This window comes from Leopardus geoffroyi, chromosome B1 (genome assembly GCF_018350155.1).
Source record: "Leopardus geoffroyi isolate Oge1 chromosome B1, O.geoffroyi_Oge1_pat1.0, whole genome shotgun sequence".
NCBI classification, from domain to species: domain Eukaryota; kingdom Metazoa; phylum Chordata; class Mammalia; order Carnivora; family Felidae; genus Leopardus; species Leopardus geoffroyi.
In genome coordinates this window covers 171,021,673-172,138,838 of record NC_059327.1, presented here as the reverse complement: position 1 = coordinate 172,138,838, position 1,117,166 = coordinate 171,021,673, and the positions used below count along the sequence as shown (strand labels likewise).

The following is a 1,117,166-nucleotide window of genomic DNA, read 5'->3' as shown; positions in this document are numbered from 1 at the left end:
CAAAATATGAAATAGCATTGAGTCGAGTAGTTCTCAAAGAAAGGTCTGAAACGTAGGTTTCCGGACTCCACTCTCAAACCTAGAGAATAAGGATCTCTGAGAATGGCACCCAGAAGTGAGCATGTTTACAAATTACCTAGATGGTTTTTGTGAATATGGGGAAAAAATAATATGTTTAAAAAATGTTCTAAGTATACCTAGCATAACTTTTTCTTTCATCCAAAGGAAAACCCAATGCTGCAGGTTTGAGAAGTTTAATGTATTAAAAAAAAAAAAAAATGAAGCAAATGAACCTCAGATGCACACATATCAGAAGAGGAAGTTGAAAAAAGAATGCAATAATATGAAATAGCATTCAGCTCTTGAAACTGACCACTACCAAAGTTTAAAATTATATTCGATTATTATTTCTGATGGATATCCATTGGTGTTTACTGGGTCTGAAAAATATTAAAGGTACTGTACTCACTGAATTGTTTTTCAGATATATTACTCAAGGGAGTGATCATCTTGGAATAGAACTGGCCACAGTTGCTGATTTGCTAGGACTGCCCCAAAGTCAATGCTTTGTTTTGGACATTTAGAGTACCAGACAATCCATTGAACGTCAATGGTCATTAAACCCATCAAAATCTACTCTCTTATAGGCGCTCCCTCTCAAGGTGTTTTTTTTTACCCTGTCACATTTAAATAACAAAAGAGTGGTGCTTTTCATTTTTATTCTTTCTCTGAGTAATTTACCCATTAAGTGGAGTTTTGTATATGCTCATAAATTTTAATTTTACACAACTTATGACTTTTTAATATTGTTTGACTTTATGAACACTCACAAGATAGTAAGTCCTAAGGATTACAACACATAAATAAAACTGAATTTATACAATTCTAAAATTCAGGAATTCTGAAATCTCTGCTTTTAACCTTTTTCCTTAAACTTTATTTCCACTTGGAGTAAATGAGAAGGGATATGTTTATTTGTGCGGCAATTATTTAAAGTGCCTGCTAGCAAGGCTTTGTTTTGGGCACTGAGAAAAAAATTGATAGTGGAGAGAGGGACCAAAATCCCTGCCTGCCCTGGCGGAGCTTAATTCATTTGGGGAGAGATACACAAGAGAATAAATAAATTGCTATGGAAGAAAATGAGTATAGGAAGAATGCAGATCACATCTAGCCTTTTAGGCATTTTGGTCTTTGGAAGGACTTTGGCTTGTACTATAACTGAGATGGGGAATTGCTGAAGTATTTTAAACAGAGAAGTAACATGATATGCGTTTCATGAGCCAGGCAACTTTGGGCAAATTACTTAGTCTTTCTGTGCCTTATTTTCCTCATCTGTAAAACAGGGATAATAGTTTCTCTCTCAGAGGATCTTTATGAGGAGTAAATAAGTTGACATTTGTAAAGTGCTTAGAGTAGTAACTGGCACATACTAAACTGTACATAATTTATATACATATACACGCACATATATATATATGTACATATAATATGAAAGAATCATTCTAGCTACCGGGTTGGAAACAGCATAAAGATGCAAGTGTAGAAGTAGAGTAACCAAGTATAAGACAACTACAAAAATCCCGAGGAAAGATGTTAATAAGGACCAGGTAATAACAGTGAAGATGATGAAAAATGTGACTATACAACATTTGAAAAGTGGCTAATGCAAACAGGGAAACAATTTTAAAATCAAAATAGCAACATATGGCTAGTGACTATTGGACAGTACAATTCTAGAGTACAGAGTTTGGAAGAGTGATTGACAGAAGATGAGGGTGGAAAATAAATTGTTCATACTAAATGCTACAGATGTTGAGCAGGATGATAGTTTAAAAGGATGAACTGGGGTAATAAGAGAGTAAAGCTGTGCATAGTGAAAGTGGACTAAAGTAAAAATATAACCAAAGATAAAAATATTCAAGATATTTAAAGCAGTTCTTAAAAATGTGTTTATTCCATTTACTTGAAATTACTTATTTGCTTTTCAATTTGAAATGTAACTAGCTAAATCTGTCCTGAGTAATTTCGCAAGTTATAAATATGAATCATCCCTGTACCTCTGGTCACATAGAAATTAACCATCTGCATAATCACTATGAAACTTGAACAAAATGGTGCTTTATTTTAGTGTTTTTCCAGATATCACTGACATCTTGGCTTAGATTTGCTAAAATTTAATATTTAGGCATACAATAGCATATCTACAGTGAACTAAGTAAGTTTGACATGTTTCACTAATGACTGATAAAGACAAAAAATATGAAGTCTGAATCATTTCGGTCTAGTATGACCAAGATGTTAATGATTAACTTGTTTGTCATAGTAATTTAAAAACTTTCTTTGAATTTTGTCTAATATCTTAGTCTCCATGCACATCTCTCTTCAGTTTAAACTGTGAAGGCTGATCTGCATCATCATTAGTTACATTAACTTTCTTAAACTTGTATAATCAAAATTAAATATTATTTAACTAGCAGGGACAACAAACTAAAACTAAATATTTTCAAAACATGAAAGAAACTACAGGTATAAACAACATGAGTAAATTTTAGTGACATAATATGACATCTTGTTTATAATATTCAAAAGCAAAGTTCAAGGTAGTGGTTACCCCTGAAGTACAAAGAGAAGCAGGGAACCCTGGGGAACAAGATGGGAGAATGAATGCACAAGTAGATATATTCCTGTTGAAGCTTTCGTCTTGGGAAGAGTGGTGGCTTCACATATGTTCTTTATATAAGTGAATGAATGTATAAATGAAGAAAGACAATCCATGTACCAATGAAGGATGTGTTTTTAACCCAAGGATTATGATTAAACCAATTCAGGGCATCTGATGTTCAGAAGAGAAAAAAGTAAGAAGACAAACTCAAGAAATTAAAAAAAAATTTATATTATAATCTAATATTTTTGGAAATTACAGTTCCCAGAGTCAAAGAAATTCTGTGCCCCTGATTATTTTTTTCTAATTGTGGTAGCAAAATGAGAAATTATTTGGAGTTATATTTTCTCAAATTGCTTCTTTCCTCAAGTTGCTAGTATTAGTACGATAAATGATTATAGGACTGAAAGAATTTTCAGGGCAATTAAACTTTGAACAATCACATTACAATGTATTTTTTATTATGAAGCTTGGGATGTCAGACTCCTATTGTTTTATATGATTAAAATAAGAAAGTAAACTTATGATAAATATTTCTTCACTATAGTAAAGGCAGAAGAGATTCATTTATTGAAATGTATTAGAGAGGATAATCATAATTACCTCCCCTCCTGCAAACTGCAAACTCTTTTAAGAGAGCGGTTCCTATCCCAGCCCTACATATTCTCTCTCTGTCTTTCACACACACACACACACACACACACACACACACACACACACACACAGAGCTGACTTAGCCTGCAGTGACACCTGAACCAAGAACATGCAGTCCATAGGCGGAGCTGAGCCAAACAAAATATCATGAGACAGGATGTGAACTAAGACTCAGCAACAGATGGGACTTTTAGCTGAATTATATCAATGCAAAACCGTAACAGTCTTTAGCTCTCTACTTATGTGTAGGCTAAGGAAACCTGACCTGTCCTAATTTTTGTCTTCGTTGTTCTGTTTTCCTTGGACTCCCCCTAAGAATTGTTTCCTTACAGTAAAATTTCTTTTACTTGAGCTAATTTGAGTACATTTCTGATCTTACACCACCAAATATGACCTGGTTTAGAATTAACAATTGGACTTCATGAAATTTTAATCATGATCCATGAACCCAGCTTTACTGAATCAAATAGTACCCCCCCAAATCCATGTCCACCTGGAACCTCAAAGTATGATCTTATTTGGAAGTAGGTTCTTTGCAGATGTGGTTAAAATGAAGTAACACTAGATTAGGATGGACCCAAAATCCAATGACTGGTATTTTTATAAGAAGATATGCAGGGAAGAAGGCCAGGTGTCAATAGAGATTGGCATGATATAGCTGCAAGCCAAGGAATGCCAAGGATGACCAAACACCAGAAGCAAGGAAAAAGGCAAGGAAGGATTCCTCCCTTGAGCCTTCAGAGGGATTATGGCCTTGCTGACCTCTTAATTCTGGACAGAACAGTAAGAGAATGAATTGCTATTTAAACACCTCTGTGTTTGTGGTACTTTGTTACAGCAGCTCTAGGAAACCAATACACCAGCCACGTGTAAAATTCACCTTAAAGTTGATTGGTTAGTATTTTACCTTCTGAGATACAAATTTCATCACTCTCATTTTTGGATCTAACCCTATGCTTTTGAAAGAGACCTGTAGAACATTTATAAAGCTATGACCAACAGTTTATCTTATTTCTACATTTTTCTCAATTGTACTGTTTGTGAGCCTCAATTTATCTAGAATCTGCATTTTCATTTTTCCATTTTCTCACATTCCTATGAAATAAGAACAATATGCAAGCAAATATTTAAATAAATACACGACTACGGTGGAGAAACTGCAAAAATGGCACTGCTGGTTGGCACCCAGCTTCACCAAGCTTTGGCTCAAAGTATTCATTTGTTAGCTTATATGCAAAAGTCCAAAACTGGAATTTTGAAAGCAGTTTAGGAATGAGAATGTATAATGTACTAAACAAGGTTGTGTAATTTTGAATGGACTGAAGTCACTGTCTGCCTGTGTAATAATCAAATAATTCTAAATGTAATATTTTCTGTGACTTACAACTATCAAATGTCATTATAATAATAACCATGGCAGATTGTAAGTATAAATAGCAGAACTTCAAATTTCTGGTTGAACTGGAAATGTAACCACGTTAGAACTGGTAGCCAACACTATCTGACTTGTCGAAGGAATGTGCCAAGAATTTGCACAACTTTTGCCTTCTGAATTGCTTCAAGTAATTCCAGAAACTCAATAGTTCTTGGACTGTGGGCTACCTAGATAGATACTGTTTTGGAAAAACTCTTCGGAGTTCAATTATGCATAGACTTGTCCAGAGACTAAAGAAAATTAAGCAGTGAATCTGTAGGAAATTTAATAAGAGCTGTTTCACCTTCTAATCATAACTGAGATTCATCATGATTTTCAGGGGATAGGAAGTTTCCTGTTAATTGAATTCTTTGACAAATTGAAATTTAACCAGAAAACTCCTTTTCTGTCCACTCCATTGAAAATATTTCTGGAATATATCAGTTATCTTTTTAGTCTTTATAAAGCACAGGATAGTGAACATAATGGCAGAATCTTTGGTGTTTGAGCATACCCAATGCCTCAGGGCTGTCAATCTGAAAGCCACTTTCAATATCAAAACCATAAGTATAGAGTCAGTGATTGATTGAACTAAACACGTACTGAGACTAGAACTTTCCATGGAAGTTAATTTCGTCTCCATGTGTATTTTAAAAAATACAATGGAGAGGGGCCAGTTAAGAACCTTTGGGTTTTGATACATTAAACTACTTAGTACTTAACTATCTGGCAGATAAATGTTGAGGATGCAGAGGTGGACAAGATATTGTCCCTGAATTCGACAGGCAACTTGAAGTTTTAGTGTGTTTTTATTACCGTGTCTTCATGGTAACATTATCATCTATCTATCTATCTATCTATCTATCTATCTATCTATCTATGTATCTCTTAAGCTAGTGTTAGTTTCCTTTGTTCCTTGCAATCAAAGAGAACTAACAGCAATAATAATAATAATATTAACAATTGTAGCCAATATTTATTAAGCCCCTATTAGGTGCCAGGGACCGTGCTAAGCACTTTAGGTACTTTATCTCAGTAGATGTAGATTTTTTCTGTCACATTTAAAAAATAAATTTGTTTTCCTAATTTAAATATTTTGGAACCATTTTTTTTTCTGAACAAACTTTTTCAGAAAGCTTGGAAAGTACATGAGGTTATGGGATATATATGCTTTTGTCTTTCTTCACACTTTCATGTACTTTCTAAGCTTTCTGAAAGTTTGTTCAGATAGATTAATTGATAATAGATAGATCAATTGATAGATAAACAAGATAGTATTTAGGGAACCCATGAGAAGAATTACAGCTATGCCTCAAGAAAGGAATGGAAGAACTGAGAATCATCAGGATACAGTCTACTTTCTTCTGAACACCTGCTTCATTCTTGCTCTTTGAAGACACATGTTTCTTTGCTTTTCAGTTTACCTGGCATGCAGAAGAGAACCATCCCTCATCTTCTGATTCTAGATCTCCTTCATCTTAGATCAGCCAGACTAAACTAGAATTTCTTAGTCCAAATCCCAAATGCTAAATACAACAGATTTAATTTTGTTTTCTTTTACCCATAGCATTTATCATCAAGCATACTAAATAATTTATTTATTTATTATTTTTATTGTTTATGGTTTGTCTCTCCAGGGTCCATGTCTGGTCTAATCAGCTAGGGCCAGATAGGCAGGGTCATGTCTAAAATATACCTTTAATATAGGTATGCTATTTTGAAGGGGCATATGCACCCCAATGTTTATAGCAGCAATATTGGCAATAGCCAACGTATGGAAAGAGCCCAAATGTCCACTGAGAGATGAACGGATAAAGAAGATGTAATACACACACACACACACACACACACACACACACACACACACACACAGAGTTCCCAATGTACCCACCGATTTATTAAAAAAATCTCCATTAGCATTGAATTCAATTATTTAAATGCAATTTTCAGAGTTTTGACTTCTTTAATCTTAAAAATGAATACATTATTCACATTTTAATAAATATTTAATATATATTAATAAGTTCAAAATTTATAACACAGTATTTTTTTTTTCGTAAAATGAAACAGAAAACTACTATGTATAAGAAACTCCATTTCTGTGCCCTGATCTGTATCCCTGTTTGTCTCGATGTTAGTGTGGCAGGACAGACATTCTTTTCCTCTCTGTATGCTGTTCCCTTAACAGGGCATAGCACATACCACGGGGAACAGAAAGGCATTTGGCAATGGTGTGACTGAATGCCAAGAAAGAGACAGAGACGCTTTTGAAATATTAACACATTTGGAGAGGTCAGTCTTGTAATGTGGAAAGTCTGACCATATGTACTCCACTGATAGGATCTTATACACACCAGGTCGCATCTAAAGTAGCATAGAGCTGACTGGGTCACACCTTGTGCCAGAGGTGAAGAAGAGATAGGATCCTGGGGAAAGGGTGCAGGTGTCATGGAGAGAGAAGAAAAGAAAGGGAAGGGCCAAAGGTAAGAATGCTTTTTCTTTGTTAGCAGTGAAAGGGATAGCCGAATAGGACAGCACAGTGGGCCTAGATGGCAGGACCCCTGCCCATTGGTGGTTGGGGAGGCTGATACGAAAAAAGTAGAGGATGGGGTGCCTGGGTGGCTCAGTCACTTAAGCATCAGGCTCTTGATTTTGGCTCAGGTCATGATCTCTTGGTTGTGTGTGTCAGGCTCTGCATTGGGCCTCACACTGGGTATGAAGCCTGGTTAAGGTTAAGATTCCCTCTCTCCCTCTCCATCTCCCTCTGCCTCTTCTCTGCTTTCTCTCTCTCTCTCTCTCAAAAAAAAAAAAAAAAAAAAAGAGTAAACGAGCTCTTTCCAAATCCTAACTGCCTTGTGACTCTTGAGTTAGGAGATCTGACACTACCTTGAAGCAACGCACTATTGTACATATTCTGCTACAATATAAGTTGTGGGAATGCAGGGATCTTTTTTGTTCACAGCTATGTGGGAAACACCTAGAACCATGCCTAGGATCTATAGACACTCAATAAATATTTGTTCAGTTGAATCAAAACATCCTGAACTACGTGTGTATGTGTGACTGGCCAACAATATGGTTGTTTAATATTAGATATACCTCTCTGGCTTTCCCTATTCAAAGTATAGTTCTGGTATTTCATTAGAAATGAACTAGTACAGGGGTGCCTGGGTGGCTCAGTCGGTTAAGTGTCCAACTTCAGCTCTGATCATGATCTCACAGTTCGTGAGTTCGAGCCTTGTATTGGGCCCTGTGCTGACAACTCACAGCCTGGAGTCTGCTTCGGATTCTGTGTCTCCCTGTCTCTCTGCCCCTGCCTTGCTCATGCTCTGTCTCTCTCTCTCTCTCCAAAAATAAATAAACATTAAAAACAAACAAATTAAAGAAGTGAACTAGTATATTTGTCAAATGATGTACTAAGGAGAGGAAGGGAAGAAGGAGATACTTTACATCCAGTTGTATTATTAGACTTTCACTGCTATTATCCTTGACTCCATTCCAGATATGGGAGAAATTAGGGTCAACATGGAGTAGAATTAGATTTTCCCAATATTACTTTTTTTAACATAGAAAAAAACTTTTTTTTAATAGAGAAAAAATTTTAAATATAGAATCTGCTGCTCTCTTCTTCCTTTTTTACATTATTTATCCAATCATTTCAACTCTGAAATGGACTGGCTTGGCCGAAGACCCGGGAGAAATAGGAAAGTGTTATATACTGACTTTAAATAAGTTTTAATAAAAATACCATAGCTTTCATTATGCATGACAATATAGCAATGCATGTAAATAAATAGCTTCTTATTATATTTGAATATGAAATTGCATAGGCAGAATCAGGGGTATTTTATTATTCAGTCAACTGAACTGTTTTAAGGTTTAAGTCTATCATTTAGAGTTTCTTCGAAACTCTAAGAATTCTGGAGTGGAGTTTTGGAGTTTTCCAACCAAATTTCCTTGGCCCAATGACTTATATAAGGTTATTGCAATGAAATAGTTATTTTAGTGTTTGTTCATAATGCACCCCTCACGTGACTCCCACAAAAGGATGAGAGACATGGTTCATAGAGGGCCTGACTGGAAAAGAAATCATCTCTTACTGTATCTACCAAGGGTTTGTTACTGAGTGAGATGTGTCAATCCTATCTGTCCTCTTAGGATAAACCTTCTCACCAGGAGCTCCCACACATATGTACAGTGGACAAAACTTGGACTGAGGCTGGGAGCCCATCATCATTATCACCATCTTACCTCTGTGTAATTCTTTATAGTTTAAAAAGTACTTTCACATCCAGTATATTGTTTAATGCTATCTACAATCCAGTGAGGTAGGCAGAGATGGATTTACTTTGAAGCTAACGAAGTTCAAGTTTCAGCACCGCCTGAGAAGGACCTTAGCAGAGTCATACAGTTATAAGATTTTGTTGCAAAATGTTTAACCATAGATTAAGACTACTTTACTATCCACTCTGACTACCCTCCTTAGTACCTCCCTCATGTGGGGAGGCATTGGTGTGTCCTTAGGCATTTTTGGAATCCAGCTGAGTTTGGATACATTTAGTTTGGATTTAGTGGAATGCATTTATGTAGTTTGAAATCACTTTTGTGTTAAGTTATTGCCAGTTGTCTCAATGTAGAAATGGCTTCCAGGAATTCTCCTACTGCACACTGTTAATGAATGTTGACAATGCAGAGCATTTAAGGTTTGTCACTGCACAAGAGATCTTCAGATGCCATGTAATCTTGTATCTCATACACGAAAGAAACTTGACGGGTTTCTCAAATGTAACAACGATTCTAAAACTCTATATGTCATTACCAGAAGAAGTTGTAGAGCCAAAATAAATGTTTTAAAACTAGCATAGGAAAAAAAGTTGAATAACCAAATTAGAGAGAAGACTAGATTACTTTTTCATTTCCTGTGTAGAAAGTAATATTATAGGGGCGTCTGGGTGACTCAGTCGGTTAAGTGACACCCTGGCTCAGGTCATGATCTCATGGTTTGTGAGTTTGAGCCCCAAGTCAGACTCTCTGCTGATAGCACAGAGCCTGGAGCCTGCTTTGATTCTCCGGCTGCCTCTCTCTCTCTGCCTCCCCTCCCTGCCCCACTTGTGTGTGTGTGTGCTCTCTCTCTCAAAAATAAATAAACTTAAAAAATATTTTTTTAAATGTTTTATTTTTATTTTTTTTAACTTTTTTTTTTTTTTTTTTTTTTTAATTTTTGAGACAGAGAGAGACAGAGCATGAACAGGGGAGGGTCAGAGAGAGAGGGAGACACAGAATCGGAAGCAGGCTCCAGGCTCTGAGCCATCAGCCCAGAGCCTGACGCGGGGCTCGAACTCACGGACCGCGAGGTCGTGACCTGGCTGAAGTCGGACGCTTAACCGACTGCGCCACCCAGGCGCCCCCTGTTTTATTTTTATTTTTGGGAGAGAGAGAGAGAGAGAGACAAAGCATGAGCGGGGGAGGGGCAGAGAGAGAGGGAGACACAGGATCCGAAGCAGGCTCCAGGCTCCGAGCTGTCAGCACAGAGCCCAATGTGGGACTTGAACTCATAAACCCCGAGATCATGACCTGAGCCGAAGTCGAATGCTCAACCAACTGAGCCACGTGCCCCAAACTTAAAAAATATTTAAAAAAAGAAAATAATATTACAAACACGATGAGCACCAGGTGATGTAAGGACTTGTTAAATCACTATATTTTACACCTGAAACTAATATAACACTTATGTTCACTAACTGAAATAAAATAAAAACTTGAAAAAAAGGAAAATAATATTACAAAACCATTGTCAAATAAAAAAAAGTCTCATTTTTTGAAAATGAGAACGTGGAAATTCATTCATTTGGCTGTTTATTTGATCCACAAATATTTATTATTTTCTCACTATATTTTCAAGAATGGTGATAGGGGCTGGGAATAGAACAGAGAGCACACATAAATTGTCCCTGACATCGAGATAGTCATAGTTGAAGGTGGAGAAGTCCCTAACAACTACTATTATCAATAATTATTTATTTATAATTAGGATGATTGTGATAATGTTCTGAAAGTTGACCTAAGTCTGGGTTTTAGGGTAGGTTTCCTTAGGAAAAAAAAAAAAAAAAGAATATGTAAACTGTGGGAATCATCCTGATTAAAAGAGGAAGACAATATTCTACTCAGGGGGCAGAATAGGAACAAGGGTTCTGAGGTGGAAAGCTACAGTACTTGTTGATGTCAAAGAACAAAAAGAATGCCAGTGTAGCTAGCTTGTCATAATAGTGGGGAGAGTGGTGAATGAATCCACCAGATTAGTTTGCCTATTCTAAAACTTCGCATGAGTGAAATTTAGAGTATATAACATATATGTTTTCATATATGGCTTCTTTAACTCAGCATGCTGTTTTTTAAATTTAATCCATGCTGTCGCTTATATATGTGTTTGTTGCTGAACATTATTCTGTTGTAAGGATATACTACAAGTTATCCATTTACCTCTTGATGGACATTTGAGTTATTTATGGGTTTTGGTCATTAAGAAGAGAGCTGCTCTGAACATTTTTGTAAAAGAGATGTGATATTTTTAGTCTACTGTTTTTCCCACCAAACTGCAGTATAGACCCAAGAATATGCTGTGTGCTGCGCAAAAGTTTTAGTGAAAGTGCAAAGAACAGTTCAATACCCACCTGTTCCTTTTGTTGACCTCATGAAGGTATTTGGGTTCTAGAGTCTACAGATAAGAAGATCTGGGTCAGGTAATTCAACACGGACATGGCAGCAGCCTAGCCTGAGTTCCACATTTACAACATCTGATACATGAACCATACTTTGAGAGGGAAAATGTCCAGATAGGAAAGTATTCTTGCTGATGCCTGAAGGTGGAGTACCTATCTTGTCTACACACCCTCCAGTCTAAACAGGAATCCATTACTACCTGAGAGACTATCCCCTGTCAAGTGATTTAATCTTACTTCCCCTTGTCCCTTTCCTACTTCCCCTAAAGGACTGGCCTGATAGCCATGCTCTGTAACTCTAGCTTTTCTGTATAACCCAGTGGTACTTTTAGTGTATCTGCATATTCAACAGAAGCAGTCCCAGCAATAAAACAATTCCTGTGCTGAGCTCTGCTACGGAAAGTCAACTGCTACTTCCTTGTGTTTCTCTGTCTGATTGCTCCAATGTTAGCCGCTGTATCTGTGACTTTAAATGGAAGGACGACACTGTACAAGCACAACAGTAATAAGAATATCAGCTTTGGGTAATTTTTTATTTCTGTAGATAAACAAAGATGGTATTTTGAAGCATTGTTTTTTCCTTTGAAAGAAACTTACCTTTCTTGCAGGAATTTTCTTTCCAGAGAGGATTTCTACGCCATTTTAATATTTTACATTCTTTTTGTTTCTGCTAGCTTTCTTCCATATTTTATACTTTTTTTTTTAGCTCAAAGTCAACATCCCACCCCAGCTTCCTAGATAATTCGTTGTTTTTACACATTTAACTAGTGGTGCCTATCCCCTCATCTTCTCTATTCTCTAGATTCCTCTTAAGTGGATCTTTCTGTGGTACTGGCAGTGTTTTTCCTTTCAGCTTTTCCTTCTTAGTCTCTAACTACCCACTTGAGTATACTAAGTAATACAGAGAGCTTCCTTATCTGGTAATACTGTGAACTGATAACCAGGAGAACCTCCCTACAAAACATCTAGAAGTGATGCATAAAATATAACAAACATTATTTTATTTTATTAAAAAATAAAATTATAATAAATAAATAAAAACTATTGAAAAATAAACAATCTTTTAAATTTTTTTATTTTTAATTTTTTTTTTAGAGAGAGAGCACAGAGCTGGGGAGAGGAGCAGAGGGGGAGAGGAGCGGGGGGGGGGGAGAGAGAGAGAGAGAGAGAGAGAGAGAGAGAGTCTTAAACAGGCTCCATGCTCAGCATGAAGGCTGGTGCAGGACTGGATCCCACGACCCTGGGATGATCATGATCTGAGCGGAAATGAAGAGTCAGTAGCTCAAGCAACTGAGCCACACAGGTGCCCCTAACAAACATTATTTTTAAAAAAAAATTTTTTTTAATGCTTTATTTATTTTTGAGAGAGCACAAGCAGGGAGGGGCAGAAAGAGAGGGAGACAGGATCTGAAGCTGGCTCTATGCTGACAGCAGTGAGCCCGATCTGGGGCTTGAACTCAGGAACCGTGAGACTGTAACCTGAGCCAAAGTTGGACACTCAATCGACTGAACCCCTAGGTACCCCTAAAAAAGATTTTTTTTGATGTATATTCATTTTTGAGAGACAGAGAGACAGAGAGACAGAGCATGAGCAGGGGAGGGGCAGAGAGAGAGGGAGACACAGAATCTGAAGCAGGCTCCAGGCTCTAAGCTGTCAGCACAAAGCTGGACACAGGGTTGGAACCTATGGAACATGAGATCATGACCTGAGCCAAAGTTGGATGCTTAACCAACTGAGCCACCTAGGTGCCCCCAAACATTATTTGAAATGAAGAGCTAAGCCAGCAAGAAGGTAGGTGTAATAAACCTGTGTAATGGCCACAAATTCCTCCCATCCCAGTATGCATGTCTCTTTGCAGTGTGACTTTGCTCCTGCTTGTCTCAAGAAATAGTCTATTTCCCTCAACCTTTAAACCTGGACTTCTCTTGACTTCTAACACCAACTGATGTACTGCAATACCATTCGATTCTAATGTTAACTATCTGGAGTTAAATCCACTGATTAAAGGACACAATCTCCAACAAGACTGCCCCACTTTCTAAAGTGGGTGCTAGTTGCAAGTGAAGTCCTCCAGCTTCCTGTACTTCTGACCAACTAGCTACCAATTGGAGGGGGGGTTCCCATGACCCCTCTCCCTATCAGGTTCAGCAATTCATTAATATGACTATGGAACTCAGGAAAGTGGTGTATTTACAATGACAGTTTTGTTATAAAGGATACTAATCAGGACCAGCCAAATGAAGAGACACATTAGTTCATTTATAGTAACGGGTAACTGTTACCTGAGAGCCAAAACCAAAGAAGGTAAAACCAGAGCAGTAGGCAAGTGGGCTCTCTCTCAGATACCCCTGGACCTAGGTGGGGTTTTCCCATCTTGATAACCATGGGGCTTAGGTTTTAACAAGGCTTTGACATCTCATGAGGTAGGAAGCTGGGATAAAGTCCCCTTAATAAAGTCAAGATTTTCAGGGCTCCTGGGTGACTCAGTTGGTTAAGCATCTGACTCTTGATTTCAGCTCAGGTCACGGTCTCATGGTCATGAGATCCAGCCCCATGTCAGGCTCTTTGCTGAGCATAGAGACTGCTTGGGATTCTCTCTCTCCCTCTCTCTCTGCCCCTCCCCTCTTCTCTCTCTCTCTCATACACACGCACACACACGCGTACATACACACACACACACACTCTCTCTCTGTCAAAATAAATTAACATTAAAAAAAAATAAAGTCAAGACTTATAACTCTAGGTGACAGTGGGCGAAGAAAAACTCTGCTTCCTGGCATAGGGAAAGGACAAGAAAGCTTGTCTGTTTTGGCCTGGGATCCAGACAGTAAAATGGAAGTATTCTGTTTGAATTTATAGCTACTAACCTAATATGTCCACACTTAAATTTGGAGTTTGAATATATACCATCAGTGTATTACTATCAGTCTGGGAACTCCCAGTTAGAATTTAACATAAAAAATGGTCTGTGAATGACACAATCGTCTATACAGAAAATCCTAAGGAATCTACAAAGAAGTTCTAATTCTATAAGTGATTTCAACAAACTCTCAAGATATAAGGTCAATACACAAAGTCAGTTGTATTTCATATCAGCAATGAACAATTGGAAATTAAAAAAATTTAAACACCATTTACCATAGAACCAAAAAGCATGAAATGCTTAGGGATAAATTTAACAAAGTATGTGCAAGACCTGTACACTGAAAATTACAAAACTATTCTGAGAAAAATTTACTACCTGAGTAAATAGAGACAGATATTGCATTAAGGGATCAGAAAACTCAATATTGTTAAGATGTTAATTCTCCCCAGATTGGTCTATGGATTCAATGTAATACTAAAGAAAATCTCAGCAGAATTTTTGTATAAACTGACAAACAGGTTTTAAAATTTATATTTTATGCAAAGGACCCATAATAGTGAAAACAATCTTATAAGAGAACAAAATTGGAAGAATGCATGCAACCTAATTTTAAGATTTACTATAAAGCTACAATAATCAAGAGAGTGTGATATTGGCATAGGATTGACATATACAGATCAATAGAACAGAATAGAGAGTCCAGGGGTAGACCCACAAATATATGGTCAATGTCCCAAGATAATTTAATGGGAGACAGGATAACCTTCTCAACAAAGGGTGTTGGAATGTTTGGATATCCATAAGCAAAAATAAAGCTTTATCCTTATATCATAAAAATATTTTACCTTGAAATGGAGCATAGACCTAAACCTAAGTTTTTCCAAAAACAAGGCTGGGCTGGGGAAGAAAATTCTCACATAGGCCACAAAAAGCACAACCCAAGAAAGAAAAAAAATTGTTATAAAAATTAAATTTGAGGGGTGTCTGGGTGGCTCGGTTGGGCATCTGACTTCGGCTCAGGTCATGATTTCACAGTTCGTGAGTTTGAGCCCCACGTTGGGCTCTGTGCTGACAGCTCAGAGCCTGGAGCCTGCTTCGGATTCTGTGTCTCAGTCTCTCTTTGCCCTTCCCCCACCTCAAAAATAAATAAACATTAGAAAAAATTAAGTATGATTACTCTTTGAAGAACACTGTCAAGAAAATGAAAGACAAACCACGTAGTGAGAGAAAATATTTGCAAAAACACTTGTCTGACAAAGAACGTGTATCTAGAATACATTTTTTATTTTTCAAAGTTTATTATTATTATTATTATTTTTTTTTTTTTGAGAAAGAGACAGAGAGCTAGCAGGTGAGGGTCAGAATGAGAGAAGGAGAGAGAGAATCTTAAGCTGTCTCCCTGAATCCCAACGCAAGGCTCGAACCCACAAACCATGAGATCATGACCTGAGCTGAAACCAAGAGTTGGTCATTTAACTGAGGCACCCAGGCACCCCACATTTTTTTAATGTTTATTTATTTTGAGAGAGAGAGGGAGAGCACATGCGTGTGCCTGTGAGCAGTCAAGGGAAGAGAGAATCCCAGGCAGGCTCTGTGCTGACAGCGCAGGGCTCAATCTCATGAACTATGAGATCATGACCTGAGCTGAAATCAAGAGTTGGTTGTTTAACTGACTGAGCCACCCAGGCGCCCCTAGAATACATTAAAAAAACTTCTTACAACTCAATAAAAAGAAAACAAGCGGTATGATTTAAAAAAAGATAGGCAGGGGCGCCTGGGTGGTGCAGTCGATTAAGCGTCCGACTTCAGCCAGGTCACGATCTCGCGGTCTGTGAGTTCGAGCCCCGCGTCGGGCTCTGGGCTGATGGCTCAGAGCCTGGAGCCTGTTTCCGATTCTGTGTCTCCCTCTCTCTCTGCCCCTCCCCCGTTCATGCTCTGTCTCTCTCTGTCCCAAAAATAAATAAACGTTGAAAAAAAAAATTAAAAAAAAAAAAAAGATAGGCAAAAGGTGGGAGCTGTAAGTTCATGAAAGAATATATATGAATGTATGAAAATATGCCTAACATCATTAATCTTTAGGGAAAAGCAAATTAAAATCAAAATTAGATACCATTGTACTAGATTGGCTAAAATTAAAGAGTGATAATACCAAGTGGTAGTAAGATTATGGACCAACTGAACTCACATATATTGCTGGCGGGAGTGCAAATAAATGCTCATATTGGAAAAGTTTGGCAGTTTCCAAATAGCTACTTTGGAAAAATTTGACAATTTCTTATAAAGGTAAACATGCATTTATCATATAACCCAGGATCCCACTTCTAGGTGTTTACCTGAGAGAAGTGACAACAAAAGTCTACACAAACACTTGTACACGAATATTCGTGGCAGTTAAAAAAATTTTTTTTAATGTTTATTTTTGAGAGAGAGAGAGAGACAGAGTGCAAGCAAGGGTAGGGCAGAGAGAGGGAGACACAGAATCTTGAGCAGGCTCCAGGCTCCAAGCTGTCAGCACAGAGCTAGATGCGGGACTGGAACTCATCAACTATGATCATGATCTGAGCTGAAGTTGGATGCTTAACCAACTGAGCCACCCAGCTGCCCTATATTCATGGCAGTTTTATTCACAGTATTCAAAAACTGGAAAAAACCTAAACGTCCACTGATTGATGAATAAGTTATATTGATTGTGGTATAGCAATAGAATGAGTAAATCATTGATACACTTAACATAGAAGAATACCAGAAGGATTATGCCAAATGGAAGGATCAGAAACAAGACTACATATTGTGTAATTACACTTATATGAAATTCTACAGGAATCGAGTATAATGACATAAAGCAAATCAACATTTACCTGGGATAAGAGAAGAGGATTAGCTACAAGAAAGCATAAAGGAACTTTTTAGGCTGATAGAAATGTCCTGTATCTTTTTTTTAAAGTTTATTTATTTAGGGGCACCTGGGTGGCTCAGTCGGTTAAGCGTCCGACTTCAACTCAGGTAATGATCTCATGGATTTTGAGTTTGAGCCCCATGTTGGGCTTTCTGCTGACAGCTCTGAGCCTGAAGCCTGCTTCAGATTCTGTGTCTCCCTCTCTTTCTGCCCCTTTCTCGCTTGTGCTCTGTCTCTCTTGCTCTCAAAAATAAATAAAACATAAAAAAAAGTTTTAAAGTTTATTTATTTATTTTGAGAGACAGAGAGAGAGAGAGAGAGAGAGAGAGACAGCAAGCCACGAATGGGGGAGAGGCAGAGAGAGAGAATCCCAAGCAGGCCCTGCACTGTAGGCACAGTTCAATCTCTTGAACCACAGGATCATGTCCTGAGCTGAAATTAAGAGTTGGACACTTGGGGCGCCTGGGTGGCACAGTCGGTTAAGCGTCTGACTTCAGCCAGGTCACAATCTCGCGGTCCGTGAGTTCGAGCCCCGCGTCGGGCTCTGGGCTGATGGCTCAGAGCCTGGAGCCTGGAGCCTGTTTCTGATTTTGTGTCTCCCTCTCTCTCTGCCCCTCCCCTGTTCATGCTCTGTCTCTCTCTGTCCCAAAAATAAATAAACGTTGAAAAAAAATTAAAAAAAAAAAAAAAGAGTTGGACACTTAACCAACTGAGCCATCCAGGTGCCCTGAAATAGGCCATATCTTAATTATGGTGGCAGTTCCATATCTGTTTATATTTATCAAAACTCATTGAATTGTACACTTAAAGTTAGTGAATTTTATTGAAATTCACTAACAAAGCTGGTGAAAAAAAATGGCTTAGTGTCAGTAAAAACTTCTCTGGAGAGACATACTCTTTTTTTTTTTTTAATTTTTTTTTAATGTTTATTTATTTTTGAGACAGAGCGAGACAGAGCATGAACAGGGGAGGGGCAGAGAGAGAGGGAGACACAGAATCTGAGGCAGGCTCCACGTTCGAGCTGTCAGCACAGAGCCTGACGTGGGGCTCGAACTCACGGACTGCGAGATCACGACCTGAGCCAAAGTCGGACGCTCAACCGACTGAGCCACCCAGGCGCCCCATGGAGAGACATACTCTTAACTCCAGCTTCACAAGATTCCCAAAGTAAAACTTAGCTGAATATGAGGTTACGATACAGAAATTTCAAAACTTAAAAGGAAACTCTAGCGTCCATCAAAAGAGACATAATAATCATCCAAATGAGACACCCAAGGATGACAGATAACTATTCAGTAGAGAGTATAAAATATAATTATTTAATATAGACTTAATGATATATACTTAAAATACACATACACTAATTAAGACATATAATAAGGAATTGAAAATTTCAGAACATAAAGAAGTCCAGAGCTTTGAAAACACTCTTTCCTCCAAGAAGAGGAAGAATAAATATAATTACTTCACAAATACAATTTCTAAAAAGGAAAATGCAATCATTGAAATTTTAGAAATTATGGCCAGACCTAATAGCTTATCAAACAAGCTAAAGAGAGAGTTAAGGAATTGGAAATTTTATCTAGGAAAAATACATAGAATATAGTATACAGAGATTAAGAAATGAAAAATAACAAGTTAAGAGACATTGAGAATAGAGCAAGAAGATCTAAAATATTCCTAATAGTGGTTCAGAAGCAGATAATAGAATGAAATGGAATATCCAAAGAGATAATGACTCAGACTTTTCCAAAATCAATGGATGACAGTGAACAAAGAGTAACATGGCTTATGAGACCCCAAATGATAGCCCTTCTTAAGCTTTTTAATTTTTGTTTTTTGTCATCACTCCTCTAGTTTTACATTTCACTCATTAGCTAGGATAAACAATACAAGAGGAAGAGCAGCTTGCTTGTGGAAATAGCAGAATGTTGTTTGTGTAATCCAGTTCAAATCAGGGTTTTTTATCTTGCACCCTGAACTTCATGCATGCTGTTCCTCTACCTAAAATATAATGTTTAATTGATGTGCCACTACACATCAGGTCACATTTTTCCCCCCACTATTCTAATTAAGTAGCTGGAGCCTCCATTTCGTGGTTAAAGGACAGGTTATTTTCTTCCAAGAGTTTCTTTACTCATAATAAATCCAATAACCCCAGGTGTTTACTCAGGCCTGTAGATAATGACCTCAAAGAAATCAGAGAATCTGTTCCATTTGCTCTTTATGGATTGCTGGGTCAGCCATGGCAAGACCCTGATCATTGAATTTTTCAAGGAACCTTGGGGGCTAAAGCTCAAATGTCTACCTTTGAAACTGAGAGTATGCTATCACTGCCATAGCTACCTCTCTATCACCATAGCAGTTAGACACTGGAGGCTCAACATGGTGTTTGTCTGGGCCTGTGCCCAAGGTCCAAGGAGGACCTGTCCTCCCACAATCTCAATGGCTGCTCCCCACAAACTCCCTGTGTATTTCCTGAGTGACCCTGCATATATAAAGGTTGGCCACAAAATGAGATGTCTCTTTGGAGCTTCACTGTACCTGACCCAAATCACCACACACCCAGAATCCCAACACTTAGTTCTTCAAGCACACACAGAGCACAGAGCCAGCCCCTCTCTCCATGACATGCCCCCAGGGCCAGGATTTTGGTCACCAAATCCTAATAATTCTATTTCCTTTTTTCCCCCTTTTAATTTGTGCTCTGTGTTTCATCCCGTCTGCAACCACCATGGCTCTGATCCTAAACATCTCTTACCCAGACTACCACAATAGACTCCTAATTAGTCTTCCAGGCTTCATGCATCATTCACACTGCCCTGCTTACCTCCTTGCCACTGCCATACCCTTACTCTCCTGAATTCCTTTTAGCTGTTACCGGAGGGGTCTTTCTACATTTCAAAAATGATAATGTTCCCCTGATTAAAGTCATTTCAGAGTGAGTTAGAGTCTGAGTTTTAAGTCCAGCAAACTCTGGTTCCATAGCTTACTAACTACTAAGGATTTCTGACCTTTAGTTTCCTCTCCCATAAAACATATATAAATAATAGCTTCTATCTTATTATTTTGAGGATTAAATTATATAATGTTTATAAAACTCCTAAAACAAGGCCTGGCATTAGTAAATACTAAACATATTGGTGTCTCCTTTTCTTCCTTTCTTCTTCCTAATTACCTATGATTAAGTCTGAATATTTCATGAATAAACGGGTCTATAACATCCCTAGCTCTTAAAGTAGAACTGTCTGTCTCACGCATAGTTTGCCTATGAGCATTAAGCTCCTGTCTCTCGTATTTACCCAGAACATTCTTGTTCTTGTTGTCCAAGCATTTTGATCATTTGACTTTTTACATACCAAATTGATATCAGACTTTTGGGTCTTTCTAAGCAATTTGGAATCATCTCACCACCCGATTAGTCTCAGGCCAGCCCCATTTGATTTTAATTTCACATTCCTTTTTTTTTTTTTTAATCTGAGAGAGAGAGAGCGAGAGAGAGAGCACAAGGGGGGGAGGGGCAGAGGGAGAGAGAGAGAGAGAGAGAGAGAGAGAATCCCAAGTAGGCTCCACACTCAAGGAGGAGCCCAACATGGGGCTCAACTTCACGACTGGGAGATCATGACCTGAGCTGAAATCAAGAGCTGGATGCTCAACCAACTGAGCCACCTTGGCACACTAATTTCACATTAAAAAAACAACAACTGTTTATTTCTTTTTGAGAGAGTACAAGCAGAGTAAAGACAGAGAGAGAGGGGGACAGAAGATCTGAAGCAGGCTCTGCACTGGCAGCAGCGAGCTTGATGTGAGGCTTGAACTCATGAACCACAAGATCATGACCTGAGCCGAAGCTGGACACTCAATCGAGTGAGCCACCCAGGTGTCCCCGTGTCCAATTTCACATTCTTATGTGATTTTGGTGTAGTTGAAGCTTCAGATAGAGGCATTCTTATCAATCAATACTGTCTGGGTACAATTTAGATAGAATTCCTCTCCCTTCTCCTGAGCCCCATCTCTACACCCTCCGTTCCACATAAAATTTGGGACTAGACATAAAGTCCTCTGGTATCCTTCCCTGCTTTCTTCACCATTTTCCCTCCCCTTACTTGCCATCTGTCGTTTTTGACATCTTTGTATGTTTATCCATGCTGTTTTCTCCTTTGGCCACCTGGAAACTCTCAGACCTGTTTCAAGCATTTCTTCTTTGGTAAACCCTTGCTTGGCCCTCCCCTTTTCTTTTACTCCCATGTCTGATCAAACTGGGCCCAGGGTGGTACCAGACGTGTGGTTGGAGCTCAGCAAATATTTGTGGAAAGGCAGCCCATGAAAAAACTGGTCATTTCTTCTGGGTTCCTGGCCCTGCCCTTGTACCCATCTTCTCAGATTTTTAGTTTATTTTTATTATTATTTTTTTTATTTTGTGAACTACTCTGACAAATTTCTGATAACTTTTTTTTTTTTGCTTAAGTTGCCCAAATTTGTGTTTTGCTGCTTGCAACAATAGACTCCTAATTGATGCACACATGTATTGCTTTTATAATGAGAAAAAATGTTTTCTACAGTGGAAATATAAATAGATTCCAATTTAATCAATTGTTCTTTGCCCAACTGTTTTTGAGCACAGTGAGAATTTTCACATTTACCTATTATAGGAGAACTGAAATTTGAAGAGGATTTTCAATAATGCAGTGAGAACATGAAAGATAAGAGGCAGAAAACTCTGGCCAGGACACTGGCAAAATGCACACAAGGAATGCCATGTTAGGGGCCTCTACAGAGAGTGCATCCAACTGAAGTTGAATTTAATCCCTCAATTGGCATCATTGGAGAGGTAACTCTCTCTAAATTTATGAGTATGCACATCATCTTTAAAATGGTACTCTGCACAAAAGAGCTTCTCAAAATGTCTACTGAAAATTATATTTAAAAAAATCAAGTCGTATGCAAAGAGTGAACTGAGAGATCCCTTCCTTGACTTGACATAAGGAACATAAGATAGGAGAAAAAAGATAAAAGGTAAAAAAGGAGGTGGGAGGGAGACTAGATAATTTAAAGAGGCTGAGCACCTACATATGTAAGGTGTAGATATATTCCTAGTAGTGCCTCTATCAATGTGTGAGAAAGAATTAATTCAATTAAGTTGTGGGGCAACTGGTTGGCTTGGTCAGAAGAGTAAGTGACTCTTGATCTCAGGGTTGTGAGTGTGAGCCCCACATTGGGTGTAGGGATTACTTTAAAATGAATAAATAAACTGAGGTGCCTGAGTGGCTCAATCGGTTAAACATCCGACTTCGGCTCAGGTCATGATCTTGCGGTCTGTGAGTTCAAGCCCTGTGTCAGGCTCTGTGCTGACAGCTCAGAGCCTGGAGCCTGTTTCAGATTCTGTGTCTTCCTCTCTTCTGACCTTCCCTTGTTCATACTCTGTCTCTCTCTGTCTCAAAAATAAATAAACGTTAAGAAAAAAAGTTAAAATAAATAAATAAACTTAAAAAAATTCAGGTAAGAGGGGTGTCTGGGTGGCTCAGTTGGTTAAGCATCCGACTTTGGCTCAGGTCATGATCTCACAGTCGTGAACTCAAGTCCTGCATCCCGCTCTGTGCTGACAGCTCAGAGCCTGGAGCCTGCTTCAGATTCTTGTCTCCCTCTCTCTGTGCCCCTCCCCCACTCGCACTCTTGTCTTTCTCTCTCTCTCTAAAATAAATAAACATTAAAAAAAATCTCTAAAAATTTTTTTTATAAAAAAAATTTTGGTTAAGGGGTGCCTGGGTGACCCAGTAGGGTAAGCATCTGACTTAGGCTCAGGTCATGATCTCACAGTTCGTGGGTTAGAACCCTGCACCAGGCTGTGTGCTGACAGCTCCGGGACTTGAGCCTGCTTCAGATTCTGTGTCTCCTCTCTCTGCTCCTCCCCTGCTCACATTCTGACTCTCTCAAAAATATTAAAAAATTTTTCAATTCAATTATGTTGTTTGTTACTAAGTTGTAAAAATCTTAGCTTTATTGCAGTCAGGCCTAGCTGCCATTAATGCTTGATTTGGGGTCAAACACTGCTATTTCTGCTATTGTAAAATATGCCAACTATACTATAAGAAGTCTAGGGAGGTCATACAATGCCATAAGATGTTTTCTAGATCTTTGGCAGATGACTTTTCTTCCTAATTCCTGCCCCAATTTTGTGTTATTCTGCTCAGTTCTGCTCAGTTGAGGGTGCCCCTCAGAATTATCTAGAACTTCATTTAAAAAAATACACATTGGTCCCCAGCACAGACCTACTGAATTAGAATGCCTGAGACTATAGTTTCTTTTTGTTGTTTTTGTTTGTTTGCTTTTAATCACGTTATGTAGATAAAATTTGCATACAATGAAATTCATAGATCTTAAACGTTTGGTTCAAATACATTTTGACAATTACATACACTCAGTAATCACTCCCTGAAACAAGACATAGAACATTTCGTTCATCTTAAAATTCCCTTATGTCTAGTCTAGTCTGCTCCAGCCTACCAGAGGCAGCCACTCTTCTGATTTCTATCACTATAATATAGTTGTGGGGCGCTAGGAATTTTAAAAATACGAGTAAGTGGCATGAAGTATAGCTACATGAGCCAACATGAATATGTCTCAGAAATATTATAATAAGCAAAAAGAATTTTTTTAAACCCAGATGCAGAAAAATCCAAGAAATTTATGTCATTTATATAAATCATATACAACTTAAAAGTAGGCAAAAACAATAATAATTATTCTTTAGCATAAAGAAGCATAAAGCATAATAATGTCCTTTCTTCTAGGGCTTTGACTCAGACATAGGAGGATAAGAATTTTTAGGAAGATTATTTTGACAGCTGTAGAATATTCTATACTGCCAATGTACCTTAGCACTAACTGCAAATTACTTAACATGCATGTCAAATACATTATATACATCATTGAATTTATTCTTCTGCACCAGGGATTGGTATTTTATAGATGAGGAGACTGTGCCTGATGGAAGTCTCAAAATTTACTTCCCTAAGGTTATAGAGCTGATAAACAGCAAGGATAGTCTTACTTCAGAACCTATATTCTTCCCACTAAACCCAGTGGTTCCAAAACCCGGCTAATCATCAGAAGAATCTAAGGAATTTTTTCCTGTGTCCTTTCACAGAGAGCTTAATTTTGTAGGTCCAGAGTGAGACCCAGAAATCTCTATTTTTATAGAAGTTTCTCAGGGGATTCTGATAACCAACTAGATTTGGAAATAAGTAAATTTGGAGTCAATAAGGTAAATATTTCTAAGATTCCTGAAATATTTCATTCAAATATTTCCTCATTCAGCTACTCAAATATTCATATAAAAATGATTTTCTTTCTTTCTTTCTTTCTTTCTTTCTTTCTTTCTTTCTTTCTTTCTTCTCTTTCTTTCCTTCTTCCTTTCTTCTCTCTTTTCCTTGAGAGAGAGAGAGAGAAAGAGAGAGAGAGAGGGAATCCCAAGCATGCTCCATGCTCAGTACAGAGCCCAACACAGGGCTCAATCTCACCACACTGTAAGATCATGACTTGAGCCAAAATCAAGAGTTGGACACTTAACTGACTGAGCCACACAGGTGGCCCTAAAAATTATGCATCTTTCTACAAATATTTATTAGACATTTGTCATGTGCCAAGCACTGTGCTAAATGTTTGAAATATAACAGTAAGCAAGATATACAGTGGGGGTGCCTGGGTGGTGCAGTCAGTTAGGCATCTGACTCTTGATCTTGGCTCAGGTCATGATCTCACAGTTTGTGGGTTCGAGCCCCACATTGGGTTCTGCACTGATAGCTTGGAGCCTGCTTGGGATTCTGTCTTTCCTTCTCTCTGTCCCTCCCCTGCTTGTGCTCTCTCTCTCTCAAAATAAATAAATAAACTTAAAAAATAAATAAATTAAAAATATAAATTTAAAAAATACACAGTGGGGGAGATGGATATTAATAATTATATAAACAAAATACTTAAGTTATAACTGTGATAGTGTCTGTGAAGGAAAAGTAAAGGGGAATATGACCCTGATTTGGAGATGATTAGTGAAGATATTGCAGAGGAAATGATATTTAAAATTTTTTTTTTCAACGTTTATTTATTTTTGGGACAGAGAGAGACAGAGCATGAACGGGGGAGGGGCAGAGAGAGAGAGGGAGACACAGAATTGGAAACAGGCTCCAGGCTCTGAGCCATCAGCCCAGAGCCCGACGCGGGGCTCGAACTCACGGACCGCGAGATCGTGACCTGGCTGAAGTCGGACGCTTAACTGACTGTGCCACCCAGGCGCCCCGAGGAAATGATATTTAAATCGAGGCTTGACGAGGGGCGCCTGGGTGGCTCAGTCAGTTGAGCATCCAACTTCAGCTCAGATCATGATCTCCCGGTTCTTGAGTCTGAATCCTGCATCAGGATCTCTGCTGTCAGCACAGAGCCCGCTTGGGATCCTCTGTCTCCCTCTTGCTCTCTGCCCTTCGCCTGTTCCTGCTCTCTCTCTCTCTCTCAAAAACAAATAAACATTAAAAAATAAAATAAAATGAGACTTGATGAATGAGTAGAAAAATTAGCTATGTAAAGAAAAAGGAGAGGGGCGCCTGGGTGACTCAGTTGGTTAAGTGTCCAACTTCAGCTCAGGTCATGATCTCACCATCTGCGAGTGTGAGCCCCGTGTCGGACTCTGTGCTGACAGCTCAGAGCCTGGAGCCTGCTTCAGATTCTGTGTCTCCCTCTCTCTCTGCCCCTCCCCTGCTCATGCTCTGTCTCTCCCTGTCTCAAAAATAAATAAAAACATTTAAAAAGATTTAAAAAAAATTTTCTTAAGAAAAAAAGAAAAAGGAGAGGTTATTCTGGGCAGAGAAAAGTGACATATACAGAGGCTCAAAGGTTGTGGGGGAGCTTGGAAAGTTACATAAAATTAGATTTAAGTTATAAGAAAATGGCTATGGATGTACTGAGGTTTTGGCAATGTTAGGTTTTGAGATAACCAAATGTGTGACATCTGAGTGGAGACTTGAATTGGGAGTCAGAGATAGAGATCTGGAGCTCAGAAGTCTTCTATAAAGAAATTAATTTGGTATTTGAAATCATGGAAATGGACAGAATGTACAGTGGAAAGGAAGGATGTATAGTGTCAAGAAGAGAAGGCTAATGACTGAGCCTGGGAGACCTCAATGTGCACGTGTGTGTGTGTGTGTGTGTGTGTGTGTGTGTGTGTATGTTAATGTTTATTTATTTTTGAGAGAGAGAGAGGAAGAAAGAGGGAGGGACAGAGAAAGAATGAGAGAGAGAGAGAGAGAGAGAGAGAGAGACAGAGGATCTGAAGAGGGCTCTGTACTGACAGCAGAGTGCCCTAAACGGGGCTTGAACTCACAAACCTCGATATCATGACCTGAGCCAAAGTTGGACACTTCACTGACTGAACTACCCAGGTGCCCCAAGACTCCAATGTTGAAAGACTGGGTAAAGAAATTCCAAAGAAAAGCTGAAAAGTAGTGACCCAAGAAGTAGGAGGAAAACCAGAAATGTGCGTTGTAACAGAAATTCAAGGGAAAAAATGTTTCACTGGAAAGCTGTCAAAAAAATAAAACGTTTTTGAGTGATCAAGTAAGATGACAAATGAAAAGCAATGATTAAAATTAGCAAAATAAGTTCTTGAGATGAGTTGAGAAGTGAATAGTGTACACAAAATGATATCCCATCAAATAAAATGAACAGGGATGATCACTGTTTATGAGAATAACTTGACTGTCCCGTTTATAGGAAAGGACAGATACTCTGTGATTTAGACATACAATGGGATTCTAAAATGTTGTTAAAATAAATGGACTAAACTACAGGTATCAACATGGATAAATGTAATTATTAACTTAAAACAGATTATAGATTCAAAAGCAAAATGACAAAAAAAGTAAAATGTAAAACTATAAACTGATGAAGGACTTATGTCTAGGGTATAAAAAGAACCCTCAACATTAAAAACATCCAATTAGAAAATGGGTAAAGGACACAAAGAGACTTTTTGCCAAAGAAAATATACAATGACTGATGCAAATGAGATGTTCAACTTCACCAGCCATTAGTGATATGAAAATTAAGGTCATAGTGAGATATTACTACACATCTATTAGAAAAGCCATAATAAACAAACAAAATGTAGTGACAATAGCTAATGATAGGGAGAATGTAGAGAAACTAGATCGCTCATACATAGCTTGTGGGAATGTACGATGGTATAAGCAGACTGGAAACAAACTTGGCAATTTCTTTTTCTATTTAAAATTTTTTAAATGTTTTATTTATTTATTTATTTATTTATTTATTTATTTATTTATTTATTTTTGAGACAGAGAGAGACAGAGCATGAGTAGGGGAGGGGCAGAGAGAGGGAGACACAGAATCTGAAGCAGGCTCTAGGCTCTGAGCTGTCAGCACAGAGCCCAATGCGGGGCTGGAACTCACGAGCTGTGAGATCATGACCTGAGTCAAAGTCGGACGCTCAACCAACTGAGCCACCCAGGCGTCCCAATTTTAATTTCTTAAAAATTAAACATACATAGAGGTGCCTAGGTGGCTCACTTGGTTAAGTGTCTGACTTTTGGTATCAGCTCAGGTCATGATCTCAGGGTTTATGAAATTGAGCCCCACATTGGACTCTGTGCTGACAGTGTGAGGTCTGCTTGGGATTCTCTCAATTCCTCTGTCTCTGCCCTCTGCTCCCCCCCCCCCACTCTCTCTCTCAAAATAAATAAACAAACTTAAAAAACCCTAAATATACATAAACTAACCACACAACTCAGCACTTGCACACTAGGCATTTATCCTGAAGAAATGAAAATTTATGTTCACATATAAATTGTATATGAATGCTCATAGTAGCTTTATTTGTAGTTATTCTAACCTAAAAGTCACCAAAATGTTCCTCAATAGGTGAATGGTTAAATAAACTATCCAGGGGAATATCCAGGGGACCTGGGTGGCTCAGTCAGTTGAGTGTCTGACTCTTGATTTTGGTTCAGGTCATGATCCCAGCCAGGGTCATGGGATTGAGTCCCGCATCGGGCTCTGCCCTGAGTGTGGAGCCTACTTTCTCTCTCTCTCTGACCCACTCCTTCTTACTCTCCCTCTAAAACAAACAAACAAACAAAAACAAATAAAAATAAACTGTGGAATATCCATACCATGAAACACTTAGTAATAAAAAGGAGCAAGCTGGTGATACATGTAACAACTTAGATGGATCCCAAGGGCAATATTGCACATATTGAGTGCAAAAGTCAATCCCGAAAGGATACTGTATGATTCCATGTATATAACTTTCTACAACTGACAAAATTATAGAAATGAAAAATAAATTAGTGGTTGTCAGAGTTTGTAGAGTGTGTACGTGTGGCTATGGTAATGGAATAGTTCTGTGTTTCAATTGCAGTGGTGGTTACACATAATAAAGTGGTATAAAACTATACACATACATTGTAACAATGTCAATTTTCTGGTTTTGAAATTGTGCTATAGTTATATAAAATGTAACTGTTGGGGGAACTGGATGAAGGGCTCCCAAGATCTCTCTGTACTGTCTTTGCAACCTCCAATGATTCTATAATTATTTCAAAATTAAAAAAATTAAATACAATTATTCATAAGAAGCAAGCTTTTTTAAATTTTTAAATTTTTAAATTTTTTTATTTTTCGATGGATCTGTTATTTAATTAGGTTCTTTGTAAGAAATTTAGAACACCAATTTGTGAGGGTAAACTCCATTCGTGAGTGCAAACACAGAGCGGGGGTAGCCCTGAAGGTGAGGAACGGCTTTGATTTTTGGCAGAATTTGCGAGTCCACAGCTTTCTGATCAACCTTGTGCTGCTCTGTAATCTCATATTTCTCTTTCTCCGTGTCGAAGATCTCACCTTTCTGGTGTCTGGGCTTAGGCAGCTTCTTCTTCTTAAAGTAAGCATCAGTGAGGTGTTTGGGGATTTTCACATTGCTGATATCAATTTTGGTGGAGGTGGCGATGACAAATTTCTGGTGTGTTCTACGCAGAGGAAATCGATTAAGGGACAGAGGTCCAGTCACAAGTAGCAAGCCACTGCTCAGTTGCTTCAGGAAAACCACTCTCTTGCCTCTGTGGCGCCCAGTGAGGATGATCAAAATGGTCCCAGGAGTGATGCTAGCTCGCAGTTTCCTCACATGCTGACTAAAAGGTTTTTTGCCGTGGCTCAACAGCTTCCGAGGCACATCTTCAGTAGGATAATACCTAGGCATTTTGCGAAGTTTAACCACTCGGGTACCACCATTCTTGTCACCACCAACTGGTTTTGTGACAGTAGCAAGAACCTTCTCCTTCTTTTTCTTTTCAATCCTGGATTTAGCTGCTGAATACTTCCTCTTGTACATGGCCTTTCTCGAATACATAGCCGATAGGGAATATCTGCCAATTCCTCTGACTAGGACAGGGTTTCGGCTGCAGTGGGGCTTCCCCTTCTTTGGCGTTTTAGCCTTGAGGTTACCCTTCTTAACCTTGCCACCAGCATCAGCCTTCTTGGCTTCAGGTTTCTTCTCCTTAGCATCCGGCTTCTCAGCTTTTTCGCCTGCCATCTTGCAAGATGGGAAAGAGCGAAGCAAGCTTTTTTTTTAAATTTATTTTATTTTTGAGACAGAGAGAGATAGAGCATGAACGGGGGAGGGGCCGAGAGAGAGGGAGACACAGAATCAGAAGCAGGCTCCAGGCTCTGAGCCATCAGCCCAGAGCTGGACGCGGGGCTCGAACCCACAGACCGCGAGTTCGGGACCTGAGCCGAAGTCAGAGCTTAACCGACTGAGCCACCCAGGTGCCCCAGAAGCAAGCTTTTAAAGATCTATTTCTGTGAAGTTTTAGCGAAAAACCCATAGTACATATTGTGTAGATCTATGTACATTTACATTTGCTTGAATGAAATGAGTTTATTTTGTACTTCAAAAGGATCAAATATTAAAACTTTGTAAATGGTAAAATTCAAATACATACAAGGATGGTACTGACACACATCAATTTTAGAATTAAGACTGCCTCAAGGAAAGTAGAGAGAAGAGGTGGGAATGAGGCTTTTGGTGAATCCAAAAATTAAGAGAAATTGAGAAGTTTGCAAACTTCTCAAAAGGTTTTTGTTTGCAAAAGGTAGTAGGATGTTGGTAGATGGAAAGGTGGAGTTCAGATGGTTTGTTGTTTATTTTTTATGTATGTAAGACTACAACTTACTTGGATATTGAAGGAAAATATCCAGTAGAGAGAAGTTGAAAATCCAGTAAGAGACAGCAACTAGTACAAATTTAAGGTGAGGAATCATCGAAGAGAGAATAATGACAGATAAACTGGAAAGACTGAAGATTATGCTTAATGAGTAGCAAAAGACAGAATATAGAAATGGATGATGGCCAAACCATATATGGCAATAGAATTCTGACCACAACTTCTGCAGCAATGGGCATGGAATGATCAGGAGTTGGCCAATGACTGCTGGTCTCATTCATTCATTCATTCACCCTCCCTTCCAACTCAGAACAAGAGAGAGCTAAATGTGCTTCTGAAAGCAATCATATAAGACGTCTCACTTCTAGCTAGCATACCTCCAGCTTCCTCATGCCAACAACCATCAATCATAGCATACCTGGAGCCTTCTCTCTCTCTCTCTCTCTCTCTCTCTCTCTTTGTTTTACTATAAAGCTTTCCCACTTGCCTTTGAGTCTCAAAAGCAAGTGATGGTGGCTGACTCTTTTGCTATAGGAAGCTCTGAATAAATAACCTCTGTTCTCATTTGGGTGACCTTCCTTTATGGTCACAGTAAAAGGCTGAATTCATGATTTTGAAGATAGACTTAATGACCCTTCAAGTGAGAAGCCGAGGTAGGGTGAATCTACTGAAATATGAGAGTGTCAAGAAACTGCAAAGACAAATTTTGAATGGATTGTCTTTGTAGAGGTTAAAACCCAGAAAACTGGCTGGCTTTATGAGAATATGACTCTGGTAAAAATTACTAAAGTCTTCAATAAATGAGGGAAAGTAGCTGGGGAGACAACAGTAGCAAGAAATGGGCAGAGGTGGGGTGGGATAGCACTATCTTCATACTGCTTTTAAGGTAGTACTTTCAGTCTTCCCTTAAAGGAATGCCAGTATGCAGTGAAAAAGAGTAACGATCTCTGTACTAACGGTGAGTGGGGGAGGCAGATATTAGAGTAAATGTGTTAAGTTCTACATTGGGGAAGTAAGAGGGCTATGGAAGCACCGTGAGATGGAACCTAGTCAAGATTTTGAAAGTGGGGACAGCTAGAGATTTCCTGGAGGCAGTAATAATTCATATTGTGCCCTAAATGATGAGTAAGAAAGTACAAACATAGAGAGAATTTCATTGCTCTAACATTATTTCTGCACCAAGTCCATACTGTCTCAATGACTACAGCTTTGTCATAGGTCTTGATAGGACAAGTTCCTCCATCTTTTTTCCTCTTCAGATTGTGTTGGTGCTTCTTAACCTTATTCTCTCATTTATTTATTCATTTGTTTGTTTGTTTGTTTGTTTATTTATGAGCTTATGCCCAACATGGGGCCCAAACTCACCATGCCTAGATCAAGAGTTGCCCCGGTCTACTGGATGAGCCAGCCAGGAGCCCCAGTTTTCATTTCAATTTTAGAATACACTTGTCAAGTTTCATGAAAATCTGATAGGATTTGGTTGGGCCTGCATGGAATTTAACCCTCTTTCTTCTTATTGAATTCTTATACATTTCTTAAGCAGCAGCTTTAAATTTTACCTTCCTCAAGAAGGTCTTTCCTGACTTCCCAGACAAGGTGAAATTTCCTTGCTATATATTTCCACAGCCTCCTGTACTTCCCATTAAATAACACAAATCAGACTTAGAATTCTTAACTCAAAGACTGTCTCCTGGGCTGGAAAGTTCACATGGACCACATCTGTCTAGGTCACCACAATGTCCTCCAGCACACAGTCTAAAATAGTTTGTGCTTAAGCCATACTTCAAAAAAATTTAAGCTAAAAATGTGAAAGGGTGTTAGCTGGTAGGAGTTGAAGGGCTGAGGGTGTGAGTTTTCAGCATATACTATGTAAGGCAGATTATCAGTGGAGTGAGATCCCTGAGGAGGTTGAAGAAACACTCTAAAGGGGTTAGCCTCAGGTAAGGGAAAAAATGCCTTATCTATTTAATAGGAGAAAGATGAGGGGTGCCTGGGTGGCTCAGGTGGTTAAGTGCCAGACTTCAGCCCAGGTCATGAACTCGCGTTTCCTGAGTCCGAGCCCCATGAGCCCCATGTCGGGCTCTGTGCTGACAGCCCAGAGCCTGGAGCCTGCTTTGGATTCTGTGTGCGTGTGCGTGTGTGTGTGTGTGTGTGTGTGTGTGTGTGTGTGTGTCTGCCCCTCCCCTGCTTTCACCATGTCTCTCTCTCTCTCAAAAATAAATAAATATTTTAAAAAATTAACAGGAGAAAGATGAAAGAATGGTTAGTTGGTGAGAGTTAACAGAGTTCTATTATTATTATATTATTCTTCTAGTATTATTTCTAGTGATCTTGTATTATTACTATACTTTCCTTTTCTTTTTTTTTTTTTAAGTTTATTTGTTTATTTCAAGAGAGAGGAGGGGAGTAGGGAGAGAGAGAGAGAGGGAGAGAGAGAATCCCAAGCAGGCTCCATGCTGACAGTGTGAGGCCTGATGTGGGGCTCCATCCACAAACCACGAGATCATGACCTGAGACAAAATCAAGAGTCAGACACTTAACCAACTGGGCCACCCAGGCACCCTTTTCCTTTCTTTCTAAAGTAAGAGATGAGGGGACTTGGTACTCATGAGGGAGAGACAGCAGGATTAGAGATGGGAGAAGATCAGAGAAGAGTTGTGAAGAATAGGTATGTGAACAAATAGGGGAATCAAAGAAACCCTGGGCAGTGTTGAGGGCCCAGTGGATATTGGAGACCATGAATTCATAGTTCCGATCATACCAATCTGCACAGAATGGTTTTCTCCAGGTGTCCATAGCAGCACAGATAATATGAAATGTTGGATTGATCCAGGGCTGGGATTTTTGCCACACTGGTGCCAGAGAAGGACAATTGAATCAGTGAGTTCAAAATATTGGTCAAAAGTGACTGATAAGATAAACCACAGAGAATTTTATTCAACAGAGTTGGGGAGAGCATGTGGAAGGGGTACGTTTCTCTTAAAGCAGCCTGAGCTCAATATAGGCTACCTTTCAGGGTTTGCCAACGGGTGGGAGAGGGAAAAGAATGAGGCAGACCCAAGGAGAGGGAGAATCTGTGAGAGGAGGAGGGAAAAGGGAAGGGGAGGCAGAAAAAGAGGGAGGGTGAGGGAGAGATGGAGGAAGCTGGGAAAGAAAAAGGGAGGGAAAGGGAAGAAAGGGAGAGAGGCAGAGAAACAGACTACAGACTAAAAGAGCATGTGTCACTGTGACAGTTTTCTATTCCTGGTTTCCCAGCTACGTTTCCAACCCATGGGTTCAAGAGATTCCCCTGTATCATTATGGCAATATTTTTTTTTTTTTTTTTTTTTTTTTTTTTGTCTGAAGGGAGTTGGAACAGTTTCTGTTTCAAAACAGTCTTAACTAAGAAAATGTAATATAGACTCTTGTACCTCTCATACTGTGTTTTTATTTGTCTTGTTTGTGGGTGTGGAGTTAATGTAGAGGCAAAGTTGATCAGATTTTCAAGCACTTGGGGCATTTCTGTTGATATTATCTAATAGGTCTATTGCATAAAAGGCTCAGAGTTCTGGCAGATATTTTGGAGCCTCTGGACTTGGAGTCACCAGTAGATTTTCCAGGGATCCCTGCCTCCTTGCCTCACTGATCCTGTTCAGAAGCAGCCAGGACTTCATGCCTGGAGCTGCTGGGGTAGAAGGGCAGTTTCTTTGGCCCAGGATCTTGTTTTGGGAAAAGGAGAACGTGAGCCCTCTGTTCCTGGTTATATCCAAGATCTTTCCTTATTTCCTATTGCACAGTGAATCAGTCACTCTTGTGGTAGGTCACCAATGCCATAGTCATCTGTCTCTTTCTAGGCTCTACCATTTTGAGATCATGTCACTAATCCTTGCATCTTTCTTCCCAAAGCCATCAGAGACAGGTCTACCTAAACATTTAGGTTTAGACCTTCTTTTTCCTACTTCATCCTGATGATACTAAATACTAACAACATGGGGCTCTGAGGTTGCCTGTTTTTGGATGTATTTGGTTGACATTTCTACAAGGCATTTAGTTTTAGTTTCCCACAACAGTAACACACAAGCAACTTTCAATCTCCTTTTCTCAATTCCTCCTTTCAATGTAACAAGCTGCTCTCCAGGCAGGCTCTAAAATGAGTCCTTGGTAAACAGAAAAGTCTGTAATGTTATTAGTTTAAATTCTATCAAGTGATATATCATAATTTACTTAACCAGTCTCCTCTTATTGGACATTTAGGTTATGTTTGATATCTGATTTTATATCCTGTAAAGGATATTTTTCTGCATACGAGTTTTTCTGTATTTAGGAAAACATGGGATTCCTCCTTAACTTTCCAGAGTTTTCAATACCACTAGCATGTAAATATTGTTTACTGCTAAGCCTGAAAGTATAGAATTATGATGTTTAATCCCTGCCTTCCTTCCCGCCCCCGCTTAGTTTTCTTTGAATCTCTGACCTCTGTAAAATGCCTATAAATTCCATTTTCCATGGTATCATTGCCATTTCTTCCCCATGTAGACCTCCCTCCTGGAGGTGTTTGTCTTCCTACTTGGATCTGTACTGATTTCTTTCTAGACCTACTGCACAACAGTTATCCTTGGACTACCCAGTTTCCTGGATGTGATGACTTACTCTTTCTTGGTTTATGTCGTACTTTGCTGGTGTGTATCCTCTAATGATATCTTGATGAAGAGCGGAAGGAAGTTTAACATTTTGAGATATGCATGTCTAAATATATCTAAGTTAAAAACAATTTTTAATTCTGAATTTTGAGGGCAATCATCCATTGTCTTCTGGCATCCAGTGTTGTGGAGAAATTCAATACTATTCTAACTCTCAATTTCTTTATGTGATCTATCTTCTTTCTTTGAAACTTCTAGCATCATCTCTTTTCTGGTGTTCTGAAATTTCAAGTTGACATGTCTTAGTGTTGGTATTTTTAAAATTTATTATATTTAGCACTCAGTATGCTCTTTCTAATTGAGATACAACGGACACATAACATTATGTTAGCTTTAGGTGTAATGATTACATAATTGCATATTCAATATGCTCTTTTATTTTATTATTATTATTTTAAAGTTTATTTATTTATTTTGAGAGAGAGAAAGTGAGGGTACAACCAGGGGAAAGGCACAGAGAGAGAGAGAGAGAGAGAGAATCAATCTGCTCTTTTAAACTAGAAACTTGGCCTTTATTTCTGGGAAATATTCTTGTGTTATTTCCTTGATAATTTTGTTCCCAATGTTCTTTTTTTTTTTTTTTTTGGAGAACTCTTTTTATAGTTAGATACTGAAACTCTTGGATTAATACTTTAATTTTATCATTTTTACTTTACCCTTATTTTTTATTTCCCAAAGCACCTTTTGTTTCTAATTTTTCTCCCCCCTTTTTCTCTCTTTCTTTCTTTCTTTCTTTCTTTCTTTCTTTCTTTCTTTCTTTCTTTCTTTCTTTCTTTCCTTCCTTCTGAGAGGATTTCAGTCTTATTTCATAGGCTTAAAATCTAATCTCCCTGAGAATATTAATTTACTTTTTGAAATTTTCTTCTACCATCTGCATTATCTGTTTCCTCTGAATTCTTTTTCTCCCCCTTTGGTTTATTTGTTTTGGCCTCTGTCTTTACTGTTGGAAGCTTTCCTCTAAGATCTGGTGATCCTTGGATGTTTGTTCAGGTTCTTAAATGAATCACTGCAAAGCTGATTGGAAACTCTGTGTGAGTGGGCAGGTCTTGTCAGTTTGTGGGCTTATTTTTAGATTGAGGAGGTAGTCAGCCAGCTTGTGGGTGTGGGTGTGGGTGTGGTCCCCCAAATGTCAGTATATGTAGGTGTTTTCTCTGTAACAACTTAGTTTTAGAGAGAGCCTCTAATCTGCTGCCTGAGAAGGATAAGCCTGGCTGTTGGTGCTGTACCACAGGGTGAGGTAAGGGACTGAGGAATCTCACAGTTCAGTATGCAGACTTTTATTAAATCCTCACCCCCGCCCTCTTCCTGCCTGATGCTCCCCCAAGGCCTCTCAGATTGTTTCCCCCCAATAAAGTACTTGTGGGAGTGGGGGAGGGGTGGGTGCCTGACTGATGGGAGTGGAGGAAGGGCTTGTAGGGCTAACTGCTTTTTTTCAATCTTTTCGGACACCCTTCTTTGCTTTCAGTGCCCCATTCCTACCACTGCCTTCCAGGGTATCGGCTTCAACTGCTAAACCTTTCTGGGGTGAGTGGTCTTGCTACTCGTGAGCATTCTCCAAGTTTGGCCTTTTTCTGCTCTGCTTATTTAGTTACCATTCCTCCACCTGCCTTTTTGTCTTCATAAAGACTGGGTTCAGGGTGCAGATATTTTCTAGTTTTGTTGAAGATGGGGTTGGTGTTTCTGTTTCTCATTTGGATTTGTGTTTGGAGGAGAGTTTCAAAAGAAGAGTTTAGAAAGGTCAATGCTCCGCCATCTTAATTCTGGAAATTGTGGAGGTGACATCCCAGCATCTGCCTTGATCACCACTGTCCAAACTTTCGTGTCCTGTCTGCATGTACTCTTTGCTCAGTGACAGTGCCAGTGTTGTGCCCAAGACAAAGGAGAAAATTAATAATACTGATCCTATTTTTTTTAAGCTTTGATATTTTGTTCATTATGGGGGGTTTTGCGCCAAATTTGAATTTTTAAAACATTGCATTAAAGCATTATTTGTCTTGATTATGGAGTTTTTATTTTTTTATTAAATTTTTTTTTAATGTTTGTTTATTATTTTGAGAGAGAGAGAGAGACAGAGTGTGAGCAGGGGAGGGGCAGAGAGACAGGGAGAAACAGAATCTGAAACTGGCTCCAGGCTCCAAGCCATCAGCACAGAGCCCGACAGGGGGCTGGAACTCACAGACCTCAAGATCATGACCTGAGCGGAAGTCAGACACTTACCCGACTGAGCCGCCCAGGCACCCCTTGATTATGAAGTTTTTAAATTTTACAGCCTAGCTGAGTAATTTACTTGCTTCATTCTAATCCTAATCCCAGGGTGCAAGGACAGACGGGAATCACATTCTTCATCAACTGCCTTCCCCACCATAAACCACTACAAATAAACATATAATCTAAGTAAAAGCAGCCTGCTTGCTATGCAAACTCAAGCTCTGAGAACAATCCCAATTACCCTTCCAATCAGTTTGCCTTCCTAAGAGCTCCTACATATTCTTGAGTCTTCTCCTCTGTTCATAGCAGTAGTTGGTCTCTTCTAGGAAGTATAGGCTGTGTCAAAGCGGGTTCTTCCCAGTGTAATTGAGATATCAGACTTTTAAAACTTTTTTTTTTTTTAGTGTTAATTTACTTTTGAGAGACAGAGAGTATAAGCAGGGGAGGGACATACTGGGAGACAGAGGATCCCAAGCGGGCTCTGCACTGACACCAGTGAGTCCCATGTGGGGCTCAAACTCATGAACCTTGAGATCATGACCTGAGCTGAAGTCAGGTGCTCAACCAACTGAGCCACCCAGGCACCCTGAGATTCCAGAGTTTTATTGATACATGTTGCAAAATGTAAAAGGACAGATATGGGGCTGCCTATATAATCAGGTCCACAGCTTTTTTTTTAGTAAGAGGCCATGGCATCAACAAAATCAGAAACACATCCTCTCAATTTTTCTGGTGTTGATTTTCTTTTGCTAAAAACCTTGAGATGAAGTAAAAGAAATAAATTCTTCAGGTGTTTCTTTTTTTAATTGTTCATGTTTATTTATGTATTTTAAGATAGAGTGTGCGCATATGTGTGCAATTAGGGGAGAGGCAGAGAGAGAGGGAGAGAGAGAATCCCCAGCACACTCTGACAATACAGAGCCTGAGAGGGGTCCGATCCCATGAACTGCGAGATCATGACCTGAGCCAAAATCAAGAGTCAGATGCTTAACCAACTGAGCCACCCAGGGGACCCAGAAATGCTTTTTATTAAATACCTGATCATTTGAACCATAGATCGAACTTCAGGAGCCCCCCACATCTCCACTTCCAGAAATGAAACACAACTTTTTAAGTGAACTGACCTACCCTTAGGACTAAAAGACTAGTTCAGTGAGATGGAGCAATCTACCAACTCAGCTTCTAGACCAGGCAACTTCTTGGGGAAATTTCAAGGGCAGGACTAAAGGGAGCAGAATATGCTATCCCAAAATGTGCCACTTTGGCATGTGGATCATTTTGAGCTAAAGTCAGTCAAGGCCCAGCAGACTCAATGAAAACTTTTACCTCTTCATTAACTACCAAAAAGAGTTTAAATAGGGGGCTTGGCCCAGAAAGAGACCTATTACCAGAGACAACTTTTATCTGTGTGGCAGGACAACAGCTAATTACCAAGCATTTTTTTTTTTTTTTATCTCCTGAGAATCACCTTCCTCCCCTTTGAAGCCCCAGGCCACTATCCCATTCCTTAGCTGAGGATGGCATATAAGCCTCAACTACCTGACATGCTCTTGAGTCTCATATCTTTGGGGCTCTGGTATGTAGGAAATTTAATTTGTTTTTGTACTGTTAATCTGTCTTATGTCAATTTAATTAATAGACCAGCCAAAGAATATAAAAAGGAAGAAGGGAAAATTTTTCAGTCCCTACACCTTTAACACAACTCTTCTTCATGTGGTAATGCACAGTGGTCTATAAGAAGCACCTACATCACGATAGCTAATTAAAACAAGAATTCAAAAGGATAAAAAAATTTACTCTCATTGCATCATAGTGCCCCATAGCAGCCAAAACACTTTCCTCCTCCACCTCCCACTTAGCCAACAAAAATCTTGTAATTAAGAAGGGAGGATCCTTTTCTGACACTCTCCTCTATTTAATAGTAGGTATAGGAATACCTGAACAGGGGCACCTTGGTGGCTCAGTTGGTTAAGCGTCCAACTTCATTCAGCTCAGGTCATGATCTCGGGGTATGTGAAGTTAAGCCCCACGGAGGACTCTGTGCTGACAGCTTGGAGCCTGGCGCCTGCTTCAGATTCTGTGTCTCCCTCTCTCTCTGCCCCTCCCCTGATCGCGCTCTGTCTCTCTCTCTCTCTCTCTCTCAAAAATAAATAAACATGAAAAAAAGTTGGAGCAGATTATAATTTGTTTCTGGGTTCTGAAGGCAGCCAATCAAGAAGCTTTCTAGATGCCAGGGTTGAAACATCTTCAATGGAGTGAGGGCTGGCAGTGGCAATCTGATAAACTTTGCTGGTTTGTACTTTGAATGTCTCTAGTGATTTCTCTGAGTAGCCACACGGCTCATGGAGATTGTCCATATGTGAGCTATTGTGGTGATTTCTTTAAAGTTTGTAACAAGTTGTCCAGCGTTAGTGTACGTGGCTTCAGGTAAAGGGCAGTTTTAGTTTTCAATGATTCCAAGTCAGAAGGGTGAGAGAAATTTGAAAATGTGAGTTTGGAGAGTTGTAGCCACATATTGGAGGAAACTAAAAGAATTAAGTATCTAGTCCAGTATACAGGTAGAAAACAAAACCTCAAAGACAATTAATAGCCCTAGAATTTTATATCCACAAAAGTGTATTACTGAAACATAATTTTTCTGTCTATAATCACTCCCACTTTTATCAAAGATAACCACAGTAAGACTGATTTGTTTGCAAATTAAGTCTGGTTTCAATAAAGTTGGCCTGATTGTTTATTTAAGTACAGCAAGAATAGTGATTGATAAAATAGGCTCTTTTAAATCTGCTTTGCTGAGACTTTTCATAAGGAATCTCAGATTGGACTTTTAAAAGTCTCTTGAGGCTAGGAAGTCAAGCCAAGTACTCAGCATCTGACTTTGCTTGCAGTACTTACAGATTTGAGTAAATTTCTTTCTTTTCAAGGTCCCCAAAAATAGACTGAGGTTTCTGAGCCTGCCAGGAAGTGGCCTTCCTTACTCACCTGGTAAGGCTATCAGGAACTCTGTAAGCAAGTTACCAGGCCAATCTTTCCAAGGGTCTTTCTTGGCTCCATAAAGCCAACCTTAGTCCCTTAAAGCTGTCTGGTCATATGCACATTCTCCAAATAGACATTCCAGCCAAAGCCTTGGTAATGTAAGCAATGTGTGTCCAATTGTGTCCTGGTACAAGGACAACAGACTCTCACTGAACTTATGCAAATAATTATATTGCCATGAAAAGAGGAGTCAAGAGTTTCTGACTTCTGGTGGGGATGGGGGGATCAGTTAGGGAGAAGAGGTAAATGTTTCACCTTTGTTTACAAAGGTGTATTTTACCGAATTGCTGTAAGTCATAGATACCTTAAGAGAAAAGGTTTCCTTAAATCTGGAAAAACAAAACATTAAGGAAACAGCAATGTTTCAGACAAAAAGCCATAAAAAATTATAATCATTCTCCCCAGTTCATTCAGTCCCATTGAACTAATATTTGTTCTGCTTGAATCCAGTTTTTTCGTCAGTTCTGGAAATTCTCATCCAATTCATTTTATGACCAAAAAGTTATCAGAAACCTGTACTTGTCCAAGTTCTTGTCGTGAATCTCCTTGAAGTTGAAGCACATGCAGGAAGACTTTTATAAAAGGACCAGGGGTAAAACAATAACTGTCCATGACAAAACACCAAAAATGGCCATGGTTAAAGATCTGATGAGATTTCATTATAATGCAATTGACAAGGAAATCTGTTTATGTGACATACATTTTTTTTTTTAATTTTTTTTTTTTAACGTTTTTATTTATTTTTGAGACAGAGAGAGACAGAGCATGAACGGGGGAGGGTCAGAGAGAGAGGGAGACACAGAATCGGAAGCAGGCTCCAGGCTCTGGGCCATCAGCCCAGAGCCCGACGCGGGGCTCGAACTCACGGACCGCGAGATCGTGACCTGGCTGAAGTCGGACGCTTAACCGACTGCGCCACCCAGGCGCCCCTATGTGACATACATTTTAAGGGAATAGTTAGAATTATGACTGATACCATTGTACCAGGACATATCAATTTTTCTAGGCATTTCATACAATATCAAGAACACTTATATTAATAACATATCCATACAAATCTACTCTGAGAAGCTTTAGGATCAATTATTTGACGATGCTTCCCATTGAATTTAACATGGCAAATAAGCCTAATTCGTGTAACATCTCTCCTTCTGTAACGAGAGAACAAACCTTTGAGATGTTCCAGGAACCCAGTGGAAAATCCTAAAGTTGGAGGTCAAAAAGACTTCATTCAGAATTTGATTTTCGGAAGTTTGTAAAAAAATATCAAAAAGTTTTTTTTTTTAATTTTTTTTAACATTTACTTATTTTTGAGACAGAAAGAGACAGAGCATGAACGAGGGAGGGTCAGAGAGAGAGGGAGACACAGAATCTGAAACAGGCTCCAGGCTCTGAGCAGTCAGCACAGAGCCCGACACAGGGCTCGAACTCACGGACCCCGAGATTGTGACCTGAGCCAAAGTGGGACGCTTAACCAACTGAGCCACCCAGGCACCCCTCAAAAAGTTTTAAAACATTTGGTCAAATAGGATTATAGGTTACTGTGAAGCAATACTTGGTTATCCACTTTACCACAGTGACAATTAAAGATTCTATAGGCAAAAACTTAAATAGTTGTCAAAAAAAAAAAGCTTAAATCTTTTAATAGAGGAGATTCAGCTTTCTTCTTTTTCTTTTTTTTAAAGATTTTATTTGTAAGTAATCTCTATACCCAGTGAGGGGCTCAAACTCACAACCCCAAGAGCAAGAGTTGCACGCTTTCCCGACTGAGCCAGCCAGGTGCCCCAAGATTCAGCTTTCTTTTTTTTTTTTTTTATAATTTTTTTTTTCAACATTTATTTATTTTTTTTGGGACAGAGAGAGACAGAGCATGAACGGGGGAGGGGCAGAGAGAGAGGGAGACACAGAATCGGAAACAGGCTCCAGGCTCTGAGCCATCAGCCCAGAGCCTGACGCGGGGCTCAAACTCACGGACCGCGAGATCGTGACCTGGCTGAAGTCGGACGCTTAACCGACTGCGCCACCCAGGCGCCCCAAGATTCAGCTTTCTTAAGCAAAGATCGGATAAAGGCAGCACAAGAAAATTATTTTGGCAAAAAGAATCTTTGTTTTCTAGGCAGATTACTTTAACAGGTAAAGAAAAAACATTTTATAATCTATTAAGAGCAGACCAATAGTCTAAGAAAACTTTGCCCTTTGTACAGATAGAAAACTAAATCTAATTTTGCACCAGCTTACTTTTCATATTAAAACTCATTCATCTAATTAAATTCATTTCAATCTCAGTCAGTCCTGACCATGCATAAAATTTCTTTCTAAAGATTCCTTTTCCACAAACCTTGCATAATTTTCAGATTTTGTCTTATGGTTTTCCCTCTTTCCCACTTTGAAATAACCAGTCTCTCTTTAGGACAAAATTACCTTCCTTTCCCTTAACAAAAATGCATTTCTTTTCCTCATACTTCTTTTTTTGAAAACACACATTCTACCTTCCCTGCATTCTTAGATGTTTGCCCTGTTATTTCGAGTAGGTTTAATTACATATATTAGAATATATTTTTTTGTGTGAAGAGATAACATTAAAAAAAGTTTTAAGTCCAGTATAGTTTACATAGGGTGTTATGTTAGTTTCAGGTGCACAATATAGTGATTCAACAATTCTATACATTACTCAGTGCTTATCATAGTAAGTGTACTCTTTAATCCCCATCACCTATTTCACCCCTCCCCAGTTTGTTCCCTATATACATATTTAAGAGTCTGGGGTTTTTTTGTTTGTCTTTTTTTTCTTTGTTCATTTGTTTCATTTCTTAAATTCCACATATGAGTGAAATCATGATATTTGTCTCTGACTGACTTATTTTGCTTAGCATTATACTCTCTAGATCCATCCATGTTGTTGCAAATGGCAAAATTATATTCTTTTATATGGCTGAGTAATATTCCCTTGTATATGTATACTAGCTCCTTTTTATCTGTTTATCTATTGATGGACATTGGGCTGCTTCCATATCTTGGCTATTGTAAATAATGCTGCAATAAACATAGGGGTGCATATATCTTTTTGGATTACTGTTCTCAAATTCTTTGGGTTAATTCCCAGTAGTGGAATTACTGGGTCATATGGTAGTTCTATTTTTAATTTTTTGGGAAACCACCATTCTGTTTTCCGCAGTGGCTGCACCAGTTTGCATTCTCCCTAACAGTGCATGCGGGCTCTTTTTTCTCCACATCCTTCCCAACACTTGTTATTTCTTGTGTTTTTGATTTTAGTCATTCTGACAGGTGTGAGGTGATACCTCATTGTAGTTTTGATTTGCATTTCCCTGATGATGAGTGATCTTTTCATATTCCTGCTGGCTATCTGTATATCTTCTATGGAAAAATGTCTGTTCATGTCTTCTGCTCATTTTTTAATTGGATTATTTGTTTTTTTTGGGTGTTGAGTTGTATAAACTCTTTATACATTTTGGATTCTAATTTTTTATCAGATAAGTCATTTGCAAATATTTTCTCCCATTCAATAGGTTGTCCTTTAGTTTTGTTGTTTTTTGTTTGTTTTGTTTTGTTGTGCAGAAGCTTTTTATTTTGATGTAATCCCAATAGTTTATTTTTGTTTTTCTTTTTCTCACTCAGGAGATATATCTAGAAAAATATTTATATGGCTAATGTCAGAGAAATTACTGTCTGGGTTGTCTTCTAGGATTTTTATAGTTTTGAGTCTCACATTTAGGTCTTTATTCCATTTTGAGTTCATTTTTGTGTATGGTGTAAGAAAGTGGTCCAGTTTCATTCTTTTGCATGTAGCTGTCTAGTTTCTCAACACCATTTGTTGAAGAGACTTTCTTTTTCCCCATTACGTATTCTTGCCTCTTTTATTGAAGATTAATTGTCCATATATTCATGGGCTCTCTGTTCTGGGCTCTCTATTCTGTTCTATTGATTTATGTGTCTACTTGTGTGCCAATACCATACTGTTTTGATTACTATAGCTTTGTAGTATAACTTGAAATCTGAGATTGTGATATCTCTAGTTTTGTTTTTCTTTTTCAAGATTGCTTTGGCTATTCAGGGTCTTTTGTGGTTCTATACAAATTTTAGGATCGTTTGCTCTGGTTCTGTGAAAATGCTGTTGGTATTTTGATGGGGATTGCATTAAATGTATAGATTGCTTTGCGTACTATGGACATTTTAACAATATTTGTTCTTTGAATTCATGAGCATGGAGTATCTTTCCACTTATTTGTATTGTCTTGAATTTCTTTCCTTAGTATTTTGTAGTTTTCATAGTACAGGATTTTCATCTCTTTTATTTATTCCTAGGTATTGTATTAATTTTTGATACAATTGTAAATGGGATTGTTTTCTTTCTTTCTTTTTTTTTAAGTTAACTTATTTATTTTGAGAGGGAGAGAGAGCACCAGTGGAGAAAGGGCAGAGAGAAAGAGGGAGCGAGAATCCCAAGCCTGCTCATGCTCAGCAGGGAGCCTGATGCAGGGCTTAATCTTATGACTGCAAGATTATGACTTGAGCTGAAATCAAGAGTTGGATGCTTAACCGAATGAGCCACCCAAGTGCCCCTAGATGGATTGTTTTCTTAATTTCACTTTCTGCTACTTCATTATTAGTATATAGAAATGCAGCAGATTTCTCTACATTAATTTTGTATCCTGCAACTTTACTGAATTCCTTTATCAGTTCTAGTAGTTTTTGGGTGGAGTCTTCAGGGTTTTCTATATATAGTATCATGTCATCTGTAAATAGTGAGAGTTTTACTTCTCACTAATGGATACCAATTTGGATGCCATTTTTCCCTTGTCTGATTGCTGTGTCTAGGATTTCCAGCACTACGTTGAATAGGAGGTAAAAGTGGACATCCTTGTCTTGTTCCTGATCTTAGGGCAAAAGCTCTCAGTTTTTCACCATTGAGTATGATGTTAGCTGTGGGTTTTCATATATGGCCTTTATTATGTTGAAGTATGTTCCCTCTAAACTACTTTGTTGAGGGTTTTTATCATGAATGGACATTGTATTCTGTAAGAATGCCTTTTTTAAAATTAAACCCATTTAATTTTTTTTTTTAATTTTATTTTTTTAATTTACATCCAAATTAGTTAGCACATAGTGCAACAATGATTTCAGGAGTAGATTCCTTAATGCCCCTTACCCATACCCCCCTCCCACAACCCCTCCAGTAACCTTCTGTTCTCTATATTAAAGACTCTCTTACGGCTTGTCCCCCTCCCTGTTTTTATATTATTTTTGCTTCCCTTCCCTTATGTTCATCTGTTCTGTGTCTTAAACTCATATGAGTGAAATCATATATTTATCTTTCTGTGACTAATTTTGCTTAGCATAATACCTTCCAGTTCCATCCATGTAGTTGCAAATGGCAAGATTTCATTCTTTTTGATTGCCAAGTAATACTCCATTGTGTATATATACCACATCTTCTTTATCCATTCATCCACCGATGCACATTTGGACTCTTTCCATACTTTGGCTATTGTTGATAGTGCTGCTATAAACATGGGGGTGCATGTGTCCCTTCGAAACAGCACCCCTGTGTCCCTTGGATAAATGCCTAGTAATGCAATTGCTGGGTGATAGGGTAGTTCTGGTTTTAGTTTTTTGAGGAACCTCCATACTGTTTTCCAGAGTGGCTGCACCACCTTGCCTTGCCACCAACAATGCAAAAGAGATCCTCTTTCTCCACATCCTTGCCAACATCTGTTGTTGCCTGAGTTGTTAATGTTAGCCATTCTGACAGGTGTAAGGTGGTATCTCATTGTGGTTTTAATTTGTATTTCCCTGATGATGAATGATGTTGAACATGTTTTCATGTGCCAGTTGGTCATCTGGATGTCTTCTTTGGAGAAGTGTCTATTCATGTGTTTTCCCATTTCTTCACTGGATTATTTGTTTTTTGGGTGTTGAGTTTGATTAAGTTCTTTTTAAAAAAATTTTTTTTAAGGTTTATTTATTTTTGAGAGAGACAGAGACAGAATGCAAGTGGGTTAGGGGTAGAGAGAGAGGGAGACACAGAATCTGTAGCAGGCTCCAGGCTCCTAGCTGTCAGCACAGAGCCTGACGTGGGGCTCGAACTCACGAGCTGTGAGATCATGACCTGAGCTGAAGTCAGATGCTCAACTGACTGAGCCACCCAGGCACCCCGACTTTGATAAGTTCTTTATAGATTTTTGGATACTAACCCTTTATCTGATATGTCATTTGCAAATATCTTCTCCCATTCTGTCGGTTGCCTTTTAGTTTTGCTGATTGTTTCCTTCGCGGTGCACAAGTTTTTATTTTGATGAGGTCCCAGTAGTTCATTTTTGCTATTGTTTCCGTTGCCTCCAGAGATGTGTTGAGTAAGAAGTTGCTGCGGCAGAGATCAAAGGGGTTTTTGCCTGCTTTCTCTTCAAGGATTTTGATGGCTCACTGTCTTACATTTAGGTTTTTCAACCATTTTGAGTTTATTTTTGTGTATGGTGTAAGAAAGTGGTCCAGGTTCATTTTTATGCATGTCACTGTCCAGTTTTCCCAGCACCACTTGCTGAAGAGACTGTCTTTATTCCATTGGATATTCTTTCTTACTTTGTCAAAGATTAGTTGGCCATACATTTGTGGGTCCATTTCTGGGTTCTCTATTCTGTTCCATTGAACTGAGTGTCTATTTTTGTGCCATCTGTGAAATGCTTTTTATGCACAATTGAAATGATCATATTTTTTTTATACTTTCTCTTGTTGATGTGATGTATCACATTGATTGATTTTGAATATTGAACCACACTTACATCCCGGGAATAATTCCTACTTGATCATGGTGAATGATTTTTTTAATGTATTATTGGATTCAGTTTGCCAATATATTTTTTTTCAGTTTGCCAATATTTTGTTGAGGGTTTTGTTGAGGATATCTATGTTCATCAGGGATGTTAGCTTGTAGTTGTCTTTTTTTGTAGTGTTTTTACCTTCTTTTGGTATCAGGGTAATGTTGGCTTCATAGAATGAATTTGGAAGCTTTCCTTTCTCTTCTAGTTTTGTAATAGTTTGAGAATAGTTATTAAATCTTCCTTAAATGTTTGGTAGAATACATACATTGGAATTTTTTTAAAACTTTGGGGCACCTGGGTGGCTCAGTTGGTTAAGTGTCTGACTTCGGCTCAGGTCATGATCTCATAGTTCATGAGTTTAAGCCCCACATTGGGCTCTGTCCTGACAGCTCAGAGCCTGGAGCCTGCTTCAGATTCTGTGTCTTCCTCTCTCTGCTCCTCCCCTGCATGTGCTGTCTCTCTCTCTCTAAAAAATAAACATAAAAAAAAAAAAGAAAAATTTTAACCCCTAATAACCTTCATTTTTAGTGAAAATAAGGAACTAAACTATTATGAACTTCCTTTTATATTAGCATTCTGCGGCTTGGCAAATTAACGAACACTTATAATTTTTTGAAACGTGATTTCTCATGGTAAATTTCTCAGCATGACACATAACATGTTTACTAATACATCCAAATATCTTCAGTTCCTCTGTATAAGGAAGCAAAAAGTGGATAAGCCTATGCTCAGTAATTAATATTTCAATATTTTATCTTACTTGGAAATGAACTGGACAGTTAATGAATGTAACTCATTCTTTAACTTATTGTAGCAAAATTTAAGGCTTCAACTTACCAAAAATATTTGGGGAAACTACTTAAAAAGTTCACCTAAAACCTTTTTATCCTACTCATATCCATTTAATTTACTTTTCCTAACAATAATGCTTAGGCTACCCCCACAAACTTCTTGAGACATTAGACAAAAGTCAGCCATCATACTAACCTATTTTTCTTGCTGATAAATTTTGTAACAGATAACATGAACTCATTTGACCTTTAGTAACCCTAGGTAGAATAAAAATATTTTATTTAATGTTGGTAACTCTAAAGATGTACATATTTTAACTAAACCAATCAACTTAAACTGACTTAAATTTATTTTCTCAGGTTACACGAACCTGAAAGTGTTAGGGCTCATTTCTATTCTATTTCTGAACTTTTTAGGAATACTTAATTTATATAAACAAATTTCTTTAAGTCAATTAGAGCTCTTTTACAAATTAATTTTAGTATACCATCTGGAGGTAGGAAAATGCCATATATTTATACCACATGTATATATATATAGACAAACAGACAGAAACAGAGATGTTATAGCTTCTGTTTTAAAATTACTGCCATGAGGAGAGCCTGGATGGCTCAGTCAGTTAAGCATCCGACTCTTGATTTTGGCTTAGGTCCTGAACTCAGGGTGGTGAGATCAAACACTGCATTGGGCTCCGTGCTGAGCCTGGAGCCTGCTTGAGATTCTCCCTCTCTCTCTCTCTCTCAAAAATAAATAAACATTTAAAAAAAAACCAATATTTCTGGAGAAGACACTTAAGAATTTTTTCATTTGTCTTAAGTTTCAAATGACCTTTCCCTTTTTCATTCTTTGTCTAGTAAGAAATACTTCCCTGAAGTTTGTACTTTATAGAAATGGCCTAGATAAATTAACGCTTACATCACAAAGGCATAGAGAAAGAATACGCACTTCTCCAAGAAGGACTTTGGTTTTCTAAGGCCCATATTTATAAGCCTTTGACATAAATTGGGGAGATTTGGGAGTTGGTAAAAAGGAATAGGTGAACTATGAACTGCTTCTAGAGCTGCATTTGTAGTTTTGCAAAGTTTTGTAAGAGAAGCACAGTTGCTGTCAACTCTTCAAACAATTGGATTGCAGCCTAAATGGCACTGTAGATTGATTTATCCATCCAACTATGTTACCTTTGATTTGCTTCACAAGTCAACCTTGGACCACTTTACCTTAGTGGGAAAAGCCTCTACTATTGCTTCTATCAGCCCCTAAACATCGGCCTTCAGCTGATCACTTGTAGGAAGGCCTAGGGGAAATTCTGGTTATGTTTCCTCTGTTAATGGTGAGGGTGGGTGGTTTCCTCAGGGAGCTGTCTGGTTTCTTTTAACTACGCATAACTGTGGGCGGGAAGAACACCCCTTAACAGATAATCAAGTTCCCTGTGAGTGGAATTGTGAGTGGCCACTGATCTTTCTAACTCTTCTCTAAATTTGGTACGAGCTTTTGAAAGTGGAGATAATGTGGCTTTATAATTTAAAAGGTCTGCTGCTGTAGACAGGACATGAATTCTTTTGTAGCAGGGTCCAGGATAAATCCACCAAGGATATTGCATAGGAAGGCCTGAAGCTGGAAGAGCAAGATTATAGAGCCCTGGGAAGTAGAATTTGTAGGAACAGCAAAGTGAGCCCTATTGCCTGTTTCAGGTATTTCTGCTAAATTCAATTCTAGGCTCTCAGCATTTACATGAGTAACCTATATGCACTGGGCCTGAGGATTAGTCTGGAGTGCTCTCTGCAAGTCTCATAGGAAGAGGGAAGTTAAAATAGGCAAATGGGGCCAGATTTTAAGAAGGGGAATTTACATTGGATGTGGACATTCATTTTTGTTCTAAGTCTAATCTCTGTTCTTTCATCTTGTTAAAGGAGTCTCTAAGGCCAGCTATAATACTCCTTTGTGTCCTCTCTTTAATTTGGTGCTTCCATTAGTACCAATAAGACAATTGCTTAGGATGGGAGCTCTCTAAATTTTTTTCTCTTTCAAAAATAGCCAATTCAAAGGATCCATCATATGGCCATTGACAAATAGAATCTTATATTAATCTCAATAGTGATTCAACCAATATGCCTTTTCACGGCTCAACCAAGAACAAAAGAGGTATTTCAAAGGACAGTGCAAAAGATGCGGCCCTCACAAGATCCAATAAGTTCACTCTCAGAGTTAGCCTAAGAAAGCAGAGGCATCCATTGTCACAGGTGGCAAGAATGATATAGTGAAAACAGTTCTCTGGTTTCCTACAAGAACATGAGATGCCCCCAGTCACAGACTTGCTCTCTGTGACACCAGGCAGATGCTGCCAGAATGGGACTTTTTTTTGTTTTTTTTAACGTTTATTTATTTTTGAGACAGAGAGAGACAGAGCATGAACGGGGGAGGGTCAGAGAGGGAGACACAGAATCTGAAACAGATTCTGAGGTTCTGAGCTGTCAGCACAGAGCCCGACGCGGGGCTCGAACTCACGGACCGCGAGATCATGACCTGAGCCGAAGTTGGCCGCTTCACCGACTGAGCCACGCAGGCGCCCCTGGAATGGGACTTTTAGCACTACCAAGACAATGAAGGTTGAGAACGAGAAAGGCCCCTTACAGACCGGACTCCTTATAAAAAAGTCTTCTGAGAGCTGGCACAGTCAGACAAAGGGAATGCTGCCTCACACTGGACCTAGTCCAGTTCAAATTGGACCCAGTATGGTTTTTCATATTGGATCCACAGCCTATTTGGCTATCTGCCAGATGCATACTGGTACATGCATCCTGTAATTGATGGAGACCAGACAGAATAGTCTCATTGGTCATAAAGCCAAGCCCACAATGGCAGAAACAAAAGAAAACAATGACCATCTCTGGGAGGAAAGGGATCAATAGGGATCAAGAGTACTGATACCAAATCTTTACCAGTGTTGCTATACCCAAGGAACTTAGTTTACACAAATATTTTCTCCTGCTTATCTTTTTTTTTTTTTTTTTATTTAAAGTTTATCTATTTTGAGACAGAGAGGGAGAAAGGGAATGTATGTGAATGGGGGAGGGACAGAGAGAGAGGGAGGTAGAATCCCAGGCAGGCTCCGTGCTGCTAGGTGGAGCCTGACAAAGGGCTGGATCCCATGAATTGTGATATCATAACCTGAGGCGAAATCAAGAATCAGATGCTCAACTGATTGAGCCACCCAGGCTCCCATCCTGCTAATCTATGTTTAGAAAAAGGAAAGGACTCTCACCACCCTTGCTTCCATCAGATCCTGCAGGTAGAGATTTGGGAGACTGACATTTAAGAATTCTAACCTTCTGCTGGCTTTTTTCAGAGGTCTCAGGATCTCTCAGCTGAGCAGTCCTAGAGTGAGCAAGGTCCAATCAGTGAAAGTCCCTTTATGATAGCCAACTGCAGGGGTGGAAAAATTTCCCCTTATTCCCTTTTAGGTTCTTTGGCTGGTCTAATAAATAAATTGACATAAGATAGATTAACAGTACAAAAACAAATTAAATTTCCTACATACCAGAGCCCCAAACATATGAGACTCAAGGGCATGTCAGGTAGTTGAGGCTTATTGCCATCCTCAGCTAAGGAATGGGACGATGGCCTGGGGCTTCAAAGAGGAGGAGGGTGATTCTCAGGAGATAACAAAAGCCTGTTTGGTAATTAGTTGTTGTCCTGCCACACAGATAAAAGTTGTCTCTGAATAGGTCTCTTTCTGGGCCAAGCCCCCTATTTAAATTCTTTTTGGTAGTTAAAGGAGAGGTAAGTTTTCCTTGAGTCTGCTGGGCCTTGATTGACTTCAGCTCAAAATGATCCACATGCCATAGTGGCACAGTTTGGAGTGGCTCCTTTAAAGGCATTCTCAGTTTTTGTGTGGTTATAGAAAATTATAACTATTTGGGATGCTCTGTCTGCAAGCCATAGAAGCACCAGCGCTGAGACGGTGGTCACTTCACCTTTGCATATTACACCTTGAAGAAGATCTAGAGAAGTGCTATTCAAAGTCTTAGAGTCTGCACTGTGGGCTAGAATTCGTTCTTAAATTAGTGTTACCTGTCTGTGTCCACATAATTGTAGAAATTGAGAGCAAGCATTTAGAGATTGTTATAGCAGTTTGACAGAATAACTTATGTCTGTTTAATTTAATAATGAAAATGTCAGCTTGGGGGTGCCTGGGTGGCTCAGTCAGTTAAGCGACCCGTTTCGGCTCAGATCATGATGGAGGTTGGTGGGTTCGAGCCCCATGTCTTGGCACTGACAGTGCAGAGCCTACTTCAGATTCTCTGTCTCCCTCTCTCTGCCCCTCCCCCACTCACGTGCACAATCTCTCTCAAAAATAAACACTAATTTTTTTTTAAATGTCAGCTTGTATTTTGATGTCCGTTTTTTTATTTTAATGTTTATTTATTTATTTTTGAGAGAAAGAGAGTGTGAGCAGGGGAGGGGCAGAAAGAAGGAGGGAGGCAGAGAACCTGGAGCCGGCTCCAAGCTGTCAGTGCAGAGCCCGACTTGGGACTCAAACCCATGAGCCACAAGATCATGACCTGAGCCAAAGTGAGGTGCTAAACTGAATGAACCACCCAGGTGCCCCTCATGTCTGTTTTTTAAATTCATTTTCTCATAATTAATGTTTATCATACTTTATAAAAGTGTTAGTTGACAATGGATTGGAAAGTAAAAAAACTAGGCTTTCACCATAGATAATTTGAAGAATTTGGATCTGGAAAGCATTCTTTCTTTTTTTTTTCTTTTTTTCTTTTAAAAAAGTTTTTTTGTTGTTAATATTTATTTACTTTTGAGAGACAGAGAGAGAGAGAGAGAGAGAGAGAGAGAGAGAGAGGCGTGAGCAGGGGAGGAGCAGAGAGAGGGAGACACAGAATCCGAAGCAGGCTCCAGGCTCTGCGCTGTCAGCAGAGAGACCGATGCAGGGCTCGAAGTCACAGACTGGGAGATCATGACCTGACCTGAGTTGAAGTCAGATGCCCAACTGACTGAGCCACCCAGGTGCCCTGAGCATTCTTCCTTGAGATTCGAAAGAGTCAAAGTCATGACACTGAACTTGACAATAGTCTTGGATATGACATCATAAGCACAGACAAGTGGCAAAAATAGGCAAATGGGACTACTTCAAACGAACACTTTTTTGCATCAAAGGACGTAGTCAACAGAGTGAAAAGGCAACCTACTAAATGGGAAATAATATTTGCATATCATATATTTGATATATCTGATAAGAGATTAATGTCCTGAATATGTAACGAACTCTAAATCAACAATAAAAATATCAGAAAACCCAATTAAAAAATGGGCAAAGGATTTGACTAGACATTTCTCCAAAGATGATATACAAATGGTCAATACATATATGAAAAGATTATTGGCATCACCAATCACCAGGGAAAAGGAAATCAAAACCACATTGAGATATTACCTCATACCTAGTAGGATGACCACTATAAAAAAAAGCAGGGGTGTCTGGGTGGCTCAATCAGTTAAGTGTCTGACTTTTGATTTCTCAGGTCATGGTCTCAAGGCTCCTGAGATTGAGCCCCACTTCGGGCTGTGTGCTGACAGTGCGGAGTTGCTTGGGATTCTCTCTCTCCCTCTCTCTCTGTCCCTGCCTTGTTTGCTCTCTCTCTCAAAAGAAATTAATAAACATTAAAAAAAAATGACAGTGTTGGCAGGGATGTGGAGAAAATGGAACCCTGTGCACTGTTGGTGGGAATATAAAATAGTACAACCACTATGGAAAACAGTATGACACTTTCTCAAAGAATTAAAAATAGAATTACTCAGCAATCCCACTTCTGGGTATACATCCCCAAATAATTGAAAACAGGATCTCAAAGAGATATTTTTCACATCCATGTTCATTGCAACATTATTCACAATAGCCAGGAAGTAGAAGGAACTTAAATATACATGGACAGATGAATATATAAACAAAATGTGGTATAGATATGTACACAGTGAAATATTATTCAGCTTTGAAAAGAAAGGAAATCCTGCCATGTTCTTGAACATGTATGAACCTTGAAGACATCATGCTAAGTGAAATGAGCTAGTCACAAAAAGACAAATAATGTATGATTCCACTTATGCAAGATATCTAAAGTAGACAAATTCATTGAAACAGAAAGTAGAAAGAGGTTATTAGGGCTGAAGGCAGGGGATAAGGAGAGTTGCTGTTTAATAGGTATAAAATTTCAGATTTGCAAAATGAAAAAGTTCTGTAGATGTGTTTCAAACCATGTGAATAAACAACACTACTGAACTACATTCTTACAAATAGACAAGATGGTGAATTTTATGCTCTGTGTTTTGACCATAATGTTAATAATAATAATAATAATAATAATAATAATAATAAAAAGAATCTATGGGGAGCAGGCTTGTCTCTTGTCTCCTTTGTATTAGTTATTTTTGCTGCATAAAAAATTATCACAAACTTATAGTTTAAAACAACACACATTTTATTATCTCACAGTTCACATTAGTCAGGAGTCTGTCTTGGGTTAGCTGGGTCCTCTGCTCAGGGTCTCCTAAGGCAGAAATCAGTGTTGGCCATGGCTACAATCTCATCTGAGACTTAGGGTCCTCTTTCAAGCTCACTGTGGATGTTGACAGAATTTAATTCCTTGTGGTTATGTGATTAATGTTCCTGTTTCTTGCTTGCTATTGGCTGAGGACTATTCTTAGTTCCTAGAGGTTGCTCTCAGGTCCTTCCTGAGATAAAGGAATGATATAATATGATACAATGATACTTTACTTTTTCTTCAAGGGATGAGGAAAATCTGACAGTCACTTTCTTTTAACAGGCTCACCTGATTAGGGCAGGCTCACCCAAGATAATCTCCTTTTTGATTAATTCGAAGTCCAATTTAGTTATCTAATCATGGGAATGATACTCTATCATATTCACTGGGCTCATGCTCATGGGGAGGGGATTATATGCAAGACATATACATCAAAGAGCAGGAATCTTTAGGGCCGTCTTAGAATTCTGCTTACCAAAACTTCTCCCTTTTGTTGAAAGTCATCAAATACCTATCAGGACTTGTGTCATAAAATAAACTTGGAATGGGGAAAAATTTGTGTGATGATGTTTATCTTTTTAATTGGACATAATAATAATAGGGTGGTATATTCAAGTTTCCTGGGGGGAGAGATAAAAGGGAATAGGTTGGTTTGGCCCACTTAAAAATTAAGTATATTTCATATTACTTATTTGGTCTCCTTTCAAGCATTACATATATTTTTAAATGTTTTCTATGAGCAAGGAGACACTTTTTTTTTTTAAGTTTATTTATTTATTTTTGATAGAAAGAGTGCAAGCAAGGGAGGGGTAGAGAGAGACACACACACACACACACACAGAATCCAAAGCAGGCTCCAGGCTCTGAGCTGTCAGCACAGAGCCTGATTCAGGGCTTGAACTCATGAACTGTGAGACAGACCATGCCCTGAGCCAAAGTCAGATACATACCTGTCTGAGCCACCCAGGTGCCCCATGGAGACACTTTTTAAACTTAAAAAAATATTTTTTGTTGGATTGGTTTACAATTTCAGATATAAATTAATTATATCTTCTTCCATATTTATTTAATGATATTTCTGAAATATGACACATACTGCTAAAATAATATTCTTTCTAGTATTTAAACAATATTTTCTAAAATTAAATAAAAATTGGTTACAATACTTTAAGAGCAAGAAAATTTTTTTTGTAGCAATAAACATCATACATACAAATGTTACCTTATGTTTTCTCTCAACTCAAAACAATTTATATTCTTTTAAGATATATTCTTTTTAGAAATATTCTTTTATTTCCAGAAATCGGAAAATTTTACATTCTTTAATTTTTAAGATTTTATTATTTAAAATTTTTTAATGTTTATTTATATTTGAGAGAGAGACAGAGAGAGAGTGCGTGAGCAGGGGAGGGGCAGAGAGAGAAATGGAGACAGAATTTGAAGCAGGCTCCAGGCTCTGAGCTGTCAGCACAGAGCCCGATGTGGGGCTCAAACCCATGAGCCATGAGATCATGACCTGAGCCGAAGTCAGACACTTAATCGACTGAGACACCCAGGCGCCCAGTCAACGTATTTTAAAACTGCTACACATGTTTGGGGAAATGAGCAAAAAAGTCCAGCATGGCCAGAATTAGAGTAAAAGGAGGAGAGTAATGACTGATGAAGAGAAGACTAGTGAATGATGACATTGGAAAAGTGAGTTGGGCCCATATCTATCTATCTATCTATCTTTCTTTCTTTCTTTCTTTCTTTCTTTCTTTCTTTCTTTCTTTCTTTCTTTCTTCCTTTTTCTTTTCTTTCTTAAGATTTTATTTTTAAATAATCTCTACACTCAACATGGAACTCAAACTAATAAACCTCAGATCAAGAGTCACACGCTCCACACACTGAGCCAGTCAGGTGCCTCAGGAGCCAGATTTCTTATTGCCCTATTAATCTTAGTGATTTAGGTTATATCTTAAGGGCAGTGAGAAGCCATTGAAGAGTTTTAGTTTTTTTGTTTTTTTTTTTAACGTTTAGTTTTGAGACAGAGAGAGACAGAGCGTGAACAGGGGAGGGGCAGAGAGAGAGGGAGACACAGAATCTGAAACAGGCTCCAGGCTCTGAGCAGTCAGCACAGAGCCCGACGTGGGGCTCGAACTCACGGACCGTGAGATCATGACCTGAGCCGAAGTCAGACGCTTAACCGACTGAGCCACCCAGGCGCCCCATAGTTTGTTTTTTTAAAATAGCTTTATTGAGATATAATTCATGTACCATATAATTCATCCATTGAAAATGTTTAATCCAATGGCTTTTAGTATATTCACAGAATTGTGCATCTATCATCAAAATCAATTTTAGAACATTTTTGTTACTCCCAAAAGAAACCTGTACTCCTTAGTTGTTATCCCTCATCCCACCTGTTCCTAGGCAACAGCTAATCTACTTTTTGTCTCTATAGATTTGCCTATTCTGGGCCCTTCACATAAATGGAATCGTACATTATGTGGTCCTTTGTGACTGGCTTCTTTCACTTACCATGATTTCAAGTTTCATCCATGTTGCAACATGTGTCAATACTTCATTCCTTTTTATGGCTGAATAATACTCCATTGCATGGATATATCACATTTTATCTATCAGTTGATAGACATTAGGACTGTTCTACTTTTTGACTATTACGAATAATGTTGCTATAAACATTCACATACAAGATTTTGTGTGTACATGTTTTCATTTTTCATGGACATATACCTAAGAGTGTAAGTGTTGGGTCATATGATAACCATATACTTATTTTTTTTTTTTGAGAAATTTATAGACTGTTTTCCAATCAGGTACAACATTTTACATTTCTGCTAGCAATGAATGAGGGTTTTCAATTTCTTCACATCCTTGCTAACACTTGTTATTTATCTTTTTGATAACCCTTATCCTAGTGGGTGTGATGTGGCATCTCATTATATTTTTAATTTGCATTTCTGTTTTAAAATGTATGTTTTGTTATCATTCAAGTATGGCAAGGCCAACAGATCAGATTGCCATTGAAAAGACAGCTGTCATACTCACAGATTTCAAGAGGAAGGGGTACACCAAGCCATGGCTGAGGAAGCCAAAGGGGAGGCACCAAGTTAGGTAAAGAGGGGAGGGCCAGAGCTTTTACTGTGGTTTCTGTGGGAAGAAATAGGCAAGGCAGGTAAGCAGGTTTAGAATTGGCTAGGCTGAATAATTTCTACAGGCCCTGGGGTAAAGGGGCTGCTCCAGTTGTCTGGTACCTGGCCTTGGGGTAATTGGGGTAGGGAAATACTAGCCTGGAGTATAAGAGTGATAAGGGAGTGTTTAGGGATATGGGCTCTAGGTTGGTTGGTTTGGCATATGAAAGGCACATGCAGGCAAGTCCTTTACTATCTAAGTATTTATTGGATAGCCCTGGAGGGACTGGTGCTTCGGCATCAGCACATGGTTAATAAAATTCCCTTGATGGTTAACAACATTGAGTATCTTTTCATGTGCTTATTGGCCATTTGTATATCTTCTTTGGAGAAGTATCTGCTCAGATCCTTTGCCCATTTTAATTTTTATTTATATTTTAAATTTTTTCATTTATTTATTTTTATTTGAGAGAGAGAGAAAGGGAGAGAGAGAGAGAGAGAGAGAGAGAGAGAGAGAGGGCTTGCTTGTGTGAGAGAAAGGGAGAGAGGCAGAGGGGGAGACAGTGAGAGAACCTTAAGCAGGCTCCACACCCAGCAGGGGGCTCAATCTGGCAACCCTGAGATCATGACCTAAGCAGAAATCAAGAGTCAGACACTCAACCCACTGAGCCCCCCAGGTGCCCCATCTTTTGCCCATTTTAAAAATTGGGTTATTTGGTTTTTTTTGATGTTGAGTTGCAATAGTTCTTTATACATTCTAGCTACAGGTCCCATATCAGATATATGATTTGCAAAACAATTCTCTTCTGTGGATTGTTTTTTCATTTTCCTGATGGTATCTTTTGAAGCACAAAGACAGAGTTTTGATAGGAAAGTAACCTAATCAGATTTACATTTTAGAAAGAATATTCCATTTGCAGTACAGCTAATTGTGTGTAGGTGAGCAAAGGGTGTAATACAGAAAAATCATGAAGGAAACCCAGGAATCTTTGTCTTTGGAAACTTCAGGACACATTGCAAGTATAATTAAAGGAACACTAAATATGGATTTTCCTCATTAGTTGGCACTTTAAACAAAATTTAAATATATACATTTCAAACTTCTGGAACTGAAATGAATGCAATGTAAATGGAACATAGAAATATTTAATTATTTTTTATTGAGAGAAGTCAGGAGATGATGTTTGTATGCAAGGAGTTCATTGCTACAAAAAAAAAAGTTTTCCTGCTCTGAAAGTGTTATAGAGTAAATTTCTATTTGATTTTAGACAAGTATGATTTAAATACTAGAAAGTGTGTTGTTTTCAGCAATAGGTATCACATTTCAGAATTATTACTGAATGAAATATGAAACTAAGTATGAAAAAGGATTAATTCATTTATACCTGAAGTCTTAGACTAAGTGAAGGGAAAGAGAGTTTTAAAATGTGTTTGAAAATAGGCTTATTGAGGAGAATCAGGTCTGATGACAGGTTAACAATTGAACATGTTACCTCTGAAATTTCTCTGAGATATTCAAGTGAAGATTGGCTAAATGGCATTTGGTTATATGATTCTGGCATCTGCTGGAAATAGCTAAATTGCAGTTCTAGATTTTGGGTCCTTCATACAGATGGTAATGAAAATCATCAGATATGTTGATATTATTCAGGGAGTTGGACAGTAAGAATGGAAGAGGGTGCTGAAAAGAATCAGGGAAGCATCACCAGTTAAGGGATAAAAAGAATAGATAGGATTAGCCAGAGAAGAAGCAGGAAAACTAATCTCTGCCCTAGGTGTCAAGGGACGAGAGAGCTGGACAGTGTGAAATATTTTTTTGAGAGGTCAAGCAAAAATTTGTCTGCTGATTATAGGAATACAGAGATTAGAAGTGATCTTAATAAGAGTGGTTTCTGGGGAGTAGTGAAAATGGAAGTCTGAGGGCAATGAGTTCAAGAATGAATATAAGCAGAGGAAATGGAGATGGTGAATATAGTACTACTCAACTGCCTTCAGCCCTGGGGACTGTGAACAATGGATGTGGGGTGAGAGAACAGTGGTTTTCATTTGGGAGAGGGCTTACGTCTTTAAATGCGGATAAGAAGACGGCATCAAAAAGGTATTAAATGTATTTAGTGCCATTTTTATTACTTGTTTTGTTATTGTTTCTGGAGATTTTCTCCATTCCTTTCTTGTCTTTGTAACTTTGGGGCTTTCCTTTCCATTCAAAGAGTCCTCTTTAATATTTCTTGCAGCACTGGTTTAGTGGTCACGAACTTTAGTTTTTGTTTGGGTAATTCTTTATTTCCCCTTCTATTCTGAGTGATAGTGTACGCTTGAAACTAATATTACACTGTAAGTTGAGTAACTGGAATTTAAATAAAAACTTAAAAAAGGATTAAATCTACTTACACTTTAGTAAATGAAGATGTTAGTTGGGAAAAAAAGATACTAAAAATACAAGTGAACAGTGTATGGACTAGATACTGTAGACTGAAGACAAAAAAACCTACACAAATACTGTGCTTAATAAATCTGTTTCTCACATTGGTATGAGTTAGCATTCTCTACTTTATGTGTATACTAGGATTTAACATAATTGTAGATAATGAGTGCCAGGTTTCTTATTGTTGGAGAAAGAAAGTTACAAATAAAGGAAGAGAAGGGTGCTAGGTGGCTCAGTCAGTTAAGTGTCCCACTCTTGATTTTGGCTCAGGTCATGAGCTCATGGTTTGTTAGATCGAGCCCCGTGTTGGGCTCTGTGCTGACAGCTCAGAACCTGCTTGGGATTCTCTCTCTCCCTTTCTTTCTGCCCCTTTCTTGAGTGTGAGTGTGCGTGCACTCTCTCTCTCTCTCTTTCAAAATAAATAAATAAAATTAAAAAAAAAAACAAAGGAAGAGAAAAGGCTAGAACAAACTTTGTGATCTGAAATCAATGGTGTCAGAAAAATTCATGGTTATGCACACACACACACACACACACACACCACAGATAGAAATAAATATAAATGTGTGTGGTGCATATGTGCACTAATATACATACATGTAATCCCTTAGCTCTGTTCACTAAGATACCCTAGAAGCAATGAGCACATCTAGCACCCAGGTTGGTTCCTAAATGCCATCCCTTAATAAAGGGAACCAGGGGCTCCTGAGAGAAATTGTTGATTCCAAGGAGACTGGAATATCTTGTGGTATGAGAAAATAAGGAAGTGCTTAAAAAAGGAAGTAGACAGGTCAAAAGTATACAGAAACTAGCCTGAAGGAACTCCCGATGGCTAAAGTTGAACAATTTGAGAAACAAAATAGTAATATTGAATTATAACCCATAGAATGTCCGTAAGTCCATATTGACATAGATATAATTAAGCAAATAAATTAGGGAGAAAGAATTACTGTTCCTCACAGAAAAATTCCATTTAGTAAGTATAGAATGAATAAGGGAAATATACAATCTCTATTAGGCAAATGCAACAGAAATCATTGTTGCAGACAAGATCCACTGATGCATGGTGGAATCAGTGAGTGACAATTTGAGGAGTAACAGGATTTTTGCATAGTCTCAAAGTAACTCCCTTGAGATTTTTATCAATACAAAGGAAAAAAAAAAAAGTAACTTTACTACCTGGTAGATATTGGCCTAACTAAGTGAACAAGATTAATACCACCAGTAAGATGTATTGATATCATTTACCCTCTGATATGATACTTTGAGAATACACTATCACTTCTATGGTATTTTTGCCCAAAATGCATAACTTCAATCTGATGATTAGAAAATATCAGAGAAACCAAATTGAGAGACATTCTGCAAAATGCCTACCAATAAAAAAGAGACATTAAGGCAAAAACCAGTAAAATCTCAATAATGTCTATAGCATTATAGCATGCTAACTTTCTGCTTTTGATCATTGAACTATGGTTATGCAAATTGTTAATCTTAGAGGAAGCTTGGGTGAGGGGTATACATGAACTCAGTACTATTTTTATAACTTTTCTGTAAGCCTAAAACTATTTTTCAGAACAAAAAGTTAAAAAAGACATTGAGGTACCTGGGTGGCTCAGGTGGTTAAGCTTCCAACTTTGGCTCAGGTCACGATCTCAGAGTTGTGAGTTCCAGCCCCACCCCGTGTCCGGCTCTGTGCTGACAGCTCACAGCCTAGAGTCTGCTTCAGATTCTGTGTCTTCTTCTCTCTCTATCCCTCCTCTGTTCACACTCTGTCTGTCTCAAAAGACAAAAACAAAACATATTACAAATATTTTTAAAAAGGAATAAAGGTGAAAGGTAGCATCTAGATCATAGGGTAAAAACACTCCTGGTTAGGAGGAGCTATGCCTCTCCTATGCAACCAAGAAGGCTGGCAGAAAGCATGAGTGGCCATGGAGGTAGGTTTACTGAATTGATGTCAGGAAACTAATGGAGTTTTTAAAGAAAAGACCAGGGCTGTACCCTCAATGTCCACCATAGGGCCTGCCAGAGAGTAGGGATGCAACAAATGTCTATTGAACTGAACAGGCTTGGATTTAGGTCTATGATCTCTAGATATGACCTTAGGAAAGCTGTTTACTCTCTCTGTGCCTCCATTTTCTCTGAAATTAGGGATAATAATCCCAGTTGTTGAGCCAGAAATTAATATATATTTACCAAAATCTATTTCCTTTTCTTCCTGGGCACACAGCTAGATAATGCTTCCTGGTCTCCAGTTATGTTAGAAGCTTACTGAGTGGCACATCATTGGCTCTCCATATATATTTAATGAAGAATAAGTATCGGCATGTTCCATTATAAACTTTGTTGTGTTACCAGTTACTCTTCATCTTGATCCAAGATGACATCTTGTCTGCCCAGGGAAGTAGGTAAGACTAAATGAAAATTTCCAATGGATAATTTGTTGTAAAGAATATGATTTTTGGGGCGCTTAGGTGGCTCAGTCAGTTAAGCATCTGACTTCAGCTTTGTTCACGATCTCATGGTTTGTGAATTCGAGCCCCACATCAGGCTCTGCACTGACAGTGCAAATTTTCTCTCAGAAATAAACAAACATTAAAAAAAATTAAAAAGAAAAATAAAGGCAAAGAATATGATTTTTTACACAGATCTAACTGATAATGATTAATTCTTCCCTAATTATGAGCCATGGAAAAAAAGTCATGTATTTATAATTCCCTGACATTGGATAGAACTGGAAGGCAATAACAGTTGTGGAAAAAATTTACAGAGTGTTTCTTCCTTTTTTCCCCCCACTACCCGTCTAATTTGAGGGTAGACTATTATTAGAAACTGAGAGGGCAGAGGGATGTTGTGGTTACAGAATGGGAAAGATGAATTGCAGCTAACAAAAATTTGCAGATTGCTGAGGTGAGGTCCTCTGGGGTTATAGTACCTTAGATTAAGCCATCAATGGTTTAGATTTCGAATCTCAATTTTCCTGGTTTGGTAACATGGTCAAATCACTTAAATGAATGAGTTAAACAAATCCATGGATTCTCATGCCAACCAATTTCTTGTGAGAATAATATTAAATCAGAGTGCTAATTTATTAATTTACAATGATAAATGAAACCAAAGAGCAGATTGTATGTTTTATCAGCTGCTTGATATATTTACTTTGTAGGAAAATCTATATGGAAAGCCATATAGTTATAATCAGAAAGGTTTCTGGCAAACAAGAAACTGGAGCAAGAAGAGTTAGATGTGTGATTTTTTTTTTTAACTTGAGAGAGAGAAAGAGAGAGAGAGCGAGCAGGGGAGAAGGGCAGAGGGAGGGAGAAAGGATCTTCAGCAGACTCCACGGTCAGTGTGAAGCCCAATGCGGGACTTGATCCCATAATCCTGGGATTGTGACTGAGCTGAAATCAAGAGTCGGATGCTCAGCTGACTGCCATCCAGGCACCCCTAGATGCGTAATCTGAAAGGTCAGAATTATCAGATTATGATAACTGAAAGCAAACATTTCAGTAGTAAGGACAGACTTGCTAAGGGAAGGTTGCTTTTTCTCTACTGATATTTTCTTTTATGTGGATTGAGCTAGGATGGTATAACTCCTAGCTTCTCACTATCCCTTTACCCATCCCAGGGAAGAATGAATGACATCTAATTGGTAAATTTGGGAAGAATGACTAGGCATCTTGCCTCATTTCTTCTCTTTTTCTTGAGTAAGGCTGCTCTCAGAGAGCACACACTTTTTTCAGGATTTAAGACTTACTTGGTCCAGTGTGTTGCCCAGGGCCATCTTCTCCATTGGACACAGAAGATGCAATGTCTAGGGTCTAGCATATTTTCAGAGGTCCCTAATGGTTTAATTTAAAATCAGAAGGAAAAAAATGAACTTTAAGGTCAAAGAAAATGTTTAAAATATAACATTGATATATTTATATCAGTGTTGTAAAATATAATTAAACACATTTTTTTTAAATGGAAGAGGGTACCCAAAAAGGCAGAAGTGCCTACAGCCCCATGCAGGACACAATGTATTTTGGGGTTTAGGTGACAGGTCAGTTTGGTTCTCATGAGCTACATCTTCCAGTTAGCCCTCATCAGTTCAAGGTGATATCTGACCCTTCATTTAACTTACTTTTGCTCTTTACTCTCAGTTTGGGTAGAGAAGAGAGAGGCTATTCACTAGGTTCCCTCAGGACCCCAACATACATCAAAGGAATATATATTTAGTGAATTGAAATGAAGACTGGAAAATTTGCGTAGTGAGTAGGGCTACCCTGATCAATGCCAGTCAACTTTGCAAAAATATTCTTATTTAATTTTCCTTTATGTTCCATGCAGATCAAATCCTTCTATATTCTGGAATCAGCCAAAAGGAAAATGAGGAAATGCATTGACATCATCCTACAAATCATGATTGATTTCTGCTTTGGAACAGGTTTTTGTTGTTGCTTTTGTTTTTAAGTTTTTATTTTAATTCCAGTTAGTTCACATACATATAACATCTATGTTATATTAGTTTCAGGTGTACAATATAGTAATTCAACCATTAGTTACATCACCCTGTGCTTATCATGATAAATGAACACCTTAATCCCCATAGCCTATTTCACCCATCCCTCCACCCTTTTCCTCTCTGGTAACTATCAGATTGTTCTCTACGAAGAATATTAAGAGTACCTGGTTGGCTCACTCAGTAGAACATGTGACTCTCGATCTTGGGGTTTTAAGCTGGAGTCCCACATTGGATGGAGAGAGTATTTAAAAATTAAGTCTTAAAAAAAAGAATATTAAGAGTCTATTTCTTTCTCTTTCTCTCTTATGTTTTCCCCTTTGCTTGTTCGCATTGCTTATTAAATTCCACATATGAGTGCAATCATGTAGTATTCATTTTTTTATGACTGACTTATTTTGTTTAGCATTATACTCTTTAGCTCCATCCATGTTGTTGCAAATGGTAAGATTTCATTCTTTTTTACAGCTGAATGTGTGTATGTATATATACACATATATTCATATACATATACATATATGTATATGTGTGTGTGTGTATATATATATATGTGTATATATATATATATATATATATATATATACATGGCACATCTTCTTTACCCATTCACCAATCGATGGACACTTGGGGTGCTTCCATATCTTGGCTATGGTATATAATGCTGCTATAAACATAGGGGGTGCATGTATCCCTTAGAATTAATGTTCTTGTGTTCTTTGGATACATATTCTGTAGTGTAATTGCTGGATCATAAAGTAGTTTCATTTTTAACTTTTTGAGGAATGTTTATATTGTTTTCGATGGTGGCTGCACCAGTTTGCATTTCCACCAACAGTGTAAGAGGATTGATTCTCCCTTCTCCACATCCTCACCAACACCTATTGTTACTTGTGTTTTTGAGTTTAGCCATTTTGACAGGTGTGAGGTATACCTCATTGTAGTTTTGATTTACATTTCCCTATTGATCAGTGATTATGAGCATCTTTTTACGTGTCTTTTGGCCATCTGGATATCTTCTTTGGAGAAACGTCTGTTCATGTCTTCTGCCAATTTTTTTAGTTAGATTTTTTTGGGGTGTTGAATCTTAAAAGTTCTCTATATATTTTGGATACTAGCCTTTTATCAGATCTGTCATTTGCAAATATCTTCCCCCATTCCATAGGTTGCCTTTTAGTTTTGTTGACTGTTTCCTTGGCTGTGGAGAAGCTTTTTATTTTGATGTAGTCCCAATAGTTTATTTTTGCTTTTGTTTCCTTTGCCTCAAAAGACATATCTTGAAAGAAGTTGCTGTGGCTAATGTCAAAGAAGTTATTGCCTGTGTTCTCTTCTAGGACTTTTATGGTTTCAGGTCTCACATTTAAGCCCTTAATCCATTTTGAATTTATATTTGTGTCTGGTGTAAGAAAGTGGTCTGGTTTCATTCTTTTGCATGTTGCTGTCTGGTTTTCCCAACACCATTTGGTTGAAGAGAGCATCTTTTTCCCATTGGATATTCTTTCCTGCTTTGTCAAAGATTAATTGACCATATAGTTGTGGGTTTATTTCTCGATTTTTCTAGTCTGTTTCATTGATCAATGTGTCTATTTTTATGCTAGTACCGTACTGTTTTGATTACTACAGCTTTCTAATATAACTTAGAGTTTGGAATTGCGATGCCTCCAGCTTTGCTTTTCTTTTTTAAGATTACTTTGGCCATTCCAGGTCTGTTGTGATTCCATACGCATTTTAGGATTGTTTGTTCTAGTTCTGTGAAAATGCTGTTGGTATTTTGATAGGTAATACATTAAATGTATAGATTGCTTTGTGTAGTATAGACATGTTAACAGTATTTGCTCTTCCAATCCATAGCATGGAATGTCTTTCCATTTCTTTGTGTCATCTTGAATTTCTTTCATCAACGTTTTCAGAGTATAGGACTTTCACCTATTGGAACACTTTTTTTTTTTCCCCAGCAACCCACCAAAACAATGAGAAATTTCTATGCTCTATCATGAACAAATGTCCAATATAGGACATATTTTGAAACACCTACATCTGTAGGGAACACAAAGCAAAACCTGCATATTTGGTTTGTAAATATTTTTACATATTTGAAAAGCACTTATTTTAGGTGATATTATTATATTCAAAGAGCAAGTTGGAATTTTAAATAACATTTTTCTATGAAAATAATTATATTCTTAGTTTTTTCCCCTACCTAGTTTACTTGATTAAAACCCTGTCTATTTTGGGGGGCGCCTAGGTAGCCCAGTTGGTTGGGCATTCAATTTCCACTTAGGTTGTGATCTCACGGTTCGTGGGTTTGAGCCCCACATTGGGCTCTGTGGTGACAGCTCAGAGCCTGGAGCCTGCTTCAGATTCTGTTTCTCCCTGTATCTCTGCCCCTCCCCCACTCACAGTCTGTCTCTCTCTGTCTCTCAAAAATAAATAAACGTTAAAAAAAAAACCAACAAAACCCTGTGTATTTCTTTTAGTTTTAATTTTAAAGCAGTTACAGTTTTGATTCTCAAAATGATTGAAGTTTTTAGCTAACTTCATTTAAAAATTCACCAATGATAGAACTAATGCACTATTATTTACAAACGAATAAAAATGAGTTCAAAAACACATATAATCCTTTCAGTTCAGTTAGAGAGTAAACTAATATTTATCAAGCACCTGATATGTATGCATTTCCTTAGATAGTTTCATCTACATTGTCCTATGTAATTCTTACATGGTTCTCTCAAGTTAGCATCCTTATCCTTGCTTTATAATTGAGAAAATTGAGGCTAGGAGCAATTAATTGCCTTCACAGAGCTTATAGATTAATGACATGGCAGAACTAAAAATGTGAACCCTATACCTGTTTAAAAGCCAATATTATTTTCCATTTCACCATCCTACTCCTCTTAGTAAAGATGACAATGATGATGCTTTGTATGCATATGTCTTATCTCAGGAAAATTGCCACAGTCTCCTTAAGGTCAGGCTCTGTGTCTTTTAGTTATGCAATATCCCTAAATTCTCAAGAAATATTGGTTAAAAAAAGAATAGCTCCTGATATTTACATAATGTTATTTAATTTTTCAATGGGATTTCAATGATAGAAATAAATTGTGCTCTTCTACCCCTTAGTGTTTAAATGCAATTATTCTGACTTATTTCACAGCAGACTAATTTCATCATCCTATTTAAACTTATCTTATATAAAAGGTGTATAAATGCAAATGCAGCTTTTATGCTATAATTCTTGGAATGTCCATTACAATACCCGGCTCATACAAAATATATTTAACTTCATTTGGAGGCTGTTTTAAGAGCTGCTTTACAAATACCTTTCTGGGGGTGCCTGAGTGACTCAGTCCATTAAGTGTCCGACTTCAGCTCAGGTCATGATCTCACGGTCTGTGAGTTTGAGCCCCACATCAGGCTCTGCGCTGACAGTTCAGAGCCTGGAGCCTGCTTCAGATTCTGTGTCTCCCTCTCTCTCTCTCTCTCTCAAAAATAAATAAACATTAAAAAACCAAAAAACAAACAAACAAAAAAACCCAAATACCTTTCTGGACCTTCTAGGAATTTCCTAAGTACTTTCTATCTTTTCAATACTGGGAAGGATGATATAAAATAAATAGTATTATCTATGGATTTGAAAACATGGAAAAAGAAATAGACACTGCCTTCAGAAGTTTTAGCCTCAAAGTGTTAACTAGTCCTAGGTCTTGAAAATTTATATTTGAATATGCTCAAATAATAACCACCCAGGGGCTTTTTGCACTGGGATTGGTGCTTTTTTTTGCTCTGTTCCCTAATGCTTTTCCTATCAAAATACAAATCAGCTTAAACCAAACCGACAAACGGGTCCTCCAATCCTCAAGCTCCATCCTAATTAGCACAATTCAAGAATTCATCTTTCAGGCATGCCCTCACCAAACATTAACTGAGAAGTCTTGGGTCTTGGGCAGGATCTGAAAGGAAGGTGTATTAGGTGGAAAGGTGCTACTTGGCCCTAGGCCCAGTTTATATTTTCCATCAGCAAATACTACTTTTGCTTAGGGTGAATATTTTAGAATGCCTGTTGACCTTGCCCTCTCTCAACTTGAAAAAAGTGAGTTTTTTTAATTTTGTTTTTTAAATTTTTAAATAGTACAATCACATTTTGAGAACTGAAATGGATTTCATTAGAAGGACTTCACATTTCATTTTAACAAGCATTTACAAAAACCTGCTAAAATAAACTCTCTTGGACACCACTATTAGAAAACACCTTAAGTTAGCCCGAAAGAGGGGAGGTTTCTTACAACAATAGGAGTGTTTTAAAGAAACCAAGGAGAGGGATGCAGCTAGCCTGGGGAAAGACTACAACCAAATCACTGACAGCCAGATAGTATTTTCTTCCCAACTCTCAATGTGTCTTCGCTTTGTCTGCTTCATTCTTTCTAGGACAGATTCCTTTGCTTCCCAGGCTTCTTGCAGAATATAGCTGCCCCCAACTCTTGAGTTAACCTCATATAGGCTTAGTTGAACAGAGAAACTGAACCTCTCTAGAATCCTGAATATTTTATTCTTACTTAAATGATATTTAAAAAAAATAGTAAATAGATTCTTTTGGTTCAAAAATGTACAGTGAAAATTCCCTCCAGGCTTTTCCCTCTAGTTACCTATTTCCATTTCTCCAAGGCAACCAGTGATACCGCTTTGTTTCATCTCCTACCAAAGCTATTTTATGTATATGTGATAAAATACATCTACCTACCTACCTACCTACCTACCTACCTACCTACCTAGGTATTCTCCTTCTCCATTTTTTTTTTTCAGTAATGGCAGTATAGCATATATACATTTTTAATGAGCAATTTATTCTGGAAACTGTACTGTATCAGCCTTGAGAGAATGCCATATGATTCCACATTTTGATATCACATATTTCACCAGTTCCTATCGATAAACATCTAGATTTTCCCCAATTTTTTGCTGTTACAAATAATGCTGCAATAAAAGCTGGAACACACATACATATAAGAGTAATTTTTCTTTTTCTGTGAGTAATCTTTTGTATGCTTTGCCTATTTTTTTCTATTGGATTATTGGTCTTTTTCTTATTTCTAGGTATTTGTATATTAGAGAAATCAGTCATTTGTCTCTGATATGAATTGCATTTTTTGCTTACCATCTGTCTTTTGATTTTACTAATGATGCTTTTCATCTTTGTTCTAATTCTGAAATTTCCCAGGAAGGGCTAACTGGATAAAGACACCCATTCTTGGTTAATTCACTGTGGCTGGGGAGGTGGAGTCATTTTTTTTTTTTTTTTTTTTAATTCTGGAGTACACTCTATGGAATTGGGGTAAGTAAAATTAAAGGGGAAATTGTGAGCAAGGAAGGTACCCTACAAAGGGTCTACTACATTTCAATGGCTAAAGAACATTTTCTAGTTACTGGGGATACATTTCTTTGCCTAGGGGAAGAGAGCTCACAGCTTAGTGAAGATACACAACAATAAACAGTAACCACTGCAACTGGGTAAGAGACTACATATGAATTGCTGTGGGCATAGAAGAAGCAGTTCATTAAGTTTGGGGTAACCGGAGAGCTGGGTTTGTAAAGACAAATATAAATGAAAATAAATGATTTTTGGCCAGTGCTCAACATCATTGGTAGTAGGTTATATGGGGAAGCGTATGATTGTTACAGATGAGAGAGTATTTGACAGAAAGATGTCAACAGGAATGGTTACTGGATGTTATGTTTTCTTATTGGTAAACAATATGAAATTTTAACAGTTATATAGAGCTGGAGCTACCATAATATGCTTCTGGACTGAAGTGTGGCTTCCTGTAAAAATCCTCCACATAGGCACAGAATTGTGGTTGCTATCATATCCTCAGGATTATCCCAGGCATGAGAAAGTTATCCTTGCTATTCTGCAGTTCTAGTTCTCTTAGGGCTTTTGTTTTTAATGCTCTCTTTGCCAATCCCATCTCCACCCTTCTCTGTCAAGTTTGGAAACTGCCTCATGCCTGCCTACCCATTTATGGAGAAATTCGGTAAAATAAAGATAAAATTTTCAAGAGCATTCCTCAGTGTTTCTAGGCTTTCAGTCTATTTGAAGTCCATTTCTGTAGGGTTAATGACAGGATTTGGAAGCGTGGGCTAAGGAGTTGGGATTTTATCTTCAAACATATAAATGTTTCTTCACAAATGTGATATAAAATCCTGGGTCCTGAGATACTCTCCGTGGATAAAGATTTTTGGTCAAGTAAGTTTGGAACTATATAATACTATTCCTCTCCTTTATAATGCATATTGTCATATTGAAAACTCATGAGAATTTATTCAAAGGAAAAGCAGAGTACAATGAGAAGCCTTCCAGTTTAAAAGAAATGTATAATTTATTTATCCTTCATTTACATATTTTCTTACAGTTTGAGAAAAGCCAATAGAAATAGTGGGGAGCTGTGAACTTTCTGAAACATAGATTTGGTTTTTCATGAAGTTTTCACTCAGCCTGGAATGCCATCCATTCTCCTTATTTTTTCTTGTTTTAGTTTGCTTGTTTTTGTTGTTTGCTTGCTTATTTTTTGTATTGTTTGGTTTTTCAGTAGGTTGACTTTTTTCTCCTCTTCGTTCTGCCCCTCCCCCCTTCCTGATGTATAATAAATACAATTATATATACTTATGTGTACAAGATAACTTAATATATATTGTGAAATGATTAACACATCTGCTACCTTACATGGTTATCTTGTGGGTGCATATGTATCTAGAAAACTTAAGATTTAGTCTCTTAGCAAAGTTCAATTCTCCAATGTTATCTCCTCTTGGTAGATGTTCTTAGTATTCTATTCATTCCTTCAGGGTATTTATTTCCTCATTAAACATTTTTTTTAAACAGCACTTTATACCTGCCTCTTACAGATAAATAACTGCAAAAAAATTATTCTTCTTCCTGATTGAGTCCACTAATATCTGTAAATAATAATAACTACCATCTATTGGGCTTTTACTTTTACATGCTTTATTAATTAATCAAAAAGTAGGTATAATGAATGCATTTGAGAAATGAGAGAACTGGGTTTTAGAGGGCTTAAAGCAATTTTCCCAAAGTCACAGGGTTTGCAGTTCTTGTTGAGTACGGTAAAGCAATCCTTTATAAAGATAAGCTCATTGATACTTATTTACTTTCGATAATAGCAATATTACCCACTATACAGTTTCTACCAGATTCAAAATTGAAAAGCACAGGAGTTCCAGCATATGTTGGTCCTACTTTCTTTCACTAAAGTTCTTGCAACAATGCTATTCTAAGTTTAATTGGGAATGAAAACAAGTATTTATTAGCTATTATGTAGAGGAAGAAAAAATCCTGAGACAGATTTTCTTTGATTTGCCATATGCTGTGTTACAGAGTAATGCTCACTCATTCTTTCACTCAGCAAATATCCATAGAGTATTTATTTTGTACAAGGCTCTGCATTTGGCAGTGAGGAATAAAAGATTGAATGGGTTATGGAACTTATCTTCAAGGAACTGATGAACTACTATGGGAAATTATAAATATGTAAGTAATTATAATTAAGTGGAATGCTCTGAGTCAAAATCAAAGTATAGGAATGTGAAGGCAGAGATTATTTTTGATTGGGAAGAAATCATACTTACGTTCTAAACATAAATATAAACAAACAAGCAGGTTTAGAATTTAGCCATTAAGCAGGCCAAACATGGCTTTAGACAAATATAAAAGACTTATTTATGATGCATTGGTCATTCTATGTATAAAAATTTAAGACATTTTCTAAAACAAACTTTATCATTTCCTTAAAGGCCAGTCTTTCATATGAAGAAACAATAGGGTTCATCTTAAAGTGTTAGGTTGTAGGCATTTTATCATTCTTCAGGTTCATCTGACATTTCAGAGAATTAAATATTTTAACATAATTAATTTTAATGTACCAATTGGAAGATTACAGAGAGCAGAATGTGATCAGGAGTAGCGCTTTGGTATTTAAGGTATATCAAGATACTTATTCAAAGATTCTTAAATTTCTTCTTTGAAATTGAAAGGTGTATGATCTTGAATGAGAATGAACATGATAAACAATCTATTTATCTAAAGTTTTATCCAATGCTGATGTCTCATCCTTTGGAAGATGTGTTGTTCTTTTCCTATTGGTTTAGAATTTAAACCAATAAGGAAGGAGAAAAATTTTATAACTATTCACAAAGGAAGGCTGGCTTTGTGAGTGTTGAGTAAAGATTGTTTTGTTCTTTGAGTCTGATTTTCAGAACTTTGTAATATCAATGCTTTCCTTTTACTGGAGTAGTAAGCATTTGTTTCTAAAAAATTCAGGCTGGCCGATGTCTTGGCTTGAAAAATATTTTCCAATGTTAAGAACACTTCCTAATTGTTCAGACAAGATGTGATGAATCTTTAACAATGTTCAAAGGAAAATCAAAAATTTAAATGTCTGCTTTTATTATCTGGTGAACATATGTCATACGAACAAAATTGATATTAATTTGCTAGATTTGTTTGAAGTTGATAATTACTAGGGTTCTTTCATTTCTAAAGTGGCATATATCACTGTTATTAGTCTTTTTTAATGGCTGTTCAGAGGCAGAGTTAATGTTAGGTTCTCAGCAACAGCTGTTTATAGCTTGAGATTCTATGTACTTGATTAAAATGTTTGCTGTTTTGAAATTTAATAAAAGCATTAATAAAGATTTTTGTTGTAATTTTCTTAACACTGGGACTCAAGGATCTCTAATACAAAAAAACATACAAAAGGAAAAATCCTTTTTTTCCTTTGTATTTTTGTGTGTAGTTGGCTTCATTAGAAAATTTACCATCCGAGGTCTCTGCTCAAATATTTGAGTCTAAAAAAAACCCACTAGAATGTTCCCATTGAGTGTGAGTATTTAGACTCAGATGAAGATAAAAATCCACTTGAACTGTTCCCAAATTTCCACTCAGCTTAAAGCAATTACTACAACATTGACAGTCTCTTCGATGCAAAGGAATACTTTGTCACGAGGCTATTTTGTTTCCCTATGAAAAATAATGAAGGTGGAATAAAAAGTAACTGCAAAGGGAGTCGAACAGAGGGAAAACACATGGATAAGCAAAACCACCACCAGAAAGCAAGGGTAAAAAAAATCGTGTACCTTAAAACATTGAACATTACACGTCAGAACACAGAAGAAACAAACCAAAGAAAGAGTTTACGGGGGAAAATGGAGCAGGCGTAGGAGACGAGCAGTGATCGAAAAAGGAAAGAAAGCCTCTTGCTTTTTCTCGGCACCTGAAAACTGAAGCTCTAACTGGAGGGCAAAGGTCAGGGCCTGCAGTCCGGCATCGCAAACAAGCCCACGTTTTGGTGCTTCCGCCAGCGCGTTCAGACAGACGTCGGGCAGAGCAGGTTGGAGGCCGGCAGTCTCCGTCCGGGCGGAGGCCGCCGTCGACCTCTTTGTCTCCCGGCTGCGAGGGGGCCGGTGGGCCCTGAAACCTTCGCGGGCAGCGCCGCGCGCGCATGGATGGCGTTCACGCGCCCGTCGCCCTACACGCCCCGAGTCAACAGCCCAGTTAGGGAACGCCGAGGCGGTCTGGCTCGCCGCGCGGTCCCTCCCAACTTGCCGCTGGGACCCGCGCCTTGACTGGCCCGCCCCGGCTCTCGTTTCCTCCCCCGCCTCGACCAGCGAGTACGACCTTGTGTTTCTGTTTTGCCTTTTAGGTTGGGAGAGTGAAGAGGGCGAGAAACAGCTGTGGTTTACCGCGCCCTTTTACTTCGGCAAAGGGGCCCCTTATTGATACGTTCACGGGCTCAAAACAGCTCCCGCCTTCCCCGAAAACCCGCCACACTGAAAAGGGCTTGCTCCTCCATGTGACCACTACGACCAGGGAAGGGGGGAAACAGGATTTCGGGCGAGCTTTTTGGTAGTGGGGATGGCGGTGGAGAGACGGGTCCGATGCGGCAGAACCGCCAGGCCGGGACTCACTCTCTAGGAGTGTGAGAGGCGGGAGCGCCCGCGGGCCGGGTCCCCGGAGCCGGCCCCGCGGGGCGGGCCGACGCGCCATGGCGGAGCTCGGGGACGAACCAGAGGTCGCGCCGGGGAGCTGGAGAGGGTGGGGGAGGCGGAGGGCGGCGAGCCACCTGAGCGACGTGGCAGCCATTCCCTACTCCCCGAGACCCCTCCTCCCCATTCGGCCGCCCACCCGCCCTCTCGCGGCTGGCTGCTGCGAGGCTGCTCTTCCCCGGCCGGACAGAGAGCGGCAGTGTCTCCCCGCCCGGCGCTCTCGGCGCGTCTCCCCCCCGCGGTCGCCGCTGCTCGCCAGCCCTGCGCCGCGCCGGAGAGCGCAGTGGCGGCGGCGGGAAAGGGCTGCGGACCCGCGGCGCCGCGTCGCGCACTCGACGACGCGGCCCCGGCCTCGACGCCCTCCACCCGCTCCCGGAGCAGGTAAAGGCGGCGGGTGGTAGGCGGGGTGGCGGGTCCGGGAGGGAAGGGACCCTGGGACCCCGAGCCGAAGCGGAGGGCCTGAGGCAGCGGCGGGCGGCGTTGCCACCGAAACCTAAATCCCCGGACGTGGTGGGCCAGCGCGGGCCACTTCCAGCCCTGCCCGCGGGCCTGGCCGCCTGGACGGAGGGGAAGTGAGGCGTCGGCGAGAGGCGGGCCCTGGCACGCCGCCCGAGGCCGGGCGAAGGCGGGGGCCGCGGCCCCTTCCTCGGCCTCTCACTCTCGGGCGGGCCTCCAGGCCCCAGACACACCCCTCTCGACCCCCCAGGCTTCGTCGGTTCCCGCCGGGACTTGACCTCTTGCCCCTTCGAACGCCTTCGGCGTTTCCCAGGCGGAGCGTTCTTGGAACTTTGGGCCACCCTCTGGAGCACGTAGTCTTAGCAAAGCCGTTTATTTACTCACTTCTTCATATCCAAAGACAGCCTCTCGCTCCACGCGTTCCGATTTTGGATACTGTGCAGACATCCCCAGTCCCTGGTGTTTGTGCCCCTTTGACCCTCGTCCGCACCCCCCTCCCCCACCGCAACTTTGATCCTCACTGGGACCCTTCTTAAACCCTGCTATCAACCGGACCCTCTCCGAGATACCCATTTGGAAATCTGTCTTTGATAAAGGGAGTCATCTGACCGGGACAGTTTATACCGTAGGCTCTTTTGGTTAAAACAGTCCTTACCCCCCCTCCCCCCGGCTCCCCCGTCCCCGAGAGCTAGAGTAATAAAGTGTAGATGCCAGATGCCAGATCACGCTTGGTGTTGGCTTTAAAGAATATTCCTTTCGGCAACAGTCTTTAGAACCAGGATCTGATATTTGTGGCAGGGACAGGTTTGTACACATTCTCGCCATGCAGTGGTTGTAATGTCTCCATAGCACAGTTCCGACTTGAAGGCAGGATTGGCTGGTTTTTCTACTCGATATCTTTAAGCCAATCAAGAAGCGCTGCTTGCCTGGAGACTGGTTAACTCAGAAAAGGTGGGGATTGGTTGAGCGCAGGGAAGAAAATCCTGGAGATCAACCTGGTCTCTCACCGAAAACAATGACTGATTTGCAGCCGCCTCTTTTTTCTCACTTAAAAAAAAAAATGTCTTTTCATTCTAATATCAGTCTTTTGTTCCGTTTTTATTATTTCTATGGTTTTTCTCTCAAACACCCAGCTGTTTTGTAACTTGTTTTAACCATCATTCAGTTTTCAATGAAAGAACCCTTGCACGCTTTAAGAAATGTAAACGTCATGCGTTTTGTGTTTTGATAATCGCGTGGTTCAGTTTGATAACATTGCTCATTTTTAAAGGTCAGAAATTAAATCAACAATTGTTTAGTTCCTAAGCTAGATAGAGCCTTTATTAATTTAAGCGACTGTGCCTGGATTGGGGGGGGGGGTGTGCTGCGGTGCTGGAAATGGTGGGAAGAATAGGAAAGAAATGGCTGCTTTTGTACAAGGAGGCTACAGTTTAGTTCATGAAAAAGACTAATGAACAATTAAAAAAAAAAAACAAAAACAAACAACAACCCAGTTCAAAATCCCAGTGCAGAAACCCAGCATACAGTACTGAGGAATGTCAGTTTGTGTACCTGTTGACTTTAATAACTTTGAAGGGAAGAGTAAAGAGGACCACGTATTGGACTGCATACAAAAAGTACGCTTAAGTTATTACAAGAGTATTTTTTCTTTATTGAAGGAGGCATAGTATCGTGTACACAGTAGAGAGTAAATAAATATCAGCGTAGGTGCATATTTTTTAACAGTATCTGAGGATTTTCCTTCTTTTAAAATCTCCTTTTCCATAAGAGACTCTTAAAAACTGAGAACAAACAGGGTTGATGGGGGGTGGGAGGGAGGGGAGGGTGGGTTAGGGGTATTGAGGAGGGCACCTTTTGGGATGAGCACTGGGTGTTGTATGGAAACCAATTTGACAATAAATTTCATATATTGAAAAAAAATACTGATAAAAAAAATCTCCTTTTCTGTCTTCATGATTATCCATGGTTTTGCATGTCTTTTAATATGCAAAGCAGTAACCATGTATTAGTCAACGTGAATTTTAGAAACCGGCTGTCATCTTTGCCTTCCTTCCCTTCAGCTTTTTATATGCAGACTCATGGTGTAAGTCTTGTGAAGAATAAGGCAGGCCAAATATTGAATCTTAACAGATCTCTATTAAATGCCTTTAGAAGCAGTTTTATTAAGAATTAAAGAAGAGATTGAACATTTTAATGTTTGTTTATTTTTGAGAGACAGAGCACGAGTGGGGAAGGGGCAGAGACAGAGAGGGAGACATAGAATCCGAAACAGGCTCCAGGCTCTGAGCTGCCAGCACAGAGACCGACTCGGGGGTCGAACTCATGAACCAAACCATGAGATCATGACCTGAGCTGCAGTCGGACGCTCAACCGACTGAGCCACCCAGGTGCCCCAAGAGAGTGAGCATTTAAAAAAATATTTACCATGCCTACCATTGAATTAGCCGAAAGTCATTATCAGCCTCATCACCTTCATCCTCATAGTGATAAAAATGGCTACCACATATCTAAGAGTGTATATGTATATGCCCGGCACTGTTTTAAGCACTTTACGTATGCTACTATGTTTAATTCTCACAGTTGTATGAGATTTGCACTGTTATTCATACTGTTTCACAAATGAGTAAACAGAAAACATGAGAAATGTGAAGAATGTTGTCCAGCATTACCCAATTGGTATTTGGTAGAGCCAGGATTCAGGCAAACCTGAATCTTTGTGACCTGAAACTTTACTCTTAACATATTCTTTTTGTGGCCCTCTTTTTGTGGCCCCTTTGATATCAAGTAAATCGTGACATTTCCAAATATCTACCATTCATCCCATCAGTTATAAGATGGGATGTTTTATGTACCTCTATGAAATTAAAACAAAAAACAGCTCCAGGTAGCAGTGATGTATCATTGATTTTAGGATGTATCCTTACTGCAGAAATGTAAAAATATGTCTTAAAATTGTTGAAATAAGATACATTGGTTTGTCACATAAACATTTTTCCCTTTACATTATAGTGAGTAGTTCACTTTGCTTTTAAAATATAGACAGATGATAACATTACTCTGAATTTTGGTTTTAACTACCCTCCTACCCACTGTACTATAGTTTTAAAATATGTCTAGATTGGGCAGGCTGTTGGAAGAATCTAAGCCTTGTCCTCCAGAAATTATTTCATTAGTACATCTGGATTCAGGTTAATGAATTTGTGCTATCCAAATTCACATAATTTCAAGAATTAAAAAAAAAAAAAAAAAACAAACACCACCAACATTTCATTAATTTCCGTGGGGGAAGAAAGTGGCTAGGCCAGCTAGGTTTTTATGACCATCAGTGGAATTACTGGCTGGAAGAACCCATATGTTGCACTTGGCTGAGCACTGGTTCTGGGTGTACCAGTTTCACTAAACCTCATTAGACTGATGGTGGACACTTTTTCTAAACATGGATTGTTCATGTCCTTTGATTACCTAATAGGTCTATTTCTCTTAAAATTTTGAGAATGGTCCAAATATATACCTTTTAGTGTTTTTTTTCTTTTTTTTAATTTACATCCAAATTAGTTAGCATATAGTGCAACAATGATTTCAGGAGTAGATTCCTTAATGCCCCTTACCCATTTAGCTCATCCCCCCTCCCACAATCCTTCCAGTAACCCTTTGTTTTCTGTCCATATTTATGAGTCTCTTCTGTTTTGTCCCCCTCCCTGTTTTTATATTATTTTTGCTTCCCTTCCCTTATGTTCATCTGTTTTGTTTCTTAAAGGTCTCATATGAGTGAAGTCATATGATATTTGTCTTTCTCCAACTGACTAATTTTGCTTAGCATAATACCCTCTAGTTCCATCCACATAGTTACAAATGGCAAGATTTCATTCTTTTTGATTGCTGAGTAATACTCCATTGTATATATATACCACGTCTTCTTTATAGTGTTTTGTCTTAAAAATCTTTTTCTTGCTGTTTTTGGTTACTTTTATTTGTCTGAGGTTTAAAATGTTCATCCATGAATCCGTTGTTCTTTTCCTTTGTCATTGCTTCATATTTCCAAATTAAGAAATTTCATTGTTCTACGGATGTGATAATCAGTTTTTTCTAATATTTTTTTAAGTTTATTTTATTAAATAATCTCTGTGCCCAATGTGGGGCTCAAAATCATGACCTCGAGATGAAGAGTGAGAGATCTGACTGAGCCAGCCAGGTGCCCATCTAATATTTCTAAAATTAACTTTGTAATCAGAATTTTAGATAAATTCTAAAAATAAATTCATAATTCTAAGGTGATACCACCTTAATTGTTTCAGGAATTACTATTAAATCTTTTTATCACTATTAAAAACTTTAATCTTGTTTTGGAAAGCCTATCTTGTCTCCCCTTCCCCCCCCCCCCCCAACCTTTTTTTTAATGGTGGTCATCCTGTCAGGTGTGAGGTGATATCTCATGGTTTTGATTAACATTTCCTTGATGATTAGTGATGTTGAACATCTTCGCATATGCTTGTAGGCCATTTGTATATCAATCATCAGTGGAGAAATATCTATTCAAGTCCTTTCCCCATTTTAAAATTTGAGATTTTTTTTGTTTGTTATTGACTTGTAGGAATTACTTGTACATTTTGGGTATTAATACCTTATCAGATACATGGTTTGCAAATACTTTCTCCTGTTTTGTAGATTTGCCTTTTCACTCTGTGGATTGTTTCCTTTGCTGTGCAGAAGTTTTTAAGTTTTATGTAGTCCCATTTGTGTATTTTTGCTTTTGTCTCCTGTGCTTTTGGTGCCATATCCAAGAAGTCATTGCCAGTCTAAGGTCATGAAGTTTTCTCCTGTGTTTTTTCCTAAGAGTTTTATGGTTTCATGTTTAGGTCTTCAACTCCTTTTGAATTAATTTTTGTATATGGTGTCACGTAAGGGTCCAAGTTCATTCTTTTGCTTGTGGATATCCAGTTTTCCAAGTACCATTTGTTGAAAAGACTATCCCCTCTCCATTGTGTAGCCTTGGCATCCTTGTCAAAGATAACTTGACCATATATGTGAGGATTTATTTCTGGGCTCTATATTCTGTTCCAACTGTTCTTAGGTTTCTCTCTCTCTCTCTCTCTCTCTTTTTTTAATATTTATGTTGAGAGAGAGAGAGAGAGTGCGAGCAGGAGAGGGACATACAGAATCTGAAACAGGCTCCAGGCTCTGAGCTGTCAGCACAGAGCCTGACACAGGGCTTGAACCCACAAGCCATGAGATCATGACTTGAGCTGAAGTCCGATGCTCAACCTACTGAGCCGCCCAGGTGCCCCTGTTCTTAGGTCTCTTTATGCTGGTACCATACTGTTTTGATTACTGTAGCTTTGTTAATGTTTTGAAATCAGGAAGTGTGAAGCCTCTAGATTTGTTTTAATTTCTCAAGGTTGTTTGGCTATTCGGAGTCCTTTTCTTCACTGAAAAAAATACATATATACAGTAAAACTTTGGTTCATGAGCATAATTCGTTCCAGAAACATGCTTGTAATCCAAAGCACTTGTATATCAAAGTGGATTTCCCCATAAGAAATAATGAGAAGTCAGATAATTCATTCCACAACCCCAAAATGTTCATATAAAAATGATTACAATACTGTAACATAGTACAAAATAATAAAGAAAATATATAAAGAAAAAGAAACAACCTAAGGTAAAAGCACTTACCTTTAAAAACCTTTGTGGCTGGTATGAGGGAGACAAGAGTGAGGAAGGTTATTGTGTAGGACGACTTTCACTATCACTAATGGAATCACTGCAATCTATTAGCCCAGTGGAATCTTTCTCTTTTTGTGCAACTTTAACAAGGAACCTATCCAGTGACACTTGGTTTTTGTCTCCTTTGAGGATTTTGTGGAAATGTGACATTGCATTGTCATTAAACACACTCGTTGCTTGCACTTCTACATCCTTTTCTGATGGTGCTTTCCTACAAAATTTTGTACCATTTCTCACATTTACTCATCTCCCTAATCTCATTTGAAGTGAGATTTCATCTTTTTCTCTTCTATAGATGGGATGCTGATGCAGACTTCTTACAAATCTTGCCGTTTTGGCTGCTTGGACACCTTGTTCGTTCTTCTTGATGATTTCCTTCTTAGCTTCCACCATAATCATCTCTTTCTTACTGCCTTTCTTTTCAACCTTTTTCTGCATGGGGGCCATTGTATATGCTCACACAATTGTTGACTACAGTATTAATAAAGTGTCATATATTGTATTTAATGTAACTGGCAATAAGGCAGCAGAGAAAAGGGTCTGTATCTGCAGGTACCCTGACCTAGAATGAAGCAAAGCATTTCTAAGCTTACTCTCAGCATGGAAAAGCAAAGGACTGTCCATAGGTGCTTTGAAGTGACAAAAGATACACTAGTGCCTATTGTGGGCACCTTGCAATGTTCTGAAAAATCATTGATTTCTGCCAAACACCATGGCCTGAGACTGAGCATCTGAGCTCGGGATCGCCCACAATCCCGCAGAGAGAGAGAGAGAGAGAGAGAGAAAGAGAGAAAGAGAGAGAAGAAGAGAGAGAAGAGTAACCATCAGCATCATGTGTTACTTGCACTGCAAGACATCGTATTGCAAGACATCACTCGTTTATCAAGTTAAAATTTATTAGAAGTGTTTGCTCATCTTGCAGAACACTTGCAGAGCAAGTTACTTGCAATCCAAGGTTTTACTGTATATGTATATATGTGTGTATATATATACATGTGTGTGTGTGTATACATATACATACATTTATATATATGATGATGATGATTAGTTTTTGTTAGAGTAGGCTCCACTCTCAATACGGGGCTTGAATTGATGACCCTGAGATCAAGAGTCATCATCCACTGACTGAGCCAGCCAGGAGCCCCTCCTTTTCTTAAGTTTTATCCATTAGAATTTCTTCTTTCATTTTCTTCCTTTCCTTATAGCATGATTGGATTTTTCTTCTCAGAGTACATATGGATAGATAAACAGATATAATAATATTTTTTGAGTATTATACATTTATGTTATATATGTGTATATTTTGGACTTTCCTAAATTTCATTTAAGGATTTAGCTTGAAATTTGCCCTTTTAAATTATGAGAAGACATTATCTTTAGCATATATCTTCCAGAAAAAGGATATTCTCCACTATAACTATAAAACCATTATTTCTAGCAAGATAACAATAATTCCCTAACATACTCATACCATATATTTCTTTAGTTCCCCAAACATTTTTTGTTTTTTTCTTAATACCAAATTCACATTAAGAGCTACCCACTGCATTTAGTTTTCTCTTTGAGTCTTTTTTATTGTAGCACTGCCTTTCTTACCTGTCTACACCGCCCTCCCTCTCTTACCCCGTGATACAGACTTGGTAGGTCTGTTGAGAATGTCTATGTTTTTTGTATTGCTGATCATTTATTTACTCATGGTGTAGTATAACCTCTTTATACCCTGTATTTTGTATAAACTGGGTGTTAAATCTAAACGTGTTTCAGATTCAGGTTAAAGATTTTTGGAAGAATATTTAGTAATGCTTTGTACTCGTATTGTTTCATATTAAGAGGCACATAACATTTAGTTGTCCCATCATTTTGATTCTGTGTTTGATCACCAGGCTAAGGTGGTGACAAGCAGATCATTTTATTGTAAAGTTATCTTTTCTTTTTTGCATCTAGTAAATCATCTGTACCTGCTACTTTGACGCCAGGTAAATCACTATCAACCTTTCACCTAATGATTTTAGCCTTCATTGATGATTATTGATTCCTGTTCAGTTATTCATTATAAATATTAAAATTATATTGTTCCTTGTACATTGCTGTTGCATTGTCCTCTTCTATGAAGACTTTTCCCTTATCAGTTAGGGCTATTTGTTACCTTGATAAAAATGTTCTTTTTGAAAAATAAATGCTTAGTTTGTTCCTTTAATATAACCATTTCCAAGTGTAGTAGTTACCTCCAGTGGTGGCAAATGAGTTTGGTCTTTTTTCTTTTTCTTCCTTTTTTTTTTTTTTTTTTTTTTTTACTTTTATGGCTTTCTGTGTGGAATCTCATATATTTGTATTATAAATATTATATATGTTTTGAACTTTGATATCATTTAGGATTGTAGTTTGATATAAATTTGTCTTTATTATATATGTAAAATATGTAACTTACTATTTTTTTATTTATAGTAAGAAGACATGTTAGGTAACAGGAAGAGCTGTAGAGTTTGCAGATATCAACTGTGGCCTTAAAAAGCATGTTGGTAGCATCAATGCCAGGCAGATGGTAAGTATAACCAAAGTCATAGAGTATGAATATTTTACACATAGGTTCTCAAGCCTTTTTATTTGAGTGATTAAAAAAAAAATCTCTCAGAAGGAAAATGTAGTTACAAATTTTGTTACTAGAATTTCTCGAAGAGTTTGTGGTTGCATAAAACAACTGTATTGTAGTCCTGGTTTTCCCCTTTAATGTGTGTTTTCATTTCTCTGCTTCTAAACTGCTTCTTCATATTTCATGTATTGTTAGCCATCTGCATATATTATCTGTGCACCCATTTTCTATATGGGACTATGGCTAACTGCCAGATTGAAGTATATATCATAATCTGTATAATCAAGGAACATGGCTAATGGGAAAATAAACACATACAGATGAAAATATGTTGGTAAAACCAACCAATGTGAGACTCTAACCAAGCAAGACTAGGACTGGCAGTATGTAATGAAGGATTATAGAAAGTATTGAAGAAGTCTATAGAAACACACCTTCCTGGATTCTTTAGCTAAAAGTGTATATTGTTCAGCAACTGGCTTTTTTCTTTAAGAATATGTCTAAGAGATCTTTCTGGTTTCTGCACACATATGGTTTCTTCATTCTACCTTAAATTTTATAACAATTGCCTAGTATTCTAAAAGGTGATTTTTATCATAATTTATTTAGCCATACTCTTATCCATTGATATTTAGAATGTCTTCAGTGATCAAGTATAATAGTTCTTAGGGCATAGATAGATACATTTTAAGATTATTAGTTACGTTTTCTGTAAATGCTGTCTTTTTCAGTGCACACTCTTTGGTACTTTGATGAGATTTAGTACTTATCTTACCCTTATTACAGTAGCACACTTAAAATCATTTTGTAGGAAACTTAATCTCCAGTTAAGATGGATTGATTGGTTTTGGTAGCATTTGTTTATGAGAGAGATGTTTCTTTATTTTCTCATTTTAGAGAAAGCAAGAGCATGAGTGAGGGGGGTGGGTGGGGAGAAGGGGCAGAGGGAGAGAGAGAATCTTAAGCAGATCCCACTCCTAGTGCAAGCCCGATTGATACAGGACTGGATGCCACAAGCCTGGGATCATGGCCTGGGCCAAAATCAAGAGTTGAGTTGGATGCTGAACCCACTGAGCCACCCAGGCACCCTGAGAGAGATGTTTCTTGATCTTTGATTATGCTATGCTGCCATATATATGCCTTATAGAGAGATGCTTTGAGTCCTATGACTGCCATATATATTCCTTATAGAGAGATGCTTTTTTTTTTAAACATTACCATTTTTTAAAAATTTTATTTATTTATTTTGAAATATACAGAGAGAGGTGCGCGTTTGAGTGCACGCAAGCAGGGGAGGGACAGAGAGAGAGGGAGAGAAAGAATCCCAAGCAGGCTCTGCTCTGATAGTGCAGAGTTCAACATGGGGCTCCAACTCACAAACTGAACTCATGAACCCTGAGATCATGACCTGAGCCCGAACCAAGGACGCTTAACCTACTGAGCCACCCAGGCACCCCTAGAGAGATGCTTTTGTTTTTTCTTCCTTTTTTGATGGTTTTAAGGAGCTAAGGTGTTATTAATACATTTGATTCTTAGTATCAGTTTTCTTAGGCCTGTTCTTTGTAGATGATATTGCATATTAAATAGAATATATTTCTTGATTGTCATAGAAACTTACTATTTTCTGTTTATTTTTCTGTAAAGGTAAATTGTCTAAAATTAGTTGTCCTTATATAAATTTATTATTTATTTATAAAATGACATGGGAGTTTTTTTAGTGTCAATATTGTGTTGATGATGTAGTTTTCAATAGGAAGGGGTTTTTTTTTGAAGTGGTATTTACTGGTATATTCACTTTAATGACAGTACTGACCGTTGCCATACCATTGTTAAAGTTCATGTTCACTCTAAATGTTAACCTAGAATTTTTTTTTTTTTTAATGTTTAAAAGAACATATACATCCTTATCTGTTAAAAAAACAAACAAACAACAAACTCGAGTTGATAAGACTTCTGCTTACCATGCTGGAATATTTTTGATGATAATCAGTGAGCAAGTATGTATTGGTTGGTTAGATTCTCTATCAGGTTAAAATTAAATAATAGAGGGAGAAGAGCTTGGAAAATGTGTATATGAAATTTATATATTCATGGTCTCATTGTTAACAAAAATTTATATTATTTGTTTTTATGTTCTTCATTTGAGCCACTTCTTTCACATTTCTCCATTATATATCAAATCTTACCCATTCTTATATAGCATATCCTTTTAGAATACACTCTCTATTTAGGTCAGGTATGTATGTGAAGAAGCTACATAACCTTGTTTAAACTAGTTTATTAATAAGTCTCTCTTTATGGAAAAAGGAAGATGCATAAGATCAGTTGATAAAAATGTTGAACATTACTCAAGTGAATAAATGGGATTGAAATAATATGGATATATAAAGTAAAACTAGTATTTGGGTGGTAGTGTATGTTTTTATGTATACGATGTTCTTCACTGTATTAAATATTAGACACTTCAACTGCCTACATGTTTAGATCTTTTTCCATATAAGTAGACACAATGAAAAAAGAGGTGGAAGGGATACATGGTTTAATAGGTAGAGGAACAAGTATAGAGGGAAGTCTAAGATTTAGCTTTGCTAATAGTAATTGTTGTTTTTTCCCTGATTGTTAAAATACGTATATATTACAGATCATTTGGAAAATGCAAATGTAGTATGTAAAAAGAGTAACATGTTAAAAATAAAATTATTTGTAATCTCAAATTATCCAGAGATTTCTAGTCTAATATTACAGTCTGATCTAGTCCCATTAAATTATATTAAGTTTTGTGTCTTGCCTTCTTTTCTAACATTGTCTTACAAAAAACCCTCGGGTGCCTGAGTGGCTCGGTGGGTTAAGCGTCGGACTTTGGCTCAGGTCATGATCTCATGGTTCCTGGGTTCCAGCCCTATGTCAGGCTCTGTGCTGACAGCTCAGAGCCTGGAACCTGCTTCGGATTCTGTGTCTCCCTCTCTCTCTGACCCACCCCTGCTTGCGCTCTGTCTCTCTCAGAAATGAATAAAAGTTTAAAAAAAAAAAACAACTCTCAATGAAATATTATCCAAAATATAGTCTTTAATGACTGTATAGATTCCATTTTAGGAATCTAAAGGGATATTGTGCTTGATACTTTTCTAGTCCTTAGTTTTCTTATTTGCAAAATAGGCATAATAATACTTACTAGTTTAAGAGTTAAGTAAATTCATGATTTAACATTCTAGCTGGCATGTGTTAAATATTTAATAAATTATACTTACTATTACCAGAAATTATTTTATCTTTCTTTTCTCATTATTTAGTTGTTTTTTAGTTTTTCTTTGTAAAAAATTACTGTATTTTGAACATTTCTATATAAATATCTCTGTAAATCTGATTTTTTTAATGATGAATTCCTAAAAGTGGAATTACTATATCAAAGAATATAAATACAGTTGACCCTTGAACATCACAGGTTTAAACTGCCTGGATCCATTCATGTGCAGATTTTTTACTGTTCTGTAAATGTATTTTCTCCTCTTTATATTTTTCTTAATAACATTTTCTTTTCTATAGCTTACTTTATTGTAACAAAACAGTATATAATACAAAATTTGTGTTAATTGACTATATGTTCTCAGTAAGGCTTCCAGTCAACAGTAGGCTATTAGTAGTTAAGTCAAAAGCTATATGGGGATTTTTGACTGTGTGGGTGGTCGGCACTCCTAACCACTCCCAATGTTGTTGGGATCAGCTGTAATTTAAGATTTCTTGATACATAGTGCCAGTTTGCTTTCTAGAAAGGTTATACTAGTTTATTCTTATTACAATATATGAAAATTACTATTTCACTATAACTTTGCCAACAATGGCTATTATTATTTAAAAAATATTTTTTATCTATTAGGCAACATAATAATGCTCTCTTTTTTTTAACATTAATTTATTTTTGAGAGAGAGAGAATGAGTGTGAGTGGGGGAGGGGCAGAGAGAGAGAGGGAGGCATAGAATCTGAAGCAGGCTCCAGGCTCTGAACTGTCTGCTCAGAACCTGATGTGGGACTCGAACCCGCAAACCATGAGATCATGACCTAAGCTGAAGTTGGACGCTTAACCGACTGAACTACCAGGCGCCCCAATAATATTCTCTTTTAATTCCATTTTATTAATAGGGTTAAACTTTTTTTTGTTGTTGTTTAAGTAGGCTTCACGCTCAGCCCAATGTAGGGCTTGAACTCATGACCCTCAGATCAAAACCTGAGCTGAGATCAAGAGTCGGACGCTTAACTGACTGAACCACCCAGGTGCCTCAGTGCAGTTAAACTTATAAATTTTATTGAGTATTGTATTACTATTTCTTTTCAGAATCTTGTACTTATTGCTTTCCTGTTCTTCTTGTTTCTTTTTCCTTACCTTAATCCTTCACTTATCTAGCAGAAGTTTATTGAGTGCTTACTATGTGCTAGACATTGTTTTGGTATTGATATGTAGTTTGGGTACTTATTTAGTTTAGTGATAGCAATGCAAAAGTAAACAGAATTGGCAAAAACATTTGCCTTCAAAGAGTTCACTTTGTAGCGTTAGGGTATACAGACGTTAAACAAAATGAACATCTAAATTATAGAGTGATAATGAAAGGGAGATGGAGAGAACGTGTGTGTGCACAGTTTTATGTAGGGTGATTAGGTCACTGCAAAAGTGCTTTAAGTAAAGTCTTGTAAGAAATGAATCAGGAGGGACGCCTGGGTGGCTCAGTCAGTTGAGCTGCCGACTTCGGCTCCGGTCATGATCTTTCTGTACGTGGGTTCTAGCCCTGCGTCGGGCTTTGTGCTGACAGCTCAGGGCCTGGACCTACTTTGGATTCTGTGTTTTCATCTCTCTCTCTCTGCCCCTTCCCTGCTCAAACTCTGTTTCTCTCTGTCTCAAAAATAAATAAACGTTAACAAAAAAAAATTTTTGAAGAAATGAGTCAGATATCTAGGGAAAGTGCATTTCAGGCTACAAATTAAGTATAAGGGCAGTGAAGCAGGAGAATACTGGGTGAATTTAAGAAAGAGCAAGAGGGAGATGGGGCGCCTGGGTGGCGCAGTCGGTTAAGCGTCCGACTTGAGCCAGGTCACGATCTCGTGGTCCGTGAGTTCGAGCCCCACGTCGGGCTCTGGACTGATGGCTCAGAGCCTGGAGCCTGTTTCCGATTCTGTGTCTCCCTCTCTCTCTGCCCCTCCCCCGTTCATGCTCTGTCTCTCTCTGTCCCAAAAATAAATAAACGTTGAAAAAAAAAAAAAAAAAAAAAAAAGAAAGAGCAAGAGGGAGAGTAGCAAGAAATGATTGGAAAGAGTTATTAGGGAACCAGACTGTTTAGTATCTTAAATAAGCTATTTTAAGAACTTGAGCTTTTACTCCATATGAAATGCAGAGATTTTGGAGGTTTTATTTTTTTTTTATTTATTTAAAAAAAAAAATTTTTTTTTTTCCAACGTTTATTTATTTTTGGGACAGAGAGAGACAGAGCATGAACAGGGGAGGGGCAGAGAGAGAGGGAGACACAGAATCGGAAACAGGCTCCAGGCTCTGAGCCATCAGCCCAGAGACCGACGCGGGGCTCGTACTCACAGACTGCGAGATGGTGACCTGGCTGAAGTCGGACGCTTAACCGACTGCGCCACCCAGGCGCCCCTGGAGGTTTTAAAGTAAACCTTTGACTTAGGATCTACTGATTCAACATAGTCCCTGTCAATATACCATCTGGTTTCTTTGCAGAAATCGATAAACTAATTCTGAATTTCACATGGAAAGGCAAGGGGCCCAGAATAGTCAAAAGTCTTGGAAAAGAAGAGCAAAATTTGGAGACTTACTTTTCCTGATATTAAAACTTACTACAAATCAACATGATATGATACTGGCATAAGAGTAGACATAAAGATCAGTGAAATAGAATTGAGAGTCCAGCAATAAACCCTTACACTTATAGCCAATTGATTTTTGACAAGGGTGCCAAGACCATTCAGTGGAGAAAGAATAGTCTTTTTTTTTTAATTACAAAAATTTTTCTTTAATGTTTATTTATTTTTGAGAGAGAGAGAGAGATAGAGGATAAACAGGGGAGGGGCAGAGGGAGAGAGGAAGACACAGAATCTGAAGTAGGCTCCAGGCTCTGAGCTGGCAGCTCAGAGCCTGATGCGGGGCTTGGACTCACAAACCTGAACTGAAGTCGGATACTTAACCGACTGAGCCACCCAGGCACCCTAGGAAGAACAGTCTTTTTCAACAAATGGTACTGGGACAATTGGATATCTACATGGAAAAGAATTAAGTTGGACCCGTCTCACACCATATACAACGATCAAATCAAAATGGATTAAAGACCTAAATGTAAAAGCTAAAACTGTAAATCTTTTTGAAGAAAACATTGGCATAAATCTTTGTGACCTTGGCTTTAGCAGTGGTTTCTTAGGACACCAAAAGTTTAAGTGACAAAAAACCACACCAAATGATGGTCAACAACATTAGTCATTAGGGAAGTGCAGTCAAAACTATAATGAGATACTGTTAGGATGGCCATAATAAAAAAGATGGAGAATAATAGGTATTGATGAAGATACAGAGAAATGGGGACCTTATACATTGCTGGTGGAAATTGAAAATGGTGCAGTCACTTTGGATAATAGTCTTACAGTTACTCAAATGTTAAAGAGTTGTCATATGACGTGAATATATTTTGAATTTAGAACTGGCAAGATTTGCTGAGTGATCACATGAAGTATGAAGGAAAGAGGAGGCAAAAATGAGTTTTTTGGCCTTAGCAACTGGAAATTGCCATTGGCTGAGATTGAGAAGATTGTAGTTAGGACAGGTCTGCAGTGGAAGATCCAAGCCATGAGACTAGGTGAGGTCACCAAAGAAGTAGGTAATTCAGGGAAAAGAAGAGAAAAGAAGAGAACCTAGGGGTAAGTCCTGGAACACTTCATTTTTTCCAAGTTGAGTGGTGGGAAAATTCTAATAGTGGCCCTGTTCTTAAAAGAAGATAATGTCCTTAGCGTGTTCTGTGGAGGAGGGATATATCAGCTCTGTAAATGCTGCTGATAGGTCTAGACCATTAGCTTTAATTTTTATTTTCTTTTTTTAATTTTAATTTTTTTTTAATTTTTTTTTTTTAACGTTTATTTATTTTTGAGACAAAGAGGGACAGAGCATGAACGGGGGAGGGTCAGAGAGAGGGAGACACAGAATCCGAAACAGGCTCCAGGCTCTGAGCTGTCAGCACAGAGCCGGACGCGGGGCTCAAACTCATGGACTGCGAGATCATGACCTCAGCCGAAGCCGGCCCCCCAACCGACTGAGCCACCCAGGCGCCCCTTAATTTTTTTTTAAAGTTTATTTATTTACTTGAGAAAGAGACAGCACGAGTAGGGGAGGGGCAGAGACAGAGAGAGAGAATCCTGAGCAGGCTCCATGCTGCCAGTGCAGAGCCCAGCATGGGGCTCCAACTGGAGAAACTGTTGAGATAATGACCTGAGCTGTAACCAAGAATCAGAGGCTTAACCATCTGAGCCACCCAGCCACCCCAGATTTAATTTTTATTTTCTAATTGCTTGTGTATATAAATACAGTCCAGCAATCTTGTTAAATTATCTGGGTATCCCAAAAGATAATTTGTACACTCAGTTGTATTGTTTGTGAATAATGATAGTTCTATTTCTTTTTTTCTAATCCTTACAACTTTTATTTCCTTTTTAAGTCTTAATGCACTGGCTATGACCTCTGGCACAGTGTGGCACTATAGAATAAAAATGATGATAGCAATCATCTTGTCTTATTTTTGATTGCAGAAAGTAAGCTTTCAGCATTTCATAATTATGAGTTGTGGGTTTTTTTTTTTGTAAATGCGTGCAATTTCTAATTTGTGTAGAGTTTTTATCATGAGTGGATGTTGACTTTTTTCAAATATTTTTTCCGTATACGTTGAGTTGATTAGATGACTTTATTTTGGTAATGTCAGGAATTGCATTGATTAATTTTAAAGTATTAAAACAAGTTTTGTAATCTAAAAATAAATTCAGGTTAGTTGTGATACATTACCTCTATAATATAATTTTTATATTTTGTATGATATCACTCATAATTTATGTATTACTTAAATACTTTGCTTAGGAATTTTGCATGTAATTTCTTTTTCTTTATTAAAAACTTTTTTTTTTAATGTTTGTTTTATTTTTTGAGAGAGGGAGAGAGCACAAAGAGAGGAGGGGCAGAGAGAGAGGGAGACTGAAGCAGGCTCCAGGCTCTCTGAGCTGTCATAGGGCTGACATAGGGCTCGAACATAGAGACTGACATAGGGCTCAAACCCATGAACCGCGAGATCATGACCTGAGCTGAAATCAGACGCTTAACTGACTGAGCCACCCAGGTGCCCCTGCATCTATTTGCATGAGTGAAATAGGCCTGTAATTTTTTTCATGTAATATTCTTTTAAGGTTTTGGTATCTGGATTATGTTGACCTCATAAAATGCGTTGGGAAGTTTTTTTCCTAGTCTCTAGAAGAGTTTAAGATTGGTATTAGAGATGATTTAGTGGAATTTACTTATGAAGCCACCTAGACCTAGGGTTTTCTTTGTGGGAAGGTTTTAAGTCATTTGATTTCTTTAATAGATACAGGACTGTCAGATCTTGTTATATCAGATATAGTATGATGTGTATTTAAAAAAATATGTGCATTTCACTTGAAGTTTAAAATGTATTGACATAAAATTATTTATGGTATCTTATCTCTCTTTTTAAAATATGTCTGTGGACTAGATAATGATGTCCCTTTTTTCATTTTTGATACTGGTTGTTTGTGCCTTCTCTTTTTTGATCATGCCAGGGATTTGTCATTATTTATGTATTATTTTTTTTAATTTATTTTGAGATAGAGAGTTCCAGGTGGGGAGGGGGAGAGAAAGAAAGAGAGAATCCCAAGCAGGCTCTGCACTGTCAGTGCAGAGCCCAGAGCTCCATGTGGGGCTCAAACTCAGGAACCATGAGATCATGACCTGAGCAGAACTCAGATGCTTAACCGACAGAGCCACCCAGGCATTCCAGGGATGTGTCATTCTTAACAGTGTTTTTTAAAAAAAATTGTTTAAATTTGAAAGAACCGTCTTTTGACGTTTTTGATCCCCTTTACTGCGTATTTGTTTTCTATTTTGTATTTGCTATTTGTTACTTCCTTTCTAGTTTCTTTGGGTTTGATTCACTATTTTTTCCCCCAACTGCTTATTAAATGCTTAGATGGTTGGTTTTTCAGCCCTTCTTTTTTTTTTCTAACATATGCACTTGTATGCATCTTTTACTGTGCATGATTTTAATTGTATCTCACGAAGCTTGGATATATATTTTTATTTGGTTAAAATATTTTCTAAATAATATTAATTTTAGTTATTAGTTATTTTAAATTAATGTTAACATTTCACTAATTAGCATAGTGAAATTCTTTGACTCAACTGTAGAAGTGTAGTTCTTAATTTTGAAACAATTGTGTTTTCTAGTTATATTTTACTCATTTCTAGTATAATTGCTTATGTATTTGAAAATAAAGTATATTTTGTGGTTATTGGGTCCATTGTTGTATAGATATTAAGTTAAGTTATATAGTGCATGGCTCAAATCTTCTATGTCCTTATTGTTCCTTTTTTTTTCTTTTTGTTGGGGGTGCTCCTTTTTCTAATAGCTATAGGGAGCAGTTTTACAAGCTGAATGCAAACTTAGAATCACTACATCTTCCTGCTGAATTGGACTTTTTATCATTGACTTTTATTATTGACATGTATGTCAATGGTGATTTAGATAAGAGCAATTTTATTTTATTTTTTTGGAAAACAAGTTAATATTTGACATAAAAAGCACAACATAAATCAAAATCGGGTGGAAAATCAGAACCTTACTGGGCTTCCTTTTCACTTACTTTAGTAAGTTAGAATGGCTTGTAATTGAAATGAATATGGGAGAATGTACCAGAACCTTTTGGTTGCTTAGATTTCTAAAACTCTTTTTTTCCCTTTTTAAAATTTTTTTCCAAGTATAATTAACATGTGATGTTATATTAGTTTCAGGTATATAATATAATGATTTAACAATTCTGTGTATTTCTCAGTGCTCATTAAGATAAGTATACTCTTAATCCTCTTTATTTCACCCGTCCCCCTACTCACCTTCCCTCTGGCAACCACCAGTTTGTTCTGTGTATTTAAGAGTCTGGCTTTTTTTTGGTCTTTTTTTTCTTTCTTCATTCGTTTTGTTTGTTCCACATATGTGTGAAATAATATGATATTTGTCTTTCTCTGATTGGCTTGTTTTACTTAGCATTATACCTTCTGGGCTCATCCATGTTGTTGCAAGTAGCAAAATTTCATTCATTTTTATGGCTGAATAATATTCCACTGTGTATGTGTATGTACACATACCACATCCTCTTTATCTAATCATCTATCAGTGGACACTTGAGTTGCTTCCATATCTTGGCTGTTGAAAATAATGCTAATCTTTTTGAATTAGTATTCTCATTTTCTTTGGGATAGTACCTAATAGTGGAATTACTGGATCATATGGAAATTATACCTTTAATTTTTTGAGGACCTTCCATACAGCTCAATACCAAAAACCCCAAATAATCTGATTAAAAATGGCCAGAGGGGCTGCCTGGGTGGCTCAGTCAGTTAAGCGGTTGACTTCGGCTCAGGTCATGATTTCATGTTGTGTGGGTTTAAGCCCTGCGTCAGGCTTTGTGCTGAAAGCTCAAAGCCTGGAGCCTGTTTTGGATTCTGTTTCCCTCTCTCTGTCCCTTCCCTGCTCGTGCTCTGTCTCTTTCTTTCTCTCAAAAATAAATATTTGAAAAAAAAAAAATGGGCAGAGGACCTGAATAGACATTTTTCTAAAGAAGACATACAGATGGGCAACAGACAAATGAAAAGATGCTCAACATCACTAATCATTCGGGAAATGCAAATTAAAACAATAATGAGATACCACATGTTTTTTTCTTAACATGTTTATTTTTGAGAGAGAAAGTACACATGGGAGTGGGAGAGTGACAGAGAGAGAGGGAGACAGGATTGGAAGCAGGCTCTGGCTCACAGCAGAAAGCCTGATGCGGGGCTTGAACTCACGAACAATGAGATCGTGACCTGAGCTGAAGTTGGATGCTTAACTGACTGAGCCACCGAGGGGCCCCAAGATATCACGTTACACCTGTTAGAATGGCTAAAATTAAAAATGCAAGAAGAAACAAGTGTTGGCGAGGATGTGGAGAAAAAGGAACCCTTGTGCATTGTTGGTAGATAAGAGCAATTTTAGCGTAGTTGTAGAAATGGTGGCGGCAAAACCCTGTTTATGAAAGAATGGAAGAAGAGAAATGGGAAACCATTGCTGTATGTTATACATGTTTTTCCTTAATTTTGTTTTTGATACATAGGTATTTTACATTTAACGTGGCTAGATGTGTTAGTACTTTTTTCTTTTAAGACTTCCTCTTTGTACTTTTTTGCTTATAAAGTTTCTTATCTTCCTAAGATGGGATATTCACTTGCTCCATGAAACTTACATTCCTGAACAGTGTTGTCCAATAGAACTTTCTACACTGATAGGAAAGTTTACTATTTCTGCTGTCCAGTATGATAGTCATTAACCACATGTAGTAATTGGACATTTGAAATGTGACTCATATGAGGAAATTAATTTTTAATTTAACATGATTTTTTTCAAAACTAAACTTTTTATTTTGAGATTGTAGATTCACATGAAGTTCTAATAAATAATATAGAGAAGTCTCCTGTGCTTTTTTTTACCCAGTTCCCCCAATGAAACATCTTTGCACGACTTTACTATGGTATCACAACTGGGATATTGTCATTAGTACAGAATATTTCCATCACTATAAGAATCTCTCAATTTACCCGTTTATAGCCACACCCACTTGCCCCTTCCTCCCATCCCTTCCTTAACCTTTGGCAATCATTAATCTATTTCTGTAATTTTGTCATTTCAAAAATGTTACATTAATGAGATTATTCAATATATAGCCTTTGGGGATTGGCTTTTTTCCACTCAGCACAACTGTCTGGAATTTCATCTAGGTTGTTTTGTATATCATTAGTATGTTCCTTTTTATTGCTGACTAGTATTTCATGGAATGGAAGTACCTTCAGATGAAGGACATCTGAATTGTTTTCTAGTTTTTGGTTTAATGACTAGAGCTGCTATAAACATTGTGTACAGGTTTTTGGGTGAACATAATTTTTCATTTCTCTTAGATAAATGCCCAGGAATGCAATTGCTGAATTGTTGTATGGTGTTGTGCACACATACATGCACAAGCAGGGGAAGAACAGGGAGGAGGAGAGAGAGAATCCCAAGCAGGCTCCGTGCTGTCAGTGCGGAGCCCAACATGGGGCTCCATCTCACAAACTGAGAGATCATGACCTAAACCGAAATCAAGAGTTGGTGGCATGACTAACTGAGCCACCCAGGTGCCCCACATGTTTAGTTTTTAAAGAAACTACCAAACCGTTTTCCACTGTGGCTGTACTATTTTACATTCCCATCAGAGCGTATGGGCCATCCAGTTTCTCTGTATCCTTGCCAGCATGTGGTGTTGTCATTAGTTTTTATGTTAGCCAGTTTGATAGATGTGTAAGTAATATCTCATTGTATGTAGTTTTAATTTGTATTTACCTAATGCCTCAAGGTGTTGAACATCTTTTATGTGCCTATTTGCCATTTGTACATCCTTTTGGTGTTATGCTTTTTGCCCATTTTCTAGTTGAATTGTTTTTTACTGTGGAGTTTGATAAGTTCTTTATATATTTCAGATGTTAATCTTTTGTTGGATACATGGTATGCAAATATTTTCTCCAATCTGTAGCTTGTCTTTTCATCTTCTTAACACGGTCTTTCACGGAGCAAAACTTTTTAATTTTGATGAAGTACAGTTTACCAGTTTTTCCTATGGGTCATGCTTTTGGTGTTTCTGTTTAGCTCTAGGTCATGGAGATTTTCTCCTGTTTTTTTTTTTTTTTCTACAATGTTTATAGTTTTATGGATTTCAGTTCTTGATCCGTTTTGAGTTAATTTTTCTGTGAAGTGTGAGACTTAGGTCAAAGTTTATTTTTTTTTATCTGTGGATGTCCACTGGCTGCAGTTTCATTTGTTGGAACAGACTGTCTTTTCTCCATTAAATTGTCATTTGTACTTTCGTCAAAAGTTAGTTGGGCATATTTATGTTGGTGTATTTCTGGGTTCTCTCTTCTGTTTCCAGCTCTATATTCTGTTTTCATATCTACATGTCTGTCCCTCCACTGATACCATACAGGCTTGATTAGTGTAGTGATAAAACAAATCTTGAAGTTCAGTTGATTGATTCTTCTCTTTCAGAATTGTTTTAGCTATTCTAGTTCCTTTGTCTTTCCCATTTAATTGTAGAATAATCTTGTCCTTATCCACAAAAAATCTTGCTGGGGTTTTGGTAGGAATTCTGTATCTCAATTTGGGGAGAATTGACATCTTTACTATGTTCAGTCTTCTAGTCCATGAACATGCTATGTCTTTCCATTTATTTAGATCTTTGATTTCTTTCATCAGTGTTTTATATAAAGCTTTCAGCATACAGGGTTCTGTAGTGATACCCTTTTTACATTCCTGACGTTGGTAATTTGTGTCTTCTCTCTTTTCTTCTTTGTTACTCATGCTAGAGATTTGTCATTTTTTAAAGATCTTTTTAAAGAACTATCAATTTGTGGGGTACCTGGGTGGCTCAGTTGTTAAATGTCTGATTCTTGGTTTTGACTCAGGTCATGATCTCATGGTTTGTGAGTTTGAGCCCCCATTTCAGGTTCTGTGCTGACAGTGCAGAACCGGCTTAAGATTCTCTCTCTCTCTCTCTCTCTCTCTCTCTCTCTCTTCCTCTTTCTCTCTCTCTCTCTGCCCCTCCCCCCATGTGAGTGTGTGTGTGTGTGTGTGTGCGCGTGTGTGTGCGTGCGTGCACTCTTAAAATAAGTAAACAAATTTAAAAAAACTATCAGTTTGTTTCACTTATTTTTCTCTTTTGCTTTTCTGTTTTCAGTTTCATTAATTTTTGCTCTTATTTTTATTATTCCTTTCCTTCTGCTGGGTTTGGGTTTGGGTTTGTTTTGCTCTTTTTCTAGGTAATTGTGATGGGGGCTTAGGTTATTGATCGATTTGAGACTTTTCCTCTTTTGTAATGTTGTATGCATTTGGTTGTAAATTTGCTAGAAATGTCCACCATTGCTGCTTTAGCTGTGTCCTACAAATTTTGATATGGTATATTTTCATTTTCATTCATTTCAGTGTATTTAAAAAGTTTTCTTGAGACTTTCTCTGTGGCCCATGGATTATTTAGTATATTGCTTAGGTTCCAAGTGTTTGGAGATGTATTGGTTATCTTTCTGTTAATTGATTTCTAGCTTGATTCCGTTGTGTGATTTCAATTCTTTTAAATTTGTTGGGGTTTGTTTTAAAATCTAGGCTATGATCTATCTTGGTACATATTCAGTGGGCACTTGAAAATAATGTATTCTGCTGTTGGATGGAGTGTTCTATAAATGTTGATTATCCTTAATTGATAGTGTTAATTGTGTTCTGTATCCTTGGTGTTCTGTATCCTAGATGATCTTCTGTCTAGTTATTCTACCAATTGTTGAGAGAGGGCTTTTGAAGTTTCTGTAATTGTGGATTTGTCCATGTCTCATTTCAATTGTCAGTTTCTGTTTCACTTATTTAGTGACTCTGTTGTTTGGTGCATATACATTTAGGGTTGCCTTGGTGGTCTGATCCTTTATGATTATATAAGGCCCTTCTCTGTCCCTGGTAATTTTTTCCCCCTCTGAATTCTACTTTATGTGCTATTAATATATAAAGGTGTAATTTTATTTAATTTTAATTAATTTAAATTTAAATAGGCACATGTGGCTGGTGGCTGCCATATTGACAGTGCCGTTCTGGAAGATGGAGAGAACTATGACACAATAAGTTTAATTAAAAGGTAAATTTTATAGTATGGGTATTATGGGCAATGGGAAGTCAGGGAAGGGAGATTGGGGCAGACGGATTGGGGGAGATGATTTTAAATTGGGTAATCAAAGAAGAAATCATTAACTGACACTTGAATAAAGGTTTGGAGGAGTGAGATTACCAATGCAAATATTTTGGGGAAGAATATATCAAAGGCCAGCAGGGAGGTGAGCCACTGTAAGAACTTAGGTTTTACTGAGTGGCATGGTGAACCACTTGAAGATTTAGAGCAGGCCCTGATTCTGACTTGTTATGTGTTGTATGTATGTATGTATGTATGTTTTATGTTGCTGTATGAACATCATTCTGGCTGGTGTGTTGAAAATAGACTGTAGGAGACACGAGTTGGAAGCAGAAAGAACATTTAGGACACCAGAATACGAGTAAATGATGAAAGTAGCTAGACCAAATGGTTAGAGCAGATTTGGGGGAAAATATCATTTAGTTTTGCATATGTTAAATTTGAAATGGTTATTAGATACATCCAGGTGAAGAGAGCAAGTAGACTGTCTGGGGTTCTTCAGATCAATGAGTCCCTGCCCTTGTGGAGCTTACACTTTACTTGAGTATGGGTAGTAAATATAAAAAAAGAAAACAAAAAAACCCGAAATGAAATATGTATTGTGTTAGAAGATGATTAAGTCTTATGAGGAAATTCAAGTTAGGAAAGGATAAGTGTTGTTGGGACTGACTTCCTGAGTAGGTAACATTTGAGTAATAATAGGAAGGTGGTGAGGAAATAAATGTGATAGATACTTGAGAGAGTAGTAGTTTAGGTAGAGGGAACCAAATCTAAAGGTTCCCGGGAAGAGCATGGCTGGTGTGGTTAAAGAAGAACAAGGAGGTGAAGTGTGGCTGGAGTGGCACTGAGCAAGGTCTAGGGATGACAGCACTGAAGTAACCAGTGTCTGGGTTATAGGCTATTTTAAGAGTTCTGGCTTTTACCCTGAATGAGATGGGAAGCCAGTAAATAGTTAAGCAGAAGAGATGTATGATCTGACTTATGGTTTAACTGAGTCACTCTGATTGCTGTGCTAAATATAAATAGACTGTGAAGGGGCAAGGATGGAAGCAAGGAGATTGGTTTGGAGACTTTTGTAAGTAATCTAGGCAACAGGCTGTGGTAGTAGTGAGATAGTGAGGAAAGGTCATATTCTGGATGCATTTTGAGGGTAGTATTGACAAAATTGGCTTACAGTTTGGATGTGGGATGAGAAGAGTTAGGAATACAAGATTTTTGACCCAAGCAATTGGAAGGATAGAGTTGCATTAATTAAGATGGGAAAGACTGAGAAGAGCAGGTGTGAAGTAGGTGATCAGGAGCTCAGTTTTGGACATGTTAAGTTGATGATGCCTATTAGACATCCAAATGTAGATGTTCAGTAGACATTGTCATTATGAATATTGGTTTTTGTTTTTTGAAATGAAATGCTAATTAAAACAGTATACTCGCTGTTGTGAAGATACATTATATTTGTTAATATCTTAAATTTTTAACATGTTCAATCCTGGCAAAACTTGAATATTTTGGAGAGAAAAGTTGTTTGACTGCTTTTTGGCTTTGCTGCCAGAGTTGATGGTACTTTCTTAGAGTCAAATAAAGATACCATTCCGATTTTAGAAATGGAAATATAACTATATAGTCTGAGTGTCTTTACTTACTTTCTATTTTAGGTCCTATTACTGCTGGATTGTGCAAGATATTTAACCGTGTTTTCTTTGAGGTATGACTTAAATATCAAACATCTTAAATAAGAAAAGGGAAACATTTTAGTTTTGGAAGTCAGAATGCCAAGGAGAAGGAAAAATCTTGGGGGAAATCCTTTTCGGAAGACCGCAAGCTCTAAGGAAGTTGTCGTATCCAGTGTTGCTAGTCATGAGGAGCCAACCACTACTCTTCCTTCCATGTGTGAGACAAAAGTTGATCAGGAAGAACTCTTCACCAGTATCTCAGAGATGTTTTCTGATCTGGATCCCGATGTAGTGTATTTGATGCTTTCTGAATGTGATTTCAAAGGTGAGAAAAAGTTTAGTTTGAATCCTTTGCATCATGTAAGAAGACTTCATGTACTATGCCATGACCAGCAGTAATATAGAAAATGATTGCCTTCTTTCTCTTTGGTTAATTTATTGAGCATCTGCTATGGGCAAGTTATTAAGTTTGGTATTGTGAAGGATATGAGGAAGAAGAAAGCATAGTTTTTTCTGCTTTCAAGATATGTATAATTCTAAATATAAGATGTATGTATAGATACCATATTCTATGTTTTATTTCTTTTTATCTTCCCTCTAGAACAGGTTGGAACTACCAACATTTTGGACTGGATAATTCTTTGTTGTGAGTGGCTTTCCTGTGCATACTAGGATGTTTAGCAGCATCCCTGGCCTGTACTTTGTAGATGCCAGTAGCAACCTTCAGCAGCCCTTTTGACAAATTAAAAATGGCTCCACCTATTGTCATATTTCCCTTGGGGAGCAGAATCATTCCCAGCTGAAAACCACTGTCTTAGGATGTAAGCTCCATAAAGACAGATCTCATAAAATATTTTTATTGCTGTATCCCCAGCCCCTAAAATAGCTAATGACTCATATTAGGACCTCAGTAAATATTTATTGAGTGAAAAGATATTTTTATTTTTTTAGGGAGAGGAGGGAGGAGATGAGGGGGAGAGGGAGGGAGAGAAAGAGAGAATCTTAAGCAGGGGAGCCCGATGTGGGGCTCGATCCCACAACCCTGGGATCATGACCTGAGCTGAAATCAAGAGTCAGACACAACCAACTGAGCCACCCAGGTGTTCCGAGGGAAAAGATTGTAATTGTGGGAATGAGAGCTTATTAAGAGTTGATGCTAATAGAGGAGTACTTTACAATATTGGCTTTGGAATCAGGAAATCTGGGTTAGGTTTCCAGCTCTGCCACTAACCTCTCTGGCTCTGTTTTCTTATTTGTTAATGAGAAAAATAAAAGTATGTACCTCATAGAACTTTCGGTGAGAACCGAGGTTTGTTTGTTTGTTTGGTCAAGTCTTCAGTATAGTATTATTAATAACTTGTAATAAATTGTTTAGAAGTATGTTGACAGACAAGAAACTATCAAAGTTGACTGAGTAAATTAAATATTGCTTTAATACTTTAGTATTTCAAATGTTGATGCTCAGCATTGCTATTGGCTATGATTAGTATAAGATAAAATTATTCTGGATTGGGGAAGTTTTGGTAATGCATGATAAACTTCACTTTTATTCTTTATGCAGTCTGTGATGTGAGCTTAAGTGTTCTGTTATGTATGCAGAAAAACAGTTTTCAGCAGTCTGCATAATGCTCAGAAATGACAGTGTATAGAGTTTTATGTGTGACTTCAACATTTATTTCTTAATGTTGATGTGTTTAAAATTTATTTGTTTCACATACACTAACATAAGCAATGAGGAATTACAAGAAAAATATATTGCCCTTACATCCTAACAAAACACGTTTCTCTTTTCAAGGATCTTCTCTACATCTTGTTCATAAATACTGATATTTTGAGCATTTTGAAATGATAACATTGATGAAATTGTGTATTTTGCTTTTTAAGCGTAACAAGCATTTTTTCAGTGTTGCTATGATCTTTATACTTATTTTTTATTTTTTTTAATTTTTTTTTTTTTTCTCTTCAACGTTTTTATTTATTTTTGGGACAGAGAGAGAGACAGAGCATGAACGGGGGAGGGGCAGAGAGAGAGAGGGAGACACAGAATTGGAAACAGGCTCCAGGCTCTGAGCCATCAGCCCAGAGCCCGACGCTGGGCTCGAACTCACGGACCACGAGATTGTGACCTGGCTGAAGTCGGACGCTTAACCGACTGCGCCACCCAGGCGCCCCTATACTTATTTTTAATAGCTTCAAATATTCCACTGAAATGTTGTGCTCTAGTTTATTTAATTGTAACTGAGTTTTTCATGAATAATTAATACAGCACAGGACATCTTGGTACAAATCGCCTTTCCCTTCTTTTGGCTTTTTTTCTTAGTCCCAACGTTTTATTTCCTCATGTCACAAGGTAAGAACAGTTTTCAGCTCTTGGAAACGTGCTGCTGAATTTGCCTACAAGAGGTGTGCCCAGTTGCCATCCCTCCAGGACTGTATAAGTACCGTGGTTTCACCACAGCTGTTTCAGCACTGTGTAGTATGACTTCACGATTTTAATAGGAATAAAATTTTGCTTTGTCTTAATTTGTTTTTTCTTTAAATAAACAGGATTATTGAACATTTTTGCATATGGCTTATTATTATATTCTTGTGTGAATTTTTATGTGTTTTTATTATTTTATACCATTGTTTTAATTTTCCAACACCCTGTGTATCTCTTGCGTGATATAAATATCCTGATCTTTTACTTACTTTTACATAATACTGTGTTTTTATTATATACACATTAATTTTTGGGGTTGATCTTGTGGTTTTTCTATCATGTACATTTTCTTCATAGAAATACCTTTTGCGTTTGCTTTCTTCCTTTTTCTTTTTTTTTCCTTTTTTTTTTTTTTTTTTCTTCATGTTTAGGGCTTCTAACCTTTGTACTATTGCTATAATCTCCTAACTGGTCTCTCTGCCGGGCTTGCCCCTCCAATCCCTCTTTGTTTTTCTTCTTAAGGGAACATTAATTGGGTGCTTACTAGGTGCCAGTCCTTATGCACAGCACTTTTTCACGGATTATCTCATTTAATCCTCACAACAACCCTATGAGGTAGGTACTTTTATTATCCCCATATTGCAAATGAGAAAATCAAGGCTTACGCAAGTTAAGTAACTTGTTCGAGGGTCATAGCCAACAAGTAGGAATTTAAATGTTGGTTTTCTGACTCCAGACCAGAGCTGTTACCTACTGCGCTGTGCTTCATTTTCATATTTCCTTAAGACAAAGCACAAAAATAAGCAAAACTCCACACAAATTTCAAATGCTTAACAATTCTAATGGCTCTGTATTTGTGTTATAAGGGAAAGAGCTCAGCATTGGAGTCAGACATACCAGGCCTGGCTCTGTCACTTAGTATCTGTGTGATTTGGGCCAAGTCAATATACTTTTTGAACTTTATTTTCTTTATCTATTTGCTAGATATACTAACCCTCATAGTATTATTTGAGGGTTCATATCGGTGATATATATATAAAGCTCCTAGTTCAAATGTGGTGACAGTTTCTTTAGAAAATAAAATTGATATTTCTTACCTTGACATACAAGACTCTTCCCAATTTCACTTGATCTTTTCCAGTTTTGTCTCCTTTTATCCACCATAGTACTGTGTACCCATACTCCAACTAACTTCTCTTAATACCTTAAACATACTTTGTGTTTTCAAGACCAGCTTTGCCTTTCCTTCCTGTGTCTGACAAGTTTCTTTTTAATCTTCAAGTCCCAGTTCACATATTACCTTACGTGAAATCTTTCCTTACGCTCTTATAAGGCTGTTATGGCATTTGTGTATTACTAAAAATGTCCATTATTTAATCTATATTATAATATAATTGTCTTCTAATTTGATTATCTTTAATTGCCTCCATTAGATGGCAAAAATCTCTTAAGTATAGTAAAAACTATGTCTTATTTATCTTTGTACAATGTATATCCGATATATAGTATATGCTGATACTTATTTTTTGTATTAAGTGAAATTTATAGCATTAACCATATAAACAAATTAGATTTACAGGAGAGTACTGAAAATACTTTGTACTTAAAAGGACATGCAGTTGCTCAGTATTGAATAAATTAACTGGTTTTAGGGTCTTTATAAATAACTGTAATGTATATGATTATAGATATCTTTAGATACAATTTATAAATATTTTGTTAATTCACATTTATCAGAGACCTCCTACTTGATGGTAATTTATTAGCCTAGTTTATTACAGCTTGTCTGAAAGTAACAACATTGTATGACTCCATCATTCAAACCTTTCACTAATACAGACTGGTATACTAGTAAAATATTAAATAAAAAAATTACTTGAATATTTATAAATTTCTATATTCCATTCAGTGCAAAAAGTATAATTTTACATGGATTTTAATCAAATTGTATTTTACTATTTTCAATACACATTTATATTGTTGTCCTTGTTGTACAGTTGAAAATGCAATGGATTGTCTATTAGAATTATCTGCCTCTGATGCCAAGGCAGAAGAATCATCTTCAAAAAGCTTCATTGCTTCTGAGAGCCAAGTAAGTGCTGTGGGACGTGAAATAATGGAAAAGTATCCTCCTGAAGAAGAGAGTGAAGATTCAAAAATGGATTCATTTTTGGACATGCAGCTAACCGAAGACTTGGATTCCTTAATACAGAATGCTTTTGAGAAATTGAACTCTTCTGATGACCAAGTATACTCATTTTTGCCTTTGCAAAGTGTTAACAGTTTTAGTGACCCAAGTGCATTTGTAAATTCAGATGCAAGTAGCATGACTCCCATTCTTTCTACAGAAAATGTGGATTTGAACAGTGAAAATGTAGAGAATTCTGCCTCTGCATTAAGTTCAAACACCGTAACTTCACATTCTGTTTCAGATGAGTCCAAAAGTTGTATAAAGGATGACACATTGGCATTGGAAGATTCTCTTCTCAGTGGTTCTTTAAATGTAGCAAGTGACAGTATGGTGGGTGGTAGCAATCGTGGTCAAAGACCTAAAGAGCTTTTAGAAACTGAGTATGTTGAGACTCCGTTCTCTCAAGCCCCTGTGGATTTGGATGACAGTGAACCTCAGGCTTTAAGCCTTACTGTGCAAAATCTGGGGCTTGATTTACTAGGTACAGGTGGGGATCAGAAATCTGCTTCTGTCCCTGATATGTTCGTACCTTCCGAAGAGTTCAATTTCAAACCGCACAAGCATACTGAACTGCCGTCAAAGGGGAAAGATGTGAATTACTGCCCAGTACTTACCCCTCTCCCTCTACTGCTGCCTCCTCCTCCACCTCCACCAATGTGGAATCCAATGATTCCTGCTTTTGACCTCTTTCAAGGAAATCATGGCTTTGTAGCTCCTGTCGTAACCACCGCTACACACTGGAGACCTGTCAACTACACTTTTCCCCCTCCGGTTATTTCTCACACTTCCCCGACAAAGGTATGGAGAAATAAAGAGGGAGCAAGTGCTTATCAAGTACAAGAAACCCCAGTTTCTCAGGTTGTAAGAAAGAAGACATCATCTTATGTTGGACTAGTTCTTGTTCTTCTCAGAGGGCTTCCAGGATCAGGAAAATCTTTTTTGGCAAGGTATGAGGTTTAATTGGGTTTTTAAAAAAGTATGATGCATGAACCTGAGCATTTATAACAGATAGAGAATATGAATATGTGAAATGCTTTTGCTTAATAGATATGTTTAGTAACCACTGAAATCTTTTCTTTTCACTAATTTTTTCTTACTTTGTGGCTGATAGCAGCACTCTTTTCTCCAGGAGTTTTTGATTTTATCTTAGCATGTCATTTTGGGAGACAGAATAGAAGAAAAATTTAAAGATGATTTCAAGATTGTGAGCTTTTGAAATCAGTAGAAATAGCTTTATGTGGAAGAGAACTAATTTGAGTAGGAGAAAAATAAGTTCAACTTTGATTATAGAGTTAAAAAGCCATAACTGGTTTTGAATTCAAGGAACAAAATACGTTTGTTTTAGGTCAGTTTTCTTGGGAGTCAATCTTCTGCTTAGAGCATTTCCAATGTGATTTGTTTGAATATTATTATATTCTCACTTTTAAATAACCATACTTGAGTTCTTTATTTGGTTTATGACCTTGTGAAAACTAGGAGAGAGAATTCAGAAAAAAAGTTAATGAAAACAATTCCATTTATCATTCACAGGACTTTGCAAGAGGATAATCCTAGTGGAGTCATTCTTAGTACTGATGATTATTTTTACATAAATGGACAGTACCAGTTTGATGTAAAGTACTTAGGAGAAGCACATGAATGGAACCAGAATCGTGGTAAGAATAGACATTAGATTCTGGGTAATATTAAGAGCAATATAAAGTATTTGTATTTTGACACATATATAATTTTTAGGAAGTTATGATTCCCTTTAATTAAAGTTTTTAATTAAACTTAAAAAATAAAGTGAATTATTCAACTATATATAATATGTAAAATTATAATAATTGTTATGTTACATAGTAAGAAGTGAAGGAGGTCATCGTATCTCACAGAGTTGTTATGAGGATTAAAGGAGTTAATTTTTGTAAAATGCTTAGAACATTGCATGACATGTTTAAGTTTTATTTAATGAATGGGAATCTTGTCACAAGTGTACCAGATTTTCTATATGGGTCTCAGAAGAGCTCAAGATGGTTCCAGTTGTCTCCTATGCTCTGGTTCCTTTTTCCTGAAATGGGATTGGTGTTGTTAACTGCTACTTTTTCCTAGATTGATTTACTTGTTAAGGGAGGCAGTGTGAGAGTAAAAGTGGCTCTCCTCAAACTGAATTTGTAGAGAGGTCAGAGATAAAACCTTACTATTTTTATTAGTGCAACTGTCTGTTCACTGAAGACAGTTTTATCATGAAATGTTACATTTTATGTTATGAACAGTTTGAATTTCATATGAAGAATTTGTAATACACATCGACAATATTTTCACCTTTATTTTATGATAAATGCACTGTATAAGTGATTCTTGAATTTGCCATCTGAAGACATTAAATTTTTCTGTGTTTTTTTCTTGAACTGAATATTAAAGTGAGAACTCAGGAATGTGAAAATACTAACACAACAAAAAATAAAGAAAACAATATGATGTGGTGAATAGTCTTGGATATGGCAGTTGCTAGCTATGTGATGTTTTACAAGTTATCTACACTCTCCAAGGCCTATTGTCTTCAGCTGTAAAAGGGCTTAATAATACTTAACCTTCATGATTGTTGTTAAGGTTAAATGAGAAAGAAAGGCTGAGCAGCAGTGGAGCATGCCTTTACTACTGTAATAGTCCTAGCAATAATAATATTAAATTAATAGGCAGAACTCTCTTATTTATTAAAAAATTTTCTTAATGTTTACTTACTTTTGAGAGAGAGAGCAGGCAAGGGGCAGAGAGAGGGAGACACAGAATCTGAAGCAGTCTCCCAACTCTGAGCTGTCAGCACAGAAGTCATGAACTGCGAGATCATGATCTGAGTTGAAGTTGGACGCTTGACTGACTGACCCACCGAGCCTCAGTAGGCAGAACTCTATGTTAAACAGCTTTATTGGGATAGTAATCACATGGTTTTAAGCATATTCAGAGTTCTACAACCATCACTACACTTTTAGAACATTTTTATCACCCCCAAAATATCCTACACCCATTAATAGTCACTCCTCATTTCTCCCCAATCTCTCCCAGCCCTAGGCAACCACTAATTTACTTTCTGTCTCTAGGTTTGCCTATTCTGGGCATTTCATTTAATGGAATCATATAAGCCAATTTGACAATAAATTATATTAAAAAAATACAAAAAAATAAGAGATTAAGGATACCAAATTCTAATAAATAAATAAACGGAATCCTATAATATGTGGTCTTTTGTGAAAGAAAGCCTTCTTTTCACTTAGCATAACATTTTCAAGGTTCATGTTGTAGCATGTGTCAGTAATTCATTCCTTTATATGGCTGAATAATACTCCAGTTTATTGATATGCCACATTTTATTTATTCATCAGTTGGTGAACATTTGAATTGTTTCCACTTTTGCCTATTATGCCTAATATTGCTATGAACATGTATGTCTATGTCTAACCTATTTAGGAATTGCCAACTGGTTTTCCAAGGCAACTGCACCATTTTACAATCCTGCTAGGAGTTTATGAGGGTCCCAACTTCTCCATATTGCCACCAATAGTTGTTATTGTCTGTCTTTTTGATTATAACTATCCTGGTGGATGTGAAGTGGTAGCTCATTGTGGTTTTTAAAATTTTTTTTTACATTTATTTATTTTTGAGACAGAGAGAGACAGAGCATGAATGGGGGAGGGTCAGAGAGGGAGACGCAGAATCTGAAACAGGCTCCAGGCTCTGAGTTGTCAGCACAGAGCCCGACGCAGGGCTCGAACTCACAGACTGCGAGATCATGACCTGAGCCAAAGTCGGACACCTAACCGACTGAGCCACCCAGGCGCCCCAGCTCATTGTGGTTTTGATTGCATTTTCCTGGTGGTTGAGGCTGTTGAGCATTCTTTGGTGTGTCCTTTTGCCCATTAGTTTATCTTCTTTGGAAAGTTGTCTGTTTAATTTTTTTTTCCCCTGAAGGTGTAATTAAAAGATTTTCAATACATTAATTATATTCAGGTACAATATTTCCCTTAAAAATTAAATGGGAAAAATTTCCTTGAAAAAATTCATTTTTCCTAAGTATCTTGTGTTCGTTTTTAAAAAATTATTTTCTTATTGGGGCACCTGGGTGGCTCAGTCGGTTAAGCATCTGACTTTGGCTCAGGTCATGATCTTGTGGTTTAGGAGTTTAAGTCCCGTGTCAAGCTCTGTGCTGACAGTTCAGAGCCTGGAGCCTGCTTCTGATTCTGTGTGTGTCTCTCTCTGCTCCTCCCCAACTTACACTCTGTCTCTCTCAAAAATAAATAAACATTAAAAAAATTTAAAAAAAATTATTTTTTTCATCATAAGTGTACTCTTTAATCCCCATCATCTATTTCACCCATCTTCCCACCCACCTCCCCTCTGGTAACTGTTCTGTACAGTGAAGAGTCTGTTCCTTGGTTTATCTCTCCCTCTTTTATTTTTTTCCCTTGTTTGTTTTGTTTTATAAATTCCATATATAAGTGAGATCACATGGTGTTTATCTTTCTCTGAATTATTTCACTTAGCATTATACTCCCTAGCTCTATCCATGTTGTTGCAAAATGGCAAGATTTCATTATTTTTTATGGCTGAATAGTATTCTGCTATGTGTGTGTATATATGATATATGTATATATGATATATAACATTTTTCATATGTGTGTGCGTGCGTGCGTGTGTGTGTATGTTTGTGTATGTGTATGTGTGTCACCTTTATCCATTCATCTATCAATGGACCCTTGGGCTGCTTCCATATTCCATAGTTTGGCTATCATAAATAATGCTGCAGTAAACATAGGAGTGCATGTATCCCTTTGAATTAGTGTTTTTGTATTTTTTGGGTAAGTAGTGTGATTACCGGATTGTAAGGTAGTTATGTTTTTAGTTTTTTTGAGTAACCTCCATACTGTTTTCCATAGTGGCTGTACTAGTTTGCATTCCCACCAACCACGCAGGAGGGTTCCTTTTTCTCCACATCCTTGCCAACACTTGTTGTTTCTTGTGGTTTTTTTTTTTGTTTTAATTTTTTTTTTTTTTTTTACGTTTTATTTATTTTTGAGAGAGACAGAGCATGAACGGGGGAGGGTCAGAGAGAGAAGGAGACACAGAATCTGAAACAGGCTCCAGTCTCTGAGCAGTCAGCACAGAGCTCGACGCGGGGCTCGAAATCACATACCGCGAGATCATGAACTGAGCTGAAGTCGGACGCTTAACCGACTGAGCCACCCAGGCGCCCCTGTTTCTTGTGTTTTTGATTTTAGTCATTCTGACAGGTGTGAGGTGATACCTCATTGTAGTTTTGATTTGCATTTCCCTGATGATAAGTGATGTTGAACATCATTTCATGTGTCCATTGCCCATCTGTATGTCTTCTTTGGAGAAATGTCTATTCATATCTCCTACCCATTTTTTAATTGTATTATTTGTGTTTTGGGTGTTGAATTGTATAAATTCTTTATATATTTTGGATACTAACCCTTTATCAGATAAATCATTTGCAAATATCTTTTCCCATTCAATAGGTTGCCTTTTAGTTTTGTTGATTGTTTCCTTTGCTGTTCAGACACCTTTTATTTTGATGCAATCCCAGTAGTTTATTTTTGCTTTTATTTTGCTTCAGGAGACATAACTAGAAAAATGTTGCTATAGTGGATGACAGAGAAATTATTGCCTATGTCCTGCTTCAGGATTTTTATGGTTTCAGGTCTCACAATTAGGTCTTTAATCCATTTTGAGTTTGTTTTTGGGGATGGTGAAAGAAAGTGGCCCAGTTTCATTCTTTTCCATGAAGCTGTCCAGTTTTTCCAACACCATTTGTTGAAGAGACTGTTTTTTTCCCATGACATATTCATTCCTCCTTTGTTGAATATTAATTGACCATATAATTATAGGTTTATTTCTGGGTTTTCTATTCTGTTCATTTGATCTATGTGTTTCTTTTTATGCTAGAACCATGTGATTTTAATTACTACTGCTTTGTAAAAGAACTTAAAATCTAGAATTGTGATACCTCGGTTTTATTTTTCAAGATTGCTTTGGCTGTTCAAGGTCTTTTGTGGTTCCATACAAATTTTAGTATTTTTTTTCTTTTTTGTTCTAGTTCTGTGAAAAATACTGTTAGTATTTTGGTAGGGATTGCATTAAATGTGTAGATTGCTTTGGGTAGTATGGACATTTTTTTTTTTTTTTTAAACTTTTATTTATTTATTTTTTTTAATTTTTTTTTTCAACGTTTATTTATTTTTGGGACAGAGAGAGAGAGACAGAGCATGAACGGGGGAGGGGCAGAGAGAGAGGGAGACACAGAATCGGAAACAGGCTCCAGGCTCTGAGCCATCAGCCCAGAGCCTGACGCGGGGCTCGAACTCACGGACTGCGAGATCGTGACCTGGCTGAAGTCGGACGCTTAACCGACTGCGCCACCCAGGCGCCCCAGTATGGACATTTTAACAATGTTTTCCTTCCAACCCACGAGCATGCAATACCTTCCCATTTGTTTGTGTTGTCTTCAATTCTTTCATCAGTTTTATAGTTTTCAAAGTACAGGTCTTTCACAACTCTTTGGTTAAGTTTATTCCTAGATATTTTATTGTTTTTGGTGCAATTGTAAATAGGACTGTTTTCTTAATTTCACTTTCTGCTGCTTCATTATCAGTGTATAGGAATGCATCCGCTTTCTGTACACTGATTTTGTTTCCTACAATTTTACTGAATTAATTGATCAGTTCTAGTAGTTTTTTGGTGAAGTCTTCAGGATTTTCTACATATAGTATCTCATGTCATCTGCAGATAGAGTTTTACTTCTTCCTTATCAATGTGGATGCCTTTTATTTCTTTATGTTGACTAATTACTGTGTCTAGGACTTCCAGCACTATGTTGAATAAAAGTCATGAGAGTTGACCTCCTTGTCTTGTTACTGATCTTAGGGCAAAAGCTCTCAATTTTTTAGCATTGAGTATGATATTGGCTGTGGGTTTTTCAAATACGGCCTTTATTATGATGAGGTATGTTCCCTCTAGACCTACTTTGTAGAGAGTTTTTATCAGGAATGGATGTCATACTTTGTCAAATGCTTTTTCTGCATCTGTTGAAATGATCCTATGATTTTTATCCTTTCTCTTATTGATGTGATATGTCATGATTGTTTTGCAAATATTGAACCACCCTGGCAACCCAGGAATAGATTCTGTTTGATCGTGGTGCATGATTTTTTAAATGTATTGTTGGATTTGGCTTGCTAATATTTTGTTGAGGATTCTTACATCTATATTTTTACGTTTATATTCATGGCCTGTAGTGTTCTGTCTTTGTCTCTCTCTGTCTTTTTGTGCTGTTTATCTTGTTTTGTATCAGGGTAATGCTGGCCTCATAGAATGAATTTGGAAGTTTTCCTTCAGCTATTTTTTTGGAATAGTTTGAGAAGAATAGGTATTAACTCTTCTTTAAACGTTTGGTAGAATTTGCTTGTGAAGCCATCTGGTCCTAGACTTTTGTTTTTTGGGAGTTTTTTGATTAGTGATTCAATTTCATTGGTGGTAGTTGGTGTGTTCAAAATTTCTATTTCTTCCTGCTTTAGTTTTGGTAGTTATACGTTTCTAGGAATTTATTCATTTTCTCTAAATTGTGCAGTTTGTTGGCATATAGGTTTTCATAATATTCTGTTACCATTATTTGTATTTCTGTGGTGTTGGTTGTTTTATCTCCTCTTTCATTAGTGATTTTGTTTATTTGGGTCCTCTTTTTTTTTTTTTTTTAATTTTTTTTTTCTTTTTCAACGTTTATTCATTTTTGGGACAGAGAGAGACAGAGCATGAACGGGGGAGGGGCAGAGAGAGGGAGACACAGAATCGGAAACAGGCTCCAGGCTCTGAGCCATCAGCCCAGAGCCCGACGCGGGGCTCGAACTCACGGACCGCGAGATCGTGACCTGGCTGAAGTCGGACGCTTAACCGACTGCGCCACCCAGGCGCCCCAGGGTCCTCTTTTTTTAATAAGTCTGGCTAGAGGTTTGTCAGTTCTGTTGATCTTTTCTAAGAATCAGCTTCTGGTTTCATTGGTTTCTTCCATTGTCTTTTTAGTTTCTATATCATTTATTTATGTTCTAATCTTTATTATTTCTCTCCTTTTGCTGGGTTTGGGTTTTGTTTGTCTTCTTTTTCTAGCTCCTTAGTCTTTTGTTATTTTTAAATTGGATTATTTGCCTTTTTAGTACTGAGTTGTAAGAGAGTACATGAAACTTAAAACTTCCAAATAGGGGCACCTGGGTGGCTCAGTCAGTTAAGCTTCTGACTTTGGCTCAGGTCATGCTCTCCTGGTTTTTGAGTTTGAACCCTGCATTCAGCCTGTATTGGGCTGTGCGCTGACAAGCCCTCCGGACCTGGAGCCTGCTTCAGATTCTGTGTCTCCCTTTCTCACTGCCCCTCCCCTGCTCATGCTCGCACGCACGCACGCACGTGTGCACGCTCTCTCTCTCTCAAAAATAAACATTAAAAAAAAAAAAAACAACTTTCAGCTAATTTCCTTGTAAGGCGTACTTATTGTGCTTCATCATTAATTTCCTGAATAGGTCTAATTCCTGGGGGAAAAAGGTAGTTTTATAAGAAAATCTCTTATACGGTGTTTAATAATGTTTTCTTTATTTCAAATCATTACATCTTTGTGTGTGTTTTTTTGTTTATATATTATGCTTGTTTGTTTTAAAACTCATGTTTGGAATAATTTTTGATTTATGGAAAGGTTGCAAAGGCAGTATAGAGTTCTGTATACTCCTCCCCCATTTCCCTCTTCTGTTAACATTTTATATAACCATGGTACCTTTGTCAAGACTAAGAGATTAACAATGGTACATTATTATTATTATTATTGTTATTATTTTTAAATGTTTATGTATTTATTTTGAGAGAGAGAGAAAGCACACAAGCAGGGGAGGGACAGAGAGAGAGAGAGGGAGAGAGAGAATGCCAAGCAGGCTCTGCACTATCAGCGCAGTGCAGAGCCTGACATGGGGCTCGATCTCATAAACCTTGAGATCAACCTGAGCTGATATCAAGAGTCCGTTGTTTACCCAACTGAGCCACCCAGGCACCCCAACAGTGGTACATTATCGTTAACTAAACTCTAGGCTTTATTTTGATGTTAGTTTTTCTACTAAAGTTCTTATCCCTTCTAGAATCTTATCCAAGATACACTGTTGCTTTTAGGATGATATTAAGGATAGCTTTTTCCCCATATATGCTGTTTATACATGTAACACACATAAAACTTAGATTAGTTTTTTTAAAAATATTCCGATTATAACTTTAGTATTTATTGTTTATTATCCAACACTTATCTGTACTTTAATTTTTATATACTCAAAAGTGATATTTAGAAGTTGTGAGTAAAATTAGCACATATCCATGATTTTCAAATTATGAAAACAAGGTCAGATTTCAGAATTTCAAGAGAATACTTAATACTGTTAAAAAAAGTGATTTTTCATTTTCTGTTTGTGTTTTTCAGCAAAAGAAGCATTTGAGAAGAAGGTGTCTCCTATAATAATAGACAATACAAACCTACAGGCATGGGAAATGAAGCCATATGTTTCTTTGGTTTGTATCATAAATTATCATAAGTCAGTAGTAGTAAGTTTGAAATTATTGGGGGATGTTAATTACACAAGTGAATCTCAAGCAAACAGCCCTTGGACTGTCTATAACTGAGCTTTCTGTGTACTTAAGCAAAATGAGAAAAATAGGAATCATTTTTGCGTAAAACTGAATTTATTCAGTTTTCAAATTCTGAGATTCAGTTTTTAAACTCTGAGATAGTTTTTGTTTTTGATGTCTTTTATGAAAAGGTAGTGGTATTAAATTATAATTTTATGTTTGTGTGCATATGCATAATTATAATTTAGGTGTGTGTGTGTGTGTGTGTGTGTGCATGTGCACGCGTGTATACACACAAAATCTTTTTTCCTTGTTGCTATTACTTGGCAGAATCAAAGTTGGTGATCCTTTGTTAGTCCTTAAATTTCTTTTGAAAGTTTGCTCTTTGGATAAATTCTCAGAATTTTATAAATTCAACTATTTTCAGTTCTCCAAATTTGCCATATTCTTTTTTTTTTTTTTCCAAACTTTGATGTCACCTTTTTCAGGAAGTTAGCATTCATTAACTTACTAAAAAGCTGAATAGAGTACTCTTTCTGCTTTCCTGGCATCCTGGCTTACTTTTGTGATAGCCTTAAGCACACTGCTTTTATCAGTAGGTCATTGGGTTGGCTAACTTTTTTCTATGAAGCGCCAGATGGTAAATATTTCAGGTTTTGTGAGCCACATACAGTCTCTGTCGTATATTCTTTTTTTTTTTCTTTTCTTTTCAAATGATCCTTTAAAGATATAAAAATTGGGGCACCTGGATGGCTCAGTCGGTTAAGCATCCGACTTCGGCTCAGTCATGATCTCACAGTTCATGGGTTTGAGCCCCGCGTTGGGCTCTGTGCTGACAGCTTGGAACCTGGAGCCTGCTTCTGATTCTGTGTCTCCCTCTCTCTCTCTGCCCCTCCCCTGCTCACACTCTCTCAAAAATAAATAAATGTAAAAAAAAACAAAACAAAACTATCCTTAGCTCCTAGGCTGTACAAATACTGGCTAATGGGCCGAATTTGGCTCTAAGCCATCTGTATATTCTTGCAGGTAGGTCTGTTTTATTCATCGTTGACTCTAGGATATAGCACTGGGTTTGGCATATAGTAAATATGTATTTGTTGGCTTAAAATGATGAATGAATGAAGCTTTTGTGATTATGGGGTATTCTTTATTTTACTCCCTCAATATTAGCACATGTCTGGCACTTTAAAGCTCACTTTATGTTTCTTCAGTTAATGAATGTTGTGCTGCTTCTTTTGTGTTCTCAGCACGTTCAGCCTCTGCCTCCTTTGCTGTGTTTAGTGCACTTGTACTATTTTGAAGGTGTGACTCTTCATTTTCTGAAGAAAATTAATGTCATTTGAGAGCAAGTGAAATTTTACTTCTGTGCAGGGGCAGTAGAGGGAACAAAGACTCAATTTTAGTCCATTGGAAGTTGAAATTCAGTTTGCTTTCTGGCCTCAGGAATTCCTAATTTCTAGTCTAACGTATTTATCATGGGAAATGCTTTCCCCCTTACCCTTACTTCTCTGTATGTTTTCCTTAGCTTCCTGCTATCATCTTAGAAAGTTCTTTAACACTTCATTTTCCTATATAGAAAATAAAGAAGGCCCTGTATTACTGAGTTACTGGTTTTCATTTAGCCTTCAGACTTCCATAATATTTTTCTTTCTCTTTTTTCTTATATAATAATTGAAATTACTTTATTTATTTATTTATTTTTTTATAATTTTTTTTTTTCGTTTATTTATTTTTGGGACAGAGAGAGACAGAGCATGAACGGGGGAGGGGCAGAGAGAGAGGGAGACACAGAATCGGAAACAGGCTCCAGGCTCTGAGCCATCAGCCCAGAGCCCGATGCGGGGCTCGAACTCACAGACTGTGAGATCGTGACCTGGCTGAAGTCGGACGCTTAACCGACTGCGCTACCCAGGCGCCCCAATATAATAATTGAAATTATAAAGCTATTTTTCCATTATTGATTCCTTGGCTATTCCCAACTCTACTTAGAAGTATGAATGACAAGGGGCGCTGGGGTAGCTCAGTTGGTTTAACTTCCAACTTCTGCTCAGGTCATGATCTTGCAGTTTGTCAGTTTGAGCCCTGAGTCAGGCTCTGTGCTGACAGCTCAGAGCTTGGAGCCTGCTTTGGATTCTGTGTCTCCTTCTCTCTCTGCCATTCCCCTGCTTGCACTCTTTCTCTCTCTCAAAAACAAATAAACATTAAAAAAAAATTTAAAAAGTATAAATGACTGCTGCTTATCACAGAATGCCAAATTCATTTTTTCTTCAAAAAGAAGTAGTTATAGGAATTACTGTAGAGAAGGAGGATCCCTTTTTGCTTCTTTTGGTAACAAGATAATGAGAGCTGTGGGGGAGTGGAGTAGATTGGAGATAACAGTCTAATACTATCTTGACTGTCATTTACAAAAGTAGTTAAGTAGTGAGTTGAATAAGTAGCGAGCAGTCAGGTATGCTTAGTGGCATCTGGCAAAACTTATTACTTTGTTCTATGTATATATGTGTGTATATATATATATATATGTGGTTATATGTACATATGTGTAGTTAAATATACATATATAACGTATATATACACGTATATATGTAGTTATGCGTATATATGTATATACATATACATATGTAGTTTCCCTTGTGAGTTATCATATAGCTTAAGGTAAATCAGAATCATCCCAATTAATGTAACATTAAGATTTACCTATTGATATGGGAGTTGAAGAAGTCTTTAAATTCAGTCTCTTTTTTTCTCTCTCTGTGTATGCATTTAAAATTAATTTGATCCTGCGAGCTATATGATACTCCTTTAGGTCATTAGAGACCAGGGCTGTTGCCAGGCCCTGAATAAAGTGTATGAAATTTGGTATTGAGGTGAGGAGATAGAATTGAATAGAGTCATTACAGGGTATTATGTCACTTCCTACTGTGGTGTCTTGGTTGATTTTGGGACTTTTCTGTCAGAATGGCAGAAAATAGCAGTGAGTACTTTTGGCATCTTGTCATAAAACTGAGTGGGAGGGGATCAGTAGTGGGAGATGAGGTCAGAGATGTAATGGTGGTTGTGGAGATGGTAGGGCAGATTATATAAGGGCTCATAGATCACTGTAAGAATTTTAGATTTTACCGTGAGTGACATGGAAGATGTATTAATCTGCTCAGGCTGTCATAATAAGATACCACGATTGGGTGTCTGAAACAACAAAAGTAGTTTGTTTTTTTTTTTCACAGTTCTGGAGGCTAGAAATCCCAGGTCAAGATATGGCATAGTTCTCTGGGTGAGAGTTGTTTTCTGGGCTTGCACATGGCTGCCTTCTTGCATGTTCTCTTATTGTATATAGTGAGTTCTTTGGTGTATCTTCTTGTATGCATACTAATCCTATCAGATCAGAGCCTTACCCTGATATCCTCATTTAATCTTGATTCCTTCCATAAAGGCCCTATCTCCAAATAGAGTCACATGGGGTGAGTGAGGTTTGAAGGGACACAAACATTCAGTCCATACCCAGGTTTTAAGCAGAGTAGTGACGTGATCCATGACAGTTAACAGGATTGCTGTAGCCCAGTGCTGAGAATAGACTTGGGGTTGGGGCTGGAGTGGCAAGCATGGAAGCAGAGAGACTAGTTAGAGGGCTATAGTTGTAATTAATGTAAGAGATCATATAGCTTAGACCAACATGGTGGCAGTGAAAGTGATGATGGGTAGTGATTAGATTCTGGATATATTTTTGAAAGTAAAACCGACTGAATTTCTTGTTGGATTGATATGGATGTGAAAGAGAGGAGTTCAGTGTGACATTAGGGTTGGTTTTTGGCCTGTGTAGTTGGAGGTTGCCATAAGCTGAGAATGATGGCGAAGGATTTAGATAGAATAGTTTTGGAGTAATGGATTTCAAAAGTTTAGGTTTGAATATGTTAAGTTTGGTGTAATAGGTAGTTGGATCTACGAGTCCAGAGGTCAGGAGTGAATTCTGAGCTAAAAATAGGTGTTAGAGTCATTAACATATGGGTGATATTCAAAGCCAAGGAATGGGATGATATTACTAAAGAAGTGAGTATAGATTAAGAATAGAGGACCAAGGACTAAGTCAAGGACTAAGCATTCCACTGTGGGAAGAGTTGTGGGTGGAAAAGAAGGACTAGCAAAAAAGACTGAGGACACATTTTAGTGGAGCTGGAGGAAAAGCAAGTATGCAGGAACAAAGTGTTGGGAGAAAGAAGTGGTGAGCTGTGATAAATGCTGCTGAGAGTCAAGTAGGAGAGGATTGAGAATTAACTGTAGCATTTTTCAATGTGGAGGTAATTTGTGGTCTTGATGGGCAGTTTCAGTGGAGTAGCCAATTGGAGTGGGTTTAAGAGAAGTGATGAGAGGAATTGGAGATAGAGTGTAGTAATTCTTTTGAAGGCATTTTCCTGCAAATGGAAGCAGGAAAATGGGGAGCTGGCAGAGGAAAGGGGATTAAGAGTAAGATGGGAGAAATAATTGAATGTGATAAGATTGATTCAAGATGGAGGGAAAAATTGATGATAACTCAGGGGAGAATTACTGAACTTGGTTATTCTTGAGGTGGAGAGAGGAGATTGGATCTAGTGCAGAAGTGTAGGGCATAGCTTTTAGATAATGGTCCTATTAGAGTTTTGAAAAATTGAATGAGCTATTATTTGAAAAGCTTCAAAATTATAAAAGTAATGCATGTATGATAAATATTCAAATTATAAAAAAGAGTGCCAAAAAGTCCTACTCCTTTGAGGTAGATGCTTTTAATAGTATTTTTTAGAATCTTTCCATAAGTTTTCTATATTGTGTAAAAATGTGTGATTAATTCTTTTTTACCCAAGTGAAAATTATGTATCTTTCTTAACAGTTTATATTGGGGCCTTTTCTTTTTAACACATACAGAACTTTCAAGATTTCTGTATGTATTTTCATTGTATGGTTGTACCTTCATTTATTTAGCCAGTTGCATATTAATAGTCACTGTGTTGTCTCCTTTTGCTATTACAAATAATAATCTTAGGGGTGTGTGTGTGTGTGTGTGTGTGTGTGTGTGTGTGTGTGTGTGTATTTGCAGTCATATAATAATTTATTAGTAGCATAAATTTCTGGAAGTTAATTGCTGGGTCAATGAGATTGTGCATTTTGCCGATTTAACAAACCCATCACAATTAGATGATCTTTAGGTTCTTTCAGTTAACATGCTATGAATTTGGAAACAATTCCTTTAATTTCATGGAAGTAATTATTTTTAAATACATTTGTCTTTTTTGTACATAGTCTCAAAAACATAAATATAAAGTTCTTTTCCGGGAACCGGACACATGGTGGAAGTTCAAACCAAAGGAACTTGCAAGGTAAAATGTAGAGACCATCTAACACGTTTTTAATTTTATGGCAGTGATAGAAAGTCCATCTAGATTTTTTCTCTCTATAAATAATCAATGAAACAAAACAGATTGGATTGCAGCTTTTGTAACAAATTTTGTATTTCCTATAGACTTTCTTTTTCAGTTTTTGAAGAGTTTGTATCTTATTCCTAATACTGAGTTAATTAACAGAAGAATTACAGTTGTCTTATATAGTCAGTACTTTATTGCTTATTAATAATATAATGTCAATATTTGAAATTAGAATAGACCCTGGGGATTGGCATACCTGAACCTTGTGCTATGGGAGGAGTAAATCATTGTAGCTGCCTGGTGACTTAGAATACTGAAAGGAAGTGAGGGAGGTATAGGTGGAAAAGGTAGCAGATGTCCAACTATCCAAGTATTGCACTACCCTCCCCACTCCTTGCCCGTCTCCCAAAACTTATGCTTTTTTATGGATTGTTTGACTTGAATGAAAATGTTACCCTACGACATGGCCACATCATGTGTTTTGCTTTGTGCTCTGTATTCCCTTAGAGATAGGCGTAACTGGAGTTTGGTCAGGGTATTTTCTTCTTGGTAATTTTAACTAATTTTAATACTAACTAAAGGGTAACCTAATTTTACTGTATTCATAATGTTGTGCAACCATCACCACTCTCTGATTAGTGAACATTTCCATCACCTCACAAAGAAATCCTGTACCAGCTGTTAGTCACTCCCAATTCTCCCTTTCCTTTGGCAAATGTTAATTTGCTTTTCTGTCTCTGTGGATTTGCCTGTTCTGGACATTGCCCATAAATGGAATCATACAATATGTGGCCTTTTGTGTCTGACATCTTTCACTTAGCATAATGTTCCAAGGTTTTATCCCTATTGTAACATGTATCAGTACTTCCATTCCTTTTTATATGCTTTTGATACGTTACTAGATTTGGTTTTCTAATATTTTGTTAAGGATTTTTGCATCTGTATAAATGAGTGACCAGTAATTTTTTCTTCCTTGCCCTTTCTTTGCCTGGTTTTGATATCATGGTTTTGGGTTGATAAAATTAATTAGAAGGTGTTTCTTCTGTTTCTCTTTTCTGAGTTTATGTGAGTTTGAAAGTTTGATAGAATTTACTTATGAAACTGTCTGGATCTGGTGATTTCTTTGTAAGAAGGTTCAGTTAGAATTTGTCATTACACCAAAGTTTTCAAATTTATTTAGACTTTATTAAAATAATTATAGTATTCTCTTACCTTTACATTTCTGCTGCATCCATACTTACGTTCCTCTTTTTAATCTGAATGTATTTATGTGTGTCTTCTTTTTTTCTTGATTATTCTCACCAGAGATCAGATTTTTTATTAGCCTTTTCAAATAAACATCACTTTGCTTGCTTAATCTTTCTATTATAAGTTTGTTTTATGTTCAATTCACTTCTGCTTCTCTTTTATTCTACTTCATTTGCTTTTTAAAAAAATCTATTTTGTTTATTCTGTTATTTTTATAAGATTTCATTTGAAAGTTTAGGTTATTTTATATGAGCATTTGATGCTATGAATTTCCCTAGGTACTATGTTTAATGCTCCTAGAATTTTAATATAGAATACTTTCTTTTTATCATTTATCCCCTTATTTGCATTTGATTAATTTTACTTTTTAACCCTTGGGTTATTTAGAACTATGTTTTAAAATTTCTGAAAAGGTTATTTTTAAATTCATCTTTTTTAAAAAATTCATTTTCAGTTTAACTGTAGTAGGTAAGATTGTACGATTTGTGTGATTACTAATTCTCTGATGGTATAAAAGATACATTTTGTGACCTAGTATATTGTCAGTGTTTTATAAATGTTTCCTGTTTGCTTGATAAAAATATATACTTTGTTATATATAGTATGTTATAGTATGTTAATATATTATTAAATCATGCCTATTCTGTTGCTCACATCTTTTTAAAAAAATTTGCTTGATGGATTAATGTTTAAGGGAGGAATGAGGAAATCTGCATGAGAGGGTGTGCTGAACTCTCTCACTGTTATGTTGAGTATGTTCATTTCTTATATAATTCTGCCTATTTTCACTTTATTCTGAGGATATTTTTTAAAGTGCTTAGAAGCTTAAAATTTTTATATCTGTCTAATTGAACCATTTATCCTTGTCAAGTGATTTTCTTTTATCCTTAATGTTAATTTTAGTTATAAAGTCTAATTTGTCTAATATTAATAGAACTACACCAGCTTCCTTTTAGGATTTGAGTGTTATTTCTTTTTCCATACTTTTACTTTTGAACTTTTCAGTGTCTTTACATTTAGGCATATCTCTTATAACTAGTATGATTAGGTTTTCAGAAAACCTCTGTCCATCTTTGGCTTTTTGTTGCTAACCTTAGTTCTTTTATAGTTATTTTGGTTATTCATATAATTGGTCTTGCTTCTTACTGTCTCACTCTGCACTTTCTCTTTATCTCACCTTTCCTGTGATTGTTTTTCTCCTATCGCAGAAAATTATATATTTGACTTCTTTCCCTCCTATTATGCCTTATTTTGGATTTTTTTTCACTGAATGCAAATTTCTTATTTATTTTTTCTTTCTCTATTAATTTGGAAATTATATACACTATTTTTATCCTTTTAATGGTTACATTAAAACTTTTATCATGCAAACTTTAAATTTAAGGTTAAACCATTTTCTTAGCCTTCTCAAAAATAAAAATATTTTCAAACATTTTAACTCTGATACTTACCTGCCTTCCAACTTACGTGCTATGATTGAACAGTGTATAGACAATGTGTGTTTTCACTCATACGGTTATTGCTTTGTCCTTAATTTTTCTTGCATCATAGATCTTTTACCTGGGAATTTCCTTCTGTCTGACATTCATCTTTTAGGAATTTCTTTACAGTATAGTTCTGTTTCATGTCAAACTCATTTTTTTTTTAATCTGAAAATTCTTTTATTGCCTTCATTCTTGTAAGATACTTTCACTGGGTGTATAGATTCTAGATTGACAGTTTCTGTTATTGAAGATAACATTTAATTCTCTTTTGCCTTCCATTACTGTTAAGTCAGCTGTGATTCTAATACTTGGTTTCTTTGTCAGTAACTAGTTTTTTTTTTTTTTTCTTTTTTTCTTTTTTTCTTTCTTTCTTTCTTTCTTTCTTTCTTTCTTTCTTTCTTTCTTTCTTTAATTTCTGGTTACTTTCAACATCATCTCTTTACCTTTGGTGAATGACAGCTTCAGCACCATGTTTCTAGTGGATTCCTTATTTATCTTGTTTGGGATTTGTTGGGCTTCAGAGATCAGGGGATTTGTGTCTTTGATCAGTTCTGGAAAATTCTCAGCCATTTTTCTTTAAATTGCTTCTGTCCCATGTACTCTCTTTCTGGGACTTGGATTAGATGTATACTGCCTTTTTGTTCTGTCCTCTATGTCTATGTCTCTTAACTTCTCTTTCATATTTTCTATCTCTTTGCTTCTCTGTGATCTGAAACCAGACAAGATTGAGGTAGGTAAATATGAAAGCCAGATTTGCCAACATGGCAAATACTAATTTTAGCCCTGGGATCCAGACACTGAGCCTTGGATCCAACCCAAGATAGCAGTGTTGCAACTGAGATGTTTTCATGAAGATTAAGATCCTTGAGAGACTAAAGCATACCATCTGGCCTCCTGGCAGATGCAAATCCAGATGTTGTATGAAGAAAAGCACCCCCAGTTTAAGGCCTAAGGATCCTTTAGTATTAGGTTCAACGGAATATGAGTTCATAAACAAAAATAAAGAAATAAGCTACCATGAGTGAAAGCACAAATACAACAAATTTCATATTTGGATATCCAGAGACTTCAGATACAAGGAATTTTTTTCTTTGCTTGAACTTAAAATGTATTCAAATATACATTTGCTTAAATTGACTTGGGATTCAGTTTTATTGTAACAGGAGGGCCCTTTGGACATCTAGTCTGCCATAGTGGCCTAAGTGGAAGACTAGTAGAATTTTTTTTACTTACTAGTTAATAATTAAAGTCTTGAAGTAATGGTCATACTCTTATGAAGTTTTTTTTTGCAGAGCTTGAGAATAGCTTCTTTTAAAGTTATTAGGATCTGTTGTTTTTTTCCAAGTTGATAAAAGATGTTTGGAAAAGATTATATGGAATGATTTAAAAAATGGTTATTTAAGACATCTTGAATAAGATGAAAATTAGAGTCTGTGTATATTGTGTCATGACAAACCAGCTTAGATATTTTTACATATTAGAAATAGAGCATTATTTTGTATACGTTAAAAAAAATGAAAAATATATCATTGTTTTTCTTGGTGTTATGTGTTCCATTTTTTTTTAAACTTTAATTACCAATATTTCTTCTACCCTTTTCTGCCCTGGAATTTTTAGGCGTAATATTCATGGGGTAAGCAAAGAAAAAATAACAAGAATGTTGGAACACTATCAGCGTTTTGTTTCAGTGCCAATAATCATGAGTTCTTCAGTTCCAGAGAAAATTGAACGTATTGAGTTGTGTGCATATTCTTGTGAGGACAGAAGTACTAGGTAGGTTAAAGTCCCTGTGTACAAAAATTCAATTTGAAATATAATTTAAAAAATAATTTTGTAGCTTGTGAAATCACTGCCAAATAACTTTAAAAATAAAAATAGATGTTTGTTATTTGTTGAGTTTAGATCATTGTCTTACCTGAAACAAGATGTATATGGTTAGCAAGAGAAGTAAATTTATGTAAGCAATGACATGGGATTTTGTGGGTCCCAGGGTTTTGTGGGTCCTCAGGGTTTTGTGGGTCCATGTTTATACTGTGAATACTCCTGCTTTCTTTGTGTAACTTCCCACTATTCCAATATTTATTGGTTATCGCCTGTCATTATTTTGTGTTTCTTTAGGTATTAGTGAAAATACTCTTTCAAGTTAGTATTATAAAAATTGATTATTAATGAAATGCTTTGAATAAGTAATACAAGCCATAGCCTTTTGAAAGTTTGCAATCCAGCATGGTACTGATTCTGTTAAACATTTAGGACATATAAACAATTGAATAAGTAGGTGAGTTAAAGAATAACCTTAAATATAGATAGAAGTCTAAATCGCCCATACTTTTTGATGATAAGGGCTGGTGAATCTCTATTAAAAAAGGAGATGGGAAGAGAAAATTCATAAATGCTCTTTTATTGAGGAGCAGTGTTGCAAAGTGGTTTAGAGCATGGCTCCTGAGCTGTTTCCTGGCTTCAAATTCCAAGGCTTTGTAATCTTTGACAAATTATAGAATCTCTCTATACTTCAGCTCTTCATTTCTAAAATGGCAATCATAACACTTTGTTCATAAGAATTTCATAAGGATTATGAATTAATACTTAAAAGGGACTTAGAATAGCATCTGGCATGTAGAAAACTCAGTGTTAGACGTGATTTCACTTAGGAAGCTTCATGAGAGAGGTGGGACTTTGAGAGCTCCTGGAATAAAGAAAGAAAGGAAGATGAGTTGATAAATTGACTAAGGAAAAAGTATTGAAGTTGAAAGTGTAATGATTAGGCAAAAGTGCTGTTGAGTCTGAAATTAACATTGAGGATGGTTTTAAAAAATTTAGCAGGTGACATTTCAAATGACAGCTCTCCTCCCTTTCTCTCATTTCTCTTAGTTGTGCAAATCATGTTGACTCTTCGTGACTTTGTAAATGAAGCTTAAGTATTTTCCTCTGTAGCAAGTGACAGATGTTAATAGAGGCAGACCTAGTTTCACACATATTAAGCTTAAATGGTTCTGAGAGAAGCCAGGTGTCCTCTTCTGGGAACAAATTTAGAACCTTTAATATTTAATGCATATGAACACCTTAACTGAAAATCTCATGTTTTTTATTCGAAAAAAGTTTGAGTGCTTCCTATATGCCAAGCATTGTGTTAGGTGTTAGGGTTACAATGAAAGGATGTGTTGATAATGTACTAGGAAAAGATCACGATTAGCTTTTATAATTTTAATTAATGTAGTTTATCTATAGAAGTTTTAGAAGAAATGTTAAGTGTCTTGTCTTTCAGTGAAATGCTTTTTTAATTTAAATCATAATGTTAATAGCAACATTAAGAGACTTCCTTATAATACTGTAAAAAAAATCTTACAGCCCAAGAGACAATGAAGATATTACCTCTGAAAAAGAAGAAAATGTTTTATCCTCATCTTTGAAGCATCTAGAGTTAACTGAAGTGAAGAAACTTGAAGGGACCAAAGAAACTATATTACCTGAGAATGTTACATATCTGTCTAATGCAGATTTAAACAAAGGAAGAAGAGAAATAAGTGGTATGAATCCTAACATTCAGAGTGCTTTCATTCAGGAAGTTTCAGACATGTATTTTTCTGATTCTGAAAGCAAAGGACAAGCAACAGAAAAAAGTGAGAAAGAAGAGCAAGTAGAAATGGCTTCTGAAAAAGAATATAGTAAAACTGATGCTGATAGTTTTGTAGAGAGAGTGTCACCAAGTATTTGCTATGGTGAAAATAATCAAGACTATGATCTTTCAAATACTATACCATTTCAAAATGAAAAATCTTCACCTGGTGAAATATTGGAAGAAAGAGCCATGGTAAAGAAAAAAGCCTTTGGAAAACCAAAAAGCAAATCAACTTTGGAAAAGTTCCCAAGACATGAGCTATCAAATTTTGTTGGTGATTGGCCAGTTGATAAGACTATTGGTCAGAGGACAAAAAGGAACCGAAAAACTGAAAAAACTTCATCTGTACAAAGTGACAAAAAGTATAATCGCCCTCAGACACGCAAAGTATTAGATAATAGTCTATCTGTGAATATTGATCACATCCAGCAGCGAGAATCTCCACATGAAAGTACAGAGGAGGACAAGAAATCACAGTATGATGATGCTTCAGAATCTTTCAGTCACTCTCAGTTTGATCTGTATAAAAATACTGAAAAACAGTCATTCAGCATTGTGGGTGACTGGCCTTCATCTGATTCTTTAGCTCAGAGAGAGCACAGATCAAGAATGCCAAAAGACAGCTTAAAGGAACCCAACCTCGAATTTGGAACTAATGACAGTTTGAATGAAATAGCCTTCTACACAGCACATGAGGCCTGTTGGGGCACAAGCCCTGAAGAACTAAAAACACTGGGTAGTTCCAGTTCTACTCTAGGAAGTTCTGAATCGCTATCCAGTGAAATGGCCTGTGAGAATAAAACTTGTCCAAGTAAAAAGATTCATAGACAAAACACATTGTCTCTTACTTTTACCAATAGTGGGCCAACTATTCCTGGAGTAGTAGGACCACAAACTTTAGCAGAATTTCCAGACGGAAAACTTAAGAAAGTCCCTGGAATAGAAGAAGGCATGTGTACCCAGACTGAACCACAGGATTTTGCTCTCTTATGGAAAATAGAAAAGAATAAAATTAGTGTTTCAGATTCTGTGAGAGTATTAACCGGACGATTAGATGGATTTAAACCAAAAGCTTTCAATATTAACACAAAATTAGACATTCAAGAAACAATTCCATATAGGGTAATGTATGATAAAAGCACATATGTTGAAGAAAGTGAGCTCACCAGTGCTGATGAATCTGAAAATCTTAACATTCTTTGTAAACTCTTTGGGTCCTTTTCATTAGAAGCCCTAAAAGACTTATATGAGAGGTGTAACAAAGATATTATTTGGGCTACAAGCCTTTTGTTGGACTCTGAAACTAAATTATGTGAGGATATTGAATTCGAGAATATCCAAAAATCATACGACGAAGCACAAATTGGGCCGTTTTCTCTGGGATTAAATTTGAAGGAAATTATTAGCCAAAGAGGAACCTTGGAGGATTCTATTTCTTCTGTGCCAGAATTTGGCCATGGCACTGTTGGCAGTAACACTAATGTGCAGTCTACCTGTGATTCAGAAAAGGGACACTCAGAGCAGGCAGAAATAAGAGCTATCACTACTGAAAAACCAGGATTCATAACAGATTTATTTCCTAATGCCACTACAGATCTAAAGAATACTAATGAAGTACTTCCTGGTAGTCAGGCAGAACTTCCAGGTTTATATAACATTAAGCAGCCTTTTCCAGGGACTCTGAAAGCTGCTACTGCTAATGATGTGAGGGACATGGAGAAGAACCTAGAAGTCACAGAGATTGGAGACAGTATACATTCTTCTTTGAATTTGTCTGATGTTTTAAACTCTGTATCGAGCACTTCAAATCTGGAGTTAAATGAAGAAGTTGATTTTACTGACTCTTTTGAAATAAAGAAAAATGAAAATCTTCCTAAGACTTATGTGAAATTTCCAAACACTGAAGAATTTATGAATGAAGATGAACAGGAAATGGAAAAAATTCTAATGGCTGAGAGTACTTTGTCAGCTGGAGTTAGTGAAGAAGATAAAACTGAGATGTTGAATCCCATGCCAATGATGGCCAAATCTCTGACCATAGACTGTTTGGAATTGGCATTACCTCCTGAGCTGGCTTTTCAGCTCAATGAATTATTTGGCCCTGTTGGTATTGATTCAGGTAAAGAAAAAGATTACCTAAATATGTATCTTTGTGTGAATAGAAACAGATTCAGGGTTCTATCTCCATTTTGAAATTATGTTCTATGTTAACTAAAATATACCTTATTTTTGACACATTTGTTTATAGAGTATTTCAAAAAAATGTAATTTAAAGAAATAGAGAGTATTTATATGGAGTTTGTGTTCATCCCATGCATATGTTGAAAGTTTTCTGGGTATTTACCTCATACTTATTTGCAGAGTTGAACCTTTTTGAATCTGTGGTGCTACTCCAGATATACTTAAGGCAAGACTAATTTCTTAGAACACACTTCTTGAAAAGTCTTGACTAATGGAAATGAATATCTTAAATATATTCAGGTAAACTGATGGACAGGAATAACTTAAATATATGAAGCATTGTATAATTGCACCCACCAAGAAGTGTGAAAACAGTGACATAGCACATAAAAAAATTATTCTAGGAGCTTTAGAACTAGAAATACAGGTTAGTAATAATATGAATTAGTTTTATGATGCATAAGGTGGTTGAGTATGTTTTCTCAAAATGTATAATGAGTAATGATTATATTTTCTTTTCTTTTTTCCCTCCTCACAAGGGTCTCTAACAGTTGAGGATTGTGTGGTTCATATAGATCTGAATCTGGCTAAAGTGATTCATGAGAAATGGAAAGAATCTGTAATGGTTGGTAGGCTTCTTTTTATAAAGAGCTCCTTTTGTGTTCACTTTGCTCTTAATAGAATCTGTTGTATGAAAGATTTCTATTGAATTTTGACTTTGAGAGAGAATGAATTTTTATCAGTAAATAGGTTACTGATATTTTTCTTCTTTCTAGTATTTTTGATTATTTCCAGTTGGGCCAAATTATATAACTAATGATGGAGCTCAATATGATTGTTGACTTTTTTTAAGAGAAAAAATCATAAATAGTTTTTACTCTAAAGACTTGTAGCACTGATTGATTAAATTTCAAAAACTGCTGAAAAAAACAAAACAAAACAAAACCAGCCTAAGAGCTCTGTAAGTGGCAAAAATATATTAATATAGTCCTACTTCATAATCATATCTAATTTTATTGTTTTACTTAGATTTGGCATGGACAATTGATAGTTTTACAAGGAGAAGTGATTTCTAGAGAAAAATAATATAATCTTATTTTATAATGCACCCTCCTTTGCCAATCCCCTGTCCTGCATTTGTGTTTAGGAGCGACAAAGACAAGAAGAAGTATCCTCTGGCAAGTTTACGCGAGGTAAAACACATATTTTTACTTCTAATGTTCTTGTCATGATGTTGAAACTTGGTGTATGTGTACGAATTTTAATGCATTATTAAATATACTGCCACAAAATGTGTTACCCAAGAATTTTGATTTGAAATTAAAGTTCTTTTAAAATATTTAACATTTAATGTTGAAATAAAATAAAGCTAGAAGAACTAAAAAGCACCCGTAATTAACTTTCATGAGTGCAGTGGACCACCTGTGGTGTCCTCTAATACGTATAGTCAGGGTATTGCCTGTTTAAGATTTTGTTCTGGTTCGAGAGCACTAACATGTTCATGTGTTTGATTGAGAGCATCATTCAGTTGTTACTTGGTTATTCAAAATTTTTACTGATGTTAATATTATTAGAGCACAAAAGTCAGCCTGCTTTTGTAACATCTGCCAAATTGACAATATTTGATTCCAGACAACTTCTTAGGTAGTGTTGTCAGTGATAAGTGCAGGGTGGCGGACCTGTTAACGGGCCTCCTTTTGTGCACGTTTCCTTCAGACGCCTCTTTTATATGCCTCACACTAGGACTCCAGGTTGAAGATTCTTTGGGTGTGCTTTAGTTGTAGCTTCAAGAGCTAAAGCTATTTGAGAGCTAGAGGTACTGGAAGGGTATCAGAGTTTATGTGGATGGCAGTATCTGCTGTTTCTTTATTCTCTGGGAAAGCAAAGGAATGTATAAAATATGCTGCTACCCTTAGAGATGCTGAAATATTATACATTAAATCTTGTTATTGTGAACTTGTTAGAATGTTCAGTTTCTTCCTTGTGTTGAATATATCATTTGTTCAGTATTTATTTGTTGTGTGCCTCTAGTGGGTTGCAGGTTTGCCAGAATATTGGTCCTTTCAGTCCTTGGAGTGGCTGAGCAGAGCTGAGCAGAGCTACTCTAGCTGGTCACTACCACCGGGCTACAACTCCCTTTGTTTACCAATGTATGTGTGTGTCATTTTTTCTGTGTTGATGTGATTAAAAAAAAAAAAAAAAAAAAAAAAAGGAGTTGCGGGGGGGGCACTTGGGTAGCTCAGTTGGTTTGATCTTGATTTCAGCTCAGATCATGATCTCCTGGTTCTTGGGATTGAGCCCTTTGTCAATCCACGCTGACAGCACGGAGCCTGCTTGGGATTCTTTCTCCTCTCTCTCTGCCCCTCTCCTCCAGCCTGCACACACTCGCTCTTGCGCGCGCTCTCTCTCTCTCTCAAAATAAATATTAGAAAAAGTAGAAAGTATTGAGTTGATTTACAATGATACCCACATCCTTGCTCATTTGAAACGTTTCTACATTTATACATATGTCTCGTTTGCAATTATGTGACTATCTATTTTGAAACCTCAGAGTTACGTTATAGAAGCTAGAAATAAAAAATCATGTTTCTTTGGTCTTTCTGAGGTAGTTGTAACAGAATGAGTAATGCTTAATTTGTATATTTATTGTTGAGGGTCTGACACTATTTATACTGCTTTTGTAGATCCTTCCCTGGTTGGAAGTATTGGTCTTGATAATCCTGAACAAAAGTCATCTCAGAGAACAGGCAAAAAATTACTGAAGACTTTAGCAGCACCTGAAATGCTACCCTTATTGGATCATTGGAACACTCAAACTAAAAAAGTGTCACTCAGAGAAATAATGTCAGAAGAAATTGCCTTACAGGAAAAACATGATTTGGTATGAGTTAGTATTAAGCCTTAACCATTAAGCCTTTGTCTCTGACTCTAAGTTGATTGTATGTTTACTTTGTGATTTTCATTTAATTCTGAATTTTCTAGTCTGGAATCTGTATTTAACCTGATTGAAGTTAATGTTAAAATTGAAAATTGTTTTGAAGTTTGAAGCTGGAGGTTTTTGCCTCTGGGAGATTAGTTGATATTCTATAAAAAAAAAAAAAAAGCCTGTCTGTATGAAACTGTTATTTTAGATTTAATTTTGCAGGTGATTAAGCTGCATTTTTTTGGCTTTTAGTATTTACTTCTATAATTCTTTAATTTTAGAAAAACATGAAAGAAATCTTTCACTTAAAGATAATTTTATTCATAAATCAGTAAAAAGAAATGTTTGTCTTGCTATTAAAGAACTATCCCAACTTCAAAACAAAATTATTTAGAGAATCATTTTAGAAATTTATGAATTTGAATTAAGAAATTGAATACTCTTATTTTTGTATCTTTCAGTCAAACAAGTTCAAACAGAATATTTTGAATTTTATTTTTGTTCCTCATTCAGCATATCAGATTTTATGAGGCCATAAGTGAATTTGGTTTCTTTTGCATTTCTTCTCAGCCTTTTTTGGAATTCTGAAAATTAGTATTAGAAAACTTCAAAATCAAAAAGGAAAAGAATTTAGAGGTTATTTAGTCCAGTTCTCAAAGAAAAGAAATAATTCTTAGATGTATCTAAAACATTTTACTTACTTTCTTACTCATTTGACTCTTCAAAAGGAGCACCTTTATATTTGGCTGAAATACATAGAATTGGGGCATAGGAAGAATGATGGGATTCTTCTACCTTTGTATTTATTTTTCCCAGTTATTTTGTGAATTAAATTGGAAATATGTTACCATTGTTGCATGTTTACATAGTCCAAGGAGCAGCCTCTGGTAACATCTTATAATGTAGTGTTCTTTCAAATATCCTCTTCATTTATATATGTAATAAATTGGAGAAATGTATTTTCTTAAAAATAAGGAAATCTCATAACTTATGCCCAAATGGTGTGACACCTTTACCTGAAACTCCATTTTTAATGCTGAAACTATGGTTCTAATCTGTCTTTTAATTAATTTCTCAGTGTAATAGTGAACAAATGAGTACCTTCACTTCCCAACTTAATGCATTTTTCTTTTTTCTATCAGTGAATTTTGCTTATCTTTCTATGGGTTGGGTAAATAGAAACTGAACTTATTTGGTCCCAAGGATACTTCTCCTTAGGTAGAGCCTCAGTAAGAGAATTTCTTACTTAATGCTTTCTTTTCACTCTTCATCTCCAAAGCAGAAATACACTTTGTATTTTTTTAAGCAAAGAATATAAAATAAACATTAGGCATAATATATGAGTAGAATAAGGTCATGAGTTTTCAGTTCATTGATGAGATCTTAGAATTTGTAGTTTAGAAACTCTGTGACCTGGTAGGGTGCTAGTAAATCTGATCACTGAATTTTTTAGTAAATTCAGATTATAATGTGTATCTTAAATAAAACATGAAATTTTTTTTTTTTTTAATTTTTTCAACGTTTATTTATTTTTGAGACAGAGAGAGACAGAGCATGAACGGGGGAGGGTCAGAGAGAGAGGGAGACACAGAATCTGAAACAGGCTCCAGGCTCTGAGCAGTCAGCACAGAGCCCGACGCGGGGCTTGAACTCACAGACCGCGAGATCATGACCTGAGCCGAAGTCGGACGCTTAACCGGTCCCCAAACATGAAATATTTTTAATTCTTGAGGTGGCTTGTTTCCGTTACTCTTGTGATGTGTGATGTGTTCAGCTTTACCAGTCCCTTTTACTGGTCAGATTGTCACCTGTTGTGAATCCTCTTTTATTGTTGTTTCGTGTTATAAATGACCTAAATATGTTAAGGTTGTCCTAGATTATTGCAATTTTTATATTTTCAGAGTCACCTTTGAAATTTTATAGGAAGTTATTTTTCAGATATTAGCATCTTGCTAGCAAACAAGAATATTCTGTACCTACATCACAACGTCAACAAATTGTCTCAGAGTTAGAAATCACTTTAAGAATGTTTACCATATTCCTAGGTTAGAATTTAAAAAGCACATTTTTAAGAAAGTTCCTTAGTTTGGCAATTTAAATGGATCCAATTATAACTTGTGAGAAAACAACAATTAGTGACAGGTCTCATACAGTTATTTTGGAGTAAATATGTTTGTGAAAATTTTTTAAATTGTGAATTTTAAGATTTTCTGTCAACCTGAATTTGCAACTTATTTGTACATTGTAGTTTCTGCCCATTGAGGAGAATATGTTTTTGAGGACGTTGTTCACAGCATCACACAGTGTCCCTTTTATGAGGACCCATGGGAGAAATTTCTCTCAGGTCTCAGTACCAGAAAAAGCTGTACTTCTCCTGAGCAACTGGTTTGTTTTTATTTTATGGACACTGAGAATCTTTGTTTCCCCCTTTGCTTTGGCCACTAAGAAGCTCAGAACTGAATTTGTGGCCCATCTTTAGCAATTGTACAGGATTTTATGGCATGCATTTATATACTAATTTTATTTGCTAGCTTTATCCTATATTCTTACTTTACTCTCTGACTTCTTCATTTATTTATATCCTGTTTATATATGTGTACATATATCTTCATCTGTTTTATATAATACGTCTGAATATGCTGGGTATGTATATGTGAGAGTATGTATATATTTATATACACTTGCACACATATATGTACTTGTGTGATTGTGTGTGTATATCAAAGAACAGCTTCAAATACTTTGCAAAAAATGGGATATAAATAAATAGTGCAAGAATACTTATATTACTAATTTCAGTCTTTAATCAGTGAAGAAAGTCTGTGATTGCTTTTAAATGATTAATCTTTTTGCAACAAAATAACCATGCTTTTGGATCAGCATGATTAGTGTTATAAATTCCATCTGAAGGATGATTTTTGTCTTTTTTGTTTGTTTTAGAAAAGGGAGGCACTTATGTTTGAAAAAGATTGTGCCACTAAACTAAAGGAGAAGCAGCTTTTTAAGATATTTCCAGCTATTAACCAAAATTTTCTGGTGGACATTTTCAAGGACCACAAGTGAGTGATAGGATTATCTATAATTTCTATTGTGATGTCATTGAAAGTGTATCATTTTAATTTTTCTGATAACAAGTAATCAGTATATTATAAACAATTAAATGCAATGTACATAATGCAGAAAGTGAGCAGGTTTTGGAAACTGGTTTATAGGCCTCAGTTTTTTTCTCATATATATACTAATGTGTGTGTGCTTTGTATGTGTAAGCCAAATTTTTTTTTTTTTTTTTTTTTTTTTTTTTTGGATAAAGGCTTTCTGTGTTATATGTACTGATAGTGTAATCCACCCTGGATGTTAATAATCTCTAAAAGTTTTGGGATCGTGATGGGTAACATATTTCATTGTTGTTTAAATTTTAATTTTGTGGATTACTAGGAAGGTTGAACCTTTTCCATTAATTTATTTTTCTATTTATTGCTTACCTTTGCCTGTTTTCCATTTGGTTCTTTGTATTTCTTCGTTTGTGAGAGCTCATTTTATATGTTATATGTAGTTATCTTTGTTTCTATAGATTATAATTATTATTTTACTCTGATACTTAGCTTTTAACCTGGCATATAGTCATTTTGGGCATATACATGTTTTAATTCATATGTTTCATCAGAAAATCATTTCCTTTATTGTTTCCGAGTTTAATGTCATTTTAGGAAGTCTGTCCTTCCCCAATATTATAAAAATATTTTCTTCAGTGTTTTTAATAGTTAAAAAGTTTTAAATAATCTAGCATTTCCCATTTATCCAGGAGTTTTAAGTTTTCAAAATCCTCTAAATTTTATGTGTATGGTATGAGGTAGAGATTTAACTTAATTGTTTTTCCAAATAAGCAACTGGATGAATAGATTATCTTCACCCACTGATATAAAATACAACCACTATTATTTGCTAAATTCCAAAATACACATTTTCCTTTAAAGATTTTTCAGTTCTGTTGAGCTCTTCGTTTGGTCCTGGGTTTCCACCATATTGTTTTAATTATCGTAGTGTTACACACAACGTTTGATGTTTGGCATGTTAGGAATACTTCTGGTTTGAATAATATATATTTCAATCTTAATATATTTCTTAAATTTGTATTTTGGCAAGAGATGTTTTGAATAGATGCCTTTTTATAACTGAGAATCTAATATGGATTTTTCTTTAGTTTATTAGTGTATTTCAATCACAATAGATTTCTAGAATAAAACCTATTTTACCTTCGGATTTTTATTTTTGATTTTTTTTCTTTAAATGCAGTTTAAGAATTGATTTCAGGATTTTTGCACCAGCAATTAAATGAGATTGGTCTGTGATTTTCTGTTCTTGTGTTCTCTTTGGCATATTTTGGTTTCAGAGTTTTATTTAGTATTAGACTTAATAAAGTAACCTGGAAAGACTGCTGTTTTTCTGTATGCTCTAGAAAGTTTAAGTAAATTAGTACTTTGAAGGTTCTGGAGTTGTACCTTTTCAGAGAGAAGGTCTTCAGAATCTTTCACTATCTTAAGGTTATTGCTTTATTCAGATTGCTTTTTTCATGAGTCTGTTCTGGTAGTTTGTTAGAAAATCAGTTTTACCTTAGTTTTCAATCTTATTATTGTTAAGTTATATGTAATATTATTTGATAATTAAAAACACTGTTGTGTATTTGATTGTATTCCTTTTTCTTTTCCTAATGTTTTTATTTTTCTGTGTTCTGTTTTGCTCTTTATCAGATTGGCCCTTTTACAAATTTGCATGTTACCCTTGTGCGGGGGACATGCAAATCTTCTCTGTATCTTTCCAATGTTAGTATATGTGCTGCTGGAGCGAGCACCAGATCGATCCTTTTAAAGAACAAGCTCTTTTATTGATCAAAGTCTATTTTATATTTCTAATCATTTATTTTTGTTTTTAATTTTTGGCAATTCCTTTCTATTTTTGATAATTCCTTTCTCTTAAAATTTGTTGATGTATTTTCAACTTTTTGGCTAGTTTGTTTCCTTTCAGTCTTTAATAACAAATACACTTATGGGCATTAATTTTTTCTTTCTATCATGTTTTTATATATATGTAATACTTTGATTTTGATATGTAGTATTTTCATTTTTATTATTTTTAAAATAATCTCTAATTCAGATTGATTTTTCTCATTTACCCAAGGCTTTTTAATTTTCTAAATGATTTAATGGCTTTGATGGTGAGTGGGGTGAGGGTTATTGCTTATTTTGTTTTGTTTTATTGAGGTACAAGAATGTGGCCTGGAAGAGTTCTTTTTGAAATTTAAGATTTTCTTTGTGGTTTAATACATGATCAGTTTTTATAAATATTACATGAAAGTGCTTTTGAAAAAGAATATTCTCTGCTGAGTATGTAGAGTTCTAAACATGTCACTTAGATCAAGTTTTTAATGTTATTATTCCAATCCACAATTTCCCTATTTGTTTTTGCTACCTAACTTGCTGTTTTCTTAGAGTTATGTGTTAAAATCTCCCCAGGGGGTGGGGTGGGGGGTGGGCATGGGGATTAGGGGAGTGGCACTGGTATATGGCAACTCTCCTTTATAGGGACCTGGGGCAAGAAGGCCAGTTGTAAAAAACCTAGAGTTGTGGGTCCCCAGACAAGGTAAGGGGGACGGACTGAGTCCTTCCTGGGGATGCCCAGAGTGATGGGTTAGTCCGGCCCATCAGGGTAGATGGTCAGTTGCCTCCATTTGTTTTCCAGCAGCTGTATAATTTTTTCAGTTAGCAGTAGCTTCACCATCATCCTGGTAAGAAGGGTAAGTGGGTTCAGTTACTGAGAATATGCCTACAGTACAATGTTCCAGGGCCATACTCCTCTAGCATCACTAATGGAAGATACTGCCTTCCAGCCCCATGAGTAAGCAAGCCCATAATTTTAAGGGCTATTTAGGATGTGGATAGTTGCTGGTAGCTTCTACCCCTAGGAACCTCTGTTTGTTTTGTTGAGCATATCTGAGGCAGCAAGATCAGGGCTAAAGTGGAATTGGTAGTCTAAAATGGTTCTCCATCAAAGGTTGTCTTCATTAAATTGAAGAAGAACAAAATGTCACACTACTTAGGGGAACTATCACATTTCACAAATATTCCTTTCTTGTCAGCTCTTAATTACCTGGTCATTGGAAGAGATCAGAGGCCTATAGCCTGAAATAATGAGCAGTATAAAATCATTTATAATTTGCTTTGAAATGGGTTTCTTTAGATATTGGAACATGAGTGTTTCAAGTCTTTGTCAATTTGTAGAATTTGATACTGCCTGCAATATAGAATCACTGTGAAAATATGCATGAATAATTAGGGGTGAGAGGTAGGATAGTGTTTTACTTTTTCCTTGCTGTGTCCCTGCTTAGAGTTTCTCTGACTAGAACCTTACGGTTTAAGTAAAAAGTAAAATTTGACACAATAAAAATGTCAGTTTAAAGATCTTTTGTCTGTGTTTGATGTTTGAAGGAAACTGAAACCATGTGTGAATCCAGCAAGGGACCTAAGAAGTATAGGTGATAAAATGAAAGTAAGATTTGTTGTGGATAATCAATCTGTAATAAAAGATCAGACGGTGAATTAATTATCAATATGTTACCTTTTGGTATTAATTTACAGAAATTAGTTTTGGGGGGCTTATTGTTTCCTTCTTATCACTCTTGAGTCTTTGAGATACATAAAGTTAGTGTTTAAAACTTAGAAATGAGCCAATTTTTCATATTTTAAAATGTTTGAAGTGTTGCTTATGTTAATGTTTTCATATAACTTTTTTTTTATTGACATCATATTTATAACTCTCTACAGCTATTCATTAGAACACACAGTCCAGTTTCTAAACTGCGTTCTTGAAGGAGACCCTGTGAAAACAGTTGTAGCGCAAGAGTTTGTTCATCAAAATGAGAATGTCACTTCTCATGCTGCACAGAAGTCTAAGGAGAAAAAGGTATAGAGTTACTTATTTTTTATTGTAAAGTAAATAATTTCAGATGAAAATGTAATTGGTTTGTTGATGTAATTTAATGATTATTTCTCACATTTTAACTAGATTGGAAATTTAACTACCAGTAGCATATTTCATTTAGGTGGGATATCTGTTCAAAATAATGAATTTGTAGCCGATTATGATTTTTTATTCAATGTCATTGTATATGGTAAGCACTTGAATTTCTATAACTTCTGTATAGACTCTACACAGTAGCATATGGGGCTTAATTGAATAACGGTGGGGTGGTACTATGGTGGGTTTTAGGATGTAAATATGTTAAATATCTAGGCAGAAAATTTTAACTATTTGAGAATCTGCCAAATTTTTATCCAAAGTGGCTCTACCATTTTATGTTCCCACCAGCAATGTATGAGGGTTACAATTTACCCACATCATCTCTGACACTTGTTAATATCTGTCTTTTTGATTATAGCCATCTTAGTGGCTGTGAAGTTGTCCTAAGGGTACATGGGATTTGTTTTAATCAGATATGGTAAGATACCTAGACATGGAAATGTTATGAAGGAAGAAATTTATTATACTCACAGATCTCTAGAAACAGGAGGCATGGCCTGCCATCCAGGGCCACCTGGAGAAGAACCGGGGTCAGTCAGGAGACAGGGAGCAGAGTGGAAATGTGGGCAAGAGCCTTTTTTGTGGTTTCTGTGGGGAGGAATAGGTGAGGCAGGGTAAACAGGTTTAAGATTGGCTAGTTTGAACAGTTTCATCGGGCTCTGGGGAGTAGGAACTGTCCCTGGTGTTCTGGTATCTGGCATGGGTGATTAGACAATGTGGATGGTGACCCTGAGGTTGAGAACCCCATAAAGGAAGTAGTTGAGGGTATGAACTCTAGGTTGGTGGGTTTACATATGTAAGGTATGCTAGCAGATGAGTTGTTTGCTATCTCTCAGAATTGGCTAACCCCAGGGTTGGGGGTACTGCCTCTCTAGGGGTTAGCAAGGCCCTGGATGTCAAAGCATCTTCAGTCTTCAGGGTAGACTAGTGATGTTGAACACTTTTTCATGTGCTTATTGGACATTTGTATATCTTCTTTGAAGAAATGTCTATTTATATTCCTTGCCCATTAAAAAGAGTTTTTTTATTTTTGAGTTGTATGAGTTCTTTATATATTCTAGATACGAGTCCCTTACCAGACATATGATTTGTAAAATTTCTCCCATGTTGAGGGTTGTCTTTTTGCTCTTGATGGTGTCTTTTATTTGAAGCACAAGAGTTTTAATTTTGATGATGTGCAGTTTATCTTTTTTTCTTTTGTTGCTTGTACTTTTGGTGTCATATTTAAGAAACCATTGCCTAATCCAAGGTCGTGAAGTGTTTTTGTTTTTCATGTTATATAGTACTTTTTTTGTTTGTTTTTATATTTTCTTCTAAAATATAGTTTTATAGTTTTAGTGCTTGTCATGTTTAGATCTTTGATCCATTTTGAGTTAATTCTTTAAAAAAATTTCTTTTAATGTTTGTTTTTGAGAGGGGAGGGGGGGGAGAGAAAGAGAGAGACTGCGCGTGAGTGGGGGAGGGGCAGAGAGAGAGAGACACACACACACACACACACACACACACACACACACACACACACACACAGATTCTGAAGCAGGCTCCAGGCTCTGAGCTGTCAGCACAGAGCCTGATGTGGAGCTTGAACTCACGAACCGTGAGATCATGACCTGACCCGAGGTCGAATACTTAACCAACTGAACCACCCAGGCTCCCCTGAGTTAATTTTGTATATGGTATATGTAGATAAGTATCCAAGTTCATTCTTTTGCATGCAGATATCCAGTTGTCACAGCACCGCTTGTAGCAAAGATTGTTCTTGCCCCATTTAATTTTCTTAGCACCCTAGTTGAAAATGAATTGACTATAAGTTTATTGCTAGACTGTCATTTCTGTTCCATTGATCTGTATGTCTGTCATCCTACCAGTTTCACACTGCCTTGATTACTGTAGGTTAGTAGTTAAGATTTAAATAGGGAAATGTGAGTTTCCAACTGTGTTCTTTTCTCAAGATTGTTTTGCCTCTTCTGGTCCCTTTGTAGTTCTCAACTTGCCATTTTCTGCAAAGAGGGATTTGTTTTGTTTTGTTTTTTTGTTTTTGTTTTTTTTAGTTTATCTATTATTTATTTATTTTTAGTAATCTCTACACTCAATATGGGGCTTGAATTTATGACTCTCTTATCAAGAGCATGCTCTTCCAACTGAGCCAGCTGGAATTTTTATGTGAAATGTATTGAGTCTGTAGATTAACTTGAGGTGTATTGCCAGCTTAACAATATTGTGTTCAGTCCATGAACATGGAGTATCTTTCAATTTACTTAGGTCTTAATTTCTTCAACATTGTATTGTAGTTTTGAGTGTAAATATTGCATGTGTTTTGTTAAATTTATTTCTAAGTTACTTTATTCTTTTTGATGCAGTTATAAATTAAGTTTTCTTAATTTTATTTTTGGATTGAACATTATAAGTGCATAGAAATATAATTGATTTTGTATATAAATTTTGTGTTAGCTTCAGGCTTTTTTTTTATCATCTGTTATTCTTATTAATTAAGACCACCAGGGATAACTTGTGCTCAATATATCACTATCACTTTATTGATATATAGGATTCAGTTAATTTTTGTATTCATGTGATCTGTTAGTGCTAAATATGCCTGTGTTCATCATGGATAGATAGGTATAGTATTTCATAAGATGCAGAGAGGATACAAGTTGATGATGAGACTGTCAAGGCCAAGTGGGAATGAAGATTATTTCTTCTTTCTCCTGATAATAGAGCAAGGCACTTTGGGTCATTATGGTGATAGAGGAGGTGATGAGAAGAAGGTCTGCCTGCTCAAAATGGCAGATGTTCAAATAAGAAAAGTAGATTTTATGAGTTATGTAGACATTGGCCAAAAGGTAGACTGTAAGTTATTCTGAGGATTATTCTTAGCTTTTTTTCACAAAATACAGGCAGGTATCATAATGCTGATAAAAATATTTTAACATTTGTGAGCAGAATACTCTGTCTTTGATATCCTAGGACCTGAAGGGACCACAGATACTAAAGGGGAGTATCCTGGTATCAGTAATATTTTGGCTTATCTATTTTCAAGGAACTAGCATTTAAAACTGTGTTTTATTAATACTACTATTTTTCCTTTTACCCTTTAATTTATAAGTTTGTTAACCATGGGAGATGGTTTTGGTATTATAGTACATAAGTGGCACTAATGAGGTGAATTCTTAGGAAGCATATATTTCACTTGGCCCTTGTTAATGAGGTTATAATAAACCATATCAGTATGAAGTGGATATAAAAAAATCATAGTTTTATTTTGAAAAAGGGTAGCTATTTGAGAAAGTATCTCTCATTATATACTGGTTTTTTTTCTTTTTAAAAGAATAAAGGGTCTCTTCCCAGAGAACCAAATGTGATTTGCATTTTTTAGTATGAACACCAAGAGAGACCCTAATGCTATGAAACATTTATGTTCATACTGTAAGCACTGTGGCTTTTCAGAAGTCATGGAAAGCATTTTTATTAACCCCTCCTTTAAAATGTTTGATTTTTACCAGAGATTCAAGCCATCTACTCATGGAACATTTAAACATTAATATGAAACAAGCTTGTGACTAAGTACGGGCAAGAGTGACAAAAGGATGTGTGTGGGTCCTATGAATATTCTGATGTGAGAGAGAGCCTTGTGTTCTTTCATAAAATAAGTTGGGTATTTGTTGCAAAAGTAAATCAACTGTGTATTTACAGATTTTTGACTTCGGTAATGAGTTGGAGGATGATGATATCTTTATTCTTTAACTTGTTTTAAACCTCTAGAATTCTAGGGGCTAAATAAGCAAAGTGTAATGAGTAAAAAGAATATACAATCAATTACTATATTTTAGACCAGTTTTCCCACCCCAACCTTTTGTGACTTCTGACTCTACTCACAGGCAGGAAATTTGAAAAAATGGTCAATTGGTAATATGTGTATTATATAATATATACATATAATTTAAATGTAATATTTAATATATATTAAATGATATTACCTTAAAAAATTAAAGTGGCATTTTCTTAAAGATTGTAGAGTACCTTATAATTATAATCTTTGATAATATTTATAATTTAATGACAATTTTCAGTTTTTAGAAATTTAACAACGTATACCATTTAATTTACTTTCAGTTATATCAGAAAAGCATGATTTGTTTAAGATAAAGAAGAGTATATTTTTGGGGGGGATTTTGGGATTGAGTTTATATAAAATGTTCATTAAATTACTTCGTATGGCACCTGATACTTGGAATTCTTTTAAGCTTTTAAAAAAATCCATTTAAACTATAATAATTAATCCCCACTCCTGCCCCCCCAGTGACACACTAAGAAACATAGATCCCTGTTTGCGAGCAGTTGTCTGCAAATAGCACTTTAAAGTATGTGATAAATGAAAAACCAAACTGGACATAGAAGTCACTATATTTTGCTGTTTTTTAACACTGACTTTTGATATTTTAGACACATCTTCAGAAACATGCAATTTTCTATTTGGTGGGGAGTATTTGAGGCATAATTATTTTCAGTACTTTGTGTTTTAGAGTTACTTTTGCTTGTATAATTTAAGGGTGTATTTTGGATGACAATTACTTGATAGATGATTTTTCAAAAGGCTCAGAAGTCAACACTACCATAGTGGCTAGTTGGTAGTGACCTGCCCCATAAACCTACTTATAATTTTTACTGTTAGCTATGGTCACTCTATATGCCCTTCTGTTTTAAAAAGAATACTATTTAATTATTTTATTGATTGTTTTTTAAAACACATAAATTGAAATATGCCATTACTACCTTCAATGATTAGACTTTTTGAATGGGTTTACAAACTAGAATTTGGTAAATTTTGCATTTGATAAATGAGTGTTATTCTTTGAATAGTGTGTGTTTTCTCTTTTGGCTTGATTTTGTGACCTAATTATATTTTGATAATTTTAGAGAACTTTTCAACATCTTCTAAGATAAGAGTGGTTAAAGGAGAGGTACCCTATAGCATGAAAAAATGATAGCCACGAAATGCATGACTTACTAGGTAGACTCTGGGGAGAGTCTGTTTTCTGAGAAGAAAGACAAAAAATGATAGAGGGGCGCCTGGCTGGCTCAGTTAGTAGAGCATGCAACTCTTGATCTCAGAGTTGTGGGTTAGAGCCCCACTTTGGGTATAGAGATTACTTAAAATTAAAATCTTAAAAAAAAAATAGTAGAGCCCAATTTTCACATACATTTTCTGAAGGTAAAGCCTGTATTTTTCTACTTTCTTTGTATTTTACTCATTGTGTAACATCTTACAGGCCAAGAAATCGAAAGAGACTGAAGATATACCAAGTGAACCATCTTTCCAGGATTTTGAGTATCCAGAGTATAATGACTACAGGGCAGAGGCTTTCCTTCATCAACAGAAGAGAATGGAATGCTACAGCAAAGCAAAAGAAGCTTACCGGATGGGGAAAAAACACGTTGCCACGTTTTATGCCCAGCAGGTAAAAAGGAAAACTGATTACTGTTTGTTTCTTTGTCCCTTACGATGTCTGAATAATCTTAAAGCAGGTGATACTCGTATTGTGACTAGATCAAGTTATTCTGGGGAATGTAGATTATATAGGTGACATAAGGTATCCTGATATATAAGAAATGTATGGTTCTGAGAATTATGTCTCCTTTGAAATGCTCAATTTCTGTAGTTCCTTTTGCATTTATGACTTACATGAATTACTTTTTATTCTGACAGTCCATATTTTCTTTTAGGTTAAATTCTGTCATTCAGTACGACTTCTAAACAGATACAGGTTTTCTGAAGGAAAGACAGCAGAATGTTAATATTGACCACCTCAGGGTGGAATTACAGAGACCTTGTGCTTTCTATCATGTTTGAATTTTTAGTAATGTTATCACTTAAAAAAAATTTTTTTTTAAATTTTTATTTATTTTTGAGAGACAGAGAGAGAAAGCGAGCAGGGGAGGGACAGAGAGAGGGAGACACAGAATCTGAAGCAGACTCCAGGCTCTGACCTGTCAGCACAGAGCCTGATGCGGGGCTTGAACCCACAGACCATGAGCTCATGACCTGAGCTGAAGTTGGACACTTAACCAACTGAGCCATCCAGGCATCCCAGTAATGTATCACTTTTATGGTCTGAAAAAGAAAGTTACATTAATATCTTTCAGGGAAGTAAAATTTCTACTCAGGCTTATTGGACATGGTATTACAAGAAACCTGTCTGATTTCCTTTTTAGCTTTGTGGTTCCATATGGCTTACTTTTTGTGATTGTGTAAAGAAAGACATCAAACTGGTATAACCGCATGAGTCCCAATAACAAACCTTGAGAGATGGCTTCAGGGGTAACCACAGGGTGTTGAAAGGGATGAGGCCAAGATTATCAAAGGATAAACTAATGGATTCCTTCTTGAGAAGAGTTTATTTAAGTTTTCCTCATCTATGATTTTTGGATCAGGAAATATGTTAGAATTGATGATTTAATATTGTAAGAAATATGTTATTAATTCACTGAAATTCACCTAAACTGTGGTGCATTCTTGCGTATTAGCCCATTGCATTATTTAAAATTTTAGATTTGCTGTTCCCTTTTTTGTTCTACATTTTATTTGGGACAATTTTTGTTTCCTCATTGCCTTCTAAGTAGCAAGTATCAAAAGTGTTTACTGGTGATCTTTTTGTAATTAAAGGGTAGTCTCCATGAGCAGAAGATGAAAGAAGCCAATCACCTTGCTGCCGTGGAGATCTTTGAGAAAGTCAATGCCTCCTTGCTGCCACAGAACGTTTTAGACCTCCATGGGCTGCATGTGGATGAAGCTATAGAACATTTGATGACAGTTTTACAGCAGAAAACTGAAGGTAGGACTGTGGTAATGACAAATTATCAGTAGAAAATACGTTTTTGCTTATATTGGTAAATTTACCAATTCAGGAGAATCTGAATTTTCAGGCTCAGGATATCTGTGTCACATTTATAGATGTTTGTATTAGGTTCATTCTTCACATTCTTCAAGGGGACGTTCTTGGAAAAGAATCCTCATTAGCCTGGTCATTAACATTTTGTTTTTATTTTCCTATTTTATTTATTTTTTATTAAAAAAAAAATTTTTTTTAACGTTTATTTTTGAGACAGAGAGAGACAGAGCATGAACGGGGGAGGGTCAGAGAGAGAGGGAGACACAGAATTTGAAATAGGCTCCAGGCTCTGAGCGATCAGCACAGAGCCTGACATGGGGCTCGAACTCACAGACCGTGAGATCATGACCTGAGCCAAAGTCGGACGCTTAACCGACTGAGCCACCCAGGTGACCCTTTATTTTCCTATTTTAGTTATATTTGTACTCTCTTGTATTTATTAAAGAGAGGGCATGGTGTAGAGAACAAACCAAGGGTTGATGGAGGGAAGGTGGGCAGAGGATGGGCTAAATGGGTGATGGGCATTAAGGAGGGTACTTGTGATGAGCACTGGGAGTTATATGTAAGTGATGAATCACTGAATTCTACTCCTGAAACCAATATTACACGATATGTTTACTAACTAGAATTTAAATAAAAATTTGAAAAAAAAATAAAAGGAGAGCATGGTATAATCTGGGAATCTTCTGTGACTTATAAATGAGACTTTTCAGGAATATCATACATCTTTATTCAGTAGACATTTATTAAAGCTAATAGATGTTAGATGTCACTTGTTCAGTAGATATTTAATAAAATGCAGAAATAAATAAGGTGTGAGGATTTTTACAGAATTATCACAAAAGGCAGACTTTCTGAGTGTTTGCATTACGGAAGTGCTCCCTCTCTCTCCCTTTCTGCTTGTATATGTCTTTGCAGGTCATGGAAAGGACACTACCTGCTTCTTCTCTAAATTCTACCTCTTCCCAGGGCTTTGGATAAGGATCTTTTTCCATCCAGTATCATGTACTTCACATACATTAACGTATCTTGTTTCTTTTTCATTATCAGATGGTAGCACTTAGAACTAAGTTCAGTCTGTTTTAGTTCCCCCATGCTCTAATACTAGAAGTCATCTCCTTTACCACTATTAGAGTAGTTTTGAATTCTCAACTTGCCTTTGTCTTTATCTTCCATTTTATTGTGGAGACATGGAGTCCTATGCTTCAGCTGTGACCCTGTAGCTCCATAATCCTGCCTGTTATTAATAGTTGTATTGTTCTGGTTAATATATATATGAAGGCTTTAAACTATACTTTATATAGGTTTATCAATTCAACATGTATTATTTATAATTAATTAAATACTTGATTAAATATGACTGATGCAGAGGTTGAAAACTGATCGGTTTACCATGAACACCATGTTGAAATACTTGCAGTAATGTAATAAAACACTTGCGTACCCATGAATCTAAGTGAGTGATAATATTTTACCATATATACTTCATATTTTATTTTTATTCTCCCCTTTGTATTCTTCCCAGACTTTTTTTTTAAGATTTTATTTTTTTAAGTAATCTGTATACCCAGCGTGGGGTTTGGACCCACAACCCTGAGATCAAGTGTTGAATGCTCTACCGACTGAGTCAGCCAGGCACCCCTATTCTTCCCAATTGTTTTCTCTTTCTTCCTTCTCTTTCTAGTGGAAATCAACATCTTTCAGGTTGGTTCCTAACTAGTTTTTAAAAATAAGTACTTTACTATATGTATTTTCATCAATAATCAGTCTGTAGTATTTCTTTTGTGCATTTAAAAAAATGAATGTACATGATTTCACACTATACTTTTCAACCAAGCCATTTGTTTTCACCCAGTACAGTTTTCAAGATACACTTATGTTGATGGTCTGATTTTTTTTCTTGTAACTGCTGTACAGTATTCAAGTGTCATGTCATAATGTATCCATTTCTCTACTCACAGGCATGTAGTTATAATGTCACAATATCACCATATCAACATGTGTACTCTCACTGCTATCTTCTTTCCTGGCTTTTTATACTGAAAAATTAAGAACCTATAGAGGAGTTGAAGTAATTGTATAATAAAAATTCATATATCTTTTACCTAGATTGATCAGTTGTTAACATTTGGCCATATTGCCTAATGTCTTTAAAATTGCTTTTTGCTGAACCATTTGAAAAAAATTTTTTTAATGTTTTTATTTATTTTTGAGACAGAGAGAGACAGAGCATGAACAGGGGAGGGGCAGAGAGAGAGGGAGACACAGAATCTGAAGCAGGCTCCAGGCTCTGAGCTGTCAGCACAGAGTCCGACGCGGGGCTCGAACTCACAGACTGTGAGATCATGACCTGAGCTGAAGTCGGACGCTTAACCAACTGAGCCACCCAGGAGCCCCTTGCTGAACCATTTGGAAATAAAATGTTAAACATTGTGGTACCTTACCTCTATATACCTCAGCATGTTTATCTCTCAGAAACAAATCCATTCTACATAATTGCAGTACCATTGTCACTTTTAAGATATTTAACATTGTTATAATATTGTCTGGTATACAGGCCACATTCACATTTCTCCAGTGTATGGAAATGTCTTGTTTAGCTGTGCCATTTTTTCCCTCTCAACTCAGGATCCAGTCAGACATCACATTCTCCAGTTGACTGTCCCATGCTGTAGCCTTCAGAATGTAGACATAGTTCCGGGATGCCTGGCTGGCTCAGTTATAGAGTGTGACCCTTGATCTCAGGGTTGTGAATTCGAGCCCCACATTGGATATAGAGATTACTTAATATATATATATATAAATAGTTCCTCAGCCTATTTTTTTCTTCTGTGTTATTGACATTTTTGAAGACTCCAAGCCTTTGGTAGATTGACCTACAATTTTAATTTCTCTGATTGTTTCCTCGTGATTAGATTTAGTTAAAGATTTTTTTTTTTTTTTTGGTAAAAAATGCTGCATAGGTGATGTTAGGTCACCCTTGGTGAACATATCAGGAGACATAATATGGTCAGATTGCCCCATTATTGATGATGTTAAGTTTGATTTCTTAGCTGAGGTGGGACTCTGTTAGGTTTCTCTATGTAAATGTATCTTTTCTTTCTTTATAATTAACTAGTAATTTTTTGGCAATTGATACTTTGCAACTATGTGAATAACTATTCTCTTGCAATATTTCACCTAGTAATTTTAGCCTCCATTGATGATGCTTGACTGAATCAATTATTATATTGGTGGTTGGATAATGGTGTTTTAGAATTTGTGTTTGTACTATGTCTATTAGACATTCTTTGGTAAAGTAGAGAATTCTCCTCCTCTAGTTGTTTTTTAAATAGAATTTTGGAAATCTTTGAGAAAATCTAGAAAACAATAATAAAGATTTGAAAAGAGAAAATTTAAGAGCATTTTAAATATATTATTTAGTCTGGAGGAAAAAACTTACGTAGAAGTATTATAAGAGAATATTCTGTCTATAGAGGGAAATTTTTATGGGGTTTGGTGTCTAGTACGGTAGATGACAGTGAGCAAATAGTTACATAATAATAACCACCGTGATAAGAGAGTATAGGTTGCCATGTTTCATTTAGCATAAACTCCTAAATCCCTATGTAATCTGTTCCTTGCCTGCCTCCCTATTCTCATCTTATGTTTTGCTCCTCTTTCTGTTTTATCTACACTGTCATTTCTTGCCATCTAGGCTTCCCATTAATAGCCTCTTGCAGTACTCCTGTGTACCACAGTATTTATAAAAAGCTTATTATATAGTTGAATATTAAAATCTGTCTTTATGGCCAGGAATTGAGTCAGCAATGATTATTGAATCATCATTGTTTATAGAACCTTTCATCCAACACCCAACAGCAACTTTTAAATAAATGATTGAATAAAGGGTAAGCATTCCTTTCATTTCATATATGAGGAAATTAATAATTTGAAAAGTTTAGTAAAATGGAAAATAATAAGTGTTGGTAAGGATGTGGAGAATTGGAACCCTTTATATTGCTAGTGGGAGTATTAAATGGTACAGCCACAGTGGAAAAGGTTGGCATTCCTCAAAAGATTAAACACAGAGTTACCATATGACCTAGCAGTTCTAGTTATGTATACAAGAAAATTGAAAACACAGTTCATCCACACGCAGACTTGTACATGAATGTTCATAATAGCTGAAAAATGGAAACAACCAGATGTCCATCAACTGATGAAAGGACAAACAAAATTTGGTATATCCATACAGTAGAATATTATTCAGCCACAAAAAGGAGTCAGGTAGTGATACATGCTACAACATGGATGAACCTTGTAAACATGCTTTGTGAAAGAAGCCAGGTACAAAAGGGCCACTTTATTATATGGTTCCCATTTATATGAAATGTTCACAATAGACAAACCAATAGAAACAAAGTATATTAGTGGTTACTGTGGCTAGAAAGTAGGGACTGGGGAGTAACTGCTAACAAGTACAGAATTTCTTTCTGAGACAATGGAGTGTTCTGGAATTAGTATTGATAGTTGAACAGTGTTTTGATATACTAAAATCCACTGAATTATACATTTTAAAATCATGAATTTTATGTTTTATGAATTATATCTCAATTTTAAAAATTACAAGAAAAAAAAGAGCTAAATAACTTGTATAAGGTGATGCTTGGTCAGACCCAATATACAAATCCTTTCTGAAGCCAGGCCCACTGTTGTGCATGTTGACACCTGTGGTAGTCTGTAGGTACTGTTAGTCACCAGTAGATGGTAGTATTGTTGAACAGAAGTGTATCCAGGGGAAAATCTGTGATTCTGCCCTCCACTGCTTTTAGTTATAAAAGATGATTGTCAAACTTGGGGATGAACAACAACAAAAAAGATATCTGACCCTTAAGTGCCTTCTGATTAGAATATACATCACTACCACCAATGATGTTTTTACTACTTTATAGGGATTTACAGGGAACAGAGGAACAGGTTAAATGGCACCATGGGGATACAATCAACAATATTTAGACTGTAAAAATCTAGGATAAATGATCCAAGTTTTTCAACCAGTTGTAGAGAAAAGCCCAGGGGGAGGGGGAACATTTAGATTAAAAGTTACTTCAGAGATATATCAACCAAATGCAATGTGTGGTCTTGTTTCAACCCTGATTTAAGTAAGTCACTGTAAAACCATTTTTTTGAGGGAGACTTTCAGCCATTTTTAGAAACATGATATTAAGGAACTGTTTTTAAGATGTGATGGTAGTATCGTGGTTCTTTTTATTTTGTAAGAGTCCTTTTTGAAATATATAAAGAAATATTTACAGTAGAAATGGTAAGAAATTTGAGATAGGCTTAAAATGAGTTAAGTAGTTTTTTTTAAAGGTGATAAGTGACAGGAATAGCCAGAAATTTGGGGACCTAAACATATACCTGAATTCATGCAACAAACATCCTTTGAACACCTACTTTATTTGAAGCATGTGATTCAACTGTTGAACATTTTCAGAGCAGAGAATTTAAAAATGAAGTATTATGGGGTGCTTGGGTGGCTCGGTTGAGCGTCTGACTCTTGATTTTGGCTCAGGTAAATGATCTCATGGTTCAAGGGAGTGAACCCTGCATCTGGCTCTGTGTTGACTGTATGGGGCCTGCTTGGGATTCTCTCTCTCCCTGTCTCTCTGCCCCTCTCTCACTCACACTTACTCTCAAAATAAATAAACATTAAAAATATATAAATAAAAACGAGGTGTTATACATGACTGCCCTGATAAAGGGGAGCAGCGGTGAAGGAATGATGAGAGTGACTTATGGATAGTTAAGATATCTAAGGTTTCTTTTAAGTAAACTTTGTAATGTCACATCTATAAATGGGGCGCCTGGGTGGCGCAGTTGGTTAAGCGTCCGACTTCAGCCAGGTCACGATCTCGCGGTCCGTGAGTTTGAGCCCCGCGTCGGGCTCTGGGCTGATGGCTCAGAGCCTGGAGCCTGTTTCCGATTCTGTGTCTCCCTCTCTCTCTGACCCTCCCCCGTTCATGCTCTGTCTCTCTCTGTCCCAAAAATAAATAAACGTCGAAAAAAAAAAAAAAAAAAAAAAAAAAAAAAAAAAAAAGAACAGTGTACAGGTAATAATTATATAGCATAAAAACTTTTTTACAAAGTGAATACCCTGTGTAGCCAGCACCCAGGAAGAGTTGAATTTTGAACAAAATATTGCTTGAAATAATGGGTAATGGACTAGTGTAGAAATGGAGATCTTAAGCAAAGAAGGAATTAGAAATATAAGCAACATACCCTCTTAAAATTCCAGGCTAAATATTGCCTTGGAGATGTGAGACTTGAAAAACTGTTTGTGGATCTGCTGGAGTCTTAGGGCAACTTAGTGAGCAGAATATAGAATATTTATATTATATATATATATGTATCTATTTTATGCTAATGATCAAAACTTGGGCTATTTATCACAAAGGAAGAAGATATTTAGTTCATTAAATCAACTCTTATTATTAACAGTTTTTGTTACTTTATTGCAGCAGTTATTGACTTTCAGGGTTTATGTACTTAATTTTCACAAGATCATATCCAAAGCAAGAGCTACATTCTTGTAAGAGGCCTAGATTCATTTGATATTTAAAAATCATCTCTTTGGAAGAGTTTCTTCTTTTCTTCTTTTTTTTTTTTTTTTTAAAGTTTTATTTATTTATTCTTTTAGTAATCTCTACACCCAATATGGGGCTCAAACTCATGACCCTGAGATTGAGAGTTGCATGCTCTTCCGACTGAGCCAGGCAGGTGCCTTTGGAAGAGTTTCTTAACAATTGTCTATCTTTAACAATAAGACTATAGTCCATGCTGTAATTAGTGGATTTGCTAATAGCGATTCCTGAAGGGTGATATCCTATAAAGTAGTTGCTTTAGATCCCATTTTACTGATAAGGAAACAGACACAGATAGGCAAGTAACTTGTCCATTGTCATACTGCCCAGTCATTTGGTGGCAGAGCTCCTAATCAGACCAAAGCTGGCTGGCTGGCTTCAGAGAGTATTTAATTAAAAGGGTCATTGTGAAGATTCTTAGTTAATAAATATAAGTAGCTTAAAGCAATTCCTGACTCCAACTATGTAATAATTGTTAGATGTCATTAATATTACTATTGTCATTATCATTATTTTAGAGAGAAATTCTGGTAGCACATAGAAATCTCCCTCCCCACAGGGGAAGAAATTTCACTTACGTTTAGGCAGATGAATTGCTTTGAGACTTCCATACTTAAACAATGTAGATGAAATATCCATTTAAAAACATCAATTTTGGTGCTTTTTGAAGTTATAAATCTGTAAATCCCCATGAAAGTAATTTTATATGTATTTGAGTAGTTAAAGCTTGTTTTCTATTGAGAATGTAAGACAAATGAATTTTAACTGGTCCAATTCCTGTTGTAACAGAATTTAAGCAGAATGGTGGTAAGTCCTATCTCTCTGTGATTACGGGGAGAGGAAACCACAGCCAAGGAGGAGTTGCTCGCATCAAACCAGCCGTCATTAAATACCTCACAAGCCATAGCTTCAGGTGAGTAGAGATTTCTGTTATTGATAATGGCAATGTCCATATACAGATAATAAACACTAATAGTATGCTCAAATGAGTTATTAGAATAGTTAACTAAATTTAACCATCTGATATTAGCCACAAATTCATGCTTAAATTATAACTTTTCCTGCTGGTCTTAATGATATTCAGAAAACCAGAAATGAAGGAAAAATACATTTTGTTTTTGAAGTAATCATCTGACAAAACTGTTTCATAAATTTAAAATCTAACAGAAAGTAATATGATTGTGTTTCTTTGATAATGTATTATTCAAGATAATTAGATTATGTGTATCATCGTTTAAGGTTGCTAATTATTTATTTGAAAGGATATACATATTTGTGGATTTTGGAAGGAATTTCTGCTGAAATGTGGTTATAATGGATTTGTTTAAACTTTAGCAGAAATACTCCAGTCAGTATGAATTTATACATCTTCATAAATTTAATGCCATTAATAATCTTAGCTGTGACAAACATGGAATGAACTTTTTATTAAGTGATTATTATTCAGTAACAGAAAATGACAAGAGAAGTCTAAGAAGAAAGATCTGTTGATGGATAGATTCACTGAGGATGTATACCATTAGGTACCTACCTCCCCCTAGTTCTAGTTTTAGTTAGTGTGGCATATTTTGTTTATGCCATGTAATAAAATGTTGTTTGGCTACGTTATAGAAAATAGTAGCATTAATTCTGATCACAAAAACAGACGACATTTTAGAGTTACTGTTACAAAAGGAGTAGTTGGACTGGAGCATTATCATGTTGGCATTAATGATCTATTGTAGAGACTAGTGTTTTTTAAATTTCACACTGAGGGACTTGGAAGCATTTCATGGCCTGATGAATCAGACTTATGTTAGAGATTTCTTTTTAGTACTGACTTAATGCATAGAAATAATGTAACACAGACATCATCTTATCCTTCACATACCATGCTGTTCTTCATAAAAGTTGAGTTCAGGCTTGAGATTTTTGAAAAATCTTAAATAACTACTAAGTTAGGAGTTATCCCTCTAGCTTTAGGATTGTTTATTTTTACAACGGATTAAAAGTACATAAGCATAGATATCAGTCCTGGATACTGACTTAATAATAAAGGAGAGTACTTTGATAGTAACTATTTCATTTAGCGTTGATATTTGGAATTGATTACATGATATATTCCTTAACCAGTTTGAAATTTTTACCTAAAATAACTGTTTTCTCATTTCTATAGGTTCTCTGAAATTAAACCAGGGTGCTTGAAAGTCATGCTAAAGTAAAATAAACGTCCTTGACTTAGAAGTGTGAAGGTTTGTAGGTTAGTTTTATTTACAGTAATTTAGTCAATTTTACTGTACACATGTATTTTATTAGAAATGTCCAATTATAACAAAAACATTATAATGATGTTTTTCAGAATTCAAGAGAAGTTTAATTTTTTACTGAATCAAATGCCAAATACGTTGTCTGTTAAAAATACTGAAGAGAATTTTTATTGATTATAAAGTGTCCAAGAAAATTATCAGCTGTGGTTTTAAAGTTTGAAGTGCTCTGATTCTTTTTCAGAGAGAAAATGTTACCTTTGTGTTAATTGTTGTTAACATTTAGTAAAATCCAAAAGGCATCTTTGAGAGGCATTTAAAGGGCTTTGAGGCCTGGTTCATGCCCATCAAAGGCTTGTATTAAAAGAAGGAGAAGTAGTGGTAGTAGTAATGAAAGAAAGGAAATGTAACAAAAGCACTTGAATGCTTTTTGATATCAAAGCTAAATACAAAAAATCATTTCATTTTGCCGTATCCTGCAGGAAGAAAGACATGCTGTTTGTACTTTCTTCTGTTTTGTATATGATCTTGATCTCTTACCTTTTGTTCGTTTGTTCTGTATGTGTGCATTTTCTAGGAAGAAAGTTGGAGCCTGAGATTATATTGCAGTTTTATACCTTCTGTAGGCAGTAAAGTTTTTAGAGAAGATGAAATGGTTAGATATCTACAAGTATCAGTGTCTTAATAGAACTGCTTCTAGAGCTGTCTGTGTAAGTGGTATTTAACACAGTACTAAAGAGCTATATTTTATATTTGAGTCATATAATTTCTAAACAGTAGTGGGTCAAGAGCCTATTAACTTAAATGTAGAAGACATTTTTGATATAATCTTTAAAGGAATCCTTACAATTTAAAAGTTTTTTACCTTTGTTTTTTAAAAAAGAGCCAACTTTCTGAAAGGAAACTTTCATTGACTTTGTTTTGTGTGAGCTAAAAAGTCCTGTTAGTATGTCAACTATAAAATGTAAATTTCATTTATACACGTTTAATGTGGTAAAGTGTAGTTTTTCAGTATAAAACAATGGCATAAATAAATTTGTCTTTGGATATGGAGAATATTTCCAACATATGTAATTTAACAAACAGTTGTGTTGGATTTTGATAAGCTTAAACATCATTTGGATCAGGAATTACAGGGTTGAGCTATTACTGAAAGAATCCTGAACTACAGAACGGTTTCTCAAAAGAACAGACATTTTAATGAAAATAAAACTCAAAAACACATTTTTGCATATCATGAAAGCATGCTTTTAAAAGAAGACCTGTATCATTAAATTTATTTCCACGAAAATAAAATGTTTATTATTTAGAAATGATTAGTGAGTGGTATTGAAATATTTTCTCATGGTTGTAATAATTTGTTTAAAAAAGAAAAAATGCCACCAGTTTAGCATATGTTTTTTGTAATGTCTAGAGGAGTTGTATACATTAAAAATAAAGCAATTCGTTTCAAGAACTTACTATAAAACTACAACTGTTAATGAAGTAAAATGTTTTTATGTATAAATTAATATGATTTAAGAAATGTGAATAATAGTACTAAAACCTGGGGTTACTTGAGGGTGTGCAGCTGCATACTCATTTTCCATGATTTTATATTTCCTCACCCAGTTTAAAAAAGCATTGCTTTTGAGCACTTCAGCTAGATTTATTTCAGTATTATTGTAATTATGATTAGTGTGGGAGCAGTCAAAAAGAACAAGGGATGAAGTGTTTTGTGGGCAGAAACCAAATGAAAGAAGCTATGTTTTCTGCTGTATCAACCTTAATGTTAGGTTTTATTTTGGTAAATCTAAGGTATTTTTTCTTCGTCATATCATTCATAAGTATATAGGCAAATTTTGAGCATATGTGCTTTTATGAAGTTGTTTAATCCTAAACTGCCTCCCACCTCACTGTCTAGCATAGTTTAAACAACACATAATTATGAAAGAAAAATTTTATAGTTTCTCCTTTCTTGTTTTGCCCATTTCTAAATCCTATATGCCAAAGGTAAACATAGTTTGGGGATTATCAAATTTTTCTCTTGCTCTTTTCCAAGCCCTGTGTGTCAAAAGTAAGGAGAGTGTGTGGATTATCAACATCTTCAGGTATTGGTATATTAGTGCTAATACAGGTCTAATTAGAATGGCTCTTTGCAAATGTATTAATATTTTAAAAGTACAACACTTCTGTAGTTTGGAAGGTTTTAGTAACTGTTCTGTCTTTTCACTAGTCTCTCATCTGTGTCTACCAGGAGAAAAAAGAGAACTAATGTGGAAACCACAGGGAACGAGGGGTTAGACTTAGGAAACTCTTCAACAGTTTTTTCAATTCATCCACTTCCTTACTTCAACATGAGTTATGGAAGCATGTTGTCTTAGGTTTATTGGCTGTTCATATAACTCATATTATTTTCAAGTTGAGGTTTTTTTTCAATTTATTAGTGTTTCCATACTATTTGCAATTCTATGGCCTTTATGCGGCATATTATGTAGTAGAAATTCTGACTTATACTTTAAAGTGTCTTGTTTATTCAATACATTTTGAGAAGAAAGGTTAAATAATTCTGTTGGGTTGTTTCCAGTCCTTATTTCAGTCTTTTTCTTTTTAAATTCAAGTGTTTTGTGTGCTTAGAAAGAGGACATATGTAATAGCGAGATTGGTTATTTCTGAGCTGGAAATCGGAAACTTTGAGACTCAGGAAATTGCTCTGACAATGTTTTAACTGCTCTCAATTTAAGAAAATGACAAAATGTATAAAAAAGACACAAAAATAATGTGTGCTGTTTTTTCCAAGTGCTTTCCTAAGTGCTTTTCCATTGTGCAATGAGGTGAAGTTTGATAATTTTCTGTGTAGTGGTTAAATATTGCTTATTTTTATTTACATGGTGAAGAAAACAAATTTAAATGTTTGTGTGGCCAAAAAGAAGTGTCATTTAAAAGGTTAAGTGAATTTATGTAGAATGTATGTTAATGGTGCTTATTTTTAAAATGTAATTCAAGTTTACAGTATTATTAAAGCCTCTTTATAGAATTTAGTAGAGAAACAAGGCCAGAAGACATGTACATCCTGAAGAGCCTTTTATAACTTAACATTATAGAATGACAGATTTTATTATTTTCCTTAAAGTTGAGCAGTTGACTTTTATGGTCCAAATGATGAACCTGTTATTAACAAATGATTGATTTAACCATGAAACTTCTCATTAAAATATAATATTGCAGCTATCAGTTGGAGAATATATTATAAAATTTTCAGACAGTATATCAGAAATGAGATGTTTTTATTTGTACTATAAAGAAAATGTAATTTTGCTGTTAACTCTGTACTTTTTTATTGAAAATGTTTTATAACTTTGCTTTTAAAATTTCTTATGAAACCATTTGCAGATTACATACTTAATTTAATAAAATACTTTAGCCACAGTCCACTGTGAGGAAATCCTTCATTTGATGTGGTAGGGTTAGTGGTTTAAATATTAAAATATATCTTTATGTGTAACTTTGTAATTTCAAGGGAAAGAAAAGGGTCATAAAATTTTTATTTCTGTACCACAGCTTTTATTCTTTGCTATAGCAAATAGGGGTCCACTTTTGAACCAGATAAATTATCTTTTTGATGGCAAAATTAAGAATAGTGGCTCTAAAGAACTCAAGTAATACTTTAAGTAATATTAAAGACCTTTGAACTTTATTCAGCCCACAGCAGAATAATTCACTCAGTTAGCATCGACTTAAAATTTTTTATTTAACAAATATTAGTTAAGCACTTGTCACTAGGGATACAATCTGAGACAGAGCTTCTCTCTACAGGTGTCTTATAATTCTCATCAACTCTCTGTGCATAGTTATTTATGCTATGAAGCACTTCCATGTATGTTATATTTTAAGACTCAAGAGAATCTTACTACATAGTTGTCTTACAGAGGCTTAGAGAAGTCAACTCATTTGCTAGTTAGTGGCAGAGGTAAGACAGCAACCTAGGTTCTCTAACTCCTACTATAGAACAACTACTTTTTTCATACAAGTAAGAATAATTACTTAAAAATAATATTCCATTACTGCCAAGTAAGAGAGAAATATGTGGCTCTACTGTATAAGTCTATGAAAAACTGCCACTTACAAATCTGCCTTCCTTCTACATCTAAAGGAAGCTGGTATCATGAGTTTTCCAGTGACAAAAATAAAAGTTTATTTCTCTCTTAATGTAATACAGACTCAAGGTCTGATGGGTGTGCTCATTTCCATGAATTTTTTGGAGATCTAGGATCCTTTAATTTTTAGCTTACCACCCTTATCATACCCAAGCTGTGGCCTTCATTTCCTAAACCAGGGTGGGTAGCTAGAGCTCTAATAATCAAACCTGCATTCTGTTGGGAGGCAGGACAAAGAAGAAAGGAGCAATGGGCAAATGCCAGAAAATTTTTTTTTTTTTTATAACAGATATTTGGAAGTTGCCATTCAACACTTCCACTTATATTTTATTGGCTGGAACTTAGTCATGTGGTCACATCTAGCTGCAAGAGATGCTGGAAAATTATCTTTATTTCAGTGTACTATATGTTCAACTACAACATGGACATTCTCTTGGAGGAAAGAGCATGTATATTAGGAGAATTAATAGTTTCTGCCACATTTTTCATCACTGAATGTAAATAATGTGAAAATTAGTTCTTGATGCATTCTGTCAACATATCTTTGTTGATGATTACTCTGTGCTAGGAATAATAAAAAGGAAATCACAGTTGTATGCATTTTAACTTAAGTATTCAAATGATACCACCAACCAACATGGCTGATCAGGGTGGTGGTTGCTGAAGGTTGGGGTGGTTGTAGCAAAATTTAAAATGAGACAAAAACAAAGTTTGTTACATCGATAGACTCTTATTTTGTGATGATTTCTTTGTAGCATGTGATCCTGTTGGGTAGCATTGTACCCACAGCTGATTTTTCAGAATTGGAGTCCATCCTCTCAAACTCTGCCACTGCTTTATCAATGAATTTTTTTTTTTTTTGATAGTGTAAATCCTTTGTTGTCATTTCAACAGTCTTCACAGCTTCTTCACCAGGAGTAGTTTCCATCTAAAGAAACCACTTTCTGTGCTCGTCTGTAAGAAGCAATTTCTCATCTGTGAAAGTTTTGTGAGATTGCAGCAATTCAGTCACATCTTCAGGTTCCACTTCTAATTCTAGTTCTCTTGTATTTCATCCACATCTGTGGTTACTTCTTCCACTGAAGTCTTGAGTTCCTCCACATCATCCATGAGGGTTGGAATTACCTCCTAGCTCCTGTTAACATTGATATTTTGACCTCTGCTCATGAATCAGGAATGTTCTTAATGGCATTGAGAATGGTGACTCCTTTCCAGAAGGCTTTCATATCCGTCAGAGCAATTACTATCTATGGCAGCTATAGCCTTATGAAATACATTTTTTAAATAATAAGACTTGAAAGTCAAAATGACTCCTTGATCCATGGGTTGCAGAATGGATGTTGTGTGAGCAGACATGAAAACAATGATAATCTTGTATATCTCCATCAGAACTCTTGGGTGACAAGGTATTGTTGATGAGTAGTCATATTTTGAAAGGAATCTTTTATTTTCGGAGCAGTAGGTCAGTAAACCATATTATAAGAGCTGTGCTGTCATTCTGGCTTTGTTCCTTGTATAGAGCGTAGGGAGAATAGATTTAGCATAATTGTTAAGGGCTCTAGGGTTTTTGGAATGGTAAATGAGCCTCCTCTTAAAGACACCAGCTACATTAGCAGTTAGAAGGCTGTTTCATCTATATCAAAAATCTGTTTAGTGTAGCCACCTTTGTTATTGATCTCAACTGGATCTTCTGGATAATTTGCTATAACTTCACCAACATCAGCCCGTGCTGCTTCACCTTGCACTTTGATGTTACGGTGGTGGCTTCTTTCCCTAAACCTCACGAACCAGTCTCTGCCACCTCCATACTTTTATTCTGCAGCTTCCTCACCTCTCTCAGCTTTAACAGTAGTGAAGAGATTTGGGATCTTGTTCTGGATTGGGCTTTGGCTTAAGGGAATTATGTGGTTGGTTTGATCTTCTATCTGGACCACTGAAACTTTCTCTGTGTCAGCAATAAGGCTGTTTCACTATCTTATTCATATGTTCACTGAAGTAGCACTTTTAATTTCCTTCAACAACTTTTCCTCACAATGTGGCTAACCGTCACAAGAGGTCTAGCTTTCGGCCTTTCTTGGCTTTCGACAGGTCTTCCTCACTAAATCTAATCATTTTTAGTTTTTGATTTAAGGTGACATGTGACTCTTCTTTTCACTTAAACACTTAGAGGCCATTGTAGGGTTATTAATTGGCCTAATTTTGATATTATTGTGTCTCAGAATAGAGAGGCCCAAGGAGAGGGAAAGAGAGAGGGGAGCAGCCAGTGGGGACATTCAGAACACATATAACATTTACCAAGCACAGTCTGTGCCCCCCCCAACCAAACCATTACAATAGTAACATCAAAGATCACTGATCACAGACCACCATAACAAATATAATAATAATGCAAAAACTTGAAATATTAGAAGAATTGCCAAAATGCGACAGATACGAAATGAACAAATGCTGTTGGAAAAATGGCACCAATAGACTTGACTGATGCAGAGTTGGCACAAACCTTCATTTTGTAAAAAATACAATCTGTGAAGTGCAGTAAAACAAAATACAATGAAATGAGGTATGCCTTGTAGTTGTCTATCTGCCTGAATGCACAATATAATGCTTTGGGGGTTTTTTTTGGTAGCTTCTATATCCCAGAAAAGGATGTAATATATAGAATTGGGTACTCAAAAATCAGTGGAATCAAAACCAATTGAACCTACATCTGATCAAGCCTGTAGACCTAACAACCAACTTATATGAATTACAGAGAACAGAGGAATATGCCAACACCATGGGATGTAACCACCAAATACAGACTGTGGGATGCTCTTACAACAGTTTCTTCAAGTAAATTGCCAAGGAAAACAAAAACACAGATGGAAAGGGAACCTATACTATTAAGACGGAAGAGGCATATCAGCCAATTTGTGGACTTTATTTGTTCAGCCAAAAACTAAGTTTTTTTTTTTTTTTTATGACAGTAACACGGCGATCGGCAATGTGAACACTGGACACTTAATTATATTAAAAGATTTATTTATTTACTTATTTATTGGATGATGATATTGTGGTCATATTAGGAAAACCCAGTTTCTCCCCCTCCTACCTTTTTCTCTCTTGTATAGAGAAAAACCCAATCCTTCCTCCTGTGTGTTTCTTTTCCGTGTCTCTTTATAATTCACACAAAACACCTTTCTGGTCACCAAACATTGGAGTTTTTTCCCCATACCAAGCAATTCTCTGTGACACAAGTTGGGTGTCTACAGTTCAATTAATTCTTACACTATCTACCCAGAGATAACATCAGATTCTACAAATTAAGGGTTCAGTCCCACAAGACTGTCTCCCCCACTTCAGGTGCTAGTCACAGGTAGGAGGTCCCTAGGTTACCCTCAACTTCTGTCCGACTTGGCTATTAATCGGGGGTCCCCATAACCTCCTCACAGTTTTATAAATTTGCTAAAGTGGCTTACAGAATTCAGGGTAACAGTTCCTTATGTTACTATGTTATGTTAACTAGTTTATTAAAGGATATAATAAAGGAGACAGATGAACAGCCAGATGAAGAGATACATAAGGCGAGTTCTGGAAGGGTCCTGAGTGTAGGAGCTTCTGTCCCCATGGAGTTGGGGTGCATCACCCTCCTTGTTTGAATGTATTCATCTACCTGAAAGCTCTCCAATATTGGAATTTTGTGGAGACTTTCTCATGTAAGCATGATCAGTTATTAACTCCCATTTCCACCCCCTCTCCTGTCTCTAAGGATGAGGGCTGGGACTGAAAATTCCAAGCTTCTGATCATGTCTTGGTCTTTCTGGTGACCGACCCCCATCCAGGATCCTACCCCAGAGTCACCTTAGTAGAATAAATGTTCCTAGTGCTCTTATCACTCAGAAATAGGGGTTTTAGGAGCCCTATGTCAGGAATGGAGTCAGAGACAAGTATTAGAACAAGAGATGCTCCTAGTGTTTTTATCACTTAAGAAATTATTAAAAGGGTTTCAGGAGCTCTGTGCCAGGAACTGGGGGCAGAGACCAATATGTTTTCTATTATCTCAGTGATTATATTTTTTATGTTGAAATACATAAAATGATATGATATCTAGGACTTACTTGAAAATAAGATGAAGTGAGTGGAAGGTACTTAGGAGATTGGCCTAAGTTGGTTAATGTTGAAGTTGGAGTTTATTAGTCTGTGGTTCTACTTTTAACATATATTCAAAACTCAATAATAGTTTTATTTATTTTAGTTATCTTTTAATGTTTATTTTTGAGAGACTGTGTGGGTCTGTGAGTGGGGGAGGGGCAGAGAGAGAGGGGGACAGAGGATCTGAAGCAGGAGAGCCTGATGCAGGGCTTGAACTCACAAACTGTGAGTTCATGACCTGAGCCAAAGTTCGACACTTAACCAACTGAGCCACCCAGGTGTCCCAATAAAAAGTTTTTAAAAAGTTGGTAGAAGAGCTAGAGAAATGAATTCTAGACTTGGCTTAGGGAATGACTTCCAGAATACCGTGCAATTAACTGCCTGCCACGTCTGCTGTAATTGAAAGGCCACCATGGCACCAGTACCACCACTCTCAGCAAAATCAGAGCTGGTGGCTACACACCAGAAAACTTGCTGAAAACCCTGACCTCACCGTGACTTGACTTTTTATCAGAATGAGACGTAGCAGTGGATAGATGCCTTACTTCTTACTTACTTCTGCCTCCCACATTTCATGAGTATATCTAATTGCTGCAAATTATTTTGTATCCAGATTTTACCTGCCAAAGGGGTCTAGGAAATGTAGTTCTAGACTTCCCAGTCTCTACAGCACAAAAAGCCTCATTAGAAGAAACTGGAGCCAGAGGATCAATTATCAAACGTCCATATTTACAACGCTGATGGTACTTGTCAAATCAGGCACTAGAAATAAAATGGGTTGATACAGTTATCACGAAACCCTTGTATGTCAACTGGGGTAAGTGTATGCCAGGGGTTACCACAGGTTCAGGATAAACATAGCCTATTTTCAGGAGCATTGATTGTATTCAATGACAAATTATGCACATTATTATTTAATGTACCTTATTTGTATATTATTGAAACAAAAGGGATAAATTGTGGATAAGAATGGGAAATTCTGCCTTCATTTTTAAGATAAAACAGTAGGGTCAAGGAGATGAACCTTTATGCTTTTTACTTGGACTTCCTTTCCTCAGGGTAATGGCTTTCAAACTTTAGTGTACATAAGAATCATCCACAAAGGGCTCAGTGAAAATACAGATTTCTGCCTTGCTTTAAACTTCCTAAATCAATCTCAGAAGGTAGGGCTCCACATTTTCAATAAATACTCCAATGGTTCTAATGCAGGTGGGCTACACCTTAAGAAATGCTACTCTGGGGGCACCTGGGTGGCTCGGTCGGTTGAGCGTCTGACTTCGGCTCAGGTCATGATCTCGTGGTCCGTGGGTTCAAGCCCCGCGTCGGGCTCTGTGCTGACAGCTCAGAGCCTGGAGCCTGTTTCAGATTCTGTGTCTCCCTCTTTCTCTGACCCTCCCCTGTTCATGCTCTCTCTCTGTCTCAAAAATAAATAAATGTTAAAAAAAAAAAAAAAAAAAAAAAAGAAATGCTACTCTGGCAGGATAACCCATCACAAAAATTTTATTCTTTTTTGGCTACTCTAATGTTCTTGGTTTCTACCCCAATCCTGTTTTGCAGGTCCTCAACCGTAATCAACTCTGCCAGGGACACAGAAAGAAACCTGCACATTTTTTAGTTTACATGCAGCAACTTAGGTGATCCTCATCAAAATCCATCAAGGGACATTGAGGCACTATATATATATAGTGCCTCAATGTCCCTTGATGGAACAAGGATTCAAATCAAAGCAATCAGGCTCCAAAGCCTGTGCATTTATATATATATATATATTTATATATATATATAAAATGACATGATGGAACCAGGATTCAAATCAAAGCAATCAGGCTCCAAAGCCTGTGCATTTAATGATGCTTATTAGCTCTCAGCAATGGTCAGACTTAAAATTTATCAAGGAGAAAACCAAGATACCTTTTACCTGGTCTGTCACAGTAAACTAATGAACCTTACTGCCCTCACTGGCAGTCTCTTCAAGGCCCTTTAAGCCTTCACTAATTATCTCCTCAAAGTTCTTCCAGCTTCTGTCCACTGCCAAGTTACAAAGCTACTCTTGCATTAAAACTTTTTTGTTATAGGGGCGCCTGGGTGGCGCAGTCGGTTAAGCGTCCGACTTCAGCCAGGTCACGATCTCGCGGTCCGTGAGTTCGAGCCCCGCATCGGGCTCTGGGCTGATGGCTCAGAGCCTGGAGCCTGTTTCTGATTCTGTGTCTCCCTCTCTCTCTGCCCCTCCCCCGTTCATGCTCTGTCTCTCTCTGTCCCAAAAATAAATAAACGTTGAAAAAAAAAAAAATTAAAAAAAAAAAAAACTTTTTTGTTATAGCAGAACCCCTCTTTGGTACCAAAATCTGTATTAAGCACCTATTGATATGTAAAAAAATCATTTCAAAATTTTGTGGCTTAAAACAACAAAAATGATTATTCTCAGTTTCCCAGGATTCTTGGAGTGGCCTACCTGGGGTCATTCTGGGCTGAAGTCTCTCACGCGGTTGCAGCCGAGATGTGCCTCGGGGCATCTGTCTGTTGAAGGCTTGACTGGGCCTGAGAAACTCACTTCCATGGTGATGGCTCATTCACATGGCTTGTAAATTGGTTCTGGTTGTTGGTTATCTTCAGTTTCTCCCTGTGTGGGTTTCTCCATAGGCTGCTTGAGTGTCCTTACAACATGACAGCTTTCTCCAGAGTGGGCAACCCAGGAGAGCAAAACAAACTGCAATACCTTTTATGACCTAGTGTTGGAAATCTCACACCACTGTTTTTGCCAAATTCTATTTGTTAGAACCCAGTCGCTAAGTGCAGTCTACATTCAAGGGTAGGGGGACTAGTTCTACTTTTTGAGGGAAAGAATATTAAAGAATTTGTGGATGTCTTTAAAAATCATCATGTCTCTCATGTGCCAGGCACCACTAGGTACTTAGTGAATGTATCCAATATAATCTTTATAACCACCCTGTGGAGTAGGTATTATTGCCCAAATGACAGAGGTTGTTGGCCTATGCAACACATATTCTTATTATCATGCTTTTTTTTGTTTAGGTATCCAGTGGCAATGTGCTTAGGAAAGCTTGCCTCCTCTCTAGCCCCAGAAAGTGAATTATGATTGGTCAAAAAGGCAATCATGGTAATCCCATTTCCCTTTGCCAATGATTGGCTAAAGGGTGGATATATGACCAAGACAAAGGAACCTAAGGAGAATTCTAGAAAGATTCTAGAAAGATTTTCTTCACTAATACAGCAAGGCACATGGGAGGAAGTGCACTCTTCTTCAGCAAGACTTGGTGTCTGTATGTGATGCCTGGAATTGCAGTCACTGATGTTGTAACATGAAGAAATACACGTAAAGCCCAAGTCAATGTGCTAAGGATGGTGGAGCAGAAAGAGGAAAGAATCTTTGTTCTTGATGACATCGTTGAGTCACTGAATTAACCCTGGAACTGATTTTTAACCATCTTATTAAAGGAGACAGTAAGCTACTTTTAATTGGATTTTCTGTTACAGCTGCAAGTGTCCTAATGGATATACCCCTTTCTATGGATAAGGAAACAGATGTTCGGAGAGATTACGTTGCCTGCTCAAACTTTCCCAGCTAATAAATAGCAGAGCCAGGTTTTAGATCGAGAACTGCACATCCTAAACACCTGGTACTTGTTTATTGTATCAAGTGATTTTTCTCCAACAATTTTCAGAAGGGAGGAGAAACAGAGACACCAGTTGGGTTATGCAAGGTTAGTGATTGTCAAACAGGTATGGCAGGGAGTCAGTGTGGAAAGGAAGGGAGAAGGAATTTAGGGTGCTGTATGTATAAAGTTGAAATGGTTGATTGTGAGGTACAGACTGGGTAAGGAGTCACAGTGGAATCTAGAGGGGCTGATAGACTGAGGAAATGGAGGTGAATAGTGAAGGTATCATGGAGGTAAAATATTCAGAAAGTGCTGGGGAGAGGGAAGGTGGAAGGAGGTGGTAGGAAGGGAAGGAATACCAGAGTTCAAGATATTAGGGTGTGGATATTTGTTCCCAACATAGTTTGATTTGTGGCTAAGCATGGAGATGATGATTATCAGAGTGGAGAAGGTCACAGAAGTGATATCAAATTTCCGGATCATCTATTTTATGTACATACTAGGACAGGAAGGTGACAGGCAATGAAGTGGAAGGGAAGATTAAAAGCCATCTGCCTAAAGTATGGATGGATTAAAACATGTTTTCTTTATTTGCATGGTCCCCATCCTTCACACTGATAGGATCTGACTCCACACAGCTCCACTTCGAGGAAAGATTTATAAGGATTATTTTGCTTTAATCTACTGTTTTGCACATATTGGAGGGATGAGATGGATGGGGTCATCAGGAGGAGCTGAGAGGATTATGGGAAATGAATACTTTCCCAGGTCTTTCTGAAACAATTTGCAGTAGGATTTCATTGTTTTGTTAGAAGCCACTTCTTTCCTGATCATTTACCCATCTGGATATATAAAAACCAATGAAATATACTTTAAAAGTTATCCACTATTTTTTATTATCTTGGCTTGTATATCTCTGTTTGTATAAACAATTGAGAATTGATGGCCCTTGCCTGAATCTCTTTGCTAAGATTCTGAAATGGATGGGGTTGTGTAGTAGGAAGCTCTCACTGTCTTTTTAGGATCTGGGCTAAGTGTTTCTTTTCATTGTTCAGTCTTTTCTTAGGTAAAATTAATTTCTTTCAAAAATTTGGCTACTTAGGATTCCTATTTTTAAAGTAACATTAATTTTTTCTGACATTCATGAAATGAAACTATTAGCTAGAATTTCTGAATATAGTTTCTCTTGTGGCCTTTTTACTTTTTGGTTCTTGTTCTTGGAGTCATGTTAAAAATTTTTATTGTAAGCTAATCACATCTTTTTAGGAAGTAGGCAGGATATAAATAAATCAGTCTATATATTTAAGGGGAAAAGAAGTAAGGTGCAAAAGTGTATTTACATTTTTGTGTTTTTCAAAAAGGATATATATAGTGGTGCCTGGCTGGCTCAGTCAGTGGAGCATGTGACTCTTGATCTCAGGGTCGTGAGTTTAAGCCTCACATTGGATGTAGAGCTTACTTAAAAAACAGTAAAAAAAAAAAAATTTTTTAAAGATACATGTAGATACATCTACCTATATACTATACATCTCTTTCTAAACACACACACACACACACATCAAAAAGCGTATATGAAATACTTGTATTTTATACAACATAAATTATATAAAACATAACTTTCACAAACATCTCTTTAAGTCTGCATTTCCACAGTCTTGCTGTCTCCCACCCTCTCATATCCTATAGATACCCCAAAGCTTCTGTTTCCCCCTTTTACCAAAATCCTCTCTCATCTTTGCCAGTGCTAGGCCTCATCTACCACCTCTCTACCTTTCTTTCCATTTCTTTTTTCTTTTTTTTCTCCCTGTAGTGAGTAAGCCTGCGCTTTTTGGATGTAAATCTCCAACTTCTTTGCTTCTGCATTTATAAGTCCCCCAATCCTATTTATCCCATCTGTATAATGAGGCAATGGGAGGTGGGAAGGCATCAGGGTGCAAATGTCAAAATTTTTTTTCTGGTAGGTAGGAGGATGGAAAGAAGCTATGGATACTTCCACAGCAATAATTTTTGTCCCTGTTATACATGAAGAATTTCTGAAAGGTTTTGTGAGAAAGTGTGAAGAGCAGGTTACCTTAGGGGTGGGCCTGGGGAGTCAGAGATAGGAGAGGGAGATTTTACTTTCATTACCTGAACAGATTAAAAAAAAAAACAAACCTGTGTATATATTGCTTTTTAAATATTTTTCAGGGGCGCCTGGGTGGCTCAGTCGGCTGAGCGTCCGACTTTGGCTCAGGTCATGATCTTGCAGTTCGTGGGTTCGAGCCCAGTGTCGGGCTGTGTGCTGACAGCTCAGAGCCTGGAGCCTGCTTCGGATTCTGTGTCTCCCTCTCTCTCTGCCCCTCCCCTGCTCACGCTCTGTTTCTCCCTCTCTCTCAAAAATAAATAGACATATTTTTTAAAATAGGCATAATTCAATTAATAGATGCACATTTTAAAATACAGTACAAAAAGCCAAGCTTGATAGAGTGGATTATCTAGTGTGCAAATGATATGCATATTATTATATTTCACTTTAGGTTGCATTCTAGTACCAGATGTTATAATCAGATAGTTTAGCCGATGTCGATGATGATCCAGTATTATTAGGAAAGGCATTAATATACCTTTCAAATTCTTAAATGGTTTCTTTAGCTGCTGGAAGAAAGAGGGCAAATCTAGAGATCTAATAGGAGTTCCAGAGTAAATGACAAGGGAAAAACAAAATTTAATAGATGCAAATTTTCCTGAGCTGAATGAAGACTTGTTTTTGCCATTGAAAGTGCCAAGGGCACACACTTAAACATATTCTTTGAAAAAAATTTTTTTTAATTTTTTAAAAAATATTTTTAAAGAGAGCATGAGCAGGCAAGGGGCAGAGAGGGAGAGGGACACCCAGAATCCAAAGCAGGCTCCAGGCTTGAGCTGTCAACACAAACTGTGAGATCATGACCTGAGCTGAAGTCGGATGCTTAACCCACTGAGCCACCCAGGTGCCCCACACTTAAACATATTCTGACAGAACTCCTGATTCCCACAGTTGAAGAGAAAAATCTTGTAAGTTTCTAGACAGAAAGAAGAAATTATTTACAAAGGGAAAAGAATCAGACTAGCATCAGACCGTGGAATAATGTCTATCCCTATTAAGAGAAAAGGAATGCAACCCAAGAGGTAGGTATCTTTCCAGCCTAGCACCATTCACCTGCCAAGAGGAAAGGAATGCAGAAATGTAATGATTCCAAGAATATATCACTCAACCCCCATCCAAGGAAACTGTGAAAAAAGAGCTGTAACTAAACAACAAATTAATGAGAATAGAGATCCCAAGAATGAGAAGGTGAAGTAGAGAGGAAAAAGTGGTGAGTGAACACTGAGCCTTGCAATATACATGGCTAATAATGGAATGACTGGGACTATGTATTATATGTGTTAAATAAAGACTCTTAAGATAAATGGGACTCCACTAATAAAAGCCTGGAAGCAAAAGTTGTAAAAATTTTCACCAAAACCCGAAAGGTAAGGTTGGGAGAAGGAGAGTGGAAAGCAAAAGCATTATAGAAGTATTATCTTACTAAAGTGGAGGGAAAGTATCCAGAGATAGACTGACATGATGGGGAAATTGTATCTTTTCAGAGAATAAAAAGGAAGATAACTACTAATGGAATAGGAAAGTATATCATTTTGAAATTAATAAGGGGAAAAAGAATAAATTCTAGCTTTTTAAAAATTTTTAAATTTTTTTACTGTTTATTTTTGAGAGAGAGAGAGAGAGTGCAAATGGGGGAGAGGCAGAGGGAGAGGGAAACACACAATCTGAAGCAGGCTCCAGGCTCTGAGCTGTCAACACAGAGCCCGACGCGGACTGTGAGATCCCACGAACCGTGGGATCATGACCTGAGATGAAGTCGGATGCTTAACTGACTGAAGCACCCAGGTGCCCCAATGAATTATAACTTGATCATACTAGTAAATATAAACTAAGGCAATAGGGAAATTTATAGTTCAATAGTATAGTTATTATAGTTCAATAGTAAGCAAAAGCAAGAGAGAAGGAATAAAATCAAGAATGTCAGAGATTATATTAAATGCAAATGAGCTCAGTTTTTGTATCAAAAGACAGAGACTGTCAGATTAAAAGCAAACCTAGCTATATGTTGTCCATAGGGAACACTTAACATAATAAAGAAATGTTCTAAAATATAGAAATTGGAAAAGGAATACCACACAAATGCAAGTAAATAAAACTAGGAGAGGCAATATTAACACCAGACGGGTGGAACTATTAATGAACAGGAAGAACATTTCCTATGAAGGACATAACATATGAAGATATGCATCAAACAACATAATTGCTAAATATATGTAAACCAAAATGTTAGTTAGTAATGTAAAGATAATTTCATAAAAGTGAAATTAGAGTGGGTTTGTACTATACTGTTTTCAGAAGTAGATCTAGTAGACAAAAAATTAAGAAATATACAAAGGCATATAATCAACACATGTAACTTTAGTAAATATGTAGAGAATCTTACATTCTTTAAACAAAGATTAATATGTATTTCCAAATGGCCATTGACTTCTTACAAAACCAATCATAAACTTTTACACACACACACTAAAAATTTTATTTATTTATTTTTCTTATTTTATTTTATTTTATTTTATTTTTTTATTATATGAAATTTATTGTCAAATTGGTTTCCATACAACACCCAGTGCTCATCCCAAAAGGTGCCCTCCTCAATACCCATCACCCACCCTCTCCTCCCTCCCACCCCCCATCAACCCTCAGTTTGTTCTCAGTTTTTAACAGTCTCTTATGCTCTTTGGCTCTCTCCCACTCTAACCGCTTTTTTTTTTTTTTTTCTTTTTTCCTCCCCCTCCCCCATGGGTTCCTGTTAAGTTTCTCAGGATCCACATAAGAGTGAAACCATATGGTATCTGTCTTTCTCTGTATGGCTTATTTCACTTAGCACACACTAAAAATTTTAAAGTAGAGACTTCTACAGGTGACATTATCTGATGAAATTAGAAGAAAATTAATGAAATTAGAAACAAATTTTTAAAAGATAATTTAACCAATTATTTGAAACTTAAAACTACCCTCTGAAATAATTTCTTGATCAAATTAGAAACTAAAATTGAAATTGTAAGCTCTTTAAAGCAAAAAAAGGAAAACCCAGCATAACCAAACATACAAGACCCATGAAAGCTGTAAGCAAAGATGAAAAATATAAGAACCCGTGTTCATCTTAATAAATTAGAAAAATAACCATAAAAGACAGTAGAAGAGAAAATTAATAAAAAACAAAGTCTTAACGAAATGTAGAAAATAGTAGCAAAAATAAATGAATCAAGAGCCCCCCCCCCCCAATAAACCCCTTATGAACCAGAGGGTAAAAAACTAGTAAAAATCAAAATACGTGGCAATTCTACTCTACAATTCTCAAGATATATATTCAAAGATAGTTATTGTAGTGATGCTTGTAGTAGGAAAAATTGGAAACAAAGTGAATACCTTTGCAAATGTAATGATAAAACAAGCAGCATTATAGCCATGCTGTAAAACACTATACAGCTACTAGAAAGGACAAGTCAATTCTGTTCCAGTAATCTATTATAACAAAGTTTCCCCCAAACTTACTGACGTAAAAGAAGAATTTTATTATGCTCATGGATTCTGTGGGTCAGGGATTTGGATGAGGCAGAGTAGAGAGAAACCATGGGGATGGTTTGTCCAATCTCCGTGGTGTCTGAGGCCTCATGTGGAAAGCAGAAGTGTGCTTCATGGAAGAGATCTGGAATTATCTGGAGGCTCATTCACTTACATGTATAGCAGTCTGGCTTGTTGGCTGAGACCTTAACTAGAGCCGTCTACTAGAACATGGGCTCCCAGTGTAACCTGGGCGTCCTCATAACATGGTAGCTGAGAGAGGGAGGGAGGAAGAGGAGGAGGAGTTGAGCAAGAAGGAAGAGGAGGAAAAGAGAAAGGGGAAGAAGAAGGGAGAGGGGGAGAGGGAGGAGAAGAAGAAAGAGATAGAAATAGGTTAAAGCTATATCATCTTTACTAACCAAGTCTTAGAAGTCAGATAGCATCACTTCTGCCACATTCTATTTGTCAAGATAGTCACAGGCTCACCAAAATTCAAGAGGAGGGAAATAGACTCCATATTTTTATTTTATTTTATTTTATTTTATTTTATTTTATTTTATTTTATTTTATTTTATTTTTTATTTTTTTCACTCCACATTTTTGTGGGAGAGTGGCCACGTTCTGGAACAGCATATGGGACTGGGTATATTGTGGCTATTTTTGGAAAGTACAATTTGCCACAGATCTATACCAGTTAACTTCAAGAGCATTCCATAATGTACTGTTGTTAAACAAACAATAAACTCAGTGTATATATATGTGTATACACACACACACACACTAAATAGATATAATTAATGAAATAATAAATGTTATATATACATTAATTAATTAATGACTGCCCTCTGAAATTGTGGGTGACTGTCTTCCTTTTAATACTTTATAGATGGATTCTCTCCATAATGGTAGCAGTAATTCAGGATGGAGTATAATATATTTGAGAATCCTATTTACCACTAGAGGTCAGAAATTAGCCCATGAATCCTTTACAACTTATCAAGAGCGCACTGGTAGTTAATGCTTTAAGCATTTTTCATTTGGTTCATACTTCTGAGGAGATTCAGAATACTAACCAGATACATTTGAGGTTTAAAGGGAACTCCTGTATCTTTTTCATACCAAATTTCAATAACTGGATTTCTTGGAGTCTTTAATCCACCCTCAATCATAACCTTAAATTATTAATTAATTAATTAACTTATTTATTTATTTTTGCCTACTTACTCACTGAACACACATACCACGCCAACATAAGTGTTCACTGTGGTAATATATTTAAAGATCACAAATAAAACAGAAAATGAACCAGGTGGACTTCTAGTAAGGATACGAACATGAGCTCAGCAGACCTCATCTGTTTTTGTGCTCTATAGGAAACTTTTTTTTTAAACGTTTGTTTATTTTTGAGAGAGAGAGACAGACAGAGTGTGTGTGGGGGAGGGACAGAGAGAGAGGGAGACCCAGAATCAGAAGCAGGCTCCAGGCTCTGAGCTGTCAGCATAGAGCCCAATGTGGGGCTCAAACTCACGAATCGCGAGATCATGACCTGAGCCAAAGTTGGATGCTTACCTGACTGAGCCATCCAGGTGCCCCTGGAAATTGTTGACTATATATATTTTTTCAGCTGTATCTTTTTGACCAGATGCTACCAAATGAGATAATTTCCTGTTCAATAGCTATACCAAGTTACGCATTAACTTAAGTGATTGAGTTAATGTGTCATGAGCCATTTAAGACAGTACATCTGATTTAAAGTATCCTCATTTTGTTCAGTGATGTCTTTTCTACTTTAGTTCCTCTTTGGTGTATTGGAAAGTGATTGAAACTAGGGAACAAGTGATATAAAATATATTTTTCACATGTTTACAGTTGAGAGGTTTAAATATTTTTTGGTATTTGAGAATTCAGGTTTAATATTTCAGAAAAGCAGATTGGCATATTTTATTTGGTGGTGTCGAACTTAATGATTTTACCAGATATGTGGGGGGTTGAGAGAGGCATTTAGGTATGTTTAGCCTATCTTGCTGGGTTGCATATTTAAAGGACTGGGCTTCTCCTTTTCTCAGGCTGTCTTTTGCCCTTGGCAAAAGCCCTCCAAAGTGAAGTGCCAGGACATGCTATCATATTGTTTGTTGTTGGACTAACCCTGCTGCCAGGAACGAGACAGGAAAACAGGAGCCAAGCTCAAGGAGAAGGCTGCCAATCTCCTTGGAAGGAGGAGAGTGCCATCTTGTACATTACCTGTTGTTGCTGTGATTGGTGTCTCTGATACCTTTGCTCCCAGGGATGATGCTGAGTGATAGTCCTCATGTAACATGGCCAGAGAAGCTGTTCAAGGCTGTCTGATGACATTTAGGTTTAGCTTTGGATTATCTGTTAGATGTGGGTGGGTATTATGGGTTGAACTGTATCCTTTCAAAATTCATATGTTTAAGACCTAATTCCTAGTACCTCAGAATGTGATCTTACTTGGAGGTACCATCTTTACAGAGGGAACGGATTCTAACCTAATACACTGGTGTCCTTATCAAAAAGGGAAATTTGGACACAGAGCTGTGCATAGAGGGAAGACAATGTGAAGAGACTCAGGATGAAGATACCATCCACAAGCTAAGAGGAGAGGGGCCTGGAACAGATCCCTCTCTCACAGCCTGCGGAAGGAAACAACCCTAGATACCTTCTTTGATCTCAGGACTTCTAGCCTCCAAAATGGAGACAATAAATTTCTGTTGTTTAAACCACTCAGTCTGGGAGCGCCTGGGTGGCTCAGTCGGCTAAGTGTCCAACCCACGGTTCGTGGGTTCGAGTCCTGCGTCAGGCTCTGTGCTGACAGCTCAGAATCTGGAGCCTACTTTGGATTCTGTGTCTCCCTCTCTGCCCCTACCCCGCTCATTCTCTCTCTCTCCCTGTCAAAATAAATAAATGTTAAAAAATATTTTTTCTAAACCACCAGTCTGTGGTACTTTGTTAGAGCAGTCCTAGTAAATCAATACAGTGGGTATAAATCAGTTCACTCAGCTATGTGTGTTTAAATCTGTGAGTGTCATTTCATGTACCCTTCCCAACAGCATGTATTATCATATATTATAACCACCCAATATCCAGCACAAGGTCTAACCATGTAGTATTAATGTTTGTTGACTGAGTGAATGATTATATCAAATCTATGATGTTCCAAAGCTGAGAACTTTTTAGTCATTTTGCAAAAGCACCACCCAGTATTCCCTGTAGAGGTATCTCAGAGTATGTCCAGGTGACGCCTCCTTGATGTTGCCTATTTGCTCCCCTAGTCTCCCCCTACCCCAGAATAAAGGAGGGACCCCACCTATATCTAGTTCTACTTTCACCATCAGTAGAGGCTTCTCTTCCAGTCAGGCCAACTTCCCTCATCTCAGAGGGGCTGGTTTAGGAAATGTGTCTGTGTTTCCATCTCAGTAAATTGCTCAGATCCTGGATGTGAACAAACCTTCATCCAAAGTTGCAAAAGGCAATTGGCTACCTTAATCCCATGGACTTTCTGGAAGGTACACCATGATGTCAAGGAGCCCTGCTTTTTATATGGTTGTATGAGGACTCAGATGTGACTTCTCCCATGTTAGGTACTATGGGGATATATCCCCTGCCCTCAAGGACTTGCAGAATAGCAGGAAAGATGATAGGACACATGATTGCTATAGTATGAGGCAGCATTTATGATGAGTACTACATTAGAGATATGGGGGAAAAGGCTACCAGGAAGCAGAGGAAGCTTATTTTCGCTGGGACAGCCAGGAAAGAGGAAACTCCTAAACAGAGTTTTGACAGAGGCAGATGGTGGGAGACCTGTTCTGTGCATGGAGACCATGCACAGATTCAAATCCTCAGAGTAGTGGTCAGGATATTCCTAACACCTTCCCTTGTAAAGTGAGCCTGAAAAGCTGATGTTCAGTGAGAATACACGGTGTGAGTGAACCAGTTAGCTACAGGCATCCTGTGTTCTCATTGCGTGGAGCCTCGGCCAGACTCTCAATAAATATTTTGAGTATCACCAGTACTGGTAAACCAATACTTCCTTTTCTCTGAGTTAGAACTTTCTCCTCCCCTCCCCATCTTCCTTATTTCTTTTCTTTCTGCAGAACTGATTATAAGATATAGAAGGTACATATTTGAAGTTCTTACCTATAAACCTTTCTTGATTTGTTTCTGATTATAAATGCAATAATGTTTGTGAGAAAAATAGTGAAAACACAAAAGTGTTTATAAAGAGAAAAGAATTTTAAAATTCTCCATTAATCCCATTCAAAACAAAAATCTCCTAGCATTTTGGTGTCTTCTTGTCCAAACTTTTTGCTACATATATACATTAAACATATAAATAGTTGGAATCATATTTTATATATATTTTTGTATCCTGCACTTTGCAATGAAAGTTAAACCATGTGTCTTTTCTCATGTTATTGAAAATATTAGTTGCAATAGTTATAAACATAGTCCATAATGTGGATTACTATAATGTAATTTATTTTCCTGTCGTCTGACATTCACGTTGATCAGTTTTCATCACTGACACTGTGATGGACATCTGTCCTCATTTCTAATTATTTCCAAACTAGATTCCTAGATTCCTTTTCATCTTTTGTTATCTCCCCTCTTCTTTGATTAGATCCTTGTTTATGATTCAAGGAGCAGAGAGTATATAATTTCAACAAAATAACTCCCGAGGTGATTCTGTCAGGCATACCCCTGTCTCCCCCAACTTTGGTTAAGAACTGCAGAATTGGGGTGACTGGGTGGCTCAGTCGGTTAAGCATTCGACCTCAGCTCAGGTCATGATCTCACCATTTGTGGGTTAGAGCCCTGCATCAGGCTCAGTGCTGACAGCTCAGAGCCTGAAGCCTGCTTCAGATTCTGTATCTCCCTCTCTCTCTGCCTCCCCTCCACCTCTCAAAAATAAATAAACATTAAAAAAGAAGATGAAGAAGAAGAAGAAGAAGAAGAAGAAGAAGAAGAAGAAGAAGAAGAAGAAGAAGAAGAAGAAGAAGAAGGAGGAGGAGGAGGAGGAGAAGATCTGCAGGACTAAGGCAATGAGGTCACCCTGTGGCGAGTGGGAGAAAATGTGAGAAGGGTAGAACCATGACAGAGGCCCAAATAATTGTGACATATCTTTTTTTCACTGAGTTAACTTTTAATCATCTAAGCTCCCAGTGTTTGCATGTAGAACTCACAAAGCAGCCAACTTTATTCTTCTGCCTTCCACAAGTTTCCTCCAGTTTCTAATCTGGAGGGGAGAGAGAAGCCCGGGGCAGTATCTGGCTGAAGCTCAACTTTGAAAACAGAATTTGCACAGTATTTTGAATGTGGGTTGATGATGAAAGAGTCAACTGGGTTCTTCGTGCGGTAGAAGGTGATCTGATATCATGCAGAGGGAAGGAAGGGAAGGAAAGAGGTGACTTGGCTTGGCTTTTTAAGACTTCTTGCTCAACAAGAGCACAGGTCAGTGCGAGGATATATGACTTTTTAATATCAGACAAATTATCTCATTGCCTGTGATCAGAGTCCCCGTTTGTAGGGCTTAGGACTTAGGCTCTTGTTGAGGCTGCTCCCGGTTCTAATGTTCTACCATTTTCTCGGCACTCATCTGGCACACATGCCTTTTTTGAGAGAGCAACTCTATTTTTATAAATCATTTGTAGCCTAGATGTCTCCTGGATCACTCTGTCCTTTGAAATTCAAATAAAGTTGCTATCACCAAGTGCTTTTATTACGAAATGAGAGCAACTGAAAAGAAAAAGACTGAGCATTTCACTTGAGCAACCAGAAAACAAACAACAGAGTAAATCAAAGAAAGTAACAGGGGGATGAATTGCTTGCTCAGAAATGAGTACTGAAATTCAAAAGTAGTCTTTACCTTTCTGTTGCCTGCATCATTACAAATGAAATAGACAAAAATCAGAAATAAATACAAATATAACAAGAGTTGGTCAGTAAAACCAAAAGCTGTTCCTTCAGCTATATGTAAATATCATGGAGAAGACTCTTGTAGACTCATTAAGAAAACACCATTCAGCTTTAGGCACAAAAAAGGTACTCACAGATATGGAAGAGATTCAAGAAGTATAATAATAACTAGCGGTACTTGGGCAACATGTGCCTTTCTGGAGATTCCAGTGATTATTAACAAAATGTGGGCACACTTTATCGTCGTGAAAACAACGAACAATCTTCGTCTGCCAGCCACAATGCTGACAGGACAATGATCAGGCTCTCTAAATAACAACATAAAGTTGCCCAAGACTAAACAAAGCTTTTGAAAGGTCTGAACACAAGGCAGTCCCTGAGACTTACTAAATGTGTAGTAGGTTCAATGTATAGGAAATGAGTTTCCTTTGAATGTGAACGGCACATTTGTGTCAGAAAGGATGAGACATGTTTGTGCAGCTGCTGTTTGAGAGCCCTGTCAGGGGAAGACTCACAGATGAAACATAATTACTACCTTATGTTCTCCCATTTCCTTATAGCTTGTTGAGTTTTGCAGCTGGTACTTCTATTTAATTTGCTCTGTGGCACCCTGCCCTTCTTATTTGCAGCCTTCAGTTTTCTGTCTTCAGGTGCTGAGTTTCATTTTTCTGGCAGGTGGCAGAAAGGTTAAGGCCATTATTGGGATTGGATGCATTTCTTGAGTGTTTATTTGTGGGCTATTTCAGATATTAAAACACTTTGGAAACCTACTGTCATTAAGACACAGCAAAATAACTGTAGCTAATGGTTATTGAAACTTTCTGTGTTGCAAGGAGTATTCTGAACACCTAGTATGTACTAACTCATTTAATCCTCCCAACTGCCTTCTGGGGAATAGATATTATTCTTATCCCCATTTAATATTTGAGGAAACCAAGGCACTTAGAAGTTAAATAGCTTTCCCGAAGCTATACAGCATAATTAAGATTTAAACGCAGGCAGTTTGGTGCTAGAGATTGTACTCTTAATTATTACATCATTGCCATATAATTTTGATAGAATGATAGCTTGGAAAATATTGTTTATACTTTGGAGTGGCAAAATCTAAGTAATTTCCAAAATTAAAATCTTGTGCATGGCAAAAGACAACATAGATGAAATTAAAAGACAAATGACAGACCAAGAGATACTTTTGTTAAACATATAAGACCAGTTATTGATAACTTTAACATATAAACATTTTTCTAAATAAGTATGGAAAAAAAAAATTTAATAGAAAAAACAGGCACAAGATATAAATCTGCATTTCAGGGAAACAATACAGATGACCAGTAAATATGTGAAAAGATGTTAAATCTCACTAAATAACATGATAGCACTTTTCAGCTGGCAAAAAGGAAAAAGACTTATAACATCTAGTGTGTACAGGCAAATAGGCACTCATACATCACTTGGAGACTTCTCCAGAATGCAATGTGGTAAGAGCTACCACAATAAAAAATATATCTACTCTGAAACTTTGCAAAGTCTCTCTTCCTGTCATTCCAGGAATATTTAATTGCTAATGCACAATTGCATTCAAGTGTTACATTGGTTTACACAGTATAAATACCAATTTGCAGTACCACATTGGTATTTGCAATATCAAAAAAGTGAATTTGCATCAATATGGACTAAAATAATTATGGTACTTCCATATGATGGAATACTATGCTGTTTCTTAAAGGACAAAGTTAATTTACTTGTAAAGATGTCCCAGACATATTGATTGGTTAAAACACAAGTAAGTTGCAAAACAATATGTCTAGCATGACTCTATTTCTGGTATAAAGAAAAATGATATGCAATATATATATATATATATATATATATATATATAACATAAAACATGCTAATATATGTATAATATTGCTTCTAAAACTTGTTCCATATTGAGAAATACATCATTTCTACCTACTTTTCTGGGGGATTTAAGGAAGCTTTTGCTTATTATAAGCTCTGTTTTCAGCTTCCACTGAATGTACAGCCTTTTGGAGTTTCATTTAGGCTGTTTTTTTACTCTGCCTTGACCCTTTCCCCTTGATTTTTTAAAAAACCTGCTCATGCCAGGCTATTGTGTATATTAGATTTTTACTGGGAATTTAGTAACATCAGGGAATTACATTGCAGCAGAGTACAATAGGTGAATTAATATTTAATATTAATTATCTTTATTCTTTTTTTTTTTAATTTTTTTTCCCAACGTTTTTATTTATTTTTGGGACAGAGAGAGACAGAGCATGAACGGGGGAGGGGCAGAGAGAGAGGGAGACACAGAATCAGAAACAGGCTCCAGGCTCTGAGTCATCAGCCCAGAGCCTGACGCAGGGCTCAAACTCACGGATCGCGAGATCGTGACCTGGCTGAAGTCGGACGCTCAACCGACTGCGCCACCCAGGTGCCCCATAATTATCTTTATTCTTAAAACTTGTTTGGTCAAATCTTAGCCTCCATCTCCTCCCCAAATAGTCATTGGTGGCCATGGCTTCTCACCATATTGCTAGCCCCTTCTCTCTTCAACCTTTCTGTTTTTCTTTGCATGCCAGCCCCAAACTCCCAACTTTCTGCTCATTTCTTCTGGATAGCAATTCAGTGATATTATTGTCATCCCTCTTCTAAAAACATTTTTGCCAGTAGCTTATCTCATAAATTAATATGTCAATTAGCATTAGTTTTAAATTATGTAGGACAGAAAACCCTAAAACAATAGTGGGTGTGCAAGATAGGAGTCCATCTCTCTTCTTATGCAGATGAGATCCAGAGGTAGGTGCCCCACGGCTGGTGTGGCAGTGACTGACCATCAGAGACCCAGCTTCCTTCTATCTTGTTCCTCCAAGTTCAACTCATGGCTTTCATCTCATGGTCCAAGTTGGCTGTTCAAACTTCAGTATCTAAGAAGGAAAGAATGAAGAAGAGAGTACCTTTTCCTACTAAGGACATTCCTGGAGGTTGCCTAAAGGCTGCCCACACCTCAGTAGCCAGAACAAAGCCATAGGACTATATTCAGTTGAAAGGAAGGCTGGGACATATAGCCTTTATCCTGGACTGCAGTGTGTTCAGTTGAAAATTATTTTCTATTACTCAGGAAAGGGATTTGGGGGAATAACCAGCAGTCTTGGCACAACTACCAATGTTTATCTTGCACACAAGGAAAGGCTTTTCAGGCTGAGGCAAGAACATGCACAGAGGCACACGAGAGTGCTCAGTGTGGCTGGAACTGGACATGTGGTGGCAGACGGGGCTAGCAGGGTAAGCAGGAGCCATGTTTGGAAGGGCTTTGAAAGTCAAGCTGGGAAGTTTGAGTCTGGCAGTAGGGAGCCAAGCATATTCTTATATTTGTTATTAATTCTTCCAAGGATTTATATTGCATGCCTATATGAGTTATTTAATATTTTTTAATGTAAAAATTGTAACCTATGAGGTCCAATATTTAGAAAATAGAGGAATGGATAAAAATAACTTATTGGCATCCTATCTCCCCAAGACAATTCCTGTTAATGGTTTGGGTTTATTTCCTCACAGTCTTTGAAAACGTTGTTGCAATCATTGTGCGTTTATAATCCCAAGTTGTTTTTCTTTTTTCTTTTATTTTCGCATAATCCTAGACTATGAGAATCTCATGTGGCCACACTGTCTTCCTAAATTTTATTTTCAAGTAACTGTATAATATCCCAGTAAAATAATCTAATCATTTCTTTTTATTTTCCAGCTTTATGGAGATCTATTTGACATATAATATTGTGTCTACCTAGCCATTTCTGTATGACACTTTACACTGTTGGCCATTTAGGCAGGGCATTTGCTAATTTCTTTTACATTTTGTAAGATGTTGATAGCTTCAACTTCAAATTTTTGTTACGTGTTACTATATCATTAGAGGACATTCAGTTACAAGTAACTCAGGCAGATAATTTTCTCACATAATAAAAGTTAAGAGGTGATGAGTGGGTCAACAATGTTCTGGTTCTGTGTCTCTGTAGTTTTCTTGGCTTTCCTACTTGTCCTAAGATGGCTGCTGTAGCTCTCAGAAGAGAGTATTCTCCTATGACAATACCCAAACATGAAAGGAAGGCATGTGCTTTCTGACCACATCTCTATGATCTAACTGGAAAGGAACATCTTTCCCAGGAGCACTCAAGAAGACTTTCCCAAATATTTTATTGGGTAGAACTGGGTCACATGGCTACCCAGAGCTGCAAGGGAAGCTGGGAAGCCAGGAACTAAAAGATTTTCTTTCAGTCTTTGACTGGACGTCATGGTTCATCCCTTGATTTGGGACACTTTGCCCATCCCCAAATAGAGGTTCTTTTAGCAAGGAAGAGGAAATAGTTGTTGGGCAGGTAGGCATCCAAGCTAACAGTTAACACTGGGACTTGTTGTGGAGACAAGGAAAGCCACAGAAATAGTTTTTCAGGTAGCATTCTCAAAACTTGCCCTGTATTGCTAAATGGGTTAGAATAGAGAGCCAAGCCCTCAGAATACAGTGCTGTGATTTCCCATCACTTTTTTTTTTTTACATTGAAACCACATCTGCCTTTTCTTTTTAATAAAAAATTTGCTGCAAAGCAAAAATGGAAGTGAAACCAATTCCATTAGACAATCACTAATGAGAATAAAGTGTATGTTTATATTACTTTATTAACAACAGCTTGTAATGTTTATCTTTCTGATTATAGAATTAACTCTGATTGTTAAAAATTTGCAGAGTACCCAAAATGAAAGAATTATTAAATAAGTGAAAAAATTATCTTCAATTTGACCAGAGACAATCACTATTATTTGATGTAATTATTTTCGATCCTTTTAGACATGAATATATTTTTTCATATAAAATTAGGATTTAATTGTACAGATACTTTAGTTTTGTATCTTTTTATATTAATAAATCTATGATCCTTTTAAAATAACAGATTTTCTTGATTTTTTACATGTCTCTCTTCTATGTATACCTTTTACTGTGTTAATGAATCAGTTTGAAATGTAATTTGTTATCTGAAGGGGAAAATGCTGTAGAAGTTAATTGATCTAGAGAGTTCTCTCACTCACTGGCTGTGTGGCTTTATATAAGTTGCTTAACCTTTCTGAGTTTCAGTTACATATAAAATGAGGTTGTGAGAATAATAATAATACTGGTTTTTGCTATTTTACAGTGATCTTTTGAGGATCAAAAATGATAATATACACACAAGTATTTTGTAAATTGTAAATTAATCTGAAAGATAAAAATTCAAAGTTAAAAGAAAAGTTTGTAACTTAATGTTTTCCTTCCAAAGCATTAAAAACAGCCTCATTATTTTATATTTAGAAGATTAATTTAAAAGAAAGGAATTACAGAGAACAAAAACAATCTTATTTCATATTTTGAATAATAAACACCATGGGAAAAAAATAAATACCATCGAGATAGGTTTGCTCAAAATTATAAAAAACCATTTTTTTACTTTTATAATAATATTTGATTCTTCTTACAATAAAATCAATAAGTACTCCTATGATAAAATTAAAAAAATATGTAGACAGGAAAGTAAAAAAGGAGAAAAGAAAATCCTTTATAATCCAATCATCCAGAGGAAAGAAATTATGTTAACATTTTAGTGTAAACCATTTTGTTTTTGATAAACACATGAAAACTCAAAATTTTTACTATGAAAATGTTTTAATAGAAATTTTGCTTTTTAAAAGGTTTTTGTGGTTAAAAAAGTAAAAAGAATAGGTGTTTATGATTAATCTTGAAATTTTATGTATAATTTTCAGTATCATTTAAACAGAAAGTGCTCATTAAGGAGAATTTACAAAATTACTCCCTTTTCTCCTAAATGATTAAAACACTGCACAGCAATAATAATTTAGGTAATAATACTAATAATAGGAAGAAAGCAGCAGGTTTAACTTGAAACCAACTTTTGCAATCGTTGACTGCACTTGTCACAAACATGTTTTCCTCTAATAAAGCATCAAGCATTTCCCACTACCTCTTTCTTTTTGAGCTCAGACACTGTATAAGTTTCCCGGAAACCTCGCTCTTTTATTTCTGAGTATGCCTTTATCTTTCCCGTGAGAAGATAAAGCTACTTGATAGCTTAGGATATCTTTCCCAGCCACAGTTTCCATTTTAAAGGAAATTTAAGACAGAACATCTAAGAGCGTAAGCGCAAAAACCTCTGGAATCCCTTGTTTTTGGAGACTACAAGGAAGTGGAATTTGCATCTGGTTGGAATCGTCTAAGGCTATAGAGTCTGAGTGATGAGGAAGATGACTTTGCAAGGTTCAACTGTGGTTCCGTAATTGTCCTCTGAGAATCAACTGCTATAAAATCACTGTTATTATGCAAAACACATTGCAGCTGAAGCAGTGACAAGGTTTTATGAAGAAAACTTAGGTAGGCTTGCTCAATGCAGATAAAAACAACAGCAGTAGTTTTCTATCTGGTTTATATAAATACTATTCATAAATATAGAAAATTTGGGATATACAGAAAAGGAAAGAGGAAAACGTAAAAATCACTTGTGTCCTGTCACCCGGAGGTTACCTCTATTAACACTTGTAGGTGCGTCTATAATAGTTGAATTCAAATTCAAGTTTTGTATTGTACTTTCTTCACTTAACAGTATATTGTGAGCACTTTCCCGTATCATTAAATATTTTTTGGTTTACAGTGACCTGAAATGGCCTGCTTCTTCAGATGGAGCCGCTAGTAGCCAAGAAATGACCTCAGGACCTCCCGGAAGAAACTTGATGCTTCTAGTGCCCACACCTGTCTCTTTCGTTGTGCCCATAACTATTTTTCCTGATAAGCAAGGCCAACTGGTGTCAAGTCTCAGCTGGATGACATGATGTTTTTTTTTTTTTTTTTTTTTTAATCTACGGACCAAATTGCACTTTATAAATAAGTACAAACATTCACACAGATGTTTCGAGCTTGTTCTGTCCATGAACGTTGCATCAGTAGTAAAGTGAATGGAATTCAGAATTTTGCTTAGTTGACTCAACATTTATCATTTGAGCAGTGGATATTTCTAAGACAAGAAGTTAATTGGTAAGGAAGATGGAATATGTTAGTCTGAATCTGGCTTCCCAAAGCTCTGGCCAAATCATTCCAGATTTGCTAACAGATCAAATGTAACATTTTTTTGTTGAAATAAACACCAGTTTAAGGAATATGCTACTTTCTGGTGAGGTTAAGGAGGTCCCCAGCTGATTTTTTTCAACCATTTTTAATGTGTGAATGGAATCTTTTTTTTTTTTTTTTTTTTTTAATTTTTATTTTAGAGAGAGAGCATAAGCAGAGGAGAGGGGGAGAGAGAGAATCCTAAGCAGGCTCCGTGCTCAGTGTGGAGCTGGAAGTGGGGCTTGATCCCATGGTCTTGGGATCATGACCCAAGCCGAAGTCAAGAGTTGGAGGCTCACCGACTGAACCACCTACGCGCCCTAATGTGTGCATAGAATCTTAAAACAAAAAGGAAAACAGAAAACATGAAATTACCTTCATCTAAAGCCAAATCTACACACAAACTGGGCATTTGTGCAAACAAAATTTTAAACTGCTCTATGTAATTAAATACCACTGGTCATTTTATTTTCAACCCATAACATGCCCTGAATTCCTTGTGTTTGTTCCTGTACGATGCATTTTATTCATTTAAGAGAGCCACCTGATCAAATTATGAACTGATAAGCCCTATCAATTCTAGTTTTGTGTAATTTTCAGAAGACAGTAATGTGCCTCTTCTATAAATCAGTATATATCTGTTAACAGCTTCCAGAACTGTATTCAGTAGTGCATATGGAGCCATTTTTACACTTGTCCTTCACATTGTCAGTACCATTATTCAATAGTGGCTGAAATTCCTCTGGCCTACTTGTATAGTGGTAATAGCTAATAAAAATAGCATCTAAAAATGACTATGTCTAGCATTCATGCCTATACACTAAGAGGAAATGAGAGGCATCTTAGAAAAAAAAGACAAAGGAAACAATCATTCTTTAAGAGCACAAGGCACAGGGAGAGGGTGAAGGAAAATATTTCAGATATTTTTTGGGGGGGGATGAGAATAATGATGACTTTTGAAAATCAGTCTTCTTGGGGCGCCTGGGTGGCTCAGTCGGTTGAGTGTCCGACTTCAGCTCAGGTCATGATCTCGTGGTCTGTAAGTTTGAGCCCCGTGTCGGGCTCAGAGCCTGGAGCCTGCTTCGGATGCTGTGTCTCCCTGTCTCTCTGCCCCTCCCCCGCTCACGCTCTCTCTCTCTCTCTCTCTCTCTCTCTCTCTGTCAAAAATAAACATTAAAAAAAAATTTAAAAAAAAGAAAATCTGTCTTCTTCAGTAAGCCATGTGAAATTCAGGCAAATAGGCTGGGAGATTGGGATATCCGCCTGGAATGGGAGACCTTCCTAATAACCAACATTTAAATGATATAGCTGTATACTGTAGATAAGGGTACTAAAGATATTGGCAAAATTCAACTGGCTACCATTGCAAAAATTGTTTGTAGAATAAAGCCATGCCATTTATTGCCTGAGCAATCTTGAACCAGATACTTAAGCTTTCTGTGCCTTGGTTTCCTCCTCTGCAAATGGGGATAACGATGGTACCTACCTCATACTTGTTGGGATGATTAAGTAAAAAAAAAAAAATGTGTATAAAGTGCTTAACTGGCACATGTTAAATGCTCAATAAATGGTAGGTCAGTGTGACCATCATTATTATTATTATGAGTTGGTTAAAAAGATCATGGGAGCAGAGAACAGCAAGCTGAAGGACAAGGCAGCTTTGTGACACTGTCTTAAAAAGCTCCTACCACCTTGGATTTTTCTACTAGGTGTTTGGCTTTGGTCATATTTCTCTCTAGATGTCAGCAGTCCATCACAAAATGACTTACAAGGATTCAGAGGAGAGACTCAAGGCAGAAAGGAGGAGAAGTAAGCAAAGTGGAGGGTTGGAGCTGAGAGAAGAGTACCCACAAGTCCCCCCTTCCAGTCTGGGAGGGCTGTCTCCCAGAGCTGGGCAGTCAGATCCCCCTTGCCAAAGTGGGCACATGAGGAAGCAAGTGTTCCAACGGTGAGCAGAAGAAAAAGTCTCATTAAACCTGAGGACGTATGCTGATGTTAAGGACCATTAAACATTAAAATCACCATTGGATGTTTTAAAAAACAGACTTTACCTCCCTCTTCTTCTGGCTGAGGTCTTTCTTAACCTTCCTATTTGAATATGCATCTTGCCCAAGCTTTCTATCCCTCTTTTCTGCTTTTTCTTCTTAGTAATTAGCACACTGTAACATACTATATTACTAAATTATGTTCATTGCATGTCTCTCCAGTAGATGCAAACTCATGAGACCAGGCTATTTTTGTGGTTGTTATTGTTCCCTGCTGTCTTCTGAGGGCCTAGCACAGTGCTTAATGAATATTATAGCTAGTGTTCAATAAATATTTGTTGAATGAGACAAGAAAGGAAAAATTTCACTTATCTTAGGTGAGTGAACAGTGTAGTGGATGAACAGATGACCTCAGAAGGCATGTCTGAAGATTCTGTGATTGTTTTGATTACACATAAAAAATAAAGTACCATTAACAACTTGATTTTAAAATTTCTACATCCTTGGGGCACCTGATTGGCTCAGCTGGTAGAGCATGTGACTCGATCTTGGGAGCCCCACGTTGGGAGCAGAGATTACTTTAAAAAAATTCTAGATCCTTTTAAACTATTGAGACAATAAACACATGATATTAGAATCCTATCCATGATGTGTAAGCTTGTATGACTTTATTCAACCAGAATTTGGGCACTGGCAAAGCTTCTCAAATTATGAAAATTAACACTTGTTATTCAAAGAGGGGATAGAGATGGAGGAAAAATTCCAGAAGGCAAAAGTCCAAAACAAGAGTGGCTGATAATAGCCACCATGTTGAGGCGCCTGGGTGGCTCAGTCAGTTAAGCGTCCCACTTCAGCTCAGGTCATGATCTCGCACTCCGTGAGTTCAAGCCCCGCGACGGGCTCTGGGCTGATGGCTCAGAGCCTGGAGCCTGCTTCCGATTCTGTGTCTCCCTCTCTCTGACCCTCCCCCGTTCATGCTCTGTCTCTCTCTGTCTCAAAAATAAATAAACATTAAAAAAATTAAAAAAAAATAATAGCCACTATGTTAACTTGTGTCTCCTACATTTCAAGGACTTTACAGCTTTTTTACAAAAATCCTTCCAAGATAGTTCTTATTATACCTATTTTCCAGATGGGACAACTAGGGCCGTATCCTTGCAATTAAATGGAGATGGAATTTGAATCTTGCTTTGTCTTAATTCAAATTTATACTTTCTCCAAAATGTCAGATTACCTTTGGGTACAGACTTCAACCTGTTCCCTCCAGAACCGTGCAGGAGATCTGTTATTTTGAAGAGATGGCAAGTTAGCACTCACTGGTCTCTGCTTTATAACTGAAACGTTTGCAACCCCCGCTCCGAGCAGGTGTGCTGAGTTGCAGTTACCCTGTGATGTTTGTGCCCAAACTGAAGATCCCTATCAAGGCAACGAGTAAAATATGAATGTGAGAAGAAGCAGTGATGGCCTTCTTCCTCTTTTTTAAACAAACCAGAATTTCTGCATCAGAGTGAATGTTGCGCCCTTTGCAGGGGTCCCATGGGAGTTTGTGCACTTGACCCAAAGACACTGCTCTTACATCATGTCTCAAGCTCCTCTTATGGATTTGCTCTGAACCCGAGGCACATTCTTTTAAGTTTCTTCAATGATAGCAAATCTTCGTCCTTTTCAGGTCGATTTGATTTTGGGAGACAGCCCTTTGGAGCTTCAGCCAGTGGATAAGGTGGGTGACCAAGCCAGATTATATTTGGAGTTAAAAACACGTTGTGAACAGAGGGTAGTGATTTTGGTTTTCTTTTGTAGTTTGTTAAACCGTGTCAGGAGGATATTGTAAACGTTTCTAAAAGCGCTTTGACTAATGCCTGCAATGTCGGAAAAGTGCATCAACTACCAAGTGACTGCTTTGCAGGATAATGGTCATTTGACTACATTAGCTCTGTTCCAACAGTTAAAAAAAAAAAAAAAAAGTACCATAACTTTAGAGCCACAGCTTGAATGATTACTTTGTGTGCTATCATCTTCTGCAACAAGACCCTGCATTGTTATGAATTATGGCTTTGCAATAAAAAGAACCAGGATGTAAATGTTTGCTAGATAAACACAGTTACACAGGGCAAACAGACCAGGATAAAAATGGCAGTTGAGAATCCGGAGAACCTAATATTCACTAACACAAAAAGCAGCATGTTGCATTAAAACAGTTAAAGAGAAGATAGATGATGGGAAGAACGGCGGGGGAAATGATAGTCTTTATGGTTATGGCAATAAGAGAGAAGCTAGAAGATGTTTGAAACGATATTCTTATTTGGTTAAGGTGGCTGTTGTTTATAACGAGTTAAAATGTGCAAGGAAGAAATTGTTCATGTGATTTCTAGCCTGTGGCGTTCCTAAGATATTTTAATATGTAGAATTTTAAAGGGTATTTTCTATGAATGTATTTTACACTGATGTATTATACATCAGAATTAACCTCTTTATTTTATGAAGGGCTAACATTTTGCAATCCTCATCATGAAATCTCTCAATCAGAAGGATACGTGTTTTGGTTTAATACAGTTATCATGCAGTGGGGAGCTGGGTAAAAATAATTACAGTATGACCAATGCCCTGGGTTTCAAAGCATTCAGACAAGGTTTTAGTACCTATATCCATCTTCAGAACCCACTGAAATATTTTATCTTATTAGGTGGCATATCACAGATGAGGGTCTGTGTAAACATTAAAAGCTACCCACTAAATCTAAATCATTTCAGTTAATAAGCTAATAGTAAGAAGAAGGAGAGGCATCTTACTAACCAAGGGCAGAAATAATTTAGTAAATGATTGATATCGCAAGGTCTCCAAGATTTTACTATACATTACGATTACCATTGTCATTAAGAGTCCTCTTGGGAATAAATGGCAAAACGTGTTTGCAATGGGCAAGAATACCACTTATGCCTGAGTTCAGGGTATACAGACATTTGTCTTATTATTTAAAAATCCTCAATAAAAGATGCCCTTGTTCTTAGGAGACTGTTAAAGAGAAAATAAACTGTTCTTCTGCCATATCAGAGGGCATTTCAAATGAAGGTGTTTTGAGAAAGCAAGTCTTGACCTTAAGCGGATTATGTTTGCCTGGGAATCTCAGAGGAGGGGTACCCAAGAGAGGAAAAATGGACCCGTGGCCTGGGGGCTCTGGCTGAATCTCCCTCCCATCAGCGGCCCAGCTCTCTCTATTGGGACACGGTGGCGTAAAGAGCCAGGACAGCTGGATGGGGTAAAAATTTTTTAACCTTTTCATAGGCCATAGAGTTTCATTTAGCCAGCTGAGGTCTCCTTGTCTGTAAAACATATTTTAAAATGTTTACCACATAGAGTCATCGTGAGGATTAGATGAGAGAATCAGTCTATCGTTCAGCAAATGGTTCTCGCATGACTTTTCAGTGCCTAAGATACACCAGTGTGCAAGGCCAGGCCATAGGGCTCAAGGGCCTCAGTACTAGACTTTATAAGACTGTTGGTGAGGGCTGTGGCAATGTCCACATGGGTGGTATGGGAGCTCATGGGAGGTGAGTTCCTGGAATATGGCTTATAATAGGGTCTGTTCCCTGCTAGGAGGCCCATACCCATAGCTGAATTCCCCAGGATTTCCCCCACCTTGGGCCCAAGGCATCAGAACTGACGCCCTGAGAGGTTTGGATGTGTGTGTGTCTGTGGATGTGTGGTATATATGTGTATTTTAAGTCATTTGCTTCCACCCCCAACAGTATCCCTGTCTATTAACAGAATGAGGGAGAGAAAGAGAGAAAAAGAGAGATTGGGACAGAACCAAAAAGAGAGATTTCCAGGAAAGGAAGAAAGTTAGATAGCTCTCCCCAACCCCCTCCCACCCTTACCACGAAAATACCGTCTGGGATTAAACTCTATGTGAAGATTAGAGGTGTGGGAGAGACATTAGGAGAAACTGTTTCTCACGTCAAGAACAGGAGGAAGCACAACGCCTATATGAGAACACCGGAAACGACAAATTACACACACAGAGTGAGCCAGTCCATCAGAAGAAGAGGGATCAGCCAGGGAGCCAAGCGGGAAAGGGCAGTCTTGCAGCCACACCCAGCATTGCCCTTCCCAGCACCGTCCAGGATGCGACGGGACTTGGACCCTCAGACACACCCCACGTGGCCTGACCCTGGGAGTATGTGTGCCCTTTTGTGGAAAAATGCACAAGGCCTGAGGCCTCATGCTTATGGCACCTCTTGCTTTGTGTCTCAAAGAGCAATCTTGCCTCGCCTTCTCCTGCAGGTGGAGGGGGGTTGTCCATGCAGGCCACTGTCCCTGCCCGACGCCTCCACTTTCTCAAAGGAAATTGGGACACAGAAAACCCCTAGGTCTCTTGCTGCAAGTATGACCAATTTTGAAGTCACTGCTGCCCCGATTCTTTTAGAAGCTTGGATGAGAAAACTCTTCTATCCCCAATTTTCTGAAGGAAATCTGAAATTGATCTTCATCTCTGCACTAATTTGGCACCTCATAGCAGTGCCCGGGGATAGCGCACCCTGTATTAACCACCCCCTTCCGGCACACCCTCCCCTACTTGCACCCTGGGATTGCTTTTAGTCAAGTGTTTCAGGAGATGAAATCAGCCTGCACTGAGAAGCAATGTAAGGAACTACCTTGCAAAACTTGTCACTGGCTGTGTTTAGCGTAAAGACGGTGTTTCATTTCAGCCATTATGTCCTCTCTATGAGAATTCAGGGGCTGCGTTTCTCTTTAGTCTCAGAAATAGTCATTTTTATTGAGGGGCACTCAATTTTTTATGTGGAAGAATTTGTTACTTTATATGGTTGCTTAAAAGCTTAGCACCACATGGCATATCTTTTCTGTATCAACCTCACCTCTGGTTTTAGAATCTTTGTCTTCATTTCTCTTGGCCTCATCTTTTCATTTCTTGTTTTCAATTGGTTTTATCTTGCTAAGGTGTATGTATCCTTACAAGCTGCCCTAAATCTTTCGATGAACAAAACCAGAGGTAAATAACTAAGGTATCCACAAGTTATATGTTCTACTTATCTAATAATATCATGGCGGTGATCTGGCTTTCCACGGAGAATTTTCTAGAAGGAGATAATATACTCATCAGAGAGCTCAAGGATCTCACCCGGCAGATTGAGTTCTTAGTGCACATTAATAAATGGACACTTGCGTTCATGTAAGGGTCTCTTGTGGGCTTAGTGATGGTGTGTCCCTCTCTGAGAATGCCTGTCTTGCACTGTTTATTCCCGCCACTGCTGAACACTAGACATATTAATCCTCTTCCACTCCCTTGAACACAGCAAACTCTTTCCTTCATCAGGGACTTTGCACATATAAATTATCTCTGCTCGGAATGTCCTTCCTCCTTTTCTCTCCACACCCCTCTTTCTCATCATTAGAGCAGTAGCGGCACATTAGAATGATTGAGGGTGTGTGTGTGTGTGTGTGTGTGTGTGTGTGTGTGTCTTATTAATACCCGGGCTCCAAATGAGACAAATTAAACTGAAATCTCCAGGGGTGGAGCCTAGGTACTGGCATTTTTTAAAAGCTTCTCAGATGATTCTAATTTTTAGCCAGGACGGAGAATCACAGCTGTAGGTCTCAGCTTAAATGTTAGCTTCTTACAGAGGCCCTCGTTGGCCACCTCTAGGACACAGACATTGTCACGCTCTCCAGCTCACCTTCTTCCCTGATTCCTTTGTAATAATCACTACAATTTGTAATTGTTGCATATATTTGAATGTTTTTGTCCCTCATCCTCCACCCCTCAAGTAAGACATAGGTGCTGTGAGGACAGAAAATATATCTGTCTTGGTCTTTGTGCTTTTCTTCTTGGTCTTTGTACAGTGTCAGGTGCATAACAGGATTCTGAGTCTACAATGATGAGGATGACCCTCAAATAATACTACTGTTGTGTGGGGCCTCCTGGAAGCCAGTGAGGCTCCCTGGAATATTATGAGAGAATCCATATCGATGCTCAGTGGCTATTTTACTGCCAAAATGGTTCCACACACTTTCCTCTTCCCTGACCCCTGTGTGCCAGGATTTTTTCAAGTGAGATCTATAAATAAATCCTCATTTGGAGCATCTCTTTTATGTCTGTGTCCTCCTTTATTTGATTTTGACCATTGTAAGTGAGAGATTCCAACTTGTTCATCTTTGTGTTCCCACCCTACTCCAGTACCCGGCACTGAATCTTACACATAGCGGGGCTCCATAGCTATTTGTTGACTTGAATGGAGTTGACTTTATCTTTATGGCATGTAGATATTCTGACCAAGATTTCACCCTGGGCAGTAGCATTTATGACTATCCAGAGATTTGAGGCATGGGGGATTGTGAGCACATCATGAAAGTTAAATTTGTTGGTCTAGGCAACTTCACCATAATCTAAATGCAGATGGTCTCTACACCTGGATTGCACAGAAGGACAAAACAAGTAAATTTGTGTTTGGAGGCAGATAATGAAACTGTGAGGAGTCTGAAAACAACTCAGTGACCTACCTCATAACACAGGTGCTGGTCCAAAAAAGGATAAATTCATTGTGGGGCTGCTTGAGCTTTCGATATGGCTGAGTCAGTTCTTTCTAAATTATTATTTGATAGTTATTAATAAATCAAAGCAAACCATCCACCTACTGTTTTCCCTCCACAGTTAGTATGTTCACCAAGTTGACGTTTATGTTCTAAGGTACTTTTTTCCTAAGCTTAAATTAACTAAGACCGGTTAGAGGAGTGGACATTTTTTTCCCCCTTTCTTCTGCTTTATTTCATTTCCTTAAGGAATCATCTTGGTTTTTCACTCTTCCTTTCCTCAGTTTTACGTAGGTGTTGTGTTGGTGGGAAATGGAAAGGCCTCTTATCTGGGAAAGTTTTCATATTGTCATGGAGAGAAATGCATGTGCGCGTGCGCGCACGCGCGCGCGCGCGCGCGCACACACACACACACACACACACACACACGCTCTCATAAACCCACACAAATGAAATCCCCTCTTCAGAGGAGCCAGCTACAGGAAATTGACTTATGCACAGGAACTTGCTAATCTCTATTGTCACATTCGGATTGTTCCTGCCACCTCAGTCACCACGCACACTAAACCCAACCATCTTGGGTTGGATTCTCTACCAGCTCAACTCTTATAGTGTTGGTTCTTCCAGTGTGAATCAGCTATATCCTTGGGGAGGAAGGAAAAGATCCCAGAGGAATTTATAACAGCGCTTGGGCAGCTTTTGCTTTTACTTACCTGCACTGAACAAATTAACTTCCGGAGTCAGTCATTTTGGTGTCAAGAAATTTCTTTGGCATTCTACAACAGGTAAGATTTTGCTTCTTTAAAAATAGTTCCTCAGTGTCAAAAGAAATCTCTCCAATGTATTTAGCTTTGCTCTAGGCTAAACACAGTAATTATCTTTTTCTATAGTTGTAAAGTATGGTACCATATTATGGGGGAACGGGGACTTGCCCTGGTATCCAATCCCCCCCCTCACCGCCACGCACCATCCTAAAAAGATGCATATCATTTTTGAAACTTTACAAGTTATAATAGTTGGTTTTTGGTTATTCAGATATTCTCTTAGAGAATTCATATGTTTGTTATTGACTATGACTGAGTTCAAATATTTGGGTAGTTGAAATATCACCCTATGTTTGATAAGTAAACTTAAAGATCCTCTCAGTTGTATAAATAAGAGCTTTAAAATGTTCTAAATCAAAAAAGAAACCAACCCAAATCCAGATGATGTGGATTTGGAGCTGGAATTTCTAGCTTGTCTGTTTCACTTATTGCCAATGCTTGAGTCCTCTTCCTACAAGTGGTATATGAAGCATAAGTATTTATTTTTAAATTAAATTGAATTAAATTAAATTTAGTTTTTGAGGTGGTTTGATTTGGGGACATGCTATGAGGTACCATCAATAGCCTGGGCCATAGCTAAATGAAGGTAGAGAAATCACTAGTTTAAGGTACTTCACTAAATGCCATTGAAATATTCAAGCAAGCAACAACTAGTCAATAATCATTTATTGGTTCCGAGCTGGTGCTGTGGAGGATATAAGAAAAATATAAGGAAGTCTCTATCCAAAGGAACATATAATCTAGTAGTCATGGCAAGAGGTAAAATTCAGGAAGAGGTAAAATTCAGAGGGGAATTGAGTGATGACTGGGGTTACATGGGTGGTAAGTTATAAGAGTTCCAAGAAAGGGGGTTTGAGGGGAAGCAAGAATGGTCTGGAAGACATGGCTTTGGAAAAACATGAGATTTGAGTAGATGGAGAATGTGGAGGTTAATTCACACGGGAGGATTGTGTGGGCAAAGGCACAGAGGTGAGACTGATGAGATGAGCAGTCCAGTTGAGGAGACTGGCCCTCAAAAGAGGAAAATTTGTTTTACATATTGGCAGGAAATAAGCTTGGAAAATTCAGGTGTAGACAAGTTATAGAGGACCTTGAGAAGCTGCTGAACAGAACTGACTCCATTCAATAGTTTTCTAGTCTTCTTATGCCATTAGGCTCCTTTTCTGAGCTTTCATAGCACTCACAGAATTCCAGGTGAGTGGGAGCCCAGAGATCCCTGAGTCTTTTCATTTTGGGACTACTTTTTATCTTCTACTTGCCTTCCCTTTACTGTCTTCCTTTACCATACCATTTATGCTAGGAAAGGTTTGTGTGGCTCAGGGATCCTGTAAGACCTCCATTTCTGGTTACTACAGGTCAATCATCAAGTATTAAAGTGGCCTTCCTCTTAGGAGAATGATTTGGTTGACTAAGCAAGCCTGTAGTCTTCAAAAGCCAACTCCAAAACTCCATGAAATATGTTAACTTCCTTTGCATGTCTGACTGAGATGCTATGGATCTGCTGGTGTTTTTTTCCTAATGATTTGGAGCATTTTTTTTTCTTCTGAAGTGTGAAATATTTGCATCCATATAATAACAAAACTACAGTATGGTGAATAAGAATCCAGACTTTTGGAGCCAGATTATCTTGTGCTGAACCTGGTGCTATTGCTTCTGAGCTGTGGGAACCTAGGACACATTACTTCACTTCTTCAATCCTCAGATTAAAAACAAAAATCTGTAAAGTAGCTCCAATAACTGAAAATACCTATGTCAGAGTTGTTGTAAGGATAAAAATGAAATATAAATGTGTGCAGCATTTAGCTTAGTGCCTGGCATAAAATAAACTCTGAAGAAATGTAGCTATTATGATTGTTACTAAGACTTGGCTGGGGACACGAGAGTGAAGATGATATGGTGTCTGGCTGGGAACGAGATAACTGTAAAGTAACTCTTTTAATGCCGGTGCTCCTTTCAAAGGAAAATGGGGCTGATGGGTGAAGGCTGGAAATTAATATTTTTTGAGCACCAAGTATGGAATAAGCATGGGGTAGTCTGTTTTATAGCAATAATATATATGAAAAAAGGAAAACAAGGTTTGAAACTGATTTTTTTAAAAAAATTTTTGATGTTTTCATTTATTTTTGAGAGACAGAGAGAGACAGAGTGTGAGCACTGGGGAGGGGCAGAGAGAGAGGGAGACACAGAATCCGAACCAGGCTCCAGGCTCTGAGCTGTCAGCACAGAGCCTGATGCGGGGCTTGAACCCGCAGACTGTGAGATCATGAACCTGAGCCGAGGTCGGATGCTCAACTGACTGAGCCACCCAGGTGCCCCAGAAACTGATTTTTTAAGCCGTTCCATATCTGATTGTCAGACTTATAGGACGACTATCTGAGTGATTGCTGTGTTATTTGTGGGCATCTGTGGCTGATGTTGCTTCCTGAATGCTTTGGGTGGAATTTTAGAGGCGTTTGGCACTAGAGGCAGAGAGTGACTCTCCTTCCTTGGCCAGTTTAAATTAAATTATTTTTAATTTTATTGTATTCTAATTTTAGTGCTAGCAAGACATAGCCAAAAACCATTTCTATTCAAAAGTTGTGACCATTTTGACAAGGAGTACCCAAAGTACTTATCTGGATTCTAGATGCTTGGGTCTGGGTGAAAGCTAAGATTGAAAAACGTCTTGCTTGCTCGTTCCACTCTCCAAACTAGAGAGTTTTTTTTTGAGGGGGGGAGGTTAGTAAGCCCCCTTTTAAAAAATGCAAATATGGCCAATATGTTCATTATGCAAGGGATTTCTCAATTATATGTGCAGATTACCTTGGTCAAATAGTAATATTGTTTCCCTTCTAGAGCCCCACTAATAACAAAAGGGAGGAAGATTTGGGGTTTTGTGTATGCAAAGGGGTGGGCCCAAGTCAAGATGGGGTGCGAAAGGGGAGCATGACAGTGGTGGGTGCTGGGATGGGCAGTGCAAAGGAGGGCATCTGAGATGGAAAGGGTGAATAGAGGCAGGTTCATGCCAGAAACAAAGGCTCCTCCTACGTGGCTTTTACATCATTTGACTCAAACAGCTGCTTGAAGTCCCAAGCAACCTCTTGGTATTTTGCTTAAGAAGATGTACTGTTCCCTGGATGTGGACAGTTGTTCAGAGATAATGTGATTTGTTTGGTTCTGGCCTGGAATTATAGTTCCTAAAGCTGGCTGGACATCAAAACCACTTGGGGAGTTTTCAAAAAACTAGCACTTCCCAGGTATCACATAGAAGCCCTGAGATTTAGTCCAGGAATCTGTGTGATAATCAATACAAACCCTTTCCCCCAGGTGGCCTGGAGGCAGTTGCTCTATAGGTGAGCATCTGAGAGTCATTAATCCAGAACTCTTCTGCTGGGGCACCAGGCACCAAGATGGTAAGTTACGTAAGTGCTGAAATGGTGCAAAATGATCCTCCCACTGTTGTGCTTAATCTCGACACAAGTAATTTCTGTTGTTTTGAATTTATTTCTTAGGAGAATTCCTGGGGATGGGTTGACAGAGTTAAAGGTGTGAGCATGTTTAGAGTTTTCATCAACCATATTTACATTTTTAACGCTCAAGTGGTAGGGTGCCACTTTCAAAATTCTATAGTGTTAAATACACATGGAGGCTGTTCATTATTACTCAGGGAAAGCCCAAAGAAAGGAATTTGCTTTCAAGGGACAAAGTGCCAAATCATTCTTCCATTTCTCTTTTCCAGTAAGACAACACTAATGAATTACGTTTGGAAGAAAATTTCAAAGTATTACAGAACGCTCAATTGCTTCTTAGAGCATAATTTGGAGTCTTCTTATCTCTACATTTAGTTTCTTGTAAAACTGTAGTCAGCAATGACCTCTTCCCCATTTCGTAGAAAAGAAAACCAAGGAAGAGAGTGGTTAAGTAACATGCAGTATGGTTCTCATCACATTTGCCATGAGAACTGAGTATAGTCATCTACTCAGTCATTGTTCGAGTTAATAAATAATTGAGTAGTTGCTATAGGTGACCCCGTGAAAAAACACTAGTAAATGAGTCTACAAAGAGAGTATTGTCCCAATTGGGGGAGGGTGGGTGGAATTAATTGACTCAGACCTCCTGCTCTACTTTTTTTTTTGCATTATGCTTTATTCATCATATATTTGCATAACTTGCTAACCTAAAAGCATGGTTATTGTTTGTGACAACAGATGGGAATAGGGTGAATTTTCAATGGCTTCAATGAAAAGAAAAAGCCGTGCTCTTACAAAATATCAAGTGAGATATTTGTAGCTGTGTGCGGGAGCCTGCCTGCATTTGTTTGCAAGAGCTGCCTGTAATATTTCCAGAAATTTTGCAAGCCAGTTGTTGAACACAGACACCAGGAAAAATTAAATTCTATAACTCACAGTTAAACAAGTTATGTTAAAAATAAAGGCAATAAATACTCAAAACTCATTACTTCCTTTTTATTTACTACATTTTACTATTATTTATGTCCTTGAACTTATTTCAATAATAATGTGCTACTGAGGATCTCTTTCCAACTCTGCATTCAAATTCGTAGCTTGAAACTGGCCATGGTAGGAATATTTACACCATGAAAATTGGCGAACGCCATAAATCAGGCTCCCCATACTTTTTTTTTTTTTTTTGAGGAGAGGCTGTTAAACATTTTAGCAGCATGCCATCAAGGAACTGTGTAAAATACAAATATGGCAACTTGGCAATGTGTCAAGAGCCATTTAAACGCGCATACACTTTGATCTCTTAATTCTATCCCTGGGAATTTATTCTAAATAAATAATTCAAAGAAGGAAAAAATAACATGCAGGAACACATTCACTGTATTACCATTTATAACAGCAGAATCGGAAAATAACCTAACTAAGCAATAATGGTTCTGGTAGCGTTAACCCCATGGAATACTTTGTAGTCATTAAAGCTAATACCTATGGTAGTTATATGAAAATATATTTGGTATAGTGTTAAATTAGAAAAACAGGACTAAAAAAAAACAGGATGAAAAATCTCACTTACATTCTGATTTTGTTACGAACGAAGATTAAATGTGAGTGTAAAACAGTGCAAGCATTTGGTGTGTTAGTATGGTGAAATGATAGAATTTTGTTTTTATTTTGTTTATTGGAGTAGTGGTGTGTGTGCATTTTAAAAATGTGGAGAAAGCCTGTAAATAAGTGATCTTAAGTAGTTTTAACATTTAACCGGAAGATTGAGCAGTTGTGTGGACCAGATGAGGCTTGGCTTTGACATGCAGATGTGTACTATGATTCTCTGGGCAGGGTATTGTAAAGGGAGTTTGGATGAGGCAGTCTGGAGTGGTAGATGCTAAAGGGCTTTCTTTTTTTTATTTAAAATTTTTTTAATGTTTATTTATTTTTGAGAGAGAGAGAGAGAGAGGGAGAGAGAAGGAGAGAGCATGCAAGTAGGGAAGGGGCAGAGAGAGAGGGAGACACAGAATCCAAAGCAGGCTCCAGCCTCTGAGCTGTCAGCACAGAGCCCAGCACAGGACTTGAACCCACGAACCATGAGATCATGACCTGAGCTGAAGTCAGATGCTTAACCGACTGAGCCACTCCAGCGCCCCTAAGGGTGTTTCTTTGGGGCAGCTCATGAAGGAGGAAGGAATGACTGGATGGGTACTAAAGACTTGCTAACATAGACTGCAGAAGCTGAGAAATAACCCAGAGGAAAAAAAACCCAACTGGCAAAGGCCAGAGAGAGAGGAGAGGGCATTTTTTAGGAAAAGACAGGGAGATGCTGATTTCAGAGATGAACATGATGGATGTGAAAACAGTTCTGTTTAGATCTGAAAACAAGAGCGCTCCAGTCAGAGAGGAAATGATTCTTCTAAATCGTGGGTTCTCAAATTGTAGTTCATTTAAGGGTCACTTGGATGGATGTGGGGGTCATGTTAACAAATGCAACTTCCTAGGTTCCACCTCCATGGATTCTGATTCAGTTGGTCTGGGGTTGGCAGGAATATGCATTTTTAACAAGTCTTACCATGCCGTAAATCTTCTGACACAAATGGTCTGAAGATCATACTTTGAACAACACTGCCAGATTAAAGGTAATAGTTTGGATTGGCCGAGGGAATGTATACCAATGTGTGTGTGTGTGTGTGTGTGTGTGTGTGTGTGTGTGTGTGTTGGGGGGGGCGGTGAGGCTATTACCTTGAGGCTTAGGATCTAAGGGCTTATGACATAAAGGGGTATGACAACAGAGAAAGCCCAGAAGAGGCAAGTTATTGTATTGAATCTGTAGAAACAAACTAAAAACAGGAGGTGTACTTATGCTACTCCTTAAAGAAATACAGTTTGTACCACCGAATCCCTTCCACTGTGAAACGACTTTTGTCAGGCATTTGGACCAACTGGAAGCAGCTGTGAACAAGAGAACTACAAGCAGGTGGTACAGAGAGGAATGGTCATAGGGAGAGTCTAGGACCCACAAACATTCGATTTCAGGCCACTGGAAGGTGGTAACTAAGAATAAATGTGAGTAGAATAAGTGGGGCTGTGTCCAGAAAATATTTTGGGCCCCAGTGTATGATAACATTACATTAAAGAAAGAAAGAAAGTCTGATTTTTGATGCAATGTAGTACTCTATATATAGGGCTTTATCACTCAAAATAGTAATAACACTTAGACATGTGCCATTAACAACAACATATCACAAAATAAACATATTAAAAGTAAATGATATTACAGGGACAGGAGCTATGGTACTGAGATTCTGTTTCACCTGGCTTTAGAAGGACTTTAGTGATTGTAGGAAGCTCTCAAATAGCCTTTAATATCTTGAGTTCTTCCAACTTAAAATTTTTTTAATTGCTTATTCATTTTTGAAAGAGAGAGAGAGAGAGAGAGAGCGTGAGTTGGAGAGGGGCAGAGAGAGCGAGACACAGAATCTGAAATAGGCTACAGGCTCTGAGCTGTCAGCACAGAGCCCGACCCGGGATTCGAACTCCAGAACAGCAAGGTCATGACCTGAGCCAAAGTCAGACGCTTAACCTATTGAGTGAGCCTGGTGCCCCCTCTTTATACTGAAGGTGATTCTTTTACTTTATTTTATTTTTTTAAATTTTTTTTTAATGTTTATTTATTTTTGAAGGAGAGAGAGAGAGAGAGCGCGCGCGAGAGAGAGAGAAGGAGGGGCAGAGAGAGAGGGAGACACAGAATCTGAAGCAAGCTCCAGGCTCTGAGCTGTCAGCACAGAGCCTGATGCGGGGCTCGAACCCATAGTTGTGAGATCATGACCTGAGCTGAAGTCAGACGCTCAACCGACTGAGCCACCCAGGGGCCCCGATTCTTTTACTTTAAAAATGTTTCACATTCCCTATCACCAGGGTCACTAGTCTCTTGGGACATAGCAGGATAAACCAAGAATAAATCACAACTCTTCTTAGCACTGGAGGCACAACTCAGGGTCTATTGTATGTGTAAGGGTGCACCTGCCAACTATCGTATTCCCCACTTAACAGGGTTTTTTCATGGACTGATTGGCTTACACTTCAGAGCAGTGTTTCCTAATCATTTTTTGCTCACAAATTCCTTTGAGAATCTGTTGAGAACCAAAAGCCTTCTTGAGAAAAAGCACAGAAATACAGGAACGTGTACATTTGCCATATAATTTTAGAGGATTTGGGGGCCCTCTAAAACCCACCCATGGCCTCCTAGTAGTCCAGAGTCCTCATATTAAGAACTCTTGCCTCTGAGGTTGTCAGTACAGTAGAGGAGGCCCTGCAGAGGTTGAGAAAGTTCTGATTATTGCTGATGCTGGATTTAGCTGCCAAAGAGAAATGCTGACTCTCCAGTTGATCGATAAAATGAGGGCAAGATGGCAGAGATGCGTGTAGTTTTATAGTACTGAATCCTCAGCTTGAGTAAACGTGTGCGGCTGGAGAGTATATATGACTCCTGTTCTAAGTCCTTAATGCTGCATTCTCTTAAGTGAAGCCAGAGTTAGTTCCCATTTGGGAAAGCAGTCTCTCAAAATTCTACTTTAATACTGGTTTATAGTCATGTGTTTCCTTTCACGGTACAAGAAATGCAGGCCGGTTGTAAATACTGATATGGCCAACTCCAGAGTATGGTTACTGGTGTGGGGCCAACTGATGCCCCTCAGTGAATACTGGATGCCCAGTCAGGCTGTTTTTTGGGGTGAAAGACAGTAGCGAGTGTGTAATATATATGGATGCCCAGTCAGGCTGTTTTTTGGGGTGAAAGACAGTAGCGAGTGTGTAATATGCTTGGTTCCGAGTGTAAAATGTAGGTTTTCCTATCTGAAGCTGAACATCTGGGCCCCGATGACTTTGGAGATAAGTCCTTTTCCTGTACAGCCTTAAACCACAGAAGCCCAGTTGGCTGTCTTTTGTTAGTGGGTACCTCACTTGCAATTTGGGGAACTGGGTGTTTTCGGAGGAAAGGTCGTGCCTTTGTTAATCTCTTGTCCGCTTGGACTGTGATAGAGGCTCAGGCAGGGTCTGGAGATTTACCCGAAACCCAACTGTTTAAATCAGCCAATTCTGCTGAAAGCGATAAGACCATGTTATTGTGTCATGTTCGTAGAGTGGGCAGATACAGGACGGGGAGCGAAAACGCACACCATCTTCAACCGTCCAGAGGAAAAGTATGTGCAATTGGCTAGATTAATTGTGAAATAGAGTCAGACTTCTCTTGGTCTAGCATAGTGTAAGGATTATTCATCTTTTTCCAGGTAGAAAAAGGAAATCTATGACAAATATATTCAAGTAATTAGTGCAATTCAACGTCTACAACCAGTTTAAGTATTGTACACCCATGACTGGGTCTCTTGCCAATTTCAATTCAATGTAGTCAATGTAGTCAATTTACTGTAATTTAGTACATTTAATGCATTTTAATAATAATACTGCATCATGGAATACTCAGTTACAGCCCTCAAAACAGAAATAGTCATGTACGCCAAAGGCTTATAGCAAACGCTCTACCTCTCCTGTCTCCTGGAGACTGCTCTCACTGCTATGTCCGCATGCCTAGCAACCTAGTTGCTGATGCAGGGAACTGACTGGCACACATGTCTTCCTTGATGCTTTTGCTTTCTTTCAGAGGATCCATTCTTGCAGCAGGACCCCTACTCTTCCCTTGCTTTCCCCATTGGTATTTCAGCTATCGTCTCCTGAAGCCCTCCTGAACACTTAAATCCGACTGTGAACCTTCTTCTCAGCTGCCACAGAAATTTTTTTCTGTCTTTGTTCCAACTGAAAATGATCTCAACCATGATCGAGAAGTATAAGAATGTCTGTGATTGTTCCCTGTAACAAGGAAAAAGAAAGCCATATATTTGAATTCAAATTTAAATGATGTAAAACCATTGCCATCAACTACAAAAACCTTTAAAGGATTTAGAAATCCCCTTTGGCATACTTATTTCGGATAAAACCTGATTTTTCTTTAAGCTCCAATATCTTTGGTCAGCAACTTGCCGAAATTTGTATCAGTAGTCTCTCCCTCTTCCTCTGCTTGTGATAAGGGAGTAGAAGAGGGTGTTGGACGTACATACAGGAAATAGGAGGGGAAAAGGCAGAAAAATCTTACATGTTGACAGTACCACAATTTCCTACATCTTCTAGAATAATATTGTCACTCTATCCCTACACACAGAATGTCTGGTAATATCAGAGAAGTATCTGTAGTAATGTGGGCTTTAAAAAATATAATGGTAATAATGTTCATTATAGCAAATGTGGCATATAACTTTTACTTTAAATATATGTGTATATACTTTACTTGTAAGCGTTTAATTTAGTTTTTACATTTTAAAAATGCCATCATGCTAGTGTTTTCCCTCCAAAATGTGCACAATATGTAGAAAGAAGCTCAAAAGTGAACATCGCTTCCTAGTGTATAGGAAGCATTTACCTAGTGTAAACATTGTATACCTAGTGTAATAGGAATACAGCTGATGTCTAAATGGATCATTTGAATTAATGAAGGGCAAGTAACTAGGGTATCTTTGCTGAGTCCTATAGCTGTCTTTTCTTTGTTTCCATCCTCTCTGTCTCAGGAAAGGCAATTTCTAAATGTGAATTATGGCAATGTTTCTATTAAATTTTAGAGCCATAAGAACACATGGATAGTTTTCGCAAGACGGCAGGGGAGTTCTATGTAAAACTTGGATCAAAAGTTCAAAACCCAAACCAGTAGTTTTGGATTTCCCCAAGGGCTACCCGTTTGACATGTATGTCATCCAGGAAAGACCCAACACACATATATATGGAAGGAAAAATAAAAGTTTCTCTTCCAACAGGGGCTAGGCTCCTGTGGTTTTCAGTTTAGAAACTAGATTGTGCAATTGTACTCATAAGAAAAAAATCACCAGCACTTTCAGCTTTAGTTTATGCTTAATTTTGTTTTTGAACTGTGACCAGCCAAACTTACGAAGTTATTTTATTTTAATTTTTTTGAAGTTATATTATTTTAAAGCTTCCCTGGTTAGCTAGTCCTTTCTTTGGAGTGCTGAAATGATCATATTTCAAATTTTTTCCTACATTTATTCATGCTACTTGGAATTTAAATGTTAGTGCTCCTTCCTTTATATATTTGGTCATGACTGGTTTTATTTCTCAACAGGTACGTAACTCATTATTTTATCTGCTAACTGTGATTACTTTTCTTTCTTTTGCCGGTTTTGAGAATGTTTAACAATTCTTAAATACTTGATGTTTAACAAATAAATTACTAAAGTAAAATGCAGGATAAATAACAAAAACAAATTTAGTTGCCTTTACAAACTCTTTTTGAGTTCGATCAGGAACTTCTAAATTATTATCAAGTTTTCTCTTTTCCTATAAAATATTGGCCAAAATACAATTTGTAAACAATATCACCAGCTGGTCAGGGAAAAGAGTAGAATGATCCTTTCTTCTCACCATTTAGTAGACTCTGTTCTAAATTATTATTTTGAGTTATTTTAGATGGCTATAGAAAGGTCTTTTTTCGGAAAAATGGCAAGTAACTGGGCAGTAGGAATGAATAGCTTCAAAATGTCTATAGCCTTTTACCCCTTCTAAGAATTATCCCTAAGAAAACAGTAAGTATTTTATTATAAAATAGAAGCTTTTCAACACAAAGGTTTTTTTTTTTTTACAATAGAGGAACCTAAAAATCAATTTAAATGTCCAACAGAAATAAATTATATTTAAGCCTATTAAATATTTATTAAAAAATTTTTTAAAGTTTATTTTGAGAAAGAGAGTATGGATGTGGGTGGGGGAGAGATAGAGAGAGAAGGAGAGAGATAATCCCAAGCAGACTCTCTGCTGTCACTGCAAAGCCTGATGAAGGGCTTGATCCCACAAACTGTGAGATCATTACCTGAGCCAAAATCAAGAGTTGGACACTTAATTGACTGAGTACCCAGGCACCCCTAAAATATTTTTTGAAGAATAATGACAAGTAAAAAATTAGAAGATATAGCATATATTTTTGTTTAAAAAGGCCTATATATAGTTTTTATACATGAATTCAGAATGTGAAAATAAGCCAATATGTTAAAAATTGTCATCTAGTGTATGGTAAGATTACATATAATTTTGAAATGTTTTTAATTTTTCTTGTAGTTTCTATAATTAGTACATATTCTTTTTATAATAAAAGGCCCAAATTCCTTATTAAAATAAAGTCAATTTGTGGTGTTATATTAATAATGAAACTAGTAAAATGATTTTGATATGAAAATTATTTTGACATTTTGAAGGCAACTCAATGCTTTGAGAGCCCTAAGCCTATAATTACATTTTATCTTTTAAGATTTAGAGGATCTTTAGACTTAGAGGGATCTCAAGTCTCTTATATCTTGAAACTTGATAAGCTATAGAAAATCACTTTTAAAGAGAGATGTTGGAGTTATTAAATGGGTTTGTGAGTGGTTTATGTTTTAAAATAAGAGAATGAACTTTAGCTAGAATAATTTAAGCGAAGTATAAAACATTTAATTGATGAATACAGATGACTATTTAAAAATTTTTATGTGAGAAGATTCCCAAAGGTATCCTTTAAGAAGCACATTTTCCTAATGCATCTAAATATTTAGAAATAATTGACTTTTAAATATCTTGAAAGGCATACCTACTAGGCAAATCATAGATGTATTCATTCTGGTATAAGAAAATTACCTTGTTGCCTTCCATGGTCATTTTCTACACAATAATATATCTAATAAAAGTTTATTTGTTTTAAATGCCAAATATTATTTGAAATATTTTTACATTATTTCAAAGTTGATTAATTTAGCAAAGAAAGAGAATTTTCCTTTTAAACATGAGCCAGGTTTTGTGTTTGATTTGTGTAATATTCTTAATTACATTTTTCATTTGTTTTTGTCTGTGATTGTCTGTGGCTTTGGTTTAACAATAAGTCATGGTCTTGTGAGGACAGCTATTGTCCTTAGTAATGATTTCAGCTGCAAGTTATACAATACCTGACTAACAGTGACTTAAAAACAATCCTGATTAATTTCTCCCGTATAACAAGAAGTCTAGATGTCTCTCTCTCTGTCACGGGCTCAATGGCTCAGTGGCTCAGTGTCACTGTCTCTGCAGTTCTCTTCTCTTCCATCATGGATGCAGATCCTTGCTGCCGCTTTGAGCCCTGTGTATTCGTCATCCATCCAGAGGTGTAGGGCTGGGTGGAGATGAAAGGAAGCTAACTTGGCAGTGGCTATCTCTTGTTCTAAGAGTAAAAAGTAGTTCAGAGACCTCTCAAATAGGTATCCTTCTGTGTTATTGCTGGGTTACATGGCCAGCCCAACTTCAAGGCAGGTGGAGAAACAGGAAATAGAATTGTTATCATTGCCTTAGACCATGCATTCATAATGGGGAAGGAGGGACAGGTTGGGGGGTGGGGGAAAGGGTAAGGGTGGGATAGGGTGGTGCTAATGATATCATCCCTAAAATGGAAGATAAGACTTTTTGGTGGAAAGAAGAGGAAGAGAAAATTCTTATTCTTTTTATGTATAAAGATATACAGATACACACCAATATACATATAATACATAAACAGACATATACATGGTATTAAAATTTCATGGATGAGGCGATTAGGAAAAAAGTGTCTAAAAATGCTCTGGGGAATGATCATGAAAAAAAGGTTGAGAAATACTGGCCTAGACCAAAAATGATCCATTCCTGAGGCTTTGTACATAGTCTTACAGACAAAATTGGATTCTATTACTAATGAAAAAGAAAGGCATAGATATTGAATAGAAAACTAACAATGCCTGCCACAGACAATGTCATAAATTAAATTAATGAACAACTTACACCATCTTGTAATTAAACTGCGAATTCCTTTTTTTAAAAAAATATTTATTTTGAGAGTGTGGGGCAGAGAAGAAGAGAGAAAACCCCAAGCAGGCTCTGCACTGTCAGCACAGGGTCCAACATGGGGCTCGAACAGATGAACTGTGAGACCATGACCTGAGCTGAAATCAAGAGTTGAGCACTTAACCAACTGAGCCACCCAGACGCCCCTGAACTGTGAATTTCTTAAGAGTAGGAACTGTCTTATTATCTTTGTATATTAATACACCGGGCCCTCAATACATGTATTTTGTAGATTGAATGAAACCTAACATATGTTTTACAGCTGGACCAGTTACTCCCAAACATTAATTTGAACATATCTCCTTACCCAGCAGCCTTCAGCAGCTTCTAATTCCTTACAGGAATGGGGTCCGCCTTCTCATTCTCATTTCCTGCCACTTTCTCAACTATTATCTCAATTTCCCTGCACATTGATCTGCTTGGTCCCTAAACACATCTTTGGTCTCACTCATCTGTGTTTAAAAAAAAAAAATTTTTTTTTAAATGTATATTCATTCTTGAGAGAGAAACACACAGAGTGCAAGTGGGGGAGGGGCAGAGAGAGAGGGAGACACAGAATCCAAAGCAGGCTCTAGGCTCTTAGCTGTCAGCACAGAGCCCGACACGGGGCTGGAGCCCACAAACCACGAGATCATGACCTGAACCGAAGTTGGATGCTTAACTGACTGAGCCACCCAGGGCCCCTCACTCATTTGTGTTTTTGCACATGTGGTTCCCTCTCTTGTTACCCATCAAACTCCTTTTCCCTCAAGACTCTATTGGAAGTCCTTTCCTCTGGGAGTCCTGAGGGTGTTCGACTTGCGTGGAAGGCCTTTCCCTCCCTCTCCAACTTTTTCAAACCCTTCCCTTCACAGCCTCATTTAAGTTCGGCACCCCCCACCCTGGTTCTTGACAGTGCCCCAGCCCACATGCATTTAAATCCTATTGTGTTTCTGGTCTGTGTCTTTCTGGGGTGTGCCTAATTAAATAATTTGGTGTATGTGATGTCTTGTTGCCTGACTCAAGCACCTGAATCCTGTCTCCACGATAGGCTAAATTCCAAGACATCAAGGAAACTCCTACAGTGTCTGGTGTAGTGCTGTGCATCCAGGAAACAATAAATAAAACTTGGTTGAATAATAGATATAATCGATAAATATCAATAAATAAAATGAGAGCCAATAAGCAGTTGGCAATTCTGTTTCCTCCTGTTCTAAAACCCACTGTATTTGTGTTTTAACATAAGTATACCCAGCATCATTGGGATCCATTCATAAGGGAAAAATCTAAAGGCGTTACTTAGGAGCTAGAAGCTCCATGACCCCATCACTTAAACCAAATAAAAACCATACCTGTTTAGAGAACAAATGAGAAAAAAATAGATGTGCAAGGGATATCTGATACATAATTATGCTTATTGGCAAGATTTTTTTTCTTAATAATGTTATTTTGGGGGGCACCTGGGTAACTGTCGGTTGGGCCACCGACTCTTGATTTCTGTTCAGGTCGTGATCTCACGGTTTGTGAGTTCAAGCTGCCCAGCGGGCTCTGTGCTGGCAGAGGGATTCTTGGGATTCCCCCTCTCTTGGGATTCTTTCCCTCTCTTCCTCTCTCTCTGCTTCTCCCCTGCTCACGCTTTCTCTCTCTCAAAATAAATAAATTTTTAAAAAAGATTTTTTTTAATGTTATTTTTTAAAGTTTATTTATTTTTGAGAGAGAGCCCATATGTGTATGCAGGCATGTGCAAGCAGGGGAGGGGCAGTGGTGGGGTGGGGGAGAGAAAGAATCCCAAGCAGGTTCCACACTATCAGCACAGAGCCTGACTTGGGGCTTGAACCCTTAAATTATGAGGTCATGATCTCAGTCAGTTGGAGTTAAGCATCCAACTGACTGAACCACCCAGGCACCCCTGAGAAGATGTTTTAATAGGCATTGAGACTTTACCTTTTGGAGGGAAGAATGGCACATTAGGGGAATGAAAATGTTTTTTTTTTTAAGTTATCCTATTTTGTTATAAAAATTTAAATACATCTAAGAGTCCCTATGCCAATCACCCAAATTCAACAATTGTTAAGATACTGCCATATTTGTTTCATCCTCTTTCCCCTCTTTGCTGATGTAGTTTAAAGTAAATCTCAGACATCATGTCACTTTCCCCACCTATGGTATGCATCTCTAAAATCAAGAGTATTTTCTTACACTACAATGCTGTCATTATTCCACCTAACAAAATTAGTAGTAATCCTTTGGAATTTTCTAAAACCCAATTTATAATCATATTTCCCTGATTGTCTTAAAAATACCTTTTAACAATTGGTTTATATAATTCAGTATGCAAGCAGAGTTCATCCATTATACAGGTATTATGCCTCTGAAGTATCTTTTTTTAAAAATTTTTTTTTAACGTTTATTTATTTTTGAGACAGAGAGAGACAGAGCATGAACAGGGGAGGGGCAGAGAGAGAGGGAGACACAGAATCTGAAACAGGCTCCAGGCTCTGAGCTGTCAGCACAGAGCCCGACACGGGGCTCGAACTCCCGGACCATGAGATCATGACCTGAGCCGAAGTCGGACGCTTAACCGACCGAGTCACCCAGGCGCCCCCGAAGTATCTTTAATATTCATTATTTTTAGTCACACAAATGAACTGATGAAGAAACACATTGGTTGATGTATTGGGGTAATTCTATTAGGCTGACAGTAAGTTGTTATATTGCTCTTATGTAGATGGAAAAACCAAAAGAGGTTTTGTAAATAGGGATGTCATAAATGATTGTTTATAAGATGGCCAATTATGATAGTTCTATTGCTTTGTTTATAATAGATGAAAAAGAAAGAAAATGGAGAGGGATTTTGTCTTTTGGGTTGATTGTGTTTTGTGTGTTGAAGCTGATTCATATGTAACTGGAGATAATAACATAATAATCCTTACTTCCTAGATTGTGAAGGTCAAATGAAAAGCTAGCAATCTGAGGAAGCTGTGTTTAGCTGTGGTACAGCATTTCTCCAATCTGACTGTGCTTCTGAGTCATCTAGCGTTTTAAAAATAGTTTCTCCGGTTCTTCCCAGACCTACTGAATGAGAATATCCTCATGAAGGTCCGAGAGAAACATTTAAAACAACCTCTCAGGGTAATTGTGATGATGATCAAATATGGGGATCACTGACCTTACCTCCCTGCACCTTGATTGCTTTCTCTACAAATTGTGAATAACGATATGTCCCAGGGCTAATGGTATGTTACAGTGTTGTGGGTGGATAACAAACACAGCAAATAAACACCAAATGCTTCCTTAACTCCTTACTCATGATCAGTATTATTATTTCAGGTGATCCTCTTCCATACATTGGACACTTGACTTTGGGATGGATTAGAATTCCTCAGCACATGTTGTTCCCTGTGTAACATCTAGTATGGTGCCCAGCACACAGTTGGAGGGCAGTACATATTAAAGGAATGAACACATGAATGATATTATTGAGAATTCAGATCAATGACCCTTCAGATTACCCATCCACCGACAATATAGAAAACTAGTAAGCCACCAGTGTTATTCTGATTTAGGAGGTGTCCAGACTTAGATGGGTAAGACCCAGAAAATGGGATTTATGCCCAATAATATGTATCTTCCAATGTCTTACCTTTCTTTATATGCAGTTTTTGTGTCTTGTAAAACTTCCTCTTCTTCCAATCAAAACTGGCTTTGAGGAGACAATGAGACTGGAAACACATTCATATAAATGTGGAAATGGTAAAAAGGGCTTTACCTTCCAAGGATATTCACATTTTACCAAAGCACCAAGCTTCTAAAGAAAGGGCTGTTCCAATGGTGGGAGAGATGTTTTAGTAGGGAGGGGACTTCTCATCACCCTGATGTCATGTCACCCCAAGTAGGTAAGTACCTTCTGGTAAGACTGTTTCTTGAAGAGAACATGCTGGATGCCTCCTGTGCCAGCTTGCTGGAAATCCTGAGGGTTGATGTTTTTGCAGGGGATTCTTATCAGCAGGGATGACAGCTGCTGCTATAGGTTGGGGAGCTACTTCCTTTGCCATCTTCCTGTGGGAAAGGTTCCCCTGAGCTGTGTCTTCAGTCTCCCAGATTGAAAGTTGTGCTCTGGGGATCTTATCAGATGCTTCTGAACTACAGTCCTTCAAAATGAAGCATCCAGAATACTCAGTTCTGTGCATGAGTCACAGTGACACTGGAATTCAGGCAGGAGAATATCATTAAAGAGATAAGATGAGATACAGACTTTTCATGTGATAGATAAGGGGAGCCCTCATCTCATTATATGCCCAGTGATACAAAAAGGAGGGGTACATGGTTTATCCACTGATGGTTGACTCTATGATAGTGAAGTTTCTTGGGATCATATTTTAGAAAAATAGCGAGTGTGAGTGTCCTTCTTGATTCCTGATTACACACACACACACACATACACACACACACACCCCTTGGGACAGTCTAGTAAAGCTTCATGGGATATGGAACACTGAAGAGTTCACTGGGAGGGTTTCAAATGTATTCTTACCAGGTAAGCACTTGTAGGGTGATGAAGTAGAAGGAAGCTTTCTGATGGGTGTCTGCATACTATTTGTGTTACAAGATATCACACAATGTGCAAAAGAAGAGGTAGTTAGAGGAAGATGGAAATGAGGTTAGGGGATTACCTTCTGGTGCATTTCAGTTGACTTTGGGATTACGGATTTAAAAAGGATGGCGAATGATGATTTCCAGAGTGGTTCCTTTCAGTGTCTTACTATTGTCTCCTGAAACTAATTTCAGGTGGGTTTGTACTACTAAGACAAGACTAGGGTAACCTAGTACATGAAGGTGACTAGAGGATCATCTCCTAAGGAGCTGGATTTATATGAAGAGATAGTAATCAGAAAGAAAATGGTTGGTCATCCATGGAAACAGAAAACAAGCATGTTTGAGAATTGTACTTAGGCAGTGCTCATATGTGTACTGTCGAGAGAGAAAATCTTGGCTAATTGACTTTCTGTATTTTGATCATTTCATTAATCCAAGGTTGATCCTGATCCTGTGTCACACTTTCTTAAAAGTGACTATCCAGTGATACTAGCAAATGCTACTTCTACCCAGGAAGGAACTGCAGGACACATTTATATTTTCTTTTACAAAGGATCATGAGCTAATTTTACACCTCCTTGTTGTTGTGACAGAAGCAATATATGTTTGTGAAAGAAATTTGGAAACTACAGATAAGCACAAAAAAAGGGGAAAAAATCTACAATTGCACCAATAAGAATATTGTTAACATCTTGATATAGTTAATTACTTTTCATTCTATTTTTATTGAAAAATCAAGGTCATGCTGCACATAGTGTTTTGAACTTACTTTTTAAAAAATGTAACAATGTTGTCATATGCCTTTTTCCATATTAAGTATTTTCTAAAATAGTAAGGAACTCGATCATAAGAATGTATGCCTTTCCCCTCCCCCTTTGATAAGTTATTCTATGTGACAAGTTGTCATATATTTAACAAGTAGAAACAAATGAGGGCAAAAATGAGCAGAAATAAGAAATCAGTGTGTTTTCTGAAAGTCCCTACTGCTAGAAACAGATTTAGGATCATGCCTTTTGGTTTCAAAGACGTCGATGATAGATGTGTATAGACACGAGAGTTGTCACAAAGGGTGAACATTGAACTCCAGGTAGGAACCATGGATGGTCTAGAAAGAGCTGCAAGTCCCTTGCCAAGAGCAGATGATTTTCCAGCATCTCTCTCCCTGCTAGGACTTGTACTAGTTGCTCCTCCATGGACATCTGGTCCTCAGTGTTTGATTTTTTGAAGGTTCTAGGGAATGCTTTTATAAGGCTTGAGAATTTTTGTCCTTGGTATGGACATTTGGGAGGGACATTTTGTTTTCGTTTTGTTCAGGAAAGCCCTGAGGATAACTTAGAGAACTGAGGGAGTTTTGGGGGGCTCAAATGACCCTCGCCTTTGGGCCTTTGGCCACCCTGGACACCTAGTTGTTCTGCTGCTGAGGTCTGTAAATGGTCTGGGTGCTCTCTCCAGTCTCTGAAAACTCTCTAAGGCACTCAGTGTTTGCAAGTTCTTTCTGTCACAAACTAGGTCAGTGAACTCTAAATTTTCCTGGGACATATTTCCAGGAAAAGAGGTTCAAATTCTGTTTGTATTTTGTGTGAATCCAAGATAGTTGCTGCTGAACATGGTCCTGAAATCAGATAATTGGGGCCCTTTGTGCTTAGCTTGGCCGATGTGCCCATGCTGAGAGGCCTTATGAGCGTGCATGCCTCTGGGTCAAGGTTGGAGGGTAGAGAAGGAAGGACGAGCAAAGCAACATAAAAGGAAAATCCTGGAAACAGGGAAAGATCATCATGGCAAGAACTTTGAGCTTTCTGCCCCTTTGTCTTCTTCTCTGGTAACATCTGCTCTCCAAGCACCATATGTTATCAGTGCTTTCATAGACACGTGAAATATGAGTACTGGTGAGGCCCATTTTAAGTCCAATGCCTAATTTTACAGATGAAAGAAGCTGAAGTCTGGAGACACTAGCTGGTGTGAGCAAGGTCGCATAGTTAGTGGTACAGCCAGGATTTGAGCCTGACTCATAGTCCAGGGCTCTGTCTGCTGCAAGCAGCCTCTACATACAACACAGTGAGAAAAAGTCTAAATCCCCACACTGATTCTCCATTTATATTTAGTATACACTTATGTCTTCAGATTGATCCATAGCTGAGGAAGAACTGCTTAGTCCTCTACTAAAGGTATTAAGAATCAGGCAACTCAAAACCTGCTGATAAGGACAAAGTTTCATGATATATTATTGGGTGAGAAGAGCAACAGGGAGTATAGTATAGTAGACTGTAGTTTGCATATTAAAAAAAGAATGTGTCTATAGAATAATTACACATATGCATTCATGCATGTGTGCAGGTGAATACCTGTCATAATTTAATAGTTTTGGAAAAATGCATGAAAAACGTAATACACTGGTTGCCTCTGGGAAAATGGCCCAGGGCCATGGAGGGCAGGCATAGGAGGGAGACATATTTTTCACTTTTGTACTCTTTGAATTTTACTACAGGCATGTATTAACTGTTCAAAAAAGTAAAATGTAAACACATTTAAAGATGATATGTGAGCTCAAATAAGGGAAAAGCTAATGCTTAGTGGGAGTTTCTGGAAGCCTTTATGGAGAGGTGGTATTTGAGGTGGGCTCTGGGTCAGGTAGAACTTGACCAGGAAAAGTCAGAACAAGAGAGATCATATTTTAGGAGATGAGAACAGGATGCTTAAGGTTATTGAGGCAGGGAAGGCAGGAAGAGTTTGGGGGATGCTACGTAGTCTGGAGAGATTACAGAAATGGCTAGGGGACATGGTGATAGTGACAAGGAAAAAGGTAATGAGAGAGAGAGAGAGACGGCTGGATGGAGGTTATTTTATACTTAATGTGGAGTAAATTGGCCCCAGGGTCCCTCCTCACCTCACCTCCCACCTGTGTTTCAGCCACAAAAGTCAACTGTCTACATTCCAAATGCACAGACTTTTCTCCCACATGCATAACTGGGCACCAGCTACTTCCTCTGTGTGGTTCAGGTCTTCCCATCCTATTTTCTTTGCCTCCTCCAAGACCATTTCAAATGTCACTCCTCTCCATTCCCTCCATCCCCACCACCCTCGAGGATGTAAGTGCTCTGTCCTCAGTCTCTCTTGGCATTTTGAATTTACCTTTATTATAGCACTTGTCCACTTAAGTTTTAATTTTTCTATGGGATGAAGCTGAGCATGAGGTCGTTTGTATGCAGGATGTTGCTTCTTTTCTCTCTAATGTAGGATTTTATTCTCTAAGGTCTCAGTTTTATGGGACCTTATTATGATGAAGCACAGCCATAGCATTCTGCCTTTGCATGGCTAACACATTACCTTTTTCCATGAAGTCATTTCTTCTATAGAGAAAAAAAAGGGAGGGTCAGAGACGTTATTAACTAAGTAAGAAAAAAGTTTTTTTAAAAAAACCTCTAGGCCTAAACGATATTAACATTTTCTTTATTATCTTTGGCCCCAGTAGGCTCTTTAAAAGTAGCCAGTTTAAAGGCAATTAAAGGCAGATATCCTGTCATTTCTTTCAGACTTCTGTGAATTTGGAACTTAATGTTAATAGAACATCATATATGCATAAATGATGAATTGAACAGGTGAAAAAGAATTTTGCTCTGGAGTATCCTGACAGTTTCAGGGTCATTATAAGCTTGTTTCTCCCATTGTCTGTAAGTCCTTGATCAGAACTTGAGCATCTAGGGAGATATTTAATCCTGCTATTATATATTATGTCTGCAATATAATTCATATAAGAGTGCATGCATCTGTATTACAAAAGGGGATTTAAAACACTTTGGAAAAGCTATACAAACTTGTGTTCTTAGGTTATTCCTCTTTGTTCCTTTTCTCCCTTAGATAATTAAGGAATAGCTGCTCTTTGTCGATAGAGGGTCATGTATAACAGGAGCTGAGAATTCATGGCAAGCCGGGGTTTGCTCCTTGTTGCACAGATACCTTGTCACTGCCTGGACCAATGCCCTTCTGAGCATTCTGGGCATTTAGGGGCACCAGAACAAGCTTGTACATTTACTTTTCTGCATAAATGGGACCCTTTACCAAATTTTTCAACTGCTTTTTTCAGTTACGAATGTATCATAGGCCTCCTTCTCAATACATACAGGATGACCTAATTCTTTTTAATGCTGTATTGGATTGTGCTGCATGGATATGGCAGAATTAACTTAACCACTGCCTTTTGATTGACTGTTCAGTTATTCCCAGTTCTTTTCTTGCTGTTATGAATAATGCATCAATGCAAGTTCTTGCACATACGTCTTGACTACTTGTATAGGTACAACAGGATAATGTATTTAAAGAATTGGAATTGCCAGGTTCAAAGGTATATGTGTTTAAAATTTTGGTAGCTAGTGGCAGGGCATACCAAAGGCAGGGTGGTGGAAGGGCTCTACCCCAGGGGCAGGTAATAAGGGAGATCATCACCTGTAGAGAATTTAAAAACAGCAATAAAACCAGTGTAGGTCTGAACTTAATTATCATGATGCGCTGGCAGTGATAGAGTCAGAGTAAGTTCTTAGGGGTGTGTATGGAGTCCATTAGGCAGATTGCGATTCTCACTTTTATGGCACTACGTAATCCTGAGTTTACATAGTAGACGAGGAATAAAGAATGATTGCACAATGATTACAGAGACTCTGAAATAGTACTTGGCTTACTTCAATTGTGTCATTCTGTGTGATCTCTTGGAGTTTTGTGTTTAAATTTAAAGCAGTGAGGCAGAGCACAAACTGCAAAGTATAATATTTTTGATCAAGAAGTGCAAGTTTTAGGGGCACCTGGGTGGCTCAGTAAGTTGAACGTCCAACTCTTGATTTCGGCTCCGGTCCTGATCTCATGGTTTCATGGTTTGTAGGACTGAGCCCTGCACCAGGCTCTGTGCTGACAGCACGGAGCCTGCTTGGGAGTCTCTCTCTCTCTCTCTCTCTCTCTCTCTCTCTCTCTCTCTCCCTCTCTTTCTTTCTCTGCCCCTCTCCTGCTCACTCTCTCTCTCTCTCTGTCAAAAATAAATAAACATTAAAAAAATAAATGCAAGTTTTACTTCATACATGAAACACTTCACTGCATTTGAATAATTTAAAAATTGAAATAGGTTTTTCTTTGAATTGTTACTTGTGTTAAAGCTGAAGAATGGATCAAGAAAATAATGATTGTTCCTAACTCTTACACATTATTACTGACACCAATTTTGTCATATAGACTAGAGAGGTTAAAAAGGGATCAGCCTCACATGACGAATAGCCTGAGCAGGCACTGGATCCTGTCAGGTCGTCCTCCACAAAGGTATCGCTCTTTGGCACATCTCCCAATGGTGAGAATGCCCGCTTAAGGGAGAAATCTTTCAAATGTTGTTAGAAATGAGGATTGTAGTAAGAAAGAAGTCATTTACCAGCTGAAAAGTGTTTTGCCAGCTATTTCTCCTCCTCTTTTACCTTTATTTTAGGATTATGTCTTAGTCTGTTTAGGCTGCTGTGACAAAATACCGCAGTATTTTATTTCTTGCAGTTTTGGAGGCCTGGAAGTCCAAGATCCCCGGGGTAGCAGGTTTGGTGTCTGGTGAGGTCCTGATTCCTGGCTCATAGAGAGCACCGTCTCACTGTGTCCTCACATGGTGGAAGGGGTGAGGGAACTCTCTGGGGTCTCTTTTATAAGGGCATTAATCCATTCATGAGGGCCCCAACCTCATGATCTATCACCTCCAAAGTCTCTACTTCCTAATACCATCACCTTGGGGTTTAGGTTTCAGTATATGAATTATAGGGAGGCACAAACATTCAGACCATAGAAGATTGCTTTGTTTCATCAAAATTGCAGTGGTAGGTAGGCTTACCCCAAATTAGAGGCAGTGGGAGGGGAAGTACACAGCACTATGAGTGGGCTCAGAGGCCAGACCACCAGGTTCCAGTGCCTGCAGCCCTCCTTACTAGCTTGTCATCTTGGGCAAATTACTTTGTTTCTCTGTGCCTCGGTTTCCCCAGCTGTAAAATGTGAGAACAAAGGTATTAACCATATAGTGTTGTCTCATGATTGATGGGCTAATTTTCATAAAGCATGTCAAATAGTGTCTGGCTGTTGTTAAGTACCACATGAGTATTTATCGGTATCCTTTTCTACAAAGAGTCAGACACCCCACTAAGCACGGGAGGTAGATTCTTTTTAATCACCTTAAAAATCCTAGGAACTATGCATCAACATCCATATTTTGTTGTTCTGGTTATGTGATTTGCCTAAGGATACTGCTAATCAGCAATGGGGATGAGAATCTGAGACCCTGACTGCAATCTCACCTCTTTGCAAACAATTAAAAATCAGCAATTTCTTCTGTTGAACCTGAAACTAAATCATCTTCACTTCATTCCATGCTCTTGGCTAAATACTCAGAACAAAATACCTTGACTTCTTTTATAGTTTTAGCAATTTGTAAGTTAAGGGTTTATCCTAATTCTAGAGAATTAGAATTAGTGGTTGCCCCTAAAGAGAGATGATCTATCTCGAAGGAAGTTAATGAGAAGGGGAACATCTGTTTATTTAAAAAAAATTTTTTTTTTTCAACGTTTATTTATTTTTGAGACAGAGACACAGCATGAACGGGGGAGGGGCAGAGAGAGAGGGAGACACAGAATCGGAAACAGGCTCCAGGCTCTGAGCCATCAGCCCAGAGCCCGACGCGGGGCTCGAACTCACGGACCGCGAGATCGTGACCTGGCTGAAGTCGGACGCTTAACCGACTGCGCCACCCAGGCGCCCCATGGGGGAACATCTGTTTAAAAAGGATGTTTATATTAAAACCGGGAGCTATATGTTGAGTAAAAAGCCACTGATTTGGAATATCTATCTATAAGCCATCTATATGCACTTTGCATTTAAAATACTGGGGTGCACGAGTGTCTCTGTCCGTTAAGCGTCCGACTTCGGCTCAGGTCATCATTTCACAGTTCCTAGGTTCAAATCCCACATTGGGCTCTGTGCTACAGCTCAGAGCCTGGAGCCTGTTTCAGATTCTGTGTGTGTGTCTCTCTCTCTGCCCCTCGTGCTCTGTGTCTCTGTCTCTCAAAAATAAACATTAAAATTTTTTTTTTTAATATTAAGGAAATTAAGTATGGGCTGTAAAATGCAGACATCATATATATGTGTGAACTGAAACAGTGCTGAGTCAGCTGATCCAAGTTTCCGGGCCTCGAGTCAGCCACCAGGGGCTAAACCACTGTTCTCGGCCTTGGCTTCCTCATGGGGGAAATGAGTGGGTTGAACTAGATGACCTTTTGAGCATCTAATCATGCTAAGTTTCTTTATCCATCAGGGGATATGTTACTTTACATTTTGTTTAGTGGTTGCCCAATGATGGGGGAGTGCCAGGAATTTAGGGGAATTCCCAGAATACATGGGCACAAAATATATTTTAAAAAGTTTGCAAGTTTACTTAATCAAAAGGATTAATATCTAAAGAGATTTTAAGACATGGTTAAGAAATAATGGCTACGTTGCTAGAGAAGTTGGTAAAACAGACGACTTCTAGAAGAAAAAGTATAAGTGGTCAACAAACACATGAGCGAATTTTTATTTTCACTGGTCATATATGAAATGCAAATGAGAACAAATCAAATCGGCCAATGCTATGCCCAGTGGCAGTTGGTAGTGTGATGAAATGAATACTCTCATACACTGCTTATGGAGTTTCATTGGCTGATTTTTTCTCTTTCGTTTCAGTAGTTGCACTCATATCTATTTATACTGAAGAAATAATTGTGTATTTATACAAATTTATTTTTAGAATGTTCACCCAGTGTTATTACAGTAAAAATCAGAAGCAGTTTAAACGTCTAACAACAGGCAATTGATTAAATAAGCAATGCTACATTCATATAATGAAACATTATGTAGTCATTAAAATATGTTTGGAGAATCTTAATGATACAGGAAATATTTATGATGTAGATATTAAATTTAAAAAGCAAGATACTAAGCTCCATATAAAGTATGGCATTAGTTTCAGAAGAAAAAAAAAGATGCACTGAAAAAAAGAAACAGGAAAAGGTACGCTAATATCGTGTAGCTTTTGGTTCTAGTTGGCAGTTGGTTTTTTTCCTTTTCTCCTTTGGGTCTTTTAGATTATTCAGTATTTTGAAATGTTCTAGAATGTGTATGTACTACTCAGAAAACAAAACAAAACAAAAAAAACGGCCTACAGAAACGATCCAGAGAAAATGAGGAGAGAAGTTAGAGTGAGGCCATCTCCAGTCTGATTGGATCAGCAAAGAAAAAGAGCTGCTGGTCACCACCCATGGCGTGGCTATGTGTGTTCAGTTAACGGTAGTGGAGGTGCCGGCACTGGGGTGCTGGGGAAACCCTGGGGTGTGATGGTTTTCTTCATCATAGATGCTGCTTTAGAGCTGGGAGGTCTTGGGCTTGGTGGAGGTCTATCCAGATGTCATGCAGAATTCATATTTTCACAGTAAGTAAACATCCGAAAGAGAGCTACTTTAGGTCCAAGGGGAGAACATAACATCTTAAAGCATAAACTTCCCATTGCCTGCCCCCTCACCTTTGCAGACAAAAAAGACTCCCAGGGCAGATGGTCTCCCTGACTCTCAGAGTCACTTTGGTTTGGGATCTGGTTTTGTGTGGGTAATACATTTTCACTCTTGAGTTTCTTTCAAATTTTCATTATGACTTTTTTGCTTTTTTGCAAAGAGCTAATTCTGCAGAATTGGGGTAAGGAAGACCAAAGCAAGTCAGAGACTGTAATTACGCTGTTTAGAAAGTTAAGACTTCAGGTAATCTCAAAGTAACTTCAAGAGTATCCTTTGGGTAGAGTATTTTCCAGAAGTTGCCCTTACTTCTCAGGGACAGAGATGATATATTGAGATGCAGGTAGAGCTTGTACTTGAAGCTAACATTTTCCTTTTAAAGACTTGCCTGGGAATCCTAATCCAGGACCATGGCTTTTCCTCCTCTAGATCCATCCCAAAGGGAGGCGGGCTCCAAGACTTTGCTCTGTCTACCTTTAGGTCACTTGTTATTCGATGCACCAACATTCTTTAAAATACTTGAAAAAGCCATTGTAGCATAAACTGTACTTTTTAATTTTGGGTGATACTTTTTTTGCATTTTCTCTGTAACTAAAGATGAGAATAAAACTACAGCTTGGACAAAATGCTATAGAAAATAAAAGATTCCACCGTTTAAAACTTTCATCATAAAATTTTTGAAAATACGTTAACGTAGAGAAAATAGACTAACACACCTGCCATGTAACCATCATTCAACAGCTGTCAACATTTTCCCACTCTTATTTCATCCATCATCCTTACTTCTTGTTGTTGTTGTCTTTTATGGAATAGTCTAAAATCCCAGACAACATATTCAATTCACCTGTCAGATAAGGACTTTAAAAATATGTATGACCACAATATGATTATCGCCTAACAAAATTAGCAGTAGTTCCTTAATGTCCTCTAATACCCAGGCCATATTCAACCTTCTTTGAACATATAAAAAACAGAAAAAAGGACTTAAAAACTCTCATGAGCAAGAAGAGAGATAGGCTTGAGACAGTGAGAGAAGGTTGAATTACTCAGTTTTGCTTGTCTTCTCTCCAAGATAGACCTTTAAAAAGGAACCAGAAGCCATTCCTAGAAGTAATGTTAAACAATTTAAACTGTCTAGATAGAGAAAAGTTTTGTCTTTGGACGCTGATGGGGACTCAGAGAAATTCTCTATAGCCTCAAGGGAACTCAGATCAGCCTTTTCTTTCCCTTCCAAGCCAAATGTAAAAAACAAAACCATATAGGGGCGCCTAGGTGGCTCAGTCAGTTAAGCATCTGACTCTTTATTTAGGTTTAGGTCATGATCTCACAGTCTGTGAGATAGAGCCCTGCGTCGGGTTCTGTGCTGATAGTGTGGAGCCTGTTTGAGATTAATTTTCTCCTTCTCTCTCTCTCTCTACCTCTATCTCAGAATAAATAAATAAACTTAACAAACAAACAAACACCAAAGTCATACATACAAAACACTTCAAAATTGCTCAAGTAACACCAGCATATTGCAGAAATGTTTTACGGTGCACATAAGTAAGGACCAGAAAATGAGAGTCCTACAATCCTAGGACTGCAGACAATCCACCTTACCATGTTGTTATATAGTGTACTGGAATTTTCATACCTGTGGAATCATGCTGTATATACCGTTTTTAAATCTGCTTCCCACCCCCCCCCCACCCCGCCCCATTCAACTTAGGAAGACTTTTCCTTGGCCAGTCAACATACTTGCACACTGCTATTTTAAAGGATATTGATGAATTAGCTTATTCATCCAAGAACCGCCTGTTCCTACGTAATTCTCCTCCATTATAAACTACGTAGACAAGAACATGTGTGTAACTGAATATTTCACCCCAAAGTTCATGGAAGTGTAAGAACTATTCTTCTGCCATCACTTGTTCCCTTCCCAGTCGTTCTCATCCCTTGTCATGTGGCCACAGCCCCCTGGGCTCTCTGGAAATCTCTCTGGCTTATCAGCAGGCACCATCATCTGAAATACCGAACTCTTCCTGGTCTCAGAGACCTGTTTGCCAATGGCTTCCTCCCAGGCCCCCAGGCCTGGGGCTTCAGAGTCTTCTCACTATGGGCCTGGGTGTGTCAGTTCTGCCTCAGGGATGTGCCGGGGTGTCTCTCCTCCTTTCTGGCCTCCTAGCTCTACATGCCGGAAGTTTCTTTCTTTCACTGGTCATGTTTCTCTTTCTCTTTCATCTTTGTGCATCTCAACTCAATTGTTTCAAGGGTCATGTTCTAATATCCTGGCCTCTACAAAGCCTTTCTGGATTCCTGCCCATTGTAAGCAGCACTTTTTCCTTTGTTGGCATCTGGCCCTTCTTTAGGCACTGTTGAGGTTTATGGCTTGTACTGCCTTTAGATTCCAAGTTTTGTGAGGGCAAGGAATGTGTGTTATTCAATTTAGAATCTGCCTCATTGTATGGCACAATGCCCGACACATAATGGGTACTCAAGTCTAGTGAATAGGTACTATTTAAATCAAAAGAGAATGGATTAGTAAGAGTATATGTGCAAAAAGCCCCAGGGATTTTAGTTGGCTATAGAGCTCATAGTACATGCTGTTGATGCTGACAGGCCTGAAACAATTTTGGATTATATGAAAACAAATACAGGAGCATTTCCCATAATTCCCTCTGCTGTCCTCTCCTCTCTCCCCACCTAGCAACCCACAGGGCAGCCTCCTGGAACTACTTTCCACTTCCCCAAACCAGACATGTACTTTCATGCTGCTGGGCCTTTGTACGTGCTTCCCTCCTTCCTTCCCATGCCCTTTCTTCTTCTTTGTCAAAATCTTATTCATCCTACACATCAGACGTCACCTTTGAAACATTCTCACCACTCTTTTCTCCCACCTCCAGAGAATTAATTGCTCCTTCTTCTGGGTTTTATTGAACTGGTTCATATCAACATCATCACAGCAGTTACTATTTGTGAGTGCTTATTTTGTTCCAGGCACTGTTTTAGGCTCATGATGTATACTAGTTATAATAATCTTACAACAACCCTCCTAGGTCAATAACTCTAACAGTAGATACTTCTATAATACTCACTCTGTGCCAGGTACCATGTTGTGTGCTTTGCCTTCACTAACCCATTTAATCCCATACGACAACCTTTGTTAGGTAGATACTCTCATTGTTGCCTATTTACAATTGAAGAAACTAAGGCTTAGAGGGATTAAGTAACTTTCATGAGATCACACAGCCAGTAGATAGTGGAGCCGGGAGGCAATATGTTTCCCAAATCCATACTCTTAGTCATTATGCTATACTGCCTCTCTTGAGAAAGGAACTAAAGCTCAGAGAAGTTAAGTAATTTCCCCTAAGCCACGCAGTAAGTGTCAGATGTTGGAGCCAAACTCAAGCTTGCCTGACCCCAGAGTCTTCTTCTTCTTCTTCTTACTTGTCTTGCTCTCTTCTTACTCTGGACTGCCTCTCTTTATAGCAAAGGACCGAATATAAATAATTTAGGCCTTGTGAGCCATAAGGTCTCTGTTGCAACTTTATGTTGTAGCAAGAGAGCAGTCATAGACCATACATAAATGAAAGAGCATGACTGTGTTCCAATAAAATGTTATTTATGGACACTTAAGTTTGATTTTCATATAATTTTCACATGTCATGAAATAATCTTTTGATTTTTTTTAATCATTAAAAAATGTAAAAACCATTCTTAATTCATGGGTCATACAAAAACAGATGGTGGGTTTGACCTGTAGGGGAGCCATAGTTTGACAGTCTTGTTTGAAGGCAACATTACATCATAGGTGGTTACATATGCATGTATCTGCCTCTTTGCTCACTCTTTCCTCAAACAATTCAAACTGGGCCCCAAACATGCATGCCCAATTGAGAAAATATGAGTCCTTTGGTAAACGAAATTCACGTTCCTTAGACATTAGGAGAGCATGTGACCTTCTTTGAGTGCGCCCCATGTGGATTGCACACCGAGTTCCAAGCAGTTTTTCAGAATATGCCTTCTATTACTTTGAGAAAAGCCATTAACTACATTTTCCCACCACTGTGGTTTTGAGATGAGGTTTTGGTGTTCCCTAATGGTGCTCTGGGCAGCTGGCTGGCTGGCTGGCCTTGTGCTTTACTTGGATCAAGCTGAGAACTCTAGACCAGTGGTGGCAATCTGATTATTGTGCTCCTGGGGATGGAAGAGACCAGTCTGGGCAGGGTGGCTGGAACAGAGGAGAGGAAGGGTGCCATGCTCCCTGCTTGGCCTGAGGATCAGAGGAGCAGGGCTCTTGGCTCAGAGGCTTTGAGGCTCAGGGCACTGAGATAATGGGAAGTCTCAGTGCTTGGTGGTGCTCCGTTGTAACTCAGTTATGGTGAGATGGAATAGGGTTTAGGCTTAGACACGTAAATACTGCTTAGAAACTTGACTTTGGAGAACAAGTGTTAAAAGTTGCAAACCAGGTGCCTGGGTGGCGGCTCAGTCAGTTAAGCGTCTGACTCCTGATTTTGGCTCAGGTTATGATCTCGTGGTTCATGGGATAGAGCCCCACATTGGGCTCCATGTTGACAGTACAGAGTCTGCTTGAGATTCTCTCTCTCCTTCTCTCTGCCCCTCCCTTGCTCTCTCTTTCTTTCTCTCAAAATAAATAAATAAGCTTTAAAAAAAAACCTTGCAAACCAGCATCTTGCAAGCAAAGTTTCAGAACAAAATCCATTTGAGACAGATGATCTTTGTATCAAAATAAACCGAGGGGTGCCTGGCTGGCTCAGTCGGTAGAGCATGCAATTCTTGATCTTGAGGTTGTAAGTTTGAGCTTACATTGGGTGTAGAGATTACTTAAAAATAAAATCTTAAAAAAAAAAAACAATTTTCTTCTGTGATTTTTAAGGGGAATTTAATCATTATTTGTAGCAATTAGAAACATGCCAAGGGGAATTACTAACGCAGGGCTGAGAATGAGTGAAACGAACTCTCGCAAGATAAGACTTAAGATAAAATACTACTTGAAAAGATGTTCATTGCAAAGGCAGTAACCTTATTTTAAAATATACTTTTTCTTGAAGTTTAATCTACATACAGAGAAATGAACACACTGTAGATCTACAGCTTGATGAATTTTCACAAAGTGAACACACTTGGGCAACTAGCTTCCAAATCAAAACACAGCACACTTGTAAAATACCAAACTGGTTCATTTGTAGGATGAGAATAGGGATCTGATTGGAAGAAGTGGCTAAAGAAAAGTGTCCTGAAACTGGGTTTTGTAGAAAGCATAGTTTTATCTGAGATCCTTTGGCTCAGGCTGGTCGGAATTATGGGTGAAGGGTGACACGTGGAGCTGCTGTGGCTTGGAGTCAGACTCTAGCTAGGGCTCACTTTGCCTCTGCCGTGTGCTTGCTGTGTGGCTGTGGACAAGTCTCTACGGTTGTGAAACATGAATCTCTGTGCAGACAGCAACGATCTTGTTTACCGGGGTGCTCTTGGGACGTACTATGGTGCCTGCCACACAGGAAACCCCAAACAAAAATTTTTTAAATGAATAGAACAACTAATCAACAATACAAATTGCTTGGTACGGTCCCTGAAAGATGTTCAATAATGTAAATAAAAGCCACGAAATGACCCAATGACCCAGTAATACCATGTTTGTGAATATATCTCCTAAGAAATCATCCCATGTAAAAGTAACTTATATATATGTATATGTGCATATATACTTTTTATATGTAAAATAGGACAGATGCGGGGCACCTGGGTGGCTCAGTAGGTTAAATGTCCGACTTCGGCTCGGGTCATGACCCACAGCTAGTGGGTTCGAGCCCCGCATGGGGCTCTGTACTGCCAACTCGGAGCCTGGAGCCTGTTTCAGATTCTGTGTCTCCCTCTCTCTCTGCCCCTGCCCTGCTTGCACTCTGTCTCTCTCTCTCTCAAATAAATAAACATTAAAAAAAAAAAAAAAGCACAGATGTGAGTTATAGTGAAATACTGGGGAACTAAATCAAAGGCTCTGCTAACAACGGAGAAATGGCAGTGCAATTATGAATTGTTGAAACAATGGGAAGTAATTTAGCTAAAACCTGGCAAGTGTGTAGACTATATTGAAAATCAACATTTTAAAAAAATGTGAGAAAATGTTTAGAAGACATAGATACGAGTGTATATTTATTAGACAATGAGTAAGAATTTGGAGTGATAAAACTTAGAGATAATTACACTTTTTTTTCTATTAAGTTGCTTAAGATTTTTTGAATTGAGCCCCCCATCCCCCACCCCTGCCAAGGAAAAGAAAGGAAATGAAGCACACAGCCCCGTTACCAGATGAGGAGCTCTCTGTGGGTTCACCCATACAGGGCAAGGCCTGTTCTTGCTGTGGTGTCCCTGCTAGGCAGAGATGGGCCGCTGATGGAAGGCCCTGGCAGGAGATGTGTTGCTGAAGAACATGATGCTTTCTTAATCACCTAAGTGTGTTAGATTCGTGGTAGAATCAATTTCCTTAATGAATGAATTGGCTGCCGCTAGAGCAGGTCCTTTGCCCAAAGCTCTTTTGAGGAGGATGACATTTAGACGTATTCTCTGTAATTGACAGGCCATTCTTGGCTGATGGCAGCCCTGGTTCACATTTGGCAAAAAAGATAGTTGATGATTCCATCAGCATTTTGAAGTAAGCCGCATCAATCCAAGCCCAGATAACCTAGAAGTTGGCATTAGTTAATAATGGTCCTGATTTCACCTTAGTTTTATCTAGTGCTCTGTTGTTCTAAGGGGCTGTCTCACAGAATAAAGGAGAGAAGACTTCTAAATGCACAGTTGTGTAGAAGTACAAGCACGAATTGTTGCTGTGTTGTTATAATTTCCACCTGATGCATATCAGCTTCCTGCAGGGAAGGTCAGGCAGATCTTATTCTGGTTTTATAGAGGAGGGATAAGCGTAAGAGGACCAACTTCTTTATCGGGGTGTGACGACGGTTACGTGAGAGGTTCATGGGGACAGATTATGAGAAGACAGAGGGGAACTCCTGATCCAGCAGTAGGTCAGATCATCAGAAACCGTTTTCAAGAAGAGGTGGGAGCTGGGGGGTGAGTGAGGGGCAGGTCTTCGCAGGCAAATAGAGACGCACTAAGTTTGTCCGAAGAAAGATCAGTAAGGAAGAGCAGGTACCCGTTAGTTGGGATGGGAATTGAGGCCCAAGTGAAACCAGGATTTCCTACTGGATGTCCCTCAGCTTTCCAGGAGATGAGGCGAATTAGGACACCTCGTCCCTAGGCCCTCCTTTTTGTCTGCTTTTGTTCTTTTGCTGCAGTAGACAGAAGATCCTTCCACTGTTGCCCTTGCAAGGGGAAGCCTCACTCCCCTCTTTCCTCTGTATGTGTGAACATCCGGGCCTGTGGAAGGTGTACTTTCTGTGAAAATGGTGAAAAAAAAGAGAAAGGGGGCAAAAATCAAGTTACTGAGAACTGAGAGCTTCTGAGATTAAAAGGTCGTGGATTCCAGTGCGACTTAAGTCCTCAAAGGGTCACTTGGTGGCATTACTCAGGATGCCATCTGAATTCGCTCTCAGTTACTCTTCTGTGTGGAGGGACACATAAGCGGGTCATCCCTGCCGGTTGGCCACTTGTGCAGTACCACTGAAACCCACATCTATTTTTCACCTACAGGTCCATTAGTTTCTCCTAAAGGGAGAAATTCCACTGAAATCAAGCCCATCAGCCTTCCACACTGACTATGGGACCCACAACGGCTCTTTTGTGGGTACATGTGACACGCCGACTGGAGATGATCTCTCATGTCTATATAGGGTATTGCTCTAACATGGACTGGAGCCCCTCCCCTCCCCTCTCCCAGCTCCATATTTAGCCATCTGCTGAAGGCTACATGTGTCATCAAAGTTTATCATCTGCCTTTACTGCTATGGAGTAATACAGAGGTTTACGTTCTTGTTTTCACCGAGGCAGGTAATAACATTTTCCCTCGTGGCCTCCGTTCTAATAGAACCACAGAGAAAGCTAATTTTGTCAAATTACTTTATAATTTGGGAAACTGAGGCCCTGAGAACTGATTTGATGTGCCTCGGGGTGTTAGAACTGGCTAAGAATGAAGGTCACTGACTCTTGCTAGGTGGAACAGCTCAGACAGGAATTTCTTGGTTCACATGATATTTTTGTTTTCATGCTACAAGAAGAAATCCCCCTCTTTTTGGTCACGATGGCTTGGTATAAGATACACAGGGCACTCTTTGGCAGAGAAAACTCTATAGTGCCACTTCAAATTCCTCACTTATAATTAATTTTGTTTAGCATTACATTTAGTAATTATTATTTAACAATGCTATTAGTAGTAAGGACTACTTATTGTATGTTTGCTATGTGTTGACTATGTACATATAATATGTTTACATTTGCTAAGGATTCTTTCAAATGCTTATTTATTTATTTTGAGAGAGAGAGAGAGAGAAAGCTCAAGTAGGGGAGGAGCAGAGAGAGAAGGAAAGAGAGAATCCCAACAGGTTCCTTGCAATTAGCACAAAGCCCAAGGTGGGGCTCAATCTCATAAACTGTGATATCATGACCTGAGTCAAAATCCGGAGTCAGACACTCAACCTCCACCCAGGAGTCCTGCTCTGTGCTAAGGAGTGTATACATCTAAGCACACTTAATTCTTTCAGCAACCCCATGATGTAGATATTATTACAACAATTTTCAGAGGAGGAAATGGAGGCTGAGGGACATTAAGAAACGCTGCTAAGGTTGTTGCATGGGTGGTCAGTTGGGAGCTCGGATTCAATTTCGCCTCATCTACTTCTTTTTGCAGATCTACTTCTTTTTGCAGATACTTGCTTAGGAAATTTGGCTTTTACTCAATCAATCTATCAGAAAGATTTTATTTAATAACCAAAAGCCTGACACATGCACATTTTTTCCTAGCTCCAGTTCTGCTTCATTGGCATCAAAATGAAACTCAAAAATGTCTTAAAAGGTCTTGGCTCTGGACCAAGTAATGAGAGGATCACAAACGTGTATATTTAAGTCATCTATAGTTCTAAAGAGCTAAGGTCTGAGACCTGACAGAGAGCCCCCCAGGGGAGACTTTGCTCAAAGGTCTGGTGACAAAGAGGTCAAGGACCATAGTGCATGAGTGACCCAGTGTGAGTCTTCAGACAGAGTCCAGCTGAACATTTGACATCCCAGCCCCCATGCCACAGACATTCAATATTTGGCATTTTAAATAAATTGTAGTGGAAATACATAACATGATGGTTCCCTATAGGTCCCACATGCCAGGTTCTATGCTAAGACAGCCTCTCCACAAGCTGCATACTCACAATAATTTCATGAAGAGGTAATTTTCTTATTCTCATTTTTATGAAGAAACCAGGACTCTGAGAGTTTAAGTAATTTGGCCAAGGTCACCCAGCTCACATATCGTTAAAAAAGTGAAAATGTGAAAATCATGTGAATTATGTATTTGATTAACTTATTTGCAAATGCTGTTATGTCTAATTAAACAAACAGAAACTACGGGTTGATAAGAACAAAAATTTCCCGGAAGGGAATGTCAGGATTTAGAGGAGTGATTTTTTAAAAAATTATGTTTTGGGGCGCCTGGGTGGCTCAGTCGGTTGAGCGTCCGACTTTGGCTCCGGTCATGATCTCACAGTTCGTGGGTTCGAGCCCTGCATCAGGCTCTGTGCTGACCGCTTGCTCAGAGCCTGGAGCCTGCTTCAGATTCTGTGTCTCCTCTCTCTGCCCCTCCCCCGCTCAAGCTTTGTCTCACTCTGTTTCTCAAAAATAAATAAATGTAAAAAAAAATTAAAAAAAAAAGTTACATTTTGAAGCAGACCTGTGGGTCTGTTTTACATTGCTTTACACATAACAAGTCAGGAAGACAGCCTGTGGGGGAGGTTATAAGCCCATATTGCATTAATAACCTTTACTCTGAATTTTGGTCTGAAAGATTTTTCCTTCGTCTGAAGCTGGTCTGTCCTGTGATGATGTCCCTGAGCGGAAGGGACACTGTCTCCAAAGCTGATCTCATTGTCTGGAGCTCTTACACCTGCAGTGAATGAGAATTTATTTGACCCTTTCTCGAAATTCAGATGCTGTCATATTTGTACAGTCCTGTTTAAGAGACAGGCACTGAATATGTTTGCTTTTAAGCCAGTTATTTTATATGACTAGGGCCCAGTGGTTCCTGGTGCATACGTAGCTGTTTCGAAACGTTGGAAAGAAAGAACTAATTTAATCCTCACCACATCTCTGAGAAGTGGTTCCTCAGTTTATCACATTCTTGCAGATGTGTACACAGAGGCTTGGAGATGAAGTCACATGCTCAAAGCTATGTCGTCGTATTGGTTATGGAGCTTGATTTCAGATGCAGAAAACGCCAAGGACAGTGCTCTCTCTATTACATCTGTAGCCAGTTTTTGACAAAACCTGAAAAGAAAAACCACAGCAAAATTTTAGAGTTCTGGTGGATTTCTTTTCTCTGACCTCAGCATGAATTCCCACGTAAACCAAGGACTGGTGGATTAATCAATAAATGAAGAGAAGTGCCTACATTGTCACTCATTACATTTCTTTTTCTTGCAGTTCCCGAAGTGGCTGGGGTCCATTAGAAACTGAAGCTGCTGTCTGCTGCCTTCTCCACTTCTTGGAGCAGAAGCCAAAAGAGAGCTGTTTGAAGACGCCACATTCACACATCAGGTTGCTATTGAGGTCTTTTTCGTGTTGATATCGGAGCAGTTGCTGGTATTTTTATCATTAGCCTGATTTAGAGATAAAATCAGCTTCTGCTTCTTACTGGGTGGGGTGTGGGTGTCTGTGCTGGGGTACGTGCCCAGCTTTTCTTGCCAAAGGGAAGAGTGAGTGGACAGTGGGTTGGACTGGCTACACGGAGGTGGGCGTGTTTAATCAGTTTGCCAATGAGGAAGTTCCCCGTCATTGAAAAGGGAAAAAGAAAGACTCAATTCCCTCCACCCCCCCCCCCCTTGTTTTCTCCGTTGCAGTTGAAGACTAGCCGTTGAAGGTTTTCAACGTAGATTGTGTCTCCCTCGGATGGACGAGGAGAATTGCTGTCAGGGGTCCTGAGAAACCCCATCTGGTTTTCATTCCTTGTGTTGAATGGCATTTGCTTCAACAGCCCACTGAGGGCCCTTTTACTTGGGATTCTGAACTTGTAACCCAGAATCCAGGCTGGGAAGATGCTGAGTTCCATCAAGTGTGTGTTGGTGGGAGATTCTGCTGTGGGGAAAACTTCTCTGCTGGTGCGCTTCACTTCAGAGACCTTCCCAGAGGCCTACAAGCCCACGGTGTATGAGAACACAGGTGTGGACGTCTTCATGGATGGCATCCAGATAAGCCTGGGCCTTTGGGACACAGCGGGCAACGATGCCTTCAGAAGCATCCGTCCCCTGTCCTACCAGCAGGCAGACGTGGTACTGATGTGCTATTCTGTAGCCAACCATACCTCTTTCCTGAACCTGAAGAACAAGTGGATTGGTGAAATCAGGAGCAACTTGCCCTGCACACCTGTGCTGGTGGTGGCTACTCAGACTGACCAGCGCGAGATGGGGCCCCACAGGGCCTCCTGCGTCAATGCCATAGAAGGAAAGAAACTGGCCCAGGAAGTGAGAGCAAAGGGCTATCTAGAGTGCTCAGCCCTTAGCAACCGAGGGGTTCAGCAGGTATTTGAGTGTGCTGTCCGAACTGCTGTCAACCAAGCCAGGAGACGCAACAGAAGGAGGTTCTTCTCCATTAATGAGTGCAAGATTTTCTAACTTCCCGGAGACTTCGCCCACACTCATTTACTCACCCCAAAGACTAAAGGGACAGGGAGAGCAGACAAGCCGGCCAGGACTGATGCTCTTTCTAGATACATACTGCACAGCACTTCCTTTCGGATACAGTTGTTGATGAGACTTGGCCACTGGCTGTTTTTATGAAATACACTCTAGAAATGGACCGCTTGCCCAGTCCAAATAGAAGGTCCTATAATGAAGACTCTATCTTCGATTAAAAAGCCAAAATAGCCTCCATAATTTTGGACAATGAAGTGAGTTTTTCAAAGAATTCCATATTTAAAGACACATTGTATTTAAATAATAGTAAAATGTATATCTCTTGTATATAATTAGTTTTTACGTTTGGAAAGTCTTTCCCTACGTGCTCCCACACACAATTGTAATCCTATGGGGCTCTGCCAAAGGTCTGTAGTGTTTTCACCTGAAGTAGTAATTTTGTTAACACCACTTGCCTGCTGGATATTACCAGGTAATCAAATTTTGAAGTGACCATAACCTTATCCTTGTGATTAATTTTCCATCCACCTGTTACTCAGCATTGTGTATAAAATACAGTTCAATAACATAAGATTCTTCAATACTGCCTAATTAAAAATTAACATTTGAAGTAGCTGTCACTCGATTTCTCTGTAATTATATAAAAAAAGCATTTCTTATTTATGATACTACCTTTCACCCAAAGAACTCCAGTTATGCACTAAGCATTCCTCCCTCATTTGCCAAAATAGGTGGGAGGAAAACCTTCCAGGTAGGGAATCAGACGGCTCACATGGAGCAGAAGTGAGGAAATCACACTTTCGTTTCAGGAACTGGTGCCTGCTTCTTCCAACACCACGGTTCCTAGCTGGCTGTAGGTCTTGGGAAGAAGAGCAGGCCCAAATTTCCGTGTGATGGTAATTTTGCAAATTCGTTGAGTACTAACCTGGTAATTTTGCAAATTCGTTATTTGAGTGCTAACCTGAGGTGGCATGGCAACATCATGTATTAATTTTAGGACCCAATCCAAGCAATTGGGAAGGTGTTGACCTATATGTGCATGTGGGTCAGGGGAAAAATGGAGGAACTTATAATTTTTACTATTTCATGAATATGAAGCACCCATGTGAAAAAAAAAAATTTGCAGAATCCAAGCATAGGGAACAGACAAACTGCACAGCAATTGTTACGATAATAAAAAGTTATCAGGGGAAGTACTGAATACAGGAGGATACTTTCCCACCCCACCCCCACTCCCCATTCTATCTAATGGCTTAAAAGCAATGATCTCATTCAGCTGTTGAAGTTGGGAATAGAGGTCTATGTAACTTGAGAGAGAACTTGTGACTGCAGACACCCAGGTATATCATTTGCTCACCTAACCACGTTTGTTAAAGTACACCATTGTTTTAGTACAACATGGCCACTGCATACAAACGGTAAGAGAGTTGACATAAATGACTGTGATTAACTTATATTGGCATACCCAACCTAACCTTCTGGTTTCCTTATGTGCTCAGTCCTCTGCGGCTATGCTCAGTACCAAAATCAGGTTTGTACTCGTCCCCAGATTCCTTTCTCCTTCTCTTCTCTCATTCACATCCAGGAAAGGCCCAGGACCTGGAGCTTAGTCTCTGGAGACCGGAGTTCCCTGGTCTGCCTTCACCCAGACATCCCCAGTCATCCAGTCTTGTGGCTTGTCGTCACCTGTGTCTCCTGTGTGCCTGGCTTGAGAGCACCTATATTCAGCTCTCTGCACTGCGTGTCCAGAGGGTTGGAGTGCTTGAAAGCTGACCAGGCAGGGAAGATGAGCACAGCTCTCCTCTGATTTCCCTGTTGATTCTGACCCTCTCCTCCAACATACAAACAGTATTTTTATTTTTTATTTTTTTTTAGAGAGAGAGAGAGAAGGAGAGAGAGAATCCCAAGCAGGCTCCATGCTCAGTGCAGAGCCTGATGCTGGTTCGGTCTCACAACCTGATCATGACTGAGCTGATCATGACCTAAGCTGAAATCAAGAGTCAGATACTTAACCAACTGAGCCACCCAGGCACCTCCAACATACAAACAATTTAAAATCACTCATTCAGGTGTTTTTTCGGGGACAGGCTTTAGGGTAAAGGGGTATTTAACATGTTAGCAGGAATGAATTTCTACTCCCTAAGATTGGCTGTCCCCAGGCTTTTCATTTTTTTCTTGTCGAAGGGAGGTGGGAGGGTTGTCTGAAAATGGGAGGGCCCAGGTACCTGATGCTAAGTGAAGGAAGAGGAGGTGATTCCACAGTGGAAGGGGAGGAAGAAGGGGAAGTCAGAGACGGCACTCAAATGGCTTTGCCTTCACCCGGGCACATGCACAGATAATAAGCCCTCTGCCTATTGGCAGGAACCAAGCTCAAAGGCTCCCTCTGGGTATGCTCACACTTGAGAACAGGAATCCATGTATAAGCCCTCCCCAGAGACCTGGCAGAACTTGAGGCCAATTAGTGTCTGTCTTCCCTGCTAGACTGTGAGTTCTTGAAGGCAGAGGGAACTCCTCTGCATCTTAGTATCCCCAGGGTCCAGCACAGGGGAGGAACCGTCGCTAAACAAGGTTGTGTTGAGCTGACTTGGAAAGAGAGACAAGAATTGGGTTGCTATGGTGCCAGGTGGTTATGAGAAGGAAGCAGATCCTTGCTAGCCTAGGGGGTAAGAAGTGAAAATAGGTCATTTTGTTGGAGTCCATGCAGTGTATGTTCTATGTGTGTGTATATTTGTTTTGCCTGCCTAGGTTCAGGCATATGTTTCTTGCATTTCAAAACTCATGGTACCATTTGGTAGACTATTGTATGTTGATCCTTAGCTATTCTAAGTAGCAACATTAAGTATGCTCTTGTTTATATTAAAGAATTGATTTGAGTGCTTGAGTAATTCATCCCATTCGGTCTTACTTAATACTGACTATCTGAATGGGGCAGCAGAATCTAGTGTGATGAACTGAGGCTGAGCAATGAGAAAGCCCAAAGCATCCTAATGGTTAAAGTTCACGGAGTGCCCGGATGTCCAGGCACTGCGCTAAGCACTTGAGTGTGCATTATCTTACCACATGGTGTGTGTAGATGTCGACACTAGTAAGCACACTAGTAAGTACATCTTGCACGAGGAACCAGGCTCAGCCTGCTGATGTGACAAATCTTAGGTCAGACTGCAGGTGAGTGCCAACACCAGGAGTCTTGAGCAGGTCTGTATGACTCCAGAGCTCTGCTCAAAACCACTGTGCTCCACTTCCTCTCAGAGCAGCCCAGTTGTATGTATGGTTTTGCCACATCCGATCTCAGGCAGCCTTGTAGACCCCACCCCCACCAGTCTAGCGGCTTATATTTTAAAAATTCTTTTTAATAAAATATTCCAATCTGATCTTACTCCTCCCTTTTTATCTTTCTTTCTGCTAATGAGAACGAGATCCCCCAAAGTCACAGAGCACCGTCATTCACAAAAAGGTCCCTGCTCCAATTCTTGGTTTTTAAGGATAATTTCATTGTTAATTTGGAAAGCCTGGTTCTTTCCTTTTAAGGATTTGGTACCAAGGAAGGGCATCTATCCAGCATGAGATCTGTAGGGTTATGATAGGACATAGGGGACAGGGTATCTGTGAGTATTCATCCTCACTGCCAAGAAGACAACCCTATTGGTTGAGTCACATCAGAACAACTCAAGGGTAGGGCCTTATTTTTGCTCAGGCTGTATCTCTCCTGCTACTACAGTAAAACATAATCAAGATGTTGAGTAGCTTTTCACCATTAAAGATCAAATGAACGCTAGAATTTACTTGTGATATAAGTTCATTAAAAGTACTTGATTCAACCTAAAGTCCACATTAACTTTTTTGGTTGATTCTAAAATATATCCTAACGTGGAACTTAATACTTAATGGTAGATAAAGAGCCATTGGGAGGGAGTAAGAAGCCAGACTTATTTTGGAGTTAGAAAGTCTGCATCATGTGTCTTTCAGTCTCAGTTTTCTTGTCTTAAAAAAGATATTTATTCCTGGGTTACTTTAAGAACTAACACAACAGTGATTGTGGAAGTGCTTTATGTTGTAAACTATTGTTCACATGGTGGTGTCATTATGTTTTTGGTGGATTCCTATGCAGATACATAGGCTGAATATTCTAGATCAGATTAGAATATTCTAGAACTTGTCAATAGTGGGTCACATGATGGGAAAGCTATGCAGAATTAGGAGCCATTTGTAGCAATGTTAACCAAAGCAAGATGAGTAAATGACACACGATGATAAAAGCAACAAACTACATTTGAATGCCTACTGGTTCCAGGCCCTGAGCTAGGCACTTTACATGCATCATCTCATTTAATCCTCATCCAGCGCTCATATTAGGTATTATTCTCTTTCTGTTGATAAGAACCTGAGGCTCAGACAGATATATGGAGACATTTCCCTTGTACAGTTACTTTTCAAAATGTCTCAGTTTTACCATGTAATTTTAGTGTGTTAAACTCAACCAGTTATGATGAACTGTATTTAATGTCCATTACACTTGTTAATTTAGCTAAGACAGTGAGAATGATCCCTGTTATGCACTGTAGGGGCACACTGATGATTAGGACTCTGCTGCCTTTCTGTGTGAGCTTCCTTTCGTCATTTTTCCTGTGACAAAGTCTCAGGTGGTTTATATCCCATTGTCCTGGTGGTCGCTGTTGGCTGTCTTTACTCCCCCCAGTTCCATTTTCCATTCTTGTTGCCCTCCTCTGAGCCTGGAGGCTAACCCTGTGGACTGTATAACCCAGGACCTCTTCCTGACTGGCTTCCACTTGGATGTGGCCAACGGGAGACTCTGGTTGGAACTCAAAGGATAGGAGGAAAAAGTGGTTGGATGTTTTCTTTCCCCTGCTCCTTTCCAGCTTTGGTGATGCTTATCTGTCAATAGCTGTGAGTCTTTTCATGGCTACAGCTCTGGGCAGCCTCTCCTCCACATTTCCAGCTTTCAGTGGGCTCCAAGACAACATTTCCTCACTTTGCCTCTCAACCCTAAAGGAAGTAATGGCTTCCTGCTGGTGCTAGTTTGAGGATGCAGCAACATCGTCCATTATGTTCTCTTAACTCAGACCTACAAGTTATGCCTCATTCAAGTTTCTTCATCTGAATGACCTGGGATAAATTTGGTTTCCTGTGGGATTCTAATATACACTCACTAAATTTTAAGTCATCTGTATGTTCTAACATAGAGTACTGAAACCTCTACTGAAGGGTATGGATTTGGTAGCTGGCTAACTGCCCTGTCGTAAGCCTCAAAGCCCAGGAAATATCACTCTCAACATCTATTTGCTTGAAAGAGAAACAAAAAGTATGTTGACTAATCTGAATAAGCAAAAGAATAGTTTTGAGATAGCAATGTTCAAGGATTGTGTGTCTTCTGACATATTTACATTTAAGAAGCCCTGCTATTATCCATAATATATAAAAAACTACTACAAATCAATAAGAAAAACAGCCTAATGTAAAAATGGGCATTTCTCAGAAGAGGAAACATGCATGATATGACCAATAAACAATAGAAAAGGTGTTAAGTTTCATGAGTAGTCAGGGAAATGAAAACAAAATCCACATTGAGATATCATTTTCATACCACTACATTGACAAATAACTGAAAAGTATCAGTATTAAGCCTGGCAGGGATATGAAACTATTGGAAATCTTATATGATGTTCGTGGGGATGTCAATTGGTATAACATTTGGCAACACTCAGTAGTGATGCATAGCCTGTATCCTTGACCCAGAAATTCCATGCCCTAAAAATACACATGCTTAGATTTCCTGGGAAGCATGTATGAGAATGTTCTTAGCATCACTGTAGGTAATAACAAAAACTAGAAATAACCCAATGTCATCAACAGAAAGTGGCTAAATAAAATTTTGGTATATCACACACAGAATACTATGCAACAATAAAAATGAATGAACTGTAGGCGTATATATCAATATTGATGAATATAGAAATTCATCAATTCATCAATATTGATGAATGTTGAAAAAAAGCAAGCAGCAAAATAATATATACAATATGATTCCATTTAGTGGAATTCAAATGCAAGCAAAACTTAACAGTATAATCTTTAAAGTGAAAAAAAAATTTAAAGCGTGGGAATGATTAACACAGCATTTAAATAAGTGGTTACCTCTTCTGGGCAGGGTAGGAAATACAGTTGAGCAGCATCATCCAGGAGTGTCACAGGCATTAGTAATGTTCCATTTCTTAAGTTTGAGAAGTTGGTACATGAGTGATCATTAAATTTTTTCTTTTATTTAATCTTCAAAAAATATTCTTATGTGTTTTACACACTGTTTTGTGTGCCTGATATGATTCATAATTTAAAAAGTTTTTTAGGGGTGCCTGGGTGGGTCAGTCAGTTGAATATCCAACTCTAGGTTTTGGCTCAGGTCATGATCTCACGGTTTGTGGGTTCGAGTCCCGTGTTGGGCTCCATGCTGACAGCGTAGAACCTGCTTACGATCTTCTCTCCCCCTCTTTTTCTGCCCCTCCCCTGCTTGTGATCTCTGTCTCTCAAAATAAATAAATAAACTTCAAAAATAATTTTTAAAAAGTTTTTTAAAAGTTCAGATTCTACAAATTGCTTGTACTTGAATTCCAGTTCTGCCACTCACCAGCTTCCCAGCCACCTGCAAGTTAACTAACCTGTCTGGACATCAGTTTCCTCATCTGTAAAATGGAGACAATAGTATCTTAAGGTAGGGAGGATTAAAGGAATTAATATAGGTAAAGGCTGAGGGCACCTGGCTGGCTTAGTCAGAAGAGCATCTGACTCTTTATCTTGGGGTTGTGAGTATGAGCCCCACATGGGGCCTAGAGATTACTTAAATAAACAAAACATTACTAAAAAAAAATATGGGTAAAGGCTGTACAATGTCTGGCACATAGTAAATGCTCAGCGAAGGGCAGCTGCATCATTTAATTGTCACATCATATACTTTAGAGCTGGGACGACGCTGCTGTTTTGCGGATGAAGACACTAAGATCTTGGGACGGTTAAGTGACTTGCCAAAGCTCCACAAATTGGTGGCAAACCCAGACCACCAGATCACCTCACTCTTCCTACCACCCTTTTGGGTACTCTTTTTCTAAGCTTCATGAGTAGAGAGTTTGTTTTGTTTTGTTTTTTCACCTGTTTACTTTTTGTAAGTTTGCTTTTCAATCCGGGTTTCCGGTACTTAATAATTGGTAGTATTATTTCTCAACACAAAGCAGGCGCCTTTCGAGTCTTACAGAAGGGATCAACAGAAGCTCAGTTCCCCAAGTGGAAACAGATCTCTCTTCATTTATTTATTCATTCAGCATTTACTAAACTCCTTAGGCTCTCTGGTGGGGGGGATTCACAGGAAGTGGTGGACTCAGTCACTAAAGGAGGTAATGGTCAAGCACACCTCCATCACTGGAGTCACCATGTTTCATAATTACATGTTTATGTTTCCAACCTCCCATTGGACCATGACCTTCTTAGCACCACGACTGCACCACTGTTCCTGCTTTTGTGGAGTTTAGAATCTAGCTGGGTAGGGATAGGTGTGTATGTGTGGATAATTATTATGTAAACAAATCAGATAAATTGGATGGGTGATCGGTGCTATAAATAAAATAAATTAGGAAAAGGGAGAGAGAATATTCAGTAGTCTATGTTTTTAATCGAGAAGAAGCCAGGATGATGTAGGCATACCACATCATTTAACGATAAAGGACTCCTCTGAAAAAGGAAGCAGACTTCACTTTTTCTCTGCTGTCCCCAAGAAAGGGACGCACATGCTTTTCACAATAATCAGTGTTCACTACCCAGCTGTCTTCAGAAGTGGCTGACTTCGCTGGGGATTCCAGACCATCGCCTGTTGGGTTAGGTCTGTTCCAAGGGCTGGATTGGCACATAGGCTGGAACAGAAAATGACATGATTTACAGAAGCAGGGTAGTGTTGGGGCTTACACAGGCAAGAAGTTTCCCACAGATCCTGAAAACAAGGAAGGAAATGACTAGACCGCAGGGTGTAGATAGGACTCAAAGTAGAGCCCAGAGCCTTCCTGAGGGGCCCTTTGGAGCGATTCCAAGAATCTGCATGTACACGCAGCATGGGCCTGAGAAGCAGCAAGGTCCCAGCACACCGGAGCCCATCTGCTGATACAGCCGCACGTGATTGCCCTTTTAGAAAGAACAGAGTCAGGTGCCCCAACCTGCCTGTGGAGCTATTACACTGATGCAAACAGGCAAGGGTACAATTTACAAGTGACTCACCGGAGTTAACCCACGACAGTTGTCAGATGGTAGAGCTGTGATCTCAGGGAACTGGAGATTCACTGAGGGTTTTGACTGAACATGTTTTTCAAAAAAGGTTTCACGGAGTCCCGATAATCACTGTTCAGATGTACTTCTAGAATACATCCCCTTTCTCTTCTCTTCCTCCTCCTCCCCTTCGTCATTTTCTCTCTGCAGCTGGGTACCCGCCTCCCATCCCTGAGTGCTCCAGCATCTGGAACGGTGCCATGGCCATAGGAGACTGAATTCCATTCCTTGAGTGGGTCAGTCCTCACTGCCATTATCTCACATATTCATTCACGTAGTGCTTAAAAAGCATCCAGGCTGCTTTCCCATATCTTAACAGTAATAATCACCAGTATTTACCTAACACTTTATAGGTTATTAAGTACCTTGTGGACATTGTCTCGCATGACCTCACAGCAATGCCGTGGGTTATTGCTGGGCTCATTTTACAGACAAAGAAGCTAAGGTTTGGGAAAGCTAATGCCTCATCTACACACACTTAATTGATGCTTGGCAGAATCGGAATTGTACTTAGATCTCTTGGCACAAACTTCCCATTTTCCACTCTAGCAGGCTTTCATCTGGGGCTCAAGGTGACTCTGTGAAGTAGACGTGAGAGAGATGAGGCCCAGGAAGGTGAGGATGTGTCCGGGCCTTGTGTGTGTGTGTGTGTGTGTGTGTGTGTGTGTGTATAAAATACATATAATATAATATATAATATATTAATATATAATATAATATATAATAATATATAATATAATATATGTTATTATATAGTATATATTATACTATTTATGTAATATTTATAATATATTGTGTTATATAGTATTACTATTGTTATATTATCAGGCTCACACTTTTGGAGTTGAAAGGCATGTCAGGGAGGAGTGAGCCCAACTTCATCACTTTACAGATGAAGAGACTCTCCTAGTTGTCCAAGGATATACAGCTTGTTTCAGGCAAAGTTGGGGCTTGAGTACTTGGTCCTGGGAGCTTGTGCCTCTTCTGTCAGGACTCCGACCTTCCAGCCTCTACCTTTGAGCTATGGACTCTGTGTCTATTTGTTTCAGGTCGCAATTATGGACATTTAAAGATTTACCCTTTATTTTAAATGTCAGGGGCATTGGCAGGTGATTAAAAAAAAAAAAAGAAAAGGTCAGAGACAGAGAGCCTCCCCACCACCATGAAACCAGCAACAATAGAAGCAGGAAGACGCAGGACACAACAACCTGCCAGCAGCACTGTCTTGCTTGTTATTAACAAGATCAATAGCCAGAAATACAGGCCCACAATTCAGGGCTGAGGCTTGAAGGGTTCAGGGGAAACCTGAAGGTGTTCTCCCAACCCTCTACACAAATGCTCAGAAGGGCAATCTGCAAGCCAGCCTGCTGGCTGGGGCAGGTTAAAGGCACATAAAGGAAACAAATTCTTTACATCTATTTATCTATCTATCTATTTAGATATAATGGAATATATATAAAGATTATTATAGGGGCATCTGGGTGGCTCAGTCAGTTAAGCAACTCTTGACTTCAGCTCAGGTCATGATGTCATGGTTCCTGAGTTGGAGCCCTGCATTGGACTCTGTGCTGACAGCAGGGAGCCTACTTGGGATTCTCTCTCCCCTTCTCTCTTTCTCTGCCCCTCCCCTGCTTGCTCTCTATCTCTCTCCAAAGAAATAAAAATAAACGTAAAAAATATTATTATATATATTCTATATGAATATTATATATATTCCCCCACAAATGTATGCCTACTGTTGAAAAGATTAAAAAAACCCAGCAAAGCAAAAAGACAATAATAAAAATCACTCTGATAATCAGCATTACATCATCTTTTATATTTATCCTTCCAGAATTTTTCTTACACACATATGTGTGTATTTTTACCATACAAGGATTGTATGGTATAATCGGATTTCCAATCTGCTTTTTTGCACTTTCTATATTGCAAACAGCTTTCAGTGTCAGCATACTAATGAATATACATACTCCTACGTTGTGTATAAAGGCAGTGTGGTAACTATCCCAGATTTTTCCGAGGAACCTATAACCACATGGTTGTTCATTGCATCTGTGGTCGTCTTTTGAACTTTGCACTGGAAAGGTAAGAGTGTGTGAGTATGTGTGTGTGTTGGGGGGGGGGGGGTAATGCCGTAGTAACAACCACAGATATATCCAGCCCTATGTGCTTTACATATATTAATTTATTTACTTGTAAATAACCAAGATAAAGTCACTGTTATTATCTCCATTTTACAGATAAGGAAACTTACCCAAGGTCAGACACTGTTTAAGCTTCAGTCCAGGCATCTGGCTCTAGCCCATCTCCCGACCACCTCACTTTCAACAGTGGTTCCACACTCTAGCTCTTAGGTCACATAACTGGAAAGGCCTATGGGAACATCTGTAACCAAAAAGAAAAGTCTTGGTATGACAGATGTGAATTCCAGAGATTTCTTTCCTAGAGAGTCGCCTGTCTAGTTCATCACAGTCTTGTTATTAACAGGCATCCATCCAGTTCTTCTCTCTCTGGTCTTTTCTCCTATATTTTCCTCCCAGTGTCCCTCAATTTTTTATATCTTCTTTGCCCTTCCCACAGGGCTGAGATCCATGTAGAAGCTCTCTGGAGGTGGCTTAACCCCTTCAGAGCAGAAGAGCTATGAAACAAACACACATTTCTATTGTTAGTATTGACACCCATCAGACAGAACCTGTATACATTGTCAGGCTTTCATGGTCACTTTCCTCTATTTTACCAGACTTCCACCCAGGAAGGGCTGGAGGGGGACTAGAGAGGAAGGAAAAGAGGGAGGTGGGGTGGAGGAAGAAAACCCCCATCCTGCCACAACACAGAGTCTCAGATTTTGCTCTGCTTTGATGCTAATGTCTCTGGTTCTCCCTGGTTGGGTCTGAAGTTTGGGGGTAGGGTAGGGAGGAGACAGTGATTGCTGCTGAGTCGCCATGCTATGGCATGGCTCTAAGAAGCTGTAGTTGAGGAGGTAGAATGGACACTTCTATTTCTCTCCCTCCGAAAAATGACTAGTCATCTTAGTTAAGGCTGATGTTAGACCTCATTGGCTGAAGGTTTGTGTAAGGCAGACTCACGGTCTCTTTCTCTGCCAGGGTATTTTTTTCACAATGGAACTTATCATGTGATAGAGTCATCTGGCTTTTCCATCGGGTCTGTCTGTGATCGTCTGATTAAACTGCTGTAGTAAAAGATCTCTATTACTATTTTAAACTTCCAATCTTTGCAGACCAATAATGTTTAAAAGCACATTGAATTCCTAGAAGAAAAGACAAAGAATTAATAGGAAAAAATGAAACATAAAGGGACATATAAAATGTAAGTCCCATTTTTTATTATTAGATTCAATAGACATTATCCAATTGCTAAAAAAAAACTTCAAATATATCCTCTTTCTTTTTTTTTTTAAGTTTATTTATCTATTTTGAGAGAGAGAGAGAGAATGTGGGAACAAGTGAGTGGGGGGGGGGACACAGAGAGAGAGAGAGAGAGAGAGAGAGAGAGAATCCCAAGCAGGCTACATGCTGTCAGCATGTGGCTCAACGTGGGGCTTGATGTAGGGCTCAGTCCCACAAACCTTAAGATCATGGCCTGAGCTGAAACCAAGAGTCAGAGGCTTAATGGACTGAGCCACCCAGATACCCCATGAATATGTCATCTGGATTTCTGTGCTTATCTGGCCATGGTCTGGTAATAGTTTGTAGACCTACCCTGCCTGGTCTTTGGATTACACTTTGAGCAGGGTTGATTTAGTTCACTAATTTATTCTCTGTTTGCAAAAGTTCATTCTTTCACTTATTCATTCTCTGAATAAACATTCAGTAAGTGTCAGTTATAAGCCAGGCACACAGGTTGATGCTTTTTTGAGATTACTGTGACATCATGCTTATGTGTTATTACTACATAATTAGATTTCAGCAGTCATGTACCACATCAATATAATGTGATGTTCACCATAAGAGCATTGAAAAAAAAATTGTCCCAGACCATGTCCAAGACCCTTTCTGTGTGTGATGTAATTCAAAGCCTCCTCCTGGAAAGAAAATAGGTACTCATGATAAAACACTTATGCAGTTTTCTGATGGAGTTCTAATGGAATTGACTTGTTCTGAGAAACCAGTCACCCTTGTATACCCTCCCCTTCCATCCCCAGTTGACTGTCAGACAACAGTCTAGTTGACTTTTAACCAGACATTCTTTTCTTTGTGTCTAGTCTAATAATGGTTATCTGGCCATTTTTCAAGTGTAGATCTTTGAAATGGCCCCGACCTTTGGAGAAAGGCTGCAATACAGTTTGACAGATGTCTATATCTAAAGAGGAAGGAGGAGGTCCCATTTTGGTTGGATTGGTAGAGTGTGTGGGAGCTAGTGACTCTTGCAAACTTTACAATATTTCTGAGTCTCAGTTTTCTCATCTATGAAATGGAAAGAATAATGTCTGTAAACTAAGTGAGGTATGGAATGGAAAGGAAAAGTCTTGGTACGTAATATGTGCACCATAAATGCTCACCGTTATTATGATGATGACTATGGACCTTGGTCAAGGCTTGAAGTGAAAAGCTTTGTAAGACCAGGTTACTTCTTGGCTCCAAATCAAGCTCCGGATCTTGGCTTGCTCCCACAGGAATGAGAGGAGGAGGAACAGAGCCACTATGGGCCTCAGGAAAGGCACCATCTGTGGCAGCAGGAGCCTAGTCTCCTGGGAGGAGGAAAGGGCTGCCTGAAGTGGGTAAGTCATCTGGGCTTGCGTGTGGAGTAACATTTGCATTTCCCACACTTTCAAAGCTCCCCCCCCCACCCCGCCCCAAGGTAGAGGGGAGGGAATTAAGCTGCGCTGAGCTTGGGGCCGATTCCAGCCAAGAAACTTACCCCAGAGCCTGGGCCACAGCAGGTGTGTGATCTGGAACCCAGCCAAGTCTGTTCACCCCACAGCAGTGGGAGAACACAGAGCTCTTCTGTGGTTTCAATTCTGTGGCTGTTACTCAGGTACCATTTATGGGCTACCTTTTTTTTCACAACTCTTCTCTTAGCTCAAGGCTTTGGCCAAGGGGAGGAGGGAGGCTGCTGTATTCTGTCTGGGTCGATTTTCTTCTTTCTATGCTTGGTGGAAACACACTTGTCAAGTAGTGAGTCATTTTTCTCCTTCTACCTCAATCTACTTTCTTGAGCAAGTGAAGTCCATGTGTAAGAGGCTCTGGGAGACAGGTAAGGGAGGAATGGAGGAGCAGAGTAAGGAGAAGGAGGAGGGGAGAAGGGAGTCTGTGCTCCCAGCTCACATTATATCGTGGAGACAATAACAGTTCTCTGCCATGGCCTCTACAGTAAAGGGAAGAGGAGGAAGCAGAAGAATAGAAAGTGCTGATAGCCTGCAAGGAACCCTTGTGAGAATTAGAAACAGCTCTTGCTCTGGGTGCACATGGACCCGTGCCAACCCACAGAGCCCGGCAAGCTCAGCACAGGCTGGTTTCTGTCTCTCCTATCTCCTTTGCCTAGAGCCTTGTTCAGTGAACAGCCTTCACAACTGTGACGAGCAGCCCTGATGGTGGGAAGACCAGTCCCAGTGGTGTGGAAGGTGAGGGCTCACAAGGAACTGAGATAAGTGAAACCAAAACCTGCACTTGGTAATGGTTACAATATCTGGTGGGTGTAAAGGTAGAGTGCATTTCCAGAAAGAAAGCATTATTTCTAGGCAACCACTCCTACTCATTGAGTATGGCTCTTCACTTTCTCCATTGAGCCATTAGTCAAACACTGCATGACCTTGTCCAGCCCCTCCTCTTCCACCAAGCTTGGACTCTATCCCTGTTTCCTCCTGGATTGCTTCCTTTGGGCTCCCCAGGAGGAGGCTTCCTGGACTTCAGAGTGGAATTTCTACCCCTAGCCTCCTGCTGCTACTGTTCACTACCTCTTTGAGGAAAGCTCTGGTGCCTTATTCTGCTGAAAGCATTCTTTTCTTTTTTTCCTCTTACCAAATGACACCTATTTTTAGAAAGAAGGAGAAAACGAGAGGGTAAAGAAACATGAGAGTGGAGAAAATCCTGCTTAGTCACACGCAATTTTTTGCTTTATTTCATTTTTTTCTACCTGGAGAATGTCTAACGCTTTCATCAGATTTGAAAAAGAGTCCATGACCCTAAAATTTCAAGAGCTGCTGTTATAAAATGATTCATGAAATGCAAACTAAAAGGGCAGAGAACGTTCAGGGAGGGTTTATTGAACTTCATTCCACTGTCTGATTTTCAGCGAATTATCTAATTTCTTTGGGACCATGGTCATGAGCACTGTTGCTTATTTTCCTGCCTGGCTTGGACGGCCCCAGAATCACATTATTCTAATTGTCAACTAGCAGGCATGCCATTCTCCAGTCCCTCACCCTCCATGATGTCACCAGAGGTGTAATCCTAAAACCTGTCTTGCATCATCTCTCACCAGACTCCAAGCAGCAAATTGGGGTTAACCTTCTCCATTGTCTGGCCCAACCAAACTCTCTGACCTCATCTTGCTCTGTTCTTTAATTAGCCCTCAAACCAGCCATGCTGGTCAACTTCCTGCCCCACCACATTGGCATTATCACCATCTGCCTCCAGATCATCACTCATAATCTAGATCCTTTTCACCCTTTCCCCCCAGTTTTCCAGAACCTTTCCAACATGGAAGGTTAGCTCTCTGAAGTGGAGTGCTTTGCCTCTGTGTTCCTGTCACAGTACCCCATTCGCTCCATCATAAACTCCATGATTGTGTGCCGGGACTCCTCCCTGCCCTGTCTGTCTCCCCCACTGGTTCATGAGTTTCTTCAGGACAGGAACTGTGTCCGGCCAATGTTCCCAATGTTGTCTGGAATCTGACGTGTGCTAGATAAATGTTTGATGGATAACTGGAGCCTTTTCTGACAACTGTTGCACAGACCCAGCCAAGGGGCCGTATTTCCCCAAACTTCTATTATGTGTATTATTTCCACCAGTGACAGTGATCACAATTATCAGGGAAGTTCTTACAAAATACAGATTCCCAGAGCTCTTTCCCAACTTAGCTGAATCAGAATCTAGGAGGCTGGAGCCTAGAATCTGTATTTTCATAAATTTCCTCAAGTGATTCTGATAATCTAGTTTGCTTCATATCTGCAGTTCTCAAACTTTCTGGCCTTGGGACCATTTTACACTCTTAAAAATCATTGAAAAACCAAAAGAGTTTTTGTTGATGTGAGTGGTAGCTATTAATATTAACCAAATTAAAATTATAATGGATAAATGACAAAACATTTATTAATTCATTCAAAGTAAAAATAACATATACATTAAATGTCAACTTTGTAAACGACACATTCTTAAATGAAAACTCACTATATTTTCCTAAAAAAAAATTGTAATGAGGAGAGTACCATTGTTTTACCATTTTGAAAATGGCTCTAATGTCTAACTTGACTAGACTTCGTATCAGCTTCTGCATTCAATTTGCAGCTGGTGCAATTTGCAATGTGTAACTTTGGATGCACTATATGCAAAAAATTCAGCCTCGCACATATATGAGGTTAGAATAAAGGGAAGTACTTTACTAGCCTTTTAGATAACTGTGGATATTTTTCTTTGGTAGTCCTCTAAAAATGGATGTCATAGTTTCTTAAAGGTTAGTTGCAATGTGAAATCTGAAACCATATCAGTGAACTCTGTACACTTGTAAAGAATGTGTGAAATAGGCAAGTAAGGCTTTAGTAGTATTATGAAAACAGTTTTGACCTCCTGGTCCCCTGAAAGTGCCTTGGAAAGCTCCCGGGCTTCCTGGACCACATTTTGAGAAACACTGCTATATTCCATAACATGCAGCATTTATATCTTGATCTCAGATTGCTTTATATTCATTTACTCGACAAATACTTATTGAGTGCTATGTGCCAGGTGGTGTTCTAGGCATCGGGGTTCTGCATCTAACTGATCTCATGACCAAATTATATTGAAGGCAGAGGCTCAATTTCAGAGTTGCCTCTAGAGAACCCAGTTTCAGGGCTGATGTGGGGCCATTTTGGGTCTTTGTGCAAATTAGAAAAAGTCACTCGCTCTGAAAAGACGCATGTCTTGGGCACACACTTCTGCAAGTAGAGTGCCTTCCTTCAGGTGAACGTAACCCTGCCTTGGACACAGGGCTTGGTGAGAGCTGCACGGGCAGAATTGCAGCCGCTCCTCACTCGGCTGAGCACTTTCATGCGATGAGAAACTTACACTACTGCTCCTGATAGCTTTGCATGTCTTCTATTTCTCTTGTTTTCTAAGCTGGAAGCCTCAGAGCCAGAATTTGAACCTGGTCAGTGAGGTGCCAAAACGCTCCAGTAAGTCTGTAACCTTAACCACTAGATTATGCAATTCCTGCTGCATAGTGGACCCACCAAGTGGCAGGGATGTGGACAGCAGTTGATAATATTACATCCTCTTAGGGCTAACAGCTTTCTAACAGATTTATACAAATTTGACAGATTTGGTACTTACTAAAGACAATAAAAAAGCTAAGCTGAGGGGTACCTGGCTGGCTCAGTTGGTAGAGTGTGCAACTCTTGATCTCAGGGTTGTGAGTTCAAGCCTCACGTTGGGTGTAGAGATCACTTAAAAATAAAAATTTTTTTTTAAAAAAAAGGTAAGTTGAGAGGAACAGAACCAATTTCATAGAGGAACCTATACACAGTTAACTTTAAAACACATGGGTGCCCAGGTGGCTCAGTCAGTTGAGCATCCAACACTGACTCAGGTCATGATCTTATGGTTCGTGAGTATGAGCCCAACATCAGGGTCTGTGCTGACAGCTCGGAGCCTGGAGCCTGCTTCGGGTTCTATGTTTCCCTCTCTCCCTGCTCCTCTCTCTCTCTCTCTCTCTCTCTCTCTCTCTCTCTCTGAAATAAATAAACACAAAAGAAAATTTTAAAGAAACCACAAATATATATTCAATAGGTTCAAAGAATGCTGGTCTACTTTGGCGTTAACTACCAAACCTTTGTCATTAGGGCATTGATGAATCTCTCAGACAAATGACATAATTATCTGGGTGCTGATCCTTCTTCAGTTGTTTCAAATGCTACTGATATTCGAGTAGAAAAGAACTGACAATTGTCCATTGGATGTATCAATGTAGTAGTGACCTTATTAAGAGCAGTTTCATCCAAAGGGTGTTGGCAAAAGCTTGACTAGAGTGTGTTCCATAGAGGATTTTCCATTTGGGTCTAGCTGAAATGCTAAAGAATGGGACCTTCTTCAGCTATATTTCCATAGATGTCTATTTTTATTCAATTATAGTTCTGTCCTTTGCTACTGCATGAATCTCTGCAAAGGCTGGAGATGCGGTTCTCTTCATATGGGGGGAGCACTCTGTGGCAAAGTGATAAGACTGCCTTGAGTGTGGGGAGCTAAGAATAACTGGGGTCTGGGGGAGTCTCTCACCATGTAATCAAAGCTCGCACCTGCAGCCCTTCCTGCACCTGCCTGCAGAGCTCTGTGAAAACAGGCAGCCCCGTGAGTACAGACGGCTTGAGATGACCGAGGGCCTGAGGATGTGGTTGGTGGTGGGTAGGGGGGGAAAGGGAGGGTAACCAGGAGGGAGAGAGGACAGGTGAATTTTTTAGTGCTTCCAAGAACTATCTGAACAGAGATTAAAGCTCTGTGGAAGGGGCCAGGGAAGAACTGAGGCAAAATTGGGCTTGAACTGGAGCCCCATGTGGCCTTGCCGTGACCCTCTGCTCTCCCAGCCGCAGTGTCTTCAACTATAAAGTGATGGTCTCCATAATGGTGAAGGTCCCTTCTGGTGCTCTGAGCTGGTATCATAACCACTGCATGGGTTGAGAACTACTTTTTTTTTTTTTTTAATGTTTACTTAGTTTTGAGAGAGCACAAGTCGGGGGGAAGGGCAGAAAGAGGGAGACGGAAGATCCAAAAGCGGGCTCCACGCTGACAGCAGCAAGCCGGATGGGGGCTTGAACTCACAAACCGCAAGATCATGACCTGAGCTGAAGTCGGGCATTCAACCGACTGAGCCATCCAGGTGCCCCAAGAACAGTTATTTTTTTTTAAGCCTTTTTTGTTTTTCTTCTCCACAAGAAGGAAAGAAGATTTCAGAAGTGAAGTTTATTTTGGAGCCCAATACTACATTCAAAGGATAATAACATGAAACTGTGTTTTCATTGCTCTTCTAATATGTTTCTTCTAGGCTTTTTGAATATTTAACATGATATTCTATGATATTTAAATTTTTACTATTGAAGTATAGTTGATATACAATGTGATATTAGTTTCAGTTGTACAATATTGATTCAATAATTCTTTATTTTTAAAGATTTTTTAAAAGTTTATTTATTTATTTGTTTATTTAGAGAGAATGAGTGAGGGAGGCGCAGAGAGAGAGACAGAGAGAGAGAGAGAGAGAGAGAGAGAGAGAGACTCTCAAGCAGGTTGCATGCTATCAACTTGGAGCCCCACACAGGACTTGATCTCACCACCCTGAGTTCAGGACCTGAGCCAAAATCAAGAGTCAGGTGCTTAACCAACAAAGCCACCCAGGTGCCCCCAATCCAACAATTCTATACACAATTCAAAACTCACCACAATTAAGTATAATCACCATATGATGTTATTACAATATTATTGGCTATATTCTTTATGCTGGACTTTCCATCTCTGTGACTTCTGTAGTTTTTCAAGTTTATTTATTTATTTTTAGAGAGAGAGAGAGAGAGCAGTGGAGTGGCAGAGAGAGAGAGGAAGAGAGAGAATCCCAAGCAGGCTCCCCCCTGTCAGTGCAGAACCTGATGTGGGACTCAGTCCCATGAATCGTGTGAGATCATGACCTGAGACAAAATCAAGAGCTGGACACTTAACCGACTGATCCACCCAGATGGCCCTGTGACTTCTGTGTTTCATAACTGTAAGTTTGTACCTCTTAATCCCCTTCATTTATTTTGTTCATCCCCCATCCAACACCCTTTTGGCACTCACCAGTTCTCCATATTTATGAGTCTGATGTTTTATAAATTTACATCAAGGGCATATGGTATAGAAGTTAAAAGCCAGGTTTTAGCATCATCAGATCTGAGTTTAAGTTCTCTCATGACTATTTGTTAGCTTATTGACCAAAGGCAAATTATGTAGCTTCTCAGATCCCTGTTCTTTTTTCAAATATAAATTGGGGTTATGCAAATACATTTCTTAAGGGTTTTTGTGGGGATTAAGAGAGATAATGAGTGTTAAGAGCTTAGCATAGGGTCTGGGACATAGTAGGCATTCATTAGCCGCTCTCCCCACCATCACTTCCACCACCTGTGAAGTAGCAAAGGGCAAAAAAAAATCAACCTCTTTTACAGGTAGGGAAACCAGAGTTCATATGCAACTGGCAAGATATAGGACGAGAACTGAGTCCCACTAAGCTCGTCAATGAAGCTGTCTTTAGTCAGTAGCTCCTTTCTCCATTAGTTAATAATATTAAACCACAAAAGCATTCTAAACCTCCTTTGGAAGAATTTCAGAGTAGATGGAGGGGCTTCTACTCAATAGTAGCATCCAGAAAGAGGGAGATCTTCCTTTCCACATGAGCCAGTGTGGGATATGCTGGGAGCTGACTGTGACTAGACACGCTGGCTGTGAATATTCTATCCCACAACTCAGAACCAGGACAACTGGGGTTATCCTGTTCTGCCTGGTTGGGTGAACACACCATCCTGCCCTCACTGCAGAGTAAGGGGCAAGGATGAAACCTGTGTTTATTTCCCCTGATACAATCTGATCTGGAGCTAGAAGTGTTGGCATTGTGTTTTGTTCTGTTTGGTTTTTAACGATGAGGGATGAGTGTGGGTTTGGGAGTAGGAGTAAGGGAAATACCCTGAGTCTAAGCATTCAGATTGCAGGTTTTAAGAAAACAAAATTATTTGCTTATATAATAACTTGTTCTTATGTCTACCAACAATCATTTAAATTTGTTGATAAATACTAATATAATAATATATTGTGCTTCATCTTGAGTAATGGCTTACAAATACAGTTTTTACGACAGTGTAGTATAAAGATCTACATTTTCCAAAATTAAAAATTATAGTATACCTGCTAATTTTTAACAAGTAATTAAAATGATTAATTATTGTTAAAATCTTATGAACATGGATGGCACTTATCTGATATTCTTTTCCAGTTATTTTCAATGTATAGTTATATTTTTATAGAGTTGTAATTAATGTGTATATACTATTTTGTGTACATATATTTTTTACTTAACATAATTTTCTGAACAAATTTCCATGTTTTCCCATGGTGATATTTATTATGTGGCTAAATATTCCATTGCATAAATGGATGCTGTAAATATCTAAGTGTTTTTGTCTTTACATTATATTTCTCTGGGATATTTTCAGAAGGCGTTTATACTTTGATCAAAAGGCATAAATATTTCATAATTCTGACAATAGTTGTTATTTAGTACTCCACAAATTGACATTGTTTTGGTCCCTATCAGTTCTCAGGGTAGTTCTAAAGTAAAAATCTCCTTTATAATTGGCTTTCTTTGGTAGGAACTTTCTAGAACAATGTACAGATTAGACATAATTTTTACAGGGGAAAGGGACTAAAGTAGCTTTATCTGTATCTGTCAGAAGTATTTTGTATCCATCTGGGCACTATGCAAGGATTTAGTTAGTAAATGGGAAATCTGGGATTTAAACCCTGGCAATATAGCTCCAGAGTTTATGCACTAAACCACTATACTGTTCTGCTAAACTGAACTCAATTCTTAAAGAATCCTCTGAGGCAAGAGTACTTAATTCCATTTAACACAGAACACAGAGGCCAAGAGGGGTTAAGAAGGGCTTACACTGAGAGGTTCATATATGGAGTTGGTGGATATTTTGTTCTCTATTCTCTCATTTTGCTTAGAATATATAGCTCTCTCCATCTCTATTGATAGTCATGATTTTAGGAACTATGTTAGTTTGCTCTTATCAAAATTATGAGAAAAACAACCCCTCAAGAATGATAATTAATGTCATCTATCACTCAGCTACTGGGTCAGAGAGACAGTAAAGAACAGCGGCAGGAACAGTGGGGAGCTGCAAAACTCGTGCTTCATTCAAGGGCTTGCTCACCCCAGTCAAATGTTGCCGTGAGGGACAACAGGCCCAATGTGGCCGGGTATACCAGTTAGATATTGCTATGTAACAAAGGACTCCAAAACTCTGTACCTTAAAATAATAAGCATTTATTATTGTCCAGAATCTATGGATCAGGTGGGTGGTTCTTCTAGTCTTGGCTGGGGTCACTCATGTATATCAGTCAGCTGGAGGGTTAGCTGTGGGCTGGCTTTGCTGACCTTGGATAGGCTGTCTCCATTCTTGGGTCTTGGCTGGAGCAACTGAGACAACTTGTCTTTGTTCAGTATGATTGCTCATACTCCACTAGGCTGGCCCAAGCTTGTTCACGTGTGGTCTTAGCAGGTTTCCAAGAAAAAGCAGTAAACAGGTCCTTTTAGGTCCAAACTCAGAACCAGTACACTGTCATTTCTGCTATATTCTATGACCAACGTAAGTCGCAAGGCTAATCCAGAAAAAAAGTGTGGGGATATAGACTCCAGCTCTTTATGGGAAGAACTAAAAGTGACACTGAAAAGTGTATAGACAAGAGGAGGGGTGAAGAATTGAGACCATTTTTGCAATCAATCTACCACATCAAGTCTTCCAAGTTTTTAGGAGAAGCCAGATATCCAGCTGTCTATATGAAATCTCCTGAGTTTTAAGTATTGTTCACTATAATTTATGAACTTTTAAGACACTGGTGGACCAGTACTTTATGGGCCAAACAGCTCATGTCTAAGCTGTTAGACATAGTAGTATGTGGGCCATCAGTTTGCAACTTCTGGGTAAGAAATCTGCTCAGGTTCCACAATAATTGGATGAAAAGGAAATTTGCACATAGGGCTATTTGGACTCCAGGTCCTTATTCGATCAGCAAACATTTGTGTGCCTTCTAAGTATAAGGCTTCCACAAAGGAAGATAAATCAAACGTGATCCCTTCCCTTAAGGGGCTTATGGTCCTGAGTGGGAGACAAAATGTAAAAAACCATTTAGCTCATGTGATAAAAAGCTACAGATGCTTCTTAGTGGGGAACACTTCTTGCCCACTCCTGATGCTCCCTTCCTGTGAAGAAAACTTGATCAGTGTAACTCCGGGTCTCTCTCTATTCTTTTGGGGCCAGGCCTCACCAAGGACAGCATGTTCTTCACTGATATTTCATGCCAGAAGTCCTGCCAGAGCAGGCCTTTCCGTGCTGGCCTTTCTCACTCCCTGCCCATGGTGAGCACCGCTGAGAAAGGATAGGAAACATACCTGATTCTGGGCTTCAGGAAGCAAGCTCACTTAACTCTCATATCAACCTATGTCTTCCTATCTAGCTTTATCAGTAATAAAGGTGAACTCTTGGCCTCTGGCTTTCTCTTCTACTTTATTTCTTAACTTTGTTCAGAGCCTGGTTATGGAAGAGAAATGTTATTTATTGTCGAACAGCCTCAGCGGCCTCAACAGTGCTGTGATTATGATTAGAGTATACACATATGCATACATACAGCCTTCTGTACACATACACATGCATACACACACAGTGCTGTGAGCACCTGACCTCAACACGCTGCCTCCCAGAACTCAGGCTTGAGTCTGAGTGTGCCTAAGTGGGGGTGTATGTCTCATAGTTAAGCAAAGGAGACAGAAATGTTCTTAACCCAAGTAAAAGCTGGTGTTGATAATGTGAAGCAAGACATTCTATCACATTACAAAATTCCCCATTATATTTTGACACCTACATTTTCTTTCAGGAACCTCTCTCTCGATATCATCTTCTCTGATCAGACTGTAGCTTCTGTTCCCACATTACAGCACCTGTACTTTCTTAAGCTGGGGGCCTATGTTTCCCAGGAGAAAATGGGTTTGATTTCAAAGGACTCCTTACGCTGCATTCTGGGCCTCAGAATTTCAGGAGTTTAGGCACCAAAAGGGTCCTGAGCGCCCACTAGGTGGTGGGTGCTGTGCTGAGTACAGAGGAAACAACAGAAAGGGACGCTGCATCCCTGCCCTGGGGTGGGAGTTGGGAATGGGGAGCTGCCATCTCTGAGGGAAACAGGAAGCCAAGAGAGGGAAGTGAGCAGCCAAGGGCCCAAGGCTGAGGAAAACTTCAGGTCCTGAGGTCCTCAGTGAGAGGCCGAGAAAGCAAACTCTGACAAATTTCTTATTTCATAGAGTTTCTTTTTTTCCTGGTAGGGCTCAGGGTCTGTTGTGTTGTGAAGACAGCTTGAGGGGAACCATTCAACTCATCACATATTTTCCATCTGTTGAACATAAGAGGCAGATTGTCAGGTTGTGCGGGTTGGGGAAGCCCAGCTTCCTTGTGAGCTACAGCTACAAACTCACCCACTTGCTCTCTTTTGAAATTTTCTTTGCTTTCCCTCCTCCCTGTGTGCTGCAGCCAAGATGAGTAGAAATCTAGTCCATGAAAGGAATTTTATGTCTCTCTAGCAGTTTGGCAAGATAAGTTTGAGAGGAAAGCCACATCAAAAGAGGAGACTGCTGCCACCATTAGGTATCTCCAGTACGTATGAGTCAGTCACAGTCTTCATTTCCATGAGGTGCTGTAGCAAGCTAAGGGGCAGTTAATATTTTCCATTCACCAAGGTATCTGTGACCATTTTACAGTATATGTGTAAGAGTCCCCATGACACAACATTACCCATGTCATCTAGGGTTGACATATCAATGCTAGGTCCAAAGTAAACTTTGGTCTGACCACCATGTAATGATCTAGTCCCATTCTTTGACCAGGGAACGATATCTGGGGAAGTAAAAACCATGGAGTCAGACGATCTGAGTTTAAAATCCTGAGTGACGTTGGGCAAACTATTAAACTTCCTTTTTAAAAAAATATTTATTTGGGGGGGGGGGTATAGCACAATTTGAGGAGGGGCAGAGAGACAGGTGAGAGAGAATCCCAGGCAGCCTCCATGCTGTCAGCACAGAGCCTGATGTGGGGCTCGAACTCACAAAATCGTGAGATCATGACCTGAGCAGAGATCAAGAGTAGGACGCTTAACCGACTGAGCCACCCAGGCGCCCCAAGTTATTAAACTTTCTAATATCAGCTGTCTGTCCTGGATGAGATAATAATAGTACCCACCTCATAATGAAATTAAATTTAAATGAGGTAATGAACTTAGTACATGGGTGGGCCATATGAAGACTCAGTAAAAAGTTCACCTCTGTCATTTCTGGGGCACTCCCTGGCTTGCTGATGACAGTGAAATAAAAGGGATGAGAAGATGCACCTATTGGTGTAAACTAGGTTGCCCAAGGTGCATGGAATGCACTTGTCCTCCACAGGGCACTGGAACATTCCCCAGTCCAGCAAGGTCTCACTGAATTGGATGAAGACCTTAAAAACAAACTAGGGCACAGAGCTGCTGATGTCTTTTCTCGTCCCAGAGGCAGCAGGTGGGGACAGGGTTCCCACTGTCCTGACACACCTGGATGAAGCAAGAATAACATGTTTTCCAAGCACTTTAGGCCAAAATACCAAGCAGAAAGAGATCTCAAGACGTATCATAAGAGGAAGGCTCTGAGTTCAAGTTGTTGGAGAAATGACAAAAGAGAGAGGAAAACAAGAGAATGAAAACAGAGGAAGTTTAACTTAATCCTCACTCTCTCTCTGCTTGATTCTCTCCCTTTTTTTCTCACCTTCTTGAAACCGGACAGCTAGCTACCAGGCTGCATTTGGGATGTTTAGGAAGGTGAATACAGCACACGCCTGACCCTTATTTGGACCCTTATCTACTTCGGGAGAGAAACTTCTCTTGGGAAGTGCTCATTGGGGCTTTTGCTCTTACAAAAGGATGGGAAGCCCCAGTGGGTTGGGCACCCCCTCGGCAGGGGGCATGCTTTTAGCACCCAGGGTGCTGTGGCTGATGGGTGCATGGAGAGAATGAAGCACCATTCTTCCTCACATTGACGTAGGCTGATTTTCACGGTTAGACTCTTTAATAAAAACCCTGCAGTGGGTTGCCATGGTTATGCTGGTTTTAACAGTGAGGAAATTAGGGCTAAGTGGCTTCCCTCAGGTCTGGCAGCTTTTAGCTGCTGCATTTGGATTTTTAATTTCTCCTCCTGGGAGATGCTGCTTGGCAAGGGCGGGGGAGTGGGGGAAGATCACAGACAGGTGCATCCTGGGAGCCACTGGGGAGGTGGCTATGAAAGAACTTAGGCTTTCTCCATAGACAGAAGGTAGAAAAAGGTCGGATAGCTTCATCTGAATCCCAGCTTCATCATAAACCACCTACGGGACGTTGAGCACATGATCTAACCAACCTCTCAGAGCAATGGGGACCCCAACTGCAGGCACTCACAGGACTGAGTGAGAAAATGTGGGGCCTGTGGGAAGCTTCCAGGTTGTGCTGGTTCTCCAGGTCCTTCTACTCACGTTATCTCAGGGGCTCCTGGAATAACTCCCAGATGCTGGTCTCAGTGCCATCTTGATTTTCAAGGGAGGGATTGAAGCGGGGGCTCAAGGACTTCCTAAGCTGGCCTTTAAGACTGATGTGTGCATGCCTCTCTGCCTTCATCTCCCTTAGCTGCCGAGCCGGCCGGCCTCTCACTGTCTGCTCTCTTTGTGGAACTCTTCCCTGGCTTCTCATGAGATCAGCTGCTTTTCTTCCTTTGGGGTTCAGCTGAAAAGGAAGGCCTTTTCCAATCACTCTCATCAACCACCCTAAATGCTAGTTAATCTCTATCACTTTATTGATTTTCCTTAAACAATTCATTATAATCTGAAATTATTTTATTGTCTTTAAACAACTCAACAACAATCTGAAGCCTCCCCCAAGTAGAATGTAAGCTCCTGTGTTTCCTACTATATCCTCCAGATTTAACCTGATCTTGGGGACCCTCTGGAGTCTGTGGATAGAATTTGCGCTGTATGAATTTGGATAGAAAAAAATGACACCTTGATTTTCACTAACACCTAACTGAAATTTAGCATTTCCTTCCACTGTGAGTGTAAGCAACAAACCACAGTGGTATGAACTGTACTTGAGACTTTGTCACACACTATCCTTTTGCAGATATCTTGAAATATAATTTGTGGGGTGCCTGGGTGGCTCAGTCGGTTAAGCATCTGACTTAGGCTCAGGTCATGATTTCACGTCTTGTGAGTTTGAGCCTCACGTCAAGCTCTGTACTCACAGCTCAGAGCTTGGAGCCTGCTTCAGATTCTGTCTCCGTCTCTCTTTGCCCCTCCCCCACTTGCACACGCTCTCTCTCTCTCTCTCTCTCTCTCAAATATAAATAGACATTTAAAAAATTAGGAAAAAAGAAATATCATTTGTGCTGCTCACTAACAGGAAGTTATAGTATTACTTAGGCCCACTGCTAGATTTTGTTATTTAGTGCAATAATAAACAGATATGTTACTATATCACAATTTAAAAAGATTTTGGTAACTATTTCAATACATTTAATTTCTTTTTTAATCCTCCATATTTATTTTATGCATTTAAAAAAGTGTCAGTCTGGGACACAATTCAACTATAGCAGCTCTCTTCTCCATCTTCACAGCCAGCAGTGGGGGGTCAGGTCCCTCCAGATTTCAAATCTCTTCTTCCATTTACCTCTCTAACTCTTCTGCCTTCCTTCCCCTTCCACTGTTAAGGGCCTATGTGATTATATTAGACTCACCTGAATAATCCAGGATAATCTTCCCATAGGGACAATCTGCCTATATGAAAGTCCTTAATTCTGTTTGTAAAGTCTTTCTGCCATATAACATGGCATATTCAAAGGTTCTAGTGGCTAAACATTTTTGGGGGTGGGCATATTCTGCCTATTGTACCAGTGTTCACTGTAATATTCTTTTCAACCTTGTTTGTAATATGTTGGGGAAAAGAAGGGGTACAATAATATTTACCTTATCTAACCATAGGCTTGTGGGGAGGTCCAAGTGAAATAAGGAAACAATTGATATAAAGTGACATTTAAATACAATATCATCATCCCTAAAAACAAACAAAACAAACAAAACCAAAAAACATTAGCCTGAGAAAGTGGCCCATAGGTTTCACCAGATTGCTGATAGGGTTCATAGTACAAAAAATGTTATTTACCGCTAAGACATAGGACAGGGCTTGGTATATAGTAGCTTGATAAAAATGTTTTTTGGTGAGTGGGGCGTCTGGGTGGCGCAGTCGGTTAAGCGTCCGACTTCAGCCAGGTCACCATCTCGCGGTCCTGAGTTCAAGCCCCGCGTCAGGCTCTGGGCTGATGGCTCAGAGCCTGGAGCCTGTTTCCGATTCTGTGTCTCCCTCTCTCTCTCCCCCTCCCCCGTTCATGCTCTGTCTCTCTCTGTCCCAAAAATAAATAAAACGTTGAAAAAAAAATTAAAAAAAAAATGTTTTTTGGTGAATGAGTTAGATGAAGGGAGGTGGAGAAGGAAACTGTCTTGGGCAGAAGAAACAGCATTCAAAGGCTGGGAGCTCTGCTCTAGAAACAGAAAAAACTGTCTGGTGGTTTGAGCTTTGAGAGAGCTGCAGGCATGTTATAAGCTGACACAGACGGTAGGCTGGTTGAACCTCATCCTGGAGCAATGGGAAGCCAACGGGAAGCAGGGACAGGAGTAATTATATTGGGGTTTTTAAAAATCTCTATGGCTGCCGAGAGGAGAGGAAAAGGAAGAGAGCAAGTGTGGACAGCACTGAAGAAGCTGTGGTGAGTGGGAAGTAGGCTGGTGGCAGAGCCAGTAGAAAGAAGTGGATGGATTTGAGAGCAATTCCGGAGACAAAACAGACACCCTGTGAGTACAGATTAGAAGTAGGGGGTGAGGGAAAACAGGAAGTACAGAATGACTGTGGCTTTCCTGCCTGAGTTCCTGAGTGATGGTAGGTGGCTTTCTGAAAGGGGGACACAGTGGGAAGGAAGAGGGGGTACAGGGCAGGCTCCAGGCAAGCTGAAACTACAAGAAAAGTGTTCTTATTTTCTCAGCCTGGGCTTTGCTAAAATGCCTTTGAACTCAAACGAGGCACTGTTCTCAACTTCTCTGTTTTCTCATCTGAACGATGGAGCTACTGATACTTGGTGCTACACACCTTGAATGCTGGAGGGACACCCTTCTCCCACCCACTTTCCTCAGGTCAAGTCCGAAACATTTGAGCCTGTGACTTTGCCAAAGGAGTCTCAAAGTTAATGCTTTGCCTGTCAGACTTGAATAATAGTTAGAGTCTTATATTAATATTGTGAGAAAAAAGTATTAATAATAAAAGTTAGTATGTATTGACTACTCATCATATGTCACACAATATGCTGCATGCTTTATATGCAATATTCCTTTTAATTCCCTATGATAACACTATGAGGTAGTTATTACTACAAGTAACTTTTGTCAACTCATATAGTTGTAGATGGTAGAGTACAAATTGGAACACATGGAGCACCTGGGTGGCTCAGTTGCCTAAGCCTCCAACTCTTGATTTCAGTTCAGATCATGATCTCATGGTTGCGAGATCAAGTCCCACATGGGGCTCTGCACTGGCTGTGAAGCCTGCTAAAGATTCTCTCTGTCCTTCCTCCACTCCCTCTCCCTCTAAAAAAAATAAATTAAATTAAAAAAATTGGAGTACACGATGCCAGACTCTAGAATCTATATTCCTTTTTTTAAATTTTTTTTTAATTTTTTTTCAACGTTTATTTATTTTTGGGACAGAGAGAGACAGAGCATGAGTGGGGGAGGGGCAGAGAGAGAGGGAGACACAGAATCGGAAACAGGCTCCAGGCTCTGAGCCATCAGCCCAGAGCCTGACGCGGGGCTCGAACTCACGGACCGCGAGATCGTGACCTGGCTGAAGTCGGAGGCTTAACCGACTGCGCCACCCAGGCGCCCCTATATTCCTTTTTTTAAAAAAATGTTTATTTATTTATTTTGAGAGAGGGAGAAAGCATAAGCACTAGCAGGAGAGGGGCATAGAGCCCCACGTGGGGCTTGATCCCACGAACCATGAAATCATAATCTGAACTGAAATCAAGAGTTGGAGGCTTAACCAACTGAGCCACCCAAGCGCCCCTATAATCTATATTCTTAATCACTACATATTCCTGCCTTCTTGGATCAATCACTGTTTTGGTCCAGGTGTTCACTGGAATTATCCTGGCCCCCAAGATCTAGATTGCACTGAAACATCCTTCCATTCCATATCCATATCCGTATCCGTATCCATATCCATATCCTCCCTGAGATATCTGTGAGTTCAGATGAGCTTACATTTTTATGTTGACCTTTAGCTCAGAGCTCCTACTTCTGTGGGGTTACTTCAGTCTATGGACCGTCTTGCAGATGTTCTCGCTCTTGTCTGTGCTCTGTCACTCAGCTATGGGACCTGGTTACTCTCCATGATTTCTACCAAGTCTCTTACTCACACAGTGAGTGTGTAACACATTTTGCCAAAAGTCAAAAGATGGAGGGTTTAGAACACAGAAAAATGCAAATTAAAAAAACTGAATAATAGTTATCTCTATTTTTCAAAAGTGCCCTAGTGATTTTTTTTTAAGTCCCCTAGTGCTTTTGCCAATGTATCAGTTAAGGTTTAGGCTTAGCTGCTGAAACGATGAGATTCTTCCTTTAGCCCAGAGGAAGAACAGTCCAGGATGAAGGGCATCTTTGCTCTCTACTGTCACTCCAACCAGAGTGCCTTCTATCTTGTTGCTTTGCATTGCCCTGGGGATGGCTGTGTCCTCATCTGCATGGTCAAAGCTGAGTTAAACCACATCCACAAGTAGCCCATTGGACACAGAGAAGAAGAGGAAATGGAGGCTAAGGATTTCTTTGTAAGCAAGTGCTTGCTTCTCATTTCATTGGCAAGACATAGTCATGTGATGATACTCGCTGCAAATGGAGCCTGGGAAATGTAGTCTCTAACAGGCTGTCAACTGCCCAGCTGGAACTCTATTACTACGCAAGAAATGGAGAACAGGTTTTTGGAGACTGGAGGTCTCTGCTTCATCCAATCTGGGTTCCAGCCTCTTGATTGTTGCTTAATCTCCTTCTCTCTCTTCTTTCTTTCCACTATCCTTTAATCTCTAATCTCTTTCTCTCTCTGCCTCCCCCATTTCCCCCCCTTCTTATTTATTTCTAAAGCATAACATTTTTGCTATCTCATTCCCCCCCCCACCTGTTCTCCCATGTCTCTGGGTCTCCCTTTCCATCCCAAATGACCTATGAAACTATTGCCCTAAGCAAAGACATTATATATTCAAATTGGGAGTTGGTGTCCTGTTTTAAGATATTTTTTCCTACCCTGCTACACAGTAAAAATAAAACAAGACATCGTTTTAAGGGATTTTCCCCAAAAACACTGAGTGAAGATGCAAAGAAATCTATTGGTCTACAATGTAAACATCCCAAATCATAAGTGACTTTACAAACCTTCAAGAAACATAGACTTCCCAAGCTTAAAATAAAACAATGTCACACTACATCAGAGTGTAAAATCTGGACTTCCAACAAAGTTTTAGAAGGAGCAGCTGTTATTACTTGAAAAGCAAAACGATCTTTGTGAGAGAGTTTCACACTTTTCTTCCCCACCTTCCTAGGGGCTACCTACCCTCAGTTCAGCCAAATCACACAAGCATTTAAAGTTCCTGCCAGGATGGGTATTTGTCATGTCTGATTACATTTCATTGGGCAAAACAAGTTATGTGGACAAACCCAAAAGTAAGTGGAGCAGGAATCTGTATTCCTCCTGTGGGGGGGACTACAAGTCATAAGACAAAGGACGTGGATGTACAATCTTATTAGGAGGAAATGAGTGAATTCTGGTGCATTATAATCAACTTATCGAGCATGAGAGGTAAGACAAGGAATGGAGATTGAATCTAGAGCACAGAGACCTCTGACCATTAGATCATGTAATTGAGGCTTTATTGGAAAGCTACAAAGATTTTAAGCAGGCTGGTGATGTGATCAGAGCTCTGCTTTAGGAACATTGAGTAAGAGCATGACTTGCTCCACCTTCCAAACTCACTATTGTAGAAGGAAGGGTGGTGAAGCTGAACTGGTAAAAGGTTACACATCAGCATTTTGTTCCTGCCTCCATCTGGACAATGGGGTAAGCCACTGTATTTGTCAGGGTTCTTCTGAGAAATAGAACCAATAGAGATAGATAGATTAATAGATAGATACGGATATGGATATGGATATCGATATGGATATGGATATGGAGAGAGATTTATTTTAAGGAATTGGCTCGTGCAATTGTTGAGTCTGGCAAGTCCAAAATCTGCAGTATGGGCAGGTAGGTTGAGGATCCAGGAAGAAGTGGCAAACTGCAGGCAGAACTTCCTCTTCCTTGGGGGAGTCATTCTTTTTTCTCTAAGGCCCTCAACTGATTATATGAGGCCCACCACGTTATGAGGGGTAATGTTTTCCTCAAATCCACTGATTTAAAAGTTAATCTCATCTGAAAAATACCTCACAGCAACATCCAGACTAGTGTTTGACTAAATATCTGGGTGCCTCTAGATACTGGCCTGCCCAAGTTGACACAAAATTCACCACTACAGCTACATACCTCTTTGCCCTTGTGTTCAAAACAGGAATCTTTTCAGCTGGGCTATTGGCATCACATGGGCAAATGGCTGCTGGAAAGAGGTTGGTATGAATGATGGGCCATGAGATTGCTGATAGGGGCTGACATCCACATTAGACAGCCAAACCTCCTTCTATGAGACCTCCCAGGGGAAAACAATCTTCTGAAAAATAGTATTTGTGAAGTTCTCCAATGACTACCTTCCTCTTGCCATGGCCTCTGCCTTAGTTCAAGCCTTTATGACCTTTCCTCCAGATTAAGGCACTTCCTTCATATAATGCCACTCTCTTTTCCAAAGTACAACTCTGAACACACACTCCTCAGAGGAAAAACCCTCAGCGGTGCCACACTGCATTCCTACAAAGGCTGAGTAAATCAGGCCATCGGAGATCTGGTCCCAACCAGTTCCTCTAACAGAGTCACACTCTCTGTCTCTGCTACAGGATCTCCAGCCCTATCTCCCACCCCCTTGGAGCCTTAGGCCTTATGAGAACATGCTTCAGGGACCACCTCTGGGGAGAGGTATCCATCACAGGCCCTACACAACCAACCTAATTTTGTCTATTTTATCTCCTGGGCTCCCACGTATGATTTTTTTTTTTTTTTTTTTTGAAGAAAGGATCTGTGTGTGAGGTGGGGCAGGGAGAGTTTGAAGAGTACTTATTGAGGTACCTGAGTGGCTCAGTCGGTTGAGCATCTGACTTCGGCTCAGGTCATGATCTCCTGGTTGGTGAGTTCGAACTCCACATTGGGCTGGCTGCTGTCAGTGCTGAGCCTGCTTCAGATTCTCTGTCTCCTTCTCTCTGCCCCTCTCCTGCTTGCTCTCTGTCTGTATCAAAAGCAAATAAACACTTAAAAAAAAAAGTACTTATTTGGTAATACCAAACTGCTTGTAGTTTATTGCACATACCAATGTCCTTTGACACTTTGCTTGTTTGTTTATGCTGTTCCTTTCTCTGGGAACACCATCTTTCTATCTCTGGGATTGACTCTTTCCTTGCTACTGAATGTCGCCATTCCCTCCAAATTCATATACTTAAAGCCATAATCCTCAGTGTATTTGGAAGTGGGGCCTTTGGGAATCGATTAGCTTTAGATGAGGTCATGAGGGTAGAGCCCCCAATGATGGGATTAGAGCCCTTAGAAGAAGAGAAACAGACCAGAGCCCTCTCTCTCTCCTTGATGGGGAGAAGGCAGCTGTGTGCAAGCCAGGAAGAAGGCTCTCCCGGGACACTGAATCTGCTGGCACATTAGCCTTGGACTTCCCAGTTTTCAGAACTGTGAAAAATAAATATCTGTTGTTCAAGCCACCCAGTCTGTGGTGTTTTGCTATAGCAGCATGAATTAAGACATTCCTCAAGCCTTTGCTCAAGAAACTTGACTTCTAACAAGTTGATCTGAACCCCAGGGTGGGCTGACGTGTTTTCCTGCGTTTCCAGCAAAACCTGTGCTTGTAGCTATGTTAGTGTTTGCGGTGTTAAATTGAAAGATTACTTGTTTATGTGTATACTTCCCCCATTAGTCAATAAACTTTTGAAAGCAGGGATTGTTTCCTTCAGCACCTGGTGTAGTTGGAGCTCAAAACAGTGTGTGTGTGTGTGTGTGTGTGTGTGTGTGTGTGTGTGTGTGTAGTTTGACCAGTGTAGAACTGGTCCTCTGGAAAAGGGCCCCCATTCTCCTGTTTCTACCTTGAGCTCCACCATCCCCGAGAAGTTGGCCATGACTGAAGAAATCTCTGATGATCTCCATCTAACAGTCTACCGAAGCTCTATGACACCTTGAGTCTGTACCACATGGCTGAGCCTGAATACATACTCCACCCTCATGTGCCTAGACCTAAAAATTCCACTAAGTCAATTTGTGAAAATTGAAACACTGAAAATAAATTTAAAACATTAAAAAAGTTATCCATAATCCTATCATCTAGTAACCACCTTCATTTAAAAAAATAGAGAGGCGCCTGGGTGGCGCAGTCGGTTAAGCGTCCGACTTCAGCCAGGTCACGATCTCGCGGTCCGTGAGTTCGAGCCCCGCGTCGGACTCTGGGCTGATGGCTCAGAGCCTGGAGCCTGTTTCCGATTCTGTGTCTCCCTCTCTCTCTGCCCCTCCCCCGTTCATGCTCTGTCTCTCTCTGTCCCAAAAATAAATAAAAACGTTGAAAAAAAAATTAAAAAAAAAAAAATAGTTTCTATTGAAATGATGTTTTGAAAAAAATTAATGGCAAAGCTAATGAAACATAGGATGTTTTCAAAACATGTAAGACGAAAAGAAAGAAAATAAAGGGGCACCTAGGTGGCTCAGTGGGTTAAAGCATCGGACTTCAGCTCAGGTCATGATCTCATCGTTCATGAGTTCGAGCCCCACACTGGGTTCTACACTGACAGTGTGGAGCCTGCTTGGGATACTGTCTCTCCCTCTCTCTCTGCCCCTCCCCCCACTTGTGCTCTCTGTCTCTCAAAATAAATAAATAAACTTTAAAAAAGAGAATAAAAAGAATCCATAATCCTATGTCACAGAGATAACTACAGTAACTCTTCAGTGCAATTTCTCCCATCTCTTTTCTATGTGTGTTATGCATATGTATGGATTATTATAATAAGCAATACTCACTGAGCATCCTTCACTCTAGTCATTTACTTTTCAATAATCCTATGAGGAAAGTATTATTGTTTCCATTTTAGACAGAAAAAACTGAGATAGTGAGGTTAATTTGTTCAAGATACATAATAGGTAAAATAGTGTGGCCCTGTGTGTATATGGGCTTATGTTTATATGTATTAATATTTATATAGATACCCATTTATGTTGTAGGTGCTGAGGGTTGGAAGTTTTATATCCACAGGTGTAGACAACAAAGTAACTCCTAGAAAACACTCAACAGTGGCTGATGGTTTGCAGAAAACCTCTGCATTATTATTTCACAGCTCAACCTGCTGGGGCTACCTAGGGATCAGGGCTCTGATTCTCTGTTGGCTCCAGTCCTGCTTCAAAGAGGGCTTCAAGGATCAATTCATTCTAAAGCTTCCCCACTTTTGATGGCTTAGGGAGCTAAAAAAAAAAAAACAAAAAAAACCTCTTCTCAGGTTTATTCCAAGGAAAGGCTTCCTACCTGCTTCTCCCTCAGGAGAACATAAAAAGTGACTCATATTTCTAGTTCTTATTACAGAGTTATTTTGAAATAAATTGATAAGAATGATTACTGTGGATTGTGAAACTATTTGATAAGTACCTAACCCAAAGTATTGTGCATCATGAAAATAAGTGCTAAACTAATAGTTTCTAAGAAACTAAAATCAATAGGAACATAAAGCTCACAGTAGCCAACAGTGACCCAGAGGCAGAACTTTGTGAAATATATTGTAGTGTCCCGTTATTTATTGCAGTATAACGAATCACTCCAAACTCAGTGGCATAACACAACAATTGTTACTTGTTGCCTGGGCTCAGGAGGTCATTCTCACTTGGAGCCTCTCACCAGTTTGCAGATGGATGGTGACTAGGGCTGAAGTCATCTCAAAGGCTGTTTGTTCTCTGGGACTTCAACTGGAGCTGAGGACCACAACACCTGTACCTGTCCTCTCCATTGTCACTGGGCTTCCTCCTGCCATGACAGCTGGGTTTGAAGAGCAAGCATCCTGACAGAGAGCCAGGCCAAAACACCCTTTATAACACAGCCCTGGAAGTCACGTAGTGTCGCTGGGTCCAGCCCATATTGAAGGGTAAGGGGATTAGCCTCCACCTCTTGATGTGAGAGGGGTGTCAAAGAATTCACAGACGTGTTTTAAAACATTTTGCAAATTTTATGGTTCTCATCAAGGAGTGGTCATTCCTCAGTTCACTCCGCACAGTGAACTCATTCTCTGAAATGTCCTGGGCACACATAGATCATGGGCATCTTGTTTGCAGTGGCCCCCATTTGGGTACATTACCTCTTCTGACAAATAGTTCTGTGATGCCATCTTTCTCCTGGATTTAGTCACTGCCTTTAAAAAATCCTTGATGGGAAAAAAATAAAATTAATTAATTAATTAATTAATCAATAAAAATCCTTGATGGAGGATGCCTGGGTGGCTCAGTTGGTTAAGTGTCCCACTTGGGCTCAGGTCATGATCTCGCGGTCTGTGAGTTCGCGCCCCGTGTTGGGCTCTGTGCTGAGAGCTCAGAGCCTGGAGCCTGTTTCAGATTCTGTGTCTCCCTCTCTCTGCCTCTCCACTGCTCGTACTGTCTCCCTCTCTCTCTCAAAAATAAATAAACATAAAAAAATTTTTTTTAAATCCTACATGGTTCTGGAAGTGCTTGGTGGGCCTGCCATGATCCCCTGCATGCAGCTCGAAAGGGGAAATCCTGTATGAGGAGGATGGACGTGTTCTTCTCAGTTTTGTGAATTTCCCCTCCCCAGAACAGCTGCATGGAGTGATTTGCATGAAATGGAAGGCTCTGCTTAGGTAAACGGTAGGTAGTAACTGGAAAGAGGATAGCCATTACAGAAGTAAAGAGGAAGTGGATCAATCCTTTGGGCCACAATTATGTTGCTAATAATACTCAACATTTATTGAGCTCTTCCTGTATGCTGGGCACTATGCAAAGCATGTTACCTGAATAACCTCATTTAACTGCTTTTCCAACCTTAAATGATAAACACGATTTTTGTCCTTACTTTACAGAAAACAGTGGTCAGATTTGGGTAATCTTTGGCAATTAACCTCTGTGTTTCTAATTTTCTCTTTGGTAGAGAGGGGAATATATACGCGCGCGCACACACACACACACACACACACACCCCATAGGGGTTTTAGCATTTAATAGGAGGAGGCATTTAAGGGTTTAGCATTCAGCAATGTTACTTATTCCTCCTCCCCGTCCTCTACTTTGTCTTCTAGGATGGGGATTAATTAAAAAAAAATGTATGTATATATATATATATATATATATATATATATATATATATACACTAAAGATCCAGAGGGCTAACAAAGCACAGAATGAGGAATCTGCCACAGACCCACTGTCCAACCTCAGCATTCAAGCCACTCATTTCAGTTTCTAGTGACTCTGTGTTCCCATCTGCAGAACGGGTACAAGGCTGGGATTCTGTGACGATGAACAGAGGGTCTGAAACACTTCTCCACGGTGGCGTCCCAGTCTTTTCTCTACTTCCAGGTCTAACTAAATTTGCCAGTTACCAAACCAAATACAAATGACACCTAGCAAAAAGTGATCCAGGAACTCAGTCCAAAAGGAGGTCTGGTGACAAGCCCTGTCCGTCTCCTTGCTGTGTTCAAAGCTCTGTCCAGTTCACAGTGTGGCCAGATGCTGTTGCGTCTGCGTTAAACTCTGGGGGGTGGGGAATGCTCTCTTGGTGAGGGCTTGCGCTACAGGAAAGTGACGTGGTCCCTCTGCAACACGACTTCATCCATGAGTGACACGGGGGCTGTGGCTGGAAGGCCCCACTCGAGGTGGCAAGGGTTGCGGCCTGCCCTTTACCGTCCATGTGGCTCAGCTCTGGGCCAGTGCTGTCTTCTGTACCCAGAGAGGCTGGGAGGTTTTTACACAGGCCCCGTGTTCTCGCTCCGTGTGGTTCGGGCCCCTCCCAGGCAGGCTGATTTGTGAATGTGTTGAACTCCAGCACACTAGACAGCCTAACCACAGACTGGTGTTTTGTTTCTCTACCGGATACACCTGCCCAAAAAGCAGGGTTCACTCATGCTGCAGGCTCCGGTTTGTTTCACTTTTGAAAAATCGCACCCTCCAGATAAACCAGCGGGTATAATCGTGAGCGCTGAGAACCTGCGGAGGCTAACGAGTAACGGAATTGATTTTCTTTTCTTTTAGGGGCACAGGACCATAGTATAAAATTGCTTTTTTCATCCAGATGAGCATTCTCCACATTCTGTTGATCATCATTTCCCAAATCCTACCACCCAAGAGGATTTTACGGAGATGCGGATGCAGCATCAAAGAGCATTGAGTCATGGACTGGGAAAATCAGTCCCTTTTTAGTTTTTCCAATCTTCCTGGTTTTGTCAAGAAAAAAAAAATCTTCATTTGATGCCAGTACTTCTCTACCATCTAACACTTACTAATCTACCCTTAAAAAACCCCAGCAGCAACAAAATGAGCGCAGATCTCAGATTTTGAGTCCTTAGTTAGATGTGGTGTCTACTTAAACGCTATGTTGTCTAGCTCAAATTTGACATTATTGTTTCATTTATACTGTGATTATTTTTAGGATTCATTTTCGGCAGGGATAGCTGTTTGCCATTTATTCTTTTGAAATAAATATCCTCAAGTTTCTAAAATGATAAAGAAAAATACGAAGTAAATAATTGCACAGGTGCTATTCATCAATCATGTAAGTCATGAGGGTAGTATATGGTGATCTTCGGCTATGAGAGAAATTGAGAGGGAATACCCAAACACCTGACACGTGAACAACTGGGCTTTGGAGTCAGATGAACGGACGTGGGTTTAAATCGCCATCTACCACCGGATATTTGACCCAGAACAAGTGATTTAACTTTGTTCCACATCTGCAAAATCAGGAGAATGGCCGTTCACTACCCAGCTTGGGATTTTTGTGAAGACAACGTACGTAAGCTTGCATGTGTAATGCATGGTCCTAGAACATACTCAATAAGGTTAGCCATTATTATTTTTTCTGGAAGTTTGTACCTCTTATTACCCTTCACCTGTCTGCCCCTCCTCTCACCCCCCTGCCCCCTTACACGCCACGTAAGCGCCGTGCCTGGCACCTAACACAGTGAGATATAACCTCTCCTGTAATTTCTGTTATCATTAGCATCATGTGTTGGTTCACGTCTGCTTTGAAGCAGATGTCAAAGTGGGATTAGATGAGCACGGGACTTACGAAGGGGAAACCTGTGAAGGAGAAAGGACCAGAGAGCAGGGGAAAGGGAAGAGAAGTCCTAACACCTGTAACAGGAAGGAGGCTAGGGTTGGAGGAGCCTCAGACTGCAGTACACTGACAAGCCACTGAGGAGTCTGGGAGCCAAAGTCCACCAAAGTCGAGCCAAAGACATCCCTTTGCTGCACTCTGTCATTGGTTGGGAGAAGCTCATGGGAAATGTGGTCTTCATGTGGACGCGGTGGCAGATCTAGAAGGGCCTCCCCACCAGAGGATATCTGAGTGGCACATTCATGGCTGCTATGCCTATCATTTCCATCTTGCACGTGAAAAATGCAACCTGAGAGTTTCCTCCAATTCATTTATCTAGTTAAGTACCCGGTCATTGCAAACCAGAGAGAGACTGAAATTACTTCACACCTAAAAGTGAAATATGATATTTGAAGGATGAAAGAAATTCATGGCCAACTTATGATTTTTTTTTTCAATGCCCAGCTAACAAACCAAGAAATTATTTACTTTTGAAGAGATTGTCTTGATCACATTTTTTTTTTTTTTTTACTAACCATATTTGCCTTTTAGCTCTAATTTTGGGTTTCTAAGGTTTAGCATTTTAGTCAGAGAGTTAAGCACAGTTGATATTTTCATGCAAATTGAATCTAACCCAGGGGCCCAAATGTCAATCTACAGGTATGTTCAGCTCATACAATGTTAAAAATATTATTGAACCAACATTTTAAAATTGGGAGATATCATATTAAAAAAAATTATTTTTGGTCTCAAAAGCCAGAAGATCTGGAACATTGAGCCTGAATTTCAGCATGACAATATGATGTAGGGTGAGGCCGACTGCCCCTCAAAGTGGGGCTTTCCTGTTTGCTCCACCTGTAGGCTTCACTACCCACATAAAATATGCAGACGTCCTTATACCCAGCAGGCTTCACTTATTTATACACTGGCTTGGTCCTTTGGGCAGAGTGGTAAGTGTGCCCCCATATCACATTCTACCCTTCTTCTGTAGCAATGTTTTAGCTGGACTCATGGTTGCCCATCTAGGACTACATTTCCCAGTCTCCCTTGCAGCTTGCAGCTAGTGTGCTCATGTTGCTAAGTTCGGGCCAATGGTATGAGAGCAGAATTGATGTTTAGAACTTCCAGACTTCTTTTATTTTTTATTTTTTTTAACGTTTTTATTTATTTTTGAGACAGAGAGAGAGCATGAACGGGGGAGGGTCAGAGAGAGAGAGGGAGACACAGAATCTGAAACAGGCTCCAGGCTCTAAGCTGTCAGCACAGAGCCCGACGCGGGGCTCCAACTCACGAACCGCGAGATCATGACCTCAGCTGAAGTCGGACGCTCAACCGACTGAGCCACCCAGGCGCCCCCCCAGACTTCTTTTACAAGAAAGCAAGGTGCCCTCCCTTCTTTCTTTCCTTCTTCTTGCCACAGCTGGAATGTGGATGTGATGGTGGGAGCCAGAGCAGCCATCTGACACCACAAGATGGAAGCCATATATATTGAGAACAGCAAAGCAAAAAGATAGGAGGAAACCGGGGGTCCAACACCAAAGCACACGTACCAACTCTGAAAAGCTTATGCTCAGACTGTTAACACCAGAAAAATAAAATTCCACTTTCGTGTCCCTTTTACACAGCAGCCTTAACTGTATCTTAACTAATACCTACCCATTTGCAATTGGGTCTGGCCTCGGACTTAATTGGAACTGAGGTGTAAAGGAAAAGAAAATTAGTGATTTTGCAATTTTTTCCTCCTAAAAGGAACCTTTGTGAGCAGCATCAAAACAAATCGCACTGAGAGCTGAGATGAGGCATAATCCTCGCTAGGGTAAAAGCAGTACGGAAAACCCTGTCTTAACAGGCTCTGTTTGCAGGTGGTTCCATTTTCCGGTCGTGAACTGGTTTGTGCAAATGGCTCCTTCGGGGCCACTGTTTCCCCCACAGCTACATGTCGCGGGTTCACAGGCTACTGTGCCACATTCTCACTTCTTTTTCATCTCCACGTTGTCTTTGAAGGCCACACTTGAGCAGGCAGCCCTCCCACCTTTTCTGGGCAGTGCCCTGTGAGCAGAAGAGAAGTAGAAACTTCTCGTTTGGTACTGTTCTGGCTCCCAAGGGGCCATCAGAGGTTTCCCAGGGCTAAGTGTGAAACCATTGAGGATTTTCACAGTTGCAAACTGAGCAGAGCCTGCTGCACTATGTGAAGGTAAAGGGCCAGTTATGGAAATTGATCTATGACCAAAAAAAGATGTCACTACCTCCCCAGAGGCAGGCGCCAAAAATGAATGTTACTGTGTTCCCTAGAATGATGAATGAAAACATTGAATGAAACCTGAGTAATAATCGTGCTAGACTATTTAGTGTAACCTGTGACAAAGAATCCATTAAACTGGGACTATTTGGGGGAATACAAGAAAAAAACATGCTGTTTAATGTGCCATAATCGTGACGTACATTTTCTTGTTCCACCGTCTCAAAATTCCTCCAAGGTAGTATTATAGCTGCTGGTTTCTTGAAGCAGGTATGTTAAGTAACTGGACAAAGATCACACAGCTAGGAGGTAAAAAGCCAGGATTTTGACATTCTGGTGATCTACGTTCATTCCATATCATGCAGCCTCATGGATGCTCGAAGACTGGCCTAATCAGAAGGAGGAGGCAAGTGAGATCACAGACAAAACTGCCAGGGATGGAAGTATCTGGGTGAGGAAGATGCAGAAAATGGATGCAGGAAAGCAAGAAAAGAAAGTGGAAGAGAGAGATGTTGAGAAGACTATATATCTGCATCGGATCATCCTAAGGCCCCACAGCTTACAGAAGAAATCAAGATGAGCACAACTCCCTGGTCCCTGAGGGAGAAGGGGTCGTGGAAGAGGCAGATGTGTATCGGGAGGGCTGAGCTGGCAGCAAGGTGAGATAAGTCTGAAAAATAAAATTTTTTTTTTTAAATTTTTTTTTCAACGTTTTTATTTATTTTTGGGACAGAGAGAGACAGAGCATGAACGGGGGAGGGGCAGAGAGAGAGGGAGACACAGAATCGGAAACAGGCTCCAGGCTCTGAGCCATCAGCCCAGAGCCCGACGCGGGGCTCGAACTCCCGGACCGCGAGATCGTGACCTGGCTGAAGTCGGACGCGTGACCTGGCTGAAGTCGGACGCTTAACCGACTGCGCCACCCAGGCGCCCCTGAAAAATAAATTGTACTACGCTTTTTACCTTGCTGATTGGTTGGTATGCTATGGAGTGGAGAAGAAATTATAACTTAATAGGTAGCCAGACTGGAGTTAATGTTTCTGCTTATTTGTATATGTGTGCTTTTCCCCTTCCTGGCAGATTCTTTTGTTCTGCCACATGTCCCCAGGTGATTCTTTAGATAGTTGGCCTCTATGTCCATTCATACCGCAAGATCAAAAGGGAAGATGATTCCCAAAGCACTGTTCTGGGACACTGAATGTCACCAAACCTCACACAAAATTATGCCAACTTTTCTTTTCTTTCTATTATCACTTAACTTCTGCCTCCTCAGAGAGGCAGTTCATCTTTATTTTCATGTAGGGGTAAAATATTTTCTAACAGCATCAATGAAACCACATTCAAAGTCGATGACGACCCACTTTTCATTTTTTAATTTTTTTTTTTATTATTTTCCTTCCGGCTTTTTAGACAGAAGACAAATGTGAGTTCTGTTTGGCACAAAGTGACTATTAACAAATCTTTTTATGTATTTCTTTCTCCTTCAGCCATTGACAAGTGCCTGACAGCTCCAAACTCCCTCAACATCGAACCAATTAGACAGATGAAACCCTCAGAAACAGGGAGGTTGTTTGAGATGTAGACGGTTACATATTTGTGGTGGGGGCGGGGGGCAGGCTAGGGTCTCGATATCTACAGTTAGGCTGTGATAAGAATGATGTTCTCTCCCCTTGGTCAGCCAAGCTTTTTCTACAGAATGAGTGTCCTCTCCAGAGGGGAAGGAAGACAAAAAGATGCAGTGAGGTACGAGTGAAAAACAGTTCTCCCTGGCTGTGGCCATGGCCTGGTTTGGAGAAAGTGAAACTAATTTGGGCAAAGTCATGTCCTGTTTGTCCTGTCCGTTCTGTCTGTGAGGCCCTGGGGCAGAGGCAAAAGGTCACGCATATTGGACTAGAATATTAAGGAAAGAGGAAACAAGGTCTCAAGTGAGACTGTGGGGTCCGAGATATTTCCAAATTTAACAATTTTTTTTTCTGCTTTAGGAATTGTTCTTTCAACTCACCTTTTCTTTCTTCCTTCCTTCCTTTCTCCCTTTCTTTCTTTCGTTCTTTCTTTCTTTCTGTGAAGTTTCCGAGAAGAAAAGGCAATATTTGCTCTAAGTGCTACAATTTACTTCAAGCTAACTGGGTTCTGAACATGAAAGCCCTTTTTACTTTCACAGCAATTTAAAATACTAACAGTGATAATGGAGTGTTTTCATACTAACTGGTAGGGTCCCCACTTAAAGCTACATAACCCTTTGAGACCCGAATTTCTCCTATCTTATCAGAGACAATTGGGGCCTTGCCCAAGGTCACACAGCTGGTAAGTGGCAGAGTCTAGGGATTTGTCTTCCGCCACACCTGTCACCACAATTCTCAGGTGTGAGTAGCCACTTTAGATAATTCTCAGGTACAAGCCGCTTTGGGCTCAATGTGACAAGGACACGCTCCGCAGCCTCCCACAGGGGTGTTGTGAGACCCTTCCACAGACTTGAGTTCTTCTTCCCTACCAGTGCGTCCAGAGCTACAAACAGCTGAATTTCTTTATCATCATTTTAGAAATGATAAAAAAAAAAATTCCGAAAGACATTTTATTCCTCATGAAGAATTGGCAGTCTTTATTTATGAGGGATGCGTTCTGGAATGTTCTGCCTTGGTGAGTGAGAAGGAGACTTTCGTAGAACTGAAAGCAAAGAAGAAATGGGGATAAGTGAAGGAGAGCTGAAAGGAGGATTTCAAGTGAGATTGGGACTCTTCACTCTTATTCCTCCTCTTCTTCAGCTTAGGAGGTCTCTGCCTCCCTGCTCCTGGGATAAAACAAGGGTTATAGCCTTTTAAGTCAAACAGAACTTGGCTCAAATCCTAGCTCTGGTGAGAACTCTTGACGAAGCTATTTAATCTCACAGAGCCTCATGTCTTCATCTGTAAAATGGTGATAATATTATCACCCTCTTTGTTGGGTAAATGGGGGGGGGGATTGACAAAATTATGCAGTGTTTCTCCAAGCATACCACTGGTGGTAACAAGAGGGTTTTCTGGTGATACGGTCGTATTTTAATGTAATATTTATGACACAACAAACCCATTATTTCACAGGTCTTATTGCTTAGTGCAAGGCTAAGAAAAAAAAAAAAAACAAACCAATGTAAAGCCTATTTTAATAAAATGTTGAATGTGCAATGTAGAGCTGGCAAAAAGGGGCAGAGGGAGGGAACGATTGTCAGGGAGCCCTGAACTGATGCTTATGAAAGCTGCTGGCTCAGCCTCCTCTGCTCAGGGACGCGACTCCTTTCCCACTCCTCATGGTAAGGGGCGGGGTGGGGGGGCGGGGGGCGCAATTCTGGACAAAGAAGCAGAGAGACCCAGGGTGGATGGGCCAGCTGCGTTCCCTTGGGGACCTGGAGCGAGCTGCGCTGTGTGGAGCCCCTGGAATTTCACCACCCGCTGCTGCCCTCTGGTGGTCATGTGCTGTCGCAGCATCCCAAGGAAGTTAAAGTTAGACCCACAGCGATTTAGCACCCAGCACCTGTGCACCTCCCTTTCTGACACCCTTTTCACCTCTTCGCTGTCCTGCACACCCACCCCATCAGTCCCACATGGCCTACCCTCCCCAAAGAGTCACTTCCTCCTTAAGCCTAGACACCACAACACCTGTTCCCCAAACTCCTTACAAATCAGTAGGGGATGTTCTGATTCTCAGATGTGAACAGTTGAACTTGGCTTTCCCAGGGAACTCTTGTTTTAAAGGAGAAACTGGTTTAAAAACCAAATGAAGTCAAATCAGCAGAAAGCGGCTATATTTTATGATGGGACCTTTCCTTGGCTCCCACCTTTCTCTGGGAAATAGATGCTTCTCTCTAAGTAGGCACGAGGTCCAAAAGACAAAATCCTTATATTTCTTTCCAGAAAATTCTGCAAGAAACTTTCAAAATAGTTTTACAGCTGGCATTATAGCTACATTATTTTTCTTGAGTCTGAAACCCCCAAATAGTAGTAGTTTTAAAAAGATTAAAAAATATTTATCTCTCATATAAACAGAGGCAACCTAGGGCTGGTATGGTGGTGCCCTGATCACCGGGTTCCTTCTTTCTTGTTGTTCCATCTTATTCAACACATGGCTTCTACCTTCTGGCCCAAGATGACTGCTCCAGCTCCAGACCTTGGATCAGCATTCCAGTCATTGGTCTGAGGAAAGTGTACATTTTCATCCTTTAAAGCACTCACCACTTTCCTTTACATCCCGCTGACCAGGACTCAGACATGAGTACATTGTAAGGCACACTAGGAAGTGTAACTTTTTTTTTTCCTGAGCAGCCTTGTGCCCTGCTAACTTTGGCATTGTATTACTGAAGAATGGGAGAATGGATTCTGGACAAAATTAGAATCTCCTCCACAAGAATATTGCTGGGGTTGTGAGAAATAGACTCAAGTAGGATTGGATCCAACAACTCAAGTCAGCCTCATCTGTATTTCTTCTGCCATTGTGAAGTGCCACTGGAGTAAGGGTTAGTACTTTAGACCTGCAGCCCAGGATATTGATGTTCTAGTTTTGGCTCCACTGCAGGCCAATGTCATGGCCTTGAGAGAGAAGTCTAATGTTCCAGGCCTCAGTTTCTCTGAAATAGGTTAGTTAATTTGATCTCCAGGGTCTCTTCCTGCTCTAACATTATGACTTCTTATAGCCCTACCTTGGCATCTATAATCAAGCAGTTAAATAGAAAATGAAGGGGCGCCTGGGTGGCGCAGTCGGTTAAGCGTCCGACTTCAGCCAGGTCACGATCTCGCGGTCCGTGAGTTCGAGCCCCGCGTCGGGCTCTGGGCTGATGGCTCAGAGCCTGGAGCCTGTTTCCGATTCTGTGTCTCCCTCTCTCTCTGCTCCTCCCCCGTTCATGCTCTGTCTCTCTCTGTCCCAAAAATAAATAAACGTTGAAAAAAAAAATACATTAAAAAAGAAAATGAACATACCGTTTTTCCTACTAAATGCTATGGATAAGCAAGAATAGATAACCAATTGCTAGCCCTAACTGTCCTTTTAACCTTGTCATCCTTCAGCAGGGCTCCTTCATGCAGGAATTGGTTGGAAATGCAGTTGTGGACCAGGAGATGCACTTTATTTTCCCATGGCACTTTGGAAGCAGAAGGGCTAAAGCAACAGACAAGGAAGCTTGTGGTTGTAAAGTCTCTGTTTATATCCGGTGGTAGTGGCTGCAATTGCTTGTCTCAAACTGCTGGGATAGGAAACATCTGTAGCCAATTGATAAAGAGGGTATCTGCTGTGCGCACTCTAATCTTGAGGAAATGGGGATCCCAAAGTCACCTGGATTAGCCACAGACCAGAAAGGAGCCCTTTTAGAGTTCCTTTCAGTTGCCGAGGCACACGATGTTTGAAAACCCCCTCCTACTCCGTCCCAGAGGTAGAAAAGCATAAGTCACCATTGCTCGACTTCCTTAGAAATAGACAATGAACGCTAGCATCTGGGCCTTAATAAGTGGCTAATCTGTAAACAAAAACACTGCCTTGTCTGCTTCTTGGAGCCACATAGTGAACAGTTTGCCGGTTAATCACCAGAGCTATGAGATATTACCCGTCTAGCTCTATGTGACAGAGTGGATGAGCTGCGTGGTGGCAGGAAGAGGACACAATTGGACATCCAACCAGGGAATGAGGCAGTGGTCCACATGCCTATGAGGCCCCCAGCCCAGGGTGAGCATTGCTCCTGACTTGAGAAAGGCTCCCAGAGACTGGCAGAGGCAGGGAATGAGAACGGGCACTCCCAGGTGTAGCATCTGGGGTAACATCTTTTTTTGCCAGGACGACTCCTTGGGGTCAGGAAGACCATGCCTGGAATCAAAGAAGAAGGGATCTAGAAAGTTCTAGAACCAGGCAGGGTAGCTCTGAAATTCCAGTACAAAGAATCTGGCTTCAGCTAAATGACAGCGATTTCTTTCCTGGAGCTGGCCAACATTTGACCTCTGTCTACCTGACTGGTGGCTTAGATCCTTTATGTCACTCCCCCTGTGGTGTGAGTCCTCCAAACACCTCTTTCTTGATGCTACATAACTGATATTGATAACTGATATTTATTGAGTTCTCACTTGGTAGTTACTGGCCTAGGTACTAGGTAGTGTCCTAACATGTATTTTCTTATTTAATCTCACAACTACTATTATACCCACTTTATAGGTAAGCTGACTGAAGCACAGAGAGTTTAAGTAACTTTCTCAAGGCCACGCAGCCAATTCCCAGCATAGCCAAGACTCTAGCCCAATGCCATCTGGCTCTGGAGTCCATGCTTCTAACCATGCTGCTTCTCTATTCAACAAATATTTATTAAGCACCTACTATGTACAGGTACTGTGCTTGCTGCTACATATAATCCTGGGGTGGACACCTAGTTTTCCTGCCAAGACACCAGCGGAGTAGATCCAGAGTCTTGGTTAGAGACATTTTTATTTTGGACAGAGTGGAGGGCACAGGGTAGGTCTGCATCAGTGCTGGTTGTTTATGCTGTGATCTGTTCTGATGGGCGTCCATGCCCTACTACTTGTAATTACTTTGAATATCTCCCTTGCCCACACAAAGTTAAAAAAAAAAAATGAGCTTGAATGCTCGAGTTGGTCATGAGAGCACAGCTCCTGCAGTCCTCACTATTCCCTATTACCTTCTTATTTGCCTCTTCACTCATTTTGGCTACTATCTTCCATCTGAGTTCATAACTCCTACCCCATCCCTTTTGCATCCCAAGTCAGGCCCTGCATTGGCTCCCTAGTTCCCTGAAGGCTAGGTGGAAAGACTCCGAGTGGGCCTGGGGAAGACATTTAGAGCTGGGGGATGTGAGATCAGATGGGCAGGGAGTCAGTCCTGATTGTGTTGAAGTGATATTTAACGTTGTGAAATGCTATCAATACGTCATGGGGTACAGTGCCTATTGGTGAGTTTGTCCGCTCCTTGGTATAACAAGGAAAACAAGAAGTCAGAGGGCAGGGGAGACACAAGGGCAAAACACCAAGTGTATGAACAAGGAATAGTCATTGAGGGAATGAGATGCTGCCTGTCTGCCCAGAGCCCTTCGATCGGCCTGGGGGTCCTTTACCTCCTTCTAGTCTAGCTCACTTGCTACTTCCTTTGAAACTCCCAGAAAGCTTACATCTTCCTTCTTAGAGCACATCTATTTACTATATTTTATTTTAACAACAGCCAACACCTACTGAGAGCTTCCTGTGCACCAAACACTGGTTTGAGTACTTTACTACTGACTCACTCAGTTATTACAGTGGTGCTACAAGCCAGACATATCATAATGGTGCTCAGTGTACCGATGGGGCAGACTGAAGTGCAGCCATGTTAGGTAACTTGCCAAAGTCAGACAGCTGTGAGCGGGAGAAGGGGGTTTCACCGCAGCCACCGGGGCTAGGAGTCTGTGCTCTCAGCCACTGTGCCACACTGCCTCTCTTGGCTTCGTCTGTTTGGACATCAGTCTGTTGGGCTGGCCTGTGTGCTTCTGGAGCTTGGTCTTACTTGAGTCCCCATGTCCAGTGCATAGTACCTGCCCCTCTGGAGGGTTCAGTAATTAAGCCAGCACGTACATAAGCACCATGTTATCTTTAACAGAGACATTTTCCTTCAGAGATTTTCAGGGTGAATCTTTCTTTATATTTTAGGACTATCTTGGGCAGCACGCTGTTTCTTTGAGGGAGGGCTCCAAAACCAGGGCTAGAAATGGGCTCTTCATTTGGAGAGGTTGCACAGCTAGAGCTTAGAGCATAGATTTCCCCCTCTATCTGAAAGTACAGTGTTCCTATGAAACCTTTCATAAGCCAAAATAGCGTAAAGCAAAGAAGCAATTACCACTTATTTATATGGAGAAATTTTGAGTGTTCCCCAGACTCAAAAAATAACCTTTCATAGGCTTTTCTGATGCCTTCGGGACACTTCTTGCTAACAAATACACAGATGTTCGTGACACAGTTCAAAGCTATGGTGGCTTGATGCTGAGATGCTGAGTGTGGTTCCTGGGGAAGGAGCTCAGACGGGGCCCCCCTCATTGCTGCACTGCCTCTGTAACGGCTTGCTGTCACACAAACACTGAATGCTATTTTTGCTTTTCACCTTTTCTCACAAAAGCAAAACCTCTCTTGGGTTTCTTTCCGTTAGTGAAAACAGGTACTAACGTAGGTCTTTTGCAAAAGCCGAGTGGCATAATGGGAACTTTCAAAAAGTGGATACCTGTATGTGATCTCATTTTAAAAGAGGTGCATAAGGGGTGCCTGGGTGGCTCAGTCTGTTAAGTGTCCGACTTCGGCTCAGGCCATGATCTCATGGTTCATGAGTTTGAGCCCCACGTAGGGCTCTGTGCTGACAGAACCCTCTGCCCCTCCCCCACTCGCACTCTACCCCTCTGTCTCTCTCAAAAATAAGTAAACATTAAAAAAAAAGTGCATAGGGATCATTGTGAGGCAGCTTCCAATGGGTAAATTGGGGATGGTTTGAACGTCAAAATACTTAAAGACAACCATGACTTATAAAGTATTGAAAAATTGCAATCCACTCATCCATGCTAGGAAAGAGATAAGGGGGAAGAAAGGGCTCTTGCTTCCAGTAGAAAGCCGTGTGCTGGCTAATACTGTGCAGGATGTGCTGGAGATTGAAAGTTACCAGTTACAATCCTCCACTAAGAGATTGGCCCAGGCAAGAATCCTCAACGGTTGCTAAATCTAAATGGAAGTTTTGATGAGGAAGAGGATACTTGCGTGGTCTTAAAGTGCCACTCAAAGATTCCTTCTTGCAAGGGAAAAAATAGTAACTGCACCGTGAAGAAGTCAGATCACACCTCGACTGTGTGATTAAAATTTATGCCTCCAGTAAGGGGCAGGTGGACTTTGTCTGCTTCCAGATGTGATGCCCTGAGAAGGACAGAGCATCTCCATAATGTTGGGGTCAGGAATATATAACCTGAGTTTAATGGTGAGGAAACATCAAAAGCCCCAAATGAAAAAATTATTTTAAAAACAGGAGAGGAGGGGCGCCTGGGTGGCTCAGTCGGTTAAGCGTCTGACTTCGGCTCAGGTCATGATCTCGCAGTTCGTGGGTTCAGGCCCCACGTTGGGCTCTGTGCTCACAGCTCAGAGCCTGGAACCTGTTTCGGATTCTGTATCTCCCTCTCTCTCTCTCTGCCCTTCCCCTGCTCACGCTCTGTCTGTGTCTCAAAAATAAATAAACATTAAAAAAATTAAAAAAAATAAAAACAGGAGAGGAAACTAGTAGTCTTCAAAAATATCAGTGTCATAAAAGACAAAGAAAGACTAGGTAAAATATTTCAAGTTAAAGGAGACTAATGAGTCCCAGCAATCAAATACTCTAACTGACCCTGATCTCAGGCCAGATCCTGTTCTAAAGAAAATAAAGTATCATACAGAACATCAGTGAGTCCATTAATAAACTAGGGAGAAAGATAGTAGGTTAGATATAATTACTTTACCAATGTTGTATTTGCTAAGGTTGGTAACTGTACTATGTTATACAAGACAATATACTCAAAATACACACTAAAGTGTTTAGGAGTAAATGGCCTATGATATACCCCCTTTAGATGGGTAGATAGATAGATGGACAGACAGATAATCAGATGAGCAAAATAGGAACTATAGAGGAATATGGGATAAGGGAATAGTATTCTTTGCTTTTCTGTAAGCTTGACATTAAAAAAAGCACATTTGTTTACTTATTTAAACTTTATTTACTTTGAGAAAGAGAGAGAGCAAACAGAGGAGGGGCAGAGAGAGAAAGAGAGAGAGAGAATGCCAAATAGGCTCCATGCTGTCGGTGCAAAGCCCAATACGGGGCTCAAACTCACCAACTGTGAGATCATGACCTGAGCCGAAATCTAGAGTCAGATGCATAATCAACTGAGCCACCCAGGTGCTCCCCAAAAAGAAAAAAGTTTTAAAAGGCAAATACATGCTACTGTGATGCAGAGATTGTGGAGGGGAAAGGGCAGAAGCGGGGCAAATGGTTAGGGTGTCACTGCAATAACTGTAGGTAAGAGAAGACAGTGGGTTAGGCCAGGACAGTAAGTGGAGAAGGGGCAGGAAGTGTCCAGGTTCTGGATATGGCCTGAAGGTAGAGCTAAAGGATTTGCTAATGCATTCATTCCTTGTGGAGCTGAGAGAAGGAAAGGAAACCTGAGGAGAGACTTGAGGATTCTGGCCTGACCAACTCGGGGGAACGGAGTTGTGAATACCTGAGATGTGGAAGATGAGGGAAAAAGCAGGTTTGAAATGGAAGATCTTGAGTCTGGTTTTGGACACGTGCCTGGTTAAGTGGATTTACGGAATATATGATCTAACTTTAGGTAAGCTAAAGCTTATAAAATGGATAACTAGCCTTAAAAGATTCTTCCAAGGTAGCCATGAATCAAAGATAAACTTAATAATGTGAGAACAAAGTGAATTTTCAAAGCAAGTTTGCATTTTTGGTGGGCAGGACTCTCAGTGGGGCCAGCAATGACAACCCTTAAAATCAACTGGGGGGCGGGGGTGGGCTAAATGGGTGATGGGCATTAAGGAGGGCACTTGTTGGGATGAGCACTGGGTGTTATATATGTGACGAATTACTGAGTTCTACTCCTGAGCCAAGACTGCACTGTATGTTGACTAACTTGAGAAAAAAAAGAAAAAAGAAAAGAAGAAAAAAATCTTTAATCATCAAAAAAAAAAAAAAAATCAACTGTTGATTATAAGCTGAACTTAGAATCAGACCCCAGAATAACTGTAATACAAGGTGTTAAGCCAATATTTTTAAATATTTTATTTTTATTTATTTATTTATTTATTTTTTTAATTTTTTTTTCCACGTTTTTATTTATTTTTGGGACAGAGAGAGACAGAGCATGAACGGGGGAGGGGCAGAGAGAGAGGGAGACACAGAATCGAAAACAGGCTCCAGGCTCTGAGCCATCAGCCCAGAGCCTGACTCAGGGCTCGAACTCACGGACCGCGAGATCCTGACCTGGCTGAAGTCGGACGCTTAACCGACTGCGCCACCCAGGCGCCCCTAAATATTTTAAATATAACAAAGCAATCACATTGCTCTTATCAAAAACAATAAAATGCTTTTATTATATATTTTAATATAATTTATTATTAGGTGAATTAATGTCTATTTCATCTTTAATGCAACCCATTAAAATGTCTATTTTTAGTGTATGTTCTATCATGTAAGTAATATATTCATAAGTAGTACATGTATATAACATAAATAAATATACATAAATGGCTGGGGGTACATGCTCAAAAATTCAACATGTGTGGAGATCAGAAAAGTTTGGAGATACAAAAACAATAAAAGCAAAAATAGACAGGTGGGACTACATCAAACTAAAAGCCCCTGCACAGTAAAGGAAACCATTAAATAAATTAAAAGTCAACTACAGAATGGGAGAAAATACTTGCAAGCCACAAATCTGATAAGGGTTAATATCTAAAATGTAAAAGTAACTCAAACAGCAAAAACAAAATAACCCAGTTAAAAAATGGGCCAAGAATCTGAATAGACATTTTTTCCAAGGAAGACATACAAATGGCCCATGGATCCATGAGAAGGTGCTTGCCATCACTAGAAATGCAAATAAAAACCACACAGAGATATCCCTTCATACCTGTTGGGAGAGTTATCATAAAAAAGACAAGAGACAATAGATGTGGGTGAGGATGTGGAGAAAGTGGAACCCTCTTACACTGTTGGTGGGAATGCAAACTGGTGCAGCCACTGGGAAAACATTATGGAGGCTCCTCAAGAAATTAAAAATAGAATTACCATATGATCCAGCAATCCCACTTCTGAGTTTTTATCCAGAGGAAATACACTCATTATCTTGAAGAGATATCAGTATTCCCATGGTCATTGCAGTATGTTGTTCCTATAGTCAAGTTGTGGAAACAACCTAAGTGTCTGTTGATGGATGAGTGAGAAAGAAAATGTGATATATATATATATATATATATATAATAATATTTAGACATACACAATGTAAGGATAATACATATTATATATTAATTGAATGCATTCTATAAAATAATTGAATATTATTCAGTTTTAAGAAATAAAGAAATCCTGCCATTTGTAGATTGACATGGATGAATGTGGAAGGCATTATGCTAAATAAAATAAGCTGGACAGAGAAAGGCAAATACTGTATGGTATCACTTACACAGAGAATCTAAAAAGAAAAAAATAAATTAAGAACGTCGAACTCATAGAAACAGAGGTAGAATGGAGGTTCCTTGGGGCTGGGGGGAGGATTAGTAAAAGGGTACAAACTTTTGGTTTGAAAACAACAACCAAAGAACAAAATTTTAAAAAAGGAAAAATTTGGAGACCTCTATAACCTACAATGCGAATTCCAGGGCTAAAGCTGTTACCTATGCTACCGTCTGTTCCCTCTTCCAGCAAAGGTACAGTGTGGTTGGAGTAGTGTCATATCAGACCCACTGCCCAGTACCCAGCTCAGTAAAAATGTATCGAGGGCAGTAACAAGTTCTGTCCACAGCATGTGAGTGACAGCATGCCATCTAATAGAACAGCGTGCAACTTCTAAAAAGAAGAGACCAATTTGGATTGATGAAGAAAGACGCCCAAGATGTAATAAATGAAAAAAAGCGTGGTAGAACAGTGTGGTGTCAAATAAACAAGCATATATATGTGCCTTTATATTCATAGAAGACTTCTGGTAGCAGTGGGCAGTGGTTACATCTAGGAAGTGGTACTAGTTAGAAGAACCCTCTTTTACTTTGAATTTCAATTTACTTATTTAAAAAATTTTTTTTATTTTAGAAAGAGAGAGAGCACGACCTGGGGAGAGGGGCAGAGGGAGAGAGAGAGAGAGAGAGAGAGAGAGAGAGAATCCCAAGCAGCTTCCATGCTGTCAGCGTGGAGCCCGATGCAGGATTTGATCCCACAATCCTAGGATCATGACATGAGCCAAAATCAAGAGTCGGATGTTTAACCGACTGAGCCACCCAGGCATCCCTCAATTTACTTTTTAATATATTGTTTAAATTTAAAAATATATTGTAAACATGCATTAGTCCAATTTTTAAGAGTTTCTAAAAATTTCAGGCTTTTGAAATTCCTTTTATGATTTTATTATTATGAGGTACATACTGTTTTGTACTAAGATGATCATGACAACACTGATCAAAATGGTGTAAGACTGAAAAAATAAAAGGTGTAAGATTGGCAATAATCTAAATGTCGAGCATTAAGGGAATGGTTAAGTAAATAATGGAAAATTGACTGTAATATGATGTGGTATTTAAAAAAAATCAATATTCTGAGAATTTCAGCCAGATGGGAAATGCTGACAATATACTAAGTGAGAAAAGCAAGATCTATGTAAATTCAGTGTTAATATCAACAATATTAAAAATACATAGAAAAAAAAAGCCTGGAAGAAAATATCCCCAAATGATAACAGTGGCTGCCTCTGACGGTGAGATTATGGGGGATTTTTCTCTTTCTGGACCTGTGTATTTTCATCTTCCTTTCCATTTTTGTGCAACGAGCGTGCATTATTTTGTAATGTGAAAGAAAAAGAAAGTAAAATACTGAGAAAGCCATTACATGCATTCCTGGCATGAGTCAGGAGCTGAATTTTCATGTTTAAATTAGTTTCAGAAACACAGGAGTGGTTTCTAGGCAACCTGCTTGGGAAATCATGCTCCTTTCCTTTGTTGCTGTAGTGTGTGTGAGGGTCTCAGAGAAAATGTAGGAGATGAATCTTTGTGAAAGCAGACTCCTGCTAAGGAAAAACAACTTTTGCCACTCCGTTTCGGTCACGGAGACTTGAGTTATCGTGACCCCAGAGACACATAGGGACCCGAGTTTTGTGCGGTTTTTGTGTCAGGGGGTTGTGTGTGTGTGAGTGGGTATGTGTTTTGGCAAATGAGTGATTGATTTTAATGACGATTGCCATAGGTAGGTACAATAGCTATTCAAGTCTCTGCCTGTGGTGTGAGAAATGGGTAGGGGGTGGGGGGCGGGGCGGGGCCAGGAGGCATAAGAACCCAGACCAATAACCCCAGGTTGATGGCTTTCCTGAGAATTCAGGGCTGTGAATTCAGACAGTGAGTGGCAAGGTTTTACAAGACGGATTGCAGCTCAAGATGTGAAAAGATTGCCTCATCATCATGTGAACCATTTACTATCATTATAGACAATCCTGCTGAGCCAAAGGGCTTTAATCAGGAGGAAACACTGAAAAATGGAATCGGAGCTAAGAAACCCTTGGCCTAGTCTGATGGCTTGTGGAGGATGGGATGAGTTAAGAATGCGTTTTAGCCTCAAGGGAGCCATGTTCTTTACTAAGAGTTAGCAGAAGGGGCAGAAGGTATTGTTTTCAGCTCACAGTGTATGTTTTGTAGACCCTGACTACATTTTTCATCAAGAATGACACGCATTCTGCTTGATAAATGGGGTCTGAGCTTAGCTTCTTGCTCCTAGGCCCCCTAGTGGTTGTCTTTTGCAATTAAATAAATTAAGTGAGTAGGTAAATAAGCATTTGGACAATGATAGCGTTTGTCTAAGGGTTATGCCTTTGACTTTGGCAACTCCCAGACTTTGTCAAAGCACAAGAGGGGTGGTTGCAAATCAGGATCTCCGCCTCAGGGAGGAAAGACCCATTTCCTAATAGAAGGTGGGACAGGAGGGCAGGAATCTTCCAAAGTGGATGGTAATGAGCTTATTCTGTCTCCGCACTTTTTCTTTTTTTTCTGTGTCCACACTTCTGAACCCACATCCTGCATTCCACTTAGTAATAGTCCACTGGGTCTGCTCACCCCTCCTTTAGGGTGACAGACACCTGGAGGGTAAAGGAAGAGGAGGACTAATATTTACTGACCCCCTTCTCGCATGGTAGCTCTTGAGGACAAAACGGCTTCTCTTTTCATGTTTGTTTGCAGGGCTTAGCACATGTGTTTGTGCTAAGTGTTTGCAGTCTTGAATGCTATATGGAGGCCATGAGAAAAGTGAGGTGCAGAGAGGTTAACAAATGTCTGAGATCTCTAGCGAATAAATGGCAAAACAGAAACTCAAACCCCAAGTTCAAAGAATCTACTCTTTTCTTTCTACCAGGATGTCCCCCAATCTCACCCCATGCCCTCTGGCTTGCTGGTCCAACCTGTCAGGTGAGAGCTATGCTGTCTCTGTGTCTTTTGAGCCATCACCCTGGGGGCCAATGGCTTCTCCCTTCTCTGAACTTCTCCTTTGGTAGAGAGTGAGTCACCCCTTTGAGGCATATTCTTCTTGTATTTCTTGTTCAACTCTTGTTTATTTATTTATGATTCAACTTTTCTTAGAAGTTTGTCTTTTTTTCTCCATTAGCACCTTGAGGGAAGGGGCAATGTATTAATTCTTCCATAAACTCTCTGCCCAGCATCTAGTAAATATTTGCAATGAGACTAGATTAAGTAGCAGGGTTCTGGTCAGAACTTGCTCCCCGGGGGCCTTTTGTATTAGGAAAATAGCAAACAATTTTAATTTTTATCTAAAAATATTCCTTTTCATCAAAAATAATTAAGCGATGTTTCCCCCCTGCCAAGGGGCTTGCCACCTAAGGTGAGTTAAATACAGATCTTTCTCTAGGAGCTTAGAATCTTGAGCATATATGTAGCTGGACTGTTACTGCACTGCACTGGGGTCAAAAATGGAATCTAAACTCACTTAGCTCCTTCCATTCTGACTGGAATCTGTTGGCTCCCAGGCCAAACACAGGGCACCCCTTCCAAAGCAGAGTTCTGCTCTGACAAGCCGGAACACTGATGGAGCTGGGAACAAGTAGCTGGCTTCTCTACCAGGTACATTTATATCTGGGTTTCTTCTTCCTCTTAAGGCTGCCCTGCAGGGAGCCAGGCTGGCCCAGGTACAGGCAGAGTAAGGTTAGGACCCAAAGAACTCAGCTGCCACCATGCTTTCCCAGAGGACACCAGGCAGTGTTGTTCCTCAGGGGAGGCTGACCAAGGCTGCCTGGGGAAGCCTGGCGTAGGAAGAGGTGAGCTGGCCGTCAGAAGACCTCTTGACAGACTCTTGTTCTTGCCACAACAATAGTGTATTTCATGAGCATTTATTGGGCCTCTTGTGTATGCCAGGCACTGGGGATAACAAGACAAATAGAGCCTTTGGGAGGTATTCAGTCTGATTGGGGGAACAACCTTGTAAGCAATTAAACAGTAGAACAGGCATTATAATAGAAGCATGTCTGAGAAACCTCAAGAACATGGAGGAGGAAGCACAGAATTCTGCCCGGAGAGGCTAGAAATAAGCTTAATTGATTAGGCAACTCTCAGAATGAGTCTTCAAAGAGAAGCAATTGTTCAGTGGTTGGGCAAGGCAGGATGAGCACACTAGATTGAAGGAATGACATATACGCAGCATGGTGGCAGGAAGGAGTGCTGCAAATCCTTCCTGGCACTAAAGCTATGGGGGGTGGGGGGAAGAGGCGGAGCTGAGAATATGAAGGGCCTCATATGCTGTGTCTTAGGGTGGAGCTCTGCCCTATGGATGACAGGGGAACATGGAAGGATTTCAAATGGGGAGCAGGGAGTGTGTCACGGTCAGATGTCAAAAGGTCTACATAATGACGATGTGAAGGAGGGACTAGAAGAAGAAGAGGCTGAAGTACAGGGACCAGTCCTGAGGTGATTTGCAATAGTCCAGGCCACACTAACTTGTCATGTGTCAGGGAAGATGAGAAGGGTGGTATGTCCTCAGGAGATGGGACCGATGAAGCCTGGTGACAGATGGGATGTGGTGGTTTGTGAAGGGAGTCTAGGCCAACTCGCACTTTGGGCATGGAGAAATGGGAATGGTGGCTCCATGCACCAAAATCAGGAATGCGTGAGAGGGTAGGGGGAGGAGGTCAGGGGGACAGATGAGTTAAATTTTGGCCATGTCTGAAGTGCATGTGGGACACCTGAGCAGAGCTATCTAGTAACTGGTTGGTATGCGGGCATCTGAGCTCAGGGAAGATGCTGGTTTTTGATGAAGGAAGGCTGGATCAGGCTTCTCTCTCTGTAGACATTCAATAAACATTGTTTTGAATAGCTAATTAATGATTACAGGGCACTGGGAAAACAGAATGATGTTGCAATGTAAATGTGGATGCTCTCACAGTAATGGACTGATGGTTGCAGAAAAGCTCAAGCTAAATAACACTAATTTTTTCCTACTATAAATAAACCTTCTTCAGTCAGGGTTTCCAATTACACAGTGAAAAGAAATGCAGCAGTGGAAATGAGGAAGGGGGGCATATGGAAGGCATATCATGCCTGCAAGCGTGAAAATGTTAGCAAGTTCCAGCCCAAACGGATAAGGTAGTAATTTGATCTGGTGGAAAAGAGATGAGAGTCTAATGCCCTCGGTCCAAGTACCGGTTTCTCAACTACCTAGTTAGGTGTCTGTAAAGCTCATCGATGTGCAGTAAATGTTTTCTACCTACCTTTAGAGACATAGTCATGTTTTAAGCTCTTTATGTGTGCTATTACTTCATTCAATCCTCAGAACAAACACGTGGTGGGTCCTTTATTATGTTTCTTTGCAAATAAAAAACTGAACACAGAGGGTTTAGGTGACTTACTCAAGACCACCCAACTGAAAAATGGCAGTTCCAAGATTTGAACCCAGACAGTCTTGGGCCCAGAATCTGTTAAGAGGCAATTAACTGCTGTGCGTTTCTGCCTCTCCATGTAAAAGAGTTAGGAAATTCCACTGTGCTGGGCTTTTGTGCCCAAAATCGGTGCACAGATTTTGTAAAGGGCAAGAAGCAGAATTTATAGTAAGTTCTAAATTATAGGTGCATATTTGTATTATGCTCTCCCATAATTAGTCTTTCAAGGAAGTGGTATTTAAAGATTTGTCCCATATCTTCTTTTTAGGGAAAGCTCTGGGAGTTCCTAAAATTATGTCACTTTGTGTTTGAAGATGACAGCAGACTACCTGAGCAGCAGTATTGTTCAGCATTAGAGATAACGGTTTATGGAATTCAGCACAATAATAGTGGTCATGGGCTCATGAGTAAGAGAGACATTGCTTCCATCCCACATCTGCCACTTGGACATGTTGTTGAAAACTCTCCATGTCTGCTTCCTTGTCTATACATGAGATAACACTAATAACTTAGTGGGGCTATAAGGGTTACAGGGGTACAGAGTTCACAACCCAGGGTAAGAGAGTCACTGAGTGCGCTAAGCATAATACAAATAGGCGTATGAGAATTGGGGGAGGTGCATTCTAGGAAAAAGGAAGAGCGGAAGGCTTGCTTTGGCAGGGAACTTGAGCATGTGATAGACGACAAGAAGGTCAGTGAGACCATCTCATAAACTTATTAAGCAACTAGCATTTTTTTTTACATCTTCAAAGTCAGCATTTCTCTATCATGCACGTATAACTAATAAAGCAAAACTTATGATTTTTAAGGAAATAATTTTCTCCAAACACTTAAGTGTTGATTGCAAGCCTAATTAAGTTCTTCTACCCATTCAACTAAAGTCACAACATGAACACATTGGATTTCCTTAAATGCATCAAATGCCTTAAAAACCTGATAAAACACACACCAGTTTTGCAATGATTACAGAAATTATTATGTAAAATTTATTTTTTTTTTTAATTTTTTTTTCAACGTTTATTTATTTTTGGGACAGAGAGAGACAGAGCATGAACGGGGGAGGGGCAGAGAGAGAGGGAGACACAGAATCGGAAACAGGCTCCAGGCTCTGAGCCATCAGCCTAGAGCCTGACGCGGGGCTCGAACTCACGGACCGCGAGATCATGACCTGGCTGAAGTCGGACGCTTAACCGACTGCGCCACCCAGGCGCCCCTAAAATTTATTTTTAAATTGCTAATATCATGGATTTAAGGTTGCTTGTTCATCATCTCCATTGTTACCCATATCTTAATTCTTATTTTTATTTTATACTTTCCTCAGATTACAATTTTATACCAACTTATGGTTGCAATACCCATATAGATTACCCCCATCCCCCAAAATTACCCCCAAAATTTCAGACTAGTCAAAGTTGTGGATTCTGTGATCAAATGATTGATTCTTAGTGGGGATACCAGACCTAGCAATTCAAACCTGCACAATTAGTCTTTAGGTTGAAGCTTTGAAAAAATAATCAAGTCTCATTTCTGATGTCACAGAAATTTTAAGTTCAAAGGGATTTTGAGTTTAGAAACCAGAAACATATATTCCTTGAAGTTTTCACAATCTCTATTCCCCATCCCACAATTCAGCCATTACTATATATTGATTTGATCTGTCAGTATAACTAGCAACTTAGGTAAACTTTATCAGTACCTCATTATAATTATAGAGTCACCTAGAGCCTTGCTACTCACAGTGTGGTCCAGGTACCAACAGCCTCAGCATCGTGTGGGCTGAAGAATCTCAGGTTCACTTCAGATAAGCTGACTCAGAACCTGCATTTTCACAAGACATCCATCCACCCTGTGATTTGACCGCACTTTAAAGGCAAGAAGCGCCAGTATATGGAATTCATCTCCCTGAGGGTGAGGGGTCAAGCCTGAAGTTGGCACTCCCTTTGCAGCACATTCAATTAATTTGTCATCTTGGAACCCAGTGTCTCTCCTTCTTTTCTCATAGTTTGAGACTGTATTTTTAACTGCCAAGATTTTCTGCTACACTGATCAAGAGTAGAGGGCCTGGGACTGAATCTGAGAAGTCCAGCACTGAAGAAGGGGGTAGATGAGGAGGAGTCGCCCAGAAAGCTAGGGGGGAACCAGGCGGGCTTCACTGTCATGGAAGCCCAGAGCAATGACCTTTCGAGGACATAATATTTGTCAGGTTCTCTTATCACACTGATAAGCATGTAGTGAGCACTCCCTAAATATTAGCCGTTGTTCCTGCTGTGGTTATTAGTAGTCATTTAAAAATGAAGAATTTAACTTAAATTTAAAATTTGAGTAATTTAAAAGTGAGGGGCGCCTGGGTGGCTCAGACGGTTGAGCATCTGACTCTTGATTTGGGCTCAGGTCATGATCTCAGGGTTGCGGCCCGGGCTCCACGCGGGGCTCCACGCTGAGTGTGGAGCCTGCTTAAGATTCTCTCTGTCTCCCTATGCCTCTCTCTACCACTCGTGCTCTCTCTCTCTTTAAAACAGTGATGAAAAAATAAAATAAAAATGAAGAACAGATGCTGTCTTGGGCAAACTGGAAAACCTCAAAAGGAGCATCGTCACAGAGATTTCCCACAAGAGCCATTTTCCCGGGCCTTGGGGGAAGAATCTACAGTCCCTTCCAGGGTGTTGAATGGAGAAGGGTTAATTTTCAGAATGACCTCAGAAAAAAATAAGGTCAGAGGAAATAGTCCATTGGCTTTTGGAGTATTTACATTTCCTTCCGAGGGCAGGATGAGGTGGCACGAGGGAGAGGGTGATAATGTGCGTAGATAAACGTATTTTTAAAGAATGCTACAACTTTTCTACCACTCTGTTTATTGACCTTTGACCATAGCACTCCATGAATTTGCTTTTTTTTTTTTTTAACAGAAGCAAATGGTTTGGATACTGTTTTCAAAATTCCCTGCCCTACAGGAGTGAGAGGTCTAGTCCTGGAAGCCTGGTGAAGAGTTGATTTCTCTGAGACCCTCCTGAAATATTGTTTTGGTCTCGCAGAATTGTGCTGTTAGAAATTGATCCAGCTATGGAATGAGGAAAAAATAATGCAGGGACATCCTAGAAAGTATACTGATTAGGACAAACTGACTCTAATAATCTATTTCCTACCTTGAATATGTTAATAGATTGCATTATCACAAGCATTTAGCTATTAGTCTGCAATCCTGGACAGGTGGATGGGTCTCTGTAGATTTAGTATTTGAAGCTGTTGCATCTCAGACCGTTTTGTGCCATCTCTTCAGAACTGGTTAAAAACCACAGATTTTATTTATGACGTTAACCTGAGCGTCTTGTGCGAGGGCCTGCAGGGAGTTTACAGAGACACCTGGTGGTTGGTAAGGTGAAGTACCCTGGCTTTGTTAGATAATAAAGGATTCGAATTGTATCTAAAATTTGGGTAATTTTTGCGGTTGAGAATCCCATTGTTTTTTTCCAAATATTTTAGTAGGATTGCCATCACATATATTTAAAAATTAGACTTTGAATCATATAGATGATTTTTATAGGCTCCAGCCTCGCTTTCCTTAAAGAAACAATCAACCAAATGAATTGACCAGCACCATCAGCTGGGCTAAATCTAACCAAGGCCAGGACTAGAGTGAGGCAAGAGTGAATTTAAGGAGGCACCATTCAGTAATGAACATATATAGGTTTTTAATGCGATATTTTATTTATTTTTTTTAAAGTTTATTTATTTTTGAGAGAGAGAGAGAGCACGAGAAGGGCAGAGAGAGTGAGAGAATCCCAAGCAGGCTCCACACTGTCACCACAGTGCCCGAGGTGGGGCTCAAACTCATGAACTGTGAGATCATGACCTAAGCCAAAGTCTGACATTTAACCAACTGAGCCACCCAGGAGGCCCTTAATGAAATATTTTGAAAAGTCAAAATTAATGCAAAAAGTCTTTATTAACAAAATGTCAAAATTGTAAACGTAGGATCAGTATTGCTGATTTTCTCTTTTATTTCGGGCTCCAATATGGCCAGAAAGACCCTGAGAAGAGTGAAGGTGTCTGTGGACTTATCCCTGACCTGGCTCATTTATGTCAATGGATGCAGGTCCACCCCTCCCCCAACCCATGGTTTCCCTTGTCCTTCCAGTGGCTCTCCAGGTCTCCTCCAATCCAGATCAAGAGTAAGGAGCCTCAGTCAATGGCAGTGCTTGGTGAGAAGAAGAAATGGAGAATAGAAAATTAAAAAGTGGCCCGGCTAAAAAATGGGGAATTCTGTCTTCCGGTTCTCCTGCTTGACTTATCAGGACTGTCTTTCCTCTACCTTCCTCCCAAACATGCTTGTTAGAAACAGGGAACATTCATTCCACTGAGCTGTGTTTTGTGTTTTGCTAGGTAGCACCAAGGGCAAGTGAGAATGGAGGTAGTGCTCTGGTGAGAAACCCCCTTCTCAGGCCTTTTCTGTTAAAAAAATTTTTTTAACGTTTATTTTTATTTTTGAGAGACAGACAGACCGCAAGCGGGGGAGGGGCAGAGAGAGAGGGAGACACAGAGTTCGCAGCAGGCTCCAGGTTCTGAGCTGTCAGCACAGAGCCCCACGCCGGGCTCGAACCCACGAACGGTGACATCATGACCTGAGCCAAAGTTGGTCGCTTAACAACTGAGCCACCCAGGCGCCCCTAGATCTCTTCTGTTTTAATATGTCCCTTTAGTTCCCCTGGACCAGGACCGGGGGGCGTGGGGGGGGGGGGTAAGCAAGGATCTGGGCCCAGGGTGACCTGCTGCTTCTCAGGGGGTGCGCACTTGTGTGAGATGTTGGTAGCCAGAAGCTCTCAAAGTAGCCTGGGAGGGTGTGAGTTTACTGCATGGTGCCGTCTCTGCACTTCCGCTTCCCCTTCATGAGGCCCGGCAACGGCAGAAGCAGCTCGCTGTAGTTAACAGAAGTGACCCCTCCTGCCTCCTCCCTGCTCATCTCTCACCTAACCCTTGCACCGTCATCAGAGAGATGGTCACTGGAAATCGCAGGAAAATATGGTGTAATTGTAACCACGTGAGCTGCTAAGAAAGGGGAAGTAAAGCCAGTGAGGTGAGAACACACTGAGGCAGGAAGGGATCAGAAACTCAAGAACAAAGGGAAATTTCAGAAAGTCCCAAGAAGCAAGTGGCTTAACAAGGAGTCCAAAAGGGTCTTATAGATAGGGTCTCCTCACCACATGGTGAAGAAATCCCAGAAATAAGAGGAAGCCCAGGGACGCTCATCTTAAACAACTGTGTAAAGTTTTATGGCTTTCAAATATATTCCCTTAGGGGGTTTCAGGGAGAACAGTGCACCTTCTGACAATGCACTGACACCAGAGCCTGCCATGATCTCCGGATCATTCACCCGGACACATCGGATACCCTGTCTCGTGTATCAGCTGTTCTCCTGACCCAGAAAATTGCATATCCCTTATCACCTGCTCATGTCTCTTCATGAACTTGGCTCTTCTGTTGGCAACATAATGGGTCTCTTTTTACAGTGGAGGTTTTGCTGACTACCAGAGCCCCTGTGGTTCAGCAGGGGAGTGGCATTAATTTTTTTTTTTTTTTTTTGAGTGGCATTAATTTTTATTGAGAGCCTGCTCTATGCCAAATATGTGCTTGGAGCTTTATCTGTTTTCTCTTTAATCCTCAAAATGCCCTTTTAGGTAAATATTATAATTATCATTTTTAACAAATGAGAAAATTGAGACTCAAGGAAATTATGTGAGTTGCTCAAGCTCATTCAGGTAACTAGTAAGGGGTGGGGCCAGGACTTGAACCTGGGCCACAGGACTCCTCCTACATCTTTATGGGTTTTTGTTGTTGTTAGATTAAGTCAGCAGAGACAGGGGAGAGATGCCTTCACTCCCTCCTCTTGCATCCATGGCAGATTCTGCTAACTGACCTTGGCGTATGTTTTCCTGAGCTGGGACAATGTATAAGGCACAGGATATATTTAGAGAAGTAGAAGTTATGATCTATGTTCTCAAGGACTTTTGCCTTGACCTAGGTTAAAATATTACATAATACCAGAATAGTAATGTAAGGCTGCAAATAACACCCTAGCCATAAGTGCTAAAAAGAGTCTGGTAAGCTTATGAATCATAGGATCCACCATCCTTTGTCTGAGAGCTGGCCGTCTCCCAACTTTTTAATTCCCTGGATTTCTTTTCTCATTTTAGATATTACTCATTTATTCAATCAATCAATATCTCCTCTGAACCTGAGAGTAGAGCACGGAACAAGGCCATATCCCCACTCTCATGGAACTTAGTTTCTAGTAAGGAGACAGACAATAAACAAGCAAGCGCACACATGCATGCACGTACCTCAGCTGGTCATAAGTGCCATAAGAAAAGTAAAGCAGGAAAGATATATAGAGAGGGTTGGAGTGCTACTTTGGGGAGGGTCCTCAGGGAAGGGCTTTCTGATAAGGTGGCGTTTGAGCTGAACCAAGAAGGAAGAGGGAGGGGGAGTTGGGAGGATAGGTCCAAGGATGCCCCAGGCAGAGGGAACCACCCAGAGCAGGGGTGGTGTGTTTATGGAAAAGCAAAGGAGACCAGTGTGGCTGTGGCGGAGGAAGCAAGGGGAACAGTGTTAGAGATTGAAAATCAGAGGTCTTGCAGTCACTAGCAAGGATTTTGGCTTTTACTATGGGTATATATACACCACATCTTCTTTATCCATTCATCAGCTGATGGATATTTTGGGCTCTTTCTATAATTTGGCTCTTGTTGATAATGCTGCTATAAACATTGGGATGCATGTGTCCCTTTGAATCAGCATTTTTGTATCCTTTGGATAAATACCTAGTAGTGCAAGTGTTGGGTCATAGGGTAGTTCTATCTTTAACTTTCTGAGGAAACTCCGTATTGTTTTCCAGAGTGGATGCTCCAGTTTGCATTCCCCCCAATGGTTCAAGAGGGTTCCCCTTTCTCTGCATCCTCACCAATATCTGTTGTCTCCTGATTTTAGCCATTCTGACAGGTGTGAGGTGGTATCTCATTATGGTTTTGATTTGTATTTCTCTGATGATGAGTGATGCTGAGCATTTTTTCATGTGTCTGTTAGCTATTTGTATGTCTTCTTTGGAGAAGTGTCTGTTCATGGCTTCTGCCCATTTCTGAAACCGGATTATTTATTTTTAGGGTGTTGGAGTTTGATAAGTTCTTCATAATTTTTGGATACTAGCCCTTTATCTGATATTTCACTTGCAAATATCTTCTCCTATTCCATAGGTTGCCTTTTAGTTTTGTTGAGTGTTTCCTTTGCAGTGCAGAAGCTTTTTATGTTGATGAGGTATCAATAGTTCATTTTGCTTTTGTTTCCCTTGCCTCCAGAGATGTGTCTGGTGTCTTTCTAAGAAGAAGAGAGTAGGACACAAATACACTCAGAGGAAAGGCCATGTGAGGACACAGGGAGAAGGTGGTCATCTACAAGCCAAAGAGAGAGGCCTCAGAAGAAGCCAACCCTGTCGGCACCCTGATCTTGGACTTCCAGCCTCTAGAACTGTGAGAAAATAAATTTCTGTTGTTTCAACCACCCAATCTGTGGTATTTTGTTATGGCAGCCCTAGCATACTAATATGTGGGAGACAGGAGTCAGAGATGATGCCCTGGGGTGGAGTCTCTTTTCCGTTGTGGTTACGAAAGTTTGGGAGTTGGGTATTTTCTTCATAATGCTCAGAAGCACCAAGAGAAGTTGTCCTGCTTGCTTTTGCTATGAAGAGTTTCCAGTCTACTATGCACCTCTAGCAGTGCCAGAAGGCCGTGGGGAAGGAGGAAGACACAGACATGTGCAGTTACACAGGGAGGAACAACCCCGCCATGCTAGCACCACGCTGAGATGCATAGCCCACTGTTCTGTTTTTCCAGAGGTCCTCCTTCCCTCCTTTCCTGAATCCCTTTTGTTGTGATTTCACCGGCATTTCCCCAAGCCAAATGGATTTAGGTACAATTGAGGGGTAGGAACAGAACGGTGCTCTGGGACTCAGTGAAATTGCTACAGCCCTGCCCCCAAGCTCTGTCTATCTCATTCATGGGGACCTGAAAGGGACTCACAGGTACTTCAGAAACATTCCCCTGCTCTCAGCCCCAGCCTGGACGTGGCCGCAGGTTCTATCATCATGGTATGTCACCCATAGTTGGGGATTCTGATTCCCTGCCCATGTGGAAGTGAGGAAGCCTCCCCAGCCTCCAGACATCGAACAAGGTTGCCGTGTGCTCTCTAGTTGCCAAATGTTTCTGGCTCTTCCATTCAAAGTCTCCTTTTATGCAAGAGCTCCCTCTCTCTAGGAATTTGAAGGGCCCCTTGGAAGCCTGCACTGGAAAATAGTTTGAATTTCACTGGATGAGCTGCAGTGTCAGCCCCGGCCTCACGACACATCTGCCCTCAACAGGCTTGCACACTGTGACTCCCTTTTCCTTTCAGACTGCACTCCTTCTTCATCTGGGATGCTGACCCCCATGGCAGTTTTCTTGAGCCTGGGTAAGTGGATGTATGTCAAAGGTCAGGAAACTATGGCCAGCTGTCTATTTTTGTAAATAACGTTTTATTGGAACACAGCCGTGCTCATTCATTTACACCTTGCGTATGGCTGCTTTCGCAGCACAACTGCAAAGAAGAGTGGTTGCTGCAGAGACCATATGGCCTGCAAAGCTGAAAATATTTACTATCTGGCCCTCTTCAGAAAGCATTTGCCAACCTCTGTGATAGATTTAGATCGGCTAACTTTCACAAAGTGGATAAGAGGATTAAAAAGACTACTACCAAAAAAAAAAAAAAAAAAAAAAAAGTAAGAAAGCAAACATATAAATCCACTGTGGATTGACAGTAATATTAACATTGCAATAAAAGAAGACAACAAGAAAATGGCTGGGCTGTTATTCTCTCACTTGTAGGGCTGCTTGTCAGATAAAAGGATAATCTTCTAATTAAGTCTGTCAAGAAGTTGGGGTGGGGGTGTACAAAGAAATGGATGGAAAGAAAGATAGATGAGAGAGAGAGGGAGAGAGAGAGGAATTATGGCTACAGGTTACATGGAAATGCTGGAGTGCATTTCCCCCCTTTAATTATCACTTAACCCTTTTTATGGTCAAGCACTGTTCTTAGGAATTCACATATATTAACTTATTTGGTCCTCAAAACAACCCTAAGAGGCAGGCTCTATTTTAGTTGTCCCCATTTTATAGATGAGGAAACTAAGGCACGGAGAAGTTAAGTAATCTGCCCCAAGTTACACAGCTAGTATGTGGCAGGCAGGACTTGAATCCAAGCAGTTCGACTCCAGAGTCTATACTCTTAAACTCTACACTATCCTGTGTCTCCTGATTATGAAAACAAAGACAGAAACAGATCCCCAAATGTTTGGAGAGCACTGCCTTAGTGGGTAGCCCTCTGGGGAAGTCTTGGCATCCAAGCTGGCAGCCCTTATCCCAAACTCCGGTGTGTGGTGAAAGAATTTGGAGACCACCCCCTTTAAAGGGACTTTGAGTTCTTAATTTTGAGACTCATGTCCAGGATGAGCCCAGCAAATGTAGAAAGTAGCAGTGAAACAGGTGCTCCTTGCTACCGGTGAAATAGGGTGTGGAGGCCCACGGGGCATTTCCTGAGATTTCAAATGAGTTGAGAAGCACTGCTTAGCAAGTGTCACAGCTCTGAGCACCCAGGACAGCTGAGAGCTCGGGCTCCTTGCTAGGAGGGGCCGAGGGCCTCCGGCATGGCTCTCGGTGGAGATCTGGCTCCTTTCCTATCTACCCTGTCCCTAGGCCCCACTTATCTCATTTGTAAAATGAGGGAGCTCAGCTAAATGATCTGTACAAGCTCTTCATGGGTTAAAACTATTCTGATTTTGTATTTAATAAAATGGAGAAAATATTCATGCCATGTTAATTTGTGGGGTTTTTATAAAAATAACCCTTTACATTATTTTTGACTTTTGCAATGAAAATGTAGCAGAAAGAAGGTATTTGTCCTCCTCCACCCCTCCTCTGCTACTGGGAAGAGAGTCTTTCAGCAAAATAATTCACTAGAATTCTCTGTCAGGCAGGAGTTCTATTTCCAAGGGGTGGAAACACTGCCATCATTCTTCTGGAATGGAGCCAGGGATACCGCCTCCTCCCGGGGGGCTTGACCACAATGGGCAAAGCTTCAACCCAAAAGGGTTGAGTAGGGACCCTGGGGGTGGGGAGAGGGACAGCAAAGACTGGGAGACCCTTGAAGGTAGACTGTGTGTGAACTACAATGCAACCCCATGGGAACAGGAAACGAGTATTTAGAAGCATCCTCTGCACTTCCATGTGTTCATGAGCAAGACAGAATTCTGCTAATGGCCTGTGTCCTTCCAGGTCTCAAAGACATGACAACACAGTTCCATGGGCATTTTAAAAAAGATGGCTGCCGTGTGAACCTTATCTCTCTCTGCATGGTTGGATTCTTCTGGGTGACCTTTCTTTTCCCTTCATTGTGCTTTTCTGTACTTTCTAATTTTTCTGCAATAGATATGTTTGGTTATGTAATAAGTTATATTGAAAATATTATGGGGGTGCCTGTGTGGCTCAGTTGGTTAAGCCTCTGACTTCAGCTCAGGTAATGATCTCATGGTTCGTGGGTTTGAGTCCCACGTCGGGCTCTGTGCTGACAGCTCAGAGCCTGGAGCCTGTTTCAGATTCTGTGTCTCCCTCTCTCTCTGTGCCTCCCCTGCTCATGCTCTGTCTCTCTGTCTCTCTCTCAAAAATAAATAAAACATTAAAATTTTTTAAAAAGTATTATGATCTTATAGAATGTCTCTAATATCATTATATTACATTTTGGCAACAAACAAGTACCTCAAAATTGGTCCATTAGGGAGGATTTGGCTCCCAGAAACTCTGAAATGGCTAGAATACTTTGTCTGTGAACTTGTGGCAAGGGACCACCACCTCTCAAAAGGTGCAGATGTTGAAAAGATTATTGTGCTCTCTGGAAATTCTTTTTTTTTTTTTTTTTTTTTGAGATTTATTTATTTATTTTGGGAGAGAGAGAGAAAACATGCTCGGGCACACACATGTGTGCACAGGCAGGGTAGGGGCTGAGAGAGAGAGGGCGAGAGAGAATACCAAGCAGGCTCTATGCTGTTAGCACAGAGCCTGACTCAAGGCTGGATCTCACAAATTGTGAGATCACGACCTGAGCTGAAATCAAGAGTGAGATGCTTAGCCGACTGAGCCATCCAGGTGCCCTGTGCCTCCTAGAAATTCTTTGAATTGTGGGTCCCCTTTTTCTGGCCAGAGTATACTCTATTGGGTGATGATTTTGCATAAACTATGGTGAGATGCTGTTCAGAACTAGTACCACAAGCTGGGAAAAGGTAGCTGTTGGCATGAAAACCATGATTCCAAACTTAAATATCTGAGTGCTTTGTTAACCTGGATAAATATGCCATTGGATATGGCTGACCCTAAGTTAATGAGGCACTCAGGAAATGGGGTATATTTGGAGGGTCCACATTTCTGGATGGCTAAGATTTATTCAGATTATATTCATTGTAAATCAGTCTAAAGAATATCCGCCTGCTTCTCAGCCTTAACCCTAAATAGTGAATTCAACAGATTTCTTTTTTTCATTTAGTGTCCTGAAAAGCATGGGACTGCCATATTACAGGTTTCTTTTTTATACAGTTTGGAGCTGAGTGATTGGATAAAGATAGGCAGGTCCCTAGGAAAGCACCTAATAGTTGTTTTTAGAATGAATATTTAAGCCTATTTTACATCTCTGTTGAAATTCTTTGTTCATGCATTGTTCTTTTAGAATGAATTGGGGTGGAGTTTGCTTTTGGTCATTAGCATCTTTGCCCTAAGAGGCAGAATTGCCCCCACCCCCAAAAGTACTGCTTTAACTTGGATTGTGTTAACATTGTAGGTTATTATCGACTGTTAAGCATTTAAACAAATTGTAAGTGACCAAAATGAATGCACCGAGTTAATTAAGAACAGTAAGATCACCAGGGATGATCACCTTCCAGGCAGCAGTACCAGCACCAAGTGTTCACTCAGCACCTCTCCCCAGGGGCTGTTCTGAGTGTCAGGAAGGATCAAAGAAACACAGGTAGAGACTCTCTAAGCAGGAGACTTCATCACCCAGCTGCTGTCAATTGCCAGGTGGGTGAACAACAAAAGGAGGAGGGGTGTATTAGCTGGGGAGCACCCTGGGTTGGGGCAGGTGGCCTGGCCAAGTGCTGCTAGAGGCAAACTACTCAACATCTCTAGACCTCAGTTTCCTCGTGTGAAAACGAGGTGTTCAACTCAATTTCAAAAGGACCTTCAGCCTCTGAGACTCCAGAGCAGATGTTTGTTGAAGGAGGCCTGAGGGTTTACAGCAGGAACTGTCATCTGATGGGTGAGTCAGACTGGGGGCAGCAGGAAAATAATGTCTTCACAATCCACACAAGGGCACAGGCAATTAGGAAACACACTTAGCTGATGGCTTGAGTGTCTGTTCCACTCGAAGGATATATTCCTGAAGAGGGACAGGGTGACTCATCAGCCGGCTGTAACCTGATGAAATAGAGCTATCAAATTTCCTTGCTCTGATTCCAGGCAACCAAAGGATCTTAATTTGGTTTTCCAAGGCAGTTTCCCCAGGCAAGCAGAGGAGTAAGTGATGGCAATTGGAAATTGACATTCTTTCGTGGGAGCAAAATTAGATCACGTGTGAGAAATGACTGTGAAATTAAATAAAGTAGCATTCAAATTCAAAGAAACAGCATTCTCAGTAATATCCTCATTAGTTATGAATCATTTTTGTGCTGATTTGATTGGCCTTTGAACCATGTTTCTTTTTTTAGAGCTAGTAAACCCTGGGTGACTCGATAAATATAGACATTCTGGATCTGGAAAATGAGAGGCAAAAATTACTAACACTTACATGGTGCTTTACAATTTTTTTTTAGGGTGATTTCACATAAAGATCCCAGTAGTGCTGGGAGCAAGAGAATATTATGTTCCTGGTCTCCAGCTCAGGAAAGCTTAGTACTAGAGAGCTAGGAAGGGTTCGAGCTTGCAGTCAAACCTAGGTCTTGGGCTTCAAATCCTGATTGCAGCGCGGCTTCCGAAGGGAGTGAATGCTCTTCTCCCAGCCCCTCTCCCCATATTCACTCACATTACCACAGGAGACACGTGCCAGATCTTGAAGGGGTTGAAGCAGAAGGTAATCTGTTCTGGAGATCATGAAACTGATCTCTTTCCCTCTGCAAATGCCTCGTGAAGCGCATTCGTAGGGCCTCTCCAGAGGCTGCCTCATGAGGGAAGGTTCTGCTTGGCTTCCCTTTGTCATTAGACTCAGGCTGAATCTGCTTGCTGCATGTGGAGAAAGTGCCCGTTCTGCTTTGGCAGAGTCTCCGGAGTGTTGGGTTCCTACTTGTCTTCATCTGAAAGTTTGGTCTGGATATCCCTGCTGAAAGTGACTAGGGATCCCCAGCTGGGACAGCTCCCCTAGATCACCACTGCCGGATCTAGCCCACCCAGCCTCCTGCATCTCTGCTGCCAGAGCTGCCTGGCTCAGATTACCAGAGGGGAGGGAGGGTGGGTATGGATCTCAGGATCTGGGGCCCCAGGTGATCGCAAGCCTGAGCTCTCCATCTGCCTTGGCGAAACTCTGCCTGTGGCAGAGTGAGATCTTTGTACCCAGACCCTTCCAATTCACGGAGGCAAGTGGAAGACTGCTGCGTGGCTGGGAATTTCTAAAGGCTCAGGAAAAAGATGAACTGGCCCCATTCCTGCATCTCCTTTTGCTGGATTTACTTTGCTGTCTCCAGATTGAGAGGTAAGAGGCTGATGGGTGTGTAACCATCTCAGCTCATTTGGGGGCCACTTCTTTGGTGGGAGTGGGCCAGAAAACAGAACAAATGCTCTAACTGCCAGGAAGTGTTTGTGCCTCTTATTGACTCACCAGAAAAATATACCCAAAGCTTGTCCCTAGCTGATGCTGGGTCCTGCCCAGTTCTGGTCCTCAGTTTGTTGTTCTTTGCTTTGAAATATATATGACATTGAATATTGATCCAGGACACTCTTTTTGAGCAGCTGTAGAAACAGCAGATGGAAAATATGCTCAGAAATTGTTTAATGACCTTTTTGAAGATTATTCCAATGCTCTTCGTCCAGTAGAAGATACAGATAAAGTCCTGAATGTCACCCTGCAGATTACACTTTCTCAGATTAAGGACATGGTAAGTAACATAAAGTGGTGACTCTTTGAAATGGTGCTAAGGATGAAGCTAACAGTGCTTTCCAAAGAGATGTCTTACCCAGAATTTGAGAGGGAGTAAGAACAGACAGCAACATGTGCAAGCTGGTGGAGGAAGGGAATACCAAGGAGAGGTGCTCTCTACAAAAGTAATTTCACTAAATGTTACCTGATCCTGGCCATTAAGAGTAAGTCTTGATCATCTAGACAGAGATGGTGTCACATATTGTAGGATTCCCTTTCTATGAGGTGTCCAAAATAGGCAGAACCATAGAGACAAAAAGCAGAGTAGTGGTTGCTAGGGGCTGTCGAAGAACTAGTGACTCGTGAGTGATGGCCTGATGGTCATAGGGTTTCTTTTTTGGGCTGACAACAATTTTCTGGAATTAGATAGCGGTAATGGTTGTACAACTTTGTAATCCACTGAATCATACATTTTAAGAGGGCTAAATGGTGAGTTTTATGTTACATGAGTTTTATTCCTGTTTTTTTTTTTTTTTTAAAGAAAGGTAGTGTTTTAACATGGCGTATCTTATTCAGTGCTTATAGGCGTTTAATTACACAAAGTTATGAAACTTGAAAGACTTTCTTCTGTATATTATAGATATTTTCTGACTTACTCATTCAAGTGAATCATCAGTTGATCAATTTTCAGAGAAATTTGGGCTGTTGATCCATGCAAAGATCTGATGGCTTCAACATTTGTCCACTTTACATTCAGAACAGTAAATTAAGTAGAAAAAAATATGGCCTTGGCAGTCAGTCAAAGGGTTAGACTAGAAAAGCTCTCATTTATTTAATGAAAGCAGATTTGTGCCCTTGGAATTTCTGTTGCGAGGAACAAGTGTTCTAGAGATGGAAGGCATTTGGTTGAGGTGTCTACTGGACAGAGTTCTATCATGGTTACTTGTGCAGGATGAAAGAAACCAGATTCTGACTGCCTATTTATGGATCCGCCAAATCTGGCATGATGCATATCTCACGTGGGATCGAGACCAGTATGATGGACTGGATTCCATCAGGATCCCCAGTGACCTGGTATGGAGGCCAGATATTGTCCTATATAACAAGTAAGTACAAGTCAGTCATTACTTGGGAATGAACTTGCTGATTTAACAGAATTGACACATAATGAAAAAAGATATTTAAAACATGCATGAAGTACCAATTCATGTATCTAGACCCTGAAATCATGGTCATAGAATCTTAGGTAATATAATAATGGGTCATAAAAGCTTAGAGCTATGTTCCCCTTTTGGATGAGAAACAATTTTATAGGTTGTATTGGTTTCCTAGGGTGCTCTAACAAAGTACCACAAACTGGGTGGCTTAAACAGCAGAAATATATTAGCTCACAGTTCTGGAGGCTAGAAGTACAAGGTTGGTTTTTTCTGAGGCTATGAAGGAGAATATGTTCCATGCCTCTCCTCTAGCTTCTGGTGGTTGCTGGCCATCTTTGTTTTCCCTGGACTTGTAGAAGTATCACCTTGACCTCTGCCCTCCTCTTCACATGCCGTTCTTCAATGTGTTGTCTATGTCCATTTTTTCCCTTTATAAAAACAAAAGTTGTGTTGGATTAGGGGCTGCCCTACTCCAGCATGACCTTGTCTTAATTAATTAATTTGCAATGGCCCTATTCCAAATTTACATTCTGAGGTGCTGGGAGCTAGGATTTCAGCATATTCATTTCTGAGGGATACAATTCAACCCATAACAGTTGTGCTCCCTTCTCCAAGATCATGTATCAGTAACAGTGATACTACTAAGATTAAATCAGAATGGGCCAGCTAGTAGCTGACCTGTGGATTTTGGACATTGCAGTGGAAGATAAACTAGATCATAAGATCATCAGTTGGCCTTTTCCTGATTTCAGAGCTAGGAACCTTGAGAAAATGGGTAGGTACGGTTTATGTTTCCCAGATTGTAAAGTGCACATAAATCACCTGAAGAGTTTGTGAAAATACAGATTTTGATTCAGTAGGTCTGAGATAGAGTTTGATGTTCTGCATTTCTGTAAGCTTTAGATGTCAGTGCTGCTGGTTCATGGACCACACTTTGAGAAGGAACCACATTGCTCTATCACAGTTCATGTTCAGTAGCTCCACCTGTTTCAAAGGAGCTTCTCTCTTTTTATTCTGGAACCCAAGTTCCTGTGGGTTGGGAAAGGTTCCTCTTTGAGTCAGAACAGGGTGAATGAGGGGCAGTTCAAGGGAGCTCTCCTGAAAACTCAACCTTCTAGTGCGCATGAGTTTCCCTTCAGGAAGAAACATTGGTGAGTTGCAGCCAACTCAGAGAACTCATCCAAGGGACATGACCTATTGAATTGTAGTACCTATCCTGCTGACCTTTCTCCATTCTGAGTGGCCAGGGGGAGTTTCCATATTCTTTTCAAGCAAGACAACATCCAAGTGTTAGTGCTTTATTAGTCCAGTTTCTACACTCTTCTCTCTCTCTCTCTCTCTCTCTCACACACACACACACACACACACACACACACAGAGAAGGCAAGAGAATGAGCCACATTGTCCATTAGTTCCTCTCACTCACCAGGCACAGGTAATCAGAGAATATAGTTTACATAGATCATTATCAGTATCCTATCAATTCTAACAGTTCTTCCTGGAAAGTAGAGTGCTAGTTCTTCTCCTCCCTCTGCTTTGATTGGCTAAAGGTGTGAGCAACTCTTACTGACATGCTTCTTTGCAAGCTTGCATGGTAACCTAAGTTAGATCTACCCCAGTCCCCTGTTGTTACAGAAGCCAGTTGTGTGCTCATGAGCTCATACAAACCTACTGTGGCTTTCCTAAATTCTATCCCCATTCCCCCTCCCCCTTTCTCCCCAGATCATTGGCCTTGAGGTGTGTGAGTTCTATTCCCTGTCCCTTTCAGGGAATCTTTTCACCACGTTGATTAATCAACTCTTTTCTATTCCTCTGGCTTGACTCTTCAGTCTTCTCTGCCTTCCTGTCCCAGATAGTTCTGTTTCAGATCCTTTATTCTGCTTTGCATTCTCCTTCTCAGTAATATCAGAATTTTATTACTTAGAGGAAACTCTAAATGTAGTTATGGTTGGATGCCATTTGCATTCCTATACCCAGCTGAAATGAGAATAGAAGAGAGTTATAGGATCAGGCAAAGAAGGGACCTTGGTCATAGCCATTTTCTTGACCCTGGCCCTTCCAGCTGAATCCCTGGACCTGCAGACTCTTCTGATCCCAGATATAATATTCTTATTATTTCTGAGAAGGTAGTACACAACCTTGTAGACCACAAAATAGGCTTTCTGAGTGGTGGTGGGAGAGGAAAGAGGAGTATATGGTAGTGATCCAATCAGTTGTGATAAATATAGATTGGGCAGGAAGATGCTTAACATCTAGATTCACCACTGGTGCCTGAACCCACAGGGCTACACTTGTTAGGGTGTGTGCAGGATGGTTATTGGTCTGGAAGTTACTTCATGTGAGGAGCAGTTGAATTTGTTGATACTTAGTTTGGAAGCAAGAAGTCCTTGGGAAGACTTGATAGCTATGTTAGTCAACCAAGGAGAAAATAAGGCAAAGAAAAGAGAGAATTGCTCTAAAATCCAAGACTATTAAAAGTTAAAGGGAAGATAAACAGTTTAAAAAATAATCATAGCGAATAACTTGAGCAATGAATGTTCCCAAAAGATAGTGAGCTCTTTAGCAATATAGTTATTGAAGCAGATACTGGCTCTGTTACCAGATCAGTAAAAGAATAAATAAATTTTGGCTCAGAGTTCTAGTAAGGTTGTTTAGTCTAAGTATATGGCCAATATAATGGTTAGTGCAAAAGGCTACAAGGATTCCTAACATTACACTGGGTAAAGACTGGATTACAGAAATTCTGAATGTACATTTATTATGAGAGAGTTCTTTTTTTTTTTTTAAAGTTCATGTATTTATTTTGAGAGAGAGAAAGAGAGAGAGAGGATATGCAAGAGAGAGCAGGGGAGGGGCAGAGAGAGAGGGATAGAGAGAATACCAAGCAGGCTCCTGGCTGACAGTGCAAAGCCTGACATGGGAGCCTGATGTCACCAACACTGAGATCATGACCTGAACCAAAATCAAGGGTCCGAAGCTTAACTGACTGAGCCACCCAGATGCCCCATGAGAGAGTTCTAATGGTTGGGTTTGTTTTTTTTTTTCAAGATGTTTTAATTTTTGTTTTTTTTTAAGTTTATTTGTTTATTTTGAGAGAGGGAAAGAAAGTGCATGCATGAGTGGGGGAGGAGCCGAGAGAGAAAGAGGCAGAGAGAGAATCCTAAGCAGGCTCCACGCTGACCATGCGATGCGGGGGCTAGAACTCATGAACCATGAGATCATCATCTGAGCTAAAATCAAGAGTCAGACACCCAACCAACTGAGCCACTCAGGTGCCCCCCATTTTTTTTAAGTAATCTCTATACCTAATGTCAGGCTCAAACTCACAACCCCAAGATCAAGCGTCGCATGCTCCACCAACTGAGATAGCCAGGTGACCCTAATGGTTGGGTTTCAGTGGGCCATGTTAACACTTGTTTTAGACCTAGTAAAGAATTGGGTACCTTATCATATATGGACAGACTTTGTCTAGAATTTAGCATTAGGGCTCGCTTAAGTCATCTAGGTGGTTAAGAAAATGGCAAACTTGTTAGATGAGTTTAGAAGTAAAGGAGGGGAAGAGGAACAGGTTTGAGGAAAAAAATGATGAGTTTGGTGTGGGATCTATTCAGTTTGGGGGGCCAAAGGAACATCCACATGGAGACAACCAATGAAGAAACTGAAAAGGCAATTCTTAAACCTGGAAAGAAGGTCAGGGATAGAGATACCAAAAGCCCTTTGAGCCCTCATAGAACTACTCAAGGAAGGAAAGAAAATGACTGTGGATAAAGCTGGTGAAACTCTTCACTGAAAACGTTTAAAGAAGACATATAGAAGAAATGGCTAAAAGGGTGGAAAAAGATGTGAGAGAGAGTTGTGTCATAGAAACCACAGGGAAGAAAGGATGTCTAGAAACTTACAGTGTGAAATGTTTGGGAAGAATTGAACTGGATAGGAATTTAGAATAGGTCTTTATATTTGCTGTTTGCGTCATGAATGACCTTTGAAAGAGGACACATTGGGAAGAAGCCAAACTGTAAGAATAAAAGCAAGATGGGGAAGTGACAGCAACGTGTATCACTTCCAGTGTATAGAAAAAGAGGCGGGAAGTGAGAAGTGTCTGAGAGGAAGGAAAGCTGGTAGGAGAGACTATGGAATGTTATGCCCAGAATTCGTGATCACCAAAGACCACTAGGGAGCCGAGTCTGATGCAAAAGCAAAAGAGCTTTTATTCGAGCTAGCTCGAGCTCAATCCCCTACCTGCACCGATGCAGCGGTGAGATACAGGGGAGAGAGAGCGAGTTTCAAAAGGACAAAGGTTTTATTGGGGCCTAGGGGCAGTTGGTGAGGTAAGTAATGGCTGTGGCCTCAGCCGATTGGCTGGGGAAGGGTCTGGGGAAGGGTCGGAGTCCTGTTAGGCAGGTGAGTGGGAGGTTACTCAAGGGGAGGAGGCGTGGTCAAGGTGAAGGACACAGAACAAGATGGAGTCGGCCGGCGTAGGCCCGCCCTTTCATGGAACAGCATTGGGAAAGGTTTAGATGATATAGAATAAGAAGAACCAAGAGAGGGGCACCTGAGTGGCTCAGACTACTGAGCATCCGACTTTGGCTCAGGTCATGATCTCACGGTCATGGATTCGAGCCCTGTGTCAGGCTCTGTGCTGACAGCCCACAGCCTGGAGCCCGCTTTGGATTCTGTGTCTCCCTCTCTCTCTGCCCCTCCCCCACTCTCTCTCTCTCTCTTTCTCTCAAAAATAAATAAACATTAAAAAAAAAAAAAAAAAAAGGAGAACCAAGAGATGCAGAATCCTGAAGGAAACCTGGGAGGACAGGAATCACAGTATCGGAAAGGAAGTTAGCCTTGGAAAGAAAGCAGGGGCTTCTTTTTATTTTGGAAATGTCCAAAGAGATTCTCTCTGATCCTGAGATTCTCTCCCTCTATACCAAGATGGCAGGATGGGTGAGTGATATTCTCTGTTCACACATAGTTCTCACTTCTCATTTAGCTAACTACATACATTTCTCATTGTTACAGAGGATAGGTTCAGGGATTTTCAAATGACTTCAGCTTGTTATCTTCACAAAGACCCATTCTAAAGATCCTCCTCTCTAAACCCTCATTAAAGGCCATCTTTAAAATTTGAGCACCACAAGGTTAACTATAATGGTCTGATTTGGTCCACTTCAGACCATTACAATTAATGTTGTGGTGCCCAATTTTTAAGAAGTGGAAAAAAATACTTTAAAACATGCCAGTTCTTTGATCCAGCACATGTTCTTCTAGCAATTTAACCTAAGGAAAGAGTCAGTGGATAAATGCAAAGATTCAATTACAGGGACATTCACTACAGCATTGTTTATAAATGCAAATCATGGAAACTGACAATGTTAAGCATCAACAGATGGGTTAAATAAGTATGGCATCTCTATATAATGGAATATAAAGGAAAACTATCAGCCGTGAAAATAATGTTGCAGGAGAATATGAATGAATAACCACATTTAAAATTTTGTATCATCCTTTTTATGCTAAAATAATTTTTTTATGTCAGGATAATTTTAGATTTCCAGAAAAGTTGCAAAGATGGTACAGAGAGTTCCTATATACCCTTCACCTAGCTTCCCCTGATGTTACATCTTTTTTTTTTTTTTTTTTTTTAAATTTTTTTTTCAACGTTTATTTATTTTTGGGACAGAGAGAGACAGAGCATGAACGGGGGAGGGGAAGAGAGAGAGGGAGACACAGAATCGGAAACAGGCTCCAGGCTCCGAGCCATCAGCCCAGAGCCCGACGCGGGGCTCGAACTCACGGACCGCGAGATCGTGACCTGGCTGAAGTCGGACGCTCAACCGACTGCGCCACCCAGGCGCCCCTGATGTTACATCTTATATAACAGTACATTCGTCAAAACTAATACAATGTTATTAGTTAAACTACAGACTTTATTGGATTTCACCAGTTTTTCCACAAATGTGCTTTTTATTCCAGAATCCAATCCAGGATGCCTTTCACATTACATTTAACCATAATATGTTTTGTAGGGAAAAAATTATAAGGGAGACTGGAAAATACGCATTAAATGTGAATAGAAACGTATCATTTAAGGTTGTGAGCATTGAAAACTGACTTTGACTACTTTGTGAAAAAAGGGGTTTGTTGGAAGGGCATGGTGCAGCTCATTGAATTAAAGGGGGAAGAAAAGGGCACCTAGGTGGCTCAGTCGGTGTCTGACTTTGGCTCAGGTCATGATCTCATGGTTTATGAGTTCGAGTCACATGTCAAGCTCTGGGCTGGCAGCTTAGAGCCTGGAGCCTGCTTGGGATTCTGTGTCTCCTTCTCTCTCTGCCCCTCCCCCACTTGTGCTCTGTCTCTGTCTCTCTCTCAAAAATGAATAAACATTTTTAAAAAATAAAGGGCGAAGAAAATCAATGACCAGTTTTTAGAAAGGACACCCTGAGACTGCTCTAGAGTTTGAGGAAGCAAGGACTCCTGAGCTGGTTTGTTTTATTAGGAAGCACCACCAGGGCGACTGGTTTTGGTCTTTGGGTCCCTCTACGTAAGATCTAAACTCCAGGGAGAGTGAATCAGCTGGATCTAGCCCTTGGCCAGAGGAGGCTGGGGCACCTTGATGAACATTTCATCTGCCTTCTAATGATGGTAGAAAAAGTCACTCTCTAAAGGAAAATAGAAATTCTGTACCCAGGCATAAATGTTGATAAAGCAAAAAGAAGATATACCTAGAATAAATTATTATTTCTTAGGTTATGGGTAAATGAATTTTTGTCTGCATTTTTCAAATGTTCTATGATAAACATGTACAACTCTTCCAATCGCAACAAAAGGCTATTTTAATATTCTTGTGTCCAAGGTCAATAAAATCAGGTAAGCAGGCCTCCCTGTTAGAATTCAGCCTCAACAGGGTTACTTTTTGTCTAGATGCTTGAATCATTATACCTGGACTAAGAAACTGGCTTTGGAAATGAAGAGGAAAGGACATAGAGCAGAGATGCTTTAAAGGAAGAATTCCGGAGAAGTTGGCCCTGAGTAGTTACAGGAGATGGAGGAGAGGGGCAAATTGGAATTGGTTCTGACTTTCAGCCAGGGTGACAGGGAGAATGGTGACCCATTGCCAGAGGCACTGAAGTGATGGCCACAGGGCCATGAGCTGTTTGGAGTGAGGGAGTTGATGAGTTGTCTTGACGAGCAGCTTTCATATTCCTCCTCTGGCCTCCAGGGCTGATGATGAATCTTCTGAGCCTGTGAACACCAACGTGGTTCTGCGGTATGATGGGCTAATCACCTGGGATGCACCAGCCATCACCAAAAGCTCCTGTGTAGTGGATGTCACCTATTTCCCCTTTGATAACCAGCAGTGCAATCTGACCTTTGGTTCCTGGACCTACAACGGCAACCAGGTGGACATATTCAATGCCCTAGACAGTGGAGACCTCTCTGACTTCATCGAAGATGTGGAGTGGGAGGTCCATGGCATGCCTGCTGTGAAGAATGTGATCTCCTATGGCTGCTGCTCTGAGCCTTACCCAGATGTGACATTCACTCTCCTTCTGAAGAGGAGGTCCTCATTCTATATCGTCAACCTCCTCATCCCATGCGTCCTCATATCTTTTCTGGCTCCCTTGAGTTTTTATCTCCCAGCAGCCTCTGGGGAAAAGGTCTCCTTGGGAGTGACCATCCTGTTGGCCATGACTGTATTTCAGCTCATGGTGGCAGAGATCATGCCGGCCTCAGAAAATGTACCTCTGATAGGTGAGTTCAAGTGTCTCACACTTTGAGACTAGCTTTGTAGTGACTGGGATTGTATCTGTTCCTTTAAACTCATAACAATTAGGTCAACCTCAGACTCAACACAGGCTGTCACATACTTCATTTAGTGTCTTCAGTTGGCATCTTTGAAAACAGATATGGCTGTTTTCCAAAACTAGTCTTATGGCCTCCGGTTTACACAAAAGGGAAATGAGAGGTAATATAGTTTAGAGCAGTGCTTCTCAAAGTGTGGTCCCTGGACCCACAGTGCAGCATCATTTTAAAATGCAAATTCTCAGGGCCCACCCAGACTACTGAATTAGAAACTCTGGGAGCAAACCCTGGCAATCTGTTTTAACAAGGCCTCTGGGTGATTTTGATGCACTTTCTGTTTCATTGACTTAGAAGTTAAGGCCATGATTTTGAAGTTAAAGAAATCTGCATTTGAACTCTGATCTCACCACTCATTTCTTAATGATCAATCTTAGGCAAGATACTTCATCTTTTAGTTTCTGTTTCATCACCTGAAAATTTTGTGTAATTGCTACTCATTGTGTCATTGGTTAAGGTAGGAGCTGGCATATGGTAAGTATCCAGTAAGTAGTGACTATTATTATCTTTTCACATCACAAGGGATTTCTTCTTGGGAAAGACGGCGAACATGATAGAAATAGTTGACTATTTTTAAGCCCATCATCTTCCCTTAAGAGAATAATCTTTAGCCTTTATTGGGTATAGTAGATATGGGAGAACTTGTTAAAATGTAGATTCCTACATCTAAAGAGTTTGATTTAGCAATCTTGGGCAAGAGTTGGGAATCTAAGGTGATTCTAGGATAGGCCACATTTTCAATACTCTGCTCTAACAAAATGTCCTTCTAAGGGTAGATGTGGAAACAGAGACTACCCACCCCTGCCTCCCCTTCTTTTCCTTACCTCATTTTGAGGCCCCTCCTAACACCTTTCCTACCTGCACCCTGCCACCTGGGTCCTACTCAGCTCCAACACATCTGTCTCAATGACTTGCTGTTGTAATAGATGCTTCCCAGAATCAGAGGCTAGACCTAATTTCTGGTTCTTAAAGTAGACAATTAGGAGAAATTTCAGGACACCTAGAGACTTAGAGACCAATATGAAAGGGATGTTGTACTGCCCTTTTATCCTCTACTGAATCCAATATTACCCAATATTCAGACATTGCTATGTTGGTTTCCCTGTTTGGAGAGCAAAAAACACAGATGCATGTACACACGGACGGACACACACACACACACACACACACTCACCTTTTTGAGAAATAGACACAGAGAGTTCTCTCTGCCCCACCCCCACACCACTAATAAAGAGGAAGAAGTGTATTGGCATTTCTATTGCCTCTCCTGAGACAGAAATTATTGACAGTGATGACCTCTAATCACAACCTATTTGAGGCAAGAACAATTGGCAGATCTCTCTTTCTTCTTTACAAGTGACATTCAATGGAAAGCTGGCTAAAGCTTTAAAGAGAGAAGTCTTGGGATGTGTGTCAGAAATTTTGCAACATTACTTATTCTGTGTCTGTGATAATATTCCTTTCTAGGAAATAATTCCTTTCTAGGAAAGGTGCACACAGATCTTGAGCATGTTTATTAACTATTACAATGTGTCATTTGCAGCACCTATGAAATACATTTCTAATCTTATAGAAATGTGTTTAAGTTTTCCGAAGAAGTGTAGTATTGTATCTAAGCTTCTGGCCCATAGTCTTTAGCATATTAAGACAGGTCCCATTTATTCTGAGTTTACTTTGAGCTTTTAACAAATAATGAGTGGATGATGAAATTATCAAGTACATTGTTTTCATCTGTTAAGATTATCATCTGAGCTTTTTCCTTTACCCCATTAATATAGTGAATTAGGTTTTCTGATGTTGAGTTAAACCCTCCTTTATCATGGTGAATTATCATTTTAAGACACTAGTAGATTTAGTTAGCTAATAATTTTTATAGGACTTTCTCAAATACATCTGTAAGTAAAATGCCCTTAATATTTCCTTTCTTGTTATTTTTGGAATCAAGGCTAAATTGACTTCATAATAGGAGATAGGCAGTTTTCTCTTTTTCTATTTCTGGAACAACTTGACATGGTAAGACTTGTATAAGACATGCACAAACTTGTAAAAGTTTGGTAAAACTCATCTATAAAACCAACTCTGGAGCTTTCCTATTCCTTTTTTTTTATGCTAAATTTGATGTCTTATGTATTTCTAGAAATTTCATTTAGGTTTTCAAATATATTATTGTACAGCTATTTATAATATTGTTTTATTGTATTCTAAATTTCTATCCTGTTACTTCTTTTATATTCTCTCTCTCTCTCTCTCTCTCTCTCTCTCCCTCCCCACCACCACCCTGCCTGTATTCTGTGAGTGGCTGTATCAAAGGTTTATCAATTTTATTCCTCTTCTCAAATAGCTTTTTCTTTGGTTTGCTTTGTTTTTTTTTGTTGTTGTTGTTGTTGTTCTAAATTTTATAAATTTGTGCCTTCACCTTTATTAATTCCTTCCTTAACTTTCCTTTTTCATGAATATTTGCTTTATGCAATCACATGTTAAAGACAAACAGTGACATAGTGCCTCCTTTCTTACCCAACAGTAAAGAGGTCTGAAGACAATTCTGGGAGCTGGCCAAGATCGTTGTTTGTTGAAAGTGGGATTTTTTCACATCATGATCTCAGCAAACATTTAGAAAACTAACTCAGTGCAAGAGACAGTCCTCAGAACTTTACATGCATCATCTCCATTAAGCCTCACGTATGCCTGTATATCTAATTATTATGCTCATTTTACAGAGAAGGAAGCTGAGGCATAGCAGGATGGTATAGCTTGCTCTAGGCCACAAGTCTACTAAGTGATAGAGCTGTCATTTGAACCCAAAAAGTTTGATTTCAGAAGTTTATACTAGTAACCATTAGTGTATACAGCTTCCCTAGAAAAGGTGTTCGTTTCTTTTTTCTTTTTCTTTCTTCTCTTTTCTTTTTTTTCTTTCTTTTTTTTTTTTTTTTTTTTTTTTTGGAGGGGGGGCAAACATAAGGACAATTTTAAGCTAACTCGGTTGTGGTTATTTTCCAGGTAAATACTACATAGCCACAATGGCTTTGATCACAGCCTCCACCGCGCTGACCATTATGGTGATGAATATCCACTTCTGTGGGGCCGAGGCCCGGCCAGTGCCACACTGGGCCAGGGTGGTCATCCTGAAATACATGTCCAGGGTCTTGTGTGTCTACGATGTGGGTGAGAGCTGCCTTAGTCCCCGCCACAACAGGGAGCGAACCCACCTCACAAAGGTTTATGGCAAACTTCCAGAGCCAAATCTGAACATGGACAGGAACAAAGACCTTCCCAGAAAGAAGGAAATAAACAAGCTCTTAAAGAATGACTTGGGATGCCAGGGTGAGAACCCACAGGATGCTGACAGTTACTGTGCACGGTACAAAGTGCTGACAAGGAATATCGAGTACATTGCCAAGTGCCTCAAAGACCACAAGGCCACCAATTCCAAGGGGAGTGAGTGGAAGAAAGTTGCAAAAGTCATAGACCGATTCTTCATGTGGGTTTTTTTCATTATGGTGTTTGTGATGACTGTTTTGATCATAGCAAGAGCAGATTAGTGGGCATTTGGTATATGGAAATAAAGCAATAAAATTCCCTGTGATCTACTCTAATATTTTCCCAAGTCAGATTTACATACACACATGCAAATATATATATATATACACATACACATACACAAATATATATATACACATACACACATATATATGTAAACATACATACAAAATTTAGTGGTTATGTTGTGTTTACTTTTTATTTTTAATTTCTTTTTTTAATGGTTATTTATTTTTGAGAGAGAGACAGAGACACAGAGAGATAGACTACAAGTGGGGGAGGGGCAGAGAGAGGGAGACACAGAATCTGAAGCAGGCTCCAGGCTCTGAGCTGTCAGCACAGAGCCCGACACGGGTCTGGAACTCACGAGCCATGAGATCATGACCTGAGCCAAAGTTGGATGCTTAACTGACTGAGCTACCTCCTGCACCCCTTTTATTTTTCATTTCAAATCAATATCATATAATATATCTTTCAAGTTAAGTGATGCAGAAAAAAGAAAAGTTGTTAAGCAGGAGGTCCAAAATTTCAAGGGTAGGAAGATGAAGGAAATAAAAAAGGATTCCTTTTGCAGCCGACCAGGGTGGTAGGCGGCTGGCCCCTTTAGTAGTACAGATAACACAGAACCTTATATTACTCTTTAAAAATGAAAACAAAATGAAACAAGCTCATTCTCCCTTAGTCCCTATTAAAACATGCTTTAAAAAAAAAGAAAGGAAAATAGTCATGTATTCTTCAGTGCAATTTAAGTCGCTATGTTACCTTTCTCAGGAGCGGTGCATATCAAGTCATTTCTCAAATGATGGAATAAAAATTTTTGTTCCGTATATAAAGGCAGTCTAAGAATCAGCAGCTTCATGGGTAAGAGAACTTTGTTCATAATGACAATGTCATATATGGTGATATAGTGGTTATATTTTACATAAACCCTAAAGAAGAAGTTACTCCTGCATTTAGTCTTTGACTTAAATAATATGTTCAGCAAACTGGGCTCATTCATTTGCTCATTCAATTATTCACCAAATATCTATTGAGTTTCTCTTACATATAATAAAGTTGCATGATTCACATTTGTATTGGGTGTCATAGCAAATCTTATGCACAGGTCTGATCCTTTTTTTTTTTTTTTTAATTTTTTTTTAAACGTTTATTTATTTTTGAGACAGAAAGAGACAGAGCATGAACAGGGGAGGGGCAGAGAGAGAGGAAGACACAGAATCCGAAGCAGGCTCCAGTCTCTGAGCGGTCGGCACAGAGCCCGACGTGGGGCTCGAACTCACGGACCGCGAGATCATGACTTGAGCCGACTGAACCACCCAGGCGCCCCAGGTCTGATCCTTTTTGATCTTCACAACAATTCTGTGAGCAAGCCAAGCAGGTATTTCTAGTCTTTTTTGTCAGAGAAGGAAACTATGTCAGAGGAAGGTGCATGGAAGTGACCCACCTCCTCAACATTCAACCAAGTGGTAAGTGGAGCTGGGATTCAGACCCTCATCACTGTGACTCTGAGTTTGGACCAGGCCTGCTCCAATCACACTGCTTTTGGTCATGATAGATCATGATTTAGGATACAAGAGACTGAGGGATCCTCATTCTGAATTCTGATTTTCTGCCCTGAAGTACTTCCTATGCTTTTCCACTTTTTTCCTACTTTCAATCAAATGTGTCATCAAATTCTCCCCAGACAAATACAATACAGTGTCTGAAGTGTATAGAAATATTGCCAAAATGCCACGGGAAAAATGATGCCGAATGTGTTTGAGGGAAAGCTTGGGAAAGACTTTGTGGGAGGTGTAACATTTGAGCTGGGCTTTGAAGGATGAGTAGGAGTTTGCTAGACTAAGAAAGATTAGGGTAGGGATTAGAAGGCATTAGGAAAAAGAAAAGAGGATGAGCAGAACTTAGAACAGAGGTCTTGGTTTATTCATGGAATGGATTATGAGGAATTAGAGAAATATAACTTGGAATCAAAGCATTTTTTTCTTCTTTATTTTAATTATAGAACTAGTTTTATCAGTTAACAGTTGTATTTGACTAAAAATAACAGAAAACTCAATGTCCCTTGACTTAAGCAGACAAAAGTTATTCATTTGCACAAAGGTAAATCTAGAGTTACAAAGTCCAGGGACCTTTTCATCTTTCTACTGTGATATTGTAAGGCACAAATTTGTGGTAATTTGTTAGAGCAGTAATAGAAAGCTAATATAGTACCCAATGAACAACTCTGTGTATATAACTTTTTCCATGTTTTAGATTGCTTGTTTGGGATAGATTTACCTATAGCCAGATTGAGATGTTTCCATTGAGACATGCTTAAAAATTTTGAACTTTATCCCCAGAACACTGGGGAGCCACAAAAGGATTTTCAGCAAGAGAATGATAATGTCAGATTTGCTTTTCAGAAACAAGACTGTGGGGGCAGTTAGAAGATTGTAGAGAAAGGATAGAAAAGGCAGAGAGATCTGTTGGCCTGTTTTTGACCAATTCAGGGAAGCGATAATGAAGCTTGACCCAAGATGGTGGAGATAAGTGAAAGAGTCATTCATGACCTAAGTATTTATGTACTAAATAGACAGGACATGGTGACGGGTTGGATGTAGGGTTAAAGAGAGAGTGGTATTGAGAATGATTCTGAGCTTCTACTCCAGACAACTGAGAGGAAGAGTAAAGGAGGATTGGGCTATGGAGGAGAGAATTCTGTTCAGGACATCTTGTATAGGAAATGCATATCAGACACCTGGTGGAGATGTCCAATGAGTAGTGAACATGTGTTTGGAAATTTGGAGACAAGCAAAAGCTTTTAAAACTCAAGCTAATTGTTAAAATATTTACTAAGTTATTTCAGTGAGTAAGATGCAATGCTACAACCTGAGAGACTGAAATGAATGGAAACACATTCTTTGCCAGAATTCTGTAAGATTATAACCATTGCCTGTCATTGAGGCATTTACCTTGTTATGCTGTCATTTCTTCATTCATGTGTCTGCTTCCCCAAGTATACTGAGATCCTCTCTGGCCTAGCACCCAGAAGTTCTGTCATTCTCTTTTTACCCTTTGGGATAAGGGTATTCTCTTTTTATCCTTTGTGTGCAATAAAGGGCCTAGTACAAAGTCATTAGCCACTGAGAGACTGTTAGTGGATGAGTAAGTGAGAGGAAGAGCTGTAAGAGTGTCCAACTGAATGCTTTAGAAGCACAGACTGGGAAGGGGCTCCCTCCATAGACAATATACCAAAAATAAATTCCAGATGAATTATAGACTTAGAGGTAAAAACAAATAAAAATGAAAGGTTTATCAGAAGATCTAGGAGACTTCCCAAATAAAATTCTCCACCTCAATACATTTGAAAATGTGATAACTACAGGAAAGAGGAGTCCAGGGCTCATGAAGAAGAGGAACAAAGGGACTGGTTTGGATTGGGTGGTCAGGCTGCTGAGGAATTGGCACTTAAGATGAGATCTGAGGATGAGAAGGAGTTAGCTGGGGAAAGTGCCAGGTCACAGAGAGTGGAAAGGTCAGAATTTAGGCTCAAGGGCAGAACAGGGCTTATTATTTGAGAAAAGTGAGAGGAGGCCCATGAGGCAGAGCTGAACAATGAAAGCAACAACAGGAGAGCAACAGAGGAGATTGGCAAGAGGAGGAGGCTGGTTCGTACAGAGCCTTGCAAAGTTTAAAAAAACACCAATGACTTTATCGTCTGACTGCCTTAGTGCACTGCGTTTGGTAAGGTCCTGACCTTTGTTCTTTCTTCTTCTTTAGTCTCTGTGTCTACTTTTCCATGAGCTCATTACTCAGACCAGTACTTGCCAACACAGCCATGGGCAAACCTGGCAAATGGGCTGTCTTGGTCAAACTGGAAACACAGGTTCTAGAAAGTCTTAAGATACAGTGGTGAGGCCACCAATAATGTCGTCAACTCCAGAAGCAAGTGCGAGAGCTCTCTGCCCATTTCTTCCTTCCTATCAGATCACACCGCTGAAATAGGCCTCACTGTTGAAACTTCATGAACTTGTCAACATAGCCAAACCTCTCCAACCTTTACAAAATAAGCCCCATGACAAAACCTTCCTTATCTTGACATATTTCTATCTGTTTGCTCCTTCCAGTCAGGGTTCCTCCTTGCATTATTCGGGGTTCCAGCAGGATACAGATAGTGTGCTCAAATTAAGATAATTCGTGGAAGGCTTAATAAAAGACTATAGAAATGTGGGCAGGATGTAGAGGAAACAAGGGGGGTGGGGTGGATAGAGAACACCAGGACTAGCAAAGCAGAGCTATTACCACTCTAGGGCCTGAAAGAAGCCAGGAGAAGGTGGTCACCTGAACCAAGCTGGAGAGAGTTGTGACCTTTGGTTGAGTGAATGCAGCAGACTCCGTAAGGAGGGAATTGGAAGACTATATATACCTGCCTCACTCCTTCTTCCCTCCAATCTCCTCTCAGGGCTCACTATTGGCCAAACTCAATGGAGTCACTCAATGGTATCCTGTTGATGTTGCTGTTTATCTAGGACACAGAGCGGAGTGGTGGAGGGTAGAGCATGGATCTGGAGGGACAAAGGGGAGGCATCGGACATGTCCCCTCACTCTGTGACTTCGTTCTACATTTTGAACCTGACTTCTTTTCACCCCGCTCAACTCAAACTGCTCTAGCAAAGTTCACCATTCAGTGATTGCCCAATCCACTGGACACCTCTGAGGCCTCTCTGCTGCCTTCAACACAACTGACCACTTCCTCCTTCTTACACCTCTTCTCTCTTACTTTCTATCTTACCACTTTCTGCTTCTTAAATGGCTAATCCTCAGAACCTCTGGCTGGTTCCAGTTCCTCTTCTTCTGGTACAGGTTGATATCCCTCAGTGTTCCATCCTTAGCTCTCTTCCTCCATGCTTTTTACTACCACATATATTCTGGTGGTTCCTAAAACTACTTATTTTGTCTTGTACTCCCTTTAGTTCCAAACCCAGGATAATCTTCATGTCAGCTGAGTATCACCACTTAAATGTCTCACAGACCTTCAAATTCAACATGTTCCAAACTAAGCTCATTATCTACATTTCACCCAAGTCTACTCCTCCTCTGTATTTCTGTGTCATTTAGCTTACCACCATCAATGCTATCCCCTACACTAAAAATCAGGCAGTTATTCTGGATTCTTATCTAACTCGACATCAAATCAATCCTTGATCCTATCAGTTCTACCTGCTACATGGTTTCAAAACTGTCCTTTTTTCTCTATGCCTCTGGTGGTTGTTTTATTTAAAGTCTTTGTCATATTTGCCTGGACTACTGAAATACTACTTTTTTTTTTTTTCTTTTTGCAGTAATATCTTAACTGGGCCCCCTGTCTTTAGTTTCTTCCCCTTCTATTTCATCTTCTTTGCTGCAGCCAAACTTGATCTTGTGATTCTCCCACCTAAAACTTTTAAATGGCTAACTACATACCTACAAGTTGGGTAAAGTCCAACTTCCTTAATATGATATAGCAGCAATTAAAAATGTGTGTATATGTGTTTTCTTTTCTGCTTCTCTAGTAAGAGGTGTTCCTTTGTTCACCCTGGGAATGTAAATTATCTTCTTGGCATAGAAAGTAACCACTCTACTATCTCTTGAAAGAGAAGTAATCAGATCTGTTTTTGTTGTGAGAGTCTGAGACCCCAGGAGTAATTAGGGTCTTCATTATGAAAGGAGTTTTAGAAATAACATCTTAGGTGTTTGATGATTTAAAAAGGAGTTGCAGGGGTGCCTGGATGGCTCAGTCGGCTGAACGTCTGACTTCAGCTCAGGTCATGATCTCAGTTCGTGAGTTCGAGTCCCGTGTTGGGCTCTGTGCTGACAGTTCAGAGCCTGGAGCCTGCTTCAGACTCTGTGTCTCCCTTTCTTTCTGCCCCTTCCCTGCTCGTGCTCTGACTCTTTCTCTCTTTCAAAAATAAATAAACATTTAAAAAATAAAAATAAAAATAAATAAAAAGGAGTTGCAAAGCTGATTTCCTACCCTGTGCATGTGACTCAGGCTGAGCTAGACATACACTTTCACTTGAGACCTTGATCTTAAAGTATATATTAAATATTGACAGCCAAGAAAAATATGCAAAGTAAGAGGGTGAAAGAAAGGTACTTGCCTAAGGGGATATCGGAGGTCATGATAAATAAATCAAATTAGGATTAGGTTAGAAATAGACAAAAGCAAATAAAACCAGTGGAAATGAATTGAGAATCCAGAAATTGACCTCAGCATGTGTGAGAATTTAATATATGTCAGTGAATGTAGTTCAAAACAGTGGGGAAAAACTATGTTAAAAAAAATTGCACTTCTGTCTTAAGTAAGATAAAAGTACTAATTTAACATGGATTAAACAAAATCAAACAAGAGCAAATCTGTAAGAAAATCTAGGAGGACTTCAACAAGATGGTGGACTAAGAAGTCCCCTCATATCCCCCACTCAGCAATGACAATTTGGCAGCCATTCACAGATAAAAGTGCCTTTGTGGGAGTACTGTGAGATCCAGATGGAAGATTGTGAAACCCCAAAGGAGCCCAAGACTGAGGAAAGTCATTTTGAGAAGGTGGGCACACGTCCAGGTAGCAGACTCACCAGTTGTGGTACAGACCTGGAAACAGTCCCCGTGACTTGGCTACAGCCCATTTGGCTTTGGACCTACACCAGCACCATCTGCCAAGGGACCCAGAAGGAGACATGCCCATCTATATCCCCAGAGGTAAACTGCCAACCTTAGTTTGACTTTATGTCCTGAAATGGCCCTGCAACTGGGCTTCAACTCCTCTCAGCCATGGCCCAGGAATATTTCTATCCACCCAAGGACTCACAAGGAGACATGCTTCCAGAGGTAGGCCCACTGACCTCAGTCTCATCAGTACCTTAAAGCAGATTTATGACTGAGTTCTATCTCCTTTCAATTGCAATCCAGGAGCAGGGTCAATTGCAATCCAGGTCAGGAACCCAGTAGGAGATATGCTTCTCATGTTTCCAAAGGCAGGCCCAACAATCTTGGCCCAACTTTGGATTCTAAAGCAGTTCTGCGACTTGGCTCCAGTTCCTCTCATCTGTGGTCTGGAACCAACTCTGTCTTCCCAGGGATCCCTTCTCTTCAGTGACCAGTTGGGAGCTCTTCTAGTGACGCAGAAGGAGCCACATTTATCCACATGCTAGTAACAGGCCTATCATCTAAGGGTCCTGAAGAAGATCCTTGTCCCAGTGACAGCTTATTGACCAAGGTTCTAGAGGCAATCTTGTCAACCCAGGAACCAGACAGAATTTACACCTGCCCAAGAGACCAGGCAATCCACACCTGCCCAAACTCCTGGTAACTGGGCTGCCAACTGTGAACCCCATGGCAGATCCAGCAGGAACCACATGACCCAGCTCCAGCTCCACTCAACTGCAATCCAGGAGGCGATATCATCAGTCCAGGGACCTGAGACAGAGCGCTTTACTTGCCAAAGCCAGTCTGTCAGGCCTGGAAGAGGTATCTGCTTCTTCAAACATACAGATACCAGTGTAAGGGTGCACGGACCATAAAAATTCAGACACCACCAAAGGAAACTAATAAAGCACCAGTAACTGACCCCCAAAGAAATGGAGATGTATAAATTTCCTGACAAATAATTCAAAATAATCATCTTAAAGAAGCTCAATGAAATGTAAGAGAATACAGATAGAAAACTAAACAAAATCAGAAACAATGCATGAAAAAAATGAGACATTTAATAGAGAAATAGAAGCCATAGAAAACATGCACACACAAAAATATAAAACAAAAAAAAACTATCAAAATCATAGAGCTGAAGACTATAATGACAGAATTGAAAAATTCAAGACAGCTCAACACAGACTGGATCATGAAGAAAAAAGAATCAAGCAAACTTGACTTAAAGCATTTTTAACTCTAGTGTAAAAGTTAAAACACAAAAGTATTTGAAATAACTACAATAATTTGTTAATGGATACACAATATAAAAAAAGACGTAAAGTGTGACGTAATAACATAAAATGTGGGTGTAGAGGAGAAGTAAAGTGTAGAGATTTTGTATGTGATTGAAGTTAAGTTGTTATCATCTTAAAATAGACTGTTATAACAAAGATGTTTCAGATAAACCTCATAGTAACCATAAAGAAGAAATCTCTATTAGATACACAAAAGGTAAAGAGAAAGAAATCAAGGAATACCAGTACAAAAAAAAAAAATCAACAAATCACAAAGGGAGACAGCAAGAGAGGAGGAAAGGAATAAAGGAATTAGAAAACAATGAACAAAATAGCAATAGCAAGTCCTTACCCATCAATAATTACTTTATATGTAAATGGAATAAATTACCTAATTAAAGACACAGAGAGACTGGAAAAAATTTTAAAACAGAATCCAGCAATATGCTGACTATAAGAGACTCACCTTAACTTTTAAGACACACATTGACTGAAACGCAGTGATGGGAAAAGATATTTCACAAGTGGTAACCTAAAGAAAGCAGGAATGATTATATTTATATCAGACAAAATAGATTATCAAGTCAATATCAGTCACAAGAAATAGAGAAGATCCCTGTATAATGATAAAGTGGTCAATTCATCAAGAGGAATAACAGCTGTAAACATATGTGCAACCCATACTGGAGTATCTAAATATATAAGGTAGATATTAACAGAACTGAAGAGAAAACTAGACAACAATACAATAATAGTAGGGGATTTCAATACCCCCACTGATGAATAGATTTTCCAGAAAGAAAATCAATAAGGAAACAGCAGACATGAATAACACTCTAGATCAAATGAACCTAACAGACATATACAGAACATTCCATCTAACAGCAATACAAAACAAATTCTTCTAAAGTACACAGGGAACAGTCTCAAGTATAGTGCATATGTTGGGCCATGAAACAAGTCTTAACACATTTAAGAAGACTGAAATCATATCAAGTATCTTCTATGACCACAATGATACAAAACTAGAAATAAATAATAGGAGGAAAATTGGAAAATTTAAAAATATGTGGAAATTAAACAATAATTCCTGAAAACCAAGTAGGTCAAAGAATAAATCAAAAAGGAAACAGAAGTATACTTTGAGACAAACAAAAAATGGAAACACAACATATCAAATCTTATGGGATGCAGTAAAAGCAGTTTATTGCAATAAATGCCTACATTAAGAAAAAAGAAAGACCGTAAATAACTTTACATTTCAAGGAACTAGAAAAAAAAAAGAATAAACTAAGTCCAAAGTTAGCAGAAGGAAGGAAACAACGAAGATTAGAGCAGAAATAAATGAAATAGAGACTAGAAAGACAATAGAAAAGATCACTGAAACTAAGAATTTTTTTGGAAAATATAAACAAACTGACAGACTTTTAGCTAGATTAACCAAGAAAAAAAGAAAGGACTCAAATAAATAGAATTATAAATGAAAGAGACATTACAGCTGATACCACAGAAATGCAAAGGATTATAAGAGACTACCATGAACAATGAGACACCAACAAATTGGATAACCTAGGAGAAATGAATAAATTCTTTGAAACATATAACCTTCCAAGACCAATCTTGAAGAAATAGATAATCTGAAAAGATCAGTAACAAATAAGGGGATATGATCAGTAAATCAAAAGCTTCCCACAAAGAAAAGCCTAGGACCAGGTGACTGCACTGGTAAATTTTACCAAACATTTAAAGAATTAATAGGGGCACCTGGGTGGCTCAGTCAGTTAAGCATCCAACTCTCTTGATTTTGGCTCAGGTCATGATCTCACGGTTTGTAAGCCCAAAGCCCCACGTCAGGCTCTGCACTGACAGTGGGGAGCCTGCTTGGGATTCTTTGTCTCCATCTCTCTCTGCCCCGTGCGTGCATGTACTTTCTCTCTCAAAAATAAATAAACTAAAAAAAAAAAAAAAAAAAAAATTAAGGGATTAATACCAATCCTTCTTAAACTCTTCCAAAAACTGAAGAGGAGAGGACACTTCCAAACTCATTTTACAAGGCCAGCATTACCTTCATACCAAACCAGATAAGGACACTACAAGAAAAGAAAATTACTGAGCAATATCCCTGAAGAACATAGATGCAATAATCCTCAACAAAATACTAGCAAACTGTATTCAACAGCACATTATAAAGATCATACACCATGATCAGGTGGGATTTATCCCTGGGATACAAATCAATAAACATGATATACCATAATTAACTGAATGAAGGATTAAAATCTTCATCTTAAGTGTTCTCACTACGACACACACACACAAATGGTAACTATGTGAGGTGATGGATGTGTTAATTAACTTGATTGTGGTAATCATTGCGCAATGTGTACATATATTAAATCATCACTTGTTACACATTAAAAAATCATGTTGTACTATCTAAATATGTATATTTTCATTTGTCAATCATACCTCAGTAAAACTGGGGGAAAAAAAGAGAAAAAAAATTTAGGAAACTACCTGTAAGCAGAAAAGGAGACTTTTTAAGATTTAGGCATGGGGTGCCTGGGTGGCTCAGTCGGTAGAGCGTCCGACTTCAGCTCAGGTCACGATCTCGCGGTCTGTGGGTTTGAGCCCTGCGTCGGGCTCTGTGCTAACAGCTCAGAGCCTGGAGCCTGTTTCAGATTCTGTGTCTCCCTCTCTCTCTGACCCTCCCCTGTTCATGCTCTCTCTCTGTCTCAAAAATAAATAAATGTTAAAAAAAATTTTTTTTAAAATAAGTAAAATTTAGGTATAACTGACATATAGCATTTTATTGGTTTCAGGTGTACAACATTGTGATTTGATATTTATATACTGTGAAATGATCACCACAATAAGTCTAGTTAACATCCATCACCTCACACAGTTACAAAAATTTTTTTTTCTTGCGGTGAGAACTTTTACAATCTCTTTTAGCAACTTTCAAAAATGCAATACAGTACTATTAACTATTGTCACCATACTGTACATTATAGCCCCATATTATTTATGGGGATCTTCTGAACATAAATTAGAAATCAGAAGCTATAAACCAAAAGATAAACATATTTGATTACATAAAGTCTAAAAAATTTATGACAAAAGATATAATGAACATAGTCAATGAAAAAGTCAAATGATAAATGATAAATATACCAGTAATACTGCTAATATTCAAAACATTCTTACAAACTGATCAAAAGACTAAATCCAACAGAAAACAGAGAACAAACAATATGAAAAGACGACTCATAGAAAAACAAATTGATATGGCTAAAAACATATTAAAAGTTGCAAAAATACAGAAATAGATCAGCAGATGCAAATCAATGCTATCTCATCTTTTTTTTTTTTTTTTTTTACCCAGCTTACTGGTAAATATTAAAAGATCTTGACATCTATGGCTGGTGAGAATGGGTGGGGGAAGGAAGGTCTATTCTCATACACAAGTGAAAATGTGAAGTGTTGTAGTATTTTTGAAAAGCACACTGAAAACATTTTTAAAATATTAAAAGTAAAATATTGAAATATTAAATGCACCTGGGTGGCTCAGTCGGTTAAGTGCTGGCTCTTGTTTTTGGTTCAGGTTCATGATCTCATGGTTTATGAGTTTGAGCCCCATGCTGGGCTCTGCACTCAGTTCAGAGACTGCTTGGGATCCTCTCTCTTCCTCTCTCTCTCTGCCCCTCTCCTGCTCTCTCTCTGTCAAAAATAAACTTTAAAAAATAAAAGCACATGAGCACTTAAAAATAAAATATTAAAAGAAAGTCTATTGCCCCAAAAAATCCCGCTCCTGGGCATCTAGCCCATAGAAACAGAAGCAGCAGCCGGCAAGAAAATTATGTCCAAAGATATCTATTGCAACAATGCTTGTAATACCCATCAAAAGGGAAACAGTTGGTTAAAATACGGTACACTTACAGGATGGAATATTATGCAGTCAAAACAAGGAATAATTTAGGGCCATATCAATGGAAATGTAGAATTCTCTACAAGGTTTTGCCAAAGAAAGAAAAATACAGAAAATATCTATGATATGATCACATTTTTGTAAAATGAGTAATGACAACATATACATGTATATGAATATGATTAATTACCTAAGCTTGGAGAAAAATATGGAAAAATAAATAAGAGAATTAACAAGATTAAAGTGTGCTGGTTGATACACATTTAAAGGAGAGGAGAGAGGGAATGGAGCTAAACAAAAAAGGGAGAATCGATTTACATAAAAAGGCTAGTGCTTTTCACCTGTCAGGTAGCTAACATTAACAACTCAGGCAACAACAGATGTTGGCGAGGATGCGGAGGGAGAGGAACCCTTTTGCACTGCTGGTGGGAATGCAAACTGGTGCAGCCACTATGGAAAACAGTACAGAGGTTCCTCAAAAAATTAACCCAGCGACCCAGCAATTGTACTACTAGGTATTTATCTAAAGGATACAGGAGTGCTGATTCATAGGGGCACATGCACCCCCATGTTTATAGCAGCACTATCAACAATAGCCAAAGTATGGAAAGAGCCCAAGTGTCCATCGACTGATGAATAAAGAAGATGTGATATACATACACAATGGAATATTACTTGGTGATCAAAAAGAATGAAATCTTGCCATTTGCACCAATGTGCATGGAACTAGAGTGTATTATGCTAAGCGAATTTAGTCAGAAAGACAAGTATCATATGACTTCACTCATATGTGGCATTTAAGATACAAAACATAAGGGAAGGGAACAAAAATAATATAAAAACAAAGAAGGGGACAAACCCTAAGAGACTCTTAAATACGGAGAACAAACTGAGGATTGCTGGAGTGGTTTTGGGTGAGGGGATGGGCTAAATGGCCAAGGGGTATTAAGGAAGATACTTGTTGGGATGAGCACTGAGTGTTATATGTAGGGGATGAATCACTGGATTCTACTCCGGAAATCATTATTGCACTATATGCTAACTAACTTGGATGTGAATTTTAAAAAATTGATAAATTAAAAAAAAATTTTTTAAAAGTACAGTGCTTTTATATATAAAGAAAACAATTAAAAAAAATTTTTTTAATGTTTATTTATTTTTGAGAGAGAGACAGAGTGCAAGCAGGGGAGGGGCAGGGAAGGAGACACAGAATCTGAATCAGGCTCCAGGCTCCAATATGTCAGCACAGAGGCCGACGCAGGACTCGAGCTCTTGAACTGTGAGATCATGACTTGAGCTGAAATCAGCGGTGGCTGAGCCACCCAGGCGCCCCTAAAGAAAAAAAAATTTAAGAATTAAAAAATTCATATTTTCTTGCAAAGCTTCTTCTGTACTTTCAGTTTGCTAATTACTGCCTTCATTGTGTTGTCTCTATAACGTGTACAGATTTATATATTCATTTAAAACACACCAAAAAGTTGTAATTTAAAAGTGTCCAAAAAGAAAAATGTCCACAGCTGTGTCCTCTCTTGGATTGTGAGGGCCCTGATGACAAGATTCATCTCTTATTTATCTTCATGTCTCATTGTCAAGTTGAGCATTGTATTCATGTCTTCATAGTGAAAGAAAAATTCATGAGACAAGCAATAATGTTTCAGTGATCTAAGGGGAAGTGTAGTAAAAGCAAAGTGTACATGATTTGTAGACAATAATTTATGCCAATTGGCGAGGAAGTAATAAAAAAATAAAATAAATAAAATAAAATAAAATAAAATAAGAATAAGTAAAGATCCTACAAACTGGGGGGCTGAAAACAATCGAAATTTATTGTCTTACATTTCAGAGGCTACAAGCCCAGAGTCAAGGTATCTCTATAAGGTCATGCTCTCTGAAGTTTCTTTTTAAAAAAAAAAAAATTTTTTTTTTAACCTTTACTTATTTTTGAGAGACAGAGCACAAGTGGGGGAGGAGCAGAGACAGAGAGGGAGACAGAATCTGAAGCAGGCTCCAGGCTCTGAGCTGTCAGCACAGAGCCAGATGCAGGGCTCAAACCCATGAACTGTGAGATCATGACATGAGCTGAAGTCAGATGCTTAACTGACTGAGCCATCCAGGCACCCCTTCTCTGAACTTTCTAAGGGAGATTGCTTCCTTATCTCTTCCAGGTTCTGGTGGTTCCCATGGTCATTGGCGTTCCTTGGCTTGAAATTGTAACACTCCAATCTCTGTCTCCATTTGCGTTCTCTCCGTGCATCTCTGTCTCTATCCAAATTTCTTACTTCTCATAAGAACACCAGTCTTTGAATTTAGGGCCCACCACACTACAGTATGATCTCATTTTAACTTGATTATATCTGCAAAGAACTTGTTTCCAAATAAGGTCACATTCACGGGTTTGAGGGTTAGGATTTCAACATATCTTTTGGGGGGACATGAGTCACCCCAAAAGAGACATGTAGGAGACGTGTGTAAAGTGATTTTTCAATTTAACTCTAGTCATAGAGTCTTCATAGTGAAAGAAAAATTCATGGAACAAGCAATAATGTTTTAGTAATCTAAGGGGCAGTGTAGTAAAAGCGAAGTGTACATGATTTATAGACAATAATTTATGCCAATTGGCGAGGAAGTAATAAAAATAAGTAAATATGAGAAAAGTAAGAAAGAGGATGGGGATTGTGAGAGATATAATAAAAGAGCTCTTTCTTTTGTACATGTTTCCTTATCTGGGTCACAGAAACTTAATTATAATACAATTTCTACTTGATGCAGTATGTACCTTAATCACATTTAGAAATAAATGACTCACCACAAGTTTAAAGTGCAAGGATCAGGACACAATGTGTAAGATTAGGACACACATTCTCAAATTGGGGAAGAGAACTCCAGGACACCCAGGAGAATGAAGAAGAGTCTTTAGTTCAAAAACATTTATTCCACAAGGCTATTGTTTTCATTAATCAGACTATAGGAAGCAAAACTGACTAAATCTTGTCTGGCAGGGGTATAAAGTTTTCAGCGTGAGAAAGCTTTGAAGGGGGTCTGAGTTTAAAAAAGAAAAACAAGGTTGAGAAACACTAGGCAAGAAGAGACAAGCAACCTAATGCAGAATCATGAACTGGCAAACAGTTCAGTATTTTTACAGGGACAGTGAAAGTCTGATTCTTTTTTGAGTTTGAGGGGAACAGCATTTTGACAAAGTCTGGCTGCAAGATCCCCTTTCTGGCTGTAAGTGAAGGAAAGGCTTGCATTGCCAGTCCCTGTCATGAAGACTGTGGTTGGAGCCTGTTGACTTCAGTCATTTACAGACTAGTAACTGCACTTGGAGGTCCCACCTTAGATGGATAAAATATATACCCAAAGCCAAGCGAACTGCCTTGTTTCAAGATCTTGGAAATTTGAAGCGGGTCTCTTCCCTACCCTTGACAGTCTTGGGCTGGGTTGAAATCAATTCCAGGCCAAAACTGATGGTATAGTCCTTGTTTTCTTAATTAATTCGATTAATTAGTGGTGAAAGTAGCAGTTGCAAGGATCTAGATGTAGCCCACAGGTGTCCCTGAAAATCCAGAAAATCAACCTATAGATACAGATTTGTCTTGTTCTGCACCAGCTACGTTGAATTCTTAGGGGCTGGTTTTGTGGGAAGTTATTTAAGCCATAAGACTGTCTGAGCCTTCGTATGCAATTTAGCTATAAAACATACAGTAATTGAGATTCTCACATCAGATTACTGGGCCAAGGTCCAGAGACCGGCTAGCAGGCAGAAAGCTGGCTGACATCCAGGTGTTTTTTTGTCCCTGAGAGTGGACTCAGCATTCCAATTCCTGCCCCGTCTTGGGCAACTTCTGTTGGGTCAAGGCTACTGAACTCCAGGCGTTCTGTCTCCTTACAGAGAGCAGCTCTACCATTTGGTTCAACTCTTTCTAAGAAAATTAGTAACTTATACTATTCTACACTTGATCTTAGCCAAAAGGAGGAGAAGCCATAGTAACTTACGCTATTCTAAAGATGTTCCGTGCATGGAACAAGTGCTATAAAAAAAGACTTGCAATGAGAAAGAATAAGAAGTGGAAGAGCTTTCCCAACTTTTCCCGGGGAGCAAAAATTTTCCCGGAAGCCCCAGCAGTGTTCCTTCTATATCTCATTGGCTAGAACTTGGTCACATGCACACCCCTAGACCAATCATTGACAAAGGTTAGGCCACACCTTTGCATGACTGGTTTTAAAACAATCAGATTTATTCTCTGGGGCTGTGGAAGGGGCCCACTTTTTCTCATGACTTTGTTCCACTCCTACTACCTGAACAATAAAAGGGCTCTTTTGCAGGAAGATTTTGGTTGGGTAGCCAATAGTGTGGACCCACAACAACATTGGGAAGAATAGAAAATAAGGCACCAATTAGTCCAGATATCTATATGCCACTCTTTACATAATAGTGCAAATATAAATTTGTCCCTATCTTGTCAAAGTAGATGGCGACCTTGAATGAGAAGCAAAATCTCGTCTCTGGGCCCATGTATGTTGCAAATAGCCCAACTACAGACCCCACCAACTCTGAGAACAATCAGCTGATAATAATATAAAGTTGGTTCCTAGCCAACTGACATTCTGAAACTTAAACCCTTCACTAGTTTTACTCAGAATTTGTCTGGTTTGATAAATTGAAAAAGAGCTTTAGAAATAAAAGAAATATTGGGGCGCCTGGGTGGCGCAGTCGGTTAAGCGTCCGACTTCAGCCAGGTCACGATCTCGAGGTCCGTGAGTTCGAGCCCCGCGTCAGGCTCTGGGCTGATGGCTCAGAGCCTGGAGCCTGTTTCCGATTCTGTGTCTCCCTCTCTCTCTGCCCCTCCCCCGTTTATGCTCTGTCTCTCTCTGTCCCAAAAATAAACAAAAACGTTGAAAAAAAAATTAAAAAAAAAAAAAGAAATAAAAGAAATATTATCCCAATATGAAAATTAGAAAAGAAGAAAGAAGCAAACTTAAATGTTGAACAAGACTTTAAAACTACATCCATTAAGGGGCGCCTGGGTGGTTCAGTCAGTTAAGTGTCTTCAGCTCAGGTCATGATCTCACAGTTCATGAATTTGAGCCCTACATCAGGCTCTGTGCTGACAGCTCAGAGCCTGGAGCCTGCTTTGGATTCTGTGTCTCCCTCTCTCTGCCCTTACTCTACTCATGGTCTGTCTGTCTGTCTCTCTCTCAAAAATAAATAAACATTAAAAAAATATATTAGAAAAAAACTACATCCATTAAATCATCCTATAGTCATAAATGACTATAAATGACCAAATAATAGTTATGAGTGACAGAAATAATATAAAATGAAGGACACTGCCACAGAGGTTAAAATGTTAGGAGATGTTCAGCACAGGGAATTAATTCTATTTTTTAACACAAAAGCTATTATGTGTCATATGTATAATTCTATTAAAAGAAAAGCTATATCTCTTGCCTCCCCTCAAATCAACAACAAATATTTACTGAACACTGCTTTGAAGAGGTACCCAATCATTACCCTGTGAAAGCACCAAGTCTGCTTCTGTCAGTAAGACAGTGGGAAGTAAGACAGGAGCTTTGGCTTTCGGAAAGCTGGCCTTGAACGCAGGGCTGCAGCGTTTCTACATCCATGAATGTGAGCATGTTCTCAATCTTGTTGACTCTCACATGCTTGCTCTAAAATGGGAACAACCTCTTCCCGTACTGCTGTTCTTGTCAAGTGCCTGATTCGGGACATGGTAGGTCACCTTCACCTCCCTGTTAGAAACCGTGGTTTTCAATGTGTGGTCCTCGGGCCAGCAGCATAGCATACTCAGGAATATATTCAACATGCAAATTCTGCGTTCCATCCTAGAACTGCTGAATCAGAAACTCAGGGATGGGCCCAGCAATCAGGGTTTTAAGAGCCTAGGAGTCTGATGTGCATTCACATTTGAGAACCACTCATGAAGAGCAAAGGCGATGGTCCAGACTGCCGGTGTTGAAACTACTTTGACTTCCTCTTGAGCAAGTTGCTCAACTTCCCCTATGCCTCAATTTCCTCATCTGCAAAATGAGGATAATGGTGATATCTGTCTCATAGAGCTGCTGTAAGGATGGAATGTGTTAATGCATATAAAGTAAATAAAATGGGGCCTAACTCACAGTAAGTATTTAATAGGTGGCAGCTGGTATAATTAATTATTAATAGTCCTATTGTAGTTGTTGTTTTGCTGTGAACATTTCCAGGCCAAGGGTCATTTGGGGTGAGGTGGCAGGCATACTGTGATGACGCTTTGGCATTCCCAAACATCCCCCTGTTCTTTAGCTTCTGCTTCACTCCCACCCAAAGTGGTTTGAGGAAACTTGGAAATAGTAGAAACATAGCAAAAATATGTCTTTGCCCAGAAACTGCTAAGTCTTGTCATGCTGTGACATTCAGTAAGCTGTTTAAGCCATGTTTGAACTGTTTATGATGAATCATGGGGTTTCAACCAAGTTGAACTGGTTCTCACGAGTTTAATTTTATAAATGTAGTCTTTTTTAATTTAAGAAGTAATGCATAAAAAGGACAAATACTATATGATTTAACTTATATGAGCTACGTAGAGTACTCAAATTCATAGAGCAGAAAATAGAATGGCAGTTGCCAGGGGCTGGAAGGGAGAGGGATGGAGTGTTTAATGGGTTCAGAGTTTCAGTCTGGAAAGATGAAAAATGTTCTAGAGATGAATGATGGTGATGGTTGTACAGTAATGTGAATGTACTTAATGCTACTGAACTCTCACTTAAAAATGGTTAAAATGATAAATTGTATGTTATGTGTAGTTTACCACAATAAAAATGGAAAAAAAGAAAGATATAAACAATACATGGATAGGAGGGTTCTATGCAGAAAATAATGTTTTTAAAAAGAATTCATGATTATGGGGTGTAGGCAGGATTCTAGTCTTTCACCTGGTTACATAGGTGCTGATTTTGTAACATTCCATCAGGCTGTTTGTTTATGCAACTTCACATCTTTGTATTATATTTCATAATAAAAAGGTGGGACTGGGGTGCCTGGGTGCCTCAGTCAATTGAGTGTCCACCTCTTGATTTTGGCTCAGGTCATGATCTTGCAGCCCATGTTGGGCTCCGAGCTGAGCGTGGAGCCTGCTTAAGATTCTCTCTCTGTCTCTGTCTCTGTCTCTCTCTCTCCCTCTGCTCCTCCCCACTCTCTCTCTTTCTCTAAAAAAAAAAAAAAAAAAAAAAAAGGCTGGGACAAAGTATGGGAGTGATAAGTATTTAAAAATAATCACCCTAAAAAATAAAAAAATAGAAATAATCACTGTTGAGCCTACAGATTTATCCAGAGACAATCACTATCAATGATTTTGGGTGTTTTCTTTCTTTTTTCCTCTCTATGTGTATTTGCTATTCACTTACTCATTCAACCAGTATTTACATGGCACTATTTTAAGTGCTGGGATTATTATTATTATTATCTATTGTTGAGTAAGAAATTACTCCAAAACATAGCAGCTTAAATCAACAAGCATTTATTATCTCACAATTTCTGTGAGTTAGAAATCCGGGAATGGCATACTTAGGTGCCTCTGATTTAAGGTGTCTCACGAGGTTGTACCCACAATAGGCTATAGTTTCATCAGAAGACTCAATTAGGAAAATATCTGTTTTTAAGCTCACTCACATGGGCCTCTATTCCTCATAGTTGTTGGACTGAGAACCTCAGTTCCTTGCTGGCTCTTGGCTGGAGGCCTCCTTCACTTTCTTGCTACTTGGATGTCTTCATCAGGCTGCCTCACAACATGGCAGTTGACTTCTCTCAGAGCAAGTGGTCCAAGAGAGAGAAAGAGAAATACCCAAGACAAAAGTCACAAACCTTTTAATAACTTAATGTCAAAATGACACTTTTGCTGTATTCTATTTGTTAGAAGCAAGTCAATAAATCCAGCCCACACTCAAGAAATGGGATTGCCAAGGGCAGAATACCAGAGTGTGGGGTAATTGGGGGACATCTTACAATCTGCTTCCTACACATGGATATAGCAGTGGACAAAACAGATAACCCCTAACTTTGTGCAGCTTACATTTTTGTGGGAAAAGTCAAATACTTGGTATGTTAGAAGGTAATAAGTGCAACAGAAAAAGAAATCTCAGTTGGAATTTTCTACAGTTTTATTATGATTCTTAGGGTAGAATCACCACAAAAAAGATCTGACTTTTAAAAAATGACTTGTATCAGAGTTCTTAGTTGTAGCCCAAAACTCCAACTCGGATTCATTTATGCAGAATTAATTAACAAAATAATTTTACTTTTTAAATTGTTGTATAATGGACCTACAATATTCTATTAGTTTCATGTATACAGAATAATGACTTGACGTTTGTACACGTTGCAAATTGATCACCACAATAAGTCTAGTTACCATCTGTCACCATACAAAATTAATACAATATTATTGACTATATTCCCCATGCTATACAATACATCCCCATGACTTAATTATTTTATAACTGGAAGTTTGTATCTCTTGATACCTTTCACGAATTTTGCCCCCCACCAACCCCCTTAACTAATTTTACTTTCTTGAAAGACCAGTGTGTCAAGCACACAGAATCTCTGGGACAAGAGAAGCAGGCTCAGAGTTCCCAGATGGGAACAATGCCTCAAATGGTACTATAGTGCTGATAATAGAAGTTCAACATGGCCATTCCTGCAGGGCACAGATTCTGCAGTTTGTAGTACAGATGCCACAGAGCTTGGACACAGGCCAGAGTGGACACAGGCCCTGGAACTAACTTCTGTTGCTGCCATGTTTGACAGCAGGTGTTCCATAAAGTCTCCACTTTTATACATTCGTGACACTGGTTCCAGGTCTGTGCCAGTATATCTAATAGGTGAAGCCTCCATCATGTGCTATGAGGGAGACCAGGAAAGGAAGTATTTGGCAAATTTTACTTCTTTGATGGGCACCAGATTCCATTTTATAAGGAAGAGGGTTCAGATGCTAGGTGGTCAAAGGAAGGATGAACACTAGCCCAAACTATTTTTAAGATCCTGGATACATATTGCCAAGGTGCCTTGGATGCCTGTCAGCAGTGTATTTGAATTCCACTGACAATAATTTACTGTTTTCTATCTACTTACTTTCTTGGTGACCTCACAGAGTCTCAAGACTTTAAAAATTATTAACTCCAACAATGTTTATGTGCACCTTGATCTTTCCTCTGAACTTCAGACTCGTAGATCCAACTACCTACACCACCGCTCTACTTGGATGTCTGATATGTATTTCAAGCTTAACATGTCTAAATACCAAATGGAGATTTTGCTATCACACCCACCCCCTCTACTCACATTTATATCTTCTCCCATTAATAACCAGGAACTCCATTTTCCTGGTTGTTCATGCTCATGTTTATCATTGAATGAATGAATAAATAATTTTTAATTGAGATATAATTGACATATAACATTATATTAGTTTCAGGTGTATAACATAATGATTTGATATTTGTATACAATGCAAAATGTTCACCATCATAAATCTAGTTAACATCCATCTCCTCACACAGTTACAGTTTTTTTTCCTTGTGACGAGAACTTTGAAGATCTATTCTCTTACAACTTTCAAATATACAATGATATGAATAAATTATTGACAGGCGAAGTATTTTTTAATTAAAATTTACTTAGTTATGAAAGCTGGAGAATATTTTTTTCCAAAAGGTTTTTAGTCATTTATGTTTACTTCTCTATGTTTTATCTACTCACGTTCTTTGGCCATTTTTATTTTTATTTTCTTTGGCCATTTTAAAAATTAAAGTCCAACAGACAATGTTTTCTCCATATTGCTGTACTATCTCTCCTTTAACTGTTACGGGTACGACTTATGTATTAAAGGGATTAAACTCTTTGCCATGTGCTGTAACATATATTTTTAGTTTGTGGTTAGTCTTTTTATATTTTTAAACAAAATAATTTACATTTTTATAGTAGTTAAATCTATTGTGAATTCTTCTTCTGATGCAAGCTTAGCCTCAAAGCAGCAGTTTTTCATAATTCTGTCAGTTTCCCGGGAAATCTCCCCTTATCTCATTCCAGAGAGTCCTCTGAAGCTCATTTATCTGAAACTTGCTCACCTGGGGCAGATGACAGTGAGCTGTTTTTATGCAAGAGGAGACTGTAAGGAGTTTTTATAGTAATAACCACAAAAGTGTTTTGTGCTGTTTGTAATGGTCAGCAAACAGTCGTGCCGGCATAGGATTTTTTTATGGTGCCATTCAGGGCCCAGTCCCACTCATAGGCCTTAAATTATATGGATGATGGTCTATGTCGGCACCAATGTGCAGAGCTCTCTCATTTTCTAAGCTTCCTTCTAGCCATCTCCCAAGTGCTTTGTGGCCTCTGGCAAAAAGATGAGGGAACTGAGGCACAAAAATGCTTAAGTAATGGGCTCAATTTTATACACCGAGTAAAAGAGTGATATTAAAAACGTTTAATGACCAACCTGATGTTGATAGCAAATACTCAGAATAGACAGCAGTAGAAACTGGCCAATCAGAACAGACATCAGAATGAATTCTAACCAATCAGAACAGAATCCCCTGTAAACAACCAGGACGGCTCCATCACTGAGAACTCGCTCTTTCGCTCTTTCGTGGTAGAGCGAGGACTTGGGCTCCAGAGCCTCTACTCTGGGACACACTCTACTACGCATTCTCATCACCAGGCTTTTCAGCAATCAAGTCTGAGAGCCAATTTTAATCCCTCCGGTTCTGTTCAGTAATCTCCTGTTCCTCCCAATTCTTCAGCAAAGCGATCTGTATTCAACTCTGGATGTAGTGGAGTCATGAAGGGAGAGGGCAGAGGGGAAAGAAGCAGTGTTTAAGGCGAACGGCTGCCTGGAGAAAAGCAACGAGACGGCAGGAACAATCGACCAAGCAGCCTGGAGCAGCTGTCGGTACTGAGGGTGACAGTGTTCCCCATTCCCCAAGATCTTGAGAAATCTTTGGAAGGGAAAGAGACTTCCTACACATATAGAAGATGTGATTTCAAGATATTGTTATTATTGTTGTTATTACGTTATGAAAGAAATAGCTGAGTGAAAACATTGTGAATGCTTGGCATAGATAGGTTGAAAACCCAGAGGATGATTTTTTTCTTAAGGTCATGTTTTTTTTTTTTTTTTTATGTTTATTTTTGAGAGAGAGAGAGCGAGAGCGAGAGCACGTATGAGCAGGAGAGGGCAGAGAGACAAGGGGACAAAGGATCCCAAATGGGCTCCGCACTGACAGCAGAGAGCCGGTTGCGGGGCTGGAGCGCTCCAACCACGAGATCATGACCCCAGCAGAAATCTGATGCTCAACCAAGTGAGTCACTCAGTCGCCCCAAAAAACCCAGGGGAAGATTTAAGAACACCATCTTTGGTCTGAGATGGAACTCTAGACATAGCTCTGCTATTTACAGGTTAAGTGATCTAAATCAAACCTCTTTCCCTAAATCTCCTTAATCTGTAAAATGGGTGTAATAATAGTGCCCACCCCATAGGGGAGCTGTGAGGGTTAAGAAGACACATGTATCCAGTCGCTGAGCACAGTGAGCGGAATGTTCAGCCAAGGCCAGGCATTGCTGCAGAGAGCATGATCTCGTCATCACCATGATCTCTGAAGTATTTTGAGTCCTTAAACACATGCATGTACATACACACCCGACAGAAGAAAAATCCAGGTTAGGGATACTGGCATGTATACTCCTAATCTCCAAATGACTGAAAGAGAAGCCACAGGCAAACCCGGAAGGGGAGAGGACACAGGTGAGAGCTATTGAGAAAGCTGCTGTGGGCAGGGCCATGGGCTCTGTGCTCAGGAGACTCATAGGGAGTTAAAGCAGGGAAATTACCAAAAAAAAAAAAAAAAAAAAAAAAAAGCTTAATATGACATTACGGGAGAAGAGAAGTCTTGGAGGCAAGGATTTGATTGGCCATAGATCTGAAAAGAGAACTGGGAGGCAGTTAATCGTGGTTATAAAAGACCGAGGCAGGGGGCAAGCAGCACTTTTGTTTTTAGACCAAGAGGGCACCTCAACCTATCAGGTTTGATCCCTTGCCGTTTCACTGCTTCTCTGCAAAGTCAGAAGGCAGTTTCCCATTGATTGCATCTTTTACACAGTGTCATGATTCAAATGTTTTCAAGGTGATTTTGGTCAGCACTGGTGAGATGAGATCCAGGTTAGGCCAGGTGAAGCCAAGTGAGGTATGTATTCTCATGCCCTGCTGGAAGGAATGCAAATTAGTAAAACTCTGGAAATCTATGGGGCCACCTGGATGGCTCAGCCGGTTAGGTGTCCTACTTCGACTCAGGTCAAGATCTCACAGCTCATGAGTTTGAGCCCCGTGTCAGGCTCTGTGCTGACAGCTCAGAGCCTGGAGACTTCTTTGGATTCTGTGTCTCCTCTCTCTGCCCCTTCCTCACTCTCTCTCTCAAATAAATGAACATTTAAGGAAAAGAAAGAAAGGAAGAAAGAAAGCTACTAGGCAATGCATCTCAAAGGCCTTAAAAATGATCACCCGTTGGAGGGATGCCTGGGTGGCTCAGTAGGTTGTCTGACTCTTGGCTTCAGCTCAGGTCATGATCTCACAGTTCGTGGGATCGTGCCTTGTGTCAGGCTCTGTACTAACAGTGCAGAGTCTGCTTAGGATTCTCTCTCTTCCTCTCTTTCTGCCTTTCCCTGGCACTCTCTCTCTCTCTCTTTTTCTCTTTCTCTCTCAAAATAAATAAACTTAAAAAAAAAAAAAAAAAAGATCTGTGGGGCAGCTGGGTGGCTCAGCCGGTTAAGCATCTGACTTCGGCTCAGGTCAAGATCTCACAGCTCTGTGCCTTGAGCCTGCTTCAGATTGTGTGTCTCATCTCTCTCTGCCCCTCTCCCACTCGCACTCTGTCTCTCTCCCTCAAAAATAAATATTAAAAAAATATTTTTTTAAAAAAGATCATCTGTTGGATAAAGAAGAAATGGAGTATATATACAATGTAATAATATGCAGCCATCAAACAAAAGAATAAAATCTTGCCATTTGCAACCACATGGATGGATCTAGAGGGTATAATGCTAAGTGAAACAAGTCAGAGAAAGACAATATCGTATGGTTTCATGCATATGTGGACCTTAAAAAACTAGACAAATGAACAAAGAGAAAAAGAGACAAACAAAATAACAGACTCTTAACTATAGAAATAAAAATGGTGGTTGCCAGAGGGGAAGTGGGTGGGAGGCTGGGTGAAAAAGATGAAGGGGATTAAGAGTACGCTTATCATGATGAGCACTGAGTAATGTATAGAATTATTGAGTCATTATGTTGTACATCTGAAACTAGTATAACACTGTGTGTTAATTATACTTGAATTAAAAAAAATTTTAATTATCATCTGTTCGGGTGCAAACGTTGGAGCAGTATCCTATAGAAATGATCAGCAATGAAAGGGATGTCATTATGTTGTTTACATGAGAGGCAAAAAGCACATAGGAAGGAGACTGTAAAGAAACTCATAAAATTTGAGCACTGGTTATATCTGCGTAGTGGGATTATGAAAATTTGTTATTTGTTTTAAGATTTTCTTAGATTTCTCCAATATTTACTCATAAGAAAAATGTATTTAAAAATAAATGCATTATGGGGCGCCTGGGTGGCTCAGTCGGTTAAGCGGCCGACTTCGGCTCAGGTCACCATCTCGCAGTCCGTGAGTTCGAGCCCCGCGTAGGGCTCTGGGCTGATGGCTCAGAGCCTGGAGCCTGCTTCCGATTCTGTGTCTCCCTCTCTCTCTGCCCCTCCCCCGTTCATGCTCTGTTTCTCTCTCTGTCTCAAAAATAAATAAAACGTTAAAAAAAAATTTTAAAAAATAAATGCATTAGACAAAAATCTATTTCCTCCTTTCCATTCCTCCTCTGCTTCCCTCCCTTTGCGAACCCAAAGCCTACTTATTCTGGTAATGACAGGCACTGGATGACCCACTGTGGATTTTGTTTTTGATCCTCCTGTCTTCTTTTGTTGATTTTGCTATTGGCTTTGGACTGTGATCGTATGGCTGTCCTCCAACATGGACGGAGCTCTGCAGGAGGTGTCTTTCAATGGCGCTGATCCACAGACACCCTACCACACTGCTTATCATCACAGCCGAACTGGGCAAGGCACCTCACCAGCGGGGACCCTCACGTTTAATTCAGCATGCTTTGCTGAGAGTTCATGTCGTTTCAAAGGTGCTGGTAGGGCTGGGGAAATGGAAAGGAGAAGGGAGAGAGGGTATTTTTCCTATCCACTCATATTTTTCTTTAGCAAGTTAAGAGTCAGGCCTGGTATCCTCAGTTGGATATATCTTGGCTGATGGTAACTGTTTAGTTTCATACACCTAAAGAAGACAGTGTGGTGGAGCCAACATTCTGCAAAGGGAAGTTCATTCATTCATTCATTCATTCGTTCACAGATATTTATATATTTATATATTAAGTTCCCCCACTATGTCCTGCCCTGTTCCTGGTGCTGGGAATATGTCTGTGAACAAACTGGAGAAATTTCTGCCTTGAAGGAGCTTCCATTCCAGTAGGGGCAAGAGTCAACAGTGCCGTGAAGAGAAATTAAGCAGAGTAATGGAGACAGAGACTGATGGGATGAAGTGTGTGTGTGTGTGTTTCTATAGATTGAGTACTTGGAACAGGCCTCTTAATAAAGAAATCTTTGAACAGAGATGTACAGGAAGTGGAGTGAGGCATGTGGCTCTCTTGAGGACAAGCTCTCCAGACAGCGAGAAAAACAGCAAGTGTAAAGACCTCCGGGAAGAGCTCGCTTAGCAGGTTTGAGGATTAGTGAGAAGGCCAGTGGGGTTGGAGATGACGTTAGAGACTTATAGGAAAGTCAGCTCATGTGCAGCTCTGCAGGCCTTTTAAAGGGCTTTACTTTTTACTCTGGGTGAAAAGGGAAGTCATATGGAGGTGGTTAGAACAGAGGAATGACAGATCTGACTGCACAGGTTTTCAACCTTGGCTTCACAGTGGATCTCCTGGGAAGCTTTAAAAAATCATGATGCCTGAGTCTCACCCCCAACTCTGAATTAATTGGTGAGGACTGGGCATCAAGACTTTTAAAACTTCCCCAGGTGATTTTAATGTCAAGCCAAGGTAGAGAGCTACTGATTTAAAAGCCTCACTCTGGCTGTTTTGATGAGAAAAGAGGAGTGGGGGTAAGGATGGATGGATGGAGACAGGAGGCTACTGCAGTACCAACGGAGAGTTGATGGTGGCCGGGGCTGTGGGGGTAGTGATTAGATGGTGAGGAGGGGCTGGATTATGGAAATAACTTAAGGTGGAGCCCTAGTTCAGTGCTGCTGCTGCTGCTGCTGGGGCTGGATGGGTACTGGGACTTAGCACCTTGACCAACTGACCTAATGCCTATCCTCTACTCTGGTCTTTATTAGTAATAAAGGCGATTTCTGGCCTCCCCATTTATTTTGCATTATTTCTCAACTTATTGAGAACATGGATGGGGAAGAGGGGTGCTATTTATTGAAGGAAAACCTCAGAGACTGAAAATGAATCTGTGGTATGTGTGTGTGTGCACGTGTGGGCGTATGTGTGTGTGTGTGTGTGTGTGTATGCAGATGTGTGTGTTTGGCAACATTCAGCTGCCTGGGACAATTGCCAAGTTGGTGGCAAATGAGATTTTACCAGGAAGGACACGGGGGCGAGGGAGCTGAAGATGTACATAAAAGGGATGACAACAAAGATATACCACAGAATCTGAGCTGGGAACGTTGAAGAGGCAGGACTAATGGATTACAGGTCCTGGTGGGATCAAATGTTGAGGTCAGTGTCAAGAGGGAATGAGCTGGAAAAATAAAAGTTGGTGGTAGTGGAGATACTTAAAACTAACATTGTAAGTAGGTTATTAGTAATGACAAGGTCTCAGGTATGACCGTGGCAATGGCTGAGGCAGAACACAGAATAAAATCATCGAAGGAGAGGAGGAAACTATGAAAAGTGAAAAGAGAACTAACTTGATTTAAGGCCCAGTTCAGTCACTCACCTTTAAAACATCATCCTGCATTCTCAGCCTGTTTAGTGAGCAATGGGAGGCCTTAAAAGAAATGATCAAGGTGGAAGTGTTTCACACCTGGAAAATGCTCCCTGGGTGTAAGGGATTGCATCCACAAGTCAAATGATGCAAGATAACGTTTCCATAGTTAGTGAACCAAAGTGAGAGTCAATAGAACTCCAAACTTTCAATTTCTGCGACATTGAATAATCTGAGTGACTATCACAGGAAAGTAATAAATGAGTCAAATGGGTGACCCTTTGGGACTGTCCTATTGACAATCTTTCTGCTTCTTTTTCTGTGATGAATAGATCTAGAAGTACGGTGTTCGATGACTTCATTCCCTTTTGCGGATGAGTGCTTTGATGGCAGGGAGTAGGCACAGAATGGGAAGAGAAAGGCGGTTAAGTAATTCAATCTTTCAGTAAAAGACTAATTGCCAGATTTACATTGTGTTGGAAACCATTTGTTCAATTGTTTTAAAGGAATTTGATTTACCCTCAAATACAACCACTACAACAACAGAGATGGGAAAACAAACGCTGAGAGAAGGAAGCAATTTTTTCAGAATGCACTGTTGGGAAAAGTTATTTAGCACACCTGCTAAAAAAAAGTCCACGTGATCTTGGGATATGGAATCATAAGTATTTTCATATTTGTAAACACCATGTCTTCATATTCTGTACTTCATTTGGCTTGTTCCCAGCTCTGATAACCCTAACCTTTCTTGTGACTCTGTGGTCAGACTCCCAACCTGCACTGCCTATTCTAAGAAGAGATCTGTGGTTCGACATCATTTTTCTGTTTGTTATTGTATTTCTCTGCAAACTGAGGTCCTATCGGGCCCATTCCTCACAAGCCTTGCAGGGCTTGGCACCCACACACTTACCACTGGTCTCATGGCTGGGTTTTTTTTGTCTTTGCTTCTGAATCTTCCCAGCTGCCTGCCAGCTTGTTCTGAGGAGATATATTGTGTGTGCTTTGATCTAAAGTGCACAGACTTTAGGGGCACCTGGGTGGCTCAGTCGGTTAATTGTGTGACTTCGGCTCAGGTCATGATCTTATGGTCTCAAGCCCGGCGTCAGGCTCTGTGCTGACAGCTCAGAGCCTGAAACCTGCTTCAGATTCTGTGTCTCCCTCTCTCTCTGCCCCTCCCCTGCTGGTACTCTGTTTCTCTCTCTCTCAAAAATAAAATAAAAACATAAAAAAAATAAAGTACACAGACTTTAGAATCAAAGATAAAAAGTGACAGATTCTTAGATTGAATTTTTAAAATGGTAACAACAAAACATTCTCCTCTCTTCCATCCAGTATTATGTTGTCTGTAGAGACATAGTTAAAGTAAAAGGACATGGAGAATTTAAAAGTAAGGAATGAAGAAGCACAAACAAGGAAGCCAAAGGAAAGGTGGGGTAGCAGTTTCAATAATGGATAAAATAGAATCTAAGTTGAAAATCATCATAAGCAGAAAAGGAGGACATTATATGATGGTTATAAGACCTTTATCAACAATTATTAACAAATATGCCCCTAAGAAGATAGCCTCAAGATATGTAAAGCAACAACTTACAGAACTATAGCAACTTAACACATCCCTCTAAGAAAAGATAGATCAAACAGGCTTTGGTGGCGATTATGCTGACCTCAGCTCATACCCCTTTTCCACCGCTTACTAGCTGTGTGGACTCCATAAAGTTACCTAGCCTCTGCAAAGCTCAGGGTTCTCACCTAAAAGACAGGAATAACACCAGCCTTCCAAGATTGTTATGAGCTCTAAATTAGATAATTCTTGTAAATTTTCAAGTACAATGTTTAGCTCACAATTGGTACTTTATAAATGTCTTCCATAAAAATTAGCCTTTGGGTACCCTGCCCCCCATCACCTGCCCTGTTCATGTTGGATCTTTCTGATTTTTGAGAACAGGATATCCTGTATCTCAGGCTTTTCTACCATGCAATCTCTAGGGATACGGCAGGAAGCTGAAACAGAGTCTAGAGAAATATGACATCTTTGCACAACTCAGGGTACTTACCTGAAATGAACCAGTAATCTATACTGGTTGTTTGCCACTGGCATCCACTGTGACTGGCCAGGGCCTGTGCCTTTGATCAATTTATTGTCTTTTTGTTCTAAGTTCAACCTTCTTTACACAGCCTGGCGATAGCAGAGCTGGAGCCTGTAAACATTTCTCCTTTGCCAGCTGACAGAATGTTGGGTTTCTTCAAGAAGGTGCTGGAGTGACACTGCAAGGGCATAGCCACAGAAAGAGAGTTCCCTTCTAGTTGCTATTCGTTCTAGTTCCCTCCCTTCTAGTTGCTACTCGTTCTAGTTCCTGCCATTGTTATTAGTCAATATGACTGCCCAACAGTCCATGCGGACAAGTTTCAGCTGCACGCTAACAGCTTGCTCTCCCTACTGTGACTTTTAAGCAGCTTTGATCCACCCACAACCTCTGACAGTAGAGGACGCTTCCAGAGACAGCTCTAGCCTGTGCTCTCTGCTAAGTGCCTTTGCCACATCCAGCTGGTGTTCTTGAAGCAGCCACATCCTCTCTGAAGAGGTCTCCCAAGCCCTTAGTCCCTTCTTTGTCCAGGCTCTTTCAGCCTAAAGGTAGAAGCTTCTTTTCATCACACTGGCTACTGCTGAACCCCTTGTGGGCCTCTCTTCCTCCTTTCAGTAGTTAATCACCTTTTACTAGTCAACACTTCTTTATTGTGAAGTTTCCTTACTCACGTAATTGATGTAATTTCTTTCTCCTTACCAGAGGCATATCTGATATGTTTCTCCACTAAATTGCATCTATCCAATGATGAGTTACAGTGCGGTGTACATGAAATTGCTTTATCAGCACATAAGGATTCTTTAAAGTAGTCCTTCTCCTGCCACTGAAAAAGAATCATTGCCAGTTCAATTTCCTAGATTCTGGAAGGAATAAATAGATAGGTAGAAGAGGCCGGATATAAGAAGTGGGAAGAAAGCGCAGAAGACTTAGCACAACTTAGCACAAGAAAGTAAGGTGGTTGGGGCGCCTGGGTGGCTCAGTCGGTTAAGCGGCCGACTTCGGCTCAGGTCATGATCTCACGGTCCGTGAGTTCGAGCCCCGCGTCGGGCTCTGTGCTGACAGCTCAGAGCCTGGAGCCTGTTTCAGATTCTGTGTCTCCCTCTCTCTGACCCTTCCCGGTCATGCTCTGTCTCTCTCTGTCTCAAAAATAAATAAACGTTAAAAAAAATTAAAAAAAAAAAAAGAAAGTAAGGTGATCTGCATACTCAAGAGCTAGGGGAGAGGGAGAAAGGTGGAAGAAAAAATATCATGGACTGTATACTGGAGGGAATTTGGATTTGAGAAATTTGCTGAGGCTTAGGCATCCGATTTCTGTTGCTATTCTTTGAAGGATTTGAGTGAAGACTGAAATTCAGTTTTTATTACTCTTGCTTACAGTAGTCTGCGTCCTGATTTGTGGCTCCGTGCACAGACTCAGCCACATGGGCACCTTGCTCTTACTGGATTAAAGCTGATTTCTATTTTATGTTAGGCATACTTCCAGTCCATTCACACTTTTGTTTCTGATATCCAAATGCTAATCTTGTTGCTGAGACATTGTAAAAAACTATCTGGGTTCAGATTCTGTGTCTCCCTCTCTCTCTGCCCCTCCCCTGTTCATGCTCTGTCTCTGTCTCAAAAATAAATAAACATTTTTAAAAAATTAAAAAAAAAAACTATCTGGGGGGTTTGGGGCAATGTTGGAAAATTCTTGAGTGTCTGTTTTCAACTATCTAAAAGCAGCATTCACTTCCTCCAATTCCCCTCTTATTTGGCTCTGGAAAATCCTTTCCTTCTGATTAAATTGATTTTTTAAAAAAGACAGACTGGGAATGGTATAAAGAGTACCAATTTTAACCCGTGTGTGTGTGTGTGTGTGTGTGTGTGTACATATATTCTCAAAACAAAATATTACAAAGATAAGTCAGAAATGAACAGAAATAATTTATAAGGGGGAAGGAGGCTGGGAAGAAAGGACAAAGATCAAGGTGAGCATTTTAAAACTAAAACAAAATGTAAAAGAAAAGCAGCAGCTAGAGTCAGACAGACAAGTTCAAATTCCAATTCTGCAGCTAACTACCAATTGACATTGGAAAAGTTACTTAATCTCTGTCAGCTTCGGTCCCCTTAATAGCATGCCAAGGGGGGTTGGGAATATAGAGTGGATAACACCTATTGGAACAGCCCAGTGCCTGGTGAATAATAAATACCTGGTACATGTTAGCTATGGTTAGCTATGGTTAGTATTGTTTCCGCTCAGCATGCAAGAACCACGGCTATGTGAGCCTTGTAAGATTTTTAAGCTTTTGGAACTGACTCTGTGGGTTTTTGTTGTTGTTGTTGTTGTTGTTGCCTGTTTGTCCTGAATTCTTAGGAAGAAAATCCTTAAGAGAATCAGGGCTTGAATTTGTCTTTGGAGGCAGCTGGAATGAGATGTTGTTCTTCTGTAGCCATTTTGGGCTGGGGTGGAGGAGTGATAAGAACTCCAGAGAACAGAGCAAGTGGGAAATGGAAACAGAGTAAGTTCCTGGGGCTTGTTGCAAAAGAAGGAAAGAGGAGCCTAGGGCGTGAGCCTAGAAAATGAAAGCCTAATGGAAGAGTAGAGGGCATTTCCCCAAATCCAGCATGGATTTTTTCCTTCTTCCTCTTTTAGGGACAGCATGGAAAAGCAGGGACATAGTGTGGCAATGTAACTTTCTCAGTGTGGCTTACAAAACGTGGGACTGTCTTCCTTGTTCCAATCAGGAAACGGTTCTCAACTCCCTTTCTCCCTCAGTCAATACTTCATTGTTTATGGAGCTAAGGAAGTCCTTGGTGCAGATTGTATAACCCAGACCAGACCTTTAGCATCTAATGCCTCTTTAAGAAGGAGCCAAAGTTTCTTTTCTTCCTGACATTTATTTCAAAGCTCAGTTGAACCCAAAAGCTTCCATGCGTTCTGTCCCTTGGCTACATGTGTGACCCTGGGTGAATTTTTAAGCCTCAGACTTGAACATGGATTTGTTCCTAATGGAGAGTAGCAGTGACAGGACTATTAGGCCAAACTCTCTCCCAGCATCACGTAAGTGATTTTGGCAAGGATAACAGACGGTTTTGCAAATGTGTTCCTGCAGCATGTGTTCCACTGTGAACATTTTTATCTGCCATCATGCTCTCACATCTGCCTTTATAAGAGTCACAATTGAGCTGAGTCCTAGCCTTCTAAAACTCTTTGGCTTCTGCTGTTACAGGTGAGGAATAGTGCCTCTGTCAGCCAGGTATCTGTAGTTGAATGCTGGCCAATGGTGGAAAATGAACTCATGGAAGCCTGCTCACAGAATCTGTAAGAAGTTTGGAGAAGCAGGCCTGGAAACCAAGGAGGCCGGGCAGAAGACACAATGTGGTCAGGATGCCACCATCATCGCCAACCATGGTCACTATCCTTGGATATGAATCTTAATGCAAGACCACCTCAGCTGCCATCATGGATCCAACACCACCGTTTCTGTGACTTCACACAGTTCAAAGTCCTGGGTGGTGGGGTCCTAGAACCTGTGTGGTTCCTTTGGCGGTCGAGAACAAGGACAGGATTTCTGTTTTTTCACATCTGTACCATACACACATTGGCTAGCAACTGGGAGTTCTAGCATAGTTACAGTACGTTCGTAACTTCTGGTTGACTCTGGAGATGCTGGTGCAAGGGACACCAGCTCTGACTTACAGCGGGTGGGGGGGTCCTCAAAATTAAGAAGGGGGATTTAGATGCTGGGCAGGAAAGGAAAGAAGGAAGGAAGAAGGAAAGAAAAAAGGAAAGAAAGAAAGAAAGAAAGAAAGAAAGAAAGAAAGAAAGAAGAAAGAAAGGGAGAGAGAGGAAGATAGGGAGAGAGAGAGAGAGAGAGAATGGCCACCAACGTGCCAGAAATATGGAGAGTGTTGTAAAATGAGCTTTTCAACCAGGCCCTTTGCTCTGCCCTGTTCCAGCTCCCCTTCTGTTGGGGTCAGGCCTGCCCAAGTCCTGTCATGCTCCAGTACCTGAACAGGTGCATGTGCTCCCTTCTGGGGACTGGAGTCCTGCCATCTGTTGCTCAACTCTGACTTCTTGCTGTTTTAACATTGGGCCTCCATCCCCAGGGCCTTCTCTGGCTGCGGTTCTTGGAGTCAAGTTTCCTTTCATGAAGCTGCAAGCTGCCAGTTAACCAATCATAGATCTTGGGACTTGGCTAGAAATAACCTGTTTTTTTCCTTAGTAGCTCTTCTCCTCTCAGGGTCTTCTCTATAATCCCTGGATGTGGAAAGAGTGCTAAGTCAAAGCCGAGAGACCCAGATTTGTTCACTGTGGACTCAGATAAGTAATCTCACTCTATGAGCCTCAGTTTCCTTATCTGGAAAATCATGGGGGTGGTGATGGTAAAGATTCCTGGAGCTGCTGAATCATTATGATTATGGTTCTAAATCGAGTATCTTTTTTGTTGTTGTTGATGGGTTGTTTGCTTCATGGGTTTCTGACTTCCCTGGTTCTCTCACCCCTAGTTCTGGTTGGCATCATTTTTATTCCTTTTGTTCATTTTTAACCCACCAGTTATGAAGCACAATAAAAAATGGGAATTTTCCATTCTTTACTCCACCCAGAGTCCTCCCACTCAGTATCATGCATACATTGCCCCAAATCACTCAGCCTGAGGATTCTGACTTTTCTGGGGTCACGAGAGAACAGTACAGGGACTGAGTTCTCAGCATTTGACCCTTACCCTGCAGGGTGGAGTCTAATATACTTTTCATTTTCTCAGTAACCCACATGATCCGAGTCACATTAGGTTCTTTTCTGACAACATGGGCTACAAGTTTAGAATCATCTCTTTGCTCCTTGATTTTACCCAAGAAGGAGGGGAAAAAGTCATACAAATCATGGTTTGTTTATTTTGTATACCAGAGGATCCTCATGCAGGTTTTTCTACTCTGCCTTGCGTATGTTTTGTTTTCAGAGTTTCACTAAAAAGAATGGTAGTCATGAAAACAACTATCATTTACTGACAACTTGCTATGTGCCAGGCCCTGGGCTAGGAGCTGGATCTATGTTATCTCATGTAACTCGTTCAGTAAGTATAGGAGGTAGGTACCAATACCCTCTTTCCATGGATGAGGAAACTGGGGCTTAGAGAAACCAAATGACATTTTTCTCAAGAGCCCTATTTAAAAGCAGCCTGCATAGAGTCAACAAACAGGCCCTCTGGTGGGGCTGGTTCATTCTCCCCAAAGTCCCCTCAGCTTCCCAATATCCAGGGGTAAAGAAATCTCTGCTGCTTTTCTGATGTGTTCTTGCCAGAAGCCTTTGAGTCCCCTAAAGTGTACAGAGTTTCATTCCCCTGGCTGGGAATGATTTACACACTGTGGGAACCAAAGACTTCCTGGTCTCATAATGTACTAGTTCTCATAGAGGCCACCATGATGGATGTGGCCCCTTTGGCCATGCACATACACTACACTTGAGAAAAGAAGTCTCTGATATCAACTCCGGGTTTTCTTGGGATTTAGACGAGGGGGCATACAATCTAGAAGAGATTTGCACAGGTCATTTAGTTCACCTCTTCATCTTTGGCAAAATTACCCTTCCTTACTCCAATTCCCAAGTATGGTTACATGCTCAGCCTCTCTCAGACTGCTCAAAACAGTTTCCATTTTGATTGAACTCAAATTTTCCTTGTTCTATCTTATCAAAACAGGGGGAATTTAATTATTATCTTCAAAATATTAATTTCCTTCTTTTCCCTTCCTTAAAAAAACATTAAGCAAGTGCTTTGGGGGAAGTTACCTTTGCCCACCAAGGAGTACACACCTTGTTGTAATGAGAGTCATAATTGGGGGAATTAATGTGCTTTTCTTTTTTGCTTTCTTGCTACTGGCTAGAGGAATCTGTTTATCTAGAGAAGTGATTAGAATGGTTCCTAAAGGAGTTCAAAGTGAAAGAGTGGTAGTATTCAGTTTCTGACATTCAAAATAAGATTTCACAGAAAGACAGTAACTTGAAAGTTAGGTTTGGAATGAGAGAAAGGATTTTTCTAAATAACGTCAGCTCCCAGTTGGTCAGGATCACAGAGTTTCTCTCATAGGACAGAGAAGATAATGCTGTTAACAGTTTGGGCTTAACCGGGAGTCTGTAGGTTATGTTTAGGTTCAAGTCAGGAAGCTATAAGCAGAGAAAGTAAATGAGTCGGATGTGTCTTCTTGTCCCAGAGCATTGTGGGAAGAGGACGCCATGACCAGAAGCCTAATTAAGCAGAGAAATGGCGAGATACATCCTCTGATGTCCCTTTAAAAGGTATGTTCGACAAACTGAGAGGCACCTAGAAGACAGGTTTCTTCTCCACTCCCTGTTTGTTTAGTACTGTGGAAGGAGATCTCTAGTAGCAGGATGTGGTCTGGGATAAGGGCCAAGGGTAGAAGCGGGCAGTCCAAGGTGGTACAAAAGGCAGGCTGCATATTGAGCAGGTAGAGACGGAGCGCCTACTGCTTACTCTACAGTCCCAAACCTTCTTCCATTCCCATTGGTAAACCTGCAAGCCAGCCTTGATGCCCACTGCACCAGAATGGCACAGGAAGGCTGGGGCTGAGCTCTAAAGGGTCCAGAGCTTCAGGAGCTGAGGTGAGGTGAGGAACTGGGGACAAGGGAGCACCGACCAGGAGGTATGCTAGTTGTAGACATTAATAGGGCACCAGCTGAACCTCCAGAGACAAGCACACACCTAAGGGCCTCCATAAAGCCAAGGTGCCTTCTTTCCCCCGCCCCCCAACAATGCCATGGGCCAAAGGCTCAGAAACCCTCTCAGGGAGAATGGGGGAGGGGCCAGCAGAAATCAGAGACCCTCAGCAAGGCCCAAAAGAGACCAGTTAAAAGATTGATTTGAACTAAGTTTTAAGCTGGATTGGGCATTCAATTATATTTCTCCTCTTTACCTAGCAAATAACAACAAATAGGATGACAACAAAAAGAAAACATTTTCCCTGCACATCCGTATTTAAGCCTGCCACCCTACATTTCAATAAAAGAAAATCAGCCTTTTCTATTTCAGGCCCAGTGATTTGAGGGTTTCTTCACTTTCCTTCTAATTTCACATTCTTGGTTCTAGTTGCTAACCTCTGGACACTTCCTGAACTTTTATATTCCTCTGAAATTCTAGAGTATGTTCTCCTTCTCCTCCTTTTCATCAACATCAGCAACAACACCAAAAACGGAAGCTCTTATGAGCTGAAATGTGTCCCCCCCATTCATATGTTGAAGCCTTAGCCCCCAGTACCTCAGAAGAAGACTATGTGTGGAGAGAAGTCTTATAAAGAGGTGATTAAGTTAAAATGGGGGTCCTGTTCTGAGGACTTGGAGAATATATTGACATCATTTAGCATAAAAGTGTGGCCATGGTGTGATGGATCAGTGAGCAGGCTGGTATAAATGAGAATACACAATCTCTGAGAGGACTTAACAGCTCTCACCCTTCTGGGTCCAGGTAGGAGACAGAGTGCCAGACACACACACAGATGGCAGCTGGGTGCTCCTGGCCCACTCAAGTCACTCTTCTGTGACAGATGCTTCTTTGATCCTGATGGGGAGGCATGGAATTAGTGGCACAGAATTCAAGACAGTGTGAAAAACCAAAGTATGATCTTGAAAGTTTATCACAGTACAAGATGTGTGGGGAAAAACTTCAGGAAGTTTGCCATTTAGCAGAGACCTTCCAGCTGGGAGGGTGACAGGAATCCTGGGACTTGTCATCCAAAGGCCTGGGGTCTTGTGAATGTTAATGAGCAATGCTTTCTACCAGCTGGAAAACAGCTCTCCTTAATGCACATCCGGAAGTCACTAATGGAAATGGGGGGGGGGGGGTGGAGAAGGGAGCAAAATAAGTGAAATAAATGAGGCTCTGGGAAAATGCAGATTGTAGAAAATGTGCCCTGCATATAATCATATGTTTTGTTTTGTTTTGTTTTTCTTGTCTTTTCTTTTTTATGGAGATGGGGTTGACCCAAGATATGCTGGGAATAAGTAAGCCCGAAGTCTTTAGCATCCTGCCCTAGGGGCCCAGGTCTGAGGAAAAGACGCCTGTTCCTCTGCTCTGTATCCAAGAACATCAATCTTTATTCCATTATGTGCCTGAATTAAGGACATTAGGACAACTCAAAATACTAGGCAAGACTAAGAGAATTGATAGGGTTCCACTGTCCTTCAACCTACCCCTTCATCCCCTCCATCCTAGAGACAGCTTTGACTTCACCCACCCCTCTCTGTCTCTGTCTCTCTTTATTATAATTATTCACAGGGCCCCATTCAGAAAAGGAAAGCTTTGCCTCATTCAACCAGAGCCCAGAGGGGGAATTTTCTTCTGAAGTTGTAGAGGTATCTCATCCCCACTCTGTCACTACCTATTTGGGGAGTAGAATCCTGGCACCTAAGCAAATGTTGACATGTCTGTCATGACCTCGGCCAGAAAGCACATCTATTCCCCCCTCCTGGCAGCATTTAAGGGTGATTGTTTTAATACACCCGGGTCCCACTGCCTAGCACCGTATCCCCTTTTCTAATCCTGTGGTTGGAGAAACACCCCACTTTGCTCTTGTGCCAGAGCCTTAAAACTCCATTCAGAGGGAGGGTGAACAAGCCTTCTCTGCTGTCTTAGTTCTTTACTATCTGAGCACTGCAATAGCAAAAAGCCAATGGTCTAATCTCTTGCTGTAGATAGAGCCAGATTCCACAATACACAAATGAAGAAACTAAGACCCAAAAAGATGAAATAGTTTGCCCAAGATCACACAGGCAGTAGTAATAATACCAGCTGCTCCCATTTATTGAATGCACATTACATCGCCTACCATTGGGCAAAGCCTTTTACTCCAGTTATGTCTCCCACAACAACCTTGCAAGGTAGGTACTATTATCTCTAAGTTACAGAAAGGATAAGGAAGCCTAGAGAAGGCAGGTGATTTATTCAGGGTCCTCCAGCTGAGCACAAAGCCAGGGCTCCCTGTACACTCTTGGCCACCATTCTCTGAATGAAGACCCTGCTGTTGGTGGCTGTCAGCATGCTGGATGTTCCATACCTAAACAATGACTGACAGGTGGCAACTGCTATTTTGTAAGTGGCCAGTAATGAAGGGGAAAAGCACCTGGCCTCCCCAGGGCGAAAGGATTATACGTCTCAGGTCATCTTTCCACCAGCCTCTCTAAAGAGGCTGTGAAATGTTGACAAACGAGTTGAAGTTGGATCAAGCGCCAGCCACTGTGCATTTACTTCCTGATTAACTGTATCCCTGGCACTTGCAGTTGAGAACACAAAAAGCAAAGAGGATGTGAGCTTTCTCACAGGGGGGTGTGAAGGCGGAGGTTACGTGCAGCTCTGGGAGGTGGGGGAGAACAGGTTTTGTGTCTCTTCTTGCCCCTTCCCTTCTCACCACTGCTTGGTATCTTTTCTTTCTTCATATCCTTCATTTGCCCCCTGCAAAGCCTTCCTCTATGTCAGAAACTTTGCCCCATTCCTCCCTCCCTCTGTTCCTTAAAGACATAAAGACATACCTGCCTGCGTGACATTTCCCTGGGGCCCTGCTCTCTGCCCTCTAGGCTGGCTGATAAGCTGATCCCTGTGATGTGTGCAGGGCCAACCCTTGTTCCCTTTAGGTGACACGTTTGAAAGGTAAAGGGTAGAACTGGTAAGTTTCTGAGCAGTCTTGTCAGAAATCTATTTGAGGAGCACGAAGGCCTTACAGGGAGTCACATAATCATAATCGGATTCTTCAATTTCTAGGGTTGCCATGAGCCTGACACTCTGCTTCCCCTCTTCCCAAACTCCCAGAGACAAGATTTCCAAGGCTCTGGCCATGCCAAGTGTATAATAAGTGAAACGTGTTTGCATCTGTGTCCTCACGCAAATGCTATACCTAATGTGGGTCTTGGTAACTCCCAATTGTACCTGGGGGACTCTCAGGTGTCTCCCTGAGTACAAAGAAAAGTTGAAGGTATGCTTAAAGCTATGGCAAAATAATATTACACTAGCATTTTTGAACACCTCTTATGGATCAGACTCTATGTATTTACCTCTAATCTTTATCACAAACCTGAGAGATTAACATTATCATCTCATCTTATTGATGAAGAAGCTGAGATTCAGTGACTTGCCCAAATTCTCACAAGTAAGTCTGAGAGAGGTCCATCTGACCTCATTGCCTATGCTCTTTCGTTTATGTGGAGACATGTGTCCCTTAGGTCAAAGCATGCCTCCAGCCCAGGCTGGAGCTGGCCTGTGCTCGCTCATGAGAGCTGATTGTTTAATTTTCAGGAATTTTGTGAACAAATTGTTAAATAGGGCCATTATTAAAAATCAAATTATATAAACTTATAACAAAATAAATTATATTTAAAAAGGTAATAAATACTCAACACTCACATAAGGTTATTTGTATCTATTTATCTGTATGGTGGAAATGCTAAAAGCTGCTAGATAATTGCACCTTCCTCCCAATTCTGCATCTGGTGATAGCACCCCCCCCCCAAAAAAAAAAGCAGGGAAAAACCTTCAGGACCTTGGATTTGGCAATGGATTCGTAAGTATGACACCAAAGGCACAAGGAGCAAAAGAAAAAAAAAAAATAGATAAATTAGACTTCATCAAAATTAAAAACTTTTTCATCAAAGGACACTACCAAGGAAGTGAAAGGATGACCCACAGAATGGGAGAAAATATTTGCAAATCATGTATTTGAAATGGGTTTGGGGGCCACCTGGGTAGCTCAGTCGGTTGAGTGGCTGACCTCAGCTCAGGTCATGATCTCGCTGTTCATGAGTTCGAGCCCTGCATTGGGCTCTGTGCTGACAGCTCAGAGCCTGAAACCTGATTCAGATTCTGTGTCTCCCTCTCTCTCTGCCCCTCCCCCACTTGCACTCTGTCTCTGTCTCTCTCTCAAAAATAAATAAACATTAAAAAAATAAATAAAAAAAAGAAATGGGTTTGGTATTCAGAATATATAAAGAACTTTTACAACTCAGCAAAAAGACAACCCAATTAAAATTGAGCAAATAACTTGAATACATATTTCTCCAAAGAAGATGTAGAGGTGGCCAATAAACATATAAAAACATTCTCAGCACCATTAATCATTAGGAAAATGCAACTCAAAACCACAATGAGATACTACTTCACACCCACTAGGATGGCTATAATAAAAAAAGAAAAGGGGCGCCTGGGTGGCTCAGTTAAGCTTCTGACTTCGGCTCAGGTTACGACCTCACAGTTTGTGAGTTTGAGCCACGCGTCAGGCTCTGTGCTGACAGCTCAGAGCCTGGAGCCTGCTTCAGATTCTGTGTCTCCCTCTCTCTCTGACCCTCCCCCACTCACACTCTGTCTCTGTCTCTCTTTTAAGAATAAATAAACATTAAACAATTTTTAAAAAAAGAAAAGGAAGGAATGAAAGAAGGGAGATAGAGATAGAAAGAGAAAGAAAGAAAGAAAAAAAGAAAGAAAGAAAGAAAGAAAAGAAAAGAGAGAGAAAAAGAAAGGAAAAGTATTGGTAAGGATATGGAGAAATTGTTAACTCTCATATATTGCTGTTGGGAATGTAAAATGGTGCCTTTATTGTACAAAAAAAGTTTGGTGGGTCCTCAAACATAGAATTAATATATGACCCAGCAATTGTACTCCTAGTTAGGTATATCCCCAAGAGGAATGAAGACATGTGTTCAAACAAAAGCTGTACATGAATATTCAAAGCAGCATTATTCATAATAGCTCAAAACTAGAAACAAATGTCCATCAATAATTGAATGGACAAACAAAATGTGGCATCTCCATACAGGGGAATATTATTGAAGCATAAAAAGAAGTAAAGTACTGATACAGGCAACAAGATAGACGAACCTTCAAGATATCCTAAGTGAAGGAAGCCAGTCATACATAAATGGCCACGTACGATATGATTCCATTTATACGAAATGTCCAGAATAGACAAGTTCGTAGAGACAGCAGGCAGGTAGAGGTTGCAGGGGGGTTGGAGTGACTGCTTAATGGGGATGGGTTTTTTGGGGGGGTTGGGTAGTGATGAAAATGTTCTGGAACTATGTGGTGGTGATAGTTACACAACATTGTGAATATAATAAATGCAGCTGAATTATATGCTTTAAAATAATTAAAATGGTGAGTATTATAGTAGTTTTATCCTCAGGTCTGGGAGGATTTAGGAGAGGAGGAATGGAGAGGAACTCATCTACCGTTAGGTTCCCTCCCAAGAGGAGGAGGGAACTGCTTAGCCCAGAATGCAGGATTTTCCCCAAATTGATCAATCACATGTGAAGCTATCATTCCGGGAGTAAAACGAAAAGCGGGGCAAAGAGTTATGTTCATTGAACTCTCTACACATAAAGAGAAACGTCAGGAGAAGGGATGACATTTTCCTCAGTTAAAATACGCACTCAGATGTAGAAAAATAGTTTTCTCAGTTCAATACAATAGTTTGCACCTTTGTTTTCCTGAGTAGACACAATAACTGCAACGTCTGGTCTTGCAGTAAAGGTACCTCAGGCTCTTTTGGTTTACAATAATCTATTTTAGATTAAAAAGTCTTTTTCAGTCCATTTTCAATTATTTAAAGTTCACCTCCCTTCCAGAGTTCTTTTGCTCCTCCAGTTTCTCCTTCAAAATGGCGCTTGCTATTTGCTAGGAGCTCATGTAACATCATGGCAGGAGGTGAGAAGCTCTGGATCTTCAGGCTGGTCTGTGGGTGTTTGCTGGTTTCTGATGCAGTGAGCTGTTAAATCTGATCTCTGAGGGTTTAGTCCTGATACTAACCAATGAAGTCTGTGGCCGGTGAAGCTGTACTTGACTTTCTTGGCCACGCATAGGAGTAAAGCTTTATCTAGCTCACCACAGCATTCCATGATGCTGGAGCTGCAAACCCTTGGAGTCTCAGTCACATCCTCTGCCATCCCTTTGCCTTGGGTGTCCATGGCAACCTTTGCTATGGTCACTCTGGTGTGTTCCCTTCCCCACTGGGCAAGTGGGGCATGGTAGGGGTGGGGAATTGGAGACAGGTGGGAGCATGTGGGAAAACATAATAAGATTGTGAAGAGCCTAGAACCTGTAGTACTATCTTGGAAATATCTCTTCAGTCACCTGCCTCCAAAACATTATTCTGCTTCTTAGGCCGTGTTGAATTTGACAGAGAAGTAGAGTACTGGCTGCAATATTCTTTGACTTTCTTTGAGCATGTCTGGGTCCCCATTGTATTTGGGTTATCTCATCCTGCTTCTCTGCACCAAGATATTTTAAAAATCCAGGCTCTTCCTTTTAACAAGTTTTTTTTTTTTTTTTTTTCCCCTCTGGTTTGGAGCTTTTGCCACTGATTCCTATCCTTCTCTTACATTTTGCCCCCTCCCCCTCCCTTCCTGTTGGGTGGGTATAACACAGAATCCACAGATCACAGTGGATGCTGGTCAATCAGAGTGGATATTGACTGTGCTGTCAGGTGAACAATCCTGACAGTGATCAATGGTCTGACTTGACAGAACTGGCCCTTGAAAAGGGAGTTGTCACAATTCAGAAATTCTGTTTCTGTTTTGATAATACCTGACTCTCAAAACTAGTCTTACAATGGACTGAAAAGAAACTGACTGGCATCTCACTCTTTGAATCATTGAATCCCCTTGATCCCATGTATGAGGAGTCCCAGAGCACTATGATTTAAATCAAGTAAAAAATGCATTCATTGAAATTTTCCAGAAATAATATTTTGTTATAAAGAGTCATCTTTTTAAAACCCATGGTTTTAACCCAACTTTATATAGCCAATTACCTTCTGGACCTTGCCTGGAATCTCTACAGGTGTCTCAAGCTCAACACATCCTCAGAATGAGCTTGTCATGTGCTTGGCCAAACTTGCTACTTCCTCTATACCCTTCAATTAAATAAATTGAAATCCAGTGGTCTGGTTAAGAATGTGGATTCTGTACTCAGATCGTCTGTTGTGTCTAAATCCTGATTCTGTCACTTACTAGCTATGTGACGGTGGACAACTTAACCCCTCTGTGACTCAGGTTCCCTGTTTCTAAAATGGAGGTAAGAATAATATCTCATGTAAAAACAGAAGGACCAATTGAATTTCTATTTAAAGAGCATTTAGAGCTCCAAATCCCCTCCTTGCCTCAGCTGGGTAGAGGGCTGCTATGTCTACTGTCACCTCAGCAGAAGTCTGGGGTTTTATTCTCTGGAGAGGTCTCAGAACTGCAGAATACCAGGCACATATCCTAACCCTAACCCTAACAACAACAACAACAACAACAAGAATAATATGTCATGGAGTTAAGAGGATTAAATGGGTCAATTTATGTTAAGTGCTTAACACAGTGCTCTATGATGTTAGCTATATAAAACTGTGCCACTACCCAATTACCCAGGCCATATACTTGGAAGTTCTTTTTCATTTCCCATTGCCCCATTACTAATTAGTCACCAGACTAGTTGACTTTAACGTAACACCTCTTGAGTCCATTCTGTCAGTAACCCATTTGCTGGTGCCTTAATCCAGCCTACTCTCATCTCTAAACTGTTTCCTGCAACAGCCTCCTGATCTCCTTCCTTTTGTTCTTCCCTTCCAGTCTATTCTACATGATGTGACCAGAGCATTCTCTCTAAAATGTGGTTCTGATCAAGTCACTTCTTTGATGACAATCAACTATCGATTCCCCACTGTGGTCAGGATGGAATCATGCTCCTGAATGGCCAGCTCTGTACTGAATGCATCTTCTCCCATCAGACACACACACACACACACACACACACACACACACACACACACTAGCAGCCTCTCTCCTCAATCTTATATCACTAGTCTCATCCCTATTTAGCCTTTATTTCTTTGGTGCTGTTTACAGGTCAATTGCTCCCTTTATCAAGATTCTTTCTGCCCATTCTCAGCCTTCAGAACCCAGCATAAATAGTTTCCCCCTTTCCAGGAACAGCTCCCTGAACAGCAAGTCTGGCCTAAGTGTCCTTCCTCAGTGCCTCACAAGCACTCGAATATCTTTCTGTCCTAACAGCTCTCCCACTGGACCAGAACTTTCTTGAGAGCAGGACTTTTAGCTCTCTATCTTGAGCACCTAGCACAATGCTTACTCTATACTTGATGTTCAAAAAATGAATGAATTGAACAAAGAACTGAAGATTGTTTGTTATAATTGGAGAGAATGGTAACCAGGTGAAAGCAACAGAGTCAAAATCTTCAGCCACCAGTGCAGGCTCTGGTCAGTGAGAGGGGACACTGGAGGTAAATGGCTAGAATGACCATATTGGGGCATATCACCTGAATGTCAGTTCTGCCTGTATGTGACAAGCAGGAAATAATTCTAGAAGGCTGCACAGAGGCCAAGTTATAGAGGGCAATGTGTGTTGTAAGCTAGTGTCTGAACTTTGTGCAGTCAACACGGAGATGCCACTGACGACTTCTGATGTATCATTCCAATTTGATTTTAGGAAGATCACTCTGGCTTCCGTGTGGAGGGTGCATAGAAAATGGAAAGGGAGTAAGAATGGAGGCAAGGAGACCCCTGAGGAGGCTGCCTGTGCCAGTGTTCTTATTGTAGCACAGTACAAGGGTGTTGCTGGTGCTCCATACAAAAAAAATGGGATGCTGTCTCTTCTCACTGCAATCTGAAAACACAAGGAGCCAGACACTACGTCATGTGATTAACCTTAGTGAGACCAACCTTGGGGGGAATGAGGTACAGAAACAGGTTATGAGGGGGAATGTTCTAAAAAGCTGAAGCGAAGTCTTCAAAGGCCAATCTCCCTTCTGTCAGTGGGATAACCTAGTTCTATTCAGGGCAGAGTGAATGAAAGCATCAAGATATTGTAGTATGTTTTTTTTAAACTTCAAATTCCAAGTTCCATTTGAATGGCCCTATTTAACATTTGGGTGAAAAAGCTGTTCTGAGAGATCCGTTGAAATACCTGTTTTGCCCAAGAAGTAGGGCTCAACCAAGTCCCTTTCCAGTATCCCACAGAACCATAGAGCTCTTATCCTTCTATTGCTTGCCTCGGAGTCAAAGCTCCTGTGAGTTAGGGCCCAAATGGGACGTTGGTTACTGAATCTGTAAGGTCATGCTTATGCTCTCATTTTCCGAGTCAGACCCAACGAGGGTGTGGATGCCGGCTCTTCCATCCACATAGCTGTGAGGCCTCAGTGGCCATTTAACTTCTCTCTGCCCCTCAGTTTCTATGTTCACGAAATGGGACTTAAAATAATGGTAATTGCCTCATACAGTTGTCATGAGGTCTTAATGAGATGCTGTGTTTAAAGTCTTTGGCACAGTGCAAACAGTCACACTATATTATGTAGAGTATCACTGTCATCTTGGGTGACATCTTCAATTTCTTCCTTGATAAAATGGAGATAATAATGTTCACCATTGTTTCTTAAGGTCCCAGCACAACGCCTAGAACACAACAGATGTTCAAACAACAACAAAACCCCAAAACCCTCCCCAAAAAACCATTTGTTGAATAAACAAATGAATGAATGAGGAGAAGGGAAAGGAGAAGAATATCTTTTGTAATTGTCTTAACAATTGTCCTGAGGCTCAAGTGAGGTAGAGCTGAAGAAAGCCTTCTGTGGACAGTGAAATGCTATTCAAAGGTAAGCTAATAATAATATTAGCATTTTAGAATAAAGAAGTTCCTTGATTGGCATATGTGTCCTAGATTTTATTCAGTATGTCTCATATTTTGGCTACTGGTCCTTAACATTATTCAATTAACTCTCCAAGGGTCTAATTATGTGACCCCTGGCAACTCAGAAGTCTTAGGCCAAGCTCCCTAGACTGGGCTGTAATACGTGGTGAGGGCATGTGGAGGACCTCCTGATCCTTGAAGTTATTCTCTGTATTGTACTGGGTATAATCTTAAATGTCAAAATTAGAGCTTTATTCCTCAGTATACTGAACAAGGGATTTGCGTTTAGTGAAAAACTTATAACTCCATAGGAATTAACTCATTTCTCCCCTTCCTGAGAGTGGAGTTTGATAAAGGGTATGCTAGAGTGCAAGAGATTTGGAAGCCACTAGGAATAAAAAAATGTAGAAGGGCAATCCCACAGGGTCTGGACACTTCAAAAGTTTTGTGCCCCTTGCCCAGCCGTGGATGCTGGGTTTTTATCTCTACTTTCCAATAACCTTTATTGTGAAGTGACTGTTAGGAGATCAGTGTAAACTTCTAGAAGAAACAAATGGCTTTGAGTCCTTACAAAATGGGTATTATAATTACCCCCTAACAGTACTCACCCACAGTTGTTCCCAACACTGGAGTTAGATAATCTGGGTTCAAATTCAGGCTCTTTCACTTACTAACTACGTGACCTTAGGGAAATTATTAAACCTCTTTCTGCCTCCTTGTTTTTTACCTGTAAAAGGGATAATAGTAGCAGCTATCTCAAGTATGACAAAAATGACCCATGCAAAACTATGTCGTTAGAAATCAGAGTGGTGGTTACCCTTGGTGAGGAGGTAGTGACTGGACAAGGCCATAGGTAAGCTTCTGGCATGGTGGTCATGTTTTTCATCTGGGTGCTGGTGACAGGGATGTATTCGATCTCTAAAAATATGATATGTGTACAATTCTATATCTACATTATTTTTAATAAAAAGTTTTTTTAAAAAATCCATGTAAACAACTTGACACGTAATAAGTATTCAATAAGCATAGAATAAGTTACTGTTAGCCATTATTCTTATCTCCTGCTGAGTGATCACCCTCTAAGGCTTTAACATTATTCCTAAGCGTAAGAAAAATAGGGAATAAGATGAGGTCAGGGAATATTCATACTTAGGTGTCAGGAAATTATGCTAAATAGATTCTTTTTGATATTGTCTCTAATGTTTTGAATGCTTCCTTCTAGAAATACTACAGCACAGTTAGACTGGGTCACACTTCCAGAATTTCTCCTCTTAGGTGAGCATCTTATTTGTAAAGAAGAGATTAGGGGCCTGTCAGGAGCTGAGTTTGCTTAGCACTTTGTGGAAGACTGAGAAAATGTCAAGCGGCCATATTTGAATCAGGGTTGTGGTGAAGCTGGCCAGGCTGATAGAAATACCATTTCCTGGTGCCATCACGGTTTAGAATAGAGGTCCTGAAAACAGAGAGGAAAACTCCCCACAAAAACACTGCCATAGCCGAGTGTTATCATAATACTGTAAGCTCAAAATATCTTGACCCAGCGCCCCCAGCAAGGTCATCTCAGAAACAACTGGGCTTTAGCAACTTGTCTTACCTGCCTCAGAATGACTAAGGCCTATTTAAACCTCGTGGTTAGTTAATCATTAATGAAGATTTTTGATAAACAAAGTAGAGCAAGCCAAGAAAAAAGGATGGCTAAAAATTAGCTCAGGAAAGGTCATATTTCTTGCAAATGCAGGGTTTGGTGTTGCATTTGTGAGTATAATTGTGTGGAATGGAGTCACAGAGAAATATAATACCATTGAGGAAGCCAGTGAGTCTCTGAAGATTTTACTTGGAACCCTACTGTGCCCTCAGTTATCTGGAGGACTACAGGCCTCCCTCATCTTTGCTGAGAAGCCCTGCATCTGTAGGGCTTCCAGAGGGAGAGTGGGGACATCTGGCCAGCACATATAGCTGCAGTATGATCTCCGAGAGAAAAGGAAGGTTCCAGAGGCTGGAAACTGGATCTAAGGAAGGAAAGGAAGGGCGGGGAACCCTAAGAGCCTTGGGTGTCCCTACAAACTCTCCCCCACGAGATCAAGGTTGATGGGCAGCACTTGGGGCAACAAACACAGAAAGGTGGGAGTTGCCCACTAGGGGGAGTGCTCAAATGCACCATCCTGTTGATTGAAAGAAAGCCCTCAGTTTCTGTAGTTTGATAAAAGCAGGTCTCCACCATTTTCTGGAATTCAAAGTCCTAAGGAAGAATGATTTACAGCTCTTCCCACTTCCTTGTTATAGGGACCAAATCTCTTCCTTCTACAGTTAGCACAGGTCCATGAACCATGTTTAATGTTGAACGGAACTATGGTTGAGTTTCTTCACACCCTTTATCTCTCTCTGAGACAGCTTATTCCAGGTCCCTGACTATTCCAAGGTTTTTCTTCTGGACTTGGCCACCTCCTATTCCCTCTTTTCTCTGTTTATCTGCCTTAATCCCTACTCATTCTGTAGATCTTTGCTCAGAAGCCACTTTGTTCCCCAAATCCTCCTTAACCCCCTGCACAAGCCTGCGTGGCTGCCACCTCCCATTTCAGAGCACTTGCAACACTGTCCTATCACGCCTGGGAGTTTCTAGAGAGCAGAGAGCGTCAATTGTGTTGATTGTTGTCTCTCCAGTGCCTCGAGTTGGCATTCGGTAAGTGTTTACTGAACAAATGGAAACAAAAGGAATAAAAAGGGGTAAAATGGAAAGGCTTAAAAGAGTTAATGTAGCAGAATGCATTCACACTACAGGGGAAGAGAAAGGAAATCTGTTTCTTGAGTGCCTACAACATACCAGGCTTTTTCAGATTCATTAATTCATCTGATTTTCACAATAACCTTGTGAAGTCAGGATTGTTATTTCTATTTTACAATTAAGAAACTGGAGCTCAGAGAGGTGAGGCGTCTGTTCCAAAATCACATGTCTGGTCAGTAGCAAAGCTGGGGTTTTACCCCCCAGGCATGTGGACGACAAACCCAGCCTTGTTCCACTAGGTCACAGTGCTTGTCCACAGAGGTAAGTCTTTGGGCAAATGTTTTTCCAGGTATATTGGCGTGAGAAGTCAGGAAACAGGGGAATACTATATCTAGAAAGGGATGTCTAAAGAGGGAAATGAGGGGAAAGAAAAGGCTGTATCCAGTCCAACAGCTTAGAGCTTGGAATTGAAGCAAAACACTTTGTGGATGTCTCCTGAGCCTCATTTTGTATTTAAACCTAATCATGCCCTTGACCTTGGGTGGTCAGAGATGGGGAATGTGTGAAGAAAGTGGTAGGGTAGGCATAAAGTGAATACATCTGTATCATCCTACCTAGTAGTTTTTTTAAAGGCTGAAGATGTATTTTTTTTTAAGCGTCATGAGGTCAAAATGTCATTTCATCAAAACAGCCATGCCAAAATGTCACATTTCGTGTTTTAACTCTGAGAGAAGCCGAGTGCCCAGAAGGCTTTATAACAAAGATACTATCACATAATAACTGAGGTAATATGCTATACATTTCTGTTAAATAGTCAAGCACCCTAATATCCTTAAGACAGAGTTCGGTAAGCCAGTAAGGTCAGTTACAGCTAACAAAACACACCCAGCACAGTGTGTGCCAGTAACAGCATCCAATGAACGTTGGACTGTCATGGGGTTTTCCTTCACTAGAAAAGAAAAACCAGAACTTTGTTTTCTAACTATTCTTTCAACTAAATAATACCTATGTATGTTGTCATGACAGATGTTTCTTTAGAATAAAAAAATGGCACCTACCTAGTGAAGAATCGGAAGGGTATAGGTGACTTCCCATGACAGTTCTTTAGCCTTCTCTATCGTCTCTGGGACAGCCTTGCAGATAGAATTCCTTAAACCTCCCAGCGTGTATATTTCTAGCAGCTCCACTTAGAGACACTAGGTCTTCCAGGCTGAGAATAGGCATTTTCAGCCATTCTGCTTTGTCGTCCCCATCTGAGGAAAGAGGTCGCATAGGGAAACATACTAGAACCCAACCAAAAACTGCACTTGTAGAAAAGCTTTTCTTTTCTTATTCTAGGCTCTGAGGGAGGTCGCCGGATGACTGTTTTTACCCATTTCCAGGGTCAGTGTGCTATTAGAAAAAACCTGAGACTTGGGATCTGACTGCAGATTTCAGTCCAGGTTTTTACCAGCTTGGCCAGTCACATTGCCTGACCTGCCTACTTCACTGAGTTATTGTGAGGTTGACCCGAGATTATGGGAGCCAAAGAGCCTAACGAGTCACGTAATCATAGCATTTGTCCCTACCCAACATGTTGTTTATCTGCTCAAACTGTGTTCTCCCACCAGAATGTAAGCTCTACTTGTGCAAGATTTTGTGGGTTTGTTCATGCTTGTAGCACCTACAACAGACCCTGGCACCTAGTGGCGGTATAATACCTATTTTGTACAATTGTTCTTTTTCTAATGAGATCAACCTCTGTGATTCTGCAGTTTGAAGGATATCTGTACTCTTCTCTTAGGAAAGGAATCAGCAGATCCTTGAAAATATTGCCTAATGATCTGTCATCTTGCTAAGTCTCCTGGCCCCTCTTGCGTCTAAAAAAGGCCTTTACCTTTTTAAGAGAAAGCAAGAAGTTACTGTTTCAAGAAAGGTGGGAAGTGACGCCACAACCCAGACTGCTCAAGACGAAGGCGGTAAAATTCTTGATCAATGGCAAAGCCGTGTGGGGAAAATTTTTAAAGTATTTCCATTGGCAGCCCATCACTTTCCCTTGAATCGTTTGGTTGGCTCTGCTGATGGATATTGTCTGAAGTTAGTGACGCTCTCCAGAGAAAAGGGAAGGAAGTGTTCTGCTAACCTTGCTGTGCGCTGTGAAAATGAGGAACACAAGACTTTGGTTTCCAGTGCAGTGACGGACTTTCAGGTCATCCAGCGCTTTCACAAGACCACCGGACAAACCCAACGTTGCCTCCATTTAGAGGTCTGAGTGTAAAGCTCTTGGGATCATAAACTTCAGTACTGACAGCAGTGACAGGCGTTGCCAAATCCTATTCCAGTCTAGATGTTGAGCAGAATTTGGGTGCTTAACCTTCAATCACCTAAGCCCAAGTTTGAAAATATTGATAATTCACCATTTTTACTATGTAACCCATCTTTGATGGTAATTCCAAGGCAAAGACAGGACAGTAACTTGGCGGTTTCTCCAGCTCAAAATACTAAACCAATTGCTTCCTTCTACACTGTAAAGCTCTTTCTGATTTTGTTAGGAAAAAATCAGTATAAAGAAAACACAATTTAAAATAAGGCCTGGAAATTGCTTTAAAGAAAGCTTTATTTACTACATACATCCTAAGAATGTATTGTATATGGAGCAAGATCTAAATAAATTTAAAAGCTTTTCAAATACAAAGCAACTAAAGATAACAACTAAATTGCTAGCATGTTTGAAACAGGGAACACTAAAGCTTTTTTTTTTAAACATTTATATAGTTTGTTCTTAACCCTAAAAAAAAAAAAAGTTCACATTTCAAGTTATAAACTTACCTCAGTAGTGTATCTGAAATGGTTTTGAAACAGAAACAGACAGACCAGATAGGAGGCTCACCAACATTTGTTTTTAAGGTAGTTTGGTAGTTGCAATGTTAAGATATCAATTTTTTTTCTTTTTTTATTACTTTTTTTTTTTTTTCCAAATAATTTACAGGCATATGTAAAATACAGTAAGACCGCTGGGCCAGAGTCTCATCCAGTGAACCTGTGACAGTTCTTCATTGGAAGGACAGTACTTCTGTCACACAAAGTCAAGGGATGAGGATCTGATCCAAATTGCATTTTGTTGGATTACTCATCCCAACAGATTTGAGTTTGGATGCAGCTTGCTGGGTACATCATCAGGAACATTGCACAATTATTTACGTCATTCAAGAATGGTGGGAAATAAATGTTAGAAATGTTTAAAGGCCTTTGCAGGCACTCAATAATTTTACAGAATAGTTAAATAAATATTGCTTATATATAAAAAATCCATCCCACCCTAAAATGAGCGGGGAAAGAGGCATTTGGGAATGTCTTAATTTAAAACTGAAAACAAAACTACAATAGTTGCTAAAGGCATGATCTTATTATTAATCCATAAATACGAATTCAGCCATCAGCAAAAATTGAGTGGAAAGATTTTACAGATCTCTAATGTGACATAAAAACACAACTGTGTACTTGCCACCTATTGCACACCTCAATTCCGTGATGGAGCCTTTAAAAAAAGTTCCAAGTTGATGTATTTCCTAAAGCAGATGACAATCTTAACATTTTACTGTATTTTACATTCACTCTGATAAACACAAGCCTTGAAACAGGCACAACACTGCAACAATACATTTACTTCCTAATAAAACAACAATTTTTAATAACATTGAAATAAAATGGTTTCATTTTGCATTAAACGATACACCATGAACGTCTGCAACATGAAACAACTAAAAGCCAGCATTAGGAGATTATTTACAAACTATCTTTTAACTCCTCCAGGTCTTTCCTCCTCCTCCTGGGTGTGTAGGTCCCCATTCAGTACACCTGCCACGTGCGCAGCTACGGAGGAAAGCCCTGCTCAATAAACATATTTCCAACACCCTTGCCGCCCAAGACGTTTCGCATTGAAACATGATAAAAGCAACTAGAAGCATTAACTTTCTGTGACTAGAGTCTTTGGGGGCCTTGTCTACAATGACATTCACTGTCTCTACAAACTCATACTTCAAAAAATGAATAAAATAAAAGCATGAGAAAAAGAACTAAGGTTTTATAGAAGACAATTAAATAGCTATGCAAAGATGTCTTATGGAAACTATGAAAACCTTGTGCTTATGCATACTCTGCTATTGAAAATACCTTCCCAACCAAAACAGAACAAAAAAACCCACAACAAAACACCCCCTACCCCCGACAAAAACCCAGGAAGAAGTATAAAAGCCATCAATGTTCTCTCTATCAGAGTAATTCATTTTGCCCTAGACTTGCCAGACTCACAGGTGGGGCTGGGGAAAGGAGGAAGGAAGGAGTAGGGGTGTGGAGAGGGAAAGACAAATGGAGAATGAACAGGGTCCAGGGTGATGGTGGCAGGTGAGAGCTTTCCAGTGTTTGGACTCAGATATGTGACAAGTCTTTTCAACATGGGCTTAAGGAGAAATCGAGTGTTTAATTCCTTAAAAATAAAAAAAAAGAACTGTCATAGAGAACAGATGGTAACACCGTCAACCCTTAATGCCAGCTAAAATAGAGATTTTACTCACTTTAAAATTGCACTTTCCAGTATAACTTTTAAAATAACATTTTATGTAGTATTTTAAAGCACTATTGTTTGTATCTTTAAATATTGACTATATTTTTCAAAATAGTTCCCTAGCTGCTCAAGTGTGCTTTTCAATATATAGTTGATATATTATTGAAGGTACTACAAAATAGAAATCTCTGGAGTGCAGAAGTTAAGAAAATAACCTTCATACTGAAAATATATCCTTAAAAATACAAAAAACAAAAACCTCTATACAAATGTACTACAGCGTACAAATTTTTCAGAGATGGTATTAAGGCACGAACCATTGCAAGTCTCTTAGAAATGTATGAACACAGGCTGCTAAATTGCAAATAGTCTTAAAAAAAAACTAGTGAAAACTTCATCATGAATATAAAATATTTCAGTATGACATTTGATAACATTCTTCACTTTCATAGGCGTGCTAATCCTGCACGTTCTTTCTTCATAAATAGTAAAGTGTTCCTTCAGGGGTAGCTCGTGGTCTGTCTCCACTCTCCTCCCCAGTGTCAGTATGTCTGGTAGACGTCGTGGATGGGCACCTGGATAGCAGCGGCGGGGAAGGCCTGAGGTATGTAGCCCGCATATCCTCCATAGACGGCGGCAGCGGCAGCCGCATTCTTCTGTAGTGTGGCGATCGTGGCCGTGGCAGGAGCAGCAAACGGAACGTAACTGGCCCCGTAGATCCCAGCAGTGGGAATTCTCTGAACGTTTGGAGCCACCGTATACACTGGAGTTATCGGGCGGCCCTGAGGAGGAGAGACAGAAAGGATCCTCACTGACTGCGCGTAGGTGCCTGTTCCATTTAGTCACCCATTCCTTCCAAGGCTCCGGTCGTTCTTTCAGTTCCCGGGGGTCGGGGGTAGGAGGAGGTAAAAGCGAAGGCTTTCATTCTCAGGGTGGGGTTGGGGGAGGGGGGCAGAGGGGTAAAGCACATAACTGCTGTGAGGGAAGGTGGAAAGAGCCATCAAGGTAAGCTGGAAATTCACCCTCCAGGCGCATCCAAATTCGACTGGTCAAAGTGACAGAACTGTAGAGCTACGAGTTAAATAGTCTGGAATCTTCTACCTGCCATTCCTCTCAATCAGCATGAGCAGGCTAGCAAAGGGAGTTGAGTAATCTACCCTTTGCTCAGATGATCTCATTGTAATTAAAAATATTTTCCCTAAAGTATATACCAGCTGCTTCAACTCTAATTTAACTGAAGGAACAAGATGCTTCAAAAACAGACTGTGACAATGTTATGGAACCAAGTATATAGATCTCCGAACGGGCAGCTTTTTAAGCTGTGACCTAAAAAAAAAAAAAACAAAACAAAAAAACCCCCAAAAAAACCTGCAACCCTCTACAATTTTCAGCAAATGCTACTGATGGTTTCAACCTAAGATATGACACCACTATATATACAGTTGACCCTTGAACGACATGGGTTTGAACTGAGTGGGTCCACTTACATGTGGATTTTTTCCAATATATTCAGCACAGTACTGTAAATGCATTTTCTCGTCCCTATGGTTTTCTTAGTAATATTTTCTTTTCTTTAGCTTACTTTATTGTGAGAATACAGAACATAATACATATAACATACAAAATATGTGTTTTACTGACACATATGTTTATGTTATCAGTAAGCCTTCTGGTCAAGCAGTAGCCTGCTAATAGTTGTGATTTTGCGGAATCAAGAGCCAATTATGGATTTGCAACTGCGCGGGGGGTTGGCAGACCCAACCTTTGTGTTGTTCAAGGGCCAACTGTATCCAAATGATTGTGGAAGCTTAGAAAAGGAACTGAGGAACTTGGGAAGTTGGAGAAAGCATCCCAGAAGTAGAGACACTTGAGCTGGGTTCTGAATGATAAAGAGTTTCCATAGGAAGAAGTGGGGAAAGGCAAGCTAACTAAAGCCGCCTCACTGCCGATGCCACCACTAGCTCTCTAAAAGCCCCTGCTACCTGCTTCTCTCTACTTGGAAGTGTAACACACTATTTTCACAACAGACAGGGGTAGAGAGTGAAGGCTGTGGTTCAGTATTTCCCAAAGGGTTTGCTATCAGGCTAGTTCTGCGAGATGCTTTATGGAAAAGGGGATTTGTGGTCAAATAAAACACACATTGAATGAAATATCTAGTGCCCCTTATGTTCCTGAGAACGCCCTGGAGTCAATGCTGCTATGGCCTGTATGTTTTAGTGCATCTTCAAAATAAACAATTCAGGAGAGATGAAATGGAAGATTCTATTTTAAAAATTCTCTCTTCCTGGATTTCCATAAGGGAATTAGTTATCTTTCCTTTACAAAATGTCCGAATGAGAGTCGCAAAATTATGTTCAAAGGAAATTCACCATCTGAGAGCCATTTTGTCAACTGTAACCAAAATGATAATTATACCCATGATAATAATAACTGAGAGACTACGGTATGCTAGGCACTATTCTAAGTACCTTATTTGTATGATGTTATGGAATCATCACAACCACCAATGAAGCTGGTACTGTGACTATACAGAGAGGATGTGTTAAATGACTTGCACAAGGTGACACAGCTTTTAAGCAATGGAATGTAGGACTCTGGAGCCAGCACTTTTAGCCCTGTATTATCTGGTCTCCTACAACATGTTAACAATGACTACCTCATTGGCATTGCTTCATAACCACAGACAGAAACTTCAGAATTGGGAAGCCTGTGGTTTGCAGCAAGACACAAGCAAGTTTTTACAAATGTATGGACGTTTATTTAGTGACAAAGGGACACAACTGTAGGGAGGGAGAAATCCGAGAGAGACATTTTCATGTACTACCGTCCAGTCCCCAACACCTGGGTGTGGCTGGGGTGAGCAGCGGATGTTGGGGATGGGGAAAGAGAGGAAAAGGCCCCATCAAGAGGAACGGTTATCCTTGTTCTACTTATCCCAAAGATTTCTGAAGACTGGGGACACTTTGAGAAATAAATTTGAAAAAGTGACTGTCTATGCCAGCAAACATTTTTTTAAATTACTTATAAAGGCTATATGAAATTTAGGATATAAAATGGCTAAACAGGAATATCCCTAAGCATGTGCAAGACAGAGGAGTATGAATGAAAGTGTTCCACGGGAAGGTTCTGGAAGTAATGCTGGGACTGATTTCTAGTGTGGCTCCACTCAGAAAGGTGTTCTATTCACCAATCAGTAGTGCTTAAAACGCTCCTTCCTCTGCTGCAACTTGGCAGAGAATATGGGCGAGGCAGAGAGCTGAACATTTTGAGAACCCAGGTCAATGAACTCAGAGGGAGGTCCCCGAGTACCTAGATCAGTGGGTGAACACCAAGAAGCACACACACTCAAAGAAGTCATTCCTGGGGTTCACAAGTAAGTAGCTACAAGCAATTTGCACAATACGTTGAAGGAAGGAAAAAATCTGCCCTGGGATCAACGGATAACAACTGTACACTGAACCAAGTCATAAGCAAAGACTTTGAACAAAGACCCTGATGGCGACATTCAGTGCAGACCGATAAAAGACAGAAACAGCCTGTGATCTAGAGCGTGAGTCCAAGAACTGGAATTTGGGACACTATGCACCAAGGACAAAAGTTCACGAGTTTCTTAGTAACGAGAAATTAGAAATGACCAGAATTCCACTAAGTGTCGTTTGTAGGTTACTCTAGATATTTATAGTGAGTTCACAAAAAGTAGCTACATTTAGCTGCCATCTTACAGTAGGAGTCATTTACAACCTATTCCTTTTCTTGGCTTTAGTTAGTCCAGACTAGACGACTACTTGATGATACATTGGTAAATGAATAAATTTCAGCTGGAGTGACCCTTTCTGAATAACACAGCCCAGAATGGTGCACAGAGAGGGCAAAAGCAAATATATAGCACCATAGTGCAGTGGCTCACAAGCATGGCTCTATTTCAGCATTGCTGAGGAGCCTATACAAAAACACGGATTCTAGAACTCCAGCCCAGTTCTGCTCATTGGGTATCTTGCGGGGTTTGAGTCTAAGAAATCTGTTTTTTGTTTTTAAGTTTATCTATTTATTTGGAGCACGAGAGAGAGTTTGCACACACTCCCGAGCAAGGGAGGAGCAGGGAAAGAGGGAGAGAGAGAATCCCAAGCAGAGAATCTTGCACTCACAGCACTGAGCCTGATGCAGGGCTTACTCCCATGAACTATGAGATCACGACTTGAGCCAAAACCAAGAGTCGGATGCTTAACCGACTGAGTGACCCAGGTGCTCCTAAGAATCTGCTTTTTAAACATACTCCCTGGATAATTCTTATCCAGTTAGGTAAGAGACCCTGGGTCTGAGTATATGTGCTTGTGGAATGATAAGGTATTTGAGATTCACTGCCTCACAAAAAGTAGCTTTAACACGATGTTTTTGTTGTTATTGTTTCGGATGAATGACATTATCACCTATAGGTATTCCCTAAGTGCTATGCACTGAAGATAAAAAGAAATGTAAGACGTAGCTCGTGGTCTAGAGGAGCTTCATCAGTTGGGGAGACAGAACATACTGGCAGTCATATGCCAAGTAACAATGTGGGTAATGAGAAACACAGGAGAGATGATTTCCAAGCCTAGGTGGTTGGGAAAGATTCTACAGAGGACTCGGGGCTGAAAAGACCACAGAGAAGAGAAGCTATGAGCAAAGGTGGGGAAGGAGGCTGAAACAGGAAGACAGGACAGGGAGGAGGAATGGGGAGAGCTGGATCAGGTTGGAGAAGAGGATTAAGGGTGGATTTTACAAAGTTTTATTTTTTTATTATTATTTTAAAAAATATTTTAATTTATTTTTGAGAGAGAGAGAGAGAGACAGAGAATGAGTGGGAGGGGCAGAGACAGAGGGAGACAGAATCCAAAGCAGGCTCCAGGCTCTGAGCTGTCAGCACAGAGCCCGAATTGGGACTTGAACTCATGAACTGCGAGACTGTGACCTGAGCCGAAGTCAGACGCTTAACTGACTGAGCCACCCAGGTGCCCCTGGAAAATTATTATATATCTACATTTCTACAGATTATATATATATATATATATATCTGTAAATATACATATATTTTTTTAAGTTTATTTATTTATTTTGAGAGAGAGAGAGACAGAGAGACTATCCCAAGCAGGCTCCACGCTGCCAGCGAGGAACCCAATGCAGGGCTTGAACCCATGAACCAGATCATGACCTGAGCTAAAATCAAGAGTCGGACACTTAACCGACTGAGCCACCCAGGTGCCCCTCCACAGATATTTCTCTCTCCATGCACACACACTTACACACCTGTGTGTGGATACACAGGTGTAAATATTCATACCCAGCAGAAGGGGGGCTATGGGGGGAAGGGCAGGGAGAGAGAACTTAAAAAATCATCACTGAACTGCAATTTGGCAAGTGAAAATGTGAGTGATCTCCCTGGACTTTGCAAGTCAGCCCCTTAACAGTAAGAACATGAATTAAAAATTATCCAGCATCGCAATATTGAATGCACAACATTATATGCATAATATTATGACACCGTGAAGAATTACACGTGTCATTTCTGCACCCTGCCTCCCATCTTTAATACAGTGATAATATTAGGGTAGTATAATTATTCTTTCAAACTTTTCCGTCCTGTCATGATTTACAGTAAACATTTTTTCTTCACCCAATCCCATACTTCATCGGAGAGCTTGGCACACAGCAAACTCTCCTGCTGAATCGTCAGTGAATCTGTGATTAACAGAGGCCTCACACACAAATGACAATGACCACAGCAAGAGCTCTACCTGGAAAGGTGGCGGCGTTGACACAGCAGGAATGACGGCGGCGGCGGCGGCAGCTGCGGCGCTGGCTGGGTCTGGCTGCACCGCGATGGGGCTGATCATGTGCTCCATTGTGTGGATTTTGCCATCTTCAATTATTTTAGGGGCTGGGGCGGCCTGAAATACGGAATACTGGGCCCCAATGGCAGGGATGGCCACTGCAAGAGAAAGGAAATGCACACGGCTTGAAAGTCCCGAGAAAGAGGTGTCACTTTCTTGGTATTTTTCAAAACCAAGTTTAGTGGTCACGGGCCTCCCCTGCTAATTAATGTTGTCTCTCAGTACAGGTAACAAGGTGCTACCCAAGAGGAAGAAAGGGTTGCTGGCAGGCAGGCCCCCTGTTCATCTTGCAAAAAAGGATCCACATGTGTACACAGGGGTCTCCCAACAATTGCTCACGCAAGGGGAGTCCAGAATTGGGTTCTGCACCAACATTTTTCCTACCGTTTCTACAGACAAATCTCATTTTGAATCTTACTCTAATGTCCAGCAAAGGAAAGGGCCTTCTGACTGAGACAGCAGGTTCAAGGCGAGACGTGATCAGAGGCCCTCCAGCGTGGGAATGTGAGCCTGTTGGTCCTCATCACTCACCTCGCTCATTACCAGACCCGCCACCCTTTCACTTGCACATTTTTAAAAAAATTTTTTTCTAAATTTTTTTGAGAGAGAGAGAGAGACAGAGAGAGAGAGAGAGAATGAGCAGGGGAGGAGGGCAGAGACAGCCATCAAGAAAGGAATACCAAAGAGGCTCCGTACTGTCAGCGCAGAGCCCAATGTGGGGCTTGAATTCACAAACCATGATGTGAGATAGTGACCTGAACCGAAATCAAGAGTCAGACGCTTAACCGACTGAGCCACACAGGCGCCCCTCATTTTCACATTTTAAGAAGCAGGCGCTGGAGAGAGTTTCCTTCTGAGAACTCAGAGGTCTGTGTACACTTCACTCTGTTATTTCAGATTTCAGCATTACTGATTCAAGGAAAAACACATAATAAAAAAAATGGCAAATTCCCTCATTCGCTAATGTCTGCTCATAGTAGTGAAGCAGTGAGTGACTGCTTTTATGATGAGCACTTCGAAGATGTGTTTCTGTGAGGAAAGTCCAAAGGACTCTATTTTAAGCAGGGGCTCAAACAGACAGCAGTTACTGAATGCCAACGTATGATAAAGAGAAGAAAGAAAAAATATTAGCCTTGGTTTTGGGGGAGTTTGTGTAAGTATGTGGTGTGTGTGTGTGTGTGTGTGTGTGTGTGTTGAAGGGTAAGCAAGAATATAAAATACATACACAAAGTATGCTTTCATTTATGTTTTTCCTACAACTGTAAGCATATTTATTCTAATGCAAACTGATCTGAAATAAGGTACAGAGACAAATGATTGCAGGCTAAACAACAGTGTGGCCTTTCAATATAATACATCTAAAACCTTAATGAAATCTTTCAATCATATGGTCTTGTGGCCACATATTCCACCATTGCCCTGATGCTTCTCCTAAAATATAAAGTTCTCATTTTCTGGATGAATCAGAAAGAGAGCCCAGAAGATGGGGACCAGAGGTGATTATGAGTTTAAACTACACTGGGGTTGTACTAAGTAATTCTGGATTGTTTAGGCTGTCCGCTCACAGGAATTTCTACCTCAGGCTGCAGAACACGACTATACGCTTAAAATTGGTTTAAGAGTTCGTTTCTCCAGTTAAATCTTAAGCTGTAGCAACTTGCCAACAGGAGTCCAGTTTCCAACAAGTAGAAGTGACAACTATCGTATCCAGGCTCTGTTTTATGGCATTACAGAGAGCTTTGGGATCAGTTTTACATTGCTTATAAGTGTCAATGGCATTTGTAAGGAAATCCAGACTAAGGAGTCATTTGACTGCGGAATCTGCAACATTTTTTTCCTAGGCAAAAAAATTACTCCCTGGACTATTTCAAAAGGAAGCTCTGCTGGGAAAATGCATTCTAAGCCCTATGTGGCAGTGCAAACCTATGCCCCAAACGCAGATTCGTTGACTCTCTTTTAGCTAGGGGGTGGAAGGTACAGTCCTCAACCAAAAGAAAATCAAGAGGAGCTGGGCTTCAAGGTGAGGATTCTCTCAAAGCGCTCTTCAGTCTACCCTCCACGAAGCCAGGAGGAGAGCTGGAGGAGGATGGCTCTGACTCTCCACGAATGAATTTTCCTTATGTGTGGATGTTTGTGTGGTGTGTGCTAATAGGGAGTTGGTGCTATGATGCTCTCACAATGGAATTCCTTAGAAGTGAGGATCAGAAAGATCTGACTCATGCCAGATGACCAATGGGCACTAATAACACTGGCAGAGTGGTTTGTAGGGCCTGGAGGTGAAAGCAAAGTTCCAGGTCTCTGGCTTGAATTACTTGAGTGTCCCTACCTGCAATCTATTGATCCAGCAAGAGGGGGAGATGAATGCTGGAAATGAGAATCCAGGAAATTAGCAGCTGCAAAAACTTTCACCACTGCCTTGTTCCCAGGTATTCTGGTTGGTTATAAAACCATGACAAGGGACAAGCTGTGTTTTTTGCTCCCAAAGGGGGATTTCCTACCCTTCCCACCAACTCTCAGAACTGGCAATAAGCTGTATCCTCTGGCTTTCTTACAGCTAGTGGAGCAATAGGCCTGAGTAAGAAAAAGATGGTTTGAGCTGGTAAAAGATACAGAAGAATCTCCTAATCTTCCATTTTCTTCCTCTGTCCCTCCCCACCACTCCAACTCTGCCTACTGGGTCACAGACTGAGAATAAGCCTAAGTGACTAAGTGGCACCCATTTGAAAAAGCCACTACTGTAAAGTTTGATTTGAACATGGTCAGAGCTAGACCATCCCCTTAAGTCCCACATTAAGAAGGCTCAGGAGGCCACACTCTTGCCTAATCTCTGGCTGCCTATGAGAAAAGGAACCCTTGTGCAATGAAAGAGCCCAAGGAAAGCCTGGAGTCACTTCAAAGAGAGGGTGGGGGTTTAGGCTGATGCATTCTATCTCTGGTTCATACTGACCTGTACCAGGTTTAATGGCAACTGGATTGACGGCAGAGATTTCCAAATTCGGTACAAGTTCATATCCTTTTTCTTGCTGCTTTCCTTTCCCTTCATGATATCGGCTATATATACCACGGCCAGCCGAATATCCCCCGAGGTAGGAACCCCTGGGCCCTGGGGCTCTGTTGCCAGCCGCACCTCGACCCCGGCCTCTTACGCTGCCTGCTTATAATAACAACACAAAAAAATGATGAGCAACCAACAGTGACCGCACAGGAAGCAGATCTCAACTCAAGGTTCTTGGCCATTTAGTTGTTTGCCATAAGTTGCAGGTGGTTACACCTTTGCTCTTCAATGAGCTGGTAAGATACTTCAAACATGCTACTCCATCCTAGATTTGCATCCAAAGTATGCCTGCTCAATGCAAGAGATGAACTTGCCGATGAGTTCCTAGGATTGCAAGTGCAACTTAATACAGGAAAACATTCACAGAATAGAAAGAAGTCAGATCTGGAAGGGGATCTGCTAGTTCACCTTCCTCATTTTATGCGTGAGAAAACTGGCCTAGGGAGGTGAAAGGGACTGATTAAAGTCACAGAGCCAGTTAATCTGGTGACAGCAGGACCCAGAACCTAGGTATTGGTTTCCCAGTATAATGCTTGGTTGGTTTCATTACATGCTAGCCAATAATTTAAACGTCACCACCACCACAACATTGCCCTTCGTGTGCCAACATCCTGGAGATCTAATTTCACAAGGAGCTTTTAAACTAGAGACAGGTGGACTAGCCCCAAATTGGGGAGACCCTGGAAAGGTAGTATGCAAGAAGTGCCTCTATGCCCCTGTGATTTCACCGCTTGCCCCCATACACATGAACGACCCACATTTCCCAAAATGCTGTGGAAGTGAACACTCTAAGTGCCAGCAAAAAAAACAAAAACAAAAACAAAAACACCCAGAAGTGACACCCAAAAGAGGGTGGGTCGGTGGGGGGAGGAGCCTGTCTACCAGCCCAGCAAACTACAGCCACAACACCCCTGACTCTGTCCAGGGCCACATGGCTGTCGGGGGCCTCCCCAGCAGTACAGCCCCCACTAACCTTTCACAAAGTAGTCTCTGTTGGGCCCGATGAGCGCGTTGTAGGGGTAGCCGTAGTAGGCCAGCGTGTAGGGGTCGCAAGAGTACACGTAGCTGGGCTGCGGCACCGCCGCCTCGGCCGCGCCGCCGCCCTTGGCCGCCTTCTGGTAGCGGGAGTACTGCTCCTTGTCCACGGGCTTGGCCAGCGTCACCTCGAGGCACGAGCCCTCCAGCTCAGTGCCGTTGAGGTTGTTCATGGCATGCACGGCGTCCTCCCGGCTGACGAAGTGCACGAAGGCGTAGTCGCGGATCTTCTTGACGCGCTCCACGCAGCCCGGGTTGAACTGGCCGAAGCTCTTCTTGATGGTGTCCTCCGTGGTCTCGATCATGAGGTTGCGCACGTAGAGGATCTTCACGGTCTCCATCACGTCCTCATCCACGTCGATCTCGGGCTCGGCCCAGTCCACGGCGATCTGGTGTCCCCACAGCTGGATGCGGCCGGGCATGAGCTTGCGGCGCGCCATGGCGGCCGCGCGGTGGCTCTCGTACTCGACGAAGGCGAAGCCGCGATTCTTCATCTTGTCGGCCGCGCTGGCGTAGACGATCACGTCCAGCACGCCCTCGGTGACCTTGGCGATCTCCTCCAGGATCTCCTCGCGCTTCTTCATCTTGGGGATGCCACCGATGAAGAGGCGGCAGTTGTCCACGCTGCAGCACACGCCGAGCAGGCGGCCCGGGCGGATCTCGTAGTTGTTGAGCTCGCGCACGGCGCGCTTGGCCTCGTTCTTGTGGCAGTACATGACGAAAGCGTAGCCGCGGTTCTTGCCGTCGAAGTCCATCATGAGGCGCAGCTCGTAGATGCGGCCCACCGCCTCGAACACGGGCACCAGCTCGTCCTCGTACACGTCTCGCGGGATCTTGCCCACGAAGACCTCGCAACCGCGCTGCGGGTGCGGGCCCTCCCAGCCGGGCGGCGGGCCGCCGTACTTGCGCTGCCCGTTCTCCTGCACCATGCTGTAGCCCGTGCGCTCCATCAGCGCCAGCAGCGCCGCCTCGTTGGGCGCGCCGGCCACGCCCTCGGGCACCTTGGCCGAGGACGCGGCGGCCGAGTCGCTGCTCATGGCTGCGGTGGAGTCCTCTGCGGTCATAATGTCAAAGGCATCCACGGCTGGAGGAGACCTGCGGGAGGCAGAAGGGAGGGTGAGTGTGGAGTCTGCACCGCGTTGAGCCAAAACTTGCCTACTTCATTCCTGTAAGACACACGAGACCCACGCTTCACTAGCAGGTGGTTAGATGGGGAATAAATACAGCAGCTCTAAGAAGCTAAATTAGTCAGGTTGTTTTGCAGGAAAAACCAGAAGTGACTCGGGGAAAAAAAAAAATCAGAATGAGCAAGTACTTCCGCTTAATCAGTACCCCAACAGCTTTGAAGCACAGAGAACCTGTTGTAATTGTTAGTGAAAACCTCATCTTCTTGCAGCAAATGGCAACATCTTTTGCTCAATTCCTGCACTGTCGACTCAGATTGATTTCCTTTTAGTTATAGCATTTTAACCCATTTATCTGGTAGACAAAGCCTCTTTGCTTTCTTTTTTTAAGACAGTCTTTTCCATTTAGAAGTAGAGCAGTATACTTACATCGTTAAGGAAAACTTTGAGGAGGTGTTATGATAAGAGATAGGTACAGAGCTGTGTATCTGAAGCTTTTTACAAGAAAGAAATGGAACATTCACATTGCCAAGGACTTGTTCTAGGAACTGTGGTAAGAGCTGGTAAGTCTGAATTTTACGGTGTCATTTAGGCAAAAGTCTTGGTAGGAACCATTAAAGGATTTGGAATCAGTCCACAAAGAGCTAAATTACGTTCAAACTGGGCAGGGCGGGGGGGGGGGGGGGGGGGTGGTGGTCTGTGAAGCAGCTACTACCTGGTAAGCCACACTGCAGTTTTTGGAAAACTGTTACATGCATTATCTTATTTGACCTTCCTAATCTCCTTACATGGAAAATGATATTATTATTACTCCTAATTTGTCTATGGGGAAATAGGCTCAGAGAGGTTGAGTAAATTGCCCATTTCACACAGCAAGTGTCAGCTCCTAGACGGACTTGATTCCAAGTCACTTGGTTCCAGATTCCATGTTCTGTCTTCAGAAGCAGTGCTGTGCAATAGAACTTTCTGTGAGGATGGAAAAGCTGTTCCCTAGCCACTTTGGCTACTGAGCACTTAAAATGGGGCTAGTGTAACTGTTGAACTGAGTTTTAAATTTTATTTCATTGTAATTAAAATTAAATAGCCACATATGATAGTGCAAATCTAAACCATGCCACCTTTACCTATACAGCACAGGGCTCTGTGGAGATGATTTTAAATTATACAATAGGATTATCATTAGGAGCTTTGTACTGTGCTTTTGTAAAGAACGGTTCTGCTTGGCCTTTTAAAAAATGAAGTTTATTTCATTTTTTGGGCTATAAAAGTATTTGGGTAAATTTTGTGGAAAATTAAGAAAAGGAGGAAAAGAAATCATTCCTATTATTCGTACCCAATGATAGCCACAATTGAACTTTCCCATCTTTTTTTTTTTTTTTAATAGTTTTATTTTTGGGGGGGTGGGGGGGTGGAACTTGGCTTCCAACAAATTTATATACCGCTGCTTTGCTTCATAAGCATTCCTCCCACATTTTTTTTTAAAGTTTATTTATTTTGAGAGAGAGAGAGAGAGCACGAGCAGGGGAGGGGCAGAGAGAGAGAGAGAGAGAGGGAGAGAGGGAGAAAGAAAGCCAAGCAGGCTTTGTGCTGTCAGTGCAGAGCCCGACTCAGGGCTTGAACTCATGAACCATGAGACTATGATCTGAGCCAAAATCAAGAGTCAGATGCTTAACCAACTGAGCCACCTAGGCGCCCCTCCTCCACATGTTTAACACTCTTTGCAAAAACACAATTTTTAATAGCTGCGTAACTTTTCATCATTCAACTGGAATCAGGAGCATTAGTTTAAAAAATTTAACAATAGGAATTGTATACAAGAATATTAAGGGAAATTTCAAGAGTAATTAAGGTAAGTTTGATCTTCTAAAGAAAAAAAAAATCAAAAGAAATTATAGGGACACAACAGAAATATAAGGTGTTTATTTGCTGGCCAGCTAAAGCATTTCTTCATTGGCTCATCTGCCATAACATCAAGGGGCAGTACAGCATAGTGGGTAAGTGAGTGGCCACGGGAGACAGACTGGGTGACTGTGTGTAAATCCCAGCTCTAACACTTTCTAGTTGTATGAACTGGAGCAAGGATACTTAGCTGCTTCATGCCTCAGTTTCTCTTTTTATAAAATGGGAATAATGAGGTTAGTACTAAGTTTAGAGGAATATGTGAGTTAATACAAGCAAAGCACTTTGATTGTGCCTAGAACACTGTAAACGTTCAAGAAATGTCCATTGTTATTGTTGTCTTTAATCCAAACTTCTGGGTAAAACTTCAGACCAATTCTTTCCATTTTAGGGTAAAATTGACACTTTCTCAGTTCTTTAAAAACATCTGTTTCATATGGCTTCTATTCTTATTTTTTTATTTCTTTTGCCCTTTAATTGCTTAAGACTGGTTTGACAACATATCCACTTATCATGAAGTCTTTTTTGTTATCAACTTGAAAATGACACATTCGTTCCTGTAGTTTCACACTGAAACAGAAATTTCAATATCAGATTTGAACATGAAGCTCTTCCCTTCCTTCCAAAAGGAAGATAAGGATATATTCTTAAGGAAACTATTTGTACAAATACATATGTGTTTATAATTTGTGGCCTTTGAAAAGGAAACCCCAGGACATATATAACACGTAAGTGGCAATTCAAAATCTTACATGTTGTACTACATAAAATATTAACTAAAATCCAAAGGAAGAGACCTCATCGCTCTGCTGAGATATGCAGAGTTGACTTCATGTTTTCCTAATTGTACTCTGAAATTATGATTTTACACCAAGAAAAGTCTTACAGTGGTCAGGCTATGGGAGTCATTTCCAGGTGCAACTCCATTAATTTTATCAAAATTTTTGTTTGCTTTCAGTCTGAAATCTGCTGGTGTCAGTAATATAATTACTTCTTTTTAAAAAAAAAAATCACTTCTTTTAAAAGTTATAGCTTATTTCTTACATCTGCGAGCCAAGGAAAGTCTTTTTTCATAAGCTTTGATCATCTGGAAGAACTGAATTATGTTACTGTCCCTCTTTCCCTTTTTTCTTTGGCCACTAGGAAGTTCAGCATTAAGTCTGTCACTTCAATTTTAGTAATTGTCTAAGATACTAGACAAGTCTAGTATCAAGTTTATCTAATTTTGGCTATAGTTTCATTTTTTTTAGTCTTCTATATTCTCAATGTCATGAATTTAGCTATTTATATTATTCATCTTCTTGTTTACATGTTTCTGGAAGCCATCTCACATAATTTTGGAGTTAGGAAAGGAATAAATGCATCTATACACACACACAGACACTGGAAGCCATCTCACATAATTTTGGAGGTAGGAAAGGAATAAATGCACCTATACACACACACACACACACACACACACACACACACACACACACAGACACTGGAAGCCATCTCACATAATTTTGGAGGTAGGAAAGGAATAAATGCATCTATACACACATACACACACAGACACACACACACATCTAATTTGCACCAGACATTGATTAATGTAGTACCTAATAAATAAACTGTCTTTTACACTAACTACAAACATTGACATAAAAACAAATGAGAACCACAGTGAGATACTACTTCATGCTTACTAGCATGGCTATCATAAAAATAAAACAAAACACAAAATAAGCATTAGCAAGAATGTGAAGAAATCGGAAAACTTCAGCATTGCTAGTGGGAATGTAAAATGGTGCAGCTACTGGGGAAACAGCATGGTACTTCCTCAGAAGCTCAAACATAGAATTGTCATAAGATCCACCAATTCTACTACCGGTTACATACTCAAAAAAACTGAAAACAAGGACTCAAACAGCTCTCTGTACACCAGTGATCACAACAGTATTATTCACACAGTAGCCAAAAAGTGGAAACAACGCAGATGTCCGTTGATGCATGAAAGGACAAACAAAATGTGATATGTATACTGAGTGGAATACTATTCATCCTTAAAAAGGAAGGAAATTCTAACACCTGTTACAACTTGGACGCACCAGGAAGACATTAGGTGAAGTAAAAGAACCCAGATACAAAAGGACAAATAGTGTATGATTACACTTACATGAAGTACCTAGAATAGGCAAATTCATAGAGATAGAAAGAAGAATCATGGTTGCTGGGAGATGGGGACAGGGAAAATGGAGCGTTAGTGTTTAGGGAATTTCAGTTAGGGATGATGCGAGAGTTCTGGAGATGGATGAATGTGATGGTTACACAACAATATGAATGTACTTAATGCCGCTGACCTGTATACTTAAAAATAGTTAAAATGGCTAATTTTGTTGTGTCTATTTTACCACAATTAAAAAAAAAACCTGGAAAGTAAGAGAGCTCAGAGATATAAAAAGGACAAAAATAAGATCCATAAAATTGGGATTTCACACTAGAGGCCATTAAAAAAAATGGTACAATGAGTAGGTTTAACACATTCAAGAAAATCTTACGGTTTATAAACTCCATTCTCCTTATCTTCATGTCTGATATACTAGAGAGTTAAATAAATTATATGGTGTGCTGCTCAATGAATTTTCAAGACCAAAGGCTTAGAGATACAAAAGAGATATAGGATTTATTTAATGCCTTTAAAAAGGGCACCATACAGCTAATAATATGACCTTTCTGTCAGTAATGTAACAGAGTACCTAACTTATTACAATTAGACAAACTTTATTTTTTTTTTAATTAAAAAAAAAATTTTTTTAACATTTATTTATTATTGAAAGACAGAGAGAGAGTGAGCAGGGGAGGGGCAGAGGGAGAGGGAGACACAGAATCTGAAGCAGGCTCCAGGCTCTGAGCTGTCAGCACAGAGCCGGACGCGGGGCTCAAACTCACAAACTGTGAGATCATGACCTGAGCCGAAGTTGGACGCTTAACCAACTGAGCCACCCAGGTGCCCCACAATTAGACAAACTTTAGACCGAACTATTTCAAACTATGGCCACGGGCCAAATACAGCCTGCCATTTGTTTTTGTAAATAAAAGTTTTATCAGAACACAACCATTACCCTTAAAAAAAATTATCTATGGTTGCTTTTGTGGTACGATGGCAGAATCAAATAGTTCAGAGATAAATGTCCTGCAAAGCCTAAGATATTTACTGTCTGGCTTGGTACAGAAAAAGTTTGCCGGCCTCTGCTCTAGGAGATGTGCAGAGAACATCAATGTGACAAAGTGGCATAGATTGCTATTGCTAAGTATAGTCACTTTTTCCTCAGTTTCCAATGCTGCACAATGACTTAATTTCAGGACCAGTTTTTAAGTTCTAACATTTTATTTTTTTTTAAGTTTATTTATTTATTTTGGGAGAGACAGCACAGGTGGGGGAGGGACAGAAAGAGAGAGGGTGAGAGAGAATCCCAAGCACAGAGCCCGACGCGGGGCTTGAACTCACAAAACCATGAGATCATAACCTGAGCCGAAACCAGAGTCAGACACTTAACTGCCTGAGCCACCCATGTGCCCCAAGTTCTAACATATTTTAAAGACAGTCTTCTTCACCTATCTTTCCCCCCTTCAGTCTAAGTTCTTTGCCATTTAAGTGCATGGTCAAATGTATGAGACCGAAGAAGAGATATCTGGTGAAGGTGGTTGGCTCAGCCTCTAACACTTAATATGTGCACAATAATAACTTAAGAGACACCAACACAGAAGTGTTTGTGCTCATTTATTCATTCATTCTACAAATATTTTTTGAGCACCTACTATGTGCCAGATATGGTGGACCTCATTTTCATGGAGCCTACCTCATAGTTAATGGAATTAGAGAATTGTCCTTCCAATCCTAAAAAGTTGAGAATGAAGGCATTTTGCATTCGTGCTCAATGACCAGAGACTGCCTCAAAAGAGCTGTACCTTAATATTAACAACTTGTTCCCATTAAGGCTATACTTCCCCAAGTTAAAAGCTCGGCCACATCATTATTATGCTTTAAAAAATTAGTTTAGAATACTCTCTTTAGAAGGGTGGGAGTATATATATGCATGTGTGTGTTTGGGATAGGGGTGTCTGAGTAGTGAGAAACACTATCTTCTGAATGACAAGATTCTTCTTGTAGTAGAGGTGTGGGCACAATAAGTAATAATACACTTCGTAAGTTGAACCTTGTCTGTGAGTATAAAACAATAACAAAATATTGGGATAAATGGCACCGAATTATCCATTTAATAGAAGGTAGGTTTAAAATAGATTGGATAGGGGTGCCTGAGTGGCTCAGCTGGTTAAGCGTCCGACGTTGGCTCAGGTCACCATCTTGTGGTTCATGAGTTCGAGCCCTTCACTGGGCTCTGTGCTGAAAGCTCAGAGCCTGGAGCCTGCTTTGGATTCTGTGTCTCCCTCTCTCTCTGCCCTTCCCCTGTTCGTGCTCTCTCTCTGTTTCTCAAAAAATGAATAAACATTAAAAAATTTAAAAGAATAATAAAATAGATTGAATAGTCTTGATTTACTGAATAAATGCACAGTCTCTGGAGTCAGAGACCTAGGGCCAAAACTTGGCTCCTCTGCTTACTAGTTGTGAACCCTGGGAAAGACCACTTAACCTCCTAAAGCCTCAATATTCTCATCTTTAAAATGGTGACAATAAGAGCTAATGTTTATTGAATGCCCATTATGTACCAGGCAGTGTGCTAAACTCTACGTATGTATTAACTCACTCCAGTCCTCACAAAGTCTGTATGGGATATTATTAGGATCTCCACCTTATCGATAAGGAAACTGAGGCACAGAGAGATTAAGTAGATTCTCAGTTCGTGAGCATCAGAGCTGGTATTTGAACCCTGATAGTCTGGCTTAGAGTCTGTACCACAGCTGCCTGTAAGTGATCCTTATTGCAGGGCTGTGGTGAGGAGTGCATGAAATCCACACAAAGCTCCTAGTGCAGAACCTAGCAGTTAAGTGCTCAAAAAATGTTAGAAGAAATTTGAATGTTAAAAAAAAAAAAAAAAAGATATTTGAACTTGAGGGGAGAATCTTGCTCCTATGTAGGATTCGTTTGTTTACGGGGAAACAAGAGGTTATCCCAGCCAACCTCAAACCAGTCAGTATGAGAAGCCTAGCCTGTGAGTTCTGGCGTGGACTGGTGTACCAGGGTCTCCCAGATTCCATTCTTAGCAGGTAAGTTGTCTGGCAGTGTGATTCTGCATTGGCGATATGGCTCGGGCATCCAAGTGTAAGCCTGTTTTTCACCTAAACTTTGGCTATAGCAGTTTGCAGAGGCTTTTCCAGAAGGAACCTGAAGAGACTTGCTGCACTGGATGCAAAAGGTCCAGTCATCCTCATGGATGCCAGGTCCCCGGAGGCAGGACCCCCCCAACACCACACCATCCTTGCACACACTAAAGATGGCTTCACCAAAGACTGCTAGCTTACTAATGTGGCAATATTTTTGAAATGTATTCACAGTTTGGCATATAAAACAGAGCAAAACATACTTTCAAATCCTGCTATTATTCTGAAGTATTAGCTGCAATTTTTGTTGCCTGTGTTTTAGGTCAAGTTTGAGCTTGTCAGGGTAAAATAAAATTTCAGGGCTAACTCAGACTACAGCAGACTTAAATCAGGATTTAAAATCTCTTCTTAGGAGTGGTTCAGAGTATCTTTCAGTAGGATTTTAACTTTGAACTGGGACATTTTAGAGGGCACGGAATACCACTGTACTGGGAAAAATTTCCAAAGTTTGCCAACCAGGCTTTACCTAGGATTAAAAGCAGCATGAATATAATCTAGAATTATCCAAACTACCAGTTAACTTTGGTTCACAGCTGTAGGGATGCATGTGTGCATGTGTGTTTGTGTGCATGCATGTCAGGTACTTGAGATTAATGTGCAGTGTGGAATTCACAGGAGAGTTTTATTTGCAGATGAAAGGACACATTGCAATTTGAAGATAATATACAGGGGTAAGTAGCATCTTCCAGCACCAGCAGGAACTTAAGTCAGTGGAAGGTTTTAGAATGTATTTATCCAAGAGGTAATTCTATCTCTGTGGTAAGATTTCTGTTTTGATGTCCCTTATTTATACCAGAAAAATTTTGTCTTTACTAATCGTCACTTCTTAGGTATGGCCTGGCACACAGGTATAATAAACGGTACAATATAGTAAAATACATACCAAACTAGAAGACTCTGGAAGAGGGAAGACTTTGGAGTCAAAGAAATAGAAGTTCAAATCATGAATGTGTCACTGTCACAGGAGGCAATTACCTCCGTTCCATGTCATGTCCATAGATTTCAGATGGTTCTAGCACCCGTTTCAGAGGACCGGTTCCAGGATTAAGTGACATTTAATGCCACAAATCAAGGGGGGAAAAAACATCAAAGGCCAGCTTCTGCAAAAAGTTTCCAAGATTTGGCCTCATGCTGAGTGGTTATCTTACTGCCCCTGGCCAGGTTACCACCACCCATTAGAGTAAACAGCAGAGAATACTCCCACCACCAGGCAGGCCTCTGGCACTGGGACATTTCTGTTACCTCAGAGCTTGGAAAGTGGTAAAGGAACTCTACACAAAATGGAGGCAGAATACTTGGAATTTACCTGGAGGCCCAAACAATAAGCTGAAGATTGAAGCTTGACTCTTCTTTTTTTTTTTTTTTTTTTTCCCCTATCTCCCCCAGCAACCTCATGCTATTTGAAGGCATGGCTCTTGCAACACATAAAATCCTTCCAGGACTCTCTTTAGGTGAAATCCCAAAAGGATAAAGAGACAGTGGCATAGTGATATTCTGGGCCATACCTCTGTCAGCTCCTGGCTAATCTGAGACGAGGTTAACTCACAAAGGGTCTTAAACTGTGTTGATGCTTGTACAGATTTTGTTATGGCAAAGCACATCATTCAGTGAATGACTGTGTCTGATAAACAGATACAAAGCCAAGAGACTCACTGTTCCCAGGCATTTCTATCAACACATGGCTGAAAATGAGGCATTTTGCTGTGGGTTCCCAGGGAAGCCGGCTGTACACCATGAGAGGGGTAAAGCCACCCGCCCAGTTGGGGTGGGGGTGGGTGAGTTTTCTATGGATGTTTGGCAACACACAATCCCTGTTAAGAATCTGTTATCTGGTTTCCTTTAAATAAGCATTATATATACTTATATTTTTTTCTAAACAGGTTGATGGGGCAATGCTGAAAAAAAAAAAAATGAATCCCACAAATTTGGCACACATCTGCCTCCTGGATTAATGTTTTCCCAAACTGTAAACAAGCAGTAGAAGGGACTTCTGGTTTCACCCATGATCTTGGCTCCTTTGATCCAAACCTTTGAGGGATCTGGCAAGGGACAGAAAGAGCTACCAGAAGATACAGAGAGAAGGAAGAAGGCAGTAATGGTTTGTATCATGTAATAGTAGCTTGAATTTATATAGTGTTTTGCAATTTATAAACTTCTTTAACATACATAATCTAATTTCATAAAATACCAGACTCTGAGCTGCAGAGGGACCTTTGGTATCATTTAATCCAAAATTTCTCAACCTTGTTCCCTATTGACCTTTCGGATGTGATAATTCTTTGTCACGTGGCGCTGTCCTGTGTACTGTACGATGATGTCATAGTTCCCCTGACCTCTACCGACTCGATGCCCACCCCCTCCATGTGTGATGACCCAAAATGTCTCCTGGATGCAGAACTGCTCCCTGTTGAGAATCACTGATGGAGTCTGACTATCCAGAGCTATAACCAGATTATATGCTTGCCCGTGGCAGGTATTAATTAAATACTAAGAGAAGTTGTTATTTTTTTCAACATTTATTTTTGGCAGAAGAGAAAGACAGAGAACGAGCAGGGGAGGGGCAGAGAGAGAGAGAGAGAGAGGGAGACACAGAATCTGAAGCAGGCTCCAGGCTCTGAGCTGGCAGCACAGAGCCCGAAGCAGGGCTCGAACCCACGAACTGTGAGATCATGACCTGAGCCGAAGTCAGTTGCTTAACTGACTGAGCCATCAGGTGCCCCAAAGAAGTTGTTATTTTATACCCGCCACTCCCAGCGTGGGCTTGACGTCTTCATCTGGCTCTTACTGTCACAGCTGTCAAGACTGAGAGATGGGCATCACCTTTCAAAAGTCCGGTGTATCTCTGATACCAAACTACTCATTTTAATATGTTTGAAATTCTGTCAATTTAATTTTTCAAACCAGACGACGACTACCATACAGCCCTCTCAGACGGATTCTGTTGTCAAACTGATTCGTCATCACAGACAGACCAACGGGTCTGGGTCACAGAAACACTACCTTTGAAATCAACCGGAGGATCTGCCAACTCTAGAAGTGCCTCATTTAAATTCAGACCTCTCTACCACATGGGCACGTGCAAACTGCTGACATTCTGGTTTTTAAGACGAGGGCCTTTCTGAAATGTCACTGCTGGTTTCCTTCATAATGTAGAAAGCTTAAGATTCAGAGTTTTGTACACACTGTATGTTAGCCAATTTGACAATAAATTATATTAAAAAATAAAAATAAAATGCAAATTTTCATAAAAAAAATAAGATTCAGAGTTTTGGTGTTTTGTTGTTTTTTTTTTTTTAAGACATAAACAATCACTAAAAATGTCCTTCTGGAACACAGTCAATTCATTGGTACTACAATCAACATCTGTACCCTTTAGGCAAAAGGCAATGATCTGATGGAAGAGATGATGAAGCAATATTTACGTATGCATTCATTCATTCATTCATTCACTCATCCATCCAAACTATGATTGGATGCTCGTATGCCAGGCTGTGCTAGGTCTTGGGGATATAGTGGTCACTACTGCATAGCCATTGCAGTTCCTAGCCTACCAAGGATAGACGAAGAAGGAAAGATCGGAAAGAGGACAGAGTGAAACCGAGGGCAAAGATGGGCGGCTACATAAGATTATTCAACCCTAGAAGGTCACATATGTCCTTTCAGCATTTTATTGAGTGCCAAAGCTATGACAATGGCTTAATTAAGTATACAAGAAACAAGGACCATGGGTCAAAACAGCACCCAAAGAGTCATTAGCTATAATGGGTGGACAAGGATTGAAAATCTGCCTTTATCTGGTTTAATTATATTTAGAGACAGTGGGAAATTCTGCAAGAGGGAAGCTCTCCTTATCCTCCTACACTTAGAACTGATATATTATGTATCGCCTTATTGCAAATATAATACATATGCAATGATATTGTAATTGAATAAATTTCACTAAAATCATAAAAATCAAAATCCATTTTATTGAGCATCTCCGTGACACAGACACTCTACTGACTGCCATCATTTTGCGCATTGAGATGATTTCAGAAGAAGGACACTGCTCTACAGCATGTGTAGTATTTCTGGACAAGTGGCTGTAGAGTGAATTTCACTTACATGCTAAGAAGACAGCAGCACTAAAAGAGAAAAATGCCTTAAATGTAGTCTTCTCTAGAGGGAAAGAGATGGACTAGAAATAATATCTCAGAGTTTCGCTAATGTTTAAAAACTTTTTTTTTTTAAAGATCTTTGAAACAGGCACAAGGGGGAAAATCCTCAGTAATAGGTTGAACCTAAAGTTACAAATTATTTAAAAAATTTTTAATGTTTATTTATTTTTGAGAGAGAGACAGAGACAGAGCATGAGTGGTGATGGGGCAGAGAGCAAGGGAGACACAGAATCTAAAGCAGGCTCCAGGCTCTGAGCTGTCAACACAGAGCCTGACACGGAGCTCGAACCCACAAATTGTGAGATCATGACCTGAGCCAAAGTCAGATGCTTAACCGACTGAGCCACCCAGGCGCCCCTTAAAAACTCTTGAGTTAATGATAGCTTCAATTTTTTTGCATTTATTACACGTATAATACACCTTAAGGAAGGTATTTGAATTTTCGTGACATTCCTATGAATTGAAATTCAAAATGTGGGCTGTAGAGCAGGTCTAGAGATCTAGAGAGAGGTCTACAGCAGGGAGGATCAGCAAAGTACAGCCCATGAGCCAAATTCAATCCTGTGGCTGTTCTTACCAAGTTTTGTTGGAACAAAGCCATGCCCATCTGTTAACATATTGTCTGTGGCTGCTTTCATGAAAGTTGAGTTGCTGCAGCAGAGATAGTATGTATGGCCTGCAAAACCTAAAATATTTATTGTCTGCCTCTTTACAGCAAAAGTCCCCTGCTCTAGGGTCAGATTTCCTGGGTTTGAGCCCCAGCTCTATACTTGTGTAGCTGTATGATGGTAAGACATTTAAATGTTAGCTGTTACTGCCCCCTTTTAAAGATCAGGCACTTGATGGGTGCCTGGGTGGCTCAATCAGTTAAGCGTCCGACTTGGGCTCAAGTCATGATCTCATGGTTTGTGACTTCGAGTCCCACATCGAGCTCTGTGCTGACAGCTCAGAGCCTGGAGCCTACTTGGGATTCTGTGTCTCCCCCCCCCCCCGCCCCTCCCCTGCTCACGCGCTCTCTCTCAAAAAATAGACATAAAATTTTTTTTAACTTAAAAAATAAATTTAAATTACTTAAAATAAATAATTTTAATTAAAATTTTAAATTATTAATTTTAAATAAATAAATAAATAAATAAATAAATAAATAAATATCAGGCGCCAGAGGCTCAGATCATGTACCTCACCTAAGATCACTCAGAATTGAAGGGCACGTGGGTGGCTCACTCAGTTAAGTGTTCAACTGTTGGTTTCAGGTTTCAGGTCAGGTCATGATCTCATGGTTTCATGAGATCGAGCCCCACATCGGGCTGTATTCTGGCAGTGTGGAGCATGCTTGGAATTCTGCCTCTCTCTCTCTCTGCCCCTCTCCCCTGCTTGTTCTCTCCCTCTAAATAAATAAATACACATTAAAAATTGAAAAAGAGGGGCGCCTGGGTGGCTCAGTTGTTTAAATGTCTGATTTCGGCTCAGGTCATGATCTCACGGTTTGTGAGTTCGAGCCCTGCATCAGGCTCTGTGCTGACAGCTGGAGGCCTGGAGCCTGCTTTGGATTCTGTGTCTCCTTCTCTCTCTGCCCCTCCCCAACTTGTGCTCTGTCTCTCTATGTCTCTTAAAACATAAATAAATGTAAAAAAAAAAAAAATTAAATAAAAAATAAATAAAAAACATCACTTAGAACTGAAACTTAGCTGATGACAAACCCAAACTCTTTCTACCATTTTCTCTGCCTTTGCTTTCTCCTTAGTGATAGCAGGGTTAGCTATAGCCAGTGTTAACAGAGTAAACCCATGGCCAGTGCAAAATGGACATTGATTAAAGGAGGCCCACGCACAGGCCCTTTCCACTGTATGCCTCAACACACCTCACCACCCTGCCCGCCCCTTTCCTGAGCTCTCAGTCCTGCAGTCTGTTCCATACCCTATTTCTGGCCCTTTGCGAAGTAGTTAACATGTTCAAATTGTATTTCTAGAATTAAGAATGTATTGAATTAGGGGGCCGGGGTGGCTCAGTCGGTTGAGCATCTGACTCTTTGATTTTGGCTTCACATCGTGATCCCAGGGTCGTGGGATCAAGCCCCGTGTCAGGCTCCACGCTCAGCATGGGATTCCCTCTTTCTCTCTCTCTCCTCCCACCCCCCCACCCCTCTCCAAGCTCGCTAAAAAAAAAAAAGTTAGAAAAGTTAGAAAAGAATATGGGGCTGTGATGAGACCGTAGGGATGATGGTTACACTCCAGGCTCTGGAGCCGGACTGCCCGACTTCATATCTGGGCTCCACCACTTGAGAAACAAGTGCTATCACACAGGTCACTTAGTTTTCCTGAGCCTCAGTCTCACCACCTAATAAATGGGAATAAGGGCGCCTGGGTGGCGCAGTCGGTTAAGCGTCCAACTTCAGCCAGGTCACGATCTCGCGGTCCGTGAGTTCGAGCCCCGCGTCAGGCTCTGGGCTGATGGCTCAGAGCCTGGAGCCTGTTTCCGATTCTGTGTCTCCCTCTCTCTCTGCCCCTCCCCCGTTCATGCTCTGTCTCTCTCTGTCCCAAAAATAAATAAACGTTGAAAAAAAAATTTTTTTTAAAAAAATGGGAATAATATACCTCACGATGACGTGAGGATTAAAGAGATAAAACATATAAAGCACTTAGAAAGATACCTAGCTGGGCACCTAGGTGGCTCAGTCAGCTAAGCATCCAACCGACTCTTGATTTTGGCTCAGGTCATGATCTCACAGTTCTTGAGTTCAAGCCCCGCATTGGGCCCTGCACTGACAGTGCAGAGCCTGCATGGGATTCTCTGTCTCCCTCTCTCTCTGCCCCTCTCTTGTTCATGTTCTCTCAAAAACAAATTAAAAAAAAAAAAAGATACTTAGCTCAGGTAAATGCTCAAATTTCATCATCACCATCATTGTTTTGGTTGAGCAAAACAGTACATGTTTTTCAAGGATGTTCTCTTTGTAGAGGACTATATAGCCATAGTTTATTTTTTTTTTATATTTATTTATTTATTTATTTGGGAGAGAGAGCAGGGGAAGGGCAGAGAGAGAATCCCAAGCAAGTTTTGTGTTCTCAGCAAAGAGTCTGATGGCGGGCTGGACCCCATGAACTGTGAGATCATGACCTGAGCCGAAATCAAGAGTTGGACACTTAGCTGACTGAGCCACTCAGGCGCCCCTACATAGCCACAGTTGAGAACCACACGTTTTCTGCTTGACAATGTAATTTTTAAAGTTAAAGAATTTGAGGGACTTTATTCCTAAATGTTTGTGGACAAACTGGAAGGTAACCTATATATAGATATTACCTTCTGCATTTACATGCAAAAGTGCTTTAAGACACTACATGTGAAATATGTGGTTACAATGATGCATTTTTAAAGCTAATGATAATGCAAAAGTAAATATTATGTTCTGATAGTTGTCCAGTTGTGTAAATATTAGATTCTTTTGATTACCAATGAGTATACCTATACTAATGCTTGTACCTACTCACTGAATGTAGTAGGCCCTATTAAATATTGTTTGTTAGCTATGGGATATTAAAATTACGAACACAAGTTTAAGAAAGTAATCCAGGCACAATATTCTCAGAAAAACTTTATGTGCCAGTATTTGAATATATGAGCTGGTAATTTAAGGGATGATCATTTTCATTATAAAAATATTGTTTAATTCACAAAAGGATTAATAATAGAGTTCCTATAGAAAGGAAGTCCCTTATGTTATTTAGTATATGATTGAAGTTACTGAAAAATGATCTCTCTCTATATATCCTTTCTGTATCTATATATACCCACAATACTGTGCTAAAGGATCAGTCCCATTTTCTTGACAGAGAGACTGAGAACAAGGGTGATCATGTGCTTAACCTCAAAATCACAATAGGATAGTGGTAAATTTGGGATTATATATATTATATCTATTTTTAAAAAATATATAAAATTTTTTAAAAATTTAAAAAATATAATATATATATTATATCTATCTTATCTTAAGCTTTACCTTTGAGGTAGCCATCTCTAGTTTATCTTCTATTCAATAGTAGTCTGTTTACTTTTAATTTTTTTTAATGTTTTATTTTTATTTTTGAGAGAGAGTGAATGGGGGAGGGGCACAGAGAGAGAGAGTGGGAGACACAGAATCCTAAGCAGGCTACAGCTCTGAGCTGTCAGCACAGAGCCCGATGTGGGACTCGAACCCATGGACTGTGAGATCACGACCTGAGCTGAAGCCAGACACAACCAACTAAGCCACCCAGGCGCCAACAGTCGTCTGTTTATATTTAAAACTAAAGCAAACCCTGACAGTCCAAATACAGTAGAGTTCCATATATATATATGGATATATATATTTAAGGCTGATTTATATATATATGGCTTTTAAAACATTCTAAAACTTGTGTGTAAAGGATATTTTTCATCCGTTTAGTTTCTTGAATTTCTCTCAAAACAGATTTAGAAAGTGAACTTTCCCAAATATAAACTTATGCAGTTTTTATAATGATATGTAAATGTTATTCTTTCCCCCGAACTGCAAACTGTATTGGTGGTTTGCAAGTCGGAGTTACAGAGTAATAGTATGGTCTGTTATTGCTAGGTCCTATTATACAAGAGGACATGCTCTACAGGATATGTTCTTTTATTACCCCTGGTGGTACGCCAAATGGTGGTATACACAGGAACATCATAGGTCTCTTTGTAAGGAAAGTGACACATGGCCTGTCCTGAAACAAAGGCTGTGAAACAGAGTGACATAGTCAAACATTAGCTTCAATTTTAGGTGTGACCTTCTGATTTATTTGGTTAACATTAGTCATTTCGGTTGTGACTACAAAACAGTATCTGCTCCCGTGGAAAAAAATAGATCCTGTTTAATATTGATGTCCTTGCATTTCACTGACCTGTATTTTAAGGCATTAGTTACAGCGAACGAGCACCTGGCCAGGAATGCTCTCAACACTGAATAAGCCAGGGGTTACTATCTTCTCAAAGTTTAAATTGAATGCGGAGTATTTTTGAAGTTAAAAATATTGTCAGGGGCGCCTGTGTGGCTCAGTCGGTTAAGTGTCCGACTGCGGCTCAGGTCATGATCTCGCGGTTTGTGAGTTTGAGCCCCGTGTCGGGCTCTGTGCTGACAGCTGGGAGCCTGGAGCCTGCTTCAGATTCTGTGTCTCCCTCTCTCTCTGCCCCTCCCCGACTTGCTCTCTCTCTCTCTCTGTCAAAACTAAAGATTAAAAAAATATATATATTGTCAAATACCACAACGTTTCTTGACAATATGACTATAATAGGGTCTTTGTGAGAAAAAATATAAAAAGAAGTAAACTTTCTACTGGGAGATAAAGAAAATACGCATTACAATGGGTCTTTAAAATATTTTTTCTTTTTATTCATTAAATGTTTAATGTTATTCCCCCTTTACTCAGCTTTCTAGCTTCATTTTCCCTCTGGTGGTGTTTGAAATTATTATTATTTTTAAAAGTTTATTGGGGCGCCTGGGTGGCGCAGTCGGTTAAGCGCCCGACTTCAGCCAGGTCACGATCTCGCGGTCCGGGAGTTCGAGCCCCGCGTCAGGCTCTGGGCTGATGGCTCAGAGCCTGGAGCCTGTTTCCGATTCTGTGTCTCCCTCTCTCGCTGCCCCTCCCCCGTTCATGCTCTGTCTCTCTCTGTCCCAAAAATGAATAAACGTTGAAAAAAAAAATTTTTAAAAAGTTTATTTATTTATTCTGAAAGAGAGAGAGAGAGAGACTGAGGTAGGGGCAGAGAGAGAATCCCAAGCAGGCTCCACGCTATCAGTGTAGAGCCCAATGTAAAGGCATGAATGAATGAAAGAACCAATGAATAAGCACTGCCTTTTATGAGAAACATGGTAAGACAAAGCTACAAAGAGAATTTTATTATATATAATCACCAGCAAATTGCTCTGGACATTTTTTCCATCTATATTTAACTTTTGTGATTTACCTACACCCAGAACTGTGTACAAACAGCCATACCAAGTATTGTGCAGTGGTCTGTCTATGTGACCAAAAGGAGCCCACTGAAGAATGGATAAGCCAACCTTGGCACATACAGGGGCTGGCATTTAAAAAAAATTTTTTTAAGTTTATTTATTTTGGGAGAGGGAGCAAGAGAGTGAGCACAAGGAGGGGAGAGAAAGAGAGACAGAATCCCAAGCAGGCTCTGTGCCTTCAGTACCGAGCCCAATGTGGGGCTTGAACTCACAAACCGTGAGATCATGACCCGAGCCGAGCTCAAAGGTCGGACGCTTAACCAACTGAGTCACCAGTCCCCCCCCCCCCCCCCCCGGGGGCTGGCACTTCTAATACACAGCTCAGACAACAGTAGTGTCAAGGAGAAAAGCTACACCGACCACTGATTGACTACACCGGATGTAAATGTTAACCTCCTTAGAAACTTCTTGGTCAGGCAGCTATAGACGTTAAGTGACTCTTTTTTTTTCTACATTAGTCGATATGCTTAGCTTCTACTACGTTGTTTCGGGGACTTGGTAGAGATTTTACACCACAAGGAAATAGGCACAAGACCACGCCTGGCCATGAAAGCAGTTTCCAAACGCTGCTTTATGTGCAGGTATTTTGAGAAGCTGGTTACTAAAGTGCTTGAGCTCATGAAGACTGGTTGAGGATACGGTCCTTTTCTCCCTGGTATTCCTCTGCTCCTGGGCAGTTCTCTGCCATACAGTAGTGGGTCTTGATGAATTGGAAAACAGATCACAAATCAATCTGATAGTGGATGTACCACCCAAGTTCCCAAACGTCATATGTGAAATCCAAGTTTCTTGGCTCAATAATGTCACTCATGTATCTGCCTTTCTACTTTCCACGAGAGTGTGCCACACAGGGACACCTCTCACTGCAGAGGGGAAAAGGTGGGGAAGCAGCATGGGGGCCTCTAGTTTTAGTGGGGGAAGAAAAATGGCTACTGCCTGCTATTGTTCCTCCTTGGTCATACTTCCTTCACCTTTAAATTTCTTTTTTTCAACGTTTATTTATTTTTGGGACAGAGAGAGACAGAGCATGAACGGGGGAGGGGCAGCGAGAGAGGGAGACACAGAATCGGAAACAGGCTCCAGGCTCTGAGCCATCAGCCCAGAGCCCGACGCGGGGCTCGAACTCACGGACCGCGAGATCGTGACCTGGCTGAAGTCGGACGCTTAACCGACTGCGCCACCCAGGCGCCCCTCAAATTCTCATTTAATGTCCCTGGTTTTCAAGTATAATCACCTCGGTTAATAAATACCCCAGAGAAACATACAGGGATAGAGCAATGCTACTGTGTGATTAGCTGTCTGCTTTAATCCTTGTTTAAGTTAAACACACACACAGACACACATACACAAACACACACACACCCCACTTTTTAATGAGTATTCACCATTTGAACAAAATATAGTAATATATGGTTTAAAACTAAGGAAGGGAAGAGAGTTTGTCAATTAGAAATTATTTAAATGCTAAAGTTATAATTTCTGAGGTAGAATTTGTAGATGTTTGAAAAGATAAAACGCTGCTCTATTCTGGGGAAAGATATTTATTAAGAGAAGGAAGAAAAGAAAGAGGGACAGGAAGGAGAACCAGTTTTCCCAGTCTCTATAATTTAACTAGGCAGTTAAGTTAGTTGGATATTTACATAAAAGTTCCATAGACTATAAAAGTTCCATAGAAGCAGAACCAGGTTAAAGAAACTCCTAAAATACAGACTTAAATTTTAAAAATAGAAATGAACAGAAAATATATATCCAGAGTGTTACTGAACCTAGAGCATTTAGAATAAAACGTTCAAGTGTGAGGAAGCTTATGATTTTCCAGGTATATTAAACTCCTAGGATCCTTTTTGTAGACATAATTGCTACTCATGTTTCACATATTCCATAATTTCATTGTGTGCGCTTGGAAGTAATATATCAATTGAAAAACGAACACACTGGTAAAAACGCCCCTGATTTGAGCTGGTCATTTATTCCCAGTCTCAGGAGAAATACTGGATATTCTTTGAGTTAATAAAGTGTGAAATGACTTTAATGCTTCAAGGGAAAAACAGTATACCAGTCTTGCAAACTGTTTTAGAAAGCATGGCTTCTCTTATTCTAACCTACATCAGAAAATCCAATTAGTTTATTTCCTTTTTCTCCAAATCCCCTTTCACAGCAAAGAGAAAATGAGGTCCTACAGCATTAAACTATTCATCCCTCATAAATCAGTCTCCATGAAAACCAAGAGAGGGTGGTCCTGAAGCCAGATCCTTAGTAGATTTAACATGAATTCATTTGTGATCTGGACACCCAACTATGTTCTAGTGCTAAGAATCTAACTGATGTGGAGAAACCTGCAACCATGAGTTCCATCAGTGTGGCACTCCTGTCTCCAAGCCCGTCAGAGAGCAGTGAGTCCAGCACAGACTTTTGGTCCCGGTGATACTAGGTGAGGCAGCTTACACAGCCTAGTACTTTCTTCTTACTTCTTTTTTTTTTTTTTTTTTTTAATTTTTTTTTTCAACATTTATTTTTGAGACAGAGAGAGACAGAGCATGAACAGGGGAGGGGCAGAGAGAGAGGGAGACACAGAATCTGAAACAGGCTGCAGGCTCTGAGCCATCAGCCCAGAGCCCGACGTGGGGCTCGAACTCACGGGCCGTGAGATCATGACCTGAGCCGAAGTCGGACGCCCAACCGACCAAGCCACCCAGGCGCCCCTCTTCTTACTTCTCAAGAGTCTGCACGTGAAGGCTAGGCAGACCTTCACATTTTCTATTGTAAGCGCACCCAGGTTCCATCCACTAAAAAAGAGAACTAGGATAATGGTTTGGAAACAGAGTTTGCCCATGTAACTGTGCCTAGTTTTGTTTCTCTAAAGCGTCATGGAGAGAAATCTATTTTCGTACAAAAATAAATATTTACTGTAGCTCACAGTTCACAGCCACATTCAGTGTGGAGTGTCCCCTCTCTTTCCCTCCGCTGTCACACACACACACACACACACACACACACACACACACACACACACACCTATACATATACCTACATCCTTTTTGTCTTAGCCTAAAACTCTATCTAGCTCTGCTGTTCTTTTGTTGGGGATTTCATCAAGCATGTTTATATCAACATGCTTGCTGATCCTTGCCACCATCTCACAGTTGTATCCTAGTTACGAGAGCTGAACCAGCTGAGCTGTTAGTTCCCTAATTGCTTCAGCTTTCTCTCACCTGTCTGTTGGGAAACCACCTAAGCCTACACTAGGAAGAAAAATAAGTGAGGGTGAGTATTAGGTGTGACTATGTGTGTCGTTTGCTTAACGGGCTGACACACATCTTTACTGAGCCTTGATGGGACTGAAAGTTACCTCTTTCAAAGAACCCTGGCCTTTCCCATACGCCATATACAAAAATTGATTCAAAATGGATCAAAGACCTAAATGTTAGAGCCCAAACTATAAAACTCTTAGAAGAAAACTATATATAATATAGTTTTATATTTCTATAAAATAATAGAAAATCATGACATTAATTTGGCATTAATTTCTTGGATGTGACACGAAAAGCACAGGCAACAAAAGAAAAAAATAGACAAATTAGGCTACATCAAAATGGAAAACTTTTATGAATTAGCAGAGTGGAAAGGCAACCGATGGAATGGGGAAAACAATCCCTTAAAATATTAAGGAATCAATACCCAGAGGATATAAAAAACTCCTAGAAAGCAACAACAAAACCAACCAATTTTAAAATGGGCAAAGGGCTGAATAGGCATTTCTCCAAAGATGATACAAAAATAGCCAATAAGCATATAAAAAGATGCTCCCACATCGGTAATCATTAGGGAAATGCAAATCAAAACCACAAGATACACCACTTCATGCCCACTAAGATAGCTATTATATATATAAAAAAAAAAAAAGTACCCAGAAAATAAATGTTTGCAAGAATATGGAGAAATTGGAACCCTTGCACATTGCTGATGGGAATGTAAAATTATACAGCTGCTGTGGAAAGCAGTATGGTGGTTCCTCAGAAGCTTAAACACAGGATTAGCATATGACCCACCAATTCCACTACTGGGCATATACCCAAAAGAGTGAAAGAAGGGGTTCAGAGAAAGGTACACCCATGATTAAGGCAATATTATTCACATAACTCAAAGGTGAAGATAACCCAAATGTTCACTGATGTATGAATGGGTAAACAAAATGTGGCATATACAGACAACAGAATATTATGAGCCATAAAAAGGAAGGAAATTCTGACACATCCAAAACATGGATGAACCATAATGACGTTATGCTAAGTGAAATAAGCCAGACCCAAAAGGACAAATATTATATAATTCTACTTACATGAGTTACCTAGAATAGTTAAATCCATAGAGACAGAAAGTAGAAAAGAGCTGGTGGGGAGGGAGGAACGGGAGTCATTGTTTAAGGGGTACAAAGTTTCAGTTCGGAAAGATGAGAAAGTTCTGAAGATGGAGGACAGTGATATTTGTACAATAATGTGAATGTATTTGATGTCTCTGAAATGCACACCGAAAAATGGTTGTTATGCATATCTTACCACCATAAAAAAAACAGAGAAGGAAAAAAAGGAGGAAGGAATGCAGATTTTTAAGAGAAAATGGGAAAATGATTAGAAAAATGTTCTAGGTTACACAGCTTTTTCTTCATGTTTACAATTCAAAATGCAAAGATATATATATATATATATATATATATATATATATATATATATACACATACACACACACACATATATATGTATATATATAAATAAACTAATGATACTTTTAACTGTGTGAAATTTAGTCAAAAAGTGTCTTTGTTCCAAGGTTAAGATTAGAGCTAGCCTGGGGCGCCTGGGTGGCTGTCGGTTAAGCATCCGACTTCGGCTCAGATCATGATCTCACGGTTTGTGAGTTCGAACCCTGCATCGGACTTTGTGCTGACTGCTCGGAGCCTGGAGCCTACTTCGGATTCTGTATCTTCCCCTCTCTCTCTGCCCCTCCCCCGTTCATGCTCTGTCTCTCTCTGTCCCAAAAATAAATAAAAACGTTGAAAAAAAAATTTAAAAAAAATAAACATTAAAAATAATAATAATAATAATAATAATAATAATAAAGATTAGAGGTAGCCTGAGGTACTATTATAATCTTTTCATGCTTTTAGATTTTGGAGTTTTGTTCCAACGTATATGTAAAAATAATTTTTTTTAGGTGCAAAACAAACCAGTATTTCAAAGTGGCACAAAATCTGAATAGAGAGGAACCCAACAAATATTTGTGAAGTGTCTGCTCTATATTGATATGCAAGGAACAGTCTACCTCAGAAAGCAAGATCGACTGGCCAGTGGCAGACTTCTTTGCCAAGCTTTGGCTCAGTCTCCTGAAATTGCTCAGTATCGGTGTCACACAATTTTAACATTTCCGGTAATGGTGAAAGATAGCCAAATATTCATGAGCTTAGTTACTCCGGAAACCTTTTTGGTGTGTTCCAAAGTTTGAAAAATCCAATAAAAATCCCTGAACAGTGCAAGTATAGACTTTTCCTGGCCAGGGGGTGGGGGGGTGGCAATTGGTGCCAGTGCGAGGATGAAGATTGGACAGAACTAATCAGTAGAATCTATCACTTTAAAATTCTAGTCACGATTTTGGAAAGCTCTCTGTGAGGTCCACTGACCATTCCTTTGCTTCTGGGGGGGGGGGGGTCCTCAGCTTTTGGTATTTTATTCATTACTCACGAATTATAGATGTGAGAGCTGAAAGAAAATGTAGAGGCCATGTTGAAGGAGTTTTCTGTTATTTTACTTTTTTACATTAAAAAATGATTAACTTGAAAAATTTTTTCCTAGTATTTAAAATGCAGGCAAAGTTTTCTCTCCTAAAGAACAGATGTGCTTTCATTGTTAGATAATGGAAGTTATGCAACACATCGTGTTGTTCACAGTCAGATTTAGACTATCTACATACTGATCTTCAAAAAACCACCTCAGATGCTCGTTAGATAGATACAGAGAAGTTGAGCCCCTCACTTCAAAGAAGAAGAAAGAGGGGTGCCTGCGTGGCTCCATTGGTTAGGCATCCACTTCAGCTCAGGTCATGATCTCACAGTTCATGGGGCTGAGCCCTGCGTCGGGCTCTGTGCTGTCAGCTTGGAGCCTGGAGCCTGCTTCAGATTCTGTCTCCCTCTCTCTCTCTGCTCCTCTCCGGCTCACGCTCTCTCTCTTTCTCAAAAATAAATAAACAATAAAAAAAATTTTTTTAAGTAAATAAGTAAAGAAAGAAAGAAATGGAGAAAGAAAGAAAGAAAAAGAAAGAAAGAAAGGGAAAGAAAGAAAGAAGAAACAGGCCTTGAGAAGTTAAGTGACCTGTCCATGGTTAAGTATTTTTGAGTTTGTTGTTTGTCTGGACTCATTGACTGAATTAGGCTTCATGTAGACAATGAAAAGATTTTCTTTCGTTCTCCTGAAGCACATAGTACAGAAATGAACAAAAGTGGTGACAAGACATACCAAGTGAATGGATGCAAGCCTCAGAAATGCTATTCCCCCATCAACAGACCCAAGAGATTGAGGTTGGAGCACAGGGTCAGCTGGATAACATTATCTTCTACTTTAGACCTGATATTGGTTAGGACTTGGGGGGGGGGGGGGGGAAGGGGAGTGGAGGCTGGGAGGAGGGAAGAGGGTTTTATTTCCTGAGCTTCTGTAGAAATATTTATGATTTTAGTAAAATTTTTTTTTTCAACGTTTATTTATTTTTGGGACAGAGAGAGACAGAGCATGAACGGGGGAGGGGCAGAGAGAGAGGGAGACACAGAATCGGAAACAGGCTCCAGGCTCTGAGCCGTCAGCCCAGAGCCCGACGCGGGGCTCGAACTCACGGACCGCGAGATCGTGACCTGGCTGAAGTCGGACGCTTAACCGACTGCGCCACCCAGGCGCCCCGAAATATTTATGATTTTAAACCTTCTTAAAGTAACAGAACTCAATCTTTACCCGTGTGCATGAAATGAACATTGTCAAAATAATGGGTGAGGAGAGAGGGGAGGGCAAGTTAATTTGAGTCATTTCTGAAAGACAGTTTGACAATATCAAGAGCTTTGCAGTGTTCATTAAAAATAGTTCATTTTTTGGGGCGCCTGGGTGGCGCAGGCGGTTAAGCGTCCGACTTCAGCCAGGTCACGATCTCGCGGTCCGTGAGTTCGAGCCCCGCGTCAGGCTCTGGGCTGATGGCTCAGAGCCTGGAGCCTGTTTCTGATTCTGTGTCTCCCTCTCTCTCTGCCCCTCCCCCGTTCATGCTCTGTCTCTCTCTGTCCCAAAAATAAATAAACGTTGAGAAAAAAAAAAAAAAATTAAAAAACTTAAAAAAAAATAAAAAATAAAAAATAAAAAAATAAAAATAGTTCATTTTCATTAGCCCATGCTTCCATTTATAGAAATTTACCTCAAGAAAATAATCAGACACACAAATGAAATGTATAGGTAAGTATGTTCACTACAGTGGTATTTATTATGTAATGAACATAATAGCACCTATTTATACGTGAATGCAGCAAACATAATGTACAATGGTATAGAAATGGCTAAATAAATTATGGCATAGTTGTAGGATAAAATATTTATCTCATGTTCTCAACTATGTGAACCTTGTTAAATAATATTTAGAAAATATTTGAAATATCTAAAAGAAACAAAAAAAGAATATAATGTTAATTGTGGTTATCAGTGGATTCTGAGATTATAAGCAATTTCATAGGTTTCCTTTAATGAATATGATTTTCTAAAAATATCATAATTTAAAAAAAAGTTAGCTCTCCAAGTCCCTGAATTCCGTAGACTAAGTCCAGAACCCAGCCTAGAGGACATGAAAACAAAGGACTTTGGCAGGGGCGGGGAGAAGGGTGCGGCGGGAGAGGGACGGTGAGGGCTTGGAGGCTGTTGCTGGGTATATCGGTGTCACCAGCAGCTCCTCCCTGACATACAAGGATTGGAGCTTTGTGAGGGTTGTGGCTGTGGCTTCGGAGGGCCGTCTGTCCAAGGTTTAGCCTCTTTCATGCTCGCTGTCCCTGCTATAGCATACATAGGACTGTCACCCACATAATACTAATACCTTCTATCTGTAGAGAATTATGTCCTTGTCAGAGTGCATTTACATGGGTTGTAATTCACCACATTGCCAAGATTTGGAGAGTCTGACATGACAGTTATTTTTATCTTCTACGAAGGTAAAGAAACAGCAATTAGAGACAGCGGGAGGATTGTTCAAGAACACACAAGTGTCTTTTCTAGCTTGTGCAAAGGACCCTTCCTTGTGTCCAACACTTTTGGAAGACAACTCTGATAAAATACCCTTCACCTCTTTTTTTGGGTGGTGTAAGAGGCAATTTATAAGCAATACATAATTATTCCTTGTCTTTTAATGCCAAAGATGCTCACACATACAGATAGCAGTAGTAATTTTTCCTCCTTAGGTCACAAAGATGTAAACTAAACAAAGAAATAAGGACTTATATTGTGGTTTTAAAATGACTTACCATGTTATATAAACCACCAAGGTTGTTATAACAAACACACACCAGGTACATATTGTCTAAGCAGCAGATATCTTGGTTGATAGGAATGAAAATTTAAGGTTTTATTTAAGTGAAGAAGAAAAGGACATTGGGAATGTACTCACCAAAACCCCACTAATTTGGTTTGTCTGGTCCTTTTATAGGATGTAGAACAAGAATATACAGGGAAATTCAGGCAGCTTGCTTGGGATTTTTCAGTTCAATTTTTGGCATGCCCTTTGAAGCAAATCCTAAGGGGTGAAAAAAAAAAAATTGCTACAAATGTCTTCTATTTAAATATCATTTTCATAAGTGGGTTAAAAATGTGAGGCCATTTTCCTTTTTTTATTTTTTCTTTTTTAAAAAAATGTTTATTTATTTTAGAGAGAGAGTGAGAGAGAGAGAGCACAGCAGAGGAGGGGCAGACAAAGAGAGGGAGACACAAGATCCAAAGCAGGCTCCAGGCTCTGAGCTGTCTGCATAGAACCCAATGTGGGGCTTGAACTCACGAACTGTGACATCATGTCCTGAGCCGAAGTTGGACGCTTAACCGACTGAGCCACCCAGGTGCCCCATGGGCCATTTTCTTAAAAAAAAAGAAAAAGAAAGAAAGAAAGAAAGAACGAACTACCATTTGTCGTGTTCTCTACAAACCAAGAAACATAACCATTTATTCTTCCTCCTATTCTTGAAGAAACAGGGACCAGTAATAAGAAACTGTCCAACTTCTTCCATTTTTTGTATGTTTCCCTCTGGCTTTGTTGGAGCATCCATGACTTCAAGACGAACAATACAATGTTTAGGAAGAAACACAGATATAACCTGTATTTTAAGCTTATAGGCTCTTAAAAAGAACAGGTTGGTGTCCTTTATGAAGATGACAATTTCTAGCTGATGGGCTGCCTCTCCCCACTTGGGGGCTTATGCCACACATCATGAATGGGTCATTACCCTCCTTCCTGGTGAATCCAGACAGTGTCTCAAAAACCACTGAAACAAGAACTCTAGCCATTCACTACCAACTGATTAGAGCTGCTATGAAGGCAACTTGCTATTCTGCCCTAAGTGCGTAGTACAGGGTTTGGGGTCCTAGGATAATCTTTAAAGTCATAATACAGAAAACATTCAAATTAAAGAGAGTTAAGTTCAAGATAAGGACATTTCAGATGAGACATCAAAATATATACTGAGCACAAAACTTTGACCTTACTTCACATCTAAAAATAGAAAGTTTGCTCCCCTGAAGAAAATTAAGGGAGTTGGATTACCAGTAGTTTGCTTTGTGTTTTCAGTTTTGTTTTAAGATGTAGCACCCTTTCTTCCACCAAAAATTTACCTGGATGCAAAAACAGAATTGATAAAACAGGAAGCTGGCTGAAGTGGAAATAATGGATGGTATAGGGAGAGATCCCCATCCATTCTGCTCTGTTGTCCACTAGGGCTGGGTGGGGACCCCATAGGACCTGTAGGACTACAGAGGGCACAGTTTGGAACCCGCCAATTAAATGGCCCCTAAAGTCAGTTACAGTTCCAAATTACTCTGCCTTGACTATAATGCATATTGTGAAGACTAGCAAAAAGCTTTCCGTGAGATCCATAACCTTATGGGAATACAAGTAAAAAAACTAAGCCATGAGCTAGTTTTCATCCTTATTATCAATGATCTATGAAAGAAAAGAAAAAAGAAAAGAAAGGCCACACCCTCAAGTGAATCATAGAATAATAGCTGTTAAAATATTTAGTTGTCAAAGCATATAATCCTTACCCAAATCTGTGAGGACAATTTTCTAGATGCTGTATCCTGGATAATACCTAATGATCAACATCACAGTATTGGATAAATAAGAATAAATGTGCAATTACAAAGTGTGCCCTGAAATAATTCTACCTTGTTGAGGCAACAGAATAAATTCAGTCTCCTGAACTGTTCATGTCTTAACTAAGTGATTCCGGACAAATTTATTTAACTTTTTTGAGCCTCAGTTTCCTTATCCATAAAGTGGAGATTTTATGGAGAACAAGAGATTGTATGAGAACAGAGGAAGGACTGCATGGAAAATACAGAAGATAAAGTACCATTCCTAGCTCATATTATTTATGCAGAATTGTGAGTTTTCGGTCTATTACAGCAAAATTTCCTCCTTTAAAAAATAATGTCATGTTAACGGACATGTACACTCTGTGAATTGAAATCAAATTATTAACATATAAATGAAATTGTAGGCTTTATGTAGTTTGTGTTATATATTAATGAGTAAAAGAAAAGAAGGATTTTTAATGTGCCTGTCAAGGCTATTCAAATAACAGAAAATTTCTCCAAAAGAAAATACTTAGGCTCAATTGTTTATTTCCAGAAAAATCTGATTTTCCAGACTGACTCCAAACGCAACCCATTTCATAAAAATTTTAATATTGTTTTACAAAACTCTTCAAGCAAAACCCACATGTCACTTTTGTTTTGTGGCTTCACGTTCCTCCTGACACAATACTGACTACCTTAGGGCATCCAGTTCGAAAAGTCCATCTCTGGTACAATTCCTGGATTTAATTTAATTAATTAATTAATTTATTTATGTATTTATTTATTTACTTTATTCATTAAAATTTTTTTTTAATGTTTACTTAGTTTTTAGAGAGAGAGAGAGGGAGTGAGAATATGAGCGGGGAAGGGTAGAGAGAGAAGGGAGACACAGAATCCAAAGCAGGCTCCAGGCTCTGAGCTGTCAGCACAGAGCCTGACGCGGGGCTCGAACTCACGGACCGTGAGATCATGACCTGAGCAGAAGTCAGACGCTTAACCGACTGAACCACCCAGGCACCCTGCATTTTTTAAAATGCTTATTTTTGAGAGAGAGAGAGAGCGAGAGAGAGAGAGAGAGAGAGAGCGCACGAGCAGGAGAGGTGCAGAGAGACAGGCAGACAATAAGCAGGCTCCATGCTGACAGTGGAGAGCCAGATGTGGGGCTCAAACTCATGAACTGTGAGATCATGATCTGAGCCGAAGTCAGACACTTAACGGAATGAGCCACCCAGACGTCCGCAGTTGCCAGATTTTAGTGTGGAGGCAACTATCTTACTGAAGGTCACATAACTATGTATATTAATAAGATTTGCGAGGCAGTTCCTAGAGAAAAGAAATGGTTTCCAGACATTAACTGGGTTAATTAATTCACTTCAATCTCCTCACCCACTCCTCATTCTATGAAACAGCTATGGATACTGCTTCCTATATCATGGAGTTTTTGTGAAGACCTAATAGGGAAATCTTCCTAGATTCCACAAAGGAAAGCTATTCTGAGCAGAACGCTTGTTTTGTTTTCATCTGGGTGGGGGTGGGGAGGCCTGTGAATCTTAGAGTTGCTGCTTCCTCTTTGACAATGGCGGGACTGAGGGCAAATGTTTGCTGGATTTATGATGCCTGTGGCACCATCTCTGTTCACACTGATTTTTACCCTTTCTTCTTTATCTTGTCATACCATGGGCAGTTTTGAAAGCTTTTCCAAACCCACTTTCAGAATTATGAATACATAAAAGTAATAAGTGTATTTTCCCCCCAAAAGACACCCCAGTCTAATATCAAGTGCCTTGTCACGTTCTGCTTCTCAACCCCATTAGAAACCTAGCTTAAACAAAATTTCTCATCCTTTCTGAAGATAAACCAGTTGCCTATACTCAGGGGTGTTAGTACATGGGCTTAAAGCTACCAGGAGACCACGAGGGCAAGAGTTAGGTAAGAGGTAAGAGTTCAGATAACAGAATCCTCACTCTGCCACTAGCAGGGTTTGACCACGGGCACGCCACTTAACTTTCTGGGCCTCAACATCTTCACCCGTGTACTGAAGCGGACACAAACACCTCACGTGAGAGTTGCTATAAGGTAAAATAAGACACTTCATGTGAAAGCATCTTGTAAATGGTCAACCGTCATCTCCTGCCTGGACATTATCCTTCCAACTGACTGTTTTATACACTCTGGACCACTGCAATCAACCTAGCTCTCACAGCAAGCAAAGTGATATTTAAAAAAAAAAAAAAAAAAAAAAGGGGGCGCCTGGGTGGCTCAGTCGGTTAAGCAGCCGACTTCGGCTCAGGTCATGATCTCGCCGTCCGCGAGTTCGAGCCCCGCGTGGGGCTCTGTGCTGACAGCTCAGGGCCTGGAGCCTGTTTTAGATTCTGTGTCTCCCTCTCTCTGACCCTCCCCTGTTCATGCTCTGTCTCTCTTTGTCTCAAAAATAAATGAACGTTAAAAAAAAAAAAAAAAAGAAAAAGAAAAAGGAAAGAAAGACAAAAAACCACAGGGGCACCTGGCTGGCTCAGGTGGAAGAGCAGGTGACTCGTGATCTCAGGGTCATGAGTTCAAGCCCCATGTTCGGTATAGAGATTACTTAAATAAAAAAAATAAACCTCAACAAAACAAAACAAAACATAATTTGAGCATGTCTTGTCACCCTCCTGCTTGAACCTCTACCCTTTCTTAGAATATGCCCATAGAATAAAGTCAATATCCTTAGGAAGGCCTATAAGGAAGACTTTGGCTCCTCTTCCAACCTCATCTTGGGTCGTTTTCCTCCTTATACGTGCTGTTCCCGATGCTTCAATCCCTCTTCACCTGTCCCCCTACCCAGCCAGCTTGTTGTCATCCTTAACTTTCACTCCTCAGAAGCCATCTTTAGATCCCAAGATATATTTCCACAACATCACACAATCTTTCACTGTAGTCCTCATAATACTAAATCATAGGAGGCTGCCATTTTGAAGGACAAAAACAATAGAACCTTGGCAAATGTATATGCTTTTACCTTAAAACAACGGGTATAATAATGGCCTTCCCTGTCAGTTGTAAACTTTGCCAGGGCAGAATCCACCACTATAATCCCAGTGCCTCACAACTGATCTTAGCACACAGTAGGTGTTTAACTGTGTAATTAGTGTGTGAGATGTTGTTACTACCTTTTTAATGCTAAGCACATAATTTGTATCTTGTCATTGGTAGTAAAAACCATGCTTTTATTCAAATGCTACTTCTATGTTCTATAGGAATAAAATGAAGAAATGGAATGAAAAAAATTATTTTTTAAGATTGTCATTTCTGGCATTTCAGGCACACACGGATTCTAATATGTACAATATGCATCATGAGGGATAGAATTTAGCCCACTGGTGTGATGTCATTTATGGATTTGTGTTTTTTTCACTCAAATGTTTCTCACCAAAGGGCAGAATGAAAACAATTCTCAAAGGAAAGCAGATGATTTGGATTTATTTCTTCTTACAGCTTTTGCCACGTGATAGCAAACAGCTAGGGAGAAAAGGATAGCATCTAAAAGAGAGCTAGACTTGAAACTGAGGAATTTTAAAATACACTTCCCCACGATATTCAAAAGGAATGCATCCTACAATCTTCCCAGATCAACTTATCTAACTATATCATAGCTTATGTCTCTCATGAAATGAACAGAGCAAAGATCAACCTGAACCAAAGTTGGATGACGTATGGGGTAGGCGAGGCTTATTCACGAGCTATGCTACTTAACAATATTAATAATGTTAATAACAGTTAACATTCATTAAGTGCTTACTATGCACCAGGTACTGTGCTAAGCATTTTGTGTACACTGTCTTCTTTAATTACTACTGCAAGCCCATGAAACAAATTCTCTGGTTACAGTCATCCTGGAGATGAGGGAACTAAGACACAGGGAGACTGCCCATCGGTGAAGGTCCCTTAGCTGTAAGTGCTGAATCTGGAATTCAAACCCAAGAGGTCTGAGATCAGAATCTGCACTCTTAATTATTCTGCTCCATGGAAGAATCCAATTCCAACCGCATCCTAGTCTGGGAGAGTAGACAATTAACATTTGTGCTGTAACAAAAATGACATTATATGTATTTATATTGCAGCTTCAGAGTCATTTCTGAGTGAAAACTGTGAAGGGAAAACCGTGATTTGTCAAAGCCAACTGTCTAAGAATTTTTTCAAGAGTTCCAATATTCCAATATTCAACTTTAAACAGTAAAAGATATATTCTACCTGGGTTAGAAATAAGGATAGAAGTGTAGAGTTTTTGGATGAAGAGGAGAGAATGCCAGATACTCATAAATATCATGGGCTCAAAAAACCTGGTTATCCAATGTGCTCCCTAGATTCTTGAAAGGCTGTTATGCTTTTTGAAAGTATAACACGTTGGAAAGTTTTTGAGAAACCAGAGACTCCAGGAAAGGAATCAACAGCCTGCAATTTCACTTTCTCAGTGGACAATCTCTAATCTGACTGTTCTTTCTTGCTAACATTTAAAAAAATTATCTACCTCTTTTAGTAGCAAAGAAAATGAACACACTAACATTCACACCATGGAAATATGATTTTTAAAATAAATACAAATGACTAATTCTTTATGTATGATTCATGGGTGGTGGTTATTGAGATTTCACTCCCCATCCCCCTCCGTCTTTGTGCATTGACATTTGACCCTTTTTATAATATGCACCTTGCACCAGTGAAACTTAAGGCACCAGCTAGTTACTCATTAAACTTGGGTGCCAAGGGCTGACTTGTACAAATTACGCCGTTAACTGCCCAGTCTGGCCTGTGTGTAGAAGTGGAAAAAAGCAATCATCATAGCTGTGAATTTCTGTCATATCGGCAGAATTGAACTACAAATTGCAGCAATTCGTGCCTGACCTCTGATCTGTGAAGTAAGTCTAAACCTTTGAACCTCAGCTTGGAACTGAGAAACAGCATTTACTTGTACTGGAGAAGATGGCTAGCAAGTATTCTCTGCTGTGAATAGTTAACTCTGTGACTGTAGGTCGACCCACATCCCATCGACCTCCCCTACAGAGTCAACCGGCGTAAGGGACTCGGAGGGAGATCTTGAGAGTAGACGTCTTATCCAATGGCATTTTGAACAAATCTAATAAAAGTAGAAAGTTTCAGGATGCAAATTTTGTGAATAAATACATAAAAACAAAAAGGGAGGAATCTGAGATCACTTAAATTATCGGGCATTTATACTACGTACACTAAAAAAAAATTCTCTTTACAAAGGTTTTAATACTTAAAACTTTTTACCAAACAGTGCCATCTCTTGTATGTTAAATTAAAAAATACGTATATATTATCAAATTTCTATATAAAATACAAACCCGTATTAAACCATCTCTGGGAAAAAGCAATCATGAGAAATCAGTTATACTTTTCTTTGAACCCGAACTTTGCTTCTGATACTAAACATTAGATGAAGAGGAATGAGTAAGTATAATAATGTATGTTTCTAATACATTTTGTCATAACACGATTCATCACATTTTATTCATTAAGAGGAAGGTTTTTCTTTTGAGAATTAGCTTCAAATGCTGTTGTTCAAGTTGCTCCATTGCCAGGTAGAAAGCAGCAAATAAAGACTGTATTTCTCTGGTTTCTTTGAGTTCCTATTAGAACAAATCTCATATAGCACATAAAATAAAACCAAACTATTCTTTATAACGAAAGTGAAACTTATTTGTAGTTTTTAAAGCACACAACGTCCACTTAACTAAGTCCATTTCATAACCGATACTATTGGTTTGGAACAATGGTGAGGCAAGAGAAGTCTTCTTATACCAGACCTTTTTCCAAAGAGGAAACATCGCTATTGCTGACTTTATGTAGCAATTATCATAATGCTAATCCCACCTATTTTTCTTATTTTTCATTATCACATACCTTAAAATCACAAATCTCTAAAGACTTACTAAAATGACTTTGGAAAACAAAGGTGGACACTATTGATAAATTCCTGCTATTTGATCCCATAGTTTAACTAGCAGCAATCTATGAAAATATCACTTTGTGAAGACCTTAGCTTTTTCAAGTGTGCAAAGTGAAGATCTACTGGAAGAACTGATTTTTTAAAAATGTTTATAACTTAAGAATTTTGGGTTTGCTGCTGGTAAGGCAAACTGTGCACTATTTGAAACTACTACCAAGTTCTAATTTTTTTTTTTTTGTTTTTTTTTTTGCCTTCAATTAAAAAAAGGGAACATTTGTTTATTTGACCTGATCTAAATTACTGGAACCAAACACAACCATCTCATCCTCTCTTCCAATTAAAACAAATAAGGTGTCCCCTACCTTTCCAGTCTTGAAATCTGGATGCGACAGGCTAATAGTAACAAAAGCTCTGCTTAAGCAACCCCTGTTCCTGATCCGGGGAACTGCGTAACTCTGTTTTACATGGCACACGTCTCCTCATTGGTCAATGAGCTTTGGCCACTTAAATGCCTTGGGAGTCATTTGCTAAGGGCACCTGGAATGAGCTTTGAGTGGGTGATACAGAAAGAAGGGAGGTGTAAAAATGGCCAGCTACAGAATGCTCAACAGCAGTCTGAAAACTTAATGAAACACCCGCTGTCACAAATGGATTCGGGGAAGGCCCAAGAAGACAAAAGCTCCGGCATTTCAGAGAAAAGAAATTTAACCGAAACCTTTACTTACACGCCACTACTGACTAAAAGTAAACACGTGATCTTTGAAATCCACCTTCCTGGAATAAGAGAGGTGCCAGCTATCTTGTACTGCTTGATACAGACGGGGAAAAACAGTGATTGCTACTTCATCCAGGTTGTTGTGGGATTTAATGAATGGATACTTGTAAGTGCTTAGATACAGGCAAAAGTTACACATAAATTAAACTCTCATTTGATTTTACTTCCAGTTTGGAGCTGGAAATGGATTTACTGGTAAGAAGTGGAGAAAAAATAGAAAGGGCCATAGAAAAAGAAGGGAGTGGTAAAACATGATTCATGGTAATGAACACAGTTCGTACATAACAACGGGTCAGGGACCTAAAGCACCTAGGCAGAGTAAATACACTCCTTTTCAAGCAGGTCAGAGACGAACCTCATTGAAAGTCTCTCTGGAGGTTGAGTTTGTTAGTCCTGGTGGTTGGGAGAGATCAGGGGAGCAGGGAGCAGAAGGAGGACTGTGGGGAGGGTCCTGAAAGTGAGGTAACATCTGGGACCCAAGGTCTTTCGAACAAGGATTAAAATCAGCTCCACAGCATATAAACAGAGAACTGAATCTATAATTTCAAAACTGTGGTCTCCAGTTTTCCTTTAGTGGTCACGTTAACCTTACTGAATTCTATAAAACTTTAGCAATTTGACGTCACCAAGGTGGGAAGTAAAAAGACCAGACTGACAAGAAAGTTTGAAAATCTGTTTACCTCTTTAAAAAAATAGAAACAGCATTATTACTCCTAAATAATCTAAAACTATCAATAGAGACTAGAAAATATCAGCAGGTTAGTAAAGGGCCAGAATCCAGAACAAGTCTTAGATTATAAAACTAAGTTGACAGGTTCTGAAATGGAGGAAAACTGAGGCAATGTCTCAACAACACTAAGGCAGTGTTTCCAAAAAACTACTGATTTTGGACTAAATTCCTCTTGACTACAAGTAAGACCCAGGAAATGTGCCTTTCATATGAGTATTTTACTCAAGCATTTTGATAAATTCTGGGTGTGTGGTACACTTTAAGCAGAGTATTTTTGGTTTGGAGGTTTGGGGTGTGTGTGTGTGTGTGTGTGTGTGTGTGTGTGTGCACGCGTGTGTGTGCACATGCCTGTGTGTGCGCATGTGCGTGTATGCATTCTTACACCAAACATTATCAAGAACACAAAGACTTAGGAAACAATCCATCTCAAAGCGATACACTTATAAAGTAAGGCGGTAAGGACAGGGCAGCTGTTCACTGAATACCTGAATGTAATAATTACAATTACAGCCTGCCTTAAACAAAAAAATAAGCAAATTTTTCTTGCTTTTACTTTGAAAAAAGTTAATTTTAAAAAATGAGTCAAACATGCACACAGATATTTATGGTCTTTGTAAAAACAATGCACACTAGTTATAACACATTCAAACAATATAGGAAAGTACACAGAAAAAGTAAAAGTCACCAATTCTTCTACCGCCATTGACACTGACTGCTACTAGCATAGTTCTCCATGTAGGCAAATGTATGAAACTGTAAGCCGATGCCATCATGGTAGACACATTGTGCTACATTCACTGTGTTAACTTCTGATGTATCTGGCTTGCAACAAGCTTAAGTCGTCCCTGGAGGAGTGATCTTTGTCTCAACCAAGTACCTTTGTTTTCAGAGTAGAGTGACAGCAGGAATATCTGAGGTCCAACACTGTAGAGAATAGAAAAAAAATACACATGCAAAACAGAAGCTTGAGACAAGGCAAGTTCTAAGGTAATTTGGAAAAAGGAACAAGAAACGAGACTCAGGTCTGAGAGAACAAGAAGTAGAGCACAGGTGAAGACATGATATGAAACCAGGAACTATTATGTGGGGCTGTTTTAAATATAGGTAGCACCTATTACAGTCATCTTGTTACTAGAGCTTTAATTTATCTAGCTTTAATTTATCTAAAGCTGATACAAAGATCAAATGAATGCATATCGGTTTTGTATATCACAGTATATAGTTTTCCAGAAGTAGATTTTTACACTATTTAGAATTTTGAAATCTTTGCTGAAATTGTTCATTATATTAATGCATGGCTGAATCATAAAAAGAAGAAATTGTCCACACACAGATGCGCGCATTAAAGAACTAGCTTCCATCTGATAAGGTGTCAACCATTGGCATGGAAGCCATCTAACTGCATTGGTGGTGTCAGCCATAACAACTGGCCATGAAGCTAATTAACCAGCGTTGAAAAGTAAGCACAGAGAGACAAGGGCATGCATGTACATATATAAGAGTCCTTCTGAAGAATGCATGTGACACACAGAACTCACTATAAGCAAGGCAATATTACAGGAAGGACTGATTCCTTCAAGATGGCTCTTAGTTACCACACACACACACACACACACACACACACACACGCACAACATCTACAAGGACTTGGCCTCAGTTAAGCATTGTTAAAATCCCTTTACCTGCCCTATGCTACCACCACTGTAGACCAAAAAATCTTCCTCTACTTTTTTAGAGTGGTTCCTACAAACGTGTATGATAAAAAGCACCATAGGGGAACCTTGGTGGCTCAGTTGGTTGAGCATCTGACTTCGGCTCAAGTCAAGATCTCATGGTTGGTGGGTTTGAGCCCTGGGCTCTGTGCTGACAGCTCTGAGCCTGGAGCCTGCTTCAAATTCTGTGTCTCCCTCTCTCTCTGCCCCTTCCCCGCTTGTGTGTGCTTGCTCACTCTCTCTCTCTCTCTCTCTCTCAAAAATAAATAAACAACAAAAAAATTTTTTTAAGCCCCATAGTATTCCCTTTTGGTTAATTTGGCAAACAGTCTGTTATGGTATCAACAGGAAGAATTAAATAATAGACAATGCCATATTTGGGATAAAGAGTTTAACTTATCTAGACATTAGAAAAAGCTTTAAATTTAAAATGGTGTCCTCTCAGTACAATTGCTTTAAAGAGTAAAATTATAATAGTAACTAACGTGTATATTTCTTTCACTCTACCAATATTTGTCAAGTACCTTCTAAGTGTCAGACACTGTTCTAGGTACTAAGGTATTGGCAGTTAACAAAACAGACAAAAATCCTTGCCCTCATGAGCCCTCTAGTCCTATGGGGGAAAAACATTTAATGAATAAATCAGTAAAATATATAGTACGTTAGACTGTGAAAGAGCTAAGGAGAAAAAGCAGGAGGGGAGGAGAATAGGAGTGTGTGTGTGTGTGTGTGTGTGTGTGTGCGCGCGCGCGCGCGTGTGCGTGTGTATGGGGGGTGTGTCCTGCATGGTTTCTAACTTACAAATAAAATTTACTATTTATTACTTGTTATAAAATTTAAGCATGTTACTCTATTATATTTCTAGTGGGATACGCTTTAATCTAAGCATATATCTAAACTCATTTAAATTGTATGTCAAGTACTTCCTGTTCACATGGTAGTGACTATTTAATGTGGACACAGGAAAGGCAGCAGACATCTTAAATGTAGTAGCTAGGTGCCAGTACACGGTACTGTGGAAAGAAATCCAAGAGGGAATATAATGCTTTCGGAGGATTGTTTTGAAGTAAAACTAACTTTGCGCTGCTTTCTCAGCTTAGTGGGAACTTCCAAGAGTTTAAATTGGCCAGGCTGGGCTGCTCAGAGATCTCCACACACCCTCACTCTGGCTCATTCCTACCCCCTTCACCCCCAGATTGCAGATGTGCACGACTGAGTCCCTAACCCTCAGAAATGTTCACTGTGACAGGAACAGTACTCAGAGAGAAGAGGACGACAGAGGTAGGAGTGGATCAGGACTGCTCCCTTCTCTTCAGAGTCTAGGGTCCTGCATTGATTGAGTTCACTCAAGAGCCTGTGACATCATACATCATTATGCCTGCCGTAGAGCCTCTCTGTAACTTCTCAGACAACTTGAATGACAGAATTATCCAATAAATTAAATCAAACAGCCCCACCTCATATCCAGCCAACTCCTTCCCTCCCAAGCTTTACTCAAGCAGAGGACATTTCTTTTATTACTTTTATTTTAAATTTGTCACAAAAGCACAGCCACTCTAGTGTTCTCTACTTCCCTGAATGGGCAGTGAACAGCCCGCAGACTTCAAGCACCTGTGTTTATTACAGGCAAGAGGACATCTGGTGAGGCAGCCACTGAAGAGGTACAGCAAGGTATGTTGCATTTCCTGTCCAACTTTCACTCAAATTCGTCACCTCCATCTGTAATAAAATAACCGTAGCTAACTCCTCTCTAGAGCCCTTGCCATATGCCAGGCACTGTTGTATGTGTTTCACATGTACTAACATATATGGTCCTCATAAATACATTTTGAGGTTACAGACTACTAGTATCCACATTTTACAGATGAGGACACTAAGGCACAAGAACAAAGAAACTTGCCCAAGACAAACAGGTTGGCAACGGTGGAATGAGGATTTGAACCCAGGCATTCTGGCTTGCAGAGACTGAAATTTTCCACTTCTGGATAAACAGATAGTATTCCTTCCTCCCTCCCTCTCTCCTTTCTTTCTTCCTACTCATCTGCCTCTCTACCTACCTATACATCCTTCACCTTGCCACTCTTACTCTGTCAGGGACAGGCATTTCTGTACTAACAGGAAAAGCTTTGGAATTTTAGAGATGCTATCTTTGAAGCCAGGCAGAGAAACCTTTAATACTTGGTGAGTGAAACCGAAACTTACAAAAAAGCCACAGAACCTCATTTAAATCTAAAGAAAATTCTCTTTGCATTTTCTGCCTCTGTCCTAGGCAGCATTCTTCATTAATTCATAAAACCTGTTAGATTTTATAGTGATGCCATTCTGCCCCCTCTCTGTGGTTTCTCATAAGCCAAGAAATTACCTGTCTTTACCCTATATTTCCTGTGGTCATTTTAACAGACTTTTTATTTTCAAAAGAGGAAGTTCAGAATGAATAGTGAATGCAGGTGGAAAAAAGATACCTGTTACAAAGTCATAAATAATGTGTAAACTCCAAGCCCTGTGTTTATCTTTTGCTAGAGAAAAGCCATATTAAGAGAAAAGCTGTATTAGGTTATAATGTAAAAACTAGATTCCTCCCACCCCCTTTTAGAATGTGCAGTCAGGTTAACAAGAACTCAGGGAGCACATGGTTTTGCCAAGTATTATGTGAGTTTTGCTCTTTAATAATTACGTGCAGTTTTAATAATAGCCTCATAATTACTGCAGAAATCCCCTACCACTCTGGATTTACGGAGTACTATGCTTTTCCATTTCAATAGGTGTTTCCGGAGCACCTTCAATAAAACTTCAGGATGTACTCAAGTACTGCTGGGGGAGAGGAGGGATTGCAGTCAAAGACCTGGACCCTAATGTGGTCTCTATTAAGTAGGAGCTAATGATCTTTTTTGGAGCGACAATTAAATGTCAAACAATTGGAACATATACAGTGTAAGGCGAAACAAGGCACCATGTGCTGTTAGGCACTAAGAGCCATGTTGTAAGGTAGAGAGTCATTGTCAAGTTGATCAGAGTCCGTGGGGACAGCTTCCTGCGAGAGATGCCAGTAGCCTGTAGTCTGATTTAGTCATATTAGGTTAGAAACATAGGCAATCACAAACCCCACAACTTTAAAATAGGGGGTGCCCGGCTGGCTTAGTTGGAAAAGCATGTGACACTTGATCTCCAGGTCGTGAGTTCAAACCCTATGTTGGATGTAGAGATTACTAAAAATAATAATTAATTTTAAAAAACCTTTAAAATATGCACTTCTCTCCATCTCTTTACTTTGTGATTAAAAACAAAACAAAACAAAACAAAACAAAACCTCTTTCCTGAAGATTTTTTTTTATTTTAAGAATTGGGCACTATCATTATTGGTATTAACCTCAAACACAATATATTTTATAAGTATGATACCTTAATCGACCAGCAGGTTGAACTGATCAGGGGCTTGAATAGCTGGAAAGATACTACATGTTGTCTTTAGAAGACTTATTCTTAAGACCTTTGGGTTCAGTTCGTATTTAAGCTTAATTACCTGTTCAACATATTCTTCTACACTTTCTAAAAGGAACTCTTACTTTTTGAGAGCATAAAAGTAAATATCCTAAAGAAATTTAAAATAATTATAGAAATAACAGAAACCATACAAAATAAAAATCTAACATTAAAACTCTGGCTGTTGTGGATCTATAAACACTGGTTAAGTCATTAATTAGAAATATGGGGACATCTTTAAAAGATCAACTATAAGACTGACCAGTTTAGATAGGATGCTAAAATTAGCAAGGAGTGTATGTTCTAGAAAAAGAACATAAAATAGTACTGAAGCAAATAGTTTAGACATAATGAGCCTCATTTTCTATGATCAAATGGTTAACCTTGCAAGAACACTCAATTTTGAATTGGTTCTATGAGTCACTGAATCATTCAACAAAGGGTTTCTGATCACCTATCTGGCTTTATTCTAGACCCTGGTGATAGACTGGTGATCAAGAAAGACAACGTCTTTATTGGGGAATCATAATAAACTAGCAAACACACACACACACACACACACACACACACACACACACACACACACACACACTGAGATGTACTCAAGCATTAGGGGGCAAATTGTGGTCAAAGACCCGAACCCTGGAGCATCTGGGTGGCTGAGTCAGTTAGGTGTCTGACTCTTGGTTTCAGCTCAAGTCATGATCTCATGGTTCATGAGTTCAAGCCCTGCATCAAGCTCTGTGCTGACAGCGTAAAGCCTACTTGAGATTCTCCTTCTCCCTCTATCTCTCTGCCCCTCTCTTGCTTGTTCTCTCAAAATAAATAAATAAACTTAAAAAAAGAAAAAAAAGACCTGAACCCTGATCTGATGTGGTCTCTATTAACTAAGAGCTAATAATCTTTTGTGTATATATATGTGTGTGTGTGTATATATATATATATATATATATATATACATATATATACATATATATATATGTATATATATGTATATATATGTATATATGTGTGTGTGTGTGTTTGGGGGAGAGGCCATAGATACATGCAATGAGGAAGAACAAAGCAGGGGAACGAAGGGGGGTTGTTGCTTAGGGTGGTCGGGGAAGTCCTTTCTCTCTTGAGCAGAGACCTGATGAAGTAAGGGAAAAATGGTTTGAAGACCCAGAAAAAAAGCATTCCAGAAGAAAGAAGGAAAGGCTATAGCAGGCTAACAGGCTTGGGGTATCTGAAGAATACCAAGAGAGGGGCAATGCAGCTGACGAAGGGTGAGCAAAGCAGGTTAAGTGTCAGGTAAGGGCCTTTTAAACAAGGATTGTGGGTTCTATTGGGCTTAATAGAGGATTCTAAGCAGACAAGTGACATGATATGATTTTCTTTTCCTTAAGATCACTCTGGTGTGGAGAAGAGATCACAGGCGAGCAAAGGAGGAAGCAGAGTGACTGGCTGGAGACTGTTCCAGTCCTCCAGGGATGGGATGATGGTGGCTTACACTAGCCTGAGTGGTAATCCTGGTAAGAAGAGAGGTGGACCTTGAGTTGTATCTGAAAGGCAGAGTTGACAGAACTGGCTAACGGATGATCTGTATGATGAAAGTGTCCAGGATGACTAACACTTTCGGCTTGAGCAATTGAGAAAGGGGTGGCACCACGATGCCATGTCAGTAATATGGGGTAAAACCTTTTTTTTATGGCATGGCATTCAGTCGTAAACAGTAAAAACACAAATATATAGTGTGAGTGCTGTTAATCATCAAGTAGCATATTGGAATATTATTTTTAAAAATCTAGGTTTTAGCCAACCAACGCCCTCAGTCCTTAACTTCACTGCTAAATACATTGGGCATGGCCTTTACAGTCCTGTTTCTAGTTTTTTCTGGCACTTTTATGGTTCTTTAATTCAAAATAACGTATGCACTATGGAAAACTGATCTCAGGACCAAGAAACAAAAAAATACACAAAATGGTCTCAGTGACCTCCATGATTAAAAGCAATAAACCACAAATTTAAGAAACACACTGGTTAGGGTGGGTGGTGAGAGGGAGTATACAAAAGGTCCATACTCTAGAAACTCTGCCAAACTTCAGAGAAACAAAGAATTGCATAAACAAGCATGTGCCTAGAAAACTCTTGGAAGCTCCCAAGGCCTCTTGGATGGTGGAGTCGGGGGACTAAAGAGTGGAGACACCCTCATTCTCCAGTTCCAAGACCTCTTTCCCCTGTGCCCACTGTCTCGCCTTCAACTCCACTTGAGCTGAAGTTGAAGCTCTTTGACAATTCCATACTCTTTCCATCTTGGGTTTCATGATCCTGTTGTTACTTAGTTCCACTCATGACTACTATCTGCTTTTGTAGATTTTACATGATTGACCTCCCTTCTCTCTGTCCAACAGCACTGAATGCAACCTATGATCTTGCCCTTCTACGTCCCCTCCTCACAATTACATCACTTAGCCCTTGCTTTCCATTCTTCTGTTTATAAAACAAAACAAAACAAAACAAAAAACCCATCCTACTGGGGTGTCTGGATGTCTCAGTCAGTGGAGTGTCCAACTCTTGATTTTGGCTCAGGTCATGATTCCAGGGTCACAGGATTGAGCTCCACATCAGGCTCTGTGATGAGCACAGAGCCTGTGTAAGATTCTCTCTCTCTCTCTCTCTCTCTCTCTCTCTCTCTCTCTCTCTTCCTCTGCCCCTCTCCCCTGCTCATACATGTGCTTTCTCTCCCTCTCTCAAAATAAATAAACAAATAAATAACATCATATATCAATTCAGATACCCTGTTTAGCTAATGTGAAGTATGCCAATTAACTTGTAGGTCATATATGCAAGATATATATATTTTCATGTCTCACTTCTAGGAATTACAAATGACTCTAAAACCCAACAAAATGTTCAAGCTCATTGGTAAGCAAATAAATTTAAATTAAAGAAAAAAATATGTAAACCATATCACTTTTAGCTAATGAAATCAGCAGATCTTTTTAGTGAGTAAGAGCTAAAATGTCATTCTTCAGTAAGACAAGTATAAATTGATCAAAACTTTTCTTTAAAGGGTTACCTGGGTGGCTCAGTCAGTTGGGTGTCTGACTTCAGCTCAGGTCATGATCTCATGGCTTATGAGTTCGAGCCCCATGTTGGACTCTGTGTTGACAGCTCAGAGCCTGAAGCCTGCTTCAGATTCTGTGTCCCTCTCTCACTCTGCCCCTCCCTCGCTCATGCTCTCTGTCTCTCTCTCTCTCTCAAGAATAAATAAAAACATTAAAACAAAGTTAAAAAAATAGTTTATAATCTATATTAAAAGCCTTGAAAATGTACATTCTCTTCACGTAGCAATCTGTCATTAGGAATTTATCCTAAAGAAGTAAAAATGAAGTTTACACACAAAGATGTTTATCTCAGAATTCTTTATATTTAGAAACTACCGAAATACTTGACCTTGAAGAAATGATTAAATAAAAATTATATTATATTGTAGTTGTAACTAAAAATTATATTACTTGTACATCACTAAAAATATATTTATAAAGAAGTTTACTGTCACAAATAAAGTTTTATGACATGTGAGATTACAAAAATATATAGTGTGGAAATTATGAAAATAGACGGTATGGAAAATCATACATACAGCATGATCTCGACTGATACTATGGAAATAAAAGTTAGACACATGTAACAAAACACTGGTGATGGTTTGTCTCTGGGTAGTAAGAGTACTGAATAGAGGTTATTTTAAATTTCATTTTGAGATACTTCTGTATGTTAACATTATACACACATAGATTTATGTTATATATCTTTAACACATATAACTTTGATCATCAGGAAAATTTAAATGATTTTATCAAATAAATCTCTTTGCTTCTAGCCCATTCTCCCCTTTTCAGCCCATCATTAAGTTCTGCCCATTTTTTTCCTTTCCTTTCTCACTGCTTTCACTCAGCACTAACCATGCATGACCTCCCACCTCCACCCCTTGGCTTCCCTCCCTGATAATCATGTTCCCTGCTAACCATCCTGAGAGCGGGAGTAAAAACGGTCTACCTTAAGTGGTTGGGATCATGTTACCCCTAATGAAGGGAATTTGATGTGATCCTTGGTCATCCATAACACTCCAAGCTTTTGATCATGAACTGCAAATCTTTGGTTAACTTCTGACTACAACCCATTGCATAATTTCCCTTTGTTCTGCTCAACCTCAACATAAACACACCCACATGCAAAATTCCCAAGACTACCATTTTACTTTCTGTAACATACCGTTGTTTTCTTTCCTAACTCTTCTCTAGAATCGTCTAGAAAGGCTTCTTATCCAAGTATCTACTTTTCTCCAAACGAGTTTACTACCACATTGTTTCAGCATCCCTTTTTTTAGTATACATTGTGCAATTGTGTTTGTCATTTGCAATCAGACTTGCAAAATGCAAAGAAATTCCTGTTTTAGCATAATATTGCCTAAATAGCAAATGCTTCTAGTGTACATAAACCATAATTCTACTTTTGAAAATGAGCACTTATACACAAAACTTAAGACCATCTCTTATGAAAAATGAGATACACCAGTAGTCAGGTTGTTTGTTTATATCATCTACTTGCACAATAAGATGGTAGTTCCTTATAAAGTATATCTAAGGCATTTAAACAAAGAATTCACAGCTCAATCTCTTTAGCTGTTTGGTGAACAACTATGGAGACAGGAAGAATAAAAGTCATATGAATGGTTGTCGTCTCTGAGTAGCAAGAATATGCATGTGGCTGCTGCATCCGTCCTCCTACCATATTTATTTCACATGAGTCCCTGACACCTCAGTGCTTTGACAAACACCTCGTTTCTCCAGCTCTGTTTTACAGACAGGGAAACCAAAGAAATGGCCATGGAGTGGCTTAACACAGCATATTTTTAGAAATGCCAACACTGAGGGGTGCCTGGGTGGCTCAGTTGGTTAAGCATCCGACTTCGGCTCAGGTCACCATCTCACAGTTCGTGGGTTCAAGCCCCGCATCAGGCTCTGTGCTGACAGCTCAGAGCCTGGAGCCTGCTTCAGATTCTGTGTCTCCCTCTTTCTCTCTGTCCCTCCCCTGCTCACACACTGTCTCCCTCTCTCAAAAATAAATAAATATTTAAAAAAAATTTTTTTAAAGAAACACCAACACTGAAATGATCCTCAATTCTAAGTGAAACCATGATAAGAACTACATGAGAATCACTTTGACTTTAAGTCTTAATATAAATGATAGTGTCAGCCATGACTCCTGATAGTTACTCGAATGGACAAACTTTTTAATTGAGAAAACACATTACTGTGAAAAACTACTCTTGTGAAGAGAAAGTAGACAAATCCCTCAAACATATAAACACACGATTAACAGTAACATCTTATTAAATATCTTACGAATGGTTGTCAATGCATTTATTGGAAGTAAAATTATAAAACAATAATAATGATTAAAAAAATAGAATACCATTAATGGTACTCCAGTTCTCTTTCATAAATGAACAAGGAAAAATTATGATGTAAGAAATCTCCATACCAGACTCCTTATATGCACATACATATGTACCAGCAGAAAAATCAGTTAATAATTGAAATTAGGTTGGCGAATTAAACAACTAAACATAATAGCTCAGGAGGAAACTGATAATTTATCTAAATTTCAAACTGAACTAAAAGTTGGTCCCAGTCATTACTTTTCCTTCTACCAATAACTGAATATTAAATGGAATTTAGAAATATTTATTAAAATGAAATCAAAGACAGACTACAAATGGGGTGGATTACAATATATATAATGAAGCATTGATTTCCTTAATATGCAGGAGCCCTTACAAATCCCAATATAACCCAATAAATATTAGCAAATTTATGAACCAGTAGCTCACAGGAAAAAAAAATTCTATGGCCAATAAACATAAAAATACGTTTAACTTTATTCAAACTGAACTTTGTTCAATTAAATAGATGGAAATCTAAACAACAAATAGGGATTTGGGTCCATTTTGGATCCCAGAAATGCCAGTATTTCTTTAAGCACTCACTGGAACAGAAGGGTCCTAAGATTTCAAGAGCCACCAAAAATTATTCTGTGTTTTCCCCCCAAAAGGGAAATATACCATGAGCAACCTTAGGATGGTCAAGACTCATCTGTTAGTTCTTTTACACCATAGTGGGACTTTTATAAAGGACTGGCAGATGGAACTGAATAATACAAAAAAGAAAACAGAATAAATCAGTGTCTCAAGAACTGAGATGTGCCTGTGGTCTCTACCATCTGATGATGTGAGTGATTTCACCTCTATATCATCTATTTCCTTCCTATCAAAATTCCAGTGTCTAAATTTGATATATAATAAATACACTCACACACACACACACACACACACACACACACACACACACACCTTTACACGTGCCTCAGAGTGTGCACCTTGCCTTGATGACTGGCACTCTAAAAATTATTTAATGTCTACATCTTTTTTACTACTTAGTGGTGCTCTTGATAAAAAAAAAAAAGTTTAATAGGAAAAGAGAGAGAGACAGGGAAAGGGAGAGAGAGGGAGGGAGAATAATTAGGTAACTGAGTACTGGTTGTACTGATTCTACTAATTAGATCTTTGGAAAAATTCCTTTAGAATATTTTATTTCTTCTTCTTCTAGGTGAAGTGGAAATTATTTCTCCACAATAATGTCAGAGATGCTGTGAGGGGAAATATAGACAGCATGAATGAAAATGTTCTGCATTTTCAGGGAAATATATATTATTGAAATATTGCTTGCCTATTATTTTAAATATTAAATATTAATATTCATATTTAAATGGTAATGACCCAAAACTATTATCTACTATACTTAATAAAACATTTGTATTAAAATGTTTTACTTTTCTTAAAGGTTTTAGGATAATCTTTGCTAATACCATTCACAAATAACTAGAGGTTAGCTATATTTTCATTTTCAAGGATGCTAACTGAAAGTTTCATAATGAGGATTGCTCCATACCTTTCTTCTTGTAAAACCAGTGGCCACTCTTTGACTGAAGAATTAGAATAACAACGTATGTATTTTTTTTTTTTTTACCCCTGAGAAATGTTTGTTAGTCACATAAACAGCAGCCACACTATGTGCCTTGGAGCTGTAAACTTGAACATGCTATCCCCATGGAGCCTCAGGTAACAGGACTTAATATTAGCTCTTCTGTGGAGTTCAGAGAAAGGCATTTCTATCCCCACCTCCAGAGGAGAACTTGAGGTACTATTAAACTTAAATTATAACTTTTTAGTGATACCATTTTCATAATTTATGGTACTCCCATCCTGAGCTTGTTTCAAATTTATTCAGAAAAATACATTTCCTGCCTTCGTTTTTATATCATCACTATGATATGGATGGATGATCAAATAAGTAAGGTATGCCATCTTTCTGAGAAAGAAAGGTCTCTTGTTTGGAAGTCACATCTAGGGCTGCCACACCTCAGTAGGAAATGTGTCTCACTCAGCACCTGGTAGCAAACGCAAGTGAGGCTCATCCCAGGAGCACATGCGGGTGAGGTCATGGATGACTGGCAAAGACGTACAAACTAATGGAAACATGACTCCAAGCTCTGTAGCTACTTTACATGGCGCTGGCCCAGCATAGGCCCATCTGACCCAAAGACAACAATAACAAAGTGAGACCAGCCAACCTTTACTGAGCATCGGCCATGTACCAACTCTGAGCTAAGTACTTCTTCACATGTAGCTCATCTCATCCTCTCAACAACACTAAGCAGTAATAACTATCGTTATGCTTATTTTATGCATGTGGAACCTGAAGCTTACAGAACTGAAATAAGTTGCCCCAAATCTCACGGCCACTAACTGGGAGAGACAGAATTCACAACCAGGCAGCTAGACTCCAGAGCTCGTGTTTTGACCCCAGAACTACGATGCCAAACAGACCCCACCAGCGGAAAGGTCAGTGCTTCATCAATCGTGCTGTGTACTTGCCTCATGGATTCAGCTGCCTGTCACTCTGTCCCCAGAGGGGAAGTCTGAGCACACTGGCTCAGCTTCAGCATTGGTCACTCACACTTACAAACTAACTGTCTAGTGGGATGAAGAATGAAGACAATAGCTAGAATGAAGTAAACAGGAGTGCCTGGATGGTTCAGATGGTTAAGCGTCAAGACTCTTGATTTTGGTTCAGGTCATGATCTCACTGTTCATAGAACTGAGCCCCGAGTCAGGCTCTGTGCTATCAGTGGGGAGCCTACTTGGGATTCTTTCTCTCCCTCCCTCTCTCTCTCTGCCCCACCCCCATGCACGCTCCTCTCTCTCTCTCAAAATAAACAAACTTAAAAAAAAAAAAGAAAGAAAGAAAGAATGCAGTAAACAACCTAACCTCCCAGTTTAAAAAAGAGCTAATGAAACCTGAAACAGCTTAAGGGAAGAATGGAGTTCAATAAGAGTAAAGAGTCAAATGGAAGTAAAAGAAATGGAGAACAGAAAACAATAAAGAAAATGAATGAAACCAAAAGTTGGTTCTTTGAAAAGATTGGCAACATTGACAAACCTGTAGTTAGAATGGCCAAGAAAATTAAAAAAAAGACTCAACTTAGCAAACTCAGAAATAAAAGAGGGGACATCACTACAGGCACACCTCGGAGATACCGTGGGCTCAGTTCATGACCACCACAACAAAGCAAATGTCACAATAAAGCAAGTCAAATGTACTTTTGTGTTCCTAGTGCATATAAAAATTATGTTTACACTGTACTGTAGTCTATTAAGTGTGCAATAGCATTATGTCTAAAAAAACAATGTATGGGGCGCCTGGGTGGCTCAGTCGGTTGAGCGACCGACTTCGGCTCAGGTCATGATTTCGCGGTTTGTGAGTTCAAGCCCCGCGTCAGTCTCTGTGCTGCCAGTTCAGAGCCTGGAGCCTGCTTCTGATTCTGTGTTTCCCTCTCTCTCTGACCCTCCCCCACTCATGCTCTGTCTCTCTCTGCCTCAGAAATAAACATTAAAAAAAAATTTTTTTTAATAAAAATAAAAAAAATTAAAAAAAACAATTTATGTACCTTAATTAAGAAATACTTTATTGCTAAAACATGCTAACCGTGATCTGAGTTATCATCGAGCCAAATCTTTTTGCAGGACAAGGGTCTTGCCTCAATGCTGATGCCCACTGACTGATCAGGGTGGTGGTTGCTGAAGGCTGGGGTGGCTCTGGCAATTTCTTGAAATAAGACAACAATGAAATTTGACAGATCGATTGCCTCTTCCTTTCTCAAGAACACCCAGAGGCCATTGTAGTATTATTTATTGGCCTAATTTCAATATAGTGTCTCAGGAAAAAGGGAGGCCCAAGGAGAGGGAGAGAGATGGGGGAATGGCCAGTCAGTGAAGCGGTCAGAATGTACACAAAATTTATTGATAAAGTTTGCCATCTTATATGGGTGTGCTTCATAATGCCCCCAAACAATTATAATAGTAATACCAATGATCACCAATAACAGATCACCATAACAAATATAATAAGACAGTTTGAAATATTGTGAGAATTACCAAAATGTGACACAAAGAGAGTGAAGTAAGCAAATGCTGTTGGAAAAATGGTGTTGACAAAACTCCTACAACTCAATAAAAAGACAAACAACCCAGTTAAAAAACAGGCAAAGGATCTGAACTAAACATTTCTTCAAAGAAGGTATACAAATGGCCAAAAAAAAAAAAAAAAAAAAAATCACATGAAAAACATTCAACATAATTAGCCATCAGGGAAATGCAAATTAAAACCACAAGGCTATACCACTTCACACCCACTAGGAAGGCTATAATTAAAAAAAAAAAGGTAACAAGGGTTGACATGCATATGAAAAAATTGGAACCCTCATATACTGCTGGTGGGAAAGTAAAATGGTGCAGCCACTTTAGAAAACCGTCTGGCAGTTCCTCAGGTTGAACACAGACTTACCATACGACCCAGCAATTCTACTCCTAACTATATGCCTGAGAGAAATGAATGCTTAGGACCACACAAAAATTTGCACATAAATAATCGTAGCAGTATTATAATAGCCCAAAAGTAGAGACAACACAGATATCATCAACTGATGAATAAATGAATAGATAAATAAAATGTGGCATATTCAGGGCACCTGGGTGGTTTAGTCAATTAAGCATCCAACTCTTGGTTTCAACTCAGGTCATGATCTCATGGTTCAGGAGCTTGAGTCCCGTGTCTGGCTCCATGCTGACAATGTGGAGCCTGCCTGGGATTCTCTCTCTCTCTCTCTCTCTCTCTCTCTCTCTCTCTCTCTCTCTCAATCTCAATAAATACATAAATACATAAACATTTTTAAATACTATTAAAAATGTACTCAGCACTACTTTAGTGCTGAATACTGTTCTGTAGTATGAATATACTACATATATTCATGTGGTATATTCATACTACAGAACAATATTCAGCACTGAAAAGGAATGAAGTATTAATACTTTCTATAACATGGATGAATGAAAACATTAAGTAGGTGAAAGAAGTCAGTCACAAAAGACCACATTTTGTATTGATTCCATTTATATGAAATGTTCATAATGGGCAAATCTATAAAGACAGAAAGTAGATTAGTGGTTGTATAGGGCTGGCAATGGGGGGTGGCAGGTGGGAAAGAAATGGAAGTGACTGGTAATGGGTACAGAGGATTTTTTTAGGGAGGTGATGAAAATGTTCTGTAACTGATTATAATGATGGTTATACAACTCTGTGAACATACTAAAAACTCAGTGGTGTGTATACTTTAAATAGGTGAATTGTACTATGTGAATTATATCCCAAATAAAGCTATTATATCTATCTCTATCTCTATAGTGTGTGTATAGTATATTATCTCTATCTCTATCTCTATCTCTATCTCTATCTCTATAGTGTGTGTGTGTGTGTGTGTGTGTGTGTGTGTGTGTGTGTGTGTATCCAGTATGTCAGAGTGGAAGTCAGCAAAGGCTGACACTCACCGTGCCCACTTCATAAGGATAGATTTCAAAGGCTTACCCCAGATTTCTCCCATTCCGACCATCATGCCCAAGTGGCAAAAGCTGGGTATGCAGCTGTGGTAGCTGTGATGTTCATGTCACATGTTACCCCTAATTTCATTTCAGACTAGAACTGTATAGGTAAAATCTCACCACAGAGAAACATTACAGAGAAGGTCAGGGCAATATTTTATGTCCTGGTGGATGGCTTAGTACTCCAGCTTCTCATTCACAGTGAATCACTTTCCAAGAAAATGCTGTCTGGTCCCCACTCAATCGGCACTCCCCCTGTGACGAAAGTCCCCGATGGTGTCTGTGTGTACACACGCATGTGCATACATGCTTTGCTGGAGATGGGAGTCTGTGGGCCAGAGCGCTGCTAAACTGAGCAATGTGTAAGTAACCTCCCTTCCCAGCCCAGCAAATGATGATTTTCCTTCCCCTTGTATCTTCCTCCTGAATCGCCTTCATTCCAGTCAACTTTGCTTTCCAACATCTCAGAATGGTTTAGCAGAAAGAAAACAAGCTTTAGAATCTGGTAGGCAAGAGCCCAAAAACTAACCTTATTCCTTTCCACTTAGTAACCCTGGGCAAGCCTCAGATGTCAAGTTTGTAAAATGCATATCACACAGTATCCAAACCGTTAAAAAACATTTCTAGAGTTTCCACTACGTGTTGGGTACTGAGAATACACACCTGAGTAAGACACAGACTCTTAGGTAAAAAAATTCATGGTTTAGTAGGAGACATAGAAATATACACAAATAATTATTACAATGCAGTGTGATAAATGCCATGATAGATAGTATCATAAAGGAGGGAGGGATTGATTCTCTTAACAGTGGAAAAGAAGGAAGAAGGCTTCATGGCGTGGCTGTGAGACTTTGCTAAGACAATGTGTCCACAGAACCCTTGGCACGTAGCAAATGCTCAGAGAGTGTGAAGTTCTTGCCCCACCAAGGGCCCTAGGAATTCAGAAGAAGAAAAAAATAAGTTTGGGCAAGGGAGGTAAGAACCTGGAAAGGACTGTTCACTGCTCTGGTCAGAGTTATTATTAAGAGCTAATTCAACTAAAGAAAACTGGGCATCACTTTATTTCTTCCTGCCCATAAATATACTAACTAGAAAGATATAAATGCAGATGTCCTGGGTTTAATATTGTGTATTTTAACCTATAATTCTAACTTTGCCAAATTAGAATGTCAAGTAAAATGGCCCCCCCAAAAATTCTTAACTCTTTCTTCAGCCAATACATATGCATTTACTGATCACCCCCCTCCCCATTATGTGGCACCAGGCAACAGAGACATAAACTTACTTGAGACAAGCTTAGAAATGACTAGGGCAGATAAAACAAGACTTTAATAATTGTAACACAGGGCAGAACAACGTGTTCTTTTTATTCCCTCACAATAATTGCTCAGGAGGTTTACTTGCTCTTGAAACAAAGCAGGGAGTTAATATTGATAATAATGGTTCCTTCCTGATCAGACCTGTACCTCTATTCTAATTTTGAGAAATAGATATTAGGAAATGGGCTTCCCCTTGGTGATAAAAAAGATATGATAAAGTTTCTCAGTAGAGACAAGTCAAGTACTCAATGTTCTCAGAGCAAAATCTTGCTGAAATGATAAAACCTCCACCGGTTATCAAGAGGCTTAGCTGTGCAGATAAACAACCTTGAGAGTCAGTAAATCTACGGTAGTACAAGGCACGTGGTGGGTGTAACTCAACTTTGGAGTCTGTGGCCTATGATGTGGGGATTCCTAAACCAGAGATCAACGCAGCACCTGCACTAAGGATATAGCAGATCCCTACTTTCTCCTGCCCATCCACCTTCCCGGGTTCCCTGGTAAAGACCCCTCCACCTCCCATAAATCAGAGATAGGTCCATGCAGGTAAATCACAGTCCATCTGGGGATGAGAAAGCTGTGGGGTTTTCCTTAGGAATGAAAGTTGTAAGAACAACGTAAGCCTGAAGTTGCCAAAATAAAACCAACGCAGAGGACAACAGGCTGGGAGATAGAAAGAGAAAAACAATCCTGATGACCTGTTTTGACTCCTTTGATCCAGCCATGTGTCACTCTTTGGAATTCCCAGTTACGTAAATATATATGTATACATGTAACTTCATGTATAGAATTAAATTTGATAGATTTATTTGTTGATTGATTCCTTAAGCTACTTGGGATTGGAATTCTGACACTTACAACCAAAAGAGTCCTAATTAGAAAGGGTCTCACTGCACTGCTCTTCCTCAGTGTATATTATTATGGGGGTGGGGTAACCAAGAAGGTCACAGAGTAATCACACCTGACCCACCCCCTCTTTCCATTCCTTTTTCCAGTTCAGCAAACATACTCTCCAGGTGCCAGAGAAAGCCACCATTTTCCCTCCTTAATTCCTTCAGTAAAATTTTACTCTAAGCCTCTTCACCCTTATTGAAAGGGCATTTCATCATTTTTGGTATAATGGAAGAATGGTGTGAATCTAACGTATCTTTGAAGAGAAGTGCTAGAATTCAAACAGAAAATCAACAAAGGACGTTCCAATGAAAGAGGGCTCCTCCTAGAAGTTTCTTACGTTTAACTTCTGAAAAGTGGTCAGATCTCTCTCTCTGTGTAGTAGAATCTTACAAAAAATTCTCTCATTCATGGAGAGAGCCTTTTTGCAATGATTACAACCGAATGCCATGAAGTGGAGCCCCCAATAAAAGGCCTGTCTATCCTATATCTGTGTCTGCTGTCCTGAGCAGTGTTAACTAGGATTGCTCAAAGAATTCAGAAACAATTGATCATCCTCATTTTTCTCTTTCCTTTTATTTTATCTGCCTTCTCCTACTTCCCTCTTAGAAAAAGAATGTAGATTAAGAATAAAGAACAAAACCTACCGGGAGGCAACTTTTACAGGAAGCCATGGAAAATCCGTTAAGAGAATTTTTGACCAGGGCTGACCCAGATCAGTGCCTGTGTGGGCTAAGCAGTGGCTCACCCATAAATCTGTTTATGTACAGTGCAAAGCAGGGCTACCAGCAGGAAGGATGGCTTCCAAACCATCATTCAGTCTAAACTATTATATACCAACCCTGCTTGTGGAACTAAAACAAATTAAAAACAAAGAAACAACAACAACAACAACAACAAACCCGCCATCACAACAACTAGAATTTTTGTAGGGTCCTGGGCCTTGGTAGTTTTTAAAGCTCCTCCAGGTAATTCTAGTATGTAGCCAAGGTCAAAATCCATTAATTTATACAGACATCCAGACAAAATCTTTCTCCAACCATTGCAATGTTCTGGGTTGTTTTGGCTGTAACCAAAATGGCTACCTAGAAGCCTAGGGTATTCTCATTCTTTCTCTTCCACAGATGATTAAGTTATCAGTTACGAAGCCTTTACAGAGTATCAGCCTGAACTAAGCACCTTACATACATCATCTCTAAGCTTTACAACCACCCTGGACAATGGTCCTCAGTAAATACTTGTTGAATGAATATATAAATAAGCAAGGACAATGGCAGTGCAAAACTCAGGGGGAAAGGCTACCTCACCTGGACTCATCTCTGTTCCAGATAGTTGCCCTTTCTCCAGCACCCCCATCTCTGAGGTTCCCACAATCTCACTGATGGGTAGGACCCTCTACACACATCTTGACCCCATGGCAATCTAATCTGGTTTTCCTATAGCTCCAAGAGTTAAAAAATAATTATTTTTAAACTGAGTCTAACCCAGGACATGTTTTTGTTTAGTTCTAAAGAAAATGCCCATTTGTCAGGAGGGTGTATTGAGGTAAGTTAAGATTCAACAATTTTTTTAGTGCTCCTATACTAAAACTAATCTGAGGGTAAAGGTAAACTCCGGCATTTACTAAATGATGTGGCTTTGTTCAAGGCCCTTGAGCGCTCAGTGCCTCAGTTTCCCCATTTGTAAAAGGTGTTAATGATCCCTAGCCAGTAGAGCCTTTGTAGGATTGTAAGCACCTGGTACAATGACTGACGCATAGTAAGTACCCAAATAGTATGACTTGAGAAGCCATCGTAGACCAAAGAGTGTTGTTGAAGAAGTGCTGTCTTTAATGGCTGCCACAGCTCACCAAACACTGTGTGGTTGGCAGTGTGGGCCAGTGGGAAGAACTGGGAACAGTGGAGGTAGAAAATCTGGATGTCAGCTCCTTCACTAACCAGGTGTATGATCTTGGCTTCTCTATTTCAGCTTTCTCTCGTACAAAACGGGCATATTTTACAACACAAAAATTTTCTATAAAAGGTAAACAAAATTCAGAAAGTATTTTAAGAAGTATACAAATGGGGGCACCTGAGTGGCTCAGGTGGTTAAGCATCCGATTCTTGATTTCAGCTCAGCTCATGATCTCACGGTTCATGAGATGGAGTCCTATGTTGGGCTCTGCACAGACAGTGTGGAACCTGCGAGGGATTCTCTTTCTCCCTCTCTGCTCCTCCCCCCACCCAAATAAATAATAAATATTTTAAAAACACAAATGTTTAAAAAGAAAAAAAAAGGAAGTATACAAATCTAAGATATTCTTCCTGTGCTTGTTCATAAATTTAAAAAGAATCAAATCTTTGATGACTGTTCTCAAGCATCCCATAAGAAAGGGGCTGTCATTACCTGTGCAAATAATAGAGCAAAAAATCTTTGCATGTACTGACTGCTGTTTCTAAAAGTGACTTAGAATTTCGACTGAGACACTATCCAGATGCTTCCTTGTCTTGCATTGGGCAAGAGTGCCTTGCTGAAATGACCTGAATGCACCAAAGAGCCCAGAATATTAATGCAAATTAAAAAACATAACCCCTTTCATCCACCACCATAAAGAAATTTAAAGGTCATATGCCTCCTTTTGTTATTCTAAGGGAAGGACATTCTGAGCAAGTCTCCAGTAACTTTTGAAGTTAGAATGGAATATTTGTGAATGCACATATTTGTAGGCTGGGAAGTTGAGGTAGGTAGTAGTGAGAAGGAAATTTAGAAACTTAATTCATCTCTAAGATATTCAGTTGAGTCGGACTTTGACACCCATGGGATCAGCACCCAGAGCTCTGTGTGAGTTAGAATTTGAAGCTCTTCTAACCCCATTGTGAAAGACACGACCTTTGTCTCCCAGGAAATTTCACAGCAAGTCTGACTTGAAACTTACACCTACCTTTCTTATTGAATATTTCTTTACCCATAAATATTAAAACCCGATCTTAAAAAAGAACTCTCAAAACTTGCTATATATAGATGTTAGAATACCATGTGCATCTGAAAATAAAAACTATTCATAAGCAAAAATAATCATTCATAAGCAAAGGTTCAGTGAATGAAAACTACATAAGGGAGCCCGTTTTCATAATGAAACCAACTTCGAGGGGAAAGAGAGAAAATGGCCTAAGCGAAGTCAGGTCAACGGCCAGCTTTCCTGCACTGCTGCATGAAAGTGAAGCCTTCGGGGCGCCTGGGTGGCTCAGTCGGCTGGGCGTCCGACTTCGACTCAGGTCATGATCTCGCGGTCCGTGGGTTCGAGCCCCGCGTCGGGCCCTGTGCTGACAGCTCAGAGCCTGGAGCCTGTTTCAGATTCTGTGCCTCCCTCTCTCTCTGCCCCTCCCCTGCTCATGCTCTCACTCTCTCTCTGTCTCAAAAATAAAAAATAAACGTTAAAAAAAAAAAAAAGAAAGTGAAGTCTTCGATAACGAAGTGGCCTCTGGCATGGTCTTTGCCAGGACCAGATTGCCCCTGGTGTAATCAACAGCTTGCGTGTTTAGGTCGGATCAACTGTAAAGTCATGAAACTTTTCTCAAGCTCAGTTTCCTCATCTGTAAAAAAGTGGCAGTCGCCTCCCAGGGGGATGGAGTCAGTTAAGTAAACACCCTACACAGAGCACTTAGTAAATATACTCCCAGAAACAGACTTTTCTCTCTCCACCCCTCCGGGTGATAACACTTCCAACCACACCCTTTCTGAGATCACTTAACTTTAAAGCACTGGCACACACAGGGATTTTCAGCCCATATAGCCATGTTTTTCAATCCCCCAAACATATTAAATGGTGGTCTATTCTTACAAAGGAACACTAGGCACCAATGAAGGCATAAATTCCAGCTACATGACACAATGTGGACAAATGCCACAGACACAATATTGAATGAAAGATGCCAGATACAAAAAAAGCACGTATGGTTTCATTTTTATGTTCAAGAACAGCCAAAGCTACTTATTCTACAAATACTGCTTCCATGGTAAGACAAATCAAAATAATGGTCATCTTGAGCCACGGGGTGACAGAGAGGAGAAGCACAGAGGAGCCTTCTGGGACACTGAAAATGTTCTGTACCTTGATCTGAGTGGTTGTTACACAGGTGTGTACGTATGTAAAAATTCATCAAGCTGTACACTTCAGAGTTGTGCACTTTATTGCCTTTGTTACACCTCAATAATGTTTAAAATAATATTTTAAATATTTTAAATTATTGTAATTATTAAATATTATAATTAAATTATTTTAATTATTAAATATTATTATTAAATTATTTTAATTAAAAATAATGTTTAAAATAATATTTTTAAAAGATTTTATTTTTTAAGTAATTTCTACAGCCAACATGGGGCTCACACCCACAATCCCAAGATCAAGAGTTTGCACACTCCATCAACTGAGCCAGCCAAGGTGCCCTTAAAATAATATTTTTTTCAAAGCATTTATTGGACTTAGTCTTATTACATGGAAGTTTCTCTCTTGTGCATTCTTCCAGGCTCTTTTTACATTTACATATATATGTACATGATAAATGTGTTCATTGGTACCTCATAATTGTAGAAATAAAGAATTACTCATATATGAAATTTTCCAAATAATTGAATGTATCCACTTAAGTAAGCAAAGGTTACTTAAGTAAGGAAACCATTACTTTCTTTGATGAAAATCTTTATGAAATGATTTACAGTCTTCACTATCATTTTAAACAGACAATATTGAGTACATTCCTCTTGGTGAACCAAGGTTATCCTTAGAAACTTATATCGTCAAGCTGGGCTGAGACTGGGCTGTAACTTCAGGAGCTATTGCTTCTATACTGAGGACAGTAGCTTTTGCCCCTTCTCTGTTATCTGCGGCTACTGCTTTCTGACACCTGCCTGTCTCTGAGGATCCCGGTCCTTCTCATTTGCTTTCTTCCATGCATTTATTTGTAGGGTTGGTGCCTATCTTTTGAATGCCTAGTATGTACTAAGCACTGGAGATAATTGTAGCAAAGAAGACACTCATTATCCATGACCTAAGGGGATCCAGATTTTAGCAGAGGAGTCAAGTATAAAATAAGTGTGGGGCACCTGGGTGGCTCAGTCAATGAAGCATCCGACTGCAGCTCAGGTCATGATCTCACAGTTCGTGGGTTCAAGCCCTGAGTAGGGCTCTGTGCTGATAGCTTGGAGCCTGGAGCCTGCTTTGGATTCTGTGTCTCCCTCTCTCTCTCTGCCCCTCCCCCACTTACACTCTGTCTTTCTCTCTCTCAAAATAAATTTTAAAAAATAATTTAAAAAAAACAGTATAAAACAAATGTGATGACTATCATAAAGGGGAAAGCATAGGACCTAATTCAGGAGGTCACTTCAAAGAAGTGCCATTAAAGCAATGAGAAATGAAAACCAAGCCCAGAGTGAGACCTTAGTATTTGCTGAATGAGAATGAATGCATGAGTGATCATTAGCCAACAGAGTTCTGAATTATCAAAAGATGCCTAAATCAAGAGTCAACAGGCATTCAGTGAGGCCCTGATGAACTTAATGACATTAATTTTGGTGGCGATGAGGACTGTATTCTGCTTTAAGACACTGAGTTACTTGACAAATGAAGAATTTTTACTCATTGTTCAGCTAACTATATGTATTCAGTTTTCATTTCATGCTACCAACACAAAACCAGCCCCAAATAGCCCAAATCTTTATGATGATTCCTCTATCTTGCCTGCATAGTTCTGAGCCCTAGCTCCTATGAATGTGACTTTCCTGGTATAGTTACCCAAAATTATCTGCAAAGGTAGCTGTCACCCACCCACGCTTCTGTGTGACAACTCTGTCCAAGCAAGCCAAAGCAGCCCCAACTTCTCGGGCAGTACTGAACGTTGCAAACTGCCACCTAATTGGGGGCCTATTATTGTCCCTGAAGCGTTCACCTTCATGACATATACAAATCAAGAACTTGCATTCTAAGGAAAAAAGGAACAGATGGCAACAACCTTTGTGGAGAGACTATCCAATTATCTGCCTTTTAAAGCAAACCTGATATAGAAACATTATTATCATATCACATAGCAGCAAAGTTTAAAATGACAGAGCTAGGAGTCAATGTACTCAGGACTTAATCTGACGTATGAGTTGGCCCATCGACAAACTATCATGTAAGGAAGAGTACAAACATAGCCTTTGGTGATCATAGCTTCTTACAATTCCGTGTAGATCTTTGGGACTCAACATCTGAAAAAGCTAAACAAAGGAGCTACACTGAATAAGGATTTTCCCAATGACATAAAGGGAAACAAGGAATGACAAGCATCTGGAAAGGGTGTATTTTTAGACTTCTTCCCAGAGTCTTTCTGTTCATCTGTTAAGATTTCACACATAAAACTTCATCCCTCTAGTTCAGCTACAGGAGAATTAACACATGAGCTCCTCCACTGGTTAAGCTCTAGTTTGGATTTATGTGGAATCATACATGGTTAAAAGTTTCACAGACTATTCATCATCTAAGTGCAACCAAGGGACAGACCAGTAGAGAGCAAGCATTCTTCCCTCTCTTTCGAAATCTTCAGAGTGGTAAGAAAAAGTTAATCCGCTTGTCAAAAGTCACATAAACTTTCAGTTGTCAGGGTAGTGAAACTGCTGGCTGTTAAACCTGATTTTCTGACACACGTATACAAATACCCAAATCTGCTATCCTTCGGGTGAATGCGATGTCTTTTGACCTCCACGGCTGTTACTTTCAGTCCTATTTGCCTAAATACACAAAGCCACAGTGAAGTCTTCCCCATGAAGGAGGTTTCCTCTAATTTTGAAACAATCGTTTCTTCCAGCCATTTTGCAATGGACTGGGAACCTGTCAGGAGAAACACTCTTGGCTCCTTACTATCAGTGTCACGAGGCAAATCATGTTTTTCCAAAATCAATGGCCTCTTAACTTCAGTACTGTCTTCATACTTTTGTCTCCCACTAGAAGGGCAAACAGGCCAAAGATCCCGTGGTTATTATAGTGAATACATTACACTGCGATTCCTTTCCCTGAGAACGATCATTACAGAAATCTTTTGAAGCTATTCTTTTCCTACATATTTCCTATTTATTGTTTGGGTTTTAGCCACTATTAACATGTCCCCAGGTATCTGCAATTGTTATTAAATTTGATCAAATGTAAACATTTGGCTAAGGCTCTAGTTTTATCATATATACTCGTATTTTTTTTACCAAAAAAAAAAAAAATTGATCAAATGTAAATATTTGGTTAAGGCTCTAGTTTTATCATATATACTCATATTTTTTTACTAAAAAAAAGCTAGAATATAAATACTTAGTGTTTCCAAGAAGTATTCAGTCATTAGTTCTCCAAAATTAATGTATGAACTGCATATAGTCATTCCTAGAATGTTCTAAAAACACAGATTTGAGGATAAGAAGCAGTCTTTCAAGCTGACCTTTAATTTGCTATCTTGTCCAAACTTAACAGAAAAGGTGAGGAGGAAAGAAAGCTTCAAAGTATTTTCATGAAACCAGAGCCACCATTTAGCAAAAGCTTTTAATGGCATGAGTCACGGGGCACACCGAAGTGCAAATCACAAGGTTACACGTCGCCTCCTAGAAACACCACACCTGGTTCCAAATTCTTTACTAAAGCAAATGCTCACTAACATCTCATTCAGATCCCTGGAAAACCTCAAGCACAGGAAGATTTTACCTCACTCACCATGACATTGAAGTCCCTCTAGGAAAACCGAAAACACCATTTGACCGAAAGTGAAGATTACAATTATCCGGGGACTCCGAGATACAGTTTGCAAAGCAATTATTTTTGCCCCTTCCTCCTCTCCCCGTTCCCGCCCGTTCAGCCGAAGGCAAACCAAATTGTATGTACTCTGAAAATTTAGATATTTATAAATAACAAAGTATGAAACAAGTACCTGCCAAACACCTGGAGCTCTCTTTCCTCTGCTTGCTCTCTCCTCCCACACTCTGGCAACGGAATGCCCTTCAAAACCATGGCTCAGTGCTTTTGGTAAATGTTTTACGAGACACTAAACAGCCTTGTGTCCCACCCTCAGAGCAAACACCATTGAGAGAACACAATATAATGGTTGCAAAGATATCGTGTGATGTACAATAATGCAAATGAATAGGCAGGCTCTATTTCTACACTTCCCCTTAAGGGGGAAAAAAAAATTTCAAACCTGTGAGGGGTGGGGGTAGGCCAGCAGGAAGGGCTTGCTGAAATACACCTTGACACTAGAAGCATTACAAGTTGTGTGCGCGTGTACGTGTGTGTGTTAAAACGGCATTACGATACTGCGCTCATTGTTCTCATCTCCGAGCAAGTCTTGGCTTGCTAACCTGAAAAAGCGTCCAAGGCAAGAGCTAATAAAGGGTAGAGTTCACCAGTGAGTCTGTAGACACAGTAGCAACTGTACATTTACCACCTCTTTCTATTTATTAGAGAAAATACAACTCAAAAAAGCCTCTCTAACCCTTCTTGCACAATCAACAAAATGTACTCCCCGTTTTCCATATCCCTCAAGTAACTCACAGTTAAAAGCCAACCTCTGCTCTGAACCAGAAGTTTTGCATTCCATTCAAGTTAACAATTACAACTGGAGGATAACAGAAACTTGCTGGCACTGAATTATTAGCATACCCAGAATGTCAGGTGCCTCTTGGTACCACCAGGGTTAACACGATAAAGAGAAGGTGCTCAGGGATCAGCTGCCTGGTTTTACAGAAACCACGTACGGAGATGGCTGGAGTCTGGGGCCCATGTGGGCAACACACATCTACCTGCTCTTGGAGCTCTGAGTGGGACATCTGAGAAACAAGAAAGTAGAATTATTTAGCAAGTGTCAAGCCTACTCGCTAAAAGGAACCCAAGGCCGTCTAGAGGAGAAGATAAAGAATCGACTTTCGCTCTGAAATCACACACACAGCCAGGTTAGGCAAATAAGAAAACCCATTCTCTTGTCCCCACCCCCTACCCCAGTCTCCAGGGATACTCAAAATTCTGCATTTCATATCTTTAGGATGTCTAGTGGAGTAGAAAGAAAACCAAACATAGGACTGAGATCATGGCTTTTCCACACACTAGCTGTGTGACCTTGAGCAAATCATTTAACCTCTCTGAGCCTATAAAATAAAAATGTCTCATCTATAAAATAAAATGTCTAGAACCAGGAAAGATATCCCAAAGAACTGAGCGCTCTCCCAATCTCAGAGCCTAGAAAATGGCACATTTTCAAAACTTAAGATTTCCAAATCTTAAGGGTTGTTGCAAATTGTTTTGTCCCCTTACGTTACAGTTATAGGTCCCATTTTATTTTCCATTTCCTCCTATTATAGATCCCTCAGGTTAGCGCCGTGACTAAAGGCAAGTGACTTCACTTCTCTTTTGTCTTTTGTATCGCAGGGTGGGTGTCTGCCTCCCGAGGGGCACCGTGAGGGGCCTCCCAGCCAGCGGCCTGAGTCCTTCTGATTTTACATTTCTCCTCTTCATGAATCCACCCGCCCTTGAACACAACCTCACTTTCCCTTTCCTTCTCTCCTTTCTCATTTTTCTTTTTCCCTTCCTTCCCTCCTTCCCTTTCTGCCTGGCCTCCCTGAGAGAGAGATGATGGAAATGTGGCAGAGAGTAATTATCCTCCTCATCCCATTTCTTCCATTATTTCATGTGTCATATCGAACACTCTGGGGAGGGAGGGAAGTCGGATGTTAGTCTATCATCCAGATTCTACTGGCGGGAGCCCGAGACGCAGAGATTCAGCTGGTCTCAGGGCAATTGCAGACGGCGTCCTGCAGCTCGGCTTTCCTGACAGGCCAGGGTTGCCTCAGCTGCCACTCCAGCGTGGGCCAACGCCCGGGCCTAAAATGTGCCTCAGTGCCCCAATGTCCCCACCTGTTCTAGTCAATTCTACCTGCCAATTGTGGCATATTCTCCCCTGGGATCGCTCATCTCCTCATCTCCTTCCTTCTTCTGTCTTGGCTGGTCTTCCTCTTATTCTGTTTTTAGGATCTATCTCACTCAACCCCTGTAACTCACTTTTGACGACCGCTATCCCTGTGTGCCTTTTTTTTTTTTTAATGTTTATTTACTTTTTGAGAGAGAGAGAGAGAGGAAGAGAGAGAGAGAGAGAGCGCACAAGGGGGTGGGGAGGGGCAGAGAGAGAGGGAGACACAGAATCCGAAGCAGGCTCCAGGCTCTGAGCTGTCAGCACAGAGCCTGATGCAGGGCTTGAACTTGAACAAGATCATGACCTGAACCACTCAGGTGCCCCATTGTGTGCCTTTCTTTAGGCAAACCAAACAGGAGCAAATCTCCACCAAATGACAAACCTGTATGTTTGGGGGAAAATTATCCAGTTCCTAGGAGGCTTTCTTTATCAGTGCCCCTCTTGGGTCACGTATCCCATGTCACCCAGCACCCCACTCTGTGTGTGTACATCAACTGCTTTCTAGACCACCAGAGTACCCACTTCTGCACCCATGCATGGAGTCCAGGGCTTAGGACTAAGGAACATACTGGAATTTTGATGAAAAAAATGTGAGCACATAGTATCTGAATCTAAAGCAGTGCCCTGATGGAGTAAACTTCAGGTATAAGCAAAGGCCTGAGTCTGGGGTTTTGTTTTTTTTTTTTTTTAATTTTTTTTTTCAACGTTTATTTATTTTTGGGGCAGAGAGAGACAGAGCATGAACGGGGGAGGGGCAGAGAGAGAGGGAGACACAGAATCGGAAACAGGCTCCAGGCTCTGAGCCATCAGCCCAGAGCCCGACGCAGGGCTCAAACTCACGGACCGCGAGATCGTGACCTGGCTGAAGTCGGACGCTCAACCGACTGCACCACCCAGGCGCCCCGAGTTTGGGGTTTTGATGTAGCTGCTTTGCACTTTTATATATATATATATATATATATACATATATATATATATATATATGTATATATATGTGTATATACACATATATATGTATATATATATATGTGTATATACACATACATATATATATATATATATATATATATTCAAATAAGGATAAGAAAAGTGGGTCATAAAGACAAGGTAGCAAATAAGCTAACCATCAAATTGTGCCATGAAACAAGCATCATTTACTAAATGTCTGCAATTAGCCAGTACTTGATATGTTACCTCATTTAATGTAATCGCACGGGAAGAGACAGACTCGGAGACACTGCCCGTGGGCAGGCAACTGATAAGGACAGAAGTGAAAATCAGAGGTCTCCATCCTTGCCCTTTGCCTGAACTGTCCTCATGTGACACAAGCACACTGCAGTCTGCTCACTCCAGGGACGTGCCTGTTGCCCCAGTCAAGAGCCACCTGCGGGTGTTTTCTGCCACTCTGTGCTCTGCTCAGAACCTGCTTGACCCTGTTTTTCTACTCTACGCCTTTTCCTTGTCCTCTCCACCCTCCTCCGGCCACCTTTGTTTCTTATCCCAAAGACAATCTGTCCTGTTCACTTGGAAATCTATTGGCAAACTCGAATATAGGGGCCCTCGTTTGACCACAAAACCAAATAGACAGTATGGATTGCCCCACTTAAGGAAGCCGTTTATAGTCATGACTTCTGTGGCTGCAAATTTGATATTTGATTTTAAACACGGCAGGCTGTGTTAAAATTCCCTGTTCTATACAGATAGCACTTGGTGTGTGTGCTATTATATTCAAATATTATATTTCATGGTGCTCAGAGACTAAAACTCTGTGTCCCTGAGAAAGAACCATGCCTTCTGTACAAAATAAATGTTTATAATAAGATTTCCCCATTTCCAGCCATACACTTCTTTTTTTATTTAAAAAAAAAAATTTTTTTTTATGTTTTTATTTATTTTTGAAACAGAGAGAGACAGAGCATGAGCAGGGGAGAGGCAGAGACAGAGGAAGACACAGAATCCAAAGCAGGCTCCAGGCTCTGAGCTGTCAGCACAGAGCCCGACGTGGGGCTCAAACTCACAGACCATGAGATCATGACCTGAGCCGAGGTCGGACGCTTAACCGACTGAGCCACCCAGGTGCCCCTCCAGCCATACACTTCTAAGTTGAGTTTTTGCTCTATTTTTTAATGTCAGTGTGCAGGTATACCCCTGAAGTTTTGTGTTTTTTTTTTAATAAAAAAAAATAATAAAGTTTATTTATTTATTTTTGAAAGAGAGAGATACAGTGAGGAAGGGGCAGAGAGAGAGGGAGACAGAGAGTCCCAAGCAGGCTCTGCAGCTGTCAGTGCAAAGCCCAACGTGGGGCTCGAACTCACGAACAGTGAAATCATGACCTGAGCCAAAACCAAGAGTTGGACACTTAACTGACTGAGCCACCAGGCACCCCACCCCTGAAATTTTTAACTGCAAAGTTCCAGTAGGGCAGAATAATCTAACTCTGGCAAGTGCTACTCTCTTGCCCTGGGCTGCTTGCAAAGCATCTGTCAGTTCTAGAGGCTCCCTTCCAGCTTGGACATATATCCTTGAGTCTAGCATAGATTTGTTCTGCAGGATGGTTCCAGATTCTGGAAGGGATTTTGAATTCCCTTGGATACTAGGTTATAGGAGAGGAAGAATCAGCAGAAGGTGGAGATTTTATTTGGAGCTGCTAAGTCGCTCAGACTCTGCCAAAGACCTGGCACTCCCCTGAATCACTCAAGCCTCTTCAGTTCTCTGGAAGGGGACTTCAAAGACCCTTGCAAATGTGGCCTCAGCAACTGCTCACCCTCCACTCCAGCTTAAACTCAGACACCCAAGGAAGGTGTCACAACGGCCCTGGGTGTTTTCCCAAGTTGCCCAAGGAAGGAGAGGTTGGAACAGGTGAGGAGAACACATGAGGAGTCTTCTCTGTCCAACACTGTCTTTCACTAGGACATCAACCACTAGACCAGCAGTTCTCAAATTGAGGTCTCTGAACACCCCGAAGAACCCTAAGGCTCTTGCAGAAGTCTGTAAGGCCATAACTATTTTCATAATAATTTTAATATTTGTGCCTCTTTTCACTGAGTTAACATTTGCACTAACGGTGTAAAAGCAAAGGCGGGTAAGGCAGCACAAAATCAGGCAGAGGCAACAAAGTGTACTAGTAATCACAACATTTTTCACCGCTGGGCACTCAAAAGTTTGTTTTTAAAGCCCACTATCCTCAAGAATGTACCTCATGATGCAGGAAAAGATTAATTTTACTATATCTTGGCTCTTGAGTGTACATCTTTGTAATATTCTGTGTGAGGAGATGGGAAATACGCACATGGCTCTCTTGCTACATACCAACTACGATGACAGTCTCAAGGAAAATCACTTTTGTGGGGTACAGAGTGAATGAGAGCTGCTTTTGCCGTATAGAACACCATTTTTACCCGAACAAATGACCGATAGATAAAACCATGGTTGTTCCCACTTGTATATTTGGCACACTTTTTCTGGAAAATGAATGAAGTGTGCTTGTCACGTCAAAGAACATAACCGATAGCGTTTGTTTCCAACTTCAAGCTTTCGAGCCAAAAGTTCAAATTTTGCAGAAGCGCACTTGCCACTATGCACTTGACCGTTTGCCAATAATGAAAGGTTTCTCTGATGAGATTATTTGCTATATTAACAAATGTGATTTTTTTAATGCCATATAATGAAATGTGTCCATATTTAGAAGATCTTCACCACTCAGTACACCAGTATTTTCCAAATGACCAATTCATAATGTTACAGAATCATGCATAGGTAAAAGAGCCATTCAAAGTACAAGATAAACCAGTGGATTTTAGTGTTATAGAGTATGAAAAGTTCATTGATACTGTTTCTGATTCCATACTGCAACTAACTTTTTTTTTTTTAATTTTTTTTTTTAACGTTTATTTATTTTTGAGACAGAGAGAGACAGAGCATGAACGGGGAAGGGTCAGAGAGAGGGAGACACAGAATCCGAAACAGGCTCCAGGCTCCGAGATGTCAGCACAGAGCCCGACGCAGGGCTCGAACTCACAGATGGCGAGATCATGACCTGAGCCGAAGTCGGCCGCTCAACCGACTGAGCCACCCAGGTGCCCCTGCAACTAACTTTTAAGAAACCATCTGTTTTAAGAAATCTTTTTTTTTTTTTAGGTTTATTTATTTATTTTGAGAGAGAGAGAGTGCAAGCTGGGAAGAGGCAGAGAGAAAGGAAGAGAGAGAATCCCAAGCAGGCTCCTCACTGTCAGCGCAGAGCCTGATTCGGGGCTCGAACACATGAACCGTGAGATCACAACCTGAACTGAAACTAAGAAGTCAGACACTGAGCCACCCAGGTGCCTGTAAGAAACCATCTCTTAAGAGTTTGTATTTAGTATCAAAGAAGAATGTTTATGATGATCTGAAAAAGGCTACAAAAATACTCTTCCTTTTTCTAGCTACATATCTTTCTGAGGCTGAATTTTCTTTATATAATTTTACAAAAATAACATATATCAACAGAATGAAGGCAGAATATAGCTCATTTCTATCCAGATGGCCAACTGACACATGAAAAAATGCTCCACATCATTCATCATCAGGGAATTACAAATCAAAACCACAATGAGATACCACCTCACACCTGTCAGAATGGCTCACATTAACAACTCAGGCAACAACAGATGTTGGTGAGGATGCGGAGAAAGAGGATCTCTTTTGCACTGCTGGTGGGAATGCAAGCTGGTGCAGCCACTCTGGAAAACAGTATGGAGGTTCCTCAAAAAACTAAAAATAGAGCTACCCTACGACCCAGCAATTGCACTACTAGGCATTTATCCACGGGATACAGGTGTGCTGTTTTGAAGGGACACATGCACCCCCATGTTTATAGTAGCACTATCGACAATAGCCCAAGTATGGAAAGAGCCCAAATGTCCATCGATGGATGAATAAAGAAGATGTGGTATATATATACAATGGAGTATTACTTGGCAATCAAAAAGAATGAAATCTTGCCATTTGCAACTATGTGGATGGAACTAGAGGGAATTGTGCCAAGTGAAATTAGTCAGAGAAAGACAAATATCATATGACTTCACTCATATATGAGGACTTTAAGAGACAAAACAGATGAACATAAGGGAAGGGAAACAAAAATAATATAAAAACAGGGAGGGGGGCAAAACAGAAGAGACTCATAAATACGGAGAACAAACAGAGGGTTACTGGAGGGGGTGAGGGAGGGGGGATGGGCTAAATGGGTAAGGGGCACTAAGGAATCTACTCTTAAAATCATTGTTGCACTATCTGCTAACTAATTTGGATGTAAATTTTAAAAAATATTTAAATTAAAAAAATAAAGAAAACCATAATATTTTGGGAGACAAAAAAAAAAAAAAAAAAGAATATAGCTCATTTCTGTCAAGCCAGTCATGAAAGATGTCTGCAAAAGTACATACAATGTACTTTTCTCACCATTTACTTGTTTTTGGAAATAACAGTTTTTTCCCATAAAAGTGTTATTGGTGTTTTTAACATAAGAGTTGATTATTGTTATCTTCGAAGGAATTAAATACATATTTTTAATTTCTCAGTTTGAATTTCTAGTGTGGTCAACAGCAACAGGTACAACAACCCACAAAAGAAGAGCACTTGGGGTTCCCCAATAATTTTTAAGAATGCAAAGGTAGGTCCGCCAGATTTAGCAAACAAAAAAATGCAGGGTGCCCACTCAAGTTTGAGTTTCAGGTAAGTAACAGATGGTAATTTCGTAAAAGTATCCATGAAATATTTGGGACATACTTATACTTTAAAAATCACTTATTGCTTACCTGGTGTTTATTTGAAGTTAATTGAGCATTTTAAAGTGTTCTTTGCCTGTTAAGACGTACCGAGCCCCAGAAGTTTGAGAAACACTGCACCAGACCATGCCCCTCACATCTGTGCTAAAACATTAATACCAATATCAGGCACCCACTGTATACACGATCCAGTGGTAACCTCTTGACATACACTGTCTCTTCTGTTTCCCCCAAATCTTATGTGGCATGTACTCTTACAATCCCTAGTTTACAGTGAGGAAACAGAAACCCAAAGAAGTCAAGTGAAGCTAATTACTGGTGGAAGGTAAGACTGGAACCCACCCACTCAGCTTGTAACTATTGGGCTTACAGTGAACTCTGAATGAGAGATTCCCAAAGATGATGGTTTTTCTACATATTTGCAATTTTATTTCTGATACTTCTCTCTCCCTTACACACACACACACACACACACACACACACAGCTGTGTGTTCTATCACAGCAATGGTGAAACACAAGGCTGCAAGTCAGGAGTTCTATCCAGAATTGGCCATCAGCACTTTGACACAGAGCCAACTTTCCTAATGGTTGCTCCCCCTGGGCATGACAGCAGCATTGTCGGAGCTGGGAATTCTAGAATGGGGCAACAGCGCATAGGCACTGCTCATCACTCCATAATTGGAAGCCACTGGGAGATTGGTGCGGAGCTAGAATCATCCTTGAGAATAAATTGGGAATTTCTCCAAATGAATCTGTATTAACTGAAGCAAATGCAACCATTGTTGTAAGTAAGCCAAGGTCCTGTTTTTTGTACGATCATGACCCAGACCACTGGATATATTTAATGAGCTCAGGCTCGACAGTAAACAAACTGGAAAGTAAATTTTCTTATGATCCAGCATGGGGGCAAGAGTATGCGCTAACTGTGCCACAGGATCTGTAAATACAAAATTGAATTTGCCTGCGGCCAACTAGGGGCCTTCCCCTAATCACCAATAGCTATGAAGTAATGGAGAAAGTGGTAAACATAAGAGAGGGAGAGAAATACCAGTCTTTCATATGGGGGAAATTTCTTTAACAAAGGGAAGGTTTACGTTTCAGATCTTTTTTGTTTTGCAAATTTTGTTTTGTAAATTTGGATTTTTATTAGATGTGAAGCCCACTGGATTATTCTAGGGGCCGTTGTGTATACAGAAGCCAAGGGTGATAGAGCTCTGAAAATAAGCCTAGAGGAGAGAATGGGACAGGGGAGGAGAAAAATTGGGTAGATCAGAAATGAAAAAACGCCCCCAATGCAATGTTAGATAATTAAGAAGAGGCGCATTTTAGAAACCAAGACTTGGTGAAAGCCTAGAGAACAGGTCTAGGTGGAAAGGTTTTGGGAAACCAAAGGCCCCAACATCTGACCGTGGGGTATCCAAAGGAAAGAGGTCATTAAAGGTCATTATTTTACTTTTAAAGCTGTCCACTTTGCAGTTCGCCTCAGGCCCACCTGCCAAGGCTGCTGTCTGAATTCAGACACTGGCCCAACCCTGCCCAAAGCCCTGCTGGCAAGATCTGCCTCCCCAGTTCAGTCCCTTTATCTGCTCACTCCATCTAGATCTCCAGCGCTGAAAGGAGCCTGGCAGGAGAGGCAAGCCTGGGCTCTCTTCTGGATAAGCTTAGGAGGTAGATTCTCGAAGCTTTCCCCTTTAAGGTGTCTTCAGAATTCATTCTTGTGAATGCTGACTGTCAAGGAGGACACGGCCAGAAACCGTGACTCATCAAACTTCCAAACTCAGGACTGGAAGACTGCCTCTGAAGACTGGCTTTCCACCTTCAGGACAGTGTCCTGCCTGCTTCAGACACAAAAGGGGACAGAGCTGAGGGGCCTGCCTACTCTCCAGCAGCCTGGCTGTCTTTCCTCCTCTTCAGGGTTCTCTAAAGCACAGAGAACATGGAAGTTTTTTCCCATTTTGTTTGAGACACAGGCTTTGAAAAGTGGTTGGATCTGTGTGTGAAGGTCACTGGCCGTGAGTGTGGCCAGATAGTAAATAGTTTAGGCTCTGCAGGTCATACAGTTTTCTTTTATTATGTTTGTTTCTCTCTCTTTCACCCTTTAAATGTAAAAACCATTCTTAGTTACATACAAAACATAAAATCGGACAGTGGACTGGGCCACAGTTTGCTGGTTCCTCACTTAGAGCAATGGCAAAGGGCAGGCGGGGTCAACTGGTGACTTCTGCACACAGTTTGGTCGAGTACAGTGTCAAACGTTATGTCAAAATGTAGATGTCTGTCTGACATCTTGCTAACAAAGGCTATCTTATTCTCCGTCGCACTTGCCCATGTCTGACATTCTCTACTTGTGGGGTCATCTTGCCTTTGCTGTAATTCTCTTCAAAGAATTCAGCTGTAGATCTGGCAGGGAATTAAACCCTGAAATGCTAGTCTTCTGTATTTGCAAAATGAGATAAACAAGTTTTAAAATAAGCTAGAATATTTTAAAAGTTTTCATTCTCAGTGTGTGTGTGTGTGTGTGTGTGTACATATATACATATGTATTATAAAATTGCAAGCCTGGAACAATCCTCCGGGACAGCCTAGTCTTTAACTGTTTATACTTGAGGAAACTATGACCTACTTCCATTAAATGAGATATTCCAAGTCACATACTAATTGGCAGAAGAACTGGGGACAGAAACTTTCCTGATTTCCAAATTAGTTCTCTTTTCACTACTCTACTCAGCACATTGCCAAATCAGTACTAAAAATTCAAGTCAACCAATACTTACAATGTATTTCCAATGTGCCCAGCACTAGCTACGTGCTCTAGAAATACAAAAGAAGTAGATGAGAGGATTCCTGCCCATAAAAGGCTTTCGATATCATTGAGAAAACAAAGCACACACATGAAACAAATAATATTCTGTCTTACACTGTTGTATAACTATATGGGTAAAACATTTGCTGCTCAGTATGATAGCCAGTAGTCACATGTGGCTATTGAGCACCTGAAATGTAGGTAATAGGACTAAGAAACTGAACTTTTAACTGTACTTAATTTTAATTAACCTAAAATTTAAACAGCCACGTGTGGCTAGGGGCCACTCAACCGGACATCACAGGTCTAAAAGAAAGGTTCTAGGTCTGGATGGAAAACCTGTAACATACATCCTGTCACTTTTCCCTCTTGTGTCTAGGACAAGAACCATGACTGATCACAGAGCTCTTTCCCTCTGAGTACAGATGGCCCCCCACATTCTCCATGCAACATATCTTCAACTGCCTGCACCTGGTAATGTATAATAAAACCTATTTGTCACTCCTGATACAGATAGGGTGACAAAGGTGAGCTGGAGGAGGAAGTACGTGGGCTGAGTCTAGAAAGATAGCACTGGGACACGTAAAGAGGAAAGGACACAGAGTGTGAGCTCCACAGAGAACAGCAAGACTAGAGGAACTGGACAGAGCTCTCCTGGTTCTAGGACAGGGAGGCTGCTGGCCCAGCAAGAAGAAAGGACTGTGTTGGGTGTGGTGGGAGATAAGGGGACAGGGAGAGGGTGGGGCTAGACGAGGAGACCTTTGGATTCCAGGAGTTTGGACTTTCTCAAGAATAACAGGAGCACCTGATGGTTTAAGCAGGATAATAATGACTGGAGAAAAACATGTTTTAGGAAGGCAAATCTGACAGCAAGCCAGAGAATAGGTTGCACACTGGATATATGCATTCAGAGACTAGGGAGAAGGCTATCCCTCTAATGGTTTTGGTTTTCCTCTAGGAAATACTTGGTTTTGATCCTTCCATGGCCATTGCAATAATTGTTGCATAACTAGTTATGCAGTATCTAGTTATGACTAGTACTAGGAAGGTGGTAGTGTGAGTGAAGAGGAAAGGCTACAGAAGAAAGGTTTTCTTTTTAATTTTGTTTTAATGTTTATTTTTGAGAGAGAGAGAGAGAGAGAGAGAGAGAGAGAGAGAGAGAGAGAGAGAAGGCAGAAGAAAGAGGGAGACACAAAATCCAAAGCAGACTCCACAGAGCTGTAAGCACAGAGCCCGATGCGGGGCTCAAAGTCAGGGACCACGAGATCATGACCCGAGCCAAAGCTGGGAGCCCAACCAATTGAGCCACCCAGATGCCCCTACAGAAGAAAGTTTTTTTTTTTTTTTTTTTTTTCCCAACGTTTATTTATTTTTGGGACAGAGAGAGACAGAGCATGAACAGGGGAGGGGCAGAGAGAGAGGGAGACACAGAATCGGAAACAGGCTCCAGGCCCTGAGCCATCAGCCCAGAGCCCGACGCGGGGCTCGAACTCACGGACCGCGAGATCGTGACCTGGTTGAAGTCGGACGCTTAACCGACTGCGCCACCCAGGCGCCCCCAGAAGAAAGTTTTAAGTGAGGCAGCATGATGCCGAGGACAGACCATTAGCATCAAGGGACCTGAGTTCTAGGCCTGGCTATTTCAATGGGCCACCTCTCTCTCAAACCCTAGACTTGATTTCCTCACTTTAGAATCAAGGTACTGGTCAAATCAACCTCTCAGTCCATTCCTATTTGTATCCCATTAAGGGTCAGATGAGATTTTTGAGAACCTCGCCCAGACATAAAATGGAACTAAAATATATATATGTTTGTTTGTGCGTATTTTAAGTGGCTATCACATACAGATGGTGGGAGTTGTCCTAAGACAAAAATGCTCCTTTGCTCTTTCAACTGTACCAACAGCAGACAGCCTGCTGCAATCTATAAGATTTTGGGTGTAACGTTATTAAACATATATTCTGAGCAGTGTTGCAGGGAGGATGTACAGGTGTGGTTCACAGGACACGCAGGGGTGGTACAGACAGGGGATCAACTCGCAGGTAGGACTGCCCCAAGCAGCGACATCTGTCTTGCAAGGAACCAAAGGATTTTAAGGCCCCATCCATCATCACAGACCACAGGAAAAATGAAAACAAAAACAGCTGCTAGAGAGCACAAATGATTTTCTCTGGAAAAAGTAATATACCACCACTTGCCAGGTTAAGAAGCAAAGCCTAAATCAGAGCCTGACCACACAGGACATACATGAGAATCAACTGCAAATTTTTCCAAAAAAGTACTGGTGGCTGGGCTCTTCCTCAGAGCAACTGAATCAGAGTCTCGGTGAATGGGACCCGTGCACTAGTGTCTGGGTTTTGTTTTGTTTTTTCTGAGTTCTCAAAACGACTGAAATGAAGGACATGCAGATGTCTCAGAGCAAAAAAAAAAAAACAAAACAAAACAGTTCAAGGGGCATACAGGAACAATCTGGAATCCAGATCTGACCGACTGTGCTCTTAACCCTGGTGAAGAATTATAGCCAGTTCCTTAATGAGGGGGGACATGGAGGCCATCAGAGTGGCCATAATTTGCATAGTAAACTCTACACAGTTTCTGTTTCAGAGTACACAATCTGTCATTCTGAATACATCCCTTTGTCATTTTCACTTCAGCACGTGTCAGAGAAGTCCCGGGGACTCTGGCTGCTCAATGACCTCTGGCCAACGAGCATGCCTTTTGCCGCCGATCCCTCAGCCCTCCGATGAGCTACTAGACCACCTGGGTGTGCGTGCGAGCTCTGCCGTATGCTTAACCGTGGGATCCTGTGCAAGTTGCATATTCTCCCTCAAACCTCAGTTTGCCAAAGAGGAATCCCGACACGTTCTTGACGGTATTTTTGTAAATTAAATGAGGCCATACAAGCAACAGACAATGTAAGTAGAAGACTTCTTTCGTGTGTGGAGCACACGTAAGCACTCGATAAATGTTAATTGTCATTATTTTCACCATCACCTCTAGGGTTCTCTCTAACTACAATGTCTTTCTTATGATCTTAAGAATCACTTGGGGGCGCCTGGGTGGCTCAGTCAGATAAGCGTCCAACTTCGGCTCAGGTCATGATCTCGTGGTTCGCGAGGGCTTAGTTCAAGCCCTGGTTCGGGCTCTGTGCTGACAGCTCAGAGCCTGGAGCCTGCTTCAGATTCTGTGTCTCCCTCTCTCTGCCCATCCCCCACTTACGCCCTGTCTCTCTCTGTCTCAAAAATGAATATTTAAAAAAAAATTTTTTTAAAGAATCACTTGGTAACTGCACAAATGGAAATGAACAAAGATCAGTAGGTACCGACATACCTAGCTTTAAAGACTCGGTCTGTGTTAAGCCCCCTTTCATGCCAGCCTGACTTTGCTTGAGATGTCCCTTGTATTTTGCTGATCTTGATCTTAGTTTCAAAGAACCTCATTTATTTTGCAGACACAGAAATTTTGCCAGTCTCTTTTTTTTTAACTTTTTTTTTTAAGTTTATTTATTTTATTTTCAGAGAAGAGTATAGGCAGAGAGAGAGGGAAACAGGGAGAATCCCAAGCAGGCTCCACACCATCAGAACAGAGCCCTGACACGGGGCTCGCACCCACAAACCGTGAGATCGTGGATCAGAGCTGAAATCAAGAGTCGGATGCTTAATCAACTGAGCCACACAGGCGCCCCGAAATTCTGCCGTTCCTGATGCAAGCAATGTAGTTGTTCCATTACTGTTATTTTTTTGGTACCACAGACACCCACGAGCGCAGCTAAAGTGAACGTCAGATCTTCTATAGGAAGATCTTCCTTCTATAGGAGGATCCCCCCGCCCTTGCTGTAGGAACTGTTGACACACCTGGGTAAAACCCGTTTGAGTCAGTGTGCAGCCTCTCACGAGCCTCCAACTCCACAGACCTGTGATGCGTGTCTAATGACTGGTTTGAAGACCTTGTTCTTGGAAACTCAGCGCTGACATTTGAGTGTCACCCATAAAATTTGCCTAAGGGTTCGATGCTGTCGTTAGCCACAGATGCCAGCCTCACAACCTTGGAGTATTCATTCTCTCTGCTTTCCAGAGCACCAAATACCCTCCTACAAAGCGTAATTGCCACCACTGATCTGTTATTCTGCCAAATGACACACACATCTGGTTGAAGTCCACAGCTTTCTTTTTCCTTGTCGATGGTGGGAACGAACCTCTTCCCTTTAGGAAGACAGTCCTCCTTTTGTAGGCAGATACCCGCTTGTCTGCTGTATGTTATTGGTTGAGTCACAGCCCACATCCCCTTTCTATCTTTTTGGTTTTGAAAACAGGTCACTTTGTTTTGCAAACAGCAAGTTTTCTAGGAGGAGGTTGCTAAAGGAGCACTGGCTCTATGAAACCTTGGCCTGTCTGAATGAAATCATTTGAAAACGGCAAACCTTCCAGTTTGGGATTAACCACAAACTCCCTGTGGAAACCAGTTTTCCCTTTGAAAACCAGTTTTTCCAAACATATGTTCATTTGGGTCCAGAAAACAGAACTAACTCAGTATCATCTTGCTTACAGGAATGCCTTGTTATGAAGTCCCTCACTGACTGTATCCACAACAGACTAAGCATGAGTTGGGCCCAATTAACTCTGACACCAAGTCTCAGAAAGGTCTTTAGCTTATATGATCACAGTAACTACATACTGATCATTATAAACTATAGGACTTCAGGGCTACTTTTGCCTAAGTTCTCAACACCAGTGGGCCTCATACCTGAACTAGCACTAATGCTGAACTGGGTCAGATCAAACAAAAGGAAAAGAAAGTAAGAGGTCCAGACAAGAAGGTGGTGAGTTTACTCTGGTAAATCTGGATATAGGTGAGAAAAGAGAATCACTAAATTTCTACTGCATTTTCAAAAATACCATTAAATATTTGAGTTATGATGTTGCTTGTTCTAATTCACTCTTGTTTTATTGTTAATATTTCTTCTTCACTAAATGTTTACACTGTCATTTTTTTTTCTTCAGGAAGCTCTACACCCAAATGGGGCTTGAACTCATGACCATGAGACCGAGAGTTGCATGCTCTACTGAGCGAGCCAGCCAGCGCCCCTAAACTTTCATTCTTAAACTCTTCTGGAGCAAGGATCACGTCTGATCATGTTTTGTATCCCTCATGAACCTGCCCCGGTATCTTTCTTATGGGTGTCCTTTGCGGGTTTATTAATCAGAAGCAAATTAAATTACAGGTCTTTCCCCCCGCCCACCGCCCCCAACCCTGTGTAGTAGTAAGTCATACGGCACAAAGCAAATAGTAAGAAGCAGTATCTTATCGGAAAATATCCCTTCTATTTTCAGTTGAGGAAGCAGAAAAGTTGTGTGTTAAGGACTGCCTTGAGCTGCACAGGGTCATTGTGTGACAGGTCCCTATCAGTAGCTGACTAGATAAAAGAGAATCTCTTTCAACTCACTTGTGGGACCTTTGTGTATATATGTTCTTCAGCAAGTTTCCTTCCTATGGATCACATGAGTTGTGCAACAGTTAGAAGCTTACCTACGTTCTATTTGAGTTATAGCCTGTCTTTTGGGGGTGGGGGAGGGGGGGGTGGAGATGGGAAGATCATTTCCCAAAAGGTACACCTTCTGGTCATTTTCAGGGACTTTGGAACAGTAGTTTCTAGGAAATCTGTAATCTAAAAGAGAGGTATAATTCAGAAACATGAACAACATGTTACTACAGAAAACACTGTCTGATGCTGCCTACCTCTTCCTCCTTTTCAAAAGCAACTTGCAATTTTCAAGTTGTAGGTTAAACAACACCCACTTTTCTTGAGAGAGAGAAAGAGAGAGGGAGAGTGCATGAGGGAGGGGCAGAGGAAAAGAAGAGAGAGAGAAGCTTAAGCAGGCTCCAACGCCCAGAGAGCCCACTCAGGGCTCCATCTCATGACCTGAGCCAAAATCAAGAGTTACATGTTTAACTGACTGAGCCACGCAGTTGCCCCAAACACTTCTTAATTTATTAACTTACTTGGAAGGGGAGTCTAGGCCAAGATGTTCAGGAAAGGGTCAGCACTCAAAATGTCTAACTACTTTTTTTAAGTTTCCATCAGGAGGGGTGCCTGGGTGGCTCAGTCGGTTAAGCATCCAACTTTGGCTCAGGTCATGATCTCACGGTTTGTGAATTCGAGCCCTGCATCGGGCCCACTGCTGTCAGCGTGGAGCCTACTTCAGATCCTCTGTCCACCCTCCCTCCCCGCCTTTTCTCTCAAACATAAATAAACATTTTTTAAAATTTAAAAAATAATAACATTTCCATCAGGAACTCCATAATTTTTTTCCTCTTTGCCTTTCCTGGGGATCCCTGTCGCCTAACTTCTGGTGCCTGTATCTTGAGGGGGAAGCACAAACTTCCTGTGGCTTGAGAAAAATCAGGTAATGATCTAGACATTAACTTTTTAAGAGGTTTGGCCAAAGAGGTCAGCAAAAATTCATACTAAAAGTCCAAATTTCTTCATATCAATCATGGCCAGTGGTTCTCTTTCCTTCTGTATGGAGAAAAGAGGCCCATTTTATCTCAGACAGAGGTAAAAAACAAACAAAAAAATCTCCAAAAAAGATTATAAGCCTATTAAAAAGATCTGTCTAGCTCTAGTCACCCCCTCTGCTAAGCGGACCTCTTAAAAAATGACTACCTCAAATTCACCCTGATTAAGAAATGGACAAATTTGATATGGCCAATTCAGTGGAATTAGGGTTCTGTGTGTGTGTGTGTATATATACATGTATGAGTTCCTGAATCTGCCATTTAGTTACTGGTCAAAGTACCTCAGCTCAGCAGTACTCTTGATAGAAAATGTCAACATGGAGCACTATGATTTGAAACCTGAGAATCTCCTAATGGTCCAAAAGTGGAAGCAGGGTCAAGTAGCTGGCTTCTGTCTGCTCTATTTAAACTCTCTCTCTATCTCTCTCTATCTCTCTTTTTTTTTTAATCTGGCCTTTGGGTGGGGGAATCACACAGAATGCCAATGATCACCCTTCCTGACACCATCAAGAAAGCAGAGAAAAAGAGAAGAAGACACATTCGTTGAGAAAAACAAACTCTTACTAAAAGCTGATCACCCTTCTGTGGGAAGGTGGTGAGGGAAATTAAGAACATAGATTTGGAGAGAATTCAAAGGACTGGCAAGCAAACAGGACTTGGGATCCAGCTCTAGGAAATAATGCTGATAGAGAAGGAAGGATTTATGTCTGAACCACAAAAACAAAAAACCTGATCAGTTTGAAAGCAATCTCAAGGGGTTTTAAAGATCCTTCCAGAAATTGAACTAAGTCCTTATTTTACAACAGACACCTAGTCATCTGAAACCACTCTCCCTCTACCTCTTGCCCCATCAGGTCATGCTTACTCCTTGAACCTGACACTCCCCTGTGTTGAGACCCTCACAAACATCGTTCCTCATTTGGTATAGTCGCTACCGCCTGCCCCCAAGCTTCCTCCGCCAAACAAACCATTCTTTTTTTTTTTTTTTTTTAATTTTTTTTTTAATTTTTTAAATTTAAAAAAAAATTTTTTTTTTCAACATTTATTCATTTTTGGGACAGAGAGAGACAGAGCATGAACGGGGGAGGGGCAGAGAGAGAGGGAGACACAGAATCAGAAACAGGCTCCAGGCTCTGAGCCATCAGCCCAGAGCCTGACGCGGGGCTCGAACTCACGGACCGCGACATCGTGACCTGGCTGAAGTCGGACGCCTAACCAACTGCGCCACCCAGGCGCCCCCAAACCATTCTTTCTTCTTTGGGACTCAGTTACAACACCACTTAGATCCCAAGAAACCTTCCCTGATGGCCACACCTCCTACTGACAAGTAAGTTAGGTACTCCCTGAACTTAACAGTCTTTCAACTCACTCATTCCTCTTTTTTCATTTAATGTTTTACTACTAGACCAGCTTCCTGGGAGCAGAAATCTAATCTTTCTGTCTTAGTCTCCTAATTACCCAATACCTAGCACAGAGCATGGCACATAGTAGGCGCTCAGAAAATGTTTGTTAACCAATTTACCTGTATCCTCCTGATTTCAGGATTAGTGTGCTATCACTCATGGGGCCCAATAAGGTGGAGGTTCTACGAATCTTAAAGCCCATATAAGCCACATCCATGTGCTTGAGGAATCCTGCTCATTCTGTGACACCGACTCTATTTTCCCACACATTTAACATGAATGTGAGTTTGGATTCATTCACAGATAAATGGATGCTGACAAATCATTCTGGGGCCCAGCAAGAAGTATTAGTTGCAAATCCTAGGATGTTGGATTGCTGGAGGAGACCCTGGAGTGTCTAATTTAGGGACTGGCTGACTGGGGGGCTGTTCCATGAGCTCACTTGGGCTGTCCTGAGGGCCAACACCACTGCATATGAAGTCCCAGGGCTACTAATCTCAAAACAGTTAGCTTTTCTTTCAGGGTTAGAATCATCATCTTTCTCTTTGGGAAATACAAAGTTCTCTTTTTATTTTTTTTAATTTTTTTAATGTTTATTTTTGAGAGAGAGAGGGAGACAGAGCATCAGTAGGGGAGGGGCAGAGAGAGAGGGAGACACAGAATCAGAAGCAGGCTCCAGGCTCTGAGCTGTCAGCACAGAGCCCGACGCGGGGCTCAAACCCGCAAACTCCAAGATGACGTATGACCTGAGCCAATATACTCAACCGACTGAGTCACCCAGGTGCCCCAAGAGATACAAAGTTCTTATTGATTTGCTCATTAACAGGAAAATATTCATTCCCTACCCTAAAAAACAAAAACAAAACAAAAACCAAAACCAAAAAAATGTGTATTCAATGAAATAGGAGATAGAGAACACTTAATGTTGGCAATTTGGGGATTATTCAGAGTAATGCTGTATTTCACTGAATCTAAGTCTCCATAAGATGCATCCCAATTTCAGACATGTTAAATTGTGAAGGAAAAATGCATTCTAGAGTGGATGAAATGCAGTAAAAACTACAGGAAAAAATGGGTATTAAAAGAGTTTCTCAACAAAGTCATTCAAACGTGGCTTCTGTCATTCTTTGCGATTGTGGGAGCCCTCTGGGATATTCGTGCTTGTACACATACAGAGCACTCTGACCTAGTTAAACTAAGCAAACCTCCAGAGGCGAAAACAGTATGTGCTGGTTTTAAAAATAATAATAAGGGACTAGCATTTGAATGTCACTATGCAATGTTCGCCTACTTTTTCCCCACCCCTGGATTATGTTCATTTGAGCCATGGTGAAAATGAAACCAGCCCGACTTACCAAACCTCTTCAGTGAGCCCCAGGAAGGGCTGATCTCCTTTGGGTGACCTGATGCAAGGTGTCCCCCAAATGCCTGTTCCCTGAACTGTGAAATGGAAAGGGTAACACTCTTGCCCCAGAGATGGCTAATGAGGAGCATGCAACTAGTGGCCGCCAAGTGCAATGGAGGAGGAGCGGGTAAGAAGAAATACTGTGTTTTTTGTTTTTAATTTTTTTTTTAACATTTATTCATTTTTGAGACAGAGAGAGAGAGAGAGAGAGCATGAACAGGGGAGGGTCAGAGAAAGAGGGAGACACAGAATCTGAAACAGGCTCCAGGCTCTGAGCTGTCAGCACAGAGCCCGACGCGGGGCTCGAACCCACGGACTGCGAGATCATGACCTGAGCCGAAGTCGGACGCTTAACCGACGGAGCCACCCAGGCGCCCCAGAAATACTGTGTTTTATTATCATCACATGACCTTTGTGTGTGCATGGTACAAGGAAAGCCACATAACTGGACCATATAGGAAATTTCCACTCACCCAAATACACAGAGAAAATAGGACATGTACTTTTGCCAATTCTGTAAGGCTATTTGGGTTCACATTAGCTAAAAAGACATTCAAGAAAATTGGACTCTGATGAGAAGGGGGAAACGCACAGAGAGGGAGTGTAACAGGGAAGGGAAGCTCAAAGTTTTGCCCATGTGCTCAAATCTCAGATCCACTGCCTACTGGCTGGGTGACCCTAAGCATTTTACTCAACCTCTCTGAGCTTTCCTTTGTTCATCTGATACGGGCCTAACATTATACTCACCTATTAAGGACGTTGCGACAATAAATAAGACAATAGCTATGAAGCCCTTAGGGCCCCATATGAAAGAAAACACTCCGTGAAAGACAGCTATGATTACTAGCATTTGCAAGTTACTTTCTGCAGAGGCACACTAACTTGTGCTCTTTTAGAGTAAATCACCAAACACTCAAAAACTTTTAAAGCATAGTGAGCTGTTAGTATTTTAAAAGTTCGACTTCATCTTTAAGTAAATACATTCGATCACCTAAGCTCTGTACGGCAGGTTTTATTATGCTACCATTCCACCAAGAATGAATTGGGGCGCCTGGGTGGCGCAGTCGGCTGAGCGTCCGACTTCAGCCAGGTCACGATCTCGCGGTCCGTGAGTTCGAGCCCCGCGTCAGGCTCTGGGCTGATGGCTCAGAGCCTGGAGCCTGTTTCCGATTCTGTGTCTCCCTCTCTCTCTGCCCCTCCCCCGTTCATGCTCTGTCTCTCTCTGTCCCAAAAATAAATAAACGTTGGAAAAAAAAAAAAAAAAAAGAATGAATAAAACCCAACAGGTCTCACTCCCGTCCCCTCCAAGAAAGACCACGAGTCCACAGCCGAGTGCTGGGAAACAAAATACTGAGTTCTGCTAACTCCTGACATGCAACTCAGTAATCATTTGTTCCAAAGTTCTTCCCGACAAAATGGCCTAATTAACTAAGGTTGAGCTTTTGATTAACATACAGTGTTTGACAGAACTTTGACCCACAGAAACTTGGCGTTCGACTTGCTTCTCTGAGTGCAACCCGTGTCACGAGCGCTGGTTTCAAGGGTAATAAAGGGCCTGGCTGTTTGCTCACAGCAAACGGAGGCGGTGCTGTGACATTATACGGCTTTTACCTCTACTGTCCGTTGAACCCGCAGCAAAGACAAAGTTTGCAGCCTGGATGTCAGTTTGTGGAGTGAACAGAATGAAAGAACAGATATTTCCAAACTGAAAAGCACCTAAATTCTACTTGTTGTTTTCACTGAATATCAGTTATTTAAGAAACATGAATATGGTCCCAAGGTCAAAGTGATCATAGTGGAGATCTGAGCAGGTGTGTGATATGTCCGTCCAGATTCTGCCTCGGTGAGCAAACTGCTCTCTGATGGTTCCTGCCTTTGCCTTTATCAACTTGTTATAAAACATGCCTCAGACACCAGGCAAAGACCACGGTACTTGACAGTTTGTGTTTCCATCTGCCTGTTATGACACGAATGGTGTCCCCCCACCCAAATTCATTTGAAGTCCTAACCCCCAGCCTTTCAGAATGTGACTGTATTTGGAGACAGGGCCCTTAAAGAGGTAATGAAGGTTAAACAAGTTCATATGGGTAGACCCGAATGTCATATGACGGGTGTCCTTATAAGAGCAGATTAGGATACATTCACATAGACCAAGGGGTGGCCATGTGAGGACACGGCAAGAAGGCAGCTGTCTGCAGGCCAAGAAGAGAGACCTCGGAAGAAATCAAACATGTTGGCACCTTGATCTTGGACTTCCAGGCTCCACAATTCTAGAACAGTGAGAAAATAAATTTCTGTTGTTTGAGCCACCCAGTCCGTGGCATTTTGTTATAACAGCCCTAGCAAACTAATCCACTGCTCCCCTTTCCACGCCCCTCAACCTTATGTCCCAGGACCAGGCAGGTAACAAATAAGGGAAGTAGACTACGAGCAAGAAATAGGTGTGGGGTGGACAGTAAACAGGGACCGCATGCTCTGTCTACAGGTATCAAAAATACTATGAGGCCACACAAAATAGGTCCATGGCTTGATTATGCTGGTGACCCTTCAGTTTGCAATCCCTGGGCTAACCCACTGCCATCTGACCTTTAAAAACACCCACTCTTCATGCCTGCAGTAAAGTATTAGTTGAGCACCCACTACAGGTCAAGCTCTAGGCCAGACACCAGGCGTAGCAGCAGTGAATAAAATAGGTGTCTTCTCTGCCTGTACAGTACAGGGTGGTCTGGATGGGGAGTCTAGGTACTGAGCTAGGCTAGAAATGCACAGAGGTCAGGGGAGATCATTATCAAATAATGGGACACTGGCTATAATACACAAGGGGCAAGGTAAGTGGAGAAGAAGACGATCCCAACTCTGTCGAGGTTAATTGAGGAAGGTGCCAGCCAAGTTCTGAAGAATGAATAACAGTTTGCCTGGCAGACAGGGATGACTGACGAGGAGAGGGCATTTTCCAGACAGAAGGAACAGCCAGTCCCTGGGTGTGGGGACATAAGAGAGCACAGCATCTTGGAAGAATGACAACTAGTTGGACTGAGGATGGGCCACGGAGAGCAGGAGGGCGTACAGCTGAACAAGGCAAGGAACCAGGAGTTCACATTTTAGTGCACAGTGAACCACTGGAGAATTTTAATCAGGAATGTGACATTACCAGAACTGCATGTTAGAAAGATCACTCTGACCACAATGCAGAAGAGGCTCAAGGCAGGGTGACCCATCAAGGCAGGAACCAAGAAACAGACATAGGGATGCTTGGTGGTGAAGGTCAGGGATGCAAAATTGGAATCAACACGGTGTTCAATCGTGGCCATGGGTACACTGTCCAGGGACATTATGTACATAAAGAAAAGCGCTGTTTGTTTTGTTTTGTTTTTTTCTCAAGCCAGGCACTGCTTTTCAACGTTTTTTTTTTGTTTTGTTTTGTTTTTTATTTATTTTTGGGACAGAGAGAGACAGAGCATGAACGGGGGAGGGGCAGAGAGAGAGGGAGACACAGAATCGGAAACAGGCTCCAGGCTCTGAGCCATCAGCCCAGAGCCCGACGCGGGGCTCGAACTCACGGACCGCGAGATCGTGACCTGGCTGAAGTCGGACGCTTAACCGACTGCGCCACCCAGGCGCCCCCAGGCACTGCTTTGATCAATGAGAACATGCATTTCATAAGACGTTTTGAATTTCATTTATCTTACAATTCACATCAGGAAATTAACTCCACTGGTTGTTTTTTGTTTTTTTTTTTAATCCATCAAAGCCACACGTGGACTGTCCCTCAGTTTCCCATCTGTAAATATGGGTAATAATGGCACTTCCGTTATTGGGAGGTTTCCTTGAGCTCATTAATACAAGTAAGTATTTAAGTGCAGTTAAGTGTTAGCTATTATGGAAGCATAAATAAACTTTAGAGAACAAATGGATAATTAATGCCTGTGCAATTAATGACAGTCCTCCCTCTCAGTGAATATTAGCCACATTAAAACAACAACCACAACCGCAGAGTAAAAACTTATATAATTGCCTTGGAAAGGAACTGCTTCTGGGACGCCTGGATGGTTCAGTTGATGGAGCGTCTGACTCTTGATTTCGGCTCAGGTCATGACCCAGGGTTGTGGGACTGAGCCCCGTGTTGGGCTTTGCACTGAACATGGAACCTGCTAAAGATTCTCTCTCTCTCCCCTGCTCACACAAAAGAGAGAGAGAAAGACAGAAAGGAACTGCTTCTAATTCCCTTGGTCTCTCCAGAACTCTCACCTTAGAAAAGCCCTACTATTTGTACATGACCATTACTTTATTTACAAAATGATTTGTCTCAGGTAAAAATTTTTCAAACATTAAAGATTCAAGGGGATGTGAGGCCTGCAAAAGGAGACTGACTGCAAAGTGCACAAGAGAACTTTCTAGAGAGATTGGACATTTCTTTTCTTTTTTTTTTTTTTTTTTTTTTTTTTAGTTTATTTATTTTGAGAGAGAGGAGCACAGCAGGGGCGCGGCAGACAGAGAGAGAGAGAGAGAGAGGGAGAGAGAGGGAGAGAGAGAGAGAATCCCAAGCAGGCTCTGCACTGTCGGTGTGGAGCCTTATGCAAGGCTTGAACTCATGAACAGTGAGATCATGACCTAAGCCAAATCCAAGAGTGGGCGCTTAACCCACTGAGCCACCCAGGCGCTCCTTAAATGTTTATTTATTTTTGAGAGACAGAGCGAGAGAGAGAGAGAGAGAGAGAGAGAGAGAGAATCAGAAGCTGGCTCCAGGCTTTGCACTGTCAATGCAATCAACTGTGAGATCATGACTGGAGCTGAAGTCAGACGATTAACCCACTGAGCCACCCAGGTGCCCCAAGAAATGGAACTTCTTTATCTTAATTGAGACAGTGGTTCCAGGGCTGTATATATTCCACATATAACTAAAAATGCGTGAATTTTATTAAATGGAAATTATATTTCAGTGAAGACAGAGGACTGGAAGACCGGGAAAAGGGGCATTCGAGGGGAAAGGGATACTTATTCCGAAGAGGAGAAAATAGATTTGTGTGAAAGAACCTGCCTTAAATCTTTTAATTTCCAAAAACATCGTCTCTTTGAATAGAGAAAGTTGGCTAGTAGTATAAAAAAGTTTCCCTATGCCAGAAACATTTTGAAAAATTCAGAAGTCTTCGCCCTTGTTATCCTAAGTCTACAGAGCAGCACTCTCTACCCCTAGATTCACTGCACAAGCTGCCCTCTTGTGGCTCTGATATGTATTTCCGGAGCACAAAGTGGACAGTTCTGAAGCTATTCAGGTAGCAATCCCAGCCTGCCCACAGATATTTCTCAAGGGGGCTGAGGGTGCGTGTGTAGGCGGCTTCCACCACAAGCTTGCGTCACAGCCACGCTTTAAATAACTAAGAAAAGAGGGTTACCACAAAATGCATATATGGTTTGAGGCTGGCAAGTTCAAAAGATGGTTTATCGCCATTTAAATTGTTGCTTCATTTCAACATACTCTATCTAGTACTCGCTTTCACTTTTGCAACATGCAATCAGTGTACCAGAAGCAAGCATGTGTCTCAGACGTGATGGGTGTCAAGAAAACAGAACAGAAAATCTCAATTCCACCATCTTTGTGCAATGTTCCAAGGTATTTTTGCACAAAGAAAACCACCACCACCGCGGCCACCCCCAAGCAACCCGACCCAAACACTGGCTTTTATTAACAGTGGCATGTCGGGAATCTAGACGTCTTATGAAATGGTAAGCATTTGTTCAAAAGAAAGGAGGGAGAGAAGAAAGAAGTGGACAAGAAGGGAAGAAAGAAGAAAGGAAGGGAGGACTGAATAGCATACCTTTTCAAAAGTTGCACTAAAAAAGCTAAAAGAGAGCACAAGCATTAACTCAAAAATGGCAACATTTTCCCTTTAGAAAGCAATCCATCTTCAAAGAAGACATTTTGTAAAAGGAATATAGAGAAAAAAGGTAAGGATATAGATGTTCTATTTCAATATCTACTTAAAAATTCATCTAGCCCACATACAGTAATATCAGGCTGGACTAAATTAACTTAAGGGTTTTACTAATTCCTGATAAATGACTGTTGAATCCATATTCCAGCAGAGTGATATTTCTTTTTAAATCATATATGTCACTTCCCTTCTCAAAACCTTCCAATGGCTTCTCCTTACATTTGGAATAAAATCCAAAGTCCTTCCCAGGACTTCTCTCCCCCAAGAAGTCTGCATGGCCCTCTCTACTTCCCTTCTGCCTCTCTCCCACTCCCTCACACCCTCTGGGGCACACCACCAGCCTCCTGGCTGTTCCTCCAACTTGCCAACTCTTTCTCACCTCCCTGCCTCAGCACTCAGGGTCGCCCACGCCTGGAATTTCCTTTCCCAGCCTTCCCTGTCTGGCTTTCTCTCTGACTGGATTCAGATATCTGCTCGAATATCACCTCTTCCTAGAAGTCTTCCCTGACCACTCTTAGAAAACAACCCTCCAATCACCAACTCTGCTCGCTCGCTCTCTCTCTCCTTTTTCCTATCTTTATTTCTTCTTCTTTGCACTTATAATTATCTGAAATTACATTATGTATTCATTTCTATAATCATTTTTTATTATCTCTCTGCCTTAATGAAATATAAGCTCCATGAAAGAAAGGCTTTCCCTCCTAAAACAGAGTCTGGTAAACTTGTCAACACTCATTATTTGAGAAGTGAAATATCCCTGCTTTCAGAGATAATAAACCCCAACGAAACATGTTCCAACACTCTGTCACTTCAACAAATCCTTCTTAAGGTCTCCCTGAATGAAGCCTCTCTTATTGCAACAGAAGTCCATATCCTTTCCTTGAATCCCAGAGTGATGGGCAGTAGTTGACCAAGAAACCAGTTCAATAATTCTTTAGGACCACAGACTTTTGAAGGTAAAATGGAGCCTTAAAAAAAAAAACAAAAAACTTATAACCTAGTCTAGCTTTTTTGTTTTGAAGGTAAGGAGACAGGGTCAGAGGGGTTGGCTGGCTTCTCCAGGCTCACACAGAGAGCGTGAACATCAGCAAACACCAGATCACTTAAAGGATGCACAGGGCGTGCCTTATCCGTTTCCATCATCTCAGGACCCAGCACGGTGCCAGGCCCGTGGAATGAGCCCAGCAGAAGTGTGCCTGAGTAACGACTGCCCTTAATCCTGCCATCAGGGCTCATTCAACAGAACTATACTTCCGCTCATGGTGTCTCAACTATAATTTCCTGTCTGAGAATCATTTCCAGTTACTTGTGTCATATGTCACAATTTCCTATCCTCTCTCGTTTTAAAATGCAGTTTGAGGGGCACCTGGCTGGCTCACTTGGTGGAGCATGCAACTCTTGATCTCGGGGTTGTGAGTTTGAGCCCCATGTTGGGTGCAGAGATTACTTAAAAATAAAATCTATAATAAATAAATAAATAAGATGCCATGTGACAACATACCAAGCACAACAGTGTGTCTGGGGATGGTTTGATTCTAACAGAATTCAAATAGCCCAGCATGGAAAATTCCTAAGAAAAAATGGGCTATGCAAAGCAATCATGGGAAAAAAAAGAAAAAAGACAGAAAGCAGGCAGTGTATCTGGCCACAGGTGCCATGAAGGTAGTGTAAAGCAAGGGCCCTCTCTGGTTCCCATTTGTTTTCCTGAAGCACCTACCAGTGTGCCTGGCGTATAGCCAAGGCCCATTTGTTGGGAGGGAAAAGAGAAGAAAATGACACTGTAGACTGAGTTCATTCTCGGTCTACAATGGCTCTGTAATAACAAATGAATTTACTTTATAAAACATCTCACACTTGCATGGTGCCTTTTGTTCTCAGCACTTTACCTCTGTCTTCTCACTGAGTCCTCCCGAGACAGACACCTCACCTGGAAGGAAGATACTACAACTCTGAAAACCGAGTACTTTTCAGAAGTCATTTAGCAACCAAACCTAGGCTCCCCAGACTCTAACGAGACTCTGCAGACTTCCTTTCTTCCAATGTGTCCAAGTATGCACACGCTTTGCTGAAGAAATAGTGATGTGTTTGATCACACGATGTTGCCCCCGACCAGACCCAGCTGGCAGAATTCAGCAATGTGGAGTACGTGCAACACATTACCTTTCTAAAATCTGAAATATTCTTGATGCCAAAACCACATCTGACCCAGTGCGTTTCAGGCAAGGATGGTTCAGACTTACACTAATGACGAGAAGTGAGCTGTCCACAGCCACATAGGTAGGCAGTGGCAAAGCCGGATTCCAACCCAGGCAGTCCCTGGCATGAGGCCACCATATCATCCTGTCTCTAATCAGTGATGTCAGCGTGAGCTGAAAAGTAATTATTACCTCAACTATTTCCTGATATGGCTCCAGGAAACAGGTTTCGGCGAGGCAAATGGCCAAAGTGAGCTGATGACGTCACCCATGAAGTCTGACTTGGACTAGCAAAGACCCCATCTAATGAGGGCTCGGGGACAGACAGTAACCAGAGCACAATGGACATCTTAGGGAGTCATGGCCACATTCAGGAAGAGAGCACTGAAAACTTCTGGCCATCAAAACTTTCACCTCTTTGGGAATGCAAGCTAATGCAGCCACTCTGGAAAACAGTATGGAGGTTCCTCAAAAAACTAAAAATAGAGCTACCCTACGACCCAGCAATTGCACTACTAGGCATTTATCCACGGGATACAGATGTGCTATTTCGAAGGGACACATGCACCCCCATGTTTACAGCAGCACTACCAACAACAGCTAACGTATGGAAAGAGCCCAAATGTCCATCGATGGATGAATGGATAAAGAAGATGTGGATAAAGAAGATATACACATACATACACACACACACACACACACACACACACACACACACACACACACAATGGAGTATTACTCAGCAATCAAAAAGAATGAAATCTTGCCATTTGCAACGACGTGGATGGAACTGGAGGGTATTATGCTACGTGAAATTAGTCAGAGAAAGACAAAAATCATATGACTTCACTCATATGAGGACTTCAAGAGACAAAACAGATGAACATAAGGGAAGGGAAGCAAAAATAATATAAAAACAGGGAGGGGGACAAAACAGAAGAGACTCTTAAATATGGAAAACAAACTAAGGGTTACAGGAGGGGTTGTGGGAGGGAGGATGGGCTAAATGGGTAAGGGGCACTAAGGAATCTACTCCTGAAATCATGGTTGCACTATCTGCTAACCGATTTGGATGTAAATTTTTAAAAAAATAAAAAATAAAATTAAAAAACAAATTTCACCTCTCTAAAAGCCTCCCCAAGAGCTTCTGAGAAATGTTGAGGTAGACCTGGGGTGATTTTCCCACATTCTTTTACAAAATTACCGTGTGAAGTGGGATGGGAGAGCTGTGGGTGGGGTGTGAGCAGGACAGTGTGTAAGTAGACAGGGTGTGTGTGTTTGTGCAGGCATGGACACATATGCTCATTGCAAACTGACTTTATCCTGAAGTCCGCAATATTAAACAAGTATAAATTGTGTTTTGGCTTTTATTCCTCCCTGCAAAACTCATTATTTATGGAAATAAAAGATGCTACTTAATTTGGGCCAGCGGTATTCTTACTTCAACGAGTACTTGAGGTAAACTCCAGTCTTCAGAGCTCAGTTCAAATACTGCTTCTTCAGGGGAGCCTCCCCCAACACGCCCAACTGGATTATTCTCCCCACCACCCAATTCACTTACTTGGTGTAAGCTTTCCCTTGTAGCCCTCATCGTGATCCGTACATAAATACTGGTGGGTTTATGTGTTCACCGTCTGGCTGTCCCCCACCAGACTGTGATCTCCATAAGGGCAGGACCCTTGCCTGTGTGCTCACTTACGTATCTCTAGCATGCAGCACGGCACCTGACACATCCTTGTAGCTCAATAAATATTTGCTGAATGAATGAATGAGTCTTGAATTTCACAACAGAAAACCAGGAATTGGCCAGCACCTCCCCAGCAGACATACGCAAGGCCTTCTCTCACCTCTGCATTGTGAATGCCTTATTGCCTGGGCAAATCTATTTGGCAATTCATCATACGCTGCCCTGTGACATGTTCCCTCTCTGGGTTTGAGCTGTTACCTCTCTTTTTTATTCTTATTGAACTTTTAAACTGTTGAAAAGGTTACACTGAAGCTCCAAAGTGCAGGAGAGAGTCAAGTAAGACTATCTAAAGTGAACATTGGAGACTTTATCTAACAAAACTTTTTTTTAATGTTTTTATTTTTGAGACAGAGAAAGAGAGTGAGAGAGAGAGAGCAAACAGGGGAGGGACAGAGAGAGCAGGAGAGAGAGAATCCCAAGCAGGTTCCATGCTGTCAGCACAGAGCCCGATGCAGGGTTTGAACCCACGAACTGTGAGATCATGACCTGAGCTGAAATCGAGTTGGACACTTAATTGACTGAGCCACCCAGGTGCCCCCAAAAAAACTTTTTTAATGAGTCAAGAGTGCCCAGGAAGAAAGACTGAGTTGTTTAAATATAAAATACAGATTCTAACTTTGCTCATGCAAGTGACCGACACAAGGGCAGAGAAAATCTTAGTTCAGCAAAGTTCTTTTTAGTTTCGTGAAATATCCCCTCTGCCATCCTTCAGGTCCCACCCAAATTGGGAAGGCTCTTGGTGGCGCAAAAGTTGGATTTTTGTTGTTTTGCTAAGTCAGCCCTTCATTACTGGGTAGAAAGAACACTTGTTCCTGATTTCTCAATTCCTCATTCCTGCTAGCAGCACAAATGAAACAGATAACTCAGTGTTCCTTCAGCTGACCCTTGAACGATGTGGGGGTTAGAGGTGCTGACCCCCTACACAGTCAAAAATCCACATATAACTTTTAACTCCCCAAGAACTTAACTACTAACAGTATACTGTTGGCCTGAAACTCACAGATACCATAAACAGTCAATTAGCACATATTTTGTATGTTATATACGTTATAGACTGTACTCTTACAATAAAGAAGGCTAGAGAGAAGATGTTAAGATGATCGTAAGGAAAAGAAGATACATTTACAGTTCTGTACTGTATTATGGTAAAACTTAATGTACAAGCGGGCCCCTGCAGTTCAAACCTGTGTTGTTCCAGAGTCGACTGTCTTTTAAGCATACTTTTTACTTTTAATGTTTACTTTTTTCTGGTCAAATTTACGATAGATGTTAGGTGGATTAGCAAGTGGGTCTGTGAATCATTCACCCATAGCCAGGCACTCACTTTCAGGCAGTAAGTACCTTGTTCTCATTTCCTACCCCCGACTCTCCTAGAAGCACACCAGTTAAGAACCAGACCAGTCAGCTGAAACGATGCTGTCAAAACATAGCCAACCACTCAGAATTTTCAGAGTTGCCAGCAATTTCCTACCATGGCCAGGGTCACTGACAGTGAAAGGTTTCACCAACATCCCCTGCAGAATCTGAATCGCCTCCATGAAAAGTGCAGAATTCCCCCCCCTTTAAAATGTGTCAAGCGGTAAGGTCAGACTTGAAAATGAAAGGGCATGGAAATTCTGCACTGTGGCGGTCTCCACATTCCCAGGGCACAGGTGTTCCAGCAGAGGCATGAGATTTTGCATGGCCCAGCACTTTCTTCCCACCCTCGGATGACCCACAGAGCTCAAAGCGTTCTTGCTGGGTTGAATTTTTAAATCGGATAGGAGCTTACAATTCCTCGAGTAGAACGACATGCGCCCTGCCTCTTCCTGCTCCCAGTGCAGCCTGGGGGTGGCCCCATCGCCTCCCCCCACCCCCAGCCACGCATCTCAAGTCTGAATATATTCTGTGCATTGTATCAATCTATGTCCTCTCTGCTGACCACCATAACAAATCAAAAGTTGACACGGTTCCCTTTTCTCTCATTATTTGCCATATTTTTAACACCTGCTATGTGCTGGACGCTGCATTAAAAGAGACCATGTGTCTGGTTTTAATCCTCTCAACAACCAAGCGAGGTAGGAACTGTGAGGCCTAATTTCAGTGAAGGAAACTGAGGCTCAGAGAGAGTATTTTGTTTAAAAAAGGCTTCCCAGGGGTAGGGTGAGCCTTAAAGCTTGGCCATTCTGGCGTTATTTCATTGTCTTAAAATGAGAGATCCGCTAGGAGATCAGAAATCTCTGTCTTGCATCCATTCATTCATCCATCTAGTCAGTAACACTTATTAGAGGTCCACAGTGCATGATCTACTCAATAACTTGAAACCTGTTTCTTCCACTCTACCACACAGCAAATTTTACATTTTAACATCTCTCAAATAGCCAGTGTGTACATTTACTCCCTTTAAAAGCTATTATTGGGGCGCCTGGGTGGCGCAGTCGGTTAAGCGTCCGACTTCAGCCAGGTCATGATCTTGCGGTCCGTGAGTTCGAGCCCCGCGTCGGGCTCTGGGCTGATGGCTTGGAGCCTGGATCCTATTTCCGATTCTGTGTCTCCCTCTCTCTCTGCCCCTCCCCCGTTCATGCTCTGTCTCTCTCTGTCCCAAAAATAAATAAACGTTGAAAAAAAAAAAAAAGTTTAAAAAAAAAAATAAAAAATAAAAGCTATTATTAGGGTGCCTGGGTGGCGCAGTCGGTTAAGTGTCCAACTCTTGACCTCGACTCAGGTCATGATCTCACAGTCTGTAAATTCAAGCCCCACATTAGGCTCTGTGCTGACAGCGTGAGGCCTACTTGGGATTCTGTCTCTTCTTCTCTCTGCCCCTCCCCAGCTTGTGCCCTCTCTCTCTCTCTCTCAAAATAAATAAATTAACTTAAAAAAATTTTTTAAGCTATTATTAAATCAATTTCATGTTTTACGATCTGTACAGATTACAGTGCAGGGAGCAAGCCCCCTGAGAGACAATCTTCAAAATCTACCAGGTTTAAAGACATGCAAAGTCTTTAAAGACATGGTCTGCCTGGCTCCACAGCTGTAAGATTAACATAATTAAAGAAAAATTGTGACGATCAGAGGGAGGAGTGGTCCTCCTTTGGAAGCCCAGAAAAAGCTGGACAGGTAAAAGCTGACAGGGCTTACTGGCACACAGATCAGGAGAGGAACTTCTAAAGTCACTGGACTTTAGAAGGTCCCCAGTCCCAATGATAACATCAGCCAACTGTGAAACAGACTGAGGTTGCACCACATCAAGGAGGTGGGTGCCATTAAATTTTAGATCCCTCTCCTCCAGCTCTAATTTCATGCTCTTCTGACATGATCTGCCTCTCCTTGTACACCTCAGGTTGAGAGAGAACATGTTCATTTCCCAAAAGTAACCTTATTTTCATTACGCTGGGAGAACTTCTCATCCCCATGGTAGCGCCCTCTCCTGAAAGGGGGGGGGACCTGCCACAGTGTTTCTCAAGCTTGCCCGTCACAGGAAGAACTTGTCCAAATCAGATTCCTGGGGTTGCTTTGGACTTCCCGCATCTGCCCCACCAAAGGAAGGGTCTGGAAGTCTCTCATTTTTAACCACTGTTCGAGGAATTCTACTCACTGGGCAAGTTTGTTGACCACAGTTCTTTGGCAATTTATTTAGCCTATTGTGAGCGTGGGTCCAATAAGAGGCAATATATTCAATGCAACGTGATATACTGGGGATTCAGAGTTTAAAAAAATATCTTGAGAAATAATAGTACAACAGCTTTCATTATAACCAATGTCCCTTTTTCTTCATTCCTTTGCCCCAAATCCTACCAGGTATAGTCCCAGAAGCTTACGTCCCGTCTCAATGAAACCCCACATGACATAATACTCAGATCAGCTAATGTCAGGTAGCCCAAGCTAATGGTAATGTTCTGAATGCTACCATGACTCTTAGACCATTGCTTTAAGCAAATGAACTCTCAATATTTTCAACAGCCGGGATGGCCCTTTCCAGGCCAGAGCGTACAGAAGTTTTCATGTGCGCAATACGGTGTTCCTTACAATATGGTGATTAACATATACACAGACATATAAATCACCCACAAAACACCTCCTTTCTACTTATGACTACTCCCTAGAAACTAACGCTGGTTTCACTGATATGTTTTTTCCATATGGAATAGTATTGGCTCAACATACAGGACTGCTCAGAAATGATATTATTTATAGACAAGACAACATCAATGAAGAATTCACTGCAAGGGGTGTGAGTCATATTTGGTGGGTGTGAATGTCCAAATGCCATATTCCAAAGAAGGTGAAGTTCAATGTTAAGGCAGCATAAGCAGGTAGTTTAAAATTATCCAGTGAATGGGTCCATGTGTTATATTAGACTGGCATTCTTTAGCCCTTTCTAAAATCAAAAGTACATTTTAATGTGACTGCTGACCTCTGAGCTGTTCACCACTCAATGAGGCTGACTCCAAATAAATCCATTTGCTTCATAAACATTTAAGCATTCACAAGCATTTAAAGCTTCATAAGTTTTTAAACAACGACTGCTCTGATGATCTGTGGTACTTTCCTCTTCTTTGGCTTTTTTTTTTCTTTTCATGACTGACTGGCTGTAACAGCTATAAAATTCTGCCTCAACTTTGTGGCTTGCTGTAATTATTCTGCAGGATCTCCAGAGGCCAAATTCTTAGAATTATGCCATCTTAAACCAGTGAAATACCTCAGATATCTACTAGTCGATCTAGATAGGAAAACTGAGATTTAGGCAGGCGACTTGCCCAAAGTCACATGGCCAGTCAATGCTCCGCTGGGCACAGAACTGAGGCCTCACCCACTGCATGTACGATGGGACTCAGAGAAGATGGTGTCCAGCAGGCAGAACCCCAGGTGGACTTGCCCACGTGCTAACCTTCCACGTGGTCCACTCTTTGGACTTGCTTAATCCCAAAAGATAATAAACACGCCTCCCAGTGTGGCTTTGTTAACCAAGGCTACTTGGGTTTTTTTTCTTTCCTTCTAAAAAAAATTTATTAAGTTTTTATTTTAATTCCGGTATAGTTAGCACACGGTGTTACATTAGTTTCAGATGTACAACACAGTGCTTCAACAATCCCATACACCGCCTACTGCTCATCACAAGTGCCCTCCTTAATCCCCATCATCTATTTCACCCATCCCACCACCACCTCCCCTCTGGTAACCATCAGAATGGTCTCTGTAGTTAAGAGTCTGTTTCTCTTGGTTTGCCTCTCTCTTTTTTCTTTTGTCCATTTGTTTTGTGTCTTAAATTCCACATATGAGTGAAATCACATGTATTGGTCTTTCTCTGACGGACATGCATTGCGTAACATTATCCTCTCTAGCCCGCCCCGAGGCTACTTCTTGAAGTTAAAACAAAAGAGGGATGGCATTGCAGGGGCATGTCCCCTACGCACATCCTCCAGGAGGGCACATTCACAATTGGAACTACCTGACATATTTGGACGCTATAAAAAATACAAGGTATGGAGGTCGCTCCCTTCTACGGACCACAGCAAGGCAGTTACAAGTGACCATCTGACCGAGCTCGAGCCAATGGATGGAGAGGAAATGATGCACACCATGGTGCCCGGCCCTCAAATCTACCACACCGTCTCTTCTAGGCTCCTTCCGCATCTGGCTGACCGGGCAGTGCCCAGGCAACTCTGGACATCACATGTTGGAAAACACAAAGCCACTCTCAGTCTGAATCTTCAACAGAGTTCATGGCGGTGAGCCACCCTGGCCACCTGCACACATACCATGACTGCAAGGAATATATTTCTATTGAGTGAGCCACCGACGTTCGGGGTCTATATGTTACTGCTATTTAGACTATCCTAACGAGTATACAGGGAACCTCTGAAGATTGGAAACAGTGTGGCTTTAAAGGAGGAGAAATAAACAGCACAGGTAATACGTCTATGAGTTTACCATCAACCTCAAAACAACAGGAAGGAATCAACAGCATCTGGGGAAGAGTAAAATATACCATACTTAGTTTCCTTCTAGAATGCAAGAAAAATCTCTCTCTTGCTTTTTAGAAAAGTTTGCTCATAAGTTGCTTTTTGAAACACAGAATGCCCGTTCCAAAGAAAGAATGTTAGGAATGATGTTCAAAAGCCCTACTAAAAAATCTTTTTTGCCCAAGTGCAACGGAAAGTATTCTAAAAGTAGCACCCGGCTTGTGGGCCTCTGAGGTCTGAGGATCCTCAGCAGGCAGAGGACGCTTGGGAAGGGGCAGAAGAGCTTCCAAGCAAGGGCCCCAGGGGCCGAATGCCTACAAGAAGGACCCCGGCACGGGTGGCTTGAGTAGGTCGGGCACTGGGAGTGAGACTGGGCAGGGGCTGGAAACCCTTCCTCTAGGAACCTCAGTCTTCCATTTGTCCACAGAGGCAACATTCCTCATTCTGTACTTTGTCAAAGGGGGCAATGGATTGAGCTAAGCCTCCACAGTGCTTCTGATGTGATACCAAATGGCAGTTTCATTAATGAGCTGTGAAGTTATTTTCTCATTCATCCTGAGCGGCCTCTGTGATGGTAAGCAGTGCTCAGCATGATACTTGATCTACACGGTAGTGTGGTTCAGAGCAGGAGTACCTCAAGGGCACTGACACACATCTACCAGCCAGCTTGGTGCTGGAGCAGGCCCCTGGATGCCCCTGCTAGAGTAGGAATTAACCTTTTACTTGCTGGCTTATGGGCAGGTCCAGAGGGGCCAGGGGGGTGGTGGGGAGTCGCACAACAGGCTTGGAAAAGTAGCCATCCAAGAAGAGGCGCAGAGAGGGGCTCCTGGGTGGCTCTGTCGGTTAAGCGTCCGACTTCAGCTCAGGTCATGATCTCACGGTTTGAGATCTTTGAAAGGTTAAGTATCTAGCCCAAGTTCACAAAGCTAGAGGATGCCTGGTCAAGACTTCAGGCCAGTTCAGTGACACATCACATCCTGCTGTCTTAAGCACTGTGCTCTATTGTCTCAGACTCCAAGACCGTAAAAGCATAGCAAGCATGCTTGTTGGGTAACACATAAAATTGTGAATAGCACAGCAAAGACATCTGAAGAAAGGACTGCAATCCAGCGTCTGACAAAATCAAAGAAATGCAGGCTAGCCTAACAGAATTAAGATAAAGTCAGAGATTTGGGTTGTCTAACATGACTCAGTATGGGGCAAGATGAGAGAGGTACGAAAATAAAAGCTAATGCTAGAGAATCAAGAGGCCACAAGTCTAACATCGTAATATCAGTTATAAAGTTATCATGCTTTATACACAAGGCAATCTAAAATGATTATTTATATATTAAACCATACCTTAACACTGACTTCTGTTCCAATCTCAAAGAATAGTTCTAAAGTCCCCAAATGAATAAAATACCCAAAAATACCAACACCATTTTTTTAAGTGCTATCTCTACCTTATTCTTGGATGAGAATATGTAGCATTATAAGATGTCATTCTGAATCAATGCATAAATTTAACATGTTCCCCTTTAATGAGATAATAATGGAGTGTTTTTTTTTAAGGAGGGAAGGTTTGGCACTAAGTTGACGGGTTGATCCTAAGGTTCATAATCAGGAAAATTCTGACAGAAGGACAAATAGTACTATCAGATAGTGGAACACAGTATAAAGCCTTAATAAATAAACAGTGTGATCAAGGAAGAACATAACTAATATGCTACACCTCAAACTATTTCTACAACTACGGTTTCAAATATAAGATCCAGCATCCAATCAAAAAGAAACAGGTGCATCAAGACAACATGAGTGAGAACCCGCAGAAATACCGGAAACAAAACTAAACTCACACAGACTCCAGCTATGGAAGTTATCAGAACATCAACTATGCCTGTTTTCCAAAATGCAGTTATCCTCAAAGGATTAATGCTTGAGACTGACAACTGCCTTCGTAGCATCCACAATGGAAGCCAGAAAACAGCAGAATGTCAGTGCACTGGAAAACAAACCAAAACTATAAACTGAGAATGCTATTTTCATTGAAAACACCTTTCAAAAATGAGTAATGACATGTTCAGTCAAATAAAGTCTGTTGCAAGTAGACGGCCACTAAAGGATGCCAAAATGAAAAGCCAGAGAATGCAGGTTAGAATGAAGAGCAAGAAAAACGGCAAATTTAAATAAATGCTGTTTATGTCAAACAATCATAATGTCTTCAGGGTTTCAATATTAAAAAAATATTTAAGAAATTTTAAATGCTATAAAGAGTAGCATAAAGTCAGAGAGGGGGTAATGGACTTATAGGCAGTCTAGTCATAAATAGGGTAAATGCAGGGTGCCTGGGTGGCTCAGTTGGTTAAGTGTCCAACTTCGGCTCAGGTCAGGATCTCATGGTTTGTGAGTTCGAGCCCCATATCTGCTGTCAGCACAGAGCCTGCTTCAGATCCTCTGTCCCCCTCTCTCTCTGCCCCACCTCCTCTGCTCTCTCTCTCTCTCAAAAATAAGCAGACATTTAAAATAAATAAATAGATAAAAACAGAATTGTAAATCAATAGAGGGATAAATGGAATGATAAAATAGAGACCTCTATGGAAAAATCAAATACTGGCACATAAGTAGTCAGAGTAATAGAATGGAACAGGTAATCCAGAAATATATCCAAGAACACATGGAAAATTAGGAGACAGTGGAAGAGGAATATCACGGCAGTAGAGCCAGGGCATATCCAGGGACATCTTGATATTCATTTAGAAAAAACAAAGTTGAATATCCACCTCCTATCTCATACCAGGAAAAATGTCAAATGGATCAAATATATAAATGTGAAACACTAAACCACAAAAGTTCTATGAGAAAACATGGGAAGATTCTTTCATAACCTTGAAATGAGAAAGATCTTTCTACTATGACTCATAAACCAAAGGCCATAAGAAAAGATTGATATATTCAACTACACACAAAAAATCTTTAAGCCACAAGCAAAATCAAAAGCTAAAGGAAAATATCCAAAATTTACATCACAAGGGGCTCATTTTGGTAATATATAAAGTGCTTATACAAATCAATGAAAAAATGATCAACATAGGTGCCTGGGTAGCTCAGGTCACCATCTCATGGTTCGTGAAATTGAGCCCTGCATGAGGCTCTTGCAAAATAAATCAATAAACATTTTTTTAAAGTGCTCACTACAGCAATAGAAAAATGGGCATAGGAAATGATCAATTGACAAAGTACAAATAATCTTTACTTTCGGAAAATATGCAAATTGAAAATACAATGAAATATTTCTCACTATCAGACTGGCAAAAATCCAAAAGTCTGAGACCAACATATTAACGTAATATATTGGAAGGCTGTGGGGAAACTGGTACTTTCATACATTTCCAATACGAGTATATCTTGGTACAACCCCTATGGAGGACACTTATCCATATTATATTATATATCGTTAATTACTGTATTATACATCCATTTATCTATTATAACTACTATTGCATACGCTCATTTATCTAGCAATTCTACTTTAGAGAATTTATCCTACAGATATATTTTATCCTTATGCAATGACATGTGTACATGATAATTTATTTCAGCACCATTTTTAATAGCAAAAAACTGGAAAACAAATGTCCATCAACAGGGGACTAGTTAAATAAATTATGGTAAATCCATACAATGGAATACTATGTGGCTATTTCCTTTTTTTAATGTCAGTGTGGAAGTCCTGGATGTACTGAGATGGAGAGATCTCCAAAATGTATTGCTAAGTGAAGAAAAACAAGTTCAAAACAATTCTCCTAATAGTCTACTTTTTGTGGGAAAAGGGAGAGGGGAATAGAAGCTATAAATATACTTACTTGCATAGAATAAAGAAATTCCTGAAGAAACTAAGAACGGCTGATATCCATACCTAGTTTATTTGGATAAAACAATTTAACAGTGAAAAAGTTCTGTCTTCATCATTATGTATTCTATGTCAGTTTAATTCTCCTACGAAACTCCTTGTTCATTCATTTAAAAGTACAATATATTAAAATTCACCACAAAATTGTGGAAGTGTTTTCTATCCCTAGTGAGAACCGAACAGGAGAAAAGTTAATGTGATACGCATGTATTACAAGCATTTTTTAAAGATGTGTAATTCCGAAAACATTATCTGCATTATCTCTGGGTTGTGGCTTTACACATGATTTTTATTCTCTCCTTTTGTGTTTTTCTCCTCTAGTGGCCTGTGTTATTTTTATAAGAGATTAAATTTTGTTCTAATAAAACACACATCATGAAGACGAAATTGTCTTCAATGGGGAAGAAAAGGAAAAAACTTTGAATTTGAGGGTAAGCAAAAACTGGAACAGTTTACTAATAAAGATAACTGAAATTTCCATTTCTGTAAAACTTTATAAATAGTATTAGACATCTTTGGTTTAATGTTTTATTTATTTTTGAGAGAGAGAGAGAGAGAGACAGAGTGTGAGCAGGGGAAAGGCAGAGAAAGAGGAAACACAGAATCTGAAGCAGGCTCCAGGCTCTGAGCTGTCAGCACAGAGCCTGATGCAGGGCTCGAACCCATGGACCACGAGATCATGACCTGAGCTGAAGTGGGACGCTTAACCGACTGAGCCATCCCGGCACCCCAAGACATCTTTGGTTTAAATATTCATTTTTTAAAGGCCAAAAGGTGGATCAGATGATCTTTTGCCACAGACGTGTTATAGCAACTGGAGAACAGTGTTTGGAATATTTGTTCATTTAAGTAGTTAGAAAGAAAGGACCTGACTGGACAGGTGGCAGAGTCTAGGCTGTGCAAATGGTCTTTAGTTTTGCAGCCTCTCTGTGGGTGTTCTGGGTCATTAGACTTAAGATTTAAATTTTTTTTCTCATTTTATTTATTTTAGAGAGAGAGAGAGAGAGCGCATGCACGCATGTGCATGTGTGAGTAGGGGAGGGTCGGGGCAGGGGTGGGGGGGAAGGGAGTAGGGGGAGAGAATCTCAAGCAGGCTCCACGCTCAATGCAGAGCCAGACGAGGGGCTTGATCCCATGACCCTGGGGTCATGACCTGAGCTGAAATCCCAAGTTGGACACTCAACCGACCGAGTTACCCAGGCGCCCCAGGACTTTCAAGATTTTAAATTTTCTCTGAGAAGGTAAGGAGCAACTTTTAAAAATTTTTACACAGATTATACTTTCATTATTTCAGAAGCCACCTGAGCAAAGCTGGCACCATGAAAGGAAACAAGCTTTCCAGTAAGAAGATCAAATTTAATTACGGTTTTGCTAAGAAGACTTTTATTTGCTTGATCCCAGTGAACCTCAGAGGATACCCTTCTGAGACAAATGAAGAAGCTGAGGCAAGGAAGAATTTCCACCGATTCTAAAAAATCTTAACAAAATGACTTCTTCCAGACTATTAGACCAACTTGTGTTCTATAGGTATGTTTTAGAATTCCAGAAGTCATCACATGATCGTGACCGATAGGAGCAAGAAGAGTGAGGCAGCTTTCAAAATATTAGGAGGGGCAGGAGCACCTGGGTGGCTCAGTCAATTAAGTGTCTGGCTTCGGCTCAGGTCGTATCTGGCAGTTCATGAGTTCGAGCTCCACAGAGGGCTCTGTGCTGACAGCTCAGAGCCTGGATTCTGCTTCAGATTCTGTCTCTCTCTCTCTCTACCCCTCCCCCACTCACACTCTGTCTCTGTCTCTGTCTCTCTCAAAAATAAAAATAAACAGGGGCAAAACTGGGGGGAAAGAACAAAAAATGAAAAGACAGTTTACAAAGATAATCAGGTGGTCCCTTTCCTAATACGTGGGAGCTATTATGAACCTTGGAGCAAAATGATTCTCGGCTGGCGCCACTGTGCCCCCCACCCCCACGCCAGAGGTTATCTGGCGAAGCCTGAAGACATCTTTGGTGGCGTCTAGTGGGTAGAGGCCAGGGACGCTGCTAAACATCCTACAACGCACAGGACAACATCCCACAATAATCCAAAATACCAATTGTGCCAAGGGTTGAGAAACCCTAACCTGGGGGCAGGCTACTGGCCTCACACAACTGCTCAACAAACAATATCATTCACAAAGGGAATATTATTACCATAGCTACCTATAAGGAAGTATCAGCTGAGTGGCTATCTACAAAGAAATCTCACCAAATTACCCAGCTTTGAAATTTGAGTTATAGTTTTGTCCTTAATCCCCCTTGGGCCACTTTGATCCGGGCCTACTGTGCACCAAGGGTGACCAACCCCTGCGGGTTTGCCCGGGACTGTCCTGGTTTTAGCACTCAGAAGACAAGTGAAGCTACCCTGTTGGCCAAGGGCACAGTGCCTTTTTGGCCATTTGGAATTTTTCTCTTTTGAGGAGAAAAAGCTGGTTTCTTCATGGTTTCCTCTGCGTCTTTTCTCACACATAACAAGCTTCCATGGCCTGGATCCAGGAAGGAAAGAAAGGGTGTGACCTCTCCGATGCTCTGTGTGCCTGGCGGCTGCCTCTTGGCAAACAAGCCCCAGTGGGAAGGAGAGAGCTTCTCAGAGTCTGTGGTTGTCAATAGTTCATCTCATTTTACCCCCACCCAGGTCAGTGGTCCAGGCTCTCCTCTGAATAGGAGTCTTAGGGAAACACTCTTATCCTGGAGGCCCACAGAGCTTGCTAAGAGGCAGGGTATGCAATCGGCACTGGTGGGGCCACCTTTCCTCAACTCCTCCTGGGGTGAACAGCAGGCAATGGAATGAATTCCTTTCTCCTTATCTTTCCTAGAGCATGCTCTCATCAGCCTCTTACTTATAAATGTGGAACATTTTAACTACTGTCCTCTGATGTCCTCTCTGATCAACGGACATAATATATATGAAGGCTTTTCACAAACTGTAAAATACAAAATAAATGTAACATATCAACGTCACAATGAGAAATCATTTGTGTTTGAGGTTAGCAATTGCTGGTTGTTTCCCTTTCTTGCTAAACCTTTATGATTATCATGTGGCAGGCACTGCTATAAGCACTGTGTGTGTTATCTTACATAACATTCATAATCCTACGAAGTACCATTATGATGATGCCCATTTTACAGATGAAGAAACTGAGGTTGGATGATATTAAATGACTTTCCCAGGATCACAGAGCTGGTGGCACTGAGAGATCAGATTCAGACAGGCTGGCTCCAAAGTTCACGCTGGATGCTACCTGTCACTCAAGCCATTCCAGGAAACAGAAGGGAGTTGCTCAAATAAAGGGCTTTTCCCCTCCCACAACGAATCGTTAACTTTCAGCCCACTCCAAGCATTTGATGGCCCGAAGGTCACATGCTGGAGTAGAAACCCTAAGTGAGTCACTCATGAACACATGACTGTGTTCTTAGTTCCTTCTGGGTTCGCTTCCTGAAATAGCCTTCCTCGAGTGCTGAGCCAACAAATGGATTGGGACCAGTTTCAGTTCTGGGAAAAAAGGCTAAATGCCATCTAGCCAATCACTGCGACCAAACTCCAGCTCTCTGCGTGCTAGTGACCTCCATCTCACACTGGCCACAGGGACTTCCTCAAACCGGGAAACGCCTACTCACAAGGGTCCTTGGCCAACAGCAGGTTTGCAGATTAACCACCTTTGCCATCAGCTTCAGAAAGACCACAAAGTTAAGAGTTACATGAAGACAGTTCTGGAAACAGCTCAGGTGTCAGTCCAAACAAACGCAGACGGTATAATAGGCACCTGGTCAGCTTCCATGAAAAAATAAAGATGTTCTTCTCGACCATTTATTCTCTCTTTCTGCGTCCCAATTTTTTAAAAAAAATCTTGTGTTCCCTTCCCTGGTCCTCTCTATGGTGTTTCACGCTTAAAAAAAAAGATGTATGGGATAACCTGTTACAAAGAGACAGGAATGCAGCCAAACAAGAAACCAAAAGCCCCAGATCTCTGCCTTATCACAGACACCTTCAAACTTGGGGAGGGGAGGTGGGGGGGGACAGTTTTCTCCTACTTCAGCACAAATCTTATCATCAGAGGTAGGGCCACTGTGTTATTACCTGGTAAAGAAACCAACACACACACACTAATTCTCTCCCTGATCAATAAATGACAGCTGTTCAACAAATGATCTCCCTGATACCATTTTCTACTTTTATTCATTTTCAGTTTCCTCAGCTTTTTCTTTCTATACCCTTACCTCGTGTCAGAGCTTACTTACATTTCATCGTTCTTACATCTGAGAGCTTACCTTTGTTGGCCTTTTCTAGAATTTTCTCTTTCACCTTAACTTCTCGAGTTATCATATTATTTAGACTATATCAAGAGAACAAGAGACTGACTTCTCTGTGCTTCAGTTCCTCCATCCGGAAACAGCGCTAGAACAGTACTCGCTGTGAGGATTGATGAAGGTAATGTTCATAAAGTACTTGGCACAATGCCTGGTACACAGTAGGCCCTCAAAACACAATCGCCGCAATCAATGAACAAAAACCCTCAATTAAACAAAATCTACTCGTTCAGATTGTCTAAGTAGGTAAAGTTCTGTTTAAAACATAGAAGTAATTATAAAAACTAAGCTCTGACTTCAGGAAGAACTCAGGAATTCACTGGGCCACTCTGAGGAGGCCTTTCAGATCAGAGTACTTTACCACACATGTGTGTAGAGCCACATTAACAGGAAGCTCTGGGGAAAACCTCTGAAGCAATTTTCCCTGGGGATCCTTCTTTTTTGCCATATTCTCCAATGGTCTTGGAGTTAACTGTATTGGGAAAGTGGATGTTAGGGTAATTATTGACGAGCAGAAACACGGAGCATTTTCTCCCATACTGACCATTACAGAAAATCTTATGCAAATTCAATGTTTTCTTTTTTTTGAAACCAGAAATACTTTTAGAGCACTAGCAAATTCTAATTCTAATTCAAACTCTAATACACCAAATATCACAGGCCTCTCTCTACTATGAAATCTTTCTCCAACTAAATTCAGTTAGTGAAATCAAATAATTCCACCTTAAGGATATTTTCGAAATGTGTTTACTTCCACTTAAAAAAAAAAATCTTGTCACAGCAACTTCCCACTCCGGAGGCAAGGGAAACAAAAGGGAAAATGAACTATTGGGACCTCATCAAGATAAAAAGCTTCTGCACATCGAAAGAAACAATCAGCAAAACTAAAAGGCAACCAATGGAATGGGAGAAGATATTTGCAAGTGACATATCAGATAAAGGGTTAGTACCCAAAATCTATAAAGAATTTATCAAACTCAACACCCAAAAAACAAATAACCCAGTAAAGAAATGGGCAAAAGACATGAATAGACACTTCTCCAAAGAAGACATGCAGATGGCTAACAGACACATGAAAAAATGCTCAACATCACTCATCATCAGGGAAATACAAATCAAAACCACAATGAGATACCACCTCACATCAGTCAGAATGGCTAAAAGTAACTCAGGCAACAACAGATGTTGGCGAGGACGTGGAGAAGGGATCTCTTTTGCACTGTGGGTGGGAATGCAAACTGGTGCAACTACTCTGGAAAACAGTATGGCGTTTCCTCAAAAAACTAAAAACAGAACTACCCTATGACCCAGCAATTGCACTACTAGGCATTTATCCATGGGATACAGGTGTGCTGTTTCAAAGGGGCACATGCACCCCCATGTTTATAGCAGCACTATTGACAACAGACAAAGTATGGAAAGAGCCCAAATGTCCATCGACAGATGAATAGATAAAGAAGATGTGGTATATATATACAATGGAGTATTACTCGGCAATCAAAAAGAATGAAATCTTGTCATTTGCAACTACGTGGATGGAACTAGATGGTATTATGCTAAGTAAAATTAGTCAGAGAAACACAAATATCGTATGACTTCACTCATATGTGGTATTTAAGATACAAAACAGATGAACATGAGGCTTGAAGGAAAGCAAAAATAATATAAAAACAGGGAAGAGGACAAAACATAAGAGACTTAATTAAATACAGAAAACAAACTGAGATTTGCTGGAGGGGTTGTGGGTGGGGGATGGGCTAAATGGCCAAGGGGCATTAAGGAAGACACATGTTGGGATGAGCACTGGGTGTTATACATAGGGGATGAATCACTGGAATCTATTCCTGAAATCATTGTTGCACTATATGCTAACTAACTTAGATGTAAATTAAAAAATAAATAAATTTAATTAAAATAAATAAATAAAATAAAATAAAATAAATCTTAGGATCCAGGTCACTTATCTGTGTGCCTGAATCCTTTTCTCTTCCTCATTTTCCTTCTTTAATTGTCTAATACAATCTCTTAGTTATTAAAGATAGTTAAACAGTGTAACATTTGAAATAGTTCCTCATCTGAAAGAGTTCCTCAGAACACTGCAGATTAACCTTTTGGATACCAAATGAGGAACCTCAGGCACATGGTGGGGGCCCTATGACCACAAGCAGAGTGACAGTTGATCTCCGGTTGGATGGAGAAGGGTCTTGAAATCATGGCAGCCAACATCCCCCAGTGAGTCACCAACTGGGGGCTGCATTCACTGGCATTCCCTGATGGTGTCAGCTGCCATCGCTTGCCTTTTCCACATATTTCTCTCATCTTTCTCTGTAGTGGCTTACTTCCCATGGCACAGCCTAGCAGAATGACTCATGACCACCCTCAGTCCTATCCTCCCAGTTGACCAGCTCCACAGTCCCATGCTTATTCCACTTCAAATGACAACCCCAACAGCCCAACTCTGAGGCTGTCTATCCATGCATGCAGCAAGAACCTGGCCCTTAGCTTCTTGATCTGACCTTTCTTGCTGATGACTTTAAGTCCATCTCAAATACAAAACTGCATTAATTATACCAACTCCATGAGACTGTTAATGTCATGTCAAATAGCCCAGTGCCTGATACACAGTAGGAGCTCAAAAGGGGTAGCAGCTATTATTTTTTGTTATATTTTGGGACTCGTGATCTACATTATAAGCTCTCAACAAATGGCAAAGGACAGATTATGTTAGGACATCACTTTGCCTTTTTAACGCAAATTAAGTAACTTTTTTTTTAATTCTGCTTCCAAAATATATTCCTTGGCAGGACAACATAGCACCACCATTGCTTTAGTCATATTATCAGCCCAGAACAGAGTAAGCTGAGATAAAGAAAGTGCTCTGGGAGATTCACCAATTGTCCCTTTCCCTACTTTTTCCGCTTGAGAAAGCAAATGTAGTCTTAGGACTGTGGCCATAAATGATGCACTAAAACAGTCAAACCAACACACAAAAGTGATCACATAGCATTGATGCCCACCAGGCACTGGGGTACTATGAAAATGCTACTATGGATGATTCGGTTTTTGCTTGTCATTCCTAAGATTTACCCAAAATATTCTGGTTTCAGAACGTACTCACTTAGCACGTTTTCATATATCATTCAATTACACTCAAAGTTCACACATATTGAGGAATAATCCCTTATCACATCACCCTAGGTTCTTAAAAGGAGTTGTAAGTATGTTCTCTGTTTTCCAATACTTTTCTCTCACTGGCATCATTGGAAGTGTATAAAATAATTAAGGAGCAGAACGAAACAGTGTTTGATTAAGTGACAAAGTAAATGGCAGGAACATTATATGATTTTTTGTTTTTGCCCCTCCACATGTACTCGGCACCCTTTTTCCAACACCATTTTGTGTCCCCGGAGGCTGATCCATGTGGACCAGAGCCCCTTACCCTCTGCTACCCCACTGAATTAAGCCAATGGAGGCATAGACAGAAGACAAGAGCCTGGGAATAGAGCAAGGTATTCATTCTCTCCCTTCTGGGTGACGAAAGGGTGGCTACAGCTCTTTACCACGGCTCCTGACAGGGCCTCCCTCATTTAACTATTTTCCTTGGGTTCTTGGCAGTACTTTACAATCTCTTGTTGGTTTCCCTAAGCCCTGATAATCCCTTTATTAATTTCTCCTCAATTATCCCGTTGAGTGTACATCTGTTTCCTACTGGGAATCTGACTGGGGTCGCTGTCTCCCCTTCCTCCCACAAAAGACGAAATCACTCTAGAAACTGGAGTGTGTTTCAAAACAACTTATTGGAAATGGCGGCCCCCCCGGGGCGCAATGGGGTGAAGGGGGAACACCTTAATTTAGGGATGTTCTGCCAAGATTTCAAGCTCTTGGAATGAATACCTAATAAGCACTTGCTATGTGGAAGCACAGTGCTAGGTGTTGGGAACAGCGGAAACCAAGAGCTTACATACTATCAGGAAGAGATGACTACACCTAAGTAATCAAATATTATCACTTCAGGCAGCGGAAGTGGTGTGAAGTCAAGAGAGCAGGGCAATGGATGGAGATGAACAGGGAGGAGTCTGAGAAGGTGAGTCTGAGATATCAGCCCTGAGAGTTGAATGAAGAAAAGGAGGGGGACTAGTGGAGATCTGAGGAAAGAACATTCTAGGCACAAACAAGTGCGAATGTCCCACAAAAGGAACAATTGCATTTGTTTGCTTGTTTTGTTTTTAAGTCCAGGAACAGGAGTCTGTAGCTGGAGGCGGGGAGCTGAGGCAGCCAAAATGGGGGAAGTGGCCAGGGATCCCACAGCAAAGGGCTCATGGGCCATGGTAGGGAGTTTGGGTTTTATTCTAAATACAAGAAGATGCCACTGGAGAGTGTTGAGCTTTGCAGAGGGATATTTGGGGAGATGAAGAATTAGAAAGCATCACATAGAGGTGGTTTGGTTGTATCCTGGAGGAAGACTTCTCCCTGGTTGGTACAATCTGCTTGTGAGAGGATAAGGATGGGGTCAGTGAGATTAAGTTGTCCCCTGTCAGAAGAGAACCCATAACCCTGACAGCAAGTTTTTAAGTTTATTTATTCATTTTGAGAGGAGAGAGAGAGAGAGAGAGAGAGAGCACGTGAGCAGGGGAGGGACAGAGAGAGGGGGGAGAGAGAATCCCAAGCAGGCTCCCCACTGCCAGCACAGAGCCCGAACATGGCTCGAACTCATGAACCGTGAGATCATGACCTGAACTGAAAGCAAGAGCTGGATGCTTAACCGACTGAGCCACCAGGGGGGTTCCTGAAAGAAAGTGTTTTAAAAGATAACCCTGAAGGCATGCTGAGTGTGTGTGCGGGTGGGGAGGGTTGCTGGTGGCATCAGTGGTAACGGTCTCGCAAGAAGGAAAAGCACAAGAGGAAGCAGCAGCAGCTGCACCGGAGCCCTGGGCCCAGCCTCCCTCCCCAGCCCTGCTTTGCAGAGCAGCTGCCCTCACTATACCCCACACAGACCTCATTCTTTATCCCCCAGGCCTGCTTCCCTCCCCCTGTGCCCACCTTAGCAAGTGGGTTGCCATCCCCCAAGCCACCGTGCAGGAATTCCAGCTGGCATCAGATTGCTATTCCCTCCCTGCCTTCTCCACCCAGTCAGTCACCAAAGCTTCTGAGCCCGCTCCCCACTCCCAGACATGGTCTTTTTTTTTTTTTTTTTTTTTTAGAGAAACTAATTAGTCAATATTTAAAAAAAAAAATTTTTTTTAACATTTATTTTTGAGACAGAGAGAGAGAGAGAGAGAGAGCATGAACAGGGGACGGTCAGAGAAAGAGGGAGACACAGAATCTGAAACAGGCTCCAGGCTCTGAGCTGTCAGCACAGAGCCCGATGCGGGGCTCGAACCCATGGACCACGAGATCATGACCTGAGCCGAAGTCAGACGCTTAACTGACTGAGCCACCCAGGCGCCCCCAGTTAATATTTTTAAACTGAGAGACAGTTGACATAGAACATTCTATTAGTTTAAGGTGTACAGCACAGTGATTTGATATTTGCATATATTATGAAACGATCACCACCGTAAGTCTGGTTAACTTCCGCCACCACCGCAGCGTTACCCTGACTTTGCAGATCTGGACCCTCCTCTCCACCCCGAAGTCAACCTCTTGGCACTGGGTCTTCACTCGGACTCTCAGAGTAGCTTCCTGACAGGATTCCACCCCTGACTCCAGTCCCGCTTGCTGAGGTGATCTTTCCAAAACTGGGATCGTGGTTGTGTCATACTTAACACCAACTAGTTAGCAAAGCACAGCAAGTCCTCTGGGACCAGGTCTCCGCGCCTTCTCCAGGCTGATGTCTCAACCTCATCCTTCTGTGCGGTGACCCGACTATTCCTTCTAAGCTACTGACATCTCCAGAACATACTGTTCTGTCTGCAGGCTGTTTCGTGTGTCTATCCCAGGCCCTCTGCCTGATTCTTCTCCAACCTGAGGCCCTACTCTAGATATCTGCTCACTTACCGACAAATCGTATGTCACTTCAGTCTTTCCTAATCATCACCCTGGTAGCACCCATCTCATTACTGCCCCTGTGCACACAAGAAGCCTCTCTGTCAACTTCTATCAAGGTGCCTGTGACATTTGTTATCCTGATTTATAAACTCTCTCCCTGACTATTTAGTAAGTGCCTTGAAGGCAGGAGCCTTTGTATCCCCAGCACCTACCAGAGAACTTGGCACACAGTAAGTGCTCAATACATACTCTTTAACAAAACCTTAGTAGAGATGCGCAGTGTGCCAAGTACAGAATACACAAAGAGAAGAGAAGCTTCAGGATCAAAGGCTGATGGGGGCAAAGAACAAAAAAGGAGAAAAGAACAAGGTAAGGTCAAGAATGAGCACAAGGAAAGCAGGTAGAGCAAGTAATTTTCACAAAACACTGCTTGCAAGTGAATGGCAGGTGTGACACAGCCTTCCAGGCCCCAACAGCAAGATGGCAGGTAGGGTTCTTTGAGGACAATGGTGGCTACTTTATAAGGACAATAGTAACAACAACAACAACCATAACGGAACTTCGTAATCAACAAGACTTATCAAAAAATGAACACATCTCATGTGTCCGGCACTTTGCATGGGTTATATCTTTTAATCCTCATAACAATGCTCTCATGTAGGGGCCATTACTGTCTCATTTTATAGATAAGGAAACCAAGGTTTAGCATTAAAATACTAGTCCAAGGTCACACAACTAGAAAATGCAGATCTAGAATTCAAGCCCAGGTCCGCCTGGAGCTTTCAACCACAATTACCATGCTGCTTATAGCATATTATCTAAATGCTTTATAGAGTTATCTATAACTAGATTGATTAAACCATACTGTTGCGTGGCTCTCTTAACCAGTTGAGTTGTTTAAAATTTCAAAGTTTAGATTATGAGATTTCCCCCATAGTGAGTGCGTGGAATTAAACATGTGATGGGGTTTTGCAGTCAAAAAGTACCAAAGACCACCTGGGTTTGACAAGCTTAAAAAAAAAAAAAAAAAAAAAAAAAACAAATACTAAATATATTTTGTGATTTGCTATGGCATAGAATTTGTTGTTCATGTTTTTAACCGAGCTCACTGTGATGTTCTCACAAAGTAAACTGGTAAGAGCCCTGTGGACCATGACATGGAACCTTGCCTTGAGCTGTGAGATCATGACCTGAGCTGAAGTCGGACACTCAACTGACTGAGCCACCCAGGTGCCCCGATGGTAACCACATTTAAAAAGTGCAAAACCAGGCAACATTAATTTTAATATATTTTCTTCAACCCAACATATCCAAAACATTATCATTTCAACATGTAATCAAGATAAACAATTATTGGGGCGCCTGGGTGGCGCAGTCGGTTAAGCGTCCGACTTCAGCCAGGTCACGATCTCGCGGTCCGTGAGTTCGAGCCCCGCGTCAGGCTCTGGGCTGATGGCTCAGAGCCTGGAGCCTGTTTCCGATTCTGTGTCTCCCTCTCTCTCTGCCCCTCCCCCGTTCATGCTTTGTCTCTCTCTGTCCCAAAAATAAATAAACGTTGAAAAAAAAAAAAGATAAACAATTATTAAGGGGCACCTGGCTGACTCAGTCGGTGGAACATGTGGCTCTTGATCTCGGGATTGTGAGTTCAAGCCCCATGTCGGGTATAGAGATCACTTAAAAAAAAAAAAAAAAAACTTTAAAATATGTATGTGTAAGTATTAATTACTAAATGATATATTTCACATTCACTTTTTCACAAAGTCTTCAAAATTTGGGTATTTTACGCTTATAGCACATCCCAATTTGAATGCGAAATTTTCATGAGAAATAATCCCTACTAACCTAAAATTTACAGTTGAAAAAGTAGATCTACACACCAAAGCTGCTCCAAACATATTGACAAGCTTCCCAATAAAATCGCATTTAACAAAAAAATACTTTACACCGCTTCCGTTTTTAGTTTGAATGAAAATAAAAAATTCAGCTCAGTCACCCTAGCCACTTTTCGGTAACCACCAGGAGCTGTGTGTTGGACAGCACAGTTATCGATCATGGGGCTGGTTGGAGGTTTTTTTCCCCATGCTCAAAATGGAAAGGTCAGAAAGCTGAAAGGAGTGCAGGCTATCGTGTGAAGTGACTATTCCCTACTTACAGGGTGAATACCTTACCATTCACTACTTCTGTTCATGTCGTGCAACCTGTGGTTGAAAAATAAGGCAGACAAAATAACTGCGAGGCACGTTATTAATTCATTACTTTGCTTTTCTAACAGGTCGTACTTGGGGTCATTAAATGAATACCTAGCCCATGTGACTGGACTACTTAAAGATTTTATCCCAACAAATCCTTGTTTGCAAAATCAAGAAAACTAAGAGGATTAGGTGTTTCCATGTCAGCTAAACTAGGAAAACAGAGTTGCTGCTGTTTATTTTAAAACTTTAATGTGCACAGACACAAAAATAAAAAATAAAAAATTGTATGGAATGAAATTCATGTGCCAAATAAAAATGAAAGGGGGAAAACAAGATCAAGTTCCTTTGAGCCTAATTCTTACGTATCCTTCTCATTTCAGAGCCTCAGAGCAAGTCTGCAATCATCAGGAATTGTGACTTTTATTGCAGAAGTAAAGAAGCAATTAAATTACCCCATATATATACCTAATTGTTTCATTAGGCTCTAATAAACTGATCTTTAAAGGTCTTGGGTAAAGGAAAAGTGCATACATTACACAACTGCCTATTATTTCCTTGCCTCATCCTGGCATTCTTGGTTAACCGGAATAACCGCATCGGTGGGGCTTCTGGGGCAAAATCCATTTTAGCGTTCATACTTCCCAATGAAATCCAAGCAAATCCAGGCATCTCCAGAAGACAGAGGTATCTCACCACATGACCAAGCGCAGTTTCTTAACTATGCTCCTACTGTAACTAATGAGATCATGACAGGTCACCCATCAAGCACAAGGCAAAAAAAAAAAACTTAGCTCTTTAGGGCAGACACAGAGGCTATTTTTATTCACTGCTGATCCCCAGCACCAACTATAATGGCTGGCAAATAGGAGGCACTCTGGAAATATGTGCTGAATGAGTGAATGAATGAATACATTCTGGGGAACAAAAGTGGAGGCATTCTTTGGTAGTCTGGAAGGTTGGTAAGCAGGATGGCATCCTTTATCCCTTCCCACACGACCCACATCTCTGGCCTCTGGCCTCTTCACCCCCACGCCAAGCTCCTTCCCTAAAGTATACTTGATGTGTCAAATCCACTCTGTTCAACAAGGGTTCACTAAATGCCCAGCACTGTGCTAAATGCCACGAGACAGAAAGCCGTAAGAAAGAGAAGAGAAGGTATACGTCTTAGAGACTACACATGTTAGGGAAGTGCCATAAATGGCCGACCCCCACCTCCCACTCCTCTGCAGAATGTGCTGAATGTGAAGATAGCCATGTTGTAATCAGGCAGGTTGTCCTGTTGAGGTTTGGGGTAAAGAACCTTGCTGTGTAGTGGGGATGGTGGTCATCTTCCCTAAAGAATGTGACTATTCCTAATGTTACACACCCTGAAACATAAGAGGCTTCTCAAACCAGAAAAGAATCCGGAAGATGAGACTTTGATCACCAGGAACAGAACCTTTCATCTGAGGTTGTTCCTTTGGGTGCAGAGTCAGGCTTTTGGAGGGTGCTCCTGGATAACTGGACTAATGGCAACCCCTATTTCATGGAAATGAGAGGGAAGGAGCTGGGCGTAGAGGTCCAGCCATCAGCAACAGTGAAAAAGTCTTAGCTCATTAATCAGAATACCTAGTTGCATGTAACTTTCTGCATTTATTCCTCAGGCATCCTATATCCAGCTTACACCCAAGTTTTAAAGTCAGAATGGTGCTCCTGAGAAAAGCCGGGTGGAGGTAATGTCATTGATGAGCCAAGAAGGTGGTCCTTGGAAATAAAAGTCACAGCTAGGAGGCCCAGGCATTCCTCTTCACTGGTGACTCTCTCCATTGCCATCTTGGAAGATCTGTGTTCCCTCTTAAGGGTGCTTTGTGGGTTTCCTTATAAAAGACAGTGCATACACCCTCACTGCAGGTAAATACAAGATGATGGGGAGGGGAGCAGGTTTCAGAATGGCTGTGCATTAGGCAACGAATGAATATTTCAGATAAAGGTGTGACCTTGGCCATGTCACAAGGCTCCCTTGGGCTTCAGTGTCCTCATCCACAAAATGAGGGGTCTGGACTGAATATAACCAAAGGGAATTTCCTACTCTGACATGAGCTCCCATCCTAAATACTAAAACGTGTGATATACACCAAGCACTTGAAGAGCTGAGAAGGGAGGCTTCTACCTGCACTGGGGAGGTTGGAAAGGGCTTTGTGGAGGGGGCAGGGCTTGAACTGGGACTGAGGATAAAGAGGATGCAGGTATCAGGACAGACAAGCAGTGGGAAAGGGGCAAAGGGAAGAGCAGAATGAATGGGAATACTCATGGCAAGTGGGGAAATCCTCACTGCTGAGTTAGGAAGAGGGTACTAAGGGGTTAGGGGCTGAGATGGAGGGGCCACAGGCAGTGCTCAAGGTGAGGGTGGGGTGGGGGTGACAAAATGGAAGAGACCAGAGGTCCTGACTTCCCTCACCTTTCTCCATGGTTCCAAACATTCACCCGCCAATAAACATGTATTAAGACCATATGCCAGGGGGTGCCTGAGTGGCTCAGTCAGTTGTTAAGCTTCCAACTCAGGATTTCAGCTCAGGTCATGATCTCACAATACGTGAGTTTAAGCCCCGTGTTGGGCTCTGTGCTGACAGCTCGGAGCCTGGAGCCCGCTTTGGATTCTGTGTCTCTCTCTCTTTCTGCCCCTCCCTTGCTTGCTCTCTGTTTCTCTCTTTCTCTCAAAAGTAAATAAACATTAAAAAAAAATAAAAGCAGCACTAAAACATAAAAAACCTAATGATTTTGTTCCTGAAATTCACCGGCTGGAACGAGAGCCTAGAAGCAGCTTTGTGACAACTGCCAGACTTTGATCAAAAAGGCAAAATTATTTTTGCTCCAACTATGTCTATTTTCTCGGCTGTTGGTCAGAGACAGCTGCCTGGGTTGGTCTTGGAATGCAATGATGAGCTGCTTACAAGTATAAATTATTGTGCTACAATTACAACTCCAAAGAAAGATCCTGCATTCACTGGCCCAAGGGAGAAGATTGCATCATTAATTTATAAAAAAAAGAGTGAGCAGGGCAGAAACCAGGGCTTCCAGGTGACAAGGAGAAGCAAAAATGAAGTGCTATAATCTCTCAATACCTCTCTGTCTCTCTCTCTCTCTCTCTCTCTCTCTCTCATTGGCAATGAGAGACATCATCATACTCCAACAACCACCATATGCAACAGCAGTTGAGTTGGAATTCTGGCTGACATGTTTGGTGTTATGTTCCCTTCCAATCCCTTCTAGGTGTGCCATCAAAAATTCTGGTATTTGAGGGATGCCTGGGTGGCTCAATTGGCTAAGTGTCCAATTCTTGATTTCAGTTCAGGTCATGATCTCACAGTTCATGAGATCGAGCCCACGTCAGGCTCTGCAATGACAACATGGAACCTGCTTGAGATTTTCTCTCTCTCTCTGTCTCCTCCTTCTCTCACAAGCAGGTGCAGGCAAGCGTGTGCTCTATCTCTTTCTCAAAATAAATAAATAAACTTAAAAAATTTTTTTCTGATATTTGATTTGTGGTTGCTTAGGTCTGAGGGGAAGGGGGATAGAGGGGACAGCGGGGTAATAACCAAAGCGCTTCTTTTTTTGAGATGATGAACATGTTCTAAATTGACTGTGATAAAGTCACTATTTAATGTTAAATGACAGTTTTATTTAAATGTTCCAAAATTGTGACAATGGTTGTATGTATCCTGGATATACTAAAATCCGCTGAACTGCACACTTCAAATGGGTGAATTATACGGAACCATGAATTATATCTCAATAAAACAGGTTTTTAAAATTCTGTTATTAGGAAGATGATGAACACTTGGTAAAATGGAGGACATGATTCTAAGTACCTACAGGGTCAAGAAAGACAGTGGAGGGAGCAGCCACTTTTATTTTCTTTTCAAATGAATTGCATTTTTTGATAGAGACATGAGCCCATCTTTTACATTCCTCCAACTCTGTTATTAGAGAAAAACAGCAACTCAAATGTCCTGACCTTTGGCCTCACTAAGGGCCAGGCCTGTGACAAACTAGAGACGACTTTCCCAAGTACAAGGGCACAAGGGGGTAGCCCACATCCAACTCCAGCTGGCAGTTGCCAGGTGGATAGAGTTCAGGTACTGACAAAGCTTTGTTTTGCTTTTGTTTTTCTAACAAGACAGACATTCAGGAGGTGCCTAACTGGCTCAGTCGGTAGAGCAGGCAATGCTTGATCTTGGGATTGTGAGTTTGGGCCCCACAATGGATGTAGAAATTGCTTAAAAAGAAAAAAAATCTAGGGGCACCTGGGTGGCTCAGTCGGTTAAACATCTGATTTCAGCTTGGGTCATGATCTCGCAGTTCGTGAGTTAAAGCCCCATATCGAGTTCTGTGCCGACAGCTCAGAGCCTGGAGCCTGCTTTGGATTCTGTGTCTCCCTCTCTCTCTGCCCCTCCCCTGCTCGTGCTCTGCCTTTCTCAAAAATAAGTAACATTTAAAAAAAAATTTTTTTAAGAAAAAAATCTAAGAAAAAAAGAAATCTTCAGGTGTGTGTGTGAGAGAGAGAAACAGAGAAAGAGGAAGGGAGAGGGAGGGGGGGAGGGGTGGGAATCTTTTAAATGTAGTGTGGACAACTGATTCAAGGTTTCAATACAGAACAGGATAACAGTGCATGTGAAATCAAACACATCTTCGAGGCCGCATTTTGCCTGAGACCTGCCCATTTGCAACCTCTCATCTGGGGTCACTAAGCAGTCCTAGTAGAGGTCCCTCTTTTCTGGACAAGGGCCCTGGTTTCCAGACTGAAGATACACTGCCTCAGCTGGTGATTACCACTGAGCTTAGCTGTGATTACCTTAAAAAGCATCACCCCAGGGGCGTCTCATGGCTCAGTCAATTGAGTGTCCATCCAGCTTTGGCTCGGGTCATGATCTCATGGTTGGTGAGTTCAAGCCCTCCCATCAGGCTCGCTGCTGTCAGTGCAGTGCCCACTTCAGATCCTCTGTCCCCCCCTCTCTCTGCCTCTCTCTCTCTCTCTCTCTCTCTCTAAAAATAAACAAACAGTAAAAAAAGAAAAAAAAAAAAAGCAATAATCCAAAGGGTAGAAACAACCCAAATGTCCATCAACAGATGAATGGATAAACAAAACGTGGTATAGCCATACAACAGAATATTATTCAGTCTTAAAAGGGAATGAAGGGCTCATACATGTTATAACATGGATAGACTTCAAATACATTGTGCTACCTGAAAAAAAAGACACAAAAGACCACTGTATATTCCACTGATAGGAAATATCCAGAATAGGTTAAATCCAGAGAGGCAGAAGGCAGATTAGTGGTTTGCAGAGACAAGAGGAGGAGGGAATGGGAGTGATTTCTTAAATGGATATGGGGTCTCTCTAGAGTGATGAAAATGTTTTGGAACTAGACAGAAGTAATGGTTGCATAACATTGCGAAGGTACCAAATGCCACTGAATTGTGTCCTTTAAAAAGGTTAATTTTATGTTATATGAAAGTCACCTCAATTATAAAAAAAAAAAAAAAAAAAAAAAGCAACAGCATCTGGGTAAGAAAATCAAGGAGTGGCAGATGTGGGAGGAAATTTCACAATGACCTCGGCAGGTGATGGGTTCTACCTGTGACACCACAAGGGCTCCCCAATGGAGAGACACTGGAGGGAGCTCTCTAGGTAGGAGACACATCCCATGTGAAGACATATGGTGGAAGGAGCACACAGTGTTCAGGGACTGGCAAGAATTTAGTGTTTAGTAAATGTGTGTGGAAACTGAATCTAAGTTTATATACATATATATTTTGGGGAGGAGGGGGATGCCTAGGAGAGATTCATTATGGTAATCCCGGGGAGAATCACTTCCAAAAATATGTTTCAACTCAGGAAAAGTGCCTGTTAATAAAAAGTCGTGCTATACTTGTTCTTAATAGTGCCTCCTCACCTCCATCATTTCCCACTCAGATTTCAAATGCAGAATCTTTGACCTTTGCTTTAAAAGTCCAGGGGCGCCTGGGTGGCTCAGTGGGTTGAGTGTCCAACTCTTAATTTCAGTTCAGGCCATGGTCTCATGGTTCAGTTCATGGGATAGAGCCCCGTGTCAGCACCAAGCCTGCTTGGGATTCTCTCTCTCCTTCTCTCTCTGCCCCTCCCCTGCTCTCTCACTCTTTTTCTCTCTCAAAACAAATAAATCTTTAAAAAATAAAAGTCCAATCCCCCCCCCCAAAACTTAATCTTCTTTTCTCCCTTTTCTTGACTCTCCCTCGGACTTAGATTTCAGGTGCAGGGACTCTGCAAAATCTAGCATCAATGTGGAATACGGGGAAGGCATGATTTCAATAACCAGTTTATTTTCCTCATCCATGATCTGTATCACTCACTTTTAAGTAACTCCTTGGTAATGCACAGCTGGATTGTGTCCTTCAAGGTGGTTTTCTGACTGTTCATTGGTATTTGTGAGGTAATTTTTACAACTTTGTGAATTAATATTTTCTTACAGAACTTGGTACAAAAAAGAATAATCTCAATCAAATCACTTCACTTCCATGAGACTGGCTATTATTACCAAAAAAAATAATAATAATTAACAGGAAATAACAAGTGCTGGTGAGGATGTGGTGAAACTGGAATACGCACCTTTGGTGGCAATGTAAAATGGTGCCGTTGCTGGGGAAAACAATATGGCAGTTCCTCCAAAACTTCAACACACAGTATATAACCCAGCAATTCCAGTCCTAGGGATATACCCCCCCAAAAAAACTGAAAGCAGGGGTTCAATAGACATTTGCACACCAATATTCCTAGCAGCATTATTCACAATAGCCAAAAGGGTCATCAGGCCAAGTGTTCGTCGCCGATAAGTAGATAACCCAAACGTGGCATATACAGGCAATGGAATATCATTCAGTCTTAAAAAGGAAGGAAATCCAGACACGTGCTACAACATGAATGAACCTTGAGGACATTATACTAAATGAAACAAGCCAGTCACAAAAAAGACAAATAGCCTGCAATTCCATTTTTCTGAGGTACCCACGCGAGTCAAATTCACAGAGACAGAAAGTAAGATGGTGGTTGCCAGGCACTGAAGAAAGGAGAACGGGATGTTACGGTTTAATGAGTTTCAGTTTGGGGAAGAAATGAAAAAGTTCCAGAGACAGTAAAAGTGGTAAAGTTCACATTGTGAGTATTTTGCCACAATAAAAAAAAATTTTCAAACCATCTTTCTTTTCAGGTGGTGGTTAAAATGCAGATGCCCAGGTTCACACCCAGAGTGACTCTGGTGCACGACTCGGGCTGCACACACTCGAGAGTCCTTGCCCCTTCACGTCAACATTGAAATGGCATTCTGAACTTCGGTTTGGTTCACTAACCTCCCTACCCAATTTAACTTCAATTAAAACAATGTGGGACACACTTTATTAGAAAAGCATTAAATAATTTTTTCATTCATGACCCATCTTCATAAATGGGAACCTTAAATAATATCTGACTAAAGCAAAGAGGCCCACGGAAGGCCACTTTGAGATGTACCTGAAACTCTGCTAAGTGTACATCCCTACTGATCCAAAGGAATAGTTTAGAAAATCATTTTGTCTCTCCTCCCCTCCTCCACCCACTTCAAATATGAAAATTTCCACTCTGGCCTCTTTTCTCAGCCAGACCGTGGAAGAGTCAGGAACACAAGAGACAGCATATTCTGCTATAGTCAGAGATATTTCTCCTGATTTGAGAGCGATAACGGAGAGATGAGGGCCATTGCGCAATGCTTCTCAGATTGGTTCTTTCAGAGATGTTTTATAAAACAACATGTTCCAGTGTCTTTCACATTTTTTGTACTGAGATAGCAAATATGCATGGAGTGACATTGGACCGAGATAGGAAAAGTCAAGGCCTTGTAGGACGGCAGTCTTCTTAGAGCTGAGACAGAGCTCAGACTCAAAAACTACCATTACACGGGCACACGTACAGGAGTATACCAGTTGTCATTACTGCCAAACTCCTCTCCTTGGCATTCAAGGCCTTGCCTAGCCAGACCTTAATATTCACATCCATTCTCACCCCTCCTTCTCCCTCCCTTCATAGGTGGGCAAACTGAACTAGTCCCCGTTCTCTATTTGTCACCTGATTATCTCTGCCTCAGTGCTTTTGTTCATGCTGTCCCTGTGGCCTAGAATATTCTTCCCCTAAACTCCATTGATCCAAATCCTTCTGTCCCTGCCACCTCCTTCAAGAAGCCCGTCAGACTGTCCCCAGAGGGAAACCACCTCTCCTGCCTTCCCATTCTAATCCCTTTTCTGTACTCTCTTATATGCAGCCTTTGTGATACTCTGGTTTGATTTTTTACCCTGTAGTATTTATCATTTTCTATCACTCATTTTTAATCCACTAACTCTCTTAAAAGCACCTTGAGACTGAAGTATCCTTACTCTTTGTATTTTACCCGTATTGACAGTCACCACAGATCACCATCCGCCTGTCCTTTGCAAAGAGAACTCCAAGGTCTCTCAACCAACAGACAGACTGCCTGACTTCAAAGCCCGTGAAACTCAGCACTGCACTATTGACCACTATTCAGCTACTTCTAGAGAAAATAATCAGTTGGGACAATTATCTGCATAATTCTGGCTTGGGAAAGGGGAAGATCCACTATTAAAGAAACAGGGAAGAGGTATCATTACTACCATTTTTCTTTCTACAAAAGAAGTGGACACATCCTCATCAACTCTTCACATAGTTTATGTTTAAACGATCATTTGTGCAGTCACTCTTTGCTGACTTTCACCTATCTATCTGCAGCCAGCATAGACGTGATCTCCTGGTGTGCAGTAAGCAGAATTCTAAGAGTCAGAAGACAAGGGAAGTGCAGGGGAACAAAATGTGCCAAATCAGAGACACAGGCAAAGCGCATTGCTAAACTGAGAACTTCCAGGAGGGGGGGAGGTAACTATCCTTGAAGCTGTTCTTTCTGTCACAGGACACATGGAATTTGCTGGTTTTGTAGGCACGAGAGTGGGAAAAGTGAGAGCGAGGGGAAAAGCTTAAAGCAAAGGAATAAGATATAATCATTTGGTGGGCTGGGAGGGGAAAGGTCAATCATTGCTGGTCTCCTGAGACAAGAGAAAAAAAAATGATCTAGGTTATTAAAAAAAAATTTTTTTTAAGCCTTTTGTCCATTTTAGTCTGCTCCTGGCCAAGGCACATATACCTACATATCAATCTTTCCCCAGTCAGATTATTTACTCTGTGTTTGTGAATATAGCATCAGCAAACATTTTTTTTAGGGTCAGCAAACATTTTTTTTGTAAAGGGCCAAATAGTAAATATTTTAGGCATTGTAGGCCATACAGTTTCAGTTCCAACTACTCAAATCTGCTACTTGGCCCAAAAGCAGCCATGGAGGATACATCTTTATGCTGAATGCCAATAAAACTATTTATGGACACCAAAATGTGAATTTTATATAATTTTTAAGTGTCACAAAAGATTGTTCTTCTTTTGACTTTTTTTTCCCCAAATATTAAGAATGTCGGGGCACCTGGGTGGCTCAGTAGGTTAAGTGCCCGACTTGGGCTCAGGTCACGATCTCACGATTGGTGAGTTCGAGCCCCTGCATCGGGCTAGCGGCTGTCAGCGCTGAGACCACTTTGGATCCTCTGCCTCCCTCTCTCTCAAAAACAAAAACATTAAAAAAAAAAAAAAAAAGAATGTAAAAGTCTAAGTATTATTTATGTGTATATACGATATACAGTAAAGGCAAGATAGTCATGCCAAGAAATGGTAATCCTGCATTTAGGGTAGAGGCCACTGCTGTGAAGAGAGGAAGAGGATGGGGTGAAGTTCACATGGGGGCTTCACGTATCTCTCTAATGTGGTCTTCCTTATGTTGGGTTGTGGACACAGGGGTATTTGGTATATCATTCCTTGTAACTTTCAGTAGGTCTGAAATGCTTCAATAAAACAAAGTAGACTCATCAAATGTGTGTCCAAACTCATTTCTATTCCTGCAGTAACAATTACGTCAGTAAATAAAGAAATTAGCATCTGTCCACGAAAAGCCTATTATTTCAGTTTTTGAATCTTCATACAAGATTTTCCTTAGGATCTCAAGCAATAAAGAACAAGGCACCAGGAGACAAAAATTCCCATCTCTTATCCAAAGCATATTGATTTTCTTTCTGCATGAAGCATTTTCTGTGTTCTGTAACAGCACCTTTTGATCAAGTTAGCATACCAGCTGGTAGCACAACTCTACAAACGGCATATTTTTTAGGCAGAGAGCTAGGCTAGGTCCCCAGTTGCTTTCTGGAAATTCTTTAGTGTATTATTGCATAGCAGAGTAGTGTGACAAGGATCAAAAGATTAGAAACAATTTCAATTAATTCCTTCTGCTAATATAGGTAGAGGAACAACCATTTAATTTTGCCTCAATTTCCAACGGAGAAGAAAGTATGCATGTCATTGACCAAAATTACAGAACTTTGAAATGTTGTTTCTGAGAATCAAAACATCACACAAATGCTCTGCAGAAATGAAAGACAGGAAATGATGTAATAGGATAAGAGTATAAATCGAGCCAGTTATGAAAACTCTTTAGATTTAGGATTTCTACATTCTTTTTCTACCCAATCTCTAGCAGCCTTCTGTCCTCTACTCACATATATTTAAACTGCAAATGAATTCTTTCAGAAAGTCCTTTGTCTGCCAGCCTGAAGGAGGGTCTGTCCTTGTAGTACTGGAATATTAATGGGCTCACCATCTTTAAGTTCAGCAAATAATTAGTACTGATAAAGACTATGCCATATAACTAAAATAATTATTAGAAAAAGAAGTCCTTAAAGTTCAAATGCCCCAAAATAGGGAAAATAGTAATTTCAGCAGGGGAACCTTCAAACCCAAACAGGCAGTACCACCTCCAACCCAGGAAAATGGAGATTGAATGCAGCTGATCCTCAGTATGGCAGATTAAAAATAGCTGCAAAACCTTTGACAACAGTCCTCCCATTGACAGGTGGAGATTTCGTCCCTCCACTTGAACTTGGGTGGGCCCTGTGCTTGCTTTGACCTGAAAGTGAGACTTGTTCCAACTTCCAAACCCAGGCCAGAAAAGACTGGCAGCTTTGATGTCCTTTCTTGGAACATTCACCCTTGGAGTGCTTAGCTGACACATAAGAAATCCAGCTAACTTGCAGGAGAAACTTGATGGAGAGGCTTGAGCCTGTCCCTGCCAAGGTGCCAGACCTGAGTGAAGCCATCTTGGATTCTAGGACCACACTAGGTACAAGTTGAATACCACCAACAGATCCCTGTTGATGCAGACACAGCAGAAGAATCTTCCAGCTGAGCCCTGCCCAAGTCATGTCCAATCATGAGAGATGACAGGTACTGGCTGGTGGTTATTTGACTTACTAAGATATGGGGGAGTTGGTTGTACACCAAGAGATAATTGGAGCCCTTTCATCATTCCAGAACTAGTGTAACGCCTCACGCCTTTAATTTCTGGAGGTATGGCTTTCTGGAAAGGAGGGATCTTAAATGGTTACTACTCTTGAGAGCAAAACTAGGGCCCATAGATGAAAGTTAACAGAAAGAAGACTCCACCTAAGTATAAGAAAAAACTTCCCAGCAGGGTTTTCCATTCCCAGCCTGCAGTGTCTCCCGGAAGTAAGGATGCATGCACTGATCACTGAAGGAATTCAAGGCAAAGAATGGAAGCAGTGAAGTAACACAGCAACAAAACCCTCCAAGTTTGGAATCAGGAAGACCTGTATCTGGACCTGTTTTGCTGTAATTACCTTTGTGTTTTAGGGCAAATTGCTTAACCTCCCTCAGTCTATTTGCTCATCTGTCAAACAGGGATATTAATAACAGCAACCTCAGAGAACCGTAATGGGTGCCTGGCGCATGGAAAGCTCTTGGTGCACACATTTATCAGATCACGATTATCACTAACGCTGCAGAAGCATTTCTGCATTGGATGGAATGTTGAACCAGAAAGCCCCTGTGGTCCTGTCCAACTGAAAACAAGCTAGAGGATTCCATGACCACTCACAGAAAGTTTGTGTTTGCTGAAAGCTAAATGAAAGCAGCCAAAAACATTTTCAGTTACAACTCAATCAAGTGGACGGCATGCTCTTTTTGTTACCTTGAGGTCGTTTAATTTGTACTTAAGACCCCTAATTATTTAAGCAGAAAAGCAGCAAAAGAACAATGGATTGAACTCACATGTCAAAAAAGCTTTGCCTGCTTGTTTGTTGGCTTGACATAATTAATTACAAAGCTTCCATTGTGGATTTATCATGTAGATCGTTCACCACTCTCCCCTCATTTAGCATTCCTGGAGACTCAAAGTCCAAGTACAACTGCCAACTGCAGGTGGCCCAAAGTCATGAACAGGACTCAGAGGAAATCGTTTCTGTTCAGTCACTTACCAACTCTGTGACTTAGGACAAATTACGAAATCTCTCTGGACCTCAGTTTCCCCATCCGGAGAATGGAGATGATAATGAACCCTCATAAAGATGTTCTAAAGATGGAAAGGAATAATGACTCTACAGTATTCAAACGTTGTAAAACAAAACGCAATTGTTAATAGTTATTACTCTCCCAATCACAACATGCCAATAATAAATCCTAAGGCAACTGAGCCAAATGAAAACTGAGAGAAGCCGCTCAGGATCCTAGATTTGCCACTAGTTTCTCTGCTTATTTTTCATAACTGCTGTTTATTTCTTTTTGGAAGAAGGCATTTTATTTAAAAAAATTTTTGGGATGCCTGGGTGGCTCAGTTGGTTAAGCGGCCGACTTCGGCTCAGGTCATGATCTCACGGTCCGTGAGTTCGAGCCCCGCGTCGGGCTCTGTGCTGACAGCTCAGAGCCTGGAGCCTGTTTCAGATTCTGTGTCTCCCTCTCTCTGACCCTCCCCCGTTCATGCTCTGTCTCTCTCTGTCTCAAAAAATAAATAAACGTTAAAAAAAAATTTTTTTTTTAATTTTTTTTGCTAATTGCTTTTATTTTCTTTCCATTTCTTAAAATATAGACTTTTGATTGAAAAACAACACACTCCAAGGAAACGTACAGGTTAAGAGTACTTCTCAATGAACTTTCACACACTGAACACATATGTGTCACCAACACACCAGAAGTGCCCCTCGTGGCCCCTTCTGGTCACCATCCATCCCAGGCTGTACTGCTACCCTGACTTCTAACACCACAGATTAGTTTGTCTGTTCTTGAGCTTTATGTAAAAGGGGATCTTACAGTGTACATTTTTGGGGGGTCTGGCGTCTTTCACCATTGTGTTTGTGAGCTTTCAGCATGTTCGTACATGCAGTAACAGGTGTTCTTTCTCATTACATATAGTATTCCATTGAATGAATAGACCACGGTTTTTAAATTCATTCTGCTATGGACGGATATCTGGGTTGCTTCCAGTTTGGAAATATTTTTAATATGCTAAGGACATTGTTAAACTTCTCTTTTGGTGCGCATACATACACTTTTCTGTTGGGAATATATCTGGGAGTAGAATCACTGGTTCATGAGGTATATATATTTTCAGATTTAGTGGGATCCCCTTTTTGGCACCAAGTATTTTATATTTTATTTTAATTTATATTTCTCTCCCTGCTTCCAGGATCTCACCCCTTCATTTGACTTCCACACAAAACCAAACCCACTTAGCTTTGTTAAAAAGAGTACAGATCACACGGTTTCAAAACATTCTATGATTTAGGAATGGTGTAGTTCATGATACTATCACATTCAAGGTCTTTACTCCTTGGCCCTCACCAATCATTTATTCATTCAACAAATAACATTCCCAACCTTGAGGCACTTACAATCTGGTAGGAACATACTAAACAAGTAATAGCAAATATTATACAAGACATCTCAGAGCCAAGTTCTGCAGGAACCCAGAGGACCTGAAAAGATTTAGAGAGGAGGAATTATTTGAGCTAGTCCTAAGAAAGGAAGATGGAAGAAGACAGAGGACAGCAAGAGAGACAGTCAAAGGAAGAATATATTATATTGAAAAAGCATGATGAGGGGCGCCTGGGTGGCACAGTCGGTTAAGCGCCCGACTTCAGCCAGGTCACGATCTCGCGGTCCGTGAGTTAGAGCCCCGCGTCAGGCTCTGGGCTGATGGCTCGGAGCCTGGAGCCTGTTTCCGATTCTGTGTCTCCCTCTCTCTCTGCCCCTCCCCCGTTCATGCTCTGTCTCTCTCTGTCCCAAAAATAAATAAACGTTGGAAAAAAAAAAAATTAAAAAAAAAAAAGAAAAAGCATGATGAGTCCAGGGAGGAGGAAAGCATGGTTGATGTGACAGCCACATGGGGCATCAGTGCTAGATATGGGGCTGGAATGTTGGCTGAAACTGAGTTTTGAAGGCCCAGTACAGCCTTTGAACCTTATCCTACAAGCCCCGATTTCTCAATCAATATGAAACACCTGCTGGTGTGCATGTTGCTTTAGGTGCTAATGAGTTAAGGCATTTCATTTTATCTTTTTAATTAAAAAAATTGTTTTAACATTTATTTATTTGAGAGAGAGAGAGAGAGAGAGAGAGGCAGAGAGGCAGAAAGAGAGAATCCCAAGCAGACTCCGTGCTGTCAGCAAAGGGCCTGACATGCAACTCGAACTCATGAACTGTGAGATCATGACCTGAGCCAAAATCAGGAGTTAGCTGACCGAGCCACCCAGGCACTCCAAGGCATTTCATTTTAGCGGTGTGGTTTACTTAAATGCACATTAGAAAACTACCGGGTTTTCTTTTAAGGTAGTGAGATAATGTTCCACTTTAAGTAAATGCATTGAAGCAAAACAAAAGTGAGCTGATTTAAAGAAGAACATTAATTAAACAATGATATAGGTGAAATATAGGCATGGGAAGAATTGCAAAGGTGGTAGGAAATGGTTGGTATTGGGAAACTAATATAGAAAGACGGAGAACAAGGAGCAGTTTTCAAATAGAAGAATGACACACCCGATGAGTCTCTCGCGAGGACACGGCTGGTGGAGGACACCCGGTCTGGCTGCATCTATCACTCTCTCCTGCACCCGCTTGCCCTTTAATCCCACCCGGACAGTTCCACAGACTGGGCTTGCTTTGCCCCGCGACCGTGCGCCTTTGTCACATAGCTAGGTGGTGGTTGGGCAACGAACTCTGGAGCCAGAATGCCTGGATTTGGACCCCAGCTCGCCACTTACTGGCCGGTAATCTGGGTACACTGTTGTGCATCGTCGTTCCATATGCCAGCTCACCGGGTTACAACCCAGACAACGCAAAAAGTCCGTATTTGTAAAGGGTTCCAAACGTGCCTGTCAGCAAGTCCTGTGCTACATACGTACGTGTTCATGAAAATAATGGGTCTTATCCACCCTAAAATCCACGCTCCCAGTTGAAACCAAAAGGCCATCAACTGATGAATATATAAAGAAAATGTGGTATGTCCACGCAGTGAAATAGTTCCGGCCATAAACAGGAATGCAGAGCAGATACATGTTACGACATGGACTGACCTTGAAAACATATATGCTAAGTGGAACGAGCCGGATACAAAGGCCACATATTGTCTGATTCTGTTGATAAGAAATGTGCGGAATAAGCAGACCCATGGAGATAGAAAGTAGGTTAGTGGTTGCCAGGAGCTAGGGGAGAGGGAAACGGGGAGTGACTGCTTATCTGACATGGGATTTCTTTTTGGGGTAACGAAAATATTCTGGAATTAGATAGTGGTAATGGTTACACAACTTTGCAAATACACTAAAAACCACTGAATTACACTTCAAAATGGTGAAATTTATGGTACGTGAATTCTCTCTGAAACAAACAAACAATCCAGCCAGAAGACCATCTCTCCTCTCTGATTGCCCTCTTCCTCTGGGCTCCCCTGTTCAGATCACATGCCTTGTTATATAGCACAGTACTTTAGCGTAAGACAGTTATCCCCAGCGGGGTGTGAACAGGAGGAAAGGAAAAATGCCCTGCTCGCCTACAATGCCCCAGAATTTAGCAGAATGACCCAAACCCAGTAGTTGCTCCAGTAAATGCTCATCGATATAGTAAGCAGAACATTCATTACCACCTGAGGGAAGAGCAGGTTTGAAGAGTAATTAATTTCCTCAAGGGTGTAGGCTCTGAAGTTCCAACCCAGTAGCAAAAGGTCTCATGCCCCTGCACAGGGGCCCAACCCTGCCAAGTATTAAAGAGTGTGTACAAAATAGCATAAAAAGCCCTTTCTTTCGCCATCGAGATTGAAACAAGCTTAGACTTGGATTTCTTTCTCTCTCCTGTCAACGAGGCTTGTTTGTGCTGGGCAAACATGCAAATCCTGAATTTAGAGATTGTTGGAGCACTAAGAGTCTCTGCTCTGATAATCGCTGACCTGCCAAAGCCACTGTTAGCGAAACAGGTACAATCGAACCCTGGCATGGAAGCAACACTCTGGGCGCGCACATGTTATGCAGTAACTAGAAGTAGCAGAAATCCCACAACCGTGGCACTATCGAATGAAGGTGAGTGTCTTATCCGTACGTTCCTCAGAGTCAGCCTGCTAATCCCGCTGTCATCGCTGATTTGGAAAAACAAGATGACATGAAACATGTGAGCTATCTGCAGTGTTTGGATACACTTCTATCCTTTTTATATCCACATTGTTTGGGGAGGCGGGTGTGAAACAGAAAGACACAAGAGAATGAGAACTTCAATTTGCAATGCCTGGATTAAACTGTGAGTCCCACGTGAGCTCAGCAGTCCTCTCACGGAGCCTCGGTGCCCACCTCTGTAAGACGGGGACCACGGATAGCGCAGGGATGGTGTGTAGATTACGTGAGCTAAAGTGAGGGACGGTCGTAGACAGAATTGCAGGGTGGTGTAGGACAACTACGTGAAAAAAAAAAAAAAAAAAAAAAAAAAAGGCTCAAACACATTACAAAAGACCCTAAAGGAAAAGAGCACAAAATTTAAGTAGGAACTCTGGTGATTTTTCTTCCATTTTAGTTTCCTTTTTTTTTTTTAACTTTCTATGAAGTACAGTACACGCTTTGCCCATGAGACAAAGTCCTTGTGATCTGTTTTCTTCCCACATCTTCGCCTCATGTCTTGCCAGGCTCAGGGATTCCCCCCTAAATGGCAACTACCTACCTGTTTCCATATCTCTGAGCCTCTATCAAGCCTCATTCAAGAATCACCTCTAATTCGGGAGCTGAACTTCCGGGTTTCAAACTCTGGCTCCGTCCTTACTAAGCTATGTAACCCGAGGCAAGTTACTTAACCTCTCTGTACTACAGAAAGGTTCTGGTCTGTGGAATGAGGATAATAATTGTATGTACCTCATAGTGGCTTTATGCGGATTAAATGGGTTAATCTTTGTAAAGTGCTTAGAATAGGACTAGGCACTTAAGACATGTTATGTAAATGTTAGATATATTAAGGGTCTTATTTTTATGAGGACCGTAAAATCTCCCATTTGCCCTGCTACTCCCCTTCAGGTTAAACTGATGCTATTGATTCCAGTAGCATCTAGAATATTTCATTTTTAACGTGTCTGTCTGTCTGTACCAGACCACAAACTCCTTTAAAGCAGATCTACTCTTATTCCTAGAAGATAAATGTAGGCACAAAATAAAGAGTTTTCAGCGAATCAATGAACAAATAAACAAACACCTCTATTCTAGAAAGAACAAAAGAACTTTTTTGTTTGTTGGTTTACATGTCTCACCTTGTCTGTGAGCTCCTGAAGAACCCAGAGTATTTCTGGGGCACCTGGGTGGCTCAGTCAGTTAAGCCTTCGACTTCAGCTTAGGTCATGATCTCACGGTCCATGGGTTCGAGCCCCACGTCGGGCTCTGTGCTGACAGCTCAGAGCCCGGAGCCTGCTCCGGATTCTGTGTCTCCCTCTTTCTCTCTGCCCCTCCCCTGTTCACGCTCTGTCTCTCTCTCTCTCTCTCTCGAAAATAAACAAACATTAAAAAAATAAATAAATAAAAGAACCGAGAGTATTTCTAACCCATTTTGCATCTCCAATGCCTGGTACAGAACCTACATGCACCCAATGAATAAATGGCTAGAGCTCTTACTACCAAACAGGCCAACAAAACACACTGCATTTTCAAGAAAGTTTTGCAAGCCAAGTCAAAAGCACTATTCAAGACTTGAGAAAAACCATATGGCATCTTAGATTAATTTGTCCAACACAAAGATAATCATGTATATATATATATACATATATATGTATATACATATATATATATACACATATATACATACATACATATATATATATATACACACATATATATACACATGTATATAACAATCATGAGAGGAACAACTAAAATAATCAAACTTTGGATATTAGTTCTCCATATAAGATGTATACCTTTTCAGAACAGAAAGATGAAGACTGAAATAAAAGAGAACTCAAATGTCAAAAGCATGAAGGGACAAGAGAGCCAGGGCTCAATTAAATTAGCTACAACTAGAAGCTTAAAAGTTAGCTTTACACAAGGGTAGTAAATGGTAGAACCAGTTGTCCCTAAAGATAGAAGGCAGGAGAATGGAGATAAGCTCCCCAGAATCTGAATGAATTCACTCATTCATCATGTAATTCACTCAACGGATCAGTAACATGTGTGTGTGTGTGTGTGTATAGAGATAATGGTTGTGTGTGTGTGTGTGTGTGTGTGTGTGTGTGTAGAGATAATGGTATCTAGGGTCCTGAACCTAACTGACATTCAAACTGTAACTAGAAATTCCAGGAATTACCTTACATGACCTGACCTGGCATAATACAAAGGGTATTCCATGATTGTAAATAATTTCTTATAATAACTACATAAACCATAAACTAAGCTTCCCTCGGCTAAGAACAACTGCAAACCTAAATGCAGTTATCTTTCTTCCCCAAATCTCCAGGACATCAAATAGTAACACAAATGTTTCTTCAAAGGAAAATGTCAGCCTAGTACATGGAGTTCATTTCTAACCATCCTTTAATGTTTGTTGTCTTTCTAAATGTGCCTGTATACCAGCATGTATTTATTTAACATAGATCTTCTCTCAGTTTAAAGCAATGTATAAGGATTTTTCATTTTAAATGAATTTAAAATACAGACTTGATAAAACATAGGATTTAATCTAAAGCTTTCAACTGAAGGCACCTTTCAGTCTGAAAAGATTCTAACAAACTTTCTCAAAACCCAGCTCTGTTAGAAATTTATAAATGCCAAGGGGCGCCTGGGTGGCGCAGTCGGTTAAGCGTCCGACTTCAGCCAGGTCACGATCTCACGGTCCGTGAGTTCGAGCCCCGCGTCAGGCTCTGGGCTGATGGCTCAGAGCCTGGAGACTGTTTCCGATTCTGTGTCTCCCTCTCTCTCTCTGACCCTCCCCCGTTCATGCTCTGTCTCTCTCTGTCCCAAAAATAAATAAAAGTTGAAAAAAAAAATTTTTTTAAAAAAGAAATTTAGAAATGCCAAGACACCTCTTAAAAAAAAAAAAAAAAAAAGAAAGAAAGAAAGAAAAGAAAGCATGACAAAATTTTGTGAGTGTTTTGGTGATGAGTAGGTACTAAGGAAAAATTCTCAGAACCTGAGAAGGGGGTGCAGTGACTGACATTAAGCACTGAACCTGTGGCAAAGAGAAAAATAAACTGTTAATTGGGGATTTTTTCAAACTTAATTGGGGTGCTTGCAAACACTTGCATCCTAAGAACAAAGTTCAGCTCTGGGGCACCTGGGTGGCTCAGTTGGTTGGGTGTCTGACTCTTGATGTTGGCACAGGTTGTGATCTAGTGGTTGTGAGATCGAGCCCCGAGTTGGGCTCCTTGCTGAACGTGGAGCCTACTTGGGATTCTCTCTTTCCCTCTCTCTCTGCCCCTCCCCACTTGGGTTCACTCTCTCTTTCTCTTTCTCTCTCAAAATAAATAAACTCAAGATTAAAAAAATTTTTTAAAGAACTGAGTTCAGTTCAACTTTGTCCTGACCTTGTCACCCAAACTCCTTCTCTGACCCTGAATCTTCAGCAAAGAGATGGGTGTTAAAAACTAAAGGAAGAAACACTATTTGCTCAAGTTGTATAGGACTGCAGAGGTTGTGGAGAGCAAAGACTAGTCTACAATAGGGTTTCTCAACCTGGGCACCACTGACATTTGGGGACAGATAATTCTTTGTTGTGAGAGGCTGTCCAGTGCACTGCAAGTTGTTTAGCCCCATCCCTGGCCTCTGCCCGTAGATGCCAATAGCACCCCAGCCCTCCCAGACTGTGGCAACCCAATAATATCTCCAGACACTGCCAAAGTCCCCTGGGAGGACAATCCTCCCCAGAAGAGAAGCACTGGTCTAGAATCACCCTATATGCCCACAATATTATCTATCCCAAATGGGATAGCAATCAAGAATCAAGTCTGTAAGAACTTTGCAAGATATGGACAAGCCATCCAACCTAGAAAACCGAGTTTTCTTCCTATGATTCAATGCCAAAGTAACTGCCCTTGTAATTCATCCCCCTTCCCCCCATGTACTCCTATCACCCTGATCTTCCCTTTAGATATCCTAGGAGAAACCTCTTACATATTTGAACTGTGAAAGTAAAAGGACTTAGAGAAATTTGGGGTGTGCAAAGCATGTCTAGTCCCAAATCCTCCCTCCTTTCTACCCTGTTTTTTAAAAATTTTATTTAATTTCAACCCTCTGTTCTCCATATTTAAGAATCTCTTATGTTTTTGTCCCCCTCCCTGTTTTTATATTATTTTTGCTTCCCTTCCTTTATGTTCATCTGTTTTGTATCTTAAGGTCCTCATATGAGTGAAGTCATATGATATTTGTCTTTCTCTAATTTCGCTTAGCATAACACCCTCTAGTTCCATCCACGTAGTTGCAAATGGCAAGATTTCATTCTTTTGATTGCTGAGTAATACTCCATTGTGTGTGTGTGTGTGTGTGTGTGTGTGTGTGTGTGTGTGTATACACACCACATTTTCTTTATCCATTCATCCATCGATGGACATCTGGGCTCTTTCCATACTTTGGCTATTGTTGATAGTGCTGCTATAAACATGGGGGAGCACACCTGTATCCCTTGGATAAATACCTAGTAGTGCAATTGCTGGGTTGTAGGGTAGTTCTATTTTTAATTTTTTGAGGAAACTCCACACTGTTTTCCAGAGTGGCCGCACCAGCTTGCATTGCCACCAACAATGCAAAAGAGATGCTCTTTCTCTGCATCCTTGCCAACATCTGTTGTTGCCTGAGTTGTTAATGTTATCTATCCAGTCTTAAAGGCAAGGAAATGGAAAGCCAGTAAGGTGAAGTGCCATATCCAAGGTCACTTATCTGCTAAGTCAGTGGCAAATCTTGATAAAAAGACTGGGTCCTAGTGCAGGGATTTTCCCAAACCTGACCTCGTTTAGGAAGCTTTACAAGAATCTGGATCCTGACCGCTACTTACCAAGCAAGTTGCTTGACCCATCAGTGCCTCATTTTCACCTTTGCCAAGTGAAGATAATAATAATAGTAGGATCTACTTCTTAGGGGTAGTTCCGTTAATCAAATGAGGTCATGCCTGGCATACAGTAAGTGCTCATTCAATGTCAGCCGTTATTAGCCACTATTACTTTCTGTTTTTAACTTTCAATTCCAAATAGTTCAGCAATTACTCAAACACAAGCCTCCCTCTTACTCTTTTTTTTTAATTTTTTTTTAATGTTTTTATTTATTTTTGAGACAAAGAGACAGAGCATGAGCAGGGGAGGGGCAGAGAGAGAGGGAGGTACAGAATCTGAAGCAGTCTCCAGGCTCTGAGCTGTCAGCACACAGCCTGACGCCGGGCTCAAACTCACAGACTGTAAGATCATGACCGGAGCCGAAGTCGGATGCTCAACCAACTGAGCCACCCAGGCACCTCCTCCCTCTTACTCTTTGTGATTATTGAGGGTACACATTATAGCAGCTCCTCACCAGGGTAACTTTCTTATCAAAAACACAATTTAAATGAATGTGAAACCTTCAGGCACTACATATCCTTTTGGTAAGTGACCCATCTTATGCACAAATCCAAACCACACCATTTGGCCCAATTAAGCAATAATAAATTTGATTACGCCTCAGGTGCTCCACGGCTGTTGACACACCAGAATGCAAGGCTGCAGCCGTTGACAGTTTCTACGCCATGATTACCAAACACTGTCCATTGTAACCTCTTCTCCCACCTCCACCCACCACCCCTAATAGTTGATGACTTTTTAAAACATTACTTTTTTAAAAGTTTTTTAAAACATGTTTTTTTTTAAAACATTACTTTTAGACTGAAGTCTTCCAGTATTTTTAAATAGCATTCTATTCCTACAAATTTAAAAATATACACTCAGTCTTCTTTTTTTTTCTTTCTAGAGAAACCACTGGTGGGGGAGGAGGGCTTGCAGCGGTGGAACTAAAACAGATAAAGCTTCCATCCCTCTAAGCTCCAAAAGCCGTATGCCTTATTTGTAATCATACCCCTAGTGCTCGCTCTACAAATTCAAAAATCGGGTTTGCTAGATACAAATCAGCCTTTCACAATATATGTTCAAGTGTGTCCGGGGTAACTGGGTGGCTCAGTAGGTTAAGTGTCCAACTCTTGGTTTCAGCTCAGGTCATGACCTCACATTTCACAGGATCAAGGCCCATGTGAGGCTCCGCACAGACAGCCTGGAGCCTGCTTGGGATTCTCTCTCCGCCCCTCCCCCCCGCCCCTCCTCCACTCACTTTCTCCCTCCCTCTCTCTCTCTCAAAATAAAGAAATAAACTTTAAAAATGAATAAATAAAGTGTGCCTGTATTGGCTTCCAGTTTCCACTCACATAATAAGCAGAAGTACAGAGGACCCTTTGGAAAGTTAGGTAGAGAAAGACAAGAAATAATATTTGCATGTTCTAAATGGATCCATTAAAAAAATTGTTTTTAATGTTTTTATTTTATTTTTCAACGTTTATTTATTTTTGGGACAGAGAGAGACAGAGTATGAACGGGGGAGGGGCAGAGAGAGAGGGAGACACAGAATCGGAAACAGGCTCCAGGCTCTGAGCCATCAGCCCAGAGCCTGACGCGGGGCTCGAACTCACAGACCGCGAGATCGTGACCTGGCTGAAGTCGGACGCTTAACCGACTGCGCCACCCAGGCGCCCCTTTATTTTATTTTTGAGAGAGACAGAGAGACAAAGAGACAGAGACAGAGCATGAGCAGGGGAGGGGCAAAGAGAACAGGAGACACAGAACCTAAAGCAGGCTCCAAGCTCTGAGCTGTCAGCACAGAGCCCGATGTGGGGCTCAAACCCACGAACCGTGAGATTGTGACCTGAGCTGAAGTCGGACCCTTAACCAACTGAGCCACCCAGGCGCGCCACCTCCTTTTTTTTTAAATGTTTTTATTTTATTTTTGAGAGAGAGAGAGAGAGAGAGAGAGGATCCTTTTTTTTTTAATGGATCCATTTTCATGTGTTGACATTTAGAGCATGAATTTGCATGCCCCTAAATGGTTGTAACTCACAAGGAAATCCAGTTACATCCTGTAATATTTTTATCTTCTATAATATGGGATGAACTCTTTGTTCATGCATGATTTACACTTAGCTTTCAATATTAAATGTTATTAACTATAGACTAGTACATAATGCACATTAAATATCTTTTATATATTAAGTATGTCATATTCAATTATATCGGCATTTATATTTATTATATATGAACATATAATGTTAATTTATATTTCATATAAATTAACATATTTATATATTAACATATAATGTTAATATATAAAGCAAATGTCAAACGTATATTCAATATTGAAATATTAAATACATATAGGATTGATTTGAATTAGAAGATTTTTGATAGCTGAAACTCAAGATTTGTTAATGTTTTTTAAAGATTTTTTTTTTTAATTTTTTTTTTCGACGTTTATTTATTTTTGGAACAGAGAGAGACAGAGCATGAACGGGGGAGGGGCAGAGAGAGAGGGAGACACAGAATCGGAAACAGGCTCCAGGCTCTGAGCCATCAGCCCAGAGCCTGACGCGGGGCTCGAACTCACGGACCACGAGATCGTGACCTGGCTGAAGTCGGACACTTAACTGACTGCGCCACCCAGGCGCCCCTAAAGATTTTTTTTTAAGTAATCTCTATACTCAACATGGGGCTCGAACTCACAACCCAAGATTAAGAGTCACAGACTCTACCAACAGAGCCAGCCAGGCACCCCTAGATTTTTTAATGTTAACCCATCCCTCCACCAGTTTTCCATACACAATAGATACTCGGTGTTAGAATATTATTGTCATTTGTAATATATAAACACAGGTCATACACCTAACCTGTATCTGCAAATCTGGCCATAGTGAGATGAGAAGGAGAGAACTAGTAAAATGCAAAACAGTTGCCTAGAAGAGGTGCCTCCTGCTTTGCTGGCGGCATCCGATACAAAGGGAAACTTTCAACATCTCCCTGGGCGGGTTTAACAGGCATCTCAGTAAACATGCCCAAACCAGAATGCTTGATTCTCTCTGCACCCCTCAAACCTGCTCTCCCTCAGTCTCCTCATCGACCTGGGAATTCACGCCAGAATCCTCATTCCTTCCCTCACCCCTACATCCAGGCCATCACCAAATACTGCTATTTCCGCCAGTTGGTGAACTCCTGCCACTGCCGAACACAGACTTCGAAAGGGCAGGAACAGGCACAGAAGAATCGCAGGCAGTTAACCCGCTTCCCTCCACCTCCAGGGCCAACCTTTCTTGCCTCCCTTCAATCCAGTCTTCTCCCAGCTGCCAGTTATCTTTTAACTAGCAAATTGTCTTTCACGGCTTCCCACTGGGCTCAAGAGTAACAAAGCGCAAACTCTTTTCCCATGGTCTTGAAGGGCCTACATACTCCAGGTCTCAGTAACCCCCAAACTACCTCATGATCCCCTGCCCTTCACTGCACCACTGCAGCAACATCGGCCTTCTTTATGACCCCCGACATGCCAAGCTTTCTGAAGCAACCTTAGGACTTTCATAAACGCTACTCCATCCAGCAAGGATCTTCCTGTCCTTCAGACGCCTTCCAGCATCCACCTCCCCGGAGGAGCCTTCTTTTGAACCACCCGGCTAGGAGAATCCCACCTATCATCTTTATAGTTCCCGGTAATTCCTTCAGAGTACTGAATCCCATCTCCATGCCCAAAGAAAGCCCTAACAGGGCAGAGGACTATTATTCTCCACAGCATACCTGATACCCCGTGTCTGGCACATAGCAGGTACTCAATAAATAATAGCTGAGTCTGTGTCTACATAAGAAAAATTGGTCTTTCCATGGGGGAAGGGAAGGGGAAAAAATAGTTTACAAACAGAGAGGGAGGGAGGCAAACAATTAAGAGACTCTTAAATACAGAGAACAAACTGAGGGTGGATGGGGGGGTGGGGAGCAGGGGAGAGGAGAAAATGGGTGATGGGCATTGAGGAGGGAGGGCGCTTGTTGGGATGAGCACTGGGTGTTGTATGTAAGTGATGAATCACGGGAATCTACCCCAAAACCAAGAGCACACTGTATACACTGTATGTAAGCCAACTTGACAATAAATTATATTAAAGAAAGAAAGAAAGAAAGAAAGAAAGAAAGAAAGAAAGAAAGAAAGAAAGAAAGAAAAGAAAAGAAAGGAAAAGAAAAGAAAAGAAAAATTGCCTGGTTTAAACCAGTTTAATTCATATTCATCTTTTTTTTCAAGTGTACCTACTTACTAGGTCTATATTTTGATAAATTTTTCTAACTCATAAATAATGACCAGCAGCGCTGTCTACGTAGGCCATTGTTAAGATAAGTCTAATGTAACATTTATGTGCTGTTCATTTTTAATGTCCCATTCAGTACATATAGTAAATAAAAAATGACTTTCAGAAAGTACAATAATTATTAGCTGTTTATTAGGTGTATTTAGTTTTTTGCAATCGCTCAACAAATTGCCCAGTCACTACCAATTGTGATGAGTGCTTCCAAATCAACTTGGAAGTGAAAAAAATCCAAATAATTCTAACTCAGCCACAAGCCAGGATCAACACCAGTCAAAAGCAACTAAATCCAGGATCTTCACGTACCTTCAGCAGAATTTATATACTATTGTTTTGTTTTGTTTCTTTAATGCGAAGAACCTTGCTGGAGGGTGTACTCACCTTCAAGGGCCAGTTCTAATGTTTCCAAGCCTAGTAGCCACAGGATTCTATCAGCCATGGGATAAGCTCTTTCCGGTCCAAGTATAGCTCTAAAAAAGGCATGAGGACACACAGAGGGAGCTGTACCACCAAGGACCAAGAAATGCAGTTTTGCCAAACCAAGGTCACCGTGCAAAAGGAGACAGTGAAGCTGGGGCCAGCAAACAAGTACAACAGGTCAGAGAGTTGTTATGCCACTCAGTAAAAGGCAAGACCGAGGTTTTGTGCAAAGGTTCTGGGGAAATATCAAAGACGCAAACAATGACACTACCACTCTTGTTGCAGGCCATGTCAAGGCAAAGTACCTTTGCAAGCTCTGCAACCAAGAAAAATCTAGATTGAATCCTGTAGCGGCAATTGGCATTTGGCAAAATTTCAAAGGTCAAAAGAGACAGTTAAAAAATAACAAACTTGACAGTTACTTTCAGAACAATCATTCATTATAATTAAATGACAATAGAAAAAGCAATAAACAGCATAGCAACACGAGTTAGACAAGTGTAATTATCTGTAGGGCATGCAATTCACAAGACTGGTTCAAAACGGGGCTGTAAGAATTAGATGGAAATCACAAAAAGATTGCCAAAGACGAGGCTTTGATTTGGAAACGGTGAAATGATTGCGCCATCCCCACACTCAGCCTTGCCTTGCTCTTTACTTAGTCATCAGCCTCCATCAAATGCTCCTGGTGACACAGAAAAGAATGAAACCAGAGAAAATATGGCAGCTTCACAGGGGAAATCTGGGAGAAAATTCATGTTTATTCAGAAAGATGTATTCATGGTTGTATCTTGAGTAGAACTCTAACTCAAGTTATACTACACTTGCTGTCATACTTGTGCTGTGTAGAAGCCTGTGTGTTTTATTCATTCATTCAACAAATATTTACTGAGCACCTACTCTGTGGCAGACTCTACTCTAAGGTACTTGGGATACATCAATAAGTGAAACAGACACTGTAGTGGGGAAGAGACAATGAACTAAAAAGTACCAAATAAAAAAATAGAACAGGGTACGGAGATAGTGCCAACAGGAAGGAGGAAGTGCTTTTTTAGATAAAAGGAGGAAGAACAAAGAGCTGAAGAAGGTGAAAAAGTGAGTCATGCAGATATTTGGGGAAAATGGTTCAGGGAGAGGGAGCAGCCAGTGCAAAGGCCCTGAGGCATGAAACTGTGACTAAAACAGAGTAAGGAAGAGTGATAGGAGATGAAATTACAGAGGTAAAGAGGTATAGTGCCTCACTGGCTTTTAAGTGAGATGGACAGGGACATCTCAGCAGGAGACTGACATGATCTGACTTCTATTTTAAAATAATCCTTCTAGGCAATGTGTCAAGAACAGTGTATGGGTGAGGGCAAAGGTGAAAACAAGGAGAACAGAAAAGCAGATTCTGCAGTTCCAATGACTAGTTCACTGACTAGTTCTAGTCGGTGGAAAAAGGTTCAATCGAGGGATGCCTGGGTGGCTCAGTTGGTTAAGCGTCCAACTTCAGCTCAGGTCGATTTCATGGTTCATGGGTTCAAGGCCTGCGTCTGACAGCTCAGAGCCTGGAGCTTGGTTTGGATTCTGTGTCTACCTCTCTCTCTCTGCCCCTCCTCCACTCGCTCACACGCGTGCTCTCTCTCTCTCTCTCTCAAAAATAAACAGAAAGAAAGAAAGAAAGAGAGAGAGAGAGAGAGAGAGAGAGAGAGAGAAAGAAAGAAAGAAAGAAAGAAAGAAAGAAAGAAAGAAAGAAAGAAAGAAAGAAAGAAAGAAAGAGGCAAGACCCATGACAATTACTAGGAGAATGACCCCTGGGTTCCACTCTGGGAAGGGTGCTGGGAAAATATTCCAAGATCCCTGCCTTCCCAGGCTTGGTGTCCACACTGAGAGTGCTGTCTATGCAGGCAGAGCAAATGCAAATGTAAGGCACAAATCCCAGGGCTCATTAGTACCATCTAAGCTGGTAGTTTCTGTTTACTCACTGGCAAATCTACATATAACTTGAAGTAGATCCCGGAACCCACAATGAAGGGCAAAGAGCAAAGGAGGTCCCTGAGCCAAACTATTGTTTGCACCAAGTGGGAAGAGTTTACTTGTTACTGGATTCCCTTTGCTCTGCAAATAGGATTTTCACTAGAGGCAATCTCTCAACACTTGGGGATCATCTGTCCTCCTTCCTCACCACTTTTCCTTAGCCAAGAGTATAGCACCAGCCCACTGACAAAACCATACCTTTGTGGTTCACAGATGTGTGTTCACCTGACATTATTTCCTCTCTCGGATCTCTTTGTTCACTTTCTCTAATTTGGGGAAAATGTGCTTTTTCCTAACGATGACTAATAAATTCCTCCTAATTTTAAGAAAATGCATTTTTTCCCTTTTTTCAGAGTTACCTAGTAACAAGTCTGAGCTTTTTAAAGGATGTTAATTAAAGAGCAAGAGGGAAAAAAGAGGTATAAACTTTAAACAATGCACTGTAAAACTTCACCCCCTGCCTACCCCTGGCCTCTCCCATCCTGCCATGCTTTCAGAGGCTGGGCCGTGAGGGGCACTTGGGTGGCTCAGTCGCTTCAGTGTCACTTTTGATCTCAGCTCAGGTCATGATCTCAGGGTTTGTGGGTTCGAGCCCCGTGTGGGGCTCTGCGCTAACAGCATGGAGCCTGCCTGGGATTCTGTCTCTCTCAAAATAAATTTTAAAACTTAAAAAAAAAAAAAAAAAAGGAGGCTGGGCTGTGGATGGGACTCCTGTTCTTGCTCAGTCCTGCCTGAGTTCACTACAGCTCCACCATATTTCCTCTATGTAACAATTTTTGGCAAATTTGTGGGGGGAAAAAAAGAAGTTACTCAAATAAATGGGTATAATACAGGGGTGTCTTGCTAGCTCAGTTGGTAGACCATGCAGCTCTTGATCTCAGGGTCGTGAGTTCAAGCCCCACACTGGGCCTAGAGCTTACCTTTAAAAAAATGTATAATACATACCCATGGAATGCAGAAATGCCATTATTTTAGATGGTAATATATTTGGGCAAGAAATTGTTATTTATTGGGCTCTCAACTATAAACTAGAGACATTGAGGGATACAGACATTATTCAGACACAAATCCTATCTCCAAGGAACTTAATTTGGGTTTGGTAGAGAAAATAGTGAATGCACAAAAGTAAGAAATGATATAAAATGACTTGTAAGGCAGATAAGGCATTATGGCAGTTCTAAGAAAGTCCCAGAGTATATATTATGATTATAATGAATTAATACTAACCAACAAAAGTTGCAACACGAATTATTTAAGTTCGATGTACTTAAGGGTTTTTTTTGTTTTTTTTTTTACACAGAATATTCCTATTTTGCATTAGCCATCTCTAAGAACCTATATTCAGTTTTCAGCAGGGCACTCGGCAGTCTCTCACCAACAGATATAACAGTATTATCCCTTTTGTTCCTAATCAACATCTTATAGCTTACCAAAAGAGAGAGGGAAAAAAAAAAAAAGTGTACCTTGGTGATTCTAAGTAACATTTTCTCCATACAACTAAGACACAAAAACCAAAAGAAACTTAGCCAAAAAGTGCCTATCTACAATGGCAATGGTCACTTGATCAAAGCCAAACAGTGAGGTTAGGAAGAGAATCCTGGATCCAACCAGCAAGAGGTCATGAAAGAAAACTCTTACATGGAGTAGGGTCATGAGATAAGAAGTCAAACACAAATGCACCCAAACATGACACATGTACATATCACTTTGACTACGGACCATAGTATATTGACCATGTGCCCGGCACTGTTCTAACCTCTGCTCATACAGTAATTTATTTAATCCTTTATTAATTTATTTAATCCTTATAACAACCCTGTAGAGTAATCCTATAACAACAACAGTTGGGGATATTGAATCATGGACAGTTTTGTTTTGTGTTTTTTTTAGGTAACCTGCCTAACGTCCCCCGGTTCATAAGTGGCACAGCCAGGATTTGAACCAAGGCAGTCCATGCTTTTAGCCACTCTGCCAAGAAGGTTGAATTAGGCACAGTAGTCATTCCTTTCCCCCAAACTGTCATTTTCACTCTGGCTAACCACCTTTTCTTTCTCTCCACGTGTGACCAAAATCTTGCTGACTACCCTGAGAACAAACTAGTCCACCCACAGAGGCGAGCTCCGCTCTGCACCAGCATGCTGCAGCTTTTCCCTTCTATAATCTAACTAAACTCCTGCGCACTAAATTCCCGCGCACTACACACTCGCCTGGGAAGTCTAAAACAGTGAGATCATCTGCATGGAGAAACAGATCAGAGATATCAGCTGATAAACACACACACACACACACACACACACACACACACACGCACGCACGCACACTAGGCCACTGAATTTTCTGTTAATAATAAGTTGCAGTGCCCCATTGAGTTTTCTGTGCCACCAAATCCTCCCAGTTCCAGTTACACAAAGGCAACTTTGTCTTGGGAAGGCTACTGAGAAGATGGGCCTAATCTTGGCAAGGGCTTTGAGGACCATGTTATTATTTTTAAAAATAAATGACAACAAATATTAGTTAAGCTGTCTTTTCAAAACTCGTGGTGCTGTTATCACCATTGACATGGATCCCTACTTTTAGAAACATGAATATTTGACTTGATCTTGAAAGGCCCAAATATACATTTTCAGAATGGCAATCAACTGATCTAAGAGAAGTAGCACCTGGAAAAAAAAAAAATCTCCTTTGTTTTATTACTTTTTTTTTTTTTCTTTTGGCATGATGTGAAATGCGTCACAAAAATGATTGAGCCAGGTCTCAGTGCTCTGAAAGGTAAATATTTTTATTATAATTCTCACAGGTTGGCATTTCCTTGGTCAGGTGGAGGCATCCTGTTCCTGTTTCAGTGCACAATGCACCACATTCATTGTTCCCCACCCACTGCCCATTGGCACATGGAGTTAACTCTTGCTCACCCACCTGTGGATTATCCATAGCTTCTGGGATCAAATTGTCTTTCTCCCCGCATGGTGGAAACTCAAGGAATATGAGCAAAATTGACTATTAGCCAAAGCAAAGCACAATCTGGAGGCTAAAAAATCAGAAACTCCTCTTTCACTCAACGTATACCCACCAAGCACCTCCCATGATCTGGGCACTGGACCACCATGTTCCTAAGAACCACAAAACTACAGTATCCCCAAAGACAAATATGATTTGAGGAGACTTGGAGCTTATTTTCTTGATTAATGTGAATGGCTGTGACTTATAAATAAAATATATATATATATTGCACTACCAGGAATCTGCTGAGGCCAAAGGATTGACATTTTCCCCAAATCACAAAGGGTTTTCAGGGTTACACTAGCACTTTGCCTTCTCCTGACGTCATCTTTCTTAAATAGCCTTCAGAAAGGTAGAGATTGTACTTTTGATTTCTAAAACGACTCCACTCAAACATGACAGAGTTTACCAAGAGAGCAACTATAGACTACAGTCAATCATTTCTGGAATAGTGAGTGTCAGTTTACCTCATGTGTTGTATTTTACAAACATATAAACTGTACACGTATGTCTAAACATACCTACAAATCATTTTACATAAATTAAGTTCCTCGGATGACAACAACGGGATATTCACAACCACAAAACAGAATGCTCATATTATATACATAAGTTCCATCAACTGAACTGTGATTTTTTTTTCAGGAGGCTAAAAAATCAGGAGTCTTAAACCACCACAGAAAGTAGAGGAGGAGTGGAACACAGTTGAGTCTTCCTTTTGTAACCAGTTGACTTATGGTCCTACCCAGGGATGATATCTTGAACCCTTTCAAACTAGGCATCTATTGCAGAGTGCAAGGAACATTTGAATTACAAAAGGGGGTGGGGATGAGCCTCAAATCCCTACAGTTGCCAGTTCCCCTGCAATAGTTTGAGGGCATTGATAAACCTCCATGTAAGCTTTCTGGTGAGTTCTACGTTACTAACAGTATTGGAACTCACCTGTTTCTTGGCCACTTCCTCCACCAGACATCTTTCTCCTTCTACTGGAAAATTCCTCCCTCACCTTTTCCAGGGCAAAATATACAAAGTTTCTGAAAAGAAGGGGCACACTGACTTCAAGGGGAGAACATCTTGTCCCTCCCCTCTTCCCCATGCAGATGCTGACAGAATAGAGGGAGAGGCAACTACGAGAGAAGCAGAAACCATCAGAAATCAAGTGCAGACCACTTGAGGAGAGTTTTACTGACAAGATGATTCAGACCACACACAAAAAGTGGCAGGGTGCCATTTCCCCCTAAATCCCTCTAACCTGAGATGTTTCCCACAACCTGAGGATCCAGCTGAACAATTACTTATTGCCATTTCCACGACAGTTCTTTTCTGGAGGATCTAAAGGCCTCCCACCTCATAACCCAAGTCATTCCTGCGTTGCCCTTCTTGAAAATCCTTTTTCAGTTGTTCTTTGAAGCCATTACTCTGAGCGGGTGGTTGTTTGGACTAACACATACCTCTTACAACACTAAACCAGAAAATCGACACCATCATAAGACACAGAAACTGCACCTAAGAGGTGAAATACATGTCTTCATCAGGCCAGTAGTTGAAACGTCCCAATATAACTTTTAACTTGGAATTATTCTGACAACCACTTTTTTTTATTATTTATTTATGTATTTTTACTTTAGAGAGAGAAAGAGAGTGCATGGGGGAGGGGGACAAAGGGAGGGAGAGAGAATCCCAAGCAGGCTCCGTGCTCAGTGCCGACATGGGCCTCAATCCCATGACCCTGGGATCGTGACCTGAGCCAAAATCAAGTGTCAGACACTTAACCTACTGAGGCATCCAGGAGCCCCTGACAACCACTTTTTTTTTTTAATTTTTTTAATGTTTATTTATTTTTGAGAGATAGAGCATGAGCAGGGGAGGGGCAGAGAGAGAGGGAAACACGGAATCCCAAGGAGGGTCCAGGCTCTGAGCTGTCAGCACAGAGCCTGACACAGGGCTGGAACCCGCAGGCTGTGAAATCATGACCGGAGCTGAAGTCGGACGCTTAACTGACTGAGCCACCCAGGTGCCCCTCCTAACAACCATTTTTTAAGCTGCATTCATGTCTTCATCGTAACTTTAATGTTTAGCACACAAATTCTAGATTCAGGCAAAATATATCCTTTTCCTAAATCTAATGAATCCCAGACTTAAGCCCTCTTCAGTGTGAGTTTTTTCCTAGAATTATGCATCCTCTGGGAAAACCTGATCACAATTTCACTTGAACCCCAGTCCAGTTATAAGATCTCTGTCCTCCTACCAGCACCCCTACATCTATTTCTCTGCCTATTCCTAAACAATTAGAAGGCACTAGAAATGCAGAGGCGGAATCCTGTCTGAAACAAGCAAATACTTTCCTATAGCAGCCAAAACTCAATCATTTGGGACATGATTTACTTTTAATCTTCAGATCAAGAGGAGGATTTGGAAAGCAAAGGTATTTTGCAAAAAAAAATAATGATTTCTTCTACTTTAACCTTCTAATCTTTGTTTAGATTACCTAGAGCAAGTTCCATTACTAATAAACCAAAGAGAACAGTCTAATCTAAATGTTCTTATCATGTGAGGTGAAAAAAAATGTGAGTAGTCTTAAACATTAGTTAGAGCAAGTATCTAGGACATGTGTCCAGAAGCACAGTTTTGTTGCTTTCTATCTTGAGTCTGTCTTCAGTGTCACCAACTGTTTTGGGTGGAATCCTTTCAAAATTTAACCTAGAGCAGCAAGCACAGGTGGGAATCAAAAACAAATATGTTGACCATTAAAACTATAGAGATTGGAATATAATGATGGTGCCAGATTTTCAACCCTACAAGCTTCAGAAAACTCAGTAACCAAGAGGAAGCCAAAATATCCTCAAAATTTGATTATTTTCAGCATACGTTCAAAAAGACCCTCGAACAGATGAATTTAAGAGTAGCCTCGTCAGGTAAAGAAGTATGACAGGCTAGCTACGCTTTGTTTTTGTCAGGTTATTTCTTCATTTAACAAATACTAAACATTAATAATGAAGCTAGACTTTTGTGAAATTTCTGATTCCTCCTTCTCTCGGTACGCAGTTATTAAGACAAAGAGGCCAACGGTGTGTGTATGAGAACAGGGTGAATGAAGGATTAGGTAGGCAAGAAAGGATACAAAAACCCCCATTTCTTTCTTTTCCTCCTCCTGTTTCCCTTTCAGACTGAGTTGGTTTTGTTTCCCTCTAAGATTTCAGATCATCAGTCTGACAAAGATTATTGTTTAAATTAATGGCAACACAAATTCCTACAAAGTGCTATCTCACTGCCTTGTCTAGAGATTGTGTTTTACGCCACTGACAACCTTTCACCTTTCAGAATCGGCACCTGCAGTTCTCAAACACTCGATCTAAGTGCAGTTGTGCTTAAAACTGCGGCAACTTCTTCATGTTTGTGTGGCCAACCCTTTGCTTTCTCTCCCCTGAAAAATGTGTGTGACTCCAGCATTAAAACTTTTAAAGAACTTTGAAAGAAACATTTCTAATCTGCATTCCTGCTAAAGACAACGGAGTGAGTCATTAGGATGCCACCAGAAAGAAATTGCTTGATTTTTCCGTACAAACCAGTATGGCCTGTAAGTACCTTGAAGACACTATCTTTCTATCATTTTGATAAGCCTCAGGAAAGAAGCCACATCCTCAAATGCCTTGGGACAGTACCCAAGAGTGGATGGACTCTTAACTAATTAAAAAATGAATCATTTATTTGCAAAATTCCACATCATTTATTCTAACTGATTTCCTAAATATCCGGTGACTGGTGATTTGTCAGCTGTCATAATTCATCAGCCCTACACTTTTACGCAGAATGAATTTGTAACTTTAAACAACTAAGCCTCCTTTGGAGTGCTTAGTTTTGTGCTACCTTTGGAGGTAAAGGTGCTACCTTTGGAGGTAAACTACTGCAGGCAGGCATTCCCCCCATCCCTGCCCCCCAACCTTAACACTTCAATGAGATAGATGCCTGTCATGAATATTTCCTCAATCGCAAGTTAAGAATCAGATTCTAAAAGTCACCTGTGCCACTGGATGGCCCAATGGTGTGTTTTCAAGGATGAAAAAAAAAAACGTTTCTTGTATGAAAAAGGCTTCATCAAAGGTTCCATCAGAGGAAACACGATGGGGCTGTATAGGATTTTCTGCTTTTCCTGAAGCTGGCACTTTTAAAATCTTTTTATAAACCATTTCTTTCCCACTACATATACCAGGGTTGAAGGGAGAGTGGTACAATGAGAGAGATCAGGGCTGAAGAGAGAAGAAAAAGGGAAAAAAAATTCAAAATTGGGACCCAAATGTAAGATTAAGGGAAGGTAGTTTAGAAGGATTGCCAAAAAACCACCTTACCTTTGTTATGTATTTGGAGTCGCCCACTTCAGAAATTAACACCATTCACAGCCCGGTAGCAATTTACACAGCTAGGAAGTAACCTACAACATCTTCTCGGCCTCCCTCTTTTTAATGTAAAACCAAAATAAGGAGTGTCCAGCTACTCCCCACTGCGCCGCTTAAAGCAACAGATCGTTTTAGGCTCAACTCCCAGACTCTGGGAATTCCAGTTTGTCAGAATTTCTTAACCTTGGAAACCTGCGGAGAGAAACTCTCAACGAGGACAACTCCCTAAGCCCCGGCTTCTCACTGTCCCAAACTGCACATTCCAAAGTGGGAAGCAGGAGCGATAACCAGAAGGCAGCTCTCGGGGGCTAAATTCCTGGCGGGAGCGAGAGAACTTGAAAGCGCGGCGATTCCACTGGCCGAGCGGCGCCGGGTCCGCACCCGGGGGAGACGAGTGGCCCCGAGAGCCCGGCTGCGTCCGGCGCTGCGCACGGGGAGCGCTCCGTGTCTGCTCTCCGAGCTCTTCCCTGTTCCCTCCTCCCTCCTCCCGCAGCCCTCCCCCAGCCGAGGCCATTCGCCTCACAGTAGCAAGGTTGTCTCTCGTCTACTCCCTTCCCTTAAACTCACCAAACCAGATTTTTACTCCCGACACCGGCAACTTCCCGTAAATCTGCACTGAAATTTTATCCTGCTCGCTGAGCCACCGCTGGCTAAAGGCCAGTGCAACATTCCTGTTGTTTTAGGAGCGCAGATACCTTTGCTGAAGGTTAAAAAAAAAAAAAACAAAAAAAAAAAAAAACTGCCTGGATGGGAGAGATTTGGGGACTCCACCAGACAGATTTCTCCCCGCGCTCAAAAAGTCACATCCAAGTCAGACACCCAGAAACGGCCCCACAAGTGGCACCTGCTCCACCTGAGGACATGTGTCCTCAGACGTCTGGCCCCCTTCGGGTTGTTCAGAGAAATCAAGCAGAACCATGTTTGAGGAATAAGGAACCTGCAGCTGAATCACGAGCCGAACAGTACCACCCCACCCCCGTTCTTCCCCCTGGTAACAAAAAGTCGTTTAACCAGGTAGGATCACAGCGAGCCCCGCGGCGGGCCTAAAGGAAGGGGGGGACCTCCCAGAGTGTCCTTACCTGAGGCACAGCACCGCTTGGACGCGCGCAGGAAGGAACGTCACGCGGACGAAACCCTGACCTTTGCCGGGGCCTTCGCAGCAGGGCCTGGGGCCTGGGCGCTGCTCGTTCAGAAGTGGCTCATTTTAATGCGCTCTGACCTAAAGTTACAGCTGGTTTCTAGAAAGGGAACAAAAAACACTGCATTTAAAAACAGCAGCCAAGCCCTCCCTTAACCTTGCCTGATCTCTGGGGAGTTGGCTCTAACCCCCACCCCATCCCCATCCCAAAGAAACCCGCAATCTGTGCCCCACCCCTTCGCATTACCTGTTTATACAAGAGTTAAGGAGCCTCACGCATTTCAATAGAGCGCTAAGCCTGTTTGTAGGCGCGTAACCGGCCAACAGGAATCGAATTCTGTGACTAAACAAACTAGAAGAGGAAGCAGGCACCACCAGGAACCTAAAACGGAGTTGTGATTTCGGGTTGCAGTGTCACCAACTGAGAAAAAAAAAAAAAAAAAAAGGACTGTTTGTCATTGGGCTATTTTAGTGAAGACTAGTCCAAAAAAAGGGAGGTTTTTTGCTGGTTAAATGAGTTAATACATAGAAGAGCTTAGAACAGTGCCTGGCACATATTTAGCAGCTATTAGCAGTAGTACTGGTAGTAGTTTTTGTACTATGGATTTTTTCAAGGGCATGATCAGAGTTAGAAGTTGGCTCTAGACGCAGCCCTGCTATTCGCTAGCTGTAGGGCCATGAGCAGGGTTTTTTTAAACTTCTCCCAGCTTCTGGAAGATTCCAGTGACGAGATTTTTGCTCACAGTTTACATTGTAGACAGTCTTGCATACATTGGAAAGTAAAGTTCCTGTAAAGGAGTGTCCAACTGATTTTCATCTCACTTAAAAGTTGCGAGATTGACAAAACACATGGAGATAAATTGGCCTGTGCATTCTGTGAAGTTCACTAGTAGAAAACTCAGGACCAGCAATCAACCCTAGATGTGTGCTTCATTCTAATTTGAATTTAGGCCCTTGATTTGCTGTCTGACCCTGGGAAAGTTACTTACCCTATTCAGTTAGAAGCTGCTGCTGGCCAAATAATAGTCTTTGCTATTTGAAAAACAGTGTGAAATAGGGGGAAATAATTTTTAAACTCCTCATAAATATTAAAAGGGGATTACTGGAGGCTAAAAAATGTGATCAGTGCCAACAGGACACCCTTTTTCCTCCACTTAGCTTCACCTTGAAAGAAAGAAATCACAATCCCTTTTACATTCATGAGGCCCTTTGTACTTTACCAAACACTTTCACCCACTTCATCTTATCTGATCTTACAAATCAATCCTGTGAGCTACTTTAGCCCCATTTTGCAGATGAAGACACTCAGGTCAATTAGTTCCAGGTTTCACTGCCTAGTGAGGCGGGGACTCGTTCCCAGTTCTAGTTAAATCTAAAAGCAGCATTTGCCGCCTTTAGGAAAAATGATTCCAAAAACCAGCAAAGAATTCTGAAACATTTTAGATCCCTTTGGGATTTTTATCTTCCCTATGGGGTAAGATTTAACTCTGATCAATTAAACATTTTCTGGGTCATAGGGGAGCCTTGCGTGGCTCAGTTGGTTAAGCGTCTGACTTCGGCTCAGGTCATGATCTCACAGTTTGTGGTTCAAGCCCTGCATCGGGCTCTGTGCTGACAGCTCAGAGCCTGGAGCCTGCTTCGGATTCTGTGTCTCCCCCGTCGCTGTCTGCCCTTCCCCCACTTTCTCTCTCTTCTTTCTCTCTCTCTCAAAAATAAATAAACATTAACAAATTTTTTTAACATTTTCTGGATTTAGGTTTATTCCCTGTCAATACAGGTGAGAATGAACTATCAACAGCAGGCAGTGAGACTACTCCAGGGTTCTCTTACCGTATCTAAGGGTTGATGCGGCCAGGCATGAACAAGGGCTCCAAAACCTTAAGATGATATAAAAACTCCAGCTCTACATTAGCCTGGATTTTTTCTTTTCTTTTCCAGAAGTATCTGGAATGTGGTCTCAAGAACCTTTCACTGTTAGGGATGCTTTGAGTTAAAGGATTCAAGAGAGGATATTCTCAGGCTTACTGATTTTTCCACCTGAAAACAGGATTTTCCATAGGAAACACTGGGCCAAAGCCTGGGGATTAAGACCAGGAAGAATACCAGTGAGTATGCAAGTGTAGAGATCACGGGCTCCAGGTGAACTGGGGCTGGGGTCAGAGAAGATGGCTCTTGAGGAGGCACAAGTCCCTGGAAGCAAGTCCTTATGGAGTTCTGAGTCCATTACTTTCTCTAAAATGTAGCCAGGCACTTCTGCTTCTTTCTCAGTTGTGCCCAGTGCCACCCATTAAACGGTTATAATATTTGTTCCTAACTCCTTTGCACTGTCCTCCCCAGGCATATGTGAAAATAAACTAACTTTTTAAGCAGCAGGCCATAACAAAAGAAATATCAGCTTTCTCATCATTTCTTCTTTGTGGCTGAGCCTTGATGCCTGTTATTCTTCTTCTTCTTCTTCTTCTTCTTCTTCTTCTTATTTTAATTCTCAGGAAAATCCCATGATCTTAAGGCATTTTAAGTTTGCAGACCCCTGTGCTTTGCTTTCTGCTTCCTTCTTTGCCTTCTGCCTATAAGGCAGTGTGCTAGAGTGAGCACAAACAGCATAGAGTTGGGTATCCCACAGATGTGAGTTCGAATCCCAGTTTTATCTCCGCTATGTGATGCTAGGCAAATTGCTTAACTGCTCTGAGCTTCACGGTATCTTCATTTATAAAATAGCAGCACCTACCTCTCCAGATTTCTTTGAGAGTTAAATGAGAAATGAAATCTCAGCACAATTCCTGGCACATGGAGGGTACTCAAAAAATGGCATTTCCTTTTGTACCCCCAAAAAACTACTTCGCAGCTCACAAAGAATCTTCCTTCCCATATTTAAATCTTAGATCAAGTAACACTATTCCAAGACATCCTCGTCAACAGAGGCAAACTGAAAGTGTAATAATAGCCACTCATCCCCATTGCCCCTCCAGTGATGCATTACCATCTTTGTCACAACCGCGTGAGATTAGTATGAGTAAAGTATAAATCATTTGTATTGCCCTATTGCTCAGATTAGGAAACTGGGGGTCTTTTTTTTCTTTTCTTAATGTTTTTTTTTTTTTTTGAGAGAGAGACAGAGACAGAGACAGAGACCGGGCAGGGGAAGGGCAGACACACACACACACACACACACACACACACACACAGAATCTGGAGCAGGCGCCAGGCTCTGAACTTTCAGCACAGAGCCTCACGTGGGGCTCGAACTCACCAACTGCAAGATCATGACCTCAGCCGAAATCAGATGCCCAACCGACTGAGCCACCCAGGCGCCCCAGGAAACTGAGGTTCTTAAGAGTTGTTTCAAGCTACTAGCAAGTAGCAGAGTTAGGATTTTTACTGCTTTTTACTATTCCCTACCACTAGAATTCTGATTAAATTATTCTTATACCCAGTTAGGGAGCAGAATCAAGAAGTTCCAGAAGACGATTTTAGCTCACAGTTATGGGGAGAGGGCCAGGAGATTCTGACCAGAGGTCCTGGACACTTCCCATTTTGGAGGCATGGAAACCCATAATGAATCCCATCAGAGATCTGTGCCCTATGTAAGTGAAATATGCTGACCCTACAGACTCCAATTCTGTGAGACACCGAAGGGCAGCAACACGAACAGGTTGGGCTTGAAGTCTGTGAGATCAAAGTTTGTGTCCTGACAGTTATGTGCTCCTGGGCAAGTTACTTGTGTCCCTAAGCCTCAGGTTGCTGCTGATGGCAATACCTAACTATAGGGCCATCTTGAGGATTCCATGAGATCATACCCATAAAAGCACAGGGCTGAACAACACTCTTCAGTTTCCAATATGTGTTTCTTTTGTTTTATGTTTATTTATTCATTTTGAGAGAGAGGGCAAGCGAGTGGGAGAGAGAGAGAGAGAGAATCCCTAGCAGGCTCCCTAGCAGGCTGTGAGCCACAAAGCCCAAGGCGGGGCTCAATCTCACAAACTGTGAGATCATGACCTGAGTCAAAATCAAGAGTCGGACACTTAACCAACTGAGCTATCCAGGCGCCCCTCAATATGTGTTTCTTAAAGACTGAAGACAGTACTAACACAGTACAGGTGAGGCCTAAATAATGCATGGAATAAATAAATGCAAAGAGCTTAGAATAAGCATGTAGTGATTGCTGTTTAAGTCTTTGCTGTTATTGCTATTATTATTATTTCTTCACAAAGCAATTCCTTGGGACCATTGTGAGGTCATAGTAAGGAATTAACTTTTTGGGAGAGAGAAGCTTCTGTTATCTCTTTCTTGTAAGAGCTGACCTTCTAGGTACCCTCTTACAGTATGAAAAAGGGTAATATCTTCTCAATGGTTTTACTTTCTGTTTCCTTCATTTCCCCTAATTTTACCTGAAACAGAAAAATTATTGCCGGATGGGATAAAGTCACCAACCTGAATCCAAACTTTCTATGGGCTGCTGATAGTTTACCCAACAGAAATTATTCAGAAAATAAACCCTCTTTTGATCCAGAACATGCAACTCGACCCGGAGAGATCTCTCATGCCTGCAGTTTCCTTACCCTCTCCTTGCCTCGTGTGGTGGCCACTGGCTACCTCATAGAAGACTGTTGAGTCTTTTCTTTGATTTTTATATCAAATCCACACTGGATCCTGGGCACTCTTCAGTGCAAATGATTTGGCCTAGCCACTAAGTGTAGAGCACAGTCGTCAGCTTGTAGGTCAAAGGATGAGAGAGGGCCACTGAGAACTCGGTCAGAAGAGCATCTGGCTTCGTGGTTTCCATGCCACACTACGGGAGGGCCCCTAACTGAATTTTAAAAATGTACTGAGTTCACAAAAAAGGGAATTAAGTATAGCAGGGGTTCACTCCACACATTAATCTTGGAAGCCAAATCCTTCATTTTGAGAAAGACCTTCAATACAAGGAGCCCCTTGACCTTCGTCCTTCCTGCACAAATAGCTCTGCCAGAGCGGGGCCGCCTGCTTAGACGGAAGGTTTTCCCCACCCCCACCTGCCCGCTGTGATGGAAGGAACACTGATGTAAATTATAGGCCCTTAAAGGCCCACTCGAGACCAAGACATGATTTTGTTATGGCAACAGATGCTGTTAATTCCTTTATATCCCTTTAAGACATATTCCCCACCAGAGACCTTTAGACTTCTTTTTATTTTATCATGGGAAACAGCCTCCCACAAGAAGCTCAGTCATTCAGCAATAACTTAGCAGAAAAGATTGTCAACATAAAATTACTAACAGTTAGTAAGTGCTTACAAGCGTATTTGCCAGCACTTTCCATGTGTTAACTATTTAATCCTCACAAGAACTCCATGACATAAAGACGGTTGTTAGGCCCACTTCGTAGATGAAAGATGAAGAGACCAACCCACAAAACAGGTATGAGATCCTGCTGAAATCCCACCACAAGACAGCGGCAGAGCCCGTGACTCTCACCATTACATTCTATGGCCTCGCAAAAGATTCTATATATGTCTCTGATGATCATATTCTATGTGCGTGCATTCTGGTAGTGGTAGTCCCAGCCTAAAGACAGTGCCTGGCACAAGGTAGGCACTCAAGAAGCGTTTCTTGAATGAATGGGTAAATGTGAATATACATTTGAAGGTTATCATCAATATTTAGAAGTCGATGTATGTCAAAAGAGGTAGGGTTTACCTCATCTAGAATCTGAGATTTAGGGTCATATTAGACAGTGGATGCAAGGAAGTTTTCAAAAACATGATTAGGGACGCCTGGCTGCCTTAGTTGGTAGAGCGTGCAATTCTTGATGTCAGGATTGTGAGTTCAAGTCCCACATTGGGCATGGAGCCTACTTAAAAAAATAAATGTGTATATATATATGTAGTTATATATGCACTATATATAACTGTAATTATATATATACACATATATATACATATATATACATATATATATAAAGTTTACCTTGACAGATACTGTAGGGAATGAGTATTTTATGGGACAGAATTAATTGCAGGTGTGGCTAAATTTACTGACCGTAAAAGCCACATAAAAATAAAATGAATATTCTTCCCTCTGTTTCTATTGTTTCTCTGCTTGGAATACCCCTATATATCCATCCATTCATCCACCCATCACCAGTATAAGCATGTAATTAAGAACACAGTCTGGGAGTGCGCCTGGGTGGTTCAGTCAGGTAAGCATCTGACTTCAACTCAGGTCATGATCTCATGGTTTCTTGAGGTCGAGCCCCGTGTCAGGCAAAATTAAAAACAAAAAAAAGAACACAGTCTGAGGGTGCCTGTGTGGCTCAATCAATTAAGTGTCCGACTCTTGATTTTGGCTCAGGTTATGATCTCACAGTTTGTGAGATCAAGTCCCACATCAGGCTCTGTGCTGACAGTGTGGAGACTGCTGGGGATTCTCTTTCTCCCTCTTTCTCTGACCCTCCTCTGCTCTTGTGCTAAATAAGTAAGTAAATAAATAAATAAATAAATAAATAAATAAAAGAACACAGTCTGGAACCTGATGCCTGAGTCTGAATCCTGTTTCTGCCACTTACTTTGTGACTGTGGGCAAACAACTTGACTGTTCAGAGGCTTAATACCCCTCATCAGTGCTCACCTCATTAGAAGTGTTTGGAAGATTCCATATGTTACTGCAAATGGGGTGCTGGAAACAGCCCCATATCAGTATTCTGTTACAATTATTCATCCAACCATCCATCCATTGTTTTATCTAACAAATATTTATCAAGTATCTGCTATGTGTCAGGTTCTGTGTGTCCAGCTAAATATAGAATAATAAATGAGATATGGTCCTTATCTTCAAGGAACTAATATTTCATAGCAACAGGTAAGGCCACCAGCTGATGGCCTTACCATGTGTGAGCCCAGGGAGTTAGTGGCAGTCTCACTTAGACTTGTTCAATGAGTATTTACTGAGCATCTACCAAGAGTCATGCACCTGAGACACACAGACGAATAAAAACATGGTCCACTCCCTTGCACTGGAAAGAGAGATATGTATATAAGTATATGAAATACAAAGGGAGGAGGGCAATACAGGTGTATGCGAAATACCAGGAAGAACCCATTATTTCTGTGTGTGGAGGAGGAAAGTAAGGGCAACTTCCTAGACATGGTAACATTTGAATTAAAAATAAGAAAATGAAGGGGAACTTCATGAACAACGGTAAGACGGGGGAGGGGTGGTGAAAACATTTAGCATCTGGTGTGACGGAAGCCTGGAGGTGCAGTGAGGTGGCAGGAGTTACAGCTGGCAAGGAGGGTTGGGGCCAGATGGCTAAGAGACTTGAAAGGAAAGGAGGGGCACCTGGCTGGCTCAGTCAGTGGAGCATGGGACTCTTGATCTCAAGGTTGTGAGCTCAAGTCCCATTTGAATGCAAAGATTACTTAAAAAAGCAAATCTTTAAAAAAAGAGAGAGAGAGAGAGAGACTCAACAGGAAAATGGCCTTTATTATGAGTGACAAGATTTTGAGCAGGAAATGGACATGATCACCATGTCCACAGAGGATGGATTGAAGGGGGGACAACTTGAAAACAGAGAGACTAGTAATGAGAAAATTGCAATAGTTCAGGTAGGAGATGACAAGGTCCGTAGGGCAATGGTTGTTCAAGAGATATTGGATGTGGTGTATACGGTGGATTATCTCATTTCACTCTCTTTCCAGTATATGCCTTCCTGTACTGAGAGGCTAGGAAACTAAAGTTGTATTTCCCAGACTCCTTTGCAGTTAAAGTTCCAAATGGAATGTGAGGTCTGACAAACAGATCCCTTTGTGCAAGATTTGAAAGGTGAAAGTGAGGAAGAGGCCAATTCATAGCAAGCACAGTCATAAACATGTGAAGTGTTCTTGTGGCAACATCCCAGGGTGCTGTTCTAGCTTTGTAGCTAGAGCACACAGCACAGGGTACAGGCACTATTTTTGCTGGTGTGGAACTAGCAGACATAGCATGGCTCTGTTGCAAACATGGCAGTGGTAGCTTTCTGATCCCACATTGCAACAAAATTGGTGTGTCCCTGAACTCAACAGTGCCAGTGGTGGTCTTCTGATTCCCCACCTTCCTGATTGTGGCACATGCAGTAGCTTCCCTGGCAGGTCAGTTCTGCAGTGTTCCTGTGGAAGTCCTACCTCAAGGTCCAGCTGAGTGCCTACTCTTCCAACAATTGTGTAAGCACTTAATTGCATATATTAAATCCCTTTCTGCTTAAAACAGCCAGAGTGTTTTGACTGCCGTTGACCCTGCTGATATGTTGAGTAAATAGAACTGAAAGAATCTGATGACCTATTACATGTGGTGAGGAAGAAGGGAGTGGATGGCAGTGAGAGGGAGACAGGAAGCAACAACTTCCAAGGTTTCTAGCTTCATGTTGCCATCAATCAAAATAGGGATTTGTGGGGAGAGTCGGAGATCTGCAGGTAGGAGAGTGGGCCATCTCACAAACTGACTAGAACAGATGCTCCACAGAATCCAGCTATGGGGCAGACAGTTGAAACCAGGTCATTACTGACTGCATTAATAAGGGAGTGGAAGGAGATTTAATTTCAGAACCTAAGTGGATGTTTACTACAATGCATCACTGACCCACACCTTCAAGTTCAATTCTTTTTTTTTTTTTTTCAAGTTCAATTCTTGAATGAAGAGTCATATAAAATACCAATGGTGGAGTTAGTGACATTCATACACGTACCTGTCTGTCCCTAGCAGCATTTTCTCTCTTATGGTTTACTATTCAGAAAGCTCTCTTCTTGGCAATATCTCCTTTCTTAACTTTGGTAAGACAAGTAAACTTTTTCTTTCTAGAATGGTAAGTACCAATATAGTCTACCAATATCTTTCTTTCGGGGCCTAATTGACACAGTATTGCTCAGATGAAATCACATTCTAACCTCAACCCATTACTTTGGCAATGACAACCAGCCCATGAGATAGTGACCCATATTATTCCTCCATTCATATTAAGTATTTCATTGTGGTTTTTTTACAACAAATCTGGACAAGTAGTAAGATTTTTTTTAGCAGCTGATTCCATTTATATATATATATATATATATATATATATATATATATATGTATATATTTTTTTTAAGTTTATTTATTTTGAGAGAGAGAGAATGTGAGCAGGGGAGGGGCAGAGAAAGAAGGAGAGAGAGAATCCCAAGTAGGCTCCGTGCTGTCAGTGCAGAGCCTGATGCAGGACTCAAACTCACGAACCGTGAAATCATGACCTGAGCCAAAATGGAGAGTCAGTGTCTTAGCCATCTGAGCCACCCAGGTGCCCCTGATTCCATTCTCTTTAGCACAGTGGCCACGTTTCCAAGATTGTAGGTAGTAGAAATGTAAATGGACCTCAGCTCAGCTCCTTTGAACTCTTTGGAAAAATAACAGCATGACACTGCAAATTTGAGGTGGGAACATATGTGTTCTGTTTTTAAAATAAAATTCAGGGATTTACACAACTGTCATTTATGCGAGCCTAAGTGAATATGTTTCTTAATGGACACAAGGTTTGGAAAGTAGAAACTTGAGCCATGTGTTGTAAATATTAGCACCCACTTTTTTTAAACAAAAAAAGACCCCTGGTAAGACTTCAAGATGCATTTGAACATGTCTTTATTTTAACATTTGTGACATTTAGTTATGGTTAATTAAATGCAAATATTTCTGTTCTTATTAGATTGGGAGTCCCCTCCTTGGGATGTAGAAACTATCTTGTTGAGCTGTGTTTTCCAGCTCTGAGTAGAGGTCCTCACAGTAGGCACTCAAGGAATACTTGATGAGGGATTGAAGGAAGTTTCCAAACTGGGAATCAAGGGACAATGTTTTAGTACTGGCTCTGCTTCAGTTTCCTCAGCTATGAAATGAGTTTTCAGGTCATAGGTTCTATTACTTGTTCGAAGGGCTTATTACCCATAAAATATTTTTGGGATCCTTAGTGGAAAAAGATACAGAATTTTCTTTCCTAAAATGTTTGAAGTACAGCCCTTTAATGAATGTATTTTGGTCATACTTACAGCAAGGGGATGGACTGAATGTGACCTCTAGAGGTTCTTTGTGAATTCTGTGATGGTGGGATCCTATTAATTCTCCTCTACCTTAAGATCTGGGTCAGAATCACTGGGTGCAGAGTGCCATTCCCGAAATGATTTTGGCTACTGAATTCTTTCTGTTTTCCTCTTGTTTACCATTAGGATACTTCCCTTTTCCGTGGGGATTTTCTGAAAAGGTCACACAGCCACTTCAGAAAACTATCCTCCTGTTGAATGACAATGATAGCCTCTTTCTCTGGTTGGCAACCAGAAGCCACTGCTGTCAGATGTAGGCAGAAAGCAGGGCCTACACCACTTAGTTGGCCAAAGTCAGAGGGAAAGTCCAGCCTCCTGTGATGATACTGGGACTGTGGCAATGTCTTCCGTGGAAGTGACAATTAGACAAAGTTCCACCAAGGCCTTGATGGAGCAGCAAAGATTAGAAGGAAGCATCTTCTGTGACCAGCTCTGGGTTTATAGGGAAGGAGTTCCAAAATACTCCAGAACACCGTGTTAGCACCGCCTTTCCGGTCTACTTCCTGAATGCATGCAAGAGATAATCTGGCGCCTTTGGGACCCAAGACAATCCTGCTACAAGCATAGTGAATGGCTGTGGGTAGAGCTATGAATATAAAGCAACCTGGTCATCCATCAATCAAATACTTTGAGTCTTTGCCATATAGACCTGCACTCGCTGTTGGGCTCAAGATAGTAATGAAATCACAACCCATAGGCCCAGGGTCTGGTTGTGTAAGCATAGACGTATACAGCTAGTCATTACAATAGCATAAGGACCCTGCTTTGCCTGGGAACACAGAAAAGGGAACAATTTATTCATATCCCTGTAAGTGCTGCAGACTCATCCGCCTATGTGCTGGCAGGGCTGTGTCTGTGTGACTCTCTTCTCATACCCAACCTGTCCTGCTGACGGGGCACGTGGCTCATCTGTCAGAGCTTCTGCTGCCCAGATCCCTCAGTGACTCCCATCCCCTATTAAAGAAAGATCCAGGGGCGCCTGGGTGGCTCAGTCGGTTAAGCGTCCGACTTGGACTCAGGTCATGATCTCACGGTTCGTGAGTTCGAGCCCCCCATCGGGCTCCGTGTTGTCAGTTCGGAGCCTGGAGCCTGCTTCAGAGTCTGTGTCTCCCTCTCTTTCTGCCCCTCCCATGCTCATGTTCTTTGTCTCTCAAAAATAAATAAACATTTAAAAAATTAAAAAAAAAAAAAGATCCACCCCCCAGCAAGGTGTACAATTTGACTCCCACTCCCACTTTCCTTTTCAGTTTTATCTCTTCACTGAATGGTCTATAACGCATGATGCTCTTTCCATATGCCTTTGGTCTCCTATGGCAGACGCTATGGGGACCTCACCCACATCAGGCCATATTTACCTGTCAATAAAAAGTTGCTGCAAATACCAGCATCTCTCATTCTGTAGCTTTTCCTCGATTGTGGGAACACCCTAGACAGGGCAAGCAGGACCTGTTCCTGGAAACCGTTCCCTCCATCTCAGTTTCTTTGCCTTCCTTCTTTTTTTTTTTTTTAAGTTTATTTATATATTTTTGAGAGAGAGTGTGTGTGTGTGAGTGGGGGGAGGGGCAGAGAGAGAGGGAGATAGAAAATCCCAAGCAGGCTCCAAGTTCTCAGCACAGAGCCCAACGTGGGGCTGAAACCCATGAACTGCGAGATCATGACCTGAGCTGAAATCAAGAGTCAGACGCTTAACCGACTGAGCCACCCAGTCACCCCTCAGCTTCTTTGCCTTCTGTTGTGATAACTCTGCTTTATACTACACTGAATTCCAGAGCTGCCCAAAAGGGATTGAGCTCTAGCTCTCCACAATGGCAACTGTCCTGATAACACACCTCCCTTCTATCCCTTGTTGCATTCCCCACTCCCCTATTGCTGTTTCCTGGAATCATCTCCCAGATTAGCTATTGTATTCAAGTCCTTGTCTGCAGACCTACCTCTGAAAGGATGGATACCAAACAGTGTCTTCAGTCTCTCCCCGTCTCGGCCCTTAAGCCACATGTCTGCAGTTGGTTGAGCTCCTCGCTCTTCAAGGTTCTGCTGGACAGTCACCTTCTCTGTGATGCCATCTCCTTCCACCACTTTCCACCACCTACAGGGTGAGGGCCTCCTTCCCCTGAGATCCTTGGTCCTTTACACAGACGTCTCTCATGATTTGCATCATGCGGCCTTGTAATTCTGTGTAGGCATATTTTACTTTGCTCACCAGGAACCACACTTCCTTCTTAGTCAACTCAGGCCCTAGCAGAGTGATTTATCCAGAGAAGATGCCCAACAAATATCTGATGAATGAATACATGACCCATGTGCTGTGGGTTCCTGGCTATAATCCTTGTGTACACAGCAAGAAGTTGGAAGCCATGTTCCTGACCCAGCACTCCTGGGTAAAGGGGAATAATTGCCTTGAGAAGAGGTTAGGAAACCTTTCCTTAACCCTCCCAGGTACTTACTCTGGTTATGATCTTATTGCAAAGAAGGGGCTCCCTGTCCATGCTGGGCGAGTCTCCAGGCAGACTTGCCCAGGGCATTAGGAATCCATGGCGCAAATTCCAAGGGTGTGAAAAACCAGTGACTGAGGGGCCTGAAGGCTGGTGCGATGGCCACATAAAAATTGCTGCAGATAAGCCCGGGGCAACTCAAAGATGCCATCAGTCCCTAAGAAAGCTGCTATCTTTGTAGTTTTTATCACAGGGTAAAAGCCAGCCCTGCAGTAAGCTGGGGGCTCCCAAAAGGAGATATAATCCCAGAGAGGAATCCCAAACTGTTGGATGAGCAGATAGCCGGTCTTTGGGGAAGGCTGGTTTCAGCTGATTTTCTATGCTTGGCCAGCAGTGTTATTTTAAAATCTCACTGCCAAGGAAGACCTGACCCCTCCGAAGAACCAGGCCTAGCAGGGATAGAAGGCGCAGGCTGATCCCCTATGATGTTAGACTTCAAACAAACAAACAGAAACACAAATTCCAGAGCCACGAGAAGGAAAGTTGGTCTTCCCTGCTGAGCAGAAATGGAAATGAACTAAGCATCCTGAAGTGTAAGAAATGGGAGTTGGCACAGGAAAATGAATCCATCCACCATGTTGTATGTGGAAATCAGGAAAGAACCAAGGAGGATTTGAAGAGGAGGAGAAGGGGGCAATAGTGAGCAAAGGGCCGTAGAGGACTCAGTAAGCAAGGAAGGAAGGGGTGTCAGCAGTGCTTAAGGGTTGTCATGTGCCAGGCAGGTAGCACATATTTATTTTTCACATCAGAGACATTTGGCCTGTTATTATATTATGATGATGATTATTACAAACTTGAGCTCCATAGCTTTGAGCTATTACTGTTGCCAGTCTGCGGATGGACAAACAGAAGCTCAGAGAAGTTAAGTGACTTGCTCAAGGTCTCACAAATGGTAAGGAATGAAATCTAGGTTTAAACACCAAGAAGTGTTTAAAATAATTCCTACCCAGGGGCCCCCCAGTGGCTCAGTGGATTAAGCATCCGACTTCAGCTCAGGTCATGATCTCCCCATTCTTGGGTTCGAGCCCTGTGTTGGGGTCCATGCTAATGGCTCAGAGCCTGGAGCCTGCTTCGGATTCTGTGTCTCCCTCTTTATCTGCCCCTCCCCCGCTTGTGCTCTGTCTCTCTCTCTCTCCCTCTGTGTCTCTCAAAAATGAATACATGTTACAAAAAAATAACGAAAAATAATAATTTCTATCCAGTTCAAAACCCTGATGACCATTGCTGTTTGGTTTAGGTCATTGTGGTCAAAATTGTCAGAACCATAACTCAAAATTGTGTGCACATATCATTTTTGCCTCATTCGTGAATGTGTAAATTCACTGCCTCTGGGTGCATTGCGAGGTAGGCACTATGACTGTGGGAGAAAGAAGGGAAAGGATATTTTAGAGGATCGAGTTTAAAGAGGCCTAACTTCTGGAAACCCTCCAAATTTGGGTTTAGCAGTGTACTTGGCTTAAAAAGAAAGGAAGGAAGGAAGGAAGGAAGAAGGAAGGGAAAGAGGGAGGGAGAAAGGGAGGGAGGGTGGGAGGGAAAGGAGGAGCGAAGGACAGTGGGAGGGAGGGAGGGAAGGAGGCAGGCTACAGGCTTCCTAACATTGGTCAGGACCATAGGGAGACAGAAACACCACAGGATTGGCAAGTGCTGTCCTACTTTCAATTCAGCCCCAAGCAGGAAGGCTTAGGTTTGTCACGAGAAAGCCTCTTGTTACACCCTAAGACCAGAACAAAACCTTTGGGAGGAGACTCTCATCTTGACAGCATGATTTCCAAAGAAACCTAGTTAGTCTTATGACTGTGATGTCTCAAGTGTCACAATTGTGTAACCTGCTGATTTTTAAAATGATCCTGGAGTCTATCATATGGGATTATGCAAATAACATACATTAGTTGAGTAAAAGGTTAGAGGAGAGAGAACTCTCCTTGAAGAGCAAAATGAAGAAAGAAGAAAGGCGCCTGGGTAGCTCAGTCGGTTAAGCTTCCGACTTCAGCTCAGGTCGTGATCTCGCGGTTTGTGAGTTCGAGTCCCGCATGGGGCTCTGCGCGGTCAGTTCAGAGCCTGGAGCCTGCTTCAGAGTCTGTGTCTCCCTCTCTTTCTGCCCCTCCCCACTCGTACTCTGTCTCTGTCTCTCTCTGTCTCTCTCTCTCTCTGAAAAATAAATAAATGTAAAAAAAAAAAAAAAAAGAAGAAGAAGAAGGAAGAAACCTGAATTGGAATCCCGGACATGTGGGTTCTAGTTGTGGCTCCTTCACCAGTTTGAAATTCCCGCAGTGACTTTTCCTGGGTACTTTCCTCTCGGTGTTCACGGAGGAGCTGTACTAAATGACACAGTAGAGAACTTCCAGCTCCAAAGATCTAAGGGAACGTTCAGAGGGTTCAAAGAGGTAGGCCATTGAGTGTAATTGGGAGCTGTTTGTCTAGAAGACGATGAGTCAGAAACCAACCCAAGGACTGTTTCTATTTGCTCTTCATTTCCAATTCCTTATTTGGGTTCTATGAAATGAAAGAGAAAGAGTGGCGGGGGCGGGGAACTATCAAATGGTAGTCAGAAAAAAAAAAGGAAAAAAACAAAACAAGGAAAAACCCAACAAATATCTTTCCAACAAGTTGAATAACTAAGCTATAGGCACTTTTAGCGTAAGAGGAGAGCTTTGAGTGGCAATGTCACACTGTGGAGAGCACACAGATGGATTTTGAATCTAGAAGACCTACGATTGAAACAGAGCTTTATCTTCCTGAGCCTCAATTTCCTTGTGCAGAAAAAAAGGACTACTTTATTTTATTTTATTTTTTTTTTAATTTTTTTTTTTTCAACGTTTATTTATTTTTGGGACAGAGAGAGACAGAGCATGAACGGGGGAGGGGCAGAGAGAGAGGGAGACACAGAATCAGAAACAGGCTCCAGGCTCTGAGCCATCAGCCCAGAGCCCGACGCGGGGCTCGAACCCACGGACCGCAAGATCGTGACCTGGTTGAAATCGGACGCTTAACCGACTGCGCCACCCAGGCGCCCCAAAAAAGGACTACTTTAAACAACAGTAGGAACAGCTACCACTTATCGGGTACTTTAGGTGCCAGGCACTGAGCTGGGCTCTTTGTATTATGTCGCCGAATTCACCAACTTTATACCATATAAACTGGGTATGGCTCTCCCTGATTTATATATAGATACAGAGGTGGAGTCTAATGAAATCTAAGAGCAGAGCTGGGATTCAAACCCAATTTGGTAAAACTCCGAAGCTTATTCTCTTATCTACCCTCCCAAACCTCCCCAAAGGATAATAATACAGACAAAATAAGGTAATAGTTTAAATACACTTTGGGACCCCTGGGTGGCTCAGTCAGTTGAGCCTCTGACTTTGGCTCAGGTCTTGATCTTGTGGTTCCTATGTTCAAGCCCCCCATCGGACTCACTGCTGTCAGCCTGTCGGCTCAGAGCCCGCTTCGGATTCTCTGTGCCCCTCTCTCTACCCCTTCCCCACTTGCTCTCTCTCCAAAATAAATCAATATAAAAAAATAAATAAACAAACTTTGCAAATGACAATATGCACATTCCTCTATAACATTCATTATCAATACAATAATAATGGTAATAAGGCAATAGTAAAAACAGCAGTAATGGTGAGTTTTTACATGTTCCCAAAGTAAGTATACAAATAGAAATCTGTATAATCTTATTTGACTGTCTAGTCGAAAAGGGTCTAAATGATGACTCCAGGCTAATCAGACCCTGGGAGCCTCCCTTGTCAGTCTTCATGATTGAATGTGTAAGTTTCTGGGTTCAGAAACTGAGCAGAATGTTGATATCTGAGAACAGTGCAGAGGACATCTAGGACACAGCGAAACCTCTTTGTGCGACACAGTTTTATCACTGAAAGTGCCATCTGGCCAAGCATTCCAGAAAGTAACCACAGATTACCAGCTGGTAAATTTTACCTTTTAAAAAAAACAAGCAGAAGACTCAATACTCTACCAGTGCAGTAATTCTGGATCGTAGTCAGAATATAATAGGTGGCGAACAGTCCCTATGAGTCATCAAGGCCAACAAAGAATCCCTCGGGCCTTTTAAAAAGGGACCAAGGTAGCTTGAAATGTAACCTTAGTGTGGAGGGACAGCGCAGAGCTCCTTTAAAAGAGGATGTGGGAAACCAGATGACTCAAGCAGGTGGCACAGTTGACCCGGGAGTCTTGGTCCCACTGAGCTATCAATGCCTGTCTGAGGAACTCTTTTCCCCATCTATTAACTACTTCTTCAGCTCCCTGAGAGAGTGCTGGCACTAGGCAAAACTTTTAGAGACAGATACAGAATGCTAAACATGCGAGGGACCTTAGAACTCATCTGGTAAAATGTTCTCATTTCACAGGTGAGGAAACAAAAGCCCAGAGAGGTAAAGTCTGAAGGCTTGGAAGCTGCTCAGCCCCACAGGCAGTACACGAATCTCCTACCTTCCCTACAATGCTCTCCTGGTGGAAAATGCTGACTCACCCCACCCTTCACCCTTCAGTGCTCCCACACTGACTTTTGACACATACACACTTGTACGTCACTCACATACGCACTAAGGTCTTTGGGAGGATAATAATGCCAGAGAATTATTCTTAGGAGTCAGTCGATTCTAAGCCCTTTAAATGTATGAATTCGTGAGTCCTTATAATAACGCCGGGAGGTAGGTACTATTAGTATCTCTATTTCATAGAGACACAGAGAGGTTAAATTATTTGCCCAAGGTGACACACACTGCTAGTCAGTGGTAAAGCTGGGATTTAAACCCAGGCCAGCTAGCTCTAGGGTTCATGTTTTCATCTCATACAAAGATGTACAGAAATGGTTACTGGTTGCTTCTAGAGAGGAGAAATGGCGGGCAATGGGGTCTAGAGTGGGAAGACTTTCTTTGTCCTGCAAACTCTCACAGACTGTTTACATTTTTGTCACATGCATGTGTTACTCGTTCAATAAACAAAGAACCAAAAAAGTAAAAACTATGGTGGATGTCTTTTTTTTTTTTTTTTTTCAACGTTTATTTATTTTTTGGGGGACAGAGAGAGACAGAGCATGAACGGGGGAGGGGCAGAGAGAGAGGGAGACACAGAATTGGAAACAGGCTCCAGGCTCTGAGCCATCAGCCCAGAGCCTGACGCGGGGCTCGAACTCACAGACCGCGAGATCGTGACCTGGCTGAAGTCGGATGCTCAACCGACTGCGCCACCCAGGCGCCCCTGGATGTCTTTTTTAAATACTTCTAAAATGGATAACGGTGCAAGTTATACAGCATATGGATGGACTTAATATCATTGAAGTGTACGTCTAAAAATGGTTAAAATGCTAAACTTCATAATATGTGTATTTTAATACCAACATTCTAAAAGCCTTTTTTTTGGCAGTGACAGGGAATACGGAGGCAGTGTCTTCCAAGACTTCAAGCAGCATATTTGGGTCTGGAGCCTAAATCTCTCAATGTTGAAATTCAATAAACATGCATTGTGCACATATTGTACGGAAGGCTCTGTGCAAGGTACGGCGGGGTATATAAAAATGATAAAGCCGTAAGACTTCAAGAAGTCTTTAAGTCTCAAAAACAAATGGAAGGCAGCTTGTGTGATGCAAACACCAAGTCAAAAGGAAGAAGCTGCTTTTTGGTGAACGATGATGCCAATGGTGCCACAGGGGCACTTTTGTATGATTTTTGTGAGGTTCAGACGACATGCCCTGTAGTGTATCTCGCACAGCAGCTGGCAGACGGTGAGAGTTTAGTCAGCACCAGCTATTATTATTACTATTATGTGGCTCTTCTGAGACCTACCTTCCTCCTTTGTAAAATCAGATGCTTGGATTAGATAACCTATGGACACTGTAACCAAGAACGGAGGTGATCTTCTCTCTCTCTTTTGTCACTGAGTAAAGCGAGGCAAGGCGGGCTAGAATGACTATTCTCCCCGAATGAGAAATAGCCACCCCTGGATGAGAATGGGCCAGTGACAGATCTATTGGAGCTCCTCTGCACCTCACAGGAGCCCTGCCGCAGGGCTCAAAGTGGTGCCGGGGCCACCTTGCCCTGGCTGTCATAGAGGGTAAGCCAGTTGCTAAATACGGCCATTATTACAATTAAATGGTACAAACTTAAATGAAATAAACTACATTTAAAATGAAGTAACAAGTACTTAGGTGACTCAGTCGGTTGAGCATCCGACTTAGGCTCAGGTTGTGATCTCATGGTTCATGGGTTTGAGCCCGGCATCAGGCTCTGTCAGCACAGAGCCTGCTTCCGATCCTGTTTCCTTCTCTCTCTGCCCCTCCCCCACTCTTGCACACACGTGCTCTCTCGCGCTCTCTCTCTTTCTCTCTCTCAAAAAATAAGCTTTAAAAAAAAACTTTCAAAATAAATAAAATGAAGTAAATTCTCAAAATTTACTACTTCCTAATTATTTCATTACATTTTACTATCGTCTCTTTTTAAGGCTATTTACATCAATTGCACTTGGACGGTGGAAAGAATACACAGTGGGGCGCTATACACATCTCTTCCCAACTCCTCATTCGATGATGTCAGATTAGTAGCTTGAAATCGGCCAAGGTAGAAGTATTTACACTATAGAAATCGGCAAACACTACAAATCAGACTTCAACGTGCCCCAAAACTGGATTTTAAACATTCACCCCGCCAACGCTGGCTCAAACGAGCATGTGTTGTCCAGGTCTCCTGGAAGGACCCTCCCATCGCTCTCAAACAGAAGAGTGCGTAACTACCTTCTCATTGCACGGAGCGCAGGGGCCCGTGAAGAAACAGGCTATTAGACATGGCCCTCTTCTCTGTTTCCTTAAAGAAAAGAAAATAAGCAATTCTGAGTGCTTGGCACACCGCCTCGTGTTCGATTCTTCATCCCGTTCTCAAGAGCTAATTACAGTGAGGGGGCTGTGCAAAGCCACAGCTCTGGGTGTTCCCAGTGAAATAATGGCTTAGTCACCTCTGAGAGTATGAAGGCTCTGTACTTCTCCTCGGCGCAGGGAACACAAATCCCAATCTGGTGGCATGTGACTTTGTCTTTTTCTAAATGAATCAGACTTTATGAACAGAAATTTAGCTTTCTTCCACCCTCTCTGGCCCAACCATGCTAATTAGCATGTTTTCTGTTGTTCTAGTTGCATGGATCCACCAATTGTTTTAGGAACCTGTTGTCTTGCGTGCTCAGTTCTGATAATATCAGAGAGAGACGGAATTTTTGCTTGGCACACTCATTCATTGTGCAGCATAAATTCGACTATGTTTTTGTGTAGACAAAATGAAACCCACTGCTAAAATGGAGAACTGAGCCCTGGGTTTGGGTAGAGAATTCTTTCTCTTCAGGTTTCTGGAGCAAAGCTAGATGAGCCAGAGACTGCTAGACTGCCTGAGACCTCGGTGCCCTCTCTGCCGACCCAGGACACTGGGTTTGAGCTGCCGTGATTGGACATGGTTTAGGGCCTAAAGGGTCCAGGCCTCAAGCCCCTAAACACTGACGGACATTGGTGCTCCTCAAATCACAGGTAATTCAAAATTAAACTTCCAATAGCACAAAATCTACACGGAGGGCAGTGTGGAATCTTGGGTAAGTACACGGACTCTAGAGCTAGGAAGCTTGGGTTTGAAATTCTGGCTTTCCCATTTATTAGATTTGTAACCTTGGGCAAGTCGCTTAAAATCTGTCTCAATCTCATCATCTGTAGTCTGGGGACAAGTAATACTACCTAACGTCCTAGGGTTGGTATGAGGATTAAACATATTAAAATTTGCAACATGCTTAGAGAAGAGCCTGATACATAGTAAGTGCCATATAAGTACTGGCTATTATCTGGATGCTGACATGTTTTCTAATTGTTCTGGGATTGAAAATATGTGCATAGGTTAATTGAAGCTGAAATATGATTTATTCTTTTTCCTATTTATTTATTCCCTGGTACCCTCAACACAGGACCAGCCTCTGAGAGACCAGGCAGGTGTCTTGCAATGGAGCTCCAGAAGCCAAATATCAAACTATCCCTATACAGCTTGGAGCTAGAATTCTAAGTACATTCTAGTGGTTAAGAGTCTGGGTTTTAAAGTCAGACACAGTTCTTTTGTTTGTCTAACTTTTCGTTTTTAAAGAATTGAAGACTTAAAGAAAGGTAGCAAAACTGGTACAGAGAGTTCATGGCTACCCTTCACCCAGCTTCCCATGACGTCATCTTTCACGTCTATAGTACAATTGTTAAAGCCAGAAAGTTAACATAGATACAAGTCTATGAACTAAACTGTAAACCTTATTTGAATTTCATTAGTTTCCCACTAAACACAGGACCCAACATGGGCTCTTACATTAATTGCACTTAGTTGCTGTCTCTTTGGTTTCCTCCAACCCGCAATGGTTGGAGGAACAATTGCTCAGCTTTTGCTTTCTTTCTTTCTTTTTTTTTTTTTTAATGTTTATTTATTTATTTTGAGAAAGAGAGAGTGTGCATGCGTGACAGAAAGGGAGAGAGAAAGAGAGACAGAGAGAGGATGCTAGGCAGGGGCAGAGAGAAAGGGAGAGAGAGAGAGAGTCCTGAGCAGGCTCTGCAAGGAGAGTACAGATGTGAGGCTTGATCTCACCAACCATGAGATCATGATCTGAGCCGAAATCAAGAGTCAGATGCTTAAATAACTGAGCCACCTAGGTGTCCTAGCATTTGCATTTCTTTCATGACCTTGATACTATTGATGAATACCAGCTAATTATTTTATAGAATGTCTCACAGTTGAGTTTGTCTGATGTTTACTCATGATTAGACTAACATTTGCCCTTTTGGCAGGAGAATCACAGAAGTGATGTGTCCCTGGTGCATCACTTCAGGGGAAGGAGGATGCTGATATACCTTTTTAGTGATTATATTAACCTTGATTACTTGGTTAAGTTTTCTCTATTGCAAAGTTATATACCTATTTTTCAGAACAGAAGATAACTGTTAGTAACCTCAAAATAAAGGAAGATTTTTTTGACCTGCCAGAATCTATAATAGTGCTTTGCATTTGCATCTTTATCTATGAAAGATTTTATACATGTTACCCAACATCTCTATGCACTTGATTATTTGAAGTGAGAGAGACAGAACTACTTTAAATACCGTTCGAGTAGCAGCTCATCTGAAAAATTATTTTGGTTACTTCTCTGCAATGCTCATTCAAATAGAGTCTAAAACCTTTATCAGGAGTAGTAGACCAATGGAACAATGGTGTAAACTTAAGATAACATGCATTAAAAATTTATATTGTGGTGAACATATGAGACAAGAAAAAAAGATTAATAAGGCCCATGCTTTAGGTATGTGCCACATATATGCATTAAATGGTGATTCTTTGGGTGGAAAAAAAATTAAGCCCGTGAAAAAGTTTGAGAATCCATAAGGAAGAAGAGTTATACTATAAATGCAAAAGGTTCAGAGCTTAATATTTTGGGTATATGAGGCAATATCATAGCTCCCCCCCCCCCCCCCACTTAATACATAATCTAAGCCCATGCCATCTGCACACATGGCCCAGTTCACTTTCAGAATTTAAGAATTGAATTCCGCAGACCACAGAATCCTGACTTGGCATCATTGCATTAAGACGACTTTTTTTCTAATGTTTATTGTTGAGAGAGAGAGACAGAGCGCAAGTGGGGAGGGGCAGAGAGAGAGGGAGGGAGACAGAGATTCTGAAGCAGGCTCCAGGCTCAGAGCTGTCAGCATAGAGCCTGACATGGGGCTCAAACCCACGAACTGCAAGATCATGATTGAGCCAAAGTCAGATGCTCAGCCGTCTGAGCCACCCAGGCGCCGCAAGGCTACTCTTAAGGACGGTTGTGTTTTCTATTTTGTTTTGTTTGCTAGCGACATACTATAAGTAACTCAAGTTAAAGAAACACATACTTAATATTGGAGTAAATAATGGAAGAACCCACGTTTGGCATTTTAAACTATTCCTCTCTAGTGAAGACTTGAGAAAAAGAAAAGAAATGTGGGATGATAGTAGCTGACACTTGGGTACTTGCCATCAATGCAAGGCAGTGTTCGCAGTACTTTGCGTATGTTAATTAATCTCATTTTCATGAGAATCTTAGGACATAGTTACTATTATCATCACCTCCATTTTACAAATGGGGAAACAGGCACAGAGAGATTAAATGACTTGACCAACATCACACAGCTAGTAAGGGTAGAGCTGGGAGCGAACCAGGTTGTGTGACTCCAGAGAACCAAAGTTCTTGACGGCTACGATACATTGAGCCTCTATAGGTTAATAACCCTTGCAATTCATACATTTTTCTTCCTCTTAAATACATTATGAATCTAGGATATATATTTTAAGTATACTATATATAAAAAAAATTTTTAATATACCGCAAATCTAATAATATGTGTTTTTCTGCCTCTTAAACATACCACGAATCGGTATCTCTGGCACTGGCTTTTTTTTCTTTTTTTCCAACATCCTTATATCTTTACACAGTCTAACCCACACACATTAGTACTAGGTCATATGTCCAGCCCTGGATTGTTTGCTAATTGACTCACGGGTTGGGAAGTTGTAGGGAGACGAGGATCAAGTCTTAGACATATAGCCTATTCCTCGCAGAGCCCTAAGACAGAATTAATCTTAAGAATTCATATTTGGGGCACCTGGCCTGGATGACTCAGTCAGTTAAGCATCCAACTCTTGGTTTCAGCTCAGGTCATAATCTCGCAGTTCATGAATTTGAGCCCCACATCGGGATTCGTGCTGACAGAGCCTGCTTGGGATTCTAAATAAACTTCAGAATTTTTTAAAAAATAGTTGAGGCACCCTGGTGGCTCAGTTGGTTAAGCATCTGGCTCTTGATTTCTGCTCAGGTCATGATCTCACTGTTTGTGAGTTTTAGCCCTGTGTAGGACTCTGCACTGACAGTGTGGTGCCTGCTTGGGATTCTCTCTCCCTCTCTCTCTCTCTCTCTCTCCCTCTGCCCCTCTCCCATGCATGCTCTCTCTATAAAATAAAAATGTTTAAATATATATATATTTATTTATTAAAAAAAGAGTTAATAGCCATTTGCAACTACATGGATGGAACTAGATGGTATCATGCTAAGCGAAATTAGTCAGAGAAACACAAATATCATATGACTTCACTCATATGAGGACTTTAAGAGACAAAACAGATGAACATAAGGGAAAGGAAGCAAAAATAATATAAAAACAGGGAGGGGGACAAAACAGAAGAGACTCTTAAATATGGAGAACAAACAGAGGGTTACTGGAGGGAGTTGTGGGGGGTGGGGAATGGGCTAAATGGGTAAGGGGCATTAAGGAGTCTACTCCTGAAATCATTTTGCATTATATGCTAACTAACCTGGATGTAAATTAAAAAAATAAAGAAAAAAGAAAAAAAAGTGTTCATAGTTATGACTGCTTCATTTGTATCTGACAATATTCTAAGTATTTCATACTCATTATTTCATTCATTTCTTAGAGCAGCCTCTGAGGCACCCACTCTCATCCTCCTCATTTCACAGCTGAGGAAACTGGAGCTAACCAACCAGCTAGTAGGAGGCAAAGGCAGGGTTTCCACCAAAGTCTGTCCAATCCCAACACTCTTGGCTCAACTGCTAGACTAGACTCTATGCCTGCTGGTGCTAAACATGTAGCAGATAGTAAATTCTTGTTGACTGGTCAATTGATTGATAGCCCATTCATTTATTCTCCTATTCTTAGGGGAAGGGAAGATGGGGCAAGAGACAGTTAATTAGTGGAAATGGCTGGGAAAATAACCAAGCTGAGGGCTAGGGACCAAATAGAGACTGATGCTGGGGAGTGGGAGGGAGAGACAGAAAGCACACATCGGAGTGAACCAAGGCAGTGACAGCCTTGATGCTGTTGTGCCTGGATGTCACACCAGCACTGCGCAGGAGCCATGCTGCGACACCCATCCGATGTGACTTGAGACTAGAGACTGCCCCAACCCCCAACAACCTTACGTTTGGTTAAGCCTTGGAGCGGAAGTAAGTCTTGCTCACTCATCTATGAGGTGGTAGGGTATGTTCTAGGCCCCAGGGATACCTAAGTGAACAAAATAGATAAAAATTCCTGCCTTCGTGAACCTTACATTTTAACGAAGGGAATAGAAACAATAAATATCATAAACAAGGAAATTATATAACAGCTTTAAGGTGGCAAGTGCTGTGGTTTCAAAAAAGAGAGTAGATGTAAGTGAGACCATGAGGTTTGGGGGCTGGAGGGTGAGGGGTCAGAATAGGTCTCACCTACAGGGTGGCATTTGAGCAAATATTTAAAGGAGATGGGGTTAAAAGAAAGATAGTAATAAGAATGGTAAGAACCAAAAAAAAAAAAAAAAAAAAGAAGAAGAATGGTAAGAACCATATTCCTGGGTTACAGAAATTAAGAATGAATGTTTTGCAATAAAATTACTACTGAGAGGTTCAGGTTTTTTTTTTTTTTTTGAGGTTATTTTTTTTTTTAATTTTTTTAATGTTTATTTTTATTTTTAAGAGAGAGAGAGAGAGTGCAAGCAAGCAGGGAGGGGCAGAGAGAGAGGGAGACACAGAATCTGAAGCAGGCTCCGAGCTCTGAGCTGTCAGCACAGAGCTGGATGTGGGGCTTGACCTCATGAACAGTGAGATCATGACCTGAGCCGAAGTCGGATGCTTAACTGACTGAGCCACCCAGGTGCCCCGAGGATGAGTATTTTTATAGAGGAAACGTTACTTGTAGCTTGTCCATTCTTTCCTGAGAGGTCTGACAGATAACAAAACATCTATAACTCAAATTTCATCTCAGTTGCTTAAAAATCCGATGTCCAGGGGTGCCTGAGTGGTTCAACTGGTTGAGTGATCTGGCTCTTGGTTTTGGCTGAAGTCATGGTCTCGCGGTTCACAGGATCCAGCCTTGTGTTGGGCTCTGTGTTGACGGTGTAGAGCCTACTTGGGATTCTCTCTCTTTCCCTCTCTCTCCCTCTCTCTCTGCTTCTCCCCAGAAACTAAACTAAAATAAATTTTTTTTTTTAAATTTTTTTTTTTTCCAACGTTTATTTATTTTTGGGACAGAGAGAGACAGAGCATGAACGGGGGAGGGGCAGAGAGAGAGGGAGACACAGAATCGGAAACAGGCTCCAGGCTCTGAGCCATCAGCCCAGAGCCCGACGCGGGGCTCGGACTCACGGACCGCGAGATCGTGACCTGGCTGAAGTCGGACGCTTAACCGACTGCGCCACCCAGGTGCCCCCTAAAATAAATTTTAAAAATAATTTAAAGTCTGATTTCCATCCCTAAGTGGTGGTGGCATACTTTGGACTCTCAGTCAGTTTTGTTTGTTCTTACACACACTTTTCATGAGCGTGATTAAGTAGTTTGTTCTCATGACCACATAATTGTAATCCACAAGATGATAATGGGAATCACCACAGACTAGCAAAGACTGCCTTTCTGTTCATGAGTCAACTGAAATATAAAATCGGTAAATACCTTTTCAATAATAGCTGAAGACTTGTTTTAATTTTTTTTCAGGTAGGATCTATGAACTCACCACCCAAACTCATGAGTCACATGCTCTACCCGCCGAGCCAGACAGGCATACCAACTTGTTTTTAATATCAGTACATAAAGAAGCACTGCTAAAACAGCTTCTTAGAGAAGGAATGTATAAAAGTGAGTATGTTGCTCAATTCCTATTCTTTCTTTTTTTTTTAATATTTATTTATTTTGGGGAAAGCTCAAGCAGGGGAGGGGCAGAGAGAGGGAGACAGAGGATCTGAAGCGGGCTCCGTGCTGACGGGCTGGCAACAGCGAGCTCAACGTGGGGCTTAAACCCACAAACCGCAAGTTCATGACCTGAGCCAAAGTCTGACTCTCAACTGATGGAGCCACCCAGGTGCTGCCTCAGTTCCTATGCTGATACAGTAACTGCTTAAGTTCCTACCATGTGTCCATATCATGTGCTATTTTATATGTATGATGTCACTTAATTTATTCACTCATTCAATAGATATTAGTGAACATTCACTTGTGCCAGGAATCATTCCAGACTCTGGGAATGTAGCAGGGAACAAGACAGACAAAATTGTTGACCTTATGGAAATGAATATATAATATAATATATTTCAGGTGGAAATAAGTGCTATAAAGAGAAATCGAACCAGGCTAAAGGGGAGGGTGTCTTTGGGTAGGGGACACTGCCAATTCATTGTAGAGTGATCAGAGATGGTCTCTCCAATAGGATGACAGTTGGTTTTCTGGGCAAAATTGTTTCTAGACAGAGGATACAGCAGAAAGTCAGAACATGTTTAATATTTGACTTGATAAATATTGCTTTACAGGAAACTGAAGGCTCGAGGATATTATTTAATGTATGTGGTCATGTCACCCAGGTAATAAGTGGGGAAACCCACACATGGCTCCAGGTCTATTGACCTCAAAAATCCATGCCTTAGTCTTCCAAAATACCATTTGATGTACTCATCCTAACCAAAAGAGTTACTCTTTGAAAGATTGGCAGAGCATTGGACTACCAGGAATTAATTGGTGCTGCTGTTAGTTCTATAATTTACTTTAGCCTTAGGCAAATTACAGACACTTGTGCTTCTGCAGAGCCTGTAAAATGGGGTTCAGGTAATTAACAACTCAGAACAACTGTTATGAGAACTAATTAGCTACTGCTTACAAAATGCTTTGGACATATAACAATCAGAGTGTCTTCACTCTGGCGTCACATTTTCCTCCCAAGTGACCTCTACATACCCCAACTTCCACACCCGGTCCTTTTTAGATCTCCCTCTGTTGGCAAAACTAGTCACCTGGTTACTACAACCAGAAGTCCGGGAATCACCTCTAATTCCTTTTCCTTTACCACCTACAAGCCCAAGTCTGGTTGGTTCTACCTTCAGAGTGTGTCTTCTACCCACCCACATCTCTCCAGCCTCAATGCTGCCTGTCTACTTCGACCCACCGTGCCCCCTCGCATGGAAGATTTCGATAACTGGCTAATTGACCTCCTCCTTTTCCATCTTGTTCTTCTCCAGCGCATTCAACACACAAAAGCCAAGAGTGACTTCTGAAAACAGAAATCAAGACATATCATTTCCCAATTTAAAAAATTTTAGGTTTTCCTTTCGGTGACTGCTTACTGCAGACAGGGTAAAGTATAACCCCCTACTGTGGCCAAGGTGACCAACTTATCCTCTCTTGCCTAAGACTTTCCTGATTTAAGCAATGAAAGTCCACATCCCAGGAAACTCCTCAGTTCTGGGCAAACAGGTACAATCGGTTACCCTAACTATGGCGTATATGGTCTCATGTCACGTTAAGGGCGTCTGCCTCACGGCCTCATCTCAAGCCACTGTCCCCACAAACACTACACCCTTTGCACAATGTCCTTTGTCAGGTTATAGAACATCATAACCCCTCCCATTCTCAGGCCTTGATGGCTGTGCTTGCCTTTCCCTTGGCCTAGATGTGACTGCATTTTTCTCATCCTTTAAGGCCCAGCTTAAATACTCCAGAAAGGTCTTCCTCGATCCAAGTTAACTCAATAGTTCCTAACTGCTATTCTCTTAGAGCATTCTTCTACTTCCTTCCTAGCATTTATCATGAGTCTTGATTCATTTTCCATTTGTCTATTTATGTTTCTTACCATTAGAATGTAAGAGGGCAAGGACCTTGTCTGCAATGCTCCTGTGGTCTCCCGGAGCACATAGCTCATGGCAAGTGCTCAGAAAATATTTGCTGAACCAAAATTTCTTGAGCCTCCCCCCTACCAAACAACAGGTGGACCAAGGCCCTGTAGGGACAGAGATTAAGATCTTGCAAACACCAGAACATCTGGTTGACCCAGCTCTTTCCCAGCCCCCACCGCTGCCAGTGACTGAGACGTGACCTTAAAAGGACCTCAAAGAAATTTTGGTTTCGTGGAGGCCTAGAGAGGTTACAGGACTTGCCCTAAGTTACACACTCAGCTTACATTTAATATTGGCAGGGTTAAAACTGGTATTTCCTGGGCGTCTGGGTGGCTCAGTTGGTTAAGTATCTGACTGCAGCTCAGGTCATGATCTCATAGTTCGTAAGTTCGAGTTCCCCATCGGGTGAGCGCAGACGACTCTGTTTCTAGTTTTATTCATCCATCCATCCATCCATTCATTCATTCAAAGATTTTATTTTTAGGTAATCTCTATACCTAACGTAGGGCTGACATCAAGAGTCACATGCTGTACTGACTGAGCCAGCCTGGCGCCCCTTTGTCTCTAGGTTTTTATTCTGGTCTTTGTACAACCATACGATCAAATATTTTTTCCATACTGAACAGGTTAGCAAATGCTATAAAAAAAGAGAAAAAAAAATTGGATGCAGGGAAACCTCAGGAGTGACAAATTATTTAAACCAATGCAATGCTTTTGTTCCTGATTCATTAATTCATCCAACAAATATTTGAGCCCCCGCTACGTGCCATGAGTTGTTCTGGACACTGGGAATGCAACAAATAAAACAAAGTCTCTCTGCCCTCCTAGAGCATACATTCTAGTGTGAGAGACAGATGATAGCAAAGAAAAATAAAGCAGGGGAAGGAACGAGTGACAAGCTGGGGGACATAGCTGCTTCAAATAAGATGATCAGGTAAAGACACTCTAGTAAGATGCCATTCGAGCAGTGATCTGAGTGAATTAAGGGCAGTCACTAGAGGAAGAATGTTTTAGGCCAGGGGGAACAGAAGTGCAATGGCCCTGAGGCAGTGCGGGGTGTGGCACATTCAAGAGAATGCCCTGGGGCCTTGTGGTTGGAGTGGCGAAAACTGGAAAGAGGAAGGAAAGGTCACACAGGGAGCTGGGGCCAGATCCTGATGGTAACGGCTCTTCAAAAGTCCTCCTTTTTAAACGGACTTGCCTTTATAAAGCTAATATTTACAAAGCCAGGCCTTGGAGAGAGGGGTTTTATTGAAAGCGTTTGTGTATGTGTGTTTCAATATGTTAACAAGCGCCACAGGATTTGCTTTTTCTCCCCCTAACTGCTTCTTGCTTGTTAGAATGTTAATCTGTCTAAATCCATTCAGCTTCGGTTGTTTGGAAATCAGTCACCTAGTGCTTGTGGCTGAAACAGGAGACCCACCAATACATCTCAAGCAAGCAGGTAGTAGGGGCCACTCCCTTGGCTCCAGATTATTGCAGAAACCCAAGAGATTGTTCAAAGTTTCGTGTTGGTTTCTAAAAATAAGTAAGGATCTGACTCATCCTTTCCTCAGGCAGAGAGAGCTTTATTCCTTTTCCCCTGCGGCTCCTGGTTGGTTAACTCATTCCTTAGCAGCCCTTCGGGGTAGGTTGTCAGAGGTGGTTCTGCAGTGAGGGGAAAAAAGCGAATTGGCCCTCAAGTCAGGCCCAAGTTATCACATCCTGCCCTCGCCACATATGAGAGGTAGTTTTAACCAATTTACTTAAAACTTCTTTAAGCTTCGGTTCCCTCCTGTAAAAGGGGGGCATTAATGTATTAGTTTTTCTGATGTATTAGGTTTTCCTACTGCTGTGTAACAAATTAGCACACCTCTAGAGGATTGGGACAGCACCCATTTATTCCCTCACAGTTGTGCAGGTCAGAAGTCCCAGATGGTGGGACTGGGTCAGAGACTCACAGGCCGAAATCAGGTATTTCGACTCTGTTCTCACCCAGAGGTCAGGTTCCTCCTCTAAGTGCATTCCTGTTCTTGCTTGGCTCAGTTCCTTGCTGTTAGTTGTAAGGCTTGCGTCCCTGTTTCCTTGCTGGTTGTCAGCCCGGGGTCCCTCTCAGCTCTTTCAGACTGCCACATTCCTTTTCCCGTGGCCCTTCTGTCTTCAAACTAGGACTTTACACATCAAGTCCTTCTCACACCCCTTGGAGTGTCTGGGACTTCTATTCTTAGCCGTTTAAGGGTTATCTGCTTTTCAGAGCTCACGTTTTTTGACCAGGCTCGGTCAGATAATCTCCATTTCTTAAGGTCAACTGTGCCATAGGACCTAGTATAATCACCGGAGTAGAATCGCATCATATAGACACGTGCCAGGGATTAAGGTGAGACAACTTTGGGGGCCATCTTAAAATTTTTGCCTACGACAAATGCCTTCCTCAGAAAACTTCCTTGAGAATTAGAGATAATGTATATGTGTAAAATACTAGACGATCTAGCCACTGTTAAGGAGCCCGTTGGAGGAAGGAAGAGATAAGTTTCTGAGCTACTGAGTGAACCAAGTATAAGACAAGACTCTAAATTGTCTATGGTAAATATTTATTATCTTTCTCATACTTATAAATGTTAAAATAGTATTTTGAACATAATGACTGATCTCTGTTTTAACTGGAGCATTGATTTGATGACTTGATTTGGAAGTTCTATTTGACCTAATTTAACGGGACAAAGGTTTGAGTTCCTCCTTTTTCTTCTGAGTTCACTACATCTCTCTGCCTTATCAACTCATTTTGGCAAAGCTGCCCATTCCTCTCCCTTCACATGTAATTTGGTGAAGTTCGTCACCATAGGACTTTAAACTCAGGTTTTATAGTATAGACACCAGCTGAATGCTGGGAATTGGCTCAAGTCCTGTCACCTTAAAATGGGGGAAGGAATGGGCTCTGCACATTACACCCACAATGGGGCGGGGCTCTGAATTAATTCAGATATGACTATTTTTGTTGACTGTATTAAAGATGATCAAGGCCACGTTTTTCACATTTATGACATCACTTAGTTATCATGATACACAAGAGCATCTTTATAGAGCCACACTGCTAGGGTTCAAATCCCATCTCTGACACTTGCTTTCTGTGTGGCCTTAATCTCTCTATGCTTGGTTTTCTGCATCTATTTCATAGGGTTGTTGTGAGGATTGAATTAAATATTTGTAAAGTGCTCGCAACAGGACCTGGTACAGAGAAGCACTATATTAAGTGTTTGGTAAGCAAAGAAAATTTCCCCATCTCCTCTTTCATCAGAGCTGCTAAGAAGTAGCAAAAGTGAGCCACTTAAGGCTTCTTTCTTCTTCCCTGGCTGAACCAACTCTCTCATAAGACAGTGGCATGGATTTTTCAAATTGTGTTTTTTTTTTTTTTTATTTACTGAATTAGCAATCCTACAAAACTTAAAAGGGTACAAAAAAATAAAAGATAAAAAGTGTTTTCCTCTCACCTTAGGCATCCAAATATGAGCTCCCAGAAGCAATCCCTGATACTAGTCTCTTATATATCTTCCTGGATAATCTATACAAAACTATAATGTAAATACTTATATAATAATATGTCATATAAACATTTTTCACAGATATGTTTTTCACATAGATGATAATATTGTATTCTGTTCAGCACCTTGCTTTTCTCCCCTCAGCAATGTCTCTTGGAGAGCCTTCCATGTTAGCCCATAGAGAGCTGTCTCATTCTTTTTGATGGCTGTAGAGCATTCCACTGGGTGGAGGCACCACGTTTATTTAACCGGTTCCCTGTTGATGAACATTTAGTTTTCAAACTTTCCTATTACAAATAATACTGTGATTAATACCTTCGTACACATGTCATTTTACATGTCTATGAGGCTATCTGCAGGATACTTTTCTTTAAAAAAATTTTTTTTAATGCTTTTATTTATTTTTGAGAGAGAGAGAGAGAGAGAGAAACTGAGCGCAAACAGGGGAGGGGCAGAGAGAGAAACACACAGAATCCGAAGCAGGCTCCAGGCTCTGAGCTGTCAGTGCAGAGCCCGACGTGGGGCTTGAACTCGTGAACCAGGAGATCACGACCTGAGCTGAAGTTGGTTGCTTAACTGACTGAGCCACCCAGGTGCCCCTGCAGGATACTTTTCTAGAAGTGGGATTGCTTGGCTAAAAAGTATGTACCAAAAAAAAAAAAAAAAAAAAAAAAGTAGGTGCAGTGTTGACACCTATTGCCAAGTTGTCTTCCGTGGAAGTTGTACATATTTACATTCCTTCCAACAGTATATGAGTGCCTGTTTTCCCACTCTTTCCCCAGAAGAGTACGTCATTCTAAACTTTTTATCTTTGTCAGATAAACAAAGAGAGAGATAACAAACATTCTCTTTGTTTACCTGAAGCTTGGCTTTGACACTCTGGTATCAATATGGTCATTCACATTTACTAACAACTGTAGCAGCAGACATAATTAGGGATGTTCTTATTCTTAGTCATGGTAGTGAAGAGAGATGGACCTCTGGAAACCAGGATTCTTTAAGGCAAAGGCTAAATGTGGCTTCTGTCCCATTCTCTGTGGTAACAAGGTTAGCAGTCAATGCAAGGACTTTATGAGGACATTCAGCTAAGAATGAAAAGATCTTCCATATTCAAACAATATACTTGCTGTTCTGGTTGCTTAATGTGGGTCCCCTGAGGTTCACATGATATTGGGACATGTAAATGGTAGAGCGCTTGCTATTTTCGATCATGGACTTTGGGCCCTCTCCTTCCAGAGATGGCTCTCAACAGATATGACAGAGCTCTTTGTGGTCAGAAGCCAGAGCAATGACAACACCAAATTGCTTGAGCATTGCCTATCAACAGTGTGCAGTCGACCAGGAAAATGCTGGAGTCAGTGAATAACTATTTGTATTCAACAAGATGGTACCTGGGGGAACTAACTGTTTCCTGCTGAGAAACAGCCTGTGTCCGTGTCCAGGAGGGGCCAGGGGCTGCCAATATATTTAGCTAGTGAAAGAGGTTTTCTTCCTTGGACTAAAACTTAAAGCCACTCAATCCTGGTAATATTACACTCTATGATATTATTCATGTGATAATGAATAATAACAGCATATAATACTGCAAAAGTGATTTTATATACAAGAATATGAACAATTTTGTTTATTTGGGCACATAATTAGAGGGGAGGGAAACAGCAAGCCTAAATGAAATGTTACCTTTTTTTTTTTTTAAATAATACAGTTTGAATTAAAGAGCTTACATATTAGAATTATGTACAGCGATAATTTAGATCTTTTTGTACCTCAGCCTTGTCTGATAAGGACTTATTGATTTTTGGAAAATTTGTCTTTGAGCTTAGAGTTCATATATTTGTTTTGAATCTTGGTCCAAGTTGGTTGGAAGTTTGCTAGAACACTGTCTGAAAGTTTTTTTCTTTCTTTTCCTTTATTTTCCAGGAAAAATGTACTCATGTTAATAAGGAGATTCTATTAAAGAAAAGGTTGGGAACCACTGATCTAGAGCTTTCTGATAATATAATGGGCCTCTTTGTGAAGTCATGGCAATGAAATCTAAAGGACTGAGGGGCATGTATTTGAAGCAGAAAGTCAGTGGTACCTGCTCAAAGTCTAGTGATCTAACCAGAGCAACTTTATTGGCTCAGGGAAAGCGTGGGGCGGATATTCTTGCAGACGCATTTATAAAACTGACCTCTCAATCTGACCCTACCGTCCAGGGTAAGCTTTGAGTGGAGGATTCAGATAAGCTGTTGCGGGGGTTGTTCAATCTACTTAAAAGGGTCTATGCACCAGCAGAGTACTTCCTAAGAGGGTTTACGTGTTCTGAGAGCTTATTCTGCCCACGCTTCCTTCTGATCATGGTTACAGTGTGTGGTGGTAAAGTAGCCACTACTTTGAAAGCAGGCAGACTTTACGTCCCGTAGGAAAGGACCACGGGATAGGTTGGCTATGTCCCTTTTGCTGCTAACAAAGGTGGATACTTGGAAGAGAGAGCAGACATCGTTGTAGAGTAAGAATTGAGAGTGACTAGTGGTTGGATGGGAAGGTTTCAATTTTATCATTTCTCTTGAGGTTGTAGTTTTAAATGATTATAATTATTACGAATTGGGATCTATCAATTTAAAAGGCCTGCCCTGGATTCCTTCAAAAAAGTAGTCTAGAGGAGGGACCCCAATGGTTGTCATGCAACACGCGGTACATTTTAACCAACACATCTGTTGAATCAACATAAAAATCTCACATCTTGGGGCGTCTGGGGGGGGGCTCAGTCAGCTGAGCACCCAACTCCCGATTTCGGCTCAGGTCACGATTACACGGTTCACGGGATTGAGTCCTGCATTGGGCTCTGTGCTCACAGTGCGGAACCTGCTTGGGAGTCTCTCTCTCTCTCTCTCTCTCTGCCCCTCCCCTGCTCGTGTGCTCTCTCTCCCCTCTGTCAAAATAAATAAACATTTTTTAAAAAACTTACATCCTGCTTTAAGATTATTTTAAGTTTTATGACAAATTATGCATTATCATAAAAGTTTGTAAAGTCAACAATATTTTTGGAATATGGTATTAACGGCCACATACCGCCATCCTCATCCCTACCCCTACCCCTACACTGCCCTCTGCTCAACCCACACGAATCAGAGAAAAAATACCCTCTGAATTCAGGAACGTTACTAAGCAATCATAGAAACCATGCTGTAGAGCTGTTAATCCTCAGTCTCACCAAACTGCTGACTCCTTATGTTGGCATGCTCTTAAGGCATAATGTTTTTCAAGTGTATTTTGAAGATGGATTTCCTTTATCTCTGGTCTTTTGTGCAAACAAAATTTCAACTCGGCCTAGTTCTCTGTCACAGAGGACTCCTAAATCCCAAACTAATCCAGTGGTTCCAGATTTTGGTGTTTCAGACATTCTCTGAAACAATTGGGGAATTCTTTGTGGTTGGAAAAAACTGCTATTTTCAAATACTACTACTCAAAATGAAGGCGGCCTTTTAACTCTTTCTAAAATTGAAAAAGTTCACGTTTTAACTTGAAAACGCAAAAATACTCAGCTGGAGAAATGGATATCTAGACCAGACAAATATTTGATTTGTTTCTCAAGCTACCACAGAAGCAACTGCTAGAACAGTACCATCACAGGGAGAGAACAATTCCAATCTCTGAAATCCTAACTTAATATCCGCAGACACTTCCCCAGAGACCATCATTTCTACTTTTGCTCATTTTTTATCTGAAATAATATAGTAATCATATCCCCTGGTCTATTACCTGAAACAAATTTAGAGAATGAAAGACCAGGGGCATGTGGGTGGCTCAGTCAGTTGAGCAACTGACTCTTGATTTCACCTCAGTCATGATCCCAGGGTTGTGGGATCAAGCCCTGCATTGGGCTCTGGGCTGAGTGAGGAGTCTGCTTGGGATTCTCTCTCTCTACTTCTGCTCCTCTCCCCAACTCACACTCTCTTTCTCTAGATAATAATAATAATAATAATAATAATAATTTTTAAAAAGAAAAAGAAAAAAGAATGGAAGACTGACAACTACTATATCAATCTGGACTGATCAACATTGGGAACACCTTGCTAATTAAGATTTAATTTTGTTATGTGATCTGATATGGCCTCTCTCTAAAGTACATTGCTAACAATAAACAATTCATATGTTCAGGGTTTGAGACACCATCCAAGAAAGAACTCACCTCAGGAACTATGTTCCTTTTGTTGTTCCTTTGTATATATTCTGTTTGTTTCTTTATAAAAATAAAAATGGACACTTCTGTTCATTGATCATGAAATGTTTAATGTACCAGTCCCTCTTTGCTGTGTGGCTAGACAGATTCTGCTAAAGGTATTATGCACTTGAAAGAGGTGCACAAGCCACCACAACTGAAAAACAGCCTATACTCCAGCCTTATTTTCAGCTGGGAGCATGTTTTCTTATAGACACAGAATACTGAACACTGGACAGGTCCCCTTGATAATGCCACAGACTATTTAAACCTAAAATGTCAGTGCGATTAGCACCTCACATGTTTGTCTTCCAAATAATGTTGACATGGCCGTGCTATTGCTCAAACTCTTTCTTTTGGGGAATTTTCAATTTCCTTTTTGGAAATCATCAACTATGGCTGAAGCCATTTTTGTCTTGGTGTATGAGAAGAGAGAATATTTTGGGAGATGTCCTTTTCCCTTCCCAGAACTAGGTTTCTGTTCTTCTCTTTCTTCCCCTCTGCTAAGTGCAGTCACCCTGCCTCGCAGATCTGAGGGCTAGCTCACGTGGGTGGTGCCACAGTTCTTTCTCAGAAGTTTTAAAGTTGAGTCACGACTTTCCTTAACTGGGAGCTACACTTATCTCTTCATTAGCCATGTTTTCTGAAGACTTAACCTGCACAGAGAACTTGGTGTGTGAATACCTTCTCCAAGTCACTCTGGGTCCCTGTACTCTACTCCACATGACGTACACAGGTCAGTTTATACCCAGATTTCAAGGTTCCTTTTCATGTTAATTATTGCATGCCCTTTTCCCCTCAGTCTCTGCTCCATCTGATCTTTATAAATCTTTGAAAATATATTTCTTAGGATTTTAGAGTTCTCTTATTCCGACACCTTGCTATGGGATATGTCCACCTTGTAGAACCATGTTAGTTTGATAGCAGCGGGCAACATAAGGGTTCTGGAATTTATTTTGGTCCACAGACATCAAATCACGGACTTACAAAGGGAGAGCTCTGTTGGAAAAAATCTCAGTCTCTACCTTTCGCAATGGTTATGGACTTTACGGTAGAGGTAGAAGTAAAAGGTTCTGAAAACTCAACAGGAAAAGGCTACTGTTTGGGGCACTTGGGTGGCTCAGTTGGTTAAGCGTCTGACTTTGGCTCAGGTCATGATCTCATGGCTCAAGGGTTTGAGCCCCATGTCAGGTTCTGTAGTAACATTGTGAGCCTGCTTCAGATTCTCTGTATCCTTCTTTCTGCCCCTGCCCTGCTCTCTCTCGCTCACACACACACACACACACACTCTCTCTCTCTCTCTCTCTCTCTCAAAAATAAATAAATAAATAAACATTAAAAAAAAAGAAAGAAAGAAAAAGGCTACCATTCTCAGCAGGAGAGACAAAGAGCTTTCAGGAAAGCAGCGATTAAAAGAATAGTGCAAATATGCCATAGAAAGGGCAGCATTCCTTCCAGAAAAGTCACTGCAGATATTCAAGGCTATGAACGCCACAATCTGTAAAAGAAAGTACATCCAGAAAATACAAATAAGAGCTATATTCCTGAGATGTTTTATCCACTGATGATTCATTTTTTTCGTTACATAAAAAATATTGTTGGGGTATCTGGCTGGCCTCGTGGGTAGAATATCCAACTCTTGATCTCAGGGTTGTGAATTCAAGCCCCATGTTGGGCCTACTTAAAATATATAGATATAGTCATATAAAGTATCTCAGGTAGTCAAAATGTCAAAAAAGATAAGCATTTTATGCAACAGTTATTAACTCTACTTATTATATTAGGCTACCACTTATGTGGCAACCACATTACTGAATTTGGGGATCAGTAGTGAAATCTTCATAATAAAAAATATTGAATTGCAAATTAGTTTGCACTGCTTTTATTTTAGAAACATTTTCTCTATTTAAAAAAAATTTTTTATGTTTATTTATTTTTGAGAGAGAGGGAGACAGAGTGTGAGTAGGTGAGGGGCATAGAAGAGGGAGACACAGAATCCGAAGCAGGCTCCAGGCTCTGAGCTGTTAGCACAGAGCCCGATGAGGGGATCGAACCCATGAACCATGAGATCATGACCTGAGCTGAAGTTGGACACTTAATCGACTGAGCCACCCAGGTGCCCCTAAAAAATTTTTTTTAATCTTTATTATTTTTGAGAAAGAGAGAGAGAGACAGAGTGTCAGCGGGGGAGGAACAAAGAGAGGGAGACACAAAATCCAAAGCAGGCTTCAGGCTCCAAGCTGTCAGCACAGAGCCCAATACGGGGATCGAACCCATTCACTTTGAGATCATGACCTGAGCCGAAGTCGGACGCTTAACCGACTGAGCCACCCAGGCGTCCCACATTTTCTCTATTTAGATTCTGCCATATCTAAGAAGAAAAATTGGAAACTTTGCCCACCTTGGTATGTCCCAATGAATGAATTGTATCGGAAACAATTTCAATAAATATAATAAACATTCATTTATTCATTCTTTCAATAAAGAGGCATTAGGTACACACTTGGCTCATGCCAGACACAGTGCTAGTCACTGGGGCTACAACGATGAAGTGGGCACAGTCTTTCCCATTGAGCGCCACAATCTAATGAAAATGGAGAAGCAAGGGGCACCTGGGGGCCTCAGCTGGTAAAGCATCTGACTCTTGACTTCGGCTCAGGTCATGATCTCATGGTTTGTGGGATTAATCCCCGAGTTGCACTCTGCACTGACAGTGCAGAGCCTGCTTGGGATTCTCTTTCTCTCTCTCTCTGCCCGCCCTCACATGCACACATAGTCTCGCTCTCAAAGTAGATAAACATTTTTTAAAAATTTAAATTAAAAAAGAAAATAGACAAGCAAATAATTATTGCACAATAGAGGACTGTAACTAATTCTTTCTGAGAGTATCAGGGTAGATTGCTTTTGAGCTGTCTTAAATGATAAGCAGTTTGCCTGATGGGCAAGAGAAGGAAGGGTACTCCAGACAGAAAGAACAGTATTCGCGGTGATATGAATGTGAGAAAGAGAATAACAAGAACAGGCAACGATAGTTGCTTAATGTAGCTGGATCCCAAAGGAGATTGGGAGATTAGTGGGAGATGAGACTGAAAAGGCAGGCAGAGTCCAGGCCATGGAAGGTCCTAAGCCCTGCTAGGGAATTTAGGCTTTATCAAAGTCAGGACACAGTGAAGGATTTTAAATAAGGGAGTGGAATGATCAGATTCACACTTTAGGAAGATGGCTTTGGTGGCCATGCAGTTGGAGTAAACAGGGCAGGGTGGGAGACCAGGGGTCAAGACGTTACTCCAAGGGTTCGAGCAAGAATGGTGATCACTAACACATACTGGGTGCTAACCACGTGTCAGGCACTTGAAATATGTTGTCTAATTTAATCCTCACAACGATCCTATAAAGGTAACGTATTAGTCAGGACAGGTTAGATTACACTGCCATGAGAAACAACCTCCAAATAATTAAACAAAATAAACCAACCAAAATACTTTGCTCATGCCATATGTCCCATGTAGGTTGGCCAGGGGCAATGCTCCTCATAGTCACATAGAAACCCAGGATAATGGAGGTTTCGTTTCAATATATACCTCAGAGCAGTGAGAAGAGATCTTCACAGCTGTGAGAAGTGAATGTGACTCATTGTCTCTGGGCTCTGAAAGCTTCTGCCCAAGTGTTACACAGCGACAGCCAACTTCAGGGAGGCAAGGAAGCGCCATCCTTGAGCGTCATGTGCTCAAAAGGAGAACCAGGAATATTTAGACACTAGCACCAGTTACTACAATATCCTAGTTCCGAGTATGGAGTAAAATTGCACATATCTGACCTTCTTTTAATGTGACCGTGTGACCTAGCACAGCCAATGAAATGGTGGAAGCTTCCAGAACTAGGGGTCTTTCAGAACTAAGAACTAGAATATAATTTGTCAGATTCTTGCTTTTCCTCTGCCATGGCAACTGGCAATATTCCCGATAGTGGCTGCTCCGTTAGTCTGGGTTCCAGGGCAAGAAAAACAGATAGCAGAGCCCCTATTGACTTCCAGTGGGCATACAGTATGAGTTGCAGTTGTTGGTGACCGAGATTTGAAGGATGTTTGTAACTGTAGCATTCTTTTTTTTTTTTTTTTTTAGTTTATTTATTTTGAGAGAAAGAAAGAGAGAGAGCAGGTGCACAAGTGGGGAAGGGGCAGAGAGAGAGGGAGAAAATCCCAAGTAGGCTCTGTGTTGTCAGTGCAAAGCCTGACTCGGAGTTCAATCCCACAAATTGTGAGATCATGACCTGAGCCGAAATCAAGTCAGACGCTTAACCGACTGAGCTACCCAGATGCCCTGTAACTAGCATCCTTAAAAGTTTTCACAGAGATAGATTTATTATTATTATTATTATCATTATTATTCCTGTGTTACAGATCAAGAAAATGACACTCAGAAAAGTCAAAGGATGTGTCCAAAGTTGCACCTCACAGGTGATATAAAGCCAACATTCAAACCCGGGCAATCCGACTCCTGAAACTGAGTTTCAAACTATAGCTAGCAAGAACCTGACTTAGAGCAATGGAAGTGGGGATTAACAGGTGGGACTAGTGTAGTGACGTTTTAAAAGCAGTGTCGAGATTTGCTGGATGATTATGTAAGGATGGGAAAGAAAAAGAGGTATCTAGAATGATTCCCAGTTTTCTGACTTGGAAAAGCAAATGGATGGTGACCAGTAATTCAAACAGAGAATAGAGATTGATGAACAAATTGAGGCGTGGGAGGGTATTAAATTTGGAATTACACTCTTTCAGCACTTTGAAGCTATCATGCCATTGTCTTCTGTTCTCTTTGGTTTGTGACAGGAAGTTGGTCATCTCCACATAGTTATTGCCTTATATATTATGTGTCATTTTTCTCTGGCTGCTTTCATTTTTATTCTTTTATATTCTGGAGATCTGACAATGATGGACCTACGTATGTTTTTCTTTATATTTATATTGCCTGAGGCTCAATTTTTGGATTTGCTATCTTGACATTTTCATCAACTTTGGGATATTTTTGGCCATCATTTCTTTAATTATTTTTCTGTCCCATCCTCATTGTCTTCTCCTTTGGGCCACCAATTACATAAATGTCTGATACTGTCCCACAGGTCTCTGATGATCTATTCCTTTTCTTCCATTTTTTTTCTGTTCTTCACATTGGATAATTTTTCTATCAATTGATCTTTCAGTTTACTGATTCTTCTGTCATCTTCGTTCTCCTTTCAAAACCTTTATTTATTTATTTTATTTTTTATTTTTTTATTTTTAAAAAAATTTTTTAACATTTATTTATCTTTGAGAGAGATAGAGACAGTGCAAGTCGGGAAGGGGCAGAGAGAGAGGAAGACACAGAATCTGAAGCAGGCTCCAGGCTCCAAGCTGTCAGCACAGAGCCCGATGCAGGGCTTGAACTCACAAACCACGATATCATGACCTGAGCCGAAGTTGGACGCTTAACCAACAGAACCCCTAGGCCCCCCATTTATTTATTTTTAATGTTTATTTATTTATTTATTTATTTATTTTTGAGAAAGAGAGAGCACGTGCATGCAGCAGGGGAGGGGCAGGAGAGGGGGAGGATCCCAAACAGGTTTTGTGCTGTCAGCACAGAGCCTGACATGGGGCTTGAACCCACCAACTGTGAGATCATGACCTGAACCAAAATCAAGAGTCAGATGCTCAACTGACTGACCCACCTAGGCATCCCTCCTGTTAAAAACTTTAGTAAATTTTGTAATTTTATTTTATTTTGAAAAGTTCTAGAATTTGCATTTGCTTATTATTATTTTTTTAAGTAGGTTCCACACCCAGTATGGAGCCCAACATGGGGCTTGAACTCACCACCTTGAGATCAAGACCTGAGCAGAGATCCAGAGTCAGATGTTTAACCAACTGAGCCATCCAGACACCTCTCATTTCTTTATTGTTTTAAAAAATGTTTATTTATTTTGAGAGAGAGAGAAAGTAAGAGTGGAGGAGGGGCAGAAAAGAGGGAGAGAGAGAATCCCAACTAGGCTCAGCATGGAGCCTGATGCAAGGCTGGGTCCCAGGACCATGAGATGGTGACTTGAGCAGAAATCAAGAGTTGGGCGCTTAACCAACGGAGCGACCCAGGCACCCCTCATTGGCTTATTTATAGTTTCTATTTCTCTGCTGAGATCCCCTATCCCCTATTTATTTACTCATTAAGATCACATTTTCCTTTATTTTGAACATATTTGCCTTTAATTCTTTGAACATTTCTATAATAGCTGCTTAATGTCTTTGTTTACTAAATCCAATATCTGAGTAATTTTAGGGTCAATTTCTATTTTCTATTTTTCTTATTTTTTTGGGGTATATAATAATTTTTAACGGTAATACTGGAAGAAACAGGTGATAAATTGTAGAAATTTTAGACTCTGGATTCTGTTATCTTCCTTTGAAAAGTTTTAATTTTTGTTCTAGTAGGTAACTCAATTATTGACTGGCCACTTTGAACTTGTGTAGGTTTTTCTTTTTTTCTCCCCCCTCCCCCCACTTTGTTAGCGTAGATATTCAGAAAGTCCAAGATATCTTCCCAAGCTCCTCTAATTTAATGTGTTCAATCTTCAATCTGTTTCCCCTGTGGCTCTTGTGAAGGCTCAGTTTCAGGCATTGTCAGGGCAGGTCTAGTGCAGGTCTTCCTCTAGGGCAGTGATTCTTGAACTTTAGCATGTATCAGAATCATCTAAAGAGCTTGTTAAAACACAAATTTCTAGGCTTCTTCCCCTGAGTTTCTGATCCAGTAGATCAGAGGTGGGACCCAGAATGTGCATTTCCAACAGACTATCTAACAAACTTCTAGGTGCTGCTGTTGCTGCTGGTCAGGGGACAGCAATCTGAGAACTATTGCTCTAGAATATGGTCCTTATTTTTAAAATGTGTATTTTCTGGTATCTTAGCTGGATGCCTAAGGTGTTATTAAAAAAGTATTAATCTGGCTTTCCAGTTGGGCTAAGCCCAAACTCTGATGACCCCTATTAACTGCTCAAACTCTAATATCCCTGCTCAGCCTTCAACCTCACAGAAGCTGGAATCTGGTAATCCTAGGATTGTCTCACCCGACACATGTGCAAACAGCTGTTAGCCAAGTACTCACAGAAGACCCCCCTGCCAAGATTTTTGTAGCCCTCCCTCTACAAAGCTCCCTCCTGTCCAGTGTTCTACCTTACAGATTCCAGCTGTGCAGCTGCCCCAAACTCTGATCTCTGCCTGCTCAACTCAGATAGTTCTCTACCTCACTGCTTCCTGGTTGGGAAATTGCCCTCAGATAAAGAGCCAGAGTGATTCTGGGCCTCGTGTCTTGAGTTTCTCTTCACTTAGGGACCACAGAGTTGTGCTGCCTGGAACAGTTGACTCATATATTTTGTCCAGTTTAGTATTTTTTAAACAACACTGGGTGGCTAACCTGGTACCAGTTTCTACTCCATCATAGACAGGGGTGGGAGTCCTGGTTTTAGATCTTTTGAATTTAAGGAGTGTTGGACTATCCAGAGAGAGATATCAACAACAAAAAGTTACCCTAGAGATAAAGTTTTGCAAGGTATCCACGTGTAGATAGTAACTGAGACCAAGGGCATGAATCACATAGGAGGTTATACAAAATCAGAAAAGTAGAGAGTCAGAGATAGAATCTTGGGGAACTGCCAATTTTTCATGGGTGAGTGGAAGAGGGTTGGAAAAGAGGCATAGAGGGAGTAGTACAAGAGGCAGAAGAAGAACTATGTCCTGGAAGTCAATGGAAAGAGTTCTAAAAAAAAAAAAATTTAGGGGAGGGGGGCACCTGGGTGGCTCAGTTGGCTGAGCATCTGACTTTGGCTCAGGTCATGACCTCATGGTTCATGGGTTTGAGCCCCACATGGGGCTCTGTGCTGACAACTTGGAGACTGGAGCCTGCTTTGGATTCTGTGTCTCCCTCTCTCTCTGCTCCTCCCCCATCCATGCTCTGTTTCACTTTCTCTCAAAAATAAATAAATGTAAAAAAAATTTTTTTAAGTATTTCAAATTCTTACTATTCTCCCCATGTGCTAAGAGGTTTACCAGAAAAAAAATTTTTAAATATATTTCAAGCAACCCAGTAATACAGTACAATTATCAATCCCGTTTTATAGATGAGGATGAGAATGAAGATGAAGAAACTGACCAGTGAAGTAACTTGCATAATGTCATCCAGCTGGTAAATGGCAGGGCAGGATTTGAATCCAGGACTTCTGTCTCCAATACTCAAAAACATCACAATGTTCTGCTTCATTCCAAAATAGGAGAGGATGACCAATGTTACCTACCAGGCTGCCCAGGAAGCTGGGGGTTGAAAAGTGCCTATCAGGTATGAGGGCCACTGGTGAGCTCAGCAGGTATCTTCCCAGGCATCTGCTCAGAAGCCTTGCTCCTTAACTGCACTCAGGGAAGACAAGATCCATGCTCCAGCCTCGTAAGGGGGTGAAAAGTGTGAGGTGACTATAACTCACTAACTGTGCCCAAGCATAGATTTACATGCATTTGAACATATCATCAACTCAATTACCTATGCTCAGATTAGCCTCAGCAATTCTTTAAGCTCTCACAGCTGTCTTCAGGTGTTCAGGGGATTATTATGGGGAGATGTTGATCAGCTGTTCTCCAAGGCTCCTGTGGGCAGAACAAAAGAAAAGAGGCTTAGATGTCAGCAAGGGATTTAGATGTAAGTGAGAACTCTGTGAGGCAGGGAGGTCCTGTGTACCCAAGCAAGTGTTTCCAGCTTTTCTGTCTTATTTTGCCCTAAATATTCCCTCCCCACCAAATGAACTCTTTTTTTTTTTTTCTTTCCGACAAAAGAGACAAAAACAATAACAGCAAATTCTTACGTGGTTCTTACTTTACGGCAGGCACTGTCATTAAGGTTTTTACTCATGTTCACTCATCTGATGCAACATGTTGAGATAAATAGTATTGCTATCCCCGTTTTACAGGTAAGAAAACTGAGATACAGGATGACTAACTTGCCAAAGATCACACAATTCATAAATGGCAGAGCCAACATTTGAAGCCTTAGGCCAAAGCCCATCCTCTCAACCACTACCCCATCTGCGAATCTGTAGGTATCGCACTAGAAATGATAGTAATTTGGCATGGAGGCTGTCATAGATTGTTACAAAATGACCCTAAATGCTCCAAGCCTCCCTGAATCTATGCGTAGATGTAGTCTCCTTTCACGTTGAGTCTGTGCCATCCCAGGGACTTGCCCGACCAACAGCATGTGATGGAAACAACTTTCTGGGACTCCAAACCCGGGCCTGAAGAGGTCTGGAGCATCTGCTTTCTCTCTCACTTTACTGCTCTCTCTTTACTGCCTTGTAAAAAAGTACAGTCTGTCTTCCTGTAGAGAGGACACATGTAGAGAGAAGACTTGGAGGCTGAGGGGCCATGTGGAGAAGAACAGAGGCACCTCAGCTAAGAGTGAGCACCAAAGTGGTAAATGAAGCCATCTTGGATCCTTTAGTCCCAGCTGAACTATCCCAGGAGACACCATGTAGAGCAAAGATGGGCTGAACCTGTAGAGCCCAGCCTAAATCCTAACTCGAAAAGGGTGTGGTTTGGGGGCACCCCAGTGGCTCAATCGGTTGAGTGTCCGACTTCGGTTCAGGCCATGATCTCATGGTTTGTGAGTTCAAGCCCCGCATCAGGCTCTCTGCTGTCAGCACGGGGCCCACTTCAGATCCTCTGTCTCCCTCTTTCTCTGCCCCTCCCCTGTTCATGCTCTCTCTCTCAAAAATAAACAATTCAAAGTAAATAAATAAAGGACACTTTTTTTAAAAAAAAAAGGTGTGGTTTTGGGGCGCCTGGGTGGCGCAGTCGGTTAAGCGTCCGACTTCAGCCAGGTCATGATCTCGCGGTCCGTGAGTTCGAGCCCCGCGTCAGGCTCTGGGCTGATGGCTCAGAGCCTGGAGCCTGTTTCCGATTCTGTGTCTCCCTCTCTCTCTGCCCCTCCCCCGTTCATGCTCTGTCTCTCTCTGTCCCAAAAATAAATAAACGTTGAAAAAAAAAATTAAAAAAAAAAAAAGGTGTGGTTTTAAGTCACTGTTTCTTTTTCATTGTGAAGTATATATAACATAAAATCTACCATTTTAACCATTTTAAGTGTATAATTCTGTGGTACGTAGTGAATTCACACTGGTGTGCAACCATCAGCACCATCCACGCCCAGGACTTTTTCATCATATCAGACTGAAACTCTGTCCCCATGAAACACTATTCCTCCCTCCTTCCAGCCCCTGGTAATTGCTGTTCTACCTTCTGTCTCTAGGAATTTAAGTCAATAGGTTTTAAGGTAGCAACATATAACTTCAGGGAGATACGGACAGCTTTAATCATCTGCTTTTAGAATGTATTATTGTGTTTCTTAGTCTATTAAATATCAGAGTTGTAGAAGCATCAGGAACCCACCCAGAGCTTCGGTTTGTGTGTCATTTGTACATGTAATTCTAATGCGTCATGGCCTACAGTGTTATAGGTGAAATTATAATTATACCTAACATTTACTTTAAAGTTGAGAAGGCAGTTTCACACTTAATGTATCATTCACCTTTCACAACAGCCTTGTGAGGTAGAATTAGTTTTTTCCTTTTATGGATCAGGGGATTGAGGATCAAAGGGTTTAAGTGACTCGCCCAAGGTCACAGCATAGATAGAACAGGTTGGTGTGCAACCATTTCTTGATCGCTCCTGCTGGGTTAGGGAGATTGGCAGGGGGGATACACTCAAAAGACAATTAAACAGCTTGAAAAAGGAGACAAAAGGTTGGTCCTCAAACAACATCTGCTCGCTTGGGACACACCCATGGATATGCCCACAGGAGAATCCTTTGATCATGCTGACTACCAACCAAGATTACTCCCAATGAAATGTTTTATAGGGTGTGGCTGGGTCCCACATTAAGAAACAAATATGCTTGGCTGTATTTTGGGCAGGAATAACATGACGAGGCAAGCCAGGCACGTCCCCATTGAGTAAAGCCACAGAATCATGCCCATTCATAAAAAGCACATAAAAATCAATTCAGTGGGTCACAAACTATCTGTCTATATCTATATCTATATCTATATCTATATCTATATCTATATCTATATCTATTTAATGAATACAACATGATGCAATGAATTAGTAAGGGCAGGTGTTTTTCTGAGGAATTTATTTCAGGTGTATTTTATACACATACCTGCATCTTCATAGTCATATTATTTGGGACTTGGGCTACAATATGAAATGTACTTCTTACCATGGTGTGAATGCTTGAAGACCACTGCCCTATTCCACATCTTTCCTGGCCACAGCCTTCCTCAGAGTGCAGAAACAGAATGCAGTCTCCAGGGAAAGTATGGCTTGTCTACATGCACTGGCCTTGTGCAAGCAGAAGAGAGACAGATGCTATTTTAGCACAAGGACAACACTCCAGAGGGTGGTTAGGAATGGCTACAATTGCTATATGTAAAATTTTGCCCATGTGCCCAAGGTGATTTTATGACACACAGATATGATAACATGATTCTAAAAGCACTGGGTTAGTCAGGGAAACTGAGGTTTCACTCTTGGTTCTCCATAAAACACTTGTAACTCCTTGAGATTTTCTGGGCTTCATTCCCTCATCTCTAGCAAGGGGTGTGATCAGACTAAATTATCTTTAGGGAAAGTCTTCAACCAAGAGAAGGAATGCTGATAAGATTTAGGTCCCTGCCTCCTCATTTCTCAAGGAGGGCCACTGGGATAGGGAATGCATAGGGAAAGTCAGACTAATACAAAAAAAATGAGTCCATTTTTTTTTGTTTATATTTTTTCCAAGATTGATAAGGATAGACAGACACTATCTTTGAAAGGTAACTAACGTATGTTTCTGGTTTGAGACTGAAGACTTACCTTGAGTACCCCATCCAGACCCAAGTGTCTATACTCATGAAACATATATCATTTTAGTTTCATGAATTAAACAATAAACTGTAATTGTCTAGGTCCAAGGTATAATGGTAAAGTCCTAGCACCTCAATCACATATAAAATTTGTCCCTGTAAGCTGTGTATATAAGAAGGTAGTTGGAATTCCTCAACAGTTAAAAGCACACGATCATGGTGATTGTTTACCATGAACTGAGGAAACATGAATTCTTTGGTGGCAGGATTCCAATCCTGGAGCCCATGCTAAGGGAGGGGGGCTGGGCCGGTGACCACTGGCAGTTCCTGGACGTTAAGAAAGTTTCCATGGCAGAAGAGAAAGAGCCTGGATATTGCCAACAGTCATTGTTTAAAAAGAAAGAAGATGGGGCACCCGAGTGGCTCAGTTCATCATACAACTTCCGCTCAGGTCATGATTCCACGGTTCGTGAGTTACAGCCCCGAGTTGGGCTCTGTGCTGACAGCTGGAGCCTGGAGCCTGGAGCCTGCTTCAGATTCTGTGTCTCCTTCTCTCCCTGTCCCTCCCCCACTTGCTCTCTCTCTCTCTCTCTCTCAAAAACAAATCAACTTTGGGGCACCTGGGTGGCTCAGTTGGTTGAGTGTCTGACTGTGGCTCAGGTCATGATCTCGCGGTCCGTGAGTTCAGGCCCCGCATCGGGCTCTATACTGACAGCTCAGAGCCTGGAGTCTGCTTTGGATTCTGCGTCCCCACTCTCTCTCCCAGTCCCCTGCTTGCACTCTGTGTGTGTGTGTGTGTCTCTCTCTCTCAAAAATAAATAAATATTAAAAAAATAAATAAATAAAAATAAATCAACTTAAAAAAAAAAAGAAGAGTTTAGAGTGTCAACGATAGTGGCTCTGCCTCTGCCAGTAGCAGCCAGGAGATAGGTGCAGAGAGCTCTGAAGAGCCCTTCTCGCCTTAGACGTGGCCCAAGAAATGTCCCAGAAGCCCATGCTTCTTGACATGCTGGGCCGAATTGAGAGTATTTCCAGGTATGCTCAACTGGGTCTGGGAATGACATGGGAACCTGCAGCTTTGTTTGCAACTTACGAGTAGAAATTGTTTTCCATCAAACAGAAAATATCCTTGTCTGTTTGAATTTCAAACAAAGTAATGTTATCTGGGGACTGATACAAGAAAATTCAGTCTCATTGGGGAAACTCCGCACTTTTGTACAATTTAGGGAGAGTATAAAGGAATTGTTTAAATTGCTTCATTTTCTCATGGTATAGAGAAGTTTGTGTGATTTAACGACTCATTTTTTGTTCATGGTAATTTTTCTTAGAACATATTCAAACAAGATGCCATTTAATACACTTGAATATTGCCTAACTGTCTGGAATGATAAAAAGCACAGATGGGCACAAATTGAAGAGGAAAGTAAGAAAAGATTTATTCAAGGGCAGTGAATTATATTATTAGGCCGGTGACTCCTTCCCTCCCCCCAGACTAACACCAAGCCCAGCTTATCTAAGTCAGCCAAAGGAAATTCAATCTTAGCCTTTACTATATATTCAGTACATTCTGGCTGACATTGTAGACCCTGTTAGAAATCTGGTTGGCCTCCAAGCACATGCAATACTAGAATGAAGAAATAGTATAGATAGCAATCTCATTTTTCTTTCTCTCTGAAACATTGACAATGATTCTTTGTAGAATGTCTCAGGACATTCGAGGAAGTTATCCACAAACATTTTGCAGAAATCTGTCAAGAGCTGATTATTGTAATTTATATTATGTGGATATTGCATTTCACATGCTTCATATGTTGCAAGATGAAAACATGCACGTTAGACAATGGGGTCTATAGGCTGCCAAACATAATGAACAACCAGGCAGGAGTCAAGGTGCAGGTTTGAAGTGTGATGTTTTCAGCTCCTGAGAGGACAGAATGACGACCTTAGGTGACACCACTTTAGGCAGAACCACCAGACACACCCGAATCCCTTCGGAAACAGAGCAAACATTAACTAGCAAAATAGGAGAAACCCAGGTAGTTGCTCAGAAACCCTTACAAATGTGCCAGTTTTTGCGGGATACGCCACATTAGCCTTCCACGCTATGCCAATAGGAATGTTACAGACACTTGAAATTCATAGATAAAATTCCAAACCCTTATTTCAACAATTTAGCACTGATCTGTCACCAAAGCACCATTGTAACCAAGGCCCACACTGTAGGCAGGATTCAGTGCTCTTCCCCATCCCCATCCTGCAGATGAGCTACGGAATTATGAAGTGTATGAATAAAGATGCCAAGGCTGGGGCCCACTCCCAAACTGGACGATAACCCTTTGGGAACTGACCACTGTGGTACAGTAAGAAGGCTTCATCACGGCATCACACAGCACAGCAGATTTGCCTAATTCTCAGAATCAACCACCCAAGACTGTTTTAGATTTTTTTCTTTGGTAAGTCTCAAGTCCTTTTACTGTATGGGAGAGACAGATATAGCTCATTTAATTCTACTTGCTATAGAGTTTTTTGGGGTTTTTTTAGATTTTATTTATTTATTTATTTATTTATTTATTTATTTATTTTGAGAGAGAGAGAGAGAGAGAGACAACACACCCAGGCAGGGGAGGGACAGAGAGAAAGGGAGACAGAGAATCCCAAGCAGGTTCCACACTGTCAGCATGGAGCACAACAGGGGGCTCGAGTCCATGAACCACAAGATCATGACCTAAGCTGAAATCAAGAGTCGGACACTTAACAGACTGAGCCACCCAGGTGTCCCAAGATTCTGTTGTTAAGTAATCTCTACACCCAATGTAGGCTCAAACCTACAACCTGGAGATCAAGAGTCACATGCTCTACCAACTAAGCCAGCCAGGTGCCCAGCTATAGAGTTTTCATTCGGGTTTTCACATGTGCCTACCTACTCTTTCCTCCAGAAATAGTAGACCAGTCTTACCATGTCTCTTAACCTGCACAGAAGTCTCATGCTTGCAAACGACAAACGAACACCAGGTTCAAGTCTCCCTCATAGTCTTCAGCAGAGGACATTTTCTTTCATAACATTGAACTGTGTACGTCAATCTTAATTAAGCTATTTGCTTGCTTGGGTTAAAAATATGTGAAGTACATTTAAAAGCATTTCTGGATGCACACGTTTAAAATAAGCATTATTTATATGCTTATACACACATACACACATGTCTATACAAAACCAGAGCAAAGAGTTTTTAAAAAGTAAATTTCTTTTGAGAGCCATAATTTAAACTAGTCACCACGACTGTGTGAATCCATCCTTCTTTGGCTAAGATAATTTAAATGACTAAAGGTAGTCAGTTTGTCATCCCATAAAAACACATCGATAATTGAGTATCTCTCTGCAGACAATAGTGTGCTGATGGTTTCCATAGAAATGCAAAGTCCAAAAATGCACTGAAGTTCCTTTCCTCACCTCTGTTGAACTTTCCTTTCATTACTGGGTGAAGAGAGATCACTCTATCATTTTGTCAGGCATTTGAGAGATGCCGCCATTATGTTTCTGTTCATAATCTCTACGTGGGAAGAGTATTATATAGTCCGCGGAGTATGCACCTATTATTGTCTCCCGGTCCTCACAAGATCCTTGGGGTTGGGCAGAACACAAATATTTATTTCTATTGACAGAAGGGAAGCTGAAGCCTGTAGAGTTTAAGTTACTTGCCTGAGGCTATGGGACACGCCAAGTCACAACCTGGGATTCAAATCCAGACCTTCTGAGTCCTCATCCACACTCTTTTCTTTACTTTGTGCTAAAATAAATACATAAGTAAATAAAAATTAAAAAAAAATACTGGTGCTTTTGAGACAGACTAAAAATCTTATTTGCTTGGTTCCTCCTTTAAAATCTAAAAACAAGAAAGAGCTCACCAGGTGAATTTGACACGTGACACCTCTGTGTTACAATTAACGTAGGGACGCTTATCCAGAGGACTGGCAGTCTATGCATTGAACGGACGGGATGAAGGATGTGGGGGACAATTTTATGGTGGCTGCCTTGTGCACATGCTTGGAGGAGCTCCAAAGCTCTGCAGTGGGGCTGCAGCCACCAAATGCTGCCCCCACCCCGCCCAATCTACCTCATGGCTCCCAGCCATCCTGTCGCCTCCCTCATCCTCGGCACAGCACGAGAGTAGGGGAGAAGGAGGTTGGCACTGGAAAGAGTTGGTACTGGGCAAAGGGTTGGCACAGTTCCTTGCAGATACTTGAGGTGGGGACAGAAACAGAAGATGGGAGAGATCGGCCACAACTCCTGAAACTTTCCTCAAGAGAAGGTGACAGGAAGCTTTTGCATAAAGTAGCAGAACATGGGGTGCCGCTCCTGGCTCCCCAAACTATAGTCAGTGAGTTAAGGAAGGAGATGGAGAGGCCTTCAAGTCCACGCCTCCCTCATTCATTCACCTGTCCATTCCACAAATAACCATTGAACACCTACAGTGCGGAGGATATAGTAGGCAACAAACCACAGTCCCTGCCCTCACAGAGCTCACGTTTTCGTGGGGAGAGAAACAGCAACCAAATAAATAAGCAGAGCATCAGCTGGTGATACATGCTGCGGAGAACAGGAAAACCAGCTAAGAGGAAGAGGGACTCTCGTGGGGGACAGGAGATACTATCTTATGTATGTTGGTCAGGGACTGATAATGACATTTAAACAGAGACTTGAAGAAAATGAGGGAAGAAGTCATGGGGATATCTGATGGAAAGAGAATTCCAGGCAGGGGAGACAGCGAGTGCAAAGGCTCTCCTACAGAGAATGGTTGGCATGTTTAAGGAACAGCTAGGATGCAAATGGGGTTGGAGTGGCATGAGGGTAGAAATTGTAGATGTGGTCAGAGAGATGGTGGGGCCCAGGCCATACGGGGTCTTGCAGGCCAGTGTTAAACTTGAGTGAGACCGGGATGCACGGGAGGGTTTTGAGCAGGCAAATGATAGGATCTGACTTTTTTTTAAATTTTTTTTTTCAACGTTTATTTATTTTTGGGACAGAGAGAGACAGAGCATGAACGGGGGAGGGGCAGAGAGAGAGGGAGACACAGAATCGGAAACAGGCTCCAGGCTCTGAGCCATCAGCCCAGAGCCCGACGCCGGGCTCGAACTCACGGACCGCGAGATCGTGACCTGGCTGAAGTCGGACGCTTAACCGACTGCGCCACCCAGGCGCCCCAGGATCTGACTTTTTAAAGTATCCTTCTGGCTGTTCTGTTGGAACACATCTTAGGGCTATGCCATGGAACATGATGAAAATTTATTTCATTCTTAAAAGATCTTGTGTATTAATTGCCTTCACGTTTCCAGATTGTTTTCTATGCTTCTCTCTAGACAGGCTTTCATCATTTATCTTATTTTCAATCATCGGATTCTTTATAATAGTCTGATCTTCTCATTATCCCTTTTCACCCCCCAACTTAAAACTTTCCGATGGCTTTCACTTGCACTCAGGGGAAAGTTCAAACTCCATCTGCTGGCACGAAAGGTCGCATAAGATTGAGTACTCACCCACCTCTCTCCTCATGTGCTCTGCTCTGTCTTCCTCTTCCTCTGCAGTGGTCCTCTTTCAGTTCCTTCTAGTTCAAGGCCTTCCCCCAGATTCGTTCTTCTTCTTAATATGTTCTCCCTATCTCTGCGTGGTTCATCCTCATGTATCCTGTGCTCCAGAAATTTGTTGGATTAGTTCGTTCACCCATCAAATGTGGCACTAAAAAAAATGAAGTCACCTCTGAAGCCACTGTTTGGAGTTACTTCTGTTTTGGAAGTAAGCCCAGGATTCACTATTACAGAAATTTGATTCACTATTATTTTATCAAGTTTTATTTATTTAAGTAATCTCAACCCCTCCAATATGGGGCTTGAACTCACAGCCCTGAGATCAAGAGTGGCCTGTCCCCCGCTACCCGACTGAGCCAGCGGGGTGCCCCATTCACTACTATTTAAGATTATATGAATATACTTGGGAGTAAATATATGGATATTAATAAATTACATGCTCACATTTTGGAATACCTTTCCTAGATTTATCATTCTAATTCACCTTTCTACATCATTGCAGCACAGTAAATTACATGAAACATCTTGTTAAATAAAGACTTGTCATAAATTGTAGTGTGGCTCTTGATTTATTATGGATTTCCCCATTTGGGTATCTTTTTTTTTTAAATTTTTTTTTTTTTTCAACGTTTATTTATTTTTGGGACAGAGAGAGACAGAGCATGAACGGGGGAGGGGCAGAGAGAGAGGGAGACACAGAATCGGAAACAGGCTCCAGGCTCTGAGCCGTCAGCCCAGAGCCCGACGCGGGGCTCGAACTCCCGGACCGCGAGATCGTGACCTGGCTGAAGTCGGACGCTTAACCGACTGCGCCACCCAGGCGCCCCAGGGTATCTTATTAACAATCTGAGAGGCTCATCTTTCTATGTTACCAGAACTATTTTATTTTGCCTAATTCTTTGTTGATGCCTTTTTAAATTCTGCAGTTGTGCTGTTTAATATGTTACCCTACCCATACATGTGGCTTTAAATTTAAAAATTCTAAGGGGCACCTGGCTGGTAGAACATGTGACTTTTGATCTCAGGGTCATGAGTTGGAGCCCCATGCTGGGTGCAGAGATTACTTAAAAATAAAATCTTGGGGCACCTGGGTGGCTCAGTCGGTTAGGCATTTGACTCTTAATTTTGGCTCAGGTCATGATCTCACGGTTCATGGAATTGAGCCCCGAGTTGGGCTCTGTGCTGGCAGTGTGGAGCCTACTTGGGATTCTGTCTCTCTCCCTCTTTCTCTGTCCTTTCCCCTCCCCTGTGCACCCATACTCTCTCTCTCTCTTTCTGTCTCAAAAAAAGTATGTGGTAGGGGCACCTGAGTGGCTCAGCTGGTTAAGCATCCGACTTCAGCTCAGGTCATGATCTCATGGTTCATGAGTTCGAGCCCAGTGTTGGGCTCTGTGCTAACAGCTCAGAGCCTGGAGCCTGCTTCAGATTCTGTGCTTCCCTCTCTCTCTGCCCCTACCCCACTTGGGTGTGCTCTCTCTTTCTCTCAAAAATAAATAAACATTTAAAAAGTTTTTAAGTATATTTAAGAATATATCTCTATATATTCTTATCTATTCTTCATAGGATTAAATCATGAGCCAGCTCAGGGAGGCTATTTTATAATATAAATGTAATAAACCAGAAATTTGCTGCCCCTTGACTCAGGTTTCCACACTCAACTCTTGGATCAACAGGCAACATGTAAATGAGTCCCAACCCCATCAGATCATGGAGACCTCTGGTGCAAATAAGACGATTCATGCCAGTGTGGATCTTTTCAGAGTCTAGAGGGCTTACAAGTTCAGGTACCATGGGGCATGAACCTGAGAACTAGACAGCCAGGGGATGTTCAAAACAGGAACCAAACAATCTATGGGCATAGTGTTCTTTATGGAAAAACAGTAATTTACCCTTTATCATCTACATTATAGAACTTATAATATGTCCCCCAGAGATAGTCTGCTTTAGAGAATTACATACACAAACATGCTATAGTGAGCACACAGACACACAGAGATAGGAACAAGATGGGAGACGTTTTGCAAGTATAGAAAGCAGAAAACAAAGACCTTTAAAATGTATTTTGAATAGTACTTAATAGACCATGTAATTTAGCCTAAGGCTTGGTGGCTGAGAGTAACCAACAGTTTTAAGTGATGGAAAAACTGCAAAGTGAAAGGCAATTTCAAATAACTTAATGTAAGAAATCCTTTACACAGTCATAAAACAGTGAGCAATTTATTTTTTCAATAGAAAATCAGTTTTTCTTCACTCCCACTAATAATTAGTAAACAACTATTTAAAGAATATTGGGTTGAAACAAAGTCACCAAATTGGTGTCTTGGCTTAGCCCTTGAGCTAAAATATGTTTATTGCCATTTTACAGACGGGAAAACTAAGGCTCAAAGAAGTTAAGTGCTGTATTTCCTGGGTAATAAGTGGTGGAACCAAAATTAAAACCTGAGTCCCATCAGCTCAAGAATTCTACACTGACTCCCTTCCACGTAGAATTGATTATGACTCATTTTTCTTTGATTTTTGTGGTTAAATTCTGAATGAAACCAGAATAATAGAACATCATTTTTAAGAACCAAAATAATTGAAGGAGCATCCAGGACATTTTCTATGCAAGATCATCTTAGTTTTCAATTCAGAATATTCTCTTATCTTACCAAATTTACTTTAAAGATTATGCTTCAATCCATGGGAAATATCTGGAATTATGTTTATTTATTTAAAAGTCTAGGGGTGCATCGGTGGCTCAGTTGGTTAAGCGTCCGACTTCTGCCCCGGTCATGATCTCATGGTTCGTGAGTTGGAGCCCCGCGTCGGTCTCTGTGCTGACAGCTCGGAGCCTGCAGCCTGCTTCGGATTCTATGTCTCCCTCTCTTTCTGCCCCTCCTCTGCTCTCTCTCTCTCTTTCTCAAAAATAAATAAACATTTTTAAAAAGTCTACATGTATTTTCACTTCATATAGTTTAATGAAGTTCTTTCTCCATTAAACAACCGAAAGCAGGGGTCAGCAAACTTTTTCTGTAAAAGGCTAGTTAGTAAGTATTTTAGACTTTGAGGGCCATATGGTCTCTGTCACAACTACTCAAGTCTGCTATTGCAGCATGAAGGCAGCTCTAGAACATACATAAACAAATTAGTCTGGCTATGTTCCAATAAAATCTTGTTTGTGGACTCTGAAATGTAAATTTTATACATAATTTTTTATGCCATGAAGTATTCTTCTTTTGGTTTTCTTCAACTACGTGTAAATATAAAAACTACTGTTAGCTCATGGGCTATATAAAAATGCATGGTAGGCTGGATATGGCTTATGGTTCATGGTTTGCCAACCCTTCATCCAGAACATGCCTCAACACCTGTAGAAACGAAGAAACTCGTTTAAGAATATAGAAGAACTAGGGACTATGCTGTATCTTTTTTTATCTTTACTCAGCTTAATGGACTGTATCTTATCATAAGGAAATAAAAATAATGAAAGCCACTAGAGAGTAATTTAATTATATGTGAGGAAGGGGCATTTTAAGATCATTAGCCAGAGGTACCCTGAAATATTCTTAATAAAAGCAAAGTCAGAATGCTTGCCATTATTACTCCACATGCCTTATCTATAATGGCAAAAACACAATGCACTCCTTCTATTAGTAATGTTTCCTTCCCTGTGCCAAAAAATGGTATACTCTTATTAAATGTTGCACTAAGTATTACACTAAAGAACAAGGGGGCAGGAAGAGAAATAGGCTAAAAATTTTAATTATAGTATTTGTTCTCCCAATCTGGAATTAGTAAACTTAAAGGACACATCTGGGGGCACCTGGGTGGCTCCATTGGTTAAGCATCCAACTCTTGATTTCAGCTCAGGTCATGATCTCAAGAACTGTGAGGTCCAGGCTCGTTGGCTCCTTGCTGTTTGTGAGATCCAGCTCCCACTGTCGGTGCAGACCCTGCTTGAGATTCTCTCTCTCCCTCTCTCTCTCTCTCTCTCTCTGCCCCTCCGCTGCTTGTGCATGTGCTCTCTTTTCTCTCTCTCAAAATAAATAAATAAACGTTAAGAAAATAAAGGAAACATCTGCTTTAATCTTCTCCATTAATGGATAATTTATGTATAATCTCTATATAATTAACATATCATTACTTTGAAGATTTGCTTATCGGGCTCTTCTCTTAACGTCATTCAATATTTATTGAGGGTTTACTATGTACCAGACACTATTCTAAGCTCTGAGTATATTGTAGTGTATACAAATTCTCTTATATCTTCTTTCAGAGGAATGTACAATATAAAGTTCTCCACATTGACAAAAGTTAGCTATAGTCCACTAGCATCATGCTTTTTATATGACAATCGACAAAATGAAAAAAAAAAAAAACTGGTAAGTCACCTTATTAGTTCATTCTTTATTATAACGTGCTTTGAAACATAAGGAATCAGTTTCTTTGCTCATCGATAAGGAGCAACTCCTCATTGTTAGTTTTATCATGAGATTGTAATAATTTAATCACATCTTCAGGTTCCACTTCTCATTCTAGTTCTTTTGCTTTTTCCACCGCATCTGCGGTCACTTCCTCCTCTGAAGTCTTAAATCCCTCAAAGTCATCCATGAGGGTTGGAGTCAACTTCTTCCAAACTCCTGTTCATGATGGTACTTTGACTCCTCCTGTGAATCGCAAATGTTCTTTAAGGCACCTAGAATAGTGAATCCTTTCCACAAGGTTTTGAAATTCACTTTGCCCAGATCCATCAGAGGACTCACTATCTATGGCAGCTATAGCCTTACAAAATATATTTTGAATAACAACACTTGAAAGCCAAAACAACTCCTTGATCCATGGGCTGCAGAATGCTTGTGTTAGCAAGCATGAAAACAACATTAATCTTGTACCTCTCCCTCAGAGCTCCCGGCTGACCGGGTACACTGTCAGTGAGCAGTCATAGTTTGAAAGGAATCTTTTTTTCTGAGCAGTTAGCCTCAACGGTGGGCTTAAAATATTCAGTAAACTGTGCTATAAGCGATGTTCTGTCATCTAGACTTTGTTGTTCCATTTATAGAGCACAGAGTAGATGCAGCATACTTCTTAAGGGCCCTCGGATTTTCAGAATGGTAAGTGAGCACTGGCTTCCGCTTCCAATCACCAGCTGTATTAGCCCCTAATGAGAGAGTCAGCCTGCCCTTTGAAGCTTTGAAGCCAAGCATTGACTTCTCCTCTCTAGCCATGAAAGTCCTAGATGGCATCTTCTTCCAATAGAAGGCTGTTCGGTCCACATTGAAAATCTATTGTTTGGTGCAGCCACCTTCATTCCTTACCCGAGCTAGATCCCCTGGATAACTTGCTGGAGCTTCTTCCTCAGCACCTGCTGCCTCACCTTACCCTTTTCTCTATGGCTTCTTTCTGTAAATCTCATGAACAAAACTGTGCTAGCTTCAGATTTGCTTCTGCGGCTTCCTCACCTCTCTCAGCCTTCATAGACTTGAGGAGAGTTAGAGCCTTGCTCTGGTTTAGGGGAAGGTTGTGGCTACTTTGATCTTCTATCCAGACCACTAATATTTGCTCCGTATTAGCAATGAGGCTATTTCACTTTCTTCTCATTCACGTGTTCACTGGAGTAGCAGTTATTTTCCTTCAAGAACTTTTCCTCTGCATTCACAACTTGACTAACTGTTGGCACAAGAGGTCTGACTTTTGGCCTGTCTCAGCTTTCAACAAGCCTTCCTAAGCTGAATCATTTCTAGCTTTTGATTTAAAGTGAGAGATGTGCAACTCTTCCTTTCACTTGCACACTTAGAGGCCATTGTTGGGTTATTCATTGGCCCAATTTCAATACTGTCGTGTCTCAGGAACTAGGGAAGCCCCAGGAGAGGGTGAGAGACCAGGGAGTGGCCAGGTGGCAGACCAGTCAGAACACACACGACCTCTATGGATTAAGTTCACTGTCTTACACAGGTGCTGTTCATGGTGCCCCCAAACAATTACAATAGCAATAGCAAAGGTGGCTGATCACAGATCACCGTAATGATCACACTAAGAGTGAAAAAGTTCGAAATGTGACGCAGAGACACAAAGTGAACAAATGATGTTGACAAAATGGCGCCGCTAGACTTGCTCGCTGCAGGGGGCCACAAACCTTCAACTTGGAAACACACACGTCTGTGAAGTACAATAAAGCAAAGGGCAATAAGATGAGGTATCTCTGTAGTAGAAATTTAAAAGACATTTTGCGACAATATGTCTGCTCAACTTTTTACTACACTCAAAGAACTTCACATCAACTTTGTCTTTCCCCCACCTCTTTTATTTCTCCCCCCAATTTCTACGTCAGATAGGCCGAGAAAATCTGAGAATGGCAAAAGACAGGGTCGTGTACAGGAACATAACCAGGTGAAACAGAGGAAGTATCAAGGTTAAAACCTGGGGCTTCTATTTTTAAGAATCCTCCTTTACCCATCACAAATTTAAAGAAACCATTAATCGGAAAGGTAGCTCCAGCTGTAGAGCAAACCCTGTTAGTCACACATAATATTTGTTTAAAGTGAGCGAAAAGAAGGGAACACTTTTTTTTCCTCTTCACTCTCACAATACAAACATAAAAAACTAGAAATACCAGATGGACCTGGAGGTAATTAATGCACAGTAAGCTGAACGTTTTTACCGGCAATGTCACTTTATTTGTGCAAGAAGCGGCTATAATTAAAATGTAATGATTTAAGTAGGCCACTGGGTTAGACGGTAGACTTCTCCTTGAATAAGTTATCATTTTGTCTTTCCACTTTTTTGGTTCCCATCTCCTGGTCTCGCTGACATGACGTTGTTCATAAAACTCATGCCTTTATCAGTGTGTGTTTTTTTTTTTTAATTAAAAAAAATTTTTTTTAATGTTGATTTATTTTTGAGAGAGAGAGAGAGAGAAGAGACAGAGCATGAGTAGGGGAGGGGCAGAGAGAGAGGGAGACAGAATCTGAAGCAGGCTCCAGGCTCTGAGCTGTCAGCACAGAGCGCGATGTGGGGCTCGAACTCAAGGATTGTGAGATCATGACCTGGGCTGAAGTCAGACGCTTAACCGACTGTGCCACCCAGGCGCCCCTATCAGTATATTTTTTCCACTTCTGATTTATGGTTTGGGTGGCCACTATTTTTATACTTTTCCCAAAACATTTAGTGGCCACTGAAGGGATAAATGCAGAGTGGCCTTTGGGGAGTCGGGGGTCCAGTCAGCATGTCCTAACTTGTCCAACAACACCAAGACTTACTCAAAAGTGAAAATCCGAAATTGAGATGATCCAGGGCTGGCCAAGGGCCACCCTTGTAGTTCGAATCTAGTTTAGGCAGACCTGGAGCTAACCAGGACCTGGCATGCTAATGGATACTGAAACTGGCATAGTTCCAGCCAAACACAGGGAGCAAAGAGATGGGGAATGTTCAATGACCATATATGGGCAGCCCTCTCTTCAGAACACATTTCAAGTCCCACTTCACCTAAGCCTACACTTGCTGGCTTCTTAATTTTTTTTTTTTTTTTTTTTTTTTTGCACCACCAATGTCTTTACTTGTTCAAGAGTGATGTCTTTTTTTTTGTTTGTTTGTTTACTTTTTTAAAGTTTATTTATTTTGAGAGAGACAGAGTGGGGGAAGAACAGAGAGCAAGAGGGAGACAGAGAATCCCAAGCAGGCTCCATGCTGCCAGTGCAGAGCCCAATGCGGGGCTCGGACCCACGAAACCATGAGATGATGACCTGAGCTGAAAGCAAGAGTTGGACACATTAAGTGGACTGAGCCACTTAATGACTACATACATTTGAAGTAGCTTAAACAATATTTGCAAGATGTGCAGCAGTCATAGTGGGCTATGAAAAACTCTGTGATTTCTTTTAATGAAAAGGTCACAGGTACTAATACTAGCATGATGTACTGCCCACATTCATTATTGAAGGAAATGCTGCCTTTTGTGTAGAGGTTAGTGAAAACAAAACTTTAATTTTTTCACCCAGAATCACGTTGAACGCTACCAATGGACCTCAGGCTAACAATCCCTGAAAAGTTTGAAAACAAACAAAAATCCAACTAACAGAGTTGAAAACCCAGCTGCTGCCTAATAAAACAATTTCCAGGTGATGGGGATGCTCCTTCTCCTCCAGCCATTTTATTTGCAAATCTCAGTCCTCGTTGCCGGGTGAAATATTATTCTTGTGCATTTTGTCTTCCAGTGATCCGTTGCTGTGGGTTCCAGGTGTGTGTTGCTGTTTCTGAGTATTAGAAGGCACACTCAGAGTAGATCCCTTTCTGAAAGAGACATGTCACACAAAGACAATTATTCAGATAACTTACTTCAAAGTCTCCAGAAAATTTTAGGAAAAATAGGATGCTTCTCTTACAGATTAACCCCTTCAATTATCCTGCTTTCGGCTCCTTTAATTGAGGGGAAAACATCTCGGTTAAAAGCTCTTTGTAACCCAGTCAAATACTCTTTTGATGAACCTATATTAGAGGTCAACAGATGAGGTTCTAGAAAAGCCTAGCTTTGAGGTGATTAAGATTAGGCAAAAAGGAAAAGTCCTGAGGATTACGATCTGGAGTCATCTTCAATATTCGTTTAAAAACAATTTTTAAATGCTTATTTATTTTTGAGAGAGAGATAGAGAGGGTGTGGGAGAGGGGCAGAGAGAGGGGGAGACAGAGAATCCCAAGCAGGTTCTGCACTGTCAGTGCAGAGCTCGATGTGGGGCTAGAACTCATGAACTGTGAGATCATGACCTGAGCCAAAGTCAAGAGTCTGATGCTTAACCAACTGAGCCACCCATGCACCCTATTGTTCGTTTTGAAAAATTTATCCTATTAGGAGAAATGAAACAAAGTGTGGTCAAGAAAACTGTTATTATTGCCAGAAATAATAGCAGCATTAAGAACAACAACATCAATTAACTCACTACCTTCATACAATGAAAATACCACCACAAATGTTAGTGAGAGGGACTTTTAAGTCTTAAACTTAGGCAGTCATTTCTTCTTTTTTTTTTTTGCATCAAAGTAAGTTCAAAAATCTCAATTAATGGATAAGGAAACATAATTTCATACATATTCCTGGTTTAAAAGGAGACACTACAATATACTAGTCAAAAGAAATAGTGATGTAAAAGCATAATGTCTAAATACTTTTATAAATGATCGATACCGTTAGTGCTGCTAGCTGAATGACCTTTATATTTATATGAGTACATAATGCTGCAAAGAATGTGTAAATGATTTTAATAGTTTTCAAGGACACACTGCTTAGGTAGACAAGGAGAGTATTGTGCTTTATTCTAAAGCAAAGCACAAATCCGGAAAGTTAGCTCGTACCCAAAAAAATGCTTTCACGATAATTATCACACGTGCAAAGAAAGCTTTATTTTTTTAAGGTACGGATGTAAACTGGGGCCTTGTTCTTTGAAAATAATATTTTGCCTAACTTGAAAAGTTGAAGAAATTATTAAAAGTTGTACTTGATACAAACCTTGACATTTAGACTGGGGCAATCTGAATTCTAGGTATAACCGTCCAGAATCATAAGCAAACAAGTTACCAGATAGCTACAAGGTTCCTGACAAACCAAACCGTTGAGAAACTGCTTATTTCATAAGTAATTTTCTAGTTAAGTGTAAAACTGTTGATTTCATTTAAATTTGCAGCAAAATATAAACTTTAAAAATTGTATTTTGCCTTTTAGTATTACTCTGTGTACTTGCTTGCCTTCAATTAATTGGAAAACCAATGAATTTCCCTGAAAAAAGTCACAGAACTAAAATTTGGTCTTAAAGCCACAACTCATAAATAAAAATTATATTAGTTCAATAGATGCAACACAATTCTATTAAAAATCCCATCTGGTTTCTTGGTAGAAATTGATGTTTATCCTAAAATTCACATGTAAACTCAGGGTACCAACAACAGCTAAAACAATCTTGAAAGAACAATAAATAAAATTGGAGGACTCACATTTCTCAATTTCAAAACTGACTACCAAACAACAGTATTGAAGATAGTGTGGTACTGGCATAAGATATATGTGTAGATCATTGGCATGGAATGAAAGAATCCAGAAATAAACTCCCATTTCTACGTTCAATTGCATTTTGATAAGGTTATCTAGACCAGAAAGGACAGTGTTTTTTATTTATTTTTTCCAGATTCATAATATATTGTACAAATTGAGTATCGCATTATGAGTTGTCATTAGCTTCTCCAGGCATGGGAATTTAACAGGCGAGGCACAGTTTAAGATCCATTTCTGTTGCTTTCACAGCTGGTGTTTTTTCGACCTTAACTTGAAGTATAAGAGTTGAAATATTTTTTGATACCAGTGAAATGGAGTTGGGCATCAGTTTCTGGACCTGCCATGATTTCAACCTTGCAAAAGGCAACAATTCCACTGGTTGTGTAGAAAGGACAGTGTTTTTAAACAAACAGTACTGGGACAACTGGGTGTCCACATTCAAAAGAATGAAACTGGACTCCTACCTCAAAACATATGTAATAATCAACACAAATGGATCAAAGTCCTAAACGTAAGAGCGTAAACTACAAAACTCATAGAAGAAAAAAGAGTAGTAAATATGTGTGACCTTGGGTTAGGTAAATTTCTTAGGTATGACACCAAAAGCACAAGCAACAAAAGAAAAAAGAGACAGACTTCATCAAAAATCTAAATATGCATCGTCAAAAGCAAAACATTTAGTGATGCAAAGGACACTACCAAGGGAGTGAAAACACAACACATAGAACAGAAGAAAATATTTTCAAATCATTTATCTGATAAGGGACTTGTATCTGGAATATATAAAGAACTCAATAACAAGAAAAAAATTTTAAATGGATACAGGATCTGGACATTCTCCAAATGGATGTTTTTCCAAAGAAGATACACAGATGGCTAATGACCACATGAAAAGGTGCTCAACATCACTAATCATCAGGGAAATGCAAATTAAAATCACAGTGAGATACCACTTTACACCCACTAGAATGGCTAGACTAAAAATAAACAAAAACAAACAAAACCAGAAAATAAGAAGTGTTGATGAGGATGTAGAGAAATTGGAACCATACACTGCTGGTGGGAGTGTAGGATTGGTGCAGCCACCGTGGAAAACAGTCTGGCAGCTCCTGAAAAAGTTAAACGTATAGTTACCATTTGAACCTTCAATTCACTCACTTTTAGGTATACACTCCAGAGAAATGAAAATGTATGTCCACACAAAAACATATATGAATGTTCATGGCAGCATTTTTCATAACTTAAAAACAGAAACACCCCAACTATCCACAGACTGATGAACGGACAAAGTGTGATTTATCCATACAATGCAATATTATTTGTCCAGAAAAAGGAATAAAGTATTGATGATATATGCTGCAGCATGGATGGACCCTGAAGACATCATGCTAGGTGAAAGAAGATAGTCACAAGAGATCACATATCATGGGATTCCATTTATGTGAAATGTCCATGATAGGCAAATCTAAGAGACATAAAGTAGATTTGTGGTTGCTTAAAGCTAGAGGAGATGGAAAGACTGTGGGGGTAATAGGTAAAAAAAAATAGTGTTTTTTAGAGGGAAGTGATGAAAATATTCCAAAGTTGATTATGGTAAAGACTGCACAACTTTGTGAATAAACTAAAAGCAGTGAATTGTATCCTTTAAATGGGTAAATTGTATGGTAGGTGAATTATATGCCAATAAAACCAATACAAAAAAACATTATTCAAATGACCCATTATCTTGATAGCAGACAGATTGTTAGGTTCCTATGAAAAAGATGCAAGGTGCATTCATCCATTTATTCATTCATCCACAGGCATGGAATAGGAAATAGGAGGATGAGCAGGTTGGTGGCTAAAATCACTCTGGGACATGTTGAGTTTGAAAAGCCAGTGGAATACAATCCAGCAAGAGAAGCCCAGCAGGAAATCAGAGATATAAATCATTATGTCAGGGGAGAAACTTATGTTGAAGTTATAGATTGGGGGTCATTTGCATATGCTTATAATAGTTAAAATTATGAATATGTAGAAAATGTGTGAGGCAGGAATTTTTTTGGGAATTGTAAAATACATGGAACATAAAATTTACCGCCTTAACTATTTTTAAATGTACAGTTCAGTGGTGTTAAGTAAATCCACACTGTTTTGCAACCAATCTCCAGATCTTTATCATCTTGCGACACTGAATCTTTATACCCATTAAACCACTACTCTCTATTTCCCCTTCGCCTCAGTTCTTGGAAACCACCATTCTACTTTCTGTTTCTATGAATCTAATGTAGATACGCATATGAGCATTTGTCTTTTTATTACCTATCTATCTATCATCTACTACCTATTTGCTTATTTTTATATTTAATTTTAAGTAGGCTTCACACCCAGTGCAGAGCCCAACGCGGGGCTTGAACTCATGACTCTGAGACCAAGACCTGAGCTGAGATCAAGAGTCAGATGCTCAACTGACTAAGCAACCCAGGCGCCCCATCATATGAGCATTTGTCTTTTTGTGACTGATAACATTTCACCTGGCAGACTGTCTTCAGGGCTTATCCATACTGCAGCGTGTCTCAGAGTTTCCTGCCTTAAGCTAAATGGTATTGCATTGTATACATACACCACATTTTATTTATCCATTCATCCGTTGAGGGACTCTTGGTCTGCTTCCCCTCTTGGCTATCGTGAATAACAAATATCCCTTTTCAATCCTTTTGGCATATATCCTGAAGTGGAATTGCTGGATCATATGGTCATTCCATTTTTAATTTTTTTTTATTTTTAACGTAGTTTTTTTTTAATTTAATTTTTTTTTTTTAATTTGCATCCAAGTTAGTTAGCATATAGTGCAACAATGATTTCAGGAGTAGACTCCTTAGTGCCCCTTCCCCATTTGGCCCATCCCCCTCCTACAACCCCTCCCGTAACCCTCAGTTTGTTCTCCGTATTTGTGAATCTCTTCTGTTTTGTCCCCATCCCTGTTTTTATATTATTTTTGTTTCCCTTCCCTTATGTTCATTTGTTTTGTCTCTTAAAGTCCTCATATGAGTGAAGTCATATGATTTTTGTCTTTCTCTGACTAATTTCACTTAGCATAATACCCTCCACTTCCATCATGTAGTTGCAAATGGCAAGATTTCATTCTTTTTGATTGCCGAGTAATACTCCATTGTATATACATACCACATCTTCTTTATCCATTCACCCAGCGATGGACATTTGGGCTCTTTCCATACTTGGGCTATTGTGGATAGTGTTGCTATAAACATGGGGTGCATGTGTCCCTTCGAAACAGCACACCTCTATCCCTTGGATAAATGCCTAGTAGTGCAGTTTCTGGGTCATAGGGTAGTTCTATTTTTAGTTTTTTGAGGAACCTCCATACTGTTTTCCAGAGTGGCTGCACCAGCTTGCATTCCCATAAAATAAAAAAAATTTTAAATGCAAATTAAAACCATAATGAAATATCACCTCACATTTATTAGGGTGGATACTATAAAAGAAAAAAAACAAGCATAAAATAACAAGTGTGGGCAAGGATATGGCAAAGTTAGAACCTTGTGCTCTGTTGGTGGAAATGTAAAATGGTATAGCTGCCATGGAAAGCAGCATGCCGGTTTCTTTAAAGGACCCGAAGTGGGCTCTGTGCCGACAGGGTGACAGCAACAAACCTGATGCGGGGCTTGAACTCACGAACTGCAAGATCATGACATGAGCCAAAGTTGGATGTTCAATCACCTGAGCCATCCAGGCACCCGTTGTTGAGGGATTCTTAATTTAGGGTACGTGGACCACACCTAGTGTGAATGGGTGGGCTTTCAATAGTCATGAAGGCCCTCATACTGAAATTCTATGTGTGGGTGGGTTGTTTTTCCTCAGAGATTCTGAGCACATTTGTTTCCCACAGAGAAAGTAGCCTCTTTTCTGCCGGATTGTGTAAATAATGCATCTAGGAAAAAAAACCCTAAAGAATAAAAGAATGATTCCAAGTCTTTTGTTTGCTTATCAGTTTATTTATATCTTCTGTCATGCAAAGACCATCACTGTTACATAGTCAACTGTATCTATCTTTCGTGTTAGAGTTTCAGAGTTTTTCAGCCTTGGTTAGAAAAGGATATCCCCTCAGCCTTTAGACAGAGCATATAGGAACCTAGATTTCTTTGTGTGATATCTTTATTCAGTTACATTTTTACATTTAAGTTTTTAATCTTTCTTGAATTTATTTTATATTAGTGTAAAATGGGGGGGGGGGCTTTAAATTTTCTTTCCTAGGTAAATGACAGCTATTTTAATCCCTCTGTCTGCCCAAACTTATAAGGTGATGTAAATAATATTGGTGCTGGTAGCTATCCTATTTTTTAGGGAAATGATTTTTTTTTTATTTGCCACTGCATATTTGCTTGCTCAGTTTTGCTAATCTTAAGGATATTTAAATAGTTTCCTTCTATTTTATTTTTCTAAGAGATTTTAGCAGGGATGGCTGCTGAATTCCATCAAATAAGTTTTTAGCATTTATTGAAATGCCTGTATTTTTCTCTTTTATTGATGCATTTGATTATGTAACAGATTACATAATAATGAACCATTCTTGTATTTCTGAAATAAATCCTGTTTGGTCATAATATATTATCCTTTTGTTACATGGGTTTTGTTTGCTAATATTTTATTTTGAATTTTTGCGCTTTTATTCATAAGTGAGATTGTTCTATACTTTCCTTTATGTTGTTATATTTTCCAGGTTTTGGTATTAAAGTTTGCTGTTTTATACAATGAATTAGAAGAATATCATCTGGCATGGTAAATAACCTTGTAATTATCTCTTCTTTGAAAGTCAGATAAACTTAACCGGGAAGCTATCCGTATAGTTTTGGTGGCTTTGGTTTTGTTTTTGACAGAAGATGTTTTTCATCACCTGTTCAATTTCTTTTCTAGTGATTGATCTGTTCACATTTTCTATTTCTTTGGGGGGTCAATTTTACTTGCTTTTTTTTTTTTTAATGAGGAAATTAGTCATTTCCTCTAAATTTTCAAATTGCTGACATAGAATTGCAAGAAATAATTTTCACCTATCCCTTTAGTCTCTCCTATATGTGGGGATATGACTTACTTCTCACTCCTCATTTTGCCTCTTCTGCTTCTTGCAGTATGTGTGAGGAGGGTGAGGTTTTGATTTCACTGGTCTTTTCAAAGAACTAGATTTTAGATTTAAAAGACTTAGTTCCTTTAATGTAATTTTTTAATAATGGTTAAGTCTGATACACTTTCATTATTTTCATTTTTATACATACATTTTAAATTTTGTAAATTTATTTACATAATTTTATATCCTTACATGATGTTCTTCACCTTGTTTGGTGCTTTCAACTTAATTTCATTTGTCTAGTATTTTTTTTTAACGTTTATTTATTTTTGAGACAGAGAGAGACAGAGTGCAAGTGGGGGAGGGGCAGAGAGAGAGGGAGACACAGAATCCAAAACAGGCTCCAGGCTCCGAGCTGTCAGCACAGAGCCCGATGCGGGGCTCGAACCCACAAACCGTGAGATCATGACCTGAGCCGAAGTCGGACGCTCAACCGACTGAGCCACCCAGGCGCCCCTCATTTGTCTAGTATTAATATCACCAACTCTACTTTATCTTTGTATATCCCTTCTTTTTTTTTTTTTTTAATGTTTATTTATTTCTGAGACAGAGAGAGACAGAGCATGAGTGGGGGAGGGGCAGAGAGAGAGGGGGACACAGAATCTGAAGCAGGGTCCAGGCTCTGACCTGTCAGCACAGAGCCCGACGCGGGGCTCAAACTCACAGACCATGAGATCATGACCTGAGCCGAAGCCAGATGCTCAACAGACTGAGCCACCCAGGCGCCCCTGTATATCCCTTCTTTGATACTCTGTGTAGGCATGTTCCTAGTAATTACCATACAGCTGACTTTTGCTTTTTTAACCAAATCTGGCAGTTTCTCATTTAAAAAATTTTTTTAATGTTTATTTTTGAGAGAGAGAAAGAGAGAGAAACAGACAGACAGAGCATGAGTGGGGGGAGGGGCAGAGAGAGAGGGAGACACAGAATCCAAAGCAGGCTCCAGAATCTGAGCTGTCAGCACGGAGATGGACATGGGACTTGAACCCAGGAACCGTGAGATCATGACCTGAGCTGAGATCAAGAGTCAGTCGCTTAACCACTTAACCGACTGAACCACCCAAGTGCCCCAGTTTCTGCTTTTTAATGGATACATTCAGGTCATCACATCCAATGTATCTTATCTTATTCTTTATTCATTAATTTAATTTAGATTTTGATTCCCTCTGTTTCTTTTTCTCTATTTTTGCTCATTTCAACAACTTAATATACGTTTCATTTTCTCCTTTGTTAATTTGGAGTCTCTTCTGTATTTTTTTCCTATTCCATTAATGGTTACTTCCCTTTTCCTCCCCTCTGTATCAGAATATGTCTTTAGTATTATTTGTAAATAAGCCACCCCCCGAGATGCAGTATATTCCCCACCATGATGTTCTAATCTAGCCATCCCTCCCCCACCCCACCCCCACCTCCCCTAGCTAAGATCTTTAGAACATTCTTAGTCACTTTCTTCCACTGTTCTCCCCGTCCCTCTGAGTATCTGGTACTCCTCCTCCTCCTTCACAGGCTTCACCAGCTAGAAGACCTTTTGCCTTCTGGCCTCATTTTTAAAAATCTTCTATATAAAGCAACTAATGAGGTCATCCTTACCTATTTCACGGAATGGTTGGAGGCTAAGCTGGGAAATCTGTGAAAGCACTTTGTAGACTGTGAAATGGTGTACAAACACCAGGGAGAGAGGATTTGTAAAGAGGAACTGGCCTGTCTTGATCTCAATGGACAACTGTAGACAAGGTGGGATTATAGTCTTCATGCTTCTGTGGCTTCCATGCCATGAAGAAACAGTGCTCCAGCTCTCTTATTGGGCACAAATTCCCCACTACTGGAGATTGACTTCTCTCAGCTAAGGCATTTTATTAAAGGGCACATGCATTTAATGGATCCGTCTTAAAGGATGATATCCTAAGCTATCAGAATCTATTAACATCTGAGAAAGCAGACTACTTTGCGGGAAAGGAACTCTGAGCAGAAGGGTTCTGATAGGATGGGCCAGTTTTGAAGCCTGGAAACTGCCTGCAAATGGCTCCAAAGAAGGTATCTGCAAGGAGGAACTCCAGACAGAAGACTCAGGGATCAGGCAGAACCTAAAAGAAGAGAAGGTAGGAGATGAAGTGGCACATTTTGACTTTTTGGCAGGGTTGTCTCCTACCTGCACTGGCTGAGAAGTTTGTGGTGTTACATCGACTCATGCCTGGACAGACACTCTATCAGCACTGACATACAGGAATAAGAGAGCCACATGTATAATAGTAAAACGTTCTAGTAGCCACACTTTTAAAAGTAAATACAAATGTGAAATTAATCTTAATAATGTATTTTATTTAACCTAATGTATTTATAGTATTTTTATTTCCACATGCCATCAATATGAAATTATTACTGAGATATTTTACATCCTGTTTTCCTACTAGGTCTTCCAAATCCAATGTGTATTTTATACTTTATATGTATCTTAATTTGGACTGGCCACAGTTCAAGTGCTCAATAGCCACACGTGGCCGGTGGCTGTCTGATTGGACAGGAATGCTCTGTGGTGACGTTGGTAAATTCAGCACAGTCCTGGCCTTGGTGGAAGTCACCAGTCAGATATAGCATTCTTTTTTAATGACTCCTGGTGTGGTCTCCCAGTTCTTGTTACCAGAGCCTGACAGATGAGTCCTCAATTAGGGCTGGCATCCTAATAGATGGTAAACCCCAGGAGAAGGTCAGTTTTATGAGGGTAGGGCTTTGTTCTATTTTACTCACTGCTATATCCCAATACCTCCAGTAGTACCTGGAACATAATCGGCATTCAATATACATTTATTCAATGGATTATATTAGTTTGTCTTCCTAGCTGTAAAGCTAGCATATACATCTCATTTCTAAAATTGTTTTTTAATGCTTATGTATTTTTGAGAGAGAGAGACAGGGTGTGAGCAGGGGAGGGGCAGAAAAGGAGGCACCCAGAATCTGAAGCAGGTTCCAGGCTCTGAACTGTTGGCACTGTGCCCAATGTGGGGCTCGAACTTACGAGCCATGAGATCACAACCTGAGCTGAAGCCGAACGCTTAACCAACTGAGTCACCCAGGTGTCCCAACACAGCTCATTTCTAATAATTATGTGTGTGAATAACTTTATTTATTTTTAAGAAACTTATCAAACTGTATACTTTATTATTTTATTTTATTTTTTTTAAAGTAAGTTCTACCTCCAATGTGGGGCTCGAACTCACGACCCCTAAGATCAAGAGTCACATGCTCTACTGACTGAACCAGCCAGGAGCCTCTGTCTGAGAATAATTTTAAATTAAGCCCAAACATTTTAGAGAGAACATTTTTACAACTTATGAACTAAAAGAAAATCCTAAATCAGTTTTAAAATTAAAAGGAGCCAATCACTCCATTTGTCACACTCTTAGTGTTACTACTGAATATGCATTTTAACCTTTAAAGATTTTCTAGTGGGCATTAAACTATAACAAAAAGAGGAAATCAACCCATGATCGTATTTATTATAATGCCTATAACCCCATTTTTTGCTAAATATGTTATTATAGTATTATATAATAAATCTAAGTATTTTGCAAAGTTGTATAATTGCTGCCTGTTCCATAATTCCCTGAAGAAGGACAGATCTGATGAGTGGGTGTATTCATAACAATTGGTCACAACATTTCAGAGTGAAGTCATTGCCTTTTGGAGTTGTTTTTTTTTTTAAGGCCCTAATAGAACTTTAATAATTAAGATCATTTTCATAATTATTATAATAACTATTCTTTGTTGAATGCTTATTATAAGAATGACGTGAAGGGTTTCATGTACATTATTTCACTAAAACCTTAAAATAATGCTAATAGTCACTTGCTTAAAGTGATCCAGCTAATACATGATATAGTCAGGATAAAACCCTGGTCTGCCTGGCTCCTGAGTCTGGAATCTTGTCCATTCCGTTAGTCCACCCTCCCCAGTTTTGTAGCGAGAATACTTAAGCCCTGACAAAATTCTGTGATTTATCCCAGATTATATGGCTCAAAAGTGGCAAAGTCAGAATTAAAATCCACATCTCCTGTTCTCAGGGCCAGATCCTCTCCTCTATACAACACAGTCTGTCCATAAGCAAAGCTTGAGGCATGTAATTTATTCAAAACATATCTTTTAAATCATTGAAATAAAAATTTGATCTTCACTTGCAGAAAAACAGTGATTACTGATTTTTAATCTATTTTGCCATTAACAGCAAAGTAATATGTTTAACAGCTAGCGTGGGGATTGGGAAAGCAGGATCAGGGCACTAAGTAGGGCACATAATCTTTGATTTTGGTCCCAAACTAAACGAATAAAATGAACCATTATCTGTGAAAGCGGTCAGTGATTAAATGTTACTAGCAGACGAACTCCACAGAAGGCCACAGAAAACCTTGGTGGAAGCTAAGAAGCATGAAATATGATTGAAAAGGGAGAAAGCTCTCCTGGGTTCACAGACTGGAAACAATCTCTCCAGATTCCTCTCGAGGGCTCTTCCCACACCTTCTACCTACATCTTTGAATCTCCACCACCTGGATGGCTAGGGGCCAGTTAGGGGCCAGCTGGGGAAATGTCCCAGCCCTGGGTGTTTTCAGGGCTGACCCAAGAACGGTCAGCTCTGGAAAGCAGCAGGTGCCTTGTCAATCTCTATAAACCCCAGGAGAACTTAGAACAATGGCCTTCTCAGTCCTGGCAGTCCTGGCGGCTCTCCTCAAGGCCACCTCCCTTCCATTTAAGTCTCTTTTTATTGAAGCCAGTTGAATGCTGTCTTATCCGCATTAAGGGGGCTAGGGCTGCTCCCGGCTACAATTAGATTTTTATGCCACCTGGGCATAGAAGCTCACTTCATTTCCAATGTCCCACCATTCCGGTAGAGTTTTTACTTTGAAGTTCACAATTAATTTGGGGCCAGCAAACTATTAGATGAAAGGGAAACTACATTGGTACATAACAGTAAAATACTAGCTGGGTTACAGGGAAAGGCCAGTGCAAGAGACACGGGGACTAATCAGCTGTGGGAGGTATGTCCCCAAGCGGCTCAGCTCAAACAACTGAAATTGTTCCTATAACTCCCCTTGCTGGCCAAAACGAAGAGTGACACAAGAAAAAAAAATCTGCACACTTCCTGCTCTCCCTGATACCTCCTCTCTCTCTCACTGCATATCTGAATACCTCAAGGTTAGAAAAAAAAAAATGGTAAGAAAAAAAATCTAGCGTGAAGGAACTAAAATCGATAGCTTTATTTGCCATGTTTTTGATGGATCAGCTATTCAAGCAGGAAATGCACTTTCCCGCTTTGATGAAGAAGAAAGTATCCTCCCCAGTATGACAGTGTTCATGGCATTCACCTTCACTTACCTCATAAGCAAGAACAGAAGTTACGTAGGCAAGGTTTACATCCATAGCACCAGGGAGTCTAGCTATTTCAAAGCCATGACATCCAGCTCATCTCACACATACTGTGTGAAAGTGAATTGTATTTGTTGAATCTGGCACTAATTGTGATGAATTGCAAACACAAGAGTACCATCAATTCAATTATCTTACTGAAATGACATTTTTAATTCAGAAAGAAAATTCCTGCAACATATACGTGTTAAGAAATGAAATACTGGCACTGTACTCAATTTACTTAATCTTAGGGAAAGGTGACATGGGGAAGACAGTCCACCGACTACACAGATTTCTGAGAGTTCTATTGTTTAGAGGCTTTGGAAGGTATAAGCAGGTTTCAGCTATAAAAGCTCATTGTCCTTTGAAATTAAAGTGATAGTTCCTGTGCCCTAAAGTCTTTTCTTATAACAGCAGATTTGTTTTCTTGCTGTTCCGCCATCAGTAACAATCCCATCTCTAGGTGAGCTTCTAATGATATCCATAAACAAATTCTGTATAATCCAGAAAGAGTCTTCTTCTTGCTGGGAAACTACTCCAGAAATTACGTGTATTTGAAGGCCATTTTGAGATTTTACATTAACTCTCTGAAGTTTCCCCTCTGTTATTTAGTACTTCTTTTTTCATGTTTATTTTTGAGAGACAGAGCGCAAGTTGGGGAGGGGCAGAGAGAGAGGGAGACACAATCCAAAGCAGACGCCAGGCTCTGAGCTGTCAGCACAGAGCCCGATGTGGGACTCGAACCCATGAACCTGGAGATCATGACCTGAGCCGAAGTTGGACGCTTCATCAACTGAGCCACCCTGGCACGCTGCGTTATTCAGTACTTCTATGTTCTAATAATTTGCAAAATGATGTTTTAATGGCAATTATATTCGCTATTGATGAACTACAGTTCATCAGTGATATTCATTGGTGATGGTTCATCAGTTAGCTAATGCTAAGCAAAAGATTTTCAAATATCAGATCATTCCCACTAAAATGTTAAAAAACTGTCTGTTCCTGCTTCACCTCATTTATGCCGTGTGTTTAACAATGATGCTAAATTCTTCTGATGACACTGGACATCGAATCTTTAACATAGGATGTCTAAAACGAGGACAACAATATAGTCTTTGATGGTCAGACCAAACTGGAGCGTTGAATAAGACTGAGGGGCTTGGATCTAGATGATGCATTCCAAAAGTGGCATTGCCAAATGGGAGAGCTTACTTGCAAAAATGAGACCAGGACAGTAAGGGTACTCGGAGCGCATAATACCAGGAAAACATGACTCCTTCACCTTGTCCTTACCCACCACCTTCTCCTATCTTCACCTCTTTCCCTTTACAGTTTGAGGTGCCGTGGCCCATTACTGCAGCTACTTTCTTGCAAACAGCTTCATTATCCTTGCTCCATTTACTTCTTCCATCACAACTGCCAGGCAAGAGAATGGCTCTGAATCAAACCACCTATCTACTTCTCTGCTGAGATCCCCAGGCTACTGAGCTCATGGGAGAAATCATACAACTGCAGGCATCACATTGATTCTACCATAGACCGGTAGTCTCCAACCTCAGCACAGCCTGGTAATCATTCAGCATTTCCCTAAGTGGTTCTTTCTGCCATGCTCCACAGAATTCAATCTCTCTTCATTTTCCCTGACCCTCTGACACCGGCATTCAATCTTCCCTTCTACCCAAAAGACAGAACAGTGCTATTGGGTTAGGTACTCCTTCACTTTTATACCCTGGCCAGTGGTATACTAGTAAATGACCAATAACTGACTCTTTGGGGGTTTGGGGTGTGAGGAAGTTCTGATTTATAGTGTTTATCAGTTTCCATGGTGTAAATATTCCCACAGTGGCTGAATTCAAGCTTTTGATGTGTACTAGCCAGCTCTCAAAATTTCTGAAAATTTAACTATTGGCTGCCATGAGCTAGTAGAAGCTGGGTCCTGCACACACTGCATGATGCCCAGAAATTTAAATAGGTACAGAACATCTCCTTCTTCACCCTCTGTTATAGGAGATGTCTCTCCTATTCTCCAATCTAAAGTGAAAGACTCCCTCCTGCCTTCTATAAGTATCTTTTTCTATTAAAATCCTTCTCTTGGGGCGCCTGGGTGGCTCAGTCGGTTGAGTGTCCGACTTCAGATCAGGTCATGATCTCATGGTTCATGGGTTCAAGCCCCGCATCGGGCTCTGTGCTGACAGCTCGAAGCCTGCAGCCTGCTTCAGATTCTGTGCCTCCCTCTCTCTCCGCCCCTCCCCCGCTCATGCTCTGTCTCTCTCTGTCAAAAATAAATAAACATTTAAAAAAATTTTTTTAATCCCTCTCTTGTGCATTTTCAACTTCCCCCTCTTTATTGGCTAATTTCTTTTTTTATCTTTTTGTCATTCAATTACCTAACTCTCTCCCATGCTTTTCATTTAAGGAAACTTCATTTGATTCCACATTTCTGTCCAGCGATGTTGCAGACCCACTTCTCCAAAGAATTGTTTCCATTGTCTTCTCTTCAGATCACTCATCTACTTACTGGAATCTGGGTTTCCACTGAAATCTCGAAGTTCCTTGTTACTAGATTCAATAGAGAATTCTCAGTCTTTCTTCTACTGACTTCTCTTTCAGCATCTGACACATTTGACCACTTCTTCCTCTCCTTGGCTTCTGGGACACAATGGTTCTCTGATTCTACTCCTTCCTCTTGGCTTCAGTCTCCTATGCAGGCTCCTCACTTTTGTCCTTTTCTTACTTGTTGGTGCTCCTCATTATTTTATTCTGAGATCCCTTCTCTTCTCATTCTACTTGCCCAGGACTTCATCTCCTCCCAGGCCTTCAATTACCATCCCTAAATTGATGATGACTCACTGATCCATGGCTCCAGGATATTCCTTCTCCTGAACTTTAGACATGTACTACCCACTGCCTGCTAGACATATTCTTTTGGATATCTCCAGAGGCACCTCAAGTTTAACATTTCTAGCACGGAAATCTCCCCAGATCTCCTCCCCTTCTGTGCTCTCAGCTCAGTGAATGACTGTAAGTTGCCCATGCCAGAATAATCCTCGAATCCCTCTAATATCTAATAATAGCCAGCAATCACAAAGTCCTGATGATTCCACTTCCAAAGTATCTCTTCCATCTCTCTACCTCTTATCATCCACAGGGCTACCAGCCTGGTTCAGTCACATTATCTCTCCAAACTAGTCTCCTTGCCTCCAGGCTTGCCTCATCCTAATCATTCTCCATTCTACAGTGATCTCTTAAAAACAAATCTGATCGTGTCACTTGCTTCCCTAATCACTTCTGTTGCTTCTCCACTGTTTCTAGGACAGAGACCAAACTCTAATATGACCTATGAGTCTCTGTGTGGTCTGACCCCCGTTTCCAAGCCTCTCCTTGCCTCCTACCTTGTTCCCATTGATCTAAATATTTTTCAGTTCCTAAACATGTTATGAGCTGTTTCATCTCTGGGCCTTTGAAAATATGGTTTACTTTGCTGGGAACACCATAATTTACTTCCTGCTGCTTCCCATCCCTCTACCTCTGACTCTTACTCATTGTTAGAAGTTGTTCCCTACATAAGTGCCACTGACCCAGTTCTCTTCACTTTTGCAACCATTGCATTTAACTGTTGCATTTAGCCATTGCATTTAACACAATGATTGTTTTGTTGCCTTGTCTCCTTCATAGGTAAATAATCTCCATGAGGACAGGAACTATGTCTATGCTCTTCACCACTGTATTCCCACTGATTTTAATCAAGAAACCGCATGTCCTTAACATCACTCCACATCTCCCCCACCCCCAGCCCCTGGCAACCACTAATCTACTTTCTGTCTCTCAGGAATTCACCCCCTCTAGGTAAGTTTGTGGTAAGAAATATTTAGCCTGGACCTATATAAGAATATTAAGTTAGTGATTCATGGCAAATTCATGGCACCCTCTTGTGCCTTATTTTCCTTAACTTTGAAAGGATGCCTACTTATTCAAGAACAAAGTCCATAAGACGGTGTGCAGTGTTTAATAAACCACCTATATATCACTTGATTTCCTGTGCAATTTTGTATTGCTCCATTTCCTATCTCTTGTTTTGGTTAATTCATAGAATTTTCAATTTCATGAGTGTTGGCTTCTGTTGCTAGAAGCAAAGCTTCTCATTATGCTTTGAAGAATCTCCTATTCTGCCAAGCTGGCTCCTTGGGTCCCTCCCTGCCTTCTGCTTAATTCCTCCTTGTGCTCTAAAATAGGAGTTTCATCCATTCTGATCTCAAGGAATTTGGATCCGTGCAAGTTAACATTTTGAAACTTGTCTTACATACAAAGTTGTATCGCTCTCATTCAAAACCTATCTTTTGGGGTGCTTGGGTGGTTCAGTCGGTTGAGCATCTGACTCTAGATTTCAGCTCAGGTCATGATCTCACTGTTCCTGGGATCCAGTCCTGCACCTGCTTGGGATTCTCTCTCTCCCTTTCTCTCCACCCTTCCTCTCACTTGCTTGTGAGTGCACACGAGTTCTCTCTCTCTCTCTCTCAAAATAAGTAAACATTTTTTAAAACCTATCTTTTAATTAAGACATTTTTAGGTTTTTAGTTTTTGTTTTCAGAAACAGGTAATTAAAAATCATAAAAAATAATAGATATTATTTTAAGGGAGAGATACATCTACCATCTCCAAGAACTTCATGGCTGCTTTATGAATTGTAAATGGAGAGAAAGGCTAATGAATCCAACTATTTCCCAAGGATCATATTTAACATTAACTGAGACTATGAGGTACCAGGGACAATGCTAAAATTTTTTTTTTCCATTACTTCATTTAAACTCAGGGCAACCCAACAAAGTAGGAATATTGCTACCGTCCTTTTACAGGTAAAGGAAACAGATTAAATGACTCACCCAACGTCAGACAGCTAGTAACTAAAGATGAGGACCTTGGTGGTTCTCTGAACTATAGAATCCAAAATCCAATATTGTTCTTCCTGGGAGAAAAAATTAATTGTAAAGTTAAATGGTAGTTTAATCTTATCCTGAAAAATAGCATTAACTTCTGATTTTAAATGTTTACAGCATCGAATTTGGATATATTCTTGATAATAGAAAAATGTAGATATCTATGTATGTTTTGTTTTGTTTTTATTTGAGAGAGAGAGAAAGCACAGCGAGGGAGAGGGGCAGAGAGAGAGAGAGAGAGAATCTTAAGCCGGCTCCGCTCTCAGCCCAGAGCCTGACACGGGGTTCCATCCCACGACTCTGGGATCACAGTCTGAGTTGAAATCAAGAGTGGGATGCTCAACCGACTGAGCCACCCAGGTGCCCCTAAATATGTCTGTATGTTTAAACATGGGCTGTTTGAGAAACGCTTGTGCTTCCTAACCACCAATTTCATTGCTTCTCCATTTGGAGTGTTCACACGATATCACAGGATAGGACTGAACCCGGGAGGTAGAACAGTGAAAAAGACTAGCTCTTAGGATGACTAAAATCCCTCTTATTTCCTTCCCATACATAACACTAGATGCATATAGCTAAACTGTGTCTTATTTTCCTTTTTGTAATAATTTCAATTATCACAATTTGAATGCTTGGCCCATAGTAGGCACTCACTAATTATCTACTGAATGAATTGATTTGCCCTTTTTTGGAACTCTATGGCATTTACTTCCTAAAGTCAGGACCTGCAAAAAGAGAAGCTTAACACCGAAGAATACTAAGAGACATTCAGCATTGTAACTTTAGGAGTTTGTACATTCCACTCAGTCTTAAATATATGCCACGTTTGCTCTCTAACTGCTTTAGCTATGTTAGTCTTGTTTCCTTAACCAGATTTTAAGCAAGGACTGTTATTCAATTCTTATCTGAGCCTTGTGGAGCCTAGCACAGTGCTGGTCTTAGATAGTCTATCAAAATGCACATCACATTCTCTTACAAATAGTAATGGCTTAACACATATCCGTTAATATGGTTATGAAAATTATTTTCAAGGGACGCCTGGGTGGCTCAGCTGGTTGAGTGTGTGACTGTTGGTTTTGGCTCAGGTCATGATCTTACAGCTCTGTGGGTTTGAGCCCCATGTCCAGCTCTGCCCTGGCAGTGTGGAGCCTGCTTGGGATTCTCTCTCTCTCCCCTCCTCCCCCACTTGTGCTGTCGGTCGCTCTCTCTCTCTCTCTCTCTCAAAATAAATAAACTTAAAAAATTTATTTTCAAGTTGACAAATTTTGTTGGAACCAACAGCCTCTTTCCTTCTAATTTTCATAAATTGCAACTTCATTTTTTTCCCCAGGTTAACGCAAGTATAGCAAGCAAATTATAATTTTGTAATTTATAAATTTTATAATTTATAAAATTTTAAGCCAAGTAAATATACAAAGTGTAATAGCATTATAAAGAATTTCTCTGCTGTCATCTATATGTTTATGAACCAGGCAAAATTAATTTGATTGCATGATCTAAATGGGTTTGATCTTAGCCATATACTAGCATTTTTTTTTCCATACAACTTTTGATTGAAATATAATTCAAATGCTTAAAATTCAACTTTTTAAAAGTATATAACTCAGTGGTTTTAGTTATTCACAAAGTTGTCAACCCATCACCACTATCTAATTCTAGAACATTTTCATCACCCCAGAAAGAAATCCCATATCCATTAGCTGTCATTCCTCCTTCCCCCCAACCCTTGGCAACCACTAATCTACTTTTTTTCTCTGTGGATTTGCCTATTTTGGACATTTTGTTTAAATGGAATTATACAATACGTGGCCTTTCTTTTTTTTTTTTAAGTTTTATTCATTTAAGTAATCTCTATACCCAAAATGCGGCTCGAACTCATGACCCCGAGATTACGAGTCACATGTTCTTCTGACTGAGCCAGCCATGCTCCCCCTATCGTGTCTGATTTCTTTTACTGGAGTGATGCGTTTAAGGTTCATTATATTGTATTATGTATCAGTTCTCCATTATTTTTTGTGATCAAATAATATTCCATTGTACAGATAAACTACATTTTGCTTACCTAGTCATCAACTGATGGACATTTGGATTATTTCCACCTTTTTAGTGCTGCTATGGACATTCATATACAAGTTTTTGTTTGAACACCTTTTATTCAGTTCTCTTGGGGTATATATACCTACAAAAGGAATTGCTGAGTAAAATGGTAATATTATGTTTAAGTTGTTGAGGAACTACTAATCCATTTTCCAAAGCAACTGCACCATTTTACATTCCCACCAGCAGTGTTTAAGGATTCCAATTTCTCTATGTCCTCCCTAACACTTATTATTTTCTTTCTTTTTCTTTTTTCTTTTTTTTTTTTTTTTTTAATTCTAATCACCCTAGTAGTGTGAAGTACTTTCTCGTTATGGTTTTGATTTGCATTTCCCTATTGACTACTGATGTTGAGCATCTTTTCATGTGCTCTTTGGCCATTTGTATATTTTCTTTGGCTTTGGAAAATGTCTGCAGATCCTTTGTCTATTTTTTAATTGGGTTCTTTGTCTTTATTTTTGAGTTGTAAGAATTCTTTATAAATTCTGTATACAAGTCTCATATGAGACATATAATTGTAAATATTTTATGCTGTTCTATGGGTTGTCTTCATTTTCTTGATAGTGATCTTTTACAACACTAAAGTATTTACTCTTGACGTTGTATATTTAAATTTTTGGTGAACTCCAATTTATCTAATTTTTTGCTATCTATTTTAGTTGCTTATGCTTTTGGTGTCATACCTAAGAAATCATTACCAAATACAAGGCCACAAATGCTTACTCCTGTGTTTTCTTCTAAGAGTTTCATTGTTTTAGCTCTTACATTTAGGTTTTGATTCATTTTGTGTTAATTTTTTTCTTTAAGAATTGCATTTTATTGAAATTTTTTTAAATTTATTTTTGAGAGAGAGAGCAAGAGAGAGACAGCACATGAGTAGGGGAGTAGCAAAGACAGAGGGAGTCACAGAATCCGAAGCAGGCTCAGGCTCTGAGATGTCAGCACAGAGCCCCACACAGGGCTCAAACCCATGAACCATGGGATCATGACCTGAGCCGACATCGGACACTTGACCAACTGAGCCACCCAGGTGCCCCTGGGTTAATTTTTGTATGTGGAACATGCATTAACATGTGTGATCATATGCACTATCTATTGAAGTTCGTACAGAAGTAGTTCAAAGGATTACAGATATAAGTAGTGAGAAGTGACAGTTTTCAAGTAATCAGAACTCACAGCAAATATATTTAATGTTTAAAAAATTAGTCTGAAATTTTCCTGTCTTGAGGGTAATAAGTAAAAATATAATAACAAAACTTTCTTTGCATATTACATTAAACTCAGTAGATTTTCTGCTTAATCTTTACCAACAGATATTCCTTCTGTAATATTTCTGGCAGGTAAGAGAAATTTTGATACATTCATCATACAATATCTTCTATTTTCAGAAACATAGCTAAATTTAAGTTGTTCTGTTCAACTGAAGTAGAAAGAAAGAATGAGCAAGATTAGAACTACTTCCCTATTCAGAAGCAGAGTAATGTCAGGTATCTATTCATCAGACCTCCTGAATACCTTTCCTGAACAGACATTTCAATTTGAAAGAATTTTAACAACAGTCTCAACTGCATGCCCAGAGAAATGGAACAGACAGCAGGAGTTTTCAAGAAAAGAACAAAGAGACAAAAATCAAGCAGGTTTGCCAACAGTAGGTCCCTTTGTTTGAAACAACATGAGGACTTTGTAGCAATTCCATCTTAGAAGTTTTCTATAAACCAGAGTTTGAAATTCATCTTGGGGATGAGGGCACTGTTAAATCACTGGGGTCAAATGTATCACAGTTACGTTAACATTGCTTATTTTCCAGAATCATAATTTATAGTAATTCTCCATTAAATTCAGGTTTCTGAGGGGCGCCTGGGTGGCGCAGTCGGTTAAGCGTCCGACTTCAGCCAGGTCACGATCTCGCGGTCCGTGAGTTGGAGCCCCGCATCAGGCTCTGGGCTGATGGCTCAGAGCCTGGAGCCTGTTTCCGATTCTGCGTCTCCCTCTCTCTCTCTGCCCCTCCCACGTTCATGCTCTGTCTCTCTCTATCCCAAAAATAAATAAACGTTGAAAAAAAAACAAAACTTAAAAAAAAATAAATTCAAGTTTCTGAGAAAACAAAATTGAAATGATTTTACAAAGTACATTCTCCTAAAGGAGAGATTGATTGCCTGATTGATTCATTGATTGATTACTGCCCCCAAGGAGAGTTTGTTTTGAAAAATTAATTAAAAACTACAGTTAGGTTTTTCCTAGAGATTGAAATGGAAGTTATTTTTAGTTTTTAAATAAAATTAGGAAGATCGGCTGTGGGACATTGGTGGCTCCTGAAATTTAATTCACTTCATGTTGTCAAATGCCCTTTCAGTAATTGTACCTTTCATCCTCAAAAGAAAATCTCTTTCAGCATCTACAGGTGAGAACGTTTTGATGTGGCACATATACAAAATCACATGTGGCGCTGAGATTGTTCTTTGGGGACAGTGGTGCCCAATCTTTTCTCACTCTCATTCTAGTTGAAATTTAAAATGCTTTGTTATCAGAAGGTTTTTCCATTTAAGATTGGCAGCAATTTGACAAGACTATAGACGCAAGCGTGCCTTTGCTGGGGAACGATCGCTGTGCGTTTTCTTGCATCGTGACAGTTGGTGAGTGTGCCTTTCCTTGGATTCTCTGAAATGATTTTCGGTGACACTGGCTTGTTTTTGACCTGAAGACGTACCATGGTCTCTTGCTTTTCAAACTGGGGTTCCAATGTAAGCTTTGTGACGGCAGAAACTGCCTTGTCCCTGCTATGGCCCCAATGTCTAGAATACTGTCTGGCATGGTGCTCGAGAAATAGTTATTGAATAAAAGAGAAGAGGAAGGGGGCGCCTGGGTGGCGCAGTCGGTTAAGCGTCCGACTTCAGCCAGGTCACGATCTCGCGGTCCGGGAGTTCGAGCCCCGCGTCAGGCTCTGGGCTGATGGCTCGGAGCCTGGAGCCTGTTTCCGATTCTGTGTCTCCCTCTCTCTCTGTCCCTCCCCCGTTCATGCTCTGTCTCTCTCTGTCCCAAAAATAAAAATAAACGTTGAAAAAAAAAAAATTAAAAAAAAAAAAAAAAAAAAAAGAGAAGAGGAAGGAGGAGGAGGGAGGGAAAGAGATGCAGAGACAAAGTAGAAGGGAGGAAGAAGAGAAAAGAGGAAAGAAAAGAAGAAGCAAAAGTAAAAGAACTGGTAGTGGAAGGGGAATGAATTGATAGCACAACACAAGGAATATGTGGGTGTGAGGTGGGTAGGAGGGAGGCAAAGCTAGAGGAAAAACATAGGGAAGATCAATTTTACCCAAGGAAGTGAGATGGGGAAGAGAAGATTACATCAAAATAAATAAAGAGGCACCTGGGTGGCTCAGTTGGTTAAGCATCAGACTCTTGGTTTCTGCTCGGGTCATGATCCCGCGGTTCGTGAGTTCAAGCCCCACGTCAGGCTCTGTGCGACAGCATGGGGACTGCTTGGAGTCCTCTCTCTTCCCCTCTCTCTGCCCTTCTCTTGCTCGCTCACATGTGCGCTCTCTCTCTAAAAATAAGTAAAATAAACTTAAAAAGAATTTAAAATAAATACAGATATGTGGAGGAAGATGCAAAATTTGCATTAGGCAATAAATTGTATTCCCTGCCTCCACAGACTCATAGAATCTCAAGTTGGAAAGGCATCGAAGAAGTCATTTTGTCACATCAGCCATATCTGATCCCTCAATCCAAGATTGGTGAACTTTTTCTGAAGAAAGTAAGATATTTTAGGTTTTGAAGGGCATAGTCTCTATCACAACTGCTCCATTATGCCATTGTAGCATGAAAAGACCATACACATACACAGTATGTTAGAAAAAAAAAAATGTGTACAGCTTTGTGTCAACAAAAAACAGGTGGCGGGACAGATTTGGCCTGTGGGCTATATAGTTTGTTGACCATACCTGCATATTTTCTACAATATTCTGACAATGCTTATAACCTCTGTCTGCATCTGCAGTGACAGGGAACACACTTCTTTTCAAGGAAAACTGTTCCATTTTTGTATGACTGTGGTTATAGAAAGGCATTCTTTATATTGAGTAAAAATATGCTTTTGGTGTTATTATGGACTGAATGTTTGTGTCTCCCTAAAATTTGTACATTGAAATTTAATCTCCAGTGTGATGGTATTTGGAGGAAAGACCTTTGGGAGATAAGGAGGTCATGAGAATAGGGTCCTCATGAATGGAATTAGTGCCTGTGTAAGAGGACAGAGGGCCAGCTTACTTTTACACAACAAGAAATCAGTAGTCTGCAACCCAGATGACGGCTTTCACCAGAACCTAACCATGCTGGCACTGTGATCTGGGATTTCCAGTCTCCAGACTGTGAGAAAGAAATTTCTAAGCCACCCAGTCCGTGGTACTTTGTTACAGCAACCTGAACTAAGCTAAGTACTATCTTCGTGTTTATTTGTTTGTCATTGTTGTTTAAGATACTCTAACCTAATGATTTAGTACATGATACCTTTTTTTTTTTTTTTTAAGATAGCTTCTGCTTCTAGTTAACATGGAGTAACAAGAATGTGATTTACCCACCCGTCTGAAACAACTAAAAACACTGAACAAAATGTAGGAAACAAGATTCAAGGAAACAAGCATTCAGGATACTGACAGTAGGCAACAAAGGACAGGGATCTCTGCCGGATAGGAAACAAATGAGGGAAGACTATAGCTGCCTCCAGCTTATTGCCTAGAGTGAATTTCCAGGACTCAGCTAACTGGGAGCCCGAGGGGAGCCCAGCCATCTCTCTGAGTTGAGGAGATGGGGGTGCAAGTTTGAGGGAGCCAAGGCCAGTAGCACTCGCACAGCAAAGCACAGGATCAGAGAGCGTGGCCCAGAGGGACAACTCTGGAGATGAGCAGAGGGGCCCCTTTAGTATTCAGCTGAGTGCTGCTCAGTGAATGTGTTGTGAGGAAATTACCCAAGGTCAGGGAAAGAACCACCTGAAGAGATTACAGGGAAGAGTAAACAGTTCTTGGTGCTCGTCAAAGGCCAGCAATAGTTCCTGTTCCTAACAGCCAGATTGGAAAACCTCAGAATTCACAGATATGGTGTAGAATACTAAGATGAGTCTTGCCTCAGTAATGGGGGGAAATTATTCCCAGGCCAAATGCTGCTCTGGTCATGGATAAATGAACTTCAAAGTTAGATCTGAAAGGATCTAAGTGTTTCCAATATGTTTTTCTCTATATATAACCACCTATGATAAATTTTAATTTATAAATCAGGCACAGTAAGAGATTAACAATAACTAAAAATTCAGTAGAACAATTATAAAATACACCGTAATAAAGGTTATTTGAACGTGGTCTCTTTCAAAACATCTTATTGTACTGTACTCACCTTTCTTACAATAATGTGAGATGATAAAATGCCTACGTGATGAGACGTAGTGAGGTGAATGACACAGACCCTGTGACATAGTAGTAGGCTATTACTGACCTTCTGACAGTATGTCAGAGTGTCATCTGCTTCTGGACCTTCGTTGACCAAAGGTAATTAGAACTGCAGAAAGGGTGGGGCTCCTGGGTGGCTCAGTTGGTTAAGTGTTCGATTCTTGATTTCAGCTCAGGTCATGCTCTCAAGGTTTGTAGGTTCGAGCCACACATCAGGCTCTGTGCTCTCTCTCCCCCTCTCTCTTTCTCTGCCCCTCCCTCACTCACACACTCTCTCTCTCTTTCAAAAATAAATAAACTAACGGGGGAAAAAAAAACAAACCCTGCAGAAAGTGAAACAATGGAAAAGGGGAGACTTCTATAAACAAATGGTGAGAATACCCAGCCATAGATCATCCTTGCATTCCGACAGCACTCAATCCAGAGTGAACCCTGCTTCCTGGGACTCTACCACAAATCACAAACTACAGCCCCAATCCTATCACAGGTCTTTTTATACCCTGTTCCCCATGGTGTGCATTCCCCCTCACTGCAATGAGTGATAAACACAACCTCTTCAACTGTTGATGTGTTCTTGGTGGCTTTGACTGGAAGGCATTGCTATTTCAAATATATCATTTAATGTAATCTTCATAACAAGAGCATAAGCCTGAGTTTACAGAGGATCCTAAGGTGCCTGGAGGTTAATTTAATTAGAATTACAAGCATAAAGAGACAAATCAGGGATTTTAACACAGGCTTTTTGTGTGTTCCTCACTATGTTGAATGACTGAAGATGGGGAGCAAGATAAAGAAGAAAATAGGGGCACCTCGGTGGTTCAGTCGGTTAAGTGTGCGGCTTCAGCTCAGGCAATGATTTTGCGGTTTATGGGTTTGTGCCCTGCATTGGGCTCTTGCTGACAGCTCAGAGCCTGGAGCCTGCTTCAGATTCTGTCTCTCTCTCTCTCTCTCTCTCTGCCCCTCCCCTGCTCACACATTGTCTCTCTCTTTCTCACAATTAGACATTAAACAACAACAACAACAAATTTTTTAAGAAAAAATAAAGATATTCAAAAAGAGACAAAAGATTTTTTTTCCTCCTGTTCTTTAACAGTCACTTTCATGGAGCAACATCTCCATCTTGTGATATGTTACAATGCAAGTTTGTAACTAATCGGATTTTACAACTATAGTCAATCATTCGATGCAACCAAGATTTAAGAGAATTATTTTGCTATTTGCGCTATAGGCAAAAAAAAATTAAGCCATTCAATTAAAAACCACAACTAATGAGAAAAGAAATGTTTTTTATTGTTATCTATGGTACTTTTTTTCCCCTGAGAGATTACCCTATTGTATGCTTTCACTTTAAAATAATGTCCTTGGGTTGCCTGGGTGGCTCAGTCAGTTAAGCAGGTGACTCTTGATTTCAGCTCAGGTCATGATTTCATGTGGGATCGAGCCCTGTGTTGGGCTCCACAATGAATGTGGAGCCTGCTTGGGATTCTCTCTTCTTCTACCTCTCTCTCTCTGTCCCTGCTCTGTTCCCTCTCTCTCTCTCTCAAACTAAATAAATAAACAATTTTTTAAATGTTAAATGTTGGGATGCCTGGGTGGCTCAGTCGGTTAAGCATCTGACTTCGGCTCAGGTCATGATCTCACAGCTTGTGGGTTCAAGCACCATGTCAGGCTCTGTGCTGACAGCTCAGAGCCTGGAGCCTGCTTCGGATTCTCCCACTCTCTGCCCCTCCCCTGGTTGCGCTCTGTGTGTGTCTCTCTCTCTTGAAAATTAACATTAAAAAATTTTTTTTGTAAAAAAAAAATAAAATGTTAAATGTCAAAAATAACATATACAGATATATCCCTTTACTTTTTAAAAGATAAGTAGTATCAGGGTGCTTAGGTGGCTCAGTCAGTTAAGCATCTGACTCTTGATTTCAATTCTGGTCATGACTCACAGTCATGGGATGGAATCCCATTGTTGCCTCCTGGATGAATGTGGAGCCTGCTTTGGATTCTCTCTCTGCCCCTGCCCCCTTCAAAATAAATAAATAAATAAATAAACTTAAAAAAAAAAAGATAAGTAGTATCTGCAACTAAGGTACTACAGAAGATAAGATGAATTTTTCTGTTTTTCATTCATCAGGTGTAACTGACCTAGATTGCTTAAATATGAGACTGCAGCAGCAGGAAAGAAATAAAGTAGGAAGAACTCATTTAAAAAACGATTAGGAGCCAGATAGAAGATAGAAGGGTGGAAGAAAAACACTTCATGCTGGAGCATGTGAATATAGTAATAAATATATTCCTAAAAAATCGTACTGTCTGAATTTTAAGAAAATGTTTTCTAAGTTGCTTGAAAGAGTATAACTGAAAGTTTAAGACAAAGTAGCATTGGCATATGGAGCAAGTATCGTACAGACATACTTACACTAAAAAAATTATTGGTTGATTTTCTAAAATTCAAATTTAACTGAACAGCCTGTATATATAATCTGGCAACCCTAACTGTACATCCATTAAAAAAATAAGAAAAAAAGCATAGACAACTCATCAGTTTACCAGCAGATGGCTCTCTGAATCTAGTTTAGAATAAGATAGTATACTTAAACCTAGTGATGAGTCCTTATTGTCTCAGAGTTTTTGTTGTTTTGAGTGTTTCATTGGTCTGGTGTGATTGGGTCTGGTGTGGTGGGAGAGTGGGAAATTTGTATTTAGTTATATAAAAACATAAAATATCTTTTTTCACCATTTCATATGACTCTTCATGATCCTTAACTTTAGAATATGAAAAGGAAATAATAATTTAATTTGCAATATTTTTTCTTTTATATTTGTGCAAGCATTTATTTTTTATTTAAAATTTTTTTAAGTAGGCTCCACACCCAGGGTAGAGCTCAACACAGGGCTCAAACTCACAACCTAATCTACCTGAGCTGAGATCAAGAGTCTGACATTTAACCAACTGAGCCACCCAGGTGCCCCTATTTGCTCAAGCATTTAAATGCTAAGGCAACATGTATAATTTCAGTGAAAAGTGACTCTGACATTTCACAAAGTAATTCTGTGCCTATTGTTTTATGTATTTTGAGCTTTGGGTCAGGGATCTCCATAAAACCATACCTTTACCTCTTTCATGCATTCTGATTTGCTAGGATATTCGAACATTGAGGCATGAGCGTTGTTTCAATTTAAAACACACATCCAGAGCTCCCAACGAAATCACTGATTCGGCAGAATTTTCACTTGCCACAATTTTACTAAGCTTTTGCCGATACCAAAATGTCTTGATATGTTCAAGTCTATGACTTACTTTCTAAGAAAAAGTATTCTAGAAATAATTATTGTCTTCAAATCTATTTTGTCTGATAATGGCAGTCACTCAAGCCTGTCTTTTGGTTCTCGTTTGCATGGCTTTGATTTTCTTATCTTTTCACTTTCAACCTATTTGTATCTTTGAATCTAAAATATGTCTCTTGTAGCCAGGATATAGTTGGATTTTTAAATCCATTCTACTAACCTCTGCTTTTTAATTGAGTATTTAATCCACTTACATTTAATGCAATTACAGATTAGGTAGGACTTATATTTACCATTTTTCTATTTTTTTTTCTGTATGTCTTATGTCTTTGTCCTTTTATTCCTCCATTTCTGCCTTCTTTTGCAAAAAAAAAAAACCTTTCAAATAGATATTAAAAAAATTTTTTTAATGTTTATTTGTCTTAGATTGAGAGAGAGAGAGAGAGAGGGAGAGATGGAGCACAAGCAGGGGAGAGGCAGAGAGAGAGGGAAACACAGAATCCAAAGCAGGCTCCAGGCTCTGAGCTGTCCATACAGAGTTCGATGTGGGGCTCCAACTCATAAACCGCAAGATCATGACCTGCCAAAGATGGACTCTTAACTGACTGAGCCACCCACGTGCCCCTTGAATAGACATTTTAAATAGACATGGGTAAATAAATATTAAAATAGATATTTAAATATCTTTCCCCTATTGACTTTCTCAGTCTCTTCAAATCCTTCTCCACTTACTTTTTTCTTAGTAAATAAATCATAGACTTCAACATATCAAGAAACAAATACAAAAAAACAAAGAGACTTGCTTGGATTATGCAACTAATGACAACATTAGGACTAAAAAACGGGTCTTCTGATTCTATCTAGTTTCAGAGTTCCCACTACCACTGTGCCATGTAAGTGGACTGAGTTCATCTGTGACAAGATCCCTCTAATGTCTTTTTTGCCAGTTTTGAATTTCTTATTTTTTCTCCCTCTTGTTTCAGAGGAAGCATTGTTTCTCTAACTCTTTTTTTTTCATGCTTATTTATTTTTTAAAATAATTTATTCATTTTTTAGTTTACATCCAAGTTAGTTAGCATATAGTGCAACAATGATTTCAGGAGTAGATTCCTTGATGCCCCTCACCCATTTAGCTCATCCCCCCTCCCACACCCCCTCCAGCAATCCTGTTTTCCATATTTAAGAATCCCTTATGTTTTGTACCCCTCTCTGCTTTTATATGATTTTTGCTTCCCTTCCCTTATGTTCATCTGTTTTGTATCTTAAAGTCTTCATATGAGTGAAGTCACATGATATTTGTCTCTGACTTATTTCGCTTAGCATAATACCCTCTAGTTCCATCCACGTAGTTGCAAATGGCAAGATTTCATTCTTTTTGATTGCTGAGTAATACTCCATTATATATACATATATATGTGTGTGTGTGTGTGTGTGTGTGTGTGTGTGTATACCACATCTTCTTTATCCATTCATCCATTGATGGACATTTGGGCTCTTTCCATACTTTGGTTATTGTTAATAATGCTGCTATAAACATGGGGGTGCATGTGCCCCTTCGAAACTGCATACCTGTATCCCTTGGAAAAATACCTAGTAGTGCAATTGCTGGGTCATAGGGTAGTTTTATTTTTAATTTTTTGAGGAAACTCCATACTATGTTCCAGAGTGGCTGCACCAGTTTGCATTCCCAACTATCTAACTCTTGAATTCAAATCTCTTAACACAGTGTTTCCACAAGTGCAGAGGCAGCACCATTAAAGGTATGGAAGATGGGGCACCTGGGTGGATCACTCGGTTGAGTGTCTGACTCTTGGTTTCGGCTCAGGTCGTGATCTCGTAGTTAATGAGTTAGAGCCCCACGTCAGGCTCTGCACTAACAACGCGGAGCCTGTTTGGCATTCTCTCTCTCTCCCTCTTTCTCTGTACCTCCAGCCCTCTCTCTGTCTCTCAAAATAAATAAATAAACTTTAAAAACTAAATAAAAATGTACGGAAGAGGATTTGAAGTGATATGCTGAATTAGTATTGAATAACAAATACACACTGAGAAAGCTGCTTTATCCAAGGCTCTTTTGATCCTTCTGATGAGGAGAAAGTCTCATTTTTGTATTGGTGTTTAACACCTCTCTACCATTGCCCATTTTCCTTTTTAACTGAGGGAAGTCAACTTTTTTTTTTAATTTTCTTTTATGTTTTTATTTTATTTTTGAGAGAGAGACACAGTGTGAGCCGTGGAGAGGCAGAGAGAGAGGGAGACAGAATCTGAAGCAGGCTCCAGGCTCCAGGCTCCAAGCTGTCAGCACAGAACCCTACACAGGGCTCAAACTCACTGTGAGATCATGACCTGAGCTGAACTCAGGAGCCCAACCAACTGAGCCACCCAGGTGCCCCGAGAGCAGTCAACCTTAAGCCTGGAGCCTTGATACCCAGCTTCTAACTAGAATTTAATAGTATTATTTTATTTTTGTTGTGATGATTTTCATTTATGGCAATGATACTGATTTTCCATTTATAATTTTCTATTGAAATAAAACTGTGATCCTGATTTAAAAGAAAATATTGAGTAGGGGTGCCTGGGTGGCTCAGTTGGTTGAGCGTCTGACTCTTGATTTCGGCTCAGGTCATGATCCCAGAGTCATGGGATCGAGCTCTGCATCGGGCTCCGCACTGAGCATAGAGCCTGCTTAAGATTCTCTCTCTCTCCCTCTGCTCCTCTCCCCTTCTTATGCGTTCTCTCTCTCTAAAAAAAAATAATAAAATAAAATAAAATAAAATAAAATAAAATAAAATAAAATATTGAGTAAATTGTATAAATGGTAGTATATGGATATGGAAAAATAATCCACTAAGGTGGTGCTTGAATGACCAGCTCTGGGAAAATACTGTGTTGGTGCAATCTATTATAACAGTTGTCTATCATACCTTTCCTTTCTCCTGGGCCACAAAAGACAGTCAAGGGCTGGGATGATAAGCCTCCTGAACCTCCATTCCCCATTGCGTTCCAGGTAACTCAAACTCTTCTTTAGTGCTATGTCATATTTGGCTTCTAAATTTCAGAATGTTGTTTCTAATGGTTCTGTCTCTGAACTGCTAGGGTCTGGACTTTTATTCCTCTCCACTTGCCTCACCCTTCAGGACTCTGCTGCATCCTAGTTGTCTGCTGCTTCCAAATTAAGAAAGATTTTTTTTCCCTCTTCTGCAAGTGGTTATGGCTCTTTTGGTTAATCTTTGATGGGCTTGTGCAATCATATTTTGATTTTTCCAAAGACATCTTTACACTATCATCTTACCACTTCCTTTTCAAGTTGTTTGGGACAAATTTCCACAAGGAGCGGGGAAGAGGACACTTGAGTAATGCTACCCTCTATGATATGCAAAGTATTCCTTCACACCAAGCCTCACCCAGCATCAGAAGATGATGTTCACCCACAACAGAGTGAGTTTCCTGCCTTCTTGGCATCTACCATTCTGTTCTTCTCTGGGATGGGATATTTCAGTACCTGACCATCAGTCTCCAGATGTAGCTTACCCAGGAGGTCTTGGGGATCCTCAGACAAATAGGGCTCCTGATGCCTGCCCTAATACCCCAAAGTTCCCAGTTGGATATGGCTTAGGTCCACAATGGAACACTAGGTAACTTTATAAAAGAATAATGAAAAGCATTGTTGCAAAAAAAAAAAAAAAAAAAAAAAAAGTCAACCATTATTTCTAAGTGGCAATAATTATAAATTGAGTTCTGATGTTTAAAAACACAATTTCATTTCTGTAGTAAGCTTCAATGGAAATGAGCACAGTTTATATGTCCATATTAACTTGAAGCAAGTGAGAAAATGTATTTTGAATACCTACTTGGCTAATATACACTGGCTGCTAGCTACCAGCTACTAGCAAGGAATGTTAATTTACAAATATTTCAAATACTCTACCCCCTGGGGAAAGAAAATCAGTCGTTTAAGTTCTTTTAGTAGAAAGCTCCAGGTAACTAACTTTTAATTTTCTACACCATCTCTGATTTGATGTTCTGATCATATTACAGAGAGCAACTTAAACAAAGACCACATTTTTTACTGCCTTGTTTTCACAGCAGTTGATCCACACACCTATCTCTATGGTGACTTTTGTACTGTCCTCTCTGAGATTTAAGGCCACAATGAGACCATTAACCAGATGTGAGAGGTAAGAAGGATTATACACATGATTAGAGTAAATAGTAACCATGAATTCACTCACCCACAACTGTTGGCTTAAGCTTTACTTTGGGGATGGAGACTCTCATTAAATCTTGTTTTCAGTACAGCGAACTGTCACTTACACTGACCTATCATGGAAAAATAAGAAGTTCCTGAAATTATATTTTAAAAGACAATAGTATTTCAAAGTTTATAGCTAGCTATCGTCTCACATTTTCAGCAAATTTTACTGTGTACTGTGTGATGCATGGTAAAATGTATCATGACCCCTAAGGCATCTTCGTATTTGTAATCTTCTGTGCATGTGAAAGACAGTGATATTTTGCTAGTATCTGGGCATAAAATGATATTACATATAATAAAAATAAAAAGAGGTAATAAAACTATTTAAGAGTGTGAGTTTTATGGGTTATGTGGTAGCGAGATGACAGAAGGAGGGGGAATACAGTATGTTCACAAATATTTATAATAAAAATTGAAGGGTGCTCAAGTACAAGTATATCTATTCATTAATTTCTTGAGGGTTAAGGTCCCTGATCATTTCCACACATTCATTTTTACTTCCAGGGCCAAACATAATGCCAGATACATGGTAATAACTTAATATATATTTGTTACTTGACATTCTGGGAATGGTGGAAATGAGACGACTAGTGGATGAAGGGGTCAGAGATAGAGGCTTATAGCAGACTGCTAATTGTTCCCCAGTATCCATTCTTCTTCCATAGCAACGGTTCCCTTGATTTCTAGTTGGACACAAATGCAAACCCCCTTTGCTGCTAGGTATACCATGTGACTAAGTTCTGGCCAATGGAACGTGAGCAAAAGTGATGTGTGTACTTTTCAGGTTATGTCCTTGAAAGGAATGGGCACGCCCTCCCTTTCCTCTTAGTTCCCCCAACCACTGCTATGGTATGCCAGGGTGGTAAGCCACGCTGGACTAAGCTGAGAAGAGCAAAGCCCTTCCATGGAGCCTAAAATAGGAGTGTGGGCCCTGACAACTTTGTGGAGGACAGCCGCTGTGCCAACAGGACTTTATGTGAGAAATAAACTGGTTCCGTTGAGGCCAATGGTTAGTTTGGGTCTCTATCACAGTGGTTAAATTCATATCCTAATACAATCAGGAAGGATTTATAGAGGCAATGCTTGCACTGAGTTTCAAAGATTGAGTAGGAGCTCACCAGGTGGACTCAAAAATTAAAGTAGCCATATTAAAACCCTCTGGGGAGGCTTATATTTGTTCCCAGTTCCACGCTAGAATTTGGAGGGTGGGACAAATTTGATCGTTTGTAGGTCCACTTCAGCAGTCTTTCTTTGCAAGCAACTCCTGGAAAGGAGGGATGCGGTTTTAAGTTGGCAAATACCTTTACCCAACTTGCCCTGGAAGAGTCCGTCTAATGTGATATCCATTGTTCTAAAAAGTATGAAAATAAAGTAGGCTCGTCTTTTCCCCCCTTTTCTTAAGTAGCTCTACACTCATCTGTTTTAACATTTCCTGCGCCTCTGCCCAACGCGCCAAGGCGGGTGCTGTCAGCGACACAGAATTCTTGCTTTCAAGAAGACCGACCTGGAAGTGTCGGGAAAGAGGGGGCCACTTGTGGTTTTGGGGAAGTCGAGGACCCTCGGGACGAAGCGATCCAACTGCGCAAGTGGTCTGGGGCTGGCGTCGCGGAACTCTGGAGGAAGAGCAACTGGCCGGGTGAGAGGCGGACCCGGCCAAGTCCCGCGGGAACGGCCCTCGGCGGCGTCAGGCCACGCTCCCGGTTGCCACGGAGACGGGGTCGCGGCCGGCCGGCCGGCCGACCGCGAGAGATGCGAGAGGCCGACCCTTGCCCGGCCTGAGCCGTGGGTCCACCCGCGCCGCGCTCCACCCAGCTCCGCCGCCGCGTCCGCGAAGCGCCACTGAGCGTGACCTGGGGAGGCCAGAAGGCGCGCTCTGCTTTCGGGAACTGGAGCGAAGCGAGCGCCGGAGGTCGGGGCCCCCCACACCCCGAACACGGTTGGTGGGAGAGGCTGCACTTAAGCCAGAACTGCCTTCCCGGGCCGCCGCCGGCGCCCCGCCGTCCCGGGCTCCCGAGGGCTCTGTTCAGACACCGGCCTTCGGTGCCCCAAGTGCAACGGCTGCCGTGTCTCCGTCCCCGAAGCCCCGGGAAACATCCGCCCTCCTGGGTAGGGGGCGCCCGTGGGGCCGCAGACGCGGCTCGTGGGGAGCGCTACCCCCAAAGGGGCCTAGGGAAAAGTCGCTTGGGAGAGGATTCCCGAAACACCTTCCCACTTCCCCTCTCTCTGAGTGTTGGGGACGTTTGGTTAGGTCTTGTACGGCCCCAAGCATGGGACGCTCGGATCCGCCAGTAGATGCCACCTCTTAGTCTTTCAGGCCACAACGAAATGGGCCACCAAGTGGGTCCCGCAGGAATAGTGATTTACCGAGATAACCTTTTATTTTCACAGAGACGATACTTAAGGTACAGGGAAAAACCATTTCCTGGAACATCTGAGTTGTAATTCGATCTTGAGTTACCGACGACAGTCAAGGGGCAAACATGCTTCGTGCCACGAGTGAACTGGAGTTTTCGAACGAAAAAAATACCGAGGAGATCTCCCAGCTCGCTTCCCTGGTGCTGTCAGGTGACTCATCAACCGGCGAAAAAAACTCAACTGGTTTACCCGAAAAAACTGGCTATCCGGACTCCGTTTACATTATGGCAGCAAACATTTTTCAGGGTATTCGATTCGAAAAGTCGCCAGAGAAAGTCTTAATAAAGTATGGGAATGAACCCCTGCGGTCGTTGCCGGAGTCTGAAGATGAATCCTTTCAGCGTTCGTCCTATGAGCTGGCTTTCAGTGCTCTGAAGTGTGAGTAGTACCACTCTCAACAATCGTCACTAAAATAAAATAATGAGAGAATTTGTGGAGCGCAGTCCCCTTCCTGCCCTCTGGTGCACACCAGATTTTGTTTTCACATATTTGTGTAACTTTGGTCAGATGCATGTCAAGGAATTTGGAGAGTTCCAGTAAAACAAGCTCTTTCAGGCCAGAACTGTTTTTCACTGCAGATTCCCTGTGCCTAGGAGGGTGCCCGTCCTTAGATGGATGTAATGCACAGTCATTAAATTGATCAAGGAAACAATTCCATTAACAGGAAGAGTAAGAGTCCACTGAAGGACCCAAGTACAGTTACCCCCCACCACCACCTTGGGTTATTTCTTGGCATTTTCTGTGTTTACCTCTTGCATATTAGTGTGTGAACTTTCACAATTATAAAAACCAGTAAGAGAGGAACAGAGATGGAGTAAGAAGCCAAGGTACAATATATTAAAAATGAATATCAAAATCAAATCAACCCGGATTAAGATGATCCCATTCATAGCCAATAGCCTAAATTTTGAGAGCTTATACATTTATTCCTCCAAACTTCTGTAGAATTCCCTGTTCTAATTTGCCTCCAGGGTTTGAGATGCAGTGTTTCAGATTCGCTCAGTGGTGGTTAACTGTCCACTTCTGTGTGTGGAGCTGACTCTAGGACAGAACCAAATACTGTTACTGTGAAAGCAAACAGTGGCAGGGTCTGGAGATCTTTGTTTTTGTACTAGCAATAAGCTTTAAAATAAGTTTAGAATCTTCTGATTCAGACACCACATTATCAATTGCTCGCCTGTCCCCTTTAAACTATAATGTTTATACTGGTTTGTAAAATGAGTGAATGTAGTTCCAAAAAGAAGTTCCAGAAATATTTGGAGTATTAACAGCATGGCTGAAATGATAAGCATATGGCTTCCTAAAGAGACACCTTGAAAGGGCAACACTAATTTGCATGCATTTCCTTAGTATTAGTACTTACTGGGCCTTCCACATTCTTGCACATAGGCACTTACCAGGTGTTTAGTTGAACTAAAATGCCCCGTTCATTACTTAGACATGAATATATATTTTTGGTAGTCTGCAGATACAAGGCAGCTCAACTCTGAAGCCAGAAATTTGTCAACATAGAGAAAAATTTGATGTCAAAAGGCATCTCTTTAATTTCCATTTCTTTGTTTTCTCCTGCTTAAGGATTTTTTTCTTTTTAAATGTTTTAACCATTTTTTTCTTTTCCAGTGTAATCTTTCACATTATTTCATCCATTCCTTCTATCTGCTTTGAAAAAATGTAGTTTTAGAGACCAAAATGTTGCACTTTAGATAATGAGCCAAATGAACATTTTTACATTTTCTCCTTGTAACAATGAAAGGCAGACTGGGCATCTACGTTAATTAGTTGGTATTTAATGTTAATGCCAAAATTCTATTATAGACAATTTGTTTTCCTAATGGAATATTGAGTCTTAGATTTAGGAATCAATACTAAAAACCTGAAATTATTTTGTATACAATTAATGCATTGACTAGATGGTCATGCTATAGTGATATGTATACTTGATTCTCTTTTTCTTCCTCTCAGTCTTTATTTCTGTTTTATGAAAGGGCTTTGTGACTATTTTATGTTTTTTAATGACCCAGAAAAATCCCATTAAGATAAAGTATTGTCATAGACCTTTACAAACCTGCCTTTGCTCGAAATGTTTGTTTTTTTAAATGCTAATTCTAATGTAAGCTGGCTTTGGTTGTTTACTTGGTACAGATATTTTTTTCTTCTTAAAATAATAATATACTGCTTAAATTATTATCTGAATAATTTCTGAATGTTCAAATCAAATCAAACCAGAATTTCTAAATGTATTAGATTTCCAAGATAATTAAGAGCCTGATAGTTTGCTCTAAGATAGTGGGGGCTCTGTGCATTTCCCTGGTAGCTTCTGTATAATCAGTGTTCTACCAGTACTTTCACATGATATCTTATAAACTCATATTTGGCTTGTACCTTATAGGTTCAGAAAAGAAAACTCAGGATTTCTTCCCTGCAGTTTTTTTTATAGGAGCAGTAAAGCTAAAAATGTTAATGTATAAACTAAAGAGAGCTTGGGTAATGATCCCTTTTATTGGTGAAGTTGTGAATAGGTGGTGTGTGTGTGTGTGTGTGTGTGTGTGTGTGTGTGTGTGTGTGTAGAAGTATAAGGAGAAGGAAAAATGACAGAAAATTCCTTCATTATATAAATGTTAAGTATACTCCTTTGGCTGTGTTTTCAGTATTTCGGTTTTATTGTTTACTCTTTTGTTGATGTCCTTTGTGTATAAGCTCTTTCAAAGGAGAGAATGTATTTATATCTGATTAACCTTTTGAAGGTTTAAAGGGCTCAGTATGTTTTTTTGAGGTGAAGACAACCACGATTCCTGCTTTACTAGATAGCCCCAAAGTCAATTTTCTGTTAAAGAAGGTAATGAAGAGTAGCCGATTCCTTTTAAGTTTTATTTCTATCAAAGAAATAGAGTACTAGCAGCTAATTTGTTTTTTCAAAGAATCTCTGGATGTTTCAAGAATTCTAAATATTAAAAAAAAAAAGAAACGAAACCTGGAAAATGATTTCTTAAGAAATAAACTAACGAACCACAAATAAAGAAAACAGAAAACTTGAAGAAAAAGATGTCCCTGAAATTGTTGGTATTATTCCTGGCTTAATTTGTTCTCCAACCTAAGTATATATAGTAGTTGGTGAACTTTCAGTCTCAGGAACTAACTGTGGCATTAGCCTGGCCATTTCAGAATCTTCTAACCTGTTAGTGAAAAACCTAGTAAATGCTTAATGTATGGTTTTATTATGGCTTTGGTAATTAGTAATTGTAGGTGGGGTACGCAAGACCACCATCAGGGTCGGTGATTCACTGGAAGGATTTACAGAGCTTATCACATCCGTTATGCTCATAGTTATAGTTTATTATAGTGAAAGGTTACTTAAAGTCAACCCCAGAAAAAAGTGCATTGGACAGAGTCCAGGAGAGACCTGGTGCAAGTTTTCTACCGTTCTTTCCCAGCGGAGTCTGTGGACAATGCTTAATTCTCTTAGCAATGGTAGGACAACAGGAATGAAGTATTGTAGTATGTGAATGTAGTACTGAAGTATAGGAAAGCTCACCCAAGCCTTGCTGTCCAGGGTTTTTATTGGTGTCAGTCATGTAGACAAAGAGTGACCTTGTGGCTGACCTTACTCAGTCTCTAGTTCTTCCAGAGGTCAAGCTGACACCATGTTGCCCACCAACACCCGGTGTAAACACAGACACTGTCATCAGGCAAGCTATTCCAAAGGTTTATAGAAGTTATCTCCCCAGAGTGCCAAACCTTTCTTTGGAGTGTTCAGGGTTTGGCCATCCAGGCCTGCTTAGTTGATTTTTTTTAAGTTTATTTATTTATTTTGAGAGAGAGAGGGAGAGAGAATGAGCGTGACTAGGGAAGGGGCAGAGAGGGAGGGAGAGCGAATCCCAAGCAGGCTCCGTGCTGACAGCTCAGAGCCTGATGAGGGCTAGATCTCATGAGATCCTGACCTAAGCTGAAATCAAGCTTAAGCAACTGAGCCACCCAGGTGCCCCGTGCTGAGTTAATTCTTGATCGTATAGTGATTCATTAGAAAAATAATCTAGATCAATAACCTCTTAAGCTCTGGTTGTCATGTAAGAGGTAAATGCAATTTTCTTGAATGAAAATAATAATAATACCTTATATTTACATAGCTCTTTGTAATCGACAAAACAAAATATCATTTGCTACACCAGTTCTTTGAGACACAAGATTCTCGTTTTGCAAATGAAAAAAATTGAGGGAAACTCAAGAAGAGATTAAATGATATACTAAGGAACCAAGCAGGAAGAAGGTTAAAAAGAGGAAGTATTTTATCTGATTGGAAAGGGTGGTAGAACAAGATACCCCATCCCTAATCCTAGTTTTTTATGGTTCCATGTTGTTGTTGTTTTCTTTTCAATTTTTATTTAAATTCTAACTAGTTAACATATATGGTACAGTTGGTTTCAGGTATAGAATTTAGTGATTCATCACTTACATATAACACCTAGTGCTCATCACAAGTGCCCACCTTAATACCCGTAACCCATTTAGCCCATCCCTTCACCCACCTTCCCTCCAGCAACCCTCAGTTTGTTCTCTATAGTTAAGAATCTGTTTTATGGTTTGCTTCTCTCTCCTTTTTTTTTTTGTTTTCTATGTTCATCTGTTTTGTTTCTTTAATTTCACACATGAGTGAAATCATGTGGTATTTGTCTTTCTCTGACTGACTTATATTTTGCTTAGCATAATACCCTGTAGCTCCATTCATGTCATTGCAAATGGCAAGATTTAATTCTTTTTTATGGCTGAATAATATTCCATTGCATATACATATATACACATGTATATGCATATATGCATCTATTTGCATATACAAATATATATATATATATGTATACACACACAAATATATATATATCACTTCTTCTTTATCCATTCATCAGTCAATGGACATTTGGATTCTTTCCATAGTTTGGCTATTTTGATAATGCTGCTATAAACATGAGGGTACATGCACCCCTTAAAATCTGTATTCTCGTATTCTTTGGGTAAATACCTAGTAGTACAATTGCTAGATCCTAGGGTAGCTCTATTTTTAACTTTCTAAGGAACCTCCATACTGTTCTCCAGAGTAGCTGCACCAGTTTGCATTAGCACCAGCAGTGCAGAAGTGTTCCCCTTTGTCCGCATCCTTGCCAACATCTGTTGTTTCCTGTGTTGTTAATTTTAGCCATTTTGACAGGTGTGAGGTGGTATCTCATCATGGCTTTGATTTGTAATTCCCTGATGTTGAGTGATGTCAAACATCTTTTCATGTGTCTGGTAGCCATCTGGATGTCTTCCGTAGAAAAAATGTCTATTCATGTCTTCTGTCCATTTCTTAACTGGAGTATTTATTTTTGAGGTGTTGAGCTTGATAAATTCTTTATAGATTTTGGGTACTAATCCTTTATCAGATATGTCATTTGTCAATATCTTCTCCCATTCCATAGGCTGCCTTTTAGTTTTGTTGATTGTTTCCTTTGCTGTGCAGAAGCTTTTTTATCTTGATGAAGTACCAAAGTTTGTTTTTGCTTTTGTTTCCCTTGCTTCCAGCGATATATCTAATAAGAAGCTACTAAGGCTGAGGTCAATGAGGTTATTGCCTGTATTCTGTAGGATTTTGATGGTTTCATGTCTCACATTTAGGTGTTTCATCCATTTTGAATTTATTTTTGTGTATGGTAGAGAAAGTGGCCTGGTTTCTTTTGCATGTTGCTGTCCAGTTTTCCCAATGCCATTTACTGAAGAGATTTTTTTCCATTGGATATTCTTTCCTGCTTTGTCAAAGATTAGTTGACCATATAGTTGTGAGTCCATTTCTGGGTTTTCTATTCTGTTCCATTGATCTACGTACCTGTTTTTGTGCCAGTACCATACTGTTTTAATGACTACTGTCTTATGACTTTGTCATATAGCTTGAAGTCTAGAATTGTGCTGCCTCCAGCTTTGCTTTGCTTTTTCAGATTGCTTTGCTATTCAGGGTCTTTTGGGGTTCCCAACAAATTTTAGGATTTTTTTGTTCTAGCTCTGTGAAAACTGCTGGTGCTATTTTGACAGGGATTGCATTAAATGTGTAGATTGCTTTGGGTAGTTATAGGCTTTTTAACAATATTTGTTCTTCCAATCCATGGGCATGGAATGTTTTTCCATTTCTTTGTGTCATTTTCAATTTCTTTCATAAATAATCTATATAGTGTACAAAGTACAGATCTTTTACCTCTTTGGTTAGGTTTATTCCTAGGTATCTTATGGTTTCTGATGCAATTATGAATGGGATCAATTCATTGATTTCTCTTTCTGCTGCTTCATTATTGGTGTATAGAAATGCAACAGATTTCTGTACATTGATTTTACATCCTACAACTTTGCTGAATTCACGTATAAGTTCTAGCAATATTTTGGTGGAGTCTTTTGGGTTTTCTACATAGAATATCATGTCATTTCCAAATAGTGAAAGTTTGACTACTTCCTTGCCAATTTGGATGCCTTTTATTTCTTTTTGTTCTCTGATTGCTGAGGGTAGGACTTCTAGTACTATGTTAAATAACAATGGTGAGGGTGGACATCCCTGTCTTGTTCCTGACCATAGAGGGAAAGCTCTCAGGTTTTCCCCATTGAGGTTGATATTAGCTGTGAGTCTTCCATATATATTTTATTTTCATTACATAATGATTTTGTATTTGGTGATGCCAGCTTCCTTTCCCTGGCATTTACTTCTCTGAAATATTCTTCCAAAATGTTAGTGGCTAGTCTTACTAGTTTTGCCAAAAAAAGATTTAAATAATTTTATTGTTTCCCTCATTCTACACACACATAAACAGCATCTATCTATATTGTATAATTATAGGAGGGCCTTGATATTCTTTTATTTTTTTTTTATTTTTAGAGAGACAGAGCATGAGCAGGGGAGAGGCAGAGAGAGAGAGAGAGAGAGAGAGAGAGAGAGAGCAGGCCCCAGGCTGCAAGCTGTCAGCACAGAGCCCAACGCGGGGCTCAAACTCACAAACCATGAGATCATGACCTGAGCCGAAATCAAGAGTCTGACACTTAACTGACTGAGCCACCCAGGGGCCCCAAGGCCTTGACATGCTTGAAGTGAAGATTCTAGAGGCCCCTCACATGAAGGAAACTCTATGAAAACATAATAAAAATAGAGAGGAAGAACTTAGAGGAGAGTCAAAAGAAGGGACATCTTACACCTTTCTTCCAGAATGGGAAGAATGACAAGATGGGCTCTGTGGATTTGGGGGGTCTAATAAATAGCACTCCTCCTTTACACTTGAATTTGGTCCCACTGAGAGAGGAAAAAATATAGATGTTTGGGGACATAGTTTTAGATCTCTAGCCAAGTGGCTTGCAAATCCTTTACTATTGAGTTAGAGACTTCTCATCTAATCTATGACACAGCTGAAGAAGTGTAGACCTTTCTATTGCACTTCCTGCTGACACATGGCAGAAAACCTTTCCCTAGGGAAGGCCCTTCTGTATTGAAAACATGAAGAATGGAGGTTAAGAGTTCTCTTCAACAGACTAAAGAGAATAGGCTTTAATTAGTGGGGGACAAGGAATAGTTCAAGTGAGTGTGCTGAACTAGATAGGATAGGCAAGGTTTACAGTCTTCAAGTAAACCCTGGTAACTCAAATTAGTCATTAACAATGTGTTTTGTATAGCCATTCTGGTTTGTTATAAGAGGAAGATGAAGAAAGGCAGGCTAATGTTTTGGTAATGAGCATGCACTTTGGTGCCAGACTGTCTGGGTTTGAATCCCTGATTTGCTACTTGCTGTGTGACTGTGACATCCTACTTACCCATTCTTTGTCTCATTTCTTAATCTATAAAACGGGGATAATGATGACACCTAATTCATAGGGTTGTTATGAGAGCTAATTGAATACCAAATGGAGCACTTAGAGCAAGGTGTGGCACATAGAAAGCACTATCTAAAATATACAGTTACCACTAATGTTGATATTACTATATGAGAATGTTACGTAAATTGTAGATATACAAAAGTAATGCATTCTGCACCGTATCAAAGGCAGCCCAACGATGTTATCAGTTTTGACAAGACCCCCCCAAAGGATAAATGCAATGTTGGCAAAATCATCATTATTTTTTACATTCTGCCTCTCCTATTTCTTAGGAGCTAAGCGTCTCCATTGCTCAAAATTCTATAGCCTGTTGAGGTCTGTAGTCTCAGAACTCCTTTATTCTTACAATGACCAGATTTTCTGTGACAAAAATTTGGACCCGTGCCGAGAATCTCTGAAGTGGTTAGGAACTGGTTTGCTAGTACTTTAGGGTGCAAATGAAGCCTTATTTTCCTTATAAGTGAAATGGGGATATTGCCTTGTATAATACAGCCATAATTGGTGGCTCAAATATGGATTAGGACTCCCAAAGGATTTCCTGTGAAAATTGGAGTCTATGCTCCCATTAGTCACTTCTTTTTTAGTTTTCCCATCCCCCAAATAAAAACTGAAATTCAAAAGTGTAGTGTGCCTATATAGTAGGTTTTCCACGAATGTTGAATGAATTGAAGCTAGCTAGCCTAGCTTTCTGCTCAACTGATTAAAACATTTATGGGGCACCTGGGTGGCTCTGTCGGATGAGCGTTCGACTTTGGTTCAGGTCATGAACTCACGGTTTGTGAGTTTGAGCCCCGCGTTGGGCTCTATGCTGACAGCTTGGAGCCTGGGGCCTGCTTTGGATTCTGTGTCTCCCTCTCTGCCCCTCCCCTACTCACGCTCTGCCTCTCTCTCTCTCTCAAAAGTAAATAAACATTAAAAATTTAGAGAAAAATTGTTACATGGTCCATATATAGTTTTAAGTAGTCGTAACAAAAGGAACACTCATGCACACTGTGGAGGTTTTTCAATATGTCTACTTGTTTCCTTTTAGTACCTTTGCGGTTATCTCTCGGCCTGAATGTCTCTTCTCCCAGATCTTTCCATGGCTAACTCTTTGTCATTTGGGTCTTAGATTAAATGTCATCAGTGTCTTCCCTAGTGAGTCCTACCAAATATTTCAGTAAGAAATAAGACCGATCTAACACAAACTCTTTGAAAGAGGAAGAGGGAACACTTCCCACCTGCTTTACAAGGCCAACATAACCTTGGTACCGACATTGACAAGGACATTATAAGAAAAGAAATGATAGACCAATATCCCTCATAAACATAAACATAGAATAAAACTAAATAAAATTTTAGCAAATTGAATCCAGCAACATATAAAAAGGATGCAATATTTAAAATAGATCCTCTTAAATGTTTCTCAAAAGACGTAAATTAAAGGTTGGAATTCCTTTATTACTACTTTAGGTATTCAGATAATGCTCCTTTGACTAGGATATCATGTGAAGCCTGGGTCCTAAGGGTCCTGGATTCATAAATATGACAAATATCATGTCATTATAATTTGGGTCTTTGTCAAGAATTGAGATATATTTTAATTATGAAAGTAAAAGTAGTTGGTGACACTGTATAAAGTGTATTTTTTTAATGTTTATTTATTTTGAGAGAGAGAGCGCCTGCGTGCATGTGCATGCACGTGAGTGAAGGAGGGGTGGAGAGAGAGAAAGAGAGAGAATCCCAAGCAGGCTCTGTGCTGTCAGACGTGGGGCTTGATCTCACAAACTGTGAGATCATGACCTGAACCAAAATCAAGAGTCAGATGCTTCACCGACCAAGCCACCCAGGTGCCCCTAAAGTGTATTTTGATTCCAAAGTTTTCATTTTCAGTTTTGGTATTCTCAGTAACAGACATTTTCCTTGTCTTGCAGTTCAAGATATTTTGGAAGCTATATTAATAGACAGCTGTATCTTCCCAAGTACCACAATAGTAAGTAGACTACTTTTATATAATTAGCTGTCTCATGATTGTTATTTAGAAAGTATTAAAAAGCCTTTAGATTTAAATCCAACTAGTTTGCTTACTGCTGAGACCTTCAGAATACATCCTGAACTCTCTCCTACTTCTAATACTGATCGTAGTCCTTTCATTGTGATGAACATACCAAATATTGTCTCTTTAAAATGGTTTATTTTTTTTATTGTTTTTTTTTCTATTTGCAAGTTCTCTACCAATACAACCAGGCTGTGTAAAAATAGTCATATTTCTGTTCTCTCATGAAAACATAGTGGAATGGAAAATATTACTATAGATGTTGTTTGTATACTTTTCTTTATGTATGTTTCCCCCTGGTAGCCAGATCATTTGAGCAGTCTTATTATTGTGATGCTGTATGATTTTCAAGATAGAAAATTTCAAGCTCGTTTCCTTTCTGATAATGAAGAACCCATAGCAGAAGTTCAAGAAGTAGAGAACCTTCTTAACAGGTAATTGTACAAGTGCAAAGGATGTTTTCTATGAAATAATTATTAGTATTTTCATTGGTATACGGTATAATGTGTAGATAAGTTTCAGAAATTTATGGGGAAAATATATAAAAGTTCATGTGTCTTGAGTTCCTTTACAAACAGCCTTGAACAGGTTAAACATTCTGTTTAAAATCAAGTTGTTTTTGAAAGCTTGAACTGTAAGATCCAACTTGTAAGTATTTGGAAAATCATGAAAAATTCCTAGTAATGTTTTAGCACATACATAAATTAAACTTCATTTGAAACACCTATTATTTATTTACTTACCTTTGTTTACAGCTCTTTAAAAAAAAATCTAACGTGTATCAAATGAGAAAATTCCACTACTTGGACAAATTAAAAAAAAAAATCTTCAACATAGTTAAGAAAAACAAACATGTTTTAAATTTAAATTTGTTTTCTTTTTAGCCTAAATATTGGCAGAAACCTGCCATGGGGATAATAATAGTACCTACCTAAAAAGGTCGTTCGGAAAATTAATTAAACAAATGCATGCAAAATGCTTAGCTTAGAGCCACACACATGGTAGATGGTCAATAAATGTTAAGTGCTACTGTGGTTAGGGCTTTTGTTATCGTGTTGTTGAACCTTAATGGAAAGCAGAATATAGCAACAACAACAATCTTGTAGGAAGATTTTTACCTAGTAAATAATCTGAAACAGTTATCAGTAGGATATCTGATTTTATATTGTTATGGGAAATCCAAGCAGTTTCATTTAAATTATTGAAGGCTGAGACCAGAGGATTAAGAACGGTGTAATAATAATAGCTTACATTTACTGAGCACTTAATATGTGTCAATCACTGTTGTAAGGAGCTCTTGTTAATAACAACATACGAGGAGGATACTGTTAGCAACCTGTATTTTGACACATGGAAAAACTGAGGCATAGACAGGTTACAGGAACCTACCTATTGCTATAGATCGGAGAAGGGAGTAGCCAGATTCAAATTCAGGAAGGTGGATTCCAGAGTCCAAGTGTTAACCATTTATATGCTACTACTCCTTCCACTTAGGATAGTGAGGTTTGGTTGATGTACTCTGGAAGATTAAAGATAAGACACAGTCATATCTCATGTCAGATGTAGCCATAAGAAATTTTAAGACGGCAAACAGCAAGAGCATTCAGAGGTACATGCCCTCTGTGTTAGATAAGTAAGATCTCACCCCTGTTTACTGTGTGGGTTTTTGGGTAACCACCTCACTGCCCATCTCACTAGTGGGTAACCTGCCTCCAACCACAGGTGTCCAAGATGGGTACAAGTACATCAGAGAAAAATTGGTGGGGCAATATGCCATGGGACAGGCTCAAAGTTTCAGGTTTGCTGAGCTTCTCTCAGTTTCTGTTTGACTTAGCAGGACTCGGGAGACATTGATGGAAGCCCCATCTTAGTCTCGGTGAGCCTAATGAGAGCTGAGTTTAGCCTGGGTCAGCCAGGAAAGCCATAGGGCTCTAACCAACTAAGAAAGACCAGACTATGCTTTCAGCAGCTGCAGACTTTTAGCTGAATGCTAGCAAGACAGGTATGAATAGGACAAGCAAAGACCGTGGCTCAGGAGGCCAGAGGAACCAGAAGATCCTGCTGTCTAAGGATTCCTGATTCCCCAGACTTTTCCCTTTCCCCACTATACCATGCTACCTCCTGCCTTGACACATACCGGTTACATTCTTGTCAGTGCAATAGTGTTTCCCCTTACACAAACCAATAAAGGCTTATATAATGCAAATCTTACAAATTGATCGGTTTACCAAATTAACCAATTCATAGTATATTTAATTCATAATATGCTATAGGAGAAATGCATGTATAGTGATTGAATTGCAGAGAATCGTAGAGCAGTATACATGTATAAAGATACCACCAGAGTGTTTTAATCAAGAGTCTCAGCTTTCAAGTAACAGAAGCCATCTTCAGTTAGTTTGAGCAAAAATGATAAAGATACTGGGATGTATCATGTAAGTCAAAGACTCAGAAAGAGAATGAAATCAGGAATTGGAAAGATTAGGACTTTCTTTATCTCTGCTTTTTAATCTTTTTATTATTGTTACTTTTTAATTTACATCCAAGTTAGTTAGCATATAGTGCAACAATGATTTCAGGAGTAGATTCCTTGATGTCCCTTACCCCTTTAGTCCATCCCCCCTTCCACAACCCCTCCAGTAACCCTCTGTTTGTTCTCCATATTTAAGAGTCTCTTATGTTTTGTCCCCCTCCCTGTTTTTATATTATTTTTGTCTTCCTTCCTTTATGTTCATCTGTTTTGTTTCTTAAATTCCACATATGAGTGAAGTCACATGATATTTGTCTTTCTCTAATTTCGCTTAGCATAATACCCTCTAGTTCCATCCAGGTAGTTGCAAATGGAAAGATTTCATTCTTTTTGATTGCCAAGTAATACTCCATTGTGTGTGTGTGTGTGTGTGTGTGTGTGTGTGTATACACAATATATATATACCACGTCTTCTTTATCCATTCATCCATCGATGGACATTTGGACTCTGTCCATACTTTGGCTATTGTTGATAGTGATGCTATAAACATGGGGGTGCATGTGTCCCTTTGAAACAGCATACTGGTATCCCTTGGATAAATACCTAATAGTGCAATTGCTGGGTCATAGGGTAGTTCTGTTTCTAGTTTTTTGAGGAAACTCCATACTGTTTTCCAGAGTGGCTGCACCAGTTTGTATTCCCACCAGCAGTGCAAAAGAGATCCTCTTTCTCCGCATCCTCGCCAACATTTGTCCTTGCCTGAGTTGTTATTGTTAGCCATTCTGACAGGGTGAGGTGGTGTCTCCTTGTGGTTTTGATTTGTATTTCCCTGATGATGAGTGATGTTGAGCATTTTTTCATGTGTCAGTTGGCCATCTGGATGTCTTCATTGGAGAAGTGTCTATTCATGTCTTTTGCTTATTTCTTCACTGGATTATTTGTTTTTTGGGTGTGGAGTTTGATAAGTTCTTTATAGATTTTGGATACTAACCCTTTATCTGATACGTTATTTGCAAATATCTTCTCCCATTCTGTCGGTTGCCTTTTAGTTTTGCTGATTGTTTCCTTCTCTGTGCAGAAGTTTTTTATCTTGATGAGGTTCCAATAGTTCATTTTTGCTTTTGTTTCCCTTGCCTCTGGAGACATGTTGAGTAAGAAGTTGCTGCAGCCAAGGTCAAAGAGGTTTTTGCCTGCTTTCTCCTTGAGGATTTTGATGGTTTCCTGTCTTACCTTTAGGTCTTTCATCCATTTTGAGTTTATGTTTGTGTCTGGTGTAAGAAAGTGGTCCAGGTTCATTTTTCTGCGTGTTGCTGTCCAGTTTTCCCAGCACCACTTGCTGAAGAGACTGTCTTTGTTCCATTGGATATTCTTTCCTGCTTTGTCAAAGACTGGTTGGCCATACATTTGAGGGTCCATTTCTGGGTTTCTATTCTGTTCTGTTGATCTGAGTGTCTGTTTTTGTGGCAGTAGCAGACTGTCTTGATGAGTACAGTTGTACATGTATTACAGTTTGTAATACAGCTTGAAGTCCTTTCAATCTTTTTATCTCTGCTTCTCTCTTAGTATCTGCTTCATTCTCTTTTTCTCTTCCTATCTGCCTCTGTGCTTCTCTAGTCTACATGGAAAAAGCCCTACTCTTGCACCCCAGTTCCTGAGCTTACATGTTACAGCTGTCTTGTAGTATCTTCATGTAGACTAACTTATTTTATCATCTCCATACACCAATTCTAAATTCTAGCTCCCCCAGGAATTTGATTGGCTCCGTGTGGTTCAGGTGCCTTCCTTTGGGCCAATCCCCGGCAGCCAATAGAGTGGGATTCTGAACTCAGACAGGACATTGACCTGTAGCTCAACCTCTGTAGATCTTCTGGGGTTTAGGGCTGGGTGCTGTTTTCCCCATTGTCAGCTTAAAAGGTACCTTACTAAGTTTCTAGTGAGGGGATAAAAACTAATTTTAGGAGGTGAGAGAGGAAGTAATTATTTAGCAAGAAACTGAATAAGAATGATTTCTTTCTTATGAAAATTCTGCTTGATCTTTGTTGTTATTGTCTCTACCAGAGATCCTTGTGTTTTATATTCTATGGACCAACTTGTATCTTTTCCTTCATTTATTCATGGCTTTGGAGATATAATCCAAGATGACACGTATTATCATTTTTGACATATGCAGAGTCCTTATGAACTCCTTCCTTGTATAAAATCAATTATGTTTTTAATACTATGTGCACGGGTTAAATAAAAAGATACCACAACCTCTTCCTTTCTTATTTCCCATGCCCTCACACTAGCCCAGAAATCTTCCTGCCAAATAATTTGTTGGACTTTTGTGAGGCAGAATTGGAGAATGAGCAGTGAAAGACTAGAGAGGCAGCAGCAGGGGAAAAAGTTAGTAGTCTATCCTCCCAAACCACCCAAAACTACTCATCCTGAAATCTCCCACATTACATTCAGGTGCCAACATCTGCCTAGACACATCCTTGATTCTTCTTTCCTCCCCATCCCTGTGCCCATACCATACCTAATGCTGTAACTCCATTTGGAAAACATGCTTCATGATCTACTTCTTTCCTTTTCCACGACTACATTGCAATTTTCCAAGCCACCAGCTTACTACACTAGCTTCATCATTGATTTCCCTGCCTATAACTCATTCCTTCCCGCGATCTGTTCTCCATGGCAGGTAGAGTGATATTTTTTAAATATAAATTATTTGGTCATGAGAGAGTATCTTGGGTTAGACTTACTGTAAACAACTAGAAAACTGGACAAAATATATGAGGCAAAGATTTTGGGCATTAGACAAGAAGCAGCACAGAAACTTGATCCCTGAGAAAATGACACCAAATGAGGTAAGCATTAGAACAGTCCTGGCTTTATGCCTCAAGGTACTTTCCAACTGAAGTACAGGAAGGGGGGTCCCAAGAGGAAAACGGTAGTCTCACTAGGAAAACGGAGATCAGAATTTTGGAAGGTTGGATGATCATTTGTCTTTCCTTCTTTATTCTATTAAAGTGGTAAGGTAATTTATATTGAATGATTTATGAATGTTAAAACCAATCAGGCACTTAGGGGATAAATTACATTTGCTCAGATATATCCCTTTTCTTGTCTTCCCCAATTCTTTCATTCCCAGTTTCTCATTTGCCAAAATACTCCCTGAATACTTGTTCACGGGCTTGTTTTTTTTTTTTTTTGTTTTTTTTTTTTTTTTTTTTTAATGTGTATTTATTTTTGAGACAGAGAGAGACAGAGCATGAACGGGGGAGGGTCAGAGAGAGAGGGAGACACAGAATCGGAAACAGGCTCCAGGCTCTGAGCTGTCAGCAGAGAGCCCGACGCGGGGCTCGAACTCACGGACCGTGAGATCATGACCTGAGCCAAAGTCGGACGCTTAACTGACTGAGCCACCCAGGCGCCCCATGGGCTTGTTTAAAAAAAAATTTTTTTTAAGTTTTTTAAAATTTATTTAAGCAATCTCTACACCCCATGTGGGACCCGAATTCACAACCCTGAGATCAAGAGTTGCATGCTCTTCTGACTGAGCCAGCCAGGCACCCCTGTTCACGGGTTTTTATATCTCATATTCTTTCCACACCTTCTTTGGAAATTCTTAGGCTATTTCACTTAATTAGTGAATATTCTGAAACAGTTGTCAGTATGATGTCTGATTTTATATTCATAGGGGAAATTCAGGCAATTGAATTATTTTTGGCATTAAGAAAATATTCAATTAATATTTAAAGGGAAACAGATAAACACAATACACAAAAATAAATTTGGAATGGATTAAAGACTTGAATGTAAGAACAGAAACCATAAAACTCCTAGAATAAAACATAGGCGGTAAGCTCTTTGGCTTATCAGCAATATTTGTTTGGACGAGTCTCCTCAGGCAAGGGTAACAAAAACTAAAACAAATAAACAAAAGCCAAAGTAAATAAAAGCTTTTGCACAGAGAAAGAAATCATCAATAAAAAGGCAAGCCACTAAATGGGAGAAGATATTTGCAAATCACACATCCAATAAGAGGTTAATGTCAAAAATGTATAAAGAACTTACACAACTTAATATAAAAAAAATACAACTGATTTAAAAAAGTGGAAAGGGCTTGAACAGACATTTTTCCGAAAGAAGGCAAACAGATGGCCAACAGGCACATGAAAAGATGTTCAACAGCCTACTCATCAGAGAAATGTAATTCAAAACCATCATGAGATGCCTGACACCTGTCAGATTGGGAATTATCAAAAAGACAAAAAATAACAAGTGTTGGCAAGGATGCGGAGAAAAGGGAATCCTTATATGCTCTTGGTGGGAATGTAAATTAGTGTGCCACTATGTAAAACACTGTGAAGGGTCCTTAAAAAATAAAAATAGAACTACTATATGATCCAGCAATTCCAATTCTGGATCTTTACCCAAAGAAAATGAAAACACCAATTCAAAGAGACATGCTCCCTTGTATTCATGGCGGCATTATTTACAGTAGCCAAGATACGGAAGCAATAGATGAATTAAGATGTAAGATATATACACACACATATATAATGTGAGCTCAGCCATATATATGATTTATATATATATAAAAACTCAGCCATAAAAAAGAATGAAGTCTTGGGGCACCTGGGTGGCTCAGTTGAACCACCCAGTTGAATCAAGTCCAACTTGATTTTGGCTCAGGTCATGATCCCAGGGTCATAGGATAGAGCCCCACGTAGGGCTCCACACTGAGCATGGAGCCTGCCTAAGATTCTCTTTTTCTCCCTCTGCCCCTCTCCCCTGCTTGTGTGCGCTCTTTTTCTCAAATAAGTTAAAAAAAAGAATGAACTATTGCCATTTGCAACTACATGAATGGACCTAGAGGGTATTATGCTAAGTGAAATAAATCAAAGACAAATACCATATGATTTCACTTATATGTGGAATCTAAAATTTAAAACAAGTGAACACACAAACAAAAAACAAAAATAGACTTATAGATACAGAAAACAAAATATCGGTTACCAGAGGAGGGATTGGGGTGAGCAAAATGGGTGAAGGGGATTAAGAAATATAAACTTCCAGTTATAAAATAAATAAGTCACGAGGATATAATATATAGCATAGGGAATATAGTCAATAATATTCTAATAACTTTGTTTGGTGACAGATAACTAGACTTAACATGGGGATCATTTCATAATGTCAAATGATATATACCTGAAACTAATAGGATATTATATGTCAAGTATACATCAATTAAAAAATAATAAGTAAATAAATTGAAGGAAAATGGTGTATTAGGATTCTGTTCTGCCAACTGATAGGACCCCAACTCAAACAAGATTTGACAAAAGAAAGAATTTATTATAAGGTATTTCATGAAGGATTGAACATTGAAATGGCAGAAAGGGCAGTGATGTGGCTATGCTTCTACTCAGTCCTGTGACTTAATTATGATCAGGATCCTCTTTGACTGTAGTCACTGCTCTGTGTGCTTTGGCTTCATTCTTTTCTCTTTCTTTGTTCCTGGATTGGGAAACTTGGCTGCTGACAACTCAGGAGCTTTACATCTTACAGCACCAAACACTAGAAAGACTGGCTTGATTCTCTCTTGCTACATCCAAAAATTGCTTGACCCTGCCTTGAGTCAAGTGCCCACCCTCTGCCAATCAGCTGTGGCCAAGGAGACTGAGTCACTTAGGGACACCTTCCAAGAAAATTGTATGACTAGAAGGAGGAAAGGAACATTTTCAGGAGAGGGGGATTTCTATTCCCAGAAGGAAAGCAGCAGCCCTTAGAGTGCAAACCAGTAGGTTTCTACTATAAAAGGAAACATTGATATGCTAAATGTGTCTGCTAAGGGCAAGAACTTCCCATTAACTAGGTATAATCATAGCCCCACCATGATCAGCTGCTAGTCAGAATAACATTCCCTGACTTAGGAAAAGCAACACAAAAACATATAGGAAATATGCCTTTTCTCACCTGTGTGGTTGTGACAGAGACATGATATTCCTGAAATATAGGCTTTTCATTGTTATTTTATCCTTAGCAAATTGCATTTCTCCACTACATCATGAATCATCACTGACTTATTCAAAATAACCCACATGGTTTCTTATGAAAAATAAGAGAATAAAACCTATTATAAGCAAGTGATTTGGATATTTTCTTTTGTATTTATGTATTATCTAAATATATTAGAACATATTTCTGTTTACCTTCTATCCATTTTTTCTCTTAATTATGTTTTTCCAGTGGTCTATAGGAATAAATATGAAAATGGTATACCCCCCTTTTTTTTCTGAAAAATACTGCAACTCCTTTATTATGTTTAGAAATCCAATAAACCTCTAATTACATAAAATAATTAATGGAAGCATTGGGAATAATTCTTTTTGCCATTATTATTAGATTTAAAGTTTTTTGGGACATACTGTATTAGGTATAATTTGATATTGTATATGTTTATTTCATTTGAGGCCTAGGATACTGTTACCTTCCTTTAGAAGCAGCATATACTTTTGCTACTGGAAGGCTGCAACTAGACCTGGGGCACTAACAAACCCAGGTGACTTAGTATTCTGCGGTTGAAATGATTGGAAGCTGGGCTTCATTCCTTGTGAAGGCCAGTTATTCCTTTTTACTTTATTCCTGGGGTTGTCTTTTGGTGACCCAGTTCAAAGCCCGAGGACATTATCAAAGCCCCCCTCCCATAAAGTTGGCATGCCTCAGATTTCCATTTTTGTTCCCTATGGCCAATGAGTTGTCTTTAGCTCTGCATATCTCTCAACTTCTCAGGCACGTATTTCAGAATTGGCAGATACTTTTTCATATATGATGCTTCTTCTACTTGGAACACTGGACAGCTTGTCTCACATACCCCCTCATCCCTTATTCCTGGCTAACTCCTACTTCTACCCTTATGGCTTAGCCTAAATGTGATTCCTGGGAAACTTTCCTTGACTCCCATTGAATCACGAGAGTATCCTGCCTTCCTTTGTCATAAATACTTATGACATTGAAAATTAGTTGCTTTGTCTCCCCTTACCAGACTCTACATTTTGTGATATCAGGAACAGTGTCTTCCTTGCTTATCCCTATGTTTCTGGGACATAAAACAGTACCTGGAATATAGTAAGGAAGAAAATATTTGTTCATGAATTAATTGATATTTCTCTATTCTTAAATGGCCTTCCATTTCCAACAGAAAACATTCCCACTTCCCATGCATGGGTATATAAGATTTTTGGTAATTTGAGGCCTGGATCTCTCACCACCCCATATTCTACAAGTATGCTTTGCCGTTTAACATCTCTGTATCTTTATTGTACTCTGCCTTCTGTGTGTCTTTTCTCCTTTTGTGGTCTGGAAAACTCTTGTTCCTCCTTTAATAGTTCAAGTTTCTCCTTCTCTTAGAAGTCACTTTGGGCTGATTTTTGTTCTTTTTTGATACATTCAATTTGTTCTTTATCTGTGTATCTTACAACATTCATCACGTTGTGCTCTAATCGTTTATACGTCTATTATACCACCAAATTATAAGTTACATAAGGGTGGAAGCCCAGGTTTGATCACACTTCTTAGTTAACAATATTAAAAGAATAGGCATGTTAATTATTATCACTTCTTGAATAGCTTGACTTGGAAGTACATTTTCAAAAGTATCTTGGCTACAATTCTGTAAGTTAGATATTAGTTCCTAATTCCTAGTGCTTAGAAAAGCTAAATAACCTATCTGATGTCATGTAGCTAGCAATTGGTGGAACCAGAATTTGAATCCAGGTAGTCTGATTGCAGAGTCCAAACCATACTGTCTGGAGAGACGGAGGGAGAGAATGGCAGAGGGAGAGGAAGAAGGGATGTGGTGTGCTATTAAGAGGGGCAAAAATAGTTCCATGTGTGGCCAGATTTGTGGATGGGAGTGGTGGGAATGTGGAAACTGAGGACTGAAGAGTTGGTTCAGGTTAAATTATTAATATCCTAGTGTATCATGATAAAGAGTTTAGATTCCGTCTTGTAGCTAATGAGTTCATTTTGGATGTAAGCTTAGAAATTACATAACTACAATTTAACATATAGAAAGACAGCTTTGGCTGTTTCCTAGCAAACAGAGGTAATTAGGCAACCCTCTGTGATAACGTTCAAATTATAGCAGGAGGTGGACTTCTGGATCCAGAATGTTGAGAATGGTTTTTGCTTCCATTTTCATCATTGCAGTCCACCTACACCTGTGGAAGAAGTTTTTTAGTAACCACAGGATGTTTCATTTATAAATGTAATACATGTCTGGTTATCTTAATAGCATTTGGATTTGGTCTTTATCCTCAATCTGATATTGTGTATTTATACAAAAATCTTAATATCTGTATATATACTTTAAATTATTTTTGTGTGATTAAATTATATTAAAATTCACAGTCTGAGCTCCGTCAGTTCAGTTTCTGACTCTTGATTTCTGCTCGGGTCATGATCTCAGGGTCATAAGATTGGGCCCTGCATCAGTCTCTGCACTGGACATGGAGCCTTCTTAAGATTTTCGCTCTCTCTCTCTCTCTCTCCCTCCCTCCCTCCCTCCCTCCCTCCCTCTACCCCTCCCCTGCTTGTGTGCACACACACTCTCTCTCAAAAATAAACAAATAAACAAATATAAAAAAAAATAGGGGCACCTGGGTGGCTCAGTTGGTTAAGCATCCACCTCTTGATTCTGGCTTGAGTCATGATCTCATGGTACATGAGATTGAGCCCTGTGTCTGGCTCTGCCCTGGTGGTGTGGAGCCTGCTTGGGATTCTTTCTCTCCCTCTCTCTCAGCCCCTCCTCTGTGCTCACCTATACACGCTCTCTCTCTCTCTCAAAATAAATAAATAAACATTAAAAAAAAAATAAAAATGGGTGCCTGGGTGGCTCAGACAGTTAAGTGTCTGACTTTGGCTCAGGTCATGATCTCACATTTTGTGAGTTTGAGCTGAGTTTGAGCCCCATATTGGGCTCTCTGCTGTCCGTGCAGAGCCTGCTTTGGATCCTCTCAGGGCACCTGGGTGGCTCCCTGGGTTAAGTGGCAGACTCTTAATTTCTTCTCAGATTCACAAGTTCAAGCCCCACATCGGGCTCTGCTCTGTTTTTTGTTCTGGGATCATCGGAACTGGGAAGGACATGATACAGATTCATGACAGTTCCTTAATCTTATTAAGAATACACTGTTGGAGGGGCGCCTGGGTGGCGCAGTCGGTTGGGCGTCCGACTTCAGCCAGGTCACGATCTCGCGGTCCATGAGTTCGAGCCCCGCGTCGGGCTCTGGGCTGATGGCTCAGAGCCTGGAGCCTGTTTCCGATTCTGTGTCTCCCTCTCTCTCTGCCCCTCCCCCGTTCATGCTCTGTCTCTCTCTGTCCCAAAAATAAATAAACATTGAAAAAAAAAAAATTTAAAAAAAAAAAAAAAAAAAAAGAATACACTGTTGGCAACTATGACAATAACTAGCTATAATGAGTATCTGCCATGTGCCAGGCACTGTGCTGAGTATTTTACACACATGGTTGGTAATCACCACATTAAGGTAATGTGACCACGTTCTACAGATGAGAAAACAGGCTGAGAAAAGAGATTCATTAATAAACCTGAGGTCACACAGTAAGTGACAGAAACTGAATTTAACTTCAAATTTGTCTGACTAAATTCCACACCTCTTTCACTGTATAAAATTTCTTTCAATCAGCAATTGAGATAAATATCTGAGGAGATTCATATCTGTACAGAAAGAGATGAAAAAAGGAAGCAGGATTTTTGGATTTCTAATTTTAAATATTATTTTATACTATGAAAATTTGAAGTAGAATTACAGAAATAGTTGTTAGAATTCCAAGTCTAATTTGTGTATTTTTCTAGTGGAAAATTGATAGTCTTGTCTTCAATGCAGTAGTCACCAAAAATGGATTTTCTGTCTCTAGTTTTAAGATAAAATTGGCTGCAGCATTGGCAAGATGTCGAATCAAACACGATGCCCTTTCAATTTTCCACATTCTTCCAGAAACAGTTAGGAACCAGGAACTAAGGGCCTCCACTTTGCCACTTTATGCTTGGATAAATACTTATAAAATCAGGTAAGAGTTTTAATCAAATCCTTTATTTTTATTTCAAGTTGATTGCCTTTCTAAATAATGTGATAAGAAATACTACCTTTCTCCTTGGTGGGCATGTCTAGGGGAGTGACTGGGAAATCATGATTTAGTTCAGGATCTTATCAACAAATTCCCTGAAAACTGGTACAGTGTCTCTGGAAAACAGTATGGAGGTTCCCCAAAAAGTTAAAAATAGAACTACTCTATGATCCAGCAATTACACTACTAGGTATTTACCCCAAGGATACAAAAATTGGATTTGAAGGGGTACATACACCCCGATGTTTATAGCAGCATTATCAGCGATAGCCAAACTATGGACAGAGACTAAATGCCCATCAATTGATGAATGGATACAGATACAATGGAATATAACTTAGCCATCAAAAAGAATGAGATCTTGCCATTTGCAATGACATGAATAGAGCTAGAGGGTATTATGCTAAGCAAAATGTCAGTCAGAGAAAGACAAATACCATACAATTCACTCATATGGGGAATTTAAACAAACAAAAAGATGAACACATGGGAAGTGGGGGGGGGGGGGGGAAGAGGGAAACAAACCATAAGAGACTCTTAATGATAGAGAACAAACTGAGAGTTGATCGAGGGAGGTGTGTGGGGGATGGGCTAGATGGGTGATGGGTATTAAGGAGGGCACTTGTTATGATGAGCACTGGGTGTTATATGTAAATTATGAATCACTGAAATTCTACTCCTGTAACCAATATTGCACTGTATGTTAACTAACTAGAATTTAAATAAAAATTTTTTAAAAAACACCAAATTCCCAAATGGTAATTACATAAATATGTTAACTTTTCTGTCTTTAATTATCTTTTAACTTATTGTTGGCTAAAATTATAAGTTCCATTAGATGCAATAAATGCAGTGATACTTTTTTTTTTATTTTGGGAAAAAGATGGTAATGTTAAGTGCATTTTTAATATATTTTTAATTACAACCTAATATTGCATATTTACAGCCCTGAAGAAGTTTATTATAGTTTGAAGAAAAGAGGCTATAATAAAGTCAAATCTGTATTGCATATTGATGATAAAGTCTTTGCTGTGGACCAACATTGCTATGATGTCTTAATTTTTCCATCTCATCTTAAAAATAATCTTCTAAATATAGATCTTTTCAAAGATTATAAACTTATATTTCAGGTAAACATTTACTTTCATTGTGATTCTCAATAATCCTACTTATTCAAAGAATCTCTCTACTTAAAAATAAAACCTAACACGGGGCACCTGGGTGGCTCAGTGGGTTAAATGTTGAACTCTTGATTTCGGCTCAGGTCATGATCTCATGGTTTGTAAGATCAAGCACTATTGGGCTCTGCTTACAGGGCCTGCTTGGAAATCTCTCGCTCCCTCTCTTTTTGCCCTTCCCCCACTCTTTCTCTTTCTCTCTCAAAATGAACAACAACGACAAAAAAAACACTTAAAAAACCCCTAACAAACTGATTATATTTTTATAGATGATCAAAAAGGTTAATAGAGCCTAATTTTCAACCTTGAATAAAATTAGTACCCCTACAATCAGTGTTCCTATTGTACTCTAGCATCTTTGTCCCATGTAAAGTTATGAAGAACATGTTCTCCTTCTCAGACTCTATAGATGGGGATAATTGTATTGCTGGCAGCTGAAAGGCTGTAGTTTTCTCTTCCAAGGGAGGATTAAAAAAAAATGCAATGAGGGGTACCTGGTGGCTCAGTCAGTTAAGTGTCCAACTCTTGGTTTTGGCTCAGATCATGATCTCACAGTTTTGTGAGGTCAAGCCCCTCATTGGGCTCTGTGCTGGCAGCTTGGAGCCTGCTTGGGATAATCTCTCTTTCCCTCTCTCTGCCCAACCTCCCAATTGCACTATCTCTGATTCTCTCTCAAAATAAATAAATAAACTAAAAAAAAAAAAAAAAAAAGTGCAATGATACCTTTTCTACCTTCCATTTCTGGGGAAGATGCTTGTACCATCCTGAATTTGAAAATGCAATATGTAATACCTTCCCATTATTTCCTTAATATGGCCTTAGAGCCTTGATTTGTAAGAGGTATATGATGACTATCAATGTAGGGAGAGAATATGAGGAATAATGTGGTTTCAACAGAATGAAAAACAGTTAGATTCAATAGAATGAAAAATCCTCAGATTCCAATTTTTGCCTCAGATTTACCTTGTTCTTTTAAGTTTTATCCCTTGACAGCATCCATACTCTTGGGTAGAATGTCTTGGCCTTTATTCAGTAGATACCCTGCTGAGCACTGAGATCAACTACAAAAACTCATCTGTCTAGCCCCCTTTTATAAGCTTGTCAGCCGTCTTGTAATATCTGTTAACTAGCAGCAATTTAAATGATAGTGTAATGGGGAAGAAAGAATGGAAGTAGCTGATGAGTTTTCATCAAGGGGTAAGAATGGGAGCTGCAGTAGGATATCACTAATCTATTAATTACATTTTGGGGATTCTGGCATTGTCTTAGTACTATATAAAAGTTAAATGATAACTAGGCTAAACAAAGTTCAGGTCTTTGTTTTAAATCTGTTTATATCAGATATTTTTGTTAACTTTGTATTCTAACATACATTAAGGTGTTTTAAATTCAAAAGGATTAGGTATCTCAACACTCCTACCAAGTACTTATTTTACCTAAGCAAAAAGAAATCAGTTCATGCCTCTTGTCAAACCCTTTGAAGTTCTAATCATATCGTTATCTTGTAGGACAAATCTCGAAGTCTCGCTGTCCATTCTGTAAAGGCTTTATTAAATATGGATGATGATATCTTAATGGTCAATACAGGTTCATGGTACACAGTTGCCCATATGTCAATATTAACAAATAATAACACCTCAAAAATATTTGTGTGTGGAGTAAAATCTCAAGCTAAGGATCCTGACCTGAAGAACCTTTTTACAAAAATGGGATGTAAAAGTATGTATAAATATTTATTTGTTTGGTAATTAATGTTATATGAAATTTAGAAATGTCAAAAATATTTGAATTTGTTACTTTTTGTAACATAAAAACTCTTTATATACTATACTCTTAAAATCTTCACTAATTCATATTATACCAGGCTCTTCTCATTGTTTAATATTGGTTAAACAACTATAGTTGAAATGAATGAATATATTGGCACTTTGGTACATTGCTTGGCATTAGCTGCTGTATAATTTGAAGTTCAAACAATAGTTAAAGTAGGTGGTACAAATGATCATCCTTTAATATATAAGAGCACAGTCAAAGAAGTGCTTGACAGTGTTAATATCTAGGATTAGAAGCTAAGTCCCTTAGGCTTCTTATTTGCAAAATCTTTTTCATTGGATCATGCTGTGACCAAAGATAACATTTTATTATAGGTTCAGTGAGGCTGAAAAACTAAGCAAAACTTTTGACAGATTCACATCAGATTAAGGTGATCTGGGATTGTTAGTGCCAGATGTAGCTGCCTACCAGAAGCAAAAGTTAATTTCCTCTGGAAGAAAATAACATCATCCTAGGTCTCATATTATCTCCTAATTATTTTCAAATACAATGTCTGGCAGTCATTAAAAAACAAACCAAAAAAAAGACAAACAGGAAGAAAAGATATGACTGATATAAAGAGAAAAATACTACAATAGGAGCAAACCCACAAATGGACCAGATACTAGAGATATCAGATGTGGACTTTAAAATAACTATGATACATATGCTAAAGAGACTAAATGCCAAGTTTCAGAATTTCAGTAGACAACTGGAAACCGTAATTTTTTTTAAGTCAAAAGAAAATTCTAGAACTAGAAAATACAACATGTGAAATTAAGAAGTAGATTTAACAGTAGATTAGGCAGAGCTAAAGAAAGAATAAGCTAACTGACAAACCACAAAAATGTCCAGACTGAAGCAAGGGGAAATAAAGGGTTAATAATATGGAAAAGATCATAAAACTCACATGGGACCCAGTGATTCAGTGATCTTCCATATGCTGTGATGGGAACACAAAGAGGAGAAAATGAATTAAGAGATGATATTTGAAATTAAGGCTGGGAGTTTTTCCTTTTCTTTTTTTTTTAATTAAAAAAAAATGTTTATTTATTTTTGAGAGAGAGAGGCAGAGTGCAAGCTCTGTGAGCACAGAGCCTGATGCACAGCTCAAACTCAGGAACCATGAAGTCATGACCTGAGCTGAAGTCGACACTTAACCACCTGAACCACCCAGTGCCCCAAGGCTGGGAATTTTTCAAAATAGATGAAATGAAGCCACAGATTCAAGAAGCCCTATGAACTCCAGTAAGAATAAATATATAGAAAACATATTAGGTACATTGTGGCATAACTGCTGAAAACCAAAGACAAAGCAGCCCAGGTGGTAATATATATTACCTTTAATGGAAAAGCAATAAAACTAAAAACTTAACTTTTTAACAGAAATAACTGAAACCAGAAAACTATTAACGTATTCATAGCGCAGAAAGAAACTACCAGTTAGATTTCTAAAGTCAGCAGAAAGTCAGTGGTATGTGTTATATCTGGGGCAGTCAATATACAAATAATTAAATAATGTTTAATAGCTAAGAAGGGGAAGAAAATGGAATATGGAGTTGAAATGCCAATTAACATAAAAAAGGTAAGACAAAAAAAGGTAAGACAAATAGAAAACAGATTAAATACTTTAAAAATATATGTATTTTTATACATATATATTTATAAGAGAATATATATGTATAAATATATTTTTGTTTATAAGAGAAACCCTTTACATAGAAGGATATAAAAAAAACTTAGAAGGACAGAAAAAGATATACATTACATATACCAACAAAAGAGCTATTGACAAAGTAGATTTAAATAAGAAACATTACTAGAAATATAATTATAACATGTTCATCAGGAAAATGAAAGAGTATGAAAGTAGTATGTGCTTAATAACATAATCTCAAAATGCATAAAGCAAAATTATCCAGAACCAGCAGAAAACATACTCTGTATATAGAAAATCCTTAAAAAAATTGTATGAAAAAACTATTAGAACTAATCAATGAATTGAAAGACACAAATATAAAAAATCAATTATTTCTATACACTAGTAATAGATAATCAAACAGTGAAAGTAAGAAAACAGTCTTATTTATAAAAACGTCAAAAACATCAAACTTCCTAATCAATGTTGTATTGTGAGTCATAGGCAATATGGTAAAAAAAGAAAGGAAGAAATAAAAGATATAAAAATTGGAAGGGAAGAAATAAAACTGTTTTTTATTAATAGGTTACATAGTTATATATGTGGAAAATCCAAAATAATCTACAACTAAACTATAGATTTCACAAATGATTTTTGTAAGGTTGATAGATACAAAGTCAGCATACAAATTCAATTTCTACCTACCAAAAATGAAAATTTGAAAATGAAGCAGGTATCTTTTATAATAGTACCAAAAACCATAACACATTTAGGAGTACATCTAATAAAAGATGTGTAAAACCTCCTCGTAAAACTATAGACCATTACTGAAAGACCAAAGACCTAACCAAATCTAAGAATAAATCACGTTCATGAACTGAAAAATTCTTATAAAGATGACCTTTCTCTCCCAGTTGATCTTCATGGATTGAGTTCAATCCACATGACACTGTAGATTACTGAGATTTTTTTTTTTTTCAGTAAATGGGGGTAGAAAAAATGAAACTGACCTGTACTTCACACCGTCAACACAAATCTAGAGTCTCCTAGAATTTATTATAGGAGAAACACTTAATGACTGGGATTGGCAGATTTCTTAAACAGGACACATAAAGCACTAATCAGAAAAGAAAAGGTTTATAAATTGGACTGTAGTAAACTTTTGAAAAATTTTAAATTTCTGTGCATTAAGATTAAGAGAGTGCAAAGGCAAACTGTAGAGAGGGAACATATAAACTAGTGAAGAGTTTTTATCCACAGTGTATAAAAAATTCTTACAAATTAACAGTGAATAGACAACCTAACTGGAAAATGTGCAAGAGACATGACCAGGCATTTCACAAAAGAGGATATCCAAATGCCAAAAAGGAAAAAAAAAAAAAAGTGAAAGTCGTCAATCCCATTACTAATCAGGGAAATGCAATTAAAATCACAATTTACCGCCACATGTCCACAGAATGATTAAAATGAAAAATATTGGCAGTACCATGTACTGGCAAGGTAAAGAGCATTGGGAAGGCTCAAACACAGCTGATGGGACTGTAAACTTGTGCAATCACTCTAGAAAGCTAGCATTAATCACTAAAATTGAATATGTACATACCAATGACCCAGCATTTCACTTCCAGTTACCCTCTGAATTTTTACCTAGTTACCAAGAGAGAATAGGAACCTCTAAGTAACCAAGCAGTGGAGGAAGGGAAGTTTCTTCTTTTAGAAGTATTCTAGCTAATATGAAAAAGGTATGACAGAATTAAAATAGGTGACAGAATTAAAATAGGTCTATTTTGCAACCTCTTTGCTGGTGCCAGAAAGATAACTTAGTGGATAAATATGACATCACTTGTGAAGTAGTTTTGCTCCCCTCTCCACTCTCTCCACACACCCCCCCCACACACACCAAAAAAAGGAAAGAAAAAGAAAAAAAAAGCCAGAATCTAATTAAGCTTCTAAAGATCCAACTAGTAAGTTATAAGAAGCACAGAACACAGGAACATGTTAGAGTACACTCTAGGGAAGCAATTAGCAAAATCCAGACTGTAGAAAAGCTGTCCGTAGTACAAATAACCATGTTTCATTAGGGAATAAGTTGTAAAAAAAAAATGGAAAGGGAACCTATCAATAAGAAGAAATTTAAAATAAGGCTTATCAACTAATTGCAATGTATGTACTTTATAAAAATCCTGATTCAAACAAATTGTAAAAAACTTTTGTCATGTGTGAGACTATGGGGAAATTTGAGCCATGATTGGATGCCATTATTTTTTAATGATGATAAGGAATTCTTATTTTTTTTAATTTGTGTGGTTATATTTTTAAAGGAGTTCTTTTAGAGCTATGTGGTGAAATATTTATAGATTTAAAATAATATGGGTTGGGGTGGAAGTGGGTACAGATGTAGATGAAACAGGATTGAGCATGAATGGTTCACTGTTGAATCTCCATGATGGGTACTTGAGAATTTATTATGTTTTTATGTGTGTTTTTGTATGTTTGAACTTTTCCAATCGAAAGTTAAAAATAGAAAAAAAAAAAGGAAAAGGCCCACTGATTAAAAAAAAAACAAAACAGTTTCAAAACAGACAGAATAGGAAGATGAACAGGGTGATCAGACGAGAGAAAGGGGGTGGGGGAAAAATTTTAGTGATGACTCCTTAGCAGGTGAGGGGACTGGGAGTCATTGCAGAAGTGGAGGGGTGGCCTGAAGATAGGGGCACAGATTATTATTATACTCAGTGAGGGCAGACTTCCTTCCAACTAAACTAAAGTCCTTAAGGAACATTAGACTGCCTCATAAATGCTACTGATACCCATTTTTTCTCTGAGGAAGATGGAATATAAAAGGAGATTACAATGAGAAAGGGAAATAACCAACACTGAGCATTTACTATGTGCTAGGCACCATACTAAACTACTTTATTTCAGTCTTCACCACAATTAGATGAGGCAGGCATTGTTATCCCATTTTATGAGTAAGAAAATGGGGGCTCAGAGAGATTAAGTCACGCAGCTAGTAAATACCGAAGTTGGAAGTCATCCTTGGGTGTCTCTGCCCCCAAAGCCCATTTCCCTCCACTATGTCATAGTATTTTAAAAGAATCTGAAGTTCAGGGCACCTAGGTGGCTCGGTCGGTTAGGCATCTGATTTTGGCTCAGGTCATGATCTCATGGTTTGAGCTCTGTTTTGGGTGAGCTCAAGCCCTGCTTCAGGCGTGTGTGAGCCCTGCTTTGGGTAAGCCCTGCTTCTCTATTGCTCACTTTCTCTCTCTCTCTCCCTCTCTTTCTCTGCCCCTGATGGGATTCTCTCTCTCTGCCCCCCTCCCCCGCCCCTCGCTCACTTGTGCCCTCTCTCTCTCTCTCTCTCTCAAAAAAAAAAAAGTAATCTGAAGTTCAGAATGAAAAATCATATTTTATGTAGGAGATATTTAAATTTCAAAATTGTTCTCTCAAGTGAAGGAGAAAGAATTCATGTGTTATCTCTGATAAGTTATCAGAAGAGTAGCTCTCTTTTCTGACTATATGAGATGACTTTTTGTGAGGCTGAGGATTTAAAAATGAAAAATGATAGGGGCGTCTGGGTGGCTCAGTCATTTGAGTGTTTGACTTCAGCTTCGGCTCAGGTCATGATCTCATGGTTGGTGAGGCTGAGCCATGCATCTGGCTCTCTGCTGTTAGCACCAAGCCCGCTTTGGATCCTCTGTCCCCCCGTCTTTCTGCCCCTTTCCTGCTTGCTCTGTCTTTCAAAATAAATAAACAGTAAAAAAAATGAACAATGATAAATAGATCTAATTACATACTGTATTAAGATTTTTAATGAATATTTTTGCACTAATTGTTCTGTTTTTTTCCCTCCAAGATATTGAAATACTTCATGAGGCATTTCTGAACATTGAATCAAAGGATCATAGATTGCAGAAAGTTAAAGTGATTCTGCTGCTTCCTCGCTGCTCAGGACTGGGTGTTAGTAATCCAGTGGAGTTTATATTAAATGAGCATGAAGGTACTTTAAAAAATTTTCATTTAAAAATTATTGAAATTTGTTGATAAATGTCAAAAATAAAATTATTTAAAATCACTAAAATGACATATCAAATATATCTTATTAATGAATAGCTACCATGTATAGAGCACTTACAATGTGTAAAGTACTTTACATTCATTGTTTCATTGAATACTTATAGCAATCCTTTGTGATATGGGCAAGGGGGAATATTAAAATTGTTTATTTATTTATTAATATTTATTTATTTTTGGAAGAGCACAAGCGGGGGAGGGGGAAGGAGTGGGGAGAGGGTCTGAAGCAGGCTCTGTACTGACAGGCTGACTGTAGTAGTGAGCCCTATGTGGGGCTCCGACTCACAAAGTATGAGATCATGACCTGAGCCAAAGTCAGACGCTCAGCTGACTGAGCCACCCAGGTGCCCTAAAAATATTTAATAATAGGAATGATGTAGGTAATCAGAACACATGTTGGCCGGTATGCTCTTCTGGTATATACCAGTGCTCAAGATATAGATATTAAAATTTATCAGCATTTTATAGATGAAAATACTGAGACTCAGAAAGATTAATTCATTTTTATAAGGTCACACAAGCTCTAGTTAGTCGCAGAGCTAGAATTCAAATTTAGATCAGCCAGACTCTACAGACTGTGCTCTAAAATGATCCTAATTAAATTATAATCACACTATTTCAAACTCAAGACTTCTATAATCCCTAGTATGTATGTTTTCTGATATTAATACTTCAGATTAAGTATTAATTCTAGAAATACTTTACTTCTTTAAGAAATTATAAAATATTAACATTACCATTTATTGAGCACTCATATATAAGGCACTGAGCTAAGCACTTTGCTTTATTTCACCAAATCCTCACAAGAACTCAATGAGTTAGTTACAGTGGTCTCCCCTTATCTGTGGGGATTTGTTGCAAGACCCCTAGTGGATGCCTGAAACCATAGATATCACTGAACCCTATGTATACTACATTTTTCCCTGCACATATGCCCCTATGATAAAGTTCAGTTTATAAATCAGGCACAGTAAGATACTAATAACAACAATAATAAAATAGAGCAGTCATAACAATATTCTGAAATGAAAGTTATGTGAATGTGGTTTCTTTTTCAAAATATCTTACTGTACTCTACTTACCCTTCTTGTGATGATGTAAGATGACAAAATGCCTACCTCCATGATGAGATAAAGCCAAGTGAGTGACGTAGGCACTATGATGTAGCCTTAAGTTCCTAGTGATCTTCTGCTGATTCGGCAGAAAAAGGATTATCTGCTTCCAGGACTGTGGTTGACCTCCAGTAACTGAAACTGCAGAAAGCAAAACCACGGATACTGTACTCTTACTTCTACATTTTACAAGTACAGAATCTGAGGCCCAGAGGTGTAGAAGTGTCCCAGGGCCATGTGACTAGTGTCAGAGCCCAGATTCAAACACAGCAGCTCTGACTCTGAGGCTGGCACTCTGAGCCACTTTTTAAACCACAGTGTATGGCCGTGCATTGACTGAAATGCATCCTTACTGTAATCTGTTCCTGTTGAAAGCCCTAGTTGAATGAGGTTAACTAGAATATTAGATAAGGAAGACATTTCACCAACATTCAGCAGATAGTGAATACTTTCTGTTTCTAGCAAGGTCAGGATCAAAAGTGAGAAAAAAAATGGAGGGAAAGAAACTCATATTTATTGTGCACAAGTATGTCCCAGTCACTATTCTAGGTGGCACCCATCACTATCACTTAATATTCACAATAACTTTTTGAGGATAGTGTTCTTTTGTTATCTCTGTTTCACAGTGGGGGAGGGGAACAAGACTGAGAAATCTCACAAGTTGCTTAAGGTCACGTAGCTAGTAAATAGAGAAGCTGGGATTCAAATTCAGATTAGTTAGCACATTCCACGATACCAGACAGTCTGGAACTGGGTGTACACTGCACCCCGTGGAATTTTTGACTTGCTATGGAAAATGTCCTCGCAGTGAGAGTAAAACAGAATAACCAAGTCAAGTGGAGAATAGTGAGCTGAGAAACTTTCTATGTTAACTGGGAAATAATCAAATAAGAAGAATTAGTAAACATAGGAAAAGAGGGGAGGAGATAGCTGCAGCTATAATAGACATAGCAGTGAAGAGAGTTAGAGCTCCCAACTGAGAAACTCTGGCCTTATTCTGGGTCATTTTGAAGTGGGAATGCAGAAAAAAATAAACCATAGGTAAAAATGAACTTGGGGTTGGGAGAGGAGCTCAAAGGGAACCACAAGAGACGAAAAGGGAGAAAGTAAAAAGTTTCCTGGGGGCACCTGGGTGGTTCAGTCCATTAAGCATCCAACTCTTGATTTTGGTTCAGGTCATGATCTCACAGTTCATGGGATGGAGCCCCGCATCGGGCTCTGTGCTGACAGTGTGGAGCCTGCTTGGGATTCTCTCTCTCCCTCTCTCTCTCTGGTCCTTCCCTGCTCTCACATGCACTCTTTCTCTCAAATAAACTTAAAAAAAAAATTTTTTTTTTAAAGTTTCCTAGGTATTAGCAATGTTCTGAAAGCTTTGCTGAAGAGGCAAGAGGATAAGCCAAGAAGTCGTCTTTGGCAAACCTGGAAAAAGGAGGGTTTCCTCTGAGGAAGTAATAGCCAGAGCAAATAAGAAGCTGTTGACCTAGTGCCAAGGGTAGAAATATGACTAATAAGTTTAGTGGGGATGAATTGAAAAGACTTGGATACTAGGTGGAAGGGAAAAATCATGAATTAGTTTGAAAAACATTTTAACATTGAAAAATATGAGAAACATTGAAGAATACATGAAATTGTTCCTTGCTAATAACTGGGAATTATTTTAAAATGGGATGAAGCAATAGCACTGCTAGGAATTTACCCAAAGAATACAGGAGGGCTGATTCATAGGGGCGCATGTGCCCCAAAGTTTATAGCAGCACTTTCAACAATAGCCAAAATATGGGGGCACCTGGGTGGATCAGTCGGGTAAGCGTCTGACTTTGGCTCAGGTCATGATCTCCAGGTTTGTGAGTTTGAGCCCCACATCGGATTCTGTGCTGCCAGCTCGGAGCCTGGAGCCTGCTTTGGATTCTGTGTCTTCCTCTCTCTCCGCCCCTCCCCTGCTCACACTCTGTCTCTCTCTCTCAAAAATAGACATTAAAAAAAATTTTTGAAAATAGCCAAATATGGAAAGAGCCCAGATATCCATTAACTGATGAATGGATAAAGAAGATGTGGCATATATATACCATAGAATACTACTTGGTGAAGAAAAAGAATGAAACCTTGCCATTTGCAACAACTTGGATGGAACTGGAGGGTATTACGCTACGTGAAACAAGCCAGTCAGAAAAAGACAGATATATGTTTTTTCATAACAAATGTGGAATTTGAGAAACTTAACAGAAGACCATGGGGGAAGGGAAGGAAAAATAAGTTACAGAGAGGGAGGCAAACCATAAGAGACTCTTAAATATAGAAAACAAACTGAGGGTTGATGAGGGTGGGGGGTCGGGGGGCCAGGGAAAATGGGAGATGGGCATTGAGGAGGGTACTTGTTGGGATGAGCACTGGATATTGTGAGGCGAATGTGATAACCACTATGCTACAGAAACATGGATGTTGTATGCAAGTGATGAATCACAGGAATCTACTCCTGAAGCCAAGACTACACTGTATACACTGTATGTTAGCTAATGTGACAATAAATTATTAAAAAATACATACAATAAAATGGGGTGAAAGAGGTAAATTGATGTGGTTTTATAGTAGAATAATGTATAAATAGTCCTTAAAAGTGGTGAAGAGAGAGAGAAAAATGTGAAGTGTAAAAATAAATTGGGAAGAAATGGAGTTTAATTAACCTTTACTGATATTACTAGAATGGGGAACAGCCAAATATATGGCATAAATAATTGGCTCTCCTACTCCAGGGACTTACTGAGAGGCAGAATAAAGAGAAGTTAGAAGTTTGGACTCTGGTCAGATTTCTGAGCTAAATATGGCTCTTCACCTAGTAGCTATATGACCTCAGATAAGTGGTTTAATGTATGTTTGAACAGTTTTCTTAATGTTAAAAGGGATAATAATGTTTCAGGGGGTTGACAAATAAAATACTGTATACAAAGTAGTATTCAATACATCCTAGTTAATATTATCAAGAAGTATGTTTTGAAAAATTTTTAAGTTACTTTAAGAGCTTCTTGATCTGTTTCTTAATCTATGTAGACTAGATTTACTTCTCTGAATTCTTTCCTTCCAAAATTTCTTTCGGTAAGTTAATGTTTTTAACTGTATCCTTTTGTGTTCTTTCCTACTCAGCTCTGATTATAGCTCATCAGTTTCTGCCTTGGAAATAAATCTTTTTTCTTTTCCTCTATTAGGCTCCACACTTACAGCATTCTCGCTTCTGTGCCTAAATGACAGAACCTAATCTAAGTTAGCTTGTAGGATGACTATCTCAGAAGAACTTAAAGAAGAAAGAAAAACAATACTAAAACCAAACTAAACAAAATTACCCTTATTTCGTTTTTTAATTTTGACTCAGCGTTTTTATAATACTCTTTATTTAGTTTTAATAAATATTTTTCACAAAAACTGTTATTAATAGGGAAAATGGTTGGGGTGCCTGGGTGGCTCAGTTGGTTAACCATCTAACTTCGGCTTAGGTCATGATCTCCCCGTTCATGAGTTCAGGCCCCACGTCCAGCTCTGTGCTGACAGCTCAGAGCCTGGAACCTGCTTCAGATTCTGTGGTTCCCTCTCTCTTTTCCCTTCCCCTTACACTCTGTCTCTCTCAAAAATAAATGAACATTTAAAGAAAATAGGGGAAATGATTGAAAAATTAAACAATGTGATTATAGCAATATATGAAAAACACCTAATAGTGATATATTTAAAAGTATTTCTTTGCTTTTAGATACAGGTTTACTTAAAGATTTCTCTCAAGGAGGTACATCAGAAGATAAACTTCACATTCTTGTTCAACAGCAATATGAACAGCTAACACATGCAATGAAATGTAAGTTTATTATCAGTTCAATCTTAAAATACATTGTAAATCTTAGAAACATTAATACTTCATTTATCTATTATAATCAGGCAATGAAGTGTGAGCCATAAGTGAATTTTCCAGAACACTCAGCCTTAGCACCTTCCAATATCAAAGTATTTATTTTTACCAATTCAACCTGTCTTTTATTATTTTTTTAAATGTTTTTATTTATTTTTGAGACAGAGAGACAGAGCATGAGCAGGGGTGGGGCAGAGAGAGAGGGAGACACAGAATCCGAAGCAGGCTCCAGGCTCCGAGCTGTCAGCACAGAGCCTGACACGGGGCTCGAACTCACAGACTGTGAGATCATGACCGGAGCCGAAGTCAGATGGTCAACCGACTGAGCCACCCACGCGCCCCTCAACCTGTCTTTTAAAAATAGATGTTGTACTATCATTTGTAGCATAGGTTAGCAAGGACAGTTGCTTAATGCTGGAGTAAAATAATTATGTATATCCGTGATGGAACAGTTTTATTTTCTCTGTTTCTTTTCTTTGGCTTCTTATTTGATGTAATTTTTCTGTTGTCATTGTGCCTGGCCATATTCTACAATCCAAATTTTAATCAAACTCTTAAGTCTCTTAGTGTTAAATAGAGATTAATAGAGAAGTACAATTATAAATAAAGCCTGAGTAAGTTGAAGTCTGAGTAAATGAGGTCTTTAGGTATTTATTTTATTGTTTCAATCACTCCATTTAGATTTGAGTACCATTTAGATTTTGAGGAGCATTGCCCTCAAATGGATATGGATATGGAAAATGGAGAAGTCTCTGAGAAATTACATAAACTATTATTAATTCAGTGCATGTTTATCAAGTGCCTACTCTGGGTCAGGCATTATGTTGGATGTTAGGGATATGAGTGTGAATAAATCCTGATCTCCAAAGGCTCAAAGATAAGTATACAGGTATAGATAATTCAGTACATAAAGATATAATGACGTAGAAATAAGGCAAATGGTAAGCACAGAGCAGGTTTGCTTTTTTAGTTGATGCTCTAATAAACATTAATTTAAATATGATAATATGTAGGGGCGCCTGGGTGGCTCAGTTGGTTGGGTGGCCAACTTCAGCTCAGGTCATGATCTTGTGGTCCGTGAGTTCGAGCCCTGTGTCAGGCTCTGTGATAATATGATAATACATGTATATATATATATGATATATATATGATATATATGATAATATGAAATAAGTTAGTTGGAAGATTAGAAAGTTGGTAAATAATTTTTTGAATCTTTTGATGCTTTCTCTACTTTGTTTAAAATTACAGTATTATCACCTACAACTATCCTCCATCCCTGCTTTTTCTCTACACTGTTTATCAACCCCTAAAGATACTATATGATTTTCCTATGTATCTGTGTCTTATCATATCAATAAAACATGGCGAAGAATCTCCCCAAGGGAAGAGATTTTTGTCTATGTATCTTAGATGCTAGAATAGTGCTTAGCTTATAGTAGGTTCTTGATATGGGTGAATAAACGAGTGAGTTGCAGGTAGTAGTATTATCTCACAGATGAAAAATCTGAGAGTTTAAGTAATTTTCCCAGCATCATATAGCAGTAAATAACATAATTGGGATTCACATCTAAGTCTGTTTCTACAGTCCTTTTAACTAGTTATGTGATATGACTTGTGGGAGAAGGGCTGAAGTATCAAGCTCATGGTAATCTGCACTATTATTTGTGTTTGTAACTAGGTCAGTCACATTGATTGTATTTTCAATTTCCAAACAGATCAATGAAACCAGGAACTGGTTCTTTGAAAAAAATTAATAAAATTGATACACCCCTAACCAAACTTATCAAGAAAAAAAGAGAAGGCACCCAAATAAACAAAATCACAAGTAAGACAGGAGAAGTAACAACCAACACCACAGAAATAATAAGAGTATATTATGAAAACTATATGCCAACAAATTGGACAATCTGGAAGAAATCAATAAATTCCTAGAAACATATAAACTTCCAAAACTGACACAGGAAGAAATAGAAAACTTGAATAGACCAATAACCAGCAAAGAAATTGAATCAATAATCAAAAATCTGCCAATAAACAAAGTCCATGGCCAGCTGGCTTCATAGGAGGAATTCTACCAAACATTTAAAAATGAGTTAATATGTATTCTTCTCAAACTGTTCAAAAAAATAGAAATTGAAGGAAAACTTCCAAACCTTTTGTATGAGGCCAGCATTACCCTGATTCCAAAACCAGATAAAGGCTCCACTAAGAAAGAGAACTACAGGGCTACCCAAGTGGCTCAGTCAGTTAAGTGTCCAACTTCGGCTCAAGTCATGATCCTACAGTTCGTGGGTTTGGGCCCCTCATCAGGTTCTGTGCTGACAGTTCAGAGCCTGGAGACTGCTTTGGATTCTGTGTCTCCCTTTCTCTATGCCCCTCCTGTGCTTGTGCTCTGTCTCTCTCAAAAATAAATAAATGTTAAAAAAAATAAAGAGAATTACAGGCCAATATCCCTGATAAATATGGATGCCTACCTAAATTGTCAACAAAATGCTAGTGAATCGAATTCAACACTACATTAAAAGAATCATTCACCATGGTGAAGAGGGATTTACTCCTGGGCTGCAAGGGTGGTTTAACATTGGCAAATCAATCAACATGATATACTACATTAATAAAAGAAAGGATAGGAACCATATGATCCTGTCAATAGATGCAGAAAAAGCATTTGACAAAATACAACATTATTCATGATAAAAACCTTCAATAAGTAGATGTAGAGGGAACATACCTCAACAGAATAAAGGCCACATATGTAAAACCCACAGCTAATATCATCCTTAATGGGGAAAGACAGAGCTTTTCCTCTATGGTCAGGAACAAGACAAGGATGTCTACTCTCACCACTGCTATTTAACATAGTACTAGAAGTCCTAGCCTTAGCAATCATACAACAAAAAGAAGTAAAAAGGCATGTAAATCAGCAAGAAAGAAGTCAAACTTACACTATTTGCAGATGACATGATAGTCTATATAGAAGACCCAAAAGACTCACCAAAAAGTTACTAGAACTGATACATGAATTCACTAAAGTTTCAGGATACAAAACATATATACAGAATTCTGTTCCATTTCTAAACACCAATAATGAACAGCAGAAAGAGAAATTAAGGAATTGATTAAGGAATTGCACCAAAAGCCATAAGATACCTGGGAATAAACCTAATCAAAGATGTAAAATATATATACTCTGAAAACTATAAAACACTGATGAAAGAAATTGAAGATGACACAAAGAAATGAAAAAACAATCCATGCTCATGGATCGGAAGAACAAATATTGTTAAAATGTCTATGATACCCAAAGCAAGCTACACATTTAATGCAATCCTTATCAAAATACCACCAGAAGTTTTCACAGAGCTAGAACAAAGAATCCTAAAATTTATTTGGAACCACAAAAGACCCTGAATAGCCAAAGCAATCTTGAAAAAGCAAAGCAAAGCAAAGCAAAGCTGGAGACAGCAAAAATTCTGGACTTCAAGCTATATTGTGAAGCTGTAGTAATCAAAACAGTATGGTACTGGCACAAAAATAGACACACAGATCAATAGAATAGAATAGAAAACCCAGAATTTGACCATGATAGGTCAACTAAACTTCAACAAAGCAGGAAAGAATAGCCAATGGGAAAAAGACAGTCTCTTCAACAAATGGTGTTGAGAAAACTAGACAGCAACATGCAAAAAATGAAACTGGGCCACTTTCTTACACCACACATAAAAATAAATTGAAAATGGATTAAAGATGTAAATGTGAGACAGGAAACCATCAAAATCCTATTGGAGAACACAGGCAATAACCTCTTTGACTTCAGACGTAGCAACTTCTTATTAGGTCGCCTGAGGCAAGGGACACAAAAGCAAAAATAAATTATTGGTACTTCATCAAGATAAAAAAGCTTCTGCACAGCAAAGGAAACCATCAACAAAACTAAAAGACAGCTTTCAGAATGGGAGAAGATACTTGCAAATGATGTATCTAATAAAGGGTTAGTATCGAAAATCTATAAAGAACTTATCAAAATCAACACCCAAAACCAAATAATATAGTTAAGAAGTGGGTAAAAGGACACGAACAGACATTTTTCCAAAGAAGATATCCAGATGGCTAACAGAAACATGAAAAGATGCTCAACATCCTCATTATCAAGGAAATACAAATATGTCTAAATACTAAATCATTTAGTCAGAATAGCTAAAATGAACAACACAGGAAACAACAGGTGTTGGTGAGGATGTGGAGAAAGGGGAACCCTCTTGCACTGTTGGTAGAAATGCAAAGTGGTGCAGCCACTGTGGAAAACAGTATGGAGTTTCCTTGAAAAGTTAAAAATAGAACTACCCTATGATCCAGCCACTACACTATTTACCCAAAAGATACAAAAATACTGATTTGAAGGGATACATGCACCCTGATGTTTATAGCAGCATTACCAACTATAGCTAAACTATGGAAAGAGCCCAAATGTCCATTGACTAATGAATGGATAAAGAAGATGTGGCATCTATATCTATATCTGTATCATCTATATCTATACATACACACACAATGGCATATTACTCAGCCATAAAAAATGAAGTCTTGCCATTTGCAATGATGTGGATGGAGTGAGAGAGTATAATGCTAAGTGAAATAAGTCAGTCAAAGAAAGACAAATACCATATGATTTCACTCATGTGGAATTTAAGAAGCAAAACAAATGAACAGATGGGGGGAAAAAGAGACAAACCATAAAACAGATTCTTCACTATAGAGAACAAACTGATGGTTACTGGAGGGGAGGTGGGCAGGGGAATAGGATAAATGGGTGAGGGGGATTAAGGAATGCACTTGTTGTGGTGAGCACTGAGTATTATATGTAAGTGATGAATCACTAAATTCGTCGCCTGAAACTATTACACTGTGTGTTAACTGGAATTTATATAAAAACTTGAAAGAAAAATTTCAATTTCCATACACTCCAGTTAGATTTACTTTACTTATTGGCCACAGACTACATTACTAATACATGTTTTGAAGAGGGGAATAATGCAAGCATCTATGGAAATCATTCCCATCAAAACCATGTGGTATTAGTATCAAATAGATGTTTGGAAACATAAGTCTGTTTAGGATTGTTAATGGGGCCATTATTATTAATTACCACCTTCTTTGCATATAGTTACTAAAGCTCAAGCAGTTGTTTATTGCACGTGTTCAGTTTATCCAGAAGAAAATGAAGGTGTTGTTAAGAAAGCACTGGAATTTCAAGACCATGGGATTAAAGTACAACCTTATAGGTAAGAAAGGAAAGGATTGCTCTGAACTCAAATATTCTGAGCATGAATGATTATGATTTTTAAGTTATTTAAAGACATTCCACATCCTTCTTGTTATACTTTAACATGACCAAACAACCTAATTTCTTACAACTATAACAGATTCTGTAGTCTTTATGATGGATTGGCATGAGCATTCTCTTGTACTTCTAAAAATTCTTTTTGTTGTTATCGTTGGTAAAGCTAAATGCATTTTGGCTTTGAGTTGATTGATTTCTGGATAAATTGGGCCTGAACTTTATATCCCGAGTTATACATTTATGCCTCAGTGCAGTACAAGAAAAGTAAGTATATAAAATAAACTTAGAAAGGAGACAGAGGGGCACCTGGGTGGCTCAGTTGGTTAAGTGTCTGTCTCTTGATACTGGTTCAGGTCATGATCTTGTGGTCGTGGACTCATGGTCGTGAGATCGAGACCTGCATAATCTGCACTGAGCATGAAGTCTGCCTGGGATTCTCTCTCTCTCCCCCTCTCTCTGTTCCTCTTTCGCTTGCACACACACACACCCTCTGTCAAAATAAGTTTAACAACTTCAAAAAAAAGAAAGGAAAAGCAAAATTATTTAATTGGATGTTTATTACCTGAAAACACATTTCTAAGCTCCTTGTAGCCTTTGTCCCTCACAAGGACTGAGGTAAAAATAGCCTAAACAATTCAGGTAGCTTCTGGGTAAAATGCTGCAATAAAATAGAGGGAGAGAGGATAAGCAATAATATTCCATCTAAACTGTGGACATCAAAATAAGGAATAGATCTAAAAATATATAACACCTTGGGGCACCTGGGTGGCTCAGTTGTTTAAGCGTCCAACTCTTGGTTTTGGCTCAGGTCATGATGTCATGGTTGGTGACATTGAGACCCATGTTGGGTTCTGTGGAGCCTGCTTGGGATTCTCTCTCTCTCTCTGTCTCTCTCTGTTTCTCTCTCTCTCTCCCTGTCTTTCTGCCCCTTCCCTCTCTATCTCTCTCTCCCCCTCAAAATAAATAAAGAAATAAACTTAAAAAAATAAAAGGGGGCGCCTGGGTGGCTCAGTCGGTTGAGCGACTGACTTCGGCTCAGGTCATGATTTCACAGCTCGTGAGTTCGAGCCCTGCATCGGGCTCTGTGCTGACAGCTCAGAGCCTGGAGCCTGCTTCGGATTCTGTGTCTCCCTCTCTCTGCCCATCCCCCACTCACACTCTGTCTCTCTCAAAAAATAAACATTAAAAAAAAAAAAAAAAAAGATGTCCAGTACTATGTTGAATAAAAGTGGTGAGAGTGACATTCTTGTCCTCTTTCTGACCTTAGGGTTAAGGCTCTCAGTTCCCCATTGAGGATGACATTAGCTATGGGTTTTTCATATATGGCCTTTATTATGTTGAGGTGTTTTCCCTTTAAATCTTTGTTGAGGGTTTTTATCATGCATGGATATTGTACTTCGTCAAATGCTTTTTCTGCATCTGTTGAAATGATCTTATGGTTCTTATCCTTTTTCTTATTGATGTAATGTATTATGTTGATTATTTGCAAATAGTGAACCACTCTGGCAACCAAGGAATAAATCCCACTTCATTGCGGTGAATGATATTTTAAATGTATTGTTGGATTCAGTTTGCTAGTATTTTGTTGAGAATTTTTGCATCTATGTTCCTTAGAGATTAGCTCCTTTAAGTTTGTTATTAACTGTTTTATGTATTTGGGTGCTTTCACGTTGGGTGCATAATGTTTACAATTGTTGTATCTTCTTGTTGGATTGCCCCCTCTATTATTATATGGTGTCCTTCTTTGCCTCTTGTTATAGTCTTTGTTTTAAAGTCTATTTTGTCTGATAAAAGTATTGCTACTCTGGCTTTCTTTTTTTAATTAATTTATTTTGAGAGACAGAGACAGAGACAGAGACAGAAACAGAGTGAGCGGGAGACAGAGAATCCCAGGCAGGCTCTTTGCTGCCAGCGCAGATTCTGATATGGGGCTCAAACCTACGAACCATGAGATCATGAGCTGTGCCGAAACCAAGAGTCTGATGCTTACTTAACTGCTTAACCAACTGAGCCACCCAGGTGCCCCACCCCTCTGGCTTTCTTTTGACATCTGTTTGCACCATAAATGTTTTTCTATCCCCTCACTTTCAATCTGCAGGTGTCTTTAGGTCTGAAATTGGTCTGTTGTAGGCAGCATATAGATGGGTCTGGTTTTTTATCCATTCTATCACACTATGTCTTGTGATTGGAATGTTTTTTACATTCAAAGTAATTATTGATACATATGTCTTTACTGCCATTGTATTACTTGTTTTGTGGTTGTTTCTGAAGATTTTCTTGTTCTTGTCATTCTCTCTTTCATGGATTGCTGGTTTTCTTTAGTGATAATTTGGATTTCTATCTCTTTATTCTTTGCCTATTAGTGGTTTTTGATACTGTTAGGTTTGTGTATAACATCTTCTGCATGTGGCAGTCTACAGTAGGTTGATGGTTGTTTCAGTTTGAACCCTTTCTTTACTCCTGTCTTCCCCATGTTTCAGGTTTACGGCATCATACTTTACATCCTTCTATTTTGTGAGTTCCTTCACTGATTTTTTAAAGAAGTATTCATTTTTGCTGCGTTGGTGTCCCCTACCTTCATACTGTCATTCTTGGCCTTTCCTTTCCATTCCAAGAGTCCTCTTTAATATTTCTTGCAGGACTGGTTTAATTGTCACAAACTCCTTTAGTTTTTGTTTGGGAAACTATCTCTCCTTTGGTTCTGAATTGCAGCCTTGCTGGATGGAGTATTCTTGGCTGCAGGTTTTTCCCATTCAGCACTCTGAATATATCATGCCATTCCTTTCTGGCTTGGCAAGTTTCTGCAGAAAAAGCCATTAATAGCCTTACAGGGTTTCCTTTGTATGAAATTGTCTTGTCTTGCTGCTTTTAATATTGTTTTATCACTATATTTTACCATTTTAATTACAGTGTGTTGGTGGAGTGCCTGGCTGGCTCAGTCAGTAGAGCATGCAACTCTTGATCTTGGGGTTGTAAGGTTGAGCCCTATGTTGGGTGTGGAGCCTACTTAAAACAATATTAATAATAAACAACAGTATGCCTTGGTGTGGTCCAGTGAGTATCCTTATGATCATTGCTTTAAATTCTCCATCAGGCTTGTTACTCTGTTTCACTTATATCTCCAGCTGTCACCTTCTCTTGTTCTTTCATTTGGGACAAATTGCTCTGTCTTTTCATTTTGTCTAAGTCTCTGTGCTTATTTCTCTGTGTTAGGAAAGTTAGCTACGTCTCCTGTTCTTGAGGGTAATAGCTTTATGGAGAAGAGGTCCTATAATGCCCTGCAGTGTAGGGTCCCCTTTTCCCCAGGGCCTGGCACTTCTGGGAGTGTCTCCAATGTGTTGTGTGTGCTCTGCTGTTGTATCCTGACTGCTTTATCCATCAGACCAGTTATCTGCAGAGACTCTCTTTGCCTGTTGTGGGCAGTGTTGGGTTCCTGGCCTGAATATGGTGCATTTTAATTAGGTGTGCTCTGATCTGCTTGGGAAATGAGACATATCTCCACTGTCACCAGAATTGAGGCCTCACCAAAACACCTGGGTCAGGAGATGCGGTGTCAGTAGGGGTTTGGGCCAGTCTTCTAGAGGAGGGGGCCTACCACACTGAGATGGAGGCGAGCATGACTGGAAAGGGCAGTTCTTCCAGATGGCAAGGGGGCAGGGCTTGGTTTAAGCAAGTCAGGTAGCAAGTGTCCAGTGTTGGTGCCGTACTGGTACCTGCAGGTGGCCCTGTGCTTATGTTGAGGGGCTGCGGAGGGAAATGACACTGGCCAATGTCTTTGTTCCTGGAGGGGTCTCTCCATTGAATGCTGCCTATCCGGGACAGGCTCCAAGATGAACAAATAACCTCCTCGCTCTGTGGCCCAGGCACTCTTCAGATTGCTGTTTTTGCCTGCTTTCTCTCCAAGAGCAGCCCCAGTGTCCTCCAAGCCCTCCTTTAAAACTCCTCTAAAACTCCAGGCTCTGAGCCTTGCTGGTTAAAAGAACTCACAAAATTTAGGCCCTTTCACTTTCCAAGTCCACTGCTATGGGGATTTGTCTCTCCTGTACATTTCCGTGTGCTAGTTTGTCCCTCACCCTTCTCTGAGATGACAGCTCCCAACCCACTGCAGCACCATGATCCATTTCTCTCCCAAGCCAAATCTCCGCACTTCCTACTTCGTAGCCTCTTCTCTGCCTTTGGTTGTGGAGTTTGTTCTGCCAGTTTTCAGATTGATTTCTGGAGTATTTAGGATGATTTGATGGGCATCTAATTGTATTCGTGGGACAAGGCAAGCCTAGGGGCCTCCTATTCCACTACCATCTTCCAAGAACCCCTATAGACCTGCATTCAAAGGGCTCATGTGATTAGGTCAGGTCCATCCTGATAACACGCATAGCTTAAGGTTAAGAGACCTTAATTACATCTGCAAAATTCCTTTTGCCATGTGTCTTATTGTCCTAGGCTCCCACAACAAACTATCCCAAACTTGGTGACTTATAGCAAGAGAAATTTATTCTCTCACAGTTCTGGAGACCAGAAGTCCGAATGAATGTCAGGTGTTGGCAGGGTTGGTTGGCTTCTGGGGCCTCTGAGGAAGAATCTGTTTTATGCCTCTCCCAGCTTCTGGTGTTCACTAGCAATCTTTAGTGCCCTTGGCCTGTAGCTGTGTCACTCTAACCTCTGTCTTTGTCTTCACATGGCCCTCTTTCCCTGTGTGTCTCTGTATCCTCTCTCCTTATAGGGACACCAATATTGGACTTAGGGTCTACTCTACTCCAGTATTACCTCCTCTTAAATATCTGCAAAGACGCTGTTTCCAAATAAGGGCACATTCTGGGTTTTGGGTGGACATGAATTTTGGGGAGGACACAATTCGGCCCCCAACAGTCCACTCTGTCCCCCCCCCCAATTGATGTCTGTCTCATGTGTGAAATACATTCAACTCACCCCAATATCCTCAAGTCCTCACCCATTCCAGGATCAATTCTAAATCCAAAATCTCACCTAAATATCATCAACTGCATAAATCCCAAATGTCATCATCTAAGTCAGGTATCCACGAGACTGGATATGAACTTCCTTTATTATTCAGAGAAATGGCCTGTAACCTGGAGTTTAGAAATAAATTTGTTATGTAGGGGTAATTGTAAGGTAACTTAACCAATCTTAATTAGGATTATTACCATTAGCAAAGACAGCATATATAGCTAAAATATATCATATTTATTAAACACTAACTGAATACTTACTGTGTACCAGACACTCTTCTAGGCGCTAAGAATATATTAATAAATTAAAATTGACAAAATCCCAACCTTCATATTTACATTTTGGAACTAAGTATGTCCAACTTGTTAAGAAATCATTATTTTTCATAAGAATTTGTTTACCTTATGTGAACAAATTGTTTTTGATGATTTCTATTTATGTACAGCACATAAATAAATAGGCCTCAGAAACTCGGTTTGTTGGTTACAGGGTTGGTGAGAGGAGGGACTAGCTCTCTTGCCTTTAGTACCTACACAGCTATTTTTTTTTTTCCACGTTTTTATTTATTTTTGGGACAGAGAGAGACAGAGCATGAACGGGGGAGGGGCAGAGAGAGAGGGAGACACAGAATCGGAAACAGGCTCCAGGCTCTGAGCCATCAGCCCAGAGCCCGACGCGGGGCTCGAACTCACGGACCGCGAGATCGTGACCTGGCTGAAGTCGGACGCTTAACCGACTGCGCCACCCAGGTGCCCCCCTACACAGCTATTATACTTCAGCTGAGTTCAGCATAAACACTTATTAAGCACCACCTTCTGTGCCACTTTTGGCATGTCATTTGAGGTCACGTGTCTGCCTGCATCCTAAGTGACCTCTGCATCCTTTACTCACCTTATGTCCCAGCCACGTGGAGATACTTGCTGCACCCTGAACATGTTCATGATACTTGTGTTTTGTTTCCTTCTTTCTTTCGTTTCCTTCCTTCTTTCTGCCTAGAAATACCTTCTTTACCTTATGGGAAACTTATCCTTCAAGACACAGTACCAGTGGTTCTTCCTCTGTGGAGTCTCCCCGTGCGCTATCCTGTGGCCAGAGTTAATTGGGCCTTATTCTGTATTACTACCTCATTTTGTCTCTCCTTGGCTCAGCATTCTTATTGGGTCTTCTTTATATTATTACAAACTGATTAGGGGGCGCCTGGGTGGCTCAGTCGGTTGGGCGTCTGACTTCGGCTCAGGTCATGTTCTCATGGTTCGTAGTTTGAGCCCCACGTCCGGCTCTGTGCTGACAGCTCGGAGCCTGGAGCCTGCTTCGGATTCCGTGTCTCCCTCTCTCTCTCTGCCCCTCCCCCACTCATGCTCTGTCTCTCTCTCTCTCTCTCAAAAATAAACATTAAAAAGAAATTTAATAAACTGATTAGTTTCTCCAACCAAATTGTAAACTATTGAGAATTAATTGATCATTATATGCCTTGCACATAGTAGGCAAATAGTGAATGAATATAAATTTAAAATGATTTTAAATCACTAAGTTCTGTACCTGAAACTAACATTACATTGTATGTTAACTGACTGGAATTTAAATAAAAACTTGAAAAAAATGGTTTTAAAAAATTTCAGAATATATAAAATTATTAATAAGAGTTCCTGATATTTTAACTTATATGGGAAAATATTTATTGCCTTGATTAAATATATTTTAATTGTAAAAGCATGGGAATATAAGAATTATTTATTATTTATTACTATTGAATGAGAAATTAAATAGTAAACATAAAAACCAAAATGTTACCTTACACATAATAGTGATTAGAGACCTTACACCAAGTCTTTTGTTATATGCTTTCTTGAGCACTACATAACTCATCTGTTAATACTCAAAAAGTAGTTGAGAAGAATAAGGTAGTGAAAATGACGGGCCATATTTTTATATTGTAATTGTGCAAAAAGTAACCAGAGGAAGGAAGTCATACTTTTTGTATTTTGACATGTGAAAGTAAAGGATTTTTTTCTGTTCCACCTTTGTGATTACTCTATGTATTTACCGGTTTTGATAGAAGTCTTTTTGTTAACATACTATTCAGTTGGAAAAGAGTTTTTAATTTGTGGAAAGGCTGGTATTCTTGGCATAGTTGTTTAGAGATGGAAGCCTTGGCAAGCGTGATAAATTCTGAACATGAAATATTAGAGCTTTTAACTTATAATAATATTATGATGCTTCAGCATTTTAGGCTTACTGGGAATTTTTGTTTAAATGATTAGAAAACGTAACAGAAGAAAAATTGTTGCAATCTAGTGTCTCTCTCGATTGGCAAATGAGCCATTCTAACTATTTCCTGTTTGCTCCTATCTCCTGCAGGCTTAGTCCTCCTGTCCTTCCACTGTGCTCCTTAAAGGAAATACATTTGTCTACTGATAAGTTTTTCAGAATGGAACCATCTGAAATTACCAATGGTTGTTTTCTTTCTGTTCTAACAAGGGAGGTAAGGGGGAAAATCCCAATCCATGTTATACTTTGTTAAGAATTAAGAAACAACAAAGCCTCATAAAGAGGAACCTAGGAATTTTGTGAACATTTTGTAATGGTGTGTTTATTTCATAAGTAGCTAAAAGACAGGAGAAAGAATTATTACTGTGTGACACAAAAATCCCTATTTTTTTTAAGTTTGTGTTTTTAGTAAGCTCTACACTCAACGTGGAGCTCGAACCCACAACCCCGAGATCAAGAGTTGCACATTCTTCCGGCTGAGCTAGCCAGTGCCCCCCAGTCCCTTTTTCTGTCTTTCTATTCCCCCTGAGGGTTCCTCCCTTGCCTGCTCTCCACCCCCACTTCTCCAAGCACTTTGCCACCTCTAGTTCATCTTAGCTCACATGGAAAAAATAAGCTCTGTAATTTTTTTTTTCTGTCAGATTTACAAATGGGGAAGTTTTGGGGCACCAGGGTGACTGGGTTAAGCATCTGCCTTCAGCTCAGATCATGATCACATGGTTCATGAATTTGAGTCCCACATCGGGCTGTCTGCTGTCTGCAGAGCCTGCTTCAGATCCTCTGTCCCCCTCTCTCTTGCCCCTCCTCTGCTCTCTCTCTCTCAAAAATAAAAACTTAAAACAACAGCAACAAAAAACAAAACAAATGGGGAAGTGTAAGTCTAAAAAAAAGTCATTGACTGAGGTTTATGGGCTATATTAGGGACTCGAGCCTAAAAACCATTTCTTTTATAGTAATAGATACACTTTTATTTTTACTGAAACACTGAGAAAATTTGTAATATACACAATAGTTAACTCCTACATTTAGTAACTGCTTCTTTTGATTGTAGCGGGACCCATCTGAGGCAGTGTCTGTGAAAGATGTTTTGGCCCGTGCTGCAGCAAAGGGTCTACTGGATGGAATTGAGTTGGGCAAAGCTTCAAAACGGGAGAAGAAGAAGAAGAAATCAAAAATACCATTGTCAAAAGCCCCCACCAATGATAGTAATGACATCCAAATGAAAATTGCTGAATTCCTGAATCGAGAAAGTAATGCAAATGCTAATCGGTCAGAGACATTAGCAACAAAAACATCTCTTCCACAGAAAAATACAACTACAGCTGGTTCTTCCTCGCATGTCAGAAAACCCAACAAGCCCACCAGCAATCCTTTAGTGCCTACATTTATGAAGAACACAGCTCAACCCAGACCGTATGAACGGCAGACAAACTTGGTAAGATCTCGCCCAGAAGACAGAGTGATGGCACTGAAACCTGTAGAGATTGTTTTGCCTCCAGTAATGTTGCCATTTTCAGGTTCCCAAGGGATCAAATCTCAGATACCAACTCAACATTTTTACTATCGTTGGGTTGGACCCAACACTGTCATGCCCAACTACTTTCCCTCACCATTAACATCCAGAAGAGGGGAAAAGCCTAGAGAAAACTTACCTTCCTCCCTACTCAGGCATCCTCGACCATGGCTTTGACCATCTTGTGTTTTTTACAGGGGTCAAGAGCAGTTCATGTTTTTTCAAAGTCTGATATTTCTCTGAGGTTAGCCATCCCTATACAAGATACTCATCCTTTTGGCCACTTAGTATCTTCTAAAGGTGCTATTAACTTCAAGAGAATTAAGACAAGTGAGAAATAACAATGTAGGCACTTCAACAAAAGCAGAATTCCTACATTTCCACAGCTCAGTGCTGATCTGTTCTAGAATGTCCAGCTTAGACTCAGGATCAGCTGTTAGAACTTGTATCCCTCTTGTTAACTTTCAGTCTGGACTCAGGACACCAGTTTTAAGAGAAAGCTGCAACAATTTTTCCTGACGGGAAACACTGTCTGCCTTATAACAGACTTGAGGTGGTTTACTAGAGTGTAGATACGGAAAAGATGCTGGCCTCTCACACTGACTTTATGTTGCTTTTTCAGTATCCACCTGCGGTTTGACATTTTCAATTGCTATGGAGGTTGATTTTTTTCTTAAATATCAAAATATTCTTTAAACGGAGGGGGGGGTGTCATGAGTTTTTGTGATGTGATTGAGATTGAGTAGGAAGAACAGGAGGTTCTGAAGTTCCAGGTGTGCATAGTTCAGAAGTATGTTAACAGAGCAAAAACGGTTTCTCATCAAAAGAGCTTCTGGGATCCTGAGCAGACTGAACACAATCAGCTATCCCTTCTACCAAATATGGTTGTAAAAAAGTGACTGTACACAAATTTCCATCCAAATAGTAATAATTCTGAGGAAGAGGCAAAACTGTTGACTGCAAGTGACACCTGTTATTGAAGAAATCCATAAAAATGTCTGATTCTGTTCAAAGATCAGGTGAAATGCTAAAATCTACAAGTCATTTCAAATGGTACACGGTAATCAAACTGGTAAATCATCTCTGATGCACAACTAAAATATATTGTAGCACTATGTTAATTATATTAAAAGTCAATTCATCTTGAATGTATCATCCATTGCCTACCAAGAATTGGTATGATTATCATTTTGGGGTCTATTGATTTTTTTTTTTTCTTCATCATGGAAACAGAAATTGTTTGACATTTAATCAAGTAAGTTACAACTATGAAACCTATTGTTTAAAAACATGTTCATAGACAACGTTTGAATATAAAGTTCTATTTTCAGAATCTAGTCGTGTTGAACAGTGTTATGTAAATTCCTAAATGTTCAATTCAGGTGGCATGATTTCAGTAGAGTATTATCTTCAAGATGAATTTTTAGGTCTATTTCAGCCTAATACCCTATCCTTTATTTTCTCACTTGAAGTGAGGCTCAACAAAATGGCGCATTTCATTTTATTGGTAATAAATCTTTATTTTAGCTAAAAATTTACATAGAATGCGTCAACGAAGAAAGGGAACAAGCCTTCATATACTCGGAAATTTCAATCCTCAAAGAATTCTCAATTAGGACTCTCAGCAGGTCCAGAAGTGTTTTAAATGCTCAGCTTACTTTACTGACTGCAAAAATAAAAAACGATAGATTTCTTTGTTCCGGATATGGTGTCTCTCCTCTTGCTCTGGCTTGGAGCACTCCGTGCCCCGAGGGCACTACTGCAGCTGCAGTGAACTTTGTTGGGTGAAGAGCTGGAGTGTTTTCCAGGGAATCGCTCATTCCCCCTGTGCTCTGCCCCTGCCCCAAGCTGAAAGGATGCCACTGTCCATGAGTAGCAGGTCTCAGACCCTTATTTTCTGTGATGTTCTGAAAAGGAAACTCTCATGGTGAAGGAATAGTTGAGGCTGTTTTCTGAGAAGCTTGTGATTCGTGTCGCATCACAATGGAAGCCACTTATTTTCAGTGTCTTACCTAACACGCTTGTCACTGTTCTCTTCAGAAATATATGGAGATGCTGAATGGTTCGTTAAGCCTGTAGTTTTCTTCTTTGAGAGTCTTCTGAGAAGGGCGTGATCAATTATTTAAGTACTTTTGTGGAGTAAAAAGGGAAAAATGCTTTGGATAAAGACAACATGAGGGATTGAGTGAAGGAGAATATTGATTACACGGACATTTTCCTTTCTTGAGCTTCGTACAGGGAAGTGCTGCAAAAGTCTAAAATAGATTTGCTGGTATTTAGATTCTCCAATAGCAAATTTTATCTGAAATTACTTACCACTAATATAATACCTGAAACCGAAATGAAATTTCGTTCCTTCACAGTAACTGCCTTTAATAGAGTAAAAGAGAAACGATGGGGCGGAAACGCAAGAGGAACCAGAAAAATGGGTACCTACTCTACATTCTGCTTCTCTTCCACGTCTGACAGTTGAACTAGCCCAGATTGAACTGGTTTTTCTGGCTACCTTTGCTTTTGGGTTTAGTGCCTGTGCAACTTTATTCTTCATTCTTTGACGTCAGACTCTTAAAGGATATGAAAGATAGACTCTTAACACTGGACTGCTTACCCAGGCCTTGCGTTGGTGACTCAGGATGCCAGCGGTCCTTCCTGGTCACCAGATAAGAGCAGTGTGATGAATTAATTACTCAGAATTTAAAGTTACTTTCTGGTTCTTAACCAGGTGGAAACCTGCAATAGCAAAGCAGAATAATTTGAAAACAAAATGACTAGCGTGGCGACACTGAACTTGTATTTCCATTCCTGGACCTATAGGACTGAGATGTCAGATAAATGAGCCAGACGTTTTATGCAGCTAAGTTTATTCTCACAACATATTACATTTAAATGTGTCAAAGTGGTCAACAGCAAACGGGGCCGAAAGCAAAACCAAACGTTCTTTCAGGATAAACAAGCCGCTTTGGATGGCAGGGAGTGCTCTCACTGATCGGGTGTGAGTGGAATCTTTTCTCTGAAGCTGAGATAAATTGAACTTCATTTTACTGGCTGTATAACACACACGTCATCTGGGTATTAGGTTAAGGAAGCCTGGCAAACTAGAGAGCTAATGGTTTTACTGGCTACATTGTGCTCGTCTCAGAGAGATGTTTTTCATGTTTGTGAAATCTTGAATCTGTGTTGCAATGCTTAATGAAATGCGTGTGTCATACTAGAAAAGGAGGAAAGATTTAGGGCTTTCGAGCAGGTGACCTTGTGTGGAATCACCTTACCAATCTCTACTCCGTCCTGAGATCGGAGTGGCTCTTTGACAAAGTAGCGGTGCCAACAGTTTCTCACCAGGAACGAATTTTAGTGGAGATGGGTCTAATGTCCCCTCATGCAGTCAGACAGACACGAACGAAAAACAATGGTCCTAATTAGCTACGGGTGGTCTTCTATCCAGGTGAACAGAGGGCTTGTGGGCACGTGTCTGTCGCCTAGAGGAGATGACAGGTGTTGGGAAGGACGTAAACACACAGCCCCAAGCGGTGCTTTAGGTTTGCCACAGGCGTGTTGGCTCTTCCCCTTGAGGCTGCCAAGAGGCGCATATATGAGGTGGCCAGTCTGCGTCTATCTAGCTGCTTTTAAAAAATAAAAGGAACTTGAAGCATGTTGCCATTTCTTCTACATAGTCCAATAGAAATGTGTCTACAAATCATTACAAAACCACCTTTTCGGCAACGTATAGTTCACTGAGATTACTTAGGCCTGGATACCTTGTGAGATACTATCCAGTAAAGAGAATACATTAACACGATAATGCAGTATATTTCAGTAAAAATAGAATAAATAAAATAAAAATATCTTAAGCTGTATTTAACAGGTTAATTAAAAAAATGATAAGACATACAAGGCATAGTGAACATGGCTGCCTGTTTACCGAGTCACAGATACAAAGAATGCATAGATAACTGAATGTCACCACAATATCAGGTAAAACACCGGCATCCACACACAGGAAAATACACACATACTTTCATACATACTTTTTGGCCATGGCAGAAAGTGTCTGAACGTACTGTTTAACATAATCAATTTTACAAAATTAATTGCATTTAGTATGCAAAGCTATTTTCAAAACAAAATATCTGCAGTAAAGTTTTCAATATGTAAAGGCTATTGTTCGTCTTAATGCATCCTATAATTGCATATATAAATCAGTTTGCTACTTAAAGCTAGCTCAGTATTCTTGATCCTGAAAACAAACAAATGTATGCCTTAGAAAATGAACGGTGGGTTCGGGTAGAGATTTCCAATATAAAAGTGGATGACCTGTTCAGAATTTTTATCACACTAAAACCTTTCATTGTGGAGCTCGAGATGAAACATCATCATGATTGAATTTTGAACAGCTTTTCAAAGGGCACAGTAAGGACTTTCTTAATGCAATAATTTCTTATGATGGCACTGGTTACTTCAGATAGAATAGCATATAGGCTGGTGAGAAGTAGAATTCATTTCTACAGTGGCATCATTTTGGTCATAACACCAGGGTGCTAGCAAACAGTTCCAGAGTTCTGAGGGAACAGCAGAAGGCCACCTGCTCCGTCGTGTTCTCTGGTGGCTAAGTACCATGAGTTAGGAATGTGTCTATCACAAGTAACATCATCTCTGGAAAACCTTGTAAGTTGAACAGGCCGCACAGCGTGTAGAATCCTGTCCTCTACAACACATTTGAGGCACACTGCAGGAAAACAGTCCTGGACTGAGAGAGGGCGATGGTTTTATGATTAATATCACTGCGTGAGTAATTGGGACATATTTCCCGCCTTCTACAGGGAATTCTAAGATTTCCTGACAATAACTAGATATGCCCAGAGTAATTTTGGAAAGACTCTTCTTCACCGATGTAAAAGCGTAACTTATAACAGAGTTGGGAAGCGTGGGCTTTTGTCCCGGCTCTCTCACAAACTTTCGAGAGATCTTAGGCAAGGTGATTGAGCCTCTTGGTACTTTATATTTTTATTTCTCAAATGTGTTTAGTACCTTTCCCTACCTTGTAAGGCTCAAATGTGATAAGAATGTGGAAACCATTGACAAGTACACAGCAGTGGGTAAATAAAGTGCTCCTTTTAAAACCGGATGTTCTTAACGCATTTTGACATTAAGAAGCAAATAAGACTAATATTTAGATTGGTCTCCTTAGCAACTTCCTTTTAAAACAACAATGTCAACAAGAGTCTAAATCTGAGTATCTTTGTAAGTACATGAGAAACGTGAAGCAGGAAACTGCTATTTTGGGGAAACTTGTTAAGCAGTCCGTTGTTGCTATGTTTATTTTGCTCTGATATGAAATTTTTAAATCTTGAAAAAATGGAAAAGATATAAATTTAAAAATATATCTAGTAAAGTCCAACAAATCCCAATATTAAATACATAAATTCAAAAGGTTCAAATTTAATGTAATTTGTTGCCATGGACAATACATGATGGACAGACAGCTTTCTGGGCAAAAAGCATTAGGGTAAGACTGAGCTAGATACAGAATCCTAGTGGGTTTCACTAGGAGGCGGACTAACAAAATAATGTGGTGGTGGAGATCCAAAATATAAATGACATTTCCTCAACTCCAAATTGCATATTGGCTAATTAACAAACTAAGGATAAAAGGCGTACGAGGAAGATTTCATTTTAATGTTTATGTAGAGAATGGCCAGAGTGAACTATAATTCTCTAGCTGCATTGTACAATATAAGGCAGAAGTTTGAAACATGTCCTACCCGAAATGCATTAGGATTTTCTTAAATCTTTCTTGTTTTTAATAATCAGTTTGAAAACCGTCTAGAAAGAAAGGCTCTTTTTTGTTCAATTTTAATTTCTCAAATTTGGTTTGTTTTTCAATTTTCAAGTTTCACTTTTTCCCCAACATCCCACAAAACAGCTGCAGACATGAAATGGTGTCCATGTGTCAAAGGGCTTGTCAAGGAAAGCTGCCGGTTGGTTTGTGTACTGATGCCAACAGCCAATTCTGTCAACCCAAAGGTTCAATTTCATGAAAGACTGCAACAAAAACCCATCATCCTAGTTTTACAGCAATTCAATGGTATCTGGTACGCAGTGGCTACTCCAATGTCGGCAACAGGGCCAAGTGTTGCAGGACTTAAACATTGCTTGTGACAGATCCAGTCAAGAAGACAGTGAAACTAACTCAGGCGTCATTCACTCCAAGGACTCAGCGTTAGTTCACTAGGAGGGGTGTGGCCACATTCTTCTCCGTGTGTGTGAAGTTAATGTTCACGATATTTACAATAAGAAAAAGACCTTCCACTGCTCATGATGTATCTTACTGATAGCAAAAAAAATTAGTCATGCTTCTTTTCATATCACATGATGGTGGCAAGACGAGAGAACATGCTTGTCTAACACTGTTTGGTTAAGGATAAATTCTCTGAAGACAAAGCATCAGCAACTGAATGGAAGGCCAGATATCAGTTCATCTTCTTTAGTGTAGCTATTCAATCTTCAGGTAAATATTACAGAATCCTGTAGCAAATGCAGCTATGGCGTTTCTGTGACAGGGCGTTTCTGTTTCAAAGTGTCAATGAGGGATAAGACCCCTCGTTTTACATTGGTTGTGACTCTTCTGGTCACTGAGTCTGCTGGCGGAGGAGGTGGTCGAACTTTCTGTGAAGGCGGCCTGGCTACCAAGCACTTCTGGTATCGTAACTGAAATAAAACAAAAATGTTTTATGGTCGTTAATGATGTATCATCCCTTCTTGTTTAATTTATGATTTGATGACTTAATGCATCACCAATAATACATTTACCTGCAAAACTTAACGACCTAGCTCCTACGCATTAATCCAAGAGTTTTTCTTCTTTTCCCCTTTTTAAAAAGTATTTATTTTGAGAGAATGTGTGCGTGAGAGCGCGGGAGGGGCAGAGGGAGAGAGAGAATCCCAAGCAGACTTGCGCTGCCAGTGCAGAGCCCAACGCAGAGCTCCATCTCATGAACCATGAGATCGTGACCTGAGCTGAAATCAAGGGTCGGACACTTGACCAAATGAGCCACCCAGGGGCCCTAAGTTTATTCTGTTTCCTTAATGTGGGTATTTTAAGGGTTCTTATGATCATTAGGCTCAGCAAAAGTGTTGTGGCTTTTGCCATCCTTTTCTTCCACCCATCTCCACCCTCTCCTTGTTCTCTTTATGGGTTGGCTGCAATTAATATGCCAAACAGTCGAAGAGCTAATGAAAAGGAAGAGGACTGGGAGAGACAGTGTTAGGGTTTCGTCGGAGACACGTACCTCTTTGTACGTGAGGTAAGTGCTCATGGCTACCTGGGAGACAACATGGGAGAAAGGGCACAGTTTGAATCTAGGTTCTACCATTTATGGGAACTGTGTGACCCAAGCAAGTTACTCAATCTCTGAGCCTTAGTTTCTTCAATGTAAAATGGCAGAAGACCGGGACCTTTGCAGAGGGTGTTATGATTAGGGAATACTTGCAGCATGCTGAAAACAGGCCTACCAATGCAGGAGGCGTTCACAAATGTTTGTTCCCCTTCCTGTTTCCTGCTTTAATAAAAAAGAATGATGTATAAAGATTTTAGGATACATTTTATCCGTGAGTCTAAATCCTCATGGATTTAAAAATTTTAAGTAATCTCTACACCCCATGTGGGGCTCGAACTCCCAACCCCAAGATCGAGAGTCACATGCTCCAACGACTGAGCCAGCCAGGCACCCCTAAATCCTAATGGATTTTAAACTATCCATTAGCACTGTTGGCACCATAGTTTCTCTCCTTCCGAAATATAACACAGTCCACCTAGTTTTCTATTAATGAAAAGTAATTCTTCAAAATTAGATAAGAAGGTTAAAATTTACAAAGTATGTTTTTTCCTAATCTAAGCACTTTAAAATAATTCCATGGCTGATTTTTAAAAAGCTACTTAAATATTAATAGGTTCTTTGGTACAGTGTGAAACAGGCTGATGTTTCCCCATGGGAAGCATAAACTGTCCACAGCAGAACTCTGAGTCACAAAGCCCAAAGGCCACAGAACTAGCCCCTTCAACCCCATCATACGAGAAACGATTTACCAAATCTCCTCTGCGTGAGGCATCTTGCCAGGTCTGCAACGCAACCCAAACCGCACACTTCCAAAGCACAGATTTATAAACGGGCAGGTGTGCAACACGGTACGCTGGACCGGAAATCTCTAACGTTAGGCAAGTCCAGTGTGAATCAAAATCGCACCTGATGGGCTTCATTAAGGCTTCCTCTCTCATTCTAAATTTCACCAAAACATCCTCAGCTGGGCCTATGCCACTCAGCTGCAAAATATGCCTAAAAATTAGGTGGATTCAAAAGAATGTGTTTACAATACAGATATTTCAGGTGGTAGAAATTCACGTGTAGAGATTTCGGATGGAGAATCATGCAGATTTAATTCAAGAGGAAAGCCATGGAGTTAGAAATGCTGGACTCTGAGCGTAAAGAAGAGGCCGATGTCATCAGTAGGACTCATGCTGGATTGGCTGAGCCACTTGAGCTGGCTGCCCTGTTATAATTAAAATTACAAGCACATGAATAAAAATTGTTCCTAAGACAGAAAATAAGTCTGGGAATCAGACAACAAACTGTAACCAGTGATAAAGCTAATTATTTAATTGTCACCAGCATTTAAAATGTACAATTACGGCTGACAGCCATTCATTTTATGACTAAAACCATCTGTTATGATCCCTTTTCGATTTCAGGAAATAACTAAATAGTCATCCTCCATTTTTGCTTGACTGAATGCTTTCATTTTCTATTGTCTCCTTCATGCCATCTCGGGCTCTTGTGCTGGGTCAGAGATTCGTTGTGACTCCTCCACCAGCTCTGCCCCCACCACCCCCACCCTGCCCCTTCACATGCAGGCAGATCTGAATTAGCATCTGGCTCCGCAGTACTTGAGGGGAAAATGCACCTCTGACAAAGGACTGTGGGAAGGATGCCAGATCATGAGCACACAGCACTAGCTCTTACCCTCCCTCTTCCCTCCGTCCCTCTCCATTCAAAGGTGCCTTTTAAGGGAAAAGTCAGCAGACTCCCTTTCCTCGTGACTCATCATTGCCAACTACAGCCCGCCTCATCCTTTCCCTTCATTCTTAACCTTAGTGATGTACTGTATGTAGAAAAACAGAGAACTCTCCCAACCTCCATGCCACCTGTCACTCTTGGATTCTTAGCATCTGACTAGTCTCAAAGTCACTGCGACCCAATCAGGAGGCTAAACCCCAACCCTAGGTTCTTAATCTACCACCAAGACCTCGCCCCAACTCTTTACATGACCCTCATTTCAATCCACCTTCGCCAGCTCATTTCTCTCCGCCGAAAAAATGTGCAAATCTCCCCCTGCCCCGCCCATCATAAAACAAGCAGCAGACCCCCTTACTGTTGCGCTACCCCTTTCCTGTCAGACTTTGGTCTATTTTAAGGCCTCCACTTCTTTTTCCTCCAGGTCACTTTTCAGTCTAGTGTGGTCTTATACTTCTAGTTAGAGCATCTTTTACACTGCAACAGAATTTTGGCTTATGTGTCTCCTCATATACTTAAGCTCTGTAATGTAAGGCTCATCTCTCAGCCCTACTGGAACTTCCCAGAGTCCAGCCCACAAATGGTGGATTGAATTAAATGAAGAACAGGTGCTTCAAGTTCACCATTCCTCATCCCCAGCCAGGCAATTCTCTACAACATCCCAAGTCATCTACTCCTGCTTGTTCTCCTGGTTTAGACCCTCTGACACCCTCATGTGACCAGTAAAATGGCTTCTTGGCTGATCTCTCCACCTCAACCTTATCCTCTCAACCCATCCTCTACCTTTGGTGGGTTTTGTTTTTGTTTTGAGTTTGCTTTTAAAACCTAATACCAATTCATCTCTCTTGCTTAATAATCTTTGCTGAAGATAAACACGTTGCCATGATATCACAGGCTTTTTATCATACAGACCTGACCTCCTTTACTTGACTCCAGCAACCGAACCTGCTGTTGCTAAGAATCACCATCCACCTCAGGTTTTGGTGCCTACATTCATACTGTTCCCTCAAATTTTCTAGAACTTTTTCAGCGTCCAGCACAATAGGTGCTCAAAGGATATTTGCAGAATGAATGATGTGGTGTTTTTGTTTGATATCATATACATGGTGCAAAGAGAACTGGCTGTGTCACCTCAAAAACTCGGGGTTGCGGGGTGCCTACTTGGCTCAGTTGGTTGAGCGGCCGACTTCGGCTCAGGTCATGATCTCCCAGTTGGTGTGTTCGAGCCCCACTTCGGGCTCTGTGCTGACAGCTCAGAGCCTGGAGCCTACTTTGGATTCTTTGTCTCCCTCTCTCTGTGCCCTTCCCTGCTTGCACTCTTTCTCTCAAAAATAAATAAACATTGGGGCGCCTGGGTGGCGCAGTCGGTTAAGCGTCCGACTTCAGCCAGGTCACGATCTCGCGGTCCGTGAGTTGGAGCCCCGCGTCAGGCTCTGGGCTGATGGCTCAGAGCCTGGAGCCTGTTTCCGATTCTGTGTCTCCCTCTCTCTGCCCCTCCCCCGTTCATGCTCTGTCTCTCTCTGTCCCCAAAAAAATAAATAAACGTTGAAAAAAAAATTAAAAAATAAATAAATAAATAAATAAATAAACATTAAAAAACAAACAAAAAAACCCCCAAAACTTGGGGTTGAACACAGGCTTTGTCTTGTCAACTCTGTGCCCTGAGGCCCGCTCTTTCTTCTGAGCCTCTGTTCTGTCATAAAGAAAACAGAACAACTACCTTACAAATGGCTGTTTTAAGGATTAAGTTCACAGATATAAATTAAATAAAATATGTAAGAATGGTGGGCTTAAACCAACTATCTGAAATAAAAATCATACAATACACTGCAATTTTTTTAAGTACCAAGTTCGTTCTAAATAGCACCAATTCATACATGACCAACATTTCCTGATCACCTATTGAAATTAATTAGAGATCAAGAATTAAGAATTTGTGGTTTTGAAGATCACTGCTTTCAGTGATACTGGAAATCTCCACAGAACGTCGCTGCGCCCAGTCCCGCTTCTTGTAGGCGTCCTGGCCTCTCGAGATGGTAAACCGCTCATCGTGACTGTGTCCACAGGAATGAGGGTGTTATACAGCAAAACATCACTTTAGAGATTAGACATATTTTCCCTTATATTAGTAACTCTGTGCTAATTTACCGCATATGAGACAAGACCAGTGGTGTGGGAGGTCCAACAGCTCCCTGGCGGGTGACTACTCACCATGCAGGCGGCCTGTACCGCCTCAGACACGTTACCCGCATTAGGCTCGCACCAGAAAACGTGGCACTCGAAACGCTGGTTCCCGGTGTCCATGATGAAGGCAAATGTATGAACATCCTTCCCGACGCCCATGAAGGACAGGAATCGCACGCGGCACTCCACTAAGATTTCCTCTTCATTCTGCAAGACACATTGGTCAGCGCCCACTCTCTCTGTGAAGCCAGGCAAGAGTTATAAAATAAACATATTCATTTCTTAGATCATAGAATCAAGACTGGAGTGGCCGTGTAGAGACACTGGTGTTAAAAATACATAGCTCGACTGGATTTAGAAAGGACTGTTTTCCTAGAAAGGCGAGTTTCTAAATACGTCCGCAGCAGCCATCATTGCTATGTGGGCGTCTCACTGACATTTAATCCCGCTCTGAGCTACACTCTCCGTGGCAGGCGTGTTCTGTTGCTGTCGGTCCTCTAGGCTCCAAGCCTGCGTGTTCACTGTGGGTAGGAACCCTGCCATGTATACTATACTTCTTTGGTTTTGCCCATACAGGGCACCCAGTGGCTCAAAACCCACTTGCCCAAGTGAACCCGCTGGAAACCTCAGAGCAACCAAGAGAAAAGGAGCCATGGGATGGCTTTCCATCCAGTTCTCCTTCCCATGCTAAATACCACGTGGAATCATATTTCTATCTAAAACTGTGTACGAAAGCTGCCAAATCACTTTGTTCCCCACAAACCGGTCCCCATATGGTATCCATATGATGCAGTGTAAAGAAATGTTCGGAATTCATTCTTACGAACACCACATCCTTTGCAACAACCATATGTAGTTTGTGAATTAGTAAACACATCCAGAATGTTGACTTCTGGATCATTAACATCTTGACTTACTAAATATTCACTCAGGTGCTATGGAATTCCTTAACAGGCAAATGAAACTAGCCTGAGACGCCATGAAGTTTTCTTGGGAGAGACGATGTTTAGGTTGAGATCCCGGTAAATGTTGGGTAGGCAAAGGCGGGGAGCACAGAAGTGCTTGTAGATGCTGAGGCAGAAAAGGGTATGACATGTTTCAAGACTTAAGGAAATCCAGCCTGGCAGGCTGGAGAGGCAGGCAGGGTCAGTGAGCATCTTACTCCTAACTCCTTTTGAGAAGGTGAATTGGGCTTGAAGGTGACCTCCTAGTGGACAGAATCAGGAGCAGGCCAACAACCTGCGGTCTTTCCGTGGTAGGTGCCTCACAGTGGTGGAACTGAAAAGTGGTAAAGAGTCTGGAGCAGACTGCCTGGATCAAGTCCTGAGCTTGCCACTTCTAGCTGTTGTGACCACGGGCAGTTATTTAACCTCGCCGTGACTCAGTTTCATCAACCATAAAATTGGGATAATTTGGTTCGAGGCTAATGCTGGCTTCTCTGGATGACCACCGGCCTCTGCTACTATTGACAGAACAAACCAAAGACCCTCCACGACAGAAGCATCTCCTGTGCTCCAACTCCAGACAAATAGCCCAGGTAATCCTGAAGCCTGGAGAGCAGCCAAAAAACCACTCCCCGTAATGAGTTACTGCTAGCGTCATAGTTACCTCTGGCAAATGATTTTAATCTCTTGGGCCCATGAGGAAGAAAGAATGGGGAACACCAGGACAGGAGCTTCTTGGTTCAGAGGAGAGCAAAGTTATGCAGAGATCCAGACACAAAGGACAAAAAATTGTTTTATAAATGCAGGCTATTTTAATTACAAGTAAGCATAACTCCCTGGAGGTGAAGCCTTGGCTATGTGTCTAAGTTTCATGGAAGATTACTGTATCCAGAGTTTCACTGTAACCCAGACAGACCAACTGCATCTACGATCCTTCTTACCTTTTCACTGATGACAGTCACAGTAGCATCGGCCACATTCATGTTCACTGACGGCCAATCCTCCTTGTTAGATGAGGTCATAAGACTTTCTATGGCATTGTTCAGGGTATCCATTCCTGTGGATGGAACAGGTAATTGAAAAAGGTCCTAAAGCCACTTATCACTCTCCAATGTGGGCCCAAATCACCCAGTAACAGCTACACCCAAAGTGATTTTTTTTTTTTTTTTTAAATAGTTCCAGGAGACATTCTATTTGAGCATTTCATTGCTTGGGGGGCGGGGGGGGGGAGAAAAAAGCCAGCTTTTTCAATAGAAAGGAGGGTCATGAGAGCCTCCAGAGATGTGCAGTGTGTGATGTCCTGTCTAACTGGACCATGGTACTACTTTCTCTCCAAAGATTCCCCAGCCCCAAGTATATAAATAACACTGAAGCAAATGCTACCTTTTCCTAAGCAAGGAGGCTGGGAAAAAGGAACTGAACAGAAGCCAGCAACTGCCAGAATACTCCGATCTTCCTCCACCTTACTCTGCTACTTGAACAAGGCCAAGTTTGGAAGACCCTGTACGTGAATAGAATGCACTATACCAGGGGGCCCTTTTGCTGAGTGTTCCCACACCCGTTTTTTTGTGGCAGCGTGAGGGTGTAGGTCAGATAACAACTTTATTGAGATATAATTCATCTATAATTCACTCAAAGTGTACAATGCACTAGTTTTTAGTAAATTCACAGAGGTGTGTAATCATCACCACAATGAATTTTAGAACATGTTCATTTCCTCAAAAAGGAACCCTGTACATTTTTGGGGTCACCATCCATTTCTTTCCAGCCCCCTAGTTCTAGGCAATTACTTACTTAATTTAATTTCTATCCCAAGAGATTTGTCTCTTCTGGACATTTCACATACATGGAATCACACAGTATGTGTGATTTGTAACTGGCTTCTTTCATTTAGCATATGGTCTTCGTGGTTCATCCACGTTGTAGCATTTATCAGTACTTCATTCCTTTTATTTTTTTTTTTTAGTACTTCATTCCTTTTTTTTTTTAATTTTTTTTTAGTACTTCATTCCTTATTTATTTATTTATTTTTTTTTTTAGTACTTCATTCCTTTTTACTGCCAAATAAAATTCCACTGTATGGCAGCATCACATCTCATGAATCCATTTGTTAGTTGAGGGACATTTGTTTCTACTTTGTGACTATTACGAATGCTGCTACTGTGAATGTGTGTGTGGACAGATGTTTTCATTTCACTTGGGTATGTGCCCAGGAGCAGAACTGCTGAGTCAAATGGTAACTCTGTGAACTCTGGAGGAAGTGCCAGACTGTTTTCCCAAGTGGCTGTACCACCTTACTTTCCCCCCTGAGCAGTGCCATGAGGGTTCAGGTTTCTCCACAGCCTTTTCCGCCCAGGAAAAGGGCACATCTCCCCGCCTCCTTTCAGCTCGGTATGGCTAAGCAACGAAGTTCTGCCCCCGGGGTGGGAGCTGACTGCCGTGTGTGCTGCTCTTGGATCACACCTTGGAAGGAAAAGCATGAGGGCTCCCTCAGCCCTTTCTCCCCGCCCAGGGGCCAACGAGGACTGAAGCAGAGATGGCCCCAGGGATGGAAGGCCCACTTGAGAAGGGCAGAGCCCTGGCTCATGCATCTCTGGCCTGCTGGGTGCACCAGAACTATGTGTCTGCCTTGTTGACGTCCTTGTATTCTGGGGACCACATGACGAGCAGCTTATTACCCTGCCCTCTTTTGCTCTTTTGATTGGGACTGTTCATGTGCTGTGGCTGGTGACAGTGCAAGGGCGTAATTCAAGACGAGGAAAGGGAGCAGAACAGAAGATCGCACCCGTTGGGGAGGGTGGACACCTCCCCCGAGCTCCCGAACACTTGCACAGTGAAAGGACATAAATGTTTCACATACCGACGGGTTTGTCTACGGGTAACATGCCCAAGTACTGCACGTGGAACTTCTGGACCAGCTCAGTCTTTGGTGTTGGAAAATCTACTACAGGGAACAAAAGCAACAGATCTTTGTCAGTGGTTCCAACGTACACATAAAACACAGCCACCACCTGTGCCACAACAGCCTGTCTCTAGAGGGAGAAGCGGCGCACCTGCTCTGGGAGAACAGCGGGTCTTCCGCCTCACACAGGGGCTCTGTCAATCAAAACCCCATTCAACTTCCGTTTCTCAGCAGGGAAGCAGGAACAGTTAGTTCTTGGTGTCTTAAAGCTGCTACTGTCCTTTTCATGCTAAATAACAGTTGTTGATGTCCTATTTGTTAGGTGGTTGATGCCCAGAGAGAATTTACTCACAAGGGGCACAGAGACAGGAAAAATAACTAAACAGAATCCCCCCAAATATCAATATATATATATTTTTATTTTATTGAAGTATAATTGGCACACAACATTATGTTAGTTTCAGGTGTCTAACACAGTAACTTGATACTTGTATATATTGCAAAACGATTACCATAAGTCTACTTAACATTCATCATCACAGTTTACCAAAAAATTTTTTTTCACATCAACCCACATATTTTTAAGCTAGCTGGTTCTTATCCCAGGCTGTACAGGAGTTATAAAATCACTAAAGACAATATTCTTTAATCTTGTCCTTTTTTGTAGCAATAAAACTCATCCTGGCCTTTTGTGCCTAACCCTATTGACACAAAATGAACTCTGCGCACGGGAGGCTCCCTGGGGCTGGTTCAGTGTGCGTTTGTTGGGTTGAGCATGGTTTTTAAGGAGACTAGAAACGGCCGGGAGCCCTGTGAGACCTTCTGGCTCTTGACTAGGGTGGACAGCACCATCGTGAAGACAGCAGATGCACTGACCTACCTTGCAAGGGAACGTCGAGATTCACATTGGTTCTTTCCTGTAAGGAACTGCAGGCCAGGGCTTTGGCATTCTTCCGTTCGGCCATAATCTGAAGGGGGGAAAAACACACTGTGGTTTGTGGTTACAGACGCCGTGCCTGCAGCTATTCCAGCCAGTAAAGGGTCTGAGTGGACTTTGCTTCCAAGCTAAGCTGGCTTTACATACAGTCTACTGCCTGACTTCCCACCCCCGTACTGCACACATGGAGAACTGTGCTCATTTTCCCCAGGGGTAACCGGTGAACGACTAGCCCTCAGAGCCCCCGGATTGTTTGGAACTCATTCCTCCACTCACCTGGCTCCTACCTCTCGTGAAACAACCCAAACAAATATCCTCTGCTGGCCCACTGAGGTCAGTGAGACACGCACAGTAATGGACTTTTCCCACTGCTTCTGAATGCTGGCTGTTAGGTACCCTCTTCCGGGCCCTGGGGATAGCGAACGAGTTCAAATCCCACCTTCGCTACTTACTAGCTGTGTGATCTTGGGCGAGTCACCTGACCTCTTGTGTCTCATCTCCTCTTTGCACGTTTATGTCCCCAGTGATAAGGTTATGTCAGTTTTGTCAGTGCTCAGCAATATTTGCTGCTATCGATCGGGGTTGTTATTCTTAAGCTGTTCAATCTGTCAGCTGCCTACCACACTGGTTCTCTTCTGCTGGGGGCACTAACATCTCCTTTACTGAGAAGTCATCACTTCTCACTTCTGTTTACACAGTGCTGGTGGCTTAGGAGCCCAACCTTCGATGACCCAAAGGGTGACTCACACCTTCATTCCCAGCCCAAGCTTTCTGAAAATTCCAGACAGAACGAAAGTCACTTCTTCTCCAGAGCTCCACTCCACCCTCGTCTCGGCCTGCGCCTGGGACAGCAGGCAAGGAGGCGGCTGAGTTTAACAACATCGAATTTTTACTGAGCACGTCCTCTGTGCCAAGCCGTGTTCTGGGGGCCTTACGCTCCCCAAGGACAAAGATTTTTCTTTTCTGTTTTAGTCTCTGCTGTGTTCTTAGAACAGTCCCTGGCACGTAAACAGTGTTCAGCGGTGCCTGTTGCAGAAATGGAGGAAGAAAATGGCACCTGGGGAGTGTGCTGTAATGCTGTAACAGGTGCAGCCGGGCCCAGGCTTGTTGATGCACCAGTGTGAACCTGGGCTGCGATAAACAGTGGTGTCGGGACCAGCACCCATCCTGTAAGTCCTGGTCACCTGCATCAGAGCAGCCGACTGGTCCCAGCTCCTACCCCTCCCTGAGGAAATGTGGCTGGCACCTGCTTTGTCCCCGCTGCCCAGCAGTGGCTACAGCCTGGGCGTGGCTAGCTCAGAGGAGCTGTAATGAGGCTGGGTCTTGACATCCGCCTCAAACCAGAAAGGTGACGTCCAGCAGCGGTGACGGTGAGGTCTGGTGTTTAGATTCAGTAAGTAAGTTTGGGGAGTAGAAAGGCCTGCCTGAAGGGCATCTGTGACAGTGTCCTGGGGACCTGGCTAATCACTATCTGAACACAAGACGGCAGGTGATATGGTTGCTAAAAATATCAATCACCCCAGTATTGCATCTTTGGAGGTCAAGGGACAGAGTGGCCCATGGTCTTTTCTCTACTGGCTCACCCTTAGAACACTGTGTTCATTCAGGGGGAACCAACTACAGTATGCTCAGAAGCAGGTGAGGGGCCTGGTAACCATGTGACCCAAAAGAGATGGGGGTGGGGTTTCTGGAGACAGGAGGGAGACAGGACAGATACTTGTCCAGCACTTCTAAATGTACAGGTGCAGTTCACAGCTTCGAATGTTTTAAGTAATAAAGGGCTGCCCAGCAACAGACAAGATGGAGGCATCTTTCCCTGTTGCTACAGATTTCACATCTCAAGTAAATACGCGGAAGTTCTAGAGAAGAGGACTTCAGGTCTACACAAGAAAGAACTCTGTAACAGTCAGCGCTGCTCATTTTAATAGAACAGCCTCCTGAAAAGTAGGGGGCCCTGTGGATGGAGGTCAAAGGAGGGACCAGGCAGAGGGTGGGGATGTTTCTAGCAGGACTGCTCTGCTGGAGGGAAGGAAGGCTAGTCCCGAGATGCCCGACTGTCTGTCCTCATTCTGAGGCTCTGTGGCTCTGGTTAAGGAAGCAGGACCTCCCCAGTGTGAGACACTGACCACAGCCCTGCCTCACAGCCGGTCAGTTTCCATGAGCAGCTATGTGTCCTCCTGGAGTCAGTGTGGGTTCACGGCAACTCCCGGCTGCCTGCATTTGCACAGACACCCTCCCTTCTCCCTGTGTTTACTCTCAGATCAGGGGGTCTTGTCTCTGGAAAATCTGCCCTGACTCCTTTCCCCCTTTTCCCAGTTAGGCTCGGGGTACCCATCTCTACCACCTTGCCCGTCACTGTTCTGCCCACCTACCATATCCTCCAAACTGTGGGAGGGTCAAAGGCTCTGCTCATTTTGTGGGTGGAGAGCCATTGAGAGCACCACCTGAAATGCAGGAGTACTTTTCCTGGGCTAAACACATGGTCTGCTCGCTTCTCCCTGAATGCAATGCACAGGTCGGCAAGCCCCCTGCCCCTGCCCTTTCACGGCCCCTTCCCTGCTCAGGCAGTGAGAAAAAAGAGAGGGACTGACCACAGTGTCCTGACCTGCCTTACCTTGGAACAGATTTCGTGGAGACTTGTGGCGATGGCTTTTGCTGGTGTGTCACATCGAAATACATGACATTTCAAAATTCGCGTATCTTTGTCTCTTGCTACGTAAGCAAAATCTCTGTGCAAACAAAATTTATCAGTATGTTAGAAAAGGAAACTTTACCAACACACCCTCTAGTGACGAATGTTAGCTGAGCAAGGAGCCGGTATGTCAGTGGCAAACAGAGTATGCGAGGGCTAAAAACAAAACGTAAACTTCAATAGCTACCCCAAAATGGAGGAGCAGTTTCATGGATTTAAGAATTCATTTCTGGGGCGCTTGGGGGGCTCAGTCGGTTAAGCATCCGACTTCGGCTCAGGTCATGATCTCGCCATTTGTTGAGTTCGGACCCCACGTCAGGCTCTGCGCTGACAGAGCCTGGAGCCTGCTTCGGATTCTGTGTTTCCCTCTCTCTTAAAAATAAACATTAAAAAAAAAAAAAAAGTTTTTTAAAGGATTCATTTCTGAGTAAAAGAACTACAGTGCTTCCCAAAGTTAGTGTGCTGAACTCCTGGAAACTCTTACAGCCCTTAATGAAAAACCGAATTCTTGATGAACTTTCTAGTGTAACAACAAATACCATGATTATAAAAGAGAAAAGGGGCTTGAGAAGAGCATGAATGTGCATGAGCGCTATTATGACAAACGCAGTGGTACAGCAGAGGCAGAACAATAGGGGCTGATGGGTAAACACGTGCACAGAGAATGCGTCGGACCCACAGCTGCAGGAGAAAGCGGACGGGCAGTCACGGGCTGGGCTGTGACACAAGGAGACACCACAGACTGAAATCCCGTCAAAGGCGTCTGATTCTGTTAAGCGCGGCTCCCACTCCAGAGCTCGGGGTGACGGACGGCGGCAGCATGGCACTCTATATCGTCAGCCCAGCCACCTCGGTGGGCGTGCAGCTGGTGCTGCGTGTTAGCATCTGTTCTGCTGATGAAAAGGATATCGACTGTGGCAAGACCTGGCTTCAAAGGAACCCGGCCGAACAACCAACCGTACCACTAAATTTCTTACTGTTCGTACTGGAGGACAGTGGTTTAAAGATCGAAGTGTTTAAGAACAATACACGCCCAGATTTACCCCATCTGGATCACAACGCGTTCTTTGTGTTTGTTGCTTAAGCCAGGATACTGTCTGTAAATGTAACCACACGTGGATTTATTTTTAATGGTTCCTCTTAATAAAAGAACTGGTGGTCTTTTCACAGACCACGACAGCCGCTTTCTTCTAGATATCCTTGGCTTCTTTGGGAAGGCACAGGGATCTGCCCACTGGAGGCCACTGGCCATCGTGGAGATGTGGCAGAAAAGCCTCCCCTGCATCGCACGCCATGTGCAGTGGGGGCTCCCGAACCCCGACCCCAGGTCAGGGCACTTCAGCCTCAGCCTGTCCACACCTGGCTTCAACACCTGCTCTCCCCAACCTTCTCCTTCCTCATGTTCTGTCTCAGCTGGTGTCCTCCATGCTAGGACCAGGCGGCCTTCCGGACTCCCCGTCACCCTCTGTACCCAACCCCTGAGTTTGTTTGGCCAGTTTTACCTCCCGAAAAACGTCCTGAACCCATCGCCCCTTGCCAGCCCTACGACCTCTCGGGCATTCTCAGCAGGTCTCTGCTCCCTGCCTTTGTGCACACGGTCTCCATGCCCTTGTCACCACATGGGACCCGGAGATGAGCAGATCGCCCTTCCCAGTGCTGTGGTCACAACTCATGCACGTGGCACTTAGCACCGGGTACCATCGGTGTCTGTGTAGGAGCGTGTACTCCCCACAAGTCATTAAAGCTCTGTGAAGACGATCTGTGCCTTATTCATCCCCAATATCCAGTCCAGGCCTGGCCATATAGGTACCGAGTGTTCCTTTCTCTTTCCGGCATGGGGCCTGCAGCACGCATCCTGATCTCCTGAAGGGTGAGCCGGCCCTCAGTCAGAGGCGTCAGGCTACAGGGCAGTGGGCTGAGGGGTGGGTCTGGGTGAGGCGCTGGGCCCAGACTGAGCGATGAGCACAGTCTTAAATTTTTTTTTAACATTTATTTATTTTTGAGACAGAGAGAGAGACAGAGCATGAACGGGGTAGGGTCAGAGAGAAAGAGGGAGACACAGCATCTGAAACAGGCTCCAGGCTCTGAGCTGTCAGCACAGAGCCTGACGTGGGGCTTTAACTCACGAACCGCGAGATTATGACCTGAGCCGAAGTCAGACGCTCAACCGACTGAGCCACCCAGGCGCCCCGAGCACAGTCTTATTCTACACTGTGTTCCTGATGCCTTTCCATTCTGGTCTCAACCACCATCAAGACAACACGGTACAGTAAAACCTTGGTTTGCGAGCATGATTCGTTCTGGAAACATGCTTATGATCCAAAGCACTTGTCTATCAAAGTGAATTTCAAGAACCATTGGCTCAGTTGGGATCATGTGACATTCCGCGTCATGTACTACTTGTATTGCAAGACATCGCTCCTTTATCAAGTTAAAATTTATGAACAATGTTTGCTTGTCTTGTGGAATGGTTGCAGAGCAGGTTATTCGCAATCCAAGGTTTTATACTGTATTTAAAAAAGAAATGAGAGAGGGCCTCACTTTTGGAGACCATGCTCAAGGGAAGCCCTGTTTCTAGCTCCCAGCTCTCTGGCTTCTTTTCTTTCCTAAATGGATCCTAAAGGAATATACATGGTGTCTTACCATGCACAACTGTTTCTCTTCAAAATTCCATGTTCAGGGGCACCTGGGTGGCTCAGTCGGTTAAGCGAACAGACTCCTGGTTTCAGCTCAGGTCATGATCTCATGGTTCGTGAGTTCGAGCCTCATGTTGGGCTCTGTGCTGACAGCCCAGGGCCTGCCCAAGATTCTCTGTCTCTCTCTCTCTCTGCCCCTCCCCCTGCATGCACGCTCTCTAAGTAAATAAATAAAGTTAAATAAATAAATAAAGTTACGTTCAGCTGCGGTCAAATCTGTTTGGTTCTGTGGTCACCAACAACTCTGTGTGGATTTCTACAGTTCCAAAATTTGTCGCACCTACTCTCCCAGCATCCTTATTCCAGCCAAGGAGCTCTCCTCTCTGCTCTGGAAAGGCAGGTCCCCACTCATGGCATCTCTTCTCACTTGGCGACCGCTGGTGTCCCTGCACTGTCAGGGGGGCACTGCTCCCTCTACTGCACGGTCCATCCAGCTCAAGAGCCTGCTGGGTGCCAGGACCTTGCTGGTGTCTAAATGCTTATTATAGTATATAAATTCTATAGCACAAAGGACAGGAGCTTGCCACACACTACTTTTTGTAGTTCTTGCACAGATCTAACGTGTCTGTTGTCTCTCAGAGATAGTAAGGCAATGTCAGAGAGCAATGTATCGGGATTCAGGCAACCCCGATTCCAGTCTCATTCCTGGATCCACTGAGCTATACAACCTCGGGCATGGAGTCTAGCCTCATCTCTAAGTGAGAGAGTTGGAAAAAAAAAAAAAAAAAAAAAAGGTTTCCCAGGTTCCTGTCTGGCTCTGATATTCTATGGCATAGCTTCCAAGGTCCACCCTGCTCTTCAGGACTGCTGGCCGGCCGGCAAGTGCTGCAAGTGCAAGGTTACCACCAAGGAGGATGAAACAAACCGTTATCAATAAGCAATGGATCATCCTATCAAACTTCAGCTCCACGCCCTCTGTTCTTTAATATGCAACCCCTCAGGAGTAATTTTTTAAAAAAATTATTATTATTAATCTTCATTTTCTTCTGGCTTCAGGGAAAGTGATGAATGCCTAAGGCAACCATCTGGAACCCACATCTTCCCAGAGGAGAGGCTCAGCCGCCAAAGGCTTTGTTTGGGGGATTCTGACAATTTTTTCTTTTTTCTTTTTTTTTTTTTTTTTTACAGCTTTGTCTTTTCTTGTTCCCTCTCAGGTACCAGGCTGATAGATCAGGAAGGTAGGAATCTGTCAGTTTGCGATGGTGAGTGAATCCCATAACTAACCCCTCCAGGTTTTCTATCTGCTTCCAAGGAAAAAGACCAGCATTCTCTCCTCACTGTGGAGGTCAAGTGATCTGTGTGTCTCGAGTCACCCTAAATAGCCGCAAGCTATACACGGAGGTCTGTCAGAAGCAGGTAAGTCCTCTCTTTCAGACCTGGGGCATACACAAGGTGAACGGCTTCCCTTGTGTGCAACGAAGTGCGTGGCTCATCTAATTTCATTATTATGTAGAATGAAACCCAAACGTTGCTTAACTGGTGGTTTCAAAAGCTTGGCTTTCCATAGGGCACCTGGGTGGCTCAGTCGGTTAAATGTCCGACTTCGGCTCAGGTCATGATCTCACGGTTCATGGGTTTGAGCCCCGTGTCAGGCTCTGTGCTGACAGCTCAGAGCCTAGAGACTGGAGCCTGCTTGGGATTTTGTGTCTCTGTTTCTCTCTGTCCCTCCCCTACTTGTGTTCTGTCTCTCTCTCAAAAATAAATAAACATTAAAAGAATTAAAAAAAAAAAGCTTGGCTTTCCAGCATCTGATTTCTGAAAAGGCTGTTGTAATAGAACAATGACCCTTCTAGGATGCTCACCCTTCATCTCCAGAATCTGTGAATATGTCACCTCACATGGCCAAAATGTGATTAAATTAAAGATCTTGAGATGGGGCTGTTATCCTGAATTATCTGGTTGGGCCCAACACAATTACAAGGGATAGAAGGAGGAATTTTGCTTATAAGTGAAAGAACAGAAGAAGGGGCCACCAGCCAAGGAAAGCAGGCAGCCTCTAAAAGCTGGAAAGACTTCCTCTTGGAGTCTTTAACCACATGGACACCATGATTACAAGTGCGACACTCATTTTAGATTTCTGATCTCCAGAACTGTAGGGGGATAAATTTGTGTTGCTTTAAGCTACCGTTTGTGGTAATTTGTTAAAGCAGCAATTGGACTAATACGGCTGCCAGTTGGCTTTATGTTCTAACTAAACTATGACATGATTAAAGACTTCTGTTTTTAAAAAATATTCAATTCCCTCCACAAATAGCTTCTGAGGCACTATTATGTGTCAGGCACCAGAGATGCAAACACAGACAAGGTTCAGCCTCGGAAGCCCACTGTCTAATGATACGGACGTCCAGTGAGATTTGAGCTGTATCTTTAAGTATAGTAAGAACCTCACCAGGGTAAGAAGGGTAGTGGACGGTTCACAGAAGATTCAATGTGAGCACAAGCAAAAGCATGGAAGTAAGAAAGTCCACAGAGTGGTGTGGTAAGGGGCCGAGGGTGACTGCAGGGAGGCTGTATGTGTGGCCAATCAGCAGTCTGGCCATCTGAGCCTTGCAGTATGGCATGTGACCCCACATGACAGGAGTTTTGAAAACTTTCTTTGGGTGGAACAAAGTGGGTCAAGGGAGCACCCCCCCTATGTCAACATAGTAGCAGAGGATGAGCCTGATGCGGGCTAAGTTAGCATCTGTGAGAACAGGGTGGAGGAGACAGATGGAAGGGAGGTGTTGGAAGGATGGCTGACACTGATGGGTGTGATGAGGGGAGAACCCAGAATAACTCTAGGGTCCTTGCTGGACCAACTAAGTGCCCTCACATCGAGGTGGGGAGAGGGGAGGGATTTGGTGAAGGAAGCTCATGAGCTCCATGCTGGGGAGGACGTATGAGGTGTTTGAGGGCCTCCAGGTGGCCAGGGCCACCAAGCAGGTGGACACTTAGTCCCTGAGCTCAGGCCTGTGGTCTGGACTAAAAACATGGACCTGTGGGCAGCAGTAGTCAGGAGAGCAGAAGAGAGTGTAGAGAATGAGAAAAGACAAAACGAAGCCTGGACCGAAAGAGAAAGGCATTAAAAGGCCCAGTTGAGGCAGGAGGGCCCAACGAAAGGGTGGAGAAAGTGTTGGGGAGGGGGCAAGCCCAGGACAAGCTGGTCCCGAAGGCATCCAAAAAAGAGGGTTTCAGGAGAAGTCTCCAGGGCTGCAGAGGCTGTGCAGCAGGAGACAGGCTATTCGGTCTTAGCAACCAACAGGAAGGGAGGGAGGTCTGTGGTGACCTTGGCGTCCTGGGCCTTTTCCCTGGAGAAGGGAGTAGGTCCCAGCTTTAGGAGACTGAGGAGTTGTGGGACCTCCTGACTACAAAAGAACATAGTACATCTGCCTATTTTTTTCTCCCTTAAACTTCTCATTCTGGAACCTCTCAAACACGCACAGAAGTAGAAGAGATAGTCCATGAACTCCCCATGTCCCATCATCCAGTTTCAACAATGATCAAGACATCGTCCAACTTGGCCTTTCAGAGAGACATTTTCCAATCAGTGTTAGGGTTCTAAGAGACCTTATGCTCACATGTAAGAGCACTCCGACCTTTTCTAGAGATCTTCCTGTGTTCTGAGGGGAACAAGAAACCTCCACAGCTATAGTGGTCCTGACAGACTGCAAGCCTACGCTGTTGTGATGGGCCTAGGGCCACGTGGGAATTTGGGAGAAAAAGCACCAGGTGCCACCGGGGGTCACACAACCAGGCAGGGCCCAAGGTGGCTCTGACACTGCATGAGGGAGAGGTTCAGCCCGCTGCTGGGGCATTTTAGGAACCTTTGCCTACAGAGCCCTCAATGGCTTTCCTGCCACCTCCCACCTTCCCCCCTTCTTTCCTCAGAGCCGCCAGTAGCCCTTGGGCTATACAGCTACCTGGCTTCCACGGCTCAGATGGGCTTCTATGCCTCCCCCAGCGACCGGGTACCCTGGTGGTCATGCACCGCCCCCGGGCTTTGGTGCGCTCATTTAAAACCACAAAGCTGGTCCAAATGATCTCTGAGGTCTGGTCAGAACACAGCTCCTACTTTTTCCAACAGAGTCTTCCAGATGTCTGAGACATTCTGTCTGACACTCAGCAGCAAGAACCATTTTTGTCCTTTGCTCCAGCTTGCTCCATTTACAGTGCTGGATGAGGAGCCATTTGCTAAAAGAGGCGCTGTTCCAGTCCCCTGCTCCCCACACATTTATTCTGTGCAGTCATGGGAATCACAGTGTTTCCTTTAAAAACCAGGAAGTGATGCCCCCCTCCCCCGCCACCCAGTATGGTAGAGCAAGTCTTGTGTTAAAAGCCCAGTGTGACAGTGTCATGACGTAGTGATGTCTTACTGGTTTTTTAATAAGTCCCTTTTGCATAAAACAAAGCCAAGAAAGCCCCCAGGAAGTGGAAGGCTTATAGCCGAAGCTATCTGTGCCCCTTCCTTAAACTTGAACAGAAGTGAGCACCTTTCATCTTTTGTTTACGGCGCCCTTGTGTTTCCAGCTCTCTACTCCTTTTGCTGTTCTCGTTGGTAATTATTCCCCCAGAGGACCAGCCTCCAGTTCTGCCAGGGAAAAATGTCAGCGCTAAGAATCTTACATGACAGCCTCAAATTTCTTAATGGCAAGGAAAAAGGACAAAAGAATGCTTTTATTGTTCTCAGTTGAACAGCATTTTAATCACCCTGTAGGGGCTTAATCGATCTTTATGGAATGAAGACATGATTCTTTATTCAAATGGGTTCTATTAAAAAAGAGCCAAGACAGAAGTATTCACCCTTTTCCTCCCTCTCTCCCCCACAACCCTCTTACATAAATGGAATTTGCTTCTGTGCTTCTCTCTCCTCAAAAGGAACTTACAAGGCACCTTCCGACCTCTTAGAGGTTAGCCAGGCTAACATTAAAAACCCCCATCTACAGATGCCCAGAGGGGTGGTACCTAGGATATTTCAGTGATATGAAATCTTATTTGCTTATTGAATCAGCCTGTTCCACTGCAGGAATGCTCCTGGTGAGTCAACATACATATTTTTTCCTAAATAACGACCTGAAATTTGCCTCCCTGCAACTCTGGCCTGTGGGACCGAACTTTGCCTTCTTTTTTTTTTTTTTTTTTTTTTAATTTTTTTTAACATTTATTTATTTTTGAGACAGAGAGAGACAGAGCATGAACGGGGGAGGGTCAGAGAGAGGGAGACACAGAATCTGAAACAGGCTCCAGGCTCTGAGCTGTCAGCACAGAGCCCGACGCGGGGCTCGAACTCAAGGACCATGAGATCATGACCTGAGCCGAAGTCGGCCGCTTAACCGACTGAGCCACCCAGGCGCCCCCCGAACTTTGCCTTCTGAAGCAGCCCCACACGAGCCGACCCTGTCAGCTGCAGTACAGCCCAGGCTTGTCTGGGAGTGACTTTCTCCCCTCTTTTCTAGGAGATTCCCTTCCATTCAGACTCTCACCAAATCTCCGCTGCTAGCAGTCCTTACCCAGTCTCCACAAAAAGATAACGCCTTCCATGTAATCTGTGTTTGCTCAGGTCAAAAACATGTTTGATGCTGGGAATTTGTGAAGGCTGGCATTCAATTAATGGGAGTTGTCATTATAAATGAGGAAAAAGAAGTCAAAGAAAAAGCCTCCTTTGAAATCCTGTCTCCTTATCCAAGAGTGATATTTTCATAATTATTTGCATTCATCTGAATTATATTAAGACTTGCTGAAATATATAAAGACGCTTTCCTCCCTGCTTATCTTTCTGTAGAATCTTATAAGCCAGAGTTGCTTTAACTGCACAGGACAGGACCCACATGCAAATAAAGACAAATAGCAACAAAGAGATTTGATGCAAACATTACATGTCTAAGCCCTTTATGACCAAGGGCTTTATCCCCACTTTGTGTTACCTGCACAGGGCCCGGAGGGAGGAGGAGTCTTGTTTTCAAGACTGTTTGCACTTCTTTGCCTCAATGCTCTTATTTTCTGACTGGACTTTGAAAATCTCATTTTGGGGGTGGGAGGAAGGGAGAGGAAGAAAGGGGATGAGAAAGCCATCCTCCTAGATGGCCAATCAGAATGTTACACACACACGATTTTTTTTTTTAATTTTACCCACTGGCACATCAGCAGGCATCACTAATTTCACAAAGCTCTTGCTCTAGCTTTGTAAACTCAACTTTCTTTCTCCTTCGCAAGCTTAAGCAGATGCTAAGTACAAATACGCTACGTTCCTGGGATGCCCGTTCAGAGGGCATTCCAGTAACTCACCACCTGGGTAAACACACATTCTCCACAGGGAATCCTTCACTAGGCACTTCCGTGAGACATATAAGCTGTGTCAACAGATCTGAAATTCTACCATCTGCAAATAATCAAGGTGGCTTTGGTGGACCAGAATTGGTATTCGTATTCAGAGCTTCCAGAGAGGAGACCTGAATAAATACAGAGGGGGCAGGAGCTAGTGAACATCTTGAAAACATCCTCACCATTGGTTCAGACAGGCCCTCTAATTACTTCAGATGAGGGAGCTCCCATGCCTCATCCTCTGGAAGCTTCCACCACCTCCAGAAGTTACAGCCTCCTCAAAGATAATTAAAGATGCAGTCAAGTTGGCAGATTCTTGTAACCATACCCTCGGGAAGACTGATTCTGGAAGTGTTGCCCACTCAGTCGATGCTGTCTCCCTTCCCCTCCTCACCACTGAGCACTGACGGCTCGGCCCCAACCAGGCGGGAGCTCCCCTGAAATCGACTCCAATGCAAAGAGGCGACTGCCTACATCTCTTCATTTTGCCAAGCAGTAACCACAACCATTCTTTCAAAAAGAGAAATTTCAGAGGCACCTGGGTAGCTCTGTCGGTGAAGCGTCAGACTTCGACTCAAGTCATGATCTTGTGGTGCGTGAGTTCGAGCCCCATGTCGGCTTGCAGCCCGGAGCCTGCTTTGGATTCTGTGTCTCCCTCTCTCTCTCTGCCCCTCCCCTGCTCACACTCTGTCTCTCCCTCTCTTTCTCCAAAAAAATAAACATTAAAAAAACATTTTTTTTTTAAAGAGAAATTTGAAAACTTTCTTCTACCATCAAAAACGGAGCTTTAATTAAGTGATAAAGTGTGGAGCTTAAAGCCCCCAGTCAGCCAAATGGGCAGGTTGACACTGAGAGTGCTGGAAACACACACACACCTGAGGTACAAACACCTGCTTTTCGCTTCAGAGTTATACCCTTTCCAGAGTTTGTTCATCTAGATGTGGGAAAGGAGAAGAATCCATATACTTTGACTAATAATCGAGATTGAAATGGAGTCAGTCCTTCTGGCCACCAGCCTGCAGTCAAACCTTCCCAATGAAACTCCAGAGAATACGTAATTTAAGCCCTAATATTAATTCTTCAAGAAGCATGACAAGGCTGATACGACATGGGACCCAGCGTTAGTATTTCTCCTCACGTTTACTCCCCAGCATGCGGCTGCGACCGCTCCCAGCCATAACTGAAGTGACCACGTTCCCGTTACACCTTCATCACTTTTGCCCATCGACTTCCCCAAACAGGGCCAAATGCAACAAAGGGTCGGGGGCCCAGATGCAACTCCATACTCTGTTCTACATGAGGACACATACGAATGATGACGATAGAAGGTTAAACAGAACACAGTTCCACTTTTCAAAGACAACGACGTCTGTGGGGGTGGCAATATGGCATGAAGAAAGCAAGTGAGCTGTGCCAAACACTTAAAAGACACCATGAAGAGGGAGAAGTGAAAATCGGTTGGTTACCTCTCTCTGAATCCGGGAAGGCATGAGGGAACAGAGCAGAAACAACACGTTAGCATTCACACGGCATCCAGAAAATAAAACAGTCCCGTTAACGGCAACTCCAAGCGCTGACATCCCATCCCTTTTCCCAACTTTGCTGCAACGAATAGCCCTTCGGTGCTTATTTTAGCCGAGCTCTGTCGCACAGAAGTGTGTATTTCGAGCCATGTTACGATGAAGCCAAGAGATGCCAGCTGAGTTTAGAGGCAACATATCAACCGGGGGAGGTAATCAAGCTTAAAATATCACAGTCAAATACAAGAAACTGTTTGCGGTAAACACTGGCAAAGCACTTATCTTCATTTTCCAGCCCCACCTGCTCCCAATAAACAATGTACAGAAACAATGATGTGGATACAGCCTTACCTGTTTTACTAACTTCTGACATTCTATTAATTGAACTACAACATTATAGTCTAGGTACGTTCACTCAAATGCATCATGAGAAGGCAACAGAGCGGGAGTGAGCAGAGACAGCAGAAGGTCAAGGGCAGAGGTGGGATGTGGGAGGGCCGGCAGGGGGAGGAATCATGTGTCAGGGAAGAGAGGACTGGAAGCGGAGAAGGGATGAGAACAACTTCGGGTTTGGGGCCGAATGCTCAGCTGTCCTGCGCTGCCAGGGTGACCCTAAAGAAGTCACTTAACTTCTTGACCCGGAGAGCCCCCCATCCCCTTGGTCTTGTCACAGCCAATCTGAAAGGGCCTGAGGACCACAGACTTTCTAGATGGGTCACATGCATGCAGGTAAACACAGAGCAAGTGGACTGAAGAGGCAGGGGGCACCAGATAACGAGAAGGAAGGGGAGAAACTCAACCTTCGTAGAAACCTGCTGTTTCAGGTGCCCCGCGGCCAGGGTCACGGAGCGGCCAGCAGGACCCTGCAGACACGAGGGCTCAAATCATGGTGTGAAACAGCAAGTACGCAGGGTAGTGAACCACAGTCACGAAGCCGAAAGACAGACCTCTGCATCCTGACACAGAACAATGACCGTGGCATATTATCTATCAAGTGGGAAATCAAACAAGCAAGCCGTCCAGATTGCAGACACACGGTCTCATACAAAAAACAAGAAAGTTGGAGTGTGTATTTTAATATCCACATAGTAACATATCTGGAACATCATAACATGCAAATCGTCAACTGTTATCTGGAGGGAGGGCGTTACGGAGGATTTTCTTTAATACATTTGTTCGAATATTCTCCAATAAGCACATGACTTTTGTACTACAGATATGTAAATATCTACTTCACTATTTCAGGGACCCCACTGCGGTCAGTGCACCCCAAAGCACGGGTGACAGCACTGTAACATAGGCGACTGCCACACAGTGACAGCCCAACAACTACCCTTTCTTGAGTTCTGGCTCTGTGTTGCCCAAACAGCAACCCAATGAGGTAAGTTTTACCGTTCTCACTGATAAAAAGGTAAACAAGTTTAGAGAGGTTGAAGAATTTGACGAAGGTCACACGGCGAGTACATGACGAAGTTAGGGTTTGGTGTAGGTTGGCAGGACTCTCTGATCCTAGGCTTCTCACACTGCACCCATGATGGGCACCCCTTCCTCATTCACGGTCCTGTAGAACCACCTCATGGTTTGTCTCCCGAATGGCTCAGAGGGTTACCACGCACAGGTGTTCAAGACAGGAGCAAAGGTTTTGGCAAAGAACCTGGGGCTTTACATGCACAGGGGAACCTCCTTCCTTTTCCTTGGCCTGTGAACTTTTGTTGGGGGAGAAGGTGGCTGAAAATTCACAAGAGAGGCCCTTTAGGCTGAGTACGTAGACAGAGCTGTGTTCAGATCCCTCCGGTAGCTGTGTTCCCCTGGGTACGTTACTCACCGTCTCTTTTTCCCGGGCTCCCTCTATGTGCCAGGCACACTGTGTTAGGTGGTGCCCCCCCTTCGACACTGCTTCCTCATCAGTGCAAAGGGGAGAAGGACACGTGGCTCAGGGTAATCATGAGAATTAAATGAAATGAGACGGTGTGAGTACAAGAGTACCTGGCGTGTAACAAAGTGCAATAAACTGCTTCCTTCCAGTTATCTTCACTGAGTCATCTGACGGTTTCGTGTCTCAGCTGGGCCATGCTGGGCAGCACTGGAAGTGAAATGTCTCCCACTGGAAGGGAAATCACTGGGGACCCTCTCCTCAGATTGGCTGGGCACTGTTTACCACAGGTTGAGGGGAAGTCACCTGTTGCTCGTGTCCCTCTGTCAAGGTTAGTCTATGGACGTAATTATAGATCATCACCAAAGGATCCGAAGACCTGGGTTCTAGTCCCACATTGAGCACTAGGTAAGTCTCTTAACCTCTCTGAGTCTCGGTTTCTCATTTCAGATGAGATGGTTTCGTGCTCAGATTTTTTTTTTTTTTTTCTAATCAGAAAAGGGTCTGTTAGAAAGCTTGGACTCTTAAAAACAAAAAAAGAATGAGCCACTAGCATCTCCCTGGCTAGCTTTCGATTTATACCAAATGCTTTTAATTTTTTACTCTTAATAAAAAGCCTATGCCTACTGTATGGCAAAAACTTTGCCTGATAATGTTCAATCTAGAGACTTTAGAATACACTCTGTTTCTTTTGGGTATAATTACCATGGAAGCCTTGGGTATTAGATTAGATCAGACCCATTATTAGCGATTCACTTAAGGAAACAGCATCTATATGTAGCCACTGAGTTTTTTTTCCCCTGAAGGCGGAACTTGGAAAAATGATACTGCAAACTCTTACCAAGGTCCATTCTTTTGGGGTTAATAGACACTGTTTGATTTGAGTATGGAAGTAAAAGCCTGCCACAAATAGGGACCTGAGAGCGATCTTTGAAATGTCTTTCAAAAAATGCAGAAGAGTCAAAGCGGCAGCTGCTTCACTGATTTAACACCTTATAAATTTGCCAAGAAGGAAACATCAGCCCAAAGCTGGGCTCCTGCATGAGGAGCATCCTTCCAGGAGGCTAAGTGTAGACTCAGGCATAAGCTGACTCCCTTCTCACTGTACGAGATGCAGTGCAAAGAATTCAACTCTGGGATTAATTCCACACCAGCCACGCACCCAAGGCCGCCTGATCAGTATGCTCTCAGCAGCTACTTCTTGGGAAAATGAACGTGGGAGTAATTGGCAATGGTTTCATTAAAATAAGCCTGAAATAACAGAACTACTTGGCATGTGTAACTGGGCATCCAAATGAATAGGAAATTCCTGAAAATAAACAGCACACCAGAATGACAATTCCTATTCCAGCTTTTGGAGGAGGACGCACCTATCCCCCAGCACAGCGGCCTACTTCATATGTGACACACACCCTCTACTTTTCACAAACTGAGCACGTAAAGCAAAGACCTGCCAGAGTGCTTCTCGCTCCATTTTTACAGAAGTCTGTTTCATGCTACTATCTGATGCCTGTCTTTCATCACTGGGGGGTCCTTGGGTGCCTTTCGAGCACCAGCGCAGACCAGCATTGGCCACAGGACAATGAAGCAAAAACTGTGAAACTTTATGAAAACTTTCCTATCAAGTCCTGAACCTGACTGTCTTATTTTTTCTCCCAGCTTCAAGTTTTTTTGTTTTTGTTTTTCTTCCCTCCCTGACATTTATTGGCTGTTTGCCCTTGGTCAAGGCCCTTAGGCTCTTTTGTTCTTCAGTTTATTCATCTGTAAAATGGGACTAATAGTGGCACTAACCCCCTAAGAGTGCTGTGAGGGTTATACTCCTTAATCCGTGTAAGGCTCACGGTGTGAGAACATCCAATGTGGCCTCGACATGGATACTAAGCAGTGTACTAACCAGGAGGTCTGTGGAGAGGGTCTCCTAACCTGATTTGGATCTTGCAACCTTTTGGAATCTGATGAAAAAATTCCAGAAAGAAATGTGCATGGACCCACAATTTTACGCACAACCTCAGGAGGATGGGGGAGAAGGTTCAATAACCCCTGAAACTCATTTACAGACCCCTTCAAATCCACATCCTGCAGGTAAAAGAGCTCTGAACCGAATTCTGGATTTATGCAAATTTACCATCTGGTGTCTGGAATTTCAGGGAATTCAGCTCCGGGAAGGGCTCTGTCCTTCCCAGGACCAAATGGTGCCGGAAGCACCTGTCTTTGTTGAGTGTGCCTTAGTCTGCCAGCTGGTTTGCTCCCCACCTCCCTCTCCTGCCCCCCAGCACCGTGCAGCCTGTTAGCCTGCAGAACTTGCAGAAGCAGGGAGTCAGAGTTCCAACAGGACTAAGTGTGAAGAAGAGGATCTAAAGTGGTATAAGGTTATTGAAATTCAAGGCACATTCTTCTAAACAAAGGACTTTCTCATGCCACTGGAGAGAAGACACAATAGTTACCAGCCAGCTTACTAATGAGGGAAAGAGGGATATTTGAGAGCAACAGGAAATGAGTTTTTGGTGGCTTTTTCGTTTTTTTTTTTTTTTTTTTTTTTTTTAAAGTCCCTGTTTGAAGACAGCAAGAATTAACAAGGTCTGCTTTCATTTGGGCTGTGCTACAGTAAAACAACAACAAAACAACCTTGCTTCTCTGAGTATCTGTGAAGACAGAACACACGTACACATACAACTTACACTTACTTCTCAAGTGAGAAATAACTCATGCCATGTTACGGTTTCAAGGTTTAAAGTTTAGGGCAAAATCAAAGGGAAGAATTATGTAAATTATACCCAAACCATGAAACCATGGTCTGGCTTCCTTCCTGAAAGCAGAGGGAGAGAAACAAAAAATACTCAGAAGGCTCCTCTCTGGCTTTGACACAGTGGAGGGAAGAAGACCAGTCTATACTAGGGAAGTGGTTTCCATGTGAGAAGTGTCACAAGGACATAAAGTACCAGGAAGATATAGACAAGACTCCCAGTTAACACCATGGTGAGTCTGTGGGTGAATTCTCTTCCATCTCACGCACCCAGCCATGGGCAGGGTCTCGTTCGGGTAAGGCGCATTCCTAAATCTGTATCTAAATTTCCAAGAGGATTTAGGGCTATCACTACACACAGCCAATCCTCCTTTCTTTGCGCACACAGGAGTGCTAGCATAGCTAACACAAAGAGCCAAGACATTTGATCATTTGATTTTTGGAAACTTCCATCTAGATACAAGTACTCTTGATATTCTGTAAACTCAGTGATACCCCAACAAAAACAGACATCAACGCTACGATGACTGACTAATAACGAAATCACAACAGCCGCTCCCATTTTATTGAATGTGCTGCCCACCCAGGCTCTGTGCTTGGCACACGTTATCGCCAGGCTACACGGTTAACTCTGTGTGGGAGAACCAAGATTCCAGGACTTTCACTTTCAAACCCCCATCACTAAAGAGTGGTACATCTACAAATGGAACCTGCGGGTCTGCCTGCCAGGTCTCTCCTCCTTTGTTGTGTGGTTCTAGGGCACCCGAGGCACCAGGCACCCGAGCCTTCCTCCCTCCCAGCTAAGGGGCTCTCCTCAGGACCCCAGTCCTCGATGAAGACAGGTGGTCTCAGCTCTCCGCTCCTATCCCTATCCTATTGGATTTTTGGTTACACCACTGCTGGACCTGGTGACAAAAAGTAAGTGTGCTCTATTTGGTTTAAATGATGTCCCCAGGCAAAGGCTGAGGGTTTCATCCTTTGCACAGCAGTCGATTATCCTGTTGCTGCCCTGCTTATGATCCCCTCCCAAACCCCCTGCCTCACCCACAACCCGCTGGGCTCCAGCCACACTCTGATCCTTCTGTTCTCTCACACACATGCCTTGACCTTCTGCCCTGGATGACTTATGCCCACAGGTCTCCCACGGGAAGGCTCCTCCTTATTGTCACCACTTCCAAAAAATCCTTCCAGGCCACCCAGTCATTGCCAACACCTGCAGCCATCTAACACTACCCTGCTTGGTCATTGTTCCTCCTTCCACCCCAGAAAAAAGTAAAATCTGTGTGAGCAGGAACTTTCCTACTGTGTTCACTCACCACCGTGTAAGTGTTCACTCACCACTGCCTGGCACATTGTGCCACGTAATCAGTAAATGATTCTGAATGAATGAATAGAATGAATGAATAACTAAACAGGGTGAACAAAGAACCCCCCGCCTCCTAACTCCTGATCATGTCCGTAAGAACCTAAGGCAATGATCCTGTGAATAACAGAGTTGGCTGAATTTCTTTTTCCCCTGTTCTGATCATCACAGATGGTACTTTAAAAATGACTTTAGTTCATATTCCGTTTTCATGTCATCTGAAACCACAATGTTAATGAAACATATATCTCACAGGAATGAGCATGGAGGAAAGTTGTGGAAAGATTATCAATCTCTTGTGACTCTATCTGAAAGTGAAACAAATCTATACTTTGATCATCGCCAGCAGAAACCACAATAATGCTTCCAGAGCCCCTAACTAGATTCCTCCTTCAGAACGTTTGTCTAAATGAAAAATGGCTTCTCTGCTCCTGAAGAAATCAATATATAAATTTCCATTGTATATTGATTTCTATCAAGACTTATCAGCTCCTCGGATAATTTTCTTTATATCTGTACTCTAAAAGAAATAAACCTTTGCTTATCACTTAGGGAAAAGACTCCAGACAACACATTTCCATATACACTAAGGCAGAGGACACATGAGGAGCTGGACCACAAAGCATCACAGAACATTCCCGACGAGGCTATCTTGGCAGGAGTTAACTTTTTGACACAATTTGAAAGAATACCCATCTTTCCCATTCAATAAGGTTACTTTTTATATGAGGCTAGTCTCCTTGTTCCAGACTCTTTTTTCTTCTCTGTCGAATATAAGAAATCTTTAAAACCCAAAAACCACAATCTCATCACCGTAGCATTCTATTTTCACTGTCTGAGTTTACCTTTCTTTTATTGTCCATATTTGTTCATATTTGACAAATGCAATAACCGTACCACCTTGAAGAAGCTGAAGTGTGGGCTTGGGATGTTTGAATAATGGTTTGTCACAGAAGCACCCCAAACAGCCTGACCTTCTCCAGGAATTGTTTGGAGACTGGTTTTCAGAATACCTCAAAGCTGGCGAAAAGCGACTGAACTTTCTAACTTCTGAAGGACAAGGTCCCTATTTCAGCTGTCACTATGGGTTCCACTCTGGTCCTTTAAATCAGGGGTGGAAAACTATGGCCCCAGGATCAGAGACCATCCGCCTCCTGTCCGTTCTTATAAAGAGTCACTGGAACACAGCCACACCCACTCGTTTCCTCTTGTCTATGGCCGTTCTTGCGCTATGATAACAGAACTCGAGTGGCTGAGTTTACCCACAGAGCCCCAAATATTCAGTATCAGGCCTTTTCCAGAAAAAGCGTCCAACCCTGCTTAGATGACAACCTGATCCAGGGGTTGTAACATACAATGTAGACCAACACTGAGATTAGGACCAGCTAAATGATTTGTGAAGCCCAGTGCAAAATGAAAATGGGAGGCTCCGCGTGAAGAGATTAAGAAGTGCAAGATGGTAAGAGCAGAGCATTAACCTGAGTCCTGCTAAACCTGTCCAGCAGCCTGAGATGCTGCAGCAATCCTTGTTGCGGGTGACCAAACTCCAAGGCCAGCTAGAAACTATTCTACCCACACGCGGAGATAAGAGTGTTTCCAATCTGTAGCTTCTTCAGAACCAAAAACACTTTTGCTCAACTGAAATCTTACATGTACATCCAACATGCGAATCAGAGTCAATATGGAGCTCTGCCTCAACCATTTCATTTCAAAAAGGTCACGTGCAGGCTATGAACGGTTTTTTTTTTGGGGGGGGGGCGGTGGTAGGGGGATGGAAATCACACCAGACCTCTTGCAAACAGCATTTTCATGTAACCTGCCAAACAGATGCATGCTTTGACGTGACAGAATCAGGCCAAATCAGCCCCGACTGTCAGCTGCTCTCTCTGCAGCTGCTTTCCATCATAATTATTTCAACTGTCATAATTTATTCATCTCCAGACAAGCTTACGTGTTCCAGGGTAACTAGGCCGGGCATCCAGGTCAGAAGGGCTGGCATCCCCAGTCATTTCTGACCCTCCACAAGCCTAAAATTCTGACTGTAGAGGGAATATTTTCTACATCAGTTATTTTTTTGCAAAACCAAACCAAAGTTGATTTCAAAACCAAAGTTAACTGACAAAGACACCATAAGCTTTCAAGTTCATAAATTTGAAGGGGGGGGGGTGCAAAATAATCCCATCAGAAAGCAAATACTTCATTTCTATATTTTACAGGTGACAAGGAGATGGCTTTTCTAGCCTCACAGTATGCTCAGTTATTTTCCCACAAAGTTACTCCTTCTGATTCAAGATACATATGGAACAACTTTTGTTTGGGACAAAATATCCAGGTGTCTGGACTCTGAAGAATGTCCCATGTGAAATAAAGAACTTCAAATGCAATTATCAATGGTTTCTTACAAAACTGGAGCAAAGGTAGAGTTAATTCCGTATGAATTAAAACTTAAACCTGTCTTTTTTTCTTACTTTGATCCTTTCTTTCTTTCTTTCTTTCTTTCTTTCTTTCTTTCTTTCTTTCTTTCTTTCTCTTTCTTTCTTTCGAGAGTGCACGCGCACGTCGTGCATGTGAGGGACAGAGAGAGAAGGGCAGAGAGAGGGAATCAAACTCAAACCTTCAATCACAGCCAAAAGGCCTCATAAAATCGTGTCCCCACAAACCTCTTCCACCCCAGCACACACCACTGGCCTCCTTGCTTCTGGCTCCAACCATGCTGGCCTCCTCTCTGATTCTGGAACGTGCTGAGCACTTCTCTTCCTCCAAGCTTCCTACTTGCTCCCCACATGCCTGGCTTCTACTCAGCCTTCACATTCAGCTCAAATATCACCTCCTAGGATGGACTGCTTCTTTGTCTCATTCCATCATGTACCTCACAAGATGCCTGCCACACAGATGTTCTGTATCTGCTGAACAGCAAGTCAATGTATAGATTATAAATATCAAGTACATGTGATAGCCAAAGTTAAACCCTCAAAATAGAAAATGAGGTCTTCTCATCTATACTAATTCATCTGCCCATTCAACATTTCAATTACTTGTGAAGAACATCCTATGCCAGGACCAGAGGAAACCAAAGGTCTAAGAATTTCTCAAAAATATTATATTCTGTGTTTAAAATAGGTGCTTAGAAAAGAACGAGTTACACTACTATTCAATGTATTTTCATGTAACCCGAGCGATTTGTGGAAAACTCTGGAAACCCAGATGAGTAAGAAGTTACAGGTCATCAATATACTCCAACAAAACAAACAAAAACCATGAAAAGTATAGACAGAGTAAGTAGGGGTTTTCAAACCGTGTTCTAGGTCCTTAAATCTAGGAGTCATCTCTTCACACTTGGGAGACTGTGGACAGATGGAAAGCTTTGCTCAGTCAGTGGTACAGAATGAAGTTCATTTCCCTGAGGGGGTTGTTAAAGATGAAAGCTGTTGAGGTGAGACCAGGAGATTGCATGACTGATAGACAGTTTTTGAAACACACTGGAAGGACCACATCCAAATTAACAACAGCCCTGTTCAAACTCTTAGAACTCAGCTTCTGGCCCTCCTTGCAGTCCCAGAAGACCGACTCCAGTGCACGATGACCCACGGTCTGATTAATACCTACACCCTTGGCACGGAGGTGACCTTGGCCCTACTTGTGAACACCTACAGCCCTGGGCTCAGCTGGCCTCCAAGGCAGCGGCCAGCAGCAACACCCTCTTGACTCACCTCAGGGTCATCCATACTACTTCTTAGGTGTGCTCCAGTTCAAAGGATCTAAAATGGATCCTGTGACAATATTATGTGAGCTCTAAGAAAGCAAGGAGGTACTTGGGCAGTTCCCATTTTAATCACTAGGGCCGAGGCCCAGCATATACCAGGTGTTCAGTCAATACTTATTAAATAAATAATCCCCATTGCTCAAAAGCTAGGACCCACTACAATGTTAGAGGAACTCAATGCAGCAGGTGTCAGAGAGGTAGGGTTCCTGACCCACCCAGCACATAGCCTGTGCCTTCATGCTGAGCCTCACTTACTGCTGAGCCAAGAACGATGGTACCTTCTTCGACAATAAGGGCTGATGCTTTGTGGAAAGTCTTTCCCCCTCTCGGGCTTCTTATTTACACTTCATTTTGGACAACACAGCCACCAACAACTTTTACAAAATTATGGACAAGGGGCACCTGCGTGGCTCAGTTAAGCATCTGACTCTTGATTTCAGCTCAGGTCATGATCTCACGGTTTGTGAGACTGAGCCCCACATCGGGCTCTGCACTGACAGTGTGGAGCCTGCTTGGGATTCTCTCTCTCCCTCTCTCTCTCTGCCATCCCCTGTTCACTATCATGCAAAAATAAATAAAGAAACATTAAAAAAAAAAAAAAACCCAAATTACGGACAAAATTTTCAAATAGGGATTTAAAGCTGCTTTCTTCATAATATGTTATGCTTCTAAGTCCCTGGGAAAGGCGTTAGGACACCAAATAACTGCTATCACAAAGCAGTACCAACTAAAAGGCAGTGGCAAAGATCTGAACTTTAGGGAGAAAACTTGCAAACTGCTTTTGTGTCAGAGTGAGGATGGAGAAGAAACTGCCCAATGGTCTAAGGAACCCAAAAAACACAATACAAGGAAAGCGGGCATAACCCACCACTCAGGATTCAAGTCAAGCCAGGCTGCAGCTGCAGTTATAAAAAGAAAAAAAAAAAAAAAAAAAAAAAGACTAATGGGATCGTCTGCTCCTCCGCCTTCTCCCACCCAAGGCAGTAATGAAGATTCACAACCACACATTAATTAGGGAATCAATAGATGTGCCTGGTTACAATACTGGTACAGGGAAACAGATAATGGAGAGAGAGAAGGCACAGATTCCCTGAGAATGCGATCAAATCTGTATGCACTATTTACATCATGTTTTTCTTTATAAAAAAAAAAAAAAAAAAAAAAAACTCCTTTTTCAATGCCAAGAGCAAGGAGGTGATTTTCTGCATTTTGGGAATTTGAAACATTTTGTCACATGGAAGTCACACAGATATTCTAAACCATATAACTAAAATTATTTGTAAATGCAGTCTTTTTACACCAAAGAATATTGCTTTTAATCCCAAAATTGGATTATCAAGATTCTCCTAACAGACAAGAAGACATACACGTGGATTCACCAGAGGGCATGTGAAATGAATACACTCATTTACTCAATCCTAACACCGGCCACAAGAGAAATGCCCAGAGCAGAGCCTCCAAACGGCTACTGCTGCGCTCGTCAATTGGGATCAAAAGCTTCCCGCATCCCACCCCACGCCTCCAATTCACACATTCTTCACCCTTCTCTCCAGCGAGGCAGAAAGGCTCCCCCTTAGCCCTCCAGCTGCCCACGACCAGGCACTTCGCTAAGCGCCGACTCTGGCGAAGGGAGGGTGCAGCCTTTGTCCCGCGGGTCCCCTGGGCCCGCCTCGCTGTCCCCGCGAGCCAGCTCGGGATCGGACCCCGCTCGTTACCTCTGCACGCACCTGCAGACAAAGGCCCGCCGCCCCTTCCCCACGTTTCTCACCTTGGCCTCCCGCGCGGCCCCGGCGCTGGGACGAGGACAGCGGTGACCACACCAGCCAGCCGGCCGTGGCCGCTCGAACCAGCAGCGGCGCGCTCCTTCCGTCTTAAGTTGAAGCCAGTGCCTTCCGCGCCTCCCAGCGTCCGCACCTCCCAGCGCCGGGCCTGCCCGCGCTCTCCGCCCGCCGCCGTCCGCCGCGGCCGCCCATTGGCTGCTGGGGAGGAGCCGCCCCTCCCTCCCCCCCACCCCCTGCCAGGTGTGCCCAGCAGGTGTCCCCCGTAGGGGCTTCCAGCTGCCGGACATCAGGCCCAAGGCAAGCAAGTTGGGGGGAGGGGGCGTGCGGGTAGGTAAATACCTCCATCCCCAACGAGCCCACCCGTTCTAGGACGAACATTTCCCATTTTGGACACTCGGGACGTGGCAAGTTCATTCTGATCTCGCTGAACCGCTTTACAAAGTTGACGTCCTGGGCTTGGCTTTCTGGTTCCTAACAGACCCTGCCTGAACCCTGCCGCGGGGAGTCGGGGCGTAGGGGAGCAGGAGGCAGGAGTGGGAGGGGAGGGAGCACCGCAAGCCACAGCCAGAAAGCCTTTTCAATGTCAAGACAAAGCAGGTCCAAACTGTAGCTTGATAAATGAGGCAGCGAGTGCTGAACTGAGCTTCAAGGTATTTTTCAGATTCCCTGCCAATTTACAGGAAACACTTAACAGCAAGTCATTCACCCCTACACACCTCTCCAATCCCGGCATCTCTTATGGCACTTTTTGTTTACTGCTCCAAGATGACACTGGCATCCCAACGCTACCATCTCTAGTTGAGAATCCGCTCCCCCATACACAGAAGCAGGAAAGTGTCCAGTTGGCTAAGTGACAGCATTTTAAATGAATGCTGGCCAGTCATTGACTAAAACAGAGTTTGAAAGGGAAATCCAAGATCTCTTACTGTCTATATTCCGTGTGTACTCAAAGTACTTCTTCTAATTGATTCTGGGCAAGATGTTTGATTGGACAATTTAACCAAATGAAATAGGCAGGGGACATCAGCCATGTTTTCTGTTATATTCAAAGTACCATACACTTTTTTTTTTTTTTTAAACAGGGAAAGGAATATAATCCACAAAACACACACAAGAAAATCAAGTGAGTGTGTAACTAGGAGTCTTGTCTGGGTTTAGTAAAACACACCACAGGTATACTGGTAATTCTTTTAGTGTTCATGTTTTAAAAGCAGATTAAACATCTACTCATTTGTTCAACATTTATTAAGCTCTTCCTAAATGCTGGGCTCTGTGCTGACAATTCTATTGGAGGCTTTTCTGGTTATCAGTTGTTTTGCAAGGAGGACATGTTTTAACACATGGCATATCTGAATCTATGACCAATAATTCCTCAGCTATTTAGAAATGCTGTTTACAATGAACTGCTCTGGCAACCACAACTGTGTGGAACACAGCTTCCACTGGAAGTGGGGGTGAGTCTTGGGCTTGGGGTTCAGCAGTCAGAACAGGCATCACCAAATCTGGAGATACGAGCTGATTAACCGGAATCCCACCTGTCACCCCTTCGAGGCTGCCCTTCTTTCCTTACGCATAATTCTAGGGAGTTTGGTTACTTGCCTATAGGAGGGTAGAAACAACAAATGAGAAGCAAAAGAGCTGCAAGATGCCCGAAGGTAACAACACAGTATGACAGCTGAACGTCCCCTGGCAGAGAAGTCGTGCTTGACAAGTCCTGCCAACTCTACTGGCCACTGTCCTCTCAAACTCATTACCCTCCCTCCAACCCCACTGCCTCCACCCTATTTCCAGCCACCACCGTCTCTCATCTAGATGGTTAGCACAGTCTTCCAACGGTCTCCCTGGCTCCACTCTCACCCTCGACGGGCTACTCTCACAGCTGCCACACGTGTGTCCCTTTAAACAAACAAATCACAAACCTGAGCATCCATGCTCAGACTTTAAAACCCTCCAATGGCTTCCCATTGACTGGAGAGATATAGTCCATAATCATTTCAGGGGTCACTGAGGCCTCCTGCGATCTGGTCCTTATTCTCTCTACAACCAATGCTGCAATCACATTCCCTCCTTCTTCTCTCTGCTCCAGCCTCATGCTCCAGTTTCTGGAACATTCCCAGCTACTTTCCACCTCAGAGGCTTTGCACCATCTGTTCCCTCCTCTGGAATGCTCTTCACTGCACCGCTCATCTGGCTAATCCCTTTCGTCCTTCATATCTCAGTCCACTTCCTTGGGAAAATCTTCCTAACTGGCAGTTCATACCCCTACCCTCTCCATTCCCCAGCGTCCCAGATATTTTCTTTACAGTCCGCTTCTCCCTCACTTTATGGTGAGTCTTATATACTTACTGTAGTGTCTGGTTTTGTTTCTGTGTAGTAAAGAATTCAACCTTGACCCAACAGAGGTCTGGCCTTTTCCCTCAGCTTCTGGAGGTAAGCTCTTAGACCATGGCATGTCATGCCTATTACTAGCGTTTTTGTCTGCCTGCAGGTCTTGGGTCACACTAGATAGTCTAACAATGTGGTTTGGGGCAGGGGCTTTGGGTTACTCGGCATCAATTCCACTTCTGGAGGGGCTAGAGTCTGAGGTCAACCACATGGGTCATCAACCATGCCTATGTGATGGAGCCTCAATAAAAATTCTGGACACCAAGGCTCAGATGAACTTCCCTGGTCAGCAATACTTTGTGCATACTATCACACACTGATGCTGGAAAAACTATACTGTCCATGACCCCACAGAGAGAGGACAACCGAGGCTCTCTGGAAATTTCCTGAACTCCGCCCTATGCAACCCTTTCTTTGGCTGATTTAAAAAAAATTTTTTATTAATGTTTATTTTTGAGAGAGAGAGAGAGAGAGAGAGAGAGAGAGAGAGAGAGAAAGAGGGAGACAAAGCACAAGCAGGGAAGGGGCAGAGAGAGAGAGGGAAACACAGAATCCGAAGCAGCTCCAGGGTCTGAGCTGTCAGCACAGAGCCCGACACGGGGCTCGAACCCACAAACCGTGAGATCATAACCTGAACCGAAGTTGGACGCTTAACTGACTGAGCCACCCAGGCGCCCCTTTCCTTGGCTGATTTTAATCTGTATATTTTAGGTGTAACAAACCACAATGTGAGTGTAATAGTTTGTAAGTCTTTCTAGTTAGTGAACCTAAGACTGGTCTTGTGGACTGTTCCCCATTGTATTTTCAGCATCAAGCACATTTCCTGATACACAGTACTTAATACAGTTCATAATGATCAAATTTAATCAATTCATTTTTTCCTATAGGTACTTTTTTTTTGTTTTAAAGTTTATTATTTATTTTGAGAGAGAGAGAAGTCGGGGGGGGGTGCACAGAGAAGCAGAGAGAGAATCCCAAGCAGGCTCCACACTGTCAGTGCAGAGCCTGATGTGGGGCTCGAGCTCACGAACCATACAATCATGACCTGAGCCAAAATCAAGAGTGGGACGCTTAACCGACTGAGCCACTCAGGTGTCCCTTCTAAAATGAGCATGTAATGCACATGTAATGCCTTTACAATTTAAAGAATAAATTTTCATTTTGTCAACTCTTACTCCTGAGTCAAGGTCCAGATCAAAAGTCAGGTCTTCCATGAAGCCTTTTCCTACTCCCCAGGGCTCATCATTCTTGCCTTTGTGTTTCTGTGGCCCATTGCTCTGCTTTCCTAGCAGTCAGTGGTACTGAAACATTTGTTTCTGTGAAGGACTTGTGTTAGATCAATTCTGAATCCCTAGTGTCGGGCGTGGTGCTTACACAGAGCAGGTACACAAAAGATATTTACAGAATGAAGGGAATTTTTATTTTTTATTTTTTATTTTTTTTAATGTTTTATTCATTTTTTTGAGACAAAGAGAGACAGAGCATGAACGGGGGAGGGGCAGAGAGAGAGGGAGACACAGAATTGGAAGCAGGCTCCAGGCTCTGAGCCATCAGCCCAGAGCCTGACACGGGGCTCGAACTCACGGACCGCGAGATCGTGACCTGGCTGAAGTCGGACGCTTAACCGACTGCGCCACCCAGGCGCCCCGAAGGGAATTTTTAAAAAAGGGTTTAGTTTATAAAAAGATAGGTTCAGCCATCTACGAAATTCTGATACGTTTTGCAGTTCATTCCCTGAAAAGTAAGGTAGCTGTTACTGCAGTAACTGAGTGTTATCATGGCGTACAACTCCATTATTTGCTTTTTAAAAATAAAAGTGTTCCTCGAAATTATTATCCACTTTAAAAACCTGACATGCTTTAAATAAAAGTATGGAAGCATATCGCCAAACCTTTAAAAGTCATCTGACTCCCTAATTAGAATGAAATAGTACAGTTTATTTACATAATACATTAAAAAAAAAAAAACTACTAATCTTTCTCTCCTCCATACTAACCTAATTGAAAATTCAACCAGCACACTAATAATCTATGATGTCCCCAAGTAGCATAGAAAAATCAATTTTATTTCCTTCAGACCTGCATTTAAACTGGATAATAACTGCTATAATGTGCAACGGCCATAATCCAATTTCAATTTGTTTGATTAGATGAGTATAAACATTAAACAAGAAAGTCACAGGATTGTCATAACAATGTTCACACTGTTAACTCATTATAGAACAAAGCATTTTCATTTGCTACTAGAAAATATGCTGCTAGAAAATATATAAATATGAATTCAAACAATCCTTGAGTACTGTCCACAAAGATCTTTACATTGTCTCACCCAAGATAAAAGCAGCTTTGAACTTGGAGGCCACTAGCAACTCTCCCTGAATTCAGTATAAGGAAAACTCCAAATGATTCCTTAAATATTCGAAGTCGTATTTAAACATTCCTTGGGTGGTTCAGTTGGTTAAGTGTCCGACTCTTGATTTCAGCTCAAGCCATGATCTCGAGATGGGCTCTGTGCTGACAGTGCAGAGCCTGCTTAGGATTCTCTGTCTCCCTCTCTCTCTCTGCCCCTCCCCTGGTCACTCATGCACTCTCTCTCTCTCTCTCTCTCTCTCTCTCAAAATTAAATAAACATTCCTTTGTTACCACATTGCATAATTACAAAGGATATCAAAGCAGCACCCAGGTCAGTGGTTCTCAAAGTATACCGTGCATACTAATCATTAAAATGAAGATGTCAGGGCTCACCCCAAGAGTATGATTCAGTAGGTCTGGGGTGACCCATGCTCTTCTCATATATGTACCTGAAGGACTCAGAGGCAGGTGGCCAGTGGACTACATGCACTGAGAAATTGTTTCCAGAGAAGGGGACTGGAATTGTGTGGAGGAAGGAAGTCAAACAACACAGATAAAGACAATGGACAATGTGATGTTGTGACTTTTTCTGTGTCCCCCCCCCCCCCCCCCGAGTCTATCTGAGCTCCTGGAAACTCAACCACGCCTTATTAGGTTTTGTTATCTTTGGTGCCCATCTCAGCAGAGAACACTTACTAAATTAATTTCACTGTAGTAAATGGCATACACCTACACTCACACTTGCACGGACATCAGGAAAATGCACCAACAGTACACTTCTGGGGGTCACACACAATCCCAACAAGGTTATCAATCAAGCAGGTGGGATGTTTGTACAGGACCTCGACCTCGATCAGTGCCTTTCAGGCTTCCATGTGCAAATGCATCCTCTGGGGATTTGTTAAAATGCCAACACTGATTCAGTAGGTTTGGGGTGGGACCTGCATTTCTTAAAAGCTCCCAGGTGAGGGGCACCTGGGTGGCTCAGTCGGCTAAGTGTCTGACTTTGGCTCAGGTCATGATCTCACTGTTCATGGGTTCGAACCCCACATCTGGCTCTGTGCTGACAGCTCAGAGCCTAGAGCCCACTTTGGATTCTGTCTTCCTCTTTCTCTGCTCCTTCTCCTGCTTGCACTCTGTTTCTCTCTCTTTCAAAAATAAACAAACATTAAAAAATTTCTTTTTTTATTTTTTTAACATTTATTTATTTTTTTTGGGACAGAGAGAGACAGAGCATGAACGGGGGAGGGGCAGAGAGAGAGGGAGACACAGAATCGGAAACAGGCTCCAGGCTCTGAGCCATCAGCCCAGAGCCCGATGCGGGGCTCAAACTCACGGACCGCAAGATCGTGACCTGGCTGAAGTCGGACGCTTAACCGACTGCGCCACCCAGGCGCCCCAAAAATTTCTTTTTAAAAGTTCCCAGGTGATGCTGATGCTCTAGTCCAGAGACTCTATTGTGAGTGGCAAGAAACCAGACGCAAATGAGCCCAACAATGGCCACAAGGATAAATAAACAGCAAAAAGGAATGTAAACTCAGATCCACAATGAACTCAAACAATAAAAGCCAGGGAGTTGTGCACCAAGAGTAATCTTTCCCAACTTATTTTATTTTTTTTATTTTTTATTTTTTATTTTTTTTTAAATTTTTTTTTAACGTTTTTATTTATTTTTGAGACAGAGAGACACAGAGCATGAACGGGGGAGGGTCAGAGAGAGAGGGAGACACAGAATCGGAAGCAGGCTCCAGGCTCTGGGCCATCAGCCCAGAGCCCGACGCAGGGCTCGAACTCAACGGACCGCGAGATCGTGACCTGGCTGAAGTCGGACGCTTAACCGACTGCGCCACCCAGGCGCCCCTCCCAACTTATTTTAAAGGACTGTGTACCTGACGGTTGCCCTTAGAGGAATCCATAACGTGAATTTTTAAAAGAAAACCTCCTCCACCCACAAAACACCAGATACAGCAGAAGTTTTCCTTGCACTCACATACGGATGCGACGTTTATTCTAAAAATCCTCCAGGTTTGACCACAGCATCTTGTAATGAAGATTTTGAAAAAAACAAAACAAAACAAAAACCCAATTCTCCTGTCCAACGACCTGAATTCTTCATGCTCTGCCCTATAACATGCAAGGGCTATTTATAATAGATGTGTACAACAAAAATCTTTGTAAGTGGAAGACATTTCCAAGCCCTAATAGGGAGCATAGCTCATTTTCTGAATGCAATATTCAGCAGACAGAACCTCCCACTAGACCAAAGACAGTGGGCATTTCCCTGGCATTCACTGTACTATAGAGAAATTGACTTATCCTTCCTCCCCCCACTTCACCCAATAGTTCTCTTGTTCCCATCTGCTAGGGGGTGGGAGGTGAACGTCAATTGTTACCCTTTATGATTCAGAATCCTGTGAGAATCAGCTCAGCACTCAATTCTCAAAGTGCATCTGGCTCCATCATCTCCCTATGCAACCCCTTGGAAGGCAGAACTGCAGGGAGGTACAGGGGCCCTGAATGCATGAGGATGAAGAGGGCCAGGCTGTCTCCAGGTCTACTCAGGAATGAAAATGAGGGTCAAGGGAAATGCCTGCTGTCTGGCAATTTCCACAATTAAAATTAGAGAAAAATCACGTTTGTGTTTCTGTATTAGAAACTCAAGCTCAGGGGCACCTGCGTGGCTCAGATGGTTAAGTCTCCTACTCCTGATTTCAACTCAAGTCACGATCTCACCATCGAGCTCTGACGTGACTGAGTTTCAACGAGAAGGAGCCCCAGATGGGGCTCCGCGCTGACTGTAGCCTGCATAAGATTCACTCTCTCCCTCTGCCCATTCCCCATTTGCACACATGTACTCTCTCTTTCAAAATAAAAGAGAAAAAAGAAAAGAAAAGAAAAGAAAAGAAAAGAAAAGAAAAGAAAAGAAAAGAAAAGAAAAGAAAAGAAAAGAAAAGAAAAAAGAAAAGGAAAGAAAAGAAAAAAGAAAAGAGAAACTAAAGCTTAAAGTCATATTAAACTACGGTTGGGAAAGTGGAGGCAGGGACAATCAACTCTGGTCTACCACTGGTCTGGTTTCTGTCCCTATAGTTTTGCCTTTGCTCAAATGTCATCCATGGAACCAAACTATATGTAGCTCCGGAATTTTGCGTCTCTTACTTAGCGTAATTGTTGAGCGTATATCAGCGCTTCGTTCCTTTTTATTGCTGAGAAATTTCATTGCATGGATGTACCATGGTGTGTTTATCCATCTACCAGTGGTGGATATTTACGTTGTTTCCAGTTTGGGGCAATTATAAATAAAACCAATAATAAGAAAATCCACCCCATTTTTTAAAGGCACAAAAACATTTAAACAGATACCTCACCAAAGAAGATATATGGTTTTCGTAAGCACAGGAAAGATGCTCAACGTCCTTATTCATTAGGGAAATGCAGGTTCAGAGCACAACGGGTTACCACGTCACACATTTTAGAGTGCTGACATAACAGTGACAAAACCCCACGGAAACCGGGCAACACAAAGTGCTGCCGAGGACGCTGAGCACGCGGGGCTCGTCCACTGTCACCGGGAAAGCGAAGGGGGAGTTACTTCACAGAGTGCTTTGGCAGTTTCTCCAGAAGCTAAACACCCCATTCCCACACAACCCAGCAGTCCCACTCCTGGGTGTTTACCCGGAAGAAGTGGAAACTTATGTTCACCCAAAAACCTACACATGAATGCTTACAGAAACGTTATTCATGGCTCACGATTAACTTCCCCTTTTTTAAAAGTTTATTTATTTTGAGAGAGAGAGAAAGTAGGGGAGAGGCTGAGACAGAGGGAGAGAGACAGAATCCCAAGCAGGCTCTGTGCTGTCAGTGAGGAGCTGGATATGGGTCTTGACCTCAAGAATCGTGAGATCATGACCTGAGCCAAAGACGAGTCAGATGCTTAACCAACTGAGCCACCCAGGCGACCCTTGTCTTCCCTTTTGAGATGAATAGGCAAACTGTCTTTTTGGTGGGTCCCCTGACTAAAACTTACTTCAGTTTTGCAATGTTCACAGACCCAATGATCACAGATCATACCAGTGATCTTTAAAAAGTAATTAGGAGAGGGGCGCCCATGTGGCTCAGTCGGTTAAGCATGTGACTCGGCTCAGGTCATGATCTCATGGTTCGGGAGTTCCAGTCCTGCATCCCGGTGAGCTCGTGTCATGTTTCCAGTGAGTCTCTCTCTCTCTCCCTCCCTCTCTGCCCCTCGCTCACTTGTACACTTTCTCTCTCTCTCTCAAAAAAAAAAAAAAAAAAAAAAGGAGATTATAAAATAGAGCCACTTAATTTCTTGGTGGTCACAAAACTCCGTTCTTAGAGTTTGCGGTTGAGGCTGAATCCCATAGGTAAGTTTAATTTTTAATTTTCTTAAGTGTTTCTTTATTTTTGAGAGAGAGAGAAAGCACGAAAGTGGGGCAGGGGCAGAGCAAGGGGAACAGAGGATCCAAAGCGGGCTCTGTGCTAAGAGCAGTGAGATCGTGAACTACGAGACCATGACCTGAGCTGAAGTTGGACGCTTAACTAACTGTACTTAACCTTGAACCACTCCTTTTCCACACTTTGCCTTCCCTCTTCTATTTATGCGCCCTCATCCCCCAAAGAGATGTCAGCCATGTCAGGAACTATGGAAAGTAAAGCAGATGAAATTTGCCAGCTTTTAGATCCTTTGGTGCTGGAGTTTAAATTAAAACATTATTTATAACTGCTAGTATCTGTTTTATCTTCATGTTCAGCAGGAAGTTCCTAATTGTGAAGGACAATGGCATTTCAGAGGAATTTTGATATATTATCCAGCATAGCAACGCTCGTTTTCATAAATAAAGCTTTACTGGAACACAGCCACAGTGATTCATTTCTGTCTTGTCTATGGCTGCTTTTATCTAACGGTGGCAGAGTTGAGTAGTTAAGACAGAGACAGAATGACCCACAAACCCTAAAATATTTACAGTCTTTCCTTTTATAGAAAAATTTGCTGACCCTTGATCTAGCAGCATGGCCTTTTGGCCATTCAATTAATATGAACCATTAGTGTACTATTTGTGTAGACTTGTATAACTACTAATTTGCATAGCATTTTATGTCTTCACATAAGAACAGTTTTGTATCTTCAAACATCAACAAATGTCTGTTCATATCTATCATTTCATTATCCCATGAGCTGTAATAAGTTGGCAGTTACTACCATTTCCTTTTCACAGGTAAAGAGGTTCAGAGAGTGAGTTTATAAGAGGTGAAACCAGAACTTGAGCGCAACTCATTCTCCAAATCAGCTCTTGTCACAAAATAGATAGATAGATAAATAAATAAAATACATAGAAAATAAACAAAACACACAGCACACGCAGCAAGCTGATCATTTAGTGAGCCAGCTAAGATCAGCTTGGATTTTCATCTGCCTTAATGCCCCACTGAGTTCATTCAATTAAATTCAGTGCCACACAAAGTTCACACGTGAGGCTCATGTCCTGAGATGATGTCTTTCTTTTATCCTAATTTCTGGCACTTACAGACTGCTGAAAGGCTTCTCTTTCTTACAGACTGTATCCCCTTCATACACATGAGTTGACCATACTAGTTAATGATCAGAGAGTTGATTCGGGTTTCAGGGAAGCTAGAGATCAGATAATTTCTGGGGCTCTTTATGAAAAGAAATACAAAAGTACCTTCCTTTTGCAAATTTTACAAAAACCAGGTGAACTCAATGCTAAACCCTAAAAGGGGCCCTAATTTTTTAAAATTTCTTTTAACGTTTATTTATTTTTGAGAGAGTGAGACAGAGTACCAGTGGGGGAGGGGCAGAGAGAGAGTGAGACACAGAATCTGAAGCAGGCTTCAGGCTCTGAGCTGTCAGCACAGAGCCCGACGCGGGGCTCAAACCCACAAACAGAGAGATGATGACCTGAGCTGAAGTCGGACACTTAATCGAATGAGCCACTCAGGCAAAGGGGCTCTAAATTTGAAGCTTCATGATCATACTAGTAAATCCTCTGTGAATTATCTTCCCCGCTCAACGAAAGGAAGCTCATATATTCCACACAGAGCTCTTAGTAAGAAGCGGCCCTTTCTGACTAAACAGACTCATTATTCAAATCTGCCATCCCCACTGATTCCTCTCAAGTTGCAAGACTGAAAGCATTCATGCTTAATCTCAGCAAACTCTACAGTCTTCAGTCTAGAGCAGGGGTGTTCAAAGGGTGGCCCGCAGATAAAATTCGCCTCACTTGGGGATTTGTTAGGAATGCAAGTTCTCAGGCTCTACCCCAGACATCCTGAATCACAAACTGTGAGGACGGGACTCAGCCATCGTGCTTTTTGAACACCGACAGCGGATTCTGACGCAGCTCAAGTTGGAGCATCTCTGGTCCTCTAGATTGTAGATGCCACACTCTCTGCTCATGTAGAAAACATTTTGAGAAAAAGAGGGGGAAAACTACATCATTTAAGCAAGTTTTAAATGATGGCCAATTTAAAACTTGGCCAATTTCAACGGTAAGCAATCCCATTTTTAGAAGTTTCGGAAAACATGACGTGTAAGATGTGTGAGGATTAACCAGAAGGAGAGGAGCAAATGCTTACAGCTCAAAGTCTGCTTGGACGATTTCTGAGTGCACCGATGTCAATTAAGTGAATTCATGACTTATTGAGTGAGTGAAAATGTATATTTAAACACTCCTGATACAGTCAGACTGAATCGGTATTCTGAACTCTGAATCATCTTAGAGGTTGAAGGAACTTCTCACAAAGAACCTGAATTACTTACTTCAAATAAAATTCCTTATTTTCAAAGACTGGGGGCTGGACCAAATCGATCCTTTTAACCACCAAAGGACCATTTTATTATTTTTAGCCACCAAGGATGTCTTATTTTAAAATGCATTTCTCATACAAATAATAAACGACTTTGATTTGCACCCACACTGCCTTTCTCTGTCAGTCAAAGGTATACTTAGCCACTACTCACAACTTCTGGTCAGCATGAGCTAACCAGTTGAGTTAGCTTGAGTTGAGCCCTTCTGAGTTGATATATTTTAATTCCCACTAGAAGCAAAGACCTGTAATGTTTTGGTTGGCTTGCAGAGCTTTGTATTATACAAATGCAAAAATTTCCCTTTCGCCTTTCCTCATCAATAAAAGGTAAATAACACCTGTCTTCTAAGGCCTGTTCTAAGGATTAAAATAAAACAAACAAAACCCCCCAGATATAATGTAATTAGCATTGCATCTGGCACAAATATGGCCACTGCTATTCCCATGATGATTAAGCTGTTTGACATCTTGAAATGAGCTCTACAGCGGATACTTGTTCGCTTATCCGTGTTGGCCCCCCTTTCTGGGAAATACCACACCACCCAAACCCATGTGGAACAGCAGGTTCCTTGTTGACATCTTGCATGAAATGAACCTGGCCAGTTAATTTAGACTAAGGTGGGTGACTGGTCTATGCCGGGTGAGAGTCTCTCCCCTCAGGAATTTGGAATTGAGAGACTACATTCTAAGACTGGCTAGAAAAGAAATCGTTATTTTCTACCATATGAAGCAGAGAAAAGTATGAAGCCAAGAAGAGTACATCCTGACATTACTTCAGACTCTGGGTTTCAAAGGACAACCAAATTGTCCTTTGTTTAAGATCACTCAAATTGTTTTCTGTTGCTTGTAATCAATGGTCTTTAACTAACACCCACACCCCCAGTGTGGTAGAACCACATGAGGTGAGGTCAGTCCCGACCTGAGAGTTTGTGACTGCAAAGTAGTCAATGGCAGTTAGGATGGCTGTTTCCTCAGCACATGTCCAGGTAGACATATCTTCCAATAGGTGGGAATCCAGAAAGGGAGTGAGTCCCTTGGCAAAACACTGAAAACTCAGATGAATTAGAGTTGAACATATCAGCCCATCCAAACCCTTGGGAGAAGGAGAGATTTAATGAAAAAGGTTTTATGCTGGGGTCTGTTACATGCCAACTGTGGGATTCTGGTTGATTCGCTTTACCTCCTGAGTTTCAGTTTCCCATGAGACCACAACAGCAGCACCAACGGCCATCACAATAATAATGGTGGTAGATGGGTGCCTAGTCCTTATCAGTCAGGGCACAACCAGGAAAACAAAACTGCTATAAACAGTGCAAACAGGGAGTTTCACAAAATTGGTGATTTGAGTAATGGAAGAGTTGAAAAGCAAACAGGTGACAGGTGGCTGGAGCCACGGAAGTGACAACAGCCAGGAGGCCCAGAGAGGGGAGAGGAACGCTTGCTGGCTTTTCACTCCTTCAGCGCCTCCCAGTGGCCAAATCCAGGCACAGCCTGGAAATACAGCCTGGTGGGGGGTGGGGCAGGGGGTCAGAGGCCAGCAGGGGAGGGCTAGGATGGAACAGGGTTCAACCAGACATCTGCACTCACTATGGATGTGCCAGATGCCGTCCTCAGCTCTCAGCGAGAGTAACCCACTCACTCCTGGGAGGTAAGCAATGTTAGTTCCTGATGAGGAAACTGAGGTACAGAGAGGGTGATGTAACTTGCCCAAGAACACATACATAGTAAGTGGCAGGCAGGGCTGCGATTCAAATCCGGAAAACCCATTTGATTTCTTCCAGAGGTGTGGCAAACAAAAACAAAAGGCCCCATTGTCGTAAGTGCTGTGTGTCTGTTGTTAGTGCAAATGCTTTAAACACTTAATACTCAAACACTACATTTAGGCTGTTTATCCACAAACTAAACGTCCTGGGTGTTCTTGCTCGTTCTGAACACTGCATACGGCTCTGTGCCGGGAGCCGCTACAAATTCAGCCCTTCTGATTCACAGTCAGGTCCTAAAAACAAGTTCTCCCTTTGCAGCCATGGTCAGTTTTCCAGGCGAACAATTCTCTCCTTTCTTTTTTCCCTCATTTAGGTATTTATCACAGTAAACTACTAAATTTCGGAGATGATGGTAGGTATGGAGAATAGCTACCATTCGAGCCTTTTCCTCCAAGTTTTTACTTTTCCTGTATATAGGTTACTGGTTGTTGTTTTGTTTTTCTTTTTATTATTATTTTTAATCTGAATATAGTTGACACCCAGTGTTACATTACTTTCAGGTGTACAGGATAGTGATTCAAAAAGTTTATACATTTTGTTATGCTCACCACACGTGCCATCTGTCCCCACAAAGTGCTGGTACAGTACCACTGACTATATTCCCTGTGCCCTACCTTTTATCCCCGTGACTTACTCATTCCACAATGGAAAGCGGGCCTCTCACACTCTCCTTCAACCCTCCCCGCTTCCTCTGGCAGCCATTAGTTTGTCCTCCATATTTATAGGTTTGATTCTGCTTCAACGTTAGTTACACAAGGACTCGGGCCAACCTGTGCCCGCCTGCCCCACGTCCATGGCAGGTGTTGACCAGCAGATGACAGACTCCTCAGCAAGCCGGTCTTGGTCTCCCGGCCCTTCTCACACTAGCAGTTCAGGTCTCTAATGTCATTAGGTCAAAGATGGCGTGGGGTGCCTGGGTGGCTCAGTCGGTTAAGCGTCTGACTCTTGGTTTTGGCTCAGGTTATCATCTCACGGTTCCTTGAGTTTGAGCTCCATATCAGGCTCTGCACTGACAGTGCAAAGCGTGCTTGGGATTCTCTCTCCCTCACTCTCTCAGAAATAAATAAACTTAAAAAAAAAAAAAAAGATGGTGAGTAACCTCTATTTACTATTCTGGTAATAGGATGAACATTTCCTAAAAATAAGGCAAATGTCTGAAGGGACTGCTTTATAAACAAAATAGGGCAGAATTTTAGATTGTAGACAAGGAATGTATATGAAACCACAAAGGCTTTTGAGGGAAAAAAAATGGCTTTGATATTTCTTGGCTTATACCACTGTGTTAGTTTCCTTGCCAGTTATACAACTGCTTATTTTTCTTCATAGGCTTAATGCTGTGAAGGCTTATTGCCTGTGGTATTTATCACTAAATACTTAGTAAATGCTAAAACTTACTGGAACTCACGTGCATTGGCACGTCGGCTTCCGGATACTACTTTAGAAATGGAAGAATATGAGGTCACTCCACTATGCACCTGTGTGTCTCTTAAAACGAACAAAGTACAAATGGATATGCACCACACCGCCTTCAAGCTTAAATGGCAGGGGGAGAAAACATTCTAGTGTCTAAAAACGTAGACACCAAAGCATGTTATACATCATTTCGGAGGAAGACATAGTTCTCTGGCAATAAACTGCTCAGCCATGAAATGAAATAACCCTTCTAGGAAAGGATGATTAATTATTTAATAAACATCGTGTATTTTTAACTTCACTGTGAAAAATAAATGGGAGGAAGTGCTCTACGAATCTCAACGGGCAGCACTCTCAGCCTCCAGCCCACTTTGCCCCACATTGCAGGTGCACAGGAGGCGGGGCTTGAGTGAGGGACAGCGGGGGTGGGGGTGGCGGTTCTCTGCCAGGTGCCCATGGCAGGCCTGCTCTCCTGTACTATCTCACCCGAGCTGCACGTAGGTTCTAAAGCCCCCATCTCTACACAGGAGGACACCAAGGCTCAGAGTGAGTACCTTGCCCAGAGTCACAAAGCCAAGAAGAGGCAGATCCAGGATCTGCTGGGATGTGCTGAACTCAAAAGGTCTTTCCAAGATATCATGATCTGGACCATCCAGAGGAGGGGAGAGCTGAGGAAGGAGAATGGAGGAGCAGAGCAGGGGAGAAGAGAGCTCCGGTAGCAGAGTCAACCTACCTGACTGTGGTAGGTTGAGAAATGGTCCCCAGAATATCAGGTCCTAATCCCTGGAACCTGTAAATACTACCTTACAGGGGAAAAAAGATCTTTGCAGATATGATTAAGTTGGAGATTTTGAGATGGGGATATTAGCCTAGATTGTCTGGGTGGGCTCTAAATCCAACAGCAAATGTCCCTATGAGGGAGAGGCAAAGAGATCACACACACAGAAGAGGATGTTATGTGAAGAGGACGCAGGGACTAGGGGAATGGCCACAGCCAAAGAACGGCCAGGAACAACCAGAAACTGGAAGATGCTGGGAGCAGATTCTTCCCAGGGTCTCCGGAGGGAGTACAGTCTTGCTAACACCTTGATTTTGTCCACTGAAACGAATGTTAGCCTTCCGGCCTCCAGGCTGTGAGAGAATTCATTTCTGTTGCAAGCCAGCAAGTTTGTGGCAATATGTCATGACAGCCACAGGAAACAAATACACTGCCCCGCTGGGTACAAGCTGAGAGTTGCCGCTGTGCGTGCCTCAGCCTGGCTGGCATCCAAATACCAAGAGATATATCCCATCCTGGTCAGGGGCTTTCAACTCTTTTTCTAAAGCTTCCTTCCCCCGTCCCGTGTGATCCTCAACACGAGAAACAGCTGGTATGTCTGCATTAATGGCTAAAAGGAGTAGGAAAAAGCACTGGTCCAGAGTTTAGGATTCACGGTTTCAGACACAGCTCGATCGCTTTTTTGGGGGTGCAACACTAAGCAAGTCATGTGAAAGTTCTACGTCTCATTTTCCTGATCTGTAAAAGCCATCGTGATATGTCCTTCAGTCTCTGAAAAGATTCAAGGAGATAGTGTACACAGACCCTCAGTAAACTATAAAGCGTTGTATTAAAACATGGAAAGAGTCCTGATTACTCCCCCTTCATTCTCTTCTTCATACAATCAAAAGCATTCTTAAGCATCTCGTATAAGGAGAGTATCATGTTGAGTCACACACAAGGAAGTGTAAGGCACCAGAGCTGGCCGGATTTATCATCTTCCTGGGGAGACATACACACCCACAACATTAAGTAACAGCACAAGGTTGAAAAGATTCGGTGCCAATAATATCTACGTGACTACAGAGATAAAAGAGATTATGGAGCACTGTAGTGGTGTGAATATCTGGTCCCCTTCTTAGGGCAGGAGTGTATTTCCCCACCCCCTGAAGTCAGGCTCGGTCACGTAACCTGCTTTGGTCAATGAAATGTGAGCAAGACGTTGTTTCCAGGCAGACCTTTTAAGAGTCAGTACATCTTTTTTTCTTGTGACCATGGCTGGCAATAGTCTAGTCTAGTTAGTGTCTGTATCATCAGCCTCAGACACAGCATGAGGGCAACAACTATAAAAAGCAGTGCCTCCAGTCAATCTGCCATGGACATTTAGCAGAATGAGAGTTGTTTAAGCCACTGAGCCCTTTGGTTGCAGCATAAACTAGACAGTGCTGACTGATACAAAGGGTGACAGAAAGGCTAACAATACAGACGGAACCCAGGCTAAGCCATAGGGCCAGCAATGTCATATAATACTTGACAGGTATATTACAAAGTGACTCATGGGTCTCAAGGACTCATATAATTACTTGCTATTCTACTTAATACAACCCTATGAGGATAGCGACCATGAAGCTTATTCATAACTACATCCTTGGCACCAACCACAGTAGCTGGCGCATAGTGGGGATATAATAAATGGGTGTCTAATAAATCCCCAGAGAGGTAGATGGGACCACATAACAGAGGAAGGAGGGAGGAAAGAAACCACACAGCTTGACACTTCAAGGTAGGAATGAGGATGATGTGGCCTTGGGCATGAAGAAGGCCAACACAGATCACCTAAAAATATACAGGTACAATTATGCTTAAGTTATCATTGTAAAGCTTAAAAAAAAAAGATGGTGTGCCTTCTGGATGATGACAGCCATTTCCATTCTCCTCCTGTCCTGATTAATACACTTCCTTGGTATCATCTGTTTTAATATCATGGTTTCAAGGCCTAAAAGAATGATTAACAACATTATGATTAAAAGCGATCGAAGATTCAAAGACTTAAGATATATACCATTTTTTAAAAAAAAGAATCATTCTAATTTCTACAGCACAGACGTACTAAAACCTGATCTTTTAAAAAAAAATTTTCCCTCCTTTTTATTTTCAACCCTTGACTTAGTGAATTTAATGAATAGGATTAGGTTATATCTTCCTTAATAAATATCCTCCATAGCTTCTCTTATGTGAGTAAAAAAGACAAAGCAACTCTTTAGCTAGGAGCTATATGGAGATAAACCAAGACATTTCCTTTAGGCAAGAAAGGGGCACAGACAATCCCTGCTAGGCCACCGAATGTGTGGGGGAAATATATTAAGAAATTCTACACCATCCATTAGATGCAATACTTTTAGTAATCGCCGCTTATCTTTGTAATGGGATCCCTGGTGGTAAGCAAACTGAGTCTGGCAAGCAAGTACCGTGAGGGCTGAGGTGGTTTCCGTGATACTATTATTCTCTAATTCATGTAGAAAGCCACAGATGTCATTTGGAGTGGTCAATAAATATTAATTAACTGTGGACATACATTTTTAACTTTGCCATTCTTTAAGCTGTTCTGGGATTTTACAGAGGGAAAAATACCCTCAAAATACTCCTGTTACAGAATGCATACCATTTGCCAATTACTGAAAACTTGGGAAACCAGGGGAAAATATCTGTATTTGAAACACCCTCTTGGTTAATGGGGCGTTACAACTGGACTCTGTGATTATTAAAATTTATATCCCATGTGTTTCTGTTAAGTGGTTTACAAATAAAAGGCGAGCATTCTATCAGGTTCTTAAGTTAGAAAAATGAAATTTAAAACCAAATGGAAGAAGTAATTCTGTAAATCAATTAAGTTAAATATTAATTTGAACCACATTCAACCATTTCTCATCCAAAAAAACCCAGCAGTCATATGGCTCAGTCTATTACTGAGGTTAAGAATTTAATTTAACTTAAACTGAGAATAAACTGAGGGTTGATGGGAGGTAGGAGGGAGGGGAAAATGGGTGATGGGCATTGAGGAGGGCACCTGTTGGGATGAGCACTGGGTGTTGTATGGAAACCAATTTGACAATGAATTTCATATTAAAAAAAAGAATTTAATTTAACTTGAAACTTTCTGGCAAAAAAGGAAACATGACAAATGATGCAATTTTCACCATTAACCAAATTCTTTTTATTTTTTTAAGTTTATTTATTTATTTTGAGAGAGAGAGAGGTGGAGAGAGAGAGAGAGAGAGAGAGAGAGAGAGAATCCCAAGCAGACTCTGTCAGCGCAGAGCCTGATGTGGGGCTTGAACTCATGAACTGGGAGTTCACGACCCAAGCTGCAGTCAAGAGTTAGATGCTTAACTGGCTGAGCCAACGAGGTGCCCCCATTAACCAAATTCTTTAAGAGACACCATATTCACTGACTGCAAAGAAAGCTACACTCATAAGAATATAAATTTTCAGGGCACCTGGGTGGCTCAGTCAGTTAAGTGTCTGACTCTTGGTTTTGGCTTACGTCATCATCTCATGGTTTGTGGGTTTGAGCCCTGCTTCAGGCTCTGTGTTGGCAACATGGAGCCTGCTCAGGATTCTTTCTCTCTCCCTCTCCCTAGCATGCATGCTCTCATTCTCTCTCTCTCTCTCTCTCAAAATAAATAAATACACTTCACAAAAAATATATATAACTTTTCAGTGAGGTCATGGGAGGTGGCATGCTAAGCAAATACAGCTTTGTTATAACTGATAGAGAGTTATCATTTAGAATCCCTACATCAGGGTACCTCAGTGTTTTCTAAACTGGTGAGCCCCAAACATGTTGATCCTCAGCCAAGTTCACTGATATGAAGCAAATAATGTGTTTTATGCTCACAAAGTATTAAGTTCAAGATAGCCTTCAGCAGCTAAGCTGTGTATTCAGGCCTCTCTCTGAGAGCAGGACATTGCATATACTATTTCTCAAAATGATTTGTCCATGGGATCTTTTAAAAATTAAACAGCAGTTATTAAGCTGGTATTGTTCAGTTCAAATATTTTTTTGGACAAGTTAACCAAGATCAGTGTTATTCCAATCATGATCAGCTAGTGGTCACAAACAGCATTTTAAAAGTTAAATAAACAGGGGAACCTGGGTGGCTCAGTCGGTTAAGTGTCCGAGTTTGGCTCAGGTCATGATCTCACGGTTCGTGGGTTCAAGGCCCACGTCAGGCTCTGTGCTGAACGCCTGCTCAGAGCCTGGAGCCTGCTTCAGATTCTGTGTCTCCTTCTCTCTCTGCCCTTCCCATGCTCATGCTCTGTCTCACTCTGTCTCTCAAAACTAAATAAATGTAAAAAAAAAAAAAAAAAAAAAAAAATTAAACAAAAAAAGTTAAATAAATAGAGGTAGCAAAGGAAAAAATCCAAGAACAGAACACATAGGGAAGATTAGCATTGTCGTGTTGAAGCTTTGGTTAGTTAAATGTGAAAGACTTTAAGAAGACAGGGGGGAATTAGGTCATGCCACAAATTACATTTCTTAGGGGTTACAGCAAATAGTTTAAAAATCAATGTGCAGAAAAACTGGTGACTAAAAATGTAGGGGTTCACAAAATAATTTTAAATAATTATTCACATAACAATTATTTACTTAGTTAATCTAACAACTGTCCTTACAAAATTTATTTTCCTGTGGGTAAATACACATGTAATCAGCAAGTTAAATAAAGCTTCCTTCAGAGGTGCTGGGGTGTAAGTCTCTATAGGTTCTGATTGTGAACCCAGAAGAGGGAATGGCTGCTTCAACAGAAGGAAACATAAAGGTTTCGTGAAGAGGCTTTCTTTCTTTCTTTCAATGTTTTTATTTCAATTTTTTGAGAGAGAGACAGAGCGTGAGCGGGGGAGGGGCAGAGAGAGAGGGAGACACAGAATCCAAAGCAGGCTCCAGGCTCTGAGCTGTCAGTACAGAGCTGGATGCGGGGCTTGAACTCTTGAGTTGTGAGATCATGACCTGAGCCCAAATTGGATGCTTAACCAACTAAGCCACCCAGGTGCCCTTTTGTGATTCTTGAAAGCCTCTGTGCTTTCTGATGGCTTAATCAGCTGTTCCGCAGATTCTCAGCATTTTGTATATTCCTTTGAACTGGCTTTGGCGTCCTGCGGGTTCCCTCAATCCTGAGCTAAATAAATCTTTGACCTGTTACTCACTATATATTTTTAAAATTATATTCAAAATAGCCTTATTAAGGTAAAACTGACATACAATAAACTGCATAATTTGAAATAAATAATTTGATACATTCTGACACAGATACACACTTGTGAAACTCACCATAATCAAGATAGTGAATATATCTAGAACTCCCAAAGATTCCTCTTGCCTCTTTATAACCCCTGCCTTCTACCCCTCTCCAGGTAACTGCCGACCTGCTGTCTGTCACTATAGATGAGCTGACCTTGCATTTTATAGAATTTTATATAAATGAAATCATACAACATATACTGTGTGTGTGTGTGTGTGTGTGTGTGTGTGTGTGTGTGTGTGTCGGCCGGGGGGGGGGGGGTCTGGCTTCTTTCACTCAGCACAATCGTTTTGAGATTCAACCATGTAGTTATGTGTATCATAGTTGATTCTTTTTTTACTGCTGAGTGGATCCTCGTATGGATATACCACAATTTATCTTTTCACCTGCTGCTAGATATTTGAATTGTTTCCAGCTTCAGTTACTATGTACTGCACATGAGAGCCTTTTTTTTAAACTTTCTGAAAAGTATGCTTGGATCTAAGTACTAAGGAGATAGAATCATTAGGGCTTCACTACTCCCTGCAGGTGGGGAAGGGAAGAGGACCCCACGTTGTTTATTCGTGCAGCTGATGGCACAGTCATAACCACAGTGGACTCGCAGGAGTTGAGTGAATGAATGCACGCGTGGAAACAAGTGAATGAATGCATGAAGCTACAAAACAGGAGTATGAATAACTTCGAAAATGGGGTCAGGGGTGAGGCTGACATTCTCAGTTCTGACCACAGATTTGTTTTGGCATTTCAGCAGCAGCTGTGATTAAACCAACAGCAAGGGTGACCCAGCCCTAGGTTAGCTAACTAGGGGCCACCACACTACCTATGACCTTGTGGTACGAATGCAATTAGGAGAGAAGCTTCTTTCAAAGGGATGTGAAATGGACTGCTGAATTTTTCGAGTTCAGACATCTGTTTATGGATTTTGGAGTGACTTGTGCCCTCTTATTCTTATCTCTATTCCCATTCCAGTTATGTCCAAAGGAAGACAGGGCAGGAGGGCTGCTGAGGGGCCAGAGCCAGAGGGGAGGGGATACTTTTGATCTGAACTAAATACCTATTTCACAGGTTTGGTAATCAAAGAGGGGTTAATGCTTTTTAAAAAGTGGTATCCCTACCTCTGCTGGTACTCTATGTAAAATTCCTGCAAAACGTATCCCACACTGTCATTCCCTACTTAGTTCACCTCCTGGGCCAGACCTGGTTTCAGTGCCCACATAGAAATGTTTGGTTCTACTGAGCTGAAGATGGAGACTTAAATTTTTCTGGCTTTGTCTCCAACAAATCTGCAGGTAGGGGTTCCCCCACAGGGGAGTGGCAGCAAAGGATTACGAGATCAAGAGGTGGGAGTCATGAATGATTTTCCAGTAACAAAGGGGCTCTCGACTCCAGCATGACCTGCTCCCTCCCGGGCTGCACAGCTCAGGGTACAGAGCAAAGGCCCAGGAGCTCTGCTGAAGAACAATCTCCAACAGGCCAGAGAGCTCTGTGCAGAAACAACGAGCCCTTGCCAGTGCAGCTGGAGCCATTCAGACTTGGTAACACGGGGTGGTGACCAGGCCTGGAGACGCAACCAGAGGCAGGAGGCACCAGGCCCAGAGAAGTAATCTCCCACACGGAGAAAGGCAGCCCAGGTCCAGCTGCTTTCTACTCATGGTTGCCTTCCTCCCCGTCCCTCGACTGGTCTGTTTGCCTGGTCCGTAAGCCCTGTCCTCGGCTCTCCCCACCAACCCCACTTTCCTTAGAGCCTATAATTGTGCATCCCTCCCCCAACCTACCCACCCCGGGGACTTTCATACATTTCTTTCCCTTTGACATGTTTTCAATGTAAAACATCAGACCAAATGACAAAATTTTCTAGGTTTTATTATTTTTCTTATTCCCTCTCTCTGCCACCCAGCTTCTCCAGATACGTGCATGGTGCTAGATCCAGTCTGTCACCCATTCTGTGTTCTTTTATTTATAGTCGCAACGACTATTCCTGCGTTTAGAGAGATTGAGCCTTTCTGTTCTGAACCAACTATGTGCCTCACTTATTTATATCCGGCCTAAAGTCTGATTTAGTATTTCCACTCTCTGGCCGCCATGTCCTTCCCAGCCTGATTCTGCCCCATGGACGTTTTTACCCTGAGAAACTGGGTCCTTGCTTCAGGGCCTGGAGTTTTATCCCGTTTTTGATTCCCTTTTCTCTTCTCTTTTCTAAAGAGCAGGTCCTCGGGGGTACTCTGGGAACCAGCCTAGAGGGAAAGAATTTCCAGCTGAAGTTCTAATAAAAAAGACACGGGACAGGTGCCTGCACGCAGGCTGTGGGCTCTAAGAGGGAGAGCAGGGTGACTAAAGAGAGAGGCTGGTGAACAGGAGGAGAGCAGCACCCGGGCCCCAGGGAGAAGCTGGTACAGCTCATGCTGGCTGGTGTATATGACAGCGGTAAGAAGTATCTGAACCCAAGAGACTGGACTGAAAACTCGTCACAGGACAATTTTCACCCATTCTCACTTTTCTCTACTAACAAATAACTCTACCAAATGCAAGTTATTTCCAGGATTTAATTCACGGCCTTGATATTAAAACACCAAGTCTGGCTTAAAACAAGAGCTAGAAGAACATAAAGTCATTGGAGGGAGTGTCTAAACATCAACGGTAGCCTTTGAGGAAGTATCATCTCATCGGTCAAGACTCACAGGGAACGAACAAGGGACAAATTTTAGATATTTAAAAACAAAGCGATGACAATTTCCCATGTGATTAAATGTCTCCTGAATTTTGTAGAATAGGTTACAGTTGACCCAGGGCAGTCTTTTAAGGAAATACTACTATCTTAATAAAAACAGTACTACTGGGGACAATTCATGACATGTCTATGAAGCCCTGCCATCCTGACAATGATCTGCACTGCAGGTGGACAGTCGGGGACACCAAGAGCCCCCAACATCAGTGCACAGGAAGACCCATGTTTAAATGGCAAGTGGTGGGATTCCTACTCCAGTACTGCTTCTCTTGACCTACTGTCGCTCTCAAACACTTGACTGTACTGCATGAGGTGAGAACTCTTGAGTCCCACCTGATGTTCTCTAATTCTTCTCGGCAACTGACTGTGCTACTGTGATATTGTAATAGGAAGACGACGACCAAAAATTCAGTCCCAGGTCCTGGTACAAAACTCCTAAAACCCTTGTGATTTCCTGAATGACAGGAGCAGCTTTTGTTCTAATACTTGGACTCAGTCCCTGGTTCCTGACATGAGAACTTTTAAAACCTTCCTAATCTCCATGGTGCATGGCTTTCTATGCTACTGTTATGGGCTGCCTTTTCCCTCCCCGCAGATACCTTCAGGATGGGGGCTGGTCACCAGAAAGACTAAGGTGTGATTAAAGGGCGGAACTCTCAGCCCCACTCCCAACTCCAGGGAGAGGAGAGGACTGGAGATTGAGTTAATCACCAATGGCCAGTGATTTCATCTATGATACCTACATAATGGAGTTTCCATAAAAAACCCGAAACAAAAGGGTTTAGGCACCATAGGATGGGTTGGTTAACGCATCCAGACGCCAGGAGGGTCATGTGCCCCAAACTCCCCAGGGACAGAAGGTCAAAGTCCTGTGTTCACCACCCTTACCCTATATACCTCTTCATCTGGCTGTTCATTTACAGCTTTCATAATAGACTGGTAATAGTACATGAAGTGTTTCCCTGAGCTCTGTGAGCCATTCTAGCAAATTATCAAACCTGAGGAGGGGTTGTGGGGACCTCTGAATTGTAGACCGGTCAGGAATATGAGAGAGTAACACCCGGGCCCTGGATTTGTGACTGGCATCTGAAGTCGGGGCAGTCTGGAGAGCGTAAGGGCTCAGCCCTTAACCTGGAGGGAGGGGGGGTCTGTACTAACTCCAGGTAGTTAGTGTCAGAGTTGAATTAAATTGTAGGACACCCAGAATTAGTATCTTCAGTGAACTTGAGAACTGCTTGGTGTGAAAAACCCACACAATTGGTGCCAGAAGTGTTCTGTGACTAGTAATAGATCAAAGGAGCCACGCTATGTTCTCAATCATTGGATTTGCCATGAAGTCAAAAATCTCTGATGATTACATCTGAGTAAAAGGGTTCAAAATGATAATCTGTGCATGAAAAGCAGTGGCTACCCATTCATCTGCAATAATAGTAGGCTTTTACAAATTCATCAACCACCTAATCCTTATGGAGCACACACAACATGCTAGTAACCAAGCTAGGCTCTGGGTTATAACAGTTACAATCTTTTCTGCTCTCTAAAGCACTACTCTGGGGCGCCTGGGTGGTTCAGTCGGCTAAGCATCCAACTCTTGGTTTCAGCTCAGGTCATGATCGCATGGTTCATGGGTTTCTAGCCCTGCATCAGGCTCTATGTTGACAGTGCAGAGCCTGCTTAGGATTCTCTCTCTCTCCCTCTCTCTCTATCCTTCTTACACTTGTGCTTTCTTTCTCTCAAATAAATACACTTAAAAAAAAACAACAACAACTTTGTTTAAAAAAAAAAAAGACACTAATCCATCTTTAAGTAGGTTGTTAGGCTATTTCTCCACTAAAATTACTCTTCCTTCTGTTCTCGGAATGGTCCAAGTATTCCAAAAAGATTGTGGTGCTTTGAGGACTGACACAGAGAATTTCTGAAGCCAAGCATGATGGATCACCTTCACGCTGCGACCAGAAAGGCCCATTCCTCATCTGGCTTGGGACTCAGGGCAAGTGTGAGATGTGAGATGAAAGTTGTTTAGGGACCATCACCAGAATTTTCTGCTCTCTCTTGACACGACAACCTCAAGCCCTCATTCTGCTGGCTGGTGTCGAAACACGCTTATGAGAAATGCTGGATTATGCACCGAACCAGTTAGAAAAACGGATGACACGTTCCTGAGAAGAAACCGTTGTTTTCATACAGTCATCAACAGGGACGGCACCACCATGAACGATCTGCTTGGAAATGCCCTCGCACACTCCTTGAGGGGCTTGTTCCTTGGACCATCATTTACAATGTCTTTTCTTAAAGGTGATTCGAAGCTGCAAGTATTAGCAGGCGTCCCAGCATGATTAATAGAAGGCAAGGAAGCCACTTGTAAAGAGATAAAATATAACTACAGTGTAAGCCAGCAAGATGGTCAAGTAAATCCTGATGCCTCCGCTTATCATGGGGCTGTATGAAAAAGAAATTAACTCTAGAGGTCAAGACAATACTGTGGCGCAGGGAGAGAATTATCGCTCTCCCTGAAGACTTTTCTCCCTGAGGCAAGACAGCACACACCCTAGATTAAACTTTCATCAGCACATCTGGAAATTCCATCAATCTTTCATTACGGTCTGGCTCAGAGAACCCTCTGCCTAGATGTCCCGTTAGGAAGCTCTCCATCCTCTATGTGGAGACCCTCCGATTATGCCTAGGGAAGGAAACAACAACAAAGGGGAAATAGAGGTAACTTTTGGAGTAGCTCAAAAAAAAAAAAACCAAGGGGCCCACTATTTCTGAATCCCTGTCACCTAAAACAGAACCGCCCTTTGTCACTGGCAACTGCCACCCATTTAGAAGGGAAGTTTCCTTGGCTCGAGCTGCACCCACTGCGTGATGCAGCTGAACAGAATGAACACTCACGCTCACTCGCTTGCTCACAAAACTTCTCGAATGCCCTCCCTGCAGAAGTGCCCTGTGTACCGTGTGGAAGTGGCTGCCTCCTTTAGCCAGTTGCTAACTCAAGGGTCCACAAGGGAGGGTGTAGCCTGGAGACAGAAACCACCCCAGATATCTGAACAAAGAAAATATCATACAAAGAACTGTATGCAGGTAATAAAAAGGCAAAAAGGAAACAGAAAGAGGTTACCGTGGAGGCAACATTGCAAAGGGGGATGGAGGGGCGGTGACCTGTAGGGTTGAAGGAACAAAGCACAGAGGTTGGAATTATTAAAAGCTAGAAGCCTGGAGGGGCCCCACGGAGGAGAACACTGAGGAAGTGTTCCCTGGCCATGCTGGCATCTCCAGGCTTGAAGGAGGGGCCCCAAGGCCCAGGGGCCCAGACCTTTAAAGAGGCACGGCAGCCAGCTGTGCTGGGGGCTCTGAAGAAGGGGCATGATGAAGCTCGTTCCGCATTTCTGCGAATGTTGGGAACACCTCGAAGTGGAGTTTGAACTGATGCAATGGGGTGAAGCAGCTTTTCTAGGGTGATGCTCATAGGAAGCGAAGTAAGGAGCAAGTCTCTTCCTCCTCCAGCCTTGCAGTCTTCTAGTCAGAGCCTAACAGGCAGCAAACCAGACAAGCACAGACGAATTCTGCAGAATCTCGGCCTCAGAAAGCTGAGCCACCTGCAAAGGGTGGGTTTGGAGCTGAGACACAGCAGTTTAATACCTGGCTTAGGAAGCAACAGGTCACGGGCTCGGGAAGCTAAGGTGACTGGTCTCCAGACCACGCCAGAATGCTAGTTGTGTCACCTCTTTTTTTTCAATGGTAGTTTCACTTGGCAAGTGTCAACCCAGCTCCATTTCCCAGAGTCCCTTGCAGCTGTGTGTGGCCAACAGGATGTGAACAGAATGTGAGTATACGTGAGGTGTGCAAGTTCCAGGTCGTCTTGCAACTTAGAAGACAGTCAGTCCCTTGTCCTGGTCAGACTGGAGGGATGGCACGGCCACCACCTAGAAGGAGCATGAACCCGCATGGCACCGAGCCGCACTGAGACGGTACTGCATGTTGCAGACTGCTACAGATAACGTGTCCCTAGTGTTTCAGACAATGGACCTTAGAACACTTGATGCAGCAGCCCAAAACATACCCTAGTGAATACAAAAAGGGTTAGCTCTAGGACAGCAGCAGAGCTGGGCAATGCTTGCAGGTACCCTGAGGAATGCCGGTAGAACAGAGGTATGGGTAGGAGAGGAGAGACAGTCAAAAAGGACTTTGCCTTTCTTACAACGACCTCCTACAGCAGCCACAAAGATCCTAATTCTGCCCTGCAAGCATTACTATTCTAATGCTCTTTCTCTAAAGGGGAGGAGGGCATCCTAGGTCCCTTATGGCTGGGTCTCGATTCCTCTTTTTCTTTTTTTAAGCAACCCTCTAAAGATGTAAAAAAATCATTCCTAGCTCAAAGCCATACAAAAAGAGGTCTCAAGGCCCTACTTTGTCAACTTCCGCTTTCATTCTGCAACTGTGGTCTTATCTCTTCAATTAAGAAGCCAGATCTTTAAGGACAGGGACCAGGCCACAGACTTCAAGGGTCTCCCTCCCGATCCCCGCTTATTTTAGACCATCTGTCACCTCTTGTCAGGATGAACAGAGGAGCCTCTATTCAGACAAATGAAAATCTCAGGAGTCTGGTCTCTGTGCTGTGGGAACCTGAAGGATCATCTAAGGTAAGTCACACCCTGTGTCCTGAGCCTCCTAATCTCTAAAAGAAGTTGGGAGATATTGTTACTAAACTACTTTTTCAATTTAAAAGGCTCTGAGTCAAAGTTTTATGTATTTTAATTAATTAATCCCAGTATTTCTCAGGACCTTTCCTGTCCCCACCCCCAAATTAAGCAGTGTTTTTAAAAGAAATTAAAACAAGACAACAGTGGCAGGAAAACAAGAAGAAGAACTATGTGTAACAAGAGCCTTTTAAAACAACTTAAACCAGGCAGGGTCTTGCTGGCTAAAACCAGATGGGACCATCCTAAGAGATGAGAATATGAAAAAATATATATATTTGGGATACTTGAGACTCACTATATTCTTTAGATAAAAGTTTCCTGAGATCTTGACCAGATAAAACAATTATGTCAAGGTTAAATTCATTTGGAAATTTATGAATTATCTATTATTAGAAATTATTCATCAACTGCAACTTCTTACTCAACACAGCTCCGGAGGCAAGGGAAACAAAAGCAAAAATGAACTATTGGGATCTCATCAAAATAAAAAGCTTCTGCACAACGAAGGAAACAATCAGCAAAGCTAAAAGGCAACTGACAGAATGGGAGAAGATATTTTCAAATGACATATCAGATAAAGGATTAGTATAAAAAATCTACAAAGAACTCACCAAACTCAACACTCAAAAAACAAATAATCCAGTGAAGAAATGGGCAAAAGACATGAATAGACACTTCTCCAAGGAAGACATCCAGATGGCCAACCGACACATGAAAAAATGCTCAACATCACTCATCATCAGGGAAATACAAATCAAAACCACAATGAGACACCACCTTACACCTGTCAGAATGGCTAACATTAACAACAACAGGTGTTGGCGAGGATGTGGCGAGAGAGGATCTCTTTTGCATTGTTGGTGGGAATGCAAGCTGGTGCAGCCACTCTGGAAAACAGTATGGAGGTTCCTCAAAAACTTAAAAATAGAACTAACCTATGACCCAGCAATTGCACTACTAGGTATTTATCCAAGGGATACAGGTATGCTGTTTCGAAGGGACACATGCACCCCCATGTTTATAGCAGCACTATCAATGATAGCCAAGTAGGGAAAGAGCCCACATGCCCATCGATGGATGAATGGATAAAGAAGATGTGGTATATATATACAATGGAGTATTACTCGACAATCAAAAGAATGAAATCTTGCCATTTGCAACTACGTGGATGGAACTGGAGGGTATTATGCTAAACAAAATAAGTCAGTCAGAGAAAGACAAATATCATATGACTTCACTCATATGAGAACTTTAAGATACAAAACAGATGAACATAAGGGAAGGGAAGCAAAAATAATATAAAAACAGGGAGGGGGACAAAACAGAAGAGACTCTTAAATATGGAAAACAAACAGAGGGTTACTGGAGGGGTTGTGGGAAGGGGGATGGGCTAAATGGGTAAGTGGCATTAAGGAATCTACTCCTGAAATCATTGTTGCACTATATGCTAATTTGGATGTAAATTAAAAAAGAAAAAAAATAAATTATTCTTCAAAACTAGGAAAGAGATGTATAAAGCATCTTCTAGAAAGAGAGGTTTCATAATACAAACTTTAGGCATAAATAATATCACAGCATCAACATTTAACCTGAGAAAATACTTAAAAATTTTTTTTCAATGTTTATTTATTTTTGAGAGAGAGAAAGAATGTGAGTGGGGGAGGACAGAGAGAAAGACAGAGAATCTGAAGCAGGCTCCAGGCTCTAAGCTCTCAGCACAGAGCCCGATGTGAGGGCTTGAACTCACAAACCGTGATATCGTGACCTGAGCTGAAGCTGGACACCTAACCAACTGAGCCACCCAGGCACCCCATCCGAGAAAGTACTTTATAAAAAACATTTGTGCCCAATGGCTGTGGTCATTGCTATTAATTATGAAGGGATTTTCTCTTCATTCTAGCAGGCCCGACAGAATCTCCATTTATGAACAGTTACTTATTAAAACTAATTCCAATTTTTCTTAAAAACAAAGGCAGCAATCTAGTGTTGGCACTAATTTAAATGAATGAGTTGACTGACCAGAGGAGCATTTTCCAAAGTGTGTTCCATGTGACTGCATTTCCATGAAGAAAAGGGTCCCAGTGAACATCAGCACAGGAAAACCTCCAAGAGGGTCCAGAGTAAAGGGGCTCTTTGCACTTTGTTTAACCCAGCTTCCTAACAGACTCTAAAATCTTGTTTTTCCCTCTCTGGGACAGCATATGAACATCTTACCTCATTAGTTCCCCATAGACATGGCTACGGACGTCACTCCGAAACCCTCTGACTATCCCATCTACACAGTTTCCCTTCTCACGGGAAACAGATGGGATCGGCAGATACTACTGCATATTGGCAACACACACAGGGGTCTGTGTGTCGGATCCTTCCCAGAAGACGGATCCATATCTGCCACCATGGATACGGTGTTAAAGGCCCCCATGTTCAGAAACTATGTTTGCTTGCTTTGGATACCTGTATGACGGAAGAGGGGGAAAGCTGTTTCCCAGGGTCTGAATGAGTCAGAAGAGAGCTGTGGCCAGCAATCGGCATGGGTGCCTGAAAAACAGGCTCCTGAAATCCTCCCACCCATCCTTGAATGACAGCTGGCAGGCTCACAGAGGTAAGAGAGGTGGCTCTCCGGTGGTCTGCCTCAGTCCCTGGGGGCAAAGTGCCAGCTCTAAGGCCCAGGGCCATTTGTACCTGTGAAGATGCCCTCCTTCCCACAGCAGGAGGCAGCAGGGAAGGTGAATTTGGATACTCCCCAGTACTGCCTTGCATTGGAAATACAAGGCTTATGAAACTCCTTTCACCAATCTGGAGGTCTGAGAGCCTTGATCTTTATCTTGCTGGGATCAAAAGGAACCAAAGTACAGGCACGCCTGGATGGCTCAGTCAGTTAGGCACCCGGCTCTTGGTTTTGGCTCAGGTCATTATCTCGAGGTTTCATGAATTCAAGCCCCGTGTCAGAGAGCGTGGAACCTGCTTGGGATTCTCTCTCTCTCCCTCTCTCTCTCTGCCCCTCCCCTACTCATGCTGTCTCTGTCTCGCTCAAAATAAAGAAACTTAAAAAAAAAAAAAAAGAAGAAGAAGAAGCCAAAGTATAGACTAGCCAAGAGAGAGGAGGTAGCTCTCTCTTTGTTGGGCAGCAATGCAGAAGTGCTCTACAAAACACCACAACAAAGGCAGGCACAGCCCTTGAGAATAAGGCAAAAAGTTCAGCCCAGTCCAGCGATGACCCACACCCCACAGAGAGCCACCATCCGGTGTGACTGCAGCTTCTTCCATCACCCATGGTAAGAGGGTTCTCCAAATCAACCTTGGGGATCAGTGGGGGGTGTCACGGACAGATCACCTCCCCACCCAAAGTAAACTTACTCCCTAAGAAACTTCCCCAGAGGAAATCAAAAGCCTTGAGATAGTGCTAAACCCAAAATAACTTTAAACAAATTCTGAAATTCCATGGCTCAGTGAAGCACTCTGAATTTCAAGAAAGATTTTGTGCCCTTTTTTCATTCGAACCTCAAGAAATCCCCTAGGAGCCCTTGCAAACGAATACACTGCCCTGGTTTGATTTTCTGTGTGTACCTGATCCCACTAACTGACAAGCAGATTATTACAGGGTTAGTGGGGAAGAAAGAGAATGGAATCGCAGGAGCTCGGGCTTGCAAAGCAGACAGCAGAGGGTCAGGCTTGTGGTAAGTTGTCCATAAATGTTAGGGACTGTCACTGGCATTACCATGGTTATCTTATTACTCACCAGAGAACACAGAGCCCAAGTTCCAAGGACTGTGCCTCTTGAGTTATAAATCAAATCAACAAGTCTTTGCTGGGCACCTAGAGTGCTGAGCTGGGCATGTAAAGGGCTGCATTCACCATATCGTCTCTTCCTCACATTTCATTAAACATATCTTTTTAGAATTCAGAGACACCGGGGGGGGGGGGGGGGGGGGGGGGGGGGGGGAGAGAGAGAAGAAATCCCTTAAGAGATTCCATTTTCTCAGTAAGGAAAGTTACAAAGGAAATGCAAAACGGGCTCATTTTTGCAAGCAAAATGAAACACTTTTATGTTTTATTCATGCAAAATGAAAACCCCTTTCCTTTGCAGCATTACAAATTGAATTTGCTCGTGTAAATTGCTGTAAAAAAAAAAAAAAAAAGAATTAAAAGCAAAAGAAAGTTAAAAAAAAAAAAAAAGCAGGAATACAAAGGCCCTTTCTTCTAGGGAATGAAAGCTCAAGGGACCAATGGGGAGAAACAGAACCTTTCACTGGCAAACATACTTTTTTATTTACTGCTTCCAAAAGCAATCCGACTCAAGGGCCCCCAACCCAGTGCAGAAGCTTGAAGTCCTGACAGCCAGTGTGGAACTTGAGGGAATTTCTAAATGACACTTATCTGTTAACACTGAGCAAGAATAAGAAGCGGTTTCAAAAACATGGTTAACCGAGCCCACATTTCAAAAAACACAACCAAGGCAATGTAACCGAATTCATACTGCTATCATTGGGGGGCTGCGGGTGGGGGGGGGCTCTTCTTGTCTTGGAAGTTGGAGGATAACTGAACTCATCGTGTCTGCAACAGCCCCTCATCCCCCTGTATCCAATGATAAGCTGTCCTTGAAACCTGAGGTCTGACTCCTCCCATATTCACCCTGTCTTTGAAAGGAAGCTGTGTAATTAGATGTATCTGCTGGTCTCTGTTCCCTTCACGAATTAAGAGCTAATCTTCATTAACCATTTATCACGTCTCCATCACTGTGCCAGTTAACAATACGGACACGACTGTATATATACACAATATATACAAGTGCTTTGTGGCCCCTATTATGATCTCCATTTCACCGATGAGAGAAACTGGGATTCAGAGCTTGAATAATTTTGTCAACTGGATTTTTGAGTATTTTTTTTTCTCTCTGAACACGTGGCGTTTGGCCTCAACTTCAAAAACTGGGTAGGCTGAAACCGTCATCAATGAAAATCTGCTTATGGTCTAATCTTAAGAAAGGTTAACAATCCCATCTAGTTGTACATGCATATAATGATCTTTACCGAGGCTCCTGCCTTTAAAACAACCTTGGGGGACAGGAACCAGGCAAGAATCGAGCATCCTACACCCTTCCATTAAGGCTAATGTTTTCAATGATGAGCAAACCTCATCAGGTATTTTCCTTGTAAAATTAATCAATTCATATCAACTCATCCCTGTGGTGCTATAGCTCTGGCATGGTTAAGTGAATGACAGACAGGTGTATACGCACGAATTATCCACTCATTCCCCCCAGTGCACCTGGCCCAGCTGTCACCGTTCATCACTCCGTTACAAAAGCTCAAAGACACAACTCGGGGTGCCTGGGTGGTTCAGTCAGTTAAGTGTCCGACTTCAGCTCAGGTCATGATCTCGTGGTTGGTGGGTTCGGGCCCTGCCTCGGGCTTTGTGCTGACAGCTCAGAGCCTGGAGCCTGCTTCCGATTCTGTGTCTCCCTTGCCCTCAGCTCCTCCCCCACTCACACTCTGTCTCTCTCTCCCTCAAGAATAAATAAACATTAAAAAAAAAATCCAAAAGCTCAAAGACACAACTGTGCCCTTAGGAAGCTTTATCCAATCAGCAGGCAAAAGACACTCCCGCTTTCTCTTTGCAGACCGTTTATTCTTATGTCTGGTTATAGCAAAAATGTTTGTTCTTACACTGATGAGTGCATAACCATTTTTCTTTCTGCTTGGAACCTGAAACTGAATCAAAAGACTACCAAATCTACCCGGGATAAACCAAGGCAGAGCCCCCAAGAGAGGACCACACGACCCAATAAACCAGAATGCCCAGGAATGGAGCCATAAGCCCAGAAGAGCATCTTTCTGTCATCTGGGCTTTTCACTTGCTTTTGTCCATTTTCAACAAGGAAACAACTAATCATCGTATGCCTGATCCCTAAATGCTAGGAGATCCTCAGATACTTTGAGAGTTGCCGAAGGTTAGCTATAATTTAAGAGCTGAATGCATTTCATGTAGCCCAATTACTTAACAACGGTATCCAAGTATGAGGTCTGTGGTAACTGCCACTTTATTATTTAAAATATGTATTTGGATTTCCTTATTTCCAGCCATCCTAGAGAACAGACGATTCACAACACATCTAAGAAGTACTTGCTGTAAATAACAAACGTTGAGCAGAATTTCAGAAAAACATCGAATGGAATTTTGAGGTGAGCAGACATATCAAATGTTAAAAAAGTTCGGGCAGCCCCAAACCCCAGAAGTTCCTGATCGGCATGATTTAATGATCTAAAGCTCGTGGTACAACCTCTCCCTTCACGCAAGCCCTCTAAGAAGGAAACACCAACAGGAGGGCTTCTGAAATGGCTAAGACTAACCCAGACTGCAGAGAAGAGGGGGAAAAAAGGGCAGGGGTCCAGAGAGCCTGGGTGAGTCAGCAACTCAGATGAGGAGGACGTGCAGGAGGAGAAAGATGCACAACTCGAAGACAGGATCCAGAGTTGACAAAAGGTGTGAGGGGCAGAAACCAGGAAGGGAAGTGGTTTGGAGGGTTTAGGAGGCAGGGACAGAGATGTGCTTTTACTCTTTCACGTTTCTAAGGACAGTCTATGGACACCTTTCATGTTCAGTGAGGGACAACAACAGCGAGGCCACACTTTGGTGTGAAGGTAAGACTGGAGTGGGGGGAGAGGGGGCAAGTGACGGCACCAGCGCGGGGTACTCACCGGCCGTTGTCGCGGCCCACGCCCCACACGCGGATGCTCGCGATGGGCTGGGAGTGGAGCACGGTGCGGTCCATGGGGTCCACCAGGCTGAGTGTGTCGTTCTCCAGGATCAGGTACATGTCTTTCCCCTGGGGTCCCAAAAGAAAACACGCTCTTTTTCTCGGGAAGCTATGGGTCATGATGCCTGCAGCCATCTAGGGACATCATTTCAAGGGGCAAAAGAAACCACCCTTCAAGTCTGTTATTTGTTTTCCTAAGAGCAACATCCTCTCCTGACTAAGCATAAGTCTGGGGCACCTGGGTGACTCAGTCGGTGAAGTGTCTGGCTCTTGATTTCAGCTCAGGTCATGGTCTCACAGTTCGTGAGATCAAGCCCCATGTCAGGCTCTGTGCTGGCAGGACGGAGCCTGCTTCAGATTCTCCGTCTTCCTTTCTCTCTGTCCCTCCTCCACTCATGCTCTCTCTCTCTCAAAAATAAAGAAACTTAAAAAAATATGCATGAATCTTTCATATTCCCCCTACACCCAGCTTCTCCCTCCCTTTCCAAGTCCTCTCAAATGTATCCTTAGCCTGCCTTCTACCCAGCTCTTGTTTTTCATTATTTACAATTCTGAATCTTGACTCAGGGAAAAAAGGCTAATGGAGGGGTTCCCTGGAGAATCTGGTCTTTCGCTAACTCCACGCCTGTCATTCTCATCACCTGTCTCTGTCCATCCCTTCCTCTCTGGTCAGACCCTAGCAGGCATGTCCCCGACGGCCTTCCCACAACCATTACCATCGCATCCCTTGGTATTTACAGTACTTTGCATCTATGTGATTTGGTTGACAAACAGCAGGTGCATTTGTGGCATCTCTTGGTACCACAACAGCTAGTGTTTATAGGACTTTATCGCATTGCAGATATTATGCCATGTGCTTCGGGCACATTGGTTCATGATCTTTCCGACTTGCCCTGAGAGCTTGGTGTGCTATTATCTCCAATTCACGGACAGGGAAATTGAGGCTTCAAGGTTAGGCAACATGCTCCAGGTCTGACCCAGAAACTGTGAGGCCTTTAGCGACGTGGTGCTGCTGTAATACCACAAGGAGAGGCCGAGGTTTCTCACTGCTTGCATGGCTCTTTAGGGTTTGGCCTCCTGTCTCCTCACATATGTTGGCTCTTTGGGGCCAAGAACATTGGACTATTCAATTTTATTCCCCCTGCAATTCCTCAGGCATCATTTGAGAAATTACTAAACATTTGCTGCACACTAAAAGACGGTGTCCTTTCCCCCACACTTAGCTGAGGGCAGCCCTCTGGTGGTTTTCAGGAGATGCAAGATGGCTGTGCCTCGGAGAGCTGGGAACGGAGAGGGGGCAGGTCCCAGGTGGTGCCAACCAGGTGATGCACACTGGGATTACTGAGAGCTGTCTGGGCATGTCTGGTGTCTTCTCCTTCCTCTCCGTCCTTCCCCCAGGAATGAGGCACTGACTGTAGCCTAAGAGATCTTCAGCCAGACCTGCTAGTGAGTGGCCCCCAGTACAACTCCCACCTGGTAACCCCCACCCCACTTCTGTCCAGCTGCTGCATGGCAAACACCTTGCAGATACTAACACACTCTGAAAGCCTCTGTTTTAATGCTTTATGGGATGTGAGCCATGGTCCCCCTCACTGAGCAGGGTGATGCATTTCCTTTGAGCTAACTCAGCTTAGAAACCCCAACCGGTCCTCCCAAAGGTCCCAGAGGCTGTCTTTGTTGGTTAGTTCTACTGGCCATCACTGTTGGTCAGAACCGATGCCAATTTCCAGCTGGTCGTCTAAACTGAGAATGGCTGGCTGAGTACGGAGTGTCCCTGAATGAAAATACAGCGTGGCTTCTGCTGGGTCATTCAGCACACTCATAGCTTCCCATGCACATCCTATCGATTTTCTCATTAACACACGGCAGCTCTGGGCTGCCCAGCATAAAGTCTTGCTAATTGGTTTTTGTTACCCCAACAGCAATGTGTATGCAGCCGTCATCTAAAGATGAGACACTCATCCAGCACTCATGACTATATTTTCAGTCAGTCACTCAAACATGTAAGGAGTTGTGCTGTATGTGTGAGGCATGGCAAAAAGGCAGAGCTCATAACCCTAAGCGTTGAGCTATACTTCATATACTATGAACTAGAAACACTGCCTGAAGAGTTTATTATTCAGAAGAGGAAAGAACTGAGAAAAACAGGAATGGCATAGCAGGGTTAAGTAGCAGATTTCTGGCCTGGCTGCTCCCTCACCCTATATCCCCATCCAAAGTTCTCTCTCTCTCTCTCTCTCTCTCCTGTAGGAATCCTGCCAAGTGGAGATTCCTTTAGAATTTTACTAAGCTCTTCTAAGTATCTAATGCTAAGTATGGTGGTATTAATCAGTCACTCACACATTAGTATAAATTACTTTCTTCTAAATTCTAGCTGAGATTTGTTCTTTTGGTGGAATAGCATTTTTAACTGAAGGAGATGGCAGGTAGATAATTTGGTGGGAAAGACATGTCTGGGTATTTGGGTGGGAGGTGGGAAGTAATGCAGTGAAAGTATGGGAAAGCCAAATACCAAACAAATGTCCTTTTCTTGGACAGGAGAAAATTTTTCCCTCTTTTCCCCATGCTCGAGATCTGAAAGTCTGGATGGCAATGCAGCTCAGCCCCATTCTAAGGTACAGAGACTCCTCCAGGGGAAGCCTTGGGAGCCCCGCTCTCATTATGACACAGCTCCTAGGGTAACGTGACGGGGGCTCCAAACAGCCCATCAAAGATGTCAGGGCTCTGGTGACCCTGGGCATGGTTTAAGGGTCATGGATTCATGCAGCGAGCACTGTTTCCAGGTGCTCCTAACATACCTGCTCCCCAGATCTCCAAGCATGGTAGGAATATGGATTTTCCCGTTTGATATGATTTTTATACGAATTTGGTATTTTTACCTATTACGTTCCTTTCTGAAATGATGTCAATTAACATTTCAAAAACAGAATTACCTTATTCGAAGTGAGAAAAGAATATATAGGCATCCATTCTAAAAGCTCAGGTATAATACTGATTTTCAGATTATAAATAAAGCAGAACGTGTTATAAAAGGATAAGTTGTCAACTTTTAGAGTACAGGGACATCAAACATTGCTGCGTGTATGTGTAGGGGTCACATTACCCTTCGAGAACATACTTTCAGAGAGCTCTTCTCTCCTTCCTACATAAGGGTGCATCCGATATTGCATGCAAGTTTCGGGGTTTCGGGGCCCTAGCACCCATTCATACATCTCTGGGGCTCAGAGATACCAGGTCAGACCCTGTCATGTAGACACAGAGAACTGTTCTCTGCCAGGGCCCAGTCCTCACTGGGATCTTGGCTGGGCTAACAGACAAATCAAAGGGTACACCATGTGCACACTACCTGCCTTTCTGGGAAAATGCACCTGATAAACATCCTCAGTATCACATCCCGCGGAGCTCTGGCGTCTCACAAAGTCCAGCAGAGCATAAGCAAGCCTGCCATTAATTATTCCCACGTTGTACTCACCTCTCCCCAGATGCCGACCGTATCCCGGATGTCATTTTTGCAGTAAGAAAGCTGCCTGATGCAGTTGTTGACGGCAACGCTGCTTTTACCAGGGGCGAGGTCCTCCTCTGCCATTTCCACCCATCCCAGGGAACGCACAGCAAAACACTGGAAGACAAAGCAGAGGGCATGAAAGTACACACTGATCATGGCCCCTCTCCTCCAGTGTGCCCAAACCCCCTGCAAGGTAGCCCTGATGCATCTTCAGTTACCATATCATGTCTGGTCATCAAATTCAGCAAACAAATCCTCCACTGTTGGAAAATTACACTGTGACTGTTTTTTACTGTTAAAAACATGTAGTGATAAACAACTTCTTGCCTACTTTTCTGTGTGTGTTCAGATTTTTGTCTCAGAGTGTATGTAGATTACTAGAAGTAGAATTACAGGGCTAATTAGTATAAAGATTTTTAAGTTCCTTTACCTGTGATAAGGCGTTAAATTTTTTTTTTTTACATTTATTTATTTTCGATAGAGAGAGACAGAGCACAAGTAGGGGAGGAGCAGAGATAGAAGGAGACACAGAATCCAAAGCAGGCTCCAGGCTCTGAGCTGTCAGCACAGAGCCCAACGTGGGGCTCGAACTCACAAACCACAAGATCATGACCTGAGCTGCAGCTGGATGCTTAACCCACTGAGCCGCCCGGGTGCCCCGGCATTTTTTTTTTTTTTTAAATAGTAAGAAATGCAACACCCATGAAATTTACTACTTGTTAAACGCCTAGAACAAGATAATGGGAGAGAGAAATAATTAAATACATATTAGGTACTTGTTTCTAATAATGATAAAGCAAAATGTGTTTTCTAGTACCCAGAAATGAAGGAAAATAGGGGGAAAATGTGCTTTTGTGATAATAGGTCTCGGGTCCTATAGCATCTGTAATTAGCACCAAATCCTGAAAGCCCACACAATGGACAAGTTCATAAGATACTTTACAGCACAAATTCTTTTAATGGTTTTATCCTTTAGAGATATTTTATTTGAGATCACACTCCTTGTCTTCCTTTTAGAAATTCGTTTCTTCAACTGTTTCAAAATATAGAAAGTATTATATGCACATTGCAGCAAATGAGAAAATTCAAAGATGTATAGAAAAGAAATTCACGGGACATATGAGGGGTAATTTGACTACAGATCTGCTTGCTGTCAATCGCCAGGGATGCTAGGTGGCTGAAATGGGGCGGGGGGGGGGGGGGGGCTCCCAAGCTGCACAGCACTTGAAGAAGAGCCTTCCCAGCCCAGGCGGGGCAAAGGAGGGGCCCCGGCTCTGCAGGAGCCAACAGGCTGGCTCTCAAAGAGCATCTTGTAAAGTTCCCAGAGTGTACTTCATAATCAGACTGAAGAAGAGGCAGTTAACTAGGTATGAGCAGTGAACAGGACAGCCCAACTGTTGAAAAAGACAGAAAATGCCCACCCCACCTCCAGAATGCAAACAGCCAGGGACCCCGGGAACGGGGAATGTACCTCCATTCTTTCCACGACCGCTGCCCTAAAGTAACCTCTAGCTTCCTTAGAATACATTTACACTGAGGTTTTGAACCTCCCCCCAACTCACAGGGCTTGGCTGCCAACAAGGACCACCGAGGGCAGAAGAACTCCCCCTCCCCGCTGGTGGGAGGAGTCCCTTGGAGGGTTGGAGGCGGGCTCTTGGGAGGGCCCAGCTCTGACCCATAACCCGTGCTAGTATGAAAACCAGATAACCAACCGCCCCGTGCAGTTGCCATCTCCGGACCTGCCTGCTGTCCCAGCTGAGTGTATTTTTGCTTTGATCACTCTTGAATGCTTGCTTGCTTGCTTACGTGTGGTTCTGAATTCCTCCTTGGCCAGACTCAAGAACCAAGGCCGGGGAACATGACGACTTACTGCTGACGAAATGAAGAAATGCTACGAACTGTCCCAAAGTGACCACATTCAGTCCAGTTCCACCTCCCCTGTCTCGCCCCCACGCCCTGACAGGGCACCTCCTTCCCCGAGTTGCTAACCACGTTCTTTCAGGGGGCTAAAAACCCCACCAAAGTACCCATCTATTTAAGCAAACGGCACACAGGTCCTTCAGCCGAGTGGGGACACAGTGAGGTATCTGCATCAGCACAGGGAACAGAACAGCAGCCCTGAGCTGACGGTGGATAGGATGCCTTCTACAAATACACCAACAAGACAAGGTGTCCCTGTGACAGCTGCAAAAGCTACTCAGCGCTCTGTGTCCGGAGGGAAGTTTCTGGGAGACGCCCTCACACTTCATCCAGTGCAGCGAGACCACTCACAGGGGAGGCGGATGCCCACGGGCATGAGGGCAGCCGTGACCAGCAGGGGGGTGGCCTCTGTCAGTGGCGGCCCGGGCCCGTCTGCAGCTCTGCTTCCTCAGCACCGAGACCAAAGTGTGTTTCTCCTGGCGGGCAAGTCACACCCACCCACACCACCGCACACACCTTCCCCAGCTCACAACCTCCGGGGGGCAGGGTGAGGGGCTGTGCCCCTCAGTGTCCCTTTCTGCTTCCTGCACGTTAGTGTAACTCACTAACCTCCTCCTTGTCGGTTCCAGCGTGGCCCCACATCGGTAAAAACACAGTGCCACAATGATGGGGTTTTGGGGTGGCAGTGGGGTTGGGAGCTGACGGCCAAGAAAGAATTCCTGAGACGTCTTTTGATGTAAAGACAGTGATTTTATTAAAGTGCAGGGACAGGACCCATGGGCAGGAAGAGCCGCACTATAAGTGTGTGTGTGTGTGTGTGGGGGGGGTGACCGGTTTATGGACTGGGGAAGGGGGAGATAAAGTTGAGAGAGTTCCTGAAGGAACTGTCACCTGCTGTCCACGGATTACTGGAGGCCTAGCTATTGTCAAGCTAAGGTTGTCTTCCCCTCTAGCAAAGCATTAACATTAAGACAGGAGGGAGTTACGGAGAAATGTTATACTCTGCCTGCCTCAAGTATTTGTCAACGCGCTGCAGGTTATAAGGAAACTGAAGTTTACCTGCCATTTCCTTCTGCCTTTGATCCCCCCATCACTGTGGAGGGAAGGGTGATGTTGGGGCTCCAGGAAACTGAGTCTATTAGGCTATTGATAAGATTGCCTTTTTCCCGTAATTTACTAAGATATTTGTAAACTGATGGAGACTCTATCAGTTTAACCATTTGTTTTCTGTCCTGTCCTTTGTCCTCGGGCAGCAGGAGGGCCTGAGGAATGCCACACATAGCTCACCTGGGGGCGGGGGAGGGTGCTATTAGCCTGTACTTTGCCCTCAGCTTGCCCCACACTCCCTCCTCAACAACCCACCCAGCCTGCTTTCTGATCTTGTCACATCCCACCTTGTGATGAAAATCTCTGCTTTTCCACCTTCACCAAATAAGCGTGTGGCGGTTTCCCCATAAGCCAACAAGCAGTTCTCAGACACCAGCTGGGTGTCCTACGATTCAACGCCATTCTGACGCCACCTGCAGACAGTCCCACAAGAGTGTCTCTCCTCCCCCCCCCTCCCCGCCACTTCAGATGCCAGTCACAAGCCCAGGTTATAGACTGCAGGTTCCAACAACTCACTCCTTGGATTCAGTTCATTTATTAGAGCAGCTCACAGAACTCAGAAACATTTTACTTACTACCTTCCACGCCCGCCCAGGTACCCTGTTCTCCCCAGTCTCCATGTGTTCACCATTCTTTTGGGTTTGTATGGAGACTTTATAACTTAGGCAAGATTGATTAATTCAGCAGTCACAGGTGCACTGGTGATGGAACTCAATCTCCAGCCCCTTCCCTCTCCCCAGGGTCCGGGGGGTGGGACTGAAAGTTCAACCCTCTACACACCAGGTTGGCTCCGATGGCCACCAGCCCCAGCCTAGGGTGCTTTCCAACAGCCAAATCATTAGCATAACAAAAGTGATTAGCATCCCAATCACTCTCAGCACATCAGGGAATTCCAAGGGTTTGGGGAGCTGTGAGCCGGGACCAAAGGTAAGCACCAAACACAGGAGAAATATATCTCAACATCCAAATATATTTTTTTCTTATAAATCACACTGTCACACATCTCTAGTGCTCTCCTCCTGTGTCAAAAAAGAATTGGAAACTCTCTTGACTTGGAGAACATTTATATCATCCCAACCTACTTTAATGCAGAAAATAAACACAGCACAATTGTATCATCCGACACAACAAACCAGGCATTGTCCAAATGCCGAAGGTATTATTAATTCATTTACTCCTCACGTCAACCCTTTGAAATCAATACTACGTTAACTGTACCCATTTTCTAGGTGAGGAAAGAGAAGGAAGCATCAGGCTAATAAGTGGTGAACTCAGGGTTCAAACCCAGGCAGTCGGACCTCTGGGCTCCCACTCTTAACCACTCTCTATTTGTCTGAGATTTTGCTGGAAGAACAGTGTCAGAGAGGGCAACAGAACAGCCAGCAACATCAGCACAACTGTGAGTATATATGGCCCAGAGCAGGGACAGCCTGGATTAAAATCTCAGCTCTGATTTACTGGTACTGTGATCTTGCCAAGTGATTCACACGATCCCAATTTTTTCCTCATTTACTAAAATGGAAAGAACACGCTGAACATTTGTTGAATGGAAAGAGCAAATGAATAGAGTGCTACAATAAATCTTAACTGGAGTTATCAAAGGGGGAAAGAAATGAAAGGACAGATTTGAAGTCAGGGTGACCACATGTTCCGACCGTCCCCACGATAGTTCTGGTTTATGTTTGCTGTTCTAGCAAAATCACTGAGTGGCTCCTTTTACTCTCAAAAGGGTCCCAGTTTGGATAATAAATTATTATAGTCACTCTAGTCAAATTCCAGTGATTCTGCCTCTGACGTGAAAACTGAGGTTTGAAGGGGATACTGTGATACGCCCAAGTGGAAACAGCGTCCGAGATTGACAGAAGCTGCCATCAACAGACCATCTGGTGATTCTGGCAGAGGTGAACGGCAAAATGCCAGTATGACCATATGAATGGTCATATGCCCTTTAAACTAGAAGCCAGGAACACATTTTGCCTGCTACAAAGTCCTACAGCCCGTAAATACTCAAAAGGAATTTATTAACAATAAGTAGGGAATACTGGCTGCTTTTTGTCCTTTGAGTTCAAGATTTCAATCTAAACAAGCTCACTGAAACTCAAGGGTATTTTTCTTGGCTCAGAAATGCACATGGTGCATGAAGTGCATTGTTTGTCACACCGATAAAAAGAAAACAAGACCCCTTACTACATTATTACAACGAATTTAAGTTAATTTTCCTTGTGCAATCTTGCTGCTGTTGTAATTCAGTTTCTGATCTATAAAGCTTCACCACGGGTCCCCGTGGCCTAAGTAAGAGGAAACAGGTGTAAGGGGAATAGCTGAGAACCACCAGGGAGTGAGCTCGACTTCCTACCGAAGAACCAAGTGACAAAGAGCAGCCTGTGCTGTTTGGTGCTGCCCCCGTGTGGCGAGGAAGGTTTACAACCACCACCACTTTTCCTTAAGCTCAGAAATAATGGTACTTAGTGTAATCAGCTCTGGGAATAAACATTTGTTTCAGAGTACGGAAAGAGCCCAAAATATTCAATCAAAAAACCCCAAATATTCAATCAAAAAACCCCAAATATTTAACCTTTTTCAAAATTTAAAGAAAAAAAAAACCCAATGTTTGCTCTTTGATGTTCCTTCTTTTTCTTTCTTCTTTCTTTACTTCTTTCTTTTCTTTCTTTTTCTTTCTTTCTTTCTTTCCTTTCTTTTTAAAATTGTAAAGTAATCTCCACACCCAACATGGGGCTTGAACTCACAACCCCAAGATCAAGAATTGTACACTCCACTGACCAAGCCCGTCAGGCACCCCGATGTTCATTTTTCAGTAGCTCTTTACCAAAAGGGCACAAATGAGTAATGGTTCAGGGAAAGGACAGTGTCATCGTATGAATCTGGATTTAAGTCACAACTTTGGGGAAGTCACTTCAGACCTCTGAGTCTCAGTTTCTTCATCTGCAAGGTGGGAATAATAACAGTACCTATACTTTAGAGCATTGTTGTTGGGCCTACATGAGACAATGCAGATAAAGTGTTTAACATAGCGCCTGGAATACAGCAAGAACTTGATAAACATTTGTTATATTATTGACAGATTTTAACTTTCCTATGTGTGGGTTTTAAAGATCTCTCTAGTTTCACAGACTGCAGCAGAGGCTAGCATGTGGAGATGTGCTGTGGGCTGTGGTACATGCAAGGACAGCACCCACAGGCCTTCGTTGAAACACAGAAAACTGGCCCCTGGCCCCACAGTTTCTGATTCAGTAGGTCCTAGTAGGGAGTCTGCAAGAGAATCTGCATTTCTTTCTTTTTTTTAATTTTTAAAATTAAAAAATTTTTTTTAAAGATTTTTGAGAGAGAGCGAGCGCGCATGCACATGCATGAGCGGGGGAGGGGCAGAGAGAGAGGGAGACACGGAATCCAAAGTGGGCTCCAGGCTGAGCTGTCAGCACAGAGCCCTACGTGGAGCTCGAAGTCAAGAACCGTGAGATCATGATCTGAGCTGAAGTCAGATGCTTATCCAACTATGTCACCCAGGCCTTCCCCCCCCGCCCGCCTTTTAAAAAATCTATTATTTATTTTGAGGGAGGGAGAGAGAGAGTGTGGGAGGGGCAGAGAGACAGGGAGAGAGAGAATCCCAAGTGGGCTCCACATAGTGCAGAGCCCGATGCGGGGCTCAAACTCATGAAGCATGAGATCATGACCTGAGCCGAAGTTGGACGCTTAACCGACTGAGCCACCCAGGAGCCCCGAGAATCTGTGTTTCTAACAAACTCCCAGGTGATGTTGAGGTTGCAGGTCTGGGGGCCACGCTGTGAGAACCATCGCTATAGACAGATGGCTCCTTTCCTCACCCAAGGTCACGCTGGCCCTAAGCTCGTCCTTAAAGTAAAGCGTGGGTGGAAAGCCCAAGACTGCCACTTACTATTCATGACCTTGAGCACGTCAGTGAAAATCTCCATGCCTCAGCTTCTTCGCGTGATCCTCAAATTCCCTGTCTCCCAACAGTCTGTCACATGTGCGGATTAACGGGGCAGAGTTTGCCACTGCTCCTGTTGCTGTTGTCAGTCATCACTGGCATTAGGGGAACGAGAGTCATGGCTGAATTCGAAGGGACACAGCTCTTGGCCCGAGGCTTCCTTCTCTCCCACCCGGTCTCTCCTCCCCGGACGGGAATCAAATTGTCACATCTCGGTTGGAAACACACATTCTGTTTCAATTTCATTGTCTCTGAGTACTGCATTAATAGAGACACACGCCTGGGGGAAACCTCTCCCAGGGAACACGTGTTGAGGGAAAGAATACAGTAAAAAGCCTTGGTTTCTATGGTCAGACAGTCCTGGGTTTGAATTCCTACATTCCTGTCAATGGGTGCTCAACCTCCGTGAATCTAAGTTTTCGCAGATTAAAAATGGTTACAATATAGGCTCACAGAGCGTCCAGGAGATCCAAAGGAAACGAGGAAAGGAAAGTGGCTGGCGCATTGTGGGCCCTCGGAAATGTTCACTTTCTTCTCTCTCCAGATCAAAGAGGCCCTCTCGTTTCACTCTTTGTTCTCTGGGAGGTGGTCTGTGTTTTCTTCCCCTGAGCTTTAATGAGGACAAGCAAGATGAGAACACGATAGCAGAGGACCGGGGGGGGGGGGGGGGGGGGGGTGCTGTGCCAGGACCAAGATGAGACAAGGGTGGGGGGAGGGGGGGGGGGAGACGAGGAAACCAGAGCTGCTGGAGGGTCCAGCCTTGCCTCCACCCAGGCGAGCCGGCCTCGCTGAATGGCACCGAGGAACACGGTGCTCCAATGAGCCAACGTCCACAAAGCAGCACCTTCATTGCCCAGATCAAGTTCAGTGCCCTATGACTACTGAGCGGCAATGACAAAGAGGAGGATGATACCAGAATCAACAGCCAAACTACATTCGAATTTAAAAAGTTCACAGAGAAAAGGCTACAGTTGGGTCTAGCACTACACGTGTAATCTTAGTTAACACTCATTTATAGGACTGACTTTCCATTGAAGCCTAATCACCCTGCAGCACAATAACAACGGTGTATTCAAGTCAATCAACATTTACTGAGTGCCTATTAGTTTCTGGAGACACAGAGAAATGAGTCAGACACAGCTCCGCTCTCAAGAAGCCTGCAAAGGAGCAGACATGAAGTGGGAATCTATCACACGGCAACGTGAAATAAAGGGACACAGACGTACACATGCGTGTTGATTGCTCAGAGACAGGGAGTTTGGGACTGATTCCTGAGCGATGTGGTATTGAGCTGAGCCTTGTAGGATGGATGGATTCATTCAGTTAACAAACATTTACTGACACTTTAGGCCAGGTACCGGAGACACATCGATGAACCAAACAGACCAAAAGGCTCTGCTCTGAGTAGTATTTTAAAAGTTGGAAGGGTGTATTCATTTGGCCATGGCCCCAAAGGTGACACAGCTCTGCTGAGTGAGCAAGATGAGTAAACGTACATGGTATGTAAGGGAGGGGCATGAGCATGGTGGTTTAGGGCCCAGGATTTCAAGTCACTGATCTGGAAACAAATCCCAAGTTGGGTGATCTGAGCCAAGTTACTCAATCTTGGTGAGCCTCAGTTTCCTCCTCTGTTGCAGTGAGGACGGACAATGGTATGGGCCTCCTGGGGGTACTGGCATGATTAAATGGAATGGTCTGTGCTCAGTATCTTCACAAGATCTGGCCCAAAGGGGATGGGTGAGAAAAGGGGGCTGCTCTTTTCTCAAGATCTTCGGTCTTTGTCAAATGTGTCAGGATTGGGGAATGCCACCAACAGCCAGCCATTCGATCCTGTTTTGTTTTTCCAACTAACGATCAAGTGGGACTACACCTCAGTGGCTGGAGGTGGAGAGAGACACAGGGCCTGGGGAGGAGCAGAGGAAGAGGGCCTGGGGAGGAGCAGAGGAGGAGGGCCTGGGGAGGAGCAGAGGAGGCTCTGTATTCTTCAGAAGGGCAGGCTCTATCTCCTCAACCTACCTACCTCAGGGGGTTTAACCAAGAGTCTACCGCCCTGGGGATGGGGTCCATGGATGGGCTTCTGAACCTCCTGAAAATATATTCCAAATTATTTGTGTGTTTCCTTATTATGGAAAAGTGTCCAAAGCTTTCACCAACTTTCCAAAGGCTGTGAGAATATGAAGTGTTTCAAAAGAATTCCAAGGGAGTTAGATACCAGAGTACTCAGTCATCACGACGTCAATTAAGACACCTGTATCGGGATTCAAAAAGCTTACCGGTTGGCATCAGAGTTCTTCTCTGACAAGTGGAGGAGGAGGAGGAGGAGAATGGTTCAATGGCTCCACATACAAAATGAGCGGGAATTTAGGGGAGAAAAGAAGTGTGAATGAAAGGCAAGTGGGTATATAACCTCTAGGGAGGCACAGTCTCTGAGCGGGTGGCTTGTAAAGAGGAGGGAAGTTCTGAAACCAGCACCTGTTTTTGAATGCAGTGTAAGCCCCTGGAATATCCTTGGTGCTCCAGCAAAAGCGAGCTACAAAGCGATGGCTGATGTCCAGGGAGAATGAAAAGAGAAGGGTGTATGCTCCCCTGGGGAGATGCAGGAGAGAAGAAGCAACAAGCAAAGGCCTCAGGGTAGAGCCGGGGAAGTCAACACAAGCCCCAGGGCATGGGCAGAACTTTGCGAAGGACCCCTGGACTTCCTCAGGACAAGAGACTGGCCTTCTCCCCTGGAGCCTGGAGCAGGGTGATTCTGGCTGGTGCCGAGTTTCGCAGAGCTCTTCTGCAGAGACTTTTTAGGTCTGTGTTCTTGGGGCCATGTGTTCCTGCTGCACAAGACTGTGAAGAAGAACTTTTTTTTTTTTTTTTTTTTTAAAGAAAAAGAGAGAGAGAAGCAGGGTTCAGCTGGGGCTCACGTTTTTACCTGAAGCGGGGCTCGTGCTCACCAACTGTAAGATCATGACTTGAAGTCAGATGCTTATAGACTTAGTCACCCAGGTGCTCTGAACATCTCTCTCTTTTTCTTTTTAATGTTTATTTATTTAATTTGAGAGAGAGACAGAAAGCATGAGTGGGGCAAGTAGGAGAGAGGGAGAGGGAGAGAGAGAGAAAGAGAGGATCCCAAGCAGGCTCTGTGCTGACAGACCCACGTGGGGCTCGATCTCATGAACAGTGAGATCATGACCTGAGCCGAGATGAAGAGTTGGACACTTAACGGACTGAGCCACCCGGATGCCTCCAAAGAATATTTTTTAATAATCATACAGCCCATATATGAAGTGAGAGTATCTTTTTCAAAATTTTTTTCCATCTTGGTGGCCAGAATAACACAGCCACTTAGGGTACCTTCATGACGTTTGACATCCTCTGTTCCAGGAGATTTCCCTAAGAGTTAAGAACAGCTCTCCACCCCTGTCACTGCCAAGTTACTGTGTGCAATGCAGACGGCCCGAGCCTGATTTCTCTCTCCAGGCCAGTCTTCCGAACGTCCAGACTTCACTGAGAACTAGGCGGCCAGGAAGCAAAGGGCTGTGACTGTCAGTGATGTTCACAGAGACTGTTCCAAAAAAAGCACAGGCTTTTCATGACTCAAAACATCTTCCTTGGATGTTGCCTCCGTAACAGGGAGGTCTTCAGTTAATTGGTGTTTGTGGTCACTACATGGCGGAATATGCATCACTGTCATTAGGGACACCGTTTTTAATATCATGAAGCTTTATTTTCTATCGCCTTTCTTTGAAACACTGAAATGCTTTCCAAGTCCAGCCCCCCGGTGGGCTCTGACTGGAGAGGTGGCTGGGGACTCCAGAGTGGAGCCTGACCCACTTCTCCATCCGGCTGAAGGAAGGAATCAGCCTGATTAATTATTCAGCATGACCCCGGCAGGCAGCGAGGACCCAGAGTGCATTTCTACACGGACCCCAGTGAGTGCCTCCGCTGTTCCAGCTGTTTCTCCCTGACTGTGGAAAACATGGCGAGCATTCGGGTACAAAACAAGACGCCTGGCCCTTGGGGCCCTGGGACCACTAGGGCCATTTACTTTTAATTTCCGCTCCCCCCTCCCCCGCAACCTACCTTTCAGAACAAGACAACGCTGCTGTGTTGTGTACAAAAATATACCCTTTGTTAACATCCGACAGGGCCTTCTACAAAGGGGACAGTCATAATAATAACAGATACCACTCATAACAACAGATCTCACCCCCGTAGCGCTCTCCATGTGCCGGGCACCAAGGATAGATCTGTGGGGAACCACTATCTACAACAGTCGTCTCCGTGCCTGTCGGCTTGCTCACTACTGACTGCTGGGTTCACAGAGCGTGGTTCCCAGCCTGGGGCTACCTCTGCCACCAGCAAGTAAGAGGCTCTGTCCCTAGTAAATGTTCTGGAAACATGCAAGGTCAGGGGGCAGGAATAATACTGACTGCATTCTCTGTGTTTGGGAAATGCCTCGGAGCAGGTGCAATTATAGGGAATCAAAGCTAAGTTATTTCACACAAATTAGGGGAAGGATGTGACGCAGTTAAGGAGAACTTTCAATTCTCCCGCGTGCCCAATGTGCAGCCACGCAGCTTCCCCAGATCTAAGGGTTTAGTGATTTTATTTATTTACTTATTTATGTATTTATGAGAGAGAGCGAGTAAGCAAGGGGAGCAGGGGAGGGGAGGGGTAGAGAGAGAGACAGAATCCCAAGCAGGCTCTGCACTGTTTGCGTGGAGCCCGATGTGGGGCTTGTACCCACGAACCCAGAGATCATGACCTGAGCTGAAATCAAGGATGCTTTAACTAACTGAGCCACCCAGGTGTCCTGTTGCGATTTTAAATCCTTAAATGAACAGGGGCACCCGGGTGGCTCAGTTGGTTAAGCATCCAATTTCGGCTCAGGTCATGATCTCACGGTTTGTGAGTTCGAGCCCCGCATTAGTCTCTCTGCTGTCCAGAGATCTACTCTTCCTTTCTCTCTCTGTCCCTCCCCACCCTTCTCTCTCTCAAATATAAATAAATATTTAAAAAGCACATTCAATCTTTAAGCGAATATATAAGGATTCTTTCCAAGCACATGTGTCTTTACTTCTCCCCCTCTGTGCCATTCCCAAGTCAGTTCCTGGCTGCAGGGACTCTTCCTAAACTGTTCCCTCTGCTATATAAAACATGTTTGCTGACTTGTAACCACGCAACATTGAGAAAAGCAGTCGTTTTGGGATTTATAGAAACTGAGGTTTGAACCGCTGCTATACTGAAAAGAATGCACAAGGTAGTCACGTGGGAGCAGGCAGAGATGAGATTTTACGTGAACTTTAAATATTTAACTGTTGCTGGGGTTTCCTCCCTTCCCTACTCCTATTCAGAGGAAACAACCTCCCCCCCCCCCCCCAGTGCCCCATTCTCCTCACTGAGAGATCTCTCCTGTTAGGATGATAGTCCACCTGAGCAGAACAGCAGTCTGGGCTCCTTCCTGTCCCCTCGAATGGCCGGACAGGCTGGGGAGATGAGTCTGAGGCTATGCTGGAGAGTGGGACAGTGTCATCGCACTGGGTTTGGCTTTTAAGTTAAGACACATGTTTGCGCAGCACTGAAATCATGACATGCGTGTGTTCTGCTTTTCGTTCATGACACAAGATGTGTATTTTCGTGCAGCAAGGAAACCCTAACAGCAATATGTCATAAGCATTATTTCTGAGTATTTATTATCACCTTAAAAGCAATATTCTCACTAGCGCTTAGGTGAGGGGAATTCAGAATTGGAATGAAGAGGGAGGGAATTTCCATTTTCTGAGCTCCTATGTTAGAGGGGCTTTATAAGCTACCCAATTTAATTTAGGCTAATTCTTACAACCAAGTGAAAGAGGTACATTCCCCCACAACCCCCTCCATGTTTGGAAACAGGAAACACGCTTGTAAAGGGACTCTGGCAGGTTTAAGCCTTCATAAAATATTTTTTAAAATGTGACTTGGGGTACTGTCATAGTCATACTTAACCCTAATGTTTGTGAATGTGGTGTGAGGAGGAGGCTGGAGGGAGGAAGACCAAGGTGGGAGATGCAGTGTCACACACACACATTAATTAGGGGTGTGTGTGTGTGTGTGTGTGTGTGTGTGTGTGTGTGTGTACATTACATACTGAGTAGATAAACTCATTTCCCCTGTGTTTCTCCTTTGCTACTGACAGACCACTTTGCTCTCACAGTTTTTTGTCACCAAATATGTGGGTTTTCTTTTTTTCTCACGCTAAGCAATTCTCTGTAACACCCCCGGGTGCCCTATAATTTAACCCCATCCTGACACTGTGTACCTGGAGACAGCATCAGATCCCACAGGTTAAGCGCTCCGTCCCACAAGACTGCCCTACCTTACATGCCAATGGTGGGTCCAGGTTGTCACCTGGTGCTTCTGACCAACTGGCTGTGAATCGAAGGTTCCCCCAGCCCCCTCTCTGGGTTTGATTAATTCGCTAGAGTGGCTCACAGAACTCAGGAGACCACTTTCCTTCCTCGATTACTGGCTTGTCATAAAAGCGTAGGGCTCAGGAACGGCCAGAGGGAACAGCTGCATGGCGCGAGGTGTGGGGAAGGCAGCCAGCTTCCAGGCCCTCTCTGACCACACTCCCTGCCCTCCACACGCCCACCAACCGGAAAGCTAAAGCCCGTGCTTTGGGGACCTTGATGGAAGCTTCATCATGTAGGCACAATCTATCGTTAACTCCACTGCTATTACTCTCCCCTCTCTGGAGAATGGGGAGGTAAGGCTGAAAATTCCCAGCTTTTAATCATGGCTTAGTCTTTCTGAGACCAGCTCCCCTTCCAGGAGCCCAACAAGAGTCACTTGCTTAGAGCAAAAGACACTGCTGTCACCCAGGAAATTCCAACGGGGTTAGGAACTCTATTTCAAGAATCAGGATCAAGGACCAAACAGTAGAACAAAAGATGCTCCTAGCGCCCTTATCATGTAGGAGATCATGCTGGTGCTCTGTGCCAGGCACCAGAGGGAGATGATGTACACTTTCTCTTACATATTTAATGAACTTACTCCATGTGACGACATATGAGAAACACGTTATTATTATTTCTATTTTACAGATGCGGAGACTGAGGCACAGGGTGGTCATTATGGACTGAACTGTGTCCCCTTTTGAATTCATATGTTGAAGCCCTAACCCCCAAGGTGGCTACATTTGGAGACAGGGCTCCAAAGAGGTAATTAAGGCTAAAGGAGATCATCAGAGTGGGTCTAATACGACTGATGTCCTTATAAGGGGAAGAGACACCAGGGATGTGTACATGGAGAGAAAAGGCCATCTGAGGACGCAGCAGGAAGATGCCATCTCAAGCCAAAGAGAGAGGCCATGGGAGAGACCAAACCTACCAACACCCTGATGTTAGACTTCCAGCTTCCAGAACAGTGAAAAAAAAAATGTCTGTTGTTTAAACCACCCAATCTGTGGTATTTTGTTACGGCAGCCCGAGTCCGCTCAACTTAAGGTAACCAGCTTGGGGGCGGATAAACTTAAGGTGCATAAACTTAAGGTAACCAGCTAGCACGTGGTGGAACTGCCATTCAAACCCAGCTTTGTGGACTGACAGACCACTGGAACCATGCCATGCTGCCTCCTAGGGGCAACGGTAACACTGGTTTTCCTCAAGAAGGGACAGCGACGCAGGTATACCTCTCTCTACACCGAGGGAACCCAGAGAGAACCTACCACCCTTACCCAACACACGGTGCGCACGTCTTAAGCACACAACAGCTAGACCACACTGACAGCAGAGGTCAGGGAGACCTGCCCCCCCATTCTAAAGAGGCCCCAGAGAATTCAAGGCCAGAAGTACACTGAGGAGAAGGAAATGCCCCCTCCCCCCCCCATAGGGAATGAGTGCTTCAAAGTTCTCAGAGTACTTACTGCTTCAGGCTGGCCCTGAGACTTCTCAGAGGCATCACGGAGCCTCCACCACAGGCACTAACTAGCCCTCAGGTGGTCCTGGTGCCCTTGCACAGATTGTCCACTGGAGGGCGCCATCACCCTTCCTTCAGTCCTTCCTTCCCTCCCACCCTGCCCGCCACCTTCCCCACCCAACTCCAGTAACAGATCACCGGAGGTAAGGAGTCTCCATGGAGGCAAAGGAAATACAACTGCAATCAACTGTCTGATGCCTGTGCTAAACCCTCCGGGCCACAGCACCGCTGCAGTGTGGGAAGGCCTAGGGTTGTTAGGCTCAGGCACAACCTGTGGGAGAGGCCACAGGGCAGCCTAGTGCCGGGCTGAGGCCTCTGAGTATCATCTTCAGCCAGAGTCCAGCTCTTTCTCCCTCATGAAAGGCTCATGTGCAGTTAAAGAAAGGCCAGTGTTCCATGGCAATCAAAAAGCGTTTACGATGCTGGTTCACCGTGATTCTTAATCTGCAGAGTAGGGGTGAACTGAAACCACATTATGAGCAATTTATATGCATTTAAAAATAAAACCCAGAACATCGATTTATTAATTTACAGAGAGAAATGTAAGTCTGACGGGATGCTCCAGTTGGCTAACAAGGGGATTCATTCTCTGGAGGAAATCTAGCCCGGTTTTTAGTCACCAGCCCCCTGCTAGCTGATGAGAAAAGATGCGAGCAGAGGAGCTGGCTTCAACATCTCAACGGCCAGGATCTTCAGAGATTCACGGCTGGTGCCACAGACAGGTCCCCGGGGTTGTGACTTCCTATGTAAATAGTTCAAGTTCACCGTATTAGTCATTTCCTGCCCAGGAACTAGGCTGGCAGTATGAGGCCTATTTTTATCAATGAAAAAGTTGAGCAGAGGTGGGTTCAAACAAGAGACTTAGCCCAATGTTTCCAGAATGTCAGAGAACAAGTGATGTGTATGTGTATATTTAAACGTCAACCTCCAGGTAGATCACCTTGGACGTCTTCTCATATAATCACCATTGTCTTTCTGGCAATGACCATTTATCAAGTGCTTACTCTGTGCTATTTTATACATGAAATTAAGAGTCTAGACTTGTGGACAAGCATGAAAAAGAGTGTACAGGTCACTTTCTAAATGCTGCATCCTGTACAACATATAGCACGACATGTGTTCACAGACCTGTAAGAAAGAAGCCACTTTTCTTGTTTTACAGGTGAGAAACGGAGATTTGGAGAGCTTTGTTGAATTGCTCAAGGTCATATATTAAATAAGCACCTGCTAGAATCTGATCTAAGGCTCAGTCCTCGAGGTGGATTATTCTCTTGATTTTAGAGAAGAGGAACCAGCTCAGTGAAGTTCAGCAAAGTGATGCAGCTGAGGACCAATGGATCCTAAGCTTGGTCACTATTCTTTGTTCTACGTTAACTGTTCTATAAACAGGAATGTTCCTTGACACCAGGCCTGTTCTGTGGGCCTCTGGACACCCACCACCCGGACGAGGGCCCAGCACACAATGATGTGCTCAATAGATATTTGTTAAGTGAAGGCGCTCAAGCTGGAGACCAACTGAGGTAACATGGCAAGGGCAGACCAGATCTGATTGGGAATCCCGGACCACTACTCTCTGGCTGGGGCCTTGGCAAGTTAGTTGTCCAGTTTTTGCATCCTTGGAGGGATAACCCCACCCATGCAGGTGGCGGTGAGGGTTCAAGGGGATGTGTGCTGAGCCCTGGCAGAGACACTGACACAGCCATTTTTATTAGAGCAAAATGTATATAGCTGGGACTCTGAAGCCAGAGCATCCAGGTTTGAATGCTGACTCCACACTTAATTCCTGAGTGATGCAGGGCAATGTACTGACCTGCCCTGTGGCTCAGCTTTACTTATTTCTTTTTGAAAATTTATTTATTTATTTTGAGAGAGAGAGACAGCACAAGCTGGGGAGGGGCAGAGAGAGAGGGAGGGAGAGAATCCCAAGCAAGCTCTGCACGGTCAGTGCAGAGCCTGTCGCGGGGCTCGACCTCACAAATCATGAGATCATGACCTGAGCCGAAGTCGGACACTTAATCAACTGAGCCACCTAGGTGCCCCTGTGACTCAGCTTTCTAATCTGTAAAATGGAGACAGCGGTGGTACTTATGTCCTAAGGAACACTGGGAGCAATAAAATGGTAACATACATCTAATGTGCTTAGAACAGTACGTGGTAAGCTTTCATCATGTTAGTTATCATTATGATTAGCTCTAAATTACCAACAAATCCTGATCAAAGCCATGCCTAGTGATATAGAAGTCATATAAAAACATGCAGTTAGCATATTTTTGCGAAAATACTTGCTCCCAGCAACGTACCATGTACGTTGGTACTATGGCTCCACTCTAAGAATAAAGGGCTAGCTCTTCCAGGAGACTAATCCCTGCCCAGTGCCCCAACCAATCTCGTTCATTAGGAGCTCCATCGTCACTAGCAGGAAGGGCCTGGACTCAGGTTTGCAGACTGGAGCCAAGATTCAAGGGTCCTGGAACACGTGGACTGAGGAACAGCCTGAATGCTTCCTGTGTTTACAGTCCTTCGATCTGGGCTCCAACCGGTTCCTGATCGACACACTGGGCACCCAGCTAGACCTAGCGTCCTGTCCTAGAGCTGAGCCCCTTCGCAAAGGCCTGTATTAATTTTCCCTCCAGGTGCTGGTGGGATCTAAACAACTCATTGTCATGATGTCCCCTTGTCCAAACCCTGATTCTGAGCTCAAGACCACTTGAGATGCTTATATGACAAGGACCCACTCATTAAACGGGACCCTTTGGATGTGGGGCAGGACTGCTGAGCCTTGGACCATTCCTGCACACATTCAACAAGCAACAACGGACAAGTGTAGAACTCAATGTTTTGTTCAACTGTTCAAAAATCCAAAAGCTTCTACAGAAGACTTTTATATATGATGTGAAATGCTCACTCTCATGAAGCGTGGAAGACTGGGGACAAGAGGGATTTCTTAAACCTGACAGCTGGACCTGTCCAGCTAGGGCCCCTGTCAACTCCCCCCAGCCAAATATCCAATCATGACCCACCGAGATGGCTCCAACCTGCTGCAGCCCAAGGCCCAGGACAGCTCAGAGTGACCACAAAGCGCCTCCAAGAATCGTGATCTGACAATAACCACAGAAACTTCTCCCGGTGGGACTGTGAACATGTTACACAAAAGGGAACTTGTGTTGGAGACATTCGAATGCCAACAGAAGCGGAGTTTGTGGCAGTAAACACCAGATTCACAGCCCACATGCCCAGAGCTTGAGTAAGAGCCCGTGCAAGTCCAGGCCAAGGAGCTAGGCTGGCAGGATCCCACTTCATTCCTGCTGATAAGCAGCAGATGTCTGCACTACTGGGAACCCACTCTTACTCACTGAAAGCGTGAATGGTATTTTAATTTTCCCCTACAGGAGTCTTGGAAAAGACTGGGAGGCAAGTTCTATGATCCACATGGCTGATTTACACTATAGATTATATTTCTGCTGCTGCAAAGTTGAGAAATGTTATTTGCAGAGTAAGCACAGAGCAAAACCATAATGAATACCCAAGTTCTGCACATAAAGTAGGCCACTTTATTTTGCTAGGGAAAGCAAGATGGCCATATGAGCTCTAGAGGAGATGCTGATCCAAAGAAAGGAGTAGAGAGAGACTGAAGTCAGGAGACAGGCTGTTCCCTCCGGCTGGGGGCCTGGGGAAGCTGGGGCTAGTTAGAGCTGGGACACTAGGGAGATGGGGAAGTTACATACACAATCTCAACTAATAACAAGTCTGCGTGCAATATGCCAAATGCAATACTCAAATAACCAACGCATCATTCTTAACAACAGTTAGCCAAAAGCATGCTCTCTAGGCACTATCAGAGGCAATTCAGAACTGATTTGACCTTCTACTCTAAAATGTGCCCAGTGGACGACTCCACGAAGAATGGTCTGGAATAAAGCCCTTCCTTGCAATAGTTCAGGTACAAATACAGTCCATCCTTACTATTTGTAGATTCCCTATTTGCAAATTCATCTACTCGTTGAATTGTATCTGGAACCCCCAAATCGGTTCTCGTCACGCTTTTGTGGTCACCTGTGGACATGTAAAACGGTGGCAGAACACTGGGGTTACTCCATGTGCACATTTCCCAGCTGAAGTTGAAGAAGGCGATGCTCTGCCTTCTTGTTTTAGCTCTCACGCTATAAACAAGTGTCTTTTTGATGGTTACACAGTGCCTCGTGTTTTGCATTTTTGTGCTTTTTGTTGGTGATTTTGCTGTTTAACATGGCCCTGAAGCAAAGTGCTAAAGTGCTATCCCAGGGTTCCTAAGCGCAAGAAGGCTGCGAGGTGCCTTACAGAGAAAACAGGTGTTAAGTTGAGATAAGCTCCGTTCAGGCACGAGTTACGGTGCTGTTGGCGTGAGTTCAGTGTTAGTGAGTCAACATGATGTATTAAATCAGGTGTCTTTAAACAGAAACACACGTAAAACAAGGTTGTGTACTGACAGGTTGATGAAAATGTTATGACCAGAGACACCCAGGAACCTAGCTCTGCATTTCCCTTAGGAGCAAAGCTTCAGTATTTGCTAATTTAGTGTTGGCACCTTCGAGAACCACCACAAATAATGGGCATCCACTGTATCTGCCCTTCATCCCAGAGCGAGGATGGAGGTGCCCGGGGTAGTGAAAAGGGCTTCATTACTCTTCAGCTTTCCGGATCTTGTGTAGGATGTAGGCGGGATTAACAACCATGAAACCCATGGGTTATTGTCCTGGTGCTGCTGGTAGCTGTGACCTTCAAGATGTCCCCTGATCATCTAGGCTTCCCTTTCCTCATTGAACAAATAAGAGAGGAGAAGGGGGTGCCAAGGAGGGAGAAGAGTTTGGGCTGAAAGATCCCTCAGGACATTTCCAACTGTGAAATACCTCTCAAACATCTCATCCCACTCCTGTCCCCGTGGCTTGCTCACGTGGCCCCAGCCGCACTGGCCTCCAGGCTGATCCCTCCTCTGCCAGGCAAATGCTCACCTCCGGCTTCCCCTCTTATCCACCCAGTGCCCTCCCTCACATTGCACTTGATGTCTCCCTTCTCGGGAGGCCTTCCCTGATTATGTAAAACTGCAATCCTCCTTCCCCTACCCCCACTCCTCCAGCATGATCTAGTTCTCTCTTCCCTACTCGAATTTTCTCTATAGTAAGTATTTTCACCTAATGTGCTTCTATTCCACTTCTGTGTTTTGCCGTTTACCTCCCTCCTCACACAGGAAGGTAAGTTACATGAAGGCAGGAAGTTTGGTCGACAATATCCCTCACCCCCAAGCATGGAGCCTGACTGTGGTAAGAGTTCATTAAATAAGTGCATATATATAAAGTCGGCTTTGGGCAGCACGTGATGCCTGGTAAAAGTTAGCTATAATTGTCCTCATCACTGGGACTGACTGCAATTTTGTCGTTGGGTTGTAAGAAAGGGTTCACGACACTACTCACCAAGAAACGACAAGTCTGCACTTTTTACAAAGTGAGATGAACGAACTCATTGAGCTCATAAAGTACAAACCTACAAAGACCTTAATTGTAAGCACTGCTGTGATCAACCCCAAAGAGAGCATTTACCATGTTTCAGTTCTCGAGGCTGACTCCTAGAAGTCTGCCAAGTACTCACAGAGGGGAAGCATTTAACCATGGCACAGAGAGCCAGAACACAAGGGCTCTGGGGACCCTGGAAGCCAACCACCTCATTTTGCAGATGAGTAACCCCATGTCCCGAGGGCATCACCCACTAACAAGAACGAGCGTCTGCCTTGCAGGGAGTGGAGCAGACGCGGAAGGTCTGTCTTCAAGAGGTTCCTGCAGCAACCACCGCTTACTGAAACAGTCCCTGACCAACTGGCACCGAGGTAAACGCAAAGATGAGTATGAATGGGTGCTCTTCCAAAACATTTATGGCAACTCAAGAAGAAGGATTTTAAGTAGTTGTTCTAAGGAATTTGCTTTAAATGAGATATACTGCATTCTTAGGGCAGGAATGATGTACACAGAGCTGAGATATTAAAAAGGAGGGCATTCACAGCAAGAGACTAGAATGAAGGCTAAAAATGTAATCCTAGAGATGACAAGGTATCTGAGGAATGAGTACATCTTAGACTCTATCTGACCAAAGAGGTCCCTTGTGGCATCTTACAAGCAGGCACAACGCAAGTGCTGCCATTAGCAAGCCTGTTTCAGAAATAAACGCCACGTGGGGAGCCTGGGTTGGCTCAGTAGGTTTAAGCATCTGACATCAGCTCAGGTCACGATCTTGTAGTTCCTGAGTTCAAGCCCCACATCGGGCTATCTGCTGTCGGTGTAGAGCCTGCTTTGGATCCTCTGCCCCCCCCCCCCCCACCACGGCCCCTCCTCTGCTCGCACTCTCTTCTCAAAAATAAACATTCAAAAATAAAGATATATCTTAAAAAAAAAAAACAACAAATGCCACACTACCAAGGTAATGACTTCCCACTTTGTTCTTCACATGAAGATTGGCAGCTCTCAGCCTGTATTAGCTGAGCTGTGCCTTCCCAATGCAAGATGTGTTTCTATTCGAATGAACTATCTTTGGCCCATGTCGACTTATATAGTTGGTTTCTGTTCCAATATACCGGTGTCTCAAGTAAAATCATGTCTTAACTGGCTTGTGTGGGGACGCAAGGAAAGATGGGTAGGAGGAGCCATAAGAATGCTCAGGGGTTCCAGAAACTGAAAACTGTTCTAAGAGCAAGCATGACTGTGACCAACTTTGGTGATCACACTAAATAACCAAGGAGGGCAGGGACCCAGAGAGTGTTGCAAGGCAACGTCTTCCCAAAAGTCCAGGAGGAGATGTGACTCCACAGTTTGGATCCTGTCCCAAAGCCTTGAGACGGTAATGAGGCACAAGAGACTAAGTAGTCCACGAGGTAAGCCTTGACAGAGATGGGGTGCAGAGAGGGGAGGCCCTGAGAGAGAAAAACGTGGTGGGAAGGGTCAGAGGAAAGGAACAAGAACTTAGTATTCTGATTTTCGCAGTACCCTTGACAGGACAGGGCTCCCAGATCGGGACCAAGCCAGCTAGGGGACACCTGGGCTTCTGACACCAGAATGTAGCTGGGGTGGGTCTAGTGATTTGGGCCCAGATGGCTGGTTCAAGTTCAAGGAGAAGCCTCATTCCCAAACTCCTCTCTTCTTTTCCTAAACTCCTGTGGTAGAAAGTCAATAGTTCATCTCGAAATGCTCTATTTGAATTAATTCCAGCTCCCCAGTTAGCCTCTAAGCCTTGTTTTCAGAGCTGAACTCAAAGCTTTTCTTGTCCTCTTTGCTTGATCGATGAGGCCCATCAAAAGAAGGTGACTTGCCCACAGAAGACCAGCCTGTGAGAGGCAGGTATGGGTGAGCAGGAGAGAGGGCAGTCTCCTGATTCTCAACACAGTACCCCTTCCACTGTCCCCTGCAGGTTCCCCTAAGAGCCACCTGAGGTCAGAGAACCAGAATATTTTTTTTTTTTTTATATCCTACAATGCCTAGGTCAGTTTCAAGCACATCATTCAGCACTTATATCTGTTAATTTTTTCTTCTGAGAAAATGCAGTGCATCCAGAAAAAAATCAGCAAAACTAATCAAAGGATCATGAGCCTTGTGAATTCTAACGAACAGCAGAGGGAGCCCAGATTAATTTTCACAGATTAATCTTGAAGTATGTGAATGAGTGTGGGGAAAATGCCAACTAAAAACCGTCCTTCCACACAGCATATCGAGCCAGAGGTAGGGGCTTTGGAATTGTAAGGATAATTTGGACAGCAGTAATACTGAACTTCTTCAGGAATAAGATACTAAAATAAGGAACCATCTACCAAAAGGGCTGCCCTGTCTCCGGGGCAAAGCTTTAAAAACAGCACGATGAGTTCATATTCCACGAGAATGCATCAGAGCACTGACCACCCCGTCATTCAAAGGCTTTGGGAGGAGCCTTTACAGCATGAAGGAGAGAATGGTAGTTCACACCTGAGCACATACAGGAGTAAACAAAGTATCTGTTTTTAAGTCTTCAGAATATCTTCGTATGTGAACAATGTGAGATGCCCAGGGCGGGCCGGGCTAATTATCTTGATTCTACACAGCTTACTCTAGTGGGAAAGAAGACTAGCCTTAACTGGCACATCATCACCCCCGCTAACGTACAGGGACTCAGCTCATCTCTGCAGACTTCCCAGCTGTCATAGACAGAGGTCCTCAAAGAACTCCAGAGGAATGGGAAGGTGTTTCGCATTTAATGGAACACCAAAATATGCTATGGGCCACTGGGAAACTTTCCAGCTTCCTGTGTCATTTTTTTCCCTGTGTGTCAACTTTTTAAGAAGTTAAAAAAAAAAAAAAAAAAGATTTTGGGGAAGATGTTTTATAGGTGCTACATTATTTATCTCTGTGACGGTAGGAGTGCTTTAATGCTGTTCAAGGCAGCTGGCCAGATTCCGCTGCAGTCCTCCGCTTGGCCTCCTTGTAAGGCCCACAGCCCCTGTGAGGGGGTGGGACAGCCAAGGGAAAGGAGCAAGCAAACCACCCACAGTTCCCTGTAACAGGGGGCAACTTTGAAGTCAATTAGTACTTACATAGAGCTCGGAGTAAGGATTTTTTTTTTTTTTTTTTTTTTAAGCTAGCATAAAGCCCCTGTTGTTTAAAGCCCAAATCTTTTCAACCAGGACTCTGGAGGCTAAGCCCAGACTGGGCTTTACCCAGGGGCACCAGGAAAGGAACACTTTTGCGGCTGGACTCAGGTGCTTTGTTCCCATTCTGGCGAAACCACCGAAAAATTCTGAACCGATGAACGCTTTACCAAAAATGTGCTCTAACATAAAGGAAAAGGGAAGAGTAACTTGCTCTATGTAAAGTGAAAAGTCACAACACACACACAATGCAACCAATCAAAAAACTGCTTCAAGGCTTGTTTTGTCTATAAAATGAGGCACGAGACAACCCCGTGTCTTTTATACATGTTATCACAGTCTCCTTTCTGGAAATTAGATTTAAACTCCTCGCATAACTTACGTAAGCCGGTCCTATCTGCATTTCCATTAGCAACCACTGTGTTACCAGACAGTTTCCATTTTACCTCTTTTCTAGGGCCTGGGAAACAAATTTATGCTGCTTGTGAGAAGCTATGATACACTGTTAAAACTCCAGTTCCAGTGATTCCCAAGCTCAGGGTTTAGAGAGACAGGGTGGTTGCTTCAGACTGAGCATGCCTGGGACTGGCCTGTAGCTGACTTCATCCACATAGCAGCCAAAACTGGTAACTCACCATGACTGACAGGACTGCTGGGGGCCATTACATCACAATTTTTTTAAAGAAACTACTGGAAGACCAATTATCATACTTCATGTTTAGCTAGAGCTGCAGAGTTACCCAAGCACTGCCGTAACATCTTTGGTCCCCACAGTAACACCATGAGGTTCCCAGAAAAGGCATGAGCGGGGCGCCTGGGTGGCGCAGTCGGTTAAGCGTCCGACTTCAGCCAGGTCACGATCTCGTGGTCCGGGAGTTCGAGCCCCGCGTCGGGCTCTGGGCTGATGGCTCAGAGCCTGGAGCCTGTTTCCGATTCTGTGTCTCCCTCTCTCTCTGCCCCTCCCCCGTTCATGCTCTGTCTCTCTCTGTCCCAAAAATAAATAAAAACGTTGAAAAAAAAAAGAAAAGGCATGAGCATCATCCTCTTCTACAGATGAGAAAAGCGAAGCCCAGAGAGGTTAAGTGACTTATTCAAAGTTGCACAGCTCACCAGCAACAGAGCTGGAGCTAGAGCCCAGGTATTTCAGCTCCTGCTTGGTAATCTTTCCCCTTGGAGCGTGGCCCTGCATTAGGGACAAAGATGCTGGCCGGCTTTTCCTCTTTTGTCATTCACGGGGAGCCAACTGCCTGGGATCACCACGAATAAGCAAGCAGACAAACAAAAACAAAAAAACGTGCACAAAAAAACCCGTATTTTATATTTCCTTTCAGTCTCTGACACAGTTGCACATCTTCAGGGAAATGTGAGCTGGTGGTTCAGAATCCTCAGTGATGACACAGGAGATCAGTGCAACAAACCAGTCATGCTTGCAAGGCCGTGGCAAGTCCCATGTTACGGGACAGGGAAGAGAGTCCGGAGCGTGGGCTCAGGAGCCAGGCTGCCTGGGTGCAAACCTCAGCACTGCCATCTGCCGGCTGTGGAACTGTGGGCACGTCACCTACAATTCTGTCCCTCAGCTTCAACTAAAAATAGGAGAAACTGAAGCACATACCTCCCGGGGCTTGTGCGAACAGAACAGGGGTGGCACCATGTGGGCGCTTGTTACCGCCATTTACAGAGGTGCTTGATGAGCCCGAAAGACAGAAAACTGAGCTTGCCAGTAACGGCCCGAAAACCACCTTGGTGTATCGGTGCCTTGTACATACCGAATGCTCTATGGACATTAGCTATCATCATTTTATTATCAGAAAAAACGCGGGCTTTAGAGTCTGCCTTACTCGGGTTCAAATTTTAGCTTGTCTACGTAATAGATTTGCGATTTTAGGAAAGTGACTTAGACTCTGTAAATCTCAATTTCCTCCTCTGTAAAATGGACACATATCACCTTCCTTGCAGGGTTGTTCCAAGAATCAGAAGACCCACAGCACATAACACCCCCAATAGGTGTCGAGCACACGGATGGAATGAGTAATGGGAGTTTCCTTCTCCACCCACCCTCTACTGTTCCCAAATGATGACAGTTTACCCAGGACGTCCATTCATGCTGTTGTTTCTAGATCTCAACTAAAATATGGCAGCAATGTATCAGAATATCTGAAGTCAGAAAGATGAACTTCACATGGCATGTTATGTTACTTACTGAGCGACACTGGCCTATAGCATTAGAGCAGAGGGAAAAAACTGAGCAGTGTCTATAAAAAAGCTCTAGGTCACGACAGATCTCATCTGAACTCACAGCTCTAAAGGCTGTGGCTCTCATGGGAAGGACTTTTTGAGAAATCATATATTCTTGGCTCTAGGTTCCATGTGTCATTTACATGGCCCAACTTCCCAGCTTTGCCAGTGATGGGAGTTATTGTTACTCGGATTGACCATCGGTAATGTGCCTGAAGCAGAAAAGGGGGCTCCAGGCAGGGACCTGTCTACCTCTTTGTAGGCAGCAAGCCCACTTAAGAGAATGGGAGACTATAATAGAATCCAAAGGGACAGATCGCCACTCTGTGCCAACAGAAGGTGAACTAAAGCATCATCTGTCTGGAGATCTGGGTTAAGACTATGTTGGTTCAACAGTTAACCACAATCTTAATGAAGTGATTTTTAGTCTAAGGGTCTCAAAGTCAACTGAAATTATCTTTTAAGCTAATTATCTTATTTTTATTAAAAAAATTTTTTTTCAGTTTATTTGAGAGAGACAGAGACAGTGCAAGTGGGGGAGGGGGAAAGAGAGAATCCCAAGCAGCCTCCACACTCTGCTAGCACAGAGCCCAACGTGAGGCTTGAATCCATGAAACTCTGAGATCATGGCCTGAGCCAAAACCAAGAATCAGACGCTTACCTCACTGAGCCACTCAGGTGCCTCTTAAGCTAATTATTTTTAAAGATATAATGGACACAATGACATTGGTTTGATATATTTATATAATATGAACACTATCATAACATTAGCTAATACCTGTTTCACATCACATAATTATCTGTGTGTGCGTGTGTGTGTGTGTGTGTGTGTGGTGAGGACAATTACAGTCTAGTCTCTTAGCAACTCTGAAGTTTATAGTACAGTACTGTTGACTGTGATCACCATTTTGTGCATTAGATCCCCAGAACTTTTATCTCAGAGCTGGAAGTTTGTACCCTTTGACCAACATCTCCCCATTTCCCCCACACCTGAGCCCCTGGTAACCACACTGTTTCCACGAGTTTGGCCTATTTATTTATTTAGCTTGGCTTTTTTAGATTCCACATATAAGTAATATCATACAGTATTTGTCTTTCTCTGTGTGACTTATCTTACTTAGCATCATACCCTCAAAGTCCATTCATGTTGTCCCAAATGGCAGGATTTCCTTCTTTCTCATAGCTGTATATAGACATATACACATAACATACACACATATAGGTATATGTATAAATATACTACATATTCTTTATTCATTCATCCACTGACAGACACTTGTTAATTAAAATTATTCATGTGTTGGGGTTCCTGGGTGGCTCAGTTGGTTAAGCGTCTAACTCCTGATTTCGGCTCAGGTCATGATTTCACAGTTTGTGAGTTTGAGCCCCGCACTGGGTCATGCACGGACAGTGCAGAGCCTGCTTGGGATTCTCTCTCCTTCCCTTTCTCTCTGTCCCTCCCTTGCTCACATGTGTGCATGCACTCTCTCTCCCTCTCTCAAAATAAATAAACAAACTTAAAAAAAATTATTCATGTGATATTCCTTACGTGGACTCGTCTCAAACATTGCCTTCAACATGAAGCAACTGAAATTCCATGCACAGTTGTAAGTTCTCTCTTCTAGCCACATTATTACTGTCGTTCTTAAATGAGATTACCGTTTTCTCTGCTGTATTGTTTTCTTTTGCTCCCCTCCCCAGGCTGATGGGCCTCATACCTGCTGCACAGAACAGCTGTTGAATAAATATATGCCAAATGAATGGGTGGACGAATCCACAGCAGACAACTGTTGAGAGCGGTCACTCTCAGCCTCAGACACTGAAAATAAGGAAGCCTGACTATGAAAACGATTTCCTTATAAGCAGCAGAGCCAGGAGTGGAGGAAGAACTCAGGCTCAGATCTTTATGGCTTCACCTTAACCAGGAGTCTTGGGAATGAGCGGAAGGTGTGGCTCAGCTACAACGACTCAGCATCTGAATCATTCTGACGGTCACCTAGGAGGAGCCATCATCCCTCTGTGAATTTTATTAACTGCCAATAAATAAGAAATGTTTGCATTAGTACCTCAGTACTGGTACTGGTATTATTTCTCAGCCGACAGCTCCAAGAGAACAAGGTCTGGTATCTTTTGGCAATTTTCCAGGTAGCCCCAACAGGCCAGCATCAGGGCCCCCAGGTGGCCCTTTCTGGAGGACCCAGGCCGGCTGGATGAATGCATCGCTGCTGCTTCTGCCCGAGGCTGCTCAGTTCTGTGATTACCGTGGCCGATTCTCTGCCAGGATCCCACAGGGCCAGGTTCACGCACCTGCTGCCCCAGCATTCCCAGGATGCTCATGGCTGTCGCTGCTGCTGCTGGCGGCTATCTGTCACCTCACCTGTTTCCTGCTGGCTTCCTTCAGGGGAAGAGGAAGTCTGCCTTTCCTTAATCAGCCTTTCCAGGCATCTGCCACCATAGGGCACAGCTGCCAACGATGGATAACAATACACCTTGTTTCAACAGTGCCTTCAAAACTTGGGGGCTCCCACGGCTGCCAATTCCTCGACCGCTCACTCTGACAAGCGCTGTGACCAGAAGTTAATAAGGGAAAGGGAGCCATGGTTCTGCCAGAAACACGGCATTATGTTTGGCCATGTTGGCAAATAAAGGGAGAAAAACAGTTGTAGAAACACAAAAGCTGTCCTCTGGGCTGGGAGACGAAATGAGCATCCCAGGCCAAGGGCTCAGTGTCCGAGAATGAGTGTCAGCTCTGCTCAATGGAAAACCATGCTGAACTAGGGCCAGGAAGACTGGTTTTGAATCCTGCTCTTCCCCGACGAGGCATGCGCTCTTGGGCAGATCACTCTGCCTCTCTACGCTCCTCCCGTTCCTCTTAAGACTTGAATGAGATAGTCTGTATTTTCTCTTTGTGAATGTCAACCTAAAAGCCACATGCGAGAGGATGAATCTCATTCTGCCAAGACTTGATATGTTCATCATTGGCTCTGTGCCCTGGTTTCTTGATTCAACTGTGTTGATAATGTCCTTCACTAAAGGCATTTTTGTTGAGCGACTGAAATGTGGGAATGACATTTACCGCAGCTTGTACGTCCCAAAGATAGCCGCAACAAAGCCTCGCGTCCTACGTACTCTGGCAATGTGACCTTGCCACCCTCCCTCGAGAGGCAGAGTCCATGCCTCCACCTTAGTTGGGCTGGGACTGCTCTGATCAACAGAATATGGTAGTGATGTGGTGCCACTTTCAGGAATAGACTTGTCTCACCTGGTGGCTTTAGCTTCCTGCTTCTTAGAAGCCAGACATCACACCACAGACCCAGAGACCACCACTGTGAGAAACCCAAGCCACACGAAGAGGCCCTGAGAGATGAGCTGCTGGGTGAGAAGAGAGAGAAGCCAAGGAACACGGAGCCACCAGGCATGTGAGTAAGAAGCCATCTTGGAAGTGGACCCTCGGGCGCCAGCTGCCTCCATGTGGATCGGAGAGGAACTGCAGTACTGAACCCCCCCCCCCCCAATTCCACAAAACCGTGAGCAAAATAAGTGGCTGTTTTAAGCTACCAAGTTTTGGCATGGTTACATAAGTATATAGGAACAGATAGCAGAAATAATGCTACCTGTAGCAATGGACAAATACGACTGAATTTCATATTAACAGATCCGTTCCTAAAAGCATTTGCTGAAATTGAACACAAATTTATACAAAAAATTATTTTCAAACCTTCTGCATTTATGTTTACTGAATGGGGAAGAATCACTAAATCCTGTTGCAATGCAAGCACCCTTAGGCTTAGCATCATCTCCTGGGAAAACACACGAGCCCCCTCTTACTGTTGGCCCGGGTAGATGCCCCTGGCATGGCCGCTATTCATCAAATCAGCACTTAGAACAACGCATCGAATTTGTCTATTTGTTGTCTGCCCCTTGAAGGAGGACAGAGGATATCTATTCCTCTTTGTAACAGAAAGAGTAATCATGGCTAATGCATAGAGAATGCTTATTATGTTCCAGAGACGTTTCCAAGCACTTGACATATATGTTATGTTTATAGCCTATCAACTCACTTAATGTTTACCCCACTTAATGTGAAGTAGGTACTGTTATTATCCTCACTCTACAAAAGAGGAAACGGGGGTACAGAGAGGCTAAGTAACTTGCCCAAGGTTACCCAGCTAGGAAATAGCAGAGTCTGGCTTTAAACCCACTCAGTCCAAAATCCCTGAATGCTCTTTACCATTCATAATGCGGCTTCTCCTTTAGCGCTGTGCACTCAATAAATGTGTTTGATGCTTAAATTAAGAAATCCACAACAGAAATCAAATCCAACATTTTCATACAGATGAGGATTTGAAAGAAAAACCTGTGCCACATGAATAAAAGTCAACTATAAGAACTACACACAGACATAAAATCCCACACTAATGCTAAATAATGATAATGAATTTGCTACACAGCCCAGAAATAAGTCTGAATGAGTGGATACTCCCTGCCCCTTCCTGTTTATCTGTTTGTGCTAATCTAGTCAGTAGCCCCTAATATAATTACTTCATGAAGATCTACGCTAATCGGAACCAAGGGAGGGCACGGACAAATCAAGCTCACAGAGGCGTCTTAGAATTTCATGTCCGTTCATCATTCACTTCAGAAAGTTCCTCCAGCAAACCCATCCTTGGACTGATTTCCATCATCTCCTTCTCCTTTCTCCCCTTCTGGGGGCAGGTCATAACAGAAGAGTAAGCAGACAAGCAGAGCTTACGCAGAATCCAGCACCTGGTTCAAAAAATCCCCAAGCAGCTGAGCACAGGTGGCAAATGGGCCATAACAGAAGGCACAAATGTAGAAAGGCTACGTCTACTTCTCTGCAGACGATGCATGAAAACGGGGCCTCAGTTTCAAACTTCTCAGCGTTACTACTTGAAGTGCTGCGGGTAGGCCACCACCAGCAGCAGCACTGCTGGAGAGCCTAACAGAGAGGCGGTCCCTTGCCTCGCCCCAGAACAGCTGAATCTGAATTGGCCAACACGCGCAGGGAGGTCTGAATGCACTACAAAAGACTGGACCACATGAGTCTGGATGACGGTGAGAAGGAAGGGGGAGTCTGTCCTCGAGCAATGACCTTACAGTTCCCTCACCCATACCCACCTCTGACATCTCTGGCACCTCCACCCAAAACACTCAGACAGCCTAAGGTTGACCCCAAAGCTTAGGGAGACAATAACTGGGAGTGGGTAAGCATGATACTTTCTTGGCCTTTAGAGTCAAATGTGTCTGAGTTCAAGTCCTACTTCCATGAGTTACTAGCTGTGTGATAAAAAAAAAAACAAAAACAAACAAACAAAAAAAAAAACAAAAAAAACTATGTGACCTATTCAAAGCTCAGTTTCTTATCTATAATATGGGACAATAAACACGATGCCTTGTGTCTCCAGGAAAACTGCACGTGAGTGCCTGTGTGCAGAGCACGGGCTGAGTGTGCGTCTGGAAAAGGGGAGCCAGCAGCCCATCTCCAGCCCTGGAGAGCACTAGAGAGCAAATTACTCTCTTCCCTCCTCCACATTAGAGGACAGGTCAGACTGAACTATTCCATCTCCAGATGCCAGAGGTCAGGACTGCTACATTTAATCTGGAATCTTATAATTTTTCAGAACCGGAGTGACTTCTGAGATGATAGCATGTTGATTTTTAACAGACGAGGAAGCTGAAAGCTAGAGAATTAAATGCCTGCAACAATATAATCTTCCTTACCCAGTTCCTTTATTATGGATTTCAAAGAAGTGTGTTCTAAAGGCAATTCTTTAAAAAAAAAAAAACGGTTTTTTTTAAATGTTTATTTGTTTTTGAGAGAGAAAGACGGAGTGCGAGTGGGGGAGGGGCAGAGAGAGAGGGAGACAAAGAATCCGAAGCAGGCTCCAGGCTCTGAGCGGCTGCACAGAGCCTGATGCAGGGCTCGAACTCGCAAACTGACAGATCATGACCTGAGCTGAAGTTGGACACAACCAACTGAGCCACCTAGGCACGCCTAAAGGCAATTCTTAAAACCTCTCTTTCCAAATATCCTGGAATTGATTTGTTATACACAAAGATGGGGTGGTCCAAAGCCCAGGAGACTTACCTTTGTGTACTATCTCCACTACTAATTGTTTGAACATAGGAAACTTATTTACTCAAATGTTCTGGGACTCACTTTTTTGTTCACCTGTAAAGAAGGCCCTTCAGATTATCTCCAGTGTCACACTTTCAGCTAAAAGCAATTTAATGATTCCAAATGAAATACAGCCTTTGCGGATTTCTTTTAAGATGTAATTTTCAATACTTTCCACAAGGTGGCGGAACATCTCCTTTACAGAAGTCCAAGCAGAGGGACACAAAGGGTGAGAAAGAACTCTAAGTAGCACCCTTTTTTAAAGCATTAAGTTTTCTACAATTTAACTATAAATTTTTATTTTAGTGTCGGTCATTACAGTCAGCCTTTTGGCCAACAGTGTGCTACATGCCGTCAAAAAAGGACAGTTTTATGGGGCTAAATTTGGATTTTACGGTATTAAAGTATGATGAGCAAGAGGTCAGACAGCAAATTATGAGAATTTAGAAATGCAAGCTACCGGGCTGCCCAAATACGGCAAGGAGTTGCCTTCTGAAAAAATGAAGCACAAGAGGCAATTATCTCCAAAAGGTTTGTGTAACAGGAATTTTAAACCCTTTTTCACATGGAAAAGTAACACAAAATAGAGAGAAAAAATAATTAGAGAAAAATATTTAAGATAACAATAATGAATAAAGTTTTGAATTTAAAATGCATAGAACTAAACACAATATGGTACCCCGAAATGAGGTCTTGAAAGAGAAAAAGGACATTAGAAGAAAAAACTAGTAATATCAGAACAATGTGTTCAGTTAATCATTTTGTGCCCATGTTAATTTCTCAGTTTTGACAAATGTACTATGGTTATTCCACCAGGGTAAGCTGGGGGAAGAGGATTTGGGAACTCTACTATATTTGCAACTTTTCTGTATATTTAAAATTATTTCAAAATAAAGTTTTTATCTAAACAAGCAAAGAGGAAAAAACAGGCAAGGATGGACAGGAACAGAGAGTTTCATAAAGCAATGCTCTTTCTCTATAATTTAAGAAGGGGAAATTTTAGAGGACAGAGTAACTCACATGCATAAAACGAGGGTGAATAAATTAAAATGGCAAAGGCTAGAGTAAAGCAGGCAGTGAACGAAGAGGTATATTCTAGGACATTACTGGTGGAATTACGTGCTGTTGTAGCTTTTCTGAAAAGCAATTTTGCAGTAGGTGACAGAGCCATAAACTGACAGCCTTTGACCTGGTGATACCAGTTTCAGCAAGCTATACCAAAGCAATAATTTAAAAGAGAAAAAAAAAGTCTCAGGTAACTGGCTGGCTCAGTCAGTACAGTGTGTGACTCTTGATTTTGGGGTCATGAGTTTGAGCCCCATGTTGGGTGTAGAGATTACTTAAAAATAAAATCTTGAAAATAAATAAACAAAAGAAAAAAAGAAGTCACCTATTTTTATAAAGTTGTAGCTCTCTGCTTTGCAGGGCTAGAAGGTGCTCCTATGGCCACTGGGTGTCTAGACAGATTATGGTACTATTAATTAAATGGAATATTATATTAATGGAGTTAAGAAATGGGAAATCTGAGAATTATGGAAGGGAATATATGAAATAATTTTTAAATTAAAAAAAGTTTTTAAGTTTATTTATTTATTTTGAGAGAGACAGACACAGCATGAGCAGTGAAGGGACAGAGAGGGAGAGAGAGAGAATCCCAAGCAGCCTCCGCGTTGCCAGCACAGAGCCAGATGCGGGGCTCAAACTCACAAAACAGTGAGATTGTGACCTGAGCCAAAACCAAGAGTCAGATACTCAACTGACTGAGCCACCCAGGCGCCCCATGAAATATTTTTTAAAGAGCTCTTGACATATAATATCCTAGATTGGGTCCTGGAGCAAAAAAAAAAAGGACATTAGTGGAAAAAAAAAAAAAGAAAAATTATGAATAAGGTCTATAGTTTAGTTAATAATATGGTATCAATATTAATTTATTAGTTTGAATTGTATGATGATTATGGAGACATTATTAAGGAAAGCTAGGTGAAGGGTATATAAGAACTCAATCTTTGTGACTCTTCAATAAATCTAGAATTATTTTAAAATAAAAAGTTAAAGAGCTCAGGGGTCATCTGGATGGCTCAGTCAGTTAAGGGTACGACTCTTTCAGCTCAGGTCATGATCTCATGGTTCATGAGTTCAAGCCCCAAACTGGGCTCTGCGCTGACAGCATGGAGCCTGCATGGGATGTTCTCTCTCTCTCTCTCTCTGCCCCTCCCCTGCTCATGCTCTCTCGCTCTCAAAATAAATAAATAAACTTAAAAAAAAAAAAAAAGAGCTTGGAATTCTATACACACATATACACTGCTATCAACTACCAAAAAAATTACTGTATAAAAAATTAAGCAGTCTCGAAAAACATTTTCAGAGTTTTAAAAATACTTTGCTCTTTGGGGAGGGTGGGAGGGAGGTGAAACATGTCTAGGGGATGCATATGTGCGTGGTGGGGGGGCGTCATTTTATGTTGCCACTGCTATTTATAGAGGTTTCACCCAACAAATGATTATCAAGGTGGCCAGACTGAGAATAGCTAGAGAGGGTTTGTACGTACCTACATCCTAACAGCCTAAAATGATATTTATTTTTTTAGCATGTAAGTTTCATTTAGGAAGGCAGACATCATCTGTAATAACTTTTTAGTAATCAGTTCTCAAGGGCTATATTTACAATTCCATGGCACATTCAATTAATTTTTTTTCCCCCTAAAGAAAGGATACTTTCTGCTTACCTGGGGGGGGGGGGCACTCAGTTTCCTGGTCTTTGGCAGACTGAAGGAACGTGAAGGGTTATCTGAAGAAGGAACTTACTTCCACAAAAGATCCTGAACATCTGGAAAATGTGGGTCTGGCCACTTCTGCTTCTTAGCTGGCCCAGGTGGCATTAATCAGGCAGGTGGCAGACAGAAGGTATGTGTGTGTGTTGTCGGGGCACTCCTCCAAAGTGACTTCACTGAAGTCAGTGCTCAACTCAGTGACTTTTTCAAAATTTGTAAAAAAATAATTTCACTTAGGGCCGCTGGATTTTAAAACAGTTGTAATTCTGATACTACTTGGCAATGGGAAAGAATGAAATCCTGCCATTTGCAACAATGTGAATGGAACCAGAGGGTATTATGCTAAATGAAATAAGTCAGTCAGAGAAAGACAGATATCATAGGTTTTCACTCATAACAGAAGACCATGGGGAAAGGGAAGGGAAAAAATAGCTTCAAACAGAGAGGGAGGCAAACCCCAAGTGTCTCTCAAAAAGTTGTAATTCTGAAAGAACAGCTTGGCCTTCTCTGCAGGGCTTCCCTCACTCACTTCCCTTAGGGGGTGGTGACCATGCATCCAGAAGGGAAGCACAGCCAGACTCCTCAATTTCCTCTAAGGGAGGTCAGTCCTGCCATGTGCATGGTGAATGGAAGTGTGCGGATCTGCCAATCACCAGCAACGCAGCCTATCTCCACTCCTGATCTAGGTCCAACCTTGACCGTAAGCCTAGTTGAAAGTTTGCTATTAAGGGATGGTCTGAAAACCCTGCAGCCTATCCCTTCCACTTCTAGAGTACAGTTCATCACTGCCTCAAGTCAGACCAGCAAGCTGCAAGCTGGTCCACACTGTTATAATCTTCCGTCCACACTGTTATAATCTTCTTATAATTACTGTTATAATCAAGTAAATCTTTCAATTTACTTGAAATGAGTTTTGCTTGGGTGTTTATCCTTTGCTTCCAGTGACTAATGCTGTGAAATACCAACTGACAAAATCCAAACTTCTATGTATCCACATAGAGTTGGAGTATTGTTGAGGACACATCATCTGGTGGTTGCCCCTAAATACAGCTCCAAGTGAGAATGTTTTTTTTTTTTTAAATTGAGGTATAATTGATATATAGCATTATAAGTTTCAAGTGTACAACAGAATGATTCAACATTTGTGTATGTTGCAAAATGATCACCACAATAAGTCTAGTTAACATCCATCACCATACATACAAAAGTTTTTTTCTTGTGATAAGGACTTTTAAGATCTATTCTCTTACCAACTTTCAAATATGCAATGTATAAGGAATTTTCTCTATACAAAGTCTAGTGAGTGTGGGCTCTGTAGCTAAATGGCCTGGATTCAGATCTTGACTCTACTTACTTTCTAGCTCTTTAACTTTCTATGCCTCAGTTTCCTCATCTGCAATCTAGAGATAATGATACTTAGCCCACTGAATTTTTCTGTGGATGAGAATCAACAGACACAAAGTCTTTAGGACAATGCCTGGCAAAAAGTTAACACTCAATATTCATTTTTATAGTTACTTTATAAAGAAGCCCTAGAAAATCCATTACATACCGCAATGAACTGAGAGGCTTTTGCCTCATGCATAGTGTGATTCATATATTGTAGGGTTATAAAACCCTTTGCCCTCCCAATGTCCTTTAAGTCCTCAACAATGACAGTGGCTTTCTACAGCACAAGGACCTTCAGAATCTAGGGAGGGTGAGGTTAGTCAGAAGCACGTATAGTTTGTGAACATCTTTTTAGGATTCTGAGTTGTCCTTCCAGGGATTTGTGCCATTCACCCTAAGAATCCTTGATGTAAAGGATCACCTAGAGGCACAAAAATAAACCTGCAGGTCAATCTCCATTACTGTGCAGAGTTCCATGATCTGAAAAGTCATGTTTCTTTCTTTGCCCTAATCTTTTCTGACTCTTGTCTGTTGTCCCAGTACAGACAGATCTATTAATTATTCTTTTATATTTTCTGTGGTTTAAAAAAGAAAGCTTTTGTTCTCATAAGTCTTCTAAGATCTTATATAGAACAAAGTAGGGTATAAAATAAATAATACAGGAGGCACAGTGGCTCAGTCAGTTAAATGTCTCATTCTTGATTTCAGCTCAGGTCATGATCACATGGTTTGCGAGTTCGAGCCCCACATCGGGCTCTGTGCTGTCAATGCAGAGCCTGCTTGAGATTCTCTCTCTCCCCCTCTCTGTTCCTCCCCCACTTATGCTCTGTCTCTCTGTCTCTGTCTCTCTCTCAAAATACATAAATAAACTTAAAATACATTAAAATAAACACAACACATGTACTTCTCTGTTTCAAACTCAGGCGAGTTATGACAAAACTAAGCCTCCTTACAAACACGAACAAATTCACAACAGGCGTTGGAAGCGACATGCGCACTAGCAAGGTGGCAGACAAAGAATGCAGTGAACAGTACCTCTGAGAGGTAAAAAGGGAAAGCACAACTTGGGTAATATTGCAACCTGGCCTCCTGTTTCTGGTACCAAACCCATCTTCTTCCGGGGCATCCCCCTTCCCGCCCGCTCTATTTCCCAGGCCATCACTCCCCAGCCCTTCAGGGCAGAGGGAGATGGGGCTGCCCACTGCCCCTCCTGTCCAGCCTTTGCTGATAAGCCTTGTAAAACACCTGGTAGCAAAGCAAATTATTCCCAGCCCGTCTTCCTGTTTTACTGCATCCGCTCCCTGCCACAGAATTTATCTTTAAAAGGCCAGCATGTCAGCAGCAGCCCAAGGACTTGTTCAGAATGCCACTTGCTCTAAGAATGGCCTTCATCCTAGGAGACCGTGCTTAGCATGAAGCTGAGCAGACCAGGATCGGCGGAGGCTTCCGCTGCGAGCCCTGACTCGCGCAGCATTGATGGCGATATGGCAGCAAAGGAGTCAACGTTTTCAAACTGCATGGTGTCTCCCATGTAACGACTACTAAGGGAACTTATTTGCTGTTTTATTCATAGACACAGATCTGCTTTGGGACTCAGAAAAAATATCCAGGACCAGCTTGCAAATGGAAATGAAATATGAAGAATGAAAATGCAGAGCCCCTGTTCAAAAGGCAGGAAGAAAATGCTGTAAAAAGTACTGAAACAAAACTGTTTCCTTTCTTGTGCATTCTCTCTCTTCGCTCATTATGGTGTTTTTTACTTGGTATTTGAAGTCATGCTCCCTTGGGCAAAGGGACACGTGCAGGGTTAAGTGTAGGCACTCGCAGGTGCCCCAGGGCCCTGTGCGCCCCCAAAAACCATCACCTTCTGGGCTTCCCCCATCCCACCAGCTGCTGGGCCGATGCTCCATGCCCTGCCCAGGAACAGGGAATCCCCTCTTCCCATGACCGTGACCCACAGCAGACAGGTGACCCCCAAGGGTATGGTGACATCTGTGCCAAGCACACTAGTGCTTAGACTGTGGACGGGCATGGCCTCACCCCCACGGGACACACCTCTGTGCTGTCAGCCTGCACTGGGCAGACCACTCTCTCACCCCTTTTCAAGATGCCACGGGGGCATGTGTCCCCAAGGCGAACCCTCCCAATGTTCACAGGCCCCTACTGGAATGGAAGGCACCAGTAACTGTTGGACAGAAGCAGGTGTGAGGATGTTTGGCAAGGCCCAAGGTGCCAAGGAGAGGGGGAACAGGCAGTTGAGAACCTCTCAGGGAGGTAGGGAGGTGGCAGGACTATGCATAAACCAAAGCTCCAACTTCCTGGGGCATGCTCCACGACCCTGTTGGACTTCACTTACAAAAATGCAAAGTCAAAGATAAAGTGATTAAGAATTTCAAGATGGTGACCACACAGCATTAAACCCCAGGCACGGGACCTCGTGCAATTGCACTGGCCATACGCCCATGGTGGCCTTGCTGGTGCCCCACCAAAGGTCCAGAAGCAAAAGTTTACTCTCGTTTTCCACCACAAATCAGGCCTGTGTTTACGAAAATGACAGCAAAGGTGTGAGGCTGTCCTGGGAGAGGCGGGCACGAGGAGTCCTGTCCCACCTGTCAGCTGTGCCTCCCATTGTTCTGCAAGGCAGAGCCTGCTTTGTCTCTAAAGGCTTCTGAAGCCCACCTGTCCGAACAATAATTTCAACCTACTACATTGTGCAAAGAGCCGATGCAGTGAGATGCAGGCAGAGTCTCGACGATCATGGAAACCCTCCCAAGCCTAACTTCTCCTGGGGATTTATTTTAAGTGTTGGAGATTGGGAAAGAGAGAGGATTGAGGAATAATAACATCGTAGGTGGCTCTGGGTTGATCGTTTATAAAAACCGAGCCATTTCCAAAGTCGTTACTTTGCTGCAAGAATATAACCTGGCTGCTGAAAAGCGGGTTTCGTACGAACCTTGGCTTCTGGGTCACTATTGATACTGCAGGAATCGTCGTCATCAGCATGGGGGGCATTTCTAGAGAGAAAAACAGAAAACTGGACTTAGAATTCTACTGCAAACTCCAGCTGCACGAAGCCACGCATGGCGGCAGGTCCTGCCGATGTCCTACCTGAGTTTCAAAGATGCATAGCGGAGTGTTGCTCCTTCAAACTCTTTTAAACTGGGGTCCGGGTTAACTGTAGCTGCATGCAAATCCTAGAGGAAAATAGACTCCTGTTAATGGAGAAAGGGGGAAGGCCCGTGACGTGGCCTCAAATATCAAAGGGGAGAAGAGTCCTCCCGGCATGAGGCAGAGAGTGTATGTGAGCTTAGGCAGGAGAGGGCATGCAAGGACCGCTGGGTGCTGGCTCGGTGCAAGCCCCGGTTCGTACAAGACAACGGGGAGCCTGGGGCAACCGGCTTGCCGTCATTCACAACGGGACACATTAAATAAAGGCAACATGTGTGTGAGCTGGACATCCCTAGCAAGAAGCCCCATCACTGCGTCCCTGCAGAATGGATGATATTCATGAAGAAGAAAAAGATACAGCCACAGCCATGCAAAAAGGACGAAATATTAAATGATCTAGAATCTGACAATATACTTGCCTTCCAAATGTCACTATTAATCTTTCCCCCATTCAGAACAGCAAAATCACTCCATGGCTGTTTCTAGACATATAATTATTCACATAGGAAAAAGCACATTGATTTAAAAAAAAAAAAAAAAAAGGAAAGAAGAAAAGAAAAAAAAAAAAAAACACAAGACACCGTTGTTAGCATTGATATTCACAGGATGGGTTAGGGAACAAATTCACTCTACCAGCAGCTTGTTAGCTGGCTCTAGATCTAGATTATCACCTGCAGCCTAGAGCAAGGAGGATAGAGACGCAGTGTGCATTACTTACCACGGCAAACGACTGAACACTATGAGCAGTCAGTGGTCTTCCACACGTGGCCTTAAAACCACACAATATGCTGTCAAATACTAAATGCCTAGTGCACCTAATTCCACAGAAAACCTTCTCTCTTCCGGTAACCAAACAGAACTGTCTTCTTGAGGTGGGGGTGGAATTAGGGATGGTGCCTGTCGATGTGCACATCTGAAAACTGGGGAATGTCCAGGGCCAAGGGCATGAAAAGCTGGGGCTCAAATTATTTTCACATAAAAGAAAAAAGGAGGACAATGAGAGGGAAAGAGGGATATAAGATAACACAGCCCGATGGCCACATCTGCCGAGATTTAACCTGACAAAAAATAGCTCTACACAACCTAATGTAAACTCTTCAAATTCATCAAAAGCTCTGCTTCTTTGCCACACAAGCTTCTTCATGAATTAGTATTTGATCACGAAAGGATTCTGTAAACATAATCGCAGAGCAAAGCACCAAGCCTTGCCTTGTTGGGAGAACGCCTGCGATAGACTTTTGACTCCAAACACCCCTTTCCGTTCACCTCAGGCGACAGGCAATGTTGTTTGTGGTCTTTTTCTTTTCTTCTATATTGAGTGAATATTCAAATATTTTTCATCTAACATTTGGGGAAATAAACGAAGCACACAAAACCCAGGGACAGCCTTGTGTATCTGTTCCACTGATGTGTCAGGCCCATAACCTCTCTTCTTGGATGATAAATCAACCATGGAGACTTTCCACCCAAGTCCCTTCAACTAAGGTTCTTTGAAAATGAGAAGGGAATAGCGACCCCTAATTTCTGCTCATGACATTAGTCTGATTTTGACACCCACTCAAAGCCAAAGCAGCTAAGTTCAAACGAGCCAGGTGTTGAAAGAGGTGTTCAGTCAACTCCATGGGACTCAACGAGAGCAGAGGCACTGCAAATACAAATTTGTCATCACTATTGCACAGCTGCTATCACTGTCACTCTCCTTTTTGGACTAAGCATCTGAACTGCAGGTTTTCCAAATAAAGTAGGACTTAGATCACTATATTTACTTTTTAAACAATCATCTGTCTTTCGTTGAGCAAAGGAGCAGGAATGCTGCCTCACCCTTTGCCTCTGTCCTTCCTCCATCCCCAAAAGCAGCATCCAGTTTTCACTGCTGAGAAAATTAATAACATAGGAGAGTCTTAACTTGTCAGCTGAGGTGACCTGTGAACCCCCTGAAATCAGGGTGGGGTTTTGTGTATGTGTATTTCCTAGGGGAGAAGAGCCTCAATTTTTCTCATTATCTGCAGAGGGGCCAGTAACCAAGAAAGGTTTTGAATCACCACTGCAGGGGTACTCATGATAAGGACATGAAATACCAAGAATTCTGAGCTAGAATTTTTTTTTTTTTTTTAAAGGAAAACAAGCCTATTTGCTCCCAAATCATCATCACTGTTTACATGTGAGCAATATTTGTTTTTCACTTCAGTTGAATGTTGAAAAAGGATATCAGATGGTGAATTAGTAAGACTCCAGGTAATTATGTTCTTGTAGGAAAAAAAAAAAGAGTGGGTGTCTGATAAAAGGAATCCGAAATCAAATTATCCTCAACAGACACCGTGTGGGACTAGAAATAGAGAGTCATTTTGCAAAACAAGTATTCAGAAGAGTCTTTGGCATTTAATTAAAATAGTTCTCTGTGTGTATGGTTTAACAATTTTTTTTAATGTATTTACCCTTTGGATGTTGGGTCCCTATAACATAAAGGTTGATTATAATTCTAAGACTGTATGAATCCAGCTCTTATGCTACGGAGACATGAGTCAGCTGGCAAATTTCCAAAAATCACCTTCTGCAGATTTAAGTAAACAAAGGTCGTATACAGCAATTTTTCAAAAGCTAAAATAACATGGGTACCATTAAAGAAACCCTTTAGTACAAAACTCAATAAGGACTAACATGTTATGACTAGGACAAAAGACCCTTTTCCCTCCTATATTAAAAAACCCTCATTTTTAGAAATTCTCTTCCCTGTATAAGTGACCGTAATTTTCCTTTTTTAAAATTAAGGGCAACAAAAGATAAAAACCATCTGTCTTGAATTTTAAGAACTACATATTCTATTCATCTAATTTTTAAAAAATGTTTGTTTATTTTTGAAAGAGACAGAGTATGAGTGGGGGAGGGGCAGAGAGAGAGGGAGGCACAGAATCCCAAGCAGGCTCCAGGCTCTGAGCTGTCAGCACAGAGCGTGACATGGGGCTCGAACTCATGAACCTTGATATCATGACCTGAGCCGAAGTTGGATGCTTAACCGACTGAGCCACCCAGGGGCCCCTCATCTAATTTTTTAAAGAGAGAATACACCACTTTAACTAATAGTTTTTTTAAAGAAAACAACCCAAAGAACTTGTTTGGTTCTACAGAAAGTCTGCAGCCATCCCGGTCTGCAGTCTGCATGGTGGGAGTGAGAGATGAAAGAAAGGATGAGACAAAGAGAAAAACAGTGAGAGAGGGAAAGGCAGGTGGGCAATTTGCCTTAGGAAGGACAAGACTGACAGGGGAAAAGGCCAGTGAAGGAAGAACAGAGATCATTTTCCATGAGCAATGTCCCCCCAACTGATAATCTTGCAGGTGATGCAGCTAAATCTTGGCACAGTGGTTACACCTTGGCCAGTTACAGGTGTTTCTCCGGGTGCTTCTCTCGACCTTGACCAGGTGAAGCACCCCTCATCCTGATCAAAGTGACCATGCTGAATTCTGGGAGAGCTGTGGAGCCTCTCAGCTCCTCAGAGGCAGTGTGTCCCTGATGATTGACCCAGCCCCTGGAGCATGGTGCTTATCATGACCCTCCATGACCTTTCAGCACGGTGCCGTTCACGGCCACACAGCAGAATCTGTGTGAGGGTGGACCCACGAAGGGAATCCAATTGTATACCTTGACTACTGAGAGTTTTCTTCTTCCTGATTTCTCTTCTGAGATCTTAGAAAGCAAGTCCACAAGTCAAACAGGAAGGCTGCCCTGCTCTTCTGCTGGAAGCAAGCTTACATCATGTTCTTGAGGATGTTCGAGGGGGAAGAGAAAGCCTCTAAGAAGTGGCATCAAAATGTAAGCTGGAGAGCAAACACGGAAGGTGAACCTGCCGAGAACCAGGCAGAGAGCAAAGGAAAAGAACGAACATTCCGTAGTGACTTTGACGGAAGGTAGAATCATCACCTCCACGGGCACTTCAGAAGTTCTGCAGCAAAGCCCGCATTCAAACCCTGCCTCTGCTCTCATCTGCTTTGTGACTTCAGCTCCTTGTCCATGAAATAGGGCTAAGAGGACCTCACCATCAGAGTGTGGGCAAACTGAGATTAAGAACACTAGCAATTGGCACAGGGACTGGCTGCCCGAAGGTGCCCAAGGTGACAGTTTCCGTATCTTCTACTCTTTTCCATGGAGGAAAAAAAATAAGGCCATTTGTAAGAATAAAAAGTTTGGGGACCTATGGACGACAAAGTGTTAATGAATTATGCTTCTTCATCCTCTTTTGCCACGACTTGAGCCTCTGTATGTGTGGCCTTGATGATAAAAGACAGAGCACCTTAATCTTGGAACCTGAAGGAACAGTCTAGGCGATGTTAATGAGCACTAAATTCATATATATGTGCATATTTTAAACTTCTTTTTAAAATGCTTTCTGTGTTTTGTTGGATGTGACACTGTTTCAGAAGAATAGAGTGATGGTTTATCACACAAACATAACCCAGAGAAGTAATAAAAAAAAAAAAAAAGAGAGAGAGACAAAGAGAGTCAAACTAGCAAACAGACTGACAAATGCTTGAGGAACTAAATTAGTGTCTGTGAGCTAGGGGAGCGTCAGGAGCCCGGGGACACTAGTACTGGCTTTGCTGCGACAGTAAGTCAACTAAGAGCTCCCTCAGCTATGAAACTGGTTTATTCCTTCATTCAGACAACATTTAATGAATATCACCCTGTACAAACCCTATGCCAGGTGCTGAGGACACAAAATGAGGGGGACAGGCCTTGACCCCCCGCCCCAAGGAGGGAGACTGACATGCCACCAGTTAATAATACTTCCAAAAGACCCTATGGAATAAAGGGCTTTCAAAAAAAGTTCAGGGATGAGCGCAGTAATTCCCAGGAGAAGTAGGGAGAGTCCAGAGAGGAGGTAACATATAAACGAAGACAGGGAGACGAGCTTCACCAGAGTGCCAGCTCTGTACTTAGCACAAAATCACCTGGAAAGCTTATGATAAAGGCAGATTTCCAGGTCCCACCCCTAGAGGGTCTAGCTCAGTGGCCTGGGGTAGGACCAAGGAATCAAAATGTCCTACAAGCCTCAGAGGTCACCTTGGCCACAATCCTTGACCCACAGGCTCACAGGCTCAGAAATACTGCCATGGGAGTGCCTGGTTAGCTCAGTCGGTTAGGTGTCCAACTTCAACTCAGGTCATGATCTCATGGTTCATGAGGTCGAGCTCTGCATCGGGGTTTGTGCTAGACAGATCACAGCCCGCTTTGGATTCTGTGTCTCCCTCTCTCTCTGCCTCTCCCCAACGCTCTCTCAAAAATAAATAAGACATTAAAAACAAACAAAAAAAAAGCATTGACGAGGCCCTTCTTGAGGATTCTTGCCAGTCTCTCAAAAATAAATAAGACATTAAAAACAAACAAAAAAAAAGCATTGACGAGGCCCTTCTTGAGGATTCTTGCCAGTCACGATTACTTGATCGGGTCAAGAAGCTCAGTAAAAAGATGCCAGAATAGCTCCTTTGTGTTTTCATCTTATTTCTAAGTGTATAAGAAATTCCACAGTTCTAATGTAATATGCGGGTTTTCCCCTCCCAGGGGTGAGCTGCTCAGGGCCCTGACAAACACCACGAGCGATGCAGCAAGAACAGAGCAAACTGTGATCGAGAAAAGATCACAGTTCTGAGAAACAATTCCACCTTCCCTTGCTTCAGACCCACTTTCTCCTCCATCCTGTTTAAGGAACCAGGAAACACCTTCAGTTGAAAACACTGAAAGGCGAGACTTGCCTACAGGCCAACAGTTATTCATAAAAATATTTTGTGTGGCTCCCTCTTCTCTCTAAAATTCAACATCCAAGGAATTTGGAACAAATCAGTGGACTGAAGGGAGACTACTGTGGGCCAAATTTCAATAGCAAATGCTTCCTGAGCCGTTTACAAACTTCAGAAAATACTGCTGGCATGCGCAGAGGAAATATTATCCGCTGTGCTTGACACTTCCCTGGTGAACTTTGGAATGTGAAATGTAAAATTTGCAAACTGTAAGGAAGCCTTCAGTCCTAAACTTTTGTGAAGCAGAGTCAACAGATTTGGCACCAACTTGGAGTTTTTTTTTTTTTTTTTTTTTAAATGAGCTCGGGGGGGAAAAGTTGAATAAAATATGCATTTCTAACACGACATATTACAAGTTTCTTCTCATCCTTAACATTTTGCTTTCTCTTGTGGTTCCAAATTAGTTGAAATAGATTCTATTTAGGGATCAAAGAAACGGTGTCAGAGAAATAATCATTTCTCTTCCACTGTCATTAGCACCTGAGACAATGTTAGCAAGAGAAAGTTATTTTCTAGCAGGCTCTGCTCGCGACGTGGCCCTCCCTTGGGCTGAGATTTGAGATTTGCCAAGTCTCCTGTAAACGGTACAGTGAAGCCTGGGGTAGGTTGGGGGTCGGCGGATCTTCATTTGCGCCTGGCTCCACCCCCGTTTGGTGTGTGGCCTCGGGCAAGCTTCACCTCGCTTAGTGTTGTCAAAAGTAAAAAGTCAGTGACTACTACAGTACCAGCTGCAGAGGGTTTTACGAGGCGTCGTGAGATAAGCCATGAGCTTGGCACCATGAACACTCCATTACCCTTAGTGCCTCTGGTTTAACATCCGTGTCAGCGCCTGCACGTCCCGGGTATATGGCAGGCTGGGTTTGTCCCCAACTCCCCCTCCTCCTCTCTCTACCTGTTCATACCTTTGCTTCTGTGATTTTCATTTACTGCCTTTTAAATGTGCTCAGTTCTTTTGCTTAACGGCCTTACGCACAGGAGGGAAATGTGTATGAAGTCAACAACTGAAAGGCTGATCTGAAGAAAATCTATTCCACTGATCTATTCAAGTGCTGGAGGGGCGTGGCTCTCTCTCTCAAACTTAAAATGACACATCTGTTAACAAACTGCCTTGGAGGGATAAGGGTCGACACAATGGCATGGTTAACAGCAGAAGAGAGGAATGAGACCAACAGCAAGGTGGAAATTGACACACTACTGGGGGCAGAGCATAATATCTAAAGTCAGAGAGCTAGGCACATGCCCATCCTACCCCAGCTGCATGGCTACTGAGCTCACTGAACTTCGATTAACTCCTTTATTTATTTATTTATTTTGAGAGAGAGAGAGAGAGAGAGAGAGAGAGAGAGAGAGAGAAAGTGAGAGACAGAGATAGAGAGAGAGGCAGACAGAGAGGGAGAAAGAGAATCACAAGCAGGCTCCATACTGTCGGTACAGAGCCTGATTCCAATGTGGAGCTCGAACTCCGGAACTGTGAGATCATGACCTGAGCCGAAATTGAGAGTCAGAGGTTTGACCAACTGAGCCACCTAGGTGCCCTCAGTTAACTCTTTTCTTCTTCTTCTTCTTCTTCTTTTTTTTTTTTTTTTAATTTTTTAACGTTTATTTATTTTTGAGAGAGAGAGAGAGAAAGAGAGCATGAGCAGGGGAGGGGTAGGGAGAGGGGGAGACATCGAATCCGAAGCAGGCTCCAGGTTCTGAGCTGTCAGCACAGAACCTGACACAGGGCTCAATCCCACGAACTGTGAGATCATGACCTGAGCCAAAGTCAGATGCTTAACCGACCGAGACACCCAGGCACCCCAACTCTTTTCTTAAATAAGGAATATATTAGCGGTCTTCTCCATCTTGAGGGGAACAAATGAAATGACACTTATGAAAATACACTGAAAACCACAATAAATCATGAATAGCAGCAGGGAGGCTGAGTGCTGTGGATACATTAGGGAAACATTAAACACTAGGAGAGGAAGCAGGAAGCAGGAGCCATGAGACACAATCTGAGCCTGGGAAGGGGCCCTGAGCAATAGCTAGGATGGGAATGGGAAGCAGGTGTAGACAGAGGAAGAACAGGCATATGTGGGCATCAGAAGGAGGCCCAGGGATTAGAGGTGGACTCTGCTACCTGGTAATCTTCCCGAGGGTTCGCTGCCTATCTGTGATGCATGCTTCCCAAGATTTTCTGTAGAAAACGTGGAAACAAAATTCTGCCATATTAGTTGAAGAAATAAAAAATTCAAGTCACAGAAACTTGGGATGTCCTCCTTTGACTTTACCACACCCACACCTTGGTCTCAGGAGGCAGGCTTCAAGAGCTTCATCTCTTGCACGGAGGGAGGACAAGAGGTTCACTGGACAAAAGGGACATGTCAAAGTGAGGCCAATCTAACCTCTGGGACAATGAGGAAGCGCAGTAGGCTGAGATCCTAAAGCCAAGGAGGTTGAGCGAGAACAACTATGGTCTAGGATTCAGGAGCATTCAGGATCTCTGAGTTCTAGATCCAACGGCGCCACCAGTCACGGACCTCTCTGCACTTCAGCTTCCCTGTTTGTAATGTGTGGATACTGGGATCAGCTGATTCTTTCCCACCCTGACACTCCCCCCCTCCCCCCGCCATAGGGCACCCCCATGTGGTGAAGATGGTTAAAGGGTTGTAATAGGGGAATGAAGACCTGGAATGGAGAAAGAGATTCTAACAAAGATGCAAAGAGAAAAGAGGTACAGGAAAGAAAGAGAGAGGATGTCTGCTCTTAGTGAGCAGAGGCTGTGTCCTGGCTGGCTCCGCTTCTGGGAGGCCACTTGATGGTCCAGGGACAAATGCCAAGACGCAATTAGACTGAGACAGGAGAAGGACTCCACTTCATGCTAAGCTCTTTGAGGCTCAGCTTTATCCCCCAGCAAACCTAACACAAGATGAGTAAATGAATGGAATTTGCTCAGTGAATAGGAATATTATGCCTCAATAAAGTCATCCAGTGATTAGCAACAAAATCCTATGTGGTTCAGTAATACTGAAGCATGTGCCTATCAGTGTCAAGTTCCAACAAACCAAGGCCCTTGGCTATCACCGTGAGTAGAGCTCACCCCAACCCATCGCTTGAAAGATCGAGTGGGGTGCCTGGCTGGCTCAGTCCGTTAAGCATAAAGCATTTGTCTGACTCTTGGTTTTGGCTCAGGTCATGATCTCATGGTCCGTGACATCAAGCCCTGCACTGGGCTCTGTGCTGACAGCACGGAGCCTGCTTGGGATTCTTTCTCTCCCCCTCTCTCTCTCAAAATAAAAAAATAAACTTAAAAAAAAAAAAAAAAGAAAAATGGAGAATATGGGGCCTAGGCAGGGTAAGTGAGGTGCTGAAGCCCTGTAAGAGCAGGCATGTGATTGGAATGTAGATCTCACTGCCTCCCAGAGAAGACGAAATAACCACAGATGTAAGAAACGAGACACTGTCTACTTTCATGACAAGAAGGGTGATAATAGTTGCAAATATGGAGAGGAGCCTTGCAGGTGAGAGATGCAGGTTAGATGCCCTCTGTGTCCTCAAAGTAAAGGAAAATGGGTTGTTGAAAAAACAGAAGACTGTGGCCAGGCAGGCAGAAATGCCTGCGTGTTAGGGATCCAACTACTCTGCTGAAAAAAGCCATTACTTAATAGTGACCTTTTCCAACTGCAATTCTCTTGAATACTCAGTTATCAGGATTCACAAAGGTTAGCTGCAAGAATCTTTGTGTTAATAAATACCACGTGGAATTTTTTCAAGCCGCAATTCTTTGTTTAAACATCATATTTCTTCCTCATGGAGAGCAGAAATTTATGCTGCTATTTATGTCTAAAATAACATCACTTCTGCTAAATAAACAGATCCTTTAAAAAAAATAGAAATCAAGCATTTGAAGGCTCTCAAGGGTTATTCCTGCAGACATCCCCTCCATGCAACCAAAAGGACCCAAGGCTAATAAGATATGCAGTAATTATAACACGTCTGGCCAAGAGACGTCCTTCTGTGTGTAAATATTTTATGGGGCAGTGCCATGCAATGGCACCTACGGAGTAAAGTATTGCCTCAGTGAGCCTCAGGGAATCTTAACCACTTCTCATTAATCAGCCTCTCTTAACTTTCTGTACCTAGAATGCTGTTTCAAGAAACCAAAAGCCACTAAAAAATGAAAACATCCCTGAAAGATGGTATTAACGCTATTTACACTAAGAGGAAGTATTTCTGCGGTTTCAAATGCAGCATGCATGATAATCAAAAACCTTACCTTGATGACCTGTTGGGGCAGAAGCAACAAATCTAAAGAGAAATCACAAGTAACATCCACTCTACTAAGCTGTTAAAAAGATACTCCATTTTACCTCGTGCTCTGGGGTAGGAGATGGCGTTACAGAACTAAGTGACCCTTTTCTAGAACCATGGAGATCTGCTGGGGCGGAGACAGGGCGCTCCCACTGAGTGGTCCCTGTTGGTATGTGCCAATAATAGGTCCCAGCGACGTCAATGATTCTCTTCCAGCCAGGCGGCAAATCCGGATCGGTCTGAAATGAGTGATCACTCCATATATCTGCTGGGAAATGGAAAATAAGAGGGTTTTATTAAAAGTGAAACAATTACAGTGTTCCAGTTTCATCCCTAAGAGTTTGGAGAATCCCACAGGCAGATGCGTCCACAGCACTAATGAGAACTAAAGACATCCTATGGACACAGAGTATGGTAAAGGGGACGATAATGGAAAGAAACAAGAGAATTACTGGAAAAGAAGAAGGACACTTGAGAATACAGACATTAAGGACCTGTCATCAAGTCATCTTACAGCTTCAAGACTCCTGTGAACAACTTAAAAGCTCCATTAGCCGAAATCAACGACCCAAGCAAAATTCGCAAGGTTACAGGCAAAATCTACTGACTCCTTTATAAATCAGGAAGATTTACTGGTTGGCATCTTATACCATTTTCAGCAATGGGTGGAACTCTTCTTTTCTTTAATCACTTTCCATAAATGAGTACTGTATTTATAGCTTTGCTTTTACAACTCCTCCTCCCATTTGACTGTCCACATCTACAAAGTAGCAGTGTCTTTTCTAACACTCTACAATCGAAATTGCGCACAGAAGATTCCTAAGGAAGGCAGACTAGAAAATCCCTGGAATTCAAGAAGGGACCAGACCGACTATAAAAACAGGTCATGAAGGAGGGTGAGTGTGAAATATGACAGAGGATGGTGGGGACTGTGGCGAAATGGAAAGCATGTGCGAAGTCCAAAGGCATTCAAATTAAAAAAAATAATAATGTGTTATATTATGTATGTGTATAGCAGGGGGAGTAAAATACACATGTTGGGCAATTTCAGCGATCCCTGGCCTGTATCAATATCTTATCAGTTTACTGGGTAATTATTTGCTTTTTTAAAATCTCATTTTGGGGGCGCCTGGGTGGCGCAGTTGGTTAAGCGTCCGACTTCAGCCAGGTCACGATTTCGCGGTCCGTGAGTTCGAGCCCCGCGTCAGGCTATGGGCTGATGGCTCAGAGCCTGGAGCCTGTTTCCGATTCTGTGTCTCCCTCTCTCTCTGCCCCTCCCCCGTTCATGCTTTGTCTCTCTCTGTCCCAAAAATAAATAAACGTTGAAAAAAAAAAAAAATCTCATTTTGGCCTTCTTTGAGTTGAATATGAAATGAGTGGGCAAGAAAAGAGGAGAGAGAAGGAAGCAGAGTAGGAAATCCATAAAGAAGGAGCCACCGTGGAGAAATCACAGGTAGCTGTATCAACATGTGTACATATATAGGTAGTGAAACTTCAGAAACTTGTGCTTTAAATCTGAGGATCGCTTTTTTTCTAAGGATGAGACCTATGGGGCCACTCGTCAGAGGAGAAGCACGTGGGCTTTGCTCTGTGCAAATGCCATTGCATCACGTGGGCAGGCGTCACTGACTGTTACAGCGACAACAAGAAAAAAAGGAACCAAACAAAGAGGTTGATTAAGACTATGGGCACAGATGCGCATTCATGCGGTGGTTTGGCATCCCAGCATTCACTTTTCTCATTTAAATCTGCCAGGGGCAAAACTGCCACTTGTCTCAAATTATCATGGACATTCCCCCTCCCCCTACAGGAAATTAAGCATGATTACATAATTTCAACTTAACTAAAATTTTCAGAAACAACTTGAAACAAACATGTATACACTCCTTTGTCCTGTTTCCTTTTCAGTGGTGCATAGGGGTTGTTTTTAGCATCTCAAGTGGGACAGGAAAAATAAAATACACAGGTCTCTGGATTAAGTTGTGAGAAAAACCTTGTCCCATTCTAGTGGTTTACAGAACCAAGCTTTGCGGCTTGAAACTCTTGAAAGGGCATAAAGAGGCTGCTAGTTACCATTTCTGTGGTTTTTGAGGTCTGAGGGTCTGAGTTTACACATTTATCCTTGTTGTCTCTACAGTTGGGACATAAGCACATAGGCAGGATACCACCTTCAGAATATGGAATCATGTTGGACCAAGGACAGAAAGCAACATCAGTGGCCTTTGGGTTTGGCTGTCTATCCAGAACCTTGAAGGCAGCAGAAGGGCTCTGGGCTGCATAGCGCTCTTCTGTCTGCAAACAGACCTACCTGCCTATATTTGGTTTATATTCTGAGGCTCTGCTGAGATTTTGTTGGAATTAAAACAAAAAGGAGATTTCTTCTGGTGCTAAAAATTGATGATGATATGATTATGATAGAGGAAGTGAGGTTGGCACATTGACAGTATTATTAACAGTTCCAGAAACATGTATAGAATCCCTCCCACATCATCCCACACTGGGTTTTAAGGGATGTAAGCCCTTAAATGAGGGCAAAGAGACATCATATCTGTCTTGTTCATCATCATATTCCCAACACCTAGAATGGCAGGTGTTCAATAACAGTGAGTTGGATGGATAGACGGTGGATGGATGGAAGGAACGAAGGAAGGAAGAATTAAGAAGGAGGGAAAAATAAATGACTGAATGAAGTCTTTGAATGGTGGGAATTGGAACTTAGCAAAAGAAGAATTCTGAAGAAATCAGTTCTGTGCAGTTTCACAAAACAGAGCAATTTCACAACCCCCAAGAATAGCAATGTCTACTTTCCTTGATGGTGTATCTGAATGTTCTTATGGATAAAAGGAAACATGATATGACAAATTGGAAAGAGTCCTGGGCTGGTGGCCAAGAGACTCTAAGTTGAGATTTTGGTTCTTTTTTTTTTTTTTTTTTTTTTATTGATAGGTACCACAGGGAACACTAAGAAATATTCTGAGGCACCTCAGCCTCATTACATTTCCTTTTGTTTAATCTTGTTAGCCCCCAATTTCCTTTGTTTTCCTACATAAAATTAGGTACACACTTAAATAAGTACTTTGGACCTTATTCAACAGATCAGTGGTTTTCAACTTTTATCAAAGCGGGAGGAAGACAGTGGTGTAGGCAGGTGGAATCCCAGACCCCTCCAGGCCCTACTGACCACACCAGCCCCATTTTTATCAGTTTCCACTACTGGTCTTACATGTACGATTTTCCTTGAAAACAGAGATCAGGGTTTTGTTTCTTTGTTTGTTTTTGCTTAAAATAAAGTTTGACACCATAGCTAAAGCAAAAGTACAGTGGGGCCAAGACATCTAAACCCCAAGAAGCTGCTTCTGTCAACAGATTATTCAAAATATTGCAAAGCAGCTTAAAATAGTTGAGTACCATAGTGCACGTGGCATGAAGGAGGGCACGCAGACTAAATCAATATAGGAAAAATCTATAAACACCAGGTGATTAGAGGAGAGAGTTCCAACCCCTTCTGATTCTCAGAAAATTACTTTGTGTAGCTTTGCTGGAGACAAAGGAGCTGATGTTGCAGAAAGGAAATGGTTGCTGATAGTTTCAATGCCCTTCTGATTCTCCAGCAGTTTTCTCACACTGAGTTGTCTGTCATGAGCCCCTTCTTGGCAGATCTGCTTAGAGTTCTGAAGTCTTGGTATTCTTAGTTTTCAGCGGGAACACACTGAAAGACCTCCATACTGGAGAACTCTTTTCTTTTGGGGTGAGTCACTGTGGAACAATAACCTTAGGAAGATCCATTCAGCACTGGCCAGCATAAAGCAAACCATAGGATTCCATCCCAGTTACCCAACATCAGGATTGGAACTCAGACCAACTGTTGGTAGGGAGTGGGGTGACTTACGGAAAGATTTATAGGAGAGTTAAAATGGAGAAATCTATAGAAAGCTGGAAGAGTATTTTTTTAATGTTTATGTTTATTTTTGAGAAAGAGAGAGAGAGAGAGAGAGAGAGAGAGAGAATGACTGGGGGTAGGGGCAGAGAGAGACGGAGACACAGAATCCAAAGCAGGGTCCAGGCTCCGAGCTGTCAGCACAGAGCCCGACACGGGACTTGAACTCACGGACCGTGAGATCACGACCTGAGCCGAAGTCAGACGCTTAACCGACTGAGCCACCCAGGCGCCCCTAGAAGAGTATTTTTTAAATGTTTATGTTTATTTTAGAGAAAGAGAGAGAGAGAGAGAGAGAGAGAGAGAGAGAGAGAGAGAGAATGAGTGGGGGAGGGGCAGAGAGAGACGGAGACACAGAATCTGAAGCAGGCTCCAAGCTCTGAGCTGTCAGCACACAGCCTGATGCAGGGCTTGAACTCACAAACGGTGAGATCATGACCTGAGCCGAAGTCAGATGCTTAACCGACTGAGTCACCCAGGTGCCCAGCCTAAAGAGTGTTTTTAAATATTCCAGTAAAACTAGAAATCAGGGGAGTCAGCAAAGACTCTAAATACGGCAGAACGCAGCCTGGCATGCAACCAAGTGTGAACTCTGTACGGGGCCTTTGTATTTTGGCTCAACTGCTCATTATTTGAACGACCTCCACCAAGTTACTCAATCTCTTTGGGCTTGAGATGCTTATCTGTAAAATAGGGATCAAAACAGTGTCTACTCTGCATCACTGGGCATTGTATAAAACACTCAGAATAAAGGCTGGCATAGTACAGGCATATTTACCACATAAATGTTCACTGTTATTGCTATTATTATACATCATAGGTCTCCAAAGCCAACAATATAATAATATACTAAGTTCACCAAACCCACCATAAAAAAAATATTTTCCTATGTCCAAAGGAAAATTCCCCCTATAGAATTTATGGGGCTATGTGATCATCATGGTTCAAAGAATAAAGATAAAAGAAGATAATCTTACGGTGACCCTTTCTCTAGAGAGAAGGTCCACCGGACTCCCTTAGCAGGGCTGGACTTTGAGGACCTGGGCAGGTCAGAGGAGACCAGACTCTACCCACCATGCCTTGCTGAGCTTCTGGCCTGGCTGGCCAGGGTTCTCCTTCGGCCATACCTCCTCTTTCTTCAAATGTCTGTCTTTCAATTAATGTGGAAGGAAAAATGTAAATATTTCATAATTTTAAAAACAAAGATTCATGTCCCCTGTGGTCTACTTTAAAGCAGATTTACTAAATTTTTCCTAGGTTTCTCTCAAACGCGAACCACCCCCAAATGAATAAAGTTGCCTTGTTTTGCAGGATTCCTGAATTTTTTCTCCCATGGTGGGTCTAGGCCCTTCATTACCAAAAAAAAAAAAAAAAAAAAAAAAGTTCTCTACCCATAAAGTAAAGCACATCTTCACATTACCACATTTAATGTTCACATCGATCCCAGCTCGAGGGCAAGGGAGGGACTATTAGCACGCCAGGACAAGAATCCAGGCCTTTCAAGGTTTAAACCCAACTGACATTAGTGCTGCCATGCGGTTCTGAAAGCTAGGAACAACACTGCTGTTAAGAGAACAAGTTACAAGGGGCCCAACACGCATTGAAGGCTGAAGTACCCAGATCCTTTCTTACTTCTTTACTGCAGAAGCTCGTGGAGTCTCCACAGCTCCCCTATAAAGAACACACTATTGTAATCCCCTTTCTAAGGCTCAAGGAGGACAGCTGCTTGGCTTAAAGCCAAGGGGGTAAACTATGTCCCTATTTCTGGATGGAGTTACTTTTTCAGCCACCACCTGAGAGAAACCAGTATGGACAGCTTGGGGGAACGGAGAAGCTGTAAACAGTGGTGAAAACAAACGAAAAGAAGGCAATGGCTGCAAGTCTGGTGCTAGGAGACCAGCCAGCTGACCTGACCAAGGTCAAACAGCTAATAAGTTGAGCACAAAGATCTGCCCCAAGGGGCTGGCCCTCAGCCCGCCTGGAGCCACCCTTGTCTGGGTACATCAACTGGAGGACACTTCCAGTGTAGGCTTTACATAGGATCCTCCTTTTTGTGCCTAATTCTGCTTTCAGTAATCCGGACAACCACTCCAGCTGGCCCCCTCCCTATCAGAAGCCTCAGGATCAAATTCCAACCTCAGGCCCACTGCAGAGACTAAGATTCCACCTATTTTCACTCTTCCCCTCCGTACAGGATCTTGCGCCTAAGAGGCTTTCAGATCACCACTGCATCTCGCTGAAGGCACTGTCACAAGCTAACAGGACAGTTCAGCAGTAAGAGCTGACAGCCACAGGGGTCCTTTCAAAGTGGCTCTGTGGCCCTTCGTTGTTTGTGGTTTTGTTCTGGAAGCAGAGCCTGGAAGTCAGGGTATAAAATGGCAAGGCTGAGAGCCCCCAGAAAGTCCCTCTTTGTGCCGAGAGCCTCCTGGGGCCAAGAGCAATACTTGGCGTGGGAACAAGGAGCCCATCTGTGAGCAGCAAAGACCGGCGGCCCCTTCCAGCCACCTCATGCGCCAGTGCCTGTGCTGTGGGCCTGGCTCCACTTTGGCCTCTTCTTCGCAGGGACCCGCTCCCCACACCCATTCCCCGTGGAGATGTAGGTGAGGTAAGCCCAACTCTAATCATCCTCTCCCAGGGGCTCACTTGCAGGAGCCCAAGGGTCAAATGAAAACAAATTCGCATCCAGCAGCAGCTGGAAATTTCCTCTGCTGCTCCAGAGGCCACAGGAAGGAGGAATGGATGAGCTGAGATTCTAAATTTGGCAAGGTCTGCGGTGCAGAGCACAAAAGCTTCCCTCAGTTCCTCAGAATGGCACTCACTCCCTTCCTCCACCTTTGTGTACCCAGTGCCTTTGATGTGCAAGACATGGGGTGAGGGGGCCAGCAGGAAAGAGTAGATGGAGTAATTCATTCAACAAATATTTCCAATCTACTCTGTGCCAGGCATTGTTTTAGGGCTGGGGATGCATGGGGTCATCAGATAGATCTTGTCCTGCACTGGTGACGTGGGGCAGTGGTTCTCAAGCATCAGAGTCACCTGGAGAACCTGCTAGAAGCAACAACTGGGTATCACCCCAGAGTTTCTGGCTCAGCAGGTCTGGGGTAGGGCCTAAGAATCTGCATTTCCAGCAATTCCCACGTGATGCTGACTCCATGGTGCTGGTTTGGGACCATGCTTTTAAGAACCATTGGCCTAAGAAAACAGAAAAGGTAGTAATTCTTCCCCATCCAACTCCATCTGGCACCTGGTTCCACAAAATTAGAAATGTGAATGGATGTTCATCCATCCATCCATCCATCCATCCATCCATCCATCTATCCATCCACTCACTTGTTCACTCACTCTTTCGTGTTAAGGGGTTCCAATAAATGTCAAGTACTATTTTTCTAGAAGCTGGGAATATGGTAATGAATAAAAGAAGCAAATTGGGTCATGTGATCAACCGTGTCTGGGAACGGGGTGGGCTATTTGGACAGGACAGTCTGGGAAGGTCTCGGAGGAGCAATATATCCCTAAACCAGAAAGGGCCAGACTTGGGAAGAGACGAGAGAACAGCATTCCCAGCAAAGGGAATGTAACTTGTCATTGTAACAGAAAAATCGCTCCAGGCAGGGCTAAGAGGTCTAGGATAAGATCAAGGCCACCAGGACTAGGCTTTCTCCCTCTATGCAAAGGAACTCTTGAAGGTCTTTTGTGACCTGTGTTTTTAAAATCAAGAGTATTCCGCACAACGCTTCCATTCTTCGACAAGAAAAAACTCTTTCTTCCAAAGTCTTAGCTGCAGCTGCTAACTTATCTCCTGAACGATATTATTCCTGAAGGAGCAGATGCTTTAATACAAACTACACGTTTCCCTCGCTATCCAGAAGTAGATGAAACCTTTCAAAGGCCAAAATGGCAATAAAGCTAAGAAAAGAAGTAAATACCATTAATTTATATGGAAAAAATTTTGAGGGGGTCCCAGACCCAAAAAATAACCTCTCTTAGGCTTTTCTGATCCCCCAGGACACATCTTGCTAACAAATGCACAAAATAAATCAAGATAAAGCACAGATGCTCACAGACACAGCTCAATGCTGTGGCGAATGGGTGCTGAGCTGCTGAGCGTAGGTCCCTGGGAGGGAGCTTGGTGGGGCCGCCCTCACTGCTGGGGGTGCACGCCACCCCTGTAACATCTCACTGCAAAACAAACGCTGAATACGGTTTTTACCCTTTTAAGTAAAAGCAAAAGTCCTCTTGGATTTCTTTTGGTTCGTGCAAACAGGTACTAATGCAGGTGTTTTGAAAAAGCAAAGTGGCATAACACAAACTTTTGAGAAGATTTGAATTGAACTGTATCTGAATTTAACTCTGAAATTCTTTTTGATCACCTGGTGGTCTGCTTCCTTTGCCTTTTCTTCTTGTCTCTCTCTCTCTCTCCCCTTACTTAGTCCCTTTATTTTCTTCTGGACCCAGAACTTCCTTGTCAGAATAGAGCAAGCAAGACTCTCAATCCCCTCCAGCTTCATCACCAACTTCTGGAGACAACAGCAAGGAACCAGGGCTCTGGGACTACATCACTTATTATAGATTTGCTGGGAGTCCAAGCAGTATACGGAGGCTGCTTAGAATCTGGTGTCAAACTGTCCTCGGCTGAAGGAACTGGCAAAAACAATGACCATGGATACCAGGGAATAAGCCCCGAAATGTCCCAAATCTGTGAGCTTTCAGAATTCTGACCCACCAGCCTGCCAGACAGTGAGGAGGAAAGCTCACCAAAAAGTTTTAGGGCCTCTTCTATTTCTTGATACTTATTTGCAAAGACATGACGGGGACCCTGAAATGTCTATCCCAGACTTAGGAAAATTACACGTTGTACTCAACTGCACTTTCCTGCGGTGCCTTTCTTTTAAGAGTTGCAATAACATTCTTAACAGTTTTGGGAGCACTAGTTTCCTAATACTTTCTCTCATGTTTTTCATCTAAAATCATAATATTAAAATTTTGGAGTGTCCTTGAAATAGGAAGCTATTTGTAGCTGAGGATTTTTCTGTTAAAGATTCTTGAGTAAATATTCCAAGAACTCACTATTTAAACAGTCCTTAAATTGGGGCATTATAACATTACATACTTTGTATATTTTTATCAAGTATTTTGGCATAAGATCAACACAAAATTTCTTAATTTAAACTCACTGGAGACATAGTCTTTGCTGGGCTTAGTCTACTAGAATTGTTTCGGGGCCAGGTTACTATCACAGACAGGAGAACTGGAGTTAGCTGGCAGTTCTGAATCTCTGCTCCAGTGCTGGCCGTGTCACCTGTGACAAATGGCTTAACTTACTTACTTTTCTTTCTTTCTTTCTTTCTTTCTTTCTTTCTTTCTTTCTTTCTTTCTTTCTTTCTTTCTTTTCTTTCTTTTCTTTCCTCTCTCTCTCTTTCCCTCTTTTTCTCTCTCTCTCTCTCTTTTCCTTCCTTCCTTCCTTCCTTCCTTCCTTCCTTCCTTCCTTCCAAATGGTACAACTACTTTAAGTTTAGTTGTTTTGGGTTTTTGTTTTTTTTTTTTAATTTATTTTGAGAGAGAGAGAGCACAAGCAGGGTAGGGGCAGAGACAGAGAGAGGAGAGAGAGAATCCCGGCATGGGGCTCGAACCCACGAACCGTGAGATCACGACCTGAGCTGAAGGCAGATGCTTAACCGACTGAGCAACGCAAGCAACCCCAAATGGCTTAATTTCTCATGGCCTGTCCACTCACTGTACAAAAGAGCCGGTCCCACCCCATGGTACAAAGCACCTAGCACAAAGTTGGACACGTAGTAATCACTCAGTAAATGTTTGTAACTAGCTATGAATCGCTTCACTCAAATGTGGCTTTGGGGGGAAATATCCTGTAATACATAACATTTTTTGAAATGGCATCAGCCACAGCTCATTTCATTTAAAAAGATTTCGGAGAGTTTGCAGCCACCAAACGGGTTTTTACTAAAAAGACAGTTTTTTATTTAGATCAAGAAAACGAGATAATATTGGCCACCCACGTATCAACTCAGAAACATGAAAACACACTGGTTTGAGTAAGTGGCACCTCTTTAATTAGCATGTGGCTCTTTTATGTCATGAAGCTTAGCCATTAAAGAAGCAGAAATGAAGTCAGAATAGTCTTGTTAAGTGTGCCCTATGAAGACATCCTTCTTTTGAGTCTGTTTCTTTTTTTTTTTTAATTTTTTTTTTCAACGTTTATTTATTTTGGGGACAGAGAGAGACAGAGCATGAACAGGGGAGGGGCAGAGAGAGAGGGAGACACAGAATCGGAAACAGGCTCCAGGCTCTGAGCCATCAGCCCAGAGCCTGACGCGGGGCTTCAACTCACGGACCGCGAGATCGTGACCTGGCTGAAGTCGGACACTTAACCGACTGCGCCACCCAGGCGCCCCTTGAGTCTGTTTCTATTCTCCCTCATGTCCCCATGAAAGAATGTGTATAGGAACTGTTGGCAGAAGGTAAAAGGACACTATGCTTCTCTGTTCACAGACTGTTACCCAAAATCAAAACATAATACCCGAACCAGGGACCCTGCAAAGGCAAACTTAAAAACTAAAAGGCAGGGGCGCCTGGGTGGCGCAGTCGGTTAAGCGTCCGACTTCAGCCAGGTCACGATCTCGCGGTCCGTGAGTTCGAGCCCTGCGTCGGGCTCTGGGCTGATGGCTCAGAGCCTGGAGCCTGTTTCCGATTCTGTGTCTCCCTCTCTCTCTGCCCCTCCCCCGTTCATGCTCTGTCTCTCTCTGTCCCAAAAATAAATAAACGTTGAAAAAAAAAAAAAAAAAACTAAAAGGCAGAAGATGTAAGTAGCTACAAATTTTCTGGAGGAAAAATTGGTATTTGTAAATATCCACCTATCTGTACAAACCTACATATACATATAGGTGAGGTTAATCATATGACTGGTTAAAGACTATTTTAAATACCATCAGAAGGTCTAATTCTAAACACCCAAACATACAATAAAACATGTACTTTATTTTAAGTTATGAAACGAGATGTTAAAATCTTAGGATGATATGAAATATAACCTAAGAACACTATTTCCTTTTAAAGTGTGCACTAAGTACAAAGTAGCACAATTTACAAACACTTCTGAGAAACCATAGGCTCAGTAGCTACCCCCTCCAAAAAAAAGCCCTTATATAAACTACTAGGTATTTACCCACAGGGTACAAAAACACAGATTTTAAGGGATACATGCACCCCGGTGCATATAGCAGCATTATCAACAACAGCCAAACTATATGGAGAGAGCCCAAGTGTCCATCAACTGATGAATGGACAAAGAAAAGGTGGTATATATACACAATGGAATATTGCTCAGCCATCAAAAAAAAAATGAAATCTTGCCATTTGCAATGACATGGATGGAGCTAGAGGGTACTATGCAAGGCAAAATAAGTCAGAGAAAGACAAATACCCATATGATCATTCATGTGTAATTTAGGAAACAAAACAGATGACCATATGGGAAGGCGGGGGACGGGGGGAGAGGAAAGCAAACCAGAAGAGACTCTTTACTATGGAGAACAAAATGAGGGTTGATGGAGGGGTAGTGGGTGGGGAGATGGGCCAGATGGGTGATGGGCATTAAGGAGGGCACTTGTTATGATGAGCACTGGGTGTTGTATGTATATGATGAATCACTATATTCTAAAACAATATTACACTATATGTTAACTAGAATTTAAATGAAAATTGAGAAGAAAACAAAAACTTAAAACTTGAGTGGAGACTCATATTTTACTTTGAAAAAGTTATAGGCCATTTCAGTAACCTCAATTTTATTTTTCTAAGAATAGCTAGGAAAAACCTGTATTGCATTGAAACAACAAATCTCCAAAATTCAAAAGTCTAATCACAATAATGAATGGAGAATGACTGCAGGTGGGCGTGCTCTTGAAATCGACAATTTTTTGGACAATCTTTTTAATTTTTTAAAGTTCATTTTTTTATTTAGTCATTTCTATACCCAACATGGGGCTTGAACCCACGACCCTGAGAGCAAGAGTCAAATACTCTTCCAGCTGAGTCTGCCAGGTGCCCCAATTTTTTGATAATTTTAAAAAGTAAAGATAGTATTTATATCAAATTGCTGGCAGGTTTAACTTTTTTCTCCAGTTGTCTGAGTAAACCACTCATCTACTCCACGACAGCAATACGTCTTATTCCATACCAGATGGGATTATTACGTTTGGCAAGAAGATTAACAAATCAGACCTAATACCCTTTGCTTTGTCTACACCTAAACACAGTGTTCTAGAAAGATCTATGATTATATGGAAATTAAGCAAAGGGTAACTGCACATTATTCAGAGAATATGTCCAACTGCCATAGCCTCAGTCGACCTAAGCACACAACTTTATTTATTATTTCACAGTGAGCAGTGGGGAAGAGAAGAAAAAATACCACCGCAGGCATGAATCTTTCTTTGGCTTCCAAACAATGAGACAAGATAGAATTACTACTGGCACCATACTCTTTCAAGGTAGACGGGTTTGAAAGTATATTAAATAGAGCCAATATTTTCCCCTTTATTTTGGCAGGGTCTTCAATGTACTTTCTCTTTGAGCTGTGGTCCTCCTCAGGCTGATACACAGTAGCAATGATGACAAGGTAGAAGCTATTCCAGAGGTTGCCTTGACTAACTTCAAGGTCATTATTATTCTAAATGATGGCATACCAGGACTTGACTTCTCAGCTGTGTTAAATATTAGAACAAAAGATGGTATTGAGAATCTAGGAAATAGGCACAGTATTCTACAACAAATTACAATTTGGTCTTTTATCAGTGTATTAAAAGAATAAGGTGAATGGATGCCATCTTTTCCAAAATACTATGTGTTGGAGCACATAGAACTATATTCCCATAGATTAAAATGTATATATTGTGTTTCTGATACATGAACTAGAACATGTATTTCTATAGCACTACAGGACTTTCAAAGTGCTGTAACTAATCCAATCTCATCTGATACCACAAAATCTTGCGACACAGGTAAAAGAGATCTTACTCCCATTTCATAGGTGAAGAAAAAGATTTCAACCAGGTGAACTAACCTGATGAGGCTGGGGAACTGCTTATCATTGATTATGGAGAAATCTTTGTGTATTTTTGTCTGGAAACCATTCTATTTGTTAAGTGCATTTTTAAAGTTTTAAGTGCCCTTAAAAATAACAGCATAACTAAACTAATCTGTCCATCTGCCAAGGTGGTTAGTGGACAAACTTTAGTATTTGATGTAAAATAGGATTTCTAGACTATGGATGGGGGGAGGAGTTCAGAGAAAAATATTTTCCTGAGATTACCTTTTAAAAACACAATTAAAAAGATCAAGGTAAAAGCTATTTTTTTATTACTTCTCTGAGATATTTAGTCTCCATCCAAATCAAAAGAGAATTTGAAGCAGCTTATGTAAAAGATATAAACATATTTCAACATGAGAGGATACAGCCATGGAGTTGAGAAGAAATTCCATTTTTTATTCCAAAAATTTACAAAGTTTTAGTTATCTAATAGAAGTAGTTTATCAAAAAAGAAACTTTTCCTAAGCATCAAATCTTAGCATGCTGGAAACAGCACTAGAGGTAGAAAGGCAGTAAACTGATAATGGAGGTGTTACCTTGCATCTAGGTGGTTTTATTTTGTCAATCTTGTTCTAATTTTTTTTTTTTTTTTTTAACGTTTACTTATCTTTGAGACAGAGAGAGACAGAGCATGAACAGGGGAGGGGCAGAGGGAGAGGGAGACACAGAATCGGAAACAGGCTCCAGGCTCTGAGCTGTCAGCCCAGAGCCCGATGCAGGGCTCGAACTCACGGACCGCGAGATCATGACCCGAGCCGAAGTCGGCCGCCCAACTGACCAAGACACCCAGGCGCCCCTTGTCAATCTTGTTCTAAATTGTAACTGTGTTGCACAATAGGTAATTAAATGTAAACTTTTTTTTTTTTTTTTAAATAATAAAGGTTAACTGGGCAAACCATTCTGTACTATTCCTCTTGTCTATGAGAAGCGTGGTGCTGGGGTCTCATTAGTAAGATACCTGTAGGAGACACTGAAAGTTGTTCATCAATATCCAGTGTCTTCTTCCAAAGCGGTAAATACTTTTTACTGGAAACATGCCCACCCAGAACACAGAATACATTTCCCAGCCTTCCCTGCAGCTAGATGTGAGCAGGCAGATCACATTCTAATCACTGGGACGTAAGTACAAGAACTGTATGCTAGTTTCCAAGAACCGTTCTTATAGTATAGCTGGCAGGCATATGTTTTCTTGCTGTCTGGAAGAGATATGCTGCCTTGGACCACGAGGACGCAGGCTATATCCTAGCGATAGTGAAGAAGTACAGCCAAGGAATTTGGGTTCCTGGGGTCTTTGGGGGAACAGAGCCACCATATCAGTGAATTGCTACTTCCAGGCTTCTGTGTGAAAGAAAAATCAATTTCTATTGCAGTAAGCCACTATTATCGTGAAGTTTTGTATTATGAGCAGTTGAAATTGATCCTAACTCATTTATCTGATGGCACAAAACAGAATTCCAGATCTAGCACCTAGGAAAAGAAACAGGTTCTAATGGATTGGCTTTGTAATCTCATATTCAAACCTAAACCTATAAGCATCTACACTATGGAGTTAAGGAACCCAGGCTCCTGACTCCCGAACTCTTTCTAAAACAGCACACATTGCTGGGATGTCACTTCATTGGTTACCACCCATTCACTTCCTACCACCCACCAAGCCAAACACCTTAACCTCGTCTCCTACTCCTGTCAAAAATACCGAATGAGGAAACTGTGTTGGGTCTAATTTTTCACAAACCTCAAGAAGTACCTACCAGGATGCAACCACCCACAAGCAGCATCTTAATCGCCAGTTGTTTGATTCAAGGCTTTGAATTCTGTGATCTATACTGCGCTCCACTCCCATCCCCTCTGAATCTAGGTCAGGAGAGAAAAGCAAAGATTCTCCAGTGGAAAACAAAATGGCAAAACCAGTCAGCTGCTCCGCACCTGTGCGATAACTTGGGTCTTCTTTTCCAGTAATGAAAGAGTGATGATGTGCAGAGCTCTGAGTTTTTCAAAGATGCTGAGGCTACTGGCAGAAAAGAGGCAGGGGTATTTGTGGATCCCATCTGCCAGGAATGCACGTGGAGAAACTGTCATTTCCTTATGCTTCTCAAAATAGGATCTAGCCTAAGACAATATTAGGTAATTGAGCCCAAATTCCAGGAAAGGACAAGTAAATGGAATAATTATTCTCAAAAACCTCAAACAATAAATGAGCGCTCAAAGTTTTGAAAGACTGCCTTTCTGTAAAGATCAGGATATGGAACTGTTTGGTGTTTAAGCTGTGGGCCCCCGAGCACAAAATGCTCAGAAAAAGTGTCACAGAGATGCTATTAATCACAAATTAAACAGATCTAAGTTCCTGGAAGCAAAGGTCAAGCTTGTTTCTCTTCTTATTTGAATCAACCAAGGTACCGCAAATATGTCTCACACATACTAGGTGTGCAGTCTAAGTTTTCTGGAGGTTAGTGAATGCAGTTGGGAGTGGCTCCCTTTTCTCATTTCATTCTCTGAAACTAAGAAGCTACCTAGATAATATCTATATGAATGACAACTACAGAAAAGAGGAGGACAAAGAAGAGGAAGGAGAAGGGAAGGAAGGAAGGAAGGAAAGAAGGGTGGCAGGGAGGGAGGGAGAAGGGAGTAAGGACAGGTACCACTAAGCATCCTGCCTGTTGAGTGTGAGTTGAGTTCTACTTTGCTATGACATGTAGAATAACTGTTGGCTAGTTTTATTCAGCCTCGAATGCACCAGTTAACCCACTGGGCCTCCAATTCCAGCCAATAGGCTAAAATTATTTTCCCACTAGAAAAAATGCTCTTAAAGCATTATCAGTTCTCGTCTGCAGGTTGTCTGGGAAGGATTCCAAATTTATACGCAACAGAAATAGGATTTTTTCTTTTCGTCTCGAATTCTAAGCTCTCACTTGTGAAAACTGATTCATACAAAGTTTTTGTTCTGGGTTAGCTCCATTTCTTTCTTTCTAAATCTGTAAAGGATGGCCTACCTGGTCTTAAATTTTGGTATGTTCTAAGCATCTTGTGCCTCAGCTTTCCCCATTACCTTCTCTCTCTGAAAGAAATCACTAGAACCTAAAAGCTGTTGAGAGCACACAAATAATGCTTAGATCTCAGAAGTGGGTTCAGAGGAACATTCTTTGGAAGCAGATGAATCCAACGTGGTGCCACAGTTTTCCTTGTTGCATGCAGAATAGGCAGCGTCCTTGGGGACAAGTATCTGAGCATGTCGAGATCTTCGTCCTAGATAGCTGTTTGTGCTTCCTTCCTTCCTTCTAGAGACAAACCGTGTCTGTCTTCCTGTGTTGCAGATGTGCCTGGATGAATGAACTGAGAGCACTGACCCCTCCTTTCAGAAAACATTACAAGTGGGAAGTACCTAACCATGGAGTCAGGAGTGGAAAAAAGTTGAGTGAAAGAAAATGCTGGGCTTTTTTGTTTTGTTTTTTGAAATTCCTCTTGGAGAAACAAACTATGAATTACTTTTAAAAGCAAGGGCACATTTTCCGTGTGAATTTTTGATGGGGTTTTTCTTTCAGATTAGCAACTTTTTTTCTTCCACTTTCTGCTTCAATAACGAATTCATTTACAATATATCTTATGCTCTGCTTATAGAGCAAGACTTGCAAATAAAGATTACACTTGTACTTGGCCCAGACTTCAACTGGTCACCCTAGGAAAGCTTGACCTTTTTCATATACTGAGTCTGTTTGAGAAACGTATGTATGGGAATAGAATTGGTTAGCAACCCCCGAAAACAATAAGCCGTAACTTGATTCACTTTACTGGTCAAAAGGATCTGATTCAACAAACAACTGCAATCCTGTATTTTTCACCGAACAAAATTATATGAAAGTATCTCCATCAATAAAAATAAGAAAAAAAAAAACCTTGTTTTTCCAACACAAGTAGATAGCATATACCCTATGAATCAGCAATACTAGATGTATATCCCACATAACCTCTTAGGTAGTTCCATCAGAAGAGGTGTGTGTGTGTGTGTGTGTGGTGGGGGAAGTGGGAGGGTATTGCCTGTGGGATCAATTGTGGTGCTGGGGGCATGGAGACACTCTAGGAGCCCACCATTCTGTGAGGGGAATGGGAAATGTGTTGGATCCACACCATGGAGCACCATGCAGCAGTTTGAAACTAGGCATTAGCTGCACATACAGTCTTATGGATATATTTTTTAAACACAGCACATGATAAAAATATCCTTTAAATAAAGAACACACACACAGTAACAATAGTCTCCATCACGAGTATACTTTTGAACTAAAAGTTACCCATTAAACACATTAGATGATGGGTGGAGAATGGGAGGGAGGGAAGGGAATGACAAGGAGTAAATAAGGAAGCAGGTAAAACAAGAGAAATATTTTTGCGTGTACGAGTGATGAAAATACATGACGAAACAGTGCATATGATTAACTCAACTGTCTGCAACTGAGGTTCAAAACAAACTTACTTATTTTACATTTACGTCTTTTCCTCAACAATAAAAGTACTAATGAAAACTCATCACAGATATAGACATTGCTTAGGCGGTCTAAAAGGACTCAGGGCTTTAAAAAGCTCTAAGTTGTGTCCACTATGGAAGGCACTGGCCCCACGGGCACCCGAAACACAGCTGGTCTGAACTGAGATGGGCTGCCAGTGCAAAATACACACTGGGTGTGAACATTTGCATACAACCAGAAGAACAGAACATACTAATAATTTGTATATGGGTTATATGTTAAAATGGGTTAGATATATTGGGTTAAATAAAATCCATGACTAAAAGTAATTTCACCTGTTTTTTTTTTTAATGTGGCTATTAGAATATTTAATATCACATATGCGGCTCACATTGTATTTCTAACAGACACACTGGTCTAGAGACTTCCAGTGAGCCAGGGGCTCAAGAGGAATCCCTTCTGTAAAAATTCCTTTGGCACCTCAAATTGGGAGGTCCTGAAATACATAAACGTGGCCTCCTGACTGGGAGGATATAAAAGCGGTTCAGGATTAAATACTAAAATTCTAGATAAGGAATTGCCAACAGTTTGAAACACCTACCACCGTCCCTTGCTCTCATCTTAAAACTTTCCTAGGAATAATGCTGCTCTTCAGAAATTCAAGTCTACTCCTTGAAATTTGACTAAAGGAAAAGATTTCTATTATAGCTCATTCTGAAGCTATGACTTACGATATAATTGGAAAAATCTGATCCAGTTTATCAATACAGATACACAAATGTATGATTTAAGCATCCACTACTGGGAGGTTCTTTTAAAGTCAACATGGCCTTGGCACTAACAATTTAGAGATTGAGTATTCACAGTAATTACTCCTCTTGTTTGTTCTCTCTCTGTCACATGTAGACTATTTTTCCTACACTCTTTTGTATGGACCAATTGCACCTATTAAACATCTCTAGGCTCTTTTATGACAAGACCCTTGGATTTTCATTTGTCTGCCCCAGTCCTGAGTAGAATGTTTGGCATTTATGCACGGTCAATGACTATCCATCAAATTAACTGGAAGTGAGTATCTCTAGAGGAGTAGATTGAGATGTCTGGGGAGGACTCAAGTCAGATAAGTTACTCTTTTGCGATTGCTTAGGAAAATTACTAGAGAGTACCAAATACTCAGCAATGTTTTCACATTTCATCAACGTCAGCATCCACAGTAATGTATTATTGAGGTACTTGTTAACATGTGCTGGACACTGTTGTAAACATGTTATGTGTCAATTCCTTTACTCCTTACAAGAACCCTTTAAGATTGGTCTTATCTTTCTCCCATTTTATGGATGATGCATAGTGAGGAGAAGTAAATGACTCCTGGTCCCAGAACTAGTGACGGTGGAATTGAGATTCGAGGCAGGCAGTTCCACCCCAGAACCCATGCTCCCAAGTACATGTTAGTCAACATACAAAATTACCCATTTCAGGATTGGGTCCAGACCAGTGCAAGGTTCTTATATTCGTGCCCTACTTTTCAACCTCCATATTGCTGCTTCATTTTAAGCTCTCAAGAGCCTCACCTGGATTTGAAAATGGTCCATAATCAGTGACTGTGACTGGACTGCTCCCTCTAATCATACCACAGCTAGTAATTTCCCAGAGAATACCCATTTCAACCACTCCCTGCTCCTCTTCCGGTACAAAATAAGCAGGCTTCATGGCAGTGCATTCGACCCCCTCCTTCAATGGTTTCTGCCCGCTTACCATCTTACTGCCTTATGCCCCTTCTAAGCCAGGCCAACTGCAGACTTACTGGTCTCCCAATGCACCACACATTTCAGCCTCCCTGTGCCTTTGGTTATGCTGTTCCCCTGGACTGGAACCTCCTTCATTACTGCCCTCAAACTAAAGCTTCAAAGGTTGCTTCCTCCATGAAATTTTTCCTAATCACCCATTTTAAAAAATTAACCTGTTTCTCCCTGTACTACCTCCTTTCAGATACAAATTATTTAGGGCAATTTTTTCCTTAGTATTATTAGTTTCCAATATGAGGCATCCACCTCCCTCAGCTCGTAAAGATAAGTCAAGGATTGTTGTGTATGTGTTGGGAGCCATAATGGATGCCATTGAGAGACAAAGGTGAATAGGGCCCCCTATACAACCACGTTCATAAGTTCAGAATTTCTTATACGGGCAACAAAATACTATCAAAAGTTTTGAGCAGGGGCTGTATGTGTTTTGAGAATATCACTACTGACAAGACAGAAGACAGATGACACAGAACTGCATTAGTGTAAAAATTATGTATCATAACACATGTTGGAAAATTACAAGTTCGTAATAGAAGTGAAAATATCAAGCCAAAATAACACATAATTACAAATTCTACATCCCTATTTAATTTTGCTATCAACATAAATCAGTAATTAAAAACCCAGTCACCGGCCATTTAAAAGACTCCTTCCTCCCAGCGTGTAACTGTTGTCATGACAACGTGACTTCAGGCTATATCTCTGTACACAACCTTCTGTTTAAGGAGAGAGGATGAGGATCGATCAGGTTAAATCAAGAATACACGGGCCAGTTCTAGAATGTAAGAAAACACCCTTCCGCCCAAGGTTACCCAATATAATCTCTTTAAATCCCTGTAAGTATTAGAAGCAGGCTGAGCTTTTTTAATCAATAAAATTGTGCTTTAGCATCTATGTTCTGCACATTTAATAACATGTACTGAAGTTCTACACACTAGCCCTATAATTAGTGAGGGAATTCTTCAAAACATATTCTGCCCTTTCACTTACTGACATCCCAAATCTTCCTAAGTCAGAAACTGCCCATCCTTCTTCTGATCTCATCCCTTCTGCAGGATGTACACTCATTGGGGACTGATTCTCCGCTTCCAAGGAGATGGGAAGGGGGAGTAAGGTGGAGGTTCATTACCTCTTCCACCCTTCCAAATTACATAAATGGTGAACATCTTACATGACTATGCAAACTAATTTGAAAATTCTGTGGGAACATGTAATTATTTGTGAATAAGAGCCACAAATGGATGAAAACTTAGCTAAACGTTTATAAACGAAATCATTTTCTTTTTTCCGTGCCTCGGACTTTCGATTAACACTGCCACCTATCCCCACTCTTTTTTTGTGTCAAAGGCATTTAGACTCACTGCATTTGGGTTTATGTTTATGTGTTTATTTGGAGACTGAAGACAGAGCATCCTGCAGCCACCCACCTTATTTCAGTACTGGTCAGGTCAGTAGGACCAGCATGCCCCAACACCATGGACTAGAGTGGTTCACACCAGGGCACTTCCTATGGGGTATTTGGAAATGTATGGGAGTGTTTGGGGTTCTCACAATGGCTAGGGAGCATCACAGGTGGTTAGGAACCAGGGATGCGAAATGTCCTGCAATATGTAAGGCAGTCTAGTGAGAGGAACAAAGCATCCTGACTTTCCTGGGACTTTCCTGATTTTAGCACTCCTGGTCCCAGGCAAACTGTCACCTTAAGTCCAGCACGAATGAAGGACTGTCCCTGCCAACGCTGAAGAGTTTCTTCCTCTCATGGACAGGAAAAATACATCTGCCCCTCTGTCTTCTAAAAATTCTCTGTGGTTCCATAACTCTTCACTCTCTTCTGACTATGCCATTTATTTACAGTTATTATCTCAGAAGGGAGAGCAATTTTCTTCATACATACTTTTAACTTAGATGTTCCCAGACACGGGTGAACGCTCAAGCCAGCTTTTGTGAAAATAATTCCTACAAGGCTATGAAATGTCTTCTTATTGCTCAACATGTATGTACTGACTGAGAAACTCCAGCAAAATCTAACAATGAGGAGCTATTAACAGAATTCTCCCTTGAGAGACTCAAACTCTAGGAAGAAGGAAACATTTTAAATCTAAAATTCAAACTGCATTTTGAGAAACAGACCAGTGGCTTTTTGAACCTGCTCTCTTTTTCTTTGGTTTCCTATGTGAATTTTTTTTTACAAGTAATTTACTCAATTACTCTCAAGCTAAGAAGACATTTTATATGACTGACAAGAATAAAAACTAGATTCTCTACTTACTCATTCAAACAGAGGACACGATAATTAGGGTGAAACTCTCTAAGGATCACATCATACATCTTTATGCAGAAATAGCAGAAACTTTCTCTGGGAAAATGGTTAAGTCAGCTGCTTTTCATTCTCTTTAAGTCTCCCCATCCTGAGGCTATTAGACAACAGAGTTGCTCAAGGATTCTGCGACATTTTTCCTAGAAATACTTTCCCTATATAGTCATCAAGGAGCTCTGGTTTCTGTTTAGTAATAGTACTTTGGAGGCCCAAAGGAGCTAATACCCCTAACTGAATACGGAAAATGTTCTAAGAGCAAGGAAAGAAAGTCTATCATGTAACTGCTCCTTTTAACATCTTTTGGTTCTTAACCCGACAGCAGGTGGCAGATGTTTTACTTTATAAATTAGGTAAAGCATTCTCCCAAATTCTTGGTCTTGATTTAAAGACCAAGATTCTTGATTCTTGATTTAAATCACTGATGTAGAGGTGAAAAGGCTAGAGCGCATAATAAATCCAGTCGTATTCCCATTGAGACTCTCATTGAACTTCAGGGCATATTCTTATGGACCAATCGGTTTAGAATAACAACGACTCGAGAAAACAAAAACACAATATTTGGTTTCAATGAACAAAAGTACTCTCAACATAAAACCCCCCAAAATTAAAGCTAGAATTATAAAGTAGATAAATTGTAGACTACTTTGTTCTAACATGCTTGTTTTATGAAGAATTCACTCAAATACTTCTTTCAAATATTTCTTTATACAGCCTTTGTCCAATTTCAAATATTTTTAAACCACTAATTTTCAGAAACTCCTAAATAGTAAAATGAAAGATTCTAGAATAAGCCACTGTGGCACTTAAATTATTTTCAGCTGAAGGTATTTGAGTTCCTGAAATCCTCACCTGTCTAAAAGCAGAACTTCCCAAAAGAACTCCATTGTCCATTAACAGATGAATGGATAAAGAAGATGTGGTATATGTGTGTATACACACACACACACACACACACACACAACGGAGTACTACTCAGCAATCAAAAAGAATGAAATCTTGCCATTTGCAACAATGTAGATGGAACTAGAGTGTATTATGCTAAGTGAAATAAGTCAGTGAGAGAAAGACAAATATCATATGATTTCACTCATGTGGAATTTAAGAAACACAACAGATGAACATAAAGGAAGGGAAGGAAAAATAAGATAAAAATAGGGAGACAAATCATAATAGACTCTTAAATAGAGAGAACAAACTGAGGCTTGCTGGAGGGGAGATAGGTGGGGGGATGGGCTGAAGGGGTGAGGGGCATTAAGGAGGGCACATTTCGGGATGAGCACTGGGTGTCATACGTAAGTCATGAACCACTGGGTTCTACTCCTGAAACCAGTGGTACACTGTATGCTAATTAACTTGAATTTAAATAAATTAAAAACAAACAAATAAATAAATAAGAACTTCATTGTCATAAATTTCCTCTCCCTAGGAACAACTCTAATCTCTTCTGGGAGATGAGAAGTTAATATCCAAACAGAATCAAACTATCATATCTCCTCCCTATTCTCCTAAGAGACCACTTCGCCTTCCAAAACAATCATTTGCTTTTTCATAGTGACCTTCCCCCCACAACCTTCCAAAAAGTCATGTGTTCTTCCAGAAGTGCCCTCTGCCCCTCCCATCTCTTATCAAGAGTGTATATAAACCTCAAATTCTAACAGCCTTCTTGAGTCACATTTCTTTGTGAACTCTCATGCATAAGTATGTAATTAAATCTGGGTTTTTTTTTTTCCCTCTTGCTAATCTGTCTTAGGTCAGTTTAATTTGCAGGCCCCAATTGCTGAACCTTAAAGAATAGAAGAAAACTTTTTCCTCTCTGGCAAATCAACACACTCTGTCACTCATTCATTCCTTTATCAATTCATTCAGTGAACATCCGCCAGGAGCCAGGCCTTGGGCTAGGTGTTGGGACCTGGCAATAAACTGAGACCCCCTCACCGACCCCCTCATGAAGTCTGCAGTCCACACGGAAGGAGTGGAATCTTGTTAGTAATGGACAATTACAGTGAGCAATCTGCGGAAGTAGAGTCCTATGGAGTTTTAACCCCTGTTCACATAGTTGGTGTCTACTAGACTAAGTTCTAAAACAGAACTCTGAGTTCTAGGAGTTAAGTTCTGTCAGAGGAAGGACAGTCTGTTTTACTTGATGCTTATCCCTAGGGCTGTCTGGTATCCGGCACTATAGTGTTTAAGAAGAAACTGTTTAATGATTTCCACTGTCCTAAATCTGGGACTCCAGCATAAACCATTCTGGGTAGCCTATATTGGCAATCATGGTATTTGTTGAGAACCAGTGGTAATGAACAAAACTATCTTAGACATTAGATCCTTTCCTTCTGATTGAGAACAGACACCTTTGAATGACATATACTCCTTATTCCAAATGTGTGGGATATTCTCCAGTTTCCCTTCTCGATCTACTCTCCATCTTTTCCATCCTGCCCTAGACACCGAGAGAGGCTAAATAAACCCTTGGCAGGTTTGGCCAATGAGAGGCTCAGCAAGTGATAGTAGCATGGGAGAAGAAAGAGGTTGAGTACAACTTCCCAGCCCCCTCTCTGCAAGAGCAGAGGCGCTGTAGCTGGGCCTACAGCCAGGCTATTTCTTTCCTATCCTCTCAGTTGCAAATAAAGCTCTGCCTGGGTCCCACGAACCTTCCCTCTTCTTGGCCTTTTCGGCCTGGATATGCCAATGGGAACCTGCTCCTGTCAACCCCAGAAGGCTTCCCCATCCCCTGGAAGGTTCTTAATCTTGCCCAAGCCTCTGTAAACAGTGCCTTCTTTAAACTCTCTCCAGTTACCCCACTGGACTGGAATAATCAACTACTTTCCCCTAGAACCCTGATTCATACTGAAATGTACTACAGTTGTACTTCTTTCTTTGGGCCACCATAAGAAAGTACCACAAACTGGACGGTTTGTAACAACCAAATTCAAGATGTTGGCAGGCCCAACCTCTCTCCAGAGCTGCTAGGAGAGGGTCTTCTGCCTCTTCCAGCTGCTGGAGACCCCGGAAAATTCCTTGGTTTGTAGCGGTGTAACTGCCCCCACCTTCACATGACATTCTTGCTTTGGTCTGTGTCTACCTTTCCCTCTTCTTCTAATGTCACCAGTCATAATGGATTAAGGGCCCACCCTACTCTGATATGACCTCATCTTAACTTGACCACATCTGCAGTGACCCTATTCCCAAATAAGATCACGTGCACAGGTGCCAGGGGCCAGGACCTCAACATATCTTTCTGGGGGACACAATTCAACCCATAACAATAATTAATATATTTAGAGATACTATCTATCTGCAGAAATATTTGAGGGCAGGGAGAAATCTTCACCAATGTGCACCCATAGGAGCTAGTCTAAGGCCAAGCACACTGAAGGCGCTCAGACACACCCAGTAAGTCAGTAAATCACTAAATGAATGTTATATACAGTTATTAAAAAAAGATTTGGGGTTTTATCATAGTTAAAAATATATTAATAAAGACTAAAAGAAGAGAGGCTATCTACATCACTTCTCTGTTGCGGAATTGTAAGCAGGGATGTTGAACTTACAGTTTGTCTATACGTCTAGTTTTGGGCATATCTAATTCTAACATCTCCATGAAGATTTGTCTAGAGAAGTAATCCTCTTTAATCTAACACAATCAGAGAACATCTACTGAACAGCACACTGCTTTAGATTGAACTCTGAGATAAATTCTGAGGATACAGATATGAATGAGATACGGTCACTGCCTTTAAAGAACTCATGTTCCAGGGGAGCCAAAACATTATATACAAATGCTGAGCTCCTGTGTCCCTTGCTCCCTTCTGTTTTATCAAAGCTCCCAAAGCATAATGTTACTTCTTTTTGGTGACCCAAGGCCATTACTCCAAATATCAACCACCACAGTGAGAGACACTTAAACTCCTTACACCCACCACTGCTAAGTGGCAGTCAGCCAGTCCTTTGGGCACTTGCATAAAGTCTGGGTCTGCTGCCCCCCTAACTCTTCCCAATGCTAAGCTGTCCCCTTGCTACTACTGGAAGGCTTGGCTCTATCAACTTCTTTTTTCTCCTGCTCCAGATTCTCCTTCCACCTAGCCCCCTTCTAACCCTTATCTGCCTAACGTCAACCCTTATCTGCTACGCAGCTATGTTAGCAACACGTCTGAAGTGGAGTAAACAGGCTTTGAGCAAGGGCCTGGAGGCCCTTCAATAACCAAAGTGAAAGTGGGCTGTACCGGGACAATGAGGCATCTATCTGGGGCTCCTCAAAAGGCTTTTGCCCTTTGTTTCAACTTCTCATCACTGATCTACTTCTGCCTTGCACCAGGGTAGTTTTCTACGTTGACCAGTAAGTAATCACATCTAATTTTGTCTAACTGTATGTTTAAACCCTTAACTGTCTCCTGCAGTAGAAGTTCAGCTCCTTGAGGCTGTAAATGGAATGGATGTGTATCACAGCGGATCTTCAGCATCTTGCTAATGTCTTGTACCAAATCTTGCACACACTGTTAATAAACATATCCATCTTCTAACATTTAAGGCTCCTTACTACTTCTGGAACTGTACACTTTATCTCATATAATCTTACTGTTGGCCTAGAAGGCAGGACGTTATGCCATAAGGTCTTCTGCATGCTGCAAACAAGCAGCTTTCAGGAAGGGGCGCATGGGCAGTTCAGTTGGTTAAGCATCTGACTCTTGATCTTGGCTCAAGCCATCATCTCACAGTTCATGATATTAAGCCCAGCATCGGGCTCTCCACTGAGAGCGCAGAGCCTGCTTAGGATTCTCTCTCTCCCTCCTTCTCTCTCTGCCCCTCTCCAGCTTGCAGTCTCTTTCTCTTTCTCCCTCTCTCTCTCTCTCAAAATAAATAAACTTTACTAGAAAAAAAAAAAAAAAAAACAGCTTTCAGGGGATGTGAATGCAGTAAATAAGAAAAGAACTTTCTCCTACATAAACCTCATTCTTTACAAAACTGAGAGACACATTCTTTACTTATCTCTTATCTCTCAACCCCGAACCTGGATTGGCTCTAATTCTAGGGAACCTCATGAATACTCGCATTCTCACTTAATTCAAACCAATCCATTTACACTCAAAAGTGTGTTAAAAATAGGACTTTTCTCTTTCCTTCTGACCAGAATTATTAGAAAAACTATCTGCAGTAATAAGGTTTACACAAACTCAAAAAATATTGATGATGTTTAAGGCCATTTCTGTTTCACAAAAGTTATTACCTCTCTCTATAAAATTCAATGCCACAGAGTCAACAGTTTTATAGAAAATTTTACCAAAATGAGACTTTAATTCCAAGTTAGTTTTTAGACTCAGGAAAACCCAACAATGTTAAATATAAATCCATAGGTAGCAAGTCAGGAGTAATCTCAGAATGGTGCTTGTTATAATTTTATGTGAAATGTAGAACTTAACAACTAAATAGTAACATTAATGGCACCTACTCAGTGTGAGAACTAGCAGAGATGCTAACTCTTGATCTGACACCAGGTGGCAGACATTTTGCTTTCACATTAAAATTAGCTCAAGTATTCCTCTAAATCCTGTGATTTGGATTCTAGACACATTTGGGGATCTTATTATTTACCATAGGAATTCCCAACTACTAAAAAACAGGAAAGTGTCTATGTATGATGGAGTAGTTACACTACTCACTCCCCAGTTGTGACCACAGATCCCGTGCCCACTAACTCAGCTATCGAACCTACTACGGGAGGTCATCCTGTTACACAGCCGGTCACAGACAGACACAATCCTGAGGGTCAGGAGCTTCCACTCTAGGGGTGGAGGGGAGTATTCATCAAATACTCATTCAAAGAACGAAAGAAGCGAAGTGGTTATTTGTGCTACAAAGGAGGACTGTCAGCTTCCTCTGCATGCCTCACAGAGGGAACTGGGGGCCAGAAGGCTTGAGATAGGAAATACCCCAAATATCTCAAAATGCAAAGCACCTTGGTAAATGCTGAAGGGCATTTCTCAACATGCAAGCACGAGGGCATCTTTTAGTGTACTCTTATTAAGTACTGACCGAGAAAAAGACCTAACTTCTAACGCAGTAAGTGCGCTTTTAGAGAAACTTGTGTTTTATTCATCTCAAAAGAATCCAAAAGTATCTGAGAAAGAGTCACATACATAGAAGCACTGGGCACACATACAGATACACAGCCTCTGACATACCTCCTTTTTCCCAGAGGTCTGAGGCCCACAGACTAGGGATTTCTACAGTATGTGACAGATATAAAGAAGACCGTCGGGAACACACTGGACATGCTGTCCCTGACCTCGAGGAGCTTATGTTGTCACGGAGATTTAACAAATCTCCAAACAAACGTACAAATGAATTTCATACAGGATAGAGGGTAAAACACAAACCTCATGCTCCAGGGCCCGGGGGGGTGTGATAACAGCAATGAGGCAGACAGTCAGAAGCTTCACGGCAGAAGCAGTGGCAGAATGGCTCGGCCATTCTCCTGTGAATGTCAGATGTCCCGGTTTGTGCTCGTAACTAAGCGCTCATATAGAAGAAGATGCAAGCGATGTGACTCAGAGAAAGCCTATGGCTGCGAATGTTTTCTCCATCTTCCACAAACATGCCTTGTCAACTGCCAATGACTTGTGCCCAGATCCAAGCCTACAAGCTTCACCCCAAATCAGGCAGCACTAAAGCTGGGCTGAGTCACACATTATTCTAGACATACATGCTAAGGACACTCTGCTCCCGCTTGACACATCCACTGTCTCCACGCTGGGACAGTAACTGGCTTCTTACCTGGTAGCAGTCACTCTTCAAGCTAAGGGCGGGTCTATCTACCTGTGACGTCATTTGCTGGTGGGAGGTCTGGGGCAGAAGCTTTAGTACAAACCGCTACAGAAAATCTTGTCTTGCCAATGGTTAAGATTCCACTCCAAAAGAAATGGAAAAACCATTCAATCACATTTCTACTTAAATAGATATATTAAAATTAAAAAAAAAAAAAAAACCTACCAGTACCACTGAATATAGGGAAAAAAGCACGGAAAATCACTTAATGAATATCAGTTCAACTGTCAATCACAAAAAGGGGTTCTTTAGTGAAGCAGCCAGATCGCAAAAACCTTCTCTGGGTCCTCTCCTCACCCTGCGATCTACAATTCCTTGACGGTATGAGTCATCAGGAAAATTACAAAGATTATACAAATACAAATAAACAGCCAAAAGCTCATTTTATTAAGATTCCATTTCATTTAGTAACTAGTTCACAAACACATTATAAGAAAAATGTTCTAATTCAGGACAATAATGGAAAACAAAGAAAGCGGCTCATTGAAGTCACTGAGCTCCAGGTTAATAGGGGTTCTTGGAGCTCATCTTGAAAGAAAACTAAGAGACACATAGGAAAAGAAGCGATGGAAAGGGCTACTAACTCCCAGCCGGGCCCCAGGACCCCGGGGAAGCCTTTCCCACTGAGACTGTTTTCTCTTCTGCACAAGGAGTAAGGTAACTGGATGGGCTCTGGGGTTTTCTAGCACTCTGTGATTTCAAATTCTGGAAGGAAAGGCTAGATATTTTATCCTGCTTAACAACACTTCTCAAAAAAAAGTAGCAGGTTAGAATCTTTATCATTAGAGATCCCTAGATTTAATAGTAATATTTTCATATAGTTTCTAACAAATTAACAGTTAAGATGTGGTGCCCAACAAACAATAAACAATCTTTGGAAAGGTGGTAGGCAGAGTTCTTAGATGGTCCTGGGGTGGCTTAGTCTGTTAAGCATCCTAAGCAGCCTTGATTCCGGCTCAGGTCATGATCTCACTGTTTGTGCGATTGAGCCCCACACTGGGGGCTCTTCTGCCCTGACAGTGCTGAGCCTGCTTGGGATTCTCTCTCTCCCTCTGCCCCTCCTCCGTTCATGCACTCTCTTTCTCTGTTTCTCTCAAAAAATAAAAACAAATAAACTTAAAAAAAAAAAAAAGAATTCGTAGATGGTCCTAAGATTCCTGCCTCCTGATGTACACACCCCAAACAGTTCCTCCTGTGTGTATAGGCAAGACCGAGGAATAAGATGGGCTATCACTCTGTCACATTGTAAGGCGAAGCGATTTTGTAGATTTCATTAAGGTCCCTAATCAGTTAACTCTGGGTCAACTACAAGGGAGTTTCTCCTGGACGGGCCTGACCTCATCAGGTGAGTCCTTAAAGGATATACGTAGCAGCAGATGCTGGTCTTGAAGAAGTAAGCTGCCACATGTAAAAGGAGGGAACACAGGGCAAGGGCCCATGGACGGTCTCTAGAGCTGACAATGGTCCGGGCCAAAAGCTAGCAAGAAAATGAGGATGTGGGTCAGACAGTACAAGGAAATAAACTCTGACAATAACCAGTGGGCTTCAGAGAGGACCCCGAGCCCCAGATGGGATCTCAGCCCCAGCTGACACTTTGCCTTCTGCCCCTGAGGCTCTCAGCAGAGGACCAAGCTAACGCGTACTCAGAATCCAGGTCCACAGTAACTATGGATGTTGTTTTCAACTGCTGCACTTGTGGCAATTTGTTACTCAGCGAGAGAAAACTAATATAGGACACCAAGATTTTTTGGAACAACAGCAGGGGGCTCTCTCCCCTTTCACCACCAGCTAGACCTTTCTCCACCTTCTCTAGTCCACAATGCCGTGGACATCGCTCTGCCTCCTGGGGACTTTTTTCCTTCTGCATTCGTTATGGATTCATTTACTCTTCTACAGCCCAGGCCTAAGAGAGTAGCAGCCGTGCCACTGTGGGCCTGAGGTAAATGACAGAATGTCCACATATGATCCATGAAGGGAAATAGCACAGCCAACGAGTAGCCAATAAAAGTATGACCACTGAGCTCAAATACATGTAATACCTCAGAGGGAAAAATCCGAGACAGTATCAAAGACAGTAGAAATTACAGCCCTTAAGTTAGCTCCCTTGCCCGTTTTGTGTCATCTAGTAGACTGTGTTTATGGTCTTACAGCTTTATAGCTGCATATGGGCACAAAATAAAATTTACATTGTGTAGCTTTGGGGACAAGGACAAAAAAGGCAGTAAGAAGTATCCAAAACTTGCTGTTTCTCAAACTCAGACTTTTTCTCAAGGCTATTTGCTCCCAATCTCTTCTCCTGACTAGGAGAGGTCTCAGATCTGATTCCCCAGGAGGATGAGGGGACTCCCTGAGTCGAATTCACTTAGGGAAGCTTGCTGACAATGGAGATTCCTGGGCTTCAGCTAAGACGCTACCCAACCAGAATCCCTGGGCCTCAGCTATGATCCTACCCAAGCAGAACCTCTACGGGGAGGGGGCAAGGGAATGGGCACTTGTTAACACTAAGTGTGCACAGTAAATTTGCAAACCAAGAACGTAACTTGGCCAACAACATCTTCTTACAGATGAGGAATGTGAGCTCACACAATCTGCTTACAGAGACACAGCTAGCAAGAAGAGAGCTAGAACTGGAATGCAGCATGTGTAACGCACTGACACCGACCAGGAAGCTGGAAATGAATCAGTCTTTGTGTTTTCCACACTAATATTCTCCCCCATTAGTATACATAATTAAGCATTGAAGATAAAATGACTTTGTAGTGACAGAAATATGTAAACACATTAGGGGAAAAAATTCCATTTTACCAAAGTCTGTGATTAGTTAGCATCTTACCGTTAGGGCAAAATTTGATGGCACGCTAAGTTATCACTGGGATGGCTTGTGAGGAAGGTTCCTCGTTGATCGTCCCTTTCCAACCACCCGCCAGCTGCAAATGATGAGTGTCCATCTGGCTGCAGGTGTGGTCCCTGCTCCCTGCAGACAAGGAGGCCACCATGAATGTGCATGGGCCAGCCCCACTCTGCCTTAAAATAAGCCCTCAATTTCACTCAATTTCCAACAAACCCCTATTGTTGTAGGCTAAAGCATGTCCCTTCATATAATGAAATAGTAACCCCCCCCCCCCCCGCCCCAGTTCCTTAGGGAACTGTACTTGGAGACAGGGCCTTTAGGGAGGTGACTAAGGTTACAGGAGGCCTTTGCAGGGAGGTCCTAATCCAACAGGGCTGGAGTCCTGCTGAGGAGGGACACAGGTGTGCCTGCACTGGGGAAACACCATGTGAGGAGGAAACAAGTGGGTGGCTACCTGCAAGCCAAGAAGAGAGGCCCTAGAAGAAACCAAGCCTGCTGGCACCTTGATCTTGGACTTCCAGCCTCCAGAACTATGAGAAAATAAATTCCTGCTGTTTCAGCCGCCCAGTCTGAGGTATTTTGTTCTGACACCCCTAGCAAACTAATACACCTATCTATAGTAGTAATTCTCACAAAATATAAAACCCCGTGTGTGACAGCCAGTTAATACTACATTAGAAAAAATTTTTTTTAATGTTTGTTCTTGAAAGAGACAGAGACAGAGCACGAGCTGGGGAGGGGCAGAGAGAGAGGGAGACACAGAATCTGAAGCAGGCTCCAGGCTCTGAGCTGGCAGCACAGAGCCCGACGCGGGGCTCAAACTCACAGACCGGAAAATTATGACTTGAGCCAAAGTCGGACGTTCAACGGACTGAGCCACCCAGGCACCCCAATAAATTACATTTTTGAGATTGCATTCTAGCCACCCTTCTCTTCAGACAAGGTTGATTATAAGCAAACCTCCCCTCCTGTTTTCAAGATTAGAAAATATTCATTTATTCAATGAATTAAAAACAAATTTTCCCTGCAAGTATTCAAATGTGAGTGAATTTCTCTGGTCATGAAGTAACCAAGGATCAACAAAAATAATGCATATAGGTCACTTCTGCTCATCCCTTATAAAGTAAATCTTAATTTAATTTAATTTTTTAAGTTTATTTGAGGTGGGGGGGTTGGCACAAGCAGGGGAAGGGCAAAGAAAGAAAGAGAATTCCAAGCAGGCTCTGTGCTTGTCAGTGCACAGCCTGACCCGGGGCTTGAACCCACGAACCGTGAGATCATGACCTGAGCAGAAATCAAGAGTCAGACACTTAACCGACTGGGCCACCTGGGCATCCTAATAAATCTTCATTTTAAACAATTAAACCTAAATATACACAGGAGATCAATTCAACGGAGAAAAAAGTAAAACTACTCTCCCTCTGCCCCAGCACAAACTTCAGGAACCTTTGTGAAAAAAACACAAAGACTGGAGCAAAACCATGTGGGCAGGTTTCCTTCCTGCTTGGACCCCACCAGGACGCCGACCATCAGGGATGTCCTCCTCCTCTTTCCTAGACATGAAACATCAAAGTTCCCAAAGTCCTTCCACTTATTCAAATGCAACAAATATAAAAGTGACAAACTGTCCCCCTTTTGGAACCAACAGGTAACAGATCCCTGACATGTACCTGGGCTTTATCCTCTCTAGGGAACTGGAACTGCCCCTTGCCATGCCTTTCTAGAGGGACTCCCCACAAAGGCCGGGGAAGACAGGATCGAAGCAGACAAGGGAGACACGTTACCAATATTCGGCGGTGCAAAAATGGTAACAGTGATTCATACTTACTGAGCACTCACCATGAGCCAGGTGGGTTCTAAGCACTTTCTGTAAATTACTCATTTAATTCTCAACCCTCCCCGTTTTCACAGACCAGGAAAATGAGGAACAGAGAGGTTAAGTGGCTTGCCTAAGGTCACACAGTTAATAATGGGTGGCGCTGGCATTCAACCCCAGTCAGCCTGTGTTTTGAGGCTTGTGCTTTTAGCCATTACACTATTTGCTCTCTCCTAAGAACTGATATTAAAGCAAAGATGATTGAAAAAGCATTCTTTCCGTAATCTACCCACCCATCCAGGTCTTGGAAAGTACAGTTTCTAGGAAAAAGAATGAAACACACTATTAATTTAAATGTAAAATACTGGGAACTAGCAAACATTTCGCAGTCTCTTTCCTATCATTCTAGGAGGTAGGTAAATATTGCTTCTCTCAGTCATGGACAGGAGATAAAGCTGACTTAGTACAACGTCACAACAAGTCCAAATCCTTAACTCCAGAATCTTGTTTACTCTGATTTTTTGATCCGTGAATCAGGAAGCCTCGTGGGAGAAGAAAAAAAAAGAGTATGTTCCTATCTGCAACACTATTGGTGAGTTCACTGGTTAATTAAATGGTCCAAAGAATGTCCTGGATCAGCAACCATCTGGCTAAAATGCTAGAGGTGGACTATTCCACAGGTTCACAAGTTGATCTTGACCCTGGGAGGCAAAAGAAGGCAGCAGTGCATAACTACCAGTGCAAGGGGTCGCTGGGTAAGGTTGAAAAACTGATGGCTCATCAGTCTCTATAAACCTCAGACACAAGCAGCCTTTCTCAGTAGTACTAGGACAGGAGTCCCGCATGAAGCCCATCGGGGGCCAACCTCATAGGAAGCTGGCCCATCTCAAGATCTTCAGCACCTGTGTTGTCTTGTAAAAGTGCGTGTAGGGGCACCCGGGTGGCTCAGTCGGCTGAGCGTCCGACTTCGACTCAGGTCAGGATCTCACGATCGGTGAGTTCCAGCCCCGTGTCGGGCTCTGTGCTGACAGCTCAGAGCCTGGAGCCCGCTTCAGATTCTGTGTCTCCCTCACTCTCTGCTCCTCCTCTGCTCGTGCTCTGTCTCTGAATAATAAATAAACGTTAAAAAAAAATTAAAAAAAAAAAAAGAAAGAAATCTGAAATTCAGTGTGTTGCTTATTTTATTTATTTATTTGTTGGGTAAAGAATAGTTTGCCATAAAGATGTTGACATAATGCAGTATTGATATTATGGGGAGTACATGAAATAATACAATTCACCTTACTAGATTTTTTTTTATGGTCAGCAATGGACTTTTTAAAAAATGTTTATTTCTTTTTTTTTTTGGGGGGGGGGGGTAGTGGAGGGGCAGAGAGAGAGGGAGACAGAGGATCCAAAGCAGACTCCTCACTATCAGCACAGAACCCGATTCGGGGCTCGAACGCATGAACCGTTGAGACCATGACCTGAGCCAAAGTCGGACACTTAACCAACTGAGCTACCCAGGTGCCCCTACTAGATTTTTTTTTTTTTTTTAAGTAGGCTTCATGCCCAGCATGGAGCCCAACACGTGGCTTGAACTCACGACCCTGAGATAAAGACCTGAACTGAGACCAAGAGTCGAATGCTCAACCAACTGAGCCATCCAGAAGCCCCTACTAGATTTTTTTTTTAACTATACTCTCTTGATGAATATTGTATTTAATATTCTTGCCGGGACCTTTACACAAGGAAACAGACATTCATGAGCCCACTGTTCATCGCGGCTTTGGTTATAACAGTACACTCTCTGGGCAGAGGTATCTGTCAAAAATTCCTTATCTTGATAACTACTCTAGAAAAATACTTGGACATGGTCATGAGATGTCTATGAATGTTCACAGAAGCTAGTTTGTTATAAGGAAAAGAAGAAACAACCTAAAGGCCCAGCAGCAAGGAACAGTAAAAGAAATACAGTATACCTATGTTCTAGATTATCATGCAGCAGAACCCAGGAGGTTTTGAACTAATCCCAGCTCCACCACATATTTGACAGATGCCCCTTCCGAGGTTTACTGCTATAAACAAGGCTGTGACGAACAGTGGTTCATGGATGGCTGTTTCCCTGCTTAAGGGTCTGGCTCTCTGACCTTACCGAAACTCTGTAACCTCTCAGGGACTCCACTTCCTGATACTGTAAAATGCAGAGAGTAACAGTAGTCCTTAGAAGAGGCTCATGTGAGGTTTATAAGCAAAGTGCTAACACTGCCTGGCAAGAAGTAAGGGCCATAGAAATGTTAGCGATTAGTAGTATTATCCCCAAAACATGCCTTGTGTGTGTATAGAAGAAACTACACATAGCTTATTCCATTTACCAATAAAACCTTGGATTGTGAGTAACTTGTCCGATGAGTGTTCCACAAGATGAGCAAGCATTTCTCATCAATTTTACCTTGATAAACGAGCGATGTCTTGCAATACGAGTAGTACATGATGCCAAAAGCCACATGATCACAACTGAACCAAAGGTTCTTGAAATTCACTTTGATATATGAGTGCTTTGGATTACAAGCATGTTTCCAGAACACATTATACTCACAAACCAAGGTGGTACTTGTATGTAAAATAAAACCAACAAACTACAACCACATCCTTCCTCCCTGCCACTCAAGGTTCTTCTCTCTGAGGAAGAGACAAGGTGAAACAGGTAATGGGAATGGGAGGGAATTCTGACTTGTAAGCCTATTCCTCAGAACTGTCTGAATCTTTTCAAACCTGAATCATCTACACTGGCTTTCTCCAAGTTCTTCCCTCCTACTCACTCCTACTGTGACATCAAACGGCATTCTACTCACATCACATCTCCATAATTACTCTCTTCTAGTCACTAATAACCTCTTGACGGTAAACTCAAGATACATTTTTCAATTCTCATTTTACTTCACCTCTGAATGTCTTTCAACACCACTGACAACACTCTTCCTCAAATGGCTTCCACGAAACCCCCCTCTCCCGGCTATTCTGTGACCTCTCTCACCAGTCCTCAATGTCCTCGACCATTTCCTGCCCTCACTCCGAGCCTTCTGTGTTGAAGGCTGATTCCTGGGCCCTTTCTCTACCCACCTGATTCAACTTCTAGGCAACCTCATCAGTGCCCAAGCTCCAGCTACAACCTCTAGGAATGTGCCTCTCACACTTACACCCACTCCAGATCATTCCTCTGAGTCCCCGACAACATCAACTGCCCACCTGGCATCACCACTGGGATACTTTAAACTCACCATGTGAAGGTCTGGCTTCCTGCTCCCATCATTCCCATCTCAACCATCCGGGGATGGACCACATACTTAGGGCTCCTCCTGACAAATCCCTCTTTCTCATACCCCTAAATCTAACCCTACAATAGTTATTGTATCTGTCTTGCATCCGTCTTCTTCCCTTCTCCCATCTCTACTATTGCCTTCTTCAGGCTAATCCAATCTCTCATCTGCAATTGCCTCCTATCCAGCCTGTGGCTTTTACTCATCTCCCTCTCAGAGCTTCTTAGCCCACGGTCCATGGACTCCCAAAGATTCTTGTGGCTAGAATTCAGACGGCCCATGAACTTGGGGGTGGGGGGATAGGACACCTTTACTTGCATTAATCTCAAGCTGAAATTCAGCATTTCACTCAATCATGAATGTTAGCAACAAACCATACTAGTATTAGGAGAACACTAATACTTCAAATACTACTGCGATGTTGCCACTAAGAGAAATCAGGTATTTTCACTTCACATGACAGGTGTCAGATATATTGTTTACTGTCATCACTCCTTTGAAATTACAGCAGCTATTAGACTCCCCACTAAATCTTATTGTTTAATGTGTTAAGAAAGAAGAACACATACCACTACATCACATATGTGAGTTTAATATTTTGGCTACTGCATTTCAATATAATTGGTTTCCTTTGTTATCCTATGTGTTTTAATTTACAGATTCAAAAACATTACTCTTAGAAGGTGTCCCCTAGGCTTCATCAGACAGCCAAAGAGGTCAATGGCACATTAAAGGTCAAGAATTTCCACTAGCTAATTTTTCATGCCACAGTCACATCTATTTTCTCAAAACACAAATCAGATGTCACCCTCACAAGGCTTCTCACTGTCTGGCTATTTAAGACCACAGTACTTAACAATCTGGTCCTTGCCCACCTCTCTAGCTTCACCTGGTACCACACGACCCCATGTTCTTAAAGTAGTACCTACACTGACCATCTCTCAGCAATCCAAGCTTCCCAACCCTCCACCCCGACCTCAGAACTTTGTTCATGCTCTTCTCTGCCCACTCATCCCTACCTCTACCTGTTGACAGAGCTAACCCTTCTCCAATCTTCACACCTTCTTGTAAACATCATTTCCTCAGGGAGGTCCTCCCAGGACCCCAAGGCCATCCCTTACCTTGGCTTTGCACTCAGAACTTCTAGAACTTTCTCCCCATAGCACTTTTCACGATTGATAATCAACTCTCTTCTGTGGATCTATCAGCTCCTTGAGGCAGGAACCATAAGTGCTTTAGATCTATTCTACTGCTGACTCATGCTAGAAAATTGGCACACATTTGTCAAATTAATGAGTTGAAGGAAAAAGAAAATAATCTAAATGTCCGACAATGGAACTAACTAAATAAATTACAGTATTATACACCTAAGTTACTGGACAATCATTGAAAATTGTGTATTAAAAAAATTTTTTTAAAGAAAAAAGGGGGGGGGATGCCTGGGTGGCTCAGTCGGTTGAGCCTCTGGCTTTGGCTCAGGTCATGGTCTCACGGTTTGTGAGTTCGAGCCCCGCGTTGGGCTCTGTGCTGACAGCTCGGAGCCTGGAGCCTGTTTCAGATTCTGTGTCTCCCTCTGTCTCTGCTCCTCCCCTGCTTGTGCTCTGTTTTCTCTCTCTCTCAAAGATAAATAAACGTTAAAAAAAAATAACAAAATAAAAATATTGTGTAATACATTTGCTGACTTGAAAATGTACTGATATATCTCATATTTAAGGTAATACTAAGTAAAAAGGGTAAGTTAACCACGTACATGTTCAGCAATTTCCTTTTTAGTAAGAAGAAAAAAATAGATGTATATACAAATGAAGGCACAGACACAGTGCCATAGAACAAAGCCTGAAAGGATATTCATAAAATATGTAACAGTTCTTATCTCTGGGCAGCAGCGCAGGAGAAGATTTAGAATTATCTATTTATGTCTACCTCTGCTGCCCAGCCTTGTCTTCAATGAACATGCCTTGATTTGTGCAGTTAACAAATTAGTAAAATTTTCAAACTATCTGCTTAAGTTAATAATTTTCGAAAAGTAATTGAACAACCGAGGTAAGCTATGTTTAACTGAGTTAACCCAGGTCTATTCCAGCAGGATTAATCCTAGAAGATAGAGGCTACATGAGAAACTATAGAACCAAGAATACACCTGACAGTGAGCACGACGTCAATTGTAAGGTAATGGTGAGTACTGATTTCATTACCTGGTAAAATCCCCTTTAGTTACACTGAACTTCAGGTTCAATGCATTGACTTATCCACAAACCATAATACAGGAAGAGATAAAAATCATGGCAATTTTAGTCACTATTAAGGGCAGATTTCTTATGAGAGATGCTGAAATTAAAGTAGTATTTTTTCATTCTGTTACAGTTTAACCACATTAAATCTCTAAGTATGAACACAATAAAAAGATAATGCTCCGAAATTAATTAATTTGAGTTAGAGTGAAGCTGGTGGAAAAGATGAACACCAGTAGTTTCTGGCAAGTTGAGCAAAGTAACACTTCTGATAGAAGTCGAACTGTGTGAGCAGAGCACCCCTGGTAACAATTGCAAGTCTTCACATCCCGTTTATACTCCATCAGAGTAAAACGTGACTTTGCCCTGCACTCAAGCATTTGGCTGGGATGAACTCACTTGCTGAGTCATGATATCTTGAGTATGACGTTTCTACTCGAATAACTTAATAGGTCGTCCCAGAGAAGAAATTAGTGACACATGAAGGAGAAAACAGAAGTCTTGTAACGGACTCTAGTTCTCTTTGAAAGCTTTCAAGTTCCACAGATCACAATTTCCAAACTTTACTTGGACCACGGGATAGCCAAGGGACAGCCAAGAACTTGAATTTGAGACGACTCTTTCTGAGCTACTAGATCAATTCAAAATTGCTCATTTCTTCCTTTTACGATCCCCCTCCCCCTGCCAGCCTAACAAAATAATAAAGTAAAAAATAGACTCCCAAAGAAATCCAGAAGCAAGCTATCACAGACCAAATTAACTGGGGGTAATAAGAGATGACTTATAATCTCTCGCTGTGACAGTGCAGTCTGCTACTAGCTTCTTCTAGGTTCTTGAGCTACATTTCTCAACAGTTTTCTATCCTTCTTCACATGCCTCCAAATCAACTCCCTATTTGAAGCAAGGCAAATGGTTTTGTGCGTAAACAAGAATTTAGTTAATTAGCCTAGGTAGTATCAGACTCTGTGCAAAACGAAACCATCTCTCCCATGCACATCTGCCTGGCCATCACGTTCCTGAGGCTCCACACGAAAACAGCATCGATGCTTCCTTGTCCAGATGAAATGAGAACAAAGCTGCTGGGAAAGATGCATCCACCACCGAACTGCTTCCAGTGTAAAAGATACTGATGCAAGAGGCGCCTGGGTGGTGGTAGTCGGTTAAGTGCTGGACTTCGGCTCAGGTCGTGATCTTGCGGTTTGTGAGTTCGAGCCCCGCATCAGGCTCTGTGCTGACGGGCTCGGAGCCTGGAGCCTGCTTCAGATTCTGGGTCTCCCTCTCTCTCTTCCCCTCCCCTGTTCATGCTCGGTGTCTCTCTGTCTCTCAATAATAAATAAAAACATTTTAAAAATTTTTATAAAAATAAATAAATAAAAGATACTGATGCGAGATCTGACTTATTCCAATCAGGAGACAGAGATCGAGACACAGCACCTTTGGGCCATGAATCTACTGTATTAATCCACCGCCCATGACTGATAGCAACCAACCACCTAAACAGCAAATACCTCTCACACACATCCCTCTCCCGCCCCGCCCCACTCTTTCAAGCACAAAAGAAACCATACAAAAAGATCTTTGCTGTAAGCTGTTTAGACATACAGGGAGGGGAGAAAAGGGCAAATAATGGAAAATCAAAAGACAAATTTAGGAGACACAAATTCTTCCCCAGGTTCTTAACCTTCAGCACACCACAGGAGCACAGCAGGAATGGTAGAAATTGATTTTGTGAAAGGCTATTAAAGAGAGTGCTGTTCTCATCAGAAAGTCCCTCCCCTTTTTAACCATGATCAATAATTTAAAGCAATGCCAAAAATCACATCAGTCAAAATGACCAAGAAAACTTTTGTGTTTTTTGCACAGGACAGGAGTAAAATTAAATCCACGTCTGCTAAGACATTATCACTCTTAAGAGATTAGGTAAAAACTAACAGCTTTTCCACAGCTTGCCAGTATACACTTGAGAAGAAAAACTCAATGTTAAACATGATACCAAGCGTATGTATCAAAAGAATAATAAGCTTATCCTTTTTATTACTCAGATATTTGTTTGCTGTCAAAGTTTAAAAGATCAATTTAGAACCTGACAGGCATAAAACATACTTCAGAACTTGATGATATAATGGTAAAAAGTTGTTTTCTTCCTCAGCTCAGCAAACTTCCTAATCTAAAGTTACAAAACAATCAGCAGGAAGCTTTGATGGTTTGATTATAAATTATACTGAACCAATTCTCTGTTTTAATGTGCCTTGTTCTCTTTAGGTAATGATTTGTACCCTAAGGGATAAGAAGGTCTATTTAATATTTCATAGGACTTTTTTTTTTTTTTTTAGATTTGACATTTCAACCCAATGACTAATTCTTTGAAATGTATTTAAAATTAGGTAGTCATCTTTTCTCAAAATGAAGGATTGAACATAGTCTCTGTGTGTATAATTTATAACAAAGGCATGACAATTCCCATGATGTTTCTGGTTGGTGATCACAAAACAGAAAAAGTTGAAGAATCACCATGTCTGTGATCGCCCTGTTTCTGGAACTCTTTATCAAGAATGATTCTGTGAGCCATCAAACATTTCTCCAAGAATCTAGTGGATGCATCCCAGGCATGTACTGAATGACCATCTCTCTAGGATGTAACACAAGGGAATTAGAAAGGAATTAGAGTATACAGAATCTAAGGTCCCTTCAAATTCCATGGTCCTGTGGTCCTTCCACCGCACTAAAATGAGATTTTACATTCAAACATTAGCATTCGTCAGACAAAATCAATCTTTTCAAACCTGTTTCCAAGTCTGAAAAACGTGAGTAATTACATCCAGGGATATTCTGTGAATTGAATGAGATAATGGATGTGAACAGATTGTTCATATAGTGGGCAAGAAACAAATGGTCATCATGACGAAGTGACGGTGCCCCAAAGGTGACTCAAAGCCAATCGTGACACAAGAATTTCAAAGCCATATTACCCTAGTCACACAATCCCAACACCCGCACAATCAGACTCGCCCCAGGATGTCTTGTTCACATTGCACTTGTGCCGAAAGCCCTTATTTCAAAACACACTATACTCGAATGCACATGATTAAAATTTCATTCTTATCAACAACCACTCTTTTGTTTTAAAATGCCAGGGGCTAGGACATGGTACATATACAAGTAATATTAATGTAACAGACACAAAATACATGAAGGAGTTTTCTTCTGCCGTCCAAAGTCTTTTTCTCGAGTTTTCGTTGTTCATGTAGTGAGAAACATGCGGATTCTTCGGTGGAGTAGAGAAAACAGAGAAGGCTGAAAAACGCGGCCTACTTTTCCACCTCATTTATTGACACACAGCATTAACAGTCAGGTGATCATTATTACTTGCTTGGACTCTCAAAAGAGGCAGCTATCCCATGATGCCTTGCCTCTTCCTGTACTTTTCAGGGGTCTGAACAGAAGGAAAGCCAAGTTCAGCTCAGACAGGAGGCTTTCTCCCCTCAACCATTCACTGATGCACAGCAGAATGGACATGAAAAAAATGTTTTCCCAGGGTGGATGCTTCTCTGCAGAAAGGGTTCATTTCCTGGAAGCAAAACCAAAATCTTTGCATCTAGAATCCACGCTTCCAAAGACTATGCCCTTTCTTTCATCGCTTAGCTCTTACATAAACAATGTGCTCGGATGAGCTCAGTGGAAATCAATAAAACACAAGAGTTTTTAATTTCCCTTGAGGAGACTAGAAAGTACATTTTTTTCCAAAGCCATCCTAAATGTGTCAGTTTTTCAAACTAGCTATACATTTACTTGGTTTGTTAATTTGCTTGTTTGCTTCTTTATTGTCTAATTTCTGTAATAAACAATTTATAGGGACTTACAGAAGTACAAGCATCACACCAACAGTTATAAAACCTCCTACTGCATTCTGGTCTCTGTTTAACTGAGCTTTAAAGTGAGAACTTTATCTGAAGGGGGCTCCAGGGCTGGTGTCACAGACGCCACATTCACAGATTAAATATCAGCAACTAGACTTTCAAATACAATGGCAACAAAGATAACAATCATTGGGTATTCATGAAGAGCAAATCCTGGCCTCAAAGAGATCTTCAGTGGACTGTTGAAGGGGGAAAGAAAAGAAGAAATGAAAGAACACATACAAAAGGCTAAAACCATGTCATCAAAGAAGAGGTCCAAAAGATGGACCTGACATCCTTATTACTGCTCCGGAAACAGATTCTTTCCCATTAATTTTTCCATTTTCACATGCTGGAATTTCATTCACCTTTTCAGGAATTAAGAGAGGGAGAGGGAGAGGGAGAGGGAGAGGGAGAGGGAGAGGGAGAGGGAGAGGGAGAGGGAGAGGGAGAGAGGGAGGAAGGAAGGGAGGGAGGAAGGGAGGAAGGAAGGAGAGAGAGAAAGAAAGGAAGAAAAAGAAAGAGGTAGAGAGAGAGAGGAAGGAAGGAATGAAGGAAGGAAGGAAGGAAGGAAGGAAGGAAGGAAGGAAGGAAGGAAGGAAGGAAGAGGAGAGGAGAGGGGAGGGGAGGGGAGGGGAGGGGAGGGGAGGAAGAAAAAAAGGACATGGACTCTGAAATGAGACAGACCTTGGGTGAATCCTGATCCTTTGGGCTGCTTAGTCATGTAACTTGAGCCATGATCCTTATAGCTCTGAGTCTCAGCAAACTTATCTCTTTAAAAAAAGAAAGAAAGAAAATGCAGCATCTACCTTGTAGGACTGTGGTAAAGACTAAATTCCCTCATGCTTATACAGAGCCTAACACACAGCAGGCATTCAATAAAGGATGACAATTATCATTCCCACGAAGTAAGTATTGTCAATGATGTTTTACAAATGAAGAGAGTGAACGGGGGTGGGGGGAGCAGAGAGACAGAGAGAGAGAGAGAGAGACAGAGAGACAGAGAGAGAATCTTAAACAGGCTCCATGTTCAGCATGGAGCCCAATGCAGGGCTTGATCTCATGACTGTGAAATCATGATCTGTGCCGAAATCAAGAGCCAGAGGCTTTACTGGCTGAGCCACCCAGGTGCCCCAAGAGAGTGGATTTCTGAAAGGGTAATCAGTGGTTCTTGATCTTGGCTGCACAAAGGAACTATCTGAAGAGATTTAAAAAATGATACCAGAGGGGCGCCTGGGTGGCTCAGTCGGTTAAGCAGCCGACTTCGGCTCAGGTCATGATCTCGCAGTCCGTGAGTTCGAGCCCCGCGTCAGGCTCTGTGCTCACAGCTCAGAGCCTGGAGCCTGTTTCAGATTCTGTGTCTCCCTCTCTCTGACCCTCCCCCGTTCATGCTCTGTCTCTCTCTGTCTCCAAAATAAATAAACGTTAAAAAAAAAAACAAAAAAAACGATACCAGAGTGATAGATAAGTACTATTCTTACACAGACCAGTCAAATCAGAGTCTATGGTGGGAATACTGCAATGAATATAATTTTTTAAAGCTCTCCAAGAGATTATAACAAACAGCCAGAGTGAGAACCACAGCGTTGAATTCTTAGTCAAGGACAATGCTGCTTTTTTTCTTATGACCAATCATATGCTCATGTGCCATAGTTCTTGGGCCCACCTGCTACACCAGTAGTCCCAAAAGTAGGAGTAGTAACGTGGAAGCCACCCAAGTGTCCATCAGCAGATATATGGATCGGCAAAACGTGACATATACACACAGTGGGATATTATTCAGACTTAAAGAGGAAGGAAATTCCGATGCATGCCATCTGAAACCTGACATTATGCTAAGTGAAAAAAGCCGGTCACAAAAAGACATATGATTCCACTTATAGGAGGTACCCAGAGTAGTCAAAATCAGAGACAAAAGGTAGAATGGTGGTTGCCAGGGGTGGGGGTGGGGGCAGAGGTGGGAAAGGGAGATTGGGGAGTTATTGTTTAATGGGTTTAGAGTTTCAGTTTTGCAGCATGAAAAAAGTTTTAAGGATGGGTGGTAGTGATAGTCACTCAACAATATGCATGCACTTAATATAACTGAACAGCACACTTGAAAATGGCTAAGATGGTAAGTTCTGCGTTATGTGTGTTTTACCACAATTTAAAAAAAAATGGGAGTAGTACAATATGGTCCACTGGGATATGAAGAAAGCATATTTCCTACTTCCACTTTTACTGTTAGTTTATCCATTTATTTCTCCTTTTGCATGTTGCATCTATGCACAGAATATATTAGTGTGTTGCAAATGTGGATGATTTATAAGGAAATACACACAGGATCTGGGTGTATCCTTGAATACCAGAAGGAACAAGGAAGAGTTCACGAAATGCCAGATTCCCTAGACAGAGATGTGGCTCCTAAGACCAGCCTTAGAAGGTGGACCCGAGAGAAAAGTTTATGGCCTGGGCCAGGGGAGGGCGAGCGGGAGAAGGAGGACTTACAACACACAGGCAACTTTCCCAAAGGAAGACATTCATTTGGCAGAGCAGGCTGGATCCATAAAATCGACTTTAATGCAAGTTCTATCTCGCTGGCTGTAAAATAAGACCAATGTTAACACCAAATCAGAGGAACCACCAATCACTGGATTTTTTAGGAGACGAGACAAAATGAAAGTAGAGAAAGAAAGAGTATGGATTCCTGCCACGCGCCAGGAATATACTTTACATACATACATACACACTTTGCACGTATCTCAGCACGTGTACTTTCATATATTATTAGCTCTTTCAATCATCACAGAAATTTTATGAGGAAGGTGACCGAAGCCCATTTTATACATGAAGAAACTGAGACTTAGAGCTACTTAGTAACTTGCCAAGGGCACAGAGCAATGGAGCATATCTGGGATTTGAAACCTAGGTATACCTGACTCTACTCTTTTTCCACTGTGTCACTGGAATGCCATGCATCTAAGAAATACAATTTTGTCACCATGATCCAGTAAATACACATGTATTTATCCTGTTTCATAAAATAATACTTAACCTAAAATTGACAGACTATGCCTAGTTTCTTGCCCAACATCATGGCGACTCTCCAGCTGTATCAGGTGTCCAACCTGAGAAAAAGTGTTCTTTCCTACAAAAGAGCCAAAAGCAAGGCAAGATTTCAAGGCTGATCATTTCTCATGAAAGCACTTGTGCCATAACCACTTTTTATCCAAAAGAAAGAAAAGAACTCTGCAAATGGCTCAGCATTTCATTAGCCTACCACTGCAAAGCTTTCAGACTTCCAGAAGGCTCTTGACAGAAATATGGCAAGCTCCGGGGGTGGGGGGTGGGGACGGGGGGGGGGGACGCTTTGCCATCATGCAGCAAGTTCGTGGTGGGTCCAAGTGCACCCATATGGGCAAAGTAATACAGATTAAACAGTGATTTATTTCATCCCAAACTATATCCATCATTTTAAAACTGTGTTTCACCATGCTACTCCAAACTGTGTATGGCACCTTCTCTTCCACTTCTGCCAAGAAAAGCAAAGACTCTGGGATTCAGCTCCCGAAGGTTTAAATTGGGTTTATATGTTCCGTGGGGGCAGGTGGAGGCAAAGAGAAGCAAGAGAACCCTGAACAGTGAGGGGTGGGTGGGAGATTTAGTCCACTTGACTACACAGACTTCTGGTCATTTCAGACTGGGTTTCGGTTTTTAAATTTCTCCTTTTGCTCCCCAGTATTGATAAAAAAAAAAAAAAAAAAAAAAAAAGTCCCCTGAAGAATGCCATGCATTTTGAAGCCTTCACACCCCTCCTGATGTAATCTATCCTACCCTTGACTAAGAATATAACGTACAAAATGCTTTAGATGAAATTATGGTAAATACTAAGTGATTCTGTTTGTATTTTAAAAACATATGCAAGGAACACAGAAAAAAATACAGATGGAGTTCTAACTAGAACAATTTCCACCTGCTTCTTGGTCCTGAGCTGGAAGTGAGGTGATATTGTTTGTTTTTGGCAAAAGAGCAGACAGAAGAGGCAAAAAGTACAGACAGGTTCCACTTTATAACCCTGTCTTCCCAACTTGACACAGTTTCCAATTTACAGTTTTGAAAATCGTCCTTCCCTGATTCAGCTTATCCCCCAGTTTTCTAGGTTTCTTTCACAATCTGCAGAATACCAAAGGTGTCTGAGTATACTATTCATTTTACCTTCACAGAAGGTGAGCTGAGCCATCTTTTTTTTTATAATTTTTTTTTTTAAGTTTATTTATCCACTTTGAGAGGGAGAGGAGACAGCATGAGCAGGGAAGGAGCAGAGAGAGAGGGAGAGAGAGAATCTTAAGCAGGCTCCACATCATTAGCACAGAGCCCGATTCAGGGCTTGAACCCACGAACCGTGAGATCATGACCTGAGCCGAAATCAGGAGCTGGACGCTTAACTGACTGAGCCCCCCAGGTGCCCCAAGCTGAGGCATCTCTTAAGAATCATCTGTGAGAATGTTCAGAATGGTCTGAAACTACAAGAAGAGTTCTTAATTGGTATAGGCTCCAGAAATTAAAGTGCTAGATGTCTTTTCTCTGGTTCGTGACCCTAAAATGGGATCTGTGGCATAAGCTTTGATGCCACGTAAAGATTAAATGTTTAAAATCCCCGCTCTGACATTACTAAATGTGTAATTGGGCCAAATCACTTAACATCCTGCGTTTCCCCTCTGTAGAATGGGGTTAATGGTAGTACCTGCCTCATGGGGTGGTTGTGAGGATTAAATGAAGGAAAACGTGTGGAACACGCAACATGGCGGGGCGTGCAGTAAGGGCTCCTCAGAAATTTGATTTTACAAATATTTCCATGTAGGAAATTAACTCTCCCACTAAAGGAAAGGCACAGAAAAAGTAAAAGAGGGACTATGATTGTGTACACCAAATACTGTCAGATAAGCAGCAGAATAGACTAGAACGTGTAGATAAGGACACAATAGAGCAGAGAGCATGCAAATGGAAGGCTATCCTGTTTTCCCTCCATCCCTGTAGAGTTTGGGTTGTTGGTCAGATCAGCCTTAACTGAAAGGGTGGAGAAGAAAGGGTGGATCCCAAGGGCATTGCCGTCCCCTCCCCTGGTCTGGAAACCAGGAGGTTGGTTCTGCTCCGGATATTTGGACTTGCCAGCCTCATGACAGGCTGACTTGCAGGGAGTCCCTTGGTCTCCACATCACCATCCCACACCTCCTCCGACACATTTTCCAAGTCTCAGTTTATTCTCTTCCTCACTGCACGTTTATGAGGCATCCAAGAGTACTGCCCGGGAGACATCCAAAATGTTGTTTAATTTACAGCAGAAAATGACTCAATGGCTGTTAAAGTGAACTACCAGTCGGGTGAGGTTATTAGTTTTCATTCTCAAAAAGTTCTGAGCATTAACTGCAGAACGTCTTGGCAAAAGATGCTCTTCTCTTTAGAAGCTTTAGCCTTAATTGACAGTTTTTACTCCACTATTTTTAATATGAGTTTGTGGGGTGTGTGTGTGTGTGTGTGTGTGTGTGTGTGTGTGTGTAGAGAGAGAGAGAGAGAGACAGACAGACAGACAGGTGGAGTAAGAATGAGTTCTGATTTAGAGCACTGCACTGTCACTGGTAGGATCTTTAGAACTCTTCTTGCCCCTGCTAAAACCAAAACAAGGCAATGTGTTTTGTTCTATTTTTTATAGAAAAGGAATGTTTTGGGGCGCCTGGGTGGCGCAGTCGGTTAAGCGTCCGACTTCAGCCAGGTCACGATCTCGCGGTCCGGGAGTTCGAGCCCCGCGTCAGGCTCTGGGCTGATGGCTCAGAGCCTGGAGCCTGTTTCCGATTCTGTGTCTCCCTCTCTCTCTGCCCCTCCCCTGTTCATGCTCTGTCTCTCTCTGTCCCAAAAATAAATAAACGTTGAAAAAAAAAAAAAAAAAAAAAAAGAAAAGGAATGTTTTACCCATTTTCATCAGGATTATGAATCCTGTTACATGTGGCCCAGATCAATATGGACTTTAGCAAGGACATAGCACTTTACACATTGCTGAAAGCCCCGACTAAAGTAGACCCTATGTCACAACTGGAGCCGCTTCTCAAACTGGTGTGTAAAGGAACCCTCTCAAGAGCTAGTTAAAATGCAGGCCCTTGAGACCCACCCACTGGGTCTGACTCTGTAAGTCTCAGAGGAGGCCCAGGCATCTGCATCGTAAGGCATGTCTAGGAGATTCTGATGCAGGTAGACTGTGGGCCAGATCTAAGGAAAACAGCAACTTAATAGCTGCAATGAGATTTCTTCCAAGACTTCAAAACGAAGGCACTTAAGACTGTTCTTGGAGTTATACAACAATTGAATCAGCCAATGGATGAAAGCCAAGAAACAGGGTAAGAAGGAGGTACGATGGCTCCCAAACATAGCATGACTATTATTCTATGATACAGTAAGAAATATATATTTGGTCTCATTCTGGTTCCTGAAGAGCTCCTAACACGCTTATATTTCCCTGAGTGATGTAGGTCAGAGAGCATCTTTTGTTTTTCATGATAAACCCCCATCTACCACAGCTGAGTTTATAATAATCAGATGATTTTAGATGGGACTCTAGATAACTTCAGCATGAGGGCCGGTTGCCAGAGAAGGACACCGGAGGGTTGAAACTCTCAGTCTCATCCTTCAGGGAGGGGAGAGGGGCTGTAAACTGAGTTACAGCCAATGGTCACTAATGGTGAGATCCGTGACAGATTGGTGAGCCAATTACCAATGGCCGGTGATTTCATCAATCATGCCCCTGGATTGGAACTGCCATAAAAACCCTAAACAAAAGGGTCTGGAGAGTTTCTGGGTTGGTGAATAAATCCATGGGTCAACTACATGGGGATAGAAACTTCTGCACTCAGGACTCTTTCAGGTCTTACCCTACATACCTCTTCATCTGGCTGTCCATTTGTATCCTTTATAATTTATAATAAGCCAGTAAATGTAAAGTGTTCCCCCGAGTTCTATGAATCATGATAGTGAACTATCATTTGGAGGAGAGGGTACTGAAAACTGATTTGTAGTCAAGTTGGACAGAACTGTGGGCAACCTGTTGACACACTACTTGTGATTGGCATCTGAAGTAGGGGGCAGTCTTATGGGACAGAGCCCTTAACCTCTGGGGTATGTGTTAACTCTGGGTACTGAGGATCAGGACTGATGTCCAGCTGGTGTCTGCAGAGAACTGGAGAACTGTCTGGTGTGTAAACCCATACATTTAGTGTCAGAAGTGTTCTGAATAGGTAAACAACAGATCAGGGTGGTAGCAATGACTGATCTTTAACTCAGCAGAAAATATTACTGTACCTCAACAAAGAGTGTGCCAATCAGAAAACTAGGTAGCTTAGAAAAAGCAGATCACAGATTCAAATTCCAAAGAAGAGGTAATCTTGGCCAATGCACCCCTCAAGGATTCTAGGTCCCCGATAGCACCATCCCCAGGGGAAGTACAGGATGCATCAGGCTGTTCAAACATTTGATTTCCCTAACCTCCGCTTTGGTAGAACCATGTTCCCCAAGCAACCTTCTGCATATGCCTGGGTTTCCTATCTCTCTAGAAGGAGGGAATGCCTAGTCATGAAATTTAGGGTAAATCAGGCCATGTGATAATGACTTCTGGTTGAGAAATAATATGTTAGCACTGAGACTGTGCACTGGCTGTGTCATGTCAACAAATCCATTACCTGGGAGAGTGATCATTCTCATCACAAATTAATCAACTGATACTTTGTCTATAGTATTTTAGTCTCGTGAACTTGACTAATGAGCTCATCCCTAAGAAGCAGGATCTGCTTTTAAAGTCTGGTTTGCAGTCTGGCAGGTAGACCCAGGTCACGCATGCCCCAGGTAAAGTCTGTTGAGTGTCTTATTTGGCAGAGGTAAGTGAAAAGCCCATGTCAATGTCAGCTTGTGAGTAGAAGAGTATGCTTGTCTTTCTAAATGTGGCCCTTTCTCTTTACTACAGATAAGTAAACTTTAGAGAAATGGAATGCACATGTCAGATTTAAAACGGGACGAAAGAGCAGACTGGTTCCAACCATCATAACTGTGTCACTGGTGTTTTTAGGCAACCCTCTAATACCACCCAACCGGGTTAGGCCACCCATGTCCCCACTCCATCCTGACCCCATCACCCATCTAAAGTCACATATGGTTAGAACCACAACACATCAAAAGCTCATATAAAAGTCCCAGACACTATGGAAGAATTTGGTGTTGGAGTAGAGCCACACTTTTGCTTCAGGACATCACCCCCTGGCTATTTGCACGTTATCTCAAACCCACACATCCAAAATCAAAAACATCCTCCTCCTTCAAAACCTAGTTCCTGCTCCTAACTTCATTATTTCTGAAAACCCCTCATTTTCTTAAGTCTTCAAACTGAAACGCTCACATCTTTGATTCTACTCTCTCCCTTACCACGCGTATCCAACCAATTGCCAAATCCTAGACATGCCTTTCCTCCACTTATATTTTTAGAGCTACCAGTCTCCTCTGATCTTCATCATCTCAAACAGATTTTGCTGGCAGATTCTCAAAACTGCCTGCCTCCTTTGCCCCTGCAACTCATGTTAGGCACCAATGTCAGGGACACTTTCTTCAAACTCCACCTTACAAATGACGCTCCTTTCTCATAACCACCGAACCATTCTTCACCAACAAAAGTACGTTCACAACTGAGCATTAGCATTCTCCAATCTGGTCTTCATCTATCTATCTGACCTCTCCCATAATTACCCTTCATAGACTCCTCTCCAACCAAATTGCTGGAAGCACTGATCCCCACACTGAGAGCAAATTCCTAGAGAGTTTCAGGGGGGTGGGGCTCTGAGGTCGAAATTACTTTCCTAATTCTGGGGCACCTGGGTGGCTCAGTCGGTTAAGCGTCCGACTTTGGCTCAGGTCATGATCTCACGGTCTGTGGGTTTGAGCCCCGCGTCGGGCTCTGTGCTGACAGCTTAGAGCCTGGAGCCTGCTTCGGATTCTGTGTCTCCCTCTCTTTCTGCCCCTCCCCCACTCATGCTCTGCCTCTCTCTGTCTCAGAAATAAACATTGAAAAATTTAAATAAATACATAAATAAAATAAAATAAAATAAAATAAAATAAAATAAAATAAAATAAAAAATTCCACGTGCAGGGTGCCTGGGTGGCAAACTTCAGCTCAGGTCATGATCTCACAGCTCATGAGTTCGAGCCCCACGTCGGGCTCTGTGCTGACAGCTCAGAGCCTGGAGCCTGCTTTGGATTCTGTGTCTACCTCTCTCTCTGCCCTCTCACGCCCTGTCTCTGTCTCTCAAAAGTAAATAAACATGAAAGAAAGAAAGAAAGAAAGAAAGAAAGAAAGAAAGAAAGAAAGAAAGAAAGAAAGAAAGAAATCACTTTCATAATTCTAAGATGTTATTTACAGCCTTTTCCACTGTGTTGACATTTAACTGATAGGGCACAAAAAATAATGGCTAAAATTGCTGTCTCTTCAGCATGAAGCAAGAAAATGGTACTGTTTGGCACAAATTGTACTAGTAATTACTGTAACTATACTATACACTCCCACTGAAAACGATGCTAATTTCACCTAAGAATTCCTTGTTGAAGCAGTAAAAATTATTAATTTCATTAAGCCTCAATCCTTGAGTGTATCTTTTCAATGTAAGTGTGCATAAGGCACTTCTTCTGTAGATGGAGGCATGACCGCTGTTTGAAGGAAAAAGCACGTAGAATATACTTTCTTCTCGAAAGAACGACTGACAGACAAACCGTGGTTATTCAAATTTGGGTATCAGGCAGACATTTTCTCAGAAATGAATGAGGTGAGCCTGTCACTTCAAGGAAAACAACTGACAGTTTTGTTGCCAATGATAAAATGTGAGCTTTCAAGCAAAAATTAGAATTTTGGAAAACTTGTATCTGCCACTGAAAGCTTGACAGCTTCCCAATAATTACTGACTTCTCTGATGAGATAGGGAGTGAGATTACCGAACGTACTGTTTTCCTACCGTATAATGAAATGTGTCAACATTTGCAAGATCTACACAACTCATTGAACCAATATTTTCCAAATCACTAATCCGTGATGTTACAAAATTATGTATGGGTAAAATATCCATTCAAAATGCATGACATACCAACGGATTTTAATGTAACAATACAAAAAAGTTTACTATTGTGGTTTCAGATTCCACAGTGTAACCAACCTTTAAGAGACTACCGATTATCGAGTTTGGGTATAACATCAAAAAAGAATACTTGCAATTGCCTGAAAAAGCTATTAAAATATTCCTCTCTTTTCCAGCTACATATGTGTATGAGACTGGCAGGATTTTCTTCATCTACTTCAGCCAAAACAATTTATGGAGACACAGGAAAGGTAGAAGCAGATAAGAGAATCCAGCTGCCTTCAATTAAACCATACAGGAGATTTTCAAATAAATAAAACAATATCACTCTTCTCACTAAATTGCTGTTGGCTTTGAAAAAACTGGTTGGTTTCACAAAACGTATTCTATTTTGTCAAATAATGACTTTGCTATTCTTTTTTAAATGAATAACTTTTAAAACATAATCTCCATTAAAATCTTTAATACAATAAGTATTGAGAGATATAATCTACATGAAAAAAAAGATCTTTGGGGCTCTCAATAATTTCTCGACATGTGAAAGGGGTCTTTGAGACCAAAAAAGTTTGAGGACACTGCCTTAGAGAATCTCTTCTGTTTTCTTCCAGGTTCTTTTTTTTTTTACTGTCCACCACTTCTTTTCCTCCCTGAACCCCATTTATCTTTCAATTCTGTCCTTTTGCCTCCATGCAGAAACGCCTTATCTGGAACTTCATGACCCTTATCTGTTCTGTTCTCCATACTTGGCAAAACTCTACCTGGTATCCCCTTCCTTCTGCAGCCTGCAGTCCAGTGTTACCTCTCGAACTGTGGTCAAGCACTAGCAATATCACTTGAAAGAGCTCGTTACAAATGTAGAATATCCACAATTAAAAATTTTCTTTAAAACATGCAGAATCTCAGGCGCCAGCCCAGACCCACGGAATTAGAATCTGCATTTCAACAAGATCCCCAGGAGATCTTCCTGCATACTCACATTTGAAAAGCCGAGGATTTAAAAAAAACAAAAAACAAAAAACAAAAGCAAAGCAGAGGATTTATGCATCGCCCTAATTATTGTGAATTTCCTGGAAGTAAATCGTTACCTTAAATTTGTTATACTGCTAGTAAGGAGTCCACTTGTTGTGATGAGCACCAGGTGCTGGATGGAAGTGTTGAATCATTGTATTATATACTTGGAATTAATATTATACTATATGTTAACTAACCAGGATTTAAATAAAAACTTAAAAAAATACAATTTACTTTTTATAACAGTCATTCACTGAAACATGCACACCTGTTGTACGAACTCTGGGAATTAACAGAACAACAAAAGCAAAACAGACTATATCCTGAAGAAGCTTCCCACCTCACAGCAAAGATAAGATAATAATGATGATGACAGCTAACATTTCAAAACACGCTTTCTGTGGGCCTGGCTTGTGCCAAGGGCTTTATGTAACAATCTAATGAGATAGGTTCTACTATTATTATTCCCACTTTAGGGATAAGAAAGCTGCGGCTCAGAGGTTAAGTAAGTGATTAAGTGGGATGAGCTAGGATATATTCCTCTAACACCCAGGAAGTGATGAATGCCAGGATATGGATGAAGAGATTTAAAAGAATCTTGAGGAAGGAGGCTGTGAGTTCTCTGAGGGAAAGATTACGTCTCAATCTGGGATTCACCCAGAGCAATAGCTCAGTTCCTTGCACGTCTAGGAACTCAGTAGGCATTCACTGGACTGAAAGTATGTTAAGTGGAGTAAGGAAACCTATCAACCTGACTAAGGGTATCCTAAAAATCAACCACCTAGATTTTACAAATCCAATAATCCTTAACTCCGTTGAAGATATAATAGACCTGAGGTGAAAATGCTTCTCTCTGATATATTATATATGGAGTCCCTTCTCTGACTCAGGGCTGTTGCTCTGTAACACACAGAAGAAAAGTCATCAGGGGACAGAGGGATAAGACATGAACTAAAAAGGTGACAGCCACCTGGAAATCCTGAAAGAAGCTGATGCTTGTTCTGGGTAAAGAAATGAAGGGCAGGAGGTCATGGAATGTCTCCCTTGTCCACGGTGAGCAAGGGATCAAAGGAAATGTTGGTCAGAGGTCTCCCCAAAGGACACACACTTGGAACAAATACAGAAGAGCAAAGTAAGAACTGGAGAGTCTGTCCATGTCTGAGAAGTGCTCCCGGAGACTTCCATCATCAGGTCTCTTCCCATGTCCAGCCCCTGAACTTCCCTTGCTACACCTCCCATCAGTCCCTACCCAACGATTTGGAGTTGGGGTCATCTCCACTCTCTCACTTTCTGACAACTCCACGTGGAGCTATGACCACATTTTCTTTAGAACATTCCAAGAAAAGGTTCTGTGGTTCTATTAATACTACTCTACATGCCTATTAGGGATTAAATATGCTTTCATGAGCCAGCCATCTTGTAGACCTTATATAACCTTCACCATACACTATCATTTATATGAGAAAAAGTGTCCTGGCAACAAACAAGCCATTTACAGGATGGAGATCCACCCTTATCATATTTCAGATGTACCAATTCAGTTCAATGTGAAGACTTCTTCAAATAACACCGAAGGAGAGCAATCAACTAACAATGTCCCTAACGATACTAAGCAAGAATGCTTTCCACGATTAAATTCAATCATATTCAAGAGAAAATCTATGGAAAGTTAAACAAAAAGAAAACACGAAAGCTCAAACAACAAATATCACCTCCCCTCTTAGGTACCAAGAGAAATGTTTCGGAGTGGGGGGGTCACCCCGTTCTCTTGCTTTCTGACCATTCCGTGTGGACTGCTGACCACATACGATTTTCTAATAGTCAAATGACTTGACTTTTCCAGTGAAGTGTTTGAATATGAAGATCTTATTTCACTGTTTTGCATCTAAGGGTTTTAATAATAGGGAAATACAGTATATAAATTATAAGGGTAATCATTAACTACCTTCACATTTACGAGAGCAAACTGCGTACATTAACTGGGTCAGACGTGAGGCACAAAATTTATGAACCACCCACATCCTAGCTTTTGAAAAGCTAATGTTTCCCCTCCTCTAACCAGATTAACAGATGGAGAACACTGAGAAGTCATCTAAAGACGTCTTTGGAAATTTCAAGCATGTTTTGCTTAACAGTTCATGTCACACTTTGTAATTCTAGCAGAAGGCATGGTACTGACACCAGAATGACTATGATCCCAGGACGTTGCTTCTATGGCACCAGCATGCAGCCCTACCTGGCAAGACCAACATTCCGCTAGTTAATTCTACCTTAATAGTTTCATGTGTATGTGGCAGCTGAGTCCACTGACACATACAGCCGGGGTCCCCAAGTCCAGTGCCTCAAGCTAGGAAGGACAGGACCCATCTCAACGGCTGCCACTGACTGTTGCCTCTTGGGCATTTGAGCCCAGTGTTGTGAGATTCCTGCATTTACAAGAAAAATGAGAAACCCATGTTTTTAAGTAATGAAAGCTCCCAATTTCTAGGCACTGGCTTCTAATTCAAAGTTTTCTAAAACATTGTTTACAGGACAAAACCTGTCTGAGGGTTGTCTGTACATTCTCCAGCACTGCCCATCTGTGACTTCTGAAGATTTCATGGCATCCTATTACCTTTGCATTGTCTTAAAGTCGTATCTCTTTCTATTATATTCTGCATAGCTCCCACGAAGATCCTGTGTGTTTGGTGAGCAATGTCTCTCAAACACAGGTAAGAAAAACATGGCTATTACCAATATCCCTGTCTGTTCTTAGGCTTTGATCCAAAGGAATAATTCCATCTCCATATGCCACATTCCCTGAACTGTCCTACCCTCAGAGCTCAGCCACATTGCTAAATTTGAAGCTGAACTATGTCTTTGTCGTGTTTTCCTGTCCTTTCCACACTTATTCCCTGTCTCAGTTGGTTTTATGATTTCAGATTCCCCAGGGTCAGTTCCACACATAGGTTTCCTTATCTCTACAGTGAAGAATTTGGACGAAGGAACCCCAAACCATCTTGAGGTCCCCCTGGCAGCATAGTTTGATCACTTATCAGTTCTCACAATACCTGCAAATGTAAGATCTCCTTCTTGAAAAATCTGAACATGATAATTCCTGCAAATATCCTCACATCTGGGGCGCCTGGGTGGCGCAGTCGGTTAAGCGTCCGACTTCAGCCAGGTCACGGTCTCGCGGTCTGTGAGTTCGAGCCCCGCGTCGGGCTCTGGGCTGATGGCTCAGAGCCTGGAGCCTGTTTCCGATTCTGTGTCTCCCTCTCTCTCTGCCCCTCCCCCGTTCATGCTCTGTCTCTCTCTGTCCCAAAAATAAATAAACATTGAAAAAAAAAATTAAAAAAAAAAAAAAATATCCTCACATCTCCTCTGTGCTGCATGTATTAAAAAATTACCTGTGAAGATATCTGTACTGGTGTTGAGTAGTTCCCCCCTCCCACCCACCCCCCAATCCATACCCTCTCAGAACCTCAGCATGTGACCTTATTTGAAAATAACCTTTGCAGATATAATCAGCCTAAGATAAGGTCATACTGGATTAGGGAGGGCCCTAAACCCAATGACTGGTGTCCTAAGAAGAAGGCCATGGGAAGACGTAGGCACAGACTGCAGTACCACAGCTATAAGCCAAAGAATTCCAAGCTCTGCCAGGAACCGTGGGAAGCTTGGGAGAGGCAAGAAGGGACCTTCAGAAGGAGCCCTCAAAAGCAGCCTGACCTGCTGACACTTTGATTCTGGACTTTTCAAACCATGAGAATAAATTTCTGTTGTTTTAAGCCACCAAGTATGTGGCAATTTGTTAATTTGTTACACCGGCCCTAAGAAACTAATAAAACATCTAAACATCTTTTCTTTTTTGCTTGTAAATTTAGGCTGCCTAGGATCTGGGCAGGGCCTGATCTGGGATAGGCTGTATCTCTTTACGCTTGCTGAGGTACTGACATATACAAGATGAAACAAAGAACACACAGACACATGTAAAAGGCACTCTTCATATGGTGAGGGCTGCGACCATGGGGATGAGAAACTGTATGGGAGCTATTTGCACTCACAGACTGGTTCTAACTTATTTCGAGGTCTCAGGCACCTATCACAGAACACAGAAGACGTTGCTAAAAACTGTGGGGCACCTGGGTGGCTGAGCCAGTTGAGCATCTGACTTCAGCTCAGGTCATGATCTCACTGTTCTCGAGTTTGAGCCCTGTATCGGGCTCTCTGCTGTCAGTGTGGAGCCTGCTTCAGATCCTCTATCCACCCCCCCCTCCTACCGCACCCCTCCCCGGCCTCTCAAAAATAAACATTTTTTTTTAAATGATCGGTATATGTATGTATACGTGAAGTAACAAAATAAAATGGATGAACTAATGAACAAAACCATGATGAGCAAATTCACAAACCCTTAAGCTGTTTGCTAACTTACATAGATAATACTGCTCAGTGAAAATCAAGGTAAGGTTGCAGATCTATTTCAGTTCCCCATGGATGTGGGTAAGTTCAGCTTACTGACTATGGATGTTTCTGCAACATCTTGGCTTTTAAAATCATAAGCCTCTCTATGACATATAATATAAGGTTCTTCTGTGAGGATAATGAGTCTGGGCAGACAGTTCATGATGAAATTTGGCCAGAAATTTTCAAGCCGCCAGTAATATTTTTATCTCTATGGTTCCACTGAATCACAATCTTAGTGGCTGCATACCCTCCATCAAGGGCACTAGGGCATCACCTGGCACCGCTGGGAGCACCTTCCACAGGACAGCTAGAGGACTCCACCCCTTCTCTTCCTAAGCAGCCACCCCGTTCACACTACACTCTCCCCAGAAGCTAAATAACTTGCCGAACTAAAAAAATAAATTTTATTTTCAAAATGCTAATAAAGCAAAGCAGAGTGGGGAAAGGGGCGCCTGGGTGGCTCAGTGGGTTAAGCATCTGACTCTCAATTTCAGCTCAGGTCATCATCTCAGGGTCATAAGATCAAGCCCTAGGTCAGGTTACATGCAGGTATGGACCCTGCTTGAGAGTCTCTCTTCCCCTCTCTCTGCCCCTCCCCTACTCTCTTGCACATAGACACATACACGCTCTCTCTAAAAAAAAAAACAAAAAAAGTGTGAAAAAATCACAAGTTAAACTTCTTTAGCAATTAATTAAAAAGAAAAGAAAAGAAAAAATAAATAAAAAGAGAGACTCTTTACTTTTTAACACTTCTAGGGTCAATGCCCTGCTCGGATCTCCATCTGATGTCTATTCAGTCCCCAGCACAGGTAAATTTAAGTACCTGAACTTCCACATCCCTATCAACTGGAGAGGGAGCCAGTTGATAGGGCATCCCTATCAACTGAAGTTTCCTCCTCCTGGCAGGTAGAACACCCTCCCTCTATCCCACAGCACCCTGGCCTCTCACAGTCCTTCCTGGTCCTTTGGCATGTATCCACTGTCTTGTGCTCACTGCGACGGTTAGGCTTTTGCTACCACTCATTTCATTGTATTTATCTTTTTGTTTCCTGAAGTATAATACTTAAAAATTTTTTTTAATGTTTAGTTTTTGAGAAAGAGACAGACAGAGACAGAGCATAAGTGGGGGGGGGGGGGGGGAGCAGAGAAAGAGGGAGACACAGAATCCAAAACGGGCTCCAGGCTCTGAGTTGTCAGCACAGAGCCCCACACAGGGCTCGAACTCACGAATCTCGAGATCAGGACCTGGGCTGAAGTCGGGCACTTAACCAACTGAGCCACCCAGGCAACCCCCTGAAGTATAACACTTTATCATGAAAGAGCAACCAAAAACTATCTTGCATATTCAAGTGAATACTTTTTCTTTCTTTTTTTTTTTTTTTGTCTAGAACTTTCCAAAAATACTTAATTGAGCAAAATCACTTTCTTCCCTAAGTTCATGGGATGAGATAAAAAAAAATTTCTATATCTTACCCCAAGGTACAAAGTCTAATTTGGAAATCACACCATTTACCCCAGAACACAGTGTGTCCGAGCTATTCTGGAAACATCTCACATCTGTCTTCCTGAATTCCTCCTGTCACATCATGGAACTCTCAACTGAGAAGACAAGACAGGAAGCCTAGTGAATCACCCAAGGATATTTAAGAGATTAAAAGTAATCCAACAGGGCAAACCAGCTGAAAGCTAGGCCTCTCCTATATCCTGGAATTATATTTTCAAGGGATGGGAGCTTTTGAAAAGCAATTTAAAAATCATTTATAGTTGAAATTACCAGAAAACAAGTGACACAGAATGAATACTTAAAAGAAGTTTCTGGGGCGCCTGGGTGGCTTGGTCGGGTAAGCGGTTGACTTCGGCTCAGGTCATGATCTCTCGGTCCGTGAGTTCGAGCCCCGTGTCGGGCTCTGTGTTGACAGCTCAGAGCCTGGAGCCTGTTTCAGATTCTATGTCTCCCTCTCTCTGACCCTCCCCCGTTCATGCTCTGTCTCTCTCTGTCTCAAAAATAAATAAACGTTAAAAAAAAAAAAATTTAAAAGAAGTTTCTGAAAGCATTCATAGTATAAACTTATCCAAAGTTCTATCACTCTTAAGCTAAGGCCAGAGATAAGTGCTGCCAATTATGCTGACATAATTCGGTTTGTGCCTCGGCTTTCCCCCTTGCCCACTAACCAGCTTGCAACAGAGGTCCACTTTGCTGGCCTCTCACTGGAAACCAATCAACGTGTGACATCAAAGGATTCAAACTCTCCAGCGACACGGATCAATTTGTAGCACCAGGCCAAGTGGAACAGCAAGTGAAATCGAAGTGGCCTCTTTCCTTGGCACTGGCCTTTCTGACTCGCAGACCCATGGACTCAGATATGAGCAATGTTTGTGGTAGACTGAGTGACTGGCCCCAATACTCCATCCCTCCCAGGAGCTTAGAATATAAATAAGAATCAGCCTATCCGGGTACTCTTCACAATGATGGTTTACAAGCTGCGCTTACTTTTTCTGTTTCTGTAGATGTGCTCATTGATAAAGCAAACCTCAGAGAGCATACATGTTTATCATCCAGCTCCAGCTATCCACGCAGCAAACAGATAACATTCATGCAGACTTTTACTATGTGTTACGTTCTCTTTGAAGAGGTTCACATCCACACGTCATGAGGAGCTGGCTCCTGCTTTCACAGGACTCTATGTCTGTGAAAGTTTCAAGTAAGGTTACAAACTCTTCAGGGGAACGTGATAAAAGAAATCTGAAAACATGTCTCCGGTGTACGGAGAAAGGGCTTTCAATAACTCAGAGGGACTTGAAAGGTTTCACACAGGAGACAACATTTGAACAAAATCTCCGTTGTTTGTAAGAATGGAAAGACCCTCTAAAATACAATTTTCCATTTCCCAGATTCTCAAGATGACTACTCCACACATATCCAGTTTAAGAAGATTAAATCTCATATATTCAGGCTCTGGAGGTCACATACCTACGTCTCAAGACTGTGGTTGGTACAGTGGAAAAACACTGGATGCTGTGTCTGAAGACGTTGATTCAAGTCCCATCATGGCCACCTGGGTACGAGAAAGTGCCACGAACAAGGTTCTATGGGCACATGGTAGGCCCAGAGGATTTCCCTGTGCCTTTCCTAATAACTGGTTTTCCAGCCTCACCTATTACGAGGCAACATCATCAATTAAGTTATAAAATATGTACCTAACATCAAAATCAGACATTGATTACGCTATAACACCAAATGATTTACTGAATAAATCAGGGCCATTTCGGGATATGAGGATGGTGTCCGGCTTTATTCAGTTAATCATTACTGATTTACTAAGTTCACCTGCTATATTTCGGGCACTGACAATACAAATGCAAAGATGAAGACAACCCAATCCCCGCCCTTAGGGTACAGAAAGTTCTAAGCAAAATCAGAGTCCAAAACATAGGTAATTCATAATTAAGGAAGAAGCAAATTTTTATATTCCATTGCTAAAGTGGTAATGGTAATCGCTAATAATAATAAACACTAATATTTATTAAACTCTTGCAGTATGCCAGACATTGTTCTAAGAGTCATTTGAAAATGCTATCACTTAATGTCATGGTTGGTGTAAGCCTGACCCTGCTATCACCCCCACTTTACACATGAAAGTCTATGTGAACTGCCTGTCTGTAACCAAGCTGGGATGAAATTTTCAGTGAGGAGTTAATGAAGCATTAGGCCCAAGGTCCCACCATCTAGAGTTTGTTTTCTCCGTGTATATCCTGCCTTTGCACACATTAGTAACAAACCATCTTTTGGCATGGCTATTCCACAAGATCCACCTAGTTTCATACTCTGTATCTTCAATTTTATTAAGCCCGAATTAGACCTAAGTTAAATGTTGGTATCAAGTTACTGAAACCTGTACCAAACTGGATCAAAATGTCATATATTTCAAAACTGTTCATGAAACAAACATAAAACACCAGGTAACTACACACAATATGACCAGGCTGTATTTATCTGAGTCAACCTACTTACCTGGGACCATGGACGGAAATGTATTTCTGGCAAAATGCTAATGGATTACAAATTCTCACCTTCAAGTACCAAAATGATGCAACCCTTTCTTTTAGAATGGGAGTCAAGGCATGCTTTTGAACTTTTGTAAACTCCTATGAAACTCAGTAATATCACAGATGCTTTTCTTTTTCCTAATAGGCTCTTGTTTTCTCAGAGGACAGACTCCACAGGAGGAATAAGAAAGTAGTCAATTTCTGGGTTAGGCAGTGCATTTTACTTTATAAATAGGAGTCTAACTTGGAAAAGAATGCCCCTAAGAGGCAGAAACGAGTCTGTTCTCTTTTTCTAGGCTCCCCAAAGCACAGTCTACAATCCAAAGATACTTGTGTCATGATTTAGTCACAAAACACACACCACTGTGATGAGTATTTACTTAACACACAGCAGATGAGCAAATACATATACCTGGCAACTAGTATCTTACAAAATATTTGCTCTTATTTCTTCTTTTCTTTCAATAGTATTTGTGTTTGTTACATACAAAAACATGTATATATTATACGAACCATATATAAGGAACACTGAATTTACCATTGTAAGTGAAACAGGCAATGTTTAATTTAAAACTGATTGTGATCACGGTAAACACTATGTTTCACTGGACCGATGGAATCATAAGAAATACAAATTGTGAAAAATCGTTTATTTTATTTTACTCACTAATTTATGTAGTGCTCACTACCTGAAACTCAGATCATGAAGTAAAGAGGTTTCTTTTCAGTAGAAGTTCACAACTGGCTATGAGGAAATTCCAAAAGTATTCCCGCAAACTATTGATACTAATGCTTGGAGACAATGCACCATGCTGAACTCTGTGCAGAGACCCCAAAGTGACCATACGTTGAACCACGGCACGCTTTTGGTTCCAGCATGTTTTTAAAAAACTCAATCTCGCTGCTTTAGAGTCGCAACACATTCTTTTGAGCATATTTGATTCAAAATGTCTATCCTTAGCCGCTTATTAGGGGCATCACCATATTATCAATCTTCCTTTAACATTTGAAGGTCTTGGGAAGCCTGGTGGCTCAGTGGTTGAGCAACCAACTCTTGATTTCGGCTCAGGTCATGATCCCAGGGTTGTGGAATCGAGCCTCAAGACGGGCTCCAGGCTGGGCACGGAGCCTGTTTTTAAGATTCTCTCCCTCTCCCTCTGCCCCTCTCTTGCTCACATGTGCACACGTACACACGCTCACTCACTCTCGAAAAAAAATTTTTTTGAAGGCCTTCAAAACTGACTTTAAGAGAGAAAAATGAATGTATCCCTTCACTGTGTCAGAAAGCTCTAACCAAGTTTACACTATGTGCCAAGCACTGCAATGGGCTCTACACAGAAACACAACAGAAAGTAATGCCAGGACCTGAGCAGATGAGTGGCGAGCAGAGGGGACCCCAGAAAGGTTTCCTGGAGAGAGTCAGCGCAGATGGAACAGAGTGCGCGTGTTCAGCTTGGATTTCGTGAGCTCCACAGGCCCTCGCTGACACCAGCACTCAACAGAGTGGACAGAAATTATTTCTGTGGACAGAAATAATCCAAATACTCAGCAGTGAGGGAATCATTAAATAAACCACTGGAGCTTGAATATGGTGGAATAGCACGCCCGACACTTTAAAAATCTGAGGTAGAAAAATGGCATGTCCTCACATGCACGACTCTACAAAATATATCTAAGAAGAAAAAGCAAATCATTCATAAAACTGCCTAATGTAAGTAATTTTTTTCTGGTTTTAACTTTTTATTATGAGAATTTTAAAGACACAAAATTAGAGACAACAGAATAATAAACCCTTATGTACCAATCTTTAACATTTATCAGCTTATGGTCAATTCTGTTTCTTCTTTTTATCCCTACCTCAATTATTTTGGAGAAAATCCCATACACAATATTATTTATATTAGTTTATATTATATCATAGCATACTATTGTATGTTAGGATATATCTTTTAAAGATCTTTAAAAATACCATTATCATACAATATGGGTAAATTTTAAATTTATTATAAATGTGGGTATATGCCTAAAATGCTTTCTGAAAGTACATGCTTAAAACAAAAAGATGGTGGCCATTGCTGGAGAAAGGGTCTAGAGTGAGGAACCGTGGAGACTTTACTGTTCATTTAATACCATTAACACTTAACATTTGCCTACAACAGAAAGTGCCGTGCCTGGAAGAGCAGCAGAAAAGGCCGCCGAGGTGGGCCTTATTGGCCACTGAAAACAGGAAGTGGAGTTTGGATAGGAGATACTCAAGGAGTCCTTTATGTAGATTCAAACACTAGCAGGTGACAGTGTCTATCAGCGATAGGATATGAATCCTCTCAATGGGTAAAAAGTAATAGCTGTGAACTCAGTAACATTACCAGACATAATTATGCTTCCAGTAATGTGCAGGTCCAGACATTCAGGAGACGAAATGGACTCATCTCAACCTCCCTAATGCCATATCCAGCTACAGCAGGCTCATGAAATCCATCATTTAAAGCACTGCAATTTTAAAGGGCACTTCAAAAACACTTTTTTTTTAAAACAAGTTAATGTCTTCACTGTCTCCTTCTCTTTTCCTTATCTACAGTCCTTGTAATTTCTGTGCCTTATAGGTTGCAAAAATGTTATTTCCTTCCGTGGTGGCACTATCTGTTATATTTACAGCACGTTAAGGTAATCTTGGAACCCACTAGGATAGTTGCCGGGCTGCAGGGTTATGTTAGAGAAAGAAGCCTTTGTGAGTGCTTATTTATATTGAATTTAGCTCCAACAAAGTGCTCCACGTGTTGTTGTTGTTTTTAATGTTTTATTTATTTTTGAGAGAGAGTGTGCGAGCAGGGCAGGGGCAGAGAGAGAGGGGAACAGAGGATCCGTGCTGACAGCAGAGAGCCTGATGTGGGGCTTGAACTCATGAACCATGAGTTCATGGCCTAAGCCAAAGTCAGGTGCTTAATCAACTGAGAGCCTCCAAATGCTCCACATGTTTTAATCTTAAAATCAGTGTAATGGGGAAGCTATGAGAAGATGATGGAAAGTAGCTGGCTTTTAGAACCCTGTTCATTTCTGTCCCAATTGTGACTCTCTGACAAGCCCTAAGATGTTACAGATATAGACAAAAGTCAAGAAAGACTGGTCTCAATTAGACTAGTTCAAATCCTGAACTTCTGAATATCTAAAAACAACAACAACAAACACCACCACCTTCTTACTTTAAAACATCACATGAACAAGGCTAATAAAATGTTTCCCAGTAAAGGTCAAAGGGAAATGTCTATAATGAATAGGCTTTTAAATTTTTTAAACCTCTAACTTTTCATTAGTTCGAGCTTAAATAAGTTCCAAGAACTTTAAAATAGTTGGTTTTTATAATTAGGTTATACACTGTCCCCTGCAACTGCATTTCTTTTATTATTTTGCTTAACAAAACCCAGCATTTCTAGACAGCACATAGAAATAGTTCATCTACGCACAGGCGGTATGATTTCTAAACAGATGATGTTTTACTATGCTTAACACCAAGGACCCATTTCTCTTACAAAAATGCTTACCAGGTCAAACAACTTACGTAAGAACTGAAATGAAACCATTGAGAAATCTAGCAATATTTTGCACACCAACTGCCTAATTTTACCCCAAGAGGCTGATGTTCTTTTCCGCCCGCAAATGACTTTTCTCGGTCTGACTAGAGATTAATTCCATCAACAACTGAAAACACCAAAAGAAAGTGTCACCACAGCCTGTACCCTTCCCGGCGGTACCTGTTTCATCCGGGGAACTGGGTGAGGCACTGTCCTGGGACAGTGTCGTCCAGCTGGACTCCTCATCGCTCGGTGCCAGGTTCTGAATCCGGTGCAGGGCGCAGTCGGTTTTGGCCCCCGTTTTGGGATGATCTTTCTTGGTCTCTGGGCTGGATGACACGGTGGCCACTTGACCATCTTCGGGGCTGAACTGGGCTTTGTTTGGTTTCTGTGGGAGTGCTTCGCCATTCCCGATGACGGTGGAGGCCTGGTCCTGGCCCGGCTGGGGCTTCTCTTCCACACCCCCGTGCTCGTTGCCTAAGTTCTGCTCTAATTCTCTAGTTGAGGTTTCCAGGTCTGCATAGTAATTTAGGAAGCTCTTGGTTCTCCTGGGTTGGGAGGGTAAAATTTCACAGCCTGAGGAATCGTGTGGGTGGGGCTCTTTGCCCTCTAACTTCTCAGAAGTTATGTTGATGACTGCAGTGGGGCTGACATTTTTGTTGGGGTCCTGCTGCCCTTGTTCTGCAGCCTTCCGGAGCTGGTTCTCGCCATTTTTCACCAGCTTGATGTTGGCAGAGCCGTTTCCCAGCAGAGGCTGTGCAGCTGGGTCGGAGAGGCCCATTGCCACCTGGATGTTAGTTAGTGCATATTTTTTCCTGCATTTGGGGGGTGTGCTGTTCTTGGTTTCCGTGTGTTTTATTTCAGCATTCAACAGTTCATTGTGGGAGGAACGGAGATTAAGGGTATTTGGTGGTGTGGCTGGACTGTTCCGATTCGTGATGTCTGTGGTTCCGCTGCTGGCCATAAACACTGCCAAAGTGTCTACACCTGAGTCAGCTGGAAAAAAAGAAAACTAGTCATTAGCTGCCTGGCAGGATTAAACTGCTTAGCATACAGAGTAAGCAGACATTTTTATATAAAAAATTGAAAGAATTAATGCTTCCATTGCATACCTCCTTATAGAATTGACTCATTTTCCTCTTTATTTTCACTGTTCACTCATACATTAAATAGGAACAAATAAAAGCCTTAATGTAGACACACGAAATCCAATTTATAGAAAAGCTGAGAGGTCAGAGGGTCCAAATTTTACTTAGAATCTCCCTCTTGAATTCATATAAAAGCATTTTCTGTCGGTGACTGGTCTTCATTTTTCACAACCTTAAAAATCATGCCCTTCTAAACATTTACACCGCATTTCTATTCTGCAGTTCCTTTGGGCAACAACAACAAAAAAAGTTGCTGAAAAATCCTCTGGGGCTCCAGCTTTCTTAGTTAACCTGAAAGGTTACCGTTCAATGATGTACCCATACATCTAAGGTAATTTTTCTCAACCATGTTTAGAAATTGTGTTCTGGATGCCTGGAAAAATCAAATCGCCGTTGTAGTTTGCTAATATCTTCGTGAATATTTTTGACCTGGGCTTAGTGTTTGTACTAAACAGAAATTTTGGAGAAATGGCCCAGTTGCTGGAGAATGTACACACACATAAAACTATTACTAATAAGGTAGCGCTGAGCCCTTGGCTACTGATGCGTTAGAGCTCCCAAAGGAGTCTGAATATATTCCACTGAATTAAAACACAGACTCAGCTGTTTGCAGTCACCATGTGCCCTTGCAGGACTCCTAGGAAACTACCTGACAGTTGCATTTATCTCAAATATTGTTCATACCATCTGTGATTTATTCCATGTGTCTCTTGCTAGGAAGAAAGAAAGGTTTCTCAGACTGGAAGGGAATAAAATTCATCATCAAGAATTCCTAAGGTTTCACGTTTCTCACTCTATGAAGAATGACTCCCTTCTTATCTGATCCTTTGTCCTCCACAGAGACCTCAGTGACTTTACACCAGCAGATGAACCAAAGCAACAGCTCTGGTTCATGGGGTTACAGAAAGGAGTTTTTGTTTTTTAAAGATTAGATTCTTAGTGATGTTTTATTGCTTATAAGCTAGAAACACAGAGGCCAGCCGAGAAGGGAAAAGTGGAAACACAGAAGAGAAACAGACGAAAAAGACAGAATCCAGGTGACAAGAGGAAGGACCACAGCGGATGTGAGAGTCAGCCTTGGCCAAGACAAGGGATACTTCTTCACATGAGAAGGAAGGAAAGGGAGTAAGGATGGGGACAGGCCCATATACTATTGCAGTGACATAAAACCGAGGAAAAGCAAAACTGACAGCCTCAATTTTCTCTGTGAAAGTAAAGTCTTCCCCTGAGGGGAAGCAGGGTAGGGGACATAAGGAGAGAAACAAGAGTCCAGAAAAGTCACGCGGGAGAAACACAGAGTTGGTGACTTTCTAAAAGAAATTTGAGGTTTGATGGCATAAGAACAGACACACAGATCAATGGAACAGACCAGAGAGCCCAGAAATAAACCCATGCATCTATGGTCAACTTTGTTAACTTATAACAAAGGAGCCAAGAATAAGCAATTGGGAAAGGACAGTCTCTTCAATACAATGGTGTTGGGAAAACTGGACGGCCACATGCAAAAGAATGAACCTGGACCATGACCTTATCCCATATACAAACATTAACTCAAACTGGATTAAAGACTTGAATCTAAAACCATAAAACTCCTAGAAGAAAACAGGCAGTAAGCTCCTTGACATGGGTCTTGACAATGGTTTTTTGGATTTGACACCAAAAGTGAAGCAACAAAAACAAAACTAAACAAGTGGGACTACATCAACCCCCAAATCTTCTGCACAACAAAGGAAACCATCAACAAAATGAAAAGGCAACCTAGAGAATGGGAGGGAAAAACAAAGAAACAGTCACAGAGGGGGATGTGATCAAGGTGGCAGGAGTGGGGAAGTGAGCAGATGAGGAATGCTCTCTGGGTGTGGCCCAGACAGGGCAGGGAATAGAGTTGGGAAGAGGGAGGAGAGCTGGGAGGAAAAGGCGGAGGAATCAGAGATCTCCAAAAGGTCAGGGAACAGGAGTCACAGGAACAAGGAAATGTTCTCAACCCCAGCCGCACGCAACCCTTGGGGAGCTTTTAAAACATACAGAAGGCTAGGGGCACTTGGGTGGCTCAGTTGGTTGAGCATCTGACTCTGGAGTTCTTCTCAGGTCATGATCTCACAGTTCATGGGATCGAGCTCTGCATGAGGCTCTGCACTGACAGCGTAGAGCCTGCTCGGGATTCTTTCTCCCTCTCTCCCTGCCCCTCCCCCAGTCTTGTGCTCACGTGTGTGTGCAACTCTCACCTCTCTCTCACACGATAAACAAACAAACAAACAAACAAACTTTGTTAAAAAAAGACTAAGCCCACCCCTAAAGACACCCTCAAAGGCCATGATTCAATCAGTCTGGGAATGGGCACAGTGGGGATAATAAAATGTTCTCTGGGTGACTCCAATGTACAGCCAAGGCTTAGAACCACTGGAACAAGGAAGTGAGAGGCTTGGAAGAAAAAGATGACATATATCCAAGTTAATGATTTCAGAGGCACTTGAAACACTCTGGTCACGCCCGCCATGTTCCTTGTCCTTGCACACATTCTCGGCATCCTTCCCTCCTGTCTGGAAAAATTCTACTTTACCTTTAAGATTCAAGGTAGCTATCACCTATTTGTGAAGCATCTTCTTGCTCCTCCAGGCAGATTCAAGGGCTCCTTCTCCTACACTCCCAAACCCTCATCAACTTGTCTCTATATAGCATCATCCACCCTGCTTTAGACTTCCAGCAACCAGAACAGCAGTGTAGTACACAGTAGGTACTCAGAAGTTTATGGAATCATCGAATAAAATGAAAAAAAAAAAAACAAACCCAAAAAAACAACCAAGTGTTTTGTTAACATCTCAAGAAATGTTTACATTAGAAGCCTATCTTTACTCAAGCTTTTATCCCATGTAACAGCTAAGCATGATTTAAAATAAAATCTTTTAGGGGCACCTGGGCAGCTCCGTCACTTAAGTGTCCAACTCTTGATTTCAGCTCAGGTCATGATCTCACAGTTGGTGAGATCAAGCCCCGTGTCGGGCTCTGTGCTGACAGTGCAGAGCCTGCTTGGGATTCTGTCTCCCTCTCTCTGACCCTCCCCTGCTCACTCCCTATCTCGCTCTCAAAATAAATGAATGAATAAATGAATGAATGAATCTTAAAATATTTCAATATTCTATCCAGACCAACTTATTTTGCTCCTCAGTCTTGGCTCAAGAAAATTCGTGCTCAATTCTGCTGTAACTCTCTAAAGAAAAAAGGCTATTTAGAGTCAAAAGTCTGTTTTGTGACCCAGAACAGACTGGTATACTTCTCTGCCAGACATGATTTCTCATCAGCTGTCATCCTACTAGCTCAGAGTTGTACGTGCTTTGGTCTGAACAGCATTCAGGCCCAGCTGAGGCTCTCGTGCACACGGCACAGCGCTCCGGTCACCACTGTGACCCCCGGTACCTATTTCCGGGCCTTCCTCTGTTTCCTCTCTTCCTCGTATTTACCACCTGCATCAGTAGTAACAATGAACAGAAGAGAATCACGTATGATGGGAAACAGCAACACGATAGTAATATAAATGTTAAAAATTATGGAGAAAAACTAGCGCTCTGTGGATATAAACGTGAAAAGATGACTATGTTCCTCTTCTATCCTAGGACCACTCTCTCGCACCTACCTTTTGCTCTATCTGTTCTACATGTAGGACATTTTAGCCTGCTTTCCCCGATACTAACACCATACTGAGACTCAAAAGTCAGTGCCATTCAAGGCACTTCCATTTATCTTTGCCTGATTTTACTATAGATTCGAGATCAAAAACTAGTTTGTCTAATATTCCCTTTAATTTGGGGGGGGGGGGGGCGGTGGTGTGTGGACGGAGCTAAATCCACCAACACATGGGTTAGGCCCTAAGTGAGGATTCAAGACATTGCTACTCCACATTTTCCAGACTGGAAACACTGAAACAGCCCTCCATGAGTTTCTCACCTACTGCATTCTGCCCATTTTCCTGGAAGTGTTTCTCCAGGAAATCGGGTTTCCCCTTCCCACCTCCTCCACACCTGCTTTCAGGCCCTCATCATCACTTACCAGTTCCTTCTAAATCTCTAAGCGTAAAGGCTCTGCAGTCTACTCTGACACATTTTGCCCTGTATCATTCTAAGAACAAACTGATCACATAGCCCTCCTGCTTAAAAACATCTACTGGCTCCCTACTGTTCAAATTCAGCTCACTCTACACAAGCCACCTCAAATTCTCCTATGCTGGTCTCAAATCTGCCCTTCCAGTCCCATCTCTTGCCACCGCACCTCCCCATGTTTTCTACACCACAGCCACAATCTACCTTCCTGACAATGCCAACCCCTTCTCAAGTTCCCCCTCTGCACAGAGTCTGTTTCCTCTGGCCTGGAATGTTCTTTGTCCTCCTCTCTCCTAGCCCCACCCTAGACCCCCGCCTGAAAGCTCCTTTATAAATCCTTCAAAACACGGTTCCTTTAGCCTTTCTCTGATTCCTATACACAATGATGGCTGCCTTCCCTCTCCGCTAGGATGTAACAGGCTGTTCGTATCAGTACTTCTATTCTATACTGTAAATGTCAACTGAGATGTCTATCTCTCCTTCCAAACTGTAAGTCCCTGAGGGTGGTGACTCTTTTGTTCATTTTTTAGGATAGTTTTATTGAGATATAATTTACATGTCACAAAGCTCACTTTCAATGTACAATTCAGGGGTGTTTAGCAAATTCACAGAGTTGTACATACATCACTACAATCTAATGGCAGAATTCTGTTATCAGCCCAAAAAGAAACCCTCCACTCAGCAGTCACCCTCTATTCCTTCACCCCCCCGCCCCGCCCCAGCCAACCACTAATCTACTTTCTGTCCTTATAGCCTTGCCTCTTCTAGACAGTTCACATAAACAGAATCATATGACACGTGGTCTTTTGTGACTGGCTTTCCTCACTTAGCGTGTCGGGGTTCATCCATGTTGTAGTATGTATCACTGCTTTATTTCTTTTTATGGCCAAATCATAATCCATTGCATCAACAGACCATATTTCATTTATCTATTTACCAGTTAACGAACATTTGGGTTGTTTCTACATTTTAGCTATTACAAATAATGCTGCTACAAACATTCATGTACAAGCTTTTGTGTGAACATATGTTTTTAATTCTTCTGGGTGTACATTCAGGAGCAGAACGGCCAATTATATTTATATTATATTGCTGGTTATATAATGAAATACACTTGACCTTTGAGGACTTGTAGACTGCTGTCCAAAGCAGCTGCACCAGTTTACATTCCCATCAGCAGTGTATGAAGGTTCCAATTTCTCCACAACCTCCCCAACACTCATTTTTGTGTCTTTCTTAAGATGGCCATCCAAGTAGGTATGAAGTGGCACCTCACTGTCGTTTTGCTTTGCACCTCCCTTTCATTTTTAAATTTTCCGAACCTCCAGTACCTTTCACAAAACCTGGCATGTAAGAGTACTCAATAAATGTCTGATTCATTAACCCATTCACCCATTCGTTAACTAAATATCCATCGAGCATCTGCTATGTGCAAGTTGCTCTTCTCAAGGCCACGAACATTACAGTGCACGACATAAGCAAAATGAATGAGGACTGGATAAGCAAATGCCAGTAACCCTGAGACTCTTCAGTACAGAAGTGGTTCTGCCTCTCCTGGATTTCTGGTGGTTGGACGGGGCCCCAAGACTTTGCCATCACTTCTACATCTATTCATCATGCTGTTATGAAGCTCCGCGTCAATTCAGGAGGATCATTTCCTATTCTAGAGCTAGGTGTAAGCTGAGTTCAGAGTGTGACAAGAGCTAATATTATTACTGCCATCGCTCTGCATCCACATGGAGAAACATCTGTTATAGCCTGGCAAGGATGTCTCCTTATCTGGTACCAGCCCCACAATTTTTCTTGGGGAATCAACATTTCTACATGCTAATTCCTTCATTAAACAGAACTTCTGGTGTGCATGACCATGCAGTAGATACGGTTCTAACTGCTAAGGTTACAGCAGCGAGCAAACCTGACAAAATAAAAACACCTACTTTCATGCAGCTTAGGTCCTACGGGTTCAGCCCACGTGTTTCAGGCAGAGATAACGCTGCCCTGTACTTCATGGAGGGCACGGCCCAGGCCCAGCCAGTCAGAGTAGCAAATCCCCATGGCTATGGTGACTGGCTCAAGGAAAAGCATGCGACCCACACAAAGCTAATCCTAAGACTGTTGCCAGAATGATCAGAGAAGGGGTGCTCTTTTTCTTGAACTGGAATATGTAAGTCTAGAACTTCAAGGGGTCACCATGAAGAGGCAAACTGAGTTAGCATGAACTTAACAAATGAGCAAGCAGATCCGTAAGATGGAGAGAAAGGAGGAAGCTCTAACGACAGTGTTGGAATCCCTAAAACGAGACATACTTGAAACATGATGCCTCTAGACTTCTCGGGAATTAAAATCAATCGATTGGAGTGTGTGTGCTTAAACCACTTTAAACTGGCCTTCTCCTTTTAGGAATTCAAAAAAAAAAAAAAAAAAAAACACCTTAGTTAATTAACAGAGTATTTTTTATGAGACCTAAAAAAAATTAGGTAAGCCAGCGTTACTCGAATTCCACGATTAACAAAGCTTTCCTGAACCCCAGAGTCACAAAGATCCCAGCACGGAGATGTAACCCCATAACTTGGATGACGTCCTAATTCAAACTCATGCTGGAATCTGTACTTAAGCCTACCCACTCTGCTTTCTCTTTTCTGAGACCTCTAAGCATCTGTCAAAGAAAAATTTTGTCAGTAATGACAGGAAACTCCTCTCCGTAACCTGCCGCTCTCCCTCTGCTCCCATGACACGCTTATAAAATTGGAAATTGACAAATGGGCCCCAGGAAACCCAATGTTGGCCCTGCTCTTCAGTGAAACTTCACAGCTTCTTCATCTTTCTGCTACACAATTTTATTTCCACTGAGGAGTTAACAGCAATACTTCTACCCTGAGGAATGTTGCCTTTTGAACTAGACTTCTAAGTAGTAAGGAAATGAAATAACTCAGATTTTTTTTTTTCTTTTAGGAAGGAGAGGCAAAATAAAGCTGGTTTCCTGAAATTACTCATGAAAGTAAACTCTCAATGTGACAAAAATGATAAGAACCTCTCTATGAACAAAAGAGGTAAAGGTTATGAGGAGGCAGCTTGGGTCATGGAGGCAGGGAGATCACAGGATTAGAACCTTGGAAGTTTCTAAAGCCAAAGGAGCCGCTTCCCACAGCTGATTCACAGGGCAGCTTCCCCGGGGTTCCTAGGATAAAAGGAAGATTTCAACAGCCAGGTCTTACCCACCTAAAAGTTTCCCATGCCCACTCAACTTAATTGCCTGAGGACTCACTTTGTTAAAAATCCCCAGTGGAACTGAGGAGACTCAAGAGAGATGTACCAGATACTTTTCTTCAAGAAACTCAGGGGTGCCTGGGTAGCTCAGTCGGTTGAGCAACTGACTTCAGCTCAGGTCATGATCTCATGGCTCGTGGGTTTGAGACCCACGTCGGGCTCTGTGCTGACAGCTCGGAGCCTGGTGCCTGCTTCGGATTCTGTGTCTCCCTCTGTCTCTGCCCCTCCCCAACTTGTGCTCTGTCTCTCTCTCTCTCTCTCTCTCAAAAATAAACATTAAAAAAACATTTTTTTAAAAAGTCAGAATAGGCAATGAGAAGATAAAGTTATTAAACAGACTCACAATGGCTAAAGTAGGCAGAGAGACGTATGAGAAAAAGGTATTTGCACAGGAAAGAGGTTAAAGGAAGGTACTCCCCAAAACAATCACAGCTAAGCTGGGTCTTAAACAGTAGGTAGGAGTCCGGCAGTGGATCAAGGTGAGAAAGGCACTGCAGATGAGGGAAAACCTGGCATTCCAATATCACCGCTGGCAAATGTGAAGATTAGTCATCTTGGAAACACAAATCAGAATGTGTGTATTCAAATAAGAATTATGACCTTCAAAGCAACCACATTGAGACAGTATATGCTTATCCCAAGGATATTTTTCCTTCTCAATTTCTAAGCCACTTTCATTGTTTAGAAAAGCCTCAATGTCTTTGGAAGATTAATGTATTTTGTAAATATAGCTCTAGACTTCTATGACCAACTCCGATGAATATGGTCAATGATCACGCTTAGGAATACTGGTTTAGGTGGGAAAAAGCAGGTGAGTGATAAAGTAATGACCCAGGAACTGAAAAGCTGGGCCTCAAGTCAATTCCAACAGGGAGCATGATACAATGGCAGACTCCTTGACTATGCCGCCAGCTGAGACCTCCTGGGAAGGGACTCCTGAGTTGAATCTTGAAGGTTCAACAGGGATTCTTCCAGGCAGATAATGGCATATGTTCTGGGGTATATTTATTTTTGAAAAGGTTCCTTGTTGGGGCATCTGGGTGGCTCAGTCAGTTAAGCATCCGACTTCGGCTCAGGTCACGATCTCACGGTTCGTGGAATCGAGCCTGTGTTGGGCTCTGCGCTGGCAGTGTGAAACCTGCTCGGATTCTCTCTCCCTTTCTCTCTCTCTGTACCCCTCCCCCTATTTGTGCACGCTCTCTCTCAAAATAAATAAACATTTACCAAAAAAAAAAAAAAAAAAAAAAAGATTCCCTCTAGTCATAGCTCCCGGGAGTTAGGAAATGGGATGGAAGGCTACCTTATCCCAGTTATTGGTCCAGATCTTCCCAAATTAGCTGCCATCTGAATTTTCAAGTAAAAAAATGACTGGAATCCATACTCCACTGAAATAAGAATACTGCTTTCCTTGTAAAATGTGTCGCATCCTATACCATTGCATGATAGTAGTAGCTGTCATTAAAAAACCGTGCTGGGTAACAGGGTCATTATCTCTTATGTAACTACCGATGAACAAAAGCAATTTGAGTACCATTAGGAAGAATGAATACGTAGCATAATAAAATATAAGTGACAATTAGAAATTCCTAGAAGTTATTTGATTAATTTACTTCCATTTAGAAGAAAACACATCATTTTATATACTTGCTAGCTTTGTTCTTACAGTTTCCATACTGAGCCTATGTTGCAATGCATTAAAAGATTTTAAATATTGAAGAAGCCCTAGGATCATTCTCAACAATTTGAACTGTACTTTTTTAAAAGGACACATATATTTGCCATGATTTTCCAAAATTAATATGCCTATTCAAACATGTATTTACAAGAAAATCTACTCCCTGCCCCTAAATTATCACAGTGTGATTAGATGGCCTCTAAAAATTAGCTCTGAGTTCCTAATTTTCCTGTGTGAATTTAGGTTTTTGACTTTTTGTATAAAAAGGATACTACCTGTCACTCATACACCTCTACTGAGCTTAGTGTTTATTCTATTATGTTTTATTTTAGTTCTCTGTTGAAACAGAACATGCAGTGTTATGTAAGAGAGAAAACAGCTCGGATGTACATAAGGAGTTTAACTACAGAACTGAGGGACTTTAATAGCTATTTGTCCATAATTTAAATCTACTTACTTAAAAACTCAGAATTTACAGAGTGGTTTGTATCCTAACAAATATGGATTCTGTCAGATTCATCTTTCACTTGCAATCCTATCCTATGTTTAATTCAAACTGTTATCGAGAGGCATCTGGGTGGCTCAGTCGGTTAAGCGTCCGCCTTCGGCTCAGGTCATGATCTCACAGTTTGTGGGTTTGAGCCCTGCGTTGGGCTCTGTGCTGACAGCTCAGAACCTGGAGCCTGCTTCAGATTTTGTGTCTCCCTCTCTCTGCCCTCCCCTGCTTGTGCTCTGTCTCTCTCTCTCTCTCTAAAAAATAAACAAACACTAAAAAAAAAAAAAAAAAAGACAAAATGTTATCGGAATTGCTTCTTCCTTATTATACTACTGTGAGGCTAAGAATTAAATCCCACACCACACTGTGTGTGGACTAGCATCCGTCATGACACAAAGAAACGGATATACAATAAAATTATGGTGGTTTTCTTAAGGACTGAATTAAATTAGCATAGATCAAGGAGAATACTGAATCGGGGAGCTCTATTCTAGACAAACCCAACAATGGCCAAGATGCTGTTTATGGAGACTCACCACCGACACTTCATTGTTCATATGTAACTGTTCACAGGCTATCAAGTACAATGCTAGATGGCAAAATTTGACATAGTCTTAGTTTCCTGTTATAATCAACTAAAATATTTTTACATTATGCTATTGCTAGAGTCATGCAATTATTACACGAATACAGGTAGGTCCAATTGATTCTTCTATCTTATTTTAACGATCCACTTTTCCATTACATGAGTGAACAATAAAAAGCAAACGTCATTTTAGCAAACCATGTTTAACATCAAAACAACCGTCTATCATAGATATTTGTTAAAATTTTAATATTCAACTGCTTCTCTGCATTGAAAAACATGGAAGTGTGTCTGACCTGGAAGTACTTCTGACATGGATCACTGGACGCCAGCAGTGGAGCAGGAAATAGGTTACAATTTGAAATCTGAAAAGAGGGATCATTTGAGAAATTAAAACCCAAATAACAAAGCATAAAAGAAAAAAAGCATAGCATTGAAAATTCTTCCAAAAGCTGTCAAAAATGTTAATTTTTGGCAGATAATATCAAAATTTGTGTTTACTTATAGTTGATCACAACACATTTGACTGAAATTTGAATTTCTGCTTAACCACATTTTCCATGAACATTTCTTGAGATTTTTTTTTCCATGCCAGGCTAGAGTTATCATCTATCTATCTATCTATCTATCTACGTGTCTCAACTTTCCAATGCTTTTTCTCATTAAAAACACACAATTCAGAAGGCAGTAAGGGAAAAAACTAGTACATTTCACCACATAAGAATCTAAACATTCTGTTTGGGAATAAAAAATGACTATAAACACAACAGAGACAAAAAAAAAAAAAAACTGAAAAAAAAATAATACTATGACTAAAAGGGCTAATTTCGTTTATACAGAAAGATCACCTTGAAATTATTAAGAAAAACATAAACAAGCCTATAGGAAAATAAGCAAAGGACAGGACAAGTCCCCAGAGAAACACAAATATCCAATGAACACATAAATAACTAACCTCACTCAAAAGTAAAGAAAATGCACATTTAAATAACAAGGACTCATTGGTTTTCCTCTACTGGCCTGCAAAGATTAACAAGCTTGATAACACATAACCTAAAACAACAACACTGGAAAAAGGAATTTTCAAAACTTGCCAATGGGATTAAAATCCGGCAAAACTTTTTGAAGGGCCATTTAGAAATATCCGAGCAAATTTAAAATGCATGGACCCCACTGTACAGCAACTGCATTTTTGAGAATTTATTTTACAGATAAACTTACATGGACTCTTGTTCTAAAAGCAAAAGATCAGTAACTAACTGTTCTTCAGTGGACATCTGGTTCATTAAATTATGATACATCCATACAACAGAGTACCGTGCCGCTATTAGGAAAAACAAAGTGGATTGACATGAACGGATATGAAAGGGTCTCAAGAAATATCACTATGAGATGAATAACATGCGCAGCAGGGCAAAATCGCATTTGAGTAAAAATCTAAAAAGCATATACATATATATATGCAAGTAAATACATACATACATACATACACACATTACACACACACACACACACACACACACACACACACACACACACAAACATCTACACAGAAAATTTCTTAAAGGAATAAAAAAAGAACTAAACACAGTGGTCAACTGCCAGTTTACCAAATTAGATACATAATAAGGAAAACTGAAAACAGACCTTGTTTTCAATGAGCTGCTATCAGGAATATCACTTGGAATGATAATCTATTATATTAATTTAAATGAAGACACTGTAAGATTCCATTTATATACAGTACAAAAACAGGAAAAACTTATCTATGTCAGGACAGTGGTTTACCCTGGAGGGCAGGAAAAAGGGAGAAGCAGGAGGGAAGCCTCTGGGACGTTATGATACTAAGCGCTGTTTCTTGATCTGGATAATGGAAGCTCAGCAAGCTCTACCCTCACGTGCAAAATTCTGTATGCTCATTATAGTTCTGTGAGATGTTTCGTGAAAAAGTCAAATGCTGGTGGTTTTCTAAAGCATTATTCAAATTGTACAACTTTATATTGTGAAGACTAAAGTCTATTCTAACCTTTCCAAACTAGTAACCTTTAATGGGCATTACCCCCAACTTTATGATTCAGATAATGACCTGACAACTTGGTCTACTGACCCACAATACATTTTTAATTATATTTCCACATATTGTGTGTAAGGCTCATTACTCTAGTATAATTAAAAGGGTGGGTTTATTTTAAATTGTCCTGAAACAGCAAAACATGCTGCCTTTATGTACCTTTGCTTTTGTCCTATGCCTTTCTCAGCTCCTGAAAAGTATTTTACAATTTTCTTTTTTTTTTTAAGTTTTTGTCTTCAGTGCACCTTAAGTTATAAGTAGAGACAGATGTGAAGTGACAGCTATTTTAAGAAAATGAATATCAATAAACAGAGAGAAAGCTAAGAAGAGGCATACTTAGAGGAGTAAAAAGGCTTGAACAAACGCTAAAAATCTGCATACTTTTCAGTGCATCTAATCTTTAAAATAAAAAAAAATATTCCTTCTTCCCAACTTGAAACAAACTCCAACTTTTATAAAGGTATGAACTGACATTCAGATAATCACTCCATATTTTAAATGGTCCTATGCTATTATTATCTGACCAACATTTATTCCATATGTGCATGGGTTATGCTAGGAGCAGGGGATACTTCGTGACGAAAACACCATTCCCCACTCTCATGGAACTTATAGACAGAACAGTCAGGAAGATGGACATTAATCACAAAATTATTCATATCGGTGTATAAGAAAAAGAATATTAGACTGGAGAATCAGGATACAGTTACCCGAGAAAGTATAATTTAAGTTGCAATTTGAGGACTAAACAGGATTTAGCTGAGTAAACATTATACACCTACCACATGCAAGGCATTCCCTGGCCCCAGGAATACACAAACATGCAGAGTTTCCCTGGGCATTTATATCCTTGATGAATAAACCTAAACTAGTAATGGTTTCCAGTGACTTTGCGGAATGGGCTAATTCTGCATAAAGAATAACCTGAGAAATACAAAAGCATTCAAGTATGTTTTTTTTTTAATTTTTTTAAATTTTTATTTATTTTTGAGAGAAAGAGTGTGACTGGGGGAGGGGCAGAGAGAGAGAGGGAGACATAGAATTCAAAGCAGGCTCCAGGCTCCGTGCTGCCGGCACAAGAGCCTGACGTGGGGCTCGAACTCACAGACTGTGAGATCATGACTTGAGGCGAAGTCTGCTGCTTAACTGACTGAGCCACCCACGCACCCCAAGTATGGTTTTAAGAATAATCTGTAGCTGTGCTGTCCAACATGGTAGCCACTAGAAGCAACAGAAGTTAGTAACACTGGAAAGGTGACTAGTGCACCTAAGGGATGCCTAATTTTATTTAATTATAATTAATTTAAATCTAAACTTAGAAATTGACACTTGATTCTTCAAGGAAACTTCTTGGGTAGGTGAATCTACTTTTTCAACAATATATTTTATGAAATCTAATACAGATCGAGTATTTCTACTGAAATTCTGCAACCCGGTTGAGTACTAGAAATGTAAAACACACTGATTTTGGAGACTTGGCATGAAAAAAAGTAAAATATCTCACTAGTAATTTTAAAATATTAATTACATGTCGAAATGATATTTTGGATATACTGAATTAAATAAAACATATTGTTAAAATTAATTTTGCCCTTATTCATTACTTATTAAAATTTTTTAAACGTATGTTTATTTTTGAGAGAGAGAGAGAGAGAGAAAGAGAGAGAGAGAGAGCGCAAGGGAGATACAGAATCCGAACCAGGCTTCAGGCTCTGAGCTGTCAGCACAGAGCCCGATGAAGGGCTCAGAACCACAAACTGCGAGATCATGACCTGAGCAGAACTTGGACGCTTAACCGACTGAGCCACCCAGGCGCCCCTTGCCCTTTTTTTTTTTTTTTTTTTGGAATTGTGGTTACTAGAGAATTTCGAATTACATATATGGCTCACATTACTTTTCTGTTGGAGAAGCACTGATCTAGGGAATGCAGACAGAGTTTGAGACAATGCCCTAATCAAAATATTATTTACCTTTTCCATAAAAGCAAAGACAGGCAGAAATGTCACCTCAGCTGTAAAGCGAGGGAAGGTCTGCTAGCATTCAGAACAAGTGTCTCTGCTTCCACGAAATCACATACTGAGTTCAAAGACACCAGAGACCTGCGTAGGCCACTACAAGCTCCATGTTAAGAATACAGCTGTGATTTTATTTTTTTTATTTAAGTTTATTTGAGAGAGAGAGAGGGAGTGAGCACAAGAGGGGGAGGGGCAGAGAAAGGGAGAGACAGAATCCCAAGCAGGTTCCTTCTGCACTGCCAGTGCAGGACCCAATGCGGGGCTTGAACTCGTGAACCATGAGATCACAACCTGAGCCGAGATCAAGAGTCAGATGCCCAACCAACTGAGCCATCCAGGCGCCCCAATACAGCTGAGGTCTTAAAGCATAAAACTATGTAAGTGAAACAATGTAGTAACCAGAGTTTCCCTTTCAGCAGCATTTTCACGTGTCCCATTAATGAAAATCCATAACACTCATATGCTTTGTGATAATGCCACGAAAGCCCAAAAAATGTCCAAAAGGACCACAGAAGAACGTCCCGAAGCAGAAATCATGGAAGCATTATTAAACAAATGAATAAGTATATAAGTTAAATTCCCACTTGTATTTGGTTCAGTATGAGATTATATGCTTTTTTCCCATGGGATATAAATAAATTCAAATTTTTATATATACCTCACCTTTTCCTATCATAACAATCCAAACCTCAATGTCTTCATTTTTCTCAATATAATACGCCCCTGACCAAGAATGCCATCTCTCACACTAATCATGCCCTTAGTGTGTTCCACTTGTGTTACTGATTATTCTTTTTATTTGTGATACTGTGTTTGTAATTTAGAATAAAAACTTTTCCCCCTTATTTTTATTGTACATTTTATCTTTTCTTAATTACACACTGTACCTATCAGGTTTCAAGTCGGGAAGAGATGATACAATCAAATTGAATAATCTGAGGTGGGTTTAATTTAGGTACTATTCAAAAAAGGTCGGCAGGGTAGGAAAACCATAAGGGGTAATGCAGACTCCAGAAGCAGCAAGAGCAAGTTACCATCCTTGGTCTGAGGGATGAGAAAACTGTGGGCAGAGAGGGCACTGCCCAACACAACTACCATCTGCAATGGGGGAGTCCCAGCCAGCTTTCAGCAACCCTGAATAAAACTGGGATCTTTTCCTGCTCTCACTGACTGATCTTTTTAACTATAAGGTTGAGAAACTATTCCCAAGTAAGCTAAAGTTATGTGTAATACTTCTTTTTCCAAGAAAAAAATGAAAACTTCCTTGTGTTCATCCATTTAGATACAGCTTAAGTATTGCATCCTTGATAAAATTTTCTTTGAACTACCTGGTTTTTTTTTTTATGCTTATTTATTTATTTGGTGGGGGGCAAAGAGAGAGGGGGAGAATCCCAACCCAACCTCTAGAATAAAGTTCTTTTAACCCTTGACAATCTAATACCCAATTGATTCTAGAACTTCTCATTTACTTAAATCCTGCATTGCCTTCAAAGAGTTACTTTCCTGAAAACTCTAACCCAGTGTAATCTGATCAGAAACAATCCCTTGCTATAACAAGTTATTTTGTAAGGTCCCTTTACTATCTTGAAGTGAAATTCATAGATAAGTAGACTATATATACACATGAATTCCAGAAAAGGAGAAATAAAAGGAGAGATACAATTCAATAAGCAAATCTCAGGCCCAACTACACTAGCAGCCATGATCTATGGGTAGATTGCTGTGAGTGCAACAACTATAAATACAAACTGAGCCAGGCATGTGCTGTGTTGTCAACCCAGAAATCATGTTCTGCACTGCTGTCAATAACAGCAATTTCAAAACGCTGAACAGCTCTAAGAAAATTCCAAAAAATGTTAAATACAAGTCATCTTACAATTAGAAGGACTTTCCACTTTTAGAATATATAGTGTATATTAAAGCCATAAAAAATACTTTAGAACTTCTAGGCTCTTGCAATTATAAACATGCTGTTTGCCTACCTGAGTATTTGGTACAGTGTTCATACGCTTTGCAGAGTGAAATATTCTTTGTTATACAGGATGCCCTGGTCTCCACCCAGAAATGCAAGTAGGGGGCCTCCTTCCACAGTCCCTAAGGGGCACTGTGCTGTAGACACTTCCAGCCTCCCCAGCTGTGAAAGTTGTAACGTCAGCCCAGAGTTCTCTCTCCACTTCCTAACTCTGACACTGAGGTCCTATATGATCTTGAACCAGTACTTCAGGTCTGAAGCACATATTCAACTGCAAATCGTGGTTACCATCCATCTGACAGTTACTACGAGGATCAAATGAGATACAGCAGGTTGCCTGCCTGCTTTGCTTAGTGCCTGGCAGATATTATTTTTTCTTACACATATGACCTCTTTTCTCAACAAGGCTGTAAGCTTTCTGAAAGAAAGGGAGGTGTCCTAGGGATCTTTTCACACCCATTGTAAGTGTTCGGCAAACTTTGGTGGCCCACATCTTCTTTCTTCCCTCCCTGCCCTGTCCTGCCCTCTGTGAAAATGTTCATAAATAATAAACGGAGTCCAAGAATGGAGCGAAGAACTGCAATTATAATGGGAACTTCCTTTCTGCCATTACTGAAGTCATTACTGTAACCTGCCAAGCATACGAAGGGCTGTCAAAAAACTGTCGCTTAACCCTCCTGAAAATATACAAGGTTGGATTCGTTGATAAATACTTTTAAAGTAGACATTGCACTCTAGGATGGGACCTATCTCTAAATTCATACTGATTCAATCATCCTTTAAGGTTTCAAATGTTTTTCCCTAAAGAACTTTAATCTCTACTTTCAGATCTATAATTTGGAACAGCTGCATCAGATGACTCCACAGTCGAACTCTAAAAATCCTTTAAACTGCCTACTGCATACAATACACACAGTTTCCATTAAACAACTAAAGTGTGTAAAGTTTTATGATGCATACATAATGAAGAGTATTTAGTAAGTATATACATATGCAAAATTTTATTTTTAGTATTTTGTATTTCCACAGAGAAGTAGAGGTGTGGCATACCATATTTCACTCAATGAAAATAACTTGATTTTTTTAAAAAAGTTTTGAGATCTGATTACTAGTAACAATTTCTTGCCATCCACATACCTGGGGGCTATATTATCTACTGTTAAGAATCACTGTTCTGGAAAAGCCTAAATTCTCCACTTACATAACTTAAAATAGAAAAAAAGTTCTCAGCAATAAAGATGCCGGGACTAATCCTATCTCTAATGTCCATATCTTACACAAAAACCCGTAAGGACACTGATTTGTGATTCTAGCTCTTTATCTTACTTGATTCGGTGTTCTCAGTGCCAGATTTTAAAACCAGATCCAAGAACACTATCAAAAAATATGCACAAAGAAAACTCTGTTTCCTGGAATGTATCCCAGGGGGGAAAATACCAAAATTGGAAAAGAAATACTTTTAAAACAGAATAAAGGTAGACTTTTCCATTTATGAATTACCTTTATAACTCTTAACAATTTTTTTAAATGAAGCAAAAGCTTTATGGTTCCTCCAAAAATATATTTGACCCCCATTTTTCACACTTCAAAGGCATGACACCTGCAGTTTAGAAATAACAGCAATATTTAATGCTTCTAAGAAGTACCAATTTAAAATATGCTGCTGGATGGCTTTGGAGGGTGGACTGCATCAATGGCCTCAATTAACACGTCTCTGTATCCTTGCCCTCTGCCCCCCAACTTTGTAGCCCCTTCCCACTGATTATGGCCTAGCTGTGTGGCTTGCTCTGGTCATTAGGAGGTTGGCAAATAGAATGATACAGAAGCTTGAAAAGCATGGCCCACTTCCAGCCCCTTGAAAAACGATTAAGATCTGTGCTACTGCCATGAGAACACATCCAGGTTGGCCTCTCAGAAGGATGCTGGAGTGTTAGGTAAGATAGATGAATCCTCTTGGCCGAGGCCATCTTAGACCGGCCTAAGCCAGCTGCCCATCAAACACGTGGAAGAGTGTTGCCAAGGGCTGCATGCTGGGCCTGCAGCTAACTGCAGGACCATGAGAGAGCCCAGCAGATACCGTGAGCATCCCTCGGCCATCCTGTAGATACCAACGGCTATTGCTGAAGCTACTGAATTTTGCGGTGGTTCATCATGCAACATTACTGTGGTAATAGATAAATGATACATGAATTATACCCACAACAGTCAAAATGAGATAACAGGAGAGCTGTTGGGATTAAACCTCAATCAATCCAGGGGAGGTATGCTGCTGTGTGAGGATCCCACTGTGGGGAACCAAGTTCTTCCCTGCCCTCCCTGGGTTACACAGGAATGTCTTGATCAATACAGGCTTCATCTTTGGTCTCTCCCGTTGTTCATAAACAACACACAACCATGTACACTCAGCATGTCAGAGTACCCTGTGATGGCAAATTTTAGGGATGTGTCATAAGGTCATACTGGAAGCATTATTTTTACTAGGAACAAAATCAGAAACAAAAAAATCAATAGGAAACTGAATTACATCTCTACGGTGGAGTATTATGCGTTATTTAAAAGTGAGGAGGGGCGCCTGAGTGGCTCAGTCGGTTGGGCATCCGACTTCGGCTCAGGTCATGATCTCACACTCCGTGAGTTCGAGCCCTGCACTGGGCTCTGTGCTGACAGCTCAGAGCCTGGAGCCTGTTTCAGATTCTGTGTCTCCCTCTCTCTCTGACCCTCCCCCGTTCATGCTCTGTCTCTCTGTCTCAAAAATAAATAAACGTAAAAAAAGAAAAATAAAAATAAAAAAATAAAAGTGAGGATGTTCTATATATAGTTATCTAGAAAGATCTCTATTAAGTATTATTGAAGAAAAAAACTAGCTATGAAACAGTGTGATGAGTATACTGGCATTACATACACAGTACTTCTAACTTTTCCGTATGTTTGAAAATTGTCATAATGAAAAGTTAAAATAAAGGTGGCAGGCATAGTGTCATTCTTTCATAAATTTAAAAAAAAATCTTTTTGTGGTAAAATAAAACACACATTTAGAAAATTACACAAAACAAATAGTTTATCAGTTATTATAAAGAAAACACTCTTACAACTACCACCCAGATCAAAAAAAGGACTTTTCTAGCCACCCCAGAAGGCCCTCCATGAACTTCTTCCATTCTTCTAAAAGTAAACAAACCTATCTTGACCTTATAGTAATTATTTCCTTGCTTTGCTTTATGATTTCATTACCCCACTGTATGACCTTGGTCAATATAGTCAATTCTTTCCCATTTTTAAAAATTTCACAGGTCTTTTAAGTTACATGTAATTTATGTCCCCCTCCATCTTTTTCTTTACTTTACAATTTATTCATTAAAAAACCCAGATCTGAGTAAGTCATGGCATGAAAGGTACAGCATAGGAAATACAGTCAATGGTACTGTTATAGCTCTGTATGGTGACAGATGGCAGCTAGACTTATGGTGAGCATACCATAATAGAGAGACCTGTCAAACTGCTATGCTGTACACCCGAAACTAATATAACGCTGCATGTCACCTCTACTTCAATTTTCAAAATTAAAAAAAAAAAAAAATCAGGGCCAGATGAGCTATGGAGTTTCCACAGTATGGATTCTGCTGACTGCATACTCACGATACAAGTGAACACGTTGCACTGTCCTCTGAATTTCCTGCAAGTTGGCAGCTGCATTCAGAGGCTTGAAAAAATTGAGATTCAATCCATTTGGTGGGATGCTCTTTCATCAGGAAGCACATAATATCTGGTTTTCACCAGTTTCTAATGTTTGCAGTCATTGTCACTCACCGTTTGGATCCATTAAATAAACAGAGATTGTAAAAATGGTAATATTTTAATTCTCTCATTTCATTTTCATTTGTTGAGTGGAAAAATTTTAGGAGATTCTTCCCATCATCTACTACATGGTTATCCAGTAGTCAGTTCACATAAGAAAGGCAGGATAAATACTTGACTCTTTTCTGACTACTTTCAAGGTAACAAATTGGTGTTCCATTAACCTCAGATGGTAACCAATAATTTTTTTTTTCATATCATGAGAGGTCATGGACTTAAACATATTCACAACCCTCATTTCTGAACCTCAAATCGTCCCAGTTTTTACCACTAGGATCATCTTTAGGTTGGCTCCTGAGTCCTTCTGACATGGCCCCAATCTTTGATAGCTTCCTTGCTACTGCCTAGGGATATTACAGGCTCATCTTCTCTTTCCCTGGTTATTTTTGGTGTTGAAAGCTCACTCTTCAGGATATTTCTTAGGAAGAGCTCATAGGAACAATATTTCCTCCCGTAACTTCTTGCATGTTAGTAATAGTTGGTGTTCTTTATACTTGAAGGTCAATTTTCCTAGACTTAAAAAATACAGGCTCACATCTTTTCTTTGAGTGCCGTAAATATGTTATTCCATTCTTCTTCTGGCATAAAGTGTTTCTGTCAGAAAGTCTGAGAACAACCTAATTCTGCTGTTTTTCTCTTTTTGTCTACATACCCAAAGGACCTTTTCTCTTGTTTTGGTTTTTTTTAAGGCAGTATGTTTACTAGATTATCTTGACATGGGTTGTTCTAGGTTGATATTCTAAAATACATGGTTTACTCTTTTTTTTTTTTTAAGTTTACTTATTTTGAGAGAGAGAGAGAGAGAGAGCGAGCAGGGGAGATACAGAGAAGCAGAGAGAGAATCCCAAGCAGGCTCCACACTATCAGCACAGAGCCCAATGCAGGGCTTGAACTCACTAACCATGAGATTATGACCTGAGCCGAAACCAAGAGTTGGACAGTCAACCAACTAAGCCACCCAGGCACCCCGTTTCTGAATTTTTCTAATTCAGATGTATGCTGTTCTTTCTCGCCTTATATAATTTTGAAAATAATCCTTTTGGGGCGCCTGGGTGGCGCAGTCGGTTAAGCGTCCGACTTCAGCCAGGTCACGATCTCGCGGTCCGTGAGTTGGAGCCCCGCGTCAGGCTCTGGGCTGATGGCTCAGAGCCTGGAGCCTGTTTCCGATTCTGTGTCTCCCTCTCTCTCTGCCCCTCCCCCGTTCATGCTCTGTCTCTCTCTGTCCCAAAAATAAATAAACGTTGGAAAAAAAAAATTAAAAAAAAAAAAAAAAGAAAAGAATCCTTTTACTCTCTTTTGAAATAGTATACTTTAATTTTTTAAAGCATGTCTTTTTTGGCATGCTTTCATTGTCCATAAGAATATTATTCTGTTCCTTTTTTTTTTTTTAATAGTGTGTTTGTATGGGATGTAATCTTGCTAGTGTTCTGTACTTCTATAAAATTTTATAAAAGTACAGAACACTAGCAAGATTACATCCCATAAACTCACTATGAAAAGAGAAAGAATAAGGAACAGAGTGATATCCTTACAATGAAACCATGCCAAAAAAACATGCTTTTAAAAATTCAAATATACTATTTCAAAAGAGGGTAAAAGATTATTTTCAAATTATATAAGACATAAAAGAACTGCACACATGTGAATTAGAAACGTGTGTGTGTGTGTGTGTGTGTGTGTGTGTGTATGTATATAATTTACATAGTCTCTCTTTTATTACCTTTCCCTCCCCTATTTGCAAAGCTCTATGAAGGCAGGGACTACCTCTGTTTCACTCATCAGTATATTCCTAATGTCTGGCAGATGGCAGATGTTCAATAAATAGTCCATGAAGGAATGTATAGAATAGTTCACTAAAATGTTAATAGCAGTAATCTCTGGGTGGCAGGATTTAGAAAAATGTCTTCCAAACCTTTGTGTGTTGCTGATTTGGGTAAATTCTTTTATAATGAGTGAAGCATTTTCATATTCAGAGCAAAGAGTTATTTATTGTCAATGTGAAAGAAGGAAAGTTTGTACATGAAACTCTCTATGTACATACTATACATTGAAAGGAGGGAAGGAAAGAAGGAAGGAAGGAAGGAAAGAAGGAAGGAAGGAAAGAAGGGAGGAAAGAAGGGAGGAAAGAAGGGAGGAAAGAAGGGAGGAAAGAAGGGAGGAAAGAAGGGAGGAAAGGAGGAGTAACCCCATCTCCCCATCCCTCCCACCCCCTCACTGCATATGACTTCTATTCATAAAGGAAGCCTCTGGCGTCAGAGGTGATAAGGCTTAGTTTTACTAAGAAAGACTAGGTTTAGAGTTGGTGAAAAGGAAGACAGCAACCACCCATCTGCCTTCCATGCTATATTTGACAAGATTTTACTCTGCAGCTCAGAAAACATGTTAATAGGACTTCTTGTGGTGGAGAGGAAGGGATTAAAAAAGCAAAGAACCTTGTTGTGATAGTTTGGCACTATATTGAAAATGGCACACAGTGCCTGCAATTCATGGAACAAAGATAACATCTTTTCATAAAATCTGCACTCCAAGACATCCCAGATATACAACCAAGAAATGCCGATGGCAGTGACGCAAAAGCACCAAACAGAACAATCCCAAACAAGAACGAGATGAAGCCTTAATTTGCTTAACTGGGCCTTCATATATCTATTAGAGAAAACATAAGAGATGAACTGCCTCATAAAACAGATGGTCTTCTCCAGCTCCCCCTTTAAAAAAAAAAAAAAAAAAAGAGATAATTAAAGGAAACGAAAGAGTAAGGATCTTGTTAAATTGGCTAAGGAAAATGATTTCATTTGAAGTAGAACGCGTGAGTTTTTGGAGAAAGGATTTCAAGTTTTCCCTCGGAGCTAACACAGGTCATTTGGCAAAGCCTACCTGAGAAGGGGAAGGCCCTCCTAGGGCAAAAGCCTCCTAGACAGCAGGGAACACCCTGGCAGGCCCTATTAAGAAGCAAAGAGAAAGGCTGAGGGGTAACATGGCCTTGTTGAAAGAGCACTGGATAGGGAGTCAGGACATATGAAATCTACTTCTTGATTCGTGAGTCCAAGGAACCTACTTCACTTAGTCACCTTTTAATTTTTCTTACAGAAACCCATTATTCATTCCCCTGTCCTATCTTGGTAGTTAAGAATAAATGAGATAACGAGAAAAATCTGTATAACAAAGACTGCAAGTGCAAAATTGTTAGTTTATACTGGAATTTTATTTCATTGCTAGATATAAAGTCCACTGAGCAGTACTGTTGTACGTTAAAAATCGGAGGGAAGGGAAATGAGGGTCCAGGTACTCGGAACCCAATAGAAGAATGAGTATGTCCATGTCTGTTCTTTAAGCTCTAAGACACTTTCTTGAGAAGGAGAAGCAGATAAAAGCATACCCTGGGGCTCCTGGGTGGCTCAGTCAGATAAACACCTAACTCCTGATCTCCGCTCAGGTCATGATCTCACAGGTCCGTGGGTTTGAGCTCCACACTGGGCTTTGCACTGGCAGCGCAGAGCCTGCTTGGGATTCTCTCTCTCCCTCGCTCTCTGCCCCCACCCCCCCCCGCTTGTGCACTCTCTCTCTCTTTCTCTCTCTCTCTCTCAAAATAAATAAATAGTTTTTTTTTAAGTATACCTCAAAACAACTCAAAATTCTATGCCAGATTCTTTTTTTTTTAATGTTTACTTATTTATTTTGAGAGAGAGAGCACATGCATGCAAGCGGGAGAGGGACAGAGAGAGAGGGAGAGAGAGAATCCCAAGCACGTTCTGCACGGTCAGCACAGAGCCTGACAGAGGGCTCAAACCCACGAACCGTGAGATCAAGACCTGAGCCAAAAATCAAGAGTCGGACACTCAACTGAGCCACCCAGGCGCCCCCCCCCTCCATGCCAGATTCTTTTTTTTTTTTTTTAATTTTTTTTTTAACGTTTATTTATTTTTGAGACAGAGAGAGACAGAGCATGAACGGGGGAGGGTCAGAGAGATGGAGACACAGAATCTGAAACAGGCTCCAGGCTCTGAGCTGTCAGCACAGAGCCCGACGCGGGGCTCGAACTCACGGATCGTGAGATCATGACCTGAGCTGAAGTCGGCCACTTAACCGACTGAGCCACCCAGGCACCCCCTCCATGCCAGATTCTTAACTGAGACAATGATAGGAGCCAGGAGTCTCTTATGGTCTTGGCTGGGATTCATCCAAGAAAGGGCATTGCCCCCCCCCACAAATGACATAATGCCTACTGAGCCTGAGTTTTTAACCAAAGCCTAGCAGATAATATTAAGCCCTGGATAATAGTAACTATTGTTGAAGGCTTCTTCTGGGCTAAATAAACATAAACAGTGTGCTCAGTGTCTCTCAGGTCTGACAAGCCCTAAAAGATAGACACCATTTTTCTCATTTTACACAGACACGGACCTAAGGCAAGGCTGAGAAACCTGCAAAACATCAGATGGCTCAGAAGCAGCAGGGCCCAGGCTCTAAATCTGGTCTGCTGATTCTAGAATCCTTAGGTTTGTATTCTACTCCACTGCCTCTCCCAGGAAGTAGAAAGAGGGATGGGACTGGTAAAGCAGAGACTCCAAAGATCCCATCTGCAGAGATTATCAATCCCTCACCCACTGGTTCCAGAAGGTGAGAGTCACAAGCAAGCAATTAGGAAATGGCTTCTCTTCACCAACATCACAAAAGCACCACTGAACTTCCTTTTTGACCTCCCTTCTAATTACCTCTGGACCTCTTCTGTTCTCCCTGCATTCTTGAAATCCTTTCTCCTCTCTCCTTTGGACTTTGCCTGATGCTTCTCATATCACTTCCCCAATTCCTGTTCATGAAAATCAAATCCATTCTATGTTTCCAAAAATTACCATTACATCTCCTTTCAACACATAATGCATAGGAATCAATCCTGATTTCACTATAGTGGCATAGAGACATTTGGCAATTGTCTTAATGAAAACAATTTCATTTGTTGTTTACCAGGCATTGTCTTAAGACTTCATACATATTAACCGTTTCAATCCTTATAACCACAGTGTGAGTAGGGAGCTATCATTATCTCCATTTTATAGATGAAGTAACAGACAGCGAGATACTAAGTAAGTGCCTGAGGTCACACATGTAGCAGGTGGTGAAGTACTTTGTTTACAACCTCTCTGAACTTCAGTTCTCTCATCTTGAAAATAAAAATATTCACTTCACGTTGTTACCAGGCAAAAATGGAATAAACATACATAAACCAGGTTACAACAATAACTTAAATTCCCCCTTCTTCCTCTAGCATTTCCGGGATCATCCTAAGGTACAGTCCGGAAACTTTCAATTAGATGAGAACACCGGGAGAGAGGAGGAGTGCTCAGTTTCTTTCGGACGTGTGGTCTCATGTGTGAGTCACACATGGTTGTGAAGTAGGTACTACAATCCCCGTGTTATAGATGAGGGATTCCAGAACTTGAGGGCATGGACACTCTGCTGGTGACTTGAACCAGAATTCTAACCCACATGTGTATATTGTCTCTCCATCGTTTTATAAGGGGCTCGAGGACAGCCCAGCCTTCTGGCTCCCCATCTTCATCACAAAGCCACACCCAGGAGAATAGGGTTGCGTAAATTCCACACGCGGCCAGTGCTGATGCGACTGCTTTACCTTTCCCGGAGAAATCAAGATGGCAAACCGAACTCAAAGATAAAAATAGGTGCAGTCACATTTAATGATCTGGCACAATTTCCATCTCCTCTGATAGGAAGAAAAAGGAGGGAGGGAAGGCAAAGAAATGATGAAAGGAAGGAGAGAGGGAAAGAAGAAAATGACCCAGGCTGCGGATGATAATGAAACAAAAACCCAAAGTGGCATCTCTGTGTTGGTCTCTCGTCCACTTTCGGAATTTTTTCCACAAGAGTGTCAGCTACGGATCTTGCAACAACCTGCTGTTCCTTCTCAGCCCTTCGGCCAGGGGGCTTACAGTTACAGAAGCCTCAGAGAAGACCAGGAACGGGCCGACCAGGAACACTCTTTCCAGAAAGGCAGCCAGAGGGAAGAAACTGGCCCAGCCCTGCCCCGCAAGGCCGCCACCAGGAACAGGGCGTTCCTCTCAACACAGGATGTCCACTCACACACGCACACCGCGGTCCTCCTCTATCTCTAGCCACCGTCGGCTCTCCTCGTCAGTGAGGAAAGCGGAAGGCAAGAAACACTGCCAGGGAAGCCGAAACAAAGGAGGCCCCGAATGCAGGCCACACCCACCACCGTGCCTGCCCTCACACCCACTATTCTTAAACTGGAAAGAGGACAAGCCACCTTAGAAATGTCTTAAGATGGCCTTCAAAAGAACTGTTTAGACCTCCTCTGGGCCCCGCATCACAATGACAGATGAGCTCGAGAGGGTCCATAAACGCAGAAATATGTTAGGACACACTGACGTGGATCTTTTTTCCAGATGGTTTTCTCAAGTTAAGAACCACGGCACTACTTGCTCACAGTGAGAAAACAGGGCTGGGGGAAAAAAATCGTCACCACCACCCCCCCCCCCATGAAGTCTCTTCCTCAAGTCCCCTGGTTCAGTGAGGCAGACCTCCCAGCAAGATCTCAGCCATGCTGTCCCACCCTGGCCCCCATATCCACCTGGGGTCTGGCACCAGAGATCTATGCTTAGGAGCTACAGGCATCTGAATTCTCATCCCTTCACTGCCATTATCAGCACCTAAGCCAGGGTTCTATGAACTCTCTGGGAGGCCTGTAGTCCCCCTCTTGATTGCCGGTCTGCCCTCACTGCAGATTTGTCTTCCCAAGAGAATCTGCCACCTTTATCACCACCATACCTACGGCTCCAGGCCATTAAAAGTGGGACCATAGGGGCAAACCACTTGGGTCTGAATTCTGTCTCCATCACCTCCTACGGGTGTCTTTGGGTAAGTCACTTACCCTCTATGCCTCAGTTTCCTCAACTGTAAAATGGAGATGAGAGTACCTACATCAAAGGCTTGCTGCAGGAATCAGGTGTGTGCATGAAACACTCAGAATGGTGGTGGTATAGTCAGTGCTATGGAAGTATTAGCTATCAGCAGCATCAGCATGACTATTTTAAGAGTTCTCCAATGGCTACCAAGTAAAATCCCCATTCCATCCATAGGCTCTCAAGACCCTCCATGTACAGCTCCAACCTGCCTCTAATCTCTGCAGACATAAGCCCTTCCTCTACCATCTGACCCCCAAAGGGGCACCAGACTGGGCTCCCCACCCTTTTATTGAACCTACTGACGTCCCATCAGTGCCCATCAAACCTTCACCATATCTGAAGGATGAGCCCAAACACTGATCACACCCAAGACATTGTCATCAAGAATTCCAGTGGACATGGGGCGCCTGGGTGGCTCAGTCGGCTAAGGATCTGACTCTCGACTTCAGCTCAGGTCATGATCTCACCGTTCATGATACTGAGCCCCACATCGGGCTCTGTGCTCACAGCACAGAGCCTGCTTGGGATTCTGTCCCCCTCTCTATCTGCTCCTCCCCCACTTGCTCTCTATCTCTCTCGAAAAAAATAAATTAAAAAAAATTCCAGTGGACAGTACTGAAGGTGTTAATGCATCTAGCAGGTTTTGTGGTCCTGCCCCTACCTGCCCAAGAGCCATCTTTCTGGTTTACCACAAAGAAATAACCTTTGTCCTCTCTGGGACTTCGTTTCCTAGCTGCAAAATGAGGCAGTCAGAATCGATGGCTTCCGAAGACTTATTTTGAAGGCCCTTGGGGTTACACGATGTTTCGTTGTTCCTTTGGAATAATCTTTCATTAACGAAGCAGAAGATGTATAGGTTAACCACATACATTTTAATTTTTTGAAATGAATGACTGAAATGGTTTTAGGTCTTAGGTTCCAAGGTTATGAAAAAAACTGTAATTTTACTAGATGCTGTCTAAAATTTCTCTTTATAATTGGAGGATGCTATGACTTGTAATCCTTTTTTCCTAAGAGCTTAGAAGACCATTTTTATTTTATACCTTAAATTATCTCATGATGCCTACCACAGTACCACTTCAACCCTCCACGTGGAAAACGATGCGCTGAGTTTTTGCACTAAGTCCAAGCCAGTAAAAAAGAAAACCCAAGTTAATTCCCCTACCCCTATTTTCAGCAATGCAAACTTCCAGGATAAATGGTTTTCCATAAAAGTACAGAACTAGCCCCCAGATTTCTTGAAATCCCCAGGGTGGAACTTGGCCATAAAAAGTTTGAAAAGAAGTAGAAAATTTAATAATAGCATTACCCTGAAATCCAATAAAGCCTGTTGGAGCTTCACATTTTTAAGAAATCAGACTATTTATGCTATTACCCCTAGTACTGCTATAGTTTCCTACAAAGCCATAAATATACACAATGTAGTTCACCAGAACACTGACTAAGACTATCATAAAAAAGGCCATAAGGAAGATACCGGCCATGAAGCACGGTTCCATGGTACTTGCTACAGCAGGTTCGTGCAGGCTAAGTTCATTTATTTTGAAAATTACATTTCTAAGTCCACATCTCATCGCTTTCAACTGTGAACAACTTTTAATACAAGTTAGAATGTCCTTTTCAGAGGTAGTTTTCACACAAGCTAAAGGTCATACTGAATATCACAGAACAGTTACAAGGCAATCATGGCATACGGGAAAAAGCTTGTAACATCTGTAACTTCTATGATCATTGCATTCAGCTTTAAGTATCAGAAAACCTAACAAACGGTGAATTCTATAAATAGGAAGTAGTTGGGAAACTCAGGGTTACTGGTGTCAGTTCAACAGGAACAATGTCAGAGCAGATAGCTCGGTGATGCTTTTGGCTTTTCCTTCGTGCTTGTTACCTCATGGTGACATGAGGGCTGCTATGCATTCAGACACCTTAACGATATTCAAGGCCGAACACGGGGGAGAGCAAGTAAGGGCACTGACAGGCTCACGTGTCCGGTTTTATCAGGATAATAAATACTTTCCTGGAAACCCCACTCCCATCCCACAGGACTTATTCTCAGGTCTCACCAGCCAGAACCAGGTCTCATGTAGCTGGTGTGAACCAGTTACAAAGAACTCTGGGAAATCGGGGGTCAGGACCCACACATTGGCTTGGACCATCACAACTAGTGTCTGAGACTGACCACCATGCACTCTGAACTAAATGCAGAGTCTGTGAGCAAAGTTGGAGCAGGATATAGGCACTGGGTGGGCAATTATTTGTCTCCATTTTGAGTCTCCATCTTGAGGATAAGAAAGTCATCCAATAAATAGAAAAGACAGTTACACAGTTATTTCCTAAGTGTTTTTTGCTCTCCATCTCAAAAGCATCTGTTACATATAAAGTAATGTTTTACAAATTCCAATGCCTATAAAAACAAACAAAAACTGGTTAATCTTTAGGTTCGTAAGTTCTGGTTTTTCTCTCTACATATAAACAGATGAAAATTGACAGTCGGATGGCCAAAAGGTGAGTGCTGTGAATACTCATCAGCACCTCAATGAATTCTACAGAGTTCTACCTGAGGTTTCACCTTTCGCTAGGCAGAAAGGCCATTTTAGCTGAGATACAAACGTTAAGGATAGGGTTAAAGCATCCTAAATGTATTTTCCCCACTCTGTTTTCCCTCTTCTCTCATCCACCTCCCGATCCTGCCTGACCAAACAAGCGCATCTCTCTACCACCCTGGATCTCCTGTGGGATCATGACACCACCCCTCCCCCCCACACATAACATTCAGTGCCTTCCCACTGCTCTTGGGAGATTATCAAAACCCCTTACGAAGACTCTCAAGTCTGTTTACCCTAGCCTCCTTCTCCAATCCCATCTGTCACCATGCCCTACCATGCCCGTTATGCTCTGGACATCCTGGCTTCCTTTCCGTTCTTTGAACTGTCTCCATTCTCACTGACCACAATGAGATTTCCTCAGTTCTTCGCACAGCTGGCTTTTCCCATGCTTCAAATCACAGATCAAACACCACTTCTTCAGGGACATCTCCTTATGTCACCCGATGTCCCGTGGGCCCTGTCCAGTAACTCTGTCATGCTACTGACTCCTCTACAGCACGGACCAGAATCCGTAATTATCTTCTCCGTTGGGTGGCTTTCCTCTTGTCTGCCCCCGTCACTAGAATGAATGGAAGTTCCAGGGAAGCGGCCACCTTACCTACCTTATTCACTGCTCTGTTCCCAGAGCCCAGCACACAGAAAGGCTCTAGGCTGTTCATTCTGCCATCCTGCTTCTGGGGCCATCTTGATGCAGCGGATCCCCAACTTCCCCATAGGTCACTAGCTCCCTGAGGTAGCCACCAAACAGACACTGCGTCCCCAGGACCTTCCCCCTGCAGTCCCGACCCGGGAATCTCCTCTCCTGCCAGCAGCATCTCTTGCTTGCAACCCCTTCCTCCTCCTCTCACAGCTACTGAAGCAGGCAGCACAGTGGTCAGGAGCACAGACCCTGGAGCCAGACAGCCTGGACTCAAATGCCAACTACACTGGTTACGGAGTAGCCTTAAAGAAGATACTTATCTCCTCTGTGCCTCAGTGTCCTCATCTGTAACCGAGTGATGGCAGCAGCACCTGTATCACAGACGGATGCCAGGAGGACTAAAAGAACATATGTGAAGTTCTTAGGAACTTCTGGCTAGATAAATAATATAAATAGCTCATTATCATGAACATGTTCTTTGTCTTCACGGGGCTGTATCCTTCCCTTGCAGTCCCGTTTCAACAGGTCCCTCCATGATACCCCACTTCAAAATAACACCATGGCACCGGCAACCCCACAGCTGCTCTGCCACCTCCGTGATCTGCATCACACTTGTTCCCAGACCTCGGTCCTATTGGAGGAGGAAGCTCTCAAAATCTGGGGTCTGGGTGGTCCTTGAACTTCACTGATCACACATATCCTTACTGGCCTCCCCCTCCTCTAAGCTGCTACACCACATGATTTGATTTTGCTAACTGTCACCTTTGGTCATGTCTACAGATGAAAACATAAACTCTCTGAGGACAGTATGTAACTCTTCTCCATCCTTGGGGAGCCAGCACAGCATTAAGTATAGTAGGTGCCATATCAATCTGTATCTATTAATTGGCTCGGATCCGCCCTCCAGCCTTAACTCCACCCTGTTCCTCAATCAGAAAAAAAGGGGAAGCTTTTTTTAAGCCTTGCTTAAACTGGACCCTTCAGTGGAATGAACACTGATTTCAAAAACAAAAGGCTTCTAGCTCCTGACATTGGAAAACAACAGGAAATCCTCTTTACCCTTAAGCAAGCCCCAGTCACAAGAATAGAATGGTAGCAGGTATGCATGATTTAGCTACATCACGTTGGATCTATTGGTATCAAGTTCCAAATAAGCAATATGCAACATAAGCCATTTGGGGAATCTCAGACCCTGGGAGATGGGGATCAACACTTCCCATGATTGGACACTCCGAAGAAAGAATTCTAAGGAGAAAACAAATGTAATTCCACAGATGTAAGTATTTTCCATAAAACTGAAAGGGAGAAAATGACTTAAAAGTCTAGATATAGGGGCTCCTGGGTGGCTCAGTTGGTTAAGCGTCCAACTTCGGCTCCGGTCATGATCTTATGGTTTGTGAGTTTGAGCCCCACATCGGGCTCTATGCTGACAGCTCAGAGCCTGGAGCCTGCTACAGATTCTGTGTCTGCCCCCCGCCCCCCGTGCCTCCCACACTCACACCCCGTCTGTCTCTCTCTCAAAATACACTAAAAAAAATTTTTTTAGGTCTAGATATACCTTTAACAAAACATTCTCTACAGACAATATGCAATAGTGCTATTTCTCTCCACACATACACGTAAACACACAGGCATGCATACACACACACACACACACACACACACACACACACACTCATTAAAGGAAAGTCCAGAGAGTACAGAGGCTAACAACAAACTGACCTATCTCATGACTCTGAAAGATGCCAAGTCATTCCTTTCAGAATTCTATGGGTTTCATTTTGCAAGGATTTTTGTGACCTTCTTTCAGGTCAGCAGAGTTCACTTCCCCAGAGAATAGTTTCAGGTTTGCATAAATGAGCAAAGTGTCCAGCAAACCTGGAAAAATAACTCTATCTGCTTTGTTTTCAAAACTGCCCCATAAAGTCGCATATTTCTCTTCTTTCATTTCCAGAGGTGGCTCCCAGAAGATGGTCTTAAGCTCCTAAAGTTTAGATGGAAGATTTCCTCTCAATTACTCTTTTCGCAGGAAGTTCTGTGTCCACCTCCCTGAGGACAACACATTCTTCTCGTCTCTCTCTGAGTCAAAATCTACCCACATATACAGAAGACTAATCCATCCCACCATCTGAATTTTCTTCTTCTGACATTTGGGGGAAAGGCTGTTCAGAAGCCCCTAGAGTTGTTGTCCCAAAAATGCTGGGTATGAGATTTGCAGGTACTCACCACACTATGCAAACAGGTTCCTTGTTCCTGGAACAAGAAAGTTAGTCTGTAGAAAATAAAAAGGGAAGTCCCGCTTAGTTCCCTCCAACGACTGTTCTGCCATGTTTTCTAGGCAGACACCAAACAGGCTTCTTTCCAGGGTGGCCACTCCTACACTGGTGAAGACTTGACCCAGGGCCTCTTGGTTCTGCTCTCTCTTGTTACTGCAGGGAGATGCTAAACCCAGAGCATCCACGTGAAGAGGAGAGTTTTTCATTGCCAGAACGAAATAAATTTTGATGCAATGTTTCATTTTTTTGAGCATCTTTTCATTTATTTATTTTTAAATGCATATCCAAGTTAGTTAGCATCTAGCACAACAATGATTTCAGGAGTAGATTCCTTAAGCCCCTTACCCGTTTAGCCCATCCCCCCTCCCACAACACCTCCATCAAACCTCTGCTTGCTCTCTATATTTTAGAGTCTCTTACGTTTTGTTCCCCTCCGTTTTCATATTATTTTTGCTTCCCTTCCCCTATGTTCATCTGTTTTGTATCTTAAATTCCTCATATGAGTGAAGTCATATGATACTTGTCTTTCTCTGACTAATTTTGCTTGGCATAATACCCTCTAGTTCCATCCATGTGGTTGCAAACGGCAAGATTTCATTCTTTTCGATTGCCAAGTGATACTCCATTGTGTGTGTATACACACACACACACACACACACACACACACACACACACACCACATCTTCTTTATCCATTGATGGACATTTGGGCTCTTTCCATACTTCAGCTATTATCGGTAATGCTGCTAAAAACAATGGGGTGCATATGCCCCTTCAAAACAGCGCACCTGTATCCCTTGGATAAATACCAAGTAGTGCAACTGATGGGTTGTAGGGTAGTTCTATTTTTTATTTTTTGAGGAACCTCCATACTGCTTTCCAGAGTGGCTGCACCAGTTTGCATTCGACTGATGCAATATTTCAAACGTCCACCTCAGAAGCAGACTACAGAGGGAATTTTAAGACAAAAAAAAGCAAAAATTTGCAAAGAAGGGATTTTAATTTAGACTACTGAACTTTAATTTCTCTCTCCTGAGAGATAAATATAGAGCTGTCACCTTTCTTTATTACCATTAACATCAAGATGTAACCTTTACTTACTAGACACGAAGACAAGCTCTATTTTATGAGTATCTAAAAATACAGGCAATAGATAGGACTCTGATAAGCAAGTGCACAGCTTTGGTTCACATGCCATATAAAAATCTAGAATCTGGCTTACTGATTCTGAGACGTGCATAGAAAGCGGTCTTCTACAAGTGGTCAGGAGTCCATGGATGAGACCGTATTTCACGACACTACAAAACTGGGGTTACTCAGGTGCAAGGCACCTCTGCAGAACACCCGTACACTGAATTAATATTTACTTAACGTTCATTTATATTTAAGGTTCTCCGGAAATCAGAGATTGTAATCTGGTGATTGAAAGGTCTTAAAAATCCTACAGTCAGGGGGCGCCTGGGTGGCGCAGTTGGTTAAGCGTCCGACTTCAGCCAGGTCACGATCTCGCGGTCTGTGAGTTCAAGCCCCGCGTCAGGCTCTGGGCTGATGGCTCAGAGCCTGGAGCCTGTTTCCGATTCTGTGTCTCCCTCTCTCTCTGCCCCTCCCCCGTTCATGCTCTGTCTCTCTCTGTCCCAAAAATAAATAAACGTTGAAAAAAAAATTAAAAAAAAAAATCCTACAGTCAGGTTGTGCCAAAGTTCCTAGTCCATATGGTAGGTCAAGATGACAAAGGAGGATTCTGCCTGTTTCAAATATATGGAAAACCTGAATAACATATACCTAACACCTTATTTTACAAAGAAAAACGTCAAAATCACGAGAAGTAAATCCCTGGGCCAGAACTGAAGATGGAACTCAGTCAGTAGAGAACATTAACGCTTGAACACTTCGAAGGCTATCAGAGCACAGTATGGCCTCAATGTCTAAGATTCTGATAATCTACAAAGAAAGGGGCACACAGACCACAGGACCCATGAACCTGGCCAGACAAAGCTGAGCTACCTGCTCTATGCTGGCAGTCACAAAGGGCTGCCCCTCAGTAAAACAAAGTCTAGAAAATATTCATTTCCCACCCCTTAAGCTTTGCAAGGAAGCTTTTGTTTGGGATAAGGAAGGAAGGAAGGAAGGAAGGAAGGAAGGAAGGAAATACGCAAAAAAAAAAAAAATTTACTTTTCTTAATGTTTGTTTATTTTGAGAGAGAGAGTGTGCATGTGCACACATGAGTGGGGGCAGGAGAGAGAGAGAGAGAGAGAAAGAGAGAGAGAGAGAGAGAGAGAGAGAGAGAGAGAAAATCCCAAGCAGGCTCCATGCTCTCAGTGCACAGCCTGATGCGGGGCTCGATCTCACGAACCCTGGGATCATGACCTGAGCCTGTAATCAAGAGTTGGACACTCAACTGACTGAGCTACCCAGGCACCCCAACAAACAAAATTTTTAAAGCCTCACCAATATCAAGTCAAAATCCCAAGACTACTCTTATAGGGAGGTATGGTATCCAAACACATAACATTCATGTAGGCTCAGGTTCCCTGTCCCAAAAAATAATACAAAGACTGGTCCAGAAGCAATGATACCCATGAAGCACGAACTGAAGCAAATGAAAAAAATGCCCTGGGTCTCCACGTTCCTATTCACATTGGACTCCCATGGCAAATGACCCCCCATCTGACTGGCCCTCACAGTCAAAGTTTAAGACTAAACAAGAAAAAGAGAGATGGCCAACGCAAATGGCAAAATTTGCGTCCAAGAGCTAAAAATAGTAGAAAGTCTGAAAGAGGCTTTGTATTGAAACAACTGCAGAATACAAAAACAGGATAGCATGAAAGGACAGCAGGTGAATTTGAAAAAATCTACTAGAAGTTGCAAGACTGAAGGAAGGAAGGAAACGAGATATACACACACACACGCACACACAGACACACACACTACGTATTATGTATATAGTGTACACGCACAAAAACACACATGCATACAAACAAGTTCAAGTTCCATACACTGAAAACAATTCTGTTAGGGGCATCTGGGTGGCTCAGCGGGTTAAGCTTCCGACTCTTGGTTTCAGCTCAGGTCATGACCCCACAGTTCATGAGATTGTGCCCCACAGCGGACTGTGTGCTGACAGTGTGGACAGCCTGCTTGAGATTCTGTCTCCCTCTCTCTCTGCCCCTCCCACAATCATGCGCACACGCACACATGCTCTGTCTCTCAAAATAAATAAACTTAAAAAAAGAGAACAATTCTGTTTATAACAACATCAAACAAGAATAAAATACTTAAAAATACATTTACTAAAGTAGAAATCTTGTACACTGAAAACTATAAAACATCACAGAAAGAAATTAAGGGACGCCTAAATAAGTGAAAGCTATCCACGTACATGTATTTGGAAGGCAATACTATGAAGACAGCAATATATCTCAAAATGATCTAAAAATTAAATGCAGTCCCTATTAAAGAAGTCACCTGGCTTCTTTGCAGAAATTATAAAACTTATCTCAATAAGGGAAAGAACAGTCCTTTGATAAACAGTCCTGGGACAATTAGATATGCACATACAGCAGAATGAACTGAACCACTGCTTGAGAACACATTAACTCAGATGAATCAAACACCCAAATGTAAGCACTAAAATTATAAGTTATTAGGAAAAAAATAGGACCAAATCTTCAATACCTTGGATTAGGCAATATTTATCAGATATGACATCAAAAATATAAACAACAAAAAACATAAACTTAACTGCATCAAAATTTAAAACTTTTTGCTTTGAAGGACAATATCAAGCAAGTAAAAATACAAGTATTTTTCTCCTATTTCTGAATAGGAGAAAATTTTTATAGTAACCAGAATATATAAAGAAGAAAAGGATAAATAACCCAATTTAAAAATGAACGAAGGAGGGGCACCTGGGTCACTCAGTCGGTTAAGCGACCAACTCTTGATTTGGGCTCAGGTCACAATCTCGCACATCATTATGAGTTTGAGCCCTGTGTCGGGCGCTGCATGCTGACAGTGTGGAGGCTGACTGGGATTCTCTCTCTTTCCTTCTTTCTCTGCCTCTCCCCCGCTCGCTCGCTCACTCTCTCTCTCTCTCTCTCTCAAAACACATAAACTTTAAAAAAATTTTTTTTTTCAACGTTTATTTATTTTTGGGACAGAGAGAGACAGAGCATGAACGGGGGAGGGGCAGAGAGAGAGGGAGACACAGAATCGGAAACAGGCTCCAGGCTCTGAGCCATCAGCCCAGAGCCTGACGCGGGGCTCGAACTCACGGACCGCGAGATCGTGACCTGGCTGAAGTCGGACGCTTAACCGACTGCGCCACCCAGGCGCCCCTCAAAACACATAAACTTTAAAAAAATGTTTTTAAATGAACAAAGGATTTGAAAAGATGTTCAACATCATAAAATCATTAGGAAAATGCAAATCAAACCCAGAAGAACATACTACTTCACAACCACTAGGACAGCTATAATCAAAAAGACAATAAAAAGTAATGTAAGGATGCCAAAAAAAGGGAACCCTCTCACATTACTGGTGGGATTGTAAAAGGGTCCACCTACTTTATGAAAGTAAAAATTTCTCAAAAGGTTAAAATAGAATTACCATATGACCCAGCAATTCTGCTCTTATGTATATACCCAAGGGAAACGGAAACATTTGTCCACTCAAAAACTTGTACGTGAATGTTCATGGCAACATTATTTAGAATACCAAAAAGTAGGAACAACCCAAATGTCCATAAAGGGATGAATAGAAAAACCAAATACGGGGCACCTGGGTGGCTCAGTCAGTTGAGCATCATCTGACTTTGGCTCAGGTCATGATCTCGTGGTTCATGAGCTCAAGCCCCAGCTGTGCTCAGCCTGTCAGCATAGAGCCTGCTTCAGATCCTCGGTCCCCCGCTCTCCTCCCCTGCTTGTGCTCTCTCTTTTTTAGAAAACAAAGAAAAACCAATGTGGTATATCTGTACGATGGAATATTATTCAACAACAAAAAAGAATGAAGTGCTGGGAAGTACTACAACATGGATGAAACTTGAAAACATTATGCTGGAGACACAGTAGCTCCGTGGTTTCTGAGGGGGAAGGGTGGGCAATTGTGGTGGTAACTCCTGATAGGCTCAGGATTTCCTTTCAGAGTGGTGAAAATGTCCTGGAATTAGACAGTGGTGATGGTCACGCGTCTTTGTGAATATACTAAATGCTACTGAATTTTATAATTTAAAAGGGGTGAGTTTTGTAGAGTGTGAATTACATCTCGGTTAAGGGGAAAAACTCAATGGGCCAATTCAATAAGATCAGACACAGCCAAAGAACGAATTCGTGAATTGGAAGGTAGTTTGGGTGGAAGCTGTAGGGAGTCAGCTAACAAGCAGGGTTTACTCCAACAGGATTTGGAGATTTGCCAGCAGAACAGTGTCTTGGGTTTGGCATGTCTCTATATCCTTCCTTGTACTAAACCTTGCCTCTTACTCCTGTCAGGTGACAGCAGTCCGACTTTGACAAGAGTACCTGGCACAGCAATTCAGAGATGAGTTGCTTGAGAGGAAACTAAGAATTCTCCAAGTGGATGCAGTAACTTCCCACACAAACACGTGTGTGTGTTAAGTTCATACAAGAGCAAATAGTTGGTAGTAAATAGAAAAGGGAAAAGCACAACATGGCAAGAGAGAAGGAAGGTGTAGCAACCTGAATAATGTTGTCCCCTCCCCTTCAAAGATGCTTACATCCTGATCCCCAGAGGCTGTGAAGTGACCTGATGTGGGCAAAATGGATTCTGCAGATGTGATGGGACTAAGTCTCCAGAGGAGGAGAGATTCTGGATGTTTTGGGGGGCACTAAATGTAATTATAATTGTCTTTATAGGAGGAAGCAGAGTCAGATTTAACTACAGAAAGGGAGAAGGTGATGCAAGCCGAGACTAGAGCGATCCACTTTGAGACGGAGACGGGGGCCCCAAGACAAGAACACAGGAACTCCCAGAAGCTGAAAAAGTCAAAGCTACAGATTCTCCCCGAGAGAGAGGCTCCAAGTGGAATCAGCCCGGCTGACACCTGGGCAGCCCAGTAAGACCCCTTTCAGACGTCAGGTCTCCAAAATGGTAAGAGAATAAAACTGTGTTGTTTTAAGCCACTACGCAGTACTTTATTACAGCAGCAACAGAAAACATACAGGAGGTAGGAGGGAGAACAGGAAGATTTGGTAATTCAGCCTTGACAGAGATAAAAGAAACTGACCCTAAAAACATACAAGGGCATTTAGAGCTGTTTCCCATCTTGCAAAGGAGGAAACTAAGGAGATATGGGTGAGAAGGATAATGAGTCAGGCGGGTGCAAAACAGTGTGGGCTGTCACGTATAGAAAGAAGCTACCCGAATACAACCAAAGCTAGAGAACCAAGTGTGTTACAAAACAGGATTCGGAAAAATTTGTAATGTGCAAGGAGTTTCCACCCTCCATCAATGCTAAGTAAGTTTTCAAGATAGTACTTATTTGTTCATTCATTCAATGTATATTTATTGAGCACTTACTATATGTCAGGCCCTGTACTTAATCACATTCATAATGGTTACTCAAAACTTTTCCTATCAGAAGCACACTAGGAAGTGGATGTTATCACACTGTCTCAGCTAACTAGATAAACCAAAACATTATCTTGTGAAAGCATTTTTATTTTTATCACTGCTATTATGTAGTAAAGTGGATTACCTTTACTTATTTGAATGTGATCACTCTTCTTTAAAAAGCTCTTTGTCTTGGCCTATTTGCAGACATTTTAAGCAGTTAAAATCCAAGTTTAAATAATACTTCACTACCCATTCATTTTCTGAGTTCTACGTTTGGAATTCATTTGCTCTGATTTTGACTTGGTTCTCCCTACGGCCAAACGTCACTCACTGTTCTCTCTCGAAAATAAATATAATTGAATTTTTCAACTAGAGATTGACTAAATATCATCCAGTCCAATTCCTCAATTTACAGATGTCATAAATAAGACTCAGTTGGTTATTTTTTTTTAATTTTTTTTAAAAATTTTTTATTTTCATAGAGAGACAACATGAGCAGGGGAGGGGCAGAGAGAGAAAGAGAAAGAGAGAGAGAAAGAGAGAGAGAGAGAGAGAGAGAGAGAGAATCCCAAGCAGACGCACACTGTCAGCACAGAGCCCAACGTGGGGCTTGAATCCATGAACCATGAGAACATGATCTGAGCTGAAATCAAGAGTCTGATGCTCAATGCACTGCACTGAGCCACCCAGATGCTCCAAGACTCAGTTGGTTCTAATAACTTGTCCATGCCTTTAGCTCTACTTGGCAGGTCCAGGTCTGGACTCAGGCCTCCTGTCTCCCTATCCAGGGCTCCGCAGCAATCACAGGCTGTTTGCTCTCCAACACAGAGTTCTAAGTGCGGGGACTCTCCTATTTTAATTAAACTCCTCAGGCTACTGCCATATGAAAATCCTGGCAACTTGTCTTTTTAAAGAACTAGACATTTAACTTAAAACCAATAGAGGGGCGCCTGGGTGGCTCAGTTGGTTAAGCATCCAACTTCGGCTGAGGTCATGATCTCACTGTTCCCAAGTTTGAGCCCCAACATCGGGCTCTGTGCTGACAGCTCAGAGCCTGGAGCCTGTTTCAGATTCTGTGTGTCCCTCTCTGTCTCTGCCCCTCTCCTGCTCATGCTCTCTCTCTCTCTCAAAAATAAACATTAAAAAATTAAAAAAAAAAATAACACAATACAAACCACACACAATGAAAACAAGTTACATTATCTGCACAAAAAGAAGTTGAGTTTTCTTACATTTGCATCACACATATTTCATGCAGCTGATTTTCGGCTACTGAACAGATAAAAAAAAGTTAAGCCTCGATATGAGGGAAAAAAAAGAAAATGCAAACTATAACAATAAGGATAGCATTTTTAACCTATCATATCAGAAAGTGTTTTTTTTATCCTTGCGTTTCCAGAATAGGAAGAAATGTTCAGTCTTCACTCACACAAGGGCGATGGAATGGAAATAGATACAACTTCTCCAGAGGGCAGTTCAGGTGTGCATAGCAATGTCTTTATAATGTCCAAACAATCTTTTAACTCAGCAGTTTCACCTATGGCCATTTCTTAGGGAGAAAAATAGAGTTACGAGTGATGATTAATCCAGAAGGACATCAAGAGATTGGAAATACCCTAAATGCTCAACAGTGGGTGATTGGTAATCACGATATACCCATGCAATGTAATAATGTGTTAGATTGCTAAAAATCACATACTAAAAGAAGATTTAATGTCAGAAATTTGCATGATGAATTAGTGACAAAAAGCACATCGTAACATAAGACATGCTGTATGATCACAATAATGTTTAATCTAAAGGTACCAATGCACCAAGACCATAAAAACACATCCAAAATGTTAAGGATGGGTTTTTTTCTTTGTGCTTTTCGGTATTTATACATTTTCTAAGATAAATGGATCTTTTTTCCTCCCATCGGACAGAGGAAGAATTTAATCAGCGTTATTTTTAAAATCTTGTTCCTTTAGGAGCACCTGAGCGACCGACTTTGGCTCAGGTCATGATCTGTTTGTGAGTTCGAGCCCCGTGTTGGGCTCTGTACTGACAGCTCAGAGCCTGGAGCCTGCTTTGGATTCTGTGTCTCCCTCCCTCTCTGTCCCTCCCCCACTCATGTTCTGTCTCTCGCTGTCTCAGAAATAAACATTAAAAAAATAATAATAATAAAATAAAATCTTGTTCCTTTAACATTCCCCAATTCCAATATCCCCTCACTGTTCAGGGAATCTTATTACTAAAACTATGAGACTCCCCAAGGACTCCTCAGCTGTGATCACCAGCATCTGGACAATCCTGCAGGACTTCCTCCCACACCAGGAAAACCGATTAAAACCAGAGCAGAAAGCCCCTCTCTCGGGTGACTGCGTCATTTCCTGCCTGTCCTGGGCACTGAAATCCACTTGACTATTAATGATCTTGAGCACTGCTCTCAGACTTCTGGACTCAACGCAAATTCTGAAAGTTTCCTCACACCCCAGCTGAGTTCAGAAACTCTGCTCCTTCCCACTCCCCCACCACCAATTCTGTCCAAGGACGCTTTCCACTAGCATGTGATCTCTTAGGCCAGTGCTTTCCAAACTGGGAGCTGAGACCCATTAATGGATATTGAAAATCAATGTAACAGGTCCTAACCAGCCCTTTTTTAACCATGGTAAAAGTTGTTCTTTAACGTCACGCAGCCTCCCTGCATTCAACTGTTTTTACTTCCGCCCTCTGGAATACCACACAGATAGTCTACCGCTGGCCACAGCTGGTTTTAAGCTGCCAAGAAAGTAAACGTACTAGTCTAGAAAGATATTTATGACACTTTGTTGAGTAAACACCATGGACGACATTATCCCATTTCTGTAAATAATCAGAAAATAAATATATCGAGAGAGAATCTTTGACTTACAGAAGGGTATTCAACAAAGGCATAAAATGGTTAATCTCTTGGTATGTGGAGGTGTAAGAGCTTATTTTCTCTTTATTTTTAATTTTTTCTATATTAAACATGTATTACTTGTATGATTTAAAAGTGTTATTGCCATTACGGTATTTATTACTATTACTCTTTCTACACGAAGTGCTCTCTTAAGGCCTCTGTGTCATTTGTGACTCCCGAGTTTAAAAGAGGTAAAAGAAGAGACAGAGACAGATGTCGGCATTCTTTGATGCTGAATCTTGTAGGTCTTTAAGACCTGTATTTACCAAAAGCCCTGGTGTGGAGAACTTGTGAGTGGATACCACGTAAATAAATGATCACCAGGTCACTAGACAACCCCAGCGTAGGAGAGAATACGGATGGGGACAAGGTCAGGCGGGGTGGGGTGGAGGGGATAAAACCCAGGCTCAAACTGCAACTCTGCTCTGACAAGTTACTTTTCTGTTTCAAGCGTCAGTTTTCTTATCTGTGAAATGGGGACAACACAATGAATCTTTACAAACCAATGCCTTTCATGGCACCTGGGTGGCTCAGTCGGTTAACCATCCAACTCTTGATTTTGGCCGACGTCATGATCTCAGGGTTCATGAGATTGGAGCCTCATGTCAGGCTCTGCGCTGATAGTGTGGAGCCTGCTTGGATTTCTCTCTCTCCCTCTCTCTCTCTGCTCCTCCCCTGCTCTCTCTCTCTCAAAATAAATAAACTTAAAAAACAAAACAAAACGAAGCCTTTCATTAATGACACCAAGGAAGTCAAGAAGGGAAGGCCAAAAGAAACGGTTGTGTGTGCCTGTCACTGTTTAAACGTTTTAAACAGAAATTTCTTTTTTTTTTTTTTTTTTAATTTTTTTTTTTTTTTCAATGTTTATTTATTTTTGGGACAGAGAGAGACAGAGCATGAACGGGGGAGGGGCAGAGAGAGAGGGAGACACAGAATCGGAAGCAGGCTCCAGGCTCTGAGCCATCAGCCCAGAGCCCGACGCGGGGCTCAAACTCGCCGACCGCGAGATCGTGACCTGGCTGAAGTCGGACGCTTAACCGACTGCGCCACCCAGGCGCCCCAACAGAAATTTCTTAAGTGCAGAAAAGGAGGAAACAGCTACCCTCTGAGAGGGAAAGGAAGGTGGAAGCAGAGCCAGGGGTAGGTGAGCGGCACGTGTTGAAGCAACGGACTGCCCTGGAGGCAAGCTCGGCCCAGAGCTCTGGAAAATGCTTACGGGGGCTTCCTGCAGACAATTATCAGATCGCATCCCAAACCCAAAGTGATGCTACAATTATCTAAGGATCTACCATAGGTAAAGCACTGTCCTCACAGGCAGAGAAGACGAGGGAAGTGAAAAAAGAGTTCAGTGTCAAAGTTCAGAGCAACTATATAAAGATTCCAAAATATAAAGAGCCATTTGGGACATAAGCTTCAGGAGGGAGATTTAAGAGCTACCTGGGCACATGCTACTACTATCTGGGAAACCAGGGACGCTTCCTGGGAATGAGGGCAATTCTGCTACACCCTAAAGCCACAGTAGAGTTGCAGCAGGTGGTCAAAAGATGGATCTGAATTCCAGAGAGGGAACGGCACAGGGACCCAAAGGCACCAGTATGTCTCGGTGGGAGGAGCCCACTGAGGCTAATGTAAGATATCTGCTGAGGAGTAATACTACCAACAAAAACTATTATTAACCATGAGTCAGGGGTACTAAAATAAGGGGCAGCGAAAGAAAATGTGGAGGACTCAAATGTCAGGGTGACCTTCTAGACGAGTGGGGATGCACGAAACATTCTCCACAGGGATGCCATTAGGTGAATTTGGTTGAATGTATGAGTCCAATTTGCAGGGAGAGGGACTGCAGGCCAGAGGTCAGGAGACTATGGCCACAGTCCAGATCCTGACAGCTACAGCTGGCACAGCTGAAGGCACGCAGGAGAATGGCTAGGTGCGAACACACAAAAAAACAAGGATGCAATCTTATTAGCCAGTCCCAGGATAGTTTTCAAACTCTAGTCTCAACACAAGCACTAATATCTGCATGAAAAGAGTGGGGAGATCACCTCTAGCTATTGACTTCTTATTCTGGTGTTCAATGGATGCCATGCCCCATTCCACCAAAGAACAGCATCCTATCCTGAAAGAAGACAGTGCTGAAAGGGAAAATGATGATCCTAAGACAGAAAAATCGAAAATCTAAAACTCCAATTTGCCGTATGAGCCTCAAAAATTGTTCAGAGCACAGCACTGTATACTATCAACCCTGGACTGATGGTTCTGACCACACTTAAGGACAAAAGTATAAACTCTACAGAGAATTTCTTTTCCCTTGAAATATTTTCTCTCCTCCAGGGAACATTGTGGCCCTGTTCAGACCTAGTACCGGTCCAGAAACCCCAGGTCATCTTAATTTTCTTGCCTCAGGTGACAGGAGACAGAGCAGCTGAGGGTAATGTTTCCTACCACTAAGAGTGGCCACTAAAGAATGTCAGCTGGAGGTTTCAACAAGCAAATCTTATTTCGTAATCAGGAGAAGGGAGATACAAGGGGGGAGAAAGGGGAGAACGGAAAGCACACCACATAAAATAAATGATGGTTTTTTAATATATGGAACTAAGGGTGCAACAACACTATTAAGAAGGAGACGAAAGGCACGACAGGGTGCCTTTCCAGGAACCATCTGTGTGCCCACCACAAAATGCAGCCACTCATCTTCGTTCCCACCCGGAAAAAAAGCACCATGCACAGCAGAGGCCTCTGGGAAGGCTAGTACATCCCTGGCACCCAGGAAGGGTAAAACAAGGACGTTTTTCTCCTAGAGAGTTCTTCCTAAGTCAAGTGAAGAAGAAATGCTTCCTTTCAACTATTCAACAGCCCAGTCTGCTGTGAAGCTCAAAGCCCCCTTGGAAAGCTCCAAAGATGTATGGTGAATCACTCACGAAGACAGTGAACGATGAGCTGGTCCACATACATAATTTTCTAAGTAAATTTACTTCTTCCACCCTGAGAACTCTGACAACGTTCAAACTTTTAACCATTTTGAAAGATGAATTTCTTCAAAATATATTAGATTGAACCACATAAAATTAGCATTTTTGTAGGACAAAACTGGTCAAAAAATAACAAATTCATATGTTTCAATCATAATACATGGCTTCCAACTTCTTTCACAGCAGGAATAGGCAAATTTTTTCTCAACAGGACAGATCGCAGATAGTTTAGGCTCTGAGGGCCAAGAGGCAAAGTAGATTATGTAGATGCTTACATACCCATTTAAAAATATAAAAACAATTGTCAGGTCCTACAAAAACAGGTGTAGGCTGGATTTGGCCCATGGGCTAGTTTGCTGACCTCTATCTTACAGTGTATAAGGGTAAATTTTTTCTGATGTTCACTATGAGAACTGCTAATTTTAGGGTAACATAATAATGCTGTTGGAGGATACTAAAGTATACGTGTAAAAGCTGTTTATCCCCCCACTGTGGGCTGTTATCGCTGGTGGTTGGTCTGAATCTCTGCTCTGTTGTCAGCTCTCCCTTCCTCCACTGCTTCTAACAACCTAGCTTATATTTTAGAAGCAATGGTCTGGGGGAGGGTTTGAGGGCAGTTCTAACTTTTCTATGAAGAAAAACATGGAGGTGTACAAGGAAATGGGACTTGATATGAATAAACATTGAAAAGAATATGGGAGCAAAGGCACTCTGGGAAATTACCCCAAGCACACCCCTGATTTGAAGCCAAAATTCCAGAGGTCCAAAGGAAGCAACAAAAGCAAATAAATATGTAAACAGCTGGCCCAACCCTAAAAGTCTAAATGGGGCAAAAAATAAGTTTAAGACAAACTCTCCTTTATAGAAATAGGAGAGATTATTAAAGGGGCAATAATAATTTTTCTCCTAAATTAATCTGAGATAGAGACAAACAGGAAAAGGCCACAACAGTAGCCATTCCTGAAAGACTATAATTGGAAAAACAAGTTTTGTGAGACACTGAAAGTCATGGCTGAGGGAATCAGGAGTTTCCTCCTTTGGAGAATGCTAACCAATAAAGAGTCAGGGGCTCTCTCCTTAACACGTATTCAACAACGCCATGCCCAGAGGACTTCTCTTCTGGGTCCAGGAATTTTTTTACTTAAAAGAATTGTAAAAATCAGTGGGAAATGATTTTAATTTATGGCACTCCTACTGTTTCAAATGTTATATATTGTGATGAAAAGGAAAACTTAAAAAAAAAACAAAACCCTATCTATGAGCGGATGCATTGAAACAGAAGAGGGAGACTGCTGATACATACTTCTGGCTTTCTATGGCCACTGGATTAGAAAAAGCCTAATTTAAATAACATTTCCCATCATTCAATATTAAAAACATACCCTAGAGCAACGCATCCTCCTGCATTTCTAAACACTCTCATTTAAATGTTACAAACCTTTACTGCAATAGTCTACAATGAAACTTAAAGGAAAAAAGAAGAGGGACCAATCCCATACGTACATGAGCTGCCTGGGTGACAGTGAGCCTCCGGGTACCGTCTGCCCATAGCGACCAGTCAGCACATTAGCAGGGGCCTCGGCAGTTTCCAAGTACTCAGGAAAGACTGAGATGGTTAGCTGTCGTGAGGGATAGGGGTGGGGGTGGGGTGAGACAAAAAAAAAAAAAAAAAAAAAGTAGAAACAAAACAGATTTAGGATAATGACTGCATTTTTTTTCATTAAAATGCTAATGATGACCACAAATTTCCAGCTAACCACATTTATGAATTATTCATAGTCACATGCAAGATGAAGTCCCCCTGTCACTGCAGGCACGCACAGAGCCTACTGATGGTTAGCATGTGGCCCCTGTAATAAGTGTGACAGAAGTGCAGGTCACTGCAAGTCTATCCATCAGGGCTGGCCCTCCCTGGCCCTCTTCAGAAGACCAGGCAATCCCACCCACATTTTGTTGGTGTTCCCCTCAACTCTTCCTTAAAGTCAAGGAACAACGCTAGCCTGGTTCTTTGTTGTGACATCTGAACTAATATCCTGTAAAAATAGAAATCTGCTGTACTGGGTAGAGAAGACATCAGACTGATTTTTTAAGAAAACTTTCCATTGAAGTATTACATAAATATAGAAAGAGTATACATACCATTAAGTAAACAGCTCAATGAATTTTCCTAAACTGAACACACCAGATCAAAACCTAGAACATTATCAGCACCCCAGAAGCCCCCTTCATGTCCCCTCCTGAAGTCAACTGAATGCAAAGATTACTTCTGCTCATTTTTGTAGACATCACATTGATTTGCTGTCATTATTAATTTCTCATTTAAAAAACATACACCGAACACTCCTATATGCCAGGCACTGAAATCCACAACCCTCTGATATTAGAAGAATATTAGAATTAGAGGAATAAAGACAAACCTAGTTACAGCAAGGTTGTAGGTAAGAGCATTGGGATGTTAGAGGCAATAGATTAAATGACAATAATGCTGCAGATAAAACAGCTGGGAAGGCTCTTTACGGGAATGGGTTGACATGTAAATTGTTTGACAACCTACATCTTGAAAATCTTGGTTTCTTACTCATGCTACCCTCCAAAATTGAAACAGCCCAACCCTGTTTTAAGGTAAATAAACACATACACCAGTGCATATCAGGACGGATAGGGGCATCTGTGAGGCGAGCACATCGATAGTAGAACTTAGCAGTATGAAAAAGCATCTTGTAAGTAAAACATCCAGAAGAACGATCTGCTTAAAATGACCTTTGGCTTGGGGTGCCAACATTGGGGTTTACATAAGTTTCATTCAGTGAAACCAGTACCCACCATCTCACGAGGCTTCAGAAGATGCTTCAATTCAAAGACCCCTCCAAGCATGACCAGATGAATAAAAATGAAGAGTCAGACATTTGAAAATAAAGACAAGGAAAGGGAGTACAGTTGGCCATGGCTCCTGCCTCTGAGACTGCCCAGCGTAATGCTTCTTCAGACAGCAGCAATGCCATCCCCCTCAGGCTCCTGCCCACTTTCCACCTCAGGTTCTGGCAAATTCAGAAGTGCGGGAAGTGACTTAGTTCTTGGAAAGCACTCCAATAAATACGCAACAGCAAGGTTCATTAGAAAGTCTAATGCAACGGAAAACACCTTAAAAAGTAGATTTTATGTTCTGTAGGCAGATTTTGTGATCTCAAAAGCTGTGAGGCTTCCAGAGCTGGTCTATTCTGTGACCATGAACATCTCCAGGCCATCTTTGGAAGACGGCTGAATTTCAGAATTCTAGATAAACATGTCACTGTCATTAAGTCAGCCAGGATGGACATGGTTCCAAAGAGATCAGAAACCTAACTGGGCCATTCCTCTTTGCATCCCCAGGGCATAGGATTCATAGCAAGCAATCAACAAGTATGGAATAAATCGACAAGCCAGTACATAAGTCAAGAGCTCTCACAACTAAGAGGTAAAGAGGCTAATTAAATGGTGAGAACAGGAATAGTCTATTCCTTCTTTTCTCAACCTAATTGACTCAAAGCCAAGCTGCAAATCAGACTCAACTGCATTTACTTTCCTCCTCACAGAAAAAAATCTTTATGAACTCATAAATGCATATAGTGTGGTAAGTAAGAGGATTCAGAAAAGATGAAATTATGAAAAACAGGATGCCTCATAAATGGGAAAATAGCTAGGTGCGAACATTTTGAGCATGCAAAGGAATAGAAATTGCCCACTTTACATCTGTCTGCCTTCTTTGTTACCCTTCTGTGTGAAGGACAGGACGTCATTACTCTAACAGCATGGTGCCTCTCCTCCCAGATGCTCATTCACACAGCAACCTCCTCAGGTTCAACCCACTGGGGCAACAGATAGTAATGAGATAATCAAGTCTGGCTTCCTTGAAAATCCAGAAAATTCACTCACTACAGGTCTATGTTTTTGTCCCTAATATATATTTATATTATTCATCATTTTGCATCTTTTACAACACATAAGCTCTGTGGTATCACTGATCCTACTGAACACATTTTACACATTATACGCCAGCACACTGCGGTACTGTCTGGAAATAACTTTAATGATTAAATTTCCCAAAGCCAGAAGCGTGGGTTGTTGCTGTTTTTTGTTGTGTTTGCTTGTTGTTGTTGTTGTTGTTGTTTTTTTTAGTAGGTATTGTGGGACATTTTTCTGACTGTAAAAAAATAACTCAGTCCTAAAAACATCAAATCTGTTTCTGCCCATCTGATCAGCCAATACCCCAAGAAGGAAACAAATCTTTGAGACTACCATTCTTTTCCCTATTTTTAAGAATACTAAGAAACCAAGAGGAACAATGCACTATTCACTCGAATGCAGGCCATTGAGGGGAGGAGAGGGATATTTATGCCAGTCCACAAAATGTTTAGTGTGCAACTTTTTAATTACTATATTTATGGGACTATCCATAATATATTCACTAACACAAATGCTCTACAGGGCCATTTATCCTCAACAAATACATTAATGTTTCCCTCCTCTTCTACAAACCCTTATTATGCTGATGTGAGGCAAAAATGCCAAGCATTCTCCTCAAAATAAACATTTCATGTCAACAACCACTTGCTCCACTATCTCCCTTTTTAACCATTTTATGATATTGTAGCATCTCTACTTAAGTATTTGCTGCTATTGACCTAAAAGACAAATCTGTAAACAAAATGTTAAAAAAAAAAAGACTTTGTTTAATGAACCATTTTTTGATAAGAAAGCTGGTGCAAGCTACTAAAAAAAATTGGTTATGCTCCTCAAAAATATTCTATAACTCATTATAATTCTCTGCCTCACTATGCTGTTATAATACTATATAATTTCTGCTTTTTAGAAACCGCAAGGAGGAAGAAGATCTTGAGAATGATCAAGATTTTCATAACAGTTGAAGGACTGACTACCCATCTAAGTAATAAAATGGGTTTAGCTTCAACCGTACTGGATTAAATTTTTTTTCTAAAATGTAATGCCTTCTCGGAACATACAGAATATAATTAATCTTTGGTGACATGGGATCATCAATATGACTACCAATTATCTTGCTCCGTTGGAACATGAAAACACTGAACTAAAGGAGCTGGCTCAGGGGATACTGGGCAGAGGCTGAGTTTCTACGGCCATGACCAGAGCTGGCACGATTGGAGTTCCTCCCAAAGCCAACAGGACACTCTGAGAATCAAAACTAAGATTGCTGAGGTTCAAACAGCAAGGAAAGTACAGGTATAAAAACACCCTGGAGAGCTAAAAGTGAAATCCAAGTTACAGATCCAGGTCTAGAACCAAGCAGAGTCAGGATCCTAGAGGAAGAAACAATCAATGGAATAGAGGGACAGGGTGCGATACTGGTTTTGTGCGCACTGCTGGTAAATGGAACACACCTGCCTATGAAGGCCAGTGGCGAGACAAGCTTCGGAGGCACAGAGGGCTTTCTGCTCTTCTACTCAAAGGCCGCTGACTGCTCTGCTCCAGGAGACACTTTGTCTGCCTTTCATAGTTTGATGATCTCCTCGCCCTCGCCCCAACCCTCAAGAGTCAAGTCTCATTGCGGTCAGAGTAGGAACCTTTCCCTTTCTCAAGTCAGCTATGATTTTGGAAACCAAATAAAATTTAGAAGAGAATGAAACTTAAAATGCCAAACTCCAGATAAGGTGTGAAGGGCACAGTGCACAGACTCTGAACCCATACTTGGGCAGCTGAGATGTCTTCTTTGTTTATTCCTTGGTTCTTACAGAATGCAAATAGTAGGGCTCGTTTGAAGTCAGTTAGTACAAACACAGCCAGGCCTAAAACATGCCCTGGGGTGATATTTGTAAATTGACTACTGTTATTTAACAAGGACTTCTTCTAGAGAGATCCAATAAGCCATGTATCTAGAAACACAATGGAATTAATTGCTCTGCCGTGAAGCATCTGTGGGGATGTGGGAATAAACTCAAGGGTTGGATGAATGAGGGTTTTGCCACTGGAGAATTAAGTGGTTGGGGGCAAGTCGATTACCCTCTATGCCTCATCTGTAAAATGGGTTAATGATACCTACCTTGTAAAGGTGTGAATAAGAACAAAATGTACAGCTCAGATGATATCAACAAATGTAAATTAAACCTTAATTAAGTGGAGGCACCGCACAGAAGCCCCTATGACACACAGATCTTTATTTAGAGCTGAGAAAGTCATCTGCCTTGTGGTTTCCACCCAATTCTTGCCAACTCATATGATAAGATTCCTTCCCCAAATTATTTTCAGCAGAACTTTTGGTTTATAAAATGTTTTTAGCTTAACTGCTTAAATAAGAAGTATAAGTACTACTGCATTTTCAGGTTTAAAAAAAAGCTAGAACGTAACCCCTCCCCCCCATTATGGTATTCTCAATGTGTTTCTTCCTGAACGTTTTCTTATCCGAGTTAGTTCTTTTCTCTTTTTCCCATTTTTTTCTTTTTTGAGTCTTTTTGGATCTTTCTTCTCTCTTTAAGTCAAGGCTTGCAGAAACAGTAATTAACATCTTTATGTTATTCGGAAGTTTATAAAGCACTTTCAAATACATTACTTTATTTCCCTTAAATTACTTCTACTTGCTTCTCTTTAGTTTCCCTTGTCCCACTTTCTAAAACACAGGCAGAACTTTCTAAAATCAGCAAAGTAGCAATTTTTACCTTTCCAACTGCCAACACATTAATACACAATACTTTGTACAATTGTCTAAAGTATACAGTATACCTAAATCCTAACACATCCAATTCTTCTTGTGAGCAATTTTTTTTTCTCTGCAGTGATGATCTTTTGAAGTTAATATACAGCAATATACTGACATCTTAAAATAAGACAGGTATAAAGTATACAGTATACCTAAGTATACTAAGTATACTTAAGTATACCTAAGTATACCTGTATACTCAGTATACCTAAGTATACCTGTATACTTAAGTATACCTAAGTATACCTGTCTTAAAATAAGACAGGTATAAAGTATACAGTACACCTGTATACTCAGTATACCTGTATACTCAGTATACCTGTATACTGAGTATACCTGTATACAGTATACCTGTATACTCAGTATACCTGTATACTCAGTATACCTAAGTATACCTGTATACCTAAGTATACCTAAGTGTACCTGTCTTAAAATAAGACAGGTATAAAGTATACAGTATACCTAAATCCTAACACATCCAATTCTTCTTGTGAGCAATTTTTTTTTCTCTGCAGTGATGATCTTTTGAAGTTAATATACAGCAATATACTGACATCTTAAAATAAGACAGGTGAATGAATCTCTTTAGGAATCATCAAAAATAATAAATGAAAAATAAAAGGTGAAAAATGCAGAAAGATAAAGTTCTTGTTTCAGCGTTCAGTAAAATTTCCATTATCTATCTTATCAGAGCTATTTTTCTCCAAGCTCTGCATTAAATAATCTGATTCTTAAATCTGTGAAAACCACAGGGGATGTGCCCATCTCATTAAAAAAGATGATCTTTTGAGTTATGATAATGAGAAAGAGCATCTATTTTTGGTTTTAAGGAAGAGAAGTATTTCCTGCTTGTTGCTCAGAGGCAGTGACACTTCTAGTAAGCTTTAGCACAAAACAGATGCCTAGCACTCTACCTATCGTGATGAAAACAAGAACCTTCGAACAGAATGTTTCCTCTCTGAACTTCTATATGCTCTCAGTCTTGATTTATCAACAAAGAACATGGAGCGCTTGAAACAGGAAAATATTAATTCTATCATGTGAAGGTAAACATTATTTTGTTTTTCGAAAAAAAGATGTTCTAAACTGTAGATTAGGAATAAGATCAGATTCCCCTGATACTCATTCAAATCCTGCAGGACACAAAACCTTTAAAATTTGAAATAGCTTCCTCTTTGCTTTACAGTGATTCACTAGGCCCATAATAATTTTACAATCTTTGCTATACCTTAATAATATGTTAAACATTGTAAAAGAAAAAAAATCACCTGCTACTGTTAAAATGGAAGTACTATTTAAAGACAAAGTCGAAACAGAGATTACATACGGTCCAGATTCTGCTATGGTGTTTACATGTCCAATAATGTAAGCTCTGGCACATTATAAACGTTCCCACATTTCATAAGAGGGAGTGATTTTATCCTAGAAATGGAGAAGATGTCATGGTCTAATGTTGTTCTGTACAATCTACAGAGATAACTCATAAAAACGCAGTGTCCTGCACAATACAAGTGGGACCACATAGAAAAGAATGTTTTTCCACCTTGGACACAACTCAAATCAAACTAGTACAAAATCCAAGAAAGACTGAACCCAGTGAGATTAAGGTTATGGAAAAGCATAGAAAGTGGAAGTTATTTCTTTACAATGTTGAAAGTGTATATGGGGCACCTGGGTGGCTCAGTCGGTTGAGCTTTGGCTCAGGTCATGATCTTGCAGTTCGTGAGTTCGAGCCCCACATCGGGTTCTGTGCTGACAGCTCAGAGGCTGCAGCCTGCTTCAGATTCTGTGTCCTCCTCTCTCTCCGCCCCACAGAGCTTGTGCTCTGTCTTTCTCTGTCTTTCAAAAATGAATAAACGTTAAAAAAAAAAGAAAGAAATTGTATGTTATTTTTGTGACTGGGTTTGAGGTCACACTTAGAATTTATACTTTAGAGATAACTGAGCCTTTTTCCTGTTATCTACTCAAATCAAGAAAGGGTGACAACTAGCTCATTTTGACAATGAGTACATAACAGGAAAAAGGCTCCATTTTTGGATGAAACTGAAAAGTATAATAAATGGAATCCATCTTGGAATAACCAAATAAACTTTTCTTTAATGGACCAGACAACATGAATCCAAATTGAATGGCCAGATATCAAAAGTTCACTAACAGGGATTTTCAGTTGTATGTGGTAGATTACAATCATGTGCTTAACTCTATTCCCTCTAAAATGCCACTAAATGACACTTAGCAAGAGGCAGAGATATACATATAACAAGAAAGAGAATGGAAGAGAAGAAACTTAATGGAAAAAAATTCTGGAAAATAGAAATCAGATGGGCCAATGATGAGTAAATTTGCAATGCAAGGACAGACAAAACTTAAATGTCTACAGACAGAACCGTCATGAAGAAGTAAGCCAATATGGGTTACTCAGGAACCTTAGGAAAGTGCAAATTCAGGCACAGTTTCATCAAAAGTCCAGGCTGGATGGAGAGGGCAGTGTGGAGATGCCACTGAAAACCAGAGTACTGCTTGCAAGATGTTTTAAGGAGCAAACTTCCAGATCCTTCCTCTGCCATGAAGCCTGTCAACTATCTCTCCCTCCATCTCAGGTTTGCTCCTTGCAAAAGTTAAACCCAAGAAGGTCTGGACTCAGGACACTAGGAACAATGACCTAGTAGAGACATCACACTGAAAGAGAGGACTGAGTGAAAGTGGACACTCTGAATGGAGAGATCCACAGCCCCTTCCCTTGCTGGGTTTCTACAGCACCGGCCACATAGGAAATTAGAAGACTTTTCTAGAGAAACTAACCAGCCCGAGTAAAGAGATCTACTGTTACTAAAACTACAGACAAAGGGGGCTTCTGAAAAGAAAAAGCCATCCAATAGTAAGACCACCAGTTGACGAGAGAGAGAGCTTGTCAACTTGTTCATGCAAAGAACTTCCAATCAGTTTTCAGTGTCTCCACGTATATCAAATGGACAGCAATCACCAGACATGTGATGAAGAGTCTAACATTACAAATAGAAACTTTAAAAGGAAACAGGGTCAATGCTAGAAGCTTTGGAAACTTCATATATACATTATTAACTCCGATGGGTAAAAGATATTGCATCCATAAAGCAAAAAAGAAGAGGATGCTATAAAAATAGAAATATTGAGTGAACAGGAAAGAATTCTTAAAAATTCATATTATGATCATAGATATAAAAAAATCCATAGAATGGTTAGAAAATAATAAAGGTAAATGCACCCTGGAGTAGAAGAAAAAATAAAAAACAGAGGTCAAAAAAATTTTTTTAACAATAAACTGAAGGAAAAATACAAAAGTTCCAGCATTTGACAAGGGTTCCAAAAAAGAAAGAATACAAAAAACAATGGGAAGAAAATTATCTTCCACCACCCCCTACAAAATCTTCACAATAAATGAAAAAAGTTACAAAAACAAGGCACGTTATGATGGATTCTCAGAATATTAGGAGACTAAAAGGAAAGACTCTAAAGGCTTCCTCCCTCCACTCAAAAAAGTCACATGTAAAATAACCAGAAACAGAAAAGCTTCCAACAATTCAATAATAAAATTGGAAGCAGACAAAATGGAATGAGGCCTCCAAAACTCTCAGGGAAAATAATTTCCAACTTTAAATTCTATACCAATCATGTATGAGGAGAGACTAAATGATATTTTCACACTTGCCAGATCTCAAAAAAAAAAAAATACATCATACACACTCTTTCTCAAGAAGCAACCGGGCAATGTGCCTCCGCAAAAGAGAGACAAAAGCAAGGGAGATGCCACCCATCCAGGTCAATTGAGAATTCCCAACATGATAGTAAAAGAAAATTCCAGGCCCACAGCTGTGCATAAGGTCTCAAGAGTAAAGTCCAGAATGGAGCACACAAGCAGAAGGTTCTGGAAAAAAATGTCATACACACATATGTGCACATGTAAGAACTGAGAGACAAAAGCTGTTGTGTCTGACCTTATTTGAGAATTTGGGGATGAATAAGTGAATCAAAAAAAGGAACTTAAGTATGCTGCACATAACAGAATATAAAGTCATAGTACACTGCATAGCTTAGCTGTGAAAAATATTTATAGTGAAAGTAAGCTGAGATACAACTATCTTAGAGAGTGAAGGAGAATAAAACAAAGCTAACTCCTAAAAACAGAAAACCCCAGAGCTAACTCCTTAACTTCCTTCATACGAATTCAATGTTTAATGTGCAAAATTGAAAAAAAAAAAAAAAAAAGAAATATCAACATGAATGTATTAATTAACTATATGGAAGTAAATATAAGAAAACGAGCTGGGGGCCCCTGGGTGGCTCAGTCGGCTAAGCATCTGACTTCGGCTCAGGTCGTGATCTCGCAGTTTGTGGGTTCGAGCATCAGGCTATGTACGACAGCTTGGAGCCTGGAGCCTGCTTCAGATTCCGTGTCTCCCTCTCTCTCTGCCCCTCCCCTGCTCGCACTCTGTCTCTCTCTCTCTCTCTCTCAGAAATAAACGTCACTAAAAAAAAATTTTTTTTTTTTTTTAAAAAGAAAAAGACCGGGGCACCTGGGTGGCTCAGTCGGTTAAGCAGCCGACTTCAGCTCAGATCATGATCTCGCGGTCCATGAGTTCGAGCCCCGCGTCGGGCTCTGTGCTGACAGCTCAGAGCCTGGAGCCTGTTTCAGATTCTGTGTCTCCCTCTCTCTCTGACCCTCCCCCGTTCATGCTCTGTCTCTCTCTGTCTCAAAAATAAATAAACGTTAAAAAAAAAAAATTTTTTTTTTAAAAGAAAAAGAAAAAGAAAAAGAGCTAACTGAATGGAAAGTAATTGCCTCTCAGAAGTGGAAAATGACAATGCAAATAAGCAGGCAGGAATTTATAAGCCATATATATTTTATATATATATATATAAAATTGTAAATAAAAATAAATTTTAAAAATGGCAGAAATTGATCAATAAATATATAAACCAGCCAACCATATAAGACAAACTGATAATGTGAGATTTCATTCTAGATATAAATTAGGAAACAGATAAATCTAAATCTGTTCCTCCTAGTTAATCAAACCGTTAAAATTTAATTTAATGCATTTTATCTTTAAGTAGCAAGAAATGCACAGGGAGGTCGAATATGCCTGAATCCTTAAGTCACGTCTCTAGCTTTGGTTAGCACATAATGAAAGGGTCCCTGGACACCAGGGCACAGCCATCTTTGTTTTCATCAAGTTCATTAACTGCAGCTGCAAATGGACATCTGTGTTCACCATTCCCCTTCTACCTGAGTCCCTACTGTGGCTTCTTACAGTGAAGGTTTGTCCTTATTGAAGGGTCAAGGACAGAGAATATCCAGTATCTGAACCTCCTTCCTTTGTTTGTGGAATTCATCATCATGTGAGTATTGATGAGAGCCACACCTTTCAACATAAAGGCAAAAATGGCGGGGGGGAGGGGGGTGGCACTCGCCTTCCCAGCACCCCTGCAGCTAAGGCATGAGCACATGACTTAGCCTTAGCCAACCCTGGATCTAAAGCTGGAGACACAAAGGCAGGAGCAGAGAGAAATTACCATGGGTAAGGGCAACAGCAACAATATCCAGTGCCAGAGGCAGCAAAGGCTGAGGTGACACCGTTGGAAGCAAGTGTCTGGTCCCACTGTGGTGGTCAGGGTGAACCAGCATTGTCCTGTGTTCAGCAACAGGGTCCATTTACCCTGCATAGAACTGATCATATCATATGACCTTGACTATGAATCTGGCTGTGTAGTCTCTATTCATTCCTGCCTTTTTACCAACTTCCAGCAGTAACAGAAACTACCCAATATCTTCTCAAAATATTCTTTCGCTGCTTAAATCATTCACCCAGTCTCCATTGCTTCTAAGAACCCTGCCTGATATACTTTCCCAGGATACATAGGAAGACATAGTTAGCTTTCTACTGAAGTTAAGAATAAAATGTTTATGCTGCATATGATACTGAAGCAGAACCAAGGGTATTTTTCCACAGGGAAACATGGGGGGGGGGGTGAGATCTTAAGTATAAATACAACTAAGCTGCTGGAATGTTACAGGTTAAAGAAGTTTCAATGGGCTCATCAATTCTTTGAATTGTTTTCTCTCATTAGAAAACACACTCCTAGTTCAAAACCACTAACTGACTTTGTAATCAGTTTGTGAATTGGGAGTTGCCACTATTTACATCTGGCAAAAGACTCACACTCACGATTCTTATTGTGAGTGGGCAGAAGAGCAGTGGGTGAGGAAGAACAATTTTGTCTTTCTGCTTAAAACAAAGTTTTCTGAGAGATGAAGTCGTCTGAGAGGCAGTGGTCAAGCACTGCACGTGAATATGGAAACGCAAAGCAAGCCAGCCAAAGGTTTACAGTCCACTGCAGAAACATCAATATTGCCAAGAAGCTACATTCATCAGTTCAGCGTACTGCAGCATGTTTAGTCCCAAGTCGAAGAGAGCTGAACCCGAGGCCATTTATCTGCATAAGTCTCAGGCTAACCACACAAATTCTGCAGACGAAGCTAGAAGTTAAGATAGATAGCTTAGAACTAACTGTTGATGTGATCAAAAGGGCTTCATACAAAGAGTCCAATGCAGTAATGACGTTACTAGAAATGGGGGTGCAAAGAAAGAAAGCTTCTCTCTGTGGTAGCCATTGTGTCTGGAAACTGAGGAAGTCTTTCATGACAAAGTAGAGCTACAGTTAAAGTCATGACACAGTACAACTACGGTTTTTGTTAGTTGTGCAGAACAAGATTATACACACCCTGTAAAGAAGGCTGATAAAATAAATGCAGAGCCTGAGGTGTGCATGTAATTTCCCTGCCTGTGGTGTTATTTCATAAAGACCTGCCAAGGGATCAATTCCTCAGTCACAGAAGTCAGGCTATAAATCACCTTGGAAGAAATTAATTGTACTTCAGTTGGTGATGTGAATGCCACCTCAAATTCTATCACCTGCCGAAACATCTTTACCGTATATTCGTCTGTGCAGTCAGTTTCCATGAAATATCTAATGGCCTCTAAAACAAGAGTTTCATTCCACAGTTGTCCAAGTGAATTATACTGCGCTCACACAGTGTTTTGAAAAGCTGAGATAAATTCATCTCAGTTAATCCCGGATTCAGTCCCCCCACCTTGTTTCATTTGGGGATCGCAATGGACAGTGACTCCACACAGCAATATGTGTGTGTTAGCAAAGTAAATACATAATCTAATTAGCACAGTGCTGTCAAGAACAAGGGATAGTTCTGCTATTTAGGTTTCAGAAATGAAAAGAGGGAAGAAATCAGTCCCAAGATTTCCCAATAAATCAGTCTCAAAAGCTGTTTCCAAGACTACCTTTTTGAGAAATTTAAAAGTCAGGGCCAGTTTTTTATGCACAAGTGCAAAGGAGGCAAATTCATAGCTAGCTAATGAAACTCAAAATGGTGGAGCCATAAACGGCTATTTGCAAAACAGAGTCATTGTATCCAAAGCCTGACTTAATATTTAGGTATATAGAAGGATCTCTTTGTTTTTCCCCCCTCTGCAATGACTTCAGAGATCATCCAGAAATTTACGAAGAGGGGTTTTATTTTGTTTTGTGTAGGTTCTAGTTCCATCCATTATATGTTTATATTTTTACTCTAAGATTCTCCATTGGATTATATAATCTCACAAATATTTTCTTAACCTGAATTTGTTTTTAGTAAACAAATATGGCAAGATGTAATTAAAATAGCACTGACTTCACCAATATCACAGAATGTAAACTGACAGCTAATGAAGTTCTATGGAAAGTATAAAATGGTGGGGAAAAGTAACTGAAAGCACGTCAGATGAGCCACCAATCCTTCAACACTTACTACAAACACAGCAGTCTGTAATAGGTGTGGGACAGAAGTGAGGCATGTGACACAGTCACTGGCCACCGGGAGCTTAGCATATTCATGCAACAGGACACATGGAACTATGAACAAACCCTGGATCAGAGACCTCCTGGAAAGATTTAGACTTTAAGGAAAAAAAGTTGGATAAGTCAGATGGGGTCATATTCTGTCAGATTATTAAGTCTATTATACACTTTATTTTTAAAAATTTTATGCGACATGAATATGTCCACACCTCTTATGTCATAAAGAATACTAATCAACAGTGCCGTCAAAGCCAATTTCATGCAACTAAGGTAATTTACCACATCTTGCCAACATCGCTCATCATATTGCAGTATTTATTTTTGACCAGTCTGAGTCTCCCACTAGACTATGAGATATTATAGGTCAGAGAGGTGTCCTACTGAACTTTTAATGCTTAGTCTTGGCAACTACTGAATACATGATAATCCATTATATTGTTGATAATGAATGAATGAATGGTGTTATAAGAGTAGCTGTTTATTTGGTAATTTATCTGAATACAAAGATTGGTTCTTCTTTTTTAAAAAAATTTTTATAAACGTTTATTTATTTTTGAGAGAAAGAGCATGGGCAGGAGAGAGGGAGAGAAAGAGGGAGACACAGAATCCGAAGCAAGCTCCAGGCTCTGAGCTGTCAGCACAGAGCCCAATGCAGGGCTCGAACCCACAAACTGTGAGATCATGACCTGAGCTGAAGTCAGACTGATTCTTGACCACAAAATAGTTCAGGAGGCTTCTACAAAGTTACATTTCATTAAGAAAATGGTGAAAATTAATAATCAAAAAGTATGTTACAGGTATTCATCGAAGCAGTATTCATTATAGGAAAAATAACATTCTGAATTTTCAGTAAGTAGGTAAAGTGCTGTTCTATGATGGTCAACCACTCAATAGATTATGGAGCTATTAAAAATGACAAATATGAAGGCCTACAACAGAGGAAAATTAAAATCCAACACAAATAAAAAACGTTTTAATGGTGGAAAGCTGAAAGATTTTCCTTTAGGATCACAAGGATGCCCACTTTTGCCACTTCTGTTCAACATAGTATTCTCAGTCCTAACCAGAGCAATTAGGCAAGAAAAAGAAATAAAAAGCATCCATTGTAAAGAAATCAATAAAAATATCTCCACTTGCAGATGACATGAAAACCCATCACAGATGCAGAATAGCCTAATGATTCTACAAAAAACAGTTCAAACGAATAAATGAATTCAGCAAAGTCGCAAGGTATAAAATCAACACACAAACATCATTTGTGTTTCTATACACTAACAGTGGGCAATCCAAAATGGAAATTAAGACAATTCTATTTATAATAGCATCAAAAGGAATAAAGTATTTAGAAATAAACTTAACCAAGGCAAAAGATGTAAACACTGAGAACTACAAAATGTAGTCTGAAAGAAATTAGAGTCAAATAAATAGGACATCCTGTGTTCATAGATTAGAAGATTTAAAACTGTCAAGATATCACTACTACCCAAAGTAATACAGATTCAATGCAATCCTTATCCAAACTCCAATGACACTTTTGCAGAAATAGAAAAATCTGTACATATTCTCTCTTGTAATAAACTTAAAGGGTGAATCACTACAAGTTACCAACAAACACTTATAATTAAACTATGAAGTAATATTTTGAACATCACACATTGGAAGCTACTATTCAGATCCAGAGAGGATCCAACACTTAAAATAGAATGGCATCAGGGCACCTGGTGGCTCAGTCACTTAAGCATCCGACTTTGGTTCAGGTCATGATCTCGTGGTTTGTGAGTTCAAGCCCTGCATCGGGCTCTGTGCTGACAGCTCAGAGCCTGGAGCCTGCTTCAGATTCTGTGTCTCCGCCTCTCTCTGCTCCTCCCCTGCTCACGCTCTGTCTCTCTCTGTCTCTCAATACTAAAGAAACATTAAAAAAAAAATTGTATTAAAATAGAGTGGCATCGGGTTACTAGAGGGAAGGTGGGAAGAATGGGTTAAATAGGTGATGGGTATTAAGGAGGGCACTTCTTGTGGTGAGTACTGGGTGTTGTATGTAAGTGATGAATCACTAAATTCTACACTTGAAACTAATATTACACTGTATGTTAAATAACTGGAATTTAAATAAAAATTTTTGAAAAAAATAAAGTACTTGTTTTAAAATGAAAAAAAAAATAAAATAAAACAGAGTGGCATCATCACCAATACTCAGGCTGACAATGGACCAAATTCATGACTTTTCACATGAGGCGATCACAGAGGAGACTTGGTATGTCGTCCTATCAGAAAAGAAGTCTGTTATTGCACTTGAAAAACATACCAACAGGATAGTATAATATCAAGTGATGGGAGGAACAGCCTTCTCTAGCAACAGATGCCTGGGTCTCCACAAAACAGCCAGTCACAAACCAGAGCGGTGTTAAGAATGGTAACCACTATCATCAGATACTGACAGGCTGAATCCGTTCAAATATTTGCACTGTGTACTTTTTAGGAGTTATTATAGATTAACAGAATTTCAGGTTGACAGTTAAAAATCATAGTACATATGAAAACCATTTTATGGATAAGAAAATGAGTACCCAAGGAAGAGCTCCCTATAGGTACCTCAAAGTCATATAATAACTAGCAGGTGGCAAAACCACGACTAGAACCTAGATTGCCAGGGTTTCTCCATCTTCCCTAATGAAATTCCTGAAGAACCACCTTAGTCTGTTGGCAGAAAAGGTTTCTATGCAAAACAACTGTTTCCCAGTTTATTGAGACAATATTGACATATGACATTGTCCTAGTCCAAGGTATACAACATAATGGTTTGATATATGTATGTATCAAAAAATGGTCACCACAGTAAGTTACAAATCCAGCCACCACACAGTTACAAATTTTTTCCTTGTGATGAGAACTTTTAAGATCTATTCTCTTACCAACTTTCAAACAGACAACAAGTATTGTTAAGTATAGTCACCAAACTGTACATTACACCCCTAGAACTTACTTATCTTGTAATTGAAAGTTGGTACCTTTTGATTACCTTCACCCATTTCCCCCACCTCCCTAACCTACAGCAACCTCAGGCAACCACCGTATCTCTGTTTCTATAAGTTTGGAAGTGTTTTTCTGGATTCCATATATAAGTAATATCATATGGTATTTGTCTTTCTCTCCCTGACTTACTTGGCCATCAAGGTCCACTGTTGTAAATGGCAGAATTTCCTTCTTTTTTTATGGCTGGGTAATATTCCATCATATACACACCATGGTTTCTTTATGCATTCAGTCACTAATGGACACTTAGGCTGCTTCTATGTCTTGTCTATTGTAAATAATACAATCAATGAACATGGGGGTGCAGATATCTCTTCTAGATAGTGATTTCATTTCCTTCAAATACATACCCACAAATGGAGCTGCTTAATCATATGGTAGTTCTATTTTTAATTTTTAAAGGAACCTCCATACTGTTTTCCATAGTGGCTATACCACTATTAATTACATTGTAAATTAATGTACATTAATTTACATTCCCACCAACAGTGCACAAGGACCCCTTTTCTCCACACATCCCTACCAACACTCATTATCTCCGGTCTTTTTAACAATGTCAATGTCTCACATTCTAAAACATGTGAGGTAATCACAAAACAATTTCTTGATGACTCTTGACTGCATCAGTATACGTAAACCACCTCACCCCAACTCCAGGAAAGGAACCTCCTAGGATTATATGGAAGCTTCCAAATGACACTGGACTTTTTGATAGCTGGATGTCACCAGCCCATCCCTAGGGAAAGGAGTTAGGTCTGCCCTATGCAAGGGAGACTTCCCAACATCAATTATCCTGGGAAAAGGCAGAGCCTGAGATAAGAAATGGGAATGAGCACGGAAAGACTTGACAGAAGGAAAATGGAAACCCTCCCTCTTCTAAGGCCTCAATCTCTTTGATGCCCGGACGCTACATTCAGATGTGCTGACAGTCCTTTCTGGGAATGAGAAGTGGTGGTCTCTACAGACAGATAGCCTTGTAGAAGGCCTGGTAAGGCTGTATTTAGGCCTGCCATATCTGGTAGCCAATTTCATGGGACTCTCTGGGTTTTGTTAAAAGTCGTAAATTCAGGGGCGCCTGGGTGGCTCAGTCGGTTAAGCATCTGACTTTGGCTCAGGTCACGATCTCACGGTTCGTGAGTTGGAGCCCCACGTCAGGCACTGTGCTGACAGCTCAGAGCCTGGAGCCTGCTTCGGATTCTGCATCTCCCTCTCTCTCTGACCCTCCCCTACTCGCACTCTGTGTGTGTGTGCACGCGTGTGTGTGTCTCTCTCAAAAAGAGACATTAAGGGGCGCCTGGGTGGCACAGTCGGTTAAGCGTCCGACTTCAGCCAGGTCACGATCTCGCGGTCCGTGAGTTCGAGCCCCGCGTCAGGCTCTGGGCTGATGGCTCAGAGCCTGGAGCCTGTTTCCGATTCTGTGTCTCCCTCTCTCTCTGCCCCTCCCCCGTTCATGCTCTGTCTCTCTCTGTCCCAAAAATAAATAAACGTTGAAAAAAAAAAAATTTAAAAAAAAAAAAAGAGACATTAAAAAAAAGTCATAAATTCAACTTTTGTCTGCTGTAGGTAGGTAATTAAAGGCACGTTTCCAGACTAGGGGTGGAGCGGAAAACAGGAAGGCAGAGCTAGCACAGTGCTGGCAGCAATGATCAGCAAGGCCCTCAAAGAACGCAGGAAGCTTTAAGACAGGAATCCGAGGCATGAATGCTAGGCTCACCAAATGAAATGGTATCCTTTCTTGATCAGGGGAGCTCAGAAGAGGGGGCATTAATTTGTAACTAGGAGACACAATGTGTTTCCTTGCAAATCATCACAGATTAAACACGGGTTTCTCAGTTCCAACCACACATACTAATAATTCAATGGCTGAGCACTCTAATGACCATCCAGAATGTTTACAGTCAGCATCCATTCTGACTGGCCAGACACTGGGTGTTAACTAGTTTGAGTCTCACCCTTCCAACCATAACACCTGTGTGTCCAGCCTCAGTATCTGCTATTGATTCCTCAGCCTGGTAGAAAACTACTTTTGTGTTAGATGCTTACAGTTTGCCCCAGATGCAGGAATGAATAAACATCCTATTAATAAACCCTAAGCAATAATCATTAGTCCCATTTTATAGGCTAGAAAATTGAGGCTCAGAGAAAGAGTTCACCCACAGATAGCCAGTGGCAGAGTCAGAATTTAGTTCTAAAACAACTGAGTTTTAGAACTCTAGAGATACAATCCCTCTACTGTGGAAAGTTACCCTCCTACAAAAGATAACGTTGCAGGGAACAAGAAACTATGGGACTTAAAGGCAAATGTACCACCGTCTCATAAAATACTAATAGGGAAAAGAGGCTGGCCATAACATGATTTTAATCCTCCATCAAACTCTCATACCACAATCATCGTCAAGAATTACCTGAGTACCTCAAGCTTTTACATATATCTGTATGGCAATATGTTAGTCTGTTTCTTCAGAGCCAAGTATATGAACTATAAAACCAATTTAATCCTATTTATCAAGAGAAAAACCTCAAAATACATTCTTTTTTTTTTTTTTTCAACGTTTATTTATTTTTGGGACAGAGAGAGACAGAGCATGAACGGGGAAGGGGCAGAGAGAGAGGGAGACACAGAATCGGAAACAGGCTCCAGGCTCTGAGCCATCAGCCCAGAGCCTGACGCGGGGCTCGAACTCACGGACCGCGAGATCGTGACCTGGCTGAAGTCGGACGCTTAACCGACTGCGCCACCCAGGCGCCCCTCAAAATACATTCTATTAAAGCCTTGGGAGTCCCTACGTAAATGTCTCATTTGATTAAAATATTACCACCATTTTCAACAAAAGACACAATTTAACAGTAAATTTAAGGGGAAAAATCTGAATTTTACTATTTTCCCTCCAGCCATTTCTTTAAACCTCTGACAAATCCTCTGTTCTAAGACATGATTTCTTTTACTTTCTACTTAAAGAACAAATGAAAATGCATCTGAATGAAATTACCACTGCTGTGGAAACAGTGAGATGCTAAATCAAAACTAGTGATGATGACAAGATTTTCTCGAATGAGGCCAGATTCCCTAAACACAACCCATCATCGTAATAACCTTTAAATGCCCTTTCTCATATGGCTACACCAGCCATTAGTTGGAATGAAAGTTCATTTTGTCAAAATCAGGTTATTTTGCTCAACATCTGATTCTCTTCAGTTACCACTCATCAGTCTTTCTACTTATTATAAGAGATCAGACACTAATCTAACATGTAATTTTACTGGTACTACATCTACATTAGTTGAATTCATCAAAGTAGTCTGAAGGCTGTAAGATTTCCTTTCTTAATTTTTTTTTCACGTTTATTTATTTTTGAGACAGAGAGAGACAGAGCATGAACAGGGAGGAGCAGAGAGAGAGGGAGACACAGAATCCAAAACAGGCTCCAGGCTCTGAGCGGTCAGCACAGAGCCCGACGCGGGGCTCGAACTCACAGACCGTGAGATGATGACCTGAGCTGAAGTCAGACACTTAACCGACCGAGCCACACAGGCGCCCCAAGATTTCCTTTTTTAAGAGAGAATTTTTTTTTTAAAGTTTATTTATTTATTTTGGGAGTGAGAGTGCATGTAAGCAGAGGAGAGGCAGAGAGAGGGAGGGAGAGAATGAATCCCCAGCAGGCTCTGCACTGTCAGCACAGAGCCTAAGGTGGGACTTGAACTCATTAACCATAAGATCATGACTGAGATCAAGAGTCAGACACTCAAGTGAGTGAGCCACCCAGGCACCCCAAGGCTGTAAGATTTCTGTTTAAAGACACAGAATGTCACCAAAGTCCCTCAGTTGGGTGGCCGTTTAATTTCCCATCCAAACCAGGACACATGACAGTGAAGGGGGCATTATCGAAACAACAGGAAACAGGCAGACTCACGACAGTCCCAGCAAACGGACACATATGGCCACCCAACTTGCTAAAGAACCAAACACCATACTTAAAAACCTAAAGTCTTAAAAACTGAAATCAAGACCATGGCAGGAAAGGGGCATAGAGGGCTTATGTGAAAAGGTCAGAGCACCAAGTCAGATCAAGAGAAGTCTTTCTCAAGCACCCAAACCCAATGGCATTTCCAGATTCCCTAAGCATAGTTCCTCCCACCTTGATTAAAACAGTTTGTATTTATGTGGCTTAAGTCCGTCACATGCCATGTGCTCTCCTTGCTTATTTCTTGGTTTATTTTATTGCCATCACACTCCTCCTTGATATTACCTTAACTTATGCCCCTTCCTCGGAGACTCCTGTCCCCTCTTCTCCCTATTTTATTTTCCATCCCTGAGCCAATCAACCAGAGTTACTGGGTATTTGCTACATATGAGGTATTGTGCTAAGGACCTCCTACATAAAATGAATTCAAACTGAATTAGATACAGTCCTTGCCAGGTAACTGCCCAAATTTTTGTTTGCAACACTTTGTTTAAAACTCAATACAGTTTCACCCCAACCTCTGTTTCTGCATATCCTAAGCAGCTCAAGCCGGGAGTAGAATTCCAAAGTAGTCTAGCAAAGCCACCTCCCTGTTCATTTGTAGATAATTTAGTATATGCACTGATGTAAAAGAACAATAAACTATTTTCGTTAGGTGTCAAAATGTCTACATCTTAAAAAAATTTACAAAAGCTCCCTCAGCCAAGACACACTTGCATCCCTATTTCCGCCATAAAACTGGTGATGGACTCATGATGTCTTGCCTGCCAGTGACTTTCCAGCAACTTGTAGAGTTTCCGGCACAAAACAGGCACTCGATAAATATCTATGGAGTAAATGAAGGAATGCGGGGCTCATGGTTAACTACTTTTTTCCTGATCCCAACTCCTTACCATTTTTGCTCCATTGATTATCTCCTCTTAAATGGCAGCCCCATTAGAGTAACAGCTTTGAGATCAACCCAAATCCCCAGATCAGATTCCCAGCCACTGAATAGCAATGTAACCCTGAGCAAGGTTTCTAATCATTCTCTATGCTTTATTTTTCTTATGTCTAAAATAATACTAATCATTCTATATACCTTATTTTTCTTATCTATTAAATAGAGATAGCACCATCCAGTTTGCAAGTTCTTTGTGGAATCTGTGAGATTTGAAAAATGAGTTACATAAAGGGTCCAGCCAGAACCCAAGAAATGTGTATTGAATGAAAGCATACATTGCCATTCCATTCTGTGGCTCCAGATCAAAATGTAACCATCAAAATCTAATTTGCTGAAGCTGAGCTTCATTCAAACAACAGATACGCATCAAGAGCTATAACACACAACTGAAGTCTGTCTGCTGTTGAACATCAAAGGAGGAGTTTAACATCTGCTTTTAAATGCAGGAAAACAACAATTAGTTCACAAGTAAAAGGGAAAGGTATATGATCCAACTTTATTTTCCCTACCAAAGTATCCAAGTATTAAGGGCTTACCAGCTTATGGCAGGCTGAAGCTCTATTGCAGGAGTCATACACTGGGGGAAGGTAACCCAGGAAATGGTTTTTAAATTCAGCATTTATTGATAACTCTTGCTTCTCCTCGTCAAGAATGTCCAGGCGAAGTGTGCCCTTACTCTTTTTTTTTTTTTTTTTTAAAGTTTACTTATTTATTTTGAGTGTGAGAGAGAGAGCTCTGAAGGGGCAAAGAGAAAGGGAAAGAGAGAGAGATTCCCCAGCAGGCTCCATACCATCAGCACAGAGCCCAATGTGGGGCTTGAACTCACGAACCCTGAGATCATGACCTGAGCTGAAATCAAGAGTCGGTCACTTAACTGACTGAGCCATCCAGGCGCCCCTACTCTTTTTTTTTTTTTTTTTTAATGTTTATTTATTTGAGAGTGGGGGAGAACGAGCAGGGGAGGGACAGAAAGAGAGTGAGACACAGAATCCGAAGCAGGCTCCAGGCTGAGCTGTCAGAACACAGCCCGGCATGGGGCTCGAACTCACGAGCCGTGAGATCATGACCTGAGCCAAAGTTGGACGCTTAACCAACTGAGCCACCAGTTGCCCCTGCCCTTATTTTAAAGTGCAAAACAGGGGCGCCTGGGTGGCGCAGTCGGTTAAGCGTCCGACTTCAGCCAGGTCACGATCTCGCGGTCTGTGAGTTCGAGCCCCGCATCAGGCTCTGGGCTGATGGCTCAGAGCCTGGAGCCTGTTTCCGATTCTGTGTCTCCTTCTCTCTCTGCCCCTCCCCCGTTCATGCTCTGTCTCTCTGTCCCAAAAATAAATAAACGTTGAAAAAAAAATTAAAAAATAAATAAATAAATAAATAAATAAATAAATAAATAAAGTGCAAAACAAAGCAGTCAAAAACCACAAGAACAAGATTGGATCTGAAGGGTATTTTTATCCAACTTGCTTGCTTTTCCAGCGATCTCAAATATAAAACCTCAAAGGAGAATAACATCATGAGTCTTTGTGCAACTTCGCATTTATGGAAGAAAACCAACTCTGTGACAGACAGGCACACGCTTGTTTTTGCTGCACGGCAATGTTTTGAGACCCGTTCTACCGCTATTTCACTTCCCCTCAGGCTCAACAGTGGCCGCTGGGAATAAGAAGGTCCCTTGTGCTCTATTTCCAGCACACCTGAACTTCTAGCCTACTGAGGCCATGAGAGCTATTTACAGACCTTTCCTTCCTCTTTTCCAGTAACGGTGGCGGAAGCGAGCTATGAAACTTCCCTGGGGTTTGGTTTCCTTTTTCCCAGCTCACTTATGCTACTCTCCTGGAAGATGAAAGAAACTCCAGAGTTTTTCAAAGTCCCGAGGCAATGCTGATCTCAAATAACATTTTCTTTTTTTAAAAAAGCCATCATTTCCTACTCTCCTAGGGCATACAGAGCAAAAGCCTAAAATCCCTCCTTAGAGTTCACAAAAGCAAATGTAGTAGTTACAAGAACGTGAACTCTGGTTTAAAAACAGCAAAGGGTCATCCTGGGCTACACATGGGCTGTAACACTGAAATGTCAAATTCCAGCCCATAAGCTCACAATTTTGGCCTTTAAAGAGTATCTGAGCAAAAGTGGTTCTCATCCAAATGTACGTTTTTTTTCCCCACTAAATTCCCAATGAACCAGGCACATGAACCAATTACCACAGACTTGTTTCTTAGCCATCTTCATTTATAGACACTTGCTCGCCAAGAACCATGGAGTTCAGAAACCAAGAAAACAGGATGCAAACATAGGTAGTCTGACTCCGGGGCCTCTGCTCATCTTCTCTGAACTAGGAAAACACTTCTATTTGTTGTCTAAATCTGAGTCAGTCCAGGACCAAACAAGAGTGACTATCAGCACAAGGGTTTCATGAGTTTTTGCAAACTGAGGTCCCTACCTGCATGAATGACAGTGTAACATTTTTTATGGACTCATAAATATCATTTAAGACATTTGAGTGGTTATACCTGACCCGACAGTGAAGCAGCAGGCACAGATTTAAGCTTCCAAAACGGACTCGCCATAAGTACATTTTAGTCTTGGCCTCAGTGTTTGATGGCAAGTCACAAATTATTTCTCAGAGAAAAATGGCAATTAGGAATTGCCTGAAACTTTAGCAATCAATCTAGACGTCAAATTAAAATCCAATGACTCCTTTGTACATTCTACTTAACCATAACTGCAACTGAAGCTTTACATATATAATAAAAAAATTATTGAATTTTAGGAGACGGAAAAACCGTAAGAGATTATTCATCTTATCAACATATATTTTATTAAGCAAAGAGTTATGAAAGACAAAGACAAAAAGTGAATGAGACTGGATCCCAGTCCTCAGAATCTTCCCATCTAGTAAATTAAACACAATAGTATGTAAATAACTATGACCCAATTCAAAAGGATAATATCAGAATATGTTATCAGAGGGACTCAGGTAGGGTATTAAGGGAGTTCAACATACAAAAAAGATCACTTCTAAGCACAGCATAGTCATTAAGAGCATAAACATGAGAGTCACAGAGACCCAGGTTTGAGTCTTATCTATACCACTCTCTAGCTGTGTGGAATTAGACAAGTTATTTAACCTCCCTGAGCCTCAGTTTCAAAATCTTTAAATAATAGGATAATAGCATCTCCCTCTTTGAAGTGATATGGTGGGGGGGGGGGGGGGGGGGGGACTTGGGTAGCTCAGTTGGTTAAGTGTCCAACTCTTGATTTCAGCTCAGGTCATGAGCTCACCATTTGTGGGTTCGAGCTCCACATCTGGCTCTGGGCTTATAGTGTGGAGCCTGCTTGGGATTCTCTCTCTCTCCCTCTCTCTGCCCCTCCCCTGCTTGCTCTCTAAATAAATAAATAAATCTTTTAAGAAATCTTAAAAAAAAAAAAAAAAAAAAAAGAATTGTTAAAGGATTAAGGAAAATAAAACCTAAGAAACCCTTACTACATGTCCCACCACACTCTGGGAGTTAACTGCTAGCAATGGGTTCCGGTCTCTGACCCACTATTTGTCCATCTTCTGTGTCTGGTTCTTTCTCTTACCAATGACCCTTACCTGGTCTGTCCAAAGCCCTGCCAGATCCTATTATCAACTCTCCTTTAAAGATGAGGGGATAGGGGTGCCTGGGTGGCTCAGTCGGTTGAGCATCTCACTTCAGCTCAGGTCATGATCTCACAGCTCATGGGTTCGAGCCCCACATTGGGCTCTGTGCTGACAGCTTGGAGCCTGGAGCCTGCTTCAGATTCTGTGCTTCTCTCTCTCTGCCCCTAACCCACTCGCATTCTGTCTCTGTCTCTGTCTCTTTCAAAAATAAATAAACATTAAAAAAATTTTTAATAAATAAATAAAGATGAGGGGATAGACCTTGAGAATGGGGAATGTGCCCAATGTCATACAGTTAGTAAAAAGACCACCATGTCTACCTCCAGACTCCTAGGCTTTAGGGTACATGGTTATTTCTTTGCCTAATCTCTCCTATTATTTGATAAGCAATTAAAAAGCAAGTAGAGGGGCGCCTGGGTGGCGCAGTCGGTTAAGCGTCCGACTTCAGCCAGGTCACGATCTCGCGGCCCCGTGAGTTCGAGCCCCGCGTCGGGCTCTGGGCTGATGGCTCAGAGCCTGGAGCCTGTTTCCGATTCTGTGTCTCCCTCTCTCTCTGCCCCTCCCCCCATTCATGCTCTGTCTCTCTCTGTCCCAAAAATAAATAAACGTTGAAAAAAAAAAAATTAAAAAAAAAAAAGCAAGTAGAGCACTTTATTATGCAAATTTTAAAAGGTGCCTTCTCTAAGCAGTCCCAGACCCAAGAGCACACAGCTGAGTAAGTAACGTGGCAGATGATTATCAGTCCCCACCACCCACCGCACACACGTTGCCCTTATGCAGTAAACAATCTGCACGACCTCACATGGCAACCCTGGGTCTCCAGTCTTCTCTTTTTCGGTGTATATGCCTCGCTGCCACCCAAGTGATCTTTTGTAAAAGTCCCATCTAATTATGAAATTTCTTCTACTTTAAAATGTTTATGAGAAGACCCTGGGGGAAGGGAAGGGGAAAAAATAGTTACAAGCAGAGAGGGAGGGAGGCAAACCATAAGAGACTCTTAAATACAGAGAACAAGAGCACATATTACACACTGTATGTTAGCCCATTGGACAATAAATTATATTTTAAAAATAAATACAATTTTTATGGCTATATATTGCTTAGAAACCCCAAGTCTCCAGCGTGGTACCCATGTGGCCCTCCTCTGGTACCAAGTCTCTTCAATTTCACAGCCAACTGTGCTCTCCACCACGTCCCATACCCCAGCCGCAGTGGCGTTCTTGCTACTCTCTGAACACGCCATGAGCTTCCATTCGTCTGCACTTTGGCACGTGCTTTTCCTACAACTAGCTCCAACGACTCCTCCCCTTCCTCCCTATCTTCTAGCTCAGCCGGCAAGACTTATTCCACTGCCAGCTCTTGCATGCAATAAAGACATTTCTCGGGGCGCCTGGGTGGCGCAGTCGGTTGGGTGTCCGACTTCAGCCAGGTCACGATCTCGCGGTCTGTGAGTTCGAGCCCCGCGTCGGGCTCTGGGCTGATGGCTCAGAGCCTGGAGCCTGTTTCTGATTCTGTGTCTCCCTCTCTCTGCCCCTCCCCCATTCATACTCTGTCTCTCTCTGTCCCAAAAATAAATAAACGTTGAAAAAAAAAAAATTTAAAAAAAAAAAGACATTTCCCGATTGTTCCTTTCTCAGTGCACCCAAGGCATTTGTGAGTGTACATTCTCCACCAGTTCGTGGGAGTCAGGAGGATACTACACGGGCTTTGAATTGGATGGGCCAGAGTTAGAATCCTACCTCAAACATTTTCTAGCTGAGTGAAATGTGGACAAGTTACTTCCCCCACCCCGCCCTGCCCTGCCCACCTAAATTTCAATAATTCCTACCCCAAGAATTACTGTGAAAATCAAATGCCTTAATGTTATGTCTTCCACACTGGTTCAGACAGTAGAGCCACTCTAAGGGCAGAATGCATAAAATCTCAATACACTTAACTGTATCATGTGAGCTAAGATCTTCTCTAGTAGGAAAAATTAAGACCACATTATATGTCTACAGGTTTTCAAATATAAAAAAAGTATATGTTTTTAAAATCATTGCTCAAAGTTTATCAACTAAATGCTTCTTATTTGTTTACCCTTTTTTTTTCCAATTTGTTTATTTAACCTAACAAGTAGTAGCAGATACCAAAAGTTCAAGAAAATATAATAGGAGAAAAAAACTTAAAGATTAGAAGTTTCTATTTACAGACTTATTTTGGAGGGAATAGGTCAATAAATATCATTACTGAATTTTAGTAATCAAACACCTCATCTAAGTTCCACCCCACTGCTTGTCACATGGTACAGGCTGAATAAATGTTTATTTGAATCTGAATTCGAAACGCAGATTACATTCCTTGAAAGCAAGGGTATAACTCATTCATCTCTGAAATAATGAGCTCCTAGTACAGTGGCTGGCACATAGTAGTTGCTCAAGAAATGTTGATTTAATATATGAACTTACAACTGAGAAAGCATGCAAAGGTCTATAAAACATTGTGTCTCCAATTATTTTGGATTGCAGTTTACCCTAATAAGTCCTAGTCTACAGTCTATGAAATGCTCCTTTTGTACCCATCGCCACCTCATCTGAGATATTTAGAGTTTCTTGGGAGGGAGAAATATGTAGGTAGAAACCTTCCTTAGGCACAGAAATATTGATGAAGACAGCAGAGTGGGAGGAATATGTCACCTGCACTCTTGTCATATAACAAAGGAACCAAAGACACAACACGTTATACACAGTACCTGTCAGACAGTGACACTTCCAGTTTTGAGCACGTATTTACTCCCATGAGCCTCCTATCCAGAACGTGTCTGGTTACAGTAAACGCTGCAGAGATTACAGAAGGTGAATCCTAGTCTTTCTGTTTGCAGATGAAAAACCTACACTATTATATTTCACATATTTATACTCCTTTGTAACTGAAATCCAGGATGGCCTCAAATTAAACAAAAAGCTAAGATCCCATTGTTGTACTTTCACTAAAAAGGACATTGTAGATAAATATTTATTAGCATGGGAATTCATTACTTATTGGTAGGTGGAAAAGACAGGATACGAAACAATTTGAAGAATAGAATCCTCTTTCGGTACTGGCATAAAAATAAACATAATGTGCGTCAAATAGAACAGTAAACTAGAAGCTTTTTTTTTTTTTTTAACTTCTTTTAAAATAACCCATGGCTGGGGCGCCTGGGTGGCACAGTCGGTTAAGCGTCCGACTTCAGCCAGGTCACGATCTCGCGGTTTGTGAGTTCGAGCCCCGCGTCGGGCTCTGGGCTGATGGCTCAGAGCCTGGAGCCTGTTTCCGATTCTGTGTCTCCCTCTCTCTCTGCCCCTCCCCCGTTCATGCTCTGTCTCTCTCTGTCCCAAAAATAAATAAACGTTGAAAAAAATATATATATATAAAAAATAAAAAATAAAAAAATAACCCATGGCTAATTTTTCAAAAAGTGCATCCATACTTTATAAACATGATAGACTCAAGTTAACAGAAATCTACCTGAAATAACTAAATCAAATGCTTTTCTAATCACAAATACAAGAAAGAAAAAATAAAAGTAGAGGCCACAGAGATGCTGAAAAGAAGTGTGGAGGTTAATCCAGGTTCTAGATTTTGCCCCAAAACTGTGCTTGCCTCCCCCCACTGATACATTTAAGTACACCTTACAGTTTTCAAAGTACCATCAGAAACATTCTCCTATGACTTTTGTCACTGTCAGAAAAGACTGCCTTCCTTCTCCCTTGCTCTGCCTCTCCCTTAACCTTGACTTCCATGTGAGTAGTTCTTCAGGCCTGGATTTACGTACAGCATACTTATGCGTTATAACCTTCTTCTTTTCTTTTCTCTTTTATTTTTTTAACCTAAAGGTCAATTATGAATGGCCTTCTGTGCATCGAAATATTCACCTATGACATCAGTTTTAGTAAGCAGGGATCTTTTTGCCATGGTCCCTCTGGTAACACGGGCTATCTTTAGCGTATTGGTGTGAATCAGAAGTCCTACAGATGCCTTGCCTCTACAAAATGGAAATACACCTTTTACAGCAATGGCACAAAGGGAATATTGTGGTATAATAGAAGGAAAATACCTCACCAGAGACTATGTTAAATTTTAAAGAGATGATAAATTATCTGAAAGGTGGTTTAAGTAGCTTACTTTCTGGGGGTAAATTATATTTCCAATCTAAACATCAAATACCTGGATCCTGAAGCCCAGAGAACTAATCTTTTGCCCTTTTCATTTCACTTCTGTGGACAGGCTGGTGACTTCCAACATAATCCTCTTTCAAATACCTTCCAAGATGGAATAATAAGTATACCACATAGGATTTCCTTTATGTTAAGGTTAATATGTGAATATTAAATTCAACCAAAATGAAGCCCATGAGAAAATGCATGTGCCTGACACAGCTGGTGCTCAGTAAAGGTTAGCAATTGTTATTATTATTAGCTAGTAATAATATACACTTCTATGAAGAATAAATCCCCCCAAGGGGAGCCTGGGTGGCTCAGTCGGTTGAGTGTCCAACTTTGGCTCAGGTCATGGTCTTGCAGCGTGTGAGTTGGAGCCCCACATTGGGCTCTGTGCAGACAGCTCAGAGCCCGGAGCCTACTTCCAATTCTGTGTCTCCCTCTCTCTCTGCCCCTCCCTCGTTCGCATTCTCTCGAAAAATAAATAAACATAAAACAAACTTTTTTTAAAGAATAATTCCCCCAAAACGTGAATATTTACCCACACGTTGTCCAAAAACTTAGAAATAGACAAAAGGCATTATCGGATGTGTTTTCAGGGCTAGTGCAGTATAGCAGCAGGTGTGTTCAAGGATTAACTCATTCACTAGGACTCTGTACCTTTGTTGGACTTCCTATTTACTATTGGTTCAGATATTTTACAGTTTTGGAAAGGCAGATGTTAATTTACTGAAAGCTGGTAACAACACAGATGATTCTTGTCTATTACCAATACAATACAAATGATCTCTGTTCCATAGAAAAGAAAACCCCAAAGGTTAGTTAATAACCCTGTAAAACATTAGCCAATTGTGCATCTAACCCAGTCATCTTATTCTAAGATTCTTTTTAAAAGCCTTCACAATGGGTCATATAAGCCTCTGTTGCTCAAGCGCTCCTTAAATTGGCTTTATCATTTCACTGGCTCCCATTTTAATTAATAAAATGAATATTTAAACATTTTTTTTCAAATAAATAAAGTGCTATCATTTTTTTAAGTGCCACGGACAATAGTATTTCACTACAGCCGATATTTCACTGTAACATTAAAAAATGTTTTTGGAGAAAATTCTCAAAGTCCTTCCTTTCAGTGAAGTTATACTGACAGCTCTTGCAAGTTACATGCATGGTGCGTGTGTGCTGTGCATGTGCGTAATAGTTTTTCAGTACAAATACCTTATTTAACCCCAAAAAGGCTTCATAATTAATTACCCTTACCTTATAATTATTATATAATAATACACAGTTTAATTATAAGTAAATTTATAATGCATACAATATAACAATAATTAATACTTCTATGGAACTTCTAAAGGAGAATTCTTTTTTTTAGACACATTTTAACTAGCTCATGTGTACTGTCAGAAATGCAGAGGAGCCATAAGACACAAGGCGTACAAAGTTTAGGACACTACCTAGTACTTAAATGGACAAATGGTTCCTATTGTTGATATGGTTTCTGGAACATGCCGGGAAAAGGATGTGTGTGTGTGTGTGTGTGTGTGTGTGTGTGTGTGTGTGTACATGCATGTGCTTTGTTTTGCTTACAATCTTATGGGCCATTCATACTTCCACACAAATTCTACAATAAAGCAGATTGACTTTATTATCTTCAAGGCCCATTTTACTTGTTCAAAAAGATCAGGGAATAAAACAGAACTTTAGAGCCCCAAGCAATTTTGTCTAAAAGAGAGCAAAACCATTCACACAGCGTCTCAATTAGAATATCTTAGAGTACCTCCAGAAAGCTAGAAAACAATAAAACTGATAGGCACGTCAATTCTACCGAGACCAAGTCTTGAACAAGTGATTACGCATTTTGTTCTCCTTTCTAGACAAGAAAAGAACCAAATGGATTTCATTCTTATTCTAAAAATTCAGAACCAAAGAGCCTATCTAAAAGTCTAAAACACTTGAAGCTCAGAAAACAGGACTCACTTTTCTGGCACACAGTATTCTAATGCTTTACCTTTAAAGTTTAATTTGTCTACTGCACATCTGATAAAAGGTTTATTGCAACCTTGAGGACTCAGTTTATGAAACCCAAAAGATTTGGCAAAATGCAGAAAGTCATCCTAATCTCTTGGAAGTTTTTTTTTTTTTTTTTCAAAGGTCTCTTGAGTCCCTTTCCATGTTTCAAATCTGCAAGAGCATATAAAACTTACAAAGCCAAGAAAGTTGAAAAGCCACAGACCCACAGTTAACTTCCTGAGAGGCATATAACAAGAATTTTCTTAAAACAGCAAGTTAGAAAATTACTTACTTTTTTCCCAGGTCTTTGGTACAAAGCTCAAAAGGCAAGTTCCCTTTTCCCACAAAGTCTTGTTAATTCATAGCAATCACGCAATGAGGTCAAGCAGCCCAAATATCTAAAAATTGCACAGAGACAAAAAGTTAAAATTCAAAGTCAGATTAGAAATTAAGAATCAAGATACGTATTGCTATTCAGAGTCTCTCTGCATAATTACAATACATATTTCACTGGAATATCTAAATGATAAGCTGTGTTAGCTACTTTTCTTTCAGAACAATACTAACAAGGCCTAAATCAAGATGGTATTTTGATCTGTCATCCTATTAAGGACACTAAAGGAGGATCCAGCAAGTATTCTTGGCAATCATTCATGGTAAAAATGTCCTTCTCGGGGAGTCATAAAAAAATAACTGAGGGAGGATCTGGGCTTCTAATTATACTGTGACTTGGGAGGGAAGGTCTTCCGAAATCACACTTGCCCTGCTCCACCTTCCAAAGATGAGCTCATCTCACAAGCACAGAAGTGGCTGTGAATAGAAAAGAACAGCAACAACCTAAAGAAAATCGTCAACAACTTGTAAACATCCTTCTCATGGAATCATTTAAGCACACTTCGCTTTTGCAGGTGGGAATGAGAAAGTGAGTTGTGTGAACTTTTTTCTCATCAAACAGAAAATCCAAAAATTCTGTACGGTCATATCCTCATTTGAAAGATAAGTTACTTCCCAACAATCTCACAAATGAATACATTGGTAATAACTCAGAAGATTAAAACGTCTGGGTAGGTAAAACAGATGCCGCGGGGAAACCATAACTGAAAGTCAGCACCCCTCTCTCTCCAGGTTCTCCCATTCTAGGCCTTATGCTAGATGTAATTCTAAGCACGATAAACTCATTTAAAAGCCACGAGAGTGAGAAATAGGTCAATTAGAAGGAGCAAGGAAGCACTGCTACAGTAGGCAGTCATAACTGAAAAGCAGACAGAATCCCACAAACATCAATAGGCATCTTTTATTATTATTATTACTACCATTGTTACTGCCAACACTTATACAGTGTTCACTCGTATGCCAGATTCTTCTCGTAAGCGTTTTACGTGTATTAACTCTATTAGTGATAGAGACAAGAGGAATATCCCCTAGACATCACTGTGTCACTACTCAGTACACTCAGTTCTGCTATAACATTTGTGTTTATTCCAAGATGGCTATGTTAGGGAACAATTTGAGCATAACTCGAATGTCACATTTGTTTATGCCTGATTTCATTGCAGGAAACCCTAGGTAATAGCGTAAGATTGCATCCATGCAGAACACAGTTGCAAAAAGATACACAGAATACACAAAGCCCATGCCTCTAACATCAACGAGCGATCCCAGTTTCCACCCGTGTGTTACGAGCCACAGCCATCCACACATGTTACCCCAACTTCCCTTCCAATTTGAGGTAACCCTCCTTCCACCATTTCAAGTAACTCACAACCTGCAACCGTGCCAAGGCCTCAGTCTGCAAGAAAACATCAGGATTTTGTCAAGGTAAAGTGTCATAATTGACTATACTATTTATTTATTTCTTAGCCACCTAACGTGTGTAAAGTTGTGCTATAATTCTTATTCAGTTCCTATCTTATTTTTTTAATGTGTCACTGATAAAGATTTTTGAGTGTTGTGTCCCTGACCCGATTTTTCCCATAAGTGCAGTGTGTTTTACTCTAGGCTTTTGCATAACATGGTGGTTTTAAGAAACACCTGTATCTTGTTTTAGCAGAACTCAGGATACCATAACTGATGTTTATAAAGATGCTTGTGATTTGAACCAGAGGGGGTAAATGGTGATTTTCATATTTTTTTCATTATGTTAAAGAGGACAGCAATATATGTAATACAATTTTAGAAAGATTCTCATTTATAATGTTTATAATTTTCAAGTGTAGACACTTAGTTTAAGGTAAATGAAAACTTTATGAGAAGTTCCCTAATGGTGTTAAATAAGGTGCTACCACACCATTTAGGACAGATCAAGATGATAGAGTTATAAAGATAGATCCTTGCAGGCAAGAGGGCTTACCTGTAATTACTGGAAATGACAAACTGAACTGAATTAGTTTTCATTCCTTGAAACCAATAAATTGAAAAAAGACTCTGAATTTATCCTTAAAAAAGTCCAAGATATACAAAAAATGTATGTGTATGTACAAGTAAGTTTTTCTATGACAAGTAATATTATTTTAAGGAACTGTAAAAATATAAATACCCAACAAAGGGTAAACAGTTTTCTTCTAAATCTGTAAAACATTTAATAAAATGGGAAAATGTTTTTAAGCAGTGTTCATTGGAAATGCAGACTATAAAACAATATGTTCAATACAGCCCCAATTTTGTCTAAAAGTATCTATAAGCTAGAAAAAAAGAAGGGAAAAAAGTCAACATTTGTATAGCTGCTAATTAAAGATAATAGTATTAGGACAGAATACTTTTTAGTTTCTTTGCATTTTCTTGTGGTACTCAAATTTTTCACAATAACCACATCTACTTTTACAGTTACAAATAACAAGATACTATATAAAAACAGAACGAAGGGGGCAACTGGGTGGCTCAACTGGTTAAGTATCCGACTCTTGAGGTCATGGTCTTATGATTCCTGAGTTCCATCCCTGCATTGGGCTTTGTTCGGACAGTGCAGAGCCTGCTTAGGATTCAATCTCTCTCTCTCTCTCTCTCTCTCTCTCTCTCTCTCTCTCTGCCCTCCCCCCCCCAACCCACCCTCCATACATGTGCATACTCTCTCTTCCTAAATAAACTTAAAATTTTTTTCTTAAAAAAAAAGTTAAAAAAAATAGAACTAAGGCATTTGATGGGAAAAACCTCTTTTTATTACCACTGTAAGTTCACATGTGAATCTAGCCAATAAGGCCAGCCCAAGAACACAGACACCAGAAGCTTCCTTCACAAGCATTAACAGATCCAGTCTCATGACTGTACCCTTGAAAGTATTTTCTATCTCACAATTCAAGGCACACACAGTCCCAACAAGGACGTTCAAAGTATATAAATCTATTACAGAGGCCAAAATATAATTTGCTTTTACTGGCTAAAACTGTTATGGATTAGTAAAATCCAGATGAAAGGAGATTTTTAATTATGTAATTGTATACAAGCTATCATAATGTCTGAAAGAAATTTCATTCTGAATGAAGAAATTGTGTTCTGGATAAAGCTCCTTTCAAACAAGATCAAGATTAAAGAAATACAAGGGGCAATGGATTTGGGCGTAGGAATAAATGCTCCACTTGGGGGAGTTTTAAATAGAAAGTAAGAAGAGAGAGAGATTAATCTTCATGACTTCCAAAAGGACTCAGCTATATTAAAATCTTCCCAATAACAATGAAACTTGACTTTGAAAACTGTCCATTTGCCAAAAATGGTGGGGCGCCTGGGTGGCTCAGTCGGTTAAGCGTCCGACTTCAGCTCAGGTCGTGATCTCACGGTCTGTGAGTTCGAGCCCTGCGTCAGGCTCTGTGCTGACAGCTCAGAGCCTGGAGCCTGCTTCAGATTCTGTGTCTCCCTCACTCTCTGCCCCTCCCCTGCTCACACTCTGTCTCTACCAAAAAATGAATAAATATTTAAAAAAAAAATGGTGACTCCTTAGTCCTGAGTGCACTGAATTTGATCTCATACACTGACATCACAAAACAACTGAATGGTGAGGGTGCTCAGGGGTCAGAGGACAATTTGGTACAATCTGGCCACAACACACCTGAGTTTACTCACCTATGCCTGGCTAGCAGCACATTTAAATAATGTGTTCCTTTCCATTTTCAGTTTAACCTTCCTGGTGTACTGTCCACCCAGTCACTATTTAGAGCAATTGCTTTAACAGGATGCTCCACTGTCAAGAACGTACGGAGAATGAAAAGTCAGTGGTTGTGGATGTGTGGGTGTGGTTCTGTTTCATAAAATAACAAAGCACCCGTCGTATTCAGTGCACCCATTTGAATAACCCATTGTATTCAGTGTACCCATTTGAATAATAACCATATTCCTGCTGGACAAAGTATCCATGTAGTAGTCTTTGTATTTTTGTTTTGTTTTTTCACTTCCAAACATGCAGACTTTGATGAAAACCAAACAAAAACAAAACCCTTATGTTTCAAATTTGCTTTTGTATTTTTAAGCATTTTCATAGGTTCCCTATCAAACGGAAACAAATGCTACTGGCTTCATGTTTTGTTTTTAAGAATAGAAAAGGCAAAAGAACATTTTCATTTTGCTATCATGTATAAAAAGAGATCACAGAGGACTATGAGTTCCAAAAAATCAGTCAATTCAAGATACCCCTCAGAGGCTCTATCACTTTATCAAATGCATGCTGATTACTTTGAAAAGTACCGGAAATTCTTGGCTTCTGAGTTCTCACAAGTCGCCGCCTAAAATGCTGCACATATGCACCTTCAACAATTTGCAACCAGGTATTATTTTTTGCAGCCGAATATTACAATCAGCAGGTCAGATATTATATTCAGTTGTGAGGATTCAAAATGAAAAGGATAAATTTTCATTTTTAAAGGACGTGCTGAAATACATCCATCCACACATACCACACCCTGACCCTGAAAATATAGAGCACTTAGGAACTCTCAGGATGGAAACTCTATTTGTTAAATCTCTCTAAGAATGAGCACATGTATAGCTCAGGGGAACACACTCCCTTGGCATTATCAGATATTAAAAAAGGGCAACCAATTTTCAGAGTCTACCTGGAAAACAAGCAGGGATTATATCCTGGGGCTCTCTAGTCACTCCCTGGGCAGAATTCCAATGCAATTTAAATTGGTCTTTGGCACATTCTCACTTCCTTGTTTGCCTCACTGTGTCACCTCTGGTCCAAAGCCCAAAGACCTTCACTTTCGATGGCCTCCTCCTCTCAACTGGTTCTTTCCTTCCAACTTGTTAACAACCCGTGGCTCCATGGGAATATTTTAGCAGAAGCTGGAGGATGGGAGAGCTTAAACAAATGATTGTTGACGTTTAACTCTGTCTAGAAAATATCCATTTTTAAAGAAAGCGTGAGCACCCAAATCTTCACCTCTAAATACCTTAGTTCATTCCAGAAATACCTGGGACCAGCCCTGGGGCAAGGAAAGTACAAAATTGCCTAAAACATCTTACTATGCGAGAAACCAAGGAGATGCTCAAATATTAACACAGGCCTGAGAAAAGGACACAGGAGCTGTCTCAAAGGGCCAAATGTGGCACAGTTTGAACAACAACGACAACAAAAAAGAATGATATGGATGAGTTAGAACACACTGAACAAAAAAAGGAACCATAAATTCATAGAAATTCATGAAATAAGGGATAGCAGGAAGCTCTTCTTTACAAAGAATGCCAGCTAATAAAACACCAAAGAAACAGCAGAAACAGAAAATCCCACTTTGCAACTACCCAGGCAGTAATTGATTCAGTCAAGGATCATTAATGGATGCTAAAACCATGAGGGCAAGGGTTTTGTGGGTCAGGATACTCATAGCCTCTGAGTATCAACCCACAGATTACTTATCATTTAAGTATGGGAAAAGGTGTCTTTATAATAGAGAATTCTGGCAGACCACTTTACCCAAGTGATGGCTGGCATAATCAATTATAGGAAAACTGAATGTCATTGTTTGTCGAATGATAATCACTACGTCATATTTCTGTCAAAATGCTTAATCTGTATCTAGTCACACAGTAACAATCAAATCCAGATAATCCAGATTGTGGTACGTTCCAAAAGACAACTGTCTTGAAACCTTCCAAGATACCAGTGCCATGAATGATAAAAACAAACAAAAACAGGGTGACTGCTCTAGATGAAAGGAAACTAAAGATATAAAAATTCAATGAATGATTGTTGATGAATCTTGGATGAGGAAAGGAATAGTTATAAATGACATTATTTATTGAAATAACTGGGGAAAGTTAAATAATAAGTACTCATATATTATCTATGTATCAGATAATATTTCTTGGTGATAATGGTATAATGGGTTATGTGGAAGACTATTCTTATGCTTGGTAGGTACCTATTAAAGTATTTAGAACTAAAAGATCATGATCTCTACAACTAACTCAAATGGTTCAGCAAAACTTATTTATTTACTTATTTATTTATTACTCAGCAAAAAATTACTTAAAGTGTGTGTGTGCGTGTGTGTGTGTGTGTGCGTGCATGTATAGACAGACAGACACAAAGACAGAGATAAAGCAAATTTGGCAAAATGTTAGCATTTTATATGGCAGGCATAAAAACCAGTAACCATGATCACTTGTAGGCTATCTGTATTCTGTACAACGAGAGATCATAAAGGAGTTCATGGCTGAAAGGAAAATGACACAGACAGGAATACAGTCCACTGGTGTTACAGCATTTAGTCTTTCAAAAAAACTTTTTCCAATTCATTTCTCTTCTGTAGCAATTAACTAATGGTCATTAGTTGGGAGCAAGAAGATTGAAAAAGAAAAAAGAAACTCAAGGAAGAGGATGACAAAGGGTAAAAATTAGCCACAGAGAAGTTCAGTTCTCCTCCACTCATTTTGAAGAAGACGAAAGTCTCAAGGTTTAAAAATTGTGCCTTGTTTCCTATCCTGGTGAGAAACCCTCTGTGGGCATGGCCATTTCCACTGAGCCAGAAAGAGTCCTTCTACAAGCTTACTGACCAAACACCCTAAGCAGGGAAGGCTGAGCACCTGATGTCATCCCAGCCCTGGTCAAGCCCAGAACACGGTGTGTCTGAGCAACAGTCCAGGGAAGCAAACATGCATTCCAGAACCATAGCTCTCAGTAGCTGCCTCAAGTTTAATGGGTTTGAAACAGAATTCTCCCCACCAAACTTGATCCCTTGTTTCTATGACCCCTTTTCTTAGTCGAGCCGGTCTCCAAACTGCAGCTTCGTCTTTCACTTTGGTTCCCATGGCCCATCCTTCAAACCCACTCTTCCTCGTTCACACCCTCGAGGCCACGTTGGCCACAGTCTCATATTTCAGGCAGAAACGGCCTCTCTTTCCTCTGTTCTTCCTCAATATTTCTATCTCCTGCACTCACTTGGCGCTTTTTTAATTGCTTTGTCATACAGTGTCAATTCTACACGCACTGTAGGTAAGTGCTCTGCTGTGTTATCTCATTTAAAAATCACTGTAAGTCTGTGGAATAATTTATATTATTTTATCCCAACTTTACAGAAGAAATGGGTGTTGAGTTGAGACCATGTGTCCAAGGTCACAGAACTATACCACTGACATTCAGAGGTCTTCTAGCTCTACCCTAATACCTAGGTGCTTCCTATTGTTAGTTACAGCTTTAAACACAAGCATGGGATCCTTGAAGGAAGAGAGCATTTCTGTGCTCTCTCTAGAGTCTAGCAATACTCATAACTCATGTTCACTGATTTACATTTCAAGACTCAGATCAGAAAGCATTTTTCTTTGTGACTTCTATTCCTGCAAAACCAACCACTCAATCCTCCGTGCTCTCTATATGCTCCTACTGTGGCAATGCACACCTTAACTGAGGTTCCGTGACGGCTGAGGGTACACATGGTACACAGTAGGCACTTAATGTTCATGGAATGAAATGTTTATGCAGGAGGCAGTTGGGTTTCTCAACAGGGTTGCTATGCCTTGCTAAAAAAAAAAAAAAAAAAAAAAAAAAAATTGACCTCATTTTTATCTTTATCACATACTGAGGAGGAAAATTATTTTAGGAAAGCATGACAAAAGGGAAATGAAGATGAACGGAGAGGACAGGTCTTGGCTCTTTGTGCCATATCCACTCAGCTTGCTGCCCTGGATATACTACGTTCTAGAGCTTCTAAATTTTAACGTATATGTAACATTATTTCAAAATAAATTACGATTCAGTATGTCTGGGGTAGAGCCCAAGATTCCACATTTCTAACAAGCTCCCAAGCGATGTTGATGCTGCTGAAATCCACGGGCCACACTTCTGAGTAGGAAAAGGTTCTAGACAGTTGTAATGAAAGTCTGCCCACTTAGAGAGATGTAACAGATTGAAATAGTGAGACGTAAGATTCAGAGTGTTAATGCTAGTTACCTCTGGGCTTCTCCTTTCCACTTTTCTATAATTTCTACGAATTTTATCATGATTCTTGCTGATGGAAATAAAATTTTCAATACTATATATAAATTGCACTTAAAAACTGTACATTTGGACATTTCTCTGCACGGCTACATCTTCATTTCAGCAACAAATATGCTTAAAAGGACTAGACTTGGGAGCGAACAGGTTGGTGAATTTAGCAATTCCCTATCTACTCGTTTTAACACGTAGATTAACATAACACCGCAATTATCCTTAACAGTCACCACCACAAGCATTGTTTTTCTCAGGTTCCTTTCCCTTAAAAGAAAGAGAAAGAATCCATTCAGTTGGAAGACAATAAAAGGCAAGCCAAATTAAGGACAGAAGGAAAAACAAGCGGGCACTACATACTGAATCCCTTCCAAGTGGGTCAATGGAACTGCATCAAAGTCCAAACGGAGGGGGAAATGAGGTTCTCCCAGGAGAGGCAGGGTGGACTGGCTTCCACTACAAGGCTAAACACAATCAATTAAAGCAGCACTCACCATCCATGCACCTGCAAGTGAGGTGGAAAGAAATGAGGCCCAGAGGAGCCCCACTTCCAAAGTGTAACAGGGAGACGTCATTAGGAAAAAAGCAATCAGAGGGGGCCCGTTGGCAGGAAAACTTTCCCCAATACCCACTTCCTTCTCCTTCACAGGAGTTCCAGTGGTTGCCAGGTTGCACAGTGGGAGTCGTAGAAGCTGCAGCCCTGGCAGGTGGGCGTTTTCACACCCACCCCGATACCTGCAGCAATTCCAGACACCTGCCCAGTCACTGGTGTCTATGACTCGGAGTGGCCGAAGACCAAGGAGGAGGCCAAGCACCCCATGGCAGAACCAGGCATCCCTGGTTAAAGTAGCACACTTCTGAGGCTCTGCATCCTCTACTTTCCAAATCTCTTCCAGCTTCCACGTAAGAGTTTCCCACCACAAGCGTCAGGTATTCGTAGCACAATCCCACTCACAGTCCTAAACAACTTTTGCCTTCAAGAAATATTGTGAAACTCACTGTGAAATTATCCACAGGGACTGGAACTGAGTGTCCCAAAGGCTTATCTATACAACGGAACCAAAAATCACTTCTGCGTGTCTACACAGAACCATTTTAAGGATGTCATTTCACATCTGTGAAGTTTCGACATTGGGCTCAACCAAAAACAACACATCACTGTAGCTCTACTGAATTCTGTGAGTCTAGTGCTGGTCTACTCAAGGCAAGGAGGTATATGCTGAGTTACTTAAAAATGTGACCACTTGAGATTTTAAAACTAACATCAAAGTCAGCATCTTGATGGGGGGGGCACAGAATCTGAATCTATCTGGACTTACATTTGTTTATGGATAGTCAGCATTGTTTTTATTTTGAACTACACTGGTGATAGATGGGGTGGGTGTAGGGAAAAGCACCATAATCTCAATGCTCCAAAGCCTAAAAGTCTTAATGTCTTAATGTCTTAGTTGGAATTTTAGATTTAAAGACACTTAAGAAGCATGATAATCAAAAGAAAAATAATGCAATACATGGTCTTTTACTTGGAATCTGGTTTAAAAAATTTTTTTTCATGCTAAAAGACTTGGGGGACAAATTTGGGAAATCTGACTATGGACTGACATTAAATGATATTTGGGGACAAATGTTAATTTTATCGGGTGTCACAATGGTATTGTGTTCACATAAAGCAGCTTCCTTATTTCTTGGAGATGCATGCTAAAGCATTTTGGGGTAAAATGTCATGATGTCTGTAGTTTATTTTTAAATGGCTCAGCAAAAGATAATATAAGAAAATTTCTACAGATGAAGTACACATGGAAGAATGTCAATAATTACCGAATTAAAAAAAATTTTTTTTAACGTTTATTTATTTTTGAGAGACAGAGAATGAGTGGGAAGGGGCAGAGAGAGAGGGAGACACAGAATCCAAAGCAGGATCCAGACTCTGAGCTGTCAGCACAGAGCTCGATGTGGGGCTTGAAGATCATGACCTGAGCCGAAGTCGGACACTTAACCGACGGAGCCATCCAGGCACCCCATAATTACTGAATTTAGATGGAGGTTCTATGAATGTTAACAGTAGTATTCATTCTACTTTTTTTCTATATTTGAAAACTTTTAAGACTTGAAATGTATATCAGTCAGAAATATTTATGATCTTGGGGCATCTGGCTGGCTTAGCTGGAGGAGTGTGTGACTCTTGATCTTAGGGTCATGAGTTCGAACACCACACTGGGTACAGAGATTACTTAAATAAATAATACTTAAAAAAAAAGAAAGAAAAACAAAAATATTTATGATGTTACAGTTTTATCTCCCTCGTCCTATTATTGTCTTACTACCGTAGACGACAGTCTATCTAAAACAGTAAATAATTTTCTTTCCTCTAGAAGATATTTTCTCATGCCTTCCCACTCTCTGTACCTTTATGTATTATATTGTCTCAACCTGGCATTTTCTGTCTCTGGTCATGGTGCCACTGGTTAGAGGAGACCTAATCTCAAATGCTGCCTTCTCTAGGAAAACTTTCCTAACCACCACCCACCGCCTCACCAACGCACACAACTCTATGCATCTCCCTTTTCTTTCTTTCTTTTTTTTTTTTTTTAAGTTTATTTATTTTGAGAGAGAGAAAGAGAACAGGGGATGGGCAGTGAGAGAATCCCAAGTAGGCCCTGCTCTGCACTGACAATGAGCACGAACGCACCAACCCTGAGATCGTGACCTGAGCCAAGATCAAGAGTCAGACGCTTCCCCAGGCGCCCCTCTGCATCTCCCTTTTCTGACTCCTTATCCCACTCACCGTGATCCATCCTGCACAGTAAAACTTAAAGCCAACATTTACCGACAGCTGCCCATGTGTGAGGCCCTGCTCTACACACTCTCCTGCGTTCTTCCATTTACTCGTTTTATTCCTACCCCAGGTAGGCAGCACCTGCTCTTACCCTCTTCTCCCAGGTGAGGAAACAGACTCTGCGAGGCTGGGTGACTTCCCCAAGTCACAAGGTTAGTCAATGGCAGTGCCAGGCTTCATTGCAGCATAGCCCCACCTGCTTCCAAACTCTCAAGGGCTGAAGTGCGCGTCATTTGCACAGCAGCCAGATCCTTCCCTCCTATGCTCTAACGGCGTAACGGTGGGCAGGGCACCTTACATGTTTAGTCACTCCACAGACATACATGTGGAAAAGCCACTATTACCAGAAACAGCTACTCTGTGTGAGGGGATAAGGCAGTGAGTAAAAAGGGACAGTTCTTGACCCAGGTAAAATCTATGAGAATCTGAACAAACTATGCACTTCAGTTTCATCACTATTGGTGGATTAATTGTAACAAACATACTATATTAATGTAAGATATTAATAATGGGGGAATGGGGGGAGAGAGTAGAGAACCGTGTACTATCTTCTCAATTTTTCTACAAAACTAAAAATGTTCAAAAAAAAAATAAAGTTTATTTTTAGGACGCCTGGGTGGTTCGGTCAGCTGCGCGTCTGACTTGGGCTCAAGTCATGGTCTCACAGTTCGTGAGTTCGAACCCCGTGTCAGGCTCTGTGCTGACAGCTCAGAGCCTGGAGCCTGCTCCAGATTCTGCACCTCCCTCTCTCTCTGCCCCTCCCCTACTTGCATTTGGCCTCTCTAAAATAAATAAACATTAAAAATAAAATAAATAAAATAAAAGTCTATTTTTAAAAGGAAAAAAGAGTGTGACTGTGAGGTTGATTTTCTTGACTGGCTCTTAAACTACCTCTTACACAAATTCCAAAGAGTGGTCCAGTCATCATTAGCAAAGGGAGTGGCACTGAAATACACACATGGGCCCTCTTTGGGGAGTGAATTAGAACTAGGATCTCTGACTAAATGTGTAGTGTACGCTTTTTAAACCTAATCTCATACATTCATGTCCCTCCCCTCATACAACCCTAACATATTTCAGGTTCCAAGTTCTCCGGCTTCATACATGACATTTTAATCATTTCCAGAAAGGACTTTACCACATCTCCTACTTCTCTAAGTCAATTCAAGTTCTTAAAGTCTCAGAAAGACTCTAGAAAGTTGTTTTTTTTTTTTTTTAAGTGTGGGTATTTATTTTCTTAAAAAGTCAGAGTCCTAACTCCCAAGTTCTATATTGCCATCTCAAATTTAGAACCTTAGGCATCAGCGCTTTAACATACTCAACCAAACCATGCCTGGTTCTTCCCTAACAACAGGAACTCAGCCTTTCTCTGTCCAAGGACCTCTCCCCACTGTAACGATGACTCTCTTCACCCCATTTATGAGATTTTCTAGACTCCCACATATAAAGACCTTCCTATGCAGAGCTAGCGTAATAAGTCACCATGAGTAACAATAACTCTGTTAGATCACACTCCTGGTAAACTACAGTAGACCATCACAGACATGTAAATGTTTAACAGACACCATTTGATAATATTAACCACAACAGTAAGTAACAGCATTAACAGTATTTTACTTTTTGCAGTGTATTTTGTAATTTAGTCTCCTAAAAGTTCTGTCATATGGGTGGTAAAGAGATCACCATTTCATAGATGAGGACAATCGAAGCTTATAATTGAAGTCAGAACTCATTCAAATCCACCACTGCTGATTTGTTCCACTCGGGATCCTTCAAGGCCTGGCTCAGGGCCAGCTGTGTTTTTGCTCTCTCCAGCCAGAGAGACAGGAGCTCTCCTACCTTGTAATTTTCCACAGTACTCCCCTCATCTCTGGAGGCAGTCTTTCTTTCTCTGCAGGCCATGCATCTGTTCATGCATCCAATCTCCCCGCAGAATTATATAAACCAACTCAGGACTAGGGCACTGCCTCACTCATGCTTACCACCCCCAAATGTTAACACAATGCCTCACACAGTGGGTGCTCCCCAAATCCAATGGCCCATGACCAAACATGAATGAGTCTCTGCTGCAAAGCTTACCCATGGGCAAAAAGCCATGAAACAAAAACATACTCTGTTCTGGTTCTTGACAACCAATGGGAAGTTCAAGATGATTTTTTTCCTTGGCCGTAAAGCAAAATAAATTATATTTATGTTTTACAACATGGCTGATAACCATAAACAGAAAACAGAGTTTTGTTTTCCCCACAAGTCCTCAACTGGGCTTCCAATTTAGGACCTAGAATATTTATTCAGGAACGTGCCACAGGTCTCAGTTTTCATCCAGATTTCAGAAGAGGGGAAGAGGAAAAGTCATTTCACCATCTATATAGCTTGAGTTCCTATTACAGGAAATAACACCTAAAATTGGCTTGTGCGTATCTGTCTTCCGATAGACTTGTTGGCCATATTGGCCATTTTGTTATTAGAATCTTTGATTCTCAGAACCTAAATCAAATGAGAAGGCAAATATTTTTATAAGATCAAATTGTTAAAAAAAATTCTTCTCTGCCCCCTGGCATGAAATAAAAAGCCCCTGACTTCGCACAGAGAGTGACTAATTCAGAGTTAACTGTTCCTGCCTGAAAGGAAACCCAAGGCTTTCCAGTGCACCGGGACATCACAGAAGTTGCTGAAAGAAGCAGTTTACTGAATGGTACTTCTGTGTCTTCAAAGTTTTAATATGTCCAACGGTAGAAAACTAAAACCATCTGGATCAAAGAGGCTAAAATTCAATGCTTGCTTTGTTTGTTTTCAACCAGAATAACCAAAATTGAATATAGCTCACAAGGGTTTTGAGTTTCCGCCTCAGTATTTTTCCTTCTGTGTCCAACTATAAAAGAGACTTTTAAAGAATAAAATGTTTAATACTACCATCAGTAACACATGTGCTTTGAATTTTTATCAGGACTGAAAGAATTATGCAAACCCTTCCCAAATCCAATGGCATATACTGTAGACCCAAACACCACAGAAATAGTTAGAAGTGTCCTCAAACTTCAGTTAATGAATTGCTTCTCTGCTCTCCTCAGAAAAGTGATCACAGAATACCAGAGGGGGCTTAGGAATGTGTATGTGTGTGTGTACACATTTGCATGCTCATCTGTGGTGTGTCTGGGTGGGGTTAGGGTCGGGGAGGGCAAGTGGGAGAGAGCTGGAACTCATGAAAAGAGTCTTGGGTGTCTCCTAAAACCTAAGATTCCACTCCTTCCTTTGTTTTCCACTCCTTTTTTTGCTCCAGGATGTCGACCCATTTAACAACATCTTCCCTTACCCTCTGGCTCCTGGTTGGGTTTGCCCAATGGAGAGGTACCCACAGAAGAGCAGAAGGAAGAATGATTCCCTTCCTGCAGGGTCCCTTCAGGTCACAGGTGCTGTCGGGTGGCCCACTACACAGAGCTCTCTGTCGCCCTATAATTGCCCCCCCTTCTCCTGCTCAGGCCCCGAGTGGGAGGAGTTTGGCTATTATCCCCAGGGCACTATGCTATCTCCTATGTATTCCCCTACACCTGCCCAAGCACATCTGAATGCGCCACCTGTTTCCCACTGGGACCTAGACTGGTATGGAGGCCTAAAATCTTTGAATACTCACCTAACAAGACAGTGGCCTGTAATTACCATTGCTCTCCTCCTGCTTTTATGACAGCTTTACATAAATTATGTCAAAGAGTCGTCACTCTACAATATTTCAGGACCTTTTAAAGCTAATTGTTTGGCTGCTGTTTTGGTACTGACATGGTTTTTGTTTTTAAATCCCCAAATTGTATCATGAGCAATAAACTACACAGTAGAGGAGATATACTTGAAGCTTAAGTGATTCTTTTTTTCAGCCCTATTGAGGTATAGCTGACACATAAAATTGTAAGATATTTAAAGTGTACATCATGGGGATTTGGTAGATGTATTCATAGTGAAAGGATTCCCCCCATCTAGTTAATCACCACATTCCATCACCTGACATTTATTTATTTGACCATAGATCCTCATACTTATTCATCTTATAGCTGAAAGTTTGTACCCTCTTACCAACCTCTCCCTATCTCCCTCACCTCCTACTCCCAGCAACCACTTTTCCACTCACTGTTCCTGAGTTTGACTTTTTTTAAAAAAAAGCAGATTCTATATAGGGCACAAAAGCAAAAATGAACTATTGGGACCTCATCAAAAGAAAAAGCTTCTGCACAGCAAAGGAAACAATCAGCAAAACTAAAAGGCAACCAACAGGAATGGGAGAAGATATTTGCAAACGACATATCAGATAAAGGGTTAGAACTATAAAATCTATAAAGAACTATAAAGAACTATAAAGAAATCTATAAAGAACTTCTATAAAGAACTTCTCAAAATCTATAAAGAACTTCTCAAACTCAACACTCAAAAAACAAATAATCCAGTGAAGAAATGGGCAAAAGACATGAATAGACACTTCTCCAAGGAAGACATCCAGATGGCCAACCAACACATGAAAAAATGCTCAACTTCACTCATCATCAGGGAAATACAAGTCAAAACCACAAGGAGATACCACCTTACACCTGTCAGAATGGCTAACATGAACAACTCAGGCAACAACAGATGTTGGCAAGGATGCGGAGAAAGAGGATCTCTTTTGCATTGTTGGTGGCAAGGCAAAGTGGTGCAGCCACTCTGGAAAACAGTATGGAGGTTCCTCAAAAAACTAAAAACAGAACTACCCTACAACCCAGCAATTGCACTACTAGGCATTTATCCACGACATATAGGTGTGCTGTTTCGAAGGGACACATGCACCCCCATGTTTATAGCAGCACTATCAACAATAGCCAAAGTATGGAAAGAGCCCAAATGTGCATCGATGGATGAACGGATAAAGAAGACGTGGTATACATATACAATGGAGTATTATTCGGCAATCAAAAAGAATGAAATCTTGCCATTTGCAACTATGTGGATGGAACTAGAGGGTATTCTGCTAAGTGAAATTAGTCAGAGAAAGACAAATATCATATGACTTTACTCATATGAGGACTTTAAGAGACAAAACAGATGAACATAAGGGAAGGGAAACAAAAATAATATAACAACAGGGAGGGGGACAAAACATAAGAGACTCTTAAATATGGAGAACAGAGGGTTACCGGAGGAGTTGTGGGAGGGGGGATGGGCTAGATGGGTACGGAGCATTAAGGAATCTACTCCTGAAATCCTTGTTGCACTATATGCTAACTAATTTGGATGTAAATTTTAAAAAAATAAAATTTAAATAAACAGATTCTATATAAGTGATACTACGTAGTATATGTGCTTCTCTGTTGGACTTATTTCACTAAGCATCATGCCCTCAAGGTCTATCCATGTTGCAAATGACAGAATTTCCTTCTTTCTCATGGCTGAATAATATCCCATTGAATATAGAGAGACCACCTCTTCTTCATCCATTCATCCATCAACAGACACTTAGGTTGTTCCCATTTCTTGATTACCATGTATAATGCCACAATCAACACTGCAGTGCATGTATCTCTTCAAGATCTTTCCTTTAGATATATACCCAAGAGGTGAGGTTACTGGATCATATGGTGGCATTTCTATTTTTAATTTTTTAAGGAATCTCCATAGTGTGGTCCCTAGGGGCTGCATCAATTTACGTTCCCACAAACAGTGCATAAGGGCTCTCTTTTCTCCACTCCCTGGCCAGCATTTATTATCTTTGTCTTTTTGATAACAGGTGTGATATCTCATTGTGGTTTTGATTTGCATTTCCCTGATGATGAGTGATGTTGAGTATCTTTTCATGTACCTATTGGCCATCTGTATGTCCTCTTTGGGAAAACATCTATCCAGTTCCTCTGTCCATTTTTCAGTTGGATTGTTTGGTTTGAGGGCTATTGATTTAGAGGAGTTCTTTATATACTTTGGACATTAACCCGTATCAGATACATGATTTGAAAATATTTTCTCCCTTTCAGTAGGTTGCCTCTTCATTTTGTTGATGGTTCTCCTTTGCTGGGCAGAAGCTTTTTAGTTTGATGTGGTCCCACTTGTTTAAGTGATCCTTTCAAAAACATAAGTCAGATCAAGTTAGGTCTCTGCTCAAAACCCTGTCATCTCTCTTAGAATTGAGTATTTTCAGTCCTCATTCTGCCCTGCAGCACCCTTCGTACCCTACCCCTCCCTCCAACCCCGTTTTTTTTGTTTGTTTGTTTTTTTGCTTCACTCTTCCTTTGTTCACTCTGCTCCAGCCCTAAGGGCAGCTTTGCTGTTTCTTGAACATGCCAAGTCTGCTCCCAGCTGAGGGCCTTTGCCCTTGCAGTTCCCTCCACCTAGAATGCCACCTCCTGGGTCTTCATGTCACCACATGTCACTGATTCCTGCTCACCTATAACTGCCCCACGGGGCTTTGCCCATCACCATCTCTAGAGCAGCCCTCTCTTGCCTCCAGCTCTCTCTCTCTCTCTTTGATTCATCTTCCTTGTGCTTATTACCCAGATCTAATACATATTAGTTGCTCATGGTCCATCTCCTCCTATGAGAAAGCATGGTCCCAGAGAGGGGGACCCTGTCTGTTAGGATTACTGCTCCTGCTGCCTGCCTCGAACAGGGGGTGACACAGTCAGCACTCAGTGTATACATGTTGACTAAATGAGTGATTTGGCCAGGAAAAGAAAATTTTTAACTGCCAGTCTGCTTTCTTACTGACTGCAGTAAGATGTCCAGTGGCCACCTTTCAAAGATACTACAGAAGGGATTCTGAATAAATGAAAAGATGAGTTTATGGAATAACCTGCCATCCTATGTGAGGTTTTCCACCCTGCACAGCAAAACCCACTGAGTACACAGTAGACAATAAAAAATACGAATAAATTGAAACGACTGTTTAAACCAGGGCAACAAAGATTTTCTATAAAGGACCACACAGTAAATAACTTACACTTTGCAGGCCAGAGAATCTCTGTCACAATCACTCAGCTCTGCTGTCACAGCATGCTAGCAGCTGGACACTGTACATAAATGAATAAGCACAGCTGTGTTCTAATAACACTTTAATCATGGACAATGAAAGAGGAATTTTGTATAATTTTCAGGTATCACAAAATATTATTCTTAATTTCTTTTTCATTTAAACATGTGAAAACTATTCTAGGCTCATGAGCCATGTCAAAGCAGGCAAGAGGCCAGATCTGGCCCCCGAGCTGTATGTAGTTTGCTGATCCCTCATTTAAAACATTCTTGAGGGAGTCTTTCTTCTACCAATAAAAAACATTCTGAACCATGAATCTGTCGGATATTCTACAATTAATTAAGCATAGAACAACCACATTCGTTAAAGAATAATAAGCTGGATAAACAGTTGGGTGAATAAACATTACTAATTCACTCTTCTAGGACTGTTCTTCTACCCGGATTTTAGTCATCTTTAGGCACAAGCTATGTTAGCCTTTTTTTCCTCAACTAAGTGTTTTCATATTCCATCCTAGTACAGAAATCTCATCTGGCTTCTTCTTTTATAGTAAGGGGAACTGTAACAAAACCTTAGGATAAAAAGAAGAGGGTGGTTTCCTGGGCTTTGGGGCAAGGCAGAGTCTATGTAATGTTTTATGACAAAGTGCATAATGTGTTGCTTACACTCTGCTTTCAAATACTTTCAAACACACCCTGTTGTGTGGGCCCTGGAATGAGAACTATTTGGATTGCAGGTGCTGCTACAATTTAGGGTCATCTGTCCCCACGAGCCACAAATTTGCTGAAAAGGCCAGGCCAGAAGATGGCATGACTAAAACATGTTATTTCAACACCTGAAACTAATAACACTGTATGTTAACTAACTGGAATTAAAATTAAAACTTACACACACACACACACACGACATAGTCAATTAAAAGTTTTTAAAGAGAGGCACCTGGATGGCTCAGTTGGCAAAGCATCCGACTTTGGCTCAGATCATGATCTCACAGCTCATGGGTTCGAGCCCCGCATTGGCTCTGTTATACAGCTCAGAGCCTGGAGCCTGGAGCCTGCTTTGGATTCTGTGTCTTCCTCTTTCTCTGCCCCTCCCCCACTCATGCTCTGTCTTCTTCAAAAATAAACATTTTTTTTTAAGTTTTTAAAGAGATTAAAAAAAATAATAAAAAGATTAAAAACAGGGGCACCTGGGTGCCGTCAGTTAAACGGCAGACTCGTGATTTCAGCGCAAGTCATAATCTCATGGTTGGTGAGTTCGAGCCCTGCACCTGGCTCCACACTGACAGAGAGGAGTCTGTTTGAGATTCCTGCCCCCTCTCTGCCCCTCCTGTGCACGTTCTCTCTCTCTCAAAAAAAAAAATAAACTTTATGGGGCGCCTGGGTGGCTCAGTCGGCTAAGCGTCCAACTTCGGCTCAGGTCATGATCTCACGGTCTGTGAGTTCGAGCCCCGCATCAGGCTCTGTGCTGACAGCTCAGAGGCTGGAGCCTGTTTCAGATTCTGTGTCTCCTCTTTCTCTGACCCTCCCCTGTTCATGCTCTGTCTCTCTCTGTCTCAAAAATAAATAAACGTTAAAAATCAATCAATCAATAAAAATAAACTTTAAAATTAAATAAATAAATAGATAAAAACATGTTATTTCTTAATCTGAAGCAGAGGATTTTATTTTTTTAATGTTTGTTTATTCATTTTTGAGACAGAGAGCAAGTGAGCACAAGCAGTGGAGGAGCCCACTTGGGGATCCAACTCACAAACCGTAAGATCATGACCTGCACCAAAATCAAGAGTCAGACGCTCAATCGACTGAGCCACCCAGGCGTCCCTGACGCAGAGGATTTTAAATTTCACTCAATTATCTCAACAGTCTCATCTCTTATGTAATAGCAACATATGACAATACGGAATTTGAAGAAGCACTCTTCACGCTATCACTTAGAAGAGTCAACCAAACACAGGAAGGCGGTGTAGTTTTAACATCAAACATGTCTATCTGACCCTAGACACACAGTAGAGAACAGGTACACTTCACTTCAAATCTCCAGATATTTTAAATATCCTGATGTTGGGTGTCCCAGAAACCTGATCAAGACAGAATTCAAAAGGAAAGTTCTCAACATTTAACACCCCTCATCTTCTCCAAGCCTAGGAGACGTGGCACAAAACCAAAACTCATTATCACCTAATTAATTACAGACCCCACCTGCCCTGTTTGACAACACATCTATTGAAATGCGACGTGAAAAACTCTAAGGTTCTTTGAAAGACCTCTAGTGCTCTGCTTCTTGAAGCATTTGTTTTCCAACTCATACTGTAAGTAACACAGCCCACAGATTTACTGTGAAAACCAGGGATTAAATTAAGCTTCAGTTAAATTCCAAGCTGCCAGGGACAGTCTCCCGAGAAAGCAGACGTGGCTTGAAACCCCGGCATCTCACATACGTGGTCCAATTCGCACCAAAGACAGCCGTCCGCAGAGCCGCCCCGTCTCCGTGGGAGTTGCCTCCATTCCGCTGAGCTGGGGACTCTCCACATAAATGAAAGCTGATACATCGAACCACAGAAAGTTGTAAGAGCAGCGCCTCCGCTTCATCGCACACTCTTAATTCGGTTTCGGAGGGAAATGAGAATGCTGACAGGGCAGGCAGCTCCAAACAAAAATGGGCAGGAATGAATGGATACGCCAAGGAATCGCCACTGTCCTTGCCCGGCAACCCGGCGGGCGTTCAGATAGACATTCTTTTGGGAATACCCAGGGCACCGCCAAATCGCTCTCTTCCACACACCCGGGGAGCCAGGGATGCTGACGCCAGGTGACAGGAGAAGTCGCCTGGAACAGCCTTGGCGTCGCTCGTGCTGGTTTGCTAGCACTGCCCTAACGAACTACCACACACCGTGTGGCTTAAAGGTGGAAGTTTCGAAGTCTGAGACAGTGTCAATATCAAGGTTTGGCAGAGTTGGTTTCTTTTTCTGAGGCCGCTCTCCTTGGCTTACGGATGGTGCCTTCTTGCTGTGTCTTCACCTGGTCTTCCCACTGTATATATGAATCCAAATTTCCTCATCTTATATGGACAGTCATAGGGGTTAAGGTCCACCTAAATGACCTCATCTGAACTTGACTGCCTCTTTAAAGGTCCTATTGCCAAAACACAGTCACATTCTAAGGCACTGAGGGTTAGGACTCCCACATAAGAATTTTCAGGGGACACAATTCAGCCCTTTACCCTGCCGGAACCACTGCCATGGCCAAGCTCCATGTCCATTTATTCTTACCAGTGCCAGAGGCTAGACTTAATAAACAGGTAATTCTCACTTCTTTTGAAAATTAACTACCTTGCGGGCGCCTGGGTGGCTCAGTTGGTTAAGCATCTGACTTCAGCTCAGGTTGTGATCTCAGAGCTTGTGGGTTCAAGCCCCGCATCAGGCTCTGTGCTGGCAGCGTGGAGCCTGCTTGGGATTCTCTCTGTCTCCCTCTCTCTCTGCCCCTCCCCTGATCTCTCTCTCTCTCTCTCTCAAAATAAATAAACTTTAAAAAAAAAAAAAAGGAAAATTACCTTCCTTTTTAATGAAGGACTATTACATTCAACAATGTCCCAACACCATTCTGATCTTGATTATCAAAAAAAAAAGCAACCTATCACTTTTAATGCCTTTATGAAAACTTCATTACATACCAAACCCAATAGTCAAGTCTTTGGGGGCAGGGGGGTATATACAAAAGATTTCTAAGCACCAGCTGCTAGTCCACATTTTCTAAGCAATGTGCACTGCAACAAAGATCCAAACGTGGAAAAATCAGGACTTTCACTTGACATTCGTCATAAAGGCAAGTGTAAAAAAATACATTTTCACTCATTTCATGCGTGCCTTTTCACATAGGCATTCATGTCTTTGCACGAAGGATTACCTATTGCTGTGTTAATCTGTACTGCCTGCTATTGATATCAAAATGGGTTTAAAGAAATAACTCTGACATCAAGACTTCTATTCAAACCAGGTGCATGGCCAAGAATATCATCAGCAACGTGTAATAAAGTCCTGTATCTAAATGATCACCAAAGCCTTTTTAAAAAGAAATACCAAAAACAGTATCATTTATATGATTTCAATCTCAATTTAAGCATTCTAACAATTTATGACCTCAGACCCACCTTTGTCCTTCATGTTTGACTACATTATTCATTAATTCCGTAAACATTACCGAGATTGTCATGCCATAGCAGGCAGCATGCTAGGTGCTAGAGACAGATGTTAAACAAAATCCCTGCCCTCATGGTACTGACATTCTGATAAGATACATACATCACTTCCTCTACTGTCCTATAAACATTTTCCCTCCCAACTTTCCAAACTGGGGTACTAGTATCTCCAGCACCCCCTGCTTACCAAAGACAAAACTTATGAGCTATTTTATATCTTCCATTCTCTTTCACATCCCTCCTGGGGTCTCTGATGGCTATTTCTAACCCTGTCTCCTCCACCTGCCTCTCTACCATTATCACCATGTACTCACAAGCCCCAGCTCCCTTTATCAAGCACCCACACCCCACGTGGCACTACTCTAGATGATGGCAATGGATCAGTGACCACAAATTAAAAAAAAAAAATCCCTGCTGGGGTGCCTGGGTGGCTCAGTCAGTTAAGCGTCCAACTTCAGCTCAGGTCATGATCTCACGGTTCATGAGTTTGAGCCCTGCATCCGGCTCTGTGCTGACAGCTCAGAGCCTGGAGCCTGCTTCGGATTCTGTCTCTCTCTCTCTCTCTCTCTTTCTCTCGCTCTCTCTGCCCCTCCCTCACTTGTACTCTGTCTCTCTCAAAAATAAAGAAACATTAAAAAAATTAAAAATAAAAAAATTTAATAAAACCCTGCCTTTTGGAATTTATATTTATGAATTTATATTTGCATAAATTCCTCTTGAAATTTACATTATAGAGAGGAGAGGGAAATAATTACTTAAAACATAAGTAAAGTCTTCAGTGTGTCAAAAAGGGGTAAGTTCTATAGGATAAAAATAAAGAAGGATAAGAGGGATTTGTGAAGAAGGCAGGAGAATTTGTAACTGTCAATGCATCAATCAGAGTGGTAGAATAGGTTTCACTGATACAGTAACATTTGAGCAAAGATCTAAACCAGAGAGGAAGTTAGCCATGCGAATATCTGGGGAAGAGCACACGGGACGAAGAAACAGCAGGTGTAAAGGCCCTGAGGCAGAAATATGCCCAGTCCGTTCAAAGGCTAGAATGGCTGGAGTAGAGTTAGCTGGGGGAGGATATGAGCAGATGAGGTCAGAGAGGAAAGGAAGGGGTATCATATGGACCCTTCCAAGTAATTAGAAGGACTTAATTTTTTTACTGTGAAGACAGAGAAATTATAGCAAGTTTTGAGCAGAAGAGTACCACGGTGTGACATGAGGGTTAACAGGATCACTCTATTGAGAACACAGTACAGCGAAGCAAGGACAGAATGAAGGAAAGCAGCTGGGAGGTCACCGGAATAATCCAGACAAGACAGAATGGTGGCTTGGGTCAAGGTGGCAACAATGGGTATGTTCTGAAGGCCAAGTCAATAGGTTTTCTGATGGATTGGACCTGGACACAGGTCTACAATTCTTCCTTTTCATTGATAATAACTAAGCCCCAGCCCAGACCCTTCTCCTCATTCCTAGATGGCTGGGAAACTGGAAGTTGCTCCTCCCGTCCTCAGTGCTCGCATCTCTTTTCATTCTACAAACCGCAGCAGGACTCGTGTTCAGAACACTCTCCCATCATAGCATCACTTGCTCCCCGTGAGTCTCTTTCCAGAGCACAGACCTGCTCCAAATCCCTCCACCAAGCCCATCTCCTTGCCTGCCTACACCTGCCCCAAGACCTCATACACCCTCCATCGCTCCTTCTGGGGTCTCCATCCACCCTTCCTTCCCCTCTCCAACTGCCCTAAATCTTATGACCCAGGCCCTTGAAGGTTCACTGGAGATGCCACCTCCTTTAAGAAGTCTTCCCAAGATGGTCCAGCTCATACTGATTCCTACTCCCTCAGGGTTCCTGTGGCCTTTACCACCTGTACCAACTGTTCCACATCAAACTGGCCCAGCTGGACTAGAAAGCAAGAGCCCTAAAAAGCAAGAGCCATGCCATCCACGTCTCAGCCCCATGCCAACTAATGTATAGAAAGCAATTATAATAGGGGCTGAAAAGAAGGTCATAGCAAAGAATGAAAGAATATGTTTTAATTACTATAAATGTAATTTCAACACTGAAAAACTGGGAGCAGTCACATTAAAACTCAAATCTCTGCTTTCTCTTGAAATACTGGAAGGTCAGGCAACACTGGACTCTCATTCTTGAACAGCTAAGTAGCAACTGTCCCCTTTTTTCCCCCCGCTTTATACCCCAGTTCACTTGCTTACTCTTCTCTCAGGTCCTGGTAGGTATTTGAGTTTGTAATCCCTATATTTAGGCACTGGTTACCTTGAGTTTTAAAATTATCAGGTTCTTATGGGAACTAAGTATTTATTGAAGGTAATATTGGGTTTTCTCTTTCATGATATCCAGTGTCAATGGTATTGATTCAGACTTCTCTAATTTGTAAACATAATCAATTACACACATAAACAAATATATACATATATATGTATTTCGGAAATGGTCCCTTGAATCTCCCTAATAGTTTATAACTCTTACACTATGGGTGAAGTACCTTGAAACATGGGGATTATATTTCTTGACATGACTCAGCTCAAGAGGGTCAGATATCAGTACATAAACTATACAGAAAGAAAGGAAGACAAGATAAAAATAAATATTATTGATTTTGATGAGCTATTCATCAAACCATTTTAGGAAAAAAGTAGTTGCTAAAATTCTTTTGAACCTAGAAAAAAATATATGGCTTTGTTGATTTTCTAAAATAAAACATCAGGTGTTAGAGATTGAAATATGTATAGATACGGGGTAATACATGGGCTTATTCTCCAGACCACCAGTGCCTACATTCTAAAAAGAAAAAATGAAAATTGTCATTTCCTAATTATTATTAAATTTCAACAAACTGAGATCACAGGAGGTAAAGTTTTCAGACAAGCCTATCAAGAGTTGAAGAATTAAGCAGTAATTGTTATTGGAAGAGTTTAGGGGAGTCATCTCCTTTGACCTATCACCCATGTCTAGGGCTTTTAATTAAGAGAAAAGCAAATCTGGAAACAGAAATCCAAAGATATTTAAAAGGCACACTGGCTTTATCTGTGCATCAGTCATTACTGCTAGTCTAAGCAAGCAGGCCTTTCTTAGCAAACAGCTTTCCTGATTAGCAATCAGATTTTGGAGACTTTCATGACCACCTCCAGCCTTGTGGTCTGAAAAGCAAATACAGTTCAGTCCAAAGCCCATATTTAAAGCAAACAAACTGAGCATAAAGGTACACTTTCAGACACACTCCAGCAAGATGGGATTCTTTGTCCTTCAAATCACATTTGGTAAATATCTTTTTCCTTCCTCTTGCTCAACCCAGTGTTTTAACTAATAAGCTTTCAAGGGAATGTTTGCTGGCTTAGCACATACTTTACCACCCTTCCCACAAAGACCACCCCCTTCCTCTGCATGCAAAGAGGACAAGAAAGTCTGGCAAATGAATATTAGAGAAAAATTTAATGTTTTTAAAAACATTTAGTAGGGTTTTATAAACCGCATTAAAACACAATGTCGAAAAATGGTCCATGATCATACTGCCCAGTTAGCTCCCGATTCTTTTTTAAAAGGAAAGAAGGGGCGCCTGGGTGGCGTAGTCGGTTAAGCGTCCGACGTCAGCCAGGTCACGATCTCGCGGTCCGTGAGTTCGAGCCCCGCGTCGGGCTCTGGGCTGATGGCTCAGAGCCTGGAGCCTGTTTCCGATTCTGTGTCTCCCTCTCTCTCTGCCCCTCCCCCGTTCATGCTCTGTCTCTCTCTGTCCCAAAAATAAATAAACGTTGAAAAAAAAAATTAAAAAAATAAAATAAAATAAAAATAAAAGGAAAGAAAATGAATAAATGAGCATGGTTTGAAACTCAAATAATACAGAAAAGAAAAAGAAAATTTTTCCAGTGTATTAACTTTCACATCTTTTTAGAGAAAAAGTATGCATACCAGCATACATATCTTTTTAAGAAGATTTATACAAAAGACAATGGTATTTATATGATTCTACAAAACATTTTTTCATTTTCTATAGATACATGAACATACGTGTGTGTGTATGTATTATATATTACATTCCATATATAATTTCAAATCAGCACACACACACACAGAGCTAATTCACTCTTTACAAACATGCTGTAATGCAACTTGTACAAATATCCTGGCACGGTTTTAAGTGAGCCTATTTATGAACCTGCTGGTGGTTTTACATTTTGAAATATATTGCCAAATTGCTCTTCACTGGTGTCTATTTTAGAGGATAATTTAATCTCAAGCAGTAGTCCCTTTTCTGTATGTGTTATGGACATCAAAACTAACCTGCTTTGTCTCCAGCTGTATCACAGACCTGACAGACACCCCATTGCAGACCTAGCCAAGCTCTCCCAGATGACTCAAACTACGTGAACCAAACCAGAAACATCTTACAGCAAAGGCGGAGGTTGGCAATCACAGCTTTGTAAAGGGTTCTGTGCGGCTGACTGTTTACTTCTTTCTACATTCTTTGTCTAAGACACAACCTCAGGAAAAGAAAGGGGCTGAGGGTGGGGATTAACATCTCATAAGTACTTGTCTTAGTCCTTTTGGGCTTCTATAACAAAATATGACAGACCGATGGCTTGCAAATAATAGAAATTTATTTCTCACAGTTCTGGAGGCTGGGAAGTCCCAGAACAAAGTGTCAGCATCGTCACCTTCTAGTGAGGGCCTTCTTCCTGCTTCATAGCTGGCCTTCTCACTGTGTCTTCACATGATCAAAAGAGCTAGGCATCCCTCGGGAATCTCTTCTGTTAAACACTTAATGACTTAAGTACCTCCCAATCTCTCCATCTCTTCATACCATCATCTTTGGGAGTTAGGATTGCGACATGTGCATTTTGGAGGGACACATTACATTTAGACCATAGCAGTACTTAACCATGAATACTAGCAGTTGAAAATACTAAGAAAGCAGTAGATAGACCAGAGCCTCAAACCATCTAGAGTTGAACAACTTGGTCCCTCATCATGGTCAAATTCTAGGGAGCTCCCATGATAGCACAAAGAAGCTGGAAGTCCTCAAACAATGAATGCAGAATGGGGATGCAGGATAGTTAGGAATGTCCAAGGCTTACCTTATTTCTTCCTTTTCTAAGTAGCTGCCTGGGAGTATCTGATTCTCCTCACAATCAGATACCTCTGGGTAATTCACAAAGAGTTGACAAAGTGTGTGGGTGGGCCACACCCCTTGGCTATAAAACCTAGGACTTCCCAAACATGCCCTGCATTTTTATTTCTGCCTCCAAGAGTCTGATTAAATATTTTCCTCAGATAAAAAGGCTTGCAAACGCCTATCTACTGACAACTTCCTACCGCCTCATTCATCAAAAACAACAAAATGCTACTTTTCCAAATTCATCTACATCTATATTAACCACTCTCTCCTTGGAAATTCTAAAGCATTCTATTCATCTAGTTCATCTTTTATTATCTCACTAATTATAAAAATTATGAAAGATGCATAAAGAAAGAGACATAATAAAGTTTTCCATAGGTCAATCACTTTCTAGGCAGTGCTTTCATTTATACACGTAGACAATGGAGTTTGAGAAAAAAATTCATATTCAAATTTAAATTAGAACATGTGAGACTTGGATAAAATCATTTGATCTTATGGACTGTAAGCTTCTTTATCTATAAAATAGAGTAATACTGCATCTCTCTCATAGGAATGTTGTGAGGATCAAATGAAATCTCCCACCCCACCCAACAAAAGCTGAGAAAGTGCTTAAGTACTTAGCATACCGGACACGCTCAATAAAATGTTAGCTCTCCCAGAAGGGCTTCTATTCTGGCTGTCTTTCCCCCAAGATATTTCATTTTATTCCCTCCAGCAACTGCCAAAGTAACCTTCCATACAGGATACTTTCAACAAGTTTACTTGGAATTTAACTGAATTGTTCTGAACTAAGTAAAATTAATTCAGCATCTCTCATTACTCATAGATTAATGCTCAAGAGCAGCATTTTTAACCCAATTTTAGAACCATTGAGGACTCAATGTCATGGTTGGAACTCTTGACTTTTTATTTCTGAGAGGAGTCTTTGGTAAAAATCACTAGTTAGCCTCTTACCTTCCTAGGCACTGTTACACTTTAACCAGACTCCAGAAATGAACCACAGCATTAACAAACTATCTGCAAACTTAAGTCTTCAAAAGAACCACCCTTATGAAACCAAGCACAGAATAGTTACCAAGATTCTAAAATTTGTCCTCAAAGGGCCTCAGCTGCATGATGATTGCAGGAAAAATCATTTTCTTTCATTCGTAAAAAGGGTACACTAGCAAATTACACAGAACAATTTCCTAATGTAAGCTAGACTGATGTTGATATTCATTTTTTAAATAAATTACTGGCTTGGATACTGTCTTTGTGAGAACATCCAGTAGACTATTTTTGTTTATGAATGAAGTGGCAAATCAATTCTTATTTGAGCAGATAATAATCAATTTGGAAATTTCAGAAGTTATGAACAGAATTATCATGTCATGAATACAGATCTTATTTGGACAGTACAATCAAATTAAATGTTTTATTCGTTACAGGTCAATAGAGGACTGAGGAACTACTGTTTGTTCTTATATTAGTAATTACATTAAAATGAATAACAATTGACTACATGTCATTCAAATATGGTATCTCTGAAGGCTTTCAAAGGAAGCCTAATAATTCACAGGTTATTTAACATAAAAACTATAAAGAAAAAAAAAAAGATGTAATATGTCAAACTCTATTAACATATTTATCATAAACATCCCCATTACAGATTTACACAAAAACATGGTTTCTCCTAATGAAAGCAAGTTCTGTTCGTTCTTGTACTGGTTCACTGAGTAGGACTAGTGTTGGTTCACTGAACGTGACAAAATTGATCTGATTTTGCTTCATCTGCAACCAAATGATTATAAATAGGCTGGAGCCTTCACAGATGTAATTATACCACAACTCAAACTTTGGTGTATCAATCATTCCGAACCCCAAACATCAGTCAGCACAAGGCTCTCTATAAAAGAAAGGGCAGTTAAGAAGTTACTATCACCCAGCCACATTTTGCTTCAGCTCCCTAAGAAAAACAAGACCAAAACCATATTTCCCTAGAACATCTTACATACTACAATCCTCACAGGGTCAATTCATCATTCTGCAAATACGTCGCAAAGATTTTTTAAAGGCACCAAAGAGAAAGAAAAGATTTAAAGGAATAGCAAGCAAGACAAAAAGAACCAGGATGCCCACTTCCCAGGCCCTGCAGTTATAAGCAAAGGTTACCTGTGGTTTTTTCTTTTAAATGAATAACAGAAAGAGTAATTCCACACTGCTCTACGGATGCACTTTTACGCAGTGACATTCTCGGCCAAAGGACTGCCATGGAAAGCACAGGGGGAGGTAGGAAACATGTCAATTACCATCAACTTGGTCTACCCAGGTTGAAATAAGAAGATTGCAAAGAAAGAGCAGGAAGCAGAGAAGCCATCCTGAACTGAGCCTTCCATAAACCGGGAAGCATGGCTTGACTTACTAATGGAACTGGAAAAAACTTACTCTAATTTTGATTTTGATACCCGATTGACGTGGCAGAAGTCAGCTTTTAGCTTTATGTCAGAAAAAGGAAATGTCTCTGAATTTCACCAACACCAAAATCTTATATTTTTTCACATTACAAATAAGTCATTCCCCAAACAAAATTGTAACTTTATGAGAAAACAAAATAAAAGAAAATGGTCAACTAGAATCCAAATACCATAAAAAAAACACTGACTTTTTTTTCCCTTCTCAATCATACGCATTCACAATTTTTATAGAGTTGTAATTAAGGAAGAGACATAAATTTTCAGTCTTCATATTTCCAATACAATTATTTTAATGTCTTGCATGCTTGCTTATTGAGAACTATACTAACACAAAGATAGAAATAGCACAGGTAAATATTAAAATACAGATGGCATTTTAATTATACTATGAAAAATGTCCAATTTTTATGAAACATATAAAATCATACTATATTCCCAAAACCCGAAACATTTTTTTTTAATGTTTGCTTATTTTTGAGAAAGAGAGAGACAGAGTACAATCGGGGAGGGGCAGAAAGAGAGAGAGGGAGGGAGATGCAGAATTCAAAGCAGACTCTAGGCTCTGAGCTGTCAAGCACAGAGCCTGATGCGGGGCTCAAACTCAGGAACCGTGAGATCACGACCTGGACTGAAGTCGGATGCTTAACCAACTAAGCCACCCCAGGCTCCCCTCAAAACCCAAAACACTGTAATTCATAGATTTTCTTTTAGTAAAATAGTTTTGTGAATTTTATCATTGTATGTAAAAAAGACCCAATTCATAGAATCATTAATGGAAATTCTTGAAATTCTTGAGATAATATACCAAACTTGTAAATACTTCAGTCAATAGTTATTGGAAGTAATGGAAAATTTTAATCTGTTTTATTCTAATGGATAAGGAGTATTAGAATGCTTACCATCTTTATGAAAAACAAAGCATTTTTTTATTTAAAGTAATGCATATCATATAGTTATCCAGAAAATCCATCTAAGTTGGTTTGCATTCTCTTCTACCATTTCAGATCTCCACATTTATCCCAAAGAGAAATAACCAGAGACTAGTACTTTTTTTTTTTTTTCAACGTTTATTTATTTTTGGGACAGAGAGAGACAGAGCATGAACGGGGGAGGGGCAGAGAGAGAGGGAGACACAGAATCAGAAACAGGCTCCAGGCTCTGAGCCATCAGCCCAGAGCCCGACGCGGGGCTCGAACTCACGGACCGCGAGATCGTGACCTGGCTGAAGTCGGACGCTTAACCGACTGCGCCACCCAGGCGCCCCTAGTACTTTTAACAGAGTAACTTAAACAGGAACGGAGAGGAAAAGTAGCAAAGATACCATAGCAAAAATAAATAGAGATACATTGAGACTTAACCCTACTTCTTGACCAAATGTTTTTCACAGAAAAACTGCATTGCAAAAACCCAAGTATTATATGGTACTAGCATAAAGACAGGCATAAATCATCAAAGAAACAGAATTAAGAGCTCTGAGATAAACTCTTACATTTATGGTCAACTGATTTTCTACAAAGATGCTAAGGTAAATCAACAGGGAAAGGATAGTCTTTTCAGCAAATAGTGTTGGAAAAATTGGACATCCATGGGGGGAAGTGGAGGGAGAATTAACATATACCTGAACGTCAGACCACACACAAAACTTAACCCCAAAGGGACCAAAAACCTAAGTGTAAGGACTAAAATAACAAAAGTTCTAGAGAAAAACATAGGAAAAAAATCTTAATGACCTTTAGTTATTCAGGGAATATTTAGGAACATCAAAATCATGAGCTTTAGAAGAAAAAACTGATAGACTGAACTTCCTTACAACTAAAAACTTTTAAAACTCAATACCCAAAGAACAAATAATCCAATTTAAGAATAAGCAAAAGACACAGACATTTTTCCAAAGAAGACAAACAGGGGGCCAACAGACACATGAAAAGATGCTCAACATCACTGATCATCAGGGCAATACAAATCAAAACTACAACGAGATATCACCTCACATCAGTCAGAATAGCTAAAATCAACAACACAAGAAACAACAGGTGCTGGTGAGGATGTGGAGAAAGGGGAACCCTCTTGCACCTGGTAGGAATGCAAACTGGTGCAGCCACTCTGGAAAATAGTATGGAGGTTCCTCAAAAAGTTAAAAACAGAACTACCCTATGATGCAGCAATTGCACTGCTAGGTATTCACCCAAAGAATACAAAAATATGAATTCAAAGGAATACATGCACCCCAATTTTATAATAACATGATCTACAATAGTCAAATTATGGAAACAGCCCCAGTGTCCATCAACTGATGAATGAATAAGGAAGATGTGATATATATATGTGTGTGTGTGTGTGTGTGTGTGTGTGTGTGTGTGTGTGTGTATATATATATATAGAGAGAGAGAGAGAGAGAGAGAGACAACAGAATATTCCTCAGCCATGAAAAGGAACGAAATCTTGCCATTTGCAATGACATGGATGGAGCTAGAGTGTATTATGCTAAGTGAAATAAGTCAGAGAAAGACAAATACCATATGAGCTCACTCATATGGGAATTTAAGAAACAAAATAAATGAGCAAAGGGGAAAAAAGGAAAAAGAGGCAGACCAGGAAATAGACTCTTAACAGTAAAGAACAAAATTTGATGGTTACTAGAGGGGAGGTGGGTGGAGGAATGGGTTAAACAGGTGATAGGGATTAAGGAGGGCACTTGTGATGAGCACCAGGTGTTGTATGGATGTGCTGAATTACTATATTGTACACCTGAAACTAATATCACACTGTATGTTAACAGGAATTTGAATAAAAACTTAAAAAAAAAAAGAAACTTAAAAAAAACAGGGAAAAAAAAAACTTGAGCTTCAAAGACGGCATTAAGAAAATGAAAAGACAAGCCAGAGACTGGGAGAAAATATGTGCAAGTTATATATCCGATAACGGACTTACAGACAAATAATTCAATATGAAAACATGCAAAGAATCTGAAGAGGCATTTCCCTAAAGAAGATACAGGAGTGGCTAAGAAGCTCACTGATTGCGTAACTAGCTCAATAATAAGGAGATAAATTTCATAATTATCATCTTTTGTTCTTTTCAAAAGCTACATAATAGGATGATTTCATTAGAAACTCCAAAGCATGTTTGTTTTTTTTTTCTCGTATCACAATCGTTTTCAAATCACTGTAGAAAATAACGGTAATAACATCCAGATTAGACAAGAAATGAAACTACAATAAAACCTTGGATTGTGAGTAACTTGTTCTGCGAGTGTTCCACAAGACAAGCAAACACTTCTAATAAATTTTAACTTGACAAACGAGCGATGTCTTCCAATACAAGTAGTACATGACGCCGAACATCACATGATCACAACTGAGCCAATGGTTTCTCTCTCTCTCTCTATCTCTCTCTCTCTCTCTGTGACATTGATGAGTGTCTCCCATGTTTGGTTGCTCAATCTCAGGCCGTGGTGTTTGGCAGAAATCAGGGACTTTTCAGAACATTGGAAGATGCCCACAACTGGCACTAGTGGATTTTTTTGTCACTTCAAAGCACCTATGGACACTCCTTTGCTTTTCCATACAGAGGGTAAGCTTAGGAATGCTTTGCTTCATTCTGGGTCAGGCTGCCTGCAGATATAGATCCTTTCCTCTGCTGCCTTATTGCCAGTTACATTAAGTACAGTATATGACAAGAGTTTATTAATGCTGTTCTGTAGTCAACATATGTGCGAGCGTATACAATGGCTCCCATTCAGGAAAAGGTTCAAAGGAAAGGCAGTAAGAAGAAGATGACTGCGGCGAAAGCCAAGAAGCAAATCATCAAGAAGCACGAATGAGGTATGCAAGTGGCTGAAATTGCAAGATTTTTTAAGAAGTCGACGTCTGCATCTCATCTGCAGAGGGGGAGAAAAAGGCAGAGGAATCCCTTACTTACTAATGAGATGAGGGAGATGTGTAGCATGTGGGAAACAGTGCAAAATTTTGTAGAAATGCACCGCCTGAATAAGGCTGTAGCAATGCAAGCGATGACAATGCAATGTCACACTGTCCTCAAAAGGAGCAAAAGCAAGTGTCATTGGATAGGTTCCTTGTTAAAGTTGCACAAAAAGAAAAGATTCCATTGAGCCAATAAATAGCAGTGATTCCATTAGTTCCATTAGTGATAGTAAAAGTTGTCTTACACAATAACCCTCCTCTCTCGTCTCCCTCACACCAGCCACAGAGGTTTTCAAAAGTAAGTGCAGGTCAATTTGTTTATTTTTCTTTATATATTGTATTTTATTTATTATTTTGTATGATATTACAGTATTGTGATCATTTTTATATGAATATTTTTGGATTGTGGAACGAATCATCTGAGTTTCTATTATTTCTTATGGGGAAATTCACTTTGATATATAAGTGCTTTGGATTACAAGCATGTTTCCAGAACGAATTATGCTTCCAAACCAAGGTTTTACTGTACTTAGATATAAACTTAATAAAATATGTACAAGATCCATATAAGGAAAACTACACAACTAATGAAAGAAATCAAAGAACTTCTAAATAAATGGAGTTATTCCACATACATGGAAAGGAAGACTCAATATTGTCAAGACATCTGTTCTTCTCAACTTGACCTACAGATTCAACACAATCTCAGTCAAAATCCTGGCAAGTTATTTGGTGGATACTGATAAAGTGATTCTAAAATTTACAAGGAAAGGCAAAAAGCCCAGAATAGCCAACACAATATTGAGGGAGAATAAAGTCGGAGGACTAACACTACCCAACTTGAAGATTTACTAAAAGCTACAGTAATCAAGACAGTGTGATACTGGTGAAGGCACAGGTGAATGGATCAATGGAACAGAAGAGCAAGCCCACATACAGACCCATACAAGTACAGTTAACTGATCTTTGACAAAGGAACCAATGCCATTCAATGAAGAAAGGATAGTTTTTCAACAAATGGTGCTGGGATAACTGTAATTTCACATACAAAATATGAATCCAGACAAAGACCTTGATAGCTTTCACAAAAATTAACTCAAAATATCTGTAGATCATTTACCTAAATGTAAAATATAAAATTATAAAACTCTAGAAGACATAATAGAAATATAAAACTCTAGGAAATCTGGATGACCTTGGTTGGGCAGTGACTTTATTTTTTTTTTAATTTCTTAACATTTATTCATTTCTGAGAGACAGAGTGCGAGTAGGGGAGGCAGAGAGAGAGAGAGAGAGAGAGGGAGACACAGAATATGGAGCAGCCTCCAGGCTGCTGTCAACACAGAGCCGCCCAACATGGGGCTTTAACCCAAGGACTGCAAGATCATGACCTGAGCTGAAGTCAGACGCTTAACCAATTGAGCCACCCAGGCACCCTGGCAGTGACTTTTAGATACAACAGCAACAATCCATGAAAGAATTAATAACTGATATTCTGGACTTCACTAAAATTAAAAACTTCTGCTATGAGAGAGACACTATTAAGAGAATGAAAAAAACAAGCCACAGAACTGGAAGAAAATATCCACAAAAGACTTACCTGATAAAGGACTGGTATCCAAAACATACAAAGAACTCTTAGAACTCAACAGTAAGAAAATCCTAACAGGCACCTCACCAAAGAAGATATACAGATGGCAAACAAAGATATGTAAAGAGGCTCAAAATCATGTGTTATTAGGAAACTGCAAATAAAAATAATAATGAAATGTCACAGAGGCACCTGGGTAGCTCAGTTGGTTAAGCATCCTACTCTTGATTTCAGCTCAGGTCATGAGCTCACAGTTCATGAGTTCAAGCCCCACGTAAGGCTCTGTGCTGACAGTGTGGAGCCTGCTTGGGATTCTGTCTCCCTCTCTCTCTGCCCCTCTCTCGCTTGTTCTCTCTCTCTCTCTCTCTCTCTCTTAAAATAAAGAAATAAACATTATTTTAAAAAATAAGGCTTGATGGACATAGGTATATAAAATTGGTCTTTATAAGAACCCAGAATTCAGGGGTGCCTGGGTGGCTCAGTCAGTTAAGCATCCAACTTCGGTTCAGGTCATGATCTCACAGTTCCTGGGTTCAAGCCCCATGTCGGGCTCTGTGCTGACAGCTCAGAGCCTGGAGCCTGTTTCAGATTCTGTGTCTCCCCTCTCTCTCTGCCCCTCCCCTGCTCACACTCTGTGTTTCTCTCTCTCTCAAAAATAAATAAATGTAAAAAAAAAAATTTTTTTTTTTAAACAAAGTCTGTTAATTTAAAAAAGCAGTGTCTGTCACAAAAAATAAAATAATAATAAAGTCTAGCATGAAGAAGAAGAAATAATCTTTAAAATTCATGACATGCTTAGAGAATTCTGCTTAAACCGAAAGCCAACTGAGGTTTAGGTGAGAAGAGCAGCTGTTACCCTGTGGTGTTAAAATAAACTCTGGACAACTTTCTGGGAACCTCTCATTTGGCTGCTCCCAAAACAATTGTGTTTACTGTAAACACCAGGATTCTACTACTAGGGAAGCTCCGAAATTATCTTCCTTATCTGCTATTCATTTTAATATAGGCTCTGAAAAGCCTCCCTTTCTTTGAGACTCAAAAAGCAAGTAATTGAATTAAAAGTATTTTTTCCTAATGTTCCTGAAGACTAAATTCTACTTCTTTGTTAAATAACAGCTCTCTGCCAGTCTCTCCAACACCCAGCAGAATTCATAATTGCATCTCTACTCCCACAGAACTTCGTTTTGTGTGTGTGTGTGGTTTTTTTTTTTGTTTTTTTTTTTTTGTTTTACCTCTAGCGATACATTTTTCACATCGTGTGTCAGCTAACTGAATACCAATCTGGCCCATCCCCTACACTGTGAGCCCCTAAAGACAGGGAGTGCCAATCATTTCACACTAACACCTCACACCTAGATGGCATTCCCAATCAGGACCTTTTTGGATCTAAGTGATGGACATCTAATTCAAACTATCTAACTTGCCAGGAAAGTGAAACCAGAGTTACTGCCTTTAGATGGTGCTGTATCTGAGTTTTGTATATGGTGTGGGGTGTGTGTGTGTGTGTGTGTGTGTGTGTGTGTGTGATCTCTTGTATCTCCCTGCTCTGATCTCTGTGTTAACTTTATTCTCGGAAAGGCTTTCCCTAAGTGGTGGCAAAGAGGGAAACTAACAGCTCCAGCTTAAAAAAAAACACACAAAAAGGAAAAACTCTTTGCAACAGGGTCAGTGAAAACAGGGGTGTCCTCCATAAACCAATCCTTGTGACCCTGACTAGCCAAGCTTATGTCACAAACCCATAATGGAGGCAGCGAGGCCACCTCCTTTGACGATGATACAGGCTGAAAACAGAGCAAGGGTGACTGACTGCCCAGGGAAAATCTAGGTGATTTATTGAAAGAAAGAAAGAGAAAAGGGATGCTGAGTGGGTGAAGTCAACAGACGCTCACTACTTTGCAGGGTGTCAAGACTGCTGACTCACTCCTGCCTGGTGAGTATTTATTCACTGTTTATTATGTATTATGCTGAGTTACTGCCTGAACACCCAATAGAAATGCTTGTTTGTAGTGCCTCTCCCTGTACAGGACACGTACTCAAAATGAACTGTCCCCACCTACTGCTCCACATGAGGTGGTTTTGTTTCATTCTCCTGGTCCACGGTGAGGCTATTTTGCATTTGTCTACATTCCTATTATTTTCAGGACATTTCTTTTCTTCTGTCCTATGTGAGTGTCTTCATGCCAAATGTACACCCTGCCAAAAATGAACATGTTGCTAGCTTTTGTCCAGGGGGAGATAAAAGTAAAATCTTGCCAAGCAAACCAGGGCCAGCAGCACCGCAACAGAAAAGCGCGTGTTTCCATGATGCCCCCTTCCCAGTGTGAGAACACAAATGAGGGCGATTCTGAAAACACCAGTGCAAGCCCATGCTTTCTTGAGGACACGGTTTCTCTCCAAAATAAAACCAAGATCGCTATGGTTGTTCTGCGCGGCCTCTGGCTGTGGCTTCTTATATGTGTGCGCTGAGGACGTTCCCTGAGAGAGGAGAGGACGACCAGCAAGACGATGGTACAGAGGAGGCGGGGAGGAAGACAATGATACACTGTACATGTAAATACGTCAGGATCAGATCTATCTTCCATTTGTACAATGCTAGGAGTCTCTCGAATAACTGGGAATGACTATTTGGGGCAGTTTCAGAAACACTTTATGGCATAAACAAAATGGCTTTTCCCTAGCTGACCCGATCCATTTCATCCAGGCTCTCTTATCTTATACTAACCTGATTTTGCTTAAGTTACTGTCTGTCTCCGGCTTTCACAGCAGCTTTCTTTTATGGATTTTCCATCCAGCAAATGTTTCTGTTCCACGGCTGGGCAGATCTGACCACAGCATGCTTGGCTACAGACCACAGCAGCTCACCCACAGCAGCTCCGACCTGGAGGGGGAAAGCCAGAAGCCATTGGAGGGATTCATATTCACAAACACACACACACTCTCTCTCTCTCTCTCTCTCTCAAGAGTTTATGTTTGGCAGGATAACCCCAAATGTTTTCCAATTGTTTAAAATCATTAAGGAACAGAGACAACAGCTTATGAGGTGTCCTAAAGACAAGTGTGGGCTATCCTAAAGGAGGACTAAGGTATTTAACCATTATTGAGAAGGTTCGGCCAAACGATTATACTCTGTTTGTGGAAAATTCAAATGCCAGATGTTTTAATTAACCACAGAAAACACAAGCTACAACTAAAATTTCATGAACACAGTGATCTGCCCTGTGGAAAACCACAGGAATGTTCTGGCAAGGCTCAGTCTGAATTCTTGGGACACAGAGGGCTAGAATCATTCCCCTTAGGAACTCGAACAGAAAATTAACTTGCTCAATATGTTTTAAAAAGTAAAATGAAACCCAGATTTAATCTCAATCAAATAGAAAAACATTTCGGGACTTCAAAGGGCACCACACCAAAAGACACATTAGAGGAAGGTCATAAAGAATCCCAGTGTGGTTCAGGATTTAAAATGCATTTTCAATGCAAAGTGAATGCTGTAACAGAAAATTTTATAGGCTAAACAATCCAAAGGGGAAACTAATCATCTTTCATTTCCTAATAGAGAAAAATGATATATGAAACCAATATTCAACAAGTGAGTTATAAATATTATCAAATGTATAATATATTCGGGCAAAAGGAATCTCTTAACTCTCCTCCTTCATGCCAAACCTGTGGCCTGGCCCACGCTAGCTACCATGCTTCAGCTTGAGGAATCAAGGCATCCAGAAAGACAGTGTTAAAATAACTTCTGCTCACTGGTATTGCAAGTTAACAATTCTGGCACGGAAAACTAAAATGAGGGAAACTTACAAAAGCAATTAGTGAACAACTAAGAACTAATAAATTAAGAAGTCCTCATTTGTTAATTATAGTATTAGCTATGACAACATCTATAAATGCTAAACATTGAAAGCCTGTTCGAGAGGGAACAGGACAAGTGTTATTTTCAGATACTGGGTCTACAATTCTATTTCTGTAAGTCAAAACAGACCCTGTCACAAGTGTGCCACGCATAATATTACATTAATCTGTACCTTCATTTGAAAACTCAGTCCCAAAAATCATCTCAAAAGGAATACAGGAAAGTTATATATATATATATATATATGTATGGTATGATCCCAATTTTATTCTACAAACTGAGTATGTATATTTTAAAGACACCAAAGTATGAAAAAAGAGCTATTTCTGGGTCATGGAATTAGAAGCCATTTTTCTTTCCTTGGTGTTTTCCAAATTTTCTACAACTTATATGGATTACTTGTAGAATTAGAATACTTTTAAAGAAGATTTTTATTAAACAGTATGAGAATACAAATCAGGAATTGGATGTCTATCCTACATCAGCCCGATCTGTGGGTTTCCTCTTATCTCATCAATAAGAGCTAATAAATTAAGAAGTCTTCATTTATCTGAACTCAACAATTCTTAATTTAGAAGTTCCAAACCCAAATGTCCAATAACACTGTCAGAACTGATTAACACTACTTTTCTAGAAATAAAAAGTTTGTGTTTGTTTTCTGCAAACTTACCACAAGGAGACAAGAAGACCATAGTTATTTCCCTCCTTTAGTTAATTCATCCAATCATCTCTGTCACTGTCATGTCATCTAATTTTTGCTTAATTAAAAAGAGTGCCTCCGGGTGTTACATACAGTCTCACAGGAGCCCGGCCCTAGTGAGCACTTGACACCCTCCATTTTTGACACTCTTAGCATCCCAGAACACACAAAACACAGTGGTGGAATCTTAACACTGGAGGAGTTGGTAATCCATCATTCCAAGAACCCCCAAACTCCCTGGGGTTACAAATGAAGACAGTGAGATGCCCAGAGAGTTCAAATATTTTTACTGAGGCCACGCAGCAGGGATGAGAGGATCAGGGATCAAAGTCCAGATCACCTGTCTCCACTCTGACCCAGCACTCTTTCCACCACTACAACGTCTCAGCACACACTCCTCCAAATGCAAGTTTGTATGAAACACACGCACATGTTAAATTCATACCAGCAAAGCCAGGAGAATAAGACAGACATTTGTTCCACCAAAAATGAAATGCATGCAGGAAAAAAAAAAAAAAAAAGACTCAACTGCAGGCTAAAAAAGACGTGGTGGCTCTGCCCAGAACACGTTCAAGCAGAGGAACAATGGCTGCAGTGTGCTCGGGCGGCAGGTGTCCAGAACAGAAACTGCCTATCACACCGAAAGCTTTCTGGTCCTAGCATTTGCCCTGTTGACAACAGCACATACCCAGCAATCAAAGCAGGACAAAGGGTTTTCAACAAGCTAAAACTACACTTGCAATGAGCCACCTGCAAGAGAGAAGAAAGATGCATGCTCACCCCAGTAGCTGCAAACAAGTGATTTATGGCATCAGGTCCTGGCCTCTTCCTGCCAAAATGACCCAACTCTTAGGGGAGAGGCATTAGTGGTTTCAAAAATTAACAACAGTCCCCGAGAACTAACGTAAAATAAAATGAAATAATCCTAATACTTCCTATCTTATGTCTGATACAACCTCAGAGAGCAAGATTTTTCTCTTTGCTTCTAAGTTATTTATTTGAAATACTGCTCACCTCCACTTCTTTCTTAGCATCCACCTACAGTGTCCCCACCACACCAATCAGAAACCCAAGATTTGCACAAAATGTGAATAGCCTGAAAAGCAAGGGGAGAGAAGAGGACAGATGGCAATGACAAACTCAGAAACGCTCCCTGAAAAGCCTTTATCGAGCTCACTGCTCGTCAGCCTGTCCTACTGTGCAGCAGGACAACAAAGCCATGGGCTGTGAAGCTGCTAATAAAAAAAAAAAAAAAAAAAAAAAAAAAAGCCGCATCGAGGGATGATGTGATCTCGCTTTGTAAGAGCCAGCACAAACACAATAGCTTGTCCCGCCTCATTTGAGAAGCCAGGCACTGACTAAAAAAGAAAATGCATTTTTTTCCACCCAAAACTGCTCCTCAAGTCCCTGCCATATATTTTCATGGCTGGATCCTGGAGGAAAACACAACATTGGCAGTTTATTTATTCCCCCTTGATGCCTCTGTTCTAATACTAAAGGTCAATGTCCGCAGCGGGCAAAGGGAACTGGATTCTTGTTGCCATTTCACAATGAAATCAAAGCTCTGTGGTATTGTTCAAGTAACTCTTTAAAGTTATTTGTAAGGCGATGATGGTAAGTTCAAATTTATCCGGCTGGGAGAACGAACTCTGACCTACTGATCAAACTGGATGAAATCTTGCTGGAGCCATCAAGTTCTCTTTCTTAATAGAGATGAAACAGAAATTAGATCAGACTCACAGATTTTAAAAGGCTTTCTTGGAACCCTGGCTGGGTGTTGTGTGGTCTTTACTTCAGTGGATGCCTTTGGCGAAACGTGCACCCAGATGCTTGCCACCATTTGAGAATCTTAGATGTTTGGCCGGCATTTTATTTTTCCTATTCTAATATCACAGGGAAGGGTTCTCCTTCTCGAGCCTGGGTCCAGAAATACCAGCCAAGCCAATTCAACACTTCAGAAAGTTCTATATCAAAATGACCAGGAAGACCAGGCTAAAATACACTGGAGAACATGCCTTTCACCACTTTGGAAATCTGATTTTAAAAAACATATTTACAGTATTGATAAATTTACATCTTAAAATGTTTGGAAGGAAAAAGTATAGTCTTAAAATTGTTTTATTTTTTATTTGTTTCAAAAAGGATGTATCATAGGTACCCATCACAGGCAATTTAAAAGGATCTATTTATGAATCACCCAAACTGGAATCCAACAAAGACTCTAGCTGATGAGGAAGACATGACACAATTTGGAAAAGGTTTCATATGGTAACTTCCCATCTCTGGCTCTCAAGGAGAGGTTTCAACCGGAGGGGGCAGGGAGGGGGAATTTATGTTCACTAATGTTTTTTGTTTGTTTGCTTTTAAATAATAGACTGATTTATTAAAACTCATCATTCAGTTTAAATTAAACTGTTCCTGTTCTGGGTGGCAACTTAAAACCAAAAACAAAGTAAAGTTTATCTCACCCATGCTAAACTCATTTTATTCCTAATTTTAGTGCTTTTCTTAAAAAAAAATTAACTATATTTTATTTTTTTTAGAATATCAGTTATTTCTTTTTTTTATTTTTTAAATATGACTTATTGTCAAGTTAGCTAACATACAGTATATACAATGTGCTCTTGGCTTTGGGAGTAGATTCCCATGATTCATTGCTTACATACAATACCCAGAGCTTACTAATATTTTAAAGGCTGTTCTGGAAAGAACAAGGGATGAAGACACAGGCAGATTTAGAGCTTGCAGTCCTAGAATGACCTGAGGCTTTCTGGGATAACTAATGTATGCTCCTTAACCTTTGTTACATCATTTGTAAAACTGGTGTGATACCATCAGCCAACTTCATGGGACTGCCAACTGATAAAACCAAATATGAACACATTATGGAAACTTTAGTTCTATATGTTCATTCAACAAATATTTACTAAGAAACTGCAATGCTGCCAGATAAGGCACTGAGGACACAACCATGAACAGACCCAGTCCCTTCCTGCAAGGACTTAGGTTGAGGAATGCAGTGTGATTTGCGTGAGGCACAGGGAGCTATGGGAACACGCAGGCAGCCTCCAATCCAGATACCAGACCAATATCAGGTATTGTTACCTTTAAGAGTCCTTGAGGAAATTTCTCAATGAAAAGTGGTAGACGTGGCTTTTAGTTTGGTTGTCTAATTGCCAGCTCATTCATTTATATATTCTTCTCCAACACTACGTGCCAGGCACTATTCTAAGTGCCGGGGACCATAATTTCCGCCCTGATAAAGCTGACATTTTAGTCATTTCTCATCCATATGAAATGCACGATATATGAACTAGACAGAGTAAGCAGCAAGGCTGCAATACGGTGATTCTTCTAACCAAACTACCTACACACAAAAGTTAAAAGGAATATTCTAACTGATCCAATTAGAATAAATTTTACTTCTTTTTTAAAAATTTTTTAAGTTTATTTTGAGAGAGAGAGTATGCATACAAGCAGGAGAGGGACAGAGAGGGAGTGGGGGGGGGAGAGAGAGAGAGGGAGGGAAGGACAGAGAGAGAGAGAGAGAGAGAGAGAGAGAGAGAGAGAGAATCTCAAGCAGGCTCCACACTGTCTGCGCAGAGCCCAAAGCGGGGCTCAATCCGACAAACTGTGAGATCATGACCTGAGTCGAAATCAAGAGGCGGACGTTTAACTGACTGAGCCACCCAGGGGCCCCTAAAAATTTTACTTCTTAATCTCCAGACCACATTTTACAATATACCAGATAACTACTGCGAGCATATGAACCACACTCTTAGGTTTGTGGGACTACAATTTGTGTGTTGGCATGGAGTAGAGCACTCTCTCCACACTGGCCCCCTGCCCCCTACCAAGGAAAAAGAACACACGCTGGAATCCAGCCAATAACAACCCCAGTGTTAACAAGGGGAATATCAGTTATTTTAGAAGCATTTCCTGGAGCACTCATATTTTAAAGAATTAAAAAAAAAGCCGAATTGTTTATTTTAGAAACTAAACTGAAGTTCCATTTTAACATGCCAAATGTCTGCCTTAGAAAAGTTTCTTTTTTAAATCTGTTTTATTACAAAAATAAATAAAAAGGGCCTGAGAACTAGGCTGTCCAGGACACTGTCAACACAACTGTCTAAAAATTCAGCATGGGATGGAGGAGAAGAGGGTGAGAAAAGAGGAAGAAAGACAAAAGAAGGTATGGAGTAAAGAGCCACACAGTGACCAGGATTAATAACCTGAAAGCTCACATACTCAGCAAACACTAAGAGACAATGTTCAAAACACTGTAGAGCAAGGAAAAAAGTATCCGAGGAAAAGTGACCAAAATGATACTCAACTCCACAGAAAGACTTCCTAACCCTGGAGTTCCTACAAAAAAATACAAAGTCCAAAGCCCAGTTACTACAACACACATACCAGGTCTGGGGTAGGGTCCGGGAAGTCTTCGTTTTTTAACTATCTCGCCACGATGCTTTGATGCACAGCCATGATTGGGAACCACTGGTTTTACTAGATTTTCTTACAGAAGAAAGTATCGAAATATTTTTTTCATGATAATGGGAAACTTTTTGCTAAGTGCTTTCCATTAATCCTCACGTCCATCCTGAAGTAAGAACTATTATTACACCTATTTTTAAATGGGCAATTTGAGTCATAAAGAAGTCCAGTCACTTGACGGATGTTACCTAGCTTTTAAATCAAAGACCCGGGATTTTTTTACCCAAGTCTTATCTGCCCCATATTTTCTTAGCACCTGGTTAACTGGAGCAAGCTAAGTCTCTTTTCCACTCTGTAGTCTAAGGATGTCTGTCATATGATTACCTAATTTGCAATACAACACAGGTATTAGTTTTCCACACAGAACTTAAATCTCAAAATTTAGTAATAAATTCTGTATTAGGATTATGTTCTGAAAATCATGTATAAAGTAGTCTATTTAGAGCATTGGGAAGCATCTGGTCAGGTCTGCAGTCATTTTAGTTACCTTCCGATCCGACCAAAGATTAGTAAAAGGTGTGCTTCTGATCTTAGAGAATGGATGCTCCTTCATCAACACGAGACCTTTACCTAGAAAGAAGCTGGACGCAGTGAAGTCCGGCTCATTAGGAATTACTGCCAAGGGCTTCACACGTTTTCACAATTTCAGGCTTTTGTTAGTGTTACTCCATCCGCCCAGACTGCCCCGCCATACCACTCAGACATGCCAAGTGTTTGTCCTTTGAAGCCGCGCCCAGATACTACCTCCTTCATGAAGTCTTCTCAGATGCCCTGGCAGAAATAATTATTGATGCCTTTGTAATTTCCAATGCTTCCCTTATCACATATAGCAGGCTGACACTTACCTCAGGAATGCATAGGCCTTATCCTGGCAGAGTCTACACAACATCTCACCTCCTCACCCTTTAGTCTCAGGTTGCCCAAAGTCTTCCTGGTTCTTCCCCACCTCTGAAGTCTCTTTCTCAGGCTCCTTCGTAGGCTCCTTTCTACATGACCACTAGAATACCAATCGTGTTCATCAAGGCTTCATCCTGACTCTCCTCATACTTCATATAAATCTTTTGGTGACTTCAACCACATTCCCAGGCCCGACTACAGGGTATCCTGATAACTCCCACACACCCATGCAGTACATCACCCATTCACTCACCAGACATTCACTGAGACCTACTCTATGCGCCAAATATGCACCATGCTTTGTCTCCAGGCCAGATCTATGTCCATCTATGTCCAACCTACTTGGATCACAACTCCTGGATGTCCATGCCATTAATGCTCTAACCCCTAATGGCATCCATGCCAAGAGGGACATTTCTTCACATTTTCACACAGGTGATATTGAGACGTGTCTTATAAAAATGGCAGCTTAAAAAATTTTTGGCAACAGGGGTGCCTGGCGGCTTAGTCAGCAGAGCACGCAACTCTTGATCTCAGGGCTGTAAGTTTGAGCCCCAAGCTGGATACAGAGATTACTTAAAAATAAAATCTTAGGGGCACCTGGGTGACTCAGTCAGTTAAGCACCCGATTTTGGCTCAGGTCATGATCTCACGGTTCGTGGGTTCGAGCTCCATGCTGGGCTCTGTGCTGACAGCTCAGAGCCTGGAATCTGCTTCAGATTCTATCTCTCTCTTTCTCTCTGCTCACACACACTCTCTCTCTCTCTCAGAAATAAAATAAAATTAAAAACTTTTTAAAAAATTAGAATCTTTAAAAAAAAATTGGCAATGTGTTTCCTAAAATTTTTTACACGTACTATATAATGGTGACTCTTAAAACAATGGCATCTTAAAATGAATTGCAGAAATTATCTTAATGTATTTCCCTTCCATTGTTCTACAACAGTGCTGTTCACCAGAACTTTCTTCAATGATGGAAATGTTCCATATCTGTGTTATTCAATACAGTAGCCACTAACCACATGTGCCTTGAAATGTGGCTAGTATGACTGAAGAAAATTTTTAATTTTTAAATTAAAAATATTTAAATTAGGGGCGCCTGAGTGGCTCAGATGGTAGAGCATCCAACTCTTGATTTCATGGTCATAAGTTCAAGCCCCATGCTGGGTGTGGAGCCTACTTAAAAGATAAATTTTAAATTAAAAAACTTTTAATTTTATTTAATTTTAATGAGATTTACCTATATGTTTATCAATTTCTTTACCACTCCTTTTTGCATCTCAGCCCTTCCTCCTAGAATCACGTTCTTCTTCCTGAAGTATATCCATTAAGAAATATCTTAATAATAGTCTGTTGTGGCAAGTTTTAGATTTTTGGAAAGCAGGGATACCTGAGTAGCTCAGTCGGTTAAGTGTCCAACTTTGGCTCAGGTCATGATCTCACGGTTGGTGAATTCAAGCCCCACGTCGGGCTCGGAGCCTGGATCCTGCTTCAGATTCTGTGTCTCCCTCTCTCTGCCCCTCCCTCCCTCCCTCCTCCTCTCCCCCGATCTCTCTCTCAAAAATAAAATAAAACATTAAAAACAATTTAGATTTTTGGAAAGCACATTTTGCCTTTTTCCTGAATGACAGTTCTGCTGGTATACAATCAAACAGTATTTTCTTTTAGTATTTTGTAGATATTTTTCCATTCCCCATTATTGCTGTTGAGAAGTCAGCTGTCAGCTCATTATTCCCTTGATGAACAATTACCCTTTTCTTCTGGTATGTTCTTAAGATCATCTTTATTTTGGTGTACTGAAGTGTTCCTATATGTAGACATGGATTTCTTTTTATTAGTTTATGTTGTGCTCCCCTCATCTGTCCATAAATTACTTGAATTTAAGGAACACTGGTCATTTATGTCCTTCATAAACTCTAAAAATTATATAATAGCTCTTCAAATATAATGTCCCTCCATTTGTTATTATCTTTCTGGGGCTCTGAACAGATCTCATTATAGTCTTTCTACCTTTCAACTACACTTTCATGTTTTTCTTCTCATTTCTGTGTTACATTCCGATTCTTTCAAATCTTCTTTTCTAGTTCATTAATTACCCCTTCAGCTATTTCTAATTATTGAATTATTTTAACAGTTACAACTTTTTCTTTAGGTGCTGTTTTTGTTTGTATTTTTCAAAGTCAGCCTAGTCAATTTTTTTTTCAGCAACAAAAACACCTAGATTTATGTTGCCCTTGTACCCACTCTTCACCCCCGCACCCATTTTATTGAGATATAACTGACACATAACACCGTATCTGTTTAAGGTGCTTAAGATCTACCATTTGTGCATGTTGCAAAATAATTACTACAATGAGTTTAATTAATATCAGTTACCTCACATAGTTATCAATTTTTTTTCTTCTGATGAGAACTTTTAAGACCTACTCTCTTAGTAACTTTCAAATATAAAATACAGTATTGTTAACTGTAGTCACTATGCTGCATATTATATCCCTGAACTTACAACTAAAAGTTTGTACCTGGACCACTTTCACCATTTCCCCCACTCCTCTCCTCAAGCAACCACCAACCCGTTCTCTGTTTCTAGGAGTTTGGGGGTTTTTTTAATTCCACATATAAGTGAGATCATACAGCATTTGTCTTTCTCTTACTTTTTCCCTTAACATAAAGCCCTCAAGGCCCATCCAAGTTGTCACAAATGGCAAGCTTTCCTTCTTTTTATGGCTATGTACATAATATGCCTGGTCAATTTTTATCTCGCGCTCTCTGTACTGATATGTGAGTAACTATTTTATTTCTTAAGGCGTTTCAAACATAGTTATTTTATATTCTGCATCAGATCATTTTCATACCTGAAGTGCTCAGGATTCTAAATTTATTGTTTTTTGTTTCTGGTGACTCTCACTCTTGGTGGTTTGTTTTCTAGAAGAATTAGAGATCTTTTTTTCTGAATTCATATTTGGTTGATCTTAGGAGAACCATAAGGTCCAAAGAAGGGAATGCCTTCCTCCAGAAAGGACTTGCATTTGCTTCCCCCAAAAGCCAACGGGCGCTACCTACCTGGGCCACCTTGGGTTTTTTTATAGGTCCTAGCAAAAGGCAGGCTCGTCCACCTTGCCACTGACCCAAGGCTCAGTCTCCAAACACAGTGGGGATATCATCATTTGCCTCTGTGGCAATCTATCTTTTGTGTTTGTTTATATACAAAGCTCTCAGCTTTGGTTTAATTTACCCTTAGATGGTTGATCTAATTGAGGTAGGAGATTTTGGAGATGTTTTAGGTCCTGTGATCCCAGAAGTACATTAAAAAATGTTTTATCCAGATTACAGTGGGGAAGCATGTCAGAGTATCCAATCCACTATACTGCTGGAAACCTAAGTTCCCTACTAATCATCTTCCCTCAAAACCTACTTTTCCTCCTTTGTTCTACATTTTGCTCAATGGCACCATTCAAAGTCATCCAAATCAGAAACCCAATATAGCAGGTACCAATGGCCCCTCTCCTCCCTCCACCTATCCCATGTGCAACAAGGTACCAAATCCCACCTTCTTGCTTGATCAAAAGTGAGTTTGCATTCATGTTTTTGATTGGCATGGCATCCGGTAGTATAATTTTAATCATCAAGGACAAGTAAGAAAAATAAATAAAACTAAATTAAACAACCAAATCATGCATTCCTGCCAAAAGAAGGTGCTTTTGAAGTTTTGAATACAGGGAGGTGGAAGGAGAACTGAGTTACACACAGATCTCAAAAGAACTAAAACTTTGGTGTTAGAACCATAATCACATTTCCAAAGAGAGGTTTAATTTTTTTTTTCGATGTTTATTTATTCTTGGGACAGAGAGAGACAGAGCATGAATGGGGGAGGGGCAGAGAGAGAGGGAGACACAGAATCAGAAACAGGCTCCAGGCTCTGAGCCATCAGCCCAGAGCCTGATGCGGGGCTCGAACTCACGGACCACGAGATCGTGACCTGGCTGAAGTCGGACGCTTAACCGACTGCACCACCCAGGCGCCCCTAGAGAGGTTTAATTTTAATCAAACAACATTATCTGTCATGACAAATTAATGTTAATTTGAAGTTTATTGGTTTTGTGGCTTTGTTGAATTTACTCTATAAATTTGTCATTGTTTAATAGTTATATAAGAGCTGAAGCATAAGGAGTTTATACCTAGTTTTAAGTTTGAGCATATTTAAGCTACTTCATAATAAAAATATTCATGTTAGTACTGGGGATTTGTGAGAAATTTTTTCCTTTAAATAAAGAGGCCCATGAGTTATTGAGATTTAAGGAACACTGGTCTTTAACACTGGTCTTTATATACTTTGCTATACTTTTTTATATACTTTATATACTTTGATATCCATCCTTCTCTCCATAACTCAACAGACAGAAATGGAATACAACAGCACAAGCAAGAAATCATTTACTAAACTCCAATTTCTCCTCAATTCTCCAGTTGTTTGAATTAGCTTAGGACGGATGAATCTCTTAAAGCAGGATGCTTTGTTTCTTTCCTCGAATAGTGGCAGTTTCTAATATGTAAGACATATGCTCTCCCCAGATCCTACCATCACCCACTTCTACCAAAATCTATAAAATGGCACAAACGTACCTGGCAACAGTACAGCAAATGAAATGTGTCAAACAAAGGGCAGTCCTTGCCTTAAGGAAGTCCATTTCCTGGTTGGGCTTCAGTAACCGGGAATCTGGGTAAGTACTGCACTGTTGTTCTGAATGAGTACAAGAAACTCCCAATCATTTCTTTTTAACTTCAATATTCTTATTCTTTATGGACTCATGGACTGTATTTCCTTTGGCCACCATGTATTTCATTTTAAAAGTCCCTCCTACCGATACAAAACTTTCCCTCTCCAGCATACTGGCCCATCTGTCAACATCTTCTATTTCTCTTTCCACAAGGTCCGACTCAATCAGAACCAGAAGGGAAGTCACCACATACCCATGCCATCTGCTACTGGACAGAATGTTGAAAGGGCTTACCTAGAGTCACACAGCTGGTGGGCACAGATCAGAACCTGTTTCTATCCAGTTTTGCCACCAACCACAACTCTGTGACTCCTCTGACTCATTTTAAAACATTAGTAGCTTGGGATGCCTGAGTGCCTCAGTCAGTTGAGCGTCCGACTTCAGCGCAGGTCATGATCTCACAGGTGACAAATTCGAGCCCCCCATCAGGCTCTGTGCTGACAGCTCAGAGCCTGGAGCCCGCTTCAGATTCTGTGTCTCTCTCTGTCTCTCCCCCTCCCCCCGTTCATGCTCTCTGTCTCAAAAATAAAAATAAACATTAAAAAAATAAATAAATAAAATATTAGTCGCTTGAACTAGGACTTCAAATTAATGAAGTCTTTAAACTTCTTTCATTTTTAAAAAGTCAAAGAATTGGGTAGTTTGCTAATAATAATTTGAGGATACCCACAGTGGATGAAAGAACAACTTGAGTTTCAGTAAAAATCTAAAGAAAAGTTTCTCAAATTCTAAAACCTAATTCCAGCATTCTTTTTGGAAGTGTTTTTTTTTTATCGTTTTCATTTTTGTTTTTTAATCAGAGTACATTAACTCAGGGGGAAAATGAGATTACCTCTTTATTCAAAGAGAAAAAGAGAACATTCTACCGCTAGCATAAAAATAACATGCATGTAACTCTTAATTCAGCAGTTCTCACATTCAGATCCGGGGTGGGACACAAGAATATGCATTTTATTTTAATTGGATTATAGCTGACACACAATTTTACATTAGTTTCATGTGTACAACACAGTGATTCCACAACACTATTACAATATCCCTACGCTGTACCTTTTATCCCTGTGACTTATTCATTCCATAACTGGAAGCCTGTATCTCCCCACCCCCCCACCACCCATTTAGCCCATTCCCTTCATTCCCCTTCCCTCTGGCAACCTTCAATTTGTTCTTTGTATTTATGGGTCTGTTTCTGCTGTTTGTTTGTTTGTTTTGATTTTTAGATTCCACACAGAAGTGAAATCATATGGTATTTGTCTTTCTCTGACTTATTACACTTAGCAGAATACCTTCTAGGTCCATCCCTGTTGTCGCAGAAATATACATTTGTAACAAGCACAAGTGATTATAATGCTGATGGTCTGAAGGCCATTTGATAGGAAGCACGGATCTATACAATTTCTTTAAATTTAGTTAATTTTGGTATTTCTTCCTAATCAAGAACGTAAGGCCGAGAAAAGGAGGAGGAGAAAGGAGAGGAATAACAGAGAACCCAAATGAAAAAAAAAAAAAAAAAAAAAAAGACAGATATGATGTTACCCTTCAAGTACATGGAAAAATGGCTTTCATGGAATGACAGTCCTAAACTCCGACCTAAATTATTCTGAGAGCTGCTGCAAAGAATTTTTAAAACCAACTCAGAGCTGAAATGGCACTAGCACCCAAGGAACAGGTGAAATCAAAGACTAGTACAGAGTTTGGCAGATTTCAAACCCTCAAGAAATATTTGTTTAATTAAGAAGCAACCCTGACTCTAGCTGGAAATCTATTTAACCGCAGAAGTGAAATCATAATTAATATGATCACATCTCATTTTCCCTCTGTGTCTGTTTCCTCGGGGCATCTATAATGTCTGAATTGAAAATGGAACAGTAAGTATTATAATAACAACATTTGTTGGAAAGCTCATCCTAATTTTTGTGGTTCATGAATTGATGGATATGCCTTTATTAATTCTTTTCAGACTTTTTCAAAGCAATCTGAACTTTTAAAATTACATACATTATCCACCTTAAACCAAATGATCCTGGCAAGCAAAACCTTCTACTGGAAAGGACAGTACGGAAAAAAAGAAAAGGGGAGGAATAGGAGGTACAACTAATTTAAGGGAAAGAAATCAAGAGTAAATAAGTCAGGAATTAAATGTAGCCAGAAATACAAATTGCTACTTCAAGGTCCAGATATTATATCATGTTTAATAGGGTGGGAGGGCGAAGGACCCCAACAGACTTATTTAGAAGATGATCCGAGTTCCTGAGTATCCTGGGGGAGGGATCTCCCCATGCTCTACAAATCTACCACCAGTCCAGCTCACTCACTCACTCACTCATTCATTCATTCATTCATTCATTCATTCATTTCTTTTACTTCCTTCATTTCAGGACAGCAGTTAGCAGTGTTTACTTTATTCCTTACATCCAAAAGAAGATCTTCATGTTAAATCAGGAAAGAAGGCTTTTATTTACAAATTAATGCTGCTGCAAAGCTGAGCACACAGTTTTCTTTCACAGAAGAGTGAAGTATTATAGGAAGTAATACTCACAGCTTTGGAGTCTGAGAGAAATGTGCTCAAATCCTGACTGCATCACTTATCTGTGTGACCATAAGACTCATAATTTAACTTTCTGAGTTGGTTTCTTGCTCCATAAAATGGGAACCAAGACATCCACCAGGATAAGGGACGAAGTGTCCTAAATGACCTAGCACAGTGCCCAGCACATAGCAAGTGGCCGTTCTAATTGTTATTTCACACCGGCTGCATTTGCCTGAGCGCCCCACAATGTTCTGTCTGGGCAGGTCAGTCTAAAGCAAGTATATCCCCCAGTCTATTTTACAGCCTGTTCCAGGCTGCAAAGAGCTCCCACATGAAGCCCTCCTCAAACGACTATTTAGCACCAGGCCTTTGGGAACTGTGTTCTGTTCTCTCCCGAATACAGATGAAATGAAAGTCATTCTCAGGCTCTCTCAAAGAGACATTCACCTTCAAAGAGCAACGAGTCTATCATTTTCGCTACAGTGAAGGAAGCCAAAGAAGTGAGTCCCAAATTACCACCCTTAGAGCGAACCAATCCCACACACCTCGGTAATAAGTGGGAGAGTGGAAGGAGTAAATAGGAGAGGCGGGCTTGTAAATGTGCTCTACCCCTCCCCCTTACCACCTGCTTGCACACACATCCCCTCTGATGTAGGAGTCCTCTTCACATCTGGACCCAGCCAGGATACACCAAGAAACAATATAAAGTCAGCGGAGAAGAGGCTACCAGTTCTTACCAAATTTCCACAACCCTTGGGTAACAGCGGCATGTTCCAAAGCCCTCTTCTAAGGCAGTCCTATCTGCGATTAAGACAGATGGATAACATGAGGGACAAGGGCACTGACTCCTAAGCCAGGCTGCGTGGGTTCAATACCTGGCTCCATCCCAGGTATTGTGTGTGACTTTGGATATGTCATGCCGAAGGGACACGTGATAGCACCTAACTCGCAGGGCTGCAGCAAGAACTGCACGGGTTAATACATGTAAAGTGCCTGGTTTAGCTATTATCGTCACTATGAAAGCATTACACCCAATTAACAAGGCCAAGTGTACAAGAGGACATGCTCCTCTCAGAAAAGAACTGCTGTATCCTCAGAAAGAGACACCCAACTGGAGTTCTTTAAATTGAATCATATTTTAGACACACTAGAAAGTCACTCTGGTTTGTCTAAAGCAGCGGCTCTAAGCCAGGGTAGCATCAGAAGAACCTGGAAAGCTTTTCCCAAAGGTACATGTCTGGGCAGTAGGTCTGGTCTGGAGCCCAGAATTGTATTCTGACAAAGCAATGTCACTCTAAGGCCCACCTGGAGGTGAGAAACACTGGTGGAAAGCAAGTCCCAACCCTACAAGACCAGCCTTTCTTGGCAGGGTGGGGGTAGTTAGGGATGTTTCAAGAGTACCACTGCCCACAAAAATGTCTCTAAAACCTGTTGGCTGCTGCCTGAAATTCCTTTAGCAGGAGGATCCTGATATGGGAAACAAAGGCAAAAGAAGAAATTAAATTTCCTTACTACTTACAGTCCAGTGGTAAGTCCTTGAGACAGGCAGAGTGACCTTCCCCTGGGAGCTCAGCTGCCTCAATGCGGACACTTTGCTAAGGGACAAAAGGCAATCTTAGCTCAACATTATCCCGCCCCCGCCCCCCCCCCCCCCCCCCAGGATCCTGGGAGTCTACTTTCACACATAGAAATTCCTTTGGGAACTTCCATTATCTCTACCCCCCTAGATACAGGTTTGTAATCATCCTCCAAGCGTATGGCCTCACTGATATACATCTAGAGGGTCTTATGACTGAAGTTTTACTAGACAATACTTTATGATCTTTTCCTAACAATAGTTAGCCCCCTCAAGGTCCTCGAAACCTTGCTGCCAAAATTCCTTAGAGATGTATGCTATGCTATCCCTAACCCCCTCCCAACCTGAAGGTATACAATCAGTCACCCGTCACAACCCCAGCGCAGCTCTTTCTGCCCATGGGTCCTGTCCTGTGCTTTCATGAAACTACTTTTTTGCACCAAAGACGTCTGAAGAATTCTTTCTTGGCCGTTCGCTCCGAATCCCATTTCCACTTCAGTTCCCATTACACAAATCAGAAATATATTCTAAACTAGAAAAGGAACTCACATTGGCTAAGCAACTATATAGCATGTCAGGCCCTTTACGTGTATGTCCTATTCTTCAAAATCGCCTCACGGCAGTTACTGTACCAAGGAGGAACCAGAGGAGCAGACGGCTTCTGGAGCAGGGCCAACACCCCACCCCAGGTGTGTCTGCCCACTGAACGACACCACCTCCGGGCCTATCACCTGCGCTCAGGAAGCCTGGACACAGTTCTCAGTCAAGGACAAACCCACCCCCGGTCTTTCTGGGTTGTACTGAACCGGGAATAAGCTGAATTTAAAGACACAGGAAGGAGTCCTCCACTCACCCTTTGCCTCCTCTTCCAAGGAAAGATTTCAGGGCAAATCTCAAACAGCGAGCCTTAATGCCATATTTGTACAACTGAAATGTGTTAGCTTTTAAGTCTTTCTTTTTTCTTCACAGGCAAAGGAAAGAAACAGATGAAAATGAAAGAAGAAAAATGAAAGAAAACGGAAATAGATAAAAAATGGGGGTAATTGTCCAATATACCTCAAAAAAGTTACTATGAATCCCAAATAAGATCACAATATCCACAGTTACATGAGCCAGAACTTACTGAACTTAATGCCAAGAACACATCATCTTCCAACAAACACTAGGGATTCCCATTTTTCAGATGAGAAAACAGAAGTAGGAAAAGGTTAAAAAAACTTGTCTGAAAACTTGGTTTGTGAATGGAAATTAAAACCCGGGACAAAATCTAGGCTTTCCAACTCTTATGCCTAGTACGTTATTTTGTCTATAAAATCACTACATAATCTGTCAAGTGTTATAAAAATATTACCTTCCCCCTTATTAGGAAAATCTCAGGAGTCACAAAGTGCCTCAAAGCTGAAGAAAAAGCAAAGGGATGCAGATAATCTATAAACTGGGATCTCATCCTTGGAAAAATAAGAGAACTTTATAAACCTATTTTCAGCTTAATGAATAGAAAATAAATAGAAGCATCAAAAGAAAATGAAGGCAATCAAGAAATAACATTAAGGAGAAAAACAATAGGCTTAAGGAGAAACAATGCTACTTACTGGGAAACATCAAGGATGAGAAACAGGGAAGTGATTCAGACAACTGTAAGACAAAGACCCAAGACCCAAGACAAGCTGGCTGTAAGGAAGGGAGGGTGGTCACAGGTGCTGCCGGCCTGCACCAGGAAGAGGGTTGAGGTCACCAAGCCACAAAAAGGAAATGACGGAGCCCCGCTGCCTAAAGGATTAGTCAGAATGTGAGGAACACCACGCTTCCTCCCATTTCCCCTCCCTACAAATGCTAGAGCATGACCAGACATTCCTTCTTAACAGAGGGGATAAGTTTTTTAATACCAGATACAGGAGACAGAATTTTTCTCTCCACACTACATCCTAGTAAGCAATTAGGATGCCAAAGGAGACTTCAGGAAGCTGAACACAGCCACAGAAATAACCAGCAGTCAGGAGATGGGATTCTAGATGTGGCCCCACCAATGCCCTGGCTATGCCACCACAGGCAAATGCCACAGCAACCAGACCATCAGCATCAGCATCCAAGTGAAGGACTGACAGGACGATCTCTCGGAGGCAAATTCTGGTCCCTAACTCCCTTCTCAGATTACCTTGGTGCTGCTCTCACCAATGGTAAGGACTGTGGTAAGCTCTCCAATGTGCTTCTAACCCAAAGAGAGGGAGGGGAGGAGGAAGAAACTGAAGATGACAATGGTGCTTAAGGCTAAACTAGCTTTTAAAAACTGTAAATCCAAAACACAAACAAGACTAATGGACCTGAAAAAAATGATATCATTTATTGATCCATTACTGTGTGTCACACATATATTAGCTGATTTAAACGTCACCACAGCCCTCTAAGGAAGGTCGGTGACACAGCTTGTAGTTAAACTGAGATTTGAACCCAGCCTCCAGAGCCTGATCTCCTAACCACTAGACACACAGAAATAACTCAGGGATAAGATGACCCAGCTAATTATATGACACCTCTGTTCTATGGCTGAAATCCTATCAACTCAAATTGACAGCCTGCATTACAGAATGCTTCCAGTTTCCCTGGGGAAAAGGAGGTGACCAGTCTGGAACTAGAATCTGACAAACAGCTTGAAGGAAACCAAGCCCTTCATGAACATGGCTCCTTGATTCTAGAATCTTTCTCCTTGAGAGCACACCTCAACCCTCTTTCAAAAGTGCAGCATCGCAGGTAACCATTGACAAGGAGGATCCCGTCCAGTGAACTCATTTACTCAAGTAATGTTCTGTGGAACCCAGAAATGTTAAAGGGGCAACTCCAGGTCATTCAGGTCATTAGAGGGCCAGGGCTAGAATCTGAGCCGCCCAGACCCCAGTTTCACTGGTTCAAATACTTTAAAACCAAAACCTATGTCTTAGCCCTTATTTTATTCTGTATCTTTTATGAGAGAAACTTTCAAACACATAAAAATATAGAAAGTATCAACTATATTTCAATTAAAAAAGAAAATAGGGGCACCTGAGTGGCTGTCTGTTGCTTATTCAACTCTTGATTTCGGCTCAGGTCATGATCTCGAGATTCATAAGTTCGAGCCCTGCATCAGGCTCTGCACTCATGGTGTGGAGCCTGCTTGGGATTCTCTTTCCCTCTCTCTGCCCCTCTCTCTGTCTCCCCCCACCCCCACCAAAATAAATAAATAAATAAACTTAAAAATTAAAAAATAAAAACATAAAGTATCTACTATACATCAATAAATTTTTTTCAACTTAAAAGTAGAAAGAATTGGGGTGCCTGGGTGGCTCGGGTGAAGCATCCGACTTCGACTCAGGTCATGATCTCACAGTTCATGGGTTCGAGCCGTGTTAGGGTCTGTGCTAACAGCTCAGAGCCTGGAGCTTGCTTAGGATTCTGTGTCTCCCTCTCTCTCTGCCTCTCCTCCATTTGCACTCTGTCTCTCTCTGTCTCTCAAAAATGAATAAACATTAAAAACAAAAACTTTTTTTTTTTAAAGAATGAATGAATCCCCACACAGCCATCTGCCAGCTTCAACAATTACCAATCAGAGCCAATCTTGTTTTCTCTCCATGCCCATTCCCTCGATCACCAGCCCCCAACACCAGGTTGTTTGGAGGTAAATCCCAGACATCACAGCCTTTCATCTGCAGATATTTCAGTATGTATCTCTTAAAAATAAGGACACTTTACAGCATAAACACACTAGTTTTATCACACCTATCGAAATTAATCATAATTTCTTAACATCAGTTATCCAATCAGTGCTCAAATTTCCCCAATTGTCTTGTGTTCTTTACAGTTTGCTTGAATCAAAATCCTTAGAAAGTCTACACATTGCCACTGAGTTGATAAATTTCTTAGGTCTTCTACTCATCTCTGTCTCTCTGTCTTCCAATAATCTATTCACTGAAGAAACCAGGTCAATTGTCCTATAGGGTTTCCTATAGTCTGGATTTTTTTTTTTTTAACTTTTTTAATGTTTATTTTTGAGAGATGGCGGGGGGGGGGGGGGTGGCCAGTGGGGAGGGCAGACACACAGAATCCAGAGCAAGTTCCAGGCTCTGAGCTGTCAGCACAGAGCCCGGGCAGGGCTCAAACTCACAAGCCCTGAGGTCATGACCTGAGTTGAAGTAGGATGTTTAACCAACTGAGCCACCCAGGCATCCCTCCCATAGTCTGGATTTTGCAGAGTTTTCTTTTGATCTCCCACAATGCTCTGCCCTGTACCTTACATAAAGGAAGTATGCAGAATTCACCCATGTGCATATTCTCCTTCTCTCCCCCTCTCTTTTCCTCCCTCCTACTTCTGTTTTAAAAGAATAAATTTCATTTAATTATTGGTTCAATTCTTTTTTTTTAAAGCTTATTTATTTATTTTGAGGGAGAGAAAGCTTGTGTGCAGGGGAGGGGCAGAGAGAGACAGGGAGAGAGAGAATCCCAAGCACATCGGGCCAGCACTGTCAGCACAAAGCCCTACTTGGGGCTCGATCTCACAAACCATGAGATCATGACCCAAGCCTAAATCAAGAGTCAAATGCTTAACCAACTGAGTCACCAGGTCACCCTTTGTTGATTCAATTCAACAAGTATCCATGGAATGTCAATAAGGGCAAGGCTGTTGGGATACCAAGAGGAATAAGACAGGTTCCTTATCTCTGGGAAGACACACAATCCAATGAGAGTGATAAACACCAGATGAGAACTAGCTGGAAAGGATCTAGAAGAATTTCAAGGATGAGGTGGGATGGGACCTAAACTAGACAGTGCAAAACCTGGTTTGGGCCCATAGGAAGCAAAGGGCAATAGGACACAGAGGTAGCTTGGGCAATGTTAGCAAGGTGGGAATGTCTCTGGCATATTCTAAATTGACAGCAATGCTGGTGGGTAAAATATCTTATGGGAAAAAAGTTTGATAATAAAAGATCTGAAATATATACTGGGGATCTGAGAATCATTGAGCATGTTTGAATAGTGGACTAGCACTGGATCTGTATTATAGAACATTGGCAATACCATTGAGAATGTATTAGAGGTGGGGAATCCACTTTGGATTTCAATAATCCAGTTATTGGGGGCCCTGAACTGAGCCAATGGGAATGACCAAAAAGAAAAGGAAGTAACATGATCTGTCAATTGAATACCTGGGGCCAGAAGGCACGAAGAGTAGAAATGCTGATCTGCAGGTTTGAGAGAAAGGAAACAATTTTCTTGAAGAAAAAACACTATTTCTACAGTAGCTCAAGTAACATACTTCCACAGCTGTATATGAAAATCCACATCAAATACAAAACATTCTCTAATGTTTCAGCAACAAGGCTTGTAGGAGGGAGAAAATTCATTGTAAAGAAAAGGTAATTCCTAGAAGGCTTAATGTTTATCCAGGGATAAAATGTAAGCAAGTGTCTAAGTTACAAATGCAATCTCTGAATTCACAACCCATTTTGAATGCACACACAAATTATAATCAGTGGTATGGAATTACTGACTTTTAACACAGTAACACAGGGCACAAGAGAAGTCTCCTTTGATTTAGAGAAGATCTCAAGACACATAATTTCCTTTTATCTAATTAAGAGGACATAACAGTTTCTGTTTGTACCAGACAGCACAAACCCAATTAAGTTTTTAATAGATAAATCCCTTGGAAAAAAAAAAAAAAAAAAAAACCTGCTTACACAGTGCCTAAAAAAGTGGCACAATATCACCTCTCCTTGAATGTAACCTTTAAATAACTAAAACATCTATTTTATCTTCTGGATTTCAAATCCTGTATCACACTAGATTTAACAGAAGCACAAAGAGTAAATTCTAGATGTTATCAGAACCAGCAGGAAGTTATAACTTACAATTTGATTCTTTTCACTTAATGATATTCCTAAGTGATCCCTAAAAATATGGTTATTTTTTAAAGGACAGCTTACATCGGGGTGTTTAAGTACATATAAGGGTTAACATACTGTCCACCCTCTGGAAATAATTCTGGGTTTTCATTTTCATTTTCAAGTCTTATTTTACAAAGGATTTTAAGTGGGTAAATTTTCCCTTCAGCCCCATCTGCAGAAAGCTTCACCATCTTAAAAAAGTTTAAATTAAAAAATGGGGTGGGGGGGGGGGTGGCACGCCTAGGTGGCTCAGTTGGTTAAGCATCCAACTCGATTTCAGCTCAGGTCATGACCTCTCTGTGAGTCTGAGCCCCACGTGGGACTCTTCCCTGACAGCACAAGAGCCTGGAGCCTGCTTGGGATTCTGTCTCGTCTCCCTCTCTCTCTCTCTGCCCCTCTCCTGCTTGTTCTCTCTCTCTTTCCCCGATCTCTCTCTCTCTCTCTCTCTCTCTCTCTCTCACTCACTCACACACACACACAAATAAATATTTTTTACAAATAAAATAAAACGTTTTAAAGACAGCTTTACCAACAGAGACATAAATCATTTCTGTTAAACCATTAAATCTCTAACACCTCCCTCACAAAAATACCAATTGTTTTGTATTTCACTGGACTAGTTGAGAAGTCTACAACACAACGATGCAGAGAGTGCGGTTTGAGATTTCAAATCCAAAGATCTCTAGGTGTGCAACTTTAGCTGCTTAATAAGTCCCTTATCCATTTCCTCACTGCACACTAGGGTCATATTAGTACCTACTCCTCTCTCAGGGAATGCTGTTAGGACCATGTCTCATTCTCAATCCTCCAAAGGAGCTGGATGTCCTACAATTCAATTCGATTTGACATGAACAACCCAGAAGGGAGCATCAGACTCCACAGGCATAAGTGCTCAGTCCTACAAGACTGCACTCACTTCAGATGCCAGGCACAAGGGCCAGGTCCCCAGGTTACCTTCCTGTCAGACTTGGCTACAAATATGGGGATTCCCACAACTTCTACCGCTCAGCCTCAGTGGAGCGGCTCACAGAACTCAGGAAAACACTTTATTTATGTCTCATGATTTATCATAAGGGATACAATTCAGGAACAGCCAAATGGAGGAGCTGCATAGGGCAAGGAAGCGGGGGAGGTGGACACAGAGCTTCTGTGCCCTCTCCGGACAAGTCACCTGCCCAGCATCTTGATGTGTTCACCAATCCGGACGCTCTCTAGATGCGTTGTAGGGGGTTTTATGCAGCACGATGGATTAAATCATTGGCGGTTGGTGACTGAACTCAGTCTCCAGTTCCGCACCTACAGTTCTGCCCCGCCTCTCAGGGCTTGGTCATTCTGGTGACCAACCCCCAGCCTGAAAGAGTTTAGCAGAACTCACATCCTCTATCCAGGAGTCATTTCGTAAACATACAAAAGACACTCATGACTCAGGAGATTCCAAGGGTTTTTAGGGAGCTCCACGCCAGGAACCCAAGACAAAGGCCAAATATCTATTTTTTATTGTGTTATAGATTAAATGTAAAGTGTAAAGCTCAGGCTCCAGGCTCTGAGCTGTGAGCACAGAGCCCGACGTGGGGCTCAAACCCACGAACTATGAGATCACGACCTGAGCCGAAGTCAGATGTTTAACCAACAGAGCCACCCAGGCGTCCCATATTGATGTTTTTATTAACATAAAACAGCAGTCAGTACTGCAGTGCCCCCCACCGCAGCATTGTATGGCAGACATATGGTCTAAGTGAGACTGCCCCCCCCCCATCCCAACGTTCCTACATTCTTCTAACATCTAGTGGTTCAAGAACGGACAAATAATATAAACAAGGAACCAATGGCATTCCCCTGATCACAGTGAAGAGCTTTGAGTTGGTCCAACCAGTGTGAGCCTCAACGCTTTTGAACAATAGTTGAGAAAATTCTTCCCCTAGATGTGAATAAAGATGTGAACACATCATTCTGGAAGCTACTGGCAGCCATTTTGCCATCCTGAAGCAAACCACACTGAAAAATAAGCTGGCAGAAGAGGCCAGCAGCAAATCAGAGCTTCTCAATAGCCTATAACAGCCTATAAAAAGGTCAGGACAGAAACTGAAAATAAGCAGGTTTAGAACATTGACAGCAATTTGACAATAAATGTATATCTGTTGAACTTAATAATTAAAATCTGGGCCTTATATTTATTTTTTTAAATTTCATTTTTTCTGTAATTCATTTGTATTGTATTTTATAAAAAGTATGGGTCTGTATTGGTTTAAAAATATTTTTTTTAAGTTCCTTTTTTTCCAATAGCTTGAGAAGCACTGGCCTTATGGTCTGAGAAGTTGACCACGGCCCTGATCAAACCATACCTAAACCTGATGTTTAAGCTCTACTTTCTAGTAAGATGAGCCAATAGATACCCTTTGTTGCTTAGGCCTGTTTGGGTTGAATTTTCTATCTTTTACATTAAAACTATTCTACCTGATACAGGAAGCCATCAGTCCAAAGTCAAGTGGGGAAAAGAACAAAGATGGAAGGTACAGTGCAAAGGTACTGAGGATTCCAATTATCACACAACTCTGCATGAAGCTGAGGAAGAAAATATCCATTTAAAGATATACAATCAGATAAAGGCTTATCGCAGCCCTGCAATTAAAAGGACACCTTGATGGATTTCCTTCCTTTAAACAATGAACCCATGCAAACATTTCATTGTTTCATGCATTTCAGACACTGCCAATTTTGAGCCAAATGAATTATCTTCAAGCAAATGTCACATACAATGGGTAGTGATTTCATTCTCCTATACTGTTGTCAAAGCTTTGCATACTGAAGCTTCCAAAAAGAACTGGAAAAATGACAATTTAGAGGTGGGAAAGAAACATGAGTTATTTCAAAGTAGCAGCCTGTGATAGGGTGGGATCTTTCTTTTAAAGTGCCTCTATCTAACATTTTCCAAACTGCAATCATTCCAACTGCTGGCTTTCCCTGTATTTATGCTGAAATTCAGCTGATTTATTTTTATAGTATTTTACCAGGATGAAAAGCCAAAATGAATGGGCGGGGGGGGGAGGGGGGGTGGGGGATATTACTGTAGGTTTTATTTTTTTTTAAGTTAGTTAAAAACCATAAATTGGAAGAATTAGCAAAGAATAAAGAATGAACTTTAAGAAAAATGTTGACTAGGGGTACCTGGGTGGCTCAGTCGGTTAAACATCTGACTCTTGATCTCACCTGAGGGCATGATCACACGGTTTGGGAGTTCGAGCCCCAAATCCAGCTTTGGGCTGACAGTGTGGAACCTGCTTGGGATTCTCTCTCTCTTCTGCTCGTACACGCATGTGCTAGCTCTCTCTCTCCCTCAAAATAAATGAATAAACTTAAAAAAAAAAAAAAAAGAAAAATGTTGACTATATTATTATGGTTTTGTTATTCTAAAACAATCCTAAAACAAGATAAGGTTACTCTAAGCTAAAAGTCCATGTATAATAGGTGAGGTGAGTAGGCAATGATGTAGGGGGCATGGGATCCCACTCTAAATAATCAGTTCAAGGCCAGGGAACTCCCAAATCCCTTAACAAGATGGTACAGTCTTTTAATGGATGGGTGAAGCAATTAGGAAGGGTAAAACCACAGCCCCGCCAAAGTTTCCATAACTGTGAGGTCCAGGGATATCTTCTGCAGGATTCTGAGATTTAGAAACTTTCTATTTCTTTTTCTATCTTTATAATGAATATTTAATTAATCTACAATAATATAAGCATATCCTAGGCCATCCAGATGCCAACCTTTGTACAGCCAAGTAATTTCATTCCTACATTTGCATTTAGAAGCATGCTGGCACTGAGATCACTTAAAATGAGAGCATTTAATTCCAGTGTTTCTCAACCTGTGGTGCCCCAGACATGGTCTGAAAGGTCAGCATTATCTCAAGTTTAAGAGACTCGAGCCTAGTTGGGGAGCCTGGGTAGTTCAGTCAGTTAAGCGTCTGACTCTTGGTTTCTGGCTCAGGTCACGATCTCACAGCTGGTGAGGTGGAGCCCTACATTGGGCTCTGCACTGATGGTGCGGAGTCTGTTTAGGATTCTCTCTTTCCTTCTCTCTCTGCCCCTCCCCCACTCATTCCCTCTCTCTCTCTCTCTCTCAAAATAAATAAAATTTAATGAAAAAAAAGACTTTAAAAATTTTTTTAAAAAAAGAAAGAGGGGCGCCTGGGTGGCGCAGTCGGTTAAGCGTCCGACTTCAGCCAGGTCACGATCTCGCGGTCCAGGAGTTCGAGCCCCGCGTCAGGCTCTGGGCTGATGGCTCAGAGCCTGGAGCCTGTTTCCGATTCTGTGTCTCCCTCTCTCTCTGCCCCTCCCCCGTTCATGCTCTGTCTCTCTCTGTCCCAAAAATAAATAAACGTTGAAAAAAAAAAAATTTTTTTAAAAAAAAAAAAAAGAAAGAAAGAAACCTGAGCCTAGTTAACTGCATCATCTCCATTTGCAAGGAAGAACGAGCAAATTGCATCATGATTAAAAACAGAGAAGAATGCCCTGAGAAGCACACAACATAACATCACTTCCATAATACTCAGAACAAAAATGCATAACCTTTATTCAGTTATGAATAAACAACCTCCCCAAATGGAGGGGCATTTTACAGAATAACTGGCCAGTACTCCTCAGGAGTGTCAAATTTATTAACAATAGGTAAGACTGTTCCATGTTCAGAAGTATGAAAACTAATGAAAGGAAACCTCATTTAAAATGGAGTTGGGGGGGGGGGGCGGCGCCTGAGTGGCTCATTTGGTTAAGCGTCTGACTTCAGCTCAGGTCATGATCTCACAGTTTGAGTTCGAGCCCCCCATCGGGCTCTGTGCTGACAGCTCAGAGCCTGGAGCCTGCTTCTGATTCTGTGTCTCCCTCTCTCTCTGCCCCTTCCCCACTTGCACTCATTCTCTCTCTCAAAAATAAACATTAAAAAAAAAAAATGGAATGGGAAGACAGGACAGAGGAGCTCTCTCAGCCCCCACATTGGTTGTCAACTGGAGACTCAATAGGAAGAGACATACCTTGCAAGTCAATACTACTTTAGCTTCTACTTTACTATCCCAGCAGAAGGAAGAAAGATTCTTTCCCACTGGCAACAACCCAGCCAATGAGAAGCCACTATATTTCCAGCTCCCAATTTGCTCCAATGGACTTTTTGTTTATAACACCCCTTCCCAACTCCCCCCAACCTTCCTCTATAAAAGAACATTTCTTTCCTTTGTTCTCTGGACTTGCCTCTCATTTTGCCATGGCTTACTTGTCCCAGACTGCAATTCTCTGCTGTTCCCAAATAAACCCATTTTTTTGCTGGTAAAATAACTTATTAAGGTTAACAGGTTAAGACACTATGACAACTAAACACAACATATTATCCTGGATTGAATCCTAAACTAGAAAAAGAACATTAATGGGACATTAAATAGCAAAATCTGAACAAGGTCTCCAGATGATGGTATTAAATCGATCTTTGTTTCCTGGTTTTGGTCACTATACAGCGATTATGTAAGATACTAACATTTAGAAAACCTGGGAGAAGAATGTTAAAGGAATTCTTGGTACTATTTTTGCCACTTTCTTGAAAGTCTGAAATTATTTCAAAATAAAAAATTATAAATAAAAAATTTTAAATAGACAAGAAAATGTGTAGACCAATAAAAAGGAAACCCCAACAGCAAGAACCTATACAATGTCTATTGATGTCAGTAGACTAGACATGGGTGGGTGTACTGAGACAAGAACTGAGTTCCCAGATCATCAAAGTTGAGAGCAAGACCCAGGACTGTGGTGGTAAAGAGCTATTTGCCCCATAGAACTTGCCCAAAGACAATTCTGCAAGCCTGTGACACCCACAGATTGTTAATTGTTCCACAGCTTCTTGCAAAGCTAACAGGCGGCTGGCTCCAACGAAAGGAATGTACTCTAGGTAAGTCACCTTGTAAGGGGAAGGTGTCAACAGCAAACCCTGAAACCTGCTAAATAAACAGGACTGTGGAGGACAAAACAGCCGAGGGGCAAGAGCCAACCTCATATACAACTCAGCAAAGGTTTGGCAGATGGAGTGGCCTGGTTATAAGATTCCGTGAGAACCTATGTCCACAGTGACCCAGAATGATACTTACATAACATGTATCTATCCATGCCTTTCCCCAACCTAAAACTCTTAAATAGTTTCCCATTGCATTTAAAATAAAGACCAAGGGGCACCTGGGTGGCTCAGTCGGTTGAGCGTCCGACTCTGGCTCAGGTCATGATCTCACGGTTCCTGAGTTCTAGCCCCTTGTCGGGCTCTGTGTTGACAGCCTGGAGCCTGTTTCAGATTCCGTGTCTCCCTCTCTGTCTCTGCCTCTCCCCCGCCCATGCTCTGTCTCTCTCCCTCAAAAATAAATAAACATTAAAAAAATTTTTTAATAAATAAAATAAAATGAAATAAAGATCAAAATCTTCGTTGTGGCCTGGTGTCCTACCCCTGCCCGCTGCTCCAGCCTCTCATTAGCATCCCTCCCTCTTATACACTTCAGTCCCTGAGTCAGCCTTGATCATCACTTCAAAGGCTTTGTGCAAACTACATTCTTTGTCTGGAATGTCTTCCCATCTCCTCTCCCCACCTACACACACACTTCAGCTTAGCAAACTTACACGCGTCAATATTTATTCAGGTTCCAGCTTAAATATCACGCATTCAGGAACACCTTCCCTGACCAACTAGATGAGCACCCTGTTTTATATTCTCATAGCGCCCTATGAATTTCTCTTCATAGAACCTACCACCATTTCTAATTATGTATTTGTAAGGCTCCTGGTCCCCCCCATTAGATTGAATGCATCCATGAACACAGGAACTAAGGCTGGCCTACAAGCTCAATACAACCCAAAGCCTGGCATAACACTTTGGACTTCAGACACTGAGGTGGATGATCCTGTTCAAGTCCTCAGCTTATGTGAAGGATTAAGTGAAATAAAATATGTCAAACTAAGCATTCAGGAAATGATAGCTATTAAAGTCACATCAAAACGACATCATTCTAAATATGCTTGAAATTTACCACTGTTGTTTCTTTCACCTGATTGGATGGGGGAGGGACGAAGTCTAGCAAAAGATGCCAGATTGTCATTTTCTCAATAATACTTTTTGACTGGCACATCAGCTTATTTTAGGATACTGAAAAACTTCAAATTGCAAGGTATAACATCAAGAAAGTAAATGCTTCTAAAATTAACACACTAATTTTTTTTTTTTTACTCTGAGATAAATCTATACGCAACAGTATATTTTCACTTCTCCCTGCAGCCTTCACTGTCAACTTCTCATTCAAAATCCTGGTTATTACCACTCCAAGGACAACTGCTTGAACACCAAAGACTCTACTAATAAACTTTCATGAAAATGAGTTTCAACTATAGCTCAAATTTCATTTGCTTTAAAAACCTGAAAAATGTGCTTCTATCCCAACAATGGGCTAATAAAAACAGGATAAATCACAGCTATCCCAATAAGTCCTTGTTCATAGGGGGATTTAAAATCTTTTAAAATTGTAATTTACTTAAAATATAAAAACGAAGGATTAAAACAGCCACATTGATCACTTTTCCAAGTTACGTTTCACTATAACAGAAACTAAATCCTGTTGGGCCCAGGCAGTATACTCAGGAGAAGGAAACAGGGACCAAATACTGAGATTTCTCAGGGGATAATAGGCAGATTTCTACTGACCAGAGAAGAAATTTAAGAGTGTGTCATTTTAGAATAGAACTACACTTTAAAGAACTATGTTCCAGAAAATGTCTCCACTGAAAGGGCTACATTCCAGTTATACGTGTTATATAAAGCAATACCCAGCAGATACATGCAAAGCCCAGTGGATACTTCAAAGGTAGATGTGTAGGGGAGGAAGGACTTTCCTTCTACCCTCCTAGATTAGATAGCTGAGTCTATCAAATAAACAGGGCAGATTTACGGGGGGGGGGAGGGGAGTATAAAAATTTATTAATTTTTAATATTAGATGCAGGGGGGCAACACAGGGGGAAAATGATACCCAAAAAGCACTGAGACTTGAAAGCTTATATGCCATCTTAATACAGGAAAGGGAGTGGGGCATGTAGGACTCTCAGGGGAGAGTCAATGGTTTTTTAGGAAAGACAAACCAGCCCTTAGGAGAACAGATGGAAGATATAATAGTTTGTTATAACGTCTGTCTGGGTATGGTGTGTGATAAGGGTCCATTTTTCCTAGTTGATGAAACTCCCAGGGAAGGAATTTATGACAACGGGGTTCCTTTTTGGAGAATCTGTTTTTAGTCAGATAAAGAGAATTCAGAGAAAGCCTCTCATTGCATTTGTTTTTCAAGGGGCTTTGGTTTAAAATAATCAATATAGGGGCGCCTGGGTGGCTCAGTCGGTTGAACGTCTGACTTCAGCTCAGGTCACGATCTCACGGTTCGTGAGTTCGAGCCCCACGTCAGGCTCTGGGCTGATGGCTCAGACCTGGAGTCTGCTTCCAATTCTGTGTCTCCCTCTCCCTCTGCCCCTTCCCCATTCATGCTCTCTCTCTGTCTCAAAAATAAATAAACATTAAAAAAATTAAAATAAAATAAAATAAAATAATCAATATAATATAATCAATTATGTCATTATAATCAATACAATAAAGCAACATAGTTGGGGGAGCATCTGCCGAACTCCTTCAGATGAAAGCATGATCCTTACCATTACAATCATGGGATAAGCAGATGCATAATACATACAAATATGCTCACACATACATCTGATAGCTTGAATCTCATGAAAGCTATGAACCTTCTCTCCAGGGGGCAAAAATGCTTATGCAAAAGAGGATCTCTCTACTGATCTCTGTTTAACCACCTTGCCAAATTAACCTAGACATCACACACCCTCTGTAGACAATAATGATTGATGTTTGAGCACACAACTAGTAGGGGGCGCTATCTGAACACAGGGCTTCTCAAAGTGTGGTCGAGAGGGCCAGTGTGCAAGCTGTTGGTTACCAGCTGTTCAGGAAATGGAGAGTGAGTATTTAGAAACAGGTGTGGCCATTAGGCATAGTTGCAACATCCGAATACATGAACAGGGAACTTGTCTCATTGGCCAGGTCTGGTGGTGTTGACCTTGCAAGGTTAGTTGGTACCACCTGCCTACTAATTAAGCACAGGAAAACCACATGACCACAGGTAATAGTTTAGGGTTACCTTGTCCATTTTTTTTTTTGATACATACAAGTACTAAAATCCAGAGATCATTTCTTTCTGCCAAAAGATCATTCAAACATGACCATAAATTTAAAGGATAAATTGTCTAAATTGGCTACTGAGGTGGGATTGAGGGTAAATTTTGATACAGCAGCAATACTAGCTTCATTTTGGAGAAAAGTGAAAAATGAAGATCCTGAGCTTACTGAAACTGCTTTATGATGTCTTTTTTCTTTCTCATCAACATCTCTTTGTAAGACCAGTTCCTTCACCATGAGTGTTATTAAAACAAAACCATAAACAATTTAGGTATACATTATACATTAGCTCTGAGATAAGCTATCACCACCAACCCATAAAAGCAAAAATCTTAAATATTGCCATAGCAAGATCTTTCTAGATATGTCTCCTGAAGCAAGGGAAATGAAAAGCAAAAAATAAACTATTGGGACTGTAGCAAAATACAAAGCTTCTGCACAGCAAAGGAAACAATCAACAAAGCTAAAAGGCAACCTACTGAAGGGGAGAAGATATTTGCAAATGACACATCCAATAAAGGGTTAGTGTCCAAAATATATAAAGAACTAATACAATTCAATACCCGAAAAACAAATGATCCAATTTAAAAATGGGTATAAGACATGAACAGACATTTCTCAGAAAATACATACAGGTGGCCAACAGACACATGAAAAGATGTTCAACATCATACATCATCAGGAAAATGCAAATCAAAACCACAATGAGATACCACCTCACACCTGTTAGAATGGCTGAAATCAAAAACACAAGAAATGAAAAGTATTGGTAAGGCAGTGGAGAGAAAGGATTATTCGTGCACTGTTGGTGGGAAACTGCTGCAGCCACTGTGGAAAACAGTACGGTATTTTTTAACTTTTTCCTCAAAAAGTTAACAATGGAACTGCCCTATTATCCAGCAATTGCACTACTGGGCATTTACCCAAAGAATACAAAAGCACTAATTCAAAGGGACACATGCACCCCTATATTTATAGCAGCATTATTTACAAAAGCCAAATTATGAAAGCAGCCCAATAGATGTCCATCAATAGATGAATGAAGAAGATGCGACACACACACACACACACACACACACACACACACACAAACACACTCCAATATTATTCAACCATAAAAAAGTATGAAATCTTGCCATTTGTAACACATGGATAGAGCTAAAGAGTACAATGCTCAGCAAAATAAGTCAGTCAGATAAAGAAATACTATGCTTTTGGGGCGCCTGGGTGGCGCAGTCAGTTAAGCGTCCGACTTCAGCCAGGTCACGATCTCGCGGTCCGGGAGTTCGAGCCCCGCGTCAGGCTCTGGGCTGATGGCTCAGAGCCTGGAGCCTGTTTCCGATTCTGTGTCTCCCTCTCCCTCCCCCGTTCATGCTCTGTCTCTCTCTGTCCCCAAAATAAATAAACGTTGGAAAAAAAAAATTAAAAAAAAAAAAAAAAAGAAATACTATGCTTTCACTCGTATGTGGAATTAAAGGAACAAAACAAAGGAGCAAAGGAAAAAAAAAAGGAGAGAGATAAAGAAAGACAAAATCAAGAAAGAGACTCAACTATAGAGAACTGATGGGTTACCAGAGGGGAGGTGGGACGGGGAATGGATGAAATAGATGAAGGGGATTAAGAGTACACTTACCATGACAGGCACTGAATAACATATAGAATTACTGAATTACTGGATTTTACACTTGAAACATATACAACACTGTATGTTAACTAAACTGGAATTAAAATCAAAAACTTAATTAAAAAACCTTAAATATTGATACACATAGAGAGGTTTTTCAAAGTACACACAGAGGTATTTAATATGGGGAATCACCATTTCACTTGTAACTTGTTGAGTTATAACTAGAGTAACAAATTAACAAGAGTAATAGAGATTCTTGTGGTGCCCAGGTGGTTCAGTTGGTTTAGCATCCAACTCTTGCTTTCAGCTCAGATCATGATCTCAGGGTTGTTGAGACTGAGCCCCACATCAGGCTCTGTGCTGAGCATGGAGCCTGCTTAAGATTCTCTCCCTCTCTCTCTCTCTCTGCCCCTCTCCTGCTCGTGCATGCATGCACGTGCTCTCTCTGAAAAAAACGACTAATAGTGATTCTTTATGTGAATTGCCCATATACACACTTCTGAAGAACATGCAAATTTGTAATTTTGTTTTCCCTACATTAAGTTGTTCTGATTATATTTACTGACATGTAATTTTATTTCTGTTGTTTCTAAGATATAAAAAAACTAAGGCTTGTGTTTTGTTATGTCATTCTTTCTTTTTCATTTTATAAAAGTACAGGTCCACAGTAAAATAAAAAATACTACATCTTCATACACAATAGTTGGGAAGCAGTGAGTGATCTACTCCTATCAATCATGCTATAGCCTTCCCTAGAGTCAGATATGTTAATTCCTAACCTATTTATGCCAATAGTTCTTATAATTTAACTACATATAAACACACAGTAAATTTTATGTAAACAGAAAATATGAGTTCAGAAAAATTAATGTTTCTATGAAAATGAAGTTGAATATCTGAATAATGTGGAATAACTCAACAAAAATGACACTAAAACTGCCATTATTTAGGTGTGAGGCAAAGGAATAGAGGCAAATCACAAAAACCTGGAAGGATTTTGCACTCAGCTAGTTCACAAGTATCTTAAAGTTCTTGCAACAACTTAAAGCAACCCAAACTAAAAACCAAGTAGACTATGCATCACGGGTACAGTTCTATGTGCAAACAAAACCATGGAAACCACTTATTGGGCTTCCATCAGAAATTAGTAAATGGCTGGGGCACCTGCATGGCTCAGTCAGCTAAGCATCCAACTTCAGCTCAGGTCATGATCTCACAGTCCATGGGTTCGAGCCCTGCATCAGGCTCTGTGCTGACAGCTCAGAGCCTGGAGCCTGCTTTGGATTCTGTGATTCCCTCTCTCTCTACCCCTCCCCTGCTCATGCTCTGTCTCTCTCTCTCAAAAAAAATAAATAAATGTTAAAAAAAAAATTAGACATTAGTAAATGGCTGTATATTTATGTGTCTGAGTTTAAAATTAAATGCTTAAGATACGAATTTAACATTTTTTTTACATTTCTCCACTTTGGCTGACTAGCTGCTCGTCATGATAATCCCAGATAAGACAGCTTACACTGTAAACACAAAATTCTGTGCAGAATATTCAAGAGATTCTGGCTCTATTACTGAAACACAACTGGTAGGTGATAACACCAATTACAAAAAAGCATAAGGAGTCCAAAAAGAGATTCCAACCAAATAAAGAAAATGAAACAATTGTGAAACTGTAAAGCATATGTCTCTTATTTAGCAAGATTATATCTTCACCCAATTCCAGTAGAACATGTACTTTTTAGCAGTTAACAGTATTAACCAAATTAAAGCAGAGCCCTCAGGAGACATACAGGGTTATGTTAGGCAGAAAGAGTCACTTTTTCCCTGGCAGAGACCAAAAGTCAAGAAACAAAGCAGAATCAAAAGCAATATATAAAAACTCTTTTAGGAGATACCACAAAACATTTTCTCTTACTATGACTGCAAAACAATGTCAGTGATACTGAGCCATAACCAAACTAATCCAAAGCCATGGGTTTAGTTTAATTCTGAATTCAGACTTTTTACAGCTTATCCACATTGACCCATAGCTCAGGATTAAAGTTTTAATTTAGTGTTAGGAAAAATAAAACAAATGAAAAGTAGAATAGTATGACAAGGGAAATTAACACAGGAGAGCTCATTTAATAAAGCATTCTAGGTTGACCATGATTAAAATTATAGGAAATTTTAAAAGATTTTATTAATACTCAAATTTAAATCATTTGAATACAAATTCATTCTGAACTAACAACCAGAGTGTGTCCTAACCTGATTTCATAGCATTGGGACTTAGCAGAATTAATACAAAATTTCACTATCAGTTATATTATACAAATAAAATAGAATGTAAACAACATGCAACAACAACAACAAAAAGGCATGAAAACATGTATAGGGGAGGAAAAATAATTTTCCCTCTACCTTTCTAAGTTCTTAGTTGAGACCCCTGTAATAAAAGACATATTAACAAGACAAAAACAGAAGTTTATTAACATGTAAGCTCATTTAACATGAAAGTTACCTGGGGGAAAATGAGTAACTCAAAAGAGGTGGATTAGAATTCAGGCTTAAATGCCATCTTAACAGAGAAAGGGGAAAGAGGGGGAAGCTTCTCAAGGGAGAGTAAACGATTTTTACAAAAGATGAGTGGGCCCTGAGAACAGACAGGAGGCTTGACAGGTGTGACAAAGTCTGTCTGAGTGTGGTGTCACTTCCTGTCTCCTTTCCTGTGATAAGCCAGTCTCCCCTGGTTGATGAAACTCTAGAGAGGAGATCTATGACAACTAAGTTCCTATCTGCCTAAAAATAAGTAAGAGGAGTTCAGAGAAAGCCTCTCCTAGCATTTGCTGTTTTTCAAGTGCCTACAGCTCAAAGTAATCAACATACCAAAGGAGCATATTTTGGAGTGACACATCCTGAGTCCTACAGTCATACACTAGAGTAGTATATTCTACTATCCTTCACATGCAAAGTTGTGAGGGAACCCTGGGCTGATGTTCCAGGTCCTGCTGTCCAGTCTGTCTCTCTCCGTAATTACAATGGCTCTTTGGAAGTGACTCACCTTAATTTTGGGGTCCCTGTCTTAAACTCAGAGAATCAGCTTTGTACACATCACAGGTGCTATCCATGCTATGATTCTGCTGCCCTAGAACTAAATATCCACCTGACACCAAACTGGGCTTTTACAGGCAATGTAAGATGGGAGACAAACATAAGATCTACTACAGTGAGCAGATCTGGACACTCCCTGATGTGACTCATAGTTATTCTGGTTATGAAACAAAGGAAAAAATGGGGAGACATGTAGTCCACAAAGCAATGTCAGAGACTACTAAACTTTTCTAATTCTTCCTGGCAAAATGCATAAAACCACAAAATAACTTTATTTTTATTTTTTAACATTTTTTTAAGTTTATTTTTTTTTGAGAGAGACAGGGCACAAGCGGGGGAGGGGGCAGAGAGAGAGGGAGTCACAGAATCCGAAGCAGGCTCCAGGCTCCAAGCTGTCAGCACAGAGCCCAACACAGGGCTCGAACCCACGCACTGCGAGATCATGACCTGAGCTGAAGTCGGACACTTAACCAACTGAGCCACCCAGGTGCCCCCAAACCACAAAATAACTTTTAAAAAATGTTTGCCTTATAATAGGTTTTCTTCCTAATTTTATAATTAACAAAAATTTACTTTTAAAAAACAGGAAGGAAATGGGGCGCCTGGGTGGCTCAGTCAGTTAAGCGGCAGGTCATGATCTCACGTTTCGTGGGTTCAAGTCCCACATCAGGCTCTGTGCTGACGGCTCAGAGCCTGGGGCCTACTTCAGATTCTGTGTCTCCCTCTCTCTCTGCCCCTCCCCCACTCATGCTGTGTCTCTCTCTGTCTCTCAAAAATAAATAAAGATTAAAAAAAAAAGATCTGTGCAAACTATATATGTTTAAACAAAATAAAAAATAAAAATAAATGAAAATAAAAAACAGGAAGGAAATACATTGAGAGGAAGGGATTCACAGTGGTTAAGGATTGCTTTACCGGCGCTTTTATCTTCTCTCACTGAACATTAATTCTTTTTTAAGTGAAAAGATGATAATGAAGTGATTAAGAACACACACTTGTAACTAACTAGATGGCCTGGGTCCAAGTTCCACTTGCCAGCTGTACAGCCCTGGGCAAGTTTTGGTTTCCTCATCTGTAAAATGAGGACAATATGGATGGATAACATGGTCTTGGCACCGCACATGGTTGTTGAGTGTTAACAGGGAATAACATATATAAAGCACTAAGCACCGTGTCTCTGGCACACAGGAGAACCCACAGAAGCATCTGCTAATATTTCCTGTTAACTTCATATCTAATTAAAAACAGAAGTTCACTAATATACCAAATGAAAACCAAATAAACATCAAGACCCTAGAAAACCCTGAATAAAAATATCAACATTAAACATTTAAAACACTAAAACAATTCCAAGAATATATATATGACTTAGGACAGACAGGGTAACAGTAGCTTCATTTAACTGCTCTCCTGGACCCCAATCCTTCATCAGGCTAGTTTACATGTAGCCATGAAGATTCAGCTTCCCAAAGCAATGCTGGGTTTAGGTCACTCCCTGCACGAACGCTTAAGGACTCCACACAGTACAGGATAAACTCAAACCCCAGAGCCAGGCTCTCCCTCTGGCCCAGGCTAGAATGAGCTTCTAGCACACTGTATTTCACAGTACTTGCAACAGTCGGTAATTACACACCTGAGTGATTGTTTGCTTAATACCTTCCTTACTCACCAGAAAGTCCAGGAGAGAAGGCCTATGTTTTTTTGCCCACCACTGTCTATCACAGGGCATGGCCTGTTGCAGGTGCTCAGTAAATGTCTGATGGATAAATCACGCATCAAGGGTCCATCCAACCCCATCCAATAAGAATGACCCTTCACAGAATGCAAAACGCTTTCATATGAATCTTCTCATCTATGTCTCAGACTAAGGCTTTGGGAAAGGCACGACAGATGAGAGAAAACCAAGGCCCAGAAGTTCAGGGTCACCCAAGGTCACATGCTTAGCAAGTGGCAAAGAAGCGAAGTGTGTTAATTCTCAGTCCGGAGTTTTTTCCAGACCATTCAGCTGCCTGAGTTAACTCCAATACAACACACTCAGGCCTTGGCCTCGCCTTACACCTTCGAGCCTTTGCAATTTTTACTCTTCCTTTCTACCCACCTAAAAATACCTCCTCTTTTCCCACTTTCCATCCATTAAGCAAATATTTATTAAAGACTGTGATTAATAGACAAACCCTCCTTCCTTCAGGGCCCACAACTGTATCACACGTGCACCACTTTTACTGCATAGTCATCCATTTACTCACTAAACAAAAAGTTGTTCATTGTGCAGACATTTATTCAATACAATAGCGAGCACCTGCTGAGTGCCATACTGTGTAAGGTTCTGAAGAGAAGTGTATAGGATCACACAATAACTGATGAGGATACTGTTGTCCTAAGGCTCTGAAAAACTACTGAAGTTTCTGGAAGACAGTAACAATGTAAGTCAACCTGCTCTAAAAAGCACTACAATTGCTGCCATTCACAAAGGCTGAGCTGTCTCAGGCACCTTAAGAGAGAAGTAAAGCAAACACTAATACCTATTATGTAAAAAAAGTGTATCAGTTAAAAAAATATATATATTTTTTTTAATTTACCTACTATCAGTGAAAAAAATAGATTAATACAATGACATCCTCAAGCGAAGTATTCCCCAGGTCTACTCCACCACATGGTTTTTATCCATCAGGTCTGTTAAAGAGTTAACAGCCCTTCTCAAACCTGTCAGCTCAAAAGTACACACAATTAAAATGGAAACAACAGATTCAAGGATCCTATTGCTCTGAATTACTAGCACAGAACCACAACTCTAAATACAACAGCAATAAACCTGCAATAATCCTTGTGAAATATAGTATCAATTAAATATTGGTGCAAGAAATGTAATGTAGAATTACTGCTGTATTAACACTCCCTGAAGATAAATCACCAAAGACTTTAAACAAGTGAAAATCAATTCTATGAATATTTAACACAGCTGGCTTTATTTAAAATTCCCCATAGCAGACATATACTGGCATGAAGAAGGGCTACACAGGGTTAATAAGGCTAGATTATATATGAATTCAGAAGAAATGACAACTGCTGCCCAGGACTCTTCCTTATCTGGGAAATGACAGTATTTTACAGCCTCAGGGGGAAAGCATACAAAACAGTATTCAATAGTATGTTAACTCATTACCAGGTTTAATAGAAACAATACCCAACTAATGCTCCTCTTTCTTTCCTACCTAAATTTCAACCCTGAATTTAAGAGGCCAATCTCAGATAAGACAAGAAGGAAGCTGCAACAAAATAACGCACAGAATGGACAGAAATCTGAGAAATCATTTGTCTCTGTGGGCAAAGGTTGTGTCCATGAAGAACTTCCATCAAGATAAAGCAGTACGTCTGTCTCCCACTGCACCACCTCCTACAAGGACACACGGTAAACACTGTGGTCCCATGGGGCTTGAATAAGGACACCTGCAGGATGGGGGGCTTGTGCTTGCTTACTTGAAGGTCTTTAAAAGTAGCATCAAGGGCGTGCCCAGGGCTCAGCTGGTTAAGAATCCAATTCTTCATTTCGGCTCAGGTTGTAATCTCACGGTTCATGAGTTCAAGTCTTGCATCAGGCTCTGGGCTGACAGTGTGAATCCTGCTTGGGATATTTTCATTTTCTCTCTCTCTCTCTCTCTCTCTCTCTCCCTCCCTCCCTCCCTCCCTCCCTCTCTCTGCCTCTCCCCCCCCCTCAAAATAAATAAATAAACCTAAAAAAAGTTAAAAAATAAAAATAAAAAAGTAAAAGTAGCATTAAATTTGCCCAGATGTTTTCTTATATCTTCCAACATAAATGGGTCTCTCCATTCCCCCTTAAAGCTCTCCCGATCACTCTGCCTTTCCCACACCTTGATCATCTAGGAGGGAGGGATTTATAAAGCTGCAGAAAAGCCAGGACCAGCCTCAAGGAACCTCATCAGGAAAAGCTTTCCTTTTATTAAATCCAAATCTCTTCTTGTTGTGCTGTTTAATTCTACTTCCTTTTTTTTTTTTTAACCTACCTAAACTTGGTGGAAGGCAATAAACCCTTGAAAGAAAAAGTCTCTTTCATCTCACAGAAATAATCGCATTTGGTCAGATGAATTCTCTAAGGTGTCCTCCTCAAAGCAGGAAGAGCATCAATAATCGAATTCGTTCTATCATTTATGCTAAAAAAAAAAAAAAATATTCAGACCTAATATGGTCTTGTAAAAACTAAGTTCAAGAACTCCTTTGATTCTGAAATTATACATGTCTCCCCAAAAGCTTAAACTCACACCTTGACCCACATTCAATTCCAGGCATTTCTAAATGCACTGAGCACTTGAGGAGCAACGGGAGGATCCAACTCAAAGCCCTCGTGTTTCACTCCACTCTTTGGGTTGCCCTTTGGGGTTGGGTCTTCTGCTCCCTTACCTTGGCAGACTGGGAAATGAGAGGAGATGAAACTCAAGTCTGTTGATTATACTGCGCTCTTAACTCTTGATTTTAAGATATGGGAAGGAGGAAATTGAAATGCGGCTAAGACTGTTTTTGGATGTAAATTATCCTGAGAGCTAATTATGTATAATTTCTTCATTTTCTTTATTCAAGCAAGTGAATCCTGGATACATTTCCTTTTCGGTCAAATATTTCTTCCCTCAGGACTTCATGACTAATCCTTTATAACCCTAATACTCCCTTACTCACACCTGAAGAACTTAGTATTGCTATACTATTCTGGTAGGAGGAAAGGAGATAAAACTTGTCTTAGAGGGGCTAACATTATATACTTTGGCATGAAGTTATCATTAGTGGGCAGAGTTAAATAACTCTGCAAAAGAACAAGGGAAGGAATCAGAGAAGTACCTGACCTTCATTCTAAACCAGTGAAAGAAAACCGAAGTTTTTCCATCTCAGGACACCTGGGTAGCTCAGTCAGTTGAGCGTCCAACTCTTGACTTTGGCTCAGGCCATGACCTCAGAGTCGTGGGATTGAGCCCCACATCAGGCTCCACACTGAGCATAGAGCCTGCTTGGGATTCTCTCTCCCTCCCTCCCTCTGCCCCTCTCTCCAGCTCATGTTCTCTCTGTCTGTCTCTCTGTCTCTCTCTCTCTAAAAAGTACAAAAGTTTTTTCCATCTCTAGGATCCTAGTTACTCTGTATCTCTGGGGTGAACAGGAATCCTCAGCAAGCTAGTCAAAGAGCTTATCATAAAATCAATAGATGTCTGTATTTATAGTCTCTACTCTTTCCTCCCATTGAGTTCACTCCAACCAGGCTTTCATCCCTATCATTCTATCAAAACTATTCTTGTCAAGATCACCAATGACCACCATGCTGCCCAAGTCAATGGTCAATCCAATCCTCAACCTACTGGACAATTACATGATCTTGAAACACATTCATTAGAGACACTCCCCCTACCGTGGGTTCTCTTCCTACCCACAGACTCCCTCTTTTCAGGTGGTCTTTGCTGGTCCCTTCTCATCTTTGAACTCCAGATTCCAGAATCTCTCATTATATCCAAATGCCTACTCAGTATCTCTACATGAATATCTAACAAGCATCACAAATTTAAGTCCTAAATAAAACCCCTAATGTTACCCTCAAACTGGCTCTTCCCAACACCTTGCCCATCTCAGTAAACAGTACGTCCATGCTTCCAGCTGCTCCTTGCCTCTGCTCACACGCTCTCCCTCTCACTCCACAAGAAATCCTACAGGAAATCAGCTTTACCTTGTACTTTGAACCTGACCACTCACTACCACCATCTCTCGCTCCCTGGCCCAACTATCATCATCTCCTGCTGCTTCCTCACTCCATTCTACTCTCCACAAAACAGACTGAACTTCTTTAAAACATAAATCAGATTATACTATTAATCTGTTCAAAACCTTCTAATGCTTTCCCACCTGTTTGGATTGAATTGTATCCACCAAGAATTCATATATTAAAGTCCTAACCCCCGGGACTTCAGAATGTTACTTTATTTGGAAATAAGATCATAGCAAATGTAATTAATTAAAACGAAGTCATCAGAGTGGGCTCTAATCCAATATGACCAGTGTCCTCAAAAAAAAAAAAAAAGGCGGGGGGGGGGAATTTTGGACACTGAGACACACACATAGGGAGAACACCATATTAAGATGAAGTCTGAGGGGCGCCTGGGTGGCTCAGTGGGTTAAGTGTATGACTTTGGCGCAGGTCACGATCTTGCAGTTTGTGAGTTCGAGCCCTGCATCAGGCTCTGTGCTGACAGCTCAGAGCCTGGAGCCTGCTTTGGATTCTGTTTCTTTCTCTCTCTCTCTCTCTCTCTCTCTCTCTCTCTCTCTCTGCCCCTCCCCCACTAGCACTGTCTCTTTCCCTCTATCTCAAAAATAAACAAACAAACAGACATTAAAAAAATTTAAAAAGATGAAGTCTGAGATCTACAAGCCAAGGTATGTCAAATATCGCTAGCAAACCTCCAAACACTATGAGAGAGGGTAGAACCGATTCTCTCTCACAGGCACCACAAAGAACCAACCCTACCGATACCTTGAACAGGGACTTCTACCATCAGAACTGTGAAACAATACATTTCTATTGGTGAAGCCATCAAGTCTGTGGTAGTCTAGGATGGCAGCCCTACAACCTAATACACCACCTCACAGAAACTACACGGTGACCTCCGTGCGATGACCAAAAGGCTTCACACGACTGTACCGCAGTCTACACACTGGCCTCCTTGCTGCTCCCCTGACACACCAGGCACACTCCTCTGCAGGGCTTTTGCTCTGGCTCTTCCCCAGACAGCTCTGCCCCAACACCCTCCATTCCTGAGGCTCTCTGCTCAAGTACCCCCACGAGGCCTTCTCCTCCCTTTCCAGCCCCCTCATCCTGCTTTAGTTTTGCCATCATGTATCGCCACCAGATACTTTAAATACTTGTGGTAGGCTGGGAGATGCACTGCCAAGACTCACTGAGCATCTGCAAGCAGGGCCCCGCTGGTCAGGGTCAGCACGAGCTGCAGCCTCGGGTGCCCTACGTGACACCCTTCCCAGGGCAACCCATACCTGGTAACACACCGGGTAAAGGAGGGAGGTCACCGCTCCGTGAGGGACACTCTGACAGGTAATCCTCACTCCAGAGTTCCCTGGCAGGTTGGTAGAGGCTTCGTCAAATCTGCAGCAGAGTTCAACTTCTCCCTCTGCCCAATCCTGCTTCTGCCCATTTTTGTTCACAGCGTCAATCCCAAATGAACATCTTGTTTCCCCAAACTGTATCTCAGCATCTGCTCCTGAAGAACCCAACCCTGAGACACGTACCTACCTTCCCCAACTAGAATGTAATCTTACTGAGGTCAGGGACTTTGTTTTGATGTGGTCTCAAAGTCTAAGATAGTATCTGGTACAAAATAAGAAATGATCGAATGGAAATAATGGAAAGAAGGAGAGAAGGGAAGGAAGGAGGGAGAGATAGGCATTGACTATGTGGAAAGGGGACTACCTCTGGATAAGACAAAAGCCTCTTAATATGGTCATTACCCGTCACAAAGCAAAAGGAATACACACTATTATAGTGAAACTCTGCATGAGGTTTTAAAGCACACTTTGCTGCTTGATTTTACAGAAACATAAAAAAAAATGTGTATAAAGTTCCTAAGATTCACTTATTATTGGGGTGCCTGGGTGGCTCAGTCAGTTGAGTGTTCACCTCTTGACTTTGACTCAGGTCATGATCTCCCAGTTCATGAGATCAAGCCGCACATCAGGCTGACAAGGTGAAGCCTACTTGGGATTCTCTCTCTCTCTGCCCCTCCCTCCCTTCTTCCCCCCCCCCAAAATAAATAAACAAACTTAAAAAAAAATTTTTTAAAAAGATTCACTTACTATCTCGATATTCTTAACTCTTTCCCTCCTCCTAGGATTTAAAATCTTGCAACCTTGGGGCTCCTGGGTGGCTCAGTCAGTTAGGTGTCCAACTTCGGCTCAGGTCATGATCTCACAGTTGGTGAATTCGAGCCCCACGCTGGGCTCTGTGCTGACAGCTCAGAGCCTAGAGCCTGCTTCGGATCTGTGACTTCCTCTCCCTCTGCCCCTCCGCCCCGCACGCATGCGCGCGCTCTCTCTCAAAAATAAACATTAAAATTTTTTTTTAATTAAAAGACTAAATAAAATTTTGCAACCTCAAGTTCTACTCTCAAGAGGGTTTCAGGACCCTAACCTTTAAGGTAGGGAAGATACTGTATAATGCATAATGCATAATTAGTGTTCAATAGCTTTGTGATAGCTTATATGTTAATTAACTCCCACTAAAACTCTGCCCTGCATTTTACCATAATAAATAATTTATTACAACTTTTCTCTTTATTGACTGTGTCTTATTTCAAGCCTTCCTCAAAAGATTACTTTTTCTTTTTCAGAGAATTGTCTTTCCCTTTAAGACTAATTGCATTCAGCTCTGGCAAAGGATTTAAAATATATTTTCCATGCTCTATAGCTGGCTGCTCACTCAGACCCAAATTAAGTTGATTTCTGCCTGGTCACAAACCTCATGCCAATTCAGTAAAGAATATGCGAGGTCTGCCCATAAAGTAATAAAGCTGCAGGGGAGGGGTGTTTGTGTTTGGTTTATAGAACCGCTTTCAAATTTTGACATATAATTGCATGATGAGATTCTAAGGGGAAAAATGTAAAGCTCTGTTTAACACCAAAACAATAAAATGCCCTCCCCCCGCCCCTCCCCCCGCCCAAGTAGAGCTGCTATTACTTCACTGGTGTGAACCACTCTAAGACAGATGGATTCAGAACACTGTGTGTTTACAGCGCAGGACTGTCTTACATAGATGGACCTGAAATATTGTATAACCATAAATATGAGTAACACAGTCTTCCCAGTCAGACCTATCTAATTTCATCAGCCCTCTGAAATTACATCTTTCACTAAAGTAGCCTTGGGGCACAAAATGCAATAAGAGAACATTAATTAAAATACATAAAACCATCCAGGAGTAACAAGGAGTACACCACACTTTTTTAAAGGGTAGAAATGGAACTAAAAATAGTAATCGCGATTTTGCAAGCTTAAAAAGCCGGGTCTTTCAAAGTGCCTGAAGCTACAATCCTCCCAGACTTTCTCCCAGGAAGGATAATAATTAGTATGTTATTCATTCGTCTGGTATGCACCTAATTTTGTAGGGTTGCGTGTGCCTGCTCACTCCCACTGTGAGCTTCGGTTGCTACCTGTTTGCCATTAAGCAAGACCCAAGAAGTTCTAAAGTGAACGTACCATCCCTTACCACTATGCCAACTACTGTACCACACACAAAAATGACGATTCTGTGCACTCTCGACGAGACACTCACTATGATCACTGCTCAAGTCCAGCCCTCCACTTTGTTCGGACAAATCACTGCTGACCGTAAATAAAGGGCCAGCACACTATTATTAAAATAACCACAACTGCCTTGGTACTGACATGATCCCACTGGGTCTTCATAGCAACCCTATCGGGTGGTATTATTTCCAATTATTCAGATGAGAAAACTAAGGCTCAAAGTAATTGAGAAACGTACTTAAGGCTATCCAACTAGGATGCAATAAAGCCATCACTGGAACCCTGGCCTGGTGGGACTCCAAATCCCATACACTTGACTACACCATATGTTCCTTTGGATATTATTGCAAACTATAAACAAACATTTTAGGCGCACAGAAACAAAGCACCTAATATTATCACTAAAATTCATGACTTCTGCATATGCATAAGAATCATCACTATGAGAATACGGTTTTATATCACGCCTTTTCATTTAAGATTATTTCAAGTGTTGCTGCCCAAATAACCACAGCCCAGAAATGAAGTCAGGTCAGAGATGAGCTTTGGGTAGAATTTTGTTTCCTGATGATGTGAGGATATGACACAAAACAAGATCTCAGGTAACAGAGGACAATGGTCCTTTGCTTTCCATATTATTAAAAGATAAAACCTATCTAAATGGTGGAATTTCAGGTGATTTTCTTAAATTTCTTTTTTGTACTCTGTTATATATTGTATTTTCTACTAAAACTGTTACCATTTTTATAACATGACAAAAGACAATAAGCGTATTTTGATTTGAGAAATATAACAACACACATTGGTGCCAATGGGCTACTTTTTTTTTCCATTTGCAGCTATTTTATCTTTTTTTTTTAATAATGGTCTATTTTATATAAAACATGTGACTCTTAAAGTTATATCCTGTCTACAGAACCCATATACAGAAAGGATAAAACTGAATTTAATGACCACGTGCTATAAGGTCAGAAAGCTTGACTATATGCACCAAACCACGAATGGTTACTTACTATCCATTACCCAGGGCGAGTCTCCTAAAAGATCCCACTTGCAAAAAGAGGATACTGTAATAGTATCTATTCAATATGATTGTTGTAAGAGTTAAATGAGAAACACACACATTTATGTACACACGTATACATTCATAAAGTGTAAAGTGCCATCAAGATTTAAATAATCCAACCTGAAATATCCTTAAACAGATAATAATCTCATTGATTTCTGTGACATGAGTTATCTGTCACAGATATATGCTGTGATAGCAGATATCACAGATATCTGTGATAGCAGATATATGCTAAAAGCTATCTCTTTTAGCTTCTTTTTATATGCCACATCTTTTTTTTTTTAATATATGAAATTTAGTGTCAAATTGGTTTCCATACAACACCCAGTGCTCATCCCAAAAGATGCCCTCTTCAATACCCATCACCTACCCTCCCCTCCCTCCCACCCCCCATCAACCCTCAGTTTGTTCTCAGTTTTTAACAGTCTCTTATGCTTTGGCTCTCTCCCACTCTAACCTCTTTGCCTTTTTTTTTTTCCCCCCTTCCCCTCCCCCATGGGTTTCTGTTAAGTTTCTCAGGATCCACATAAGAGTGAAAGCATATGGTATCTTTCTCTGTATGGCTTATTTCACTTAGCATCACACTCTCCAGTTCCATCCACGTTGCTACAAAGGGCCATATTTCATGCTTTCTCATTGCCCTGTAGTACTCCATTGTGTATATAAACCACAATTTCTTTATCCATTCATCAGTTGATGGACATTTAGGCTCTTTCCACAATTTGGCTATTGTTGAGAGTGCTGCTATAAACATTGGGGTACAAGCGCCCCTATGCATCAGCACTCCTTTATCCCTGGGGTAAATTCCTAGCAGTGCTACTGCTGGGTCATAGGGTAGGTCTATTTTCAATTTTTTGAGGAACCTCCATACTGTTTTCCAGAGTGTTATATGCCACATCTTATTGCAGAGGCAAAGGCCAAAACTTTCTCTTTCTTTTCTCTGTGTATGTGTGTCTGAGTTTCCCAAATGATATCCCCAGTAGGTTGAAAATTCATTAGTCTTTAACTCTTTCCAATATATATTTATGCAAAAGAGTTTAGACTTCACATTATTCAATTTTATTATATTTTTTTTTTAATTTTTTTAACACTTATTTATTTTTGAGAGACAGAAACAGAGTGAGAGCGGGGGAGGGGCAGAGAGAGAAGGAGACACAGAATCTGAAGCAGGCTCCAAGTTGTCAGCACAGAGCCCAGTGCGGGGCTCGAACCCACAAACAGTGAGATCATGACTGGAGCCAAAGTCAGACGCTTAACCAACTGAGTCACCCAGGCACCCCCTACAGCCAATTTTAAATTAGATTCCCATTCAATTCACATTAAACTGCCTATGAATTGCGATGAGTGCTTTTAGCTATGTATCTTTATATTCTAGGGTAACATTTGGAAATTGACTTACAGAAAAGAAAATCTAGAGACAGAACAACCAATTAGCAGCTTTACCATCTTCAACGTGAAAAAAAAGTGAAAACATTTGGGAACTGGAAAAATAGAACACATTCCAGGCACATTTTGGAAGACTGGCCATTCCTGGTTGATGGCCTACTTGGATGAGGCAAAAGAAAACAATCTCAAAGCGGCAGATAGCTTCCAGCTGTGGTGTCTGTACGGGTGGTAGTCCTGTTAACTATGGTAGGGAACACGGGAAGTCTTTTTTTGGTTGGGAGAGGGCAGGGGGGGACACAGAAGTCTGAGTGGGGTTAAAAAGCAGGCTGGCATCATACACAGCTGTTGGGAATGTAAACCTGAACAATCCTTTTGAAAGACTTCATTAAGCTACACAACATACACATGCCCTACAACCCAGCAATCCCACACCTCCAAACATACCTAAACAGAAATGCATGGTAAATGTTCACCAAAAGGCATATACCAAAATGTTCACAGCACCATTATTCTCAATAGGGAAAAACTGGGAAACCAAATGTCTGCCAACAATAATGTGGATGAGCTGAAGAAGTATGTTCCTATAATTGAATACCGCACACAATGGACAAGAATGAACTACTGTTACAAGAACATGAATGGTTGAGCGAAAAAAAGCCAACGTAAAAGAGCACATATTGTATTACTCCATTTACATGAAAATGGAGTTTACAGGGAAAAACTCATCTAGTGTCAAAGGTACTGTCTGGAAGAGGATAGGAGGAAAGCTGTAGGAGGGATGGAAATGTTCTCTATCTTGATCTGGGTGATGGCTACACAGGCGCTCACACGTGGAAAAACTCAATCCCACACACACTGTTATTTTTTTTTCCACTAAAAAGTTGATTTAATTCCCTAATATCATCATCCTCGAGAAAATAAAAATGCTCCACAGCTTCACACACCGCTTAGTCTGATTTCACTGCCGTATATTCACTTCCTAAAACTTACCATATCAAAAGAATTCCTTACCCAGGCTTAAAGTTCTGTCTGTGATCATCTATTTCATCAGAAGTGAGAAGTAAGTGTCAGTCATGGAAAAAAAGGGATACATGTCCTCCACTATATAATCAGGTTTGGCTCCCACGTGTGTTTTGGTGCCCAATGTTTTGTTGTATAGATCATGCATCAGAGACAACCTCATCCTAGTCTTATGTATACCTGGCCAAAAAATATGGTTTGATTCCTGGAGTTTGGTAAACTTTACTTCCTAAGTAAGATAAAGCAGTAAAGCAATTGAGGCAATAGAAAGCAAGATTCTTTTCTAAGAAGATCTGAGAAGAAAAAGATCTGATTAGCAATGAAAGCTAATCCCCTACTTCTGATTAAGGAGCTTTGGAGAAATGGACCAGTAAGGAACTGGTGTCCTTTTTCTGATGGACAAGAGCAGCAAAAGGCTGAGGGAAGGGGAACTCAGGCCAGGTACGAGATAGCTATGGCTGGCCCACCATTTCCCATATGGATGATGCTTTGAGACCCAACTGGATCAATTTAACTCTCCTCAGGGAGGAGTGGAGTAGGGACCCAGTGGAATCAGGTCATGCTCCAACATTGCCCTGACAGCAGCCCTGGTCACCCCAGGAAGAAGAATGCTGATACTGTGAGATACACCACTCACGGGAACAGGGACTGGGAGATGGAAAAATTGCACCACATACGTTTCCTCCTTTGTCCACATGAGCCAATAAACAGTTGCTTCTCCCCTTTATTAATGCCTGTGTGCTCAACATGATCGGACCATGGGTATGAATCAGCAACAACCTATCTGATTCCTAACTTGGGATCCACCAACAATGGTCAATTGCTATTAAACTCCTTTTAAAGTTTATTCTATGCATTCATTTATTTTTATTTTTCCCCCAACCATCCGTAGAACACTCAACTGTAAAAGAAGATGGCTTTTACCAATGCAAGTCACTTACGGAGTGGGGTGGTCATTCCGGGAGTCACAGGTGGGAATACCATTTGATTATGCTTCTGGTGTGCTGGGTGGTCCTGACTCAGTCATGTCCTCCAGGGCAGTGGCCAAGGGATCACAGTAAATATTTGGCCAATGCTAAACATTTGCAGGACTCATTATTTGTCAGCAATAAAAAACTATTTGAAGTCATTTTTCTTACTGGTTCATTTTCCAACCACTTCATTTAACCAATCACCACTGTGATTAAGGACCAGTTTTCACAAACCATAGCCGATGACCTCTAACCAAATGATGTGGAGGTTTTTTTTTTAATATATACATAATTCTTTTTTTTAAGTTTATTCTACCTATTTTGAAAGAGACAGAGCACGGGAGAGGCAAAGAGAGAGGGAGAGAGAATCCCAAACAGGTTCCATCTACCAGTGCAGAGCTTGAGGAGGGGCTTTAACTCACAAACGATGAGATCATGATCTGAGCCGAAATCAAGATATGGACACTTAACTGAGTCATCCAGGCGCCCCACCAAATGAAGTTTTTACCCACAGATACTCACTAACTGATGTTAGGATGGATCCTCTGAAGTATTAGCTCTCCTGAGGCAGGGAAATGGCACAGGTAGTAGTTAGGATAGATTATTAGTAACTCTTTTCCAGAAGACCTCTGGCAGTGAACTTGGCAATGAACCCATTCACAGAGAAACTTAAAGGCTTACAGGCTAAGACATCGGATTTAAATTAAAATTAAAAAAAAAAAAGGTAGAACACCAGTCTCAGGTCAGCTACTTTTTGCATTAAGATTGTTTCATCTCGGGGTGCCTGGGTGGCGCAGTCGGTTAAGCGTCCGACTTCAGCCAGGTCACGATCTCGCAGTCCGGGAGTTCTAGCCCCGCATCAGGCTCTGGGCTGATGGCTCAGAGCCTGGAGCCTGTTTCCGATTCTGTGTCTCCCTCTCTCTCTGCCCCTCCCACGTTCATGCTCTGTCTCTCTCTGTCCCAAAAAAAATAAATAAACGTTGAAAAAAAAAAAAAGATTCTTTCATCTCAATATTCCTTTCTAGATAACTGGAATATATTTACTTTAATATACCTCCAAACTTTTTTCATCCAGCAATTAGTTTAACAACAAAACAGGAAAAAGATGAGATGAGAAGGAATTTATGTCATTGGTACCTAGCACATGATTAGCACTCTTAAGCACTTTACTTAGATAAGTTACCTCCCACCATCCTCGCAAACTTTTAAGGAGGAAATATTCCAGTCTATGGATGAAGAAAATGGAGGCGTGACTTGTCCGTGATCACAGTTAGCGACAGAGCTAGGATTCGAAGCAAGGACTGAAGAACACCAAAGCCTCAAACCTTCCCCTATACCATGATCCTCACACTGGCATTCCTGAGCTCTCAAATGGAAACACTGGACTCCCCAGGGTTACTTTCTAAAAACATCTTTTAATGTTTATTTTATTTTTGGGAGAGAACGTGAGTGGGGGAGGGAGGACAGAGAGGGGGACACGGGATCTGAAGTGGGCTCCATGCTGTCAGCCCAATGTGGGGCTCAAACTCACAAACCATGAGATCGTGACTTGAGCTGAAGTCAGAGGCTCAACAAACTGAGCCACTCAGGGGCCCCACGGCTACTTTCATCAGCAAATTTAACACGTTCTTGTGGAGGCTGCCATTTTGTGCATCATTACTTCTGCAGCTCTCCCAGGACCCAGCTGGGTACAGGACCACTGTGGTGGCTGTTCCAGCAGCTGAGAAATATAGCACAGCCTTGGGCAGAGTGAAAGAGCCTGAGTAGGGAAAGAGAGAGAACACAGGCATGCGTGCACGCAAGCAAGAAGATGTATGTGTGTATAAAAATAAAAATAGTAGAATAAGAATAGAACTGCAATAATAAGGAAGTAAAGATAAATTCTAAGACATCCAGAACAGTGATCACATTTCTTTAATATGGATAGTAGGCATATGTGGAATTTAAGAAACAAAACAAAGGGGAAAAAAAGAGATGCAAATCAGGAAACAGACTCTTCACTATAGAGAACAAACCGGTGGTTACCAGAGGGGAGGTGGGTGAGGGGATGGGTGAAATAGGTGATGAGGACTAAGGAGGGCACTTGTTGTGATGAGCACTGGGTATTCCACGGAAGTGTTGAATCACACTATATTGTACACTTGAAACCAATATATTACTATATGTTAACTATCCTGGAATTAAAAACATTATCTAAAAAATATGGATAGTAGGTACATCAGGATTTAATACATTAGTCTCTACTCATTGGATATTTGTATATTTGAAACATTTTGTTAAGACAAAAATTTACAGATATAGATACAGATATCAATAAAGATACATATATACTCTCTCTCACACAAAACCAGGTTACCCAGACGACTATTAACAATGTTATCTCCAAGGAGTAGGGAGAGAGATTGGGGCATTTATACTTAATACAATTCTGTATATCTAGAGAAATAAATAAAATAAAACCTAAAGAACACCCACACATTTTCAATAATCACTACAGTTTTACACAGAGATGTGACTTATTCCCAGATACGACCCAGCTGACCATATCTGTCCACTGAAACACATCTTCACTTGGCCTTTCTAGGACCTCACACTCCTACTTTAGCAGCCACTCCTTCTCAGTCTCTTTGGTCTGTTCTTCCTCATCTCTTCAACCCTAACTTGTCAAACAGAGGCTAAGCTCTTACAAGTCAGTCCCTCCCTGGATGCTCTTTATTCTCCCAAACCTACAGCTCCAGCTCAGACATCCCCCCTAAGCTCCAGACTTCTAGATCCAACTGCCAGGTTCATAGGTCCAACTGGATTTCTATCAAACGCCTCAAAATACCATATTTGAAGCTCAACTCCTGATCTGTCCTGCCTTTGTCCATTTGGGCTCTTATAACAGAATACCACAGAGTAGGTGGCTTAAAAACAACAGAAATCTATTTCTCACAGTTCTGGAGGCTGGGAAGTCCAAGATCAGGACACTGGCGGATTTGGTGTCTGGTGAGTATCCTCTTCCAGGTTGTAGACTGTGTCTTGTATGTTTACATGGTAGAGAGCACTATCGGGCTCTCTTGTGACCCCTGTAAGGGCACTAATCCCATTTGTGAGGGCTCCACCCTCATGACCTCATCTAACCCTAATTACCTCCCAAAGGGCCCATCTCCTAATACATTCCAGACAGGGGTTCAACACCTGAATTTGTGGGGGACACAAACATTCAGTCCACGACACTGTCCCCACCAGAAGCTGACTTCTGCATCTCAATTCAGAGCAGCCTCACGCTTCGAGCTGCTCAGACTAACACCCGCGGGATCATCCTTGATTTCTCCCTTCCTACCGCACCCCACATTCAACCCATCAATAAATCCCATCAGCTCCACTTCGTATTACTTTTCTTTGTATATTTTTTTTAACATTTATTTATTTTTGAGAGAGAGACAGAGCATGAGCAGGGGAGGGGCAGACAGAGAGGGAGACACAGAATCCGTAGCAGGCCCCAGGCTCTGAGCTGCCAGTACAGAGCCCAATGTGGGCCCGAACCCCCAAACCGTAATCATGACCTGAGCTGATGTCAGGCGCTTAACCGAATGATCCACCCAGGTGCCCCCATCAGCTCCACTTTGAGAACATATTCAGAATCCAGTAACTCACCATTTCCACTGCCCCCACCGCCCCCCCAACCTCAATCATCTCAAACCACATTAAACCAGTCTTCAGACTGATCTTCCGGAGTCCACCCAGCACCCTTAAAGTGGATTCTCACCACAGCCACTGGGACAACCCTCGTAAAACATCAGTCAGATCATCACCTTTGGCTGGGAAGCCTCCAGCCACTTCACATCTTTCCTGGCATGAAAGTCAAGGCTCTTCCGATGGCCTAACCAGCCCTGCAGGATGTTTCATTACCTTAACCCCCACGTTTTTGTTGTTTATTTATTTTTGAGAGAGAGACAGACAGAGAGAACGACCCGGGGAGGGGCAGAGAGGGAAAGAGAATCCCAAGCAGGCTCCAAACTGCCAGTGTGGAGCCCAACATGGGGCTCGATCCCACAAACCATGAGATCATGACCTGAGCTGAGATCCAGAGTCAGACGCTTCACCAACTGGGCCACCCAGGCACCCCTTCATCCCCACCGTTTTATCTGAGCCCATCTACTTCTCCCTCATTTACATCATTCCAGCCCTACTATCCTCCAGCTCCTTCTGGAAAGCTTCTTCCTGCAAACATGCACAGCAGAGGCCATCCCTCTGCCTCCTTCAAGCCTCGAGTCAAACACCACCTTTCCTGTCAAGACTTTTCTGTCCATCCCCAACATCGTTTAAAACCACATCCCCTCTTCCTGGGGGAACCTGAGTGGCTCAGTCAGTTAAGCATCTGACTTCAGCTCAGGTCATGATCTTGCGGTTCATGAGTTCAAATCCCACATGGAGCTCTGTGCTGAAAGCTCAGAGCCTAGAGCCTGGAGCCTGCTTCAGATTCCTTGTCTCCCTCTCTCTCTGTTCCTCCCCTGTTCATGCTCTCTCTCTCTCTCTCTCTCAAAAATGTTTTTTTTAAAAGGCATTCTTTTAAAAATTAATTTTATTAAATTAATGTTATTTTATTTATTTTTATTTATTAAATTAATTTTATTAAATTAATAAAATAAGTAAAATCACATCCCTTCCCCCTAAGCCCCCTCTTCTCCAGCCCCATAGCCTGCTCCGCTTTTCTCCATGGCACTTACACCTTGTAATGTCAATTATTTTATTTACTTATCGTCTAAAATGCCGACAATTGTGGCGCCTGGGTGGCTCAGTCGGTTAAGCGGCCAACTGCGGCTCAGGTCACGATCTCACGGTCCGTGAGTTCGAGCCCCACGTCGGGCTCTGTGCTGACAGCTCAGAGCCTGGAGCCTGTTTCAGATTCTGTGTCTCCCTCTCTCTGACCCTCCCCCATTCATGCTCTGTCTCTCTCTGTCTCAAAAATAAATAAATGTTAAAAAAAAAAAAAATTAAAAAAAAAATAAAAATAAAAATAAAATAAAATGCCGACAATGGTGCAAGTCCCAGGAAAGCTAGTTCTGCCTGCTGTGTGCATGCTGTATCCTGAGCATGTAGCTGGTGCTCAATAACTACATGTTGGATGAACAGATATAAACTTTGCCCACTTATTATCACCAACACTTTAAATTAATTTAATGTAAAATAATTCTATTACTGCTATTATGTTTTTATGTCCTGAATTTTCCAGAACAATTTCTAATTAAGCATCTCCCCAAAAACCTCACTCATCAGCCTGCCCCTTGCCCAACACGGGCCTTAGCTGCCCCTGTAGTTGAGGTTTTTTTTCTTTTTTTTTTTTTTTTTTTGCAAGCGAGAGGGGGCTTAAGAGGCTCCACTCCAAGTATTAACCATTATTATCTCCAAATGTTAAAATTTCTCGTGTTGTTTTACTTTTAAGTTTCTTTTTGCCTAAGTCTTGTCATAACGGGCACATCTTACTTTCATAATCAAAGAAAAACCACAATCGGAAATGACATCCCCCTTCAAAAAATAAAAATAAAAGTGAGTGGGACCATGGCTGAAATCATGCATTTGCAACAACACAGCCCTGAGAAGGACAGCCAAAGAAATCCAAGGCCGTATGTGCCCTCTCACCTCCGAACACACGCCAACCTGGGTGGCGCCACCAGGAGACTGCATTCCAGGGGTGGCTTGTTTAAACTTACAGTGGTTTAGAACACAGACTGCCGTCACCAGGTAATCTGGAGACAATTCACAACAAACCAAAGCCATCTTTAAACTGATCACTTAGAGATACAGGTGGTTCGCCAGATTTAAAAACAAAACTATGTTGGCTCAACATGCTGGTTTATTTTTTTTATTTTGCCTAATCAGCAATCTGCACATAGCTCTGTGCCAATGTCTAGCCTATCTTAATCATTTTTCCTCTATTTAAACCAAGTACACTGTATTTTCTTTACCTCCTAATCCCAACGTTGAAATGGTAAAAGTTTTTCAAGAAAGTGCACGGACCTGAGGGTGCAGCATTTATACAAGGCCCACAGGAACCTGTGGATTAGACTGAGAGTATTAAGTGAGCCTACCTTGTCTTTCAATAGCAAATACAAGAGTAGTAACATTAATTAGAGCCAATACTTCTTGAGCATGCACTTTGGCCAAGCACTGATCTAAGCACTTCGAATTAATATATTCATCTAATCCCCTCAAAGCCTGTTATCACTACTTAAAAGATGAAAATACAGAGGCACAGAGAGGTCAAGAAAATAGCTTAAGGTTACACGGCAGTAAGCGTCAAAGTCTGAATCCTGGCTCTAGGACATATCTACACCCTTACACCGCTGTGAATGACCACTGGGTGTCTCCTGTACCTATCATGGCATTAAGACCTCAGACTTTTGGATGTACTACTCTCACTTTCCCTAATATTCTTTCCTTCCTTTGCTGCCTGGCAAATTCCTATTCAACCTCTAAAACCCATCTTTGGGAAACCTTCCCTGGTACTCCAAGGAGAATTAATCATGCTCCTTCTACTTTCTACCACCATTTTTTGTTCATATGCCTTTTCACTAACATGTAAATAAATAAATCTCCCTCACCTTGACCATGAATCTATGTGGAAAGGAGATACATCTAATCCATACTTGAATTTTCCACGCTTATTATAAATATCCCAAAAATTCATTTATAGATTTAGGATCTTTCGGGGTTCATTTCATAATACAAAGACATTTATGAAGTGCTTACTATTCTAGGTACTTTATGCATTTTAACTCATTTAATCCTCACCACTATAACCCTATTGAAAAAGATTCTTATTATGTCCCCATTTTGCAGACGTGGAAGCAGAGAAAGTTAAAAATTCTGTTACCACCTAAGGTGAGAGCTAGTAAGAACCTGAACTTGACCCCAGGCAGTCTGGCTGCATGCTCACTGCCTGTCCAGTACACAGGTTCTGCACCAGACTCTCTGAGGTCTAAGGAAAGGTTCTTGCTCGTTAAGATGCCACATGGAATCCACTTTCCTTTCTTCTTCACATTAATAGAGGATCTGTGAGGGCAGAGATCCTGTCTGCTTGGTTCACTTACTGTCTAGCATAGGGCCTGTTATTAAGAAGGAAACTCAGGGGATATTTGCTGAATGATAAAAAATCAATTATAGCTCTAAAATGACTATTTTCTTTACATATAATAGCATTGTTCAAAGTATCATACATACATTACCTTCAAAACAACTACATGAGGAAGATACTCTTTTTAGCCTTATTTTATAGATGAGGAAACCAAAGCACCAAGAGGTTCAGTAACTTGCCTAAGATCAATCACAACACTAGAATGTGAAGCCAGGATTCAAACTCTGGAGGTCTGACTTGTCCTGCAGCTTCCTGTGGCTGCTGTAACAATCACAACCTGGGAGGCAGAAACAACAGGAATTTATTGTCTCAACAGTTCTAGAGGCTGGAGTTCTGATATCATGGTAGCAGGCCCTAGCTCCCTCCACGAAGCCGCTGGGAGAGGGTCCCTCCTTGCCTCTTCCAGCAGCTGGAGGCCCCGGGCATTGGTTGGTTTGTGGCAGTGTAACTCCAGTCTGCCCCACCTCCACATGACATTCTCATTTGGTCGGCATCCAAATTTCCCTCTTCTCATAAGGTCACCAGTCATAATGGATTAAGGACCCACCCTACTCTAGTATGACCTCATCTTAACATGACGACATCTTCAAAGTCCCTTTTCCATGTAAGGTCACATTCACAGGTACTAGGGGTTAGTTAAGCCTTCAATTTATCTTTGGGGCGGGGGAGGGGGAGAATGACACAGTTCAACCCCTAACGGATATGGCCTGTATAGTACTGACTCCAAAGATGCAGAGAAATGACTCTGTTTCTCTAACCAGTTTTCCTCTTCACTGATGCAAGATTTGCTCCTTCTCAAATCACCCTTCTGAATAAGGAGTGGTTAAAAGTTTGAGATCCAAGGGTTTCTTTACATACGAGGTAAACAGGACGCAACGAAAATGTATACATGTTTTAAGCACAAGAGAAATTTTCTTTATCGTGAGGAAGCAAGTATTTCTCTCAAATGGAAGCCAGTTAATACACAGAAAAACTTCAAGTACTTATAATCTGCTTGGCTTCCCACTCTTTTACCTCCATTTTTTCCATTTAAGCCAACATCTCTGAGTTTTGACTGATGAACAAGAATTAAACCATCTTCTATAACAGTGACCTATTTGATAGTTGATATTTTCTTTTTAAAACTCTTAATAGAAGTGCTCCCTTCTTTTGAAAGCTAATGATTCCCTGGGGTCTACAGCCAACAGTTTAAGATTACATGTAACCTTCAAATTGCCTTCAAATTTTGATTAATAAAAATTAGCCTAATAAAAATCTGGAAAATGTAAACGAAGTACACAATTCTTCAAGGAAATGGGTGTTTCAAATTTCTCCTGCTAAGAGCCTCCCTATTCTTCCAGAGTCTGGTGTCAAACCTGTGCATTCACTCTATCATCAACTGTATTTTATTCATCTATTAATCATGAGAAATATGTTCACCACACATGGACAGCCTGATTTTCTCTGTGTGTGAGGGAAGCAACCAGAAACTTCCAAAACAAGTTAATTCAGCATTTGGCTCTTTAAATAAACTTGGGGGAAATCTCTGGCATGAATAACTGTTAACCAACTCACTGCTCAGGAGTTAGTCTTTGAAATGGTTTTCTTAGAAGGCATCATTGATATGAGGTGCCTGGGTGGCTCAGTCAGTTGGACAGCCTACTCTGGCTCAGGTCATAATCTCACGGCTCAAAGGCTTGTGAGTTCAAGCCCCGCGTCGGACTCTGCACTGACAGCTCAGAGCCTGGAGCCTGCTTCTGATTCTGTCTGTCTATCTCTCTCTCTCTCTCTCTCTGCCCCTCCCCTGCTCATGCTCTCTCTCAAAAATAAATACACATTAAAAAAAATTTAAAGAAGGCATCACTGATATCTAAATGCATACATTTTGCGAGCTGAGATCATGTGTAGTACCACATAAGCTGCCTTAACTTGTTTTAAATATTAAAATATAGCATTTCAGTCGGGATATGATGTAGGTCAAAGCTACTCAAAGCAAACTGTAGAGAAAATGATATTTCCTAAAATCAAATTCTTGACCTGAAATTCTGTGTCTTGCATTCCATGAATTATCCAGAGTCAAATAGAAGTGAAAGTACTAACAGGTTACCCCAAAGGACAGTTCAATTATTTTGGAAGATACAAATGACCTATTTTTTTTTTTAATAAAGTAACAGCCTTCCTTAGAAAAAGATCATTATTAACAGGGAATAATTTAGCAAGTCAAATTCTATTTCACTAGTACACCACATTAAAATGCAATTTTCAGGCTAATATATTTACAGAACATTCCAAGACTGCCAGTTGCACACCCCTGGTGGCTGCAGCTTATCCTCCGTAATTATTCTCAGGACAGGATGCTTAATGATTACAGAAATAACTGGCTTTTTCCTAAAGAAAAACAGTGAAACCTCAATTACATCTTTTAAAAGTACATATTAATCCCACAGAGTATATAGAAATTTTCTTTGTTTAAAGAAGAAATTGGAAAAAAATGCAAAGCAGCTACAATCACAACCAAATACACTTTGTGCTGCTAACATGAGCCTTCCCACACTTAGATACTCTTTACGCTCCCAGGGAATTCCAGATTTTGCAACCTAGTAACTCTTGTACCTGGGGGAAATATTAATTTAAGGGTGTGCAGTGTGTGTGTGCTCACACATGCACACACACATGCCGCATTCACATGTACCGAGTGCCTCCCCAGTGCCAAGTTCTGTCCTCATAATCGACATTCAGCTCAATCCGATCACCTGCTCCAGCTGTATGTACGTCCTTGGACACTGGTAAGCCTCAGCTTCCCCACCTATATTGAGGGTAATTATAGCAACTACCTCACAGAGGCGTGGGACCAAATGATGCCCTCCATGTAACACATGCCACAGTGACCACTGTTTCACAGTAAGTGCTCAATAAACATTAACCTTATAATTTCTATAGGATCCTCCCATAGGTGAGGGAAAGGAGGTAACTTATTTAGGGGCACTGCACTGAGACTGACCCAGGATCAAATGCGAATCCACAGGTATTCCAAGACTATCCAACTGTAATAAGGGGTACAAAACCCTCCGAGGGACTATCATTCACACTTTCTGAAGATAAAAAAGCAGGAGATGAGGTAACAATAAAAACTCTCAGAGTGTTCAACACAAAGCATGAAAAATCTGCTACCAATTATAAATATCTTTCCATTTGCCTTTTCTAAAAGATCTTTTAAAATATTTTAATTCTGGGGGCGCCTGGGTGGCGCAGTCGGTTAAGCATCCGACTTCAGCCAGGTCATGATCTCGCGGTCCGTGAGTTCCAGCCCCGCGTCAGGCTCTGGGCTGGTGGCTCAGAGCCTGGAGCCTGTTTCTGATTCTGTGTCTCCCTCTCTCTCTGCCCCTCCCCCGTTCATACTCTGTCTCTCTCTGTCCCCAAAAAAAAATAAACGTTGAAAAAAAAATGTTTTTTTTTTTAAATAAAATATTTTAATTCTGAAAAATATCTAAGTTTTGATCAAGAACCATCTTCTACAGCCCAATAACAAATTTGGGGTTATTCTAGAATGCTTCGTCAACCTACCGACCATTTCAACAACAGGAAATCAAGAAAGCAGCATGTGTTTTCACGTTATCACAATAAATCCTCCCAACCCGGTATGAATCGTTCCAGGTATTTTACAGACGGGAGAAGCTGTGGCTCAGGCAGGGTACCCACTTATATCCAACTGCCCAGGGCAGGGCCCAAACTGAAACTCAGTCCTGTCCAGACCGACAGCCGACTCTCTCTTGAGAATAACACGAACAAGACGAAAGAAAAGTTAGGCCACGCAGTCACTTGGCTTTGAGGAAACACTCAACGAGATAAATGGGAAAAGTGCCACAGTTTGGGAAGACATTCAAATGAAGATTAATTTTTACCAAACTGTTTCATTTCCTAGAAGTCAGTAACAGACATGGCCAAAACTATGTCCCACAGAGAGCCTACCCAATTCACAATTTCAGGGTTCATCTCTCATAAAAGAAAGCTTTTTAAAAGACAAGAGCTTGGGATCATGTTCAGGTCAAGCAGCCCTTAAACATTCCCCCCCAGATGCTGGGGTCTGTGCCCTCTGCACCCCTCAAAGCTTCAGCCCCAGTGGCAGGCTACACCAAGATCAGACTATGCCCAGAGCAGCTTCAGTCGGTGAGGACACAGGAAGGAAACGGGAATAGTTCTCTGGTTTTTTTTTTTTTTTTTTTTTTTAGCTTAAACTTTTTTTTTGCTTTGTGGTAAAATACACATAACAAAATTTACCGTTACAACCGTGTTTAGGTGTACAGATCCGTGGCATTAAGTACAATCACAGTGTTGTACATCCATTACCAACACCTGTCTTTGTAACTTTCTTCATCTTCCTCAAATCATACATACTCTAGATCCATTAAACACTAACTCTCCGTTACCTCCTTACCCCAGCCCCTGGCGACCACCTTTCTATTTTCTGTCTCTATGAATTACACTATTCTGGGACCCATAAACACATTCATTCAATAACTGTTCCTTTGTGATTGGCTTATTTCACTAAGCACATAGCCAGTTCTTTTTTGTTCCCAGTTAGCCTCCTTGAAGAAACGCTCTGAAATGCACATCCTCTAGAGGACACGAAAATGAACATGTGAGGACATGTTTTCCCCCTTTTACTGCGTGCCAAAAGGACATAAAAACACTAATGACGGTCAGGGAGGAAGAAGAATGAGAAAGCCAACAAAATCATCCACAATCCACGACGCAAGCACTCCGTTTTCATTTCTACTCATTCTCTCGTAATCTTTTGCTTTATGCAAATGAAATTTGTGTAATTATATCACATTGAGTATCCTTTAACCTAACCATCAATCAAAATAATAGATCTTCAAGTTTTTCAAAAATTTACTTTCAAGGTCAATGGCCAAGGAAAAATAAATGTGCTTTCATGAACACTCGTATCTTCCGAGCTCCCCTATGGTAGAAATAAGTTAAAATTGCCTGAAGTTTCACTCTGATAAAAGGAAATTGTCCTTGGCAAGACAGAACCATACTGTATAATAGTTGCTGCTGCAGGAAGAGGGCAACACCTTGGCAAAGTTCATACAAAAAATATTTACATTTTAAGCAAAAATGTATACAAACTCCGGATATGGCCATCCATCCCACTATTATCGCTCTCAGTGGAAAACGATGCAATGGCATCGAATGAAAATCCTGTTTTCTTCCTAGGAAATAAAAATAATAATACCGCAAATCAACATTCTCCCCAGCTTTTTCATATTGATTTTCTTGCAATTCACATGTTCTCAGAATTAAGGGGGTAAAAGATAAAATTCAATAAAACTCCATGCCTTATTTTTGTTTCTTGTTTCAACTTGTGGCTTGCAAAATATATACATGTAATATGTAGAACAGCAGGATCTAGTACCAGTAAAGGAAAATGATTTAAGATGAAATAAAACTCAAGTCAGCAGGAGCTGACTTTGACCGGCAGACAATTATACCTAAGTTGAGGGCATGCAAGACTTCCTTTACTCATTTTAGTAGAAATAACCTCAAGACCTAGAAAAAAAGACATTTTTAGAAAACGACACCGACCCAACTGCTAGGTCTCATGCATAAGAGCAGTGAGTGTTACTTCTGTTCCACGACTTCTCACACTTCCTGCTCAAGTCACTGGAATGTCTATCATTTGAATGCAGGAGTTTGGGGATACTAGATAATTGAAGACACGGCAATCCTGTGCACAGTAATGGTATCCCATATATCCACCACTCATACTAAAGTTTCTGTTTCATTTAAGGAGAGCACAACCCATGCAAACACAGTGCCCCAACACAGAGGACCCAAAAGCACTAATCATTCCAAATTCCTAGAACTAGAAGGAAACCCCAGGTATTCCCTCTAGTGCCCCACCACTAGTTCCCTCACTGGGTGGGCCATTTCCAGGACTATTCCATCTGTATCTGCAGCTTCTTTAACTTTTTTCTCAGTCAGGCCCCACACTGCCTCTTTCTGGAAATTGCCCCAAGCACAAAAAATCAGCAGCACAGGATGGGAGCCTCCCCGCAACCCTGGCAAATGAGCCAAATGCTCTTTTACTCTGAATTGTTCTACAAAAAGACTCATCTTGGACTCTCCCTCAAATGAAAGTTTTCAGTGAGCTTATCCCACCTTGAACCTTTCCGGGCTTGCTGTGCCAAACTAGAACCATAAAGGTCAACAACAAAACTTCAAAAAGACAGACCCTGTCCATCTGCTCTGACTTCAGGAAGGGCCCAAACCAAACATACCTCAACTGAAAGGAAATCTAAATGCCAGTATTTTTTAAGCTGGTATTAAGATTCCAAAACATCAGTAAAGGTTCAGTACACAGCGTCTGACCCAAGCTTAATGTTCTCATACCTAAGGCTCACCCTTAGCAACTCCCAGCAGATCACTCCTCTCCCCCTACTTCTACTCAGGGTCAGCTGACACCCAAAGCGATGTTTACATACCCAAAAGAAGACAGAATGAATAACTCAACCACAAACCATTCTCCATTAAAGTAACAGAGGCTAAAGCGTGTGCAGAAACCGCTTGCATGGACATGACATTACAGCCAACCCTTCCCCGAATGCAGCGAACGAAAAATGACCTCTCAGGCTCTAAACGCCACTTACCTTTGGACCCAAATCAGTGGACTGATCCACTGGGCACAAGGCATTTGGAAAACCAATGTGAGAAATCCCACTCCCACCTTCTCTTCCACAATCAAAGTCACCAAAGGGGAAGTGGAACATGAAGAGCAGAGAGAAGCCTGCCTCACGTGAAATATTCTTTTAGGTGTGCACGAAGCAGCAGCTTTAGAGCTGACTGTCCAAGGTGTGCAACAAGATACATCAGTTCAGAAGATGCTGCGCAAAGTAGGCCCATGGGCAAACGCAGGACTAAATGTAGTTAACCTCCTGAATATGTTAATGGAAAGAGAAGGTGCATGCAGTTTTCTGAACTCAATGGCAGAAACCTTTATTCCCAACATATTTCCCATAACTCAGGTTTCACTGAACACCCTTTGGGAAGTACTGCTTTCGGAGCTGTGGAAGCAAGGCTTGAGCCTGGATCTGAATTAGCAAGCACAATAATAAGGTGACGGGTGGAGGGGGGGAGCGCCTGGGTCGCTCAGTTGGTTGGGCGTCTGACTTCGGCTTAGGTCACGATCTCACGGATCGTGGGTTCCAGCCCTGCATCAGGCTCTGTGCTGACAGCTGAGAGCCTGGAGCCTGCTTCGGATTCTGTGTCTCCCTCCCTCTCTGCCCCTCCCCTGCTCACACTGTCTCTCTCTCTCTCTCAAAAATAAATAAACATTAAAAAAATAAAAAAAAATAATAAGGTGACGTCAATCCAGTCTTCAAGACTACAGGGGCCTCAGGGATCCTCAAAGACAGGTTTTAAAGTGAGGCCCTCTGCACCATTCTCGTGGCCTTAAACTGCTCCCTTCCATGTCATGATCTCGACATGGCCATCACTTCCTGTCGTGTCATGATCTCGACATGGCCATCACTTCCTGTCGTGTCATGATCTCGACATGGCCATCACTTCCTGTCAATCAGGACACAGCTTAATAAGTCACTTCCTACCAGTTGATCTAAAGGAGCCCTCTAGGCACTGTGCATCACATCACCCAACTCTATTTTCCCTCTGGCACCTCCCACTGAGAAAGCAGGAGTGTTTTACTCATTGCCATAGTCCTAGGGCCTATTGGCACATAGTAGATAGATGCTCAATAAACATCTACGGAATGAGTAAGCACATGAAGTATTCTAGCTATCCCTCCCTCTGGCTTAAAGAAAGGATTGCTTAAACATCTGGTTACATTTAATATCAGTTCACTGAGATTTATTATTTCAAATAAAAAGACCACAGTTATGCTATGGTTGCTAAATTAAATGACATCTGCATATCTTTTGGACACATATTTTCATACCAAGCCACTATTTAAAAACCTATGTATTTTTGAGTAATTCCAGAAACACTAATATGCTTAGTATTAGTCCCTCCCCTAGACCTTCCTAGAATTTGGACACAAAACCACACAGCTAACTGGCTCTTATGTTAACCAAACGCATGCTGATCTCATTAACAGCATGTTATAAGCCTATACCTTCACAACTGTGGGGGAAACTGTCGGAAAAACTAGCTGCTAAAATACATTCTGGGGCATATTTATTAAAGTCTCCAACGATAAAGTTATTTTTCATTCATATATTCATGCTTTGACAAATGTTTAATGAGCACCCAGGATTTCTAAGCACTGGGAGCACAAAGATGAAGAACAGTGTTGTCCCTCAAGGGGCTTACAGACTAAAGAGAAGCCAGGAAAGTAAATAGTTGCAAAGCAGTATGACAACAAAGGCTTGATGTAAGAGAGATTGTCAGGCGCTCACAGTGGAAGCAAAAAGAGCCAGTCACTCTGTCCTTGGTGACCATGTACCTAGGGTCTCCCAAGCATGGTCCCCAGACCCGCAGCATCAACATCACCCAGGATATTGTTAGAAGTACAAACTCTGATGGGGCCACCCCACAGTCCTGGGAGTCAGAAACTCTGGGGGTAAGGGGAGAATGTGTGTTTTAGCCAGCCTTCCAGTCATTCTGACACACACTGAGGTGGATGATGATTAAGCTACTTCTGAAGGAGAAACAAAAGTCAAGCAAGTAAAGAATACACCGACAGTAAGAATGGTTGCAGGCAATGGGAACAGAGGATAAAAGCCCCAAAGCCAAAAGGGCATGTTGTGAGAACGGTGTGGCTCAAGCTCCGAGCATGAGATGGAGAGCAAAGCAGATCATGAAGGGTACCAGGTGCGATGCCAAGAAGCTGGCACATCATCTTGAGGGCAATGAGGAGCCCCTGGAGGGCTGGGATGGGCATGCCCGGGCCTGCAGAGGAGATCACTTTGCAGGCAGTGCAGAGAATGAACAGAGAGACCACAGAGAAGGCAACTCAACGAGAGGCCACAGTGGTGGGAAGGAAGGGAGGCACACCATCAGAAACAACATAGCTCCAAGCAGGAGTCTGGAGTCAGGGGCACCTTACAGATATGGAGGTGTCAGGCATGCTGTCTACCCTTTCCTCTGGAAGGAAGCCGTGCCTGACACACCCCCTACACCCAACCAGGGCAGGTGCGAGTCTCGGAAGCACGGAGTACCTCCCACCTCCCCTCCTGGTAGCACACATCACATTTTATCACAGTAGTCAGTCTCTCCCGCCAGACACAGAGTTTAGGCAGGCAGACACAGTGGCCATCCTGGTCAGTTTCCACCCTGGTCCGTTTCCACAGGCAGCATTTGGAACAGCGCCCAGCGCTTTGGAAGCCAAACTGAATGAATGGAGCTGGACAGGCCAGGAGGCCACTGAGAGGCCACTGCTCTCATTCAGGGGAGAGATAACTGTGTCATGGGGAAGGAATTAGAAAGCTTATGACAACTTGCCTGTTGGTTGTACGGACTGCCCTGAGGGACCTTAGAGACAGTTTTTTTCCGGTGGACATTGAGGTTTGGCCTCACACTTTCTCCAATCTAGGCTCCAAACAGGTATGCGGGGTGCCTCCGGAAAGCCCCAGGGTCCACATTGGCCAAGTCATCATGTCCATCTGTACCAAGCTGCAGAACAAGGAGCATGTGATTGAGGCCCTACGTAGGGCCAAGTTCAAGTTCCCTGGGCGCCAGAAGACCCACATTTCCAAGAAGTGGGGCTTTACTAAGTTTAATGCGGACGAATTTGAAGACATGGTGTGGCTAAAAAACAGCTCATTCCAGATCGCTGTGGAGTCAAATACATCCCTAATCGTGGCCCCTTGGACAAATGGCGGGCTCTGCACTCATGTGAACCTCAGAACTGCCCTTCCCCATTCATGCCCACCAATAAATCCTGCTTCCTGTCAAAAAAAAAAAAAAGAAAGAAAGAAAGAAAGAAAGAAAGAAAGAAAGCTCATGACAACTTAACTTCTTACTTTTCTCAAGTCTGTTGATACCATTCAAAACACAGAATGGCAATCTTTACAGGTCAATTATGTTAGCAAAATTTGACAGTAAATCTGATCTGCTGAGTGGCAGCCACAAGCCCATCTTCCTGTGGAAAGCCAGCAAGGACCATGACTTGAGCACTTTTGCAAGTGAAAGGAAGACACAGTTGTAGGCCACAGAGACACTGCCACCTAAGGTAACAAGTTTGCTCTTTTGTTTTCAGAACAACTCCAAAACCTTCAAGTAGAGGACCAAGACGTTTTAAATCCCACTGACACATTCTACATCTTTGCTTTGATTTTTAGAAATGATTTCAAGCAGGCAGATAATGTTGTGGCCCAATTACAGGGTATTTTGGAAGTAGTAGGCACCTAACCTGGGGGTGGAGCTGGTGGGTGGAGAGAGGGAAGAGGTAGTTACTAAGCAGGCACTACCACCCGCCTCTCACTCTTGCGTGGAACTTCATAGAGAAGGGAGCTGTGACAATCAGGAAGTAAGGCGGTCTCCCCTGACCTGCTTCCTGCTTTCTCACCATTCCCAAAATAGAAAGAGCTAAGAAAAAATCATAAATATATTTCTCAGCCCTCCAGGGAAAGGTTCATTAAGGACATAAATCTGGGTCCCTGGGAAAAAAGGATGAAAGACAAAGCTATCAAAAGTCCTAGAATGAAGAGGTGGAAACAGTGGAAAATAAAACCCATGGACAAAAAGGAACCAGAGAAACAAAAACAATGGCCAATTCTTACACCAAAGCATACAGAGAGATGGTGCCACAAACTCAGCTGCCCTGGATTCTCTAAACTCAAGCTCTCTGGAGTCAAAAGTTAAAGTTTTTGCTGAAAATAAAAAATAATTATAACTGTTAAGATCTTACTTCATGCCAAGTATTGCTTATTATTATATTCAAATATTAACTCATGAAAACCTCCTAACGACTATATCATATAGGCACCATTAGTATTCCTACTTATGGATGATGAAACTAAAGCACTGTACATTCTGTTCTCCACCTGTAATTCTGTAATTCTATTGTCCCCAGTCATGTGGCTATTAAATTGCAGAGCAAGACTGGAAGCCTAAGAATCTGGCTATTAACCACCTGCTACCACCTTTCCCTAAGGCTGTCTTGTGCATGTACGCACTGTATGATATTTACAAGCATCCTTGGCCTCTACCCACTAGATGCCAGTAGTACTCCTTCCACAGTCATGACAATCAAAAATGTCTCCAAGGGCGCCTGGGTGGCTCAGTCATTAAGCATCTGACCTCGGCTTAGGTCATGATTTCACAGTTCAGGAGTTCAAGTCCCACATTGGGTGAGCTCAAGCCCCACTTCACATGAGCACAAGCCCCACTCTGGGTGAGCCCCACTCTTCTCTCTCTCTTTCTCTCTGACCCTCATGAGATTCTTCTCCATCTCTCTCTCTTCTCTCTGCCCCTCGCTCACTTGCACCCTCTCTCTCTCAAAGAAAGAAAGAAAGAAAGAAAGAAAGAAAGAAAGACAAATATTCCCTGGAGGGTAAAATTGCCCTCCCCCACTCCCCTTTGAGAACCACTGCTAGAGATTTGAAAGGCCAAATCTCTGGGTTCCCATTGGAAGGAGTGGCAAATCCCAGGTATTGGATAGAAGAAACAGGCTGTAACAGTTCTATGGAGGGAAGGAAAATGGAAAAGGAGTCAGCTGAAAAGGGTTTCTGTAGTGGGGATTTTACACTAGGAGTCCCTCGCCATGGCTCCTCACTCCCACCGAGTGAGGACAGCCTTCCTTCTCTCCACTCCCTCAGACTTCACACACATGCCTCTCCTGTCGCACCTTACAGTCAGTGCTCTGGTACATTTCTCTGTCTTCCTGAACTTCTCACAGTGCCTGGCACAACATACGTGCTCAATAAACATCTGCTGAACAAAGGCATGAACAAATAAATGAAGCTAAGGTTTCTTGTTGTCTGTCTCCACTAGTGGTCTGGAAAATGTATAAATAAATAAAGCCTGGTTATAAGAGAAGATAGGAAATTCTGGTCAGATAGAAGAATCTGAGGTTGAATCAGTGTTTCTCAAAGTATCCATAATGCCTGTGAGTCCAGACCATGCCTCAGTTATTAGGTTCAGAAATCTGGTATTAGTTCACTCAGGAAAAAAATCAACTCAAGGAACCTAACTCATGCTAAAGAAATTCTAATTTATTCACTTCCACTGACAAGTAGTACTGCCCAGCAAACAGGCAGACTCTCTTGCCCAGGATAAAAGTCCACTTAGGAAATCCAATGGAAATCAGAAGGGAGCATGCCGGATGCTCCCAAAGAGAGGCACCATCAACAAGCGTGCTGAATTTCTCTCTCCAGACCCACCACTCCAGCAGCCAAAAGTCTCAAGCCAGCCACAAGTAGCTGGAGAAACCTGGAAACCCTCACCTCACCTTCTCCCAGTCATCAGAAACCTCTGCCATCCTAGCACTGCCCCATGATCGGCACATGACAACCAATCAGATTCCAGTGTGTATGTTTTCACAGTAGGAACATTCTAGACTGCAATGTGTCCAGAGAGGCTATAGAGCAACCCCTAGTTTCAGACACATTCAGAAATTATATTTGGATTTTCTGCTACTCAATTTGTGGGCACATGAAAGAAACGCATATTGGAACCGTAATACGAAAGAATTAATTCCACCATTAAATATGTGGATTTAGGTTAATATCCATTGTGAAAATGGATGGAAGGTGAAATTTTCACCTCTTCCCCAAATGGTGAATTTAGGAAGGTTCCTCACTCAGAAGAGATAAGAAGGAGATACCCTAAAGGACTGAGATGTTTCCTGTAAAACACGAGGCACGTAGTTGACCCTTAATTAATAAATGTTATTTCTTCATCCTGTCAGTCCCTCAGCAATCCTCTGATGGACTCCTCTATACTCACTACAGTTACAGGGTTAGCATTACTGTTTACTGTGCAGGCTTTAGTGAAAAGGACCTCTAAAGTTTCTTTATCTCTAAAATGGGGACAGCACTACGGCATTTTGTAAGAATTAAATAGGTTAACGGCGATAAAGCTCTTAGCACAAAGAGCTCCAACAATAGATTGCCATGATGACCACCAAGACCCAGATACCATTAAGCACAGATTTTAAAGTATTATTTGAAAATACACCATTTTCTTAACCTACTATTTAAAACAGAAATAAGCTGGGTTTGCAATTCCCTGAGCAAACTGTTCTTAAGCTTCCTACTTGCTCTGGAAGACATGATACTCAAAGGTCCAAACCAAGCTGGCTGTTAGACCACTTGTATTTCTATGGCTTTGACTCTAGCAGCATTTCCCAGAAGCACCAAAGTCAAATTGCTAAAGCATGCTGCCTTGGCAGAAAGGGGCCTGCATGCAAAGAAACCAACATGAAGAGCTGTCATTTTGAGGCCTTGCCTGCTGAAATTCACATTTCAGTTGTCCTTTCTGCTCTCTCAGACCCTCATCTTTCTTCGTGGCACTTCCTTTGACATTCTTGGGCTATAATTCAAAAATATCTGCTGGTTCCCAGAGCACTTTCAAAATTAGCTTCTTCCAAGCTCCTAAGACCCTGGTCTCTACCAGTGACCCTACATTCCTAGAAGGCCCAGAGGCCCCATCAGCCCACCCATAAGCTCCAGTTTGGCCTGGCCTACACTTCTCACTCTATCCCAAAGGCAGGGCTCTGACATCTCAGGCCTGGCTTCCCAGACTTGTCAATTTCATGGACCATTAAGCTGCCAAATAAAAATATTCCCACCAATTCATTTAAAAAAAAAAAAAAAATCTAACCTCCAAATCAGAAGGGTATAGTCTCAGAGAAAAAAGGACACATCTTTATGGGGCATCTGGGTGGTTCAGTTGATTAAGCATGCGACTCTTGATTTCAGCTCAGGTCACTGATCTTATGATTTGTGAGATCAAGCCTCCACATCGGGCTTTGCACTGACAGCATAGAGTCTGCTTGGAATTCTCTCTCTCTCCCTCGCTCTCTGCCCCTTCCCAGCACATGCACGTGTGCTCTCTCTCAAAATAAATAAACATGAAAAAAGAAAGAAAAGAGAAAAAAGATAGGGCACCTGGGTGGCTCAGACAGGGCAACCGACCTCAGCTCAGGTCATGATCTCGCAGTTTGTGAGTTCAAGCCCTGGGTCGGGCTCTGTGCTGACAGCTCAGAGCCTGGAGCCTACTTCAGATTCTATGTGTCCCCCTCTCTCTACTCCTCCCCTGCTCACACTCTGTGTCTCTCTGTCTCTCAGTCTCTCAATAATAAACGTTAAAAAAATTAAAAAAAAAAAAAAGAAAAAAGGGCACATTTTGTAATTTAGACACACTTACAAAACATTCACTTCAGCATCATCATTATTTTGATAAGGCCAGCAAACACATCCCCAACAGACAATGGCCTGCAGGCCTAACACCATGCTTTGCACTTTTAAATTGTGTGGAAACTAAAATCTGATTTATAGGGCAGCAATTCTGAAAATGCTACATCCTACAGTACTGTAATGCCAAGCTTTCCTCCTCCCAAAACAGCTTTGCCCTTCACTCTCTGGAGCTCTCTGCAGGTTCTCTCCAACCTCCTCCTCCTAAGCACACTTCTCCTAGCTCCGTTACAAAACTGCATTCTTTTTAGCCTATTTTAAAAGAAAAACACAAACGAAACCACTTTTCCTCCCACCCTGAGCATTCCTAAAGCATACTTTCCAGTAGAGTTACACTTTTAAAACCTCAGTTATTACCTAGCAGACAAAATTTTGCAGGATTTCCATGAGAGGCAAAGAAAAGAACTTATAACCACTGTCAAATCATAAATACCTTAATCCATAATTCCATACTACTCATTTTTTTCCAAGTTCTCATCCCATCTTCGTCCATATAAATCTGTATATTTTATGTATCAATACATTATACATTTAGACCTTTTTCCTGATGATAAAACTAATGTCTGTCCTAGCATTTGGTCAATGCTTATAAGACCAGGTAGGATTCAAACATAATGGAAATAAGATTATGCAGAAAGGAAATGTCTCCTGTGAGTCTACACCTAAAGGCCTCTAACACTTTTTTTTTTTTTAAGATTTATTTTTAGAGAGAGAGCTCATGAGTGGGGGAAAGGGGCAGAGGGGGAGGGAGAGGGAACGAGGTGGGAGGGGGGAATGAATCCCACGCAGGCTCCACACTCAGCACAGAGCCCAACACAGGGCTCGATCGCACAACCCCGGGATCATGACCTGAGCTAAAATCAAGAGACTGACAGTCAACCGACTGAGCCACACAGGTGCCCCAAGGCCTCTAATACTTTGAAATTGATCCAGACTTCTTACTTCTGGCCAAGTTGTAGTGACCTGACTTTCTAACCTCTATGCCTTTCCTCCCTTAGGGCTCTCATGTTTGAGTTACTGCTTCACTCCTACCAAAGGCCCAGTAACCCTGCAGCCTGGTTAACATCAGAAGCATTAGATTTACTGCCTGTTTATCATCAATTATTAAAACGTGGGTAACAACTCTGGCGTCTCCTCACCTGCCTCACTTGAAAGTTAATGACACTGAGTTTTGTGAATGTCACGAAAGCAAAGCGCACTACAACCAAATACATCAGTTTCCTTTGTTCTCTGCCCCATCATCATAGCTTGCCAAAAGAAAAAGAAAGAAAAGGAAAAAAGTTCACGATCTTGCCAAAGCTGAGTAGATGTCTCTCAACAGCCACCACTCCTGCTACTGCAGAAGCAGGCCCTGGACACCTGCCCAATACAGGGATGGTGCTAACATGAAATGATAATGATAATTTTATTCCAGAGAGCAAGGGCTACATTTCTAATCGAGGGCTGAAGACAGAGGATGGGGACATGGAAAGGGCTTGCCAAAACTTCCTAGGAGTAGGCCCGGCACCCCAGACATATGATACTCTCCTTTGTGGCCTCTGTAGAGGCTTCTCTCTCAGTTTATCTGATGCCCAAGAGCAGAGTTTCCCCTCAGAAGATGCTATAAAACAGTTCCAAATATCTAATGTGCTTTATCCAAATCTAATCATTACCTTACCCCTACCTAGACTTGGCAGGGCCACAGAGTTAATTTTATGACAACCATTCTTTGACAAAAATTAAAGGGGAGTTAAGGATTTGGCCAAAAAAAGGAAGGGCACTCCACAGGGTGCCTGAGTGGCTCAGTCAGTTGAGCGTCCGACTTCGGCTCAGGTTATGATCTCATGGTTCATGAGTTCCAGCCCCACGTCCAGGTCTGTGCTGGCAGCTGAGAACCTGGAACCTGCTTCAGATTCTGTGTCTCCCTCTCTCTCTCTGTCCCTCCCCCACTTGCACTCTGTGTCTTTCTCTTTCTCAAAAATAAATAAACTTTAAAAAAAAGTTTAAAAAAAAAAAAAGGGAGGGAAAGGCATTCCTCAAAGGCCAGGTCAGGATAGGCCAGACCTAGTGAAACACAAAATCAGCTTCATCTAATGCTCTAAATTAAGTCCAAATCACGCCCCCCCCCTACCCCCACCCCCTCAAATGGTTGCATCACAGACTCCTGAAATGGGACAAAAGAACCCAAAAGGAGGTGCACTCTACTGCAACTCCCTCATTTTACAGATGGAAAAACTGAGGCCCAGACAAGGAAACAGACTTTCCCAAGATCACACAGTAAATGAAAGTAGCAGAAGAGCCTGACTCAGAAGGCAAGTCTTGGGAGTCACTGGTTCATAGTCTTTCCACCAAATCCCACCAGACTCTTTTATTATGGAGAATCTGTCACTCTGTGTCTGACAAACCATTTCAACTGAGACCTGCCATCAACTGGCAGAATACTAATAACACTAATAACACATTCGAAATAAAATGGGTAATCTGGGTTTATCTCCCTTACAGTTAGGTTTATGTGTTGGTAGCACAACACTGTTGAAAATAAACGAACATAAAACAGTTTTTAAATCCAGAGAGATTATTTAAAACATTCAAATCATTTTGAAAACATGCTGTTCCAATCAAATCTAATTCCAAATAACAAATCAAAAATGTTTCACAACAGAATGCTTCTTTAATAACGAAACCGTCAGAAATATTCTCATATAAGATAAAACTTTAAAGTTCTATTGCTGTGCAATCAAACTATTGTCCACCTCCTCAGAGGGGCTTTCTTGGGAAGCTGACATTCATGTGAAAGATACTGAGACATAAGATAATATACGTAAGAAGCTTCATATCAGACTTGGCACAGAGCAAGCATTCAACAAATGCTAGTTTCCTTAACGTGGGGCAGGAAAATAAGAATTGCCCACATAACTAGTTAACACCTTCTTACAATACTTTCCTAAAAGCCCTACAGCCATGGAAAACTTAAGGTGTTACAACATCAGAGTCCTGCCTATTTTAAAAGTGTAACTAAGGGCACCTAAGTGGTTCAGTCGGTTAAGCGCCCAACTTTCGATTTCGGCTCAGGTCATGATCTCACAGTTCAGTTTGTTGGGTTCAAGCCCCATGTGGGGCTCCAAGCTCACAGCATAGAGCCTGCTTGGGATTATCTCTCCCTCTCTCTCTGCCCCTCTCTTGCCCACACACCCCACCCCTTCTCAAAATAAATAAATAAACTTTTTTAAAAAGTGTAACTAAAAAAGATATAGAGAACAATCCATTTTTCTTAAAAGGCAAATTTAGATACTGTGAAATCAGAGTACTCAGCATAACCCTGTACTAATTTTTTTTTTTAAGTTTATTTATTTATTTTGAGAGAGAGAGAGAGCAGGGAGGGGCAGAGAGACAGGGAGACAGAGAATCCCAAGCAGGCTCCACACAGGCAGTGCAGAGCTGGACACAAGGCTTGAACCCACAAACTGTGAAATCATGATCTGAGCCGAAACCAAGAATCTGATGGCTTAACTGACTGAGCCACCCAGGCGCCCCAACCCTGTATTAATACTAGGGCAAGGTTTTCAGTATTAATTCCTGCTGTAACAAGAAAGAAAAGAAAAAAGAAAAGAAAAGAAAAGAAAAGAAAAGAAAAGAGAATTCAATGTTTGCTGTTTTTCTGGTGGCAGGAAAAAGATCATTGAAAGTTGAAACGTGACATTAAAAAAGTAAAAAGAGTAATAGTTTTAAAATACGTTATCTTTGTACATGTGGATTCTTGCAAGATGTAGTAATTTTTTAAATAATGCTGTAGTCTTACTCATATTAGTCCATTTAAGTGTAAAATGCCAGTCTTTTAGACTTCAGCTCATCAAGCTTTTCCACTACCACTGCATAAAAGTTTCACAAAGTGCTGAATGGTGCTGGCTCCTTGGAGGTGAATTACCAAAGTTCAAAATATCCTTTTGAAAAGAGAATAAAGTGTAAGGAACTCCTTCCCTGGAAAAGGATCTCAACTTTAGACCCCTTTCTCCAAAGCTCTGAGCAAATACCCAGGGGCATCCCTAGATTATGAAGACCTCAAGGGATTCTGGGGGTTACGCAGTACGATGATGACAGAAGAAAAGCAACAGAAATCTTGCCTGTGTGTCTCCCTTGGTATCCTGATTCCTAGCCCACTATACTCTACTGCCACCTGTGTTCTCTCAGCATCTCCCCCAGAGCGAGGTTCCTCATCCACCTGAGAAATGCCATCCCTTCAAATCAGTGCATTTCTAGGATTCTGTAAATTACGATACACAGCTGTTGAACAATTATTGTTTTCAAGCTACAAATAGAAAATCCAACAAAGCTGCTACCTAAATTCACAAAGAAATCGCCCTTCAAGGATTATGTTCCTGAAAGGCCAGCTACACAAACTTGGATATCCTTAATTATCATGGCCTTTTGAGGACAAGATTTGAAATAGAAGTCCATGACAAGGAAAAAAAAATCAAAGACTTAAGAGACCCAAATCCAGAACAACAGATCAGGAAACCACTGTTTTGTTTGTTTAAATCAGTTAAATATTAAACAAATGACAAACCAATGCCAATTTCCCAAAGTTTCCTCATTTCTTGGAACTGAAACACCACTGTTGGCATCATTTTATGATAATCCTTTAGGTATTTCACCTAAGTCATCAGGCGCAATGTAAAGACAGTGACTGAAGGACTTGTTAAAACTATGCCCCCTCCAGAACCCAGTCTCGTCGGAGCTTCTGACCCTGACCTTATTAGTCTCTTCTCAATCTTGGCCCTCCCAACCACTCAATCCATCCAAAAACGTTTATGACAGTTGTGGCTCTAAACTGCGCAGAACTTGACTACAAAACGGCCACATCTATAAATCTGATTTCTCCAATTTATTCTGGTTTAATTCAAGTTCCACTCTCCCTCGGCCCTTCGCCCCTGCCCCCTCAGTTCTAGATCTCTTCACCGCGGTCTAGACCATCCAGCATTGTTTCTATGGGACTCGGCACCCCTCGCTCCGTCCAGCGCTGTTTTCACCGAACAAATGTCATTTCCAACGTTCAACCCTCCATTCCTCCCGCCGGGCAGCAGAGGGGCATTCAGGACCCGGTGGCCAGCTTCCCCGATTAGGTCCCCTTCGCCCAGCCTTTTTCTACTTAAAACGCTCTCTGCCGCCGAGAGGGAAATGAACTTTTCCCCCTTTGATCTCCCAGCAGCTAGCGTCTGAACCCCCAAGAAGCCAGCGCCGTCTCCAACTCCCCGGCAGGAGCGCGCTGCCGCCCCAGGAGGGAGAGCCCAACCGCACAGCAGAGGCCGGTACCAGGGCAAGGGGGTGTGCGCTCTTCTCCGCCGGCACCCGCCCTCACTTTTCCCCTCCGCAGCCCCCCACCCGGGCGCACCCCCTCCAACCCTGTCTTCCCCCGCCCCAGGCCCCGCCAAGCCCGGGCTGCCGAGGGAACCAGGGCGCCGGGAAGCGGGAGGGATGGAAGTCAAGGAGTGAGCCCGCAGTCGCGGTGCCACCCGGCCGACCCTGCGGCGCGAGTGCAGGGTGCACCGGACTCCGCAACGAGTTCCCCCTGCAGATGCGGCGGCAGCTGCTGCAGCTGTGGCTGCCGCGAGGCGGGCGGCAGTGGCCGCGCAGCCCCAGGGGCCGGCAGGAGAGGAGCAGCAGCCGGGCTGCGCGCAGCCACTCGTCGCACGCCGCTGCCGCTGCCGCTGCCGCTGCCCGGGTCTCTCGCCAGCACTCCCGGGCCGCCCTGGGGTCCAGGGCAAAAGCAAGGAAGAAAACGAGGCTCACCAGCGATGCGCGCCGCGCTCGCTCCGGCACCGGCGCCCGGCCACTCTGCTCCAATCTCGCCTTCCCCGGAGCGCCCGGATCAGCTGCGGGTGCAGCGCACAAGCTTCCTACTTGAGACCAGGACGGGCTCCGGCGACTGAGCATGCCCAGTGCCGCTCCGCGAGTCCCGCGCAGGCAGCGGCGCCGGCGAGATTCCACTTCTCCAGGCTTTGGCGGCGGCTGCGCGAGGAGAGACTGGAGGGACCCGGCCAGGCGGGGGCCGAACCGGAGAAAGGCGGGGCCGGGGGCGGGGGCCGGGGAGGAGGGGGCGGGCCGCGCTCCTCGTGCGACCCCTGCAGGCAGAGTCTGCGGGGCCTCTGGGACCCACGGTTCCCCTATTACCTGGGAAGATGGCAGGGAGGCAGTGGGGGCCTGGGTTCCGTGAGCCAAGGGCTGGGAGTCGCGATGCAGCCCAGTATCCCCTCCATGTGGCCTGGCGTCTGTCTGCACCAGCAGGCAGTTGGGTAACCTCATCCCTGGCTAGTCTTTTCCCCCACATGTCTGCAATCCCTTATAATGGGAAGATGTACCCAGATGACAGCTGCCCACACCCACCCAGCTGCAACTTGTAGGCGAGAACTTCTGCCTCCTTATGCAGAATCCCAGGCATATGCCACACACACCATTGCCTGAGGTGACAATCACAGCAAGATCACCTCAGGAGAGAAACAAACCTGCAGGAGGGGAAAAGCATAATATCCTTTTCGTCCCCAGGAATATTATCTATAATAGGTCCCACTTCCAGAGTCTCTGAATAGGTAGGCCTATGGTGGGGCCCAAGCATCTGTATATCTAACAAGTTCCCAGGTAATGCTGGTGCTGCCGGTCAGAGGACTACACTTTGAGAACCACTACTGTACCTATACACATAGCCTTATCTGTGATCTGTGTTAGGAAGATTATGCCGGAAGTAAACAAACGGTAACTATGAAGTTATAGTGCCGCCTCACTCATCCTCTTCCCCAAACTTCCGGAATGCACTACTTCCTTGAATAACAAACTCACACCTAGCTGGTCCTTACTCTTCACGTGAGGATTGTGTGTGGTTGGGGTGGGCAGTACTTTATTGCTTCGACTATCATAATTTATTGAGGATCCTTAAGATCTATAGTAAGCCTGGGAGTACCAATGAATAAAAAAAAAAAAAAAAAAACCCAGATCCCTGCCTTCATAGAGCTTACAGTCCAAAGAGGTGAGCAGACATCCACCCAATAATCACTCAAAAATGTCATTAAAAACATCGGGAGTGCTAGGAGGGAAATCTACTAGGTGTGTATGAAAGAATGTATGATGGGACCATGACTCTGACTCATGGTGGGGTTGCAAGGAATCAGTGGTGGAGGGAAGCTGCCCTTGCGGAAGACCGGTTTCTGGTGTTTGCATCCCCCACAACCTCTCATCAACAATTTTCCTCAGACCCATCTGAAGGCCAACAATCATGTCGCTCCTTACTGCAACAGAAAACAATACTGCCACTGAGAAATCCCTATAAATCCATGAAAGTGCTCACCCGCACCCCAAAATCCGCCTATCAAGTTGGTGGACCATGGACAGCCGGAGGCCACAATTTAACCCAATTTGAGAAAATGCAGACTGAACTGGAACGCCTTCTAGTTCTAGCCTACGTCCTTCAGGTCCAGAGAGGCGAGGCAATCAGCCAGCCCAAGACCATCCTGCCCTTCAGTAGCAGGACCGGCCTCCACCCTTCCAGGCAGATCCTCTTTCCGCCGCACTCTATTCCCTCGCACCCCCACAGCCCCCCGCGGCTCTCCGGGAGTCCCACCCCGCTGTCCCCTCTCCCGGGGGTCCCGGGGCGACCAATGGCGCCCGCCCCTCCCGGTTCGGTCTTCTCCAGACCGGGAGGAAAACCCGCGGTGGAGTGCTCGGCGGCGGGGCGGGGCGACGCGCGCAGGCGCATTGGCCGCCAGGTTGGGCCGAGGAGGCGCCCAGCTCCACACCTGATGCAATCAGCCTTCCGGAAACGGGCCCGGCCGCCGCGCTCACCCAGGAAACGCTTCAGCGCCGTCCCCTGGCCGCTGCGCCCCCCGCCCGGGTTCCGATCCTCGCAGCCCGACTGCGCCCGGAAGGAAGGGCGACGTTCGGAGTCCCACGGAGGACCTGCAGGAGTCGGGAAGTCACCGCCTGAGGAAGCAAAATTTCTGGCTGCCCTGATAGTGACGTGGAAACGGCCACCGAACGTTCCCTGGCTGTAGGAGGAAATTCCCTTGATTATGTATTTAGAGAGAAGACCAGCGGAGGCGGGAAGGCTTTTAACCCGCTTTGCTGGGATCCTTCCTTGTCTGCCTCCCGACACACATCTTCCTCCCTCACTGAAAGGAACGTTTATAGTAATAGTTTTGAGGCTGTGTGGAGAGGACTCCCTGATACCCTCTCCGACTTGCTGAATATGTAACAGCGCGTTACCTCTGCTACATAAAGCCTTCCACCGCGCACTCGTTTTATAAATAATTGGTGCCTCTGTACCTCATCATTTTAGTTTACAAAGAAAATCACTTCTCGTTTCGCCACCTCATGCAATTTTGATACCTATTGTGAGTAGGTTTTTTCCTTCATGCTGACTCACCCATGAATTGTTTTCTAAGGAAATGAAATAGTCCAAGAACATTTCGAGAGCATGTTTGTAAAAGCATGGAAGTAAACATTACCTCTAGAAGTCCTTTAAGGCCGAAGAGAAAAAGAAAAGGAAAGGTCAAGGAGTTTTAGTTGGAAGGACACTTAGGAGATCATTCTAGAATGAGCCTAGATCCACTCAGATTTTACAGAAGATGTTTACCTCTCTATGGCCCAAAGAGGTAAATGACTTGCTTACTTAGGCAAAACTGCACTTGAACACAGATTTCTTAACACCTTAATCTAATTAAAAATATATATTCGTGGGGGTGCCTGGGTGGCTCAGTCGGTTAATTGGCAGACTTGGGCTCAGGTCATCAGCTGGTGGGTTCCAGCCCCACGTCGGGCTTGGTGCTGACAGCTCAGAGCCTGGAGCCTGCTTGGGATTCTGTGCCTCACTCCCTCTCTGCCCCTCCCCAGTCGTGTTCTCTTTCTCAAAAATAATAAACATTAAGTATATATATATATATATATGTATATATATATATACACACATACATTTGTGTTTTGCACAAACACTATTAAGAGTGCAAGACTATCTTACAATGCTGGGGTTTTTTAATCTAAAGATTACAGAGTACAAAATCAGCAACAAAAGGGATCCTATTACTTGTTCATACTTAATGAAGTTATTAGTCTTTAAATAGTTCTTGATCTATCTGAACACTGTACAACATAGCCAGCCATTTCTGAAATAACCAGAGACTAGGCTTCAAATATTTCCAATTTAAGTGGTATGAAATTCTTCAGAGCTTCAAGACATGACGAAATTTTTTGAGTCAAAATTTAGAGCCTCTAGTATTTTTGCTCGATGGTGAGTGGTGTATGAACTGTTAGAGGTTAAACCAAGGGAATTTTAATGATCACAGTAAAATATCAGGGCTATGATTTTTAACGATCACAAATAAAATATTAGGGTTATGATTTGGGACTGTACTGATTTAAAATACTTTTAACAAAATGGAAATCAAAGTGGAATACAAAAGTAACTGCAAAACTCGTGCCTACAATTAAAACTTTCCAAAACCCTATCTTTTTATCTTGACTAATGTGTATTCCTTTTTAGAATGGTCAGACATTTGGGGCGCCTGGGTGGCTTAGTCGGTTGGGCGGCCGACTATAGCTCAGGTCATGATCTCGCAGTCTGTGAGTTCCAGCCCCATGTTGGGCTCTGTCCTGAGCGCTCAGAGCCTGGAGCCTGCTTCCGATTCTGTGTCTCCCTCTCTCTCTCTGCCCCTTCCCTGCTTGCTCTCTGTCTGTCTCTCTCTCGCTCTCAAAAATAATAAAGAATAAAAAATAAAAATAAATAAAAAAATAATGGTCAGACATTTAGACATCTGAGAGAATACCTTTCCTTGCGCAGGGGCGCCTGGGTGGCTCAGTTGGTTGATCCTCCAACTTCAGCTCAGGTCATGACCTTGAGGTTTGTGTGCTCCAGCCCCACATGAGGCTTGCTGCTATTCAGCCTGTCAGTGCAAAGCCTGCTTGGGATCCTCTGTCCCCCTCCCTCTCTGCCTCTCTCCTGCTGGCTTGCTCTCTCTCTCAAAAATTAATTAAAAACAGTTTTAAAAAAAAAAGAATACCTTTACTTGTCCAAAAATAGAGTCAAGTAAAGGTCAAAATAGAAAGGTACAAAGTACAAACTCATCACAACAAGGCACTAGTTACAGAATAGCAAACCTGTACTGAGTGCTTAGCTTGTGCCAGATACTGGCTAAGTGTCTTAGTTATTTGACTTAATCCTCGCGACTACCTATGAGTAAAGTACTATTGTTATCCCTATCTTACAGGTAGTGGAAGAGAAGTTTGAGAACGTGAAGTAACTAACTCAAGGCACAACACATTCAGTGGCTGAAATGAGATTTGAACCCAGGCATTTGCCTGGAGCTTAAGCTCTTAAATAACACTCCACACAGAAAAATGTAAATACAAAGGAAACGATTTTCATTTTTGTGTCATATAAGAAGGCAAATAGAGTACTGCACTTACTCCCCTTCCAAATGTAAGACTCGCTAAAATTACTGTGTTGTCTACACATTTATAATTAATGAATTATAGTCCCCAACTTAGGACCAGTCTTACCAGATTGAGGCAGATGATGAAATACCTAGTGAGTTTTCGGCAGTACCAGAAAGACCTGTCCTTTAATGGACGCCCCATGTCTGGTTGACTCCTCTCGTCCTAACTATCCAATACACTAGTCACTAGCCACATACTTTAATTTTAAATTAATTAACATTGGAATTGAAATTTCAGTTCCTTGGTCATATCAGCCACATTTCAAGTGTTCCATAGCTACACAGGCTCATGGCTACAGTATTAGATGGTGCAAGTATAAAACATTTCTATCACTGCAGAAGATTTTATTGGACAGTGAATGCCAGTTCTTTATCCCAATACAGTAAGACTTTAATCTTTCTTCATTCTTTACCAGTCCTCCTCTGAGAGGATCATGTTTCTAGCTCTCCCTTTCCCATGAGTTTCAGTCCTATTTTTCCAAATTAAAATTACCATCAGAGTGTAGAATACATCATGGAAAGAAAGATACAGGCTTTGGAGTAAGACTTTATTTCACATCTCAGCTCTTTCACTTACCATCTGTGTGACCTTGGACAAATTATTTAACCTCAGTGAACCTCCATCTTCTTATCTGTAAGATGGGCATTTTGACCTTTTCATCATGGTTTGTTTAATTAAAATGAAGGCAACATATGTAACGTTTCTAGTAGGCCTCATGTAGATTTCCCTCTTTCCATTCCTATTTGAAGAAGTGACATCACCAATTAATTACTCAGATTTCCAAACTAGAACTCTCAGTCATCTTCATTTCTTCCTTCCTCCTCAACAGCCAGCGTTAAATTACTCAGCAAGGCCTCTTGCTGCCCTCTCAGGGATGCCTCCCAAGTCTGGGCCCTCCTCTCTACCCCCATTCCTGCTCTCCTCATTGGTTTTTCATGTGCTATTTCAGTATCCTGCTAACTGACCTTGGTGACACCCATCACTCCCTACCCAAGCCCCTCCTCCATGCTGCTGCCAGAGCGATCCTTCTAAAAAGAGATGCTGATGATGTCACTCCCCTCCTTTAAAACCACTGATGACTTCCAGTTGCTTAAGGATAAAAACTTAACTATTGAATCTAAGTGATGTGGTTTGGAGTGTTGAGCTTCAGAGCTGAGGGCCAAGAAAGAATTCTTGAGCCATCTTCAGTGCAAAAAGGTGGTTTTATTAAAGCACAGGGACAGAACTCGTGGGCAGAAAGGGCTGCACTGGGGTTGTGATTATATACCTTCAGGTTGGGAGGGGATCAGGGATAGCATAAGTCTCTAAGGAATTTTGGAAGCAAGGATTCCAAGACTTTGAGGGAGCTAGCTGCTGTTAGAAAAAGATCATTTATTACTGTTTAGTAAAACTCAGTCATGAGACCTTTCAGATGTGTATCAGGGAACCATATGCTTGGAGTATGATTGCCAACATATATTTTCGGGTGGTAGAGATAGAGGAAGTTTCCAAAGGAATTTTTATGTGTTAAAGTAGACTTATGGAGGGGAGGAGGGTCGGGCTGAGATTGCTGTTGCCCTTAGTAAAACGTCATCATTGAGGCAGAATCGAGTTCCTTGAGAACTGTCACTCTGCCTGTCTCCAGGACTTGTCAGTGGGCTGTCGGCAGAAAGGGAATTTAATGTTTTCTCTTGCCTTTGTTTCCCACATCATAAGGACTCATGTGGCCAAACTCCCATTCCATTTCAATCCTACATTTAGACTCCTCTACTACAAACCTCCCTTTTATTCACCCCTCCCTCAGCCCATAACTCTGTCTATACCCCCCTCCCCCACACCACTACACCACTACACTACACCATCAACCAGTGCTTAGAGGCATTTCTAGAACACATAATGGCCTTTCAAGTCTTTGCCCTTGCACACAAACTTCTCAGGCTGAACTGAACCCTTTGCATCTTCTTTACCTGGCAGATACTACTTACTCTTTAAGGTCCAGTTCAGATATTCCCTACTCTATAAAAAGCTTTGTCAACGTTCCCAGGGAAAGATGATGACCAGCTCATCTGTGATGTCATAGATTTAAGAGTGTACATTCTATATTCAGGTTACCCAAGTTACATCCTGCTTATACCACATCCCACTGGTAGTTTTGGGAAAGTGATGTACCCTTTCCTAACCTCAGTTTTCTTGTCTGAAAATGTTGATAGTCATATTAAGTACAATTTAGTGTTGTTGAAAGTATATAATAAGATAATGTACATAAAGCTCATAACAATGTGCCCAGCTCATAGGTCAGCATTAAATATACATCACCTCAAATTATTACTATTACTATCCATTTTATCCTTTTGTTTCTACATGGGTATTTTTTAATACATATTTTACCCCCAAAAAATTTTATATTTCACATTTACATTGGTTTTATATTAAAAAAACGTGTTTTACTACAGAAGTACTTGGTATCATGGAACAAAGTTTAGGAAACACTAACAACAAACCAAAAAGACTAAATTTTCTATTGTTTGAGATACGTCTTGGTTGCAAACAAAAGGAACTCTAACTTTTCCAGAAATAAAAGTAGAGAAGGCATCGTCAGGTAGCCCACTGCATCAACACAAAGATGGAGAACTGTTTCAGAAAAAGGTCAGGATCTACGGAAGACTGGCAGCAAATAACACAGACCAGACCACGGCACGGTATGTCACCAATGGCACCCCTCCCCCCCAACACTGGCCACTCACTGTGGCCACTGTTCCTGAACTTTTGCAATTTAGCAACACGTTCTCCCTATTCAAGCTCACAGCCCACAACTTAGCAGCCAGAAGGCAGAGAGAGGAAATATTTGCCTCCCTTCAGATTCTCTGCTGGAAGCGGGGGCCGGCCCTAAGACAACCCAAACTCATACAATGGAGGACTCACCAAAAATAGAAAAAGTGTCTCCCCATCCTCCCTTCCCCACGTCATGATGCTTTACCCAGACTTTATCACTCATTGGCAAGCATCATGTAGTTCTACGCTTTCAAGCCTTTGTTTATGCTGTTCCCTTTGCCTGAAATATACTCTGCTTCACAGACTGACCTACTCACACCTACTTTCTTCACCTTGTCCACTTTTCAAAATCATACTCATTCTACAAAAGCCAGGACTCTTCCTTAATCTAGTACACAGGTTAATGGTCACTTCTCGCTTCTAGAGCATGTCATATGTTTTTGTAGCACCTCATACCTACAGTTAGATATTGAATCATTCTCTGTTACTATATTGTGAATCCCTATTTCCAACTTTATCACAGAGAAGACACTTGGTAAATATCTGTTTAATGAATGAAAGGAAAAAGGAAAATTAGTTTTTATTAAGGCACTTTGCTAAGCACCTTTCAGTATTAACTCAATTTATTCTCAATTTGTAACACATTCTTTCCTCCAATAGGCTGTATCACCATTTTATAACAGGAAACTGAGGCACGGAGGAGTTAAGTTTCTTTCTTAAGGTCATAAAGCTATTAAAATAGGCAGAATTTGAGCAGAGAGGAGAAAGCTGATTAAATCTACCTGTAAATTTTCACTAAATATTAAAAATATACTTAGTAAATTTTGTAAACACTTATTCCACTGTTCTTGGACAACGGTAATAGATGGGCTCTATACAGGAATTCATAGAAATTTAATTTATGAGCACAAAAGTACACAATAAAATTCATCACATTCTTTGTCTCTACCCTTCCCCCAGGTGACCAAGAATTGTTTTTGCAGACACTGGCATTTTATTGAACTGGTTCTGCCTACAAAGAATTTATGTTCTTATGCCCAGGGCAATCTCCTTCCCTGGCTATATGATATCTTCTCAGCCCTCCAGAAAATGCTTGTTTTGCTTATCTTCAGAGAGTAGAAATTTGAGTCCAGAGTACCAGTGTGCATGGTGTCTCACAATTAATTGTCCACACAGATAAGGGCAAGAATTTAAGTCTTATAAATGGAGGAAAACCATCACCTTCATATTCAGAGGGTACAACATCAATAATACCATCCAACCTGGAAAAATACTCAATTTTAAATTTACATAAACATAATTAAATAGAAAGGAGGAAATCTGAAATGAAGAATACTAAAAGACAGAAGAGGTTATAGTGGAACCAGAAATCATTCACAAGAGAAAAATGCTTCACTCACACCTAGAGGTAGACAAGAAATATATTGCTAATTTGCAAAGGAATTGATATTCTCCTTGATTAAGCAAAAAATTTATAATCTCCTTTCTCTACTCGTTCTTGCCAAGTATCTTTTACTTGTAAGCACTTCATTACAAGGTCTGCAAAAAAAAAAAAAAAGAAAAAAAGAAAGAAAAGAAAACAAGAAGGGAGGGTAGGAGGGAGGAAAAGAGGGAGAGAAGAAAGAGAGGCAAACAGGGAAAATGTAGAGAAAGACCTAAAGATCTCTTTAAGAGATTATTATTACATCTGTTGTTAGGTTAAATGATGCCTAGCTCCTTATAAATATCTGAGAGTATAAAAAGTGAATTTGGGAGTGAAGGGGCATTAGTATAGGAAAAAGAAATGTAATTAAAAGTAATAGCACCAAATTAATACCTAACATGGAGATTAGATATTTGGGAAAAAAAGATTGCTGGTAAGGTCAATTAGATAAAAGAAAGACTTCAAAGGCATATAGCAAGTGCTCTATCCCTTGAGACATTTAAAATTAACCTGGACAAAGAACTAGAATATATTTTGTAAAAAGCAATCCTTTCTGACAAGCTGGTAGATTAGTTGTAATTGATTTTTCCACTTCTAATTTCTTTAAATCTCTGAAATGCTATTCTTAGAAGACAAATGAGTTTTCCTTGAGAATGAATTTTCTGTCTTTATTTTAATGAAATGAGATATGATTTCTCATGAAAATAGTTTCCAAGCCAAAGACTTTACAAGTAGTCATTCAAACTGTTATTTAGAATATAAAAGTTAACAATCAAAGTTACATCATTAGTAAACATGATAAATTACAATGAATTCTCTTCCACTGTGCACTGGCAATTGTCTTGGAATAAAATTCCCAAAAAGTGAAGAAATACGATGCAATTCAAAAACAGGAAAAATGTAACAGGCAAATATTTTACCAGTTTTTACCTTTTTCTTCCAGGTTCATATCCTGTCTAGAAAGTTATCACCAAAAAAAAAAAAAAAAAAAAAGTTCTCTTGAAATTATGCCAAATTTTATATTATTGAATCAGATAACAGTTTGAGGAGATAAGGGATAATATCATCATATACATAATATTTATTGTAACAAAAGAACAAAATTAGAAGTGTACTAGAAAAAAATTTGCCTGGTGTCTTTGAGTTTTCTTAGAGAACACTTAACTTAGGAAAAGAGGAGGAGGGGCGCCTGGGTGGCGGAGTCGGTTAAGCGTCCGACTTCAGCCAGGTCACGATCTCGCAGTCCGGGAGTTCGAGCCCCGCGTCAGGCTCTGGGCTGATGGCTCAGAGCCTGGAGCCTGTTTCCGATTCTGTGTCTCCCTCTCTCTCTGCCCCTCCCCCGTTCATGCTCTGTCTCTCTCTGTCCCAAAAATAAATAAACGTTGAAAAAAAAAAATTAAAAAAAAAAAAAAAAAAAGAGGAGGAAACACTAAGTGAACCAGGAGGCATATCTGTTTCTCCTTACATATATTGAGTTTCAAAGCAGTTCTACATACTTTGATAAATGTTATTGCTTTTCCATGAATGGTAATATGATTGGAAAAATACTCTTGATTAAGACTTTTTTTTATCCCTCAGTCATAAGGATATTCCTCCCTATTATATTCTGATAGATTTCAAGTTTCATGTCCTTTATTTTGTTTTTACATTTAAATCTTGAATTTGTTTTCTAATATGGTGTGAGATACAGATATAATTTTACAAGTAGAAAGCCAGCTATACCAAGGCAATATATCAAACAATCCTTCTCATCTGTAATGACATTTCTATCACATACCAGGTTCTCATTGGTCTGTTCCAAGGCTCTCTATTCCCTTCCACTGATGAATATTTCTATTGTTGTGCTATAACTGCACTATTTTAATTTCTATACCTTTGTAATATATCTTGATATTTGGTCATGTAGGTCTTTCTTCTTTCTCCTGCTTTACCAAGACTGCCTTAGCCTTCCTTTCACAGAATCTCTTCCCTATAAAATTTAAAATAAATATATGATTTTTGATGAAAAATGTTTAGAATTTTGATTGTTGTTACATTTAATATAAATTAATTTGAGAATAACTACATTTTTATTTTACTGAATAATCTCATATATATATATATATATATATATATATGTATTATATTTTCCCACCTATTTAAGACTTTATTTTAACCAATAGCCTCTAGATCTACTAAAAAAAAGCCCATATAACTTTTCAAGTTTGAGAGTGATATTAGTAAGAAGACTTGAGTTTTATATTGTCCTAAATCTGCTGTTACTTTACCTGAGACAAGTCTCTTGGACAGAAGTCTATTGTTCTCACTTTATTTGTACTAGATTTGATCTTGGAAAAAGTCAGTGAGATGATAGAAGTCAGTCAAGCACATTGCCTTTGTCCAAGTGACTGGTGTTTATATAAATCCAGTGTGGTTTGGAGTATCGGCCTCAATTTTAATGAGGTTAAGATGACAGTGCCTCATTTAGAGTAATCTTAGGTTTGCAAGGAAAGTCACAAAGAAAAAATAAGCAAATTTCTTTCTTTTAACTTGTGTGCAGACCACTGACATTTAATAATCCCTAGAGCAACCACTAAAAGAGAAAAATAGTTAAAAATACAATACATAAAGTTAAATAGAATACTAAAAGTATTTAAATAATCCAAATGAATATAAGAAAGGGAGTAGAGAAGAATAAAAGCATGGAAAATGACCAGTAAAATAATAAAATCGTGGACCCAAATCCAACCATATCAGTAATTACATTAAATGTAAGTTGTCTAAATACTCTAATCAAAAAACAGAGATACTCAGATTGGATATAAAAATAGAAGACCCAATTATATGCAATCTATAAGAAAGCCAGTTTAAATATAATTATATACATAAATTAAAATAAAAGGAAAATAAACAGAAAGAGATATATGATAAAAACACTAATCAAATATTATTTTGCTAGGGCTGCCATAACAAAATACCACAGACTACATGGCTTAAACAACAGAAATTTATTTCTTCACAGTTCTGTACACTAGAAGTCCAAGATCAAGGTGCCACAAGGGTTGGTTTCTTCTGAGGCCTCTCTCCCTGACTTGCAGATTATTTCCTTCTTTCTGTGTCCTCACACAGCCCTTCCTCTGTGCTCTGTGCAAGTACTTCCCTGATGTCTTTTTCTCTACTTATTTTTTTTAAATGTTTATTTATTTGGGGGCACTTGGCTGGCTCAGTCAGTAGAGCAGAGGACCCTTGATCTCAGGGTTATGAATTCAAGCTCCAGCCACGTTAGGCACAGAGGTTCCTTAAAAAATAATAATAAATAGATAGATAAATGTTTATTTAGTTTGAGAGAGAGATAGAGAGTGAGCAGGGGAGGGGCAAGAGAGAGGGAGAGAGAGGATCCCAAGCAGGCTCCACAGCTATCAGTGCAGGGTCCAATGCAGGGCTCAAATCCACAAATGGTGAGATCATGACCTGAGCCAAAACCAAGAGTTGAATCTTAACCAACTAAGCCACCCAGGTGCCCCTCTTTCTTTACTTATAAGGACACCATCACACTAAATTAAAGCCAACTCATCTAACCCCATTTAACCTGAATTACCTCGTTAAACATCCTATTTCCAAATATAGTCAATTTTGAAGCACTGGGGGGTTAGAGCTTCAACATAGGAATTTGGGAGCAGGGACACAATTTTGTTCATAACATCAAAAGAAAATTGGACTGGATGTATTTATCTCAGGTAAAATAGACTTCAGAACAAGAAAAATTACCAAGATTCAAGACAGACATTACAAAATGAGAAATGGGTTGATTCATCAGTAATACACAACAATCTTAATGGGTATGCACCTAAAAGTTAGAGATCAAAAATAAACAAGTAAAACTGATAGAAGTGAAAAGAGAAATAGACAAATGTGTAATTATACATGGAGACTTCAACATTTCTCTCTCAATAATAACAGAACAAGTGGACAAAGAATCAGCATGGATATATATCTGACTACTTTATTAATCCACTTGAGCTCATTGACATTTATATAACATTCTGTTTCATGACAGCAGAATACACAATCTGATAATAACAGAATTAAACAAGAAATCAATACTAGAATGATATCAGGAAAATCCCCAAATTTTTGAAAATTAAACAGTGCACTCCTAAATAATCCATGGGTCAAAGGGGAAGTCTCGGGGAAAATTAGAAAAGAAAATGAATGGAATGAAAATGAAGATACAAGATATCAAAATTTATGGGACACCGCTAAGAGTTTAAAGGAATATTTACAGCATTAACTATTTTTTTAAAAGAAGGAAAGGAGTCAAATCAATAATCTAAGCTTTCATGCTAAAAACAAAAAACAAAAAAACAAAAAAACCAAAGAGCAATTTAAATCCAAAGTAAGAAGAAGAGAGGAAATAATAAGGAGTATTAATAAAATAGAAATTGAAAAAATAACAGAGTCAATGAGCAGCCCCTGGGTGGCTCAGTCATTTAAGTGTCCAACTCTTGATTTCGGCTCAGGTCATGATCTCAAGGTTCTGGGATCTGGCTCTGTGTCAGTCTCTATGCTGACAGCCAGGAGCCTGCTTGGGATTCTCTCTCCCTCTCTCTCCCCCTTCCTGCTGGTGCGCGCATGCTCTCTTCCTCAAAATAAATAAATAAGCATTTAAAAAGAGAGAAAGAAACAGAAAAAGTAAGGCTTAAACAGAGGAGATTCAGAGGATATTCTTCCAAAAGCAAACACTCATGAAGTAACATGTAATGCAAATGAGCAGTTGATTATGGAGAGTTTGTTAATATCGGAACATATTATAGCCTGATAACGCATATCATTATCATTTTGGAATATGTGTTGTTTTCCTCACAAAGTTGTTTTCCCCTTAATTTCCTTGGCCTAAAAGCTATTCAAAAGTATAAAACATAACTTCACCAGAAATGAAACTTTAAGCATCAACATTTTCTTTCGACACTTTGCTGTAAGATGGAAACAATTGTTGCCCAAATGGCCCCCATTCTCCCAACTGGCTTACTTGTCTTAGTAACTAGAGAACAGGAGGGGATTCCCTCACATCAGAACTGCCTGAAGCCCAATCCCTATGTGGCAAGCAGTCACTATCTGACTCGCTCACCAAGACAGTGGCTGAAGTTCTTGTCTTTGGGTCCTGAGCTCCTCAGTGGTAATATTCATTTAACAAACATATTTGAGTACCTACTACGTACTGGGCAATACTTTGGTGATAGCGCTGTTTGATCTGCCATTCCCACATAATTGAACTATCAGAGTATTTTTTTAAATTTTTTAATGTTTATTTATTTTTGAGACAGAGAGAGACAGAGCATGAACGGGGGAGGGACAGAGAGAGACAGAGCATGAACGGGGGAGGGTCAGAGAGAGAGGGAGACACAGACTCTGAAGCAGGCTCCAGGCTCTGAGCTGTCAGCACAGAGCCTGACGCGGGGCTCGAACTCACAGACCGTGAGATCATGCCCTGAGCTGAAGTCAGACGTTTAACCTACTGAGCCACCCAGGCGCCCCAAACTATCAGAGTATTATAAAAGACACAAGCCATTATCAGGTTCATCTTTGAGCCACTGTCTCATGGGTTGAATTGTGTGCCCTCCCCAGAAAGAAAAGTTGAAATCCTAATCCAGTACTTCAGAATGTGACCTTATTTGGAAATAGGGTCATTACAAATGCAATTAGTTAAGATGAGGTCATATTGGATGTAGGTGGGCCCCTAAACCATTATGGCTGATGTCCTCCTAAGAAGACAACCATGTAGAAACACAGAGACATGGGGAGAATGCCACATGCAGACAGAGGCAAAGACAGAAGCGATGCATCTGTGAGCCAAAAACCCCCAAAACTGCTGTCTGTCAGCAGAAGTTAGGAGAGAGACATAGAACAGATTCTCCCTTAGGGTCCTTAGGAGGAAGCAACCTTGCTGATACCTTGAATTTGGATTTTCAGCCTCCAGAACTTTGAGGGAATAAATTTCAGTTGTTTATACCAGTTTGTCGTCTTTATTACCTCAGCCGTGGGAAACCAATACACCCATTCACCCCATTTACAGATGGGTAAGTATTACACCAGAAAATATTTTATTACCATAAACTAATATTTCTTAAGTTTTATTTATTTGTTTTGAGAGATGCCCCTCCCCCTTTCTGTGCATGAGCGTGGGAGAGGCAGAGAGAGAGGGGGTGGGTAGAGAGAATCCCAGGCAGGCTCCATGCTGTCAGCACAGAGCCCAACCCAGGTCTTGATCTCAGGAACGGTGAGATCGTGACCTGAACCAAAGTCTAGAGTGGGATACTTAACCGCCTGAGCTACCCAGGGGCCCCTCCATAAACTAATATTTCTAAACTTCAGAGATGGCCAAAGTTATCAAAGTCTGAAAAGTTCTTGCGAAATGTCATTGTCCTTTTCTGTATTGATACATTGACAACACACTAAACAAAAAACCTCCCTAGATTCAGAGTTAATTTTATCTCAGTAAACAAAATGATGTGTTGTTGATAAAAGGGGAATGAATGCTGAGTAGGCAGAAACAGCTGATGTCCACTACAGGAACCAATCAAATGTCCTCTAAACGTAATATGAAATAATTATATTTGAAAAGGTTTTAAAAAAAATTTTTTTAATGTTTATTTCTTGAGAGAGAGAGAGAGTGTGTGAGTGTGGGAGGGGCAGAGAGAGAGGGAGACACAGAATCTGAAGCAGGCTCCAGGCTCCAAGCTGTCAGCACAGAGCCTGACGCGGGGCTCAAACTCACAGACTGCAAGATCATGACCTGAGCCGAAGTCAGACACTTAACTGACTGAGCCACTCAGGCACCCCTGAAATGATTATATTTGTTAAACTTGTAGAAAACAGCCTCTGTAACCTCAAGCTACTAAACGTCTCACTAGTTAGTTACAGTCATCTACAGATCTGTCCAGTTCTTTTAGACTGGAGAAAACACAGACAGAAGTTAGGGGAAATTAATTCAAAAAGCAAAAAGAAAGAACAAAATTAAAGTGGGTAAATTCTTTTAACCCGGCTCCAGACATCAAAGCAGGAACTCCATGATGAGTACAGATGCTTCCATTCCCCAGTCCTCAGAGTATGGAGGGGGAAACTCTTTCCTAAAAGTCTGCCCCGAACGTGCTTGCTTGTGTCAGGCTGGTCCTCCTTCCCTGTCTTCCCTTTTGACATTCACTCTCCATCCTCTCTGCAGAAGGAAGGCACATCTCTGCAAACTACTTCTAACTCTGGTGCATTGCCTTGAGTGCAAAACCAAGCAAAAGTACAATTCAACATCCCGCCAGTGGTGCTGAGTCAGCTAAAGACTATGGAGACTGGATTGTCTTACGAGTCCACTGACTCCAACTCTTGGCAATTAACAAAATTGGAGGGGGAAGGAATGGAGTTGTCAGCTAATGGATGACCGAATCTAAATTAGAGTTTGTATTTTTTTCATGTAACTTAGATGGAGTGCAAAAAAATGTAGTGACGTTGCTACAACAAAATTCTTGCTGTTCCCATCTATTTTTTTATGTGAACAAAGTTTCTCAGAGGTCTATCTATAACACTGAAAAACAGGAATGGAATTGATGTTAAGCTCTGTGTCAATAGTAGGGCAAGGGTGTTTACTATTAATGTTACTACTGTTATAAACCTTCTAGCAGTAGTAGTCCTTTATTCATCCGCAAATGCATCAATTCATTTTTTAAATGTAGCCGTATTTAAAAAAATTTTTGCTTTTCATGTTTAATAATTACCTATAAAATTTGTAACACATTTATGATATTTTGATTAATAATACACTTATAATAATGGTAAGTCAGACTAGCAGATACTTTCAAACATTTAAAGACTTAGGCCACAAGAAATAAGAATAAAATTGAATTTCCATATTGCAGACAATTATCCTGGAATGATAAATAGAAGAGTTTTAGGCATAAAGATACATTACATTAGGATGAAATTTTCTGGGAGAAATGGAAATGAAATAGGAGATAAAGAGCAAAAAGGAACAATGTAAAATGTTAATGAACAGCTGGCTTAAGTATTTTAAAAATACATGATAGTGAGTATCAAATTGTTATGGCATTTAATTCCATTGGATACATTTAAAAGAGTAAAACTTGGAGCGCCTGGGTGGCTCAGTTGGTTGAGTGTCTGACTTTGGCTCAGGTCACGATCTCACGGTTCATGAGCTAAACCTCGCGTCGGGATCTGTGCAGGCAGCTCAGAGCCTGGAGCCTGCTTCAGATTCCGTGTCTCCCTCTCCCTCTGCCCCTCTGTGGCTTGTGCTCTGTCTCTCTCTCTCTCTCGAAATAAATAAACATTGAAAAAAATTTCTTTTTGGGGCGCCTGGGTGGCTCAGTCGGTTGGGCGACCGACTTCGGCTCAGGTCATGATCTCGCAGTCCGTGAGTTCGAGCTCCGCATCGGGCTCTGTGCTGACAGCTCAGAGCCTGGAGCCTGTTTCAGATTCTGTGTCTCCCTCTCTCTCTGACCCTCCCCCGTTCATGCTCTGTCTCTCTCTGTCTCAAAAATAAATAAACGTAAAAAAAAATGTTTTTAATTTCTTTTTAAACAAAAGAGTAAAACTTTGTTGGTGTGTATAATGCACCAGAAATTATATTCTTTGCACTTATTTAAGCTCATGATAAAAAATTTTATGTCAAAAAAATGTATGAGGGAAGTACATTGTTTATGGTCCATGGTAGCCAAAGATGTTTGAAGGACACTGATCTAAAGGAGAGACAAGATGGATATTTTAAAAAGAAAGTAACATAAGGTACTGTGTGAGTCTAAAGGGAGTCCACAGAGAAGCAGATACAAATGCTTTGGAGGTGATCATACCTGTAGTGGTTTGGGGGAAGGTACAGAAAAAGGTAAGGTACCAGGGGCACCTGGGTGGCTCAGTTGGGTGAGCGACCCACTTCGGCTCAGGTCATGATCTCTTAGTTTGTGAGTTCGAGCCCCATGTCGGGCTCTGTGCTGACAGCTCAGAGCCCAGAGACTGCTTTGGATTCTGTGTCTCCCTCCCTCTCTGCCCCTCCCCACTTGCGCTCTGTCTCTCTCTGTCTCAAAATAAATAAACATTAAAAAAAAAAAAAAAAAGGAGGTAAGGTACCAGGGTAAAGGCAGGCTGGCTGCCAAAATTGGGTCAGAGTCTCAGCCTTTAGTCTCAGAGACTTGTTTTGGTCAGGGTAGTTCGTATTCGCCACACTCAGAGCTTACTTTTTAATTTACAGTAAGAACTGCAACTATCACATCCTGTATGATGTGATAGAAGCCAAATTGCAACCAGAAGATCACTTGCTAGATCCAATGGAATCAGAATAAGGGTGAGAGTGATGTGAGGCCAAGAGCACAATGGTCTGAGGTTCCGACAGCCTGCTGCACCTGTAAGATGGTGGCATTGGAGAGGTCAGGCTGTCCTCCTGTGCAGGACTGGAAAGGATCCTGCCAGCTTCTGGCTCTTGGGGCTTCCTTGTCAATGCCAGACCATGGCTTCTCAGAGCCATTATCTCAGGATCATTATGATCATAATCAAATTCCAATCTTGTCTCCTTCATTTGACCTGCCAGTGGCCTAACCTGAAGTTTTGGGCAAACCCACTCTTCCATCACACATTTACAGACAATACCTTGGCCTTCTTCCAACATAAGATGAGTTACATCCATGATATGTGAATTCTTTTTCTTGTTTAATTTTCAGGTAAAATTTTTATTTCCAAATTTTTGTGGGAATAGGGATATGGGGACCTCATTCCCATGTATCATCTTTTATTAAAAAAGTGTAATAAATGCAACTAAAAATTTGCATCGGAGAAGAAGAAAATTTAGCATATTAATTATTCAAAATAAGGACTAGTTAGGATAGCTCAGCCCTGTACTGATCATAGCCAATTTGAAGACAGCCAACTAGGCGGGAAGCTTAATGAATTCAAGGCACATTTACTGAGCTCCAACTAATGCACCGAAGCATGCCAAGATCAGAAGGTAGAAAGAGAAGTAGGGCAGACTCTGCTATCGAGCTTTTACCTGGAAGCAGGTAATTCTCATACAACATGATAAATGTATAATCAAGGAATAAAAGAGGGTTTAGGGGCACAGTAGAGAGGAATGAGGGATGGGCTTCACAGAAGAGATATTTTATTTCTATCTTAAAGGAAGAGCAGAAATTTACCAAGAGGAGACAGGAAACAGTCATGCAATGTTGAGAGTATGATCAATACCCGGAGACCTGGGAAGGCATTCATTGCACCTTTAGAGAGTGTTCCTGGAACTTAGGGTTTGGTAGAGTAGGGTGCATAAGGAGGTTTGGACTTTACCAATCTGCATGGAAAGGGTATGAGTATGATTTCACATGGATTGAACCTGTGGGCAACAGAGAAATAGCAACCATCCTAGACATCTTGGATAGACAACGGGGCCGGAGGTAGGATATAAAACACAAAAATTTGGGAACCTACCACCTCAATGAAATTTCTAGGAGTCCAGAGGCATGGGCTATGTTAAGACATCCTTCCCAAGGGTAAGGACAAGTTGCCACATATGATCCTCTTATCTCTGAGGAAAAGTAGAACACCTTGTGTTGTTAGGGTGCTTGGGGGGCAATATGCATATTTAGGACTGCTGCTTTGATTCATTTATCCAACAACGCAAAGGATTTCCCATTTCAAGTGCAGTACAGAGAAAGAGATGACTCTCCAATGGGTCCAGGCTGCCATGAAAGCTGTGTGGCCATCTGGTCTGTCTGGTCCAGAAGATCCCATGGTGACCTAGGTGTCTGTGACTGATAGGGCTGCTGTATGGAGCCTTTGAGCGGCTCCCCAGTTCAGAGAGTTAAGATTTTAGGCAAAACTATGCTCCTCTCTGATTATAACCATCCTCCTTTTTGAGACAGAGCTTCTAGCTTGCTAGTGGGCCCTAGCAAAGACTAAACTATTCAAACTAAAGGGTCCATAATGCTCTGAGTATTGACTGATCCATCAAGCCATAGAGCTGGATGTGCACAGCAGTACTCCGTTATTAATTAGAAGTGGGATGTCTAGATAAGACCTCTAACAGATCCTGAAGGAATAAGTAAGTTGTGTGAGCAAGTAACTCAGATCCCCATGGCTTCTATTCTTGCTATAGTGCCTTCTGTCTCTCTCAATCCACGCTTATAACCTATGAGAATAGAAGAAGGAAGTCATATATATGAATGATCATCAAATGATCATTTGCAGAGACAAGGACTATGGTAGTTATGAACATTTCTTTCTTACTTTGATAGGAATATATTTGTGTATATATTTTCGTTTTCTCTGCCCCATTCCCCTACTATCTAACATTATGTATGAATAGCAGTCAACCTTAAATTTTAGAATTTATGTTACAGAATATCAAAAAGGGGCTTCACTCAGCTAGAAAAAAGAATTTATGTAAATAACTAATGTGATACAGTGGAATTTTGCACTATTAGATGCATGATGTTATTAAGAAGTATGCTTTTGCCCTTGTCTTTATTTGAAAATTAAATATGTTTAGGGGTGCTGGGTAGCTCAGTCAGTTGAGTGTCTGACTTTGGCTCAGGTCATGATCTTGTGGTTTGTGGGTTAGATCGAGCCCCTCATCAGACTCTGCATTGACAGCTCAGAGCCTGGAGCCTACTTCACATTTTGTGTGTGTGTCTCTCTCTGCTCCTCCCCAGCTTTCTCTCTCTCTCTCTCTCAAAAATAAATAAACAAACATTTTTTAAAAAAGAAAAATATGTTTAGAAAGGCAGCAAACTCACAGAGTTTGGCTGCAGACTCACAGAGGCTGTAACTACGCAGAAGAAACAGATTCCCATAGATCTCTCCATAAACTCCCCCTTCATGGTCTAATTTAGTGGCTGGGTGTCCTTGGCTTCTCAGATTTCCTGGCAAGCTCTGTCTTCCAATTCACGAGAATTGGATAGTGACTATCACCTTTCTGGACTTTCATGTCCCCAGCTGGTCCCACAGCTACATATGATCTAATTCCTATAATAAATCCCCTGTCCTACAACACTCACAGAGGTTCTGCTTCCCTGACTGAACTCTGACGGATACAAGGATATTTGAGCCAGGACCTGAGAAAGGTAAGGAAGTGGTCATAAGGCCACCTCAGGAAGAGTATTCTAGGCAAAGGGAACAGCAAGTGCAAAGGCCCTGAGGCATGAACATGACTGAGGAAGTAGTGTGGCTGAGTGGAGTCAGTTGGGAGGAGAGTAGGAGGAGATGAGATACAGAGGTAAGGGGAGAGAGACAAGGTCATGTATGGCTTCACAGAATATACAGGAGCTTGAGCTTTTTCTCTACTTGAGATAGAAAGCCATGGGAGAGTTATAAGTAGAATGACATGATCTGACATTTTAAATGAACTCACTCTTGCTGCTATGTTAGGAATAGACTGTAGGAGGCAGATAACGGCAGAAGCAGGAAGATGAACTAAAAGGCCGATGCAATAATCCAGATGAGAAATGTTACTGACTCAAACCCAGCTATTAGCACTGAGTGACGTGGTGACGAGTTGTTGGAATCTGGATATATTTTGAATGTGGAGATTTTAGGATTTAATGTCAAGTGGAATGTTGGGTGTGCGAGAAAAAAAGGAGTCAAAGATGAGTCTAAGCTTCTTGATTTTTTTTTTTTTTGCAAAACAAATTTTTTTTAATTTTTTGAGTTTTTTTTTAATTGAAGTAGAATTAACATACAGTGCTATATTGATTTCAGGTGTGAAATATAATGATTCAACATTTCTCTACATTGCTCAGCGCTCATCACAGTAAATGCACTTTTTTAAATTTATTTTTTCCTTGAGAATAGGAAGACAAGATGGATCAACATGTTCCCTTTTGTCTGAGCTTCTGCTCCCAGTAGCCCAAATATATCTTAGTATTTATTTATTTTTAAACATATTTTATTTTTATTTTTTAATTTTATTTATTTATTTACATCCAAGTTACTTAGTAGTACAATAATGATTTCAGGAGTAGATTCCAGTGATTCATCCCCTACATATAACACCCATTTCTCATCCCAAGTGTCTTGCTTTAATACCCCTTTCCCATTTAGCCCATTCCCCCAACCACAACCCCTCCAGCAACCCTCTCTGTATTTAAGAGTCTCTTATGTTTTGTCCCCCTCCTTGTTTTTATATTATTTTTGCTTTCCTTCCCTTATGTTCAACTGTTTGGTGTCTTAAATTCCACGTATGAGTGAAGCCATATGATATTTATCTTTGGCTGACTAATTTCACTTAGCATAATCCCCTCCAGTTCCATCCACGTAGTTGCAAATGGCAAGATTTCATTCTTTTTGATTGCCGAGTAATACTCCATTGTGTGTGTGTGTGTGTGTGTGTGTGTGTGTGTGTGTGTGTGTGTGTGTATACCACATCTTCTTTATCCATTCATCCATCGATGGACATTTGGGCTCTTTCCATACTTTGGCTATTGTCGATAGCGCTGCTATAAATATTGAGGTGCATGTGCCCCTTTGAAATAGCATACCTGTATCCCTTGGATAAATACCTAGTAGTGCAATTGCTGGGTTGGGAGGGTAGTTCTATTTTTAACTTCTTGAGGAACCTCCATACTGTTTTCCAGAGTGGCTGCACCAGTTTGCATTCCCACCAGCAATGCAAAAGAGATCCTCTTTTCCTGCATCCTCACCAGCATCTGTTGTTGCCTGAGTTGTTAATGTTAGTCATTCTGACAGGTGTGAGGTGGTATCTCCTTGTGGTTTTGATTTGTATTTTTGTGATGAGTGATGTTTAGCATTTTTTCATGTGTCGGTTGGCCATCTGGATGTCTTCTTTGCAGAAGTGTCTATTCATGTCTCTTGCCCGTTTCTTCACTGAATTATTTGTTTTTTGGGTGTTGAATTTGGTAAGTTATTTATAGATTTTAGATACCAACCCTTTATTTGATATGTCATTTGCACATATCTTCCCCCATTCCATCAGTTGCCTTTTAGTTTTGCTGACTGTCTTAAGGTTCTTCAACTGAGTGATGAAGAACAAGATTGCCATTTAGTGAAACTGAAGGGTAGGGGTACAACACATTTTGAAAGTAATATTGGAAGTTCAGATATAGTCACTTAAGTTCACAATGTTTATTAAATATACAGCAGAATATGTCAACAGAGCAATTGTATAAAAGAGTCTGGCATTCAGGGGAGAGACCTGAGATGGAGATACAAATTTTGGGATCATTTGTTTACAGATGAGTAAGATCATTAAGAGAATGAATGGAGTTAGAAAAAAGAAGAGTTCAGGACTGAGCTCTGGGGCAGTTGGAAATGTTAGAGAGATGAGCAGTGGCCAGAGGACTAAGGAAAATCGGGAGCTGACCCAGGTGCCCCAATTCTGTGTTGCTCTGTCTTTCTTGCAGGCAGAAAATATGTCTAATTGATCACAAATTCCTGCCATCCAGTATGTTATCAGTCATTTACCTGGTACTCAGTAGCAGTGAGGGCCCTGCTAGATGACTAGATGACTGACTTCAAGGAAAGATAGCTCCCAGAATGGGGGAAAATAATTGTAAATCATATATCTGATAACAGACTTGTATTTAGAATATAAAAAGAACTCTTGCAACTCAATAATAAAAAGACAATAGCTCAATTTTTAAAATGGGTAAAGGATCCAAATAGATATAACTTCACAGAAAATTTATAAATGGCCAGCCAAATCACACTTGAAAGATGATTAACATCATTGGCCATCAGGGATGGCCACAATTAGATACCCACTAAGATGGTTAGGATCTAAAACCACAATTAGATACCCACTAAGACGGTTAGGATCAAAAGGAGAAAAACAAGTGTTGGCAAAGATGTGGAGAAATTGGAACCCTCATACACTGCTGGTGGGAACATAGAATAATGCAGCCACTTTGGAAAACAATCCGGCAGTTCATCCAAAAGTTACACATAGAATTACCTTTTAATCCAGCAGTTCTACTCCTACGCGTATAGCCAGGAGTTGCAATTATAATAATCAACAAGGTCAGGTTGGCAATAAAGAGGCAGCCTGACTTGCAGAGGTTCATTGAGATAATGGAACTCAATGTCCCTAGGGGCAAAATAGGTGGGCGATTGATAAGGATACCACTTACAAGTAAAAGACATCAGGGATGGAAAATGATGAGGCTAAGCGAAGGTACCCCATTGAGAAGTTATAATTCCTTGCCTGGTTCAGGACAAGATTCAGTTTTTAGATCCGGACTCCATGACTGAATCTCTAGGAATAAGGGTCCTGCAACACCATGGTATGCATGGTAGTGATTCCATGGGCTGCTCTCAAACTAGTAGCTTTGCCATATCTACCTGTCGGGTGTGGTATCTTTGTTAGAGCAGATGACTATGGCCTCAGGTACATAGTATGCCATCATTGATATGCATTTTTCTATTCCAATTCAAAAAGAAGGGGAGAAACAGTTTGTAGTCCCAAGGAATTGACAACAACATACATTTATGGTCTTGCCCCAGGGCTATGCTTCCTTTCTCACATTCCATCATAATGGAGTGTCAAGAGCTCTGCACTTTCTAGACATCCTATAGAACATCACATTGATCCCTTGCAGTGACAGCATTGGGTAGGTTAGGCCAGATGACCATGAAGTAGCTAGCACTTTGAAGGTCTTGGTGAACCCTTGATACGGCACCATTCCGCAAGGAGACCAAACAGCCATGCGGTAGCATGTTGACTATATTGAACCTCTTCCATCCTGAGAATGCCCGCAGTTTATCTTGATAGAAACAGACATGTATCACTGGTATGGATCTCCCTTTCCTGTCTCCAGGGCTTCATCCAGCATCACTATCCGAGGGCTTCCAGATGGTTTGATTCCTCCTGGAAGGGGAGCACAAGTAAAACTAGGAGACCCACTGTATAGCAAAGAAGATGTGGAACGTGCTCAAGATTGAGGGGTCCACTGATTGGGTCTCCACACGCGCCACCTGGAAGCTGTTAGCCATCAACGCTGGGGCAAACAGGCCACCAAGACAGCACAGCCAACAGTTGATTGACTCTGGGATACAGAAGCTGCTGCCTTGTCTTAAAGGGAGGACAATTCTGCAGGGTGGTTCATGCTCCAGAAATGTTCCCCTGTGGATCAGGTCAAGGTCAGACTTTACCTGAGACCAGATCCCTGCTTGGCTCTTTTTCCTCCTTCATAAGGCCTTTCCTGGATAATTTTACCATCAACAAATCATGGTGCATTGAATTCCTCTCTCTGGCTCTGCTTCTTTAAAACCTGACCTAAGACAACCAGCCACAAGGAAATGCCCATGAGAGAGGAGGCAGCATCCAGAAAAGTGAAAACCACACTAGTTACAGGTCCTTGGAGAGGACAAATCACTGGTTGAGGCAAAGGATCTGCATTCACTCATTCTTTTTGACTAAACAGATCCTAAGGGCTGCGAGCCAGTCTGTTTCTCAAACTGAGTTTTTCACACCCTGGGAACACGCAACCACATTCCAGGAGTTATTAGAAATTGTAGGATAAACCCACATCTTCCTAGAGTGACAAGTGTGCTAGAAAACATGGGGGAAATATTTTATATTAGAACAGATGCACATCTATTATGACATAATGTACAAAATGGGCAAAACAATTTTTTTTAAAGATGAAATACCTGATCTCAAAAGGCACATCTCTCCTGATGCAGGCAACTGTGGGCCTCCAGAGTTCAAGGTTCTTCTTCTTCTTCTTTTTTTTTTTTAATGTTTATTTATTTTCGAGACAGAGAGAGACAGAGTATGAATGGGGGAGGAGCAGAGAGAAAGAGGAAGACACAGAATCCGAAGCAGGCTCCAGGCTCTGAACTATCAGCACAGAGCCCGACGCAGGGCTCGAACTCGCGGACCATGAGATGGTGACCTGAGCCGAAGTCAGATGCTTAACCAACTGAGCCACCCAGCAGCCCCAAGGTTCTTGTGATATAAGCGGTACTTAAGTAAAGTTTGATGAGCACTGGCAGGCAGTTAGTGGTGGCTACTTTGAACAAGAGCAGAAAATAGGCTTTGTCCTGTAAACCAAGGCAAGAAAAGGAGAGAAAGTAAACTTCCATGAAACCAATTTATGTTTTTAGTCCTTCCCCTTGTAATAACCCTCATGTCCGAGGGCTCTCTGTTTGCTAAGCACTTGACACATGGACTCAACCCTCCAGCACCCTGTGAGCAGCCTCATTTTACACACGGGAAAAGGTCAGAGAGATGAAGTAACTTTGCCAAGGTAATTGGAAAATATGTGGGTATCCTCACTCCGGCTCGCTCTGTATCTTCTCCACTCTTTGTGCTCATAGAATGTAGGACATATAAAAATAGAGAGATCCAGGAACGGTATCTCTAGAATAAATGCCACTGAAGTCAAAAGAGTTGAAATCTGGCCTGAATTAGAACATTCCATTTCCCACCTTTTACCCTGATGTTCATTTTATACTTTTGTTCTCTTGATTTCATGTTTTTCAGCTGGATATTTTCAACTGAAAACATCGACTTCTTTCCTTGACCATGCTATATTTATTTCTCTGTCATCACCCTTATAAATTGTGCCCTGGGGATAACCTCCTAGGCCTGGCTTGCTACGTAAAAATGAATAGAAGGTAAGTTTGAAGTTATCAGAAATCAGAACAATCAGGTTTCACAAGCATAGAAGTCATGAAGAATTTCTTTATAAAGGTTACATTCTATTTCTTTATTAAAAATTCACCAGTTTCCATGTATACAGTTGGTCTGTCTCTTAAAAAAAAAAGACTTACATGCTATTTCAGGGTTTCATAAATACAAACTCAAATCTATAATCTGGAATTTTTTAGGAGAAAGGATGGAGGTTAACTTATCCCTCCCTTATCAGTAGCATCATTTAAAGAATTGTTTAGCACTATCTCCCTACTCTGCTGAGTCGCTGGGAGTAAGTCCAAGAATATGAGGCAGGAACAGCCAGGGTCTGAAGATGATTTCTATTCCTTTTCAGCTTGTTACTTTATAATTCAGTCTCACAGGTCAATTAATGGTCATATTGACATACTGTCCCCAGAGTATTCCAGCTTGCATTTGTGATATGGGGGCTGCTGTCACAGTTCCTTGTATTTCCTTTAAAACTTTGTCCCAGTGGATATAGAGCATTATTTTTCATAGGTTAGCTAGCCAAGATCTTCAGAAATTTTGTTGAAACTTATGGTTTCTGGCATTTAAGTTCACACTCATAGAATACAATAGTTGTACACAATTAAAATCATTTTTAAACAGGTGATTTAAAACACTATAAAGGTATTTTCCCCACCTTTCTGACAAGTATTGAATAATTTTAATACTTTTTTCAAAGTATCATCTTACTGCTCATTATATAAACTGTTTTATATCTTTATAAACCTGTTTTTCAATTAGTAAACAACTCCTAAGGCACTAATTAAACTTTGCAGATACGAAAAAAGGTGTTCAAGTTTAACTTTATGTGATCTCTTAGCTATAAAGGCATTTCATAAGCCTAACAAATGTATGAATTGAAAACCAAGCTATAGCAATGTGGCGGTTTTGGAAATCACAAACCAAGCATTTTGTTCCAATGTCATGTGTTATTCTGGTAGTCTAGGCCATCTAGAGTATAAAGCAGTGGTAACAAAAATGACAATGAGGATAAATTGCAACTGAATCTTTAAAAGGGAAAGCTGAAAGGGGAAAGTGGGAAGGAAGGAAGGAAGACAGAAAGGATGGAAGTAAGGAAGAGAGAGAAGGAGCAGAGAAACGAAGGAGGGAAGGAGCCTAACTGTGGTTCTCTTTAACCACAGTTCAGGTGTTGTTCTAAGGAGCACAATAATCCAATGGAAATCACAAGTCAGTTTCAAGGAAAGACACAGTAGAGGTAGGTATCTCTATTGGGACAAGTTGAAAGAAACTGTGTTGAAGGAAGCTTTGTCAAAACGTACCACATTGGATCCTCTGTCCAAGGCCACCATCAAGGTCGAGTTCATGGCTGGGACTTCTGAAAATGCAGATTTAGTGAAATCTAAAAGTCATCATAATGTTCTTTGCAATAGCGACGTAACTAACAGAGAGACATGTGGCATAATAGGTTTCTGCCCTACTTCGGCCACTTACCAGTATGACAGTTAATTGAACCATTTGAGGCTTTACTTTCAGCACATTGAGGTGACAGACAGAAATGGATTGGAAGTCCAGGGCCGTCTCTTATTACATAACTTCTGTGAATCTATTTCTTCAACCATAGATGTGAATAAGACATAAAAGGTTGTTTGGGAGAAGCCAGATGAAGACTACATAATATATGATGCCATCTACATGAAACTCTAGAAAATGCAAACTAATCCTTAGTGACAAAAAATAGATCAGTGTTTGCTGGGGGAGCCAAGCAGCAGGGAGAGGCAGGAGGAAAGAATTATAAAGGGGTGCAAGGAAATTTTTTAGGTGGTGGATGTGCCCATATCATCACCTGGGGATGATTTCACAGATATACACATATGTCAAAATTTACCAAATTACACATTAGATATTTTAAACATTTATTGTGTGTCAATCATACCTAAATAAAGCTGTGTTTTTAAAAGGGTCAGAGAATTAAATGAGATAGTATATTGTGAACCAATTTGCATACATTGGTAACAATATGCATTGCAAACAATGGTACAAGAGGGCCTCCAGAAATGAGCTCCCTTGCCTACTTATGTCACAGAACTATTTAAAGTGGTACTGCACCGGGGAGCCTGCGTAGCTCAGTTGGTTGAGCATCTGACTCTTGATTTCAGCTCAGGTCATGATTTCAGGGTTCATGAGATCGAGCCCCACATCAGACTCCATGCTGAGTGCAGAGCCTGCTTAAGATTCTCTCTCTCTCTCGGGGTACTTGGGTGGCTCAGTCAGTGAAGTGTCCAACTTCGGCTCAGATCATGATCTCATGGTTCGTGGGTTCAAGCCCCACATCAGACTCTGTGCGGACAGATCAGAGCCTGGAGACCGCTTCGGATTCTGTCTTCCTCCCTCTCTGTTGCTCCCCTGTTTGTATGCTCTCTCTCTCTCTCTTTCTCTCTCAAAAAGAAACATTAAAAAAATTTTTTTTTAAAGATTCCCTCTCTCTGCCCCTCTCCCCTGCTTGCATGCTCTCTCTCTCTCTAAAATACAAAAATAATTACAAAAAAAAAAAAATAAATAAAATGGTACTGTACTCCACAAACATCTGTCAATATTAGAAACACTGAAATCTTTCCAGCAGTTTTATAGCTGGATAAATATTTTCAAAGAAAAATATGGGACAATATAAAAATATCTCTGTGGATTTTTCAGGATATTGGTTCTGTGACTTTCTTTCAAATCTTTATTAGAAGCATATTTCACATTGTTGGAAGCATATTGTACATAGGACTTGCATGCCACCTTTCCACTCCATATTTTAATCATAAAATGTCTGCGTGTTTAATGACTGCCTTATAATTTTCTCAGTGGTAAGAATTTGGGATATGTTTTGAAGCTAGAGCTACCAGGATTTATGACAAACTTTGGGGTGGAAAGAAGGGGACCCAGGGATGATGCTGAGGTTTTTGGCTTGAGCAATTCAAAGTTCAATGAGGTGGACTTTGGACGGGGAAGAGTATGGAAAAGGCAGGCTTGGAGAGGGGATGAGGAAGTCAGTCTGTCTGGGACAAGTTAGGTGCTAAACATCAAAATGGACATGTGAAGAAGGCACTGGACAGGAGATCAGAGGGGACATCTGGCTGGAGATATAAATTTGGGAGTCTCTAGCATAAAGATGGGATTTAAGGCTCTGGGCTGCATGAGGGCTTCAAGGGCATGAGTGCAGAGAACAGAAGAGGTTCAAGCACAGAGTCATGCGGACCGTCTATGTCTAGAGATGACAAGGGTGACAGAAAAGGAATGTCAGGGAGGAGGGAGGAAATCCCAGAAGACTGTCTATCCTGGATGCCAAGAGACAAAAGTGTTTATGGGACAGAATGCTGCTGGTCATCCTAGTAAGAGGAGGACAAAAGAGTCCTCTTGAAGTAAAACGTGGCTATACCAAGGGAGCTTTTGGTGGAGTGCTGTGAGCAAAACTATTATTGGAGTGGATTCAAAAGGTTATAGTAAACAGAAATTTCTCCAAAAAAGATATATAAATGGCTAGTAAGCAGATGAAAGGAAGCTCAATATTATTAGCCAGCGGGGAAAGACACATCAAGATGACCATGAGATACCATCTCACGCCTACAAGGATGGTTACAATCAAAGGAAAATAACAAGTGTTCATGAGGATCTGGGGAAATGCTTTCACACAGGGGTACATTTTTAAAGGCCCTTACACTGCCTTTTCCGCTGACGTCAGCCAGCATTCCCTCCTTTACCTTCTCAGGAATCGTATATATACGGACGGAATCCAAGGACATCCTTGGATGCCTGGTAAGCATCTAAGGCTGAGTATTTCTTCATTGAAAGAGTTTTAATTACTTTAAGTTACTTTACTTTCACAAGGCAGGATTTCTATTTTTTCCAGGTATTTAAATTTTTTCTCAGAGTTTTCAAATTGATTGACTAAAATTGTTCATAGTATTTTCTCACGGTCTTTTGAATCTGTAATGTGTACAATTGTTTTCCCAATGTACATTCTTAATGTTGTGTAGTAATCTCTTTTCTCCCATAAATCTTGCCAAGTGACGGCCTAGTTTATTAATCTTTTTTAATTTTTTTGTCTCCCTCCCTTATTAATCTTTTTTAAAAACCAACTTTTGTTGATTGTCTCTATTGCGTTTTACTATATCATCTATTTCTGCTCATTATTACCTACTTTTTTCTACTTGCCTTGAGTTTATTTTGTTGTTCTTTTTCTACCTTCAGTTGGATCCTGAGCTCACTAATTTTCCATGTTTCTTCTTTACTCATATAAGCATTCAATGTTATGAATTTCCATCAAATATTACATTAATTGCATGTCATAAACTTTGATACTTCAACTTTTATTATTGTTCAGCTACAAATATTTTCAAATTTCAATTATGAGTTTTACTTTGAGCAATGACTTATCAAAAAAAGTGTGCATTTTAATATCCAAAGTTAATTTTATAGGTCTCATTTGTCATTTTATTGTTGGTATTTGAAATAATTGCATTGCAGTTAGAAAACAGAGTCTGCATAATACTGATTCTATGAAATTTGTTGAGTCATGCTTTATGACTAGGCATTTAATCAACGCTTGTAATATTCCATGAATGCTTGAATGCACATTTTAAAACGGTCGTGTACAGAGTTATATGTCCATTAGATTGAGATTGTTAGTTGTAGTGTTCCAAAAGAATTTGTTTAAACTTTTATATGTCAGGAGCTCAGCCAGCTGAGATGGGAGAGAGAGAGAGATGCTAGGTTTCAGAGTAGCTGATTAAAACAATGTGCCAAAAATGAAAGAGCTAAGCCTTTATTCACTTAATGCTATGGTACAAGCAAGAAGTTACACTGGAGAAAGTTCAGACTTCTCCTGTTCCATTTTCCCCCATGGAACAGTACACTGGTCAAGGTCAGGTAGATCAGTGCGGATGCGGGGGTCATCTCACTATTGAGGGAACCCTGGAACAAAAGAGTCTAATAGTGTTATGGAGTCTGCGGTCAGGGTAAGGACATGGAGGAAGGGCCAGGAGTGAAAAATTCAGTGCAGAGCCTTATGCGGGGCTCAAACTCACAAACCACGAGATTGTGACTTGAGCTGAAATCAAGAGTCGGACACTTAATGGACTGAGTCAGCCAGGTGCCCCAGATTTTTTTGCTCTTAGAGACAGCAGGAGCAGAGAAGAGTGGCAGAGGGAGGGAGGGGGGAGGGAGAGAAAGAGAGAGAGAGAGAGAGAGAGAGAGAGAGAGAGAGAGAATCTTAAGCAGGCTCCACATTCAGGGTAGAGCCCGATCCCCATGACCCTGGGATCATGACCTGAGCAGAAATCAATAGTCAGACACTCAACCAACTGAGCCACCCAGATGCCTCATTGCTATTCTTTTTATTAAAACTATACACTGGGTATTATTATTATGCACAAATACTATTTATTTGGATTTACATACATGCCTCCCCCGAATATTATTTTAATCCTTTTTCTCAGACCATCTACTGGATCATTTTTTTCTTTGTTTAATTACATCATTTAGAAGTTTCTTTTACATATTGTTGAGGTAGCTGGTTTGTATGTATTTTTTTATTCTTTTGAAAAAATAATTTTGCCAAACATGAAATTCAAGGCTGATGGTTATTTTCTCTCAACATTTTGAAGGTGTATTATCCATCCCACTGTCTTTTGCCTTCCCCGGTTGCTATTGAGGAAACTGGTGTCATTTTCATTTATTCTTTCTTTATGGCTGATTCTAAAATCTTTCTTTGTTTGTGGTGTTCTGCAGTTTCATTGCCTATATTTTTTCAAAGATTTTTAAGTGTTTATTTATTTTTGAGAGAGAGAGACAGAGTTCAAGTGGGGGAGGGGCAGAGAGAGAGGGAGACACAGAATCTGAAGCAGGCTCCAGGCTCCGTGCTGCCAGCCCAAGAGCCTGATGTGGGGCACAAACTCAGACCATGAAATCATGACCTGAGCCAACATCAAGAGTTGGATGCTTAACCAGGCACCCCTGGCACCCCTCATTGCCTGTATTTAAGCATGGATTTATTTCTCTTTTTCCTTTTAGGGAAAAATGTGTTTCTTCAATTTGTCCTTTTTGAGATACAACACGGATTTCTTTTTTTCCTTCTTGACATACAATGTGCTTCCCACTCTCCTTAAGTGATGGGAGTCCCCTTACTGAGATAGGCATAAGGCTCAGTTTTGGTCAGTTTTCACAAGAGCAATTTTCAAGGAGCAGGGGCTGCTGGGGACAGTTTCCTAGCTGAGAAAAAGAAACAGGATATCTGCTTCTGGCATTATGGCTGACCTGGTGCTCTGAGGGGCTCTTCCACGGAAGGTCTACTAATACACTACATAGGACACTTTTTGAAATACTGCTGGTCTCCCAAGAGGCAATGAAGATCTCCAAGGACAGTCCATCCTTTCTCCTCCTCCCCCATCATCTTCCCAAAACGAAAATAAATTTGAGCTGGGGTCCGAAGAAAGCAGGATGGAGCTGGGGTTAGAACAGTTGGCAGCCAGTAAGGAAGGAGGAAGAGAATAAATTCTGGTTAGGAATCCAGCAGAGTTTGCTACATAAATGTCCAAATCCTGGGAGGAGAAGGGGGAGAAATGAAACTGTAAATTTCTTAGGGTGGTGGATTTATGGGTTGAGGAGTTTGAATTTTTTTTTTCCAATTTGACTTATTCAGTTGTTCTTTTTTTTTTTTTTTTTTTTAATTGTTTGATATTCTTAGGCCATTGAAGCTAAATGTCCAGGTAAGACCAAGACACCAGACATCTATATATTGATTTGTTCACTCTAAGGATTCTGAAAAAAAAAAAAAATGCTTGGTTAGGTTAAGACTCAGCAGTGTTCTCAAGAAAACATTTCTTCCTGGCATATTTATAGATTTAAATTTTTTTCTGCTTATCATATTCCTCATATACTAATCTCCTGGTAAAAGGAAATACATAACAAATGTCTCTGAAGGACACTTCAGAAGCTGATTTTAACTAATAAATCTTGTTTATTATAGCCTAGTGACATTAAAAAGGCCTAATGGCTAAAAAAAAAAAAAGGCCTAATGGCTAAAATTAAGGAATTAGAGATGAATGGAGACCTAACCCAGGCTGTTATATGATTCGATCTATGTGTCTTTTATTTTCCTGCCCAGGTCCTTAGTATGCTGCACTAAGAGGAATCTTAGAGTTCATGCAATCCTCATTTCACTGTTGAGGAAACTGAGTGCATGCTGCTAGCTATCTTGAACACAAATCAAACATGACGAGTTTGATAAAAATAATATTTCCCTGTTTCTAATATTTCCCTGCACATGTTTGTCATGTTCAAACATTTTAAAAAGGAGCAATCCCTTACAATTGATAAATACGTTTGGTACCCCGGGTCCCCCCTCCCATTCTCCCCGAAAAGCAGCTTTTTTTTTTTTTTAAGTTTATTTATTTATTTTGAGAGAGAGAGAGAGAACAAGTTGGAGGGAGGGAAGCTGAGAGAGCGGAACAGAGGATCAGAAGCGGGCTCTGTGCTGACAGCAGAGAGCCCGATGTAGGGCTCGAACTCATGAACTGGGAGATCATGACCTGAGCCAAAACCAAGAGTTGGACACTTAATCGACTGAGCCACTCAGGAGCCCCTGAAAGGCAGCTTTAAATTGGTGATTTATCTGTAAAAGCTAGGAAACATGGTTGATGCCTTACGCCTGTCATCTGCTACCCACCCCCAACCCAGGTAGCCTAGTATAGCATCTGGTACCTCGTACATACTCAAAGAACGTTTGTTGAACAAATATATGAGTATATATAAGGTATAAGTCAATGAGAACCTATATTCTCCTCCTTCACAATTATCTTTCTTTCTTCAGATATACTTGTGACTACCTAGTAAATGAACTGCTTTTAGGAAATAGGAAGAAAATGGACTTCGCCATGGGAACTAAGTAGGGCACTTTATTTGCATTACACACCATCTTTCTTTCTGTTATTTTTAACTTTCAAATCTCTGGATGTCAGAACCTTACTTCTGGGGACATATTATTGACAGAGGAATTGTCTACTAACTTGAAAAATGTTGAGGAAGTACTCTGTCAATTATTAATGTCATGCTAATTATAAATTCAAACTAGACTCTTAGGCCTCAAAGTGAGCAATGCTTATCAGAAGATTGAGAGACCTGTTCCGGCCCTGCACATTGCAGAAATCATTTTAGTCCTTTCTTCTCAGTGGCTGAACTTCATACTTATTTCTAGTGGTAATTACTAAGGTCCATAGGGCTGGGCTGTAGACGGAAGCAGGCAGAAGAGTTGAACATGCACAAGTTTTGAAAACAAATGAAATTGGGTTGAACCCCAGACTCAGACACTCAGCAGCTATGTGAACTTTAACGAGTTAAACAGCTTTTCTGGAGCCTCAGTTTACTTATCTGCAAAATCAGTGTAGACATATGGATATCCAAAAATTGGTATGAGGAGTAAAGAAGGATAACAAATACAATGTCCTTTGTATAACAACAACAAAAAAGCCAGTATTCTTGCCTTTCTTATCTCCCTCCTTGGGTAACTTCTGTAGAAATACTCCGCAAAATATTTGGGGAGTATTGCTTCAGTGCTTGAGTATCCTGCCTTCATAAACACACTGCACACTCTACCCCATCAACCAATAAAGCTCTTTTGTCATCAAGCAGAGTTTTTCTATCACCGTGATTTGTGAATGACTCCTATAGTTTTTGCAATATCCTTATAGACCAATGATACTGTTTGCTTAGTATAGGTTAGATTTGCCCAAAGGTTTAATACAGGTAAAATCACAAACTTGCTATTCTAATTATACACATATACAAGAACATATAGCTTTTCTGATGACTATTAAAATAAATAACTATTCCATTTTTGTGAGTCACCTAAAATGCATGCAGTATGCCAGTATAGGAGTCCAAAACCACTCTAGGTATTTTAAGTAGAAAGGGATTTAATACAGGGAATTTGGTGCTTGCATAGCCACTGTGAAGTGCTGGTGGAATAAACCTGGGGCTGAGCCTTCAGGATTGACTCCCATAACACTGTAAATCTGATCTGCCAAGGACATTCGAGTTTCTGTTTTATTAAGTCATCAGAATTATCAGAAGGTAGATTTAAAGTTTTTTAAAACTTTATTATTTATTTTTGAGGGGGGAGGGGCAGAAAGAGAGGGAGACACAGAATCTGAAGCAGGCTCCAGGCTTTGAGCTGTCAGCCCAGAAACTGATGCACCTCACCATAAGATCATGACCTGAGCTGAAGTCGGACGCTTAACCAATTGAGCCACCCAGGTGCCCCTCAGAAGGTAGATTTTAAAGGTTCATCCCAAACTTTCATTATTGTTAGAAAAAGAACACTTGTGATAAAAAGAAATCCTGCTGCTGGTGCATCAGAAATGGCATGTTTATTTATGAAGGACAACCTATTCATTCATTGATTTGTTTCTCCACCCATAACAGGTCTATTCTGTTTGTCTTGTGTGTTAACTGATTTTTTTAAAATGTTTTTCTGTCACTGAAAAAAATGTGTTCCTGCCTTTGTTTATTCATTTATTTTAGTGTTTATTTATTTTTGAGAGAGAGAGAGACAGACAGAGCAGGAGTGGGGGAGGGGCAGAGAGAAAGGGAGACACAATCTCAAGCAGGCTCCAGGCTCCTAGCTATCAGCACAGATGCTGGGCTCGAACCCATGAACTGCAAGATCATGACCTGAGCCGAAGTCAGACACCCAATCGACTGAGCCACCCAGGCGCCCCATGTGTATTCATTTTTAAGTGAGTATAATCCAAATGTTGACTTTTCACTTGACATTTTCCCATATTATTACATACTTTTGTAACCATAGATTCTGGTAGATTAAAAAAAGAAAAGGTGACTATAAACTGTACTATGCTTATTGGCATGAGAAGCTTCACACATATCCCTACTAAGTTTTTAACAGCTTTATTGAGATACGTTCACCATTTAAAGTTGTTTGGTATATACATAGGGATGTATAATCATCACCAATATCTCTATTAAATTTCATCGTTTTATTTTGAACTCATTTTTCTAAATCTCATATTTCTGGCTTTTAGATTGTTTATTCTTTTTTATTTTTTATTTTATTATTATTTTTTTTTTTTAAATTTTTTTTCAACGTTTATTTATTTTTGGGACAGAGAGAGACAGAGCATGAACGGGGGAGGGGCAGAGAGAGAGGGAGACACAGAATCGGAAACAGGCTCCAGGCTCCGAGCCACCAGCCCAGAGCCCGACGCGGGGCTCGAACTCACGGACCGCGAGATCGTGACCTGGCTGAAGTCGGACGCTTAACCGACTGCGCCACCCAGGCGCCCCAAACCTGTTTATTCTTTTTTAAAAAATGTTTATTTATTTTTGAGAGAGAGAGAGAGAGAGAGCAGAGTGTGAGCAGAGGAGGGGCAGAGAGAGGGAGACACAGAATCTGAAGCAGGCTCCAGACTCTGAGCTGTCAGCACAGAGCCCGACACGGGGCGCGAACCCACAAACCGCGAGATCATGACCTGAGCTGAAGTCAGACACTCAACCGACGGAGCCACGCAGGCGCCCCAAGATTGTTTATTCCTGCGTGCGTGCATGCGCTCTACCTCTGCTCTAATAAAACCGCCCAAGCAAGGGTTAAAACCATTGCCAGGTGGCTGCAGGTTGAAATTACTCCATTCAGCAGCACTTTTAAGTTTTTAAAGGTAGAATAAGTAAGTAAGCGATAAAACCGCCTCTACTCTGATATCAATTGATGCCAGCCCAGGCAACATGAAGAAGACAATGGGAAATGATTTGCCTGTTCTGCTAGCCAGTGACTCCAAAAGAAAAGGCGAGGTGCTGGCTGGCATAACTTGTTTTAAATGCAGCCATTCTATTTTTTCTAAGACTCCCAGAATTTTGCTAATGACTGATATCAAATCTCCCAGGCTGCAGTTTCAGCAATATACCCCTCCCCCGCCTTTTTTAAAGATCAGGATAAGATTTGTTTTTGTCCAGTCTCTGGCATCTCATTGTAAGCAGGGAGATGTTCTGTTCATTGCTCTGATGGTTCCTGGCACATAGTAGGCCCTTCATATACGTATTTGTTGTGTGAATGAATGAATGCCTTTCACAGAGATTCTAGTATTTTCATGACCATTGTTACTATTTATTTTGGTAATAACTGTCACCTGCTAACTTCTACCTGTCCATCAGCCCTTATCTTGAATGTCACTTCCTTCAGGAAGCCTTCCGGAGCCTCTCCACTAGGTAAGGTGTTCCTGAGCTCCCTCTTCCACATGACTCTTATTACTGATCAAAGCTCCATGGGGGAAGTTTCTGTGTTTATTGGCTGTGTTCACCTTTGCATCCCCAATTCTAAGCTCAATGCCCATCACAGAGTAGGTACTTAATCAGTATTTGTCAAATAGTTAAAGTAAATTGGAATGTCATTCATCTCTAAAGGCAAAAACTCATTCAACACAGCCAGGTGTTCTTGTACCCCTATTCATCTGTCTTGACTCTCAAGTTGTCTTTTTTTAATGTTTTATTTATTTTTTGACAGAGTGAGAGAGAGAGAGCACGCAAGTGGGAAAGGGGCAGAGAGAGAGGGACAGAGGATCCAAAGCAGGCTCTGTGCTGACAGCAGAGAGCCCGATGTGGGGCTCGAACTCATGAATGGTGAGATCATGACCTGAGCAGAAGTCAGATGCTCAACCAACTGAGTCACCCAGGTGCCCTATAAGTATCTTAAAAAAAAAAAAAAAAAAAAGTGCTGAGGCATGGTTTACATGTCATAAAATTCACCCATTAGAGTCTTCTTACTCATGTTTCTCTCTCATTTTCTGTGTGAAGGTCATTTTTCTGATGGTAAAAAATGGGAGAAGATAGAAGTGTATTATAGTGTTAACTTGGATAGAGAATGGGCTCCTAGAGCCCAATTTACCAGGATTTACTTCTGTTTTATTTCTCTTTGTGATTGTAAGCTAGTTAACTTCTCTAAGCCACAAATTCTAACCTGTAAAATTGTACTAGGAAGAGTTTGTTTCATTGGATACTTCAAGGATTGAGTGAGATAACATCCAAAAGATCTGTCAACTGATCCACTGTAGGGATAGTAACAAAAAAAATGTGGATTACTTCTCTTCTCTCTGTAACTGTTAACTTGGACCCCCTTAACAGGTCTATTCTTTCACCATTATCATTATTTTGTTATGAGCATATTTAAAAACAAAACAAAAGAAAACAACCTTCTTGCTTCCTTAGCGTCTCTGCAAGCCCCACTTCATTCTGAGGTTTAGCTTTACCGACACTATTCCTACAGATTTTTGTCCCTCTTTTTATTCATTCTCCCGCATATGCTTTTTCTCTCCATCTTCTGAATACGCTGGTAGGAAAAACAAGCCCCACCTGAGATCATTAGAGAACAGCGGTTCCTTTAGTTGCCATTCTCTTTCTCCTTCACTCTAAATCTTCCACCGTGAACACAGAATTTTATTTTTCAAAGCCTCCCATTCTTTTAAAAATACGTTTCCTTTTACACTCTCTTGTCTCGAAATCACACCTGTCTTTTCCCTGGATCCGTTTCTTAAAGTCTCTGACCGCCTGCCTTCTGTGCTACATCACGGTCACATCCCCCAGGTTTCTACAGCTTCTCGGCGACCCACCAATTCTTCCCCGGGAGTCACATTACATCAGCATTACTAATACAATATCGTTTACATTCCAGACTGTTTTATTCTAGGCAATCAATTAAAAACGAAGCTCGGTACTGGCTTGATTTAACATGGAGGATGAATTGTCTAAGGTCAAATGCAAACTGCTGCAAGATGTGGGAGACCTATATTTATATTCATACTAAATATATACCTGTTGAATTTGGGCTTTTTCTCAACGCTTCAGAAACCCTGAGCTCTCGGGTGACTGGGATGGTAAGAAGGATAGGTTTCCAGAAACTTCGCAAAAAAAAAAGACTCCATCTAAACACTGCTCCATACGCTCAAGGAAAACCCACCAACAAAAACCATCTCCACAACCACCAGATTATCTCACCAGCAAGTGAGACTGCAAGGTTTGGGGGCCCGGCTGTACCACTCTGCGCGGCGCATGGGGGGGTTCGTACCCATTTGGTAGCGACTGACCGTTTCCCCGTCTCTTGGTTTTGCCCCTGCTCCCCCTGCGCAGGCACCTAAAGTGCGTCAGGCCGGCGCTTTATAGCGGCAGCCTGGGCGGCTCCGCTTGCTGTTTTTTCTCTTCTTCTGGGCAGTGGCTCCTCCTGCGGTTCGCAAAGATGCAGCTCAAACCGATGGAGATTAACCCCGAGGTGAGCGTCAGGTGCATCGTTGCCCCGGGAGCTCAGGGCTGAGGGTCCGCCCTGGCCAGGTAGCTGCATCGATGACTGGCCTTGTTTTTGTATTTTTTCTTTGCAATTGCCTTTCAGATGCTGAACAAAGTGAGTGGCGTCTCGCGCCGCCTCTGTCCCCATCCCCCGGAGGCGCCCACCGGCCCCGGCTGTCTCGCAGGGACCCAGCGGCATCCTGCGCGCTCCACAGGCGGCCGGGCTGGGGCGCAGTCCGGGCGCCCTCCCTCCGCCCCTGCATCGGGGTCGGGCGGTGACTCTGCGGAACCGTCAGCGGTGGGAGGGAGGAGGGGGCTGCGCCCAGATGTGAGCGCTGGCCCGGCCCCCGAGGGCGTGGCGCGGGCCGCGCCGACTCGTGTGCCCGGGCTTCGCGGGAGCCACGTGTGGGCCGCGCTTTGTGCTGTGTCATTGCGCCCGCGGGGGTGAGGGGTGGGGGGCGGGGCGGGCCGCTACTCCTCCCCGGCTCGGGTCGGGGCGCGGAGGCTGCCGGGGGGGGGGGGGGGGGCGATCCCGGAGTCCGGCGGGTGCCCGCGACTCGAGGGTCTCCGCTTGCCTGGCCTCCCTGTTTCCTCTCTGCAGGTGCTGTCCCGGCTGGGGGTCGCCGGCCAGTGGCGCTTCGCGGACGTGCTGGGGCTGGAGGAGGAGGCTCTGGGCTCGGTGCCCGCTCCCGCCTGCGCGCTGCTGCTGCTGTTTCCCCTCACGGCCCAGGTAGGGCGTGGGGCCCGGGGTGCTCGGGCCTCGGACCGTGTGCGCTGCTCCCAAACCCGAATGAGGCGTTGAGGACAGTGTAGACACCCGGCTTCCCTCCCCTCCCGGCCTGCGCGTCCACACCTGCAAAACTGCCCTCTTTCTGCGGGGGATGGGGTGAGAAGCCCTCTGTGTCATGCTATCTACTCACTGGCTGTTAACAATTTATTGGCTCCTCGCTCTCGTCCATCCAGCACTGCCTGGCATTTCAAAGAGAAACAGCGTCTCTGTTCTATTATCTCAGTTATCCAGAGAAAGCACTCATCCTACTCTACTGATAAGTAAGCTTGAACCTGCGCTTTTCAGAGCCTTCCACTCCAAAGAATGGCTGGTTGTTTCCCTTTAAGGGCTGTGGCCTGTCAGTTTATTGTTTGGTTCTCAGACTCCCACCTTACAGTAAAACACGGGGGCGGGCTTGCCTGCCTAGACCCCAGGAAAACAAAATAGGTTGTTTAATGCTCCATCCCCACTCTTGGGTCTCCACTGGACTCCTGTTTCTTCCCATCCCTCCACTCCCTACAACATGCACACTTGGTTTTTAACCTCCCCAATGTGCTTTTAAAAAAGACCTTACTCATTTGCGTATGGTTCCTGTGTGGGGACCTCCTTCCACCTCTCTTATCCTCTTTCCTCTCTGACCTTGTAGCCAAATGAAATAGGTGGGCATTAGAGCAGTCTTGGAAACACCTTTTCATTTCCCTTTAGATGGTCTTCCTCCTACAAGTGTGCATGGATGTATGTACCTCAAAGACTGAGCATCAGATATAAAAAGGTAGCTGGGATAATTGTTGTCTTGCGATGTATGAAATCCCACTAATTGGCATGGCATTGTCTATCTCCTATTGCTGTCACTTGACCCCGGACTGGGGAGTGATGAAATCTGCATTAACAAAACTTGGGATATTAGCATTTGGGGCATCATTCCAAACACAGTTAAGCGGCACCGAAGCACCATGCTAAGGCTGGGTATTCTAGAAGCATCCTCGGCATAAATTATTAAGCTCTGTGGGAAGTTCCAGGCGTTCCTCCTAGTAAATGGGCTTTGTGTTGTGAGTTAAAAACCCTTATTAAAGCTATTAGGTTAATCCCACTGACATGTTTTTTATTGTTAGGTAAAACGAAGCCGCTAAATAATTGCAAGGCAAATTAGCTTCCCTGTTGACCGAATCAGACACCATCTCCTCTCTCCTTTGAGCTTCTCTCGAGCTCTCTTATTAGAGGAACCATGATGACTCGGAGATTTTGAGCAGCACTCACAGGCAAGGCCTCTGGGAGGCAGTGGTGCTTCGCGTTTGTCTTTCAAAAGCCCACTGCTTGCTTTTTGCTGATCAAGCTGCTCTTGGTAGAGAACCGGTCTGGTTTGAACAAGCGCGATACTTCATACAACTTCACCTCCATCTGGGCAGTCAGATTTGTTGAGCCACCTGTTCTGTGACACGAAACACCGACTAGGCTAAACACTGAGACAAATTCAAAGAAAAGCTGAAGGTTATATGTTGACTTCCAAACAAGCTGATGTTAATTTAGAAAGCATCCACTTTTGTCTAAGAGAAGGTAATGAAATCCTAACTGGATCACCTCTGAAACATTAAATTTTAAGTGATAATGAAAAATTTGCAGAAGTATTTCCATGCAAGAGCTCAAACAACTAAAGAATGGTGCTATCCGATTAAAAAAAAAAAACGTTAACCTAGAAAAGTGAAAACGCTTAAGTCCATGATTAACACATTTTAAAGATGCGGTAGATCTTTGATGCTAGAACTTCCTGTTGGTTGGAGCTTGAATTGGTCTGGTGGAACAAGCCCTCTTATTCTTATGGTGTCACAGAAAAGGCTTAAACTTCAGTTATGTGTACAGTAATGAGAGGCAACTGGAATTGGAAATCTTCTGGTATCGTGTCTAAATTACACTCGTTATGGGAAATTAGTGTTTCTATAACATTGGCACCTTGCTTTTAACTGTGAAGTCCTACCTTTGAGGTCTAAAATTAATTAGCAAAAGGTCTAGACAAGCCCACTAAATTACTGTACAAAGAGCAAATGGATTCTTGGAGGGACACTATCTCTACTCTTATTCATTTATTGATTTCTTAGGACTGCCCCCCCCCCATTGTTAATCTGTCCTCAAACTGTAGTTTGCAAATGTGACACAAACAAGTGTCATATCTTGCTCTTGTAGGATGAGACGATTTTGTGAAATCACAGCCCAGAACCCTAGACCAGTTGTCTTTCCTTCCAAAAGAATGAGGGAATAGTTAAGTTTTTTAAATTGCTCCTTTCAGCAGTTAAGTCTTGCTTTGTGTTTGTTTTTGAATTATACTTGCACACAACAGAGGTAGAACTTCAAAGAATACTAAGATAGTTGGTGGTGGTGTTTAAGGAAGAAAATAACGAACTTGTGTGTTTTTCTTCAGGACACCATCCATTTCAAGCTAAAAGGTTGTAGTGGTGTCTAGACAAATCCTTGGGCAACATCCAAGGCCATTACTGCACTGCAGCATGAGGGTGGAGTCTCCGAGCCTCTCAGAACCCCACGGACTGGCTGACGTGGGTGTGGGAGGCAGACAGGCCATTCTCTGGTCACTGGCCAACACCTAGGACCAAGGCTCCTGGTCCCACATCCCACTTGTGTTTCCATTTAGGTGGTAGAACTCGCTGTGCTGCCATCTGTTAGTTCTTTGCATTTTCATTTTGAGATACAAAAATGTTTTTTTATATTCACAGCATGAGAACTTCAGGAAAAAACAGATTGAAGAACTGAAGGGACAAGAAGTCAGTCCCAAGGTGTACTTCATGAAGCAGACCATCGGGAACTCCTGTGGTACCATCGGACTGATACATGCAGTGGCCAATAACCAGGACAAACTGGAGTTTGGTAAGTGGGTGTGGAGCATAGTCCTCCTCTAGTTGACCTCTAGTTCACAATAACTTGTCATTCCAAAACCCCCAGGGGTCTACTCTGCAAAGTCTTTGCCTTCAATTTTTTTTGAAACCTACTTCTCCAAATATAATCAGTAGGCGAATTAACATTGATTCTCTTTTGAGGGAAGGAAACTCATTTTCCAAGAAGCATGGTCTAGCTTCTTCCACCTGGAGGGGAAGGGGGAGTGATACGCAGGTTTGTACTGCCTCTCTGCCTCTGCTCTTCCATTTGCAGACAGCCAGTCGTCATGATTCCCCTGTGCCCCTGTGCAGGTCTCAACAATTCGGAAGAATTAGAGATGATGTTCAGCCATAAAATAGTAACACCAAGGACCTGTCTTTAATGGTTCTGGGTCTCCTAAGCAACAGGAGAACCAAAAGCCTAGAACGGCTGGACAAAGGTGTTGTGAACATTCCTTCAGGGAAGCATAGCAGCAGCTCAAAACCTTGAAAGATCCAGCTGTGAACAAAGTCATGTCGGGGGGGTGTTAGCTCCCCTCCAGTGAATGCTGTGGAGGATATAGAAGAAAGCAGTCTCCGCCCTGACGTTTGTCCGAAGCACAGTTAATAGCACTAAGCTATGTTAAGATACACGGTGTAACGTATGATATAGGCCAAGGGTCAATAACCTTTCTTAAAAGGTAAGAATAGGTCTTTTAGGTTTTGAGGGCCTTTTGGTCTCTGTAGTTCAAAAGCAGCCATAGACCAGATGTAAGCCAATGGGTGTGGCTGTTTTCAATAATACAAAAATAGGTACAGTAGTTTGCCAGCTCCTGATCTAGACAATGGATGGGAATGGCTAAGAATTGCATAATTTCAGCTAATAAAGTCCACGGTGTGGCCTGTAGCAGGTCAAATACTTTTTTAAACAAGGTAAGTGTGGCCAAGATGACTGCTAGTGTACTTTTGAAATTAAAACAACAACAAAACTCGTTTGGCTATAATAATCCAAATCTTCTAGAACCTACTTTTTTGAATGTTGACTTGCCATATTAAAGAGTATTGTAGCTTGATCCTTTATTTCTTCTGCAGTAAGTCTCCCTTTAGAGTACTGTGTTCGGAGGTCAGAGGGATACTGTAACTCTTTGTAACCATGGTCATGATAGAGCCAAAGATGTATTCTGAGTCCTAGCCCTCCCCATAAAGTTAAGAGGATTCCTATCACTTCCAGATTTTAAATGGTCTTCACTTAACGAATATGTTTTCGCTTAGAGCTGAAAGTTCGAATGCAGTCTTTTGAAAAATGACTCGCTCTTACTCTAGCTATGTATTCAGTGTCTCCTAGACTTACCCATATTGAGCAATGACAAAACGCTTATTCCACACCGTCAGCCGGTCACTTGTCTCTGGGCCAGGCTATAAGGCTCTTTCCATTTCTTAAGATCCTTAAGTCAGGGCGCCTGGGTGGCTCAGTCGGTTGAGCATCCGACTCTTGATTTCGGCTCAGGTCTTGATCTCAGGGTTTGAATTCAAGCTCCTACTTAAAAAATTGTTTAAAAAAGATCCTTAGGTTAATGTCCACCTGGATAACCATACTACGGAGATTGCATTTTCTACCCTGAAGTAAAACATCTTGGTTTGAGAATTGTTAACTAGACTAGAATGTAGTTGCACCATGTAGGATTGTGTACTGTCAGGTGCTGTAGGTAACAGTAACACCAAGACCCACAGTTCCTGCCTTTATGGGATGACAAATCTCACAAATACATGTCACAAATGCACAACCACTGTAAAGAAGATGGTAAGGGATTGGAGAGGTGAGTGTGAGGCGGGAGGGAAAAGAGGTTGAGAGAGCAGGGAAGAGAGGCAAGAGGGCTTGGCACACCGGGAGAATGGAGAGTTCTGTGACTTGAATGTGGTAGAAGGGGGGTGGTTGCAAGAGCGGCTGAGGGGGAAAGGAAGGTTCTTCCACCTCCGAGACCACAGTAAAGATTTAAGTCACTGAGCATGGCTGGCTGTGCACCCATTTGCGTTATTTTATTTATACTAATAGACTTTTCTTCCCCCCAAAGAGGATGGGTCAGTCCTGAAACAGTTTCTTTCTGAAACGGAGAAGCTGTCCCCTGAAGACAGAGCAAAATGCTTTGAGAAGAATGAGGTAGGAAGATGGCTTCTAGAGCATCAGTTTTCAATTCCTACAGAGGTTTTTGTGCTAATTATTCTCTCTTTCCTGCAGGCCATTCAGGCAGCCCATGATGCCGTGGCCCAGGAAGGCCAATGTCGGGTAAATACATGCAGATACAAATCAGAGCCAGGCTGCCCAGGTGCTGTCTGTGTTTCCCCTGATACGAACAAGAACCTCTTACCTGAACACAGCAAATGTTTCCAGCCACGGCCAGCTAGGCCCATTAACACCAGAAAACTCTACCAGAATAATACTTTGACTACACCTGTTCATAAAATGGCTCCCCACAAATCTAATTGGCAATAAAATAGTCTTGAATAAATTCAAACTGATGGTTTTTTGTTTAGATCCAAATGATTGTACAAGAGTAACACCCCTCCTGGAAATTGAGCATTTCACATACTTCTCTCACAGACCGTTGGCCAAGAGTAAGATTACCAGCTAGGATTGATGGTTTCTAGAAGGCTTAAATATACTATTAATCTGAATAGAGTCCTCCTGTCAACTGTTAATTAGATTTACGTTGGTTATCAGTGCCTTTATGACTATAGTTGACCCTGCCACTTTCTAGTCTTGACCTTGGGTGAGATGCTTATCCTCCCTAAGCCTGAATTTCTTTCTTAGTGAAAAGCAGAGTTCTGATAGTTACACTATGTCTACCATAATAGATGAAGGTATTAAAAGAGTCTTCTAATATTGTCTATTATATAGGAAATACATGTTAGCTATACTGATTTAAAATGGTACATAAGCGAATCAGTTCAAGCACATACTTAGTGACTATTTTTTAACAAATTAAGCTCTGCTTTTAAAATCCTTGCAGAATATGTGTATTAAATCAACACGTTATACATTTTGAACTTACACGATATTAGGTCAATTATATCTCAGTAAAGCTGAAGAAAAAAAATTTTAATGCAATGTATATTACAATAAAAACTCATTTTCAAAATGTTTCTTGACTCTTCAGGTAGATGACAAAGTGAATTTTCATTTTATTCTGTTTAACAACGTGGATGGCCACCTCTATGAACTTGGTAAGTTTGTCCATTTTGGGAACCCAGTATGGTTTCATGCATTCTTTTATTTAAAAAAAATTTTTTTAATGTTTATTTTTGAGAGACAGAGACCGAGCGTGAGTTGGAGAGGGGCAGGGAGAGAGGGAGACATAGAATCCGAAACAGGCTCCAGGCTCTGAGCTGTCAGCACAGACCCTGATGCAGGGCTCGAACCCATGACTTATGAGATCATGACCTGAGTGGAAGTCAAACGTTTAACTGAGCCACCCAGGCGCCCCATAGTTTCATGCATTCTTTTGGATGAGATTCCTCTTAACAGTATTGGTATGTGACTTTGTGGTACTTAATGTATGTTTGTGGAGTGTATCTTTGTTCAGGAAGTCAGAACAGCAAGGTATTCTCATGGGGGCACTTAATCCTTTATCATACCCAGACCCTTCCCTTGACCAGTCAGTCAGTGACCTGCAGAAGGAATGACTTTGGTCACACACCAGTAAGGAGATCAGTGCCAGTTCAGGGCATTCATGTCAGACTTCCTCTTCCCTCCTTCCACTACAGCATTACTGGCTTAGGAGTGCTAGCAGCAACCTGACAAGGAATACTTTTGGAAAAAGATAAATGCACGTGATCTTGCTTGTATAGAAAGAACTTGGATGTGTTGGGGGATAATTTCCCTTAGCTTGTATATGGCAATAAGAAAGCTTATCCATCTTGTAAAAGTCCTCTCTTCTGTATTAACGGAGGAAGACTGGTAGCCATGTTGCCTCAAGTCAGGAACTACCTTTGAGCAAATAAAAGCAAAGCTAACGTGGGGTCAGTTGGCAGTCATTGAGGGGCAGTGAAATCCGAAGCATTCCTTCTTGTCTCTGCTCCTCCCTGTACTTCGGAGGCTGCATCTGGCTTTTGCTTTGGGGTCCTGCCCGGCAGATGGGGCACAAGCCTTTCTGTTAGGATGGTTACGTTTCGCTTGTGTGGACCTGTTGCTTGTGGATTAGAATTGCCTGGGATGGGCATCTAGGAGCATTTGAACCTTATTTGCTTCTGACCAGCCTTCCTTTGTGGAGTGGCAGTGGTATTTGGGAGATCTAAAACTTCCCTTTAGGCTGGGTAAACACAGTAGCCAGCAAATGTGCAGAGAAATTGACATGCCTGGCTTCTTCATTGTAGATGGACGAATGCCTTTTCCGGTGAACCATGGCACCAGCTCAGAGGACTCATTGCTGCAGGTAATCTTCGGAACCGCCTCCGACTGGGTCCACGTTTCTTTAGCCATATTATCTACAGTGCTAATACCTTGTCAGTGCGGCCAGCACCAATCACTTGGGTTAATAGCAGTCTTTAGGGTTTAAGGATTATTCCTGTCTACCTTATCTTATAAGATACGGTTTTAAACAGGATCCTTCAGAACAGCCCTGACTAATCTGTCTCGTGTGCTGACTTTAGCCTATGGTTAGAATTAGTCTGAAAGCTGTTGCTTAACTTCCTCGCGGGATTAAGGCGACCATTGTTCTCTTGTCAAATTACATCATAGCTAACGACTCAAAGAACAGCAGCCTGAGCCTTTCCTAAACCCTCTCAAACTGATGCATTTGGGTCAGTCTTATAGGTAGTGCACTATGGATTCTGGTTAGGCCGTCAACTTCAGTTTTTTCTTCTCCTTTGGTCCACTGTTAGAGCACAAGAGAAGCAGATTCAAGATCTGCCTCGATAAGAACTTAAGATCCAGGATCACTATCCTACTCTAAGTGACTATGGAAACCTCTTAATTCTGGACAATAGGCTACTGTAGGCCCCTTCACCCTAAAAACAAGTTTCTAGAATCAATTTACTGTTATAAAGGAAAGCTGTTTCATCGTGATACAATAAAAAGTGCAGTTAAGGTAAAAGTACTTCATTTGTACTAATAACTAATCTTTTTTGAGTGCTTGCTATGTGCAGATGAAGGGCTGGTAAGCTTCCTGTAAAGAGCCAGGTAGAAAATGTTTTCGGCCTCGTGTGGCCTTTGGCTCTGTTACAAGTACAGAAATACTTCAGGGATATTGTGGGCTCTGTTCCAGACCATTGCAATAAAGGGAATATTGCAATGAAGCGAGTCCAATGAAATTCTGAGTTTCCCAGTGTATGTAAAAGTTATGTTGTAGTATAAGTATACTGTGGTTTATTAAGTGTACAATAACGTTATGTCTAAAACAGTGCATGTACTTTAATTAAAAATACTTTATTTCTTGGAGTGCCTGGGTGGCTCAGTGGGTTAAGCATCCGACCTCGGCTCAGGTCATGATCTTGCAGTTTGAGTTCAAGCCCCTTATCGGGCTCTGTGCTGACAGCTCAGAGCCTGGATTCTGCTTCGGCTTCTGTGTCTCCCTCTCTGCTCCTCCCCTACTCACTCTCACTCTCTCTCTCTCTCTCTCTCTCTCAAAAATAAACAAACATTAAAAAAATAAAAAGAAAATACTTTATTTCTAAAAAATGCCTACCATCATCTGAGCTTTCTGTGAGTGGTAGGTAATGTTTTTGCTAACGGAGGTCTTGCCTCGTTCTTGATGG

At 40.9% G+C, this 1,117,166-nt stretch overlaps 8 protein-coding genes, 6 long non-coding RNA genes and 1 other non-coding gene across 66 annotated transcripts in view; 9 read left to right on the top strand and 6 right to left on the bottom strand.

Annotated features, from left to right (window-relative positions):
* Positions 1-28,899: 28,899 nt before the first annotated feature.
* Positions 28,900-29,826, bottom strand: LOC123596494 (60S ribosomal protein L6-like). Its single transcript, XM_045474982.1, has one exon. It carries the CDS (start codon positions 29,802-29,804, stop codon positions 28,938-28,940), a length of 867 nt encoding a protein of 288 aa, XP_045330938.1. The 5' UTR covers positions 29,805-29,826; the 3' UTR covers positions 28,900-28,937.
* Positions 29,827-74,706: 44,880 nt separating this feature from the next.
* On the top strand, positions 74,707-161,253 carry N4BP2 (NEDD4 binding protein 2). 12 transcript variants are annotated; one of them, XM_045474973.1, is made up of 20 exons: positions 74,707-75,040; positions 83,285-83,381; positions 98,348-98,430; positions 100,134-100,476; positions 104,571-105,711; positions 106,295-106,419; positions 114,261-114,349; positions 119,675-119,751; positions 124,146-124,301; positions 125,877-128,266; positions 128,868-128,953; positions 129,476-129,521; positions 131,013-131,209; positions 134,192-134,310; positions 138,070-138,208; positions 143,596-143,784; positions 144,990-145,158; positions 152,631-152,754; positions 153,997-154,072; positions 154,180-161,253. In XM_045474973.1, exons 4-19 carry the CDS (start codon positions 100,248-100,250, stop codon positions 154,040-154,042), a joined length of 5,322 nt encoding a protein of 1,773 aa, XP_045330929.1. In that variant the 5' UTR covers positions 74,707-75,040; positions 83,285-83,381; positions 98,348-98,430; positions 100,134-100,247; the 3' UTR covers positions 154,043-154,072; positions 154,180-161,253. The 12 variants fall into 12 exon arrangements, 11 of the variants coding, with proteins under 11 accessions (XP_045330929.1, XP_045330928.1, XP_045330931.1 ...); XM_045474972.1 differs by having other exon boundaries at positions 153,997-154,080; XM_045474975.1 differs by having other exon boundaries at positions 160,973-161,070.
* On the bottom strand, positions 135,994-136,100 carry LOC123596570. The gene has a single exon (XR_006711744.1). It is a non-coding gene; the product is annotated as a U6 spliceosomal RNA (small nuclear RNA).
* A 26,871-nt stretch (positions 161,254-188,124) lies between the features above and the next one.
* Positions 188,125-232,917, top strand: RHOH (ras homolog family member H). Of its 7 annotated transcripts, none has more exons than XM_045474966.1 (4): positions 188,125-188,386; positions 228,166-228,462; positions 231,097-231,210; positions 231,513-232,917. In XM_045474966.1, exon 4 carries the CDS (start codon positions 231,708-231,710, stop codon positions 232,281-232,283), a length of 576 nt encoding a protein of 191 aa, XP_045330922.1. In that variant the 5' UTR covers positions 188,125-188,386; positions 228,166-228,462; positions 231,097-231,210; positions 231,513-231,707; the 3' UTR covers positions 232,284-232,917. The 7 variants fall into 7 exon arrangements, 5 of the variants coding, with proteins under 5 accessions (XP_045330922.1, XP_045330920.1, XP_045330924.1 ...); XR_006711685.1 differs by lacking the exon at positions 188,125-188,386 and adding an exon at positions 190,148-193,997 and having other exon boundaries at positions 231,513-231,710; XM_045474964.1 differs by lacking the exon at positions 228,166-228,462.
* LOC123596492 lies at positions 226,655-231,495 on the bottom strand. Its single transcript, XR_006711686.1, has 3 exons — positions 231,065-231,495; positions 230,757-230,940; positions 226,655-227,910 (listed from the first exon to the last, which is right to left on the bottom strand). It is a non-coding gene; the product is annotated as an uncharacterized LOC123596492 (long non-coding RNA).
* Positions 232,918-272,523: 39,606 nt separating the features above from the next.
* LOC123596490 lies at positions 272,524-298,499 on the top strand. The gene is made up of 3 exons (XR_006711683.1): positions 272,524-273,336; positions 273,747-274,040; positions 298,369-298,499. It is a non-coding gene; the product is annotated as an uncharacterized LOC123596490 (long non-coding RNA).
* A 3,665-nt stretch (positions 298,500-302,164) lies between these two features.
* Positions 302,165-317,806, top strand: CHRNA9 (cholinergic receptor nicotinic alpha 9 subunit). Its single transcript, XM_045474963.1, has 5 exons — positions 302,165-304,828; positions 305,086-305,231; positions 306,164-306,318; positions 313,583-314,115; positions 317,221-317,806. Exons 1-5 carry the CDS (start codon positions 304,765-304,767, stop codon positions 317,760-317,762), a joined length of 1,440 nt encoding a protein of 479 aa, XP_045330919.1. The 5' UTR covers positions 302,165-304,764; the 3' UTR covers positions 317,763-317,806.
* A 51,904-nt stretch (positions 317,807-369,710) lies between these two features.
* Positions 369,711-533,596, bottom strand: RBM47 (RNA binding motif protein 47). 6 transcript variants are annotated; one of them, XM_045474958.1, is made up of 7 exons: positions 533,466-533,596; positions 533,160-533,318; positions 408,812-408,937; positions 381,571-382,727; positions 380,490-380,696; positions 377,447-377,640; positions 369,711-372,457 (listed from the first exon to the last, which is right to left on the bottom strand). In XM_045474958.1, the coding sequence occupies exons 4-7, from the start codon at positions 382,694-382,696 to the stop codon at positions 372,218-372,220; spliced, it is 1,767 nt and encodes a 588-aa protein (XP_045330914.1). In that variant the 5' UTR covers positions 382,697-382,727; positions 408,812-408,937; positions 533,160-533,318; positions 533,466-533,596; the 3' UTR covers positions 369,711-372,217. The 6 variants fall into 6 exon arrangements, with proteins under 6 accessions (XP_045330914.1, XP_045330918.1, XP_045330917.1 ...); XM_045474962.1 differs by lacking the exons at positions 533,160-533,318; positions 533,466-533,596 and adding an exon at positions 532,648-532,754; XM_045474961.1 differs by lacking the exons at positions 533,160-533,318; positions 533,466-533,596 and adding an exon at positions 532,033-532,264.
* On the top strand, positions 389,372-392,175 carry LOC123596488. Its single transcript, XR_006711682.1, has 2 exons — positions 389,372-389,863; positions 391,858-392,175. It is a non-coding gene; the product is annotated as an uncharacterized LOC123596488 (long non-coding RNA).
* A 61,038-nt stretch (positions 533,597-594,634) lies between the features above and the next one.
* LOC123596064 lies at positions 594,635-628,882 on the bottom strand. The gene is made up of 5 exons (XR_006711505.1): positions 628,723-628,882; positions 627,196-627,283; positions 612,105-612,187; positions 603,417-603,910; positions 594,635-594,954 (listed from the first exon to the last, which is right to left on the bottom strand). It is a non-coding gene; the product is annotated as an uncharacterized LOC123596064 (long non-coding RNA).
* Positions 628,883-628,963: 81 nt separating this feature from the next.
* NSUN7 (NOP2/Sun RNA methyltransferase family member 7) lies at positions 628,964-681,095 on the top strand. 4 transcript variants are annotated; one of them, XM_045474269.1, is made up of 12 exons: positions 628,965-629,127; positions 629,607-630,011; positions 639,416-639,474; positions 639,841-639,971; positions 651,936-652,088; positions 653,092-653,275; positions 654,832-655,042; positions 660,631-660,774; positions 665,697-665,798; positions 671,017-671,134; positions 678,520-678,643; positions 679,481-681,095. In XM_045474269.1, exons 2-12 carry the CDS (start codon positions 629,699-629,701, stop codon positions 680,117-680,119), a joined length of 2,178 nt encoding a protein of 725 aa, XP_045330225.1. In that variant the 5' UTR covers positions 628,965-629,127; positions 629,607-629,698; the 3' UTR covers positions 680,120-681,095. The 4 variants fall into 4 exon arrangements, with proteins under 4 accessions (XP_045330229.1, XP_045330225.1, XP_045330226.1 ...); XM_045474270.1 differs by having other exon boundaries at positions 628,965-629,154; XM_045474272.1 differs by lacking the exon at positions 628,965-629,127 and adding an exon at positions 629,188-629,324.
* Positions 681,096-685,362: 4,267 nt separating this feature from the next.
* APBB2 (amyloid beta precursor protein binding family B member 2) lies at positions 685,363-1,068,232 on the bottom strand. 27 transcript variants are annotated; one of them, XM_045474241.1, is made up of 19 exons: positions 1,068,001-1,068,231; positions 991,023-991,178; positions 953,072-953,177; positions 949,320-949,404; positions 921,915-922,030; positions 874,488-875,303; positions 808,621-808,829; positions 798,898-798,960; positions 798,419-798,504; positions 798,264-798,324; positions 759,169-759,315; positions 755,638-755,765; positions 709,126-709,131; positions 698,589-698,703; positions 695,918-696,005; positions 694,996-695,079; positions 693,077-693,192; positions 691,219-691,398; positions 685,363-686,647 (listed from the first exon to the last, which is right to left on the bottom strand). In XM_045474241.1, the coding sequence occupies exons 5-19, from the start codon at positions 921,958-921,960 to the stop codon at positions 686,480-686,482; spliced, it is 2,313 nt and encodes a 770-aa protein (XP_045330197.1). In that variant the 5' UTR covers positions 921,961-922,030; positions 949,320-949,404; positions 953,072-953,177; positions 991,023-991,178; positions 1,068,001-1,068,231; the 3' UTR covers positions 685,363-686,479. The 27 variants fall into 27 exon arrangements, with proteins under 27 accessions (XP_045330197.1, XP_045330198.1, XP_045330201.1 ...); XM_045474242.1 differs by lacking the exon at positions 949,320-949,404 and adding an exon at positions 1,052,965-1,053,072 and having other exon boundaries at positions 1,068,001-1,068,218; XM_045474245.1 differs by lacking the exon at positions 949,320-949,404 and having other exon boundaries at positions 953,068-953,177.
* LOC123596065 lies at positions 752,410-765,023 on the top strand. Its single transcript, XR_006711506.1, has 3 exons — positions 752,410-752,419; positions 759,614-759,621; positions 764,942-765,023. It is a non-coding gene; the product is annotated as an uncharacterized LOC123596065 (long non-coding RNA).
* LOC123596066 lies at positions 856,503-856,752 on the top strand. The gene is made up of 2 exons (XR_006711507.1): positions 856,503-856,613; positions 856,654-856,752. It is a non-coding gene; the product is annotated as an uncharacterized LOC123596066 (long non-coding RNA).
* Positions 1,068,233-1,107,648: 39,416 nt separating the features above from the next.
* The window catches only part of UCHL1 (ubiquitin C-terminal hydrolase L1), a 14,338-nt gene continuing 4,820 nt past the window's right edge, over positions 1,107,649-1,117,166 (top strand). The window contains exons 1-8 of the mRNA XM_045474238.1: positions 1,107,649-1,107,771; positions 1,107,889-1,107,900; positions 1,108,387-1,108,515; positions 1,111,278-1,111,428; positions 1,113,488-1,113,573; positions 1,113,652-1,113,699; positions 1,114,571-1,114,637; positions 1,115,787-1,115,845. Coding sequence (XP_045330194.1) covers positions 1,107,739-1,107,771; positions 1,107,889-1,107,900; positions 1,108,387-1,108,515; positions 1,111,278-1,111,428; positions 1,113,488-1,113,573; positions 1,113,652-1,113,699; positions 1,114,571-1,114,637; positions 1,115,787-1,115,845 — 585 coding nt within the window. The 5' untranslated portion in view covers positions 1,107,649-1,107,738. The remainder of the gene's footprint in view (positions 1,107,772-1,107,888; positions 1,107,901-1,108,386; positions 1,108,516-1,111,277; positions 1,111,429-1,113,487; positions 1,113,574-1,113,651; positions 1,113,700-1,114,570; positions 1,114,638-1,115,786; positions 1,115,846-1,117,166) is intronic.

Excerpts from the sequence above, each read along its gene's own strand:
- LOC123596494 (XM_045474982.1), bottom strand. The coding sequence starts at position 29,804 with ATGGCAGGCGAAAAAGCTGAGAAGCCGGATGCTAAGGAGAAGAAACCT.
- N4BP2 (XM_045474970.1), top strand. The coding sequence starts at position 100,248 with ATGCCAAGGAGAAGGAAAAATCTTGGGGGAAATCCTTTTCGGAAGACC. Across the intron at positions 114,350-119,674 it reads TGAAGCCATATGTTTCTTTG|TCTCAAAAACATAAATATAA; the intron begins GTTTGTATCATA and ends TTTTGTACATAG. Across the intron at positions 129,522-131,012 it reads CTCTGGCAAGTTTACGCGAG|ATCCTTCCCTGGTTGGAAGT; the intron begins GTAAAACACATA and ends CTGCTTTTGTAG.
- RHOH (XM_045474964.1), top strand. The coding sequence starts at position 231,708 with ATGCTGAGTTCCATCAAGTGTGTGTTGGTGGGAGATTCTGCTGTGGGG.
- CHRNA9 (XM_045474963.1), top strand. The coding sequence starts at position 304,765 with ATGAACTGGCCCCATTCCTGCATCTCCTTTTGCTGGATTTACTTTGCT. Across the intron at positions 304,829-305,085 it reads TGCTGTCTCCAGATTGAGAG|CTGTAGAAACAGCAGATGGA; the intron begins GTAAGAGGCTGA and ends CTTTTTGAGCAG. Across the intron at positions 306,319-313,582 it reads GATATTGTCCTATATAACAA|GGCTGATGATGAATCTTCTG; the intron begins GTAAGTACAAGT and ends TCTGGCCTCCAG.
- RBM47 (XM_045474956.1), bottom strand. The coding sequence starts at position 444,390 with ATGGTTTTGAAGGGCATTCCGTTGCCAGAGTGTGGGAGGAGAGAGCAA. Across the intron at positions 382,728-444,310 it reads GAGCTCCAGGTGTTTGGCAG|GTCTCCTCCAGCCGTGGATG; the intron begins GTACTTGTTTCA and ends TGCCTCCCGCAG. Across the intron at positions 380,697-381,570 it reads CAGAGACTACTTTGTGAAAG|CAGGCAGCGTAAGAGGCCGG; the intron begins GTTAGTGGGGGC and ends TGTTATTATAAG.
- NSUN7 (XM_045474269.1), top strand. The coding sequence starts at position 629,699 with ATGCTTCGTGCCACGAGTGAACTGGAGTTTTCGAACGAAAAAAATACC. Across the intron at positions 630,012-639,415 it reads GGCTTTCAGTGCTCTGAAGT|TTCAAGATATTTTGGAAGCT; the intron begins GTGAGTAGTACC and ends CTTGTCTTGCAG. Across the intron at positions 652,089-653,091 it reads ATAAATACTTATAAAATCAG|CCCTGAAGAAGTTTATTATA; the intron begins GTAAGAGTTTTA and ends GCATATTTACAG.
- APBB2 (XM_045474245.1), bottom strand. The coding sequence starts at position 921,960 with ATGGGCAGACGGTACCCGGAGGCTCACTGTCACCCAGGCAGCTCAT. Across the intron at positions 798,961-808,620 it reads CTCCTACCCCAGAGCACGAG|AAACAGCCATGGAGTGATTT; the intron begins GTAAAATGGAGT and ends TTATATGTCTAG. Across the intron at positions 798,325-798,418 it reads TATGCATCTTTGAAACTCAG|AAATGCCCCCCATGCTGATG; the intron begins GTAGGACATCGG and ends TTTTCTCTCTAG.